Genomic DNA, 948,951 nt, shown 5'->3' with positions numbered 1-948,951 from the left:
TAAAACAGAGGTCTTCAACCGGTCGACCTGGAGCAACTGGTAGCTCACCGACACCCTGTGAGTAGCTTAGGCCACATCCATTTTAGTGTCCTTTAATGCCCTGCATTAAAAGTAAATCCGCCCACTTTGAGAGCTTTGCGTCTCTTCCCGACCTGACAGGGGACGGGCATGGGGAGGGGTAGGGCCCCGCAGCGAACATGATTGAGTTTTGGGGGGGTCCTGCGCTACCCCAGGCTGGCATTTACCTATTCGGACGCTTTGCAGATGCCACGGGGGGGGTGGGAGGGGTGGCTGGGGGCTTGGGGGGTAGGGTGGGATCTCGGAGGGGTAGGGGGGTGATTCCCAGTGGCTGGACATGGAGCATCTGTACCACCTATGGAGCATCATATGGACACTTACGGCCGGGGATACCCTACAGTTACTAGTTCTTGTATGGTTATAACTGTGCACTGATATTGATGCTGTGAAAATCAATAAAAATGATTTACATAAAAAAGTAAATTAGGCTTGTGTTACTGTTTTGATAATTTGAGGCTTTTGTAGTACTTGCACGCCCTCACCCAAAGCATCCACTCAAAGACCCAGTCCGACACGCATGCACCCACTCACAGACCCACACAGGCACTGACTCACCAAGTAACAGACCCACTAAGAGACACACACCCACTCACAATCCCACTCAATGACTCCTGCACCCACTCACAATTCCACTCAGATACTCACAGACCCACTCTGACACTCAGGCACCCACTCAGGCACTCATGCACCCACTCCCAGACTCAAGCACCCACTCACAGACTCACACACCCACTCACAGACCCAGTCAGAACTCATGCACCCACACACAGACCCGCTCACACACTGAAACACCACTCAGCCATTTGCACCCACTCAAAAAAGCCTTATAGACTCATGCACACGCTCACAGACCCACTCAGGCACTTATGCATCCACTTACAGACCTACTCATATTCCATGCACCCACTCACAGACCCTTTTTGACACTCATACACCCGTGCACAGACCCACTCAGAGACTCACACACCCACTCAGAAACTCACGCACCCACTCAGAGACCCACTCAAACACCCTACTCACTGACCCACTGAGACACTCGCACCCAGTCACAGTCATTCTCACTTATACACCTCCTAACAGACCCACTCAGAGACTAATGCACCCACTCACACAGCTAGACACTTCTGTACCCACTCACCGACCTACTCCTATTCTCATGCAACCACTCCCAGACCCACTCACAGCCTCATACACCCACTCCCAGACCCACTCACACTTGCAGACCCACTCACAGACCTACTCGGAGATTCATGTACCCACTCCCATACTCACTCCGACACTCACACACCAACTCACCAATCCACTTAGAGACTCATGCACCCACTCCCAGACTCACTCAGACATTTATGCACCCACTCACAGACCTATTCAGGGACTCATGCACTCAATCACAAACCCACTCAGACACTCATGCACCCACTCACAGGCCTACTCAGGCACTCATAAACCTATTCATGGACCCACTCACAGGCCCACTTACAGACCCTGTCAGACACTCATAGATCCAATCAGACTGCTGCACCAAGTCACAGACCCAGTCAGACACTCACACACCCACTCACAGACCTACTGAGACAGTGACATACCCAGTCACAGTCCCACTCAGAGACTCATGCACCCACTCCCAGACCCACTCAGAGACTCATGCACCCACTCCCAGACCCACTCAGAGACTCATGCTGCCACTCACAGACCTACTCATGTTTTCATGCTCCCACTTCTAGACCCACTCAAACACTCATTCACCCACTCACAGACCTACTCAGAGAGTCACATTCTCACTCACAGACCCATTCAGACTCTCATACACCCTCTCACAGATCCCACTCAGAGACTCACGCACCCACTCACAGTCAGACACTCGTGCCCCAACTCACAGACCCACTCAGGCACTCCTGCGCCAACTCACAGACCCACTTAGAGACTCATGCACCCACTCACAGATTCACACACTCACTCACAGACCCAGACAATCATTACCCACTCACAGACTCACTCAGAGACTCCTGCACCCATGCTCAGACCCACTGGGACACTCATGCACCCACTCACAGACCCACTGAGACTCACAGCCCACTTAGAGACTCACGGAACTAGTCATAGACCCATTCACTCATTCACCCACTCACAGACACACACAGTCCCATTCAGAGACTAATGCACCCACTCACAGACAGTCAGACACTTGTGCCCCAACTCACAGACCCACTCAGACACTGGCACACCCACTTACAGTCCAACTCAGACAATTAGGCACCCACTCATAGGCCCACTCAGAGACTCTTGTACCCACTCACACACCCAGACAATTATGCCGCCACTCCCAGACCCAGTCAGACACTCACACACCCACTCACAGACCTACTTAGAGAGTCACATACCCACTCCCATGCCCATTCAGACAATCACGAACCAACTCACAGATCCACTCAGGGACATATGCACCTGCTTCCAGACCCACTCAGACATTTATGCACCCACTCAAAGACCTACTCAGAGACTCATGCACTGACTCACAAACCCACTAAGACACTCATGTGCCCACTCACAGACCCACTTAGACTCATGCACCCACTCACAGATTCACACACTCACTCACAGACCGACTGACGCACAGAGTCCCACTCAGAGACTCATGCACCCACTCACACACCAAGACACTTATGCAGCCACTCACAGACCTACTCAGGGTCCTAGACCAACTCAGACCTACTCAGATACTCATACACCCACTCACAGACCCAGTGAGACACTGACTCACCCAGTCATGGACCCACTTACAAACCCATTTAGAGACTCATGCACCACTCACACACCCAATCAGACACTTATGCATCCACTCACAGACCTACTCATATTCCCATGCACTCACTCAGTCCCACTCAGAGACTCATGCACCTACTCACAGACCTACTCATAGACTCATGTACTCACTTACAGACCCACTCAGAGACTCACATGCCCACTCACAAACCCACTCGAAAACTCATTCACCTACTTACAGACCCACTCAGGCACTCACTCACGGACTGGCACACACTCATGGAGGCACTCATAAACCCACTCAGACACCCACTCTCAGACCCTCTCACACCCACTAAGGCACCCAATCACACACCAAGTGAGACATTTATGCAGCCACTCTCAGACACTCACACACACCCAAGACACTCAGGCACTCACTAACACACTCTCTCTCAAAGGTTACAGTTAGGAAATAAAATTTTAAAAACCTTAGAAATTCACTTAAACTAAAGGTTACAGAAAATGTATAATTAGGAAATAACATTAAGAAAACAACGTAGAAAGTCACACTAACAACAAACATGGACATTATAGTTAGCAAATACCATACAAACACCACATAGAAATTCATTGGAAAAACCAAAGCTCACAGGGATATTATAGTTAGGAAATAGAATTTTTTTAAAACCTTAGAAATTCACTGGAATTCACTGAAAAAAACACAAGTCACAGGAACGTTATAGTTAGGTTCACAAGTGGTTTCCTGAGCTGACTACACCCCCGAAATGCACTACTTATGACCTCCCATAATACCATCACTGCTGATATGGTCAGTCCACAAGCGGTCAACCCGTACTATGCAGTCAGCTTACCATATGGCCAGCCCTGCATCTAACCCATGTGCAACAAGGGGTTGACCCCAGGGCCTTATCTGTGGCCAGACCCTACATCCAAACCTTTATGACAACCTAACACTCTACTTGCTCAGTCTTCAGCCCTTCGCAGCAAATGTTGACCAAAGGCTGAACTACCTACACTACACCCATACTTTGGATGAATTCAGTTAAAATGACAATGACATACATCAAAAGTGCTCCATCTCTGTAATATCCAATTTCTTTTACATCTGTCGAAAGCTTACAGAGTCCAACCATCGGTTTAGGTTGTTCTTTTACTCCTCGTTCACAAAGACTGTAGCACCCTCTCAGAATCATTGATCTCAGTAGTAATTTCAACGATGAAGTCAGTTAAATACAATCGGTGATTCCATCAATGATATCATTTACTAATTCATGAGTGATGTAATATGTGAGCTCATAAGCAGTGCATGATAGGGTGCAAGTTTTACTCAGTTCACTAAACTATAACTGGTGTATTTCAGTTGTTTGGGTTTTTTCCAATGTTGGCTTGTGTCTCATTCCAACACCTAACTATAACATCATGTTAATACACACACATCACTTTTCATAACAAACTGGAAACTTTATTTGGCTGTGTTGCTTTTAAAGTGTATGATGGATTTGATTCATCATATACTTAACAGATTGTGTTTGAGAATATATTGACTTGGACTGGGGCCACTAAGTGACTCCTTGTATGTTAAGCCCCTGGTTGCAAGTAAGCAGCAGTGGAAATTCACATCCTAAAACACACCGTATGCCCTGTAGTTGGTAGCTAGATTCACTTAGGTCTCTTTATGTCATCTAAGAGTTGGAACCAAGAAGAAGAAACCAGCATTCTTATAGCGAAGCTGACATATTCATCACACATACCATCAGATTCATTGAACCTATGTGACTGGTTCCTGGCTGTTCCTAGGACTCTCCTCCCAAAAATCCCATTACTGCGTCACAGTTCATAGCAAGAGCCGTAGCAGGTCGAAGTCAGTAGCGTAACATATTCCCACCCTATGGAGTAGCACAGAGTAACAGGGACCAATCACTCATTAGCTCTCTTGTCAAATGAGGAAAGCAGTTGTTGTTTTACTATTTTTTTCATACTTTAACTTTCCTAGACACCACACACATGGTAGTTATTTCCAGTGTTGGAGGACTACGATTCTGATTGATACACAAGACTCAATAGAGCTAGTCAGATGCAGAAACATGTTGACATAATAGAAACAAAGGAACTTAATAAACCCCGCTGTTTTTAACTTTGCACTTAGAGAGGTGCAAACAAAAAATAATTTAACTACTGTGATGCAATGTTAATATTGTTGGTCGTGTTGTTCTTGATACTTTTAGACAAAGGCGGCTGGCCAAACCGTCATTCGCACTAGTGCCTCAACCACTCCACCCCTGCTTGCTGTGACGACAGCATAGCCCCACCCGCCCTGTGAACCTGTCTGACAACGGAAAAATTAAATGACAATAACATAGTGTTATTATCATTATATTTTTGCTTATCCCCCTTTTTCCAGTGGGGCGGCTCTCCTCCGCCTTAGTGTAGGAGCCGCTGTTGATCATGGGCAGTTTCTCCAGTAGGGCTCTGGGGCTGCGCCCCCCTTAAATTCCTACACATTCCTGTACAAATATTAAATAGATCGATTTATTCAGAGATACAACCATATCTCAAGTCGATGTATTTAAGTCTGGGCTGTCGGAGGAGCCTAGCGCGCAACCAAGATGGCCGCGTAGGTGCGAGGCTCCCGAGGACCTCCGCAACCTCCTACGACTATCCTGAATTTATCCTGTCTCGGACGAGGGGAATGTGTTGGTGAGCCTGAGCTGAGGTGGCACCCGTTTCCCGTTGTCAAATCGGACCTCGGACACCGGAGTGAGCACCGATTGAAGTCTGCGGCCTTCTCTTCGCCAGACCCCGGATTTGCGCTGAGGGGCGACCCAGTGACAAAGTGAACAATAGCGGCGGGCCGGGCCTGGCGAGTCGCGTACCCCGCACTTTCGCTTTCACTTTCGCACCCCCTTGCTGTCTCTGCAGGGTGGGTCGCGGGGCTCGTTGTGTTGGTGTGGTCTCGCGGGGAGACTCGGCCTGCCCGCCGGCTGTGACCCACCCCGCCGATCTGAGGTGGCCCCCCCCGGAGCTTGTGGCCCTGATTGCCTGCTCTTCACGTCGTGGCTGGTGCGATCGGGGGACTGGTGGCCATGGCCACGAAACAAGATGGAGACCGGGCAAAGACCAAGTCGACCCGGCGTGGCACCACCCATCAGGCCAACAGTATGGACCGCTATACCCTCCAGAAGGGATCTCCTGGCAGACCGCTCAAATCCCCTGAGGGCCCTCCTGATGCCCCGGACCTGCCCACGGATCTGACTCTGCATGATGTCATGGGCGCCATTGCCGAGATGAAGGCCTCGGTGGGCCAGCGGTTCGACACACTGGCACAGAAGATCGACTCGGTCCTCGTGGATGTTGGCCTGGTGAGGGCCGATCTTTCCAAGACCAACGACCGAGTTGATTCTTTGGCCCACACCGCATCGGGCCTTACTACTGAGGTGGCGGCACTACAAAAGGAGGTGCGCCGGCTTAGTCAGGCGAGCGCCCTTATGGATCGGCGCCTGGAGGACTCCGAGAGTCGGGCCCGAAGGAACAACATTTGCATCATCGGGGTGCCCGAGGGACGGGAGGAAGCGGCGGCGGACCTATTTGTGGAGGACCTGATCGCTACCCATCTCCAGCCACGGGGGCTGAGTAAATTCTTCGCGGTGGAGTGGGCCCACAGGGTTCCCGGGGGAAGGCCGAAGGTCGGAGCCCCTCCGCGGCCTCTCATTGCCCGGATTTTCAACTTTCGGGACAGAGACGCTATCCTGCAAGCCTCCAGACTGCATGGGCCGGTTAAGCTTGACAATATGGAGGTGAACTTTTATCCTGATTTCACCCCAGTGGTCCAGAAGCAGAGACTGAGCTTCCAAGGCGTCAAGCGCCGTCTTCGGGACCTGAACCTTAAATACGCTATGCTCTTCCCAGCCAAGCTGCGAGTGGAGGTAGAGGGTCGTACGCACTTTTTTGACCGTCCCGAAGCGGCCAGAGACTGGCTGGACACTCTGTCTGGGGATCGTGATCTGGGGGGCGGGGGGGGGGGGGGGGGGGGCGGCGGGTTTAAGACGGCACACTGGATCGGGACTGAGGGGGTAATATTCTGCTTCACTCTGGACAAAAATGATGCCGCTCTCGATTAAGGGTTTGTCTGTATAATTTCCCCTCCTATGGAGGTTGTGTGGGGTCTACTGGGGGTTCTCCTTCCTCCTCTAGGGGGTTTAGCTAGTTTTTTACTATATATATGGGGCGACAGGCACACTGCACGTTGGGGGGGCTGTTCGGGCTCATGCAGGGGTGCAGGGAGGGGGGAGTTTTGTTGGGGCGGGTGGGCAGGGATGGGGAGGTGTTGTTCGTTTTTACCACAAGGCAAAAGTATTATTGTGCTAGCTCTATAGTGCTCTCCGGGGGACACATGGTGGCTTCTGTCTACGATGGGGGGTAGGGAACTAACTTTGTTGTCCTGGAACGTGAATGGACTGGGGGACAGGATAAAACGAGGTGTGGTCCTGCAGTTTTTGAAGCGAATCTCGCCCGATGTAGTTTTTCTGCAGGAGACACACCTCATTGGCAACTCCTTCTGCGCCATGAATCGGCGTGGCTATCGCCTAGTGGCCCATTCGGGCTTCACGTCTGGCTCAAGGGGTGTGGGCATCATGGTTAAGAACTCGCTCCCGTTGGAGATTGACGAGGTGCTCCATGGCGACAGGGGACGTTACGCGGTCTTAGTGGGAAGGATGGAGGGCAAAGTGGTCGTTTTTGTGTCAGTATACGTCCCGCCGGGGCTGCAGTCGACTACCTTTGCGGACCTGGGGCGCCTCCTCCTTGACCTTCCGGGGGGGATTCTGGTGGTGGGGGGGGATTTCAATGCGGTGGTTTCCGGGACTGTGGATCGTCACCCCCCTAGGGACCTCCCCCGGGCTCAAGCGTGGCTATCTGGTCTATTGGACACCTTGGGATTGGTGGATTGCTGGCGTTTAAAACATCCCACGCAGTTACAGTATACCTTCCATTCGGGGGCCCATGGTAGTCTCTCACGACTAGATTATGTCCTGGTCCCGGCGGCATATGTTGGGAGGGTGGGAGAGGTGCGTCATTTGGCACGGGGTATCTCGGACCATTCCCCGCTCCTGTTACACCTGGATCTTTTTCCGAGGGGTGAGGGTAGGGTGGTCCCGATCAATCCCTGGTACCTGCGCGACCCCACCATTCGCGCTGAATTGATTAAATCCCTCCAGCGCTATTTTGACGAGAATGTGGGGTCCGTGCCGTCGGCTGTCTCACTGTGGGAGGCATTCAAGACAGTACTACGAGGAGAGGCCCTGTCCTTCATTTCCCACACCCGGAGGCGCGAGCGGGAGGAGGTGACCCGGGTGGAAGCTGAGATAGCCGAGTTGGAGGGTATCCTAGAATGTGGGGTGACGGATGCCGTATTACATGTCCTCCAACTCAAGCAAGCGGCCTATAGGGCCCTCGTCACGGAGGCGGCCAGGGGCCTCAGTAGAGAGCAACAGGGGAGACTGTATGATGTGGGTGATAAGGCTGGTAAATTGATTGCGTGGCTGGACAAAAGGGAGAGAGCGAGTCGTGTAGTCCCGCTGATTGAGAAAACAGATGGTGTGTGTGTTACTGAGCCGGAAGAAATCGTCTCCTGCTTCGTGGACTATTTCCGTGGGGTGTATTCCCCGGTGTCTTCCCGCTCTGAAGAGGATTCCCGTGCCCTGCTCAGGGATATCGCGCTGCCTTCCCTTTCGGAGGAGGACAGAGTGTCGTTGGACGCCGCTCCAACCTCCGACGAAATCGCCCTCGCCATACGCTCGGTCGCTTCCGGCAAGGCCATGGGTCCTAATGGTCTCCCCATCGAGTTGTACAAGTTGCGACCGGATACGCTGGCTCCACATCTCCGATCGATGTTCCTGGAGGCTCATTCGGTGGGCTCTCTCCCGCTGGACCAGCGTCTGGCTACAATCGTGGTTATCCACAAGGAGGGGAGACCTCGGGACCGGGTTACATCCTATCGGCCCATTTCGCTACTGAACTTGGAGCCCAAAATTCTCGCCAAGGTCCTGGCCAATCGGCTGGTCGGCGTGGTGGGCGAACTGGTTCACCAGGATCAGTCCGGCTTTATTCCCCATCGTAGCACGGCCCTTAACTTGCGGCGTTTGCATGGGGTGCTCGCACGTGTTCAGTACATCCGGGAGCCGGCCATTTTGGCGTCCTTGGACGCCACCATGGAGTTTGACACGCTTGAATGGCCATACATCTGGGCGATGCTTGCGAAGTTTGGCTTTGGCGCTGGGTTCATCAGTTGGGTCAAATTGCTGTATTCGGGCCCATTGGCGCAGGTGGTGGTGAACGGTAGAGTATCGGCTCCGTTCGAGCTGGGCCGGGGCACGAGGCAGGGTTGCCCCTTATCGCCGCTCCTTTTTGCGCTTGCCTTGGAGCCCCTGGCGGAGTGGCTGCGGTGGGAGCCTTCCATCCGTGGTCTCCGTTGGACCCCCGAGTATGAGGACCGCGTATCCCTATACGCTGATGACATCCTTCTGTACCTAGCTTCCCCACGTAAATCACTGATAGTACTGGTTGATGTTTTGCATTCATTTGGTCGTAACTCCGGCCTTGTCATCAACTGGGCTAAATCGTGTGTGTATGTTCTCTCTGGGGAGGCTCCTATTCTCCCGCGGGGCTGTCCGATCCAGATCGCCCCGCAGGGATTTCGGTACCTGGGTGTCTTCATTACTCTGGACCCGGAGGCCCGGTATGATCGGAACTTGCTTCCCCCCCCTCCTGCGCCTGAGGGAAGATGTCACGCGCTGGCGGCGCTTGCCGCTTTCGCCGCTCGGCCGGGCGGCATTGTTTAAGATGATGTCTCTGCCGCGTTTCCTGTACGCCTTGCAGAACACCATGGACCTCGTCCCAGCGCGCTACTTCCGTGAGGTGGAGAGTTTGCAGAGCCGCCTGTTCTGGGACGGGAGGCCGCGTATCGCACTGGCGAAGCTGACGCTCCCATGGTATGACGGAGGGGTCGCCCTCCCGGATATCAAACGGTACTATTGGGCCTCCCAGCTGGCTGCGATTAATCACGGCCTGTACGGGCCCGCCTTAAACCCGGCATTCGCAATGGATAAGATGCTACTCCCGGGTGGGGACTATAATCGAGCGCTCTACTCCAGCGCGCCCGACGCTCGGCTGACCGGCCCCACGCGTGTCAAGTTGCGAGTGTGGCACGCGGCCAATGTGGCGATGGGGTGGAAGGACCGTTTGACCCGGGCATCGCCACTATACGCGTCCGAGCAGTTGGGCTCCCTGTGGACCTCGAAGGGCTTTGAGAAGTGGGACATGATAGGCATCAGCAAAGTGGGGGATCTCTGGACGAGGGGAGGATTTAAAACGTTCGAGATGCTGCAGACGGAATTCCAGTTGCATGACAGGGAGTACTTTCGGTATTTGCAGATCCGTCATGCACTGGGCTCCGTCTTCCCAGACGTTGCATCCATCCCGGAGTATTCCCCCCTGGAGGATAGAGTGCTGGATGGACACGTGCCGGACAGCACGATCTCACTGATCTACAAAAAACTGATCAATGACCGCTCGGGATTGCTGACTGCCCTTCGTGAGGCTTGGGTTGCCGATGGACTGGAGCTGGACGACGAGGACTGGACCTCTGCGGTGGCCTCCCCGAAAGAGGTGGCCATACCGGCCCGCCTTCGCTTCATCCAGCTCAAGATACTCCACAGAGTCTACATGACGGGGCCAAGGCTCCTACGTATGGGTTATGCTGTGGACGGGTTGTGTAAGCGTGGGTGTGGCGCTTTGGGGACCTTTCTACATATACTGTGGGAATGCCCGGAGGTGGAGCGATTCTGGCGTGGTGTGCATGAGGTCTGCGTGTGGTTACGCATGTGGTGCTGCTACCCGAAGCGAGGAGATGCCTGTTGAATGTGTGGGAACCTGCCGACTACTCGGCGCCACAGACGTGGTGGGTGACTCTGGGATATATGGTGGCCAAGCGTGATATTGCTCAACTGTGGGGATCCCAGAGGTCCCCGACTGTCTCGGCCTGGAAGGAACATATGGATTGGTGCATGTTTCGGGAAAAGGTGGTGTATGTGGCGAGAGGTAAGCCTGGGACATGGGTGAAAGTATGGGGCCCCTGGAACGCCTACCGAGGGGGAATTTGTGCTCCGCCGTTATTGCCCGATCCGTCGCCTGCCCCATCCCCTTAGCCGACCCATTTTCCTTGTTCCGGACATTGAGTTTACCCAGCCCTAGTCCTGATCTCTTCCCCTTCTTGATACTCCTATGGACTGGTAGGGTCCCCCTCTCAGGGGAGCACATGCTGCTATTTCGGATTGTGGATTGCCTTGTGGGTTTGTTTTTTCTGGTTGTTTTTTCAGTTTACAATGAAACCGTACAGTGGGGTCCGGATGGGGTGGCTATCAACGCTGCTAACTCCTGTGCATCTTTCTCAGCCGCAACGCACGCTCTACAATGTGTATCATATGCTCCTTTTGTCTACTAGCGGCCGGCCGGAAGGTTGTAGGCCCATCTTTGTATATTTTTTGAGTTTTGTAATAAACGGTTTCAAAACAAAAAAAAAAGTCTGGGCTGTCTGTTCCAGGCTGCTTGCCCTGCCTTGCTCTGAAGCAGGAGATGTAACCCAGGCAGTAAATCAACTTTCTGAACTGTGACACAAGACGCAGGGCTTACTGTTCTAAAGTCCTTCATTGCCATTGCAGTCTATGGCAGTATCCACAATAGGCCAGTGATGCTTTCAGCGTAATGGTTTTGGGCATTGGAATCTCCTCCGTGCATGAGAGCAGCCGTCATTCACAGGCATAGATACCACCCTTTTGCGTTTGCCTTGTTCTCGTTAATGGTAACTGTTAGAATGCTAATTTTCTGTTATGTTATTGTGCTGAGACCCCTTGCCACGCTAACCTCCCCCCACTGTGACACCCGAGGCTTTGGCTGCGTGTTGCAGGCCCCGTTAGAAAAGGGGCTGCTGTATTTTTTCCCCTGCTAAATTGATCCAAAAGAAAAGCCGGCCAGGGTTCTTGTTCCCTTGTGAAGTTGATTCAAATATCCAAGTCAATTGCAAAGTGATAGATATGTGCTTACAGTAGACACTTATCTGCTGTATGACATTAAAACTGTCTCTGTCTTCATGCCCTCAACAGCATTAATGCCAAAAACATGGTTTGATTAATGAACAGTTAGTGTTAAAAATAATAAGGCAATGCATTTAGTTCCTCTCTTATTTCAAATTTTACTTAATCTTGCCTTCCTCAAGAGTTAGCTATTTAATCACGTGTTGTTTCTGTATTTTTTGTTTCCGTGCATACTTTGAGCCGCACCAGGTCTATATAAGGGGATTTGATTAAGAACTCAGATGCTGAAGCCAATGCAAAGTCCCTGTCAGTGGGTTGGCTTCTCTGCAGAGCACACAGAACAATAATCATGTATTCCATTTGTAATTGCAATTCTGGGAAAATGTGAGTGAAGGGGGTGCACAGATGGCAAAATATCTTCAGGCCAAAAGGAAATACACTGCTTAAATGTGAGTGAGTGCAGTGTGTGTTTGGAAGTGGTGAAGTGAGGGAGGTGCAAGGAAGTGCATTCAGGGAAAGCGTGAAAAGAGGGTGCTGAAGAGGAAAGAGAGGTGATTAAAGATGTGCAGATGGTCGAGATGTGTAGAGAAAAAGGGCATACATCTCTAACGTAAAGCGCACATAACTGAAGGCCAAAACTCCTTCCACATGCCTCAATACCTATGAAATTTCAGGATTTTAACATTTTCAAGGTTAATTATTTATAACAAAGCCTTGTTGTTATTCATTTATCTTAAACAGCTAACAACTATTGACCATGCCTATCATACTAACACGTTTTAGGTGAAGTCAGTTGTTGTGTTATATATCTGGATGCAATTACATCTCAGAGAGGAACCAAAATACCCGTCGGGTAGCACACTATGGGAATCATAGAAATGTATTTTACTTGTTCCCTTTTAGAGAACCCACGTATTTTTCATCCCACGTGAAGACCTATCTTCACGTATTTCTATAAGACTGATTTCAGTCAGCAGCTGTGGGTCCTTCCTGAACTCTGGTTAGAGCAATTTCTTTCAAAGTTGATGCTGCATGCAGTGCAAGACACTGGGCAAGCAGGCACTTTAAAGGGCTGAAGTTCGGTCGATACGTCCCCAGGCCATCCCAACTGTACAGGACCCAGAAGAGGCGACTCTTACAGACCCACTGCACATAGCGGCCACCTTCGCCTCTTACTTTGCAACCCTATGTGCTCCCCGGGAAACCCTGACTACTGCCACCATTTCTAAATTCATTGACGATCTTCCCCTGCAGACTCTCCCCGATACGGCACTGTAAGCCCTAGATGCCCCACTGTCGATCGAGGAGCTACAAACAGCCTTGACCGACATAAGTTCCAGTAAAGCAGCCGGTTCCAATGGCTTTCCGTGCAAATTTTTCAAATATAACCAATCCCAGTTAATGGGGCCATATCTCACAGCCCTCAACGCGGCGGCTGAGGACGGCTGCCTCCCGCAAGATTGGAGGCACGCCGAAATAGTAGTTTTCCTCAAACCAGGTCGCCCACTGGAACTTCATTCGTCCTATCGTCCGATCTCACTCCTTAATGTGGAGATCAAGCTCTTGGCTAAGACGATCGCAAATCGCCTTGTCCCATACATTTGTGATCTTATCCATCCTGATCAGGCAGGATTTTTGCCAGGCTGGGCTACACGTCATAATATGCGTAGAGCACATAATGCAATCGCAGCAGTGGACAAACTGGGGGAACCTGCAGCACTACTCCTTGCCGACATGGATAAGGCCTTTGACTCGCTTAGCTGGGTCTATCTCTTCGCCTTGCTTAGTCGCTTAAACATTGGCGCTTGCCTGCTAGCTTTCATACGGCTCCTATATACGGACATTTCGGCGTCCATTAGGATCGCGGTCTCCATCTCGGGCCGCTTTGCTATAGTGTGGGGCACTCGCCAGGGCTGCCCTTTTTCTCCTTACTTGTTTGCCTTGGCCATGGAGCCGCTAGCGGCGTGGGTGAGGATTGACGCCCAGATCCGAGGCTTCGAATGGTCGCAAGAGGTCTCCGACCGCATTGCATTATACACGGACGATGTCTTGTTCTTTCTTACTCGACCCGATAGGACGGCCCAAGCCTTCTCAGGATTATGCAGATATTTGGCGAGAACTCGGGCCTATACATGAACAGAAGAAAATCGGGTCTGTGGCTCGTACGTGGGGGAGATCAGCCAGGCATATGGTCTCGGGAGGTCACCTTGGTTCCTGATGGTTTTAAATATTTGGGGGTGTTTTTATCCACATCTCATATTATTTTGTGGAAAAGAAATTTGGTGCCCCTATGGGCGCAGACGGGAGATCAGGTCCACGTGTGGTCTCCCTTGACGTTTTCTTTATTTGGTAGGTCTGCCATATTTAAAATGGTATCCTTGCCCCGCCTATTATATATGGCCGACCTGGTTCCGGCAACTTAACGTGATCCTTGCTCGTTTTCTTTGGGGAGGAGGAGCAGCGCGTGTAGCATTGAGAACTTGTGGCATTGCCACCCCAGATGTTCAGGCCTACCATGTGGCCTTGCACATACTAGCCCTTAACGACTGGTGGTGTGGCGACCGGAGGGATCCAGCATACTCGGTGTAGTGCTAGCTGATGGGGGCTGTGTCGATACACCAGATCTTATATTCCAGCCCACTGCTTAATGTGTTGCCGCCGGCGACCAGGACGGTCTTTGGGGTATGGAAAAGAGCGCTGCATACGATGGGCTGGTGGGGTAAACTGACGAAAGAAACCCCACTGTGGAACAATGGTCAGCTGCCACAGGTGATGCAGCTATCAGGGTTTCGGGGCTGGGAGGCCATTGGTATAGACACACTGGGTGCAGTTCTACATGGAGAGAGTTTGAAGTCTTTTCAGGAACTTCGTACAGAATTTAATATGCCCCACACACAATTTTACAGGTAGCTCCAATTACAACACGCCCTCTCTGTATCTGGTGCAACAAGATGCCATACCTGAATTCAACCCCGTTGAGGCCAAGGTTTTTATGGGAGACTTGGGGGATCACAAAAAAACTAAGATCGTACACTTATCAATAACACCCCCACTACACTACACAAAAAACAGAAGGCCTGGCAGCTGGACCTGGGTCCCCTCGACGAGGATGACTGCGTAGAGGCACTCGAGTCCCCACGTGGCGCAGCGATCGCTGCCCGTTTGCGGTTGATCCAATTCAAATACCTGCATCGGGTATATTTCACCAGATTTAGGTTGTGGTGGGCTGGGCTGATCGCGTCATCCAGGTGCCTGCGTTGAGGCGGCTAAAGGTAACTTCTTTCACACAATATGGCAGTGTAGGTCCCTGTCGCAGTTTTGGAGAGGGGTGGCAGCATGCCTTTCTCGGAGGTCCTGGGATGGGATATTCAACTCTCGCCCCGATTGTTTCTGCTTCATATAGCAGAGGGATTGGGTGGCAAAAGATATAAGCGCCACTTTTGTTTCTAGGCCTTACGCTGGCTAAGCGCTACGTCGCAAGGGTGTGGAAGAGTGAGGCTCCGCCATCGGTTGTTACCTGGAAGAAAGGCCTCGACTTATGCATGGTCAGGAGATTCCAGTCTTTACAGCGAAAGGGTGCCCCCAGAAACACTATAAGATATGGAAGCGGTAGGCGGATTACAGGGGATTAGATCTAGACCCTATCCCCTCTGTTTCTGCTGTCGAAGAGCTGTTGGGTTGACCACCGTGCTGTGCTGCAATATAGATGTGGACCCTGCCTGCATATGTACTGATTTGCTTCGACCTGCATATTATAGATCGCTGGGTGCTTCCAGCTAAATTGTTACGGCACTATCGCTTGTCGTTGCAAGTTCTTTTCTAATGTGTTTATTGCATCAACATAGTTATGTTATTATTGAAAATTTTGAAATCAATGCTGCTTGTCATTATATACTGCTGGCGCTCTACATGACGCCGAACTTGTATCGGCTTTCAACAATAAAATTGAGTTGTGGAAAAAAAAGGCAGAAGTTGTTACGTTGTACAATTTCCACATTACAGTAACTATTGAACAAATGTGTGATTAATATTTCAAGACAATACGTCCCATCTGCTTTATAAGCTTTGCTTTATCACTAAATTAGTTTGCTTTAAAATGCGCCATTTGCTAATCTTTGGGGAAAAAAAATAATCCCCTGGAGGAGGACCCAGCCTGGAACCCACATTTGTCCATTAAGCTTGGTTGCATTGCTCACTACATAAATTTAATACCAAACTTTTATGCCGCACCACTTTCAAATGTGCCACCCGCCACTGGTTTTTATTATTATTATTATTTGTAGGGAGACAGAGGCCAAGCTCCCTCCTTATAACTGTTCTGAGTCAGCCTGTTCTTTTCACATTTTAGTGCTGTCATAGGCCATGGCAAATTGCAGTCATCTGACAAAGACATGCCTTTAACAAAAGCATACTGAAGTGGCAAGGACTAAAGACATGTGTATATTTCTGAAGAGCTTATGCGTTTCTTGGTGTTTCCAGCCTGGTATTTTGGCACAGTGGGCTAATGCATCTACTGCAGGAATCTGTGTTTGACTTCATAGTCATAAGTTCAAATGCCAGCGGCTCCATTCAGCCTTCCATCCTTCAGAGGTCAATACAATTAGTACTGTTGAGCTGGGTATCAATAAACAGCTCTTATTTCAGAGCCAATGAACCCTGTGCCCGAATGTATTCTTTACAAATGCACGCAATGTGTATGATGAGTGTGTATGTGAAAGAGGCGTTTGATATGATGTGGGAGTATGTTGTGCTGCCTCTGTGACAGAAGCATAATTGCTGCAATATGGGGAAATGCTGTGATTATATGCAGTTTGAATACTTTTTTGCGTATATGGGCACTATATTTGTACATATTCGGCCTGAATGACTGTACCTAGGCTCTTGCAAAAATGTTCATGTGCTTCTTTTACGAAAAATATGGTTGACTCAAGGTTGTAAATAATGAGTCCAATGGCATTTGTGTATGTTAGAAGCAGTATGAATATGTGTATGTTGGAAGCTTGAGTGAACACAAGTAGGAGTAAAGGAAACTTGTTTTTACTTGTAATTCAGTATTTTTGAGCAGAATGCGACAGCGGCAAGGCAACAACGTAAGAATGGCTGTTCCAGGTGCAACAATGCTTACTCTGGTGCGGGGAACTGGCTGCTGGAAATCCTATTTTTATTAACGGTATGTACTTTCTAGTTATCTATTGTGGTTTGCGTTCACTTGTGTATTATGTAAGCTAGACTGCTTGGGTGTGCGGTGTCTAAGGTATTTGGTTGGATGAGGGAGATCAGATGCAGTCAGGGGCAGGTTGAGCTGAGAGGACCTCCAGAAGAGATGCCCTATGGTTGGACTACCTAGGGGAGACCTTGGTGCCCCGCCTGTCATGCTAGCAGAGACTCCTATTGTATCATAAGGCGAGTGTCACCTTTCATGAGACCTGACATGGTTCAAAGGTAAAACCTGAAGTATCTGTATTTAGGATGGACATCAGGGTTCCAAGATGCTTTAGTACCAAGCAGGGACCATATTTTAGACTGGACCATCTAAATGCTAAGGTAGGCCAGGCCACTAATGGGAAGATGAATGATCTAGCATTCAGCCACTATGAAGAGGTGGTATGAGTAATGACTGAAAGGTGCTTCACTTTGCTTGGAAGAGGAGAGGGATTGCCTAGTTCCAGAGGTGGGGGTAGATAGAATGAAGAAATGTGATAAAACAGATTTTCTCACGTGTAAAGCAAGAGGAGAAGAGGTGATTGCAAGGAGCATACAGTAATGACTACCTGGCAATCCAGAATTATTCAGTTGCTGCACGTTATGACTGAGGCTGCGGATGGGGCCGTTATGTACATTTCTCCATCAATATACAGTGACAGTGAACTGCACTAACAGGAGGGAGTCAAAGAGATGACCTTCCTTGAATCCCATGTCAGTGTGTTCTTTTGATCAACTTGTGAACTCTCACCAAGCAGTAGTAAAATTCATTCTACTAAATGTAGAGTAAATGCACGTAAAGAATGATCTTATTGTTATCCAATAAAGGGCTAAATAAATGGGCATGTTTTGGTCATACCTACGTAGGAGTGGGACAACTCAAGATAATAATTGTAAGTGAACTTAAAAACCAAAAGCAAACTATGGAGCAAGTCACCCAAAATCACTAACCAGTCAACTTCTTCTCCTCTAAAAGTGACCTGGGTTAACCACAGTATGGGAACATAGACTGATAAACATGAAAAATCATCAGAGGCAGGCTCTGGACTTCAAATTTAGTTTAATCTTATTATTATTGTAAACCCTATCTGTATTTCCCTGCCTAACATAGTCTTTAGGAACATAATAGAGACCTCCCTACTCTCATCTCATTACCCAGACTGTGATTACAAGGTGCACCACAGGAGCTTCTCTCAACACCCCAAACCTTAGGATCTTTTCCCTAAGCTAATGTTCATGGCCATGCTAATTATATTGCTATGTTTTTCTTCTTAGATTGAGAAGCTCTGTACTGTGTAGCGCGCTTATGGATCCATAACTTGTGGATGCACAGCAGGCTCTACTGTCTACACCCCTAAACCACTGTATCTTTTTCCTAAGTTATATGTTTGCTGACCTACACTGACTGCAGTTTTCTTTTCTGAGATTTTGAAACTCTTTATTGAACATTGTACTATACAAATCCATAAAAATAAAATGAAATGTATAGTACTCCGAGTCAAGATTCTTCATGATTTTGAAAAGTAGCAATGGGCTGCATATTTTGAGGCTCCTTTTTCGGAGACCCTTGCGAGGTTCTGGGAATATTAACGGTCCTGAGAGAGTAATAGGGCCAAGAAAGAGTCACTTTTATAAAGAGCAATCAAATCCTTAGAAGCACAAAAAATCTGTTGCATGAACCACAGACTTGGTATTCTTTCTCTTTCAGTGATGGCATTTTGGTAAGTTTGATCCATATGCTTATTTTTTTGTTTTGTTTTTTAAAACCTTTATTAACCGCAGTTGCATCAGTTTACAATTTACTGTCATTTGCCAAGGCGTCAATTCAGCAATACAAAAATACACATGTTCAGATGGTGAGACACAGCCATTTAGCCGACAACCCGGAGGTCCGGCGGCGGTAAACAGTTGAACATATGCATAGGAATCAGGTATGTCCATTGTGTGTAAGTGGGTCGATGGTGCTTTTCTGTATTTCGTCGTGTCTCATCTGAAGCGCATTGCCTGCAAGAGAGGAGGGCGCTGTGTGCCAGCCCTCAGTGCGGCGCCGTCAATTAGCTCCGAGGCCCGTAGGGGGAATCGCGCAAAGCACCAGGTTCCCCACCAAATGCCCAGGTCTCCGGGCAACGGAGCTCTGGTGGCCTACTCTTGGCGTAAGCTGGAGCGCGACGAGGAGGTTGCAGTATAGCTCACAAAGACGTACATATCCGCGTGTGCATCCGACAAGCCCAGTGTGCCGTTGCGCAGCTCAGCCCGATGCGCGCGGCGCATGGCGCTCTATCATCCCTTCATCGGTGCGCTCCCCAGGCCGCCAAGTGCCTGTGCAAGCCTGGCGTGGAACTCTGCGCAGTTCGAGTGGATCATTCCGCGTTTGCCAGGCATAGCCGTCGTCTGCGCGTAGTGTACGCCAGTGCTGCCTCATCAGTGCTACATAGAGCGCGCTAGGTAGGGCAGCGCCTCGGGGGTGTCGGGTAACGCTTCCAGCAACTGCTTCTGCGGTTGGACACGGGTTCGGTCAGGGAGCGTAACCAGTCGCCGAACTGCTCCCCATGTGTGTAATATGAACGGAGGGGTCAGGGCTAGGGTCGAAAACTCGGGTGAGGTCTAGAATAAGAGGGGAGGTGGAGATCGTTCTGCATCAGTGTAGTAGGAGACAGTAGCTGTCAAGCGGGGCATAGCCGGGCCATATGGGAGGTGTGCCGAGCAGCAATGTCTAGCAGCAGCCCCCTGCAGCGCAATAAGCGAGAGGCGCTAGGGGGGCAAGCAAGCAGAGGGGGCCGGGAGCTATCTCCGTCATGGTCTCAGGGATGTCGCCATCCAGCCAGCAGGGCAGCGATGCCCTCCCAAGGCTCAGGTTATCCCTCGGTTCCGGCAGGCCACCTGAAAGGCTGTAAGGAGGTCATCCCAAATTTGGGCAATGGGGAACTTCCGGAGCCCTGCAGTTTCCTCACGTAAGAGCACTGCACTCTCCGCCTGCGCCCAGTTTACGAAGGAGGCCCTCCAGTGTCTGATGTGCGGGGGGGCCGTCGCCTTCCAATGCTTGGTGAGTAGGCGTTTGGCCGTTACAAGCCCCATGTCCCAAAAGCGGGCCTGCACTTTATTTGCTTTTGTGCACTTGTATAAGCCTAAGATGCATGCCTCCCACGTGCGTGGTAGCCGTCCATCGGCACCGCGCTCAATCAGTGACAGCACGTCGTTCCAGTATGTCTGCACACCAGTGCAATGCCATAGCATATGTAAAAGGTCCGCTCCCGGTAACGAGCACCGCTGGCAGACAGCGTCCGTCCGCAAGAAATATCTGTTTATCTTCTCAGGTGTGAGATACGCACGCTGCAGTATGTAATATTGTATGAGTTTAAAGCGGGGGTTGCGTGGAACGTTGGTCGGGCTGGCCAGTATCATCGCCCTTTCTTTGTCTGTCCAGTCTCTGCCCCTGTCTGTCGCCCAGCGCCCCCTCAGCACCAGAGTGGATGGTTGCGAATGCGCCAATAGTGTCTGCGCTAGCCAGTGTATGACATGCGCGCCATTTCCCATAACGTGCAGATATTGGATGAAGGTATGCGTCGGCGGCTCCACCGCCATGTCACCCCAGGAAGCCGTGAGTGTCTGCATGAGGGAGGCATGCAGGAGGAACTGCCCTGCCGGGAGCGCCGTGCCCTCAGCCAGGGCGGCGAACCTAAGCAAGTCGCCATCTTCATATAGGTCACTTAGCGTGTCTACTCCTGCCTGTTCCCATCCTGCCAAGTGGGCCTCTGTGAGCGGTCTCGTCGGGCCAGGCAGGCCCAATAACGGTAACTCCGGGGCGTACGGTGTGGTCGCGCGTGTGAGGCGAAGGCACCGCTGGAAACATCTGCGCGCCACTGCCAAGTAGACCTGGGAGGGGCAGGGCGCGCGGGTCAGCGGGTGGAACAGCGTGTGGATTTGTGTCCGCGTCCAAGCAGGCGCATGCGAGGCAGTGTCCTCTAGCTGCTTGCCGCCCAGCCACCCCGCCACCCACTGCATCTGCGCCGCTAGGTAGTACAGCTCCATATTGGGGACCGCTAAGCCCCCGGAGTCTGTGGGCATGTATAATTTGGCCAACGCCACGCGCGGTCTCCCCTTGTTCCAGATGAGGCTGCGCAGCAGTGCCTCCAGGTCGCGGAACAGTTTGGCGGGTACATACAGGGGAAGGTTTGCAAAATAGTACAATAGGCAGGGCAGCACTATCATCTTGGTCAGTGCCACCCGGCTAGGCACGTTGAGGGGTAGGGTGTTCCAGTAGCCAACCTGCGCACGGACAGATGTGATCGCTCTGAGGAGATTCCCGTCCAAAACGTCTGCCGGGGTTCTATAGATTCTAATCCCCAGGTAGCGGAAAGTGGTGGAGTGCCACTGCAGTCTGTCCCCTCCCAGTCGGACGTCGCACTCAGGCGTCTCCGGGCCAAAGGGATAGGCTCCCTACTTGGCCCAGTTAACCCTCAGGCCCGACATTGCCTCGAAGGTGCGGAATACTTCAGCGAGGGAGGCGGGGATGGCGGTTATGTCCCTGACATACAGCAGCAGGTCGTCTGCATATAGAGACACCGCGTGCAGGCCATCTGCCAATGGGATTCCCCATTCCAGTCCGTGCGCTCTAAGCGTTGCAGCCAGGGGTTCCATTGCCAGCGCGAACAGCAGCGGCGACAGCGGGCAGCCCTGGCGGGTGCCTCTGCGGACCCGGATGGCGTCAGAGAGGATGCGGCCCGTGCGGACTTGGACGGTCGGTCTGCTATAAAGCAGGTCGATCATGGCGTTATAGCCCCCCCCCCCCAGCCGGTATTTCTCTGCAACCGCTCTCAGGTACGGCCACTCAACGGAGTCGAAGGCTTTCTCCAAGTCCAGTATCAGGCATCCCGCCCTTGGCCACTGTTGCGTGGCGTATTCCTGTACCCGAAAGAGCCGGCGGATGTTGTAGGAGGTGTGGCGTGTGGGGACGAATCCATTTTGGTCCCGGTGCACAAGAGCAGGTACATGAGGGGCCAGCCTCCTAGCCAACGCAGAAGCAAGGATTTTATAGTCTGTGTTTAGCAGAGCCAATGGGCGGTAAGAGCCTACTCGCGTGCCGTCCTTGCCTGGCTTAAGTATAGAGACCAGTGTGGCCTCATTCAACGTCGGGGGCAAAGCAGCTCCCTCCGCCGCCGCTGCATACATTCGCAGGAGCTCCGGGACTAGGATGTCCGAGCCAGCCTTGTAAAATTCAGCCGGTAGCCCGTCCGGGCCTGGGGTTTTCCCATTGGAGAGCTGAAAGATGGCCTCTCTGAGCTCGTCCGCCTCCAGCGGGGCGCCAAGTTCGTCTTGCTGTGCAATAGTCAACTGTGGCATTGGCAGGGGGGAGAGATAGTCGGTAATGTCCGAGTAAGGGACTGTGAGACGGGAGCGATACAATGCGTTATAGTGGACAGTAAAAGTGTCATGGATGCCAGTTTGCGTGTACGTTAGTTCCCCCCCCTCGCCCCGTATAGCCATCACCGGGGCAGAGCGGGCGTCCCGCGAGATCAGCCACGCCAAAAGCTTGCCTGGTCTGTCACCGAGATGGTGAGTTCTCGCCGAGTGCGCAGCATAGTTGACATTGCGAAGTCGCTCCAGAAGGCGCGTATGTTCCGCGTGGGCCTCATGCAGTGGGCCCCCGTCTCCATCCGCAGCCTCCCCCTCCCGCGCAAGCAAGCCCGACTCCAGCCTGGTCAGGTCTCTCTCCAGCTGATGCCGTATCTGCCCCTGAGTGTGCAGACAGTGGCCCCGTATCACTGCCTTGAAGGCGTCCCACTCCACCCTTGAGTCAGTTGCCGTATCGGTGTTGTCCTCGAAATATTGCGCGGTGCGCTCGAGCAGGGCAGCGCGGAAAGTCGCATCTAGTAACAGCGCTGGCTGTAGGCGCCATGTAGGGACAGGGGGGTGTGGGCGGGCCCAGGCTATGGACACGAAGTGTGGATTGTGGTCCGAGTGCGTGCAACCCATGTATTGCGCGTCCGTCACATGAGGTAGTAGGTCTGTAGACGCCATGAAGCGGTCGAGGCGGACATGCAAATCGTGGGCGCCAGAGTAATAGGAGTATGTCCGCGTCCCTGGGTTGCGCTGCCGCCAGACATCTTGCAAGTCCCATTGCGTGGCCCATTCCAACAGCGCTTTCGTGGCTCCCCTGGTAGGGGCATTAGCTGGGGGTGGGGAGGAGCGATCCAGTGCGATGTCTAAGGTGCAGTTGTAGTCACCCCCTATGATCCATGAGGTTGCATGCCAAGTCGCCATAGTCGCTGATAGCCGCGCCAGGAAGCCGCCCTGATCAACATTTGGGGAGTAGAGGGACATCAGCGTAATAAATTGGCCATCTAGCCTGCCCTGCGCAGCCGTATATCTGCCCTCACTATCTACCACAGTGTCAGTGACCTCCCACGGGGTCCCTGGGCGAACCCATATCAGTGTTCCGCGAGCAAATGAGGAGTATTCCGTAGCATATAGCTGCCCTCGCCATCTACGATGGAGCGCCCTCACCTCGGTCCCGCTCAGATGGGTTTCTTGGAGCAGCGCTATGTTGACTTTGTGCCGCTTTAGGTATGAATAGATATGATAGCGCCTAGCCGGTGTATGCATCCCCCTGACATTCCAGGTGCATATTTGTATGCTAGCCATAGTGGCCCTGTGCGTGGGCGTCTCCCCCATTCCCCAAGGGCGCATCCCCCACCTCAGGGGTCCCCCAGGGCCAGCAGCCCGCTCCCACCGTGCAGCTAAAGCAAGTGATGTGTGTGCAGTGTCGTGATCTCCAGTAGGGTAGGGGGAGAGGGAAGAAAGGGTACATAGAAAGCCTGAACATGGCAACTAGAAAGTTTAGAATACCAAAAGGTCGGCTTCACAACGGGTCGCCGTCCAAACACTCAAGTGAGCTTATGAACTATACAGTCTCCGGGGGTGAGTGGTTTATCTCCGAACAGGAATGAGAACAGTGCAGTCTTGGAAGCGCCCTGCATGCTTCCCAGGTGATGCGTGTATGCCGCTGCTGGCCGGCAGGCGTCTAATGTCTATTGTTCAAGGCCGTAGCAGCTGTACGCCCGGCCGTCAGGCCAGCGGGGGCAGGAGCGCCCGAGGGGGGGGGGGGGGTAGGGGCTTGTCCCCCCTCGAATGGCGTCAGCGGCAACAAGCCGGCGACGCGGCACCAAGAGGCATCTCTACATGTCTGTAAATTGGGTGTGCGAGCCGTGTGTTCATAAGCAGAAAATGTACTCAGTGTCCAGCTCCGTGGGCGGGTCCCTCATAGTGCCATCGGTGTAGGCGCAGGGGGCCTCCGGCAGGTCCGGCCGTACAAGGGGCAGCCCAACAGGGACTCCGGTAGGCCAATGTCTCGTGTCAAGTGGCAGCTCTCCACCGGGGCTCCTCAGCCGAAAAGGTCTGCTGTTTGTGGTGTGACCTCCGGGGGTCCCCCAGAGTCCTGTGTGTCCGGGATACCATAGATCGCCTCGTCATCCGTTGAGTGCACTGTCGGGCTGGCGTCCGGTCGAGCCGACGGCGCCGGTGAATTGCTGATCTCTGCCACCCTGCGCAAGGCATCCCGCTGTTCCTGTTGGACGAGGTCCACCGGCGGGGAGCGGCTCGCCGTCACTCTGGCCGGCGGCGGCGTGGGCGCCCTGCGGCGGTGCCGTCGTCTTGGTCCCCTCGTCCTCTCCGCCGCGGCAGTTCCCATCGTCCACCGTGGTGCGTCTGGCATCCCGCCATCAAGCCAGGCCTCCGCTTCCTCAGGACTCGCAAAGAAGTGTGTTTTGTCGTGCGCCACCACTCGCAGTTTGGCCGGGAAGAGTAACGAGTACTGGAGGGCCGCTTCGCGCAATCTCCGTTTTATCGCCAGGAAAGAGTGTCTCTGCTTCTGTACTCGCGCCGTGTAGTCTGGGAAGAACATCACTGTTGCGTTGTAAATGGTGATTTCCCCTAAGGTTCTGGCTCCTCGCAGTATGGCATCGCGGTCTCTATAGTTGAGTACTCGGAGGAGAAACGGCCTAGGATTAGAGCCCGGTGGGGGGGCGGTCTCGCGGGCACGTGGTGGGCCCTCTCCACCACGAAGTGCGGGGAAAGTGTGTTGTCAGGTAGCAGGTCTCGTAGCCAGTCCTCAACCTTGCAGACAGGGTTAGCCCCTTCCCATCTCTCCGGGATGCCCACCAGGCGAATGTTGTTTCTTCGTGCCCGGCCCTCCGCATCCTCAGCCCGTCCCTCTAGCAATTCCACCCGATTCAGAAGGTCTTGCACCTTTGTTTCTGTCCGTTTCGTCGCTGGCTCGACATCCGCCATAGCGCCTTCCAGCGCGGTGGTGCGCGCTTGCAACTTTTTATGGTCGGCTCGGAGGTGTGTTAGGTCGATTGCCACGCTGTCAATTCGGGTCTCCAGGGAGGTGCGCGTCTGCTGTAGCGATTCCTCCATCCTCTCCATGGCCGCCAGAACGCTATCCAATTTCGCCGTTACGTGATCGGTGTCCATCTTGGGCGTTGCTTTCTCGTGCCGTCCCCTCTCCGCTGCAGTTCCCGGTCCGGAGCGAGTTCGCGCCCCTCTAGGCATGGAGCCGGCGGCGTGCGCAAGGTGTCCTCCCCCGTCGCCGAGGGGTAGGGATCCGTTGCCGCGTAGCTAAGCGGTTCCGCTCCGCTAATGCCCCTGTCGTGGATCCTGCCTCACTCCAAGGGAGAGGAGTGTCGCACTTTCCCACCGTTGCGTAGCGCCAGGCTTCGCCGCTTCAGTCAGCCAGGCAGGGTTGCTTTCACCATGTGTCCAGGGGCCCCAACCAGCGATGGGTCCGGTCGTGGCCGGTGCGGCGCTCAGGGGCTCCCTCCAGCCTGCAGGGCACTCCTGCGCCTCCTCTCCCACGTCGCGGGCGTCCCCCGCAGCAGCCCGAGGCGTAGGGATCGTGCCACGTGCGTGGCCAGTAGGCCCAGGTCAGCGCTTCTATGGTGGCCTCAGGGTCCACGGGTGGCGGCAACGTGTGCCGGCGCGCCGTTCTGCAGTACAGCCGTCATCCAGAGCTAAAGCCGCCCCTTGCGGCTAAAGGTCCGCCGGAGTCTCGGAGAGGAGGCGGCGTCCCCATGCATCCACTGCCCGGTCAGAGTGCGGGGGGGGAAAAGCTAGGGCCGTGTGCGCCCTCTCAGGTCTGGGGACCTCCGCCGCTGCCCTCCCAGGTCGTTCTCAGGCCACGTGGAGCACGATGGCTGTCTCTGACGTGCAGTAGCGATCGGGTACCGCACCCCCCGGGGTCCGTCCGGTTGCCTCTGGGGCCCCAGGCACACGACTCACCCCAAGTCCGGGCGTCGCCAGCAGCGCGGTCTCGTGTCTTCGGGGGTGCCTCCAGCTCGTCTCCACCTTCCGTTGGTTCCGCAGGAGGGAGGGGGGGTCCCCAGACGTTTCCAGTCGTGGCGTCCAGGCCACCCCCGCCGTGGTCGCGGGCCGCCGCTCGGCGCCGCTGCAACTCCCCCGTAGGCCGCAGAGTTAGGCCCAGGGGATCAGGCAACGCCTCGGGCTCGCGTAGTCGCTGACCGCGGCCGCGCGGCCAGCAGAGCGGCCGCAGTCCCGCCTGTCGGATCGGCGCGGTTCTCCACCGCCGATTCTCGCCAAAGTCGGCCAGGAGACGGAGAAGGTTCCGTAGCAGGCCCGCCAGCAAGATTGAGCAGCACACAGGAGCGTTGTGGCGGATAAACGACCCGGGGCAGGAGGGCTCAAGCGGGAGCTCTACCCGGGCGCGTCTGCTTCCATCGCGTGCTAAGCCACGCCCCCCTTGATCCATATGCTTATGGTAGTTTTGTTTCGTATATATTTTCTAGCCCTGATGAAGTCCAGGTTATGATGCCAGATTAAACATGTGTTTGCTAGGCTATATGCTATGTAGTATCAAGAAAATAACACTATATGCAAGAAAATAAAGAACTATAATCCGGACAAGACTGGACACATTTTTATGCCTATTCTTTCGAGTGCCTACAAGGACTCAGTTGTAATATTTTGGGGAAATCCTGAATCTGGGGGACTTAGTTGTAGTCACTCTGCCCCTTAGTTTTTTTATGTTTTATAAGCTTTATTGAATTAATAACAAATACAAGAGAATAAGCCAAGCTTTTGACATATTAACTGTGAACTAGTACAAAGAAAAATAGGCTGTAAAACAGAGTAGAACGCTATTTTCGTTTTTGGACAAAATCATAGGAGGGAGAAGAGGGTGGAAAGGGAGCAGGATATAAATCTGTGACTGAAGATCGAGTAACATTATAAAAATGACCTGAAGGTAAAGAAACCATTGGAATTATAAAAAAAGAAAAACGTTCAATAATGAAAAATATTAAAAGGGGAAAAAGCAGAGATATTAACTATTCATGGAGGTTGAAAATGTTCAGAATGGTTGCGTGAGATATGAGATGTAATCTTATTCAAATAATTGTTTAATGGTGACCAAAATAAATCTCTGTTCACAAATGGTTTAAAAGAGAAGGCAAAGGCAACATCCAGTCTATGATGGTGACAGACACTGTTCCACCAGGACTTAACAGACAGTTACGTTAAACATTTCCAGTTTACCGAAATTTGCTGAAAAGCTAATGCCAGCGTTAAGTCAAATAAACCCCTACCATGTAAGGGCGATCCCAACGAATCTGATAAGCTACCTGTAAAAAGAATAATATTTGATAGGGAGGTGTGTAAATTCAAAATAATTGAAACACTAGACCAAATATCAGTGCGTGTGAAGTTAGCTATGGATAGAGGAGTAAAGTATAATCTATGATAAAGAAAAAACATAGATTGAGTGGTGGAGGCAGGTCTAGAAATTTCTAAAGATCTAGCCCAGATCTTGTCCCAGAATTCGATGCTTCAAACACAACCCAGATCCGCCTCCCAGGCAATTTCCACTTTAGATTTAGGATAATCAGAATTTGGGGCTCAAAAGGATTTATGAATCAGGGAAGTTTTGGGAAGTATTGCTATTGTTCTGAGAAGTGGATCCTCTGCTTACACAGACTCATTAGAAGGGAGAGAATAAAAAACATCCAAAATTATTCCCATAAGAGTTGAGAATTTATGCCAAAACGAACAAGGACATTTAAAAGTTTCCTGAAAATGAGGAAAGGAGACAAGCCATCAAACATAGCTTGGACCCAAACGATTCCCTTAAGTCTCCAGGCCTTCCAATAAAGGGGTCTATTATTGATGGTAATGAGACAATTGTGCCAAAGAGGGGAGCACAAGAAGGATTCTCAGTAATCAATTTTAAACTGACAATGAGGTCTTAATAATGAGCATGTGTGCTTAAATAGTGGAAAAGAAGTGACATTAACTTTTGTAGTAAAGGTCAGGATTTCTTTTATGGAGAAAGGTGCAAGTGAGGATCGTTCAACTTTTATCCATAAAGGAGTAGAAGGGGAGGAATCAATGAGAAGCCATTTGAAAGCGAGTCTAAGACAAAAAGCCTTATGGTAAAGCCGGAAGTCGGGAAAATTCACTCCACCATTAGATTTGGGTTTCTGAAGATGTGATAAGGAAATTCTGGATTTCTTATTATTCCATAAGAATTTAGAGAGGAGAGAGTCAACTTTTTAAAAATAGATAGATGGAATGTTGACAGGAATCATAGAAAGAATATATTATAAAACAGGAGTGATCATCATTTTAATAGAATCAAGACGACCCCAACAAGAGAGAAAGAGAGGATTCCAGGATGAGATAAATTTGGAAATACGATCTAAGCCTTCTTTCATGTTGATTTTAACTGATTCCAGTATGGAGTTATTGAACCAGATGCCTAAATATTTGATTTTAGAACTATTCCAACGGAACCCAGTAGAGTCAAAAATTTGTTTGAGACAAAATTTTGTAAAAGGAAGAATTTCTGTCTTGTCAGAATTGATCTTATAACCTTAGACAGAGGACAATTCTGAGATCTCTTGCAGTAGAGGAGGAATAGAGGTTTCAGGATGAGATATAAAAAGTAAAATATCATCCATATAGGCGAACAACTTCAAATGATGATCACTGTATATAAACTCAGAAATAGAGGTATTTTGGCGAATATGGGATAAAAAGGCTCAAGCGATAAAATAAATAGAAGAGGAGATAGGGGGCAGCCTTGACGTACACGCCGCTGCAGAGGAAAGAATTGAGAGGTGAGACCGTTAACTGCGACATAAGCTTTAGGGGCCAAGTAAAGCAAGGAAATAAAAGAAATAAATTTAGAGCCAACCCTATGCCAATGGAGAGCTTTAAATAAGAAGGACCAATCCACTCTGTCGAAAGCCTTCTCCGCATCAATAGCGACAGCGGCTAAAGGATAGGAAAGAGTGGGAGCCTTATTCAAAATATTAAAAAATAGGCTGAAGTTATCGGAGGTTAGTCTATTTTCAACTAAACCACACTGATCTAGGCTAATTAGTTTTGGTAGAAGAGGGTCAAGACGAAAAACAATCAGTTTGGCAAAACTTTTATAATCAACATTCACCAAAGAAATAGGACGATAGTTCTTACAGTATTTGGGATTGCGACCATCTTTGTGAATTAGGCAGATTGTAGCTTCTAAAAAGGTGCCTTCTGCTTTACCCGTAATAAAAAAGTATTGAAAAAGTTGTAGGAGTTTTGGGAGAAGGAGATTTGAGAAGTAAAAATAAAATTCTGCCGTAAAGCCATCAGGGCCCGGAGTTTTATATTTTTTAAGAAGAATTAAAGATTGAGACAGCGCTGGAAATGACATGTCAGATTCTAGAGCGGTGAAGTCAAGATCCTCATGAGAGGGGGAAGGAATTTGGTTAAAATAGGAGTTAATACTAGAAGTAGAAGGGGGAAGACTCCGAAGTATAAAGAGTTTTATAGAATTTCATGAATTCTTCTAAGATATCCTGATCTTTGAAAAGAAGTGTTCTGTTTGATATGTGGATGGATTCTATCAGCATGCGTTCCTTCCAAGATTTGAGATGATTAGCTAATAGTTTACCAACTTTATTGCATCCACCATAGTATCGAGCGCTAGTGCGTAGAAGAATAGATGAAGCGTTATCTGTAGTTATTTTGTTAAATTCGAGTTTCGCACTGACAAGATCCTGTAAGGCAGAATCAGATGAGGAAATGTAAAATTTATGTTCAATGCGCATAATATTAGTTAGTAGATTTTTATGTTGAACAAGTGAATGCTTCTTTTTCCTGGAACCAAGTCAATGATAAATCCGCGGGCAGTAGCCTTGAATGCGTCCCAAAGCAGAGAAAGGGAAACATCTGGGTCTGCATTTAAGGAGGAAAACTCCTCAGCAAAAGAGATAAAAGAGGAAGAGAAAACCAGATCCTGTAGAAGGAAATTGTTAAACTTCCATCTAGACGACCTGGGGTGTGGATGGAGCAAGTCGAAGTCGGCGACCACCGGGGCATGATCAGAGATGACGATCGGTCCAAAGGAAGAGGAAATAAGGTTCTGAGTCAGCGATTTGGAAAGAAAAATGGAATCCAATCAGGATAGGGAATCATTTGGAGGAAAGAAAAAAGAGAATTCTGTTGTCTCTGGGTTACAGAGTCACCAGGCATCTACAAGGTGTGTTTGAGAAATTGTAGTTTGGAATTGTTTGTGAGTCTTGTGAGGAATAAAACGGAATTGGGATTGGCGATCTATAAAAGGATCAATAACCTGGTTACAGTCTCCTCCTAGAATAAAAATGTCATCATTATTTTGAATACACTTTTTTGTAATGTTAGGCCAGAAAGAATAATCCGGTTGGGTTGGACCGTAAACATTAAAAGCTGTTAAAGAAATATTGTTAATAAACATTTTAACTAATAACCATCTACCCTCAGAATCAGATTCCTGAGAAATAACAGAACATTTCAACTTTTTATGGCATAAAGTAAGCACCACATTTTTCTTAGTGTTCGTAGGCGACAGCAAGACTAAACCTACCCAATTCTGTTTGAGTTTCAAAGCTTCTGACTCCATCAAGTGGGTTTCTTGCAATAAGACTAAGGGGGTCGTTAGCATCGCGGGCGGATCACCACCGCCGGCTCGGCGATCTGCACGCCAAATGCCCCTGTTGGACCCCCCGCCCTATTAGCATGGCGAGAGGCACCGCGGTGGACGGAAAGACCGTCCGCCGCTTTTCCGTCGGTAGGATTGCTGACCGGGCGGAAAAGGGAGCTAATATGGTGGCGGTGCTTTGCAGGCACCGCCATCCATATTAGCATGGGCAACCTGAAAGGCGTTTCCATGCCGGCGGGCCTGTTACGGGGGGTACCTATGGTACCCCCCTACATTGGCATACACAAGGTGGCAGGCACCGCGTGGTGCCTGTCACGTTGTGCATGCTAATGCCCAACATGCATCTTGAACATTGTGGCGGGTGCTGCTTGAAGCACCGGACGCCACAATGTTCAATATGCGGGAAGCGACCGCCAGGGTGGCGGTCGCATCCTAATATGCACAGCGGGACCGCCGCGCCCCTGGCGGTCGGTCCCGCATACCGTTACGGTGGTAGGCGGACTTTGTCCGCCCGCCCTCGTAATGGTGCCCTTAGTCTGGATTGTATGAAGCAAAATGGGATCAAATTCTTTGCCTTTTTCTAGGGTTTATAAAACCTTTCACATTCCAAGATATAACTTTGAATGTAGAGAGACTGAAGTAGATATAGGACAACACGATCATCAGCGATAAAATGAGATGAGTAGAGTAGTGAAGAAGGCGGTAAATAGGGTGAGAGAAACAGTGAGTCTGATAAAGCAGAACTTAGAGAAAGAAATTAGGAAAGAAAGAAGCTGAATGAGTGAGAGAGTAAGAGAAGACAGTACATATCAAAGAAGGAATGACAACTGTAATACATACCTTCAAAGGAAAAAAAGAATAAAACAAGGGCTGGCGACAGAAAATCAAGACAGCACATCCGACAAAGGGAGACGTACCATGTCAGGAGATCAAACAAGGACAAGGGGCGAATATGCAAGGATTCCGGATGTTCTGTATGGAAGAAAACAAAGAACGTATAACAATGAATTAATACAGATGCATCCAACAAATAGTAACCTGTGAAGGAAGCAAAAAAATGAAGATTATGGTAGATTTATTATAAAACTCTCAAAAAGTACTCAAAAACTATCATTATAAGAGCCAAGTTATCTAGGAAGAGGGACCAGCTGTATCCATGGAAGCCGTAGCGTGTGTATGAAGAAATTTCCGAAGGTCAGCAAGATCATCGAAGGTGGAGGTGCAATTCTGATAAGTCACCTTGAACAAGCGTGGATGAATAAACCATAACGTGACCTAAAGTAAGTAAAGCTGGCCTAAGATCCAGGAACTCCTTCCGCCGTTTATCAGTTACTGTGGAGACGTCTTTAGATAGTAACAGTTTAGCTCTAGGCCAGGTAAGTTGTTTTTTAAGCTTGGCTGTATTTAAAACTTGCAGGAGGTCAGTAAATTAAAGAAATAGGAGGATTACGCCACGGGGCTTAAAAGGAGCAGATGAGGAAAATAGGTGATGGCCTAATCTGTGGGCACGCTTGATATTCAAAGAGACCTGTGCAGAGAGGTCCAAAAGCTCCGGGAGAAAGGAGGCAAAAAAGGTCACAGGATCATCTCCCTCAATGCCATCTGGTAGGCCATAAAAACTGAGCTTGTTGCGTCTGTTTCTGTTTTCAAGGTCCTCAGCAGATTTCCTCAAGAGTATAACATCCTTCTCCAAAGATAAAATTCTTGCAGAGACATCTTGAAAATCATTGACATGCTGTTCAACTGCGGATACCCTTGATTAGAGTGAAGACCAATTTGTATCCAGAACTTGTAGACGAGTATTGGTTTCCTCGATAAATGGTTAAGTGCACAAATTTCATCCAATACAGTGTCTAAAGATACAGGCGAAACAGGTTTTGGCAGAGAGGGAGTGTCTTGTTTGAACCTTTTGTTGGTAGAGGAGGGCGATTGTGTCTTTGATGGTGTAATGGGTACAGACACGGATCTTGAAGAGCTAGATTGAGCCATATTGATTGAATTATGCAGTACATCTACAGGGGGGCACTATAGAGGGAGAGCCCGACACAGGCGAACTAACAATAAGCCGTTTATTTGAATATAGTAGATGCTTGGTTCCGCCCATGTATTCAAATAAATATTAAAACCCAGTGTAGGCACATTAATTCAATAAAGTATTTTCTTGACACAAAAGGAAAAAGGCCAGTGACGAAAGACTTAATATTAACTGGAGGAAACTAAACTGAACTGAGGGAGAGTTCCAAAGCCCAAAAAGGATGAAGAGGAAAAACAGTACCTTAATAAATTGTTATGGCTGAGGGGGATTTCACCAGTCAGGAAAAACAAAATGGCGGCCAAAATATTATATAATGTGTCGCTCGACGTAGCAAGAAAGAGGCATTTAAGGATAGCCTCATGTTCAGCAGGGGTTCCACTGCACAAACCATCACATTATACTATTTAAGCGGTCCAAGAACTGCAGAAAACGAAGCTGTCACTCTTGACACGGTGAGGAGCGCTGGAGTCAGGCGGCCATCTTGGAAGCCGCCGCGCACGCGCCTCCCCTCTGCCCCTTAGTTTAAGCACCTTAAGAACACTTTGTTATGGAAAAAAATAATTCAGGGGCCAGCTGCCCCAACATTTACTCTGGCCACCAACCTTATCATGTTTGCACAAAGAGCTTTTCAAATTGAAGAGAGCACCCACAGGATACAAGAAATTCAAAGTATGAAGGTTGAAGGATGGTTGAAATGGATTCTTTTCCTGTTGATGTTGAGAAATTAAAAATTGGTGCTAGTCCTCCCTGTTTTTTGAGACAGTGTGGTTATGGCAGCTATTGTAGCCTACAGGTAAAACTATTATTTATAAACAAAGAAGCGAGGGGCACCATCCATTTTTTCACAAATCTCATCCTAATAACTGTATGATTCCCAATTTTAACCAAATGAACCCATACCAAATTGCAAGTTTATTAAGAGAATATTCCGGTACCACTTATGTAAGGGCTGAACTCTCATCTGGCTCTCCAGTTCCTCTCTCGATAAAAATCGCTCCTCACAACCTACATTAAATCATCTTTCTCAACCCTGTTAGGGACACACCTACCTTATTTAAGGCTCCACCTGTTACATATTTGAAGTGAATTGAGCTTCTGTACTGAGACCCAAATGATAATTCCATGAATGTCAATAAAAATGCATGCCTTGCACAATACTGTAAAATGTTTCCTTACCTGCACCAGGGGTTTTCACTACCCCTTCAGATAGGAAGCAGGACATGAATTTATCCTACCTCAGACTGGTCTACATCACTAACGAATATACTTTACTTATAATCATATTGTCTCAATCACCCAACCTGGAAAAGACCCCCTCCTGTGCTCTTGCTACCAGACAAGATCCTTTTTAATGCAGGCATCAAGATCCTTGCAAACGTTCTGGCCGGTAATGTAGATTGTTACCTGATTTCTTGGATGCCTCCCAAGCTGGTTTTGTCCACAGACATTCTTCCAGAAGCAGTTTCCATACTCTATTTTATTTGTAGTGGAAAGAGAAAGATGACCATAATAACAAGCTGGCACTTTATCTGGTAACGGAAAAAGCATTTACTGTCTAGAATAGGGGTGCCTCTTTAGGATGCTGGAGAGGGCTCGAACGTGTCCTGATTTTATTGGCAAAGTATAGTGGTTGTATATAAACCCAATCACTCAGTGAATTGTGGTGACTTTTTATCTGAACCCTTCTTAGTCATATGGGGAACTCAACAAGGATACATATGTTGATTCTTCCTCTTCCTGGTCACACTGAAACCACTGGATGCAGCCATCAGAGAGTCTTGAAGCATAGAAGGGTTAAGTACTAACATTGGTATGCAAACAGTGATGCTGCATGATGACAACATCTATCTTTGTGATGTCCTGACAGCTCGTTTCCCAAAGTGCCAGAGTTTTTATCAGGCTTCTTGTTGTTTTCAGGCTACAAAATCAACTGGGCAAAAAGTAAGGCTTTACCTCTGATCAAACCCACCACAAGAGGATCTCTAGAAGGCCACCTATTTACCTTTGTCCCCAAAAATCTCACACAATTGGGTATACCTGTGAGCCAAGGGCTCGAACATATGATGAGGGATAATATAATCCAATTGCTAGCTAGGACTTCAAATGACTTCCTTCGCTGAGTGAAACATGGTCTATCACTATGGGTCAGGGTCCAGACAGTGAAGATGATGGTGACTCGCAGCTTCAACTATGTGGTTTTGGCATGTTGTCTCTACAGATTAAACAGTTTTTATGGGTTGGTACAAAACAATTGCTGAAACATTCTAATATGCAAGAAGCAATACAACATAGGGGCATATTTACAAGGAAATGTTGGAACGCGGAGCTGCACCAGATTTGGCAGCGCCACGCTCTGACATTTCCAAAAAGCAGGTATGCACCATATATACAACAATACGACACACCCCTGTGTTTTCCGTAGCTCTAGCGCTAAAATTATCTGCCTAGTACCAATGCAGGCACCCTTGCACTATAGTACAAGGGTGCCTGTACTGCAGGGAATGATTGTTTATGTGCAGGAAGGTATTCCTTACTGCACATACACAATCATTAATGGTGTTTGCTCTTTGTCTGTGTGCTGTAGAACGCAGCACACATAGAATGAGCAACAAGCATTGGCATAGCCAATAGGTCTAGTCTTTGGGCCCTTATAAGTATTTAGCCATGCAGTACATTACCCTGGGTGCTAAAGTGATGGTGTGGCACTGAATATATGTTTGCTTGCGTGCCCTGGAGTGCAACTATAGAGTGCTATAAAAAGCACAACGAATACAAATAGACAACCCCAAAACAAACCGGAAATATATACACATCCATAATCAGAACAGAAAGAGACTCAAACTCTACGCGACCACAATAGAAAAGTTTGCAAGGTCCAGAGCCACTTTGAAAAAACAGGCGAGAAGCAGTGCAAGTTCCTTTGCGCAAAGAAGAGAAACAACACAGACATCAGTCCAACCTTCCATCACACACACAAATATGCACTTGCATCACAAGCATAACAGTAAAAGCTTCCCTCACGAACAAAGAGGGGATACAACAGTGCACTCTTTCTTCACACATACAAATCAGGTACTGCAATAGTCACACGTATACAAAACAGACATAGCCTGGGATGCAGCTGTATCCATTTTCCTGGTAAACATGCTGGGTGCAACACAGGCACTGGGACCGTACAAACTTCACACAGACACAAGTGCAACCAACAGAGCTCCAGAGCCTTCGCGACAAAGGGGTCCCTACCCAGTGTCTAGCGAGCCATGCTGGAGAAGGAGCCGCACGTGTCCCGAAGGTTGAGCGCACAGTGCATGACTGCTCCCCATTGCTGCTGGCTTCGCTACAAAAGACTTGAATGTCTCCCAGGTTTCTCCCCTTCATATGCATAACAATATCTTTTCATGCGAGTGGAAATTCAATTTCGAAAAGCAGAAAAATTTAATACGCAATAGGTGTGACATGCACCCGGTTCAAGAGCTGAGCGGCAGCATGGAGTAGAGCTGGAGGCCTTGTCGAAAGAAAAGGGGTGAGACCACAGGCCCAGCAAGGGTGACGGTGAGCATGACGACGTAATATAAATAACATATACATAAATAGATTTTGAGGGGAACTGAAAGTCATATACTGTCTGGAACAAGCTTTAAATACAGGGTTGAGCCCCCCTAACCTCCACCTATGTTTCCAAAACAATGATGCCACTGGTGGGGGATAATTCAGCTTGCAGCGTAGAGTTTCCCGAGAGTGAATTGGGGTGGGGTCAGTGTTCCTGCCACTCATCTTTTTGTATAAAGGCGTAACTGACCATTTCCAATAGCTTTGACATTCCTCACTGAATGGGGGTTTCCACGTTGTGCTTGCCAGTCACAAGCCAAATAAACCCAAAAAATACCCAGAAACTTCACCTAGGATGTAATGGAACGCAGGGGAGATGACTCAGAGGCGCTCTCTGCTGACATCAGCTGTGACTTTCAAGTCACGAGACCGAATCATGACACGGCTAATTCAGCCTTTCACCCTTCAGCGGTCGATAGTAGTATGGTGCAATTAAACTGGGTTATAGTAACACTTGTTATTTGAATCTGTTAGAAAGGACACAACTAAAGCATTCAGAACTACACCGAAATAAAAGCCATTATTACTCATGCCAACTTCCTTCTAGGTTTGTACAAAGCTTCCAGTAGGCTGTCGTGATGCGTGACTCAGTTAGGACTGTGTGAGGCAACAGCATTTATTTGGGATACTACATGTGAAAATGACGAGTCATATCTGTATTGCTATAAAGTGAAACTACAAGATCCAGAATGCATTGTGCCGATAGAGTGACACAACGTAGATGGTGCATATATTCTATCAATTGAGTTCTGCATTTTATTGCCTGGGTGTAGAAGTGTTCCCTTGTGTTTCTCATAGTTTCCCAAACACATCTGCAGTATGTAAAACTCAGGGAGGACATGTGATCTGATGGCCGCTCTGCTGAGTCCCGGCGTTGGATCAACATCCTGTGATCCTGGGCTAACTACTTACTCCACCCGTGGCTTACAAAAACAAGTACAAACTCGTGCCTCCAAGGGGTCCCTCGGTGCAGCCCAACACCCCTTCCCTTTCCCCTCCGCCACCCTTCCTCCCTTGAGGCCATTTGCTGAAACAGCAAGTTAGGAATGTGTCACAAACACCCGTTAACCACCCCGGTAGTGGCAGATCCAAAATGTGAGGCTATAGTTATTTATTTATTTTTTATCAATTGCTGGTAGTTCAGCAGCTGTAAATTCGAATGCATCTGAAGGCAAGGGTGCTGTAAATGTCTGCATTTACAAAGAATGTGTTGATGTTCCTAATTAGTCTTTCCCAACTTTTAAGAAGCACAGGCCTGCAACTGCGAAAAGACAGGGAAGTCATTCATAAAGATGCAGGGATTAAATGTCCCCAGCATTTAGCAAAACAATGCTACAAGCTCCGCGTGTGGGTGGTACTCACAGCTGACGCAGAGAAAGCAGATGGCATGGAGCAGCTGTCTCAGAGACATCCTGTATGCAAGGTAACAGGGTCATTGATTGTTTACAGATATACATTGAAATAGCAACCTCTCCTTTGTATTGTGTATTAAATATATTCCTCACAGCAGACAAATAATCATAGTGTGATCAAAATTGCGGTTGCTATGAACTCGCCAATATTATTAACATTCAAAAATAATTCTGCCCATACTTTTGTTTACCTTCCTAAATTATCCCTATTGCGTCTAAGCGCTGGCAAGCTCAGCTGACCCATTTGTGAGGTTAAAGCAACACATGCCTAAATACATTTCCAATAAAAATACATCAATCCTAAAACCTGTCTCCCCTGTTAGTGCTATACGGACTCGGAGTCCCAGCAAAAAGTAAAAAGTTTTCAAAGTTCACATCGGGGGAGAACTGTGATTAGAAAGTGCCGTATTGCTGATAAAAATAAAATGTACTTCAAAGAAAAACAAATGAATGCTAAAAAAAACATTAGTAACAACACTGTAAAGAAGAAAATGTACACTTCCAACAAGACGGGTAGAAACCAATTAAACAAGTTTGACGAGGAGGCAGCAGGGGGAGGGGAGAGAGAGGAAGGGGCCTGCGCCTGTTTCCCTTGCGGGAGCGAGCGGGGGCACCATCTGTTTGGAAGTTAATTACAAACAGATGGTTTCAAAGCTTGCTGCTGCAAGGGAATTGCCAAACGTGCACGTGTTGCCATTGAAAACAATGGAAAGCGTGCACGTTTTTGGCAGAAAAAGCGAATCGATTCCTAAAGGGCTCCTCCTAAGCAGCGCATGTGAGCTGCGTAGGCGAGACCTAAAAACGAATAGAAATAAAAATATTTCTCCTCGTTGCACCATTCTAACACCTGTTATTGCATGGCGATAGTTTTTGGCATTGCCTCAGATTTACACATCCTTGTAAATATGGGGCTGCGTCAAAATGCAATGGGTGTTGCGGCGGAACACTCACAGCAAAACCCATTGCATGCCCCTTTCACCCAAAGTGATGCGTGTAAAGGGGCTGTATTTACAAGGCGGCGTTAAGTCGCACAAAGTGGCTTAGCACTGCTTTGTAAGTATGGAGGTGGGCATAGCGCACCAGAATGTTGCTAAAAGTGACGCTCTGGTGGCACTATCCCTTGTAAATATACCCCATAGAGTCTTGCTCTAAGGCCCATCAAATCACATATCTTGCCTACCTGTCTCCAAAGCTTAAAGAAAATCTTGCTGGGCTAAACATACAGGAAAGACATACTGGGTGGGGATGGGGGTGTAGCAGTACTCCACAACAAGAGCAGTGTGTCACAGAAGTCTGCTGATCTGATCATCCACAACCTGTTTTAAACAATGACAATCTGCTCACAAAAAATCAAGGATTTATAGGGTCCGCCTTTTGAACGCACCTACAAGGCAACTGCTTGTTGGCGGCTGAACATTTGAATTGGGTGGTGTGGTCTATCCTTTCTCTACAGGACATGCCACATAATGGACATATGAAATACTTATGAGACTTAAAACAATAGTGCAGGAAAGTGCCCCTTTTTGACATGGTCACCCCCACTTTTTCCCCGGTATCAGATGTGATTTTGACTGGAAGTTCATTGGGTTCCTGCTAGCCAGGTCCCCAGTGCCAGATCCCTTTCCCAAAGCTGTGCAACTGTTTCCCCAATTGGCGATACCTTTAATACTCTCTGTAAGCCCCTGAAAAAATGGTATCCCTGGTACCTAAGACCTGAGGTGCTAAAGAGGGTCCCCAAGGGCTGCAGAACCAATTGTGCTACCACAAAGGGACCCCTCACCAAGCTCATGCAAACTGCCATTGCAGGCTGCGTGTCTTGGTGCAGACTAAAGGGAAAACACGACATGGCACACAGCCTGTGTGCCCTGCCTGCTGACACTGCATGCAGTATGTGAGTCACCTCTACAACAGGCCTTACCGTCATAAGGCAGGGTGCACTATACTACATGTTAGGGCATACCTGCATGAGCAGATGTGGTCCCATACTGATCAGTTCCATTACAGCAAGTACGAGTGATCAAGGAAGCCATTTTAAAGCATGTGAAAATGAGTTTTCCCAGCCATATGATGGCTTCACTGAAACTAGGGATGTTTGGTATCAAACATCTCGTATTAATAAACCCACACTGGTTCCAGTGTTGTATTTATGAAAACATGCACACAGAGGGCATCTTGGAGGTGCCCCCTGAAAATCTACAAGCTACTGGTGTGCAACTGACTGTTTTTTTTCCAGCCGCCCACCAGAGACGAGTTTATGACCCCCAAGGGTGAGGGCCATTCCTCTCGGGAGACCATAAACCAAGCCTGCTTAGGCAGGGGGTGTTTTCACCCCCTCCCACAGGATGACCTGCAGATTAGCATTACAAAGCAGGGAAGCTTCAAAGGGCCCACCACCTGTGGTATGCAAATCTGGTTTCTCTCACAGGGGAGGGAACTTACCCCCTTTGTCCGGAGGCACCTGACGTTTCAGAGTTTGCCATCTTGGTGATGGCAAACTTAGGAATTCTGGGACAGGGTTATGCCCACTGCTCACAGGAAATTGTCATATAGAGAGCATAGTAACCCCAAAGGTAGGTAGCCCATTGGCTACCACCCTACACTCCCCTAACACCCCTAAGTACAGCATTTAGGGGAATCCTGGCACCAGAGAAGCAGATTCCTGCTGACCTACCAAGAAGGACACTGAAGAGCCGCAGAAGCACTGACCGTGGAAGAAGCAACTGACCCGGAACCAGCCCCTCCAGCCTGTCTGCTGTTCCCAACAGAGTGCGCTAAAAGTTGTCTCATCCTGCAGCTGTTGTGCCTCTAAAGTCCGGGAGGTCTGCCGGCCTTTAAAAAAGAACCAGGGACTCCCATGAATCAGCAGAGCTGCTTCCCTGCATCCTGCAGTCTCCCCAAAGAAGATTGTGAGACTCCGGAACCGCAAAAACCAGACGCACCAAAGCACCACTGCACCCGCGCTTCCTAGCCAGAGCTGAAGTGCGCCAATGGTGTCAGCTTGATGCCCCGGACCTCCAGAGACAAAGCCTACCTTGGACTTGCCCACTGTGGACTTCCCAACCCTGCCTGAAGCCTCTGCTTGTAGGCCCCCTCTACTGCAAGTGCTTCCGGTGACGAAAGCCAAATGCTTAAAGTCACCTTTGCACCCGTCACTCCTGGCCCCTGGAGAAGAGGACCAAAAGTGTCTGCACGTCCCAGAGCATCATAAGAGTTGAGACCCCCCTGTTGGTTCAGCCTGACTGGCCCCCCAGTCCAGCCTGCAGCCTCTTTCCCAACGGACCAATCTCCATTGACTTGAATGGGGCACCCGACACTGTAAGGCACCTCTGCACCCAGCCACCCCAGTGCTGCCCGAAATGAACTGTTGGTGCTGCCTTGGACCTTGCCCCATACTCAAATTAGGTCCACAAGATTGGTCCTGTAGGTCGTTAATGAGTGCCCAAATGCAATACATGTTTTTACACCAGATGTTAACATTACCGAGAAGTGCTTGAATCATGATTTAAAGTATCAAAATCACCTGACTCTGCAAAAAAACACATCTGTACCTGGAAGCCCCAGTGCCCTCCTCCCTCCTCCGGTGACCCTCCCTCGGTGACCTGTTGGTGCCTCCGTGGACCTTGCCCCATACTCACCTTAAATCCCGGGGAAGGGTGACATAAGTCATTGTTAATGGACCTATGCAGCGCATGTTTTCCTCCTTGGTTCACATTGCTGCGAAGTGTGCTTCAAGTATGATTTAAAGAATCAAAAACCTGTTTTCTTCAAACCTGCTATTTTAAAAAGCAGTTACCTGATTTTGGTGATATCGGTGCCTAAAGTTATATAAAGATAAATGTTATTTTTATAAATTGGTGTGGATCTCCTTATTGAGTCTTGTGTATCAGGAACCAGCAACCACACAGACACAGCAAGACTCCGCTTGCTCCACTCTCTGGAAGAAAAAGCTGCACCACGTCCACTTTACTCCACCACAGGTGGAGCCACTGCACTCTATAGGTAATAATGTATATCATTTATTGGCAGAGTGTGTGCAGCGAATGTCAAACACTCCTCTCTAAACCTGACGTTGTTCGACCACACTACCCCTTAAAAGAGCACTTTGGGATTGCTAGAGCAAGCCCTTGTCCACTAGTAAGGGACTACCTGGACTCTTTGCACAGTATACCGCTTTTCGGTATACCATACAAAGAGCCAGCTGCTGACAAATGGCTTTCAAAACCATACACTCAGGAGATCTGGACTGGTCGGCTCCTCTACCAGTTCGTGTTGAAGTTATAAAGGAAACTCATTTGAAGATCAGCTACTTCAATAAAACGCATGACTGCATTTGGTTGTCCTCTCACCTAAACGAAGCATTACTTATCACCTACACTGTCTGCTGGAGATGCAGCCAGCCAGAATGTGGCATCGTCCGCGTTGTTGGTACTGTCCTAAGTCAAACCTATTCTAGGATCATGATATGTCTGCTATGAAGACATCCTGTGTATATGACTCTGTCCTGATAGGCGCACTTGGATTAGTAAAAGACATGTCAGACATTATTGGACTCACAAGTCATTGGAAGAGGTGGTTTCACGCTTTACTGGCTGAGGCTAAAATATGCATAAACCTTCTCTTTTGGTTAGGATCTGTGCTGGGTTCACTGTGTTTCCCTACATCTATGCAGGCATACCTGTTGTCTGCAGTTCTGCATCTACCATTTTCCCTTTCTTTCCCCCTCCCTTCTTTCCATTTCCCCTTTTTATCTTCAGCTTGCTACTATGAATATCAGTTTAACCCCAATCCGTGCCTCCCCCCCCCCCCCCCAGCACGAGATGTGAAGTTGGTTTGTTTCCTCCGCTGTTACTTCTAAATTCTGTGGTGCTGATGAGAGGAGGACCACTGTGTTGGTATTGGTATAATTTGGTAAATTTATTTTTTGCTTCGGTTTAGCCTGTGTTTAGATTTAAGTTCATTCAATGGGCACATTCCAACTGTAAGCTTAATTAGGCATTGGTGTTTGGCATTCTAAATAGTATGTTGTATACATTTTGTTATATCCTATATGCATATGTATATGTTTATGTGTTAAGTGCAACAATCCCCTTTAGTGTATCTTGCTGCTATTAGAACCTTGCTACAGAAGAGAAATGGCAAACCATTTCAGGACAGAAAAAACATCTTGCCAAATTGGGAGGAATCAGCTGCACTGATGTCTGTTCATTCTGAGAAAGGTTTTGGTTTGGAAGCAACCAATATTTTAAAACTTTCCGAAATTTTAGTAGGTTGTGTTGTAAATTAATTTTTGGCAGGGAGAGAATTCGATTTTGAGGCTACAGCCAGCAAAAACGTTATTCCACGGTTTGTCATGTATCTGTTCATAGGGATTTTGAGGAAGAATTTACCTGTATATCTGAGAAAGCGAGACAGAAAATACCTGCGAAAGCAACCAGATAAAGTAGTGATTTTGGTTTTGAAGCATTTTATGTACAAGGCATAACAATTCAAAGACCATTAGTTCTTGAACAGGCAGACAATGTAAAGACTGAACAGGAGAAATATGGTTGTATTTGGGGTGGAGCTTGCTCGCGACCAAGATGGCCGCTTGAGCCGAGAGCTCCCTGCAACCGTCACACGATCCTTCATCTATCCTGTAGCTGTGCCGAACTAGCGCGTGTAATCGGTCCCGCTGAGCTTCCGGACCCCGCAGGGACATTTTGCGGTGTCCTCGACGGCTCTCCAGCACCCAGGACTGAAGTTCTGGTGTGCGGCGCGGAGCGGCAGGACTGGGCCTGAGACCTCGGGCTCATTTGAACGGCTGAGGCGGCGCCTGTTTGAACCACGACTCAAATGTAGTTGAGCTTATATAGCGCACAGCTACCCGCAGTGGGTTTCCCGGCGCTTGCTTAGGGAACCCGTCCTGGTATTCCCCTGTGAGATAGCAGGGTATCCACAAGGTGAAAGTCAGGCATCCCGCCGCGAGGGGCCGTTGTGGAGATTAAGCAAGCTATTGCCCAGAGTCGCAGAGTGTGAACCCGTGAGTCGAGGAGGCACCGGGGCGAGAATTATCGAGTCCGTGGAATTTTTAGCCCAAGACCCGCCGAGGCGGGGAATTGAACCCTGGTCCAGGACCGATCTCAGTTTCCAGGTCTGCCGCCTCTAACCCCTGAGCCACACTTCTCCACAGTCACTGAGTGCTGAGTGGAGCGCAATCGTCGTGCCTGCCCGCGGCGGTGAGGCCCTCCCCCCTGACTTCCGATGCAGCAGAGCGACTCCGCGGTGGGCGCCCTCTCTCCGGTGCCGTGAAAGTGGACTGCGGCAGTGCACCGGAGGGGGCGCCGAGCGGCCGCGCTGGAGTGAGGCCCAGGACTTGTGCGGCCTGAAGGAGCTGTGCTGCGTGTGCGCTGCGGTCTGGGCGAGGAAGGCCAGGAGACCGCCTGGAGACACGCTGGGGGTGAGCCTTTCATGTATACTTGGTGGCACGGGCAGCTGGGCTGGGATCGTCCCAGCTGCTGAGTCCACGAGGCTGCCCTTCCATAATCCCCTGCTGCTGCATGTTATGGGCGGGGGGCTGCGGCAGGCTAGCCCCTGAGCTGGAGAGTTCGCTGGGGGCAGTTGCAATGAAGACGCCGCATCAGGATTGAGCGGGTCGACCGCTGAGCTGCGGGTGGTGCGGCTCGGAACCTTCCCTGCCGGCAGACCACCATAGACTTTTGGCCGACGGATGTGTCTCCCTGGGGAGGGGCGCCTGTGCCATAGGTTTTTCGAGGCGACGGCCTGGACTGCCTTTCAAAGCCCGAGTGGCTTGCTTGAGGCATATCTGCGGATTTGCTGCAGTACCCCCTGGAGGTTGGTGTGCCGCTGGTCCACTGTTTGGTTTCCCCCTGCTGTCGCGACGGAAGTACTTATGAACTAGTCTTGCCAGTACGACTGAGCTGAGGGCCCTGGGCAATCGGAGCTGAAGCAGTGCTCTGCCAATGGGGCGCTGAAGTGCAATACTACTGGAGCTGCTCCCCCACGACTGTGGTGTGTACTGGTCACTTCCTACTGCTGAGGCGGACTCCCTACGCGGAGATACGGCCCTGTGAGCACTGCGGAGCCTCCAAAGGCCAGGATGGGCAGGGTAGACAGAGCGCAGCCGAAGCTGTCTTTTGAGCAGAAGAGATCCAAATCCTCTGACGCTGCCACCGATGATGGTACCAGAGACTGCGAACAGCCTGAAGCAAACCCTAGGCAAGACATACGAGGCCTACTGTTGACCATGGAAAAGAATTTACAGGGAGGCATCACGTCTCTAGGCTCTAAGATGGACGCGCTGTCCTATAGAATGGATCGTATTGCAGAACGGCTGGACAAGCACGCAGAGCGCCTTGACATGTCGAAACGGCGTCTAACAGAGACAGAAGAAGCGCAAACTGCATTGGACACTGAACACAAGCAGCTTGGCAGGGTTTTGAAGCTACTACAGGAGAAGACGGAGGACTTGGATGCATGTTCTCGGCACTGCAATCTGCGCAACACGGGTTTTCCAGAAACTACACCAACTGGCAACTTGGAACTCTTCATTGAACGCCTGTTGAAAACCGTACTTGGCGAGTCTCCCTTCTCTGATATGTTCGTTGTGGAGCGGGCGCACCGCTCCCTAGGGCCGAGGCCTTCTCTGGGGGCGGCTCCTAGGCCAATCATCGCCAAGCTACTTAACTACCGCGACAGGGACGTCGCGCTAAAGCTGGCCAGAGAGAAACAACCATTGCGATACGAGGGGTCCACGATCTCTCTTTTTCCTGATTTCACTGCTAGGTTTCAGGAGGCCCGGCGTCAATTTGCTCCATTGAAGAGGCAACTTCGAGAAATTGGTGCGGACTATGCCATGCTCTATCCAGCGAGACTACGTGTCAACAGGCAGGGTCGGTCCAACATCTTTACAGACCCGAAGGCCCTGCAGTCCGCCATGAAAGGATGGTCTAAGGAGTCGAGACATAGCCCGGGGAAGCACTTGTCGGATGTGGCGACAGGCGGGTCGCCGGAGGACCAGGACTGATACCGAGCAAACAACCATGTGTGATAAGTATATTGCTGGGGGGGTGTGGTGTAGAGGGGGCATCGCTAGGGGCCGCGAGACAGTGGGTGGGGATGCTACTGTCTCCCCCTTGATGACCTCTTGGGGGGGCCTTCTGGGCCTGCTCCCCCTGGGACATGTTTGCACTGACTTGGGGTCTGGGCTGGTGGTTGCCTGCAGGCTGGGTGCTGTGGGACAGCCCTTAAACGGATGAATAGACAGCTGTAATGTAGAAGGGCCAACTATAAGTTTGGGGGGGTGAGGGGGGTTGGTCGTGGGCCAGTGACTTTAGTCTCCTGTCTATGGATCAGGGTCGTCATGGTCCGATTTACCCACAGAACATTTCACCTATTGCTTGTTATTTAGTGGAGCATGCGGGATACGACCTATCACAGCTGCACAATATCCACTTGACGGTGCATGGGGTGAGGCCTTACCAGAGCTGAACAGTTCTATTAGTTCGCTGAGCAACATCCACCCACGTGTGAATTACACTGGGGATTGTTCTTTCTGTTGAAGGGAGGGGGGAGGGTAGTCTTTTTGGGTTTACAGGGTTGTGTCGTGGCCAAGTTGGGGATGGTCTAACGTGGGTGGGGTATGGTTTTTCGCAATTTTTTAGCATAGATGCGATTTCACAATGTGTTCGAGACATGAAGTTTCAGAATCCAGGCCCTGTTGGGTCAGGCTTGATGGGGGGGAGGGGGGAGGGAATGTTTGATGACTGACATGTATGAGATTTTTGTTATGATGATTCCTGGGAAGCGGCGCTCTTGTGGTTGTGTCCAGATATGCAAAGCCCCAAGCCACATTTACACTCTGATCCCTTATGGCTGATGTGCGTGGCCTGAAAGACTTTAGGAAAGTTAGGAAGATACTGAACTATTTACGTAGACATAACGTCGATATAGCCCTGTTGCAGGAGACACGTTTACCACAGGACAGCCCGGTCTTGCGCACTAAAGGTCTCTTAGGCAACGTACACGTGGCTGGTTTCACCGCACATGCTAGAGGGGTACTGACATGGGTTAACCCTAAGAAGGCCATTAAACTGACACCGCTAGCGACGGACAGGCAGGAGAGGTATGTACTTACCAAATGCAATGCTAGAGGACTGGACCTCCATATCCTTAACGTTTATGGCCCTAACCATGATAACCCGGAGTTTCACTGCAGCTTGACTGAACTCTCTCATGTTCACACGATGGCACAGTTTTTGTGGGAGGGACATTTTAACTTTATTAGACAGCCCACTTTGGACAGGTTGGATAGCCCGGACAGACGGCTGTCCGCTTCGGCTACTGTTATCGAATCTTCGCTGCTCCGGTTAGACATGTGTGATGTTTGGCGCACCAAACATGCGGGACAAGGTGGTTACACGCATTACTCCGCTTACCACAATGTTCATACCAGAATAGACTATTGGTTTGCTACAAGACCTGTAATGGAGCGCATTAAGACTTGCACGATCTTGCCCCGCACCTACTCGGATCACTCCCCCCTGTTGATGGCCCTCGCGACCGACAAGCCGCGGGTGCCCCCCTTTGTGTGGCGTTTCCCTCCCTATTCACTAATGGATAACGTCTTTAAAGACTAACTGTCTGTTGCTATCGAATCTTTCTTTGAGACGAATGTGGGTTCGGTTGACTTGTTCCAAACGGTATGGGAGGCCTTTAAGTGTATATATGGGGGGTTACCATCTCTAAGCACGGGGGGGTCCTCAAATCGATAGGAGCCAGGTTGGCTGACCTGGAGCGCAAGATCAAGCGCCTGGAAAGTTCGTTGTTGAATGGCTCGGATGAGACACTCAGCGGAACTTGCACAGACTTTACAGGAGTACAATGAGGAGGCGGATACGGAAGTTAAACACCTTGGGAAATACGCTACGGCCTGCACTTATGGTGAGGGGGAGAGGCCGGGGGCTGTCCTGACGCGGCTCCTTCAACGGAACAGGGAAGCCTCTGCGATACCGGAAATCGCTTCGGACACAGGAGAAGCCCCCCTCACGGATGCTCAAGTGGCGGAGCGTTTCTGACAATACTATTCCGACTTGTATTCCTCTAGAGGATGAGAGGATGAAGCCCGGATGATCAGATACTAGATTATTTGTCTCATATTAAGCTGCCATGGCTGTCGAACTGGCACAGGGAGTTCCTGATGCGTCCGATAGAATGGGATGAAATACTGCTGGCACTCTCTGGCATTAGGGCGGGTAGTGCGCCGGGTAATGATGCCTCACTGTTGCCTTTTACAAGGCGTTCATAGACCTGCTTCTGCCGCATTCGCTTACATTGTATGAAGACATGTACACCTCTGGGGTGATGCCTCCAACTATGAGGGAATCTCTCATAGTAGCTATCCTCAAACCGGGTAAACCCCCGGGAGAGTGTGCCTTATACCGGCCACTGTCATTGATGAATGTAGATACAAAGATCTGCGCAAAAATATTAGCCAACTGCCTCGTCACGACCATGGTAGCATATTTGGGCAAATACAAACAAAGAGTGTTGGAGTAATCAATTCGAGCAGAGATAAATGAGTTCATGATTTCTAATTTGAGCAAAAAAAAAACAAGAGTAAAATTTGTTTCAAAGTAGGCAATTGGTGGAAGCATGAATGGGTAACAGTGTTGATCTGGGGGCAGTTTCCAGTGGGTATTGTGCACGTAGTATTGTAGTGTGTGTGACGTGTAGATAGGAACTTAGAAAAGGAGCATGAAACAGGGGAAAAAAATAATCCCTCAGAGCCGCCAACTTCCCTTCTCCCCTCACTTCCACCCTATAAGTATCTGTCGCAATGTACGCAATTGACACATGATGGTGGGATGGAAATAAATGACCAATGCCTCTACTAGTGGGTATCCCAGATTCAAGTGATCAACAACTGTATATTTGGGAATCATGAGGAAACTGCCTAACGACTTGAGGTGTCCCTACTCAGTTGCCAAAACCTTAAAGGGCTACTGTATAGAGACCCGCTTTCCAGAACGACCCTAGAGGCAACGCACGGGCCCCTCTAATGCAAGAGACCCACCCACAGATTAGACCCAGTGCATTGCAAACCCCTGCAGGAAACACCTCTGTGACACAGCATATGTCTTCTACAAGGAGCCCGACTAAAAGGTTTCGGACATTGGAATCTTATTGGCATCTCAAAGCTGGGAGACGTGTGGCCCGTCTCCCAAATTAAATTATACATGGAGCTAAAGGTCTATAAACCTACTCTGACCTACCTACCAGAATACAAACCCCTATGACCCAGAATTACTTTCAGCCCATTAGGCTATAGATTCTGCATAGTCCAGAACCAAACCTCCTTACACCCCTCTGTGAGTGATAAGAAGAATGTGTGGGACCCCTGGATGAGAGCGATTGGCAGGATTCGCGAGAATGGGTTATCTCTTCCCACCTTCACCTCATTGCATTGAAGTACCTACATATGGCATAGGGCAGGGGCTGTAAGGAGCAGCAAATGTGCGCCCATTGAGTACTACAAGTAAAATGCTATAGAAACATGCAAGAGGAATAATATCCATGATGTCAGAATGGAAAGAATACACTCATCGAATCCAATCTACAAACATGGTGGAAACAAAATACTCTGTAAGTGGAACAAACACGAGAATTGGGAGGAAAACCATGGAATCAGGTGCAGGAAACTGAAATAGACACCAAATAATCAAGGGTATATCCTAATCTACACTAATTGTACAGTCAATTACAGAATTCCACATCCTAGATAGACAGCAAGGGGCAGGCAGGACCTTATCTTCCAAGTACCCCGCATTAGGTGTTAGACGAACACATCTTAATGCAGATATCTGCACTAAAATGCTTAGTCACGCATAATTAGAGCTCTTCCGACATTGTGCGTTGCATCTAATTAACCAAAAGGAATCTATTATGATCAGCTGCTACTGGTGCTGCCGGGGAATTTTACGCTGCCACCCCGGCCTGGGATTCACTTCTTTCTATGGTCACACTTACACAACTAAACTTGAACTAGTTTATACTTTACGTTTTGTCTGGCAAAGCCAGCCACAAATGCAGGTGTTCCTTTAAAAAAAAAAGGAAAAAAAAGCAATTGCTCAGATCAGGCCTGGCCATATGGATCCTGGAACCTCACACCACTCTAGCAAGTGCACAGGGCCCATCATGTACTCCGAACTTGCATTTTCTTAATCTGGTACAGAATGCAAACACATTCCTGTCGCCTGCACACCTAAGTGGCAGCTTGTTTCCTCTGCTTGCAAGTACTTGGGCCTTCTCGTGCAGTCAAGGTGGCACAGTAGCATCTCCCAGCAACCGGGTCGCAGAGCAGGCACGGTGCAGGATCCGGGCTGGTTTTGGTTTTGTTGTAGCTGGCACCACAGAGTCAGGCAAGAGCCTCTCTTTCATATGCCTTTCCTTCGCTCCTGGCCTCCCTACCCACAGTCAACATAACCACTCTGTCACAGACCTGCTGACTGCCCTTATATTGTGTTCACACCTAAAGTGCCAGGAGGCCCCATGTAGGAAGCTGGCTCTTTATATGATATATCAAGATGAGATATATCGTGCAAAGAGTCCAGGGGTTACCCTATGAGTGGATAGGGTCTTGCTGTAGCAATCCCAAGGTGCTCTTCTAGTGGGGTGGTGTGGTTGAGAAGCTTTAGGTTCCTCAGAGAGGAGTGCAAGACATCGACAAACACACACAATAGTCAATAAATGATATACACAACTCAATAAGGAGATCCACACCAATTTATAAAAATAACAGGTATCTTTATATATGTTTAGACACCAGAATCAATTTGTTCATGTAAGTACGTCTTTCAATAGAATTATTTTTGTATTTAAAAAGTCAACACTTAGTGCAATTTTCAGAAGCTACAATGTTATCCTATGAGAGGAAAAGCAAGTGCGTCATTCAGGTCCATACAGCAAATTATGGGTCCAGCCTCCAGGAGATAAGGTGAGTGGTGGGCAAGATCCAAGGCAGCACCTGCAGAACACCACCAAAGGCACTAGGCCTTGACGGTTGTAGGAGTGTAAAACAGCATTGGGTACTCTATGGACATCGTTCTCTGTGTAAAGAGGCTGCAGGCTTGGACTAGTTGGGCCAGTCGGTCTGAACCAGTAGGGGGACTCAGGCCTCATGATGGCTGGGGACGTAGAGACACCTTTGGTTCTCTTCTCCACTGCCCAGAGGCGATGGTGCAGAGGTGTTCTTAGGCATTGGGATTTTCTTACCGGGAGAAGGCGCTGTAGAGGGGACCTGCGTGCAGAGGCTGCAGGCGACATTGGAGAGTTCACTGGGGGTAAAACCACGGTGGACTCAGTCTCTGGAGGGCTGGGGGACTGCAATGACACCCTTGGCCCACTTCAACTCGGGCTTGGGGTGATGGGTGCAGTAGTGTCTTCAGGCATAGGATTTCTGCGGTCATGAATTCCTTTCCGGAGTCTGTGTATGTCTGCAGGATGCAAGGAAGCAGGTACGCCACTCCTCGGGAGGTCTTGGTCCCTGGATGAAGGGGTGGTAGGTCTCCTGGGCTTTGGGGACTCAGCAGCTGCAGGACAAGTCATCTTTTGGTGCAATTTTCCAAGTCAGCAGGCAGGCCGGCAGGGTTGGCGCCAGATCAGTTACCAGGTCTTCTGTTCTGGCAGGTGCGAATCTTCACATCCGTCTACTTCTTTCAGGTCAGCATGTTCCGATTTTCTGGTGCCAGGGGATCACCTAAAAACTGAATTTAAGGGCGTAAGGGGAGTGTAGGGTAGAAGCCAATGGGCTACTGACCCTTGGGGTCACTACGCCCCCTATGTGACCTCTTCCTGTGGGAAGTGGGCATAACACTGTGCCAGAATTCCTAAGTTTGCCTTCACCAAGATGGACACTTCTGAAAAGTTGTGTTCACCTCAAATTAGGCCATGTTAGGGGTGATACTAGCCTGGGGGTGGCACTCCTACCTGACTAGCTAATTTTCCCACCTGTCCAGGTGCCAACGGGCTCTGGATAAAAGGGCTTGCTGTCCTCTCCTGTGATGGGGCCCGGCCTCACATTTCAAAGGCGGTAGCTTCGTTGAAGCTCCCCTGCCATGAAATGCAAATCAGCATGTCATCCTGGAAGAGGTGTGGCGCCACAGCCAGGGCGACTGAATCCAGAATCTGGGGATCACGGTTCGATCCCCGGTGCCGGCGACAGATTAGCCCGTATTCAAAGCACAATACCTCTGACACCATAGATAAGAGTGTTCTTTTTTTGCACCAGATAGATTTTTTATTTATCCCTGGTTTGTAACTAAATACAGATGAAGTTTTTTATATTTTGAACCAAGACATGATGTCCCTGTGCAGGACTTACTAGAGAAATAATCTATTACCTTATTTCACATGTAAAATATATACAGACATAATGAAAAACTTTAAACCATAATCACATTAGATTCACATCTATACATTATACATTAGACATAAGACTGTGCAATTTACAAACATAAAACACAATGATGCTAACAAGCAACAATAACTATACAGTGTACAGGCAGATACTAGTCCTACTCCTTTGTGTATTGATACAGGGACTCCTCTCATTAATGTCCTCACGTTACAATAATATTTTTATGCCAGTGGGAGGTCGCTGTAGTATATGGAACCCGGTATAGGGCCGTACACCATGAGCTCTATGAATGCCCAAGTTCTGGGCAAGGATTTGTGCTGGGTTCTATCAGCTGGCCTCTCTGAAAAACGCGACAGATTAGCCCAGCACCATGTGACTCTGGGCAATAGCTTGCTTAATCTTCCCGACGGCCACCAGCGCCTAGAGACCCTTATGGGTGATTGTTCGCACTTTACAAATGTGGATTATTATCCTTTGGGAGGTGGTGTTATCACCCTCTTCCCGTGCAGGCTTTGTTTCTGACCTCCTGAGAGCAAAGGCTCTCACCCTTGAAGGCAGACACTCATCTCTGGTGGCAGGCTGGTGGCAAGCGCCAAGAAACCATCTGGTGAACGTGCGCTCTACAAATGATTTTTAACATAACATAACAGGCTGGCAGAAAGCAGTCAGCCAACACACCAAGGGCTGGTAGGTTTTCAGGGAGCATCTCTAAGGTGCCCTCTAGGTGCATGTAGAAATAAAAACAACACTGGAATCAGTGTGGGTTTATGCATATGAGATGGTTGATACCAAACATCCAGGGACGGCTCCTCCGTTCTGGCAGAGGAGAGTTGCCCCACAGGTTAGTGCCATGAAATAAAAAGATTATACAACTATTTATTATCATTTTATTTTACGCTGGCACTGTCGAGTGGCCCGTGTCCAGGGTGGGGCGGGGCCGTCGTCTTTAAGGATGACAGGCTGAGCAGGGAGGAGGAGAAGTGCACACGGTCAGTGCGCATGTCGGTTTAGGCCGGCGTACTTGGGTTTCTCCAACCTAGCTGTATTGCACAGCTGGGTTGGAGAAACACCACAGGCTCCCAGGCACTATCAGAGCAGCAAGCCAGGTCGCTCAGACCAATCCTGTTGCTGCTCTCATGCTATGTATCGCATGAGAGCAGAGCCGGATTGGGTGGGGAGTGTTGGAGCATTGTGCAGGTTGCGCGACGAGGAAGCTGGACTCCAGCAACAGCAGGGCTAGGTAAGTTCTTTTCTTTATTATAGATTATTCCCCCACGTTTTCCCACCACTTGGTTTCGGTAGCAGCCGCTACTTCAAATATCCCTACCTTCAGTGAAGCCATCCATGTAGCTGAGGAACTCGTTTACACCAGTGTCTAGCACGTTTTAAAATGGCTTCTCAGTTCACTTGCACTGGCAGTGATAGAATTGACTAGCACAGGGGCATTCCTGCTCATGCAGGTATGCCCACACATGTAATACTAAGCACCCTGCCTTCGGGCTGTAAGGCCTGCTGTAGGGGTGACATACACATATTACATGCAGGGTTAGGGAGCATGGCACACAGGGTTGTGTGTCATTTCGTGTTTTCACTTTTGCCTGCACCAAAACACGCAGCTTGCAATGGCAGTCTGGCATGTGTTTGGTGAGGGGTCCCTTGGGGTGGTACAATTCGTGCTGCAGCCCTGAGAGACCCTTCTTTAATACCTCAGGCCCTAGGTACCAGGGGTACCATTCACTAGGGACTAAGAGTGCTAAAGGTATTGCCAATAGGAGGAAATAATTTTACAGTTTTGGGAAAGAGATCTGGCACTGGGAACCTGGTTAGCAGGGACCCAGTAGACTTCCAGTCAAAATCACATCAAATACCACGCAAAAAGTGGGGATGACCTAGTCAAAAAGGAACACTTTTCTACATAACCCCCCATGCCCCAAACAAAGGAGAATGAGACTAACCTTTCTCAAAAGAGTCTTCATCTTCTAAGTGGAAGAACTGGAAAGGTCATCTGCATTGGCATGGTCAGTCCCAGTTCTGTGTTCCACTGTAAAGTCCATACCCTGTAGGAAAACAGACCACCTCAACAGTTTGGGGTTTTCACCTTTCATTTGCATTAGCCATCTGAGAGGCCTGTGGTCAGTTTGAAAAAAAGAAGTGAGAACCAAACAGATTTGGCCTCAACTTCTTCAGGGACCAAACAGTAGCAAAGGCTTCCCTCTCAATGGCACTCTGTCTGCACTGTGAACTGCTTGGCATAATCTGAAGCTTTTAGAATGGGTGCTGAGCACAATGCTTCCTTCAGAGTGACAAGCTTTTTGATAGCTTTCTGTCTAGTTCACTTTCTTTGGCATTTTCTTGAAGGTCAATACGATGAGGGGTGCCAAAAAATGTACCATACACCTTAACAAACCTCCTGTAGCACCCATTCAAGCCAAGGAATGTCCTGACTTGAGTCTAGATTGGTACAGCTACACAGTCCACAACTACCTGGATCTTGGGTTGTAAGGGTTGAACTTGGCCTTCACCTACAAGATGGCTCAAGTATACAACAGACCCCCGCTTTATCTGGCACTTGCTTGCCTTGATAATGAGGCCTGTACTCTGCAGAGCCTCTAGAACCTTTTCAATGTGGATCAGGTGATCCTGCCAGGTGGAACTTTTCACCACAAGATCATCAAGATAAGCTGCACTAAAAGACTCCAACCAAGCAAGGACTTTTTTCACCAACCTCTGGAAGGTGGCAGGGGCATTCTTTAGTCCAAAGGGCATAACAGGGAACTAAAATTGCCCAACTGGGGTTGAGAATGTTGATTTTTCTTTTGCTCCTGGGGTCAGACCAATTTGCCAGTACCCTAATGTCAATTCAGCGGTACTGAGGAATGTGGCTGTCCCTAGCCTGTAAATGAGTTAATCTGCCCTTGGAATGGGGTGTGCATCTCTCTTTGTGACAGCATTGAGGCCCCCAATAGTCCACATAAAACTTCAATTCTTACTTTCCACCCTGGGGGGTCAAGTTTGGGAACTAAGACAACTGGGCGGGCCCAGGAACTTTCACAGGGTTCAATTACCTCTAACTCTAGCAACTTGCTGTCTTCAGCTCTGATGTTTTCTCTCACTTGGTCAGACTGTCTATACAGTTTACTTTTGACAAGCAGACTGTCACCGGTGCCCACATCATGGATACACCACTTAGTTTGACCAGGCATAAGGGAAAAGAGCTCAGCATATAGCTCCACAAGGTTTATGGGCCATGCTGATGGTCACTGATGAGGATCAGGAAGAAGAGAGTAAGCCTATTCCTGATTTCCTCTCCAACAGTCCCAAAGATTGGTCAATAGATGGAGTGATCTTGTCAGACACCCTCTCTGCTCAACAGCACGCTGACTGCAGGCCTGAGCTGTAGAAGTGTGCTGAGCTCCACAGTCTGAGTCCACTGTGGTTTAGCCCCAGTTAATTCTCCAACGTCGCCTACAGCCTCTGCATTCAGGCCCCCTCTACCGCGACTGCTCCCAGTATGAAAAACCAGACGCCTAAATTCACCTCTGCACCTGTCACCTCTAGGCCCTGGAAAAGAGGTCCCCGAACATCGTTAGGCCTAAGTCCCCTGTTGGTTCAGACCGACTGGCCCCCCAGTCCAAGCCTGCAGCCTCTCTAAACGGAGACCAATCTCTATAGAATAACACTGGGCACCCAATGCTGTTTTGCACCCCTGCACACGGCTGCCCTATGCCACTAGTGGTGTTCTGCTGGTGCTGCCTTGGACCTAGCCCACCACTCACCTTAACTCCTAGAGACTGGTCCCACAAGTCGCTGTACTGTACCTGAATGCTGCACTTGTTTTTCCTCCCATAGGATAATGTTGCACGTAGGAAAGTGGGATCTGCTTCACATGTTTACCCCCACTTTTTGCTGGTGTTTCACTGTTTTTCGACTTTAGTCTGCTATTCAGGGCCCCAGCCTAGCTGCTTCCTCTCTAAATTGATTGCATGTACTTTAGGTACACTCCAGATTGGATTCTGGGGTACCCTTGTGAGTCCCTAGTATATGGTATACTATGTACCCAGGGCATAGGTACCCCAGAGGCCTACCAGGGGCTGAAGCATGTATTATGCCACCCCTGGAAAGCCATACAAAATGACACCACAGGTCTGCTACTGCAGACTGGGTAAGGTGGTCAATGCACCCCTTCCTGAGGTATAGGTTCACTATACCTCACCTATCACTGCACATAGTAACCTATCAGTCACCCCTATGGCAGGCCTGATCAATCCTGAAGGCAGGGAGCTTGGGTATATGTGAGAGGGTGCCCAGGCATGAGCTGAGCCCCTCTGCAGCCTTCGGAATCTCTTCTCCGGGGTTGTCAGTGGTGCAGCCTGACCATATACTCTTAAGTGCATTATATCTTAAACGGTTAATGCTAACTTTGGACTGGCTGCACAGAAACATGTTGTGTTTGGTGTCCAACACCTTGGAATCATACCCCCACATCAGTTCTTGATGTGAGGATATGATCCCACTCTTCTAGAGGGAGAGACATGGCAGTACTGGTATACCCGGTAGAAATCTAATAGAGCCCTGGCATCACAAAATGGATGCTGCACCCACAGACACGGGTCTGGCCTCCTGCTACTGACCGAAACTCCGGCAGGGGAGGCCAGGACAATAGGTTTCCTGTCAGAGGGAGGTGTAACCACCTCCCAGGCAGGCTTATGTGTATTGGGGCTGGGTGGGAGCACTCTCTGAGTGCTTTGAAGTCCTGCACAGGGGGCACATTTGGTGTCCCTGTGCATAGTCCAGCTCAAACCGGTTCAGGAGCTTCCAGCCCCTGCTCTGGCGCAAAACTGGACAAAGGAAATGGGTGTAGCCACCCCTCTTTCCAAACCCTCCCATAGATGGGTCCCCAGAGCTAGTCCAACTCCTTCCTTAGGTATAAGTAAGGAACCTCCGTAACCAGAACTTTAGATATCCATGGACGAAACTCTGAAGCTGAATCCTGGAACTTCGACGCTCTACTCAAGACTAGAGGACTGAAGAAATCACCCTTGGGGTCAAGGAGTGACTCTCCTGCTTTACAGGCACCAACAAAGCAATTTGCCGGTCTGCATCTCCGAAGCTTCCGTCGGACTCCGAAGTATTTGCAGCCCAGGAAGAGGATTTCCAGACATCTCAGAGGCCGACTGAGTCCCCAGTAAAGCTGAGACCCGCAGAATCTAGGAGGGTGTGTTTAGAAATAAATACATATATTTTATATATATACCTGGTATAGTTATCTTTCATTTAGGCACTCAAGAGATTATAGACTGGTAAAACAAGCTGCTTTACATTCCTTCAAGACTTAGCCTGAAGGCTGTTCTCCACAGCTACCACTAGGATAGCTTTCAATAAAGGTTGTCTTTAACCTATAACCAATAAGGGGTTGTTTGGACTGGTACAGGGTGCCCACTATAACTAGTGGACAGCATATACCAGGGCAACTTCTCACATTGCAGCTTCTGAACACTGCACTTACTATTTACTTTTTAAATACAAAATTAATTCTATTGAAAAACATACTTACCTCAACTAAATGATTCTGGTGCCTAAACATATATAAAGATACCTGTTATTTTTATAAATTGGTGTGGATCTCCTTATTGAGTTGTGTTTATCATTTATTGACTATTGTGTGTATTTGTTGATCTTGTTCACTCCTCTCTGATAAGCCTAAGGCAGCTCAACCACACTAGCCCCTAGAAGAGTACTTGGGATTGCTTGAGCAAGCCCCTGTCCACTCATAGGGGAAACCTTGGACTCTTAGCACAATATATCTCATTTTGATATATTAAGAGCCAGCTTTGCACGTCTGTCGCCTGCCCAACTTAGTGGCAGCTTGTTTCCACTGCTGGCAAGCACTTGAGCCTGCTCGTGATTGCTCAAGCATGGTGGCGCTGTAGCATCTCGCAGCCACAGGGTAGCAGAGCGGGCACAGAGCAGGATCCTGGCTGATTTTGTTTTTGTTGTAACTAGCACCACAGTAAGGTGAGAGCATCTCTTTGATAGGACTCTTTCGCTCCCGGCCTCCCTACCCAGAGACAACAGAACCACTGTACATACTACTTACAGGCTACCAGATGTTCTAAATGGATAAAAGTTCAACTTTGCTCTCTTTTTGTACCACACCAGCAGCAAAAGTGAACCATGTAGCTCTGGGAACAGCTGCCATTCTCTGACCGCAATAATGAAAAAAAGTCAGTAAAAATTAATCATGTCTCAAAGAGCAGCACTGTGGACTTGATTTGAGGTATATTCTCCACCCTGTGTCCAAATAATTATCTCTGACATTCTTATCGCAATTGAATTATATTCTTGGTCTTAATGTGTGGCACCGCTTAAATTAGTATTTTGGCCGCTTCTGCAGCCATCAAGAATGTTAACACATTTTGGTTCTGTGAGGGAAAAAGAATATTGGTGAAAACGATTGTCACAGGCATTCTCATATTGTACTGCGGTCTCTGGGTTATGAGAAAGTCTGGTTACAAGAAAACATTGCGAATAAAAGAAACTTGCAAGAAAAAAACTTGAGAGCTGTCGTTATAAAGTGTCACACATTAGGCAGTTAAATGTTACGGATAAAGCGCTAAAAGCAAGTAAATCTACATAAGCAAACTTAAAACGTGGCTGCTATGCAGAAGCTACGTGAAAGCTCGGCTCGTTGTTCCAAACTGGAGCCAGGCTTTACGCTCAAGCTTTTTTTTTTGTTGCAGATTTATATAGCGCGTATTCGAACTGAAGGAATTGGAGTGCTTTACATGAGCCCCAGTTACGTTACACAAGGACATATTCATTAGGTCTCGCTGATGCAGCGCAAGCTGTCTTTTTGAGACATTTTGTAAGTGGGTTTTCAAAAGTGCTACTCACATGGTTTTGCTGGCCTAGAGCTTGCGTGCACGTGCACAGCTGCTCCTCTGCTCCTTGCATTCCCCCCTCCCTTCTCACCCAGCCATTTGATGCTCTGCTCGCATCTCCCTCCTCCTCTTTTTTTGTCACTTGTATTCAGGCTCCTTGCATTCCCCCCTCCCTTCTCGCCCAGCCCTTCTTGTTTTTACTGCACTTACCTCTGGGTAACATCACAAATCATTTAACATGGTGTGTCAAAACAAACAGCTCCTTGCTCAATCCAATGATAAACAAGCATTTGCAATGCAATAGGTCTAGCATTTACGCGAGTTTAAGGTATTGGCATTGTAAATGACAATGCGTTTTATTTATATTTCAAAAACCAAAATTTACAATGCCAATACCTTAAACTCGCGTAAATGCGAGACCTATTGCATTGCAAATGCTTGTTTTTGGTAGGCACGGGGAGATTAAGTGATTTGCCCACAATCACAGGGTGCTGAGCCGAGGCTCGAACCTGATTCCCCAGAGCCAAGGTCTGTAGCTCTAGCCGTAAGGCTTCATCCTCTCCCCTTTCCAGCTTTCAGTGGCTCGCCCAACTCTAATGAAAACGGTACACATGCCCATCCGAAAATACGTCCCTCGCAATGGTTTAACAGCTTTCAAAAAGTTGGTAAAAGGATGCTCTAAGAAAAAAAAATTAAGTCCGAATATTCTTCCCCATGGAGTGCGTGGCCATATTTTGCCATGAAAAACAGCGATCCCTAATAACTCCGTAGCGCGAATCAACATATCTTCCGCCGCTTAGTCTCTGCTCAATATGATTACCTCTTTACTTCCTGTTGTGATTTACTGTCTACGTCATTAGCAAGCGACGGCGCTGTCAGGCACATGCTCCGGGGGCCGATGCGCTGGATCTGGTTCACACTGTCCCCAAGCTCGGACCGCAGAGCTGTGTTGAAATTCAGCGGTGCTTGGCGAACGCTCCGCGGGGTGATGGACGAAGTAGGGGCCACGAAGAGGAAGAGCGAGACGCGCGAGCCCCGTCCCTCTAAACGGCAGCGCGGCCAGCCGAGCTCTGGCCCCCAGGAGCGTTATGTGCCACCCCCGAAGAAGCGGCACGTAGGAGTGGGCTTCAGTGAGCAGCACTTCCAGGAGACGCACTGCTACCTGGAGGGCGGTCTACGCAAGGTGCGGCCTTACTACTTCGACTTCGAGACCTACTGCAAGGGCAGATGGGTGGGCAAGACCCTGCTGCAGGTCTTCAGCTCCGAGTTCAGAGCCGAGCCCATCGAGTACTATTTGGCGGCAGCGGAGGCTGGACGGCTGCGGCTCAACGAGGAACCTGTGCGAGACCTCAACATCGTGCTCAAGGTGTGTGGTCGATGCTCTTAGGTGATTTGCGGTAATGCCAGATTTGCTTTTATGCAGTGCTTTAAATGGAAAAAAATAAGTGCAGGTACTCATTTAATTGAGTTAGGGGCGTGGCTAGTGGGCGGGGTTAGAGGCGGGGTGAGACATGATGATAGAAAACACTTCTATTGCTTATTCTTTTTTCCCTTGCATTGCCCTTGACAGTTGTCTCAAACTTTCCATATGTACAGATTAACAGGTACATATGCTAATAAAGGGTGGCGTGAAGTACTTCTGGGAGCAATGCAATGAGTTTCTAAACCCTGAATGCAGCCAAGCCATCAACAGCACTATTAGCCCTTTCAGGCTAAGAATCAATGTGCCCCAGGACGAGAGAGACTGGCATAGCATCATTAATAACAAGCATTAGACGCATTTCTTTTCAAATACCTCTTGGGTGTCCTGATTCTCTCCCTCTCTGATTTAGTTTCTCTCTCACACACAAACATACACACCTCCAGGAAAACGCACATAAACAAGCAGGCAAATACTCTCTGTCAATCTTCACATCTCTAATCTTGCGATCTCTCCCCAACTCACTTCTCTTCCATGTGTATTGATTTCTCTTGCTGCCCCACTCTCTTTACCCCTGAGGTATCCTATAATCCTCTACTATCACTTTTTCTATTTCTAATCTGCCATCTCCGTGCCTCTGTTACGCTTTCCATAGCCGTCTCGATCTCTTCCCCATCTGTCTGCACTTACCACTTCTGTCTCTTTCCCCCCCCCCCCCCCTTTAAACTCTCCTCTGCTCCTTCTTTCTCTGGCCCCTCACTCTTTACCTTCTTTCACCCCATTTTCCGTCCTCTTCCCTCGGCAGAAGGCCACATGGCCAGAGAGCTTGTAGCGGCAGGCAGTGAGCACTGCAGGGCCGTGAGCATAAGCAGAGTCCAGTAGGGCAGAGATCAGGGGAAGAACAATACTGGCCTCTGATGGGCAGGTCATTAGACATCCTCCCACCTCACCTGGGCTCCAGGCAGGCCGCGTAGGCCATCTCCACCACCTCATCCCTGTCAATGTCCCAGCAGGTGGACAGGGGTGGGGATTGAATTGCCCATTGGCCCAAAAAATGTCCCTCCACTCTTCTCTTTATCACACAACACCCTCTCTTTTCCCAAATCTCCTATCCAACATCATTGATTCACCACACTCCTTAAATAGGCTGCCACACCCTCACCTTTCTCACTCTCCTCATCCCTTTCTCTGTCGCGCATATTCTCCGCTCACCCTTACATCTATTTTTTTCTCACACACCCCATCTTTCTCCATTTTTTGACACCCTCTATCTTCCTTCCTCCACTTCACGGCATACGCATGACTGACTCCCTTCCTCACTATCGTCACCTTCAGACTTTTCTCAAAAATTTCTTTAAATGAATTTTCCACATCTTTTTTTTTTTTTTACTGCTTTTCACCCCCTTCTAAGGTTCTCCTGTAACCACAACTTCTCTTATCAACTTGCTGTCTGTCTCACACATACTCTCACACTGACTTTCTCACACCAGCCCCTCACAAAACTTTGCCTACAGACACCCTCTCTTAAATCCAACTTTCCCTCATTAATCCTTCAGACACCTCTTCCTCCTGACTCTCTGAGGCCATAACCTCCCTCAAACTCGTCCTTCTCTCTTTCATGCATCTCTACTTCTTTTTCGCATCTCCTATTTGTCATATGAATTATCACTCCCTCAGTTTATCAGACACACTCTGTTTCTCATGCTGTCTATCACTCCAGCATGTTTTAAATGATAAATTTACAAATGTACACAGGCGACAAATCTGTGCTCCACAATTAGATAAAACTGACCTAGTGGCCTTGCGTTTGATGTCATTTGAGTAAACCAAGCACATGGCTGAAGATTTAAGTAAGTGCAGTGATGATATCAACCTAAAAATGGCTATTTACTTGTAACAAAAAAAAAATAAAAGCAAATAAAGAATAATGCCAGTTTGAAATTGCTAGACGTGTGTATTCTTCCATTTTAGGTATTAAAGGGTTTAACTTATGCAGTTGGGGCCATGGGGGGCAGTCTTATCTGGAGCAGCCCAGCCACCTCCTAAGTAGACAGGGGTGGGGGTGGAATTGCAGGAGCAAGCGAGTTAGGCGTCAGTGGGAGGCCAAGCGTTTAATGGCACCGTCACCTATTCAGGCTTTCTTCCCTCCCACCCATTCAGGCTGCACACCGCACTGCCCCTGGCAGCCGATGTTTAATACACTAAAAAGACACCCAGCATGGAGGCCCGGCAGGGGGCGGCTGAGGACAATGAGAGCTTCGGGAGCAGAGGCTTACTTACCCCTGCGGCAGGCCTCCAGCAAGCGTCAAAACGGAAAACATGCTGCCAAATAAACGGGCCACAGGCATCGGCCCAGTATCTGATCAATCCGAGTACCGGTACTCTCCTTGGCACTGGAAAAGTGCCGGTACACAGCTTGGTGAAAACAGGAAGTGCCGGTACTCAGTACCGGCGAGTACCGGCCCATTTAAAGCACTGCTTTTATGTCAGTTTTTTTTTTTTTTTTTTAAATATTTTTATTAAGTTTATAAACAAAAGAGAAAGTAAACACCGCTCATTCAGTACACGGCTTAGTATACAAAGGCTCCAAATGTATCTAAACAATCCAGCACAGGTATCGCAGAGACATAGAGGCGGGATAAGGGCATAATACAGTCGTTCCCATCCCTTTTATGTCAGTTTTTATTTTATTTATTTCAGCCCCAGCTGCCCAACTATCTAAAATAACATGGTGTTCTTCTTCCCATTGCGCTACCCAAGATTAAAGGCGGATGAGCCAACAAACTAAGAGGCAGGGTTCTGGCAGGGGTCTAAGAGCTCGTGCACGAGCCGAGCCCTGTAAATAGTTGCATCTAAATCTTGCAACGTTGTATGAAAATATGATAGTCCCTGTAAAATCAAATATACAATCTTTAACATTAAAAAGCGTTTTATCTGAATACATTAAATTATTGTTGTACAGCGCACACCCTGAGCACACATATTGTATGTAAAGTTTGTTTAGTTAATTAAAACCATAACAATTTTACTGCATGTGTTTAACTTTGGTTAAAAACAAACACTTAAAATCAATAACAGCAATATAATATCTCAAAGTTATAAAAATCTTCATTTATCAATAAATACTTTCTAAAATCCTATAAGGTGGATTCTAAAACATGTAAGACCACTGTTTCGTTTGTAACAGACAGGTATAAAAGCATCAATTAACAGGTGGCAAGCTTGTTAGCTTCGTTTCCGCCAAGAATTTGTTGTAGATTAAATATAGGAGTCTCTAAGTCCCTTATTTTACTGGATTTAAACTGTCATTGACCCTGTACGGGTCGTCTTTGTCGACCACCTGGCGATTGAAGCAGTGGGCTGAGCAGAGTAATGTCCTTAGGATGACAGTCAAGCATGTCAATTGCTGCTGGCGTGGTTCCGTCAGTAAGTGGACCCTCGCTTAGTGGCTTAGACTTTATGCCTGATCATGTATCTGAAGGAACTTAACCAGTTTGCAGTTCATCTGCGGGTCAGATGGCTCAAGCCCTTTAATAATAGCAGACCTGCAGGTTTGTATTCCTCTGTCTAGGAAGGATTTCCTTAATAAAGTGACACATGCTGGATGAAGTTTCTGACAGATACATATCAGGTGGAAAAGATCTTCTTTTTGACTGCCACACAGGCGACACTTTTTGGAGCCAGTGTTTTTCCACCTTGGAGCATCTGAAAGTGAGGGATACTTTCCAAAGCGCAGTGCCATTAGCTGTCTTTTTAGATTGACCGAAAAAGTTAGATCTAGGTAAGCCGCTGGTTTGAGGACTTTATGGTTGTTGAGTACTAACCAGGAATGTGGTCTTTGGCTAAAAATGCTTTCGTCCAATAATAGGGAATGGAATTTTGCAGGTTTGTTTAGTGCTAACTTAAATGCTGGAAAGGGGAGGTTTTTGTCCCAGAGGTCCAAAGTGCAAGTAGATTTAAGTCCGTTATGCAAAAAGTCAGTGTGCAGTGATTTTTTTTTTTTTTATCCCTTTCTCAAGTTCTAACCTCAGTGCCACATCGAGGCTTGAGTTCTCCGTGTTTTGTTTTATACGGTACCAAACTTTTGTTGATGAATAGAGTCTGCTCTATGTTTCATACAAAAGGCCAAATTCCATGCGCATTTGTGCTGGTGAAGCGGTTTGAGGGAGTTGAAAAACCTTTTTAAAAATGCTAATTGTTAAGTTATTAAAAAGAGTTGTCTTTTCCATAAAGGACTGCGCTTGCATTTGTTAAAGTTGGGAGTGTTTTTGCTGTTATTAACGATATCAACGGTCCGAATGATGGGCCGTCCAGTTTCTTTGCCAAGACTGGTAAGTAAAAGATAGTGTGCTTACCCGTTGAGCCATGTAGTTTTTCTGCTCATGATGAGTTAGTTTATTATCTATGTAAAATCCTAGATATTTATAACAAGACACATTCTCCAGAGATTTGCCTTCTAGCCAGTTGTTATACGAATGGGTTGACCGATTACTGATAAGCATTGTTTTTGTTATATTGATTTCTAACTTATTTACTGTTAGAAATTCCACAAGTTCAGTAAGTAATCTGGTTAGACCAATCTTGGTTAAACTGAGTAAGACAATATCGTCGGTGTAGGCAAGGCGCGAAAGGGATAAAGAGCCAAAATGTGGGGAATGGGAGTTAATTGTATTAAGTTTTACTGACAGGTCGAATATAAAAAGATTAAATAAATGTGGGGCCAAAACACATCCCTGCTTCAGGCACTTATTCGTGTATAATTTTCTTGAAACTCTTGAATATTAGAATCTGGAGAATTCAGCTGTTTTGATGTAATACTTAGAGCTAATGCAACATAAATTGCAAGGCCACCCTTTGCACGACCATAATGTTTACATTTTTCTGCCACTACTGTGTAGTGAGTAAAACCAACTATGGGGAGATCTTCCATTGCCCATGTCTCTTGTAAGGCAATTATATCATAGGTCTACCACTCTTAAAGAAGAAGTCCTTCTTCGAGAAGCTTTTTTGCTCTGGCTATGTTCCAGGAATAAATGTGGATCCCATCCTCGTTGGAATTACTGGTTTTATTTTTTCTTTGTCAGTCTCTCTTCCTGTTGGCGAGAGTACCCGGAAGCCAGTTCCATTGATTAAAGCTTAACTTAGTTACCTCTTGCTGGTCTGTAGTTTTTCTGTCCGATGTCACGTGTGTGCCACTGCTTCCCTTAGCGTTCTGTAGTATTGAATAAACTTGTTTGGAGCCCATTAGTTTGTTAAAATCTCGTTTAGATGTGGTTGATATTCAGTCAGAGGAGAGGGGTAGCGAGGCATTATTGGTGTAGATACTTTTATACTCCAGACTGCAAATTGCTCGGAGCTGTTTAATATTAACTGTGCAACCTCTGCCGACCGCCATGTGGTTAATGTTTGTTCTTTGGAGTCTTATTGACCTGCATTGAGAAATTGAACTGCCAGGAGGTTGGCCGTATGTATCTGGTTTAGAACCGAAATTTCCGCTGTAAGTCTTAATATATTACTTCTATTCAAGATGTCGTGGCTACCTTGTGACTCGTATTCAGGTGTCTATATTATCTGTTGCGCTGTACGATTGGGCTTTGTTGGGTCCCTTAGGTTTTCCTTGTAAGTACTGTCTTTTGTTACGGAATTTATATGGTTTGTAATGTGAAATCTTAGTTGCCCTTGGGGTAGCTGGTCTTCCTCTACCTCTTTCTGGCGTGCAGCATTGTTTCTGGATACCTCTGGTAGACCTGAGCAAGTAATCTTTCATTTCCTGCTGCGGAAAGCCCGGTGTGCCGTCTGGGCTGGCTAAATATTCTGTTCTTTCTGGATTAGAGTTTGTTGACAGGTTTAGGACTTTCTGTACTTCCAGTTGATTGTTTTGGAGCTTAAGGCACTGATTGTAATGTTGATGAGAAATGTGAACCTGAAGGTACCTGATTTTCCCTTTTATTGTTGCCTTCTCAATCTATTTGCATCTTGATTTCTTGTGTGCGCAGACTCAATTTATCTGCCAACTTGTGTGTTTCTGTTTCCACTTGGTGACTGGCGTAGACCAAGGCAGTGGAGTCACTGGTTTGTTTTTTATGAAATCCTAATGCCTCTGTATTCGTTCCTGCAGAACCCTTGTTTACGTTGGTTTTGTTTGGCAACAGAGTAACTGGTGTGGGTGTAGTGTGGCAATCCACTAAGTCTCTTGGATGGCTTAATGTATTATAAATATTGGTGGTGCTTTCTGTGATATGCTCCTTTGTTTTATTTCTTCCTTTCCTTTCTCTCTTCTTTTGCCTTCTGAATTGCAGCAGTGTTTTTGATTGGCCTGGAGGGACCTTAAGTTTCGTCATTTTTTCGGCATTTGTATGATCAGCCGTTTCTTTGGGAAGAGACTGGGTAAAGTTGTTGATTCCTGTCTCAGTGACTGATACTAGTGGCAGAAGCTGCTCGTTTGGGGTTGAACCGATATGATCTTTATCCGGGGTCACCTGTTGAAAGTTAGGAGTAGCCAAGCGTTTGTTAAGACTGGGAATCTGTTCCAACAAGTTTGGTAAAAGGCTTAGTTTAACTAATATTGGTCCGCATGCACATGAGGGAGCCTGCGGGGAGTATATAAATTGTACTTTCGTTATTAGATTAGTTAAGTTATCCAATTTTGAATTTATCCCAGCAATGTACGATGCAAAAATGTTCATTAAGCCTATTTGAATATCTAATTTGTCTGACTGCAAAATCAGAGTATCTGTTGATGCTTGTAGTGCTTGCAATAGCGGGGAAATTAATTCCACCTGTTTCTGTGTCTTGTCACTTGCCCCATGATCTGTTTGGAGAGGGAGTTTGTCATTTTCCTTAGTTTTTGGCAGGGAGTTTATTTCTAGTTTGGGATTTACAGTGGTTTCTGAAGGAGTGCGATCTTGGTTATTGCAATTTTTAGGAAACATTGTTTTAACTTGCCCGTTGTTTAGATTTTGGTTATGTTGGAGATCTTCCTTATCATCTTAGTGGCACTTCCGGCAGCTCCTTTTACGAGCCTAGTTTGAAGTCGTTAATGTGCAGGTCATCCTTATCTATTTGTGGTATACGTAGATTTAGCCATGAAAGTTCAACATCTTTATTGCTCAGTTGAAAGGTTTGCAAAGTAGACGTATGATCTTGTTCTGAAACCTGAGAAAGTGTGCCTGGTGGCATGTCTTGGGCTTGGTTCTTTTGCTTTGTGACAAAGTTTGCGGCAATACATTCTCCATCGGTTTTGAGTAGACTAGGTGGCTGCACATGGTTTCCCATTTTGTTATTTTCTGAGCAATTAGTTTTTTCCAGAGGCTGTTATTATTGAGGTGTGTTGGAAGGCAGTACCGCTGTAAGGAAGTTTCCTGCCTTGTCCTTCAGCTTGATGACTTAGAGCACAGAGGTCTTGATCCGCATTAGCAGTGAGTTTGTTCACTCTATGGCAGTATTGAGAAGGTTCTCGTCCAATTGCGTGAACGGCCGATGTGCAATCTTAAGAGGAGCCAAAGGGGTAATCCGACCAGGAGTGTCTAATGTTACTGCAAAGATTACTGATTCCGGGTCCTTTAGAAAATGAAAATGAAAATTGGTGTTTTGAGTCCCCTGTGTCTTCTTAATTGATTTTCCAAACATAGTAGCTGTTGGATATTAATGGACTCCTTAATATAGAACTTGCTCAGTTTGTTTTTACGGTTTCCCTGGTGTTTTGCTTTGTTTTGATTCCTTTTTAATAAGCGGATGATTTGTCTTCCTGACCTTGCCAGATCACATGTTTATTTTGGGGTTTTGCCCCTCCATGGGTTCCCTTTAACCCCTTCGCTGCCAGGCCTTTTCCCCTCCTGTGCCACGCCCTTTTTTGGCTATTTGGGGTAGTGCGCGCTTAGACCCCTGTAACTTTTTGACCACATAAGGTATCCACGCCAAATTTGCATCCTTTTCTTCCAACATCATGGGGATTCTAAAGGTACTCAGGGTTTGTGGATTCTCCCAGAGGGGTCACAGAAATTAGCCAAAATCAGCAAAATTATGTTTTTTTCCGGAAAAATTGGAAAAACGTGCTGCAAATAAAAGCATCTGGGTTTTTCCCTGCAAATGTTATCAAAAAAGGGTTTGTGGGGTTGGAATCACCATTTTCCCAGCTTTTCGGGGATACCAGACTTTTGTCAGAAACCCGTCATTTTTTACACAGTTTTGGCATTTTTCTGGGACATAGCCTAATTTTGCTATTTTTTGTGCTTTTGACCTCCTTCCAGTTAATGGCAGAAATGGGTACAAAAGCAATAATGGATCCTGGAAAGCTATACATTTTCGAGAAGAAGACAAAATTCTGAATTCAGCAAGGGGTCATTTGTGTAGATCCATCAAGGTTTTTTTTATAGAAACTAACAGTTAAATATAGGATAAATTGAAAATTAGTTGAAAAAAAAAGCCTTTTGTGTCAACGTTTTCACCTGTAACTTCTTCTAATTATGACAGCTCTTTGAAAGCAATATACCATTACATCCGCTGGACATTACTGGTTGTGGGGATATATAGGACTTGTAGGTTCACCAAGAACCCAGAGCCAAAAACTGAGCAGCAACTTGCAATGGTTTTTCATTATGTACCGGGTATATAGTAATTATTCTGTATAAATGTGTACATGGAAAAATCGGTATGAAAGACACCTATGTATTTCTGAAATGGGAACAAAATATAGAGTTTAGAAACAGTAGATATTTGCAAATTTCTGAAATTGGGGATACTCATACTAGCATGAGAATTATCAGTCATTTTTAGAATGACTTCTTTTTTACAGAATATCTTTAATTTGGAAGGCAGAAATGCATCGAAAGTCAATAGATAATAACAGTTCCTTTACAAAACTGAATTCCCCTAAGTCTCCCGATAAAAATGGTACATCACTTGTGTGGGTAGGCATAGTGCCCGCGACAGGAAACGGCGCAAAACGCAACGTGGTCACAACTCAATATCACAGTGAAAATTTACCCTTTTTTGGCAAAGTGCCTAGCTCTAGTTTTTGAACCCTAGCTCTGCGGGCACCTTGGGAAACCTAGCAAGCCTATACATTTTTGAAAACTAAACACCCAGGGGAATCCAGGATGGGGTGACTTGACTGCCTCCCACCAGGGTCTGTTACCCAGAATCCCTTGCAAACCTAAAAAATTGGCAAAAAAAACAAAATTTCCACACATTTCTGTGGTGGAAAGTTCCGGAATCTGCGTGGATCCACAAATTTCCACCCACCTTGCGTTCCCCAAAGTCTTACGAGAAAAACGGTACCTCACTTGTGTGGGTCGGCCTAGTGCCCGCTACAGGAAACGGCGCAGAACGCAACGTGGTCACAACTCAATATCGCAGTGAAAATTTACCCTTTTTGGCAAAGTGCCTAGCTCTAGTTTTTGAACCCTAGCTCTACGGGCACCTTGGGAAACCTAGCAAACCTATACATTTTTGAAAACTAGACACCCAGGGGAAACCAGGATGGGGTGACTTGACTGCCTCCCACCAGGGTCTGTTACCCAGAATCCCTTGCAAACCTAAAAAATTGACAAAAAAAAACACATTTTCCACACATTTCTGTGGTGGAAAGTTCCGGAATCTGCGTGGATCCACAAATTTCCACCCACCCCGCGTTCCCCAAAGTCTTACGAGAAAAACGGTACCTCACTTGTGTGGGTCGGCCTAGTGCCTGCGACAGGAAACGGCGCAAAACGCAACGTGGTCACACCTCAATTTCGCAGTGAAAAATGACCCTTTTTTGGGAAAATGTCTAGCTGTAGTTTTTTAACCCTAGCTCTGCGGGCACCTTGGGAAACTAGCAAACCTATACATTTTTGAAAACTAGACACCCGTGTGCTTCCAGGGAGGCATGGCTTGCGTGGATCCCCCAACGTTTCCTTACCCAGAATCCCCTGCAAACCTCAATTTTAGCTGAAAAAATCACATTTTTCACACATTTTTGTGTAGGAAAGTTGTGGCATCACCGGGCTGACACAAATTTCCTACCACCCAGCGTTCCCCCGGGTCTCCCGATAAAAACGGTGCCTCACTCGTGTGGGAGGCCCAAGTACCCGCGACAGCCAAGGCCCCAAAACGTATTGAGGCGACATGAAAATTGCCTACCTCAAAACGACCTGGTTTTGCAAGGGGGGTCACCTGTGTTTTTGGCCCCGTACTCGGCGGCCACCTAGGGGAACCTACCAAACCCACACATTTCTGAAAACTAGACACCCGGGGGAGTCCAGGGAGGTATGGCTTTGTGTGGATCCCCCAACGTTTCCTTACCCAGAATGCCCTGCAAACCTCAAATTTAGCTGAAAACATCACCTTTTTCACACATTTTTGTGTGGGAAAGTTGAGGCATCACCGGGCTGACACAAATTTCCTACCACCCAGCGTTCCCCCGGGTCTCCCGATAAAAACGGTGCCTCACTCGTGTGGGAGGCCCAAGTACCCGCGACAGGCAAGGGCCCAAAACGTAGTGAGGCGCACTACGTTTAGGACCCTTGCCTGTTGAGGCGCACTACGGTTTGGACCCTTGCCTGTCGCGGATACTTGGGCCTCCCACACGAGTGAGGCACTGTTTTTATCGGGAGACCCGGGGGAACGCTGGGTGGTAGGAAATTTGTGTCAGCCCGGTGATGCCTCAACTTTCCCACACACAAATGTGTGAAAAAGGTGATTTTTTTCAGCTAAATTTGAGGTTTGCAGGGCATTCTGGGTAAGGAAACGTTGGGGGATCCACGCAAGCCATACCACCCTGGAATCCCTCTGGTGTCTAGTTTTCAGAAATGTGTGGGTTTGGTAGGTTCCCCTAGGAACTAAAATGGCCAAAAATACACAGGGGGCCGCTCCCCCCTCCCTGGTGTCTAGTGGGTGGCTCCCTGCTTGGGGATCACCCTCCTGTGGCGATCCCCAAGCAGGGATCCACTGGGGAGGGGTACCATTGGAAAGGGGAGATTCTCCCCTTTCCAACGATACCTCTCCCGTCTTTGTACGTGCTCAGGGGGCTGAGATAGCCCCCTGAGCACGTACAAAGTGAAACCTGAAATGAGCCTCTTGGCTCATTTCAGTTTCACTTTCACTGTAATGACGTCGACGTACGCGCCGATAGTCATTGCATTGAAAGGGGGGGCCTCGGGTGCTGGGGAAGCTCTTCCCCAGCTCCCGAGGCTATTTGTGCAGAAAGGGATTCCCTAGGGTATGCCTCATGACGAGCTGGACTCGTCATGGGTACAGTGCGACTGTGCTCCATGACGAGTCCAGCTCGTCATGGGCATACAAGGGGTTAAGTTTGCCTGTTTACCTTGTTTTTACTTTTTCTCTTCGTGTGCGCCTCTTGCTGGCACTAGTTGGTTCACTGTGTGTAGGTTAGTTTCTCCAGCTGGAGCTGGGAGCAAAAGGCGCCAGTAGCAGCCACTGAGTACTCTCCTGCTGGAGTGAGTGCGGAAAAGCCGGTGGTCTGTGTCCCTGAAACCCCCAACAACAGGATGAAGAGAAGCTAGTGACCCGTCCCCCCACCTCCCAGTATCCCACCACAGTCTCTCTTGCCTTTTATCCTGTCCTCCGTTCTATCCTCTATGCCCAATGCCCTTTTATCCTAGGAGGCTTCCCCTAAAACCAGGAAAACAAGTGAGCCGACAAGTGAGGACAGCACTGCGTGTCAGCAGGCTGCACCTGATCCTGGTCGGGTCTGCCTCCGTTGGCCACCATGTCACACACTTAGCAGCCACCTACTAAATGGTGGCTGTGCTTGAATTGTGACCAGTCAAGTTGCTGATTCGCGACCCACGAGGATGGCCTCTAGGGAGACCTTTAGGGCAGTCGCGGGTTGTGAGATACAGGGCAGCAGGAATAGCTGGCTCTCAATTGGGGCTTGGGGGACGGGAGAGCACTGCTGAACACCTCCAGTCCTCCGCACTGGCTCTGCACCAGTTCCCAAGCAGAAATAGTTGGAGGGTTGGAGGAGCGGATGCGACAAGGATAACGTTGGCAGGGGAGCTGAGCGGGATCAAGGGCCAAATGGCCATGCTGCTGCCGGATCGGGCAGAGCCCCCTCTCAGCGGACGCTCGGACTCGCCCTCACATCTAACAGTCGCTGTTTCTCCATCGCCATTTCTCCGTCTTGCCTGGTGCTTTTCGAGCCCTCACAGTAGCTCAGCGGCTCAGGGCTCCTGATGTCTTTCGTTGCCCTCCGATGTTGCTACTGCTGAGCTTGCTGGAGCCAGAGCCTGCCAGAAGCACACCACACTTGAACCGGAACTGACCACAACTAATCGCGGAGTGGGATGTGAACATCTTGGAAAGTGCTGTCATATAAGATATTTTTTCCACCAACTTTATTGGTTTTTTTTAAGTACATACAATGCTTCATGTTATCACAGTTCTGCACCTCAATTATGACCAAGTCTTCCACTGTTCACATATATCTTACGTGATATCAAAGTGCAGATCAGTAGCAAACATTTAGCCAGTACAAAGTTTAGTGTTTGTGCCGTGCAGAACTTTGTGTACATTACTATCCCTTAACATGGTAAAACTTCAAAGCCCCCCCACCCCTCCAACTACTCCTCCCCCCCCCCCCCCAACTACTCCTCCCCCCCCCCCCCCCCCCCCCCCCACTAGCGGCTATCAAAATTCAGAGTCGAGACACAGGTAAAATTGTTTGCATGGACAGTACCCTCCTAATAGATTCTAGCATGGACAGTAATCTCAATACAGTATAGTATGTTGGAGTATCCGGGGCGTTAACAATTGTATGAGGATATACATATGTCTTGTCATATATGATCAAGAAGAAAAAGGAGGCTTTGTAAAATTAAATGTTTGCCTACGATCACACACTTTGGTCAAATGAAACCAGGACCAAGCTCCAGTTTTCTGGTTTCACATTATACAATTCTTGGTGCATGATAGTAGAGCATGGGTGGCAGAGAGAAGCCATATTAAAGCTTGTCTCTTTGAAGCTTGAGGACCTCAAGCTGAACCAAATGCGGCCTCTGGCTCGGTCCTTAAGTGGTTCCCCCACCTCTACCCAATAAATTGTCCTCTTCTTGCCCAAATAGTAGTAATACCTAGTGTCCTGCCACCCAGTGATACCGCCAGGACAGCTCTCCCCTCATTTGCCCGCATTTTAAAGTTACCTGGCTTCCTGCCAGCCTCTCGCACCTCCCATTGCAGGTTCCCTCACCACTGGAAGATGAACTTTCTGCTCTCCATCGAGAAGAGGGACCAAACCATGCTGATAGTCTTTCTGAGAGTCAAGTTAGTGCTGCTTTGTTTTCTCACGGAGTGCAAGTCTGCAGGGAATGTGGCTCTGGTGGGTAGGAGAAGTCGGAGTAGACCATTCGTTGTCATTTTACCATTTGGTCACATCTTTGGAGACTCAGGTGAGCACTTTTCCCCGTGACATAACAGTGCAAAACATCTTTTTTTCCCAGTGTAGTTGCATCATAATAGTTAAAGAACCAGATTTTGAACTCCGTATACAAACTAATGACTTTCTGATAGTCATGTATAGCATACCATATGTAATCACCAAATGACAATTGGGATTTTGCTTGTGTTGAAATTGAGCTTGACTGCAGTCTCATTGGCAAAGCAAGTAGATCTTGTTTTGGGACCTATTGGCGTTGCAAGTGGTTTTATCAATGTTACTGTATATACATTGCACATTTTACTTAAGTAATGACTTTGAATTTGTGAACAAATGTAAACTAGATTTGCTTTACTGCTATTTTGTATTGGAGTTGACTTTACTAAGTATTGGAAAAGCCAAGAGGTCTGAGCTATAAAAGGGTGAGCTAATTTGATTTTCTAATGTTTGTATGGTACATGTGACCTGAGTTGTATTTAGTCAGTTCTGGTTGTGGGAGGGTGTTGATAATGGGGCAAAATTGAGAGCTTTGGAGCAAACTGGACTAACACGATTGAAAACAGTGTTTTGTAGAAGAAAGTCCAGAGACCAGAACTTAAATGCGCATTTGACGAGATGGAGTCATCTCATAATTTTAAACAAGAATTGAAAGACATAATACGATCTCTCGGTAGAGTCGGCCACACCGCTTCAAGATTATGAACTCCTGCTCAGAAGACATCGATATTTCCAAGAAGCTGCATGCCCTATTTTTCCTACAAGTCCCAGCATGCAATGGAAACAACTGGCTTGGTTGCGCTTCTTACACATGGGTCCTATGATGACCAACACTCAACTGACACACTTCCCATTTGCACGTTTGTGTGAGGGCAGCTTTTGTACCATCAATAGAAAGCAATGTGCACAACATAATTGTCACAAGCAATGCATGATACCACGAGCTGTACATTACCCAGAGGGAGACCATGTTTTCGCATAGCACCCATGAGTAGCTGGTACATTGTTTGATGTTTTATTTGGATTACAGGAGTTGTAGTCCCCGTTTTACATTAGGACATGCAAAACTATAAGAATGCCAGGAAAAAACAGAATTGGTAAACTGCTCACAGCTACCATGATACGGTACTGAAACTACCAATAGAGCGGCATTTACCGACACACGAGGTCACCGCTTCTCCAGAGACCAACTATAACTTCCCACCTTGGAACAAAAGCCGTGGGACTGCTCCGCATTAGCACTTCCTCTGTTCTGAAGGTTGGAAAGTTGCTCTTTGTTGCAAATATGTTTTCAAGCCAGGGAGCAACATAAGTGACAACATGTTTTGAGCCCTGCCTGCAGCCAGCCCATGGGCTGTCATGAAAGACGTAAATAATAATAACCCCCGCATTCCTCCCTTCGGCGATGTATTTGGCGAGCTGTTTGTCGCGGTACCAAACACAGACGGCAGTTTCTTTTTAAAATTCTTTTTTATTTGTCATCGATTGGGTAATACATGATACAAACAAATACATCACAACAATATTGATACTCAATGTAAACAATATCCAGACATAATATCACAAATAAAGTAAGTAGACCAGGAGCACATAAAAATATATATCGAATAGATGACCAGTATCGAAGGGGGGAAATATCCAGCCTAAATTAATGTCAGACATATACTTATTGGACCCCACTCACCTATTTACACCGTCTTAGATATCCTAATATTCCAGAGATTTATCTAAAGTCAAGACCCCATATTGCATTACATTTAGCGACTGAGCGACTGCCTCTTGACTTAGCCAATGCCTGTTTCATATCATACGTTTGTCTAACCAGAAGCAACCAGTCCATCACATTTGGGGGCTTTGGCGATATCCATTCCCGGGCAATAATCAACCTTGCTGAAACTATCAAAATAGTTAATAGACCGTTATTTTTAGATCCAGTATTACTACACCCCATCATAATTTCCCCTACTGTCAGGGGTATTACTAGCCCCAGTTTCTGATGAAGGACATTCACCTGCCAAAATGTTTTTAGCTCTGAGCATGTTACAAACATATGTTTGATATCTACCTTATGCATATTACATCTTGGGCCCTTCATCCTATCCATGATTATATTGTTAACCGCCCACTTCGCAATCCTCTCTGGAGTATAATATAGGAGACATATCGTTCGATGTTGTTGCAGCCTCAAATTAGTAGAATACACCACCTCTTTTATAGTACTCAATGCTTGCGTTCTAATACTACACAGACGGCAGTTTCACGTCAAAGCAGGAACTTAAAAGCAGTGTTTTTAAAGGGGTTGTGTGCGTAAACCAATACCGTGTTATTATAGCTTAAAATGTGTGGAAGCGCCTGAGGACGAGAAAGGGTTAACGTTGGGCCAGTGTTATCCATAAAGCACAGAGGCAGCGCCAGAGCAGAAAGGTGCCTCTTTGTTGCAAATAAGTTTTCAAGCCAGGGAGCAACAGAAGTAACATCATGCTCTGAGCCCTTCCTGCAGCCAGCCCAATGGACTGTCATGGAAGACGTAAATAGTAACCCCTTCATTTCTCCCATCGGCGCTGTATTTGGCGAGCTGTTTGTCGTGGTACCAAATACACACACAGACGGCAGTTTCACGTCCGAGCAGGCAGCGCCAGAGCAGAAAGGTGCCGAGATAGCCCCACATTTGTTTATGTAATTGAAATGAAGCGCGGCCGCGAAAGTGAAAGCGACCGCGCTCGGCTATAATTAATAACCTGATCCACGACCAGCTGCCAGCCTGTGCGTGCCGCTGCTCGCTCCCGAGACCCAAAGGCCAGGGAGTGAACCTTTAGAAGAAAGGCGGGACATGCACCCGCCTTTGGCCAGTTGCGTGCTTTCATTTTTGAAAGCCACACGCAAAGGCCAATAAAATGTGAGGAAAATGTAAAGGCACACGCACGAGTTTACTTAGAAGTCTGGAGTGATTCCAAGAGGCCCTCCCAGACCAGCGCATGCGCGCTGCGCTAGGCTCGACCTAAAAATGACAACTGCCTGATTAAATCCTACCCAATAGCACATGAATTAGTTGAGCTGCGTCTAACATGGTCACTGTTCGGAACAGTTACTGCACGGGCTAAGCTTTTGAACTGTATACGCCAACCCACCCTGGACAAGAATACAGCGCCTATCTTGAAAAGGGACTCATTCTAGTTAGAACGGGGCAGGGGTGTCAGGCAAAACAAAGTAATCAAGAGAAACCACAGGCTTCAGTCTCATTTGGCTCCTCTGTTTCCCCTTCTTGTCCTTTTCTAGAACCCATATTTCTGTTTCTTGACTTAACATGAGAGGTCTGCAGCATTCCCCCACCGGATCATGGCATCCACAACGACGAGGGTCTCTTAGGTACTGATACTAAATTAGCATTCCTTCCACCTGTTCCTCGTTAAAAACTAACATCTTCATGCAAATGCTAAAATTAACCCCATCTGACAGTCTTTTATCACAGTGACATTTACGCTCTTTTGTTTCTCTCACCATCATTTGATACTATTTGATACTTTCCTGGCCTTTTTTTGTCACAGTTTTCAGTATCTTGACTTGCAATGTTCCATTATCAAAGTCCACTCAAAGATTTAGGATTCCGAATCTGGTGCCGTGTTTAACCCCAGATTTAAACAGCGTTTCATTAATGTATGCTAGTCCTGTGCTGACAGTTCAGCCCCCATGGCGAAAGCGAAATTAATTTCCTTTCTTTTCAGTCACAGGATACAGAAAATAACAAGCATTGGCATAGCCAATAGGTCTCGCCTTTGGGACCTTATAAGTGTTTAGCCATGCAACAGTTGCATAACTAAATACTTATAAGGTCCCAAAAGCGAGACCTATTGGCTATGCAAAGTGAAAGTGATCGCAATCACGATCCAACATCAAAGCGGCCGTGCGGCCGCGAAAGTGAAAGTTATCGCGGGAAAGCGCGGCGCCCGCGCACATGCACTGTAGCTCTAGGCTGGCCTGGTAGCACTTTTTGGAGCCCTCTCAATAAGTCTCGCCAGACCAGCAAATGCGCTGGGTCAGGCGAGACCTAAAAATCACACTGCCTTTAGTCACTATCCATCCATTTGGACAGTGCACTCTATCAAATGGGAAGAGCCCATGGAGAACTGATGGAAGCTGGCAAATCCACTATCTTCACCACCAAGCTCCTTTTACCTAGAATAGTCACGCAGGTCAGTACTAAACATCTTATGTTTTTTGGGACACATATAAAAACTGCCCCCAATATTCAGTCTATTAGCCCCTCTTTAAGTACTGTACTGTTGGCAAACTAGCCACTGCATGCTCCATTCTCTCTTTGGGGTGTGAATCAGAGGAGTGGGATTTGATAAAATATCTACTTGTCCATGGGACAGGTTGCTTTTCCTGTTAAAAAACCCCAAAAGACTCCACGTGTCCCTTTGGTGCAGTGTAGTGCAGCGACAAATTATGGCTGCAGTCTTATTACATGCAAGCCCTGATAATAGCTTCTCTGATTATGCCAGTGCTCATACTACAGTAGGGGTTGAATACTAGCAATTCCCTTATTTCGCCACCTTTCCACAGATCTACATACTGGGGCTGGAGGTGATGGTAAGCAATAGTTCCTGAATTAGAATGTCATTTTGAGTCTGCAAACCTACTAACATGCATGTTTTAGCGATTTTCACCAGCTCTTCTCTAATCTTTTCCCATACTGAAAAAGGTTGGAGATTTACTCCTGACAAGGGCAGAAGTAAAACTTCTTCCACGGTTGGAAAAAAGTGGGGGGGGGGGGAGGGGGGGGGCAGGAAAGTAAACTTGTAAATGCTTAACAGATTTTTGTATGAACAAATCTACACATGCATATTTGTTAGTGCTAAAATGAAGTTCACAAATATTTCCTACTGAGGGTGCCCTTAATGCAAAATGGTTGATACTGGTGGTGCAGAGGGAGGATAACTAGCCCAGATAACATAAAATATGGATGACGATGGAGGCTGGAGTGGTCAAGTACAACATAGCAAGGAACTGGGGCGCAACTACCCCTCCCACCCCCAAGTATTGCAGAATGGGAGTCAGATCTTTACTGGTACCAAAAAAAAAGAAGAGGTAATTTATCTGAGCCGTGGCTGTCACGCAAAATGGGAGATGGTTTGGGGGGAGGGGGTCCTGGCTAGAATTTAAGGGCACTGATCCATGACTGTGCTGTGGGAAACTGGGTGGAGTGTTTTATTGAAATTAAGGATAGTTCTACGCTGAACAATAGGCAATAGAGGCGCCGTTTTGTGATCTAAACTCCAACCTAATTATTGGAATTGGAAGACCTCTCAGTGAAACCATTACTCTATTGGGAGTTGTGTTCCTCTCCTACACGTATTATATAATGAGCTTTGTTCAAATAAAGAGTTAATATATTTTCTAGAAGAACTTTTTATTGGCCTACGTCTGTTAATTCTTGGGAATTTATGAAAGCCGTAAATCTTAACAAATGTAAGGATGCATACCATGGGTGTACTTTTGTGACTTCCTTTAACAAGCATTTACAATGCAATATTTCTCGCCAATGCGAGTTTTGGAGCTATTGGCATTGTAAATGGCAGTGCCTTTAAAAAAATTAAAAGGCATTGTCCTTTACAATGCCAAAAGCAACGCCAATTGCATTGTAGAGCGCGGTGTCTGTGAAGACGGCACCACGCTTATTAAAGTTAAAAAAAGGAAAGAAAAACAAGCGGCGGCATAAAGTAATCAAAATAAAGCTGACGAAATTCTTCTCCACAAGCATATGCTGCATTTAAATGGCCTGAAGCCTCAACTCCCTGATGGGGCCGCCTCAGCCTGTGGTGGACCTCCCCCAGCCTCGGTCTAGGGCAGGGTAGAATGTCAGATGGAAGACGGTGAAAGAAGTTAAAAAGAAGGGGCTAGAGTTCTTCACCCGTATAACTAGTGATTAGGCGCTCTCGATGTCGGCCACACGCCGCTGTTTTCGGCAAGTTCGCCCAGCCAGGTCCCAAGTCCCAAACTCTGACGGGGTCTGCGCCTCCCTCATGGGACCGGCTTCCTCCTTAAGACATTAATTAAGCTGGATGTGCTCTGCCCACTTCCGGAAGCTCTTTTAATTCAATATGTGTTCATTCACATGACTTCGTATGATCGTCCTCCCAGAGGGCAGCCCGGGTCACCCGTCTCTTGAGCACTGCGAGGAGAGACGGGTCACACTGCCGACAGACAGCCTTTATCGCCGACAGACTCCAATACAGCGGACACAAAACTATTTACATGTTGTATCTGTAGCGGTCTAGTTGTTAGCGCGTCACGTGACGTGACGCGGCTACGCACGTTGGCGCCGCGAGGCGCGCGGGGAGGTGAGCGCGGAGCGGGAGCGAGAGTGAGTGGGCGGCAGTGAGCGTACAGAGTGGTGGCCGGCGCTCCTCGGTGTAACTGCTCATTAGTTGTGCTAATAAATCATAGCAGAAGGATCACCGTGTTCCGAGTGTTTATTGACCAACTTTACAGTGGCGACGAGGTCGGGACGGAAACCAGACCGACGGGGAAGCGCAGTAGAGGGCAACACTCCACGTGGCCCCACGAGTCAAAGGAAGACACGCCACCAGGCCATCAAGCCCAAACAAAACACCGCACAGGCCGCCTGGAAGGGGGAAGTCACGGGATACGCCCCAGCCAACTGCGGAGGTCGACCCCAGGCACAGAGCATCCGAGGAGCGTGGCAGTGCCACGGTACAATAACCGAACCACATACAGGCCAAAGAGACGACGCCGTCCACAACCAACAAAAGCACACGAGCTGCCTTCGCACGTAATCAAGCACATAAAGCGCTGCACTGGCTACCAAAGAGGAGGAAGTGGGGTCCAGTGACAAGAGCCCTCAGAGGATCAAGCACACAAGAAGCAACGACAACACCCCAGGCAGCCCCCCGGGCAAAGCCACCGACGAAACAAGCACCAAGGAAGCAAAGATGAGTACCCCGGCAGGGTATGCGATTGCACCGGTGCAATTCCTAACGAAACCCGGTGAACCAATGATGAAATGGGAGGACTGGAAGGAATACATAGACAATTTCATAGGGGTTTTGGAGGACGAGAACGAAGAAAAATTCACGCCCCAGAGGAAAAAACGCATCCTGCTACTAAATCTAGGGCCCGAAGGGCTGAGAATATACAAGAGCCTAGTGCCCACGAAGAGAGAAGACACAGACGATGATGTGTATGCGCACGCGGTGGAGGACCTGGATGAGCGTTACCGCCCCACCGTCTGTGTTTCGGTAGACAGATATAATTTCCAGCAAAGGAAACAAAAGGTGGGGGAATCCATCGAAGAGTATGTAGCAGCACTGAGGAAGCTAGCAGCCCCGTGCAGGTACGCACTGTGGGAAGACGAATTTATAAAAGATCAGGTGATCATGCACACCACCAGTACAAACGTGCAAGACAAGCTGTGGGCGAGTGGGGACACCACACTCAAGGAAGTAATGGTCATAGTGAAGAGGGCGGAACTCTCAAAGAGGTGCGCCGATGCCACCAGAAAAGACACAGGCACCCCAACCATGGTGAACAGGATACAGGAGGGAGATCACCGCAGGGACCAGAAAACCAAGTCTCCCACAACCAAAGGGACCAGCAGATGGCAAGGGAAACAAGCGGACGGTGAGAGCAAGAAAACGTGCTACAGGTGTGGAAGTTGGTCCCACGAAGCCCACGACAGACGTTGCCCGGCCTTCAGAGCCAAATGCATGCACTGCGGTATCATGGGCCACTACGAGAAGGTGTGTCGGAAGAAACAACAGAAGGGAGTGGTGAAATACATGGACCAAAGCGCGGAAGACCAGGAAGACGCCACGGAGGAAGAGGTGGTCACCGTACTGTGCATATACGATCAGGTACTGAGCGTGGATGCCAAGAGATCAACCAAACCGGTCCTGGAGATGTCCATGGGCGGCATAACCATCTCTGTTGTGGCAGACACCGGATCCCCATTCACCATCGTACAGCGTACAGTGTGGGTAGAACAATTCCAACCCAAGTTGGGCCCTGGGCTGGAGAAACTAGACATACGACCGGTAACATACAATGGTGATCGCATTCCCATGCTAGGGTTCCGACGTCTGTTGTTCGAGTTCAGAGGCCGTGCAGCGTGGTGCAAGCTGTATGTGGCCGAGAAAGGACCCTCCGTCCTGGGATGGTTGGACCAGGGCGACCTGGGCATAAAACTCGACCCAGGAGGAAAGGAACAGATCCTGCTCACAGACCAGGTGGAATGGCTGGACATGGACAGATGGAAAGAAAACTACCCAAGAGTGTTTGGGGGCGCAGTAGGAAAAATGGAGAAATTTCAACACAAAATAGTACTTAAGGAAGGAGCCACACCAGTAGCACACAAGGTGAGGAATGTGCCCATAGCAGTAAGGGAAGCTGTCCAGACGGAACTCCAAGATCTGGAGAAGAAGGGCATCATAGAACCCATAACCTGTGCCGAATGGTTGGCGCCTTTGGTGGTCGTGATGAAACCCAACGGGAAGGTCAGGCTCTGCGTAGACTTGAGAGAACTCAATAAGAACATAGTGGTGGAGAAATTTCCCCTTCCCAAGATAGAGGAGATGCTGGCACGAACCAGAGGAATCCAGTGGTACTCCACCATCGACCTGACATCAGCTTACCACCAGGTAGCCCTACACCCGGACAGCAAAAGTCTCACATCGTTCATTACCCCGTTTGGGTGCTACAGATTCTGTCGCATGCCGTTCGGGCTAGCCTCGGCGGCGGCCGTTTTCCAGAAGATGATGCACCAACTGTTCAGAGACTGCAAGGACGTGCAGTACTTCCAGGACGATATACTGGTGATGGGCAGAGATAGGAGGGACCATGACCGGACACTGGAAAAGGTATTACGGACACTGGAAGCTAAAGGTCTCACGGCGGAATGGTCGAAATGCCGGTTGGGAATGCAATCGGTGACCTATTTAGGCCACGAAATAGGGCAACAGGGGGTCACCCCCAAGATGGAGAACGTGAAGGCCATCGTTGAAGCTCCGGCCCCCAAGAACAAGGAGGAGGTCAGGTCTTTCCTGGGGATGGCGGAGTACTACAGTAAATTCGTGGTGCAATTCGCATCCAAGACCTATAACTTGAGGAGGCTGACCAGAGAAAGCACGGTGTTCCAATGGACACCGGAAGCCCAAGCGGAATTTGAAGTCATCAAAAAAGGGATCCTAGAAGCAATGCCTCTCAAGGGTTATGACCCGCAAGGCGCCACCATACTTATCACGGACGCCAGCGACAAGGGGTTGGGCGCTGTACTCATGCAAGACCGAGGAAGTGGAGACATGGAGACAATAAGCTTCGCCTCCAGAGCACTGACGGTGACAGAAGGCAAGTACAGCGTCATTGAGAAGGAGATGTTAGCGGTAGTGTGGGCCATGACGAGATTCCGGCAATTCCTATGGGGTACCCGATTCCTGCTCAAAACGGACCACAAGCCGTTAGTGAAGGTTCTGACATCGTGTGGACACGCCAGCTCCACACCCAGGATATCGAAAATGTCCCTCAAATTGTTGGACTACAGATATGACGTAGAGTACATCCCGGGAAACAAGAACCGAGTGGCAGACTACCTGAGCCGAGCGGCGGCCATGGAGCCGGGAGAAGAAGACCCTGCGGACAGAGGGGAGATGGTGGCTCTCATTGAGGATCAAGAGAAGATCATCAGCAGACAGGAGTGGACAGCCGCGTATGACGAAGATGCGGACCTGATGGAGGCGAAAGTTCACATCACCCAAGGGTGGCCCGATAAGAAAAAGGTGAAACCCAACCTCAAACCTTTTTATGAAGTGAGAGAGGAACTGACTGTGGGAGATGAGGGCATATTCATATACCGGGGAGACAGAGTAATTCCCCCCACGAATCTCATCAACAAACTACTGGACCTATTACATGAAGGCCACCTGGGTATTGGGAAACTCAAAGCTAGATCGAAACAGAACTACTGGTGGCCAGGCATGGACGTGAGAGCAGAGAGACATGTCAGGGAGTGCCCCCAATGCCAAGGGGCTGACAAAACGTTGAGGCCATTACGCCCGGCTCTGGGAAAATTCGACACTCCCGCAAACCCATGGGAAGAGTTGTCCATAGACATTTTAGGGCCGGTGCTGGATGACCAGAGCGTACAGAAATACGTGTGTGTCCTCATCGACCGTTATTCTAAGTGGCCAGAGATAAAAGTGAGCGAAACGATGGACACGGAGAACATCCTGGAGTTCCTATCGGAAACATTCACCCGAGAGGGAATTCCCAAGTCCATCTTAAGCGACAACGGGCCACAGTTCACATCAGAAAAATGGAAACAGTTCATGGGGAGAAACGGCATCGAGGTAAAGCACACGGCCATATACCATCCAGCAGGTAACGGTCTAGTGGAACGATTTAACAGGGTGGTGATGGGGGCCATACAAGCAGCCATCACCTGTAACAAAGACTGGAAGAAAGCGGTAGAGAATATGGTATGGGCCTACAGGATAACGCCCACAAGCACAGGGTACAGCCCGTTCCAAATATTGAGAGGACGTGAACCTTTCACGCACGACAACAGAATCTGGAAGGAGAAGGTAGTGACCAGTGAATGGTCTCCAGCAGTCGTGAGAGCAAATATGGAGAGGGCTCAAGCCATCTACACCAACAACTACAATAAGAGGAGGAGTGTGAAGGACACTCGGTTAGTGAGAGGAGAATGGGTGAGAGTAAAGTTGGCTACCCTACAGAGGAAAGGAGACAGCAAGTACAGCAAGCCCATGCAGGTCAAGGAAGTGTATGATAGAGCGGCTCTGCTCAGTGACGGGAACGTGTGGTCGCAGGACCGCATGGCCCGGTGCAACAAGATATTGAGATGGGAACAGTGGGAGACGGAAGGCGAAGGCACGGGAGACGTGGATGAAGAGAATAAGGCGAGTGGAAGCGAAGAAAGGGAAGAAGCAGGAGCAGGAGAGGAGCAAGGAGGAGAGCAAGGGGGTGAGACCCCAGTGACAGAGATGGACAGGCTAGGAGGTAATCTGAACAGTGGAGGAGCGATGGCCGAAGGGACAGAACGGGAGGAACCACAGAGCCAAGGGGCTCGAGGGTCTAGTGGTAAGGTGACCAGGAGCGGAAGACAAGTAGTAAGGCCTTCCAGGTTCCAAGACTTTGAACTGGACTGCGAACTGTAAGTGACTTATTGTTGGGTCGGTAAAAGGGGGAGATATGTAGCGGTCTAGTTGTTAGCGCGTCACGTGACGTGACGCGGCTACGCACGTTGGCGCCGCGAGGCGCGCGGGGAGGTGAGCGCGGAGCGGGAGCGAGAGTGAGTGGGCGGCAGTGAGCGTACAGAGTGGTGGCCGGCGCTCCTCGGTGTAACTGCTCATTAGTTGTGCTAATAAATCATAGCAGAAGGATCACCGTGTTCCGAGTGTTTATTGACCAACTTTACAGTATCGTGGCCCCGACCACACAGCAGAGGAGACCAGAAGACACTCACTGCTGCGCTCTGGTGCTCCTGCTCAAGGGACACAGCTACACTTGTGACTCTCAGCAGTAGCAGCACCAGATCCCCGGGGCACGACCGGTTCTGCGCGCTCACAGCCTGCTGGGAGCTGAAGTGCACTGGAGCCACACTTAGGCGCGCGCAGTCTGTATGATTTATGGAATATTTTTAACTGTAATTGACATAATGCGAGAGAGAGAGCGAAGTGGGACAAATTGCTGTGTTACTCTATGCGCTGAATACAGCTTGACTGGAAATGTAATTCTATTACGTGTTTCCGACTACAGTGCCGGGAGTCTGAATAGGCAGCAAATGTTAAAACCAGCATCTCCACCACATTTGGCTGTGCCTTAGTGGAGAGGCAGCTGCACTTAGCCTGGTAGGGGAGAAGATTTATTGGGGAAGAGTGAGCACTCTGCCGGCTCCCTTTCTCGCTGCGTTCAGGGGATAGGACAAGCTGCAGCCAATTACAGAAGCGCGATGCACAAGCAGAGCACTCGGCGAACACAAGCCTGAGAAGTGGTGGAATGGACGTCGGGGGGGGGGGGGTGAAAACAAAGATGGCGTGCGTTTGTCCGGATGGGCCGTCTTAAAAGTCCACAGGGCGGTAACAGTTATGGGCGAAAGCTAATCGTAAGCCAGCGATGACCACCATAAAATCCGACGCGAAGGAATTGCAAACGGGGGCGGGGCTTAAAGCCCCCTTCTGAAATATATTGTTGACCATAGCTCTCGCAGGCGAGAAGCGCATGCGCGCTGCGAGACCTAAAAATTAGGCCTATAATTCGGTCTGGTGTTACCCAAGACCTTTTTGTTTCATAACAATTGTAGCTCTCTCTATTGGCTGGCTTCACTGTGAGTGGCCGCATACTGCTTTTACACAAGCAGCATATTGGCACACCAACTAATGTTGTTCCATTCCAGGGACTACGGTGGCAATGTGTGCTTTTTGAGACCAAAACATATTTTTGCTTTTTACCAATGTTTGTTATAATGTTGAGGGCCTGGCAGCTCCCACAGCTTTAAAGTTTTGCAAAAACCATGTCAAAATAAGATTCGCATTAAAAAAGCCAAAAGGCTGACCACCAATGTCGGACCTATTACCTTTGCCAATGCTTGTTTATTTTCATGTCTCCCAGAATCTTGTTGAAATTGGTAACACTGATTTTCCATTATGAATATTCTTTAAAAATACTAGCATGCATCCACACATTTTACTAAATGATGCTTTTAAGAAATGGTGCCTAAAATTTCATAGTAGTGGAGTTAAACATTTTTTCCCCATTGTATTTTATCAGCAAAGAATACTCAATCTTGCTTTCAAGCTTCTGCAGATATTTGCATCTAATCAGTGATCATTATACATAGCCTCATGTTGTTACACTTTGGAAACGTGTGTACACATTTTTATACTGTAATCACTCTCAGTAGGGAAGACTGAGATTACATTTCCTTAGAGCGCTCACCCTAATAATAAAGGCTTTGCATTAATGACCAATAAATACAATTTCGAAACTGCATTAGCATATGGACAATAGACATAGATATTACCTTAACTGCAGACAGTATATTTCCCTGATCCGTAATGTGGTACTGTAAATTGGCAGCCATAGGGTTTGTGCTGCAAGGGGTTAGGCCTTCTTGTCCGAAGAACAAAATAAACCTACAAATTTGATGTGTTTGACCCTAAACAATATGTCTTGGCCGTTGGGCTATAGGAATTCCACATCTGTGTGTGAATGCCATGTCACCGATACTTTGAAAAAGGAAATGCAGACTCCCCGTACCAGTGTCGCAGTGCTTTGTATTATTTCACCATTGCTCCCCTCCACAGACTGTAAGTATTTTTACTTGAAGCCTCCCTTGGTATAATTCCTATGATTTTTTTTTTTTATTATAACTTTAACGTAATGCACCGTTGGCTACTTTCTAAGTGATCTGTTTAGTTGGAAAATTTAGACCTTTTTAGGTCTCAGCTGCGAAGGCTGCGCTTGCGCAGTCTCGCTCCGAGATTTAATGTTTTTCAGAAGAGGGGTTTGAACCCGCCCCTCTTCTCCCCTCTTCTCCATTGGCTGGCCTCTTAAATGCTGGTCAGCCATTGGAGAAGAGCTTTGTCTCTCCAAACAAGCCCCGTCTTTTTCGGATTTGGGGGCGTGTTTTTTTCACTTTTCAAGTTTTTAAGCCCCACCCCTTTCTGCCACTTTTACACGTGGTGGGCGTGTTTTTTTTTACTGTCGTAAGGTTCCTCCATTTTGTGTGCGGTCAGAACGGAGCGGGATGTGGGGTCGCCTCTTCCTTGCTGCTCGACGTTTCCTGGATCGGTGTTTCAAGTCCGGCCCTTTCAGGTAAAAGTACTCACTGATTTCTGATGTCTAGCAACATATTTTGTACATATTTTGAAAAGAGCCCCGAACAATACACAGTGCACTCCGCTTTCACATGATTCTTTTTGTTGCTGATGGACAAATCCAGGCGAGGAAAGAACACACGGGACCCCACGGTGTGTGCTGGGACATGTCAAACGATTCCGATGTTACATGGAAGTGCAAACATATTGGAGAGGCCAGGGCCGGCTTTAGCGTTGGTGGCGTGTGTGGTGCGACAATCGTTCCTAGCACCAACCCCCTTCGTGGATTCCCTCACTGCCACTCTCCCATGAAGCCCCTCATCGCTCCGTAGCCCTTCGGTCACGTTCATTCATTCCTTTTACAGCGCTACTCAGTCCAATGTAGGGTCCGTGTGGCAGTCTGTCGTATACTGTGTGGAAGCCTTGCTTGTACTAATGGTGCACATACTCACAGTGCTTTCTGTCACGGGCTGGCTACTCATAGCACGTCAGTATTCCCCAGTACACCAACCAGTGACTCTCCAGCCCCACATTTAGAATCTGTAGTGAGTGCATTAACCAACTGAGCCGTTCTGGCAGAGCAATGCATTTCCCACAGATACATTTCACTGGCATTTACTTTTCATTTACGGCGTGTGCATTACAAGTGATCTATAGGAGTTACCTATAGACGAAAGGCTAAAATAGTTACAGAACATTTTGTTCTTTTTAACTACCTGTCTGACCCAGTTCTCAAACTCCCTGGCCCCACCCCCATACTTCTCAGGCCCACAGTTCCCATACTTTTTAGGTCTCGGCTCTTGAACGAGATTTCAGTCGGTGGAGTTAACATCTAATGCTTAACCATTTGAAACTTCTCGCAATTTTCTGGGAAAGAGGATTTCTTATTGTTCTTGTTGTTAAGAAAAATGCAGAAAGCCCAAAAAATCATTAGGAATCACACATTTTCTTCTTCAATAAAGCAAAAGTACACCTTCAGTAGAGAGGCTGTCAGTCCACATGTCTTTCTTAAAAACACAGGACCCTCATCCTGCCATCCAGTGCAAATTAATTTGTTGTCTCTTTTTTTGCATGAGAAAAAGGGTAGAGCCGGTGTGCACGTAGCTACCAATATATGTGTTCACTCTTTAAGGGTTTTATATTTCTAATGGGATATTCTGTTTTTTCCCCCCCCCCCAGCATTGCATTAAATGCTTCCTTTAAGGCAGTCTGGTGGCTGGCTTTTGTGTTTTAAGAGGGCATATTTATATGTAAATCTTGGTTCATCATGTCCCATGGCATAGCCATGTTATGTGTTATTGTGGAGTGTCTCTTCCCCCTATCAAATTCATCATTGCCAGCCCTCATCTCCTTTTTATGTCTCGGCTAGCGAATGTGTATGTGTCTAGATCTATGTGTGTGTGTGTGTGTGTGTGTGTGTGTGTGATTCTGTATGTGTGTGTGGCTTTGTGTGTGTGGCTCTGTGTGTGTGGGGGTGGCTGTGTGGGAGGCTCTCTTGTGTGTATGGGAGGCTCTATGTGTGTGTGTGTATGTATGTGTGTGCCTCTATGTGTGTGGGTGGCTTTTTTTGTAGGTGGCTTTTTTTGTAGGTGGCTCTATGCATGGGTGGCTCTGTCTGTGTGTGGGTAACTGTGTGTGTGTAGGTGGCTCTATGTGTGTGTGGGTTGCTCTATGTGAATAGCTCTGTGTAGGTTGCTATGTGTGGGTGGCTTTGTGTGCATGGCTCTGTGTGTGGGTGCAAATGCAATAGGTCTCGCATTTGAGAGAGATTAAGCTATTGACATTGTAAATAACAATGCCGTTTCTTTAAATGTTTTAAAAACAAAAACATAAACAAAAATAATGTCATGAGCAATGCCAATAGCTCTAACTTTAACAATGCCGAGACCATTGCATTGTAAATACTTGTTTTCATGAAGCAGACAAGCATGCACATGCCAGAAACGTAGATGTCCGTGATATTTATGTATGTATACAATCCAAAAGGGCCATTGGGTGTCTAGGCAGAAAGAACATGTTCTGGATTGCTAGCTATTCTTTAACCTATAGATAGAGTGGACATTGGCTTTACCCAGAGGGGTATTATTTTCTCACTACTTGCTCTTGCCAGTCTGGTGTATCATTCCTGCTCCTATGAAAGGCTTTTATTGCAATGCATTGAAAACTATGTTGTATCTGAAAAACACACCGTGTTATCACACGTTACATTATTTTCCATAGATGGATTTTATTCGAAACCAATCCTTTTTAGGTCGAGCCTAGGGGCAGCGCACATTCCCTACTCGCTCTGCAAGGCATGCTGTTTTGCAGTATGCACTGGAAGCCCCGTCCACTCTCTGCCCATATTTGGCATTGGCTTGTCATGGTCCTTCGTAAATGCTGGCTTCTGATTCGTAAATAGGCTTGTTAGTCCCTCCTTGGTACCGCCTTGTCTGCATTTGTTACCTCCCATAACTACTGGACCTTTTACTTGGCTTGTTACACTGTCTGCGTTATAAGTGGGTGAGCACTATTTTGTGTATTGACTAATGGGGACAATGGCGCCCGCTTTTTGTATTTGCAGCGTGCCCAAACAGGGCAATGATGGCTGCTTTTCATATAGAGCACTATGCCACTCTAACTTTAAAAGTGGCTGCCCCCTACCCCCACAGAACTCGTGGCACAAAGGCAACGTTTTTTAAAAATAAATTACTTTTTAGAAGAACGTGGTATCCGCTTCAGGGACACCGCGCATTCTTACACCTTTTTAAAATTTTTTTATTTCTAATAAACTTGCATGCTGAGAGTGTCGCCCACTTTAGGGACACCGCGCTCTTTAATATTTTTTTTAAACATTTTTCAAAGAAGCTTTTTTTTTTATTTTTTAAACAATTTTTATTGACATTAATAATGCACCTTTCATCATACAGAGTTCATTCTCAAGACACATTTTGTAATCATATCTGTTGACTTTAACATTGGTGATAGCACTCTTTAGTGGCCATACGTCATCTTTGCATATAACACAGGTAGCTTCCTGGAAGCATTCCCAAACGTGGACCCCGTCCCCTCTAATAGTGAAGTGTACCCGCTGTATTATTCGCTGAGGTCGGACTCTGATCCCGACAGCGGGGGTTCGCATATATGACCCCTGAATGTGTTCCACTTTCCCCATATCCGCTGCCATCGCCGGGGGCAACCCCTATTACCACATACCACCTTCTCCGCTATCATGGCGCCATCTAAGTCACGACACCACCATGCGTGCGAGGGGGTTGAGTGTCGTGCAATATTCCTCTTTGCCAATACTAGTCCTATGGTCACCCAGGTTTGTTCGGCGTGGTTGAGGTCTGTATCATCCCATACATTCAATAAACACATCCGAGGCTCCGGGGGAACATCATGACCAGTTACTCGCGAGACCGTTGCCATAACCTCCCTCCAATATCCAGCAATGGCAGGGCAGTCCCAAATAGTATGAAAAAAGATACCCTGGAGGCCGCATCTCCGCAGGCAAAGCGGATCATCCGCCCTCCCTATTTTATGTAGTGTGGATCTAGTGTAGTATATCCTGTGCAGTATTTTAAGCTGCACCAATTTTAGTTTGGATGAAACCGCCACCTCTTGCGGGGACGCCAACGCCTCCTGCCATTCGTGCTCATCCATGTCTCCTATCTCTACCTCCCACTTCCTTTTGAGAAGTTCTGTGGTGTCTTTTTGATGGTTCACCAACTTAAGATACGTCAATGATATAGCTTTCTTGGTCAGATAATCTGTGAGCAAACGATCCTCGAGTGGGGAGGACTCAGGTGGGGTGGTCCCCCTAGGTATGGCGTTCCTTAATGCATGTTGAATTTGCAGGAATTTGAAGCTTTCCGCCCGTTTCATCTGATATTCCATCTGCAGTTGCTCAAACGGGACCACCTCACCCCGTTTCCAGAGGTCACCGACCTTGGAGATGCCTATCAGGTCCCACCCCGCAAATTCTTTACTTAAATGCATTATGCCTATCGCGGGGGAGACCCATAATGGCGTTTGTCAAATGATCACCCCCTCCCAACCAAGCCTACGCTGCGCCGTGTGACATATGTGTATGGTGTGTTTTGTGGGGCCCGTTAGTGTATTTTTCAGGGATTTATCGTACAAGGCACGAAGTACTCCTGTCACCCCCATCTTATGCCTATCCATACGAAGGGCCGGATCATCCTGCGGCGCATGCAGCCATTGATTGATTACCGTGAGCTGGGAGGCCCAGTAATATAAACGTATGTTGGGTAGAGCGATTTCCCCCGTCGTACCAACTCATCAGTTTGCAGAGAGCTATGCGGTGGGGCCCGCCTTCCCACAGGAGACCACCCACCTCCGCCTCCACCAATTTAAAGTAAGAGTCTGGGATCGGCATGGGCGTATTTTGCAGCACATACAGGAAGCGCGGGAGGGCCATCATCTTGAACAGGGCTGCTCTCCCCAGCAAAGTCAACGGAAGGGAATGCCAGTGTTTGACATCGCTCCGGAGTCTTCGAAGGGGTGGAAGTAGGCTGCGTTCAAAAAATAGGGCTGGGTCAGGCTTGACGTCAATGCCGAGGTATCGGAACCCATTCTCCGCCACCGATAGTGTTACTCCTCTAGGGAGTTGTGGTATGGGTCCATGTAGGACGTGAAGGACTGATTTCGCCCAGTTGATCAAATAACCGGATAATCTACCATACGATTCACAGATGTCTAGCAGGCTACTGATAGACCATTTTGGGCGCGTCAGATATACCAAGATATCATCTGCATAGAGCGAGACGCGGTCGTCCCAGCTCTCTGACCATTTCAGTCCTGTTATAACTGGATCCTGCCTAATCCATGCCGCCAATGGCTCTAGCACTAGGGCGAACAGTAGTGGGGAGAGAGGACACCCCTGCTTAGTTCCTCGCCCCAGCGGAAAGTCCTCAGATAGCCGTCCGTTCACCGCCACCTGTGCCAGAGGCGCGCTATACAGCAAACTCACCCATGCACAAAATTTGGGCCCAAAACCAAAACGCGCAAGCACCGCAAAGAGGAAGGGCCACTCCACGCGGTCAAACGCCATGCTGGCATCCAGCGATATAATAACTGCATCTTCCTGAATGCAGGGCCCACCGGCCAGTATGCCATGCAACCGTCTAATATTCATCGCTGTGTTGCGCCCTGGCATGAAGCTGGATTGATCAGGGTGTATGAGCGTCCGCAAATGAGGCTGTAGACGTGTCGCTAACACCTTCGCTAGAATCTTTGCTTCCACGTTGAGGAAAAGAAGCTTTAATGGTCCACACGGCAACCCCTTCAGGGACACCGCTCTCTGTTCTTTTTTCTTTCTTGTTTACTTTATTGGGGAGCGTGGCGCCCGCTTCACGGCCCGAGCTCTACAATACAATAGGTCTTGCTTTTGCCAAAGTTTGACCTATTGGTATTGTAAATGACAATGCCTTTTAATATTATAAAAGGCATTGCCATTTACAATGCAAATAGCTCAAAATCTCGCAATTGCGAGACCTATTGCGTTGTAAATACTTTTATTTTTCTCACTGCAGCAGACTTTGTTTTAGTGAGGACTCTAAATGCAAGCCAGACCTACTGGCACCTACTGGCTCTACCAGTGCTTGTTACTTCATTATTTTACCTTTCTCCACATGGAAAAAAATGTTTGTAAGAAAACTCCACTTCCTTTACCCAACAGTACATCCAGAATATTATAGAGGTACACTGTTACGTTTTCCTTATTGGAAAGACACTTATTTCAGCTTTTTACTGAATAAATGTGCATGTTTCCTGGCCACGTTACCCACCAACTATTTCTGAATGTCTGCAGACCTAAAGGTTTGTGGGTGATCACCACATATTACATCACCACCAACACTAGAACTCCTACTTGCCTTGCCAGCTCCTATCCTACAGTTAGAACTGGGAACAAGCTGCTTTACTGTGCTAAATAAAGTTGTTTTTTTTTAATCTCCATTCTCTGTTTTGAGAACATTGAATTTTCTTTCTTGGCACTGAGGTCCAATTACATGTGCAAACCATTTTTTTATTGATCCAGTGTGAGAGAATATGGTGGGTGGCCAGGAAGCTAAGATTACAACCTAGATTTAAAAAAAGGCAATTTGTCAATAGGTCACGTTTCTTCTTTGTGCTTTTATGTCATTGCTGCTTCTCTACTTCCTTCCCTTCGTCGCCTTACCATTTATCCTAATCGCATCTTTTTTCTGTTATCTTTTTTTGTACTCTTTCTTCATGCACTTATTTTTCCTTTCTTTCTTCCATTCATGGTAGGTATACAAATTCATAGTAACCCATGTCTGAGAACCTAAATAATTGAAAACCTATTTAGCAGAAGAGCAAATTAGTAGAAAATGTTTGGTTGAGAACAATAGGAAAAATAAAAAAGAACATTTACAAATATTAATGTACTAAAAAAGTGTATTTAAACAAAAGAAAACACCATTGTGGGATTCATATAGAATTCTGGTTAAGAAACCTAGTTTTTAAGTGGTTGGGGGGGGGGGGGGGTGGTCTAATCAGGAAGGACCTGATTGGCTCCATCGTTTCTTTGTCTCATTATCATCTGTATGGTGGGGGTGGGGATTCTGTGACTGTAATTCCCGATTGTTGAAGTATAATGTGATATGGCTGGTGCATTCCTTTTGTAAAATGAATAAAAATGTGTTTATCAAAAAAAGAAACCTAGTTTTTTATATTATAGCACACAAAAGGGTGAAGAGACCTTTAGAGGGAGGCAGGGCAGAGAAAGGGTTAAGTCGAAGAATGAGGCTGTGAATAAGGCACCTCACAAAAGAGAAGCGGAAAATATGAAGTGCATAGGGAATAGGAAAATAATAAGAGTAAAAACAATTGGGTAGAGAATAGGGCTTGGGAACGGTGCGCCACCAGATAAAAACATTAGGAAAGAGACAGGCTAAGAGATGGTGATAATAATAGTGGGATGTTAGAAGGTAGATCCAGAGAGAGAAAACTATTGCTCCCCAGAACAGTATTCTTATTAATAAATAAGTGCACCAAGCAAAAGCCCGTGAGAAAGGAAGTGGGCTGACGGGTAATAGGATATATGCAGTCTTGCTAGGATAATCAATAGAGGGGACCCATATTAAAAAATAATGCTTTTTTCACATTTAAGCACGCATTGACTAAGCCAAAGCAACGATGCTAGCTTCGCCTGAATTACGAACAGTTTGCAGAGGGTGATGTCGTAATCACATGCATGTGAAAATATGAACTGCAAAATAACTCTTGTGCTTCACCAATGACATATTAAATGCCAGTGGTGTAGGGTATCTATGCACGGTGTGCTGTGGCACTGTATAGGTCTCATTAGCACTTGCAACAGACAGCTGAAACATTTTATGTATTAGCTTCTGCAGAATGGTTCGAGGCATGTGGGCTGCTGAATTCATATCTGTGCATAGATCGCCGCCTAGTGTTGGGTCCGGATGATCGCACATTGTTGTCCTGGAAGAGTCTTCGAAGTATCACGAGATAGGTGACTCCTCCCCTGGACCACAGTGCGCATGGGCACCCTCTCTATCCTTAGATTGTTTTTTTCCACCATTGGGTTCGGATGTGCTTATCTTAGCTCAAGTTAGGAAAATTCAGTTTAAGGCCAAAAGGCCTTTAGTTATCGTCGGTACTGTTCCCGTTCGGTATCGAATAGTTTTCCTTAGTGCTTTAGCACCTTCTTCCAGCTTTTCGGATCCGCTTGGTCCGAACATCGATCGACGATGGAATCGAGGACTCCATTCAAAAGGTGTCCTTTATGCCACGCGAAATACCCACACATCGACGTCCACCCGGTATGCAACAAATGTCTCTCACCAGATCACGATAAGTCGAAATGTATGGCCTGTGCCCAATTCCGCTCGAAGAAGACTCTCCGGAATCGACGGGCAGCGAGATTGGAGGCGCAGCAATCGGCGCCTGCCCCAGCCAACATCTTTAGCACCGAAGACGAGGACGCCGAGAGCGTGGAAGAAGTAGACTCCAGCCCCGCTTCCGAACACGATTCCCGATCGGAAGACGACGATGAGGTGATCTTTCAGAGAGAAGAAGTCGTCGAAGAGGTAGGAGACTACGATGAGGCCTTTGGGGCCGAGGAAGACAGCTCCAGCGAGGAGCTAGGACAACCCGTCGATACGGAGGCCGAAAAAATAAGTCGTCATAAGGCTCAGGTCGAGGGATCGCCTTCGGGCCTTACCCAAGATCAATCTCGCGGTTCTTCGGCCCCGCCTTCGGGCCCGGCCTCGAACATTTCGCAAGAGCCATTATTATCGAAGACGACTGGATTCCCTTCAGCGAAACCGAAACCATCCATCGCACCTGTTCCATCGAAACCGAAAGTGAAACTGGTTATGATCGGCTCGACGGCCTCGAAGCCCTCCACTCCTTCGAAGCCGGCAAAGGTCATCGGCTCCGACCGCGCAAAAAGGGATTTCGGTGCCGAGCTCACCGCAGCGGATACGGGTGCCGAGCCAAAGAAGAAGGCCCTCGGTCCCCACAAGGCGCCTCGGCCTTTGGCACCGAAGACATCGGCCCCAACCACCAAAGTCAAGGTGGCCACCCCGTCTGCGTCGACGTCTAAGACGGCGGCGCCTGCCAAGTCATCTACTCCAACGAGCGTCGATACCTCCCTTTGGATCGATGACCCCATGACTGCAAAGAAGTCAGGGGCCGCTTCGACGCCTACCTCCAAGGTGCCGACCGGTTCCAAAGAGCCATCTGCGTTCACCGTGCAACAGGTCTCGGCATCATTGCAACGCATCAGAGAACGGGCAGCCCTCCACTCTACGGCGGGTCCCGACACGCACAAGGCTTCGAAAGCACCCTCGGCGCCGACCAACATCACGTTTGGGTTGCCGGCGCCGAAACTGTTAGAGATTCGGACACGTGTCCGCCAGACACAGTCCCCATCCACTGGACAAACAGATCTCGAGCCTTCACAGCCACAATTTATCGACGCCAACACTGGTAGGTTGATGCTCCGCAAGCGGAAAATCACGCCAGAGAGGGGATTGGACTCCTACAAAATTCCTCTCAAACACAAATTGCCGGCAGGGTCAGAGCCAGTGCTTCATGAACACTTTCAACCCTTCCATCAGGATCCACCGTCCTTTTCTCCTACGCCTTCAGAGGCAGACGCAGTAGAGGACTATGTAGGGGATGATACCACCTACCCTGGGGATATCGATCCTGATGATCACCTGCAAGACCCAGATCAGGCATGGGATGACCCCACCGACCAGGGTACCGCACCAGATACCCATGACACGCAGCTTTATAACATAAAGACATCTCCCACAGAGGACACTGCTGCCTTTAATGCCCTCATAGAACGGGCTGCTGCCACTCATGGAGTAGAACTCCATTCTGACACTGTCGAAGAAGACTTCTTGGTGGACACTTTCGCCTCTTCCGAAAGAACTGTCAAGACTCTGCCCATGTTAAAAGGAGTTCTCAAACCTGCAAAAGACATTTTTAAAGAAACAACCAGGGCACGGGTGCTAAACCCCAGGATTGAAAAAAAATACAAGCCTGCACCCGGAGACCCTATGTACATTAGGGGTCAGTTACCTTTGGACTCCATGGTGGTTGCTAATGCTCGCAAGAGAGCCCACTCACAAACAGGTGATGCTCCTCCCCCAGACAAGGAGTCCAAAGTGCTGGAGACATCAGGCAAACGGATTGCAGCGCAAGCAGCGAACATCTGGCGCATTGCCAACACACAGGCACTCCTGGCCCGTTAATAGGTCCCACTACGACACACTAGAATCACTACTCCAACATTTGCCAGATGAATATAAAGAGGCAGCGGAGCTCCTCATCAGAGAGGGACAACTCCTTACCAATGCATCCATCAAGTGCGCACTGGATGCAGCCGACACAGCGGCGAGGGCAATCAACACAAGCGTTATGTTGAGACGGCATGCATGGTTGAGAATCTCAGGCTTCAAGCCGGAGATTCAGAACAATAGCCTAAATCAACCGGTCAACCCAGACTATTTATTTGGCCCTGACGTTGACACTACCCTCGAGAAAATTAAAAAAGACACTGACACTGCGAAATCAATGGGGGCTCTGCAGACGCAGCAGTTTCGTAGTGGCTCCTTTCGTCGCCCCGGGAATAGAGGAGCAGCTAGAGGTCAGGGGGCACACAAAGTACCTATGATAAAACCAACAGAGGTGGATATCGTGGCTCCAGCACCAAGGGCAGAGGACGTGGTTACGGCAACACCAGGTCCTCCCCCAAAAACAAACAGTGACGCCCTCTCCCTGCCCCCCGACCACATAACACCTGTCGGGGGGAGACACCAAAGGTTCCTGTCAGCGTGGAAAACCATCACCACAGACAGGTGGGTCAGGGACATTATCCAGCACGGTTACTGTCTCGAATTAACGTCCACTCCACCCAACATACCGCCAAAGCACCGTCCTATGTCCGTAGAGCACTTGGCATTATTGCAGCAGGAAGTGTTAAGTATGCTGCAAAAAGGTGCAATAGAGGTCGTGCCCGTCAACCAGCAGGGGACAGGGGTGTACTCTCTGTACTTCTTAATCCCAAAAAAGGACGGGTCGCTCAGACCTATACTAGACCTGAGACCCCTCAACCAATACATTCTCTCAGAGCATTTCCATATGCTCACCCTACAGCAGGTTCTCCCGCTACTCAGTCAGGGAGACTTCCTAGCCACACTGGACCTAAAAGATGCGTATTTCCACATACCCATACACCCTTCACACATGAAATATCTCAGGTTCACTATTCAGGGGCATCACTATCAGTTCAAAGTTCTCCCCTTCGGAGTAACAACAGCACCCAGGGTCTTTACCAAGTGCCTAGCAACAGTGGTGGCACATCTACGGAGACAACACATTCACGTCTTCCCTTACCTGGACGACTGGCTTGTTCAGGCAAAGTCAGCCCAGCAATGTGCCAGCCACATGTCCCTCACCATTCACCTTCTTCACAGTCTGGGATTCTCACTAAATTACCCAAAATCACATCTCCAACCCGCACACGTACGACAGTACCTGGGCGCGACCATAAACACTCTGGCAGCCACAGCTCAGCCAAATTTACTGAGGATCAACAGCATGCAACTGCTGATCTCAAAGTTCAAACCTCAACACTCCCTTCCTGCGCGAGTGTTCATGCAGTCGATAGGCATGATGGCCTCCTGCATTTTCATAGTCCCGCACGCGAGACTACATATGCGCCCGCTTCAGGAGTGCTTGGCACGTCAATGGAATCAGGCTCACGGGCAATTAAAAGACCTAGTGTTGGTGAGCGGTCGGGCATACAACTCTCTGCATAGGTGGAATCCACAAAACCTTTGCAAGGGCCGACCGTTCCAAGAGCCTGTTCCACAAATAATACTGACAGCGGATGCCTCTCTCCAGGGTTGGGGAGCTCATGTACTCACTTACACAGTGCAGGGACTATGGATGACACAACAAAAGAAGATGCACATCAACGTTCTGGAACTGATGGCAATCTTCCTAGCCATGAAGGCATTCAAAGTACACTTGTGCAACAAAGTCGTGTTGATCCGGACGGACAACATGACTGCCATGTACTACATACAGAAGCAGGGAGGAACACACTCTCCACAGTTGTCTCATCTGGCTCAGGGCATGTGGAAGTGGGCCATTCAGAGGAACATATTCCTCATGGCGGAACACCTCCCCGGCAAGGAGAACCAGATGGCGGATCTGCTCAGCAGACACAGCCACCAGATGCATGAGTGGGAGCTACATCCGTCAGTTCTCCAACCGTACTTCCAACAGTGGGGTCATCCAGAGATAGACCTATTCGCCACAAACGAAAACACAAAATGCCAAAGCTTTGCCGCCAGGTTCCTACATCCACAGGGCAATGCGATATGGATGAACTGGTCCGGCAGATTTGCGTACGCTTTTCCCCCAGCGCCATTAATACCTCTAGTGGCACGCAAACTGCGACAACACTCATCCTAGTTGCTCCCACATGGGCGCGCCAACCATGGTACACCACCTTTCTAGAACTTTCCGTGGTGCCGCATCAAAGGCTGCGGATCAAACCCGCACTTTTAACGCAGAACCATGGCGAGATTCAGCACCCAGATCCGCAACAGCTGAACCTGGCAATCTGGCTCCTGAAGTCTTAGAGTTTGGCTACCTAAACCTGCCACCTGACTGTATGGATATCATCAAAGAGGCCAGGAGACCCACTACCAGAGCTTGCTATGCGGCTAAATGGAAGAGGTTTGTCATTTACTGCAACAACAATGACATTAACCCGCTGGACGCATCCATTCAAAACCTCATCTGTTACCTCCTACACCTATACCGATGCAATCTGGCATACAACTCAATACGTATCCATTTAACCGCGATAGCAGCCTATCTCCAAAACAGGCAGCACCTCTCTTTATTCAGAGTGCCTGCCATCAAAGCCTTCTTGGAGGGACTCAAACGAGTAATTCCCCCAAGACACCCACCGGCACCGGTGTGGAACCTCAATTTGGTCCTCACCAGATTAATGGGTCCACCCTTTGAACCCCTCCATTCATGTGAGATTCAGTTCCTCACCTGGAAAGTGGCTTTCCTAGTGGCAATCACTTCGTTAAGAAGAGTTAGTGAACTCCAGGCACTAACCATTCAAGAGCCATTCATACAGGTTCACGCAAACAGGGTTGTACTACGTACCAACCCCAAATTCATGCCCAAAGTGATATCGCAGTTCCACATGAATCAAACTATCGAACTGCCTGTTTTCTTTCAAAATCCACAGAATGTCGCAGAGAGAATGCTCCATACACTAGATTTAAAGAGGGCCCTCTTGTACTATATAGACAGAACTAAGGACTTTAGGAAAACAAAACAACTTTTCGTTGCCTTTTCTCCTCAACACAAGGGCAACGCCATTTCCAAAGCAGGTATAGCCAGATGGATCGTTAAATGTATTCAAATTTGCTATCAAAAAGCTAAACGCACATTAACGATTCCCCCACGAGCCCACTCAACACGAAAGTTAGGGGCATCCATGGCTTTCATAGGAAACATTCCTTTACAGGAAATATGTAGAGCAGCCACATGGTCCACTATACATACATTTACCAAACACTACTGTGTAGATGTACACTCAAAACAGCAGGCAGCTGTAGGACAGGCTGTTCTCAAAACTCTTTTTCAGACTGCTGCAGCTGGCACGGGTAGCCGCCGCTAATGGAGGTACTGCTATGTATTCTATGCAAAGATATGAATTCAGCAGCCCACATGCCTCAAACTGAATATGCTACTTACCAGTATGCATCTGTTCTTGGCATGTAGGGCTGCTGACATTCATATCGCCCACCCTCCTCCCCGGCGCCTGTAGCGGCTGCAGCACTCAGAATTACTGTATAGCATGGTCATCACTTACTGTATCTACTCCATCACTGCCACAATGGCGAAAAACAATCTAAGGATGGAGAGGATGCCCATGCGCACTGTGGTCCAGGGGAGGAGTCACCTATCTCGTGATACTTCGAAGACTCTTCCAGGACAACAATGTGCAATCATCCGGACCCAACACTAGGCGGCGATCTATGCACAGATATGAATGTCAGCAGCCCTACATGCCAAGAACAGATGCATACTGGTAAGTAGCATATTCAATATATTACATTAATTTCACTTCTCCTTTCCTCCCATCCTCCCCTTTCTCTCTTGCAGTCCATCGTAGCCTGACTTTCTTACCACCTCTTCTTTATTCTTTGTGTCGCTTGATATAGTTCATCACCAGCATTTCCTTAACCTTTTCTAAAAGACACCACGGCAACAGAATAATACCCCTTCATGTGTCCGTGTAAGAGCTGTAGCTCTAAAACATGCAAAGGTCGCAGTGAGATTAACCTATGTTTAATCTACTGCTTCAGATATCTATACATTCAAATGGGTCCCAAGGCTGAAGTTGGGCCAGCTCACTCTTATTCTTTCAGGATGGTAAAATGTCCATGCCAAATGATGCTAACACCTGTTGCCAGTATGTGGTGCATGCTGCATATACATCAATTGTTTCCTAAAGGTGTTTGGCATGAACAGGGCCCTAAATTGGCAGGCATGCACTTTAAGTTTTCCATTGCAGCTTTCATGTATCCATGCTTCATTTTTTGGATTTCTTATCCTTTTTAGCTTCCACTATTGTATTATATGCATGCTGTTGAGCAGTATATTATACTCTTTGCCATTAGTCTATAAAATACAGGATGCTGTGCTAGTGCAAACATTGAGTAGTGCTGCCCTAAGCAGGACACGAGAACATTGCAGTAAATAAAGAACATTTCAGGGCAGAAGTGCCTATCGTTGTCTTGTTTTTACAGAACAGTCATTTTCTTCGGTCGTGTTTGTGATTATGGTTGCCGACCGAGCCCGGGGTTCAGCGTAACATCCGCCTTCACTGAAAAGGAGACTGCATAGCCAAAAAAGAATTGCTTGTTTCTCAACACTTATCCGATAATGCTATTTTATCAAAACAATGGGTACTGATGCGATCCTGTGGTCCCTAATGCATGCCTTCCTATATCCACTCTGCTGCTTGAATGTGTCCTCTTCGTTGCACTGTGCTTATACTCCCACTTGTTAGGATTTTCTCTACTAGTCCACAAGTCATTGATACAACACATGTAAGATACAATTGAACAATTACCCCCTTGCTTTAGGTTGCTTACACACCCGTCCCCCACTCCAGGAAGTGTATATCCTGCACCAGCATAGACATCCATTTATACTGTAGTTTACATACTATCTACAAATTCGGAGTTCTTTATATGCTCTTATCACTCCGCCAATTAGTTTCTCCCCTCTCTATGTCCCCCTCGCCCAAAAAATAAAGTCGCTGCTTCCTTTTCCACAGTCAGCACTTGATTTAGGATTGGTTCTGCCCACAACCCCCTGAAAGACCTTGAGGCACACCACTAATAAAGGCACACTGCACCAGTGGTCCAATTACAGCAGTTCTTAGAGACCTAGACCAACGACTGACATTCCGGCTTTTTCCTGCTGCATCAGATGGCAACCTATTTGCTAGAAGTGATGGATGACCTCTGCCGGATAGCACAATACTACTCTGCCTCTGCAGTCTCCTCAATAGATCTACAGTGGCCAGAAGGTTTTTTATTTTTTACACATTTAGATAATGAAAATTACAACTTTGCATTTTCAGGTGGAAACTAATAACATCCAAATTTTCTCTTTTGAACCTTTGTTGCAGAATAATGACTTTCTTCGCAATACAGTTCACCGCCATGAGCCTCCTGTTACAGCACAGCCTATTAACATCCTCGAAGAAACTGATGAAATGGTGATTGTGGACAAACCTTCATCTTTACCGGTGCACCCATGTGGAAGATTTCGGCACAATACGGTCATCTTCATCTTGGGCAGGGAACATAACCTAAAGGAACTGCATACTATTCATCGTTTGGACCGCATGACCTCGGGCGTGCTTATGTTTGCCAAAACCGGAGCTGTGTCGAAGAGGATTGATGAGCTAGTTCGTGAGCGGCAGGTGAGTTGGTGATAAGGCTGTACTTGTTAAGGCTTAAATAAAAAGATGAGTAATAGGCCTTAAAATAACATAATTACATTTAATAACGTTCTTGTTCTGTAGTTTGTCAACCAGGGAGAGTAAGGGCTGTCTGCCTGTCACCTGAACTTGTTTCCAGAAATTTTTTGCAGTTATTGTGCTGTAGTGCAGAGTCTAGGAGTGTGCAAAATTGCTTTATTTTTTCATGACAATGTGGCTTGCCAGTAATGCATACGACCGTTTATCAGTTTTTAGGTCAAGCCTAGAGCAGCGCTTGCGCTGCTCTAGTAAAACGACCTCTTGGAATCGCTCTGGAGCGTGTGAAAAGGACTACGGTTTGCGGTACGAGCAGCAGCATGCAGTTTGCAATCTGTCAGATTTCACACACGAGCGCAGCTGCTTTCACTTCACGGTCGCTTTAACTTGGGTTGTTTCATCAGGATGTTTTCTCACTTTAGCTGGCATATTATTTTAAGTTTCTAAAGTTGTGTTTCAGTTCACATATTGCGCTGGATATCTTCCTGTGGTTTTACTCATTTCAAATGTTCCCATAAAAGTTGGCAACCACTCTGACACCACGCTTCTGGCTTGCAAAAGGTGTTGCAGTTAAGACACGGAGATAGACTTAGGTTCCTTTCTGTGGGCTGCTTCTTTTCTCCGACCCCCTTTCAGATGCAATCAAATTTCTTGTTTTTCTTTTTTTTGTGTTGTGTTGCGGATGCTATATTTCGTTGAGGGTCACAGGATTTCTTTTTCTGTACCCCCATAAGTTCCTCGCTTTATCCCACCACCTTGCATCCTACGCTTAAATGTACTATCACGCATATTCTTATGCACTGCGTTTTCTATCTTGCAAATCAAATCAAGTTTTTAAGACCTTTTGTTTTTTAAATATGATGTTCTTCATAGGAACAAAGCGATGGAGTTATTGTCTGGAATGCGATATTTAGATGTGGCAGTTGGGATTGCTCGGTTTTTACGATCTGTTAAACAGAATTTAAAAAATGAAATGTAATGGGGTGGGGCGGCGAGGAGGGGGGGTTCATTTAAAGGTTTTAACTGTTAAGTGAGCTTTTTTTAGAATGTTTTATGGACAATTGTCTAAATAAACTTGTTTTTGAACCTGAAAACCTACGCATACACGTATTCAGTCATCCAGCTTTAAGCCACCATGTTTGGTGGCTGTAACATTTTCATTGTCTTCTGCTGCCATTCATCTTTCTCCATCCAGCCTGAACACCAATCCATAATGGTATGACAGCAGTCACAGGTTCCTGTTATGTTTTTTTTATTTTTCTGGGCACCATCCTGTCACCACTCAATCTGTTCCCCACCATCCTTCACCCCCACTCAGAACCTTCCTGCTCACCATGGTGCGTCGTGGTAACAAGGTGTTTCTTCCTGTGCCTCCCTTTGCCACCCTTTGCCACACCTCTCCTTGTCGGATTTCCGCTACTCTGGAAACTCCACATACGTTGTACTTTCTTCTTCCTGCACACCACAACAGCCATTCTGCACCAAATGCTTTAGGTAGTTTTGTTTTTCTGAATGGACCGTCCATAGCTTCATTAAACTGCTGTCCCTTTGTTCCGTCGCTGCTTCTTCTGAGCGATCATCCTGATGATGATTTCCAGGCTCATGAGCTCCTCTGTTACTGTGTATTTCTGCTTCATCTGGCTGCAGTAACATGATGATGATGATGATGATGGTAGTAATTATCTTTCCTCCTCTGTGTTTCAATACGGTCTCTTTTCTCCCCACCCATCCCCCCTCACTCTTTTTCATTTCTTTGCCTCTTCGTGCCTGTAATGAGGAGTTCTCACCCTGAAGCACTGCACTCGCAGAAGGCGTGGCTATACATTTCTCTTTTAGTAGAAATTCTATTTTTTGTCCCTTCAGCTGCATGACCGGTTCCCACACAATAGATAGAGAGATAGGCCAAAGGCAAGTCCACATCAGAGATCACAAGGCCAAGAGTACTTAGGGTAATGATGTTTGCGGACATTTGCACCAAAATCTTTGGTGCATCTTTCTGTTAAATCCAATGGGACCATTGAGAACAGGTAGAAATATTCTGTGCTCCAAGATGTGCAATTTACTCCCAGTATCTGAGATTGTACTTCAAAGTGTGGGATTTACATAAAATGATAGAGGCTCTGCAATAAGTTTTGAGACTCCCAACAAATCGGCCAGACTCAATGCCACAGTAGGAGACTTTCAGTGACTGAAACAGTACTCAAAAAAATGGAACTCGTACTCATTGAATGAGGTTGCCCTTTAAGGTGTGAGGCTTGCATCTATTGGAAAGAGACTACATCAACACAGGGGCTGTAAAAATGCAGCTATACCGTGCCATGCGGTGCCAGCGCCCGCCATGCTCAGTTAGATGATCCGCCCTCACTGCGGGTTTTTAGGCTCCGGCCCTCACTCTGTCTTTGCCAAGCATGGTGCCAGGAGTCACTGTGAAGCTCAACGCCTGCCAATTGTTCGGCTTCTTGTTGCTGCCCTGCTTGTCTTTAGGTGGGACCCGTACTTCCCAGGCTCGGAATGCTGTTTCACACCCCTTCCCTCCCCTTGCTTGGGTGACACCTGCCTCCAGGGGCGGGTGGTGACATTTGAAAGTGGCGCGGCGTAAAATGATTGTAAAGGAAGCAAATAAACGAAAGGACCGGTTTTTACTACATGGGCAGTCGCGGGGGGGGATGGGGGGGAGGTGGTTGCACGGGAGAATACATTTAAAATTAAGAGGAAAACTTACCTGACCGCCTCTGCTCCAGGTCAGCGTTGGCGCCTCTGCCCTCTTCAAACTGGAACAGCACGTCAGCACTGCAGTGGCAACCCCTCAGCCAATCCTGGCTGAGGGCACAGCCTACTCTTCGCCTGCCGCCTGCCCATTAGGAGACCGAGGGGCTCCTCATGGAGATGCACAAGTCCGTGAAAACACAAGTGCGCATGACTGGGCACGGACTAAAAAATCGCTCACCATGCCCACTCATGCGCACTTGTGCTGCAGTGCTGCCTGGTCTGACAATGCATGTCAGTCAACATGACGCCGGAACGCCCACGGTCCGACGTCATGCTGACTGACATGCTTTGTCAGTTCTCCCCACCCTCGGCGTCTCTGAACTTAAGTAAACTAAGTTCAGAGACACCGAGGGAGCTGCGGGCGGGTTCGGGTGCAGGTGGGGGAACGCCCCAATGGATGCACCGCGCCTGCCTGCCTCCGTTTTCGAAGGATAGTCCCTAGCTTGAGGCATCATATTCCCCTTGTCATTTCCTCATTGTATAATTTATAAATCGCTCACATCCCTGTCGATGACTAGAAGCGTGGCTGTGTCCTCGAAAGCAACAGGTGAATGTTGTCGCTGCGGGTGCAGGGGGGGTTGGCTGAGGGCGCCGCCCTTGCAAATATTTATCTGGCCCTGCTTGTCCCCCCCATGAATGTATGTATTCTCACCCCAACAGTTCAGGCGTCTAGCGCCCAAATGGATAATGGGATTAGCACATCTCGCGCCAAGGCGGTTTTAGCCGGATCTCAGGCTCCCCTGAGGGTGGGGGGTCACACAGTCCTTGAACTGGGAGGCGATAGTTTTTAAGAGCGCTTTATCATGCCACTCAACTGCTTTCTAAATGCTCCAGAACCGCGAGAAATAAGGGGGTCTGTCCAAGATCACACAGACTGTTCACGCCGGGATTAAGACTTTCGATTTATTTTATTTGTTAAATATAATACCATGTCCCGTTCGGGTGCAATAAAACATACAGTAGTTTTGTGTTGCTAGATGTGATGGTTGGTCTTGGTCAATTTTTAGCTTGGTTGTGATAGTTTGAACGAACATTGTCTACGTTTCGCAGTCTATTTAGGTGCCCTTTTGCATTGTGCTCTCTGCTGCAGTTGTGCAGAAGGGTAAGAAACGGGGACTCTGTATTAACCTCACATGGACCTTACAAGAATGAAACCCAGAGAGAGCCCTGCCGAAATGTTAACATATGTGTGCAGTTATTGTAGGTTCACAGTCGTCAGCTGGTCCTCTGTCGAGTCAGTTACTCTCAAAGGACCGCACCAATGGAAAGTGAAACTACAGGCCAGCACGTTTACTGTTGTTAAAAAAAGCTCTGCATTACGCGTGAGGTGGTGGTGGTTGGAGGGGGGGGGGGTTAGCTGTTAAGTTATACTTTTAAACTGGAGTTTAGGCCGTTTCTAAGCACTACCAGAGTTCGGCAGTAATTTTTTGTTCCGTAAATTGTGTAATCTTAGCAACTATAAAAGCGCCAAGGAGTCTTTCTGTTATTGTTGGGCGCTATAAAAAGCATCTGTTATACTATTGCTTTTGTTGTTGGTATTAATATTATCAGCCGTTCCAGGGTGTTTAGCATCAATCGCCTGCCTTTTCAGCAAAACACTGGGAAGGGGCCTCTGCGTCGGGTGATTTCTAAAGAATCTCTAATAACCAGAGTTGGCATTCTTCACCCTGCCCCTTCTCATAACTCTCATCCCCTCTCTCAACCCCCTCTCTCTTTTACATCTAAATAATACAATGAATCTTGGCATTAAAGAATTTACCTTTATAGATGCACTAAATACAGAAAGAACCATTTTTTTGTTCCTTTTTTCACAGTAGCAGACTTAAAACAAGCATTGGCATAGCCAATAGGTCTCGCCTTTGAGACCTTATAAGTGTTTAGTTATCCAGCACAATATTCTTGGTGCAACAACATCAACTGTTGCATGGCTAGAAACTTATAAGGTCCCAAAGGCGAGACCTATTGGCTATGCTAATGCTTGTTTTTTTTAATGTGAGCACGCCAACAGTTTAGCACGATACAGTTAGGAGAGTAGTTTGAGTAGCAAATGTCTTTATGTAAGCTATTTTCTGTGTGAACCAGTCTTGTACACACAAAAAAGAATGCAAAATTGCATAATATGCAATTTTATACATTTCACGTAATTAAGCAGATTTCTCCAGCATAGTTGACATTTTAACGCAGGCAGTGCAGACCCTCATAAGAAAATTATCTCTCAATATTAGGTTTCATTACAGCAGGTAGTTGCCCAGTATTAATGTGATGGGTACAATCAGACAGTTGGGTATTAAACTGGTGTTCTTCCTGACCATATTCAGAAATGGAGACTTTCCTAAAGCAAAGGCTGTGGATCCAATGCTGGCAGGTTTAAAGTCCATGTTTCGAATCCAGGTATCACGTGAAGTTGGATAAACCTTGCCTCTCTTAATTCATTTATCCAGCTCAAGTATGTTTTTAAAGTGAATTTTCAGAAAGCTCTCCATTTTCTCAATGTCCTCTGGCCCACATGTTTGTATTACAGATATCCGCATCTGTGAAGTAATGTACCCCCCTTCCCTAACCTGAATAATTTAAAGACCTTCTATTACTTGTTTGCTCAAAACTAATTCCACTTATTCCTAGGTGTGTCTATTTCTTTTTTTCTTATGGATCTGCTGAGTTTCACTCCACATTCCGCGCATATACAGGCATGAGGAAAGCACCATTTTACTAAGGAATGCTCATACCTTTTACTACTTTTTGTTTTTGATTTTTTACTAATATTTTCCTTAGACAATAAACAGGCACATTTCTCAAGTTACATTTGCATATACAGCGAAATCCTGTATGATAACTTAATTTGCTAATGCGAGATTACTGTTAACATAAAATAAGTAGAAAAGGCCATTTTAAGCAAATGGTGTTAAAAAGTACAGAATAATTGACTCACAAACCTGAACGGATCGTTCTGTGTCTTACAAGAAGGAGAGACTTAAAAAAAAAAAAAAATATATATATATATATATATATATGATTCAAATCCCTTTATTCCGTGGCAATTCTGTGAATAAGAGGACAGCACACCAGGAAACCGCACAAAAGTTTATTGTGCGCTAGCTTTAGAAGGACGACGCGTTTCGGCGTTTGCCTTTGACAACTTGACAAAGGCAAACGCCGAAACGCGTCGTCCTTCTAAAGCTAGCGCACAATAAACTTTTGTGCGGTTTCCTGGTGTGCTGTCCTCTTATTCACTGAATTGCCACGGAATAAAGGGATTTGAATCGTATCGCAGTGGCTGCTGCTGCCACTAACAGCACCAACGTCGCAGGCCTGGGGACTGCTCGTGCAGCAATTTAACGGGGATATATATATATATATATATATATATATATATATATATATCTCATAGCATTAAATTGAGGAGAACACCTAGAGATTGGGCAATAAACATTGCTGGAAAGCAGAGAGCATTAGTTCTTATCCAAAGATTGTCCAGGCAGATTTCTATCAACTGATGAACTTGCAAGAACAAGACATGGGTTGTGTATGTAGGTCGGATTCTCTTTAAATCAAGAAAGGAATTTTACTCACCTTAGATGGGGTTTCCTTACTATAGAGGCGGCAGCATTCACCAAGCCATTACTTGCATGTTAGTGTACGGGCTGACAATAGATTCCAGCTCCTTTGCCAAGTGGAGCTTTCCTTTCTTTAGAGGGGTGCCCCTCACCCAACCATTGCTTTTGTGCGAGTATGCAGGCTGACTAGCCTGACTCCATTCAGTACTTGGGTAATAATGGGCAAGATCACCTGAGTGTGAGGGGGTAACAGAAGGAAACAAATAAAACCAAGGGTAATAGGGCATAGCGCAACACTGAATGTCACTTCTATGTCTTTTTCAGGAAACAAGCACCAAACATGGAAATCATTATCAATTTAGCAATCTTTGCAAGTAGTTTTTGAAGCTTTGCATTTATTATTTTATCAGTGCTCTTCATCTTTCCGCTATTTATCATCATTTCCTAATTGATGAAAATGGTGGCCGAAGAGTAGGAAAATGTTGTTCGAGGCATATGAGCTGCAGATCACACACTTAGGATAGTAGATCGCCATCTGGTGTTGGGCTCGGATGCTTGCAGGTTGTTGTTGTCTTCGGAAGAAGTCTTTGGTCACGAGATAGGGGACTCCTCCCTTGGACTACAGTGCGCATGGGCATCCACTCCATCCTCAGATTGTTTTTTTCCGCCATTGGGTTCGGATGTAACTTTTCCACTCCGGTAGAAAACTTCAAAAACAAGCTTTCGAAGCGAAAAACTTTTACAAAACTACATCGAGGCACCTTCACTCGACATCGAATTCATCGGACCGGTTCCGGACGTCGACGCGGGCGATTGGACCTATCCGCGCAGTAAGGCCTACAGCCTACGGCTCATGGAAAGGATGCCGTTTAAAAAATGCCCCCAGTGTGGAGCAAAATTCCCACACAGTGACCATCATAAGGTCTGCAACCTGTGCCTCTCGCAGGATCACAACCAGTCCAGCAGTCCAGACTTCGCCGCATTTCGATCCAAAAAGACCATTCGGGATCGAAGAGCTCGACGCCATATCATGGCACACAGACCAGCCCCGGAACCAGAGAACATCTTCGATGAGGGTCCCGATGTCCCGGAAGAAGATTCCGAGGAACTTAAAATTATCTCGGAAGCAGACGACTCAGACGACCCCATTACTCTGGGGCAACGCGTGAGTAATACTACCCCAACCCCTCCAAAACCAAAGGCATTGGTCAAGACTTCGCCAGCTGGCCCCAGTCGAGACCGAAAACACCCTTCAGAAGCCCCGCCTTCGGGCTCGGCTCCGAAGAAACACAAGCCTTCCACTGGCTCGGGCCAGAGCAAACCACATATCATTGTGCCATCGACACCTTCGGCACCGAAGACACAAGACCTCTCGGCACCGAAACCGGCCCGGCAACTTCAGCACCGAAAACACCGAGGCCCAAAGACAAGCTGGCGCCGAAATCTTCATCGGCACCGAAATCTTCATCGGTACCGAAACCACCGGCTAAGGACTATAATACACCTCCTAAAGCTTAAGACTCTACCGATCACCCAAAACCTCGATCGGAACCGAAAAAATCGGCGCCAAAGTCTGTTCCTCAAGACCAAGAACTTTTCCACCCAGATCCAACACAAAAAAGGATCTATACTAATCCAAAAACCGGACATGTCACTGCTGTACCTTGTAGGAAACGGAAACCGGATACAACACCTGCCCCAGTTCTTATAAAAAAGAAGGACTCGGCAACATCCCCAATTCCTCCTTCCTCTCCTGTTCCACCTCCTACCCCACCCCCTCTGCCTACACCACCACTACCTCTACCATCTCCATCACATACACCACCCCCACAGGATGATGATGATGACCTAGGGGGCGGGGGTGATCCGGATGATCTTAATAATCCGTTCACAAACCCAGATACTGTACCATTGGACGACTGGGCATACCCTCTACCAGATATGCCTGACCCTACACCATATCCCTCCAAACCATCACCTCCAGATGACCACCTGGGGTTTGGACAACTAGTGCACTGAGCAGCACTTTATCATGGCGTCACCATGCACTCCGATGCACCTGAGGAAGACTTCCTCTTACACACCTTTGAACAGTCTCAAAAGTCAGTTCAAATTTTACCCATGATTAAAGGGGTCATAAAACACGCCACAGAGGTATTTAAAGACCCCGTACGGGCCAGGGTACTCAACCCAAGAATTGAGAAAAAATATAGACCTGCCCCAGAAGACCCTTGTTACATCAAAGGGCAGCTCCCTCTGGATTCCCTGGTCGTTTCCAACGCAAGGAAACGTGCCAACTCCCAAACTACAGGAGATACACCGCCCCCAACAAGGAATCCAAACTATTAGAGGCATCAGGCGAAAGAGTAGCAGCACAAGCCGCTAATCATTGCCGTATCGCCAACACTCAAGCTCTATTAGCACTCTACGATAGAGCTCCCTATGATCAGTTAGAAGACCTGATACAACACCTACCAGACCAATACAAGGCCCAGGCAAATGACCTTATACAAGAGGGAAAACTTATCTCAAATGCCTCAATTAAATGTGCACTTGACGCCGCAGACACTGCCTCTAGGGCAATAAACACAAGTGTACTCCTTAGACGCCATGCATGGCTACGCATTTCAGGCTTCAAGCCAGAGGTACAAACTACCATACTTAGCCAACCATTTAATCAAGAACAACTGTTTGGACCAGCAGTAGACACTGCACTTGAGAAAATGAAAAAAGACACCGAGACTGCTAAATCCATGGGAGCATTGCAGTCTCCACAACCACGTGGCTCCTTTCGACGCTCCTTCTACAGGGGAGCCTCCAAAAACATTGGAGCAGACACCTCCTCCACATTCAAACCCTCTACACAAACATCCCACAGTAGAGGATATTTTAGAGGAGGATACAGAGGAAACCACACCAAGGGACGAGGTCGAGGCAGTACCAACACTCTTAACTCTCCTGCCACAAAACAGTGACTTTCCTCCACTCACCCCAGACCATTCCACTCCAGTCGGGGGAAGACTCCAACAGTTCCTACCTGTCTGGAACTCCATCACAACAGACAGGTGGGTAAGACAAATTATCCAGTATGGTTACTGCCTGGAACTCACCACTACCCCCCACACATTCTACCCAAGCAACGCTATATGTCACCAGACCATCTTACGCTCCTCAAACAAGAGGTGCTCTGATTGCTGCAAAAACAGGCAATAGAACCAGTTCCCTTACAACATCAGGGTACAGGAGTATTCTCACTGTACTTCCTAATCCCCAAAAAGGACGAGACGCTCAGACCAATACTGGACCTCAGACTCCTAAATCAGTAAACTCAGATCATTTCCATATGATCACTCTTCAACAAGTACTCCCACTACTAAAACAAGGCGATTTCCTTGCCACATTAGACGTCAAGGACGCCTATTTTCACATCCCCATGCATCCTGCTCACAGGAAGTATCTAAGATTTGTGGTGGACGGACAACACTATCAGTCTACAGTCCTTCCATTCGGGGTAACAACTGCGCCCAGAGTATTCACCAAATGCCCAGCAGTAGTAGTAGCGCATCTCAGGAGACAACAAATTCATGTCTTCTCATATCTAGACGATTGGCTCATAAAAGCCAATTCATTCAACAAGTGCATCCTACACACTCACCAAACTATTCAAATCTTACACAACTTGGGATTCACAATAAACTATCCCAAATCTCATCTCCAACCCTCCCACATCCATCAATATCTGGGAGCCACCATAAATACCTCCAAAGCACTAGCATATCCCAGCCCAGCCAGGATAGCCAAAATACAAGCTCTGATCGCAAAATTTCAAACCCAACACTCTCTTCCAGCAAGAGTGTTTATGCAACTCATAGGCGTGATGGCGTCCTGCATCTTCATTGTGCCTTATGCAAGACTTCAAATGCGTCCCTTGCAAGAATGTCTAGCACGTCAGTGGAATCAGGCTCACGGACAACTGGCAGATCTGGTGTTGGTGGACAGCCGCTCACATCGCTCTCTAAAATGGTGGAACACCATAAACCTGTCCAAAGGCCGGCCGTTCTTAGAGCCTCTTCCACAAATAGTGCTGACAACCGACGCATCTCTCACAGGATGGGGAGCCCATCTCCTAACACACACCTCTCAGGGCACATGGACCACTCAACAGAAAGGGCTCCATATCAATTACCTGGAGCTACTGGAAGTATTCCTAGCACTAAAATCATTCCAATTACATCTCCAGAACAAAACTGTCCTCGTCCGGACGGACAACATGACAGCCGTGTATTGCATACAAAAACAAGGAGGCACACATTCTCTCCAGCTGTCCCAGCTCGCACAGAACATTTGGAGATGGGCCATTCCCCAGAACATATACCTGCTGGCAGAACACCTTCCAGGAGTTCACAATCAGATTGCCGACCTGTTGAGTCGACAAACTCAACAGATCCACGAATGGGAACTACACCCACAAGTCCTACTCCCATTCTTCCAAAAATTGGGCCAACCAGACATAGACCTGTTCGCCACACACGAAAACGCAAAATGCCCAACCTTCGCCGCCAGGTTTCCCCACCCACAGTCGAAGGGCAATGCAATATGGATGAACTGGTCAGGCAGATTTGCGTACGCTTTTCCGCCTCTCCCACTCATTCCCTTTGTGGTACGCAAACACAGGCAACAGTCTCTCAAGCTGATACTAATAGCTCCCACATGGGCGCGTCAACCCTGGTTCACAACACTGCTGGAACTCTCTCTAGTTCCACACCAAAAACTGCGCCTCTCCCCGTCCTTATTAACCCAGAACCATGGAGAAATCAGACACCCAGATCCACATCAACTGAACCTAGCGATCTGGCTCCTGAAGTCCTAGAGTTCGGTTACCTCAACCTACCACCAGACTGCATGAATATTATAAAAGAGGCCAGACGACCTACTACTAGAGCCTGCTACGCTGCAAAATGGAAAAGATTTGCCATTGACTGCACTAACAATGATATACGTCCACTGGATGCATCCATCCAGAACATCATTTGCTACTTACTACACTTGCAAAGATGTAATTTAGCGTACTCATCCATGCGTCTTCACCTAGCAGCATTAGCAGCCTACTTACAAAATCGACAACACTTGTCATTATTTAAAGTACCAGCGATCAAAGCGTTCATGATAGGTCTTAAAAGGATTATTCCTCCCAGATTACCACCCTCTCCAGTGTGGAACCTAAATATTGTTCTCGCAAGGCTAATGGGTCCCCCATTTGAACCTCTGCATAAATGCGAACTACAGTTCCTTACATGGAAAGTAGCGTTCCTTATTGCTATCAAATCCCTTAGAAGGGTAAGTGAGATCCAGGTTTTAACCATACAAGAACCATTCCTACAGCTACACCGTAACAAAGTGGTTCTTAGAACAAATCCTAAATTCCTACCCAAAGTCATTTCTCCGTTCCATCTTAACCAATCAGTCGAGCTACCAGTGTTCTTCCCAAATCCAGACTCTGTAGCTGAAAGAGCTCTTCATACCTTAGACGTTAAAAGAGCCCTACTTTACTACATTGACAGTACTAAACCATTCCGCAAAACCAAACAATTGTTTGTTGCTTTCTCTCCACCACATAAAGGCAACCCCATTTCCAAATCCGGAATAGCTAGGTGGATAGTTAAATGTATCCAAATATGCTACCACAAGGCTAAACGCACTCTTAACAGTTCCCCCTAGAGCGCATTCCACACGCAAAACAGGGGCTTCCATGGCATTCCTAGGAAACATTCCCTTAGATATTTGTAAGGCAGCCACATGGTCTACAACACACACCTTCACTAAACACTACTGTGTTGACGTGCAAGCCAAACAACAAGCTTCTGTGGGTCAGGCTGTCCTTAAAACTTTATTCCAAACTGCTGCAACTGATACAGGTGACCACCGCTAGGGGAGACACTGCTATATAGTCTATCTTAAGTGTGTGATCTGCAGCTCATATGCCTCAAACGGAATATGCTACTTACCAGTATGCATCTGTTCTTGGTATGTAGAGCTGCAGAGCCACACACGCCCACCCACCTCCCCGGGACCTGTATCTGTTCCAGCATCGTCTTACTTAGACATCACACATGGACATCCTTTCTTTATTTTTACAAACTCCATCATTTCCCATCATGACGAAAAACAATCTGAGGATGGAGTGGATGCCCATGTGCACTGTACTCCAAGGGAGGAGTCACCTATCTCATGACCAAAGACTTCTTCCGAAGACAACAACAACCTGCAAGCATCCGAGCCCAACACCAGATGGCGATCTACTATTTATTTTTATTTAAGCAATTTATTGAGCGCGCAACTACCCGGGGGTGTCTCGGCGCTAGCTAGCTATCCTAAGTGTGTGGCTCTGCAGCTCTACATGCCAAGAACAGATGCATTCTGGTAAGCATATTCCTTCTATGCAATCCTGCTTCTGTTATTGCTTGTTACAAACATCCACCGTCCATGAACGCTTGATTAAAAGTGAGGTCTGGAAAACAATGAGGAGCTGGATGTAAAGTGGATGCATGGAAAGGGGTGGTGTTTGAAGGGCCACTCATGTTGACGACCAGTCTTGGTATTCAAAAATAAAGTCGGCAAGTAGTTTCATGTCTGTGTGCTAGGGGGCAAATTAAGAGTTGGTTGGAATTTGGCCCTCCATTATGCCCAGAACTGTTAATGTAGTGGCCATTAGTAAATTAAAGTAGGGTCGAGGTCTTATTACAAGTTTATAGGGAATAACTTGTGAAAGTCTGGGTTTCTGGGCAGATTCTCGCTTGTTTTTCTCAATTTGTGGATTTGCTTTCAAATGTTGGTTTTGCAAGTGTAGTGTCCGTGTGACAAACTCCAGACGCTGTGGTTTTTTAGGTCTCGTCTGAGACAGCGCTTTAGCGCTGCTCTGGCGAGACTTATAGTAAGCGAGTTTTGGAAGTGCAAACAGTGGCTTTTCAGGCCTCCAAATACAGTGCATGTGCCCTGGGCGCGCGCACCATTTGGCAGCCTGAAAAGCACTGCCTGATCACTTCGCGGCCCCTTTGATGTCCTCAGTGAGCCGCGGCCACTGAGGACATCAAAGCGGCCGCGAAAGTGATCACCATTTGCCACCCCCTCCCTTATCCCACTTCCTGCTTGTTGGGAAAGATCTTTTCTATAGCGTTGAGATCCATTTATATGTAAACGGCTATTAAAATGTATATATTACCATACAGAAATGCAACAGAACATGCCATATAATCTGCCTTTGATCACAGGGGCTGCATAAATTGCTTTTCTTCACCGTATCATTTACCTCGTATTTCCCGCATGATTCGGCAAATGATTGTATCACATACTTTGGTTTTCCTTTTCTGTGTAAAATGGGAAGAACCTCGCTAAACCCATCTCGATCCTTAAACAGCATTAAGCTGTTCCTCCCTGGCACGCCTGGCTCTAGAACACGGTGTCTGTGCCCATCCCCACTCTCAGGTAAGTAATGGTATTTTATTTCTGCCATTACTTACTCCTTCCGCGGCCTCACCTCTCGCCGCCCGTTATTTCTTCCTGTGACTGTCGGGTTCTTTTCCTCAGTATCAGTGACCCTGAGCACGTGCGTGTCATAAAGATAGCGACCTCCAGCTCTTCACACCTACTTTTTCCGCGCCTCTCCGGGGCTCAAGCGTCTCTGATAACAATGGTGCTAATACCGAGCGTTTTAAGAGAGCTAGCCTTTCACACCCAACCCTATCATTTACAAAGGAGCACAGTGAGCCGTAGAAAAGGAAATAATTCAGTACTGCTCCGTTGAAACAATGCATCGTCATTAAGTGAGATTAATCCAACCTCCTTTCCTCCGAGTCTATCCCAACAGCCCTAGACAATGCGTTCCATGTGTTTTATTGCTATCCAGCCGTTTACCCTCATTTTAATGTTTATTTACATGTTCATATAAGCCGCATCCCTCGGGTACTTTGCAAAAAAATACAAGTAAATAGTTACATGCAAAAATCTTTATAGCTGCACAATGCGTGTCTGCAGGCCATACAGGAACTTTGCACCAAAAAACGGGCTTGCACAGATTGAATGGGGCACCATTCACAAAGAAATAAGCCATATGGGTAAACATCAAGGATTTGGGGCTGCAATGAAAACTATCTAACTATTCACGTTTGTTCTATATAAGCATCATATCCTAAATATAATTCACTTTACTTGACACTCGTCATGTGTCACACTCAAGCTATGGTATTTATTATGTCATCTGCACCCAGTAGTATAGCGCACGTTCTGCTCTTGGTATGACCTTGTAGTGCCTTCCTGGGAGTAAGGACCCGTTACCATTGAGGGGTTCCCATCGCAGGGCGCACTCTGCTTCGCTCTGTGCTCTTGGGCTGTGTTTGAGCTCTGGGGCCACATGGTGCTGAGCTGGTTCAGTGCAGAGCCCAGCGCCTGTTTTTTTGCATCAAAGGCATCTAATATTCATCACTATGACCTGGAATTTCTCTGAGTTAAAGAATGAACTTTAGAGAGAACAAGAGGCGTTATCTACTCACTGTTTCTGACTTTCACAAGCAGACTGGAAGAAACCTCTGCCTGCCCACGCCAGCAACTTTACTATCCAGCAAAAATCAATTCAAAACCTGCTATCGAGGGAGCATATTTTCCGAGCTGTGATTACAAATACAGGTTTAAACTCCCCTGCCCCAACCACCTCAATATGCATCTCTGAGGCTCTTTTTATGGAGCGGTGTTTGATTATGTTTAATTTATCACTAGTTACCACGAAGAACAGCAGATGATAGGGTTGTTTGTTGACGGGGTGTCTGCTCTTTGGAGAGCCGCAGGTCGCTCCTTTGAGTAATGCCCATACTCTCTACTTCATTCAGAGGCTTTCCTCTGATTAAGTTGCAGCTGAGCTGCCACTTCAAGGAAACACTATATGTGACTATATGCTACTACATTACCCAATCGGAGAAGGACACATTTCATTTTCATCTGTTCTGTCCTGGAATTTACTTTGTCTGATAAAGAGGAACAGCATTCAGCAAGACTTGTAAAACTTCACCTGATTGGCTCAAGACGTGACTCAATGTTTAGCTAGTATGGCTACCTGAGCTTTCAGGGGCAAGCACATGGCCTTGTAATGATGTTAATGTGTCTTAAATAAGTAGATAATTTACAATGTTTGTTTGTCTCTAGCAGCAGCACAGATTTGAGGAGGGCAGTCATACGGAATGTACTGCTGCACGCCGCACACTGCTGTACGCCACACACTGCTGCACACTGCTGCATTACTCACTGCTGCATGCTGCACGACACTGCTGCACGCCGCACACTGCTGCATGCTGCTCCACACCGCACACTGCTGCACGCCTCACACTGCTGCACGCCTCACACTGCTGCACGCCTCACACTGCTGCACGCCGCACACTGCTGCACGCCTCACACTGCTGCACGCCACACACTGCTGCATGCCGCCGCACGCCACACACTGCTGCACGCCGCACACTGCTGCACGCCACACACTGCTGCACACTGCTGCATTACTCACTGCTGCATGCTGCACGACACTGCTGCACGCCGCACACTGCTACACGAAACACTGCTGCACGCCACACACTGCTGCACGCCTCACACTGCTGCACGCCTCACACTGCTGCACGCAACACACTGCTGCATGCCGCTGCACGCCTCACACTGCTGCACGCCACACACTGCTGCACAGTGCTGCATTACTCACTGCTGCATGCTGCACGACACTGCTGCACGCAGCACACTGCTGCACGCCTCACACTGCTGCACGCCTCACACTGCTGCACGCCACACACTGCTGCATGCCACACACTGCTGCACGCCACACACTGCTGCACGCCGCACACTGCTGCACGCCTCACACTGCTGCACGCCTCACACTGCTGCACGCCTCACACTGCTGCACGCCTCACACTGCTGCACGCCTCACACTGCTGCACGCCTCACACTGCTGCACGCCACACACTGCTGCACTCTACACGCTGCTTTTATGCGAGTTTATGCTACTGACATTGTAAATGACAATGCCTTTTATTTGTTTTAAAACCAAAACATAAATAAAAGGCATTGTAATTTTACAATGCCAATAGTTCAAACTCTTATAAATGCGAGACCTATTGCTTTGCAAATGCTTGTTTCCCTTGATATTGTAACTGTGATGGGGTGGTTGCTCTTATTACTGGCCACATTGGAAATTACAGAGCACTCTTAAGGGAGTCTACTTGGGAAGCATGTTGACCCTTAATAAAATACCTTTATTATACCCTGCTAGTTTTGCTTCTTTGAAAATCATACACTCCTTGTCCTCTGCATGTGATGTCGCAGTCGTTTACTGAAAAATTACAGTTCGCTTTTTTTTATGCAAATGTTTAGAAAATGTCCGAGCGATAATTCACACATATTCTATCTTGTTGTTCACTCTTAAAAAGTAACCTAAATGTGTTTTTTTTTTTTTCTTCCCCTCGCAGCTGGAAAAGGAGTACGTATGCCGTGTATGTGGGGAATTTCCAGACGGAGAGATAGTTTGTGAGGAGCCCATTCTGGTTGTGTCCTACAAGGTGGGGGTATGCAGAGTAGACCCTAAAGGCAAGTCTTGTAAAACAGTATTCCAAAAGCTCAGCTACAACGGAAAATCCAGTGTTGTGAAGTGCTTTCCGCATACTGGCCGCACTCATCAGATACGGGTTCATTTGCAGTTCTTGGGTCATGCAATCGTAAATGATCCGATTTACAACACCGATGCTTGGGGTCCCAACAAAGGTAAAGGCGGTAAAATTAATAAAACAAATGATGAGCTCCTTAAGGCCTTAGTTGAGGAGCATAGATTCAAACAGAGTCTGGACATCTTGGATCTGCCAGAGGACGAGCTGAAGATTATACTTGATGACAAGCAATCTGAAAACCCTGCAGATAACCTCGCCAGTTTAAAGACTATTGTGACTGTGGACAGTGAGGATGGTCAAATTAAAGAAGTATCAGTGAACCCTGCTTTATCCCTGAACTTGTGCAGTCAAAATGATGCATGCAAAACTGGCAGCAAAGTTGGTAATTTAAATGGACAACATGAAGGTGTGACAGATCTGAAGGATCCTTTATGTGGAGAATGCAAGCTAACAAGATCTGACCCAACACCCAAAGACTTGGTGATGTACCTACATGCACTGCGCTACAAGGGAGCACATTTTGATTATTCCTCCCCAATGCCCGACTGGGCATTCCAAGACTGGCAGGAGGACTGAGAATATTTGAATTACTGCTTCGGTTTGTTTTGGTAAAGAATGGCGAAAACAAAACCTTTGCTTTTATCTTCCTTTTGTGTAGGTTTGTAAGTGACTCAATATGTGCTGGCACACATTTTATTTAAAAGAAGAAATAAATCACTTCAAATCAGTAATTTATTGTTTTAGTACAGTAAAACACTACACTCCATTGACAGATCATTTGAATTGCTAATATACCATGGTGCAGTTTTTCTTATTCCATTGTCATTTGCTACCTCTCCTTTTTAGGTCTTGCCTAGACCGCGCATGAGCTGTCTCTTCGAGGCATGTTGTTTACTATTAGTGGGCTTGAGTACTGCCCATTACTTACCATTGGTGGGTTTCAAAGCCGCTCTCAGTTGCTTCCTGTTGGTCAGCTCTGCCATTGCGTGTTACCTTCCTCTAGAGCAGGGTTCTCCAAAGTCGGTCCTGAAAGTCCGGATTCATGCCAGATTTGAAAGATAACTACATTTATCTAAATGGGGATATACAAAAAATCTGGCATGGATCCGGTCCTCCAGGACCGACTTTGGAGAACCCTGCCCTAGAGCATGGGCCAAGTACTTGTGTCCGTGCGCTGTCACGATTTTTGGAGCTATTTTTCCTTTTTGTTGAGCCACTCTACAGAGAGCATGTTTTGCAGCTGGCTGTGCCATCCACTCCATCTCCGTCCGACCATCTGCTTCTTCCCTCTGTGTTGCTGGTCCCTCCCATTGCCGTGCTGGCCTCCCACCTTTCACAGTAAATAATGCAGATGCTATATGCCTTTGCCCCATCCTGCTTCATGAAAGGCTTTTACTTTTGTTTTTGTTGCTATTTTTGGATAGCGCGGCTTCTACCCTGAGGTATTGAAGCACTTTACACAAGGAGACATTAAATAAAGCTAGCGCGTCAGCAACTGCTGAAACTCCTTCTTCCCGCCCTTCATCTCTTCACACAAACCCCCTTGAGCACCGGACTTCCTTCTGAGGCTCTTTTCTCCCATGCCTTTCTTAATCTACCTGGCTGTCATTTATTTACCACTCATCATCACGGAGCAACTCGAGCCCCCAATGCCTTCAAACTAGGCATGCAACGCCCATAGATCTGTGGGGGCTTTGTGTCAAACACGCCCCCCCCCCTCATATGTCTCAGCCCGGGCTTCTGCAGCTTCCAGGACACTCAGTTTTTGACGTGCTGTGGGCTTGGCTGGGTAGTGTCTGGCATCTTATCTCTGCCTCGCCGGGGTACTTCACAGGTGGTTAAACAAGCATTTGCAGTGCTATAGGTCTCGCAATTGCGAGATTTTGAGGTATTGGCATTGTAAATAGCAATGACTTTTATAATAATAAAAGGCATTGTCATTTACAATACCAATAGAGTCTGAAAAAAGCAAGACCTGTTGTAGTACAGAGAGCGCGGTGTCTCAGAAGCAGGCGCCGCGCTCAGCACTCAAGTTAAAAAAAAAACCAAAAAACTGAAAGAAAGCGTGGGGTCCCTGAAGCAGACGCCGCGTCCAGCTTAAAAGTGTTTAAAAAAAAAAACACAAGAAGCGTACGCCTTTGTCTGTGATTGCTGTGGGGGTAGGGGGCCATTTTAAAGTTAAAGCGGCATAGTGCTCCATACGAGAAGCGGCCGCCAATGTCACGCGAGTGCTGTGTGGGCGAGCTGCAAATACAAGAAGCAGCCGCCATTCTCCCCATTATTCAATAAACAAAATAGTGATCACCGCCTTATAACACAGTCCGTGTAACAAGACAAGTAAAAGGTCCAGTCATTATGGGAGATAACAAATGCAGACAAGGTGGTACCAAGGAGGGACTAACAAGCCTAATAACGTATCGGAAGCCAGCGTTTACGAAGGACAATGACACAAGCCAATTAAAAATGTGGGCGGGGCTTCAAGTCCATACTCCAATACTGCATGCCTCGCAGCAGCGCTTGCGCTTCCCAGACTCGATCTAAAAACCATTTATGTGCCTTTGTGAACTGGTTAACGACTTTTTTTTTTTTTCTTTCTGCTGGTTTAATCTGTCTGACATTTAAGGTTGTAACGTATCTGCATTTCAACAACCACCTTGTGATCGGTAATTATCATGTTCTACATTTCTTTGAAAAGCGTTATCATTTAACCAGCTTGTTCTTTATCATCCCATTTTCCTTGAGGGCTTCCGTCGTGTCCAATGTAAACTTTATTCAAATGCACAGGTTTGCTCTTCACGTCTCCAACACTTTCTTCCATATTATTCCCACTTCAACAGAAAGCTTGTGCAAGCCTACACACTATCCTCTTTCAGTCTAACTCCTAGTTTATTTGCCACAGGCACAGAAACGGCGTCATCCTGTTTTTCATCAGATGGGTTCCAAATCTCTTCTTCACAATGACGTTTATTATGAATTTACATTTTAAAACCTTCCCTTTTTCGTTTATCTTGCTACCCTTTTTCTATGCCTTGAAGCAGTTACAGCGCCTTTTACTTTATTAGCGCAATAGATGGCTTTGTTTACTTCTACAGCTTGAACACAATGCAGCCAAGTAGGTCTTTAATGAACAGTGAGGGGGTAGAGCCATGTATTCCTTTTGGTGGACACACTTTACACCCTGGCTAGTGCTTAGTAAACTTGTAGTTAAAGGAGTGTGAGCCAACAAATTAACAGGGAGAAACGTGCCAAGGGTATGGCTCGGCCCTTGAACACATGCACGAGCTGAGCCCTCAAAATACTTTTTACTTGTCAATCGGTTGGCACTGCAGTTAAGTACATCTTATTAGATGGAATTTAGCAAAAAAAGAATGTGTTAGTTGCCCGTTAAATCTACATTTGAATTGAATATGTTTTAGAGTAGGGAAATAGCATCCATTCTTTATAAAAAGAGGGACACTTCCCATTAAATATACATTTCACCGGCTGCAATATACCACATGAGTGGCATCCCTACATTGCAGAGGTACTATCATGGCATGCTTAAGACATCGTCCTAAATAATAGTTAATATATGAACATTTTTCTTTTTTGGGAGGCCATGGGTGAACCCTAATGCCCCCGCGGTCGCTGCCGGCTTCCCGCCTCCTGCGGGAGCTGACATTGCTCACACCCGCAGGGAGCAGCTAAAAATGCTGCTCCCTGTTGGCAGGAGCAATTTCTTTTCCCAATTCCCTGCCTGCTTCACAGCGGGCAAGGAAACAAATCCACTCCCAGCAGGCAAGAGCATTTTTCATTCTCCCGCCCCAATGGCGGCTGATGACATTTTAAAGTGGTGAGGTGTAAAAGTTGTATGACTAGCGAGCAAGCCTAATGGACAAATGTGGATACCCCTCCTGAGAAAAAGTTGAAAAAAGATTAACTAATGGCTCATTTGAAAGCAAATTAATTTAGAGACAACGCAAGATTTATAAAGCAGTGGGAACATATAATGTTGAAACATTAAAAACTGTCCTATATCTTTCTGCATTAAGATGTTACTTTACTATGCAAATTATTCAGCATGACTAGTTCAGGTCCTTTAAAGTGTGTGCTTGCGCATGCTTGCAACATTAGCCTTAGAAGAAAATGCTCCTACCAGTCTTCGGGAAGCACCCACAGGTGCTAGCTGCAATCAGTCATATAGAAATATGTGCAGACAGGTCTTTAAGTGGGATGATGTTGTGTAGTTCCTACTAATTAAAATTTTTTGGACAACCAAAACTAAAGGCTTGGTGCCGAGACTTATTCTGGACACCCTCGAAGGATATGTTGGTCTGTAGACCACCTAGCTCACAGTGCCACTGCAAGACCCCTAACCTACCAAGGAGCGAAACGGTTTCTGGCAACCGCTGTACATGACAAGCTGGATTCCTCAGGAATTGTGGAAACAATACAGAACTGTCTGCTCTGTCACTCGTGCTCACTTGTTCTCAGAGAAATATACAGAGAATACACAGTGGGACGTTTTCAATAATATTTATTGAACCAACGTTATTCTTGCATTAAATATGTGTGCTGCAATGATTAGGAGACAGAGACAAATAAATGAGATACATTTCTACTATGGTGCTGAAGCAATACATCTAAAAAGGCATAGATGCAAAATAGTAATCTAACGTACTCCTACGATATGAACCCCACTCTAAGTGCACCTAGAGTGTATGTAGGTGTAGAGCCAAGAATCCCCCCCTAGGGGCGTTCCAACCCCATTACCTAATCGGATAGAGTGAATGATCCTGCCTTGGTCTCGAGTTGGACACCCCTCACGGAATTTCAGAACGGTGGGTGATGATTTTTCAGCATGTAGGGCCCTTCGGTGTCAGCAGAAGTGCCTCCTCGACCAATCTATCGGGATGCCTATTATTTATTTTTAAAAAGCAGCCTTCGCGATGTTCGTGCTAGATTAGTGATGTTATGGATATGCGGATAGCACTGTCGCCCCATGGATAAAGCTAGGAAGACGTTTGTACCTAGTGCGTAGAGAAGCCTAGTACATGATTTTCAGGGCATCATGATAATGTTGTGCGAAGCTGGATGTATAAACAAAGTAGTTTCAGAGAAACTAACCCAACATTGTCGTTTATGACAATTTGTGAAAAAATGGGTGAAATGTTATTTTCTAGGACAGTGTAAGGAATAGGCTGCCTTGCTACGTGGGCCTAACTCTGTAATATAACAATGAAAAAAGTGGGGGGTTTCAAAAAGGGAACATGTAGAATAAAGAGAAATGGCCCCCAGCTAGTGTAAACAACCAGGGTTGTGGCCCAGTTGCCCATGTACAGTGCACAATTTAGTGGTACAGCCAGAGTGAGACATTCCATGACAATGAGTAACATTGTGACTGTCCAAACAGATTTGGTTATGTCACATGTGTATGTGCTTTCTATCACCACATGCCTCTCCACAGAATACAAAGACAAAAGGACTGCTGGAATTATTTCCACTATTCCAATACCTGGTCGGTATAAACTCTTTGTGTAACCTGGACTTGTTTTTAGACATACACCTCAAACATGTTTGCTTATTTACAAATCCTTTCAAAGTAGCGAGTCGTGTACAAAAAATGGGAGGTTTAGCTCAGTGCTGGCGCTTTATTCCCCGGGCACAAGGTACTCGGGAGGGGGGGGGGACAGGAAGTTGTACCTAGGTATTCTGTAACCGAAAGAACCTTTTTATACGAAATGCATGGGTGTAGATGCTGTGGACAAAACTGAAGACTGCATGCTCAACATGGTCCCAGAGAACATTTGTGCTATGAAGATGTAGGAAAAGCGGTGAAACTTATGCAATCTGTTTTCTAGAGGTAGCCCTCATTTAGCTGACTTAGGAAAACTGTGAAATTGACACCTTCGTTTTTGTATATTATTACATTGTTTTCTTGAATTCAGACCCCACTTAATTTGGCTTCATAGGCCAGTGCTGCTTTGCCTAAATGAAAAGTCTGCGTTTGGTACTCAACAAAGCAGAATTAAGAAATTTATCTAAATTATTGACTACCTTTCTGTGAACAAGAGGGCTGGAAATCTATCCTTACTGAGGAACAGCTTTAAATACTTTATTAGTCGCTGTTATTAAAGCCTGCAGATGAAAACTAAGGTCTCAAATTGCCTAGTAAGAAGAGGGAAATTAATACAATTGAGTTTTTTGCTGCGCGGTAATATTGGCAGGGCTTAATTTATAAACACTATTCTGTAGAATTAATCTCTCTGCCACAGCGCTCGGGGCTTTGAAAGCATCTTCCAGCAGAAAGGCTCTGCTGTGGACGGGCATCATCATATCTGCTCGAAATATCTCCGCTGCACCAACTGCACATGGGATCAATTATCATGACTTTCAAAGACATGACTGTGCTGGGGGACTTAGACGATGATTGTGGGTGTTAGACCATGATTGTGCGTGGGCCCTAGTTGACTGTGCATAGGGCCTTAGACCATGATTGTGTGTGCAGCCTTAGCCCATGATTCAGCGTGGGCATTCGATTATAATTGTGGGTAGGGCCTTGATTGTGCTTGGGGCCTTAGCCAATCATTGAGTGTGGGGGACTTAGACCATGATAGTGGGTTGGGCCCAAGAATGCAACACACAGGCAGGTCTCTCGGATGTTTAATACTACTGTCCACGGACACCACCCAAATTTAGACTAGTAGAAAACCAGCACTGTATTCTGAAAATTCACCTGAGCACCATTAAAGCAGCGACACAAGACTTCTCTTCATGGGGCATGTTTCAATGCAAGAAGCCCAGCACTCATCGCCAGGTCGCTGGCAGTGAGGGGTGGTTTATGACTGGGCGCAAGTGATGCAGGGCTCCGGGCCAGGACATCGCGTGCCTCCTGAAGGAGGAGAGAGCGGGGGGCATAAGCGGCCCGCCCACCTGCTTGTGTTTATATCAATACTTTTCTAAATTCTTAATGACTCACCGTCTGGTTCTGGTCCGGACTTTCTCCGAGTGAGAGAAAACCACTTGTCGTACCTCCATGCACGCCTGCATCAAACTTGTGACTATCTGTTTGCTTGGCCCTCAGTCCCGCCCCTTGACTCCTGAGCCAATCTAGATGTTGCTCCCTTTCTGTTTGTTTGGAAACAGCATGAGAGGAGCGTGATTGGCTTGGTCAGGCACTTCCAACTCTCCTTAGGAGACTTGGAGACTGAGCCAAGAAATCCCCTATACTCCGTCATTGCAAGGTAGGCGAGGGTTCAAGTGCGCATGTCAGGCTGGACAGAGCAAGGCACCCATCCAACCTGAAATGCGCACTTAACCCCAAGGAGGCTGGCAGCTGACCTGTCACTCATTCAAGCTCCAAGTCTCACCGAGGTCCGCCCGCCTCACTCTGCTATAAATAAAGCAAACTATTCCCAGGCCATGCTGCGCACTGCAACTACAAATATTTTTTATAAAACAGTAAAGAAAACATTTAATATGGGGCACACAAACAGGGGGCCATTGGGAGGGGGGCGGAGCTTGGCTCACGACGAACATGGCCGCCTGAGCCTTGAGCTCCTCCGCACCGGCCGGTAATCCTGTAATTTATCCTACCTCCCTTCAACCAACACCGACTTCTGGACAGCTATTCCTGTGTCCGGAGGCCTCGGCGTCCGGGGTCTGGAACTCTGGGCTCCCTGGACCCTCCCATTCCGGAGCTGTGAGGCGTAGGTGTGAGCGGAGAGCTGGGCCTCGCATCCCCGAGGTCTGGTGGGCGTGAGGCGTGGCTGCGTCGCCTTGCGTGCAGCAGTGCTCCGACGGGACAGGCCGGTCCCCGGAGCGGTGGAAACCGGACTCGCCTGGCCCTCAGCCGACTCGCACGGGGGCGGAGACAGAGCGTTGGGCCCGACCGGGGAGTGGTCGAGACGGCCCACGGAGAAGGCGAGAGAGCGGAGCCAGCAGACTAGCACCTTGTAGGGGAGACCTCCGTGTCCCTCCGTCCTCCCCCCGGCGGCCCTGGGGAGGCTTGAGCTGCGATCGGTGCCGCGCTACGGCCTGCAGCGAGGGAGAGGAGCGGTGGATGCGCCATCTATGGAAAGGTCAGTGGGGGATCGGACAGCACTACGAATTGGACGGCGCGGGCGGCGCCTTGGTGATGTGCGTCTTGCGGCCTACTGAGGAGCGTGTGTGCGCCTGAACCGGTGGGGGAGCTCTCGTGGGAACCCCCTGATTAGACTTCCTGTAGACTGACGACTGGCGCATTGAGCTTGCTATACGGGGCATCGCCCTGGGAACTGGTGCTGCCACACTCTGACTCCTGAACTGGCGTGTGAGGAGTGGTGCTCTCGCAGAGGTCCGGCGGATGTTGTGCTACCCCTAGGAAGACGGACATTTGGGCGCCACGTGCAGCGGCCATCGCATTGTGGGGGTGGTTTGAGCATCTAGTGATCTCGTGGGGGGCGACTGCGCAACCCCGCTGCTTCGGAAACGCCGAGGTGGTGCTGCCTTCAACCCCTAGGGCTTCCCATCCGTGGTGTGTCGGTGCCCCTGGGTCAAGCAGTGGCGTCTCCGGGCCCGCCCGGCACGTCGATCTGACACTCCTACGATAGTGTGGTACCTGGATTGACCGGGCGCTGACGCCTTGACTGCCTGGCATCATGGGGGGGGAAGGGCAACCGCGGTGGGGCACAGGCGAAGCTGGAAAAGTTCGCATTCCTTCAAGATAGGAAACAGCCCCCCCCCCCCTCGGACAAGCCTACGGAGTTTACGCTCGCGGATGTTATGGCCACGCTTACGCAGATGCAGGCCTCAATTGGCACGATCTCCACGGATGTAGCGCTCCTCCGGGCAGATGTCGCTAAAATTAATTCGAGACTAACTGAGGTCGAGGCCACCACAGCGACCCTCGCGCAGGGCACGGCGGACCATCATAAACGCATACAAACTCTCGAACTGGTGCAGAAGCAGCTGCTGGCCAAGCTGGATGACCAGGAAGGCCGGTCCAGACGCAACAACGTGCGGGTCATTGGGGTGCCGGAGAGTGAACGCGGCCCGGCATTAGACCTCTTTGTTGAAAAACTAATCACCGAACAGCTAAAGCCCCGGGGGCTCTCTAAGTTCTTCTCGGTGGAAAGGGCACACCAGGTGCCGGGTGGGAGGCCTCGACCTGGGGCCCCCCCGCGCCCGATCTTGGCCCGCATCTTCAACTTTCGTGACCGGGATGCGATCCTCCAGGCGGCGCGTACCGCCCCCCCGCTGCGGGTGGACAACAGTACAGTCACCCTCTATCCAGACTACACAGCGAAACAGTGATGCGGCAACGAAGAGACTTCATGGCAGTTAAGGCAGACCTCCGCTCACGAGAGTTGAAATACTCCATGTTATTTCCGGCGAAGCTCCGAGTGGAGGCGGAGGGGCGCACCTGGTTCTTTACATCACCGGCGGAGGCCTCGGAGTGGCTCGAGGGGTGGCGTCCGGCGAGATCGAAGGGCAGAGGGGAGCGTCCCCCTGGCGGCCATTCCGCTTCCCCCGAGGACCTGGATGTCGAGGAGTCTGGAACAGGGGGTGGCACTCCGTGAGGCGGGGCGGTGTGGAGACGACCGGACTGGAGGACTCTCGGCGATTTGGGGCCTCGAGGTACCGAGCGGCCCTGTTGGGCCTTGAGACTGCAGGAGGCTGCAGATTCTGGGATATTTTCACTTTTTGGGCAGTCGGCTGTTTGAAGGAACAAGCCTATGGTGTGGGGATTGGCGGCTGAACAGTGAGCGGCTTTCCCCCCATACGCACGTAACAAGTTTATGGGAACTAAGCACTCTGCTGAGTTGGGGTGGCGGGTAGTTGTAAACCCGCAGGGCAGGGAGGGGGGTGGGGGGATGGGGATGTTGTCGGAAAGTTGGTTTGTGTTTTGTTTCAGGTTCACCAACCGCTCAAAGGTGCATTAGGCTCACTAGGCAGGTACAGGTGCATAGGAGTGGCACACTGCAGTGGGCATTTCACACACCCTTCCTTGAAGATGGCATCACGTAATATGACCCAGGCTACCACTGACACAATACCAAGCGTCCCTACACAGCAGCGATGTCCTTCTTTAGTAGTTCTCTCCTGGAACGTTAATGGTTTAGGAGACAAGATCAAGCGGGGGCTAGTGCTGCAATACCTCAAGCGCAGGGGGCCCGCGGTGGCACTCTTGCAAGAAACACACCTAGTGGGTACTACCACTAAGGCCCTAGATCGGTGGGGGGTTTAAGATGGCGACACATTCAGAGTTTACGACAGGGTCCCGAGGGGTGGGCATTCTGGTCAACAAGCGTTGTCCCCTGCTTCTTCTTGACTCCCGTAGGGACGAGCAGGGCCGCTTTGCGGCACTCACCTGCCAATGGGAGGGGAAGGTATACAATTTCGTAACAGTTTACATCCCCCCGACACTGCACCAGATCTCCTTCAGGGCGCTGGGCGAATTCCTGTTGGCACTTCCACATGGGGAGCTTATCATGGGTGGGGACTTCAACGCCACCATGGACTCTACACTTGACAGGTCATCACACAGGGCTCACGGGGGAGACACCTCCATTCTTACAGAATTCATTGCTGCGCTTGGCCTAGTGGATACATGGAGGGCGTATAGGCCAGACGAGAGACAGTACACCTTTCTTTCCGGGGTACACAATACCCTTTCACGCATAGATTATATATTCACCTCACCAGCCGGGTTCAAAGGGGTGACTGAAGTGTCGCACCTCCCGAGGGGCATCTCGGACCACTCGCCTGTGGTCATTACATTTGCGACCAACGACCCGTGTAAACGCACTTTGTTCCCGGTCCATCCCGGATATCTCAAAATCCCTAAAATCAGTAAGGCCCTTAAAACTGCGACCAAGAACTATTTCACTGATAATACGGACTCCGTCAGGAGCTCTGCAACCCTCTGGGAAGCCTTTAAAACCGTCCTCCGCGGACAGGCCATCTCCATTATCACTGACCACAAGAAAACCCAGCGCCTCGCGGTGCTGGAACTGGAGCGGGCGGTAGATGAGGCGGAAGCTTCCCATGCAACACAAGGGGATGAAGATTCGGCGCACCCACTCCGCATGGCACAGCAGGGGTATAGGTCCCATCTTTGGGAGGGAGCGCGTGTTAGACAGGTAGCGACCCAGCACACGATCTACGAACTGGGGGACAAGGCGGGCAAACTGCTGGCGTGGCTGGAGAAGGGGGACCGAGCGGCGCGATGGGTGGCTCGGATTCGGCTAGGCGATGGGGAATTTACCTCAGAGCCTCGGCAAATAGCGGGGGCCTTCGCGGCCCACTACCAAAGCGTCTACACACCGGAGGCCTCCTCTACCGGTGCAGACAACGAGCTCTTCCTTCGGGACATCGCAATGCCGAGGCTGACATCCTCGGGAGCTGAGGCCCTGGAGGCGGATCTGACCGCGGAGGAGCTAACGCTGGCGATTCTGGCCCTTCGCACTGGGAAGGCGATGGGGCCTAATGGAATCCCTATCGAATACTATAAGCAAAACTCCTCTCTATTGGTCCCGCACCTACTGGCCATGTATAAGGACGGTCTGTCGACCGGGATCCTCCCCCGCGATCAAAGGATGGCTACTATAGTGGTGATCCCGAAACCTGACAAACCGACGCACGAGTGCTCCTCTTACCGCCCGATTTCGCTACTTAACGCGGAGGCGAAGATTCTAGCCAAGGTACTGGCAACAAGACTGCAGCCATACCTCTCGACCCTAATACACCCTGACCAGTCAGGATTTATGCCTCACCGAAACACCGCTCTAAATATACGGCGTCTCCATGGAATCATTGCGGGCCGCTCCTCGATAGAGGAAGACGCGGCCATACTGTCATTGGATGCGCGAATGGCGTTTGATAGGGTGGAGTGGCCTTTCCTCTTCGCCGTTCTCCGCCACATGGGGCTTGGCCCCAAGATTTGCGCTTGGATTCGGCTACTGTACACCCAGCCGCTTGCTCAGGTGGTGGTCAACGGCCACGTCTCTGACGCCTTTCCGCTGGGCCGTGGGACGAGGCAGGGCTGCCCCCTCTCCCCGCTCCTCTTTGCTATGGCACTGGAGCCCTTGGCCGCGTGGGTGCGACAGGACCCAGTGATCCGTGGCCTCAAATGGACGCCGGAGTGGGAAGATCGGATCACCCTCTATGCGGACGATGTTCTCCTCTACCTTGCCTCGCCTGCGCGCTCTATCGCCTGTCTCCTAAACATATGTGAGTCGTACGGGCGTAGGTCAGGATATGAAATCAATTGGGAGAAATCCATTTTGTATATGCTCCACGGCTCCCCGCCTCGGCTTCCGAGGGGCTGTAATATCCTAGTGGCCCATGACGGATTCAAATATCTGGGCGTGTACATCACTGCGGATCGGGACAAATTTGTGGCTGAAAATCTAATGAAGCCCCTCCAGCGGCTTCGCACCGACGTCAAACACTGGCGCACCTTGCCCCTGAATTTGCTTGGAAGGGCTTTGCTCTTTAAGATGCTCGCCCTCCCTAGATTCCTCTATGCGTTACAAAATATCCCCTTCCCGGTTGCGCCCTCTTATTTCACGGCAGTGAATGCTGAGATCACTCGTCTCCTCTGGGAGGATAAGGCGCCTCGGATTGCTCTCCACAAGCTTACCAGTGGCTGGTATGATGGGGGTATAGCCCTCCCAGACATTTAAACCTATTACTGGGCGTCGCACCTCATGATTATAAATCAGTGGCTCCATGCGCCGGGGGATGACCCTGCATACCGTATGGATAGACAACTGCTCAGTCCCGGAGGGGTGATGGGAGCCCTTTATAACCCCAAAAGAGGTCGCGTCCCGGCGGGGCCCGCAGCACATACCCTCCAGATATGGTTCGCGGCACAGCGGACGATGGGCTGGGCGGGGAAGATTACCCAGGCAACGCCGCTTTGGGACACTAAACAGCTTGGGGTACTGCGCACTACCAAGGGATTCCACCAGTGGGATCTTATTGGCATTTCTAGGGGGGGGGGGGATCTCTGGCAGCGGGGAGAGGTGATCCCTTTTGCCAAATTGCAGGCAGATTATGACTTGGCGTACACCGAACATTTCCGATATTTACAAATCCATCACGCACTTCGGACGGCGATTCCACATGGGACTCGGCTCCCTGAGTCATCGCCCTTGGAGGATCGGCTCCTCACGGAACATCTGATTCAGAGAGCGACGTCCCTAACGTACCGGAAAATAATAAATAATCGCCCTGACCCTTTCTCGACCCTTAAAGGGAAATGGGAGACAGAACTTGGAGACTTTGATGAGACGGAGTGGCAGTCCGCGCTATCGTCCCCCAGGGAGGTGGGCATATCGTCCAAATTACGGCTGGTCCAACTTAAAATTCTGCACCGCACATACTATACCCGTACACTCCTATTCAAATTGCAACGGGCTGAGTCCCCGCTGTGTCTCAGGAACTGTGGTCTCGAGGGAACCTTCCTTCATACCTTTTGGGAATGCCCTGTCATAGTGCTTTATTGGAAGGCGTTGTTGCATGTTCTTTCCCAGGTAACCAAAGTCCCCACGCTGCCGGAACCTCGGCTGTGCCTCCTCAATATCTGGGAGCAGACGGACCACAATAGAGCGGCCCAGCTGTGGGTGACACTAGGGCTCATGCTCGCAAAACGTAATATAGCCCAGCGATGGGGATCGGGGCAGGCACCTACCCTGGTGCAGTGGATTCGAGACATGGACCTTGTAATGGTGACTGAGAAAACTGTATATGTACATAGAGGGTGCCCCAAGAAATGGTCCCTGGTGTGGGGTGGCTGGAATGTGTATAGAGGGAACATCTGTGAGCCCCCACCCGATACATCAGAATCTGACCTCAGTGACCAGGACTAGTTGCTCAATCGCCAACAGTGGTGGGGGATGGGAACGACTGTATTATGCCTTTATCCTGCCTCTATGTCTCTGTGATACCTATGCTGGATTGTTTAGATACATTTGGAGCCTTTGTATGCTAAGCCGTGTACTGAATGAGTGGTGTTTACTTTCTCTTTTGTTTATAAACTTAATAAAAATATTTAAAAAAAAAAACAGGGGGCCATGCCCAAACTAAGAAACCGCCACTGTCCCTCCCTCTGGTAGCGGACTTACTGTTTGCTCTGGCCTTGCAGGTGCTTTAAATTGCTCCCACCAAGTGAGAACAAACAGAGGTTCCCTTCCCACACTAGTGCCCCAGCTGTCCCGGAATCGTCCCTGCAACCTGCCTGGCCCCGACCGTGAGAACTATCTTGACAGACAAGGCTTGGCTGCTCTATTTGCTCTGCAACCAGCTGTGCTCCCGGGGTCCAAATGCCCTTGCGACTTGCTCCCTCGAGTAGGACCACCCAAACTTACCTTTAAGTCCCTCTGTGCAGTGTGTTTTCAGGTGGCCCCCTTCTTCGTAGTGTGCTGGCTACCAGCGACCTCGGCACTCTGCTCTCAAGCGAATCTGGGATGCCTCTGAGCTTCCGCTGCTATAACATTGGATCTGGCCCTGCTACTTACCTAAATCCAAAAGGTGAACCTCGAGAACCCACTGAGTGATTGTACATGCCTTTTCTCATTTCCTCCCATTGACTTATATTGTGTGTAATTGCACCCAAAAGTGATTTATTTTGCGAAAATTGAAAAATCATAACTTAAAGTACTTACATTAAAACAAAGTTCTTGGTCTGAAAAATCATAGAATTTTTTTATTTTTACAAATTGGTATCTGATTTTTTCTTGTCGGTCTCATTTAATGCCTCTGTGAGTACAACAAATGCTTAACACTACCCTCTGATAAGCTGCTCGCCCACGCTACCACAAAAAGAGTGTTCGTATTATCTACTTTTCCCTCTGGATACCCATAAGGGATCCACATGAGTAAATCTTTAGCCTAGTTGTATTTTTTTCAATTGGTCACATTTTTCAAAATTTCTACAATTAACTGCTAGGGCCTTGGCTAAGTCCCTGAAACTAAGTGGTTGCAAATTAAGTCTTGTACTGTAGTTAGGACAAAGTATTTTTGTTTAGGTTTTTCCTCTCCAATAAGATTCCACCTTTAGTAGAAATAATGAGTGGTACAGAGAACCAGGCTCAGGAGCTCGACCTGACCCCTTAGCTGGGCATGTCCTATGCCATGCTAAAGGCTCTTTTTAAAAGTGATGGTATCAAAACGTACAAGGCTTTGGCAGAATTTGAGGGAGATGAACTAGTAGATGCATCCTGTGAGGATCAGAATAGTGAAGAGAATCCTGCTGAGGAGGTAGTAGAATCCCTCCCCTCAGGAGCAGAGGATGAGCCCTCAGAGGGGGAATTCATGCTAGAGAGATTAGCCAGGAGGTTGAACTTAAAAGCTCAACCTTTGGACAAAGAAAAGAGATGGGCCTAGGACTCCTCTCTGGTGGAAGCAATTTTACAACTAGGGAGAGAGAAGATTCTTTTGACCCTAAACTTCCCCAAGAAGTTGTCCCTAAATTTGCAGAGGGTGATATCATCACCAAATGGTTTACTGCTTTCGAGAGAGCTTGCATCAGGAGAAAGATAGCCAAAAAGAATTTGGTCTCTCTCTTGACGGAACGTTCCTCAGGTAAATGCCGGTATAGACTCCTGACATTGAATTAGGAAGACGCTGAGTCTTACGACCTCATGAAGGGTACCCTGATTGAGGGCTTTGGATGCACCACTGAGGAATATAGAATCAAATTCAGGGAGACTGAAAAAATACCCCAGTCAGTCCTGGGTTGATTTTGTGCACGATTATGATGGACTTTTCAGTTAAATTATGAAGGAACATATGTTAAGTAATTGTGTGCAGGAAAAGTTGCATCAATAACTGGTGGACCTGGGGACAGTCTTTCCCCAGTAGTTGGGGAAGAAGGCTGATAATTGGGTAAGATCCAGAGTGTCCAACACTAGGCAGGGTGGGGGTGACCAAAAGAAAGAGGTTAAAAGGCCCCCCAAGAGTAGAAAGTGGACCACTCTGGAGAAAGGTTTAAAAGAAGGGCCCCTCTGTAAGCCCCGAGAAACCTGTCCAGGAGGGTGGGCCCTGAGACACCTCACAAAATGAAAGTGGGTACCAGGGTAAGAACTGGGACCTCCAAGAAGACCTAGTGCCTTAACTGCAGTAAGACAGGGCACCTAGCCAAGGACCCTTGTTGTCCTAAAAACAAAACCCCTAATGTAACTCCAGGGGTTGCCAGTGCAGCCTTTGAGGGTGATTCTCAGATGAGGAAGTCCTATTACCCTTTAACTGGAAAGTGGGCCCAAAAGGTGAATTGGAGATTCCAGAGGGGAGTAGACACTTCCACCGCCTATTGGTGAATGGAATCCCAGCCACTGCCCTGAGAGATACCTATGCCAGTCACACTGTGGTACATGACAGGTTGGTTCTCTCAAACCATTATGTCCCAGGTGAGACAAAAAGGGTAAGAGCTATCTTAGGGGAGGTTACTGTTAGGCCTATGGCTGTAGTCCCCCCAGAAATAGCTGGGTCCCGTAGTTGGAAAAGGGTGATAGTCAGTAAAGACTTTCCCGGACGGTCTTCTTGGAAATGAAAACCCAGATGTTGGTCTGAGCCAATCAATGGTACTGGTCCAGTGCCCTCACCCAAGGATTCAGGGGGAGGGCTGAACCAGCACCTAGTGCAAGTAAGCCCCCGAAAGATAAAGAACAAGAGAAAGTGTGGGAAAGGTGGACATCATTTAGCCAAAGTTCCAGTGAGCCAAGGAGATTCTACCCCAGTGGAGGGAAACTCCAAAATTGGCACTGGTTAAGCCCTACCTGGCCCACAAGAAGTCCTGACTAGTCTGGCAGATGTTCAGCTTGAGATGGTCGCTCCTCAGTAGATGGTAAAGAGGTTGGAAGAAGGGTGTCTACTATAGAATGAAGTAACCCCCCACTGTAAAGCAGCAGACTGGCAACCTGAACTCCAAGAAACCAGTTAGTTAGCTCTCTCACCTGTCAGTGACTCTACTCATGCTAATTTAATTATTCCAGAAATACAAAACTAACAAATGGCATTAGTATTTTAGTTGCAAAGCATATAAAATATTTTTACACAGGTAGACAAACAACACCTCTCTTCCTTTGGAAAATAAAAATCATCTGCATTAAAAATCCTGCGCAAGAGATGCTCCTAAGCAACCATAAAAGTACTGTCTGAACTGAGAGAAAACGGGTTTCACACCCAGGACCTGAGAACCTAAAATGTTTTATTATTGTGGATGCCAGCCAGTACAGATTAGGGGCAATTGTACCTCAGTGGGTGTGTGGTAGAGAAAATATAGTTGCCTTTGTTTTGAGGTGTTTGAAACAGATTGAATTTCATTATAGCGCAATAGAAAGAGAGGCTCTTGCCTGTTACTGGTCGGTAGAGAAGTTTAAAACATTTCTGTGGGGAAGAAACTTTGCAATTTTCACTGACCATAAACCTCTTATTAACTTACTTAATGGTAATGGGTCTGGCAAAGCCGCTGCAAGGCCTTTGTTGCATTTACAAGAATTTTACTTCATCATTAAATACATTTCTGGAGGATGAAATTTTAGAGCCGATTGTGTCAAGAAAGCCATGCAAGCAATCTCTGTTGATGAGGATTCTGATGATGGGGAATGTGTAGTAGCCACAGTAGAAGATGGAATAGAGTCCATTAGCATATTACATTATAAATACTGGTTAGCTGCAATAGAAAAGGACAAAGTACTGTGCACAGCCATGGAGTAAGAAACGGTTGGCCCAAAGAAAGATCCTTACTGTCAACTCTCAAACCTTAAGATTAATTAGACAGTGAGTTGTCCATTGTGAAAGGCATTCTAATGAGCAATGATGCCTTCCTACTGCCCGTGTCTGTTTGCAAGACACTTTTTGAAGCTGGTTCATGAGGGACATCTGGGTGTTGGTGGAACTTCTGGACATTTAAAACAACCATTTTGGTGTCCTTCAATGAATGCTCAGGTGCCTAAGTGGGGAGATAATTGCAACACCTGTTTGATGTCAGACAAACACTGGAAACCGAGCCAATAGAATGCCACCATCTTTTGGAAAACGCCAATGACACTCTTGGGCACTAGTAAGTGTGTGGCGTGCACATGCAGGACCAATGCTGCTGTGAGGAGATCCCAACAAGATCCTGTATATCCAGGGCACATTCTGATCCAACCTGCAACCGGGAGCTCCCAAATCTTCAAGAGCATGACAAAGGCACCAGATGTTCAGCACAGGCGCTGCACCAAGAGATGAGAAGCTGTCCAACACCTTGACACCACACAATGCCACAGGCATCTCTCCATTTCGTCTGTTATGCAAAAGAGATGCTAGATCCAAAGTGTGTCCTGATTGGGTCAAAGGGTTGCATTCCAAGTCTGTTTCTTGTGCATGTGCAGATAGGAAGAGAGTTGCAAACACTGCTGTCATTAACAATTCCTGCAAAAAAATTATTTTGACAACAGACACAAGGTAAAAGAGAAAGCTTTTAAAACATGGGATTGAGTGATTATCAAAAATCCAATTAAAGTCAAGAAAGGCAGTTCTACATTTTCTTTACCAGTTCAGGTTACGAAAGTCTCCCAAGGTGACATGATGTTAAATAAAAAAGGGGTTTTGGCGGAAAAGTTTTCTGGTTAAACTCTCCCGAACAGGCCAGAAGAATCATGGGAAGCAAAGATGCACAGCATGATAAAGTGATTGATCATTCATATTGGTTTCCTGGAAACCAAAGTTCTGTAAATAGGAGTGTTGCAGATCCTTGGGAGTTAAATTGTCATGCTCTTGTGTATGAGAGTTATGATAGTTCATATGCACCAGATGAAGAATTCTCAGTGTCTTTAATCAGTGCTTCTGCTACATGCAGCGGTGGTCCGCACAGGTAAGCGCGGTGAGGTAGGGCAGGGCTAGCAGGGAGGAAGCCGACGGACGACGAAATATGTATTATTTAACTATACATATTCTGTCGTCTGTCAACGTACCCCCTCCCACACTGTCCTGCCTCACCACATTTACCTGTGCCGGCCGCCGCTGGCTACTAGTTTACATGATGTTCACTTAAGATTAGTTACAGAATATTCAGTTGGAAGAGGATTGGACAGACAAGTCAAAGTGTAGTAAACTATACAACGAGAATTCCTCGAAATGTTTCTATGTCATTTAAGTATAAGGACTTGTATTTTCACCCGCAATACTGTTAGATGTATTTGTTTTCATTTTTGTTTAGGGGGAAGAAGATGTTAAGTTATGTGTTCTTATTATATAGTTGTAGCTGATCATACCTGCTCTTGTAGCATTAATTGTACTTAACCTGTGCTTCCATGTTCACCTTCTTGCCCTTGGAGTTCCAAACGCTTCTGCCAGACAGTTGCTGTTGGTTGTCGCAGGACGAGGCTCATCTGGACCTGGGCTCCATTACCTTTTTCTAATAAACCTAAATCAGTTTCTAGTTGGCCTTCCAGTTACCTTTACAGCAGCTCTGGCCTTAAAGCCACATCCTTTCCCACTCTCATTCATGGCACTGGTATCTTTAGCGCGTCATAGAAATTAAATCTTCTATCAGTAAAACAGTGACTGGTGACATTGACGTATTGCGGTTTTGTGCTACAGTTTCTATGGGAAATAATTGTATTGTGAATTCGAACATTTAAAAAAGGCGTTTTGTAAAAATGCGAGGAAAGTATGCTTTTTAAAGCATCGTATTTTAGTTCAGGGCGAACAGAAATGCCATTACCTATACAATACACATACAAAAGAAAAAAAAACATGTTGGCTGCAGTAAAACGTGCAGTACAAGAGCACTGCTTGTTTCTCAGCCAGTAATTAAACTATAAGCCCCTTGCGCTGTCAGTGCTTCACTTTTAATATAGGAAAAAGTCACGCACTGGCGGCACAAGTGGCTTGTAAATAAGCCACTATATGTACTGTGATGCATCAATACGGTTTCCCAGAGAATCATAGGCTGTGCTTCCAAGCGTGGGTGATGCGGTGCCCAAAGCTTATCTTACTGGCTGGACTCATTCCTTATCTCTCAATCACACACATTCTCCCATCCACCCATTCCTTACCTTCATGCGTTCCCGGTACTGCAACTGGTTTCTTAGCCCGGTTCAGCCATGGTTTGAGACGCCCACTTGTACATGGCGGGGCCAGGGGTCCTCGCTGGCGCTTAGGGTACCTGAACCCCCAAGTTGCTGGTAGTGCGCCTCCACCACCTGCTCGTCTCCCCATCATTTTAAGTAGTAGTTTTTTTTCTTACCATTAACACATGAGTTAGGATCCCAAAGCCGGACAGGTAGATTTTTTTCATGAAAATATTCTTTTTTCACATGAAAGGTATTTTTGTAATCACACAAAATACACCGTCATAAGTCTGGGTTCGCCAGAGTGGTGTTGACCATTTTGTGAATTTGTCAATATCAGGTATTACTGTGACACCTTTGTTTGCTCTACACTTAGATTGTTGGTGCACATTTAGACCTGGTGTTATTGTGTTAGTTCCCATCATTTTTAGGTCTCGCCTGAGCCAGCCCATGTGCTGCTTGGAGAGACATTTAGTATACGGGTTTCCCAAGTGCTACCAGACCTCGCTGGCGTAACGCTTGCATTCACGCGCGCAGCCGGCAATCACAGCTGCGCGCGCACCACTCGCGTGCTTACCACACAGCGCGTCCCGTCCTTGCGATCACTTTCGCTTTGATCGCGATTAATTTCGCGGCCGTTACTTTTACGGCCGCGCCGTCAATGCTTATTTATCTTTATTTACTGCGCTGTTTTTCTGAAACCAGTTCAGCACCTTCCTCGGAAGCGGCCGCCACCCTTTAACCGCTACGAGTCCTTCCGTCCTGTTCAAGCTGCTCTCCTCTAAAGGGGAATTAATGTCTTGTGCGCTTTCCTTCCTAAGTGATGTTTTATAAATGCAGTTTAAAAGCTCGGACACAACTCCTGGTAACATGGAAATCCAAAAGCTTACAGATTATTAAAAATGCTAAATGTTTATGGACAAAATGGACTATGGTGCTCTAGATGCATCTAGTACAACATGAGGGGGTGCCTCTGGCACATGCCACTGTGAGACCACACTGGCCCCAGCAGGTCGCAAGTAGATGACAACTGCAACAGAAAAAGAACTGCTTCAAAGACAGGGTGGGATGGAAGCAGCTGGGCCTGAGGCCTCCATGTTTTGTCAACATTTTTATCTGAGCACATACGTCGACAGAGCTGTGCTGTGCGTTTGCCTTGCTTTGTTGATATCTGTAGAGATCCCGGTAGCTTTGTTTAGGTACAGAAAGCCAGGCCCTAGGCGTAACACTTGTGTTGCACCTAAAACGAGGGTGTGTGATCATCAAATCCTATGCCTACAGGAACAAGTGCGTTGCGTGAACACAATAGCGTATCACAATGTGACAATACATGTAACTAAGCACCTGGTGGCACAACGAGGCACTTCTCACACCCGAGAACAGCATTGTCCTCACGCATCACGTCCCACGCCTGTTGCACATTGTGCACCCATTTTCTGACACCCTGCACAAGGTTAGCCAAATCCACGTTGTGCGCGCCGGCAGAGCTCCAGCATAGGGCTCTTGTGCCAGCTGCACTGGCAGTGTAGTTCCACTCCACAGCAGCTGTGTTGTGCCAGGTGATAAGAGGCAGCCCAGACTTGAAAATCTAACGATGGCGCAGTTCAAACCCGATTGTACAAAATAGGGCCGTTGTTAAGCGCCTACCTTCGCCCCCTCCATTGATGCTCCTCGCTAATGTACACCTTATCTCACCAGGCAGCACTCCTATTACTGGCATCTTCAAAACTGCAGGACAGAAACGCCAAGGTTGTTCTCTGAAGCCCAGACTCTCAAGCAGAAGCAGCAGGAGTGAGACAAAGATGGCTTGGGGCCTAGTGCAAGCAAGGAAAATGGCCGCTCTGATTGCTGTTGGGGTAGTAAATACAGCAATTATCAGGGTTCAAAGGGGTGCTCTGGGCCCCGGGGCGAGCAGACGCGAAGAGTGTTCCTGTATTCGGGAACGTTGCCAGAGTGAATAGTAAGTACTATGAGAGTTGTACAATATATTATTGGGGGGTGGCTTGTAGTAGTGTTAATAATTAGGATTCTTACTAAGATTCTGATGAATATTATTATTTACAGGTCTCCGTACTTCAGAGACTTGGATGAATAATTCTGACTAAGGCTTCAAAAATTAATTTCGCTAATGGTCACGAAGAGTGTTCAATGAAAGAAGGTGAGACTATACTTTAGTCGTTTTTGTAGACTTGAGGCCTGACTGACACAATATATTTTAGTGCAATTTATTGAGAGCGTAATTTATATTGTAGGTAAATGTGGATGACTGAAAGAGATCATTAGGAAGGAGTTACGGCCAATATTGCTGTTAAAGTGCACGAAGGTATGTGTTTATTATTACAAAGTTCGGTTTATCCTCGCCATTCTTGCCTCTTGTGCTCCGCAGTGTGTTTTACTAGGTGTGTTTTTTGTACTTTTTGGTACTTAGGAGACAGTTACACAAGATTAAGGTACCGATTGGATTTATTTAGAGGCATGAATATAGGGTGTGGTTCACTGTTTGGAGAATGGTGCCATCACGAAAGTGCTTAGCGTTCACTGTTAAAATGGTGGAGGATTATCTGGATTGGATATCCAATTGATGGGTCAAAGTGTTTAATATATCGATTAAATGTAAATATGTGATTATAATAGTAGTGTGAAGTCACACAGCATGTTTTTCCTTTGCACTTGGAAGTAATGTGGGCTATTGGACATGAAACAATTGTGTTTCTATACTCCAATGTATATTATTTATTGCTTCCAGCCCTGAGGAAGTCGCATGGGTTAATCCCTATCGACGAAACGCGTTGGGAGTGGAAGAATGTTATGAATAAAGAAGTTTGGAGATTCTAATGAAAATAAAAGAAGAAGAGAAGCCCACATTAATGTGTTTCTAGTTTTGTGACTGTAACAGGAGACGTGGATGGTTAATTTGCGAGTGCTTCAACAAGAGAAAAAACTACTGCACCTGCTGCACTAATGGTAGCTACGCCCCAGAAAGGCTGGACACATACAAAGGGAATCCAGAAATGCTCTGTAAACAAAGATCAAAAGACAGCGCCTCATAGCTCAATGAGTTGAGAGGCTGCTATAGAAATCTGTATATACATGGGCCCAAAGTAGCATTACAGCAACTCAGTGTGACCTTCGTCCTCCGCAGTCGATAAATCGAGTACTCCCGTACGATTCAATGAGTGCTTAACACCGATCATTTAAATACCACGAGACAGCTCATTTGAATGGTTTCAGCATGCAGTCTCGGATTGTCTCGCCTGCTCTTGTTTATTTTTTATATAATTGTGCATCCTTTTTAGTTTTCGAAATGTGCATCATATTGGCATTTATATGATATTCATAAAACGTGGGCTGTGATCAAACAGACTCGAATGCAGACTGCATAACAGTGCATTGTTGTGCCAGGCTAGTGATAGCACTGGAGCAAATGTGTGTGAACGTAGTTTACCCACACAAGTTACGTCGTCACTGACTTCAGTGTATGCCAAAGTGTGTACAAGCCAGTAAGATGAAGTGGGCCAAGCGTTCTCGATCAGTCAAAAAGTCAGTTTTTAATCCCAGCAGGGCTAGCTCAGTCTTTATCCATTACAGGCAGACAAAAAAAGAGTACCACTCCATAATCACACCTGTACTTTTAGTACAGGCTATCTTATATTTATTTACCAGGGCCCGAACTACCATTAGGAAACAAACACGTATACGGATACCAGGTGTGCGGTTTTATACACCCTGCTCCATTGAAGCATTTTGTTCCACGGCATTGTCATTTTTCAGTATCATGCCCTAGTGTCTCAGCAGGTGTATCTTCAGAAATGGCATTTAGGATAGTTTAGAATCTTTTTTACAACCCTTTTCCCAGAGTTTTGTCCATAGAGGCCTTAAATATAGGGACTACAATGTTTTAATTACAAAAACTAAATCAGACATTTTTAAACCACTGAGGGGCAAGATCATCTCTTTTACTATATGTTTTTTTAAATTTCAAATTCACAAATGGCTTTAAATGAGTAGCTTTAATCTGGCGGAAGTACGTCTAACAAGCATTGGCATAGCCTAAAAATCTCGCCCTTGGGACCTTATAAGGGTTTAGCCATGCAACAGTTGATGTTGTTGCACCAAGGATATTGTTCTGCATAACTAAATACTTATAAGGTCCCAAAAGCGAGACCTATCGGCTATGCCAATGCTTGTTATAACTGTAAGCTCAACCTTGCCTCTGCAAACATGGCAGCAAAGAGGGGGATTTGATTAACGGCAGTTTAAAGAATGCCTCTCTTAGTAAGTTCACCAGCTTCGATTAACATAAAACTATATTATTACTTGTGCACCAGGTTCTCCAGTGAATATGTGCAAGAAAATGTGTCCTACTTTTGTGAATCTCAAGCCAAAAGGCTAAAAAGAGGAAAGTCACACCTTTTACCCAAGTGACTTAGAACTAAACACACATTATTTTAAATACTTGCAATAACGCCCACGCCATAGGCGTTGTCATGTGCCACTGTCTTATAAAACATTCCACAAATGGTTCGAAATCTTTAGTCAATGTTGCACAGTTGGATCACAGACTGCGACAACACCATCGCCCCCCTCAAGAAGACCACCAACCCTCAGGCCAAGATAGCCAGCTGGTTCTCCACCAAACTCCGAAAATCGAGGCAAATCTGCAAACGCCTTGAAAAGACATGGAGGAACTCAAAAACCTCAACAACTTCAAAGCAGTCACTGCCGCCCACCACAAGCTCATCAGACACACCAGGAAGAAAGCACTCCAGGACAGAATCTTTGCCCACGTACACAACAGCAAGGAACTCTTTCGGCATTATCAAAGAGTTCGCCCAACCCAAAAGTGAGACAAACATCCCACCCTCCCAGGACCTCGGCGACAGACTCTGTGCCTTCTTCCACCACAAAATCAAGACCATCTATGACAACTTCGAGGATGACAACCTACACGATGAACCTACATCCACCACACCCTACACCACGCAGCCTATGCTAGACAGCTGGACTACGTTCACCATCGAAGACACCCTGAAGACTATGAAGTCAACCCACACCGGGACCCCTGCCCCCACCACTACTTCGAGACTGCCTCCTTCCCCGACGACTGAAAACACACTGAGATCAACCCTCTCCTGAAAAAACCCACGACGGACCTCACCAACCTCAAAAACTTCAGACTGATCTCCTTACCCAGCGAAAGTCATCAAAAAAGCTGTCAACAGCCAGCTCGCCCCTTCATAGACGAAAACATCCTCAACTCATCCCAATATGGCTTTAGGAAGAACCACAGCACGGAAACTGCACTTCTCGTCGTGACAGACTACATCCGCCCCCTCCTCAACAAAGGAGAGACTGTGTCCCTCATCCTCCTTGACCTATCCGCAGCCTTTGACTCAGTCTCTCGCCGCACCCTAGCCCGCAGACTATACGACGCGGGAATCCGAAACAAGCTCCTTGACTGGATCCACTCTTTCCTCTCTGGCAGGACAGAGAGGGTCAGACTCTCCCCGTTCCCACACGACCACCTGCGGAGTTCCCCAAGGATCCTCCATCAGCCCCACCCTGTTCAACATCTACATGGCCCCGCTCGCACTCATCGTCAGATCCCAAGCACTCAACATTGTATCCCACGTAGACGACACCCAACTCATCTTCTCTCTATCTGACGAACCCAACACCTCCAAATAAAACTTTCAAGAAAGAATGGAATCTGTCGCCAGGTGGATGAAGAACAGCTGCCTACAACTCAACATGGACAAAACTGAAGTAGTCATCTTGGGCTAACGACACCTGGTGCCCCCCCCCTTCAGGAACCCACACCCCACCCCCCCCCAACGACCATGCACGCAACCTCTGAATCATCCGGGACTCCAAACTCAAAATGGGACATCAAATCAACGTCGTCTCCTCCTGCTTCCACACCCTCCGCCTCCTACGAAAGACCCTCAACTGGATTCCTCTTGAGCGCAGGGAAGCCGTCACCCACACCCTCCTCAGCAGCTGACTGGACTATGGCAATGCACTCTATGCTGGGATCAACCAGAACCTCACCCGAAAACTCCAAAACGTCCAGGACGCCTCCGCCAGACTAGTCCTCAACCTACCTCGCCACTGCCACATCACCCAACATCTGTGAACATTAAATTGGCTCCCCGCTGAGAAGAGAATCCCCTACAAGCTTCTCACCCTGTCCCACAAAGCCCTCCACAACACCAGACCTGCCTACCTTAAACCACCGCCCCCCTCGTTCCACGCACCCCAAAGATCCCTCTGCTCAACCCAGCTCTTTCTTGCGCTGGTGCCGCGCATCAAGAAGACCAGAACAGGAGGTTCCTCCCTCTACACCTCCGGCAGACATCAACACTCTCCAAGTTCATGAAGGACCTCAAGACCTGGCTCTTCAACGAATCACAGTGAACGTCAGGGAGCTGCCTCCCCCCCACCACCTTGAGACCCTTTTGGGTGAGTAGTTGTGCTATACCAATCCGATGACTACAGCACCAACACCCTGGAGCTTCATCTGATTCTAGCCAGTCTCAAATGGTCTTTTTATGTAGTAGTGTATTTGTGAAGATCACACCTCAGAGCTACCAAGCACTACACTGCAAGGTGCTGGAGGGAGAGGAGAGTCATGATCTGACATGCTCCTAGCCCATGCGAGGGACATGGTTGTGGGAAGGTATCCAGAGCTTTCCCAGCAAGGGCTGTTTTTTGTCTCTGGTACATTTTTCCTCTACATGGTGGATCACCCAGCACTTTTTTTTTTTTTTTGAAATCTGTTTATTAGGTAAAATAAAGTACGTTTCACAGTCATCAGCATACAGAAGAACAAAACGTTATAACAACAGTACAGTTCCGGACAGAGTCATAAATCACAGTGTGCACTTTGGAGACACGGCGTGCGCCCCCCTGCGGGCCCGCCATACTAACAACAGCACAGCATTACCCCTTTAAATAGACGTGACACAACCGCACTCATTCAGCATCAGCCAGCGTTGTCTCAGCAAGGAAGTGTCTGAGCGGCCCCCAGATATCTTTCGGTTGGGATGAGGCGGGCAGTTCCTCTGCATACAGTTCCAAGTTTTCCCTGCAATATACCATGTCTGACAGCCACTTACTTAACGTTGGTTTGGCCACACCGTCCCATGTAAACAAAGTGCGCCGTTTAGCCAGCAGAAGGGCGACCCTCACAAATCTGCCCATCACGCCCTTCAGCTGAGGTACATGAGCCAACAGACACACCGCCGGCACACATGGAAGCGAAGCCCCCGTAATTTTATGAATGTGAGTCAGCACCTCTCCCCAATACTCAAATACTGGCCCACAGCTCCAAGCGAGGTGTAGAAAATCCGCATCTACCTGACCACATCGTCTAAACTGAGCCGATTCCCTCAACCCCATTCTGTGCAGTCGGGCCGGGGTGTAATATACTTGGTGCAAGAATTTAAAGTGGATAATTCGCAGGTTGCCATTGGGGGTGAGGCGGCCCGTCAGCTGGCAAATCCGCTCCCAATCTGCATCCTCGAGCGGGGGATCCAGAATAGCATTCCATTTGGCGAGACTAGCATCGGGGCCGGTAACCGTCTCTTCCTGTACAGCTCTGTACAATTTAGTAAGTAGTTTCTTCTTAGACGGAGCTACCAACAGCAATTGCAGTGCCTTGAGTGTGGGGGGCTCTGCTGGGAAACAGGGGTAATGAGCCTTCATGGCCTGTTGGAGACGGTGACACGTATACACAAATAGTGGCGTGGGGTTTTGTATGTAAGCTAGATCATTCTGCTCTAGATAATGTCCCTGCGGGTACAAGTCTTGCATATGAGTGATACCAGCTTCTTTAAGCGATGTTAGAGGACCCGCCTCTCGTGTGACCGACAAAGCAGCGTGGTGTGCCAATGGCAGGGCCGGCGCATACAGCGGCAGCCTTTGCGTCCTACGGCCTATCGCCTGCCAGGCCGCAATTGTCATGTCCAGCGTGTTAATCTCAGCGCGTGGCGTGTGTCGGGCAGTGTGCGTGAGCATACCTCGAAGCGGGGTGGGATGTGCGTCCCCATCCTCCACCGCCACATGCGGAATAAAGTTATGTGGTCCATACCAATAGTACGCGTATTGCGCCTGTGCGCAGAGATAATACACGTAGAAGTCTGGCGCCGCGAATCCCCCTCTGTCGTACGACAAGGTCAGTGTTTTCCAGCTAATTCTAGGGTGTCGTCCCCCCCCCAAATTAAGCGCAGAAGTTGGGCACGCAGCAGTGTGAAAAATTGCTGAGTCAGTTTAATCGGTATATTGCAATATAAGTATAGAAAGCGCGGAAGGACGACCATTTTTATCACAGCGATGCGGTCTGCTAGGGACAAGGGGAGACGCAGCCAACCGTCCACCTGCTGCACCAGCGCGTCATAAGCCCTACCGTAATTATCCCTGATCACTACCTCGGGATCACGGTGGACCCATACTCCAAGATATTTTACAGGGTCGGAAGTCCAAATCAGAGGGTATTCCAAGTGAGGCTGGGACATAATCGTCGTAAGTGGAATGACGACCGACTTGTCCCAGTTTATCGTGAGCCCCGAGTACAGACCAAATTTAATGTATTCCCGGAGGACCGGGGCTAAGTGTGTCTGTGGGTGTCTGATGAACAAGACCATATCATCCGCGTATAGTGATATTCCAACTGGCCGATGGTTAAAGTTGAGGGCAGACTCCCTGTGACATTGCCGAATCTTACAAGCCAGCGGTTCAAGAACGAGAGCGAACAGTAAAGGGGACAGCGGGCACCCCTGCCTCGTACCCCTCTCAATGCGGAATGGCCCAGACGTGTGGTTACCCACGCGCACCACCGCCGATATGTCCGTGTACAGAAGCCGAATCCACTGCAGCATGACCTCCGGGAAACCCATCTTACGCAGTATGTAAAACATATAGTGCCATTCAACGGAGTCAAAGGCTTTAGCCGCGTCTAGCATGACAGCAGCCGCCGGCAACTCAGGATTAAGGATATGGAACATGGAGACAATAGTCCGCAGATTGTGAGAGGTGGATCGCTCCGGTATAAACCCAGATTGATCGGGGAGCACCAGTCGGGTCATTAGCGGCTGTAGTTTTGTGGCCAGAATTTTAGCAAGTATTTTTGCGTCCAGATTAATCAGCGATAGGGGACGATAGGAGTCGCAACTGGAGGGCGGCTTATCCTTTTTAAGGAGAGTGATGATCATGGCCTGGCGCAGAGTCGGAGGCAATACGCCAACCTCATGCGCCTCAGCGTAGAGTTCTAGTAGATGCGGGGCAAGTAGGTCGACATAAGTCTTGTAGAATTCGGCCGACAGGCCGTCAGGCCCGGGAGCCATTTTGTTGGGAAGAGAAAGAATAGCTTCCCGGACATCCTGTACATCTATTGGAAGTGATAGATATTCCCGGTGGGAGTCGCAGAGCCACGCACACGCTATGTCCGACAAGTAGTCCACCAGAGCCGACCCGTCCACCTCCCCCGCGTCGTGTAAAGTGTCTGATAACAATCCTTAAATTGGTCTACAATGGCCTGCGGTGTGAAGTGTTCCATTCCTGCAGCATCCACAATTTTATCTATGTGTTGATGATGCGCCCGAAATTGTAATTTAGCGGCCAGATTCCTGCCAGGTCGCCCCCCCTCTCCGTATGCCCTAGCCACATGTCGCTTCCCCTTGTATTTGACTTCCGTGTCCGCCCATTTGTCATATTCCACAAGCAGCTCCTGTATACGCGCCAGCGTGGCAGCAGACGGCGCCGCGGCATAGGCCCCCTCCAACCCAGCAAGAGCAGTCTCAATCTTAGCAAGTTGCCCCCATATGTCCTTCAGAATGCCCGCGGTGGTGCCAATGCAGACCCCCCCGGATCGTCACTTTGAACGCCTCCCAGAGAGACGCCTGGCTAGCCACGGAGCCCGTGTTTTCAGCAAAATAATTGACTATGGCCTCCCTAATAGTGTCTGCGTATATCAGGTCCCGCAGTGACTCCGCGCGAAAGCACCATGTGAAGGGGCGGTGGGGGCATGCCAGAATCCGCAGGTGCAGATACACGGGGTTGTGATCTGACAGCGTGCGTGGTAGGTTGCGGACATCGAGCACCCATCTGTTAGTCTCCTCTCCCAATAACCAATAATCCAGTCGGGACCAGCTATTGTGGGCCGGTGTGATGTGCGTGCCTAGGCATGTCCGTTCATTCCTCAACCGCCAGACATCCACCAGTCCCCACTCCCCCATGGCCTCCCGAACACACTGAGCCACTCTAAGCGTGTGAGCACCCGCCGGGTTTGATTTATCAACCTGTGGATTGAGGTGTGTGTTGAGGTCTCCCCCCCCCCAGAGTATCGCAGCATCCGGCCAGGAGCGCACCGCAGCAAGCATCTGCGCAAAGGGGGAGGGATCATCCACCACAGGACCATACATATTGAGAATCGTAACGTAGGTCATGCCCAGTTTGCCCTGTACCGCCGCCCAGCGCCCTTCTGAGTCAGTAGACGTATGTACAGGCTGGAAAGGGACACCCTTTTTAATCAGTATGACCACCCCCCGCGCATAAGCTGAGTACAAGGAAGCGAGCCGAAACCCCGCCCACCGACACGCCATCGCGGCCTCTGTGTGTTTAGTGAGGTGTGTCTCTTGCAGCAACGCCACCTGGACATTGTGCCTGTCCAAGTAGTGTAGGACTTGTCTGATTTTCTTTGGGGTGTTAAGGCCGCGGACATTCCAGGTTAAACATCTGTAGTCTTCCCCCATTGTCACCAATCAGGGGCCCCACTGCAATCTCAGCTATCATTTCCCCCATCGCACTACCACTCGCACTTCGCGTCGTCATCCAAGCACACGCTCCAGGTTCGCCCTCCTCTCGCATCCGGAACTGTATTAGACCCCCGCCCCCCACCCACTTCAGCAGCCCAACTTTGCCAAAGATAATCCCTGCCCCTACACAACACAACATAACAACAAAACCAAAAACAATCCCATTGCACAACGGTGAGAAAGAAAAGTGGGGAGCACCCATTGGGGGAACGTAGCGGCCGCAAACACCTCCCAGTCTTTTGGGGAGGGGGCCGCCGTATTGTGTCTAAAGCTCCCAGTGATTAGCCCACCACCCGGTGCGCCATAGGTCTGCCCAGCGTGCGGCCAGATTCCCCAGTCGCAGTACAACAGCAGCGCCATGTGTGCGGCAGTCCATGAGACCCAGTAACGCATCTCGCACCATGACAGCCAAAGGCTGAAAGTACATGCAGGTGACATCTAGCAAGCCCCCGAATCAGCCACGGCCCCATGTCTCAGCAACAGTACATGCAATAGGTAACAGGGAGTCACATGAGAGATAACACAATCGCCACACGGCAGTGTAGCCAAACAGTAGATAGAAGTCAGCAGACATGCGGCCCATGGCATCCACAGAGCGTGCAAGCCGAGTAGGCCTCAACGCGGTCCCGGCAGCGGAAAGGTGAAACCTCAGTCAGTCATCAATCTCGGAGGTAGGAGCAGAGTGCTGTTGCTTTTTCCTCAATGATTTAGCATAGTCCATGGCCGACTTTGGGCTAGTGAATATTTTAGCGGCTTCATCAGTGCCTATACGAAGGCGCGCCGGATACAGCATCGCATAGGGGACATGATCTTTCATGAGCAGTTTTTTAACCCCTAAGAATTCTTTACGGGCCGACTGGACTGCGGCAGTGAAGTCAGGGAAAAAGGAAAGGACATTGCCTTGGTAGTTGATCGTGCCTTTCTGGCGAGTGATACGGAGCAGTGTGTCTCTGTCCCTGAAGTTCAACAGTCTAGCTATGATGGGGCGCGGTGGAGCGCCCGGCGGCGGACGCGCATTGAGGGATCTGTGGGCGCGCTCAACGGCAAACATGGCTGAAAGATTCGTGGGCTCGCAGACGTCCCGAATCATGGTTTCTATGTAGTCCTCAAACCTGCCCACATTTGTAGATTCCGGCAGACCCAAAATCCGTACGTTGTTGCGCCGAGAACGCGCCTCAATATCCTCGTTCTTGGCCTGTATCACTGCCAGCAGCTTCGCCATGTCCGTGGTCTTGTCGGAAACCTGCCAGAGGGGGGGAGGGGAGCCGCCGCCGAGCCGACAGCCCGGCGATCTCTCGTCGCAGCACCGGCAGCAATTACAGACCTCAATCCGCCTCCCCCTCGTCAGACCCCCGGAGCCCGCAGCGATCCGCAGCGAGCGTGGGCGTCCAGGGTCCCGCAGTTCAGCTTGGGGCAGTCCGGGCAAACACGGGGGGGGAGCGCGCCACCGGCCACAGGGCCTACTCACCCGTCCGAAGCCGGCGGCTTGCGTGGGCACTGCACCGTTCGCTCCTCCCCCGCGCCCGCCGAGCCATCACTTTCCTCCTCTGCCGGCGCGCACAGTGTCGGGCAGCTCCAGAGTCGGCCCCGCTTCCACCGCTCCTCGCTTCGAATGTCCACTGCACAGGCACCAGGCAAGCGGCTCGGGAGGGTCGCAGCGCGATGTCGTTCCTCGCCGCCTCGCTCAGGCGTCCCAAGATGGCGGTCTCGCCAGGCGCCGCACCACAGGCACGGCCACAGAGCACAGATCCGCACCGGAGCTATAGTCTCAGCAAGCGCCCGATCCGGGGGGCACGATCCCTCACTCTGGCGCTCGTGGGCAGGCAGTTAGGGAGCAGGATACTGCAGGATGTTGGCGGCGGCCGGCGGAGCAACACTACCGTGTGGCCATCTTGCCTCGCGTCAAGCCACGCCCCCCGGGATCACCCAGCACTTACTGAAGGTTTGAGACGCGTGACAGCTGTAAGGCTTACTTCCTAACAAGATAACCGGTGTTAAATAAGAGTTGCCAGCTAAAATTTAAATAACCAGGCCTTGCAAGTGGGGCTCCTGTTGGTTTCTTTTGTAACGATTCTAGAATGGGATCTGATGCATTAATCAGTGTTTTCTCTTGTGGGTGCTTATGACGTAATTCTTTGTACTCTAGTGACCTGTACCTTTGTATTATGTACTGTCTTTTTAGTCGAAACAATAGTGAAAGTCAACAAAAGTTCAGAAATTCTGGAGAAAGGTTGCAATACATTAAAATACAGACTGGGGTGCTGATGGGAAAAGACTGTCAGGGATTAGCAATATAGAGATCAATTCGGAAAGTCCTTCATGTAATCACAGTAGGAAGAAAAGCATAGTAATACCACAGTTACTGATGTGTGATACTATCTCAAATTTTCAATGAATCCTTAATTGCAGAGAGGGAGTACACGCTGATTACCAAGCACAAGTGGCAGCCTATCCCCCATAATATGTGCTTATGGATATGCTAGCCCTAGATATCGCTGAGGTCAAATACACTGCAAATTTGTCTGTAGAACATTAACTACGTTTAAGGAAAGTCTAGAACATAGGCAGGCATTACAAAAGCTGCAACTTTGACATGCCTATGACAAAATAAATGCTGTACAGATGCCTGTCTCTGCAAGTCTTCCATGTCAAGTGATAGTACAGAGACGAGTAGAAGTTGTTACCGGAGAGGTGAAGGTGTTGAGTGACTGGTTATAGAGCAATCAAAGGGGAGAATGCTCAGGGACTGTAGGGTGTAGAAGAGACACTGAGTTGCCTCTGGAATGGATATACAGACGTCAAGGGTGTGACCATGCGGAGTAAGATCTGTTGTGTCTCATCTCCACTTTTTCATTCCTCTTCCTGGTTTCTGTCCCTCTCATGGCACCCTAGAACCCAGTGGGACTCTGCTGGTCTTCAGCTTCACTGATTACGACTGGCACTCTGCAGACATGAGAGCATGGATACTGCAGCCCAGTGCATTGCCAGTGAAAGAAGCATCTTGACAAGACTGTGGGTAGAGAGTAAGTGCCCCGCTGCCCTTCACTGATGAGGTTAGGATTCCCAATCACGTATGATGCAGCCACCACCGCTCCAGTCTTGGGGCTATGACCCTCCCAGTGTTACTGCTTCTCTGCTCTCTTCGTTTTCTGTCAGTGCAGCAGCTGCTCCCTAGTTAGGTTGTCATGCAACAGCTCAGATGGCAAACTAACCAGGCTACATATATATGTATGTGGACTTGTATACCGTAAACCTAGCCAAAAGGCTTTGGAGTGCTATAAAGGGTCAAAGATACAGTCAGCCAACGAGTAATTGAACATAAAAAATATACGTGTGGTGGCTGGGCACTGTTGGCACACACAGCACAGTGTTTAGATTCAGTGAGAGTCCTTCATGTGTATCAATGTCCAGAATTATCCGGTGCTTCTAGGAGGAGGAAGAGCCACCCACTCTTCCTCAGCAGGTAAGATTCCAAAATTGATAGGATTCCCGAGTACTCAGGAACTCAACCGTTGAGGTTGGGGTTTCAACATGTGTTCTGTTTTTTTCCACTCTGCCCTCGCCAACGCGTGTTTAATCTTTTGCTGATTCAGTGAAAGCAGACTTCGTTAGGACTATTATTACAAATGCAACTACATTTTAGGGAGGAGCATATGCTGTTCACATCCCGTCACCTGGGTCCTTGACCCATACATCACCCTGTGTTTTTAGTGTTTGCCACAGTCCATCTTGATATTAGTTTATTAGTAATAATAGTCATTGTGCCTTAAGTAAGAAGTAATGTACCCAATATTGTTCACAGAACGTAGACGCTCAGACTATATACGCACAACACCTTATACTAACCAGTGGGTGCTTATGTGGTAAGACTCCTTTGTGACTTGTTTACTTATCAAGTTATCGAGTTTGGTTAGCTTGATGCTTAAGAGGCTTTTATTTGTAACAGAATCTACTGAGTTTTTCCACATTGCGTGACATCAATATTACTCACCATTTGACCAGGTGAGTCCCTAGGGTTTGACAATTTTATGTCATGTGCTCATACACATGACTGGTTTGGTGATATAAAGGGATGATTGATGGATCTGATCCAAGACGTCCTTGGAGGGTGCGCTTTGGCAAACACGCACTGTATGTTGATTTTCCCCGGGATTGATCTGTACAGAGACAATCAAGATGCCTCTGATCCTAAAAACTGATATCACAATATTAGGGACATTACTTCTTACTTAAGGCACAATTTACTAATAAACTAATATCACGTTCCAAATACACGATGGACTATGGCAAACACTAAAAACACAGGGTGATGTATGGGTCAAGGACCCAGGCTACGGGATCTGAACTACATATGCTCTTCCTTAAAATGTGGTTACTTTCGTAATTATAGCCCTGACGAAGCCTGATGTTACTGAATCAGCCAAAAGACGAAACATGTGTTGGCGAGGACAGAATAGAAAAAAGAGAGTACAATAAAGAACAGATGTTGAAACTGCGACCTCAACTGTTGAGTTTCTGAGTGCTCGTAGAATCATTGCTTATATTTGGAACGAGTAATTGAAGTTGGGTTCTGAGAGCGGAAGTAGGTTGTTTCAGCTTCTTGGTGTGGTGTTATTTGAAGAGCTGTTTTCAATTGTTTCCTAAATTGCAGGAGAGTCATGGAATTCCTGATGGATGCAGGGGTTGTTGTTCCAAATCCTTGGTGTATGGAGATGTAGAAGGCCTGGTCCCTTGTTTGACCTGTTTGTGCTTATTTATCTCCAGTTTTCTGTCTGCTGAGGAACACTGTAGATGGTGTGCATGTCACCCAATTAGGTGAGTGTGCCAGACGTAATGGCATTAGTAGATGACAAAGCTAGTTTTGAAGATGGCACGAACAACTAAGTGGAGCCAAAGGAGTTCTGTCAGGCTGGGGGTGATATGTAAATGTTTTCAGGCCCTTGATGAGGCCTGCTACAGCATGTAGGATTCTCCTTAGCGAGGCTGTTGTGTATACTGGGAAGCTGTGGCATAGGGTGTTGCCACATCCAGATGCAAGGGCATGAAGACCTGAATGGCAGCTCTGAAGTCACATTCTGGGAGAAGTGTTTGATTGTTCTTTAGTACAGAGAGCTGGCACAAAACCATCAAGCGTTTCTTCATGATATGTTCCTTGATTGTGAGGTCAGTTTCCAGGGTGAATCCGAGTGACTTCGTATTGGATAAAAGGTTGGGCTTGAATCTGTCTAGGTTTATGCTGAGGTAGGTTGGGATTAGTTGTTGCTTATTGTTTTTGGCAATAATCAGAACTGCAGTTTTGGTGGATTTCAGCTTCACATGGATGTCCAGCATCTCGGTCAGACGAGATTGGTGCAGGGTGACATTCAGTGTTCCAGTCAATGTAGGAAAAGTTTGACAGACAGCTCCCATGTAATCGAGAACTGAAAAACTCCATTGGTTGCCAATTGTCCTAAGAATAAAATACTGTGTGCTAACTGTGGTCTTCAGGTCTCAGTCCCAATCATTGGAGAAGTATACTTCTCTGGTAGAGTCCTTCCAAAGACCTTAACTAAAAAGTCTCTGGTTGTTTTCAGGGATGACAGAGATATATAATAGGTGGTAAATTACTGTAGGTAGCCGGGCATGTTTCTGATCCCCCCGTGGACTTTAAGGAACTGCTGATGTATTTAAGTAGGTGTTGAAAGGCATAAATCAGTAATTTGTATGTGAAGTGATGGATACCAGTTCTGATTTAGGTATTCTACAAGTATAGTGAAGTGATTCCACATGTTATTACACACTTTAGGCTAAAATCTTGTAGCACAGTGAGTTCCACTTGTGAGCACACTATTACCAGTGTATGGCATTATCCCACATTTTCTATGAAGTTGAGACTGTACAGTTTAAGTACTGAACACTAATATAAACCAATTCCCCATAAGAAGTAGCAAATACGGTATAAGAAAACCTAGATCAAAGGCAGGGAGGACACTTACATAAGAAAACATTGTCTGCAACCTAAAAGGCCCCCGATCCAAAAAAAAAAGAAAATAGAAGAAAAAATGAGCCTCTAGAGATATCACTGCAAGTCTGCTTTATGTACTGGTTTGGAGGGTAAGAAGCCATACGAAAGGAAAAAGCGAAATACATTACTGGAATTAATACCTAGGGCAAATAAAACATTTCTTAGCTGATAGTAAAAGAAAGTAAGGATTTTAGTAAACACACAGAGGCAAATATTATGCTTTAGATCTTACTTACTTTAATAATAGCATCCACTTAATCGCAACAAAACTATATTCCCCAACAATCAATAGAATTGCAAGCAATAGAATATTGGTCAACCAATCGAAGTTCAGAAATATACATAATGAAAAATATAATGGAGACAAGCAAACTCTCGCCTCTTGATGTGAAAATAGTCAATAACTATAATAAGAAAGGCATTATTGATGTTTCAAGAACAAAGAAAACTGCTCTCCAATCCAAAAAACTCAGCGAAATCTTCAATTTGATATGGGGATGTAGGTGTGGATACTGAAAATGAAATAAATTAGAAGATACAATTATGGAAGGAACAGAAATAAAAGACAAAGATGGGATAAGACTTTCATAAAATCAGGACTTTCCTTTACTATCGATTTAGGAAAATCCACATTTTTTGGCAAGACCGGACTACCCTTTTGTGTTTGCTTAAAGCATAGTGAAAGCAGTTACAGAAGTATGTTTCACAGTCATGCAATAAAATGTTCAGAAAGTAAATTTTGCTGAACAATCCACTGGTCTGAGAATGTCTTGGAAACTTGCTCCCACCCAAAAGGATTTTGAGACCAAAGCCCTCCTGAAGAAAAAAAGGAACCAAAATACCCATTTTACCCAAAGTGGTAGAAGGCACAGAAGCATGATTTTTTTGAGTGAAATTAACAGGTGGGATGCAGCGGAAACTAAACTTTACATCACAAAATGCAGATGCCCAGAATGAATTACTAACTGCCATTTATACCACATACTACAGGGGTATTAATAATGTTAATAGAAAAGGATGCTGGCACAATTGGATTCCCACTAGGCATCCATGACATATGTTTTTAATCATGGTATGGGTGTGAACCGAATAAAGATATTTAGGATATAGCCATCACCAACTTTACACTTGACTGGGCACCCTGGAATTCTCCAGAAAATTAAGGGCCTCATTTATGAGGCCATACTGTCACTTTTGCGCCACCGGAGCCTCATTTTTTTTACGTTGGGCTGGCATATTTATAAGGCCACGTAAAGCCACGTTACATGGCTTTTCATGACCTTATAAATATGTGTCCCGTTCACGCAGAAAACTGCGTGAAAGGGGAGTTCCCAGCAACATCCATGGCTTTTTGACACTGCCATAAAATTTACGAGAAATCGTAAGTCTGAGGCAGCACCAAAAACGAACACCTCCCCATCTCCTACTCTCCAGCCACGGTAATGCACTTTCGCTGCATAGGAAGCTGTCCTCATCTTCCACCTGGCGCCAGTGCAAACCACAGGCATTCAAATGCTTCCCTCTCTTCTGTATAAGTACTACTGCGAGTCAAACCTGAGGATGAACACCAGAATCTTTTTTTTTTTTTTTATATATATGTATATTATTTCCCATGTATTTTCTCACACCGCTATGGTCTTAAAGTTACTGCTTCCTCTAAGTGCAGCCTAAAGCTCTTGATATATGACATATGCGTCCAACCATAATTTTTCACTTTCAACCCTTGAGCTGATCAAGTGACCTGGCTGGATTGGTGGTCTAGCAGTGAAGAGATGGTTTAACTGATTCTAGTATCTATCATAAATTGAGAATATAGCTCAATTGTCACAATACCTAATCTCCTTTAAGTCATGTATTACTCCCACCAGCCAGAGCTCGCAGACTCCACCAATGATCGCAACCAACCTCAATTGATTTAGTCCACCATAAGGAAACTAGAATGACAGCATGGAATGGTTAGCGCACAAGGCTAATCCCAATAACTAATGGTAACCAATAACACTGGAGTAACCACTAAACATAGGTTCTGCAGCAGTATGCTGCCTGGCGTAAAGCGATTTGATGCCTAATCAAGAGCAGTAAGGACTATATAAATGCAATTACAATGACAACACGTACACCATTAAAGCCTAAATACCCTTACATATTTTTTAAATGTATGTCAACGGCTGAATACACTGACCTTATAAAGCAATGTTTTCTTAGTTCACTGGTCCTGCTCCTCGGCAACTACCTGTCTAGAAGTTGTCTGGAAGAAACAAAAATACTTCAAACATTTACATCAAGGCAAAAATACATTGTGCTGCTCATTTTCACAATTCAAGAGAATTTAATCTGCTGTTATTCTTGAATCCTAAAGCCTTCAATCTGGCCCCGTCACTTTGGGTAGAAGCAGTATTGAAATGTTGATAGGGGATTACCGTACATGTGCTACATTTTGGATGTTATCAGGTAAAGGTGCCAACAATGGATTTAACTTCATGAAAAATTTTACATTTATAGATCTACGGGATACTCTACTGCAGCATCATAAATTAATAATCACAGTTATATTTTGACTTTCCACAAAGAAAACAATGTCAACAAATCCGGGTGTATGTCCTATTGTTATATTTAGAGCCGACAATCTTCATTGTTGGCAGAAGATGCTGTGAAGTTTTGCTGATGAATACAGCAACAGAATGAGCTTTAAAATGTATTGGTTACCTCGTACTACACTAAGGATTATGCGCCGAAACATACGGCGCTAAGAAAGGCATCCACAGATCTACTAATCTATGCTTGACAAGATACATGATCTTGATCACATGGATCCATTTATGAAAGGGTCATTAATCTTCGAAAGATTGTTTTGTCCTGAAGATGGTCTTATAGATTTACTACAAGAAAGTGTGGAAATATGGATTTTCCTGATCAGTTATGTCCCCTATCTTGGACCCCAACGGTTCTATATGCATGTTACAAGTACATGTATGTTCCCTCCAGTTCCAGTTTCTAAGACGCAAACATATGTGTGTCTACCGTCAAACATGTTCTCTGTCAGATCCGCCATCAATGGGCTGGATATTCGATTCCTAAGTATGAAAGGCCACCGACTTTATATGGCTAAGTTACTTCATTTTTACAGTTCAGGCGAGTAGGCCCGATTCTGTCCTCAAAGCCTTTCCCTGCTCTCTGTCTCTGACAGCTTCAGCTTGAGCTCGCATCTGTATCCATGAACTTTGTCCTACTCCCTGTGCAGCTAACGGTGCCTGCCTCGGCCAGTTTTCGCCTGTCTGCCAAGAAGTTGTATTTCACCTTCGAATTATCTATTTTGCTCTTCAGCCGATGCATTCCTGTCCAGTGATTTAGGTAAACATTTCCTTTAGCTCACAAGCAAGGGACTTAGCCTTTCCGTCCTCCTGCAAGTGATTCATAGCCCTGTTGCCATGGAAAGTTTTCTGCCCCTCGCATCTCATATAGACACTTAGACGCTTGTACACGTACACAGTCAGTATAGAATAGATTCTGTCCGAGAGTCTCTCCCCTTGTGGATAACACAGTTCTTTAAACATAGGATGTTAGATATGATTTGGGATTAGGTTGACTTGACCCCAGACTTCTCGTCTCCACATGTAGAGTTAAATGTCAAGTCCCCTTCACCCCCTAGTTGCACGTCAATTACACGTCATGCTGCCGCGCGCGCATCTATGCCAAGTATTATCTTATAGATCCACCTATGTCTGATAATTCTAACCAATCATGTTTCTTTTATTCCTTATTACGCCTAGTTTCGATTATGTCACTGTCACGTCATTTTTCTTATCAAATGTTACGCCTTCTACATTCGTTTCATTGTAATGCACTTATTATAAAAATACATGTCTGTTAATGAATTATTGTACTTCACTTCCTGAACCTTCGTGGTGACGGAACCTGAGGGCCGCGACTCGAGTCGGCCATTTTGAATAAAGCCCATTAGAAAACCTCTTATACCACGGATTCTGCCTCTTGTTATTTTGAGCTATTTACTTTAATTTAAGATTCCGCATGAAATTCAGTCCGGTAATATTTATTTTATTTACCACATAATGGCGCCCGAACAGGGACACTTTCTCATCTCACGCGCCGGCGGTGCGTTGCAGGCCCGGTCTCCTGCCACAGCTGGACGGACCATAAACGCGTACCAGCAGGATTTCCTGTAAGCTCCCTCCGGTCAAGCGGGGGCGACTGAGGCTGCGATCAACCCAGACGAGGCGGTGAGAAGTGCGAAGTATCCCGACCAGAGCCTAGCTGAGAGAGCAAGATCCGAGGTATACAGAGGCCCACCAGGTTTTCCGAAATCCCGACGTGCAGAGGGTCCGATGTCCGCAGTTATCGAGTCCTGTCCATTCTCTGAGGCCTTCCGTTTCAAGGAGCTACTCGGTGAGTACCATCGCCGAGGAGGCGTGTTGACGCGCACATAGGTTGTGCCGGTCAAGACGGATTTGGGTACACAAATCCGGTCTGCACTGTTTAGCAGTGTATATGTACTGTTTAGCAGTATATCAAGTATTCCGAAGTATTCAGTTATTGTCAAGAATTCAGCGTGGTGATTAGTTAAGCAGACTGTCATCATTGTCGATCATTGTTATAATGTTTAATGTTTAATGTTTAAAGTATTCAGAAAATGTCTTGCATATTGTGGTATGAATGACTGTTCATTGTTCACTGTTCATTATTGTGTTTCTCGTATTAAGCAAGTTCAAGAGTAAGTATCAGATCAGTTGTCAATATGCCGCTCTTTTCGAAGTTAAGACAGATTACTACCAGAAAAGGGGTGCTTGAAGAAGCAGTCCCTATTCCTCCTAGAGACACTCCAGGACATTTCATGTATCATAAACATGGCTTAGACGCCATATTGTTTCTTGATCTATGGGTAGATTATACCAAAGGATTACCGGAAAGTCAAAGGTGGCCCATAGCGGGAACCTGGGATGCAGAGTGCATCATGAAAGTGGAGGAAGAGTTATGGAAAAGAAAGGTCAGACAGTCACAGAAAGACGCTGTTGAGTTATGGCGTAAAGAATCTCATAGACGAACAGAAAAAGCACGTAGACAAGAAGAGAGGAGTAAAGAAAGTTCAAATAAAGTTCAAGAAAATCTATTAATTGAGGAAGGTATCCGAGTGAAATCAGAACAAGTGAATAGACAAAGAAATGCTCTTATGAATGGTATGTATCCCCTTCTAGCCGAAGGACTACCTAAGGCTGCTCCAGAGATACCAAAAGACTTGCCACCCCCGTTATTTCCAATTAAGGTACATCCAAAGGGGCATCCCAGAACCGCAGAAGATGTTTTTCTTTCCTCATATCTAGATGACGCAGCTCCCGAGTATGCTAACGCTGCACCACATAGACCGTCTGGCGGAGGGGTTCAACGTCAGGATCAGGTATCTGTCCCCGTGCAACAGCAAGTCCCGATACAAGCATCGGCAAGCACATCTGTTTCCGCATCTGTCTCCGCAGTCGACTCTACAGGGGTATCGACACCCATAGTTGCTGTGTCACGTTCGACGAACCCATTCACACCCGACGCCCCAGATGGGGCCACGGGAGGTGCTAGCAGTACTTTCACACCACCTAGAATAAATAAACTTGTTTTTCAAGAGTCAGCACATTCACGTACACCTAAGTTCGTAAATGAACGTACGCTTAAGGAACTCCTTGTAAATTGTAGATATGACCCCGTGGTCGGTAAAGAGGACGAAATGGTCCTGGCATCATTACGTATCAGACGAGCCGCAGAGTATTTAGCAAGGTTACCAGGGATGACTACGCATCTGGATAACATATATCATTTTGTTCAAACAGGACGAGATCCAGGATGTATTAACAGAGCTATGGAATTCCAGAAAGTAGAAATACAGGGGGAACTGTTACGTTTCCTCATAAACTGTGTGATCAGAAATCAAGATCGTCCGGGGGTAGACCGGAATGCAATGCTTATTCTTACAAGATGGAGTCAGAATATATCAGAAGGGAGACACGATAAGCAAAATTGTATAATAGCCATGTGCCGAAAAATACGTAAAGAAATAGAGCGTATTCATGAAGAGAGATTGGGAATAGACGAGTTTGAGCAAGATGAAGTGTCCGAATCAGGGAATTCTGCAAGACAGTCAGAGACCATAGCCTATGTAGGCAGAGGAAGATCTTGTGAAAATACTAGATGTTTTTCTGATCCAATACACTCTGTATGTCCAAATAATAGCAGAACGTATCCGACGCCTGTAATAAATCTGAAATCTCCTGAACATTCGTTTCAAGCCGCAGATAAAATACTACGAGAACGAAGAGGTTACCACCTCCTCGATTCCATAGATGAGCAAGAATTAGCCAGATCAGCCGTTCACTGGATTGTTAGTCCTGAAAAATACGGTGATGAGACCGTAGCACACACGTTTCTCAACCTCAGTACAGATGAACAACGTTTAGCTGGAATCTATATGATTCAGCAACTCCTCATATTATATAAGAGCCAACATGCTGACCCTGGTCCTTTACCTGATATATTAACGGAACTACTCACGAACAGATGGAGAGGTTCTAGTAACAAGCTAATTAAAGAGATATTAGTGTCACGTAAGCAGTATGTCCTTTTTGTAAGTCCGGATTCTCTCTCCTTGCCCCCCAGAGAAAGAGCACCGTACTACATGGATAGACAAAATCCTTTACGGGAAGTGCACCCAATAAAAGGCGAAGACAATGAGTTTCACCGTGTATTTGTTTACACACCCATATCAAAAATGGAATTATTAGAAATGAAGAAAGTAGTACCTAGTCATGACAAAGACCCAGCGGGTTTCCACCGAGAAATTAAAGACATGTTACTGATGGGAGAGTACACCTTTCCTGATATTATGACGATATTAAAGGTGCTTTTGCCTGCTGGCATATATGAAAAACTGAAAGAAAAAGAGTGGGAAGTGGGAGACCAAAAGATAGACTGGACAGCATTAGCAGAGGAAGAAAGGGGCCGAGCTGCAGGTTCAGGGCTCGGGGATAAAGTTAAACTATTACCAGGTTTACTAGTACAGGTACTGCCACGTTTATTAACTACAAAAAAGGAAGATTGGGGTGCAATCACAGCCTGTAAACAAAAGCAAGATGAAGACACAAGCGATTATTATGCTCGATTTGAAAAATGTTTTGGTATAAATAGTGGTATAAAAGCAAGTAGTGACTCATATCCACATTTATTTGTGACAAAATTAGTGGAAAATGCATTGCCTCCAGTGAAGAATAGAATATTGAAATTCGAGAGTACCTGGCAAAGTAACACTCCGTCGCAAATGCTACAAATGTTACAGTATCATCACAATAGAATTAGGGATGAACAAGAACACGAGCATAGACGCATGAAGGATACAAAAATGAAAATGCTAGTTTCTCAGACAGTACCAGCAGATGGTCACAAAAAGGGTGTGACACATTCTGGTGATTCTGCAGTTCCTGTAAAAGGAACCTGCAATTACTGTAAACAACTAGGCCATTATGTACATGATTGTCAAGTCCTGAAACGTAATATAGCTACAGGTATTGCAAAAGAGAGACCACGATTAGTTAGACAAGATCAGAATGAACAAGGAGCTATGCAGCATGGACAGTCCGTGCCAGTTCAGCAACAGTCTATGCCAGCCTCACAGCAACCCATACAGTTTGTGCCAGCTGCACCACCGTTGCCTGCTACTGCCACACAAACCACAACACAACAAATGTATCAGACTGCACAGTATGAATACCCTGAGTATCAGCGTTACGCATGAACCAGCCTAGAGAGGGAAGTTGACTTACCGCTTATCGAGATTCCGGTAGATCAAGAAGGACCTTATGTACATAGTGAATTATTAGGTCAAGATAGAAAATTCTTACTCGATACAGGGGCAAGTCGAACAACCATAAAACGTAGTGAAGTTCCAGGGGCACCCCTCTCAGGCTCTCAAAATGTTTCCCTTGGTTTTTCAGGAAAACCTATTGTTAATGAAGTATCACAGCCTCTACCACTTACGATAGGACCTTTGACACGAACTACAGATTTATTGCTTACTAAATCATGCCCAGAAAATCTGTTAGGAATTAAAACTCTGAAAGCACTAGGAGCCATAATATGTTGTTCTCCGGAAGGAGTAAGGTTGTTTTTGCGTGATTTTAAAGGTCACTATGTGTCTAGAGACATGGATCCCCGACTACAGACTTTACCAGTACATCTATGGGCACAAGGCCCTACGGACGTTGGCTGCATGAACATTACACCCTATCGAGTTACATTGAAAGCAGGAGTGGTACTACCACGGATGCGACAATACAAGTTACCGCATGATGCTGTAGTGGCTTTGTTGAAAATCATTGATGAGCTAATTGCCCAGGGAGTAGTTGTAGAAACAGACTCCAATGTATGTAATTCACCGATAATTCCGATTCTTAAACGAACTGATCCTACTGCTCCACCAGTGTACCGATTGGTTATTGATTTGCGTGAACTAAACAAGTGTATTGTACCACAATTCCCTGTGGTCCCCGATATATCATCATTGTTGACAGCAATTGATTCCGAAGCAACATTTTTTACTGTAATTGATCTCAAGAATGCCTTTTTCAGCGTCCCAATAGATCCGGAAAGCCAATACTTGTTCGGATTCAGTTTAAATGGGCGCAGCTTTAAATTCTCACGCGCTCCCCAAGGATTTACAGAAAGCCCCAGCATCTACAGCCAAGCATTGAAACGAGAACTTGACAGTATACACATGCCAGTCAATACTGCACTGCTTCAATATGTCGATGATCTGCTGATCACCGCGAGAAGCGAGCCAGAATGTGAAAAAGCTTCTCTGACAGTTTTACATTTCCTAGCCGACAAGGGGCACAAGGTGTCCCCTTCTAAGCTGCAATTCTGTGTTCAGCGAGTTATTTATCTTGGTCACTCGCTGTCCAAGGAGGGAAGGCAGCTTACACCAGATCGCATCCAGTTAATTGCTAACATGTCAATACCCCAGACACAAAAGGAAGTGCGGGCTTTCATAGGCCTCACTTCATATTGTAGGCAGTGGATCCCTCAGTACGCATTTCTAGCAAAACCACTCATTCAGTTAACCACACAGGAGGCAGTCACATCGACTGTTCTCCCTTGGACTCAGGAACATACACAAGCTTTTGAAAGCCTAAAGGAAGCTTTATGTCAAGCACCTGTTTTAGCAACACCATGTTATAGCAAACCTTTTACACTCTTTGTTACAGAACGCGAAGGTACTGCCTTGTCAGTACTCACTCAGGATCAAGCAGGATCACGCAAGCCATGTGCTTATTTTTCCAGTACATTAGATCCCGTAGCTCAGGCTTTGCCTGCGTGCCTGAAATCAGTGGCAGCGACAGCTTTAGCAATCAGACAAAGCGATGCCATAGTATTAGGACACCCATTGACAGTTCAAGTACCACATGCAGTAGAGGTTCTTGTGAACCGAACACAAACACAACACTTGACCATAGCAAGACTTACCGGTTATGAACTAACATTGTTTCAACCACACATAGAGATCCGACGGTGTAATACATTGAATCCTGCTACACTATTACCTGTAATTGGAACAGACCCACTAGCTCATGATTGTGTTGAAATCATTGAAATAAAGACGAAACCTAGACAAGACTTGACAGACGTTCCATTGTTAGATCCAGACCTGACGTTGTATGTAGACGGATCATGCATGAGAGCAAGTACAGGAGATTTAGTGGCCGCGTATGCAGTCACAACAGACACTGAAGTTATTGAGACACATTGTATAGATACTCTGTCAGCCCAAGCAGCAGAACTTATTGCTCTAACGCAAGCCTGTATTCAAGCCACAAATAAAAAAGTTAATGTATACACTGACTCACGTTATGCATTCGGAGTTGTACACGACTTCGGCGTGCTGTGGCGAGAGAGAGGTTATCTAACGTCCCATGGTGCCCACATTCAGCACGGACCCCTCATTCATGCCTTGTTAGACGCAATACATCTACCCACTGCTATATCAATTATGAAATGTAAAGCACACACGAAGGTTACTGATACCATTTCTCAAGGCAATGATTTAGCTGACAGAACAGCTAAACAGACTGCTCAGAATCGCACATTAGACATGACAAAGCCAATAGTTCAGACACCAACACAGTGTATGACAATTAAGGATCCCACACTTGACGTAATTGACATACAGACACATGCCACAGCAGAAGAAATAAAGAAATGGACTGAACTAGGAGGGATCCAGACAGATCAAGGATGGATGACGAAGGAGAAATCTGTATGGTTTCTCCCTGATTCCATGGTTCAAGCCATTATAGCTACAGTTCACAGTCCAGCACATTTAGGAGAGAAGGCTATGCTAGACAGCATTCAGCACATTTGGTTCAACAAACATTTACGAGCAGCAGCTAAACAAAAAGTTCGTACCTGTATGATATGTTGTCAGTTTAATCCAGGAAAGAGTGTTCCCGTAGAGCAGGGTGGATTTCAGCCTCCTGACCATCCTTTTGAAGTCCTCCAGATGGATTATATTCAGATGGAACGTTGTCGAGGATTCAAATATGTCCTCGTAGTTGTCTGCGCTCTCTCCCGTTGGACAGAGGCGTATCCCGTATCAGATTACACTGCCCCGACTACTGCCAAGCAGCTAGTTCGAGAATTCTTCCCACGGTACGGTTTACCACGTGTTGTATATTCAGATAACGGTCAGCCTTTCTCATCCGAATTAATGAAACATGTCTCACTCTTGTTGGGATATCAGTGGAAATTCCACTGTGTCCGACACCCCGAGGCAGCAGGTCTCGTAGAAAGACATAACCAGACACTGAAAATCAGACTGTCCAAAATATGTAGAGAGAAAGGTGTCGACTGGATAGTAGCATTACCAGTTGCACTCTTTTACATGAGAATGGTAGCACACTCTAGAACAGGGCTATCCCCGTATGAGGTGATCTTTGGTAGACCACCGAATATGTGGGGGACGCCTATACCACGTAAAATAACTGATGTTGACTGTAATATGCTGACAGATTACCTGGCTTCCTTGATGTCTGCACTACAATCTTCTCGTTCACAGGTAGCTGCAGCCTTTCCCGACAACACTGAGGCGAAACCCCATGACGTTGTTCCGGGTAATCTTGTCTTTGTGAGAAACTTCGACAGGAAAAGTCAATTGGAGCCCAGGTGGAAAGCACCCAAGTTGGTCCTGTTGACCACAAGAACAGCCGTGAAGATCGAGGGACGAAAAGGGTGGATTCATTCCAGTCACGTCAAAAAATTTCATGGACTACCTTCAGATATAGACACTGTGCCCTGCACTCCCTCACAGACTGATTCAAAACTTCCTTTTGTTGAACAGAATGACTCTCAGTGCTATAAACAGAAACTCAGGTCCAGATCTAAACTGTCGGACGATTTGATTGTTTAAGTCCTCTCCAAGGTGAAGCGGTTGAATCTGTCCCGACATGTACCCCTTAGGTCTGAATCATGTAGAGTCCAGAATCATAATGAAACGACATGCTTATTGTAAATTACTGCGTAACCACTGTATTGTGACTTTATTAATTTTGTCTTCCTTGAGTTTTTTAATAGTTACTGCAAGTATATTGTTGCATATGTATTATCCTGTTTCTAAACGTGTTTTCAATATAACTGATGAACATTCTTTTAGTGACCTACCGCCACATGAATTATCTTATAGACTTGCGCTGCGCAATAACACATTCATTAGTATGTTACATCATTCCCATCAGACTAGTAATGCGACCAATTGTTGGGTGTGTGGCCGACTTCCTCCCTATCAGAATAACAAAGGAGTTCTGCCTTTCTTTCCACATCCATTCACACACAATGGCTCCTGTGGAGCATGGTTTAGTTTATTAAATTCCATAGACCCAGACACAGCAGTTTATCAACAACATTGGATATGGGGAAATCTGAATCTAGTTTTATTCAAAGTCTGTCACCCTAATAAGGAGGGTCACCCCAGTAGAACAGGAACTGATTTAGAAAATGAAGTGTATAAATTAGGTAATTTTACGCCTAATCTTATGATTCTGAATGTCAAATCCGAAGTTGAACTAATTCTGCCCACTATGTCAGTATTTCCAGTTAAGGGTGAATTATGTGTAAGAAAAGTTGGTTCCATACATATGGGCCATAGCCAATGCGTTACTACAGTAGAATATAGTGATCAAGGCAAATCTTCATTTAGAGCTTCTCGCCATTCTTACTTCATATGTGGTCAGACGGCATATATGCGTCTGCCTCTAGATTGGGATGGTACCTGTTACATAGCATTCCTTTTGCCACCTGTTTTCCTAGCTCCTCCTGATTATTATCGAGATGTTCATTTAGTACACAATAGAGAGCAAAGAGATCTCCCAGTTGTCGATTATACTGAGACAGCATGGGACAAGTATGTAGATTTCAATAAAGGTATCTTTCCCTATATAGGTACAATATCAAATAGTAAGCTGATACGCAGACTCACCAAGACTCTTGAAGCTGTAGTAAACGAGACTATAGCCGCCCTAGGCAATCTGACAGAGGAACAATCAGTGATGAGAATTGTTGTTCTCCAGAATCGTCTTGTCCTTGACGTCATCCTGGCCGATAGGGGCGGAGCTTGTAGGGTCATCGGATCCAGCTGCTGTATATTCATACCAGAGAATTCGCCATCTGTATATAAAGCTATAACACGCCTTCATAAGATTGTAAGCCAGATACACGAGAATCCAGGCACTTGGACGTGGTCCGGGTGGTTTTGGAGTGTGATATCAGCCTGGGGATGGAGAGTTTTATCCTTCCTAGGTATTGGCCTTCTTATGCTCTTCAGTTGTTGTCTATGCCTGCAATGTGGACCAGCGATTTGTGGTCTGTGTGCCACATCATGCATTCCATATCACAATTCTCGTTCAAAATACCGGAAGAAGAAGGAAGAAGAAATGATGCTCCATGAGCAAATCAATGGAATGATGAAGATTGATGTCTCGTGAAGGGCAAGAAGGGGACAAGGAGGGAATGTGGAAATATGGATTTTCCTGATCAGTTATGTCCCCTATCTTGGACCCCAACGGTTCTATATGCATGTTACAAGTACATGTATGTTCCCTCCAGTTCCAGTTTCTAAGACGCAAACATATGTGTGTCTACCGTCAAACATGTTCTCTGTCAGATCCGCCATCAATGGGCTGGATATTCGATTCCTAAGTATGAAAGGCCACCGACTTTATATGGCTAAGTTACTTCATTTTTACAGTTCAGGCGAGTAGGCCCGATTCTGTCCTCAAAGCCTTTCCCTGCTCTCTGTCTCTGACAGCTTCAGCTTGAGCTCGCATCTGTATCCATGAACTTTGTCCTACTCCCTGTGCAGCTAACGGTGCCTGCCTCGGCCAGTTTTCGCCTGTCTGCCAAGAAGTTGTATTTCACCTTCGAATTATCTATTTTGCTCTTCAGCCGATGCATTCCTGTCCAGTGATTTAGGTAAACATTTCCTTTAGCTCACAAGCAAGGGACTTAGCCTTTCCGTCCTCCTGCAAGTGATTCATAGCCCTGTTGCCATGGAAAGTTTTCTGCCCCTCGCATCTCATATAGACACTTAGACGCTTGTACACGTACACAGTCAGTATAGAATAGATTCTGTCCGAGAGTCTCTCCCCTTGTGGATAACACAGTTCTTTAAACATAGGATGTTAGATATGATTTGGGATTAGGTTGACTTGACCCCAGACTTCTCGTCTCCACATGTAGAGTTAAATGTCAAGTCCCCTTCACCCCCTAGTTGCACGTCAATTACACGTCATGCTGCCGCGCGCGCATCTATGCCAAGTATTATCTTATAGATCCACCTATGTCTGATAATTCTAACCAATCATGTTTCTTTTATTCCTTATTACGCCTAGTTTCGATTATGTCACTGTCACGTCATTTTTCTTATCAAATGTTACGCCTTCTACATTCGTTTCATTGTAATGCACTTATTATAAAAATACATGTCTGTTAATGAATTATTGTACTTCACTTCCTGAACCTTCGTGGTGACGGAACCTGAGGGCCGCGACTCGAGTCGGCCATTTTGAATAAAGCCCATTAGAAAACCTCTTATACCACGGATTCTGCCTCTTGTTATTTTGAGCTATTTACTTTAATTTAAGATTCCGCATGAAATTCAGTCCGGTAATATTTATTTTATTTACCACAAAAGTCCAAAACGTCCACTCATCTACCCATTTTCTATTTTACTGCTGTCCAAGCATTGCGATTGGAGGAAATCTAGGGCCTATGTATAGGCCATTCTTTCGTTATATTCGAGAAAGGGGTTTGTACATTGTTGACTAGTACCATGTGCTACATATGAAGATCAGATAGATATCCGTCATCAATGTGCTTGAAAAAGCATTTGTGCCCTTAACTTATACAAAAGGCTATAAATATAAAAATAAGAAACACACCCGGCTTTGTTGTGATTGTTTTCTTTGTGGAAAGTCAAAATTTACCCATGATAATTAATTTAAGATGCCACAGTAAAGTATCCCAATTATCTATAAATCTACAATTTTTTATGAAGTAAAATCCCTTGTTGGCACCTTTACCTGCTAATCTTCAGTACCCAAGCCCACAAGGGTATATTAGGTTGCCCTAATTTGTGATAACATTTTGAATGTGGCATTCCTGCAATAGAAATAAAGCTATAACACATTTGTGGAGTATTTTTTAAAAATAAAATACTTTGGTTACATTTATTGAAGAAATAAACAGCATGACAATTAAACAACAGAATAGGAACAATCACATCCAAACGTTATGTGCATCGATACATTCAGTCATAGAACTTGTTATGGCATAAACTAATCAATCATGGCAATTGATGTGAACGACACATCTACTTGAGGACTATATTTTTAAAGAGAAGAGTCCTAAACCATTAGCATTCGCAGTAGATGATGGTTCTATAAAACAAACTCCCTCCGTGCACTTCAAATCTTTAGGTGTCTATTTGGAGAGCCCCTTCTTTGGTAAGTGGGCACGTCAATCAATGAACAGCTGTCCATACCTCCTGGCCATTCTTTATTGTGGAGCTTTGCAGGCCTCATCTTGCATGGAGAAAGCCCAGGTAAATCAGAATCTTAGTGCCTCTGGCAAGTTCTAATCTGTTAACTAGAAGCAGCAGGACCGCTCTAGAGTGTAATACAATTCAAAAGCCCAACACTTTAGACAAGGTGTCGGTGAACTCCCACAATATTTGTGGACAACCAGACAGCCCTACACAACATGGAGGGGTCCCTCTGCACTGCAGCATCATGGGCAGTTTAGGAAAGCAAAACAAGTGAGAGAGAAAAGGGAATAATCCAAAAAATGGAGGGAGATCCTCCAAATCCCCTTGAAATACTTTAGAAAAACACAAGAAGGAGTACATCCAGGAGACTGGTCAGGGTCTCCAAAATACTGGGAAAAACGCGCACGGTGCGAAAAACGTTCTTTTCTTTAAAAGACCCCTCACTCACCAACCTAGTTGGTGACATGCTTCATCATTGGGGTCCCACCCGGATAGCCAAATGCCATCCGGGTGTGCTACAACACCTGATTACAGTGGAGCTGGTAGTTTTTTGTGGTGCAAGTGAATGAATTGTGAATTAAAAATGGGCCAGATGTACTCACTAAAAAGATTTATTCTGGAGCAACTGGCTGATGTCAAAAACTTTGCTGAGATACCTTTATTGGTTAGATTGACCAGTGGTATCTAAAAGTGAAATAAAGTGCTGGTAAGTGCAGAAGAAGGTCTACATGTTTCAACCTATGTGATGATATTACTAGGTTTTCGTCCGGACCGAATGATGTGACCCGGGCGGTGTACACACGCTAAGGTGTACCCTACCCTTCATCACAGAAACCTAACCATTTTCTCACGGTCAGGTGTCCTGTCATCCCAATTGAAGACAGGAAAAATCTGTAAAAGATAAACACAAAATTACAAGCAAACGCAATGCTACGTGTGTAATACAGTGTTTAAATGTGGAAAAAGCTCCTTGAGTTCCCAGTAGTATGCAACAAGAACATACACATCAAGAGGATTTCCCCTAAATTGTAGCGGTAAAAATACATGGGTGATCCAATAACCGATTCAGCTACTGAAAGTTAGATTATTACACATTCATAATCGTATGGTACAATGAGCGTTAATACGCCATTGAAATGCAAATGCATTAAGTTAATCCACAGGGAATAAATAGTGCCTGTGAAAAACTCATACAAACCCACTCTCATCAATCATTCAAAATGGGTGTTATTGCTCTCAAACATAATCGTGAGGGCGTGCGTTGTTTAGCATGCATGCTAAATGTCTCAGCATAAGAAAAATGGTACGAATGAACATATGGGAGGGGAGGAAATGCTTACTAAAAGACGCGTAATAGCGTGCCTCATGGGAGTCGGAGTCGTGGGTACAGCTCAGGAAACACGATCTGAAGGAGATTGGCAAGGGACAAAAGCGGTGAGAACACCACAGGGGCGCATTAAGGAAAGTATTCGATTTTATCCATGTGGCCACAAGGCGTTGTACTTACATCGTGGAGCTGATCACCGGCTTGTACGCCTACCCTAAGCGACCCGTATCTGCTCCCCGAGGGTTGCCGAGTCCCAGCGTCTATGCAAGTTAAATGCAAGGTACTTCCTGGAAACGGGACGAAGGGGGCGTGATGACGTGAGTCATGTGACCGACGTGCGTAGACAGCGCTGCGTGGTAGGCATGGTGATGAGGTGTCGACACTCATCGTGCTTTATTGACAAGCAACAAAGACGGAAAGTTAAGGCTAAGCTAAAGAGGTGAAAAAAAGGAGTGACACTCATGCGTTAAGCCGAATCATGCAATTCCAAGACAGTGAAACGGAATCATACACGGGATGGGCTGATTGTAGTGATTAAAGGACGTGAAAAGCGCCAAAGGGGAAAGGCGCACTAAGGGGCACAATCTACTATTAACTAAGTAAAAAAGTGCCTAATCTCGGGAGTGTGTAAATCACTCTAAATCGAGCGCTATGGTCATCCATACAGTGGTTCACATAAAATCAGATCAAACAGTAACAAATGGGTATCATAGTATATAATACTTGATTAAAGAGTGGAAACAAAAGTGGTTACTACGTGATAGACCAGTTGGCGCTACTATTTTTGAGATTGAATGCCAGACATGGAGTCGCGCCTCATATCCATACAGATAGCTATGCCCAATGAGTGGAGGTCCAGTTAACAATAAAGTCTCAATTCATCTGAAAGAATACCATGTCTCATGGTGGATAGAAACATGATAAAGTTATTTAGAAAGAACTATATGCCACGGAATATTATCGTTCAGGCCATCTTTATGGGTGGATAATCTGTAAATCCATCTTTGTTCCTTTTCAAAAAGACGTTCTTGAATCTTTGTGCCTGTTTTTATCTGTTCAATAACAGTCCATTTCATATCGTTGGTGGTATGGTTATATTCAAGGAAATGTTCAGTTAGTTTGGTTGTCATCCTTTTGCACCTTATTGTACTGCGGTGTTCACACATTCTTTGCTTCACCTTTCTACAGGTCATCCCTATATATTTCAAATTGCAAGGGCATTTTATCAGATAGACCACATTGGTACTATTGCAATTCGTATGGGTCCGCTGGCTCCACGTTTTGCCTGGTTCCAATGCCAACGTTTTCGTGTTTACGGTCAAGTGGCATACACTGCAGTTGCCACATTGCTAATGCCCCACTATGTTCGGTAGGCCCCAGGCATTGGTTACCGTTGGTGTCCCTATCTGTGGGCAGTCTTTTGGACGTGTGTTCACCAAGGCATCTTTCAAACTTCTTGCTTTTTTGAAGGAGAATAGGGGGTTCTCCCAGTGTAGATTACCTGTATTAATGATAGACCAATGTTTATTGATTGATTTACTCATTAGATTGGACGCTGTGTTGTAGGTGGTTACACACGTTAATGGTATTTCATCATCCCTCTGTATTCTAACCTCTAGGAGGGCTTCTCTGGGTTGATTTCGTACTCTCTTTTGGCATTAATTGAGTATTTTTTCCGGATAGCCTCTGTTAGAAAGTTTATTAGTCAGGACCCTTGCTTGGTCACGATAGTCTGTGATTTTGCTGCAGTTGCGGTGCAGTCTAAGGTATTGACCATAAGGGAGATTTTCCCTCAGGGGTCTAGGATGGAAACTCTCAAATCTAAGAAGATTGTTTCTCGCACTGGGTTTATGATGAGTACTAGTCTCCAAGCGGCCATTCTCTTTGGTTATCACCAGATCCAGGAATATTAAGGTATTAGGATCCATCGTGTGGGTAAATCTCAAATTTTGATCACAGGTGTTAATCCATGTGCAGAATTCGGTTAGAGTCTCAGGGGATCCCTGCCAGATGACAAGGACATCGTCGATGTATCCTCTCCAGAAAGCGATGTTGGAAATATACGGATTCAGTGCATCCAGTATGAATCGTTTCTCGAAGTCAAAGACATAGAGCCCTGCCACACTAGGAGCGAAGGTGCTCCCCATCGAAGTGCCTTCCCTCGTACTCAAAATAATTTCTCTTCAAGGCCAGTCTTGCGCAATCCAAGATAAAACCTTTCGGTGTACTAAATGTCCAGGAGGTTTCATCTAATGCTGTCTTAAGTACTCTCAGGGTGTCATCCTGTGGGATGTTTTTGTAAAGGCTTTCAATGTCGAAGGAAACTAAGATGGTATTTTCATCCACTGTGATGTCTTCAAGTAGTTTGAGCAGACTTTTTGTATCCTGTAGATAGGTAGAGGTGTTTTGTACCAAGGTTTTGAAAAAGAAATCACAAAAACGTGACACTGGTTCCAGTAGGGAGCCTATACCAGACACAATCGGTCTACCGGGTGGAGGGATCTTATTCTTGTGCATTTTGGGTAGAATGTAAAAGTATGGGATCTTCCCCTCACTGTTACTAAGAAAGGCAGCTTCCTGTTTGGAAATAAGACCCATAGTTTCTGCGTCTTCTACTAGTGATTTTATTTCTTGTTTCAGATCATTAGTAGGGTCAGTTTGTAAGGCTCAATAGTTTTTCTTGTCAGAAAGCAATCTCTGACATTCAGCATGGTAGGAAACTTTGTCCTGGATCACTATGCAACCACCTTTATCCGCTTGTATTATCACAATAGTGTCACAAGTTCTCAGATTTTCCAAAGCAGAGGTTTCTTCTTCGCTCATATTTTGAAATGGTTGTTTAGGGACTAAGCTTTCAATGTCATTGAAAACAGCCTGTTCAAAAGTGGCGATCTCCACTGAGATCATATGTGGTGGAGGGGTAAAGGTGGATTTTATGCGTAGTCCGGTTTCGTTAGAATCCTCCAACGCAGGTTCTCCTTGTTTTTCAAAGAACGCCTTTAGTCGCAATTTTCTGAAAAAAACTGCCAATTCACAGTGTAGTTGGAACTTGTCCAGGCGTGTGGTCGGGACGAAACCCAAACCTTTGTTAAGGACCTTCTCTTCCATAATTGACAGCGGTCTAGTTGAAAGGTTAGTAACTAGACTCTGCTGTTGCTCGTTCCTGCTTGGGGTTCTTTTGTTTTGTTCCGTGTGTGAATGCCCACTACGTCCTCTTCTTCCCAATGTACTTGATTGATACCCTTCCTTCTTCCCCTCCTGCCCCTGCCTAAAAAAGGCGGTCTGAAGGCGTTTGGGGGAAACATTGGTTGTGGGAATGGTGGTTGCGGGAATGGTGGTTGCCATCCATACATCGGGTACGGTTGTTGTGGATTGTATGGGCCTTGAAATCCAGATGGTGGGTGTGTGCCATATATCGGCCAATTGTTCTGTTCTTCTCTCTTTGTCTTTGTCTCCCACTCCCAGTGCTGGAGTTGCTACTACCAGATGAATCAATGCTGTAAGCATCTGAATCTGAGTCAGATCTTAGTGGAGGTGTGTAATCCGGATCTGAGTAGGGGTACGTTTTTACATAGGAAAACCTTTTAAGGTCTTTTGAAATTTTTGCACCTTCTGCTGGGTAAGATTGTCCTTGTACTCGTTCATCTCTTTGTTCAGTTCATCCAGTTTTTTCTTATATCCTGTGATGGTACTTTTTATGTGACCTTCAGTTAGTTGGATTTCCACTAGCATTATTTCGGAGAGGCGCAGGGCGGTCTTAATAATCAGCACAATCCAATCGCGCGTGCAATGCCACGCAATCTGTGCCCAGTCCTTTCTAAAAACCGGATCCTCAAGAAAAATCCTGGGTGCATTGGTGACCAGAAGGCCTTTTGGTGCCATGTTGTTCCTCAAATATTCCTTCAAAATAGTTCCATGAAGTATTGTTCTGATTCGGTTTCTTTTCATTTCAGTCAGTTTTTCCCAATCCGTGGTCTGTGAAATTGTCTGTGCAATGCTAGCATCGGCGAACAGAGAGGGATCGCCCAGAATAGCATCCACTTCCTCATTTGAGTAAGATAGTCCTTGATTCTCCCCCATGGTTCAATCGTATCCAAAAAAAGCGCTGTTTGTAATGAAAAAGGACTCTCGCAGCTGTCCGCTGCCAAGGTATACAAAACAAGTGAGAGAGAAAAGGAAATAATCCAAAAAATGGAGGGAGATACTCCTAATCCCCTTGAAATACTTTAGAAAAACACAAGAAGGAGTACATCCAGGAGACTGGTCAGGGTCTCCAAAATACTGGGAAAAACGCGCAAGGAGCGAAAAACGTTATTTTCTTTAAAAGACCCCTCACTCACGAACCTAGTTAGTGACATGCTTCATCATCGGGGTCCCACCCGGATAGCCGAATGCCATCCGGGTGTGCTACAACACCTGATTACAGTGGAGCTGGTAGTTTTTTGTGGTGCAAGTGAATTAATTGTGAATTAAAAATGGGCCAGATGTACTCACTAAAAAGATTTATTCTGGAGCAACTGGCCGATGTTAAAAACGTTGCTGAGATACCTTTATTGGTTAGATTGACCAGTGGTATCTAAAAGTGAAATAAAGTGCTGGTAAGTGCAGAAGAAGGTCTACATGTTTCAACCTATGTGATGATATTACTAGGTTTTCGTCAGGACCGAATTATGTGACCCGGGCGGTGTACACACGCTAAGGTGTACCCTACCCTTGATCACAGAAACCTAACCATTTACTCACGGTCATGGATAAAATCGAATACTTTCCTTAATGCGCCCCTGTGGTGTTCTCACCGCTTTTGTCCCTTGCCAATCTCCTTCAGATCCTGTTTCCTGAGCTGTCACCACGACCCCGACTCCCATGAGGCACGCTATTACGCGTCTTTAAGTAAGCATTTCCTCCCCTCCCATATGTTCATTTATACCATTTTTCTTACGCTGAGACATTTAGCATGCATGCTAAACAACGCACGCCCTCACGATTATGTTTGAGAGCAATAACACCCACTTTGAATGATTGATGAGAGTGGGTTTGTATGAGTTTTTCACAAGCACTATTTATTCCCTGTGGATTAACTTAATGCATTTGCATTTCAATGGCGTATTAATGCTCATTGTACCTTACGATTATGAATGTGTCATAATCTAACTTTCAGTAGCTGAATCGGTTATTGGATCACCCATGTATTTTTACCGCTACAATTTAGGGAAAATCCTCTTGATGTGTATGTTCTTGTTGCATACTACTGGGAACTCAAGGAGCTTTTTCCACATTTAAACACTGTATTACACATGTAGCATTGCGTTTGCTTGTAATTTTGTGTTTATCTTTTACAGATTTTTCCTGTCTTCAATTGGGATGACAGGACACCTGACCGTGAGTAAATGGTTAGGTTTCTGTGATCAAGGGTAGGGTACACCTTAGCGTGTGTACACCGCCCGGGTCACATCATTCGGTCCTGACGAAAACCTAGTAATATCATCACATAGGTTGAAACATATAGACCTCCTTCTGCACTTACCAGCACTTTATTTCACTTTTAGATACCACTGGTCAATCTAACCAATAAAGGTATCACAGCAACGTTTTTAACATCGGCCAGTTGCTCCAGAATAAATCTTTTTAGTGAGTACATCTGGCCCATTTTGAATTCACAATTCATTCAATTCAATTCAATTCATTCACTTGCACCACAAAAAACTACCAGCTCCACTGTAATCAGGTGTTGTAGCACACCCGGATGGCATTCGGCTATCCGGGTGGGACCCCGATGATGAAGCATGTCACCAACTAGGTTGGTGAGTGAGGGGTCTTTTAAAGAAAAGAACGTTTTTCGTACCTTGCGCGTTTTTCCCAGTATTTTGGAGACCCTGACCAGTCTCCTGGATGTACTCCTTCTTGTGTTTTTCTACAGTTTAGGAAAGCTCCACAGTGCATGCGCGACATACTATTAGGCATGTAATACACCCTATGCAGGTAACTGGATTAGGTGACGCCTTGCTGAAATCCCCACCACCCTCCTCCCCCGGATGCTATTTATGCCTCTTGTCAGCTCTTTACCCATTATGGAGTCTATATCCTGGTCCCATTTTATTCAGGACTGACTATATATCTTCAACACTTCTTTAGTCTCATGTTTGAGCGTCAGTTTAGCCTCAAGGGGGCTAAAAGCTGGAACCACATTTGTGATTGGGACGCCTCTTTCTGAAGTATACTGGGAAAAAGAGGCAAGACCAGATGAAAAAGAAAAGCTGAAAGGTCTGTGAGGGAAGAGGGACCAGAAGTAAGTCAAACCTTCACTTGAAAGCAATATTTAGCCACTGAAACAGACTGGAAGGTTAGAGGCTGAAAGGGAAACAACTGGAAAAGACCCTGCCCTGAGTAATAAAAGAGTTTGCTGACATGGCCCTCGTGTTAGAACTCCTGGAGAAGCACTGAAGTACTATCAGAGCCGGTAGGAAGCCGAGACCATCACAGAGCAAGGAGAAGACTGGTCATAGAGCACAGGCAATACAGACAGCAAGCACTGTGAGAGGCAGCCCAGAGCAGAGCCCTGCCACACTCTGTGAAGCCAACAGGGGAAGTACTGCAGGTAGTAGTACAGCGTTACAACACTAGACGGGAAAGTAATTACCAGAAGACTGCTGGCATCTGGAACTGTGATGGTACCAGGAGCAGAAAGACAACCTTGAGGAACAGCCTAGCCCTGTACTCTGCTTCTGAGAACAGACTGCAACCACTCCATCAACGGGAGGGACAAGCAGCTCTACGGAGAGGAGAAAGTCGGGGTAAACACCTGTGACAATCTTTAAAGAGGCCCAGAAGTCAGACAAACTCCAGAGATAGAAAATGGACAAGAAACACAGCTCTAGATTTTAAAACCATCTCCCCTTCTTGTGTCCAAATAGCTGATCACAAACTTGGGCAACTTGAATGGAGATAGCTAAATTTCTGGGAATGGATGTGGCGAGCACAAGCGAAACCCGAAACGTGAAAATAGGGGAAATAAAAGGGTTTCTTACTGATACATGCCTTGAATGTAGGTAGAAGATTCCTCAGAAATAGACGAAAAGAGGCCAAGTTATGTCTGGGATTCCATGAAATACGCTGTAAGGATAAATAAAAGAGAAAGTTATCAAAACATCCAAACACTGGTGTTACATTTCTTTGCCTTAATAATCAAAAACAGAAACAGTGGGAAAATACAAAGAAAGTAAGAAACTAGGAGTCAGGTCCCAGTCTGTGGTAGATGACAGATAATGGGTGTCTCCTGTTCTGTCTTTGTGAGCTAAAGCATAAGTGACCAAGAGCTGGATAAGACACCCTAAAGATTTCACAAAAGTACTGTAGGCCAACAGCCAAAGAAAGTAAACTTATCATGTGATGTTACCTTGGTTGTCCAGTCTTGCTTCTGGGAAGCTACATCTTCAACAGGTAGCTCAATGAAACCAAGGTTGTTCTTTGTTAATTTTATTTACTGAGAAATAGAATCACTTTTAACACTTCTAACCCCATCATTTTGAAATGTATAGTTCTCTTTGGACTCAGGCATAGGTATATCAATTTTTCAAAATTATATTCAGAGGCCACTTCCAAATCTATAAGCAATCAATCAAGAAACAAAACAAACCCCGTAGCAATTGTCCATAGCAGACAAATATATGTTCCATATTTTAGTATAGAAGAAACCATCACGGCTATTGATGCAGTTAAGCCACGGAAAGCCCTGGGTCCCGATAAAATAGCTGGTGACCTGCTGAGACACGACAAAGCAGTATGGGAACCTTACATAAATCTTCTCTGTAATGCTGTGGAGGCAGGAGCCCCATTACCAGAGACATAGATAGGGGCCAAAATTATTCCAAATTTAAAAAAAGTAAACCGACAAGATCCTGCCAACTATAGGCTAATAAGCCTAATCGACACCCTACAAAAGATTTATGCTGAGCAGATTTAATCAAAACTTAGTGATTGGCTAGAGGGAAATAACATTTTATTGCAGTATCAGGCTGGGTTTAGAGCAAGAACCAGTACAATTGGCCAGGTCTTCAGACTTCTCTGTATAGGATGGAAATAAAGAAAGGTCACTTGTATATAGCTTTCATAGATTTGAAGGCCGCCTTTGATCTTATTCCTAGAGAAAATCAAGGTTGGCCTGAGGATCTTCTTATACAGATAGTCAGATTGCATGAAGATAACTATGCCAAAGTCAGATGGGGATCCAGGGGAGAACTTACCAAAGCAATCTCTATAAGGAGGGGAGTAAGGCAGGGCTGTGTGCTGGCACCCAACCTCTTCTCATTATACGTAAATGGCGATGTGAACTATCTCTTAGTTTGCAAACATGATTTTTTTGCCGACGATACTATTTTATTATCACAGACCCCAAGGGTCTTCAAAACCTATTAGATTCATTTAGTGAATATTGTGACTTAACTAAATTCTAGCAAAACAAAATATATGGCAGTAAAACCACATAAATCCTTTAAGAAAAATATCACAGTCCAAAATCAGAAGCTAGAATATGTGCCCAATTTCAATAACCTAGGCATCACACTAAATACTAAACTGACCTGGTACCCACATTTGCAAATAAGCAAGGCTACTTTGCTTCAAACTTCTCGCCAATATTGAAAAAACACCAGAATAGCGTAACCAAGGCTGTGTCTCCAGCACTTGAAGTCTATAAATATTGGGCACAATCTGCAACCCTTTATGGTGCAGAACATTGGGGGGTTGTGGGGGATAAAAACAAGTTTTTCAGAATGTTGTTACATTTTCCTTTACGTACACCTACGATCCCTATTACCCTACGTTTGAACATAAAGCGCATAGACCATCAGGCCACATGAGACCGTTGCTATTCTGTGTCCGTTTGTGGACCACTGAAGAACTCAACAAATTACAAAGAGGGGTTGAAAGAGATCCTAAGGCGTGATCAGAGTGTTAGCCTCCAGTGGGTCAAGCACGTGCACACATGGTTTTGCAAACTAGGGTTAAATCATTATTGGGATGCGCCCATCTTACTGACACTGACAAAAGATTCTGAAAGCTACATTTTTGACATTCATGCAAAATAGTATCTCCCACAGTCCAGATATTGGCAGATTGACATCGCAGTTCCTGTTAATATACCCATTCCCATTTTTCGAGCAATATCTGGACGAAGTTCAACCACAATTGGCAAAACTCTGTATATGAAGTTCCGCTATTGGCATTTTGCAAGTTAATTCTAATACAGCAAAGTGGGCACAAAAACATGGCGATGATAGTGATGTCTACTGCCCCTTATGCCAACTGAACGCAGTAGAAAACGATTCACATCTACTATTTTTATGTCCAGTATACGCAGTGCTTAATTTGTAAAATATTAACTTCATGGGTCTGACCATTAGGCCACTGCAGCTTGCACCACCCATCGCCCTGGTCATCGCTGCCAAAACAACTACTAACCATCTGTCTTGCATGTAAATGCACCAGTTCAGATTATTCCAGGTCCGCAAAGCTAAAGGAATAGTTGGGGAGGCAGGTATTAGGACCATTTTTATGTATATTGTATTTCTAAACAACCGTTGTTCTGTTCATCTCTAAATTAGATGAACAGCGCCACCATGTGGTGGACTGTTCTCAGTATGGTGTTTACAAATAGGTGCCGGGGGCGAGCACCGGAAACCAATTAAGTGCCGGTGCTGAGCACCGGAAAGCACCGGCTCAAATTAAGCACTGAGTATACGCCATTTCAAGGCAATAAAGGATCAAATCTATTTGCCGGATATTGGGAACCAGGTCTTACTTAAAAGCGACTAGGATTTTAAAACAAGCATTTACAATGCAACGGTCTCGGCATTGTTAAAGTTAGAGCTATCGGCATTGCTCATGACCATGCCGTTTCTTTAAATGTTTTAAAAACAAAAACATAAACAAAAATAATGTCATGAGCAATGCCAATAGCTCTAACTTTACCAATGCCGAGACCACGCCATAGCACAAAGTCTTATTGCACTTAGTGCAGAGCACTTTTAAAAATTGAAATTGAGGACGGATGTCCAAGGTTTGATGCCAGGCCCTTCATTTGATCAAGCGTCCTCTGGATCCGTTTTAGTTAAATATTGGGCACAGGTGACTTCCGGTATCCACATATTTCTTTGAACAACCTCTGCTAAGACGAACGTGCGTTCCAACAGCATTACACGCGCCTAGGTGGTTTCACTGGGGTCGCATCTTTCTGTAGTGCTCTGAAGCAGGCCTCGGTTCTCTCTTGCCAATCCTGAACGAGCCGGGAGGGGGTCCCCAGTCGGCCCTTTGAAGCCTATCATTTGTTGAAAGGTGTGCTGAGTAAGTGGCGCTGATCAGTTAAGAGGGCCCTTGAGTAGTTTATTTTCATCGATGACATGCCAAGGACTTGGGAAAGAATGTCCGTTACTTTGGGTGTATGGCCGAGGCATGCGGGCTCCCAGGGCAGCTTGATGTCTGTCAACAAGAGGCCGTCGCGCTCCCCCGGTGAACCCCCTCACTGGAATAATCTCAATACACTGCACTGTGGTTGAGCATAATAACAATGAGAGACCTTCGGGCCCCTGTCGGCTCCAGGTGTGCAGTGCAGCAGTTTCTTCAGTGTAAGTGAAGAGATTTGTGACACCCACGTGAGACTGAGGGCAGTAACTATAAGTAGTGCATTGAGGACGCCCTTTGCCCTAACGACTCCGACTGGAGTGAGCCCAGCACTGCTGCTATGCACTCAATGGGAGTGTGCCGGCGCTTCTCAGGAGCAAACAGGGGTGCTTCGAAATTTCCATTCATAACACTTGACCCACGTGCATTGTGTTTTTTTTGTCTCGCCCATGCATGGTGCTCATTTTTTTTTTTTTTAAACACGACATTCCTGCTCATCTATTTAAAAAAAAACACGACATTGCACGCCAAAGTCGTCTACAGGGTGGGCGCCTGAGTTGTTTAAATGTGTTGCGTCAATCGTGTCCGCTGGAAGGGTCGACTGGCTCAGAGGGCGACTTCTTTCCTTTTAGGGATGTGTGCTTGGTCCTATGGCCACGGATTTGAGCCCGCTCAGATCCATGTTCCCTTCCAGATGTCGACACAATGAGCGCCAATTTAAAGGGTTAACAATCCATATCTGTTATTCAGCGCAAAGATGCCCGAAAATTAAAAGTACTCTTCACAACTATACGTGATGTTATGCTCGTTGACAGTTCCCTTCACTGCCCATGGCCCATTGCATCTATCCTCTCCGGTTGTGCCTGCTGCACACTGGCCTCGCTTGATATACGTACAAATAAGCTTCGCTCAGCTTTGAAAAGAAAACGCCTGCCCAGTGCAAAAGGCATGCCCCAACAGTACTGAAATCAGGTTTACTGTACATCCACCCCATGTCCCAAACGGGACTTGCACTGTCACAGTGTGAAATGGGCCTTGCGCCACCAGCACCGCTCAACATTCCCAGGCATTTTGAAACTCTAACACATTCCCGTTCAATTCGGAAATATAAAGAAATAAAGCGAAATCTAGTAGAAGCTGATTTTCTCAAAACATCCAAGAACCTATTGTAAAAATTGCTTGCGCCTGTGGACACTGTAGGAAGTCAAGAACGCGTCCTGTGACCTACTTGAACATATTCATTATAAAAGTAACGCTTCTGAAACGTAGCAGCCTCCTTTACTTGTATACGTTTATATTTACACTTTTATATAATACCGAATACCTAAATGAAACATACTTATTTAATAGATTCTTTCTACGATATGGGCCACTGTGATCACACGGACACGGAAATGGTATACTATGATGATTTAAAAATCTGAACTGAAGTGCAGAACAGCCAAGGGGCGATTTATTCACATGTAACCTATTAAAAAGTGGACAGACCTCTTGATTCTTGGCCTGTCCTAGATTCCCAGGGCCTAGGGGAGCGAACGACAACAGCCAGCCTGGACTGGAATAACCCTTTACTCCGAGAAACTGGCACTTAAAGCCTTGGCCTCCTGATAGGACGCAATCAAAGGCCCCATCTAGGCACTTACCGCTTGCCAGATGCCCCCTTTTATGAACCCTCCCCTCCCCTGCAGTGCACACATCACACTGGCAGCGCCTGACGAGCTATGGCTGCACCGACGTGATCCAGTGCAGCGAGCTGGGGGTGTGCCGTGTGCGTTAGCTTCCTGCAGTACCCCTGGACCCGCCGATGTCTTCCGCATCCTTCCATCAGCGGGAGGCTTTGCCGCTCGAAAAGAGGTATCCCGGCCCCAACAGGGCCACATGCATTTCGGATAAAAATACAAATAAAAAAATCTAGGGACCGTGATTGATACACGCGCTCCACACAACGATGTGCAATCCCGGACCCAAGCCATCTACCGTGAGTGATCCTCCCGCCCCCTCCCCCTGGCGCGGTGACACGCAAAGCCCTGCAGGAGCCTGTATAAATATGGTGCAAGCCGGCATCCCTCGCGCTACAACTTGTGAGAAATTATCACAATTCAAACACTTAGGGAACAAGTATGCTAACGTGCTCATAAACTATACCGGCACCATTTAAAAGACTTACGTGACACGAAAACAGACCGGCCAGGGACGGAAGCAGCGAGGAGAGGGGATGCCTGTTTGAAGAAATCAGTCCCAGCGCCGCCGCCTTTCTCCGAGGCGAAGCAGAAATGCCTCGGAGAAAGGCAGCGGCGTTTCCGGATTCTGGGGCGTGTTTTGCTTTTCTCTCCTCTTGCCATTGGCTGGAGGAGATAATTAGAAAAGTTGAAAAAAACACGCCCCCGAATCCGAAAAGGACAGGGCCTGTTCGGAGTGACGGACCTCTTCTCCAATGGCTGGCCAGCATTCAAGAGGCCAGCCAATGGAGAACAGGGGAGAAGAGGGGAGGGTTCATGCCCCTCTTCTCCAAGTCATTATCTCTCGCGAGCGAGACTGCGCAAGCGCAGCCTTCGCTAGCCGAGACCTAAACAGATACTTCACAGAAAATAGTTTTTAGTGTTAGCGGATATTTATTTGCCGTCAATGTACTAAAAAGAAAAAAGGCGTAAAATATATATATATTTTTTTAAAAGGCCAATATTTTGAAATTCAAATGTCGTAAATCTCATGTGCTGCTTCAAGTATCTATATGCACTTTCTTGCACTTGCACTTTACTAATTCTTGCCTAGAACTCGTATTCCCTTCGAAATAGCAAATTAAATAGTAATGTTAGTGTGTCGAATAGTAGCCTAGTACTAGAATTTTAATGTTTTAGTATATAGATTAGTAGGCTTAGCATTTGTATTTTATTTAACAAATTGAGAAACCGGTTTTATACTATAAAGAAAACATTCTACTCATTATGACCGCTACGGGGTGGATTAGGTAATAATTACTGGTAATTGTGCTTACCTAATATGTATGAACTGTTTTATTATGTATCTTTTATGGCTTTTTAAACCGTTCAACAACACACCTTTAATTAAATATATTTCCAACTGTGATACTAAACAAATGAATCATCGAGATTAACCTTATACTCTTTAACGCCTACCCCCTTTAACCCAAACCCATAAACCCTTAACTCTATAACTCAAACTCAACTCCATAGCATAAACCCTGTCCATTATACACTTAACCTCCACCGCCATAGAATTAACCTCTATACCCCAACCTGTAGCAATGAACTCAAACACTAAAACGTATTTCCTTAAACAATTAATATTCCCTTAACTCTCTATCTCAGACCTTTAATTGTGTATTCCTAACCGCCTCTAAAGCCTTATCCCTTGTAACTATATATCCCTAACACTATATTTGAAACCCTTACACCACACATCACTATATCTGTAGCCCAAACTATACCCCAAACTCATTACCATATACCCCAGTACCTTAATCCTAGACCCCAAGCCCTTAACACTATACCACTAACTTCATCATAACTTTAAATCCTATACACAACCCTCTACCCTAACACCTGTGACCTCTATATACCAAATCCTACTTCTCACACTGTATCTTAAACACTGCATCCTAAACCCTTAACATTATATAAGCCACCCCCTTGTACTCCTAACCAGTATATCCCAAACCACTAACCCTTTACCCTAAGCCCTTAAGCCCCTAATACCCTGCACCCATCTGCCCCAAACCTTAACTCCTAATCCTTAAGACATTAATTTCCCAATTCCTATACATCAATTCCTTAACACTGTACCCCCAAACTTTAAGCCCTAGCTCCATACCCGTAACACCCACACCCTATACTCTTAATCCCTTTCACATGTTATTGCTTTAGTAACTTTTAGAAACACACATTTTGTGAAGTGTTTCTTTTTCAAAGTATTTATTTTTAAGTAACAATGGAGAACTATTATTTTTAGAAGTGTTGTTGGAGTTTTGAGGCAATAAATACTAAGGAAAACAAAATCTGTAATTTAAAAAAGCCGAAAACAAGAAATGAAGAAAAAAATAGTCCTGGTCATCTGTCCCTCAAAGTCTAATTTGTGGACTCAAAGTGTAGGAGCTAATAAGAAAGGATAAAGGCTGATCAGATCAAAGAAATATGAGAGAAGATTGGGTAACGATAAGTAAAATAGCTGTAACCTTCCTTACGAAGTAGCAGAGTCCATGCACAATTCTTAAGGCTCTATGTGCACTGAAGTGTGCATCAGCAAAGCCATGGAGTACCATGTGGTGCGAAACCTATCAAGGTGACCCACTCTTAGTCTGTGGTATAAGATGTATAATGTGCCTCATGTTCTGTACTTGTGTTATAAGTCATAAGTGACCGAGTACTGGGCAGGATACCATTAATCTGTTAACAACTGAATGTTAACGGCCAACTATACTAACCTTATTAAGTGATGGCATATCTTTTGACTGATCCTCCTGCTCAGCAACATCTTGTGGAGATGACTGAAAGAAACCAAAATGCAAGCTATCATTTACAAGACTAATGTAATCTGCCTACTTTGTTTCACACTTTGCTGTTGCAGCGCCATATAAGTGTAGATGGTGTGATTTTTGGGGGTTCCGAGGACTTTGATCTCCTTGTTATTGCTAGTGGAGACATGGGTGGCAGCTAGGAAATATTTTTTAGTAACAGAGGAATGTAAATACTTCCCACAAAAATGTTGATTTGGCTGAACGGAAATTAGCATTACGAATAGTTTCTAAATATAAATAGTCTTTTAAAATAGCTAATGTCCACAAATGTTAATGAAAATCCGGAAACTCATTAAAATAGGTATATATGCAGATAAGGATGAAATGATGAAGTGGTGATCTAGTAGGCAAAGTGGGTAGAGATTATAAATTAAGAGATCTAGGAGGGGAAAGTGCAAGGGATTGTAGAAGGAAGCAACACACAGGTTACACTGAATGGCCTTTGGAATGGAATTATGTAAGACAAAAGCCACAAAAATGTTTTATTTAACCCCTTGAGTGCCCATGACGAGATGGTCTCATCATGGGCCGCGGTTGCGCTGTGCCCATGACGAGACTATCTCGTCATGAGCCCCGCCCGCTAATGAAACGCCCGGCACAGGGCGTGGAAAGGGCGGGGCACACAAGGGGTTAAAAAGCAGCAAAATATTATGTAGTATGCAACTACTTACTATGTCTTGGAAAGCCTCTTCAATTTCGTTTGGACTGGGAGGCAGGTTCTAATGGTAAAAGGGATAGTGAGAAAATATATTTAATGAAGGGAAATAAAATGATAGTGAATGTAAAGTTTTCTCATATGCCATGTTACCCTCTATGATCTACTGAACCCGCACTGGCACCTCTAAATAAATAGTACATGAAAATAACTGGGGAAACCCACACAGGGACCTGGGCAATATATAATACGAGAAACAAGATTCCTTCTGAGTTCACTTCAAGTTAATTTCAGAATTTAATAGGGACAACTAATGCTTGCCTACTTAATATAAGGTACAATAAGTGCAGTTTACCAATACAACATTCAGTAGTTCAACAATGTTTATATAAGATGATCAAGGCATTGTAGACATTTAATCCAAATCAAGGTGTATTAATGCCACCAACGAAGGGGCTGTGGTGAATAATTAAAGTGGTGGTGCAGTGCTGGTGAATGGTGCAGGTGAAACAGCTGTGAACTGTGAACAACAAATAATTACAACAGTTACAAAAAAAAGTCCAACTAGTTTTGGCTTTAAAATTCGATAATCCGGAAGTAGAGTTAGTAACAAAGATTTTGTTTGATTAGGTGTTTCTTTGTAGTGAGATAATACTTTTATTTGATTTGTTAAAATCATATAAGGAGTGGGACTTACCACCATGATGAAAACAACATAATTTGGATACAGAATAAAAATTGCAATAAAACATTTTTAGTAGTCGTGACTCTAACATGATATGGTACCAAAGGTACAACAGGTTATTGTAGCTGCGATGTAAAAATGTCTGTGCTTTCTATTGTAGATAAAGTGCTAATGCCAACAGAAAGTGAAGAGGGAGAAAAGTGCAAAACTGCTACGAATAACCTTTTTTCCAGTTTCTTAAGTCACTATGGCTTTCTATCCCAGAACATTTACTGGTATGAGCGTGTTTTTGCGTCCTTTTTAAAGAGTAAGATTTGTCATAGAAAGCAGCTTTGAAAGAAAGGGAGTACAAAAAAATACCTAAAAAGACTTAGGCCGGCTGCTTTATGCCCTTCTTCCAAATTCCTGTTTTGTTGTTTCTTTCTTTCCAAATTCTTGTGCTATTTCTTTCTTTTCCAGTTCTTGTGCTACTAGTGACAAGAATTTGACAGTCTTGCAAGACAGTTGGACTGAAGAACCACTGAGGCATTTTATGACGGCCGCTCTGCAAGTCCGGATTTGAGTTTCTCTTAAGATTGGCTTTAAGAGTGACGTCCTTAAATTATGTAATACCGGGCAGATGCATAATAGATGTAATAGTGACTCTGCTCCTGCTCCATTGCCGCAGAGGCGGCAGTCCAGGGATGGCCAAGTCTGTAGCCATTTTGGAGTAAGATCTTTATTCGAAAAAGAACCCAGTCTCAGTAAAGTCAATTTCCACTTGTAGTAGTCTCTGAAGCGTTCTTGCAGGTAGGGTTGTGGTTTCATTTGCTTGTAAGTTGGCATCACCGACCACAGTGCTTAATTTGTGCCGGTGCTTTCCGGTGCTAAGCACCGGCACTTAATTTTCAGGGCCGGGTCTACGCCATTGTCACGCGTACTCCCTGTCCCTCCCACGTAGTTTCTCTCAGAAACTCAGTTCTCGAAATCTGAAGCCGTCAAATACCTTCGCTTCTCGTGAGGAACTTAATTAACAACACCTGTATTGCATTGTGGCCCTGATGCACGACGTGTAAGGTGCAGGGCCTGTCTGAGAACAAAATTCAGTCCTGGCAATTTTATTGGATTGGCCTGAGGGAACGGGAGGGCGGGGGGTGTGGAGCGAGGGTGGAAGTCCGAAGCACTGCTGCTTATGAGGCTCGTCGTAAATTACAGGTCACTCTGTGTTTTTGGAATGTGGTCCTGGGGGGGCTCCTCGGGCTCCGACAGGCTCGGTCTAAGAAAGGAAAGGAAGCAGCGGCAGGCTCCGTTCTCTCATTCATGCCATGCCGTCCAGTGGTGCACAGAGGCAGGCGAGCGCGAGCGGCTCCCCCACCCCCTGAATCACATTCTACTCTCCAAGCCTCTCCAGTCACACTCACAGCGGAGCATGTGCCGGTGTGTGTGTGTAGGGGGGAGGGGGGAGAGATGGAGGGAGAGGGGCTGGCTGTGAGGGAATAATAGGGGACGGGGAGACGGGTGTCCGGGGGTTTGAGGGGAGAGAGAGCGAATGAACCCCAGCGATGGAGATGGCAAGGAGGGTGGAGAGGGAAAGCAGCGGGTAGAAGGGAAAAAGATGTGCAGGTATGAGCGGTTGAAGGTGGTAGACGAAGTAAAAGAGACGTAGCTCCAATCAAGGCTGTGGCCTGCACACACTGTTTCTGCAGGCTTGTGGTGATTGTAGCCGGCTTCTATCAGGCTGACTGTGGTGCACTGCTGCTACAATGTATTCTGATGCCCTCCCCGTGGCGCCGCTGAGGCAGGATGTAATTCAAAGTCTGCCCATGGCGCCGCAGGGGGGGGAGAGGGGACATCACCTCCGGTCCTGTTGCCAGAGCGGGAAGTTTGCAAAGAAGGCAGCTAGCAGGCTAAAAGATACGTTTGGGGGCGGGGCGAGAAGGAGGAAAGATAGGAAGAATTGGGGGCATATTCACGAAGCACACAGCCAAAAGAAATCACATATAATGTCGGGCTGGAAGCGGCAACTGGCAGAGCAGAGGAACACATGCTGACGCCATAAATCTGGGACAGGAGGCCTGGAGGCACCCACCTCCACGAGTCTTACGGTAGGGCCATTAACTTAACTCTGGGTACTGGTTGTTAGAGAGACTCAGGCGCGCCCCGCTGGCCTCGCAGCGCTGTCTGCTGCTCACACTGGCTTGTCTGCGCTATGTCTTTTACTTTGGCCTCGGTAAATTGAATTATGGCTGTACCAAGCCTGGAAAAGTGGTAATCACGGGTGACTACTATTGGGGGGTCCGTCGGGGTTCACACCCTGGGACAGGGGAGACAGGGTTTCTAGAAGTTTGAAGTGTCAATCCCTGCAAGACGTTGTTAACAATTACCCTCCACGTTGTTTGTCCCGTGATTTGCCCAATCGAAATGCTGAGCTAGGATTATAGGCGCCAAAAGCGAGAGCGGGCGGATAGTTGTGAAGTTTGGCAGCTTGTTGTATCGCCTTCTACAGTGCCACTGCCTGCATCAGATTAATGCAGTGCAGCTTGACTGGGTCTAGAGCGGGGAGCCGGAGAGTTTGGTGCCCATGCATGCTGCCTCTCATGATTCCTGTTGCACGAGTCTGGAAGGACAGCGGCTGCAGCGAGAGTATGGTGCCAGTGCAGCTTCATGACTCTGGTGATTGTAATACAAGCTTCCACAGTACTGCGTGTTGGTAGCCTGTGCGCTTGTATACACTATATAAATACATATAAGCAGAGGCTGAAAGGCTAGGTGGAAGTGAGCAGCCTCTGTGAGGTGAATTCAAAAGTGACATCAGGAGGAGGCCGCACATAATAATAATGATCCTTTTAACGTAATGCTAATAACGGATTCCTAGAGTTTCTTGTTGCGCAAATGGGTGCAATATCTGATGTTTATATGTTTCCCTCGCCGTCATTGCTTTATTTTGCTAACGAGAAACTGTCACTCATAGTCTTTCAAATGTCACTCATAATTGCTCTGAAATTTTTGAAAAGTCACATATGGCAATCTTAAACCTTGGCAGCTATGCACGGAGGGCTTTGGCAGGCGATACACTGTGGGGCTCTGGCAGGCGGTGTGGAGGCATAAGGTAAAAGGCAGAAGCCATCGCCAGTTCTAGCCATAGTCGGCTGAAACTACAGGCTTCAGCCAAACTTCAATTCCAGAAACACACTGAAGCGTCACCCACTAGGAACGCTTTCAGCCAGGAGCTCTCTTTGCCCGACTGACCAGCGAGGCCCAGATTTCTTTCCCACTTCAGAAGAACTGTAAATATCGTTTAATATGTCATGAGAAGTGTCTCATTAGTGACCTTAAAAATTGAGCACGATGCCCTTGACCTATTGAATCCTCTTGTATTCTGGTCCTATGCTCAGCTGGTGAAGGGAACCTGAAAGTGAGAGGATGAGGCCTTGTTGCCAGTTAGGGCTTAATGTGTGAAGAAAAGAAATGCAGGGGCCCAAAGTTTGTCTTTCAAGACCATTGGGAGAACTTCTGAATGCCAGTGTTGCAAACTACGGAGGCTGTCTGTTCTTGATTCCACCTCATCATGGCTTTTTCTTCACTCTGCACCATTTTACTCTCTTGTGTGTTCTTCTTCAAGCCGGATTTCTCCCTGTGTCTCGGTTTCCCTACCCTTCTCTTCCGCCATTCAATCTTTTTCACCTTTCTCTCTCCTGCTCTGACTCAAAGTTAGTCTGATGTTAAACAATAAGTCCAGGTCTTCAAAAACGAGGGCTTGTTACCACCACCTGCAACAACTCGCACAAATTAAGCAGTGCAGTAAGGGCAGCACCCAGCGCTTAATTTCAGCTGGTGTTATCCGGTGCTCGGTACTGGTACTTAATTCTCAACACCTGTATTCCGGTACCTATGAAAGTCTGGCACCTGGCGGCGCTGTCTTATTTTGAGTTAAGCACAGCAACAGATGTTTAATAATTTAATATACATTATATATGAATACTATCTACTGGTCACACCATTTTTATAGCTTTAAGTGACTTAAAATAGTCTGAATTGTCACACTTCTAGGTGAGTGATGTGCACTAGTTGTGTTCGTACTGCTATTAGCAGTACTGCCAGGAAGGGAAAATGCGTGGTGCAAGCAGCAATGGCCCCCCGAAAAGGGTCCTGGCACTTATGTTTTTACAAATTAAGCACTGGTTTACTGTGGCTGGAAGTTAACAACGCACCCCGGCTGGATGCCTATATGTGACATTTCAATGGTTTATTGCCTGGATCATGGATGTTTATGTGTGACATTTCCACGGTTTTTGGCCTAGCCCTGTCCTGGATGCTTATGTGTGACATTTCCATGCTTTCTGGCCTGAGGGCTTAAGTGTAACATTTCCACAGTTTATGGCTAGGTGCTTGCTTATGTGTGACATTTCCATGGTTTATGGCATGGGTACTTATGTGTAACCTTTCCATGCGTTCTAGCCTGAGGACATGTTTGACATTTTCCCGGTTTATGGCTTGCTTGCCAGTTGAGGGTGTGGGTGGAGCCAATAGAGGAAGTGGGTGGAGCTAGTGAAGGAAGTGGGTGGAGCCGGGACAAGGGGGTGTGGCCTCCGACAAACATTGGAACACCTGGACTTCATATTTTACAAATTAAGCACTGACCGACCATGCATGACTTTTACTGGCAGGTAAGGCTTTATCGGTTTGTAACAATGAGTTTTTAGTAGATTTATTTGTGATTTTTTAAAAAACAGTGTATGACATAGGTGTTTGTCAGACTTCATCCAGGTTTAGCGATAGAAGCGCTAGTTTTAAAATTTGGCATATAGAGTTTTATGCCTTGATTGTATTTCAACCTCCTCCCAGCAGTGGTGAGCTAGCGTGTTGTCTTCAGCTGGCCTCATACGCCAGTAATATTTGACCAGAACTCCTTGTCTGGCCTGTATCTGGTTCGTTAGTCCATATTTCAGACGTATCTGCGCCTGATAGATATGCCGCGGGATTAAAAACTGTTTTTTAAATAATCTGGACTGGACTAGATTTGGGGTTTGGGAGTCCTTGGTGTTCAGCATTTCCGAGCCGTATCTTATTGCTGGCAGAGATTTTGCAGCCACTACCTTTAGGAGATGGTTTGTTGAGCTGCCACTTAAGCTTTTCTGTAAAGTTTAGAGAGCAAATAATAATTGTTTGATTTTTGTTTGAGCGTGTTCTAGGTGTTGTTTGAAACTTAAATGGCAATCTAAGAGAACCCCCAGGTATTTGTATACTTCCACCTGCGATAAGATGTTTGAGTTTATCCTCCAGATGAATTTGGGGCATTTTTTATGAGTGCTGGAAAAACATAAGACGTTAGATTTTTTTAGATTAATTATCAAATGTTCTTTCGAAATGTATAGTGCTAGTTGTGTGATCAAGCGCTGCAGACCAAGTGGAGTTTGGGAGAGTAACACAATATCGTCTGCATATTGCAAACTTGCAATTGATGTCTTTCCCAAATTGAGAGGGTCTCCCTGAATGAGACTGAGATTGCTTTCTAAATCAGCAGTGTGGATGTTGAAAAGGCAGGGCGCCTGAACGCATCCTTGCTTTAGCCCTTTTTTTGTTGGAAATTTCTTGGTTAGACTCGGGCCATCCCTTTTTTAGGCATGCGCTGGTCTGGTGAGACATTTTGTGAGGGCTCAAAAAAGTGCTACCAGGCCAGCCTAGAGCTACAGTGCATGTGCGCGGGCGTGCGAGTCGCACTTTACCGTGATTACTTTCACTTTCGCGGCCGCTTTGATGTTTTGATCGCCATCGCGATCACTTTCGCGGCCGCATGGCCGCTTTGATGTTCTCCGTGAGGCTTCAATAGATTGCAGCAGTTAAAACAAGTATTGGCATAGCCAATAGGTCTCGCTTTTGGGACCTTATAAGTGTTTAGTTATGCAACTGTTGCATGGCTAAACACTTATAAGGTCCCAAAGGCGAGACCTATTGGCTAGGCCAATGCTTGTTTTATCTGAACCCAAGTTTGTGTGTATAGGTTGACGATTGCTTCTAGTAATTTGGGAGGATTCCCCATGCTTTCATTTTGACCCATAGCTTGGCTCTTGGCACTTTGTCAAAGGCTGCTTTGAGATCTACAAAGCATGTGTAGAGGATGTTTGAATTGGCGATCGCTTTCTTTGCTAAGAGGGTGAGTGCTGAAATATTTGTTAAAGTCCCTGTGCCGGCCCGGAACCCAGTCTGCATTTTCGGAATCAGATTTTTACTGCTTACCCATGTCTCCAAGTCTGCCAGTAGATTTGTTGCGTAGATCTTTGCCTCTACGTCTATCAGTCTATAAATGTTGGGGTCAGAACGTGTCCCTGATTTATAATTGTGTTGAAGAATGCTGCCCCTCCAAGAATCGGGAAAAATTCCGATCTCTAAGCTATTGGAGAACAGGGGGGTTAAACAGCAGGACCAAAACTCGGGATCATACTTGAAAAGAGCATTCGATAGACCGTTGGGGCCGGGTGCCCCATCCGATCTCAAATGTTTGAGTGTGTGCAAGATCTGCTTTTGTGTTATCTGAACTAGTTCTTCTCTTTGCATGTGCTTGATAAAATCACTGCTTTCTTTTTGTGTTTCTCTATTTTCAATATGAAGTTTGGCTTTAGCTGAGTTCTTTAAGTCAATGGCTAATGCCTCCACTGATGTCCATTTTTCCGTACTCTGACTCCTGGCTTCTGATTTTATCTCCAGACAGGAGCACCTTTTGATCTCGTTTGTATTGTCACCAGTGCTGACCGTAGTCTGTACAGTTGTGAAATTGTATGTTTCTTCAATATGAGTGCTCCAAGATTGTTCTGTTATATCAGAGGTGAATTGACGATCTTTGCCATTTAGCAGGAAGTTGATTTTTGCCCAGAACTGTTTCGAGTTTCTCTGCTTGCTTGCGTGGAGCAAGTTGATCTCAAATCTTTCCTTGTATGTTCGCTTGGCCACCTTTATTTAGTGTTTTCGGTCCTTTTTCGTCTTTTCTATAATTGTGAGAGTCTGTTGCGAAGGTTGAGGACCCTTAGTTCGAATTAAGTTGTTTGTTCAGTCACGTTTTTATTGCCTGTATTTTTTACGTGTACCACGGCCCCCCTCTGGTTCTAGGAGTTTTATGATCTCTGTAAGTGGTTTGACATTTTTTATTAATGTTTGATTGTGAAAGACTCCCAGACCTCCGTAATATCTTGAACATGGTCTGCGTCTGAAGGTGTTAACAATGACCGGCATGTCTCCATTTTTTTGATGATTTTTTTTCATCCCAGATTAGCCGTTTTAGGTTGTAGAGTTGTGTTGTTAATGTGAGAGGCTTAGCCTGCTCTAACCCAGAGTGATGGTTAATGAGAAAGTTTGGGGGTAATGATCGCTTTCGACTCTGTTCTGTATTTGAAAATCTGTTCTATAAGGAAATAGATCAGAATCTGCTAGCGTGAAATCGATTGCTGATCCTGTTTTACTTGTGACCCTCGTAAATGGTGCTGGACAGTCCGTGGGGCCTCTACCATTTAACGTGTGTAAGAAAAGGTCATCCAATTTTGCTGAACATTTCTTACCCATAGAGTCTTGTCTGCCTCGATTGCCCTGTCTTGGCTGTATGAAACTCGGTAGATTGCCCTCTTGTCCTTGGATTAAGTTCATGTTAAAATCCCCTGTTATTGTTATGTTGGCACCTGGGTAAGTGCTTTTCAGCGTTTTGATTGCTGCTATTAGTTGCTTGATTCTTTGGCCCTTCTGCTTTCCTACTGGATGAATATAGAGATTCAATATTCGTAGGCCCATTGAGGGTGAAAGGTCTAGTTTGATACATTGCATCCATGTGGAGTCGAGATCGATGCTTGTGTCTCGCCAAGAGTGGTCCGTAGATATATAGGTCGATAACCCCCCTTTAGCCCTCCATACTGTACCTCCTTTTTTGATGGAATAAAATTTTCTTTGTAGCCCACTAATGGAGAGTTTTTTATCTGCCAGTTTTCTTGGAAAAAGAAGTATATCATGTTGTTGGATAAATTCCACAAAATCTTCTTCTTCTAACTTTGCACTTAGGCCATTAACATTCCAGGAACAAATCCTGATGCCCCTTGCTTTCCTTGGATATTGGCTTGGTCTAATTCATACTTCTCCCCGCTGTTTAGGACCCGATGTTTTTTAGGGGAGCGCCTCGAGATCCACTGCTCCTCTTTGTGCAATTGTGATTGTGATTTGTCTAAGTGGATGACCCTCTTCTACCTTAGTGCAGGTCTGATCCAGGCCTTTTGCGCCTTTTAAAAGACTCTGTTTCTGTATTTGTTGTTGTAATGGACTAGGATACCGCAAGGGCTCCACCTTTTTTAATTCGATGCCCCAATTAGAGAACTCTTCCCTATGCTGCAGGATCAGTTTTGTGAGGCTATGGTCGGTCCATGTTAGGATTGTAGAGTCCGGACCGGTTTGGTAAGGGTTTGGTTTAAACTCTATACTTTCCAAGTCACAGGATTTTATATGACTCATAGATGGTAATTCTTCTAGTAATTTTAGTATTGATCCCCTGTTCAAGATGTCATGTGGCCCCCTGGAGTTATATTGTGGGACAAGCTCTACTTTTTTGCTTGTGGTTGGCCGTAATAAGTCATCATCATCATCATTCACAGCTTTATTTCGGTTAAAAACCATAAAAGCACAGAAATATAATACAAAGATACAATGATAAAAATTCATATTACATACTCAGCCATAATACAATAGATAAAATAATTAAAATGTGCTTAAAAAACAGTATCATCAATGAAAACAGTTAATGACCAGGAAAGGGACAGTAGATCTATAAATAAAACAACATAATGCTACTCATGGTTTGCCTTAATCATTACATTTCTTGCGAACCACATAGAGAGAAGAAATCTCGAAGTGGCAAAGGCAAACACAGGGGTCGTATCATATTTTAATAGTCTAAAAACTTCCCTGTAGTCCCTAAGACCTCTTAATTTACAAAGGGAAATAATCCATTTAGATCGGGCCCTGTTATAGGAGGGACAGAAAAGCAAAACATGCTCATCTGTCTCCTCTACATGCTCGCAGTTAGGGCAAGGGCACCACCTGGATGACGAGGGCATCCATTTGTTTGTCAAGGCCCTCAAAGGTAAAGATCCGTGTCTGAACTGAAGATAACGTTTTTTAGCTAGCGAGGGCTGGATGTCATCCAAAAACTTTTCAAAAGCATAATAATCCTTGACCTCCAAGAATTTAAGAGACAGCCTGCTTATGCTAGAGTCCAGATCACGGAGATTCAGGTGATGCTGTTTAAGAATGCCCCCCAACGCCCTCTTGCTAGTCAGAGAGCAAGAAGTTTCTGGTGAGGTCCACAAATCTTCCCTATGTATAGCGTAGCAGAGTTGTTTGACATGTTTAAGCCACGCAATTTTGCCCGATCCCCTTATAGACAAAAGATCAACTAACTCCTCCTTATAGCTTAATAACTCTGGAGTAGACCAAAGTCTCCTCCAGAAAAACAGAGGTCGATGAAGAATAGTCTCCTGTATAGGACACAATCCCAAATCCAATCTTAAGGGGATCAAAGGGGTGCTCTTAGGGAGGTTTAAAAGATGTCTAATAAAATTATTTTCGGTAACGGACATAGAGCTGGCATTAACGTGGCCTCAGAGCTCTACACCGTATAATGCTGCTCCCCTGGCCTGGGCCCTATAAATTTCCACTGGGGGACCCACGGGTTTATAAGAACATTCATTAAAAACCTTTAGAATTCCACCTGATAATTGTATTAACTTAAGATTAGCCTTAACCATATGGGAATCCCACTCCATCCTCTCGTTCAGGGTAGCTCCCAGATAATCAAATGTGGAGACTTTCTCAAGAGAACATCCCTCCAGATGTGGACGGGGATAGGTTGATGGTTTGGAATTAAAAACCATATATTTAGTTTTAGAAAGGTTTATTTCCAAATTTCTCGAGGAGCAGAAAGAACAAAAGGCCTCCAATGTTCGCTGGGCTCCTATTGGAGATTTTGAAAGTAGGGGGGTGTCATCAGCGAACATTAGGGCCGGTATTCTACGTGCTGCTAAAATTGGGGAATCAAGATCCTTTGCCTCCAAAAGGTGAGTAATCAAACCATTGATGAATAGAGTGAACAAGGTAGGGGCCAACACACACCCCTGCCTAACACCCCTGTCCACCGGGAAGGGCGCAGAGGGCTCACCATTCCTACCATAGCGAACCCTTGCAAACGTTCCAGAATGGAGTCGCTTGAAGAGGTCACAGAGGTAAGAAGGGGCACCCATCTCGAGTAGAATTGACCAAAGCTTATCCCTCTGTACCAGATCAAAAGCGGATCGAAGATCCACAAAGATCAGGTAAAGAGAACCCTTCCCCAAGAACACCGTTTTCCAGTATATCAACTGCAACCTAAACAGTTGATCAATTGTGGAAACTCTAGGGCGAAAGCCTGCTTGGAAGGACGATAGAATGTGGAATTCTTCCATCCAGCTTTCTAGCCTAGTTAATAAGATTCGGGCGAACACCTTCTGGAGGACATCAATAAGACTGAGATAGTTTACTGGATCTAGAGGGGAGGCCTTTTTATAAATAGGGATAATTTCTGCACCCTTCCAAGTATAAGGGATAGCCATACCCAAAAGAATTGCATTAAAATATATCTTCAGGTATGGGACCCAAACCGTTGGTTCACTTTTGAATAGATCCCCAGGGATCCTATCTAGACCAGGGGCTTTACCAGAAGAAAGACTCAGTAGGGCAACCTGGATTTCTGAAGAGGTGCAGAGAAGTAAATCAGAATCCCTGACTTCAATAGGGGCTTGGGGAAATATGTTAATTAAAAAAGGTGAAGGTTCAACCACAGTGTCATTTATCGGGACACTAAAAAGGGGCTTAAAATGCCTCAACCAAACCTCCTCACTAAGACCAGGTGTTATGGCTGGGGATCCTTCACTTCTACCACACCTGACTAAGTTCCAGAAGGTCCTGGAATCATGACTATCCAGGGCGTCCTTTATATTAGCCCACCTGTCTACCTCCCAGTCTTTTTTAGCTATAGATGTAACGATTTTATACAAAGACCTAGCTCCTCTGATGCTATGAGACATCCCATGTTTCACTTCCAATAGAAGGGCCCGTTTAGCATCCTTACAGCTAGAGTTATACCAATTGGCTTGTTTCCTTACCCCATTTGGCTTAGATTTTACCGAAATATAAAAAAAGCTAGAGGCCATTGAAAAAAGTTTGGAATGGATAGTCTCTAAGGCTTCAAAATGTATTGGACCCTGTCCGGCCTCCATAAGAATAGATACTTCGGCTAAGTGAGTGACCACCTGTGAATAAAAAGCCGCAATATTGTTTGGGGTAGACAGAAACTTAGCCCACCTGATGCGACGACCACCATCCACCGCTAATAGATTGGGTACTGCAGATTGAGCTACAGTCCCTAGGGCTCGAGCTGGATCCAGATGGTATAAGAATTCCAAACTGAGGAGATTATGGTCACTATCAGCCCTGTCCACTATGGTAAGAGATTTAAGATGGGACCAAAACTCCACAGAAACCAAGATGTAATCAATGGTTGAACTTTTGCCCAGTCTATTATAAGTGTGCTTCCCGGGGGTGTCTGGGGCAAGTCTACCATTACAAGCTCGCAATGAATAAGATACTACGAGCTTGTTAATCTCAATAGCCAGAGGTGTAAGACGCGGAGCAGGGTACATGAGACAGTCCTGAATGTTCCAGGATAAGTCTACCTCAGTAGTAACAGAGGGTATGCCAACCAGGGGTTCAAAGTGGCAGTTGAAATCACCACCAATGATCTTATATGGGAGTGCAGAAAACAAAATCAGAAGGTCATTGAGGGCATTAAGAATGGTGAAACTTAGATGTGAAGGAGTGGGGCGTAAGTAGATATTAATTACTAGTATTGAAGTACCATCCCCGAACTTCAGAATTATACAGAGAATATCCGAGGATTGGGAATCAATAACACTAACTGTACACCCCAAATGGGTAGCCACCCAAGTACATAGTCCCCCCGAGGGACGCCCCCTGGGACCCTGCACAGCCAGGACATTATAAGAAGCAAAACCAACCTTGACCGGAGAGGTCGTCATCCAAGTCACTTGGAAGAGACAGAGATCGTAATTATCTATCAGTGTCTCCCAGTCAGGGTTGGAGAGTTTGGAACCCAGCCCCGCTACATTCCATGACCCTATTAAGGAGCCAGAGTGTGCATCGTCGGAGGAGCTAAGAGATACAATCTCTGAGCTCACAAAATGACCACGGTGAATTGTTGGAGACAAACCTACATCATCATCGAAAATACCAATAATGGAGCCAGGGGGAGTCACAGGTGCTTTGGCTGCGCAAACCATAGAAAAACCTCCCTCTGCACTCTCCCCCTCCAACTTAGGGATATTAGGCCGACCATAAGGTGGACCAGTTGCCCCCACAAAGGGAACTAGTCAAGCCTCGTTGTCCAAACAACCAAAAGAGTTGGCAACGGGAATACTATAGGTAACAGTGTGAGGCCAGAGTGGGGGTTCCTTAGATCGGACCTTGCCAGGCCAACTGGCTGTTGGTAAAAATAACTCAGAGGCATAGGTAAAATTAAACTCTGGGAAGACCGATCATGCCATTCAAGAATAAAATTGGCCACTCTGGGATCCCTGAAATTAACAATAACACAATCCCCTCCTTTATCTTTTTGATTCACTCCCAGCCAACCCACCCTTCGGACAAACAACATTTCCCCAGTACTCTCTCTTGGTAAAGATCTATAAGTATTTAAACAATGTGTAACCTTGTTCTTCAGTTCGTGATAGGATTCCTGGCGTGCGCCAGACAGAGGTGGGACACCAGTAAGAACCACCACATATGGCGAGGCCTCCGGAGGTAAGTGTGGAGAAAGCGATGGTGGAGGTTGCCCAGTACTATGAACATTCCCTTTTTTAAATTGGGGTATAGAAACAATATCCTCTCTCCTCTTGCCCGATGTTGAATTAAAAAAGGTAGAAGAGGGTGGTGGCAAATTAGGAACAGGTAAAGACAGCCTAGAAAATAAGAGGGGGTCAGGGGCACTTAGACCTAGAGTGGAAGGGGGTATGGTCGTACTAGGTAATGCCCGTGCCCCACTATCGTTCACACCAGAAGGGCGAGCTTTAGAACTGGTACCTTGATGACTAGGCAAGGAAGTTACAGTGGGCTTGTGGGAAATCCCACTCCCAGAAGGGGCAGCCAAATGCCCAAATGGTTTACTATTAATTAGAGATACCACTCGATCAATCTTACTCATCAGAATTTTAAATTGAGAAGTAATGAGTGATTCCAGTTGGGTTTGTAAATCTATTACAAGATGGGTAGCCCATATCGGGGGTGCTAGAGGGGCAGACGGTTGTTTTGGACCCGCATTAAAAGATGTTCTGGGTGCAGGGTTATTCGTAGGAGGTTTAGTACATAGCTTGACCTTTTTTTTTTCCCCCGGGGTTTTTGGGTCCTAGGTGTTACTTGGAAATCCTGAGGTAGTGGTGTGGTGCTCGATAGAGTACCCACAGGGCTATCCACGAAGAGAGTTTGGGCACAGGGAAGCTCGGCAAAAGAGGATGCAAGAGACGAGACCAAATTGTTGTCTATTGGAATAGAAACATTCCCAAGAATTGAAGAAGAAATTAAACTTGGGGTCAGAGACAAGCGTTGCTCAGTATTTTCAATTGCATTTGCCACCACCCCTATAGTTTTTTGCAACATTTTATCAATTGCCGTAAGGCTTGGAACAGGGGTAATAAGAGGCACATTTTGTCTGGTACAAGGGCGACTAGTCACTACTTTAGTTTTACCTATTATCTCAAGCCTATTAGTTCTCGATGTAGCCCGGTACCACACTCTGAAAGCAAGAACCAGTAAAACAATATAACATCCCTCGGTTGTTATATCAAATTATTCGAAACAATTGGCAACACCAAAATGAGAGGTGAAATGAGTACACCCTAATTATGATTTAAACAAACCTCAAGCATGACATTAGATCTCATAGGAATATTCTCGCTCACACAGCCGAAAGGGACTGGCCCAGCCTCCTTCGGCCTCTGACGGCCTAGGACGGCCCGCCCTTGTCCCCGGCTTGTCCCGCGGGACGAGGTTCCACACAGTCCTTTATGCGCCCCCTGGCACCTGGGAAATGCGTGATCCGCGTCGTCCGAAGCAGCGTGAATGCTGGGGGATGTAGTCCGGGCGTACCATATAGCGGAGCAAAGCCCGGCTGTAGAGGGTATCACCGGTGGTAGCGGAGCCAAGCCCGGCTGAAAAAGAAAGTCACCAGGGGTAACGAAAGCAAACGTGTCCAGAAGGGGTTACCCAAATTATACAGCACAAGGGCCTCGGCCCCACACAGTCCTTTATGCGCCCCCTGGCGCCTGGGAATTGCGTGATCCGCGTCGTCCGAAGCAGCGTGAATGCTGGGGGATGTGGTCCGGGCGTACCATACAGCGGAGCAAAGCCCGGCTGTTGAGGGTATCACCGGTGGTAGCGGAGCCAAGCCCGGCACTGCAAGGCACAGCTGATAGGAGATGTCAGAGGGGTGGCCCAGCCCGGAATCTGACAGCCCCGGACGGGCCCAGACGGGCCCGCCCTTGTTCCGGGCTTCGTTGAGTGGCGATGCTTGACTCAATGGTATCTTGTGTCGGGCTCCTGCTTTGTTTAATATGTACAGTCTCTTTGGTTTCTCTCGACGGGGGGGTTTTGGGGTTTATTGAGCCTGATGGCAAGAAAAAGTTATGTTTTTCCGCCCGACCCTCTTGTTCCAATGAATGTTGTTCTGTCATTAACGAAGGAAAATGGACCATTGCGAACGGCCCTGGGGTTTGATCCTGTTGATCTTGGTAATGATTGTTATTGTACCAAGAGCCTCCTTCTATTTCTTTATTTATATTCTGCGGTGGTTGCGAATTAGATTGTTGGTTAAGGAGAGAGTCCCAGCTTGTATCAGGCTCCCTATAGACTAGAGCGAGTGCTTGTTGGTGATGATGGACTTGTTGAGCTTGAAGAAGTGACAATTGTAAAGGAGGGTCTGAAACTTTGAGTGGTGGCAGCCTGATTTGAGCTTCATGTCCAGGGGGGCTGACATCGATGCTCCCTGAGCTCACCAGGTTTCCGATGTTGTAATTGTTGATCTCACTGCAACACTCTGTGTCTTTGCTTAATATTTTTTGTTTGGTGTTGCTGGGTGTGCGTTCCTTAGGATCCTCGATGACATCTCCTTCTGTGCTTTCCGTGTGGCCCTTACAGCTTCCTGAAGAGAGTCTGTGACATACTTTAAAAAAATCTGTTATCAGTGCCCATTTGCTGGCTTTAGGACCGATGTTGTGGGCAGAGGGTGCGCTTAGTTCATCTGGTTTTATTACCCCACAAGTTTTTACTAAACTGCTTTCTGTGCCAACTGCAGGAAAATCCTCAGCTGCACTGGGGGTGGGGTTTGACTTCCCTTGCTCTGATTTGTTTTGGAATTTTGGAGATTTTAAAATCTTTCCCTGGACCAGTCACAGGCTCGGTCTCTATCTCCTTTTCGGACACAGGCCGTGGTGGATGTCTAGAAGAGGCAGTGCCCCTATTCGTGTGCATGTCCGTGTCAGTGCCTTGTGGCTCCCTCTTCCTTTCTTGATTCTTCCCGCTGGTTTCTCTTCTCCGTCTTTGGATTTCCCTGATCTTATAGTGTGCACTCCGGGAGAAAACAAAAGTATTTTTTGGGGGGAGGGCGGGGGGTATGGTTCCGCTGTTCCGAATGTTCTAGTGATTAATGGAAAATGTTCTGATAGTTAGAATGCTTTACTTTGCTGACACAGTCTCTGAGCCTCCTCAAGCTTCTTGTGGCCCTTTTTTAGGTCTCGGCTCGAAGGCTGCGCTTGCGCAGTCTCGCTCCGAGATTTAATGTTTTGGAGAAGAGGGGCTTGAACCCGCCCCTCTTCTCTCCTCTATTGGCTGGCCTCTTAAATGCTGGCCAGCCATTGGAGAAGAGGTTTGTCTCTCCGAACAGGCCCCGTCCTTTTCGGATTTGGGGGCGTGTTTTTTGCTACTTTTCTCATTATCTCCTCCAGCCAATGGCAAGAGGAGAGAACAGAAAAACACGCCCCCGAATCCGGAAACGCCGCTGCCTTTCTCCGAGGCATTTCTGCTTCGCCTCGGAGAAAGGCAGTGGTGTGCTTGTTCTCTATCTTGCCCGAGTTTGGATAAAGTGACCCGCAAGCCAAGCTAGTTAGTAAAGAAGTAAAATATGCACTATACATATGGCCACTGTGGTTGCACCGATGAAAAGAATCCCTGTTTGCATTTGTACACCGCGTAAAAACACTCCTTAAAACACCAAGACAATGTCCAGCGCCTGGCCCATAAACCCCGTGTGCGAGTTTTAGTTTCAGCCAGAGGCAGTGCCGAGCTGAACATTCCTCTCTCTTAGTCAGGAGGCACCAAAGACATTTGCACGAGAAAGGGGTCCGCACTGGCAGCTGGACTGATAATTAACTACCACAATAAACTGAGGGCTTGATTTTTACAGGCCCCTGTCAAAAGCATCTGCCTGGAATAAATCAACACTGGGCGCTGCCGGGGAGGAGGGGACACGAGTCATTCGACTGCCCCTCCCCCTCCCGTGTGTAGAAAGTGTACTCTGATCGCAGGGACCCTCCGCAATATTTACGGTCTCATTAAATAGCGAAGGTGGTGGCGACGTCTGCTGAAGTCCTTCAGACCGGGGCATATATGCAAACCACCCCCTGCCCCTGTGAGAAATATCACAGACTAGGTGACTGTGCGTTTATCAGTCCGAGGCAAGCAAGAAAAAAATAACCTGTTTTGCACCAGTAACGAAACCTCTCACAATAACGAAGTGGGTGGGGGTAGGGTAGGGTAGCAAGACCCGTCTTTTGCTATCCTGTCTGGTTCCTTTCCCCCACTTTAGCCAGACTTTGCCATCTCTCTGATGAATGGAGTAGGGGTCTCTGTTTAACTTAAATGTACAATAATCTAATGTGATCTGTTCCTCCCCTCCCCCTTTTTAGGTCTCGGCTCGAAGGCTGCGTGTTATGTTTTTGTTTTAGCACTCGCTCTTCATCTCCTTGGTGTCTGGGACCAGCATCTCTCCTCAACCAGTCACGTGCAAGTGCAAATTTGACACTGTTGTAATGTCGAGCGCCTGGCCCATAAACCCCGTGTGCGAGTTTTAGTTTCAGCCAGAGGCAGTGCCGAGCTGAACATTCCTCTCTCTTAGTCAGGAGGCACCAAAGACATTTGCACGAGGAAGGGGTCCGCACTGGCAGCTGGACTGATAATTAACTACCACAATAAACTGAGGGCTTGATTTTTACAGGCCCCAGTCAAAAGCATCTGCCTGGAATAAATCAACACTGGGCGCTGCCGGGGAGGCGGGGACACGAGTCATTCGACTGCCCCTCCCCCTCCCGCGTGTAGAAAGTGTACTCTGATCGCAGGGACCCTCCGCAATATTTACGGTCTCATTAAATAGCGAAGGTGGTGGCGACGTCTGCTGAAGTCCTTCAGACCAGGGCATATATGCAAACCACCCCCTGCCCCTGTGAGAAATATCACAGACTAGGTGACTGTGCGTTTATCAGTCCGAGGCAAGCAAGAAAAAAATAACCTGTTTTGCACCAGTAACGAAACCTCTCACAATAACGAAGTGGGTGGGGGTAGGGTAGGGTAGGAAGGCCCGTCTTTTGCTATCCTGTCTGGTTCCTTTCCCCCACTTTAGCCAGACTTTGCCATCTCTCTGATGAATGGAGTAGGGGTCTCTGTTTAACTTAAATGTACAATAATCTAATGTGGTCTGTTCCTCCCCTCCCCCTTTTTAGGTCTCGGCTCGAAGGCTGCGTGTTATGTTTTTGTTTTAGCACTCGCTCTTCATCTCCTTGGTGTCTGGGACCAGCATCTCTCCTCAACCAGTCACGTGCAAGTGCAAATTTGACACTGTTGTAACTGGGTTACATAGCCATTTAGGTGTTTTTACGAGTCTGAGTGTTTCTCCATTTGTAGAGCAATTTCATAAGGCTTGGGGTGGGTGCGTACTTGTGGTGGGTGAATGAGAAGGGTATTTTTAGCCAAACACCGATTTACTGTTGTTGTGTAGGGGGTGAAATTGAGTTGGTAGGCAATGTTACAGTGGTACTAAGTGGGTATGGAGTCTGCTCCGTTTCAGTGCTTAATTTGTAAAAAATAAAAAAAAATTAACCAGAAGTCACAGGGCAGTCCGCATGGCCTAGGTGAGGCGCCCCTAGGGGACCCTCTACAGTCCCTATGCCCTAGGTACTTAGGAACCATTTACTAGGGCTTATATGTAATCTTGAAAAAGCTTCCACTTTAAGCCATGGTGACAACACGACGATGTTGCTGCTCCTGAGTTTCAAGAGAAGGGAAATCTTTAAAGGGTACAACGGTAAAGCTAACTTCTCCACTAGAGAGAAGTGAGCACGCACGTCAATGTGCCTGCTGTGACACAAAACGGACCAAAAATGGACCGCTGGTGCCAGGGCACAAAACAGAGCCCAATAAAGACCCGTTTCGAGGACCTATTTTATAAAAAACTGCCGATGCTCTTCACTGGTGAGACCCGGCCCTCTTAAAGCCCTGGCTGTAGCGTATATGTGTGTGTGGGAGGCTCTGTGTGTGTGTGTGGGAGGCTCTGTGTGTGTGTGTGGGAGGCTCTGTGTGTGTGTGTGGGAGGCTCTGTGTGTGTGTGTGTGGGAGGCTCTGTATGTGTGTGTGGGAGGCTGTGTGTGTGTGTGGGGGGAGGCTCTGTGTCTGTGTGTGTGTGTGTGTGGGAGGCTCTGTGTGTGTGGGAGGCTCTGTGTGGGGGTAACTCTGTGTGTAGAATACTTCTTCACTAGAGAGAAGTGAGCACGCACGTCAATGTGCCTGCTGTGACACAAAACGGCCAAAAAACAGACCGCTGGTGCCAGGGCACAAAACAGAGCCCGATAGAGACCCGTTTCGAGGCCCTATTTAATAAAAAGCTGCCGATGCTCTTCACTGGTGAGACCCGGCCCTCTTAAAGCCCTGGCTGTAGTGTATATGTGTGTGTGGGAGGCTCTGTGTGTGTGTGTGTGTGGGAGGCTCTGTGTGTGTGTGTGTGTGTGAGAGGCTCTGTGTGTGTGTGTGTGTGTGTGTGTGTGTGTGTGAGAGGCTCTGTGTGTGTGTGTGGGAGGCTCTGTGGGTGTGTGTGTGTGGGAGGCTGTGTGTGTGTGTGTGGGGGAGGCTCTGTGTCTGTGTGTGTGGGAGGCTCTGTGTGTGTGGGAGTCTCTGTGTGGGGGTAACTCTGTGTGTAGAATGCTCTATGTGAGTGGTGGGGGTAACTCTGTGTGTAGGTTGCTCTATGTGAGTGGCTCTGTGCGTGTAGGTGGCTCTGTGTGTGTGGGTGGCTCTGTGTGTGTGGGTGGCTCTGTATGTGTGGGTGGCTCTGTGTGTGTGTCTCTGTATGTGTGGGTGCAAATGCAATAGGTCTCGCATTGGAGAGTGATTAAGCTATTGACATTGTAAATAACAATGCCGTTTCTTTAAATGTTTTAAAAACAAAAACATACAAGAATGTCATGAGCAATGCCAACAGCTCTAACTTTAACAATGCCGAGACCATTGCATTGTAAATGCTTGTTTTCCTGTTCGGCGGGTGGGGGCCACGGACAACACAGGCTGCACCCGGAACTAACCGGGCCGCGTCCTTGTTGCTTCGGGTGCGCTCTTTAGCGCTGCCACGCTAAAACTCGCCTCGTGATGATAGCAAGTCTCTTTGCCCCTGTTCCCTGATTTGCCGGTTCACTGGTTTGAAACCCCGCAGGAGGCGGGCAGCGGGGGGAACTGCACAAATCTTCCGACCGCACTCTCAGCGTCTGCATGTGCTTTGTGCAGACGCGGCTGGGCTGCGCTGCGATGGGGGTGGTGGAATACCGCTGAAAACCGCAGCCAAAAACTGCTGAGGTGCTGCAGGCCGCAGCTGAAGGTGGCTACAGGATGAAGGTTACCTGGTGTTACAGGTGTGCGCGGGCCTCGCAGCGCCAGCCCTATGATAGCGCGCCAATAACTGAGACCACACTGATATACTGTCTTGGCCGCGAATGGCCGGCAAGGCGAGCCCCCTTTATTTATACAACAGCGTACGCCACCGTCGTGGCGTACGCATAACGTCCTTTACTTGCGCGCTCTAGCGTCGGGCGCTTGAGCGCTAACTGCAACATCCCTCTCCAACTTGGATGATGAACCCGGATGTGGATATCATAGTCACTCACTTACTGGGCATGCGAAGTCTTTGAGGCGGCTGCTCGGTGGGGGATTCCCCCGCAGTCCATACCTGGCCGTTGCTCGGGTGTTGGGGTTTGACGGGCAGTTGGGTTCAGCCCCGCCGGCCGCGAGGTCAGGGTGTTCTGGCTCTGTTGTCGACTCGTGCCTGCTCGGGGGTGACTGGGGTTCCATTTCAGGGATCTCGGTGTCTTCTTCCTTTGCAGCGCTTGTTCTTCCTCAAATGGTGGAGGGGCCCACCCGGGGGCTGTGGGCAGACCATCGCGGCGAGTCCCTTTTAGCATGAGGGCCCAGGGGGCCTGTTTGGTGGAGCAGTGGGGTGTGCTCCGATATTCCCCGAGGAATCGTTGAATCTCTCGCTCAGGGTCTTGTTGCTCAGCAGCCACTATCCGTAGGACTTTATTTAGTGTTCGCATAAAGCGTTAGACCTCGCCGTTGGCTTGGGGCCATTGAGGGGTGATCCGCCTGTGTCGTATGCCCTGGAGTTCGAGGAACTCTCGGAATTCGTGGCCTTGGAATGGTGGCCCATTGTCACTTTTCAGTTCTGAGGGGCGCCCGAACATGTTGAACATCTTCTCTAGGGCTGGCCCTACAAACGTGAAAGCCATGGAGGGTAGCGCCTCTACCAGGGGATATTTGGAGAAGCTGTCAAGAACTACCAGTGTCACTCTCCCGTCTGATTCTGTCCCATGGGTACGGGTACCTCCCTGGTTCTTCAGTTACGATGGGGGCTGGGAGTTCCGGTCCGCTAGTTATCTGACACGCGGGGCAGCTCTTCACGATGTCTTCCACTAGGGTGTCCATCCCCGGGAACCATACCTTTTCCCTCATCCGGGCTTTCATTTTCTCCGTTCCCTGATGCCCCTTGTGGGTGAGGAGGGTGGCTTGGCGGCTTAGCGCGGCTGGTATGACAATTCTGGCTCCCCTCAGGATGATTCCCTCCCTGGTTGCACTGAGTTCGTTCCGTATCCGCCAGATCTGTTGTAGGTCCTTTCTCTCGTCATCCGTCCATGTGTTGGCGGACCGTATGAAATTGGTCCATGACCCCTTTTGGAGGGCCTCTCGGGTCTTGGCCATTACGGTGTCGTGCTCTGCTGCCCGTAGGATCTCATGGAGTGTCAGCACTTGGGGGCAGGTCAGGGCAGCTAGTAGGTCGAGGTGTGCTTCGGCGTCGTCTTCCTCCTCTCTCCCAGTCGGGGTGGGTTCACACCTGTCCGGGTGTCGTGACAGAAAGTCGGCCGGATTCTTGGCGCCCGGTCGATAAGTTATGTCCATGTGATATTGTTGCAGCCCGATGGCCCATCTCTCTATTCGTGGCGGGGGTGCGGTGCTGTCCCTTTGAAGAGGGGCACTAGCGGCTGGTGGTCCGTCACGACAGTGAACGGGTGTCCACAGACGTACAGGTGAAAGTGTCGACAGCCCCACTTTATGGCCAGCGCCTCCCGCTCAATTTGGGAGTATCTTTGTTCGGTTGCCGTAAGTGCCTTGCTCGCGTACGCCAGCGTTGCCCATCGCCCCGGTTCTTGCTCCTGGGTGAGAACCGCCCCTAGTCCCACCGGGCTGACGTTGACTAGCAGCTCGGTCTTCCTTGCTGGGTCGAAGTAGACTAGGGTGGCCTGGTCGAGGAGCGCGGTTTTGATGGCTTGGAATGCGTTGTCTTCGCGAGGTCCCCACTGCCACGGGACGTCATTTTTCGTGAGGTGTCTGAGCGGTTCGCCAATCGTTGCAAGGTTTGGGATGAAACGTCCGCAGTATGCGGCCATTCCCAGTTAACTGCGTACTTCTGAGGCGGAGGCTGGCGCGGGGGCGTCTTTGATGGACTGTGACTTTCTTGGGTCTACCTGGATGCCGTGGTTGGTGAAGGTGTAGCCAAAGAACTCGATTCGCTGCTGGAACAGCTGACACTTGTCCTTGTGGAGTGTGACTCCATACTCCTTGAGTCGCGCCAGCGTGGCTCGGACTCGGCGATAGTGCTCGTCCACTGTTGTTGAGTGGATTAGTATGTCGTCACTTACATTCATGACTCAGGGTAGGCCTTGTAGGATGTCTCGGATAGTGTTTTGGAAAATCTCCGCCGCGGACGATATTCCAAAATTGAGTCGCCGATATCTTCGCAGCCCGAGGTGTGTGCTGAAAGTGGTGATGTATCTACATCTACTTTCCTTTGCTAGCGTTAGCTGGTGATAGCCGGCGTTTAGGTCCAACTTGGAAAACCAGCGAGCCCCGTTGAGGTCGGCAATGATGTCATCCATGGTGGGCGTAATGTGTCTTTCTCTCTTGATGGCTTTGTTGGGCAGCCTCATGTCAATGCACACTCAGATTTTGCCTGGTTGACGGGGCTTTTCCGCGATCACCATTGGGGACACCCAGGGGGTGGGTCCGGTGACTGTTTCTATGACACCTTGTTCTTCGAGTTTCTTAAGCTCTTCTTCCACTAGTGGGCGCAAGTGGAAAGGAATTAGTCTGTGTTTCAGGGCCGTGGGTGCGACTGAGTGATCAATGTGGAGCTTGACTGGCGGGCGCCTGATGTTCCCTAATCCGGTGAACAGCTCTGGGAATTGGTCCAGCAAGTTGGCTGTTTGGGTGTCTTGCACCTTCCGGAGAAATGCTAGTAGTCCTATGTCCTCGGCGGCGTGTCCGCTCAGGAGTGTGTCCACTTCTTGGTTGATGATGTGTATGTCAATTGTTATTTCTGCGTCCTCTGTTCCCACTGGTACTGTCATTTTCCCTAAGAGGGGTAGGGGCACATCACTCCCATAGGCGTAGATTCGGGCCTTCGAGGCCTTGAGCTCTGGCTTTGGCCGGAGGCGGTTATACTGGTGCACTCCCATGACGGTGACCGATGCGCCGGTATCGATCACGGCGTTCACTCTTGACCCAGCGACCATGACATCGCATCGAGGTTGTGGTCTTCTCGTGCTTTTGAGGGCTCTGGTGAACGAGACGAGATATGTCTCCCCTTCATCATCGGATTCGGAGCTGTCCTCCTGCAGGGCTTGCGTTTGTCTGTGTCCAGCGTCGGTGTGGGAGGACAGGGACAGCTGGGACAGCTGTCTCACCATGTTTCTTGTGGGCCTCCTTCCCTTTTGGTCTTTCCGTGTGGTGCGCTTCCTGCAGATGGAGGCAAAATGGTTCGGGGTGCCACAGTTGGTGCACGTCCTCCCCTTCGCCGGGCAGGTCTTGCCTGGGTGCTCATCGGACCCGCAGTATCCACACTGGGTCTGAGGCGATCTCCCGGCTGTCGGTCGGTGTATCTTCTCCTTCGCTCTCACTGCGTCCGCTCGTTCTATCTTGACGGCCACTCCTGACCCAGAGCCCCTTGTTAGCGCTTGGTCCATCTCTTCTGCTCGTGCGTCGGACAGGTCATGGGATCGTGCGAGCACCAGGATGTCAGCCATTGGAATGTTTGGTTGGCGAAGGATAAGACTCCGCAGTTTCTTGCTCCGGATGACGTAGATTAGCTGCGCTCTGATCTCCTCTTTCGCCCTGTCTCCGACAAGATGTGTGTCCGCTAGTACCCTCAGTCGTGCATGAAAAGCGTCTACTGACTCACCTTCCTTTTGCTTTGCTTGTCGGAGCTTAAAGTGTTCAAAGTCAGGATTCATCTGGGGGTCGAAGTGCGTGTTGAGGGCCGTGACGGCCGCGTCGTAGTCATCCACATTCCCTTTGTTAGGGAGGTGCTTGAAAAGCAGGTACACCTCTTCCCCCGCGTAGTGAAGCAGGAGAGACCGTTTCACCGCACCATCAGTCTCCCTGGAGCCAATAAAGTTGTTGTTGAGCCGGCCGATCCACGTCTGCCAGCGTGGGGCGGCAGTGGCGGGGTCAGCCGTCTCGCTGAAAGGCGGCAGGATGCCAGTCGGCGGGTGAGATGGGGTGGCTGGCGCCGGACGGGCGTCGTCTCCCATGGCGCAGTGAGGGTGCTGTGGCGCTGGGACGGCTGGCTGCGTGGACTCGGCGCGTGGTGGCACACGCGGGTGGAGGCAGAGGCCTATGCAGGAGAGGGCCCTGGGGCCTGGTCAGTGGAGGTCGACGCGAGGCAGAGGCGAGACCAGGCAAGCGGGGATGTTCATGCGCTGAGTTCAGGTGGTGATTTTGGTGTACACTCGCTCACCGTGTGTCCGACAGTCGCAGCGCGCCATTTCAAAGCCACCGCGTCCGTCCACGTGGCAGGCGCGCGTATTCCCCGGCTTCTGTCAGCAGCGGAGCGGACTGGAGGAGGTCCGGCGGAGGGACGGGTACGTGGTCGTGGGACTGCCGCGAGCGGGCTGTTAAGAAGCGGCACGGGTGGTCGTGCACGCGGCGGGTCTGGCCGCCCTCGTCGCCAGTGTTACAGGTGCGCGCGGGCCTCGCAGCGCCAGCCATATGATAGCGCGCCAATAACTGAGACCACACTGATATACTGTCTCGGCGCAAATGCCCGGCAAGGCGCGCCCCCTTTATTTATACAACAGCGTACGCCACCGTCGTGGCGTACGCATAACGTCCTTTACTTGCGCGCTCTAGCGACGGACGCTAGCGCGCTAACTGCAACACCTGGTAGACCGGGGAAGCAGGCGGACAAGCCAGGGGAAATTCCGAAGTCCAGGCACGCTCTCTGCGGCTCCATAGCACTCCGCAACACCGCCCGTGGTGGGCAAATGACATGCGAAACCGGCAGGGAGCAGGGAGCCCGTCCTGTGCTCTACCTGCTCAAGCTGCCCTTAAGACTCCACTGTTGCGAGACCCAACCGGAGGACTGGGAGAAAAGGGGAGAACGGGAAGCTCCTGCTCCTGCTGCACGCCTGCTTGTGGCCTGGACTCACGAAAACCGGTTTCTTTGAAAACATGATTACCACGTGCCGGCACACTCTTACCAATCTGTAGTATTATCAGCAATTTTCCATGAAACTCTAAATGAGGTGAAGTTGCACAGACTGAGTACTGAACACAAGTAACAACTCATTCCCCACTCGTCGATTTTCTAGGTTCAGACATCCCTTTGGTGAAACACCAATTAAATGAGCTCACAGAAAAGGAAACATATTTGAAGAAAGTCTAATCAAAGACAGATGTATTATAGAAAGGACAATTGAGTAATTATAACTGTTTACAAGCAGGAAAAGTAGGAAAATGATCCTAGACAGATGTTTATGCAACCCTAATGCGTAGACTAGACTGAAGGGCCAGGGGCTGCCAAGAATGGATAAAAAGCTAACCAAACCACTGAAAAACGCCTGTAGAAAGTCAAACGTGAAGTGGAAAGGGTGGAAATCTTCTTGCTCCCAGGCAGCAACATCTTCCCAAGTTGGCTGGAAGAAAGGAAAAAAAAACAGTCAACATTTAGAATACAACAAAAACATACTGTGTTCCTCATTGTTCATTTATTTTCACAACTGCATAAAATGCTATTTGGTATAGTTGCCATGTCTTTGAGTATTGTCTCTCCTTGACAATTTAGGAATGGGTGGTAGGTGAAAGATATTTTTGAGAACTAAAGAGATGTATCACACCCACAAAAAATGATTTGCCAGGAGGGAAATGGGCCACTGTGTGAGAGCATATAAAGATTAGTTACAAATAGTCTTTAGAAATAGCAGGTGTCCAAAAACGTTCATGAAAATCTGGAAGAGGATTGAAGTGTTGACGTCCTGAGTCAGGAGGCAAAGGTGGAAGGGATTTGGAATATACAGATCAAGGAAGAAGAGTCCTTGGTGACTGTAGGAGGAGGAAGAAAAACACGAGTAACAGAGAGTGGCCTCTCGAATGAAAATATGTAACTAGATGAACAATTGTAATCTTCTTCTTGACAAGTCCCGGCTGATGTACCTGAGGCACACACAACTGTGAAGTGTTTCAGGGCTGTTATCATAGTTCGGTAGAAACACTGCACAATGGAAATACTCACATTGTCCTCAGTGGGCGTGTCACTTTCATCTGCACTAGGAGGTGGGCACTAATGATAAAACAGAAAGAGAGAAATAATGTTTATGTTCGAGTAAGTATGACAGATAATGTATGGTGGTTTCATGTGCAATCTTGTGATCCACAGGACTGCAGGGACACGTCATTTAGATGATGTGGTATCCAAGCAAAAGCAATGTATGCATGTGCTGTAGGAGGGTTGCTGTACATTCGCCTCTGATGTGGCATTCCTGCAAAACAAATCCAAAGCACTGGAAATCAACCTGAATGTTTGCACAAAGAAAGGGAGAGCACAAGCAACACTCAGATTATGAAAAAACTGGAGAGAAGACTAAAGGTAGAAAGAAGACCAGTGGACCCCTGCTGGATGGTGAGGACGTCACCTCGTCCAATGAGGCCTAACAGAGAATATCAAGTTGAACTCTAGTCCCACAGAAAACCAGAGGCAGAAAGTCTACATCATTGTTGCTCATACGTGCCTTGCATGCATGCAGATGGGAATGGAAATATCTAACAATACTTGTGACACACTGGGAAATGGGAAGCGATTCTTTGTATTTATACGAAAGAAGTGAACATAGTATAATGATAAACTACTTACTGTGTTCTGGATAGGTTTTTCACTATCATTGGGGCTGGGAGGCAGAGTCTAATATAACAAAAGTGAAAGTCAGAAAGAGCTCTGCATGAAGGGAAACAAAATTATACTGGCTGTACAGTTTCCTCAGGTGCAATCTTAGCTTTAATAACCCAGATAACTATAGTGGTACCCTAATTTAGAAAATGTCAGACCTATAAAAACCAGGGTTAAAGGCGATGTAGCACAAGGCCACAGAAATTATGCGGCAGGGGAGGACTAAATCATGCGGCGGGGTTGACTGAAGTATGCATCAAAATATTCTGCATTATAAGGCCTATTGTGGCACAATTTGTGGAAGTATTACTTCACTATTTTGGCATTTATACACATGTTGGCACTGCATGGGCAAAAGTATCACTTCATTTGTATCAGTTTAACATCTGAAAACAGCAACTGAAATGTGAGCTGCCTTGCCACTGCACGGCACAGGGCCTGCTACTGCGCAGCAACACGTTTCAGCATTTTTAGTAATGTTTGCACCATTTCTACAGTAAACAAGTGTTTTCTTCAAATTTGTAAATTATTCTGAGGATGATGGATTATGCGACAACTGAGGCAAACCCATAATTATATGAAACACGCGGCAGCCACAGAATTGCATAATTCCAGTGGCACTGTGCAAAGGGAATCCCACAGATTTGCCACTGTTTTGCAGTTTAAATGGATGTGAGACTATCACTTCAGAAATGCGTTTATGCTGAATTTGTGATGAAATAAAATAATATTGCAACATAGGAAAGGCAATGTTGTTAGCACCATCAAAAACATGATGCAATGTTTCCAACTTTAATACTAGCGCAAAAACTAATTATTACTGGGGTTGTTATTCAGCATCAGTAACAATGTAAACACAATAACATCTCATTCCCAATAAGGAGCACACAGAGCTAAAATAGAGTTATAAATCATTTTTTCAAATTACCCTAGAAATAAGTTTAAAGCACATTTACATTTTAAGAAAACCAATATCAAAGGGATGGAGGACACATACAAATAAGAAACACGGTCTGTTCCATCTTTGTCTGATAAGGTACTCAGTGAATCTGTTTTTAACAAATACATGTCATCAGCTGAATATACTGACCTTGACAAGTGATATTTCTGTAATTCTCTGACCTTACTCATGGGCAGCAATAACTTAACTTTCAGAGCTCCACAGAAAGTTACCTTGTGTGATTAATGGGTTCTTACTGCCTTTGACCTATCTAACATTGTTAATAGAGGGAAGATCCATGCAAGCCAGTGCTGAACTTGCTGTATTACACATTACAAATGTGGTTATAGTGCACGTGTGGTGCAGTAGTACAGCATTCCAATACAAATCTCATTCTGTTACCACTAGCAGTTGATAAATTTACATCTTTATTTGCTACTAACATACCATACCATAACACGTGTATTATTTTGTAAAGCGCACTTATCACCCGTGGGTCTCAAGGCGCTGAATAACAGATATTTATTGTTACCCAACTCAATGGTACTCATTTTATCGACCTCAAATGGAGGAAAGTCTGAGGGGACCCACTGGGATTTGAAATATGTGACTATGAGGTCGAACACAGGCCCCTGCAGTGGATGAATTAGTCCACTAAGCCACCAGACCCGGTACTAAATGTTTACACTTTTTATATCATGTTTTAAAATAAAATCTTGGTAATACTCTGGTGGCTGAACCCCAATAAACTCCTGCACCCCAATATTGGAAAACCCCGAAATTTTACCTTGGGCAGTTCAGCAATAGCCTCTCATTGATCTAGCGGTAAAATCCTACCCTCCCCACCAGTACCTCAAACTTAGCAGAGTACCTTCATAAATTGTAACTGGGACAACTCAAAGTCTGAGTTGTAGATAGAACTTACGTGTTAAAGATTGAATACAGAATCGTTAATAAAACATTACAGAGGAATGCATTTTTTTTCATAAAGACAGAATACAGAAATACAGAATCACATTTCAGTGGAATCCTAGTCAGTTAAATAAAGTCCCTCTAAAATTAAAATTTAAGTGTCAAACTCATGAAGATTACTGAGAACAACCTAGTGAGAAAGAAATCATAGAATACTCGGGCAAAGTCTCAGGAGGAAAATGAAAAGTTGCCCCTGATCCTTCAAAACCAGGTGTCTATATACACATTTTATTCATATTAATTAAATAAAACTGTAAATTCAGCATAACATGATTATGGTAAGGTCGCATTGACAAATCCAAACCATTTTAGTGAATTGAAAAGGGTCCTAACGCTAACCCATTTGTTAAGGTAAGAGAAAGCTTCCGCTTGCTTGGAAATCCTTCATAATGATACATCAGGGACGTGATGGAAAGTTTTGTTCATAATACATACTTTTTAACACTACTAACCACTTATGTTATTGTGCTCAGCGGAAATTGTGGGGAGAGAACACTTGCAGCAGCCGCCGATTGGGAGGGAGATTAAGAAGAAGCAAGACGAGCTGAACTAATTCGCACAAGTAACTTGTCATCCAAAGATGCACATCTGAAAATCTTGAACAATACCATCATTGCTATGTGAAGTAATGCTGTGACCCTGGAGAATGAGAGTCAGTGTGGAAGAGGATGAGCAGGGACAGCACAGCAGAAGCCAGTCCAAGCCAGAGCCCTCTTAACATCGGAAGCTAACATGGCACCTGCAGGGAAAGCACCAAGGGGGACAGCCTGTTGGCAGGGCACAAGTCGAGGGTATATGCGGGTAGACGGTGTCTACCCACTCTTTTCACAGGCAGGGTGGACGCCATGTCTCCTGCCAAGATGTTGGGTCCCAAAGAAATATGCTGAACTTGTCCTGGTGTAATTTTCAGACACCGGGACACATTCTGCAGCACCTGCACATTGTCTGCATTCATTCTGAGCAGCAACGTGCAGGCAGGAAGGCTTTGTTATTTTAAATTCCAGTTGGGCCCAAAACAAAGGCAGAGGTTAGGGGGGCATTAGGCCTCCCTTTGATTAGGTATCCTGGCTGGGAGCTATCTGGAGCCTCACACCTAGCTGCAAATGCAATGGAGGGAAACAAAGCCTCGCTTCACAGGTATGAAAGACTTGCTTTTGACTTTGTTCAGTCCAAGTATATAAGACATATGCACTGTATGTACACAAATGACAATTTAAATACCGGTATTTATTATATATTGACAGTAAATCATATGTGCGTAAATCAATGTACAGAATGTGTTACTAAGACAGCAAGGGTTACAAGGTATAAGAGTCACATCTCTCTCATAGCTAACTCTGCTAAATTAGAAATATTACAATTTATGAACCGAAGGTAAAAAAAGGTTCTCTGTTAACAGCAGTAACCTACTTACCCATCTACATAAAATCGGTGATCTGTGTGTCACATGATGTGCTTTGCAGAAGACATATTAACCCTCTATGCTACTTTGATTCAAAACTGGGACTAGACAAAACATAGATCTCTCCAGCAAGTGCAATAACCTCCAGAGTTATCTTATCATTATTATCATTTCCTGGGATTTTATGAGCACACAAAGATCTAAGCAGCAGGGGCCTTAACCCCAAATATATTTTTAAATGCAGACTTTGCAACCAATTAAGCAGACCAGATTTACTTCTAGGTTTCTCCTTGTTGACAATTTCTTTGTGACAGAGTTTAAAAAAATACATGAATAAGTTGAGGCTCAGATTTTGCGTCGGGGTTGCGTCTCTTTTTTGGCACAATTGCAAAGCCAGATCTCATTTGTTAAATATTGTAATGCACTCAAATGCACTCATGATAGACCTGCTAAACACATGTGTGAGGTCGTAAGATCTGATGTCACTTCTTGCGATGCCACTTCCTGTGAGGTCATGGGCTGTGATGCCATTTTCCGTTATGCCATGTGCGATGTCACTCTCCATGATGTCACTTGTCATTACTTCACTGCATAACTTGATTACTCACCCCTCCGCCCCCACTTCTTTTTTTAGGACTTGTGCCCTGCCTGCTAGTGTCAGAAGCCAGTATGGGAAAAGGAGCTGGGAAACACCATCGGAGTGAGACATGGCGTGAGAACGTCGTACATCTGAAAACAGGTACTACAGGTAGAGACAGCCACGTATGGGACAGCCTAGCTCTGAACACTGCTTCCTGCTGACTAAGGTATATGCTTTTGACGTGGCCACAGAGATGCCCAGAAAGCAGTCAACCACAAGAGGAAAAAGTGGACTGGAGAGACAGCGCTAGAGTTATGCTCTCTCCACTTTGTCAAGGCAAATGAAAGATCATAAAGTATCTTCAACCTATGTCAAAAAAGTAAAGTCCTGGGAACTGAGTTGGTCACCCTAAAAAGGGGTAGAAAAAGAAAAGAAAGGGAGCACAAACAAAACTTGGACCTTGAAAAACCGTTAATTACAGGGTATGAGACAAAGAGTATAAACAGGACTATTATTTGGGGTGGGTGGGGACTCTACCCCCTACTAGCAAAATGAGCCAAAGCAAGGAATATGTAGTGTGCCAGCAGTACTAAGGCAAAACAGGGGGAGAAAATCTACATAATTTTGATGCTGTCTCTAAATCATACATACATTGCTTGAAGGTGGGAAATGGCGCCAAAAAAGATGATGCCTGGCTGAGGAATGTCTGAGACACCATGAAGTGCACTGTAAGGAAAGAAAAGAAAGATAAGAAAATAATCAGGAAACTGTTATTTTGGTGTTGTCCCTGATTAAACAAAAACTGGGACCATGCAGTCAGAAAGAAACCCTAAGAACATTTATTGCCTACTGGAATTATGTTAGATTATTAGATGTCTATAATCTCTTTATGATAGTTAACACTGGGCAAGAGACAAATCATAACTCAAATAAGGTTTAAAAAGGAGAGAAAGGAACAGCCAAACATGTCACCTCTACATCTGACTACTTGCAGCTCAGTTTGTAGTTTTAGCAACCATTTTCCATGAAATGGCAAGTACTGAAACTCCAAAAATAACTGACTGCATAGTGAACACTTGAGTGTTAGAGGCTCAGATAACACAGTGGCAAAATCCTAACATGTCATTAAAAACAAATATATTTCAAGAAAGCCTAAATCAAAGGCAGGGAGGACATGTGTAGAAGTGTTTTAAAATCTATACTTTTGGCAATAAATAATAATGAATATTAACACATTTTATGTTGGATCCAATACGCAAACTATTAATTAATATGATTACTGTTGAAACAAGTTTAATATGAGGTATAGAAGTGTGTTTAGTAACAAAATTTAGTTGCCACATTTAAATGATAACTCCATCCTGGATGTCTAAGGTTTCTGTCATTCAATCCTGTATTCACCCCCTCCCATCATGTCGGCATGCAAAAGACTCTTCACAAGCTCAGCAGAAATAAAATCAGCTGAAGTAATGATTTTCGTATTTTTAAGATTGAACGTCTGTAAAAGAATCTTTCAGTATTCCTGAAAAGGTCTTTCTGTTGTAGTTCTGCTGGGTAGAATGGGTACGTTTATTGAGGTGAAATTATATTTTTGAAATATTTTATATTTTGTTTGAAGATTATCGGATAACGGCAGCTCAGAAGATAATGGGTGCTTTCTTAAAATGGGATAGTGCTTATGCATTAAGGTATTGATATGTTATCTTCTGATTTGCTAAAGAGTTATTACTTATGATCATACTATGATGAATCTGCAGTTTTAACTAAGTTTGTGTGCAAGCATTGTGTATAAAAATCCCTTGATTCTGGAGGTGACTGAGATTTTTTAGGGAATATTTTCCTGTTCCAATAGGAATGCTGTCCAACCTTTTTCTGATTTTACTGCTCAGTAAGGATATAGAACGACTTCTGATCTTTCGTTTTGCAGTCAAACTGCGACAGACACCAGTAAAAGAATTAGTGATTCTCTATAAAGCAAAATGTCTTTCCGTCGCCACTTATGGTGCAGGAGTGTGGGGATATATTAGAGAATAATTTTATCAGAACACTCCTGATGGTACCCAAAAGTGCTTCTACAACCCTCTGCCACCCGTAATTAGGGCTGGAATATATGGAGGATCGCATTGGTCATACTCCCCTGTTATAGGTAAAGATCTGGCTATCTGAGGATTTAGTTTTTTCGAGAAATATTTATCATGGATTGTCTTGCCTTCTCTACTGTAGATAAGATTCATTGGTTTTATTATTTGAAATGTAAGTTTTCTGAGATTGGTCTACTCAACTTCTTTGAATATCCTCAGAACATGACCACCAAAGACACTATTAAAATGGCTTTCTGTATTAGGGCAAATAGCAGTCACCGGCAGCAACAGGGGCATCTTGGAATGCTGTGCCCAGTTGGGGTCAGCCCGTTGGTCAACCATTTACAATTTAACTTAATTTTTAGTACTAACTCGCAATATAGATTTTATCTTACAAGGCATTGGTTAGGCACTGTGCACTTTTTGGGAGCTTTTCCACGTCGAGGAGGTTGGTCAGATCAGCTTATGTCCTTGTGACAATTTGTCTAAGCAAAGCACTTTGGTTATGTATTATTTTGCAAATTTTATAAAACAACCACAGCACTATTTTTGCTCCCACTACTGAGAACCGTTGAAACAAAGGGTATACCCAAAGATCACTGGGACCTGGGTGTATGGCAGTATATAAAGAAGTGGTCCCAGGGCATATATGCTTGAAAAGCAATATCAAGAACAACATAAAGGATGAATAAGCAAATTAAGTACTGCTACAGTGTTATTTAATCACACGAAGCAAATTATCATTTTTGGAATTAAACCAGCATTAAGCAGACAATATAAGACAAAGGGTTGAAGGTGCCCAACTGGGTGACGGGAAGGGGAGGAAGGTGATTAGAGTGAGGTAATAGGGCAAGTGACATATAACGTTTCACAATATCACAATTAAATTGTTGGGCATGTTACTCAATGCCACGCAATCACAGTGAAATACATTCATTTGATACACAATCATTTATACAGCCATGTACATTTAGACAGACACAGTGCACATTGCACTATTGATGGTACTAAATAGTGCAATGTGCACTGTGCCTGTCTAAATGTACATGGCTGTATAAATGATTGTGTATCAAATGAATGTATTTCACTGTGATTGCGTGGCATTGAGTAACATGCCCAACAATTTAATTGTGATATTGTGAAACGTTATATGTCACTTGCCCTATTACCTCACTCTAATCACCTTCCTCCCCTTCCATTCACCCAGTTGGGCACCTTCAACCCTTTGTCTTATACTGTCTGCTTAATGCTGGTTTAATTCCAAAAATGATAATTTGCTTCGTGTGATTAAATAACACTGTAGCAGTACTTAATTTGCTTATTCATCCTTTATGTTGTTCTTGATATTGCTTTTCAAGCATATATGCCCTGGGACCACTTCTTTATATACTCCCACTACTGAGAAAGCAACGTCCCTGTACCTATAAATAAGGTTTTAGATATCTGTATTTATTGGCCTTTCATGACATGTGTATTGCATTTGTGACTTTTATTAGGGGGCTCTTGCCATCAGAAAGCGATATGGGCAAGATTGTTAGAGTGCTATGCACTGAAATGACGATATTTTGTAGGTTAAAGCATTCGATAAGGGATGAATTGTTTTAATAAGCCGGCATTGCCTATTGTTAGTTATGTTGGTGATCTAACCCACTGCTTTAACATTATACGAATACGGTCTTCAATTAAGTTTGTTTTATATCATTTGTTTAGAAGGGTATCTCCCTTTGTCATGACGTCTCAAACTGTTTAAAGATTCAATGAAGCCATTGCCATGAAGTTTTGAATTAAAGCGAGATTCGCAACCTATTTAGGTCACAGTTCCAAAATGTTATATTTTTTAAGATTATAAGTGTATAACCGTTTTTAGCTATGTCAGGGAGTTGTTGAGCTGCCTTCATCAGAAAAGAATACAGACAATCCTGGCGAAATAGCGGACCCTTCAGGAGCACTTTTTTAAGGTTTCTATTTTGGAGGTTTTTGTCTCTTTGGATTTGATCTTAGTCGGGAGGGAGCGTTTGTCAATTGTTGTATTATGACCGGTTCTTTTAACATATGTACATGGGTATTCAGATGTGATTTGTATTTATGAACTTTTTATGTATGTATAATGTCTCTTGTACTGTGCACTTTTATGGTTCACTGAACCAAAATAAAGTTAATATCACTGACTGACTTCTGTGTATAACTCTGCATTTGAGCCTTTATCACATTTATTCTGTACTGCTTGATTTCGAGATTTTTGTAACAAAACCCTATTATTGAGTGGTCCCAGCTGCTATTTTGATGCTCTGCTAAACTGATGTAGGAGAGGGTGCCTTTTTTTGCAATTATTTTTAGTGGCAGAACTACATGAGATAAAATTTGGGGTTTCTAAAATGTATGAGTGACATAAAAAATTGGGGTATAGTTTTTGCTCCCACACAAAGAGTGTAACTTGGGAAAACCTGATAAAAGAACAAAGAAAATAACCTTGATAATATTTCTACAGGTCTCTCCTGTCAGACATGTTAAACCCTCAGTTTAAACTTGGATTACAAACAAATGCTGTCCTCGACAGCTGTAGAGGATCCCTTCGTGCCCCAATATCCAAAAAGGTTATACAATCCTCTTCAGCTAGTTGTCGCTTCATAGCCCGATGGATGGGGAAGGAAAATACTTTGCAAGTGCTATTTTATAAACTTGAAACCTGGGCGTTCAAAACTAAACTGTTACCCTTCTATCAAACTCGTTTCCAGCAAGGCTGCGAAATACAGGAATATTTCTTAACATTATCTATTGTGATACAGTGGGCATCCCACACAACAGTATTCACTGATTTTAAAACAGCCTTTGATTGCATCAATCATTTCAAACTGTGGGCCAAATTAACACACCGGGGTATACCGCCCGCAATTTTGATAGTGGTTATTAGCCCTTATTCTGGAATGTGGGTACCAATAAGGCTTGATCCAAACACATTCACTATTCATAAGATATTCACAATCCGAGGCATAAAGCAGGGTTGTGTTTTAGCGCTATTATTGTTTAACCCTTATATAGCCGGCTTGGGGATGCGATTTTGTAATGTCAATACATTTCCTCCTAAATTTGCCAGATATCCGTTAAACATGATACTATAAGTAGACGACACAGTGATCTTGGAGATGATAGCTATTGGGTTACAAAAAGATTTGAAAAAGACTAAATATTGTTCAGATTGCAAACTAATTACGAAATAAAACAAAAGTAGTGATATTTGGATGGAAAGCCATCATAAAGGGGCAATGGGAAATGGGTAATACCAAAATTGAATGGGTCAATAGCTATAGATATATGACCCTATGGGAGGAAGTCTGAAATTGTAGAAAGCAGTAATGTGTTCAACAGTATTGGCCTTGATAAGCAGTTACGGGGCAGTACCACTGGTAGGATCCCAGTACATCACAAGGACTCAGGTGCTATTGTTACTCATACTGAATTACAAAATTATTCCATTTGCATATCTGACTCTCCAATTTCTGCTCCATTTACACTTACCTGCTATATTTGTAATTTAAACACATAAAAACTCATTGGTGAACCATTTGGCGGACTTCAAAGTGGTAAAAACGTCACCTACAGTGGACTTACAGATTGTCAAATGCACTGGAGGAAAAATTACAGGGAATAGAAATGTTCCTAGCTAGGCAAGGACTTTCTTCCCTACAACTGGGCATAATGGCAACTGGCCATGATGTGTGAATCTTGTACGATGATATCTGTCATTATTGTGTTAAACTGACATGATAGAAACTGACCATTATGTGCCATCTAGGCATGATGCAAGTTGGCCAAGATGTACTAAAAGCACACATTGAAAACTGGTCATGATGTCCTAGTTGGCCACAATGGAAACTAGCCTTCGAGTGTTTATTGGATATAAATTGCCATAATGAGATCTCTGTGCATATTGAATACTGCCTGTGGTGTGCAAACCGTGCATAATGGAAACTGTGAATGATGTTCTAATTGGATTATACTAGATGAGCAAGTTAGAAAATGTGAATAATAATGTCCTAATAGGGCAAGGAATATTAGATTGTATTGCAAGACCAGAGGCTACTATTATGCAGAAAAGTTTCCTTTATTGCTACTTATGCAGGAAAGATTTAAAAGTAAACACATCACAATGAAAAGGACTCTATAATATAATGTCCCTTGCAGTCTATATAAACTACAATAACAGTCTCATCCGCTATGAAATACTACTCCAGACAGATGACCACCTTACTTTCAAATTAAAATTTTGTAAAAACGTTGTATAAACCTTTGGGTTGACTGCTTTTCAGTAAATATGGGAGGCTTCTAGCTTATTTTTGCTTTTTAGTGTTAAGTGTGCTGATTCTTTAGTTGACTTAAAGAGATAGCTTTTTTTAATACAGGATCTTGCATGATTATTTGATCCTACGTTATAATCACATAAAACATTGTATATCTTGAGTTTGCTTACTTTCGGTTAGGCTCACTGCACACTTTTTTTTAAAATACCAGCTGTCTTTTAAATTTGGAGAAAGGACACTCCTTCAGCAATATACAATGAGGTGTTTGTTAGGATTGAAGCAAAGCCGCTTCTCAAGCCCTCACAGTGTACGTTGCTTGTTTTCTTGAGAAGCAGTTTCAGAATACAAGAGACTGCCATTTGGGGTCTGCACAGTAACGAGGGAGGACTTGATCCTCTTGTGTTGCTTAGTGGCTACTTTGGATTGGGCTTCATTCGATCTGTTATTATTGAGGGCTTGCATTACGTAAGACGACACAATTACCTTCGTAGTGGCACAAGCACATGTACTGAGCAGTCGAGTGAATTTCCTGCTTGTCTTTGCTTATAAGAAAAAAAGGAGATTGTAATTTCCAAATTTTTGGAAGATTCATTATATTATTAGATGTAAGTTTGTAAGAAGCAAGTCATGGCTGAGGATCAGACACCATTGGTAGGTATTGTGAATCAGGGGGTTTGTATTAAAAAGGCTTTGCAAACTCTGTGAGGAAAAAGAAAGAAGGAATAACCGTGTTGTTACATAGCAAACCGTTACAACGACTTGCTGTAGGGGGCAGAAAGCGTTGGATTTAAAATCCAACACCTTCCCTACTGTTGCACAGACTGGAGTTGGAATAGTAAATTATACTATTCCAACATCCAGCGCCCCCTTACAGCAAGTCGTTGTAACAACTTGCCTTGTAATGGTATGCGATGTAACAACGTGTTTGTTGTAACGGCATGCGATGTATCACATGCGTTGTAAAATCGCATATTCATAAAGAGTGGTGTCCTATGTGGCACAAAGGAGGAAAGTGTTCTTAGCTGGATCAAAGAAATTATGAATCCTTGGTTGATAATATAGAATTTAGTTTGTTGAGTGGTGGAGAAGGGCAGGTGGATAGATATGTGTGTGACCTGGTGAAGGATGTTAAGGTTGGAATTCCTCTGGATGGGTACCTGCATGCCTCTCTAAGGATTGGAATCCTTATCTGTGCCTCCTGAGGAGCTACAGTGTGGCTCTCTTCAGTTCCTTCTGGCCACATGCAGCGTCCCGCGGCGGTACAATGGCACTCCACAAGGCAGCAAGGACGCAGCGGAGTCCTCGCTGGCCAACATCTTGGATTCCCACATATAAGGGTTCCAATACATTTTTCCCACGGTAACAGTACCTGCTTGATTCACATTATAGCAGGTTTTATTCAGAAACTATCAACATACCTTGTTGGTCTATGGGTTTATTTTCTGTCTGCATGTTTTTCTTATTATTTACTTACCTTCCCAATTCAAGATGGCTTACACATTTTTAGGAATGGGTCAAATCCTGTTCTTCACTACAGAAGTGAGTACCATTGTGGGTCCAGTTGCGTCACAATTGTTCCTGAACCGTTATTCACTCACTGGACTTTGTGGACTCCATGCGCTCGCCAGTTCCAGTTGTTGTTCCCTTCGGTCTCCTGACCCATAGTCTGACTGGCAAGAGGGTTTTCTCTGGCCGCCACATTTTTTGTCCTTCCAGCTGAATTATTGACAAAAAGATGTGGGTCACACCTAACCTTGATCCAGAGCTAATATCTTTTATGTTCATGATGGGAAGAGAGCCATGAAAGGGTCTAGAAAGGCCACTGAAACAATAGGAGGAAAGGCTACTGGATATTTAGGTAAAACTGGCACATATATTGGATTTAGCAGAGGAGACACATTATAAAAATGCGCCTATAGATGTGGATTTACTACAGGGATGGAACCAAATGGCAGTTTTCATCTTAGGAAATACGAATGCTGGCTAAATCACAGAAAGGAGGAAGGATATCCTGATGATGATTAACCCCAAGCTGGAGAATATGCCCTCAAAAGAGGCTAGTGAGGAGGCAAAAAGGCTTTTCATTGGGAATGGATTAGTTCAGTCCTTGGGAAAGTATGTGCCAATATTTATTGACTTAGACAAGGCTCATAACAAGATGATAATATTTTTGGGGAAATTAACTTTCTGAAAGGGCCAGTGGGCAAGTGCTGGCTACTGACTGTGGAGGACCAAAGTCCAAGTTTAATCAGCCAAGAATAATAGGGAGAGGTTTTAAACCATCTTTAGGATTTTTCCCCTGGTAGAGAAGAGGAGGAAGGTCGAGAGGAGGTAGAAGACGTCTCACAGTTTAAATGGAAACCAAGGTAAATATGGAGACTCGTGCTGGTTTTTCCTGAGATGTTTTGAGGCAGGTTGATTCAAATATTCAAAATAATGATGAAGACTCAATAGATCTATGGATGCAGCAAACAATGCAGGGTTTCAAAATTATTTCTTGTATAAAACTAGTGCAGTTAAGGGACTCATGCAAACTTGTGTTCAGAAACAAGTTGATGAAGTTGGTAAGTTTGCAAGTAAAGCAAATGTTGAAGCGGTGTGATTGTGAGAGTAGAGGATGTATGCCTAGGGTTTGTAGTACAATTGTCCTGGTTAAAAAAAAGACAAAGCATGGTGTTCAGTTATAGATTTACGCCATTTGAAGAGAATTTGTGGGATATGCTATATAGAGCGATTGGTTAGTGAAATTGTATCTGAAGGATGGTCATTACACGATCCAAATGGATCAGCAGAGTCCATGGTTTTTACAATTCAGATGGAGAACACTGTTGTTCCAATTCTTTACTTCCCTTTGGACTCTCAGCTCCATGGTGCTTCACAAAGGTGCTAAGACCAGCAGTTGATTTTTTTGAGCGAGAGAGAGGGTTTGGATAATAATATATTTGGTTGACATCATGCTGACATCACAGTCAGTTATATGTTTGGCACATTTGGCTTTAGTGAAGAACTTATTAGAGAGTCTGGGTTTCATTATAAATGAGGTACCGTTGGTGATAGTTCACAAAAGGCTAGTGGAGTTTTAGGGCTTTAAAGTGGATGCATTCAAGCACAAACTTGTGTTGCCATTAAAGAAGGTGAGGTTGACCAGGCAGAAGATTCAGCAGGTTTTGGTGAAGCAGATGATTACTTTAAGAGATTTTACATAGGTTATTGGTTTGCTTTTATCATCAATCCAGGTGTCCTTTCTGGGTGCCTTGCCTTACAGGACCCTTTAGAGGTTGAAGGCAGGAGGTTCGAGAAATGGTTTATGGTATGAAATAAAAGGGAAGGTTTCAAAGGGAGCAAAACTGAAGTTGGCTTGGTGGTTATGAAATCTTGAGGCCTAGAGTAGTTGACTAGTTTTTGGTCTTATTTTGTGTTGAGGACAGACGTGCGCAATTTTGATTGGGGAGCCATTTTGGAGCTCAAGAAAGGAGTGGAAAGTGGACAAGAGAAGAGAAAAAATCTCATATAAATTGTTTGGCTCGGAGTGCAGACTGAATGCTAATGCTAAGAGATGTTGTGCTTTTTAATATCAGATCATAGTGGATCAATTGATTATTTCATTACTAACATAACTAATTTAACTCACAAGATTAGATTACTGGAGGAACCAGGACTATGGGAGACTGTAGGATCCCCAATTAGTGAATTAGGAAGTAGTTTTGGTAAAGTAGGTGAATGGTTAAGTAATACTGGTGGTGATGTTTTTCAATCAGTTTTAACACATATAATAATCATAATGATTTGTGCAATTAGTCTATTTCTGTTTTTAAAATTGTTGAAGTGTGTAATTAGTAGACTTAATAATAGAACTAAGAGCAATAATAAACCGAGAAAGAGAAAAAGAAAAATGGAAATGAAAGACTACAATTGATCGATCAACAATGAAAGATTATAGATGAGAATGTTTGATTGCCTAAGAAGATGAAGGCTTAAGCTTGTTAATGTCAGATTAATACAATTGATTAAGGTGGTTATAATAATTATTTTAAAATAATATGAGGGGGGAATTGTTAGTCTTTTTCTGTGCAAAATTTGGTGACAAATAAATTGTGCAAATTTGGGATTTTAATGATGCATATGCTTTTCACAGATGAATTAATGTAAATGCACTTGAATCAATTTTATTAGGTGCGTTGGAAGTGCGATTAATAATGTAAAATTGTTAAGCCACATTTATGGCAGAGTCCATTTAAACAGAATGGATGAGGTTTCTGATGTTCTGTTCATCTTGCTCTTATTCACTCCCCTTCCCAGTCTGCTGCGAGTCTTCCATCCTCTCAGTTTCTGCAGAGCAGTCTGTGTGTATGGTGTAAAAGCTGATTGTATTAGAAAGTAATGTATCATTTTGAAGGATTTACATTGGAAGTTCCGATGTAGGCGTGCAGAAGAACATATTGTTTGAGAAATGTTTCATAGTATATTGTACATTGCCGGAGCGCAGTGCTGTGGAAGCGAGCAGGAGATTCTTTCTGCTTTAAGAAATGGGTTAGTGTTATGTGTTTTTAATATAACGAGCCTGCTTTTGATTTGTCTGTGTGACCTAACCATGATCATACCAAGCTGAATCTGCACTTTTGCTAATTGTTTATGCATAAAATGTGTATAAAAATCCTAGGTTTGAAGGTTTGGGGAAGACGCTGATTTTTCTCCCGAGATTGATTTATTTGAGACTTTCTCTTCTCCCGTAAGATGCTGTCAGTTCTCTTTATGAGTTTTACACTTGGACTCTGGAGAAATTTAAAAGCCTTAATAGGAATTTTATTATGATTTTGTGCTCTGCATTTGAGCCTGCATGGCAAACTATGCATTTTCTGTAAGGCTTATATTAATAATTTTGTAATAAATCTTTCAAAACTCAATTTTGATCTAGAACTCAGTCCTTTAGATGTCCCAATTTCAATTCTGAATTCTACTCTGCTGATTATTGGACTATTGTTGAGGAGGGCAATCTCTTGCCACCAGATTAACGTGAAATCATGGGGCTGAACTACTTGAGGTAAAAATCGGGGTGTATAAAATTGGGGTTCGGCTCCCACACTGTCATTTGTTATATACAATCTAACAAGTTGCGTTATAAGTTAGGTTTGTTTTCCATGTGTATACCTGCCCAGAGATGACATTTTGTTTTTGATAAACAAATTTTTATTGATTTATCAAAATACCAGCCAATCATCAAGATGCCATGATAACAGAAGGAAGCGTGTATCGATCTGGACAATCTAAGGTGAATTACATACAGATTCAAAAGGACAATTTCGGAGCATCCCCTACGAAACTAAGCCAGTCCCTCCAACCACTTTCCCCAAACCCTACGGTACTTCTTGGGGCAGCCATGCGCTGCATACATTGTTTTCTCCTGTGTGGGGCACCAGTCAACCCCGGACCGCCATTTCCCCACAGTGGGAGGGTCAGGACTTTTCCAGTCAGAAGCTATGTCCCTCTTCGCCACCACCATCGCTGTAGTGTAGAATAATTTTTCATTCCTGGACCCACCTAACCCGTCCGTGATACCCAAAACCGCATGCTTCGGGTCGTTTGGGATCTCCCACCCCAGTACCTCAGTGAGTTCCTCTTCCATGTCTCCCCAGAACCGCGCCAAGCGTGGGCACGACCATACCATATGGAAAAAGTTGGCTGGCTCGTGATCAGACCTCGTGCAGGCGGAGGTCGGTTGTAACCCCGCGCGGTGCAGGCGTGCTGGTGTCAAATAGGTGGCATATAGGAAGTAAAGCTGTATCATACGCAATCTGGCAGAGGCAGTGACTGTCCTGGGCGCCATACAGGCATCGCGCCAGTCTTTCTCCTCCAGGGAGCCCACCCATTCCTCCCACTGAGTCCGCAGCCGATCAAGTGAGGTGGGGGTATTGTTAATGAGTGTCCGGTAGATGTGGGAGATACCTCCCCTCCCCAGATCCCCCAGCAGGATTTGTGCCTCAGGCGGGCTGTGATCCGGGAGACGTTTACCAGTCGTGAGGTGCCTCTGAAGGGCGTGGCGCAGCTGTAAATATCTGTAAAACTGCGAGTGATGCAGAGAGTATCTTAGCCTGAAGGTCCCGAAAGTAGCGCATGTGGTCACCCACCCAAACGTCACCCAGCTGTGAAATACCTATTAGGTACCACGACCGGAAGCCCTGTAGCCCATTGACTTCCCTGAGCCAGGTACCCTGCCACAAGGGTGTGCGTTGTGTCAGTGTGCAAGTCCATTTTTGGTGTGGCGCATCGTGGCCCGCCAAGCCAGGAACACGGATCACGTCACTTCCGGCAGACGAGACGGGACAGGCACCCTGTACATCATCAATACGAGGTTGGACAGGCCCAACCTGCAGCGAAAACGAATGCGTAGCCAGATAATAGAGGTATAAATGGGTCATTCCTAGCCCCCCATCAAAAGACGGGATCTGGCAGACGCCCAGGGCCAATTGGGACCTGCCCTTCTCCCAGAGGAATTTGGAAGCGAGGCTGTCAAGCTCCCGGAACCACACTCTCGGAAAATTAAGGGGAGTATTTTAAAGCATGTAGAGGAACCTGGGAAGAATCATCATTTTAAAAGTGCGATTCTTCCCATGGGGTTCAGGGGCAGTAGTTGCCATTTCGACAGGTCTGCCTTGGCCCGCTTCACCAGGGGAGTGACATTGAGAGCCCAGCTGAGTTCAGGGAGTAAGGTCACCCATATCCCTAAGTAATTGAAGGACTGGCGGTGTAGCGGTATGGTGGACTGCTACTCGAAGCATTCACTGGAGATGTGGAGGGGGATCAAGACCGATTTATCTGGATTAGGCCAGAGGCTTGTTCAAAAGACCGGAGAATCCGGAGACAGTGGGCCCCCGAACTCGCGGGATCAGGCAAGTAAATCAGGACGTCGTCCGCATAGAGGGCGATTTTGTCTGCTTCTGTATTGGGCCACTCTCAGCCCCGTACCTGTCCGCTAGAGCGTATCAGGACCGCCAGGGGCTCCATCACCAGAGGGAAGAGCAGGAGAGGGAAGGGGCAGCCCTGCCTCGTACCCCTGCAGATCTGGAAGGGTTCAGATAGAACCCCGTTCACCAAGACACGCGCCCTCGGACGAGCGTACAGCACGCGGACGAAACCACGAAAGCGGGGTCCAAAACCCATATCCGCCAGGGCGTCATCTAAAAAACCCCAATCTACTGAGTCAAAGGCTTTCTCAAAATCTACCAGAAGGAGTGTGAGGTAGGGGGTGATTAAGTTGCGATGGGTCACAGCGGAGTGAAGCCTCCGCAAGCAATGTCGGGTACCACGTGATGGCATGAACCCGCATTGATCTGGATGGACCAACGTGTGTAAATGGGGTTTGAGGCGCTGAACGAGTATCGTGGCATACAGTTTTAGCTCTGTATTAATAAGTGAAATGGGACGATAGTCCGCACACCGAGGCGAGGGCGGCTGGGATTTAGGGAGGACCACAATAGTCGCCACATCAGTCTCTGACGGAAAGGAACCCTTCTCCACTGCCTCACTGAACAGAGATGACCTTTTAATCTGACTGACACAGACATTTGCTAATAGGCAGTAAAACCCTGCTATCCCAGTCAGCATGCACCATTGCTAAAGCTCGTCTTTTCAAAAGAACATGCAGAGGAGGTAACATGGTTGAGTATGTTGTAACTGCATTATGTGCACACCTGTATTTGACAAAACGTTTCAGTACAAAAAAATATATGTTTTTTTAAACATGGTCAAGTAGTACATCTGAAGGCTGCAACTGGAACACATATATAGCTGAAATTCTTAAACATCACCGAAGGAGCAGAACTTAATCTTTTCATTTGTTATTGAATTACTATTCCCTATTTAGACAGTTCCACAATACTGTTAGGTACCATCTTCTACTTATATACCATATGAGAAACCGTACCTGATGTTAACCTTGCAGGTCATTGTCACCGGCTAGACGTTCTGGAATGTTGACAGAAAGTGCACTGGAGATTGACCAGAGAGGGTGCCTACTGGAAGTGTTCCTGACAGTTAATCGCAAGTGTGTTGGAAGTACAATAAATACATGTACTTGCCCTTTCATGTGTGGAGTCATCTTTATGGAATTGGTGACTATCTCCAACACACTGGACTCATCAGCGTGCTAGTATTGGCTATTTTAGCACTAATGTTAACTAATTTCAATGACAAATTGTATACCAGGGAGGTAAGTCCCTTTTGTGATGCTTACAGCATTTGTCATTATCTGAAATGTATGTGACGGTTCAACTGTATTAACTGCTTCAACCTCAACTGTCACTGCAACACTTCATCATTACGCTTTGGTTACACGTTGCCACCATCTTGAGATGACAATCCGAATGCATAGAGCGCAACGTTCGCTATACTGAAGCACTACGCAACATGCGTGCCACCATTTTCATGCTTGCTGTTCATTGATTGTGCTGCGCAGAGTTGTGCCTAATTATTTCCCAAAGGTTGGTCGTCAGAGACTGCGGCAGTATGCCCACTGGTTTGGCTTCCACAGCATTTATTTCTATTGGCTTGCTCAGCAGCACGCCCATTGGGAACTGGATGGATTGTTTTATTGGCTGCTTATTGGCTTCTACGGCATTGTTCTATTGGCTTCCTCAGCAGCAGTGTCACGCTCATTGGGAACCGGGCGATTTCCAGTCTCATCAGCATGCTGTAGTAACGCATCACCCTATGCTAATACCATCGATGTACAGTGGCGCACTGGTAATATTGTTTGGGACATTGTTGTGGACGGTGAGTGAAAGTACGTTTTGGGCACCAGCATCTGCATTCCACAGCGCGTATTGTGGAGCTGGAGGTAAACTATTAACAGCATTGTCTCAGTTCACTTTCCTTACAGTGACATTGGCAGTACCGTTTTGTACTTGTGCTGTATGCTTTACTCGATATTTTACACCTATACCATTTACTCCTACACATAGTACTGTTATAAGATTAATTTGCATAATGGCTTCAGGGAATGTTTGGAATCTTTCCCCACCACAAGCCTTACTACCTGTTTCAGGTGAACCAACACTTAAATGGTAGGAATGGCATGAATGCTTCATTAATTACATCTCTACTTTTGATGATGATGAAGATTTCACTGCGGAGAAGAAAATTAAAATACGACTAAATTGTTAAGGCCCAGGTAGGCTAAAGGTGTATAATCGTATAAATAAGAAACAAAGACCGAGTGACCAAGGAGATGTTTACTCAAATGCTTTAGAGGACCTAAATACTTACTACAAGCCTGTGTGTGTTACAGTGGACCATTACAAATGTTCCCATAGAAAACAGGGAAAAGAGAAGTCAATGGAGGATTATTTATCCGCATTTAAAAGTTTAACCCTTACGTGTTGTTTTGGAAACCTGCACGATTTTTTTGTAAACAAATTTTATTATATCACAATTGGACAGGTAGATCGGCCCACAGGGCGCTATGGCAAGACATAATGTCCATCTCCGTATGCAGTGCAATTGTACACAGTAAATATGGGCTGATCCCTTAGTGTTCGTTAGCAGTCCACTTGGTGAGAAAATAAAGGTCTGAGTACCCAAAGCCGTAGCTCATTCCTAACTCTGTACATTGCAGTGTGTCAGTGAACTCTGTCTACTCTAAATCCCACCCACTATCCCTGTGTAAGTGACACCCAACTAGTCCCTTCCCACCCTCCCAATTCCCTCCAAACCCCTCCCACTCCCCTCCCCCAGGCATGTCGCTGATTCTTCGAAACATCTGGACTTGGGCAATGGCCGGTCCAACAGTGCATCGAGGGCACCATGACCCTTAATCTCCGGTTAGAGATTAAATGGGACATAACGTCTATCATGGCAGCTCACCCCAGTAGGCGGGACTACCCCAGAGCAACAAAGGGATCTCGAGTTCATTCCCCCACTAGAGGGACCACTTCCCCATGATCGTTAGCCTCGTCATCAGTCTGGGTTTTTCAGCAGCTCCACCAGTGCCACCCATGCCCTTGCCATCTCCAGTGACTTTTCGGGCCCTGTGCGGACAGCCATCTGCAGACGAAAGGCCCCCTCGCAATTTGCCCACTTCTCGAACTCTCTCATTCACTGTGCTACGCTTGGGCCATTTTTAGCCTTCCACTGACTAGTGAGTTCCCTTTTGGCCAATATAAACCCCACATCTATGAACTTGCTAGTGACCTTGTTCTTGGTATTGTGGGGAAACCAGTGCAACAGACAACAACTGAGTGGAAGTGCTATGTCCGTTTCTGTCGTAGACGTCAATCTAGCGATCACCCCTCTCCAGAACTCCTCCAGATGCGGGCAATCCCAGAACATGTGGAGAAATCCTGCACCCTCCAAATTACATCTCGGACACCCATTTCGAGCTCCAAAGTACTCGTTAATCTTGCCAGGGGTGAGGTACCTCCTATGCAACACATAAAAGTGAATTAACTGGAAGCCCAGGTCTGCCTCCCATTTGAGCCGCAATGTCGTCAGGGGGCGTCACATTCCTTGGGTGATACGCCGGTAGAGGCAAGTGACGGCCTTGAAAGTACCCGCCGCCATAACCACATATTGACACGCCAGAGAAATCTGGGGCTCTAACATCCCCTCCGCCAGTGCTTTCGGATGACTGCCGTCAGAGCGGCGTGGAGTTGGAAACCTGCAGATGATCTTATTAGAGATCAAATAGTAATGCAAGCTTCTAATCAGAGTATCCAGGACAATCTATGGGCCAAGAAAAAAGTCTTCTCCAGGAGATCATAGATATAGTCAAAAGAGCTGAATTGACTGGAAGGTGCGCAAGAGCAGAGTTATCAGAAAAGATAGAAAAAAAAGAGGATGTAGTAGTGGCTAAAATAAGTGGTAACCAATTGTGCAGTTCCTTACAAAAAGAAAGGTCCGGAGAAAGTGGATGCAGACGGTAAAAATTTCAAAGGATGTGGGAAGAGAAGATGTTATAGGTGTGAGGATGCAAATCATCTGGCTAAGGATGAAAATGCCCAGTGCGTAAACAGAAGTGTTCTAAATGTGGAATCATTGGACACTTTCAAAAAGTATGTCATAGAACACTGTGGAGCACTGTGAAGATAGTAGACCAAGAGGATGGATGTCGTACTAGCACGTCAGAAGATGAAGAATTAAATGTGTGTGCTGAGTATAGAAGATATCTAAGTTTTGCAAATTGATACTGAAGAGAAAGGAAAGACGAAAAAACCTACATCTGAAATGTTAATTGGTGGGGTAAACATTTCCATTGATTCTGGTTCCCCTCACATGACAGTTAATAAAGATGTGTGGGAGGGGAAATCTAGTCCAGCCTTAGGAAATGAGTTGGATCATTTTAATATCTCTATCAAAACATTCACAGGTGAAACCATAGATACTGCTGGGTGCAGGAAATTAAAGTTCACATTAAAAAACAGAGAGTCTATGGGTAAACATTATATCTCAGTTACTGGTCCATATATTTGCCATGGATGGACCATGGTAAACTGGGTATGACTTTGAACTCCAATAGTCCAGAACTTGTACTAATGGTTCAACCTGAGGAGGGATTTGCAGTGCAGTGTTAAACACATTTCCAAAGGTTTTCACTGGAAACATAGGGCAATTGAGTGGTTTCAGACATAAGATACAGGTGAAACAAGACACCAAACCCATGTAGATAAAGTTAACAACATTCCATTTTCATTGAAAAAGGTTAAAACACAGCTAGATAAGTTACAAAGAGAAGGGATCATAAAATAGGTGGAGTCCTTGGAGAGGGTGACACCCCTGGTAGTGGCCAAAACGGGCAATGGTAAATTGAGGTTATGCATAGAACTGCATGATCTTAACAATAATATTCTTATCAACCAATTTCCCCTACCACACATCAATGAAACGATAGCTCTTACATAGTGTGTTAAATGGTTTTTAACCATTGACGTAAAAGCTATCTATCAACAGGTCTCCTTACATACTGAGAGTTGGAATCTTACCACATTCATTACACAATTCGGGTGCTACAGATTTAAAAGGATACCTTTCAGGTTGGCCTCTGCTGCGGCCATGATGCATGAGATCTTTAAAGATGTTAAGAACCTGTTAATTTTCCAGGATGATATCCTAGTAATGGGTAAATCTAAGGAGGAACATGATCAAAAAGTATTTCAAGTTCTCAGTATCCTTGAGAATAGATGTTTGACAGCAGAACATAGTAAATGAAAATTTGCATGCAATGAGGTCATATACTTCGATCATCCCGGTAACTGGTGATGGTGTTAAACCTAAAAAAGGGCAGGTAGTTGCTATTAGCATTGCACCCGTGCCAAGGAACAAAGATGAGTTACATGCATTCCGAGGAATTTTATTCCAAATTTGTTAAAAACCTTTTTCTAAAACTTATGAAATAAGACTTCTTAAGTAAATGTCAAGATGCATTTCTTTCTCTTAAGGAAGATATTTGTAAGGCACGTCCATTGCAAGGTTTCGACCCCAAATTACATAGTATAGTCACCACTGATGCCAGTGACAAAGGCAATGGGGCAGTTCTCACCCAAAAGAAGAATTTTGGCAAGGAAGAAACTACTGCATTTGCATCCCGTTCTTTGACTCACATGGAGAAAAAGTACTCTGTCATTGAGCAGGAAGCAATTGCATGTGTTTGTGGTTTAGAACACTTCAGGCAGTACATCTGGGGAAAAAAGTCATGTTGCACTGTGTTCACAAACCCCTTACCAAAGTTCTAATCACCGAAGTACTTTATGCAGCTTCCCCAGATTAGCCCGCATGTCTGTTTGCCTTTTCAACTACAATTACTATGTACAGTATGTATGAGTATGAGTGCAAAGAATATGGTGGCAGATTTTTGAAGCTGCATGCCATTGCCTTTGAGCGAGAGGATGTGGTGGAAGAATTTTGTGTGGCTGACATCTCAGAGGAATTTTATGGCATTTTGAGTAAAAAATGGAAGATTGAACATGAACAGGATGTGCTACTTGAGAATCACTCTCTCTGTATATGTATATGTAATAGACCAAAAGTTGTTTTTGGGAAAATGAATCATACGATTTTTGATATCTTCTTATCATTTAACAGGTCCTATGGACCCCTGAAACGAATGTGCTTTACGCCCTGAAGGTGACACCCCGGATAGGGGGTGACAACACCGAAACGCGTGTCGGTGTGTCTCTCCTTTCTTGTCCCTTAGATTTGTTAAATAAATTTGTGTCAATTTAGCCCATGTTCTCAAATTAGTTTCACTAAGATATATTACTTTTGCTCTGATATTCAATCTACCAAATAGTGGACCGGCCATGACTAATTAGATTGCCGCTTTAAGAGATTTTAGCTTTGATATTGTATTTGTTTTTGGGACGATTTCTTTGACCCAGACAGAACTTTTGGTGATGAATGTTTAGTGTGGATTCACGCTTTGAATGGGTATCTGAATGACTGATTGTATGAATGTGGTATGTTAGGTTGTCCATGGAAAGTGTTGCTATTCAGGGCCAATACTGATGTTGTATATATTTTATTATGTAATAAGAACTGACTTTGGTACAGATTTACTGTTTTTGAATATCAACAAGACAAGAATAAAATGTTGTCGCAATAATTGATCTATTCATTCTTTTTGTAAATACATGGTCTAACCTGAGTGATTTATTGATGTAACGACTAAACAGCTTTCACATAACTCAGATAGGTAGAGCAGCATGTTAGATTTTTTGACTACTTGCAAATGTTTGCAGCATGATGTCAAGAGGTTGGCCAGAAAGGAAGTTAATTCAGAAAGTGTCATTGCCCTTTTGGGAAGTGAGAAATTAATTATCTTTTGAAGGAGGCTTGATCTTAAGAAATGATAAAGTTGTTCCCCCAGAGAAATTAAGAACCAAGATTCTAGATATATGTGATGAGGGATATTTACTAATCGGCAAAAACAAGAGAAGAGTGAAACGTTGGTACTGGTGACCAGGAGTGGATAGGGAAATAGAAAGGAAGGTCAGAGAATCCACACAATGTGAAAATTCTGACAAATCATGTTACATTCAGACCACCCCTATACCCCATTACTAGTCCTTCTATGCCTTGGGGAAAATGTGGGTGTGGATAAAAAGAGGCCTATTAGTTACCAAGACGAACAGATGCTTGTGAGTGTTTTGATTGATCACTTTACAAAGTGGCCAGAAATAGAAATTGTGCAAAAAGCTGACACCTGTAGTATTATAAAAATATTTGATAACATTTTCATGAGAGGAGGTTTACCCAAGAGCTTTTTGAGTAACAATGGGCCACAATTTATGTCTGAATGTTTTAAAGCATACCTAAAAAGAAATGGTATTGTGCACATGACTACTTCTGTGTATCATCCAGCAGGGAACGGAGCAGTTGAACAGGTCAACCGCGTGTTCAAAGGAATCATCCAATTAGTTAGCAATAACAGCTTAGTTTGGAGGAGAGAATTACTTAAAACCATGTGGCCGTATAGAATCACTCTGTGTGGAAGCACCTATTCAAGCCATTTTGAACTTATGAGGGGTAGAACCCTAATGTCCTAAAATAATGTTGGTTGGAAGCATCCAGAAGCATTGATTGGGCACCTGAAGTAGTTAATAGTAAGTTGGAGAAAGCACATAGTGTGTGTAGAAGGTACTATGACTTGAAGCATAATGGCAAAGCAGTGCAAATAAACATAGGGGATTTGGTACAAATTAAAAGAAAAGGGCACATTGGAATGAACCAAAGTAAATACTCACAACCCCTTGCAGCAGAAAATATGTATTGCAATTCAGTACTTTTAAGTTAAGGATATTTATGGCATTTATCTTCAATCTTTGTGTGTAGGAAACAGGGTTGAATATCAAGTCTCATGTAAAGAGGATGGAAGGTGGTACATGACGGAATTATGAGTGGTGGTTAAAGGATGCTTGTGATCTACCCAACAACTTATGACATCAGATCCAGCAGGAACAACTGGAGAGTACAGGTATCTCTACACTAGTTAACAAAGGTGCCACTACTAGCTAGAAAATGAGCAGGATGGAATGTCCTGTAGTCAAACCCAGGAGGTTACAAGATTACGTTTGTGAGTAGTGCCATTGCTGGAGGTTAATTGCATTGTGATTTATAGTGTAACAGAATTGTATGCATAAACAGTTAGTGGGATTGTTTATATTAGATGTTTGTATTATTTTATTTTGGTTTACCTATTATTTCTCTTATGTATTATTAATAAGTTGAACTTATCTGTGTCAATAAATGGGGAAGATGTGTTAGGTACCATCTTCTACCTGTGTTCCATATGAGACACCGTACCTGATGTTAACCTTGCAGGTCACGGTCACAATACATCACCTCTGGAACATGGCCGCAGCAGAGGCCACCCGATGTTATGTTCCCAGACAAGGCCCATGTGGCGAAGCTGCTTATTTATTAAATTATCCTATTTTTCACATTAACATTTCTGTAGTGACCTTTTTGCACATCTTTGTGTGCACAGCAATGCTGGATTAGTTTCCCTGAAACTACTTTGTTTACACATTTAACTTCGCACAACATTACCACAATGCCTTGAACATCATGTACAAGGTCCTTCTACGCACAAGGTACAAATGTCGTTTTTATCTTCATCCATGGGGCGACAGGGCTATCTACATATCCATAACATCGCTAATCTATACGCTCATCGCAAGGTTGCTTTCTATTATAAATAAAGAGCATCCCATAAGATTAGCACAGGAGGCACTTCAGCTGACGCCGAGGGTACCTGCAAGCTGAGACCTCACCACGCAGCTGTCTGCCTTCTCAGGAGGGGTGTCCAGTTCGTGACCAAAACGGGGTCCTTCATTCTCTCCCGCCAGGTAATGAGGTTGGATCATCCCTTGGGGAGATTCTTGGCTTTACACCTACACACACTCTAGGTACACTTAGAGTTGGGTTTGCATAGAAGGAGTACACATGATTACTGCCTTACTTATATGCCAGCATATACACACTGTTTTAGCATCATGGTACCTACTATTTACTCTTTTGGTGCTTGTAATCACTTTCATCTGCTTCTGTCTACTGATTATCGCAGCACATGTATTCTATTCAAGAATAACATTGGTTAAAAAAAAATTGAAAACGTCCCACTGTGTATTCTGTATATTTCTCTGAGCACTAGTAAGCACAAGTGACTAAGTAAAAGGTTCTGATCAGTTTCCCATGATCCCTGAGGGGTCCGGGCTGTCATGTTCAATGGTTGCCAGAAACCATTCGCTCCCTGGTAAGGTTAGGAGGCTTAAGGTGACACTGTGAGCTAGCTGGTCTCTAGGCCAACATATCCTGCGGGGGTGTCTGGAATCAGTCTAGATACCACACCCAAAGTTGATGTTGTCCAACAAATGCGCAGGTTCTACGGATTAGTGGGAATTACAAGACACCAAAAGGTAAATTAGTCTAGACACCTCACCCAAAGTTTAGGTTGTCCAACAAATGCACAGGTCCTACTGATTAGTGGGAGCTACACGACATCAAAAGGTATCCTTTCAAATCTGTAGCAACCGAATGGTGTAATGAATGTGGTGAGATTCCTACTCTCAGGTTGTAAGGAGATCTGATGATAGGCAGCTTTTAGGTCAATGGTTGAAAATCATTTAACACTCTTTGAAAGAGATAGTGTTTCATTAATACGCGGTAGGGGAAATTGGTCGATAAGAATATTATTGTTAGGATCGCGCAGATCTATGCATAGCCTCAACTTGCCATTGGCCCTCTTGGCTACTATCAGTGGAGCCACCCACTCCAAGGTCTCCACCTGTTCTATGATCCCTTCTCTTTTTAACTTATATAGCTGCATTTTAACCTCATTTTTCAAGGCAAACTGAATATTCCTAACTTTATGTACATGGGGTTAGGCATCTTATTTCACCTGTATCTTATGTCTGAAGCCACTCAATTTTCCTATGTTCCCAGTGAAAACCATTGGGATTGTGTTTAGTATTGCATTGCTACCTTAACATGTCATACTACATTTCTACGTCAAAAAGAGAGATCAGCTCTTATAAAAGATGTGAACAAAGCTATGGAGCATACATTAAATTCCTCATTACAAAACTGCGCTAGGAAACACAGGGCCTCAGAAAATGTGTGTTTTCATAATACTGGGTGGTGAACGTAGTGGTTTACAACAGCCTCCTGTGGCTTTTGTGGCTTCTGGAACAAGTGAAATAGGGGTTTTAGGAGACATTCAGCACAGACACCGATGGTGAGAGAAACTGAATATTTTGGAGACATTAGAAAGAAAGTTTAAGAAACAGGGAAGAAGAAAAGTGGAAAGACAAAATAACATCAGATATGTCTTTGTAAAGAAGGTGTGGTCTGAAGACAGAAACATTTTATTAAGCAAGCTAGAGCAGAAACATATTAGAGAATCCTCCACTACAAGTAGAAGGGTTCGATGGCGTAACGAAACTCATGGGGGCCCCCCTGCAAGTTACATGGAGGGAGCACCCCTTGCTCTGGGCCCATTCAAGCCCATGCACAGTGCACAGTGTCGGAAGGGGGCCCACTGGAGCTCGGTTCCCCCCTCACCAAGGGCGTTGGGGGGGCACTTGTTACGCCATGGCAGGGTTGGACTTTCCTCATTTACCATATAACCCACATGATTTTCCAATGAATAAAACTTATTACAATCCATGTTGAGCCTATTCCATATTGCATTCCTAACTAATTAACTCCCTCCCACTTTGGGTACAGACTGAAATTGCAATGGTATTGAGATTTCAATTTTTGTAGACCATATATGCCTTCAAGTTTTTCGTCCTTTCTCACTTTGCCATAAACAACCTGGTGGAATCCGGACAAAATGCAATTAGGGAAAACGGTTTGAAAAGAGACCAAACATGCAGTTACTGGTGACCAAATCCCCAGTTCAACATGTTATGCCTCATTCCTAGTAGTAATACTTGCAATGATACTGTAATACTGCAACAGTATTTAATGCACCCTGCAATATCAACACTAGCTGTGGTACTACATCTCATTTCACTGGGAAACTCAGAAAGAGCCATTCCTTCCCTTTTGCCAGTTAAGGGCTTGTGTCTCTCAGTTGAAAGCCTCCTGATGCAGCCTCGAACTGCTGCCACATTTTATCATCCAAAAGGTTTAAGAACACAAATGTGTTTTCCTGTCCTGCAACAGGTATATCTTTGTTCTTCCATAAATATAAAAATGTACCAGCTTCTTGGGTTAAGTGCAGTGGGGTGCTCCTAAGCTACACAGATAATGCTGCCGCAAGGATCACTCCAAATGGTATTTCAGCATTATCAGCTTTTCCTTAGCTACTCAAATGCTTTTGCAACTTAAGAGTGAAAGGCAGTGGCAGTGTCTGAGTGAGTTGTTTCACTTTGCATAAACATTTTAACAGTGCTTTTAAAAATTTGTTCAGGACCCTTTCGAATTCTGTTATTTTTTTAGGGGAGTGACTTGAAAATGCTCACTAATAGACTATGATATAAATAACATAAAAATAAAATACATTATTAATGTTTCTAAACTGAAAATATTTCAATATCACTCAATATTATGATACAATCTCACCTGAGGGTAATTCAGTTCACATGTTTGATCCATGCAAACAAATTCAGAACTCAGACTAATCAGTAAATCAAGGAAATACTATTTTATAATTACTTAATAAGTCACTATCAGAAAACAATGCACATAGTTTTTTCCCCTGGCTAAATGAGGTTCTCTTACCGAATTGTGATCCATTTTCCCTCAAAGATGTAGTCAAGCCTAGGAGCCACTCATAGGAGTGCTGCTTAAAATTACATGAAAAGCTTAGACAGTTATAGAAACATTCTGTCTCCACACAAGTGTTCAGTGGTCAACAAACACCATGATGTCAGAAAGATTCTGACCATTTTCTCATGTGAGGTCACAATGGGCCAGCTCATGCCTGCTGCCACAGAAATAGGAGCCCTGGGCCATATAATTCTCTACAAAGCCATGAGGCCACAAGCGTCTCGTGAATGTAAGAGCGGTGGGATGGTGAGGCAGGGTGGGGTTATGGGGGACTCGACAGATGACGATGAGGGAAGATGAAAATATAAATTTTTCCCTCGTCATCGTCTTTCGAGTTTCCCCAACCCCGCACCACTGCCCTACTGCTCTTACCTGCAAGGGCCGCTCCTACATGAGGCTGTCATGTATCAGTAAATATATACTATATACTTAAAAATAAGTGTTAATGCTCATAAGAGCTTTGTAGCTGAAGTATGCCTATTTGTTTAAAAATGGCTTTGGTCTGCTGTATGTATTCCATTTCACTTTCTATCATCGAGAAAAAAGGGGTGGACTAGCAGGACATCTGGAACCCAAATAGGAAATGAGTGTGTTGACAAGACATGTAAATGCTGGATAGCACTCTGGGGCATGCACCACTCAACAATTTCACCCACCAATCTAACCCAACAATTTTGCCCTGCTTCCCTTAGAAACACCTGAGGAATCGGACATTACACTTGAAGGAGGCGACTCACCACAGAACCCGAGCTTTGCAGCCAAAAGGACGCAGGAGGGGTTTTTGTGGGCTTATCGTTATGCAACCCTATGCATGATGAACAAGTTACTTACCTTCTGTAACAATATATCTGTAAGAAACATTAGTTAGTTATAGATTCCTTACCTTAGAATTACCCCTAGGCGCCAGACTGGATCCGGAATGTTTTTTTGTCAGCAGTACCTCTGCGCATCGGAAGGTGGCGTCGGTCGGCTCAGCATCCGTCGTTGGCTTCGTGGTCGCCAGGATGACGTCGCGGTAGCTACTTAGACGCCGCCCTTGCGCGCTGACGTCAGTTTTGTACACAACTTTCCGCGCCAGAAACGCAGAGCCATGCAAGACACTGGTCAATGGTGCACAAATCTAGGGCTCTGAAAGGATATCCTTAACCCTAGAAATCAGTTTGCAGAACGGGGTGGATGGGTGGGGGGGTAAGGAATCTATAACTAACTAATGTTTCTTACAGATATATCATTACCGAAGGTAAGTAAATTGTTCATCTGAAATAAACACGTTAGTTATAGATTCCTTACCTTAGAATAGATAACCCAGCAAAACCAACCCCAGTGGTGGGTCTGTGAACCAAGATCACACCGGAAAGTCCTGGAGAACAGAACGGCCAAAGAAGCAGTCTCTACAGACTTGGCTGTCCAGACAGTTGTGTTTCGTAAACGTGTGCAGCGATGCCCACGTAGCTGCCTGACAAATGTCATGTAGAGGAACTCCTCTTCCCAAGCCAGTTGTGGCTGCCGTTGCCCTGGTGGAATGGGCGCGTAGCCCCACTGAAGGCTCCTTTTTAGCCACAGAATAGCATGCTTTAATACACAAAACTACCAATCGAGAATGGTTCGCTTGTGTACGGCCTGACCTTTCTTGGCACCCAAGTAGCCAACAAAGAGTTGGTCATACACCAAGAACTGTTTTTTGTGATCCAAATAGAAAGAAAGCGCAGGTTTTGGGTCGAGATGGTGGAGCCTCTCTTCTTCTTTCGAAGGATTCGGAGGCAGAAAGAAGGTGGGCAAAGTGATGGTCTGCCCAATGTGAAAGGCAGTGACAACCTTAGGAAGGAAGGAAGGAAGGAAGGATGGGCGAGTCCTGAGAACCACCTGGTCCGGATGGACAGACGGAAAAGGAGGCTTGGATGAAAGAGCCTGGAGCTCACTCACTCTTTTGGCAGATGTGATGGCTATCAGGAATGCTGTTTTAAGAGTTAGAAGCCTCAAAGGACAGTTGTGAAGCGGCTCAAAGGGAGCGCACATCAAATATGTTAAGACTAGATTCAAGTCCCACTGAGGCATAACTAAGGGAATAGGAGGAAAGAGATGAGTTATGCCTTTCAAGAAACGAGTAACCCCCGGGGACTTGAAAAGAGAAGGCTGATCTGGAAGCCGAAGGAAGGCAGAGATGGCCCTTGATAGTGCCCAGAGCAGAGCCCTGCTGGGCTAAAGAAAGGAGAAACAAGAGAACCTCAGAAAGAGGGACAGAAAGGGGATCCACAGCCTTTGCTGTGCACCATGCCACAAACTTGTTCCACCGGCAGGCGTATACCGTCTTAGGGGAGGGACGCCGGGCTGCCAAGATTACATCACAAACCTTGGGAGGCAGGTCAGAAGATGTCAACTGCTGCCGCTCAATCTCCACACAAGGAGGTGGAGGCTGGACAGGTTCGGGTGGGGGACCGTCACCTGCTGCTGCGACAGAAGATCCTCCTGAAGAGGCAGTCGGATCGGAGGATCGATGGCCATGTTGAGCAGCTCGGGATACCAGACTCTTCGTGCCCAACCCGGAGCCACAAGAATGACTTGGGCCCGGTCGCGCCTGATCTTCTTCAGCACTCTGGGCAGAAGTGGTATAGGCGGAAAGGTGCACAACAGACCGCAATTCCACTCGCAATGAAAAGCGTCACCTAGCGAGTGCCGCCTTGGAAATTCCAACGTGCAGAATTGCTGACATTGTGCATTCTCTTCGGTGGTGAATAGATCTAACCAAGGCTCTCCCCACTGTTGAAAGAGACCTTGCACCACTTCCGAGTGAAGATGCCATTCGTGATCCATCATGCACCTGCAGCTGAGTTCGTCCACCCTGGCGTTCAGGGATCCCACCAGGTGTTGAACCATCAGGGATATGCCCTGATGTTCCAGCCATGTCCAGAGGCGAAGGGCCTCCTGACATAGGGTCCAGGACCCCACCTGCCCTGTTTGTTGCAGTACCACATGGCAGTGGTGTTGTCCGTGAACACCTGCATTTCTCTTCCCCGGACAGAGGGAAGGAATGCCTTGAGTGCAAGACAAATCGCCCGAAGGTTGATGTGAAGCTCGGACTCCGCCGGAGACCAGAGGCCTCTGATCTCCGCCTCTACCATGTGGCCATCCCAACCCAGAAGGGATGCGTCTGTCACCACTATGTGCTCTGGTTGGGGAAGGGAGAGGGATCTGCCGTTGACCCAATCCTGGTTTGTGAGCCACCACTGCAACTGTGGAGCAGTGCCCTTCGAACTCTGGAATTAATCGGACAGGTTCCCCATATGCTGCGCCCTCTGGAACTTCAGGTCCCACTGCAGAGCCCGCATATGCCACCTGGCATGATCGACCAGCAGGATGCAGGAGGCCAATCGGCCCAGCAGCCTCAAGGTCATCCAGACCAAAACCCGGGATAGAGGCAGAAAGATCGAAATCATAGCCCGAATATCCCAGACTCGCTGTTCGGGAGGATAAACCCGAAACTGTGTCATGTCCAGAACCGCTCCGATGAGGAGGAGCTTCTGAGACGGAATCAGGTGTGACTTCGGCACATTGATGGAGAACCCCAGCGAATACAGGTCGGCCGTAGTCTGGAGGTGGGAGACGACAGCCTGGGACGAGCCACCTTCAACAGCCAGTCGAGATAGGGGAAGACTGGAACCCTTGATCTACGCAGATAAGCTGCGACCACCGCCAACACTTTCGTGAACACCCGAGGGGTGCTGGTAAGGCCAAAGGAGAGCACAGTAAACTGAAAATGCTCATGGCCTACCGTGAACCGCAGGTAACGCCGGTGGGCCGGTAGAACAGGGATTTGAAAATAAGCATCCTGCAAGTCCAATGCTACCATCCAGTCTCCTGGGTCGAGGGCAGACAAGACCTGAGCGAGCGCCAACATTTTGAACTTCTCCTTCCGGAAAAAGCGAATGATGTTCCTGAGATCCAAGATAGGACGCAGGCCCCTGTCCTTCTTGGGTACCAGAAAGTAGCGGGAATAACAATCATGACCTACTTCTGGGGCACAAACGCGCTCGATGGCTCCCTTGCCCAAGAGAGCCAAAACGTCCTATTGGAGAAGTGCCAGGTGATCCTCCGACATGCGGTGGTATTGAAGTGGCATGGCTGGAGGCGTAGCCTCGAAGGGGAGGGAGTAGCCCTTTCGGACTATCTGCAAAACCCACCTGTCCGACATGATGGTGCGCCAGTGGGGAAGGTGATGGCGGATCCTGCCACCCACTGGCGTTTGATGGGCCTGAAATGTCGGACTAGGAAGGTTTTGAGGCTACTGCAGAGGGAGGGTTGGCGGACTGGCCCTCCCGCTGGCCCCATGAACCAGGGCGGTGGTTCCCACATTCCATGGCGTGCAAAGATTGGGAAGCTTGCTGCGGCCTGTGGCTCTGGGCGGGACGTAGCGGGGCACCCCTCCTGTAGCCACGAAAGGGGTGAAAAGCCGTCTGCGCTGGGCAAGTGGAGAGGCCCAAGGACTTGGCCGTAGCCCGCGAGTCCTTGAAACACTCTAGGGCGTTGTCCACTTTGTCGCTGAAAAGGCGACAGCCATGAAAGGGCATGTCCATGAGAGTGTTCTGCACATCCCCAGAAAAGCCAGTCGACCTCATCCAGGTGTAGCGTTGAAGGGCTACCGACGTGAAAGACATCCTGCCTACAGAGTCGACGGTATCCAGCCCACAATGGATGGTAAACTTCGCTGCACCCCTCCCGGCTGCAACAGCCTGGGAGAGCACTGTCCAGGCCTCCTCCGGACACTGAGGCAGCACCGGTGCAACTGTATCCCACACAGAGTGGGAATAACGGCCCAAAAGACATGCGGTGTTTACCGACCGCAGTCCCAAGCTGGCGGAAGAAAACATTTTCTTCCGACAATGGTCCAGCTTCATGGATTCCCTTTCCGGTAGGGCAGAAGGGAACGCGCTCTTGGAATTGGAGGCTTGGACCGTCAAGCTCTCAGAGGTGGGATGTTGGGAGAGGAAAGTGGGGTTGCCTGGAGCCTGGCAGTGGCGCTGGGCAATCATGCTATCCATGGGAGCCCCAGTGTTGGGCTTGGACCAGGTTCTCAAAAGGACGTCTATAGGGGCCTCATTAAACGGCAGCAGGGGCTCCGAAGAGCTAGCTGCCAGCTGAAGCACCTCCGTCAGTAGATTAGTCTTGACTGTCACTGTAGGAAGCTCGAGTTGGAGGGTCTCGGCCACCCTATGCAACACCGCTGCGTATGACCCTACCTCCTCCGTAGCCAGGGTAGGAGACGACAACATGCCAAGGTGTCCAGACCACTGGCATTTCCCCAGTTCCTCTCTCCAGTCCTGCTCAGATTCAAGCTGATCTGTCAACGGGCCACCTGACCTCTCCCAGTCCTCCTCCTCTGGGTGCCAATAAGGTCGAAAAGAGACCCCAGGAGTGAACAGGGGCACAAAAACCCCTCTCGGCGCCAGATACGTTGTCGGGCGTCGTCGGTCCAGCTCCGGGTCCACATCAGGATGGAGGCAGGGGTTGACACTGGCCGATGGCATGACCGGCGTCGATGGCAGGAATCGGTGCCCGAGGAAGCTGCGCCGGTGGAGGTGTAATGAGGTCAAACGGCGCCGATCCGGATTCAGGACTGGATCCAAGGGGGACCTGCGGCGCCGTGGTCGGAGCCGCTGGCAGAGAAGGCCTAGGCCCCCCAACTGAGTCCACGGGGCCCGAAGGCACACCGGCGGAGTCGGGCTGCCCAAAGATGGCATGCATCGCCTCGTAAAATGCACGAAGCTGGGCAGGAGTAGCTCTCGGTCCCTGGAAGGGAGGAAACCACGGAGTCAACTCTTTGGGCTCTGCATGCGGAGCCGCGGGAGGGGCACCGCCCACATCCCTCGTCGCGTCAGCCGTCCGACGGGGAGAAGTCAAAGAGAGACAATGCTTCTTTGACTTCTGTTTGTGCTTCGACTTACCTGACTTGGACAAATGGTGATGACTCTGCGACCAGTCCTTCGACTTCTCTCGTGACTGGGAGCTCAAACGGCGCGGAGCCGACTGCTGTCACTCAAGGAGCTTTCGGGACCGCTCCAGCAAAGCCTTCGGAGCCATGGACTGGCAGTCGGAGCACGACTTGGGGTCGTGGTCGCGCTCCAGGCAAAAGAAGCACACGCGGTGCGGATCTGTAACCGACATCAGTCGGGTACAGGAACCGCATGCTTGGAATCCGGGCATCCCTCGTGCACCAGGAGTCGTAGACTCAAAAAAAGACGTTAACAAAAGTCGCTTAAAAAGTTCAGTCAAAAAATGACTGGAGGTACCGCTCTTTCCGGATCTGCGCTGGTTGGCGCGGAAGAGAAAAAATTGATGTCAGCGTGCGAGGGCGGCATCTAAGTTGCTACCGCGACGTCATCCCGGCAACCACAATGCCAACGACTGACGCGGAGCCGACCGATGCCACCTTCCGACGGGCAAAGGTACTGCTGACGAGAAAGCTTTCCGGATCCAGTCTGAAGCCTGGGGGAATTCTAAGGTAAGGAATCTATAACTAACGTGTTTCTTTCAGATGTATTATGATTCTAGTCCCCGATGTGGAACGAATTCTAAGTGTAGTGCTGGAGACAATTTTCTTGGAACTGGCTGCTGTAATGTGTGCTCCTCTGGTGTTGGAAAAAATAATTATTCAAGTTGACTGTATGGTATGAAAGATCGGATACAGATTTGGTATTGGAGTTTTTAGACCAAGTTTTTACTTCTGAAGGCATTCTAGCTACTCTTCAGAAAGACAAAGGGGTCCAATTTTTATCCAGCCAAAGTATGTATTATTTTGAGATGATTGGGTTAAAATACAAAACGACTTTCTTGTACGATTAAGAGATTTAATCGTGATTAATGGTCTAATTTAATTATCTATCAAAAGCAATACTGATTGGGTAACACAACTTGCTAAAACTGTGTAGGCATACAGAGTCCCTAGTAATGAAGCCACTGGGCTTTCTCCTTTTGTTGTTAAGAGGGGGAGAAATCCCAGAACCAAGTGCAACCCATTGGCTGATCGACTGATTGTGTCCGACCTGCAGCTTCCTACGGCCTCCGATATCTTGCACAGTGAGGAAAGAACTCAGAAAGATACTTGCCCTAAAGACCTTTCGCTTAAGAGTCCTAGCAAGGATCCTGGGCCTCCTTTCATCCACAATTCAGGCAATCTTCCCAGGCCCATTACAATATCGAGCACTTCAGAGATTGAAGGCCGAATCTCTGAGATCGACTCAATCATACTCCCAACTGATCTGTCTAGCTCAAGATTCAAGAACCAAACTCCTTTGGTGGTTAAACAATGTAGAAGCATGGAATGGCAGAGCCATTTTTGGGGAGGAAACCGATCTGGTAATCGAGTCAAACGTGGGTTTGGAAGGATGGGGAACTAGATGTGGGAACTCATCAACAGGGGGTCGTTTGACTCCTCAAGAGAAGAAGTTGCATATCAACTGCTTAGAATTACTAGCAGGTTCATTTGCGATTCGTTGTTTCACCCAGAAATCGATGAAATGCTGTGTAACGTTACGAATGGACAATATGTCCGCAGTACGATATGTACGAAACTAGGGGGTCCTCATTCCAAGGGCCTAACAGACCTAGCGAAAGGCTTCTGGGACTATTGTTTGAACAAAGGAATCTCAGTTATAGCGGAACACATTCCTGGGTTGAAGAATGGGATGGCAGATTGGTATTTGAGGAATTTCAAGGACTCCAGCAACTGGAGACTGGACAGACAGGTATTCTTAACCATCTAGTCCAAATGGGGTCCCTTCAAGACAGGCCTGTTTGCAGACCGACTGAATACTCAATTGAAGAATTTCTTCAGTTGGAGACTGGACCCTCAAGCTCAGAAGGTAGATGCTTTCCTTCAGGATTTGAAGGGCTTAGCCCCTTGTGCTTTCCCGCCATTTGCAATGCTTCCTCGCCTGCTCCTTCATGCTCAACGTTACCGAGAGAGCATGGTCGTGATAACCCCTCTTTAGAGATCTCAGGCCTGGTTCCCAATCATTCTAGAAATGAGCATAGACTTCCCTATTCTGATCCCTTCATTCAAGGCAATACTGCTAGGTCCAGAGGGAGACTTCCACCTCCTTGTAGAGCAGGGTCTTTTGGTACTGACGGCATGGAAAATTTCAAGAGACAATGGCGAATCCCTGGCCTTTCGTCAAATGCTTTCAGACTCATTTCTGAGTCATGGGCATGTTACAAGAAAGGCTTATCGATTGGCATGGAACAAATGGGTTCGCTGGTGCCTTCAACGACATTATGATTCCATTTCAACTGATTTAGTTCATGTTGTTAACTATCTTTCAGAATTGTTTACATCAGGCTTATCTTATAGAACCGTTAATGTTTATAGATCTGCTATTTCAGCTGGCTATTCCTTAATTAACGGAGTCTCCGTTGGTCAGACTCTATTCACTAAAAAGATAATGAGAAGCAGGAGAGTTCTGAACCCTCCTTGTGCTAAATATACCGCCCTCTGGGATGAAACTCTCGTATTTCGAACTCTATCTTCTTGGGGAGAAAATGCTTCTCTTTCTCTTAAACGCATTTCATATAAACTTACTGTTTTATTATGTCTAGTATCTTTTAGAAGAACTTCAGAATGTCAAGACATTAGATATTTCTAGCAGGGCCTTCCAACCTGAAGGTGTTTGCTTTTATCTCAAGAAAAGAACCAAGACGATGTCTTCCTCTATCTTTTACCCCTTTTTTCCTCAGAATGAAAGACTCTGCGTGGTTAAATGTTTGAAAGAGTACGAGAAAAGAACTAAAAATTTAAGAATGAATGAATGTCAATTACTGATTTCCTATAGATCTCCTCTTAAAGGAGTCTCTTCTCCAACCTTAGCAAGATGGGTACAGGATGTCATGCATGAAAGCGGTGTAGACATATCTATTTTTGGAGCTCACTCCCTCAGAGGTGCTTCAGCTTCAAAGGCCATTTTTCTGGGAGGTGGTCTGCAAGATATCCTTAGGGCAGCAGACTGGTCGAACTATAGTATGTTTAAGGCTTGTTATTTCAGACCAATCTCTAATGTGATTGATAATGTTCTTAATGCACTTTAAACTTGCATAATATGGCCTCTGTGTCGTGCCATAAAATTTAGATTTTTCACAGCCTGCTGGGCAGAAAATCTGGATTTTATTTAAGACACGGAGGCTAATATTATCCCTCCTCTTTTGAGATTTGAACCCTCCCTAATGTGTATTTTTTCTATTTATATTATAACATGATATTATGAAATGTTATTCTTTTCTTTCAGAATAAGAATCTCTTTCCTTCGGACCACATTTTGGAAAGCTGTCTTCAGTTTTATTCCCGTTTCTTCTGCACGTTGATCTTTCTTCAAAGTTTCAACAAAGAAGTAAGATGGCTGGTCACAAAGGGACTTTATACTTCTTTAGAATGTTCATTGAAGTTCTGTGTTCTTCAATTGTTGCTGCTGAGCTGTGGCAATAAAGGAGATTTGCATAATATTAGCCTCCTTGTCTTTAATAAAATCCAGATTTTCTGCCCAGCAGGCTGTGAAAAATCTAAATTATCCAAACCAGATCAAAACAGGCGGATTAAAAAATGTTAGGGATGACAGACACATCCAAACGCCAGACCAAGAAAATCCTCAATATACAGCTTCACGAGGAATCAGCCGGGGCGACCAAGAAACAAATATGACAGAAGATCATCAGGTCCGCCTAAGCGCCGCCCCAGACAAAAGCCCGAAAATAGAGTACCTGCAAACAGACAGATTTATGCTCCAAACAAATCCAATGGAGACGATACAAACTCATAAAAAAGTACTTTACCAGAAAACGTCTGGTGATCTCATCGGACCAGGAAGATCTCTCCTCCAAATAAGAAGGACACACAGCAAATCATCTTCACTCCACTATACAGCTCACAAGCCCGACACGACATCCTTAACAGGGGGAATATATTAAAACTTCAACTGAAATCCCAGGACTGAATCACATAGAATCCATAGACTCGTTATCAGTGGAATTCTTACATAACAAGGACTTCAAACAGCCTGAACACACGCTAACTACATGGTAGACTGAAGTCATAGCACAACTGATATTGAATCACACCCAACACTTTGAAACATGGGGCATAAAACTAACAAAGCTAATGAAGCCAAGCTACCCCCAACCCCTAATGTTAAAAGCCCACCATCAAAAACCATGATCCCCAATGAACCCACTGGGGAAAGCTCAAGTTACTCGGTCTTACAGAACGCATCAGGAAGTGGCCCAAATCCTGCACCAAAGATGTGCAACTTTGACATGCAAATCGACCCTAACCAAACACAATGGAACTGGCTTGCCACTACATAAAACACGCACAAGGTAAAATGACTCAGGGAGATCAGTTCAAGAAAGATGAAGAGGGATGATCTACATCTCCTCTCATGGAACATTGCAGGGGCAAATAAGATGCTAATAGATGGCACATCACCCCAAGACTGGGAAGCATATGATATAATAACACTACAAGAAACATGGGCCTTGGATAACTTGCCCCTGGAAGATTACACTCACTACTTCGTAGAAGCTGAAAAAAAGGAGCGCTACGGCCACCCAAAAGGAGGATTGGCAGTCTATGTGTCCACATCACTTGACCTCAAATCTGAACAACTCAAATCTCCTGATCCTGGTCTGCAATTAATAAAATTCAGCAACAACACAAACTCCGAATTAAGAACAGTACTACTGATCAATGTATACATACACCTAAGTTCCAACAAGAAAAAGGACTAAACTCATTACTAATAACAACAGTCTCCAAGGTAAGAAATGAGCATCCTCTCTGGGACATAATTCTAACAGGCGATTTTAATGTGAATCTGATCCACACACCACATGAGAATGAAAAACTGTCGTCAGACGATATATATTGGGACGTGCCATCGCAATACCAACTTCCGACATACCGCCTAGACCATACAGGCCGGGAACTCGTAACAAAATCAGAGTACCTGGGAATGGGAGTAGTTAACGGAGGATTCCCCCCACCAAAAAATCTCATATCATGGAGCTCATGCCCTATCAATACTGGACTATACAATCATCTCGCTTTCCCTAATGCTGCACTTAGTTCAATATTCCCTCGGCTCAGAGTGATCATAGCCACCAGCAAATACATCTTAGGTTGAATCCCAGCTGGTATACGAACATTTCGGTATGGAAGGCACTGTAAACACAACAAATTTAAAACTTTTGAAGTGGCCTAATGCATCACTACAAGATCTTAACTATACAATAACGGCCCTAGCAAGGACCATCTGAAATAAAAACACAAATCCCATAATCTCCTGGATAGAATTTACAACTAACCTGATATCACTAGACAGGCTGCTTCGGAAGGAAAACAGGGACGGAAAACAATGCCACTTCAAGTAAATCAAAAATATTAAAACGAGAATTAGGAAAAGCCATCAGGAACATCAAAACCACAGACACAGACCAACTAGGATGGGAAAAAGTATGCCAAATGAGAAAGGAGTACCAAAATTACACTGGGAAGAAAAAATAAGAAAGTGCTCGGCAAATTGGTCTAAATTAGTATTTAATGCCAAACAAACCAACACAAGGGCTTTCTGGGACTTAGTAAACAATCTGAGCAGGCCAATGAAATTACTGAATAATACAAATGTTCAAGAGAAAGTCTGGGCAGTCTTTCTGGCCAAAAGATTTGAAGGAATAATTCTGCACATTGAACAACAAACCAAAAAAAGCAAAATACAAAAGGAGCAATAACAGCAACATCAGGCGCAGCAATGAAAAGTATTCCTCGCGCAGAAAAAGTATCCACTCATAAATACTTAACTGAAGACACCATCAACACCATAAAGAGAGGAAAAAGAAACGGGGCACCGGGACCAAAAGGCATCCTCCAATCTTTAAAGGTGACAACATTTTGGGGGACTCATCTCTCCACATTATTTAAAGAAGTAGATCTTCTAAGCAGCATTCCACCGAGCTGGCTAGGTTCAATAATAAACCCAATTTACAAAGGGTGAGATCAAACAAATCCAACAAATTGTAGACTGATCGCACTGCTTGATGTTGAAGCAAAATACTACGCAGCAATGATTGTGGCAGACTTGATCGAGTGGGCAGACAAGTTAAACCTGATCCCAGTTAATCAAACAGGATTCAGGAAAAGGACAGGAACAAGAACGAACATACTAGCAGTGTCGCAAATTGCCAACAAATGCAAAAGGGAACAAAAAAGATTACACCTTTCCATTATAGATCTAAAGGCAGCCATTGATTGGGTAGACCTACACAGCCTGTGGATAAAATTAAAAGATTAGAAAATCCCTGAGAACATACTGCGAGGAATAATGCAACTCCTGGGTAAGAATTAAATTGGGTGATGGTATGAAGGTTGGTTAGAATAGGGGTTTGAAACAAGGATGCGTGCTGGCCCCCCACATTTTTAACCTGTTCATGTCTGACTTAGCACAAAGGCAGGACCGGACAAACTCTCACCCACCCTGACTAGGCTCATTAACTCTGTCACACCTCTCCTATGCCGATGGTGTGGTATTAATGAGCCTAACACAAGTCGGCCTTCAGCGGGCGCTAACAGAAATACAGGATTATGTCTCAATCAACCAACTGGAGATTAACACAAGTAAATTTAAAACCATACTGATCCAAAACCAATCAGGCCGCAAACTTAAGATCTGCAAAAAGAACAATTGATGGACAGAATGCAGAACAATGTCATACATTCACCCCAGTACAGAGATCTGGGCCTAAATCCATCTTTTTTTGCTTAATGCAAAAAGAACAATTGATGGACAGTATGCAGAACAATGTCATACATTCACCCCAGTACAGAGATCGGGCCTAAATCCATTGTTTTTTTGCTTAATGCAAAAAGAACAATTGATGGACAGAATGCAGAACAATGTCATACATTCACCCCAGTACAGAGATCTGGGCCTAAATCCATCGTTTTTTTGCGTAGTGAGCAGGAGAACGATGGATTTAACCCAGATCGTTTGACTGGGGGTGAATGTATGATTTATTCAGCATTCCGTCCATCATTTGTTTGCGTATCACTTTCCGCCCTAAATGGGATGGGTATGCCCAGACGTGGGTCCCTTGCTCACTTTGCCACTGGATTCAAGCTAGCCTGGCTGATGATGGGTAATATTCTGAAACCGGTCCCAGGATGCTTGTTTCCGTTCCAGGGAGGACCTGGCTTAGCAGTTCGAACTGGACTGTTCCCATGAGGCACAGGGTCAAGAATGATTTGCATATAGCTGGGTCCAAACTGGGGTGATGTAGTGAGCAGAAGAACGATGGATTTAACCCATATCTTTTGACTGGGGGTGAATTTAAGATTTATTCAGCATTCCGTTTGTTTGCATATCACTTTTCGCCCTAATTGGTATGGGTATTCCCAGACGTGGGTCCCTTGCTCACTTTGCCACTGGATTCAAGCTAGCCTGGCTGATGAAGGGTAATACCCTGAAACTGATACCCGGATGCTTGTTTCCGTTCCTGGGAGGACCTGGCTTGGCAGTTCGGGCTGGACTGTTCCTATGAGGCACAGGGTCAAGACTGATTTGCATATAGCTGGGTCCAAACTGGGGTGGCGTAGTAGCAGAAGAACAATGGATTTAACCCAGATCTTTTGACTGGGGGTGAATGTATGATTTATTCAGTATTCCGAACATCATTTGTTTGCGTATCACTTTTCGCCCTAAGTGGGATGGATTTGTCCAGACGTGGGTCCCTTGCTCACTTTGCCACTGGATTCAAGCTAGCCTGGCTGATGAAGTGTAATACACTGAAACCGGTCCCAGGATGCTTGTTTCCGTTCCAAGGAGGACCTAGCTTGGGAGTTTGAGCTGGACTGTTTCCATGAGGCACATGGGTCAAGACTGATTTGCATATAGCTGGGTCCAAACAGGGGTGGCTTAGTGAACAGAAGAACGATGGATTTAACCCAGATCTTTTGACTGGGGGTGAATGCGTGAATAATTCAGCATTCCGTCAATCATTTGTTTGCAAACTTAAGATCTGGCTGAACAGAAAAATGCTGGAGGAGGTTACAAGCTTCAGATACTTAGGAGTCTACATAGAAAAAAGGGCCGGCGCACTAACATACACCTTCAGCACACTGGTAAAAAAATTGGAATGCTGGTCTTTTAAAACATTGCTATCCGTGATAGCAGCAAGACTCGTGCCAACATTATCGTATGGTAGCATCACCCAACATGGAAAATACTCAACACTCCTAAACAAACTGCTTACTACTACCTACAAATGGACCTTCCAGCTCCCCAAAAGAGGATCACCAGCGCATGTGCGGCTTGAATTTTTGACTAATTAGATACATTAGGAAGGATGTACTCCACCATAAAAATCTGGTACAAAATAAAACTCAATCTTGAACACTCGCAAATCACTGAAGCATTATGGACAGAAGTGGAAAACGAAAATAAATCCTCATACCATAAATACCTACATAAAGCGCTCCAAACCACCAAGACGGGAGACCTGTGGAGCAAGAGCTTGTCTTTCCCAGCTTTTAGACGAATCACCAACAAAATGGCAAGACTTCAGTTGTTGGTTGAAGACAAAAACATGTTTAGGCAGCGAACACATGCATGGACGGTTATTAACAACTATGACTCCAAAGTGGAAGAGGTGTAGCGCCGCGGCCAGGGCGACTGACTCCGGATTTTGGGGCTCACGGTTCGATCCCCGGCGGCAGATTAGCCCAGCACCATGTGACTCTGGGCAATAGCTTGCTTAATCTTTCCGACAGCCCCCAGCGCCTAGAGACCCTTACGGGTGATTGTTTGCGCTTTACAAATGTGGATTATTATTATTACTCTCTAAAACAAGCACCGTATCTAGGCCTCACATTCTTAGTATTCTCAACGAAACGATTGATGGCACTTCGGTTCGGCAAGCTACCAACAATAGCGGACCAGCCCAGCTGGAAACACAACGGACCCAAAACATGCAGATTCTGTGGCCAAAAAACAGAGGACTTTATCCATCTGATCAGTAACTGCCCGTTTTTGATCAAGAATGCGTCACTTTATTAATGCCGGTCTTTATATTAAGAAAGATCAGGATATGCAGGGTCGCCATCATTCAGTGCCTCTATCCATCGGATTCCCAACTGAACTGCAAGCCGCTAAAGTTCTTTAAGTTCCAAGAACTTGCCCTAAAAAACACGGCCTTGCTCCCTTAAGCACAATCAATATCACAAATAAAACATTTGCACCATATTTTATCACAGTTTTTAATTTCTTAATGATGCTTTTTAACCATATATCATCAAGGATACACGTACTGTATGGTTTTAGATTTATCCATTTCAAATGTTTATATGTAACATTGTTATGGTTTTTATTAACCAAACGATAAAGTTAACTTACTTACTCCCCATGGAGGTTAATTAACCCTGGTGTTGAGTAATAGAGTCTAGAAACATTTTGTAGTAAAATTGGCAAATGTATCATAAAAAGTAAACTGTACTACAGTTCTAAAAATGGTATAAGACCAGTTAACATCCAAATTGGGAAGTGGGTTCATGTAAAAAAAAAAGAAAAAACCTTGCAAAGCCTTAAGAGGTGAAAATAAATCTTAGGATTCTACAAAGGTTGTGGGAGTTTTGAGAAATGCTTTCAGGTTGGGTGACAGTAAAGTTTGGAACCTAAATCTTGGGGGGGCCAAATGAAATTTGAAGGGATTTTCACAGTGAGAACAGGTTTCGTGAATATGGTTCTGGATTGTTGATGAGGTGGAGGATACAAACACTGAGAAGTGTGTTTCAGATACAAGGAATGGTGAGGAGCGAAAAAATTGGTGGGAGTAATGAATGTAGTGATATGGAATTGACACACACAACCAGAAATGTTTTAGAAGATGTTTGTTGTGATGATAGCCATTTGATTATGTGTCAAGGGAGGAAGGTTCGGGTCAAGCACCTTAAAGAAAATCAACAGAGAATTATTGTGACCTTCTCAGTCCAGTTGAATCAGGTGAACCCCCTTTCTATAAAAGGAACATGAAGCCACCTAGATAGTTAAGCAACTATGTTAATGGGGATGGTTGAATTGCATAATTATTGGTTGCTCTGAGCAGTGTTTCTTGAATTTCTCATTTTAATTATTTTTTCATTTTTCTTTTTCCTTTTTATGCTGTTGCAAGATATAGATAAATTGCATTTGTTTCCTTCCTACTTTTCTCGTGTACTGAGAGGGAGATTGTGTTGTTGGCTTGGGGTTATGGAATCCTGTACTTGATGTGATAGGATTCTACTCCATGACACAGAGAGAATTCTAAACATAGTTGTGGGTAAGATTTCCTTGGAACTAGTTGCTATGACATATGTTCCTCTGGAATTGGAACAAACTCTTATTCAAGTTTGTAGAAGGGTGTGTTATTAAGCCACTATAGCTGGTCCTACAGGTAGTCCATGGTGGAGAGGTTTGCTGTGCTAAACTCCTCAGCAATCCCGACAGACATACGGGGACACTCAATGACTGTATGGGATGGTACCCAATGTGAATACTAAGGTAACCGATATGATCTCATACCTGTGTGAACCATAGATTTTTTCCCATTTTGATAAGCCAAATAGGAGAGACAGTGTGATCCCACACCTAAGGGTAGACCTACTCACTTATAAAGATTTCTCCCTGGCCAGTTTGACAGGCCAGAGAAATACCAAATAACAAGAAGGCTTTTGACTCTGACCACCTGGTCATGCCAGGCCCTGGGACATCATTCTGTCTACCCCACCTCGACTATGGGTTCCTTTACTCCCCTTGCAGTTTTATTTAAGGGTGGTGAGGAAAGAATGGAAGCCATGCCCTCCCACCTTGTCTTAGGGAGAGAGGCAATGAAAACGATATCAAGGTAGCTTATTGTAGCAGGGTGTTTGTCTCTACCCACACTGCCAAAGTGCAGTGGAAATACATGTTCAATCCCTCTCACCCCCCATAAGGGGGTGCATTAAAATAATCTTGAGGTGAGGGTGTACATTTTGTACGTGTTCATTTTTTTAACCCCTTTATTTTTCCCCAAGACTGAGAGGGGAATTATGCAGGTTATCCCACTCCTCTGCAAGTCACAGAGAAGTGGCTTAGCTGTCACCTGATACTGCACCCTGACAAGGCCTGTTGAAGCCTCATTCACTTTCTAGAGTTACCTCGCTTTTAGAGGCCTATCTATCAGAGTACAGTTAGTCTGGCGGGCCTAAGTATCTCTTAGAAATGTGAACAAACGATTAAAGGGGACAAAAAGGTGATTATCATCTTAAAAGGTCTGTTTTGGGAGGCCCTCTTTGTTACGTATCAGATAACAGAACAAGATAGAAACATCATCTAAGTGTCTTCACAAAGTTAGGAGTGGTTTTAATGTCTGTATCACATGGTTGAATTGTATAAGCAAGTTAGTTGATATGCATATGAAATAATGGTGTTTTAACTGTCTAGTTTTAATATATTTTTTAATGTAATCTTATTGCTATGTATTTGTTAAAATGGGTTTTCACCTTATAGTAATAAATAGCAGTGGCGGCTGGTGGAATTTGAAACTGGTGAGGTGTATGCAGAACGAATCAACGTATGCGAGCGTGCGTCGCGCGCACGCCCGACGGCAATAAGGGGGGGATAGGGGGGGGTTCTCCCCTCGTGAAGAAATGTTTTAAGAATTGGCATCTTTTTGGTGCGATTTTCAGCACTATTTCTGTGATAAATTGACTAAAAATTCAATTCTTCTAGGCATTCATAAAAGAAAACTCATACATTATTTCAGAGATTTTTGGGTTGCCAAGCAAGTCTGATTTCTGAAGAGGGCTAGGGTACTAAGCAAAACTGCTTTGGCTCTACCCTTTCCAATAGAAAACACTAGTTAGCGATGTGAACAAGTTCAATGGACAAATCTGGGGTCTAGGGAGAGTCCCTCTCCTGAGAAAGAAATGTTAAAAAGATTGGCAAATGGTGCATTTTAAAGCAAATGAATGCAGTGATAAAGCAAGGCTTATTAAGAAGTGGGTGTCAGGAATTGACTATGTTGCGCCTACCTCAATTGCAGAAAACAGTGGTAGCAGAACTACATTGCCCAGAAGGCCATCCTTCTGTGAGGGACTTAACTTATATAACCGCGTACTACGCATGGAGCGTTGTACAGGATTCTGGTTGGTGTTGGATTTCCAGTTTCAGAGTGGCTGCTCTGAAACGCGCTGCTCGTTTCCCTGGATCCTTGTTCTCCGTAGAGACGTGGAAGAATTCCCCGGTGGTTGCTGTTTGGGCTCATTCGGAGCCATAAGACGCGTTCCGCTCAGCCGAGCGTAAACGCCTTCCTTCTTAGGCACTTCCCACTTGCGGCTGGAGTGCTTCACAGCGCCGGCCTCGTTCAGCCGCCCTCCTCCCGTCAATTTCCTTTACCAGCGGCTGCGGTAAAGAAACGTGAACCCTGCTTGGCTGATTAGAGGCGGACGGCCGTGATTTCCTTGATTGGAGGACCGGTAAGCCCCCAGGGCATCTGAAGTGGATATTCAGGTTAAGAGACCTTTTGTTCTTTGGTTTTTGGTGCTATTCTAAACCCTGAAATAACAAACTAAATTGCTGGGCCAGCTGCTTAATCTTGGAGTCTTTGTTTTGACATTCTAGTATTTGAAACTCTCTGGGAACAGTGATTTCAAACATTTTTCGTGTTCTTTCTGGAATACCATATGATTTTTTACCTTAGTAAGGAGATTGCTTACCTGGTGCTGGAGTTGGCCTTTCTTTGGACATAAAGGGTGTGTGACAGTGGGTATGTATGTTGATTAGCAGTGGCTACTTACAAACAGGGTGACGTTGTCTTGAGTCTATAACGTGCGTTTGATTTTTAGGTGTGAATAACTTCCCTACGGTGAGAGAAGTATCTTGCCAGCAGAGATAGGAAGGGTTCACCTCAGGGACGATCCTTTTAGGTATGGTTATGACACTAGTGAGAATTACATGAGAGTAGCCAGAGTTTTGTACCATGTTAATCGTATGCTTGTTTTGTTTTAGGTTTCCCTTTTCCACCGCTGCTCCTACCCTAACCCTATCCCTCACTTGATTGCCTTTATACTCTGTGTACATAGCAGTCAGAGTGTGGGGAAGTCAGGAGGTGGACCCCTTTGAGCATCGCCCTGATCCTGAGTAGCTCGGTTATCGTGACAGTGGGAACGTATAGTCTTGAAATATTAAATACATTAAAAACTTCCCCGTATCTTCTTGCATTAATTTGTTAAACAGTTACTGTAATATGTAAATTGTTCTGCATGACAACTTTAGTCCTTTAAAATGTATGCTTGCCCAGTGTCTTTTACTGCATGCAGCATTAACTTTGGAAAAATATGCTATACTGTAAAGCTCACTCAGAGCAAAACATTATACAGAAGGGGGACCCATTAGTACGGGATGTTTGCTTTTTGCTGGTGGTCTCTTACTGGACGAAAGTCTCTACGTTTCTGCAGAGTGATCCGGGAGAGGTCCTGATACAGCACTGGGGAGTGCCCTTAAAATTGGAGTTGGTGCGCCGCCCTGGCTCTCTTTAGGATGTCTTCCTTTGTTTGAAAGTCATATACAGATACCAAGATATCGGCGGGTGAGTTATTTTCCGATCTGGGGGGTCAGACCCTATGCACTTGATTAGCCTAGTATGTGGAGGAGCTCTGTAACATAGTCTTGGAGGTTAGTTCCCTCTCCTTTTGACGGTATGCCCCTGATGTAAATATTGTTCCTTCAAAACGATTCTCCAGATCTTCGTTGTGCGCCTGGAGATCTAGATGTTGCTCCTTGAGTCGCAGTACCTCTTGCTGCAGCCATTCCAACTCTTCTCCTTGGCTCATTTCTCAGTCCTCGAGTGCGCTACTCTGTCGCTTACATCCTCCATTTCACGCCGGACCTCTCGCAGATTCGCTGTTAATTCTGACTTCATGGCCTGGGGGGGGGGGGGGGGGGATCCTCTTAGGGAAGCAAAAAGGGATTCTAAAAAGGACTTACTGATGGGGCCATCCCCATCGTCCGCCCTGTGGTCACCTCCAGTCACCACCTATTTATCATCTGGTGCTGCGCCCCCTTGTTTCCCAAACGTCCTTAAGGGAGAGGTCATTTTTTGCTCTGTTCACTGACATGACGCTGCTCCGCTGAGATGCTCCGCCTAAGGATCTGCACTTGCTCTTAGAGCTAGATCAGCGGCCGCGATCAGTTCCTCTTCTTCACCTTTTTTGTGGGAGCCAAAATTTGGAACCCGTCAGTAATCTCGAGCTCCGGGGCATACCTTGTTGGCCCGCTGCACTGTTATAATCGCCAGTGTGGGGACTGGCCACAGTGCCCTGGTGTTCCCAGCTACGTTGTCCACTATAGTCCTCGGGGCTGGGCCAATGCTCTTCCATTGCTGGCTAGAAGGGCCTTGCAGGCCAGTTTGTGTTACTCTCCGTGGCGGGGGTCGGTCCCGCAGGGTCTACCCCTTGTCCCCGAGGAAGTTTTGGTCCAGGGCTTCGTCTCTTCCCCCTTCTTGTTGTCCTACTGCTCCCCCTGAATGAGATGCAACTACACATCTGGTGCTGCTACTGGTGTTTCAGAGCCAGGGTCGGGGGGCTCGGTGCGAACTCTCCCCACTGTTCTTTGCCCTTTGTCACTGTGTGCCACGAATGTCCAGTGCCTTCCAACTTCCAGGCTCGACCTCCTTTGCTCGTGGCGCAGGGAGAGCTATCAGCTTTAATTGTCCGGGCCCGGGGGTGTGTTGGCTTGATGGACTCTTGGGGCCAAGCTGCGCTATCGCGGCTTTGAGGGCCTCCCAGCTCACGTCCCTCGGCAGTGTTGGGCCTCACCGCAGGCTGTGCGGTCCCTATGCAGGTCTCGCTTGTGGGGGCCCTTTCTGAATTCCATTGGCTCAGTGGGAGATGAGCGTGGCCCCGGGCCGATCCGCGCCGCAGTGTATTTTCAGACCTTTCACCTTCAGGGTCCCGGGACTGCCGGGCTGTCTGCTGCATTGTCTCCCCATCTTCGGGGCTTTCTGCTTGTCTGACTCCCAAGGAGCTCCAGTAGACGAGGAGGCCCCGGCTGGCCTCTACTCCTCTCCCTAGGGGGCCTCACGCGTCGCAGACAGGATCCCCCGGGACAGAGCAGGCTCCTTCACTTCTGAGCCACACTCCCTTGCTCCTCCCGAGATGGCGGCCTTAGATATAACCGGGTCTGCTCCAGTCATCCTTTTTGCTGTAGGCCTCTGCTGCGTCACGGGACCTCCTGCGCAGTCTTCCACCGGCATACCGCTTGGCAACTGGCACTCTCTCTGCCTCTCAGCTCACAAGTGAGCCCTCCACCTTCCGCAACCAATGGGGCCGCTCTTGGGTCGTGGGTCTGGTGGGCCAATTTGCAATGCTTATTTCAGCGGCGGCTCGGAGAGACCGAGAACCACGTCTCAGACGTCCGCCATCTTGGACATGCCCCATCTCCTATTTTTAAAGAAGGGGACAGATCTCTTCAGGCAAACTATCCTTTTATAACTCTGATGGAGGTTGAGGCTAAATACTTTGCCGGAATTGTGCTTGATGAGCTAACATCATGGTCCTCTAGCAACACCATCATACCATATAATCAGACTAGATTTTAAAGTCATCTGGCACGATTACAAACATTTTAGCAATCTCCATCCTTATGGAGGCTGCTCGTGCCTCCAAAACACCATTATACTTTTGTTATATTTATTTTAAAGCAGCATTCCACTGTGTGGATCGACGGAAGTTATGACAGAAGTTAGCAAACTGGAAAATACTGCAATACCTTTTAAATATGTTGATAATGTTGCATAGCGATACGCGGGTTCAAATCAAAATAGGAGCAGGCACGCATTTCTCTAAAAAAAAATCCAAACCACTTGAGGCCTAAAACAAGGATGTGTTCTGGCACCAATCTTATTTTAACTCTATCTGGCAGATTTGGCAGTACCACTACAATCATGTAACTCTCACGCTCCTAAACTAGGAGAAAAACAATATCAAGTTTGTAATACGCCGATGACGCGATACTGGTAAGCCGCACTCGGTGGGACTTCAACGACTGCTCGACACAATTATGGTCTACTCACTAGCCAATGGCCTGTCGATCAATATGGGCAAAACGAAAGCCATGAGTTATAACATTAAGAGCGCCCAAACGCAGGCCTAGTTTTTGGGTGAAACGTGGCTGGTAAGCGGGGATGAATACAAGCATCTTGGGGTAACTATTGATAAAAAAGGAAGCTTTTTAACAGAAGGCTGCGATACAAATGAAAGGCCTGGTTCTGGCCATAGCTTTTAAAAACTTTAAGAAAAAGCTTGCTGGTCCGTCTCTGAAGCCACTCCTTGAAGTTGTAAGAGCAAAGATTCTTTTTCTTTTTTTTTATTTATTAAACATTTTACAATGTTGTCAACATTAATACAACCAACAGAACCAGCCAGTCAGCATTAAAGTACATCAATATACAGTATGTTGCCAGGTGTCATACACAAGTTAACAGATTGCAATAGTTGTCCTGTCAATTCCAAAGTAGGCAATGCACAATACTAAATTGAATCCAGGAGTTCCGGGGGGCCACAGTTCGTAGCATGATCGCATGGAAAGATAATTGTATAGGACTTCACAGGCCATAATCAAAACTGTTACACTGCTTCAGTTCCCTCCACAGCGTAGGGAGAAAACAGCGTGCCACCCCTGCATTTGGAGCGTCCCCCCATCCCCCCCACCCCACCTCATAGCGATCACACGTTCAAGGTATTACCTTCTGACTCCACGCTCTGACGCTCCCGGCCCCAACTCACAAACGGTTCCCAGATATCGCGAGGCCGGGACGCAGACGGCATCAACTCCCAGAACGTGTTTAGCTGTGTATACCTATACGTTACGGCAGCCAGCCAACCTTTCACCGTGGGCACCCTACGCCTGCCCCAATGGAGCGCTACTTGTCTTTTAGCAAATAATAGGAGCAGCGCATGCAGTTTGCGCGATTTTGGTAGAGTGTCTCTGACATATCCCAATATCCCAAGCATAGGGGACGGGACGTCTGAGCGACCAACAATCTGGTTAACCAAATTAAAAATCTGAGACCAATACCTCTCCAACTTCGGGCAGGACCGTGCTATGTGTAAAAAAGAAGCCGGGGAGCACCTACATCTCCAACACTCATCAGTCTCATGAAGCCCCATTTTTTTCAGACTGATAGGGGTTCTATAGAACCTGTGTAAGTACTTAAAGTGTATTAGTCGTAGCTTATAGTTAGGCGAGAGCTCAGTGAGATGCCCACAGCAGAATTCCCACTGGTCCTCGGACAGTGGGGATTGGAGCTCCTCATTCCAATACTGAAGGGACTTAGGCGTTATAACCGGCGCCGTGTTTTGCATTTGCCTGTATACACGAGTGACTAACTTGCGTGAGGACGGGGAACTCACCATCACCTCCAAAGCGGTAAAGGTCGGCGGGGCTTCAGGGAAGTCCCCGCTGAGCGCGTGGCATGCCGCCCGCAATTTGTGATACAAAAATAGTTCAGAGAAAGGCACAGTGCAGCCCCCCTCAGTCGCCAGGGGGGGGGGGGACATGAACCTGCCGTTAGGGAAGAGGTCTGCAAGTGTATGAAGATGCAGTTTCTCCACTAGGTGCTTGGCAACTCCATCCGCAACACACGGCAGCATCGGGTTATGCATCAGGGGGAGCGAGGGGGCGTAAAGCAGCGGGACTCCCGCCCTTTTTCGCAATTCCTCCCATGCCCATTGTAGTGTCCCGGCAGTGTCCACATCAGCTCTAGGGCGTTTCGCCATGGCGCATATTGCTACGTTTAGTGGAAGGGGTGCAACGGCATCCCGCTCCACTGCCACATGGGGCTGAAAAGGAGTCGGGTGGGTCCAAAAATGTAAAAATTGAGCCTGAGCGCAAAGGGCATACAGCTTCATATCTGGGGCTCCCAGGCCGCCCTGTCTCAAAGGCAGCGCCAGTATTTCCCATGCCACCCTAGCCTGTCCGCCCGCCCATGCCAGTGCCACCAGGTTGGATCTCAGGGTGGCAAAGAAATGCGACGTAAGTGGAATAGGTATATTTACAAATACGTAAAGGAATTTGGGTAGTATAATCATTTTGGCCAACGCAATCCGCCCTGTGAGGGACAGGGGCAGTGAAGTCCAGAGCTTCACCTTCTCACCCAACCACATCATCACTTTTCCATAGTTAAGATTCCAGATCGTCTGAAGGCTCCGACTGATCCAAATCCCCAGGTATTTGACCTCATCCGCCTCCCAGCGCAGGGGGTATTCGGAGGACACCTCTGCGGTATTATTAGTCAGGGGGAAGATTACCGACTTGGACCAATTGACGGAAATGCCCGCGAGACCTTCAAAGCGGACAAATTCCCGCAATATAGGATTCAAATTTTCTGCAGGATTGATAAGATAGAGGGTCACATCGTCCGCGTACAGCGATATTAGGAGACTTCTGGAACTGAAACCTATACCCCTTGCCATATGATGTTGTCTAATTCTGGCCGCCAGCGGTTCCATAGCTATAGCGAATAGCAGCGGGGAGAGAGGACAACCTTGCCTCGTGCCCCGCGAGATGGAGAAAGGTTCACCAGGCCATTTACCCGCACCCTGGCTCTGGGTAAAGTGTATAGCAACCGGATTTTTCTGAGGAGAAGTGTGCTGAAGCCCATCCTGCCCAGTATAGTGAATAAATAGGGCCACTCAAGTGTGTCAAAGGCCTTGGTGGCGTCCAAAAACACCACAGCAGCCCTGACATCGGGGTGTAAGTAATGCAGGGCGGAGAAGATCGTGCGTAGATTATGTGAGGTTGATCTACCCGGGATGAATCCCGATTGGTCGGGGAGTGCTATCATAGGTAACATGGGCTGCACCCGGTTCGCAAGCAATTTAGCCAGGATCTTCACATCCACATTAATCAAGGAAAGGGGCCAATAGGAGTCTAAGTCATCTGCAGGTTTATCTGGCTTTAGCAGTGTGATGATCAGAGCCTCTCGCATATTTACGGGCAATATTCCCTTCTCTAAGGCTTCTTCATAGACTGCCAGCAACCTGGGCGCCAACTCATCAACGTATGCCTTATAGGCCTTGGTTAAACCATCCGGCCCAGGCGCCTTCTCGGGTGGTAAGATCTTAATGACCTGTGCCACGTCTCCAGCATCTATCGGAAGATCCATGTATTCCCTATGTTTATTATTAAACCATACCAACGCAATCGAATTCAGAAAGGATTCCAGCCCATCCGGGCACGTATCCTGGGCGGTGGTGTATAGTTTGGAATAGAAATCAGAGAATGCCCCCATGATCGCAACACGGTCATGAACCCGATCGCTAGCCTTCCTGCGCATTTCATGAATGTACGTCGCAGCACGTGGTGTTCTTAACATGCCTGCCAAGGCCTTCCCCGGTCTCCCACCCTCACCATATCGTCTAGCCTCTGCATATTTCCCTAAAACTGTTACCTCACGGAGCGCCTCCTCCTCGTATTCCAGTAGCTTAGCTTTCATCAGCCCCGCCCCTTCTAGCTCGCCAGTATCAAAGAAGGTGTGTTCGAGTTTTTTTATGTCGGTTTCCAGCGCTGCAAGGGTGCTCCGTATCGCCTTCAACACCCCCGCCTGCCTGGCAATACACTGGCCCCTAATGACAACCTTAAAAGCTTCCCACAGAGAGGTCTCAGTGTGTACCGATCCCGCATTAAGCTCAAAATAGTCAGTGATATCCTTCCTGATCTCTTCTTTAAATACATCGTCTAGTAGGGCGTGAGGCGCCATGAAAATGCCGGGACAGGACTGCCCGGGATCAACAATTTCAACAGGCAAGGGGCGTGGTCAGATAAGGAACGGGGCATATGCTCTACCTTCACAGTCCACAGGGCAATGTCTTGCGACACTAGCCAGTAATCCAGGCGGGACCAAGCACTGCAGTGGGCCGATATACAGGTGCCCTCCCTCATAGCCTCATGTCTGCTACGCCAGATATCAACAAGTGGGCCATCAGCTAATATTTCCCGCAACGCGGTGCTTGCCATCGGGTTTAGTGCTCTGGCCGCCCCCTTTCTGTCTGTTGTGTCATCAAGCACCGCATTAAAATCCCCCCCCACACAGAATCGTACTACAACCTGTAGCTTTCACCTGCCCCCAAAGTTTATGAAAAAACATGGGGGAGTCAATGTTATGACCATACACAGCCACAATCACCACCGAAACGCCACACACCAGGCCTTGTACTAAAACATACCGGCCCTCCGGGTCGCTCTGTACTGAACCCTCCTTCCAGTCCAGCCCGCGTCGGATCAACACCGCCACCCCACGGGCATAGTTGGAATAAATAGCCGAGTAGACATGTCCCCACCTAATATGACGCAGCCTCTGGGCCGGTGCGGCATTCAAGTGTGTTTTCTGCAACCGGCAGATATCCACACAGTAACGCACCAGGTAGGCATGCACTAACCGTGCCTTCCTATGGTCATTTAGCCCCCGAACATTCCAGGTCAGACAGTTCAACGTTTTATCTACCCTGTGCATTTCCCTCTATAGTGTTGAAATTAAAAAATAGCATTTTGACAAGAACCATTCCATAAGCAGAGGACACTAGACATACATCGCACAACAATGATGCTGGCATTTAACAAGAAAACACAACCAAACTTCCCCCCCACCCACTCCAACCCCCCAACCGGGTTGTAGAATATCCATCCCAGACATTAACCCCAAACAGTTAAAGATTGAGCAAGGGAACATTTCCCGAGGGGGTATAGCTATGCCGGCGTCTACCCTGTATGTAACAGGGTGGCCAGAAGATCTGCAGGGGATATGAACCGCCCAAGGCCTAGTTACTGGGAGCAACGCATTATAATGGACAGCGTGGATTGGAACCCGGGGGTGCACAAATTCACACCCCACTAGATCATATATGAGCTCCCAGTTGAACAATATTGGCGGGGTCAATAGATGCACAATACGATACCCATGCTAATCATTGTCACTCAGTCTGCCTTCCGCTGCCCCCGCTCCACCACATGGCCGCTTTGTGGATCCACCTCCCACATGTTTGGCGAACTTCATCGCTGCCTTAGCGTCAGTAAATATGTGGGCTGTTCCCTCAAATGACACCTTCAGTTTAGCAGGGTAGAGGAGTGAGTACGGAATCTGCGCCTGCAGGAGAGCTCGCTTTGCTGGAAGAAATTCCCGGCGGGCCGCCTGGACAGCCGGGGTGAAGTCTGGGTAGAATGAGATATTGTTACCTTTATGCGTGATGTTGCCTCTTTCCCTGGCCAGTTTTAGAATGAGATCACGATCCTGGTAGTTCAGAAGCCTCGCAATAATAGGCCGGGGCGGCGCCCCAACAGGAGGCCTCTGACCCAGGGACCTGTGCACCCTCTCCACCACAAACACCGCAGACAGGTGAGAATCAAAGAGTTCGTGCAAAAGTTCAGTTATGTAAGTTTCCATTTTAGAGATTGCCGTTGTCTCCGGAATGCCTGTAACGCGGAGGTTATTGCGCCGTGACCTCGCTTCTAGGTCCTCATTCTTAGCTCGGATGATGCCTAGCAATTTGTCCATATGTAGTAGCTGGTCCTTCGTTTCAACTTGGAATTCATGAAATTCCGACTGTCGAGTTTCAAGCGTATCCAGACGCGTCTCGTGTGTTGCCACCTGCGTTTTCACAGAGTCTAATTGACAGGTAAGATCGTCCAGTTTAGTGTCAATATTCCTTAGGCTAGAACGCATCTCAAGCATAAGTGTGCGCAAGTCCTCTCCGCGTCGTCGGCCGCGTGTTCCCGCCGCTCCTCCGCTGGTGACTCCGACTCCAACTCTGCCTGCCTCGTGGATCGCTTATGGTCGAAGGTCAGCTTTAGCTGCTTAGAGTCCTGCTTACCCATTATCAGTATAGCGCCCCTATATCTTGCAGAGAACCAGGAACAGGGGCACCCTAGCCACCACTGTATCGGATATGGAGCGGCAGAGTACTTCCAAACTGCAGGCAGCGCACCCACTGACTGTTTCCGTCTATGGAGTCGTGAGGCGCAGGCCGTATCCACGTTGCAGCACACGTGGCAGATGTCCGCCCAGGCCAGCCACTCCAACAGGCGCTCGAGACTGCAGCAGATTACGAGACACTTCTCTCCTTACTAGATTTTTGTTAACAGGAGATCCCCCAATAACGTTGTGCTATATCTCATGCAGCGCAGGGGGGGCGACAACGCAGCACCCACTCCAGATGACAGACAGCAGATAGGCCCACGACAGTTCCTACCTATGCACCCGCCACCTCCACATCCGCAAACTAATCACGGCCTCGATTACAGCTCTACCAACTCAGGGGGCGCAGACCGCCAGGCGCTCCGCCGGCGCCCCCAATGACGACGCGGCCGTGGCTCCCAGCAAAGGCGAACAGTGCCGTAATTGTGAAGGGGCACAAGGACGATCGGGTCCTCCCTCGGGCCTGCCCGCACCGCCTCACACGGGCATCAGCCACCGCGCCCTCAGTGCTCCTGGCCGCTGTAAAGTGGTGTCTCGACAGCTCACCGGGTGTGCACACCACTCCCAGGTGCCCAAGTTGTCCCGTCACGTCTCCACACACCAGCCGCAATAGTCCCGGATTCAAAATGGCGGCCCCACACTTCTCAAGCCACTAACCGTAGCAGCACCTCGAGGTCCTCGCCGGCCGCCCGCAGTCACCTCCGCTCAATACACTACTAGTTACGTGCACCTCAGTGTGTCATTCAACGGGGCCGCCAAACTTCGCGCCGCTTCCAGCAATGGCGGCCGGAGCGCAGCAACTCGAGCTCCTCCCCGCCTCCGCTTTGTAACTCGGCACTACAGGCACCAGACGCAGCATCAGCCACTGCCCCCCTCCACCTGTGGGGGGGGGGACCACCGTCGCCAGAGGCAGCCAAGTACCGACTCCACCAGGCTTCGCTTCTCCTCCTCGGCACAGGCCTCGCCCGGCAGGTCCGCCGCGGGCTAGAGTAGCCGCTTCTCCGGATCGCACTTCAGCAGACCCCGTCGGCGATCACCGTCCTCGAGTCCAGCGGGCAACAGCACCAGGCAGTCCAAGGTAGGGTGGGTATAATGCACCTCCGCCGATGCCACACCGCCTCATCTGCTATTTCTGACGGTCTGGGCAGCTCTTCTCACCCCGAAGTGCAGGATAGTGACAGGATTGTTGTTCCGGCCAGCGGAGCTCACTCAGAGAGCGGCCATCTCGCTGCGCAGCAGGCCACGCCCCCAAGAACAAAGATTCTTACACTAATCTCATCTGGTAGTGAAGCATTAGGAGGGCAGGACGCCAGCAAACTAGACTCGTCAATCACTTGTGCTTACAGAATTATATTCTCCTTACCAAGTTATACCTCACCGCACAGGTAAGATTAGAACTCGGGTTGCTACAACAGTTACTAGCCTGATGCGGTGCATACAAAATCTGCTGGAACAAGATTAGGAATGCCGAACCCAACACACTTTACCAGCAAGACTATATCTGCAAGAGTCTCTCATCCTTACAGGCCTCGCACAACTTTGTGAAATTCCAACTAATTTACAAACCTTCAAGTGTCTGGTCAAGAAGTCACTTAAAACTTAACGTTATAGAGGATAAAGCAACACCAGCAAAAAAAGCACATGAATGGATGACAATAAATGCTTATAAATCTTTTGCCATTCAAGATTACTTTGCCACTGGTTTCCCAGCTTTTACCAAGCTGCAGTTTTTAAAATACCGGCTGGGGTTATTACCAGTTAAAGAGCATACGGCACCTTGGCTGCGTGGAAATCTCCCTGCTGACTATGTGGGACCAATAAGGAAGATCTGTTGCACTTAGTCTGTTCCTGCAGCATTGTTTAGACAGAAAGGAAACAACTATTAATCAGAGCATTTAACTAAAGGGGAATTTGAATTAGAAGGCAGGCAATTCTAGCCTGTTTCGATCCAGGGGACCGCCAGCTAAACTGCCGCTTTGTCGCATTTTTGCTCAAGGTTTAGCAAAGATTACAGCAAACGTAATTTGTTCAGCGCTGCCGACATAAACTGCTGTTTAAATGGTTACATCGGTTTTAAGGAACAATATGACCCTCCACCAAGGCAACACTGGGGCTGAGGTGTTTTATTCTTGAACCACATTCCCGCAATGAAAACCCAAGAGCCGTAAACACGCTTGAAACTAAATTATATATTTTTTTAAAGTATAAACAGTTTTTCTTTTTATGTGACATTGATCTACTCGATAACATCTAATCTGCTAAAATAGCACCTTGTTTACTAAAGCACTGCCTTCCACCTTCTTTCTTACCGCTCTATACTTTTAAATTCGAATGTAAAGATTTAATTTTAGAGTTACTCATTTTATGCACATCATGTATCCGTGTATTTATATCATGTATACCTTTTATTGCAATGGTTTTAAGTAACTTAACAATTATTTAAATAAACAAACAAACGTATTGGGAAATTGCAGTCACCAAGCAGATAATAGTTATTGGGAGTAGACTCATCACCGCTTAAGCAACAAGGGTCTAGACAGGCACGCAGGTGGCAACCTCTTTAACAAGGTTTTCAAGGCGTATGCGTCAGGCCCGGCACAATCCCAGCCTCGATTCAAACTGTTGGGGTCCGCCAGTTAGAACACACCTGCACAGTTCCAGTATTCACCCCGCGTGTTGCTAGTTAACGTCAAGAAGGTCGATATTTGACTGACTTCCACCCTTATTATGCCTCCTCTCTAGAATAGATAGTGCTCTCCACTGCCTGCCTCCCACGAGGATGAACGATATTGAAATCTGGAGGCTTATCACATTTTTACACGATAGAAAGTCAATCTATGATCCAGCTGTCTCGCTAACCTGCCACTTCCGGGGTCAGAACGTAGTCACTTCCGGGCCGAGTGGGTAGTTTTTCCGGGACAGAACTATCTCTTTCCTATCCAATCGAAGTATTTGCGGGACGTTATTTCCACTTAGCCCCACCTAGTCCACGCCTCCTGAGTGTCTCTCAGCACAAACGAGCTTTCCAATTGGCTCTCTCTTCCTGCCTCCAATTTTTGAAGCATTTCAGTGTCGAAAGCAAAGCAAAGGGGAGCGGGTTGTGAGGTGCCTCTTTATAGAAACAGAAGGTAAGGTCCCTGTTCGTTTTGTTGTATAGTGACAGTTCCACGGCAGTTTGTTTTGTTTGAGAGCTGTCACTTGAACGTAAGCTCTCTCTTTTGGGCTATACGTCTTGGAAACAGTATTGGTGACGTCGGACACGTCCAGCAGAATTTACCGTTGGATTATTTTTCTTCTTTTGAAATGCAGCACGTTCAATTGTATTGCAGTATTTATATAGCTCTTGATGCCCCTACATTGCAGCAAGGTACGCTGTATCGAGGGAGTGGTTTTAAAGGTGTAGTCTTAGGTTTTATTATCCATACCACGATTAAAAATAGAGGACTGCCGCTGTGTCAACTCTCGGCCATCACGAGATGAGCATTTGGATGAATGGAAGACTACGTGTAGGAACTTTGTTGGTACTTAGTGATATGGTTACAACTTGTGACTGCGCCGAATTCCGGACAATGACTAAAAACAATTCTGGGTACCGTGGTCCAGACAGTGGAGTTGTGCACACAGAGGTTGTGGAAACTGTTGAGTCCTGAGAATTTGGAACATGGTGCCCTGGATCGGCAACATGTATTCTAAGAAATCCGGTTTCCTGTACTTACCATCCTTAATACAAATTGTAGTAGATTAGCCTGCCCCTAAACACGTTAGGTGTTGAGTCTCGAAGATGAGGACTTAAGTGGTGAAGAAGGTGTCCACCGGAGTTGAGGGCTGTATTTGAAATATAATCGATTAAAGTAACATGGGCCTGTGGGGAAAGCTAAGGGGACTAGAGATGCGAAACTCTGGACTTCGAGGGGGGGGGGGGGGGGGGGGGGAGGAGGGTGTCTTATCTTTAAGGTGGGGAGGACCCAGTGAAACATATTTTTTAGTTTTGAAAAATGTCATAAACATGATTGGAACCCAAAAAAGAACAATTCTGAATAAAGGGCCAATTGTATTGACTAAACAAGAGAATACAACAGACTGTTTGTTTTGAAATTCAACCCACATTTCCGCGTGGGCAAAGGGGAACAACATCCTGTCCGAGGCACAATTTAGCTTTAGGTCAGGGAGGAGTACTGAGGACCAATGCCTCAACCTCCACCTCATACTCTCTAAATACACCAGAGCAAAAGGGGGTAGTTTATTCCTTGGCTTCATGGACTTGTCCACAGCTTTTGATCTTGTCAATAGATCTAAGCTGTGGGCAATGCTCCTGAAGATGGGCCTCGATAGTTCCTTGGTACACTTTCTGGCGGAGCTCCACAAAGATCTGAGGGCCCGCATTAGAATGACCACCGACGGAAAGTGCACCAAGAGTTTTAGATCAACTAGAGGGGTCCGCCAGGGATGCATCCTGGCGCCAATGTTGTTCACGCTTTACGTGAACTCTTTGGAGGGCTACCTAACGACTGCCACAAAGGATATCCCGAGCATGGGGGGCGCACCAATTCCGGTGCTCCTCTATGCCGATGACGCGGTGGCTAATAGCCAGGACCCCAGTTGCCCTACAAAAGTTACTCGACGCCTTTGGTAATTTTATGTTTAGTCTCGACCTTGTGATCAACAAAAATAAATCACATACCATGTCAGCAGGATGTGGTAGGCGTAAAGAAAAATCCTTCTTTTGCGATGGAGAGGTGATCACAAGTGTCAAAGTCTTTACATATTTGGGTGTGATTTTTGACCAAAGGGGTACTTGGACACCGCAGTTAACATCTAAAACGAATGCGGTAAGAAGTTCATATGCTGCAATCCTGGGGTTTTCTAAGAGATTGGGGGGGAAACCTATGGAGGCTATTCTGGCTGTCTACAAAGCCAAGACAGTCGCAATCGCTAGATATGGTGCAGCTGTCTGGGGTTATGCCAATTCAAAAAGCATCCAGATAGAGGAAAATAAATTTCTTCGTTCTTTGTTGGGTTTACCCCAGTCAACTGCTACCCACTCAGTACATCTCGAGTTGGGGATGGGCTACATTCTAGACACAATCAATTTAGCTCCACTCTTGATGTGGATTAAGCTCTGGCTTAACCCGAATCTTAGCCTTAACCATCGGATCATCAAAGATTGTCTTGCACTAGATCACAGGAGGGATATTCAGTGGCTGTCTTATATTGAATCTACGGCAGCACTTCTGGGACGCCCTGAAATTTTTAGCAGCCCAGAAGCCCTGTGTAAAGCCGATTTGCTGTGGGTGAAGACCAATTTCTTTAGAATACGTATGGCTGAGCGTGAAGCTTATGATTTATGTAAACCCTCTGTGAGGGCTCATGTATTGATAACCCCATCGTGTGAGCTGGCTCCTTATTTAACAGTGGTAACCAATTCTTTTCATAGATGGCTTTTATCCAAATTTCGGTTTAATCAAATTTATATGGTACTGTGGGACGAGAAAGACTGGTGCAAGCTCGAGGAATCGTCTCCATGCAAATGCGATGGTTTCTCTATTCAGGATAATGCCCATTTTCTGTTCTTTTGTTCCTTTTATCATGAACCTCGTACCAGATATTTAAAATCTTTTCTGAAGGAGTTGGGTTTTATCCAGTATAAGCCTGCGTTGTTATATTTACAGATGTCTCTTTCACCTATAATCATGTACTGCACTGCTAGTTTTTTGGCCGCATCCGTCAGATGTAAGAGATCAAGGCTAAGATCGGAAGAACAGTTGAGGATAGACACTTGAATCCACGTTTATTCCAAAGCTGAGTGCAACTTGTAATGAATTTTATGTAAATAATGCCTTTTTAACCTGCTTTTTAAACTTACCAATTGTTTAATACTGTTTTATATGAATTGTAAGATATTTGTTGCAGAATACTTTTATGATTTTAATTAATCGAATAAAGTGGACTTTGACTTGACTTGAGTCTCGAAGATGAGGACTTAAGTGGTGAAGAAGGTGTCCACCGGAGTTGAGGGCTGTATTTGAAATATAATCGATTGAAGTAACATGGGCCTGTGGGGAAAGCTAAGGGGACTAGAGATGCGAAACTCTGGACTTCGAGGGGGGGGGGAGGAGGGTGTCTTATCTTTAAGGTGGGGAGGACCCAGTGAAACATTATATTTTTTAGTTTTGAAAAATGTCATAAACATGATTGGAACCCAAAAAAGAACAATTCTGAATAAAGGGCCAATTGTATTGACTAAACAAGAGAATACAACAGACTGTTTGTTTTGAAATTCAACCCACAAGAGAATTTTTATTAAATATGGGACTGATGTTATTTACACCTTCCTTGCTTTTGTATATACAACCAACATTCCATTATTGGCCGTGTGAATTCCCAGGAGTCCACACTCTCTTACTGTGTAACCTGTTGTAGTGATTGTTAAACTTCCAAACAGATGCTGTATAAATAGCAGGCACATATTGTACCGAAGAAGGAAGCATAGCGAGCCAGCAAGAATTAGCCTTTTTATATGGGGCCAAATTACCCATTTTACATCACGATTTTCCAAATATATTACTTAAAACTATAACGTTTACAGGGTGTTGTCCATGTACATGAGTGTGATTTCTCTGCACCAGCAAGCCAATCATGTGTGCATCAGGAAAAAATGCGTCCTGTTTAGTAAGCAAAAACAAACAGCTCACAGACTGATATTGGTGCAACATCACCAACAAAGCACCTGATATCTTGGGCAGATACGCCACCAAAATGACATTCACATCTCAAATTTAAATCATGTAGTAAACACAACACCTAGCACGGAGGGTGCTAAGGATATATTAAACTTACCACCAGATTGCCCACCCCTACATCCTGGTATTAACAGGAGTCGCCCACTTCCCTCCCTCCCACCCGCTAAGAAAATTGTCAAAGCCTCATCAACAAATCGGCCCACTGGTGCCTTAGTAAAACTTCACTCCAGGTAAACCTGTTAGTTAATATTATCATGGCGAGGCGGGTGAGCTGGTTGGGTAACACGGCAAAATCTGTCAATAGGGACTGTGTGATCCTTAATTTCAGGGACCCTAGGTATGTGCATTTCCTCCTGAAGCGCCTTAAGGACTCTTCTGGGGAGAAGGGCCTACCCTCTGGATTTCTTTCTAGCCTCCCCATAGGGAAAATAGCTTGAGCTAAGGTTGCCCCTCACTGGTTTAAGAACCCATGCTTGCTTACAGCCACTGTTGTTCACCCACCCTAATCTCTTTCAAACTCTCTCAGGTCTGACTGACTGCAAGACCATTTTAGAGAGGCAGTTGAGGGGGGTGGTGAGGCACAAACACGTAAAAACTTGGGGAGTGTCCCAGATGATATAGAACCCGCAGCTGAAGGGTCTGCGCCCCCAGTGAACGCCATACCTTATGTATCCACTAATGCATCCAGAGGTCCACCAAGTCAGGGAAACTCTACCCCTAGCCTTTAAAATTATTTCATAATATATTGCAGCAGTCTGCTCCAAAATAACAAACAAGGACTGGCTAGGCTATGTCAGAGGCTTCAAAATCATTTGTCTTCAGGAGACCTTGTCCAGAGATGATATTACCATAGATGTGTATAGATCCTCCTGCGTTACTACATTACCTTAGGCTGCAGGGAGGGCCAAGGGTGGGATTGCGGTGTTCATAGCAGTAAAATATGGATCGTCATCATGCTGGTATCCGTTAATTATGATCGCCAACTTAATTAAGGTCAGAGTATTCTTGGTGAATGGGTACCACAACATCTTTGTCCAAAACAACTGTCATGTTATTGAATCCCTGCAAAATGAGATCACACAAGTTACCAGGAAGTGGCAGCCGTTATGTATCCTTTGTGTAGGGGATTTCAACTGTATAACCTGCACATACAGTTACCTCCGTGTGTATGGGCTGGTAGATATTGAGAGCCAGCCCCACCATACTCATTCGCCTCAGGGCGAAGCCTTAAACTCTATTCTTGTAGGGAATGATTTAGGCTTTATGAATGGTTTGGTTAGCGACTCCCAATTGCAGTGGCCCACATATGCTGGCTGTGGCAGAGCCAGCTTAATTGATTTCATGTTAATATCGAGGAACTTTACCATGCTTGTTCGTGATTTTATGGTGGAATAATTGTGAGCGCGACCATGACCCTCTCATCACCTCCATTAACTTAAAGACCCAGGTGAGGGAGGGCGATGATCCCCTGATTCATTATCATCCGAATAAGTCAGATTAAATTGGGGCGAGATCAATCCCCCCCACATTTGAGGAAGATACCATGAGAGGAAACTACCACACAATAATGGGGTGTTTGCAGTTCGAGTCTTCACCAAGGGACGTTGTTTGGGTTACTGTGCTCCAATATAGCCAAACGGCTGACCAGGAGCGTCCCAACTCGGGGAACCCCAGGAGACCCGATGGTTTAACTCTGAGTGTGCCAGAGCACATAAGAAATGAAAAAGGGCACTCCATGCTACTCTGCGCAATAGAGATCTCGTGATTGAGGAAAGAAAAGCAGAACTGAGAAGCTCAGCATGGGAAGACCTGGAGAGAGCAGGAGCCCTAAAAGATATTTTAAAAAATTGGGAAATTATTAGCAGCCCTTTTTTACTGAAGAAGTGAGACAGATTTTGGGAGATGCCTGGGTAGCTCATTTTACTGTTATTTTTAACCCCCAGCACAAGAGGGTTGAGGCGTTTACAAGGTATCTGCCCGTAGATCTATCTGCAGCCACCCAACTTAGTTTATCCATCACAGTATCTTGGGGTTGAGGAGGCATTGGTTCAGGGGATCCACTTGAAAGCGCCAGGCCCAGATGGGGTGCCCTTTGCTTCAAAGCAATCCTAACTAGTGGGAACCACGGTTGATGAACATCTTTAAGGCAATTATCATTGGCTTCATGCCTGTATCCTGGAAGGAAGCATTAGTGGTCCTTGTTTTAAAAAAGGGTAACGGAAGCGATCCGACATGCAACTGGCCAATCTCACTCATTGATGCCACAGCCAAGGTGCTAGGTAGAGTTTTCCTTGCCCGCTTAGAGGCCTGGGCAACCACTGTAGGGGTCCTGTCTAAAACGCAATATAGCTTCAGGAGGGGATTAGGCACGACCAAGCAATGCCTTAACTTGTCCTTAATTATTAACAAATATGTGAAGGCCAGGAAGGGCTCAATCCACCTGGCCTTCATGGATTTGTCCAGTGCCTTTGACACCGTTAATGAGGACAAACTGGGGGCTATGATGGAAGGATGGGCGTAGAAGAAGTATTGGTATCCCTCCTGCGCAGGTTACACTTTATTACCACAGTGGCCATATGGTATGGTACCCAAGGGCAAAAAAAACGATTTGATAGCCTCAACAGAGGGTGTCCGACAAGGGTGCATTTTAGCCCCCTTCTTGTTTTTAATATACACAAATGATCTGGAGGCCCTTTTATTAAGTAGGGATTTGGATTTTCCTAAAATTGGTAGCAAACCCGTTCCCCCTATTAGCTTACGCGACGACACAGTGTTAATGGCAACGACAGCTAATAGCCTTTAGAAATCCCTTGATATTTTTACCGATTTTATGTCTTCACTCGACCTAAAAGTTAATTTTACTAAATCATTTGTTATGGTATGTGGCCCTAAGTCCACAAAAACCAAGAATTTCATTGTACCGGATAAGAGAATACAAAAGGTAGACAAGTTTGCGTACTTGGGGAGTTTATATAACAACCGGTTAAATTGGGACCCACTTGTCACAACAAGAGCCCATCATACAAATTTGGTCGTAGATGGGATTTTTCGTTTTGCACGTAAATTTGGACATAAACCTGTGAGAGAACTAATTACCCTATATAAAGCAAAATGTCTTTCTATCTCAACATATGGGGCAGAGGTGTGACGACATCCTAAAAGCCATCAGCTGCAAACATTGAAAAACAAATTTAACAAAAGGTTATTGATAACTCCGAATAGTGCTCCCACTATTCATTCACTACTCACCATGTGACAAGGAATTGGGACTAGAGTTTGTAGAGGATCGTATAGCTAGTGCCCCTATGCTTTCATGAGCAAAAATTTGGCAGTCTGAAGGATTAATGTTTTTGCGTGAAGTAATCGTAGACCGCCTAAACCTGGTAAATGCTCTAAAATACTATGGCTCTGCTTTGTGAGGGATAAATATCATGAGCTAGGACTGGGACATTTTTATGACAACCCGAAAAGTATCCCACTAAATGCTAAAACGATTATTAAAGAGGCGTTTTACTCTAGGGCTAACGTGTTATCTAGAACAAGATGAGATGGGCCAACCGCAGGTGCCTCTTGCCTCACTGCAATATTATCTAACTTTTACTACTGATTAGATTTTAGCTGACTAGATTTAGTTTACTCACTGTGCAGTTTTTGTTGGCATTACCACGTCAAAGAGGGTGGGCGGATAAGCTCACACTCTGTCCGTGTGACAACTCTGCAAGCCAAAGCACTATGCACTTTATTCTATTCTGCAACTTATATAAAACGGCGAGGAGCAAAGCTTTACTCCCATTATTAAGGGAAATCCGCCCTTGCACATATATTAATGGCTTTAACTTTTTATACACTTTGGCTGCCCCTGATATTTGTATCGTGGTAGCTAATTTCATAAATGTCTCTAGGGCTATTAGAAAACTCTGAGTTAGAGATCCTGCATAACAAATGATTTTACTGTATGTTGTCCCAAACTGCTCACTATTGATTTAGTATTTAATGCTCTCTGAATCTTATGAATTGTATAATACTATGCTGCTCCAATTCAATCACTGCATGTAAAGAATTTTATTTCCCCGGAATCTTATGAATGGTTATTTTAAATTGATTGTAATTGTTTTATATATTGTGATAATTTTACTGTAAATGTTTATGGTTTAACTAAACCGAAATAGAGTTGTTCTTGACTGACTGACATCCATAATGCCTATGCTAGTACAAACTTTATTCATTTTAAACACTGTAATAAAAGAAGTAATCTCCGTGCCTTTGTTTTGTGGTAGTGAATAGGTAATGCATCTTGATGTGCAAGAAATAAAATAGCATTAGAACTGCTATTTTATACCAGTTTACTACAAATATTAATTTATTTAGCTTAGCACTCTTACCTAAGCCTGGGCAAAGCGCTACGCTCGCGTAGTTTGCGAAGTTCGCGCTACTTCGCACTACGCGAACTGCACGTAGCACAGTGTGAACACGCGTAGCGGTCATTTTTTGCTTGCTCGCGGTCCTCAACGTCAAGTTGGCGACCGCGAGTAAGCAAAATGACATCCCGGCGAGACTTTTTCCTTGTTCGCGATCAGCAACATCAAGTTGGCGATCGCGAGCATGGAAAATAAACCTCCCGGCAAGATTCCCAACGCAAGAAGGTCAGGTTTCTCATTGCGAGTGGTCGCGTATGCTCGCGACCGCTCGCGATGAGAAACTGCCAGTTCGCGTTGAGAAAGCTGCCGCTCGTGTAAAAATCTACTCGAGCAGCAGAAAACTACAGCTCGCACTGTGCAAGATGCCATTTTCAATGATTACACAGTGCCGGTTGCTTGTCCGCACTGTGCAATCATTGAATACGACATCTGGCACAGTGCGAACAAGGTACTACGCAGTTCGCGAAGTGCTACGCGTAGCTCGCGTAGTGCGAACTGCACTTTGCGTAGCTTCGCGAAGTGCTACTTCGCGAACTACGCCCAGGGTTACTCTTACCTAGTGCAGTAGACCAAGCGGTATCCGCGGGCTGTACATTTGAATAATTGTAGAGATGTTAGTGTTAGCTATGTCAATGGAATAGTAACTTTGTCAGGGCAGAATGGTAACTTTGTAATGTGCAGCGCAGGGCGACTTGGTGGTGCATCTTGTATGGACAGGAGGCTTCTGCGTTGTGCTGTACTAGTATCTTTCAAAATGGTGGGGTTGTAGCTCCTCCTGTTAGTAATAATGAAGTAGAGGGTGCACTGGAAGGTTTGGAAGAGTTTTGAAGAAACCCACTAAGCTGAATTATTACTTAAGTGAATAATGGAGCTCCTGTTTCTAATGGGATTAGCTTGTACAATTGGATTATAAACTGGGAAACTATTTTTTTTTTTTTTCTTTATTTGTTTTCTTTGTAAAAAGGGAAGATGTGTAGAGTTGATGATGTTCGCTATGTCAATGGAATAATAACTATGTCAGGGTAAAATGGTAACTATGTAATGTAGAGCGCAGGGGCAGTTGGCGTCATGTCTTGTATGGACAGGAGGCTTCTGCGGTGTGCTGTACTAGGCTCTTTCAAAAAACACATACTTCTGAAACTTGTACAAAGTATCGTCTTTACAATAATGCAGTGCAATAGCATTTAAAAAAATAATTTAAAACAGTGAAGAACAATACTTAATAATATTAAACCATAGAATTCAACATATATCTCATTGGGGAAACATGACAAGATAAAATCCAGAATTTGGCGCAAGAGAGAGGAAAATTAGGAGGATGAGGTTTAGGTGTAGGAAGTGATTTTATATGAATTTGAACAGTGTGCCTAGCATTGGTTGTTTTAGATTCAGTGTAAACGGGTGTGTTTTCAGTTTATGATGGAACTGCAGTACCAATTCTATGCATCACTATTCTATCAGTAGATATTTCCATAATACTGGAAACCTTTGAGTAAGATAGCTTTGTAGGAGCTGAATCGCTAAACCTCAAGCGTGAAGTTGAGCATGCTTCTTAGTTTTCTATTATCAAATATCTACTGATAGAATAGTGATGCATAACATTGATACTGCAGTTCCATATATCCTAAATTGCTTCTAGTCTATGCAATGCCTGTGGCAATCTCTGGTGTTTTTGTCAGTTTGGCAAATTGTAGGAACTGCCCTGGACCCACAGCAGAACACTCCTGAGCCTCCTGACAAGTAATGCATTAGACTTCTAAATAAAGATCTCCCAGTGTTTTGCACCCTCCCTCTCATCATGAACCTATGCTTGTCACTAACTAAGAAGGGCTGCAGCCACCAGATCAGTAACTGCCAGGAGAAAGGAGGTTTGCGCACCATCATTTGGATTGAACGCTCCCTCACCATGAAGTGCCAGAGGCACTACTATATATTGGGACCACGTGATTACCTTTGGCTACCATTGTTTTAAATGATTGTGTGTTTTAATGCCCTTTGCACTTGCATTTCGTGTCTCCTTGTAGCTTCAGAGTGGGGGTGTTTGCTTTATACAGCCTTGCCAGGAACAGAACGTGTGGGATGTGCACTTCAAAGCATGAGAGAGAGAAATGTGTGGAATGTACTTTTCTGTTTCGAAGTGTAGTTTTGTAGGCAGTGGTGCTCAAATGTGCATTATGTTGTATATTAGGAAATGAAGTTTGGTGCTATAGGCAGTGGTGCACAAATGTGCATTGTTTTACATTGGGATGTTTAATTAAGTTTTTACTATTGGCTTTGACCTGCCCTCTTGCCATCTTGAATTCTGACTCTCTAGCTTGAGCTTTCCTTACACAAGTTGGCTCCCAGATTACTCACGTTATTCACATTCGAGATTGTTTTTTGTACTCTTGGAGATGTTTTCTACTTTCTGAAGCATCACTAAGATAAGGGGCTGGAACATGTTGGACCGCAGAATACATGAAAACTCCTTTGCCTTTGGAATGCTTGTGGGAGATCGGCCAATTCCAGTATGTTTCCCTGGCGCAGAGGAGGTCTTCTTTGAAACGTCTAGTACATTGAGATTATAAAATTGGGCTCTGTTGACATGGAAAGTGGGATTTTGTTTTGTCCTGAAGGGACAGGCGTGTCTTGTTCAGAGTGGCATTTCCCGGCTTGATGAGTCTCTTGACCCCAGCTGTGAATCCCCCAGTCTGGTGTGCACTATGATGAAGTTATTGCAGCTGGTGATGTATTTTCTTTGATTATTGGCATTGTGTGCGCATGTGTGTTTGCACATTCAAATCTCCAGTGGTCATAATCATCTGATGTATTACTTGTATTTAACAGTGCTGATTTCTTTCATGGAACGTTCAGTATTATCGTTATTATGTGCTAGTACTGGGACATAATACTCCTGTCTTACTACATAGGCAACTGGTAGTTTCTCTGCTGGCTGTTGAATTCAGTGGCAGCCTGCTCCATTTGTCCTGCTTTAGTTGGGCTGTAGCCTTGCTACACTATGGTATTGGGGACCATGAAGATATCTGGTGGTACTGGGTTTCCCCAACCGTTTGCCTAGTCTTCCCAGCCAAGTTTACTTTTTTTAATTAGGCATGTTTGTTTTCTTCAAAACATCAGAATGCAGGACCAATTTAAGGGAGAAGAAGTGAAGCTTAAGGTGGCCAGATTTTAGAGAGAGATTAGGTTCTACAGTGTGCTTCTTCGGATTACAAGATTTTTTTTTTTCTAGTTTATTTTTCCTAGCCACTCTATTCTACTGATGTGACACTTACACTGTATTATCTGAATCTCCAGAATTAAACCTTTTACATATAGCTGTGAACAGGTCCTCTGTAACGGTGCATTATCCCACTATTTCAGTTATTGGAACCTATGAGATACAGATTGCACAAAGATCCTTTATAGTACCTGCATTAACACAGTTACCTTATCTCCCCATGGGTGGAATTTGTTAATGGTATGTGTGGGGAAACTGTGTTGGTTGAGGAGAACGGTGAAACCCTACTCAAGCAACAGCCACAATCCATGGCAGGGTGAACCCCAAAAGACACTAAATTATTCTGTGCTTAACCTTCTGGTAGCTTGGCATAAAAGAAGTCTGGCTTTACTTGGAGGCTATGTGTAAATTATTTGTGTAGCACACAAGCACTAATAAAGTGAAAATGTAACACAAGAAAAACCCCCATACCAATTTAGAAAGTTGGAGTAAAATGTATAAAATTATTTGACACCAAAACAACAACAAATCTAAATGGTAGAACTGGGCATATGTAATTTAAAAGATTTAGGCAAAAGCAGTGCTTAATAGCACAAAGCGCCAATTGCAGTCATCTGGTTGTGGTGTACCAGGTCCAAGTCACAATGTCAGGCCGACCTCGATGGAGCGCAGGCTTGGAGACACTCTGGCATTCCTGCTTTTAAGTTTGTAGAGTCAGTCCTTCCTCAGACAGCAGGGCAGTTTTTCTTGCAGCAGAACAGTCCCTCTCTTGAGTCTTCTACAGGTCCAGAAGTCATTTGAAGAGTTGGGTCGGAGGGTTCTATTTATACCTGGTGCGAGTTTTAAAGTGGGAGAAGCTTCTGGAGTTTCCCCCTACATAAGCATCTGGAATTTTCTGCCTTCCTTTCCTGGTACCGTTCTGTCTGGAGGCACAATAGGCTACTGTAAAGTCCTTTGTGTGTTAGCTGAGCCAGTGCCTTTGAAGTTCAAGTGTGGTAGGTAACATCAAGTCGGAGGTGGCACATCTTGCTAACACCCAAACCCTCTATTGTGGTGCTGCCTGGGAGGAATGCACAAAGGCCAACTATACCTATTCATGTGACCCAGGAACGGCTGCAGGCACCAATTAATATGACAAGAAAATGCCAACTTTCTACAAGTTATGTTCAAGTAATTTGAGTGCAAACAAATACCCAAAGGTGTCAAGGCGCTAACCCTAAGGGAGAGAGGACACATGTATGAGTTTTTTAGGAAAAAGCTAGGTTTTTAGGTTCTTTCTAAACAGAAAGAGGTTTGTAATTGACCTAATGGAAAGAGGAAGTGCGTTCCATTCCTTGGCTGTGGAGCTCACAAAACTTCTTTCTCCCAAATCGTTTCATTTGAACCTATTGATAGTTCATTTTCGGGTGCTTGTAGATCTTAAGCATCTTCCTGGAACATACTACTGAAATGAATGTTTAAGGAACTCCAGGCCGTCTCCATGCAGCACTTTGTGGGCAAGGTAGAGGGCTTGAAATTTAATGTGCTGCCTGACAGGTAGCCAATGGAGATGTTTGATGGCTTGAGCCACCAATTGATGTTTAGGGATCCCAGTTAGCATTCTAACAGCTGCATTTTGCAGAACCTGAAGCTTGTTAAGGTGTTGCTGCTGTGTGTTAAGATATACGGCATTTCACTAATCAATCTTGAGTATGTGTGCAGTGATCACAGCTTTTTGGAAATTGGCTGGAATAAAAAGAAAAACCTTTTTAAGCACCCTTAGGACATAAAAAGTCGAGGACGTGACCATGTTGACCTGTTGTCCAGAGCTCAGCTTGTGATCCATGATCACTCCAAGATTTCTGGCCTTGCACCCAGGGGTAGGAAGGGAACGTAGTTCTTTTGGCTAACAAGACTGGGTCCATAAAGATGGGGAAATACCAAACATGATGACCTTGGTTTTTCCGGAATTACGTTTTAGAACATTCAGGTTCATCCAATTTTTCTACGGCAGTCATACAGTTATGAAAATTGGAGCCAGCTTGGTTGTTAGTGGTAGATAGAGCCACCACAATTTGGGTGTCTGCATAAGAGGTGAGATCCAGCACAAATGATCTAGTGAGAAGGGTTTGAACACAAAAGGTCCAGGGCTACCACTTGAGATCTTCCAGATAGGAAGGATTCTAGGAGTTTAAGGGCCGACCCTTCGATCCCGACAGCCCGGATACGCTCGACCAAGACCTTTATGATCAACCATATCGGAGGCTGCTGATAAATCGCGGAGTATTATTGCAGCGTTTCCACCTCTGTCAACTATGGACCTGATATCTTCAGTGGTTTTGATCAGCGTGGTTTCGGTGCCAGGACCGCTTCTAAACCCAAATTGGGTGGTCTTGAGCAACTGGTGGTCAGACAGGAATTTAGTTATTTGAAAATGTATGGCCTTTTAAATTATTTTAGCAGGCAAAGGTACGCGGGAAAAAGGCCTATAGTTGTTTGGGTCACTAGGGTTCAGATTGGACTTTTTCAAAAAGGGCAGTATGGAGGCTTCTCTCCGGATTGTGGGGAAGGTTCCTAGTTTCAGCATGGAATTGAAGATGTTAGTCTAACATCCTGCTGCGGTTTCTGCTACCTCCTGAATTGTGATATACAGGGGGTACGGGTCCATAGGCGACCCACAATGTAGTTGTTCTAATGAGGGAAGTAATGTGTAGATGATGAAGAGATCTCGAAGTTTAGGGGTGACTAAGGTAGTGCTACTGTGTCTGAGAAAGAATGGTGGTAGAAATTGTTGAAGATCTGAACCACTTTATCAAGGAAAAAAATTTGCCAGGCTATTGCAAAAGTTTTCGCTATTGTTTGTGATAGTATTCCTAGTAGGTGAGATCAGGTTAGTGACCATCCGAAAAAGCTCTTTAGCAGAGTTGTTGGCTTCTGCTATCTTTTGTGTGAAATATGTGGATTTGTCTTTGAGCAGGAGTGCTTTATTGTTACTCAGGCAGATTTTGTATTTTTCTTTTTATACGAGGTAATAGTCCATCCTTCAAAGTCTCCTGTGTTCTACAGGCCTGTTTTTGTTGCCAAAGATTCTCTGTGAACCAGGAGGCAGAGGGTTTGTTTGTCCGAGAGTTGAAGGTTTTCAAAGGTACAGTAATGGCAAATTGCAGCCAGTTAGTGTACTTGGAGGCAGCGTCTTCTGGAATTTCAGCAGGAGGAGACCAAGTATCTAAAATGATTTTATTAACGGTCTCACTTGAATTTTATTCCAGGCATGTGCTTTAATCTTATGGTTAAGGGTTTTTTTTCCAAACTAGATTTCGGTTTGAGTTCTGTCAAAGGAAACTTCATGGTGGTCGGACCAGGTTTCATGGTGGTCGGACCAGGTTAGAGGGATCGAGTCTTTCATAACCACTAGAGGGTTGTTTGAAAATACTCCAAGTGTATGTCCAGCTATATGGGTGGGATTTTTCACTAATTGGGCAAGTCCTAAACCTTTAAGTGTTTCAGTTAAAGCTCCTGTGTCAATGTCTTTTAAGTTCTCTAGGTGAAAGTTAAAATCGCCCATCAAAGTGAAATCGTGATTGGTCAAACCTTTCTTAAGCAGGGAGCCAGTGTTTTTCATAAATATCTTCCTGGGTTCCGTAGGGTGAAATCTAATATGCCCCGAAAGGTTTGATTATTAGAGAGTTAAATCATGTAATGAAAAGCTTTGCAATCAGATGAGTGCACTTGTTTGTTGAATACTGCAAGCATATCTCTAAGTAGCAGGGCAAGGTATCCTCCCTGTTTCATAGGTCTGTCTAAGTGGTGGAGGACAAAATTGGGGGAATAGCTGCCGCTAGATCGGGTCTGGATTGATCAGCACAGGTTTCAGTTACCTAAGCGAATCTGGGAGGTGACTGTCCATGAATTCATGGAATTCAAAATGTTTCCTTAAGGATCTGGCATTTATAAGAATGCACTTCACAGAATTGGTGAGAGATGGCGTGGAAAAGTAGCAATAGGACTAATATATTTTTTATATCTAGTGTTTATCCATGTTAGTCCCCACAATGCAAGCTGGGCAAAAAACTTTATCTTGGGTCGTTGGAAGGGGCTCAGGACATAAACAGTCATGGATCTTATCTTTTAATATTCAGATCCTGAAGCAAATCTCTAGAGTAATTTAAGGTGAGTGGAGGCTAAATGAGCAGCTGGACTGGCGCTGAGCGTGGGCCAGAAAGTGCGCGCTTTAGAGGGCAAAAAAGAAAAAACGGTACGGGGAAAACAAAGAGAACCAGTTTAATTAATTCTGATATGCAACTCCTACGGAGGTCCACAAAAATACACACACAGATTAAACAAGAGCTACTTTACATATAATACATAATTCTTCCTTTTGTACTTGGCGGCCTCCTAAAAAAGACTTTTATCAAACATACTGTGCGGTGTGCATGAAATATAAGTCAAAACATTCCTATGGATCAAGAGGAAAAATATTAAAAGATGTATACAATCAAATATCCAACCATCAAAATATTACAGCATACAAAATAGAGTTAAAAATTACCTAATAAATAGCCAAAAAAGTAAAAAAAAGTATATATCCTATACCAGACCATTTCATTTGGTGGGGACAAAACAAATAAACAGGCCTCATGGGCAGAATGAATATTACATTTGATAAATAATGGTCTTAAAAACATGTGCCTGTCCCTTTGTAACTCCGAGCACACAAATGGCACATGGTTAAAATTTTGGATTTGTAAATAACGCATTTCAAAAATTCTCTCCTCTCTCTGTATTTTATCCCAAATGCTGGTAACTTCTCTTATGGGCAATAAGTGGATTCGCAATAAGAGTATCAACCTTCTAATCCCGTGAGGTAGGTTCCAAGTTAAATAGGGCTGTGGTTTGTTCCCAGTGTGCTCCCATAGACCACCCCATTATGAGACTTGGGCTGACTTTAAGCGATCTCTCTGACCAGACTGATAGAGGTTACAGACCTCTTTATAAACTACTTCAATGCAGACTTTGGCATGCGGGAGTCAGTGTTTCAGCTAAGCCCAGATGAATCGTTTGCTTGTGTTGAATGTTCTTTCAGTTTATCAAAGATTTCCATTCTCCAAGCAGCCCTAAGAGTACCCTCATCCCCCCCCCCCCCCAGCAGAGAGAATTACCCCACCTCATAACCGCTGCCAGGGACAAGGTGTATGAGGAAGATAAGCCAAGTTGGAGAAGTAAAGCATGAGTGGCAGCCAGAGAGTTTGTTACAAATTTGGCGCAGGATTCGACCTTCGGCGTTGTCAAAGGAAAGCCAATGGTTTATATCCAGCACCTCAGCAGCGTATGTTAATGAAGGGGGAATTCTAACCTTGAAAGCTGACACAACATGGCCAAAATGGCATTTCCCACAAGTCTTACGAAATCTGTTTAATGCGCTAGCCTGGGAAACAGCCCTACTTACACAAAGTTTGATATGCTCTATATCTCGCATTGTGTTGGAAAAAATCTTTCCGAGATATAAATAGGAATCAACCAATTCCAATTTTTTAGACCCCAACAGCCACTTCAAACATCACTTAATTCTGAGACCTTTCCTGCGGAAAACCTTTGGGCTTCTGCATATTTAGTCAGGGCATCCAGGCGACGTTGCAAACCAATAGGTGTTAAATCAAAGATGGCCACGTCATCCGCATATAATAAAGAACAAACCAACATTGTACCGATTCTGGGGGCATCTCCCTCACTGAGTTCAAGACGCCCCAGAGATCGTGTGTGTATGTATGTGTATATATATATATATATATATATACACTTGAAAAACCATAGGTTTCACACGTGTTATAGTTAGCTGGACATTTCACTCGTAAAAAACCAATGAAATTCCCCCGTTATAGTTAGTGCAGGCAACTATAACTCACGCAACCGCAATCCTCTGCTGATGACGTCAGATATTACATCACTGATGACATGTGTCTTTATGAAAAATAAATATTTGTAAGATATGTATAGCTAAAGATTAATGGAAGAAGACATGGGTAAATAAGTGTCTAAAGACAGTGATGTAATATCTGACGTCATCAGCAGAGGATTGCGGTCGCGTGAGTTATAGTTGCCTGCACTAACTATAACGGGGGAATTTCATTGGTTTTTTACGAGTGAAATGTCCAGCTAACTATAACGTGTGAAACCTATGGTTTTTTAAGTGAATTTGCAAGGTTTTTTAAATGCTAATTCGTAACTATAACGTGTGTGAAACCTATGGTTTTTTCAGTGAATATATAAACATATAAATATAATCTGCATATCTATATAAATATAAATTCATGCAAACATATACATATATGCATACATATGCATGGTATGTACATGAAAGTTTGAAAAACTCTAATACAAGCAAAGCTAAAAAGCCACCTAATTACAAACAGAATTGCTTTAACTTAAACGAGGGCGAGACCTGTTGCATTTTCAATGCTTGTTTACTTTGATTCCATCAAGAAGGCATTCAGATGTGTCCCACATTTTCCATAAATTCTGAATGGTAGCACTCTAGTTGCTCATTAGATCACTGTAGTAAAGCTACTGCTCACCAGGGAAGTCTGCTGCTGGTATTGAAAGTGCATGTTTCAGTCTGCATGTCAGAATTTTTTAATGAAATAGAAGAGGATTTGATAAGTCAAAATGTGCCCTAAGTTTTCTTTCTGCAGCACTAGTCATAATTTCTATGGCAAAATGAACCCCCTCATTTTGTTCCTTTGCAAATTAAATGTTTTAAATGTTACCACTTTATTCCAATTAAGATGGCTGCAGGTGTGCCATACTTTTGTCATAAGTAAGACTGTTAGCGCTCTAGTTGTTCTTTAAAACACTCTGGGATTTCTGTCATTGGGCTATACTTGGGCTACATCTCGGTGATATTTGTGCTACATTTGGGCTCTTTTGTCTCTGGTGGCCATCTTCGGAGACTTTTTATGAAGTTTCCTAATTTCCTCATTTACTGCAGTCTCCTCAGTAGGCATACTGTCAGTTTTTTACTTTGATTCAATAAAGAAGGCATTCAGATGTGTCACACATTTGCCATAAATTCAGAATGTTAGCACTCTAGTTGCTCATTAAATCACTGTAGTAAAGCTACTGCTCACCAGGGAAGTCTGCTGCTGGTATTGAAAGTGCATGTTTCAGTCTGCATGTCAGAATTCTTTAATGAAATAGAAGAGGATTTGAGAAGTCACTCAAAATGTGCCCTAATTTTTCTTTCTGCAGCACTAATCATACATTCTATGGCAAAATGAACCCTCTCATTTTGTTCCTTTTTAAATTAAATGTTTTAAATGTTACCACTTTATTCCAATCAAGATGGCTTCAGGTGTGCCATACCTTTGTCATAAGTAAGACTGTTAGCGCTCTAGTTGTTCTTTGGAACACTCTGGGAAGCTGCAGTAGAACACAAAGGAATCAACTGATAGTCTCTGCCCTTGTTGGATGTACATGTTTTACTGAGAATGTCAGACTTCATTCTCACATGACTGAGAAAGATAATGTGAATTTACAGAAAATATGCTCTCAGTTTAGCTTATAGATCACCTTCCAAACCTCTGTGGGAAAAGCATGTGAAAATAGTTTTCTCTCAAACATGATTCATGATATCCCAGCAGAAGGCTTTTTCACATGGTAAAATCACCTTAGAACATACTACAATTCCTAAAATGAGTATGGTACCATCAACAAATGATTTATAATGTAACTAAGGTCTTAAAACCTTCTATTAACTGCAATGCTTTTTAATGAGGTGCTATCATGTATATTGATCCCAAGATGGCTGCCAACACTTCTTGGATGAAGTGCTGACAGCCAATCAGATCTCACAATGAGATGTGTGGTTAGGCTCCGCCCAGATAAGTATATGATTTTACTTTTGATTTTCTCAGGAACTACTGAACGGATTTACACCATATATGCAAAAGGCACATGCCTGACCTGAGGACTACCTCTTTGCCAAATTTCAAGTAATTCTGTTCAGCCGTTCTGGCTGTAGCTGTGTCTGAAGGTCCTATGGAAAAATGCATTGGGAAAACGCGTTTTGGGACCCCCCTTTTTTCTCGGCCCCCGCTTGACGAATCACCCCGAGACTTTCAGGGTAGGAGCTGAACGGAGCGCCCCATTAGTTTTGAAAATTTCGCGAGGATTCGTCAACCGGCGCCAAAGTTATTCAAAATAGAATTTTGAGATTTCCTATGGAAACTAGGTTGTAACTATAACTATCTACTGGCGACTGCCAGTAGATTATATATATATTGAGAACAAAAGGGGCCAACAGGCAGCCCTGCTTAAGCCCATTATATGTTCTAATCTTACGAGATCACCCCAGCGAACCTCCCTTCAAAAAGTACCTGTATGTAATTTTATATTAAGACCCAAAAGGTGATGTGGTATACCAAGATGAAGGAGCTTTCTCCACAACGTTTGGCGATTCTCTTTGTCAAACGCCATAGAGAAATTGATGAATGCAATATAGACTGGCATGCCTTGGAAAAAAACATATTTCACTACGATGGTCTGAAGGACCGCAATGTTGTCTAAGGTACTATATTTCTTTCTGATACCAGCTTGTTCTGGCGGTATGATATTCTGTTCATGGGCCCATTGTTGCAGATTACATAATATGCTTTTAGCAAATAATTTGCCCGAAGCATCCAGCAATGCAATCGGCATCCAGTTTCAGACCGAAGTTTTCGGGCCCTTTTTATACAAAGCGACTATAACACTCCCCTTCCAAGAAGGGGGAATTTTTTTCTGGTTCGAAAACAATAAGCAAACAGTGGAGCTAAGAGAGCTCCCCACGCAGCGGACTCCTTTTTAATTAGCACTATCGGAATTCCGTCCGGACCTTGTTTACTGGATTTTCTGGTGTTCTTTATAAAACCTACTACTTCATCCCCTGGCGGGGGACCAAATTCAAGAAGAGACGACTCATCCACACCAATTGTCACAGGAACAACTGGACTGTTTTTATATAATAGGGAGATATAATCCACCCAGTCCTTTTCTGGGATTCGGAATAGGCAGAACCTTCTGCCTTGAATCACAATATTCCACAATCAAGTGCCAATACTTTCTAGAATCTTTAGCCCTTACAGCTTCCCTCAACCCAATCCACTTAGTCGTACTCCCTTCTCTTTTCACAGAGTTTACTGCGGCTACTTACTTGTTTAAGGCGATTGATTTCCTGCTGTTTTCGGACTAGTCGTTTAATTTCTTGATTTAATGTTTTCAACGAAAACATACCATGTTTAGACAAGTGAGGGCCAACTGAGTTAGAGCTTAAATTACGTATCTCTTCTATTTGGGTCTCAAAATTCTGAATGATATTAGCGTAAGCATAACCTCGCTGTTCTACATAAGCCCTCTTCACTATCGCACTAACTTCAGAGATATTTTTTAACGTCCAAAAGGAACGTCCATTTGCTTTATTGAAGACAGCCGTACCCGGGCCAGAGTTCCCAGGATCCAGTGCAGGTAGATCAAAAGCCACTGTCATACCCACTACACTATGGTCACTCTATACCGACTGGAGCACAAATAGATTTTCACAAGCCCCAAACATTTGATAAGACCACCACATAGTCTAAGACTCTGAGCGTGATGAGTGAAACGTAAATTGTGCTGCTTTGTCGACGGGCACTCTCCCATTTTAGAATGATCAGATCTATACTTCTAATGGTTTCAAGGAGGGAGAACCCCTGTTTATCTGTTTTTATTTTTTCCGGTAATAAAATCTAAGGTATATGCCAAATTTCATCTTCATCAGTGTTGGCATAAATCTCCGAGGCAGAGTTAGAGGCTGCTGACAGTGCCTTCCCTTCGTAAACCTTAACGGCCGCCGCTATTGGCCTACTAAGTGAGAGCCTCTGATGTTTCAATATTGCCCCTGCAGTTCTTTTATGGGCAAGGAGCATTTTTGAAAGATGGGGAGCCCATTTAAGCTTGTTGTTGACCCTCACTCCGAGGTAATCAAAAGCGTCCACTAGCTCGAGTGATGTTATTCCTGAAGTTTTTTGAGGGGGATAGTGCCATCAGCTTATTTTTTTTTTTATTTTTTTTTGAAAACCTTTATTGACAGTTCAATAGAGAACAAGTATGGGCCTACAACCCCCCGGGGCCGGCCGCTAAGCAATCAGAGCAATAACAGGCAAGTGTAAACACAGGCAGCACATCGGGTAGCAGAATCGTGATGCTAATACTGTGAACAGCGTAGGTAGGGCACCAGGAGAAAAAGGTTTTCGTTTTATGATGAAACGAGGCAGAAGGATCAGGTGCCAGACAATTTTCAAACAGCAATTACAGGTATGCAGAAACGATTTACAGCAATCTATGAGGTCAATGGCGCAAACACAAGAACATCAGGATGAGGAAGAATATCATAAGCAGTTGCGCCAGCAGTCCCCCGCCAGAACTCCCGGAGAGCACCCCGGAAATTGTGGTACACATGGAGCGGCAACGAGTCATAGTAAAGGAGGTGTATCACACTGATCCCAGAAAAAGAAAAACAAAAAGAATCAGAGAAGAAAAAGGAGGCCATAGAAAAAGAGATAAAAGACAAAAGAATCCCCTCCCCCAACCCCCCACCCTGCACCTCTGCAGATGAGTACGGCCCCCCCCCCAGCAGTGTGCCTGTCGCCCTGGAACCAGACCCGAAATATAGGAGAATAGGGAAAAAGAAGTAGGAAAAGAACCCCACCAGACGGGGGGGGGTAGAGAAAGTATTAATAAACTGGAGGAGGGCCTTCAAAACATACCCCCGGCTTCTCCCTCCCGCACGGTAAGTTTCCCCCAAAGTGAACAATAAACAGCACAAAAGCGATCTTCTCAAAGAAAGATGGGGAGCATTATGCACCTATTATGCTGTTAGCTATGCCAGGAGAGCACGCAATCCCTGAGCCCGCCCGTCCACTAGATGACCACCCCTGAAGGATCAGCCTTATCCCTGACCACTCTTTGGAATTCTGCCCATGCCTACCCCTCGACCCAGCACCATATCCGACGTTCCAAGGTAGAGGATTGTCCAAAAACGTCCGAGAAGCGACGCACACAGGTGGGGTGGAAGTCTCTGAGCATCAACACAGTCCGCAGCGTGGAGAAACAGGCTTCCCAGTGCTGCCCCAGGATATGCACTGCACTCAAGGTCCAGGAAGGCAGAAGCAGCCAAAGCAGACAATAGTTGCTGGAGTTGTCCCTGGGTCGCAGGAGGGCACGTACGGGACGAGGCTACCACATCCCACTCAGGTCCAATGCCTCCAGGACAGATCAGGCCCTCAGCCGGACGAACACACTGTAGCATACTGGCCTGAGTGTCCAGCCGTGCACTAACCTCAGGGGTGGCCGCCAAAGTGTCCTCCTGTGCGCAGTGTGGGTAGTCCCTGTGTACGTGCGGACAGGCGGGCCGCCATTGCCCCAACGCCGACGCCACACCGTCGAGCTTACCCCCCAAGACCCGGACACCATGAATCAAGGAGGAGTGAAGAGCACCAAGGGCCTCGAGGAGGTCGCCGTACCCCAGCACAGCTCTCTGCGATCGCGCCGCCACACTCCCAAAAGTCGCACTCTCACAAGCCCGCTGCGACCCAGCGGACAGGATGGTAGGCTTCATCGCAACAAGATGGCCGCCAAGTATGCCCGACCCTCACCGGGGCCGGGACCCTGGGACAAGCGTCTCGATGGCCACGTCGCTGGTGACCGGGTTCCGGGGGCAGGCGAAAAGTTATCCGTTGCGTGGTCACGGGCAATAGTCGTCCCCACTACGGACCCGCTCCCGTAAAAATCCGGGGGCGGCCCGCAATGATCAGGGCAGGATACGGGCGGCGGCCGGGCAGCTCACCATCAAAGGCAGGGGCAGCCACCGGAGGATCTGAGAAGTGCACCCACGGGCATGCACTCGGTCCGCTACACCTGAAGTAGAAACGACCACGACGAAATGTAGGCCGAGTTTGGCACCGCTCCGGTGGACCGCCTCCGCCCAGTCACAACAGGCCGCTGTTGTTGAACTGCCACCCGGCCACGGCGTCCACTTGAGGTCCCGGCTCCAGGGCCGCACAGGCCGCAAAGTTCAAATGAAAGTTTCTCCGGCGATACCGCAGCCAGAAACCTCGGAGTCACACAGTCGGGTGCCACTCTCCTTCAGAAACACGACCGCGTAGCACAGGTTGAGGATCTCGTGCAGGATATCCGTGCGGGATGCGGAGGTTCACGGAGCCGGGAGTCTACGCTGCCTTCCCGGTCGCCATCTTGGCTCCTCCCTCATCATCATCAGCTTAGTTTTTGATGTTTATTTTGAGCCCCCTAATGTCACAAAACTGGGAGAAGCGGGACAGCAGTGTTTGTAAGCCCATAGGGCTTTTCGAAATCAAGAGGGTGTCGTCGGCGAAGAGCAGGGTAGATATTTTTTCCCCGCACAGGGTTGGGGCGTCGACCCTGTCGCCTCGCAAATAGTCTGCCACACCATTTATATATAGAGAGAACAGGGTCGGGGCCATAACACAGCCCTGGCGCACTCCTTTCTCGACAGAAATCCTCTCTGTAAGCTGTCCCTGATGTCCCCACCTGATTTTGGCAAAATTGCCTACATGGAGGCGTTTGAGGAGGCCCAGGGTTAGGGGAGGGATACCCAGATCATGCAGTACCTGCCACAGCTGTAATCGTGGCACCAGGTCAAAGGCTGTTTTTAAATCAATGAATGCCAAATAGAGGCTGCCTTTTTCGATGACCACAGATTTCCAGTAAATGATACAAAATCTAAAGACCTGGTCAATAGTACCTACTCCCCCCCCCCCCCCCCCCCCCTCCCCACCCCCCCCCCCCACCCTAAAACCTGCTTGCAGATGGCTCAAAATACCCTCCTCATCTGTCCAGGCCTTGACCCTGGTTAAGAGGACTCTGCCAACCACTTTTTGAATTACATCGATTAAACTAATCGGTCTGTAGTTGGCAGGGTCCCCTCTATCCCCTTTCTTGTAAATGGCCACCACCTCCGCCCCCTTCCAGGAGTCCGGAATTGGACAGCCTTGGGCTAGATGTTTAAGAATCCGGAGGATGAATTCTGCCCAAAGATCTTTTTCGTGGAGTAATAGGTCAACTGGGAGACAATCAGGGCCAGCTGCTTTCCCCGGGGCAATCATATTTATTGCAGACCGGACCTCATTTAGGCTAAAATCGGCCTCCAACTCCAGAAGTTCAGAGTACTCCGGTTCCGACAACTGCTCCTCGTGATCCACTCTTTCCCTAGATGAATAAAGGTTTGTAAGTGCCATTGGGAGCCTGTTATATGGTTCGGGATTAGATCAGCCCCGCTCCTGGTGTTGACATTTATACGTTTCCAGAAAAGGGACGAATCTTTTAGCAGGGCTGCAGCCTTTAGGTTATAAAATCTAAGGTATATGCCTAATTTCATCTTCATCAGTGTTGGCATATATCTCCGAGGCAGAGTTAGAGATTTTGGCATTAAAGCCTCCCACGATTATCACTAGGGGGCATTCTTCCCTGGTAGCTAGATCATGAATGAATGAAAAAAAGTACACTCAGCAAATGGTCAGCATTTCTCCCAGGAGGGATACAGATTTGCCACAAGGAAGAAAGTAGACCTGCCATAGTCTCACAAACGTGCCAACTTCAAGCATAAACAAAGATTTGAGGGATGGGAAAATACCTTCTGATTCCAGTTAATGAAGTTTTTAAGTAGAATAGAGACCGCCATCCCCCCACTAGCGAGTCCCCTTTCAGAGCTCTTCGCATAACAGGAAAACACAAAATAGTCATCACAATCAAACTCTTTGCAAGACCAAATTTCTTGTAAGCACATAATTAAAATGTTCATGGTTTTCAAAAAATTCAATTTCATCTCACTATGACCTAAAGCAGACATATTCCAAGACAATAGTAAACCCCCCAGACTACCTCAAAGGATAGCTCCTTTCTACTACTGGGCGGATGTTGTTAAAAGCTCTTGTGACCCAGCTCCACTGGGCCGATTCATCTTCCATGTCCAAAGCCTGGGGATCAGCTGCAAAACCCGTCACCATATTTATTGAACCTCCCATCTTGTCCAAGGAAACCACGATATTTTTGGGATTACCAAGTGAATACTCCAAATCGGGACCCATTGCATCTAGCACCACTGATTTAACGTCCCTTGGGGCTTTTGAGCACTGAGTTATGGGACACATAGTAGAATATTCCTCGTATTAGAATATTCCTCGTAATGTCAATCCCTTGTTTGAAAAAATGCTCACAATTCTGCATAACCAAATTGGCAACAATCAAGGAGCCAAAAGTAACTCTAGAGTAGGCAAAAGTATCAAATGAGTTAATATACACATTTAAAATATCCCTACTGGATATCAACTTTAGTGCTTCTATCTCAGCAAAAAAAGCTGAGAATGCTTCCTCTGTTTACCGGAATGGATTCATTGTCGAATAACCAGGTGAAATCCACAATGGAAGATGAGGCATTCTGCACCACAATGGTTTTGTTTGTGGCATCCCTCAAGGGTATCCATAAAGGGACCCTATTGCTAAGATTAACAACTTGTATACCACCATTAGGCTGGGTATTCAGATGCAAGACGGTGGTGGCGATTGGAGCCTCCACGTTTCTATTCTACAAAGATGTTGTCCCTGTGAGAATTCTGTTGAACCCAACCTGAATGACACTCAGTATTTAGCATCCCACCTCTAGGTTTCCATCCGCCCTGACCCCAAAGACCCCAGACCCAGTCTGGGGCGTAGAAACCCCACATCCCATTAGCTTTTCCCCTCCTGGGGGGGGGGGGGGGGGGGGGGGGGGGTGTCAACCAACTTGTTAATCAAAGGAGGTTGCGATTCTTGGGGGGACTGCGACTTCAGGGTTGATGGAGATGCTACTGTTCCAGAACACCCCTCCCCCCAGTATCCCAGCTGATACCATATGCACTGTGGGGAACTCCATAGGAACACCCTCCTTGAAATGCAACTTTAGCGCTTTTCGTTTGGAAAATCGTCTAGTCTTTTTATGGTTTCTTCATATTTCCCCCCCTTATGATTTGTTCTGGGGCTTCCCTCTTCCCTGGCAGATGAGGGAAATGAGCATGAGAGGTAGAGAGAGTTGGAGCCTCCCCCTCCCCTCCTCATCTACCCACGAGAGACATGTCTCCTGATTTTCTCATCTTCTCTGGTGCCGCCTTTTTTACCATTACTAAACAAAGGGAAGGTTTTCAACATAGGCTTTTCCTGAGGGGGGTCCCAATTTAGCCTCCTCAAATAATGTGCTTAAACAAAGTTCTTCCTTTTCAAGATTACACGCAGGTAGTATGGGGGACAGCAAATCAAGGGGCATCCCGCTTGATCGGAGACATCTCTTGACTCTACCAGAGGAACAGATGCTAATGGCCTGTCATTCACCAGTTCTGCCATGTGGGAGTGTGTTGTAGGTATAGGTTTGATGATGTCAGACTTATTTACCATCTGCACTTCAAACCACATTACAGACCTCATTTCCAATATATGATTGGAACTTAATACAGATTTCTCCAATAAAGACAAAATCGAATATAACATTTTTTCGATACAAAAAAGATATTCTGAAGTCACACCATCCCTCTTGTTTCCAGATTTCGGTTGTGTACAAGGCAGGAATACATCATGGGCAGATTCCAAAGAAGTACCAATCAAATGACTTGTGCTACAGTATAAAAGGGGCAAAGAAAGACGCATAGGAAAAGAGCTTACAATTGGAATATTTTTTTTCCCTGGGTTTCCTCATTGAGTGATCATCCTTATGAGAGTGATCGTGAGTGTCCCTCCAGCCCCTTATTTGGGCTTCTATATCGATATCTGGGAGTGTAAAGTCTTCCCCTGACTTTGACTTTTTACATGTCTTCGCCCTCTTGACCATAGTAGAATCATTTCCCAGAGGATCATCCGGACCACCATCCTTACTGCTTCCCTTACAAATGTACCCCCGAACAGGTGAAACCGGTGTAACAGTCATACAGTCTGGCTTAGACCTGTTCAAGGAAATATGTGGCTGGTTCTGTTGGTTGACGAGAGTATCTAAAACCAAGTTTGCAGACAAAAAAGCATCGGAAGGTTGCCAAACTAAGTCATCCTGAACATCTTCATTTATCTGAGCCCTGTCCCCTTCACATAACTGAGTCCTGCCCCCAGCAGGAGTGCAATAATCTCCCCGAGGTTGCTGAATGGGAGTTGAAGATCAGTCCTTCTGGGACCACCACTGCTGCTGCCTCAGGTACAATCTGGGGCATCTTTCGGAAGAAACCAGTGAAGTTGCTGTAGTTGTCTAGTGCCGCTGTGCGATCTCCTTAGTTTGAGATTGACTTTCTAACGAGAAGATCACACGCCCGAGTGTAATTTTCTAGAGGTCATCTCACTCAGGCTTACTTGCCTGCCTGGCTCCACTCACTTGTTCAGGACAAAGCTATTTTACATTCTGGCCTCTGCGTAACAGCTAGTCGCCCCACCAGCCTACCAGGTTCTCCGCAAGCCACACCCAGTCCTAACTTGCCCGCCTCCACAGGGGCCTGGGCTTACTCTCGACTTACTCTCAACTACTGTGCTTAGTATTACGCTGCGCTTGCTCACCCCAACCACTATTGGTGCTGTTGTCCAGTGGAACCCTCACTCACCGCCCTCTGCCTGGCTGCTACTCCTCCACTGTTCCTCCCCTCCTACGCCCAATAGCCCCGGTAACCTCCACGGGGCTCCACGTCCTTGCCAATCTGCTACTGCTGAGTCCCGCTGTGCCTGATCTCTCCACTGATCCGCTTCACCCCCCCTGCCACGAAGGGGTACTTGCACTGAGGGGGTGATGGTGGCAATAGCGATGTAATACAATGCAGGCGGGGCTCAGCTACCAGTCCGTACCGCTCGCTTTGTCCCCACTTCTCTGGAGCTCCCGAGGTCCAATCCCAGCTAGGTGAGTTCAGACGGGTGCTGCAAACATAAACAGGAGCCGCGACCATCAACGCAACACCTCTTACGGCTTGTCCGTGCTCTGAACGGCACTGAACTCGCTGATCACGTGATACCTGCTCTCACTGCTGATCCGCTTGGCAACACCGAGAACACTGTTGAGGTCCTGTCACATAATGTTCCAGTGTCCAACGACCCTGGTTATCCCTCACCAGGGTCCTTTGGCAAGGATAACTACTGGTAAATAAAGCCTAATTAAAAGAAAAGGGCTAAGAATGTGAAACACAACAGCATTAAAACAGCTAAGTCACCCAATATTCAGTTGTAGGCTTGGGTATTAGAAATCAGGTGAGTAAAAGTGCGAACTAGGGAATCATTCAAATAAATACTCTGACATATAAATATAAAAGTCATTCTGAATGCCTGAGTATGGCATCAAAACGTGATTAAGTGTTATTCTCAATTCTTCAAGAAAACTCATTTGAAAGCTTAGGTGTATCGCTTAATATCTCATTTATATTGGAAATCAAGAGATTTCAGTTAGATAGGGATTCACAAAGTAATCTCGACATACATTGACACTTTAAAACTGCAATAGTTTTCTACATCATTTGGCTACACGCCAATGTGTTAAATCCCACTTTCAATGTATAACACAAAAGTTTGTTGCCACTTTTACTCAACCAACTTTCTAAAAGTGTAATTTTTAGAATTGTGTATTAAAATCTTACTTTACCATTATTAAGGGCTTTAGATTATAGTTGCTCTGATACCAAACACAGCTTTCCTACCTGCTCCCATTAAAAAATGATACCTTATGAAATGTAATAGGGTAACCCAATACTATTTTGCGGGAGAGGTAGGCATTGCAATAGTGAAAAACGAATGAGTTTTTCACTACCAGGACATGTTAAACGTAAAAGTACATGGCCAACTTTTTTTTAAAATTATAACCTAGCCTGCTCTAAGGGCTATTTAGGGCGTACCCTAGGGATGATTTATATGTATTATAAAGGAAGGTTTAGGTCTGGAAAAAGGTATCTTTTTCATGTTGAAATGGCAGTTTAAAACTGTACACATAGGCTACAATAGTGAGTCTGAGACCAGATTACTTGAGTGGATGGCACAATTAGTGCTGCAGGCCCACTAGTAGAGTTTAATTTACATTCCCTGTCTGCATGTAGTGTCATTTGACTGTGGACTTACAATGTAATTTGAATGTGCCAATTGGGTGTAACCAATGTCACCATGTTTAAGGGAGAGAGCACAAGCGCTTTAGCACTGATTAGCTGTATTAAAGTGCACAGTGGTATTAAAGGTAACAAAAACTGGTGCAAAAATCAGAAGGTGAAGGCAAAAAGTTTGGTGAAATACCACCCTAAGGCTGACAGGTCTAACAGTATGTAAGACACACAGCAATGCTAACAGTTAGCTTTCTCACTTATTGTGGGATCTTAGACATGTAGAGAAAACATACTCGCGCTCTCTTCCCTGGATTAGAATTTGACTAGCAGACTATACACAGGTCGGTATAGTAACCAACAAAATGATTAAGTACAGGAACCAACGTCCTGTAACCACTAAATCAATCCTGTATGGCATCTCTCCTAAATTTCAACCTGTAACTTGAAAGGTCGGTTCATTTTTAGGTCTCTCCTGCAACAGCGCATCTGCTCTCGCTTTTAAGAGTGATTGAATACACAAAAGGGGCTTGCGCCCCACCCATTACTTACCATTGGCTGGCTTGATTGTCAATCCCATTTCATTGCTTCTCGTTGGTAAATGCATGCAGCACTTACTTTTTCTGCATTTTTCTCTTCCCTAAATCATGATCCAAGGACTGATTAATTGAGTTTCTTTCCGGTGATCCTGCTTTCATTGAGGTACTATTTTCTTTTTTTTATGTCTCGTGTATACAGCATGTGTAATGTTTCTTCAAGAGATTTTGTTTACTGTTAGCGGGCTTGGAGCCCTTTCATAATTTACCATTGGTTGGCTTCAAAGCCACTATCAATTGCTTGCTTCATGTTGGTCAGTTCTGCAGCCGGCACTTCCCTCTTCTTGCATGTGACCCTCCCCTAGAGCATGGCCCAAGTGCTTGTGCCCTTACACTGTTTTTTAGGACTTACTTTGTTTTTGTTGAGCAAATCTACACTGTGCATCTTTCCTAGCTGGCTTGGTCAATTGCTTGTTGTTTTAGGCTGTTCAGCTTGACTTAGTCTCTCCCTACAGTGCTCGCTATCTAAGAGCAGGCCTTTACATTTTGATCTTATCTTGTCTTATTTACTGTGCATTCAAAGACTGAGGTCAAATGGCAGCCTTGTATTTGGAGGGAACTTGGTGTTTACTTTTCTTTTGCTGTCTTCAAAGTGAGAGAATTTGGGACAATCCATCTTGCTGAGTAACCATGCAAGAGGACAGTGTGGGAGCATATTTTTGAGCTCTTCAACAACTGTACTTCATATTCTCATCTACATTGTGATTTTATGAACCCTTACAGTGTGCTATCACACCATGCATCCTCCACATGATGCCACTCCATTTTACACCACCCCTCTATTCAACACTCAACACCACTTCACTCCGGTCTGTGCCCTACCACTCTGTATGGCACTTCACAACACTCCCACTCCACCCCACTCTACTCTGCCCCAGTCTACTCGACTAGAGTCTACTTAACTTCAATGTACTCCACTCTACCCCACTCCAACCCTACATTACCCTACCCTACTCCACTCCAACCCTCCTCCACTCCGATCCAATCTACCCCACTTCAAACTACCCCACTTCAAACTACCCCACTCCACTCTACCCCACTCCACTCTACTCTACTCCAATCTGTCCCACCACACCCCACCAAAGTTTAGCCGTGCTGAAGAGCAGCCACACTGGTGTATAACGTGGCTAAGCCAATAGCTCCAGCATAGGTGAGACCTATTAGCTTTGCTAGTGCTTGTTTGTCTCCTTTTCATTTTTGCTTACTCTCGCCCTCTCACATTGTTGTTTGACCCATCTCCCAACCACCTACCTCGTAGCTGCTGCTTGCTCCGTCCTGTGTTTGTGTGTGTGTGTGTAAATATCCATCCTCTTCAAAAAGGCAGTACTTTTTTTGGGTGTCCACTTCATTGTTGCTTCCTTCTCCCGCTTCCCTGCTTGACTATCCCCCCCTCCTCCTGCTGCTTTTTTATTTTTTACTCAGCAGTTTTCCATAGCGTGAACTCAACCCAAAGGTATTGGAGTGCTTTACGTGGTCACCAGTTACATTACACAAGGACACATTCATTTTTTTAGGTGGGCTAGAGTAAGTAATTTGCCCATATTTGATGCTGGTTCCCCAGCTTCAAAGTTGGCAGTTACGGACATTACGCCATAACCTCCCCCTTAAGCACTGCTTCAGGAGATCTCCTCTTTTAGCCATGTTGAAAGTAAATGCACTGTTAATGCCTCTTACATATACAGCACATATTTTTCTCTACAACCTCCCATATCATCTTTGTGTTAATTGGCAACAAACTCTTAGACTTCATTCTTTGCTAAAAAATAACATTACATTTAAGAGCCGCATGAATCTTTAAACTTTACTTAGCCATGCTACACAGCCACGCTGCTGTATAACATGGCTATAAAACATTGGCAAAGCCAGTAGATCTCGTATGGTCAAGACCTATTGGCTTTGCCAATGCTTATTTTGTTTTGTTGATTTTCAATATTTTATCCTTGTGCTCCTTCCATGCTCCATCTTTTCAAACTCTGGTTATTTTCATATGTGCTGTCTCCTTTTATCTTTTTTCCCTGTTTGTTATATTAGTAGATGTATTTTCTTTATTGACCTCTTTAAAAAAAACAATTGTATTCCTATTTTCTGATTCACTTGTTTGGCCACCCTCTTTGTTCTGCATTCTATTGCCCTTTAATCTTAAAATCTCTGTTTTCTGCCTTTGTATTTTTCTTGGCATTATTTTCCACTTTCTCTCATTTTCTGTATACCCTAACTCGTATGTTCCCACAGATTAAAATATTCAGTTTCTTTATTCTGATAAAAAACGTATCCATAAAAGAGCAATTCACATAGCACATAAAATACACAAGTTCATGATAACAATATAAAACCAAATTCGATAAAACTTTGTTCATAAAGTGCACATCATATTGCAGGCACACACAACAATTTCAAAAAGTGCCAACTCTGGAACCAGTTCATCGTCTTCCAAGTTGAGGACGTTCCTATATGCGGCATCAAGGTGACACATGTAATGCACGAGTTCATGATAATCATAATAACAATATAAAAACAGATTCAATAAAAAATTATTTATAAAGTGCACATCGTGTTGCGGGCATGCACAGCGGTTTTCTGGAAGCTGCCACCTCGAAAAACCAGCTCAACCTCTTCCAAATTGAGTATACTCCTATATGCAGCTTCAAGGTGAACAGGCGAATTCTTTTTAAAATATGGTAATAACCATTTGGCATACTTCATATATAACTTGAAAAAAAATAAACTTAATGTAGTTTGCCCACTCTGGCCGTCACATGGACATGGCATTGAATCTAAATTGGCCGGAAAACAAAGTAAAAATGTCACTATTTCAGCCCTTAGGCGGAAAAGGAGTCTCCTCTCTAAGCGGCCTATAGGTTTTGCGAGATAGCTGGATGACTGGTAATAAGTGTTCTCAATAGACAAAGTGACTGCAGTTAGTTTCCTTGACTCCCTCTCTAGTCTTGCCTTGCAATAATACATATACAGTGCTGTACGAGGATCTTTTTTTACTTACAATATTTGTCTCATTTGGGCATAGAAAAATCTGTTTGTGGTTAACCCAGTTTAGGCTTGATCTCACCTCAGCTAACCAGGTAATATTGATTCCCCTTTCACACTTAAGGCAATCTCCTATAATCTCTCTTGTAAGAGATGCAGCTGGGTTTTTCCAAATGGCTAGCCAAAATAAATCAGGCTGGGCCTTTATATAGTCTTCAATGTAGTGTAATTTTAATTTGCTATGGCAAACATATTGGGACGTAGAAATGGGGCACCCAAAAGTTTCCGAGACAACCTATTTTCCTCACACAGAATACTACAACTCTTTGAGTAACCCCATACCTCTGCACCGTAAGTTGCTGTGAGAATACACTGAAATGTTTTTATTTTTTTTTAAATGGTTATGATAGCCCCCGTTCTCCTTGGTTAGGAAAGACTAAGAATAAATAGCTTTTGAATACTTGTTCCTACAGTACACCATATGATCGAGCCAAGAACCATTAGCAGCAAAAACCAACCCTAAATATGGAAAAGTGCTAGTGCATTGTAAACATTGATTACCCAAAGAGCTAGTTTAAAAGACTCCTCCTCAGCCCGGAAGCCATTATGATTTTTTAAAATTAGTGCATAGGTCTAAGCTGGCCATAAAATAATCTATTTCCTCCTTTGTAGGTCTGAATACAGGCCTTTTTTTTTTTTTTTATATAACCACATTTTTATTATTTTGAATAAGCACAACATACACAGTGCAACTAGAATGCATAAATTCCTTGCCCCTCCAAAAACTCACACAAAGTATCATTTTTACGCATCATGCCCACAGTCGAAGTACTTCCACCGCTTTCCTCAGATAAAAAAAAAAGAAATTTGGTGGGAAGACCTCTGCCAGGTATAGAAGATCCTCCCTTACACACTAGTCCATTGCCGCATACCACTCCAGCAGAGCAGCGAGAGCTCCGATATCCAGCATTTGGAAAAGCTTTTTCGGCAGTCAAAAGTCCTATCCCAACTGAGAAGCACTTTCCCCAACAACTCCCCAAATCCCCCATAATGCCCAGCAGAGCGATCTGGGGCGAGGGGTGCAATGGTCATTCCAGGACTTTTGGCTACATTTTTTTTATATTGTCCGTTCTTAATTCTTCCAAAAAGTATAAGGACCAGTACAGAGAGAGAATGCCTTCAGCTGCTGGCTTTCATTTGATGTTCATGGTCTGCCATTGCTTGGATGAGATATCCATCTAGGCTCTGACTGTTCATGGATGGTCACATGGCCCATTTGTGTTACCATTAGGGTTTGGTAATGGGACATTAAGTAACCCGTTTCCAGATGTGGCTTGGTTGACAGGACAACATTTTAGTTGCTGGTTTGTCTTTTTTTGTTTAGTAAGTACTGCCATTTGGATACCTTAGCCTATCATAAAAACAATTTTATATTCTACAATTGCACTTGCAGAATCATTTGTTTTTCTTGGCTGTCATGTTAACATATCTTTTATCATCTTTTCTGTTCGCAACGTAAAGTTGTGTGCATTTATTAAAAGTGCAGTAAAAATACTAGTCCTTCACAAAAGCATTTACTATGTATTGTTTAGCTTTGTATGCATTTTAAGTCCTCTGTTCTTTGAGGGTACTGCTTAACTCTGATAATGCAGCATGTTCTGCATCGGGATCCTTATTTACCACTGCCGCCACCACCACCACCACCACCTTTACCACTGCCACCATCATCACCACCACTGCACCAGTTCCAATGTTCAATAGCATGCTTGTCCAAGAGTAAATACATTTTGCAATCAGAGTACTTCTATGCCTCAATATCATTTCAGAAAAGTAGTTGTGAAATGTGACGGTATGTGCAGAGTTGAGTTTGTTTTTATTTTGCACAAATGATCCTCTAAGTGCTTGTCAGTAAAATAGCTCAGTCTACGGATACCTTGATTTTGGTTTTCAAAAGATTCCTGAAGATCGTAAATGAACTGGCAAGGGTGCCGCAGTGTATTTAATTCCACAAAGATAAGGCTCTCACTGCCAAAATGAAGGTACCTAAAGTTGTGTGACCAACCCCTAGAATCTTTAAAGAATACTTGCCAGCAGCAAAGAGGACTCTACCAAGGTACAAGGTAACCATCTACAAACACTACATGAAGGTCCTAAGTCAAAAAATAAACAAAATGCCGCATGATGCTGTATGTGCTGTCCCTTACATCAAAACTACAGAACATTACTGCATCACCAAGCAGGAAGATTAAAGGGTCTATCGGGCCACCCTTAATGGCGGAGCTTCGTCATGTATGACCCTCAGGGATCAGAGTCAGGGCCCCTACTCATTTGAGCCACCCGGCTCTACTGGGTACCCGTCCCAATGGTCCCTGACAAAAGAAATCTCCTGCCAACGGTGTGCAACCAATAGTTCAAAGAATACAAAAAAGTGCAGTGCGATAATGTGATGGTGTACTAAAAATGACTACGTGGTCAAAAAATCTGTTTAATGTGAATTGACCAGGTGTCATGTCTAAAAAACCAAATTAGTCAAAAACTTATCTATGACTATTTCCTGACTTGGTCTGTCTAGGTCGACATGTTTCAGCCGATCTGGTTGTTTCACCCGGCTTTCTTCAGGACCAATTAGTTGTTTTTAAAAAAAGAGCTACTGCAGGATTAATTTGGTAAACAGTGGTGTAAATCAAATTCAAAGAATTCCCGTACAAAAATGTTATGTGGCCAAAGCCACCCTACCAGACTAGCATGGTTATGCTTAAATTTGGTGTAGTCACCTCTTCTTCTTTCCTGAAAGAGAGGATGGTAGGGGTCACAAATAATTTGTGATGGGATTTACACAGAACAAAACAGCATCAGCGACTAATGTTTAATAATGCCTTACTTCTACTGCCTCCCTAAAATACATAAGAACAAAACACCCCCTCCGGGACGCCCCATCATCTCGGGGATAGGGTCACTCCTCGAGCCTCTTTCGAAGTTCGTAGATGTTTTTCTACGGCCTATGGTGTCAGAAATGCCAACTTATCTAAAAGACACGTCAGACGTCTTGAGATTGCTGCCAGATATTGATTTCCATCCTGAAACTGATATCCTGGCGAGCTTTGATGTAGAGTCGCTCTACACATGCATCCCGCAAATGGAGACCCTTGAGTCCATCAGAGGGCTCTTGGAAAGACGGGAACTTGATAGCATAACACCGGTCTCTTTCATCATGCAGTGCGCTAGAATAGCGATGACCGAAAACTTTTTTCGTTTCGAGGACCAGATTTTTTTGCAAATTTCTGGTACATCGATGGGGAGTGTTTTTGCGCCGAGCCTCGCCAACCTCTATGTACACCTCTTTGAACAACAACATGTATTGAACCACAACAACCCTTTTTTTGAACATCTGGTGTTGTGGAAGAGGTACATAGATGATATTTTGGTGGTGTGGCGTGGCTCTAGCCCTGAGATTCAGGCCTTTCATGCCTGGCTTAATGAGCAAAACACTTTCCTGAATTTTACGATGGAGTTTAACAAACAATGTTTGTCTTTTCTTGACATATCAATATTCCCTATTGGTAACTCGTTACACTGTGAGCTGTTCAAAAAACCTATGTCCAGGAATTCTCTTTTGTCATTTGATAGTCATCATCCGAGGGCCTTAAAAGAGAACCTCCCGGTGGGTCAGTTCCTGCGTGTTAGACGGAACTGCTCCACCACAGACCTCTTTCACAAGCATGCGGAGGTATTGGCTAATCACTTGCAATTACGCCAGTACCCCAGGAGACTTGTACGACAGGCTTGGAAAAGAGCGTCCAATAACCATCGTGATGCCCTCTTAGACAACAGTATAATGAGGACACCAAATGAGAGGCTCACTTTTGTGACCACCTTCTGCACCCTTTCAAACAATTTGCAGAAGCTGATACGGAAGCACTGGCACATTTTGAATGTGGCCGCAGAGAACATTCCGTCTCCTCTGTTCGCTTTCAGAAAAGGTCCCAGTCTGCGCAACAGTCTAGTCCACACACGACCACGGACTGAACACACACGGGGTGAAAAAACGTTGTGGTCATTACCACCGGTGAGGGGACACTACCCATGTGGGTCTTGTAGTGTCTGCCCTCAAACTTCTAAAACCACTTCTGTTGATATAGGTACGGCACGTCCTTGGATTCTGACCAGCCATACGAATTGTAATTCAGAGAGCGTGATCTATATGATCACGTGCCCTTGTTCTCTGCATTACATTGGCCACACAACAAGGAAGATTAAGCTCCGTATCAGCGAGCACAAGAGCACGATCCGTTGTAGAAAACAGTCTACATGTCTGAAGGACCACTTTCTTGTAAAACATCATACAGCAGACGATATGAGATGGATTGTGCTTGAACGACCGCTCATTCCCTCACATGTGAGTGACATTTCCAAATTTTTATTTCTGAAAGAGCAGAAATGGATTTTTAAAATGAGGACGGACACACATGGACTCAACGACAACATTCCTTGGACATCCATGTGATTGTCAACCCCTCGTGCTCCGTATGGTCACTATATGTGTTCGACTCTACGAGACATATGAACTTGCCTCGTTCTGCAACTGATTACCAGTGAGTAGACTTTCCCATAAATTGCCTGGGGAAACCTTGAACCTCTGTGATTGGGTTTTGATATAGCATTAACCTCTGCTCTATACATGTTTTTCTACCACTCTAACCTGTACAGTTTGAGCATTAAACAGAGGTGTGTACTGTGGATATGTCTAGATTTCATTTAAATAATACGTTGGAAGATGTTACCATCAAGCAGACTCCAAGTGAAATTACGTGCATGGTACTGTGGATATGTCTAGATTTCATTTAAATAATGCGTTGGAAGATGTTACCATCAAGCAGACTCTAAGTGAATTAACGTGCATGGCACAGTTTTGTCAGGCATTGGGTGTGTTGGCTTGTGAGTCAAGAGTTGATTGGTTTTTTGTTATCCTTTATGTAGGGACCATTGAGTGTTGGCGTATGTTTTTACAACCCGCTCTCTTGTGTCCTTATTATTTTTAACAGAGCGGTGCCTCCTATACCGAGCAATCTGCCGGGTGAGGTGAGGCTTTTCTCCCACAGAACGCTGGGTGAGTTAAAATCTTGCATGTTTTGAGAGAATGTTCTCTTTTTATATGGACCATCTGGTGGCCAAACTATAAACTGAGTAGTGCCCAAGACAGGCACTATTAAACATTAGTCGCTGATGCTGTTTTGTTCTGTGTAAATCCCATCACAAATTATTTGCGACCCCTACCATCCTCTCTTTCAGGAAAGAAGAAGAGGTGACTACACCAAATTTAAGCATAACCATGCTAGTCTGGTAGGGTGGCTTTGGCCACATAACATTTTTGTACGGGAATTCTTTGAATTTGATTTACACCACTGTTTACCAAATTAATCCTGCAGTAGCTCTTTTTTTAAAAACAACTAATTGGTCCTGAAGAAAGACGGGTGAAACAACCAGATCGGCTGAAACATGTCGACCTAGACAGACCAAGTCAGGAAATAGTCATAGATAAGTTTTTGACTAATTTGGTTTTTTAGACATGACACCTGGTCAATTCACATTAAACAGATTTTTTGACCACGTAGTCATTTTTAGTACACCATCACATTATCGCACTGCACTTTTTTGTATTCTTTGAACTATTGGTTGCACACCGTTGGCAGGAGATTTCTTTTGTCAGGGACCATTGGGACGGGTACCCAGTAGAGCCGGGTGGCTCAAATGAGTAGGGGCCCTGACTCTGATCCCTGAGGGTCATACATGACGAAGCTCCGCCATTAAGGGTGGCCCGATAGACCCTTTAATCTTCCTGCTTGGTGATGCAGTAATGTTCTGTAGTTTTGATGTAAGGGACAGCACATACAGCATCATGCGGCATTTTGTTTATTTTTTGACTTAGGACCTTCATGTAGTGTTTGTAGATATGCTTTAGGGACTGAAGGTAGTATAGTCGTTAAACTGGTCCCTTTCAGACCCTTTTGTAGAGACTTTGTGTAATTACAAGGTAACCATCTACTTCTAGAAAAATACAGTAGCCAACCCTAAAATACAGTGGTAAACGAACATCAAGACACTCATTGACCGATGTCCTTTGAAAGTTTAATGCATTAGTTACATAATTCTCACTTGAGTTAAGGCTTCATAAAAACATTGCAAGTGTCCACCCTAATTCATGCACAAAGTTGCACTATAGTTTGAAAATAGTCTTTGGTACTTATTGTCTCAAATGAGACATGGAAAGGTGCTACACAAAGTGTATAACAAAAGAATCATAAAATATTCATCAGGTGGCCATTGAAATGAAAGCTTGGCATTTTTTTCCATTAGATAAAATCGTATTGAATGTTTATTCATATTGAGTGCAGTGAGCCTGTGGGAATACTTGAATTGTTGCCACTTAATTTGAGTGGACTAATTAAATGTTGCATGGGATTGTTTGTAGGATTATTGCTCGACTTTTTTTAGCAGATGATTACATTCTAAGGGCTGTTATTTGGGCATAAAATAAACTTGATTTGCTTATAGTTTGATGGTGAATAGGCTCTCAATTTACATAATGTACATAGTACAAATACTAACTTTTCCACCTCATGTTTACTGTTAATTTGGTACTTTTTCTTATATTAATAAAAATTATTTAACAAAAAAAAAAGATATGAAGATTGTTCTTATCTACTCGTTCTGAAACAGTTTGGCGATTGGTGAACCAAATGCTTTGTATAACGTGTATAAAGAAGTTATGGAGGGAATTTTAGCTTTGAGTTTGTAGTATCTTGTCCATGCTGCTGTTAGCGCGTGGACACTTCATGGTGTCACAGCTCACACTGATGCCTCGGCTCGCGCTGTGACTCGCAGGGAGAGAATACAGTTGGCTTCTGACAGTTGACTTCTCACAGTTGAGATCTGTATCTGTGGTGCTGTGCAACATTGCACTGCCTTCCTGACTCTGCTATTCTTCCTGAATAAACGTTACTGAAATTACCTGGAGTCCTGTCGTTACTACATAGTTCTTTTCCTTGTGTTTTGTTCTGTAAATTATATATTTGGAGAGTGCAGCAATTAAGTAATTGACAATACATGTCCTTGAATTGCTGATCCATTACCTTGAGTTGACATGTAGTAGCCCAACAGTATTCCATTGATCTCTTTAGAGGACTTTGTGTAATATGGTAGGTGTAAGGTTTGAAATGTTGATGTATGCTATGCCTTACCAAGTGATAAATATCCTGTTTTGGATCTGTCTTGTTCACTTTTTTATGTTCATTCTTATATCAATCTTGCAATGTACATTTGCAACTGGAAATATACTTAATTAGAACATACTTGGGTGGGGTTGGCCTTCATATGGTAGAGATGAGAATACGTCAGTTTTTTGCCTGCCTTTGAATTAATCTCTGTTTATGCCTTCCATGTGTTATAGGTAACAAAAAAAAATGGAAGAAATACCAGTAACAATAAATGTGAGGTGAGTGTTTATACACTTCGCATGTTCATGAATACATTCTTCCTTTGTGTATTCCTTTTAAATCGTAGTGCAGCAGAAATGAACTTTAACACACTCGGAGTATATGTTCCATTTCCATTCTGCATTTCAGCAATTTTGTTTTTGTAAATTATTAGTTATATGATTAAAATTGATTGTGTGAAATGCTAGGTTTTCACTCTTCTAGTGGCAATCTTTTATTGTTTCAGCTTTATAAACGTAAGCCATACACTAAAACCCCCAACATTTAAAATTGCAATTAAGCATATGCATATTGAGTCAAATTGTAATGCATGATCAGCAGTTGACAGCCTGAAGTGCTCAATCTTTTCTGTTTTTTTACATACACGCAACGGCATTGATAGACAGATTATAACAAATATTCAGTTGAAGTTGCATGTGTGAAGTGTTTTATTTATACCAGGATATATGACCACCTATTAAATGCCATTTGCACTTCTATATATTTGAAAATAAATGTACATGTACTAAAGAGGTGCAGTCACATCTTTGCGGTTAAGAATGTCTAATTTTTTTGTCACTCCCGACCTGATCTCTTTTTCAAACACAATCTACTCTGACCTCTCTGGCGTTTCGAATCCGATGTGGTACACTGGCGCTCTCTCCCTCTCACCCTCCTCGGACGCGCGTCCCTGTTCAAAATGTTAGCACTCCCGCGGTTTCTTTATGCCCTACAGAATACCCCTATCCCGATCCCAAACTCTTATTTTTCCCAAAATTGAGGGAGTACTGCGGGGATTGCTGTGGGAGAGTCGCACACCGCCTTTTGCTATGAACAAGCTTACCATGGGGTGGTATGACGGGGGCATTGGTTTACCCGATCTCAAACTATATTATCAGGCGTCCCATCTGAGTGTAATCAACCGTTGGGTGTTTGAACCACATGACAAACCTAATTTCCGCACAGATCATTGGCTTCTGGGGCGGGGCGGTTATAACAGAGCACTCTACACCGAACCCCGCAAACTCAAATTAACAGGCCCCACGGCGCGTACAGTTGAGATCTGGCATGAGGTCACCAAGCAGTTGGGCTGGCACAAGCGCCTGACGAAAGCCACCCCCCTGTGGGAGCCTGATATCTTGGGGCATCTCAGTGCCTACCCAGGGTTTGACAAATGGGATTTAATCGGAATCTCCACGGTTAGAGACGTCTGGGTCGGTGGAGGGGTGGCATCGTTCTAGGAACTCCAAGCTTAATTCCACTTGGCTCCTTCCGAGACTTTCAGATACAGATTAAACATGCGGTGACCTCCGCTTTGCCGAGCGAGGGGTCCCTCCCCGACTCGTCCCCTCTGGAAGACCGTCTGCTGTCGGATCCCATGGACCGTAAGGCCATCTCGCTTACCTACAAGAAGCTGATCAACAACCGTGCTGACCCGATGACGAAACTTAGGGAGCGGTGGGAGGTGGATCTGGGAACGTTGGAAGATGACAGTTGGCGTGACGCGTTGGCCTCACCCCGGGAAATCGCCATCCCTATGCGCATGCGGCTTCTCCAATTCAAGATCCTCCACCGAACTTATTTTGATGCCAAATTGCTGTTCAAGATAGGTAGACGCCTCGATCCGCTCTGTCTCCGACACTGTAGCCAGGAGGGCACTTTTCTGCATATCTTACGGGACTGCCCGTATATCCGGAACTACTGGGTGGCAATTGCTCGTCAACTTGAGAGGGCGGGAGGCAAATCCCTGGAGTTATCACCCCAACTAGGTTTACTCAATGTGTGGGGGGCGTCCGACCTCACGCACGCTGAGCGGACATGGGTCTCAATGGGCTTCATCATCGCGAAAAGGAATATAGCTCAACACTGGGGGGTGGCGACGGTCCCGCGCCAGGCCGACTGGGCAAAGGACATGGACACCGCTATGGTTGCTGAAAAAGCGGTGTTTAAGGGACGTGGTTGCCCCAAGAGATGGGATCAGAAGTGGGGGAGGTGGAACAAGTACAGAGGAGACATCTGCATTTCCCCGATGGTGGAGCTACACAGAGAACGACGAACACATATGGCCCAGTTGACTGCTGAGGTGCTGGCCTCGCCCCCTTGGGAGCGGCATTCTTGTACTCCCCAGTCTCTACTGAATGTCGCTATCCATTTACACTGTAGGGGTATCCTGGTTTATTGTTGTTGCTGGGAAAGGCATGAGTATATTGTGCTATGTGGATCCCTATCCCGCCACGGGTTGAATGGCCTCATGATACTGTATGTATGTATTAGAATGGACATTTCTTACAGTGCTCCGACTTTGTATGTGCCGGTCTGGTTTTGTGTTAAAAAACAATAAAAAGTTTAATTAAAAAAAAGAATGTCTAATTATTTTTTTGGGGGGGGGATCTATTTAAATTAACAAACAACAAACAATCAAATAATCTTTATTTCGGTCAAAGACCATAAAAGATAAGTCATAAAAACATACATCATACATGGACAAAGATAGACAGTTACAATTCATAATAAATAATATTTCATTGTAAATTACATTGATTAACACAATTATTTAAAAGCAGTATAAAAAAAGTTAAGATAATTAAAAATGATACTGGTGGCGAATAAATATATCTGTTTAGCTGACCCTAAAGATTAGATGAAATAAGGGAACATCTCCTCCGCCACACAGCGTGCCAATAACGTGATACCGAAAAAACTATAGGTGTTGAGGTATCGGTCTTCAGAATTCTATAGGCCGCATGGCAGTGTATAGTGCCCAAATTCCTACAAAGTTGGACAAGCCAACGTTTTCTAATTGATTTGAATGTGGGGCAAAAGAATAGGACGTGCAACTCAGTTTCTTTTGTAGCTTCACAGGTCGGGCAGTCAAAAAGATTATTAGTCGACCACTTTCCTGAGAAGGCTCTCAGAGGGAGTGTGCCATGTCTAAATTGCATATAGAGCTTTCTAGAGGCACACGGCTCAATCTGATCTAGAAAAGGCTCTATTTTAAACTCCTCCTTTATATTAAAGAATTCTATGGTCAGTGGACCTAACCTATTATTGGATAGCAGTTTGTTCTTGCTATTTGTCCAAAATATGTTAGCCAGTTCAGCTCTAGAGAGATTTGGAGCAGTTGTCTCTGGCTGATACCAGAGAGCAGGAATTCCCAATCTCGTGAACTCCTTTCTGATGTGTACAAGCCACGGTATTTTGGCTGAACCAGGAAGGGCCATTAGTGACTTGAAATCATTTCGATAGTTTACCAACTCCGGCGTTACCCACAGCCTCCGCCAGTACATTGGAGGCCTCAGCGCGACTTCTTCTTGAATGGGTCTAACTCCCAGATCCATTCTAAGTGGATTGAGGGTTGTACTGGGTGGTAGGGCCAATAAAGACCTTAAAAACAGATTTTCAGACCTACTGATGTCTCCAGCTGGGCAGTGCCCCCAGAGCTCAACCCCATAGAAAGTTGCACCCCGTGCTTTATAAATCTCAATAATGGGTGCTATAGGTTTGGAGGTGGATGCTCTGTGCAATTTAAGGATTCCCCCGCAGGTCTGGGTAAGTCGAAGTTTTGCTTTTGCTAGCTGAGGACCCCATTCCATCCTATCTGTGAGTGTAACTCCAAGATATTCGAACACTGTTACCCTATCCAGTATAACACCATTAAGGGAAGGATTAGGGCGGGTGGTTTTGGGCGGATTACATACCATGAATTTTGTTTTTGTGGTGTTAACCTCAAGCCCTCTAAGGGAACAGAATTCGGTAAAACTATCAAGAGCACGCTGTATCCCCATAGGGGATTTTGACACTAAAAGAGTGTCATCGGCGAACATTAATGCCACTACCTGCTCGTTGTTCAGTTTAGGGGCGTCAATGTCCTTGGTTCCCCGCAGGTGGGCCACCAATGCATTAATATAAAGGGAGAATAAAGTTGGGGCAAGCACACATCCCTGTCTGACTCCACGATTAACAGGGAACTTGGATGTCAAATTGCCCCTCTTGCCACACCTAACTTGGGCAAAGTTGTCTTTATGGAGTCGCTTAACAATCTCAAGTAGACAGGCAGGCATGCCCATCTCAGCCAAGACCGCCCAAAGAGTCTGACGAGGGACCAGGTCAAAAGCTGCTTTAAGGTCAACGAAGATGAGGTAGAGACTGCTACCCTCTACCCTCACGGTTTTCCAATAAAGAAGTTGTAAACGAAGAAGTTGGTCCACGGTGGATGTCTTCTCCCTAAAGCCAGCCTGATATGGAGTCAATATTAATTGTTCATCCATCCAGGATTGCACTCGATCTAAGATGATGCATACAAAGAGCTTTTGACTGACATCAATCAGGCTTATCTGGCGGTAGTTGTTTGGCAAGAGTGGGGATCCTTTCTTAAAAACCGGGACTATTTCTGCGCCCGCCCAAGTATCAGGGATAGGTGCGCCGTGGAGTACAGCATTATAGAGGGAAGAAAGATAGGGAATCCATACCTCAGGTTGGTGCCTGTATAGATCCCCAGGAATCTTATCTAAACCCGGCGCCTTTCCTATTGGGAGCCTATTTATAGCCTTTTCTACTTCCGTGAGGGTTATAATATCGACAGGTTCTATATTCAAGTTAGGAGCAGGTAGAGGCTCAGTGACCGGAGCTAAAGGAGCATATAGACTCTGATAATGATCGGTCCATTGGCCCGGGGCAATGTTCGGGTCATCTGCCACTAGCCCTTCCTTTGTGTCTGATCGAATAATTGCCCAAAATTCCCTCATGTCTTTTTTTAGTTAGGGCTCTTTTAATATCTTCCCGTTTGTTATTTTCCCAGTTCTGTTTTGTCTCTTTTACGACCAGCTTCTATTCAATTCTCCTCGTAGCCACCATTGTCCTGTCACCTGATTTTAATGAAGCCAGGAGAGCCGATTTAGCCCTCCTGCATTTTGTATTAAACCAGGAAAGAACTTTCAAAGTTTTTTTTGGTTTAAAGGCTATTGGATTAAGAAGGTCACCCAGTGCTGTAACTAAGCCTGCATGAATGTGGAGTATGTAGCTTTCTCTATTGTCATTTCCCTGCTCTAGAAATTAACATTTTGTTCCTAAACTTGCAAATGGAGCATACCCTCCTTACTACAACAGTACTCGGACGGTATCATTTTGGGTCATTGTAAGCGGAAGTCAGTGCATAAAGGTCCCAAATTGTTCAGGAAGTAAGTATGGGGGGGTGGGGGTTCAGGCGTTAACGAATGGCAAGGCCACCTTCCGCCAGCTACGGGCACTCATAACCCTGGCAGGCGGTATGCGCTCGGCGCTCAGTCCAGGATCATCTGAGAGTCCCCACTCTCCAGGCCATAGAGCTCCCTCCATCAACCCCAGATTTTCTCATACTTCTTAGTACTGCCCCTTGGAAGCCTAGACCACCTTTTCCACTGCCATGCAAGTGTCCATTCCTGCAATCCACTGTCTCTTGGTGGGGAACTCTTGCATTTCCCACACTTGTGGCAAGCCCCTCTTAGCCACTACTAGGCCCAGCGAGCAAAATAAGAACTTTCTGCGAGGCATATCCATGTGTCCCCCCCCCCCCCCCCCCCCAATACTCAAATCCCCAAACTGGGGGTTAAGTGAAACCTCTTCCTCTAGTATGGCCCCTAACCCAGTCTGTATTGTCAACCAGTATTTCTGTATCTGAGCATTCCCATATGTTATGGTAGAAGGAACCCACAAACGTTCGATAGCGCATACAGGTGGGGCATGGGTTCTTCTCCCTTCTTCTGCAATCTATCTCGAGGTATATAAACCATATGCAGCCTTTTAAGCTGAATCTATCTGAAACCTGCCCTAATGGCCACCTCCCATGGATGCATCATAGCTGCCTCCCACTCCATTCTCCCTGGGAAGGCACCATTATAAATGTTATCTTTGAGCCATTGTTCCATGTAGCGCTTCGCTGCTTGCCCCTGAACTTGCTCAGGCAGGCTCGTCATCAGTAAGTTACGGCAGGCCCGGCCTTCTGCTCTCTTCTGCAGACGCTCCACTGCCAAGTTCTGCAGCTGCACTTTTAGTTCACCTAGATAAGGGGGCACTTGCACCATCATGTCCTCCACATCCTTGACCCTGGAGACCTGCTTCCCGCACTCCATCCGGAGCAGACCCAGATCCATTACCACCCTGTAGAGCTTGGCCTCCAAGGAGGATTTTAATCCTGTGATGGCTCCCAATATCTTCCCCAGTTGGTTGCCGAAGCATGCCCCATGGACCTAAGTGTAGGTTCCTTACTCTCCTCCACTCCATGATTGCATGGGTCCTCCTGGATCTGAGTTTCGCCATGGTGAGGCAGAAATTATGTCTGTCCCCTCCCTAGGCCCCCATGCCAGGTCCAAGTTGCAGTCCCGCACCGCTCTGCAGTCCCCAACCAGTCCTGGGGTCCCGTGCCACTCGTCTCCTTTTCTCCGCTGCTCCTCTAGTGGCCACCAGTAGGGAAGGGGATGGACTGTGGCTGCCGCAGGCTCTCCCCCGCCCCCCAAGATGCTGCAGGTGCAGTGTGCACAGGTGAGTGTCAGTCCCAGCATGTGCTATTTGGATGCACCCATTTCAGAAGCAGGCAGGGTCCGTATATTTCAGCAGTTTCTGGGGGATGGGGGAAGGATATGGGTTTCTATTTGACAGAGCTGTTGAAAATAGATGTTCATAATAAAATGGTGTTTTACTTGTAGCTAGCTACACTATCAGTGGAAATTTTGATGTACGTTGATTTGTTTCAGATGGGCTGGAACTGTTTGTCAGTTGAATCATATCTGTTGATATCTACTCCAGTTGTAAATTGTTTTAGAAATAAAATATGTTGACTACTACTTTCCCCAGCTGTTTAAAACAATGTTTTCCATTCCAGTGACAAGCACCAGCGTTCACAACGAAGACTTTCCTCTGTGAGTATAGTTTTTCATGTATTTTTATTTTTGAGATGTATGTTTTTAATAATCACAAACATTCCTGTCTTGATCACTAAAGAAGAGCTTTTCTTCCACCTGTATTGAAAAATGCCCTTTATAATTTTATCAGTAACAACTGGGAAAATCCTCCGTTCACCTCTTGAAAGTCAATCCTGCTGATGTTTTTTTGAGTTCTGTATCTTGCATTGAATCATTAATGTTGCATTTCCTTACCCGTCATGCATTTAAGTCCTTTTTGCTATGAAATATCTTCCATAATGTTTTACTGTAAGAGTGCAGTGGTTTACCATGTTTTGTTCTTGTGCACTTTACTAATTTTGCATCTTTTTTGCAGTTCTGCTTTCTGCTTTTCTAGTTCCGGTTAGCCCTTCAGTAATTTATTGTGGAATATTTCGTCGCTGTATGAAGTTACTACTTAATTTATTATCCTTCGTCATGGACCTCTTCTTAATGCCTTCTCTTTGTTTGCCCTTTGTACCTATTAGCTGTTTTGTTATTTGGCTTTGGATTGCTGATTATTTTTAAAGGGGATTTCATTTTGTATTCAGTATTTGCTCAGTTGCACGGTTCATTCCGGTTTGTTTGCCTGCTTCCCTTTTAAATTAGTTTCATCCCTTTGGCCTAAAGACCAGGGTTATGGCATCTATCTGTGCTGACTGGGTTTAGCTCTCCTACCAGTTCAAGACCTTGGTTCCAGGTCCCTGCAAGCAAACTTTGGCCCATTTGTTTCCGTCCAGATGGCAGGATTTCTTCAATAGCTTTATGAACCCTCATCCACTTATCTTTTCTTACTCCTCCTTTACTTCTCAAAGTACTCTTAAATATTTCATGTAATCCTGGTTATTCAGATGGCTCTGATAATTTACATTGCCTCCTTTCAGATATGTAGATCCCAGCTTCAACACAAGTATTTAAAAATCTATAGTAGACTTCTCCAAGAGTTACCAGCAGTTCACGTTGTGGAACTTATTGCCTCTAGGTTTTTCTTCAGCAATTCATAATATACACGTATCGCTGTCCTGAACTACTTTTCTCAAACATTTTTTCTGACTCTGTGTTTGATAACCTTGATGGTATACTTCCTTCATTTGACCCACCTGCTTGTGGTTAAAAACCCTTCATTGTGGTTGACATTTGGGAGACGCATGGTAAATGTTACCAGTGTATATCTCCAGGTTTCTACATGCTAAAATCTCAACACTTTTATTCAGGATTCTTTTGTGTCCCAAAATCGTTGGTGTCACAAAAGCAATCTGTGACCTGTTGGAAGAAAAGGGAAACTGACGTGTGTTTCTTCCGGCCCACCCCTTGGAGCTGTCCTCTTCTGTGATAGGGTGCTGGGAGACAGACAAACCTGCAAGTGATATTGTGGGAACCTGTCCTGACCCTCAAATTTAGCACACGCACAGGGTTTTTAATTTTAATTCAATTTTAACTTTTTAATATTTAAATTTGACGTTTTAATACAGTTTTAGGAGCAATAAAAGTACATCCGGGGATCCTTTTTTGGCAAAAGAATGCGGGCTGTTATGAGTTCTGTTATAACAAATGCAGGTGGGTCTCAACCTTGTGTGGACACAATGTAGGCTAGTGTGTTCCGATGTCTTGCTTGAGGGCCGCATGATCATTGCGTGTACTGTATGTGCTGTGTCCTGATTGGTTATGTGTTCCTAACTCCATATGGCATGTTGTTTTCTGAATTTACACATACTTCTGCCAATGTGTGCCTTATTGAGGCCAATTTCCCGGGCCTTTGTGATGTTGCTGCGCTTATCTTGGGGATGGACCAGAGTTTCCTGTTCACGCTTTTGTCTGCCTGCTAAATGACGCCCCACCTCCGCCTGGACCTCTTCGTCGAGAAACTACTGGCGGACATGTTTGGGAGAGATTACTTCACCCCTAGGTTTGTGATAGTGCGCTCACTGTTCACTGGGCCCTCGACCGAATCCAGGTCTTCCTCCGCGGCCCATCATTGACCGCATAATGAACTTCCATGACCGGGACACTGCTCTGCGTCTCGCCAGAGAAAAGGATAACAAAGACTGGCAGGGCTCTAAAATTGCGCTATACCCAGACTGTAGGAGAGTAGGGTCTGCTATCCTATGGTCACCCCAAATTTTTGCTTTTGCTTCACTGGTTTTATGACTTAGTGTGGCTGTGGGCCTGCTAATCAGACCCACAGCCCTGCTGCTCTCTCCCTAAATTAATGCCAATGCACACTAGGTGCATTACCAATTGGAACTGGTTCACCTTATTGGACCCTGTAACAGTGTACCCCAGGTACCCAGGGCATAGGTGTATCCAAGGCCTACCAGGGGCTGCAGCATGTATTCTGCCACCCCTGGCCTGGCCTCACTATTTGACACAACTGGCTGATCACTCAGCTGGGGTAAGTTGGTGTAATCACCTCTTACTTAGATATAGTATACCTATATCTAACATATATGGACACATGGTAACCTATCAGTCACTCCTATGGCAGGCCTTAACAATCCTGGAGGCAGAGTGCTTGGTTTCATGTGAGATGGTGCTCTGGCATGAGCTGAGCCTGTCTGCAGCTTTCGGAACAACGTCCTTTAGCTGTTTCATGATATTGCCATACCATATACTCTTAAGTGCATTATGTACCTCGCGGTCAAATGCTAACTTTGGTTTGGCTTTATCAAAACATGTCGAGTAAGGTGTCATACGATTTGGAATACTACCCCCTCGCCAGTTCTGGTGACGGGGGTAGCATTCCACCCTTCTAGAGGGACACGACATGTACCTAACCTGAAATCCGGGTAAAGTTAAACAGAGCCTCCGCATCACAAAATGGATGCTGCCACCACAGACACAAGTCTGCCCTCCTGCTACTGGGAGTCCTTCCAGCTTGGGAGGTGTGGACAAAGGGTTTCCTGTCAGGGGAGGTGCTTGCACCACCCCAGACAGGATTTTGTGTAGTGGGTTAGGGAGGGCTGAATAGATTGAGACATGCCTGGGGCACACAAGGTGTCCCTGTGCATATGCCAGTTCAAACCGGAGCTGGGGCTCTCCAGCCCCAGTCCTGGTGCGAAACTGGACAAAGGAAAGGGGGTGTAACCACCCCCTTCCTGGTCCCACCCAGAGGAGGGACCTAGCAGGTAATCCGGCCCCTAGATTTGGAATAAGAGTAGGAGCTGTGTCCCAAGACTTCAGATCATCCTGAAACTCGACTTAAATAAGAAGAACTACTGGACTTCGACGTTCTGCTGCACAGAAGACTGAAGAGAATCTCCCTTGTGGCCAAGGAGTGACCACCCTGTGAATACAGGCACCATCCAGCAACTCAACGACTGCTTTGCCGCCGCCTCTCGCCGGAGACCGAGCCCAGAGCCCGACAAGACCCAGACTCCCAGACATCTCTGAGCCAGATCCACAGTCCCTGCAAAGAAGAGACCCGTGGAGGCACCAAGAGACGTGGGACCGGCCATCTTGAAACGTCCACGACAAGCTGACTGCGCAGCACCTGAGGCATCCTCAACGCTGTGCTTTGGGCCCTGAGAAGCCCCAACACCGAGCCGCATTTGCACCAAAGATCAGCCCTCCAGCATCCACGAGAACTGCGTGGGGCCCTTTTGCTTTTTGCCACTCGACGCGTCATCCCGGTTACTGGCCCGTTGGCTAGTGGCCATCTTGGCGACGAAATCTACGAACAACACCGCTGGTCTGGTTGCCCCAGGCTGGCCCTTGCTCCTGTGAAAAGGAGCAGCCCCTCTGACCTTGCTGGTTAGAGCACCAAGCTTGCATCGATTCCTGCGTGGCTTGCATTAGCCAAGGCCTGTTTGCTCCGATCAAGAAGCCGACACCACCATCAGCTAGAGCCTTCGTGGGACAGTTCGTGCGTGACTCCTGGTCGTCGTCGATCCCTTCACCTCCACGTGGCTGCGGAGACTAGCTTCCCTTCTTCACCTGTTGGCACCCGACATCGTCTGGTTCCTTCCTGGTCCCACGCCGGTCACTGGCTAGTGACTTTGAACACTGTCCCCTCTGCTTACAGGTCGTCTACTCTTCAGATCCACCCGAACTCTTCCTGCCTGGCCGCCTGCAGCATCTTCATCCTCAGGCTCCATAGACCTGCACGACGAAACCCGAAGCACTTTGACCCCTATGCACCCGCTTCCTGTGGGTGAGGTAACGCTGGCACTCCGGTGCTCCTGGGTAGAGAAACATCTCTAGTGTCTAGGTTTCAAGTTGTTAGGTTCTGGTCCACCCGGAAGACTCCTTTTTCTTTAACTTTGTGACTTTTACGCACCCATTGAAATCAATAGGTGCACGCGTGTAACTTTTCACACTGCACACGCATCCTGTGGGCCTCCTGGTCACTAACTACAGTTAGCTCCTTGTCGTCCCAGCGATTCCCAAGGCCCTAGGCCTTCCTCCCTTTCTATTTGTGGTTCTTATACCACTATTTTAGTATATGGTTTAGCTGGCCACCTGGCCCATCCATAATTGTGCAACTTTTGTATATTTAAACACTGCCTTGTTTTAACGAATGTGCTTCTGTGTTCATAAAGAGTATAGGGGATACTTTTTAAGTAAATAAATACATATATATATTTTGAATATATATCTGTGTGGTGTCCTTTCATTTGGTATTCAAGGAGGTTACATATGGTAAAACAGCTGGCTTCACATGACCTCAAGAGTTTAGCCTGCAGACTGCACTGTCCACGCTACCACTAGGATAGCTGGTCTATCAAGGTTGACTTCAACCACCACCATAAGGGTTGTTTGGCATGGTACAAGGTGATCACTAGAATTAGTGAGCAGCATATACCAGGCCAACTTCTCACACAGACTTTCTTCTCATGGTACAGGAGGCCCGTCGCAAGTTCAATGGCGTCAAGGCCACCCTCTGTAACCTAGGCATGCGATATGGCATGCTCTATCCTGCGAGGTTGAAGGTTGACCTCGGCGGCCGTACACGCATCTTTGATACCCCGACAGAATCGCAATACTCGCCCAGGGGTAGACGGAGGTGGGTCCTCGCCCCTGGGTAGCGGCTCCAACGCAAGCATGGAGCTGTTTTCCAGCTCAGGCACTAGCTGATCATTGCACTTTATAAGATACCGTTTAATGACATTAACAAATTGGGATATCTATGTTCAGTTCATCAGTATGGTTTCAATGTCTGCTTAACTGGAATGGCATTGCCACCCCCCACGGTGTACACCCTTGGTTAATTTCTGGTTATTTGTATATACCTTGTTAGGGTTTTCGCACGTGCAGCGCAAAATCGATTGGTATATTGGGCTACGTTTCAAGTTTGGGGTAATGTCTCCTTTTCTGAAAGAGACTGGGTGGGGGGTGGTAAGTTAGAGTTGATGCACAGTTCACGGGAACATGGCTTAGAGGTTCTTATTTGGATACAGGCATGCTTGTTGTCACATTTGATTTTCTTAACTGCTGCACATACATGACACGTTTGGGCTTGTCCATCATGACCTGGAACGTTAGGGCCCTAAACGACAACCGTAAAAGGAGGCAGTCGCTCCATTACCTCATCAGGCACAATGTGGATGTGGCTTATATACAGGAAACGCATTTTGTCCCAGGCAGACCCGTTCCGATTTGCTTCAAGCTGGGGCTCACACTGTTTTGTCAATTTCAGCAACTACGCTAGAGGTATGGCCATACTGATTCACAGGCGAGTACACTTTAGCTTGGACTCCATTGTTAGAGATAAAGGCAGATACATACTGGTCACGGGAATGATTGTGGGTCTTTGGGTGGCATTGGTATGCATGTACGCCCCAAACACTGATTCACCTGACTTTTTCCACGCACTACAAACACAGCTATTAAAGCTCGATCCCTGTCTGTTCCTGATTGGGGGGGGATTTCAATCTACTCCTTAATCCTACACTAGATAGCACGGCATCCACCCCTGACAGTAAACCGTGCTCCAGACGCGTTCTCGCGGGCCTCTGCCAACAGCTCTCTCTAATTGACATCTGGCGCCAGCGCAATCCCACCCGCACTGACATTACGCTGGGAAGCACAACACCTGGACGAGAATTGACTGTTGGCTGGATTCCCCGGCTGCCTCTAACTGGTTTCAGACTCTTGAAACGCTCCCTAGAACTTATTCAGGCCACTCTCCAGTCCAGCTCTGTCTCCAGATCCCTCTACCGGAGGAGTTTGAACGCAAATGGCGCTTCCCGAGCCGAGCACTCCTTGATGATTTGTTTAAGGAAGAGGTACGTGAAGCTATCGAAGATTACTTCACTATAAACACTGGTTCGGTAGATTCACAGGCGTTCTTATGGGAAGGCTTTAAGGCGCACATACGGGGAGTGTGCATAGCTAAACATTCGGGTGTGCTGAAAAGCTTTTGCACCACCATCTCCTGTATTTAATGTGAACTCGCTGCCTTAGACTCTGCCACCATGTACTCCTCAATCCCAGACACATCAGGCCGGCGACTCGCTCTGTTGATCGAATTCCGCAACACCACGGACCGTGAGATCCTATTCGTATGTAAATACCAAACAGCTGGATGGTATGGAGAGGGCGAACGTCCGGGCAGGGTGTTGGCACAGATGTTGAGGCCTCCATATAACAAAGCATGGATCACTGAGATACACTTGTCTTCCGAGCAGACGCTCCACTCCACTTCGGAGATCCATGAGGAGTTCTTAGAGTACTTCACTGCCCTGTACTCCACTAGAGCCGGAAGCGACCTTTTGGCACAGGAGATCTACCTGTCGGAAATGGCTTTGGTGTACCTGGAAAAGGATATGCAAGATTTTCTTGCCGATGACTGAAACTGAAGTCCTGGGTGCCATTGCCACCCTCTGTAACTCCTCCGCCCCGGTCTTGACGGCTTCACCGGGGACTTTTATATAACCTACAAAGATCTGCTGGCCCCGCAACTGATAGAGGTATATGCAGAGGCCCTTGAGAAGCAGATGCTGCCCCCTACGCTTCGAGAAGCGGTCGTGGTCCTTCTCCCCAAACCTGGTAAAGACCCCACGCTATGTGGTTCGTAGAGGCCCTTGTCCTTCTTAAACTTAGATTATAAAATATTTGCAAAAATAGTGACCAATCGTCTCTCCCAGCTAATGGAATTCATAATTTCCCCGGCCCAAGCAGGGTTTATCCCCCCCCCCGTCGATCCACTTCTTTAAATCTTAGAACACTTTTTTCGGTCCTCCACACAATCGATCCGTCGGTTCCGGCGGCGGCCATTTTATTGGACACTGAGAAGGCCTTTGATTCTTTAGAACGGCCCTTCTTCTTTGCAGTAATGTGACGTATGGGCATGCAGATGGGATTTATGGCCACCACCGCCGTACTATAAAGCAGCCCCACAGCTCGGCTCTGCATAAACTGCGCTCCGTCTCATCCTTTCTCTTTCCCGTGGCACGCGGCAGGGCTACCCCCAATCGCCCGTGTTATTTATTTTAGCCATGGACCCTCTGATCTGGCACTTCCAGGAAAGGCATCTACAAAGGGGCTTACAGTTCAACACTGCCCCCCCCTTCAAGTTTTTCTATATGTGGATGACACCATCCCCTACGTTAGAGACCCCCGGATTAACCTAGAGCCCCTCATTGGAGAAATCCTCCGTTTCAACCTCTTCTCCGGCCTATGCATAAACTTGCGCAAGTCAGTGATCTTCCTACTCCCCTCCAGCACGACCCCCTGGGAATGCAAATTCCCTTTGGAATTGTGCGCCGACTCAGTAAGTACTTGGGCATCCATATACATCTTGACACTGCCCAGATCGTTTGACTCAATTATAGTCAAGCTATTTCTACACTCGAGGCTCAGATTGAGAAATGGCTGCACTTACCCTTGTCCATAGCGGGTCGGGTTGCAATTCTTAAAATGATAGAACTGCCTAAATTCTTGTATCTCTTCAACAATATTCCTATCCCCCTTACTAATGGCTTTTTTTACGATTGTGCACACTCCTTATACGACTGGTATGGGGTGATAAACCAAGCTTGCCTCCGCTGGTGAACTCTCACCCTACCTTACGACAGAGGTGGCTCTAAAGTTCCAGATTTCCAACTGTACTATTCAGCAGCTCAGTGCAGTTATGCCTATTCTTGGTTCCACCCAGACGTGTGGATCCCCTATCTTCGCCCAGAGGTGGATTTTGTCCTCCCGTAACGGCTATCGACCGTGCAACCCAAAGGGGTTCCCAGGAACCCCACTGACATACAGACAGTTTCCACCACAAGCTGTGCCTGGGACAAGCTGCAACAGTTCACCGCTGCTCCTTTATTATACTCTTCCGCCTTGCCAGTCCCAAACGCTCATTGGTTGCCAATCACTGGTGAAAAGCTGATCCAGCGCACCTTAACCAAGTTTGACATTACTTCACTGCGGGACTTCTATCCGAAAGGGGCATATTTTTTCACCATCAGAGGATGCCCGCTTTTAGGCCGGCACATTCATGGACAACTTCGTACTAAGTCGCATCTGTTCTGCACTGCGCGTCGCCCTGCCTGGCTTCCCCCTCGAACAGGAATCCTTCCACCTCTTAAAACTCATAATAGACAGCCCGAATGGGGCACACCTCCTTTCCAAACTGTTAGACCCAGCCTCGTGGCATGGCCATCCCTGTCCCCGCACCACATATCCTGACCCATGCACCTCATGCAGCCCCCGAGTACACGGCCTAGCCGATCCTTCCCACCAGAACACACACACACCCGACCCGGACTTCCCCATCCGTGGCCTTCCTCCTTTCGGCCACACCGGGCCCGCGTGCCCACTTCATGCACCAAGATGGCCGCCCGGCCCCAGCGCGACCCTGGCCTAGAGGCGCCACTCCGGCTGGAGGACATCGCGCTCCCATTGGGATGAGAGAGGGAGGAGCAGTTTCCATCGCACCTCTGAGCTCCCCTGGGAAGGTGGGTTTCGATCGGCCCTCCGGCCTCCCCGAGGGCTGGCTCCACGCCTGCTGGGTGTCTGGGACTCCTCCCGACCTGGCCCTGAAAGGATCAAAAGACACTGGCAGGAAACCCCGACAAGCGACCCCCAGGTGACAAGACCCCTGCCTGCACAGACTCCGGACATCAGAGAGGGGTCGACCTATAACAAGGGGTGCCCTGGGACTATCCGGCAGATTCGCCTTTGGAAACACCTGAGCCCTGCTGAGTGACTCGCGGCTCCCTGAAGATCGTAAGACCTCCGAACTAGTGCTTGAGCCCTGCTGAGTGACTCGCGGCTCCCTGAAGATCGTAAGACCTCCGAACTTGTGCTTGAGCCCCGCTGAGTGACTCGCGGCTCCCTGAAGATCGTAAGACCTCCGAACTTGTGCTTGAGCCCTGCTGAGTGACTCGCGGCTCCCATCGACTCTCCTGGTCCCGCCGGACCCCGACGACGACAAGCGTATCCCCCAGCTCGAGGATTGTGAACTGTGCGCCGGGTACGCCCCCTGCATTTGATCCATAACCACAAGGACTGTCCCGCTACCTCCTACCCCTTCCCGAGACTCTGTGAGCCCGTGCTCTACTTGTATATACTTGCCGTGCGGATCCTAAAGATACTACGAATCCGATTTGATAAAGATTTGTTCTTAAGAACCCACGGTGTGGCGTCTCTTTGTCGTGTGGTGCCGAGTGTGCGATCCTAGATAAAAGATTCCTCCCTTGAGGAGTCTCCCGCCAGTGCCCGGCTACGATACCGCGAGGGTTGGTCTCAGGCTAGTCGGGGCCCCCTCCGGGCTCCTCTGAGGTCGCCTTCTAACATTGGTGGCAGCGACGGGATTCGGGCCCATAATCTAGAGATCGTACCGTGAACGGCTGACGCACCACCGACGAAGATGGCAGAAGGAAACGCCATGATTCTCACAGAAAACGACACCAGTACCGTGTTCCAGGCGGAACAACTGGAAGAGTACACACACACAGAGAACTGAAGCAATTTTGCAAAGAACTAAAAATCGCTACCACTGGTCTCAACACCAAAGAAGATGTGCAGAAGGCACTAAAAGCTTGGGCGGATTCTGGAGCCCCCCACCCAGAAGGAGCGGTGGAGCTCAAAGACGAAGCTGGACCCTCCCAAGGAGAACTCAGCAGCAACCAGGTGCGAAGCTTCGTACCAGACTGGGGCCTATCCCCGGAGGAACTCGCAGACCGGGAGAGAAGTCGCCATCACGAACTCGAATTGGCCAAACTTAAAATCGAGGGCGAGTTGAAATTAGCGGAGAAAAAGCTAGCAGTGGAACAGATGCGAGCTAGAAGAGAAGAAACTCCAACGGGAACACAAAGGAAGGAGACTTCAACTGGAGCACGAACGCAGCTTGAAGGAAATCGAGCTCAAAGCAAAAAGCGAAGAAGCACGGCCCCCGGGAAACCGAGGGGCGGACTCCTCGGCGGAGCAGAAGGTCCACATTCCCAAGGATGTGGTCAAAGAATATTACAAAAACGATGACATCCAACAGTGGTTCAGAGCCTACGAGGTCGCCATGACCTCCCATCGGGTCCCGCAGAAGGATTGGGGGGGCCGGGTTGTGGGGACGATTTCTGAGCGAAGGGAGAGACACCCTGCTCGACCTACCAACCTCCATGCAGACCTCCTACAACCACATGAAAGAGGCCCTCCTCACAAGGTACGGCCTCACCCCGGAAATGTACCGCCAGCGGTTCCGGGGCTGCAGGAAGATCCCGGGCACCACCTGGGTGGAGTATGTAAACTTCTTCAGCCGTGCATTCGATGGGTGAATCAAGGGCAGCAAGGTAACCACCCTAGAGGAACTAACCGACCTCATGTTGTGGGAACACCTGGCTGCGAACTGCTTTGTGGAACTACGCCAGCATCTGCTCGACAGCAAGCTCACAGATCCGAGAAAGCTGGCTGTCAAGGCGGATCGCTGGACCAACACCCGGGTCTCCCGGGGCCCCGTAGGGGAGTACCCCCGAGCCAGTCAGGGACCACCCCGCCAGAGAGGGGGGGGAACCAGGGAGGGCAGAGAGAGTCCCAGTTCAGTCCCCCAAAAAACCAACCTCCGCCTTTCCCGGCGCCCCCACCAGCTGTATCCGGCCCACCCATGAGACGGGGGCACCGGGTGACCATCACTTGTTTCCGCTGTCAGAAGCCCGGGCATTACGCCAACGACCCTGAATGCCCCATGGCCCCACACATCACCCCGACAACACCCCCCCGCTAGACAGATAGCCAATGTAGCACTGGGGGAGGAGGTTGAGGAGACCGTAGAGTGGGAACCCGCCGCCATGGCCCTAGCATCATTAGGAAATAGAGAAATGGTCCCTGGAAGCCTCCTGCCCTCCAACACGAAGAAATATGGGCAGCTCGTAATGATCAATGGCCACCAAGTAGAGGCCCTTCGTGACACCGGGGCCAGCATCACCGGTGTCCTCAGTCATTTAGTCAACGAAGATCAGGTCCTCCCCAACGTCTTTTGCCCGGTGATTTCCGCTGACAATACGGAAAGTCTGTGTAGGGTAGCCCTGGTGCCTTTTGAATGGGGAGGGGTGGTCGGTAAACTGAAAGTCGCAGTGAGAACCTCCCAGCCAGTCGACTGTCTCCTGGGGAATGACCTGGAAAGTTCCCCCTGGAAACAAGTCGAGCGCAAGACCCACCTAGGGATGATGGGTCTCCCTGAGTGGGTGTGCGCCACCACCCGATCTATGGCAGCCCGGCTGACCCCCCTTGGGGAAGTCGAAGGCGCCCCGACCACCGAAGACAGGATGGTCCCCGCCGAGGGTCCCCACGTCCCCCCACAAGGAGGGTCGGTCGCCAGCGACGAACCCCCACCTTCCGACTCCGCACAGGTCACCGAGTTAGGCGATCTGCCCGAGTTGGCCCAGTGGCGCCACGAGGGGGGCCCCTCCCGAGAGGAGTTCTGCCGGGAACAAGCTACCTGTCCTTCCCTGGTCGGGCCCCGGCAACAGGCAGCGTCCCAGGCCGCGGGCGACCAAACTGGAACGCACCGGGTGTATTGGGAACATGACCTTTTGTACAGCGAGCAGAAGTCGGTGGAGCTAGGATCCGCCCGGGTGCTGGTGGTACCCCTACGCTTCCGAGACCTCCTCCTGGGCTTGGCCCACGAAGTCCCCCTCGCAGGCCACTTGGGCCAGGACAAAACCTACAGTCCCCTCGTGACTCACTTCTACTGGCCCAGAATGAAAGCGGATGTAGAAGCCCACTGCAAGTCCTGTCCCACGTGCCAGGCTAGTGGGAAGAGCGGAGGAAAGCGCAAGGCTCCCCTCCAACCCTTCCCTGTCGTCAGTACCCCTTTTGAACGGGTCGGGATCGACATTGTGGGGCCCCTGGACCCCCCAACCTCCCATGCCACCCGATACCCTGAGGATCATGCCACCCGATACCCTGAGGCCATACCCCTGCGCACCGTCACAGCCCCCGTGGTGGGCCGGGCGTTGATGGGAATCTTTTCCCGTATGGGTTTTCCCCGCGAGGTCGTGAGCGATCGCGGTACGAACTTCATCTCCAAATACATGACGTCCCTGTGGCAACAATGTGGAGTGTCCTATAAGTTCACCACCCCGTACCACCCCCAAGGAAATGGCCTGGTAGAGCGGTTTAACTGGACTCTGAAGGGGATGATCGCGGGCCTAGAAGAGCCCCTCCGGCGTAAGTGGGACGTCCTGCTCCCCTGCCTCCTGTTCGCCTACCGGGAAGTCCCCAGAAATCCTTGGGGTTCAGCCCCTTCGAGTTACTCTACGGGCACCCCGTCTGGGGGCCCCTCAGCCTGGTCAAGGAAGGGTGGGAGGCGGCGCCCAGAGGCCCCCCCTCGCCCCCCCCGAGATGTGTTCCGATACGTCCTGACCCTCCGAAACCAGACTAGGAAGTTCCGAGAGCTGGCCGAGGCCAACCTGGAGGCGAGCCAGGAAGAGATGAAGCGCTGGTACGACCAGAACGCCACTCTGGTCGAGTTTCAGCCGGGCCAGCAGGTATGGGTCATGGCCCCCGTGAAACCTTGCGCCCTCCAGGATAAATGGACCGGGCCCTTCAAAGTCGTTGAGCGGAAGAGCCAGGTCACGTACTTGGTGGACGTCCAGTCCCCCCGGGACCCCCTCCGGGTCCTTCACGTGAACCGCCTCAAGCCTCACTTTGTGCGGACGGAACTGAGCCTCCTGCTGGACACCGATGACGGGGCCGAAGAGGAGTCGGATCCCCTCCCTGATCTCCTGTGTACCAAAGAGACGGATGGCTCAGTAGAAGGCGTGAACCTCTCCCCATCCCTCACTTCCCAGCAACGTGAGGATTGCCGCCAGCTCCTAGGGCAGTTTTCCGACCTATTCTCTCTGATCCCCCAAGTCACCAACTGGTGTGTCCATGACGTGGACACCGGAGACAGCCCACCGGTGAAACACCGAGCCTACCGAGTCCCTGATCGAGTCCGGTCCTGCATTCAGGCCGAGGTCTCGAAGATGTTGACCTTGGGAGTGATCTAACCCTCAGACAGTCCCTGGGCCAGCCCCGTGGTCCTGGTCCCGAAAGCAGCTGCCCCCGGTGTCGCCCCAGAGCTCCGCTTCTGCGTGGACTACCGGGGACTCAATGAAGTCACCTGAGCCGATGCCCACCCCATTCCCCGAGCCGACGAGCTCATTGACCGACTCGGGGCTGCTCGGTTCCTCAGCACATTCGATCTCACCTGCGGCTATTGGCAGATTGTGCTCACAGAAGGAGCCAAGGAGCGGTCCGCCTTCTCCACCCCGGATGGGCACTATCGCTTTCGCGTGATGCCCTTCGGGATGAAAAATGCCCCGGCCACCTTCCAGCGACTGGTAAATAGAGTCCTGGCCGGGCTGGAACAGTTCAGCGCTGCCTATCTAGACGATATCGCAGTTTTCAGTGCCGAATGGAGTAAGCATCTCCAGCACCTCCGGAGGGTGCTAACCGCCCTGCGCCAGGCAGGCCTCACCGTGAAAGCCAGCAAGTGCCAGATTGGGCAAGGTTCGGTAGTCTACCTGGGGCACCAGGTCGGAAGCGGCCAGGTCGCCCCTCTACAGCCCAAGATCGACGCCATCCTAGCCTGGGAACCACCCACTACCCAAACAGAGGTCCGAGCCTTTCTGGGCCTCACGGGCTACTACCGGAGATTCATCCGGGGGTACGGCAGCCTGGTCGGTCCCCTCACGGAACTCACGTCCAACAAACAACCCAAGAAAGTGCAGTGGACCTCTGCCTGCCAAGAGGCGTTCGATGCCCTGAAAGCGGCCATGTGCACTGCCCCCGTCCTCCAGGCCCCCGACTACTCCAAGGAGTTTGTGGTGCAAACGGACGCCTCCGAGCATGGGATTGGGGCCGTCCTGTCCCAGGTGAATGACCAAGGCCTAGACCAGCCCGTAGCCTTCCTCAGCCGAAGGCTGTTGCCCAGAGAACAGAGATGGAGCACCATCGAGCGCGAGGCGTTAGTCTGGGCCCTCAAGAAGTTACGCCCTTATCTGTTCGGCACCCATTTCAAAGTCCAAACCGACCATCGCCCCTTGCGATGGCTCATGCAGATGCGAGGAGAAAACCCCAAACTACTGCGGTGGTCAATCTCTCTCCAGGGGATGGATTTCACCGTGGAACATCGCCCTGGTACTGACCACGCCAACGCCGATGGCCTCTCCCGGTTCTTCCGCCTCAGCGAAGAGAACCCCCAAGACGATGGGTAGTTCTCTCCGGCTTTCAGCTGGGGGGGGACGCGTGTTAGACCCGGCCTCGTGGCATGGCCATCCCTGTCCCCGCACCACATATCCTGACCCATGCACCTCATGCAGCCCCCGAGTACACGGCCTAGCCGATCCTTCCCACCAGAACACACACACACCCGACCCGGACTTCCCCGTCCGTGGCCTTCCTCCTTTCGGCCACACCGGGCCCGCGTGCCCACTTCATGCACCAAGATGGCCGCCCGGCCCCAGCGCGACCCTGGCCTAGAGGCGCCACTCCGGCTGGAGGACATCACGCTCCTATTGGGATGAGAGAGGGAGGAGCAGTTTCCATCGCACCTCTGAGCTCCCCTGGGAAGGTGGGTTTCGATCGGCCCTCCGGCCTCCCCGAGGGCTGGCTCCACGCCTGCTGGGTGTCTGGGACTCCTCCCGACCTGGCCCTGAAAGGATCAAAAGACACTGGCAGGAAACCCCGACAAGCGACCCCCAGGTGACAAGACCCCTGCCTGCACAGACTCCGGACATCAAAGAGGGGTCGACCTATAGCAAGGGGTGCCCTGGGACTATCCGGCAGATTCGCCTTTGGAAACACCTGAGCCCTGCTGAGTGACTCGCGGCTCCCTGAAGATCGTAAGACCTCCGAACTAGTGCTTGAGCCCTGCTGAGTGACTCGCGGCTCCCTGAAGATCGTAAGACCTCCGAACTTGTGCTTGAGCCCTGCTGAGTGACTCGCGGCTCCCTGAAGATCGTAAGACCTCCGAACTTGTGCTTGAGCCCTGCTGAGTGACTCGCGGCTCCCACCGACTCTCCTGGTCCCGCCGGACCCCGATGACGACAAGCGTATCCCCCAGCTCGAAGATTGTGAACTGTGCGCCGGGTACGCCCCCTGCGTTTGATCCATAACCACAAGGACTGTCCCGCTACCTCCTACCCCTTCCCGAGACTCTGTGAGCCCGTGCTCTACTTGTATATACTTGCCGTGCGGATCATAAAGATACTACGAATCCGATTTGATAAAGATTTGTTCTTAAGAACCCACGGTGTGGCGTCTCTTTGTCGTGTGGTGCCGAGTGTGCGATCCTAGATACGAGACTCCTCCCTTGAGGAGTCTCCCGCCAGTTCCCGGCTACGATACCGCGAGGGTTGGTCTCAGGCTAGTCAGGGCCCCCTCCAGGCTCCTCTGAGGTCGCCTTCTAACACAAACTATACAAGTCCTGCGCGACCCTACGGAGGTTCGTGCAGACTGGGAGACTGACTTGGGACACCGTTTCACGGATGATCAGTGGGCTAAGTGTTGCGCAGTGACGCAGGACGTATCACTAAACAGCAGACATAAGCTGCTGCATTACAAGTTTCTGCATCGAATTTACCCCAGCTAAAGCACACAGACTAGACCCTGCCAGACCACACACGTGCTGCAAATGCACAGCCCTACACGCCGACTTCGCTTACCTCACATGGACTTGCCTCAAGCTCCATACATATTGGGAGGAAGTACACTGCACATTAGGTGCTATAACGAAACTGACTCTTGCCCCCATCCCGGAAGTAGCATTACTGGGTTATTCCGTGAACTTTCCCAAAAATGTCCGACGTTTCGCATCTCTCAGATTATTGCTAGCCAAACGCGAGATTGCATTATTATGGGGTCGAAGAGCCGCGCCCACCCTGGCGGCTGGCTACGAAGCCTGGCTTTTTGCAACACCAATTGTGAGGTATATGCTGGTCTCCTACCCGGGACTTCTCGGCCAAAGACATCTGGGGCCCCTACAGACTGTACATAAACAATTTGCAGCAAGATCCTAGTTCCCAGCTACACAAGGGCATAGTCCCAGAAGGCGTGGGGTGACATGCTTACCCTTACACATCACTGGTCTAGTATGTTCTAGTGGAATCCCTCATGCAGTTTGCCTGGATGCTTTTATGCCTTACGGTATTTATGGATATGTAAACGAGTGCATATCTTAATCCGTTCAATGCCACCTATTGAATCGGCTTAAATGGATTAGCTTGGAGGACTGTCATTACTTTGCAATGTTATATTGTTCACCAGGGCGTTACCTACCTACTGCACGTCGAAACTATGGTATATTGTGACAGTCAGTGTTTCGTTCTCTACATATTCACGGTTTTCATGCCAAGAACTTATCTTTGCCCATCTATGCCTGTAATAATTGATTTATTGCTAAAATGATAAAGTTAAAAAAAAAAAAAAAAAGCCCCGCCTGTGACCTGTCAATCGGTTCCTGCGGATCTGGGTTGCGGAGCCTGCATGATCACGTATTTTCGAATCTGGGTTGATGGAGAGTTCTTGTCAGGTGAATTTGACAATAGTGATGCGATTTCTCTCGCATATGCAAGTGTACCATCATAAGCATTAGCATTGTTTGTATCAAAATCAGCACTTATTATGGCGTACTAATACCTCAAAATTCAAAAGATAGTCCAGAGACAAACAAATCCCCATTCTATCTACTTTTCATTGACTAAAGTGAAAATCTGTATTGTAAAATTTATTTATTTTTTTGCTTCACACTGTGGTTAAAAGGTTCATAAAATGCAGGTTTTGGCATGATTCGGAAAGACCAGTGACGAGAATTCCTATATTTCTGTGGGTCCCAAATGCATTTTCAGCATCTGATTTGGATTGTATGTATTCATTTTTAGTTTTTACCTACCAGACCACTGTTCGCTTTCAGTAGGCTTAAGCCTCTTGTCAACCATACTAAAAATGTACAATGGGTTTATAGGCCACCAATTCCTACCATTGATTGGCTTTTTCAATAATTTGCTGGTCTTGCTCCTTAGTCAATGGCTTTCCATCCTCTTCTTGTTTGTCCCACCCCTGAATCCTAGCTGCTTTACCATCCTGGCTGCCTTGTATCTTTCCACTGTTCGCTTTCAGGTTAATGGAAATTCTCAACCAAATTTAAGCATTCACAAGGCTGCTGTGAGGCTCTGGAATGCATGGACCTGTGTTTCTGGGTCCTTGTTTAGCCTTGAATGGTAGAAATCAGGCTTTCAATGAAACGTTTACTGTTCGGAACTGTTTTGCTGGTGAATGTGTCCAAGCCTATAGATATGGCAATGGTGAAGTTACAAATAAAGTGCATTTTCGAGGTAATATTTTGCAATGTTCGTTTGGGTGACATGTTTTGAAGTACGTAAATCCAGGAGACAAAAGTAGGTTAGAAGAAACGTGGGTTTATTTCAGTACAGGTGTTTCCCAACTGCCATGTCCAACTCTCCTCAGCTCAATGCCCAACATTCTGCTGTGCACTCTCTAGAGTTCCAGAGTGGAACCAAAGTCCAAGCAACGCAGGGGTAGAACATACCATTGTGCATGACATCTACATGCATAATAACTATTTACAAGTAAGGGCATAATATATGTACAATTAAAACAAAAAGTTACAACACATCTCCCCTATCACAATATTTTGAGGAGTGAAGGATACTATGCAAACAACAGGAAGGAAGGGGGGGTGTGGAACCGAGAGAGAGGGAGAAGAGGCAGGTGACGAAATATGCTGCAGTGGCGGGGAGAATCCCAGAACAGTGAAACGGATGTACTGGGAGAGACTTATTTCATGACATAGTCCCTGTGCCACTTAGGAGAACGTACTTTCCTTCCACTTAGTTTAACATCACAGGTGGTAGGCAGATAATTAGCACTACTGACACTCTTGTTACTGTCTTGCTCTGGATGTGGAACCAATCTATCCATGCTCCACATTCGTCCATCTGCCATGATGACCACATTTTTATCTACTGCCTCTATTCTCTCTCTCTCCGGACCAGAACATTTATTATACTTGTTTTGGTTAATGTCAGGTTTCTTAATAAGGACCCATTGTCCTACTCTGTATTTCCTTTGATGCACCCGAATTTTCTCCTTGGCAGCTTGCCTATCCCGTTCAAATGAGTTTTTTTCAAACAGCCAATTGGGTGTTAATTTTTAGCCTGGCTTACAGCCTCTCAATAGACAAAAAGGGGAATAACCTATCACACTGTTGGGCGTAATATGATATGACCATATTGTGTCTTTGATGGATTGAATAATGAGCTTATGTGCAACCATGGCTAATTGCAAGGCATCTTTGATCATTCTGTTGCAACTCTCCACTAACCCATTGGCACATGGGCAATATAAGGGAGTGGAAATATGTTTGATGGCCAAAGTGACAAGAAAAACCCTTCATTTCCTCTGACACTAATTGGACACCATTGTCGGTAATAAGGGTGTGGGGAATACCTTCATTGGCAAACACTTCGAACAGAAAGCATATGATGGTTTTAGTGTCCACCTTATTGACCAACTTGAGAGTAATCCATTTGGAGAAGTAATCCCCCTGCGCAGCAGTCCTCTATCGCCGCCCAATGACGTAAGCAAATCCAGGAGACCAAAGTAGGTTTGAAAAAACGTGGTTTATTTCTGTATAGGTGTTTCCCAACTGCCATGTCCAACTCTCCTCGGCTCAATCCCCAACAGTCTACTGCGCACTCTCTAGAGTTCAAGAGTGGAGTCAAAGTCCCAGCAAAGCAGGGGTGGGACATACCATTGTGCTTGACACCTACAGACATAATAGCTATCTACAAGTAAGGGCATAATATATGTACAATTAAAACAGGTTACAACAATTTTTATTGAGTTGATCGTATTCTACTATAAAATGTATTATGACCAGGCCAGTAAGCCTGGCTTTTATAAATGCAGGTCACTTGGACTGTTTTAGGCGCATATGGAGGTATTGTCTTTTAAGGACTCCTTTCTCCATGAGATTCAGCTCTTAGATTCAGTCCAGAAACCCTTCTCCACAGCAGGCAGTACTTTCCTCTCCTATAGACAGTCATTCTGCTCTCAAGCACTGTCCTTGACCGAGACTTGGCTCTTGACTGGAAGGGGGCAGCAGTCGGCGTACTCTGAATCACCTTACCTCATTCGATGTTGCTGGTGCATACGCCCATCCTTGGTCAGTGGAGGGAATTGGAAAACATTCCTGTTGTCCGGGACCAGTACGTATAGTCCAAGTGGGCTAGTTGGCTCACAAGCAACCTTCAAACCCTCTCTTGCTCATCATTCATATCCTGCATGGGCATGGTGTGATCACTTCGTGCCCATGTCATAAACAACAAGTGCTTTTTCGGAGCAGAGTCCAATACGACAATCCTACCCTCCATGAAGTTCCAAAATGGATTTCATCCTATAGTCTTAAAAGCATTCGCTCATTCCATACACCATAAGCATGTACCTCCATGGCCGCACACAACCCATTCTTGAAAGATGGGGAGAGGAGTTGGCCTAACGGCTAGAGCGGTCGACCTCACATCTGGGGAACTGGGTTGGAGTCTCGGCAATGATGCTGAATATCCTGTGATTCTGGGCAAATCCCTTAATTTACCCGTGCCTAACAAAAACGATTTTATGTCCTCATGTAACGTAACTGGTGCTATGTAAAGCGCTCTGATATCCGATTCGGGTCAAGTTCACACTATATAAAACTCTGGCAAAAAAAGATAAAGACTGTTAAGGGAGACTTAAATACATTTAACACCGGGGAGGCAGGTTTTGATTCCCCCTGAAGGAGACTGATGAAAAGGCTGTTACATTATCTATAATCCATGCTTCTCTGACTGACAGACCTGCAAAGCTTGTACCAAGCGGACTGTACGGTCTCTTTCAGGGTGGAGTGCACTCGACCTCAGGGTCTCGCTTCATATAACAGATGAAAACAAAGCAGCTGTGCATGCTTTTGAGGGCCATACAGTTTTGTATTTTAAACCCAACATGGAGGATCTTCTTGTCCTTAGTGGTATTTGAGACCCTCTTGCTACATGATGGAGTGTGCAATGAATGGGCAGGTCTATTAAAGTTTTTTTTAATGAAAGGCTTCCCTGTATCTATAGCAGCAATGTCCATGACTGTAATCGGATGGAGAAACCACAATTCTCATTCATCAAGAAAATTCATGTGTTCATTTTTTTTCTCCCAAGGGGCAATCTTCTTTAATATATTGTTTCAATAATGGTAGAGGCAAGTATCAAAAGACAGGCATTTGGCAAATTAGCATTTATGAACTTTTGACTATAAAGAATAGATGGGGTGATCAGCTCAACTTCTTTATGCAACACTGCGTGGATTCTGCATTGTATAGATGATATACTGGATGAGTTCAGTTTTTGAAAGCTGATGTGTGATACCTTACTTGAAAAGTTCACAATGCTAGACTACTTTGATGGAGGATCTCAACCAGATAATAGCCATCTTCAAAGGTATGTTTCTTCAGTTGCTTTTATTTTCCCCCCTTTCAGTCATTTGATTGGGGATCGCTTGATTTAGCACATCTGTAACTTAATTCCAGTGCTCGTAACTAATTGAGCCATTGTTAAGGCAAACCCTATGTCAAGTACAGTAAGAAGTGGTTTTGCATAGGCCTGGGCATAATCAAAATTAGAAAGGTTGGGCTGGTGACATGGTTTACTGAGTTGACACACCAATACTTGTCCATTGACTGGATCTGCCTTGAAGATGAAACGCCACTGGTGATGTTTTTGGCAACATGAAGCTGATAAACTAACTGGTGGACATCTTGAAACATGGCAAACCCATATGTGTGTGTGGGTGCCACCTTGCCTTGGGCAGAGTAGGAGGATCTGCCTGCTGGCTGGCACCACCGGTCTGTAGGGACCGGGCCTCCCACAGGAGCTGCTCAGCCTGACGGAGCCCCAGACTCCTCACCAGTCTGACGCCACCCTGGACCTGTTTCTTGAGTTCCATTTGAGAGGCAGCCAAGGGTTTAAGCTAGCACCTTCAGTCGCTCAGGCTGCTTTGCCATTTACGATCCTTCAGCAAGTTCACCTACTGACACCTTGGTTATTACTTTTAATTCCTCTAGCTAGTCAAGTTTGATTGTCACCTAAGCACACCACCAGGGATGTTGCAGAGCTCTTCGGGGCTCATTGGAGGACCTCACTAAACCATCCATTTGGTAGTATTTACAGGGGGTGTATACAAATTGCAATCCCTATCACAAATGGGATTCAGCAGGTTGCCCACACCTGTCGGCGAAGGGTAGGCCCATACAGATCCTTTCAGTTTAGAATGTGTGCTGCACTTTCAGTTAAAAGCTAGATCCTTTAACTTTGCCAATGCATATTTTAGAACACTTGGATTAATAATGATTTTGTGACCTTATATTATATGCAATAATGTGATAACAGGCTCATGTTTTTGTCTGTATTCAGAGCTGTTATTGTTGGACTACTCGTTGGACTACATTATCTTTAATTTTTATAAACTTAACAACCTATTGATCCATGTTTTTTTGTTTTGTTTTTTCTCTCTTTCTACCGTCTTTAATTCTAGATTCTTAAAGCTCCACGAACCCCCCTTCAGGACCTTGGAAGTGGGAATGAATGTAACCAGGTAGGTTGCCATAGATTTAATTCATCTTGCAGTTGCATATTCGTTGTAAACACCCAATTTTATCAGATTGCACATTCCACCTAAACGCATACGAAAATGTATAGTCCTATTCCTGAATTTCAGAATGTGGAATGGCAACATTAAACATTCGAAATGGAAATTTCACAAGTATATTTGAATTTCTACATTCACAAATCCAAGGTTGATTGTGGGCTCGTGGTTTTTCTTGGATCGTTCGATCTGAGAGAATTGGTAAACTGCAAACTCATCATTTACTAATGATTTGTAGGGGATCTCACTGGCAAACACATGCAAGTTTATTAACGGCAAGGGCAGGACAAGGTGAGTTTTCGGGGAGGGGGTGTGGGAATGAAACATAAGCAGAGGATATCAATTGCAGTGCAGAGGACTGTAATAATGGGATACCTCTGCACTCTGTGATATTGCCCATAAACCCACTAATATTATTAAAAACAGCATTTTCTTTAGCCACTTAGTTTTCAGATACTCTAGTTGAAGAAAAGATTTGTAAAAGACTAGAATGTAACTGGAGGAAAAATTATGACCCTGAGACGAAAGCGCAGTGTCATGTGCCTAAATATAAACAATTTATCAAAGCTAATAAAGCCTTCTGGTTTTCTTTATGGATTATCACATTTAAAAATCCTACTCTGGATCCATTCTTTAATGTTACTCATCTTAGTAACATGGAGTTGTGCAGTTAGTTGGTGCCATCTTCTCGGGTTCTTTGCGTTAACCAGTCTGTTTTATTTAGAACAAAAATGAAAAGAAATTATTCAGTTTTCCGGTCTCCCTATTTGCCTCTACACAAAACCCTATCCACAGCTATATTTAGTAACAATCGAGCACTACGCCGAGTGAATTGTCCTAATTTTCTGAGTAGATAGTTTCCAATTATTTCGCACTACGCTGAGTGAATTGTCCTAATTTTCTGAGTAGATAGTTTCCAATTATTTCCACTGAGCTATGTCCAGGACACCGCTTGACCCCGCTCCTTTCCATATCTCAAGATGGGGGCAGAACTCCTGTCTCCCACTGTCGGGCACCTTTGTAATCTTTCCCTAGAAATAGCTGTGATTCCTAAGGCTTTGAAACAAACTCTTGTTACTCTATTGTTAAAAAAACCCAAGACATGCCTATCATTGTTGACTGACTACAGACCCATGTCCCATCTGCCATTTCATTCTAAAATTGTTGAAAAGGCTGTCAATGCCAAGTTATCTGAATAAATAGAAGAAAATACACTTCTGTCCCCAACTCAGCCAGGCTTTAGACCATTTCGCTGCTCTGAATCAGTACTTCCTGCAATGACTGACTTTTGACTGATCCTGGCCCAGGGTGTCGCGGCCACCCTGTTTTTATTTTGGTCCATCTCCTGCCTTTGGTACCATTTCTCACTCAGTACTGATATACAGACTGATGGAATTTGGCATATGAAAGAAGGCTGTGGGATGGCTTTGGTTGTTTCCTTTAGACCGATCTGTTTTAGTTGCACTTGATCGTTTACAGTCGGCAATTTTTTTTATAACTAAGGATCGTTCTTGAGTCCACCCTCCAGCACACTTATCTTTTGCCTGGCACCGTTGGCTTCACTGGTAAGATCCTTCTCCTTCAATTTAGACTCATAAGCGGATGACACACAAAGTATTGTATACATTTTTTAAAAGCTGTGACCGTACTAAAGCTAATTTTCAGAATTGTATGACGTCTTAGCACTCTAGACGAGTCTCAACTGTTTTGAATTGAATGGAGCGAATACAAGGAGATGATGGACGGAGCGCTGAAACGTTTCGGAAACTCTTCCCCCAGTCACAGATTTGGGTTTAATCCATCGTTCTTTAGCTCACTTCGCCACCCCAGTTCAGATCCAGCCATATGCAAGTCAGTCTTGATCCTGTGCCTCATGGGAACAGTCCAGACCGAACTGCCAAGCCAGGTCTTCCCTGAACCGGAAACAAGCATCCTGGGACTGGTTTCGGGGTAACACCCCTCATCAGCCAGGCTAGCTTGAATCCAGTGGCAAAGTGAGCAACAAATGGAATGAAGAGAGAGATTGTGATCTTTGGCAGACTGTCTTGGGTCTGGACCTATGAATGGTGGCCAGCTGAGCTTGACTCCCTTCCACCACCAAGTAAATCAGCCAAAAATTGGGAGTAATATTTGACACTTTGTGATCTTTTGGTACTCCAAGCAGTATTGTCGCTGCTTCTTTTTTCTACATCATTGAAACCCGATGCTAAATTTTACCACTGCATCTGTTAATATCACCAAAAACAGTGTTCCAAGCCCTAATTTCCTCTTGGTTTTGCTGTGGTTATACACTATAACTGGGAGCTGCATTAAACATTCCGAGCTTACTTAAGACAGTCAAAAATGCGGCAGCTAGACTTATACTTGGCATTACCACGTAGACCTATGTCATACCATTTCTTAGCTCATTGCATTTGTTTCTGGTTTGCAAATAGATCATGTTTAATGCCCCTTATTATATGGTAGCTTTACATTGAAGACCGAAATATACCTTCTATATACTTGCCCGCATTTAAGCTTTGCTTCTATGCACCAGCTTGTCACACCTAAGAAAAAACTATGTAGATTGGGAGGCTGATCTTTTTCATAACTTGCTCCCAAATTAGGAAACTCTCTTCCCCTCAAGATCCTCGCTACCCCTAATCCTAATCTGTTCTGAAGAAAAAATCAAAACGTTATTGTTCGTTAGAACTGTAAAGTTCATCTGCTTTCTGTTGTGTTGAATTTGCAGCCTTGGGATGAGGTAGCTGAGCTGTTTATAAATCTTTTTGTTCATTTATTCATTCAATATTGTTCCATCTCTATATAATGTCTATTGTAGTTGTCGTAACCAGCAAGCACATTAGTTTTCACTAATATTCAGCCTACACTTTATGCTATAGAAAAGACACAATACTGAGCGTCTGAAGGTTTGCCCTGCCACCACTCATGCATGAGTGCCGAAAGCCTCCTCAAGCTGAACTCCAACAAGACTGAATTTGTACTCCTTTGCAAATTATCGAACAACATTCAAAAATGGTTCTTCAAGATGATTCTGAATGAGGTCACGCCTTGACTCACTCACTGTGCACAATCCCTAGGGTCCCAACTTTACACAAATATCAGTTTCAAGACTTACATTGCACATAAACCAAACGTCATCTAGCACTTTTCTCTGCAAGGTGAAACCATTTTGCAGAGCGTGACTTCAGGACAGCTGTACAAACTCATATGTTCTCCCATCTTATTTAAGGTAGTTCCCCGATGGCTGGAATCCTAGGCACAAAACAATGTTATTTTATTAATATAGCCTTGCACAATATTATTCAAAGAAAATGCTGTTCATGCTGCTTGTTTTTAGAAATTCTTTCCTGCAGCATAACCTGTACACTCCATTCAAGGCTAGGAACACAGAAAAATATATCCTAGTGCTTGTGTTGCCCAATCGGAGACCACTTCAAACACGTAGACACATCATTGCATCAGAGCTATACCTCTAACACAGTGGTTTGATTCTATAAAATGTGCACTAACCCTTTATGGATCAGAGGGGGACTCAAGCCACAACTTCTGGAACGAATGCTACTTGAAGTTCAAAGGTTTCACATATAGATATAAGTGCCACTTTCTTCAGACTTAAGGCGCTTGCTCTGCTCAGTTTACCAAAAATAATCTTCACAGTTGGAATTGAAGGCCACAAATTAGCTCCTTTAACCATGTGCATTGGAGGAAACGGCACAGAATTGCAACATGCGACTGAGCGACCGAAATCTCATATGGGACACCTGCCCTCTTTCCACTCAACTTTGATAGTTTAGCATCAAATAACTTCCATTTGAAAAAAATCTAATCACTTGACGAATTGAGGAAGCTGGCATTCCCTTCAAGTAGCGTGCCAGATTGGCCATCGAAGCATTGCATGCTCCGTGCAATGTCACCTCTTTGCAAATGAGTGAGTGGCAGAGTGAATATTCATTCATTTCCACTAAGTAAACACCTCTTGTTCCCCACTAACACATTTGTAATCGAAGGGCAATGACCCACATTTGTGGATGAAACTTCCCCTACAGATTCATATCTACCTATTGGAAAATGTTTCGTACAGGATATGAAATGAAACAAAATTTGGTAATGAGATCTGTATAGTTCCTACATGGGTTATCATCTGGAATGGGGAAAATTGAGTTTTCTTTTGTAGGAGTTGCCTTGCTGCTAATGGAACGAGTTGGAGGTCATGCATCAATTTAATAGTCTGTTACTGCCTAATGTCTACATATCCTTAAGTTTCCAGGAAGCTCCACATTAAATCTGATCTAAAGAGCTCCATTTAATCTAAATATGAGTTCAGCACCAGAAAGTTGAACGGCTCCTTTTGTAGTTTCAAAAGGCACTGCTTTGGTCAGGGCGTCCTATAGAATAGCGGTTTTAATGAGCCACAGAGGTTTCTCTCTAATTGCCTCTGCATCTGCTTTCATGGGTTTTACTAGTGTCGAGGATACGTGCACTGCCTGCATCTATAGATGTGCTGTTTCTAAAGCCTCACCATCAGAAGAGTGTGTTGGGCATATCTTTGACATTTAAATTTGCTGTACACTAGAAAAGCGAGGGTCAGGAGAAAGGAGCTGCCTGCGCCAATGGCCTAAGTATTTGTGAATTAAGAATAGGTTTACGGCTATTTCATCTGTGGGGATCTCTGCCTCTCCTGAGCCTGTCTAGCCTCCTTTATACATCTCTGCCAATCAACGGGGGTTCCAGGACAGGCCCATTTGGCTTTTTTCACCTTTTCTGGCTAATCTTTATGGCAGATTATCTGGAGTGCTTTGAGTAAACCAAGAGCATGAGCATTAATGCAAACTCACATGATTCTTGTTACCCATACGCCTTCTTCAGGCATTTGTTTTTTTGTCGCCCACCGGGCAACTGCGAAGAATATCTTGGAACATTTTCTTCACTCTTTTGATCATGGAAAAATGCCTTATCTGAACTAACAATTACTACCAATCTTTCACCCCATGTCTGGCCCATGATTAAAAAAAGAAGAAACAAACTAACGTAGTGCATTATTTTGCGTTTCCTCTTTTGTCGTTCCGTTCCCGGCCTGATTTACTGGGCATACAGTTTGGCTTCAGGGAGGACAGTAGCACCCAGACTATACCCCCAGCAAGTGTTTAGTGCTGGCTTCCTTATATTGGAAGGTGATCATTCTATTTTATTGGAACTGTTAGGCTTCTCTTCTGTGTTTGATGCACTTGAGAATAGGGTCCTCTTTAACGACTTGAAGACCTTCTTTTCAGGCACTGAGTTGATTGTCCTCTGTTATTACCCAACAAAGACTATATGCCCCATCTGTCTATCCATGTTCCAGAGGAACATATAATTCCTCAAGCCAAGGGGAGTCTGTGGCCATACACATCATTCAAAGCTAGTCATTTTTGCAACCTTTAAATACCTATAGGAACTAGTGACATGTTTGTGTGACAGATTGGAACCCATTTGTTTCAAAGCGAATGATTGTGTTAGTCATTAGCAAAAATGTTAAGGGGTATTCGGAATGCATGTCCTTTCCCTGTGATTTGCTCCTAGAACTCCTGATTATCAATATTTGGTCCTTAGACATAAGACTGGACCAATTTATTATCCTCTACACTACCAAGAACTGTTATTTAAACATACATGCTTCACAAGCTGTTGACCCTGAAACCCGGGTCAACATAATCGCTGCTGTGGTATGTGCACAGAAGGTGACAAAATGTCTGTGGCACCCACATTTTCGAGGCAAAAAGGCACTAGCCAGAATGTGATGGTTGACTCTCCTGAAACATGGATACATTCATCTGATAATATGCAACTACCTATCTAGCCTTTGGGTCATTGTTCAGACTTTTCACCTAATAAAGAATAATATTAAGGCAAAACAAAGTTCCAGAGCCAGTAATGGCACTGCCATCAACATGATGCAGTTAATTCTGCTGTTTTGGAATTAGCAGTAACATTTGCTCTATAGACCCCTTCATTTTCATAGAGCAATATGGTGTTTTCCCTCAACAGTAAATCCCTGATATGAGCGATCACCCCCATTGAATTCCAGAAACAATTGCCATATTGTTATGCACCCCCACCTTTTCCCTCAACCTCCATTGTTGGCCAGAACCCTGGAATGTAAACGATCAAATGGTTCATGCAAACTTCTGAGTGAATACAAGCCTTACAAGTTGGGTTTCACTCCAGCCTAATAGATTTGTAGAATGGGTATATCTTACATCATCCTTTCCCCCTGATATCCTACAAATGTCTTTCTAGCCCTCAGCCACTGACCTCCCAGTCACAGCGATAGCGTTACTCTTTTGATGACACAATTATTGGGATTCCCCCATCAGTCCTCTGAAAGGGCTGAAACATGTTGGTGTTTTAGGGTCATAGGACCATTACATCCTTTAGCCCTATATACAATTTTTTAATCTTCCCTCCCACCCCACTAATAAATGATACCTTTGGAATGGGTGAGGAATTTTATCTTTAAAGTTACGCCCCATACACCCATTCTTCATAAGTGCTCACTGGAATATGGTCGGACCCACCCCGACCTTTAGGAGTTGGTGTGAACCCGATAATGAAGCTTGTCACTACTAAAGTGAGCGAGGGTTGTATGAAGAAAAGGGTGCCTTTCCCTTCCCACCCACAATAGTGGTAGTGTTGCCACTCGAAGTACTGACCACCCCCCTTTTCACTGTTTACAAAAGAGCCATCCAGGTTCCAGAGGGGAATACTTTTGTGTTATTGACTATACTTCCCTGAATGCCCAACTTTACTGTAAAGGCTTATCCTGGGAGTGTAAGCAAACCACCTGGAGCCGTCATAACAGAGTGGACACCAGCTGAGTTGCAAAAGCCATACTCCGTTGTGCGCTATCATTCATCACAATCTGAGCTCATGCTGCCCACCTTTGTGCGGTTTCCTCTTCTCTAAAAATACACTCTGCTTGAGGACCTGCAGGATATTTCCTGGTGTTCTGAAGATGCGGTTAATAGCCACCAAGGGAATGATCTGTTGCAGCTTGGCATATTTAATTTTGTGGGCCTACACTTTTTCTTAATCTCCTGTTATATGGTTGTTCGGGTCATTGTCGACATTGCTAAGTTAACATGAGCTCTGCTGCCATGATGCTGCTTTTGCGTGCTTACTACTTGACTTTATTTTGCGAGACTCTGTTTGTGCCTTTCACATGGGAACTGTCTGCTTTCTGCGTTCTGTCTGTTCCTGGAGTTTAGAACATGATGTGCAAGGTCGATAAACAGTGCCTCTAGTTGTTCTGTTCTGGTCAGTCCCTAGCACCTAGACAAAACATGCTAACACAGCTGCGCTGCTGGAAACTCGTGCTTTGATATTATAGGGATGCATGTTGAAAAGCACACTTGGAGAGGGTCCTTTCCAGGGAGAAGAGTATGCTGTTCCTATGATGTAAAACTACCGTCTAGGCACTAATGTATGGGGTCCGCTGACAAAGCGCAAAGATCTTCCTTTATATAATAAAACTTCACCTTACAAATGGTAGGGTGGTTAAGCCTTATAGTCCTTTATCCACTGTCTGTATACGATGACATCCCCCTTCATAATCTATGAATTGTAACAATGGTAACTGTTTTAGGTTTATGCATTTTGCTGCTGGTAGTGGCTCATACTGCATTATAGAGCACGGTAGTTAAAATAAACATTTTGAACTATAACAGTGACTCTGTTAATTCTTAGTGTGGACAAGTACGAGTGAGTGCGCGAAAGGGTGTGTCTTGCTACCGCGATTCCTTAGTCAGGAGTGTTGTGTTCTGGGTTGTCTAATCATTTGTAGCTTCATAATTCTGTAGGAGAGCGAATGAGACACTATTTCTAGTCAGCCTTGGGATTTTGGATACTAAGGTGGTTGGAAGGTTCAGCCCCTATACACTGACTTCCTGTTTTCCTGCGCTTAGTTCTGTGTATGTGCAGAATCCCTACAACACTCAGGGTGCAGAATCCCTACAACACTCCGGGAACAATTTACATATATTTTACTGTGCTGTGATAAAGTTTGGAAAACTAACCACTTTGGCTCCTTCATACTTACAGTTGCATTTCTCTCTGGCCATTCACAGCACAGCGTCCCCATCTTAAAAGAGAGTAGCCATGCAATTAACAGTCTTGGTAGTGCACCCAGGAATTCTGTACCGTAGGTGATCTATGTGGCTGTTCCACTACAAATCCCCAAAATAAGGCTGTTTCATATAACTGGTTTTACAGCAAATGTTCAGCAGTATATTCTCCTTGTATTTGTGCATGTATACTTTGTTTCTTCTGAAACAACTTTCCAAGTCCTCAAATGTAACCTGCATACATTTTTGGCATTTAAGTTTGTACATGATTGTGACAGACCAGCCTTCCTTCTTCTTCAGTGGCTTTTTCCTCTGCTTTGCTTGGTTGATGCTGCTGTCATGTTTGTCCAGTTCAGGTTGTATTTATCCTCTTTGCTCTGTAGGACATTTAACTTCAGCTGACGCCATCAATGCCAGGTTTCGATTCAGTGAACATAGCTTGCACATCAGAATTTACATACATAGCTTACTGTCTCCTCATTCCTGTCACCTTTGCTAGAAGCCTTTCCCGACAACCTCATACAGCAGCAATGACTTCTTCTGTTTCTTGAAAGACCATTTTGCTTGCTAGTTATCTTATTTCCCTATGTCCTTGTCAAGTAGATGTTGCTGCAGTCAATCTGCAAGAAGTTCAAACGGTACCATCTTCCATATATTGAATGAATAGAAGAGCCTATTAATCCAGCTGCTACTAGTCACTCATTAGGTTGTCTGCTGCAAGCTTTGCAGCTGCTGACAGCTTAACAAGAGTTGGAAGGATGACCTTTGTATGTCCCATCTACTGAGCTGAGCCCAACTGAACCTTTAAGGGATTGATGAATCTGGCCCTGTCCCAGACTTAAACTGATCAGACCCAGACAGCATGGTTGTCATATAGCCATAGTGTCTTATCACTGGCGCATCTCCTAAAACTCCTAATCTCGCTGCCAAAACCTTGTCTGTAGTCACTCGATCACACAATTGTTAGTGAGTCTCTACATTGTGTATATGCTCAATGAGGTACTACGGCTGCTTCTGCAGTCTCTATTGCACCCGATTGTGTTATCCTGTTCCTCTGGTTAAGGACTGTTGAGCCCAAACTGTAGTCATCCATTGCTTTGTTGGACATGAACTTGTCATGAGGGGTACCACCGGACACTTCACTAGCTCCCCTCTTGCTTCCCTCTTCCAAGCAAGGTGATCACTCCTGCCTGTAGTTTTTGAGCCACTTTAACCTCCACACAAAGCTTATGCCCCAGCTCTTTATTCCCTGCTGAATGGCTAGACACTGGCCATTGGACTGTCTTCTTACCCGGACTATGCAGGTAGCCTTAGAAATCAGACCAGTGACACTTAGTTACTTTTACATTTGGATTGTCATTTTTTTCCTGTCTGGGCTAGAGCTTCTGAATAAGCAACCACTTTGGCTTGTGGTCAATTGATGGCCCTCTGCAAATAATATTAATTCTCAAGACTCATCACGTACAACAAACCACTCCCACTCTGATAACGGAGGCGGTGTTCCTCGTTTATCGACACAATGTCACTTTATGTATTTGTTTGACAACACAACTAATTGACGCTGTAGAACTCGCAGGGAGCACACTGTGCCCCTCCCTTTCACATTTTTCTTAAAGAAGACCAGTCAAGCGAGGCTGCTCAGCTTGAGGAACACGGCATGACACAATTTGGTTCTTAGTCCTGATGAAGACCCCGTAGCGATCGTTACCAATCTTACACTTCTTTAAGGGGTCGAAACGTTGACGTGTATGAAAATCAAACGTCCTAGTCCAACTGAACTTGAAATTTATTGACCAAGTTCTTATGTTTAGCTAGGACGGTCTCGCAAGACGATAACGTTGATGTAATCAATTGTGTTTATATGTAAACCATTTTTTGTTGATTCAAGTGTATTGTGGTTCATGTATATAATTGTTTGTGCCTACGTATTGTAATTTAATTGTGTCTTTATGTACAATAACCTATAAATAGTCTCTTGTGTGTTTATACGTCATGCCTTGCACAATTTAATAAATATGAATTATTCACATTTCATTATGTGAGATTGGTTTGTTGTACGTGATGAGTCTGGAGAATTAATTTGGTTTTTATTTCATTAAATGCAAATTCCCCACTGGTGGGTATCAAATAAAGCTTTTTTGAAAACCTAGCAGCAGAACCATTGTTCGCTTACTGTAACTATCCCCAGGCTCTTTGCGTAACTGGGTTACCCCATTGATATTAATGGCCTCTGCAAATAATGTTTTATTTAATTATATTTTGATTAGTTAATAAGATGAGCTTGCCCCCCCCCCCCCCCCAAAAAAAATATATACACGAAACTGCTAAGCTCCTCGAACCTCCGCTTTCAAACCACAGCAGCGGCGAACAAAGGAGAACGGACCCCGATTGCTGGCAGGAAGATTTTATTCTTGTCCTTCGCTTAGTGACGCGTTTCGGGCACAGCCGTACCCTTGATCACACACTCCTAGCAGGCTGCCAATATATTTTAAATAAGCCACGTGAGTTTCACTTCCTGTGTCACAAGATCATGGGCAACAGACTAGTAAGGAAGACAGATATCGTGTAATCAACAATACAACCATCTTAACTTTCCTGCAAACTTAAATAATTTGTTAAATTGTTTGTATATTATTACTGTATAAATACAGAGGAAACAAACCACATACATTAATGCAATTGTCCAAAATTAGACAATAAGTTTAAAGCAAATACATAAATAAATATATTTACATGTAAACACGGGTACTGGCTAAAAAAGTGAACCATAATAAAAACACTGTTAATAAATAGGATAAAATATCACTAATAAAACAGTATCATCATGGTGCCGCATAGTCCAGCTATGAACCAGCGGAGGTCTAGCATAGCAGCATAAATGCTGGTAATAATGTAGTTTAGGCCTAGTTGTTGTTATGTATCTATATGCTAGTCTGAACTAATGAAAAAAGTGCCAATAAACTATGTGCAAATACAGTGAATAATCTCCTTTCCTCAAATTCATCTCTTTGGGAAAACGGACTGTCCAATGTGAGTGAAACATCTAAAAAATCCCTACACTTATAAAAAGTTGGGACATGTGCAAAAAAAGCAAAAGCAGCAGAGGTTCACTAATGAATAATGGACACTAGCAAAGAATATGTGTATAAGAAACCCATTGAATATTCTAGAAAACAAGGTAGTTCAACTCCAGTACAAGGAGGGAATAGATGTCTGAAAAAATTATTCTATGTACATATATACAAGTGTGTGTATATATATATATATATATATATATATATATATATATATATATATATATATATATATATATATATATATATATATAATAAATATACATTTATAAATATTTTAAAATATTATTCAGAGAGGTGGCTGTAAGACATCACTATCCTGCACAAGTGTAAAAAGTGTACAAAATGTAAAAAGTGTACAGAATGCAGAAAGTGTACAAAATGTGTATAACGTTAAAGAAATGTGTACAGATGACAGATCTCCAGTTTGGTCGAAATAGTAGTACAGTATGAATCACCACATATTTCTATAAGAAATTGTGTAAATCTTCTGTTGTGTTGAGGCCGTGTGGTGTTCTACTATCCAATTCAAGAATAATGCGCGATTCTAGTTGTCTAAGTTTCTTTTCTTTGTTGCCACCCCTTCTTAGGGGGGGAATCGCATTAATTACATAGTAAGAGAGGCAATTAAGATCGTTGTTGTGTTCTCGTTTGAAATGCCGGGCTACAGGGTATGATGGATCATTATTAACTATAGCCCGGATATGCTGCAATATTCTGACGTGCACCTGCAGCTTAGTACTTCCCACGTAACGTAAGCCACAGGTGCACGACAGAACATATACAGCATACTCAGTGCGGCAGCTATAATTTCCTTGAATGGTATGTTTCTCTTCTGAGAATGGAGTGGTGTAATGCGTAGTGTTTACACCAAACTTGCACGCACGACACGAAGAACACTTGAAAAAACCTTTCCTTGGTTTGAGCCACGTACCAGTGATACCAATCTCTGGGCAGCTCTTTACTACTTGGCTCCTCATAGATTTGGCTCTTCTGAAAGTGATAGTAGGAGTGTCGGGGAGACGTGGTCCAAGAACCCCATCCGTAAGTACAATAGGCCAATTTTTCTTGATAATAGATTTGATTTTTCTCTCCTGTCTACTGTATGTTGTAATTAGCCTAGGGCACGAGTCAACCTCATTTTCCTCAGTGGTTATGACTGTCTTGTGAAACAAGGTATCTCTAGGTCTGTCTTGGGACTTGACTAGGGCACGGTTCAGAATTTTGTCGCTGTACCCTCTTTGTCTAAGTCTGTGTAACACATCATTGGTACATTTGTCAAATTGTTCAACCGTACTGCAGATACGTTTAATTCGCAGTATTTCGCCAAATGGAATGCTCTCTATTAAGTGCTTGGGATGGCTGCTATTAGCATGTAAGGTGCTGTTCCCTGATGTGGGCTTTCTAAATAAAGTTGTTTCAATTTTGTCATTTTCAATCAACACTCTGACATCTAAAAACTCAATAGTGGATGTACTGATATGCGAGGTAAAGTGCAAATTCATGTAGTTATGATTAATAGTTGAAATAAAATCAATTGCACTTTCCTCATCACCTCTCCAAATCAGAAACACATCATCTATAAAGCGTAGCCAATGCACTACATGGTTGTTGACAATTTCTCGATGTTGTTTGTTTAAGACCTGTTCCTCCCACCAGCCAACGTGTAAACAAGCGTAGCTGGGGGAGAAACAGGATCCCATCGCCACGCCTCTTTGTTGTTTAAAACATCATTCCCAAACAAAAAAAAGTTATTGTTGAGACACCAGTTAATTAGATTCATTAGCATTTTGTTGTGAAGAAAAAATTCCCCACCCCTGGAGTCAAGAAAATATTTAACAGCATTGAGCCCATCGATGTGATTGATGCTAGTGTATAGCGACTCAATGTCTAAGGCTATTAATAGAAAATTTGTCTCCCACGAAATGTCCTTGATCTTATTAAGGAAATCCCCAGTGTCTTTTATATAGCTTGGAAGTTTTCTCACAAAATCTTGTAGGAAGAAGTCTATGTACTGGGAAATGTGTTCACTGACACTGTTAATGGCCGAGATGATTGGTCTTCCTGGTACTGGTTGGGTAGATTTATGCACTTTTGGAATCAGGTATAATGTAGGTAATACCGGGAAGTCAATGTCCAAAAATTTATATTCAGATGCTGAAATCAGACCCTCCCTTTTGTATTGTAGCAGTTGTTTGCGTAGTGATTCTTTGGCATGGTTGTACTCTTTGAGATTGGATTTCACGTAGCATTCCTGATTGTTAAGTTGTCTCCTTGCTTCAGTGATATACTCCCTTTTGGGCCAGAGTACAATGTTGCCACCTTTGTCAGATGCATTAATGATGATTTCATTATTGTTGCCCAATTTGGTCATAAGTCGGTCATATTGATTGTTCATGAAAGATACTTTCTTTGATTTCTTCTTAGACTGAATATATAGTTTTTTGATATCGTCTATTACACGATCGTGAAATATGTCCACAGAATCTTTAGGCATCATAGGAATGAAGGTGCTTTTCGGTTTGAACGGACTGATACCAGCCCCTATTTGAGTGATTCCTGCATTGTGTAATTTGGTCTGGGTACTGATACCATCTTCTGGTGCAGGTGGTGTTGTGAATTCCTCATTGCTTAATTCTTGCATGTTAAGCAGAGTTGCCATGTCAACCGCTTGTAGTCCAGTATGGCTTCCGGGAGGAATGTCGTGCGTTGTGCGGCACTTGTCCAAACCAGTTTTCACCGTAAAGAATTTTTTTAATTTGAGTTTACGGATGAAACAAAAAATATCAATCCTGGTATTGGCATAATTAAAAGAACTCTCTGGGCAGAAGCTAAGTCCTACAGATAGAAGCTGTTTCTCAGCTGTAGAGAGTTCAACATTGGACAAATTGATTATGGTTTGTTCCGTCATCGCCTCTTTCTCTGCCATTGTTGTTTTTTCTTTTGTGTTGTTTTTCCGGCACTTACGTCTTGCTTTTCTTCTGGCATTTCTTTTCCTTCGTTTGGTTGCTTGTTCGGATTCCTCGGTCTCAACGTGTGGCGCCTGTCGATGACTAAAAAATCAATCTCTTCTCCCAGACTTAAAACACCTCCTTCCATGTTATTGGTCAGAATATCTCCTTCCGAACCAGAATCACTAGTAAGGGATTCGCCATCTGTCCCTGAGGCTTCACAATCTTTATTGATATCCATATGGGAGGATTGAGGAATCTTGCCAACACGTCTATCCTCAAAGCGTAGTTTTTTTGCGTGTTCAAACTTTCTCGCAAACGTGTAGATTTGTCCCTGTTGGTAATCCATTAAATCACGGGCAAATTTGAACACTTTGCGTTTTTTAATTTTGTCCTCGTGTTTCAATAGTCTTGCAGCAATTTATGATCTGGTTTTTGTGATGTACTCCTTTAATTCAGATTTGGCCAAATCCTCATTGATTTGCTCTATATCTTTGAGCAATTTTTGTCTGTCTATGGCTTCATATTTGATCAGAATTTTTACAAGATTCATGGAGGCGATCAGATTGCTCTCACCCCATTCCTTGAGCATCTCCGGGTTGGGCTCCTCAAAACTAGGTGCCAATAGAATTCTGAGTCCACGCGGGACTCTGCCTGCTTCCTCATACTTGGTCAGGGATTTGTGCTCCCACCATTTGGTAGTCTCACTCCTCATTTTTTTCTCCAGGGTTTTCAATAAACCTTTAACATCTTTGTCAGCGTCCACAGCATTGTCGTTCAAGTTACGTGTGCCTGTGTTAACAATTGGCAGATTTCCAAACAATGCATCAGCTGCTGCTTCACGTTCTCTGTCTGTATCAGCAGACATGCTTTCCAGTGAAGGTAATTATACAAAGTGGTTGGCGTCCGCCGTCCACGTACCAACTGCCGTTAAATGAATTACCTCCCCACCTGCGCACCAATGCCGAGTAACTCACCCACAGGAACCGCGTAATGGCGCGTCCTCCGACCCGTCTTTCGCCGTACCGTGGTTGGTGTCAACAATGTCAGCTGCTGCAGGGGGCCGCCGTCAATTATTCCTCTCCGGAATATATATATATATATAGCATCTCAAATTAAAATCCAGTGGTATGAGCTGCAATCCTTTTCTAGGAACAAGATTTAATTATGATCCACATAATCTGTTACATATCTCGTGTTCATATTTTAACGCCCCCCCCCCACAACAATAGTATCTATATCTGTGTAAAACACAAGTGATTCCATGAGAATAGCTATTCAGCTAGTCGCTGCACCACACTCCCTTTAAGTTAGTCTGTCATTCCTCCCAATTTATGTCAGTGCCACCATTTCTGCTGCTGTTAATTTTATCATGTCTGCCACGAAAACACACAGTAGCGGCTGATGGGTGTGTCCCCTCCCAACTCCCAATATATCTCAAGCTTGAGCTGTGTCCCAAAGTATCGGAGCCACCTGTAGGCGGGTAATGGGAGTCTCGACAAGGCCATCGACTCCTCTACATCCTTCTCAGATCGGTCTTAATAGCTCCCCACAAATTCCTTTGAACATATTAGTTTTAATATAGCTTAATGTAATTTGACAAATAAAAGATGTATCAACTAAAGTCTTTGAGTGCTGTCTACCTTGTGACCAAAGGTAATGGCCTCAATCAAGGCACTCAAACATGCAGGGATTGCAGTTACAACAAAACTCAAGTAACAAGCAAGACCTTTGCTTTCATGATAAATTAAATGCATGGTACGCTCAAGGGCTAAACTGGCCTTACCTTCGTGCCGTGAGGGGTATGGCTTGCTAGCACCAGCACAGGCCGTGAGGGAAACGGCCAACACGCTCACAATCTCGCCGTGAGGGAAACGGCAGAACACCATCTCCCAGCAGCCCCAGCGCTAGTGACGCTACACTTGCGCCCAGGGGCAGGACAAAAGGCTCAGCCACCTCCCCAGCGCGGGACGCGCTCGGTCAATACCCGGGCCCGTATGTGCCCGTCCAGAGCTGATTAAGGCTGGGCTGGGCCCCCTCTCTTGGCCCTACCCCTTCCGATCCCTTTCTTTAAGAAGCCTGGACGGTACATCACCTCTTGGCTGTAACTACCCGAGCTAAGGAAAATCAGGAAGGGGGCAGCCACGACTACAGCGAGGCGAATTCTGGGTAAGTGACTACTGTCTTTATTTAGCCGCACCTGTCATTAACTTTGACTGTTTGGCTCCCCTTGCCTAGTACTTTGGCATACTAGCGTGGTGGGACACCTATCTGCTTAATCAAGTGATAACTATAGTGCTCCTCTCACTGCACATACCTAAAATTGCTGGTGTGGGGAAGCAGACAACACTTGCCATATGTCACTCACCCCTGCGGCTTATACCGCCCTCATTAACACAGACCTCCATCGATAGAATGCTTTAAAGGGCCATTGGCGTTGTGGCTAATGAAATTGAAATCACTGAACGCAGACCATCACTGACCCCAGACCTTCCACAGTTTACCACCAGTACGGATTTTATTAATACACAATCTGTCCCTGACCAAACCTCTGAAACAACAAACCCGATCCTGACCTCAGGGTTGGACACAGTTTCGACCCCGAAAGTGGCCACTAGAAGGAGGGGAGCCACTAAAGGCTCTGACAAGCTAATCAACTAAAGGCAACCCATCAAGACGACTAGAAAAAACCCCAATGATGGTTCACCAGAGTGCACAGGCGATAGGCCTTTCTCGATCATGCCGGAAGGGGAACCCCAGCCCACAGATGTGCAACCACCAGCATGGGTAGCCAACATGCTGGAATCCTTGCGAGGCCAAATCCGGGGTATCATGAGAGAAGAACTGGCCAAGTTATCCCCCCGATTGGATCAAATTTTAACCACTTGTACTTGTACTGCAGGACAAGCGCATGGGCCCTCTATAATGCCAAGAGAGCCCAGAAAAGCGACTAAAGTCTCCACTGAACCTGGAATAACGGAGATTAGAGAGAAGTCTACCACCTCTAGTGGGGCCCCAACTGCTACTCTGGAAGCCCAAAGTGATCAGTCAAAGAAGGGCTGTTAGCTAAGGGACAGTGTACATGACAATGAGGGCACTTCTGAAGCATCCTCTGACAGAGGGGGGATGAAGAGACTGAGAAGCAGGGACGGAACGGACCTCCCAACAATAAATTTGCCACCAGCCTCAACACCCTGTCATTTTTCTCACTGGAGTTCCACCTCTCAACGAAGGACGGAAGGAAACCCACCTTGAGCTAAAGAATAAATGCCTATACCTGTTTGCTAAGCAAAACCAAAGGAAATGATGGACGGAGTTGGTGGTAAATAACGAATCCCCACACCCACCACACACTCCCCCTACATCTAATTTCATGATTCGGTATTTACCGAATCGGTAAATTTACCGAATCGGTAATATTACCGATTCGGTAATTTTACCGATTCGGTAAATACCGAATCATGAAATTCTCCCCCTACATCTCAAAAGCCAAAATACCGGTCGGTAACGGTATAATTACCGAAAATCGGCCGTTACCGACCGGTATTTGGCTTCCTAAATGAGGCCCTTAGTATCTGGCACCGATATACATCAGCATTGTCCAACCTATTCACATGGAAACAGGGAAGAAATCGTCAATGCAGCATGGGGGCCAGACACCATACTCACTTTAGACTCCCCAAATGAGCTTCAGGTAAAAATCTTAGATTATCCAGAGTCATCAGAAACTTTAGACCACTCAACCACCAACACACAGGGGCACACTATAGCCACTAACAGCACAGTAAACGATCGCAAGATTGTATCTTGGAACGTGGCTGGTATCAAAACAAGCTCGTCTGCCCTGATTGGTGGTGTTTTATAGAAATGTGCGATATCTGCCTGTTCCAGGAAACCTGGTTAGTGGAGAAACCAATTCGTAAGGGTTTTGCCACATTTCATATACCGGCTGTAACTAAGGGATGAGGTAGGCCATCGGGTGGGCTATGCACGTGGATTGGGAGTCATCTTGGATGTAGGATTGCCTTAATGCCGCATAGCTCCCCAGACATACTGTGCCTTATACTAACGTTCAAATCAGAACTGACAATTGCCCTAATCAACGTATACTCAAGGCCGATTAGGACTGGTCAGGAGTCGGCAACCTTGGAACATCTAGACAACCTATTAGCTAGCCTTCCGAACAAAGCACTGGTATTACTGGGTGAACTCTCACAGAGAATATGATTTGTGGGGCTCAAATCAGCAAATCTAACCTTAAAATGACACAAACCAGAGGTGGCCTGGCCAAGTTCTTTAGGGAAACATCCCAGAAACCAGTGAGCCCGTTTATGGAGATGTACAAAACCCAGGCCAGGAGTGCAGCCCTATATGGGTCGGAAATCTGAGGGCACTCCAACCTTAGGCCCCTGGTTACCACCTTGAACAAATTCCTTAGACAACTATTGAATCTACCGACCAGCTCCCCCCTGGTTCCACTGCGTATGGACCTAGGGGTGAGATCCATTTCTGAGGAAATTGGCTGCAGGCCATTACTATTCTGGTGGCGCCTCTGGGCTACATCGGAGCTTCAAGAATACAGATTAGAGTTATTGGAAATTCTGAGACATCATGGCTCAGGAAAGTTGCCATGGTTTAGATTTGTCGGGGAGGGCCTCCATGAAATAGGCCTTAGGGATAACCCTGATACAGCGTGCCTGAGTACACTACGCAAGTTATTAATCTCCTGCTACTGGCACAGCCTATCCGCAAAAACTCAGACAATCTGCTCATGGCTCCCTCTCATCACTCTTCTTGGAAGTCAAAGACACTTGCAGGCTGGAGCCATGCCTGGGTACAATCCGCCCGGCACTAGCCAGGAAAATTATATGTGCAGTTTCGGCACGGTTGCCTCCCCCTGCGTGTGTTCACATGTAAATGGGCAGGGGGTAATTTAAGTAGATGTGCAGCCTGTAATATGTGTGATGAGTCTGAACTCCATGTGTTCTTTTCTTGTCCAGGATATCGCACAGCAAAACAGAGATGGTTAGTCCAGATATGTAAAAATTAAGGCACCAACCACTGTATTGATGCCTTTAGAATCCTAAAATACAATACAGATTCTCATATAGTCTTTTCGGTCTCACGCTTTTTAAATTTCATGTGGTATGCTAGGCGAAATTTCTTTAACATGCAAAATTAAGGTCTTGATTGTTGTTGGTTTTTTTTTTTATTGCCTTTCAACTTAAAACGCATTATATCAGATGAATTGTTTTATCTTCTTTTTTTAAAGTATTTTAATTATTTTAACTTGTTTGTATATGCTTGAGCTTGCTCTTTTATGGTGAATAACCGAAATAAAGAAATATTGCAAATGCATGGTTGTATGGTAGAATTTTCTTTATTATCTACATGTGGTATGGCGCCTTTCTAAAGGGAAGCACGTCAGCATCCGTACTTATAATGCAGTCAGGCCTCTCTCTAACAAACAGTTTAATATTTTATGAAGTTGGCCTATAATGAGATACCCAGTTCTGAATTTACTGGTACTTTTTCCATCTTTCTGTGACAGTGAACTTGGTTGCTGCTCACACTGCTGTATGCCTTGGGGCCTCTTTAAACGGTTGGTTTCATTGGTAAATTCAGTAGTGCAGGTATTTAGCAGTTTGTGTATTGAGTGATGAAGGACTGCCCCATTTTGAAATTAAAAAATTGAGGTAAGAGGTGTGGTGCAGCGGCCAGAGCGGCTGACTTTGAAGTGCAGGGCTTCCAGTTCGATCCCTGACGGCAGCTCAGCATCATGTTACTCTGGGCAAAAGTTCACAAAATATCCCCGACGGCCCTCAGCGCCTGGATACCCTTGCGGGTGATTAAGTCTTACTTTACAAATGTGGAATTATCATTATTACTTTAAAATAACAGTTAGAAAAAAGACAGTGTACTTGTGATGGGTGCACACTGCCTACTATTAATAAGCTGCTTGATAAACTATCTTGTCAAAGATGAACTGCCATATACGTCGACCACATAAGTCAATTTGAAGGTCGATAAAAGCAAAACACATATGTAATGGTTTTAGGCATTTTAAAAGGGCGAGAAATACGAATTTGACAATGTCACTCCACAACCACTATAAATATTGAACCTGAAAGTAGACCACGTAGGTGTACTTTCTGGCGAAAGGTGCAAGTATTCAGTTACTAAATGTGACTCCTGTGTACTTGTCTGTAGCAGCGACCATGAATGAAAAATCGGCAAATTGATTGTCTTTAAGGAGCCGACGGCCATTGAAATTTCCAGGCATTGTTTAGATAATCTTTTCTGTCTTTAGGATTCCAAACAAGAGAAGCGGCGGAAGAACACTCGTCGCGTCAGCTTTGCTGAGCCTATAAAGTGAGTGTGTATGTGTGCTAAAAGTTGAGTGATTTCTTTAGATAAGCTGCTACTTTTCACTGATTGCCATGAAAACCCAGTAATCCAACACTGGAAAATCAAGTTGACTTACTTGCTCATCTTCTGGTTGCCCCATGCAAACTAAAGGGAGTCCATTACCACTTTGCATCTAGGTGTAAATCTACTCTTCAGCTATCCTCAACTGTAGTGTTCTTACTGTCCATATGGGTGTGTGATGCATATGTTTCAAAGACACACATGTCAATACTTTACAATATTTTTCTTTTTTAAACTCTCCCTGATGATGCCTCGACTGGTGTTTTTTATTTTTTTTATTTTGGTTTTTACTCCTTACTGTACAACAAAGAGGTTTCTTCACATCATTGATAAGAAAGAGCCCTGAGATACTACCTTAGAATGAAAGAAAAGGCAGTCCGAAGCCCTGTCAAATTATTGTTCACTCTTGATGAATCTGGAAGGTTTGGCTACCTACAAACAATCCATAGTCATTTTGACATGCTATCAAAAGGCTAACAAACTCCTGATGGGTAAACATAAATGTTGTATTAGAGGAAAAGAAGCCACCTCTGTTTTAAAGGAAAAGAACAGTTTTTGAAGTTTGTAGGTTGACAACGAGGAGATAAGTTCAATATTTACCATACATTACTACCTGGATCCCAACTCCAGGGCGGACACCCAAGTGGGGTCAAATTCTTCTTTTTGGAAACTGTTTCATTTATTTTGCTCATTTGTTTTTCTACATTTTTCTGGCTTCTCCTCAACCTTCTATGAGGGGTGCACTTGCAGGTATATTCTGAGGAATAGCAGTTATGATGGAGAAAGTAAAGTTACTTTTTTGTAGTCCTAGATCTCCATCTTTTTGGGATCTTGGCTGAATTCATAAATGGCCACCCACCCACTAAAGTCAGAAAATGGGAAGGGGAATTAGCTTGAATTCATCTGAAAATGCTAACCTTTTAGATGTCGGATGAGAAAAGCTGTAAAATGGATGTCCAATGTCCGAAACACTTGTTGAAGACAATTGGTGGAAGCAGACTTGTGCATAGGAAAATATAGTAATGCATAAAATGCATATAAAGGGCGAGTAGGCCTCTAGAGTCAACCAACAAATGTTCAATATTATACACAGCCTCTCTAACACAATCTCTTATATACATAGCCTCTCTAACACAATCTCTCTCTCACACTCTCACTCTCTCCTGCCTCTCCAACACTAGGAATATATCGGTACCAACTGTCCAAATAACCTGTAGATCCAAATGTTGCTGCAGGAACGATGTGCAAACCTCCAGACACCTTCCATATTGAGAGTACCAAACACAGAGTTTAAGACACTGCTCGGTGCTGATGGCAAAGGGGGTTGTGATTTGACAGCAGGCACAGCAGAGACATAATTTTGTAAGTTGCACTGCTTGTCTCGTTAGGTGAAGTTTCTCTGATTTTCTGTAAACCTCATGGATGACATCGATGTTCTGTTTTTTAATGATAAATTGAACACCAGACTTCTCTTACTCTCTTACATCTGCTTAAAAAAACATGCAGTTTATTTATTTTCATAGATTTCACATAAATAGAAATATTCGACGGAAAAAGGACCTACACAATATTTGCTCTGACACAAAAGGTTCTAGGCAATTTGCATAACTTTATACTTTTTTTTTTTAACTTGTCTTTATTAATGACATTGCACAGTATCACATTGCAGATCTGTCATATACATGCTACAGCACATTGTTGATATAACCATTAAGAACCATTTATTACTTGACACATCATAGGACTGTCAGCATATTACATGCAATGGTAATTTTTTTTTTTAACTTATAACCGTTGACTGTGTTAAAAAACCTCTTCATACCCAGCGGGTCAATGTACATAGCAATGCTCATCATTATTATTGATTAGAGAAAAAGTAAATTAAATGAGCCAAAAAACAAACTACTAAACAAGAGAAACCTTTGGCAGCGACTGGCGGCAGCGCCCAACCCATGTATGGAGAGTATAAAACAGTCTGCATAGCTTTATACTTAAAGTAGAATACTAATCGCAGCATTGGCTGAGCGGGTGCTCAAATGGAGCATGTTGTATCAAATGCTGTGCTGTATCCACCTCTGAAAATCTGCTTTACATGTCTTGTTCTGGCCCTGTTTTTCAAAATTACTCATAATGCATACAAGAGGGAACACTGTAATTTGCTATGTTCTACATACTTTCTTCTGTATCCACAGTGGCGTTTTCCTTTAGCCGTGTTCACCATGTGGTGCCACAGCCAAAAGTTGTTTTTTGTGGAATATAGTACTCTATAAAACCTGTAAGTAAGGTAATAGTACTTTTGGTTTATTTTAGGGCTGTTGCAGCTGAACTACAGACAAATGTTGATGGACAAATTAATGGTTCTGGTACGTAGAGTTTTAATTAATCTTTATGGAACACATTGAGGCTGTAGAAAACCTTTCTTGCCTATGCTGGAATGTAAGAGCGGTCGGTTTGCTATTGTTCTGATGGGGACCTTGAGTGCACTGCCTGCAGAAGGAATGTGATCTCTCTTCTCTGTAATGATGCAGTAAGCTGCCTGACTGTGGAAGCCCAGAAGCCTTTGTAATGTCATTAATCAGAGGTTCCATGCTCCTTGCATTTGATCTAATACTCTACATCATGCTTGTTTCTCCACCATTCTGTAAAACATGTATAAGTTTATTTCTTTATTTCGTCCGGTATAATCTGGCTCATTGAGGACCAGATTTCTGTAAAAGGCTGGCTCCGAAGAAGACCTCTACCCTACACTATACGTTCTAAACCACCTATACCACCTAGGGTACATTTGGTTTAGTTGTGAGGTCCTTAATTGATCCCATATGAATATACCATCTCTTGGCACTGTGCGCCTCCATTCCAGCTGCATGCAGGATACCTGTAGACTGCTATGGCACCTGAAATGCCATTTAGTTTTGTTCTTTAAATGTGTTAAATGAACTTTTCATGCTCCTCGTCTATATTTTTTGGTAATATTGTGAAGTCAAGCAGTAACCTTATATGTGCCTGACTGAAGCTACCTTTGATTTCCCCACAGTAAAATCTTTCACCTTAATTTTATGTTTAGGCAGTTCCGAAGAGTAAATTCCCTGAAGTTCAGAATAAATATTGAGGGATGGCTTTGATATAGTGGTATACCAGCTACAAGCTATTCAAGTTCTCGGTTGATATTCCTAGCATAGGTGAAGGTACCACTATTTTTTCTTTATTTTACCACTTTATTTAAAGCTTTTGCATATAACATTAGGTTACATTTGAATACACACAGTTGTCTAATTGAGGAATGTAATGACAATACAAGTTCCGTTTGGTAAAGGTACCACTAGTTCATCCCAGGATGTAACTAGGGAGAATCTGAACGTTTTATTCCCCCACCTCTCAAATACCCAGAAAAACACTGAATGGGTCTCTCTCTTTTTCCCTATATAAAATATCTGTTCATTGACAAGAGCTTCTCTCGATGGACTGTGGACCCAAATGGCACATATGCTGTTTGTCAACAAAAGGAGCCTTGTCAGGTCCATGCTTGTGTGCTGAATCTCAAGGTTTTTCATCCACGCATTTGGTCTTCTGTAATCAACAGCACATATCCTACCTCTTAGATATCCTGTATGAGGTGATCTTGAGGTGAACTGATAACTTAAACTTGAAACATCAGTATTCTCATAATTTCCCAGAATGTGAGGATTAAGTTGAGATCAAAGAAAGAACATGATCAAACACAGTGGAGCGGAACCTTAATAAGCCAATCCTGTGTTTGAACAAAAGATATCTTTTCTGACAAATGGGTCTATTAGATCATTCACTGGGATTGACCATTGGTTTTTTTTCCCCAAGAAAATGTACTGTCTCGCCAATAGTGTGCAATTGCAAAATTTACCAATTAAGATGCTGATTGTACCAGTAAGGTCTTCTATAAGTGCATAGTTCATCATATGAAGAACTGTACTCAAGACAAAATACCTTTCTGTGAAGTAATTGGTGTCTGCTCAGCCCAAATGCAAAACGGAAAGCTGTTTAGTAATTCTGGTGCCTCAACGTATACAGTGACAGACCCAGAACCCCAAGCATTCGCTTAGATGCTCCCGAAAGACGTTACCAGTCATTTGATTTTAAAGCATAGACTGTAACCATGACCTACCACAGGAATTTCATGGCTCAGATACTTTTTTTTTTTTTAATTTTCAAAACACCTTTATTGAAAATGTTGCACAGTACATCAATGTAATGTTAACCATCAATCCGATGCAGTGATGATGCTCTTGTATCTTACACCTTCCCGTACAAATTTGTTGTATAGTATCAACATACCCCCTCAATTAACTACCGTTTACAAAAATCCCACCCAGCTTTATGTAGGACGGCATATTATTATATTGTACAAATAGCAACACACTTCTCCGTATACAAGGTCATAAGTGTACACAATATGGAGATATCACTAACACCTCTTAGGCTTAGAAGGCAATAGGGCATTCTGCGGCAATGGCGGGTAAACCAGTTCCCACACGCCCCCGATCCAGTAACTTTACTCATTTGCCACTCTCCCACTGCAATACGATAGTGCATCGGATTCTTCCTGTGAGGACCGTGATCGGGTTCTAGGTCTTTCTTCCTTCCCGGTTCCCTCTCCTTCACCCCCCCCCCCCCCCCCCCCCCCTCCCAGTCCACCTCTTGGTCTGCCTCTTGTCTGAGAAGATAGGCGGTCAGTGGTTCCCAGATATCTTTCGGTGCGATTTTATGGGTAATAATTCAGCGTAGTAATGCACGTTGTCCTGCCAAGTGGACATAGTATGTATCCATGCCTTGAACTTGGGAGCACGGCCCCGTACCCATTTGCATGCTACCGGACGTTTCGCTAGGAACAAACCCATTGCCAAGTATTTTTTGTGTACTGTGTTTATGTCCTGGGTTAGCCCTAGGAGAACCGTGAGCGTGTTCGGTGATATCTGAACACCTATCATAGTGGACATTCCGTCGAAAACCTGCGTCCAGTAGTTTGCCACCTGGGGGCAACACCACGCCAAATGTATGAAATCTGCTCCTTCCCTCCCACACCTTGCACAATTGTCATTTTCTCGCAGGAGGAGTTTGTGTAGCTTATTCGTGGTATGGTATAATTGGTGTAGAAATTTCAAATGGTTGAGTAGTAGCCTACTGTTGGCTGTGACCGCCTCCGTCTGCCTGCAACTGAGTTCCCATTGCTCATCTGTCAGTGGTACATCTAGGTCTTTATCCCATTCCTGTCTGGCCCGTGGATTCTGGGAAGGTGGCGCGTTGTGTACATGTTTATACAATAGTGACGTGACATGTCGGGGGGGCGGGGTATCCGCTTGTAGTAGGGCATGTAGAGGTGCGAGTATATCTGGTTCTTTGGGAAATGCAGGGGTTGCTGCTTTTATGCTTTGTCTGAGTCGGATATACAGGAATGTGTCCATAGTTATGGATGCGTGCACGCCGAAGAATTGTTCCTTGGAGTGGAATTGTCCCCCGATATAAAGATCCCCCCAGGTGTTGTAGTGCAGTCCGTCAAGCATTCTGCGACATATCCCCTCATATGTAACCTGCAATAAGGGATTACGTAGTAGGATCATCTTAGGGGAGTAAATCATGGGGGCCTCTAACCTGCGTGCAATCCGCCTCCATGCAGCGATAGTACAGTCCACAGTGGACGGGTCACGTTCCCGTTCCTTCACTGTAGTGAATAGGTAACCTTCTGGAGGCGTCGGGGACATATACCCATCCTCCACCGCCAGATGAGGCATTAAGGGAGGCGGGTGGAAACAAACTGCAAAATGTGCCTGCGCACAATAGTAGTAGTACTCAACGTTGGGAACGTCATATCCTCCCTGGTGGTACGGCCGCATTTCAATATAGTGAGGTTGAGCCGTGCCTGTTTCCCACCCCATATGAGTATTGTGAGTTGTGTCTTAAGTGTGTTAAAGAAAAATCTCCCGGGATGATACGGTATGTTGATACAGAGGTACAGAAATTTTGGCAATCGAATCATCTTAATAAGGGATATCCTCCCTGCCACTGAAAGTGGTAATCGTATCCACTTGGTAATATTGTCTGTTATCCTGTCAATAGCCGCGCCGTAATTCGCGCACATCAGTGCTTCCTTATCCCTGGTAATGTGTATACCCAAGTATTTTAATTCGTCACTCTCCCAAACCAGGGGGTAATTCAATTGGTGTGGTAGGGTTTTGTTTGTGAGGGGAAATACTGCGGACTTAGCCCAATTTATTTGTATACCAGAGATGGCTCCGAAATTGGTTATCTCCCGTAACACCGGATTACGGTTCTCTTGGGGCTTTTTGATATACAGAGTCATATCGTCCGCATAAAGGGAGATAAGTAATTGTCTAGCGGGATACATCAGTGCCCTCTCATTGTGATGTTGCCGTAGCTTTGCTGCCAGAGGTTCAATTGCCAAAGCGAATAAAATTTGGGATAGCAGACATCCCGGTCTCGTGCCCCTGGATATAGTAAAGTTGGAGGACCTGGCACCATTTAACAGTACTGTAGCTATCGGTTGTGTATATAGCAGTTTTACCCAGTTTAACAAGGTAAAGGGCATCCCCATAGAACCCAGAGTTCCCAGCAGGTAATCCCACTCCACTGAATCAAACGCCTTGGTGGCGTCGAGGAAGACCGCCACCGTCGAGCAATTGAGGTCTATGTCTTGTAGTACTGGTAAAAGTGTTCTGAGATTGTGAGATGTGGCTCGGTTTGGGATAAACCCCGCCTAGTCCGGCAACAGCAGTCGTTCCATCAGTAGACTGAGTCAGATCGCCAAGACCTTTGCTAGAATTTTAGTATCACAATTCAGCAAGGAGAGGGGTCGGTACGACTCACATGGTAGTGGGGTTTTACTGGGTTTCAATAGCGAGGTTATTTGAGCCTCCCGCATAGTTCTCGGTAGGCTTACCTCCTCTAACGCCGCATAAAACGCCTCTTTCAGGATGGGAGCCAAGATTGGTGCATAGATTTGATAGAATTCTATTGGCAGGCCGTCTGATCCCGGGGCTCGCCCTGATTTCATGTGAATTATTGCTTCAGTAATTTCGTCCACCTCCAAGTCCAAATTCAAAAATGTTCTTTGGTTATCCCCCAACCAGGCCAATGCCGTGTCTTCAATGTTTTGTGGCATATCAAGCGGGGTGCCCCTTTGGGAAGTATAGGGTGTATTATAGTAGTCCATGAACGTGTTCAGTTGATCTGAGAGGTTTCTATATGTAGTGCTCTGTGCGTCTTGTATCTCCGTTATGTAGTTAGAGAACTTGGGGGGTGTAATCATGTTTGTTAAAACCTTCCCAGGGCGGTCTCCCTCACCATAAACCCGTGCCATATATGGTTTCCCTCAAAAATTGCATTCCCTGTCCGAAATCTCCTCGTATTCTGTACACTATCGTTCATGCTTGCGTTAAGATCACTTTCTAGTGCCTTAATTTCCCCTTCCAGTCTGTGCAGGTCTCCACGCAGAGTTTTGAGTATATCCCCACCCTTGGAAATGCACCACCCCCTAGCTGTGACCTTAAATACCTCCCAAACAGTTGTGAGGCTGGAGACCGACTTCACATTCCACTCAAAGAATTCCTGAATTTCTTGTTCTATTTCCGGTCTAAAAACGATATCTTGAAGGTGCAGGGGGTTTAGGCGTCAGTTATTGTATGGGGTTTGGTTTTTATCGGGCATGTAACTCCATTACCACGGGGGAGTGGTCTGAATATGTGCGGGCTAGATGGGTTACGTGTACCAGCCAATGTGCCATCCAGATTTTATGATCAGGTAGTCAAGTTGAGCCCATGTCGAGTGGACCGCAGAGTGGTGCATGCCCTCCCGCTGTGTAGGGTGTTTATACCTCCATGTGTCGAGTAAATAGTTGGTGTCTATTATGTCTGTTAGTGTTCGTTGCGAGGTCATGAAGTGCATTGGGGAAACTCAAGACCTATCCATCTGGGGGTGCACCACCGTGTTAAAATCTCCCCCCCCCAAATAACATAAGTAGTACCTATCGTTTGGATTTTGCTCCATAGTGGGAGAAGAGCATGTGGGTCGTCGGTGTTGGGACCGTAATAGTTTGCAAATGTCACGTCATATGAATTAAGCCTTCCCCAGACCAGACAGAACCTCCTGTTAGTATCCATGTCTGACCCGCTGGGCACATACTTCACTTCTCTCTTGATTAGGATGGCTACTCCCCGAGAGTACCCGGAGTACGATGAAAAATAGCGATATGAGGCCCATTTCGCAGCCAACTGAGGTGTAGCCTCCGAATTCAAGTGTGTTTCTTTCAGTAGTGCAATGTGATGACTATCTAAGTAGCGAAGTATCTGCCTCTTTTTCCTAGGGTTATTCAGACCCTGTATATTCCATGATATCACTTTTAGGTTATTAATATCACATGTGGTGTCCACCATTCCTTCTCTTATTGTGAATGCAACTGAGCCATATACCGTTACTGCTAGCTAACTGGGTAGATAACATTTCGCCAAAATTAGAACACCCTCCCACTTTGGCTTCCCCAACTCGCCGGGCATATGTACCCTCCCTACCAATAAGAAACTTCAGTCAAACAATTACTTTCCCTCCTTGTAGGAGATTTGGGGGTTCGCCCTAGTGGGAAAGTCACTAGGGGCTCACGACTTGCCCGCTCTCCTCCACTATTGCACCCACCTGCTACTCCGCTGCAACGGCGGGTAGCCATAGCGGGATGGAGCCGAGTGTTCGGGCGGAACAGATTACAATGCTTTAATAGCTTCAATACTTCACCAATTGAGAACACTTCTTCGGAGTCAGATCGCCAATGATGACCACGTGTGCGTCAGTAAAAGTTGTGCACTTCAGCCTGGGTTTGATAGGGGAGACTGGGACCTGGAGAATCCGTGTGTCCCCGTCTCCATAGATGCCGCTCGGCGATTTAGTTTGAGGTAGTCCTCCGCTTGTTGTGGGTTTTGAAAATAATGCTGTCTCCCCTGGTGCGTTATCTTCAGTTTCGCCGGTACATCGTAGCGTACGGGATCGATTGCGCTTGCAATTTTTTCTTCACGGCGGCGAATTTTCGCCTTGCACTGTTTGTATAAAGTCTGGGAAGAACGCCAATGTGGTGTTTTCATAGTGGACCCGTTTCTTCTCACGAGCAAGGCGCAAGACCGTATCCCTATCTCGGTAGTTTAAGAAGCGTGCTATCACAGGACGTGGCTGTGCTCCAGGGGGTGGACGGGCAGCTAGGGATCTGTGCGCCCGCTCCACCGTGAGATGGGCAGAGAAGGGGTCTCTTCCAAACAGATCCACAACCAGTTTCTCAATGAAGTCTTCCATGCGGCCCGTATTGGTTGATTCCGCCAAGCCTAGGATACGCACATTGTTACTCCTGGAACGGGCTTCTAAGTCCTCATTCTTATCTGCAATTATTTTTAGCAGTTTATCCATCTGCGAAATATGGTCTCTGTTTGACGTGGCGCCATCCTCCAGTTCAGACACCCTAGTTTCTGCGTCTTTAATTCGTTGTCCATGTTGGTCTAATTTATTAACTACTGAGTCCATGTTCATTGTGTCTATTTTCTCGGCTATGGTTGTAAGGTTCTGTTTCATGCCGAGTAGTAGCGTCTTCCAGTCCTCCTCCTGATTGTCCGCAGTATCCGAGTCTGTGTGATCCGCTGAGTTAGACCTGGGTGTTTTGCGCGTTTCAAATGGTAGTTTTGTCTGCTTGGTATCCATGCGCCCCATGGTGATTCCTGGTGAGCCACCTGTAAGCGTAGGGCAAGTATGCACAGCGTTCCTTCGATCTCCAATTGTCGATGTGTGCCCTGAGGCTGTCTTAACCGGCACTTTCTGCACAGAGGTCTGTGTGTGCGCTCGCCAGGGTAGTGCAGGTATATGATGCGGGTGACTCACTGTCCCCGCCGTCCCCACAGTTAGACTGTTGAGCTGTCTGATCCTTTGCTACTCCAGGCTTCGGTCTGTCCGTCTCCATTTGCACCGTTGAGTACAATGGTGTTGTGCCCGCTCTGTTTGCGTAACGGTGGCAATATAGGGCAGTTCACCCCAATGGAAATAGCCCGTATTGCTGGGATCACCTGCTAAATACAGTTCAGCCTTACCGGGTTTCCAGGGTCCCCAGAAGATAACTGGCATTTGCTATATGAACCTGTTGCTGCCAGGAGTGCCACGTTATTGTCTGCAGCTGTCGGTCGACAATATCGGAGGGAGTATGTGTTCCCCTCCGCACAGCTTAAAATGGCCGCTCGTCGGCACTCGCTTCACGTGTTCTCAAGATTACGAATTTCTGTTAAGCTCTTATTGGGGTTGCAGACATGAGTCTATTCGGGGGCCGAGTCGCACAGTTATAGTTATTTCAATTTGTCAGACAGTGCCTGCAATTACGTGATCGCCCGCAGTCCTATGCTGCGTCCCTCAGCTAAGATGGCGGCTGACCCGCTCGGCAACTTTGGTAATAACTGTTCAGGGGACAGCGCATCCGAGCTTTGGTGAGTGCTTCTGATTCGTCCCCCCAATCCCTGCAGTAGCAAGGGGGATTCTTAGTGCGCGCCTTCATTGCTATCTGGTCAGCTCCCATGTCAGCGCTCCGCTAACAGTTTGCCCACTCAATTATTTAGTGCGCTATTACGGCTCGGCGTTGTTCCAGTGGAGCTCTCTTTGGATCGGGTGTTACCTGGCGCGGTCTCCTTAGTTAGTATCCGCTTCGTAGGCACTCACCTCGGGAGGTTGCAGCAATATGTCAGCAGCTGTGCAGAATGGCGAGTCACCGCCTCTCCTCCGCCTGCAGGGCCCACGCGCCCGTGGACTTTCCTGATTGCCGCAGCCGCCTTCCTGCACCAGCCTTAGTAGTAGCCGTCCGCATGAAGTTTCACCGGGCTCTCGTTTCGCAGCTATCTGCTCCCTCCATCAAGAGATTACACCGCTGGGGTCAGTGGTGGTTCCGGTCTTCTGTGGTGTGCATAGATGACCTTCGGTAGAGCCTAGGATGGGGTTGAAGGATGTTTTTCCGCTCGTCGGGGCAGGAGCCTCATTGGCGTGCGGCCATCTTGACGCGCGCCACCTAGCGCCCCGTGGCGCAGACACTTATCATAGATGCTTGGGTGGAACAGCTTCTGCACATTTTAAAATGAGCAGACATAAAAACTGAATTTGTGTAATCCAATAGTTTAGAAAAGTAAAAACCATAATATGTTAAATCCATTTGTGAAATAGCAAAGTACTTTTGCACTTAGATTTTTGATTTGGTTGCAAAAGAGTGCACCTTTGAAATCCTTTATAGGCATGCTTCTCTACTTAATAAATTGCTTCCTCTAGAAGACTGTCACTTGTAGCATCTGCGTATTATCTAGCGCTTTTGTTTGCGCTACAATGAATTGGCTCTCTGATCTCTCCGTTTTTTTGCCCAAGGTGTTATCTGATTCTTCATGCTATGCTAAACCACTGATTTAACTTTACAATCTTCTATCAGATCTTAATGGTAGAGGTCCCAAATTCTGAACTGCTATAAAAAGGACTGGCAATCAGATGATCTTTAAAAGAGATTTACAGCTGTATCCGAGCATGGAAAAGATTGGAGGCTTCTCATGGTACTTTGGTGATACTATAAGTGTTTGAAATTAGCATAGCGTACAAGCTTGTTGGTGTTGCTTGTTAGTTGGTGAGGATTTTCACTTTCTGAAAATGTCAAAGCTCATTATTCTAATAGCAGAGCCACAATAATTGAATGCTTCCAGAGCATGTACATAGTGTAAAGAATGACAAACTACAACCTGATTACATTTTCTCTGAAATTAAAGTAAGCCTTTGTTCGAACTTTTAGATCAGGTCATTTATGCACAACGTAGCTCTGTTGTGATCCATCATAAATGTTCAATATGAGCAATGAGGTCAGTATTTTTCCACTCAATGTTACTGTTCTATTATGTTCGAGGCATGTGGGCTGCTGAATTCATATGTGTGCATAGATCGCCGCCTAGTGTTGGGTCCGGATGTTTGCACGTTGTTGTCCTGGAAGAGTCTTCGAAGTATCCTGGGATAGGTGACTCCTCCCCTGGACTACAGTGCGCATGGGCATCCTCTCCATCCTCAGATTGTTTTTTTCCGCCATTGGGTTCGGATGTGCTTATCTTGACTCAAGTTAGGAAAAACTTTTTACAGGCCAAAAGGCCTTTAGTTCGCGTCGGTACTGTTCCCGATCGGTATCGATAGTTATTTGTTAGTTTACTAACTTCCAGAAACCAACTTTTTCGCATCATACCCGACCATCGACCTCACATCGACGATGGAATCGAGGACGCCCTTCAAGCGGTGCCCTGTATGCAATGCGAAATATCCCCATGTCGACGTCCACCCGGTGTGCAACAAATGCCTTTCACCGGATCACGACGAGTCCACATGTATAGCCTGTGCCCGATTCCGATCCAAGAAGACTCTCTGGAATCGTCGAGCAGCGAGGCTCGAAGCGCAGCAAGCGGCACCGGCCCCGACTGACCTCTTCAACGCCGAGGACGAAGATGTGCAAGACGTGGAGAACCTACCCCCCAGCCCTGCTTCCGAACACGACTCCGGATCGGAAGACGTCGAAGAACAACTCTTCCACAGAGACGAAGCCGACACCGAGGTAGGGGACTACAATGAGGCCTTAGGGGCCGAAGAGAGTAGCTCCGGTGACGAGCAAGGCCTACCCGAACAGACTTTGGATATCCCAGTGCGTCAGTCTGTGGCTCCGGTCGAGGGATCGCCTTCGGGCCTTACCCAAGACCTATCCCGCATCCATTCGGCCCCGCCCTCTGGCCCGGCCTCTGACATTAAGCGGCAGCCTATACTACCCAAAACGGCTGGTTTCCCTTCACCGAAACCGAAAGCCGTCTCGGTTCAGCAGAAACCGAAACTGAAAGTCACACTGGTCGGATCGAAGCCCACCACGCCTTCGGCGCCAGCCAAACCCGTCGGCACCGACCGCACCAAAAGGGACTTCGGTGCCGAGCTTGCAGCAGCCGACGTCAGCGCCGACGCACGGAAAAAGACCATCGGTACCGCCAAGCCGCCTCAGCTCCCGGCACCGAAACAATTGGCTCCGACCACAAAGGTCAAAATGGCTGCTGGATCTCACACCACTTCCAAAACAGCACCAAAGGCACAATCATCGACGCCGTCGACAGCTACTACCTCTCCTCGACTCGATGACCCCGTGGCACCGAAGACGTCCACGCCTGCCTCAACGGAACCGGTCGGCGCCAAAGAACCGTTGGCGTTCCAGGTGCGGCAAGTTTCAGCATCCTTGCAACGCATCAAAGATAAGGCGGCCCTCCAGGACACATGAAGCTCCGAGCCGAAAAAGGCCCAAAAAGCTTCTCCGGCACCGGCCAACATCACTTTTGGCCTGCCACCATCCACGGCGCCAAAACTGTTCGAAATCAGAACACGTGTCACCCACACCAGGATCACACCTGCAGAACACTCTCCTACGGAGACGTCGCCTTCACACATCATCGATGCCGCAACAGGCAGAATGATGCTTCACAAGAGGAGGATAACTTCTGAGCCAGCTTTGGACTCCTACCGGATCCCACTAAAGAAAAAGCTGCCAGTGGATTCGGAGCCTCTCCATGCCTCTTACCAAGATCCACAGTCCTTCTCTCCGACACACTCCGACACAGACGTTTTGGAGGACTACATGGGTGACCACGTCCCCTACCCCGGAGATATGGACCCTCAAGGCCAACAGGACCCTGACCAAGCTTGGGATGACCCTGTAGACTCTGGTGCACCTATGGATACACAGGACCCGCAACTCTATGGAGCAAAAACGTCTCCCACAGAGGAAACTGCCGCATTCAACGCCCTCATTGAACGTGCTGCGGCCAATCATGGTGTTCAACTCCACTCTGACACCATCGAGGATGATTTTCTCATGGACACTTTCGCATCCTCAGAAAAACATGTTAAAACTCTACCCATGTTGAAAGATGTCCTCAAACCAGCAAAGGACATTTTCAAAGAACCCACCAGGGCCAGAGTAATAAACCCCAGAATCGACAAAAAATATAGGTCAGCGCCTGGGGATCCTACCTATATTAGAGGACAGTTGCCTCTAGATTCCATAGTAGTCGCGAATGCTCGTAAACGGGCGCACTCGCAGACTGGGGATGCCCCTCCCCCGGACAAAGAGTCCAAGGTGTTAGAGACCTCCGGCAAACGGGTTGCGGCCCAAGCAGCTAACATATGGCGTATTGCCAATACTCAAGCGCTCCTGGCTCGCTACGACCGAGCGCATTATGACACACTAGAAACATTACTACAACATCTCCCTGACCAATACAAAGAAGGAGCAGAGATCCTCATCAGAGAGGGACAACTCCTCACAAACGCATCCATCAAGTGTGCACTGGATGCCGCAGATACAGCTGCCAGAGCCATAAACACTAGCGTCATGTTACGACGACACGCCTGGTTACGAATCTCCGGATTCAAACCTGAGGTGCAAAATAACATCCTCAACCAGCAGGTCAACCCAGACTACTTATTCGGGCCAGAGGTTGACACCACACTAGAAAAAATAAAAAAGGACACAGACACTGCAAAGTCCATGGGGGCTCTCCAAACGCAGACCTTTCGGAGTGGCTCCTTTCGTCGCCCCGGTAATAGAGGAGCAGGTAGAGGACAGGGGTCACAGCAAACCTACAACAAGGGCAACACCCAAAGTACCTACGATAAAAACACCAGGGGTGGATATCGTGGTTCAAGCACAAAGGGCAGAGGACGCGGATACGGCAATACCAGATCCTCTCCCAAGAACAAACAGTGACGCCCTCTCCCTTCCTCCCGACCACACAACACCTGTCGGGGGAAGGTTGCAAAAGTTCCTGGACACGTGGAACTCCATCACCACGCACAGGTGGGTCAAAGATATTATCAAACACGGTTACTGCCTAGAATTAACCTCTACTCCACCCACAATACCCCCAAAACACCGTCCTATGTCCTCAGAGCACTTAGCGCTATTACAGCAGGAAGTGCTAAGCATGATGCAAAAAGGCGCAATAGAGGTCGTACCCGTCCACGAGCAAGGTACAGGGGTGTACTCCCTGTACTTTTTAATACCAAAAAAGGACGGGTCACTCAGACCTATACTAGACCTGAGACCCCTCAACCGCTATATTCTTTCGGAGCATTTCCACATGCTCACCCTGCAACAAGTCCTCCCACTGCTCAAACAGGGAGACTTCCTGGCCACACTAGACCTCAAAGATGCGTATTTCCACATACCCATTCACCCATCACACAGGAAATATCTCAGGTTCACTATTCAAGGGCAGCACTACCAATTCAAGGTTCTTCCCTTCGGCGTCACAACAGCACCCAGAGTTTTCACAAAGTGCCTAGCTACTGTGGCGGCACATCTACGGAGGCAGCACATACACGTCTACCCTTACCTGGACGACTGGCTTGTTCAAGCAAAGTCAGCCCAGCAATGTGCCAGCCACATGTCCCGCACCATTCACCTCCTTCACAGTCTGGGGTTCTCACTAAATTACCCAAAATCACATCTCCAACCCGCACACGTACAACAGTACCTAGGTGCGATCATAGACACTCTGGCGGCCACAGCTCAGCCAAATTTAGTGAGAATCAACAGCATGCAAATGCTGATTTCCAAGTTCAAACCACAACACTCCCTTCCCGCGCGAGTGTTCATGCAGTTGATAGGCATGATGGCCTCCTGCATTTTCATAGTCCCACACGCGAGACTACATATGCGCCCGCTTCAGGAGTGCTTAGCACGTCAATGGAACCAGGCTCACGGACAACTAAAAGACCTAGTGTTGGTGAGCGGTCGGGCATACAACTCTCTGCATTGGTGGAATCCACAAAACCTTTGCAAGGGCCGACCGTTCCAAGAGCCTGTTCCACAGATAATACTGACAGCGGACGCGTCTCTCCAGGGATGGGGAGCTCATGTATTCAACTACACAGTGCAGGGACTATGGACAACACAACAAAAGAAGATGCACATCAACGTTCTGGAACTGATGGAAATCTTCCTAGCCATGAAGGCATTCAAAGTACACTTGTGCAACAAAGTCGTGTTGATCCGGACGGACAACATGACCGCCATGTACTACATACAGAAGCAGGGAGGAACACACTCTCCACAGCTGTCTCATCTGGCTCAGAGCATGTGGAAGTGGGCCATTCAGAGGAACATGTTCCTCATGGCGGAACACCTCCCCGGCAAGGACAACCAGATGGCGGATCTGCTCAGCAGACACTGCCACCAGATGCACGAGTGGAAGTTACACCCATCAGTACTCCAACCGTACTTCCAGCAATGGGGTCATCCAGAGATAGACCTATTCGCCAAAAGCGAAAACGCAAAATGCCAAAGCTTTGCCGCCAGATTCCCACATTCACAGTCGCAGGGCAATGCGATATGGATGAACTGGTCCGGCAGATTTGCGTACGCTTTTCCCCCAGCACCGTTGATACCGCTGGTGGCTCGCAAACTCAGACAACACTCACTGACACTCGTCCTGGTTGCTCCAACGTGGGCACGCCAGCCATGGTACACCACTTTTCTCGAACTTTCCGTGGTGCCGCATCAAAGGCTGCGGATCAAACCCGCGCATTTGACGCAGAACCATGGAGAGATTCAGCACCCAGATCCGCAACAGCTGAACCTGGAAATCTGGCTCCTGAAGTCCTAGAGTTTGGCTACCTAAACCTGCCACCTGACTGTATGGACATCATTAAGGAAGCTAGAAGACCCACTACCAGAGCTTGCTATGCAGCCAAATGGAAAAGATTCGTCATCTATTGCAATAATAATGACATTAACCAGCTAGACGCATCCATCCAAAACATAATTTGTTACCTCTTACACCTATACCGATGCAATCTGGCGTACACCTCGATACGTGTCCATTTGACCGCAATATCAGCCTATCTCCAGAACAGGCAGCACCTCTCTTTATTCAGAGTGCCTGCCATCAAAGCATTCTTGGAAGGACTCAAACGAGTAATTCCTTCACCCACCGGCTCCGATGTGGAACCTCAACTTGGTCCTCACACGCCTGATGGGTCCACCCTTTGAACCTCTACACTCATGCGAGATTCAATTCCTTACCTGGAAAGTAGCTTTCCTAGTAGCGATCACTTCTTTAAGAAGAGTTAGTGAACTCCAGGCACTAACCGTTCAAGAGCCATTTATACAGGTTCACGCCAACAGGGTCGTACTACGTACCAACCCCAAATTCATGCCCAAGGTGATATCGCAGTTCCACATAAATCAAACTATTGAACTGCCCGTTTTCTTTCAAAACCCACAAACTGTCGCAGAAAGAGCACGCCATACACTAGATGTGAAGAGAGCCCTCATGTACTATATCGACAGGACTAAGATCTTTAGGAAGACTAAACAACTTTTCGTTGCCTTTGCCCCACACCACAAAGGTAACGCTATCTCCAAAGCAGGTATAGCCAGATGGATCGTTAAATGTATTCAAATTTGCTATCAAAAGGCTAAACGCACATTAACGATTCCCCCACGAGCCCACTCAACACGCAAGTTAGGGGCCTCCATGGCTTTCCTGGGAAACATCCCTTTGCATGATATATGTAGAGCAGCCACCTGGTCCACTACACACACATTTACCAAACACTATTGTGTAGATGTGCAATCAAAACAGCAGGCAGCTGTAGGACAGGCTGTTCTCAAAACTCTTTTTCAGACCGCTGCAGCTGGCACTGGTAGCCGCCGCTAATAGGAGGTACTGCTATGTATTCTATGCACAGATATGAATTCAGCAGCCCACATGCCTCGAACTGAATATGCTACTTACCAGTATGCATCTGTTCTTGGCATGTAGGGCTGCTGACATTCATATCGCCCTCCCTCCTCCCCGGCGCCTGTAGCAGCTGCAGCTCTCAGAATTAATGCAAGCATGGTCATCACTTTCTGTATCTACTCCATCACTGCCACAATGGCGAAAAACAATCTGAGGATGGAGAGGATGCCCATGCGCACTGTAGTCCAGGGGAGGAGTCACCTATCCCAGGATACTTCGAAGACTCTTCCAGGACTAACTTCACGGAAGAGCTTATTGAAGTAACGCATGCCTTGATCACTGGCTCGGCTAACTTCACGATTCTAGGAGATCTCAATCTCCACTTAGACATTATGTCGGATGCTAAAATTAGCAACTTTGTAGCGGACCTAGCTGCCTTGCAACTAACCCAGCTCGTCAAATCCCCCACACATGTAGCGGGACACTTGCTTGATCCGGTATTCACTAACATTCCCGAGGCCAGAGCTGACGATCCTAAACCCATGGCCTGGACTGATCACTCGCTAGTAACCCTCTCCATTCCGAATAACTCCCCTCCTGTAAAAAAATCACCCACCTCCTGTCTAAAGCGACCTTGGCACAAACTCCAACAATGTGACCTTGCGGCCAGCCTAGGGCGACCTACCCTGGAGAACATAAACGACATAGAAAAATCGTATGCGTCTTTCCAGGACTGGATCACCAAGGGACTGGACGCCATCATACCAGCCAAGTGGACTAAAGGGCGAAATACTCCTTCCAACCCCTGGTATGACGAGAACCTCAAAATAATGAGGAAAGCCTGCAAAAAAACGGAACGGCAATGGAGGAAGGAATATAAGCAGGAGGACAAAATCGCATACTTGGCTACTCTGAAATCATACCACAAGGCAATTCGGACAGCCCGTGCTGCCTTCTACGTTTCTGAAATAAAAGCCAGCTCAAACCCCACGAAAACGATTTTCCAAATCGTGCAAAAATTACAAAACGGGGGTAAAGCCGGCTGCTCACATCACCTCCACGCAACAATGTGAAGACCTAGCTACCTTCTTCACGGATAAAGTGAAGAAAATATACAACACCTTCACCCAGGACAGTCCAGAGGACATCAGCCCCCCCAACGCCACCTTCGGAGACGTCAGGCTCACATGCCTACCCGCTATCTCCGGTGAAGAACTCACCAAACTCTGTAAGAAGGTGAAATCGGGTGCACCCACAGACCCGATGAGACCAATTCACTTTCTAGGAGCCTTGGAATTCTTCCTCCCATCCTTAACCGTAATCCTTAATCTCTCATTTTGCTACGGCCACGGTACCCACCTGCTGGAAACAGGCCTGGGTAACTCCGATTATAAAAAAAAACCCTCCCTAGACCCCTCTAAACCAGAGAATTACCGGCCGGTCTCACTTTTACCATGGGTCGCTAAACTAGCGGAAGCGCACGCGAATAAAATACTCAGTGAGTATATGGCGAAAAATAACATCCTGGACCCCTCTCAGCACGGGTTCAGGCCGGGCCATAGTACGGAATCCGCGCTCCTCACCTCCACGGAAAGCTTACGGGAAATTATGGACACCGGCAAAAGTGCCGCGCTGATACTGCTCGATCTCAGCGCGGCCTTTGATACGGTCTCCCATGCCATTCTACTAAAACGCTTGGAAAATATAGGAATCGTAGACTCGGCGCTTCAATGGTTTCGTTCATTTTTAACCAACAGATCATTCAGGGTATCTGCCCCTCCGTTTATCTCTCAACCCCAAGATATAGGACAAGGAGTCCCACAGGGCTCTGCTCTCAGTCCCTCCCTGTTTAACCTATATATGCAACCCTTGGCGGAGGTTGCTAAGACATGGGGCCTCACAATGGTGTCGTACGCTGACGACACTCAGTTGGTCATCAGCCTTAGTGAGGCCCCCTCTCCTGATGCCACCAACTTCAGGGATGGACTGACTGCTGTCGCCAAATGGATGACAGCAAACTGCCTCCAACTTAACGGTGGCAAAACCGAGGTGCTGATAATGGGGAAAAACAGCAACAACTGGAACGATCTCTGGTGGCCCCAATCGCTGGGCCCAGCACCCCCTCCAAAAAATTTAGTAAAAAATCTAGGAGTATGGCTGGACTCGACCCTTAGCTTCCAGTCGCACACCAAAAAAGTTGCCGCAACTTGCATTGGCCTACTGAGAAGTCTCTACCCCATCTTAGGCTACTTCGACTCCAAGACACGACAACTCATCGTACAGTCTACCATCTTGTCCAGACTGGACTACGCGAGTGTCCTGCTGCTAGGAGCAAACAAAGCTGAGATAAAAAGATTCCAACGAATCCAGAATTCGGCGGCAAGAGCTATAGTAGGTCTTCCAAGAAGGTGCTCAGTGAGAGCGACCATTTACAGATTACATTGGCTGCCCATGGAAGCCCGCGTCCAGTTCAAGGCCCTCATATTTGCCTTTAAAATCTTGAAGAACGAAGGTCCAGAGCTCCTCCGTTCATTGCTGACCCCCTATAATCTCAAACGGAATCTCCGGTCGATGGGGCAACATCTAGCCTTGATACCCCATACGAAGTTCTGTCGCATCGGAGGGCGCTCTTTCAAACTACTGGGGGCCAAGTTGTGGAACTCCCTCCCTCTCCACATCCGTTGCATGGATAATCTGCTAGCTTTCCGCAGATCAATCAAAACCCATCTCTTTCCCTCCCCGTAGGTCCCTCTTTCGTTGCCAGCTGATTGTGTTACGGTTCTAGCGCCGGGACGCCCCGTCGCTGGGGCAGCTGTTTGCGCTCTACAAAACAGGTAACATAACATAACAGGACAACAACGTGCAAACATCCGGACCCAACACTAGGCGGCGATCTATGCACAGATATGAATGTCAGCAGCCCTACATGCCAAGAACAGATGCATACTGGTAAGTAGCATATTCAATCTCGTTTACAGGACGTGCACATGTGAAAACACTAATTGTATCACTCACAAAGAATTGCGCGCCCAATTTACTCTTCTGCCCATCCCTTTTTCATTTGGCCTTTCAGTTTAAGTAGTATGATATTGTGGGCAAAAAAAAGTGATCAAGGGTGTAAGCAATACTTAAAAATGTAATGCGCTTGAAGGGTCTAGCCGATAGTGAAGAGTTATTTTAGTGTACAAATTCAAATGGTCATCTCTTAGAGTGCACCAACATTTGTTATGGAGTAACTTGTTCTTCTGGTTTATTTAACAGGCAAAGGAATTTTATCAAACAAAGCAACACCATTTGAGTAAGTGGAATCACCTTTTTTTCTGAAAATGTATTAAGACAATATTGACATTACTGCATGATGGGAAAGGCGGTATGTAGTGATTTCTTAAAGACCTGAAGTTTGACAAAATGTGTTTATATTTTTTTTAAATACTTTAAGTTTAGAACTAGTAGAAGTGTATTTGCCAGTTGAAAAAAATGGCGGTCTGTTTCTGTAGAAAAAGGTGATTATTTATCTTAATTGGCATTGTTTATAAAATCGAAGAGTACATACAGTACATAACGCTAAGTCTAAAACATAAATTTTAAACTCTTGCACTGCATGCTAGACACATGTTTTTTTTACCAATCGTCAATTGTACACTTTTAATACTAAGCATTTGGATTCCAGTCATCCTTAAAAAAATAAAATAAATGCATCACAAGTAAAGAACACATTATGTTAAACTTAGATCTAGTAAAGGCAACGACTATGAAAGTTAGAGAGTTCTACAGTTCAGCAGAAAATCAACTGTGGCAGCACCTATCCAGCTAGCAAGGATGGTGATGGAGCTGGAAGGGGGTTGTTGATTGGATTGCCTACAGTGGGTCAGAAACCACCCTCTGTAATTGTTGATGAATTGATTAATTAAATAGCCCGAAATTCTGTGAGGTGCTGCCTACAATGAGCTATACATTAATAAACAGCATTTGTACTCAACTTATAATTGACATCTGAAATAGCTATTAAATATACTCCATTCAGCTCTCTGCGTGGAATGAGGACTACAGCTTTGAGCTAAACATGTCTCCTCTCTGTCAGCTAAGAAATGGAGGCATAATTGCATGTTCCAAAAAGAGGGACCAATCCCGCTTATATGTGTAATATTCGTTTACACATTTTATACCTCGCATGCTTCCAGTGGTATTGGCTCACAGTGCAAGTGGAGCCTGTACTTTCCAGCTTTTTAGCTTGTATCACAGACTAGAGTATGGTTTGAACTATTACCAATCACATCAGTAGAGTATGTGTGATTCTGTTAATAGGTTTATTGTCGGTAGGTCAGCAGCTTAGGTGCTACCCAAGTCATTTGACTTATTCTTTGCCTAGCATGTAATATGAGTGCGTTGACTGGATAGTGGTTGGTGTTGACAAGCCATATATGTACTGTCCTTTCTGAACTATTAGTTGTATGAAAGGATTTCAGTTTAAAATGCTCTTTTGGTATTGGAATGTCGATTTTTCTTTTTTTTTATAAGTTTTGGAAAGCCGTAGTTGCCTCTGTCCTATATATGCTGCCTTGCATGAAATGAGATCTGGTATCAGCATGATATGGTAATAGAATTGAAATGACCAAAATGCACTTTGTCAGTGCTTGATATCTGACCCATTTTGTCACTTTTTTTTTTTTTACAGAAATGAAGACACAGAGAATATTAGCTGTCCAATTACTGGTATGACTTTTCTAATATAATTAGTCACAATACTGAGTGGAAATTAGTACCACTAATGCAGCATTTGCAGTGCTGTGAAAAGACAAAGTTGTGATAGCAAGTGTAACATATAAATAAGTTATGTCGATTCAGGAACCCCCTTCGGACATGGGTGCAAAGAGAAAGAGAAATGTGCCACATAACAGATCTGGTAATTGATTTGTCTTCTAATATGTAGTTACAATCAATCTGGTCCTACAAAGCAATAAGGGGCAACATTAGGAAGCCACAGTGTTCTAATGACATATGACATGAGCAATTTTGTTCTAAAATACCACACAAATGGGTAGTAGCCCTTTGGCAACATATGGCATATTCTCTTTGAAACTGTTTTTTCGTGATCCACTGTCCTTTATTTAAAAACAATGTCAACCTTGTTATCGCCTGTCAGTCTGGTTATTGACGTCTATTTTATTTATATTTATCATATTTCAGCCACCTCATTGAGTAAATAAAAAAACAAATCCATATTTATCAAGAGCCCATCTTGTACCACAAATCTAATGGCACGTCAGAAATATTTAAATATGCATTCATTCAATACATTGCAAATTATTTTAAAAAACGAGGACAGAAACCCTTCACTGACACCTTTACTTGTGCCACATTATACTACAGGACATGTGCCACAAATGTGAGAACATGCTGGCAAGTACTGATGTTGAATATAAACATTTGCAGTAGTGTACAACTACTTATCAATCTTTTATGCAAAAAAAATAGACCACAGTGTAACCATAGCATAGTTTCGGTTTCCAAATCTTCTTGCATGCTTGGGACCATACTCATCACAGTTGAGTGTCACAAGTTTTTATTTCCACAACACTAAAGACAATAATTTTATTCTAACTACTCATGTCACAGAAATACTTAATCTACTAATAATGTATTAACTGTTTATTCAGTTACATAAATTCAGGGTTTAAAGAAATCCAAATGAAATCACTGTATAGCATGTTTGTCTCGCACACCTTGCTTTCTAGGGTTCTCTATTCGGGAACCCCCTTCGGACATGGGTGCAAAGAGAAAGAGAAATGTGCCACATAACGGATCTGGTAATTGATTTGTCTTCTAATATGTAGTTACAATCAATCTGGTCCTACAAAGCAATAAGGGGCAACATTAGGAAGCCGCAGTGTTCTAATGACATATGACATGAGCAATTTTGTTCTAAAATACCACACAAATGGGTAGTAGCCCTTTGGCAACATATGCTCTCTACATGTGGTCAAACAAGAATAGCCACAAGTAACACCGCTATATCACTCTAATCAATTAAGCTTTTGAAACCCAAGAACATTTGTAATAAAATTTGTTTTCACAAATAAAGTCTTTTAGAAGCACAATCCTTTTTCCATTTCAAACTAAACTTCTGGGGAACTTGGGAGATAATGAAAACATAGCAGTGACATACTGGAGCAAGGACCACTTGAGGCTGCAAAAAACTGCCGTGATTCGCAGGAGCAAGGTTCACTATGTATGCAAAATCACCTGAGCAGACTGAATCCTACCAATTGGGGAGCACAAATGCCCACAGTTAGTGTCTTGAAATACTAAAAGCTTAAGGATGGTTGCCACAATCTCAGTCCCTTCTAGATCTTACAAGGCAGACATGCATGTAGAAATACCCTCCACCTGGGGATGGGAAACCACTTTCTCATTACTCCAGATCAAAAATCTTTATTCAGATTTCTATTCAAAGCCATAACCGGAACAAAAATCATATACATAAAAGCGTCATATATATTATCCACAGATGTAAAAGAAACCATACGAAAAATATTAAGAATTTAAAATGTTACAATCCGTATTTGGCTGGTCAGCAAATACTGCAAATTGTAATTTCCAATTTTTTAAATAATTCCAGAGTTATTTATATACATTAACAGACCAATTTTCCTCATTAAACTGTCAAAAACATTTTAGCACTATTTTTAAAAGAGCAGTAATATAATATAAATCAGTCATGCCCCTTCCTGAGAATTGACATATCCCTACAGCCTTTTCAGTTTTCTTCGTAGTGTAAACCGTCAAAATAAGAGTGATTTTCCCCTGCGAAGAGCCATTTAAATATAAACAAGGATTCCACAACATGTATGCACATCTCTGAGAGGTTTTAAAAATGCGAGGGCCACTTGATGGTAAATAAACTTTGTGACTGGAAAAGGGTTTGTAGAATAGAAGATCCAATATCTCAGTAAAAGTGACAAAATAACATAAAATGAGTCGTCAACTGTGTTGCCTTTCCGTCACATAGTCATCTTGGTAAGTTCTGGGGCCACAGATTTCTTTTTGGAAAGACCACTAAATGGTGAATTAATTCTAGGCGTAATCTGATCAACAAAAACCTGTCATAGGTTTTTCTCACTCCTACCAGGTAGGCTTGTATCCCCCGATCGTATCCATACAGAACCTATTTGTCTTTTCCCCCACTCTCACAGCGTTCTCTATACTTATTCCTTTTACACAACAGGATGGATTTGATTTCCTTTTTACTAAATTACAGGATACTACGAGGTTCTAAGGGGTTCAGGTCTACCCTGCCCCAATTCATGCTTTAACTCCCAGAAATCCGTCCCACTGAAGGTTGAGATTTTACCAGTAATACAATCTCCAGTCACAAACTATGCAACAGTATGCACAGCTCACAAAAAAATAAAAATTCAACGTGGATGCTCAGCTTGAAGACCAGCCTATCCTGCCAATTTTCTGCAATGAAGGTGTTTTCCGCATTGTAGCTGACATTTTTTATGAGCAATCCAGTAGAATTTCCACATACAAAAAGTTGTGTTGTTGTGCAGGAAGTTATCCCTGTGGATGTGGCATAGACTATGCACTTATTGAGGTTGAAATCTTTGAAAGCAAAACTGTCCAGTCAGTATTGAGCAGAAATCATTATGATAGTTTGTTACAAAGTATGCTCATCTATCTGAGGCTATAGAAAAATTGTGTTGGAATGCTTTAGGGAATAAGAATGACAAATTAGGTTTTGCATATCTTATCTCGCAACTGAAAAACGCACAGAATGCACGTCATTCAATAGACCTAATGCAAAGCCAGGCAATATTCAATACACGTTTCAAAATCAGAAAACCTGAAAACCAAGTTTGTAGAGTTTGTCAAATAATGTGAAGGAAAATCAGAACTTTGCAAGTTCTCGGTCTAGTGAAAAACTTGGTACCTGCTGATCTGGAAGGTGATTAGGATACATGTGAAGACTGGAGTCACTGATTTTCGCGAATTTGATTGCATAAACTACCTGGGATATGGGTCCTGTTATTTGGAAAGATTGAAGAAGCTAAAAACCATACCTCTACAGAAAATTCATCCAAAGACCTTTTATGTGGAACGACAAAGGGGAAAGGTTCAATTCTGTGGCTCCAGATATGAAACTAGAATAGGCGATCCAGAGATCACAGAAAAACGCCATGGGAATTGTTGGTCAAACATGTAAAAGTGAACATGTTGCTCAATGGCAGCTTGCCTACCATGAAGTTCTTTCTATTTGCAATGTTTTTAGAGCAGATAAATAAAAAATGAATAGACCGTTGTGAAACGGTTCCTCACCACGAACCTGTGGGAAAGCGAGTGACACAATTTAATAAACATTTTGACAGCCTACTTTATTTCATGCAGCAACAAGGAAACCCTTTTGAAATGACTGAGCCTGTGCGACTTCACAACTTCATGACCAAATAATATGTGGATAACGATATAAAGACACATCTACTAGATGTCCTGGAACATGGATCAAAACTGTACGCTGAACCGTAACAGGAGAGATTTGTATTGAAAGAGAAATCTGTTTGATATATTCATTAAAGCTCCACTTCCCCGCTTTAATTGCCATAGTAAGAGTTTCGTTCAACCAGCCACTACAAAACGGGTTACAAAAAACAGCTTTCGCAGCCACATAGAGACATGGATGTAGTAAAAGGAAGGGGTGAATTCATCAAGGACAATCTGTCGCATCATCTTCTTCCATCAAACTCATTTGAAGGATATGCTGCAACCAAACCAGTGAAGCGCTAACTCATGCAAGAGCTCGAAAGAAAACCTTCACCTGAAGAATTTCAATTTGAAAAGGTGTCTGATTGAAAACTGCTGTGGTTGTAGACTATGTCACAATTGCGAATCATCGAGATTTAATTCATGTAAAATGTCCGAGAGATTGTTCAGACTGTTCTACAGATGTGTAGGAAACTGGCTCTGTATATACTATATTAGTAAGGTATAGTGTGCACAGTCTAGTGGATCTCCAGAGATGTAGCAAAGGTTAAAGTAGATAATACCTTACTCTTTTGTGGTAGTGTGGTTGAGCAGTCAGGCTTATCAGGAGGGTAGTGTTAAGCCTTTATTGTACACACTCTGGCACAAAATGATATCGCACACCCAGACTGAATCCAGACCAATTATTTGTATAAAGCGTTATTTTGTTGTTTTATTTCTATAAACCAAGATTAACTTATTAGCAGGTATGTTAAACTCTTCCTACAATGTGTTCTTTCAAAATGCAGTGAATACTGGCTTTGTAGGTACATTCAGATTACTTTTTCAATGGAGAAAATGATTTATGAACTGTTTAAATTACTGTTCAAATTTGGTATGAAACACACTCCTAATACAGTTTACACAACACAGGACACCTGTAAGCAGGGTAACACGTGTGCAAGCAATAGGTTACTTTTTGTGCAGTACAAGCTTGTTCAACACTTAGAAGAATTTTCTGAGAAAACCCACCATTTAGTCCTATAGAGAAAACGAAGTGTTAAGTTAACAGGTGAGTTAAACTGTTTTCGGAGTGGTGTTTTGGGGGGGTAGAACCAAGGTTCCCCAAGGTTCAGGTTGGCACTCAAGGGTCACCACCAGGACGGCTGGGTGCAGAGTGTCAATGGGGCACCTTTGTTGGCCCTTTATCTCAGGAGCCAAGCTCCTAGGGTTAAGTTAGGGGCAAAGGGGGTCCCAGCTTGGCACCAAGTCCACACCGCCAGTGATGCCAGAGTGGCCAGGTGCAGGGTGCTCGGGAGGTGTTTTAGAGCCTAATGCTCTTCAATGGAGGACATCTATCACGGAAAAGGACTGCAAGCTGGAGCCAGAAGACTGGATGAAGGAAACCAACGACTGGAGGATGAAGATTAAGAGTTGCTGGACTCCAGGACACTGTAGGGCACCTTAGGTCCCCAGAGCTGCGGTTGTAGAAGTGTCTTTTCGTGTTGAGTTCTTCTCACTGGTTCTGGTCCCGGTCGTGGGGACCCTTCAGGATGAGGCTGCACGCATCGAGGAGGTCAGTGGAGGTCATCCAATGCTGGATCACAGGTCAGGATCGCCGGGGCGACCTCGCTGGGGTGTTGGGCCACTTGGGCCGTGGGAGTCTGGTGCAGAGTGGTAAGGACTTGCGGATCTAGCTGGATCTGGAGTCCTGACTTGGGTTGGTGTTGGACAAATTCAGTGTTCATGGGAGTTGGGAGTCCTTTATGAAAGCATGGTATGTCTCCGGGGTTCTTGGAGGCTGTCGGCTGTAGGACATTCTGGGTTCAGCTCGCAGGGTTTCAGGGCAAGAACAGGCTGGTAGGTCTGGGGCCAAAATAGTTTTCGTCGTCCTCTTCTGCAGCACGGTTCTTTGGTCCTCCTTGTCACGTTGAATCTGAAGAGGCAAGGTTCAGCGGTGTCCCTAAATACTAGATTGAGGGGCGTTTACAAGAGTGTGCAGGTAGGGACCACTGGGTTCCTTCCTTGGAGTGTCTACACCTCCTAGTATGCCACCCTCCAGTGGGAGAGAAGCATAAGCATCTTTGATTGGAGGCGGAGACTGAGATGTGTGCTTCACGTCGCCTCCCCCAACTGAGGGGTGGGGTTGGCAAATGTGGACACACCTCCCTTCCTGGATAGGTTTTCCCACCATTTCTCGGGCCTAAAATGGGGTTAGAACCAGTGGGAGCTTGTTGCTGATAGCAGCAATCATGCTTGGGTAGCTAACCAAGGCGGCAGGCTTTTGAAGCTCCCTCTTCAAGGACCCTGCCCATCCTCTGGGAGGAGGCATGACACCTCTGCCCAGGATGTTCTTTGTTCCTGGACCCAGAGTTCAGTGGGGCTCTCTACCCAGGGGTACAGAAACTTGTCTGGTGATGGCAGATGGCTGGGAGTCCGTCCGAAACCCCGTCAGAGTTGGTCGTTTTTCAGGGGGAATCTCAAAAATGCCCGCTGTGTGCATTTTTCATTAAATCCAGCACCAGTGTGGATTTAATGTGCTGGTAAGTTTGATACCAAACTTCCCAGACTTCAGTAAAGCCATAATGGAGCTGTGGAGTTCGTGTTGACAAACTGCCAGCCCATGAACTCAAATTGGTTTCACTGCACTTTCAATGTCTGTAAATGGCACTGTAGGGACGTATTGCTCTTGCAGTTATGCCCTCAACGGGATATGGTGCACCATGCCTTTAGGGCAGCTTCAAGGCAATCAGGCCGTGTTGGTGGACATGAGGCGCAGGGATATTTGCCATGTTGACTCTTTAGTTTTGTCTGCAGTAAAACACCCAGTCTGCACTGACTGGGTGGGAGTGTTAAGGTAAGGAGTCTCAGAGTGGCATAATAAGTGCTGCAGCCTTTAGAGGCACATTCTGGTCACAAAGCCCATTGCACCAGGGGTGCCTTTTACAAGGGACTTACAGGTGGCCCAGAGGTGTGCCAATTGTGGGTACAGAGGTACAGTTTTGGGAAAGAACATAGGTGCTGGGGCCTGGTTAGCAAGGTATAGAAACATGAAGATGTGATTGACCTGTCCCGAAAAGGACAGTTCATCATCAAACATGACTCCCAGGTTCTTTACTTTTCGAACAGAGTATGGGCAGGGTACAGAGACGGCCGGCCACTATGAATTGTTCCAAAAAGAAGTATTTCCAAAAAGTAAGACCTCCATTTTCTCAGTATTCCGCTTGAGACGATTTTCCTACATCCACCTGTTCAACTTCATATATTCTGGTCATCAACATCAAACAAGATGAACTTGAAGATGGTAACTCGCCAAAACATTGCTGATGCTTCAGTGAACACTGAATTTCCTAATATTGCATGTGAAATGATTGCCAGCGAGGAGTTGATCCCTGCAGAGATCTATTCAAAAGGTATGGGCCATATTGTTAATGATCTTAACAGCAAATTGGTGGGAGCTGACCATCATGTCTTGCCACATGTTGAGTGGGATTGTTTGAAATGGTTCCAATCGAACCCCGTTTCTTATTATTTATAAGAAACGAGACCCAGAGATGCCAAGTGTTCTTATCAAGGTACATATTGTTACGAGTGATAACACTATGATCAAAATTGGAACAAAGCTTGGACCTTTAACTGCTGAACCTGTGAAGTTTCTAAAAATATTTGTTGAGAAATACAAATGTGACTTTAAAGACCAAGAAAAATACCTTGTGTGAACAAAAGAAGTTCTGACTCTCACACGTTTGACAAACTTCGGTACAGCAAGTTCAAGAGATCAGGCCTTACATGTACTTTCAAAACCTGTGCTGCAAAAAGATGTTCCTGTCGATATGCTCTTCTCAAATGTTCAACATTCTGCAAATGTACCACGAGCAATTGCCAAAACAAATAAATAAAGTGAATTATGAAATGTCTAAAACAAGAGTGATAAACATTATTATTATTTTTTTTTTTTCTTCCTAATTCAGATCATAAACATTGTTTGGTGCATACATAAGTATTAAACTAATATTTTTTAATTTCTATATAATTGTCTTCTTTCTCTATTATAGCCCCCATTTTGGAAAAAGGCAGAAGGTAGTTGTTAGAGCTGGGGGTCTCTAGTTGGCAATGGTTTGCACCTTTGGCCAAATAGGGACCCTTGCTTCTAGTCAGGGTAAAGGGGCTACACTTCTAAATAACCCATGCTCAACCCTGTGGTAGCTTGGCACGCGCAGGAAGGCTTATCTCAGAGGCAGTGTGTAAAGCATTTGTGAACACATACAGTAATACAGTGAAAACACTACAGATGGACACCACACAGGGTTTATAAAAATAAGTAATCTTTATATAGACTTAACACAAGACCCAAACGACAAATCCACAATACTGTAATCAAAAATAGACTTAAAAATGGTAGAGATTGCTTAGTTCAAAGTTGATGGTAAATCCGACACGTTTCTCACAAAGTACCTTGGGATGCGCAACGCAAGATAAACAAAAGGTTTGCGGGGAGAGCGATGCGTCGCATCCTTGCTTCGGGGGAATTGATGCATCTGTTCCTCAGTGCTTGCGCAAAGTAGGCGATGCGTCTGTTCATTACCGGAGAGGAGGTGATGCGTCCATCTCTGGTTGTGTTCCGGTTACGATGCGACAAGATGGCGCATCGATGCGATGATCCGGCGCGATGCAACAAGATGGCGTCTTTAATGCGACGATGTGAAGGCGATGCGTGCATGCCTGGTGGCCATGCGGCGACTCTGGAACTTCTGAGCCGCGACAGGCCCTGCGACACGCTTTTCCGGTGATGCGACGGCAACAGCTGTGGCGGCGACAAGCTTTTTCTCGTTGTGTCACATTTCCAGCTCCCAACAATACGCAGGCTTCTGCAGACCGAATTTTCAGCAAGGAAATTCAGGGGAGAGCTGGTGGTGAAGTCTTGTATCCCTGAGACTTCAGCAGGATGCAAGCACAATTCAAGCCCTTGGAGATTCTTCTTCGAGATGATGAAAGCTCAATAAAAGTTCTTTCCCCTTTCCTTGGCAATTAAGTAACCACTGCAGGCCAACCCCAGAAAATGGCGCGCTGGGGCAGTCAAATCCTTCAGCCTCCTTGGTTTCTTCTCCTTGCCAAAGGTCCGTCTTGATTCCCAGAAGTGATCTAAAGTCTTGGGGTCTAGTCCCCAATATTTACACTTGTAAATCCTTTGTCCTCGGAAGGCAGAAGTTGCCTGTACCTAGCCAAAACCAGTTCTCTGCAGCTTCCTGGCAAGAGGTGGAGACAGCATTATTGAAAGCAGACCTGGCCCAGGTAGCTGAAAGGAAATCTCCTCCCCTCCCTACTCTATTCAGCCAAGGTCCTATTCAGCCCAGCCCTGACTCATCAGACTGCTGGAGAAGCCCTCCTGTGACTCACAAACCAGACATGCAATACACAAGGTTATGTAAGAAAATACCTACTTTCTAAAAGTGGTATTTTCAAACACAGAATGTAAAAATCACCTTTACTAAAAGGTGTATTTTCACATTCTGAGTTCAGGCATACTAAATTCGTTTTTCTACCATGCTCCCTGGGTCAGTTAGGATTATAAGATGTTATAATCGAACTGCCCATGCTGGCCTATGGGAATAGGTAGCCTTGCAATAGTGAAAAACTAAATTGGCTGTAATTCACTATCAGGTCATGCCACACACACCAGGGCATGTCCTACCTTTTATGTACAATGCACCCTGCCCTTGGACGTACCTTAGGGGTGGCTAACATGTACAAAAGGGAAGGTTTAGGGACTAGTAAGTGGGTGCACTTACCAAGTCAACATGGCAGTACTAGAATGCACACAGGCTCTGCAATGGCAGGCCTGAGACGCACTTTACAAGCTGCTTCAGTGGGTGGCACAATCAGTGCTGCACGCCCACTAGCGGCATTTGATCCACAGGTCCTGGGCACACATGGTGCACTGTACTAGGGTCTGACAAGTAAGTCAAATAAGCCAATCATGGAGTCCCTAATCCATTACAACAATTTACAATAGGGAGCACTTGCACGGTGGCACTGAATAGCAAAAATGGAAGGGAGACTCACGCCAATGGTACCAGGTCTAACAGTGGTTCTCTGGGGAGTTATTTTCTGTCTCTATAAGACTACTTGACCCATAAAACCTGTTTTGACACCAAAAGTAAGTATTTGAATCTCATGACTCCTGAAATATTACATCACTGCGATACATCTGCCATTTTTTTTAAATGTCGTCCAGGAAAATTTGGCTCAGATCAGCAATGTCTACCCAAGCTAAATTTCTTCTATAATGATCTAAAAACTAAAATCAAAAAAGAATATCTCTAGGCGATTTTCTTTATTTTAATTTTTTTAATGGAGGTATATCGGGGGCCAGGATTAGATCCTAGTACCAGATCTTTGAAGCCTATATTACTTGACACTGGTGTGTCGGCATCGAGCATCCTGAAGGCACCAATATTCCCTATGATCTACTAAAGGAATCCACAGAGGAGTGGAGAGCAAGGTTTTAAAATCAAACTAGAATTTGCGTGGAGAGATTTTGTTTAGTTTGCACTCTGCATAACCTAAACTTCAGTGTATTCTCTTACAGAGTTCATTCACGTTTCCGACTAACTCTGTTACATTTTTACTTTCTTCCCCCTTTCCCCCATTAATGGATCAGTGCTTTTTTTCCTGACTCCTTACCTTCCTCCTCCAAACATTCAAGGATCTTCATGTGTATATCATTGGTTTTAAGTGTTCTGCATAACAAGGTTGTTTGGAAAGCGGTTTATTATATAATGTGGTTGTGAGCCCTTATCATGATAGAAACTCGCCACCTTTACTGGTTTCAGTCAGATTTGTTCGAAAACCATAGTTCAACCCTCGGCAACTGTGGCCAGGCTTTATCAAAAGAACATATGTAAACCGTTAAGAAGTACCAAAACAGTTACATAAGAAAGAAACAAGACTCAATAAAAATCGGACACAAATGTATAAAACTAGGATGTACTTTTATCTTTAAATAGCCACCTCAATGAGCGAAAACCACCGGAGAGTTCCGGGGATTTGAATTTTCAAAGGAAGAATCAATTGCTGCTTTTTCATTCAGCTCAATAAATCATTGTAATGGACAACACTTGCAGTAAACTTTGCATACTTCGTAAAACTTTTATAAAGTTGTAAATTACTACTCCAGCCTGCTTGGGGGGGACCAACTCTGGCAGGAAGTGTGAGGGACAAAGAGGTTCAGTTGGACAGGTAACTTTTATTCAAAGCAGTCTTCAGTCCAGTTCCAGGCTCTATGGGCGAACCAACACAGACTTTAATGGAGCGGTCCTCAACAGTGCTGTTCCAGTGATGGGGGTGTTTCTGTCAAACTCCTCGGTCCATGAACACGGTGGGGCAATTTTGGGCACATCGGTCGATGTCCATCAAAGTCTGGTTAAAGACCACTGGTCTCTAGTTACAACAAAACCAGTGGTTCCCTTTAACTAATGATACCTTTCTTGCTGGGCGACCAAACTGCTCTCTGACGATTCTCCCAGGTCCAGCAGACTCAAGTGCAACTTTTGAGGGTTGGGACTGTCTCCCAGTCTGCACGTGGTGGTCAGTGGTGGTTAGGCATTCTTGACTACCCACTCTCTAAGGCAGGCTTCTTCAACTTTTGTGTCCTTGTAGCTGTACAAGGAAGTCAACCAGCTGACTCTTGAAGTCACTTCAATACAGATGTGCTTTGAGGTCTGGGTGGCACTTTTATGCCCACTACGAGCTCAGGGAAATGGGGTGGCTAACTAGTCAGTCAAGCTACCAAGTCCCTGCTGCATTATGACAAATTCCTGTGACTTGTTGCATCACGCTATCCCAGGGTGCACTAATCTTCCCTCTCCCAACATTGTACAATCCTTCTCTTGGCTTGGGGGAACTTCTAAGCCCATCCCAGAGGTGTGGCTATGTGGGCGTTCCACACTCCTGGAGAAAAATGGTTTGACAACAGCTTCTCATCTTGGCAAAGGCTTCAGCCTCTCTGTCCTTGATGCCAACCTGTCTGCAAAGAAAACAAAAGATCAGCCCCTTGCGTGTTTGACTACTGCTTGCCCTTCAAAGGCGGCTTCGTCTTTAAAGCACACCTTTTGGGCTCATAGCCTGTTATACCTCCTGCCTTGGCAGATCCTTTGTGTTCCTTTCTGAGGGTCGTTCACAACTCTCTCCAGAAGGACAATGTTTTCTCGTGGCCAGCAACCGTAAACTGTCTCTGGAGAGCTTTGGGCAACAAGGTGGCTACTTACTAAAGTTGCCAATTGTACAAAAGTTACATTAAATTCTGCTGGACCATCAAGTTGGGTTTAATGCAATGATTCTTTTGATACCTTGAAATATCATGTTGAGTAGTCTCATTCAGGCCAATTTGGCACTGCTGAATTGTCAGCGTGTAACACTGTACTCACCAGTGGAGCTGCTAGCCTTTCTACAGTAATAACGACAAGGTGGGGTTTTTACTTTCAAGACACATGAAAACATATGTCCTAGTCTTTCTAATTTACAGCACCATGCCTTATGGCTCTTTAGGCCTATCTTACAGGTGTCTTACATATATTAAAGAGGAAGGTTAGACTTTGCCAATACTTTGAAAGGCAAAGCAGAGTTAGCAGTTGAATAACTGACTGCCAACCTGCAATGGCGGCTGGCAGTCACACTTTGCTTTGTCACACTCTTAATAGCACAATAGGTGCTACAGTCCATGAGAGACACTTTAATTTATAGACGTTGGTACCGTATACTAGATACTTGTAAGTAAACTTATGCCAATTGTGGGTGTAACAATCCAACATATACCCCTTTAAGGGTCAGAGCACATGCACTGAAGCTTGGTTAGCAGGGCTCATTGAATTGGAGAGTCATTGCACCAGTACTTAAGAGTAAAAAACATTGGACAAAGGGTGAGGGTTAGCCTGCTAAAAGCAGTTTCCTCACAAATATAAACAAATGTCCTTTCTAGATGTGGCACCACCAGTTGGCACTAAAGAATGTTACTTTCCAATGAAGACTTAATATAATCACTTGCACAGAGCAGAACGTATCCAACTATAATTGAGGTTGTAAAGACCATGATATCGTTGGTTTTGTTTCTTAATGACCTATGTTATGTTAGAGATTTGTACAGCACATGGCTGCCCCAGCGCTACCCAGGTAAAACATTGCAAGATGGAAAAGAGGGGAGGTGTGGATTTGTTCGGCAACTGCTGAGTTTTTACAGCCTTCCTGAAAGCCAGGAGATTCTGGATACCTCTGTTAGACACAGGCAGAGAGTTCCAGAGTACGGATGCCAGCGCCTTAAAAGAGCAGCCCCCGGCTCTTAAAACTCTGGGGATGGAAGCTAGGTGCTGAACAGCTAAATGCAGCGCACTCCGCGGTGAATAAATCGCTGGCTGATGAGATAAGACAGGAGGCGCTTTTTGGGTCAGAATTGTATGGTCAAAGCATAATGTCTTGAACTGAATTCTTTTATCAATTGACAGCCAGTGTAGATTAGGCATGAGCTTTTATGCTGAGCAGAATTTAGGGAGAGCAAAGACTGCATGCTGCCGCATTTTGTACCTTCTGTAAGCGCTGAATCCCAGATTTATTTGGGCCCAAATAAAGGGAATTACAATAATCCAGTCTAGATAAGCTTGTAGATTGGATAATGGTTTGGTGAGTTTGTGGGTCGACACACCCTAAAAGAGGCTGGAGTCCATGCAGAAGCCCTAAACATACCCCCGTCCCGCTTTTGTTTGGGCTTAGAAGGACAGCCCATTGTCCACCCATACTCCGTCCTTGGGCAGAGGACTGACTTTGAACTGACTTCAAATGACTCTCTCTCCTTAACCGCAAAATTTCAGACCTACTGACGTTTAACTGCAGACAGCAATAGATACATGAGTCCTTTTGTTTTTTGCTACCACTGCAAGGGGTTGTAAATAAATATTAAAGAGCGTAGGGCTCAATATTGATCCCTTCGTAACTCCGGAGTGGGCGGCGTACTCCTGAGAACAATGAGGTGGTACCGTGACCTGGATTGTTATGCCATCCAGAAAGGATCTGAACCAGGCCAAGGCCATGCGCCCCCGATACTTATCTCCTGCAAGCGGTGCAAAAGGATCTAATGAGATACCGTATCAAAACCGGCGCTGAGGTCAAGAAAAATCAGAGCCGCTGAGTTTTTTCTTCTTCCAAAGAGCTTCGAAGTTGCTCTGTCACTGCCAACAGGGCGGATTCAGTGCTGTGGCGTGATCGAAAACCGTTTTGTGAGGAGTCCAATATCTCATTGGACATCTACAAACATCATGAGGATGGGTTTCATATGGGATTCAGTGGCTTTGGCCAGAAACGGGAGCCGGGATATGGGGCGATAATTTTCAGGTTTGGATGTGTCTAAAGAGGTTTTTTTTTTTTTTTTTAAGTAACAGTGTCACTTTGGTGTGCTTCTATGCGAGTGGTACTGACGCCTAGGTTAGGGATAGGTTAATAGCTCAATAGCTCACTGCAGACTGGTTTTAGGTGTTTTTGAAATTTACGGAGTTGATCCGGTTTCATAGGGTCCTCTGGGGAGCCCGATTTAATTTTATTGCAGAGACTCAACCTCTGAAAGGGATAATCAAGGGCAAGAGAGTCCCTCCTTCACTGTTCATGTTATCTCTTGTCCTAGCCCTTTTTGTGACCTTATTCCTTGCCTAGATCGGAATACTTATTGGCTCATACTTTAAGCTAACCCTTAAGTTGAACATGATCGACAAGCATAGGCATTTCATCGCTTGATTTCTACACTAAGTAAAGCAAAGTTGGATATGAATGCAGATTCCGCTTATTCATAATAGGGACAAGGAGCCTTTTTATTGTATTGTACAATTCATATAGACGTTTCATACTCCTCAGAAGGCCACCAACTGTTCCTGTGTGCATCTGTGTATCCTACATGGCACTCTCGTGCCCCATCGTATAATGCTATGGAGATTTTTGGTTTTCTTTCTCGTTTTAAGACTGACACTTTTTTTTTTTATTAAGCATTCTCTTCCTGCACTGGTAGGCCTTTACTGAGAATGGACTCTTCTTTAAGCATTCATTGGTGCATTTGATAAACCCCATTCTGTTCGTTTAGTTTCCAAAGCATTGGAGGCAATTTGCGGCTGCCTTCTGTTACAAATGAATCAGTGAAAGGAAAGGAATCCCAAAAAGGCATGTATTACCCATCCATCAGCATGTAGAGCATCTTTGCAGCAGTTTTAAATAGTGAATGAAGAGTGGATGTGCATTAGAATGTATGCTTGTTTGTTTACTTCCCCCAGTGACATTCAAGATAGTCATAAACCTGATAGTAAAACTTGTCATTCAGCTACGGTTGCATTTTCCTTTTTTTTTGGTTTGTTTTTTAAGTGTGGGAAATAGCGCTAAACGATTTTACCGTTGTGTCTCTTCTCCAAGTCCTCATCTCTAACTGGGTGAAACATGTATTACCAACCAATGGAAAGTCCTTGACAGTGTTGAATGTGAACGAGCCATGTCTTAAGCTGTGGTGACCCAAAACAAGGTTGCTAGTAGACTTCGGTGACTTAAGACAGTAAGCCAAAGGGTAATAAACTGCAGGTAAAATGCACAGATTTTGAAATCAGCCCAAATTGATCTCATTTTCCACTGTGTCCCACAGTGCTGAAATGTCAACCTGACTTCCGTGCTGGGGCGCTAAAGGTTCCTGTAATCATTCTATAGCTAGCCGGCTCTGTAAGTATGAGTCCTCTTCAATCTTTTCTTCCCTCTGCCCAGTGTAATTGGCCAGTCTCCTCAGCCATTCTTGTTTCCTACACCTCTTCTAACCACTCTATCTACTTATTCAGCCCTCTATATGCAATAAGCCCTCCTTCCCCTCCTTTCAGCCTTATCTCTTCATCAACTGAACACGTAATCGTCCAGCTGATTGAACTGTAAACATCCCACCGCCTAAGCCATTTTACTTTGCCTATCGAATACCTTATCCATCACTGAACACAATAGAGTTCCCCACTCCACCACTTTTCCCTTCACGGACTAACAATCGCTGAATGCCAGATTCACCCTATGCATCAATACCAATCATTTTCTCCATAGGCCCTTCAAACCAAAATCTGTTGAAGTTTGCCTCCTTTTTTTAAAAAAAATTTTTTTAAACCGATTTTATTTGTCAAATAACCAAGATATTGCAGAGCACTGCCACCCAGCAACTCATGCAAAGAAAATGTACACAGAAATGACTTTGACACTTTCTGGAGCAAAATAGGACAAATTGAGAGCAATACAGTTGCAATAGTACCCAAAGAAATACAGAGAAACAAACCCCCTAAACCCCCCCGCAACCCCAATCGCGCCCACGCCTACCCAAAAGCAGCACCAGAGGAAACATTCCCAGCTGTCTAAATACTATACCCCTGCACCCACCAGGCAATATTGCATATCTCCTATACAGGGAGGGACGCCAAGTCTGTGGGCCTGGCTACTGAAACTGGTTCCAACTCCAGGCCTCTATACTCTGCCCATCGCCGCCAAATTTTATAATGGTTAAGTGGGCACCCCCTAGCCACAAAGATAGGGATTTCTAGCTCTATACAGAAATCCATGCCATTTTTCCAAACGGATACCGAGGGCGCCCTCGGAGCCATCCACGCTTTAGCAATGTCCCGCTTAGCCAAGGAGAACCCCAGTACCATAAGATGGCGCTTGTATATGTTCCCACCTATGTTGTCCATCACATGCAGCAGGGCCAACTTTGGGGAGGTCCCATCCCAGCACCTCAGAGAGCCACGACAAAATTCCCCGCTAAAATCGTGCTAGGGCAGTGCCGTGCCTGATAGTATGCAGTAGATTGCCCTCCTCGTGCTGGCATCGGAGACACACCGGGAAGGCCACCAATCCCGCCCTCCAGAGCCTGACCCTCGTAAAGTAGACCCGATGGAGATATTTAAACTGGATAAGGCGAAGGCTCACAGCTATGGATGCCCCCCCCGTGGGGAGGCCATGGCCTCCACCCAGTCCTCTTCCTCCACCCAGTCCTCTTCCTCCAGCGGGCCTATGTCCTCCTCCCAGACCTCCCTAAGACGTTGTAATGTGGGGGAGCAATGCGTGACCAAGGACTGGTAGATCTTTGAGATTTTGCGGTCATGAAGGTCCCCCATAAATATCTTAGCCTCTATGGGACTAAACCCAGCCAAGGACCCCAACCCCTCGATATATGGGGTGATAGCATGTCGGAACTGTAGGTATCTGAAAAATTGGGTTTTAGGCATTAGAAAATCTTTTTGGAAATCTTGAAAGGAATTCAGAACCGAGCCCCGCATGACATCCCCAAGAGTAGAAATGCTGATATACTCCCAGCCTCGAAAACCTGACAATGTAGCCAGTTGCGGCAGTCGCCCATTGTGCCAAAGGGGAGTCTCCCGAGTTAGCCTGTTCCACCACCCGGTCCTCCACAGCGCCTGTCGCCAGATTTGAAAGACCAGTTTCGTAGCCAGGGGCAAGGATCTGCGTAACGACGCAGAGTAAAGTATAGTATGTAGGGTGTGGTCCCCCATACAACATCTCTCGACTCTAAGGGTTCCATCGCTAAGGCGATCAAATAGGGGGACAGCAGACACTCCTGTCTAGTGCCCCATCTGATAGAGAACGTGGAGGAGACAGAACCCACCACCCGTACAGACGCAGTCAGGTCTGTATATAGGAGAGTTATATAGGACAAGCATGGTCCGAAATTTAACCTACAGAGGAGAACGAATAAATACACCCAGCTGAGGGAATCAAAAGCCCTATCCATGTCCGCAAGCAATAGTGCGGTCCGCTCCCCCAACCCCTGGGCTGTAGCCACCGCCACGTGGGCGCGGCGAATATTGTGCCGGGTCGCCCTCTGAGGCATAAACCCGGCCTGATCGGTATGAACCAGAGATGCAATATGCGCACGAAGGCGGTTGGCCAGAGCCTTGGCCTCCACATTTAGAAGAGAGATGGGGCGATACGACGCATGTTGATCCGGAGGTCTTCTGGGCTTATGAAACACTACGATCTCCGCGTGTCTCCAATCACGGGGCAGGCATCCTCGCTCCCTGGCCCCCTCCACCACTCCCCTGAAATGTGGTCCCAATTGCAAAAATAGCGTTTAAAGAATTCACATGGGAAGCCATTGGGCCCAGGGGCCTTTCCGGGCTGCATTTCGCCCAATGCCGCACCCAGCTCCTCTTCTGTGAGCGGGAGATCCATCTCCTCGCGCATCATCGGAGTTGGTCCTGGGCGGCAAATCGAGAAAGCGGCCGACTAACGCCGCCAGGAGGCATTCCCTGGGGGCATAAAGATCTGCATAATACGCAGCAAAGCTGTCCGCTATCACGGAGGGGTACGAGAAGGTGGACCCATCTGAACCCAGAATGCCCAGGAGCGACTGAGAATATAGCGACCGCTGACATAATCTATGCAGTAATTTAAGGGACTTATCCCCCCCCCACTGGTGGATCCTACTGCGGGTCGCCAGCCACGCCTGTCGGGCCTCATCCAGCAAAGTATGAGAATATTCTTGCTGCGTCAACAGAAGTTGGTGGCGAGCCTGTCGACCGGAGCCATTTCTGCTGCTAGATTCCAATTACAACAGCTTCGCCTCCACCTGAATGAGGGACTCCCTACGCAATTTGCGGGCCGCTGCACAATATGAGATATCCACACCTGAAGCGTAGGCTTCATCGGCTTCCAGAGGAAGTCTGCGACCTCTACTGACACATTAGAAGTGGTCGATGGCGCCGGCCATATGTTCTCTATAGTCGTCTCTCTGAAGGTTCCACGCCGAGAGACGCCACCGAAAGGGCTGCGGCGCTCTACCTGCGCGCAGTGTAAGAGTGATCGGCGAGTGGTCTGACAGACCACGTGGAAGAATATCTGTGGCAACCACCCTGCAGTCTATGACACGAGGAACGAAGATATAATCAAAGCGGGAGAAGGAGCCATGCACAGCCGACAAGTATGTATAGCCTTGCTCCGTCCCATGTAAGCGACGCCAAGGATCCACCCAATCCATGCCCGCTACCTTTGAGTGTAGCTTGGTAGTCCCATCTGCGTCCAGCGAGCCCCCAGGCCGCCAGCGGTCCCCAGCCATGTCTAGCACATCATTCCAGTCTCCGCCCACAGCAGCTAGTCCATCAGGCATGTCTGTCCAAAGGGTCGTAAGCTTTTCCACTAAGCTCCAAGAAAGGGGGTGAGGGGCGTATACACATCCCAAAACTATAGACTCTGTCCCTATCTTCCCCTGAAGGAAGAGATATCGACCCTGCGTATCCCTCCAGGTCTTTATGTGCGTGTATGGGACAGTCTATGGATCAGTATCGCAACCCCCGAGAACCCCTCACAAACCCGGCGTGAAATACATGCATGAACCCAAATCGTTGAAAACATAGCGCCTTAGACCCCATAAGATGTCTCCTGCAGCAGGAGAACATCTGCCTGCGCTAGCTTCGCCTGCTTCAAAATTGCGCCCCGCTTAATTTTATCCAACGCCCCCCTGACATCCAACTCATTAGTTTGAGGGTCCCAGCAGGAGCCCGCGCGTCACTAAGGGGCCCAGCCATGAAAAAATTTGAAGAATGAATATGTACCGGGCACAAATATCTGGTCCGAATACAATGCCTCTGGTGCAGCGTAGGCCAGTGCGATTAAACAGTAGACCCCCCCCCCCAAACCCCACCCCCCACAGCTAACCTAAAAAACGATGAAGTATCTGTCATGGCGAGCGTGAGCGGGAGACCCCAACAGGATGCCCAACATACAGCCCATTGTCAGCTGGCCCTTTCCCTGCCAACGAACGTGTTGCAGGGATATCGGCCCTCAATTGTGCTTCCCCGGTCACGGAAACCAGCTCAAGGAACTTTTTAAGTACAAGACCCCCCCCCCCCCTCCGCCCCACTTTAGTCTGATGGAGTAGGTAGACGCTGGATCGATGCAGCTCGGGATGAGGTACTGCATAACTGGACCTGCGCCCGTCCCTTCCCCTTTGGTATCGGTTGTTTACGAACCAACTCGCTTGTGTGTGGGCGAAGGCGCACCCTGTCATCGGTCCTGTGAAAGACCTCCTCTGGAGAATCAACGAAATAGGTGCGAGAGCAATAGAATACCTGCAGTCTGGCCGGGTATCACAGGGCATATGGGAGTTGGCGTTCTCGGAGTCGAGCCTTTGCTGCCATATAAGACTGCCTGCGTTGTGGGACCATCGAAGCTTGCCTCCTTTTTAACAAGTGATGCACCACTATAACTGCTTTGATCTTCCTCTTCTCCCAACCCAGTTAACATTTTTAATGTCCTGGTCTTAGCATGGTTTGAAAAATATTCATTTGTTTTGGTTGTATCTTCCTTGAAGAATCAATGCATCATCTTCGATTTATCTCAATCCTAGACACACTGTCTGCAATCCTCGCATCATTCTTCATTATTTGATTAGAACCTGAAGAATTGGCAGTAGAAGTGTCCTCTCTAGTTTACACATGGACAGTTGCATCTCAAGCATATGCTTTGCCTTCACTCACTCAAAAGTTAAATATGTGGAACTTCTATTTATCACTGCCTCTCTGACTCGCCCACTCTGACTCGACCCCATATTATCCACCTATCCCACTCTGATCACAGGGATATCCATATAAGCGTTAACCAGGCTTTTACCATTTCACAAAGTCCCACCAAATAAACCTCTCTTACATAAATGAAAAAGCTTGCCAGTTCTGTTCTTAATTGCATAGGTCAGTCGATCAGTATTTGGCTTCACCTTACATGACTCCTTTTGTGTCACTGTTCTCAGATTTTGGCTCTAACTACCTTCTTTGCACTGCTATTTAAAATGCCTCTCATTCCTTGCCCAACAGCATAAATGTGGATATTGCTGCACGAATTCAGGAAATGTAAACCCCTAAATACCTCATGAACTATTGAGGTCTCCTTACCTTCAAGTTTGTATGCAGTGCTGTAAAGTCTTCCTACTCCACAGTACCCCCAAAAAGGATGTAACCTGACATTCTCTTTCCTTGTAGTTCTACAACACTGTATAGCATTTCTGCTACTTACTTTACCTAATGACTCTCCTCCACACTCAACCCTGTAAGGAACACACTTAACACTCTCGCGTGTTCCCTCTTCCTCTCTTGTATACCCTCCTCCTTCCTCAGCTCAACTTGCCTTTATGCCCCAACTGTGCCAGCTGGGCTCATCCCTATTATCACGAGAGCCCATATTTCATATGCTCCCTCAAACTCATTCAGTCTCCTGACCATCAAACCTTATACCCTGTCTTCCTCTACCAACCTTTATATGTTTGGAAATGGGTCCTAGTATTTCTAATGCTGAAGAATGGTACAGTCTACTTCCTATTCTCCTCGCTCAAAACTCCCTTTCTTTTCTGTAACATTCAGATGGCTTGTGTTTTGTCAACATCCATGTTATGTTTTTTCTCAGTCTATTGAAATCTTTCCAGTATAGTCTTTATGCATTCTCTTCCACGGAGACACCCACCCACATGTATTGCATTTCGTGATCTCTGTAGAGTTCAATGTAGCAATCCCTTTGATGCCTTACCTTAACTACAAGGGCACCGCCAGCATTATAAGCCCTCTGGGGTGCTGTAGTGCGCCTCCTCTTCCTCTTCTCTCCACCTTCAGAGTAGAATACAGGATTATTGTGCAACAATTCCTCACTAGATGGCCTTTTGCTCTCTAATGTCCTCTAAAATTGAAATTGCCCACTTCCCTATCTGCCATGCCCCTCTCCATTCATCTCTAAATGATACCCCTTTAGTCGGGAAACATGGTTTGTTTAGTTTCTGCAAGTGAGTGGAGTTAATGATCTCCATCAGTGCCATATTAACCAGTATCAATCTTGCAGTGCCTAATTTGTGGATGCATGCAGGTGGGGCTCATGCCCACCCGCACTCCTTTTTGGGGACCAATACTTATTTTCCCTTATTACACTTTGACCAAGAGCAAGAGACAAAAACACCAAATTGTGTAATGGAAAGATGGGAAAACTGACATAAAAAAACAAGGGTGAAAAAGAACCTGCAAGAATGAGATAAAGTTGCAAGGTGTGTCTGGTGGATGAAAAGGGCATGGTTTGAACTCAAGACTATGCAGCCTTGGTATTTGGCACACCTGACCATCACTAGCACTAGCCATGGGTTTCTGAGCAAAACGTTGGGCACCTCACTTATCCATTTACAAATTTAGCACTACTGGTTTGGAATGTCTGATAGATCCGCTCCCCCCTCCCTTTTTACTGAGCCAAATCCACAACAAGTGTAGTAATTGGCAAACCTGATCTTTGCAATGCACACCTAATTTACCACCCAAATTACACCTACGCCACATTGAACACAGTCAAGCAAGAGTTGAGTGATGCATTTCCTCTTGATTACTCTTTGCAACCACTGACTGCTGAATAGAGCTCGTCTTGTGTCTCAAGTTGGAATTTTAGATGTATGTACTCTGCATGACACTCTTGAATTCTGTTGGCCTCGATTCGTTTACCTTTACACTGACTGCATTGAACCATTGCCCTGGGTACAAGCCATTATTTGGCTGCAATATGCTCTTCTGTTTTCTCTTGATACTACACATACAAATTACAGGATTGAATACGTAAGTTGTGTGATCAGATAAATGTATTTTTTCTAGTGTTGGGCAAGATCTCACATCCTCTGCTTTGTTAAAGTTGCCACTGGGCATACACATTTCTTTATTGTATGTTTTTTTAAATTCTGCATATCTTAAAAAAAATTCTGCTGGAGTATTTAGACTAATAGTTGCTGAAAGTTTACTCTTTAATGAATTCCTCATTTGTTTCACCTTCTCCTGTGTTTTCATCACATAAGCAGTACTTGTGAAATATGTATGTGTCCAATTTTAGACAATTGTTGCATCTAGCGAGCTAAATAATTTTGAACTGTTTGGTTTTGCCGCTTTAAAGTACTGTAGTGTTTGTTTTTGCAATTAGTCAAGTTGACGATTTAGCTGAATACTGATAAACGTTTTTCTACATGTGCAGGGATGGATACGTTATTACATGCTCCCATCCAGATTCCACTGCAACAGTTACAGGTATGACAAGTTTTTAGTTTTTTTTAATTTGTTTTATAACATTTTATTGGTTTTTGGTAACTTCGGCACAGGTAGAACACACACTTTGCAGTCCCTCGCAGGAGACTAATACAATACTCCCCATGTCTATATAATCCCTCCTTTCCCCATGTTGGGTGTTTCCCCCGTGTAGTCTGTAATATACCCACCATTTTCCCCAGATTTTGGAGTATCCATGTGCTCTATAGATTAGTTTTTAGTTCCGCTCATTGATCTATACCTGCCCTTCCTGAGACAAGGGTTTGGAGCATCTGGTGTCTTCCAATGTTACTCGTTGATCCCACCCTGTCCACCTCCATACTGACCTCCAGACTTGGAATACTATCCTGGTTATCTCCCGGGGCGCCGGGGGAATAGGTGTCCTGCATAGTATGCCTACATATAGAGTGCGAGCATAGGATTGGAAACGTGCGCCAAGACCCAGTTTTCTTAGCACTTCCAGTAAAAAGTCCCAATCTAAAAAATCAAAGGCCTTCTCAAAGCCAAGAAACCTAAGTTCTGTGGAACATTGCAATGTTCAGGAATGGTCCAGGGCCAGATAGACTTTATGGATATAGTGTCTTGTGTTGCAGTGGGGAATGAAGCTACATTAGTGCGGGTGGACCAAGTGGCTCCGCACATGGGTGAGGCATCTCGCCAGGACCTTGGTGAACAGTTTAACCTCTGTTTATGAGGGAGTTAGACCAGTAGAAGACTCATCTGTCTAATGGCTTCTTGGGTTTCAGGAGCACCACTATGGTTGTCTGGTCTATTTCTGCCGGGGAATGGCCTCGAGTGATGGCTTCAAGATACATATATAGGATAGGGGGCAGGATGATTTGACACTCTGAACCAGGTACATGGCAGTTGTCGTTTTGGATATATGCAAGTAAAATACAATTACCCCAAAATGAATTATTTTTGAATTTGGCGGAAGGAGGGCTAGAACATATACAGTGGAGTTGAACACAAATAAATTGAGGACGTACTTTGGATACTATTGTCTTGGTTCCATTCATTATCAACGCAAGGTTCAGCTTGAGAAGATACTCCTGGTTCAGAGCATTTACTAACAACCCTGACTAAGTCCGCAAGGACGAAACGCATTGACTGGGCTGATTGTTTGCATCTACAAAAGAATAGAAATAATTCAGGATTTGTTACATTAAGATTACGCGACTCCTGTGTATCACTTATGAATATTCACATGAGTTTGGTCAAATGATTTATATATGTGATGTATATCAATTTTTCTCAATAATAGAAATGTAAAGTATAAAAGCGATTATGGACATTATGACATAACTCTTTACTATCAAAGCGAATATATATTTTGATAGATGCTCCTGTCCTGTAGGTGTTGGGAAGTTTTCTTTTAGTGGTCCAGTGGCGGTTGGATCACAAACAGTTGAGTGTCTGGTTCCAGTTAATTAATAAATACTGATGAATACTAGTGCAACTGTCTTATAGCCTTACTGCCTTCGCTATATATAAATGGTTTGCAGAGTCTACAGTAATAATACGCCGATAATCTGTCTGGTCTGGTGGTCCTAGTCAGATTGATCAAAGAGGGCCTCATTAATCTCCTCCTCGGTCAGTAGCTAGTCTAGCTCATCCTGTGGAAGTCAGTTTGGCAGTGGAATGTGAATGTGTTAGGGGGTGTACTTTTCACATGCTGGGCATACACGTTCAGCGTAGAGGGAGCCATAGTATTCTGTGAAGGCGATCTCTGGGGCGGTTACTGCCTGCATCCTAGTCAGTTTGGTTATACAGGGCACCACTCTAGACTCCAATTTCATAGTTGAAAGCCAGTGCTGCAGCTAGCTGGATTTATCACTCCATTTGTATAATAAAAACACAGGTGAGCCTTATCCAAGCATAATTAGCTCAGGGTACTCCACTGCCAAGTAACCACTCATTATTCCCATTGTAATACCCTTCCTTCTGTTCTTGAGTGCCAGGATAGATGTTTCCAATTCTGAGATTGGGGGCATACGTCTGATAGGATTTGAACCTAATGTAGGATTGTGTCTCCCCTCTTACAGTGGCTTTAATTGTTTCCCCCTGTGTCCCGGGTGTGTCCTGTGTCCCTTGGTTAATGCTCATGAAGGCCTTCAATTGTGTTTCTAGAATCTGGACAAATGGCTGGCCTGACAAAAAACAGGCGTTGAACCTCGACCTCCAACAGCAGGGCGCTTGGGCAATGAGTGTGGTTGGTTTGTCTGTAATGGTCATTGCTCTGTCAACCAGTCCCAAGCCTCCTCCTGGGGTATAAAAAAAGGATGATTTCCCACGTGGATCACTTGTAGCCATGCCGGGAAGAGGCGCATGTATTATAGTGCCATGGCCTTGAGTTTTTGTTTAATGTGTTTGTACAATTTTCATTGTACTTGAACTCGTGTTACATTACAGATTCCGTTGCCCCAGCTTCTTGAAACCACAAATTGCCCCAACAATCCATCACACACTCTTCTGACAAATAGTCCAATCAGGCTGAGTCCCAACCCTCACCGTATATAAACTCCCCTGGCATTGTGGTTCTGTTAAAGTGTTTTCGATATGAATACAATTTACAGTTTTATTCTCTGACAGTAGCACAGATAGGAGGGAGGTCATGAGGAATGTATGAGTATTTTCCAGGTATTGATATTTACCAGTCTTCGCACCCACCCTATCTCTTCCATCATTAACTTTAGACTTATGGTCAACACAGTTTCCCGAGCACGCAAGAATAAAATATGTCCAATTCTTCTTAAATCCACAAAGATTTATTCCATCAAGGTTCTTCGATTTCAAAATGTTCTCATCTTCTAATATCTCCTCCAGATATTGCAAACACGTGTTTCGTCAGTTATTCGATGCTCTCACATCTCTGACTTCATCAGTGCTTCCCAAATAAGTGTTTGCAATAATGTTTCAAATAGTCCTGTCCTTATTACATCTGTCTCCTCCGTAGTAACACTGATCGGACCAAACCTTAAATAACTTGGACATGCGGAGAGTACTCCATATTCAGTTTAGAATGGCGTTCGAAACTGAATATGGAGTTCTGAATCTGAATTTCTGGGCTTCCTTTGCATCTCTTTTATCACATTCATGTCTTTGTGAAATAAATTTTCATTTGAAATCTTTTACCCTCTATCATGTGCTATATCTTTTCAGAAGGTGAGGTTTAGGATTTGTTCTTTTGCCTCGGGTAAGGGAAATCCTCTTCTATGGTTCTTGGCTTCACTAAGTCCTGGAATGCTGGGCGGTAGGAAATTTGGGAATTTTTTCTAATTCTGGAAGAATATGGCAAAGTATTGCAGGTAAAATGTGTGACTGCAGTCACATTTAGAAGTTTACAGGGCATTTTGGGTAAGAAAGCATGTTTGAATCCACGAAAGGGACACCACCCTGTACTCCCATGGGTTTCTACTTTATGAAAATATTGAGAATTGGTAGATTTTCCCTACAGACACTATGTACACCGTGGCATAGAAAGACAGAGACAGAGAAAGGAGGAAACAAGGTGTGCTCATACCTGCTGTGGGCTTTGCTGGACGCTCTGCTGCCCGGTCCTACGGTCGCTGACTCCTGGCTCTCCTGGGCTGCGTTTCTCCCCTGCCGCCGCCACAGCACTTCGCGGCTCGGAGCGGGGGAGACTACAGCCCCCAGACGACCCTGGGCCCCTGACGTCATTCACGCGCCCGGAGGCGCTTAAAAATCGCCCGCTTTCACTGAGGAGCGGGAAAGGAGGAAACGAGGTGTGCTCATACCTGCTGTGGGCTTTGCTGGACGCTCTGCTGCCCGGTCCTACGGTCGCTGACTCCTGGCTCTCCTGGGCTGCGTTTCTCCCCTGCCGCCGCCACAGCACCTCGCGGCTCGGAGCGGGGGAGACTACAGCCCCCAGACGACCCTGGGCCCCTGACGTCATTCACGCGCCCGAAGGCGCTTAAAAATCGCCCGCTTTCACTGAGGAGCGGGAAAGGAGGAAACAAGGTGTGCTCATACCTGCTGTGGGCTTTGCTGGACGCTCTGCTGCCCGGTCCTACGGTCGCTGACTCCTGGCTCTCCTGGGCTGCGTTTCTCCCCTGCCGCCGCCACAGCACCTCGCGGCTCGGAGCGGGGGAGACTACAGCCCCCAGACGACCCTGGGCCCCTGACGTCATTCACGCGCCCGGAGGCGCTTAAAAATCGCCCGCTTTCTCCGCGTCGCGGGATGCGCGCGGGGCGGCGCCGGGCAAAGGGCGGGCCCTCTGTGGCCCTCAGAGGACCGAGAGAGGCCGGGTCGGGCCACGCTATTAAGCCGCAAGGTATTTAACCGCGATAATCTGGACTTGGTGACCTGCCTATCCCCAGGAATTAAGACGCTGTAGTGCTGATTTTAATTACTTCATTTGGATGACTTGTATTATTGTATGTGTTGGTGATAAACATATATTGTTATAGTTTAATTTGTTGTTTTAGGATCTTGTAGGGACTTGTTTAACATGTCTAAACCCACGTTGGGAAACAAATCTGCCACTGCTTCAACCCTAGACAACTACCTAGTTAAAGTAGTTACCAAAATTAACAGTGAAAGGCGCAAATCTTTAGGTCAAGGTTCCACTTCGACTACCATCTCCCCTTTATTGAATAATACATCCACCATTTCATCCCCTCCGTTTCACGGTGTGAATAGTTCGAATGATAATCATGATTTGGTTACCCTGGGCGATCTAGTTCTTATCGAACAAGATTTGCCTGAAGCTAATAGGGACCCCCCAAAAGATGTAAATGAGTCTCCTTCACAGGTATCCCCGGACTCGATAACACAGAGAGTTTTGAGACCCCGTAAACACATTCAATCGAAACGGGGAGGTGCACGAAGTAGCCACAAAAAAACAGGTTCTGCGTTTTTAATTGGGGACACCTTGTAGGAAGCCTCTTCTAATAATCTAACAACCAAGATTGATCCCGACCAATTAGATTCTTTGGTAGGCTTTTTGGAGGCTAAAATCATAAAAATAGTTGAACCCCTAGTAGCCAAGATTGGCGAACTATCGGTAGAGATTGAAGGTCTTTGTAATCTCGTGGCCCTTCGTAATAACTCCTCCGTGAAACCTTGTAGTGTGGTTGGGGTCTCATGTGGATCTGTTGACCCTCATAAATCCTTAAAGGCAATTCCTAATTGTATTGAACCCCCGGCTGTTGTACCCACGACCAATGTGAATAATATTTTACCACTAGATAGCTGTGCAAGGAGCAACCACGTACCCAGGCTTATGCATACAGGAGGAGCGCAACCAGACTTACCCTCTGAGTGCGCCCCTTTTGTTGTAGTGTTAACAAATGTTCCCCCCCCTGATGGATGGTTCCCAAAATATCAAAATAGAATCCCACGAATCTCTTAAGAACAAAACTGTCTCGAGGTTAAATAAACAGTGTGGATTTCCAGTGCATTTGGCCCATCAGATCTCAACTACTAGAAGAGTTTCATGGATAGGGCATTCTCGTAAAAACACAAAGGGGGATTGTGTCATAATAAATTTTAGAAATCATTCCTTGGTCAATAATACCCTATTAAAAGCTACTTTGCTTCCTCATACCGATCAGGGTATTACTGTTCGACCATTGGGCTATTTTTATAGGCAACAGACAAATCTTCCTATTAGTGATCCATTGGAGGGTAGAGCACGTTGCCCTGATGGACAGTCTTTTCATGGTATCGTTACATTCAACCGTTTTCAAGCTCTGAGTGATCTAGACTCAAATGATTGACTTCACCATGATTGGGTTACCTCTATATCCACTAGGGAAGTTTCAACCCCGATACTGGAGGTGGACCAGGGATTAAGTGGAATTGAGTTAAGTATGAGTGCTGAGGGCACTCCACATGCTATGACAATAGTGAGGAATGTTAATGTTGATAATGTGGATAGCATAGCTGTTGTTCCAATACAGCCTGCAGGCACAAGTGTCCTTAGTTGGAATATAGCCGGCCTTAATAGCAAAGCGCATGATCCCTTATGGAGGGATTGTTTATTAGGCCATGAAATTATTGGGCTACAAGAAACTTGGGACACCGAAAGTACCTTCTTGTTGGATGGGTTTTCTGCCTTTTGGTCACCTGCGGTGGTTTCTTGCCGGGGGAGGGCAAAGGGCGGACTTCTCACTCTCATTTCATTGTCACTCGAGGGTAAATACAGTAAAGTGGAGTCAGGTTCGCCTCACTGCTTAGCCATGGAAATTCAATCCAACTCTAATGGGAATTGGCTTATTGTTAATTTTTATAATTCGTTCACTAAAAGTACACCAAATGAACACTTGTTCAGTCTATATGATTTCTTGCAAATGTATAATGAAAATAACAAGAACCCCTATTTGGTTATAGTGCTTGGCGATTTTAATGTTCATCATTGTTTTAGCAACTGTTTTGTATGGGACAGTTTAGGTCCTTCAAACCAAGGAAATATACACTTCGAACACACACCACAGGGCATGTATCTAGAAGAGCTTCTTGCCGACAATCCTTTGGTTCACCCCGTCAACCATTTAAATGATATCCCAACGTATAAAGGAACTGGTCTGGGTTCCACTATTGACTACATCTTTGTCAGTACAACCTTAGCAGATAATGTAAGTCGGTATAAGGTTAATTGGTCTATTTATAGTGATCATAATTCTGTCCAGATAACTCTGTCTGACGATCTTAGGAAAAGAGAATCTGACAATCCGACTGCCAGAACCATGGACATAAGGCCAACCGACCAAACACGTCGCCTGAAATGGTGTCAAGTGGTCCCAAAGGACTTTAATGAGAATTTGTTGGGAAAGGTTGGGGATGAAATGCATACGTGTTTGCAAGACTGAATTTTTGGTGAAGTGGTCCTGACCGCCTATGGCAAAATTTGTTCACAGGTAAACAGTGACCTTAAAAAAGCTTGTAAGGCCAAACCCATGAATGGGGAGAAATGGTTTGATCACAGTTGCTCATTAGCCCAACGGAAGTTAATGAGAGCTCTGAAAGCCGTCCCACCAGACAGAGCAGAAATCGCTGTATTCAGGAAAGCCTATAAAAAGGCCCAGAATAAGCGTAAAAATGAAATTAGGGAAGAGGCATGGAACGAACTTCTATCCCTTGATGTCATTAAAAATAGTGCCAAATTTTGAACTATCGTAAACAAGCCTTTTTTTAACGGTAAAAGTAACAATGAGCTTGATTGCGGTATTCAAGAAGACAAGTGGTTTAGCCATTTCAAACAGGTGTATGATGGAGATGGCCCCAGGGTGACGCCTATACTGAACTCCGAGAATTATACCCTATCCTTTACAGAATTAGAGGTCACACATGCCATTATGCAAATGACAAGTAATAAGGCGCCGGGACCTGATGGAGTCCCGGCTGACCTTTTTAAATCAGACATAAAAATCTGGTCTAAAATTTTATTTAACGTCTTCGTTAACGCATGTCAACTGGGTCTACCGTTGACTTGGGCGAAATCTGTCATTATACCTATTTTTAAAAAAGGTGATAGAGGTGATCCGAGCTGTTACCGTCCAATCTCCTTAATAGATTCATCTGTGAAAGTACTGGGGAGGGTTGTCCTTGCCCAATTGACTGGTTGGCTAGAGGAAACAGGAACACTCTCCAAGGTTCAGTACGGATTCAGAAAAGGGATGGGCACCATAGACCAATGTCTAAATTTACAACTCTTAATAGGCAAATACACGGTGGCCAAGAAGGGAACCTTGTTGGTAGCCTTTATGGACCTGTCATCGGCCTTTGACCGTGTAAATAGGTCAAAACTATGGTCCTTGCTCCTATCCCATGGAGTAGACAAAAACATCGTCTACTTCTTAGCTGATCTTCACAGGGATCTATCGGCTACAGTACGGTACGATCAATCGGGCAATTGCACAAAAGACATACTCATATCAAATGGAGTTAGACAGGGGTGCATTTTGGCACCCCTGCTTTTTACTCTTTACATAAATGAATTAGACAATGCCTTAATCACCTCATGTAATGATATCCCTCGTGCAGGGAAATGTTTAATCCCTGCACTTTTATATGCTGATGACGCCGCCTTACTTGCAAGAACTGGAGTGGGCCTTCAGTTACTGCTAGATTCATTTGCGGGCTTTATGAAGGCCTTGGATTTAACTGTCAATTTTGCTAAATCGCATGTCATGGTCATTGGTCCAAAATCTGCTAAGTCTAAAACGTTTAAATGTGGGGGTCACCAATTATCCAGGGTATCTTCATTTCCTTATCTGGGCGTTCTTTTTGACGACCAAGGTTCCTGGGTAACCCAAATTACAGCAAAAAAGATTGTTTTATCTAGAGCTACTGTGGGTGTTCTGGGTTTTGCCAGAAAGCTAGGCGCCAGACCAATGAGGGCCCTTATTCAAGTCTATAAAGCTAAATGCCTCTCTTTGGCATTGTATGGAGCCGAGATATGGGGCTTCAAAAATGTCAAAAGCATTCAGATCGTTGAGGATAGGTTTCTAAAAAACCTCCTCTCAGTCCCGATTTCAACTGCCAACTATAATGTCCACCAGGAACTTGGAATCGGTTCTGTAGAAGATAGCATTGCCCTGGCCCCATTATTGAAATGGATTAGCATTTGGCTTAACCCGGACCTACAATTAAACCATACAATCATGAAAGACTGTACATTGCTAGACTTTAGGTCCCGTATACCTTGGCTGAAATATATTCAGAACCTGGCCATAAAGCTAGGTAGACTTGAATTATATCAGTCCCCAGAGGCCCTAGTAAAAGGTGACATTAAATGGTGTAAAGAAACATTTGTGTACATATCTACCATGGATAGGGAAGGGAACGAGCTGGTTAAGGGCACCGTTAGGGCTCACCAGCTCTGTAAAACTACACCATCCATGGAACCATATTTAGGCTATGTCACAAACGCAAATCATCGTTTCCTACTGACTAGATTTAGACTAAATCAATTACACCTCTTGTTTGGAGATAGGAAAGGCTGGAAAAGGGCTGTGGATCTTGGCCCTTGTTCCTGTGATAATTTTTCTCCACAGGACATGACACATTTTTTCTTCTTTTGTGAGCACTTTATTGACATAAGGAAACGCTTTTTATTCCCTATATTAAGAAATAAAGGCTTTGTTCAGGTGAGACCTGCTCTTCTTTACCTTCAGATGTTAAATGATGTCTAGGAAACCTTTAACATTGCGAATTTTTTATCTGTTTTAATTCGCTCCTTGAGGAAATGAACTGTATCCCTTTTAATGTTTTTTAACTGGACACATTGCTCTATTTCATCAATCTGTGTCAATGTGTTTTTTAGTTGTAATGGTTATTTAAAATGAAGTCTGTATTTTTAAGTTTATTTATTGTAGTATGCTTTTATGGTTTGCACTTAAACCGAATAAAGACTTTTTGACTGACTGACTGACTGACAGAGACAGAAAATGCAAATACCACTTCACAAGCAACTATTCATTAAGTACACGCACATATTGGCTGGAATTGGCACGAGGGTTAGTGATGGCTCAGAATATATAATTTTATTAACAAGAGATTTCACATAAAGGAAACGCACTGTTAATAGTTAAAAGGTTAAAAACCTGAACCAATGACTCGCAGCTCGTGAGCTGTAAAGCCACGGCAAGACACCAATCTTTTTACAGGCCATTCACACCCCTTTCATACGTGACGTGTTCAAGACCATTCACACTGCCAGCTGCGGGCCCAGCTCATTACACCACTCTCATTAACAGGCAGCGCCATTGAAGGGCCCATCACTTTTATACGCCCACATGCCTGACACAGCTACCACTCTGGCTGATGGAGTGTGTGGACTGGTGTTTGTCTAGCAGTGTGTGTAGTGACCAGCAGCAAGTCACCACTCACACACTGCCAGCCAAGCGCCAGTCCATGCACACCGCCAGCCAAGCGCCAGTCCACGCACACCGCCAGGCCACACAAACCACCAGCCAAGCGCCAGGTCACACACACCGCCATCCCATATTTTATGAAGAAGAAAAAAACAAAGCAATTGGCAATAGATACAATACTAACTACAAGCACAACAGCTCCAACTTATATGCCAACCATGAAAACTGAACAAAAAATATAAAACTATACAGACCAGTTTACTTTTATGCTTATGGTTGCAACCAAAAACTCTGTGTGTGTGTCTGTGTGTGTGGTACAATTTAATACATGTGGCCACACACAGCCCAGGATTAGGAGGACAATAGGGGCAGTACATACAGCTCTCCTTCCGCGCACCTCTTCAGGCACATCCTCCACCACTGCTTCTCTAGGAACTCCTGCCTGTTCCACTAAACCAAGGCTGCCTATCATCTGTTGAAACTGAACAAATGTCCTCTTTGACTCTGGAGAGCAATCCTTAAATACAACAAAGGCATTGTAGCTTGCTACATGGAATAAATGGATAGCCAACTTCATACCCATGCATGCCTTATGAACAGCAGTGTAATGTTCCACCTCTGATCTACTCTATCTACACCACCCATGTGTTTATTGTAGTCTAAAATGCACACAGGCTTGCGCACTTTAGCAACCTGACCCCAAACAGCCGTAAGTGAAGTACTTTCATCTTGGTTGGTAGTCTGCATATAGACATCGCTCCTGCCAGAAAATTTCAGAGCTAGAAGCTCATCACTACGCAAGGCACTGCACTGTCTCTTCACAAGTTTTTTACAAATCCGCTCTTTTGGGTAACCTTTACGGTTCGAGCTGATTGTGCCACAAGCAACTGTGTCCACTTTGAACAATTGCTTGAACAATGGCACACCAGTGTAAAAGTTATCTACATATAAATGGTGACCTTTGTTAAAAGGTCCTCTACCCAGTTCCTTCACAGTTTTCTCTGTAACTCCAAAAGTGGATGGACAACAGAGGGGGGGGGGGGGGATCAATACTGGAATTCCTACAGGGCTCGAACAATCATAAAAATGTTACTAGACATGCAGGTCTAGTATCTTGAATAATCTACCTGACCTAACTGTAATGTACTTGACTTGTGAACTGGTCTCAAACTGTGTGATCCTAGGCAAATATTTTGTCTTATGGAACCGCCCTTTTTCTTTATTATCACAGAGAGCACCTGAAATATGCAAGTTCAACTATTTCTGCTGTACAAAAAATCTTTTCATTTACTAGACTAAATATTTGCTCCTTGTATAACAAGAAACAAGCACATATAAAGGGTACACATGATCCCTGGCTTGCCTCTTTGGGCCAGATCTATGACCCTGTTTGCGGTCCCAAATGGTAAATCTGCCCGTTTGTGACCGCAACAATAGGTGGTGGTATGTACAAATGCTATTTTGCGAATAGGTGCCTTGTAAAATAGTGTTTGCGAGTCGCTATTAGGAAGGGGCATGCCAAGGGCATACCTTCCTAATAGCGAGTCAGATGGTATGTACAACAATTTTGGTCGCAAAACGCCTTTAAAAAAAAAATAAAAATAAAAAATAAAAATTGTTTTTAAACTTATCCCATTTCCCTCAAAGTGAAATGGGCTGCGTTTGGGGGAAAAAAGTTGCTTTATTGAAAAATCAGACAGACATGGGGGGGTCTGCTGTCCCCAGCAGGCCACCATCCCTGTGTTTGCAGGCCATTCCCAATGGGTCACAAATTGCAACCCTGCCTCATGAATATTAGCGAGGCCGGTCCCTTGCAACCCATTTGAGAATCGCAAACAGTGTCTCAGACACTGTTGCACATTCCATTTTGCGACTTGCATAATGGAATGGTCGTACATCTGGCCCTTAGTTCGCTAATAGCAGTGTCATCTGGGCAGAAGCAGTAATAATTCCCAGTTCATGTTTAAAAACTCACTTTCCATAAATATATTACTAAATCATGATGTGGTAGTGCACTGTCATTTACAGATAGCATATTTTCCATTGAAATGGCCACAAAACGTTTCCACTAAAATGTAGTTTAACTGATAATAGCGCATAAACAATGTTTGGAAATTGGGTTTCAGCAAAAATATTTAAAATGTGACCATCACCAAGTGAAGTGTACATATTTTCTTTTGAGCCTATAAAAATATTTTTTTCACAGAGCAATTACAAAAATGTGTCTTCATAACTAATTAAATATATTTGTAGCTATTTCAGTGTTGTATTAGAAAAAAGCCTGACCTCTTACAGCCTTTTATTTCACATGCTTTGCACAGTTCAATTGTAACACAGTTCACTTTTCAAAATCCTCTAACTTCAGTCACAGAAAAATAAATGTAGAAAGACAAACTGACTTTTGACCTCTGTCTCTGAAAGCCAGCAAATGTGACAAGATAAGATTTAAAGGCATCTTTTTTGCTCTTTTACTTTGTTAGCAATAAAGATGCCTTTAAATCTTGTTATCTTGTCACATTAGCTGGCTTTCAGAGACAGAGGTCAAAAGTAGGTTTGTCTTGCACAGAAGTTAGAGGATTTTTAGCTCGCCAGAAAGGTTAAGTAGTCCCTAAAAATAGCTGGTCCTGATTTATTCTTGCTCGACAATGCGAGTAGTTCTGTGACAGTATATACATCTTCATTTCATAACTTGTCTTCTTGCTAGTAATGTCCTGCCTAAAAACCAATCTCCCTTGAACAGGACCAAAGACTCATCCACAGCTATTTCTTTCCCGGGCACATAGATCTCTGAAAATTGATTAACAAAGTGATCAATGACAGGCCAAACCTTAAAAAGAGGGTCACAATCAGGGTGGTCTCGGGGCAACGCAAAAGCATTATCAACAAAATGCAACATCCAAAGAAGCAAATACCGATTACAACTCATTGTTGCAGGAAATATAGCTGTTGCCATCAAGGGATTAGTAGACCAATATGAAGACAGATGGCTTCATAATCGGGCCCATCAAAAAAGTTAAATTCAAGAACTTCTTCAGCTCCTCCAGATTTGTGGGAGTCCACCGGGTTTCTCTAGAGTGAGCCGAAGTCTGGCACTGTTGTCCCTCAAATACCGTTTAGCATACAAATTAATCTGCTCAACAATCTCAGCCAAAAATATATCGTCCATAAACAAGTGAAAGAAATGTATCGGCAAAATGTTTTCACAATTCACTCTACACCCTGCAACACCACTTAAGACAGGCAGCACTGGCTGCACCATGTTTGGGTCAACCCAGAGTCCAGCACTTCCAATGGTAAGCCTTGCAGCTCCAGGCTGCAATCCAGATTCCTCTTGCTGCACTATTGGCACATCAGCGTCCTCCTCTAAAACAGGCACTTAATCTGTACTGAGAGTAGCTTCATCCTCACTGAGAGTAGCTTCATAATCAGAGGATTCTTTTCTGACAGAAAATTCACTGACAAAATCCTGGCCTTCCTTCTCTGCCTCAGATGCAGAGTCAGTCTCATAATCATGGTGAGAAGAAGACTCAAAGCATCCTAACAACCTGCTGAGCGGTCATCCTGCGGCTAGCCAAAGTCCTTAGTTATACAAGTAACTTGACAAATAAGTCAACAGTACCCAACATTGTGTAAAAAAGGTAAAGTGTGGATTTATAAAACAATGAGAAACACTACAGGCATATAGCAGTTGCAAGGTAAAGTTGATCAATACAAGCATACAAAGACCTTTATGCTGTAAAACCATACCAGCACCTACTCTCCACAGACACAGCAAGCACCAATATCCCACTAAAAAGAAAACAAAAGAAAATTACACACACAGCAACACAATACTCATTGTGCACAAATACAAGGAAAATGTCATACACATTCAAACAGAAGCTAAATGTGCTGCTGCTATTACAACATTTCCAAAAAACACATTTGTAGTAAACAATATAAAAAAAACGCAACAACAAGTTACACCAAAGTAAAACAAATGCTTTGCACTAAAATGAAAGGGGAAAAAAAAGTTACGATCACAAATAATGGCAAAACACGCAGACCATCAGTGGAACTACATTTAACACACAAACTTTCACTGGGGGCACATGGGCTTAAAATTACAAGGCCTACGCGGGCATAAACACCCCAAATATTCACCCCCAAAGGGGGAGTGACCCTTGCCAAAGGTGGGCAGAAATGGCCAAAACTTTCATCTCCCATTACTTGGTCTGACCATCTTCTTTTTTTAATTTTTATCTTCTCTTTATTGAAACTTATACGCAATCCATCAGTACAGACAATAGATAATAGGCAAAACCGTTTGGGCAGTTACAAGAGTGCTATATATATTCTTTCCACCTGTCACTTCACATTGTGGGTGCAATACCCAGGCCCTCCAGAAGACCCTCCACCTCGTTTAGTCCCTCCTTCCCACCCTCCACCCCTCAGGCCCTGTACGTTTCCCATGAGTTCCAGATTTTTCCCCATTTCTTAGGACAGCCCCTGCTTTTGTATTCTGTTTTCTCTGCCTGTCGGCACCAGTCCAGATCCTGTTCCCAGACGGTCAGCCTTGGTGCATTTGTCGCCCCCCCCCCCCCCCCCCCCCCCCCCCCATAGTCTAGCTATGCTATTTTTTGCTATCACTGCTGCCAGCAGTAGCCAGGTTTTAGTGTGTGTGGACCATCTATCCTCCCCGAGAGTCCAAGCAATTGCCACCTAGCATCAAGTGGTACCTACCTGCCTGCCACCTCGGACATCACCCCAATTATTCCAGACCAGAATTGTTGAATTATCGGGCATGTCCAAATAATATGGAAAAACTTACCCGTCTCCCACCTCCCCTGGCACACAGCTCCGGTTCAGTTGAAGAGCCAGGTCTTGAGGTCCTTCCTGAATGTGTGCATGGTCGGGGAGCTTCTGATGTTCACAGGGAGCTCGTTCCGGGTCTTGGCTGCGATATGAGAGAAGGCTCTCCCGCCTGTTCTGTTTCTGCAGATGCAGGGGACCTCTGCCAGGGCGAGGTCGGCGGATTGGAGGTTCCTCTTAGGTGCGTTTAAGGATAGTCTTACATTGAGGTATTTGGGTCCGATGTTGTTGAGTGATTTGTAAGCGTGGGTGAGGGGTTTGAAGGTGACACTCTTCTCGACGGGGAGCCAGTGGAAGTCTCGTAGGTGTTGGGTCATGTGTTTGTGACGTGGTGTCCCGATGTTGAGTCTGGCTGCGGCGTTCTGGATGGTCTGGAGTTTGTGTAGAAGGGTTCTGCTGATACCGGCGTATAGGGCGTTACCGTAATCTCTATCTTGAACCGTTAACTGAATTACTACATACTGCCATCATCTTCCACATGTATGCCGATGATACACAGATCTACTTAAAAATCTCATCTCTAGAGGAGATCTGCACTTTGAATGAGGCCCTAAAGCTGACTTTTCAATGGCCTGCCTGCAACCAGCTCAAATTAAATGCACAAAAAATTGAGTTCCTTCTAAAAACCCTCTACCTCCCTTCCCCCCCCCCTTGAAAGTAACACTGACATCTGGGAATGGACCATGTCGATCACAGCACTAAACTGCACACTACTATAGTGGAATCTGTCAAATCTCTTGGCATAACCCTGGACAGCAACCTGAATATGCGAGACCACATCAACTCAATGGCTAAAACTGCCAGGTTTCACCTGAGCTACCTGAGGAAACTAAAACCTTTCCTTGATGCCTCAGACCTAAAAATGGCAGTCCAGGCATTAGTTATCCCCAGAGTCGAATACGGATGCTCAACCCTTACAGGCCTGCCCAAGATCCCCACGGCCCTCCTAAAAGCTTGCCCCAGCGTCACTTTTTTTTCCCTTTCTTAACACAAGCTTTGAGTGCTACGGATATATCATATGTAATCATATCTTCAGTTATACATTTTTGCTTTTTCTTATGACAGTGTGTACATCCATATCAAGTTACATAAAAGTATTGCCGATTATACAGTTCTAGTAATTCACATTTTTGTAATCGTGTGTGCAATGTGATCATAACCCAGTTGTAAGGTAATAAACTATAGTAGTATGCTTGGTGTCATATTTCTTAGTACCCAAATCCCCCCTCCCAACTTGTACCCACCCCCTTAACAAATCCTAAAACAAAGAAAACTATTGCCGCTGTGGTTAGATTACACCTGGCCAATTGTATAGTACCAGGTGAGAATCACACCCGATAGCACAGGGAAGAACAAGGGAAAGGAGCGAGGAGAAGGGGGGGGGGGGGGGTAGAGCAGCAGGGGGGAAACACTCGCAATGGTAGAAGTCATTATATGAGTAAGAATCAAAGAACCTCATCACAATCGTCTTGCGCACTCTGAGAGCTTCCTGACATCTCTTCCGTTTCTACCTTAAACAGCTCTATCAGGTGTGCCCACTCCAGGGAGATTGGACAGTTTCTCAATCCCCTATACTCCTCTCGTTGCAGCGCTTCCCTCTGCTACAGCCCATCGAAGAACTTCCTCCATTTGCCTTCACATGGCGCCGTGCGGGATTTCCAGCGCTGTGTAATGAGCCTCTTTGCGAGCATCAGGGCTAATCCTGCAAAACTGCGCAGTAAGTTTGCCTTCCTAGGGAGAGGAAAGAGGCCCAAAAGATAGGCCTCTATAGTGTCCCAAGGTGTGCGTTCTGTTAGTGATGATAGTCTCTAGATGACCTCTGACCAGAACCCACCCAACACTGGGCAGGACCACAACATATAAATAAAATCGGCATCCTGGGTAGGGCATCTCGGCAGTTCGGAGAGGCCGTGGGGTACATTTGCTGTAATGCTCTCTGGGTGAGATAAGCCCTGTGCAATATAAATAATTGTATTACTTTCAGCAATTCCTAGAAACTAGTCTTGGGTGTTCTAAAATTAGGGCCCATTCTCTGTCGTCCAATTCTCGTGTTAGTACTGTTTCCCATTTTTGTCTAAGACGTCGTAAAGGGGTATTGCAGGTGTTCTCTCAACCCTTCATACAACCACCGAACAAGGTGACAGCCTTTTCCCATTATGTGGATGGACTTCAATAATTGAAAGGTTGGAGGTTCCCTCTACACTGCCAACCAATATTTCCGAATGAAGTGTTATTGCTGCATGTGTGAGAAATAGTGTGTCTGGTGCTGCATTCGTGCATACAAATTCCTCGTGGGGCAACCGGTTACCATCTAAAAAGAAATCACCGACCGTTTCTACACCCACTTGTGTCCACCCTCTTATCCGTGCCATTAATACTATTCCTCGTCTAGTGGGTGGGCCACATAGTGGAACATTTGGGGTATAAGGGTGGGGTATTATTTTTGCATTTGTGAGGTTGCTTCCAATAATGTAGCGCTTTGTGTAGGAGAAAAGGAGGGCTCCGCAGCTTATCAGCCCCTGGACATAATAGTGTCTGTAGGGTTCCACGCCTTAAATGGTCAGGGAAATATCCCATTTCAAATAAATTATGGCCTGCCAGCCAATATGCCAGCTGTTGTAACTGCCCAACTATACAGTAAGCTTTAAAATCAGGTGCCCCCATTCCGCCCTTAGCACTGGGAAGCTGCATCTTGGCTAATGCTAATATATATCTACCTGAGCCCCAAAGTAAGGAGGATTAAAGGGTGTCCAATGTTTTAAAAATCCATGCTGGGAGAATAACCAGGAGGTTCACAAAATGATAGAGGAGTCTTGGCAACATAACCATTTTGGACACAGCTAGACGGCCCGTCGCTGTCAATGGCAAGGTTGTCCAAAAAGAGACCTGGTAGCAAAGTGAATTAATGGTCCTGACCACATTTCCGTTTATTGTATCGACATCGGTTCTATAGATTTATATGCCTAAATATTTAAATGATATAGGTTCTACTTTGAATTGCATCCGACCGAACCTTAAATAGGGACCGATATATGTAATAAAGAATACGCTACAGATTTCGAGGCATCGAGACATAATCCGAACACTTTCCCGAATTTTGAGGACACGGAGCTATCGTATGCATGCTTCTGTTTAAATCCTGAAAATACAATAGCATGTCATCAGCATAGTGGCACAGAATGGATTGTGCCATTTATTGGAATTTCGTACAGGACCAAAACTTGACGCAAATATTGCGCTAGGGGTTCCAACGCGAATACGAACAATAAGGGCGACAGGGGGCAACCCTGGTGTGTTCCTCGATAAACAAAATAAGCGGATGAGATAGTCGAACCAGTTTTAGCACGGGCTGAAGGGTTAGTGTAGAGTAATTTTATCCATTTGAAATATGCCAGGGGCAACCCAAATTTGGTCAATACAGCCATCATAAAGGGCCAACTCAAAGTATCAGAAGCTTGGCACACATCTAATGATAAACATCCAGCAAACCGAGCAGTTGTCGAAGCTGCATGTAGTAAGGCATGTAGCTGGCGAATATTTAGTGATGTGCTGCGTTTGGGTATACACCCGCATTGATCCATGTGTACTAGCTGAGGGAGTAAGGGGAGAAGCCTCCATGCTAAGATTTTACTGAGTATTTTATACTCGTATTAAGGATCGATAGAGGCCTATTGGACGCAAGTTCAGCATGAGCTTTGTCTGGTTTCAACAGAGAAGTAACTAAAGCTTCTCTGGTTGTGGGAGGCATTGTACCCTCTTCGAGTGAGGAAGTGTAAAGCTGTAGGAATTTGGGGATCAAGGTTGCTGCAAAGGTTGAATAAAATTTGACACGGAGCCCATCTGAGCCAGGTGTTTTATTACGAGCTAATGCCTTAATTGCCGTTCGGATCTCCGCTATAGTAATCAGAGCCACCAACTCCTCGACGTTTGATTCTGAAACAGTGGGGAGTTCTACACTTGCAAGGAAACTAGTAGTAGCATCTGTCATGTCTAGTAGGGGAGCAGCATAAAGGTTTGTATAGTAGTCTTGATAGGTAGCGTTTATCTCAGCCTGGGTGGTGATCAATGTGTGTTGAGTATTACGTATCGCTAATATAGGAGTTGGGGTTGTTTGAGGTTTATTTAATTGTGCTAACAATTTGCCGACTCTGTCTGCTTCTGAATGGGTATGAAGCGTGTATGCATTAAAATCAATCATTCTCAAATGCTCTAGCAGTTCCGCATATCTGATCCTGGCTGTCTGTAAAGGTTCTGCCCCATCCTCGCTCACTTGGGCTGCCACTTCTTTTGCCTGCAACACCCCCTCCAGTTCTGTTATGTCCCTAAAAGTTTCTCTCCGAATTCCTACTAAGGAGCTCATGGAGACTCCCCGGATCGACACCTTAAAGGCCTCCCGTTCAATGGCTCTGGCGTGGCTGTGCCCTCATCTGCAAAATATGTGGTTATGGCTGTGGCTAATGTGGTACGCTGCACTTGGTCTTCTAAGTGTCTGGATTGCATTTGCCAAGCCGGGATAAGTGCGGTAGAACAGCCCCATTTGAGCATTCGTTCTATGGGATTGTGGTCTGAGATTGTCTTGCCCAGGTAAGTACATTGTGTAATGGCTGGGGCCAGGTCCGGTGAGCAAAGCAAATGATCTAAGCGGGTATGTAGCTTGTGGGGGTGTGAGTAAAATAAATATTCTTGAATATTAACATGCTTGAATATCCAAATATCTAGTAAGTTCCATCCGTGTGCCCAACGCGCTAACGCAGCGGCTTGGGAATGCGCAGCAGTGTTCGATAAGGGAGGATGAGAGCTGTCTAGACTCGCATCAAACACCACATTTAAGTCCCCACCTAATAGCCATGGGTATTGTGAACATTCTGAAAGTGCCAGGAAGGCCTGTGACCAAAAGGCGTCCTGATCTACAGTAGGTGCATAAATGGACCCTAACACCTCCTGTGTACCATCTAATGTACCCCTAGGAACACATAGCACCCCTGTACATCGATCTTGCTATCCCTAAGGGAGAAAGGGATACTGGCCAGTATCCATATTGCAGCCCTTCTAGAAAAGGCGTAATATGCTGTTGCATACATTTCACCACTCCAGCGTCTCTAACTTCTTAGTTTCTGAGGGTAGTAGGTGCGTCTCCTGAAGATATACTCTGAGCTTTACGGCGGTGTAATTGCGCAGCTAATCTGTGCCGTTTGTGATTTGTTCCCATACCCCGGACACTCCAGGATATGACGGTATATGATTTGGCAATTGACATCATAGGAGTATGGTGACAAATTCCCCCCCCCCCCCCCCCCCCCGAACCCAACCCCCACCTCCCCCGTACAGCGGACTATGCGGCAATATTACTAACAATACAACCTGTTCCCAATACTTGGTCCAACGATCCAACTTCGCTCGACCAAACTGTGCAAAAAAAACAACATATTTCACATCAAACTGGTTCCAACACCTGTGGGGAGGTTGCACCTAAAAACAGTGAGCAATATATGAAAAAGCCCAGAACAGGCCGGGCCGGGGAATGTACAATTCTACCCCTTTTTCTGTTGTGCAAATATTATATCTCTAAATCACTTAGTGCTGCATACACTGGTGAATATGACGTTGGTGTCAATGTGACAGTCTACATACCAAATAGATATTGTTCAGACTGACTGGGCAGGAACAATGTACCAGAGTACCTACATACTTGTCACCCCAGAGGGTCATTACTGAGCTGCGTGGACTTTGATGGAAACAGTGCCACACTTCCGCCCGAATCAGTCTGAATTAGCCTCGTCTAAAGGGCTGGTGCTGATAGGTGGACGAGTTGGGCGAAAGGTCGTGGCAGATGGAGAGCGTCTTGCCAACCCTCCATCACCTGCTGTCGAGGTGGAGGACTGGGGCCCATGCTCTGTATAAGGAGACCCCTTCTGCGTCTCCGGCGGGGTCCGCTTTGATTTTGGCTACGTTGAGTATCTGTCTGGCGGGTAGAGTATTTGGAAAGGTCCTGTCCAGCCAATCCTAAGCACTGTCCGGTGTATCCAAAAACAGAGACCGTTGATTATGTATGATTTTCATTTCGCCGGGAATAGTAAGCCAAATATGAGGCCCGCTTCCCGGACCAGAGCTTTAACTTACATAAATGAAAACCGTTTGAGCTGCACTGCCAGTGTATAGTCGTGGAAGATCGAGATTGTCACGTTATATACTTGTTATTGGCCATTGTTTCTTGCTGCCTGTAACAGATGGTCACGGTCCGTGTAGTTCAGGATCCTGGCCAATATTGGATAGGGGTTGGCACCCGGTATAGGCCGACGTGTAGGAACTCGGTGAGCTCGTTCGACTTTGAAATGTGCAGACAGACTGGTAGGGGGCCACACTAGTTTTCAACCAGTTCTCTATGTAAGTTGTTGGGTTCGGGCCCTCTGAGCCTTCCGGAAAGCCCACTATTCTGAGGTTATTACGTCATGCCCGACCTTCTACTTCGACCGTACGTCCTTTAAGGGAGTCAATTTGTTGATGCGTTTGACATAATTGTTCGTCATGAGAGTTCACTTGTGGTACCACGGTTTCTGGAGTTTGTTCTGTAGATTTCACTTTATCAGCTAATTTCCGGTGGTCGTCCTTGAGTAAATTGAGCTCCACCAAAATCCTGCCTAATTGAGTTTCCAGTCCAGACCTAGTATCTCGTATCTGTCAGTATCACGTCCAACTTATCCACTGAGGGAGTATACCTAGCACTCTCTTCTGCTTGATGCGAACGATGATGCGAACGACCGGATGAGTGCTCCGAGGGTGGTGAAAGTGATTCTGTTCTCCCGGATCTGGAGGTTGTTCTCTGCTTTCCCCTACCCATGATCACCAGCAATCAGGATGACTGAACTGCAGCGGGGCAGACAACGGAGCAAATCAAACGTCACTACTGATATGAGAGCGGCTGACGGGCTAAGGGAGCAAGTTTCTGTAGGCAACAATAGTATATTAGCGTCGTAAACCAAGTGACCGATTTGCTATTGTGTGCCTGGGGTCATGAGCCGTCACCGGAGCCTGAAAGTATCGGATTGCTGCTTCACGTAGGTGTGACTTCAATGTCGTTGGATGATCTAGTGGTGGCGCTTCACCTGCAGCAAATACCAATGAGGGCAATAAACTGTACTTGTATGCGCACTGCGGAGGTGCTTGGTTTACTTATGGATGCCTCCCTGTGCAAAGGTAGGCCACAGAGCCAGTATAGCTTTTTTATTTCTATTTATTGATTTTGAATTTTACTTACAATACACAGAGTTCCAGAACAAAATGATGAACAAAGACCACAGAACTAATCCTCAATAAGTCGACATATAGAAGCAACATCGCACACATTATTTGAACCTTCATCTTACATCTGAGAGTTGCAATGCATGAGCATGTGCGCAGTCATAGTTGTTACGATCCAGAATTACATTTAGGATACTGCATGACCAGGAGGCCTATCTAGTCCTATATTACAACCAATAGCATACCAACAAGACCTGTAAATTAAAAGTTACACAGTTATAGAGCACTATGTACAGATCTGGGAATCCACTGCAACTGGTTTCACCCAACCAGCCTACCCCTCTACTGCGACTTCTGAACAGAGGGCTCCCTGTACCCATCTTCATTTTATTTGGCAGCCTTATGGTCTGCGAATAGTCCCCAAAAGTTCCCAGGGCGATTGCGGGGTGGGGGAAGTTCACTATAATTTTCCGTAGCAGTATACCATGTCTCTTGACCAATTGTGTACAGTAGGGGTCGGGCCACGTGACCAGCATATAGCCACCCTGCGCCTCGCAATGAGCAACGCCATGTCAGTTAAACGTCTAATAGCTTTAGGCAAGTTTTTTGAGTATCCCAGTAGAGCCAACGCAGGATCTGGAGTAAGCTGTACTTTAACAATTTCACCCAGTGTTGCAAAAATGGAAGCCCAGAAATTGGCAATCCCCGGGCATATCCACGCTAAATGATAAAATTCAGCTGGGCGGCACCGCATCTTTCACAGTCAGCAGACTCACTCAGCCCATACCTGTGTAACCGTTCAGGGGTGTAATATATTCTGTTCAGAAATTTAAAGTGGATTAATCTATGCCTGCCATTCAGTGAAATGCGTTTCGTGTTGTCACAACAGTACCGCCACATTCCGTCATCAACGTCCACCCCCAAGTCTGTCTGTCTGCCAGGCCAGTCTTGCTTTAGTATAGTGATTGGCCCGATATTCCTGTGCTGATTTGTATAACCTGGACACCATCTGCTCCGACGATTCCATTTTTATCAATATAGTCAGTGGAGCTACATCGGGCGGTTCAGTAAAATCATTCTCCAATATTTCTCTTAGCGAGTGCCTCAGTCTATGAAAGTGAAATCTGTGTAGCGACATAGTGTGCTGGCCCTGTGTACTCGCGTCCTCCCACGTCTTCGCTACCCCCTCCCCAAACAGCTCCCAATCCTAGTAATATTGATATCACTCAGAACCCGAGTTACCCCTCTGTCTGTGCAGGCAGGTAGCCATCTGCACAATTCCAAAGGAGCCAAATGAGAATATATGACTCCTGCCTGCAATTTTAGGATGTAGCGCCAAGCTTGAACAGTCGAATTAATCGAGTCAAGTATTGCAGTTCGGGGGTTGAAATAAATGCGCCGGCAGAGGAAGTGGCTCTGCCACAATTTTTTCTCATCTGGAGGTGTGGTGCGTCCGTTGGTCCACGTACTGCGCAACCCTATAGTACAGATTCAAATCTGGCGCCCCAGACCACCCATCCTATAAGGCAATGTTAGGATATCCTACCGAATCCCGGCATGCTTTCCAGCCCAGGCCAGCCTGAGTAATAGCGCTGTGACTGTGCGGAAAAAAGAGCTAGGGAGGACCATCGGGATGATGTTCAACAAATATAGAAACCTACGTAGTATCACCATCTTCATGATGGAGACCCTGCCCAATAATGAAAGCGGCAGTCTGATCCAACGTTCCACATCTTCTTTCAGCCTACTAACTGCAACTCCATATTTTTCTCTTAACACTACGTCCGAGTCAGTGTGTATTGTGACACCCAAGTCTCGCACGGAGTCTGTGGTCCACTGCAAAGGGAACTCTGGTGTAAACTGCATTGTGGCAGCAGTAAGTGGGAATATAATTGATTTGGGCCAGTTGACCTTTAGACCAGATAATGCTCCAAACTGGACTACTTCTCGGAGGACCCGGGACTGATCTCCATCAGGGTCCCGAACATAAAGCAGTGTATCATCTGCGTATGTTGATATCACTAATTTATACCCAGGGAAGCGGAGTCCTCGGTATCTGTGATATTTCTGCAATGCGCAAGCCAACGGGCCGGCAGTCAGTGCATAGAGGAGTGGGGAGAGCGGACATCCTCGCCTCGTCCCTCTGGTTATTTTTGTGGTGTCTGTGACCAGGTCTCCTATCTTTATTCTGGCAATCGGGTTTTTGTACAGTACTCCCAACATCTGTAAAAATATGACCCCCCCCAGGCCAACGCACGTCAAGACCTGCCCCATAAAAGGCCATTCGACCGAGTCAAATGCCTTCTCCATAGTTCCTACCAGGAACAAAGCCAGCCTGCTCCGGAGCAACCAGCAGCGGTACGAGTGGGTTCAGACGATTCGCCAATACCTTAGCATACAGCTTTGCGTCAACATTCAGCAGTGACAGGGGCGGTATCTGGCATCAAAATGGCAACTATAAGGGCTTCCCTCATAGGAGGCAGGTGTCCACTTTCATAGATCTCCTCAAACAACGTGTGTAAATGTGGTATGAGTAGCTCCCTAAACTCTTTGTAAAAGGAGACAGTTAGCCCGTCAGCGCCCAGGGCGCTACTATCTCTCATTCCAGATAATGCTGTCGATATTTTGTCATTGTGTAAAGGGCGCATGAGATATTCCCTGTGCGTGTTTGTCAGCCAAGGGAGTTTAATATGTGCCAAATAGTCTAAAATCTGCGCATCCATTTCCCCAGTCCTAGAGGCGTACAGTTCAGACTAGTATTGTCTAAATCTGTCAACCACATTTAGCGGTGTTGTGATAGGTTCCCCCCCGTTCATCATTGATGAGTGTCGCCCCCGCCCTCTCCCTGCGCCTTCTGAGCACTGAAGCCAAAACAGAGCCATACGTGCGGGCCGTGGCATATTTACCGAGGTGTTTCAGTTCAGTATCAGCAATTTCGTGAAACTCGCTGAGTAACTCCTGGAGTTCTCCCTGAGCCTGATCGTCTGCTGCGGTTTGTAACCTGCCTTCTAGTGCCTGTAGTCTGTTCTCCAAGTTCGCTAGCCATTTTCGCAATGCTCTGACGACATCCGAATGTTTAGCCATAGCTATACCTCTTATGTATACTTTAAAAGTTTCCCATACAACAGCGAAAAGGTCAACGGATCCTATATTGTGCACGAAAAAGCTTTCTATTGCTTCTGCCATGTCTGCGTTAAAGGAAGGGTCTAATAAAGAGTATGGGGTAAATCTGGTTACTGGGGCACTCCAAGACCATGAGCGCTGGGGAGTGATCCGGCACAGTGCGGGGTAGTACTTCACATTCCCGGACCTTTGCATACAAATCCTCAGAAACCAGCCAGTAATCAATTTGTGTGTGTAAGTTGTGATGTGCAGAATAGCGAGTATACCCTCCCCGGGATCTCGATCTCCATACGTCTAATAAAGCCAATTTTACCATCGCCCCTGTAATTGCTCGGGCCGTTGACGGGCGTCTTTCTGGGCCTCCCGATCTGTCTAATTGTGGGTCTGTCACATTATTAAAGTCTCCTCCCCATAATTGATACCCCCTCTCATACTGACTCATCTTTCTAGTGATCTCCTAAAAAGATTTAGGGTTATAGTTCAGACTGTATATGTTTACTATGATCAAATATAGCAACTCGTGATCACATACCTCCCTTCACTATCCGTGTCTAATGGACAGAGATGCAGTCCCAATTTCGGGTTGAGCCAGGTAATTACTCCCAGAGCGTGAGACGTGAACCCTTGCAGCATGGACGTTACCAGGGAGCCCCCTGCATTTCAACATTTTGATAAGTGGGAGATGAGACTCCTGTAGTAGCGCAATATCGACATTATGTCGGGTTAGGTATGCCATAACTTTCCTCAACTTCCTGTAATCATTCAGGCCTCTAACATTCCAGGTCTATATTTTAAGGATATTGGGTTTTTCCTGTGTCATGTGATTGAATATAGCAACCCATTAGTATCATTCTCTGTTAGCCATGCAACTCTCTTCATCACTTTGCAGCGTGTTGCTCTGTACATGATCTGAGCTGTATTCTCTGTCATAACAAAAACTTTCCCCTTGCCTATTTGTCCCCCCCCTTCCACGCCTTGCATACCCCAACTCTGCAATGGCGGAATCCCGCTAACAAACCCAATACATCTACTTTGCATTCAACAAAAACAGACCTTGCCAACAAAGGAAAAAGGAAAAAAACCCAGTAATTCCCATGGTGTGGTTCATATGCTAGAGAAGACGTTGCCTGGGCCCTGCTCATTTTCCTATGCAACAAGTGCGATAGGGTAACCCTTCGCCATCAAGCTAGTCATGTGCTTCGTACCAAACATTGTCGTGGCAATAATCCAATGTCTGTTGCCTCTCTATCAAAAGCAAGCTCTACTGGGCTTAATTCTATTAAGGTCCGTCCGAAAGTGAAAATAGCCTTGTACCCTCTCGACTGACCTATACATTTTCTTTAACATTCAGTGCTAACCTAGTCAACAAAGCCCAACAGGCAGGTATGTCTCTTCATGTCCTGCCCCCACCCAGCAATAACTTATCTGACAGGCATGTTAGATTAGCGGTCAGTCCTGCTCATCCAGTTAGCCTCCAGAAGCCCCCTAACGGCCAGACGAGTCTTTCTGTAGTGGTCTCTGTCGTGCCCATTCCTTCAGGGCTTTTTGCAAAGTTTTAGGGTCAGTGAATATGAGGGAGCGCCCTTGGCTGTTCACTCTGTCTCGCCGGGTACAGCATGGCGTACTCCAACTGCTGTTCTCGTAATTGCTTTTCCAACGGTGCAAATTGTCTGCGTGCTTCCTGAACACGGATCGTGAAATCTGGGTACAGCGATATTGCAGATCCCTCGTAGTGAAGTGTTTGCTTCTCTCGTGCCGCTTTCAGCGCTGTATCCCTGTCCCTGTAATTTAGCAGTTTTGCAATGATCTGCCTCGGGGGCGCCACAGGAGGAGGCTTAGGGCCCAGCGAGCGGTGCGCACGCTCCCCTATGAACATTGCAGAAAATGTGTCACGGTCAAGCAGTCTCTCCAATAACTTTTCTACAAACAGCTCTATATTGCCTACATTGGTGGTCTCCGATAGGCCAGTGATTCGTATGTTACTTTTCCTAGAGCGGGCTTCTAAATCTTCTGCCTGGTCTTGGAGGGTGAGCAGCAATTTCCCCATTTGTTTTTGTTCTGAGTTAAGTTCTGTTTGGGCTTCTTCCATCTCCGTGACTCTGCGCTCCATCAGGTCCTACCGTTCCGCTTGTTAATCCATGCGTTCTGTGAGACGGTCCATACGCAACGCCAAAGAGTATCTTGCTATCTATGTTTGACAGACTTTTTTACAGGCTTTTTTTGCATCGAAGCTATCTCCCGTCATCTCACCTGGATCCTCCTCATGCGCTTCCGGGCCTTCCTCTGAGTCCTGCTCTCGATGTGTGGACTTCCGTTGGTCGAAGTTGAGCTTCGGTTGTGTTTTGTCCATCTTTCCCATGGTGGCTCGAGGATATGCCCTTCTTCTCTCCAGTACCGCTTTACCCCTCTGAATCGTGGCGCTGCACCCTCTCCCAATCTCCGCTCGCTGTGCGCCAACAAGATCACCTCTCAGCAAAGTCTTGGACACGATAGTTATGTTCTAATACGTATCTCAATCCAAGGTGCAGGAAGAGGGGGGAATGCAGAGCTCAATCAGTGGGTTTGCCCCCTGTCTCCAGGACCTTGAGATCCTCAAGCTTGTCCGGCATCTACAGCCGTGTCTACCACGTGTGAGGTAACTCCTCACAGACCCCAATCCCAACGATCGTCCAAGTGGCTGTGGCCTGGGAAGCTATGTTGGTGACAGGTAGGTTTAAAACCCACAAATGGCCTCTTCGCCAGACAGTTCTCGTCCTCGACACCAAACCACTATCGTCCCCAGCGTAGGGACCCTATGTAGAGCTGCGGCAACCGCTATGAGCTGGCCATGAGGTCGTACAGGTCACACTTCCTGGGGGGGGGCCATGGCCTCCCCCCGCCACGCAGAGCAGTCAAAAAGGCACCTTCCCAGGGCTATTACTTCCAAATTACCAAGGAGCTGGAGACTGCAGGCAGCCGCACCTTAGTGTGAATCCGAGCACCCGACTGATCAATGTAGAGTTGGGGGCGTCTGCCCTGGCAGCACAGCGCCAGCCGGTTGCTCTCGTCACCTCGCTCCCAATCCCCCCTCCTTCGCACTGTAGCCCTGGTGTCCTGTGCGCTGTGAGGATAGCTCCCCCGGATGAACTCGCCGCCGCCCGTACTCAGTGATGCAGGGCTCCAGCATTCTGTGGGTGAGGGGCCTCCATTAGTTCAGCGCGAACAAGCACCAGCACATGAGGCGCGCCTCACCGGTCACAGCACTGCAGGGGGAGTGCCCCCGTGCCCGGCGGTGGTATGCGCCATCCTGACCTCTGCCTGTTCCGACACTGCTCGCGGCCTCCCAGGGCGCCTCGCAGCCTTTGTCTCGGTCAGCGGGCTCCCTCTCAGGCGGTGCGGAACTCTCTGCGAATAGGCAGCCGCGTAGAGTCCGTCAGCCACTTACCTCCGTCTCAGCAGTAGGCCCTGCCAGCGATAGCCGAGCCTCTACCGAATACAGCAGCAACGCCGCTCATGGGCCGCAAAACCGGGACGCAAACCGCTCAAAATGATGGCAACAGTCACCGACGACGATGGCAGGACCGCTTCAGGAACAAGATAGCACATTATATACGGATACGCCTGAATAGGGAGGGTTGGCGTGCGTGAAACAGTGGTAGCCCCCTTGGCGAGAATGAATAGCCGGACGTCTTTTCCCGTATCAAATGAAGGGTTTATTTAGTAAGAAAGCAACACGTACGATCCATGTGGGGAAGAAGAAGAATTACAATACAAGAAGTATGATTTAGTAATAGCACTACCCCTGGGCAGAAATGTACCAAGAACAGCAAGCCTTATTTATGTAAAACTTTGTAGCATTCACTGATCAGAAGATCTGCGATTCCAGACATGCGGAAACTGCTGGTTTGAGACGTCAACCCCGCAATATTAGTTATTTAAACTTTTAACAGTTGAAATCAATCAATAAAATATACAGCAAATCTCTGGGCTACATGTTCGTTTTATTTGAGGGGGCATTTGGTAGCTCTCAATAGAAGCCACTGTCGGATCTGTCAAGGCAACAATTTAATGCGTGAAAGTGCCAGCCTCTAGCTATTTAGCCAACAGCCCGTAACATGTGCTGGGATTTGTAAGCCACAGTTGTAATGACGAATGCGGACGTACAGGCCCCATAATAAAAAGTGTTATTGCCTTAACAATCCGGCAAAGATGAGGTTTCGCATGGCATGGAACAATTTGGCATACTTCTCGCTGACCACTCATCTCCCACTACTGTTCTGCCTGAACTTTTCCATCCCCACTTCCTTAGATTGCACATACCCATCTAAGTCAATTGGTTTCAGAACTTTCATGTTGACTTTGTGAGACTCTCTTAAACGCCGACATTTGTTTTAAAAAAGAAAAAAAAGAAAAAGTAACAATTAGTTTTACCTTTCTCGCTGCTACCTTGCACTTTCCTTTGTTAGTCACGCCCACACCTCGTTCCGCTGCGGGGTTTTCCCCGATTGTTGTGGAGGGTGTAGGTGTGCGTGATCTCTCGTCAAATACAGCTGGTGGGGCTGTGGGGGGGGGGCGGAGCTCGGACAGTCACATGACTCAGAGTCCTCCTCTCTATTTAAAGCTGATGCCATTCTTCTCGCGCAGCGGACGTGCTCAGCCTTGAGTGATTTTGGTGACACTGATGTAAGTCTTAGCTTGCTGATACTAACCAAGCAATAATTTTAAATCTGGAAACTGCAACTTTTTTTTTTTTTTTTAAGAAAAAGTATCTGAATTAGTTTTACCTTTCTTGCTGCTACCTTGCACTTTCCTTTGTTAGTCACGCCCACACCTCGTTCCACCGTGGGGTTTCCCCGATTGTTGTGGAGGGGTAGGCATGCGTGATCTCTCGTCAAATACAGCTGGTGGGGCTTTGGGGGGGGGGCGGAGCTCAGACAGTCACATGACTCAGTCCTGCTCTCTATTTAAAGCCAATGCCATTCTTCTCGAGCAGCGGACGCGCCACAGGCGCGCCAAAGGCAAGTCCGTCTGTGCCTGTCCGCGCCCGAACGGGGCCAGGGGCCACGATCCCTGGTCCAAAGCCCACAGATAGACTTGTGTTTACATCCCGCCAATTACTGGCTCTCCACCCTTCAATTCGCAAAGACTGTACATTACTCCAAGCAGATAGGGCGGAGGAAATTTTTTTTTTGCTGCGATTTATCTCCTGTCACTACCCAGTCATTATTCATTACTTCAACGAGAAGTTCATACAATACTCATTCTGTAGCCCTCTATACCAAAGAATTCTCATTCCTCAGCACTAAATGCCGATCACTCCCGAAGCACAAAGCCGACATCTTCGACCTCCTGATCTATGAACAACCTGACGCTCTGTTTCTGACAGAGACTTGGCTTCATGAGAGCGGGGCCCTGGACGTTGCAGCAGCTCTACCACCTAACTACGCCATAGTCTGGAAGGATAGGGGGCCCAAAATGGTCGGGGGTATAGCGATCATCTTCAAAAAGGATTTCCAGTGCAAATTTGAACACTTGGCTATTACCAATTGTGAAGCTGCACTATTCAAACTGGCCTTAACCCCGAACTTCACTTTATCTGGATTATTAGTTTACCGCCCTCTGGGACCTCCAGCTCCCTGGGCTGCATCCTTTCCCAGTTTTATAACCCCCCTGCTCATGAACTCTGCTAATTTTTCAATTCTGGGCGACTTAAACTTGCATCTAGAGAACCTCTCTAACATGACCTGTATCAAATTTGTTTCTGACTTAGCCGTCATGAATATTAACATTCTTAACTCTGGCCCCACACACAAGGCAGGTCACCTACTTGACTCCATTCTTTCTAGTCTACCCTGCATTCACTGCTCCCCTGCATTACCAATATGCTGGTCTGACCACTTTTTATCTAAATTCAGTCTAAATTCCCCTGACATTTATATGTCCTCTTTCCCCTCTCTAAAGGTACTTAAAAGGGACTGGAAAAAACTTTGACTTGTTTGGCCTAAACAACTTCTTATGCTCCAATATACCTACTTCTGATTTGAGGGTAAAGGCGCTCTGACACCGTACATACATGGCTTTCTAATGCCGTAGACTCCTGTCTTCCCCTTACTAAGAAAAAGTTCAACAATCATCGTCCGCCTGCACCATGGTACACCGACACCCTAAAAAAAGAGAAAGCCAAGTGTAAATCACTAGAACGTAAATGAGACTACGCTCCTGAAGCCAAAAATGTCTACAAAAAGGCAAAAAAACTGTACCACGACCTTTGTAACTCAGCATGAGCCAAGTTTGCTCTATAACCATCTCCGAAGCTTTGCACTTTTCATAAACACTTTTTGGCATAGTCAGGGAGCTTGCCGGCTCAGAGACCTTACCAAGTTTCCCCCCCCCCCCCCTCCTTAACAAACACCAGTGTGAGGACCTTGCCCTCTTCTTCGTTCAGAAAGTTGATAAAATCTATCTGGATATTGCGAACACTCAGTGCAGCTGTCCCCCTCCGACACAGACTGGAAAACCCCCTCAGATTACACTCTGTCCCCACAGAACAGACTTTACCTCCTCTGAACAAAACACAGCGCTTGACATTTCCATTAACTACCTGGACTCCTGGCCCCTTCTCACTGAAGACTCTCTTAAAATCCTCCTAGACAATGTGATATCCGGGTCAATAAAAGACCCTTTACAGATTTCAGTGCTCAGGCAGCTTGAGCCACCTACTTTGCGTGTCATCCTGAACTTTCTTAATGCCTCTTTACTTGAATCTACAGTCCCTTCACACTGGAAACACACCATGTTGACCCCTCTCCTAAAGAAGGCTAATGCTGACCCTGACGCACCTTCCAATTACCAGCCTTCTCCCTTCTGCCGGCCTTCTCCAAAATCCTGGAGAAACGCATCCATTCCCATCTCTACAGGTTCGTAGAAACTAACAAAATCCTCCACCCATCTCATTCTGGTTTCAGGGCTGGTTTCTTCACAGAAACTACATTACTGGGGATTACGAAGAGGCTGCGTCATCATCTTGATGCTGGAGATACTGTGGCTCTCGTACTGTTAGACTTCAGCTCAGCATTCGACACAGTATCTCACCCTATACTAGTCAACACGCTGAGATCACTTGGAAACCCTTTTTGGGTAGCTGTCGCGCCTTATAAATTCAATAAATAAATAAATAATAGCGGATATTGTGATGGCTCGGCGGAGCCCAGGAACTATGCGGCCATCTTGGTCCCTGGCAAGTTCTGCCCCCCCAGAGCCAGTATAGCTCCCTGGAGATGTCCCAGCCGGCTCCCAACCGCAACTCTTCACCACGGCCCTCACCATCAGGCCATGCACGTGAAATAAGACCAGGAAGGGGGGTTAGGGAGACCCAGTGTAGTACGCTATAGCGCAGTGAGGGGCACCCACCTCCATACCCCTCCCCACCGCTACAGCAGATTCCACCAACCTGGAAATTGGGGCTCAGCTCGCAGCGCGGGCAGTAAAGGGAGGGGGAGACTGCCAACAGGACCTCCGCCGTAGTGCCGCGAGCAGCGTGTCGGGCCTCCGTCCGTGATCCAGTTCTCCCAGTGATTGTGCAGGTCCGTGTCAGGGTCACTCCAGTTGAGGTCACGGCACTTTTAACAAGGTAGTGTTCCAGTCGGCGCCCTCAAGACTTCCTATGGCCGCAAGTCATTTACGGCTGATGTCTGAGAGTAGTGGATTCCACGGTAGAGAGGAGGGAGGAAAACCCTTGGCGCTATTCCATTAATACCGGTTGATTCCGCCGTCTCAACGTGGTCCGTTCAGTCTTCGCAGGAAACAGCACCATCTGGAATAGACTTAGCAGTACGCGTCAATAGGAGGAATCAATTTTCAGCAGCGCAGTAAAGCGGCAGGGGTGACTCAGTTTGCATCAGGCAATACAGGGTGCAGTCTATCAGCGGAGCCTTCCAGGCGATGAACGTAGGTACCGGAAGGAGGGCCCTCGGTCCGGTGCCTCTGGTCAGTGCGCCAGCCGGTTTCAAGTTCATTCTGCCCGCCCCTTCATCAGGCGAATATGCCATAGCTCAGGCCACTCCCACAGGCTAGGCCCACTGTCGCATCGGAGCACCGCGCACCACGGAACTCCTATTATCAGCCTATTCCCCCCCAAACCTCCCTCCCCCCCCCCCCCCCCACCACCCCCCTCCGGTCAGACTCCTAACAGCTCAAAGAAATTCGACCGCATCTGAAGGCGCTGAACTGGCTTACTCTTTAAGCCAGAATCAAACTCAAACTGGCATGTATCACCCACAAAGCACTACAAACGAAATCCCCAGCATATCTCGCCCAGACAATCATGGTTTCTGGAGGAGACTGAAACTCCAGGTCCGCCTGAGACTTTGTGCTCTAGCCACCCTGCTTCCGAAAGGAAAAAACGTACAATTGTGCTTTCTCTGGGGCCGCACCAAGAATATGGCACTCGCTGCAGTCTTTCATCAGAAAACTTCCCTCTCTGTCAATACTTAACAAGCATTGGCATAGCCAATAGGTCTTGCCTTTGGGACCTTATAAGTGTTTAGCCATGCAACAGTTGCATAACTAAATATTTATAAGGTCCCATAAGCGAGACCTATTGGCTATGCAAAGTGGCCGTGCGGCCAGGAAACCGAAAGTAATCGCGGTAAAGCGTGGTGTGCGCGCCCGAGCACATGCACTGTAGCTCAAGGCTGGCCTGGTAGCACTTTTTGGAGCCCTCTCAATAAGTCTCGCCAGACCAGCGCATGCACTGGGTCAGGCGAGACCTAAAAAGCAAGCCAAAACCTTCCTAAAGGACACGTTTCTCCCTTAAATTATGCATTGCACGCACCACTCAGTGGCTTTGCTTACTTTTTGTTGCCGCTAGAGTTTGGACTGACTGACTGGCTGCTATCCATCTTGTACTGACCTTGTACTCCCACAAATGTATTTGCTGGATTTCTCTGCATTATGATCAGAACATTGTATACCCCCTCTTATACCCCACATGTTTCACCTCCTACTTCTGTTTTTTTTTTTCCTTTGACTATTTCATGCCGACTTGCTTGGGCAAGGGAAGGTATATTTATACCTGGTAGGTGCCTTAGCATGTTAGCATTGACTTAAAGTCGGGCAGAGGAAGACTTCCGGAATGAACCCTTAAGGAATAGCGGTTCATGCATAATAAATGAGTTCTTGGAGAAATCAATAATCCTGTGCCAGGGGACCTCCCAAGAGCTTAAGGGTCTGGTTTCTAAGAACTCATTGTGACGTTGGGGTGGACGGATGTAGGTGACCATGCCTGTATTTGGATAGCTTGGTTAATGCCTAAATAAGGACTGGGATCTTATGCCTATATAAGGGCAATGCGAATTGTGCCTATATAAGGATATGTATCAGGAAAACCTATATACGGACACCCAAAGTGGAATACAACACCCACTCCACTTTTGAATGAACGATCATACTAAATGCTAAACAGTAAATGATAAACATTAAACTAAGTACCACATGTCGTTAAAAACATTTTTAAAAGCATACTAACATTTTTAAAAACTGTTGCTAAACATGTAATGCAAATTTACTGTACATTTTAAAGCAGTTTTTCATTCTAAGCATATATCGGAAATAAATGCAATATGAATGAATAGAAGTATATACATATGATGAAGTGGTTGACAAGTATTAAAAAACCAAAGCCTTTTCATAACATGGTACTAAATAAAATTGAGGTAAATAAGGTGACAATGTCCCTGGAAGTATTCAAAGAAGTCCGTTCTATATGAATAGTTCTACTGTAAGCAGATTGAATTGCCATGTATTTTCAAATAAAATAAAAAAAATCAATTTTAGGAAGAGTTCCAAGTTTTGTTCTGTTTTGAAAATATGGAGGCCAAATTCATTGCTTCCCTGGTACACTGTGAGCCGAATCAGTCAGTGTATGGGTCTGGTGTAAACATGAAATCATCTACTCCCGTAGACAAAAGATCGTCTACCGATGTCAGTGACAGGTGGAACACATCGTTGAGAAGGTTAACTGCACAGAGATGCGAAGCATCGCCTTCAGCATGAGATGCCGCAGCAATGTTAGCGTCCGTTGTTACCTGTATGCCTGTTGATCCATCTCGTACCTCAGCAGCAGCAGGAAGCGTCTGTGAGAGCTCAGCGAATGCCGTCATCAGGATTGGTAGCCTCTGGTAACAACACAGAGCATGGGCCGTTATCGGGTCCAACAGAGTATCGATATCCGTTGGCATGACTACTGGGAGTGTTAGACAGATGTCTAGCACGCATTCTTCACCACAAAGCAGGCAGCGTAGAACAGGTAAGATGCAATCTTGCCGGATTGGTCTAAACGACAGAAACCATGTTGCATTAAGTTCTCGTAGACGAGGTATGCGCAAAAGTTGCACTATGCGCTCACGGCACTTCCGTTCTAGGAGAGCTTTCTGCAAGTTGCTGGGAGTGACGCCAGTGGCTTAGTAGTAGGAATAGAAACAGGATTCCTGCAACGCGTGCTAGAATTAATGGCAGACCACCGAATGCATGGAGTTTGGAATGATTCCAAGGACCGCCCGAGAAGGTGTTAACAGTCCTGAACATATGGTCTTAAATACATGTACAATCCTGCTCGTATCAGACATATATAAGATGCGTCCCATCATTTCTACGAAATGTATAGTGCAGTTTGTATGAATTAGAGCCTGTATCTCAGCCGAAGTCCTTGAAATTTGTAGATTATAGGTTTCTTTGGCCGAGGTCAAAGGCACGGTTTGTTGCAAGAGCATGGCTTTCATCCTGCTTAAAGTATCAACACGTGTAAAAGAAATATTCAATGAAGGCCATAGAGGCGACTCCCTTACTGTCTACTTGGGGGATCAATACTTGCATACAACAAGTAATCCTGGAGCTAACCGTTACCAGAGATGGGATTCCTGGCAACATGCCACAGCATCCTTGATCATTCAACATGAGGTAACTCCAGTTAGAAAGATGACCAAACGTTGGATTAATCACAGCAGCTGGTACCCTGCAGGTGGCAGGACAAATTTGCCACAGAACCATGACAAGCCCCATGTAAAGAAATTTCCTGACACAGAGATCCGCTCAGTGCATTTTTACAGTGTACACCGCTTAGAAAGACTTCACGATCCCCATTCCAACATCTGTATTCGTGAGGTAAATCCCAGGATGTCTTAATGTATTCTTTACCCAACATTTCATATTTGCCTGCTTGCATTTGTTTAAGGCAATACTGAAAATGAAAAGTAGTGACAGGCAGGGTTAGTTTGCCATGGATAAGCCATTCTGTAGCTGGTTTTTCTGCTACTGTAAATGGTAATTTTTCCAGTTTTTCAATGCTCAGCACTGTATGCTTTGCTCCCCTTTGTGCCAGTTCGATCTGTTTATCCGTGAGATTGTATTCTGAAAACAGAGACGACGTGTTGCTAAAACGCCAAGGCACATAGCCTGTACACAAGGATTTCAGCGTTCAGCCTAATAACATAATAGAACTTAACTGAGATTGGCCTTGCTGTAACATGGCTAAATCTTGTTCCAGTATGTCAATAGCAGAGGATATAATGTTGTCCAGTGAATATATTTTGGATGACAAAGTTGTTAACCCATTGTCGACCACAGTGAGAGATTTCTCTTAAGTTAATACGATCAAGCTCACGTATTCTTTCTGCGGCATCTTCCTGTGAAACCTTCCATATTTCATTATAAGCAGCATAACTGCCGGTTTTCTTGGTCCTAGCAAGAAATCGCTAAGGTCTGCGTCTTCTTTAAGTAAAGATAAGTGTTGTTTCACATCCTAGAGTGTAGATTTTTGTAACAAGTCGAGGCACAATTTTCCTACACTGTATGTTGTTACTACCCCCAGGTGCTGTCGTTGAACATAACGTGGGTCTGGCCTATGGATGGTTAAGCCCTGTATTCTATTCAAGAATCCTTCTTGACAGATGTTTGCGTCTGTGGGCCAGAGCAACCATTTTTCCCAATCAGGAACTGATCTGTTTTGTAGTATTGTCTACTGTGACCGCTCCCTGTGCAGTGCTATTACTTGCAAGTGTTGGCACAGAAGGTGTGTTCATGCCTTTGATCTTGGCTAATCCAAGGCAAGACGTTTGTTGTACAGTGTCATTCAAAAAACATTATTTGCTGTGGGATGATACAGGCTCTAAACAAAGCTTGTATCTCCTTCAGTTGCAAATCTTTGGAACCCCATACAGATTTAGTGTTGATTGTGTCTTTCCAAAAGTCAAACCCTTGTGTCGACAGTTGGGCAATAAAGGCTGCAGAATAAATCTGTTTTGTATTAGTTAACATAATTTTCTGTCCTGTTCTGTTTACATTCCTATATAAAAATGTTTCTGTATCAGATGTATTGTACACTGAAAAATATGGAAACTGATTTGCAAACGTTTTTGAACTTCCCTTTGGTGGTGTAGGACAAGGTTCCCATTGGTTAAACATAAAAACATTTCTAGGTGTTCCAGATTTATGCAAGAAATAATGGCCATAGTGGTTGTAACAATAAAGCTGTTCATAGTCCGATGAACCCTCTAAGTTCTCATTGTTGGAGAACGCAGCAGACCTTTCTAGATCAGACATCATGTTATTAACCGTCTCAAAGTCCCAATCATCAGAATAGGTACTGAAGGTAATAAAGTCACTTAATAAAATTTTAAATAAATATGGAATCTTCAAAAGTTCAGTCGGGCCGAATATATCAAAATCTGTTTTGTTCCAAACTATACATTCCTGTATAGGAACGGCTGTGGTGATCACTGCTGACAAGTCTCTTGCTTCACAATGGGAAGATTTGTGTGGCTTTAAAAGTAAGTTCACATTTTTACTTTCAGTGTCCAAACGAATGTATCTGCCATTCATAAGCACGCTAAGAGTAATTTTCAAAGCCAGCCAAAGCAGAAAGAAAAATATTCCAGAAATAATCCATAGCTCAATCATTGGTGAAACCAGATAAGTGTCTTTCAGAAAACGAAAAAAATGATTGAAGGTTTTTAGGGTTGGCGTAGTTTCAGGCTCACTTGGATCCTCAGAAAACATATCAAGGTTAATAAAGTAGCCAGAAGCAGTTCAGTCAATTTTAGGAATTGCATCCGGATTCGTCGAAATCGCTGGAACCATTTGATCACGTGTTACATTTGTGCAGACTGGTGTATCTGGACGAACTGTTAGTTGAGTTTCAAGAGGGATGAGTTCCATTGCCTTGTTGCTTAGTCCTTCATCTCTTTCTGATGAATTCTTGATGGTTGAGTCTTTCTGTCTGAACCTCTTGGATAGTAGTGAGAGGCGGGTGTCTGCTACTAGGTCGAAGTCCACGAGGCCTACTATTTAGTATCGGCCACATAGTGTGGTTTGAGGTCGATTGACACAAATCTTTTTTCCAGCAAGGGGTGGCAGAAGTACTGTTCTTATTCCGTTGTTGGCTAGGACAGGTACTGGTTGTCTGTAAGAAGGTCCAAATTCCTTCTTGTCCGCAGTCTTCTCTCTGACTAGATCCCCAACTTTTGGGATCCAGATAGGCCTTGCTGGGACTGTCGGTTTTTCCCCAGTGGTGGTTGGCTTCAGGAACACGTTGCTTTGTTTCGATCTTAGTTCAGTTAGATCCTGTAAAACAGCCACACGATCTTTGATATGGAAGGGTTTATTTTCCACCACTGTGCCTTTACATTCGAGGTCAGGGACCCACATTCTTGTCCCAAATAGAACCTCATATGGAGTGACACCGTCCCGAGAACTTCTTGGCAAATTATTTAATGAGCGTTGGACCCCATAAAGATGTTTAAACCACCCTTCACCCGAACAGAATCCTCAAGCTGTTATAGACTGCTTTATGTCCCGGTTTTTCCTTTCCACAACAGGATTTTCCTCGGGATGAATCGTAGAGGAGTACCGCAATGCTACGCCCAAACTGGCCATGGCTTCTTTGTAAGCCCGAGATCTAAACGCAGGGCCCTGGTCAGAATGTAGTGTGCCAATTGCGTATGTGCCGATAAAGACTCGCAAGTCTTTTATAACAGTTCGAGCGTCAGCCGAGCGCTGAGGCCACATCCATAGGAACCTTGAGCACGAATCTACTGCGACCATTATATATTTATAGTTACCGTCCCTTTGCAAGGGACCGCAGTGGTCCAGGTAAATACAAGCTAATGGTTTGTCTGAAATCAACAGGGGTGTCTGCGCAGGACGTTTCACTGTGGAGACTTTCATCTGTTTGCATATTTCACCTTCCAAAACATAGTTTTTGGTCTGTTTCCTAATGCCAGGCCACCAATATTTTTGTTTTAGTAAAGATACTGTTGCAGAAACACCTGCATGGGAAGAGGCTATCCCTTCATGTGCTGCTAGGATCAGTCCTAATCTACGTTCCATGTTCGGAATTACCCAATCCCCCACTCCAGGGATTCGAGCAAAAAGAACGTTGTTCGCATCAATTACATAAGAGTATTGAGTGGAAATTTCTTTGGTAACGCTGCATCACTGCCTTTGCTTGAAGCATTGACAGCCAACAATCTCTCACTGTCTATGCTCGTTTTTGAACGAGTGATCGCAGCTACGGAAGCCGTCTGAACAGCCCCATTTGCGGCTTCATCAGCCAATGAATTCCCTGCAACGTGAACGCCATCACGTTGATGACTCGGCGTGTGTATCACGTGAGCTTTTGGTAGTTCGTTTCTCAACTGAACTACTTGTTCCCAAAGCGTTTTATGCTTTATTGTGCCACCTTTTGCATCTTTGAATCAGTTTTGAAGCAAATTCTGTAAATATTCATTAAATAACTGGACACAGTAAAAGGAATCGCACACTAAGTGTGGGGAATTTGCGATCTGTATTTTCAAGTGCCAATTTGAATGCTTGTAGTTCAGCTCGCTGAGCTGTACAATCTCCTAGAGATTGAGTTTAAGTGACCATTAGTCGGAAGTTACCATCGCGCATGCGACCTTTAACGATTGCGCACGCTGCACTGTAAGATTGCTTACTCCCTGTAGCGGGTTGTGCTGATCAGTCAGTATAAATTATAAATTCGTACTGATCGAGAGGCACAATTTCAGTGGGCAAAGGACATTCATGTTCATATTGCAGCAACGCTTGTGTTTTTAAATCAAGATCAAAAACATAGTCAACATCTGTTGCAGCAAGAGAATTAACCCATTGTATCCATCTAGGATGTAAAGCTTTTGCATTTGGAATGCTCGCTTTTGTAACCACCTCTAAGGCTGGTACTAGAGTCATGACAATAATGCGTTTGCCCTGAGTTAGAGCTCTTTCTTTTGCTACAGCGGTTTGAACTGCTGTCAGTATCTTTTCTGTTGAAGTGAAGCGCATTTCTGCTTGTGTATACAAATGTGATTTGTATGCGATTTGTACTTTTTCACCCTCGTTAAATAGGTGAATCCGCATTGACTCGAAATTATTCGGATCACTAAATTGCGTTTATTTACGCGTGATTTGTTGCTAACATGTTAGCTTGGAGTGAACGCAGGATATCTGTGTTCCTGTGTCCCAATGTTTTATTGAAAAATCAGGTTTGATTAATTCGTAGAGAGGTTTACTTTCTGCGTAATTTAGAATGTAAGTTCTTCCAAAATTTAGGAAACCCAAGATGGATTGTACATTTTTCAGCGTTTTTGGAGGTTGGAGCAGCGCACACTTTTCTAAAAAGGTAGCTGCCATGCTCTTGCCTTCACTTGAAAGCTCATATCCTTGGAAAAGGACATTGAGATGGGAAATTCTGGATTTTTTAAAGTTGAATTTATAGCCCTCAGATGCGAAGCCCAGCATAATGGTACTCACTCTGTTCAAGTGCCTATCTAGGTCATCGTCTGTCAGATAGATATGACAATGCCTCGTTATCATAAATTTGTAGTAACTCTGTTATCCTTGCTGAGAATAACCCCGGGCTGTTTTTGAACCCTTGTGAGAGTCGACCAAATTAACCCCGAGTCCCTATTATTGAGAACACTGTTAAGTACCTGCTTTCAGGTGCTATGTTTTGACAAAAGAAACCATTTGAAATATCCAATGTGGTTTTATATTTTTTACGCACAACGTTATTAATGCTGTACTATGTGCATTTTGCACTGCAAATGTTTTGGAACAAGTGTTCAAGTGTCTGTAATCTAAACTAGACTATATGTATTATCTGGTTTGGATACAGGAAACAAAGGATTGTTCATTGAGGAAGGGCATGTTTCAATCACCCCTTGGTATACAAGTTGATCTAAGATCTCCCTGACCTGTTTTTTTAGCTTCTTGCTTTATTGGGTACTGCCTTTGTTCACTAGGTTGATTTTTTTTTTGTTTTGTTTTTTTTGTTGCTGTATTTTGTGATGAGGTGAGTCCTCATCCCATCCTACATGATTTTTGTATAATGCTGGGGCCTAGGCTACTGCCCATTTCCTGGCATAAGCATTTTTCAGATGAATTGGAATATGGTTGGAGAAGGCTGGCATAATGATGTTCTCGCCATGTGGGCATTCTCTGACAAATTTTGGTGGCCAGTCCTGTTCTGCTAGAAGTAGATCATAACCCCACCAAAGTTTCTCCCAAAAAAGTGCTTTCACTTTTCTTGGTATGTCTCCCTCCATTCGGAGTGTTATCTCATATAACCTTTGTGGAGTACTAACCCTGGTGTCTACAGTCTCTACTGTGATGTACTCATTCAAGTCCACTATCTCCAGAAGTTCCTTCAGGTTCTGGTGAGCTATTGTTACTTCTGCTGCATTGTCTGAACCCATTCTTTGTTCGTGAGGTGTGTTCTTCGTATTCTCGGCATGTCTGATCTTCAGACCTGCTACCTCCTTTTTAGTGAATTGAAGATTTGATTTATTTTTCTGAACGTGTTGATCGTCCTTTGACTTCAAGCGTTCTTCTTTGTGATCTGACCGTCCTCTTCTTTCTGATGTCTGTGACGATATCTGAAAGGTACGAGAGGAACGTGTATCTGTATCTTGATACGGTCAGGTTTTCTTAAATTATCCCTCTTCCGTGAGGTTATACTTCCTTTCAGAGGGCTTCTTTTGAGGAGACCTACCTCAGGATTGCGAACGTGTCTCTTTTGAATTTTGTTTGTTAGTTTCCCATTTCTTTTTAGAAGATGTAGGATTTTGATTAATAGTCCTTCTCAGGACCTTCAGACAGTTTTGGCTTCAAAGCTTTTCCACCCAAACTGTCTCTGCCTAATTCTGCATAAGATTTTTCTAATATTCTGGTGGGTTCATGCTGATGATCTGTTACATCAAATTCCCTTAAGCGTTGGAGGATCACCACTGATGCTGCCTCCCCTTTAATATTAGATAATGTTATTGTTGAGACCTGGTAAAAGTTTTTCAGTAATTTCATACCTAAATTCAGAGCAGGCTCTACCCCGTATTCATTTTGAATTTGTTTCAGGACATCTTGTATTACTGCAATTGACGGAACACCATGTGTTTTAGTATAGATGGCAGCAAAGACTGTGCCCCAAGTGGTGCAGTCTTTCAGTTGTGGTGTGATCCCCATTGGTAAACAGATTGTTAGGATTCTTTGTTTCTCATAAGGACTAGTATTTGGAAATACTGCTTGGATTTTGAGTAATTTTTTGAGCTATCCGGAATGGAATTTGTTCACGTTTTGTGGGCATTTTACCTATGACTGCGTGTGAAGTCTGTGGAGTAATTTTTAGTGTATACCCCTGTTGGGGGGTTTGATTTGGAATGGTCATTGGTGGTTGGACTGTGAAAGTCCACATGACACATTGGACTAGTTGTCTGTAAATTTTTATTAACTCTTGTAGTTTAGTAAGTAATTCTTTGTCTGACATTTCTTCGATGTCAGGATGAGGTGTGTAGCCGGCTAGAATCGGCCATGTTGCTCCTGGTCTACCTAGTGGACCGAGCTTGGTAATGTTTTTGTGATGTTTTAGGGCGCCTTTAAACCAGAGATTATGCTCCTGGCCTGTGAGTGGAATTTCAATATCCTCGAAAGGGATATATTCCTCAGGTGGTTAATTTTCTTTAAAGAAGTGAAATACTTTTGTTACTGGATTTGATTCTGGGAATACAATCCATGAATAGAATACCTCTGTCTGAAAGGATTTGTGAGCCTCTATCACGAAAACTGCTCTACCACCTCTTGGTGTTAGGCCGTGTTTTATAAGTTTTAGAGTGATGGCACTCCTTAAGTTTGGAGGGACGTTTATAACACCCTCATCGGTTTTGTTTAAACCTGTAAAGTTAAAAACTGTTACGACTGGTATCCCCGTTCAGTGACATTGTTTTTGAAAAATGTAGAACAAGTTTCAAGGAAACAGTTAGGATGCACCATATTTTGGAACACTGTATCCTTCAACGCTGAACAAACCAAGCAGCTAATATATAGGATTTCTGTCCTTTTCAGCTTTGGTGGATACTTAACCCTACCCACTCCAGACGTCTTATGGAGTATGTGAGTAACGGTCTCTGAGAAAAGCACGACTAGGTTACTCAGTATCTAGCGTTAAATTAGTGCCTTACCAAACGGGCGCCATGTAGTGTAGTTCCTATTTCCCTAATAGGCTCTGCGCATTGGAATAATATACCCTATAGATTTGGCATAGGACTGAGGTCAGTATGCCCCTATCTAGTATATTACATTTAATTACTTTGTACCAGCTAACTCAGAGGCCACTAGAAACTCCTTGTAAACAAGAAGGGAGTAGTTTCTGGCAACCACGTAAGCATGACAACTTGGTTTCCCTTTAGAATCAGAACCCTCTCAGAATCGTGGAAACGACGGATAACAGTTTCATTCAGCTAATCGTGCATGCTTAGTTTCTTCAGAGTTACAGAGCAATAATAGACTGGCGTTTCATTAAAAGAATTGTATTGAACAGTCTTGTTTCTCGTGTAAGAGATATGAGCTGTTACAATCGTCGGACAGTATGCAAGATATATTATGTACAGCCGTATAAAGAAATACTGCGCTAGCATTATCTTTTAGCCATGACGCATATATTCATATACATAAATTACATAAGCTAAAAATGCAAGTACTCATAAGATGCTTCTCTAACTAGTTCTACCCCAGTGTACCTAACCTAAGTGTAGTACAAGGTAAGAAGTAGGTGATGTATTCTATAGTATGGCATGCTATAGTCTGGTATGCCAAGTTTGGTATGCCAGGAGTCCCTCTAGGTTCTAGTCCGCTCCAAACCTTGAGAATGAGAATGGTGGGAATCTCTTTCCAGGTCTCGAACTCTAACACCCCGTGAAGGGAGTCCGAACACTGGAAGCTGAGTTCTCTGCGAGCAGGGATGACCGCCTCTCTTGTCAGGCCGGAACACAGGCTCCTCTAAAGTCGAGGTCTCCTCCTACTTGCTTGGGCAAGGGAAGGTATATTTATACCTAGCAGGTGCCTTTGAATGTTAGCATTGGCGTAAAGTCGGGCAGAGGAAGATGTCAGAAATGAACCCTTAAGAAATAGCGGTTCATGCATAATAAATGAGTTCTTGGAGAAATCAATAATCCTTTGCTAGGGGAACTCCCAAGAGCTTAAGGGTCTGGTTTCTAAGAACTCGTTGTGACGTTGGGGTGGACTGATGTAGGTGACCATGCCTGTATTTGGATAGCATGGCTAATGCCTAAATAAGGACTATGATCTTATGCCTATACAAGGGCAATACGAATTGTGCCTATATAAGGATATGTATCGGGAAAACCTATATACAGACACCTAAAGCGGAATACAACAGTGTTATACCTGTAAAGCGCTCTGATACCCTAACGGGGTCACGTTCTGGCTCTATAAAACACTAAATAAATTAATAAAAATCCCACATCAGTGTCCCATGCCTATCTGAGTTGGCCAAGGGGGTCTGGAAGATTGTTCATTATTTTCCGGGATGTAAGCGAGATTGCCTTATCTACCATAGGATCCAACAGTAGTCTGTCTCCTAGTGGGAAATATTCAGGCAAAATCTCCCCCCCTTTGGCACATGGCAATGCACAGCATGTCTAAATTGTAGATAAGGGAATTATTCCCTGTCTGTAGTGTGGCATTCAGTCTGAATTTCACTAAAGGTCAGCATGGCCCCACTTCTCCATATATCCCCAAGGTTGTCTATGCTACTTGGGCTCCATCTGTGAAGGCCCCGAAGACCTCCCACTTCTTATACCAGTCGCTGAACGGAAAGTTTGGTCCTTCGCCGCCTCCTGACCTATCTGAATTCCCTGACATACAATTGAGTGAGTCCCTCACCTACCTTCAGGGCTTAAAAACTAGCTCTCCAATAAATCCCTGCCCTGCAAAACTATTAGCATCTCTAGCACCCACCATTAATTCTGTAGTGAACAAGGTGCTAAATCTGTCCCTTTACACCGGCAAAGTGCTGCATATCTGGAAGCAGGCCAAAATCATACCCCTCCCAAAAAAGTCATCCACCGATCAAAATGACCCAGTTAACTATAATCCTATTTCCCTCCTCTCAAACCTTTCCAAAGTGTTAGAGGAACATGTCAACAAAATTATCACTGAACATGCAGAAAGTCATAATCTGCTGCATATGTCCCAATCTGGCTTCATGACAAATTATAGTAGAGTCTGCCCTGCTGGAAGTGACCGAGCACATAAAGAGAAAATTGGATCTGGTAGGTAGGTGCGTCCTGATATTACTGGACCTATCGGTGGCTTTTGACACGGACCCTCACAATAGACTTCCAGACCGATTGAGGAACTTTGGTATAGGGGGGCAGCACTGGCTTGGTTGACTTCCTTCTTGAATGGTCCTGACAGGTTTCAGGAAGTATGAATACCTCCTTTCGCTTCCCCCATGCCTAGCATGAAGGTAGGAGTACCTCAGGGCTCGATTCTTATCCCTACCCTTTTCAACTTGTATATCTCCTCCTCCACCCTTAGTTGAAGACATCAGTGGTAAGATTGTATCCTACACAGATGATACTCCGCTAATTTTCACCTGTGAAAAAAGGGGCTGACCTTGACTGAGACAATATTAGAGTCTGTCTTAAGGTGTCCAACTGGCTCAAAGTGACCCAGTTGAAATGTAATCCAGACAAATCCAAGATTGTTTTTTTTAGCCATCTGGTAGTGAGTAACTGGAGCACTTGATGGTCGGAGGAGTTACCCCCCCACCCCCCTCCCGCCTAGCACAATCCACTGTTAAAAATCTGGGCATCTGTATTGATAGCACCCTTTCAATGAGGTTCCAGGTCCAAGCTTTTATTGGTTCCTGTTTTGGAATACTGCACATGCTAAAGAAAAGTTTTCTACTCCTGCCACTAGATACCAGGCCCTGATAACGTCCAGACTGGATTATGCTATTAGCCTGTACCTGGGACTACCCGGCTATCTTATCCAGCGCCTGCAAGTAGTGCAAAATGCTGCGGTGAGGGGAATCCTTAGACCCAAACCTAGATCTCATATGGCTTCCATCCTCAAGACCCAACACTGGCTGTGAATGAAGGAAGGATCAAGTTTAAAGCCCTAGAGATAATTTTCAAAGCCCTGCTTGGCAGTGGAGCCAGTTACCTCAATTAGCGCATTAATCGCTATTATACTCCTGCATGGAACAGATTGCCTGCTATGCCGAGACCCTCCACTGACTTAGCAATTATTAATAAACATTAAAAAACTTGGCTTTTAAAAAATTAGTTGGTCTGAGTCCTGCCTTTCGCTCCGTCAGCGCCAGGATACTCTTGTTGAGTAGCTGTGTGCTATATAAAACTCTGTTTGTTCATTCAATCCTTCATCGCCTAAACATTTCTATATGCATACATTAAAAAAAAATCCCTGATGGTCTAGAGGCTCCCCCCCCCCTCCGGTGGATAGATCAGCAGGAAAAATGACTGATCTAGCCCCGGAGGGAAAGGGGGGGGGGGGGGATTTTGGGGTGGGTGGAGGGAAACATCTCCCCCCATGGGAGCAACCCTTGCCCAAGGGGTCGCTCCCAAAATGCACACAAAATCCCTGGTGCCTAGTCGGCTTTTGCCCCCCCCTGATTGGCCTAACAACTGCAGCCTCAGCCTCCGCAGGTGTGGGTAGACGAAACAGAGATAAAATTATCACCCCCATGGGAGCGACCCTTGCCCAAGGGGTTGGTTGCTCCCAAAATGCTCAAAAGTAATATCCCTGGTGCCTAGTGGGTTTCTCCCCCCCCCCCCTTCCCCCCTTCTGGGTTATAAGCCAAATCAGCTGAAACGCGGACAACGAAAAACATCGCCCCATACCCCTCTGTAGTGACCCTTGCCCAAGGGGCAGCTCCCAGAATGCCAAATAAGAAATTCATGGTGCCTAGTGGGTTTCTGCTCCCTCCCAGGCAGGCTGAACGGCCTAAAACTGCCGAATCAGCCCCCAGGGGGTGCTGAAACAGATACAAATGCCCTCTGGGTTGCTCCCCCAACAAAACAAAACATCCATCCACTAGACCTTCCTGCTCCAATATCGCGGGCCTCACCCGCGATCGTGGAACAGGAATCCATTAGAAACGGGCACAGGGGGGGAAGGAAAAACTTTCCTTTCCCCCTGTGTCTGTTTTCTGCAAAATAGCCCCCTCTCCACCCCCTGAATGTCTTCCAGCGCGTCCCGGCAGCCTATGATGATGTCGGCCCATCATCATCATCCGAGGGCGGGTTGGGGGGGTCAGCGGAAGCACTTGCGCTTCCATCCCCATTGGGGGCATGTAGGGGGGGTGGCCCAAAGGGGGAGTGCCAGCACTTCCCCAGCAGGTCAGTGCCAGGACGTAATGGCTACATGGTACGTTATTTGATTTCAATTCTGCACTCTGGTGTATGTCAAGATCCTTGCATTGTTGGCAGGCTTTGTGTGTCTGCAGAAGGTTCATTGCTAACCCTCCCTGAATTATAGTTTCCTTCTTTAACACTGCTTTTATGAAACCGAGTCTGGTTTTGTTGTGACCGTCAGGAAGCTGTTCGGACTTGGGTTTTGGTGAACTATCGCAAATACTTATAGCTGCTCTTCAAGAAGGTTCCTTTCCCCAAAAAATGGTGTATTTCACTGAGGTTTCCTGGACAACAGACTTTTTTATTTTTAAATCTCTATCGGCACTTTCTAATGTTAACACATTCGTAATCAATGATTATTGGCAAAAAAAAAAGCTTTTGTATTGTCACATGAAAAGGAAGATGATCACATACACGCATCATAACCTTTCAGAGCAATATAGAGAAGAAAATGGGGTGTTTAGGTCACATTCCCTAGCGTCGGTATTATCCCCATAATTGTGGGGGTGGGCTGGGTCTATACATTCTCTAGACTGCCGTCAATACATATGCATTTTGCAATAATAATAATTATACAGGGTAACAACAACTGCAAGCAAATTGGGACCGGGGTGGGTGGGGGTTGTGTGTGTAAGAGAGCCTTGTGTGGCAACTCTCACGGTAACAAAAAGTAGGATATCATGGGGGGGCAGTTTTAGGCAGCATCCACGTGCCATCCTTTGTAAAGGTGCACCCTCCATTCTGTCTGCAAAGCAAGCATCCAGAAGCGAAGAATAATGTGTGTCTGGGGGAGTAGCAGAATTCCAGACTGGCAGGTCCCCGGTTGTGGTGCCCCGTCAGACACCCTAGGAGGTACATAGAGCTAGAGGTTTCTTGGGCTATACTGGTGATTAAGTTGGGGCATCTAATCTGTCCTGTAATCTAAGGATATAGGTGTCCCAGAGGGTGACAGCCCCCCTCTCTCCCCATGTCTGTCCCTTGCCATAGTTTCACCCTAGGCAGTCGCCCATCTGAGCACAGCCTGCAGTTCATTGTCTGGTCAAAGGCATGCAGGCATCATAGATAACTCTGCCAAGCTCCACATGAGTTCCCTGCACTTTCATCTGGTGGATCATTGAGACCAAGGGCTGCAAAACCAATCCGATCCCAAACAAATCCTTTCATCTTTGGCTCAAAACTTTCAATAGTGAGTGCATGCCCCGTTCGCAACTCAGTCACAGCTGACACACTATGGCATTGTTGGAAGGCTCACTTCAATGAACTCAGTGCAACCTTTTCATGTTTGGTTCTCTGTCTAGCTCACTCTACTTAATAAGAGCAAAATCTGTCTCATCCATAGACCGGAGTCTCTAGAGTCTACCAGACTATTTCTGTCTACCGGGACACTGGGGTACAGAAGTGGTTTATGATACAGTATGCGGCAGAACAAATCTTATGCTCTGGCTTGGAGACAGTGCATTTGGTTCCACAGTTCACGGGCTCCCCATCGCCATTTGCTGTCGCACATGGTTATTCTCCAGTGGGTTCTCTAAGTGTCTAGGCATACCTTATGGACATGCCCTTCAACAGAACTCACCTTTTTGTGCCAAAGCTACCCTGAATGCCTAATGGTGGGTTTAGCCATGTCCCAATTCTTGGAACTGGCTTCCCCTGCACATCAGTTCACCAGAACAGCTGCAACTTCAGGGGATACTCATGAGGTTTGCCTTTTCAACAGCGCCTGTTATCACCCCCCTCCTCTTTTTCCCCACACCTACCAAACTGCTTCAGTCTGTCCCTGACTGAACACTTGTGACCTATGAGAGGGAGGAGGCTGTCCCGTCACTTGACATGCTGGAAATCCATCAAAGGGGAGAGTTTCAACCTAAGTCGCTCCCTTCCAGTACTTGCCCCCTGCTATCCCCCAATTTATTCAGTCACCTCATACAACCAGGCTTGCGTTCTGCAGTAGGAGATTCTGGTTGTTTTGATGAAGGGGCCATTAAGCTGGTTCCAGAGACCAAGATAGTCCAGAGATGTTATTATTTCCTTGTTCCCAAAAAATAACCTCCTGCTAGAACCTACACGCGATAGCAGATCCGACTTCCCTTCCCTCCACAATTTTCATAACCATCTTGACTGAAGTCCGTAGGGACGCCCATTTATCATATCTGTGTTGCAAGGCTTATTGGTTGGACCATTTCCTATGACCACAACCTTGCAGTTATCGTTTCCAGGGTTCAGAAATCTGCAGATAGAAGTATCCATTAGAATAACAAGTTAAATACTTTTAAAATCTCTCTTGTGGGTACTCTCTACCTGCAGATTTCTCACTCCTCCTGCCAGCCTCCACATTCTATGACCGGCCATGTACCTTTATTAGGATCCCAGGTTAGTGTTGGTACTCTGCAACTTCTGTTAATCTGCTTGCGTCATCCCTGTCTCCAAAGGTGAGGAAAAAGATCAAGAAATGAGCGTCACTAGGCTGGGGTAGCACCTTATGATTCTGTAATGTCATGCCTGGGTAGGATCCTTAAGTCGCAACAGAGCAGAGATACTTTTTGTACCCCGGACATCATGATCCAAGCATCCTCTGCAAGAAACTTGGACATACATTGAAACTTGTATGGGAAAATGAAAACACTCATTGTCTCGGCGGCAACATTTCACGTACTGAACTTTTAGAAAATGCATTCAAATATTGCTTTTCATACAGGACGCTGATCTCCTCCCATGTCCTTGACTACTGTAACTTCATACAAGTTGGTTTACCCCTTATCCTTTTACTTTGTTGGACAATGTTCTAAATTTCAATACATAAACCCTTTAGTCACCCACACAAGCACTCCTACCTCGTTATGCTGGCACTAAGCCTCTAGTTATCGGCACAAATCCGGCCTCTATGCCTACTACTGATCTTGGTTTTCAAAGTCATAAATGTATAGTCTCCAAACAATCTCTTGCAAAGCAGAGTTGGTATGTGCCAACTCGCTACCTATGCTCAGCAAACCTAAATCTTGTTCTTTAACCAGTTTTGCATTGTTCACTATTCAGCGTCCATCGTAGGGCTATTGTTGTATACAGCATTTATTTTCTTCAATTGTCTGAAAAAATTCTACATAAGGTAAATATTCCAAACTCTTGTCACCTGTCATGCGATTCCCAATTGTGCTGTATTAGAAAATGTCTAGGGTCACTCTTGTGTACCAGAGTTAGTAAATTCGAGCACTTATTTTTGTTCTGTGTAGACTAGTTGATTTTCAGTTATTTCTGGTAAAGAATTAGATGTGTATTTTACAGTTTGTACGACAAGTGTTCAAGACACTATTTCGCTGGGTTTCCTTATAAATATGTGACTTTAATTTAGTGTTGAGACTTCTCCTGTAGGATATCAAGCAGGAGTCTAAACGTTCTATATCCTCTGTAAAACTTGCCATTGTTTGTAGACTGAGTTTCTCATAGTATCAGAAGAGCATGTCTTTAAGAATCCCTGTAATTTTTTTGCATATCTTCAACTGGAAGACCTTACAGGTTACTGGCTTTGTCCTGGTTTTTCTGGAAATCATACGGATCTATAGGCTATGAAAAACAAGATTTGACTCTGTCTGGTCGGAATTACCTTAACCAGATTTTCTTGTCGTTGTTTAGGTCATCTATTCTTAGCCTTCCACAACATGTTTTTCGAGGAAATGCTGTTGGTAATCTTTAATGTTAGTTGGGATACTGACATTAATGTATCCAGTATACTTCCTCATCTGTGAAAAGGTTTCCAAATTATCCGTAAATCTCTGAAAATATGTATAATAGTTGATTCAGACAATTAAGTCAGTTAAAATTCCTGGTACAAAGCAAAGATAGTGCAAACATAGATAAATCAATTCCAAAAATCTGTACAGCTACACATCTCATTATATAATTGTCAAGTGCTGTGTGAGATAGTACCAGAGCGACACATGCAAAATTAACTGGATTTAGATAAAAATTTGTGCAAATGAGCAATTGAACATATTGTGCGTGTGAAGCTCTGCACTGATAGCTTGAATTTCATTGTGAGTTCAGTCCATATTGTACAACATGAACGTGCGTGGCCTCGTATTGAACGGAGTTTGAGGTGCATCCGCTTCAATGATCTTAGCTGGATCCGACTGCACCTATGCACGTTCAAAAATATAGTGTTGTCTATTTGAAAATTACAAGTGGTGTGAATATAGAATGTGATTGTAATGCATTGATATACATGTGTTGTTTCTTTTACCTGTTCGCCATTAAAACATTTTTTTTATTTTTCTCTTTTCTTTCAATTTAAGGACTATGATAAAACCTATGGAAATAAGACACTCTTCTTTTCTGATGATTGTGACATGGATATGACTACGAATAATACCATACTGATATCTGGGAATCTTTTTGAGAATCCAGACACTGATGAAAAGACGTGCAAAGTTGATTTCACTTCTTTCTTGGTTAGTTTAAGTTCAAGCAAGGCTTCCCAAAGCAATCAAGAGTTTACTTCAGTTGCACAATCTCAGGATACTGAAACACAATTTTTTAATGTTCAGCCGAAAAACAGCAGCAGCTTTGAAAACAAAATAAGTGTTGATAAATTCCTGGCAAGTCTAAAATCAGCCCCTGGGTCAACTTGTGATTTGACTGGTGAAGACAAGGAAAATATTTTGGGTTCTGATATTGATTTTCATGCAAGTAAATATACTGCTTCATTTAATGCTTCAAACCGGCATAGATTCTCTCATACATATCGGGGTGCAGACCAATCTCAAATGTATAAAGATGAAGCCGCAGATTTAACCAAATCCCGCTCTCGTAATTTGGAGGCTCTGTTTCCTAAAGATGCTGTTCAAAAGCCTTTGGATGTTGAAAAAAAAATTGTTTTTGTTGGTGATGTAAAAATTCCTCACAGCAGAAATGAACAGGGACGTGAAACTCTTCATTCAAATCTGAAACTGAAAAATAATATTTCAAAGAGTACTCCAATGATAAATTGTGGATTAGAAAACCAGTTCAATTATCCTCAAAATAATCGCAAGAGTTCCGTACAAGATGGAGATTTTGCTTTTGAAAATAAAACTTTGGTGTGTGAAGATGAGATGGATCTCACCAGCTGTCATACTGTTCAGATCAACCCGAATAATGAACTAACTCCCTCAAATAAAGAGTTGCCACTGTTTCCAACACATCCTGCAACATCAGGCACATTTTTTCCAGGAGAGCAAACTATGATCTCTGTTGAAACTGAGCAGGATATGGACATGACAAAAAATGTTACAATTGGAATTACCTGTGTGCAACCTGCAGATAGTCCACCCTCCTACAATGAAAACACTGCAAGGTCAAGAAAACCTTTATTTCCTTCTGAAAATGCTGATAGCCTTTTAGCAGATAAGGATGTTACAAAAAGTCACATTGCCACTTTTGAAATGCCAGGCCTTGGACGGCACTCTGGTGCTGTTCAATTATCTAGTGCCAGAAAAGATGCAATACAACTTACTTTTGCAAGAAATGTTGCTGAGATTGCACCAAGTCATAATGAGCTACAGAAAAAAACAGTAGGTCACCCCTGTGAAGACATGGATCTCACTGAAAATGTCAGTTCTGTGGTTGAATTGAAGGATTTAGAAATAAATCGCTTTTCTAAAAGGTTTGAAACTTTAACTAAATTTAACAGCTTATCCTCTTTTGGCAAACCTGTTGGTGATCCGGACTCCATGGATGCAAGAAAAAGACTCCCTGTTCTTATAGATAGTCAGTGTTCTAAAACAGCTGAAAGGTCACAGCAAATGGACTTAAAAAATAGTCCAGAAGATTTAAACACAGATGGTGGTTTGATAGATTCTCACCAGTCTCCTCAACAGGAAAGCACCAATGTTACAAGTGCTTTTCAAAATGAAGACTGTGCATTAGATTTTACACAGTGCCACACTGAGAACATTCTAGCTGTTTTGCCTCCTGTGAATTCTACTGAATCGAAGTCTTTTGTATTGCACAGTACAGGTTTGGTCAGTGGCCATAGTGGCCATGAAATGGCCGCAAGTGTGGCTCGTTTTCCAAATGCCAGCATCCCAACACATGCCCATCAAGTGATGGGCTCTGTCCAGAAAGAAACATTGGAAGACTCTGGAAAAAAAGTTGTTGATAATTTACAGAACCCCAGTTCTGGTCTGCCAAATGGTACTGACCCAGCACTTCAATCACTTTTCTCAAATTGTGGCTCTGGGGAAGAAACTGTTTTAATTAAGGAAGATATAGATGTAACACAAATCCATACTGTTCAGCTAGAATGTGCTGATGTTCAAGAGCTGACTAATTGGGACCCCAAAAGCGTACAAACTCCTAAACAAACCTCTTCCACGCATCCTAAAATGCCTTTCCCTGGGGATAAAACCATTGTACTAGCTGACTTCAATAAATACATGGAGATGGCAAAGAATCGGACTGCTGTGAATAGTAGTAATTTACGAACAGCCAGCAATGATACATTAATTACAGAGAGATTGGCCACTGGTTGCTTTCTAGACGATGACATGGAAATTACCAAAAACCATACGACGACTTTGGGAGGAAACATTGATGGGCAATTTCAGATAAATATAGAGACATTCCAGTCCATATCAAACCATGACACATCTGCTGAAGGTGTTAAAGAAACCGCATTTGAAATCAGACTGGCTTCAAAGGGTAGTATTTCTCAGACAAAAAATGGCCATTGCACTAACCGTGGTAGTCATCCAACTATAGAAATGCCATCTGACAAAACAGTGGGTTTCTCAGATGATGTCCGGGACCATACAGAAGCTCTTAATACCAGCATTAATGCCAACATACAAAATTATCGTCCCTCTAAGGAAATTGGAGCACTTCCCCAAAAATGTTGGCCTCTTGATTTTAGACCAAGTTCTCCTACTTGTAATTTCACTGAAGACATGAACATAACTGAAAGTCATACTTATTGTTTTGATCATCCTAACATTGAATCGTCTGTAAATAACAAATTAGAATGTAATGTAGAAAAGCACGGGGATAAAAGTATTGTAGAGAGCATACGACCTGCAGTTATGTCATGGCATCCTTTTGCAGAGGAAATGGAGCTAGATAAGTCCACTGTTCTACAAACAACTAGTCAAAGGGAAATGCTTAGGCGATCTCTGTCACTTGTCAAGAATACAGTCTTTTCTGAACAGGAAAACCTAGATTTAAATCTGTCAAACCCTAATGTGGTCCGTGTTGAAAAGGATTTGGCTAAAATCCCAAAAAGTGACGCAGCTGCTGAATCACCCATTGCACACCATTTAATCACAGAGAAAAGATGCAATGTACCCAGTATTTTTAAAGAAAAAGATTTATTGAATATAACTAGATCTCGCACTGCAGCCACCGCTAAAAGTTGTATTCCCAAAGATGACCGCATATGTTTAAAAGAGCCCTCAAAGAATGCAGTGAGTCAAATAAGTGTACATGAATTAAATTCAGCCATGACAAACCCTGCTAAAAATACTCCTATAGAAGGGCCATCAGAAAACAATATCTGCCTGTCTGGTGATGGTGATCCCGTTTTATATCCATTCATTGATGAAATGGAAATGACCAGGACTCACACTGCTACAATCAATGATAAAAACATTGGAGCCACTGACATCCACTGTGCGAATGAAACATTAAGACTGGAAAGATCTGTCTCCTCTCCAGATGATGGGATTAGCATGACAAAAAGCCATACAGTAGTTGTTGATCAGCATAATATTGTGAAATCTAAAAGTGCTACCCAAATGTTCCAGTTCATGCCTAAATATGAGAAATGTGTGGAAGTTCCAGAAAGTTGTGTTACTAATCGAACGGAGCATGGTTCAACCGAAAACTATACCTTTGATGTAAAAAGCACCAAATATGAAAAGTCTCACAGAGACTCGCTGCTTTACCAGTTTCCAGCTGACAAAACTGTTTACTTACAGGAAGACATGAAGGTACCTGAATCGGTGAGTCCTGACTCTTCTATTAAAGGAACAGGAAGCCATGACCCAAGGTCAGGCAATGTTATGTCGTCATCAATTCTCATCAAGTCACAAATTCTCCACAACTGCCCTACATCTCCTGAATTAAAGGAACAAGCGGTAGATATGGCAAAAAGCCATCCTGTTTTTGGTGAAGTTCAGAACAGTGGAATGTCTGGTAACGTAGAATATATGGGATTAATAGTAAAAAATAGAAGGGTTCCTGCAGAAGTGCACGATACAGTTAATCAAGATTGCACCAGTGCAGCCTCTGGGATATATCTGGATACTAAATCTACCCAAAACTATGAATCTGATAAACTTGGATTTAGTAGACCTTTACATAGTTTGATTGAAGATACACCTGTTCCAATAAAAATTGGTCATGAGGGTTTGACTGAGATGCTTGAAATTGAGATGGATGTTACCAGAGGCCATATTGTTGCAATAGAAAATGACTACAGACAGAAAAATGAAAATGTAAACCTGAGTTCTGCCACTGAAGGTTTAACAACTGGGGTTGAGGACATGGACATGGAATTTGCCAAATGCCAAACTGTTACCACTGGAAAGGTCACTACGCAAATGCAGATAAATCGGAGTTCTGGAACTGATGGCTTGCATATAGACTCTGAGGACACACACATGGATATTAGTAAATGTCAATCTGTTGTCGTAGAAAAAGTCAAAATACAGAAAGAGGTAACTCCAAATTCTGGAACTATAGAAGCTGAGGAGATGGATATCTCCAACAGCCAAGTAGGTGTTAAATCTGTTAAAATCATAAATACTTCATCTGGTCTGTCCTCTGAGATCTCAAGAACAAGAAACCTTCAAATACCTTTGCCAATTGAGAGATCAATTGTCTTTTCAGCTGATGACACTATGGATGTTACAAGTTATCACACTTTAAGTATTGATCAGAATTGCAAAAGCATCCCAGGGTGCAAGGGAGTGAATGAGAGTAAACTGAATTTATCCACACATCACATTGATCTTCTAGAAAAGAAAGCTCTTGAGCCAAGCTATGAATCTCATCCCGCCATTCTGCTAACAAATGATAACACATGTTTCCTAAGTGAAGATATGACATTGACAAAAGGTTTCAATGATGTTGCAGATGGTAGTCGATTGAGAAAGCACTATGGACACCCATATGAAAATACTAAAACGCTGTCAAAGTTGAGAACTTCACTGCCTCTGAACAACACATCCGTCAGCTCAACTTTGAAGTGGAATCTGGAAATGGAAATTGACAAAAATCATACAGTTTTTATTAATGTAGATCCTCATGCTCAAATACCTGTAGAACAAATTAGGTCATATGCTGAAGAAAATATAAGCAAAGCTTATTCTGTGACTACAAACATTGACAAGCCCCTTGACCCCCATGTAGGACAACGTCAAGCAGTTGATAATTATACCAAAAACCTTGAAAAGTTGAAGAATTTAAATTCATCTTCAGATGGTCAAACCATTGGTTTTGGTGACCTCAGTGACATGGAAATGACAAACTTTACCAAACTAAGCACAGTAGGAGATGGTGACTGGGAATCAAGTATAGCTTTGAAAAGTAATATCATTCCAAATGCAGCAAAGGCATATGTATATCCTCATATCGAAGAAAACAGTTACAATTTCACACAACATTTTAAGGAAGCAGATGGTCATGTTGATAGAACACTTTGCCTCACCGGCAAAATTGAAAGTTTAGCTCCCTTTGCACACAAAGTGTCAAAGCTTGCTGATCTAAGAGAAGCAATCATTTTGGGAGAAAAAAATATTGCAGTGGTTGAATCTTGTACACAAAGTGAGCAGCCTTCATTTTCTTCCAATCAAAACATTCAGAATAATGCTGCCCCTAGTCTTGCTTCCAACAACTCTGTATCAAGGTTCCTGGTTAATGTAGAATCTACTGATCATGATGTATCTTCAGCAAAGGGGTCTGGGAGCAAATCTGTGGTAATTGGTGGTGGTAACGATGATGATTTAATGGGTACACAGAAAGATGTTCTACCGGTTTGTGAGAAATCCTTTTCTTCAGAGTTGAAGAAACAAGAAGAAATGCAATTGGACAATGAAAATATTGATGCAGCATCATTACGGGGACAAGTTATACCAAATTCTGAGTCAGCATTACACCTCAGTTGCCCTCCTAACGTGAATGCCACTTCTGTTGTTGTCTATGGCGCTCCTTCTGAGTTCATAAACTTAAACAATAGTGCCATTATACCTCATGCAGTTCAAAATGATGAATTTGGTAGAATTTCAATGGAAAAGACTACGATTGTGGTGGAGGGCGCGAACGCCAATAAAGCACATGATACAAAATGTGACCATTTAGATGGTGGTGTTCATACAGGATCAATTTCAGAAGTCACTGATGAGGAGCAAGTTAAAACTACAGAGATTCACAATGTTACTGATCCAATACAGCAAACACCTCAGTCTCTACCGCTTGCTATCCTTTCTGCCGAAAACAATCCCTTGTTTACAGTGGTTGAGAAGGTGCCGAGAGAAAAGAAATCAAGGCGGGTCAGCCTTGCAGATATTCAATCGAAGCTTGAAAGACTGAGAAGAGAATCCGAAGTTCAGAATGCTTGCCATACTGCTCCTGTATCTCACCTCATTAAACAGCTGCCTATGTCCTCGCCAGTTCGGGAGGACCCCATAAGATCATTAAATTCAGAAGAGCTAGAACATAAACATTTTGAAGCTAGAGGCTCGACAGCCGCCATAAATAACACAACAGAACATTCAAGGAAGAATGTTGAATATAAACTAAAAAGGTTGCCTCTCGGAATTTTTTTACCCAAACTGCCCAACAAAAGAAAACCCATTGCTTCTGTTTCTGATGAGCCAATTAAAAAATGCATTCCTTTGGTTTCTGACTCTGCAATGAAAACAGTAAATCCCTCTTCCAAAGATGGTCCGAACTGTACATCGCCTTTAATTGTTGAAGAAGTGCTTCCCCCTTGCCTTGAAGAGGGAGAGCCTAATCACTTAATGAATTATGAGGTTCCAGAAGGAGCTTGGGAAGAGCTGTGTGAAATGGAAGCCCTTCATGGTCTTGCTGAGTCTATTTCTGGACCAATAAAACCCTGCAGTGGTCAGAAAAGAATATTGGAGTCTGCTGAACAAGAGGAATTTCAGAAAGAAAAGAAAAGCAAAAATGAATTTGAATGGATTTGTGATTCAACTGAAAAACAGGTGAGTGTTGGCGTGAATTATATATCAGTGCAACTTCTGTTAACCCGTTGACATGCAAAACTGTATTGTGTTGAGTTTGTGGACCTTTTGCAGAAGAATCAGTAGAGATAGCATAGGTAGTAATGTTTAGACTCCTTCGGTTTGTGCTTGCTTCTGCCCCTGCCAAGGCCATTAGACCTGGTCTCAAACCTAATGCACAAAGTCCCATGCCATGGACAAAATGTAATTGTTGGTTTACTTAGTAGTTATAACAGTATTGAGTGCCCTTCTTTGACAGCTTGAGGTCAACGAACCTTTGTGGCTTCTCGGAGGTTTGTTTAATAAGATAGATCGTACCAATTATTTTACTATTTGAAATCCATGTATGCCTATCAAAACTGAAGTTCAAAACAGATTTCATTTAATCATTAATTTATCGCTCTAGCAACTTTTGCTTGACACATTTTTCTGTGTATTGGTGTTAGCGCATGGGTCTTTTGGGTCATGAGATCTTGACTTCGTGCTGTAGTAGGAGAGGTAGAAAATGGAAGATAGTTAAAAGGGGTGCATGGAATTATTTGGTGGGAATGGACCCTTTCTCAAGAATTGACGATTTTCCTTTTTATTATTTTGTTCTGTGTGGAAAATTATATGAACATATTTAACTCTAAAATATTAGTGCCCAAAGACCACTACCAAAGCATATGTTCCTTTTTACATTGTACGAAAACTTAAATTTAAGCAAAATTGACAATACTTGTGTACCATACCCGGCTCATTTCTTAATAGTATTGGCTATGCTGACGGATGGGGCATGATATAGCAGTTTCACCATCTCTCCCCCCCCCCCCCATTCCAGGGATTTGCAGGGGTGCAACAGAACACTTGCCTATCATTCAGGCAGGTGTAGTCCATGATATTGGACCGCAGTTATTTCGCCATGTGCACCGCGACCTGCCCATCCAGCTCAGCTATATGAGACTACCTGAGAAGCATTGAGCAAGAGATTGTTTGCCTTGAGAAAGCCCTGGCCTGCTTGGACGTTGGGCCAAACACGCGTCGGCTGTTCTTCACGTCTCATAAAATATTTTCTTGAATAAAGAAGAAATGACCACTTCAACAGAGTATTCTATTCCTTGTACTCAACAAGCTCTATTCTGGGATTAACCTACAAACCCACATAACATTGAAGGCACAAACCCATCGCACGCGTGAAATTTTTCTAAGTACCTGGTGGTCTCAGGGTGAAACCACGAGATCGTTATGTGCCATAGTTAAAACTCTGGGTCATGACAAAGTGGGTGTGAACCCTGGTAGCACCCATCCATGAAAAACGCCAGGTGTAGTCATTTACTAGTGTAGCAAAGGTCTATGCTCTGATATTTGTAGAGCTGCTAAAGTGATGGTACAGAGTCCTGTGGAATCGTGAATATACTATGTACGCTGTGGATAAATATTGTTGTTGTTTATGCTTTATTTCGACAACTGGTGTAATAAAAGCTGTGAAAATCATTTATAAAGAAAATACAGGATAACATATAGTATAACATAATCAAAGTGATAAATGGAAGCAGTCCATAAAAGTACACAGTTGCTCCCTTAATAGGAGATACAGTTGTCGAAAGCTACATGATAAAAACCGTTATACAATTAATTGGTAAAAGCATAAAAAAAGTTTGTACTAAAATAGGTTAAAAAATAAGAACGATCCTTCGTGGTATGGGCCTCATGGCAGGCGCAGCATGGAGCCCAAAATGCACGCCTTGTAGACCAAGGCTGTGCTTGGTTGCCTACCTGCCAGTGCCTCTTGCTGAAGGGTTTGCCCATCTCCGACCATAATCTACAATTTTTTTCTCATCAGTAGCAGTAATTTGTCATGTAGTAGTCATGGTTTCCCTATACTCATAGGCTATTCCTTCTGATCTGGGAGAGAACCCATGGACCATTGCACAGCTTTAGAAATAATAAAAATACATAAGTCATTGGGGTGTACTGGATACACTTTTTAGTGATGTATACATGCAGGTCACTAGGACAGACAAGAGATTAATAAAATAACTAACATTTTACATAGCTCTGTAGATGAGTTGTGTAATATTCAGATGTTCTGCTGAAGGAAGATTAGGCTCTGAGTATTTCCATATTAGAAATACTGTCTTCCAAAATAATTTTCATAAAAATGCATTTTGGCGTTGAGAAACTGCCTTATGACGTTTGTGTTTGTGTGTCTAAGGATGTTTCCTGGTGACTTGCTTTAAATTTTTGTGGTGTAGTACCAGACTAATCCAGGGAGATCAGCAGGTCTGCAATCAGTCTTTCCTAGATCGGGCCATATCTTTATCCTGCTCCGAATCCTAGATGAAAAAAAGCTTAGTCTCTTGTTGACAGCAGAAAGAATTCCAATTCAAATATGAATTGGGCCAAATTGGAATTGATCTTTCTTTTATGAGGATGTATATTGCCTTTGTTTGGGCCACAAGGTAGATGTGATAAAATCAACTAAAACTAAACAACCTTTTTTGGTAAATAACCATTGTGTGTTGGTGAAGGTGAGTAGATCCACACTTGAGTAAGACCAAGTATTCCATGCTGTTAAGTAGTTTATGTGGCATCTTTGGTGTGGTTCAACCCAGAAATTTCAGTAGCAGAGGAATGCACAGTGGTATGTTTTAGTAAGTAAAATGGAAAATGTGTTCAAGCCACATTATAGTACAGAGTGCGATAAAACTTAAAAGGCAGGTGATTTCTGAGGTTGTGTAGCATTAAAACCTGTAAACATTTGCATGAGAATTCATTACAGTCCTGCAGTCAATATAAATCAAGAAGGGCTCTGTCATCCTGAGGTTATGAACATTTTCTGTGGTTGCCTTTTTAGTCGCACATAAGATCTCAAGATAGGCAAATTGTAAGGTTTTACTTCGGCAATCAGATTAAGCTTTGTGAACTTGAATTGAGTCTTGGCTACATGTTAGGCCGAAGATGTGCTATGTAAAAGTTAATTTCAGGAAGAGCATTGTACATTGATCAATGGCCTCATTTTCTAGGTTGTTTACCAGATTCTTTATTGCTAATTAAAGGAAAGGTGGTACTCCTTACTGCCCATGTGGAGACAAATGTGCTGAAAATGAAATTAATTTGCTCTTCTTTTTCCCATTGTATAAACAGTTTTATTGCAATTGCTCCGTGACTTCTTTTTGAAGGAGATAAATGTGTATTGAAAGCATTGAGAATATGGGAAGAAAATGTGGGTGCAACCTCTTAGCAAAATCTGCATGATAGTCAAAACGGTCATTGCATCCAGTTGTGCGGTCGGAGACGGCTTTGTCCTCAAAAATAGATTCGGCAAAATGTTTCTAAAGACAAGATTCAAAACAGCTCTTCAAATTACAGTCAATAATAAACGACTCAAAGTCAGTTTGAGATCAGGTAATTTAGAAAGCGATGACTGTTTATTAAAATATTAAAGTGCAATTCAGAAAAATGTAAATGCAGCAGTCTAAGGACATAGAAATCAATTGCCAAGAAGAATGAGTTTGAGTAAAATACAGCATTAAACAAAATCTGAAAAACAGTCAGTCATAAAAGGACAGTAAATCAATAAAGAATCAGACAACCTCCCTAGTAAACCATACATAAACAAGAGAAAAGAGTCCTATATGAATGCAGTACAATGTACAAGCGGGAAAAGTCTTGGAAAGTAGCAAAGGCTTCCTCCAGAGGCTTATTCGAAAACAAGTTCAAAATAAACAGTGCACAGTTTTCTGTGTGTGGTGTCAATGAGGAATAAAAATATGCAATGAATATTATAAAGTCAGCAGCCATGTTTACAAAGATTGAGTCAGTACCTGGTCAGCATTAGGCCATTAAAACAGTTTCATGCATCACAATTTTTCTCTTTTCAATTGCAATTAGTTCCTATTAATAAGCTCATATATTTCGAATTAAAAAAACTCAATGGCTAGACAATGCAGGATTATTCAGCAAGCAATATATTAATTTCTTGGAGATGAAGGACGATTAGCTGACATTTATTGAGGGATTTCTTAATATATGCTTCCTTTCTTTTATCTACATTATTCAGGCAACATTTGAAACTCAAACTGCTGCTAGTTATTTTACCTGTTTTACACTGTTTTTTATTATAGTGCTATAAATTAATACTCTGATATATATATATATATATATATATATATATATATATATATATATATATATATATATATATATATATATATATATATATATATATATATATATATATTCACTGAAAAAACCATAGGTTTCACACACGTTATAGTTAGGAATTAGCATTTAAAAAACCTTGCAAATTCACTGAAAAAACCATAGGTTTCACACATGTTATAGTTAGCGGAAATTTTACTGATAAAAAAACCAATGAAATTCCCCCGTTATAGTTAGTGCAGGAAACTATAACTCACGCGACCGCAATCCTCTGCTGATGCTAATACTGTATTTAGACACTTATTTGCCCATGTCTTCTTCCATAAATTTTTAGCTATACATATATTACAAATATTTTTTTTTCATAAAGACACATATGTCATCAGCAGAAGATTGCGGTCGCGTGAGTTATAGTTTCCTGCACTAACTATAACGGGGGAATTTCATTGGTTTTTTATCAGTAAAATTTCCGCTAACTATAGCATGTGTGAAACCTATGGTTTTTTCAGTGAATTTGCAAGGTTTTTTAAATGCTAAGTTACTTTACGCCATTCGTGGCGTGCGCGCCCACTTAACGCAGTTCGTTCCGTGCGCGCACCGTGCGCGCACAGTGAGCACGCGGTGCGCTTTGCGCACCGCGCGCCCACTTTACGCAGTTAGTGCCGTGTGGGCACGCGGTGCGCTACGCGCACCGCGTGCCCACGTTACGCTAGATGGGCCATGTACGCACGATGCGCTTCGCGCACCGTGCGCACATGGAGGACATATTATGCGCTTCCTTGTGATAGGTAATCTGTTGAAATTTTTTGGGGAAATGCTGTGCTCTTATATGCTATGCGCAAATGGTGGACTTCGGCAACCATTTGCACACGGGGTGGAGAGAGTGGTTTTTTTTTTTTTAAATAATTTTTTACCGTACGCGTACGGTAAGCGTAATCGGCGAAATTTTCGAAAAATAAAAAATTACCGGTTTTTGCCTTGGGGGATCTTTGAAGACTCAACTAACATGGTTATGTGCATGGGCGCTGTCTAAACAGCCCCTTTATATGTTTTTGGCATTTGTTTATCAGCTCCCCCCTCAGAGTGCGAGAGAGAAAATGGCGGCCGCCGCTTCCTGGTTTCGACCGATTCGAATGTTTACTAAGATCTAAGGGCCAATCAGAATTGCGCTCGCGCACGCCACCGTACGCGTACGGTAAGCGTACCGTAAGCGCACCGTAAGCGCACCGTAAGCTGGCTCAGATATATATATTGATTTAAAGGCTATTTTCTCAGAATCTACTGAACAGATTTACACCAAACCTACAAAAGGCACTTCCTTGACCTGAGGACTACCTCTCTGCCAAATTTCAAGTAATTCTGTTCAGCCGTTCGGGCTGTAGCTGTGTCTAAAGGTCCTATGGAAAAATGCATGGGAAAAACGCGTTTTGGGACCCCCCCTTTTATCTCAGCCCCCGCTTGACGAATCCCCCCGAGACTTTCAGGGTAGGAGCGGAGCGTAGCGCCCCACCTATTTTGAAAAATTCGCGAGGATTCGTCAACCGGCGCCAAAGTTATTCAAAATAGAATGTTGCGGATTTCCTATGGAAACGTGGTCCTAACTATAACTACCTACTGGCGACCGCCAGTAGGTAATATATATATATATATATATATATATAATTTTATGGAGCAATGCGGAACGTATTGTGTTGAAAGGAATGGAAAAGAGGAACTTCCCATCTTTTCCTTATCACCCTTACTTCTCACCTCCTGTTTGACTCCTGTGATCCTGTTGTCATTGAATCATGTTTTACGCTAGAAATAATGTTTAGTACATCACAATTAGGTGTACTACTTGAATATGGCTTGCTGGCAAGGGAATATGCTTCCTTAAATCCAACAAGGTTTCTGTTCAGATTTTCATGATAGCCAAGGTTTGTGTTGTTTTGGCTTGTTGACATTAAGTCTTAAATGGTACCCAAGCAGCAAAGACAGTATGGATTCAACAGATTAATTTATTCTGTTCTATTAAGATGTGCTAGGCTAAATCAGTGAATTATTTATATCTTTGTTTTTTTTCCTTCTACTGCCATCCTATTCCTCCATGTGTACATTGAATTGAAGCAGAAACAAGCTAAAAATGGCTTCCAGGGACTACTCCGCCTGAGAACAGCATAGATCCAGAGTTCCAATCGGAGGGATACTGTAATTTCCAAGCATAGGAGTCTCCCTAGAGCCTCGCCCACCCCAACTTCTGCTGGCTTTTCTTTAGAATACTACTGTCTTCAGAAGTCCTCCCGTTTTATCCAATGTCGTGCTGCCTCTTTGCTACGCTTAAACTTTTAGAGCCATGGACATCCAAGTTGGCTAACATCTCTGAGCAGTGTCTTTTGATATGGACTATGATGTTGGCACATTTTGCCATGACCGTGCCTTTCTCAGCATCAAGAACCTTGACTTTGACTTGCTTGGTGTCTTGCCATGAAAAGGCTACCTTGTTGGTTGTCTGTCCAAATTCAGGCTGAGAAAGCCAGTTTGCAGAGAGTGGGAAAGGATGCCACCTCCATCAACAGGAGGCTGAGATGCAGAAAGAGAACGAGAAAGAGTGCTCCAATGAGAGCTGTCCATTGCATGGGGACAGATCAGCCCATTCATCCCTCTGAGGATATCTGAGGAGTACATTACAACCCTTAAGATGATCCCCGTAGAACAAGAAAGGTGTTCCACAATAATGTAGAATCAAGCTATTGATCTAGCCTTTGTCCACAGTCCCACAGTGCAGTTCCTCAGAAACCCAACAATCCATATCATGAGGGCTACTCCAGATAACAAGGAGGAAAGTCAATGCCAACAGGCAGACCCTGGCCTGTGGGATGAGTGCAGGTCTCCAAAGGATGTCTCTTCATTCACCACAGGCTTTCTGTGGACTCTGTCTCCTACATGGCCCCGATGTGCTCTGAATTTGGTATGGAAATTTAATTTGAAGCAGAGGAAACCAGTTTAACCTTTGCTGTTGATCAGGATTCTGAAAAGTCATTAATCATTAAACCACTTTTGGACCAGTCATAGAATAAGACGAGCAGCTCTTCAAGACTCCGGCAAAGCAGGCAAGAAGAATAGGGCCCTGAACTTTGATTTAATTTCTATGTAATATTTGGTAGAGCTCGACTTCAAAGGGGCTGCAGCTTCCTACAGGTGTTGACTTAACCACATGTCATCCCTGTCTGTTTCTCTGGAGAAGGTACTTTGGGAGCAGTGGGAGGAAGTTCTCTCAGAAGGTGTCCTTCACCATTTGTGCAGCTAATGCTGCAGTGTTCCTCACAGTGTACAACAGGGAGTAGTTAGACAACAGCCAAGAGTATACTGTTGCTTCTGGGTGGCCAACAGGAGAACGTGGGAACCTTCCTAGTGTAAGGCAAGCGCTGTAGCAGTCTCTGGTTTCTGCCTGATCTCTTGTAGCCACATTCTCTGTTGTCAGACATGGTTAAGGTGCACTGGATTCCACCAGAAGTGCAGTACAAGTTGCTGGACTTTCAGCTCAGTGAAGATAATCTTTTCTGCAAGGATGTAAACTAGGTCAACACTACTAAATCTGGATTAGTCCTTTCATCCAGATATCTAAATACTGGTTAAAATGCAACAATATTGTCTAATACTGTTTGTTAAATATTGTGGATGCTAATGTGAGGATTAATGCTGCAGTGAAACAAGCCGTGCTGAAGAACTTGTTCGATGGCACAACTCTTCACTTGCCTTCAGGACTTATGAGTTCTATTGAAATGTATACATATGAAAGATCTAAGACCGTTGAAGAACAAATTGCCTGTTAAGTTGGCTTCTCTTCCAGGGGATCCTCATCAAAGTCATAAGCACTAGGATATTCCCGCCTCTGCGCTGGACCCCGGAAACACAATCATATATGTGTATATATATATGTATGTATGTATGTGTATATATATGTGTATATATATATATATATATATATATATATATATATATATATATATATATAGCTAGCAAATGCAGCGTTTCATAAGTAGAGTTGAATAATGCTGTAAGGACTCCCCTGTATATAATCAATAATATAACCAATATTAAGGACTCCCCTGTATATAATCAATAATATAACCACTATAAATAATATATCGTCAAAAAACAGGGAAGAAACAAAAGCAAATCATGTTTGAACACTGTTTTAATGCTTTGCATTAGCACAAACACCTCAGATAGGACTGAAAGCATTGCCAGCTCACAGGCTGCATTGCAGAAAACCACAGCCTAGAAAGGCTAGAAAGCCAACTCATGGCAACATAGAAAAAACGGCGCTGTGCCTTAAAGGCAGCCATGACCTCTAGCTTCCCATCATGCCTCAGGGGTGACAGTTAGGTCAGTTGTTCTTTCCAACTCCTTCAGTCAGGACCCTGGTTACACAGCTCCACTCATTTCTGGTTTTATTCAGAAATTATCTACTTTTTTCAGAATTTGTATCTTACTTCAACGTCTTTCATCCAGTCAAGTAAGGTGTTTGCTTTTTCTGACTAATTTTGGCATTTTTTACCTCTCAAAATGCCATCCCTTTTTGATCCCTGCTCTTCTTGTGGGAAAAAGGCCAGGTCAGACTCTCACTCGGTCTGTATTCTTTGCCTGCCTAAAGATCATGTCCCCAAGGCTTGCCCTCATTGCCAGTCTCTCTCTAAAAGAACTTTAAAGGGCAGAAAGAGGATATGTCTTTATGGATTGGCAGAAAAGGCTTCCAGAGGCAGGTCTCCGGTAAGAAAAGGCTCCAAGAAGCCCAGATCCTCTTCTAGACCCTCCGCGTCGGGCTCGGCGCTGAGAAAACAGCCACCGGATGGGCATACATCGAAGAAAAGACTCTTGACGGTGGGCTCGCCGTCGAGAGAACGCAGGTATGAAGGTACGTCATCGATGTCGAGAATACGACAACCTCCGCCGTCGTTAACCCGGCGACGATCGGCGTCGAGGAGTTACAGTCCACCGCCCGCATCAAGGTGTCGGATTGGCTTCGAAGAGCCAAAGCCCTGCGCCGTCGTCAACCCAGCGACGATTGGCGTCGAGAGCCAGCAGACCTCCGTCGGCGTTTGACGTCGAGAGCTGATAATCCTCCGTCGCCGTCACATAGACTACGTTCGACGTCGAGGGGAGTGAATTCTCTGCCGTCGCAGACCAGGCAGCGATCGGCGTCGAACGACAAGTCCTCCGCCGTCATCCCGGCGATGTTCGACGTCGAAGACCAGAAGCCCTCCGCCGACGTCTTTTCAACATCGCTCGGCGTTGAAAGCAAGCAGCCCTCCGCCGTCGTCATCCTACCGACGATCGGAGTCCACATCGCTCGACGTCGAGACGAGGAAGTATTCTACCGTCAAGGCGCCATTCGCCGTTGACACATTTGACGCCGAAGAAACTACAGTCCATGTCGAGACCGCTCCCAGAACCTGGTAAAGCCTCGACGGCTAGAAGAAGATCTCGATCGACGTCGAGGAGGGCTCCGTCGCAGCATGATATACGCTAGATGTCGAGACCACCATCGCATAGATCTGATGAAGGTTCAGTAGTCTTAGTGACGGAATCAGCATCGAGACACTCTTCATCTCACTCCTCGAGACGTCCGCATTCTCCATCTGCGTCTCCAGAACATCAGAGGAGATCGCGACAGATTCCTGTCGCATCTGAGGCCCTCTCCTTATATACATCTGTCTCCAAGATGGCTTTTACCAGTACATCACCGGAGTAAGACTCCGGCGGGAGCATCGAGAAGGGAGGAGGAATACACAAGCCCTGTCTACAGATCCCCTCTCCAAAGGTTAGTACAGGAGGTGGATAGATCGCCTTCGTAGGTACGCCACCACCGCGCAGGAAGATCTAAGGAACGCAGGCCTTCTACGTCACATCAACACAGAAGGAGGTCTCCCTCATGGTCATCTTCCTCCGCCCACTCTTCTAAGAGGGATTATTCGCCTACTCTATCGGACAGCCCTCAGTCTAGAGTGCCCCCGATAGATGACATTAACACCTATCATGATGTGCTGCAGAGAGGGGCTCAGAAGCTGAACATCGCTATGTCCACCCGCCAGGTCGCAACAACAGTGATCTTCGAGACGCTGCACCAAAGATCTGCTTCGTGTCCATTGCTGCCTCTGGTTCCTGGACTTCTGGAACCAGTAATGGACATTTTTCTGCCCCCCTCAACGATTAAAGCTACACCGGCCAGAATTCAGAAAAAGTACAAGCCTGCTGATGTAGACCCGGTGTTCTTGAAAACGGATCCCCCTGCGGATTCCATCATAGTCGCAGCGGCACGTAAGACGCACGCAGTCTCTGCTCATGCGTTGGTCCCTCCGGACAAGGAGAGTAAGTCCCAGGATTCTTGGGGGCGAAAGGTTTGTGGCTCGGCAGCTTCTTCACTCAAAGTCTCCAGTGCAGCAGCCTAATTAAGTTGGTACGACCGATCCTTATGGGACTCTTTGGATTGGTTCAAAGAGAAGTTACCAAAGCAGGATCAGAAAGACTTTGAAGAAATTATTACGGAGGGTTCCTTGGTAGCTAATCAAGTGATTAGCACTGCAGCGGATGGTGCCACACTATCGGCGCATTTGTATGCGCATGGAATTTGCGCAAGAAGGTCTGCCTGGCTAAGGCTTACAGCTCTTAAACCGGATGCTCAGCAGAGGATCCTTAACCTACCTTTTTCGGGTTCTTCATTGTTTGGCTCCCACACAGATGAAGAGATAGCTCGAATGAAAGCCGAGTTGGACACTTTGAAGGCGGTGGGACTAGAAAAGAAAAAGGAGTTCCGACGAAGGTACAGGCCCAGCCAGCACAAGGTATACCAACAGAGGGTTCAAACCCCTCAGTGGTCCCAAAGCAAGAACCAAGGGCGATCGCAATTTCAGGGTCGAAAGTCCACCAGAGTGGGGAGTAGAGGGGGTAACCAACCACAATCTTCCTCCACCACTCGACCAACAGGAAAACAATGAGCCAGAGCTTCCTCTGACGCCGTTGCCCACTCCAGTGGGAGGAAGTATTTCACAACATCTGAGAGAGTGGTGCAACATGACAAAGGATCGTTGGGTGCTCAGTATACTGCGCAATGGATACACACTACGTTTCTGTGTGTCTCCAAAGGACATTCCTCCGAAAAGATCTCGTCCTCACCAGCTAAAATTACTACGGCAGGAAGTGGTGGCGCTGCTACAAAAAAAGGCCATAGAGAAGGTTCCCATCTCGCAGCGAGGAAAGGGAGTGTACTCCAGGTACTTCCTTGTGCCAAAAAGAGATCAGGAGCACAAGTTCAGACCAATCCTGGACCTGCGGTCGCTGAACAAGCTAATCTTGAAAGAAAAATTTTGCATGCTGGCGCTTCATCAAATATGTCCACATCTGCAAGCGGGAGACTGGATGTCTTCAATGGATCTCCAGGATGCGTATTTCCACATTTCTGTAACTCCCCGTCATCGCAAATTCCTGCGATTCGTGGTCGGCAACAGTCACTACCAGTTTAGGGACTCTGCCCCACGAGTCTTTACCAAGTGCATGGCGGTGGTAGCGTCGGCTCTACACAGAAGAGGACTGTTTGTATATCCATACTTGGACGATTAACTCTTGAAAGGGCCATCTCCTCAGCAAGTAAAGATCGACTTCCAAGTGTGCCTAACTCTACTCTGCAGGCTAGGCCTGCATGTGAATATGGAAAAGTCAGTTCACCAGCCTACACAGGTGATCCATTACCTAGGCTCCCTCCTAGATACAAACCTAGGAAAAGCGTTTCCTTCGGAGCAGAGACTTTTATCAATTTGGCAGAAGTGCGAAGTTCTTCTCCAGACCAATTGCCCGACGGTTCGGCAAGTAGTGTCCCTATTGGCATCTTGCATATTCCTCATCCCCAACGCCAGGATGTGGATGAGACCTCTGCAGCAGGATCTGGAGGACAAGTGGGACCAGGCAACCGGTTTCTGGGAAGACCGGATTGTACTTTCACAAGCAGCAAAAGCGTCTGTTCTGTGGTGGACTCGTCCACGGAACCTCCTACTGGGAGTCCCCTTCTATCAACCTGTTCCCACCCAGTCCTTGGTAAACGGATGCATCGCTTCAAGGATGGGGGGCGCACATGGATTGCCTACAAATGCAGGGGTGGTGGTCCGTCAAGGAGCAATCCTACCACATAAACATGTTAGAGCTGCGGGCAGTCCATCTAGCCCTGAAAGCTTTTCGGCCTTCGATCATGTCCAATTCAGTCCTCATCCAAACAGACAACACGACCACCATGTATTACCTCAACAAACAGGGGGTACGCGTTCTCGTCCTCTCTCCCTGGGAGCTCAAAAGATATGGCATTGGCTTCTAGCCCGAGGCCTCTCCGTCACAGCGGTGCACCTTCCAGGAGAGCGAAATGTGCGAGTGGACGCACTCAGCCGGCACTTCGAAGATCAGCCAGACCGGGTGCTAAACGACGAAGTAGTGGCAGAAATTTTCAGCCTTCCATAGATCTGTTCGCAGACTATCTAAACAAAAAATGCCACGCCTTCGCCTCCAGGTTCCACCATCCAGGGACGAAGGGGAATGCTCTTTTGATGGATTGGTCCGGAATATTTGCATACGCCTTTCCTCCCCTGCCTCTGATTCCGTAGGTGGTGTCCAAGCTCATCCGGTCCAACATGTCAATGATCCTGATTGCCCCGGACTGGCCTAGACAACGGTGGTACCCGGACCTGTTACAGCTGTCGGTACACCCCCACAAGAGGCTTCCTTGCAGTTTGGATTTGCTGATCAAGATGGACGGGAAGATCCTACATCCCAACCTTCCCTCACTGAACTTGGCAGCATGGCACCTGAGGTCCTGCAATATGGACATTTGAACTTGCCGCAGGACTGTATGCATATACTAAACGAAGCAAAGAGACCTTCCACAAGGGCTTCGTATTCCTTTAAGTGGAAGCGGTTCTACCTGTGGTGCTCTCGTAATAACTTTAATCCAACCACAGGTCAGGAGGAGGTTATTCTTCCTTACTTTCTGTACTTGGCTAATTCAGGGTTGAAGTATTCATCGATCAGAGTGCATTTAGCGGCTATTACGGCCTATAGAAAGTCTCAAAGCCAGCCTTCCTTTTTTCAACTGCAGGTGGTCAAGGATTTCCTACAGGGGTTGAAGAAAGTGTATCCCCCTGTTCGGCCTCCTTCTCCTCCTTGGGAGTTGAATCTGGTCCTCTCTAAGTTGATTGGTCCTCCTTTTGAGCCCATCCATAAAGCCACACTGCAGCATTTGACATGGAAGACCGCTTTCTTAGTCACGATTACCTCAGCGCGAAGAGTAAGCGAGATCCAAGCATTTTCTTCTAAAGAGCCATATACTATCTTTCACCACAACAGAGTAGTATTAAGGACTCACCCTGCTTTTCTGCCGAAAGTTGTATCTGAGTTTCATATTAATCAGACAATTTCTTTGCCGTCCTATATTCTCAATCCCGCAACTCCTGCGGAAAGGTCACTCCATTCCTTAGACCTAAAGAGAGTGCTTAAATTCTACCTAGAGGGAACTAAGGTAATCAGACCAATTGTTTTTAAATTATGTTTCCATGAGGACAGGTTTTCCAGCTACCAAGAGATCCATTTCCAGATGGATATGGTCTTGTATAAAATTGGCCTACCAGCTGGCAAATAAGCCCCTATTGTTGTCGCCTAAAGCACACTCCACTAGGGGAAAAGCAGCTACAGTAGCTTTCTTGCATGATGTTCCGATGGCAGAAATTTGCAAGGCAGCAACCTGGAGATCTGTGCATACGTTCACAAGGCATTATTGTCTTGAACCCGACTCCAGGGCGGATACTCAAATAGGCCAGGCTTCCTCAGATAAGAGAAATGTCTGAATTGTCAAGGTTAGTTGTCTGAGCTTGATTGCTAATTATTATTTTTCCTTTGCCCGCAGCGGATGAGGTGAGGCTCGCTATTCTATTCTAGTGCTTATGACTATTGATGAGGATCCCCTGGAAGAGAAGGATTAGTTACTTACCTGTAATCCTAGTTCTCTTCCAGGGGTAGCCTCATTAGTCATAAGCAACCCTCCCGCCTCCCCGGGCAAAGGATCCTTATTTTTTAAAGGAATTGTCAACTCTTTTTGTTATGGCTTTGTGTCACCGCAAAGAACAACTGACCTGTCACCCCAAAGGCATGATGGGAAGCTAGGGCTCATGGCTGCCTTAAAAGCACGGTGCCAGTTTTTCCTATGTTGCTATGAGTTAGCTTTCTAGCCTGTGGTGTTCTGCAATGCAGCCTGTGAGCTGACAATGCTTTCAGTCCTATCTGAGGTGTTTGTGCTAATGCAAAGCATTAAAACAGTGTTCAAACATGATTTGCTTTTGTTTCTTCCCTGTTTTTTGATGATATATTATTTATATTGGTTATATTATTGATTATATACAGGGGAGTCCTTGCAGCATTATTCAGCTCTACTAATGAAAGGCTGCATTTGATATATATATATTTAATAGAGATGCATATATGTTTATCACATATATGATTGTGTTTCCGGGGTCCCGCGCAAAGGCGGAAATATTATAGTGCTTATGACTTTGATGAGGATACCCCTGGAAGAGAACTAGGATTGCAGGTAAGTAACTAATCCTTCCCTACATTGGTATCCCTGCTGGGCTTCCCAGTGAGTGGTCCGATTTCTGTGTGGTTGCCTGTTTGCTTATGATGATCTTTAGAATCTGTGAAAGTGGAGGTGTCACCACAGGCAATGAGGTATGGGTAGAAATGTACTTACCTGGCTCTAGAATAGGACCCATTTACAGCTTTCTCTGTTTAAAAAGATAACATGGTGTATGTCTGTATGATTTTTATTGAAGAACCAAGTGTTTCTTGTGGAGTATTGTGTGCTCTGTGACGGGCTGAACTTGTCCATAATGATGAAGCACACTGTTTTATTCAGTCTGAAACTAGGAAATGCATAGACTTTTATTTTTTTATATCACCTTTATTTTCCAAACACTTTATGTGAATAACTGATATGTAAAAACCAAAACTTATTGCAGTGTTCAGAATCACATGCCCTCTACTAGCCAGTATATTTACTCTTTTTTTTTTTTTTTCTTTTCAAAAACCTTTATTGGTAATCTGCACAGTAAATCAGTGTAATAACAATCAACAATGATATTGCTGAAATATTACGTCAGTAACTTACAACTTCCTGAGCAGATTCACTACATATAATCAACACCCAGCCCCCCCCCCCCTCCCCCAACCCAGCTTGTGTAACAGACCACCCACCGGTCATAGGGTTACACAGAAATACAGTACATTAAGAGCAACACGGTCCATTAAATACGGGTCATCAGGAGTCAAAATGCAGATCTCTTCTTTACAATTGACGTCGGTCAGATGGTCTTGATTTCCCACGGCTGTGGCAGATACCTGACCAGCCCCCCGTGCCCCCTGCAAACCTCAATAGTCATGTACAGCACACCAAAGACGTATTTGGGGGATTTCCAATTGGGTACCAGCATCACCCTCCTTTACGGAACCCTCCTCCTCTCCTACCGAGACTGCTCCTTGAAATGCCACAGTTTCCCGAAGATAGGCAGTCAGTGGCCCCCATATATTTTTCGGTCGAGAGTTTGCGTGTAACAGTTCGGCGTAATAGTGTATGTGATCTTGCCACGTAGTCATCTCATTTATCCAAGCCTTGAATTTTGGGGATCGGCCCTGTCCCCACTTACAAGCTAACTGCCTTTTCGCCAAAAACAATGCCATAGCTAAGTATTTCTTATGTACTGTTTTTATGCCCTGAATAAGGCCCAATAGAGCCATGAGCGGCCCGGGACCATTTGTATGCTGATCATAGTAGACAGCCCTTCAAAGACCTGTACCCAATACGTGGCCACTTGAGAGCAGCTCCATGCTAAATGTATAAAGTCCGCACACTGCTGCCCACATCGTGCGCAATTATTGAGGTCCCTCAGTAGTAATTTATGTAGTTTGATAGGGGTATGATATAATCTATGCAGAAATTTAAAGTGTATAGGGCGAAGCCTACTGTTACTAGTAACCTCTTCTGTCTGCCTGCAACTTAACTCCCATTGCTCGTCTGTTCGTGGTGCATCCAGGTCACTGTCCTATTCCCGTCTGGCCTTTGGAAGTCGGGAAGGAGGCCCTTTTCGGATGTGTTTATACAGTGTTGACACAACGTGCCGTGGGGTTTCCGCCTGTAACAAGTCATGGAGGGGAGCGAGCGTTTCGGGCTCATCCGGAAACGCTGGGGTAACCGCCTTCACACTTTGTCTAAGTCTAGTATACATGAAATTGTCCATGGTAGTGGGTTCATGACCATCAAAAAATTGTGTCTGAGATCGAAATTGTCCCCCTACATAGAGATCTCCCCAAGTGGTGTAGTGCAGACTATTCAGTAATTTGCGGCAGAGCCCTTCATAGGTGATTTGTAATAAGGGGTTACGCAGCAGATGTATTTTGGGGAAATACATCATAGAGGCTCCGAGCCTACGCGCTGTATGGCCCCACGTAGCAAGCGTACAATCCACTGTGGAGGGGTCTCGCCCCGTCACCCTGGTGAAGAGGTAACCTTGATGGGGGCGTCGGAGACATATAGTCATCTTCCACTGCCAGATGCGGCATGAAGGGAGGCAGATGGAGCCAGTAAACTGCGAAATGTGCCTGTGCGCAATAGTAATAGTATTTAAAGTTGGGAACATCGTACCCTCCTTGCTGATGCGGTAACATCAGTGTGGCTAAGCTAAGGCGCACCCGCTTCCCGCCCCATATAAGTCGTGTAAGTTGTGAATTTAGTGTATTAAAAAAATTTCGTCCAGGATGATAGGGGATGTTGACAAAGATACAAAAGCTTAGGGAGGAGGACCATCTTAATAAGGGAAATCCTCCATGTCATTGACAGTGGGAGTCGGATCCACTTGGCAATCTTATCAGCTGCCCCATCTAGAGCCACCCCATAGTTGGCGTGCATCAATGTATCTGTCCCTAGTTATCTGCACCCCCAGATATTTTAACTCCTCATTCTCCCAAACTAAGGGGTAGTCCAACGGGTGCTGTTGGGTATTGGCCGTGAGGGGGAACACTGCAGACTTAGCCCAATTTATTTGGATTCACGATATGGCGCCAAATTTGGTTATTTCCCGCAACACTGGGTTAAGATTCTCAGTAGGTTTTTTGATATATAAGGTCATATTGTCCGCATATAATGAGATTAGCAATTGCCTGGCAGGGTAGACCAAAGACCGCTCCTTGTGATGTTGTCGAAGTTTCGCTGCCAAGGTTTCGATGGCTAAAGCAAGTAAGATTGGGGAAAGCGGGCACCCCTGTCTCGTGCCTCTAGAAACGGTAAAGGGAGTGGAACGGGCGCCATTCAGTAGTACCGTCGCCAACGGCTGTGTGTACAGCAGTTTAATCCGGTTCAGGAGGGAGAACGGCATCCTCATGTATTACAGGGTGCCTATCAGATAATCCCACTCCACCGAATCAAATGCTTTGGTGGCGTCAAGGAAGACCGCCATCGCCGAGCATTTGGGATCTATGTCCTGTAGGATTGCAAATAACGTACGAAGGTTGTGAGCCGTGGCACGATTTGGAACGAAGCCCGCCTGGTCTGGGAGCTCCAGGCGCTCCATTAGGAGACTGATGCGGATGGCTAAAACCTTTGCTAGGATTTTAGTGTCACAGTTCAGTAGGGATAAGGGCCGATATCACTCCCAATATAGCAGGGATTTGTCAGGTTTTAACAGCGAGATTATTTGGGCCTCCCGCATAGTATTTGGCAGTGTTCCTTCCTCTAGCGTCGCGTAAAATACGCCTTTCAAGATCGGCGCTAAGATTGGCGCTTATGCTTTATAAAATTCTATTGGTAAGCCATCAGACCCCGGGGCTCTCCCTGATTTCATATTCATTATTGCCTCAATAATCTCATCCACTTCTAATTCCAAATTTTAAATTTGTTTTTGTTGCGTGGTTCCTAGCCATGCCAGTGCTGTGTCCTCAAAATATAACGGCAGATCTAAAGGGTCCCCTCTATGTGAAGTATAAAGTGCGTTATAGTAACTTCTAAACACCTCCAGCTGGTCAGAGAGGTTTCTATGCACAATACCCTGGGTATCCACCACCTTCGTGACATAATTTGAAAACTTAGGAGGCCTAGTCAGCTGCCCTAATACTTTCCCAGGGCAGTCCCCCTCCCCATAAGCTCTGGCCATGTATGGTTTCCTACGCAAATGACACTCTGCTCGCAATTTCTTCATATTCTGTGATGGTTTCCCTCAGTTTGGCTCGGCTTTCCCCATCGTCCAGAGACGCCTGGAGCGCTGCTTCCAGCGTTTTAAGTTCTCCTTCCAACCTATTAAGGTCCCCCCGTAGTGTTTTGAGTACCCCCCCTCCCTGCACCATCCCCTGGCCGTGACTTTAAATGCTTCCCAGACAGTAGTGAGACTAGAGACAGAGTGCATATTGCGCTCAAAGATATCTTTAATATCTTGCTCTAGTTCCTTACGAAAGGCTGTGTCGTGGAGATGCATGGGATTAAGACGCCAATTGCGATACGGGCTATGGTGAATCGGGGGTTGCATGGTCATTACTACAGGGGAATGATCAGAGTATGTTCGCGCTAGATGACCAACATCCAAGAGCCAATGCGCCATCCCAACCGATACAAGGAGCTAATCCAGTCGGGCCCAGGACGCATGTACCGCCGAGTAATGCGTGCCTTCTCGCTGTGTCGGATGCTTACACCGCCATGCGTCCAGGAGGAAGTTGGTACCCAGTACATCTTTGAGTACACGTTGCGTGTACGTGTAATGCACAGGGGTTGCATGAGATCGGTCTAACTGGGGCTGTGTCACAGTGTTGAAGTACCCCCCCAGATTACATATGTAGTACCTAGCGTCTGGATTTTGTCCCATAGTGCGAGTAAAGGTTGTGGATCGTCTGAGTTAGGTCCATAAAAAGTTGCAAAAGTCACGTCATCGGAGTTAAGCCTCCCCCATACCAGGCAGAACCTCCCACTACTGTCCACCTCCGACCCACTTGGTACGGACCCCACCCCGTGTTTAATGAGTATGGCCACACCTCTAGAGTATCTGGAATAGGACGCAAAGTAACGGTATGTAGCCCATTTCGCTGCAAAAGGGGGGGGGAACAGTGTCCGCATGTGTTTCCTGTAACTTTGCAACTGCTATGTGGTGCCTGTCTAGATAGCTAAGTACGTGCCTCTTTTTCCTTTAGACCCTGAACATTCCATGATAGTACCTTCAAGGTGTTAATGTCTTGTGTGCCCTCTATCATACTTACAGCTAATGCATGTGAGTTGGAGTACTATCTTCTCCCTACTGACCAACTGGTTGAATAACATTACGTTGCCCCCCCCACTCCGGCAACCCCAACACGCCGGGTATTTGTACCCTCTCACCCTGAAAAAACATCAGCCCGTCTAGCACTGTTCCTCCTTGTAGGAGGTTTGAGGGAACACCCGTGTGGGAAAGTCACTAGGGACACGCACCATACCCATTCTCCTCCACTTTTGCACCTACCCACTACTCCGCTATAAACGCGGGCAGCTGTGGCAGGAGGGAGGTGAGAGTCCGGGCGAGAACAGTAAAAATGCTAAATAACCCTGAATAAATCACCAAAATCCGACAGTTCCGTGGGGGCCGGTCACCAAGTGTCCACTTTCATGTTACAGCAGGTGGTCAGGTCAGTCCGGGTTTGACATGGGAGACTGCGAGCTGGACCGTGATCGTGTTCTCGCTCCAAATGGTGGGCTGTTACGATGCTTCTTAAGGAAGTCTTCAACATGTTGAGGATTCTGAAAATATTGTTGCCTTTCCTGGTGGGTGATTTTCAGGTTCGCTGGATACATCATGGCATAAGGAATCGATTGCGCCTGTAGCTTCTTCACGGCAGAGAATTTGCGCCTCACATCCTGTACTGATTGTGTAAAATCTGGAAAAAATTACAGCGTGGTATTTTCATAGTGCACCCGCTTTTCTTGGGTGAGGCGTAGCACCGCATCCCTGTCCCGGTAATTGAGAAAGCGTGGGATCACCGGGCGAGGCGGCGCCACTGGGGGCGGACAGGCTGCCAGGGATCTGTGCGCTCGCTCCACCGTGGGATGGGCCGAGAAGGAGTCCCGCCCGAACAGTTACCCAACCATCTTTTCAATGAAGTCTTCCATGCGACCTGTGTTGGCCAACTCCGCCAAACCCAGGATGCGCACATTGTTCCTTCGGGAACGGGCTTCCAAGTCCTCGTTCTTGTCTGCGAATATTTTGAGCAGCCGATCCATCTGTGAGTTGCGCCTTATGTGCCGTAGCACCATCTTCCAGGTCAGACACCCTAGTTTCTGCTTCCGTGATCCTTTGTTCATGATGATCCAGTTTGTTAACAACAGAGTCAATGCGGGCATTCATAGTGTCTATTTTCTCTGCAATTGTTGTAAGACTTTGTTTTATACCCAGCAGAAGCGTCTTCCAATCTTCCTCATGGGTGTCCATGTTGTCAGTGTCTGCTTGGTCAGTCGAGGTGGTCTTGGGCGGTTTGCGCGCCTTAAAGGGCAATTTCGACTGCTTGGTGTCAGTGCGGCCCATATTCAGGTCGCGAGGGTTCCTTCCAGGTATAGTAGCAATCTGGATCGGCCCCCGGCGCTCCCCGGGCACCTCAAAGCAAAGGGTGGGGATTACCTTTAACCTCAGTCCGTCAGATTCGCACAGCCGATCTCCTGGGGTGCCCCAGCAGTACCCCACAGCAGCCCGTCGCTCCTGCACAGTTGGCACCACGTAACGGTAGGTCCCTTCAGACTGCCTGTGCTGTATAAAGTGTCATCCAGCTCACCAAGGGCAACAGGGGTCCGCCGTAGTGTGCAGGGTCCCGTAAGCAGTCGCTCACACCATCAAATGACCCCCTGTGCACGCACAAAATGGCCGCCGCTCAATGCACTCTTTGGGGACTTAGGGCAGCTTTCACTCTGGCAGGTGCTGTATATCCAATGGGGCGGGGGCCGTAATGATCTTCGCCATGCACTCCTGGCCAAATTCCAATCCCACGTCGGGGAGCAGGCATACAGCACTATAGGTCTCACCTCTCAGCAATCAAAATGGCGGCGGAGCCCAACCAGGCCAACGCTCCAATTCCTCCGAATCAGGGGCGCCCAGCCAGCATAAAGTGCTCCTGCACCAACCGCCGGAGCCAGTCCGTAGCAGGAGGGCCCGCCTCACGCCCCGGTGTCCAACGCTGCAGAGACGTGCCGCCCGCCAATTACTCACAGGCCGCGATCTTGAACTTCCGATGCACAACGGTCTCTTCACAATCTGCTCCCGCACCGGGGGTACGTTCGCACCGAGTTAGCTAGCTGAAGCTGTCAGCGGAACGCACAGCGCTTGGATGTCCAGCGCGGCAACACCAGCTCTACCCGCAGGTGCCACTCACAGGGCCCACGCAGCACCGGTCTCTCCTGGCCACAGCAGCCGCTCTCCCCCTAGGGTTCTGGGAGATGTCCAGCCATGGAAACCTTCTCCTGCTGTCAGGGTTGTCTCAGCCAGCGCTCCGAGCTCAGGATCCGCTCCGGCACCTCACAGGTCGGTGTGGGGACCTTAATTGCAGCATAGGATGGATTTTAAGTATATTATCTCGCCCGGTCAGGAAGGAGCCTCACTGGTGTGCGGCCATCTCGGTCGCGCGCCACCTAGCGTCCCCCAGGAAGTGCATAGACTTGTGCGCACATTTATGAATCAGATGGGCATGGCACAAGTGAGAAGAGAGGTTAAGCAAGTCTCTAGTCCTTGCTTTTCATTTACGAGTGTAGTGGATTCAGGTCTTGGTTCATATTTCGAACGCCATGTGCAACATAGTACCCGAATCGTAACAAATTTTAAAATAAGAGCCCAGATGTTGATCACTGTGGTGCTGTGAAATATTTAGGAATGAATAATATGATGGTCTTCCTTTTGATCTTTCTTGCTGATGTCTTTTGGCACCGTGCTTGCAATTCTGTGTTTGATACAGGTTGCGTTTTTCCCCCTATACCAAGCACCAAAAATGACAGCAAACATTGAATAAAGATGTATGTAGGGTGAAAAATAGTTCTCAAACACATGCAGGATGCAAACTGTCATGGAGACAATCCAATACAAGGTGGCAGAACAAAAAAAAAACACATGCACATATCGAACACCATCACATACACACAAGCAGGGTGGTCACTATAGTGCTCAAATACAAGGAATAACTCTGCTTTCGCACCCTCTTGAACATGAAGAGAGCGAACGCTTGCACAAGGTCAATGTGCTTTGTATACAATGCCAGAATATTGCCAACGTATAAAGGTAGACACACATGCAGGTGTATTTACAGCGAAAGCTCAGGAAATAATTACTTAACAATAAAGAAAGGGCAGCATCACAGCGAGGCGATGCTGGGGAAGGAAGAGATAAAGGCTAGTATAGTATGACGTTTTTTATTTTGAGGTGGGTTTTAAGACCTTCCCAGGATTTCACCACTAGAGGAGTAAGTCTGAGGTGCTAAGGAAGGTTATTCTTTGTGAGTTTTTTGTATTTGCTGCGTGGCTAGTGATAGCCTGTTGGCAGGGTGCATGAAATAGAGAGATTTGGAAGCTATCTACGCTGTTATTGTTGAGGTACTCCTGGATGAGAAGCTCAACAGTTCCTCTATTTATAAAAGACCTACTCAGCCTTTGTTATTTAGATACACTGTGGACATACTTGTTTCAATAACTTCAAAACAGGATCAGAGTTTAAGGATGTTGTTATCTTTAGGCATTTGAAGGTATAGTTGAGCATGATCAGAGTAATTGTGAAAGCTAATGCCTTGTTAGCTGAAATGTACAGAGCCAGCAGGTCCATTGAAAGACTGAACATCAGTGTGAGAATAAATCCCTGTGGAACCCAGCAGGAATTAAAGAAAATCTGGAGAATTCCACCCCTTCAAGTTTTTGGTAAGAATTTGCAAGCTAGAAATAAACTATATTGACAATATAGGAGGACCTCTTTAGCCTTTGATTGAAATGCACTAGAATGGAGTGGAACCAGTTTTCTTTGAAGCGTTGTCTGTACCACTGGATTTTGAAAGATTCCTTGTGGCAGTTCTTCCCTTCCAGCTCTGCTGCATCCATATGAGCCACATGTCAGGAAGTTGTTAAAGCCTGACCAGGATTGATGAATCAATTTACTTTAAAAAGTGTACATCCTGCAACTACCTATCCTTTTAGAAGTTGTTCATACGCTGATGCGTTCATGCATGTAACCATCAACAAATGTTGACTCGCAATAGAAACGTTTATTTGTCTTGTAAATTCTAAATAAAATATGTAACTTCATCGATAGCATGATTTAACAATGTATTGGTAATAAATATTTTTTCACGTTTTAGAATAACCCAACCTGCACAAATTTGTTGAGCAACCAATCAGCAGTTGAAACTTGTCAAGTGAGTTCTACACTGGGAAGAAGTCAACTGCAACTGAAAAACAGCTGCACCAGTACCAGCTCTGGCGACTCAAGAGCTGAAGTGACCACCATAGACCTCAGTGAGTCTTTTTTTTTTTTTTAATCTAGTTCATAATGCACATATTTTTTTCTCCAAATTAGCTTGAAAAAATAGCTTTCATCTGGTCATTAGTAAGACCAGTACTGAAGGAAAATATAATTGCCAATATATTAATGAATTAAGGTTATTTATACAGCTCATGGCTACTCCTGGAGTGTCCCATCACTCCGCATAAGAGGCAGATACAGAGAAACAAAAGCAAGTTGGTAGCCCCAGTACCCTAAATACCAAAGAGGTATATTATCAGTGCTTTTTAAAACGTATTTCCTCTAACATTGATCTCAGATGTCTAGGCAGCTGGTCCTACAGACCCGCAGCCAGGACCATAAAGGAGGAACCCCCTCTCCGCTGCTTTTTAAAGCAAGGAACTGTTAAAAGCCCCTCATGACTGGACCGCAGCAGTTTCCCTGTTCTTTAAGCCTTGATCCTTTGATCCTGATAAGAATGAACTATGTCATGGCGGTCTTGGTGCGTCAAAGTGTATGCTGTAAACATTAAACATTACTCGCTTGCCCTGTAAAAGCCTATTAGAACTGGGGTTCTCTAGTTGGCAGATGTAGGTACCTTTGACCAAATAGGGACCCTTGCTTATAAGTCAGGGAAATGTTACTCTACTGGATAACCCCTGCTCACCCCCTTGGTAAATTGGCAAGAGCAGACAGCTTATCTCGGAGGCAGTGTGTTAAGCAATTGTGAACACATACAGTAATACAGTGAAAACACTACAGATGGACACCACACAGGTTATATAAAAATAAGTATTCTTTATATAGACTTAACACAAGACCACAAATGACAAAAATCCACAATACTCTACTCCAAATAGACTTAAAGATGGTAGAAGTAGCTTAGTTCAAGTTGATGATAAATGCGACACAGTTCTCACAAAAGTACCTGGATGCGTAACACAAAACAAACAAAAGGTTTGCAGAGATGGAAATTCACCGGTTCCTTACTTCGGGGGAGACTATGTGTCGCGCCTCAATGCATGCGTAGAGTAGGGGGATGCGTCTTGGTCCTTACCGGAGGGGAGGTGATGCGTTGACTGTCGTACTGCGTTCCGGTTGTGATGCGATAAGATGGCGCCCTTGATGCGATGACGTGAAGACGATGTGTGCACGCCCAGCGTCCTTGTGGCGATCTCTAACTTTGGAGGCGCGACAGGCTCTGCGACACGCTTCTCCGGTGATGTGACTGCGACCTCTGCGGCGGCAACAGGCTTCTCCGGTGATGCGTCGGGTAACAGCTTTGATGAAGGCACGCTTCTCTGGTGCTGCGGCGGCGACCTCTGAGGCGGCGGCACGCTTCTCCGGCGATGCGACGGCAACAGCTGTGTCTGTGACACGCTACTTCTTCGTTTAGTCGCGCTTCCAGCTCCCAGCGACACGCAGGCTTCTGCAGACAGAATTCCCAGCAAGGAAATTCAGAAGGGAGCTGGTGGCGAAGACTTTTGTCCCTGAGACTTCAGCAGGAGGCAAGCACAAGTTCAAGACCTTGGAGTAATATTCTGCAAGATGATGAAAGTTCTTTGAAAATTCCTACTTCTCTCCTTGGCACTGAAGACACCACTGTAGGCCAACACAGCACACTGGCAGGGGGGCAGTCCAACTCCTACAGCTTCCTTGGTTCTTCTTGGCAGGGGTTCTTCTTGTTGTTCCAGAAGTGATCTAAAGTCTTGGGGTCTGTGTCCCCATATTTATACTACTAAAGCCTTTGTCCTCTGAAGGCAGAGGGGCCTGTACCTAGTCCAAACCAGTTCTGTGCAGTCCTGGAGCACTTTGTTTACAGGACTCCTTTCCTTTGACAGTGGCCAAGAGACATCAGACGCACCACAGGAGGTAGAGCCAGCATTGTGGAAGGCAGGCACAGCCCTATTCAGACTCGGGTGCGACTCCTCCCACCACTCTACATGCAGATAGGCCTATTCAGCCCTGTGCTGACTCGCCCTGTCTCCTGGAATTCCCCAGGCCCTGTCGCTCACAAAACCAGACACACACTACACAAGCTAGCAGAGGCAGACTGGATGGTTAGGTAAGAAAAATACCTACTTTCTAAAAGTGTTATTTTTTTCACACACCGAATGTTAAAACCAACTTTGCTAAAATATGTATTTTATCATTCTGAGTTCAGGCATACTAAAGTCGAATTTCTACCATGTTCGCTGGGTTAGTTAGGATTATAAGGTGTTATAATCAAACTGCCCATTCTGGCCTATGGGGACTGGTAGCCTTGCAATAGTGAAAAACGTAAATTGCTGTAATTCACTATTAGGACATAACACACACACCAGGGCATGTCCTACCTTATACTTACAATGCACCCTACCCTTGGGCCTACCTTATGGTGTCCGATATGAAGAAAAGGAAAGGTTTAGGGACTGGTAAGTGGGTGCACTTACCCAGTCAGCATTGCAGTACTAGACTGCACACAGGCTCTGCAATGGCACACTTTACAAGCTGCTTCTATGGGTGGCGCAGCCAGTGCTGCAAGCCCACCAGCAGCATTTGATGTACAAGCCCTGGGCACACATGGTGCACTGTACTAGGGTCTGACAAGTAAATCAAATGACCCAATCATGGAGTCACTAATCAATGCATCAATTTAGCATAGGGAGCACTTGCACTGAATAGCTGTGGCACAGTGCCCAAAGGATCTAGCGCCCCTTTCCTGGGGCAGCTGTGCGCGGTACAAATAAAAATAACATAACATCTAAACCAGCAAAACATATAAAACAAGCATTTACAATGCAATGGTCTCGGCAATATTATAGGTAGAGCTATTGTTATTGCTCATTATTTTTTTATCATTATTGAATCCCTAAATAAATGGCATTATCATTTCTATTGGCATTAGCTTTTTTTTTTGCATATGTGATACCTATTGCATTAGCAGAGAGATAGTGAGGTAGTGAGATAGAGAGAGAGAGAGAGTGAGGTAGTGAAAGAGTGAGTGTAAGTGACTTAGTGTATTTGAGAGAGAGAGAGTGAGGTAGTGAGATAGAGAGTGAATTAGTGAGTTAGAAAGAGAGAGTGAAGTTGTGAGGTAGTGAGAGAGTGATGTGGTGAAGTTTTGAGAGAGTGTGTTGTGATATAGTGAGGTAGTGAGAGTGAGATAGAACTAGATAGTGACGTAGTGATAGAGAGTGAGGTAGTGAGATAGATAGAGTGAAGTTTTTAAGTAGTGTTTTAGAGTGAGAGATAGTTACTGTGGTAGTGATATTGTGTTGCTGTGAGAAAGAGAGTTGAGTAGTGAGTTAGAGAGTGAGGTAAAGAGGTAGTGAGAGAGAGTGTAGTATAGTGAGAGGTAGTGAGAGATAGTGAGGTAGTGAGTTTGGGAGAGAGAGTGACGTAGTGAGAGAGCCAACCCCCCACACATACAGAACCACCCACACAGAGCCACACACATACAAAGTGTATTCCCCCAGACATGCATACAGAGCCACACATACAGAGTCAGCCAGACACAGAGAGCTATCCACACAAATATTCAGAGCTACAGATATCCACCTTGCAACCCGGTGCATTGAAATGAAAACAATGCTTCCGAAAAACACCTCTTTTTCCGTTTGACTTAATCAACATGTATTATTGACTTTACATAAATAAATCACCAAAGTACATAATATTTAAAAGTTCTGAAAACAACCAAGCTCCCCTTACCCACACACTTTCTTATGATACATCTTTTCACCCATTCAAACTTCACTTCATGCGCCCCTCTCTGCCAATCGCATCTATTCAATCATACATTCATTACACTTCCCTCACATACCAGCACACCCGTACCTCAAAATAACAAATTTATACACATACAAAAATGATTCTCTAATGAACAACAATGGCCAACCAGACACAAATTCTCAAAATACAAAGCTTTCAATTTTTAACAACAATTTGTATACTTGATTGTCCCCACAAAACAGGTTGACGCGTTTCAAACCCCTTCGCATACGGGGTTCTCTTCAGTACCGAAAAGCTGGAAAACACAAACAATCTGTGTCTTAGTTATTGAACATATTGTACATGTGCACCCCTGTCTCAGAATATCTCCTCTCTCTGGTATTATTATACCTTATTCTGAACTGCGAGATCAGCTGATCCCTACTATGGGGCATATTATCAAGCCAGGCGAGACAATTATCGCCGCTTTAGCGGCAGAAAACTGCCGCTAAAACGGCGATAACGTGCTTGATAATATGCTCTATGGAATTCCAATTGAAGCCCATTTTAGATGTCCTTCACATCTAACATGGGCTTCAATGGGAATTCCATAGAGCATATTATCAAGCACGTTATCGCCGTTTTAGAGGCGGTTTTCTGCCGCTAAAGCGGCGATAATTGTCTCGCCTGGCTTGATAATATGCCCCTATGTTCTTAGAACCCAATCGCTAGTAGGCTCCGGCAGAGGTAATCATACCATCTCAATGAGTCAGCATTCCATAATGTCATCAGTCCCGTTCCATTAGATAAAAGGTTGCTTACATTTTAATTGGCAGACTGTTGAAAGCCATTTGGTCAAACAAAAACGTGTTGCACATCCAGGCGCAATTCCTTAATGGCCACAAGCAAAAACAACATAATTGCCCATTATTTTCTCAGAATATTGCCTTTTGATGCAGTAGCTCAAACCAGATGACGATGTGCCCCGTACCTGTATTTTGGCACGCGATTGTTTCTTCAGATTCAATTTTTGGGGTTCGCTGCACATTTACCTGAAAGAAATTAAAAGAACGTTCCCACTTAACCTATGTGCTTTGCTTAGAAGCGCGTAGCTAAAACAGCTTAATCGAAGTGTCTACACCAGCTGGACAAGTTCCGTTGATGTCTTTGGTTGGAAGAGTGAGACTAAAATGGCTCAACCAAAGTGTCTCGGCAAAAACTATTCAAATAGCTCTGGTTAGAGGCAGCGAAAGCGTCTCTACCACGGCAGTTCAAATTACGCTGAAAGCTTTAATTTAGAAGTGCATGACTAAAACCGAAGCGTCTCTACAACATCAGTGTTAATTTCGTTTTACCTTTGGTGACAGGCCTGGGCCGCCGCACAGTTAATCTTCCCGGGCCGCCAGCCTGCGCCAGAGAGCTTAGAGGTGACTTCCGTCTGCAGCAGAAGTGATTTAAAGGGCCCCGCGACCTTTGGTCACGCTCTGCCCAATCGAACTATGGGAGTTGTAGTCTAAGTTTGTTTTCTCCTGAGCCGGTTTTGCCAAAGAAAATTCTTAATGAACCACACTGGCTGCATGAACCAGTAGTGGAGCCTGCTACCTAAAAATAGAGGGGGGGGGTCGGGGGGGTTATGGTTTTAAAATCGGCACCAGTGTCCGTTTAGCCCCAGTGTATTTTTAGGCATCATGCAATTCACACGGGATCAAAACGTAGACCTCCCGCTGGACTGTTGGAGGTGCGATCTATGCTTATTGGCGCCATCATTTTTTGTCTGGATCACATTTGAAAACAGTGATTTAACCATGAATAACCCAAACAGCACTCTGGCAGTCCGATCGGACACACATACAGAGGAAAAAGCAAGCCGCCCCTTGCACCAAGAAGAAGGATAGAAAGAACACACTGCAACATTAAAAACCCAAAGAATGCAGCCCAGTCACCCTCCCTCTGGGCCTAGAGTTAGGAACAGCGGATAAGAGCCAAGCTAAGATGGTGCGTGGCTGGCAAGTAAATGAGACGAGAAGTTTCACCCCCTCCCACGCCGCTGAGAACTCGAGTGCGGAGCAGCAGAGTACTCCCAAAGTGCACCTATGAGTCCCAGCACTTTACTCGAGTGTAAACTTTCGACTGACCTGCCCGCCGCCGGCTCCTCTGGAGGAACGGAGTAGAGACACCCCATGGCTTGCAAGTATAGACCAGAGTATGTGAGTGTCCCGGGCCTGGACTCGCTGCTCCGCAGAACAGCTTTCTGTAACTTTAGCTGTACGGAAACGTGCCCCAGGCCTTTCCATTCTTCGGCGCTCACTGCTCGGCGCAGAACTCATTAGCTTCCTTCCTTTTGTGAGGGGAAGAGGCGTCTGCGAGCCAAGACCCTGGACCAAGTCATAACAGCAGCTGCAGTGGCAATGGGGACGGAGGCTCGGTCCTGCGGGGCTCCCACGTTCTCACACCGAAGCACTGGCGGAAAGACGGGCGTGCACAGAGGCACGTGCGCACGTACACGGAGACTAACAGAAAGTCAAGCTTGTACAGTCAGATACACTCAGAGACCGACACCAGCACAACAACACGGCACCGAACGGATAGATCCTCACAGGCAGAGGACAGTAAAAAAATGGCGGATCGAAGCTTCGAAACTTTTTCGGATTCGGGGGCGTGTTCCTGCTGTTCTTAAAGGGCGTGGCTAAAAAGTGGAAAGAACAGCAAGGAACACGCCCCCGAATCTGAAAAAGACGGAGCCTATTTGGAGGGACGGCTCTCTCCTCCAATGGCTGGCCTCCGTTTAGGAAGCCAGCCAATGGAGGAGAAGTAAAAAGAGAGGCGGGCTAAATAGCCACTCTAGAAAACATTTAATCTTCCGACTTCCGGTTCTGCCTTCGGCAGACCGGTAGTCCTCGACCTAAAAAACAGAGAGGAGGTAATCAGTAAAAAATGGTAGGGAGACTCATGCCAATGGTACCTGGTCTAACAAAGCCAATGAAGCTTCTTGCCCTAAAGCAATACAGAAGAGTGCTTAGGTAGCTTGTACAGTAGGCGAACAACCATATTCACTAACTGTAATAGCTTGATTAGATACTCTGGGATACCCTGGTACAAAACATTGACATAATCACGACTGTGACCTGTGCTTCCTGATATGTATGTATTGCATGTTACTTTGAAAAAGGATAGCCAAATGGAAAGCTCTTCAAGAGAAGACTAGGAGGAAAAGAAGTGAGAATCTCAAGGGAGCTGTGTGCTTGGTACGTGGTTTTTAATCCGGTCTACACAATCTTCTCCCAGACCAAAAGACATTCTACAAGCTCTGTTGGAGTGATAAGCATGCAAAAACATGTGTAGCATCAGGATAGTAAGCACGTTTGATTATTTGGGCGTCACTCTCTCTGAACATTTAACTTGGAAACATTATGTTAAGAAGCGGGACCTCCAGTTCTGGAGAATTACAGGGGCCCCGATAAATAACATAAAACCTCTTCGAGCAAGCCAATAGCTGGCCCTCTTTGTATTTATGAGCATAAGGCTGTGGGTGCAGCTTTATACAGAGCTGAACTCTGGGGATGTGACAAATTTGACGCATTACTTGCGACCGAAAATACATTCTTAGGATCATTATGTTCACTTCCTCCGAGCGCTCCCCTGCATCCATTAAGATTAGACATGGGCAGAACCTCAATTGTAGAAAAAGCCCAGCTAAGACCCTCACTGTTCTGGTTACCCTTAAATCCACCCCTTAGCTGTATCCATATGCTGCTGCCCTGGATGAGGTATATGCGCTTGATCGCTTCAGGAAAATTGGATGGATGAGCAAGGTGAAGTCCATGTTACACTATGGGGTTGAAAGGTGCATGGGACATTAAAGACCAAACACTGCTGCAGAGTAAAGCCCTATTAAAGAAGCAACACTGGGATTGGGTGGCACAGTCTTCTATTACCTGTCCAACTTGGAGCTGTTTGACACTGGATTTTATGGAGTTTAAACTGACAGGCGCCTTCGAGCAATATCTGGAGGCTATCACAATCCCGCAGGACAGAAAGCTTTTAATGCAATTTAGGTTTGGCACCTTTCCTGTTAACACCTTTACAGCCTTTTGGCACCAATCTCCTACTACATCACAGCCTTGCCAGGCTGTGGGCTTGCATCAGAGTCAATCAGCCATATTCTTTTTGTGTGCCCCAGATACCAGCTAGCAAGAACTAAGTGGTTGGCTTCGATTTGCAGGCGGCTTAGCACTCGCTGCCACAGCGAAGCCTTGCGCATTTTAAAATCTGACTCAAGTCTTTTAATAGCTTGTGCAGTTGCCAAATTCCTTGGTAGGATGTGAATAATCAGAAGGTCCGTGATTAAATCAGTTGTTGTAATTCTTTTTAAAAGCCCGATTTTATACTGTCTTATGCATGTAAATATTTTGGATTTGGTTTGTGTGCTTTAATAGTACTTTGCCCGCATGGTGGGGTCATGCTGTTTTGATTTACAGTATAGACTCATGCAGTCATAACCTATAATTGTCTTGCAAATCCTTTTAATACTTTTTATCACTGTTTTATCTAGTATGCCTAAGCGACTATTGATAGATAAGCTTGTTCTGCTGTCTCTGCACGTACACTTTTATTTTTGTTTGCATTACAGGCATAACACCACCTGGGCTACCATTATACTATTATTGATCAATGATCTAGAAAGTCTGACAGGTCTTTATCAACCTTGCCACATTATGCTCAATCATTCTGTCGATATGTATGCACTCGCACTTTTTGGTCTTACCACTATAGGCTACAGGTTGTCAATTACTCCGACTAATTGTACCGCGCATTTATATTTGCCTTATTCGGGGATTTAGTAGGACAGAGACAGATTTTAACCACTAGTTTTTAGAATGCTGCTTAATTCTACTATTGTACTGTATGCATTTGCACTTTTTGGCTCTTCCACCAGTGTTAGCAGATTACCGATTGTTCGTTTTTAAACCATGTAGCCATTAATCATTGCGTTTAAATACATAATATACTGGTTGTGATATTGTAGGTATGGGTGACCCACACCCCAATGATGAAGCATGCCACCTAGGGGAAACCCTGGTGGGTGAGGGGACTCTAGGAAAGAATTGTTCTTTCTGGATGGAGGATTTTCATACATGTTCAGTGAAAACCCTGTTCTTCCCAACGGTTATGTTTTTATTCTGGTATTCCAGATTTTGTTAGACTACTCGTCACTGCCATAGCCAAACTGATGACTATATGTCCGTCCACCCAATCAGAATGGGTGGACATATACCAATGTTTAAAAATTTACGGTCAGTCACCGATGGGCAAACGCTGGCAGTGAGGGACAGTAAAATGCTAATAATGCTTTCCCCTCTATGGCAGATGACTCCCATAGCGAGAGGATTATTAGATTTTTTTTTTTTTTACTCTGAATTCTCTTTTTGAAAAAAAAAAAACGCGGTTTGCTACAGGTTTGGTGACAGTCCTTCCACCATGGGAACTGAGTAATTCACTCTGCCCCCTTGGCAGAACAGACACTCTGCCAAATAATAAATCAGGCTCCTTATTTGGATCAAATTCAGCTGTTTTACAGGGTCTTCAAAAGATTCCTCACTATGACGACGATGATGCGGAGAGAGATAATTGACTACCCTCTGATTACACTGATGCAGGTCTGTACTAGACTTGCAAAATGCTAATGGCCTGGATATTTTACCTGAGACTGTGGGTGGACTCCTCACCTGAAACATCTACAGAATGAGTATCTCTTTTGCAACAGGTGTTCGCAGAACAGCGGGGCAGTGGACCATCAATTGGCCAAGGTAGAAACCAAGGCAAGATTTTACAGCGTGGCCCTGCGACTACAGAACCCTTCCTACGATTTTAATGAGGCATTGATGGCAGCATAGTCTAAGCCATACTCTACCCTGTTAGTGAGTCACCATGTGCCCCCCCCTGCCAGGAGGCCAAGCTTTTCTGACCCAGCACCTGACTCTTGAGATCCTGGTGGTAAATGCTTGTGGAGAAGTGTGGCTCAATGATTAGAGCGGCAGACCCTGGTGCAGAGGTCTAGCCCGGGACCAGGGTTCAATTCCCCGCCTCGGCGAGTCTTGGGCTCAAAAATTCCACGGACCTGATAATTCTCGCCTCGGTGCCTATTCCAATCATGGAGTCCCACTCTGCAACTCTGGGCAATAGCTTGCTTAATCTCCACAACGGCCCCCACAACGCTAAGGATGCCTGGCCTCCACCTTGGGGGTGCCCAGGAGTGGACGCCTCACAGGGAAAGCCAGGATGGGTTCCACAGTGGTATTCGTACAAGCGCCTTGAGACCCTTGCGGGTGAGTAGTGCGCTATACAAGTATCAAATTTACATTTACATTTTACAAATTTATTTACCCGAAATGTCAATCCTCATGAATTCTCCACTGCCCCTCCTTACAGGAAATCAAAGCACATTGACTCATTTGGAAAGAAAGTTTTCTCATCTGCCAGTTTAGTACTGAGGTCTCTAAACGCTCTGTCTGCTCAGGCGCAATACGCATGTCATGGATATGGCCAGCAAGATCTTACCCGCCGTTCCAGAGGAATTCAGAAATGTGTTTGCACAAACAATTCATGATGGGCAGTTCGGTTCTCAATACGCATTTAGCCTTAGTCTAGAGACAACAGACCGAGGGGCATTATGACCCCATGTGCTGATCCGACCTGACATCTTGCATAAAGTGCAACACAGGCTTTGCTGGGGATGTGCAGGCACCCCTTATGGATATGCCATTTGAAGGCGCAGGGCTTTTTAGATAGATGGGGGGGGATTCTGTGTTTGAGCACTTCAGGATTTGGTTTTATATGCCCAGCTGGTGTGCAATTAACTTGTCAGACACGCACACTTTCATGTCGGCTCCCCCCTTCTGTACCTCCTGTTTTTGTTTAGACTTTATTTAGCAGAACTTGCCTCTATTCTTAGCCAAGAAGTTTAATCTCTGTTGGCCAAAAGGGGGTGGTAGAGAGCGTTCCAGAGGTAGAGCAGGGCATGGGGTGTTAGTCCTGGAACTTTTTAGTGCCTAAAAAGACGGAATTCAGGCTGACATTAGAGCATGTGTTATTCAACAGACAAGTTATTTGGTAGGGCAAGTTTAAGATCCTACTTCTGGCCCAGGTACCCTCCTCCCTGGATCCATGGGACTCAATGGTGTACTTCGACTTGCAGAATGTATACTTCCATGTGCCCGCCCTGTAGTCCCTAAGACATCTACTTTAGCTGCGGTGAGGTCAGAACACTTTCAATTTACTGTCCTGCCATTTGGACTTGCACCAGACATCCTTCTGTATATACGAAGGTGATGACGGTGGTTGCTGCTCATCTTCTCAAGTCGGAGATTCACATATTCCCTTACCTCTGACTGGCTATTTGAAGCATATTCCTGCAGTCAATCATGGACCATAACAGACACCCTGCTGCCCTTTCTTACATCACCATGTGCACATTTACGACACAGGAAGGTGTGCCCTCTATTGGGCACAACCGTGTCATAAGTGCTCCATTGATGCAGAGCAGAGCACACCATCCAGTGTTCCCCTGATGCACTACACAGAGTGATGTTTTTAATATATTTTTAACTCTTTTTAATGGGTTCAAGACTTGTTGGGTTAACGCATACAATAAGATCTTTTGTACAGAAAATGTTTATTTTACAGTTCTGGCCACAGTTATACATTTTCATAACCTAAAGATATACGATAAGTTACTTCACATGCTTTGCTTCTGATTGTTAGTTATCTTCCAGTGAGGGTTCGATTATTGGTGGTGCACAGATGTCCCCTCTATATATGTATATTCCAGTTTCCCCATTTCCGTTCCCATTTCTTGGGGCATCCCCGGTGAATATACACTGCCTTTTCAGCCACCATTGCGCTATCCATATCCTTGCACCATTCTGCAAAAGTCTTCGAGTGTTGTGCCCCCCCAGTACTTGGCAATGTTCCGTTTGGCTATCGTCATTGGCTATCGTCATTCCTAGTGTAGCCCAGTCGCGGCTTATGTGGGTAAGGTCAGTAGCATCCCATATATTTAAAAGGCATTGCTTAGGCTCTTGCAGCACAGGGGCCCCACTGATCTGCGTTATTGTGTCCATGATTGCCTCCCAGTATGCTGCAATCGCTGGGCAGCTCCATATTGTGTGGTAGAATGTGCCTATTGTGCCGCATTGTCACAGGTAAAGTTGGTTATTGATTTTTCCCATCTTATACAGGGTCATTCTAGTGAAGTAGATTCTATGGAGCACTTTAAGCTGTATAAGGCGTAGTTTTGAAGAGAGAGCCACTTCTCGTGGGGATCCTAGCGCTTCCTGCCAGTCAGTGTCCTTCATTTCCTCAATGTCATTTTGCCATTTTTTGCGAAGAGCCTGTGTAGGGTCTGGCTGGTTATTTATAATTTTACGATAGGTAAGGGATATGGCTTTTTTGTCCATCTGATCTGTTAGGAGTCTATCTTCCAGTAGGGAGTCTTCCAGAAGAATAGTGTCTGGCGGTATGACTGCCTCGAGTTGATGTTTGATTTGAAGAGAACAGAATAATTCTGTTGGTGCCATTTTGTATTGATCCTGTAGTTGAGTGAATGTAATAGTCTTCCCCTTAGTCCAAAGGTCTCCCACCCTTGAGATCCCGATTGCATCCCATTGATGAAATCCCATGCTGTTGCTTAGTTTACCCAGCTTTCTGGTTTCCCAAAGTGGGGTGGCTTGTGTTATTCTGTTGTGCCAGTCCAATTTTCTGAGTACGGTGTGCCATATGTGGATTGTATGTGCCGTTGATCCCAGGAATGTTGTCTTTTGGGTTTTATTGTTGAGTGCACAATTAATTCCTCCCTCTCCTGTTCATTTGGAAAGCAGGGGCAGTTTGGGGGGAGTGGAGCCACTGATTGATCACGATCAGTTGGGATGCCCAGTAGTATGTCTGTATGTTTGGAAGTGCGATACCACCTTCATACCACCTCTTAACTAATTTGATCATGGCTATCCCGGCTGGTGTCCCACCCCAAGGAGACTATTTACTTCTGATTCTATTGCTTGAAAATAGGAAGGTGGAACTAAGAAAGGGGTGTTATGCAGGGCGTTGAGGAATCTGCCATCATTTTGAAAAGTGCCGCTCTCCCTAGTAGTGTCAGTGGTAGTGAGTGCCAGTGTTTGGCATCTCGACGCAATCTTTGTAGGGGCACTAGGAGGTTTTTATTCATAAAGTCATCTGAGTTTGACGTGACGTGAAGCCCTAGATATTTAAAGCTGTTTTCCACTATCTGTACCTCGCATCCCTTAGGCAGGGTTGGTGGTGGGCCATGTAAAACATGTATGATTGACTTATTCCAGTTAATAGAATACCCAGAGTATTTCCCATATGTTTCACGGACGTTTAATAGTCTATGTAACGATCGTTTGGGAGATGCCATATATAGCAGGACAACGGCGTGTAAGGATATGTAATCTTCCCATCCTTCTGCCCACTGGAGTCCGCAAATTATATTTGTTTTTTTAAGCATTGTTATAGTAAGAATTTGACAACATACAGTGGAGCGCCTTGCAGGCGTAGAGGTATACAAAGAGAGGTAAAGGAATGATTGGAAAAGCAGTTAGACAGAAAGCTATATCTTGAAGTGAGCTTTTATTGTGTTTTTCTTAACCCAGTGAAATGGGGATGTCGGTCTGCTATGATTGTATTCCAATATCTGCCAGCTAGCCAGTAGACTACTTATTTTGATGCTTTGCTTAATTTCATTGTTAAAGGGAGCATCAGCCAGTGCTCTATTGAGTTGTAGCACCCAGCACCCCTGTGAGTTGCAGCACCCTGTGAGTCACACCACTCAGCACTGAGGGGCACTGCCTAGGGCTGTAGTGGGGGGGCACAGCCTATAGCTCAGGCGAGTGGCATGTTCCAGTACTCTTGTGAGGTGCTTCTCTGAATTGCATCACTCTGTACTCTCCTAAGGTTCATCCCGGTCTACTATGCCATGTCCTCTGTTGCTGCACATCACCCTGGCCTCTTACGTACATCATCTGAAACATCACATGCACATTGCCTTGCGCCTTCTGCTGGTCACCTCATCTCTCTTTGGTCATGTATGACTGTTGGTCTTTATGCATTGATGCATGGATATTTAGTGGTCTGTGAAAAGCAACATGAAAAAGAAAGTACATTCTTAAGATTCTGTGGTTTTACATAAAATGTATGTGACTGCCATGTACTCATCTAAGTGGTGTGGAAATAGTAACTGTAGGACAACCACAAAATATTCTGAGAGAAGGAGTCCTGTGTACTGTTAGTATAATAAGGTCTCACACTTGCAGATAGCAAACAATTTTGCTATTTCGAAATTTAAGCCCAGAAACTTCCCAAACAATGTAGGAACTACAACTTTAATGAAATTAAGTAATGGAAATCCAAACCTCAGTTTGGCAATCCACCAAACTACACGTCTAATTTAAAGGAAAAAAGCACCCTGCTACCAGCGGACACTGCCGCTATGTGGGCCATAACTTGAGAGAATTCAGTGTAGACCCAACTAAGGACAGCTCTTTAAAAATGCCCTGTTTAGGCTTAAGGTAATTCACTGTTCAACGTCATTTTATTTTCTTTATTTTTTTTATCATTTCTTTTTAATATTGTTTTTTTAAACCACAACCGTACCAATACGGACAAGGAAAGCCCATTGACTTCTGTTTTCTTTATAATCTCGTTGTTAATGCTTTTATATTTTTGTAGGATTATTCATGTTTTAAAGCAATGATCCCTCCTGATTCATACACACGTTCAGTTTGTAATTTTGTTTCTTTGCATTTTCCTTAATCTGTTTCCATGGAGCTCCACCCTGTCAAATAATGTTAATACTTTTGAGGTTCTATTTGTTTTTGATAGTAATTGTTACTCCCTCACTGTTTCTCTCTTTCGCTTATTTTTAGGTCAGCAATGTAGCCAGGCGGATTCCCACATTTTCGCTGACAGCAGTGATAAATTGCACCTCCATATGGTATGTAAAAACACACAAAAAAAAGCTGTGTTATCAAGACTAGTTTTTGTTCCAAACATTGTTTTATTTATTTAGTTCATATCTTGAATTCTCATTCCTGTCGCATCTTCTACTACTGTCTGTGGTATTCTTAAAATGTACTTGACCACTAGGCAATTTAAGTGAGATCTAAAAAGGTCAAGAAAATGTATTTTTTTTCTTGGCCAAAAGTGATTAGCAATTTCCGGTATCCTTTTAACTACAGGAATCTTTACAGATTAACGATTCTTCTGGCTTTTAGTGTACTAGAGTTGACCAGGTGTGCATTTATTTTTTGCTAGTGCTATAATGAATCCACTCCGTCTACTGCTGAAATTTTAGCAGTGTCCAGGGCACTCTTTCAAAATAAAATATATATACATTTACACATGAATGTGTATACTCTGCATGTCTATTTTGTCAATGCACATCTTGTTTGGCTTCTCTTCAGGATAAATCTTTTTTGATTTACTTATTGCCTGGAAATTTTGGGATTTACAAAGACCGGTTGGGTTTAGGCATTGGCTCTCATGTACTAGGCTTGAGGCATGTCTAACGTATGGCCAACCCGAATATTGGGCATAAATGTCCTGTAAGACTAGTTTGCCAACAATTCCCTGTCTGTAACACCTTCCCGAGCTGGGGCTCAGGGACAGTGGGAGTGCGCCCACAGTGCCTCTCTGTAGTCTGTTTACCCCTGCAATGAGATGAGGATGTAGAAGCAGTGTTCTCTGAAGGCAACTGGAAGCTCTGCTTCTACACACGGGTGGCTGAGTAGCTTTTAGGCGATGCCTGCGCTTCGAAAGTTTTTTCTGGAAAGGTAATTAGTTCCGGTCTAGACCAATAGTCGCCATTCGATGTAAGACTCGTTTTTATGTTTAGAACAGAAGTGATGGAGTCTCCCAAGCAGTCACATGAGGCGCTCACTATTTTTCCCTTTTCACTGTTAAATACTGTAGGAGGTGTGAGCTCTTAGTAGATATCACCAAACCTCTTTGGAAAAAGGCTTCTTCTAAATTCATGTATGCATGTATGACTAAATGCATGCACAGAACAAACTTCTATTAAGGCAACTCAAAAATTATGTTTGATAGGCACGCCGGTAATCAGTTACCACGTCATAATGGGTACAGAAAGCACAAACAAACTTGCAATACTGTGTTCATTTTTTTGCCGGTAGTGCACCGGCCAGGCAAATAGATAAAGAATGTAACTGAGCATCAAAAAACCCATAGAGTAATGTATTACAGACCTTATCCCTTTGATGAAGACACTGGTTGTCAGGTATGAAAAAGGTTGTCTGTAAAAACAGATGGTTTCAAGCCAATTTGAAACTTAGAACATGGGTTAATGGGGCTCATCTGAGTCCCTAGCGCTGTTCGTAACTGCATTTTCAGCGGCCTCACAGTGATCGCGGGCTGGTCGGGGCTCAGAGTGAGAATACGGCAAAGGTACCTGTGGGGCTTCGGAGGCTCCGTATTTACAACGAGCGATACTGCACTGCATTTTTCATCTCTCCTCCATCAGCGTTCTGTGGTTGGTGGACCGGTTTGTGTCGTAGAGTACCTTTGCACTGGAGTGAATTGACAAGGATGCGGACAAGGGTACACAGACATTACATGCTGAAACACTGGTGAGACTCCACACAAACCTAGTCTCCTGGGGGTCTTACAGCTCCTGGTCATTGGCCTCGGACCCTTATCTGAAATCCCAACAAGGGCATGGCAAAGGACTGACCATGGGGCAGCGACGGGCAGGAGCCAAGTGTGGCATGCTTTAGGAGCTTGGAGGAGAGGGCGAAGGTAGGTGAAGGCGAGGGCCTAGAGTGGCGTTTGCTCCAAGCCGGCGCAGAAGCTGCTGGATTTAGGCCGGTGCCGCTTGCTCCTCCCGAGGGCCAGCACACAGCACTCCTTCAGCTACCTCATTGCCCTAACCTGGCTAACAAACCTCTTCTGAGAGCCCATTGTTGCTTCACCTGAATACTAAAGGGTATCGGATTAAGATTGCATTGGGCGCTTTGAGGGAAGGTGCTTCATATGTTTGAGGAGGCTGAGCTGAGCATTACCCTGCCACCATTTGCGCTGAATTAATCTGTATGAAAACAGTTTTTAAACGTTGTAAATCTATATAGAGTAACAGTCCGATTTGTGTTGTAAGAGGGTGTGATCACCGCTTTCAGAGAGTGGTAAAAATGGCGTTTTGTTGTGCCTTTGTGGCCTCTGGTCTGGTGCCTGAGCAGGCATTTGCGTACGATGGTAGACTGCTGCGGCAGCAGCAGCCTATATATGTATATATATTACAAAATTCCATTGAATTGCAACCTTCACTATCAAAAACTGTTGCACTCACAAAGTTATTGCCAATGCAAAAACCAAGCCATGAGATCAGGAAGGGAAAAGATCCCACATAATACAACAAAAAGAAAGGAAAGGCTTCAAACATTGCAATCTGCCATAAAAGTGAAATCGGCAAGGAATAACCAATCGCTAATTTCACCGGTAGCCCCTATGTTTGAAAGATCTAAAACTAATTACACAACGATTTGATTTTTTTGAAAGATCAGAGCAGTATTCTGTTTTCTAGGCCTAGCAATTTGAACAACTTACCAGACCCTATAATACCAACAAAAACTATAAATTGTTCATTTCATACATCAAAAACGAACCCACTCGTTTTGGAAGACATAATGGATCAAATGTCAAAATGAAAACTGGACAAGGTAAAGAAGACCATCTGGTGCTCAGTGATTTGGAACTCTTGTCAATTATTCCAATATCACCTAACCAATATAAACAAGATCAAACATACATGGATCCAACGACACGTCTTTTAACAAGTGGAAGTCCACTTCCAATAGACATTGAAGTCAAAGTAAACAAAGGAATACCTCCAGCGGTTTCAAAACCAACAACTTCCAAAAGATCAGACCAATTAGCATTGCATTATATGAATTTGAAAGATATAGGACGCGCGCTGGCAGTGTGAAGTGAGCGCTTCATTTGCAAGCAGGTTCTTTTATTCTGCACTCGTGTTAAAAAATTGTTTCAAAAATTGCATATTTGTAAAATTTGTTTGCCTACCTGCACTTCTACACCACCACACCCCTCCCCGGTCCACCGCGAGGCTAGCTCGTTGGAGTGGAGGGAGGCGGACCCTGTTTCCGGGCTGGAGGGAGGTTAGCGCTCCAGTGGCTTAACCCCCTGTATAAAACCGGATGATCTCCCGGTCGCGCAGCAGTCGCTCCGAAGGCGCGCCAAAGGCAAGCCAGTCTGTGCCCGGGAGTCGCAAGGAGCCAGGGACCTGGCCAATTAGTAGTAGCAGACGACCTCCCACTGAGACAGATGTACTCTATTGGAGTGTTATTGGAGCTCAGACCTAAGCCCTGTTTCACCGACCGGTTTGACATTTGGCCATCTCCGGAGGGCCCTTTTGCATGCCTAGCCTGCCGGTTTCAGGGCTCTCTGGGCGAGAGTTTTTCAATTCCATGTGCCCCTGTTAATACACAATCTTCAGGCTATCAACCTGCTCTTTCCGAACATTCCAATGCAGGCTTTGACATCTTTAAAACAAGTAAACGCCCCACGAGCAAGGCTGGAGAAGTCTATTATGTAACATAAGATCTCTCCCTAAGCACTCTGCAGAGGTTTGGGATCTTCTGTCGTCTGTGCAGCCTGACCTTGGGTTTCTGACCGAAACTTGGCTGAAGCCCCACTCTGTCCCCTCCATCACACTCGCCTTAACTGAGGGTTACAGGCTTGTTCGCTTGGACAGACAATCCAAGATGGGGGGGGGGGGGGGGGGTGGCTGATTGCCATAGTGCAGAGACAGTATCAAGGTCACTATATTAACGAAGTGACCTGACTATGGAAGTCGGTATTTCGTATAGACCTCTTGCCTCAAACAAGTTGGAAGGGGGCTCTTGTTTACCGACCTCCTGGCCCTCTAACTGAATTAATTGCTCCGCATGTGATCACGAGCAGCAATTTCCTATTGCTGGGCGATTTCAACATACACAGTGAATGTGCCTCCAACGTGGATGCAAAAACACTCCTGGCGGACCTAGCCACATTAGGGCTATCCAAGCTTAATGAGGGCCCCACGCATACAGCAGGCCACACATTGGACATTATTAACTCCCCCAATGTTCTTTGTGTATCTCCACAGGCATTGCCTTGGTCTGATCACACGTCAATTGAATTTCTTATTCGGGCCCCCAGGAAGACTAGCAGCTTTAGCCATGCTACCCATCATTGTCGTCGACAATGGAAGGGAGTCACCCCGGAGGGCTTCCACACCTTTTTTGTAGAACCACGGGTCTCAGAACTAGACAATATAGAGGACACCCTCGCCACATACAATCTGGATGTTTCAAGTGCTATTGACCAGTTGGCACCTCTGAAACCTCTTCCCACCATCCCTAACCCTCCCCCAGCATGCCTGGTATTCTCCCCAGCTGCGTGTATTGAAACGTCTTTGCAGGAAGTATGAGAAACAGTGGCGCCGTACTCGTGAGTAAAGAGACAGAGGTCGGTTTTATGCCTCCCTGGCCAATCACCATGGGAAAATCAGGGCAGCACGTAAAGCCCACATTGTACTACAATTGGACCAGGCGCACAATGACCTGAAAGTGCTTTTCCGTATTCTCCAAACCTTCACTAATCCTATAGCCTGTGAGAGCCTAGTAGCTCCCACGCAAAAATAGTGCGATGACATTGGAACCTTCTTCGACACAGAAAATAGAGCTCATCTATGATCAAATAGTTTTGTCAGGGAAGCACTCCATAGTCATTTCACCACCTGAGATACCTGCGCAGATTGTTACCCAACTATTGGAGAGTTTTCACCCGGTTACACAGGTAGAGGTGGACACAATATCCCATCAAATACTGCTCAGGAGGTTGGAGGAGATTGGACTTAGTGAATTGGCCCTTCAGTGGATGACTAGTTTTCTTTCTTCTTGTTCGCAGGCTGTTACTCTCTGGCCGTATCGTTCAGCACCTACAGAATTGGCCAAGGGCGTACCTCAGGGCTCTTGTTTAAGCCCGACTCTGTTTAATATCTACCTGGCTCCCTTGGCCAATGACCGACGATACTCAGCTGCTTTTTCCATTTGCAAAGTTCACTCCATCAGTGCAGGAAACCTTCTCTTCGGTAATGAGAACTATTTCTCAATGGATGAGCAATTTCCTTCAGTGTAATGTAGGAAAGACAGAGATTCTGCTTTTCGTGGCGGTCCAATTACTATGGACCCCCGGTTGGTGGCCAACTGACTTGGGTTCCCCTCCCACTCCGAAAACCTGCGCCAAAAATCTCGGCGTTCGCATTGAACAGACCCTCACTATGAAGGAGCACGCCGCTCAGACAGCTGGCTCATATTTCCAAGTGTTGGGTCTGTTGTGCCGTATCCTCCCTCTGCTTCCTGACTTGACCCGGAAAACAGTGACCCAGGCACTTATTTTAAGCGCTTGGATTTCTGCAACGGCCTGCTGGCCTCCGGTAACGAGGCCGCCTTTGACAGATTGCAGGTTGTCCAGAATACTGCGGCACGCCTGATTGTCAACGCCCCTCCAAGGACTGTTTCCCGCCCATGCTTTATAAGCTTCATTGGCTCCCCATGCAGGAGCGAGTGAAGTTCAAGGTTTGCTGTATTGTACACAAGGCCTTGGTCAACTCTGGCCCTACTTACCTTGTGGACAAATTCATTCTTTATAAGCCTCGGAGGTCTCTCTGTTCTGAATCTAAATTCCTACTTGAGGTACCTAGAATTAAAAGGGCACCATTGGGGGTGCAAGTCCCTTTCTTATCTGGCCCCCGCTACTGGAATTCTCTTCCTTTACAGCTGAGGCAGTGTACGGACCATCTCCTCTTTAGGAAGCAGCTCAAGACCTTTCTCTGCTGTTTCTAGTCCACAATGGATTGCTTGCCACAAGCCGCCAGTCCCAGCGCAGAGATACCCCTTCGGGGGTCGATTCTGGCGCTCTATAAATAAATAAAATAAATAGGGGCTGCCCCTAAGCATACTAGAAAAACAAAGAGGACACGAGACAACAAGACAGGTTTATCTTTCCCATCAAATGAAAAACTCACCGCCTGTATCCCTGAATGGGACATCATATTGAGGATCCCACAGCTAAAACTGGATGCTTTGCCCTTCCAATCAGAGAAAGCGGATGTTCAAATCTATTTACTAAATATAATGGCAATGGCAGTATCTGGAATTGACCAGAAAATTACTTAATTAAATCATTTGATAAATCATGCTAAAAAATGATTCCTCAGCCTAAATAAAATGTATATGTACTCCAGTGGTAAATAAACTTGTTACAATACCGGAAGCACTGACTGCAATAATGGAAGAGCTAAAAACGAATTTAACAACAAATTTTAACTACCCGTGGAACAAGAAAGCCCAGTGCCAAAATAGGCAACAAAATCATCGAGCGGCAATACTCACATACTCCAAGGAAATAAAAGAAAAGATGACAAAAATGAAATCCCCATACAAAACAGTCAAATACTTAAAGCAGCTACCACGGGTGAAAATTCTTGCAAAATAGAGAAACCTCAGTATTCCAACTCAATCCGGACGTTGCATCATCCCTTCCCTCAGAAATAGATCAGGAAATAAACTAATCTCAAATTATTAATTTATTACAATTTGATTCCAAAATAACTAAAACAATGAAAAAAAAAATGTGTAATGCACAAAATAAACAAAAAGCAAATACTATAAAGACTCCTTCTCACTGCAACAAACCAGTGAGGTAATACAAGTATTATGATCTAAGAGGATGTAAAGTCGGATAATCGTGATAAAATGACGGTAGAATTTGTTAAGTCATTACCAATATTTGAGAAAATAAACGGGCCTCAAAAAGGGAAGGAGATGAAAGAAATTCTGGATAGGGAGAATATTCAACATGTGCCATCTTCACACATAAAGGTCAGTATAAAACATAAGCCAGTAGGTAAAGCAAAAGAACAAAATGTGACAAATATTGAGCAGAAAAAACTAATGGAGGTGGACGTTGCTGCCAGAATAGTAGACAACGGGACTAAACATGAAAACAAGAGTTTCGTGTGTAACATTCAGGCTTAATCTGGAAAAACTCAATCTAAAATCTACATGGATAACAGTGCCAAAAAGGGAGGAGATGAATGATCAAGATAGGAAGACCCTATATCCTGAACAGAGGTAATATTAAAGTCTTGCAGGTTGTTTACCAACCAATAGAAATCACTTCAGCTGATATAGATTCTATCGAATTCATAGAACCACCTGATAACATCTCTCCAGAATCAACCTGTGTCACTTGGGCATCCACTGCTATGAGAAACGGGGCACTCCAGGCAAAAGACTGCCTGCAGTCCTGGGAATCCAAGACAAAATAGTCCCCCTTCCTGCCTATCCAGCCCCTTTTGCCTCAGAAAACATTGAACGAAGGATGAATAATCAAAGACACCCTTATTCAATATTGGCTAACCCAGTAAGAAATACCTTAGCCGTCTTATCCCCACATAAACAAATCAAGACCACATCAGATGAAATGGGAAGATAAAACTAAATGTAGGTTGACTAACTGAAGCTCTGCATGGGGAGAGTGTCTCATAATATCGGAAGTGTGTCGAACTAGATGGATACAAAAGTCCTAATGAAAAAGATGTTCTAAACATTTGCTATTGGAAATTGCTCTACCCAAAAGCCATGGAAAAAAACGTATGCAACTATTGGAAAATAATCATATATTATGCCTAGTTGGGAGATTTCCCGAAAAGGGTACCATAGAACCGTCAATGCCTTAATAAAAAATTACAGAAGGTCAGTATAGGAAGAAAAATCAAGGGGAAAACCCTTTTTTTTGGCGCAAGCTCTATTCTTCTCTAATAAAAGAAATTCAAGAGATTTTTAGCAATTAATGAACGGCCTAAATTGTCCACCATCTTGAGTATTAAGCTCTGGTCTTACTAAAGAAATTTGGGTATGATTTGTGACAAATCATTTTACACTCCCTCCAATATCTATGTAACATCTAATGAGAAAAGAATAAAACTGTACCCAAACATTTCGGCTCTTTATCAAGGTTCAGTTGATTGAATAAATAAAGTAATCTTTATAAGCAGAAATGGTGCCCCCTGGGCTGATTGATCTGCCAAAAGCGCTTTTTTATATCAAATGTACTGTTCTGGACAAGAAAGGTATCCAGGTATACAATTATGCACTACAGCAAGATACAGTTCCTGGCTTATGGAGGGGAATCGATAATTAACCCAATCTTTAAGGATGGAGATAGGCAACAGCCAGAAAATGATTGCCTTACTACCCTGCAAGATGTTGAGGCCAAATATTTTTCTAATCTGCTTCTTAGTGAATTGCTGGAATGGTCAAACGATGCCATCGTTCCTCCTAACCAGACAGAATTTTACAAATCTCAAGTTACAGAAATCAACCTACTGGCGGTATCAATAATAATGGATAAATAAAAATAAAAAAAACAGAACCAATCATTGTGCTATGTGGACTACAAGGCTGCTTTCGACTCCGTGAGTCGAAACCTCCTTTGGCACAAGCTATCCCTCTGGGGTATTTCCCCTCCTCTTTTAAAAGCAATAGAGCTGCTATACATGGATTCCTGAGTCCGGGTAAGAATAGGAGATGGAACTAGGATATTAATGCCTTGCGTCCTGGAATCCCACCTCAAAACTTTTCTGCTGCCCACAGTGCATGTATCAAAGTGGCCCAAAAACACCCCCTCCCTCATACCTTATGTTCCTGCTGAACTGCAGGTCTCTCCCTAAACATGCTGCAGAAATATCTCTGTTAATCTCAGACAAAGAACCCGATGCCATTTTCCTCACGGAAACTTGGCTACAACCTGAATCTGACCCCGATGTCATTCAAGCTCTTCCCGCAGGATACCAAATACTCCGGGTCGACCGTCCATCGGGGAAAGGCGGCGGCATAGCCATTATTTACAAGAATTGCTATACCTGCCGCGCCTCTCCAACTACCCTATCCAGCTGCGAACATCTTACTTTCTCGCTGGACTTCTCCCCCACATGCACATTCTCAGGGACTCTTATCTATCGGCCACCGGGCACTCCGACTAACTTTATAAACCAACTCGCATCGGAGGTAGCCAATTGTGTCTGCTCCTCGCCTAACTACACCTTATTAGGCGACCCGAATGTGCATCTAGATGACCCCCTAGATTCGGCTGCCGCCGAACTACGCAACAATCTGGAGGCACTAGAACTCTCCCAGCGAGTGCTGCAACCCACCCACGATAAAGGTCACCTCCTGGACCCCATCTTCACTAACTGTACCCATCTCAGTTAGTCCATCCATTCCCCTCCCATGGACGGACCATTTTCTGATCCCATTTATCTGGGCGCCGTCCGGACCACGTCCTAAACCTTCCACCGCCTCTTGCAGGGATCGCAAATGGTCCCAACTTAACACCAACCTGTGGACAACCACTCTGGAAGCCTCTGTCCCAGTAAACAACCCCGATCCGATTATTAATAATGACAACTTCAACAACTGGATCACCACCTCCTTAGATCTTGCTATCCCATTTAAGGATATCAAACCCAAACAGAGACCAAAAAACGCTCCTTGGTACTCACAGGACCTGTGCACTCTTAAAAAAGAATGCAAAAGATTGGAACGGAAATGGCGCATTGATTACAAATCAGCAAAAATGAATATCGGGCCGCCATAAAAATCTATAAAAATGACATAAAAAAAGCTCAAGCTACCTTCTACGAAAACAAAATTAACGAAGCAGCATCCAAACCCAAGGAAATATATCAAATCGCGAAGAGCCTGCTCAAACTTCCCGATAAACCACCAGATCCACTCACTGCTCAAACTCGCTGCAATGAACAGGCAGACTATTTCTTCAATAAAATAGCCACAATCTACTCATCTTTCCCCCCACCCCCTCATCCCAAAATAGAACAGAAGGATATCAGTCCACCTCCACTTACCACCCTAGAAAACTTTCCACTACTGGAGTCCACCAGCCTGGAAACCATATTACTCCAGGTAAAGTCCGGATCTCCCAGCGACCCAGCCCCAGCTCAGTTTCTCAGAACAATCACCCCTATCATCCTGCCCACCATTCTGAACTTAATCAACAATTCACTTTCCTCAGGACTCGTTCCCACAAAATGGAAGCAGGCAACAGTCAAAGCCCTCCTGAAAAAACCCAATCTAGATCAGATGAACCCGGGAAATTACCGCCCAATCTCCCTGCTACCTTGGATATCCAAAATCGCGGAAAAGCACGTCAACCAATCCCTCACAGAATTCCTGGAAACAAATAAACTACTGGACTCATCTCAAACTGGGTTCCGCCCCATGCACGGAACAGAAACCGCTTTACTAGCTGTAACAGAAGGAGCAAGAATGATCGTGGATCAGGGCGGCACTGCGGCCATTATCTTATTGGACCTCAGTGCCGCCTTCGACACTGTGAATCACGACATCCTGCTTCACAGAATCTCAGAACTAGGGATAACATCTACAGCGGCGTCCTGGCTACGATCATTTCTGTCAGAACGCTCCTTCCGAGTCTGCGAAGGCGATACCACCTCGCCCAGTAAGCCACTCAGTTGTGGGGTTCCCCAGGGTTCGTCCCTGAGCCCCACACTGTTTAACATATACATGCACCCCCTCGCAGAAATAATTCGCCCTTTCGGCGTCCAAGTCGTATCCTACGCGGATGACACGCAACTGGTGGTTACCCTAAATCATCCTTCTTCATGTCCTAATGATCTCCGAGGCTGCATGGAAGCAGTAAGTACCTGGATGAGTCAGTCTTACCTGAAACTAAACGGCGACAAAACAGAGCTAATGGTACTGGGTTACTCCCCTCAAAAATCCATTGAGTCTCTGTGGCCACCAGATCTAGGCCCAGTACCCCCAGCCAGGAACACCATCAAGAACTTAGGAATTTGGCTTGACAGCACATTATCCTTCGGACACCAGGCAACCAAATTATCTGCCACCTGCATGGGCATTATAAGACCCATCCGAAAAATCCTACCGCTTCTCCCCTACAAGGCCAGACAGATCATGGTCCAGGGCCTAATCCTCTCCCGGCTGGATTTCGGAAACGCCCTTTATCTAGGCACCCCTGAATCAACCTTGAAAAGACTCCAGGTGATTCAAAACTGCGCTGCCCGCACGCTTCTGCTCATTCCCCGCCGCCAATCAATGAAATCTGAACTAAAAGCCCTCCACTGGCTACCAGTAAAAGGATCAATTTTAAAAGCATGTGCATTGCCCACTGTGCCTACTGGAGGAAAGGAGCAATCCTGAACCATACCCTGATTACCCCCTACCACCCCAACAGACAGCTTAGGTCGACTCATACCTTTCAAGTCATCAGACCCAGGTTCAAAAGAGAAAGGAGTGGAGGAAGAATGTTCTCATACGCGGCAAGGCTCTGGAACTCCCTCCCAATCTCTATTCGTTCAGAACCCAACCTTCGGCACTTCCGGAAAAAACTAAAAACCTTTCTCTTCTGCAGATAAAATTGACCCGCCCACACACCTGTACTTGGCTAAGCGCTAGGATGCCTGCGGGTAGCTATCGCGCTCTACAAAAACCATATCCAATCCAATCCAAATAGATACACAGCAGGGCCTAAAACAGGGCTGTGTCCTTGCGCCATACCTATTCAATTTATTCTTAGCTGACCTCCAGACTGATCTGGATAAAGTGAATTTTCATCCTCCAAAATTGGGATCTATGCCCGTATGTAATCTTCTCTATGCAGATGTCTCATTTTTAGCTAGACAAAAATTGGCTTGCAGCGATTTATTGACCAACTTTTTATATATACCATAACAAATGGACTGACATTTAATTTAAAGAAAACCAAGATCATGGAAGGGAGTATAAAAATAAAGTATAAAGGGTTCTTAGGAAAAAAAACAACTGGAGCAGATAACAATATACAAATAATTGGGAGTACTTTTTAATCCTCGGGCAACTTTTAAACATCAGGGAGCGGATTGGAAGAGAAAAACTATTTCCCTGACCCAGGCATTCCGCACTCTACAAAGAACTTTAGAAGGTCCCAGTTATGCACCACTACTGGAAGTGGCTTCAGCTAGGCTCCTGCCAACTGTTACATATGGTAGTGAAGTGCTCCGTGGCAGGGATGCAGCTCTTAAAATCAGATTACTTCCAAAGTATTCAGATCTCTATTCCACCTACCCCTGAAACCATACCAAGCCCAGATCAGACTGGAGTTCGGTCTTACAAATCAGATAGCAAGGATGGGGACATATGTAAACAAATTGGATCAGTATAAGAACTGCCTCTGAAAATCACTTATGCAAAGCCTTATGGCAGGAGTTGCAAAGAAATGAAAAAGCTTGAGCCCATATTTATCTGAATGCAGCAATAAATGAACAAGGTATTCAAGCAGTATGGGCAAATTCATTTCTGCCAACTGCTTGCAAAGAAAGCATCTGTTGTAAAGGACAAACAGACATTTGCTAGCTGAGCCCATGCCTGGTCAGTAATCAATGAATACAAAATTCTCAAAACCCAACCATATTTAGAAGCTGGCTGATCAAGAAAACTAAAAATTGATTTTATACATTACCGTTTTGGCAAAACTTCAGGTGAAGAAAACGAATGGATAAGACATCCACAACAACACTTGTCCACATTGTGTGTGTGTGTGTATGTCCAGGACTAATAAAAGAAGAAAATTCCTGAAAACTCTTTTTAAGGAGCAGGGAATCAATACCTGCAGGCAAGCTGTCATTGCATGTTTACGATCCAACAGCCGATATACAACATTTTTAAATATGGCTGGGAAAACATCGTCCAGCACAACGGAGCATTCGTTGACATGTGAAAGCGTATACAAATTTTGATTTGTTAGAACCAAGTTTTTATTTTATATCATCCATTGCTAATCACTGCAGTTTAAATATAGTACAGCGCCAATGCACTTTAGGGGAAACAAAATACCTCCTGTACCAGGAACAGTTAGAGAGATTTTTTTTATATAATCAGTCCACTTTGTACAAATAGAATTTTCTCTTTTAGGTGTCCTCTTTTCCCTCCCCTTGTGTAAAATTTGATGAAATATGTCTGATGTATAACTTAAAAAAACATTGTTATGATGGAATGTAAATTGCATGTGCTGTGGTTTTAAATAACTATGCAGAAATAAACACTACTACAGAAACATAGAACCTGGGTGCCTAGCAGACAGATCAGCTACAAAAGATAGGCAGAGGGAAAACCTTGAGTTTAAAGGATATGTTCAGTGGAGCTGTCGCTCTTAACCTGTATACACGGGACCCTCGAGTGTTCAGAGGTGTCCATATCTACTTAGAAAATGATATATTAACTAAATGCATGTAAGCAAAATGTAAATGTTTAAATTGTAAAACATTAACAAATGATAAAGTTTGCAACTGGTGGATAAAAAGTAAGTCTGTGTGGTTACATTGATGTGGGAGCAGTGTAGATCTATCAAAAAGAATGTAATATGGACTATGGGTAGCCTCGGTTGAATTCAGAAAAGCCACAACTTTTTCTGTTAACTGAAAATGTAGTTTTTTTTAGTTAAATAAAATATTTAATTATTTGTGTATTTATTGTTCGAATTCTGTAATTGTGTGTATTTCTTTGAGGTCCAAATCATTGAAATTACTTAAGCAGGGCTCTCTTGCTTCCAGTGATGACTCAGTGGGGTTCCCCACATTCTAATAATGATTCAGTGGGGGACATGGATTCCAGCAATGATTCAGTGGGGTCCACAAAAGTCAAAAGATTAAGAACCACTGCAGTAGGGTATGGGGTATCCTATGCTGAAGCTAGGAAGAAACATTCATGTATTTTTTTATAAGAGAGGTCTGCCTTAATTCTTTGGCTGTTGAGTTTTTGAATAACGTAAATAAAATGTATTTCTGTTTTTGAAAATACTTAATGGAACAAAGAATTTAGGGGGGGCTGCCAATTATGCTCCTACCAATATATGTTGTATGCTACTTCGTGAATAGCTTAAACACTGTCACAGAGTAGCAAGGCATGACTGGTATGTAGGTTACTTTCCAATGCCATCCCGGCCACAACATTGGGACCACATATGTTAAACCATTACACAAACAAAGCGTAAAGTCATTTTCGATGGTTGACCCACAATATTTCTGGTTTTGAACACATGGGCTGCTAAACATTGCGTGCTTGTTTCCTTGTGCATAATGATGGCAAGTATAAATTAATCTACTGGTCCATCAATTCCATGGAAATTAACAGTACTTTTATCAGCAGACAGGCCAGATTACTATATGCGGAATGCATAAGTGACAATTATTTTGTATTGTTCTTTGGAATCATTCCATGTTATGAGGGTGGACTGACTGATTTGTGCTAGACAGGTCTACATTTTATAGTTCTATACTTTGAAATCCTATATTGTGCACTTTGTGTGCTATTCCCTGTCAACAGTAAGGATAGTCTGGGAAATTCAAAGTACATATGCAAGGGATTTGAATCTCTGAAAAGAAAATATCCATGTTTAAAGTCCCTGGGACACAAGCTCTGTGTTTTTTAGACTAGAATCCAGAAGCTACAATGCAATTGTATTGGATATTTTGCATGGGAAGACCGTGGATGAATTCCGTTTACAGCTGATGCTGAAATGTAATTTCATGATGTCGGAAGTAGAAACTCTGGTAATGGACAGAGACTGGGCAGTGCACTTGCCTGGTTAGTTAAAAATTAGTTGCCAAGGAGATAATCAATGTATTAAACATTGGAAGACCATATGCTTTCATCATATTATACTAGAAACATATCTGTCTTACTATAAAGCTTGGCATTTCTTCCATCTTTCCTTAGAAGGGAAATGGCGCAAAATTTAGATACAGTACTTGAGCATGAATGTATGATGCAAGTAGGATTGCTGTGTTTAAACATATTATTCTTGGTGAAATAACACCGGTGACAAAGTGTTTTGCTAAGAGAGAAGCCTGTGATATGATGGGATCCCTTCAGATTTCTTTTGGTACTGCTTGAACATTTTAGCTCCTTTTTTACTCTGGTTGTATGAGGAGGTCCCAGAGAAAGTGTGCTTAAATTGAGCCAGTGGTTCTGCACTGACACTTAAGGCCTGATTCCGATCTCGCTTGTAAAGCCCTCCATACAACTCGGATCTGTAGGGCTTTACGAGTGAATCGTGCACCTCGAATCCGAGCGAGTGACTACGATGCATTCACCTGCTTACAGACTCAGCTCGGACCCCAATTGAACTCTATGGGAGCCTGTATACTGAACACGTAGACAGGCTCCCATAGCAAAAAGGGGTGGGTGGGAGAAAGCGTACACCCTGTGGTGGGCACCCCATGGTGCCCGCCACACTGTGTATGCATGGGAAGGGGAGACCCATGGGTACCCCCACGTGTCCGAATTGGAGGGCTCCAGGTGATGCGGGGACTGCTACGGGCCCCAAAAGAACTATTCCGGCAGCTTTTTCAATCTGGACATACCGAATCGTGAAGGCTGTCCGAATCATGCATCGTACTTGCTTGCCTGGAAACACTCCATAGAGCTGTATGAGGCTTCTGAGTTGTGTGGACAGGATCGGGTTGGGAAACTATTTGGTCAGCGCGTACGCGATCTTTGCATCATACTTGGTATACAGGTTCCTGACCTGTGTACGATTCGGTCGGAAAAAAGTGCTACGAATCGTATCCGTAAAAGTCAAATCTGATTCGTAGGCCTTCCGAGCGAGATCGGAATCGACCCCTTAATTGTTAACACCGGTAGTATTGACAGTTCTCCACATGGTAGTGCTGTTTGTCTACTTTTGAGATGATCACAATAACAGTGCATCAATAGAAACTCAAAATTAATAACCTGTCGTCCACACCATTCTTTTAGCTGTGGATGTGCTGGAATTGTCTGAATTTGTCACACTTGTAGGAGTGTGATGGCTAGTAGGTATGTTGGTACTGTCATTGGCAGCGATAATGGGTGGTATAATCTGTAGTGGCCTCCGGAGAAAGTTCCTTGCACTTTTTTTTTTCTTCCTACAAGACTTTCTCCCACAACTAGAGAAACCGTGGTAAACAGTGATTCGTAGGCAGTGAAAAGTTGGCTCTGAATGTTTTTCTTACCAACCTCTGATCAAAATATGGGCAATTAGATCTTGTCCTAGATTATCACAACTCACTTGATGCCTCTAATATACGATTTGTCCTTGGAGGACTAGGCAGTATTTATTTTGGGAAGAGCCACAATGTATAATCTAATATCCTTGAAGTAAGAAGTCTGTAAAAAGAGGTTTATTGGGGTTTCTGATGGATACTTCTAACCCTGGATTCCTCACCTTTAGAATATCCACAGGTGTTAGATCTAATCTGGAAAGCTTTCACAGTAGTGCTCCCATGTGCCCGCAGGTGGTACTGATTGGCTCTGCAGTGACTTCGTTCTACCCCTACAAGGCAACAATGTCCCCTCCCAAAACTACACGGTTTTAATCATGATGTGGCTGTCAAACAAATGTCCGTAACAGACTCAAACTATTGGAAATGACCATCTTTTGTGTGGTGTAACCCCAGAATTTTTTTCCCTAACTGTTTGTACTAGCTGTAGAAGGCTGTGCACCTTACCTCTGTTAGCCAATGATAAAGTGCCTTTGCTCCCCCTTTCAACATGTTGAAACGGACATGTCCCTGATTGGCACATTTTAAGTTACCTGTAAGTCCCTAGTTTCAGTGGCGGCTCGCTGAGGAAGTGCTGTGGGGCTGGGTCAGGAAGGGAGAGGGTGGGGGTTAGTGAACTAGGTATACGCCGGAATGGAGTTAAATAAATAAAACAATTCACATTGCGCGCACTGCAGCGTCAACTCGGTGATGCAGCGCGCGCAATGTAAATTGTTTTATTTATTTATTTATATACTTAACTCCGTTCTGCTGTATGCCGGAGTTTACTGCCCCTCCCCCGCCTCGCCACACCGTCTCGCAGCACTCCCTCGGCAAGCCGCCACTGCCTAGTTTATGGTGCAGAAGTGTAACCGGGTCCTGTAAGTTAAATGTCATAAGTCTGCTACAGCACCTGTTCCATCTGCTTAATTGACTGCGTAAACATGACTGCAGGCCTACTATGTGTAGCCTAGCTGTGGAGTTTTAAACTGCAAATTCTACCTGCCAAAATACCCGTTTTGATAAGCCTATACCTTACCTCAACCATAAAATAGAACTTTTTACTCGTATGGCAGGATGCATGGGATTTAGAAGTAGGACATATAACAATTTAATGTTAAAAATGTCCTAACGGTGAATAGGAATTAAAAGCTATTGTCGCTGTAGTAGGGATGGATGCTCCATAAGAAAGCATTGGGATACACTAGTAAATTTAATAATGTTATCTCTGTCTAGGAAGTAGCTACAAATTAAATGTTTTGAAATATCCAATAAAAGCCCAAGTCACTAGTAAAGTCAGATTTGTAATAAATATTTGGGGAAAGGTACTTTAAAGTTTCTTTTTCCCTGCCATTTGCATGATCCCAACTGTCACTTTGCAGCTGAACAGCCCTCTTGATGAGGTGTGAACTTTCTCCCAGAGCTGAGACAAAGGCCATGCATATGAAGCCGTGTTATGTTCCTCTGGCAGGATGACCACCTGAGCTGTGCCGAGGAACATGATTAACTTCAGAGGCCTACCCTGTCACTGGCATATGTTTGTGGACACCTGGGCATGGCCCTTCTTATGTTCCTGCGGTTAGGCAGGCTCCAATTCCATTGGCAGAAGAGCTCCCCCCAGAACTGTTTGAGTGATCTCAGAGGAGGTTGTCGCTCATTTCCCTAGCTTCACCTCTGGAGTGGGTACACAGGCTCTGCACAAGTGGAGAAGTGTTATAGCATCTTTGATTTAAGCTTGGGGCACTGTGGAGTTATTTGCTGTAGGGCACACACAGTGCTGCAAAGGAAGGTAGAGTAGCCTGATGGAACATTTACCCTAATTGTTAGTGAGGGGCCAGGAGACACCCCGCCTACAGGTTGGTGGTAGGCATAAATGTGGCATATACAGTACCCTCCTCAGAACACTTCCTGGACCTTCCCCCTCCACACCCAATCAATAGAGGAAAGAGGCCCTTTTGTTTTGGCGAGAAGACCTTAACCTCAGGTCTTGGGCCTTCCACCTCTTTTACTGGAAGTTAAGAATAATGTGCTTAGACCTTTTTAGGCTGGGCAGGCTGTATGTGTGCACTTACTACAATTTAACGAGTCCTAAATGACCTGTTGATCTGATCTAAGCCATACTCTTTTCCACTGGTGAGCAAGTACGTAACTAGACTCCACAGACCGGCCCTATGTACACTGTTTTTTTTTTATCTCAACATCCTACTTTAGAGGGGCTGGTGGCACAAGCTTACACCAACAAAGTAAATCCCAATTCATTATCCAAAAGACCTCCTCCTTCCCCCAACCACCAGACAGAGAATCTAAGAGGATTGAGGCATTCAGGAAACAAATGTTTGTGTCAGCTAGCTCAACTTTAAGGTTGGTCCATGCCAGCTGCCTATTTGGATGCTATATATATGCGATCTTTGATGTGGTCACCGATATCTTGCCAGTGGTCTCTAATGACTTTTGATCATCCCTGGCTCAAACCATTCAGGCTGGTCAGGAAGCAGCCCAATGTGTAATTCATTCTGGCCTGGATACCACAGATTGCTGGTTGCTGCATTGTGGGGAATATCCAGATCTTTCCTTGTCCTTCACATAAGTACAAAATGTCACCGAAACGTTCATCAGATCTTTGAGAGAACTTCTCATTAACAAGTCAACAAAATAATCAGTATATTGCCGATTTTCAGATAACATTTATCCTTGAAATAACATAAAAATATACCTAAATGTTTCGTACCTACAACTTACAAGATATATAGGATAAAAAAAATTACAGAAATGAAAACAAGTTTAAAGTATAAAAAACTGTAATTTTAACCAGTTTTTTTCGAAGTTGACTGTAAAACTGTATGAGCAGTATTAGATTGGCGTTTATAAAAAAAAGTTTGTTAAAAATCTCAAATTCCATCAGCAGTTTTTTTTAACTATCTTCTAAGACTGGGGTCTACAAACTTTTCTATACTGATAGCTACATCTGATCAGTGAAAAAAATCATGAACTGCTAATGGCCAAACAACTTGCACATTGTTACCAGGCACCCCCACGCACAGCTTCGTTGACTTTAAGCCTAATGTCCATAGAGCCAGATACTATTGTTTGAAGAAAACATTTCAACTAGAGGCAATATGACAGGGCTGTCATGTGTTCCAATGAGAGCGTGGTCTTGTATGAACGTGTGTGTATGTGTGTATGAATGGGATGTGTGTATGGGTGACTGAGAGACTGTCATATGTACTTGTGGCACCATTACATACATTTATTGTATGGGAGAAATTTAAAAGTGCAGAATGTTCCCTAATATGGAAAACAATTCTGCACTTAAATTTCTTCCCCTTAAAAAAAAAAAAATAGCTATATGTTTCAGTTCTAGATATGTGGTGCCTACCAGCCACAGGGAGCAAGATGCCTGCTGTGTGTAAATACAACACTTTGGAATAGGAGAAAAATTTAAATAAGAGTTAACTTTGCTATTAAGTTAACGCTTCATTTTAATTTTCTCCCCTTTTAAAAACATTCAGAAACATTTTGTACTCGTACTACAATATTGAGTTAGCTTCAACTTTTTTATTATTATTTTTTTATAAATTGTATACATTCACAAATACTGTTGCCGGGTAAGCCACCACTGGCATGTAACGCTCTTACATTGTTGTATATATGGTTACCCTTTTGCTGGTTAATCTTTGACAGCGAAGGAGCTGTAAGGAGGAAAGGACAGTAAAGTTAGAGTTGAAAGAGAAAGGGGATAGGACAGACATTAGAGAGGTACCCATCTTTGGCTTTACATTAGTATCTGTTCTATCGGTTGCATTTCGTTTTACAGCAAGTCAGTGTTCTTGCGTCCGCCTTTGAGCCCACTCAGGCTCTGCCTTGTACTTTGTCTTTGGCCTTGAGTCGGTAATATATAATTGCGGCCCCGTTGATTATGGGGGGTAGTAGGGGTCTAGGAACGTGTCCAGAGTTCAACTTTTATTTGAGTTAATTACATCAGTCCTTCAGCTCTTCACCTCTGCCCCACCCTGGGTCATAAAGCGGAGACAAGCACTGTTCATTATCCAGCCTGTTCTTGTAATAGACCTGGAGAACGCCTTCAACACCTAGAATGAGGATATCTGTTTGATGTGCTGCTGCGCTATGGAATTGGGGGTGCTTTCCTCGCCATGGTCAAACTACTGTATGACAAGCCAACAGTGAGGATACGGACAAGACCATACATCTCGGACCCAATTAGAGTAGAACGCAGGACCAGACAAGGCTGCCCACGGTCCCCACTGTTTTCCCTAGCTATCGAGCCCCTGGCCGCAGCCATCCGCCTACAAGGAGGCGAATGAGGAGTCCCACTGGGAGACGGCACACACGCCATTTCACTATAAACTGATGATCTCCTTATTCAAGTACTGATCAGTATCAAGCCCTGCTGTCTGCAGCTGAAGAGGCCTGACTAAAATAAACACAGAATTCCTGGCCTTATTTAAAAATGAACTGGAGGCTGCAGGCGACTTTTTTTTATGTATTTGTTAGCTGGGTGTTATGTGTGTAGTGATGTGATCGCTTACGTGCCCCTGTGCTGCCATATTAAGAGTCTTGCAACACCAGACTTTTGCTAGACGGAGTCGTCGGGTCTTTAGTAAAGCCATCCGAGAAGATGTGCCATGATACCAATGGAGGTCCAGTGTTGCAACCTGATCTTGCCGGAATGGCAAGGATACTAAGTGTGGACCATAGGAGTTCTGCATCCAGATTCATAGGCCTGTAGCTATTCAGTTGCCAGCCGGTTGTTCATATAATCTCCATGGAGGTCTGCGGTGTCACCACTGGGTGGGTCGGTGACCCTTCAGACCATGAGAGAACAGTTTTCTTCGTTCGCTGACTTGATTGACTCATTTTCTTGATCCAAGCTGTGTATCTGATCACTGAGTGCCGCCGCTGCGTGCAGGGCCTCATGGTGCTCCAGGAATATTTGTTCCAGGTCGGGGGCAGTATTGTATGCTGTTGGCTGAGTCGCTCCTTTGGTCTTCCCTCTTCTGTTGCTACCCCTGCCTCGATGCTTTTTCACCTGCAGTACCGAGGACACCTGCCCGCCAGGCCCCGTCCCTCCAGCCAGTCCCAGACGCCCGATGAGTCATAGAAGTACGTGGAGCCCCTTGATATCTAAGCCGGGCCGGGAAGAGCAGCGAGTGCTGTTTCACTGCCTTATAGGAGCTCCTCCTCTTATGCACTTGAGCTGTATAGTCCGGGAACAGCATAATGCAGGCATTTTGTATTGTTATAGCTGGCAGTTTGCGGGTTTACCTTAAAACAGTGCCGCTGTCTCTAATTAAATAGCCTGATCAGCAGCGGCCTGGAATGAGCACCCGGGGGCAGCCTGCGGGCCGGCATCCTGTGTGCGCGTTCCACTACAAACAGTGGGGACAGTGCATCTCCGGGCAGCAGGTCCTTTAACCATTTCTCAACATAGGCCACCGAATCTTGGCCTTCCTTGCCGTCTGGCAGGCCCACCCCTGGTATGTTGTTGCGGCGTGAACTCCCTTCAGTGTCCTCCAGTCTTTCCTCTACTGCGCTCCCTCTGTCCAATATGCTCTGTAATGTGGCGATATTTGAACATGCGCTGGGCCGAGCTCAGGTAAAGTGAGATCTTTGGCCTGCACTTTCTCAATCAGTTTGCGGTGGTCGTCGCGTAGAAATGTGAGATCTGTAGTGACTTTGTCCATTTTGGCTTCCAAAGGAGGTATGCGTTTGGTCAAGGGTCACTCAGAGTTTCTCAGCTGCATTTAGTACTGTGTCCATATTGGTAGCTAGTGTTAGGTGCAGAGACTCATGGCCGGCATGGACTAGTGTGGGATAGACCCTCCACACCTGAGCTAGATGCTGTTTGTGCCGTGTTGGACCTTAGGTGACGCATGGCTAGTTGCTGGGCTGAGGGCATTAGTAGGCAGGTTTTCTGCATGTGGCGTAGTCGTAGCTATGTTGCTTGGATTCGTGAATAGGAACCCTGCTGTCTGCTCGTGTTAGCCAAGTTAATGTGCGGCTCCAGTGCGATTCTCCTGTCTCTAGGATATTACTGGTTTCTACCAGGGCCGGACTGGCCAAAGTGGGCATCGGGCATATTCCCGGTGGGCCGCCAGTGTTGGGGCCGATTTTGGCCAGGGGCCGATTTTGTTTCAGGAACGTTTTTGCAGCTTAACTGCAATATCAGCCGCTAGTAACGAAATCGGCTGAAACCGGCCATGGCAAACCACTCAGCCGCACCCCCAACCCCCCCCCCCCTCCATGGCGAGCACTTTGCCAGGACCGGTTTTGGTTCCCAGTCCAGCCCTGGTTTCTACCTCTACTTCTACAGTGGTCATTAAATGCTGGGTAGGGGTTCTGGAGCACCCAAGTCTCGGGGCCTGGGGTGAAGGTGTTGCTCATCGTTCTCTGTGTGCCGCTATTGCATGCTTAACGCCTGTTCTGTGTCTCAGGCTTTTAGCAGTGCCCCGTGCAGGGCAGTCAAGATGCTTTCGCTTAGAGAAAGGCACCGGTGTCCAAATCTTAATGTAGGTTGATAGCACAGTTCAGGCCTGGGCGGGAGCCACTCGGGTTGAGCTTCCCCGCATGTGCGATTGCTATGCCGGTGCCACCTGCTCCTGTGCTAGTGGGCACTCTTAATTTACTTGTGGTCTGGGTCTGCACCGCCTCCTTGGTGCAGATCGCCTCCCTCCGATGCAGTAGGCAGCTCTGGCGGCCGCAACTTCGAGAGCAGGTCGCGTGGTGCCAGCTCCAAGTCCGGTGTGCCAACGGGGCAGGGAGGGAGGTGTGACGTTCCACTGCTGTTCGGATCCAGGAGTCCGCCAGCGCCAGCCCGACCACAGGTCTGTGCGGGTCTCTGAGATCGGGTCAGCCGGGGGATAAGGCCGCAGGGCGCAGGCACAGCCCCGCCTTTTTTTGAGACGCACCTTCGATTACAGGCCAGCCCGCCCTCTGCTAAGCGCAGTGAATTCGGGCCTCCACGACCGTGGTCTCCGAGCAGTTTGCTGCCCCTTTGTTGCGGCACTGGGTATTAGTGAGTAACTCACATGTGCCGCAGGTTCGTCCCTTGTAAGTGGCAGGACTCTGTTTTCCTTAATGTTTGCCAGTTCTCGCTGTTGCCGGCGCCTCCAGTTCATGCCGCTGGTAGCTCCAGTGTCATAGCCTAAATTCCACCATTGGGCTTTGGACTGACTTTGACTCTTGTCAGGAAAAATTATGGCTTGCAGGGGCCTGTTGCGGATCTTCCCTAAATTATATCCGACATTTTGCCTTCTTGGCCATGCTCCCCGAGGCTGCAAGCTACTCTTAAAGGTGTCAGCGAGCTACCAGTAGTTCACAAGTGACTGATTGGAGAGACTTGTTCTAAGATTATCGGATAGGATGCTTAGAACAAGATTGTCAGATTAGTTTGGGACTCCAATAGAATGTGTAGCTGTAAAGAAATGGAATGCTGAGCCTAAAACGTAAATAAAGGGATCTTTAATATACTGAGAATATTCATGTGCATACCTCTCATTCCAAGTGCGAATTGTACAAAGATATGATGGCCCAAGCACCTTTCGAGAATCTCATAAAAGTTGATCATTCAAAACCTCTCCTCAGATGTATTTTAAATCTTTGTTTATGATTTTAACAAAACATGCACAACACATTTTGAGTGATGGACTGAATCGGAAGTACAGTGAAGGTTGAAGCAACATTCTCAATATTGTCGTATATAGAGAAGCTTTTTTAATGCAACTGGGATCTAATAACACTGCATCAAGTCCATTATGCACTCCCATGGAAATAATTTGGGGGAACATAAGTCAGTTTTCTCAAAAATGCTCTTTGTTATGTATCTAGAATCCACAAAACCAATAATCTGTACCATGCACAAAAGAGTGACCTTGACATCATTTGGTGCAAGATCTTTGTATAAGACAACAAGGAGAGAATTACAATTATTGTATCCTGGCCCACAGAGAAATTTTGCATTGAGAATTTAGTTTGATTTTTGCAATTTACAATTGTGATTAGTGACTTCCTTAGAAGTACCTAGGCACTAGGTAACAGGTAAAGATGTACCATGCAATGAGCCCCTAAAATTAGGATATCGTCCAGATAAGACTAGTTGCAGGTTACGTTCTATAGGAAAACAGTAAATGTTTTTATGATTCCTAAACTGTAACTGATTCAATTGAGTCCTGATAGTCACGGAGAGTGTTACAGAGTTTGGCAGGGACTACAGCAGCTCTCCAGCCCCCTGTCTTGCTTTTTTAAATCTCAGTGTGGCAATCATTGCCCTCTGTTTGTATCCAAGTTATCTGGCCAGGGCATTCCATGAAATGGTCACATTCATATAGCTGTTGAAGTCGTGATTGCAAATATTTTTTGACTGAGACGTAGAGCTTTAAAAAAATATATATATATCCACAGTAAACCAGTGCATTGATATTGGGGTGTTTCTTTTTAAACCCAGAGTCTATCCTGCTTTTGCATTCTGTAGTAATTGGAGGCTCCCAAAAGTGTGTGTTGTAGTAGTCCAAGCGAGTGACAACGCCTTGAACCAAGTCCATTCTGGAGGATTGAGGAATAATCTTTCTTAATACAAGGAGCAAATGAAACCCTGTGGCGCAAATGTTGTTCACTTGCAGCTCCATTATTTATCCATTACTATCCCTAGGTTCCGGGCATAGGATATTTGTGGTGGCGGTGTTTGCCGCTTTTCTGGCCACCACTCTGTTATCCATACATTGTCAGTACCAAGTACATTCTTTTCAGTTTTCCTTCCATTCAAGCTGAGGAATTAAAGGCCATCCAATATGCCACCTTTTTGAGACGGTGGCTTCCTCATCCGGATCTTCATCTAGCCTGATGATTAGCTGTATGCCATCAGCCTAGGTAATGGAGATCCCGAAAGATTCAATCAGTTCTGCTAAACGTTGGTTTCAAATGTTCAAGTTAAATAAACAGGGACTCCAAACCGAGCCCTGAGGAACTCCTATTATGACTTCAGGAGCCAAGCAATAGTCGGAGTCTCGCAGCTTGGGACTAAGCCTGAAGAAAGGAAGTAAGCGTAAACCAGTTCACATTAGATCAAAAGAGCACTCGTAGTTGTAGCAGACCAACAGAGTCTAGGTATCCCTAATGAGTGGACAAGGGCATGCTTTAACAATCCCAAGGTGCTCTATTTGGGGCAGTGTGGTCGAGCAACCTTGGGCTTATCAGAAGGGAGTGTTAGGCATTTGTTGTATACACCGTATCAATAAATGATGCACAGTCCAGAAGAAGATCCACTCCAATTTAGAAAAAAACCCACAGCTTTTATATATATTTCAATACCAAGAACTTCCAAATTGGTAAGTAGTTTGTTAGTTATCTATTATGATTTGGATCTCCGCAGAGTTCCACATAAAGTTTAAAAAAAAATATATATCCATCTAAAGTCATCGTAACCCACCCATAAAAGAAAATGTTCTTAATTTTTACAATATAAAATTAATCGTTTCATATAAAACAGAGGCGGTGCATATATACAAAAACCGTTCCAAGGACTTTTCAAGTGCCAAGTGTGCAGGACCATAACAAATCAGATTACCACCATGGGATTCTTAGAGAACTTCAGTTAGACTTTTACGGTAATTACAGAAATGTATACGTACAATACTACAATTAGAGCTTGAGAATTAAAAACTTATAGTGAAAGCAGAGTTTTACGATTCAAGGTACAGTACACAATAGCCAGCAGCCTGTAAAGGTGCATGAGAAGTAACAACTCATAATAAAAATAGGGTTTATTAATTCAGAATACAGTACTCGATAACTAGCAGCATAATGAGTAGAAAAAAGTGAAAGTGCTCGAGTACATTCTTAATAAACCAGTACTGTTCTAGGATATATTTAAGAATTGTTTAAAAAAAAAAAAAAAAAAAGCTAAAAAATGTAAAACAAACTAGTTCAGAAAGGGGGGCCAGCAGACTATTACGGGCTTCTTCGGCTGTGACAATGTTACACTTTCAGAAAAAAATTCTTAAGTATCTTTGGCGTAAGGGATGTAATATGGGACACACGAATAGAACATGATTTAAGTCTTGTACACAGGAATCGCATAAGTGGCAGAGTCTTTCACGTCTAGCAAGCCCCCCCCCCCAAGCTCCTGTTACAATTCTTAAGGGGAATAAATTCAGCCTAAGCAGCAAAATAGTTGTACGTGTTGGAGATTCCATAAAACATAAGGTTGAGGTTTTTTATAGATAGTACTCCCTGCTATACAGTCATTATTACTATTCTCTGCACACAATGTAATGTCTCATTTACGAGATACACGTAGATTGTTTATTTAATTCTAGTTTTCAGGACTTGTTTTGAAGCACCTCCATACTGTCTATCTCAAAGCCGAACAGTTTTTTGGCATTTTGATAATTCCTAAAGAGCCTTTTTTCCCTTCATGATTGCAAAAATGTCCTTGCATAATGCTACCCGTAAGGCGTTCTCAGAGCTATTCTCTAGTGCGTTGGTCCATCTTAATCACGCGGCCATAGATTGCATGTAGGTGGAAAGTAAACCGAATTCGAGCCGAATCGCTGCAATAGGGGCCGCGCAATTCAGATTACAGATTTGGCACCAAATCCATCACGCTACTTTCTCAAATTTAGCCCATTCTTGTGCATCTACTGTTACGCAGGCATAGCTCAGTGCTGGCGGTATCTTTATTTTATAGACTGATAAAATATGTGCAAAGTGTCTTTTCTCGCAGTGTGTATAGAATCGACTGATTGCAGAGGCCTGTGAAATTGCCTTGCCTCTGCATGATCCATATGGTTGCTGTTGGAACACCTGTTTGTAAAAAAATAAAATAAAAAAAAATCCTAAATATGGATACAACTTTACTACGTCCAATTTCTCATTCCCCAAGAACCAATGCATGTGCTTTCTGACTGCATCCCTGATGTCTAAAAAACATAACATTACTCTCTAGAATATTTATTTTTAAATACTATTCTTCTGTGTACCTAGTTAACTCCGCAAGTCGTCTTTGGAGTCCAATTGGGGTTAGATCCATTAATATGGCGTCATCGGCGTATAGCAGGCAGCTCAACTTTAAAGTTCCTAATTTTGGGGAACTCCCTTTGCTGAACCCCACTCTGCTTGGCAAATCATTGACGTAAAGAGAAAATAGTAGAGGGGCCAGAAGGCATCCTAGCTTCAGGCCCCTCTGGGTCTCTATTTTACTTGACAGGCCCTGTGTTCACCCCAATAGGACCCGCGTCCAAGTGGAGGAATGCAATCCAAAAATCAGTCTTAAGTTCATTGGTATCCCCATGGTGACCAATTTTCTCCACAAGGTCCCCCGATCAACTTGGTCGAAGGCCGTAGAGAGAAGTCTATAAAAGCCGCGTATAGCGGCTTTCCCCGGCTCATTGGATATTTTTCAATTAGCGTTTGCAGGGCAGTGATTTTATCGAGGGTACCACTATTTTTGCCGAACTCTGTTTGCTCTACAGGAATAAAACAATTTCCAGTCCCATCCAGAAAAGCGATCTGTCTAAAACTAGCTGCGGATTTTTTGGACCCTTTTTTTTTATAACGGAACAACTATACTTCCCTTCCAGGATAGTGGAATGTCCCATGAGTGTAACAGTGAACAAATAGTGGATGCAAGAATTCTGCCCATGCTTCGCCATCCTGTTTAATTATGGTTGTTGGTACATCGTCCGGGTCCATCGCACCGGAGTATCTTGCCCCTTTGATATAACCCTCTATTTCATTGCACGAGGGGGCTCCATAATCACTCCCCTCGGAAGAGTCCGAGGCAACGTCAAGATTCCATCAAACTGAGGAATTTAGAGCATACAGCTTGTAAATATATGTGGACCATTCTGTATCTGATACCAGAATGGGTTCTGCCTTATCCCTCTAATCACAAAATTTGGCTATTAACGCCCAATATTTCCTGGTGTCATCGGACTGTGCGACCTCTCGTAGTTTGATCCAGTTTGCGTCTTCCACCCTTCTGCATCCAGATACCACTTTCCTTTCCCTTACCTGTTAGTCTATTAATTTCCCTTTGCCCGGGTATTGAGGACTCCCTTAATTGTTCCCTCATCAAGGCGTTAATTTCCTGATTTAATTTTCTAATATCCCATGGTTTAACCACTGGAGGAGCGGAAGTGATAACTTGCTTTTTACTTCCCCATGTTCTGATTACAGCCACAATTCTCTCAAACCTGGCAACGGGAGATTCCTGTATGCGATTAGAAGCCGCATTTTAGAAAACTCTCCTGATGTTTGGGATCGTATTATTTGACCAAAAAGTACACCCATTACTGCGATTATATAAAATGCTTTCATCTCTTTGATTCCAAAGTTTGGGCTGCTCAAATTCCATGTTAACGTCCACAGCCAAAACTCTATGATCACTCAAGCTTGTTGGCAGGATCCTAAATTGCGTGCATAAACCAAAAGATTGGTAAGATACCACCATATAATCCATTAGTGAGTGTCCAAATGGGCCCCGATAGATATAAGAGGCAGGGGGGTCCTCTCGGAATCTGCTATTCAACATCACACGGTCAAACATTCTCAGATTATGCAAAAGTGACCAGCCTCGTTTATCCGATCTTTAAATGGCCGGACAGTAAAGATTCTGGGATGGACCATACTTCATCTAACTCAGGGTTTGAAAAAGACATGACGGAACCATTCGAAATTTTAGCATTGAAATCACCCACCATCATAATCCAGGAACACTCTTCAGAGCTACTTATCCTTTTCACATAGGAACAGATTGAATCAACCAGTGAGTTGGATGCTCTCCCTGCGGGAATATGCACATTTACCAGGAAACGGTTAACAGACTGCCCTCGTTTATCTTTACCTATCCTCAACTTCACTCCCATACACCACTTAGAGGGATGAATATAAACCACAGGATTCCATTTTATGGTACAGCTAAGTAAAATGGCTAAGCCACTGCTAGCATGCCCTTTTGTGGAGGGTTTTGCAGCGCAGCAATATACAAAGAAATTCTCAACATAAAAATCCCCGCAGCTCCATGTTTCCTGATGTCAAATTATTTTATCGTTGTTTTTTCATAACGATTGAAGCTTACAGTTGGTTTTTCCTACCCTCACTATGTTCCAGGATAAAATTCTTCCCAATTGTCTACCTCCGCAGCAAAGGCAATTTTGTAGTTTCTTTTGAGCCATTCAGTGAGCCGTCTACCCAACTCCACTGGGCCATCTCATCCTTCACTACGGGACTACTGGGTCTTTGAACCTGGGGGCCTATAATGTTAATATCTCTTTTCCACAGGCTACACCCTACTGATATTTTAATGTCTTTAGGATTTATGACGCCTATGGGAACAGGGAGCCAACTACCTGGCTCCTGATGGATTTTCCCAGGGGATTCAAACAGGACCACCCAAGAATCCTCAAATGGAAACACATATATCCCTCTTTTCCTAAAATAGTCTACATTGGCCAGTACTAGCATTGAAACTACCCCTGACGTGAATGTGACTTTAGTGTTTAGGGTGCCACTCCTAAGGTCTATATAAACCAACTCAATGTCTTTGCTTGTTACCAGTCACACGTTCTCTATTTCTAATAACTGCAAAAGGGCACTTCTATTCAGTACGGGCCGAATCCGTGTCAAACAGGGAGACAAAAATCGGAATATTGGTCGCTTGCCCAATACTTGGCCTAATGTGCCTCTTATCAGTTGACCTGAGGTCAGATCTCCTCACTGACATAACTATCGCTACTGGTAGCTGCTATAGAACCCCATCCCCAACCTTCCCCTGGCCGGGATCAAAGCGTACTGGGAGAGGGGGTACTACTGAACAAGGCGGGCATGTGAGGGCAACCAGCTGATAAAGCCAGAGACAATCTCAATTCTGGGTCCACGGTGATTGATTTTTCTTAAATGGGCCTCCAAATCTTAGTTTTTTCGGTCTTTGGAGTTAGGGTCCTGGGGTTAGACTCGGGGGTCTCCCAGGGTCAGTGATGCACTGTTTTTGCACCCCCAGTGGCACTAGGGTGGCCGGGTGCAGAGGGTTGAGGCCCAATGTTATCCAATGGAGGATAGGGGGGGCTCCGGTCGGTGGCTGCTGGCTAGCAGGCCACAGGGTTGTAGGAGCAAAGCTCCTAGGGTTAAGCTCAGGGCAAGTTGGGGACCAAGTTAGTACCAAAGGGGCACCCTCAGCGGCACTAGGGCGGCAGGGTGCTATTTTGAGGTCGGGTGCCCTGTTGATTTCAATGGAGATTCTCTGGGACAAAAACACTGCAGACTCTAGGACGAGGATCTTCCAGGAGTGACCACCACTTCGAGGGGTAAGTTGGTATGTTGAGGGTTGGTTAGGCACTGCTGGGTTGGGCCGTGGGGCGTCGGGTGCAGGGGGGCCTTGGGACGTCGGATTTTCTTACTCGCTCTGGTCGCGGTAGGTAGGGTCCTCTGGATTGAGGCTGCAGGCGTCGTCAGGAGGCTTGAGGCAGGTCAGGGGTTGCCGGATCTCCGGTCAGGATCGCCGGGGGTACCTCCTCGTGGTATTTGTCCGCTCGGGCCGGATTCGGCGGGTGCAGAGTGTGCGGGATTCGCCGTTCCTGGCTGGCACCAAAAGCTGCTGTTCAAACACGTGCGGTGTAAACGGGAGAAACAGCTTGGAGGGACCTACTAATATCAGGGCTGCTCGGTGCTGAAGCTCCATGGAAGCCCCATGCACTGCAGCCAAGCGCTGTGCTTCAATCACAACAAAACCGACTGGAAAGCTCTCTCCCGAAATCGGAGTTTTGTGAGCGTCTGACGCTGTAGGCGCCTTTCTCCAAAACCGCTTCGCTGCTGTGAAATTGGCAGAAATCTCGACGGGCGATCGAGCCTCAAAATGGCGCTGGAAGCGGAGCGGACTTTCCGCTTTGTTTTAACTCAGGCGGAGATCACAAAATCAGGAGAGCCCCCTCACCCCCTGCAAACACCCGGGAGACTACATCGAGGGAGTAACGAGACCTGAAGCTGCCTTCTCTACACCTCCTGTGAGTGCCTGCAGTAGAAGGGGAGCAACCGCTGCCAATACTGCAGAGTTATTGGGAGCGACGCTGGCAGGAGATGGCCTGCAGTGCCGGGGATTAGCATAAACCGCGAGGGTACCTGGAGATGATGCTGGACTCTGCATAGTGAGAAGGCGGCAGGGACTCTTCCCCCCCATACCCCCCCCCCCCCCCCCCCCCCCGCCCGCCTGCCTTTCGAGCGGCTTAGGGGGTGGGAACAGCTGTAGGCGGAGCGGTAAGTGAGCCACGGCCGCAACCAAGCTGCAGTGGGGACCTGGAGAATGAACCGCGAGTGCCTGCACAGTTATCTGTCACCTACAAAGGAAAGTAGGCTTCCAACTTTTGGAAGGTGGATATCGGACTATGGTTACCCCCAACTTTTTGCCTAGTGTCTAGCTGTTTTTTTGACTTAGTTGGCCTGAGATTCTGCCATTCAGGGTCTCAGGCTGTCTGCTCTCACTTTTAAATGGACTCCATGTACCCTAGGTACATACCCAATTGGTAAGGATCACCTTATTGGACCCTGTAGTGTACCCTAGGTACCCAGGGCATAGGTGTACCCTAGGCCTCCCAGGGGCTGCAGCATGTATTATGCCACCCCTGGTCTGGCCTTCCAATCACACACAACTGGCTGATCACTCAGCTGGGGCAAGGTCGTGTAATCACCCCTTGCTTAGGTGTAGTATTCCTATACCTACCTTATATATAGACACGTGTACCTATCAGCCCCTCCTATGGCAGGCCTTAACAATCCTGGAGGCAGAGTGCTTGGTAACATGTGAGATGGTGCTCTAGCATGAGCTGAGCCTGTCTGCAGCTTTCGGAACCATGTCCTTATAGCTGTTCTATGATATAGCCTACCATATACTCTTAAAGTACCTTATAATCTTAAACGGTTATGGTAACTGGTTTGGCTTTATCAAAACATGTCGTGTAAGGTGTCTTAACACTTTGGAATAATACCCCCATACCATTTCTGGTGATGAGGATATTATTCCCCCCTTCTAGAGGGAGAGACATGTTAAAATCCTACTTTGCTGTTTAACTCTGACCAAAACCTCCGCATCACAAAATGGATGCTGCTGCCACAGACACGAGTCTGACCTCCTGCAGCTGGGAGCCCTCCCAGCCAGGGAGGCCTGGACAATAGGTTTCCTGCTTGGGGAGGTGCTAGCACCTCCCCAGACAGACTTTAGTGTATTGGGGCAGGGAGGGCTGAAAGGAATGAGACATGCCTGGGGCACACAAGGTGCTCCATGCATAGTCCAGTTCAATCCGGCGCTGGGGCACTCCAACCCCAGCTCTGGCGCGAAACTGGACAAAGGAAAGGGGGTGTAACCACTCCCCTTCCTGGTCCCACCCATAGGAGGGACCTTGCAGGTAGCCCAGCCCACTAGCCCAGTATATCAGTAGGTAGCTGAGCCCTGCTAAATTAGATTAACCTGAATCTGCAACTTGAACAGAAACTCTGGACCTTCGACATTCGACCTCAGGAAGAAGACTGAAGAAATCTCCCTTGTGGCCAAGGAGTGACCACCCTGGGCAACCAGGCACCATCCAGCGACCGCTGATTTGCTTTGCGACAGATCCTACGAGGGACGACTGCAGAGACTGACCAGCGCCGTGACTTCCAGACACCTCTGACCCAGATCCACATCTCCAGCGAAGCTGAGACCCGTGGAGGCGACGTGGGATCGGCGACTTGGGAAAAGTGGCTAGTACCTGACTAGCGCGACTTCCGAGGCTCCCTCGAGGCTGTGCTTGGGGAATTGAGAAGCCCCCATTCCGAGCACCATCTGCAAAGAAGACCAGCTCCCCACACTTCACGTGTTCTGCGTGGGGCCCTTCTGCACCTGAGTTGCTCGACGTGTTGTCCGGTTGCTGGCCCGTTGGCTAGTGACTTCTGCGACGACGAACCTTTGTTTTCAACTTGCTGGTCCGGCTCCTCCAGACTGGCACCCGCTCCTCTGTAAAAGAGAAGCACCCCAGACCTTCCTGGTCTGCACCAGAAGCAAGTCCTCCATCCTGCGTGGGTTCCGCTTGCCAAGGCTTGTTGGGTCCTGACTCGACTTCGACGCCGCCGACAGCATGAGCCTTCGTGGAACAGCTCACCTCCTGGTCGTCCTCAACGCCTCCTGGTACCCGTGGCTGCTGCGACAAGCTTCACCTCTTCACCTGCATCTTCACGACATCGCCTGGTTCCTTCCTGGTTCCTTCCCGGCTCCTGGCTGGTGACCTAGTCTCTGTCCCTTCTGCTTGCAGGTTCTTTCCTTCTTGATCCCCACCTTGGGATCCACCGGACACTCTTCACTGACTGCCTGTCAGCAACTTTCCTTCAGGCATCCATAGGAGTCGTAGACGAAACCCGACGCAAGTTCACACCTATGCACCCGTAGCCCGTGGGCTAGGTAACTTGAGCATTTCGGTGCTCACTAGGGTATTGACTATCCAAGGGTCTAGTTTCCGAGTCTCGACTTCCTAGCTATACCAGAAGTGTCCTAAAACTGCTAATTTCTAATAACTTGCATTTCTATCGACTTTTACGCATTACGCGTGAGTGTTTCCACTCAGCACCTGAATCCCGTGGGCCTCCCACTTCCTAACTTTTGGTAGTGTAGTGTAGCCCCAGCGATGGCCTAGGCCTATCCTGTGTTCGTGACAGTGGTTCTTATAGCACTTACTTAGTATATGGTTTGCGTGGCCCCTAGGGCCTAACTGTATTACTTACCTGTGTGACTTAATGTATGCTTAAATAAGACTGTGTTGTACTTACCTCGAATCTCATAAAGAGTGCTGAGGGTTTGACTAGAATAAATACTTTCTATTTTTATATATATCTGTTGTGGTGTCCTTTCATTTGGTATTCAAGGGATTACATATGGTATAACAGCTGGCTTCACATGCCAGTCAGAGTTTAGCCTAAGACTGCTCTTGTCCATGCTACCACTAGGATAGCTGGTCTATAAGGTTGACTTTACAACCAATCACCATAAGGGTTGTTTGGACTGATACAAGGTGTACACTAGAATTAGTGACATCATATATCAGGCCAAATTCTCACACCAACCTCAACTGTACTTTATAAAGGTTTGCAGTCCCCTGCAAACGGGTCCTGTGCCCATCCTTGAAATGCACTCAAAGTGCCCTTAGATGATCCCACTGATGAAGGGACTAGAAGAGCGCAGCCCATCCATGTCCAGTGGTCACCATGAGCTAACCTGTGTGCAAGAGCCGGCATCCCATGAACATGGTCACCTATGCCAAGGGTCAGCACCACCACCTCACTGGGCACCTAGCTTTTGCTTTTGGGTAGGGGCATGTGTCTGGGCCAGAGGTAGAAAATGTAAAGTACTATATGACCACAAGCAGTGCAAATTGACCCCAGCCAATCCACTTCTGCTGCCACTCACTAAACCGAGCTTGTGCCCTTCCGCGCACCATAAGATGTCGATCGGGGCGGCCAGGTACACGATCTCATGTCCTTTCCTCCCTCCCTCCCTCCCTCCCTCCTCCTAATTTGCCCCTCTGGTGATCTTCAGATGAGAAAGCGCCTTTGATACACGAAGAACGAAGGGCAGCTTATGCCACCCAAAAGAGCCTCAAATAACAAGGTCTTGCAATTCTTTGCTGCTACAGTCACTAGGTAGAGAATGTGCCTGGGACCGGAGCGCCTGTTGGGACCCTGGGGCAGAGTAAACAGACCAAAGAGGCAGCATGGAGCAGAGGTGAACGAGGGGTGGAAGCGACCACCACCTAATCAACGCACAATGACAATCTTGGAGCATACTCCTGATCTCCATCCTGTCAGTGGAGTCCAAGCAATAAGTCCAACGCCTGGTGGAGCTGCTCTGTTCAGCTATTGAGGAGATCGGCCTTGGTTCATCCCCTGACCGTTACCTACCCAGCTGGACTTTGGGCACAGTTTTTCTCCCTGTCTCGCCCCCACCCCCCTTCTCCCCATTGTATTTCTGTTACTCTGCTTTTTCCTTGTCTCCTATCTATCTGTTCCCAATCGGCATTCTTTCGTTCTTGGTCTACTTCCTTTGCTCCTATCCCCTCTCATCTGAATCTTTCCCCTTGCCCGCTACACCGCCTAGCCCCCTGTCTTTTTGTGCCCTCTGACTAAGCACTCCATCTCCCCTTGTTGGGGAAAGATCCAAGATGTATACGCTGGAGTCTCAGCGTACCCGCTAAGAGAGTCCACAGCGCCAAGGGAGCCACTCACAATTGAGGTACGGTATGGCACCCCTTGCCAAAGCACTCCCTCTCCCATTTTTGGGGAAGGATCCAGTAAGTAGGCCGTGGAGTCTCAGAGACCCCTCTGAGAGAGTCCACTGTGCTTAGGGAGCCTCTCGCAACAGAGATGGGGGAAATGATACCACTCCCCCTGGGATCACAGCTTACTGGACTTTGGGCGCAGCTTTCACTCGTCTACCGGTTTGTGTCCCTGTCACCCTCCCCCACCTCTTGCCATGCTGGGTCTCTCACCCTCCCCTCCTCTTTCCCTCCTCTATTCTCGGTCTACTTCTCCAGCTCTTAACCTGCCCCCCCTGGAATCTCTCCCCTTGCCTGCTTTTTCCCTTACCTATATGTTCCTTTTTGTTTGTCTCAACCTCACTTGTCACTATGTTGCCATGCTCTAATAACTGTAACCTTTGTAAAGATGTAACCTGCAATTGTCTGATACTGATGTAAAGCGCTCGGATACCTCCGGGTCTAGCCAGCGCAATATAAAACCTTTAAATAAAGTGAAGGCAGGCAGGTCCTCTGGGGTTTTTGAGGTTGCTGTCCGCTGGATACGCCGGGGTTTAGCAGGAGCAGGTTCGAGGGGAGATAGGCCTGTAGGGCTGTGGCCAAGTTAGTGGGCGTCATCCTCTTGTTAGCTCTGCACGGCTTCTCGTCCTTCTTCTCTTCTTTTTCTTGTGGTTGCTGGATTTGAGGAAGGAAGGTTCAGGGTGCCCCTAAATACTAAATATAGGGGCGTTACAGGTAGATAAAGGGCAGGGATAAATGGGTCCCTTCCCCGGGGTGAGTACACCCCCTATTCTGCCACTCTTCAGTGGGAGGGTGGCAGGAGCCTGTCCCTGGTTGGCTGGGTCCCCCCATCCTCAAGATGGAGGGGACTCAAGGTTGTGCTTCACCTCGCCTCCCCCACCTTAGGGGTGGAGTTGGCAGAGGTGGGCACACCTCTCTTCCTCACTTGTTTATCCTGCCAGTTCTCCCACCCAAAGTAGGGGGTAGAACCAGTGGGGTCCAGTTGCTGAAAGCAGCAAATGGTCTGGAGAGGCTCACAAAGGCGGCATGCCTTTGAAGCTTCTCCTTCGTGAACCCTGCCCATCCTGGGGGAGGAGGCTTGGCAAATTCCTCCCAGGATGTGCATTGTTTCAGGCCCCCAAGGTCAGCAAGCTCTCGACCCAGGGGTCCAGAAACATGTTTGGTGGTGGCAGCCTGCGCAGCCGTTCAGTCAGGTCACTGGAAGTTGGTCGGGTTTCAGAGAGCATCTCTAAGATGCCCTCTGTCGTGCATTTTACATTAAATCCCACACTGACATCAGTGTGGGTTTAATGTGCTGAGAAGTTTGATACCAAACTTCCCAGTCTTCAGTGTAGCCATCATGGTGCTGTGGAGTTCGTAATGACAAACTCCCAGCACCATATACTCTTAATTCTTTTTTTTTTTTTTTTTTTTAACCGATTTATTCAGTAATATCCAAGCATGTAGGAGCAATACAATGACTATATACTCTTAATGGCAACACTGCACCTACAGGGCCCAGGAATGGACATGGGCACTGTAGGGGTACAAGGTTCATGCACCTGTACCCTCAGCACTGGCATAGTGCACCCAGCTAGAGTGGTGACTGATGTATGCCAGGGCAGTGGTTTGTGGGCATGGCGCATGGCACACAGGGATGTGTGCCATGTCCACTCTTCACTTTGTTCTGCACCAAGGCACTCAATTTGCAAAGGCAGTGTGTGAGTGTCAGGGGACAGGGCCTCTAAGGGTGGCACAATAAGTGCTGCAGCCCTTGGGGGCCTTCTCTGGTCACAGTGCCCTGGGTACCTGTGGTACCATTTACCAGGGGCTGACCTGTGGCCAGAGATGCCAATTGGGTTTAGGCTTAAATGCAGTTTTTAGGGGAGGAACACACGCCCTAGGCATCGGATTGGCAGGAGCCCAGGAAACACTCAGTCAAAGCACATCAGCAATTCAGCAAAAAGTGGGGGCATACAATGCAAGAAAGAGGGCACTTTCTCACACTGGTGTTGTCTGTTGGATGTTTTATTGTCCTTGGTTTCCATATTCGGTCCATCAGAGAGGGGCCTGCCATTAATCTGTCCATATGAACCCACACCTTTTAAGAAATTCGACCTATGAGGTTCTGTACTTAGGACTATAAGTAATCGAGACCAGTACATCCCTATCTGGTACCTCTGTTGCCACTGAGTTAAATCCTCGCAAATGGGGTGCGATACTCTTAGCTTGCTTTTGAGCCTCTTCGAGAACCCCCCCAGGATGTGTTGATGCAGACCCCAATCTATAAACCTTTGGGGATTCAGACTCTAATTAAATCCCCTAAGAGTATCATGTCTCCTTTGAAAAACCATCAGAAGGTCTGGTGTTTTGAATAGAGTCATCTTACCCTGTGTTGGGGACATGAACAACTGCTATCATAAGTGTCTTGCTTTCGAGATTGCCTTTAATAAATTGGAACCTGCCTTTTTCCCTCTAGTTTGCAAAGCACAGAAAGGGAAAGTTATTAGTGAAAAACAAGCTACTCATAATGTTTGCTTCTACCTGACGAATAAAATGCTTGCGTGTAAAATTATGTTTAAATAGCTCCGATTATAAAAGTTTGCAAGCTCGGCAATAGTTCAGCTTTTGTCCTTGCCATAGTTGGGAATGTGTCGGAGACCTCTCCAGTTGGGGTCCCAGAAGCAGATTCCTCACATTCAAAGAACCCCATTACTTTTTTCTGTGGTGTGTTTTTGGTAGGCGTATGCAAGATACTGATAAACGTCAATATAGTCATGCCCCCGGGACTCAGAGGTGTAAGGTATACTCTACGAGAGTCGATGCGAGTAGGCGCTGTCAACAAGTATTCGAATTTCAAAGTCTCAGTAGTGTTGCTGCTCAGACGGCCTGTGCACTGTGTCTGAGTGCCAGCAGCAGTTGTCAATCAGTTCTGGTATCTGGATGTGATACCATCTAAAGAAATATTTGATTGTTTATGGGACAGTTCTGTCTGTTTTCTTGGCTCATGCTTCTGAGCTTATTTTCAAGTATTCAAATTTTTATATCCGCCTCCATGTCGTCGTTCAGCATTCAACATCTATTCCAGCAGCCGTCTTCCCCTAGCGCCACAAGGGAACATACTTGAAAATAGGCCCAGAAGCATGATCCAAGAAAACAGACACATGTCACTAGTGTCCTTTAACCGGCAAATTAGGGTGTTTATCTCCAATATAGTGAAAGTCCACTTGAGGGTGTATGGCCTGTGCCTCTGGGTGTCCTCTGCATCCAAAATCTTTTCTCGCCACCTCCTTCTACCTCCGCGTCAGGCCAGTGTATCTTCAAGGCCTGTCTGTAAAGTTGGCCCAGCAGTTTTTGGCTTGATGGCCACAGGGCCACTGCTATTCTCGTAATGCATCTAAAGAGGCGAGGGTCCAAAATAAGAAACACTGGCCTGCATCTACACCCACCTCTTCCATGCTTCATTTCGCCATGTTAGACCATAGTTGAGAGCCTCTCAGTCCTCTCGTGAGGCCAGCACCATTTTACGAGGTTGCCTCTGTCAGAACTGCTGACCAACAAGGGGCACTATCTGTCGTTCCACACCGGCTTCTACTTAGAGTGTGAAGGTATCAGCTTCTCTGCCCCTTTGGTTGCAGAACTATTCTGAGGAGCGGCCATCTTGGTCTGTGCTGAGACGCTGCCCCTCTCATTCATGTCTTCCTACTGGTAGACATAAATGGCTAGATAGTGGAGGTTTTGGTTTCTGAATGAGAACTGGACAATGTCGAAGAAGGACTGATAAAGAAAGATAGTGGTTGAGAAGAGTGAGGGAGAAGTAATGAGGTAGCGAAAGATGAGGTTGAGATTCATCTAAGTGTATAGAGAGGGGTGTTAAACAGGGAGATGAGAGGTGATGTAGAGGGAGCGAGGAATGATAGAAACGCGGGGAAGAGAGAGAAGATAGAAAAATATGATGAAAGAAGTGTGGGGTCAATAGACATAAGGTGGAGAGAACTCTGTAGAGAGGACTGGATTAGGGTAAGGTAGTAAAGGTGAAGCAGTGAGTTGAGGGAGACTAATAAAGAGTGAGGTATGCAGGTAGAGGGTGGTAGGGTTCAAGAGCAGTAGAGCTTTAACAGTATAGAAAGCAATCGATATTGGTTTGGCGATGTAGAGCATGGAGTCCCCATTTGAATCTGGAACAGAGCCCCCTAAGTAGTTGTAGTCTTAGCAAATAATATTGGTATGAAGTCATAGGGAGAGGTGATAAAATGACAGATTTGCATCAACCCACTCATAAACAGCATAGTTAATACTTGTTATACTTTTTTGGCCAGGGCACAAGTGTTCTTACTTGTCTGAGTCAATCAATGACTTTCGTGAAGATGTAAATTAATGTGATGAAGTTTGTGGTGCATCATCTTACTGTTTTTATAATCAACAACAGTATTCAGTATTTAAACGGTAAACGAGCTACGGTGGGATGCGTTTTTTTCTGTGATTGTGCGTAGGTGTGTGCACTGCTATGTTCAAGATGAAGGGTTAAGGTATTTATTTAACACTCATCTTCTTTTTATACCTCAGAGATTCCAAGATGGCGATATCACAGTAAAGGAGTTTTTCATGCTTCTAAATGTAGGTGTTATAATTCAGAAGCCAAGGTTCAGTGAGATACCCAACCAGGTGAGTATTTGAACATGTTTGCCAATAATTCATAAAGAGAGCAGTACTCCTTTTCACCTGCTAAGCAAATGGAAATTAGTTCACATCCCCACTGTATTCTTTGCCATACGACTTGCAGATAGCAATACAAAGTGCAATAATTTCTTGATACGCTTTGGTCCAATAGGCTGGTACATTCACATTACACACACCTATTCTAACACTTGCAGACTCTATTGCGGGATGATCGCTTCATGTGTGTGGACATGTGCTTTGCACGTTTTTGCATGATTTTCTTTTGCTTTAGAAAACATTTTTCCAAGATTGCCGCTTTGCGTGCAGCCACCTTGGAATGAGTTGTTATAAAGCAAAATATTTGCTTTTCCATGATGACTGCCGCACATGTCTGCATACGGTGGCATCTTTGAATTATTTTTCCTAATTTCAAAATACTAGTCAAGATACTGTAATGGAAGGTCTAGGATCTCCCCTGGACCAAGGTATGTACCGTCACTTTCCCAGGGAGAGAATATCCGTTCCAAACTTATGGAATATAACATATACACAGCACTTCCTAAGGTGGGCAAACTTTCAACAGTCCCCCAAAGGCAAGGCAAGAAAACAATATCACATGAGTCTCCTCTAGACCAAGGTAACACACAAGACTTCTCTAGAGCGAGATATACTTTGCACATCACTTGCCAGGAGTAGAACAACTTCCTATAACACAATTATCTGCTAGAAGGGAATTCACCCATCCTTCTACAACAGAATACTTGGCCAAGAAGAGTCCACACCTCCTGCTACAAGGAAAAGGCGAATTGGTATATCTGGGATATATTTATTAATAAATAGCACCACACGGTAAGCCAAATGCACCTATCATAGCAGACTCTAACATATCAATAGTATGATTGAAACACAATCAACGCAAACATATATGTAGAAATATATATATGTATATAAATGTATGGAACCTGAAAATAAAGTTATAGTAAGCAAGAACAGTAGGAAAACTAGAAATTAGTGGAACACCTCACCAACTGTCTGTCCATCCCGTTTCCACTTCACCAAAGGGGAGTCCAGTTCTTCGGCCGAAACAGGAGACAGTAGTGACACTATACGCCACAGCTGCACGTCTGCCCTGTGATGAGCTTCCCCCGAACAGAACCCAGACACCTTCTTTAGTACAAGTGGAGACGTAAGACGAAGCTCCTGGTGAGCCTCGCCCCCTTTTCCCATCAGTCTGTACCACTCTGCACCAAGGCCACAGCTTCAGCTGGCCAGGCGTCTGTTATGGCTTCAGAGCAGAGCGAGCACATTCGTCTGACAAGATCCAGTTCTTTCTGGTCAGTAAAGTGTGACAAACAAGTGAAAAGGAAAACATGCCCTTCTCACCTAGTGAAGCTCAGAAAATGGCGTCACTCAAGCATAAGCCTCAATTCACGCAAAAGAGTAAAATTAGTATGCAAGATGACATAAGATCAGGCCAAAGCCAATAGCAAGCACTGCCGTTAAGCAAGATAAAGTCAGAATCTGAAAGAGACCAAGCACTACTTCGTAGCTTATTCTTACTAGGCAGGTCTACACATCACTATATTATGTTATAATATGCTAAATAAGACTGAGATGGTGATGGGCGACGGTCATTATCAGGCTTTTTATCCACATAAATGGCACATTCATTACAGATACCCACCGGGTGTGTGCAAGCAAAAAAAAGTATTGCAAGATGCATACTGGCCATCTTGTAATGCTTTTACATTTTGATTAAGAAAAACATTCCAAGGTGGTCGCCATTCATGTGCACCCAAAGCCAGTAGGTCTGCACCCCGTTGTGCGGCTAAGAACTACCTATTGGCTTTGTCACTGCTTGTATTCACACATCACATGCATTGTAGTAGTCAAACAGCTACAGAGTCTGACATGAATTATTAGTCTAAAACTGTTGTGAAAGCACCCCAAGTGTTCCAGTATCGTGCTCAGAGGACCCAGAAACAAGAATTGATACTTTGGGCAAATGCTACTAGAAGGCACCACGGGATATGGAAGGTCCTGAATTTCTTAGTGTGTTTGACTCTTCCACTGCAAACCTATCCAAATGCTCTTTTTATCGGTTTATACATGTTCTGCATATTAGGCTGTCTTCCTAGGTGCTGCAGTGTGATGTTGAAAAGGTCATGCCTGATTAAATGACGTGTGTGTGTGTGTGTATATATATATACATCTGTTATATTTGATGTCACCTGGCTTACACCACAAACGGCACAAATAGTTACTTGGTCTGGCTTGCTAGCTCCTTCATTACAACTCTGGTATGCAATCATTGTTCAAACATTACATTTTTCAAGATGAAATAAACCTAAAAATCGGCAGTTCATCTTACAAAACACTATCTGAAAGAAACACGTTAGTTAGATTCCTCACCTTAGAATATCCCCAGGCGTCAGGCTGTATCCGGAAAGATTTTTCGTCAGCAATACCACTTGCGCGTCGCTAGGCGTCGTCTGCGCGTCCGTCGTCGGCGTCGTGCGCCGGAATGACGTCAGAGTACTTAGACGCCGCCCTCGCGCGCTGACGTCAGATCTTCTTTTTTCCGCGCCAGACAGCGCCGATCCGGGAAGAGCTCACCCCTTTAGTCACTTTTTGACTAAAACTTTTTGGACTCTTTTTTTGTCTACTCGATTCGAACTGGTGCCGGTAGGATGCCCGGGTTTAAAGTCTGTGACTCCTGTCATCGACTGATGTCCGTGACGGACCACCACTGCCGGTGCCTTTACTGCCTGGGGGCCGACCACGATGCGGAGTAGTGCATCGACTGCCAGCATGCTAAGAAGTCCAAGAGGCGACATCGCTCTTCGGACTCCCCTCTCCGGTCGCGCGACTCGGTCGAGGGTCCGGGTGGTACCACCCCCGCTGCTCCGTCGGAGCCACAGGAGCCGCGTCCGTCCCCATACCCGCCGGTCCCTGGGACTAACGGGACTCCGGCGGAGATCAGTGCCTTCCTCTCGGCCATGAGGGGCCTGGCTCCGTCGTCGACGCCTGCTGGCGCGCCTTCGGAACCCGCGGGCTCGACTGGGCGACCTAGTGAGTCAGCGGCTCCAGCCCCGGCGCCGTCGTCGACTTCGGTCCAGACGCCGCAGGTCCCCGTGGGATCCAGGCCTGGATCTGTCGGTGACCTCACGACGCCTCCGACGCCGACGCCGACACCGGTTCCACCCCCGGCGCCGGCTCCGGACTACGCCGTTCCCCGGTTCAGCCCCAGTCCGGGCCCGGCGCCGTCCGGCGCCGACGCCGATGGATGACAATTTTTTATCTACCGTCCGGCTCCGATTATTCCCCCTGTTTATCAGGAATCGGATGACGGGGGCGGCTGTGAGGGGTCTGAGGACCCTCTGGCCATGCAGGCCAACTTATCTTAGGACTGGGCAGATGAGCTGGGGGGTGCCAGTGGTCTGGACACCTCCCCGGGCACTGGTTTCATTTCTCCTCCGACTGTGGCTTCGGAGGAAGGTGCTGCATTTTCAGTGGTGCTGCACAAGGCGGCCGAAGCCCTTGGGCTGGAGCTGCCTGCTGTGGCCGGAATGTGGCCCGGCGCCACCGCCCTGTTCCTGGCGACCCCAGTTTCCTGTTCCAACACCCCACGCCCGAGAGCCTGGTTATCCAGGCCTCTACTTCCCAATCCTCCTTACCGTCCGCTCCCCCGGATCGGGAATCCAAGAGGCTAGAGCAGTTCGGTAAGAAGCTGTTCTCTTCCCTTAGTTTGGGACTGCGGTCCTTGAACACCGCTTGCCTCTTGGACCGTTATTCCCACTCTCTGTGGGATACGGTGGAGGACATGCTGCCCCAGTGTCCGGAGGAGGCCCGGAAGCGGCTTGCCCAGGCTCTTGCCGGCGGGCGGGATGCAGCACGACATGCTATTCGATGTGGACTAGACACTACGGACTCGCTGGGTAGGGCGATGTCAACCACGGTGGCGCTCCGCCGCCACGCCTGGCTGCGGTCCACGTCTTTCTCAGGGGATGTCCAGAGCACCCTCATGGATATGCCCTTTGATGGCACTCGCCTTTTTGGCGAGAAGGCGGATAGTGCGCTGGTGCGCTTCAAGGACTCCCGGGCTACGGCCAAGTCCTTGGGCCTCTCGGGGCGCGACCGCCAACTTCCGCCATTCGTGGCCAAGGAAGGGGCACCCCCTCACGTCCGCCTAGCCACCAGCCACAGATCCAACCTGCACGCAGTCGCGGACGTGGATTCCGCCCAGGCGGTACCAGCGGTCAACGTGCCGGTCAGTCCACATCCACCCCAGCAGCATCCGCCTCAAAGCCCTCCTAGTCCGTGCTTTCAGGCAAATTCCACGCCAGTGGGCGGCAGAGTTCGCCATCACCTGCTCCACTGGCATTCCATCACGTCGGACAGGTGGGTGCTGCAAATCATCCGAAGGGGCTACTCCCTCCCTTTTGAGACGACCCCTCCAGCCATGCCACCGCAGTGCCACCGCATGTCGAGGAATCACTATAATCTTCTCCAGGAGGAAGTTGCAGCCCTCTTGGCCAAGGGGGCCGTCGAGCGCGTTAGTGGTCCAGAAGTAGGTCGTGGTTGCTATTCCCACTACTTTCTGGTTCCCAAGAAGGGCAAAGGGGGCCTACGCCCTATCTTGGACCTCAGGAGCGTCAACACCTTCCTCCGGAAGGAGAGGTTCAAGATGCTTACCCTAGCTCAGGTTCTGGCTGCCCTAGACCCTGGAGACTGGATCGTAGCGTTGGACTTGCAGGATGCTTATTTCCACATCCCCGTCCTGCCGGCCCAGCGGCGTTACCTGCGGTTCACGGTAGGCCACGAGCACTTTCAGTTTACCGTGCTCCCTTTTGGCCTCACCAGTGCCCCTCGGTTGTTCACGAAAGTGATGGCGGTGGTCGCAGCTCACCTGCGCAGATTAGGGGTTCCAGTCTTCCCCTATCTCGACGATTGGCTGTTGAAGGCGGGCTCGCCCCAGGCAGTCGTCTCCCACCTCCAGACTACGGAAGAACTCCTGCATTTGCTGGGGTTCTCCATCAACGTGCCAAAGTAGCATCTGAGTCCCTCTCAGAAGCTCCTTTTCATCAGGGCGGTTCTGGACTCGGCGCAGTTCCGGGCTTATCCTCCGGAGCAGCGGGTCCGGGATATTCAGGCTCTGATTCACATCTTTCAGCCTCTATCCCGGGTTTGTCAGGTTGGTGCTGCGGCTTCTGGGTCTGATGGCCTCTTGCATCCTGTTAGTGCATCACGCCAGGTGGCGAATGCGGGCTCTGCAGTGGGACCTGAAGTTTCAGTGGGCCCAGCATCAGGGCAACCTGTCCGACCATGTCTTGATCTCGGAGGGCAGTGCCAAACAGTTGCAGTGTGGGCTCACGAACCGCGATTGGGTCAGCGGCAGATCCCTCTCCCTACCCCACCCGGAGCACGTAGTGGTGACGGATGCGTCCCTCCTGGGATGGGGGTGGCCACATGGGGGAGGTGGGGATCAGAGGACTCTGGTCTAGGGCGGAGTCTCGGCTCCATATCAACCTTTTGGAGCTGAGAGCAATCCGACTTGCACTGAAGGCACTCCTTCCCTCTGTCCGGGGAAGTGTAGTGCAGGGGTTCACGGACAACATCACTGCCATGTGGTATTGCAACAAACCGGGCGGGGTGGGGTCTGCGCCTCTGGACATGGCTGGAACATCAGGGCATCACCCTGATGGTTCAACATCTGGCGGGCTCTCTGAACGCCAGAGCAGACTAACTCAGCCGCCGGTGCATGATGGATCACGAATGGCGTCTCAACTCTGACGTGTCGCAAGGCCTCTTTCGGCAGTGGGGAGAGCCTTGGTTAGATCTATTCGCCACTGAAGAGAACGCGCAATGTCAGCAGTTCTGCGCGTTGGACTTTCCAAGGCAGCACTCGCTCGGACGCTTTTCGTCGCGAGTGGAGTTGCGGTCTGTTGCACGCCTATCCGCCTACACCACTTCTGCCCAGAGTGCTGAAGAAGATCAGGCGCGACCGGGCCCAAGTCAACTTGGTGGCTCCGGATTGGGCACGAAGGTACTGGTATCCCGAGCTACTCAGTCTGTCAATCGATCACCCGATACGACTGCCTCTTCAGGAGGATTTTCTGTCGCAGCAGCAGGGGACGGTCCTCCACTCGAACCTGTCCAGTCTCCACCTTCATGCGTGGAGATAGAGCGGCGACAGTTGATGCCATTTGACTTGCCTCCTGAAGTCTGCGATGGGATTCTGGCAGCCAGGCGTCCCTCCACTAAAACAGTATACGCTTGTAGGTGGAACAAATTTGTGGCATGGTGCACAGCAAAGGCTGTGGATCCCCTTTCCGCCCCTCTTTCTGAGGTTCTCCTCTTCCTTCTTTCTTTGGCCCAGCAGGGCTCTGCTCTGGGCACTCTTAAAGGTTATCTTTCTGCTATCTCTGCCTTAGGCTTCCTGATCAGCCTTCTCTCTTCAAATCCCCTGTTGTTTCTCGGTTCCTTAAGGGCATTACTCACATGTTCCCTCCTGTCCCTTTCATAATGCCTCAGTGGGATTTGAATCTTGTTTTGACTTATCTGATGTGCGCTCCCTTTGAGCCACTTCATAATTGTTCTCTTCGTCTCTTGACGCTTAAGACTGCTTTCCTGGTAGCCATCACCTCTGCTAGAAGGGTGAGTGAGCTCCAGGCTCTCTCTTCTAAGCCTCCTTTCCTTTCTATTCATCCGGACAAGGTTGTGCTCCGCACTCGCCCTTCCTTCCTTCCTAAGGTTTTGACTGCCTACCCGCCTCCGCATCCCTCGAAAGAGGCAGAGCGGCTCCACCGTCTGGACCCAAACCGTGCGCTCCTCTTCTATCTGGACCGCACAAAACAGTTCCGGGTGGACGACCAACTCTTCGTTGGCTACGTGGGCGCTAAGAAGGGGCGGGCGGTGCACAAGCGAACCATCTCTCGATGGGTCGTTTTGTGCATCAAAGCTTGTTATTCCTTAGCTAAAAAGGAACCTCCTGTTGGGTTGAGGGCCCATTCCACTCGGGCCACGGCGGCGACGACGGCCTTGGGTCGGGGAGTCCCCTTGCAGGACATCTGTCAGGCAGCAACGTGGGCCTCGCTGCTCACGTTTGCCAAGCAATATTGCCTGGACAGCCAAGTCCGGAGAGACGGCTTCTTTGGCCGTTCTGTTCTCCAGGACTTTCTGGTGTGATCTTGGTTCGCAGACCCACCACCGGTGTTGGTATTGCTGGGGTATCTATTCTAAGGTGAGGAATCTAACGTGTTTCTTTCAGATGAACAAGTTAATTACCTTCGATAACGATGGATCTGTAAGAAACATTAGTTAGTTAGATTCCTCACCGACCCACCCATCCTCCCCATTCTGCGAACCGACATCTAGGGTTAAGGTTCTCCTTTTCAGGCCCCTAGACTTTTTTGGCACCAGTGTCGGTCTCTTGCATGGCTCTGCGTTCCTGGCACGGAAAGCTATGTACAAGAACTGACGTCAGCGCGGGAGGGCGGCATCTAAGTACTCCGACGTCATTCTGGCGCACAACGCCGACGACGGACGTGGAGCCGCAGACGACGCCTAGCGACGCGCAAGGGGTATTGCTGACAATCTTTCCGGATCCAGCCTGACGCCTGGGGATATTCTAAGATGAGGAATCTAACTAATGTTTCTTACAGATACATCGTTACTGAAGGTAAGTAACTTGTTCTTCAGGTCTTAAGCTCAGGTCCTTAGGAGTCTCGAATAGAACACTAATCAAAGTGTAACTCACCTCTGTAGGTGGCTGCAATTACACCGAACAACACTATTATTTCCCTAAATATCAGGGCTTTCAGTGAAAATACTCATAATTTCATCACCAAGACCAGGTTTGAACTAAATACAGTGGCAGGTCAACAATCTAGATTTCCATTCATTTTTTAAACCGGAAATCTCGATCAATTCAGGTTATCACAAGTGTAGGCCAATCTCTTAATGTGTTCCATTTTAACTCGCGCCCTTGTAGAATTTGCTCCACATGAACATGTTAAAATTTGAAATATTGTAATGTCTTCATTGTTTGAACAAATTTGTTTTGACAATAGTGACCTGCATGCAATGTACACGAAAGCATATACCTATACATGTAGTTTTGGATAAATTAGAGTGCGCATATACGTATACACATTTGAAGGGGTGCACACACCGGCACCTATATCTGCACATATAAGCACACGATTTGCGCACACTGCCTCATATCTGCTCTTGTGCATCCATCATTATGCTCATTCTAGCATTAACTTTAATAAAAGCCACATTTAACTCAAACCAGTGTCGATGTATAAGAGAGTCAAGGAAGGGTGAATAAGGGAATTAGGGCGTACAGAGAACACAATGTGTGATAATTAACCACTAAATCTCTGCAGTGCTCTAGAGGAGGGATGTCAGCCCACATCCCTTATTAAAACTTTAAATAATCAATGGCTCTGAGCACAGGCAATATGTTGGAGGGTGATTTTAGGGTGGTCTTTCACCACCTTAAATATATATATATATATATATATATATATATATATATGTGTGTGTGTATGTATATATATATGTGTGTGTGTGTATGTATATATATATGTGTGTGTGTGTATGTATATGTGTGTGTGTGTATGTATATGTGTGTGTATGTATGTATATGTATATGTATATATACACTTAAAAAACCATAGGTTTCACACATGTTATAGTTAGCTGGACATTTCACTCGTGAAACACCATTGAAATTCCCCCGTTATAGTTAGTGCAGGCAACTATAACTCACGCGACCGCAATCCTCTGCTGATGACGTCAGATATTACATCACTGTATTTAGACACTTATTTACCCATGTCTTCTTCCATTAATTTTTAGCTATACATATATTACAAATATTTTTTTTTTCAGAAAGACACATATGTCATCAGTGATGTAATATCTGACGTCATCAGCAGAGGATTGCGGTCGCGTGAGTTATAGTTGCCTGCACTAACTATAACGGAGGAATTTCAATGGTTTTTCACGAGTGAAATGTCCAGCTAACTAGAACATGTGTGAAACCTATGGTTTTTTAAGTGAATTTGCAAGATTTTTTAAATGCTAATTCCTAACTATAACGTGTGTGAAACCTATGGTTTTTTTCAGTGAATTTGTACCTTTTTTTTAAATGCTAAGTTATGTATTATTTTTTTTTTCAAGGTTTTTCACCGTGCGCGTACCGCGCGTCCACACTACGAAGTTTGCGGAATTTTTCCGTTTCTACCGTACGCGCACGCTACGCGTACTCCGTGATTTTTCGCAAAAAAATTAAAGGAAATTTTGGCCCTTGGGGGTCCTTCTGGGACCCCCTGACAAAGGCTAGGGGGTCAGGAACTGTCCACCCTGCCCCTTTTTCACGTTCTCCACCTTTGTTTTTCAACCCCTCAGACTGCGAGAGACAAAATGGCAGCCGACATTTCCTGGTTTCGACTGATTCGAATGTTTACTAAGATCTAACAACCAATCAGAATCGCGCACGGCAGCGTGCACGTACGGTAAGTTTTACCGTACGCGCACGGTGCGTGCTTATATATATATATGCTTTTAAATGCTATTTTCTCAGGAAATACTGAACAGATTTACACCAGACCTGCAAAAGGCACATCCCTGACCTGAGGACTACCTCTCTGCCAAATTTCAAGTAATTCTGTTCAGCCGTTCGGGCTGTAGCTTGGACTAAAGGTCTTATGGAAAAATGCATGGGGAAAAGGCGTTTTGGGACCCCCCCCTTTTTCTCAGCCCCCGCTTGACGAATCCCCCCGAGACTTTCAGGGAAGGAGCGGAGCGCCCCACCTATTTTGAAAATTTCGCCAGGATTCGTCAGTCGGCGCCAAAGTTATTCCAAATAGAATGTTGCGGATTTCCTATGGAAACACGATCCTAACTATAACTATCTACTGGCGACCGCCAGTAGATAATATTATATATATATATATATATATATATATATATATATATATATATATATATATATATATATATATATATATATATATATATATATATATATATATATATATATATATATATATACTTACACACATTGACACTTGCCCCACTGAAGTAGTCACACACGAGGGGGTTTAACCATACAGCTGCCACAGGCGGTTGCAACACAGCGCTCTTGCCGCGCTTCCTCTTTTGAAGCCAAACGCGTTTCGAGTTTAACAAACCATTGATCACTGGGAGGCAATTCATTCCAATAGTGCACAGACTAAGCAGATCGTTTTCAGGACGTCATTTATTGTAATTACAAGCCCCGCCCATATGGGCGTTCAGTTTGCATGGTTTGCTGGTTATGATAGTCCCTCAATGTTAAGCCACGCTTGAGTCCCGTTAAAAAAAAAAACCCAGTGAGTCACTGCAGTGTCCATAATGCCCCAAGCACCATTGTTGCAATAATAAAACAAAAATAGTTCAAAAGCGGTAGACAGGTTTGCTGCAGTGCGGCCAATATCTACCTGTGGCTCCGGTCGCCCTCGTTTCATGACAAGTTCATATGTGCAGGACTTGAGAATCCGCCATCCACGGCGGTGGGACTGCTTCGCGGCTGGACAAGCCGCTTTACATAAACACAAAGTTGCCCCACTGAAGCAGTCACACACGAGGGGGTTAAACCATACAGCTGCCACTGGCAGTTGCAACACAGCGCTCCTGCCGCGTTTCCTCTTTTGAAGCCAAATGCGTTTTGAGTTTAACAAACCCTTAATCACTGGCAGGCAATTCATTCCAATAGTGCATGGACTAAGCAGATCGTTTTCAGGACGTCATTTATTGTAATTACAAGCCCCGACCATATGGGCGTTCACTGTTTGCATCCCATATAGGATTTTCTTGCAATGAATGTTAAAGTGGAAACTCAGATGTCTCTGGCATTTATGCTATTTATGGTTTGTGAGACTGATTATGTATGGCACCCCAAAAAACACTATTATAAAGTTGTCAAAACAATTAGGACATTGAAATAGGGTAGGCATTCAGCGATAAAATTTTAATGCCTGATATCCTTTTGTTTCCGAGTTACACACTGTTGTAAATAGATATTCTGTTTTCTATGTTCATTGCATCATGTGACCCATTATTTGCACTTTAAAAATGAAGTCCTTCCGTGCAAGCGCTGTCATGTGATCAAGGCAGAGGAGCTGCCGAAACGCGTCATGGTGGAGTGTTGCTTGTAATAAAGAACTAATCAAGCACCTATCTGGGTCCTTTCTCGCTTTTTTTCGTATATATATATATATATATATCTATATGTGTGTGTGTATCTGTGTGTGTGTGTGTGTGTGTGTGTGTGTGTGTATATATATATATATATATAATCTCAAAGTTAAGGAATGACGCGGCACTCCTTTTGGCAGAACAGATATTATTTAATTACAAATCGTAAACCTCCCTACGCGTTTCGAACCGAAGTTCCTGGTCACGGTAGTTTGTTACATTGGTCCTTCTTTCATTTTTGCTTTTATACTTAAGTGGTACAAAAGGGGGTGGTGATGGACGGAGCATCAGAACCAATCAAACACTCACACCCAGTCAACAGATCTGGGTTTGATTCATCACCGTTTTTTAGCCCACTCTGACACCCCAGTTCAGACATGGCCATATGCAAATCAGTCTGACCCTGTGCCTCATGGGAACAGTCCAGCCCGAACTGCCAAGCCATGCCTTCCCTGGACCGGAAACCAGCTTCCTAGGACCGGTTTCTGGCATTTCAGCCGTCTTCAGCCAGGCTTGCTTGAATCCAGTGGCAAAGTGAGCAAGGGACTCACGTCTGAGCATACCCTGCCAACTTATGGCGAACAAAGCGGTACAAAAGGGGGTGGTGATGGTCGGAGCATCAGAACCAATCAAATACTCACACCCAGTCAACAGATCTGGGTTTAATCCATCACCGTTCTTTAGCCCACTCTGCCACCCCAGTTCAGACATGGCCATATGCAAATCAGTCTGACCCTGTGCCTCATGGGAACAGTCCAGCCCGAACTGCCAAGCCATGCCTTCCCTGGACCGGAAACCAGCTTCCTAGGACCGGTTTCTGGCATTTCAGCCGTCTTCAGCCAGGCTTGCTTGAATCCAGTGGCAAAGTGAGCAAGGGACTCACGTCTGAGCATACCCTCTCAGACGAGAGTCCCTTGCTCACTACACTCCACAGAAAGAAGACAGCAACCAATAGTCTACTACATGGCGAGAGCTTTCATCCTCGCTCGCTGAAAGAGTATACCGTATGGCGAATTGTTGCGCATGAAGAGAAATTGCTCAGAAAAAGAAGAAATGCAGAAAAAATGTGAGGAAACCAAAATTCGTTTCTTACAACGTGGATACAGAAACGCTGATATCAAACAAGGAGAATCAAAAATGAAAGAAAAAAGCAGAGCAGAAATCTTGACAATAAAGTCAAAAGTGAAAAAGGCTGAAATTACAAAAGAAAAAACTGATGAAAATCCGCCTCGATTAATATTGACCTACAGTAAGGAAACGTGCAAGATCAGAAAGATATTAAATAAATATTGGAACGTGCTACAGAAAGATCCTGACATAGGCACAACCATAGGAGAACATCCAATGATATCTTACAAAAGAGCACCGAATCTCTCGGATCACCTAGTAAGGAGTCATTTTCCAGCAATAAAGTCTGAATCTTGGCTGCAGTCCAGATCAAAAGGCTTTTCGAAGTGTATGTCCTGCAAAGCATGCAAGATTGGCAAAAATTGTAAAAATTTGAAAGACCCAACTGGCAAGATCTTTGAAATTAGAGAAAGCATTACATGCGACTCAACCTTTGTTGTATACATACTTCAATGCTTTTGTGGAAAACAGTACATAGGTAGTACAATATGCCCTTTAAAGAAACGCACACTGGAACATACACGTGCCATACAAAATATGGACAGCACCTATGCAATTGCAAAACACATGTTGTCTCACACTGGTAAATCCTGGCTTGATGTAAAATACTCAGGACTCGTGACAGTACCTCCAAATGAACGCGGAGGAAATCGCATTCAGAAACTGCGAAGACTAGAATCACGCATGATAATGAGGTTTAAAACTAAACATCCCTTAGGTTTGAACGGGGATGAGGAACTCTATGTCCATCTGTAGACATCCATTGACATTTCATGTATAAAACCAATCAACAACAATGCTATACCCTTAAAAATCAATATAATATGTTCTCTCCCTTTACCATCAGGATTTAATGGGTACTGAACCATAATTGAACTATAACATACTCCAAAAATGTGAGATGGAACAACGGGCACTTAGCCCTGTAATGTGCAATCACACCATGCTTGATAAGGTCACTTAGACCAGTTAATGTGTAAATTATGTTAAACATTGTCCATTAATTTAGAGGCCATCAATGTGTTGCTATATTTTCATTAGCAAACTGCATGCACTAATTCTATCACTGCATTTGTGATATTAATTACATAGCCATCATCCTAATGACTATGTGCCAATCAAGGATGGCACAACACTGATCCAATCACATTTATTTGGTAGTATGTGGAAATGTAAACTTTAGTGCGGGAATGAATGTAATTCTCTGCATTTGTAAGTATGTAAACTACCATACCCACGATGCACCTCAATGGCACCTTGTCACTTAAGTATAAAAGCAAAAATGAAAGAAGGACCAATGTAACTAACTACCGTGACCAGGAACTTCGGTTCGAAACGCGTAGGGAGGTTTACGATTTGTAATTAAATAATCTTTTCTGCCGAGAGGAGTGCCGCGTCATTCCTTAACTTTGAGATTGATAACTTTTTACGAGATCGCTGTCCTGATCTCGACGTGAGCACCGGCTGTGAAGGCGAAAATTCTATTTTGAATAACTTTGGCGCCAGTTGACGAATCCTCGCGAAATTTTCAAAACTAATCGGGCGCTCCGCTCCTACCCTGAAAGTCTCGGGGTGATTCGTCAAGCGGGGGCTCAGAAAAAAGGGGGGTCCCAAAACACGTTTTCCCCATGCATTTTCCCATAGGACCGTCAGTCGAAGATGCAGCTGAACAGAATTACTTGAAATTTGGCAAAGAGGTAGTCCTCAGGTCAGGCATGTGCCTTTTGCATATATGGTGTCAATCTGTTCAGTAGTTCCTGAGAAAATTGCAGTTAAAAGTACATAAATATCTATAAGCGCGCACCATAACGTGCGCGAGCGTAATTCTGATTGGTGGTTACATGTCAGTCAACATTCGAATCGGTCGAAATCAGGAAGTGTCGGCCGACATTTTATGTGTTTTGTGTGTGACAGTGAAAAAGAAAGGTGGAGAACGTGAAAAGGGGGCAGGGTAGAGAGTTCCTGACCCCCTAGCCTTTGTCAGGGGGTCCCTGAAGGACCCCGAAGGGTGAAAAAAACTATTTTTTTTACAAAAAATCGCGGGGTGCGCGCACCGTGCGCACACGGTGAAAAACCTTTAAAAAAACATTTTAAACGAGCCATTCCATATTACAGGATACAGTCAATCTATAACTATATACATAGGTAGCTTATTGTAAAATAAATATATAAAAAATATAATAAAACATACATAACTTAGCCTTTAAAAAACCTTACAAATTCACTTAAAAAACCATAGGTTTCACACACGTTATAGTTAGGAATTAGCATTTAAAAAACCTTGCAAATTCACTTAAAAAAACATAGGTTTCACACATGTTATAGTTAGCTGGACATTTCACTCGTAAAAAACCATTGAAATTCCCCCGTTATAGTTAGTTCAGATAACTATAACTCGCGCGACCGCCACTCTATCACAAGGATGATGTCATCAGTGATGTCATGAGTGATGCCACTGACCATGTCATGAGTGATGTAATATGTGACGTCATGGGCAGTGGATTGCGGGCGCGCGAGTTATAGTTATCCGAACTAACTATAACGGGGGAATTTCAATGGTTTTTTACGAGTGAAATGTCCAGCTAACTATAACATGTGTGAAACCTATGGTTTTTTAAGTGAATATATATATCTATATATATCTATATCTATATCTCGGGAGCGCACATGCTTCGGGATCCAAGAATTCACTGTGGAAGGTGGTCAACGAATGGACTGGGGAAAAGCTCTTTTATATTTATACTATTTTAATGAGGAACTGCTTATCACAAGTCTTAATTCTGGCCTATGTTTGACTGTAGATCATAACAAAAAATTCAACATCTATCGAGGAAAAAAAAATAGCGTCACTGCTTGGAAACTTGTAAGAAAGCAGAAGTTTATAAAAGGTTATAGTTCATTTGTTAGGCCATGTCACTATCTTAATGTCTAAAGCTTAGCAGAAAAACATCAAATGTGAAGAAATGGAATGTTACAGCTAGCCCCTACCTGATCCTTACCCCATCGTGTTCTTCTAACTAACGGACGCATCCTGTTATTGCTGCATCATCGTGATGTACAGGAAAAATGTGCACATAGAGGACAGCAGTGAAGGCTTGGTGACTTGGTTTACTAAAGAAGCAATGAACTGAGGTTCGTGGCCTTTATTAGGGAAGAGATATCTGTAATCTTATGAGGCAGGCGTGGGGCCTACCGTGTTCAGTGAATGCTTAGGGCACTATGAGCAATTTAGCAGTCCGTTACCTATGGACTGGCAGGGATATTCTGAGTTCTCATGCTTCAAAGGTGGAAAGTAATAGCTGAGACATTGTATGGTAAAACTGGACCCTCCTTCAAATACTTTGAGTCCACAAAATCAATCCGACAATGGTCAATTTGTCAGTCTTTTCTTTAATTGCAGAATCTTTGAACACCAGCCACATCCGACAACACGTGTTTCGTCTTTCGGTACAATAACCCTCAACTTCCTCAGGGCTGGAATACCAAATATTAACAAAAAAATAAAATGTCTTATAAATCAATCTTAAAGTCACAAATGCCTCACTTGGCATTGTACTTATGTAATTAAATGTGCTCCCCATATCGTAATCACCAAAGAGGACCATATGAAGTTGAAAATCCAAAATTGAAAGCAACAGGCATAGAAAACAAAGATGCTGATGGGGAAACAATAAGTCAACGAGGAATAAGTCAAAATAAACAACCGTAAAAGTGCTCTCCAAGTATTGTGCATTCAATTCATGCGATTGACTTAGTCTCATGCTTGACATAGTAATATGTATATAAAGTGACTATTCCCAAACTCTCTATTGCTACTGCCACCATAAAACAATAACAAAGGTTAAAGCAAGTGTGTGATAGTATGTAATGCCCAGTGAAATCCAGCATTGTACTAGTGACAAATTCAAAACCCAGTGCCACCCCTCCAGACCAGGATTACCTTAAATCCGGATAATATTGGTTCCATCTATAAAAAGTATGCATTAAAGTCCACGTTAGAATCTCTTAATATAGTCCAGTAGGTATCCCGTAATATAGTATATGGAACAGTGTGCCCATACCTGCGTAAGTGTATATATCGCGTAAGACCAAGTATAATGATGCCGTGTACAAGCAACTGCAGAGTCCCACCTCCTGTGTGGAAAATGAAGTAACCTTAGTCCACAACTCCATGAAGTACAAATGAAAATTGATTAAACCACATTTATACAAAAAATCAATGCCCAAGTATAGTATGAATAAACCACATTTACAAAGGAGACCAATGCCCAAATAGAATAGTAGCCGCTGTTGTCTATAATGCACATCGCTAGCCAAAACTTAAACCATAGTAACATGGGTATTCAAAACTAAATATGATGGAAAAGATGCTGTTTAAGACATCATAGGAAATAAAGGTAGCGTTTCCTGCGTCACTCTCCCAAAATAACTTGCAAATACAAGGTAAAATTAAATTAAAAATGAAACCCTAAAATCCGAGCCTAATATCAAGTGAAGGTTTACGTTGGTCTCTCAAGTCCGAGCTGGCGTTCCAACCACACAAATAAACTGGGGCAGACAAAGGCTAAATCAGCCCAAGTATATAAGATTAAACCCCTCCCGGACATTACAAAACAATTGTGTCCCGCACTTACTCGAGTGCGAGCCGGCGTCTCCAATCCAGTATGGCGTCTTCTTTTCCAGTACTAGGAACGTGAAACAGGAGTAAACCCGTATACCCAGTTGAGACCGGGTGAATTATAGTATCAAAACAACAATGTCTCAACCAGTAATTGTAGGGACAGTTTTAAACAAAGATGCATAAGTCATAAAGGAGGGAAAACGAGAGACCAAAGTATGAAAAAATATTTTAGTTAATATTATTATGCAAGAGAATTCTAACAGCACTATAATACAATCGAATTTTGGTAGCCAAACATACACCAATTGTGTACTGACCGTGCTCGGTGTAAGTGATAAGTGCAGTGACACAAGTGATATATACAGTGTGGGCGGCGCAAGGTGAAAACGACAACATTAATCATAAACAAATTACAAAAACACAATAATTAATTTGCATAAAGGTATAAATCCTTTGAAGGCCGTGGGTTACACTGGACTGTCGACGGCGTTTCGACCTTATGTATTTAAGGTCATCATCAGGACAATGGCTACAATTTGGAGAGTGCTTGGTGCTGGTCTAGTGAAAACGCACAAGGCGTTAATGCCCGGGCGATGGTCAGGTACTTCTACGTAAGACGGTATCACGAAGTGCTTTGGGATGCCAGAAATACGTGTGGAATCAAATAAGCCGATATGTAGGGTCCGTTGTAGTTCTGTCGTCAAGAGACTTGGTCACGTGGGCAATCTACATTTAATTAGAGTAGTGTCCAAATCGGCTGTTATGGCTCAAAGTCCAATCGGTGTGTCCAACACTGAAGATATAGCAACGGGAGTGCCAAAGTAGCACGACGACCGCTAAGGGAATCCAAGGAACTCAATCCAGGAAGAACAGACGAAAAATCGCCGGACTCGGGGAGCGGAACCAATACGCCAAGGTGACTGAATCGCAACCCGCGATAGAAACCAGCACCTGGTTTCTATCGCGGGTTGCGATTCAGTCACCTTGGCGTATTGGTTCCGCTCCCCGAGTCCGGCGATTTTTCGTCTGTTCTTCCTGGATTGAGTTCCTTGGATTCCCTTAGCGGTCGTCGTGCTACTTTGGCACTCCCGTTGCTATATCTTCAGTGTTGGACACACCGATTGGACTTTGAGCCATAACAGCCGATTTGGACACTACTCTAATTAAATGTAGATTGCCCACGTGACCAAGTCTCTTGACGACAGAACTACAACGGACCCTACATATCGGCTTATTTGATTCCACACGTATTTCTGGCATCCCAAAGCACTTCGTGATACCGTCTTACGTAGAAGTACCTGACCATCGCCCGGGCATTAACGCCTTGTGCGTTTTCACTAGACCAGCACCAAGCACTCTCCAAATTGTAGCCATTGTCCTGATGATGACCTTAAATACATAAAGTCGAAACGCCGTCGACAGTCCAGTGTAACCCACGGCCTTCAAAGGATTTATACCTTTATGCAAATTAATTATTGTGTTTTTGTAATTTGTTTATGATTAATGTTGTCGTTTTCACCTTGCGCCGCCCACACTGTATATATCACTTGTGTCACTGCACTTATCACTTACACCGAGCACGGTCAGTACACAATTGGTGTATGTTTGGCTACCAAAATTCGATTGTATTATAGTGCTGTTACAATTCTCTTGCATAATAATATTAACTAAAATATTTTTTCATACTTTGGTCTCTCGTTTTCCCTCCTTTATGACTTATGCATCTTTGTTTAAAACTGTCCCTACAATTACTGGTTGAGACATTGTTGTTTTGATACTTCTTTTCCAGTACAGCGTGTAAGCAAACGTGGTCTCTGGCTACTTCTGTTTTAAATAATAGTCACGTGCAACTCTTAACGTAAGAGAGTGACCGTCAATGAAATAAAAGCGTAGCTACTATATTGGAAAAGGCTAAATTTCTCATTAGGTTATACTCGCCTGACATTTATTGTGCTGCTCCATAAAAACTCTACAGCGACATCAACTGATCTGTGTATTCCCTGACTATGGCCCTCTATATTAAATAGGTAATATACAACTGGTAACGTAGGAGCGTGGCCTGCAAAAAGATATGTGGGCTGCCATATTGGAAGTGGGTAACTTCTACATCAAATGAAATTTAGCCGACGTTTATTATACTGCTGAATCATAACTACTCCCTAGCAATTTAAACAGAGGTGAGTATTTATGAATATACTCAAATAACTACAATACGTCAGCAACATGGCAGTGCCAAAATACAAAATGGAATATCAACGCAAAACATAATGTATTTAAATCAACAAGTCCGTTAATGTCTTTACAATGTCTAAACCCATCAATATTTGAGGCCCCCTATATCTAAAGTGTCTTAATCCGACCATTAAATGTATACTCAATCTGAGATACAATTGTGTGCATGATGGTCATTGTAATCGATCACAATCCAAGCCAGGTACAGTATCATATGTTACGTAACTCTTATTGAAAAACTTTTGGAAAAAATCAATGGAAATGGGATGGAATTAAATAGAATCAGATGTAAAGTCATATTATAACGTTAATAATCACAAATGTCATTGCCTTGTGTGTCAGAACACCAACATCAATTATCTAATATTAGAACTATCAACTGACGCAAGATTCACCTATCTCCCAGAAAATAATGCAGCTCTTGATATGTATTTAAGCCAGCACCCACTGTCTGCAATCTCATCAATTTTGCTTCGCACCTTCTCAGTATAAGCTCCCTATTACCTCCTCTAGAGTACCTAGGGACATAATCTATACCAAAGAATTAAAAACTTTTGTATATTCCTTGTGATGGACAATCATTAATATGACCCGCCACCTGGTATTTATCGTCTTTGGTTTTTACTGGCCTCATGTGCTCACTTATTCTAACCTTGAGGAGCCGAATAGTACTCGCCACATTTACACTTAATCATGTAAACCACAAATTTGGTCTGACAGGTAATGTTGTTGCGTATAGTGTAACTCCCCATCTTTCCATCCATGAAGCATTTTACTTTATCTTTGGCCCATCTACACATTATACAGAACCCATATTTGTAGAAACCCAACGTGTGTCTAGTGAGGCAACTTTCTTTCTTCTCAAGTGTAGGGTAACTGGGACATACTATGGCCCTGAGTGTTCTCCCTCCAGAGTACGGAACAGATGGATGTGCAGCTATGTAGTCCTCCAACATCTTATCCCCTTTAGGAAGATACCTGTATTTATTTAAACATTTGCATTATCTTGCTGGCATGCCATTATAATCTGCAATATGGTGTATAAGTTTAGAATCCTTGCTGTCTTTCCAAAGTGCATCGTCTACCAATCCCTGCCATTCTTCTGGCTGATCTCTCATCCTGTGGACTGTATCCCCTTTCTATGAATCGATGCTCTGTCTTGTATACGCTGTTGATACTCATGCTCCTCACTGCAATTTCTTCTGGCCCTCATCTCACCAAAAGGAATAGCATTAATCTGACTCCTGGGATGCGAGCTAGTGGCATGTAACGTTGCATTGCAGGATGAAGGTTTGCGAAAGTTTAGTGTGCAACCTCTGTATACATAGAAATTAAATGTACTCAACAGCGGCTGTTGGTCACTTTTCAGAGGTAGAAAGTACTTCTGATCGCAGTATGCAGTACATTCTTTGAAACTGCTGGTATTTGCTTCCATTGTCATTGCATTTTCGAACCAGATTTCTTTACAGGTAATACTACTTTTCAGTCAATACACAACATGTGAGCTACAAAATACAATCTACCAATGGAAAAATGATCATAACATAACTATAACAATTAGTTTGAGAACGTTATGCTATAGGTTCACATGTGGCCCCTCCACCTATCAATGAGTATCCCCCGTTGGGAGGGGGGAGAATCAAGGCTATCTTCAGGGAAATGCAAAACTCATTACAATCAATCAAGTTCTGTGAAAAATAATATGAACAAACGGGGAATGTGACCTCTCTAGGCTGATGACATCCTGAGGTGGTATCCCTTGGTCAACTCCCAAGAACTTAAAAATTAAGAAACTGGTAATTCTAACCCCAACCACCAGATGCTAGAAGCATGCCCTACCGCACATCATGCTGAACATATATTGTTACAAGTGAGTAACTTTTGCCTTTCTTTTTCTCTTTGATCTTGCCTTATTCTCCCAGGTAAATTTAGCCTTTATGATTTGTGCTCCTTCTACCTCTGTATACTAAAAAGGTGCCTTCCATACCTGCCCTCTGACGATTACTGGCAGAAAACCCACGTAAGAAACTGAGGAGGGTGGTGGACTTTAGTTTAGAGTATTTTCCAGTTGCTCGCAACAAAACTCGCCTGTGGAAGTTTTCTATCTTAAAAGGAAAAGTAAATGATTTTGATTATAACTTTTGGTCCCTTTGGCCGGTCTGCATCAAATCTGACAATCTGAAACAATCAATATCAAAGACCATATGTGTGAAGTTTGGTAAAAATTGTTATGATGGCTACTGATCACAGATTCCTCACCTTAAAATACATGTCAGGTGATTTTGGACGTAGCAGTTTTTTTTCTCTGCCATATTGAGTGTTGGACAGGTATCATTCTAGCAAGAAGATCAGAGGTTTATGGTCTCCGGTAGAAGTCAGGTTCCACATCATCATTCTGGGGATAAAGCCAATTCTGGCGTTGAAGACTTTCCTGACGTCCATCAGTAGGAAGCTGATGGAGGTTCTCACAGACTGGTATGGCAACTAGCAGGGCAGGATGGGGTCTTTTGTGGCAGAATACTTTACCTTCTTGCCGGTGGCTGGAGCATCATAACATGTTCCTGGTTGCCATCCATAAGGTAGGGCCCCTAAACGCCAAAGCGGGCGAACTGGGCAGACATAGTCCATCAGATCACATGTGGCGGAAGTGGAGCAGGCCATATTCGACCATTGGATAGAGCCCTTGCTAGATCTTTTTGCCAGCTTTGAGAATGCGGAATGAGAGCAATTTTGTGCTTTGTAGTTCCCACAAAAACATTTGTTAGGAAACTCACTCTGGCAGGGTTTGGACTAGGATCTCCTATATGCTTTCTCACCAGTACCGTTCCTGCAATGAATTTTGAGCAACCCAGTTCGTCATAATTGCCCCATATAAGCCCGGAAAAGTGTGGTACCTGGAACTCTTATGCATGTGCATCTGTGCTCCCATCAGGGTACCACCTAGGCAGGAGCTCTTGTTTCAGCGTCTGGGCAAGGTCCTCCACCCGAATCTCTGCAATTTATTCTGCGTTCATTGAATGCATTTATTTTGCCGCCAGAAATGGTAGATGTTCTCTTTCCTTCCAAGCAACCCTCCATGAATTCCCTTTATGCTGGTCATTGGGACAAGTTTGTACCCCAGCGTGGCATCCTGGATGCAGACCCCTTACAAGTGAATGTTGGATGTCCTTTTGTTTTATTTTGTCTTTATCCCAGGGATCTTACAATGGGCACTCAGTGTCTGACCTTCTGTCCTTATTTAAATAGCCTGTTGTATGTAATGTGTTTTATTAAAGATTTGACACACCTTCCCTTCCAAACAGTTTGTGGTACCACAGTTGGACCTTAACTTCGTCTTGACCTTCCTGATGTATATGCCTTTTGAACCTATTCACAGTTGCTCACTGTGTCTCTTGACAACTGTCTTTCTCATTGTGATTACATCAGCTCGTCTCATGAGTGAACCACAGGCACTTTCCATGCAACCGTGCCCTACACCTCCTTTTTTCCAGACAAATTGGTACTGAAGACTCTTGTATCCTTATCAAAAGTTGTGACTCTTTTGTGTTGAGCAGTCAATCACTTTACCTGCATTCCTTGCTCCCCTTTGCCCCTCAAACGAGGAGGAAGGGGCTCCATTCAGTGGACATGGTCAGGACTTTGTTTTTACATTCATCATACAATACACCATTTAGGGAATGATCAACTTTTTAGCAAGTAAAGGGAGGACTATGTACAAGAGGACCCTGTTGGGGTGGCTAGTACTCTTCATCAATATCTGCTACCCACTGGCCAAGAAGTAGACACCAGAAGGTCTGAGAGCTGTTGGACAAGGGTCAAGCCCACTACAACCGTGTTGACAGGAGGGGTGTTTGTCCTTGTTACAGTTCTGTGGAGTGGCCTCTTCTAAAAATGTCTCCTGTTAGTGATCAGCACACTCTTACCAGCAATTGGTAATGCTTCGCGTCTTAGGGTGTGGAAAGGAAAAAAACAAGAAACTGGCAGGAGTGGCGCTTACATGCAGCTCTGCCCAGAGCGATATGGAGTCAGTGGGGGCCAACTGTCATCCTGGGGGAGCACCACTACAAAATATCTGGATCCAGTCTGGCATCTCAGGGATGTCCTAAGATGATGAGAACCTGTGGTTAAAGAATCCACTAGAAAGAGCATTACCAACAATAGGTAACTTGTTCATTGGGTGTGGCAGGCGGGGTAATGGGTGTGAAGTAGTTGAAAGTACAAAAATTAGATTTCCAATGAAGTGAAGTATTAGCTTTAACTACTGCGGTGTAACTGTGTGTGTGTGTGTGTGTGTGTGTGTGTGTGTGTGTGTGTGTATGTATGTGTGTATATATATATTCACTGAAAAAACCATAGGTTTCAGGGGTGTTATAGTTAGCTGGACTTTTCACTTGTACAAAACCATTGAAATTCCCCCGTTATAGTTAGTTCAGCTAACTATAACTCGCGCGCCCGCAATGCACTGCTGATGACGTCACATATTACATCACTCATGACATGGTCAGTGACATCACTCATGACATCACTGATGACATCTCAAATGACATCACTGATGACATCACTGATGACATCATCCAGTGAATGTGTGTTTTTCTGACAATTAAATATGTTTTATATATGTATATCTCAAGGTCGATGGAAGAATAAATGGGTATATAAGTGTCTAAATGGATGATTTGTTTTTGAAAAATTGATTGTGTAACTGACTGATTAAGTGTATCATAGTGAATACATGGCTTAGTGAGTAATGTTTAAATATGTAAATATCTGTATCAGTCTCTCACTTTTTGTATAAGTGGCTGCATGGGTTGGTGAGTAGCTACATGGGTGTCTATATAGGTTATTAGTTGGTTTTTTGAGTATCAGTCTGAGTGTCTGCATGGTTCGGTGGGGGTATTACGTAGTGCATAGGTGCATGAATGTGTGACTCAATGTTTGTATGTGTTGAAGACAGCATGTGTGCAGGACTGTATGGGTGGATGAGTGTGTGTATGGGTGTGTTAGTGAGTGAATGACTGTCTCAATAGTGTCTTTATGAGTAACTACATATGTTTTAAACTAGTATATGTGACTATTGGTGTATATAAGTGAGTATATGTGAGAGTGAGAGATTGAAAGAGTTCCTGTATGAATAAGTATGTGTTTCTATAAGTGATTGTTTAAAAGACTAAGTATGTGTACGTTTCCGTAGAAGTAAGTGTGGTGGTGTGTGTATAACTGTATATGCAAGTAAATGTATGTTTGATTCTTTATTAGCATGAGTGACTATGTGTGTGAGTAACTCTATGGATGAGTGGCATTGTGTAACAGGATGTATAGGTGCATGAGTACATATGATTGAGTACATGTATGAGTGACTGTATAGGACTGTTGGTGAATGAGTGGATGTGTATGTGGATCTTAGAATTACTGAAGAGGTTGTTGTAACTGGTATTGGTATGTCCATTGTTTTGAAAATTTTAGTCTCTATTTTTAAATGTGTGTATCAAAGGTTATATTAGGGTGAGAGGAGGTCTGCCACTCTATCACAAGGATAATGTCATCAGTGATGTCATCAGTGATGTCATTTGAGATGTCATCAGTGATGTCATGAGTGATGTCACTGACCATGTCATGAGTGATGTAATATGTGACGTCATCAGCAGTGCATTGCGGGCGCGCGAGTTATAGTTAGCTGAACTAACTATAACGGGGGAATTTCAATGGTTTTGTACAAGTGAAAAGTCCAGCTAACTATAACACCCCTGAAACCTATGTTTTTTTCAGTGAATTTCTGAGGTTTTTTAAATGCTAATTCCTAACTAGAACGTGCCTGAAACCTATGGGTTTTTCTGTGAATTTCAAAGGTTTTTTAAATGCTAATTTCTAACTATGCCTACAGAGATAGGACATGTGAAGAAAGAAGAAAAAATGCACAGAAAGAAAAAAAAGAAGTGCCGAAAGAAGCAACAGAAGTCCTCAAAGATGAAGAAAAGTGCAGGAAGAAGGATAACGTGCAGAAAGAACAAAAAGAAGAGCAGAAAGAAGCCTTGTTGCAAAATCATCCTGTACCCTCAACTTTTTCAGACGGATACTGGTGGTAACTGAGTCTGACTAACCAGTCCTAGAGCCAGTGCTATGTTAAAAGACACTTAGAATACAGTGAAAACACCTACATACACTAGGGAACATTATGCGATGGGGTCCCCCTGTGATTAGCATGACCTCCTCTGTAAGCCCCTAGTATATAATAGGGCAGGGGGATTAAAACTACCTCTTAAAACAGGCCACAGGGCGTTTTTGCACACGTTAACTCAGGCTCCGTCCCCTCCCTTCACCACTGTGTAAACACGCCCTGTGTCCGTTTTTAGTTGGGAGATTAAGTTCATTTGAATCCTGAGGGTCCCTAGGGTCCAACTAGCCCACTAGGTACCTCCAGTAAGTGCCACAGAGCTGCGTTGCAGAGAGGTGTAAAAAGTGGCACAGCCTGGACCACCTCTCTGCAATGCAGCTCAGTGGCGCTTACTGGAAGCACTTGGTGGGCTAGTTAGCCCCCAGGGGCCCTCAGTTTTGAAGGGAAATTATATCCCCAATTTAAAACGTGCCATAGTGCGTGTTTGCATATGTCACCTCAGGCCCCGTCCCCTCCCTTCACCACTGTGTAAACGCGCCCTGTGGCTGTTCTAAGTTGAGAGATTAAGTCCCCTTGAATCCTAAGGTCCCTAGGGTCAAACTAGACCACTAGGTACCTCCAGTAAGCGCCACAGAGGTGCGTTGCATAGAGATGTAAAAAGGGGCTTGGCCTCAGAACACCTGTCTGCAGCGCAGCTCCCTGGCGCATACTGGAGATGCCTGTTGGGCTAGTTGGCCCTCAGGGACCCTCAGTATTGAAGAGGAATTAATTCCCCAACTTACAACTCGCCAGGGGGCGCGTTTGCAGAGTTCTGCAAAGAGGGGGCGTGGCCTCCGGCACGATGCCAGTCTTTTATTTATTTTAATTTTTTAAGAAGGGGGGCTGTGTGGTTCCCCTTCTTATTCTAATTTATTGGCCCTGATGACCCCATCTCCCAGGGCCTGTCTCCTAATTATATTTTTTTGACCCCAATCCCCAGGGCCGGCCACTGTTTATTATTTTAAAAAAATATATTATATTTATAGACACACCTAGGACATGCTGGACAAACCGTACGTACCTTTCACCATGACGATTTGCGTGATATTCATTAAAAAGCGACTATGCATACAATGAATCCACGTGGAATGTATTTACCCCACTAGTGAAGCTCTGACATGTCTGATGCCCTACCGTGCCTAATCCCGGTAGACACCCTTGTCGTTTATATATACAAACATGGGTAGCTATTGACGGGCACATTTAATACTTATGCACACCAAGCCATTCAAAGGGGATTCGACAAAAATTCGACCAAAACTATGCAAGAAACCCCCCTCACGGTTAATAAAACACACATCCACTGCCGGATGTGTAATACTTTTTATTTTACTCTCTGGAAAGGGGACGAACATCACTTGAGTCACAGCGTGCTCCTGGCAGAGCCCAATGCTGTGTTTCACCCACCATTGCCTGCTGAGTGCCACACACCTCTGTGTTGTATTCCACCAGCTAGTGCATATGCTATGACACTCTCTAGCCCATGTGCACTGTAACACCACCCCGTGAATATGTCATGCCACACTTGTCTTCGCACGGGTTATATTGCCCCATATAACGTGCCTTCCTCGATGCCTATGTTATAACGCACAGTGCTATGCCATACATATTACAATCTGGGATCCATATCTTTGTCACAGTGCATATGCAACGTTACACTCCCCAGCACATATTTTATATTACAACTTTAGAGACTAGTTAGGTTACACAACACTGCCCTGTGCATATTACACTCCAAGGCGCATATCGCATAGCACGCGCTAGTGCCTGTGCTATCTCGCGCTCTCCAATGAATCTGTCATTGCGCACAATGTATTGCATATTATATTTCACGCCCGGTTCATCTTGTATCACACTTTTTGGTGCATAGTTTATACCATACACTATATCTAGTTTTCATCTTCAATCGTGCTCTCAGGACTATGTTCTATATAACACTGTGTTCACCTACCCTTTTCACGGGCATTACATTTTGCGATAGGGGGTGGAGGGTCAGGGGGTGTTTCTGCCAAGTGAGCCCGGAGTCACAGTCACAAACGTCCTCTTCTTCCTGAATAAAAGTGAGATTATGCTGCATACTTGTTCATATTTTAAGTAGTTCGCACAGACACACGTTTTAAAACAAAGTTCCTAATACCCGCCTTCTCTGAACAGTTAGCTTGCTGCCCCATCCCCCTCCTCCCTATCCTCTGTTGTGGGAATCCATGGACTAGCCTCCTCCCTCCTGCCATGCATGGTCTGATGTGCTGCCACTGCCCTCAATTTAGTATGATGTACCAGTCCACTCCTCCTGCCCTCCATTGCCCAATTCTATGCCCCATCATTGACCTCCTGCTTAAACTCTGTGCTTAGCTTGCTGCCCCTATTCTCCTTCCCCCTGCCCTCCGATGTCTTTGTGCATGCCCCTGCTCCATCCTTTTTGCCCACCATGTTCCATGGACCTGCCACTCCTATCTACTCTGAGTGTTCTGTTGAGCTGCCACTCCCCTCCCACCTGCCTAGCATTGTCAGATGACTGTAACCTGTCCCTGCCACCTCCACCCTGACTGTCCACATGCCATGCCCCTATCCTCTTCCTCCTGTCCTACATGGTCCATTGTACTGCCACACCCTTCTGCCCTCCCTGGTCTGTTGTGCTGCAACTGCTCCTCCTGCCTGCCCTGTGCGGTCTGTTGTGAACTTTCTTGTCTGTGCACAGGTCCTGACCCTCCCTTCTATCCTCCATCGTCCTTTGTGTATGCCCCTGCACCCTCATTCTTCCCCATCATAGCCATTGTGCTGCCACTAACCCTCCCACTTGCCATGCATGGTCTTCTGTGCTGCCATGGGCCCTCCCACCTTCCCTGTGTGGTCAGTTAGCTGCCCCTGAAACCCCTCCCACCTTCCCTCCATGGTCTGTGTGTATTCCATCACAGTCTCACTGTTGCTCTTCATGGTGTGTCTTGCTTCTAGTGCCCATCCTTCCTGACCTCCATGGCTATCTTGCTGCTCCTGCCCTGCCCCTTTGCCCCCAGCCCTCTGTTTACATGTGCAGACCCCTACTCCCTCCCTCCTGGCTTGTCTGTTCCATTGTAATGCCCCTGATCCGTCCCTCCTGCCCTTTATGGTCTGTTATGCTGCAGCTTTCTCTCCTGTCTGTCCATTATGGTCAGCTAGCTACCATTGCCTCTTGCCCCTCTGTTCTCTGTTGTCCATGTGCATGGTCATGTCCCCTCCCTCTTGCTTTCTATGGATTGTTGTGCTGCACTCCCGTCCCGCATGCCCTGTGTGGTGTATTGTGCTGCTGCAAACCCTGATGCCTGCCCTGCAGGGTCAGTTTGGTGCACCTCTCCATGTCCCTCCTGTCCTCTGTTATCCAAGTCCATGTCCCTACCCCATTTCCTTCCATGATCCAATGTACCATACTTGCGAACATTTTGAACTTGGTAAGAGGGAGATTTTGAAAAAAAACTGGGGTATTGATTTTCCCCTTTGAGTTACATTGAAAAAGAGGAGATTGTAGACAGGAGACAGATCAAATAAAGCCCATTTGAGCTTAAAAACATTGGACGTTTCCTGGCTGAATCGGGTCTGTTGGCATGTATGGTTGTACTACCATTGCCTCTTCATTCTGCCCACAATGGTCTATTACATTGCCACAGCCTCTCTTGCAAGTCCTGTATTGTTGGTTTGTTGCCCCTGCCCCCCTTTCCACTGCCCTCCATAGTCTGTTGTGCTGCCACGGCCCTTCCTGCCTGCTCAGTGTGGTTAAATTGTTGCCTTTGCACCCTCCTACCTGCCTTCAATTTTCAGAGTCCGTGCCCCTGGCCTCTGCCTCTCAACAGTATCCTAATGAACAACTAGATTGCTAACATTCTATATTTATTACAAAAGTGTGGAACGCCTGACGTCATCTTGATGTAATCAAAACTGTAATACCTAGAGCATTTCCTTTAGAAATTACATATATGAGAGCGTCTTAGTGGCATCAAAATTGTGGTTAGTGCTCTAAAAGACTAAAATAAGGACATATTTTCTGAGTTTTCAAATAGCGACAAAGCACTTTTAAATTATTTGTTATCTTTATGTTTTTTTATCCAGTTGACCACTTGATTAAATGTTGCACTTAGGGGAGAGGATGTGGTGTTACTTCCAGAACTGCAGACTTTGCAACTGGGGAACCAGGTTGGAGTTTCTGCTTCAGCTCGACATTCTGTGATTCTGGTCAAATCATTTAGTCTCCCCATGTCTACAACCAAAATGAATTTGTTCTTGTGTGATGTAACTAATGCTCATGTAAAGCACTCCAATACCTGACAAGTCTGCACTATATAACACTGCAAAAACACAAAATAATAAGTGTTTTGCACACTTCTGTCATTGGGCTATATTTAGGCTACATCTGGGTGATTTTGGGCTACATTTGGGCTCTTTTGTCTCCGGTGGCCATCTTGGGAGATTTATTTGTTATGAAGTTTCCTAATTTCCTCATGTACTGCAGTCTCCTCAGTAGGAAATGCTTTCCGTATTTTACTTTGATTCCATCATGAAGGTATTCAGATATGTCACACATTTGCCATAAATTCTGAATGTTAGCACTCTAGTTGCTCATTAGATCACTGTAGTAAAACTACTGTTCACCATGGAAGTCTGCTCCTGGTATTAAAAGTGCATGTTTCAGTCTGCATGTCAGAATTTTTTAATGAAATAGAAGAGGATTTGAGAAGTCACTCAAAATGTGCCCTTATTTTCTTTCTTCAGCATTAATCATAATTTCTATGGCAAAATGAACCCCCTCATTGTGTTCCTTTTTAAATTAAATGTTTTAAGTGTTACCAGTTTATTCCAATCAAGATGGCTTCAGGTGTGCCATACTTTTGTCATAATGAAGACCGTAAGCGCTCTAGTTGTTTTTAAGAACACTCTGGGACATTCTGTCATTGGGCTATACTTGGGCTACATCTTGGTGATATTTGGGCTACATTTGGGCTCTTTTGTCTCTGGTGGCCATCTTGGGAGACTTATTTGTTATGAAGTTTCCTAATTTCCTCATTTACTGCAGTCTCCTCAGTAGGAAATACTTTCAGTTTTTTACTTTGATTCCATCAAGAAGGCATTCAGATGTATCACACATTTGCCATAAATTCAGAATGTTAGCACTCTTTTTGCTCATTAGATCACTGTAGTAAAGCTACTGCTCACCAGGGAAAACTGCTGCTGGTATTGAAAGTGCATGTTTCAGTCTGCATGTCAGAATTTTTTAATGAAATAGAAGAGGATTTGAGAAGTCACTCAAAATGTGCCCTAATTTTTCTTTCTGCAGCACTAATCATACTTTTTATGGAAAAATGAACCCCCTCATTTTGTTCCTTTTTAAATTAAATGTTTTAAGAATTACCACTTTAATCCAAGCAAGATGGCTTCAGGTGTGCCATACGTTTGTCATAAGTAGGACTGTTAGCGCTCTAGTTGTTCTTTGGAACACTCTGGGAAGCTGCAGTAGAACACAAAGGAATCAACTGATAGTCTCTGCCCTTGTTGGATGTACATGTTTTACTGAGAATGTCAGACTTCATTCTCACATGACTGAGAAAGATAATGTGAATTTACAGAAAATAAGCTCTCAGTTTAGCTTATAGATCACCTTCCAAACCTCTGTGGGAAAAGCATGAGAAAATATTTGTCTCTCAGTCATGATATCCCAGCAGAAGGCTTTTTCACATGGTGAAATCACCTTAGAACATACCACAATTCCTAAAATGAGTATGGTACCATCAACAAATGATTTATAATGTAACTAAAGTCTTAAAACCTTCTATTAACTGCAATGCTTTTTAATGAGGTGCTATCATGTATATTGGTCCCAAGATGGCTGCCAACACTTCTTGGATGAAGTGCTGACAGCCAATCAGATCTCAGGATGAGATGTGTGGTTAGGCTCCGCCCACATATATATATGGTTTTACTTTTGATTTTCTCAGGAACTACTGAACAGATTGACTCTATATATGCAAAAGGCACATCCCTAAGCTGAGGACTACCTCTCTGCCAAATTTCAAGTAATTCTGTTCAGCCGTTCGGGCTGTACCTTGGACTAAAGGTCCCTATGGAAAATTGCATGGGGAAAACGTGTTTTGGGACCCCCCTTTTTTCTCGGCCCCCGCTTGACGAATCCCCCCAAGACTTTCAGGGTAGGAGCGGAGCGGAGCGCCCCACCTATTTTGAAAATTTCGCGAGGATTCGTCAACCGGCGCCGAAGTTATTCCAAATAGAATGTTGCGGATTTCCTATGGAAACACGGTCCTAACTATAACTATCTACTGGCGACCGCCAGTAGATTATATATATATATATATATATATATATATATATATATATATATATATATATATAATGTGCTCCTTTTGCCGTTTCCCCTCGATTGAGAGCACTCAAAAACAGACCAAGGTGGCAAGCCTTTTAATTCAGGGTATGAGCAAGACGTGCTCCGGTCTCGGTCCATTAAAGCACGTATTCACAAACGCGACTGCCTTTGAGAAAGAGGGTTGATCCTCGAAACGCGTCAGGCGTATCGCGTGCATGACTGTCTGATTGCAACTGCCTGCTACGTCTTGCTCATACCCTGAATTAAAAGGCTTGCCACCTTGGTCTGTTTTTGAGTGCTCTCAATCGAGGGGAAACGGCAAAAGGAGCACACACACACACACACATATATATATATATATATATATATATATATATATATATATATATATATATATATATATATATATATATATATATATATATATATATATATATATATATATATATAATATAAAAAAAAAAGTTGGAGTTTGTATAGGAAGGTATAATCATACTGGAAAGATATTCTCATTATTAAAGAGTTGTTTCAGTGCATAAAGTAATAGTAACATGCAAGCTGTTGGAGGGTTTTTCTCTTGTTACCGTTGCTGTACTGTGACAAAGGTAAATTGACCTGACCTTTGCACTGCAGCAACTAAAGTATCCAACGTTTGGATGTGGGTATAGATATAAATATGGAGAGAATACTTGACCAGTAAATGTGTAATATGGTCCAATTAAATTAAAACATTTTCTTGTAGGTTTACAATCGCACCTTGAAATACAATGTTGCTACATTTTGTTCGGTTATACTAAGTCTGTATATAGATTGCAATAGACTGAGTGAGCAATGTCGGGCAGTTACATTTCTTAAATACTATGAATGCTCCTAAGGAATGGTTCACAGAATATTACTCTTGTATGTAAAACATGTGGCATCTCAGAGGATTCCACTCCGTTCTCTAAACGAGTTGCAGTATGTTCCTCTTTTTTTAATACATCTGTGACCCCTTTTTGGATTTGATTGGCAAAATTGTTAGACAATCTGATTAGGGCACCCAGATCAGTGCCAGTTCATGTTTTTGCATGACCGTACTGGGCAGTCTGTGAACGCAACATTTGAGTTGTCCAGTTCCGGTGGTTAGTCAAAGGCAGCAGAAAAGCATTAGATGCTTCTCACTCCTGTGCAGGTGTTTTGCTGCGAACTAATCGCAGTGTCCTATCTGTTATGAATCAGTTTGAACCAATTTCTTATGGCTCTGTTACACAAAGTACATGTTTAGTAGCTGTCCGGTCAGAAGCCATGCCATGGCTCCAGTTCCAACCTAACTATGTCCGTTGTGGTGTTTGTGTCCTTGAACAATGTTTATTTTAACATCTGTAGTGACACTTTTGATGTATACATTAATTTTATCCATAGCATGAAGTGAAGGCCTATCCTACTCAAGAAGACATTCTGAGCGAGCGATATGTTTATCAGCCCAGGCTTCAGGTCTTTGAAGAAGACTGTCAAGCACTCTCTCAATTTGTCGAAGAGTAAGTTGAATTTTTTTTTTTACATGCTTGCCTGCTCATTCATTTGTCATATTGTGTCTATGTTGATATAACCTCCTTTAAACATTTTCATATGTTTCTTTAGTGCTGATTGTTGCCGTGGTCTCAAATTAGAAGTACTTGATACTACATGAATGTCACCTACAATGTGATATTGTAAGACCGCACAATAATAATGTTAGTAGTTTATGAACTTTGCGGTTTAAAACCATTTAGAACTGTCCTCTTATCAGTGTTGAGTAAGAATAACAGGGTGGCTACATCAGCAAATGCATCAACTTTCATGTGGATTAACACTGGCCATTAAATTTGCACTCCAGTTTTCTGAACGTACTCTTAAATGACAAATCGAGAGATAAATGCATGTCACCTTCCGAAGGAACATTTATATTGGCCCTGGGCACCTGTTAGCATGTCTTCAGTATGGACAGGTTTGGCCACGTTCTTCCCACACAATTGGAATCTCTATTGAACATAACCCACTAACCTATATAGCATATGGCTCTCGTGAAATAAGACCTCTTTGGCTGCTTCATTGTCCAAGGAGATGCGGATTGAAATCCTTGTTCCTGGTTTGAGACTCCCACCAAACCTCAATCTTCAACGCTGTATCTGTTCTCGGTCTTTTTTTTAAATTCGAAAAATATGAGGACATATCGCAGGTGGGAGCAGACCCAAGAAAGACAAAGTGGGGTGCAAAATGAGGCCTGAGGGAGAGTCCGTGCATTCGTCACAGTTTTATATTAATTTGGATTGTATAGCACACAGAGATGGAGGTGACCTAGATGACATGGAAACTGCCCAAAACTTCAGACAGGGGCATTGTGCCTATTTTCATTACAGGGATTTCATTGAGTAGGAAAGTGTTATGGGAAATCCATCTCTGAGAAGTACTCTGGAAATCTTTTTTAGAATTTCTCAACTGTACGCTGACTGTATACTGTTATGTGCAACAAATCCACAGAAGATGCCCGACAAGTGCTTGGTAGAACAATGAATCTTGCCTCCTTCCAAAAACTAAAGGAGCAAATTCAGTAATGCGTCCCATTGGTATCTGGCTTTCCAGTGCAGGGTTGAATGTTTATATTATTTTGGTGTGCAGGGCTACACAAGCACTTCGCCCCTTGAGTCAGTCATGCAGGTTCGTCTCGCAGCTAAAATTCCCTATGTTCCCAGTGGAACAAACGAACACTCTCAACAAGATTTTTGTATGGTGCATATTCAGCAATTAATTTATGTCTCTGCTGTTTGGTGCAGAGCGTAACTGCAGTTTACATATGGGGCAAGTGGTTCATCGAGGGGATGTCGGTGAACATGATCTGGCCCAATGAGTTGGTGTGGTGTGAAATGAGTTGCGGGTTCTTTCAGACAGATTGATGAGGAAACTGGGAGGGTTATTCCGACCTGCTGTCCAAATCTGTGTAAAGTTGATTTATGTTTAAGTTGTCGCCACAGGATGTATCTCAGGAAGGGGGGTGCGGAGATATTACGAGTCTTTTAATCTCACCAGATTCAGCTGTTGAGCATGTCCTCTCACTTGAGGTCTTACCAGACCTCATTCTGCACATTCTTCTTACTGTCTGTAATGTTAATGCAAAATTTGATTTCTTCTGATGCAAACTTTCAAAACCTCCTGATGTTTAAACTTTATCCCTAACCTGATCACGCTTTTTTTTCCCATCCATTTTTTAGGTCTCACCTAGCGGCGTAGCGCATGCCTTGCTCACCTTGGCGAGACCTATAGTCGTCGGTTTGGTGTCCGAAGGGGGACAGGAATGTGCACGCCCATGGTGCCCGGACAGCCCATGTGCACGCTCACGGCGTCTTTCAGACCGCCGATGTGCACGCTTATGGCGCCTCTTCCAGCTAGCGCCTGGACAGCCCATGTGCGCGCTCACGGCGTCTCTTTCAGACACCCTATGCGCACGCTCATGTTAAGTGCGCAATGCGCGGTCCGTCCCCTCCCGTTCTGCGTCCGGTCCGCAGCACATCTTGTTAATTGTTACTTTCCACCCATCGCTTTCTACCGTGTTTTGTACCCATCCCCTCGCTGGAGCGGCAGAAAATAACTTTCACTTTTCGTGTTTGTCTTCTAAGCATTTTGTCGTCTGAGTTGGCGGGAGAAAATTGGATTATCAACCGATCTTGACAACATATTTTATCTTGAGTGCTTTGTTTGTACTCGAAATTACGGAAGATTGAAAAAAATAAGGCATAAAAAACAGCCCCAGAAATCAAGTTACCACACCCACGCCACAGCAGACACGGTTAGAATTTCTTCTACTACATGATTGGAAAGCGGTGCTTTGTCTCTATAGAAAAAGCGCCTGGATACCCTCACGGATGACAAGTAGCGCGCGAATATTGGTACCCAAGATTCAGCATACAAGGCTGTAGCAGGAAAATTGAACGTAAAGCCTCTGGTGGAGGAACTGGGCACAGTGAACATTTCTGTTTTATTTCACGTCATGTAGTGAGCAGTGGCAATCAGTTGTAATAATGCCAACACTTCCCCTATTGCAGACTTTTCCCCACACACACCTTGCAGCATTCTCTGACGTGTAGAATTTTCTTGATTCTACAGCCTCTCCTACATCTTTCACCACCGGTAGGAACTGTGGCAATCAATGACATATGCTGCCACCTTCACATCAAGGCCCTCTCCTAGATGACTACTTAATGTGAGTTTCTGGTTTACAGAAATTGCGCTGAGACTGAAGCGCACTAACTATCTTACCCCTATTTGAGAGACACTTGCGAATGTTGTGCTGTAATTGCTATGTTCATTTTCCCATTATTTCCTTGATGACAATTCATAGTTGCCTTTTCTATGCAGGCATGTCAGAGGTTTTTGCCGAGCTCCGTTCAACAATTTCAGGGGGCCTATCGTAGGTCGAACACCAGTTTATAAGTTCACAAAAAGCATGTCATACAGGAGAAGAGAACACAGGGCAGAATTTGACGCCACTGAGTGGGATTGGCTACCTCGTCGGTCATTAATAAAAAACGGTAGGCTTTTTTTCCAATCTATAAATAAATGTGGCACCACTAGCGCGAGGCCCTGAAAAACTGCAGGCCTGTGGAATAATATTCCCTCTATGCCCCCCTTCCGACAGCCCTGCCTGTATGTCAGTTATACACAAAGACTTATCTCTGTTGGTGCCATCTTGTCTCATTGATACACTCTTTAGTGGCGGTGCCTGTGGCTGGAAGTCTGAAGGGGATACCTGATTTGTAACCCATGCTTTCTAGTTTAATATGAACCATCAGAATCAAGTGGTTCCAAATTAGGCTCAAGACAGCCGGCTCCAATTACAGTTTTCAGGGTAACCACTATATACATGAACTGCATTTGCACTGATACTTATTGTCTGTGGATTGCCTATAATATGCTATGGCTCTGGCCTCACAGGCCTACATTGGATACCAGATCCTAATACATACACTATCCGGGGCTCACAGAGTGACTTCATGGTGATGGCTTTGCTGTGGGCAAAACTTTGGCACAAGTAGATGAAGTCCAATCTTATGCTTCATCAGTCTCCGTTCACGGACAGATATGTGTGTGTCTCTCTGAAGATTAGAGTACCCGCATGACTCGCCGTGGCGAGACCTATAGTCGTCGGTTTGGTGGCCGAAGGGGTACAGGGATGTGCATGCTCACGGCGCCCGGACAGCCCATGTGCACGCTCACGGCGTCTCTTTCAGACAGCCGATGTGCACGCTCATGACGCCTCTTCCAGCTAGCGCCCAGACAGCCCATGTGCACGGCACTGCCACCCCATCTGCTTTTTAATTGATACTTTCCGCCCGTCGCTTTCTGCTATGCTTATGTACCTGTCCCCTTGCTGGAGCTGCACAGAAGAACAGAGCCTCGCACTTTCACCTTTCGTGTTTGTCTTCTGGGTATTCTGTCTCCACATATCTGCTCTCAAGTATAGGTCCAGCACAGTTTTAGCCTTTCCACTCCTAGCTCTAATGTTAAGATTTTCTAATGAGAGAATGTGTTCCTCTTGCCTCTTGGAAAATGAAATAAACAATGTAAAGAAACAGTAATGCTAAAAGAGTTTTCTTTTTTCAAACTCTTATTTTCAAATACTTTTAAGTGACTTAGAAGCCCACAACACCGATTACTTCATCTTTTGTGTTCAGGAAATATCTGAACTACCTTTACTAGTATATACAGTTTAGGCGCAGCAGAGGCAACATCAGTGCAAAGCTTCTTTGCAGCCAGTGTCAGAACAATGTTAAGGCCATTGCAGGTCATATTGAGGCCACCTTTTAGGCCATGTTGAAAGAGTGGGTTCTTGATCAGCACAATTGTTTAGCTGGGTGCAGCAAACTCAGCAGTTGTGGAAAGTGCTTTCACTCTGGTGCTCTCTCAATCCACACCACACAATTCTGCATCACGCCACTAAAATAAACAGCACACCACATATTTAAACTCCATTACATAACACTCCACCACAATACCATATCACATAATTACTCTACATAATACACACTCCCACCCCACATAATTCCTATACACTAAATGCACCAGCATTTCTATCCACAATTTCACTGCACAACATACCACATAATTCCACTACAAACCAAACAAATCCACTTGACTCCAAAACACACAGGTAAAAAACATTCACATTTACAATGCCAATACCTCCAGCTCTAACAAATGCGAGACCTATTGCGTTGCAAATGCTTGTTTTAAGTTGAACAGAAGATAAGGGGATGAACAATAAAACGGTACCCCCATAGCAAAGACCACCCCCTTCATTTGCAGAAATCTATTGCTTGTCAATGCTCTTCCCATATCCTTCTTTCAACCCAACCACTATAGCAGTAACATGGGAATATTATAGTACTTCTTTTGGTGTCAAACTTGATAGTTATATCACTGCAATACCAGACCCACTATAGAAGCAGCACTTTGACATTTACCAGTGAGATGTGATACCTTATTGGAAGAAATCACATTTTTCAGTTCTACATTAAAAAGAACAATGGCCCTCATTCACCACAGTGACATGTATTGTCATCGGTCTCCTTGTCACTAGTATTCCCCAAATTGTACACAAGGTGGGCTCCCCCGGAGCTTTTAAGAGGAGAAAAGTATGCCTTTCTAATAGTAGAGCCTATGCCTTAATAAAAGTTTAAAAAGTAGGGAAAGGAAAACGATTCGAAAGTTTTAGCTCTTCCATATTGCATGACTAGAATTGGAGCACTAAGGGAACTGAATTGAATGTCACATTAGTAAATGTTTACTAGGGAGCTGCATTGCACAATAATAGACTAATAAACTTTGCTGGGGGATTGAGGAGCAGCAGCTAAATTCTTGTGAGTTGCCGCCTCCAAGTAGTAGATTTTATTCATGAAGCAAAAACTCCTGTCCTCGTAGTCCATATGTGCCAGTCACTGGGAAACGTTTTTGGCTTGGCATGGGGTTCATCATTTAGATCAGGGGTCACCAGCCTATTCTGTATTAAGGGCTACTTATGTTCAGTGAAAATCAGCCCGAGCTACATACGTTAGTGATGTGATGGTGACCACCCCATCCAAGATTGTTAGCAATGATCCAATCGCTGCATTAGACACGAATGCCAGCAGTAAAGTAAAAAAGCTCTATCAACTGGGAATGCATCTACATGGGTAATAAATATTAGCCATAGCTGCAATCCCCCTGGCACCAAGGTAATAATTTGAGTAATAAATCTCTCCTAATCAAATGATGTAAATTAATTTTGAGAATTAAACTATTTTCCCCCAAACATCAGCTAATGAGTTTTGAAAACACACACAGGTTTGTCTCCAATACAAGCTTTTTACTTTTGGTATAGAAATAATTCAACCATGCAAACGCTTCTATATTTGTAGGCTGGACTGCACACAGGAGATCTACTTGCAGCTCTCTAGCTAATCGCTGGAGACACCTCGTCCAGATTCTTTGCACGTATTGTTTGTTTGTTGTTGCCATGCGCTTTGCAGTGGGCAAACTTATGGGTTATGTGTCTGCACTTGCAGCCGATTTATAAACTTGCTTAACGGACCCCTCCCCCCCTTTCGTTTTAAATCACGGTTTGTGATGCATTTTTGGAAGTACTTGGACCACGTGTTTGTCCAAAACTAATTGCCTCACCTACATGGGACCTAAATATATTCCCGATGTTTGATATTTATAGACCATGTCAGCCTATGCACCGATGTTTGTTATGGCTTCTGGTGACTAAGACTATCTGTCTGATTCCCATCACTTCTGTATGACACATAAGTGAACTACAGGTGCTCTCTACATAACCTCCCAACGCCTCTTCCAAGATAAATTGGTGCTGCAGACTCAGGCTACTGTCCTGCCAAAGGTGATATCACCCTTCTATGTTGGTCAATTAGTCACCTTGATGACATTTTTCGCTCCTCTGGCTTGGCCCTAGGAGGTTTGAGTTTCTATAGTGACCATATACAATCATATATTGTGTAGATCTGCTCTCTGTGAGGTTCACTGGAACCTAAAAAATTTATATTTTTCTTTTTCCGCAAAATTCAATGGTTTTGCGGGGTGCCCAAAATGGAGCCAAACAATGGCAAAACAGACCAGTACAGGATCTGTAACATTTGTTTGCCAGATTGTCGTGACCCTAGAAGATGTTGTGACTGCAGCACCCTTTCCAGGAGCACCTTGAGAGCATGAGCAGATTCACCTGCATAGCCAAGAGCAGCGGCAAAAAGACAAGATTCCTTTGCTGGCGAGACATCTGAGGGACAAGGAGAGACTGCTCCCTTTACCAGTGACCCCATCTTGTACTCTGCGGACTCCTGCAAGAGGAGATCCAAAAAGAGAAGCCAAGGTTAGAGACGACATTCCTGTTCAACATAGTAGACCTAAACGTCCATACGAGGTACAGCATCTACTTCAATATCTATTCAAATCAGAATACATTAAGGAAGTGGTATCTTGATCAAAGTGAGTTATAAACTTACATTAACAGTCAGTCAGTCAAAAACATTTATTTCGGTATAATACCATAAAAAGACATAAATACATATTTACAATAAAATTAATAGAAGATGAACATTTGCATGTAATACAATCCATCAAGAATTAAGAACCTGTTTTAAAAATTAGATGAACATTTAAAACACAAATGAATACATTATTGAAAAGACAGTGATATCAATGAAGATGTAGACACATAGAACAACATCCCATCCTTAGACAAATCTCATACCTAAAAGCACTTTCGCTACATGCTAAATTCACCTCAGTAAGAGCAGATTATGGTCTATCGATTTTCAATTTTTTACACCTTGAATACCACATGGAAAGGAGGAATCTAGCCATCGCAAACACTATCATGGGGGTAGTATCATATTTGAGGATTCTAAATAGCTCCTGATAATCCCCGAGACCCCTAGACTTGCAGAGTTGGATAATCCATTTTGCTCTTGCCTTGATGTAGAGAGGGCAAAAGAGCACAACATGCAACTCTGTCTCGCAAGTATGAACACACTCTGGACAAAAACTCGTTGGACAGGGCGCGCTGGACCACCTATGGGTTAAAGCCCTCAGAGGAAGAGAACCATGTCTGAACTGGATATATCATTTCTTGGCCAATGGAGGCTGAATAACATCCAAAAAATTCTCAAAATGGGGACTGATCTTGATATCCAAAAAGGTGATAGTAAGCCTACCCAAGGAAGAATTTAGTAATATTTCCATTCGATAGTGCTGAAGAGCCGCACTCAATGATTTCTTGGTCTGTAAAACACAGGACTCCTTTGGTGACGTCCACAGGTCCCCCTTACCTAAGGCATAACACAGGTTTTTAATGTGCATTAGCCATGGGATTTTCCCCATATTCCCTCTTGACAAGAGATCACCAAGGTCCTGCCTATAGCTCACAAGCTCAGGTGTTGACCAAAGACGTCTCCAGTACAGAAGTGGACGATTTGGGGCAGTCTCATCAATAGGAACCAGACCTAAATCCCATCTCAGGGGGGTTATGGGGGTACTCATGGGTAGTTTCAAAAGCCGCCTAATAAAACTGTTCTCAGTTAAAGTTAGAGGGGCAATGCTACAATGGCCCCAGAGCTCTGCACCATATAGCACACCCCCTCTTGCTTGGGATTTATAGATTTCCATTGGGGGGCCCAAGGATTTAGATGGAGTGTTATTAAAAAACCTTCAAAATACCCCCCACAGATTGTGTCCACTTCAAATTGGCCTTCGCCAAATGAGACCCCCATTTCATTTTATCATTAAGAGTTACCCCCAGGTAATCAAATGTAGATACTCGGTCTAGCACTATTCCTTCCATCTGAGGATGAGGACAGTTGGCTGGGCTAGAGCTGAAGACCATAAATTTAGTTTTGGATAGGTTCAGTTCCAGATTCCTTAGTTTACAAAAGGAGCAGAATGCCTCTAATGTACGCTGGATGCCCATAAAAGATTTTGACAATAAAAGCGTGTCATCCGCGAACATTAGGGCAGGTATCTTTCGGCCCGCTAACCTTCGGGAATCCAGATTACTAGCACACAATAAATGATCTATCAACCCATTGATGAAAAGAGAAAATAAAGTTGGAGCCAAAACACACCCCTGCCTCACACCCTTTTCAACCAGGAATGGACCCGAAATCTCCCCGCTTCTCCCGTATCTCACCCTTGCAAATGTTCCATCATGCATACGCTTAAATAGATGGCACAAATAAAGGGGGGGCGCCCATCTCCAATAGTAACGCCCAGAGCTTCTCCCTTTGAACCATGTCAAACACAGACCGAAGGTCCACGAAAATCAAAAATAAATTGCCAGCTCCAATAGAAACCGTCTTCCAATAGACCAACTGTAATCTGAACAGTTGGTCGATAGTGGAAACTTTTGCTCGAAAGCCCGCTTGAAGAGAAGTTAGGATTTGATGTTCCTCCATCCAACTCTGTAATCTTGTTAAGAGCATGCGGGCAAACAGTTTCTATAGAACATCTATCAAACTTAGAGGGCGATAGTTAGCCAGGTCCAGGAAGATTTTTTATGGATGGGTATAATTTCAACTCCTAACCAAGTTTGGGGAATCTCGAGGCCCTGCAAAATAGCATTAAAGTAAACCCAAATGTAAGGAGCCCAGATTTTTTGTTCACTTCGATATAAGTCACCTGGGATCCTATCAAGGCCCGGAGCTTTCCCCAACGATAAACTACTGAGAGCCAGCTCGATTTCCGAAAGGGTACAGGTTCGGCTCTCCGAGTCCACATGTTCCGGATAAGCCATAGCAATAGCATTTGTTTGGGTTGCTAGGTCTATTCCACAGTCAGAATTACTAAGCGAATAGAGGGGCTTAAAGTGCTCTAGCCACACCTCTTCGCTAAGGTTGGGAATAATTGCAGATGGACTTCCTGCCGAACCAGCTCGAACAAAATTCCAAAATACCCACTCGGATTTTGCCTCCTTCATCAGGTTTTTATAGTTATCCCTCGCCACTCTAATGCTTGACTGAGTGAGGGGGGGGCGCTAGAGGGCGCACGGCGAGATGGCCGCCTGCTAAGTCGGCTCCGCTGGTCGGTGTGAGGAAACGGCAGCTATCGGCGACATGCGGCGATCCTAGCGCCCAAAAAACGGGGGCACAGCCCCTTAATCTATGCTGGACTAAGTTTGTGAAGTTTGAGACACTGATGCTGCAGACAGTCACAGAACGCGAAACTCCGGACGATCGTAGCTGGCGGAGGGGCAGACAACATGGCGGCGCTGGAGCAGCAAAGCGGTGAGCGGTGAAACTAACAGGGATCGCCTACGGAGCCGCGGTGAGTCACTGTCGCTGTTCTGGGGAGCTGCTGGCTGGAAGCTGGGGATCTATGGAGCTGCGGCCCTGAACTGGCATCGCGGAGGAGAGGGGTGAACGAAGCTGGCGAAAAGACGCCCTGAATGTAAAATGGCGCCCGCCATGTTAAGAACGGCTGGAGACGGACGGCCCTTAGTGCGCAGCGAACAGAGGCAGTGGATATGCGGTTACTGAAGGCGGCGACTGAGACACGACCTCGCTACACATAACGTCGCACGGAGGAGACCGGCGGTAATCGAGGGGGTAAGGCCGAACAGGGAGCCACAACAGATGCCGGTAGCGTGTTGAACGGGAAGCTGACAAGGGGCGCTACAGGCCTGGCGTAGGGTGAATTGCGCGCCTGGTTCAGGTGACTGGCAAAGGGTGAGCGGTGGCAATCGGGGAGCCCGGAAAGCCATAAGCGCTGAAGGAAGACACCTGCAGACGCAGAACCCAGAGGCGAGCACCACATAAACCACTCACGGAACGGAGGGCGCAGTGGCCGCGACTTGAAGCGTGCGCGGGGGTGCGTGGCGCTATGGGAAAAGCAGACCGAGGCCAGACGAAGCTCCAATTTGATGCGAAAAAAGCGGCGAAAGCGCAAACGGCGTCGTCGGAGGAGACTGCGGAAGTGATACAATCGGCGCCAGTGGGAATGGAGGGTGCCCTCCAGGCCATACAGCAAAGCCTGCAGGATATACATGGAAAACTTGACTCGATCACGCTTCGCGTGGACAATATGGCGGCGAAGCTGGATGGTCACGGGGAACGGCTGGTGGAAGCGGAGACCAGAATATCGGCGGTGGAAGACTAAGCGCACGCCACAACCCAAAAGTGTACGGACATGGAGCGACTGCTGGACGTGATAAAAAACAAAGCGGAGGACTTGGAAGCGAGGTCCCGTCGCAACAACGTACGAATAGCGGGAGTTCCGGAGTCCACGAACATAACCAAAATGGAAACCTATGTGGAGGAATTGATAAAAACTGTATGTGGAGAGGAATCCCTGTCACCTATCTTCCTAGTCGAACGCGCGCACAGAACCCTGGCACCACGACCGAAGCCGGGACTGCCTCCGAGACCTATAGTGGCGCGGATCATGAACTACCGAGATCGCGACACTGTCCTCCGTATAGCCCGAGAAAAACGCAAGATCAGCTATCAGGGAAACGAGCTGGAGTTCTACCCGGACTTTACAATAACGGTGCAGATGGCACGCAAGGAGTTCAACCCGATAAAAAAGAAACTCAGGGAGTTGCAAATTGACTATGCTATGTTATACCCGGCGCGGTTGAAGGTCACCTGCGACGGGAAAACGCTGCTGCTACAGACGCCGAGGGAAGCACAGGACTTCATCAAAAGGACTATCAATCGGCGAAAGGAACAACGTCGAGCGGAACCCACAATAGACTCGAACTGAGGACTACTACATGGATAAGTGTGCTGGTTGCCACAATGGGTGATAACGGTAGAGGCTGTGCTGGGGATGAAACATGGTGAACTACATGCTGTCGGCTGACTCATATATCTTTTGAGGGGTGGGTGTAGACCGGACAGCATACTGCAAGGGAGAGCGAAAGGGAGTGGTAAGAGGCAGACACTGCTGCTTGATCTCTTGTACACAGGCTCCCTGACGCGAGCACCGAAAAGTAAGGCATGGCGGACGTGAGTACAGGAGCTCTGTGGGGAAAGGTGGGCCGGAGTGAATACTTGTCGTATGCGATATGGATTACCTGATAGCACCATAAATGTTCGGATACATAACTGTTATGTTAGAAGTTGAGAGATGTGCTGGGATTTGGCATGTATAGAGATTATATCACTGACCACATCCATTAGGTTGGATGGAAAAGTGCGCTCTTGGTGGATCCCCCGCGCGGGAGTTCCCCAAATCAAGTTGGGTTGTACTGTTACGGGATAATGGGAAATGTCTTTGGCAGAGTTGGGTTGCTAAAGTGGGTGGGGGAGGCGGAGGGGACATTGGGGTTTGTTTCTTAGGTTTTGGTACGATGATCGCAACAACAATCTGAAGGGTGATGATATGACACGAGGTGTAGGCAGGGTCCGTGAGGTTGACTGCGGTGGGGGTGACGACTGCATAGAGATTGCACCAGTATGGACTGAATGGGGGTATGATGGAGAGTAAAGCACTACGAGATACTAGATTATCTTTACTGACGTGGAATGTACGGGGGCTGAACAACCCCAAGAAAATAAGGCAGGTGTTGGCATATTTAGATCGACATAACATTGATATTGCAATGCTGCAGGAAACACATCTGACACCGAAGGCCCCTATGCGAGTGGGTAGTAGATGGGCGGAGACGGTGCAATACTCATCATACTCTTCCTATTCCCGAGGAGTCATGATACTGATCAAGAAAGGGGTGCAGTTTGAGGTGGAGTCCACACATAAAGATGAGATGGGGCGCTTGGTACTAGTGGTGGGACGGCTACGGGGTCAGCAGGTGGCATTAGTGAATACTTATGGACCAAATATTGATGATCCTGACTTCTATGATGAGGTGTGGACGCGATTGGGGGAATTGCCTGACATACCACTGATATGGGGGGGAGATTTCAATATAGCGTTGCAGGACGGTTGGGACAGATCGAGTAACGCCACTGAACCGCATACAAGGGCTAGGAGAAAATTGCGGGCCATAATGGAGGATAGGGGGCTGGTGGACGTCTGGAGAGCAAGAAATCGGGAGAGTAGAGAGGCGACACATACGACAGCGATTAGTAGTAGCTGGTCCAGGATAGATTATTGGTTGGGAAACGAGGCGGTGCTCCTGTGGACGAGATCCATCTGCCACTTGCCCAGGACACTTTCGGATCACCATTGAGATACCGAATTACTCACCCCCCCCATTTAGTTGGAGATTTAATGCAAGAGCACTCACTGACCCTTTGTACGAAGACGCAATAAGTAAGGCTGTGACGGAATACTTTGAATTAAATGCGCCAACCACAGAAGACCCCGGGTTGCTGTGGGAGGCGTTTAAGGCCACCATTAGGGGGATCTGCATTGGAACGAGTGCGGGCATACTGAAGGATATTCGCCAACAATTGGCGTCATGTGAGCAGAAAATTAATGTGCTAGAGAGAGAATATGAATGTACCCAAAACACGACATTACTGGCTGATATCAGAAGCCACATAACTACATACCAAACGCTAGCAGACGATGAGTTAAAATATATATCGAAGCGACACGTGGCCAGGAATTACGGCGAGGGTGGCAGGCCGGGTAGAGCGTTGGCGGCCAAAATATGCGCGGGGAAAGTGCCACAGGTGGTACATGGGGTACGAGATGAGCATGGAGACATGAAATATGGGGCACAAGACATTTTGAGGGAATTTAGAGCCACATATGGTAAGCTATACGAGTCACGGCAGACAGCGACGGAGGAGGAGACAGGGAACTATCTGGAGGAGGTAGCGATAGCCTGGCTATCAGATGACCATAGAGAATATTTGGCGGCACCTATTACAGTAGAGGAGGTGAAGGAGGTGATAAAAACTCTCCCCAATGGGAAGTCACCGGGCCCTGACGGGTTCACGGGGGAATTTTACAAGGCATTCATTGATCAAATAGCTCCACATCTGGTGGAAATGTACGGAACTGCCCATGACCAGATGCGATTGCCGCCAACGCTCCGTGAAGCGCTTATTATTGCCCTTTTGAAGCCAAAAAAGGGCCCTGAACACTGCGAATCGTACAGGCCACTCTCCCTCATTAATGTGGACGTCAAGATTCTGGCCAAACTGTTGGCGAAACGGCTACAGCCGCTGATGACCCGATTGATTCTACCGGATCAGTCGGGATTTATCCCCACCAGATCAACTACGCACAATACACGTACCCTCTTTGCACTATCACACTATTTGCAACCAACGACCAAGGCGGCTGCGGTCCTACTGGACGCGGCCAAAGCATTTGATTCCCTGGAATGGCCGTATTTGAGCAAGGTGATGCGGCGGATGGGATTTCCGCTGCGCTTTTTGCAATGGATACAGCTACTATACACAGCTCCGGTGGCTCGAGTGAGAGTGAATGGATATGTGTCAGACCCGATACATATATGCAGGGGGACGAGACAGGGCTGCCCACTGTCCCCATTGCTATTCGCACTGGCGATGGAACCGTTAGCTTGTAGAATACGACAGAAGCATCACTACTCGGCGTTGCAGTTCCCACAGCGCCCACTCCACATATCGCTATATGCGGACGATATGCTCCTATATGTGAGAGATCCAGAAGTGCATTTAAATGCACTGCTGAGGGAGTATGTGCGATTTGCGCAGACGTCCGGGATTAGCATTAATTGGGAGAAATCGATTATTGTTCCGCTATCGGACACTACTCGGCCGCATCAACTGGACTACCCAATAGAATGGCAATCTGACCCGGTGCGATTTTTGGGAGTGTGGTATCATAGGGATCCAGAGGAGGTGATCCGGGCGAACTATGGTAGAGTGGTGGGAACGCTGGAGGGGAAAATAGAGGGCTGGATACAACTCCCCCTTTCGTTAGCGGATAGGCTGGCCATCGTCAAGATGGTTGTATTACCCAAACTGCTGTATCTATTCAATAATATACCGATACCACCACCAACTGAAGTGTTTCGTAGAATCACAGCGATGGTATTACGATTGATTTGGGCGGGCAAACATGCTAGGATTGAACTGAGGACGCTAACGTTACCATATGCGAAAGGTGGGTTTAAAGTGCCGGATTTTCTGTTATATTATTTATGCGCACAGGCGCAGTTTGCACACTATTGGTATCATCCTGTGCCGTTCCTGACACACACAGCGGTGGAGGAGGGCGATGCAGCTCCTGTTCCGCTGAAGGCAATACTCCCACATAAGCGAGCACCGCTGCATAAGCGTGACATCAACACAATAGATACGACGAATAAAGCATGGCAGGCAATGGGGAGGAAAGCGGGTAAACTACCTCTGTATGCGCCGGATTTGCCCCTTTTACACCATCCAGCATTGTCGGTGACCCAGGAGGAGGTAGGGATGGGACTGTTAAGACGGGTAGGACTGACCACAATGGGGGATCTGTTCCTTAATGGGACGTATCAGGAACTAAGCGATCTTACCTATGTTAGTAATCAAACACTAATGTTTAGATTTACATATTACAGACTGCAAAAAGCCATGAGGGTGCTCTACCCTTCTTTCCCTGAGGAGCCGCCACAAATGCAAGCATTGCAATTGGTGTTGACCACGCCATCTGCCACAAAACTGGTGTCGAGACTTTATAGTAAGTTGCAAGAAGATATTGCGTACACTACGCAGGCATCATTGGACAAATGGAACAGTGCGTTAGAGGACAACTTGACACTGGAGGAATGGGGGGTGACCTGTTCATTAACTGAAATGCTGACACCTAATGGAAATTTAAGAATGCTACATTACAAATATTTGCACCAGACCTATTACACACCGGCTAGGCTTTGCAAGTATGGTTTAAGGGAGGACTCGCGCTGCCGCAGGTGTGGGGAGGAGGGGGCGGACTTCTGCCATCTGGCCTGGAGGTGCGCAGGGGTGGCGGATTATTGGGTAAAAGTGACGGACATGTTGGGAGAAATGATGGGAACGAAATTGGGTTGTTCGGAAAAGATTTGTTTGCTGGGGATAGTGCCTGGTCTGAGAGCTATGAAACGTAAATTTGCTGTGATTGCGCTTCTGATGGCCAAACGGCGTGTATCGCTCTGCTGGAACAGTAGGATTGCTCCATCTATTCAGCTATGGCTCAAAGATCTAACTTACTGTAAGGACACACTCAAAACTTATGAGGAAGAGCTTCCAGGAGGGTCGAGACCACGTGATTACTGGATGTACCTAATTGACTATTTACAAATGCATCAAAATGAGTGATAATGTTGGAAGACGGAGGGAGGGGATGGCTGCTTAATACCATAAAGATACTACCTGAGGGGAGCTGGGGAGGTCCTAGAGACCGAATGATATTGTACCACGACCTAATTGTTTTGGTTTTGTATGTTGAAATGTTGATTGCATTTCCAAAAAGTGATTAAAAAAAAAAAAAATGCTTGAATGAGTGCCCAACTTTACTTCCTTAATCAAAGCACTCTTAGCCAACCTACAACTTTTGTTATACCAGTGATTGTTCTTGATTATCCTAGGCCTCTGTGTGGTAGTACTATAAAAATAACCGGCCATGGAGCTAAGGAGTTTATTGTGAATGGACTGCATGCCCAGGACATAATGCTGGGATGAATCTCCATTAAGACTCAAGAGGTGGGAGACCTCTGCTAGAGAACAGGCAACATGGCGGTATAATTCCGCCAACTTAGCCTCTTCAGTCTCAATTTTTGCCCACCTAATGCGTCTGCCACCTGCTGCTAGAACCAAATTCACACTGCTCGTTGTTACTAAACCCCTAGAAACACTACGACCACCGATATCTGCTAGTTCTAGTGTCAGTAAATTGTGATCACTGTCAACCCTAGGGCTGACAGAGAAAGCTCCCAGATAGCCCCAAAAATCCACATTCACCAGAATATAATCAATTGTTGAACAATTCCCAGGTCTATTAAAAGTATGTGAACCCGGGACATCGGGAAGGAGTCTGCCATTACAGGCCCTAAGAGAATGTAAAATAACTAACTTATGAATCTCAAGGGCCAAAGGCAATAAATGTTTTTGCGGGTACATAATACAGTCTGGGATTGTACAATTTGCGTCCTCATCCGAGGTCACTGAAGGTATCCCAAGAAGGGGTTCAAAATGACAATTAAGATCTGCTCCTATAATTTTGTGAGACGTTAGGGGAAGAGAATGTAAAAGAGCATCTAAGGCACCCAAAATCGATAAGCCCAACTGGAGGGGATAAGGACGTAAGTAGACATTAAGTACTACCAACGAATAGCCAGCAGAGAAGTTAAGTACTAAGCATAAAATATCTGGGCACTGAGTATCAATGGTCTTAACTGAACAACCAAGATGAGAAGCAACCCAGATGGCTAACCCCCCCCGAAGGTCTTCCCCCTGACTCCTTGGACCGCTGGTGAATGGAAAGACGCATAACCTACCCTCACTGGGATAGACCGTAGCCATGTTTCCTGAAACAAACATATGTCATAACTATCCATAAGCTCTCCCCACTCTGGAATGGGGAGTTTGGACCCCAGTCCAGCCACGTTCCAAGACCCTACTAAGGATCTACGTGTCGCTGCTTGAGAGGAACAGTCATCCAAAGGAGCACACGCAACAGAGGAGGGAGATGCTACTGGGTCTAGAATACCGGACTCTATTATCCCTCGTGCTGGGCTGTTACTTTGGGAGGATAGGGCAATAACTATTGCTCCTAACCCAGTTCCATATACCAAATTGTGAGGGGCCGCCTCCGTACTACAGCCATCCATTACCTGACCCCCTTTCACATTCATAGCCCTTCCGTCAACGTGCCTCAATGGTGGTGGTCAATCCACAGAACTAAGTGCATTAAATGAATTGGCGACCGGAATATTATAGTCATATTCCTGGCTGTCTTGATGGGAATAGGATAGATCCGAGGGCCTTGGAATACGGGGATGCATATAAAAATACCCCAGATGACAGGTATTGATAGAGCCTACTTTAGTCAACCCTCCATGATCCAATATATGACCAACTACTCTTGGATCCCTGAAGTTAATTATAACACAATCCCCGCGACTATCTTTAGGTCTGGTCCCCAACCAACAAACTCTCCGCACAAACAAAATCTCCCCCAAACCTACTCCATTCAGAGGTCTATGGTTACTTAGCCAATAGATAACTTTATTTTTTAATTCATAGTAGGATTCCCCCCTATCACTGGGCAATGGAGGTACTCACGTAAGCACCACCACGTAAGACGAAGCTTCGGGGGGTAACTGCGGATAGGAAGGAGATTTAGTCAGGCCATTTTTACCAAAATTCACAAGCTGGTTAGGTTGAAGCCTACCCGCCCCCAGACCCCGTGTACCGAGAGCCTTTGGGATAGAAGGTTGTTCGCAGGGGGCCAGACCAGTAACAACTCGGGGCAGGTTAACACAGGTAGATGGACCGGGAGCATTTGTGGGTTGAGTTGACCTAAACGAGGGCAGCTGGACTGGGTCCTGTATAGTAGGTTGTTGAGAAATACAAGAAACCCGCGGGGTGACTTTACTTTTCATGTCAGATGCTCCCAAACCCCCCAAGCTACCAAGATCTTGTAGAGCAGGATTTAGCTGGGTTTTCCCTACACCTTTATTATTAATCCGTGATAATAGTCTGTCGATCCTGGTCGACAGAGATTTAAAATGGGCATTTAAAGTCTGCTCTATGTGTTCCTGTAAATCAATTATTAAATGGGTAACCCACACAGGCGGGCCCGAGGTTACTGGATGGGGAACAGTGTCCGGATGACCAGGAATAGATAAAGAAGGCGTTGTAATTTTAACATTTTTTTTGGCGAGCTTCTTTTTCTTAGCCCGTGCTCGCGGTTTATGTGCCACTGGAGATACCATGGAGGATTTAAGCAGAGCAGCCTCTACTGGCGCGTTCTCATCAAGTGGAATCTGGGCACATGGTAAATGTGTAAAAGAAGGCAACATAAACGACATAGCATCCGCCTCATCCTGAGTTACTATGTCTACAGAACAATCGTCTAAAGGCGGTGCAGGGGGATTGGCAGGGGTGATTGACAGCCTCCTCTCAGTGTTTTCAATAGCTGATGCCACCACCCCAATGGTTTTCTGGAGCATTTTGTCAAAGGCTCGGGAGGGGCGGGTTTGAAGTTGCTAATTGCCTAGTCATTGGGCGTGCGATGATGGGCTTACAATGTTTCCCCATAATTTATTCACAAGGAGCGTAAGCACAAAATCTCCCTTGTGAATATCACAACTAGTTACCAATAAAACAAATATTTAAAATTAAACAATAACAGTAAAAATACGATTTGACTGACTAGATCGAAAACTACAAAAACACATATATTTACCACATAAGTGGATAAATCAAAGTCCAACAAACCCCCGGACACTGTTTAGGTGGGTGTCCCAGCCCAGCCTCCTCCAGCCTCGGACAGCCCGCCCTTTGCCCGGGCATCGCCCTGCACGACCCACGCGCGATCCCGCGACACGGAGCCTGTTGGGGATTTGTAGCGCCTCCGGGCGCGGGAACAGCGGTGCAGGAGTGCGAAGCAGGCTGGGAGTTGTAGTCTCCCTCCACTTGGCGGCCGCAGGGTGACCTGTTGCGGCGGCGGGAGGGCGAGCAGTGATGGCGGCAACACGCGGGTAGGTTCCTCCCAGGACAGCGCAGCACCCGCTCCACCTAGCCTGTTGGGGATTTGTAGCGCCTCCGGGCGCGGGAACAGCGGTGCAGGAGAGCGAAGCAGGCTGGGAGTTATAGTCTCCCTCCACTCGGCGGCCGCTGGGTGACCTGTTGCGGCGGCGGGAGGGAGAGCAGTGATGGCGGCAACACGCGGGTAAGTTCCTCCCAGGACAGTCCAACTGTGGTGCTGTCGTTTACAATATAATCGTGCCTATAAAGAGAGCGGCTGCAACCGCATTAAAGCAAATGTTTAACGGCACCAGCCGCTGTAGGAAAAGACTTGCAGCTTCACCCGCGTTAAAGCAAATATTTAGCGGCTCCAGCCGCTGTTGGTACACACTCGCGGCTTCCACCGCAGTAAAGCAAATGTTTAGCGGCTCCAGCCGCTGATGGAAGACACTCGCGGCTCCTGCCGCTTGAAGAAGCTGATTGTGGCTCCGGCCGCAGCTGAAAGCGAACTCGCGGCTCCTGCTGCTTAAAGAGACGGATAGCCAGGTGTTTAGCACATAGCGACTGGTGAGAGCAAAACTGCGTTGGTCGACGAACCCAACGACCGATAGTATGTACAGCTGTTTTCCCACTTCGAAGTTCCCCTCATCTAAATCAGTTCATAGCCTTAACTGTAATAACAACAGAGGGAGCTGCTTGGCAAAGCACGGACAGAGAGCGTGTGCTTCCTGTCGGAGGGCCATGTGCGTCTCTCAGTTCCTCACAGGTACGGCAGCTCGCCCCCTCCCGGTGCACGTCTTGTCAACGCCTGCTGCCAGTGTATCGCCTACACCTGTATTTTGACGCCCAGTGTTGTAGGAAAGTGCCCCTTTTTTTTGCATGGTCACCCTCTAACATTTTGCCTTGTATCCAGTACACTTTCAGTGCGCCCTGGATCCCTGGCAATTAGGTTCCCAGGGCCTGTGTTCTTTCCCAAAACTGTACCATTGCTCACACAATTGACACCCCACTGGCCCACTTATAAGTCCCTTGTAACAGGTACCAAGCGTTTTGTGACCATTGTATTGTGCCAGCCTAAAGGACCCTACACTTAACACATACACACTGCCATTGCAGGCTATGTGTTGTGGCGTGGCTAAACTAAGAGTCGACATAGCCCACCCTACCTTCCTGGGTGCCATGCCTACACCCCACTTCCTCTGGCATAGGTATGTCACCCCTGTGGCATTCCTTAAAGCCCTAAGGCAGGGTGCACTATACCACAGGTGAGGGCATAGCTGCATGAGCAATAGTCCCCTACAGTGTCTGAATCCGTTCTTGGACACTAAATGTAGTGAAGCCATTTTGAATACATGGGATGGGAGTTCAACACAAACTCCACAGCTCCATAATGGCTTCACTGAAGGCTGGGAGGTTTGGTATCAAACGTCTTAGCATAATAAACCCACACTGATGCCAGTGATGGATTTCTTATAAAATGCACTCGGAGAACATCTTCGAGATGCCCCCTGAAAAACAACCAACTTCTAGCGTATTGGCTGACCGGTCCGTGCCAGCTAGCCACCACCAGACCGGTTTCCAACCCCATAGAGTAAGAGAGCCTTTGTGCTCTCGAAGGTCAGAAACCAAGCCTGCTCTGGATGGAGGTGCTTCCCACCTCCCCCTAGCAGTAACAGCAGCTCTTGGAGGTGAACCTCAAAGGCTCTCCTATTGTGTTAGGCTGATTTGGACAGCTCCAGCCTAGTGGAGATGCCCGCCCCTCTTTTTGGCGGCAGGACAGGTGGAAAATTGTTGAGTAGGAGTGTCACCCTGAGCCAGGCACACCTCTAGGGTGACCAGGACCTCCCTTGAGAATACTCCATCTTGGTTTTGGAGAATTAGCCGAATAGGGATGTGCCCCTTTCCCCAAAGGCAGGGGACACCCAAAGGGGTCAGCAATTGGTTACTGCCCCTCAACCTCAGTATCGCCCTTAATCATAGTATTTAAGGGCTCCCCTGAACCTTGTTTCTCAAATTTGATGACCTATGAAGACTGACCGAAGAGCCATGCAGCAGTGGAGAAGACAACCGACTTGATCCCAGCCCTACCAGCCTGTCTCCTCCTCCATTGACCCTGCTCCAAGAAACCGGTGTGTCCTGCAGCCAGCAACCTCCAAGACCCCCAGCGACCTGAGCTGCTTTCAACAAAGACTCTTTTCTCCCATGGACACTGGATTTGTCCAGCAAGAATAAACCCCTAGGACTGCGGATCTGTGACCCTTGCACCACTATGCATCACTATGCACCAGTCTCCCATGGCCTGAGTCCAGATGTTCCACTGATCCAGTGACTTCTCCCCGGCGTACCTGACCTGGAATCCAGCGTTGGACGGCCTCTTCTGAACATCTTCACGATGCCCGCAGCCTCAACCTGAAGAGTCCCCCCCCCCCCCCCCCCCCCCCCCCCCCCCCCGACTGTGACCAGATCCGATGAGAGAAACCTGACACACAAAGACACCCCTGCACCCATAGCCCCCAGGACTAGGAGTGGCCAACCGACAGTCCCGGCATCCCCCCACTATCCAACTCACCTCACAAGTCTTGGCAGAGCCTGCAGCCTGTGTCTCCAACCAAGGATCTCTATTGTGTTCCACAGGGTACCCAATGCCTTCCTTTGCATCCGGCCACCCCTGTGCGGCTGGTGGTGCAGCTAATGTGCTACTTGCTGACCTCAACCCCCAGGGTTTGTGTCTCTGAATCGCGGGTACTTACCTGCCACCGATGCCTCTTCGGGGTACCCAGCTCCCCATAGGCTAACATTGGGCCCAGTGAACTCTGCACCCGACCGCCGTGCCGCTGGTGGTGCAGTACCTACCTTGGTCCGACCCTTGCCCAGTGTTGGTCAAACCCTCCGAAGACTACTGAACTTGTCAGTCGAGTGCTTACCTCAAATTACTTACCTGTCTTTCCTTCCATAGGATTGCATTGGTTTTCTCTGTATTGCAATAAGTGTTGATTGAGCCCTCAGGGACTCGCCTGTTAGAGGGGTCCTCTGGGTCATTCGGTGGTTCCGCAGGGGCTGCTACCAGGGCGGGGTGTCAGGGCATGGAGGAGCCAGTCTTGTGATTTGAGTCTCCTGGAGAGTCGTCGTCCTCTGCCTCAAGTCCTTGCGGGGGAGATAATCGGCCATATCCAACAGGCCGAGCCAGGAAATCCTTGATTAGGCACTTGAAGGCCCCTAAATCTCTTCCAGAGTCACTCTTGCATTGGGGGCATGCTTCATGGGAGGGGTGGCCTTCTCCATAATGGGGCGCTCAAATACCCATGGCCGCAGCCACCGCCTGGTGGATGGTGGTATCTACAGCCTCACACAACTAATCCTCTAGAGGGAGGACTTACAGGGACTCTTCCACTGTATTCTCATCCTCCATTTTGGTGTAAAAATATAGTATCAAATGGGCAAAAACCACAGTGCAGAGTCTTGGAGCCAGCATTTTACCACACTCCACAAATTAATTATGTTTAGCAGCCTGGGGCTTGAGATCATCAACTAAATAGATAATATTTTGTTCGTGGCTAGGGTGACCACCCGTCCGTAAATTTAATGGACTCTCCGTAATTTGGGCCTCTTGTCCGTTGTCTGTTAAGAATTCTTTCACGGACTCCTTTTGTCTGTAATTTCGGACTTTAGAGCAGGCTACCCCATGCAGGCTACCCCATGCAAGCAGTCTGAGAGTCCTGTAACTCTCTCTGCCGGGGCCAGATCAGTGGCCTGCGACAGCCCCTCCCCAACCTGGCACAGGCTGCTATCATCCCATTATTATTCTGTATGTCGGCCTAATTATCAAATACAGAATGATAGTGGTTCTGTGGCCGCATTAGCTGGGCCTTCTCCTGCCAGAGCCGAGGCCATGGCAAACTGTTTTTGTTTATGGGCTCCTGTCACCTCACCAGGGGCCAAGCTCTGGGGTGGGTGGAGGTTTCATTTTGGCACATGTTACCCAGGTGCATCCAATATGCAAACACAGGTATTTAAATTTCACTAAGGCACACAACCGATGCAGTGCAAGGTTCTCTCAACCTAATATAAACTTATTTTGACTTGTGCTTGTTGCCTGTTTACTTATGTAATATTGCGCAACCTCCTCTGATATGTCTGTAAAATGTACCTTTTGTCCTAAATTCTGACCTTCTCTCCTGAATTTTTGTCCTGAAATTTGACCCTTTGTCTTGAATTTTTACACTCACTGTCCTGAATTTGCACCCATGCCAGTTGGTCACCCTAGAAGTGGCTCACAGCACGTATACAAAAACAAACAACAAGGCACAATAAATTAACAGCCCATGTACCAGAAAAAACATTTCTAAGCAGTAAATCACTCAAAAGTGACAAGAAAAAAAGTGTCCTTAACTGCTGGAAGCAGGAAAAGAAAGAGGAAGTTATCCAGAGGGAGCCCACCTTTGTGGACATTATGGACTGTTTATTGGTGGATTGTGTTTTGAACCTTTATTTACCAGGTGCATCATGGGAAAGATAGTTTTGAGCTGTTTAGTTGAAAGCTGCCCGAAAGGTAATAAAGAAAGTAGAGCATAATCCTCACCTCAGGTCCTGACATAGAATAGGTACAGCTTCGGCGCGAGACCCCGGTAGGGGGCCCATGCTAGGTGAGGACACGCATGCTGCAGAAGTGGCCAAGCTAGAGTTCAGTGCAGCTTGCAGCCTCGTGCCTCTCTAGACTCACCTTCTGCTCTCCTGCCTTCCTGCGCTCCTCTACAACACGCACAAGCAGCTCTGCACTGCTGCAAATCAGTACACTAGCTGGGGCCCACCCCCGCTTCCCATTGGGAGGGAGCCTACCTTAGGGCTAACTGCTGCATGTCATCTATCAAGCTACAAGGCTACCAGGCACAAACAAAGCATCCCCGCTGGGCTCAGGTCACAGTGCTGTCTGCCCAATCCTGCTGTAAGGGGAGACGACCTGTAAAATATAGCTCAACCCGCAGTTTCACTCCAGCTAAATGGAGAAATGCAACATGGTGGGTACAAGGCTACTAGCAATACTGAAGTAAAAGACCCTGGGGCAAATGCGCACCTGTTTAGTCTGAAGAAGGTATCAGTCAGCACCGCCTCTGCACCTGTGCAACCACCCCAAAGCCCATCGCAATTGCTCCCAGTTACAGCAATGCACTCATGCATTTGATCCCCCAGAAAGGTCATAGCCAGCTCTGCCCTTGTGCTTTCTCAATCATCTCTAATTACCAACCAACTGAACTGGCTCCAGCAGCTCAAACATGGCAAGTAAATGGACCCGAAAACGACTAAGGAAACATAACAAGCTATATAAGACATCTACTCTAGTAAGCCAAAGGTCGGTCTATCCAATGCTGACTAAACATCAATAAAGAAAGACTACCCCTTTCCCTAAACCAACAGTCCCGGTCGCAGAATTGAAACCAAATGCTTGTGCCTCGGAGGAGTTCTGATTAATATACCGCTCACGATCCTCCCAAGGCAGCACTGTTCCAGAGCTTGATACTGTTTAGGGGAAACCCACCCCCCAAATGAAGACAGTCATCGGGTGTCATTGATATCATCAGGATTTTCTGAACTTAAACGTACAATCTGTCATCTCTAGCAGTAAACAACCTATTATGAAGTATTCCACCAGACCTGGCTCTAATGAAGGAGCGCAGATTCACCCACCCGTAAGTGGCCCCCAGGCTATCAGCTGCCAGAAAGGTAATCCTCAACATCACTCCTTTTCTGCAAACCCTAACATCTGGGGGGGGGTCTCCAAACCTGTCCGTCTGAATCTCCTGAGAGCCATAAGCTGATCCTGACACCCGAGTATCAAACAAGGGTGCCGCATGATATTTTAAACCGGGGAAACCTCATCCTGCCATTTCAATTAATTCCTGAATTGAAACTCATGAAATCACAAAGCAGATAAAAATATGTTAATGGAACATTCTCTGTCTCGCACAAAAACTTGAAGATAACTCTGGAGAACCATGGTTACAGGTATATAACTTGTTTCTTTCCTGGTCTGAAGGCAATCCTGTCTCTGTGGTTACCCTCAAGCATGCTGCATTGCAGTGCGGACCCATTTTTAGGTTGCGCCTGGCCAGCACATGTGCTGCTCTGCGAGGCATGCTGTATTCAGGTAGGGACTTGAAGCTCCCCCTGCTCTCTGCCCACATTTTTCATTGGCTTTTGTCATTGTCCTCTGTAAACTGTGGCTGTTCATTGGTCAGTAGCCTTAGTAGACCCTCCTTAGTAACGCCTTGTTTCATTTTGTAACCTCCCATGGCGACACCCCTTGTTACGTTTGTTCTGTAGTAGGGGATCTCTGTGTATAGTCATAATCTAGTGAATAGTCCCGCCCATGTGCGTGGACCCCGGAGCAATAAAAAATAATCTCTAAAAGGTGACAAATCATGCAGACCTGCATACACCTTTAAGAGAGAATTTAATTTAAAGACAGATACTGCAGCCTATACCCACAGGCTACACTGTCCAGTACTTCAACTAGAATTCCACCAATATCCACAAACAGCACTGCCTGTCTAGTTTTTCTCCACATAGGAAAAAACCCTGCCTCTACCAGCAAAAACCTCTGGAATGATAGAGAGGAAGGAGTGGACAGACAAGCCCCATAGGCTGCCATTATGTGGCTTGGAACAGGATACTGTGCCTTTAAGAAAACTTTCCAGTTTTCCAGAACTTTCCCCAGTATCCCAGAATGCCCAGCAGGTCCCATTTACTTTCAGTTCTTTTTTCCGGCTCCTGCTAGCAGGACCCTGGAGCATTGAGCTCTCCCTTTTTCAAGGTTTTCATTGAGATTTTGGCAATTTTTGTCACTTTTTCTTGTGTCTAGTAGCTGGTACTGTCAACATGCCTGGCTTGTTCGACAAGTGCCCGGAATGTGGTCGAAAGAAGGCTAAAACTGACCCACACGAGGTGTGCATAGCTTGCCTTCCCCAGTCCCACGTGCCTGAAAGCTGTACCATCTGCCACTCGTTTTCAACCAGGACCCTGAGGGACAGGATGAAGAGCAGGCTTCAAGCTCTGGAGGAGCGAAGACTGAAGGCACCAGGTGGGTCTGGAGGGGCTGATTTGGCCCATACTGAGGCCTCTGGGGGGCTCCCCAGGGGCAGGAAGACCAGTAAGCGCTCCCGCTCCCCGTCGACGTCGAGGGCGGCGACGTCGAGGAGGATGACCACCGTCTGTTCGCCGTCTCCCCAGGGCTCTGGGGAGAAGCGGCGTCGACGATCGCCGTCGAGGGACCTGAATAGGCCGCCGTCGACTACATCGGCGTCGTCGGCGACGACGCCGTCTTCGGCCAGCAGTCGACGTCGAGTGAAGAGTCGGCGTTCGGCGTCGAGGGATCGCAGCTCGCCGTCGATGAAGAGAAGGAGATCGCCGTCGAGGCGAAGGTCGCCGTCGAGGCGAAGGTCGCCGTCGAGGCGAAGGTCGCCGTCGAGGCGAAGGTCGCCGTCGAGGCGAAGGTCGCCGTCGAGGCGGAGGTCGCCGTCGAGGCGGAGGTCGCCGTCGAGGCGGAGGTCGCCGTCGAGGCGGAGGTCGCCGTCGAGGCGGAGGTCGCCGTCGAGGCGGAGGTCGCCGTCGAGGCGGAGGTCGCCGTCGAGGCGGAGGTCGCCGTCGAGGCGGAGGTCGCCGTCGAGGCGGAGATCGCCGTCGAGGCGGAGATCGCCGTCGAGGCGGAGATCGCCGTCGAGGCGGAGATCGCCGTCGAGGCGGAGATCGACGTCGAGGCGGAGATCGCCGTCGAGGCGGAGATCGACGTCGAGGCGAAGATCGACGTCGAGGCGAAGATCGACGTCGAGGCGAAGATCGACGTCGAGGCGAAGATCGACGTCGAGGCGAAGATCGACGTCGAGGCGAAGATCGACGTCGAGGCGAAGATCGACGTCGAGGCGAAGATCGACGTCGAGGCGAAGATCGACGTCGAGGCGAAGATCGACGTCGAGGCGAAGATCGACGTCGAGGCGAAGATCGACGTCGAGGCGAAGATCGACGTCGAGGCGAAGATCGACGTCGAGGCGAAGATCGACGTCGAGGCGAAGATCGACGTCGAGGCGAAGATCGACGTCGAGGCGAAGATCGACGTCGAGACAAAAGTCGGCGCCGAGAAGATCGCCGTCGAGGCACAGGTCGACGTCGAGGCACAGGTCGACGTCGAGGAGAAGATCGACGTCGAGGAAGAGAGTCGCTGGGATCGGTGTACTCGGTGGTGTATACCCCGCCTCGGATGCCTCCGTCGCCTCCTCCTCTCCCACCTCTGCCACCGCCTCCTCCACCGCCGCCACCTCCTCCACCACCGTCTCCACCTCCGCCACCGCCTCCTCCGCGGCCGCGGACGCTGTCTCCGCCACCCCAGCCTCTGTTGCTGCCACGCACTCCTGCGGGACCGCCGCCGGTCCCCCCGAGGTCGGTTTCCCTTCCACGGTACCCGACTCCGCCGCAGGGGACCCCGAAGCCACGACGCCCACGGTCGCCTGGACCAGCGAGACCGGCGGACAGGCCTGAGCCGAAGAGGTCGCGCTCCCGCTCTCACAGGAGGCGACGATCGCGGAGCCGAGGGCGATCCTCGTCAGACTCAAGACGACGCCGCAGGAGGTATAGGTCCAGGTCGCGCTCCTCGGACAGGGACCTTTCCCCGACGCTGTCGGACTCCCCGGGGACTAGGGTGTCGCCGGTGGACGACTTGGTCTCGTTCCAGGAGGTGCTGTTGCGAGGGGCTGCGAAGCTGAATATCACGGTGACGGTTCCAACACCCACGACGTCCGTGATATTTGAGACGCTTCATAAAAGACACTTGTCTCGCCCCCTCCTGCCTCTCGTGCCTGGACTGGTGGAACCAGCCTTGGAACTGTTCCTCACTCCCGCAACGGCGAAGGCCGCTCCGTCCAGGCTCATGAAGAAGTATAGGGCCCCGGAGTCGGATCCGCCCTTTTTGAGAGGGGACCCGAAGCCGGATTCGGTTATCGTGACGGCGGCGAGAAAACAACATGCGACCGCCCCGGCCTCCACGGTTCCACCGGACAAGGAAAGCCGCTGGCTGGACTCTGCGGGCAGGAAGGTGTGTGGTACCGCCGCCACCACGATGAAGGCGGCGAGTGCAGGGGCGTTGTTGGGCCGTTACGACTGGGCCCTGTGGGAATCCCTGCAGCAGTATGCGGACCTCCTGCCACGAGACAAGAAGGAGGACTTCTTGGAGACGTGCGCGAAGGCATGCTGGTTTCTAACCAAACGATCAGCGCAGCGGCGGATGTATCGCTATTGGCCGCCCACGCCTATTGTCATGGCGTCCACCAGCGGCGCCATTCCTGGTTGCGCCTGACGTCCCTCAAGCCGGAGGCGCAGCAAAGAGTGGCCAACCTGCCCTTCTCGGGGGAAACCCTGTTCGGGAAGCATGCGGACGATGAAATGGCCCGCATGAAGGCTGAGGCGGAAACCCTGACGGCCGTCGGGTTAGAGAAGGCCGAGAAAAAGAAACGACCGTTCCAGAGGAGGTTCGGGTCGTCGGGCCGAGGGCGTGGGCAGGGCTCGGGACAGCAGCAGCCACAACAGCAGCAGTTCCGCAAGCCCTTCCAGAAGCGCCAGAGGGGTAGAGGAGGCCAGCAGGCCACTACCACAAACAAGGGCCCGGCCGGGTCTCGGCCCTGAGCTGTTACTTCCCCCTCAACCGTTACCCACTCCAGTGGGGGAAGCATTCAATTTTTTCCGGCAGAGTGGAGAAAAATTACTCAGGACAAGTGGGTGCTGAATATTGTTTGCAATGGATACAGTCTTCGGTTCATCAGCCCGCCTCCAGCGATTCCGCCGGTCAGCTCTCGCTTGCAGCTGAGGGAGCTCCAGGCGGAGGCAGACATCTTGTTGAGAAAAAAGGCGGTAGAAGAAGTACCTTTGTCTCAAAGGGGAAGAGGTCTGTACTCTCGGTTCTTCCTCGTTCGCAAGAAGGACAAGAACGAGTTCAGGCCCATTCTGGATTTGCGACAAGCAAACAAGTGGATTCGCAGAGAGAAGTTTCGCATGCTATCGTTGCACCAGATTTACCCTCAGCTGCAACGGGGAGACTGGCTCTGTGCCATAGATCTACAGGATGCGTACTTCCATGTGCCCATAGCACGGAAGCACAGGAAGTTCCTGCGATTCCAAGTCGGCGCCAATCACTATCAATACACAGTACTGCCATTCGGGCTGAAGTCTGCTCCCAGGACTTTTTCGAAGTGCATGGCGGTGGTGGCGGCTCACCTGCGGAGGAACAAGGTGTTTGTCTACCCGTATCTGGACGATTGGCTGATCAAGGCGTCATCCTTCGAGGAAGCGCAAGAACACTTCCGATGGACGTGCGAGCTCTTGAACAAGCTGGGGTTACACGTCAACATGTCCAAATCGGTCCCGTCTCCGGTACAGTGCATACAGTACCTGGGGGCCTCCATAGATACGCGGTCAGCAAGCGTGTCTCCTTCGGAGGAGAGACGGTTATCACTCCTTCGGAAGGCTCAGGACCTCAGGTCTGCTCCATCGACGACTGTGAGGAAGGTGTCGTCTCTACTGGGATCGATGGCCTCCTGTATCTTCCTCACTCCGCACGCACGTCTACACATGCGACCACTGCAGGAGTGCTTGGAGGATCAGTGGGATCAGAGGACAGGCTCTTGGGACGACAAGATCCGACTGTCTCTACATGCTCGTCAGTCTCTGAAGTGGTGGTGTTCGGCGGAAAACCTCCTCAAGGGGGTTCCCTTCCACAAGGACATTCCCACGACGAAGGTGGTGACGGATGCTTCTCTCCAGGGCTGGGGTGCGCATTCCGGGGACCTGCAGATTCAAGGGAAGTGGTCTCCTTTGGAATCGACGTACCACATCAATTTTCTGGAACTCAGAGCTGTCTTCCTGGCACTGAAGGCTTTCCTTCCGTCCTTCCAGACCAACTCGCTGCTGATACAGACGGACAATACAACCACGATGTATTACCTCAACAAGCAGGGGGGGTCGAGATCGCGCACTCTGTCGCAGGAGGCGCAGGCGATCTGGCGCTGGCTGCTGGCCCGAGGACTGACGATTACGGCCACGCATCTGCCAGGGGTGCAGAATGCTCAGGCGGACGCCTTGAGCAGGCTGATTCAGGAAAACCACGAATGGGTCATAAACGACGAAGTACTAGGAGAAGTCTTCGCAAGGTGGGGGACTCCAGACGTAGATCTGTTCGCCACCGCCGAAAACAGCAAATGCCGAGACTTCGCATCCAGGTACTACCAGCGGGGGACGCTGGGGAATGCGCTATGGATCGATTGGTCGAACAGCTTTCTGTACGCTTTTCCACCCATTCCCCTGATTCCGGCGGTGCTCATCAAGCTGTCCCAGTCCAGGGCGCGGATGATCCTGATCGCCCCGGAGTGGCCCAGGCAGTGGTGGTTCACGGACCTTCTTCACCGGTCTCTCCTTCCTCACATACGATTGCCGTGCAGGCCGGACCTTCTCACGAAGTTCGGGGGGCGGATGGTGCACCCCAACCTCTCGTCTTTGAGTTTGGCGGCATGGCTCCTGAAATAGTGCAATATGGTCATCTGAATCTACCAGACGATTGTATGGACATTCTGAAGGAGTCTAAGCGACCTTCCACTAGGACATCCTATGCTTACAAGTGGAAGAGGTTCTGTATCTGGTGTAAGTCCAAGAACTTTGATCCGACAACATGTAAGGAAGATGTCATCCTTCCATACCTTTTGCATCTGGCGCAGTCTGGCCTTAATTTCCATTCCATTAAGGTTCATCTGGCTGCTTTGACTGCTTACAGGAAGTGCCCTTCACAGACGTCCTTCTTTCAGATTCCTGTGGTCAAGGATTTTTTGGAAGGCTTGAAGAGGGTGTTCCCTCCTGTCAGACTTCCCTCGCCTTCTTGGGACTTGAATGTGGTGCTGTCCAGACTGATGAGAGAGCCTTTTGAACCTATTCACAAGGCTTCATTGCAGCACCTATCCGGGAAGGCGGCGTTCCTAGTGGCCATTACATCGGCCCGCAGGGTGAGTGAACTTCAGGCATTATGTTGTCAAGAACCTTATACTGTGTTTCATGCTGCTAAGGTTGTGATGCGTACTCACCCTAAGTTCCTTCCTAAGGTTATCTCTGACTTTCATGTCAATCAGACCATAACTTTACCTACGTTCTTTCAGAATCCCTCTTCACCAGCGGAAAGGGCTCTCCATTCCCTGGATGTCCGAAGGGTGTTGAAATTTTATCTGGATAAGACCAAGGATATTCGTAGGTCTGACCAATTGTTTGTTAATTATGGCTCAGTCAGGACTGGTCTTGCGACCTCTAAGCAGTCCATCTCTCGGTGGATTGTGTCCTGCATACAGTTGTGCTATCAAAAGGCTAATAAGACCTTAGGGGGTAAACCTAAGGCTCATTCCACCAGGGGCAAAGCTGCCACGACGGCTTTGCTGCGTAATGTTCCGATTGCGGAAATCTGTAAGGCGGCCACTTGGAAGTCGGTCCATACCTTTGCTGCGCATTACTGTCTGGACACGGATGCCAGGGCAGATGCTCAGGTTGGGCAGGCTTCGCTGCGAAATTTGTTCGCACAGTAGTGGTCGTGTCTTGTGTGTTCTCCACCGCTTTTGTTGTGTGGGGATGGGCTTGCCATTCTATTCACTAGATTATGACTATACACAGAGATCCCCTACTACAGAAGGAGTAGTTTCTTTTCTGTAACTCCAGTTCTGTAGTAGGGGTATCTCTGTTATAGTCATAAGCGCCCGCCCTCCTCCCCGGTGGAGAGATACTTATTCATATGTAGAATGCTACAGGTCTGGCGTGCTACGCCTTCAAAAAGAACTGAAAGTAAATGGGACCTGCTGGGCATTCTGGGATACTGGGGAAAGTTCTGGAAAACTGGAAAGTTTTCTTAAAGGCACAGTATCCTGTTCCAAGCCACATAATGGCAGCCTATGGGGCTTGTCTGTCCACTCCTTCCTCTCTATCATTCCAGAGGTTTTTGCTGGTAGAGGCAGGGTTTTTTCCTATGTGGAGAAAAACTAGACAGGCAGTGCTGTTTGTGGATATTGGTGGAATTCTAGTTGAAGTACTGGACAGTGTAGCCTGTGGGTATAGGCTGCATTATCTGTCTTTAAATTAAATTCTCTCTTAAAGGTGTATGCAGGTCTGCATGATTTGTCACCTTTTAGAGATTATTTTTTATTGCTCCGGGGTCCACGCACATGGGCGGGACTATTCACTAGATTATGACTATAACAGAGATACCCCTACTACAGAACTGGAGTTACAGAAAAGAAACTACTCCTTCCTACTCGGCAGGCTTTAATTACAGCATCCGAGCACTATTTTCTCAAAAAGCAAGCTCTTAACACTTTTAAGAAAAAATAAAAAAATTAATTATAGCGCAGACGCCGAATTATAGCGCAGACGCCGAACCATTCGCATTGCAATAGGTCTCACATTTGCTAGAGTTTAAGCTATTGACAATGCTTTTTATTTATCTGTTTTAAAAACAGCACATTAATAAAAGGCATTATCATTTAAAATGCCAATAGCTCAAACTCTTGTAAATGCGAGACCTATTGCATTGCAAGTGCTTGTTAATATTGGGGCACATGCATCAAGCTAATTACCGGTCGCAAAGGGGCGGATTCAGTGAATCGGCCCCTTTGTGACTGGTAAATAGCCATGTGGGCTGCATTAAGCCCAAACCCAATCGCAAAATAGGTAATCGCAAAATTTGTGATGACCTATTTTGCGAATGCATATAGGGAATCACAATTTGCGATTCCTTAAATGCAATGCAAGAAGCAATCTGAGATTGCGATTTAGCATTAAGGAATCTCAAATTACCACCAACTTCAATTTGGTGGTAATCTGCAATTCCTGAGAAAAGCTAGAAAATGCATTTTTCTAAGTGCCATGAGGCGCACACATATGCCCTTAGGGCATGTGTGTGCACCACATGTGCAGACATGTCAGTTTTGGGGGTGTATCAGGGTTGCCTTTTGGCCCCCTATCACCCTTTAAATTGCATGTGGAATTTGCAATTACCTTCTTAGTAATCGCAAATTTCGAGTGGTTTCCCATTCATTCCTACGGGCCTAGAGGTCCATAGGAAAGAATGGGAAGGCATTCCTTATTAGCGAATCTCAATTTGCAATCCGCTAATGGGGAATGTGTAGGAATCGCAATTTATTTAGTAATTCCTACATGCATAGGAAATTGCGAGTCTTTAATAGTGATTCCTTAAAAATCGCTATTTAGGAATCTCAATTCCTTACATTGATGCATGTGCCTCCTAGTGCTGAAATGTTTAAGATTAAAAGTGCGTCTTTCGCTCTCCACCATTGTGGTTTGATAATTGCTCATATAGTATAAAACTAACCATTTGAGCAATGTAAATCCTCTGTATTGACTGCATCGTTGCTTTTTCAATTAAAACGCACAATAAGGTTTCAGAAGTAGCATTGATTACATGCTAAAATAACGGTTGAAACCTATACAAAAACGTACACTTGTACGTGCCTGTTATGGAAGTGCTGCCTGCCTTATGACGTTTTAATTTACGCAAGTGTATGGTAATGTTCCTTAAAATGTAAACCTTTGTCTTCTTTCTTAAACATCTAACTTATGTGCTCTGCTTCTTTCAGATTGAAGCTCTGCGTGAGTGCCCAGGATACCCAGTTGGTCAAAGTGAATGGAGCACTGTGGGAAGCTATGAAGTCCTGTTCCGAGTGCGAGGTATCCCTTCATTTTTTGTTCTCTGTAAATGTACACCCTTTTAGGGCGGATAATGTGCGTTCATGCATCGGAACCTGATTTATTGTAGTCATTCCGAGTGCTGTGAAGTGGGAAGGTGAACAAAGGAGCTTTACGCCTATATGACAGTATTCTCCTAGGTGTTTAAGGTTTGTTCATTCTATTTTACGATTTTTTTTTTGTTGGTCATAATTTTACTTGCTGTCATAATATTTAAGCCTGGGCAAAGCACTACGCTACGCTCGCGAAGTTTGCGCTACTTCGCACTACGCGAATTGCACGTAGCACAGTGCAAACACGCGTAGCGATGCGTAGTGCAGCAGTCATTTTTTGCTTGCTCGCGATCCTCAACGTCAAGTTGGCGACCGCGAGCGACAAAATGACATCCCGGCTAGACTTTTTCCTTGTTTGCGATCAGCAACATCAAGTTGGCGATCGCGAGCGTGAAAAATAAACCTCCCGGCGAGATTCTGAACGCGGGGAGGTCAGGTTTCTCATTGCGAGTGGTCGCGTACGCTCGCGACCGCTCGTGATGAGAAACTACCAGTTTGCGTTGAGAAAGCTGCCGCTTGAGTAAAAATCTACTCGAGTGGCAGAAAACTACAACTCGCACTGTGCAAGATGCCGTTTTCAATTATTGCACAGTGCTGGATGCTTGTCCGCACTGTGCAATCCTTGAAAACGACATCTTGCACAGTGCGAACAGGGTACTACGCAGTTCGCGAAGTGCTACGCGTAGCTCGTGTAGTGCGAAGTGCACTTTAAGTAGCTACGCGTAGCGCTACTTCGCGAACTACGCCCAGGGTTAATAATATTTTGACACTTGCGTTTTTGTAAAGGTCCGGATACTGATATTTTTGTTGAGTATTAGTTGTTTTCGTAAATTAACAGGTTGCAGTTGCGAGTGCTCCTTCAAAGGCATCACCGACATTTTTGAAATTCTAATTATATTTTCAGTTAATGACACTAATTTAAACATTCTCTCATGAGTTAGAAAATGATTCTAATTTATAGGTACGCTTTGTCTGTTTTGATTTAGCAGCACAAAAGGGATTTCATAGTCTAGTAGGAAAAAGTAATCTTTTTTATAGTCTTGATAAAGGGCGATGTTGTACCTTGCACTTAATCTGCCTTCTAATCCCACTTAGTCCCTTGTTGCCATTATGAAAGATGGCGTAAAAATTTTGCATTCTTGAAAAATTAAGACTGTACTCCAAATAACTAGAAAAATGTAGATAAGCATGTTATTTCCCAAAGTTTATAACTTAATTACAATATTAATAAAATAAAATCTTGACGGGGCCCTTAAACAGTGGCAAAATTAAATGTAAGTAATTAGTAATCCAAAGGGAGGGACAGGGGGCTTTATTTGAGGAGGTCCAGCGTGCATGCCCCAGAAGCCTATTTTCAAAACGGGGTACGGAGTTCCTCAGATACAGGAAGAAAGAGATGAGGACCAAGAAGGGGACCAGAATTAGTCACCAATTGGTTATAAGGAAGAATTGAGGGGAGGGCCAGGGGATTGCCCTTTGCGGAACTAGAGCTCTCACACACCCAGCAAGCTAGGTGTCATGCTTCATCATATGAGCACTGCCCCTCGTCAAGTCGGCGCTGCAATCCTTGACGGGCTCCCGAAACCGGGGCTCTTTATCGGGGATCTTTTGTTCCTACCGATATGTGCTTGGGGGTGAGGGGCCTAGTGTAATGGATGTAGCAGGAAATGGAAATGTTAAAAAAGGTTAGTCAGTCCTAAACATGTTTTTATTCTGAAGGTAGACTACCCTATTAAAATTGGTGTAGAGTGGCTAAGTCATAGAATTAAGGTGTCTAGACGTGAAGCTCTACTCTAAAGGATCAACATGTTTCTTGCCAAAATTGTCTGGAGGATCAGGGCAATTCATCAGGATCAAAAGCTGTCTACATAAAAGTGGTAATGTGAACTCTACATACCACGTCCTAGGTTGCTGCCCTGTAAAGATAAAGTGACAACATGAAGAATTAAAAACATCATCTCTTTATCTAGTACATTATATGTCAGGAATGGCGTTATAAAAATCACCGTGCAAGACGTGTATAAAACAACCTGATAATAGGTGCACTATTTCAAAGGAACAGTGAAGGGGGTGGTGGTGTTGATCTATAGCTACTAGTAAGCTAGTGATACTCTCAAGGACAAGCAGGGATTCACTCACCTAGTATATTGACTAGATAAGCTAGCAACGGTGCTGGCGGTTATGGAGGACACCGATTGGGTCCTACAATGAAAGGGTACATAAGAGAAAGTGAGCATGTCAAATTGAAACCACGTGATCTGTCATGGTGCCGATTGAACATGATACCTGTTAAGGCGTCTTACATAACAGTAGCACATAGTGTCCATCAAGAAAAAGATATGTTCTGACAGGGTTCAGACCCGGTGGGACCCGAGCACAGGACCGGAGGTCTGTCATGGCTCGTGGTACCCAGCATAGTAAATAACGGGGGAGAAAGGTTCAAAGTAGCTAGCAGAAAAATTGAGGATTGTACTCACCAACGTCAAGGAACGTTAATCCTGAAGACCTACCCAAACCGCCAGGGACCGGGGTGGTGAAGTACGTCTGCCGCCATGTGTAAATATAGCGTAACTGAAAGTAATCGTGACGTGCTAATCGGGCGCCGTTACGCAGCGTGGTGACGTCCGCAGTTGCCAGGTAATGATCAGGGACGCCAGGGTGTTAGAAACGTCACGATTCGACGGAGTGTTTGGTAAACGTCAATCGAGCCGCAGTCCGTTGCTAAGCAACGTGAATGCATGTGTCGCGCTACAACAAGGTAATGAGGGGGAGAGCGCGGACAATCTCACAGAACACAGACCTAATACCAGGAGGTAACGCGCATTAGTATGCGTCAAGTTAAACGTGATATACAAATGCCACACTCAATTAAGTGTTACCAATGTAGACACATGTAAGTCAATAACAAAGTATGTGTATAGGGGCTAACCGCAGTCACCCCATGGTAGTGTCAAACCTGCCGTGGACGTAAACCATTGAACAAAAGTTAAAATTAAAAGGCATAGAACTGGTGCATTGTCGTGGTGTAATTAACAAATACCACTACAAAACGTGTGGGCTAATGGTTAAGTAGGATGTGTCAGTTCCATTGTATCATGAAGTCAGGACAGTGGGTTGAGGCTATTAATTCATTATGGGTGGTGGTTAGAGTCATTGGCCTTGGTGTCGCAGTGTTGAAATGTGTAAGGATAACTCAACAGCCCTGGGAGTAGACATTCAATTATGGCATGGTACTCCAAGGGATGTCCTCATTAAGGCCTATAGTGTCACATGAAAGTCTATGCACCCATCTTTGTTCAATCCTGAATAAAGAGGTTTTGGAAATCTGCGTGTGGGATTCTAGTATGACCCAATGTAATGACTCAGGGGAGTGATGTGTCTCCAAAAAGTGTCTGTAGAGTTTGGTCGTGGTTTGTTGGCAACGTATGTTGCTTCTGTGCTCTATTATGCGGGTTTTGACTGGCCGCATAGTCATGCCAATATATTGTAACCCACATGGGCACGTGATCAAATAAACACATTGTTTGGTGTTGCAATTAGTGTGTTTCTTGATATTCCATTTGAAGTTGGCATGTAGTGTGACTTCCTTGGTAATGGTAGTGAAGTCGCAGACAGTACAGGTACCACAGGGAAAATGGCCTCTAACTGGTGGAAGGCCCCAAAGTGTGGTCTGTGAAGGGGTAACATTTTTCTTTGGTCTAGTGTGAACCAACATATCCCGCAGGTTACAAGTCCTTTTGTAGACGAATCTGGGTCTTGGTATCTGTAGTTCTCCTGTATTGAGGATACCCCAATCTTTCAGGATGATTTTTTTGATCAGGGCTGAGTTGGGTGTAAAGGAGGTCACACATGTCAAGGTATCGTCGGGTGGTTTATGGTGTACCTCTAGAAGAGACTCTCTAGGGTTATTGAGGGCCCTTTTCATGGAGTCTTTAATCACCTTGTGTGGGTATCCCCTAGTCATAAGGTTGGTGGCTAAAGAGTTGGCTTCTACTTTGTAATCTTTGGTTGAAGTACAATTACGTCTTATACGTACAAATTGACCCACGGGAAGGTTATCTCGAAGGGCTCTAGGGTGGTAGCTTTGGTATAGCAGGAGGCTGTTGCGATCTGTTGGTTTTTTAAATAAGCTTGTCGAAAGTTGTCCCTCCGATAGCTTAATGTTTAGATCCAGGAATGCAACTATTGTGTCTGAAATCGTGTGGGAGAACTTGAGGAAAGGGTTCTGCTGATTAATCCACTGTACAAAGGTGTTGCAAGTGTCAGTGGGACCCCGCCAAAAGATGAGAATATCATCAATAAACCGTTTCCAGAGAACTAGATGTTGATGAAACGGATTGTGGTCAGTATTAATGATCTGTTCCTCAAAGGCTGCCATATAGAGGCAGGCCAGACTGGGAGCAAATGTGCTCCCCATCGAAGTACCTTGGCATTGATGGTATAGTTGCCCCTGATATTAAAAAAAAAATTCAGTCAGTGCTATGGAGGCAAGGTCCATTATAAACGTGACTGGAGTAGGGGAAGACCATTCCAATGAGTTTAAGGCCATCTCTACTACTGACAGGGTATCACCCTGAGGGATGTTTGTGTAGAGGGCCTCTACGTCAAGGGTTATGAGTAGATCGATGCATGTGGTGTCGTCTATTGAATCAATTATTTTGAGGATGTCTGTTGTGTCTCTGATGAAAGATGGAATGTTCCTCACCAGTGGTTGAAGGAAATGGTCGACAAATTGGGATAATCCCTCGTGTACCTATATTGAAATGGTGTTGGCGAGGCGTGATGTGGGATCAACGGAGATAGGGGCATAGTACCTATCATTGTTTAGTTGTCGCTTGCATTCTACATCATAGTCATCTCTAGACTGGATCACTGTTGCCCCACCCTTATCCGCCTGTTTGATGATGGATTCGTCATTGGCGAGGGTTTTGGCCGTTTGCATCTCATTCTTAGATAAGTTATGGAATGGGTTAGGGGAAGGACTTAGGGCTAAATCCTTTAGCACCGCCTTCTCAAAAGTTAAGATCTCGATCGGGATCATGGCATTATGTGGTGTGAAGGTGGACGGGTTACTCAATCCTGAGTCTACCACCTGATTGATTGGCTTATCCAAGAAGTAAGACCGTAGTCTAATTTTACGGAACAATTTCTGAACCTCGCACACATCTCTAAACTTATCAGTTTTGGGGGTGGGTACAAAGCCTAACCCCTTCTGTAGTAGAGATGTCTCCATGTCTGTCAGACCACGTTGCGATAAATTGACCACTAGTTCTTTTTGTTCTGAGTTTTGCTCCTTGTGTCCATCCCTCCCATTGGGGGGTCCTGCCAGTGAACCTGTTTCTGCGGCCCTCTTCTGTTGCGATCTCTTCCTCTGCCCCATCCTCTGTCTAAAAAAGGGGGTCCGTTGTTGAAAAATTGGGGAGGTCCTTGTTGAAATGGCTGGTATTGCCAATAGGGGGGTGGAAGAGGACCTGGAAATACCGGAGGCCCCTGAAAGGTAGGAACATTATAGTGGTAGTTGGCGCGTTGATTACGACGGCCAATATTAGTGCCCCAACTACCCGTACTGGAATTACTATCAGAAGAACTTCTCCTATCTGAGTTGTCATCAGAAGAATAACTGTTCTTAGCTGATGTGTAGTCCGGCCTAAGGTATGGGTACACTTTTTCCTTGTCAAATTTTTGGATATCCTTTTGCAATTTAGCTATTTTTTGTTTCATGAGGTAATCCTTGTTCTCAGATATTTCAGCATTGATCTCAGCAAGTTTGTTCTTTTATGAAGAGAGCTGGATGGTAGTTTTAAGTGCCCCTTCCGCAATTTGTATTCTCACCAGGAGAGCATCTGCCAGGCGTCTCGCTGTATTGATGATGAGAACTAGGAGGTCCCTGGTGCATTTCCATGCAATCGGGGATTGCATGGCCCCTCACCCCCAAGCACATATCTGCAGGAACAAAAGATCCCCGATAAAGAGCCCCGGTTTCGGGAGCCCGTCAAGGATTGCAGCGCCGACTTGACGAGGGGCAGTGCTCATATGATGAAGCATGACACCTAGCTTGCTGGGTGTGTGAGAGCTCTAGTTCCGCAAAGGGCACTCCCCTGGCCCTCCCCTCAACTCTTCCTTATAACCAATTGGTGACTAATTCTGGTCCCCTTCTTGGTCCTCCTCTCTTTCTTCCTGTATCTGAGGAACTCCGTACCCTGTTTTGAAAATAAAATTAAATGTAAACCTGGCTTAATTATTAATGACTCGAGACATCTGAAATGGCAGAAAATGGAATGAGCACAGTCCAGTTTATCCCTCCTGAAGTGTTTTGATTGTTAATGCCTGCCACGTGCTAACTTTCTGACTCCTGATTCCTTCTGTTTCATTGTTAAAAGCCATCTGGACAATGGGATATTACTATTTTAGACTTGACATTCTACAAATTAACAAATTAATTGGCCTGAAGGCAGCACATAAGAGCACCCACCACTGGAACTTTGTGGTAGGGGCACAGTAGTCGGCGTGCTCTGGCCTTGGCCGCCACAGTCAGTCCCTTAAACTGGCAAGGCTCAAAGTTAGAAGTTGAGACCTCAATTCTTCAAACATTGGACATGAATATTTCCTTACTAGATAATAAGTTTGCATTTATGTGGGACTGCTTTTTCTAATTGGGTCTAAACAGAACCTAATTGGTTTATCAACGCAGCAGGGCTTTTTTTTCCCTTGGGTTTTTTTTGTGGGGGCGGAGGAATAGTTTCTTTGAATTATGTGTGAGTTCTAAACTGATGGTACCTCAGTAAATCCTTGTTTCGCTGCATTTTTATTACTCTGGTTACTGTAAGGGTAATAGAATACTCTGTTCATTTTTAATTCTCCTGCCAAATTTGGTGGAAGATTGTCATGCTTTCCTAACATTTAAAACTAACCCGACAGTAACATTACAGGAGGGAAGACTTGTTCCTATTGATGCTGTGGCCTACAGCGGAGTGTTCAGTTTTCTTGAACTACACTCTAATTCTCTGACCCTGCTACTTCAAACTTTACCTCTTCTAACAAATTCACAGGGGCGAATGCACCCCATAATGCTGCCTAGCCAACTAACTCCAGTAGCTCGGTGGATTTCAGGAAAAAATGGGAAGTGCCTGGCTTGCCGACTAGGCTTCATTCTTTATCACTCCGACATAGTTCTCATGCACCTTCAAGAAAAACAATTCCACTTCGAGAGGTTTATATTGCTGGTGTATGAAACAGTGGTTTGATCCAGTTACTATTGATGATGTTAGCATTTTGAATTTCTGCTTGAGCCTGGCTGAACTACGTTTTGCTTACATAACTGTCAACCTATTCAGATATGCACAAAGCAGAATCTACATTGCAAGTAACCTCAACAAAGATTATAGATTTTGAAACCGTGTGCTACTGTGTCCATGGAATGTAATTTAGACATTTGAGTGGTAGGGCACTGTAGTTACCTCCCTGCTGCACCCGGAGTATCAGTTGGAGCCCCTGGAAGTTGAGACATGCTCTACCAATGTGACTACCAGGAAAGCCAAAGTTTCCTGAGGAAATTTCTTTCCATTGCCATAAACTGCTTTTTGAAATGGGAGATAACTATCCCCTAACTTTCCTGAACAGATAGTTGTGCATAAGGCTTACATACTTCCCAATTGGGGTGCACGAAAAATACAGTGATGAAATGGGCCAAATGTTGATGTGCAAAACTGAAATGAGCAAAGATGTTCTTTAAAGTTTGATACATAAGAAGGGTATGTTGTCTTTGAACTTTAATGCATCCCAGTCAGGTTGAAAGTTAACTGTGCTGACACTGTATTTGTCTGAACTGGAGTAAACAGTCTTGACCATAGTACGTAATGGGTCAGGGTCGAAAATGAAGACCAGGCATATTCAAATTGATAAGTACATTACTTTTGTGTAGGGATAAAGTGGAAAATACTATTCTTGGAAAAGAACTGTATACTTTCTTGCTGTCGATGATTCATCTAACTAATGTGTTTAAGTTTCAATGTTGGAGGGGAATAACATGGCATCTAAGTCTTTTAGCAGTTGGAGAGTGGTGATGCATGTAAGTGCTTTTATCAATTTAACTTTTTAGTTACAGGTACTTGCATGGAGTTATAAAATACATGTGAACCTGTATCACAACTGTTTGGGATCTGGGTACTACCTGTGGGGAGGGGATTTTTATTTTTTATTTTTATAAAGCTTTTGCACATCTTTTTCTTAGATTTCTGCAGCCTTTCCATCTGTAATGCTCTTTTTAAAATGGATTTGAGTTTTAACTTAATAGCATCTGCAGTAATTGGCTCCGAGCAGGTTGTGCATGACTAGTTTCCCATATGAGCATACCTGAAGTCTGAGCAAGTAGGACTCAGCCTGACATATGCACAAAGATCGCGTGGCAGACAGTTCCCGTCAAATCGGATTGAGACTTCTAGCCGCAGATTCCTTACCTTAGTTATACCCAGGCGTCAGATTGGCTCCATACATTTTTCTTGAGCAGTACTTCTGCGCGCCGGTATGTAGCTGCGTTCGTCTCCATGTGGTGGTGTTCGTGCCAGAAGTGATGTGCACAGCAGCTATATAGGTGCACCCCAGTGCGACGGATATCTTTTTTTTTTTTTCCTTTCCGTGCCAGTCAGCACATATCCTGGAAGAGCCCCTTAATCTTTTACTACCCTTATTCAACATTTTATCAAAGTGTTTTGAGGTTTTTCCTCCTGGTTTTTCTTGTGTCACCCGAAAAGACCGGCTTCAAGCCCTGCAGCTCACGTCTCCACTCTGTCGGAGACAGACCCGCACCTTGTATGCCTCTGGTGCCTCAATCGCGACCATGACCCCAAGGCCTGCTCCAATTGCCGCTTCATGCACCAGAAGGCCTTGGGAGAGGGATCCCTGGAGTTCCTGGAGGCTCGAAGTGACACACCATGACGATTCAGATCAGATTGAGAGAAAGGTCCTGGCAACTGTCGTGGAGTCCAAGAAGCTTGTCGCACTCTAAGTCCTCAGGTTATTCAGGTAAGTCCAGCCACAAGAAAAAAAGTTTGTTGAAGCGACAGGGGAGTGTCATGCGAGGCCTTGCTCTGCGGTTGAGCCAGAGCCTGGGCTGCCTGTATGCCCCTACATCTCTACGCCTCTTCGAGTTTCCAGGAGCAAACCCTCCCCCCCCCCCCGCCCCCCCAACCCGTTGAGTTTTATGAGGCTATGCACCTCCTATTTGGGTGTCCTGTGTCCTCTGGCGTGCCTTTGGGCCCCGCAGGTTTGAGAGGGGCCCCTACTAGATCCACGCCAGCGGCTCTGGCGTCTTTCGGGGTCTCGCAGATCCATAAATGGATCCGGATCGGCACCAGTCATGCCATGTCAACCTTCCCCAGTCCCAAGGCCGATTCTCTTGGCGCTGCCATCCCTATTACATTCCCAATACTGCCATGAAGCTGAAGGGGCATCGCCCGACTCCAGCGCTGACTGGAGCCATGCCTTCCAGGCTGGAACCAGAGCCCTATTCCTGTGGGCTAGGATTTGGGGGAGGAGTGGGAGGGGTCTCTGGACCGTGAAAAATATCGGCCTTATGACTCCTTGGTGTGAGGATCTGGATGTCAGGATCTGGGTGAAGCCAGTAGACTGGACACTCCTCCAGATACTGGACTGGACACTTCTCCCCCCTACCGTGGCTCTGGACGAGGGAGCTTCATTCACAATGGTGGAGCAGAGGGCGACTGAGGTCCTGAATTTTAGCTTGCCCTCAGTGGCAGTCAAGACTAATGTCCTGACCGAAGTACTTCAGCTGGGAGTGTTCCCTTCAGAACTGCTTCTCCCATTTAACAAAGCACTTACTGATGTCCTGCTTGGGCGTTGGTCCAAGCCCAACACGGGGGCTCCTGTGAACAGAACAATTTCCCACTGTCACCGCCCCCTCCAGGGGACACCAATATCCTCACGGAAAACCCATAACCGGGAGAGCTTGGTGGTCCAAGCCCTCACTTCACAATTAAATCCTGGTACATTCCGAACTGCACCGTTAGATCACGATTCCAAGGGGCTGTACAATTTCGGCAAGAAAATGTTTGTTCGAGGCATATGACCTGTAGATCATATGCTTTAGCATAGATCGCCATCTGGTGTTGAGCCCGGATGTTTGCACTTGTTTTACTTCGCAGAAGTCTTTGTAGTCACGAGGTAGGTGACTCCTCCTTTTGGTAATAGTGCGCATGGGCATCTACTCCATCCCCAGATTGGGTTAGGGTGTGTATTGCTGCGGTTTGGTATCGTTTTCGAACCCCTTCGGTGCGCAATCCTCTACCCTCGGCGGTTTTGTCTTTCGATCGTGGTTTCCCATTCGAAACGTATCGTGTAAATTTAGAAAACCTTCGATCGGGAAATTCGAGGCGGTCCGTTGGGCCTATCCGTGCCAACAATGCCAGCAGTCCATGGAAGGGACGCCATTCAAGCCATGTCCCGAGTGTCGTGCTAAATTTCCACGCACCGACTTGCACGAGGTCTGCAACCTTTGCTTATCCCCAGACCACGACGAAAACGACTGTGAAGCAGGTCGATCGTTCTGGTAGAAGAAAACCATTTGTGACCGTCGGGGCTTGACGCCACGAGATGCAACGCGACTGCGGCTCCGTTCCGGACATCTTCGGCGAAGATTCAGATTTTCACTGTTCAGCTGCAGAAGCCGAAGAAAAAGAACCGGTGTCCGAAACCGACCCCGACATGTGAGAAGACCTGAACATCACTCCGGGTCAACGTACTGTGAGTAGAGATTCCCATGTGCCCACTGACCCAAAGTCTAAGCCTCCGGTATCACCTTCACCCTCAGGCTCAGGTCGGCACCGAGAGTTTCAGTTGCCCACCCACCAGCGAGGCTATGCAACATTAAGACAAGCTCTCGGGCTCGAGCCGGCCCTATTCCGGTGCCAAACCAACTCCTTCGGCACCGAAACATAAAACGAAGCATGTGGCGGCCTCCATGCCGTCAGCACCGAAGGCCTCGGAGCCGAAATCCTCCAAACCAAAACCTTCGGAGCCGAAATCCTCCAAATCAAAAGCCTCTGAGCCAAAACCATCGGCACCTAAAGGCTCAGAACCGAGGAGTTCGGAGTCAAAACACGCCACTCCGAAGTCTTCAGCGCCCAAACCAGCTAAATCCAAGCATTCGGATTCGAAACGCTCGGCTCCCAAAGAGACTCAGCCCAAATCCTTGACGCCGAAGGCAATTCCTAAATACAAAGACACTCCATCCAAGGAGTCTCCATCTGAGGACACAGCTTTGGATCGGAAACAAAGGAGACTTGACTATTGACCCTAAAACTGGACCTCTTTTGGCCACTCTTCCTAAGAAACGGAAGCTGGATCTTTCAGAGGATTCCCCTATACCTCTGAAAAAGGAGGACATGGGTACCAACCCTTCTCCCCTTACATACCTCCCTCTCCTCCTCCTAATCCCAATTGAATTAGAACACCATCAAATTAACCACTACCCCCACTATCACCTGACATACAGGATGAGGATTATGGGGATGGGGATGGGAATGGGGTTGAAGAGCAGGATATGCCACAAGATCAGGACACTGATCCCAGGGAGAATTATAATAAAGATCCAGGACAAAGACCCCGATCTGTATCCCTCCAGACCCTCCCCGCCTGACGACAATATTGGTTATGTACAGCTCATCAACAGGGCTGCTCAATATCATGGAGTAGAGCTTCATACAGACCCTTTAGAAGAATATTTCCTTTTAGAGACATTAGCACACTCCCAAAGGTCTACTAACGCTTTGCCAATGCTAACTTACAATTGAAGTATTCAAAGACCCAGTCGGAGCCAAAATACTTACACCTAGAGTGGATAAATAAATACAATCCTGCTCCTACAGACCCTGTATATATTAAGGGGCAATTGCCTTTAGACTCCCTTGTTGTATCCAACGCCTGCAAGAGAGCTAACTCTACAACCACAGGAGACGTCCCTCCTCCTGATAAGGAGTCAAAACTTATTTATGTCTCTGGCAAGAGAGTAGCTTCGCAGGCTTCTAACCATTGGCGTATTACCAATGCTCAGGCTCTGTTAGCACGCTACAACAGGGCTCACTATGATGAGTTGGAAAAACTCATGGAACATTTGCCAGACGAGTATAAGACTAAAGCGAACAACCTCATTCAAGAAGGAAAGCTTATCACCAACACTTCCATCAAGTGCGCACTAGATGCGGCAGATGCAGCTTCTTGTACCATTAACACTAGCGTACTATTGCGCAGACATGCACGGCTTCGAATCTCTGGATTCAAGCAAGAAGTACAGTCTTCCATACTTAATCAGCCCTTTGACAAAGAACATCTTTTCAGGCCAGCGGTTGATGCCTCCCTAGAAAAAATGACACCGACACTGCAAAGTCCATGAGGGCTAGCAGCAGATGGGAGCCTCTGGTTTACCCACCCACTTTGGACAGGAAAACGAGTAGGAAAATTAAAGATAGGTGTGCTCACCCTCAGCCAACCCCACCCCTAAGGTGGGGGAAGCGAGGTGAAGCACAACTTTCAGTCCCCACCATCTTTAACATAGGGGGACCCCTCCAATCAGGGATAGGTGTATGCCCCCTTACATAGGAGGGTTGCATACTAGGGGTATAGTCACCCAAGGTCAGATGCCAATTGGCCCTACCTTCTACTTCCCTAAATTTAGTATTTAGGTGGGTCCCCCAGGTCTGACCCTCAGATCTGCGACGACTTAAGAAGAGTGAAGACTCCCTGCAGCAGAAGACAGCTTGCCTTGCCCCCAGCCCTACTGGCCTGTTTCCAGCTTCGACAACCCTGCATCCTGTCTTGCAACAATGACTTCCATAACCCTGTCCAGAAGAAACAGACTCCAAAGACCCCGGATCCAGGTGGATCTGCGTCCCCTGCCCACTCTGCTCTGGATGCCCATGGCGCAATCTTGAGTGGCCCACCTGGGCAGGGAAGTCTTCCTGGGGATCCTAACCTAGTGTCCAGTGTTGGTTGCCCTCCTCTGCCCTCCATGACGGCACCTGCAGTGTGAATCCAGATGCTCCCCCCCCCAACCACGACCAGCAAGAAGACTCCGATGTCCAAAAGCACCCCCGCACCCGAAGTCCCTGGTCCTTGGTGAGCTGAACCGATGGTGCCCCTACGACCCCCTTCCCAACTTACCTCTGCTGTCACTAGACCTACTCCTGCAACCTCCGGTGCCACGCCTGCATCCTCTTTACTGTCAAAATCCTCATTGGAAAGCATTGGACGCCCGACATCGAATTTGTACCCTGCACCCGGCCACCCCTGATGGTGTAGGTTTGGTGCTGTTTTGTGCCCCCCGTACGTAACCTAACCCCCAAAGCTTGGCCCCTGCAACCGATCTACTTAACTGCAAGCAGTGTGGCTCCAGGCACCCCCTTTCTCCATTTGAAAACATTGGACCAAACTCAGATTTTGACCTCTGCACCCAGCTGACCCCTGGCCCTTGTTGACTTTTGGCACCGAAGACTGACATTGTAAGTTCTATATTCACCTGGTTAACCACAATATTATTTTCCCCATAGGATAACATTGGACAGTGTGAAAACGTTTCTAAGTGTCGATTTTTTGAAAGTGAAAAGTATGTCTCATTAAAAATGTACTCCCCTTATTACAATGACCTGGGTATTAAAATAAAGTACAAACAAAGTATACTTTTATAAAAATTGGTCTGGAATCTCCTCCTTGAGTCGTGTCCATTATTGATAATCTGTGCATTAAATGTCTTAAACTCCTCTGTGTTAGGCCTAAGGCTGCTCGCCACACTACCACTAATAGAGCACTTGGGGTTTTACATTGAGCCATGTACACTTTTGGGGAACTCCTGGACTCTGTGCACAGTATTACTACCTAGTGATATCATATTCAGAGCCAGCTCCCTACAGCCACAAACTAATTTTACTGTGCTCCCCTTTTGCCTCACCAGTGCCCCTCCGGTGTTCACCAAGGTGATGGCAGTGGTTGCAGGTCCTCTGCTGAGATGAGGGGTGCCAGTCTTCTCCTATCTCGATGACTGGTTGTTGAAGGCGGGCTTGCCGAGGCTGTCGTCTCCCACCTGCAGACTGCCACAGACCTCCTGCATTTGCTGAGGTTCACTATCAACGTGCCCAAGACGCACCGGACTCCAGTTTCAGGCCTATCTTTCCGAATGGGGAGTTCAGGATAGTCGGGCTATGATGCCGATGTTTCAGCCTTTCTTCTGGATTTCGGTGAGACTGACTGAGGCTACTGGGCCTCATGGCCCCCTGCATTCTGTTGGTGATGCATGCCTGTTGGCATATGCGAGCTGCAGTGGGACCTGAAGTTCCGGTGGGTGCAGCATCAGGCGAATCTCTGACATTGTCTACATCTCGTGGGGAACTGCAAACTACCTGCAGCTTACTAACCGCAGTTGGGTCAGCAGCAGACACCTCTCCCTTCCCCAACCAGTTCTGACAGTGACAGATGCGTCACTCATGGGATGGGGAGGCCATCTGGGAGAGGTGGAGATCAGAGGAATCTGGTCTCCAGCAGTAATCTGGACTCCACGTCAATCTTTTGGAGATTTAGCGATCCGATTAGCATCAAACCTTTCTACCCTCCATGAAAGGAAGGCTACTGCAAGTGTTCACGGACAACACCACCACCATGTGGTACTGCAACAAAAAGGATGGGGTGTGGTCATGGATCCTTTTCAAACCCTGCGTCTCTCAACATGGACTGGAACAGCAGGGCATTACTGTGGCGCTTCAACATCTGGCGGGATCTCTGAACGCCAGAGAGGACGAACTCCCTGTGGCAAATCCTCTGCTAAGGCGGAGGAGCATCACCCCACAGGAATATTAAAACAATAACTCCACGTTATCATTTAATTTTTCAGAAGGCTCCGAAGGTGCGGTTGGGGCTGTCCACAGATCAGGGGAGGAATGGTGAGCACTTCCTACATGCGCATGGCTGTTTGGCCGGCCGACTTGGGCCGGCCAAACAGTCATGTGCACATAGCGTGTTCTCCACCAGGCTGTAATGCACAGTCTGGGTGGAGAATATTCACAGGCTCCCACTGCCTGTCTGAGCACCGAACCGCAACTCTCAGACCAATCACAGTGCTGCTGTCATGGTGACAGCAGCGTCATGATTAGCTAGTGGAGTCTTGTTCCTGCTGGAACGAAGAGGACGGATGATAAGTAATGGCCGGCAGCGCAGGTAAGTTAATTTTTTATTTGTTTCTTAACGCCCCTCTGCTTTGCCACTCCCACCCCACCACTACTACCCTGTAGCAGTGGTGCAAGGTCTCCTTCAGCAGTGGGGAGAGCCTTTGTTAGATGTGCTTGCCAATTTCAAGTACATGCAATGTCAGTAGTTCTGCGCGCTGGAGTTTCCAAGGCGGATCTCTCCGAGACACTTTGTCTTGAGTGGAGCTCAAGCCTCCTGTATGTCTTTCCACCTATACCCCTCCTAACTAGAGTTATCAAGAAGATCAGGAACGTCCGGGCCCAAGTGGTCCTTGTGGCTCGGGACTGGGCATGGAGAGTCTGATATCGTGAGCAGTTGAGCATGTCCATCTCCATCCGTCCGATCAATGCTCCGCCTTCATGAGTGGAGATTTAGGGGTGACAGTTAAAAGCTTTTGACATTCCTAGCAAAGTATGTAATTAGTTCCAAGGTGTCCAGAAAGAAATCGATCCCCTTTCTGATCCACTTCCTGAGGTTCTCCTTTTCATACTTCCCCTGCCCAGAAGGGCTCTGCTCTGGGCACTCTGAAGGGCTGTCTGCTATTTCAGCTTATTTGCGGTTGCCCAACCAGCCATCCCTCTTCAAATCCCCTACTGTGAATAGTTTTCCGAAAGGTTTACAACATTTGTTTCCACCTTCTCCTTTCATTATGCCCCAATGGGACAAAAATCTTGTTCTCACTTTCCTTATGTGCACTCCCTTTGAGCCATTGCACATCTATCATCTCAGGCTCTTTACCATCAAGACGACCTTCCTGTTGGCAAGAACATCTGCCTGGAGAGTCAGTGAGGTTCAGGCCTTGGAATCCAAGCCTCCTTTTCTGAATATCTACCCAGACAAATTGGTGCTTTGTACGAGAGCTTCCTTTCTCCTGAAAGGGATCTATCACTCCGTTTCATGAAAGCTCTGCCTACTTTTTGCGCTCTGCCTTATCCCGCCAAGGAAGAGGAGCAACTTCACCGTCTGAACCCAGAAAGAGCCTTGTTGTTCTACCTTGATCAGCCACGAGAGTTCCGGGTGGAAGACCAACTCTTCGTAGGGTATATCGGATGGAAAAAAGGAATAGCCTTACAGAAGAGGACCATCTCACAGTGTATCATGCTCTTTACCAAAATCTGCTACGCAATGGCTACGAAGCAAGCTCATGAGGGTTTGCTTGATCATTCTACCAAAGCTAAAGCTCCAACCTCTGCTTTAGTGTGCGGGATATGGTCCTGGACATCTACCAGGTGGCAACATGGGCTTTCCTGCGCATTGTTACCAAGCAATACTGCCTGGACTGTTGGATCCAGAGCCAGGATTTTCCCCTTTCGGGGCCCTAGTATTCCACAGCTGTGGTCAGCGTACTTTGTGGCTCTGCACTTCTATCGTGGAAAGGCGCAAAAAGTAATGAATGTCAGTGAGCTGGGGTGGCACCTATATAGGCACTGCGCACATCACTTCGGCGCGGATGACGCCATGAGTAGCTGAACGACACCACCTACGGGCATGCAGGGGTACTGCTCAAGAAAAAGTTCTGAATCCAGTCTGATGCCTGGGGATAATTCTAAGGTAAGGAATCTGTGGTTAAATAGACTCTCTACCAGATAGGGTGTTACCGAAGGTAAGTAATTTGTTCAATTGTTGTAATTCACTTGGAAACTGAAAGGAACTGCACAATTTATTTGGGGGAGGGGGAAATGTAGAACAAAAGGTGTGTTATTCATCTTTTGCTCTTTAAAAGAATAACGTATCGTCACCAGCCGACTGGTCTACGGTAACCCTCTCTACGTAGGAATCACCGCCCACTTTCTACAGAGACTTAAGACCATATAGGACGCCACAGCCAGACACATCCTTGGCCTTCCTGATGAACCCACATCACACCACACCTCTGGAAACTCCACTGGGACCCCGCACAAAAGAGATGCCAATTCATGCTGCTGACCCACGCACGGCCCTACACAACCAAGGACCCGCCTACAGTAAACACCGCCTGAACTTCCACCAACCATCGTAAAGACTGCGCTCTACCTCCCTTCCTGTTGCCCATACTCCCCGCATCTACCGAAGCAGAAGTGGAGGACGCCCCTTCTCCCACATTGCAGCGAAGACCTGGAACAGTCTCCCCACGCACCTCCGGACCATCATCTCACTTCCGGAATTCCAAGTGGCCCGCAAGACCTGGCTGTTTTGAATAAGCTTCCGGAGCCTGCAAACGCCTGGATGCCCTACTGGGTGATTAGCCGGGCTTTTTCAAACCTGATTGATTAAACTTGGGACTGGAACGTTGAATAAGTAGGAGTTGCTACCTTGTATTATTTTTCTGGGTTTAGATCCATATCTAAGGATATAGTTATGCAAGAGTATACTTCTCTGAGCCATCCTTTAATTAAATTCACTCTTCTGTTTGCTTGGCTGAGAGTGATTTACTGTGTTCCACCACCTGGTAGTTCAAAGCCCCCAGGAACAAATAGGTATATTCTACATGGATTAAGAATCTCCTACTAGAAGCAGGTAGCCAGGTTGGAGTCTGCCTCTTAATTAAGGTAGGAGAACCTCTGGAGAACCTTCAGTCTGCTGCCCAGCAGTTGGCAGCTTTGAATGACGTTAAGGAAAGAGGGCCAGGCTGGCGGGGACAATTTCAAAGGCTGATGTGCTGCTTTTGGAGAGGGCTGCCATGGTGAAGTCTACCCAAAATGTTGTATAGGGTAGGGTAAGCAGTGGGCTGGTCCATTAAGTGTCATATAAAGGTGGAGTAGATGATGTTGCACCACTAGAACGGGGTTGTGGCTTAATCTGTTGGAGACCCCTCAAGCTCCATTTAAAAGCACCTGCACTAGCAGGGAGAGTTGAGGAGGAGCCTGGAAAAGACAGGACAGAATAGCAAAACTTTGACCCCCCCCCCCCGTGTCAGGAGCCTTTAGGGGCCTTTTCAACGCTCCGGGACTGACTGACTCACTGGCCTGGTGGAGAGTTGACATTCTAAACACCACAGAGCAGAGGACTTAAGTTGATATGGTCCTGCTGTAGTGGTTTGAGGAGTGGGCATTGTGGAAACATGCTGTTGTGCACATTCACCCAGCTAGAGGCTGCACACTTTGCTGACTTTAGAATTCAAACAAGCCATGGAGTGCCTGTGGGTGCTGCTGAGCATGAGTCCCGGGTCAGAAGATATCCAGGCCAGGGTAACGGGACAAGCTGAGAACCCCGTACAGAGAAGCTTCTGCGATGAGTAGGAAGCAGTAGTGCAGGAGGCTGTGAGGAGTCTGAGAGATCCCCAAGAAATCTTCAACCCAGATGTCCCAGAGCAGCTGGCCCAGTCTGTTAAGGAAAGGGCCTTGGACCACAAAAAAACACAAATATTCCTTCGATACACTGAGTGGGGCTGGAGAAATCCTACTTTGTGTTGGCTGCTTATGTCCGGTGTTGTCTACAGTTCCAGCAGGTGTCCCTGGAGCATCTGGTTCTCCACATGACAGATCTGCCTTTGGGAGTCCCCCTTAGGCACTAGGAACACTGGCTGCCCCTCTTTGCTGTTGCATGCATCTGCCAGAAAGACCATTAAGTGGAAGGAATGCAGGTGAAGGGATAAAAGTAGGGTGGGCACGCTAGAGGTCCATCAGACCGCAGCGCATAGAGAAGGTGGCTCTATGATCCTGCAGCAGAAGGTGCTGGACAGGCAAAGAAAGCCTCTGCACCGTTCAACAGCAGGAGCAGAGTGGGGCTAAACCAAATATAGGGCGCCCCACAGAGGTGCAAATTAATGCTAGAAAATCCAAAAGCCCCGCCAGAGCAGCAGTAACCAAAGAAAGAAAAGTGGAACAGAAGTATTCCAGTTGCTAGGCAATCATCACAACAAAGCAGCTTGTGTACTAGGGTTTGCAAGTGTGTCATAAATAAACTCTCTCCATCATGGTTGATTCAACGGTCAAGTGAGATATTTGTTATAAATCCCTGATTCTTTTTAGTACTCGCCAAAGATATATTTTTGTCTCAAGGGGAGACTTGAGATGAATTCCATTTTGGTCTGCCGTAATGTTGCTTTAGGTCTTTATAGGTGGAGACCTCATGTAAAGCCCAAAGACTTTTGTTCTATTACTTTGCAATGTGCTGCCTAAAGCAAGACGTTTTTATTCGGAATGATGAACGTCTGAAAGTCTTTAGGCATAACTTAATGATTCTGTAAAGCTTTGTGTAACTGCAATAGACTTTATTAGAGGGCATTGCTAGTTTTGTATGTTGGGGCCCTCGGGCATGGAAATTGTCACATTGTATGTCGTAAATAATGGAAAAATACAAGGGTTTGGGCTTTACCTACTACCCCTATATATGTTGAGGGTAGGTGATTTTTCCTGTTTTTCCTCAAGGTCCTCTTTAGGATGGGCTCCGAATTGTTAATCCCATTGAAATCTTATGTTTTTGTAATTTTGTGTGTAATATTTTTAGTTATGTGCGCATTAAAGTACTTCACCTTTTTAAAGTAAAAATACTACATTTTATTGTTGTGCGTTGCTGGTGTTCTAGCCCCAGCACTCCCCCCCCCCCCCCCCCACGTTTTGGTCCCCACGTTGATGGTCTGATCTAGCGAGGCCCATGGGCACCAAAGGTAAAAGACCCTGATTGATAAGGTTGGAGTAACTTCTGAATACTATGGGATGCATTCCCCCAAACCCGATTCTTTACAACCCTCAATAAAAAGTAACAACTAGTCTTTCACTACCCCCATATAACCTTCCCACCTATCCAATAACAGTGGCTATAGGCATCACTGGGATGTTTTACAATTTTACCTCCTTCCTTTGACAGATGCTGCTATTTAATCAAACCATGTTAATTTGTTGTCTAAAAGGCAAGAACTATGGTATCTTCCAAAGAGGAAAAATCCTCTTTCCTCACCCATAACATACAGACAGGGCTTTAATTGGGCCAGGTCTTGCAGGTGCTGATCACCGGCAGTTCTATAAAGCGCGTGCTGAGACTGCTCCCGATCAGGCTCTCCATTTCTGCCCTCACCCTTAGGTTGGAAAAGAAAATCTTAACTCTGGAACAGTGCAACTGCTCAAAGACTTTGATGTAACTTCAGAGAGACTCATTTTAGTTCTTTCACAGTCTCATCATTTCAGAACTGAACCATTTTCAATATTATGTACAACAAAGCCCTAGTCTTTGCTTATTTGTGATATGCAACTAACAACCATTGACAAAGCCTGGCTTGTTGTAGATGTGATGTTGTTTGTTGTGTTATTTATCTGGATGAATGGACAGAAGCAGAAAAATACCACTGGGGCGGCACACTATGCTAAGCACAGATTTTTATCGTGCGTATTTTTAAGCCACGCCCTGCATTCTATCGGCCACGCTTCTTTGAGAGACCCACACCAAACACTTTTTTTTCATCCCGCTTAAAGCCCTGCATACAGATGTTTGTTCCTATGAGCTATCTTACAGAAAATTTGAAAATACGTTAAAACGGATAGACTAGTTAGTACAAGCAGTGTACAATTATTCTGAAAACCGTGAGTCATCTTTATTTGCTCCTTTCATTTGATGTTTGTTAAATGATACTTTTCTTTTACAGCTGAAGTTGTTTGGTGAGGAGATTAAGAAGATAAAGTCCAACTGTACTTTGAAAAGTAAAGTCTTATCTCACAACGGCAAGGTGAAACGTTATGGCAAACTATTGGAGACTGCTCGTGTAAGTAGGAGTGATGTGTTCAATGTTAAATGATAAAATTGTGGCCATAAAGAATGTTATTAATCTTTGCCTTTTTACGCCAAAAAAAGTTAGAGCTTTGTCCCAAATGTACCAGTATTGGTGAGAATTTTCCATGGCATGTTACTAAACACATTAAGCACTGCACACAACATTTGTTCAAAATACAGATCAGGCCCTTCCTGGTTACCCTTCTTCAATTTCAGTCATGTTTTTTGACCATGCTTAGTTTGTGATGGTGGTGGGTGCCATCACTTTTTTCAGGACTACTTTGTGTCCCAAACTCACATGTGCAGGGTGCCAGTCTGGCTAGGTTTTGAACCACGACATGACTGGTGCTGGCAGCCGGGGCCGTGCAGGTAAGAGCGGTGGGGTCAGGTTGGAGGGGAATTCAGCAGACGACCACAAGGGAAAAGTAAAAAAAATAATTTCCCCTTGTCTGTCAAAATCCACCCCTCACACTTTCCTCCCACCAGGCCCCACCGCTCTTACCTGCACAGGCCGCAACTAGGTGCTGGTTTAAATTAGCCCTTGGGAGCATTGTGGGGGCTTGGGTGTGCACTTTTTCTCCAAGAATTAGATTCAGTCTTCAGACTACCCCCTTTTTTGGTGTAAATGTAACCATCACCCAACTGCCCCTGAGGCTGTGATGCAGCTGCCTATATCTTAAAGTTCCCTTCACCCAATTTCGCCTGCCCCATAAAAAAAAAATCTTAAATAACCTGTGACCTGATTGCTTAACCTGGTGCCCTGGTGGTTGTTTGTTTGTTGACCATCGTGGTGTATATGCCCAGGTTGCTTTAAAAGCACCTTGAAGTGTCAATGAAAACTACCTCTGCTGCATCTCTTACTTTTCCACCACCACACTTTTAAGTGCTGCATTTCAAGACAAAGCAAAATAACAGCACTTCACTATTCGCTCATGCACAGCACCAACACGCTTCCCACATAGGTTCACAATAATACACAACACACTTGTCCCCTGCATGGAAAATCAGTGTATCCCCTACCCTGAGTGACGCATCTGCTTGTGAAACTGGCATCCAGACTTTTTACTGGCATACCTGCATGTTAACCTAGCCTGTGCCCTGAGCCTAGGCCTGGCTATAGTATTTCCAACGTCCTGAACTTTTTCTGAGACTTCGAGTTGCTCACCAAGCATGCCTTCTCTGATGACATGGTACTATTGTCCATATATTGCGTTGATGACATGAAATATGATGGACGTTACAACAAACAAATGATGGACGGAATGCTGACAATGCAGACATTCTCCCCCAGTCAAGAGATCTGGGTTAAATCCATCGTTCTTTTGCCCACTACGCCACCCCAGTTCAGACATGGCCATATGCAAATCAGTCTTGACCCTGTGCCTCATGGGAACAGTCCAGCATGGCTTGGCAGTTCGGGCTGGACTGTTCCCATGAGGCACAGGGTCAGACTGATTTGCATATGGCCAAGTCTGAACTGGGGTGGCAGAGTGGGCTTAAGAACGGTGATGGATCAAACCCAGATCTGTTGACTGGGTGTGAGTGTTTGATTGATTCTGATGCTCCGTCCATCACCACCCCCTTTTGTACCGCTTTGTTCGCCATAAGTTGGCAGGGTATGCTCAGACGTGAGTCCCTTGCTCACTTTGCCACTGGATTCAAGCAAGCCTGGCTGAAGACGGCTGAAATGCCAGAAACCGGTCTTAGGAAGCTTGTTTCCGGTCCAGGGAAGGCATGGCTTGGCAGTTCGGGCTGGACTGTTCCCATGAGGCACAGGGTCAGACTGATTTGCATATGGCCATGTCTGAACTGGGGTGGCAGAGTGGGCTTAAGAATGGTGATGGATCAAACCCAGATCTGTTGACTGGGTGTAAGTGTTTGATTGATTCTGATGCTCCGTCCATCACCACCCCCTTTTGTACCATGAAATATGATGGAAGCATACCGGGTTTTGTGAATAGATACTGAAAACAAACTTTATATATGGTTCAGTATGAGTAAGATGTCTACTTGTTCTTCTTTCAAACTCCCTAGCTGACATTCCCATATGCATGTATGTAGGATGTATTGATGTTTGTCAACATCATTGTTCTGGTTAGGATATTGTTGATAGGACCAGGAGAATCCATTTTGGAGTATGGGATGCAGCCCCCGCCATCCACCCCCCCTCCTTCTGTGAGGAAACCCAGACAATGAAGTGTGGAAGGATTTAGACAGTGCTACCCTTGAACATTCAATGAGGTTCTTTTAGCAGGGGGATTGCTGATTAGGTCTTTCTGCACACTTGCATTTGGTAGAGGTTAGGAGAATGGGTTGAGTCGGCAATTTATTATACAAAAGTTGGTTCTAGGTAGGGCCTGCCCTTTTGTCTTCCAGTGAATGCCAATGACAGCCAGGTGCTGTCCCGTCACAGTTCACTGCTCATGTTTTGGGAACTCCTGCTTGTAGTCAGCATGATCATTACCTGCAATGAGTCATCTGCTTGTACGAATGCTGTGTCTGCACTCCTGCAAGAAAATCAAGTTTTAAAAGAAACCATTCGCAACCGATCCCTGGATCTTGGACACTGGATCAACATCTCATGTCTTGAAAAGCAGTATAAAGGTGGGACTCAAACTACTCCACTGTGTTCCAGTTTCTTCTTGAGCAAGGAGAGAACTGCTCACAGAGAACATGAAGAGCTGTTTATGATCTAGGACTAGTGTCAATCTGACAGCCAGCTGCAGAGCTGAGGGTCTTCCTTGCACCAAGAAACCTGTTGGCATGCTCAGAAATGGGTGGAGGGTGTCTGGCCCTACGTTATGGAGAGACTGTCCAGGAAGAGAAGCCGGGTTCCTGGTGTGTAAAGCACCAAGAAGAGCTAGGTTTTAACTTGGAATATTACCAGTACCGATCATTACCAAGCATTCCACCTAGAAACAGGCTGCAGAGGGGAACCCTGGGGAGACGTTCAGGAGCTCCCAAAGGCGTCTCGGTTCGCGGGGCTCCTGGGAGCAGGGGAACACCAGCGGTTGTTGTGGACCTGGGCCGCGGAGCTTGGGTGCAGAGGGTTTTGGTCGACTGGTGCCCATGCATCAAAGGCACCCATCCTCCTCGGTTAGACCAGAAAATGGGGACAAATTAGGACAACTGGGCCACTCTCTGTGCTGGTCTCTACAATGCTGATGTCACTTGCCAGCTTCTCGGCCTTTGCAGTGTTGTAGTCTGGAATTGACTCAAACATGCTTTGTGCTCCAAGGGGTTGGTACCCCGCAAATTGGTGCAGGCCAACTCCAGTTGGTCCTGGCTTCTTACTTGTTGGGGAGATGAGTCTGACCTCATGGAGCACGTTGACCTCTTCGTGGGTGGCTGCTGCGTTGGTGGACCCGGTGAACAGCAGAATAGTGAACCGGACATTGTGGTTGGTGTCTGCAGGCTATAAGGAAGTGGCTTCTCCACTCCAGAGGAGGGAGATGTTGATGGTTTGGTTGAAGTGCTGGAGTCCCTCCAAGGCTTTTGGAGGATGCAAAGCTGCAGGACTAGTCAGGTTGTCACCAATGTCGGGACAGGAGCAGGTAACCAGGCAGGGTTTGGTACCAGAGTCCACCCGCAGTTCGCAGTTCTTGGTTCTTCGGCTCTTCTTTGTCATCTTGTTTCTTGGCATGGTGAGCAAAAGAACGATGGATTTAACCTAGATCTCTTGACTCGGGGTGAATGTATGATTTATTCGGCATTCCGTCCATTTGTGTGCATAGCACTTTTCACCCTAAGTGGGATGGGTATGCCCAGACGTGGGTCCCTTGCTCACTGTGCCACTGGAATCAAGCTAGCCTGGCTGATGAAGGGTAATACCCAGAAACCGGTCCCAGGATGCTTGTTTCCAGTCCAGGGAGGACCTGGCTTGGCAGTTCGGTCTGGACTGTTCCCATGAGGCACAGGGTCAAAACTGATTTGCATATGGCTGGGTCTAAACACCTTCCTCTGGAGCAGGCATTGTTTCTGGCCTTTAGAGAGCACAGGCTCTCACCAGCAGGGGGTCCGAATCATGTCTGTTAGTAGTCTGACGATACATGGTAGTTTTTCAGGCAGGACCTCTAAGGTGCCCTCTGGGTGCATGTTTTTAAAAATTCCACTACTGGGATTAGTATGGATCTATTAAGACAAGGTATTTGATACCAAACACCCTCGGAGTCAGTGAAGCCATCATGTAGCTCGGGAACTCGTAATGACCAGAGTTCAGTACATATTCTTAAGATGGCTTCCCTGTTCACGTGTACCATCTAGCAATTGAACTAGACAGCACCGGGGCATCCTCACATGTAATATAATGCACCCTGCCTTAGGGCTATAGGGCCTGCTGTACGGGTGACTTACATATATTGCATGTAGTGTCTGTAGGCGTGGCACAGCGGGGGTGCGCCATGTTGTGTTTTCACTTTTGTCTGCACCATTTCAGGCAGCCTGCATGAGCTTGGTGGTGGGTCCCTTAGGGTGGCACAATATATGCTGCAGTCCTTAGAGACCCTCTTTAATACCCATGCCCTAGGTGCCAGGGGTACCATTTGCTAGGGGCTTACAGGGGTTCTAAAGATCTTGCCAATTGGGGTACAATTGCACAGTTACCTTGTTTTAGAAAGAACACTGGCACTGGTGACTTGGTTAGCAGGAACACAGTGAACTTCAATCAAAATTGCATCAAATACAAGGCATAGAGGGATGTGCCCATGTTAAAAAGGGACCCTTTCGCACACAGAACCTAAACCATCCTGGGGCCTCTGGATTGGACAAGGAGTGTGTGGTAGCTGGAACTCCTGGTAATGAGCATCTGTCCACCAATCAGGCTGCTGCTTTGGGGGCATCTTCTATCGAAGCAGCAGGACAGGGTTTTGCGCAATCTACATCTTCACACACGCAGGTTGAGCAGCGGCATTTGACTACATTTGATCGCCCTTCCAGAGTCTTCAATGTCATCTTTGCGACCAAGCATCCTTCTGCAAAGTCTGTGTAAACTGGATACTAGGACAAATTTGTGGTTTAGTGAATCGCCCGCAACCATTGCAGGCTAAACTTTCGGATGTCTTGGTGCTTGTTTTTTCTTTGACCAGAAAGGACTTGTAGTGTTTACAGTTAAAGGTTGTTTGGTCCTTTTGGTCCTTTTGGCCCTTTTCTATTTCTCACACTAGCTGACCGTGTTCACATTACCTGTTTTGATGCAGTTTCTCAAATATTTGACCCACGTTTCCTTCTAAACCCTTTGTGATGCCACAGTGAGGCTTTAATTTGGGCCTTACCTTTCTCATGTGCCACTACACAGCTGTTCTCTAGGCGATCTTAGGTTAACTTCTTCCAAATTTTTGAGAGCCTTCAGCATGCATCCAGACTCAAAGGTGGAAAAAAACAATCTGAAGATCGCGACCAAAGGTAGGAATTTCCGGCATAAGCATGGCGACGTCACAAGGTGACACCAAATAGAGGTTTGTTGACGCCCACCAACACCAAAAGAGAAAAAGAACAAAGTTTTATGGAGAAATCCAGACCCAACCACTGGATGGCAGAATAATACACAGCACGTGAATCCAGAAAGTTTTTCAAGTTGCAAAACGACACCAACAGGTAAACTGTTTCCTGACCCTGAAGACCGCCTTTCTCATTGCGATAAGCTCTGCTTGTCGCATGAGTGTACTTCATGATTCATCAGTCAAGCCACTCTACACCACCACCCTTTCGGACAAACTGGAGCGGAGGACTAGAACTGCCTTTCTACCAAACGTTGTGATTCTCTTTAACATTGATCAGTCCATCACTCTTCCAACGTTCTTTGTCCCACCTCACCCCTTGAAAGAGAGGGAGAGATTCCATTGTTTAGATGTCAAGAGTGATCAGCTTTTACGTTGATTGTACCAAAGCTCATTGGGTGGGACGATCACCTCTTTGTGGGGTTCTCTGGGGCAAAGAAAGACAAAGCAGTGCAGAAAAGAACTGTGCCCAAGTCGATAGTCCTCTGCATTAAGAACTGCTACGATGGCCAAGAAATAGCCTCCACAAAGACTGATGGCCCATTCCACTGAGACCAAGGCTTCTTCCACTGTATTGGCATGCGGATTCCTATCCTGGATATTTGTCAGGCTGCAATGTGGATATCCATGCACACGTTTACAAAGATGTTCTTACTTAGCAGCCAGGACTGATGGGAAGATTATTTTGGCTGTTTGATCCTGCAGAACTTTCTGATCGGAGTCGTTCCACAGACCCACCATCAGGGGGGAGTACTGCTTTGGTTTATATTCTAAAGGTGATAAATCTGTGGTAAGAAAGATCCCTCAGAACTAGTTACTTATCTTCAGTAAAGCTCTTTCTGGTAGCTACTCTATCGAACTTCAAACTCCACACTGCCCTCCTGCCTCTCTGTTCTGGGGAATGGACTCTTTTCACATCTAAAAAAGGTCCCAAATTAGAGCTCTGCACACTGCGCTAATACTTTTTTAACTCTGAGATTGCAGACTGTGTCAAGAAAGAAGCTTAACATGAGCGTGTTTGGGTGGCACTAATATGCGGCTACAGTCGTCACTTCAGGAGATGAGGTGGGGGGGATCAGGTTTGAAGCAGAGCTGCACAACACCACCTACCAGCGCGAATGGGCTGTTCTAAATAATCTTCCACATCTAGTCTGGCATCTGAGGCTACTCCAAAGGTGATGGATCTGCATTTAAGTTAAATATCCACAAGAAAAAGCATTGCCAAAGGTAAGTAACTGTTGTTCCTTCACTCTATGTTACAAGTGTTAGCAATTTCTTTTTGTTTCAGGAAGCACTACATGCATGGAGTGTGTTTGCCAACTGTAAAATGGGCTATAGGAGAAACTAGTTTCTTTGTCTTGCTTGTCACACTAGGGCACAGACTTATTGGCTTTGCCATTCTTGTTTTGATTTTGTCATAATTTATGAGGTGAAAAAATCCGTTGTTCCCATGAGGCACAGGGTCAAGACTGATTTGCATATATCTGTGTCTGAACTGTGGTGTTAAAGTGAGCTAAATAATGATGATGATGGATTCAACCCAGATCTGAGTGTCTGAAAAGTTTTAGCGCTCCGTCCATCATCTCCTTTTGGCTTTGCAGCAGATGTGTGAAGCCAGTGGCCATATTCGTATACTTTTTCTTATGCTTTGACATATGTATCCTAGATAGGCACTCAAAGGTAGGCAAGCAGCCATCTTAGATCCGGTTTTCTAAAGCATAATAAAAAACATACCAAGGTCACCTCTCGTTTGTGCAAAGGCACAGAGGCCATCTGGTAATGGTTTCCATGAAGCTTAACAAAATCACCATTTCAAGATGGCTACAGTTCATCTGTGCAAGCATGGCAGCCAGCGTAATATTGATTTTCTTATGCTCTTTGAAACACTATTCCAATATGGTAATCAGCGATGTTACTGTATTGGCAGAAATCGGAGCCTGGGAGGTGAAAAGAGTACAACTGTACAGTGGAACAGATAGATTTTTAATGAACAAAGGGGACAATTGTAAAACAGTAAAGCGAGAAAATAGTCCCTTATGTACAGCAATGTAATGTCCCTGAAATTTGTAGTGGAAGGATGCAACTCAGCCAATCAAAATATTTGGATGCTGAATTTGTCCTCTGTGGGACAAACACAAGAATATGGAGGAAACCATTAAATCGGGAGCATAGCACTGAGATAGACAAAGTTCTTGAATCATGACCCTGAACCCCACATTGGCATTCCTCCCACATACTACACGTCGCGAGTTTAAATAATGCATTTCATTGTAGCTCCCCACATTGAAATGCAATGTTGCATCAATTTAAAAGCTCTACTCTGCCTTCAGATTGGTCCTGGTGCTCACAGCACAACAGTTTATTAGCGAGCGTGAGCTGTGCTGCAGGGGGTTGAGGAGAAGTGAGACTGCTAGCTACGTGCTCCCTGTTATGTGGCTGGTCTATGGAGTTTAGCCATGAGATGGTTCGGTGTTCATTGTTTTTAGGTCTCGCCTACACAGTGCATGCGCTGTGCTGCAAGACATATTGTGTACAATTCAGTGTGCTTGCAACCCACCCACAGCATAAGCTGATTTCATTGTCACTTTTGTAATCTTTTGATTGCTTAACTCAAATAGGCTTCCCTTCCTTTCCTGTGTTAGCTCTTCATCGTAGTATGGACCAAGTACATGTGTTCATCCTCGCCTTTTTGTAAAACACCATTTAAAATAAATAAATAAGCATTTTGCTATTATTCCTAGATTGGCAATGTGCTTTTCTACTTTAAACACAGGCATACAACTTCTTATTTATGTTACGGTCTCTAGTGATACTTTAGTTACTTACACACGCAACTGTACTACTCTACGCTATACTACTCCACGCTACACCACTATGCCAGGATGCTCTACTCTGTGCCACTCTGCTCTATGCCACTCTACTCAACTTTTTCCAGCACCATGGTACGGACTTGAAATTGAAGGAGAGGATTGTTTAAGTTATGCAATAATAAAGAGTACTGACCAACATAAACAAACTTAGACAGAACATTGTTCCTCACAGGCACACAAGATTAGTGGCAATGATAAGTAGACTCAGTCAAGCAGAAAGTTAGGAGGCAGGAAACCCCTTTCAAGAAATACAGCACTTTGGCTGCTTCCAGAACTAGCTTATAAGGAAGACAACTGAAAACACATACTCTCAAAAATAAAAAGTTACCAGAAAGCGAGCACTCATGCAAGACTGCACGGAGCCAGTCATAGAGGTGGCAAACAGGCTATGCTTTACGGGAGGGATAAAGACATGCTGGACAGCCTAAAACAAACAAAGCAAGTCAGAGTGAGTTAAAAATCCAGCCAGTGGTAAGCAATCGGCAGAATGCATTCCTAGGGAAGGTTTCAGAATGTCCCCAAAGTGTCTTCACAACCAGTCAACTGCACCGTCTGGTAGGCCTCTACCTAAAAAAAACAGTGTTGTCCTGTTTTTCCTTTGTACGTTTGGACTAATGCCAGTAAGGGTTGATTCATTGACTTTACAAGCACTAATTAATGTAATACTGTAGTAAACTAGATGCTGCCGGTCCCCTTGTGCTTCTGTTTGAATTTAAAAGTTCAGAGAAATGTAGGCAAGCTCCAGAATGCATCTTTGCTATTTGCTAATAAAGAAAGTACTGTCTGAATGGGACTTTGCAACCACACCTGTGCGCAGCCTATCTACCCGTCATTCTCTAATTCTATCCCACAGGTAATAACCATCATTTAATTTCACCACCTGCAGTACAAGTGAGTTATCCATGCTCTGAAAAATTATCTGGAAAAAAAGCATTGTACAGCAGTAACGCTGATACTAATGTGCGGGTCCTCATGCTGTCCAAAGGGATTGAGTACACCATTCAATCCTTGTTGTATATTTGCAATGCACACAGTTCCCCCCTCAATCTGAGTGTGTGCGATGAGGGCGTCAGAAGAGATTTCTGTTGGTCCATGACGCACATGTCACATGACTGACTCTTTTTGCAGGTGCTTGCCTTTTAACCAGGAGCTATTTGCATTTTGTGACTTGTAGTTGCACCTTATCCGATGGTAGACTGGCCGTTAACCTCACTGGCCTAATGTCTAATAGGTCTGCTGCTCTTTAGACTCCAGGGCTGCTTCCCTACCGCTTACTGCATTTGACCTCATCCTTTCTCAGTAGCTTCACTACAGATGGCATGTTACTAAAGCTTGTTGCATCCACTCTGCTAAAGCTTTCTTATGTAAAGAATGTATGGCTTCTCACAGATGCTTAAAACATCTTATATTGACCTGTTGCAGTGCTCTGCAAGGGACACACGGCTAGGGGCCATTCTTGCCTTTTCCCATGCTGAGGTAAGCCAGGGGCCTGGAAGTCTCTGAATGCAAGGCGCAATTCCTAAAAATGCAATACTGGCTAGGTATGTCACATATGGATCCACTTGCTGACTTTGAGACGTACATAATGACACTTTTTACTTGTTACTCACTGACTTTGGTCATACAATGGGGGTTCCCTCCTTTGATGTCATGGCTCCCTTGTGCTGTCAGCCTCTGATGGATCATATGTCCATTTCCCAGTAGGTGGCACAGGTGATTCCTACTTTCTTTGGTGGTTAAAGTCGGAGTTTGCTTTCCTGTATATATTGCTTATGGTTTACAATGCACTGTAGTGGTGCTCCTAAAAGACTTGTATATATTATTTAATAAGGCACTACAACAACATTAGTTATCTTGCTTAAAAGAATTAGCAGCATCCCAGCAGTTCTAAGGCCCTTTCTTTTTAGAGTACTATATTGCACAAAGGGAATCATTTTTTTTTATTTATCTCACTACTAGGGCATGGTTGCTTTGCTCTATTTGTGCTAAAGTGTCACTTAAAATGGTATTGGTAAGGGATTGAATATCACACATAAAGCAGGGACAGGTCACATCTAAGCAGTCAAAAAACTTGGCAGTTCTGTCTAAGCATATGGAATATAATTGATTTGCTGCCAAGAGACAGCTATAGTTGTCTGGAGGCAAGACCTATCAAAGCATCTCGAGCAATCAAATTAAAATTTCCTTTCAGAATTGGATTATCACACCAAACTGTCATCATAGCATTGTACTCTACAGATTGACACCAGACCACAAAAGGATTTTAGGTTACACCAAACCACGGTTTTCTTTTTGACGTAGGCTCCATGGTTTCAATGATATGAAACTGAACCGGGAAATATCGTTTAGCTTTTCTATTTGTTGCAAAAACATCTAACGTTTTAGGTGTTAAAGTTGGGAAAGTTGCAGATTTTAGCCTGACATTTGTTGTGCCTACACTCATGTAAGCCATCTCATGTTAGTTATAACAATATTTCACTTTGTAATGTTTTTATTCAGCTTTTGCTTCACCAAGCAAGTCTGCCGTTTTGGAGTGTGCAACATATTACTAATGGAAAATGTTTGCATGCTAGTGATATGATTGGTGGCTCTGTAACTGTTTACCTCTGTCTGCAGCATTGTGTGCATAAGATTCATGAAGTAGTATTTTTAATTTGCTGTTTTTAATGCTTGATTTTTATTTCTGTGCTTCTAACTTTAGGGTCAATGGAAACAGCTGCAGTCAACCATGGAAAATATAGATAAACTATTGGAGGAAGTAGATGGATGCATTTCAGAACTCCATCATGGTAAAGCATCATTCTTTTTAAAGGTTGTGTTGGATGGAGGATAGTGAGTGGGGATTTCTTAATTGTAGTATGACATTATGTATTCTCATACATACTTTTTCTTTGCCTTGTTCAGAAGCTGAACAATTAGAAGCGAGCGTACAGGCAGAATGTGATTGTGAAGCATTGAGGTTTAAGACCGGTAAGTGCATTATTTGAATCTATCTCATTATTAATTAAGAAAACAAATAACACCATTCCATACTCATTACGGTTAACCTATCATTGAAACAAGAATTCGGACTTACAGAAGGGGGAAGAGCTATCCTTACTGCCAGGCAAGGCATTGGGACACTTCTCTAAGCCAAACAAGTGCAACCCATTGACTCACTGCTTGAAAAATGACTCCATTGAAGGTCTCAGACTACTCAGCTGATCTTGGACATATACAGAGGACTAGTGGGTAGGAAACATGGAAGAAAGTATTTCAGTATTGCCACTAACCTTCAATTTCTTAAAGAGCTGAAGACGCAGCTTTTTAAATACCACTTCATTGCAAAATAGTAGTCCAATCCTATTCTTAGATTCCTCCACGTCCTACCCAGATTCACTCTTATTGTATATTTTTCTTCAACCCTGAACAGCGTTCCAAAACCATTCGGTGAGGTTTTCCCTATACACACCTGCCCACAAACACAAACCTCGACATTTAGGGTATTAAAAGGTTTGGGAAATAACTACTGGACAGGTTTTGTAGAACATGTGCAGGGCCGCACACAACATTGCAAGGAGTTTAGCTGGGAAAGAATCTTCATGTAAGATCATGAATCACTAGTATTACTCTGTAGATGTACTTTGTAGGTGGTATGGAGAACTCCACAGGATGCTGGAGAGGTTATGCGGGTGAAGGGACACAAATGCAAGTTTTGGGAATTGCCGAAAATCCAAGGAATACTGAGATGAATGGTTAAGAAAGTCAATGAAATATACATTTCTCTCTCAAGGTCCCCAGAAGCTATTATGTCTGGGAGGTTTGAAATTGTAAATCATTACTCTGGAGAACTGGCAGACAAAGGGCATAACACTCCTGTTTGGCAGCGACATTGTAACATTGAAGAATGTTTGTTTGACTACAGATGGATGTCCTCTCTCTACCCCTAATGGGTCTATCGCTCATATTCTTTGGGAAATGCCCTGAGACCTTAGTACGAGCGAGAACTTTTTGCTTGTTGATTTAGTTTTTGTGTATGCATTTCAGACTTACTTGAGCTCCTACTACTAGATGAGTCACAAAGTCCTGACGAAAGCTTCTTGACCTTCATGGCAACTAGTTGGGATGAAACATGTAGACTGAATCTATAATGGTAGAACACCAATTTGTGTTTCATGCACTTCTATGTTTTTCAGTCTGGTTTGAAGGCACCAAGAGCCAATAAGCTATTGGACGTGCCTCAACTAGACAATTTTTCATTCCAAGTACTATTTTATTGCCTTATAATATGAATGAAACCTCATCGTGTTGGGGGGCGTGGTCTCGCCGAGCAGCAAGATGGCCGCTCTTTGAGAAGGCGGCCAAGACATGAATCCTGCTTAATCCGTCCGCCATGAGGGCTCCCGCCCCCTATTCCATGCTGGTGCAGCGCAAAGAAGACCTGCTTACATCTATCTGCAATTGGGGAACTGGCGGCCCCGCCCTCTTCCTGAAGATACAGTGGGGCTGGGCTTTGCGCCTGCGGCCTACTTTCCGTGCAGTGGGAAGCGGAGGCTGTGACTGCCAGGTCCTGGTCCGGTCCCGCCGTGGCATAAACCTGCTTCCAGCATATGTGACACCCGGAGAGGGCTGACTTGACAGGAGGCACTGCTGAACCCTCTAAATCGGATCAGGAGCCGGGAAACCGATCAAGACCGGGTGCGACCCATCGGGAACTGCTGAAGGCTGACACGAAGGAGAGAAGGTGAGCCAATGAGGGTGAATTTCAGCGCCCATGGTTGTGCCCACTTCCATGAGGTCTCGGCCACCTGACAGTCGGCGGCACTCTGTTCCCTTTCCCCTCTGACGGGCACACTGCTTGGGAGCAGCTTACGCCTCCTGAAACGCAGGCCGGCGACATGGAGAGTGCCGGAACAGGGATGCCCCGGTTGGCCTGAGGCCTAATAAAGATCGTCATCCAGCCTGGTCTGCCCGAGGGCTGGGCCTCTCCGCACTAGAACACAGCACTGAAGCCTGGGTCCCAAGGCCTAACTGATGCATAGGCCTGTCAACGCTTAGTTCTCCTCTCTGGCACTGACTAGGCCTGCTGCCTTCAAGCTGGAGTGAGCCTAACCTTTAAAGGAACCAGCAGCTCCTGAGTCTCTCAGATTGGGCTACCCCCACACGCTAAACGCTATGTCCCCACAACTGGCCCCAAGGGCACTCTGCGGGGTGAAGCTCAAGCCCCCACTGAACTCCCCGCCAAATTGAACATACCCTAGACTCTTCTCAGCTGGAGGAGACTGGCACGCAGGACTCGGCTCTTCGAGTGCTACTAATGGACGTCAAAGCCAGTTTAAAAACTATAGACTCGAAACTAGACTTGCTCACAAATCGCCTTGACCAGGTTAAACAAAGAGTGGACAAACATGATTCCTGGCTGAACCACCTGGAAAAGTGTCTCTGATGCAGACGGCCCACAAATGAAGTCCAAAGAACACCTCTTGAGAATGGACTGAGTGCTAGAGCTAATTAAGGCCAAAAAAGAAGACTTTGAGGCCCACTCCCAGACATAATAACCTCTGTGTAGTAGGAATTCCAGAAACCACAGCGTAGGAAAGTACCCTTTTTGAATGGTTATCCCCTAACTTTTTGCCTGATGCCAACTTGACTGAGTGTGTGTTGGGACCCTGCTAACCAGGACCCAGCACTTGTGTTCTTTCCCACAACTGTACCTTTGTTACCCACAATTGGCACACCTCTGGGCCACCTGTAAGTCCTTTGTAAAAGGTACCCCTGGTACCAAGGCCCTTGTGACCAGAGAGGTCTTCTGAGGGCTGCAGCGTGTATTATGCCACCCCCGAGACCCTTCTCCTTAACACCCACAACTTGCCATTGCAGGGTGGGTGTTTTGATACAAACCAACATGAAGAGTCGACATGGCACTCATCCCTGTGTGCCATGTCCAACAACACTTCCTGTGGCATGGGTATATCTCCCCTCTAGCAAGCCTTACAGCCCTAAAGTCAGGGTGCCGCATACCCCATGTGAGGGCATAGCTGCATGAGCAATATGCTCCTACAGTACCTGTGCCATTCACAGACATTGTAGGTGCAGAGGAGCCATTTTGAGTACAGGTGCTGGGAGTTTGTGAACACGAACTCCACAGCTCCATGATAGCTTTACTGAAGTCTGGGAAGTTTGGTATGAAATTTCGCAGCACATTAAACCCACACTAATGCCAGTGTTGGATTTAATGAAAAATGCACACAAAGGGCATCTCATAGATGCCCCCTGATAAACTACCAACCCTGGTGTGGTTCCTGACTAACTCCCATCCATCTGCCACCACGAGACAGGTTTCTGGAGCCCTGGGTAGAGAGCCCTGCACTCTCTGGGTCCAGGAACAAAGCACATCCTGGGCAGAGGTGTCATGTCTCCTCGAAGAAGGAGCTTCAAAGGCCTGTAGCTACCCTCCACCTTTTGCAGGAAGGGTGGTGTGCCCACCTTTGTAAACCCCACCCCTCACGTGAAGGAGTAGAGATGAAGCACACATATCTGAAAGAGACTATTAGTTGTTGATTTCTTACCTTAGAATGACCCCCAGATGTCAGACTTGATCTGGCAAAAAATTTTCTTAGCATTACCCCTGGGCGTCGATCGGCTCCGTGTCCGGCATCATGGTCGCCGAGATGACGTTTCGGTATCTAATTAGACGCCGCCCACGTGCGCAAATGTCAGTTTTTCATTTTTCCATGCTAGAAAGAGCAGATCCGGAGAGAGCAGTACCTCCAGTCACTGTTTGACTGATATTTTTTGACTTTTGTTAACTTCTTTTTTGAGTTGGAGTTCACTCCTGGTGCACTAGGGATGCCACGTCAGACCGGCTTGTTTGTTACTCCTGTCACAAACTGATGGAGGTCACAGACCCGCACCTTGTGTGCATTTGATGCCTGGAGCGTGACCATGACCCGAAGTCGTGCTCCGACTGCCTGGCCAGAACCCGAAGTCTTTGTGGGAGCGGTCCCAAAAGCTTTTAGAGGCCCGACAGTCCGCTCCGCACCACTCGAAGTCTCGGTCGCGAGTGATGCCGTGAGACCGGTTGCGGAGTCGCCACCACCAATCGTCATCGAAGTCTTCGTCTTCGGGTAAGTCGAAGCATAAGAAGGCAGCGAAGAAGCCTCGTCGCCCTTCACGTTCTCTCCGTCCGTCGGCCGACGCGGGAGGCGGGTGGTGCTCGGGCTGCGGATCTGTCCGCAGAGCCAGCTGGGTTGGCTCCAAGCTTTCTACTTTTTCCGGGAGCTGGAGCGACCCCAGCCCAACTTAGTAGCTTTTACAAAGCCTTCCACTCCATCTTTGGGTAGCCCGACTCAGCCAGTGCACCTTTGGGCCCCGCAGACTCGGTTGGGGCTCTAGGCTTTCAAACCTGGCATCTCCAGTGCCGAGAGGCCCCCCCCAAGGATCCAGGCCTGGATCCGTGTCGGCGCCGGTCGACCTTAAGACACCTCCTCTGGTGCCAATTCTGATGTAGACACCTCCGACGCCGGTTGTGTCCCCAGCCAGCGTCTACCCCGGCCTCCACCTCGACATGGACACTGAGCTAGATCGACGTTGCCCGATGCCAGATCCGGCGCCGATGGGTACTTTTGTGCCCCTGTTCTACTCTGGGGTTCCCTATCGCCCTGAGTGGCAACCAGGTGTGGATGAGGAGGACTGAGAGGGGTCTGTGGACCTTCTTGCAGACCAGTTGGATGAACCGGACTGGAGAGAGGAGTTGGGTGATGCCAGTGGTCTGGACACCTCACCAGACCCTGGGCTGCTTTCTCCCCCTACCGTGGCTACGGAGTAGGGTGTATCTTACCCATTGGTGTTGCGTAGGGCAGCTGAGGCCTTAAATCTCAAGCTACCTACGGTGGCAGGAGGACTAACCTGCTGACAGAGGTGCTTCAACTGGCAGCTACCTCTTCAGAGCCCCTGCTGCCGTTCATTGAGGCCCTCATGGACATCCTTCTGGGCACCTCGTCCAAGCCCCGCACTGGGGCTCCTGTGGATAGGATGATTGCCCAACGCCACAGCAAACCCCTGGCGACCCCATTTTCCTCTCCCAACACCAAGTCTCTACATCCAAGGGCGCATTCCCTACTGCTCCCTAGATAGGGAAGCTGGACCATCTTGGGAAGATGGTTTCTTCTGCCAGCTTGGTAAAACGTTGGTGAACACCGCGTGTCTGTTGGGCCGATACACCCACTCTGTGTGGGACTCGTTTGCGCTGGTGCTGCCACAGTGCCCAGAGGAGCCCCGGGCCACTCTCTCCTGTGCCATCGCGGAGGGTAGAGATGCAGCCAAGTCCGCCATTCAGTGTGGGCGGAACACCGCCGACTCGCTAGGCAGGACGATTTCCACGTCTGTAGCCCTTAGACTCTACACCTAGCTTAGATCCACTGGCTTTTTGGAGCGATGTCCAATCCGCTGTTTTGGACATGCCATTTGATGGCAGTCGTCTGTTTGGTGACAAAGCAGACAGCACACAAGCGCTTTAAGGATTCTAGGGCTTCGGCCAGATCCTTAGGCCTTGCTACCACCCGGCCTGCGCACTCTGCTTTTCGCCCCTTTCGTGGCTACGGACGGGGTGCTCCTCCATGTTCTGCCCAGGGCCACTGGCATGCGCAAACTGTTCAGCCTCTGAGCGGCCAGGGATGTTGGAACTAGTGTCATGGGTCACGGGGCCAGCGGGTGGGCCAGTCCACCAGTGCCCCCTCTGCAGCAACCTCAAACTTCGTAGTCCGACCCTCCAGGGACACCAGTTGCCATTGGGCGGCAGGATTCGCCATCACCTCCTCCACTGGCAAAACATCACTTCGGACAGATGGGTTTTGCAGGTAGTCTGAAGGGGCTACTCCTTCCCCTTTGAGACTACCCTTCCATCCATGCCACCTCAATTCCATCGCATGTCAGATGATCACCTGGCCCTTCTCCAACAGGAAGTTACAGCTCTCTTGGACAAGAGAGCCATCGAGCGCATTCCTGCCCCAGAAGTAGGTCATGGTTTTTATTCCCACTACTTTCTGGTGCCCAAGAAGGACAAGGGCCTGCGTCCTATCTTGGATCCCAGGAACGTCAACCGCTTCGTTCAAGATGTTGACACTGGCTCAGGTCCTGTCTGCTCTCGACCCTGGAGACCAGATGGTAGCATTGGACTTGCAGGACGCTTATTTTCACATCCCCCGTCCTGCCGGCCCACCGGTGTTACCTGCGGTTCACGGTAGGCCACGAGCACTTTCAGTTTACCGTGCTCCCTTTTGGCCTTACCAGCTCCCCATGGGGGTTCACAAAAGTGATGATGGTGGTCGCAGCGAGTCCGGGATATTCGGGCTATGATTCTGATCCTTCAGCCTCTATCCCGGGTGTCGGTCAGAATGACCTTGTGGCTGCTGGGCCTCATGGACTCCTGCTTCCTGGTGGTGGATCATGCCAGGTGGCTTATTTGGGCTCTGCAGTGGGACCTTTAGTTCCTGTGGGCACAGCATCAGGGGAATCTTTCTGATTGCGTCCAGATATCGGAGGGCACTGCAAACCAATTGCAGTGATGGCTAACGAACCAGGATTGGGTCAACAGCAGATCCCTCTCCCTTCCCCAACCAGATTTCACGGTGGGCGGACACATGGTGGAGGCAGAGATCAGAGGCCTCTGGTCTCCGGCGGAGTCCGAGCTCCACATCAACCATCTGGAGCTCTGGGCGATTCGTCTTGCACTCAAAGCATTCCTCCCCTCTGTCTGGAAAAGAGTAGCGCAGGTGTTCAGACAACACCACCGCCCTGTAGTAATTCAACAAACAGGGCGGGGGGGAGTCGTGGACCCTATGTCAAGAGGCTCTTCGCCTCTGGACATGGCTGGAACATCAGGGCAAATCTCTGGTGGTTCAACACCTGGCAGGTTCACTGAATGCCAGAGCGGACGAGCTCAGCCGCAGGTGCATGATGGATCACTAATGGCATCTTCACTTGGAGGTGGTGCAAGGTCTCTTTAAGCAGTGGGGAGAGCCTTGGTTATATCTATTCGCCACCGTAGAGAACTCTCAATGTCAGCAGTTCTGCATGTTGGAATTTCCAAGGCGGCACTCGCTAGGCGATACTTTTCGTCGCGAGTGGAGTTGCAGTCTTCTATACGCCTTTTAGCCTATACCACTTCTGCCCAGTGTGCTGAAGATGATCAAGCGTGTCATTCTTGTAGCTCTGGATTGGGCATGAAGAGTCTGGTATCCTGAGCTATTACACATGGCCATTGATCCTCCGATCAGACTGCCTCTTCGGGAGGATCTTCTGTCACAGCAGCAGGGGATGGTCCTCCACCCGAACTTGTTCAGCCTCCACCTCCTTGCATGGAGATTGAGCGGCGACAATTGACCGCTTTTGACCTTCCTCCCGAAGTCTGTAATGTTATCTTGACCGTCAGGCGTCCCTCCACTAAGACGGTATACGCCTGTAGAGAGAACAAATTTGTGGCATGGTGCACAGCAAAGGCTGTGGATCCCCTTTCTGCCCCTCTTTCTGAGGTCCTTTTCTTCCTACTTTCTTTGGCCCAGCAGGGCTCTGCTCTGGGCACACTTGAGGGCTATCTTTCAGCCATCTCTGCCTTTCTTCGGCTGCCTGATCAGCCTTCTCTTTTCAAGTCCCCAATTGTAAATAGATTCCTTACGGGCATTACTTACCTCTTTCCTCCTATTCTTTTCATAATGCCTCAGTGGGACTTGAAATTGGTTCTGACATACCTTATGGGTGCTCCTTTTGAGCCACTGCATAACTGTCATCTCAGACTTTTAACTTTAAAGACTGCTTTTCTAGTGTTTTCTGCTCGCAGGGTGAGTGAGTTTAAGGCTCTGTCCTCTAAGCCTCCTTTTCTTGCTGTTCATCCAGACAAGGTTGTCCTAAGAACCAGACCTTCCTTTCTTCCCAAAGTGGTTACTTCTTTCCACATTGGTCAAACTGTCACTTTGCCCACCTTCTTTCCGCATCCTTCATAAGAGGAAGAGAGGCTCCACCGTCTGGATCCAAAACGTGCACTATCTTTCTATCTGAATCGCGCAAGACAATTCCGGGTGGATGACCAACTCTCTGTTGGCTATGTGGGTGCTAAAGGTCGGGCCCTGCAAAAATGGACCATCTCTCGGTGGGTCGTTCTTTGCATTAAAATTTGTTACTCTTTGGCAAAGAAGGAGCCTCCAGTAGGACTGTATGGCCATTCCACCAGGGCGACGGCAGCCACTACTGCTTTGGGACGTGGAGTACCCCTTCATGACATCTGCCAGGCAGCTACATGGACATCTATGCACATATAAACAAAACACTACTGCCTGGATTCTCAAGTCCGGAGAGATGGCTCCTTTGGCCGTTCTGTTCTCCAGGACTTCCTGGTGTGAACTTAGTTTGCAGACCCACCACTGGGGTTGGTATTGCTGGGGTATTTATCTAAGGTAAGGAATCTATAACTTATAGTCTCTTTAAGAAGAACAAGTTACTTAACTTTGGTAACGATATATCTGTAAGAGACCTATATTATTTATAGATTCCTTACCGCCCCAGCCATCCTCCCCGTTCAGCGAACTGACTTCTAGGGTTAAGGACTTCCTTTCAGGGCCCTAGTTTTGTGCACCAGTGGTCAGTGTCTTGCATGGCTCTGTGCTTCTGGCGTGGAATGTCGTGTAAAGAACTGATGTCCACGCGCGAGGGTGGCGTCTAAGTAGATACCGCGGCATCATCCAGGCGACCATGGTGCCGAAGATGGACGCAGAGTCAACCGACACCACCTATCGACGCGCATTGGTACTGCTACGAAAATTTTTCTCCGGTTCCAGTCTGACGCCTGGGGGTAATTCTAAGGTAAGGAATCTATGACTAATATATGTCTTTTACAGATATATCGTTACCGAAGGTAAGTAACTTGTTCCTCAGTCCCTGCCATCTTGTAGATGGGGGGTGGGGGGGACCCCTCTAACCAGGGCTGGAGGGTGGTATACTAGGGGGTGTAGACACCCAGGGAAGGGGCCCATTGGTGCCAACCTGCACACCCCTGTAACACCCCTAAATGTAGTATTTTGGGGCACCCCATAACCTTGCCTCTTCAGATTCGACATAAGGAGGAGGACCGAAGAGCCGTGCTGCAGAAGAGGACTACAACCGCTGCTTTGGCTCCAGCCGTACCGGCCTGTCTCCTGTTCTGAGCCCCTGCGAGCTGAATCCGGCGTGTCCTGCAGCCAACAGCCTCCAAGAACCCCGGGGACCTCCACTGCCTTCCTAAAGAACTCTTATCTCCCATGGACACCGGATTTGTCCAACACCAACCCAAGCCAGGACTCCAGGACCAGACTGATCCGCGAGTCCTCACAACTCTGCATCCAACGCCCAAGGCCAGAGTTTGAGTGGGCCAACACCCCAGCGAGGTACCCCCCCCCCCCGTGATCCTGACCTGTGATCCAGCATTGGGCGACCTCCACCGACGTTCTCCTTGACGCCTGCAGCCTCATCCTGAAGGGTCTCCCTCAACCGTGACCGGAGCCGGTGAGAAGAACCCTACGAAAAGATACCCCTGCAGCTCCTGATCCTGAGGTGCCCGACACTGTGTCCTGGTGTCCAGAAACTCTTCAACTTCACCCTCCAGTTGTTGGTTCCCTACGTCCAGTTTTCTAGCTCCAGCCTGCAGTCCTTTTTTGCGACCGACTCCTCCATTGAAATATATTAGTCCCCCGACACCTACTGAGCACCCTGCACCCAGCCTCCCCTGCAACGACGGTGTTGTAAACTTTATGTTAATCTGGGACCCTCTTTGCTCTGACCTTAACCTTAGGAGCTTGACTCTTTAGACCGAGTGGCCTGCCTGTGAGCTTCCCCAAACTGAGGTGCCCCCTTGGCTAACATTGGTACCCTGTGTCCGGCTGCCCTAATGCTGCTGGTGGTGCCCCTTGAGTGCTAGACTGAACCCTTGGGGAACCTTGGTTGTACCCTCAAACTCCTATTCCAAAACAGTCTACTTACCTGTAAACATAACACTTAGTTTTTCTCCATAGGACTGAATGGTGAAGTCCTTTCTGAAGTCGTGTTGAACTGTCTTGTACTTCACGAAAAGTAACCTATTGCTTTCACAAGAGTTAACATACGTACAAATGTCCTGTGTTCCTTAAACTGTTAGGAGTGTGTTTCAGGTCGAACCAAAAAAGTAATCGCGAAGGAATCAAAGTAATTATATGCATTTTTTAACAGTTTAAAAATAGTTTTCTCAGTTAAAAAAGTAATCTGAACGTTACTACAAAACCAGTGTCCACTGTATTTTGAAAAGTCACATTGTATGAAGAGTTGAATTACCTGCTACTAAGTAAATCTTGGTTCTAAAAATAAAACAAAACTTTTTATTCAAACAATTGGTCTGGATTTAGTCTTTGAGTGTGTGATCATTTCTTGCTTGAGTGCGTACAACAAAGTCTTAACACTGCCCTCCTGATAAGCCTGACTGCTCTACCACACAAGAGTGAGGTATTATCTACTTTAGACTCTGATATACCTCTAGGGATCCACTGGATTCTGTGCACACTATACCTTACTTTGGCATTGTATATACAAAGCCAGCTTCCTACACACGGCCATCTCTAGAATGGAGGACGTGGTCGAGACCCTACTGCGAGACATCGTTGGAGCAGATCTATCCTGTTTTCATCCAGGAATGAGCCCACAGATCGCTAGGTCTCAGGCCCCTCCCCGCCCAATTGTTGCCCGCCTGCTAAACTATCAGGACTGCGATGTGGTCCTCAAACTGGCTTGTGAATGAGGTGTGATACAACACCAAGGAAATAGCATCTCCTCCTATCCTGATTTCACCATGGCGGTCCAGACTGCCCGTCCAAACTTTTTACCTGCCAGGAGGTTCCTACAGTCTGGAGTACTAGATGCACTTTTGTAACCCGCCAAGCTGAAGATCTCCTACGAAGGCAAAATGTATTTCTTCACTGAAGCCAAATATTTGCTAAAATTCGCCCAATAAACTGCCAAGTCTCATTGTTCCACTGCGACTTCACCTCGTTCTTCAACAGGAGTGCCGCTAAGCGATAATGACCGACTCTTCCCTCAGCCCATTCTACATGGTCACCTTGTCACCTGACAGAGCTGTGGGTGCGCTGTGCCCCAAATGAACCACCAAATTCGATACCAGAGATGAGCTACTGCTGCCAGTAATGTTAAATTTTTCTGTTCACCTTGTTGCTCACACATGTATGCTACCATTTTGCTTGGGACCGTCCTTGGCCCAACAGCTCGACCACCCGGCCGCAAAGTAGTTTGTCTGGTGACTCCACTAGTTGCGGTAGTTCTCCTTGTTATTTTTAGTTCTCTAGTTAATCGGGAGGGATCTCACAACCTGTTTGGGTGATTGATGTGGGTGGGAGGGCAGAAGGGGGGGTCTTGATAGTTCTAACTCAAAGGGAAAAGTGTGAGCTAGGGACTTCAAATGGTTGTCTACCTGGAGCATACGTTTCCAGAGGGATGCCATGGCCTATTCTATAACTGTTTCAGTCAGTCAAAGGGACAAGAGGGGTGTGAGGGTGTTTAGGTGTTTTGAAATACTATTGGCTAAACGGCATGCACTGTTTGTTTGTTGTGGGCTTTCCTACTGCACAGTACACTTGCTGCCCACGCAGACCCACTACATAAGCCAATTCCACATCTTCACTGAGCAGGGTAGATAGCATGGCTTGCGTGTCCTGCCTCAAATGGCACGTGCGTTGCCTAAATGACGGTAAGAAAGCACAACTAGTTCACGTCTACCTTACCCGACATAAAATCGATATCTGTTTCTTAGAGACTCATCTGGCCAAGGCTCCAGCCCCTGGGCTTTATGCATGTGGGTGGGCTAAACTCACTCCTCAACATACTCCAACTATGCCAGGGATGTCACGGTATTACGAAAAAAGGGCCTCCCATGGCGGATCACATATTGCCTCAGCGACAAAGGACGTTATGTCATATTAGTAGGCACACTTTATAAATACCCATTGATCCTAGCAACACTGTACTGCCCTAAAACTGATGATCCGGAGTTTTTCTTTGAGGTGTGGAAACTAATATCGGACTTTGGCTCCCAGACTGTACTGTGGGCGGTAGACTTTAATGTCCTGCTAGAAGATGCGATGGATAGATCTGGAGTCTCCAGGCACCCCATCCTCCAAAACCCTGCACACACTGATCTCTGACAATCACTTGCAAGATAACTGGCATCTCGCGCATAGGGATACTCGTGAAGGAACATGCATCTCCGCACATCACAACATATGGTCAAGGATCGACTTTTTATTGATCTCCAAAGATGCACAAACCTGGACCAGATCAAGAACACACCTGACACACTGTCCGATCATGCGTCAGTTAATCTCGTCCTGCAGATCCCTCAAATTCTACCTTGGGCATTCACCAGGCACCTGCCACCAGGCGCACTACGAGATGCAGTATTTCGGGAGGAAATACGGGTGGCCATTATCGAATATTTTGAACAGAATACAGGCTCAGTGCAGTCTCCCTCAGCGTAATGGAAGGCTTTTTAAGGTGGTCATTCTAGGTTCCTGCATTGCTATGCAACACGGTTCCTCAAAGCTATACGTGTGTCACTCTCCAGAGTTGAGGCTGTCCTAGATTCTAAAATTTCTTATACCCAAGACGCCGCCTCCTTATTGACCAACATCCGTGACAAAATGAGAGAGTATCAAGAGGAAGCGACTCGTGAAACACACTATCTTGGCAAAGAGGCCCAAGTTTCAGGGTATGGTGAGGGAAACTGCTCCAGTAAAACGTTAGTAGGGCTACTCCGCAAACCACATGCTTCCAATTATGTATTGGAGCTTTCTAATGCACAAGGCCAAATTAGTTCCTCCCCACTGACCTCTTGAATGTTATGTTCTCTTTTTATGCTCAATTATACACCACCACACCTATAGCCAGCTACAAGGAGCTCAAGGCATAATTAGGCACTGTACAACTATTATGGCTAGAGGGCGCCCATCGGGAATACCTAGACTCACTTATAACAGGGGAGGAAATCTCTTGGGTGATTGCGAGCATGCCTGGAGATAAAGCTCCCGGCTTGACAGCCTAACAAAGACCTTATATAAAGAATATGCTCCGATCCTGGCTCCCCGTCCCATAGATATGTACAAGGATTCACTATCTGTGGGCTCGCTCCCCCCTTCTTTATGGGAGGCTGTCATAGTTGCATTGCTTAAACCCAACAAGCCAGCCGAGCAATGCGTCTCTTATCGCCCGTTATCCTTAATATATATAGATGATAATATTTTTGCTAAAGTTTTGGCGAACTGACTGCTACCCATATTGTCATTGATCATGCGGCCAGACCAGTCCGGCTTTGTTCCAGACCGTTCAACATCACACAACCTGCGCACTATTTTTGCAGTAATGCACCACTTGCACCTGCAGTTATCAGCTTTGGCCGTGCTATTGGGCGCCACAAAGGCATTTGTTTCGCTTGAGTGGGCATATCTTTTTCCATTGCTTCAGTGACTGGGCCTTAGTCATCAGTTTATTAAACCAATCCAACTCCTATACACCCTTCCGGCGGCCCCGCGTGCCACTCAATGTCCTGGTCTCTGAACCATTTCCAGTCTTGTGGGGCACTAGGCAAGGATGCCTGCTGCTAGGCTGCGACAACACCACTCTGTCAAGGGTATAGGATTTACATCCAGGTGATTAGTGATAACCTTATATGCAGACATCAACTTATAAGCACACGACCCCAGACTAACCTGCCCCACTGAAGCGCGAGGTGGTGCGATTTGGAAGATAAACAAGTATCCAAATAAATTGGTCCAAGTCTGCCCTTTTTCCAGTAGCGACACCACAGTGCATTTCCCCACAGAATATGCCTTAAAAAGAGCAACAAGCCCAACCAAATACCTGGGAATATGTCTAAGCAGGGACCCAGAGGAGGTGAGGCAAGCCAACTATGGGCACATAGTCAATTGGATAGAAGACCAGGTTCTGGTATGGTCCAAACTTCCTTTAAATATGGCAGGCTGCATCCCAATAGCAAACATGAGTATACTCCCTAAATTCCTCTATCTATTCCAGTCCCACTCACCACATGCGATTCAAACCTCCTACGGTCCAATTTGATATAGTTAATGTGAGCGGGGAAGAAACCTTGGGCTTCCTGTGAATTGGTTACATTACCACACTCACAAGGGGGCATAGGAGCACCAGTTATGCAGCTTTATGCCTTGTGTGCGCAGGCCCATCGCTTACATTACTGGCTCCATCCCTCACGATTTCAACCACTCTTGGCCATAGAGCGCTATAGTCTCCCCCATGCCTCTCACAACAGCATTGTTCCTCCCCTACAAAACTCCCAGAGCTAAAATTGACACTATGGGAAGCCTATCCTGGGTGTGGGACGGATTCGGAAAGCGGGCCGGCACCCCTATACTATATGCTCCATCAATCCCCGTAGCCAACAACCTCTTACTCCCCCCCCCCCCCCCCCCCCCCTACATAAGGGTGCAATCGTATGTGCAACCACAATGGGCATATAAACCTTTGCACATATATACCCCGAAGGCCACGTCCTCCCCCCTCCAGAAGCTACAGCTACATCGCGCCCTGCGCCTCTCGAAACTTTTCTATTCCTTCAACTGGGAGCCGCATACCATGCGCGCCATAGTACCTTTTCTGCCCCGCCGGCGACTCTTACTGCTTTGGAATACATGTATACTAACCCATCACAGCACAAGTTGATAACCCATATCTATATGCACATGCAACGCTCTGATCCAATCCTTCTCCAGAAGGCCAGTGAGTCCTGGAACTCTGATCTAGACCACCACCTGTCTGATGGGTGTTTTTCTGTGGCCAGTTAAAGATGCTATCACCTAATTACCGGCTGCACCTTATACATTTCAAATGCATACACGGTTTATACCGCACGCCAGCACAGCTTTCCAAGATGGGTCCGTCTTCTGATTCGCACTGCCTGCGCTGCCACATACCGCAGGCCACCTTTATACATATTGCGTGTGTTAGAAAGTGGCTCTGTATATACTGTTGCCAAATAGGTACAGTGTGCACAGAGTCCACAGTCCCCAGAGGTTTGGCAGAAGCTAAAGTTAGATATAACCTTACTCTCTAAAGTGGTAGCTTGGTGGAGCAGTAAGGCAGTATCAGAGGACAGTGTAAAGCATTTGTTGTACACACTCAGTCAGAAAATGGTCTCACACACTCAAGAACTGAACTCTAGGCCAATGGTTTATATAAAAAATAAATGGTTGTTTTATTTTAGAACCAACAATAGGTATCAAAATATACTTTCTCAGAATGAGATGCTTTAGATAAATACTTTCAATAGGCAAACTTTTGAATGCAATAGATAGTTGTTGCAATGGGCAACACAATTTCAAACACAATTATACATTGAGCTCAATGGGAATTTCTAGTTAAATGCAATTGATTACTTTTTGGATTACTTTTCTTACCACCGGACTGGATCCTAGATTCAGTCCTGGGACATCTCCTGTAAACAGTTGAGTAAAAACGTTTTGGTTACAGTTGTGGTTTTTAAGGAATGTTATTGTATTTTAAAAGTTGACACTTAAAAACTTTTTCACATAGAATCACCAATGTTATCATATGGGAGGAAATTCACATAGCAGGTAAGTAGGGTTATTGTTACTTTTTCTAACTCCGTGTAGGATCCTATATCCAGCACTGGTGCATCTCCTGTAAACAGTTGAAAGAATGCGTTTTTGTCATACAGGAGATTTAAAAAAATATATACATATATATATTTTTTTTTTTAACCTTTTTATTGACATGTTCTAACATAGTCAAAAACCATAGGTATTGCATATAGTGAGAATCAAACCAATGACAAATATACGGTCATTTGACATATGATCTATCATTTCGATGACATTATTCTTGCATTGGACCCCGCCCTGCGCCCGAGTCCCGACATACATACTCAAATTGTGTAGTATCATGCATTCCAATCCATTGGTCCCATCAGTTGCTTACTTCTGATTCTGAATCCTCCCTCGGGGGCTTGCACACATTCCCACGATAAGCATTCCACCCTCCCCATATCAGAGACCATTTTTTGGGGCACCCTCTATGAATGTATACTGCCTTTTCAACAATCCTTGCATTATCCATAGCTTCACTCCACTGCGGAAGGGTAGGAGTCTGTCGGAATCCCCATCGCTGTGCTATATTTTGCTTCGCCAGCATCATGCCCAGTGTTACCCAGGTTTGTGCTGTGCGGTTCAGGTCCGTAGGCTCCCATATGTTAAGGACGCATCTCCTTGGTTCTGGGAGAATCGTGGTCTTCGTAACCTGCGAGAGGGTGCGCATGACTGCCTTCCAGTAATGGACAATTGCGGGACCTAGCCAGAGGGTGTGAAAGAGAGTCCCCTCTTCTCCACATTGTCTGAGACAAAGCAGTGAGTCTGTCCGATGTAGTTTTATGTAGGAGTGTTCGGGTGTAATAAGTACGGTGTATGATTTTTATTTGTATCGGCTTTAGTTTTGATGGTATCGCTACTGTCTTAGGGGATGAGAGCGCGTCCTGCCAATCTGCGTCGTCTAATTCTCCTATCTCTGATTCCCATTTAGATTTAAGGGCTTTTAGGGGTTCCGGCTGGTTATTTATTATTTTCCGATATGTTTGAGATATGGCTTTTTTGTTGAGATGCTCTGTGAGAAGTCTGTTTTCTAGAGGTGATGATTCCGCAAGCTGTGTGCCCAGTGTGATTGCGGCCATGAGAGCGTGTCTGATCTGTAGGTAGCGATATTTTTCAGTATTCGCCAAACCATATGTAGCCTGTAAATGGGCAAACGTGACTACTTCTTTTTTCTTCCACAGATCCCCGACTCGCGAGATTCCGATCAAGTCCCATTGGCGAAAGCCCTTAGTATTGCGTAGCATACCTAGTCGTTTTGTGTCCCATAGTGGCATCGCCTGTGTTACCTTTCCTTCCCATCCTAACGCTCGTTGAGCCGCAAACCAGATTTTTACCGTATGGGCCGTCGGGCCCGTGAGATTATGCCTTCTAACCTTGTTGTACAACGCACCCATAATTCCTACAGTGTCTAGCAGATGTCTATCCATGCGATATGCCCGGTCGTCACCGGGTATGTGTAGCCATTGGTTTACCACTATGAGCTGTGAGGCCCAGTAGTATACCTTGACGTTGGGGAGGGCAATACCCCCGTCGTACCAGCTCCTTGTTAACTTATGGAGTGCTATCCGCGACGTTTTCCTATCCCATAATAAACTGGTCACTTCTGTGTTTATTGCTGTGAGGTATGCTGGAGATACTGGGAAGGGCGTGTTTTGCAGTACATACAGGAACCTGGGGAGCGCCATCATTTTGAAAAGGGCCGCTCTTCCCAGAAGTGTTAGTGGTAGGGAGCGCCAGTGCTTGACGTCTCGACGGAACCGTATTAGGGGCTGTGTAAGATTTTCAGCAATGAATTGTGCTCTATCAGGTGTTACATATATCCCTTGATATTTAAATCCATTTTCCGCTACCTGTATTACACACGCTCTTGGGAGCCGCGGTGGGGAACCCTGAAGTACATAAAGGTGTGACTTTGCCTAGTTACTGGCATATCCAGAGACCCGCCCATACGACGTACATATATCTAGGAGACTATTAATTGAGCGCGTCGGGGACGCCAGGTACAATGTCATCCGCATATAAGGAAATGCGGTCCTCCCATCCCATTGCCCATCTCAGGCCACGGATTACCGGGTCCTGACGTATCCAGGCCGCCAACGGTTCCAAAACCAGTGCAAACAGAAGTGATGAAAGGGGGCAGCCCTGTCTTGTTCCCCTCCCCAACGGAAAATCAGTCGAGATATGGCCATTCACTACCACCTGCGCCAATGGTTGCGTGTACAGTAGCTGGATCCAGGTGCAGATCTTGGGTCCAAATCCCAAGTGCCATCGAACTGCAAACAGGAAGGGCCATTCTACCAAGTCAAACGCCATTCTGGCATCAAGAGACAGAATGACGGCATCCTCCTCTATAGTGGAGCGACGCGCGATGACACCGTGGAGTCGTCGCAAATTAAGGGCGGTATTACGATTCGGCATAAACCCCGACTGATCCGGGTGCACCACTGTGGCTAGGTGTGCCTGCAGCCTCGTTGCCAATACTTTAGCCAAGATCTTGGCTGCGGCATTAATCAAGGAGATCGGTCTTGTGGACGTACATTCGTGCAGCGGTTTATTTGGTTTATGAATAGCCACTATAGTGACAGATCTCTGGGGAGGATCCCCTTCTCTAAGCTGTCGTAGATATTCAGTAAGTGAGGAACAAGCTGCGTTGCTGCTTTTTTATATAATTCCACCGGAATCCCGTTCGGTCCCAGTGCATTCCCGGTGTGGAGCGCGGCTATCGCAAATGTTAGCTCTTCAGGCTCTAAGTCTTTCTCGAGGGCTTCAACCGTGGATGGGGCCAATGTGGGCATTTTTATATCTTTGAGAAATTCTAGATTTTCTGCAACTGTGGTTGGGGCCTCTGGGGTATATATCGTTCTGTAATGCTCCGCTAGAGACTCCGCAATCCGCTGGGGCTCCGTTAAGCTGCCGTCTCTTAATTGGATCTGCGCCACCCATCTAGTAGCCCGTTCCTTTTGTTCCAACCAGGCTAATAGCCTACCTGCTTTATCACCTAGTTCGTAAATAGTATGCTGTGTCTTGGTGTGTCTAGTTTTCTCCATCTCCCACGTATGACTTGTATTCTTGTTGCGCCATGCGCACCCTATGCGTTGTATATCTGAAAGAAACACGTTAGTTAGATTCCTCACCTTAGAATATCCCCAGGCGTCAGGCTGGATCTGGAAAGATTTTTCATCAGCAATACTCTTACGCGTCGCTAGGCGTCGTCTGCGGCTCCGCATTCGTCGTTGGTGTCGTGCGCCGGGATGACTTAGTCGGAGTACTTAGACGCTGCCCTCGCGCGCTGACGTCAGTTCTTCTTTTTTCCGCGCCAGACAGCGCCGATCCGGGAAGAACATACCCTTTTAGTCATTTTTTGACTAAACTTTTTGTCTCTTTTGGTCTATTCTGTCGACTATTGTGCCGGTAGGATGCCTGGTTTCAAACCCTGTGACTCCTGTAGCCGACTGATGTCGGTTACGGACCACCACCGCCGGTGCCCCTTCTGCCTTGGGGCCGACCACGTTTCCGCGTCGTGCCCCGACTGCCGGGCCCTGACTTCGAAGGCTAGGCGGGAGCGATCCCGCAAGCTACTGGAGTTCCGGCAGTCGGCTCCGCGTCGCTCCCGGTCGAGGGACCGGTCGCGGAGACCCAGTCGTCACCACCACTCGTCTGGTTCCAGGTCTTCGGCTAAGTCGAAGCGTAGTAAGAAGTCCAAGAGGCGAAATCGCTCTTCGGAATCCCCTCGCCGGTCGCGTGACTCGGCTGAGGGTTCGGGTGGTACCACCTACGCGGCGCCACAGGAGTCGCGTCCGTCCCCATACCCGCCGGTCCCTGGGACTGACGCGACTCCGTCGGAGGTCAGTGCCTTCCTCTCGGCCATGAGGAGCCTGGCTCCGCCGTCGACGCCTGCTGGCGCGCCTTCGGGCCCTGTGAGCTTGACTGGGAGGCCTAGCGAGCCAGGGGCTCTGGCCCCGGCCCCGTCGCCAGTCCCGACGCCGCAGGTCCCCGTGGAATCCAGGCCTGGATCTCTGTCGGCACCGGTCGACCTCACGACCCCTCCACCGGCGCCAACTCCGGTACCACCTCCGGCGCCGCCTTCGGACGACGCCGTTCCCCGGTTCAGTCCCGTTCCGGGCCTGGCGTCGGAGCGGTGCCACTCGGCGCAGCGTCCGACGCCGATGGGTGGCAATTTCATCTTCTGCCCGGCTCTGATCATTCCCCCAGTCCATCAGGAATCGGATGATGGTGACGACTGGGAGGGGTCTGAGGACGACTGGGAGGGGTCTGAGGACGACTGGGAGCGGTCTGAGTCCAGTTATCACAGGACTGGGCAGATGAGCTGGGGGATGCCAGTGGCCTTGATACCTCCCCTGACACTGGCTTCATCTCTCCTCCAACAGTGGCTTTGGAGGAAGGTGCTGTATTTTCTGTGGTGCTGCGCAAGGCGGCCGAAGCCCTTGGGCTGGAGTTGCCTGCTGTGGCCGTGAGGATGAACCTCCTCACAGAAGTGCTTCAACCGTCGGCAAGCTCCTCGGCGCCTCTGCTGCAGTTCAATGAGGCACTTGTTGACGTTCTGAAGGGCACCTGGTCCAAGCCCTCCACAGTTCCTCCTGTGGACCAGAACGTGGCCCGGCGCCACCGCCCTGCACCGGGTGACCCCAGTTTTCTGTCCCAACACCCCACGCCCGAGAGCCTGGTTATCCAGGCCTCTACCTCCCAGACCTCCTTCCCGTCTGCTCCCCCGGATCGGGAATCCAAGAGACTAGAACAGTTTGGTAAGAAGCTGTTCTCCTCCCTTAGTTTGGGATTGCGGTCTATTAACACCGCTTGTCTCTTGGACCGTTACTCCCACTCCCCGTGGAATACGGTGGAGGACGTGCTGCGCCAGTGCCCGGATGAGGCTCGGACACGGCTCGCCCAGGCTGTTGCCGAGGGGCGGGATGCAGCACGGCACGCTATCAGATGTGGATTGGACACTACGGACTCGCTGGGTAGGGCGATGTCTACCAGAGTGGAGCTCCACCGCCACGCCTGGCTGCGGTCCACGAGCTTCTCAGGGGATGTCCAGAGCACCCTCATGGACATGCCCTTCGATGACCGTCGCCTTTTTGGCGACAAGGCGGATAGTGCGCTGGAGCGCTTTAAAGACTCCCGGGCTGCGGCCAAGTCCTTGGGCCTCTCGGCCTGCGCCCGCAAACTTCCGCTTTTCGCCCCTTTCGTGGCCAAGGAAGGGGCGCCCCCTCACGTCCGCCTAGCTACAGGCCGCAGAACCAACCTCCACGCAGTCACAGACAAGAATTCCGCCGAGGCGGTACAGGGGGGACAACGTGCCGGTCAGTCCACATCTACCCCGGTAGCATCCGCCTCAAAGCCCTCCTAGTCCGTGCTTTCAGGCCCATTCCACGCCAGTGGGCGGCAGAGTTCGCCATCACCTGCTCCACTGGCGTTCCATCGCATCGGACAGGTGGGTGCTGCAAATTGTCCGAAGGGGCTACTCCCTCCCCTTCGAGGCGATCCCTCCAGCCATGCCACCACGGTACCACCGCATGTCGGGGGATCACTTGAAACTTCTACAGGAGGAAGTTATGGCCCTCTTGGCCAAGGAGGCCATCGAGCGCGTTCCTGGTCCAGAAGTAGGTCGTGGTTGTTGTTCCCACTACTTTCTGGTTCCCAAGAAGGGCAAAGGGGGCCTACGCCCTATCTTGGACCTCAGGAGAGTCCACGCCATCCTCCGCAAGGAGAAGTTCAAGATGCTCACTGTAGCTCAGGTTCTGACTGCCCTGGACCCTGGAGACTGGATGGTAGCGTTGGACTTGCAGGACGCATACTTCCACATCCTCGACCTGCCGGCCCACTGGCGTTACCTGCGATTCACAGTGGGCCAGGAGCATTTTCAGTTTACCGTGCTCCCCTTCGGCCTCGCCAGTGCCCCTCAGGTGTTCACGAAAGTGATGGCGGTGGTCGCAGCTCATCTGCGCAGATCAGGGGTTTCAGTCTTCCCCCTAGCTCGACGACTTGTTGTTGAAGGCGGGCTTGCCCCAGGCAGTCGTCTCCCACCTCCAGACTACGGTAGACCTTTTGCATTCGCTGGGGTTCTCCATCAAAGTGCCGAAGTTGCATCGGAGTCTCCCCCAGCGGCTCCCCTTCATCGGAGCGGTTCTGGACTCGGCGCAGTTCAGGGTCTAACCTCCGGAACAGCGGGTCCGAGATATTCAGGCCCTGATTCCCATCTTTCGGCCTCTATCCCGGGTTTCGGTCAGGTTGGTGCTGCGGTTTCTGGGTCTGATGGCCTCCTGTTAGTGCATCACGCCAGGTGGCGAATGCGGGCTCTGCAGTGGGACCTGAAGTTTCAGTGGGCCCAGCATCGGGGCAACCTGTCCGACCACGTCCTGATCTCGGAGGGCACTGCGAGTCAGTTGCAGTGGTGGCTCACGGACCGCGATTGGGTCAGTGGCAGATCTCCCTACCCCAACCGGTAGTGACGGATGCTTCTCTCCGAGGATGGGGAGGCCACATGGGAGAGGCGGAGATCAGAGGCCTCTGCTCTCCGGCGGAGTCCTGGCTCCATATCCACCTTCTAGAGCTGCGGGCGATCCGGCTTGCACTGAAGGCATTCCTTCCCGTTGTCCGGGGAAGTGTGGTGTAGGTGTTCATGGACAACACCACCGCCATGGGGTATTGCAACAAACAGGGCGGGGTGGGGTCGTGGACCCTTTGTCATGAGACTCTGCGCCTCTGGACATGGCTGGAACATCAGGGCATCACCCTGGTGGTTCAACATCTGGCGGGCTCTCTGAACGCCAGAGCAGACGAACTCAGCCGCCGGTGCATGATGGATCACGAATGGCGTCTCAACTCGGATGTGGCACAAGGCCTCTTTCGGCAGTGAGGAGAGCCTTGGTTAGATCTATTCGCCACCGAAGAGAACACGCAATGTCAGCAGTTCTGCGCGTTGGAGTTTCCAAGGTGGCACTCGCTCGGGGACACCTTTCGTCACGAGTGGAGTTGCGGTCTGTTGTACGCCTTTCCGCCTATACCGCTTCTGCCCAGAGTGCTGAAGAAGATCAAGCGCGACCGGGCCCAAGTCATCTTGGTGGCTCCGGACTGGGCACGAAGATTCTGGTATCCCGAGCTACTTAGTCTGTCGATCGATCCCCTGATATGACTGCCTCTTCAGGAGGACCTTCTGTCTCAGCAGCAGGGGACGGTCCTCCACCCGAACCTGTCCAGCTTCCTCCTCTATGCGTGGAGATTGAGTGGCGGCAGTTGATGCCATTTGATTTGCCTCCTGAAGTCTGTGATGTGATTCTGGCAGCCAGGCGTCCCTCCACAAAATCTGTATACGCCTGCAGGTGGAACAAATTTGTGGCATGGTGCACAGCAAAGGCTGTGGATCCCTTTCCGCCCCTCTTTCTGAGGTTCTCCTTTTTCTTCTTTCTTTGGCCCAGCAGGGCTCTGCTCTGGGCACCCTAAAAGGTTCTCTTTCTGCTATTTCTGCTTTCTTGCGGCTTCCTGATCAGCCTTCTTTTTTCAAATCCCCTGTTGTTTCTCGCTTCCTTAAGGGCATTACTCACATGTTTCCTCCTGTCCCTTTTGTAATGCCTCAGTGGGATTTGAATCTGGTCTTGACGTTTCTGATGTGCGCTCCCTTTGAGCCACTTCATAATTGTCCTCTTCGTCTCTTGACGCTTAAGACTGCTTTTCTGGTAGCCATCACCTCTGCTAGAAGGGTGAGTGAGCTCCAGGCTTTCTTCTAAACCTCCCTTTCTTTCTGTCCATCCGGACAAAGTTGTTCTCACGACTCGTCCTTCCTTTCTCCCTAAGGTGGTAACTGCCTTTCACATTGGGCAGTCTGTTACGTTGCCCACCTTCTTTCTGCCTCCGCATCCTTCGAAAGGGGAAGAGAGGCTCCACCGTCTGGACCCAAAACGGGCGCTGTCCTTTTATTTGGACTGCACCAAGCAGTTCCGAGTGGACGACCAGCTCTTTGTTGGTTACGTGGGCGCTAAGAAGGGACGAGCGGTGCACAAGCGGACCATCTCTCGGTGGGTTGTTTTGTGTATCAAATCTTGTTATTCCTTGGCTAAAAAGGAACCTCCTGTAGGGCTGAGGGCCCATTCCACTCGGGCCACAGCGGCGACAACTGCCCTGGGCCGGGGAGTCCTCTTGCAGGACATCTGTCAGGCGGCAACGTGGGCCTCGCTGCACACGTTTGCCAAGCATTATTGCCTGGAAAACCAAGTCCGGAGAGACTGCTTCTTTGGCTGCTCTGTTCTCCAGGACTTTCTGGTGTGATCTTGGTTCGCAGACCCACCACCGGGGTTGGTATTGCTGTGGTATCTATTCTAAGGTGAGGAATCTAACGAACGTGTTTTTTTCAGGTGAACAAGTTGCTTACCTTCGGAAACGATATATTTGTAAGAAACATTAGTTAGTTAGATTCCTCACCGCCCCACCCATCCTCCCCGTTCTGCGAACAGATATCTAGGGTTGAGGTTATCCCTTTCAGGGCCCCAGCATTTTTTTGGCACCAGTGTCGGTCTCTTGCATGGCTCTGCGTTCCTGGTGCGGAAAGCTATGTACAAGAACTGACGTCAGCGCGCGAGGGCGGCGTCTAAGTACTCCGTCATCCCGGCGCACAACACCGACGACGGATGCGTAGTCGCAGACGCCGCCTAGCGACGCGCAAGGGTATTGCTGACGAAAAATCTTTCCGGATACAGCCTGACGCCTGGGGATATTCTAAGGTGAGGAATCTAACTAAGTAATGTTTCTTACAGATATATCGTTACCGAAGGTAAGTAACTTGTTCTTCTATCTGTATGCATCACATGGTCTGCCTCTGCCAGGGATACATGTCGCTCAAGACCATCTATTTCCTTCTTCTGGGACTGTTTATGGTTCGTCACTATCGAGATGGCCTGCCCACGAAGGACTGTTTTGTAGGCTTCCAACAGAGTCGTTGGGGATGTCAGTGCTCATTTTTCGCGAAATAATGCTTAGTTGTCGCGAGGAGGGCTTTACTGATTTTGTGGATTTTCAGGTATCCGGGATGGAGTGGAAACAGCCTACGCTTCTTCATGGTGAAGGCAGCGTAGATAATAAGAAACTGGCGAATGGTCTGAGATAGCCCTGGGTAAGTGTGTCACCTCCGTCACTCCCACAAGCCCCATCGCCAATGTAAAGATATAATCTAGTCTGGAGAGGCTGTTGTGCGCCCCAGAGTGGAATGTGTATTGCCACTTTGTCGGGTGTAGAGTTCTCCATACATCTATTAGACCCACTGCCTCAATGAGTTCGAGTAATTTAGGATTAGTATTACTGGGTTCTCTAAGGGGCTTTCTATCTACAGACGCATCCATGGTCGCATTGAAATAACCTCCCATTATTAATTCATCGTGCAGAAGTGACAGGAGGAATTCCCCCAAAGCCTGAAAGGCAGTCTGAGGTAGAGCCGGGGGGGACATATACTGACACCAAGTTATAGGTTTTCCCTTCCCACTGGCAGTTCATTGCAGCAAATCGCCCCTGGTCGTCTTTTCAGGAGTCGGTAACTATCATTGGGAAGCATTTATTAACTAGTATACCCACTCCCCGTGACCCTGACGTAAAGTCTGAATGTACCACCATTTTGAAGCCCCATCTATCTAGGGCTCTACAGGCCGACCCTGTCAAGTGGGATTCTTGGAGAAGTGCCACTGCCGGACCTTTGCGCTTCAGATATTGCAGAACTAACCCCCGTTTTATTTTGTCACATAATCCATTTACATTCCATGACAACACTTTGAAGGGTGGGTCAAGCGTCCGATGGGTCGCTAGCTTGAGCCCCAATTCATCAGTTGGGGCATTTACTTGTAGCTTATCTGTCATCTATTTCAGTGCGGTGTTGTGCAACACGTGTATTTCCCATCACATCAATGCCATAAATGTCATCTGTCAATGTACTGTGTATGATAATCAAACCTGAAACTGAACTTATAATGAACTCAATGAACTTTACCCCTCCCCCCGCCTCCCTGCATTGCGGATTTAGAACTACCCGCCACCCCAACTCAGCACAGTGCTTAATCCCCATAACTGAATACTTGCATTGGGGGGGGAAGAGTCACTCCTTGTCCTCAGCCCGCTCCCCGGATATCGCATAGTTCAGTGCGAGAAGTCTATAATTCAAAGTATTTTGGCCCAGTCTCCAAATATTGTTAATGAAATGCCCACTGTGTCAGCAACGGGAGCATATGGCTACGCCGGGTCGAGCGCCCTTGAGTATACAAGCGACTTTTAACGAATATTTGTAAGTTTGCAAAATCGACACTTAAAAGTATTTCTGGCAAAAACCAGGCAATGTTATCCTAGGGAGGAAAATCAAGTTAGCGGTAGGCATAGTTGTACTTTGCAGGGTCAGTGCTGGGCACCAAGATCCAGCACTGGGATCTCTACTGATGGCAAGTGAGTAAATTCGTTTTCGTTATTCGGCTGATTTTAGGTGAATATTTTAAAGTTTCAGAACTCGACACTTTGACAGGTTTCACTTGGAAATTCTTCTGTTACCCTATGGAAGAAAAGTGAGTTATCGGCTTTTGGGTAAGTACTCGACTGGCAGAGTTAAGGTTCTGGGCATAGACTCAGGGGTCTCCCAGGGTCAGGTAGGTACAGTTGTTACACCCTCAGTGGCACAGGGGCAGCTGGGTGCAGAGAGTTGGGCCCAATGTTATCCCCTGGGAGGCAGGGGGCCCTTGGTTGGTGGCTGCTGGCTAGCAGGCCACGCGGCTGTGGGAGCTGGGCTCCTGGTCACTTACTCAGAGCAAGTGGAGAAGTAGAGTAGAGGTTACACTGCCAGGGCGGCTGGGTGCAGGGTGCTTTTGAGCTGTCGGGCGCTCAATGGATTTCAATGGAGAAGCTCAGTGACGAACAAAGGCTGCAAGCTCGGGCCGAAAATTCTTCAGGTGCGACCACCACTTCGAGAGGTAAGTTGGGTAGATGGAGGATAGGTAGGCACCCAAGAGTTGAGCACAGGGGTCACCGGGTGCAGGGGTTCCTTTTGGCGTCGGGAAATCTTACCCAATGCTGGTCACGATTGGAGGGGTCCGTGGTTCTGAGGCTGCAGGCGTCGTCAGGATCGTCTAGGTGGGTCCTTGGGTGCTGGATTCAGGGTCACAATCGCCGAGGGGACGTCCTTGTGGTCTTTGTTCACTCCAGCACAGGCCAGGCTTAGCGTGTGCAGGAGTCGCGGTTCCTGGCTGATGCCAGGGGCTTATTTGCTTTGAGCAGTACCACTGCTCGTGGGAGTCCCAGTTAGTTAGTCACAAGGCAGTCCGGTCCTCTGGGGTTTTTGAGGTTGCTGACCACTGGAGACTCCGGGGTTTAGCAGGAGCAGGTTCGAGGGTCGACAGGCCGGTAGGGCTGGGGCCAAATCAGTTGGTGTCTTCCTCTTGTTAGCAGCTGCACGGCAGGTCTTCTTGGTTCTTGATCTTCTGTCTTGTTTCGGAATCTGGATCGAAGGAAGGTTCAGGGTGCCCCTAAATACTACATTTAGGGGCGTTAGAGGTAGGTAAAGGGCAGGGACCAATGGGTTCCTTCCCTGGGGTGGGTACACCCCCCTATCCTGCCACACTCCTGTCGTTGAGGGGGCAGTAGCCTAGTCCTGATTGGGCAGGGCTCCCCATTTTCAAGATGGCGAAAGCCCGGAGATGCGCTTCACCTCGCTTCCCCCACCTGAGGGGTGGGGTTGGCAGAGGCTGGCACTCCCCCTTTCCTTCCTTGGGGTTGCCGGCCAGTCTTCCCGCCAGAGTGGGGGTCAGAACCGGTAGGGGCCAGTTGCTGAGTACAGCAATTGGCCTGGAGAAGCTCACAAAGGCGGCATGCCTTTGAAGCTTCCCTGCCCATCCTGGGGGAGAAGACCGAGCACCTCGCCCAGGATGTGCATTGTTGCAGGCCCAAGAGAGCGGATGGCTCTCTACCCAGGGTCCAGCAACATGTCTGCTGTGTGGCAGCCTAGGCAGCCCCTCAGACAAGACCTGGATTGTAGGTTAGGTTCCGGGAGCATCTCTAAGATGCACTCTGTCGTGCATTGTACATTAAATCCCACACTGGCATCAGTGAGAGTTTAATGTGCTGAGAAGTTTGATAGCAAACTTCTCAGTCTAAAGTGTTGCCATCATGGTGCTGTGGAGTTCGTGTTGACGACCTCCCAGCACCATATACTCTTAATGGCAGCACTGCACTTACAGTGACCAGGAATGGACCTGGGTAGTGTAGGGGCACAGGGCTCATGCACCTGTACCCACACCACTGGCATAGGGCACCCAGCTAGAGGGGTGACTGAGGTATGCCAGGGCAGTGTGTGTTGTGGGCATGGCACGTAGGGATGTGTGCCATGTCGACTCTGTTTTGTTCTGCACCCAGACACACAGCCTTCAAGTGCAGTGTGTGTGTGTCAGGGTACAGGGCCTCTAAGAGTGGCACAATAGGTGCTGCAGCCCTTAGAGGCCTTCTCTGGGCACAAGGCCCTGGGTACCTAGTGTACCATTTACCTGGGGCTGACATGTGGCCAGAGATGCCAATTGGGTTTAGGCTTTTCAACACAGTTTTAGGGAAGGAACATAGGCCCTGGGTACCTGATTGTCAGGAGCACAGGGCACACTCAGTCAAAGTACATCAGCAATTCAGCAAAAAGTGGGGGCATACCATGCAAGAAAGATGGCATTTTCTCACAGCGTGGAACCTCCCCAAAGGCGCAGCTTACTGGTGTGAGCTCTTCAACACACTGCAAGACATTATTGGCATGCCAATACCCCTCAGTCCGCCGATTGGCTTATTTGGATATGTGAAAGAGATACCGAAAGCCCACCGCAGACTCACTGCTATGCTATTTCTTTTGGCCAAGCGAAGGTTCGCAATACATTGGGGAAGGAAACCAGCCCCAACAATCCAGACCTGGCTAAAAGATGTGTCCTAATGTTGCAAACAATGGTCCACATTCTGGGAGCTTATGCCACTGTGACCCCGACAAAGAAACAGACTCGCCCGCCATTGCTAGCACCCGGGCGGGATTTGCTACTGCTAATCCCAACTAAAGGTCCCATATTCATGTGCCACGCGCTACTGTCCTTTAGCCCTACAGCTTGTAACACATTTCATTATGCATGTTGGCCTGACGGCCGCCTAGCTCAAAGTGTAATGCATTCATAATGGTTCTGCTGACCAGTTCTCTATTGAATAAGACGGTGCTGTATTTACATGTGTTCCTTTTTTGCATGACTCCTGTAAGTGGAAATGTATCTTGGTTATGTAAAATGGCAATAAAAACCAAACAAACTATTTTTTTTTTTAAACTTAATTCTGTTATTCAATAGCCCAGCTTTGCTGTTTTGTGAGCTATTAAAGGTATTTTTGGAAAGACATCCAAGGAACGACTATGATTCAGACTGGGACCACATAGCAAACGTTAAGCACAAAATTCAGGAAACTCGTCCACCAGAATATTAAAGAGTTCTCAGAATAATCACAATACAACAGAATTGTTACTGAGGGTAGACCTAGAGGAGGGTTATGAGTAATGTAGGAGGACACGAACGCTAAACAGCCTACACTTAGGAAAGACCATGTAACACACAGAATGGTTAGAGCAATGTCCCGTCCCACCTTTTGCCTGGTATTTGAAGCAACTTTGACTGAAGTGTACTGGGGTCCTACTAACCAGGTCCTTAGTACCAGTGTTCCTCCCCCCAAAAATGTACAATTGTTTACCCAGCTGGCAAAACCTTTAGCACACTCTAAGTCCCTAGTAAATGGTACCCCTCGTAACTAGGGCCTGAGGTGCTAAAGAGGGTCCCTAAGGGCAGCAGCACAAATTGTGCCACCCTAAGAGATCCCTCACAAGCACATGCAAGACTTCCATTACAGGCTTCATGTCTTGGTGAAGACAAAAGTGAAAACACGACTTGTCACACATCCCTGTGTGCCATGTCCCCTACCACTGCATAGAATATCTGTAATTCACCCTTAGAGGTGGCCTAACAGCCCTAAGGCAGGGTGTAGGAAGCTGGCTCTGTATATATTATACCAAAGTGAGGTATAGTGTGCACAGAGTCCAGTGGAACCCGAAGGTAGGCAGAGGTAAAGTTAGATAGCACCTCACTCTCTATTTGTGGTAGTCTGGTCGGGCAGTATCAGAGGACAGGGTTAAGCATTTGTTGTACACACTCAGTCAGCAAATGAATTCACACACTCAAAGACTGAACTTCAGACCAATTGGTTATGTATAAAAATATTCTTTTAGTTATTTTATAGCCTAGAACCAAGCAAACCAGGCACAGGTAAGTGATAAATATTTTGCAGTAAATATACAGTTTGTAAACAGTTTGAATTGTAATTACTTTGTTTTGACTTAGACTATGGTGCAGAGAAATGCAATACTTTGTAAATACAGTACATGGACTTGAATGGGCTTTTCAGTAAAATACCAGGTAAGTTACTTTTTGGATTACTTTTCTTACACAGAGTAGTATACCTAGATACTATTCTGGGACATTTCCTGTAAACAGGTAAGTGAAATCATTTTTGTTAAACAGTACACATTTTAAAGAATTTCTTTAGGTTTTCAAACTCCACACTTAAAAACTTTTCCAAGAAAAACAGTCAATGTTATCCTTTGGAGGAAAATAGTGTTATCAGTTTTAAGGTAAGCATTTAATAGTGGGATTTGAGGTTCTGGGGGTAGACTCGGGGGTCCCCCAGGGTCAAGGATGCACTCCTGTTACACCCTCAGCAGCACTAGGACGGCCGGGTGCAGAGTGCAGAGGCCCAATGTTATCCAATGGGGAATAGGGGGCCTCTGGTAGGTGGTTGCTGACGAGCAGGCCACTTGGTTGTGGGAGCCAAGCTCCTGGTGTTAGGCTCCGGGCAAAGGGAGATCCGTGCAGAGGCTGCAGGTGACATCTGGGAGTCCTGGAGGAGTCAACCCACGGTGGACTCTGGAGCGCTGGGGAACCTCGCTGGGACCGGTGGGCCACTCGAACTCTGGCCGTAGGCAACGGGGGGCAGCTGTTTTTCGAGGCATCGGTTTTCTTTGTCCTCAGCAGGTTCAGTCTGTTTTTGGAGTTTCTTTGGAACATGGCTGCAGTTCACAGGAATCTTCAAGAAAAAGTCAAGCTGCGGGCAAGAAAGGTTATGCTCGCTGTTTGAAGATTGTTGAGTGCAGTCACTCCTCCCAGGGGTTCTGGAGGTCCTGGCTGCAGGACAAGACGATTTTTGGCGTATGATCTCCGGAAACTGCAGACTGGCCATTAGGGCTGGGGCCAAGTCAGTTGTTCTCTGCAGACTCCTCTGCTGGGTGTCTTCTTTCGTCCTTCGTAGGATGCGGGTATCTGCCATCGTGGTTCAGGGCTGCCCCCTATATACTGTATTTAGGAGGCGTTTAGGGGTCTCTGGTTAGTAGCCAATGGGCTACTGACCTTAGGGTGACTACACCCTTGGTGTGCTCACCCCCACGTGGGGCAGTGAGTACAATCCCTAATCCTGATTGGGGAGTGCCAGCCATCTGCAAGATGGCGGGCACTGAAGAGTAGGGGAGGGGTTGGCGGAGGTGGGCACACCTGGGCTGGCTAATTTTTCCCGCCTGTCTAACCGCCGAAAAGGAGGGGAGGCATGAAGAGGCCTGCTCCTGATAGCAGGAGAGTCTGGGGGTCGCATTACAAAGGCTGCAAGGCCTTTGAAGCTCCCCTGCCACAGATGACTCTTCCTGGCCTTGGGGAGGTGTGAACACCTCCGCCCAGGAAAAGCTTTGTTTCTGGGCTCGGAGACCTGTCAGGGAACCCACCAGAGGGTAGTCGTTTTTCAGGGGGCATCTCGAAGATACCCTCTGAGTGCATTTTTTATTAAATCCCACACATGGCATCAGTGTGGGTTTAATGTGCTGAGAAGTTTGATACCAAACTTCTCCTTTTTCATTGTAGCCATTATGTTGCTGTGGGGTTCGTAATGAGAAACTCCCAGCACCATATACTCCTAATGGCAGCACTGCACTTAGTGTCTAAGAATGGACTTAGACACTGTAGTGGTACAGAGCTCATGCGCCTGTACCCTCACCACTGGTATAGTGCATCCAGCTAGAGGGGTGGCTGATCTATGCCAGGGAAGTGGGTTGTAGGCATGGCACAGGGATCTGTGCCATATCGACTCTTCACTTTGTTCTGCACCAAAACACTCAGCCTGCAAAGGCAGTGTGTGAGTGTAAAGGTACAGGACCTCTAGGGGTGGCACAATAAGTGCTGCAGCCCTTAGAGGCCTTCCCTGGTAACAGTGCCCTGGGTACCTGGGGTACCATATACCAGGGGCTGACCTGTGGCCAGAGTGCCAATTGGGTTTGGTACAGTTTTAGGGAAAGAACACCAGCCCTGGGAACCTGATTGGCAGGTACATCAAGTCAAACTGCAACAGTAGTTCTGACAAAAAGTGTGGGGGGGGGGTTACTGCACCAGAAACCCAGCTTCTCACACAGGGTGGTGCTGAATATTACATGTGAGGGCATCCTACCTGCATTTGCAGATATGCCCCTGTACAGGTCAGTTCTAATGCTGCTCATACAAGTGACCAGGGAATCCATTTTAAAACATGTGCTGGACATAGTTGAAAACGAGTTCCCTAGCTACATGATGGCTTCACTGAAAATAGGGTTGTTTGGTATCAAACATCTTGTGTTGGTAAACCCCCACTGATGCCAGTGTTGGATTTACCAATACATACACCCAGAGGGCACCTTGGAGGTACCTCCTGAAAACCTACCAGCTTCTGGTGTGCTTGCTGACTGGTTTCTGCCAGCCTGGCACCTGAGACGCTGTTCTGGCCTCCTGGGATGAGAGCCTTTGCTCTCATGAGACCTAGCGTTACAACAAACAAATGATGGACGGAATGCTGACAATGCATACATTCTCCCCCAGTCAAGAGATCTGGGTTAAATCCATCGTTCTTTTGCCCACTACACCACCCCAGTTTAGACATGGCCATATGCAAATCAGTCTTGACCCTGTGCCTCATGGGAACAGTCCAGCCCGAACTGCCAAGCCATGTCTTCCCTGGACCGGAATCAAGCATCCTAGGACCGGTTTCTGGCTATCAGCCGTCATCAGCCAGGATAGCTTGACTCCAGTGGCGTAGTGAGCACGGGTCCCACGTCTGGGAATACCCATCCCACTTAGGGCGAAAAGCGTTACAACAAACAAATGATGGACGGAATGCTGACAATGCATACATTCTCCCCCAGTCAAGAGATCTGGGTTAAATCCATCGTTCTTTTGCCCACTACACCACCCCAGTTTAGACATGGCCATATGTAAATCAGTCTTGACCCTGTGCCTCATGGGAACAGTCCAGCCCGAACTGCCAAGCCATGTCTTCCCTGGACCGGAATCAAGCATCCTAGGACCGGTTTCTGGCTATCAGCCGTCATCATGAGACCTAGAGCAAAAGCCTGTCCGGTAAGATGGTGTAACACCCCCTCCCACAAGATGACCTGCTGATTAGCCTCCTTGGACTGACAAGCTTCAAAGAAGCTGCCGCTTTTGGAATGTGAATCTGGCTCCCCTCACAGGAGAGGAAGCCACCCCCCAGTCCAGAGCCCCCTTGGCACCTGGACAGGCGAGAAAATTAGCTAGTCAGGTAGGTGTGCCCACTTCCAGAAACATACCACCCCTAAGATGGGCTTGTGTGCGGTGGACACAATTTTTCAGAAGTAGCCAGCTTTGTGATGGCATACTTAGGAATTCTGAAACAGTGTTATGCCCACTTCCCACAGAAGTGATCATATAGGGGGCATAGTGACCCCAAGGGTCAGTAGCCCATTAGCTACTAACCTTCACTCCCCTAACACCCTAAATTCAGAATTTAGGGGAGTCTCTGGCACCTGAGAAGCAGATCCTGATGACCAACGAAGGAGGACACTAAGAGCTGCAAAAGACACAAGAAGAGCACCTGACGTGGTCCCAGCCCTGCTGTCCTGTCTGCTGTGATCTGTCGAGCCTGCACCAAAGACTACTCGTCCTGCAGCTGTGTGGCTCCAAGACATGGGAGGACTGCCTGCCTTCAATAAAGACCCAGAGCTCCCAAAGAACAGCGGATCAGTTCCTTGCATCCTGCATAAATTCCAAAAGATAAGACTCTGAGACCTCTGGAACCACCAAAACCTGACACCCAAAACCACGACTGCACCCGTCTCCTCTGGCCAGAGTTGAAGTGGGCCACCGGCGCCAGCAAGGTTCCCCAGCCCTCCAGAGATAGTCTATTGTGGTTTCACCCCTTGTGGACTCCCAGACGTCGCCTGCAGTCTCTGCAGGCAGGCACCCTCAACCACGACTGCTCCCGGTAAGAAAAACCAAACACCTAGAGACACCTCTGCATCCGTCGCCCCCAGGCCTTGGAGAAGAGGACCCCAGGTGTCCCTAGGTCCCCGAGCATTGCAAGCCTTGAATCCCCTGTTGGTGCACCCCAACTGGCTTCCTAGCCAGAACCTGCAGCCTTTTAACAGTGACCGATTCCCCCATTGAAACTCATTGGGCTACCGATGCTGATTTGCACCCTGCACTCGGCCGCCCTTGTGCCGCTGGTGGTGTAGTGTTGGTGCTGCCTTGAACCTTGCACACCACTCACCTTAACTCCTAGAGATTGGTCCTGTAAGTCGAAGCACTGTACCTGTTTGCAGAACTTGTTCTTCTACCATAGAATAACATTGCAAATCTCAGAAATGTCCACTTTAAAGTGAAAATAATTGATATCTAAAAACATACTTACCTGAACGATTTTTCTCTGATGCCTTAACATATATAAAGATACTTGCTATTTTTTTCTATTTTCCTAAATTGGTGTGGATCTCTTCCTTGAGTTGTGTTGTCATTTATTGATCATTGTGTGGATTTGCAAATGTCTTTCCCTCCTCTGTGTTAAGCCTATGGCTGCCCGACCACACTGCCCCCTAATAGAGCACTTTGGGATTGCATAGCAAGCTCCTGTTCTCTAGTAAGGGAACCCCTAGACTCTTTACATGGTATATCAGATTTGTGATACATTACATAGAGCCAGCTTCCTACAGTCACATTTAATTATTTGTCTCCTGTATGAATTCTTTACAAAAAACAATCCTTTTTGGTACTTTTTCCCAGCATTGGCAATAGTGCTCGCTTTAAGGTGCCGAATACTATTTGTGCATGCAAAGCAGGCAAACCGCATTTGTGGAAACCATAAAACTATTGCCTGTGTTTACATGTTAAAACATGGAAACAACGGTATGTAGTCGGGGTCAATTATAACATATGCTTATTATTCACAATGAAACAATTATCATTGGAATCCTGATTTAATTGAACACAATTCTCTAATAACATAGTTTTGTAGAAATGGGGAAAATAAATCTACATTTCATCAGGGTGTCTCGGCATAGACCTATATTCACATTGTCTCACGGACAAATACTTAGAACATGAAAATGTGCTAACAATATAGCACAGACTGTTGTTGCAGTAAAGTATATACATTGTTAAACTATTTCTGGTCTCCCAATAGATGTCATCATTATAAGTGCTTGTGTGAGGATTTCCAATCATAATCCACCTAGGAGGTAGTTGCAATATCAACAAGTCATCTGAAGAAACCTCCTTTTATTTTCTTAACTCCTTGCCAAACAACTGAATTAGCACTAAGTCCTAAAGGGTCATTATCTCTTGAATATACAGATAGGACTTAATATCTTCATTTTACCAACATTTCAACTCTGTCATTGCTTTGGGGATGATGTGGTGGGTTATGGTTTTATTGCCAGAGTACATGGTAAGTTTTCAGAGGTTTTTGGGTATTGTGTAGGAGCCATTACTTCCCTTCAACTGAGGTTTTGTTGGAGAATGTGTAAGTTGTTTTTTTTAACAAATTATATTTGTTTTGAATACATAACTATGATTTTGCTTTAAGAAAGATTTGTAGTAGATGTGTGTTCATGTGTAAATGCAAGGTCTTTTTGGAATCCCTAAGTAGCAAGCAGTTAAAGTACATGAAGAAAAGGCATGGGCCTCTGGACAAAACCCTGACCTATTTTTTTGAAAAGGGTTTGTAGAGGGACCGCTGTTTGCTCCATATATATCAGACATAGGTCCTGATGCTCCATATGGTTTTCACCTGGGTTCACAAGTAAAGTGTATTTGCACATGTGAGAGTTATTAGTCCTGCAACTTCTCTTTGCCACTAATATGTCCTTAATGATGTGTTGCTAAACCGATTAAGTTCGGTATGATGGATTGTGTAAAATTTTCTTGCAATCAAGAGCATCGTTTTAGAGATTTAGGCCACACTAATAGTCATATAAAGAACTCTTTTGAAGTGCTGCCTTAATTGGGGTTGTGGAGGAAATATTTTCATATAAGTTGTTGGGGGACATCAGTGTGTGAAGTTCTTGTGGATATTTTCTTTTGCATTGAATCAGTAAATTAGTTATCTCTTCTACATGAACAAATAATGGATTTTTGCCTTTCTGTGTACTGCATGAGAATATTAAATCCGGAAATCTATCAATGGTCAGCATTGGAAAGTGTTATGTGGTAGTTTCCTTTCGTGCTAATTGCTTTGTGAAGTCTGCTTTATGGTTTTGGCATATTGAGTGTTAACTTGCATTTTCACCTTTTTCCCTGTAACCATTTAGAGCTGGAGAACCTGAAATCTAGTGAAGACATGTACAACAGGTTAGAATGACATTTTTTGTTTGTCTTCTTATGAACAGTGATGTGAGAAATCCTACATTCATGCAATTTAGAACATAATTTGTATGGATGAAGAATGGAAAATGTATGGTTTTCCCCCCAAATTGACATGCTAAAGCATGCGGAGGGGCGCAATAGGGGGACAACGCACCTGCAGTGCCTTGCTCTGCCTCTCATACTGCTGCCACAAAGGAGCTTCCTTGGGAATTCCTCGGACTTCGGCACCAATTTTTGGCATCCTTCCAGCAGGCTGTGCACTACTTTGCATCATTTCTTTTGATGTTAAACTCTTCTATGGTGCGTTTTGCACTATTGATTTCACATCTTAGTCTTAAGTATGAAACACAATAAAATGTCCATGAGAGTAGACTGATTTGATTGTGGTGACTGGTCGGAAAAAAACCATGTGGAGCAGTTCTTTGCCCCTTTGTTCACACACTAACACAATGTTATGAATAGCTTTCACTGGAAGCCTATATTGGGATTAGTTTGAAAATCAAGTATTCATTGCTCTGGCATCTGAGGAGTTAAAAGTCAGACCCAGAAGTTGGTGTTCATAGAGACATGATGCTCTTTCTTTCATTGGGTCTCCAGTGACCGAAGTAAGGAGGTAGAATAGTGGTTCACAATCTGTCATATTTCTGCCCCCTCACTCGTGTCTCCACTGACCGCAGGGAGCACCAGCCACCACCTTCCCCCATCAGTTGCAGGCCTGTTCAGACCCACAATGACCAGGGATTCCAAGTCACTCTGACAAGTCACTGTCAACACAGTGCCAGCTCTTTACTATGACAGTGGCAAATGGGGTTAAGGGAGATAATGTTCAGCATTTGGTGAGTAAAGGTGGCAAGATGCCATTGACCAATGTTTTAATTATTAGGACAGGTAAAAGATATTGTTTTGGAAGTGGTGCGAGAGAGTGCCATGGCACCATGTATTCTTTGTTTGGGAGTGGAGAAGGCACCAACAATGATTGTGGAGTTGAAAGTTGAACATGGGTGTGGTGAGGTGGATGGCAGGACACTTGGTAAATATAATTTTCAATATTCAGTTGGTGGAAGGAAGGCTGAAGGAGTAGAGGCCATGTTGTGCATGTCTTTCCCATGACACTTCCCCAGTGTAACTTAATAATAGAATTGGTTGTGCTGAGGAAGTGGCCGGTGGGGAAAAATAACATAGCCTTTTAGATAGATAGTTATCAATCATGTGGAGTTTGCACCTCTAGGTTTCAAGTGACATAGACAACTTGATCTCAGATCACATCGTCTCTTTGAGGCCAGTTGGAACTCCTTGGTGGAAAACAACTTCACTACACATCTGTAAACCTATGTTATTATGCAAAGGGTGGTAGAAGTGCTTTCCTAATTAAAAGTAAACAGACATAGTAATGTGATTATCGCTTCCCAATATTGTATCCTTTTTGTAAGAAAAGAGAGGAACGGTTAATTACCGCTTTTCAAATACAGAAGATATTGATGCACAAACTTATTATACCTTATTGCTGTTCCATTGTCTATACAGGGCTCCACCATCTCGAATCATTCTACACTCACTCGATATTGAAAATTGAAACAAAAGTGGAAACTTCAGTGTCAAATTGCTGACGTGATGTGCTCCTTTACATTAACTTTAAATACCTTTCTGGCTCTACCGCTTGGTTAACCATAACCAAATGTCATTCTCTCAAGTAACTAACTTCCCACTCTACATGCTACATTTTTTTTGTTGTTAAAAATTCCCGTTTCTAGTAGAGATTTTGTTTCTAACCCAGTTATTTTCAATCCAGTCTTTATTTTGAAGTTCACTTTATTAAAGTTCTACAATTGCTGAATAGGATGCTCAAAATATTAACTTCAAATTTATTGATTGCCTATCTAGTGTTTAAACAAGGATAATCATTTTACATATAGGACTTTTGTGTGCTGTTATTGAGTCCTAAGGTGTTAAGCTCTTTACCCTGTTGTCGCCACAGACATTTCAGAAATCTGTTGCGCTTCTTCTTGAAGTTTAAAAGGTACATAACGGTGTAGCCAGATAGCCGAAGAGGACTTGTTTCTCCACTTGCATCCTGCAATCTGCCATATTCTCAAAAAAAAACATCGTTGAAAAGCAGTCTTGCAGCTCCAAATTCTCCAACGGCCCAATTTTATTTTATGGTGTTATCACCCTTTAAGTGGGTGGCCACCCACATTTGGAGTTGGACAAAAAATAAAAAATGTCCCCTAAACATGCATTACACTGAAAAGCTAAGTGACTACGAACTACAACCAGGAAGATTTGTTACCAGGCAACTGGCAAAGGGAGTCGGACTTGAGCCACCATAGACGAATTAATTGTTCTGAACAGAGAAATAAACAGTGAGGCATAGGGTCCTGTTTATGGCCACCAGCATGGCACCTGAAAGATCATTGGTGCTGTACTATTTAGCTGTGCTCTTCATGGCAGCCATTCAGAAAGGATCCTTGAAAGGCCCATCACTCCAGAGATGTCTGTTCAAAGAATGAAGTAAAAATAAAAAAACATTCTATGTGTATAGAAAATGGAATGGTTTACTGCAATCTTCTTCTAAATTATCATCTCGCATTATACATCTTTTTGTGAAGTGCATGGTGAAAAGCCTTGGGAGAATGCTGATCATGCCTCTGTGTAATGAATGGGGTGGAAGAACGCAGGAGCTATCAAATACATTTTTGGTATTATTGTTCAAATTGAATTTTTAAATAAATTTAACAGTTACATAAGGTAAGAACCAAAATCAATTTATTATGGAAAAGGATGTTTAAATTTGCTTAAGAAGCATCAACCACTTTAAAAATAGTCATTTAGAAGGTATAGTTGCTGTTCTGGTGGTTTCGTTGGTAACCATGACGGATGAGGATCTGGCACCAGTAACATTATGTCCGTTTTCATTCTTGTGTTGGCCGACACTTACCGGAAAGCCTAATGGCAGGTATGTTCATCATAAAGCATTTTAAACTTATGACGTACATTTCTCCCAAGAGCAGTAAATACACATACATTTATTAGAACTGAGAGCAAAAATTGTACCTTGCATTCATCAGAACAAATCGGGGCGAACAACATGAGATTTGTTTTTTGCATAGGGCAGTACAAGGGGCCAGCTTCCGTTGAAGCATGAATTCATGGCATTGGATTAATCAGAATGTAACATTGATTTTAACAAAACTCCTACCATGCTGTCAAACTATCAAGTTGATGTGCTCAAAAGGGACTGGAATACGTCACACATTTGAATGGCCATCTTCTCTTAGTCTTTGCTAAACAAAGGATTCCTCCTGGACCTGCTTAGTTTACTCCTAAACAGCAAATGCAGACTCTTTGCCTGCAAACAGCAGCATTCAAGATCTTTGGTGAGATCATTGCCTGCTCCTTTCATCCATTACCATCATTTAGAGATTGTGACAACTTGCACTCTTCATTTTATAGACAATCTGTAGAAAGACTGTTCCACTTTAGGCTATATCAGCACTTGTGACAAAGGAGAAGGGCCAATATGGCCCAGCATGAATGGTTCAGCATAGTTTCATGCGAAATCCTTGCATCCTAACAATTGGAATTCAGTGGTTTGCGTACTCCAAGAGCCATGCGGCCATCCCACAAGCATTTAGCATGATATCCACCCCAAAACATGTTGTGTAACTGTAAAAGATTGTCACTGGTGTGTGTCCAAGGATCTACTGAGCTCTTGACTTTACTTGATTGTAACTAACTTACACCATAAAGTAGGCCTGTACACGCTGTCTGAATCTGTGGAGAAGTCAAAGGCCACATAGACAGATTGTCTTCTGGTATTAAAATATTTGTCCAATGGTGCCCAATAGTGTAAAATTGATATTGCTGTGGACAGATGTATTGGCCTCAAAGCCTGATTGTTCAGTAGGGATGATTCCCTTCTAAGATATGTGTCTATAAGGTTGGTTATATTTGTTGTAGTTTGGAGTATTTTCAAAGCACAGTGTCACGTGAGGGTCTCCTGGCGCTATGGTACGAGGGACGAACTGGGCTTTTTACTGCCCAAAAAAGTTCTTTACAATTTATTGCTGAAAGAAAAATGATTGGAGCAGAGGAGGCTATCTTTGGGTAAGTTGTTTACACCAATGGGCCTCCACTCGCACATCTGGCTTGTCAATCCTCCATGGATGCCTCCACATTGAGACTCCGTGATTCGGAGCTCCGTGGCCCCAAATACCCGGGTGGTGCATCTCCCGCGGCTGGGAGGCCGCGTAAAAATCAAAGCTCCAAGGCTTTGGGGCCACGGAGCTCCGAATCACGAAATCTCAATGTGGAGGCATCCATGGAGGATTGACAAGCTGGATGTGCGAGTGGAGGCCCATTGGTGGGCTTGAAACGTCTCAGACAGCAGCACACAACTGAGGCACACACTACAAGACCCACAAACCAACGCAGACTCATTTGAGTCGCCCACTGGAGGGCTCATATTTTTAAGTGGGAGGTGTGGCCTCTATGCCAAAATGACTGTTGCGCCTCTGAAGAGTGCAATGAGCACGAAACGCGTCCGGCTTGAATCGACAGGCATGCTGTAAACTGGATCCGCCCGCCGATCCGGCTTTTACCTCATGAAGGTTGCTGCAGTGGATGTCAGAGTGCGTCTCCACAGGTGGGAACCATGGAGCTTTTATATATGTGTATGTATATGTATATATGTATATGTATGTATATATACGTGTATATGTATGTATATATGTATGTGTGTATATGTATATATATTATTCAACAAACTCCACTTGCTGCCGAACATCTTGCGGGCGGGTGCCATTGGCGTGTTAGTAGCTTGTACACGCAATTACATTTTTCACCAACTCCCCCACAAGGAATTTACAACACACTCCACGGATTCTTTCTTCTCCAATTCTTTTTATTTCTTGATATACAGGCAGACCGGTTTCGGCATATTCGCCTTTTTCAATGCCTTCAGTGCAGATTACTTTCTTTTCCATGCCCCTATTTAAATATCCATTCGGACTTTCCTATTGGTTCAGGACAGTCCAGTGAGTGACAACGGACTTCAAAACATAGTCTATTCACCTTCGGCAGTCCACCATGTCAGCGTTAGTCTTATTGTTATCTTAGTGATTGTGGCTGCATGCTCGTATAAATCCATTTGAGTAATGATTTTTACTAAGTGTGCACGAGCATGCAAACCTCTATTGTGCATCATGCTGGCTTTCACTCACAATGTGGGCTGAATTGTAGAATGTTCCTCGCCCTGCCGTGTCCCACAAAACACAGGTGTAAAGCCACAGTGCATGAAAAAGAGGGCGGCATCGTCAAATTTTATTTTCAGGAGGCAGTCTTTAGCAAGGCAGATGTCGAGGTGGCACTAGTGTTCCCAGGAAGCTGCGCGCAAGCGCGCGCACGTCTTTCACTCCGAGCGCGCAGTCCCCTGTTTTGAAGCACACACACAGCAGATCCCTCGAAGCGTTCGCGTCGCCGGGACTGGCAGGAGGTAAGTTTGCTTTTTTTTTTTTACTGGCAGCCTGTGCACGCATTCAGCAGTAAGAAGCTCCTGCACTTGCTGCATTTCATTTCCTAATGGGGCACGGCTGGGGGCTGATTGTGGGCCATTGTGAAAATATTTCTGTTAATTGCAGCGCATGACAGTGCTGCGATTAACAGGAATACTTTCACAAAGGCCCACAATCGGCACTCACTGGCATGGAGAAGCATAAAGGTGTCCAAGGGACCCCCTTTCAAATGGTGCACTGACTGCGGGCTATCTAGGACCGGGGTCCTTTCTCCGGTGTCTTGGTCTGCTCCAAATAATTTGGAAAGAATCTCGTACGAAGTAACCACTTGCAGGATTTAAATCATCTGAAACAACCAGTCACTACCTAATAAACTAGCAGTCTTATTAAATACGTTTTGAGCTTGAGTTCACAACCCAGATCTGAGCTTTGACAGTGGGTCTGACGATTCACGATGGCCATTTAAAAAAAAAAAAAAAGATTACTAGCTAGGCATGTGCAAACCAGTCCAATTATTCATATACCATTTTGTGCATGCAAATGTGCCTGATGTGTCTTTTAAATTAATGATTTGTGGTTTTATGTGTTGTTTTCTGTGGGATTTGAGCACTTTGTGAACTTTAGCAAGGCTATTTTTCATGTTACAAGGCACTGTTGTATTTTCTCAATGAAAAGAACATGAACATTCGATATCTGCGATGACAGGCTACATTGTGTTCTGCCACTTTAATTGCCGAACATTCCGCATACATGTGCAATTAAAATGGCTTTGACATAATGTTAACATGGCATGTGCATGGAATTAATTAGCATGGTTAGGTGTGGGCAAGGGTCTTGACTCACGCGAAGCAAAACTTCAAGCTGGTCGTGATTAAGGCTCCCAGTTCTGTTTTTACTAATTTTTCAACTGAATTTTTTTATTACAGATTCATGCAGACAGAAAAAATCTTTTTTTCAGTCTGTATTTATGTTTAAATATGGAAGGATACAGAAAACAGATTTTCTTTTGAATGATTGTCACTACTGTCTTAGGTCAATAGCTATGTGGATTGACACTTAGGGGAGTTTTAAAAAAAGAAAAAAATCATAATGAAGCTTGCACAACTGCAGTTGTTTAAGCTGTTCTACACTACAAATGATTTCATATAATTGTACTGTAAATGGAGCCAACTAAGTTTTACTCTCCAAATATGGTTTATGCCATGACATTTTTATCTTAAAAAGAAAGCATTTAAAGAAAACCAAGATACACCTCCGAATCCAATATTTTCTGGCCAATAAATGCTACTTCTGTCAACAGTCATGCTCCCTCAACCAATTGATGCTTGTCACTGCTAAAACCAGAACAGCCACTTATGGAGACCATGCTGTTTGTATAGAAGCAGCCAAACTGAGGAACTCTCTTCTTTGAGTTTGGTTTGCAGGCAGAAAAAAACCTACTGTTTTAGACACTAACTGAAACCCCAGATTTTTTATAATTATCTTCCGGGCTTTATTTCTCACACTGGTTTTATAGCTGTCTTCCAAAACCAAGAAGCATCTTTGTATGATAACTCTACAAATAAACCCGACATAACATATAAAAGAAATTACATTTATGCGGCGAGCTAAAAAAACATTGAAAAAGAATTGTGACTGTTAGGAGAGGTTTGTTTATAGTATGTGTGGCTGTAAATACACATGCACTGTCAGCTCCGACATTTGCAACAATTTTTTCTTCGAAGAAGCAGTTCGAGTCATGAGGTATAGTGACTTCTCTTATTTGGCAGGGCACATGGGCACCAGCTCTATTGTTGGATTGTTTCTTTCCGGGTGGTCCAGTTCAGTTCAGAGGCAAGCTCACACTCCAAAACTGATGGGCAGCAACAACAATATCACCAGCAGCCTGTGATAGTTATAAAGTAGTAACAATGGTATGGTCTAAAGGGTGGGGGAAGAGTCGCCGCAGGCGGGTCTACGCTCCTCTGGCCTTTAAAAGGAACCTTCCCTGGGGGGGGTCACATTAAAAACAGTACCCTGAGGGCCTTATCTATTTAATTCACAGCATGACCACTTTCACTTTACATTCCGTGCTACAAAAGCTTTCTTTCTTTATTTTTAATGTACTTTGTGTAAAAGGGACCCATACGCACTGTCACTTTAATGTTGGCCATGCCCCTTTCTTTAGACGCTGCACCCACACGTGTGGTCTTGTTGCTGGCGCACGTAACCTTGGCTGCAGCGCACAGAGACCTTGCACTGCCGCACACAGAGGAAAAAAATTATAGGGAACATTGGGTGGCACTGAAATCCATTTTGGCTGAGAAGGCGCCTGGCCCAGATGGAATACCGGGGGATGTATTCCTTTATGATAAAGAGAGATGGAGTAAGTACATCCACCTATTGACAAATGCTATAGCTCAGGGTGCGCTGGTCCCAGACTCTTGGAAAGGAACAGAAATCATACCAGTTTTTAAGAAAGGGAACAAAGCGTGCCCAGGGACTTGTAGGCCAATCAGCCTAATAGATTCTTTGCAAAAGGTAATGGGTAAGCTGGTGCTCAACAAAGTTCAAGAATGGATCGATGAATTTAGCATTCGATCGCCACTACAAGCAGGGTTCCGAGCTTTTACTTTTACAATCGACCAAGTGTTCAGGTTTATTTTGCTTTTTTGGGAAAACGGTAAACCTGGCTAAGGGCAGTTTGTACGTAGTCTTTATTAAACTTAGGTCGGCATTTGACCGTGTACCACGAGCTAAACTTTGGAGGACATTACAAGAAATGGGGCTACCATCGAACCTGTTGACACTTATCATTAGGATGCATGAGGGCAACATGGCTAAGATTCGCTGAGGTACGCAGGGTGAAGTCACTGAATCTTTCCCAGTAGAGAAGGGAGTTCGACAAGGATATGTGATGGCCCGACACTATTTTCCTTATACATCAATGGAATAGTGAACTGTATGAGTTCAAAACCCACGGATGCCCCAATACTAGCAGGTGAAAAAGTTCCCATACTAATGTTCGCGGATGACACATTGATCATTTCCAAGACGCCGAGTGGGCTCCAGAGAGCTCCAACAATTTTTGAGGAGTTCTGCTCGAGGCATGGATTGGAGGTTAATGTGTCTAAAACAAAATTGATGACCTTTAATCCACACAGGGCCTTCAAGGGGGACATTAAAATGAACAACCTCCTGCTTGAGCAAGTCAAGGAGTTCACATACCTTGGGGTAAACATCCAGGAGGGGCTAAATTGGACACACCAGGTCGATATAGCATCCCTAAAACATCGACAACTAGAGTGGGTGCTGCAAAAAGAATATAACACCTCATTCTCTAAGATAATCAGCCCGGCAATCGAGATTTATAACATGAAAGTCATCAGCTCTGCCTTATACGGTGCAGAGTTTTGGGGGCATGAGAATTTAGGTAAGCTCACACTTTCTGAAAATAAGTTTTTTAGAATTATTACCAACTTGCCACGGAGTACCCCGACTCGCCCATTACTGAACGATCTTGGGAGAGTCCATTGCAGACACTGCTAAACTACGTCGTCTTTTATACTGGCGTAGACTCTGGTCCACCCCAGAGCTCTCAGAATATGCGGCTGGTTTCCTAGATATAATAATGATAGACACATCGCATCAAATAAAATGGTTGAGGGAGCTTAGAGCTATCCTAACGAACATTGGTATGAATTATTTGTGGGTTGATCCTAAAAACACAATTTTTCCACCCAAAAAGATCCTGAAGGCCAAATCTTGGGAATCGGTCCAGATTAATATTGTGAGAAGTTGTGAGTCTTCTTCTCTAACAGGGCTATTTCTGGACCTATTCCTAGGCTGGAACAATATTGGGATTTTTATCACAAAGCCCCACGAGCGGAAACTACATTTCCAGTTTAGGGAGGGTACATTGCCATTAAGAGTCTTTACTAGTAAATGGTCCAAACATAGCAATGACTTGTGTCCGTTATGCCAGTATGACAAAGAATCACTGGCCCCTCTATTGTTTGAATGTATTGGATACAAAGCCCCTCGTCGTGTCTGGTTGACACCAATTTGTAAGCTCTTGGGAACAAGAAGGGCCAGTGAAGCTGAAAGAATCCTATAAACCGACACAACAGAAGTGATTGTCATAGCAATGGCGAAATACCTGGGTTTAGCATGGGCAATAAGAGCACGTCACCAAGATTAAGCTTTAGATGAAATGAGATTACGCCAAACTGTATAGTATTTTGTTGTGGGATTATTTGCCCCTTTTTATTAAACACCTCGCTTCGAAATCTGAAGTCCGTATTCTGAAAAACTACAAAGTTTTATCAAAATTTTTACTTTATTTTTATATTTGTACAGAGCATTTTTATGGTAATTGTATTTATCCATCCATTCGGGCGTGTATTATATTTGACATGGTGTATTATGAATTGATTTTAGATGTCTTTTGAATTGTCTTGGATGAATTAGAAATCGAATAAAGATTTTTGGATTGGAAATAAGTGTGCCCCCATACACCCGGAGGCACATCTGTATGTCGTTTTACACAAGAAGTTGCAGCCTTTGCTTAGATCCCGCCCATGCTCCAAATCATGAATGCAAAGTTTGTCCCGTTCCCGAGGCCATTCCCATGACCGCTCAAATTGACGCTCAATAGAGGGCCTGCCTTACTGGTTGCTCAGAATGGCTATGCGCTGCCTTTTCTCTCGGCCCGTCTGCTATTGCGATCCAACTTCAGAGCGAATTTCTGACAGAAGTGCATTTATTTCTCCAAGGATGCCATTGAAAGGGTACGGATGCAAACCAACAGTTGATGGACAGAATACAGAACAATGTCATACATTCACCCCAGTACAGAGATCTGGGCCTAAATCCATGTTTTTTTTGCTCACCATGCCAATCCAGTTTGAACCCGGCCCTATGCAAATCAGTCTTGACCCTGTGCCTCATGAGAACAGTCCAGCCCTAACTGCCAAGCCAGGTCCTCCCTGGACTGGAAACAAGCATCCTAGGACCGGTTTCGGGGTTTCACCCCTCTTAAGCCAGGATAGCTTGATTCCAGTGTTATGGAGAGGTTACTGAACTTTGAGAAGCAAGGGTTGTTATTCATGTACACTGACCCAGATCCTCTCTGCTGTGGACCCGGGATACTGGATGGTGTCCTTTGACCTGTAGGATGCTTGTTTTTTTATACCCGTCCTGCAGTCCCACTAATGTTATGCGGTCTAGGTCCACTCTCTCCCCACAGCTCCGCTGTGCAGTCTCTTGCCTCCAGACCCTGACCTCCTCCGTGGGAGGTTCGAGGCTGCAGCCCGCTCCTGCCCCTGCTCCAACTGGGACCAGACTGCCTGCAACCACTGTAACCTTTCTCAGCCATTTTTCTTTCTTAATTTTTCCCTGTTGTGCCACTGTTATTGTGCCCATTGCTCTAATTCCACCACTGTTTTAATTTTCTCGTGCCTGCCAGTTCCTTTCGCCGCTGCTGCCCCTGTGACCCCCTGGAATTCCCACTTGGAATTCCCCCACTTCCGCCTCCCAGCCTCTCCTCCCTCCCACCTCCCCTACTTAATAGCGGTGGGCGCCGCCCGGCGCGCCTAAGCCAAGCCCGTCCACGGCCAGTGCCAGGAACCCTGGACTTCACTACCCATCACTACGACACCACCACCCTCCTCGCACTCAACCCTGGAAGACTTAGAGAATGCCAACAGGCCTCGCCGAACACGACCCACGGCCAGTTCTCCTGTCTCCACTGCCGCCAGACCCTCACTGCCACCTCGGCCTCCAACACCGCCGACGCCAGCACCAGCAACACCCTAAAATGCATCCTCCTCAACTTACTCTCCGTACACATACACGCCATGGAAATCTGAAATCTACTAGACTCTCTCTCGCCCGACATCGCTGCCTTCACAGAGACCTGGACCAGCGCATCCTCCGCCCCCAACATCAGCACCGCCATCCCAGACGGATACAAGATCCAGAGGAAAGACCACCCCAACCACCCAGGAGGGTGCCTCGCCATCGCCCACAAGCGCACTCTCCACCTCACCACCTCCAGTGAAACCTTCCCCTCTGCCGAACACCTGCACTTCCAGATCCTGGCCACCCCCAAAGCCACACTCCGAGGAACCCTCGTCTACAGACACCCCGGCCCCCGTACACCCTTCGCCACCACCATCACTGACTTCATTGCACCCCACGCCATCGCCTCAACAAACTAAATACTCATTGGAGACCTGAACTTCCACCTCGACAACCCCAGCGACCCCAACTCCACTATCCTTCGTGACAACCTCGCAAGCATCGAACTTAAACAACTCGTCAACCCACCGACCTACAGAGCAGGACACACCCTCGACCCCATCTTCGCGGCAGGAAACAGCATCCAATTCAGCTACACAATGCAGCCGCCATGGACCGACCACCACTGCGTACACTTCGCCATCAACAAACCCAAGGCACCCAAACCAGCCCCACACCCACCACGAAGGAACTGGAGCAGGGTTACCAACTAGCAACTTCACTCTACCCTCACCCGTGACAACCACACCTCCGCACTTGACGCAGCCAGAGAACTCCACACCTGGATCTCCAACTGCGCAGACGAGCTCGCCCGCTACGCAACCCCGACAAACAATGCCCCAGGAAAGCCACCCGGTTCACCACCACTCTAAGAAGCCAGACGCACCTGCAGACGCCTGGAGAAGAACTGGAGAAACCACACCTACAAGGACACCATGATGGACTACCACAACCAGATCAGAGCCACCAAGAGGAACTTCATCCACAACAAATCCTGGCCAACTCCACCAACTCCAAGGAACTTTTTAGTGTCATTCAAGAATTGACCAACCTACGCAGCAAAGCCACAGACATCCCCCCCATCCCAAGACCTCTGCGCCAAGCTTGGAACCTATTTCCACCTCAAGATCAAAAAACTCTACGACAACTTCGACCATCCACCAGACGGCCCGCCCCCCAGAAACATCAGCCATCCCACCATCTCCAACTGGATACCGATCACAGCCGAAGACACCACCTCGACCATGAAAAGCATCCACTTGGGGGGCCCCTACCGAACCCTGCCCCCCTCACATCTACCACAGAGCTGCGGCCGCCATCACACCTGAACTACAACGCACCATCAACACCACCTGCAAAACAGGCACCTTCCCTGATGACTGGAAACGCACAGAAGTCAGACCCCTGCTCAAGAAGCCCACAGCTGACCCCGCCGAACTATCGGCCCATCTTGCTCCTCCCCTTTGCAGCCAAAGTTGCTGAGAAAACAGTCAACAGGAAACTGACACAAGTCATTGAAGAGAACGCCGTGCTCGACCCGTCCCAAACCGGATTCCGAAGCAACCACAGCACAGAGACCGCCTTACTCGCCACCACAGACCACATCCGCACCCCCCTGGACCAAGGCCACTCCGCAGCCCTCATCCTACTCTATCAGCCTTCTTCGACACTGTCTCCCACTGCACACTAGTTGCCAGACTACACGACGCAGGCATACCAGGAACAGCCCAGGACTGGATCCGATCATTCCTCACTGGAAGAAGAAGCTAAAGGGTCAGACTCCCACCCTTCCTCTCTGACCCCACGAAAATCACCTGCGGAGTCCTACAGGGTTCATCCCTGAGCCCCACCCTCTTCAACATCTACATGGCCCCCCTTTGCAGCCATCGTCCGACAACACGGCCTCAACATCCTATCCAACGCCGACGACACCAGCTCATCCTCTCCCTAACCAAAGACCCCACCACTGCCAAACTCAACTTCCAGAAAGGAATGCAAGACGTCGCAGTCTGGATGACCAACAGCTGCCTGAAGCTCAACGTCAAGAAGACAGAAGTCCTTGTCCTCGGTACCACCCCTTCTGCATGGGAAAGCACCTGGTGGCCGACCGCCCTCGTTGGCCCACCTGCCCCCTCAGCATCGTACTCTACTCATCACTCACCATGAACCGGCAGGTCCACGCAGTCACCACCAGCTGCTTCAACACCCTCCGCAAGACCTTAAAGTGTATCCCCCCCCCCCTGAGTCAAGGAAGACAGTCACCCATGCACCCATCACCAGCAGACTGGACTATGGAAACGCACTCTACGCCGGCATCAACAAGTCCCTGCTCCGCAAACTCCAGACAATACAGAACACCGCCGCCAGACTCGTCATCACTCACGCCTACAAATGCCTACACAATAACGGACCCAGATACCTCAATGACAGAATCAACTTCCATGTACCCAAAAGTAACCTCTGATCTTTCAACCTCGCACTGGCCGAAACCCTGCGCATCCACAGAGCCAGAGCAGGCGGAAGATCCTTCTCTCACATTGAAGCCAAGACCTGGAACGAGCTACCGGCAGACATCCGACGCGCCCACTCCCTGCCTACCTTCAGGAAGACCCTCAAGACCTGGTTCTTCGGCTAAATAGATTTGCGGACCACCCCTCCCCCTCAGCGCCTTGAGACCCTCACGGGTGAGTAGCGCACTTACAATTCCCAGATTGATTGGTTCAAGGTAGACCAGAAGCATGCATTTTCTGTTCACTGTGTTCTCCTTCGGCCTCACTAGCTCACCTTGGGTGTTCACGTAAGTGATGGCAATAGTCACTTACCATCTTTGGAGGTCAGGGATACCAGTATTTAGTAGCCGGGTCTGGTGGTTCACTGGACTAATGTGCCCACTGCAGGGGCCTGTGTTCGACCTCATGGTCACAGGTTCAAATCCCTGCGGGTCCACTCAGCCTTTCATCCATCTGAGATCGATAAAATAAGTACCATTGAGTTGGGTAACAATAAATATCTGTTGTTCAACACCAAGATACCTACGGGTGAGGGCGCTTTACAAATACACGTTATGTTAGTATTTCTGTATCTTGACGACTGGCTGTTGAAGGCAGCTTGCCAGTCAGTCGATGGCAAACATCTTAATATTTTTGGGGTTCACTATCATTGAGCCAAATTCCCTCCTGACTCCTTCACATTCACTGGGGTAATCCTGGACACAGTGGTGAGCAGGGCGTTTCCTTCACCACGAGTCCTGGTCATTTGGGCTATGATCTCAATGTTTCAGGCTCAGTCTTGGATCACAGTGCGAGCAGCTTGGAGACTTCATGGCCTTTTCACCTTCTTCATCCTCCTTGTCAGCTGTGCCAGACAGCGCAAGCATGCTGTGCTCTTTAATGGAATTTCAATTTCCAATGGGCCAAGCATCAAGGCAATCTGGCTGATGCCATCCAGGTCCTGGAGGAGACTGCTCGAGATTTGCAGTGATGGCTGCTCAAATGCAACTGGTCCAGCGGCAGGTCCCTCTTCCTTCCCCACTCAGAGGTGACAGTAGTGACAGACTCATCCTTGCAGGGATGAGAAAGTCATCTGGGGGAGGTGGAGATCTGGGGATCTGGTCTCTGATGGAGGGCTAGTCTGCATCGATCTGCCAGCCGTCCGGCCGCATCCGAATGCCTCCTTGCTGTTCATTAAGGGGAGGCTGATGCAGGTTCTTACAGACAACAGCCCTGCCATATGGTATTGTAACAAGCAGGCGGAGTGGGGTCCTGGGTTTTCTTTCAGGAGGCTCTATGCCTCTGGCGGTGGTTGGAGCACCAGGGTACTTCTTGATCGTGAGCCACCTCGCAGGGTCTCTGAATCCCAGAGAAGACTAACTTGCCAGTCAGTATATGGCAGACCACAAATAGCATCTGGATCCTGGGGTCGCACAGAGTGGGGAGAATCCTGGGAAGATCTTTTCGCCACCGTTGACAATGCGCAGTGTCAAAGGTTCTGCACATTCATTTTTCCACAAGAACACTCATTAGGAGATGCATTCCAGGTGGAATAATACACAGGACTCATCCAGACCCGTCCCCACCCCCGCCTCGAGATCTTAAAAACAAAAATAACTACCAGGCCCCAAGACATTCTGGGGCCATATTGGGCCAGGAGAGTGTTATGCCCTTCTGGGCATGAGCATCTGTTTCTGGCTCAGGCGGTCACGTTGCAAGAACCTGCTGTCGCACCAGAAGAGCATGGTCCTCCACCTCCATTCTCCAGTCTACACCTCCATGCATGAAGACTGAGCAGCAGCAATTGCCTTTGTTTGACAGCCACAAAGTCCATTTAGGATAGGAACTGAAATATATTTGTGACCTGGTGTGGCGTTCAAAAGACTAACCCTTTACAAGCAAAGCAGTTAGATGTCCTTTTGTTTGTTTTATCGTTGGGCCAGCATGGCCTTGCAGTAGACACTAGCAAAAGTTATTTGTGTGTTTGCCGGACCAACCTTCCTTGTTTAAATCGCCTTTTTCTTTTTTGGGAAAATCTTTTAATTAACTTTGCTCAAGGTCTCATACAATACACAGCAGTGTTCAATTGGCATGTAGGAGAACAACATTGCATCGTACATTGGAAGGCAAACCTGACAACATAATGGACCAGTTACCTTTATTCCCCCTGCCCAACCCCACCCGCATGGCTCGATACTTCCGCCAAGGCCCCCACACCTTCCATTTCTTAACACATCCCCTGGACTTGTAGATCGTTTCCTCGGCCCTCTGACACCAGTCCAAGTCTCGTAGCCATTGGTCCCATTATGGGGGCGCCTGGCAACTGGCTATATTGCGTTTTGCCACTACTGTTGCCATTGTGTGTGCTACTTTGGTCCAGAAGGGCACTATGTTCGGGCATTCCCATAGAATATGGTAAAATGTACCCTCCCCCTGACATCCCCTCACACACAGGGGGGGGGACAGGCTCCTGCCCCATGAGAATAGGTGGGTTCGCGGGTAATACACCCGATGCAAGATTTTTAATTGCACAAGACGGAACCTAGTCCGGATTGCAATTTTGCACGGGCTTTGCCGGGCATCCTGCCAATCCTCGTCCTCCAGGCTTCCGATATCCCCCTCCCACCTCTCCCGCAGGGACACTAGAGGGTCAGGCATATTATTTATGAGCTTGCGGTAGATAGTAGACGTGAGTTTTCCTAGAATGGGGTCTAGTAGGAGCCTGTCTTGTTTAAATTGCCTTTTCTGATTACATTTCTCAAAGGTTTGACACACACATTCCCTCCCAAACTATTTGTGATGCCACAGTGAAATCTGAACTTGGTCTTGGCATCTTTTATTTTGACCCAATGCATAGCTGCTTGCTGAGTTTCCTGACCTTAAAGACTGTCTTCCTCTTTGTGATGGTTAGCTAGTCACATGCATGACCTTCTGGCATTTCTAATGCAACAACCCTACACCGTTTTTTTTTGCCCAAACAATTGGTGCTGCTGACTCGGTTGACCTTATCACTAAATATGTGTGACTCCCTTCCATGTTCAGGAATTCATCACTCTACCATATTTCTTTGCTCCTCCTCACTCCACAAAAGAGGAGGAGAGGCCCTACCAGCTGGGCCCAAAAGGGCTTTTGCCAGAAGACAACCCCACAACGCTCACAATCCATTGTGCAGAAGGTCCCTGGACTGCTCGTAGAGCCACTTCCGACAATAGTCTTCTCAATCAAAGTTGTTGGGTAAGTTCCGTAAGCACAAGAAAGCTAAGAAGTGGTAGCACTCTGACTTCTTTGCGCTGGTCCAAATAATCGGATGAGGGGTGGGAGTGTCGGCACTATAAGCCGTGATCATCTGTGGAGCCTGTGCAAGGGTCTGCTCCGCGACTCCCTGGCTTTTCCTTGAACAACCCCCGCCCAACTCAATTTTATGAGGCAATGCACCTCATATTTGAGCAGCCTGACCCCTCTGGAGCGCATTTGGGCCCCTCTGGTTTGGGAGCACCCCACTGGATTCCTACTAGAGGATCCACTCAGCACTAGTCAGGCCCTATGGATCTATTTCTGGATCCAGAGTGTCGACACCTGCGAAGTCGCGATCGTCCGCAATGCCCAATTCAGTGCCGTTACTCCTGGAACCAACACCCATTGGTGGCTCAGTCCCCATCATTATACCTGAATCCTACATGGAGATCACAGGCGTCACCCAATGCCCGATGCCCGGTCCGGTACCATAGCATTCAAGCTGGAGAGGGGACGATTGGGAGGAGCTGGATAACCTTATGGTTACCACAATCCCCCTAAAAGAACAGGTTTAACTGGAGAATGCTACTTGTCTGGGCACCACACAAGACTTGGTCCCTCCCCCTACTGTGGCTACGGAGGGAAATGCCTCTTTCGCAGTGGTGAAGAGAAGGGCAGCTGAGGTCCTGGACCTTACATTGTCCTCAAACGGTGTGGGATGCTGCTGCACAAGTGCCGCCCATGTCTCTGATGAATCCTGAGTCACTCTCACAGGCAATTGCAGATGGCAGAGATGCAGTGAAGTTCACCATCCGATGTGGACTGGACACGGCGGCTTGCTGAGCAGAGCGATGACATTGTTGGTGGCACTTAGGCTCCTCGCCTGGCTGAGAATCACAGGCTTATTGGCAGATGTGCAAGCCTTGCTCATGGACTAGCCCTTTTCCTTCTCGCCAAACAGGCGGGAACCATCAGACTCAATGCTGGAGTGCTTCAAGGGCAGCAGAGCTACGGCCAGGTTCTGAGGCCTGTTAATGGCCCCTCTCCAACCAGTCTGCCTTTCACCCCTTTCGTGGCTACAGAAGGGGCTACCAGCCTCATCTTTTCCCACCCAGCCACCAATGCCAACATGCTGCCCAGCCTTTATATGGTGACGGACGTGGTTCCCACAAACTAACTGGGACCACCAGCTAGAGGTCGGACCAGTCCACTATCCCCCCTAGCAGCCGCAGCCTCAAAACCCATTTAGGTGGCCCTTTTACCAACACGGCACCCAGTGGGGAGCATATGTCGCCACTGGCAGTCGATAAGATCGACCAGGTGGGTTTTACAGATAATCCATAGGGGCTCCTCCATTCCCTTTCTGGAAACCCCTCTACCTATACCACCTGCTCATGACAGGTTGTTGGAGGACCATCTCTCCTTGCTACGTCCGGAAGGGTCAGTTCTGTTGGCCAAGGAAGTCATCAAGAAGGTGTGGGCATCAGAAGTAGGTTGTGGTTGCTATTTCTGCTACATTCTGGTACTCAAAGGATGGAGGCCTTCGTCCGGTCCTGAACCTGTGCATTCTCAACCTCTCCCTGAAAGGGGAGAATTTCAAAAGGCTCGCTTTAGCTCAAGTCCTGTGTGCCCTTGAGACTGGATGGCAGTGTTGGACTTCCAGATTGCATATTTCCACATCCCCATCCTGCTGGCCCACAGGCCTTATCTCTAAATCAAGGTGGTCAAAGTATACTTTTAATGTGCTGTGCTGTGCTGATTTTGGCCTTGCCATTGCCTTTTGGGTGTTAACCAAGGTGATGGCGGTGGTTGCAGCACATCTGTGGAGGTCCGAGGTTCCTATCGATGGTTGGTTGTTGAAGGCAGGCTCGCCCCAGGCATTCGTATCCCACCTCCAGACTATGGGGGACCTCCTGCGCACTTTGGAGATCACGATCAACGTGCCAAAGTCATACTTTAGAACGGAGATACCCCTTCGGTGGTGAGTCCAGCTCTATATAAATCATTCATTCATTCACCTGACTCCCTCTCAGATGCTCCCTTTCATCGGAGCAGTTATGGGTACGGTGCAATTTTGGGCCTGTCCTCCCGAGCAGCGAGTTCAGGATATGATACAGCCTCCATCCTGGATTTCAGTGAGAGACTCTGAGGCTGTTGGGCCTCTTGCATCCTGCTGGTGACACATGCCCCTTGTTCACTACACTTTGTGCTCCCCTCCTGATGCAGATGCTCATGCTTGCGCTCTAAGGCCGTGCTCGTGCACCCGCTTGCTCCTGCTGTGCTACTGCTTCTGCACTCTAATTCTGCAGTTTATACGCATATTTACAGCATCTACATGACTGCTGCTCTACCCCCATGTGTACGCTGCGCCCCTTGTCATATGCAGGCTCTTCAGCTGGAACTGAAGTCACAGTGGGCACAGCATCAGGGATATCAAACCAACATGTTTAGATCTCAAAAGGGACTGCAAAAGAGCTGCTGTGGTGGTTAACGAACCACGATTGAGTCAGCAGCCAATCCCTCTCCCTTTCCCTGTTGAAGCTGCCTGTAGTGACGGATGCTTCACTCCTGGGCTAGTGCAGCCATTTGGGAGAGGTGAAGATCGGAGTCAGAATCCGGGCGTCATATCAACCTGTCGGAGCTCTGGGCAGTTCGACTAGTGTTGAACCCTTTCTTCCTTTGATCAAGGGAAGACTGGTGCAGGTGTTCACGGGCAACACCACTACCATGTGGTACTGAAACAGACAGGGTAAGTTGTCAAGAGTCCCTGCGTCTCTGGACTAGGCTGATACATAAAGGCACTTCCCTGATGGTTCAACATCTGGCGGCCTCTCTGAACACCAGAGATGATTAACTCAGCCGTCGATGGCTAGCGGATCACAAATGGCGTCGCCATCCAGAGGTGGTGCAAGGTCTCTTTCAAGAGTGAGGAGAGCCTTGGCTAGATCGGTTTGCCGCTGCCGAACGTACAATGTCAGCAGTTTGGCATGCTAGTGTTTCCAAGGCGGCTCTTGCTCCGAGATGCTGATCGCCTCGAGGGAATGCAGTCTTATTCCTTTACGCATGAACTTGGTTGGCCAATGTTAAACTAACATACAATATATGTGATATGTTTGTCCCTCTTTTATGTTCTAGGTTACTTTGCACTAGCTATGGTACAATAATACTCTTTGACCTGTTGTGTGACTGATTACTCCAACACTAATGATTTCGATTTGAATTCAGTCAGAATGTAGTGTAGGTTTTTTACTTGGGTCCTGAAGGATCACCGGATAATAGTATTCTGACATATATAGGCGAGAAACATGTTGGCCTTGTTTTAGACCAATTTACTTACCAAGCTTCTAGGACCATTGTAATCCTAAATTAGCATTTTAATATTAATTAGGCTGGTGAGCTCAATCATTAAATAGTCTGACACTGAGCCTCACCACACCTATTTGAACCCACTCTTTACTACCACTGTATGCATCATACTCTAACATATACACCCCCACTTTACCAGACGGCTAAGTAAAATTTCCAGCAAAGAGCCTCCAGTGGGTCCCCGTCTGGCATTGCAACACTGGCCCGATGGGGAGCTAGCCCAAGATGAAGCATTACACCCATTTGAGTATGTGAGGGCCCATGCTCCTATTGGAGCACATTCCATTTCCTGCAGTTTTAATCTTCTGCACTTCTCTTGCCTTGAGGAACTGCACACCCGTTTTACCGAAAGATTGATACATGGAGCATTGTGCTGGAGCTGAATAGCTTGTTCCCTTTTTTGTAGATTTATTTCTAGGGTTCCCTTAGATATGGTTACAGGATACATACACTAGAGTGTCACCTACTCCAAAGTTCTGTTGTGAATTTACATAAGTCAGGAAGTCAACCCTAGTTGTAACATAAAATGGTCACCAAACTGATTGACAATCGACAAATTTGCTAAAACCGTGAATGATTTGTGTGCTGCGGTACCATAGCCAATATTACAGGAACAGCTGTGAACCTTCCTCCTCAAATAACATTCAGGTGAGGGGGGTGGTGCTGCTCTTTTGAGATATGTATGAACCACTTCATGACGGTTGGCCTGCTGCCAACTACTAAACCCCCTTTAGCTTTTTGTAGTCTATTTGGTTTGATGTGTTTCAAGCAGTACTATTGGCGTACATTATCAACAGGTCGAAGATGTACCACAAAGTGCAAGAACTTATCTTGTGAATTCCTTCATCTCCTTGCAGATTCTCCCCTGGAGCTTTCCTCACATTGTTGCTCATTGTTCGGATGGTGGCAGTACACTTGATTAATGGAACCAAGGTTTCATATATAACCGAAGGCTGGTAGTAGCTCGTGGCGTCCAGTTGTGGGTGTAATTTCAATATTTCTCGCTTAAATTCAGGTGACATTTTAAGTATGAAAGTATCTGCAAGGAGGTAGGGAATCCATAAGCAGCTTCTTATTAGTGTTGTGTAACCACCTGCCAGCTCTTCACCTTAGATTGTAATCCTACTTGCAAAATCTACATCAGATAGCACACGCTTGTTTGAAGATTTAGCCTTCTTCACATTTCTAATAATATTGTATTGTTTAGCAAAACCTGAACATTTCTAAAGATCAAAATATATTTGCCCCCCATGCAGTACTGTTAATTGAACAAATGAGATGGTAGAGTGTTAACATTTGGATCGTTTAAGATTGTTTGGATTTACCATTTGTGTTTTAATGTTTATAGGAAGCTGTTCAGCGTAGAAGAACAGAAGCAGGCCCTACTCTCCCAGATAAGCAGTCTAAAGAAGAAAGCAAACCACATGGTCAAATATCGCTCTGAATACGAGTAGGTAAAGGGTAAGGGGGGGAACATATGTAAGAAGTTACATTTCATTCACAAGAGCCTGATTAAAATATTGTGCTTGGAGGTACTTATTTCAGAGTGCCTTTCGCATTTAAAGCCTCACTTAAAGCAATAGGGCGAGCAGGTGGTGTGTTGCTGAAATTGGAAAGCTGTCTCACTCTTATACTTTAAAGTAATGAAACCCTATATTGGCATCCATGTATGGATGTATATTTTGGTATTTGTAAAGTGTGCTTGCTAGCTACAGAGCGCTGTACCGGGGCAAGTCCCCGGGGATACATGGGTGGCGGGACAGAGGGAAGAGCTAGATGGAAGGACTGAATCCTTTTGTTTGTCTGATTTCTGTCATGGGATTCGCTCAGTCTCCTGCTTGTCAAGGTCGGCAGTGGTGACCGTTATTACAACTCGCGTGATACAAGCAACATAATTTACTCACACTTGTTCAGTTGATTTTCCATTGAATGGATCATTATCTTGCTTCACATTAATGCTTTTGAAGACTGTTGCCCGCTGTTAAAGATTTTTTACTACCTATTCATCAGTCATAGCCTGACTTCTCCAGCCTTTTGGACCCTTAAACGTATTTTACTCTTTCTGTGGTTAATCAGTTTTTGCATGCATTTTTTCATGCAGCTGTGAAGTCTGTTGGGAGACATTTGTGGTTTGGTGCAGTGCTTGCCAGACTGACCCCCTCTAGGTCAATCTGTCTGTTTTATTATTTGTTCTATCTTTTGCCCGTCACAGACTTTCTCTGGCCGTAGTTAAAGGTTCGAGGCATGTGGGCTGCTGAATTCATATCTGTGCATAGATCGCCGCCTAGTGTTGGGTCCGGATGATTGCACATTGTTGTCCTGGAAGAGTCTTCGAAGTATCACGAGATAGGTGACTCCTCCCCTGGACCATAGTGCGCATGGGCATCCTCTCCATCCTTTGATTGTTTTTTTCCGCCATTGGGTTCGGGTGTGCTTATCTTAGCTCAAGTTAGGAAAATTCAGTTTAAGGCCAAAAGGCCTTTAGTTATCGTCGGTACTGTTCCCGTTCGGTATCGTCTAGTTTCTTTATTGCTTTAGCACCTTCTTCCAGCTTTTCGGATCCGTTTGGTCCGAACATCGAACTTCGATCGACGATGGAATCGAGGACTCCATTCAAACGGTGTCCTTTATGCCACGCGAAATACCCACACATCGACGTCCACCCGGTATGCAACAAATGTGTGTCTCACTGGATCACGATGAGTCGAAATGTATGGCCTGTGCCCGATTCCGATCAAAGAAGACTCCGGAATCGACGGGCGGCGAGATTAGAGGCGCAGCAATCGGCGCCTGCCCCGGCCAACATCTTTAGCACCGAGGACGCCGAGAGCGTGGAAGAAGTGGACTCCAGCCCCGCTTCCGAACACGATTCCCGATCGGAAGACGACGATGAGGTGATCTTTCAGAGGGAAGAAGTCATCGACGAGGTAGGAGACTACGATGAGGCCTTTGGGGCCGAGGAAGATAGCTCTAGCGAGGAGCTAGGCCAACCTGTCGATACGGAGGCCGACAAAATACGTCGTCATGAGGCTCAGGTCGAGGGATCGCCTTCGGGCCTTACCCGAGATCAATCTCAAGGTTCTTCGGCCCCGCCTTCAGGCCCGGCCTCGAACGTCTCGCAAGAGCCATTATTGTCGAAGACGACTGGATTGCCTTCAGCGAAACCGAAACCATCCACCGCACCAGTTCCATCGAAACCGAAAGTGAAACTGGTTGTGATCGGCTCGAAGGCCTCAAACCTCCACTCCTTCGGCGCCGGCAAAGGTCATCGGCTCCGACCACGCAAAAAGGGATTTCGGTGCCGAGCACACCGCAGCGGATACGGTTGCCGAAGAAGAAGGCCCTCGGACCCCACAAGGCGCCTCGGCCCCTGGCACCGAAGACATCGGCCCCAACCACCAAAGTCAAGGTGGCCACCCCGTCGACTTCTACGACGGCGGCGCCAGCCAAGTCATCGACTCCAACAAGCGTCGATACCTCCCTTCGGATCGATGACCCCATGACTGCAAAGAAGTCGGGGGCCGCTTCAACGCCTACCTCCAAGGTGCCGAGCGGTTCCAAACAGCCATCTGCGTTCACCGTGCAACAGGTCTCGGCATCGTTGCAACGCATCAGAGAACGGGCAGCCCTCCACTCTACGTCGGGTCCCGACACGCACAAGGCTTCCAAAGCACCCTCGGCGCCAACCAACATCACGTTTGGGTTGCCGCCGCCCACGGCGCCGAAACTGTTCGAGATTTGGACACGTGTCCGCCAGACGCAGTCCCCATCCACTGGACAAACAGATCTCGAGCCTTCACAGCCACAATTTATCGACGCCAACACTGGCAGGTTGATGCTCCCCAAGCGGAAAATCACGCCAGAGAGGGGATTGGACTCCTATAAAATTCCTCTCAAACACAAATTGCCGGCAGGGTCAGAGCCAGTGCTTCATGAACACTTTCAACCCTTCCATCAGGATCCACCGTCATTTTCTCCGACGCCTTCAGAGGCGGACGCAGTAGAGGACTATGTAGGGGATGATACCACCTACCCTGGGGATATCGATCCTGATGATCACCTGCAAGACCCAGATCAAGCATGGGATGACCCCACAGACAAGGGAACCGCACCAGATACCCATGACACGCAGCTTTATAACGTAAAGACTTCTCCCACAGAGGACACTGCTGCCTTTAATGCCCTCATAGAACGGGCTGCTGCCAATCATGGAGTGGAACTCCATTCTGACACTGTCGAAGAAGACTTCTTGGTGGACACTTTCGCCTCTTCCGAAAGAACTGTCAAGACTCTGCCTATGTTGAAAGGGGTTCTCAAATCTGCCAAAGACATTTTTAAGGAAACAACCAGGGCACGGGTGCTCAACCCCAGGATTGAAAAAAAGTACAAGCCTGTACCCGGAGACCCTATGTACATCAGGGGTCAGTTACCTTTGGACTCCATGGTGGTTGCTAATGCTCGCAAGAGAGCCCACTCACAAACAACAGGTGATGCTCCTCCCCCAGACAAGGAGTCCAAAGTGCTGGAAACATCAGGCAAACGGATTGCAGCGCAAGCAGCGAACATCTGGCGCATTGCCAACACACAGGCACTCCTGGCCTGTTATGATAGGTCCCATTACGACACACTCGAATCACTACTCCAACATTTGCCAGATGAATATAAAGAGGCAGCGGAGATCCTCATTAGAGAAGGACAACTCCTTACCAATGCATCCATCAAGTGCGCACTGGATGCAGCCGACACAGCGGCGAGGGCGATCAACACCAGCGTCCTGCTCAGACGGCATGCATGGTTGAGAATCTCAGGCTTCAAGCCAGAAATTCAGAACAATATCCTGAATCAGCCGGTCAACCCAGACTATTTATTTGGCCCTGAAGTTGACACTACCCTCGAGAAAATTAAAAAAGACACGGACACTGCGAAATCAATGGGGGCTCTGCAGACGCAGCAGTTTCGTAGTGGCTCCTTTCGTCGCCCCGGGAATAGAGGAGCAGCTAGAGGTCAGGGGTCACAGCAGCAATACACTAAAGGGGGCACACAAAGTACCTATGATAAAACCAACAGAGGTGGATATCGTGGCTCCAGCACCAAGGGCAGAGGTCGTGGTTACGGCAACACCAGGTCCTCCTCCAAAAACAAACAGTGACGCCCTCTCCCTGCCCCCCGACCACATAACACCTGTCGGGGGGAGACTCCAACGGTTCCTGTCAGCGTGGAAAACCATCACCACAGACAGGTGGGTCAGGGACATTATCCAGCACGGTTACTGTCTCGAATTAACGTCCACTCCACCCAACATACCGCCAAAGCACCGTCCTATGTCCGTAGAGCACTTGGCATTATTGCAGCAGGAAGTGCCAAGTATGCTGCAAAAAGGTGCAATAGAGGTCGTGCTCGTCAACCAGCAGGGGACAGGGGTGTACTCTCTGTACTTCTTAATCCCAAAAAAGGACGGGTCACTCAGACCTATACTAGACCTGAGACCCCTCAACCAATACATTCTCTCAGAGCATTTCCATATGCTCACCCTACAGCAGGTTCTCCCGCTACGCAGTCAGGGAGACTTCCTAGCCACACTGGACCTACAAGATGCGTATTTCCACATACCCATACACCCATCACACAGGAAATATCTCAGGTTCACTATTCAGGGGCATCACTATCAGTTCAAAGTTCTCCCCTTCGGAGTAACAACAGCACCCAGGGTCTTTACCAAATGCCTTGCAACAGTGGCTGCACATCTACGGAGACAACACATTCACGTCTTCCCTTACCTGGACGACTGGCTTGTTCAGGCAAAGTCAGCCCAGCAATGTGCCAGCCACATGTCCCTCACCATTCACCTTCTTCACAGTCTGGGATTCTCACTAAATTACCCAAAATCACATCTCCAACCCGCACACGTACGACAGTAACTCGGCGCGACCATAAACACTCTGGCAGCCACAGCTCAGCCAAATTTAGTGAGGATCAACAGCATGCAACTGCTGATCTCAAAGTTCAAACCTCAACACTCCCTTCCTGCGCGAGTGTTCATGCAGTTGATAGGCATTATGGCCTCCTGCATTTTCATAGTCCCGCACGCGAGACTACATATGCGCCCGCTTCAGGAGTGCTTGGCCCGTCAATGGAATCAGGCTCACGGGCAATTAAAAGACCTAGTGTTGGTGAGCGGTCGGGCATACAACTCTCTGCATTGGTGGAATCCACAAAACCTTTGCAAGGGCCGACCGTTCCAAGAGCCTGTTCCACAAATAATACTGACAGCGGATGCCTCTCTCCAGGGTTGGGGAGCTCATGTACTCACTTACACAGTGCAGGGACTATGGACGACACAACAAAAGAAGATGCACATCAACGTTCTGGAACTGATGGCAATCTTCCTAGCCATGAAGGCATTCAAAGTACACTTGTGCAACAAAGTCGTGTTGATCCGGACGGACAACATGACTGCCATGTACTACATACAGAAGCTGGGAGGAACACACTCTCCGCAGTTGTCTCATCTGGCTCAGAGCATGTGGAAGTGGGCCATTCAGAGGAACATATTCCGCATGGCAGAACACCTCCCCGGCAAGGACAACCAGATGGCAGATCTGCTCAGCAGACACAGCCACCAGATGCACGAGTGGGAGCTACACCCGTCAGTACTCAAACCGTACTTCCTACAGTGGGGTCATCCAGAGATAGACCTATTCGCCACACACGAAAACGCAAAATGCCAAAGCTTTGCCGCCAGGTTCCCACATCCACAGTCACTGGGCAATGCGATATGGATGAACTGGTCCGGCAGATTTGCGTACGCTTTTCCCCCAGCGCCATTAATACCGCTAGTGGCACGCAAACTGCGACAACACTCACTGACACTCATCCTAGTTGCTCCCACATGGGCGCGCCAACCATGGTACACCACCTTTCTAGAACTTTCCGCGGTGCCGCATCAAAAGCTGCGGGTCAAACCCGCACTTTTAAGGCAGAACCATGGCGAAATTCAGCACCCAGATCCGCAACAGCTGAACCTGGCAATCTGGCTCCTGAAGTCTTAGAGTTTGGCTACCTAAACCTGCCACCTGACTGTATGGATATCATCAAGGAGGCCAGGAGACCCACTACCAGAGCTTGCTATGCGGCTAAATGGAAGAGGTTTGTCATTTACTGCAACAACAATGACATTAACCCGCTGGACGCATCCATTCAAAACATCATCTGTTACCTCTTACACCTATACCGATGCAATCTGGCATACAACTCAATACGTATCCATTTAACCGCAATAGCAGCCTATCCCCAAAACAGGCAGCACCTCTCTTTATTCAGAGTGCCTGCCATCAAAGCCTTCTTGGAGGGACTCAAACGAGTAATTCCCCCAAGACACCCACCGGCACCGGGGTGGAACCTCAATTTGGTCCTCACCAGATTAATGGGTCCACCCTTTGAACCTCTTCATTCATGTGAGATTCAATTCCTCACCTGGAAAGTAGCTTACCTAGTGGCAATCACTTTGTTAAGAAGAGTTAGTGAACTCCAGGCACTAACCATTCAAGAGCCATTCATACAGGTTCACGCAAACAGGGTTGTACTACGTACCAACCCCAAATTCATGCCCAAAGTGATATCGCAGTTTCACATGAATCAAACTATTGAACTGCCTGTTTTCTTTCAAAATCCACAGAATGTCGCAGAGAGAATGCTCCATACACTAGATGTAAAGAGGGCCCTCGTGTACTATATAGACAGAACTAAGGACTTTAGGAAAACAAAACAACTTTTCGTTGCCTTTTCTCCACAACACAAGGGCAACGCCATTTCCAAAGCAGGTATAGCCAGATGGATCGTTAAATGTATTCAAATTTGCTATCAAAAAGCTAAACGCACATTAACGATTCCCCCACGAGCCCACTCAACACGAAAGTTAGGGGCGTCCATGGCTTTCCTAGGAAACATTCCTTTACACGAAATATGTAGAGCAGCCACATGGTCCACTATACATACATTTACCAAACACTACTGTGTAGATGTACACTCAAAACAGCAGGCAGCTGTAGGACAGGCTGTTCTCAAAACTCTTTTTCAGACTGCTGCAGCTGGCACGGGTAGCCGCCACTAATGGAGGTACTGCTATGTATTCTATGCACAGATATGAATTCAGCAGCCCACATGCCTCGAACTGAATATGCTACTTACCAGTATGCATCTGTTCTTGGCATGTAGGGCTGCTGACATTCATATCGCCCACCCTCCTCCCCGGCGCCTGTAGCGGCTGCAGCACTCAGAATTACTGTATAGCATGGTCATCACTTACTGTATCTACTCCATCACTGCCACAATGGCGAAAAACAATCTGAGGATGGAGAGGATGCCCATGCGCACTATGGTCCAGGGGAGGAGTCACCTATCTCGTGATACTTCGAGGACTCTTCCAGGACAACAATGTGCAATCATCCGGACCCAACACTAGGCGGCGATCTATGCACAGATATGAATGTCAGCAGCCCTACATGCCAAGAACAGATGCATACTGGTAAGTAGCATATTCAATTAACTTTCAACCCTTTCTGCCTTCTTACAGTCACCTCATCAGCCCTCTTTATTTAAATCACCTGTTGTGATGCATTTTTTTAAAAGGGCTGCAACATGTTTCCCCTGTCGTCTTTTGTGCCCCAATGGCACCTCAATGTTTCCTTGAGTATCTGATGTGTACTCCATTCGAGCCCCTAAACAGTTGTCCTTTACGGCTTATCGCCATAAAAACCTAGTTGCCATCACTACAGCACAGCATGAGACTGAGCATCAAACTTTGTGATTTATACACCACCTTCTTACCTCGCAAGCTGGCTCTGCGTACTAGGGCATCCTTTCCCCAAAAGTTGTGACGCCGTTCCACGCTGGCCGATCCAACACTCCGTTCTATGCTCCACCTCACCCCTCTGAGGAGAAGGAAAGGCCCCATCACTTGGAACCTAAGAAGGCTCAGTTTTTACATCGATTGCACCAAAGACCACTGGATAGATGATCAGCTCATGGTGCAGTTTGCCAAAGCAAGAAAAGGCAGTGCTGTGCAGAAGCATAGCATCTCATGCTGGATTGTTGTCTGATCTGCTATTACACCGGCCGAGGAGCAGCCTCCGGAAGGTCTGCATGCCATTTCCACCAGGACCAAAGCTGCTAACACTGCGTTAGCACGCAGAGTTCATGGAGTTGGCTTCTGCCCGGCAGCTATGTCAGTGCACTTCCATATGTTCATGAAGCACTATTGTCTGGATAGCGAAGTCTGTCGAGAAGGGCCCTTTGCCTGCTTGGTTCTGTAGAACTTCCTGGTTTGAGTCCATCCACAGTCCTCTTCCCCATAAGTACTGCTCTGACATCTATTAAAAAGGTGAGGAATCTGCAGCAATAAATTTATAAGAAGAACAAGTTTAACCCTGATGAAGTCCTTTTACGTATGAAACGTGTTGGATGGGCTAATGCATGTATTCATTCTTCCGATTGTGAAAATTAAAGAAACATAACTGAATTCAAGAACTAGCAACACTCCGTCTACATGTTTCATTAATTCCATGATTTAAGAGATTATATTGTACTTGACATTTGAATTGCTTTAAATATAAGTGTGCTCCTTGATACTATCTTAGCTATTAGAAGAGAAATTATTTTCTCTGAAATTTGACCGCTCAGTAGTTAGTCAAGTGTGAGCTATATCAGATTTTGAGGACCTATTTACTAGTGCAGCCCATATAGCCCACACTACTTTTTCACCTTCTTTATTTGTATACTTTGTTCATGCGCTTCACCGTTTATTTTGCAGCAACTTTGATTTTCTTTATATGACTAGACGGTCCCAGCCATGGCCGTTCTTAATACCTCTTTATCTTTGGGTTGCTTTTCCTATAGTCTTAAGTTAGTTTGTGTGACTCCTCTCCTATAGAACTGTCATCTTATCTCTGGACTCCATATCCGGCCAGTCTTTTATAACAAGCAGCATTTGTCCAGTTAACTGCTCACATAGGATCTAACCAGCTTTAACTTTCTCCCCGAGTTGCTTTTTGCCTCTGCTATAGATTTTGGTATTTCCAGCGACATCCCAATTTCGGTTGGAGCAAGGCTATGTGGTGAGAAAGTGGCTTCTGCGTTGGGGCAATTTAAGGACAATACAGCAATGGCTATCTTCGAGCCTGCTTTCTCCTGTTATCCAATTTCACAGACAATACAGAAAACTTCAAGGTCACTCAAGAAGTCTCGCCTACTGTCGGTGGTATTCCTCATAACCTGTTCCACAACCAGGCCAGATCTTTAGTGTCTCTAAAGGAAGGGAATTTGGTAAAGGACGTGTGCAGATGCACAAGTCATTTTTTCTGCCTACTGCAGCTGTTACAAAGCAGCTTTAGTTTCCCCTCTGCCAGCCCTCTAGGAGCCGTTGTGGATAGAATTTGTTTTTGCTAACCTGACTGGCATGCAATTACTTCGGACCAGTGGGTCCCTCAAGATATCCAGTTTGGTTACTTAATACTTACTGGTGCCCATGAAGGACAGATTGCTCACACCAATACTGGATCTCAGGTTTCTTAACACCTTCCTCAGGATAGAAATTTTCAAGTTGGTCCGTTGACCATGGATCTTGAATACTTGAGGATGTTCTTAGATTTGCAGGATTTTTATTTTCATTTGCCAATCTTGCAGTCCCACTGATGTGTATAGTTTGTTGTGAGACTGTAATATTTCCAATTCACCATCCTGTCCTTGTGCTTGCCTCTGCTCCTTGGATGTTCCCCAACGTGGTGTTATGGTTGTAGCCCATCTTTGCATGTTGTGGATACATGTATACCTGTAGCAGTTTTTGTTGTCCACTCTGGAGTTCTCCATCAACAAACAGAAATGTCAACTTCAGTCTGTGCAAAGGATTCCCTTCATAAGGCCCATCTTCGAAACATGGTCTTTGAGGGCCTTTCCTCAGAACGAGTCTGTGTTGTGTGGAAAGGCAATAATTCTGATGTTTTTGAGCAAAAGCCCCTATTCAAGGTGGTATAGTTCTGCATCTTCTTGGTCTCCTGCCCTCTCATATACTAATGGTGCATCTTGCCTGTTGGCATATGTGATCCCTACAGTAGAATCTTTGTCTTCAATGGAAGCAACACTGGAGTACCTGTTGGGCAACTTCTGTATTGTGGATGAAGCGACCTGGGACCTTCAGTGGTGGATGGCGGAGGATATCCTAACAGGTGGAAGGCCATTCTCTTTGCCTCATCTGGACCTCACAGTAGAGACTGACACATCTTGGCTTGGGTGAATATTGGGATGACTGTTCTCCACCTCTTTCAAGGGAAGCACTGAAGGACCTTTTGGAAATGAAAGTGGGAGAAAGATATGCAAAGGATGAACTATGGTTCTCACAATGTAGTTTTGCAAACCCCATGCAGAATTTGAGCCCTTTCCTGATTTGGTTGCCCCGAGATCTAGAAATCTAATTCTTAAATTGCAATATGGTAGTCTACCCCTGTTATCTTTTACCTCAAAGTGGCATTACAACATTAGTGCAAACTGTGTGTTGCTGGTATGCCTGCAGGCAGAAGAGACATATTGCACTTTATTTTTTTCTGCCCAGATTATATTCACTCTATAAAAAATGGTATCCTTCCTATATGTAGACCGTCCGGATGTAGGCAGTGTTGGCCAATATCAGTATCAGCCAATACTACGACTCCCACACACCGAAACCATGGAATCTTTTCTATGCGCCTTGGCCAAATTTCTTCAATGGAGCTGAGCCATTAGGGCTAAAGATATGAATTAGTGCGTGTTATGTGCTCTTTCTCATTTTTGAAATCCCTATTTTGTATGTGTGTTATTTCAAGTTTTAATTTTTTTCTTCTTTTATTATGGTGGATGTGAATTTGTATTTCAGAGTGAGGATTTTCCTGCGAAATAAAATTATAAACCTAACACAAGAGTGAGGTAGTGATGGTATACAAGGTAGCACATCAATTCTATTCAATTTTGGATGGATAAATCCATAATTATCAGCAAAAGAAAAAAGGAAAAGATCCTCAGTATTAGTGCCTCTCAAGGTAAAGAACCGACACCCCACTACCATGGATGTCCCTACAGTGAAATTCCAAAAAATCACTGATAAACTTAATTAACACAATTTCACCCTGGCACTCTTAATTTATATATATATATTCATTCATGTATGGTAAAACATTTCTTTTGATTACAAGTCAATGTACCAACTCACAGGAAAGACTATTTTAAATTCCTATTTATTTCCGAACAACAATGTTACACTCCAGCAGTGATATGCAAAAGTACAAAGTACAACATGAACCAATTTCACACACAACGAGCTTAGTCTGAAGTCTTCTTAGGTAACATATGAAGATGGCAGCCGACACGTGTTTCGTTACAACAAGTAACTTCTTCAAGGCTTATGTTTCATCAAATTGTTGTAAAAGCAGAAAACAATTTTTTTTTTTCACTGGAAAAAGGTCCCGTTGATCCAAATTGCAGATATCTAATCACAAACTGAAGGGCCTCCACATCTTTTTCCGGTGGGCCCGGAGAGCGAGATAACCAGCCTCCAGTATTGGCCAGGCAATCCTAGGTATTCTCATGTGAGGTACGTTCCTTTCCTTCAAATCAGCTAGTGGGGAACAATTCTCAGGGACAATTCATGTCATATAAACTGTGTGGAGTATGTTCAACCCTGTAGAGCATCCACGTCCAATAAAAGTGGATCCTTAAACGCAAGGCGGCAGGCCTCCAGTATCTGGCAAATATTTTGGGACATACTCTTATGTGGCACGTCCCACTTTAAGTCTGCCAACCAGTAACTATTCTCGGAAAGAATCGGTATTCCGGAAAGTAAACATAGTATACTTCTAATTCAGTATGTAGAAGTTAATAGGCTGAAGTGTGCCCCTGATTCCAGCGGTCCCGCCATATCGTCGTGTCTTTCCTTGAATTCAGATATAAACATATTCAAATATTTTAATCTTTTTTTTAAATATTTGTCTAGTATAAATTTGACTATCTGTGATATATGTGCTTTAATGTTATTTTTTTTACAGCTGAATAAAGTCATTTTAATGATGATCATGACTGACACATCCACTATGGGCTGGTGAGGTCACTTGGGAGAAGTGTAAAGCATATGACTTTTGTCGCTCTTATGGAGCAGTGACACCATATCAACCTTCTGGAGCTGTGCGTCATTAGTCTAGTTTTCTAAGCCTTTCTGCCTTCTATCAAGGGCAGGTCTGCCCACTTCCTGACAGCCTTGTGGTACAGCAGTACATAGGGTGGAGTGGTGTCTCTTGCTCTGACTGGAGACTCTCAGGCTGTGAAGGATCCATTTCCAATCTTAATGGTAATTTACATGATGGGATCCCTGAATGGCAGAGCAGTAGAACTCAGTAGATGTTGCTCCCGGACGTAGCACAGGGCATCTTTGCTGAGTGGGGTGTGGCCTTGATGGATGTGTTTGTTACCACCAAGAATGTTCAGTGTCCGGTGTTTGTGGATTTGAGTTTACCTCTCAAGTCTTTCTAAGGGCCTTACTCCGTTTTCGGTGGAACTTTGCCCGCCTTTATGCATTCCCACCTCTGCTGTAGATTTTTCAGGTCTTGGGAAAAGTCAAGAGTGACAGAGCTCACCTCATCCTGTTAGCCCGGGGATAGGTTTGGCGAGTCTGATATGCTGAGCTGATGAATCTGAGTATATGCCCATCACTTTGGCAGCATTTCTAGACCTGTTCTTCCATCATCAGTGCAGTGTTTTGCATCCCAGTCTACAGAACCTATACCTCCATTAATGAAGATGGAGCAGAATCAACTGAGAGCTATGATCTTCTCCTATGATCTTCTGTCAGAAATTGTGGAAGTTATTCTGACTGCTCACATCCTGTCCACCAAGTCCAACTATTCTGGCTGTTGGTCAAAATTAGTTGCCTGGTTCAAAGAACAGTATAGTTCAACCCATTACAGGCAAATTTGTCAGATTTTCTTCTGTTTGTTTTATCTCTGGCTCTGTAAAGTTTTGCAAGTGCTGTGGGCACTTTGAAAGGTTACTAATCAAAACGTTGTCTTCCTTTATTTGTCTGACTAGCTCTTTTTATTTAAGTAAGCCAATGTGATGCCTTTCTTAAAGATGCTCTTATAGGTTTCCGGTTTCCTTTTATTATGACACAGGGGGACATTTCTTTGATTTTTACCTTTTTCATGTGTACTCCTTGAACCGATGCATAGTTGCATCGTGAGACTTTTGCCACACAAATCGGTCTTTCTTAATGCCATTACACCAGTGCAGCAAGTCAGTGAGTTGCAGACGTTTTCTCTCAAGTCTCACTATACCACCTTTTTTCCAGACAAGATAATACTTTGCACTTGTTTCACCCAAACGTGGTGTCATCCTTTCATGTAAGGCAGTCCTGCTGCCTGTGTTCTCCTCTCTGCCAATCCCTCTAAGGAGAATGAGGAGACACTTCATCAAGTGGATCCTAAGTGAGCCATCAGTTTTCGTACTGATGGGACTAAACTGCATCAGGTGGATGATCAACTTTTTTTAAATTTGCTGGTGCAAAAGAAGGGAAGGTTGTCTAGAAACAGGTCTTGTCAAGGTGGATTGCCCTTGATTCAATCTGTGCTATGCGTTGGTTCATTCTACTAGGCAAAAGGCCTTGACTAGATACAGTCCTGTGTTAGACATCTGCAAACTGCTTCATGGGCATCCGTCCATACCTTTACTATGCATTGCTGCATCAACTCTCAGATCCCAGTCTGCCCTGCAACACTTCCTGGTGTAAAGTCCACTCTTAAGATCCACCATCTTTGTGAGAGTATTACTTTGGCTTTGAAAGGTGAGTAATCTGTGATTAGAAGTATCCATCTCAGAAACGAGTTGTTCACCTTTGGCAATGCTCTTTCCAATTGATATTCTTTCTAACCTCGGATTCCTCACACCAGCCCCCTTCTCCATTCGAAGTGTTCGATTTTTGATAGGTAATAGGTTTCCAAGCTAGTGTTCGCGCACTGTCCATTCCTCAATTGTCTGCAGCTCTGCGTTGATGTGCATGCAATGTGTCTGTGATAAGCTGCTGCCAGCCCGCAGGGGTGGCACCTATATTAGTATCTGTGTTGTCAATTCCAGAGACAAGACAGTTGTGATGGATGCCGTTGACACCACCAATTGGTACTGGGTTCTACTGTCGAGCTCTCCAGATCCAGTCTGGTGCCTGAGGAGATTGAAAAGACGAGATATCTGCAGTTAAAGTACCCACCAGCAAAAACTTTACCGAAAGACTTTGACTAGTCCCTACTGTTTCTTCTTCCAGAAGTTTTGTTAAGACTTCCATTGGAGAGGGCCTCACTATTTAAGTCTTAAAGATATTTTTCTGGAGGTGAAGATAATAATTCTCATGGGCACTAATGATACTTTGGCCCATGGTGATCAGTGAAACTGACTGGTACCAGTGTACTGCGAGGTATTTCTAACACTTAAGCTTAATTACAAATTCCAGGGTGCTTGATTGGTGCCAGAGAGCATTTTGTAAGTGAACTATTTTGCTTGTGTGGAGATGTACATCAGAAATCAGTTACGTGATTAACCACTCCTTCGTTTCAATATGTAGAGTTCTGGTGTGTTTGTGTGCTCAACATTGCAAAATTAGACTTTGACATTCTTTTAAGTTGATGTTTCTAACATTGTTTATTGTGAAGACTAGTTGCTTTTAACCATTTTCATCTGATGTGCAGCTGAAAATGTCCATCTACTTTATTTGCATTTCTATTGTTTATGCTTGTATTAGTTTCTCTGAGTGGGAGATTGGTGATTGGGATGACCAAGGTGCAGTTTTTACCTTTCTTCATCGATCGATAGAGCTCTCAGTCACATTTGGACAACCTTTAGGTAAGTACCCTAAACCTATATCTTCTAAAGTTTTTCATAACAGGTTTGCATTGAGTGATCAGTTTTCAGATGATTTTTATCTGTTAAGTGAAGGATTTTAAACACTTTAAAAGATAAAATACAAGTTTTCTGAGACTCCATAAGCTCTGGTTTTGGACAACATTTCTCTCATTTATTTTAAAGTCATCATGATCATTTTTATGTTCATGGTATATTAAATCGTTATGGGTTGCAATTGGAAAGTTGTAAGATATGCACACAATGCACTTTAAATGGCATTTTATGGTTTTCTTGATATACCAAGTAACTACATTTATGATACTTAAATCGATTTAATTTTAGATTTTATGTTTGTTATTGCACATTACATTTTTCTCTGGTACATTTTTGTATACATTAAATGTGTCCTATCGTGATGTCACATCACGTAGGAATTATTTTGCATTTGTCTAAATCACCAAATGTCTTATCTGGAAATGTCACCAAGTACTTAACTAGGACTTAAAAATGTAAAGTATTCTAAAGTGTGTGACCGCTTGTTCCACAGGACACCAAGTGTATTGTAGTGTTGCTGGTCCCTGGGTAAAATCTTCTCCTTTTCTATTTACCTGCATTTAGAGACTATTTGTGTATCTGATGCGTATTTCAGAGGATTCACTGCAAAGACATAACAGCATATTGTTATATATTTTCCTTTTCTAAATGTAGTAGACCAGACAAATCATCAAGCAATTATCAGGCATAAATAGAAAATGTATGAGAGGTCATACTATACTCTTTTGGCTAGAGAACGTATGTGGTCAGGAATGCAGTGAGATATCTTTGATGCTGTATGTATTTGTTCTCTTTTTTTTTAGCATTTCTGTACAGATTTCTTGGCTATTGTAGGAAGAATAGAGTTAAAACATTTCCAGGTGCTTTTTGAAAATGTTTGTGTATTTTCTTTTGTTTCTCATACAAATGTTGTTCCATGAGCTTAGATTCAACGTTTCAAAGGAAGTGTTATCCCTTGAGCTGGTTAATTGTTGTGCCATATATTATGGGGACCTGGGTAAACTAGTAATTTCCCAAAATGTATTAAAAAATGTGGTCCCTAGGTAAGTTATTCAGCAAATTATGAAGAAAAAATATATTCCAGAACAATTTTTCAAAAGTAATTAATGAAAGAACATTTTTTTTATGTACATATTCGATAGTGGGGCGAAAAAACATGCTTCTGCTCAGGTGACTTAAATGTGCAATGTGTATCACACTCTACAAAGTCTGTATGTAGCTCATATCCTTCAATCATTATTTGAACAGGTTCACACAGTTGGAAACATTGTTTCAGAATATATTTCTTCTTTATTAATTCGATAAATAAGTATTAGCTTATGTATTTCAGCATGCCACTGTACAAAGCCTTCTTCATGATCCATACACCATTGTGGATAGACTTTGTGCTTCAAGTAGGAAGCCATTTTAGAGAAATAAGGATTGAGGTAATTGAATGAACTATTTTGCTCCTAAGACAAATATTGCTGTGGCTTGCAGGGCTGCCTTCAACAGAGCCAGATCTCATTTTTTTTATATAATTGTTAATAAAGATAAGCCGAGACCATGCCACGGATTTAAAGCCTTATTCTGATATGAAGGATTTAACTCCTGGTAGCAGTTTGAATTGATACAGAGCATTCTTTCCTAAGACATTTGTGTGTGTTTATGTTCAGTTTTTTTTATCCAGTGCAAAGTCTCACTGAGTCTATTTATTTTGAATTTATAATGCGCATGGCTGCCTCAGCGACAAAGCGTCCCAGTGCAACCCAAGGTCCAATAAACAAGAGCCACGGAGATAGACAGAGTGGTTAGACAGTGAAAGTAGGAAAAAGCCATGTCTTTAAGGCCTTGCGAAATGCCAAATGATTCGTGTGAGAAGTTGGCCTGGCATATGCTGTCTCCTAGTTATAGGGACACCTTGCACCAGTCCAATTCGACTCTTATTGATGATAGGTTTAAGACAACCTTTAAAGAAAGCTATCCTAGTGGTAGCTGTGGAGAGCAGCCTTCAGGCTAAGTCTTGAAGGAGTGTTAAGCTTATTGTTTTACCATAATAACCTCTTGAATAACCAAATGAAAGAGTAGCCCACACAGGTGTGTATATATATATATAAAATATATGTATTTATTCTAGACAGAATCCCACAGTCTCTTTATGAAGCTGTGGCACAGTTACAATATCAAACAAGCATTGATAGATACAATAAATAGCACTATTAACATTGGGCCCCAGGGGGGGGCAAACCACAAACCATATACTAAAAAAAGTGGTATAAGAACCACGACAATTCTACAGGCAATGCCTAGGGCATTCAGGATCGCTGGCCCCTTAAGAATCCACCCCAGGTTATGAGGAAGGGGACCCCGGGAGGCGCGTGCAGTGCAAGTAGCTATTATCGGGATCTCTATTACAGCCTATGGAGAATGTCGTGGTTGGAAATAAACAGTTTAAAAATACTTCTAGCAGGAGTACAAAGTTAAAACTTCAGACTTAACCTTTTGAAGAGCCCACTACCACGAGAGTACCGAGGTACCACTGTTACCTGCCCCAGGGAAGCCGGGTGCATAGGTCGTTTCTGCTGTCGGGTCGCGGGCTGATTTTCAATGGGAAAATAGTCAAAAGTTCTGCTAGCCAAAAGCGTCGATGATGCCGTGAAGATCAAAGATGTGAAGATTGTAGAGAAGAACCTGAAAGCAGAGGGGCCAGAGTCTGGGTCACGGCAAAGTGACCAGGAGGCTCAAAGCAAAGAGCCCTTCGATGTCGGGTGCTTCAGGTGGAAAGTGGTGTAGCTTGGATCTGCAGCCACGGGCTCCGGGAGGCTTCAAGGAAGGCCAGCTTCAGGAGGGCGACTGTCCCACGTCGGATGAGGGTCGCTGCGGTGTTAGTGTCCGGATTGGATCCACTAAGCCTTGGCAACCGCAACCCCCGAAGAATACACAAATCTGCTACAGTGCAGACCCACGAGGTCTGGGAGAGGTCTCCTTCGAGGAGACTGTAGAGCAAGCCTGGAGCAACCAGGGGAACTCTTGATTGTAAAGATAGACCTCCGCTAGGGCCCACAAGTCGAGAGACAAGGGACCGCGGGAGGCGGCAATTTGGCGTGCGTAAAAGGGCACCCACGGGCCACCGGAGGGGGCTAGGGCGCTGGTCTTTGGCACAATTGCTGTAGAGTGGTTGGCTCAAAAACGGGCCAAAGCACAACTTCCCCACTGGTCAGGGTTGTGTGCTACGCAAGAGGTGGCCGGTGTCCTGGGGTATTGGGGATCTCGGCACCCACGCGGTCCATGGTGCCCAAACTCGTTGAGCACACTCACTGGCCTCTGGGATGCGCTGGAAACCCACCTCAAGGGTTCTGGAAGTCGTCGAAGTTCGTGAGAGCAGCGAAGTTCCAACCGGGTCACTTGCCGTGTTTCAGGTGCCTGCCAAGCAGGGGGATAACTCCTTTATCCCAAGGGAGATTTCTTCCGTCAGCTGGGCAGCAGCAAGTCGAAGGTCAAGACTGTAAAGTTCAAGATTAATCTGAGGCTCTGGGGCCACGTTATTCACCTTTATCCCCAAGATTAGGGGAGTGTCCAGAGTAGTGTCCACCAATGAGAGGTGAGGCGTGAAAGGGTGGCTACCCCCTCTCCCCTTTGTGTGTTTCCTGCCTGGGCGAGGGGCAGGATGACCCTGAACCGGTTCCAAGCGGTGTATGCAGAATGAGGCTTCTGCAGCTGCCTACGTGCAACTCTGAAAGGACATTTGGTGCACCCACCCTGTTCCAATCCACATTATCCTGTCTGGGGAGATGCTAGCACCTCCCTGCCACAGGAGCCCTATTGTCCAGCTGGCGAGGCTGGGGTTTTCCCCAGCAACAGCCAGCTAGGGTCGTGTAGGTGGGCGGTAGTAGCCATTTTGTACTGCTTGTGCACTTTTAAATTGGTGTCTAAATACTGCCGCTTTTCCCATATCGCCCCTCTAGCAGGGGGGAATCGTACCCTCATGCCCATGGCTGGACTGGGGGGTATGATTCCTACATGTTTGACACCAAACACGATATGGTTCTGTGTAGCCATTCTCAAGTTATCACGCTATCGCGATAGACTTATAATGCGGTTAGGAGTATATGGTATGGCTACACTACAAACAACCCAGCAATGATTTTACGAGGGTTGCAGAGAGGCCCTACTCATGTAGGGGTCCCCCTCACACATACCTCAGCACCCTGCCTTGTAGGGTTACCAAGGCCTGCTATAGGGGTGTCCTATGAGAGTATCTTGCAGTGTTACTGTGGAACCGACTCCCTCTCTCCATCAGACAGATACAGACTCATTTCTCCTTCCGCAAGGCGATCAAGACCTGGCTCTTCCCTGCCGTTGTATAATCGCCTCCTGTCCCTCCACTCTCTCATGTCTCTGATCGCGCTGGTACGCCCCATTGCTGGGGCAGCTATGCGCGCTATAAATCTGATAAATAAAAAAATATGTGTTGTAATGGGGTGGGATATAGGGTACCTATATCCCTGTAAGGGGTGCTAGCACCACCTTACCCAGACTACAGTAGTGGTCTGGTGGTGTCAGTTTGTATGGCTGTCCCAGGGTGGCACAATAAGTGCTGCAGCCCTGGTAGGCCTACTGAGGGACCCATGCCCTGGGTACCTAGGGTACCATCTACAAGGGACTGTCAGGGCATCCTCAGCATCCAATTAGTTTGTACCTAGGGTACTTCACATTAGTTTTAGGGAGAAAGCAGATAGGCTGGGGTCCTGGATAGCAGGATCCCAGCCAGACTAGTCAAAAACCACTCCAATACCAGGCGAAAAGTTGGGGGCAACCATTACTCAGATTCCACCTTCCTACAATTCGGAATAGTTCTGATAGGGGTCGGGAGCAAGTTCCAGAGTTTCGCCGCCATACAGCAAAAGGAGCGCCCCCCGACCCTTGCTTTCCAGGCTCGGGGAATGCAAGCCTGGGCCAGGTCAGCGGATAGCAGCAAGCGCTTGGGCACATAGAGCTCTATCAGATGGGAGAGCCCCGGTGGAGCCTGTCCTGACAAGATCTTATGTGAAATACACAGCGCCTTAAATTGGATATGCTTGTCAACTGGCAGCCAATGGAGTTTGGGGAGGACGTGCGCCACTGAGCGAGATCTGGGCAATGCAACCAGAATCCATGCTGCCGCATTCTGAACCCTCTGCAGGCGCTTAATACTAGCCTTATTAGCTTCCAGATAGAGGGAATTTCCGAGGTCCAATCTTGATAAGACCGATGCCTGGACAATGGTCTGGCGCACCTTAGGAGGGAAGAACCCGAGCAAAGGTTTCAGGCTACGCAGGAGCCCGAAACAGACGCCCCCAACGACTTTCGTTTGTTTCTCGAAAGTCAGGCCATTCTCAAACCACACGCAGAGATTTTTTACAGTCTCCTTAGTGATTGGGGTGGTGTAGGACTTGGCCCTTTTTTCCTCATTTGTTTTCATTTTTCGTGTTGCTGCAGATTCAGGGAGCCATTTTAGCTACCCCTGAAACTTCTGTCTGAGGGCCTGGAGCACAAAATGGTGGCCACCTGTGACATCACCAGCATCCACTGGAACCTGCTAGCACCTTCCAGAACATTCCAGAACCCTGTGACAGTTGGAGGCGGTTTAGAATGTTGGGAAGCTAAGACAGAGAGTTGGCAGTTGGAGCTGGCAGTTGGCACCTGACTGGTGAAGAGTGAGCAGCAGAAACTTGAAGGAGGAAGGAGTGAAGCAGCAGGGGTGGAAACTTGTGCCTGGAGTGGGGTCCATAAACCCACCCTTGATACTAGTCCCTACTGACTGAGCCCAGCCTGGAGCCCTGTGTGGGAAGAAGCCAGAAAAACCATCCTAAGGACCTGGACAGCAGGAACAGGCCTTAGAAACAGAGAACAGCAAGATCCTGACCTGGAAACTGGTTTCCCTGGAGTCCGACGTCTAGTAGCCTGAGCCCTGGAGCCCGAGGTGGAGAAGCGGCGCTGACTGGGAAAGCGGACGTCGTACCCGGAGCCGCCAGAGGTCGAGAGAGGGCGCCGTCAGAGGTCGTGAGGAGTACCAGAGGTCGAGGAGGAAGTCACCCGAGGTCGAGTGAGCGGCGTCATCGGAGGAGTGAAGTCCGCCCTCCGGAGTCGTCGGAGACCGAGGTGAGGTGTACCGGAGGTCGGGAGTGAGGATCGCACTCCGGAGTCGCCGGAACCTGTGAGAATCGTGCCGGAGGTCGGGAGTGGAGGTCGCACTCCGGAGTCGCCGGAAACCTAAGGAGAGGAGCACCGGAGGTCGGGAGTGGAGATCACACTCCGGAGCCGCCGGAAGTCGACATCGAGCCAAGGCCGGCCGACGTCATCGAATCCGAGGTCGCCATCGGACCGGAGCCGCCCGAGGTCGACATCGAGTAAAGACTGCCCGACGCCATCGAATCGGAGGTCGAGATCGAACCGAGGCCGCTGACATCGAGACCGGAACCGCCTACCGGCGTTGTCAAAGAACTGACATTGTGCCGAGACCGCCGACCTCGAACTGGAACCGCCTCACGGCGTCGACACGACTCCAGCGGCGTCGGAGCATCAGAAAAAGGGCAGTAAGTGGAGTAGAGGGCGCCTAAGGCCCTGTGGAGACCTGAGAGACTGCTCTAAGGGGCTAGGGAGGTGCTGGAACCAACCTGACTGTGCCAGGGGTGAGCTGGGACTAATCTAGAGAAGTTGTGTGGAGGGAGAGAGCCAGGTCTCTGGTATTCCCCCCCTTGATCTACCTCAGTTTAGGCCTCAGCCTTGTCCAAGCCAGGGAGTAGACACCCCCAAGCCTTCCACATCCCCACAAGCTGTGCCTGGGCCAAATCAGCCCTTAGGAATTCAAAAGTGATCTGATTCTATGAGTGTCACTGTCAGCTTTTAAGTATTTATTAGGGGCACTGTATTTATTGTATTTAACCTATTTATTGTTCCACTGTATTTATTGGTCCACAGTATTTATTGATGCACAATATTTATTGGTTTACAGTATTTATTGCCTCAGAATATTTAATTGCCTGTATGTATTGCACCTTTATTTATGCCTTCAGTATTTATGATCACCCCTATTTATTGAATCATTAAGCCAGTATTTATTTGACCTGCACTATCTAAAAAAAATTTGTATATTGTGATTATTTATTTTATCCAATCAGCAACTAAGAGAAAAAGAAGATAAAGAAAGATATTTTCATAATTTTTACGGTGTAGAGTCGTTTTTGGAACGGATGCACGCATGGTTATTGTTTGGGTATGTCGTATGCTTAGCACGGTGCCTGTTTCCTGACCACTCGAGCCAAGCTACCACAGTGTGTCCGGAAGACCACCACCACCCTTTCAGAGTGGGGGTGTGGTTTTCTAACGTAAATTGGTGTTCAGCGGTGGGATAGAGCTGTGCCTACGTATACTCAACAATAACTGTGGGTAGTCCATAGGCCTACACCGGGAGTTTTCTCAAAGCGGCCTTCCTAATTGTGGGTTTTTGTTTTTTCCAAATTTACTCTGGTGGTGGGAGGAGGTATTATTAAAGGTACCCCCCTGCATAGTTACTGCACAAGACCTGTCCTCTAACCTGAGTGGGCAAGATGGAATTTGTACTAGAAAATCTAGAAACGTACACTGTGGCCCAACTCAGGGAGTTTTGCCAGCGGGAGGGGGTGTACTGTCCCCCAGGAGCAAAGAAGGGTGCACTCCAAACCAGCTTAAGGGCTTGGGGGGAGGCACGCCGAGAAAGCAAGGCTGAGGAGGAGGACAGGGATAGAGAGCCTGACACCGAGGGGGCTGAGATGTACCAACCTGAGGCGGGGAACCTGTCAGCGGGACCCAGAACCATTTCCAGGAAGGGCAGCAGTGCCTCTAGCGGTGGCTTGTCTAAAGTGGAGTTAACAGACCGGAGGGAGAAAAGACAGCTCACAAAGGACTTAGCAAGGCTGGAAAAAGAGATGGAGGAGAGAAGGATGGCGCACGAGCTTCAGATGAGGGAGTTGGAGCTGCGTGCCCTCCAGATGAGTGTGTCCAGCGAGGACACTGGTGGCAGCATACCGGAAGCTCCACAGGAGCTAGAAGTTTATTTACCCCAGGATGACATCACCAGGGTGTCTGAGGAGGCATTGGGGTGGGAACCTGAAGGGGGTGGTGCAGGGATCTCCCAACCCAGCGAGGTGGGAGAAGTGGCAGATAGCCCAGCTAGGTCCCAGGGAGAGAGGGTTGTAGGGCCTCACGACCTATCTGTAGGAAGGCGTGAGACGGGGAGGTGTCCCGAGGTGCCCCAACCGAAGTCTCAGGGCCTGGAGAGTTCCGCAAGGGAGCCCCAGGTTGGGAGCCTAGGCTGTCCCGATGTGCCCTCCAGTGCAGGGGAGCCCCTAGTGTCAGGAGGACCCAGGGCGACTGTAACCAGCGCGCCTGCGGTTCTGGGGTTGGCCCAGTTTCAGGGTTTAGGTCCTGGGCTGGGATGCCAGGCTCAGGGGTTGCCTGACCTGGCGGGTGGGGCCTCTGTTAACCGGGTCCCCCCGAAATTGACTTCCAGGGGTACTTTTCTCGTTAGGAGGGTGCTGAAATCTGGAAGGGGGTGCAGAGGGAGGAAGGTCTCGCCTCGGGCACCGACTCAGCCTAAGGGTTTAGACCCTAGGTTGAAGGATCAGTTGAGGGGTCAAGGCCCTAGACTGAGGAGGAAGTGTTGGTCTGAGGGTGCCTCGCAGGGTAGGGTGAGGAACCCCAGAAGGAGAGTTAGGGGGAGGAGAGCCTCGCCCCTGAAGGCTGGTCAGCCTAAGGGTGTGAACCCCAGGAGAAAGGACCAGAGGCAGTTTAGGACTGCAAGGAGGAGGACCGGAGTGGTCAACGGGCACTACAGGCCTGGGGCTACTGCCCCCCACTCCGCGAGATCACCCGGGCCAGGGACATCTGGACGGCCCAGGGGCCGGTCCTGGCCACAACTAGCTAGGGAGCCCCAGTGGGGTGGTTTTGTTGGTCCAGGGAGGTTTGTTAGGGAACCATTGGGTTCCAGAGCGGAGGAGAACTTGCGGGAGCTCCTGCCGTTGCGGGCCTGCGTCCACCTTTTCTCGCCCCAAGCAGGGAAGTCCATCAAGGCATTGATCGGTCTACCCTGGCTTTTGGCTGGTAGGGGGTTATGTAGGACTTGGCCCTTTTTCCCTCATTTGTTTTCATTTTTCGTGTTGCTGCAGATTCAGGGAGCCATTTTAGCTACCCCTGAAACTTCTGTCTGAGGGCCTGGAGCACAAAATGGTGGCCACCTGTGACATCACCAGCATCCACTGGAACCTGCTAGCACCTTCCAGAACATTCCAGAACCCTGTGACAGTTGGAGGCGGTTTAGAATGTTGGGAAGCTAAGACAGAGAGTTGGCAGTTGGAGCTGGCAGTTGGCACCTGACTGGTGAAGAGTGAGCAGCAGAAACTTGAAGGAGGAAGGAGTGAAGCAGCAGGGGTGGAAACTTGTGCCTGGAGTGGGGTCCATAAACCCACCCTTGATACTAGTCCCTACTGACTGAGCCCAGCCTGGAGCCCTGTGTGGGAAGAAGCCAGAAAAACCATCCTAAGGACCTGGACAGCAGGAACAGGCCTTAGAAACAGAGAACAGCAAGATCCTGACCTGGAAACTGGTTTCCCTGGAGTCCGACGTCGAGTAGCCTGAGCCCTGGAGCCCGAGGTGGAGAAGCGGCGCTGACTGGGAAAGCGGACGTCGTACCCGGAGCCGCCAGAGGTCGAGAGAGGGCGCCGTCAGAGGTCGTGAGGAGTACCAGAGGTCGAGGAGGAAGTCACCCGAGGTCGAGTGAGCGGCGTCATCGGAGGAGTGAAGTCCGCCCTCCGGAGTCGTCGGAGACCGAGGTGAGGTGTACCGGAGGTCGGGAGTGAGGATCGCACTCCGGAGTCGCCGGAACCTGTGAGGATCGTGCCGGAGGTCGGGAGTGGAGGTCGCACTCCGGAGTCGCCGGAAACCTAAGGAGAGGAGCACCGGAGGTCGGGAGTGGAGATCACACTCCCGAGCCGCCGGAAGTCGACATCGAGCCAAGGCCGGCCGACGTCATCGAATCCGAGGTCGCCATCGGACCGGAGCCGCCCGAGGTCGACATCGAGTAAAGACTGCCCGACGCCATCGAATCGGAGGTCGAGATCGAACCGAGGCCGCTGACATCGAGACCGGAACCGCCTACCGGCGTTGTCAAAGAACTGACATTGTGCCGAGACCGCCGACCTCGAACTGGAACCGCCTCACGGCGTCGACACGACTCCAGCGGCGTCGGAGCATCAGAAAAAGGGCAGTAAGTGGAGTAGAGGGCGCCTAAGGCCCTGTGGAGACCTGAGAGACTGCTCTAAGGGGCTAGGGAGGTGCTGGAACCAACCTGACTGTGCCAGGGGTGAGCTGGGACTAATCTAGAGAAGTTGTGTGGAGGGAGAGAGCCAGGTCTCTGGTATTCCCCCCCTTGATCTACCTCAGTTTAGGCCTCAGCCTTGTCCAAGCCAGGGAGTAGACACCCCCAAGCCTTCCACATCCCCACAAGCTGTGCCTGGGCCAAATCAGCCCTTAGGAATTCAAAAGTGATCTGATTCTATGAGTGTCACTGTCAGCTTTTAAGTATTTATTAGGGGCACTGTATTTATTGTATTTAACCTATTTATTGTTCCACTGTATTTATTGGTCCACAGTATTTATTGATGCACAATATTTATTGGTTTACAGTATTTATTGCCTCAGAATATTTAATTGCCTGTATGTATTGCACCTTTATTTATGCCTTCAGTATTTATGATCACCCCTATTTATTGAATCATTAAGCCAGTATTTATTTGACCTGCACTATCTAAAAAAAATTTGTATATTGTGATTATTTATTTTATCCAATCAGCAACTAAGAGAAAAAGAAGATAAAGAAAGATATTTTCATAATTTTTACGGTGTAGAGTCGTTTTTGGAACGGATGCACGCATGGTTATTGTTTGGGTATGTCGTATGCTTAGCACGGTGCCTGTTTCCTGACCACTCGAGCCAAGCTACCACAGTGTGTCCGGAAGACCACCACCACCCTTTCAGAGTGGGGGTGTGGTTTTCTAACGTAAATTGGTGTTCAGCGGTGGGATAGAGCTGTGCCTACGTATACTCAACAATAACTGTGGGTAGTCCATAGGCCTACACCGGGAGTTTTCTCAAAGCGGCCTTCCTAATTGTGGGTTTTTGTTTTTTCCAAATTTACTCTGGTGGTGGGAGGAGGTATTATTAAAGGTACCCCCCTGCATAGTTACTGCACAAGACCTGTCCTCTAACCTGAGTGGGCAAGATGGAATTTGTACTAGAAAATCTAGAAACGTACACTGTGGCCCAACTCAGGGAGTTTTGCCAGCGGGAGGGGGTGTACTGTCCCCCAGGAGCAAAGAAGGGTGCACTCCAAACCAGCTTAAGGGCTTGGGGGGAGGCACGCCGAGAAAGCAAGGCTGAGGAGGAGGACAGGGATAGAGAGCCTGACACCGAGGGGGCTGAGATGTACCAACCTGAGGCGGGGAACCTGTCAGCGGGACCCAGAACCATTTCCAGGAAGGGCAGCAGTGCCTCTAGCGGTGGCTTGTCTAAAGTGGAGTTAACAGACCGGAGGGAGAAAAGACAGCTCACAAAGGACTTAGCAAGGCTGGAAAAAGAGATGGAGGAGAGAAGGATGGCGCACGAGCTTCAGATGAGGGAGTTGGAGCTGCGTGCCCTCCAGATGAGTGTGTCCAGCGAGGACACTGGTGGCAGCATACCGGAAGCTCCACAGGAGCTAGAAGTTTATTTACCCCAGGATGACATCACCAGGGTGTCTGAGGAGGCATTGGGGTGGGAACCTGAAGGGGGTGGTGCAGGGATCTCCCAACCCAGCGAGGTGGGAGAAGTGGCAGATAGCCCAGCTAGGTCCCAGGGAGAGAGGGTTGTAGGGCCTCACGACCTATCTGTAGGAAGGCGTGAGACGGGGAGGTGTCCCGAGGTGCCCCAACCGAAGTCTCAGGGCCTGGAGAGTTCCGCAAGGGAGCCCCAGGTTGGGAGCCTAGGCTGTCCCGATGTGCCCTCCAGTGCAGGGGAGCCCCTAGTGTCAGGAGGACCCAGGGCGACTGTAACCAGCGCGCCTGCGGTTCTGGGGTTGGCCCAGTTTCAGGGTTTAGGTCCTGGGCTGGGATGCCAGGCTCAGGGGTTGCCTGACCTGGCGGGTGGGGCCTCTGTTAACCGGGTCCCCCCGAAATTGACTTCCAGGGGTACTTTTCTCGTTAGGAGGGTGCTGAAATCTGGAAGGGGGTGCAGAGGGAGGAAGGTCTCGCCTCGGGCACCGACTCAGCCTAAGGGTTTAGACCCTAGGTTGAAGGATCAGTTGAGGGGTCAAGGCCCTAGACTGAGGAGGAAGTGTTGGTCTGAGGGTGCCTCGCAGGGTAGGGTGAGGAACCCCAGAAGGAGAGTTAGGGGGAGGAGAGCCTCGCCCCTGAAGGCTGGTCAGCCTAAGGGTGTGAACCCCAGGAGAAAGGACCAGAGGCAGTTTAGGACTGCAAGGAGGAGGACCGGAGTGGTCAACGGGCACTACAGGCCTGGGGCTACTGCCCCCCACTCCGCGAGATCACCCGGGCCAGGGACATCTGGACGGCCCAGGGGCCGGTCCTGGCCACAACTAGCTAGGGAGCCCCAGTGGGGTGGTTTTGTTGGTCCAGGGAGGTTTGTTAGGGAACCATTGGGTTCCAGAGCGGAGGAGAACTTGCGGGAGCTCCTGCCGTTGCGGGCCTGCGTCCACCTTTTCTCGCCCCAAGCAGGGAAGTCCATCAAGGCATTGATCGGTCTACCCTGGCTTTTGGCTGGTAGGGGGTTATGTAGGACTTGGCCCTTTTTCCCTCATTTGTTTTCATTTTTCGTGTTGCTGCAGATTCAGGGAGCCATTTTAGCTACCCCTGAAACTTCTGTCTGAGGGCCTGGAGCACAAAATGGTGGCCACCTGTGACATCACCAGCATCCACTGGAACCTGCTAGCACCTTCCAGAACATTCCAGAACCCTGTGACAGTTGGAGGCGGTTTAGAATGTTGGGAAGCTAAGACAGAGAGTTGGCAGTTGGAGCTGGCAGTTGGCACCTGACTGGTGAAGAGTGAGCAGCAGAAACTTGAAGGAGGAAGGAGTGAAGCAGCAGGGGTGGAAACTTGTGCCTGGAGTGGGGTCCATAAACCCACCCTTGATACTAGTCCCTACTGACTGAGCCCAGCCTGGAGCCCTGTGTGGGAAGAAGCCAGAAAAACCATCCTAAGGACCTGGACAGCAGGAACAGGCCTTAGAAACAGAGAACAGCAAGATCCTGACCTGGAAACTGGTTTCCCTGGAGTCCGACGTCGAGTAGCCTGAGCCCTGGAGCCCGAGGTGGAGAAGCGGCGCTGACTGGGAAAGCGGACGTCGTACCCGGAGCCGCCAGAGGTCGAGAGAGGGCGCCGTCAGAGGTCGTGAGGAGTACCAGAGGTCGAGGAGGAAGTCACCCGAGGTCGAGTGAGCGGCGTCATCGGAGGAGTGAAGTCCGCCCTCCGGAGTCGTCGGAGACCGAGGTGAGGTGTACCGGAGGTCGGGAGTGAGGATCGCACTCCGGAGTCGCCGGAACCTGTGAGGATCGTGCCGGAGGTCGGGAGTGGAGGTCGCACTCCGGAGTCGCCGGAAACCTAAGGAGAGGAGCACCGGAGGTCGGGAGTGGAGATCACACTCCCGAGCCGCCGGAAGTCGACATCGAGCCAAGGCCGGCCGACGTCATCGAATCCGAGGTCGCCATCGGACCGGAGCCGCCCGAGGTCGACATCGAGTAAAGACTGCCCGACGCCATCGAATCGGAGGTCGAGATCGAACCGAGGCCGCTGACATCGAGACCGGAACCGCCTACCGGCGTCGTCAAAGAACTGACATTGTGCCGAGACCGCCGACCTCGAACTGGAACCGCCTCACGGCGTCGACACGACTCCAGCGGCGTCGGAGCATCAGAAAAAGGGCAGTAAGTGGAGTAGAGGGCGCCTAAGGCCCTGTGGAGACCTGAGAGACTGCTCTAAGGGGCTAGGGAGGTGCTGGAACCAACCTGACTGTGCCAGGGGTGAGCTGGGACTAATCTAGAGAAGTTGTGTGGAGGGAGAGAGCCAGGTCTCTGGTATTCCCCCCTTGATCTACCTCAGTTTAGGCCTCAGCCTTGTCCAAGCCAGGGAGTAGACACCCCCAAGCCTTCCACATCCCCACAAGCTGTGCCTGGGCCAAATCAGCCCTTAGGAATTCAAAAGTGATCTGATTCTATGAGTGTCACTGTCAGCTTTTAAGTATTTATTAGGGGCACTGTATTTATTGTATTTAACCTATTTATTGTTCCACTGTATTTATTGGTCCACAGTATTTATTGATGCACAATATTTATTGGTTTACAGTATTTATTGCCTCAGAATATTTAATTGCCTGTATGTATTGCACCTTTATTTATGCCTTCAGTATTTATGATCACCCCTATTTATTGAATCATTAAGCCAGTATTTATTTGACCTGCACTATCTAAAAAAAAATTTGTATATTGTGATTGTTATTTATTTTATCCAATCAGCAACTAAGAGAAAAAGAAGATAAAGAAAGATATTTTCATAATTTTTACGGTGTAGAGTCGTTTTTGGAACGGATGCACGCATGGTTATTGTTTGGGTATGTCGTATGCTTAGCACGGTGCCTGTTTCCTGACCACTCGAGCCAAGCTACCACAGTGGGTCCGGAAGACCACCACCACCCTTTCAGAGTGGGGGTGTGGTTTTCCAACAGGTGGGTTTGAGGCAGTCCAGCCAACATTGCTCGGACCATAGCTCCCGGTCCTTCCCAAACAGTAGGATCTCCGATTTACTGGCATTTAGCTGTAAACAGTTTGCTGCCATCCAATCGGAGGTAGCCAGCAGATCTATTCTAAACTTGTCCAAATTGGTGTTGCATTTCTTCGAAAAAGCTATCACCAATTGGGTGTCGTCAGCATATGACCCCAAAGACAACCCCCTACCCTTGGGCAACTCCGCCAGGGGGCTGACATATAGATTGAACAGGAGTGGGCTTAGAATAGAGCCCTGTGGCACCCCCTGATGCAATGCAAACTCCTGAGAGGAGAAAGGAGGTACTGAGACCTGAAAAGATCTCTCCTCTAAAAAAGACCGAATCCAAGCCAGAGCCAAATCCCTGATCCCAATATCCTGTAGGCGTTTGAGCAGTATCTTATGGGACACAGTGTCAAATGCGGCACTTAGGTCCAAGAGGACCAAGGCCGCAGAGTCCCCGGAGTCCAAACTGCCCCAACTGCCCCCGTCTACTGAGTCTATGAAGTCAAGCAAGTAAAATCTGCAGTCCAGTACATCGAGTCCCATATGGCTCAGATGATTATCGAGCTCTGGGGTGGGGGAGATCAGTAGTATTCGGTTTTAAATGGGTTTAATTTCAGGTGGATATAAAGAATGGTGGAATGTCGTCTTTGGTATGTCTGAGCGAACATGACTTCAAAGGAGAAGACTGTGTGTGGTCAGCATAGAGTTAGAGGGTTTGAGAAACGTCACCAGGGGTTTCCAGTACAGATTAAAAATAGTTGGAGATGGAACTGAGCCCTGCGGCTCAATTATTATTTAGCATTGGTTTTCCAAGTGTGATGATGGCCAGTTCATTACCTTCATTGATTCTTGTTCTTTTCTTGACTGTGAAGTACGGTGTGGTGAGTAACCATATTGTTGGACTTGGCCCTTTTTGGCTAAAGTTCCTTAAACTTTTTGCCTTCCTCCTAGACCTTTTTCTGACCTGATGTTGCCGACTTAGATGCTTTGGGCACTTTGCCACTGCTGATCAGTGTCAAAGTGCAAGTGCTCCCTGTATAAAGTGTTATGGTAATTGGTTGTACATAATTGGTATTTCTGTTGGATACATCTGCCTGTGGATTCCTCACCTTATGAATATCTCCTCTGCGCCAGCATTCTGGAAATTTTTCGTAGCTCTCTGCGCTGATGAGGTAGTCACAGCGTCATGGCTCCTCACGCGGCTTTGCATGACGTCACCGGAGCCATAAGACCACGTCGGCTTGATGAAGTCAGTTCCTTTTTATCCGCGCTACAAGCTAACAGATTTTCTGGGACTCTCCTGTCATTCAATTGCTACTTTGTTTCAAGACTTTATTTGTTATTGTTTTCGACTATGTCTTTTCCTAGGAAGTCGGGTTTCAAGCCCTGCAAGAAATGCGGAGGTCACATGTCAATTACTGACCCGCATGATGACTGTCTCTGGTGCCTTTCTAGTGATCACGATGTCGAAGGTTCTTCATCCTGCAGAAAAATAAACCCTAAGACGCTGAAGGAAAGAGGTTAAGCTCTACATGTCCAAGGTGAGAAAGGGGAAAAGAGGTTGTAAAGGGTCGAGGTCGTCGACTTTGCATAGATCCAAGAGAAGGCACAAGAAGAAGAGACATGGGTCTCGATGTCGTTCGTTCAAGTCTCAAGCTTCGAAGTCTCCTTCTCCTTCTCCTTCTCCTCGACATCGTGCCAAGGATGTTATTTCTCCTTCACCTTCTGAGTCTCCACAGGCTTCGCCGGGCCGGTCTCCTAATTTGGGTACTTCGGTGCAGTCTCCGGCGCCAGTTGAGTCTCCGGCTTCGGATGGGGATTCGAATCCAGTGGAAGAAGAGTCTCCTGCTGCTCCTACTGCTCCACCTATGACTCCAGCGGATCCGACTCCGGAGACTCCTTGTAAGGAAGTCAAACTGGCGCAGTATCCTTCGTTCCCGGCGCCGGGTTCAGCTCTGTCGCACTTCATGAATGCGATGTATGGTATTTTTACCAGAGCCACATGCCCCTCTGGAGCACCTTTGGGTCCCATGGGCCCTTTGGCATTTAATTTGGGCGTGCCTCAGCATTATCCTCCGGCCCCCATTATGCTTTATATGCCGATGGCGCCGTCATGGCAGTTTCCGGCGCCGAGGGTGTCGATGCCGCTTGTGCAGTCTCCGGCTCCGTCTGGCGTCCCTTCTTCCAGGGTTCGTTCGACGCGGGTCCCTGTTACAGAGCCTCCAGCAAAGAAAGTTTTTTCTTTGGCCAGTATGGCATAAAAATCCACAAATGCAACTTGTCTATTGGCCAGATATATCCAAGCCCTTATGTAATCTGCCAAGCAGATTCTCCCTAAGCTGTCGGAAGAGGATCGGAACAGTTTAAGTGAGGTCTTGATGGACTCTCAGGCAGCTGCTCGCCAAGTAATCCAGTCAGGTCTGGACACTGCAGATTCGATGGCAAGGGTGATGGGTTCGTCTGTTGCCACTAGGAGGTATGCATGGTTAAGATCTTCAGGATTTTCACCTGATGTGCAAGCTGCCCTTTTGGACCTTCCCTTTGACGTTTCTAAGCTGTTTTGGGAAAAAGCTGACTTGGCGTTGCAGAGATTTAAGGACAGTAAAGCCACAGCAGAATATCTGGGTTTACAGTCTCAGTCAAGAGGGTATGGTTACAGAAGATACTGTGGTTTTGGGAAGTCTTCCTTTCGTTCCCATCCGCCTCAGCAACAGCAGCAAAACCCTCTGTATAAATCCTACAGAGGTAAAGGCAGAGGTCGCCTTCGTGGAGCTGGACGATCTCGCTCTTCCTCCTCCTCCTCCTCTACCTCCCCTCCCAGTAATAAAGGAAAGCAGTCCTAGATCCGCCATCCTGGATCATGTGGGTCCTGTGGGATGTCGGCTTACCCATTTTCTACAAGACTGGAAATTAATAACTTCGGATCTTTGGGTTCTGGATCTTGTGGAAAATGGGTACGCCCTTCCCTTCAGGGAATTCTCTCCTCCTTACCCTCCTTGCCAAGGGTTTTACACTGAGGATCATTTGCTTCTCCTTCAGAAGGAGTTTCTTCTGTTACAAAAAGGTGCGATAGAGGTGGTTCCGGAGCAGGAAAGGGGTCAGGGATGCTTCTCCCGGTATTTCCTGATTCCCAAGAAGGATGGCAGGCTACGTCCTATCCTGGACCTCAGAATCTTGAATCCATTTCTCAAGCAGGAGAGGTTTAAGATGCTCACTCTAGCGCAGGTTCTTCAGGCGCTGCAACCATAGGACTGGATGGTGTCCATCGACTTGCAGGATGCGTATTTCCACATCCCAATCCTGAAGTCGCACAGGAAGTATCTCCGTTTCACGGTTGGGTCACATTACCAGTTTGCGGTCCTTCCGTTTGGTCTTACTACTGCACCTCGAGTCTTCACCAAGGTGATGGCAGTGGTGGCAGCTCATCTCAGAAGGTTGGGGATTCCGGTTTTCCCATACCTAGACGACTGGCTTCTGAAGGCAGAGTCTCCAGAGATAGTGTGTCGTCATCTGCTGGTAACAACCCAGCTGTTGTACAAATTGGGTTTTTCAATAAATGTACCCAAGTCTCACCTGGTGCCCTCACAGCGCAACCTGTTCATAGGGGCAGTACTGGATACCACTGTGTGTCGAGTGTTCACTCCACCTCAAAGGATTCTCGACATACAGGAAATGATTCCCTTGTTTTACAATGGAGAGTTTGTTCCAGTTCTGAAGGTCCTTCGCCTGCTCGGTCTGTTCGGTTCCTGCATCCTGTTGGTCAACCATGCACGCTGGCACTTGAGGGCGCTCCAGTGGTGTCTCCGCAGGCAGTGGTATCAGCTCAACGGACATCTCGGGGAGTCTGAGGATCACCAGAGAAGCTGCAGCGGATCTGTCATGGTGGAGCGTGGAGGGCAATCTGTCTCAAGGAAAGCCTTTCCATCTTCCTCCATCGGTGGCCACAGTGATAACGTATGCCTCTACCCTAGGGTGGGGAGCACATCTGGGGGATCTGGAGATCAAGGGTCTTTGGTCTCCAGAAGAAAGGTTGTTTCACATCAACCTTTTGAAATTGCGGGTGATATGTTTGACGCTCAAGGCCTTTCTCCCTTCCCTTCGCGGTCAGTCGGTTCAAGTCCTTACAGACCACTCTGCTGCGATGGGGTATGTCAACAAGCAGGGAGGAGTTTGGTCGTACCGTCTCTGCAGAGAGGCATTGCGACTCTGGTCCTGGGCTCAGGACCATCGCATTTGCTTAATGGCAAATCATCTTGCCGGGGTGCTGAACATGCGTGCGGACAGTCTGTCGGCAGTTCTTCGCCGACCTCGAGTGGAGGCTTCTTCCAGAGGTAGTCCGACACATCTTCCGGACGTGGGGGACTCCTCGGGTGGACCTGTTTGCCACTCACGTGAATGCGTACTGCCTGACATTCTGCAGTCTCCAATTTGCGGGGCAGGGAGCGTTGGGGGGACGCGTTTCAGTTGAGTTGGGGCTTACAACTCCTTTACGCGTTTCCTCCCATACCCTTGATTCCTCGGGTTCTGAGGAAGATTCGCCAAGACCGGGCCCAATTCATATTGATTGCCCCTAATTGGCCAAAAGAAGGGTGTGGTACACAGACCTTCACCTCTCGTCGCACCCTCCGTTCCGTGTCCCTCTCAGGGCAGACCTCCTCTCTCAGATGGAAGGGCAAGTTCTACACCCCCACCTTCAGAGCCTGCATCTTCATGCCTGGAGATTGAACAGGATAACTTGAATTCTTTTTCTCTCCTGCCTGACGTGATGGCAGTTATATTATCAGCCAGGCGACACTCCACCAAGTCTGTCTATTCATACAGGTGGTCTAAATTTGTTAAGTGGTGTGGAGAAAAATCTATTGATCCCTTAAAAGCTCATCTATCTGTTGTTCTTTGTTTTTCTCTACATTTGGCCCAGCAAGGTTTTGCTGTGGCCACTGTAAAAGGTTATTTGTTGGCATTTTTGTGTTTACCTGATTAGCCTTCTTTATTTAAGTCTCCTATAGTCTTAAGATTTATTAAGGGGCTGACAAACATGTGTCCTCCCACTCCTTTCATTATGCCCCAGTTGGACTAGAATTTGGTGTTAACTTTTTTAATGGGTTCGTCATTCGAACCGATGCATAGTTGTCCTTTAATACTTTTAACTTTTAAAATGGTCTTCCTGGTAGCTATCACCTCGGCCAGGAGGGTGAGTGAACTCCAGGCTTTGAGTTCAAAGCCTCCTTTTCTGACCATATATGCTGAAAGGATGGTTCTTAGGACCAGGGCTGCTTTTCTGCCTAAGGTGGTGACTGCCTTCCACCTAGGTCAGTACTTTACCCTTCCTACTTTCTATTCTCCCCCTCACCCTTCTAAGGAGGAGGAGAGACTTGTTCGTTTGGATCCAAAGAGGGCGATTAGCTTCTATTTGGACAGAACAAAGGACTTCCGTCAGGATGACCAGCTCTTTGTAGTATATGCTGGTCGTATGAAGGGTAAGGCGGTGCACAAGCGCACTTTGTCACGATGGATCATCTTGTGCATCAAGATATGCTACTCCCTGGCTGGTAAGGAGCCTCCTGTAGGCATTCGATCTCATTCCACCAGGTCTAATTCTTCTACTTCTGCATTGTCTAGAGGTGTTCCTGTTTTGGACATCTGTAATGGACATCTGTAAGGCCACAACTTGGGCCTCCCTCCACACTTTCGCGAAGCATTACTGCTTAGATTCCGAAGTGCGGAGGGATGGCCATTTTGCGCGTTCTGTTTTGCAGGACTTTTTGGTATAAAGGGTGGACACCCTCCTCCGGTAGAGGTACTGCTGTGGGATTCTATTCATAAGGTGAGGAATCCACAGGCAGATGTATCCATCAGAACAAGTTACTTACCTTCGGTAACGCTTTTTCCGGTGGATACAGTATCTGCCAGTGGATTCCCTACAGACCCACCCACCTCCCCGTTGTCCACCCTTTTATACCATAAAAGCTGAGGTTTTCGTTTTTTTTTTACCTATTATGTGTACTCAAGACTTTCTTACCTCTGTTTATTTACTATTGTCTTGTTTGAAGTGCAAGCTTTCTTCTTTCTTTATACACTGAGTGCATTTGTGTGAATTCTGTATATTCTGTATACGTTGTCTCTGTCGGTCTGCCCGTTTTGCCTCTCTGGCACGGAAAAAATGGGTGGAACTGACGTCATCACTCCGACGTGGTCGTCTTATGGCTCCGGTGACGTCGTGCGGAGCCATGACACTGTGACGACCTCGTCGGCGCAGAGCGCTATGAAAAATTTCCGGAATGCTGGCGCAGAGGGGATATTCATAAGGTGAGGAATTCTCGGGCAGATACTGTATCCACCAGAAAAAGCATTACCGAAGGCAAGTAACTTGTTAGTTTTTCTTACTAGTAAAGTCCCTAGTAAAGTGCACTATGTGTGCCAGGGCTGGTAATGCAAATGCTACTAGTGGGCCTGCAGCACTAATTGTGCCACCCACATAAGAAGTAGCCCTAAAAAGAGATCTCAGGCCTGCCGCTGCAGTGCCTGCACACAGTTTTGTTTACTGCCTTGTCCTGACAAGTGCACCCACTTGCCAGGCCTTACCCTTCTCTTTTTATGCACATCAGACACCCCTATAGTAGGGTGCAGTGTATGTAAAAGGTAGGACATGTACTGAGGTGTGTACGATGTCCTGACAGTGAAATACTGCTAAATTCGTTTTTCACTGTTGCAATGCCATCTTGCCCATAAGACCGAATGGGGAATGCTGTGTCCCAAGTTTCCAGCATATCTTCCCATAGGCATAAGATGGAAAGATGAAATTTAGTGTGCCTGAACTCAGAATTTAATAACACATCTTTTTGTGAAGATGGTTTTTAAATTGTGTGTTTAGAAACCACACTTTTAGAAGTGGCTGGTTTCTTGTCTTAAACCATCCTGTGTGCCTCTGCCTGGTCGTGTATTGACTGTCTGGGATTGGATGTGACATGGTCTGGGGAGTGTCCTGACACCAGGGAGGGGTAGGTGAGACAGCAACAGGCTGGCCTGCATTTGATGTGGGGGGGGAGTAGCCCCCTGGATGTGAAAAGGGCTGTGTTGCTGCCACCAAAGGATGGCTCCACCTCCTGTGGAGCGTCTGGGGCCCAGACCCTCACTATCAAAGGAAGAGGGTGTGCACTGGCAGGAAGACACCCAGGTCTGGTTTGGACTGGGCTCGGTGCCCCCTGAACATAAAGACTTCAAAGGCATTTAGAGGTATAAATGTGAGAGCTGAAACCTCTGAACTCAAGACTGAAAAAGGATTGAAACTACTTTGTGATCAAGAGGAACCTCTGCCAAGGGAAAACAGCTGAAGAGACTGAAGAGAAGGACTGCCCTTGCTGTGTGTTCTGGGGCTGGCCTGCAGTTTGCTGATTTGACTAAGGAGAGGACAAGGGACTTTGCTGTGTGAGGTGTCCCCTGGCTTGAAAGGACTTTGCTGTGTCTTGAAGTAACTTGTCTCCAAGGGCCCGAGAGGAGCTGGCTCCCTGTTGTGGAAACTCAGGAACATAAAGGTTTTCCAGTGTGTCTCAGCGGCGCTGTGTACGTGTGCTTTTTGCATCCTGAGACCGTCGTGAGAATTGCCCCATGACTGTGTGCCCCAGAGCTGTCTTGTGCTCTGCTTTGATCGACAGCGTGACCAGAAGTGCTGTGATAGTTATCACCCTCGGCCCGGACCGTCGTCCCAAGGGGGAGCCGTGAGAAATCGCCGCCGGCCCGAGCCTGCCTTTGCCAAGGAGAGGTCTGTGAACCTTCACCATCGTGGGTCTGAGGTCCTTTGCCCAAGATCAACGGAGTCGCGCCGGTAGCCGATCAGCGGCCAGGCTGTCGCCTGGTAGCCCCACTCTCACTGCGAGGAGCAGCCGCCGCCGCCAACCCGAAGCCGCACCGCTCGACGCCCAAGCCGCGAGGAGAGACTGCAACCCCCCAGGTAACGCTCAGCGAGCATGCGTGTGTCGCTGCCTTGGGCGGAGTGCGTGCTATGAGAGACCGCTCTCTGCCTTTCCCATCTTTGCAGCGCAAGCCTCTGCTCAAGTCAGTATCGTGGCCCGTACTCGCCGAGGAGTGGCAATACTGGGGTCGGATTGGGGAGCTTCACTTTGTTTCCTTCATAACAAGATTGGGGGCATATTTTGGCAATCGCTGACCGCGAGTCACCCAGGAATGACATAGAGACCTTCACAAGCACTGCAAATTGTTTTTACGATCCGCATTAGTACGTGCACTACGAACTGCATTGTTGCTTTTACGATCCGCATTAGTACTTGCACCATTAGTACTTGCACTACGAATTGCCTTATCAATTGTTTTTACGATCCGCATTAGTACGTGCACTACGAACTGCATTGTTACTTGCTTTTATGATCCGCATTAGTACGTGCACTACAAATTGCCTTATTGTTTTTACGATCCGCATTAGTACGTGCACTACAAACTGTATTATTAATTGTTTATACGATCCGCATTAGTACGTGCACTACGAACTGCATTATTACTTGTTTGACGATCCGCATTAGTACTTGCATTAAGAACTGTCTTATTTCTACATTACGAACTGTGTAGCATTGCATTAGGACTGCATTAGATCATCGTGGACTGCTCATTAATACTGCAAGAACGTACAAGTGATTGTTGGCCTAATAACCGGCCCAGTGAAATATTATGAATACGCATATGCTGGATATTTTTATTGTTTGGTCTCATCGTGTTTCTTTTTGATAAAGATACTGCTATTTTCCTAAAATCAGTGTGGTGTCCGTTTGTGGTGTTATCACTGTGTTACTGGGAGTGTGGTTGCAAATACTTTACACATTGCCTTGGAGATAAGCCGGGCTGCTCGTGCCAAGCTACCGGAGAGTGAGCAGGGGTTATCTAAGAGGGTGTACCTCCTTTCCCTGACTAGAAGCAAGGGTCCCTATTTGGACTAAGGTACCTTCCTCAGCCAACCAGAGACCCCCAGTTCTGATGGGTTAAGGAAGGTGAATAAACAGTCACTGTTGAACAGTATTCATAGCGTGTAACTCAGAATTATCTGGATAACTGAGTGCCACACCTAAATCCAAAAGATCAGTCTACAATGAATTGTTTAAGTTATGACTCTATTCAACTTTCCTGGATTTACTCTAAGGAATCCTTTTTTTTTTTTAAAGAGAACTTTTCTGGAATTGTTTGCTTTTACATTGTGTTTTGCAACTGAAGTGTAGTGTTTTGTCAACTGATAAATCTGATAGACTTCTAGCTGCCTATTACATATCTTAGAATTTCTCAGGCATCAGACTAGATCCGTAAATATTTTCATGAGTAGTACCCCTGCATGCAGGTAGGTGGCATTGTGCGACTCCTCGTGAGTCGTCTGTGCCAGAAGTGACATCCGAGACACCTATATACTTTGTCGACTCTTCTGAGGATTTTTCCTCCTGGTGTGCTAGACTGTCCTCCCAGGAAAGTCTGCTTCAAGCCCTGTGGAGCCAGTCATCGACCGATGTCAGTGACAGAACGCATCTTGTATGCCTGTGGTGTCTTGATCATCTTAGTCAGGCTCCAACTGCCACGCCAGGAATCCTAAGGGCTTGCAGGAGCGGTACCTCAAGCTCATGGCAGCTTGGCGTGCAATGCAGTGACACTCGTGGTCCCGATCGAAGGGAAGGTCCTGGGAGTGGTCACAGAGTCCAAGATCCTCATCCCACTCCAAATCCTCTGGGCATTTGGTTAAGTCTCGAAACAATAAGTCATCAAAGAGCTCTTCGACTTTTCCTTGCTCTCGTCAACTGACAAGACTAGGTAGCGTCGACATACAAGGCCTGGCTGTATTCAAGATCCTGCGCCAGAGTGACCCCCGACCAACTGAATGGAGTTTTAGGAGGCCATGTGTCTCATATTTGGGTGGCCTGACCTCTCCAGTACACCTTCGGGCCCTGTTGGGTTAGAAGTGGCCCCATCTAGTTCCACGCTGGCGGCCCCGGCTCCAGTCCGGCCCCAAGAATTCAGGTCAGCACAGGACATACCATCGTGACCTTCCCCGACGCAGGTCCTGATGCTGGCACCCACCAGCGGTGTTATACCCATTCTGCTCCCTGACTTTGGTACAGAGCTGGAGGGGCTTCACCCGATTCTGTATCCGGCACGGACAGGAGCCTTGACTCCTAGATCAAAGCCTGAGCCATATTCCCTTTGGTTAGGACTCAGGGTGAAGTGGAAGGGGTCTCTGGAACCTGAGGAATACCAGCCATATGAAGAAAACCCTTACATGGACTGGTGTGAGGAACTGGGTGAAGCCAGTGGACTGGAAAATTCTCCAAATATTGGTATGCTTTCTCCCCCTACCTTTGCTTCGGAGGAGAGAGCTTCATCTGAAATGGGGGTGTGGAGGGCGGCTTAGGTCCTCGACCTTCAGTTGCCCTCCGTGGCAGTCAAGACTAACATCTTGACAAAGGTGCTGCAACCGTGAGTTCTCCTCTCAAACCCCTACTCCCGTTACCTGATTCTTACACTGACGTCCTTTTGAGAACTTTGTTCAAACCCAACACAGGAACTCCTGTGAATAGGAGGTTCGCCCACTGCCACGTCCCAGGGGACACAAACTTCCTCAATCTCCAGGCTATACCCCGGAAAGCTTGGTGGTCCAAGCCTCGACCTCTCATGTAAGTTCCGGGGCATTCCCTACCTCTCCCCCAGATAGGGAATCCAAGTGGCTGGAATCTTTGAGGAATATGTTTTTTTCCACCAGCCTGGCATTGCGGTCTGTGAACTCCGCAAGCGTCTTGGGTCGTTACTCCCACGCTCTGTGGGACATGGTTGTGCAGGTGCTGCTATACCTCCTGGAGGAGGCTGAGGCGTCCTCTCAGGCTGTTACTGATGGGAGAGATGCAGCAAAGTTCACTATCTGTTGTGAACTGGTCGGAACGTTTTAGTTGACGAAGGCATTGAGGCACCACGCCTGGTTGAGGATTACTGGCTTTTCGGGTAATGTCCAATCCTCTTATAGAAATAGCTTTGATGGCCCCCGTCTCTTCAGAAACCATATTGATTCTTTGCTGGAGCGCTTCAAGGACAATCTGACCACAGCCAGGTCCGTGGGCCATTCTATGGCCCCACGTCGCCCTCAATCTGCCTCCCCTCCCCTCCATTTGTGGCTACGGATAGGGATTCCCTCTACGCCAATTCCCTCCCAGCCACGAGCATACTATCCAGCCTCTGCGTGGCCGAGGGTGCAGTGCCCACAAACCTTGTGGTTCAGGCAGCCAGTGGTCTGGTCAGTCTACCACCTACCAGCACCTGCTGCCTCCAAATCCTCCTAATCTACCCCATTACCAGTATAACAAAACTGCAGTGGTTCTGTACGGGGTAAAACCAATTTCTTCACAACATTGTTATTTTCAACAGGAACACATGTGAAAACCACTTCATACATATTGAATACAATCAAATTATTTATTAACTCAATTCCTCCGGCTGTCAACAATGAAAACGTGACAAGTGAGATAAGTGCTCAGTGACTGTCGTGAGGTGAATGCAATATATACAAGTGCAAATAAAATATATACAAATATTCTCAGTAGAGATTTACAGTTTGATTACAAAAGAAGGGGTCAGTACAACTGTAATCAATCAACCAAGACTGCCTTCGCGGAGGACGTACTATTTGAAATTGTACTCCTTGAAATAAAGAAAACTTAGAACCCAGTCTTTAATCTTAAATCAAGGATTATTCTGGTCTCTGATTCTCATCAGATATTCTTCAAATTCAAGAAGAGTGCATTTAAGAAAATCAGATCTCAGATTTTGGCTGTCCACATCCATTCTATAGCCTTGAGGAAGACACGTTATGACACTCATGAAATAAGCTGTCTTCAGGGTCAAAAAGTCGGCGTTAACTTGTTGGCTCAGTAATATAGTCTCCTGGTTCTGAATATAATGCAATTTTTGGGCATTATCTGAGACATTGATTACAGTTGTACTGACCCCTTCTTTTGTAATCAAATTGTAAATCTCTACTGTGAATATTTGTATATATTTTATTTGCACTTGTATATACTGCATTCACCTCACAACAGTCACTGAGCACTTATCTCACTTGTCACGTTTTCATTGTTGACAGCCGGAGGAATTGAGTTAATAAATAATTTGATTGTATTCAATATGTATGAAGTGGTTTTCACATGTGTTCCTGTTGAAAATAACATATTGTTGTGAAGAAATTGGTTTTACCCCGTCCAGAACCACTGTAGTTTTGTTGTCCAATACCCAGGTTCTGAGGGACACAGGGTTTCCCCATTGTTTTTGACCATTACCAGTATAGGCATCCAGTTGGTGGCAAGATTTGCGATCACCTGCCACACTGGCATTCTCTACCATCACACAGGTGTTTTTTGCAAATCGTCCGAAGGGGCTACTCCCTCCCCTTCATGACTACCCCCTCCTCCATGCCACCATCTTAAGACCTGCTGACTGTGGATCATCTATCCCTTCCCCACAAAGAAGTCACAGCTCTCTTGGCCAAGGGACTTATAGAGAGGGTGCTTGGGCCTGAAGTGGGCTGTGGTTGCTATTCCTGATACTTTCTGGTCCCCAAAAAGGATTGAGGACTTTGTCCTGATCTATACCTGCAGGCCCTCAACTACTTCCTCAAAAAGGAGAAATTCAAAATGCTCACAGCCTAGGTCCTTCTGCCCAGACCCAGGAGACTGGGGGGTAGAGTTGGACTAGCAGGATGCCTATTTCCACATTCTCGTCATGTCTGCCCACCAGCGTTACCTGTGGTTCATGGTGGGCCATGAGCACTTCCAATTTATGTGCTCCCTTTCAGCCTTACAAGCGCCTTTCAAGTGTTCACCAAAGTGATGGCGGTGGTTGCAGTTAATCTGCAGAGATCAGGGCTGCCAGTCTTTCCCCCATCTCGATGACTGGCTGTTAAAGGCGTGCTTGCCATAGTATGTAGTGTGCCACCTCTACACTACAGCGAACCGTTTGCAATCGCTGTGGTTCACTATCAACATTCCGAAGTCACACCTGACTCCCTCTCAGACACTACCTTTTATTGGAGCTATTCTACACACAGTGCAGTTTCGGGCTTATTCTCCAGAGCGCCTTTCAATCTCTCTCCTGGATTTCGGTGAGGCTGACCCTAAGGCTGTTAGAACTCATGGCCCCCTGCATCCTGCTGGTAACTCATGCCCAATGGAACATGCAGGCTCTGCAGTGGGACCTGAGGTTTCAATGGACATAGCATCTGTGTAATCTTTCCGACATGGTCCAGATCTCAGAAGGAACTGCGAAAGAGCTGCAGTGGTGTCTAATGAACCACGATTGGGTCAGAGGCAGACCCCTCTCCCTTCCCCAACCAGATCTGAGTAGTGACAGATGCATCACTCCTGGTTTGAGGCGGCCATCTTAGAGAGGTGAAGATTGGAGGACTCTGGTCTCTGGCGGAATCCGGGACTCCACATCAAGCTGCTGGAGCTCCATGCGATCCTACTGGCATTGAAAGCCTTTCTAACCTCATTCAAGGGGAGGCTAGTGCAGGACAACACCACCACCATGTGGTACTGCAACAAACAGGGTGGGGTGAGGTTGTGGACCCTTTGTCAATAGGCCCTATGTCTCTGGACCTGGCTGGAACAGCAGGCATATTCCTGCTAATTCACCACCTGATGGGCTCTCTGAACACCAGGGCGGACAAACTCAGTAGAAGATGCCTAACGGATAACGAGTGACATCTCCACCCAGAGATGGTGCAAGGTCTCTTTCAGCACTGGTTGACCCTGCCAAGAACGCACACTATCAGCAGTTTTGCTCGCTGGAGTTTCCAAGGTGACTCTTGCTCAGAATCTTTCTCTGAACTGGAGCTCAGGCCTCCTGTACACCTTTCTGCCCATAAAACTCCTGCCCAGAGTTCTGAAGCAGATTAGGAATGACCGGAGCTATGTTATCGTTGTGGCTCAAGACTGGGCTCAGTTTGGTATCCGGACCTGTTGAGCATGGCAGTTGTTCCTCCTCCGATTAGACTGCCTCATCGGGAGTTTCTTCTGTCGCAGCAACAGGGGATGGTTCTCAACTCGAACCTGTCAACCCTCTGCCTTCATGCGTGGATATTGAGCGGCGACAGCTTTCAACCCTCCGCCCACACTCTGTGCTGTTATCTTGGCAGCTTGGCATCCCTCCATCAAAACAGTGTATGCCGTCCGTTGGAATAATTGTGTGGGATGTTGTGCTGAGAAACAGGTTGATCCCTTATTTTCTCCCTTTTCCCATGTTCTTTTGTTGATCTTAACCGTGGCCCAGCAGCTCTCTGCATTGGGCACTTCGAGGGGTTATTTATCTGCCATCTCTGCCTTTCTGAGGCTGCCAGATCAGCATTCTCCCCTCAATTCCCCTATTGTAAATAGGTTTATTAAAGGTCTGCAGCAAGTTTCCCTCCGCTCTTTGTAATGCCTTGATAGGATCATAACTTGTTCCTTACTTTCTTAATGTGCACTCCCTTTGAGCCTCTTCATTCTTGTCCTCTTAGGCTCTTCACCATAAGAACTGCCTTTCTGGTGGCACTTGCATCTGCCCAGATGGTCTTAGAGCTACAGGCACAGTCCTCTCAGCCTCCTTACATTCTGTTTTCCCCGGTAAACTAGTCCTTCGGGGGGGGAGGAGCCAAGATGGCGACCGGAGCAGACGCTTGAGCGCCCGGCTCTGTCGGCCCTTGGCCCCGGACTATCATCCTGATTCCTATCCTTGCCGATTCTCGAGGTGAAACGTGTGCGACGACGCGCTGTCCACGCCGCCGCTTCCCCGAAGTCTCAGCCCGCCCGGATGCCGGAGTTTTTGGTGCTTTTGTTCTCCGCCCTGGACCCCTGCTCCATTGTGGCCTTTGCCGGCCCCCTGGAAGCTCCGCAGTCACCGGACCCGCTAGCGCATACCCGAGCCCCGCGGTCCCGACCTCACCTAACACCACGTACTGTCGCCAGATGAGCCTGGGGAGGGACGGCCAGACACCTCCTGCACCCTGCGCCTGAAAGGCTGGGGCTGTAAGGTAAGCCCCGGTGCGGCGGGTCTCCTGCCCCGATCTGTGGACCGCGCTGCGGGAGGCTGCCGACCCCCTTCTTCTATTGCCTAGTCGGCGGCAAAGAGAACCCGAGGGAAGGGAGGCGACTGTTGGCTTTCCCAGTTGCGGCGCAGACCTGAGGGGAACTGACTCCTTGCTACGACCCCCCCCCCCTGGCCATTGGACCGTCCGGCGGTAAAACATGGCGTTGTTTGCCTGCTCGCGGCTGGGGGGTGATACTCCGGTCTTGCCCGCTGCCCGCTTCGCCCTCCCTCCACCAGACACCAGCTCCACAGTGCCGTCCCGGATTGCTGCCGATGTGGGGGTGCAGCTTCCGCTGACATGCGGCTCCGTTCTGGCCGTCCTGCGGGACTTTCGTCTACACATGTGTGCTCGCTTTCAGGCGCTGAGTGAGCAGTTTGACTCCATGCTGTCGGCTGCGGGCCGTGAGCGCTCCGTTTGTCATCAACACGGCGTGGGTCCGCCAGTGCTTTTGTCCTCTTGCGGGGACGCAACGGCTGTGTGTGATCGTGCTACACTGGTGCCTGCATCTGGCTTTCCCGGCACCCAGGATCAATTGCTCTCCAGCTCAACAGCGGATACTTTGTTTCCCCGTTCATTGCTGCCTGCTTCATTGTTGCCTGCCTCACCGCGTCTGCAAGAGTATCCAGCTGAGCGACACCTAACATCCTCGAGGAATCGTTCACGGTGGCCTACTGCTTCTTTTCTGTGGAACTCCTGTACTCTACATGCCATGTCTGGACTTTATGTGGTGCACAAAGGGACCTCTACAGATGGTCGGCGGCCATTTTGTGATTCTACTTCACCATCTTCTCCCGAGCGGCCATATTGTCTTTGTCTGCACGGGATGCGGGGCCTTCATGTAGGGGCTGGCTTAATCTCAAGCCCGCGATCGGGCCAGGGCTAGACTGATTTATATCGCCATGGTTTCACGGATGGGCTGGACTGGGACTGGAACTGTATGTATACTTTGTGCGCACTCGTCGCGATCTGTCTTCCTTCATTTAAATTGTTGTGACAATTCATTTTCACACGACCGCTTCTGGTGTAGTGGGTTCTCAGTGTGTGGAAGCCATAGATGGCCGATGGTTTAGGGCGCTCTGATGATACGTAGGCTCCTCCCCACTTTCTTCTCTTTGGGAGTTTAGATTAGAATAGTCCTATTCTTTTCTCACCCCCTTTATCATAGGTGTACTGTTTTCTTATCTTTCTTTACTCTATTCTTACTCTCTTTCTTGTCTATATTTCGGGTTTATTGGGCGACAGGCACTATGCTGGGGGGGGGGGGCAGGCCGTAGCCTCCGCATTGGTGTAGGGTGGGGGGGTAATTTACTGTTTCTAATTAGTTCTATGGGCCTTTCTTTTCTTTTTATGTTTCTGCGCTATACTTGTTTCGATTCTGGGTCCGGGTGTGGGGTTGACTGAGTGGGGGCGGCACTGGAGGGGTGCGTAATTGCTTATGTGACTATCCTGTTATATAACTGCATTGCCTCACTGCCTGAGATTTTACTTCCATTGCTGTTTTAATGATGATGCTGCTCTCCCGCGTGGGGAAGATATCGTGCGGACTCGAATCTCCTTGGTTCTTATTCTTCACTGACTTTTTCCCTGATAAAATTATTTTGAAAAACTTTAAAATTAACCTTCACTTCTCCTTTCCCAGGGATCAAGGATCTCTCCAGTGTATAATTCATAAATCGTTGCTAATCTTGACCGTTGAAGCACAGGGGCCGTAATGTTTGTATCAGTGCTTAACCGTATCGTGGCCGGCCTGAAGGTTGTAGGCCCGTATTTGTTCTTTTAATATGCACGAATAAAGGTTTTTAAAAAAAAAAAAAAAAAAAAAAAAAAAAACCTAGTCCTTCGGACTCCAGTATCCTTCTTGCCAAAGGTAGTCACCCTGTTCCACATAAGCAAGTCCATTACTTTACCTACCTTTTACGCTCCACCCCATTCCTCTAAAGAAGAGGAGAGATTTTACCACCTGGACCCAACAAGAGTGTTGTCATTCTACCTTGACCGCACAAAACTGTTCCAAGTGGAGGATCAACTCTTCGTGGGGTATGTCGGGGTCAAGAAAGGGAAGGCTGAGCAGAAATGCATCATCTCCAGTTGGATCGTGCTCTGCATTAAAATCTGCTATGCATTGGCCAAGAAGCAACCACCAGAGGATTTGCGTTCTCATCCCTCTAGGTCAAAGGCTGTGACCTCTGCGTTGGCACTCGGTCCTGGATATCTGCCGGGCAGCAACGTGAGCATCTCTGCATTTGTTCACTAAGCACTACTGCCTGGGTAGTCAGGTCTGTCGGAACGGGCATTTCGTCCATGCGGTCCTGCAGGACTTTCTGGTGTGATACTTTGTACAGACCCACCTCCATGGAGGTAATGTTAGAGTATCTATTCTAAGGTAAGGAATCTGCAGCTATAAGTTTGTATCAGATGAACAAGTTACTTACTTTCGGTAACGCCTTATCTGGTAGAGATTCTATCTAGCCGCAAATTACTTACCAATTTACCCTCCCTGCTCTGTGAACAGATTTCTAGTGACAGGGCTGTTCCCCTTACAGGGCCCTAGTTTTACACACCAGTGGTAAGTGTTTTTTGTGGCTCCACGCTCCTGGCATAGAAAGTTGCTAAAAGAAACTGACTTCAGCGCTCTGGAGTGGCACCGTGCACGTCGCTTCCGTTGCAGATCATGCCACGCAGAGCCAAATGACACCACCTACCGGTGCGCAGGAGTACTCAAGAAAACTTTTCTGAATTCAGTCTGATGCCTAGGGTAATTTTAGGGTAAGGAGTTTGCGGCTAGATAAAGTCTTGAACAGGTAAGGCATTATCGAAGGTAAGTAACATGTTGTTTTTCCCCCCATGTGACTGCCTCATGGCTACAACCTTCATCAAGTCAGAAAAGCAATCAGTGGGCCTTATTTTTCAACAAGAGACTCCTTTCTAATCTGTGCCACTGTATCCTACACCACTTTACTTAAGAGCAATACACTCTACGCCACTGCACTCTACCATTCCACTCTAAGCCACTATAATTTACACTACACCGTATACCATTGCACTCTACTCTGAAACAATCTACTCTACACCACTGCAGTCTACTCCACCACAAGTTACCCTTTGCAGCTCTACTCCACTCTAGTCTATGCTGCTGCACTCTACACCAATACACTCTATGCCTCTCTGTTCTACACAAAAGACACACAGATGATGGACAGAATGCAAATCAAACATTCACCCCCAATCGATTGATCTGGGTTAAATCCATCGTTCTTTAGCTCACCATGCCACCGCAGTTTAGAGCCAGCCATATGCAAATCAGTCTTCACCCTGTGCCTCATGGGAACAGTCCAGACCGAACTGCCAGGCCAGGTCCTCCCTGGACCGGAAACAAGAAACTTGGGACTGGTTTCGGGGGCATCATCTCTCATCAGCCAGGCTAGCTTAAAATCCAGTGGCACAGAGAGCCCGGGACCAAAGTCTGGGCATACCCGGCACACTTAGGGAGAGAAAGCAAGACACACAGATGATGGAAGGAATGAAGAGCAAATCAAACATTCTCCCCCTGTGAATAGATCTAGGTTAAATCCATTGTTCTTTTGCTCACCATGCTACACCAGTTTATACCCTGGCCTTATGCAAATCAGTCTTGACCCTGTGCCTCATGGGAACAGTCCAGACTGAACTGCCAAGCCACAGCAATATATTCTGCATCATTGAACAATTCGTCACTCTACTCTGCCCCACTTTACTCTTTCCCACTGCAATCCGTGACAGCACTCTATGCCAAACACTGCATTCTATGCCAATGCACTCTACGCTGCTGCTCTGTAACTGTTCTCTACCATGCACCACTCCATGCCACTTCACTCTACAACAAGCTATTTTGTGCCACTCTACTCTGTACCTCTCGATTCCACTCTATACCACTAAACTCTATGCCACTGCGCTCTACGTCACTCCTCTATGCTCTCTACCCTGCACCATTCTACACCATTGCACTTTACAACACAGCACTCACCGCCACTGAACACTACTCTGCCACTCTACTGCACTCTGTACCTTTACACTCTACACCACTCCAGTCCATGCCACTCCACTCTGCACTACTGCACTGTATGCTACTCTACAATACTGTGCTCTATCCACTGCATTCCACCCTTCACCGCTACACGCCACTCCACTCTACTCAGCAGCAATCTACCTTACACCACTCTAACACTCTACTTGACTGTGCCACACCACTCTATATTACACTACGTCACTGTGCTCTGCACCACTATTCTATGCCACTGCACTCTAGCAGGTACTACTCCATTCTTCGTCTCTTCACTCTGCTCTGAAACAATACTCTATGGCACTGCACTCTGCCACTCTGTGCCACTGTACTCTGCGCAGCGCCACTCTACGCCACTGCGCTCTGTGGCACTCTACTCTAAACCAGTGCACTCGACGCTAGTGCACTCAATTCCACTTTACCCAAAACTAATGCACTCTATGCCAACTACTCTGTACCGCTGCATTCTACACAACTATACTCTGCAACACTCTGCCACTGCACGCTTCACCATTCTATTCTGCAAGACTGCACTCTGCCACCGAACACTATGCTAGTCTGCACCATTGAGCTCTACGTCCGTACACTCTATGCCTCTCTATTCTGCTATGCACCACTGAACTCTGTGCTGCTGCACGCTTAACTCTGTGCCACTCTACTGCACTCTGCCAATGCACTCTACTCAACCCCACTACACACTGCATCACTTCATGCCACTCTTAATTTATTCTGCACCACTGCACTCCATGCCACTGCAGTCTACTCTATGCCACTGTACTCTAACCTACTGCACTCCAATGTACACCACTTCCCTGTACTCTGATGCAATCTACTCTGCTCCACTGCACTCTGCTCCACTTTACTCAAAATCAATACACTATATGCCACTGCACTCTGCCAATCTATTCTGCAACAATGTACTTTAAGCCAATTCACTGGAGGCCACTCTTCTCCACTTTACGACACTCCACTCTGACACTAATCACTACGATACTCCACTCTGAAGTTTTACTCCAGTAAACTCTCTTCCACTCTACTCCACTCTATGCCACACTATAGCACGACACTACCCAACTCCCTCTATGCCACTTCATGTCACTTTACTCCATTCTATTCTACAACACACTACTCCACGGCACTCTGTGCTACTCCACTCTACCATACTCTACCATTCAACTCTTATACTACTCCACTCTGTGCCACTCCTCTCTACGAAAATCTAATCTACTCTGCTCTATGCCACTCTACTCTCAACACACTACGCAACTCCTCTGTTATACACCACTCTGCGACACTCTATGCTACTCCACTCTACAACATTCTACACCCTTCCACTTTACTACAATATCCTCCCTTTCACTCTACGATACTACTCCCTCCACAAAACACATCATCAATGCCAATCTATAGCACTCCACCTTATGACACTCCACACCACTCTCCTTTACCCCAGTAACTTTTAGCAATGCTAATGTACAACATGGCTAAACATATTGGCAAAGCCAATGGCTATTGTAAAGGCAAAACCTATTGGCTTTGCCAATGCTGGTTCCCAATAACCACTATTAAATTGTAAAAAGACGCTATGAGGAACACTAATGATCCGACCTCGGACAGAATAGGGATTCGGCTAAAACAGTGTACACTAAGAAGCACTGCATTCTAAAAGAATGTGTGTAGAGTTTATTTTATGGAGAGCAATGGAAGGTATGTTTTGGCTCTGGATATTGGCTGCAGTGGTCCAACACAAATTGATGGGGCCCCTCTGTAGAATGTGAAAAGGAGCCTCTTAATCTTCCACATGTCATATAATTATTGACCTTGGTCTGAATGGGGTCCCCTGAAGGATTATTGGCCCTGAAAGGTTGTTTGTGGGGCCCCATTTGCATGCGTTATGCCCCTGATTGTAGAATTACACATTAAAGTGCACAAGGACAAGTACGGAAATAACTTGTAAAGAGTACATTTGAAAGATGGTCATAGCAACATGTGTTTCAATCATTTTGTGGCGTTTGTGAGCCCGTTATTCCACATTTGGTATATGGGTCGCCCTTGTCTCACCAAACCAATGTAATTGTTTTGAAAAACAGCTGTGAAACTACCCCATAACTTAATGTTTCTCTGTTAATTGGATATCGGGAAGTGTTTTTGTGTGTGCCAGCTTTCTCCTGGCTGACGTTTTGATACCTCTTTCCTCCTTTTACTTTCAGATGGTGCTGTTTTTAATCGCCAGCCTTGCAGAAAAATTTCAGATGTGAACTTTGAATCCCTATTAGATGGTAAGACTAGGAACCAGATGTACAAGCATAGTTGCTCTATATTGACTTATGGGTACTAACAACCGTTATAAAAATTTGTACAGTCGTTAATCAACTGTAATAAACTTATTTTAATGTAGTTCAATGGCATTTAATGGCAATGGTGTAATTTGTGCGCTTGTATTTAAAGACTACAGATCCCGATGCGTTTCTCCCTTCACACCATATTTGCAGAGCAACTGGAGTCTTTGCTTGCGAGGACTGGAATGGAACCTGCAATGGCAGACATTATGCCCTCTGATCCTCCTCAGGATCATGTCCTCATCAGAGCAACCAGTGACCTTAATCTTCCCTATCTTTGGTTGATTTGTACAGCAATCCAGAATAGATCCAAGGCGCTAGTCTCCTCTTCTTTTATGAAATCTTGATTGATTTTGCTGAAAGATTGATGGCTTGTAAAGGGGACACATGTACTGATTGTTTTCTTCGAGATTAATTTGACACCACTAAATGTGCATCACTGCTCTGCCTTGTGGTTCCACCAGTCTTTTTCAATGGCCTTAAAAGCTTTTGGTCTCTTGTTGTGAATACTCTGACATGGTTTGGAGTATTTTCATCCTAAAAAATATCTTAACATTGCAGTTAAAAATGAATCCCTCCTTATTGGCTAACTCTGATTGGAGACCATTGATCGTAGCTAATGATTTTTCCCAACATTTTTTTAATTATGCTACCATCTAGTGATTGCATGCATGTATGGTTCACCTGCTGGGCAGTTCCATTTGATAAATGAACTGGGTTTTTTCTGAAAGGGACTTTTTTTGTTATCTAAAAGACTAAATTGTTTCTTTTGACAGTTTTGAGTGAATGCTGAAACATAGTTTTCTAAATTCTAAACAGTTTCTAAAATATTGTTTGTTTTCCTCCAACTGGCTTACTGGTTTCAATGTTCGAGGCATATGAGCTGCAGATCACACACTAAGGATAAGATCGCCATCTGGTGTTGGGCTCGGATGATTGCAGGTTGTTGTTGTCTTCGGAAGAAGTCTTTGGTCACGAGATTGGTGACTCCTCCTTTGGACAACAGTGCGCATGGGCATCCACTCCATCCTCAGATTGTTTTTTTCCGCCATTGGGTTCGGATGAACTTTTTCCGCTCCAGCAGAAAACCTATTACAATCACTACAACTCTCAAAACTTGAATACTCGACGTCTAACTCGATATCGGACCGACTCCGGACGCGGCTGATGGAAAGGACACCCTTTAAAAAATGCCCCCAATGTGGAGCAAAGTTCCCTCATAGGGATCACCACGAGGTCTGTAATTTGTGCCTTTCACCAGACCACAACGAATCCAGCTGTCCAGCCTGCGCCGCATTCCGCTCAAAGGAAACCATCCGGGACCGGAGAGCTCGACACCATATCATGGCCAAGCCGGTTCCGGAACCAGAAGACATCTTTGCACAGGACGTCCCTGACGATGACTCCGAAGATCTACAAATCGTGTCCGAGGCCGACGATTCAGATCCGGGGCAGCCTGTGAGTACCAGCCCCCCTACCCCAATACCACCCAAAAAGACATTGGTCAAGACTCTGCCAACTGGGCACAGTCGCGAACCGAAAACATCTTCTGAAGCCCCGCCCTCGAGTCCGGCTCCGAAGAAAAGTAAGCCTGCAGGGGGCTCGGGATCGAGCAAACCTCACGTCATTGTGCCTTCGGCACCAAAGCGGGCTTCGGGACCGAAAAATCCATCGGACCCGAAACGTCACTCGGTCCCGACATCTCCACCGGCACCGAAACGTTCGTCGGCGCCTAAATCTCCACCGACTCCAAAAGGCCCGTCGGCACCGAAAACATCATCGGCACCGAAAACATTATCGGCACCGAAAGGTTCTTCGGGGCACCGAAAGGTTCTTCGGCACCGAAAAAACCACCGGAACCGAAAAGTTCTTCGGCACCCAAAACATCTTCGGTGCCCAAACACGTCCAGAAAGACACAAAAAAGTCGGCGCCACAGCCGCCTTCGGACACTGAGGAACTCTTTCGACCTGATCCTAAACAACAACGGATTTACATAAATCCAAAAACTGGACATGTCACAGCGGTGCCCTACAAGAAAAGGAAGCTGGACTCACCTCCTCCAGCACCTCCAAAGAAGAAGGACTGTGCCACTTCACCCTTATGTCCTTCCTCTCCTACATTACCCCCTATTCCATCCCCCCAACACCACCGCCTGCACCTCTACCATCTCCTTCTCATACACCACCTCCACAGGATGATGATGATTTTGGGGGAGGGGGAGACCCAGATTTCTTCACTTAACCCACTGATCCTACTGATCCCTTTACACTCCCGGACACAGCACCAGTAGATGACTGGACTTACCCGATACCTGACGTGCCTGACCCCGCTCCATACCCCTCAAAACCCTCCCCTCCTGATGACCATTTAGGGTTCGGTCAGCTTATTAACAGGGCAGCGTCATTTCATGGTGTCACCATGCACACTGACACTCCTGAGGAGGATTTTCTCCTCGACACCTTTGAACAGTCCCAGAAAACAGTCCACATTCTACCCATGATCAAGGGAGTGATAAAGCATGCCACTGAGGTCTTTAAAGACCCTGTCAGGGCCAGGGTTCTCAACCCCCGAATAGAGAAGAAATACAGACCAGCGCCACAAGATCCTGCGTACATTAAGGCGCAACTCCCCCTAGACTCACTAGTCGTCTCTAATGCTAGAAAAAGGGCCAACTCCCAAACAACCGGAGATACGCCGCCCCCAGACAAGGAGTCTAAACTCCTGGAGGCTTCCGGTAAACGGGTTGCCGCTCAAGCGGCTAACCACTGGCGTATCGCAAATACACAGGCCCTATTGGCTCGTTATGATAGAGCCCATTATGATCAACTGGAGGATCTCTTGCAACACCTGCCTGAACCTTTTAAAACACAGGCCACTGACCTGATACAAGAAGGCAAACTAATATCTAATGCCTCCATTAAATGTGCATTAGATGCAGCGGACACCGCCTCTAGGGCAGTTAACACAAGCGTTTTGCTTAGACGCCACACATGGCTCCGCATCTCTGGCTTCAAGCCGGAAGTACAAACCTCCATTCTTGCTCAACCCTTTAATCAGGAGCAACTATTCGGACCGGCAGTGGACACTGCCCTAGAAAAGATGATAAAAGATAATGAAACTGCAAAATCTATGGGAGCATTGCAGTCCACTCAACCCCGAGGCTCCTTTCGGCGCTCCTTTTATAGAGGAGCTTCCAAAAATGTGGGAACAGACAACTCTTCCACATTCAAAACATCAGGTCAAACATCCCCTAACAAAGGATATTTTAGAGGAGGGTATCTGGGAAACAATAATCGAGGACGGGGCAACAACAACAACACCCGTTCCTCTACAGCCACCAAACAGTGACTTGCCACAACTCCCCCCCAGACCATTCCACTCCAGTCGGGGGCCGACTTCAACAGTTCCTACCTGTCTGGAATACCATCACTACAGACAGGTGGGTAAGACAAATTATCCAATCTGGCTACTGCCTCGAACTCATAAACCCACCCCCAAACATACCACCCAGACACCGTCCCATGACGCCTCACCACCTCACGCTCCTCAAACAGGAAATACAGTCTTTGCTTCAGAAAAACGCAATAGAACCTGTTCCACTACAACATCAGGGCACAGGAGTATATTCTCTATACTTCCTCATTCCCAAAAAGGACAAAACCTTGAGACCCATACTGGACCTCAGACTTCTGAACCAGTACATACAATCAGATCATTTCCACATGATCACTCTCCAACAGGTCCTTCCATTACTCCAACAAGGAGACTTCCTTGCCACATTAGACCTCAAGGACGCATACTTTCACATCCCTATGCATCCCGCTCACAGAAAGTATCTACGATTCGTGGTAGACGGTCAACACTATCAGTTTACAGTTCTCCCATTCGGAGTAACAACTGCACCCAGGGTGTTCACCAAATGCTTAGCAGTTGTGGCAGCATACCTCAGGAGACAAGAAATCCATGTCTTCCCCTATCTGGACGATTGGCTCATATAAGCCAACACTCTAGACAAATGCGTTCTCCACACTCACCGCACTATTCACACCCTGCACAACCTGAGATTTACCATCAACTATCCCAAGTCTCACCTACAACCCTCCCAAGTACAACAATACCTGGGAGCCACCATAGACACAGCCAAAGCCGTAGCTTATCCCAGCATAGCCAGGATAGCCACCATACAAAGTCTGATAGAAACATTTCAAACACAACACTCTCTTCCCGCAAGAGTGTTCATGCAACTCTTAGGCATGATGGCGTCATGTATCTCCATAGTACCCTACGCACGCCTTCAAATGCGTCCCTTACAGGAATGTCTAGCACAACAGTGGAATCAGGCCCACGGACAACTTACCGATCTGGTGTTGGTGGACAGCCGCTCACTTCGCTCACTGAAGTGGTGGAACACCATCAACCTGTCCAAAGGGCGGCCGTTCTTGGAGCCCCTTCCACAAGTTGTGCTGACCACCGACGCGTCTCTCACAGGGTGGGGAGCCCACCTCGTTCAACACACCACTCGGGGACGGTGGACCAATCAACAAAAACAGTTCCACATCAATCACCTAGAACTCCTAGCGGTGTTCCTAGCACTGAACTCCTTCCAACAAATCTTAAGCTGCTTCATTTTGAAATGACTCTAGCAAGGTACTGGCACTGTTATCTGATATATTGACAATATAAGGAGTGCAATGTAGCCATACCTTTATGACTGGCTCTTGAAGGCATAGTCACAAAAAAAATGCTGGTTGCTCTTTTCAACACCTTGATTCTATCAGAGAGATTGAATTTCCGTCTGTGTCCATTTTGTTTTGTGAAATCAAACATAAATCCTAACTAAAAGCCTTTCTCAACAGAGATAATAAAATGCATACAAAATATGGTGTGTTTTTCCAAGTCATATTGGTCTCTGAGGCAGATGACTACATACATTCGTCAAGTATCTTGGGTGAGGGTGAGGAGGCAATCACTTCAGTGACTATTGAGGACACAGTGGCCAGAATATGTGAGCCAGATGGCTGATGTATTGTTGATGATCACAACAGTGTGCTATTATATGTCCAAACAGAAAATCCCCAAAAACATTAAATAGGACAATTTGTTTGACCAGATTGTCAAACCTAAATGGTGACCAAATAATCTCTGCAGTTGTCAGACAAATAGAGGCATCTCCTTACATACTTTGGAAGTCATTACTAGGAAGCCTGTTTTTCCTGATGACTGATCAGACCCTCTCCATGCATGTAGGAAGCTGGTTATTTATGTAGGGTGTATCACAGATGAGGCCCAGAGGAGATTTAGAGACCTGCAAGGGTTAATTCCTATACTCATAAATGAAGATACAGAAAAAGAACCCTTGGGTCTATAGCCGCCATTGCCTAATTGTATGTTAAACCATCAAAAGGGGGCGTCCCATTTATAGGAGGGTTTCCTTCACCCACCAAATGGTGGCATGCTTCATCATTGGGGAACTTCCTTGTACAGGGAAGCCTAGTCACGATACGGGCTGCAACACCCTCACAGAGCGGTTGGAGCTCAAGGATGTTTTCATGCTAAGAGAGGTATATACGGGCCCTGTTGAAGGAGTTCGGTCGCATGTCCGGACTGAAGGTCAATTGGGGTAAGACGTGTTTGTTTCCGTTGTCACAGGGCGGCAGGACACCGCAGACGGGGGGACGAATCCGGTGGGAAGGCAGCTGTTTGCGCTACCTGGGGGTTAACATTTATCATACCCAGGCAGATTTGTTGGAAGGGAATGTTGGCAGGGCACTTCGTGGTCTGCGGGGTAGTATGGGGTTTTGGAGCACACTCCCGCTCTCGTGTGCCGGGAGGGTGGCGTTGCTGAAAATGGTGGTGCTGCCACGCCTTCTCTATTTTTTCCGCACACTTCCTATATGGATCCCGGCGTCGTATTTTGCGCGACTACGGGCACTTTCGACGGGCTTCATTTGGGGTTCGGGAAGGCGGCGGGTGGCGCTGACCACATTGCGGCGGCCACGAGCGGAGGGGGGCCTGGCAGCCCCCAATTTTGAATGGTACTATTTGGCGGCCCAGCTTTAGTGGCTCACGCAGGCGGTGGCCCGGGAGTATAGAGGCCCGGAGGGCCCGCAGGGCAGGTTGATCCCACGGCATGTGCTGGCCTTTATGGTGCTCCAGCAGTGACTGGACTTAACTCAGCTAACCCTGGAGGAGCGTACCCTCCGGCAGTGTTGGAATAGGTGTCAAAGGCGGGCAGCCATAGTCTGCCCGTACGCCCCGGAAATCCCCCTAGGGATGTGTACAGCGCTCCCACATGGGGGTGATTGGTCCGGGCTAGCGATTTGGGAGGAGCTGGGAGTACAGACGGTAGGGGACCTATTCCGGGACGGTGTGTTATTGTCCTTCCAGGACTTGCAGGATGCCTACGGGCTCCCGCGGGGGGACGTTTTGCTTCATGCGGCCTTGGTGGCGAGCCTCCAGAAACATTGGAATATGGGGCTGTCGGAATCGCCGACTGCAGCGGGTTGCCAATATGTCATTATGACGGCGGGGACGACCAAGGCCATTACTTGCCTATATCGACGATTGTCGACGGAGGGCTTGCACCCTCTGGCCGCTCTGAGGGAAAAGTGGGAAGCGGACCTCGGGAAAGCGATCCCTGAGACCACATGGTCCACGCTAGTGCGGAGGGCCTGGAAGGGAACAAGGAACGCGCGGTTTCAGTTAGTTCGGTTTTTCACGTTACATAGGGCGTATCTGACGCCGGCCAAGGTCTTGCAATATTTCGGAGGGGCACACTCTCCATGTCCACGGTGTGGGGGAGAGGGGGCAGATTTTCGCCACATGTTTTGGGCCTGTTCGCAGTTGGGCGACTATTGGGCTGAGGTAGTGGACTGCTTGAATCAGGTGACAGACCGCTCTATTACCCCAGAGATGGGGGCTTGCTTGTTGCTATGGTTTCCCCACACCCGTCGTACGAAGGTCACTAGCAAGTTCTATGATCTGGGGTTGATATTGGCCAAGAGAGAATTGACCATGCACTGGAAATCCAGGGGGGGGGCTAGCTTTTTGCGGTGGAGGGCAGCATTAGTGAGATGGGCGGGGGCGGAGGGTACGCTCCGGGTGCAGTTGGCTCTTAGAAGAGACGATGAGAAAGCGCTAGCGACGGCCAGGGCATGGGAAGCGTTGGTGGTGGAACTCCAGGGGCTGATATCTGAGGTAGGGGAAGGAGGGAGCACGTCGGATAGGCAAGAGGCAAGGGGGACTGGGGAATGAGATGGGAATGAAGGAGGTCCCTGGACACATACCAGAGGCCTGGACAAGAGGGAAGATCTGCTTGCACAGAGAGGGATTGAGCGTCCGTACATGATTTCCTTGGAAGGGGGGGGGGCACATCGGGGGTGAGGTAGGGGACAGGGGCACACTGACATGGGGGTGGGGAGGGGTGGGAACGAGTTGGGGTTAGGAGGGACGGTACTCCATTGGGACACGGGGACTCGTTGTGTAATGAGCAGGTATTGTTGATTGGAAAATAATAAAAAATGTTTCAACAAAAAAAAGTGGATCTCCTTACAAATTTATAGTGGAACCTGTGTTGAAATTGCTGATTATTTGATAAGGCTACAGTGAAACAAAATGAAATTGTTATTTTTCATCATTTTTCTGATGTATTTTGTAGCATAAGAAATAATGAAAGTAACATGCCTGATCTAGTACTAGTATGTTCATGGATTGAAAGGGACTTAAGCCGATCCACGGCTAGATTTATTATGAGATAATTAAGAAATATCGCCATATAGGGACCATGTGGTTATTTGAATACTTATACAAAGTAGTAGTAACTTTGCATTGTCAAAGTCGATCCATGGTATGTAATATGACGTGTACTGAATATATGCGGAGTAACTTATGAATTGTTATTCACATATGGAAATGTTTATAATAATTTTGAAAAGATGTATAATTGGGTTAAACATTATTGTAGTGTTCTCTCACCTTTTCTTATTTGGAATTGCAATATGGTTGAAAAGAATGTAGATCAATCATTAAATTGCATATTACAAAAAAAAAAAAAAGAGGTATATACTAAATACCTAATTTGGAGCCACGGATGGTGAGGGCGGCAGAGCAAGTAACAAACGTGATCTAAAAAAACTACTGGGTTTGCAAACAAACTTTAATAGGTTGACGATACTGGGCTAGGATTAAAACAGTGTGGCATGGCAGGAATAGGTAAACCGGCTTGTGTGCCACACATGGCAGCATGTTTTAGCCTATGACTAGGCTGTCCGGAAATCGGTTAAAACCGATTGTCCACTTCAGTACCCTACCGGCTGAAAATCAGCTGACTCGGTTTAAACAGAGTATCGCTGATTTTTTACATTTGTTGCATTTAAATTTGTTGCACTCCTTGGCCACTTGAGGGCGCCAAAGCAGTACAAAAAAGCAATCCAAGCTACGGTAATTCCAATAACCCGTCCCGCCCTCCTCCCGCTATTCATGGTGTTGTTTGGTCCCTTCCTCCTGCCATCTGTGGCCTTGCTTTCCTGTCCCGCCCTCTTCCCAGTGTCCATGGCTTTGCTGCTCACCATTCCACTACCCTCCTGTGTTGATTGTTGACCTATGGAAAATGAATTTTAAAACATAAGCACAAGTGCACCACACATCGAAAAATCGGGAAAGACAATAATACAATTCATTCCCCACATCAAGATTATTCAAAAAAAGTTCATTTTTATTCAAAGATTTACAATAGTTGTCTCATTTTCAAAACACAAAATTGTAAATACAATTTGATCTTGACAACACAGCCGACGCGTTTCGTCCTTGAAGCGGACTTCTTCTGGGCTGTTTGAACACAAACACATAAATATTCATAAAAATACATATAAAAATACATATACAACCCAAGACATTACATGCTACACATTCCTTAAGTGCAATTATTTGTAATTTTCTTACATCAATGTCATCTTATTATAGGCTACATAGCCTATTTGTGAAACAATAAGTATTTTCATTCAGTGTAACTCTTCTTATCTACTTCCAACATATACAGCGCTATATTGTTGTTCCTAACAGTCATTGGTATCTAAATTCCAAAGTTAAAGCAAATCAAAAAGAAAATTCATGTATAAACTAAGCGCGGGGGTGGGGAGAGAGAGGCATGTTCAGCATAACCCCAAATGGCTACTTTAATTGATTTGTCAAGTAACCTCAAAACATCAAAAAACAACAAGTGAAAAACGGAAAGATGAAAGCAGAGAGGGTAACAGAATTATAAACAAAATGTTATTAGTCAGGCAAGAGAAACTCAATCCTGCTTATGTGGTCTCAGGTATTGCTATACCCGGGCCATGGACCGTAAGCGACTTCAAAACTAAACGGTAACACTAGGAATGACGGATTCATAAGATCTTATCTTTTAAAGTACATAAGCGTTCAATAATACCCACCATGTAAAAAGGTGCACGAGCTAATCAATCCTATTCTGTATAGATAGATACAGTGCCAGATCCGAAAGGGAGAGCAAAAAAGATTCGTTATATTGTCATATGCCTCTCATTGTTGTTTTTAAGACCTTCTAAATATTATGTTCACCTTGTAGGCTATGATCACTTCACTGGGTTTAATTCTTCACTCTTTTCACTTTTTACACCTGTGCCTGAAAAAATATAAATTGCTTGTGATATAATTGTGATTTATGGAATAAATTATGTTTACTTCGGCTGAAGTAAATAAGTTCTCCAGGCTACCTAAGTAGTTGCATTTATTGTATTTTCCTTTGGCAAAGTGAAATAATCCTTGGTATACTTTCTTCTTGTTTTTTGATTCAATCGGTTGTGAGTACAACTTTTACTCCCTAGTGATAAATGTACTAAATCAAATAAGTTCCTTGTGGACCTTTTCTTGTTTAATACAAATACCCAGTTCACAAGGACATATGGGTCGCTCTTGTTTCTTATAAATATAAGATGAATTCAAGCATTCCACCCAATACTTTTTGTTCTTATTAAAATCAAACATGCTCAAATGTCAAAGAAGAGCTGAATAGTTACGAGATTAAAGCAAATTTAGACACTTCTCCCTCTCCAGCCACACCTGTATAAAAAGGTTAATCCTGGATGTGTCCAGTGGGCTCAATGTGTTTTCCACATCAGATTCTATAGTACCCTGGTGCAGTTTTGGTGGCAGTTACCAAAGGTTGCGTGTGAACCTAGGAAGTGATATGCTGGTAGGAGTCAAAGTAAGCCCAGTGTCATTGTAAAATTCATGACTGTGCTGTCACTCATGCTTTCATTTTAAAACAGCCGAAAGATCAGCAACTAAAAGCAAAGGCTTCCAATAAGTGTAGGCACAACACCCTTGCGAAATATTTTTCGAAAAAAAGTTTTTGGGGATGTTACTGACATTCTTAAGGATACATTGAATAATTGCTACCAGAATCGGTTCCCTGCTTGACTCCTCCTATTCTGTTTACTCCGCCTCACTTAAAGAGAAACATGCAAACTGTACCCTCTGCCAATCAACGCCCACAGTTTGGAAATGTATTAGTTTTAATGAACTGTGATTCACGATAAAATTCAATCTTTTTCACTCTTGTTGAAGTTCAGCAGTTCACCTGGGCCTACCTGACCCCACGTTAGATTTTGGGTTCATATATAAGTGTTATCTCGTGGCTTTTTGATTTAACTAAGCAACGTGCAATTTTCCAAGCTGTTTTGTAAGGCCTGAGCTAGCCACTATGTGAAGCAAAATTCTTCTTGGGGAGTGTCATTCTTTGTACTATTATCTGTCTCCTTGCACAGGTGAAAGTGCTCCACCCTCCTCCCTTCTTGTTCAGCGTCTTATCTTCAAGTTTATTGACAGAAAACTATCTTTGCCTGAGAATTACAAGACAACGCAACAGATGCCGCAGGTAACGCAAATGGTTTTATGATAAATTGAGTTTCTCTTTAGACTAATCAATGTGAAAAAAGTCTATTGTATATTTTACATTTGAGAAATATATATTCAATCGTGTTTTTATTTTAAAAGTATAAGTAATACTTACCCACTCTGTCCTACTATAATTTTAGATTCTCAGTATTCTGTAATTCCGAAGAATACATATTCCCATAGATTTCCCACCTTAAAAACATTCCTTCCAGGCTTCAGAATGTCTGGAAGTCTATTTCCCCAGCACTAACTCCAGGTGCAACTCTGCTTCCAGTTATAACATTACTGGGGTATATTAGGTGCCAACTGGCATGCTGATGTCATTTCCATTTGTTTTGCTTTTCATCAATATGCTCTGGAGCTTTCTCTCAGTCTCTCACTGACCTAGTTGCTGTTGAAAACTGAGAATTTGGTCGAAGACCTTAACAGGCCTCAAGATTTAAGTCTTGCAGATATTGGAACAAGATGGTGTACCTTTTAAGGGGAAGAATAGTCCAACCAAAGCACTGCCCCATGATCATTTGAGACGTTTCCCTCCACCGGCCCTGAAGTCAATGGGGACACCACCTAGGGAGTCACCTCCAGCGTTTGTCACATGTTCAGTAGAATGAAGTATTATTTGCGTGGCAATGTGAAACGTCAGGGCTTCCTTCAGCAGTGAACCGCTATGTGAGGCTCTCCCCAAGGTTTGTTCATTTAGAAGGGATTTTTGGCTCTGATTCAGGTGCCTTTGCTATGGAATAGATCTGTGGCCGGATGGAGGATACTAATTATACTACTTATGCTGGCCTTTATTTGGATCTATAGAGTCTGTGTCCTAGACACATCTCCAGAATGGGACATTTTCCAACCCCATTGGCCTCTTTTGGAGTAGGGCTCCTCTTTCACAACAGTTGTTGAGAAAGGGATGGAGGCCTTAGACTTGAATTACCTTCAGTGGAAGTGAAGTGGAACATTCTGACAAAAATTTGCAGCTCTCCAGTTTCTGTGTAGCTCTTGCTTCCTTTCAATGAGGCTATCCTAGACCCTATATTGGTTGACTGAGCGAAACCTTTTTTGGGCCTAGTATTCTATAGGAGGTCACCAGATACCAAGTCAACTTCAAGTAACCTACACTTTTGGTCCTCTTGCCCATCACTGGAGTGTCTGGTGGTTTAGATATCTTCGCCGAAGCAGAACATGAGGGCCCTTCTGTGGCCCCTCCAAATAGAATCCAGAAAACTTCATGCTTTGGAACGTGAAGTTGTCTCCAGCAGCTTGGCTTTATACGCAGCTAATGACACTGCCATTTTTGACCGCTGTATCCATGCTTTAAGGGAACTAGCAAAACTCCTTGTCAGCCTGTCAAAGCACATAAATAGGCCATTCTTGGACCAGTGAGTGATTAACTGGATGCATAAAAACTGATAACGAACTGTGGCTTTGACTCTGTGGTCAGTGGGTGGGTGGGGCTGTTCTGCTACAGCAACTTGTTTGGAAGTATTCCCCTTGATTTTCGGGGTATGTCTAGGTTACACATTGGGACATGCACTTTGAGGGAGAATGATTTGGAGAGAAAGCCTATTCTTCCTTGGAATGCTTCAAGAACAGCGGGGTGAGACCCTGAGCCCAGACCTGACTTTCCCTGCATGCCAGTTCCACCCACAGTGTAAAATGTTTGGTTTTTAGGTCCTGGCAGTGGGTACTGTCTCATTCTGCTCAAATGCCTCAGAAGTATTACTGGTTTTGGATTGAGGGGAGTCTTGAAGATGGCAGCCTCAGCAGATCCAGTTCACATTGTTCTCTGCTGCCTCTAAATCCCTCTAAATTCCCCCTCATGCTACTATCTTCTGGCTGGGGGGGGGGTTCCACTATTTTGTCACCCTTTGGGAGGTGATCCTGATGGACTGCTGAATCATTCAGCGGATGTCCTCTTTCTAGCCTCCCTGACTGACACCCCTGTCTCCACTACCTCGGCGCTTCCCTTAACTCTCTCGACCACTCCCTTCCCTGAACACCTTCCACTCCCCCCCCCACCCCCCCCCCGCCCCTTAAGAGCATGCTTGTTGACTCACACTGAAAGCAGAGGACCTTATTGTTAAAAGGAGCCATAGGAGTGATGCTTCCAAATGAGAGGGGCACAGATTATCTGTCCTTCTTGGGGACCGGAAAGTAAGAGGCCTGAGGCCTATTCTTGATCCTGGCCTTCTGTACCTGTTTACTTGGCAAAACAATTTCAAAATGCTGGTTCTGAGTCGTTGGATCCTGTTGGCCTTGAACTCTAGAGAAGGCAAGTAACGTCTCTGTTTTGCACGGCATCATCTTGATGATGACTTTAGGAAGCATCTGTATTGATCGAAAAGTGTACACGAATGTCTTTGACTAGTCTATCAAAAGAGTATTACCCCTAGATCTGGGCTAAGGCGTGGCATTTCACGTTTTCTCCTCTTGAGGAACGGAACTTTTCATAGTATGCCCCAGTCGAATAAGAGATTTTCTAGAACGGTGCTGTGACATTCCCATTTGTGCTGCCCCAGCAAATGTCTCTTTGTATTTTGTAGCCCCAGCAGCAGATGTCTGATTTTATTTTGTAGCCCTGGAAGATCGGGAGAGAATGTTCCTCCATAATGCCCATTACCAGATCCGCTGTGCTTCCCTTGACATCAATCTTAATTTTGTGCTCCCTCCCCCACTTGTTGGTATAATGCATGTTGGTAGTAATTTCCATTAGAGTGAGCAACTTTTTTGCTAATACAGGTGGAAAAAAAATGACTTCACAACTAGAGGGACAGCTCTCAGCATATTGATGTGGTAGAGTATTTCTTCAGGAATCTATTTGCCCAGATTTGAAGTGCACTCCCCAGCCCTACAGCAATCAATTTATTTTAATTGATGGAGTTTGGAAGTTTCTGGAATGGCACTCGCTTCAGTTGATTTGTTCTGCCGCACCAACACACGAGCGCCCGGATGGTCAAGATGTTCACAGTGAGTGTCTGATTCCAGTCTCTTGTCACTGGTCTTGCAGTCATTCTTGAAATGGTCATAAATACAGTCTTACATGGGAACAACAACAAATCAAGAATCTATTCTACCTGAAAGAGATGACACTTTTCTGACCGATGGAGTTGCTGTTACATTCAGAGAAGAAAACTTAATACATAAGGATGACAGTCTTTTCTCTGAAGGAGATACTCTTGCCTGGAGCTAGCATATTGTATCTTCTGTGGTATCTTATCGCCTGACCAAGTTGAAGGATCGATTTGGCTTGATTGAGATGAAAAGCAAGCTAGCCAGAAGGGCGAGAATGTAGCTCATATACTGCTGAAGTTTTGATGCAGAGTTGGTTTTCACCATTTAGCCATCTAATTATGGGTAGACCCTCATTCTCAGTATTGCCGTTAATAATGCCTTGCATTTTAAAAAAAACTCTTGTGGCTGACTTAAGGCGAAAGGAACGACTCAAAATTGGTAGCGAGAGTAACACAGTTAAAGCAGAGAACATTTCTAGGTGTTTTGAAGACAAGGATGTGAAAATAAACATCCTCCAGGTCTATCAATGACATAAAATTTGAGAAGATAGGGGCAAAATCTGATGTAGAGCCAACATTATAAATTTCTCCCTCTTCACTCCTTTGTGTGTGTAGTTGGGATCCAGTGTGGGGTGAAATTCTAGGTTTTGAATTATTTTCTAGACCAAAAAGTAACATGAATAAATCCCTCTATTTCTCAGACTTCTGGACTCTTTTTTTGTCACTTCCTTGCTCAGTAGAATCTTTAGTTCTTGAGGTAGACACTCAAAGTGTGGATGTTTGGACAACTTCAGTGGTATGGACGCAGATGACACAAGCTGGGTAGTAACTACAATTTACAGGATCTTTGTGATCAGTCAGACTTGCTGTACCAGACGTGTAAGGTGGGTTTGTTTTTAACAGGATGGTAATTCACAAATGTAAAAGTTAATAACCATGTTAGAGATAATTATCAGTGCAGTGCGCAAATATAGTTTTTCGCTTATACTTTGACAAATGGTCACCTAAATGATGGGTAATGTTCTTAATTACTAAATATTCTCCAGTATTGAATCTTTCATTTTACGCCAATCAGAAAACAGACCCTGAAGCATTCTTCGCTGGCAGGGCCACCATACCTCAGATTTCTAACCACACCTAATGTGTGAGGAGTCTCTCCAAGCTCTCCTCAGTTTTCACTATTTCAGTCACTTTTTGATCCTGTTTTCCCTCAGAAGTGATCTTTGACCCTTCAAGCAACTCTGAGATACCACCTATTGAGGTGTTTTCCTGGCTAGCATAATGTCGAAGGGATCTAAAAAGAGACTTTTCTGGCCTTGTATATCTTGTGGGAATCCAAGATTATTCTTGAAGGACCTACATAAAGAGTGCCTTTATTGCTTACATCCTCTGCATAAGCCAAAGGAGTTTTAGCATTGCTGAACTTTTTCTGCTAAACCTCTAAAGGACCGTGAAGCTGGACTACTTCTATGTCTTCAAAAGAAAGATTCATTCTGACCCTACTTTTGAAGACTAGGGTCAAAGCCATTCTTCACCAGGAATGAAGCGTGAAAATGTGGGCACAACCTCTTATGAAAAAGAATCAAAGAAAATAAGTCTTGCATCAAAGACTCTGTGACAGAACATTCTGTGAGTATGGGATTTTCTGGTTCACCTTCCGCTCATAAAAGTTCTTTCACATCTACGTCAGTGCCTGAAACTCCTTTTAAGGAGTCCTTCTCAAGAAAAATGAATTAGTCGACGGATCCGCTGTCGACCCTCATGTCGTTGACGAGGAAATAGTCGATAACTATTTCAACTAGGGCGTCCACAGCACCAGCAACTAGTTTGCTGACGACTTCTTTCTCGTCTTCAAGACAGCCGCTGACAACTATTTTGTTGATGAAGCCGTTGACAGGATCTTTTACATCGGCGATGAAACCAACTTCACACTTGCAGGTAGTTCGGAAGAATCCAACTTTCCTCATCGATGAGCCCATCAAAGGCACAGAACACGGACATATTAATTACAACAGAGAGGATCCCAGTTACTTTACGCCCAGATCAGACATTTCAGAGTAAGGTGTCACCTCTGCCTCCTGTCCTTCTAGAGATTGCAGAACCTGGTGATGAGGAACCATTTTGGCTCTTTTATAGTCCTTCACAACTTAACGTAAAATGCCAAGATACTGATGACCACAAACTTGAAAAAGACAGTTCAACCTATATTGAAGGGGATTTCTCTTTTCAAGACAACAATACGCCTCACATCATTATGATTCTTTCCAAGAACATTACCCATATGATTAGCCTCATGAGGAACAACATGGCTCTCATGAGGATATAATTTCTGTGTCCATTTCCCCAAGTAACGGACCTGAAGCACATGTTCAATAACTACTACAAGACAATTTACACACACCTAGCAGCACATCAGTTATGCCTGCATAGACCTCATGTTCATGCCTGCTCCAGACTGCTGAGCCGTCACCGAAGTTCCGATCCTGGCACATGGAGTGTCTGCCTACACCCAGCTCCTATTGCAAGTGGGGGGCCCCACGGAAGCTGTTAGACCCATATGGCGCTTAAACGCCTGGTTCCTCCAAGATCAAGAATACAGAGAGCGTGGAAGAGGAACTTAAAACTACTTTCATACTAACGAGGGCACAGTACAGTGGCAGGGAACACTCTGGGATGCGGGCAAAGCCACAATTCGGGGGTATGCCAAAGAATTCCTTAAGCGTAGGCTTCAGACCTGTGACCACCAGCTTTCTCAACTTGAAGCCAGGGCGTTACGTATGGAAATGGCGTCAGCACAGGTAGATGGGGAGACAAAACGCCGCCAATTGCAGTTACTACGAGAGGAAATTAAGAAAATTTCCACTGAGTCAGCCAAAATGGTCTGGAGATCCTCGGTAGCCAGAATTTATGGGTGGGGAGACAAAAATTGCAAGCTGCTCCACTGTCTCGCTACTCACCCTATGGCCAATCAAATAGTCCCTGAAATTCGTGACACGCAGGGACAAATCTCCTGTGCGCCCGCAGCAATTGCGCAAGCCTTCGCAAATTAGTACAGGGCATTGTACTCAATAGATCCCACACACATCACAGGATAACTCCTCTTTCTTGCAAACTATCCCTCTCCCAAGGCTCTCCGAACTAGAACAGAAAACCATGGCGAGCCGATTACAGCTGAGGAAGTGTGTTAAGCAATCTCCGCGCTCGCCACCCTCAAAATCCCGTGTCCAGATGGGCTGCCTGCGGAATACTACGCTGCGTTCTGCGAGACTCTGATCCCAAGACTCCATGCCCTCTTCGAAGAAGCTATAGAGGACAGATCATTTTCCTGTTATTGACACAGCCACCATTGTGCTCATACCAAAGTCTTATCCTTCCCCGCTCTCCTGCACTCAATACCGCCCGATCTCCTTTATTAATATGGAAATCAAACTTTATGCAACGATTCTAGCCACCCGTATGAAAAGAAGTTCTTCACACCCTCATACACCTTGACCAATGTGGCTTCATGCCTCGCCGCAGCACTAGTCTTTGCCTTCGCCTGCATGTGGCCCTTGCCTACCGAGACTTCCTCCCACCAGATTTGGTATTAGTTTTACTCTATTTCGAGAAGGCATTCGACACGGTTGGCTGGAGTTACTTGCGAGATGTGCTAGAGAGAGCGGGTGTTGGCCCTCATTTGTGGAAGATGGTGGGAGTACTGTACTCTAATCCATCAGCCAGGGTTCTTATAAATGGGGCGTTGTCTGAGGTCTTCCCGTGGGGAGGGGGACCCGACAGGGATGTCCGCTTTCCCCACTTCTCTTCGCCCTCGCGATCGAACCTTTGGCCTGCCGCATCCGGAAGGATGACCAAATACAGGGCTGGTGCTGGCAGAATTCTCTCAAGGATGAATCGCCTTATATGTGAACGATGTCCTTGTGTACCTAGCCGACCCGGCCCGTTCCGGACCAAGATGCCGACAGATCCTTCACTCCTTTGAGCGAGCATCCAGCCTGCACCTCAGCCCACTCAAATCCACAGTGGTACCCCTCCACGCCTATAGAGACTGTTTCAATTGGCAGACAATCGTGCCTATATGAAGACTATAATTTAAGTATCTTGGGATCTGGGTGGCACTTCTCCTGTAGCGAACCCGGACCCTCTATGTCGGCCCACTTCTCCAACGCACAAAGGATGATCTACGTCGATGGCAAAAACTTCCTCTCAATCCCCTTGGGAGAGTTGCCCTTTTTAAAATGATCGTTCTCCCCCCGCTTCTTAATGTCCTCCAAAATCTCCCGATCCATCACCCTTGCAGTTGGTTTACCACTTTTCTTTGGGGGGGCTCGAGAGAGCGTCTGGCTCTCGCGACCTTCCAGCGAACCATGTACGGAGGAGGAATGGGAATGACCAATCCCTTCCTATACTATCTCGCCACTCGCCTTTTAATAATCCATGACTGGTTTAATGGGGGGGGGGGGTGGTCAGACCCAGCTTATCGGCTAGAGTTGGGGCGCTTGGGATTTGCTCAGACCCAAGCGATGTTTTACGGAGCCCCACTCCCTCAGGCCCTGCCAATGGTCACCCGTACAGCTCTCCTGGCATGGCGATCTGCATTGTGGCACATTCAATGGGACAATAGGCTCACACTACAAACACCGTTGTGGCACGGTACTTGGTTGTGGGAGGCCGGGACACTGACGGGTTTTCAAACATGGAATCTAATAGGCATCACCTGCCTGGGTGATGTATGGAAGGGAGACCACTTGTCCTCCTTTCAGGAATTACAACAGGCTTACACTCTACACTCCCCCCCAGTTCTTCAGATACCTCCAACTAAGTCATGCCCTAGCCATTCACATTCCTAACAAGGAGACATTCCCGGAGTTCAGTCCACTCGAGGGTAGATTTCTTATGGGAGATCTGGGAAAGGGAGGGATATCCCAAATATATCTATCTCTGATGAACAATACCCCATCCACTCTCGACCCTCTTAAAACCCGGTGGCAACGATGGGTAGGCCCCCTGGACGACGAAGACTGGCGAGATGCTCTTATAGCCCCCAGAACACTCACTATATCCGCCAGACTCCTCCTTATCCAGACATATTATCTTCACTGCACATATCTTACACCGACGAGGCTACACAAGGCGGGGTTTCTCCCAACCGCACAATGTACGCGCTGCAGGGGCGAACCAGTCGATCTGACAGAAACACGTTAGTTATAGATTCCTTACCTTAGAATTATCCCCAGGTGTCAGACTGGATCCGGAAAGATTTTTCGTCAGCAAGTACCCCTGCGCATCGGAAGGTGATGTCTGTTGGCTCCACTTTCGGCATCGTGGTCGCCGGGATGATGTTGCGGCAGCTCCTTGGACGCCACCCTCACGTGCTGAAGTCCGTTCTTTCTTTTTCCGCGCCAGCCAGCACAGATCCAGAAAGAGAGGTACCTCAGTTTTTTTTTTTACTACCTTTTTCTCGACTTTTGTCGATGTCTTTTCGAGTCTTCGACTCCTTAAGGTGCACGAGGGATGCCCGGTTTTAAGGCCTGCGGATCCTGCCATCGCATGATGTCTGTGACGGATCCGCACCGACGTGTGTCTTTTCTGCCAGGAGTGCGACCATGACCCCAAGTCGTGCTCCGACTGGCAGTTGTTGAAGCCGAAGGCTTTGCGGTAGCGGTCCCGAAAGCTGCTCGAACACCGCAGTCGGCTCCACGACAATCGAGGTCCTGGTCCAGAGGGATGTCGAGGGACTGGTCGCGGAGCCATAGTCATTCCGGCTGTCATCCATGTCTTCGGGGTTGGGTAAGTCGAAGCATAAGAAGTCGAAGAAGCATCGTCGCTCTTCGACTTCTCGTCGATCGGGCAGTTCGACGAGGCGCGCGGGTGGTGAACTAAAGGGTAGACTCAGAGCTTCCCTCCCGTTCCGGTACCCGGAGCGACCCCCGCCCAGCTTTGTAAGTTCTGGGAGGCGATGCATGCTGTCTTTGGGCAGACCGACCCCGCCGGCGCACCTTCGGGCCCTGCGGACTTGGTTGGAAAGCCTCGGTCTTCGCTGCCGGCGGCTCTGGCCCCCCTTGGATCCAGGCCTGGGACCGAATCGACAGCGGTTGACCTCATTACACCGGCGCCACTTCTGACTGCACCACTACCGTGCCAGACGCCGGTCGGCCCCCCGGCCGGCGTCGACCCCAGCCTCCTTCCAGATGTGGACACGGAGCCGGACCGACGTCGACTGATGCCGGATCCGGCGCCAGGCGGGGTTTTCGTGCCCCTGTTCACTTCTGGGGCCTCTTTCCAGCCACAGTGGCACCCTGAGGAGGACTGGGAGGGGTCAGGGGACCCTTTAGCTGACCAGCTTGAGGAAGATCAGGCCTGGAGAGAGGAGCTGGGGGATGCCAGTGGTCTTGACACTTCACCCGACCTTGGCATGTTGTCTCCTCCTACTGTGGCTATGGAGGTGGGAGCGTCATACGCTGTGGTGTTGTGTAGGGCGGCCGAGGCACTCAGCCTCGAGCTTCCTACTGTCGCTGTCAGGACTAACCTCCTGACTGCGATGCTTCAAGCGGCGAGCTCTTCGGAGCCCCTGCTTCCGTTCAATAAGGCCCTCACTGACGTCCTTTTGGGCACGTGGTCCAGGCCCAACAACGGGGCTTCCGTGGACAGGATGATCACCCGATGCCTCCGCCCAGCTCAGAGCCCCTGCTTCTGTTCAGTGAGGCCCTCACTGACTTCTTTTGGGCACGTGGTCCAGGCCCAACACGGTGGCTCCCGTGGACAGGATGATAACGCGGCACCACTGCCCGGCTCCGGGCGACCCCACATTCCTCTCCCAACGCCCCACCCCGGAGAGCTTGGTGGTCCAAGCCCCAACCTCCAAAAGCGCCTTCCCTACTGCTCCACCGGAAAGGGAATCCAAGAAGCTGGACGATCTTGGCAAGCAACTTTTTTTTTTCCGCCAGCTTGGGACTGCGGTCCGTAAACACCGCATGTCTCTTGGGCCGTTATTTGCACTCTGTGTGGGATACGATGGCACAAGTGCTGCCTCAGTGTCTGGAGGGGGCCCGGGCAGTGCTCTCCCAGGCTGTCGCCGCAGGAAGAGACGCAGCTAAGTTTACGATCCGTTGTGTACTGGACACTAACGACTCTCTGGGCAGGACCATTTCAACGTCGGTAGCACTTAGACGCTACGCCTGGATGAGGTCCACTGCTTTTCAGAGGATGTCCAGAACACCTTGATGGACATGCCCTTTGATGGCCGTTGCCTCTTTGGCGACAAAGCAGACAACGCCCTAGAGCACTTGAAGGACTCATGGGCTACGGCCAAGTCCTTGGGCCTTTCCTCCTGTCCGGCGCAGTCTTCTTTTCGCTCCTTTCGTGGCTACGGCAGGGGTGCCCCGCTACGTCCCACCCAGAGCCACAGGCTGCAGCAAGTTATCCAACCTTTGCGCGGCCGGGGACGTAGGAACCAACGTCGTGCTTCAGGGGGCCAGCGGGAGGGCCAGTCCACCAACCCCCCCCTCTGCAGCAGCCTCCAAACCCTCCTAGTCCATCCTTTCAGGCCCATCAAACGCCAGTGGGTGGCAGGATTCGCCATCACGTCCCACACAGGCACACCATCACCTCGGACAAGTGGGTTTTGCAAATAGTCCAAAGGGGCTACTCCCTCCCCTTTGAGACTACCCCTCCAGCCATGCCACTGCGATACCACTGCATGTCAGAGGATCGTCTGGCCCTTCTCCAGCAGGAAGTTACGGCCCTCTTGGCCAAGGGTGCCATTGAGCACGTTCCTGTCCCAGAAGTAGGTTGCGGTTGTTATTCACACTACTTTCTGGTTCCCAAGAAGGACAAGGGCCTGTGTCCTATCTTGGACCTCAAGGACGTCAATCGCTTCCTCTGGAAGGAGAAGTTCAAGATGTTGATGCTTGCTCAGGTCTTGTCTGCCCTCGACGCGCAAGACTGGATGGTAGCGTTGGACTTGCAGGACGCTTATTTCCAAATCCCTGTCCTGCCGGCCCACTGGGGTTACCTGCGGTTCATGGTAGGCCACGAGCATTTCCAGTTTACCGTGCTCCCCTTTCGCCTTAACAGCGCCCCTTGGGTGTTCACGTAGGTCATGGCGGTGGTCGCAGCTCATCTGCGCAGATCAGGGGTCTCAGTCTTCCCCTATCTCGACGACTGGTTGTTGAAGGCGGGTTCGCCCCAGGGAGTAGTCTCCCACCTCCAGACTACGGCCGACCTCCTGCATTTGCTGGGGTTCTCCATCAATGTGCCGAAGTCGCATCTGATTCTCAGAAACTCTTCATCGAAGCGGTTCTGGACACGACGCAGTTTCAGGTCTATCCTCCCAAACAGCGAGTCCGGGACATTCGGGCTATGATTCTGATCTTCAGCTCTTGTCCTGGGTTTTGGTCAGAATGACCCTGAGGCTTCTGGGCTTCATGGCCTCCTACATCCTGCTGATCAATCGTGCCAGGTGGCATTTGCGGGCTCTGCAGTGGGACCTGAAGTTCCAGTGGGCGCAGCATCAGGGCAATCAGTCTGATTGCGTCCAAATCTCGGAGGGCACTGTTCAACAACTGCAGTGGTGGCTCACGAACCAGGATTGGGTTGGTGGCAGGTCCCTCTCCCTTCCTCCATCAGAATTCACAGTGGTGACTGATGCCTCCCTCTGGGATAGGGCGGCCACATGGGAGAGGTGGAGATCAGAGGCCTCTGTCTCCAGTGGAGTCCGGACTTCACATCAACCTTCTGAAGCTCCGGGCGATTCGTCTTGCACTGAAGGCATTTCTTCCCTCTGTCCGGGGAAGAGTAGTGCAGGTGTTCATGGACAACACCACTGCCATGTGGTATTGCAACAAACTGGACGGGGTGGGGTCGTGGAGCCTATGTCAGAAGGCCCTCCGCCTCTGGAAAGTCAAGGCATTTCCTTGGTGGTTCAACACCTGGCAGGTTCTCTGAACGCCAGGGCGGACAAACTCAGCTGCAGGTGCATGATGGATCACGAATGGCGTCTTCACTCGGAGGTGGTGCAAGGTCTCTTTCGACAGTGGGGAGAGCCTTGATTAGATCTATTCGCCACAGAAGAGAACGCGCAATGTCAGCAATTCAGCGTGTTGGAATTTCCAAGGCGGCACTCGCTCGGCGACACTTTTCGTCACAAGTGGAGCTGCGGTCTGTTGTACACCTTTGAGATTGAGCGGCGGCAGTTGATGTCTTTCGACCTGCCTCCTGAAGTTTGTAATGTAATCTTGGCAGCCAGGCGTCCCTCCACAAAGACGGTATACGCCTGCAGGTAAAACAAATTTGTGGCATGGTGCACAGCAATCGCTGTGGATCCCCTTTCTGCCCCTCTTTCTGAAGTACTCTTGTTCCTTCTCTCTTTAGCCCAGCAGGGCTCTGCTCTGGGCACTATCAAGGGCTACTTTTCTGCCATCTCTGCTTTCCTTCAGCTGCTAGATCAACCTTCTCTTTTCAAGTCCCAGGTAGTTAACCATTTCTTGAAAGCCTTCACACATCTTTTTCCTCCAATTCCCTTTGTTATGCCTCAGTGGGACTTGCATCTTGTGCTGACTTTTTTGATGTGCGCTCCCTTTGAGCCGCTTCATAATTGTCCTTTAAGTCTTCTAACACATTTTTTTTTAAATTCTTTTAAAGTTTTTTTTCATAAGTAATAAACAAACCCCTCCCCCACCCTAGCTCAGAACAATCCGATACATAAGAATAGCAATTTTTATCTTAGCATAATACGTTTTAGACATCACAAGAAAAACAGAGAATTTAACAAATAATGAACATAATATATATTATCCTTGTAGCCATCGTAGAAGAGGATCCCAGATTGCTAACCCTTTTTTGCGTTTGGTATAGCCCTTTCTTTTATATATAGCTACTTCTAAACTGCATATTGCTAATAGCCGAGATCTCCATTGTTGAAACACCGGTGCATTAGTATCTAATCAAGCTGACGCAATACACAATCTGAAAACAGCCATTGCGACGAATATTAACCCATGCATATATTTAGGTCGTATAACATTTGAAATACCAAGCATAATTTCTACGGTAGAAATTTCTATTCTTGTACTAAATACATCGGAAAGAAAAGTGGAGATATCATTCACAACGTTCGTTAATACCGTGCAAGAAGCAAAGATATATGTGTACTATCAGCTTCGGGTAGTGCACATCTGGGGCATGTAGTTACTTTCCCTGAACCCCATTTAGCTATTTTATATAGGGTATAATACAAAAAGAAAAAAGTTTTATAGAATTGAGCCTGGAGCTTGATTGACATAAAACTAGACTGATATAGGCTATATGAATATTGGACGATTTCAGCCGATATCCCGAGTTTATCCTGCCATTTAATTATAAATTTATCCATATCATCTGGATTATAAAAATGTAATAATTCATAAATTTCTCCAATTTTCACTTTAGGCTTATTTAATAAATTCTCTATCAGTGGGACTGTTAGGAATTTTAACCCGTCCCCCCCCCCCCCCCCCCTCTCTTCAAAAGAAAATCTCGGATCTGTAAAAATTTTAAAAAATCCCGGTGGTCTAAATTAAATTCAATCTGCAATTCGCCAAAAGATTTAATTCCTGATATAGTGTAAAAGGAGCCAAGTTGTGTGATCCCTTTCGTTACCCACCTTTCCATGTATAGGTCACTAAAAATCCCGGGGAGATTGTTGTTATTAAAAATTGGAGTGTAATAAGATAATCGTCCAATACCAGCTAATTTCCGTGCAAAGTTCCAGATTTTGTAAATACAAAATATTGACTTAAATCTCACTTTTTTTAAATAACCATCGTTCATATGACGCCATAAGCAACCGCTAGACTCATTCCCTAGCAGTAGCTCTTGTGGAGTTGGAATGTCCCCTTCATTATTAATGTTTGTGTTGTAAGCCAACACATAATTTTAAGGTGGTAGCCCAATAATATAATTTGAAGTTAGGCAATGCCAGTCCTCCTCTATCTCTAGGTAAGGTGATGGTTCGTAATGCCCTTCGTGGTTTCTTATAACCCCATAGGAATCTCTAAACATACTGTCCATTTTTTTGAATATTTGCGGGGAAAACTAAACAAATTGATCTAAAAAAATATAAAAATCTAGGCAAAATAAGCATTTTAATTAAATTGCAGCGGCCTCCAATGGATAAATGAAGATTGTTGTAGCGAGTCATATCCTTCTTAGTACGTTGCATTAAAGGGGAGATATTATCGTCGACTAAATGCTCTAATTTTGAGGTTATACTCACTCCCAGATAATTAGCTTTCTCAGTCACCCGTGCATCGATCAGGCTTATTTTACTATTAGAGATTATCTGGGTTTTGTCTTGATTTAATTTATAGCCTGACACTTCGCCAAAAAACTTCGCTTCTTCCTCGATCACCCTGATTGCAATCGCGGGTTCACTGGTGACCACCGCGATATCGTCCGCGTATGCTAGTATTTTTGTAGCTTGGTCCCTTACCCAGACAGGTGAGATCCTAGCGATGTTCTCTAATCTCCGTATGAATGGGTCAATATATATGGCAAATAAGAGAGGCGAGCATGGACATCCCTGCCTTGTCCTTCTAGTTATAGACAAGGATTCTGATATTGACCCATTTACCATAACCACTGCAGTTGGCTCCTTGTACAGCATCTGTACTGCGTTAATAAAGGGTTCCCCTATACCACTTCTTGCCATGACAATCCAGAGATATTTCCAGGAGACCCTATCGAAAACTTTCTCGGCATCTAATAGAATCAAAGCCATAGGGTCTCCTGAAACCTCGCACCAATCAAATAATGAGATTACTCTCTGAATATGATCGGTGGTGCCCTTTCCAGGGATAAACCCATGTTGTCTAACAGACACTAATTTATGTATGTAAGGGGCTAATCTTGAAGCCAGTAACTTCGCGTAAATTTTGGAGTCACTAGTTATTAGGGTGATAGGACGATAGGACCCTAACTCTGTGGAGTCTTTGTTTTTTTAAGAAGACTGCAATTTTAGCCATAGACCAGGATCCTGGAGGTCGTCCCCCTTGGAATACGTGAGCGACTAACTCTGACAGTATATCTTTCATTTGTAAAGAAAATTTAACATAAAATTCAGTAGGAATTCCATCCATACCCGCTGCTTTACCTATAGCAAGGCTACTCAATGCAAGAAGAATTTCCTCCCATTTTGGGATCTCATCCATACTATCGGCATCATTGCTCTCTAGCCTCATATAATCATCTTGTCTTATATATTCATTGATTGCATCGTGAATATTATGATGTATATGATTTTCCCTGTATAAAATCTGGCAATATTTATGGAACGCAGTCCTGATTGCATCGGGATCTGTCATGAGCCCGGCCTCCGGATCTCTGGTAGCCTTGATAAGGTTAGCAGTGCATAATTCTCGGGTGCGAACAGCTAACTGATGTCCTACCTGTTCACTTAATTCGTATATCTTTTCCTTATGAGTTGTAGCTCGGTCAATAGCTTTGACTGTTAGTATCTCAATCACACGATTCTTAACGATTGTGATCTGTTTAAGCTCTTCTTCAGTTTCCCTTCCCTCCCGGATGGCTTTAATTAGCCCTTCTTCCGCGGTTGACATTATTCTGCAGTACTGCCATCACTTGTTTTATTTTTTTATTATTACTCAATGAAAATCGGAGAGTTTCACCTTTGATCCCAGCCTTTAAAGCATCCCCAACTACCTCGATTGGCGCGCTACCGATATTCTCGGCTAAAAATCTAGGGATCCATTGTCGCATAAGCTCGCAATATGTCTCGTTGATTAAAAGTGCCCTTTTGAACGTCCATATATTAGTGTTATGTTTAACTAAAGGAATTTCCATAGTTAATAAAAGAGGATTGTGGTCAGAGAGTACTCTGGGTGATTTTTCAATAATGCAACTAGAAGCCATAGAATTGGACACTAAAAAAAATGTAACCTTGCATGACGTGCATGAGGGTAGGAGTAATGAGTATAGCCTGGATCATCCGGGTGTTTAGTTTGCCAGATATCGATGAGACCATGAGTCAAGCATAGATTCATAAATGCTTGGAAAACTCTAGGTTTCCTCCCTTTGTATTTAAAGCTTATGTCGTTTGACCAATCAATCGGTAAATTCAAATTAAATTCTCCACAAATTATTACAGGGAGTGGCCAGTGGACAAGCTCATTAGTGATTTGATCTAGGAGATCAGGGTCGTCACTAATGCTATTATATATTGAGCAAATAACTACTTTAGATCCAATGTTCAGGTGACACTCTGTGATGGCCCATCGTCCATGTTTATCAGCCTTTGAGCGGATAAATTGTGTCCCGTATATTTTCCCTAAAATAGCAACACCCTTTGTCCTAACCCCTTGTGTTGTAGCAATAATCAATTTAAAGCCAAGTTTATTAAGCAATTGCATATCAGATCTCTCAATATGTGTTTCTTGGATACAAACGATATTTGCCCCCTACAGATTGTAACCACATGGCTACTCTGAGCCTTTTTTTCTCGTCATTAAGACCACAAATATTAATGGTCAAGATCTTTACCTTATCCATCTTGAAGTTTCGCTTTCCCGACTGGGTACATATTTATCTTTTCTTAAAGTGCTTTTTTTCCTATGCTCTTCCATCTGATGTCCCTTCCTGCAAAAAACTTTACCTTCACAATTTATACATATTATAGTACTGAGCTTGCCTGCTCCCAACCCCCCTTAAACCCCCCACCCCCACCAATATAAAGACAATCAGGCTCAGTCCTGAGCCTGTTATGATGGCGTCTGTACTGTCCCCACCCCCGCCGCGGTCCGTAAGCTTAATGATAGAACCCCCCCTTTTTTTTTTTTTCTTTCTTCCTTCCCCTCTTTCTTTTTTTTTTTTTTCTTTTCCCCCTGTTACCCTTTCCTTCTTTCCTTTTCCCTTCCCCACTCACGAAAAAAAAATCAAGAGAGAATTTTCTTTTCTTTTTTCCCCCCGCCCTTCTTTTCTCTCCCCCTGTCCAAAAGGCTTACTCTCAGGGATTTTTTTTCTTTTGACCAGCAGTGATTTCATCTAAACATTTCTGGGCCTGAATTTCAGAAGTAAAATAGTGGTACTGCCCTTGGACGTTAATTTTAAGTTTCACTGGATTTTGCAGAAAGGCAGTGGCTCCAGTTTTCTGGAAAGGTGTAATCAACTGTCTAAGTCGCCACCTTCTTTCTACAGTAGCATGTGCAAAATCTGGGCGGACAAAATATGAAAAGGTCTCCCAGTTCCTTTTTTTTATCTGGTCTTGCGAGTTCAAACACTGACTGCCGAAGCAAAAAATTCCCAAAAAAGATTATAATCGCTCTGGGGTATTGCGGGTCGACTGAGCGTCGCTTAGATATACTTAGAGGGAATATATGCACCCGCTGAATTTCCTTGTCCCAGTGCGCCAGCTCCGGGAGAGAGCTTTTTAGGAGGTTAATGGCAAATTTCCTAATATCTCCTCCCTCGCTGTTCTCTGGAATCCCAAGAAGTCTCAGATTGTTACGGCGTTGCCGGTTTTCTGCCTCCTTCAGTTTCCACATTACATCGTTTATAGTCTTTTCTTGAGATGCTGAGTTTTGTTTCAAGCTTTCGACAGAGGCTTCAAGTAGATCAGTTCGATTTTCTAATAGGCTTAATCTTTCGACAATCTCAGTACAGGTTTTACCGACTTTTCGAATGGAGCCTTGTATGTTTTTTAGAAGCCAAACTTGCTTGACGGTTCTTAATTTTAGCTTCATCTTGAAAAGCCTTCAAAGACTGTAGTATTAGGGACAGGGACGGTTCTCCGGGGTCAGCAGACATACACAGGTCTCCCTGCCCGAACCCGAGTGTACTCTGAGGTTGTTCCTTTGAGATTGTTACATCTTTACACAGTAAGGAGTGTGTATCCGAGTAATCCCAACCAAGGTCCCCCTCCTCCTCCATCGACCTCCGTTTCAAGTTATTCTTTTTTCTCTCGGAGAGTCTCTTGGTTCTCCTAGGTAACTTCTTCCCCCCTCCCTCTGGCAAGATGGCGCCGTAGCGAGTTTCCCCGTCACCTACCTCCGCGGCGGCTCTCTTTGAGAGCGATAGTTTGAGACCCCCCTTTGATACCTCCATTCTCCATGGTTCTGGCGACTCTGGGGTCCGTGAGAGAGGCTTGGGTTGGTCTCCCTCAAATGGATGGTGTAAAAGTTGCCCGCTGAAAATCTCGGATCAAGCGAGGCGCTGGGAAAGCCTCGCTCGGTTACTGCTGCCGGCGGCTGCCGGCTACGGGATTCCTGACGCAGTAGCGCGGCAGCTAGGCAACGCAGAAGCAGACGCCGGGCCTTTCACCATTCACTCCACACACACTACAAGTCTGATGGCGGCCTGTGGAGCTCGGAACAAGACGCGCTCCTTGGCCCAGACACCGGCAATCCCTGGACCGGTACCAACAGAAGCAAACAAGAAGACTGAAGCTGATAAGAGAAATGAGCATGCTATCAGTGGTACGAGCGGGAAAAAAGAAATAATCAAATACCCCCTGCCTAAAAACTCTAACGGGGGACTCAAGTAAAAAGCAGCTGTAAATCACTAGTTTCTTTCCAACTAAAGATATATCTGATTACAAGAATTCAACTCAGTTAAAAGACATAATTACTGAAGGTCTGACCGCTGTAACTACAACTTCTCCTATTATTGCTGGCAATATAGCTAAGGCAGTCGACTCTGGAGTATCTGGTACAGACCCTCTCAGCCCTAATACCACTATCGATATTCTGATGGAGGCCAGAGATGAGCGGCAATCATGGGGATCCAGCGGAGAAACAACCGTCATGGGTATTCCAGAAGTATATATTAACGAACATTCAGGCGGCACAGAAGCCATAGTTAAAAGTCTTAATTCAGATTTGGCTGCTCAAGGCAAGACTCTGAGTGGAATCTTAGAATCCCCCACCTATCAGAATACAGCTGACAGTAAAAATACGATTCCACCACTACACCCTATCCCGGAAGGAAAGCACATACCTAGGGGGGGTGATCATGAAGCAGGCTCTATCGCCAGACCCCTTAGAGAACTTTTACTCGTTAAATGAAGATTCTGCAGATTCCGACAATTCAGACAACTCAGCCTCAAGTTCGATCTGTGACGAGGAGCGAGATGGCGATACCTCTACAAGCCATTACGTCTTCTAACTCTTAGGGCTGCTTTCCTGGTAGCCATCACTTCTGCTAGAAGGGTGAGTGAGCTCCAGGCTCTTTCCTCAAAACCTCCTTTCCTGTCTGTCTATCCAGACAACGTGGTTCTCAGGACCTGTCCATCCTTTCTCCCTAAGGTCATCACTGCCTTCCACATCAGGCAGTCCATTACTTTGCCCATCTTCTTTTTGCCTCCGCATCCTTCAAAGGAAGAAGAGGCTCTACCGTCTGGACCCAAAATGTGCACGCTTCTATCTGGATCACACAAAACAGTTCCGGGTGGATGATCAACTGTTTGTTGGCTACGTTGGTGCAAAGAAGGGTCGGGCCGCACACAAACGCACCATTTCTTGATGGGTTGTGTTGTTTATTAAGGCTTGTTACTCTCTAGATAAAAAGGAGCCTCCAGTGGGGCTGCGTGCTCACTCCACCAGGGTGACGGCAGCCACTACTGCCTTGGGAAGAGGAGTGCCTCTACATGACATCTGTCAGGCGGCCACTTGGGCATCTCTGCACACATTCACAAAAACACTACTGCCTGGACAACCAAGTCCGGAGAGATGGCTTCTTTGGCCGTTCTATTCTCCAGGACTTTCTGGTGTGATCTTGGTTCGCAGACCCACCACCGGGGTTGGTATTGCTGGGGTATCTGTTCTAAGGTAAGGAATCTATAACTAACTTATTTCTTTCAGATGCACAAGTTACTTACCTTTGGTAACGATATATCTGTAAGAAACATTAGGTAGTTATAGATTCCTTACTGCCCCTCTCATCCTCCCCGTTCTGCAAACTGATTTCTAGGGTTAAGGACATCCTTTCAGGGCCCTAGTTTTGTGCACCGGTGGTCAGTGTCCTGCATGGCTCTGCGTTTCTGGCGCTGAAAGTCCTGTACAGAACTGATGTCTGCGCGCGAGGGCGGCGTGAAAGTTGCTGCCGCGACGTCATCCCGACGAGTGCAGAGGTACTGCTGACGAAAAATTTTCCGGATCCAGTCTGACGCCTGGGGGTAATTCTAAGGTAAGGAATCTATAACTAACTAATGTTTCTAAAAGATATATCGATACCGAAGGTAAGTAACTTGTGCACTTCTTCCATATGGTCTGGTCCTGCACAGTCCTGTCCAAATACCGGGCATCTCTCTTATCTGAACCCTTAATCCTTTGGCTCTTCTCCTGGGGCTAATGGAGGGAATGGATGGCTCCCAAGCTGATATGTTGTTCCTGGGTACAGCTATATTGATTGCTAAAAGGGACATTGCTATGGCCTGGAAGGACTCCAGATCTCCTCCTATTTCAAAACGGCACAAGGGAGTGGACTGGTGTGCTATCCAAGAGAAAGCGTTCTATGAAGCGAGAGGATGCCCAAACAAACATGAAAGAATATGAAAAAATGGATGGGATCACTGGAATTATTGTTCACGACGCAAAGGGCTGGCTCCTTTTCTTTTCATTATACACAACAAAGGACCTGTTCACATGGTGATATCACAACTCGTAATCCTAAGGCAGTTGTTATACATTTAGACAGTCTGTTGAGCCAGTGGTTACACCATCTGTACTCCTGCAGGAACGGATCACCAAAAAAGAAGGAAGAGTTATAAGAATTAAAGTCTGTCTGTGAAAACAGTGACCTGTGTCTCCAAATACCCTAAATGTGGTGAAAAGATGTGGAAAAGGAATGGTGGTGCCTCACGGTAGCAACACCAGGGAGGGTAAAGCAGGAAGGTACTCGCCTGCTACCTGAAGGTCTCATCATCAGCTACCACCACTCCAAAACAGAAAGTGTAGAGAAAAGTGAGAAAAAGTAGGAGAAACCCAAAAAGACAAGGTGCTAGGGTGTGAGATAAAGATTAACTGCATCAGTTCGTGCACCAGATACAACCCCACAGTTAGGACCTGGGGATCAAAATATCGCTCCCCTTGTCCCTATCTAAAAACTGAGCTAGATCACACTTGCTGTCAATCTTTATTCTGTGCTGTGTGTCTGCTCATTTAAAAAGCCGACATGTTTCATTGCCACAGGAGAAACTCACGGCAATTTCTTCAGGGCGTGGGTCAGTCGCTCCACCCTGCACCAACACTTGTCTATTTTAAAAACAATTCTATTGGAGACACAGGGAAACAAAAGATAGACAGACAACACATAACGTAATTAGTTGGCATCTGGTCACAATAAAAAACGTAATGCAGTATGAGAGACTTCCCTCCCTGGTTTTATCATAAGATTTACCGGGATGTAGCCCATCATGGGCATACCTTTACCCTCGAGCACTTATGTGTGTGCGTTCAATCACTTTATTAACACGGCTAAGAGACTTAGCGATGAGCTCCTCAAAGAAATTTTAGAGATAGAGGAAGCAATTAAAGCAGATACAACTATTGCTGATATGAAAGAACAACTAGCTAAGATTCAAAATGATTTGGGTGAATACCAGTCATACATGGTTAATCAAAAGATCAAAAGACTTAGGAGGAACCTAGATAGATTTAGTCATGAATGGGCCTTCCCATATGTAGAAGACCAATCCTATCAACAAATTCAACCACAGCCATTATTTCCTTTTTTTGGGTTTTTTTTTTTTTATTTTATTTTTTATTTATTTTTTATTTGCCAGTACAACAAAAAAGAAGGAAAAAATTACAATAAGCGTTACCAAATGGCACCCATCCCCCACCCCACAAAAGAAAGAGAAACTTGCGTATGATTACGAGAAAAGAAAAAACACAGAAAACGAAGAAAAGCACTTACATTATCCTGACTGTACAAGCCAAAGACTCATTTTTTCCCAAAGCTCTAATCCCTTCCTCCGTCCCCTTCTTCCTTTCTTTGCATATATAGCGATTTCTAAGTAGTATATGGCAAAGCGGGCTAACCATTGTGAGAACGATGGGGGCTCCGGATCTAGCCAGGAGGAGGCCACACAAAGCCTCCAGACAGCCATAGCAATAAAAATTAAGCCATCTCTTTTCAGCTGGGAGGACTCGGTCTGTGTTCCTAGCAAGATAATAGTAGGATTCAAAGTTATGGGCTGAGTTGTAACTTCCCTTAAGAATTCCTGTATTCTGTTTAAGGTGATGTAAAGTTTTAAATATGTAGCGAAGATATGAATAGAATTGACCCCATATTCCGCACATCTTGGACAGAGGGTACCTTGGCCAGAGCCCCACTTAGCAATCTTACTAGGGGTGAGATATAGAAAAAAAAATAGTTTTAAAATGTTGCGACTGCAGTTTAGCTGAAATTAGAATATTCTGTGAAAGAGAGAGTGAGTTAAAAAAAGTAGTGTTAGAAGTGTCAATTTTGCTGGACCATTTATCAGCTATATTCTGTAGGTCGTCGGGGGTCTGTTTGTTTATTATGTTATATAATAGGCCAATTCGTGGCGAGACTGGCTTACGTATGATGTTAAGAATGTCAATTTCCCTGAAACCAGAAGGCCCGCCTGCCTTCCTAGACAAAAAATCAGATACACAGTAGTATTTAAAAGCATCTTCATATTTGAGTTTAAACCTAATCAGTAACTCAGAAAAAGGGACCATCCCTTCGTAGGTAACAAGGTCTCTTAATTTCAGTATGCCAGCCTTATGCCAGTCTGAGAAGTAATCCCTACCGAATATGGCAGGTAGGTTAAAGTTGTTTAGTGTAGGAGTGTAAAAGTTAAATCTACCGAGCCCAAAAATTTTACGGATGCTACGAAAGGTTTTAAAAGAATTTAATAGTGTCTTAAACCTCACCCTTTTGTAGTTTACGTAGGTGGTCTCCCGAAGTAGGCAGCCCCAGGTCTGTTCACCCAGCAATAGCTGAAAAGGCGTGGGGAGGCCTATAGTCTGGAGGGGTGGAGCCTCTTTTAGCAATTCTGTGCTGTATTGTAAGACCGAGGCCCAATAATAGAGTGTAATATTAGGAAAGGACCAACCCCCTCGCTCCTTTGGTAGACAAAGCTGCCTTAGTGCCCTCCTGGGTTGGGAGTAAGCCCAAATGAACTGTGTGAAAATTTGTTGAAATTTTAACAAGTTGGATTTACTGAACTCCAGGGGTATTGTACGGAAGAAATATAAGAGTTTGGGAAAATATGTCATTTTTATGACATTACATCTGCCTACAAGGGTTAGATGCAAATTGTTAATTTGTTTCAGGGCCTTTTTTGTATGTAGTGCCAAAGGGGCTAAATTGTCTGAGACAATTTCATCTAAATTTGATGAAATAGAGACTCCCAAGTATTTAGCTTTAGAGACAACTCGAAAGTCAGTCCATAGAACTTGACTGTTTATTATTATTTGGGTTTTGTTTTGGTTCAGAGCGTAGCCAGAAAGCCTCCCAAATTTTATCGCCTCGCTTTCAAGAGCCACTATGATGTTTGAGGGGTCAGGTGAAATGATGGCCAGGTCGTCGGCATAAGCCATGATCTTAATACAGCTTCCTTGGAGGTTGACTGGAAGGATCTCGTTGTTCCTCTCTGTTTGATGAAGGGGTCAAGGTAAAGGGCAAACAGCAGTGGGGAGCATGGACAGCCTTGCCTGGTGCCCCGGGAGATCTTGAACTGTCCGGTTAATTGTCCATTAACCGAAACACAGGCTGTTGGATTAACATAGAGAGCTTGTACTGCCTGCGTGAGCTTAGGTCCAAATCCCATTCTCTTTATGACTGCCCACAGAAATTGCCAGGAGACCCGATCAAAGGCTTTCTCCGCATCCAAGAGTGTAAGAGACATCGGGTCTCCTTAAGCCTGTGCGGCGTCGAAAAGAGTAATAGCCCTTCTGACGTGTTCGGTTGTCCCCTTTTTCGGAATAAACCCGTGCTGCCACTCTGAAACCAACGATTCAACCACAGAGGAGATTCTATTAGCTACTATTTTGGAAAAGATTTTTGAGTCACAGTTAATGAGCGTTATCGGTCGATATGAGCTCATCTCTATTGGAGATTTGTCCTTCTTTGGAAAGATAGCTATTCTGGCCATGGACTAGGATGCAGGTGGTGAAGTTCCATTAAATGTAGAAGTTATTACTTCTGTAAAGATTGACTTAATCTGTGTAGCAAAGGACTTATAAAATTCTACTGGAATGCCTTCTGGCCCAGTGGCTTTCCCGTCGGGCAAACTGTTAAGGGACTCCACAATCTCATCCCATGTGGGAGTTGTATCTAATCTATTCATGTCTTCTAAGGGAAGAGATCTGAGGTTGACCTCACTAAGGTAATTGGTGGTCTCAAGGGCAATTAGGTCGCTAGGGCCACAGATCTGTTCAGTATAAAGCTTAGAGTAGAAATCCTGAAAGCCATTTCGAATATGGTCTGAGTTGTTAGTCTCAACCCCTGATGTTAGTTTGATCGTGCGAATCTCGTTATAGGAGACCTGTTGCCTAGTCCTGACAGCCAAATGGTGTCCAATGTTGTCACTACACTCATAGTTTCTCTCCCGGGTACTTGCCCATTTTGAGGCGACCTTTTCTGCAAAAATTGCCCCAATTTCGGCTCTGGCCAGCACTACCTCCTTCTGAGCTGTCTGGATGTTTTGTCCAGTCTGGATTTGGTGAGTCAGCTGAGTTTCAGCCACCCTGAGCTTTCCTTGTAAATTGTTTATCGCCGCTTTCTCTTTTTTGTTTTTACGTATTGAGAAACCCAGGGTTTCGCCCCTGACCCCAGCTTTTAATGCTTCCCAAACTATCATAAGAGGGGCCGAGCCAACATTGAATTCTAGAAATTCCTCTATCCACCCTTGCATATGTGTTTTATACAGCTGATCCTGGAGTAGAGCTTTTTCAAAGGTCCAAGTAGAGACCGCTTTGGCTTTCCCTAGGCCTGTGATATTGATAAGGGGATTATGATCGGACATAAAACGTGGGGCCAATTCAATAGTACAATTATTAATGATAGAGGATGAAAGAAAAAAATAATCTAGTCTGACAAGAGTGTGGTGCGGAGCGGAATAGAAAGTATACCCTGGCAAGGAGGGGTTTAAGCTTGCCCAGCAATCTCTGAGACCATGTACCTGTGCTAGGTCGATCAATGCTTGATATACCTGTGGTTTCCTACCCTTGTATTTCCAGTGACTAACACTGTCCCAGTTGGAGGGTAGATGTAGGTTCAAATCGCCACAAAGAACAATAGGGGTGGGCCAGTGTGCCAGTTCCCCGCAGACCGAATTTATAACTCCTGGATCATCTAAGTTGCTCCCATAAATTGAGCACAGGGTAAAAGGGGGGTTATTTGCAACATGGCACTCAGTGATCACCCATCTGCCTAAGTGGTCAGCCTTGGCCCTGGGTGAGAAGATAGAGAGTTTTCTTTCAGCCAAAATACCCACCCCCTTGTTTTTCGAGCCCTGCGTAGTGGCCCCTAAGACTTGAAAGCCCATTGAATCTAGTAAATGTCTCTGAGAGCCCTTGATGTGAGTTTCCTGGATACAATTAATGTCCCCCCCCCCCCCCCCCCCCCCCCCAAAGAGCGAAGCCCCAACGCAACGTTGTGTCTTTTTGATCGGTCATTAGCCCACAAATGTTAACAGAAACAATTCTTAAAGGATTTAGCTTAGCCATTTCTTTAAAAAAAAAAAAAAAGGCCAACAAATGATAATAGCCCTATAGGTTCCTGATGTTCCTGGTGTCCTATCTTATGCCATGGCAAGTACATCTTGGGTATGCATGTATAAATACAAAAGAAATTACAAAAACACATAGTGACTTTATCTGTGTAGAATTTTTGTCTTGCTGTGCCTTTCCCACCCCACCCCCCGCCCTCCCCCCTTCTTTGAGCGATCAGGCAGTGCCTGAATGATGGAAATCAGCTTGAGCTCTGACTGCTGGCCACGCCGGACTGATATAATCTATAATCTATGACTCTAGTCTTATAGGTTCAGCCGCAAGCCCTATTCTCTTAACTCTTAGCTATCTTCAATAGTGACGTAATAAAATGAAGCAATGTAGTAACAAAAAAAAACCCATACAGTGAAGAATAAGGCGAAATAGCAGATTAGGGTAGCGGAAAGGAAAAAAGAAAAAGGAGATAATGCCAAGAACAAAAAAATAAAGAAGTTAGTTTTTAAATCTAACTTCGTTCTTGAACCCTATTGAGCAAGTGTCATTTGTTCTTGCCTTTCAGTTCCTCCAGATACTCCCCTGCCTTGATCTCCGAGAAAAAAACCTTAGTGCACCCGTTTAGTATTACTTTGAGCCTTGAGGGGACCATAAGAAACACTTCTGCCCCCAGCTGTTGAAAAGGGGAGATTAATTGCCTCATACGCCATCTTCGTTCAACAGTCTGGTGGCAAAAGTCTGGTTTGGCAAAAAATGTTACACCATTTGCTCCCTTCTTGTAGTTAAAGCGGGCCTGGTCATAAATCATCTGCCTAAGACGAAAGTTTCCAAAGTAAACGAGGAATACTCTAGGCTGCCCTCCTGACGTGTTGGCGCCACTATGTTGTCGCTTTTGGTAGATGGGGAATCGGTGTGCCCTCTGGACTTCATAGTCCCAATCCCAACCTGGATGATCTGGAAAGGAGTCTTTTAATAGTTGAACTATAAAGCGCCGGGGGTCATCCCCCTCCTTCCCCTCCGGAATACCAAGAAGGCGGAGGTTGTTCCGGCGCTGACGATTTTCCTGGTCCTCCACCTTTGTCATCAGGTCCATCAAACAGGTGGTATTAGACACTCCCTGTTCTTTGGTGATCGCCACATCAGTTTCCAGGTGATCAATTCATGTTTCTGCCATAGAAACCCGCTCGCTAATGTCTACACAGGTTTTGTTCAGACGCCTTAGCCCTCCCTGTAATTTTTTGGCAGCATTCTTGGCGATTCGATTGTCCGCCCTAACTTCTTCGTGGAACACCGTAATGGAAGTCAAGATAGAAGCTAAATAAGGTTCAGCCGTTTCAGCATGTAGGCTCTTGGAACTGCCCCACTGAGTAGAATTTAGATCGTCTTCATCTAAGAGATATGATACTTGAGTCAGAGTAATCCCATTTTAGATGACTACGACGCCTGTTTTTACTGGTGGACTTTTTCTGGCGCTGTACTGTGCCTATGGTTTGGAGTGAGGTCTCACTGTCCTCTTCACTAGCTTCTCCAGAGACATCTTCGTTAGAGGAGTTTGGAGTGCTGTCTGATACAGAGTAGAAATCTTCCCCCCCCCTGCTTCAGGAGTCCAGGGGGTCTGGGAGCCAGGGGGTACCGACAGGTTTTGAATTACCTTGTAGACCCCTACTCCGAGGTCGGGATCAGAAATAAGCCGGGAGGCCTCCGGGTTGTTCTTGCTAAGTATGTTTCCGGGTTCCTCTGTCTTTTGAAAGGGCTGCAGCAGAGAGATTTTATTGTCTATGAGCAGTAGTGGCGGCGCTGGGACAGGGGAAAACCCATCCTGAATCCCTATGGGCTCCCTTGTTACAGTCAAATCGTTTTCTGGCAGAGTGAGTAGGGCAGCGGGGTCAGCTCCATTCCCTGTTTGGAGTGTCCCAACCTCTGCGTTATCTACTGGTAGGTGGGTGGCGAGGGAGGATAGAGGTTTCATACTAGGGTTTAAGATGTTTTTTTTAAGTCCCAAAAAGATTTTTGCGGGGGGGGGTGGGGGGGGGAGAGGTCTCAGCATTTTTATCTCAAGGGACAGCACCCCCACCCCCCCCCCCCCCACCCCCCTCCGGCTTGCCCCCATGTTTTCCCTGCGGTTTCTTATCCCCACTGACCTCGTTTTTTAGTTTTGTGGCTCCCTCAGTAGCGGCGACGGCGGCATCTTTTGAGGCTTTTGCATCTTTAGGGTCCGGTGTAAAAGCGGAAGTCTTTTGTTTGGAGCCTCTCCGAGCCCCACGTGTATTCATGGTAACCCTGCTGGGTTTCAGCGAATTCGCCTCGCAGGGATCTCTGGAAAGAGCAATCCAGGGGTCTTGGATGTCAGCCCCGGTAGTAGCTGCAGTGAGTGCCAGGGGAGAAGAGCACAAAGTCGAGTCTTTAGCAGTATATAGTGTAACAAGTGCTTTTTTCGCCAGCTTCTTGCAACGGGTAAAAACAAACCGATTACCCCTCGGCCAGGATGAAATCCCCAATACGAGTCTCCTTTCCAAGAGGAGCGGTTTTAGTATAAACGTTGCAGAGCCGAAAACGTAGCATTCTGGCATCTTGAGTGGCAGCGCAGGGCAGCTAGCCGAGCGTTACGCGTCCGGCGTGAGCAGCCGAGCAGCGCGAGCTCAGCTCAGCTCCATTCCATCTCGCTCTCACAGCCATTATTTCCAACATGCGTGAGAGGTGGTCGTCGACAGGGTAGAAGAACTCCAAATAATTGGACATTTGAGAACACGAGTAGTGAGGATGAGGAATACACTGCCCAATCATCAATCTCCAATCAAAGAGTGAGATTTAATCCCCAAGATAGAACTAATGAAGATTTGGGAGCTATGTTCAGGGTTTTTTTAGGACAACAAATTCAACACCCTGTAGATCAAAGAGGGGTCAGTCACAGGGGCCGGGGGAGGGGCCGCGCCCGCCAAAACTTGAATTTAACTTGGCAGACATTCTCTCCAAGGATCACACGCAGCAGGGGCAGAACACCCCTAGAACTGTGAGTGATAGTAACATAGTGGTCAGCCTCTCCAAACATCAACTTACTGATGACGAACTTAAAGTGCTCAACAAGAGGTTGGGGTTTGTACCAACCCCTCAACATGATGGTTTTAAACTCCGGGGTGAACTATATGGCCTTATGAGAAAGATTAAATTGAAAAAGTTTTTTGAAGGGAAGGAACAGAACAGCCCATCGATCTTCTCAACCAATTTGCGTTGCCCGTCACAGTTTTGTCCACCTAATAGTTCGGTATGCCCTGAGATACAGGTTTTTGAACGAAGTTTTTCAAGACATTTCAGATGTGGAACAGAATACGCAGGCTGCTATGCACAGTAATATGAGTCATAGGGACTGGCAAGCATTAAAAACTATACAGAGTAATCCAGCCATCACCATCAAACCGACTGATAAGGGCGGGGCGGTGGTGGTGATGGACACTCAGGACTACGAAACCGAGGTTGCCAGGCTTTTGGGAAATCGTTGTAACTATAGACCCTTGGTGAGGGATCCTACAAAAGACCTGCAGGCAACCATTATTATTATTTTTTTTTTTAAAACCTTTATTACAGAAGTCAAAAGAGTTACAAAAATGGGCCTACAACCTTCGGGCCGGCCGCTAGCAAACGATAAGAGCATAGAATACAAGTGGGAAACACACGCTGCAGCGTGAGAGAGATCACAGGAGTTGGAAAGAAAAAACATTGGCGGCCACACCGTCCGGACCCCCCAGATGGCGGTTCCATTTTTATGTAAGAAATAACAAACAAATCCACAAGGCAGCAAGAAATCGAAGCAGCAGTATGCGCTCCCCCGGGGAGGACCCTACCGATACACAGGAAAAGCGGGGGGGGACAGGCCAGAGCGGAGACAAAGTGGACTCCTTACCCAGAACCAAGGAGACTAGGGAGACGGGGCCAGTGCCAGTTCAGGCGTCAGCGGCGGGGTACAAATTCCGCCACGGTAGGAGTTCCAGGGGCCCCACACTTTCACCCATTTCCCAGGCTTACCTCTCGCGACATACACCACTTTTTCCCGAAACATACACCAATCCATGTTGTCCTTCCATGCCGAGATCGTTGGCGACCTCTGGGAGCCCCACAGTTGCGCTATGTCACGCTTTGCCACCATATAGCCCAGAGTCACCCACCACGTCTGCGGCACTGAGTAATCAGTCGGCTCCCACACATTTAGCAGACACCTCCTCGCCTCAGGAAGCAGCGGCACATGTGTGACCGCCCGCAACACCGCATGCACACCACGCCAGAATCGCGCCACCTCCGGACATTCCCACAAAATGTGGACGAAGGTCCCCAATGAACCACACCCACGCTTACACAACCCATCCACGGAATATCCCATACGCATCAGACCCGGCCCCGTAACATAGACCCTATGGAGTATTTTGACCTGGACGAAGCGAAGGCGGGCCGGTATGGCCACCTCTTTCGGGGAGGCCACCGCGGACACCCAGTCCTCGTCGTCCAGCTCCAATCCATCGGCGACCCACGCCTCACGAAGGCCAGTCAACAGTCCCGAGCGATCGTTGATGAGCTTTTTGTAAATCAAGGAAATCGTGCCATCCGGCACATGCCCATCTAGCACTCTATCTTCCAGAGGGGAGTACTCCGGGATGGAAGCAACATCCGGGAATACGGAGACCAGCGCGTGACGGACCTGTAGATATCGAAAGTACTCCCTGTCCTGCAACTGGAATTCCGTCTGCAGCACATCGAATGTTTTGAAGCCCCCCCTCGTCCAGAGATCGCCCACCCTGCTGATGCCTATCATGTCCCACTTCTCAAAGCCCTTCGAGGTCCACAGGGAGCCCAGCCGCTCAGAGGCATACAGTGGCGTCGCCCGGGTCAATCGATCCTTCCACCCCATCGCCAAGTTTGCCGCGTGCCACACCCGTACCATGACCCGCGTAGGGCCCGTCAGACGCGCGTCGAGCGATCGAGAATAAAGCGCCCGATTGTAGTCACCACCCGGCAGTAATAGTTTATCCATCTCAAAGGCCGGGTTTAGAGCGGGCCCGTAAAGGCCGTGGTTTATCGCGGCCAGCTGGGAGGCCCAGTAGTACCGTTTGATGTCTGGGAGGGCGACCCCCCCGTCATACCACGGGAGTGTCAGCTTCGCAAGGGCGATACGCGGCCTCCCATCCCAGAATAGTTGGCGCTGCAAACTCTCTACCTCGCGAAAGTAGCGCGCCGGGACAACATCCATCGTGTTCTGTAAAGCATATAGGAAACGTGGCAGCGACATCATCTTAAACAATGCCGCACGGCCAAGCGACGAGAGCGGCAGGCGCCTCCAACGCGCCACGTCCTCTTTCAGGCGCTGGAGGGGGGGGGGAGCAAATTTTGTTTATATCGGGCCTCAGCATCCAGGGTAATAAAGGTACCCAGGTACTCAAATCCCTGCGAGGCGACCTGGATAGGGCAGCCCCGCGGTAGGATAGGAGTCTCCCCGGAGAGGACATACACACAGGATTTAGCCCAGTTGATGACTAGGCCAGAATTACGGCCAAAGGAATGCAAAACATCCACTAATACAATCAGCGATTTACGCGGGGAAGCAAGGTATAAAAGGATATCATCTGCGTAAAGAGATACGCGATCCTCATACTCAGGGGTCCAACGGAGACCACGAATGGAAGGCTCCCACCGCAGCCACTCCGCCAGGGGCTCCAAGGCAAGCGCGAAGAGGAGCGGCGACAGCGGGCAGCCCTGCCGCGTACCCCTGCCCAGCTCAAACGGAGCCGACACTCTACCGTTCACCACCACCTGCGCCAGAGGTCCGGAGTATAACAGTTTCACCCAGCCAATGAATCCCGGGCCAAAACCAAACTTCGCCAGCATCGCCCAAATATATGGCCACTCAAGCGTGTCGAACGCCATAGTGGCGTCCAAGGACGCCAAAATGGCTGGCTCTCGTATGAACGGGACCCGCGCGAGCACCCTGTGCAGACGCCGCAGATTAAGCGCCGTGTTGCGATGAGGGATAAAGCCGGACTGGTCCTGGTGAATCAGATCGCACACCACGCTAACCAGCCGATTAGCCAGCACCTTGGCGACAGGCAACCATTATTAAACTGGTTACAGAAGCTAAGGAGAAAAAATGGTTGACATATAAAGAAGCCGAATTTCTGATCAATATGAGACCGAGAGTTCCGGCATTTATATAGTACCCAAAATCCACAAAGCACAACGACCCCCACCGGGACGCCCGATTGTTTTGGGTATTCAGTCCTTGTTGGAACCTTTATCGCAGTTTTGCGGATTTTTTTCTGAGGGAGGGTGTCATCACCCAACCTTCTTATGTCCAAGACACAACAGATGTACTGAAAATTTTAGAGGATGTAACATACGATCCACTTAACCAATTCTTAGTCACTATAGACATTGAATCGTTGTACACAAGCATCCCCCAGGAGGCAACACTGGTGGCAGCAGCGCGTGCCATGGGGGAATGTGAGTGGTTTTACGACACCCCCCAGACTTTTGTCTTGCAATGCATAGAGATTGCATTGACTCAAAACTTTTTTGCTTTCAAGGACCAGATTTACCTGCAGGTGTCTGGCACTTCGATGGGTTGCAACTTTTGCTCCCAGTCTGGCCTGCATTTATGTAGGCCAGTTCGAGGCACACTATATCCACTCTGACACCAATCTCTTCCAGAGGAACATTGTCCTCTGGAAGAGATATATAGACGATGTGCTATGCATATGGTCAGGCACGGAAGAGAGACTCAATGAGTTCTTAGCATGGTTAAACGGTTTAGATGACTGCCTTAAGTTCACATGGTCTGTGAATAGACTATCAGCAGTATATCTTGATCTTGACATTCAAGCAGAACATGACAAGCTAGTGACTAAAGTGCACCAAAAACCAACTGACAAAAACTCTTTATTGCACTATAGATCATATCACCCTAGAGCTCTCCGAGATAATCTGCCTGTGGGGCAGTTCTTACGATATCGTCGCAATTGCTCTTCTCTACAAAAATACTCGGAACAGGCTACTGTATTAGCCAGTAAATTGGAGAATCGAGCTTACCCCCAGAAGGTTATTAAACAGGCTAGAAAACGAGCATATAACATGCCACGTGCCGCACTTTTGGAAAAGATACCGAAGAAGAGGGGAGACTGTATCCCTGTGGTTACCACCTTCGGCCCACTTTCTACAAAAGTCAGACAAATCATTCGGAGGCATTGGCATTTGCTAAACACTCCGAACATGCAAATGCCGCAGCCTCGTTTTGCCTTCAAACGATCAGCCAACATCCGCGATCGTTTGGTGCATACCAGACCCAAACAAGAACTACGAGAGACCAGTGTCCCGCATGGACATTACCCATGCGGGAGCTGCTCTGTGTGTGAATATACATCTCCCACAAAGAGTGTTATACTTGCCAGCAACAAAACTTGGTTCTTAAATAAATTTAGCAACTGTAACACAACCAACGTCATTTACAGATTGACATGTCCGTGTTATTTACACTATATTGGCCTCACGACAAGGAAGGTCAAAATAAGGATACAAGAACATTTGAGCACATTGCATGCAGGGAAACTTAGCACCAAATTGGTGCAGCATTTCCAAACCCACAAACATGCCCCTAATGATGTTCGCTGGGTTGTCCTTGAGAGGGTAGTGGGGGACCAATACAATATGGAAACCAGACTCTGCACCAGAGAGGCACGGTGGATTTATCAGGAGGGTGTAGATCAGTCTGGATTGAACAACCTTATTGAATGGAACAAAGTCAATGTATAATCCACTAATCCAACTATGGTCTCTCAGTAGTGCATATACACTCTTTTAGCTATCTATGACTCCCCTTTGAACCCTATGAAGTCGGGTATAAAGAAAAGATGTCACTACAAGTGAGATTGAACACGGTGTGTTAAATATCCATCTGTCGCAGCGTGCTCAAACACCCCTTACTTTATTTATTTCTCATGCGAGGGGAGGAGCTAAGTGTGGCTGTTCTACACGTAATATTGAAGACAACTTTCAGTTGTAAATCACATGAAGTACACATCTTTGGCCATATTGTTCATCACGGGATCAATAAAGCTATTAAACATTCAATTTAAAAAAAAAAATAAACCCATGTCTTGAGCACGGGCTCTGATTTTTTTTAACCCGGTTTCAGCTGCACAATTACAATAAGTTACAGCTATGTAAAATATGACCATTGGGATTTGCACAGGGGTGCACACTGCTGTGCATATATGTTGTGGCTTTGTTTTTCTAAATCTAAAAATAAAAAATAAAAAACATCGATGAATGGATGATAAAGCCCACATAATACACACCGATACACAACATTTCCAATGTTCCCAACACCGATAGTGAAATATCTGATCTCTGTTTAAACAACTAAGAAATCAGCATTTTACTAACAATTCCACCATTTAATAATGGCGACGACGTTAGCAGGGCGTGCATATTGAACCCCGTAGTGAAGTCGGGGCCTACCAGGTGCGGTGACGTGCCGAGCAGCAGTGCGTTAATAATTACTCGAGGCAACAGCCGGCCCGACACGGTGCTGAATCGATAACGGACACTGTTACGGTCACGGTAAGTTTACCTTGGGCATGCCGCTTTGTAAATAGGCTAGACTGGGGCAAGGCTTTAAGATAAATAATGATAAAGACTGGAGAATTTGTCTCGCTAAGTAACAACATAGCAAGGGATAGATCCCATTTCCCCATTTGTAAATGCCATAGTGAGAGTATGCGCTTGAGATAGGGGGATATACTCAATAAATGCCGGCACGTGCGCTGCCATTCAAGACTAAGGGCATAATGGAAGAATATAGGTGTTGGAATTTGTGAAGTGTTAATCACCTATGGTCTCATGACACTCTGCTATGCTTTACAGATTCACGATAGGAAGTGATTGAACGCACACACAAGTGCTCGAGGGTAAAGGTATGCCCATGATGGGCTACATCCCGGTAAATCTTATGATAAAACCAGTGAGGGAAGTTTCTCATACTGCATTACGTTTTTTTATTGTGACCAGATGCCAAGTAATTACGTTATGTGTTGTCTGTCTATCTGTTGTTTCCCTGTGTCTCCAATAGAATTGTTTTTAAAGTGTTGGTTCAGGGTGGAGCGACTGACCCACGCCCTGAAGAAATTGCCGTGAGTTTCTCCTGTGGCAATGAAACATGTCGGCTTTTTAAATGAGCAGACACACAGCACAGAATAAAAATTGACAACAAGTGTGATCTAGCTCAGTTTTTAGATAGGGACAAGGGGAGCGATATTTTGATCCCCAGGTCCTAACTGTGGGGTTGTATCTCGTGCACAAACTGATGCACAGTTAATCTTTATCTCACACCCTAGCACCTTGTCTTTTTGGGTTTCTCCTACTTTTTCTCACTTTTCTCTACACTTTGTTTTGGAGTGGTGGTAGCTGATGATGAGACCTTGAGGTAGCAGGCGAGTACCTTCCTGCTTTACCCTCCCTGGTGTTGCTACCGTGAGGCACCACCATTCCTTTTCCACATCTTTTCACCACATTTAGGGTATTTGGAGACACAGGTCAATGTTTTCACGGACAGACTTTAATTCTTATAACTCTTCCTTCTTTTTTGGTGATCCGTTCCTGCAGGAGTACAGATGGTGTAACCACTGGCTCAACAGACTGTCTAAATGTATGACAACTGCCTTAGGATTAAGAGTTGTGATATCACCGTGTGAACAGGTCCTTTGTTGTGTATAATTCTTAGAGTGGGGGAAGACCTGTTCTCTGCCCCTATAGCTCCTTATTGTGTTTTGTCCTTTTCTTTTCATACCATCTAGGGAGGGGGATATCACTTGTTATTGTAATTAAATGCCTTACATGTCACAGTGGTACAAATGTTACTTTGTTTATCTTGTTAAACAAAAGACCAATAAAATTGGGTATCAAAAAATAACTATTACAAGAGGTTTCCCGAGGCAAATGCTCTCCAACAACATACTCCGGGATCCTCTGATATTCACGGGTCTGCATTGCTTCCAAAATGTTAATTGGACCTACAGACAGAAAAGAAAAGGAGAGTGTTGTCTTTGATTACTATTCAAGACAACTATATTGAAAGTGATGTAGATTAACAGTCGAAAGAAGGGGAAATTCCTAAGGATCCATAGAGTACTGTTCAGGAGGTAGACGATTGTCACCTCTCTGTCTGCATCGCCCACACCACCACCTGCTAACTCTCCTCCTTAGGACATGGGAGTCTTTCATGAGCTTTTGGAACGGGCTTTTGAACGTTTTGACCTGCCTTTGCCAGTGACTCAAACTGAGTATTTATTATTTAGGAAAATCAGGAAGCTCAATCCCCATTCTGGATTACATTTGGGAGGGAAGATTAAAGATCAAGACTCCAGCCTGTGTCGCAGCAGCTAGATTGTATAAAGTGTCTAAAAATTCACCTACATGTTTGATAGGTCATCTACGTCCTCATTCTGTGGTCATACAAGCTGCCCAAAGAAAGTCTAGGATCCTTCCACCGCTGTCCAGCGCATCTGCACGGGGGCCAACATCTGAATGACATTAGTAAGAGGTTTTCAGCAATGGCAGTGACATCTGTCATAGCATCTAATGCAGTGACTGTTTTAGGAAGGTATGACAAGCAGATGTGGACAGACATGTCTGCCTTCCTAGAACTTCCAGAGGATAAAAGAAAGGAAGCAAAGGAAATCCTTGTGGAAGGTGAGAGAGCTTCATCTGAAATAATAGACACAGCTATGCAACTGTCCTCGACTGCCTTTGACAGAAGGCAGGTGAGGCAGTCCTGCACTGGCAAGGTTGGCTGAAATGTTAGTTAGAAACGAGTACTGAGACTTGGTTGTGCTGCGCACTGTTCACTTGGTGATAACACCACAAATTAAACAATTAATATTCAATCTCGTTGGAGTTTTATTCCTCCTTTCAAAATAATATTTTTCAGAATCAAAGAATCATCGGTGTACATTACATATATTGCAATATCAGTTTGTTGCGTAAACACACATTGTGTACATTGTGAACAAATGTTTAAGATACAACATCACTTATACAAAATCATGCTATATTAAATGCTTATGCCCAATACATTTCAGAACATACACTGTTCCTTCCTCAGGGGAAAATCTGTAAATGAAAACATAAAATGATCTCATTTAGTGGATGTCCTGGGAGTACTCAAAATCACTTTTTATTCAATGTAGTAATATAAGGTCACATGCTGACCTGTGCTTACAAGTCCTATTTGTTGTCAGATGCCCCACAAGACTTACCTCTGCTTGTGAAGCAATTCCGCAGAGACGACAAGAGCACCCGCCCCTGTACCCACCTGACCCTCGTGGAATATGGACCCAACAGGGATGAGATGGACGCAGGGATAGAAGCCAAAAGGAACGTAGAGACTTGTGGAGTGGATGGACCTTGCAGGATACCACGGGGGCAACTGGAAAACAGAAAAAGGACCTGATTGGTATAGAACCCCACTATCGTCTTTACATGACCCTTAAAAACACACACAAAAGCTCTCCTGCCGGGAACTCACCAGTGCTGCGGTAGACCACGTCGCTTAGACATCAGTGCAGCTGCCAAGAAGGATAATCCATGTGAGGCGCTCCTGCGCGGTGCACCCCTGCGCGGTGCACCCCAAGAAGAACCAAAGAAAAGCGCTGCTGCGCAACGTGTCACAAACCTATCTCTTAGGCACCCAAGTGTAGGGACGTTCCTGAAAGTAAACGAAAGCTATGGCTCCAGCTCTGTGGAGCTAACTCTAGCGCTCCTGCGCGATGGGGAAACAAGAGACTGCACACCAAAACCAAAATAAGGCACCCTTGTGCATGAAAAACCCTTCACCCCTTCCAGTACGCTGGCAAGGTAAGTCGTAGTAGGCAGATCATGAACTGCCACGGATGGCGCTCCTGCGCGATGAGCCCAACGTAGAACCACAAGCGCTCCTGCGCGGTGACCAAAGAAAAAGCAAAGTAAAGGCGCTCCTGCGCGGTAACCTAGTCAAACAAATAATAGCGCTCCTGCGCGGAGAGGAAACTAAACAATGTCGGAATACTGAAGAGTCTGGCTCTGGAAACTGCCTCCGCGTCTTCAGGGGAATCCGGAAGGATTCGAAGCACGGAGCCGGCGGGAAACGCGATGTTTAAGCGTTTCCCCTGGAAGTGCTTCAATGACCTGGCGTCCGCTGCGAAGGACTAGACCGGGGCTCTGCCTTCACCCGAAAGTGAGTATTCCAGCTTCCTTGTGTGTGTTTTTGCGGGAGAGCGAAACCCGACAGTACCCCCTCCCAAAACAGGCCTTCCCCCATCACCCCGGAACTCAGAAAAGGGAGGCAGGGCGAGGGCTCAGAGGATGACTCAGATGAAAAGCACGGACCACAACGGGAGCATGGCGCACATGGGACAGGGGTTCCCAAGACAGCTCGTCCGGACCGTACCCCTTCCAGTCCACCAGGTGGAAAAGCTACCCCGGACACGACGAGACCCCAAGATGGCCCTGACTTCATACTCAACATGGTCCTCCACCACCACCGGAGGAGGAGGAGAGGGAACAGCGCTACCAGAACGGACCGCCTGCAGAAGGGAGACATGGAAGACAGGGTGGATCCGCATGTGCGGAGGAAGCGAGAGTCTCATGGCCACAGGGTTGACCACCTTCTCGATGACAAAGGGACCCACAAAACGAGGCAACAGTTTCTTGGGAGCATGCACGTTGAGGTGCCGAATGGAAAGCCACACCTTGTCACCCAAGCGGTATTCTGGCTCTTTCTGTCTATGGGCGTCAGCATGCGCCTTGTAGCTGTCCTTCGCTTTGGTCAATTCTAAACGTGCCTGCTGCCAGAGCCGGCACAGGGACTCATGATAGGAACGTACCAATGGCAACTGGCTGTCCCGGGGTGCCTCCCAGGCAGAGGAGTGAGGGTGACGGCCATGGAGACAAAAGAAGGGGGACATCCCAATGGCCGAATGCACACTGTTGTTGTACGCGTATTCCGCCAACCATATCACCTCAGACCATTCCCTGTCAACCATCAGCAGCAGACAACGGAGATACTGTTCCATGGTGTGGTTCGTTCTCTCGGCCTGACCGTCGGTCTGGGGGTGGTATGCTGAGGATAAGCGCACGTCCATCTCGAGGATCCTGCATACTTCCTTCCAGAAACGGGACACGAACTGCGATCCCCGGTCCGTTATGACCACCGATGGAATGCCAGGGAGACTAACCACTTTGTGCACGAAGACCAAGGCCAGATCCGCAGCCGTGGGCAATGTCAACAAGGGTACGAAGTGGGCCATCTTGGAGAGGTGGTCAACTATGGTGAGAACCGTGGTGTGTCCGGTCTTGGTCAACCACAAAATCCATAGAGATGGTGTGCCAGGGATAAGGTGGCACAGGGATTGGACGCAGCAGACCAACCGAAGGCTTACAGCTGTTCTTACCCAACAGACAAATGGCACAGTTCGTCACGTGAGTTCTCGTGTCGGACACCAGCGTTGGCCACCAATACTGCCTTTGCTCGAGCGTCTTGTGATAGCCAGGGTGGCCGGAGAGGACATGATCGTGGCACATGCGGACCGCCTTTTGTTGACTGGGCACCCCAGGTAGGTACAACCGTTCACCTTTAAACAGCAACCCGTCCACATAAGTCACACCTTCTTGTTCTTCTGCCAGGACTACCGGATCGGACTGCTTCGTATGTTTCACCAGAGTCAGGAAGTCCGAGGATAATATAACGCCCTGGAAGTGTTTTTCCGAAATTATGGGAACCGGCTCGGCGTTGTCGGCATCTTCGTCGGATTCGTCTAGCCGTGAAAGGGCATCTGCTTTGGCGTTGTCTTTCCCGGGTCGGAACGTGATCACAAAGTTATATTAGTTGAAGAATAGGGTCCATCGCAGCTGTCTGGCTGTGAGAGCACGTGCTGAACGTAGGAACTGGAGGTTCCGGTGGTCGGTGTAAATGGTCACCGTGTGTTTGGCGTCTTTTAGGAAGTGGCGCATTCCTCGAATGCTGTTTTGATTGCTAGGAGCTCTCGGTCGGACACAGTGTAGTTGCGTTCCGCTGGTTGGAGCTCCTTGGAGTAGAAAGCCACCGGATGCAGTTGTCCTGTGCTGGTGCTTCGTTGGGATAACACGCCCCCTATGGCGTCCTTAGAGGCGTCTGCTTCCACTATGAAGGGCTGCTCGGTATCTGGATGCACCAAAACGGGAGCTATGGTAAAGCGCCTTTTTAGTTCCTGGAAGGCGCTGTCTGCTTTCTGATCCCAACCGAAACGCACCCCTTTGCGCAGCAGGCGTGTGATAGGAGCTACCATCTCGGAGAAACCTGTGATGAATCTACGGTAGTAGTTGGCAAAACCGAGGAACCGTTGGACCCCCTTTATGGTGTCTGGAGAAGGCCAAGACAAGATGGCTTCTACCTTCTTGTTGTCCATTTGGATGCCTGCCGGAGTGATGATGTGCCCCAGGAACTCAACAGAGGTGACGTGGAAAACGCTTTTCTCCAGTTTGACGTACAAACGATGTTTCCCTAGCTGTTGGAGGACGGAACGCACGTGCTGCACGTGTTCGGTGATGGTCCGAGAGTATATCAGGATATCGTCTATATAGACAATACAGAAGACTTCTATATAGTCCCTCAACACATCGTCGATGAAGTACTGGAACGCTGCGGGGGCGTTGCAGAGTCCGAAAGGCATGACCTGGTATTCGAAGAGACCAAATTTCGTCCGGAAGGCGGTCTTCCAATCGTCACCCTTTCGGACTCTGACTAGATGGTAAGCACCCCGCAGGTCGAGCTTAGTGTACACTGAGGCATTTTTTACCTGATCCAGAAGGTTGGAAATCAACGGTAGTGGGTACCGGTTTTTTATGGTGATGGCGTTCATCGCCCGAAAGTCAATACAGGTCCTCAGATCGCCTTCCTTCTTCGACACGAAGAAAAGAGGAGAGGAAACCGGAGACCTGGAATGGCGAATAAAACAGTTGTCTAGATACTCGTCCAGATAAGATCGAAGGTGGATGTTCTCTTTCTCTGTGAGCGGATAAATCCTGCTGCATGGCAACGTGGAGCCGGGGATCAGATCTATTCGGCAGTCAAACGACCGGTGTGGTGGCAAGGTATTGGCTCCCTTCTTGTCGAACACTACCGCCAGGTCCTGATAATCCTCCGGTACGGCTGCTTGGAAAACCATCCCCATGCCATTCACTGGCAGCGAACGCGCCTGTACGGAGCGAACCCCTAGGAGGTAGTCCTTCGTATAACAGGTTCCACAGCAGTGTTCCGAATCCAGGTGTAGGATTCCGGCCACCCAATCGATGCGGGGATTATGCTTCACCAACCACGGCAACCCCAATATGACCTTGAATTGAGGTGTCAATGACATCAAAGCAGATAGCCTCGGCGTGGTGGTTAACAAAGGACATGGTCATGTTCTCAGTTTGATGCCTGATAAGGCCTGAAGTCAAGTCCGTCCCATCCACCGCCTTGACCGTTTCAGGTTGTGCTTTAGGCATGGTGTTCATACCTAAGGCACGCGAAAAACCGGTGTCGATGAAACTGCCTGTCGCACCGGAATCCAACATGGCGGTCACCAACCAGGATCTGCCCGCATGGTTCTGTAAGGAGACTTCCACACCTATGTGATGACTACCGTCGAATACTGCAGGGATCGCTGAGGAGTGATACGAAGAACCCAGAGGACGGATCCCCTTGTCTACTGGGTTGTATCGTTTCCCGTCTTGTCGCCTTTGGTTATGGGCAACACAAACGGCCTTCTGCCCCTAGGTTTAGGGGGCTTCACCGGACATTCCCTGACGAAGTGTCCGCTTTTCCCACAATACAGACATTGGTTCTGCTTCCTCCTTTTTTCTCTCTCTTGACTGGTCAAGGGCCCCCTTATGCCCCCGATCTGCATGGGTTCAGGAGCCTCGCCCTGGGGAGTGGACTCGTCTTTGGCCTTTTCGACGCCTTTGTCCCCAAAGGACAAGAAACGGTTGTCACCGCTCTTCCCTTTTTCGGTTCTTCTTTCCTGTAGTCGGAAGTTCACTTTCACCACCAAGTCGATGAAAGGTCCTATTTCGTCAGGCGGGTTAGGTAACTGCGAGATGAGATCCTTCAGGTCATCACGCAATCCCCGATAGAATACTGACACCTTCTTGTCCTCGGGCCAATGGGCCTCTATAACGAGCCTGCTGAACAGGGTGATGTAGTGAAGCAGGTCTTGGCTGCCTTGTTTGAGGTTGAGCAACTCGTTGTCTGCGGCCTGCACAAAGGTGTGACGAACGAACATACGCCGCATGGCCTCCTTGAATGTCGGCAAATGGTGGAGCATGGGGTCGTCATTCTCTACCAAGGCGATGGACCACTGAGCGGCGTCCCCGCCCATGTACGATAGAATGTATGCAACCTTGGATGCATCATCGGGAAAAGCCTCATTTCTGGCCATAAAATGCAGGTGGCATTGATGGATGAATATGCCGTACTTGGTGCTATCGCCGTAGAAGCGTTCGGGTGGTGCCAGCTGAACAGGATGGGGTGTGACCACTTGTATGGCGGTATTCGGATTGGTGGCAGCAGAGGACCCCCCAAAGGTAAACGTAGGCTGCCTCAATAGACCTTCTTGTATGACTCTGGGGCTAGGGGTGGTTCCCCAAGGACTGGTAACCCCGGATGTCATTTGGCCCTGTAGGGCAGTTATATCATGGCGTAAACTGAGGTTCTCGGCTTGCATGGCAGCCAACATTACTGCTATGTCCTGTAATGTAACCTCCGGGTCGCCCATGTCGTCTGGGTGGAATAGTTATCCTGGGCTTCGAATTCTGCCAGATGCCCCACAAGACTTATCTCTGCTTGTGAAGCAATTCCGCGAAGACGACAAGAGCACCCGCCCCTGTACCCACCTGACCCTCGTGGAATATGGACCCAACAGGGATGAGATGGATGCAGGGATAGGAGCCAAAAGGAACGTAGAGACTTGTGGAGTGGATGGACCTTGCAGGATACCACGGGGGCAACTAGAAAACAGAAAAAGGACCTGATTGGTATAGAACCCCACTATCGTCTTTACATGACCCTTAAAAACACACACAAAAGCTCTCCTGCCGGGAACTCACCAGTGCTGCGGTAGACCACGTCGCTTAGACATCAGTGCAGCTGCCAAGAAGGATAATCCATGTGAGGCGCTCCTGCGCGGTGCACCCCAAGAAGAACCAAAGAAAAGCGCTCCTGCGCAACGTGTCACAAACCTATCTCTTAGGCACCCAAGTGTAGGGACGTTCCTGAAAGTAAACGAAAGCTATGGCTCCAGCTCTGTGGAGCTAACTCTAGCGCTCCTGCGCGATGGGGAAACAAGCGACTGCACACCAAAACCAAAATAAGGCACCCTTGTGCATGAAAAACCCTTCACCCCTTCCAGTACTCTGGCAAGGTAAGAGTCGTAGTAGGCAAATGTGAACTGCCACGGATGGCGCTCCTGCGCGGTGAGCCCTACGTAGAACCACAAGCGCTCCTGCGCGGTGACCGAAGAAAAAGCAAAGTAAAGGCGCTCCTTCGCGGTAACCTAGTCAAACAAATAATAGCGCTCCTGCACGGAGAGGAAACTAAACAATGTCGGAATACTGAAGAGTCTGGCTCTGGAAACTGCCTCCGCGTCTTCAGGGGAATCCGGAAGGATTCGAAGCACGGAGCCGGCGGGAAACGCGATGTTTAAGCGTTTCCCCCGGAAGTGCTTCAATGACCTGGCGTCCGCTGCGAAGGACTAGACCGGGGCTCTGCCTTCACCCGGAAGTGAGTATTCCGGCTTCCTTGTGTGTGTTTTTGCGGGAGAGCGGGGAGCGGCAAGCGCCGCGAAACCCGACATTTGTGCCCTGTATGTATTTAACACCCAATGTGTTTAGGTAATTATATATTGTGATTTCATACCTTACTGTAGGATGCATGTGCTTAGTACATCAAATGGTCTGATGTAAACTCTGTAAAACAACCCGTAGTCAATACCACTCATAAATGAACCAAACTATTCAAAAGCCAACACATGACTTGTATATAACTATGAAACTGCTCGTGAGACCTTACCTTTTAATTTCAAACAGTAGTGAAATCTGCAAGAAGAAACCATCTAGTTTAAAAGCTGTTACTGTTTACTAGAACTATGGCTCAAACTCCATACACCAACGGTAAAATAGCTCGAATTTCTTACCTTCCTAATCACCATGTATCGCTAGGATCTGTAACGACAAAATACCAATTCAGACTAGCTAATGGTCCTACTGTGTAAAGAATTGTTTGCGTCCTAATCAAAATGATGAGAAAACGCTCGCCGTTATTTGTTTATCCCATTCCGTTCCTTACGACATGATTCTGTCTTCCGTGAATAGACAACCGCGAACAAACGTTACTTCCTAATGATACTCTCGTGTGTTTATGAACCACGCAATGGCGTTGAATTAGACATCAATGACGGACTCCCGAGTTTGTGTTTCAGCTCTTACTAGGTGGTCATATTATACTGTTGTTTTATATAGATTCCCAATACAAATAAAGTTTCTAGATTGCAATCTGTAGCGCAAATATAAAACATAAAATACCTGTATCAAAATAATATAATGCCTGCAAGTTCGTGCATAATGTGCTACCACTTGTTAGTAGACAGCAGTGTTGATACTGTTGTCAACATAAAAGATAAAGACAGATTCACGAATTTCAATACATAATAAACCAAATCCTGTGATACGAGATCAATAAACTATATTTTAAAAATACAAATAATACCTCAATGCTCTACCATAGTCTGTTGAAAACCACTTGTTACTATTGTCTATCGGGGACCACCCGTTACTTCTGACCATCATAGGCACGGTACATAAGATCAAACTCCAAATGTGAAACCCTATTCCAGTCAAAAACATTATAGAAATGTCATGCTGAGACAGTCTTCTTCTTCCCTGACATTAATAAAAAGTAACGTGGTTTATCCGTGGTTTTGCTAAATAAACAACCCCAAAAAATCAGAGCTATATTCCTGTACGTGTGATATAATCCATGTCAGTTCAATATATACATGTAGTCTAATGTATGCGTTGGTACGTATTCTGTTGTGCTGGATGGAATGTAGTTGTGGGATAACCATATGATGAACCTACAGAAAACAAGACATGTCTAATCCGTCATTCAACCCCTTGGGCATCATAGTTTCTAGGAATTTCTTCTTGTTGAAGCAGGAAACTGCTTCTCGTTGAAGCAGTTTCTTAGTATTATCTACTCCCGGGCATATTTCAACTTTTTCAGTGACCTGAAATCTTAATTGGGAAATTGAATGGTTTGCCTCTGTCCAGTGCATTGCTAACCCTGAGGTTACATTTTTGTTCGTATTCGGCTTTTATGCTCGGTGAGCCTGATCTTCACTTTACGTTCAGTTTTACAAATATACGCATTTCCACAGGGACATTTTATGCAGTATATTATATTTTTTGTGTTAGTCACTTGTGTGTCTCAATGATATCTGTGTTCCTGTGGTCGGGTGTATTAACTTGTTACCTATGATTGCATTTTTGCAATGTGTGCAGTTGCGGCATCTCAAAGTTCCTTTAGGTTCCTTAGGTTGAATGTTAGGGGTAGTCGTTGACAATAGTTCCCGCAGATTTCTTCCTCTGGTATATGCATGTAGAGGTAAATCTTTAAATATACTGTTGAAATCTGGTTCATTAGCCAATAGTTCCCATCTTGTGTTTATAGTTTTCTTAATTGTCGGTGAACTTGTGGTGTATTTAGACACAAATACTATTCGATTGGTCTTTGTCGTTGTGTTGGCGACATATTTGCGCTACAGATTGCAATCTAGAAACTTTATTTGTGTTGGGAATCTATACAAAACAACAGTATAATATGGCCACCTAGTAAGAGCTGAAACACAAACTCGGGAGTCTGTCATTGATGTCTAATTCAGCGCCATTGCGTGGTTCATAAACACGCAATAGTTGCATTAGGAAATAACGTTTGTTCGCGGTTGTCTATTCACGGAAGACAGAATCATGTCGTAAGGAACGGAATGGGATAAACCATTAACGGCGAGCGTTTTCTCGTCATTTTGATTGGGACGCGAACAATTCTTTACACAGTAGGACCATTAGCTAGTCTGAATTGGTATTTTGTCGTTACAGATCCTAGCGATACATGGTGATTAGGAAGGTAAGAAATTCGAGCTATTTTACCATTGGTGTATGGATTTTGAGCCAGAGTTCTAGTAAACAGTAACAGCTTTTAAACTAGATGGTTTCTTTTTGCAGATTTCACTACTGGTTGAAATTAAAAGGTAAGGTCTCACAAGCAGTTTCATAGTTATATATAAGTCTTGTGTTGGCTTTTGAATAGTTTGGTTCATTTATAAGTGGTATTGACTACTGGTTGTTTTACAGAGTTTACATCCGACCATTTGATGTACTAAGCACATGCATCCTAGAGTAAGGTATGAAATCACAATATACAATTACCTAAACACATTGGGTATCTGAAAGAAACATGTTAGTTAGATTCCTCACCTTAGAATATCCCCAGGCGTCAGGCTGGATCCGGAAAGATTTTTCGTCAGCAAATCCCCTTGCGCGTCGCTAGGCGTCGTCTGCGGCTCCGCGTCCGTCGTTGGCTTCGTGTGCCGGAATGACGTCGTCTGAGTACTTAGACGCTGACGTCAGTTCTTCTTTTTTCCGCACCAGACAGCGCCGATCCGGGAAGAGCTTACCCCTTAGTCACTTTTTGACTAAACTTTTTTGACTCTTTTTGGTCTTCTGTCGACTCGACTCTGGTGCCGGTAGGATGCCTGGTTTTAAGGCCTGTGACTCCTGTCATCGACTGATGTCGGTGACGGACCACCATCGCCGGTGCCTTTACTGCCTGGGGCCCGACCACGATGCGGAATCATGCCTCGACTGTCAGGCCTTGACCTCGAAGGCTAGGCGGGAGCGGTCCTGTAAGCTTCTCGAGCTTCGGCACTCGGCTCCGCGCCGTTCACGGTCCCAGTCCAGGAGGAGGTCCAAGGACCGGTCGCAGAGCCGCAGTCACCATCATCGCTCGTTGGGCTCGAAGTCTCCGGGTAAGTCGAAGCGCTCGAAGAAGTCCAAGAGGCGACACCGCTCTTCGGACTCGCCTCGCCGGTCGTGCGACTCGGTCGAGGGTCAGGGTGGTCCCACCCCCGCGGCTCCGTCTGAGCCGCAGGAGCCGCGTCCGTCTCCATACCCGCCGTTCCCTGGGACTGACGCGACTCCGGTGGAGATCAGCGCCTTCCTCTCAACAATGATTGGCCTGGCTCCGCCGTCGACGCCTGCCGGCGCGCCTTCGGGCTCGACAGGGCGACCTCGCGGTTCCGGTCCCAGCGCCGTCGACTACTTCGGTCCCGACGCTGCAGGTCCCCGAGGAATCCAGGCCTGGATCTCTGCCGGCGCCGGTCGACCTCACAACGCCTCCTCCGCTGGCGCCAACACCGATGCCGGCGCCGTCCCCAGACGATGCCGTTCCCCAGTTCAGCCTCAGTCCGGCGCCGGTGCGGCGCCTCTCGACGCCGCATCCGATGCATGAGCATTTCATCTATCGCCCGGCTCCGGTTATTCCTCCTGTTTATCAGGAATCGGATGATGGGGGCGACTGGGAGGGGTTTGAGGACCCTATGGCCAGATAGGCCGACCTTTTACAGGACTGGGCAGACGAACTGGGGGATGCCAGTGGTCTGGACAACTCCCCGGACGCTGGTTTCATGTCTCCTCCGACTGTGGCCTCGGAGGAAGGTGCAGCTTTTTCAGTGGTGCTGCGCAAGGCGGCCGATGCCCTTGGGCTGGAGTTGCCTGCTGTGGCCGTGAGAACCAACGTCCTCACAGAAGTGCTTCAGCCGTCAGCAAGCTCCACAGAGCCTCTGCTGCAGTTCAATGAGGCACTCGTAGACGTTCTGCAGGGCACCTGGTCCAAGGCCTCCACAGTACCTCCTGTGGATCGGAACGTGGCCCGTCGCCACCGCCCTGCTCCGGGCGACCCCAATTTTCTGTCCCAACACCCCACTCCCAAGAGTCTGGTTATCCAGGCCTCGACTTCCCAATCCTCCTTCCCGTCCGCTCCTCCGGATCGGGAATCCAAGAGGCTGGAACGGTTCGGAAAGAAGCTGTTCTCTTCCCTGAGTTTGGGTCTGCGGTCCTTGAATACCGCTTGCCTCTTGGACCGTTATTCCCACTCTGTGGGATGCGGTGGAGGACGTGCTGCCCCTGTGTCCGGAGGAGGCCCGGTCACGGCTCACCCAGGCGCTTGCTGATGGGCGAGATGCAGCGCGGCATGCCATACGGTGTGGACTAGACACCACGGACTTCGTCGCCACGCCTTGCTGCGGTCCACGTCTTTCTCGTGGGATGTCCAGAGTACCCTCATGGATATGCCCTTTGATGGCACTCTCCTTTTTGGCGAGAAGGCGGATAGTGTGCTGGCTCGTTTCAAGGACTCCCGGGCTATGGCCAAGTCCTTGGGTCTCTCGGCCCGCTGCCGCAAACTTCTGCCTTTCGTCCCTTTCGTGGCCAAGGAAGGGGCGCCTCCTCACGTCCGCCTAGCCACCGGCCGCAGAACCAATCTGCACGCGGACGTGGATTCCGCCGAGGCGGTACTGGAGGACAACGTGCCGGTGAGTCCACATCCACCCCGGCAGCATCCGCCTCAAAGCCCTCCTAGTCCGAGCTTTCAGGCCCATTCCACGCCAGTGGGCGGCAGAGTTCGCCATCACCTGCTCCACTGGCGTTCCATCACGTCGGACAGGTGGGTGCTGCAAATCGTCCGAAGGGGCTACTCCCTCCCCTTCAAGACGACCCCTCCAGCCATGCCACCACAGTACCACCGCATGTCGGGGGATCACTTGAATCTTCTCTGGGAGGAAGTTACGGCCCTCTTGGCCAAAGAGGCTGTCGAGCACGTTCCTGGTCCAGAAGTAGGTCGTGGTTGCTATTCCCACTACTTTCTGGTTCCCAAGAAGAGCGAAGGGGGCCTACGCCCTGTCTTGGACCTCAGGAGCATCAACGCCTTCCTCCGGAAGGAGTGGTTCAAGATGCTCACCTTAGCTCAGGTTCTGGCTGCCCTAGACCCAGGAGACTGGAGGGTAGCGTTGGACTTACAGGACGCTTATTTTCACATCACCGGCATTACCTGCGGTTCACGGTGGGTCAGGAGCATTTTCAATTCACCGTGCTCCCCTTCGGCCTCACCAGTGCCCCTTGGGTGTTCATGAAAGTGATGGCGGTGGTCGCAGCTCATCTGCGCAGATCAGGGGTTCCAGTCTTCCCCTATCTCGACGACAGGCTGTTGAAGGTGGGCCCCCCCAGGCAGTCGTCTCCCACCTCCAGACTACGGCCGACCTCCTGCATTTGCTGGGGTTCTCCATCAATCAGACTCTGCTCCATATCAACCTTTTGGAGCGGAGAGCGATCCGACTTGCACTGAAGGCATTCCTTCCCGTTGTCCGGGGAAGTGTGGTGCAGGTGTTCACGGACCACACCACCGCCATGTGGTATTGCAACAAACAAGGCGGGATGGGGTCGTGGACCCTTTGTCAGGAGGCTCTGTGCCTCTGGACATGGCTGGAACGCCAGGGCATCACCCTGGTGGTTCAACATCTGGCGGGCCCTCTGAACGCCAGAGCAGACTAACTCAGTCGCCGGTGCATGATGGATCACGAATGGCGTCTAAACTCTGACGTGGCGCAAGGCCTCTTTCGGCAGTGGGGGAGAGCCTTGGTTAGATCTATTTGCCACCGAAGAGAACGCGCAATGTCCGCAGTTCTGCGCGTTGGAGTTTCCAAGGCGGCACTCGCTCGGGGACGCCTTTCGTCATGAGTGGAGTTGCGGTCTGTTGTACGCCTTTCCGCCTATACCACTTCTGCCCAGAGTGCTGAAGAAGATCAAGCGCGACCGGGCCCAAGTCATCTTGGTGGCTCCGCATTGGGCACGAAGGTACTGGTATCCCGAGCTACTCAGTATGTCAATCAATTCTCCGACATGCCTGCCTCTTCGGGAGGACCTTCTGTCGCAGCAGCAGGGGACGGTTCTCCACCCAAACCTGTCCAGTCTCCACCTCCATGCGTGGAGATTGAGCGGCGACAGTTGATGCCATTTGACTTGCCTCCTGAAGTCTGCGACGTTCTTCTGGCAGCCAGGCGTCCCTCCACTAAAACGGTATACGCCTGCAGGTGGAACAAATTTGTGGCATGGTGCACAGCAAAGGCTGTGGATCCCCCTTCCGCCCCTCTTTCTGAGGTTTTCCTCTTTCTTCTCTCTCTAGCCCAGCAGGGCTCTGCTCTGGGCACCTTGAAAGGTTATTTATCAGCTATCTCTGCTTTCTTACGACCTCCTGATCAGCCTTCTCTTTTCAAATCCCCTGTTTCTCGTTTCCTTAAGGGCATTACTCACATGTTCAATAACTCGAACTAAAGTAATGCTCTACCTGTTTAGATAAAGATGGATCAAGTAAATCTCACTGATAACTTAACCACACTTGGTCGTCAACGGCCACACCATTGGGAAGAGAGCACACAAACAAATATAAATTGTGATTAAAGATAATATTTTTCTTTATTCTTTTTGTTCAATTATTTTGTTGATAAATATACAAAGAAAACACTTGTGCTCAGAATAAGCAAAAAAGACAGATTTTTTTGAAATGATATATGCAACAAATCAAAATGGGCCCCCACAGGGGAGTTGGAGGAGTGTATAAACGATTAAATAAGTCATTCTCATCAAACAACCCATACAATCTTACACAATCAACCACAACATAAAACATACATTTGTTCTACATTAAAATATTTGTAAATATACAAATGAACAGTCTCTTCACAGTCTTGGAGTGTCTAATATGTTGGACACCACTAAACCATACAGAGGGAAACACCAGATCGTACAAAAAGACACGCCGACGCGCGTTTCGGTGCAATCACCCAATCATCAGGGTGCCACCTTCAGGGCGTTTTCTATAATCACAGGGGGCCTGCGAATAGTAAAATTCAAAGAAAAAGATATCTCATTGGAGGTAACAAAATAATTTATCAATTGTTCACATCGCATACAGCAATTGTAAGATAAAGCACATCAATAAATGATTGATATTTGTTCACAAATCAATTTTAAACCAAATTGCTCACATGTTTCCTACTGTCCCCTTCGTAATGCCTCAGTGGGATTTCAATTTAGTTTTGACCTTTCTGATGTGCGCTCCCTTTGAGCCCCTTCACAATTGTCCCATTCGTCTCCTGAATCTTAAGACTGCTTTCCTGGTAGCTATCACCTCGGCTAGACGGGTGAGTGAGCTCCAGGCGTTATCGTCTAAGCCTCCTTTTCTTTCTGTTCATCCGGACAAGGTTGTCCTCCGGACTCGTCCTTCCTTTCTTCCAAAAGTGGTAACTCCCTTTCACATCGGGCAATCTGTCACCTTGCCCACCTTCTTTCCGCCTCTGCATCCTTCAAAAGAGGAAGAGAGGCTCCACCGTCTGGACCCATAACGGGCGCTGTCCTTTTATTTGGACCGCACCAAGCAGTTCCGGGTGGACATACAGCTTTTTGTTGGATACGTGGGTGCTAAAAAGGGAAGGGCAGTACACAAGCGGACCATCTCACGGTGGTTCGTATTGTGTATAAAGGCTTGTTACTCCTTCGCTAAAAAGGAACCTCCTGTAGGGCTGAGAGCCCATTCCACCCGGGCCACAGCGGCTACTTCTGCCCTGGGACGGGGAGTCCCTTTGCAGGACATCTGTCAGGCAGCAACGTGGGCCTCGCTGCACACGTTTGCCAAGCATTATTGCCTGGACAGCCAAATCCGGAGAGATGGCTTCTTTGGCTGTTCTCCAGGACTTTCTGGTGTGATCTTGGTTAGCAGACCCACCACCGGGTTTGGTATTGCTGGGGTATCTATTCTAAGGTGAGGAATCTAACTAACGTGTTTCTTTCAGATGAACAAGTTACTTACCTTCGGTAACGATGCATCTGTAAGAAACATTAGTTAGTTAGATTCCTCACCGACCCACCCATCCTCCCCGTTCTGCAAACTGACATCTAGGGTTAAGGCTATCCTTTCTGGGGCCCTAGATTTTTTGGCACCAGTGTCGGTCTCTTGCATGGCTCTGCGTTCCTGGCGCAGAAAGCTATGTACAAGAACTGATGTCAGCGCGCGAGGACGGCGTCTAAGTACTCCGACGTCATTTCGGCGCACGACGACGGACGCGGAGCCGCAGACGATGCCTAGCGACGCGCAAGGGGTATTGCTGACGAAAAATCTTTCCGGATCCAGCCTGATGCCTGGGGATATTCTAAGGTGAGGAATCTAACTAACTAATGTTTCTTACAGATACATCGTTACCGAAGGTAAGTAACTTGTTCGTTAAATACATATAGGGCACAAATAGGACTTATAAGTACAGGTCAGTATGTGACCTTATATTACTACATTGAATAAAAAGTGATTTTGAGTACTCCCAGGACATCCACTAAATGAGATCATTTTGTTTTCATTTACAGATGTTGTATCTTAAACATTTGTTCACAATGTACACAATGTGTGTTTACGCAACAAACTGATATTGCAATATATGTAATGTACATTGATGATTCTTTGATTCTGAAAAATATTTTTTTGAAAGGAGGAATAAAACTCTGAGATTGAATATTAATTGTTTAATTTATGGTGTTATCACCAAGTGAACAGTGCGCAGCACAACCAAGTCTCGGTACTTGTTTCTAACTAACATTACTAATTTACAAGAGTTGGCAGCTCTTGTCTGCTGCAGCACCCTATACCAAAAAGTATTGAAAAAGGATAATTCATTGGAGTGCACCCCTAATCTCCATAACAAGGTTGGCTGAAAGCCATTGTATTTCGCACAGAAGTGCAAGCCAAAATATCAGATATCTTTTGATAGTGAAAACCTTTTTGACAAACCAGTCGATGATGCCCTCCAATCTATTAGAACCGATGCCGATGAGACAGGTTCTTTGGAAACGTTGCAACAAAGTAGTTTTCAGCTATTTTGGGGAGGCATGGGGAAGAGGCCAGTTTATGCTCAAAGTTTCTTACCAAGCATATAGAGATCAATCCTATCCCCAGTTTCAGCAGGGATATTATCCATAACACACCTCACAACAACAGTACAGAACAGCTACGTCAGCAACTTACTGGCGACAACCTACTCGTAGACTACCTCCGGTTGGGGGTAAAGGCCACAACACCACCAGACCTTCGTGGGTTTGCAGGCCTTTGTCACCTCAGCCTCTCGAAGACAGCATCTGGGCAACCATCTTCCCAGCTCTTACAAACACTGGAAAAACATATTTTCAGACTAATGTGTGTGGGTTTAATACAGCACAGTCCCACCCTAGAATATGTTCAAAAGCCTCCCACACACCATGCTTGCGAGAGGTCTCTTCAACATCTAGCTCTGTCAAAAAAGGAAATCTGATTACTTGTCACCAAAGGTGCAAAGAGGATATTTGCCTGTTCATCACAACAAAGGTTTCTTCTACAACTTCTTCCTCGTCAAGAAAAAATCGAAAAATTGAGTCATTTTATAGATCTGAGGCTCTTGAGCAAATACATAGGGAAACAGCCTTTCAGAACGCTGTCTTTACAGGCAATTTTACAACTGCTAATTTCGGGAGATTACATTGTCACTAGATTTCCTGGATGCGTACTTCCACATTCACATGCATGTAAAGCACCAGAAGTACCTAAGGTTCAAGGTGGCAGGGTGCCATTACCAATTCAAAGTGCTTCCCTTTGGGCTTAGTTCAGCTTCCAGAGTTTTCACAAAATGCTTAGCCCCAATAGCAGCATTCTTGAAAAGGAACGGTCACCAGGTGTTTCCCATACCTGGAAGACTAGCTTATCAAAGGACCCACACCCCACTCATCAAAAAGATCTACCTTGGCCTGTCTTTAGTTATTCAGAACTTTAGGTCTAGAATTAAACAGCAATAAGTCACCCCTGACATCATCCATATAGTAAGTTTTCCTGGGAGCAATTCTGGATTCAAAGGTTTAAAAAGCTTATCCAGCGATGAAAAGAATTAAACGCATCATTGCAATAACATCTTCCTATCCAAAAGAAAGTTCACATCTGTTCTGTCGTTAAAATCAGTGTTGAGAATGATGTCTTCTTGCAATTTTTTAATTCCAAATTGCCGACTCAGAATGAGACCGTTGCAATTTATTCAGGCCCAGGGAACAATCGTGGACACAATTCACATTACTTCAACTATGAGACTAGCAATGACCTGGTGAGGAACACCAGAAAATATCTTCATGGGCTTATTGTTCATCCCAGTGCACCCTCACTTCATAATAACAGATGCTTACCTGGAGGGTTGGGAAGCTCATCTTCAAGACTTGGAATGGTGAATGGTCTTGTTGAGAGGTATCCTCCTATAGTTGAAGGCAATTTTCTTAGGTCTCCAATCCACTCTTCCTAGAATACGCCACTGTCTTAGTACGAACGGACCATACCACAAACGTGTTCTGCCTAATCAAATGGGAAGAAACGAAGTTGAAACTCTTTTCTACACAAGCCAAACAAATATGGGAATGGTTGATTCCCTTACAAGTGGAGTCAATCCCTTGAGTGGAGAACGAATGGGCTGATTACCTGAGCAGAACTGCGAGACAGTGCCACGAATGGGAACTAAACCAACAGTTGTCCAAATTTTCAAACTGTGGGGAACCCCAAATTTAGACTTCTTTGCAACTCTTCAGAACAAAAATGCTAGATGTATGCAAACAGGTATCCTCAGAAAATCTTTGGGGAACAAATGCATTTCTTTTTCCCTGGAAAGGGATGTTTGCTTAAGCCCCCCCCCCCCTTTTTTTCCTCTAATTCCCCAGGTTTTTTAGAAAAGGAAACAACAATGTCGCCTCATTCTGAAAGCTTCAGCGTGGCCAAGGCAATATTGGTTCACAGAGCTTCTCCTATCAGAATGTACACATATTCAGCTCAAACCAACAGTAAACCCCATTTCCATTAACTAAGTTCATCCACAGATACAATCGCTCAACTTATCAACTTGGCTCCTCACGACAATAAATTCGGATAGTTTAATATACCAGAGAAATGTAAGCAATTCTAAAGAAATTTGTAGCAAATGCAATGAGTACATCCTATAAACCAAAATGGAAAAGATTTTGCTATTCGTGTGCAAATAACAATCTACACCCTTTTGTATTCTTTCCAAAACGAATTCCACCCAGCTGTATCAAGATTTTGAAAAACAAATGGGTGAAGTCCCTGGTATAATGGACTGATCAAGGCCTTTATTAAATGTCTCTTCAGAGCCTATCCTCCATCAGAGTCCTCCAGTGACCTGGCAATTGAAAGGAAGAAATGAAATACATATTGTGTAGAATAGCCTTTCTCTTGCAAGCTTTTTTAGTTCATGAACCTTATTTCCAATTCAAAGATGACCAAATGATATTAAGAATGAATCCTAAATTAATTCCAAAAGTCCCAATTTCGTTTCACTTGAACTAGCTAATTCTTTTGAGGACATTCTTCTGAAACCCTTCAACCACAGCTTAAAGATCTCTGCTTTCCTTGGACTTCCAACAAAGTTTTTTATATAGAGAGATCAAAGACTTAAGGAAGGGGGGAGGAGCCTAGCGCTTGACCAAGATGGCCGCGTGAGCTTTGAGCTCCCGAGACCCTCGTGCCCTCCGTCGACTATCCTGTCTCTAATCCTGTTTGCATGCATGGCATCGTGCAGATGACTTATCAGGGAGGCGATTGATGCTACCCGCGGTCGGATCGCCCACCGGGAACCGGAGTTATGCATGGCGGAAGATTGAGGCCTATCTCCGAGGGATGCCAGGGGCTAGAGTTGGCAGGATGCCCGACCTCTAATTGAACAACAGCGGCCAGGCGAGGTGTGAACTACCGTACGGAGGTCCCTATCCTTTCACTTTCTCGCCCTTTGTTGGCCCTGCCCAGGGAGTGCTCTCGGCTGCTTTATTATCATTTGGACGCTCTGCACGCTACTCTGGCGGCCCATCGCAGGACTGAGCACTCCTGCCTCCTTTCGCTGAGAGAGGGTCGTCCTGTTTGAACCGACCTGCTTGAGCCAACCATGTCGGGCAAAGCAGAGGTGGATCGGCTGAAGCCTAAGGCCACCAGGCGGGGAGCCTATACTCAGGCCAATAATATGGACCGCTACGCCCAGCAGAAGGGGTCACCGGGTGGACCGAGCCAGTCGCCGGATGCACAGAAGACTGCCTCACCCTTGGCCCCGGATCTCTCGCTCCAGGATGTCATGGGCGCGCTCGAAGGGCTGCAGACTTCGATTGGGAGACAGTTTGATGCCCTGAACGAGTTAAAACCCTGGACCTCAAGACCACGGGCCTCGCTGAGGATGTCTCGGAACTACAGACCGAGGTCCGTAAGTTGCGGACCGAGAGTGATCTCGCCGCCCGTCGGCTGGAGGACTTTGAGAGCCGGGCCAGGCGCAACAACGTGCGCGTTATCGGGGTCCCGGAGTCCTCGGACGAGACTTCTGTAGACCTGCTAGTGGAGGACTTGGTGCTTAACCATCTGCAGCCTAGGGGTCTTGGAAAGTTTTTCGCAGTTGAGAGGGCCCATAGGGTGCCGGGTGGTAGGCCCAAGGTGGGAGCCCCACCGAGGCCAATTGTCGCCCGGCTCTTTCATTTTCGAGATCGGTACGCTATCCTGCAAGCATTGAGGGTGACGGGCCCGGTCCCCTTCCAGAACGCGTCGGTGAGTTTCTATCCTGACTTCACCCAGCAGGTGCAGAGGCAGAGGCAGGGCTTCCTGGGGGTGAAGAGGCGGCTTCGGGAGAGGGAACTGAAATATGCCATGCTCTTCCCTGCCAGACTACGTGTGGTGTACGAAGACCGAACATTCTTTTTTGAGTCGCCTGTCATGGCCGATGAATGGCTGGACGCTCTGCCCCGACGACGGACGGGAGAGGACACTGCCGCAGACGGGGACAGTGGCCGGGATGAACAAGGTTGATGTCTTCGGAACCGGACTGACTCGATTTGACTCTAGCTAATGACTTGAACAGAATGCAGTAAATACGGAGGGTTGTGGGAGGACGAGGGGAGCTCTTTCCTCCCTTAGGGTACTTTTTGTAGATTTTGGGTTTGGTAGGGCGACAGGCACACTGCAAGTTGGGGGGGGCTTTGTAAGCTGCAGCAGGGGTGCAGGTTGGGGGGGATAGTTGGGATTTTGGGTTTGTTGTTGGGGGGGTTTGTTTCTGCAAGGCGTATTGATTATTTTCAGGACTGTTCCATGGTGGCTCTTCGGGTGTGGGGTGGGCCTCCTTACGTTTGGGGATGGGGGGTAGGGGTTTAAGTGTTATTAGCTGGAATGTTAATGGTTTGGGGGATCGCATTAAGCGCGGGATTGTTTTGCAATTTTTGAAACGGTCATTGCCGGATGTCGCCCTACTGCAGGAGACGCACCTTATAGGTAACACGTGCTATGCTCTTAATAGGAAGGGTTATAAATTCATAGCTCATTCGGGATTTTCCTTTGGGTCCAGGGGTGTGGGCATCCTAGTCAGAGCCTCGCTACCATTTGAAGTGGACTCCACCATTGTTGACGATAGGGGGAGGTTTGTGGCGGTGGCGGGGCGGTGGGAAGGAAGAACTTTGGTTTTAGTTTCGGTTTATGTCCCGCCGGCCCTGCAGGCCTCCACGTTTACAGATCTGGGTAGGGCCTTGCTGGATCTCCCGGGGGGTATGCTTGTGGTGGGGGGTGATTTCAATGCTGTCGGCTCTGGGCTGCTGGATAGATACCCGCCCAGAGACACAGGGGGGGCTCAGAAGTGGCTTCCAGACTTTCTTGACACACTTGGCCTGATAGACTGCTGGAGGCTCCGGCACCCCACACAGAGCCAATACACCTTCCACTCCGGAGTGCATGGTAGCCTCTCTAGGATTGATTACCTGCTCACTCTGGCTGCGCACGCCTCAATGGTGTCCGAGGCCAGGCACATGGCGCGTGGTATATCGGACCATTCGCCAGTGTGGGTCAGGCTGGATGTTGGCCGTGAGGGAGGGGGAAGGGTGGCTCCTATTAACCCTTGGTACTTCCGAGACCCCAAGATGCGCAGCGCACTGGTGAAGACAGTTGATAATTTTTTCAAGGACAATCAGGGATCCGTGGACTCGGCAGTGTCGCTGTGGGAAGCATTTAAGACCGTGCTGCAAGGGGAGGCCCTCTCCCTTGTAGTGGCGGCCAAGCGGCGGAGAGATGGCGAGGTTATGCAGGTTGAGGAGGAGATCTTGGCTTTGGAGGGAGCGCTAGAGGAGGAGGTTACAGAGGCCTCACTGCATGAGCTGAGCTTGAAGCAAGCCGAGTATAAGGACCTGGTGACGAATGCCGCTAAGACCCTCAGTAGGGAACAGCAGGGCCGCTTGTATGATGTTGGTGACAAGGCCGGGAAACTCCTAGCTTGGCTGGACAAAAAAGAACGGGTTAATAGAGTAGTGCCGGAGTTGACGGGAGAGGGGGGAGAGGTGATTGTGGAACCTGAGAGGATTGTACAGTGCTTCACGGACTATTTCCGTATGGTTTATGCCTCAGTGTCGGATAGGCCGCCCGAGGACTCGCGTGATCTCTTGCGTGATATCGCTTTGCCCTGTCTATCCGACGTAGATAGGGACGATCTGGATGGAGACATAACGGTCGATGAGGTGGCGGGAGCTATCCGCGCGCTGAACTCGGGCAAGGCCTCGGGCCCGAATGGCTTGCCAATTGACCTGTATAAGCTGTTTCCGGATAGGGTTTCCCCTCACCTGCGCGCCATGTTCGTGGAGGCGCGGGGGAGTGGGACCCTCCCGTTGGATCAGCGACTGGCGACAATTGTTGTTATACACAAAGATGGTAAACCCCGAGATAAGTGTTCCTCATATAGGCCTATCTCACTTCTTAACGCCGAGCCGAAGATTCTGGCTAAAGTCCTTGCGGCCCGATTGATCAGGGTACTTGGAGACCTGATCCATCCGGATCAATCCGGTTTTATTCCGCATCGTAACACTGCGTTAAACCTTCGGCGCCTTCATGGTGTAATCGCCAGGGCGGGCACGCTGCGTGAACCAGCTGTTGTGGCGTCTCTCGATGCCACGATGGCCTTTGATACGGTGGAATGGGCATATTTGTGGGCTGTGCTGGCCAAGTTCGGCTTTGGCCATGGTTTTGTGAGCTGGGTGAGGTTGCTGTATGAGGGACCCCTTGCGAGTGTGGTGGTAAATGGCCGGGCGTCGACTCAGTTTCAGCTTGGGAGGGGCACTCGGCAAGGTTGCCCCCTGTCGCCATTGTTGTTCGCCCTCGCCCTTGAGCCACTGGCGGCGTGGATACGCTGGAACCCGGATATACGGGGACTTAGATGGTCGCCCGAACACGAGGACCGCATTTCGCTATATGCTGATGACATCCTGTTGTATCTTGCCTCGCCCAAGAAATCACTGATAGTGGTCTGTGACGTTCTTACATCTTTCGGTAGGAATTCGGGTCTCGTCATCAACTGGAGTAAATCGTATCTATATGTTCTGAGTGGCGAGGTTCCACCGATCCCGCGAACTTGTTCGCTCCAGATTGCTCAGCAGGGCTTCGTGTATCTGGGGATCTTTATCTCCACGGACCCCGCTTTGCGGTATGAGAGGAACCTGCTCCCCCCCCCCTAGCGCGCCTGCGGCGGGATGTAGAGGGCTGGCGGAGGCTGCCGCTCTCCCTCGTTGGGCGCGCTGCCTTGTTCAAAATGATGTCTCTTCCCCGGTTCCTCTACGCATTGCAGAATACTCTAGATTGGGTACCGGCCAAATACTTTCGGGAGATCGAAAGCCTCCAACGAACGTTGTTGTGGGACGGGCGGCCGCGAATAGCAATTGCTAAGTTGACGCTTCCATGGTATGATGGGGGTATTGCGCTTCCAGACATCCGACGCTACTATTGGGCCACCCAGCTGAGCGCGATTAATCATGGTCTCTATGGCCCTGCCCTCAGCCCTGGTTATGCCATGGATAGGTGGTTGCTGCGTGGTGGTAACTATCACAGGGCGTTGTACTCGCGGTCCCTGGACTCGTCCCTCACGGGGCCCACTGGGGTGGCGGTGCGTGTGTGGAAGATGGCAACTGACTCGCTGGGCTGGAAGGATAGGCTCACCCTCGCTACCCCGCTGTTTGAATCTGAAAGATTGGGTAGGCTTTGGCATACAAAAGGTTTTGATAAATGGGACCTGATCGGCATCTCCAGGGTCGGAGATGTGCTGATTAAGAGTTGCAGAAGGAGTATGAGCTGGGGACTTCCGAGTTTTTCCGCTATGTTCAGGTGCGTCATGCCCTCCGGTCAGTCCTCGTGGAGGGTGAGAAGGTGCCTGAGTCCTCCCCTTTGGAGGACCGGATCCTTGATGGCCATATGCCTGAGAGCACGATCTCGCTCATCTACAAGAAATTGATAAACGTCCGGGCGGATACGCTTCTGGGGCTGCGGGACCAGTGGACTAGGGATGGACTCGAGTTGGATGACGAGGATTGGCAGTCTGCTGTTTCCTCTCCCAAGGAGGTTGCGATCCCGTCGCGTCTGAGGCTGGTGCAGCTCAAAATACTGCATCGAGTGTATGTGACGGGGCCAAGGCTGGTTCATATGGGATTCTCTGAGGAAGGCCTATGTAGGAGGGGATGTGGTATGGTGGGTACTTTCCTGCATATCATCTGGGAATGTGGTGTCATCACGGAATTCTGGAGGAGAGTCCATGCAGTGATGGGGGAGGTGACGGGCATTGCTATGCAGCCGGAAGCGCGGTGTTGTCTCCTGAATGTCTGGGGGCCCACTGATCACGATGCGGCACAGACCCAATGGGTGACTCTGGGTAACATGGTCGCTAAGAGAGACATCGCGCGATTGTGGGGCTCCGTGGGGCCCCCCACATTGACCGCGTGGAAAGAAAATATGGATTGGAGTATGCTCAGGGAAAAGACAGTATATTGCGCTAGAGGCCGCCCTCGGAAGTGGCACGCCATCTGGGGGCGGTGGAATCAATACAGGGGGGGAATTTGTCTTGCCCCTGATTTGGATCCCCCCGAGGAACAGCTTTCTTCTTGACATTCTTTCCAGCCCAGTATATAAGATGTGATGATTAATTGACTTCTTGGGCCTCTGCTGTCCCCCTTCTTCCTCTTATCACAGTACTGTGACTGTTAGATTATTGGGGTCCGGCCTCCCCTGGGGGGCTATCACCATGGGCATTCAGTGTTCTTGCCTTGCTGGGGTTTGTTGTGTGTTTGTGTTTACTTAAAAATGGAATTTTTTCACTGCTCCTTTAACCCCTTCGGTGCCCGCCCCTTTCCCCGCCCTGTGCCGGCCGTTACATTAGCGGGCGGGGTTTGTGACGAGCTGGACTCGTCATGGGCACAGCGCCACCGCGGCCCATGACGAGTCCAGCTCGTCACGGGCACCGAAGAGGTTAATGCAATGTGGACGCTTCTTTGTCCTTCTCTATCGAAGCTGCCGAACCTCCGGGTTGTCGGCTGAATAGCTGTGTCCAGACTCTTGGAGAAATAAAGGTTTTTAAAAAAAAAAAAAAAAGACTTAAGGAAAATCTGACCAACCAATTGCAGCATTTGCTCTGCCTAGAAAAGGTTGTACTTTATCATGGAGCAGTATAGCTTGATGGGTGTCTGCCATCAGTGCCTTTTGGTATGACAAAGCAGGAAGGCCACTGAGCAAGAAGGTTAATGCACTTTCTACCAGAGAAGTGGCAGCATCAACAGTCCTGTATGCTGTAGTTTCTTTGCCAGGCATGTGCAGAGCAGCAACATGGTCTAATGTCCATACCTTCACCAAGCATTATTGTTTTGATCCATCTTGGAAAGGAGATGCCGTGGTTGGGCAAGCAGTCTTACATTGCCTTTTTCGGTAAGGTAAAGGATTGCTGTTTATTACATATCAAGTCCTGCTTTAAATTTCAAGTTTTATAATTGGCGAAGGAAATGTAAATTTTATCTTGATTATTGGCATTTAGGGCATGGTCAATTTTCTACACCAGAGTGGTTTGCCATTCCCACCGCCTCTCTTTTGCTTTATACTGCTTATTAATCTGATTTAAGCATGAGAATCTAGGAATGATTCAGTACTGGAGAAGAAACAAGTTACTTACCTATACACTGTGGTTCTCCGGTATTCACGTCTTTTATAGTTTGACATGCGACCGTCCCTCCTCCCCATTACGGTTCACCACTCTGAATACTTATCACATTCTTTTTGTGTACACATGCTTGTAATCTGAGGTATGGTGGTCCTGCAGGGGAAGAGTGCTTCAGGGTCTGTGTTCTGATTGGTTGAGATTTGGTCCTTTTTAAAACGATGTGAATTGGTTACCAATGTCACTTAGCCCCTCTATAGTTCTCAATGATTGTTTGCACTGCTTATTATTAATTTTTAATGTTTTTATTGGTTTCACTGATACAAATTGAGACCGCAGCAGCCAGATCAACAGTAATTCAAGCCTAACAATCATCACGTAATTACCTCTCGCTTTGCCCCCAGCTGCTGCAATAAGTACATATATGCAAGTCCTGTCCGTATTCTTTGAGTCATCAGGCGGTTCTGCCGTCCCAACTGCGCTAAACACTTTATCCCTCCTGTGCAACAGCCCCCTGAGTTTCCACTCCCACCCGCTCCCCCTTCAGGTTCATGTCCTGTGTGATAACCACCAAAGCCTCCCCCTCACATTCAGACCCTAAGTGTATTTATTAGAAATCCTTGAAGCAATGCAACTTCCTTCCTCCTTGTAGGTCATAGCGAAGCACGACTGGCATGGGATTCGCAGCACCGTGCAGAGTGGCCAGCGAGGGACTATGCACTATTTGTCCATCTGTGCATAGAGGTAGACACCAGGCAGGGTGCAAACCTCTTTCGCTGCATGGCGCTCACTGGCAGGGGGTAGTTGTGCTGTCGCAGGTTGTAAAGAGGTAGTTCAGATCCCACAGTATGTACCAAACAGAGGGCATGGGGGTGACCCTACCCAGCCAAGGGGTGTTCATTCCTGGTATAGGATGCCATAGTCACAGAGCTCCCAGTCTACCAGCTGATCACTGTGGAACCACAGGCTGATCTCCTTCTGGGCCACCTCCACCGAGTCGCTGGCATGAATCACATTCCTGTTGATGTGAACACTGTAGTCCCCGCGGATCATGCCTGGCTTTGCCTCAGCAGAGTTGGTCTCCCCACCATAGACCTGGAAGATCTTACCACGTTGTAGCCTTCCCACACCATTGCGAGGAAGGGCCGGAACTCATGTAGCGGATCAAGGCAGGGTAGAAAGGTTTCCTCTTCAAGTCATGGTAGTGAGCTGCCAAAATGCCCTCAGGAGCCTTCAGGAGTTTCATGCCCACCAGCTTGAAGCCGCGCTTCTCGAAGCGACAGATGTCACCAACCAGCTGCCTCTGCACCCCAACTGGCTTCACCGCAATCAGCGTCCTCTCCTGGATCCCTGGGAGAACGCTGCTGCAATTTAAACCTGACATTGCATGCCACCCACCTAGTAAGTGCACGTCTCTGCCCATTCTTTTGCTGTGATCAATTTCTCCATTTCTTCCACCCAGACCGTTCTAGCTGAAAATCTTCCCTTAGCCATGTCCCTCTTGAGCGCTCTATAAAACACAGACAGAAACCGCTGTACGTTGCCCACTGTCAGGAACATTTGCAGCATATCTGACAGTGGGGGGGCTGCTGGAAACGCTGTCCAGATCTCCTGGGCGATGCTGGAAATGTTAGCATATTTTAGAAATTGTCCTGCCCCCACGAGAACCTGGTGCATGCACCCTCAAACTTGGTAACTTGACAAACCACTACCCCTGTTGTGAACCTCTCTGCCACCCAATCCTCAGACACCAGCCTGCCTTTGAGGACCCGGGCCCAAGGTTCCTAAAAAGGAGTTTCACCTACCCACAGAAACCTGGACCGAAGCCCATGTACTCCAACACCTGCAGCAGGTATTCCCATTGAAGCATATCAAACGCTTTTGCAATGTCCACGGATACCAGCTCATCTGACACCTCACGATGGGAGAGGTTCATCGATTTAAGTTCTGTTTAACTTCCATGAATGATTTTCTCTGCTTTCGACTTTACATGTCTAGATGGCACTTTTGTGACCTACTCACTGGCAGGCCTCAGGATTTTGTCACAATACCAAAAGTTACAGATTCTGGCAATTATTGCTCTTGGGGGTGACCCTGACTGCCGTCTCACCACCAGTGCCCTGTAGGCCCTCTCGATTGCAAACGTGGGTGATAGGTCGGTTAAGCTCAACTTTATCTTTAGCCCGTCCTCAAGGGAACTCAGTGGAGGCACCTTCCGCGTGTTCTGTAATACCAGAATTCTGAGGTTGTTTCTTTGGGACAGGCCCTCTGCATCTTCCACTCTATTCTCCAAAGTCGGTTATAGCCACCATGTGGGACACCTACACCTGAAGTGCTGTTACTTCTGTCTGCAGGTCTATAATAATTATCAGCACTCGTGTTTCTGTCCGCTGCCTTCCAGAGGTTCGCCCGGGGAAGGACCACATCTATGGACACTACGTCTATCTTCCCCTCGAAGTGTCTGCTCCTCTCGGGCCGGTAGCCTTGCCCCTAGTAGTCTGGCAGCCCTCATGGCAGTGCCCTGCAGCATAGTATATTGCATGATTGCCGTGGAGTCTCTTGGTAGCCTTATATTTCCCCATTGCAAGAGGGCCAAGCTGAAGGGGGGTCCCCGGCATCCTACTCTCACCGCTGCTCTTTCTCCCCTATGTCAGGGGGTGCCCCTCCAGTCTTGAGCGGCTCTGCTCCCAGTCTCCACTTTCCAACAGCGCTCGGGTGATAAGGCACGGCACTTAGCAAATTGGGGCAAACTCCAGGCCCCAGCTGCTTCTGCCACAGCCTCTGTGTGGCATTGAGTCTATCCTCGCTTTCTCCTCCCCAGTCTAGGAGGGAGGAAAGATTATACAAACAACCCACTCTCAAGCACGGGCCCACAGCAGCACCGTGCCAAACTCCTCCACGCCTCCCACCCTCAGTCTGATATCAAGGCTCACTCTCCAGCACTCAGGCTGTCCCCTTCACCACCGCCTCTCTAGTCCTTTTCACTGCTGCTTCCCCGTTCTGCCGAGTCCTTACAGCTCCCCAATTGCTCGCACCCTCCACCCCCCTGGCTTCATATGCTGCTCTCCCCAAGGGCCGCTCGCCAAGATTCCGGCCCCCTGCAGACAGTCTCATGCGGGCTTGGTACTTACCCCAAGCACCTCCATCCTGGCTCTCAAGGCAGCGCTAAAGCACCCCTGACTTCCCCCCACCCCAACCCCTGTCTTCCCCCCCCCCCCCCCTTCTTGGGGCCGACCCGCATGGCCCCAGCTCGAGCGTTGGTACACACCTAGCAGGCCCTGGCTTTTCCGGTCCCCCTCAGCAAGCAAGCGATGCTCCAGTCATCCATTCCCCTCACTGAAGGCCACCAGGTAATCCAGGACACCCTTTTCCACCAGCCACCAGCAGAGGCACCTCAATCACTGCAGACCATCAGCCCCAGTCCACTTCTCATCCAGTCGGAGGTAGAGCTGCGCACGCAAAGTCAGGCAGACCTCAGACTCCCGCACTGGGGCAAATTCTGGGCAGGCTGCACTGCACTCGTGTGGCCTCTGTGCACCCCCAAGCACGATTTGCCAGTCCACAAGTGGGAAATGTTGATGCAACGGGACTTTGTGCAACACAGTGTTCCTCATGCCTGGCTCCTTTCTTCAGGATTCACCAGAATTCTTGGATGGAGCATGTACATTTATGAAAGATATCAATACTGGAGAACCACAGTGTACAGGTATGTAACTTGTTTCTAACTACTTCATCTTCCTCTGGTGAGGTGGCCCTCAGCTGGAGTTTGAGTATGTCAGCTTGCCTGTATTGGTGTCAAGGTCCCATTTAATTTGGAAGCACTGCAGATATATTTAGTCAGTATAGAGTCCCTCAAGTTTTAACTTTTTATATTGAAAGGAGCTCTGAGTTAATATAAGTTTCTCTTATTGTGACCGTGGATTCGGAACACATAAAGGGAGCACCAGCGATCACTCTGTTCAAAAGTTGTCCTTTGAGCTTTTAGCATCTGGACTGTACATGCCATATTCGTTTATTTTTTTAATTCATCTTACCCCCCCCCCCCCCCCCCCCCCCAAAAAAATAAGAACCAATCCGAAATGAAAACATTTTTTTTCTTAGATGGCTTCTTAACCAATAGGACTAAATCTTGGTAGTCTATCTTGAAGGTATTTATGCATTTGAACATGTGGAAAACATTCAAAAAAGCGCATGAGCTTACCTTGCATCATGCATGCATGCTTGTTTGCTAAATGTTTGTTCTCCGTTTTTCTTTCCAATAGTTTCTCTTTGACATCTCACTGGTGGTAAATCGCTGCCGTCTCCTTGGAGAGGAAATAGAGTATTTGATGAAATGGGGTGGGAAGTTTAACCTCCTGAAAACTGAAGTGCACAACACAAAGTAAGTTAATTAATCCTTTAACCAGTAAATATTTCTGTTTTACTTTCTGTGTTTTGTTTGTCTCAAAACGCCACGGTTAATCTTTACAGGTTGTAAATCTAGAGGGTTCATAACAATATAAAGAAACATAATTTCCTAGTTACATTTCTTGCTTCTGTCCAGACTTAGTTTCCCAGTGAGGCTTCTTATCTCAGCTAGTTTATTTAACTTCCCTCTTACCTTTTTTTCCATTCGAGAATAGTTGGTTTTCAGTGTGGTTTTTAAGTTGGATTAGTATAGGCGTGTCACTTTGCTTTATCTAGAAATTCCAAAACAGAAATGAGAAGATTTCACCTTTCTTCTGGAAGTATACTTAGAAGGAAATGAGGTTACGTTTTTTTTTTAATTCTTATTAAAAGAAGGTGGGACTATGGGATTCTAAAGCGAGGCATGGATGAATATCAATAAGGATGCCGGATTGGATAAATGTTCTTTCAAAATCTTTCTTTGGCTATTTTATCTAAACATTGATTTTTAAGGATGGCTGTGAAATGTATTGTTACAGGGATTAATAACATCTACCAAGTCGTGTTGAGGATTTAGACAAGTTCATAAAATAATCCAAAGCTGTGCCATGCCTAGTTATTTATTTTTACTTGTGAAGGACTAAAGCAAGCTTGGCTTAAGTGAGTTATTCAATATGAAAACAATGAACATCTCTCCCAGCACACAAGGGAAGATGTATCCTAAGAATCAACCAGGTAGCTGATTTTTCTTTTGGAAGGCAAAGCGTGCAAGAATGAAAAGCCCCTGTGCATGTTGGAGAGCACACTGACTCAATGCAGGCAGTACTTATCACAATTGTTGATGGACTACTTAGAACAAGGGGATTGAAATTGCCATACTCTAACCTTTGTTCTAATTAACCTCAACTGTCCCAACACAACTTGAGTGTGTCTTCTAGCTATGGCAAAGTTGCAAAATCGTTTGTGAGTGCCTTAGAAAGGGCCGCCTTTTTCTGTTACTGGAACACATTCTGAGGGGCGTTTTTTCTTTTTGAGATTGTGTGGTTGGGGCACACCAAAGGGGGATTCTGTATGATCATGGAATGCCTCATTTTCTCTTAATAGAGGTATTCCACATGGTCACACTGTTGCAGGCCTGGCATCCTTGCAGTATGGAGAATCACAGTAGAATTTTTCTCTGAATAAAATTAGTTGAAATTTGAAGGCACCGGTGAGGCATTACATGCTCTTGCCTCACATAACTGTCCTACATATTTTACTCCCTGGAGATGCTTTGGGCCTAACCATCCTATGGACTTGTGCTACTCTCTGGGAAAGCTTTCACACAGAAAACAGCAGTGGTAAGATTACTCACACTTCTCAAGCATGGAAAGCCAGGTTTTTATTTTGTTAAAACAAATAGGAAGCTAAGTAAATATTTTTCTGAAAGCCTTCCTCATTCAGTTTACTTGTTCTTTTTGAGCAAGCTGCCCAGTTGATAAAATGTGTAGGCTACTCTTGTTTTCATGGATCCAGGAATATTGCTGTGGTGCCTGCAAAGCACAGCACTGGAACATATTCAGAGGAATCCAGGCAGCCTAACACCAGTATTGGTCTTGCATCCCTATGACCTATTACATGGGTGTTCTCCGAGTTGTTCTTTCAGAGTTGCTCCCTGAACCAAACTCTGATGTCAGTCTGGATGTTTGAACTCACAAGACTTTAGATGGCGAGTTTTGGAAAATGGCCCTCCCAGAAGGGTCACCTCAAACGATTTGCCTTCCTTCTCTTTTTCTGACCTTTTTGGTGGTTTTAGGACTCTGAGCACTTTACTACTGCTAACCAGTGCTAAAGTGCATGCGCTATTTTTTAAACATGGTATGAATGGTTTACGCCTGTTTAGCATTTTTTATTTACTCGTAAGTCCTTTGTAAAGTGGTATACCGTATACCCAGAGCCTGTAAGTAAAATGCTGTTACTGGGCCTGCAGCACTGACTGGGCCTCCCACACAAGTAGCCTCTCAAACCTGTCTCAGGCCTGCCACTGCAGAGCCTATGTGTGCAGTTTACTACCACTTCGGCTTGGCATTTAAAAATCTTTGCCAAGCCCAAAACTCCCCTTTTATTACACACAAGTCACCCCTAAGGAAGGCTGAAGGTAGCCCATGGGCAGGATGCTTTGTAAGTAAAAGGTAGGACATGTACTTTTAGTTTGCATGTCCTGGAAGTGAATAACACCTACAATCGTTTCTCTCTACTGTAAGGCCTACTCCTTTTATAGGTTAACATTGGGAATTCCTTAACACTTTTAAGCTATAATTCCTGATTAGAAAGGAGTTGTTGCATCAGGTTTTATATCTTTGGAATGGTAATGATAAATCCTTTTTACCGGTAAATTTTAATTTGCCGGTAAATTTTGATTTAACATTACTGTTTAGAAATGCCACTTTTAGAAAGTGGCCATTGTTCTGCTCTGTGTGCCTTCAGCCTGACTCCAATACACATCTAAGGTGGGTGACAGCTACACTTTGTGCATTCCCTCTTGAAAAACCCAGGAAGGTTAGGTGTGTCTGAGTAGACTACATTCTGATACCTCTTCCTGAGCATGAAAGGGGAGAGGGGCTAACACTCACATCTAAATAGGTAGTGGCCTGACCCCTCACAAAAGGCTGATTGCCCCCCACAGATTGTCTGGAGCCAGGGCTAAGGAAGAAAGGATACTTGTGCACTTCAAAGACCCTTCTTTGAAGTCATCCCGACTTCAAAGGAACAGTTGGGTATAAGTTCTGGGTCTCTGACCCTACCAGATCAGACACTTCTGGATGTAAAGCTGGACTGTGTCAGAAGAATTGCTGTGTTGCATCAAAGACTGACACTCTGCTGGACTGCTGACCTGGAAGACCTGCTTTTCTCTTGTGCTGCCCTGCTTATCTATGACTGCTGAGGAGAGCTGGACTCTGCCTGGCACTGAAGTGATCTCCAAGGGACTCTACCCCTGCTCCTGGTTCACATGTAGCAGAACTGGCGCATCGACCCGGTGTTTGTGAGTATTGCATTGGAATTGTATTTATATAATGCTTAATAGCCCTGACGAGGCGTCAAAGCGCTTCTTCAGCGAGTAGCACACTACTCCGGAACCCGTAAAGGATTAGTGGTGAATTAGTATAGTGAAATATGAAAGTAAATATTGTGGTGGATAGGTTCGAGGCATGTGGGCTGCTGAATTCATATCTGTGCATAGATGGCCGCCTAGTGTTGGGTCCGGATGATTGCACATTGTTGTCCTGGAAGAGTCTTCGAAGTATCACGAGATAGGTGACTCCTCCCCTGGACCACAGTGCGCATGGGCATCCTCTCCATCCTCAGATTGTTTTTTTCCGCCATTGGGTTCGGATGTGCTTATCTTAGCTCAAGTTAGGAAAATTCAGTTCAAGGCCAAAAGGCCTTTAGTTATCGTCGGTACTGTTCCCGTTCGGTATCGATTAGTTTCTTTAGTGCTTTAGCACCTTCTTCAAGCTTTTCGGATCTGCTTGGTCCGAATATCGAACTTCGATCGACGATGGAATCGAGGACTCCATTCAAAAGGTGTCCTTTATGCCACGCAAAATACCCACACATCGACGTCCACCCGGTATGCAACAAATGTCTCTCACCGGATCACGATGAGTCGAAATGTATGGCCTGTGCCCGATTCCGCTCGAAGAAGACTCTCCGGAATCGACGGGCAGCGAGATTGGAGGCGCAGCAATCGGCGCCTGCCCCGGCCAACATCTTCAGCACCGAAGACTAGGACGCCGAGAGCGTGAAAGATGTAGACTCCAGCCCCGCTTCCGAACACGACTCCCGATCGGAAGGCGACGATGAAGTGATCTTTCAGAGAGAAGAAGTCGTCGAAGAGGTAGGAGACTACGATGAGGCCTTTGGGGCCGAGGAAGATAGCTCCAGCGAGGAGCTAGGCCAACCCGTCGATACGGAGGCCGACGAAATACGTCGTCATGAGGCTCAGGTCGAGGGATCGCCTTCGGGCCTTACCCAAGATCAATCTCATGGTTCTTCGGCCCGGCCTCTAACATTTCGCAAGAGCCATTATTATCGAAGGCAACTGGATTCCCTTCAGCGAAACCGAAACCATCCATCGCACCAGTTCTATCGAAAGCGAAAGTGAAACTGGTTGTGATCGGCTCGAAGCCCTCCACTCCTTCGACGCCGGCAAAAAGTCATCGGCTCCGACCGCGCAAAAAGGGATTTCGGTGCCGAGCTCACCGCAGCGGATACGGGTGCCGAGCCGAAGAAGAGGGCCCTCGGTTCCCACAAGGCGCCTCGGCCTCTGGCACCAAATACATCGGCCCCAGCCACCAAAGTCAAGGTGGCCACCCCGTCTGCGTCAACGTCTAAGACGGCAGCGCCTGCCAGGTCATCGACTCCGACGAGCGTCGATACCTCCCTTCGGATCGATGACCCCATGACTGCAAAGAACTCGGGTGCCGCTTCGACGACTACCTCCAAGGTGCCGACCGGTTCCAAAGAGCCATCTGCGTTCACCGTGCAACAGGTCTCTGCATCGTTGCAACGCATCAGAGAATGGGCAGCCCTCCACTCTCCGTCGGGTCCCGACACGCACAAGGCTTCGAAAGCACCCTCGACGCCGACCAACATCACGTTTGGGTTGCCGCCGCCCACGGCGCCGAAACTGTTCGAGATTCGGACACGTGTCCGCCAGACACAGTCCCCATCCACTGGACAAACAGATTTCGAGCCTTCACAGCCACGATTTATCGACGCCAACACTGGTAGGTTGATGCTCCGCAAGCGGAAAATCACGCCAGAGAGGGGATTGGACTCCTACAGAATTCCTCTCAAACACAAATTGCCGGCAGGGTCAGAGCCAGTGCTTCATGAACACTTTCAACCCTTCCATCAGGATCCACCGTCCTTTTCTCCTACGCCTTCAGAGGCAGACGCAGTAGAGGACTATGTAGGGGATGATACCACCTACCCTGGGGATATCGATCCTGATGATCACCTGCAAGACCCAGATCAGGCATGGGATGACCCCACAGACCAGGGTACCGCACCAGATACCCATGACATGCAGCTATATAACATAAAGACATCTCCCACAGAGGACACTGCTGCCTTTAATGCCCTCATAGAACGGGCTGCTGCCAATCATGGAGTAGAACTCCATTCTGACACTGTCGAAGAAGACTTCTTGGTGGACACTTTCGCCTCTTCAGAAAGAACTGTCAAAACTCTGCCCATGTTAAAAGGAGTTCTCAAACCTGCAAAAGACATTTTTTAAGAAACCACCAGGGCACGGGTGCTAAACCCCAGGATTGGAAAAAAATACAAGCCTGCACCCGGAGACCCTATGTACATTAGGGGTCAGTTACCTTTGGACTCCATGGTGGTTGCTAATGCTCGCAAAAGAGCACACTCACAAACAACAGGTGATGCTCCTCCCCCAGACAAGGAGTCCAAAGTGCTGGAGACATCAGGCAAACGGATTGCAGCGTAAGCAGCAAACATCTGGCGCATTGCCAACACACAGGCACTCCTGGCCCGTTATGATAGGTCCCACTACGACACACTAGAGTCACTACTCCAACATTTGCCAGATGACTATAAAGAGGCAGCGGAGCTCCTCATCAGAGAGGGACAACTCCTTACCAATGCATCCATCAAGTGCGCACTGGATGCAGCCGACACAACGGCGAGGGCAATCAACACAAGCGTCATGTTGAGAAGGCATGCATGGTTGAGAATCTCAGGCTTCAAGCCGGAGATTCAGAACAATATATTAAATCAACCGGTCAACCCAGACTATTTATTTGGCCCTGAAGTTGACACTACCCTCGAGAAAATTAAAAAAGACACTGACACTGCGAAATCAATGGGGGCTCTGCAGACGCAGCAGTTTCGTAGTGGCTCCTTTCGTCGCCCCGGGAATAGAGGAGCAGCTAGAGGTCAGGGGGCACACAAAGTACCTATGATAAAACCAACAGAGGTGGATATCGTGGCTCCAGCACCAAGGGCAGAGGACGTGGTTACGGCAACACCAGGTCCTCCCCCAAAAACAAACAGTGACGCCCTCTCCCTGCCCCCCGACCACATAACACCTGTCGGGGGGAGACACCAACGGTTCCTGTCAGCGTGGAAAACCATCACCACAGACAGGTGGGTCAGGGACTTTATCCAGCACGGTTACTGTCTCGAATTAACGTCCACCCCACCCAACATACCGCCAAAGCACCGTCCTATGTCCGTAGAGCACTTGGCATTATTGCAGCAGGAAGTGCTAAGTATGCTGCAAAACGGTGCAATAGAGGTCGTGCCCGTCAACCAGCAGGGGACAGGGGTGTACTCTCTGTACTTCTTAATCCCAAAAAAGGACGGGTCGCTCAGACCTATACTAGACCTGAGACCCCTCAACCAATACATTCTCTCAGAGCATTTCCATATGCTCACCCTACAGCAGGTTCTCCCGCTACGCAGTCAGGGAGACTTCCTAGCCACACTGGACCTAAAAGATGCGTATTTCCACATACCCATACACCCATCACACAGGAAATATCTCAGGTTCACTATTCAGGGGCATCACTATCAGTTCAAAGTTCTCCCCTTCGGAGTAACGACGGCACCCAGGGTCTTTACCAAGTGCCTAGCAACAGTGGCTGCACATCTACGGAGACAACACATTCATGTCTTCCCTTACCTGGACAACTGGCTTGTTCAGGCAAAGTCAGCCCAGCAATGTGCCAGCCACACGTCCCTCACCATTCACCTTCTTCACAGTCTGGGATTCTCACTAAATTACCCAAAATCACATCTCCAACCCGCACATGTACGACAGTACCTGGGCGCGACCATAAACACTCTGGCAGCCACAGCTCAGCCAAATTTAGTGAGGATCAACAGCATGCAACTGCTGATCTCAAAGTTCAAACCTCAACACTCCCTTCCTGCGCGAGTGTTCATGCAGTTGATAGGCATGATGGCCTCCTGCATTTTCATAGTCCCGCACGCGAGACTACATATGCGCCCGCTTCAGGATTGCTTGGCACGTCAATGGAATCAGGCTCACGGGCAATTAAAAGACCTAGTGTTGGTGAGCGGTCGGGCATACAACTCTCTGCATTGGTGGAATCCACAAAACCTTTGCAAGGGCTGACCGTTCCAAGAGCCTGTTCCAGAAATAATACTGACAGCGGACGCCTCTCTCCAGGGTTGGGGAGCTCATGTACTCACTTACACAGTGCAGGGACTATGGACGACACAACAAAAGAAGATGCACATCAACGTTCTGGAACTGATGGCAATCTTCCTAGCCATGAAGGCATTCAAAGTACACTTGTGCAACAAAGTCGTGTTGATCCGGACGGACAACATGACTGCCATGTACTACATACAGAAGCTGGGAGGAACACACTCTCCACAGTTGTCTCATCTGGCTCAGAGCATGTGGAAGTGGGCCATTCAGAGGAACATATTCCTCATGGCGGAACACCTCCCCGGCAAGGACAACCAGATGGCGGATCTGCTCAGCAGACACAGCCACCAGATGCACGAGTGGGAGCTACACCTGTCAGTACTCCAACCGTACTTCCAACAGTGGGGTCATCCAGAGATAGACCTATTCGCCCCACACGAAAACTCAAAATGCCACAGCGTTGCCGCCAGATTCCCACATTCACAGTCACAGATATGGATGAACTGGTCCGGCAGATTTGCATACGCTTTTCCCCCAGCACCATTGATACCGCTAGTGGCATGCAAACTGCGACAGCACTCACTAAAACTCATCCTAGTTTCGCCTACATGGGCGCGCCAACCATGGTACACCACCTTTCTAGAACTTTCCGTGGTGCCGCATCAAAGGCTGCGGATCAAACCCGCACTTTTAACGCAGAACCATGGCGAAATTCAACACCCAGATCCGCAACAGCTGAACCTTGCAATCTGGCTCCTGAGGTCTTAGAGTTTGGCTACCTGAACCTGCCTCCGGAATGTATGAATATCATCAAGGAGGCCAGGAGACCCACAACCAGAGCTTGCTATGCGGCTAAATGGAAGAGGTTTGTCATTTACTGCAACAACAATGACATTAACCCGCTGGATGCATCCATTCAAAACATCATCTGTTACCTCTTACACCTCTACCAATGCAATCTGGCATACAACTCAATACGTATCCATTTAACCGCGATAGCAGCCGATCTCCAAAACAGGCAGCACCTCTCTTTATTCAGAGTGCCTGCCATCAAAGCCTTCTTAGAGGGACTCAAAAGAGTAATTCCCCAACACACCCACCGGCACCGGTGTGGAACCTCAATTTGGTCCTTTCCAAATTAATGGGTCCACCCTTTGAACCTCTCCATTCATGTGAGATTCAATTCCTCGCCTGGAAAGTAGCTTTCCTAGTAGCAATCACTTCGTTAAGAAGAGTTGGTGAACTCCAGGCACTAACCATTCAAGAACCATTCATTCAGGTCCACGCAAACAGGGTTGTGCTACGTACCAACCCCAAATTCATGCCCAAAGTGATATCGCAGTTCCACATGAATCAAACTATTGAACTGCCTGTTTTCTTTCAAAATCCACAGAATGTCGCTGAGAGAATGCTCCATACACTAGATGTAAAGAGGGCCCTCATGTACTATATAGACAGAACTAAGGACTTTAGGAAAACAAAACAACTTTTCGTTGCCTTTTCTCCACAACACAAGGACAACGCCATTTCCAAAGCAGGTATAGCCAGATGGATCGTTAAATGTATTCAAATTTGCTATCAAAAAGCTAAACGCACATTAACGATTCCCCCACGAGCCCACTCAACACGAAAGTTAGGGGCGTCCATGGCTTTCCTAGGAAACATTCCTTTACAGGAAATATGTAGAGCAGCCACATGGTCCACTATACATACATTTACCAAACACTACTGTGTAGATGTACACTCAAAACAGCAGGCAGCTGTAGGACAGGCTGTTCTCAAAACTCTTTTTCAGACTGCTGCAGCTGGCACGGGTAGCCGCCGCTAATGGAGGTACTGCTACATATTCTATGCACAGATATGAATTCAGCAGCCCACATGCCTCGAACTGAATATGCTACTTACCAGTATGCATCTGTTCTTGGCATGTAGGGCTGCTGACATTCATATCGACCACCCTCCTCCCCGGCGCCTGTAGCGGCTGCAGCACTCAGAATTACTGTATAGCATGGTCATCACTTACTGTATCTACTCCCTCACTGCCACAATGGCGAAAAACAATCTGAGGATGGAGAGGATGCCCATGCGCACTGTGGTCCAGGGGAGGAGTCACCTATCTCGTGATACTTCGAAGACTCTTCCAGGACAACAATGTGCAATCATCCGGACCCAACACTAGGCGGCGATCTATGCACAGATATGAATGTCAGCAGCCCTACATGCCAAGAACAGATGCATAGTGGTAAGTAGCATATTCAATTTGGTGCTTCGCTCTCAGTACCAACGTATCGCCTTGAGAGCGCAATGCATTGGAACCGTTGTAGCAGTATGCATCCTTCAACTGCATCGATAAATCCAGTGGTTAGCACTTTGAAACCAACGCTTCTTGGCTCGGTGCTTTGTCTACTGACCAGGCGCATCCCCGCCACTGCGGTGTCGGCATCACTGCATTGCTTGACTGCGCCTCACATTTCGTTGTTGCAACCAGGGTAAGGTACTTTGTTTACTGGGACTTGCGTGTGTTCTGTAGCTGGCCTGCGCTCTATCGGGGTCAGCACAAATTATTGACTTTACCCCAGTCCAGCACAACAAGATAATCCCCATTGGTGCCTATTGCTTCTAAGCCATAGAACTCTTAATATTTTTTTAAAATTCATAACTCTACTTCCATACATTCCATTTTTCTCAATTTGATCTTGATTTTTTTATAAAATTGTCTATTTTTCTAAACCTTTGTGGAGTCTGTGTGGTGTTTTCATTGTGTTACTGTGTTTGTGTGTTGCACAACTTCTTTACACATTGCCTCTTGCTAGTTTAGACTAACTGCTCTGTGCCAAGCTACCAGAGGGTGGGCACAGGTAAACGTTTAGTGTGCATCTTACCCAGACTAGAGTGGTGGTCCCTGTAGGAAGCTGGTACTGTACAGACCCTCCAGGATTTCGCGATTTGCAATAAAATCGCGAAATCCGCACTTTTGTAAAAAGGCAGCGCTTTTTGCAAAAGTGCCCGCGAAATTGAACGAATGTGGTCCAATGCCTCTGCAATTCGGGAATGCATTGTGTACAACTGGTGGCCCCGTGAGTACTCAGGATAATATGTGTTCGAGGCATGTGGGCTGCTGAATTCATATCTGTGCATAGATCGCCGCCTAGTGTTGGGTCCGGATGTTTGCACGTTGTTGTCCTGGAAGAGTCTTCGAAGTATCCTTGGATAGGTGACTCCTCCCCTGGACTACAGTGCGCATGGGCATCCTCTCCATCCTCAGATTGTTTTTTTCCGCCATTGGGTTCGGATGTGCTATCTTAGCTCAAGTTAGGAAAATATTTTCTCGAGGCCAAAAGGCCTTTAGTTTGCGTCGGTACTGTTTATCGATCGGGTTTCGATACAATTCTGTTAGTTTACTAACTTTCGGCACCGACTTTTTTCGCATTTACCTGTCCATCAACTACTTCGACGATGGAATCGAGGACGCCATTCAAAAGGTGTCCGGTATGCAATGCGAAGTACCCACACATCGACGTCCATCCGGTGTGCAACAAATGCCTTTCGCCGGACCACGACGAATCGACATGCATGGCCTGTGCACGGTTCCGTTCTAAGAAGACTCTACGGAATCGACGAGCGGCGAGACTCGAGGCGCAGCACGCGGCACCGGCCCCAACAGACATCTTCAACGAGGCCGAAGACGTCGAGGAATTAGAAGTCTTGCCCTCCAGTCCCGTTTCCGAACACGACCCCGGATCGGACGAGGTAGACGAGTCACTCTTCCACAGAGGTGAAGACGACACCGAGGTAGGAGACGACGAGGAGGCCTTAGGGGCCGAAGAGAGTAGCTCCAATGATGAACAAGGCCTACCTGTTCAAACCGAAGAAACACCAGTGCCACAGCCTATGGCTCCGGTCGAGGGATCGCCTTCGGGCCTTACCCGAGACCCATCCCGCAGTTCTTCGGCCCCGCCCTCGGGCCCGTCCTCGGACGTTCAGCGGCAGCCATTACTGCATAAACAAGCTGGTTTCCCTACCGCAAAACCGAAACCGAAAGCTGCTCCGGTTCCACCGAAACCGAAACTGGCGCTGGTCGGATCGAGGCCTTCGACGCCAGCGCAACGCGTCGGCACCGACCGCACCAAGAGAGACTTCGGTGCCGAACTTGAAGCGGGCGACGTTGGAGTCGACAAACGGAAAAAAGCCATCGGCACCGACAAACCTGCTCGGCTACCGGCACCAACGACACCGAGGGCCGTAACGCCTGCTGCGTCTCGCATCGCTCCCTCGACGACACCTAAGCCTCACGTATCGAAGACTTCGACGGTGATCCCTGCACCTCGACTCGAAGAACCGCCGGCGCCGAAAAAATCCACGGCCGCCTCTACGAACCTGGCCGGTGCCAAAGCCTCAAAGGCGCCCCAAGTACGACCTGGTGCGACGCAAGGCAGCAAAACCACGGCTGTCCTCCAGGACACGTCGGGTTCCGGTTCGATCGGAGCTCCAGCAGCCTCTTCGGTGCCGGCCAACATTACCTTCGGCTTGCCTCCGTCGACAATCCCAAAAATGTTCCAACTCAGGACACGGGTCACCCAAACTACGGTCACACCTGCTGAGACGTCTCCGGCACGCGTCATCGACGCCGACACTGGCAGGATGATTCTCCACGACCGAAGGATAACTTCGGAGCCGCCACTGGCCCCTTTCAGGATCCCACTAAAAAGGAAGTTGCCTGTAGAATCAGAACCTCTCCTTTATGAACCCTTCCATTCATCCTACCAGGATCCACACCGGTTCTCCCCCACACGCTCCGACACGGATGCATTGGAGGACTACATGGATGACCAAGTCCCCTACCATGTAGACACAGACCCTGATGGCCAGCAGGACCCTGATCAAACTTGGGGCGACCCTGCAGACCCCAGTGCACCTCTCGATGCACAGGACCAACAACTCTATGGGGCAAAAACATCTCCTACGGAGGATACTGCGGCGTTCAACGCTCTTATTGAACGTGCTGCAAATAACCATGGGGTACAGCTTCACTCTGATACCATCGAAGATGACTTTCTAATGGACACCTTTGCATCCTCAGAAAGACATATAAAGACTCTGCCAATGTTGAAGGGGGTCCTCAAACCAGCTAAGGACATTTTCAAGGAACCCACCAGGGCACGAGTGATAAACCCCAGGATTGATAAGAAATACAGATCAGCACCTGGGGATCCTACTTACATCAGAGGCCAATTACCACTCGACTCCATCGTCGTGGCGAATGCACGCAAGAGGGCACACTCGCAAACGACAGGTGACGCTCCTCCCCCGGACAAAGAGTCCAAAGTGTTAGAGACCTCTGGCAAGCGAGTTGCCGCCCAAGCTGCCAACATATGGCGCATAGCCAACACTCAAGCGCTCCTTGCTCGCTATGATAGAGCGCACTATGACACACTGGAGCAAATATTCCAACATCTCCCTGACCAGTTCAAAGAAGGCGCAGAAATGCTCATCAGAGAAGGACAGCTACTCACGAACGCTTCCATCAAATGTGCACTAGATGCTGCAGACACGGCTGCCAGAGCCATAAACACAAGCGTCATGCTGCGACGACATGCCTGGCTACGGATCTCAGGATTCAAGCCTGAGGTACAAAACAATATACTGAACCAGCCCGTCAACCCTGACTATTTATTCGGGCCAGAGGTTGACACCACCCTCGAAAAGATAAAGAAGGACACAGACACTGCAAAGTCCATGGGCGCCCTACAAACTCAGTCCTTTCGGAGCGGCTCCTTTCGTCGCCCCGGAAACAAGGGAGCAGGTAGAGGACAGGGGTCACAACAAACATATAACAAAGGCAATACACAGACCACCTACGATAAAAACACCCGGGGTGGATATCGTGGCTCCAGTACAAAGGGCAGAGGACGTGGCTACGGCAACACCAGGTCCTCCCCCAAGAACAAGCAGTGACGCCCTCTCCCTTCCTCCCGACCACATAACACCTGTCGGGGGAAGGCTACAAAGGTTCCTGTCCACGTGGAACTCCATCACCACGGACAGGTGGGTCAAAGATATTGTAAAATACGGTTACTGTCTGGAGTTAACCTCCACTCCACCCACAATACCACCAAGAAGCCGTCCTATGTCCTCAGAGCACTTAACGCTCTTACAGCAAGAGGTGCAAAGTATGCTTCTAAAAGGCGCTATAGAGGTTGTACCCATCCACGAGCAGGGTACGGGAGTGTACTCCCTCTACTTCTTAATTCCAAAAAAGGACGGGTCGCTCAGACCTATATTAGACCTGAGACCCCTGAACCAGTACATTCTTTCAGAGCACTTTCACATGCTCACTCTACAGCAAGTCCTTCCGCTTCTCAAGCGGGGAGACTTCCTAGCCACACTGGACCTCAAGGATGCGTACTTTCACATACCCATCCACCCCTCGCACAAAAAATACCTCAGGTTCACTGTTCAGGGGCAGCACTATCAGTTCAAAGTCCTTCCCTTCGGCGTGACAACAGCGCCCAGGGTTTTCACGAAGTGCCTAGCTACGGTGGCAGCACATCTACGGAGGCAGCATATACACGTCTACCCCTACCTGGACGACTGGCTCGTTCAAGCGAAGTCAGCCCAGCAATGTGCAAGCCACATGTCCCGCACCATTCACCTTCTTCACAGTCTGGGATTCTCACTAAATTATCCAAAGTCCCATCTCCAGCCCGCACACGTACAACAGTACCTAGGTGCGACTATAGACACTCTGGCGGCCACAGCTCAGCCAAATTTAGTGAGGATCAACAGCATACAACTGCTGATCTCCAAGTTCAAACCCAATCACTCACTTCCAGCGCGAGTGTTTATGCAGTTGATAGGCATGATGGCCTCCTGCATCTTCATAGTCCCGCACGCGAGATTACATATGCGCCCACTTCAGGAGTGCCTAGCACGTCAGTGGAATCAGGCTCAAGGACAGTTAAAGGACCTAGTGTTGGTGAGCGGTCGGGCATACAACTCTCTGCATTGGTGGAATCCACAAAACCTTTGCAAGGGCCGACCATTCCAAGAGCCTGTCCCACAGATAGTACTGACAGCGGACGCGTCTCTCCAGGGATGGGGAGCTCATGTACTCCACTACACAGTGCAGGGACTATGGACAACACAACAAAAGAAGTTGCACATCAACCTTCTGGAACTGATGGCAATCTTCCTAGCCATGAAGGCATTCAAAGTACATCTATGCAACAAGGTCGTGTTGATCCGGACGGACAACATGACCGCAATGTACTACATACAGAAACAGGGAGGAACACACTCTCCACAGTTGTCTCATCTGGCTCAGAGCATGTGGAAGTGGGCCATTCAAAGGAACATGTTCCTCATGGCGGAACACCTCCCTGGCAAGGACAACCAGATGGCGGATCTGCTCAGCAGACACAGCCACCAGATGCACAAGTGGGAGTTACACCCATCAGTACTCCAACCATACTTCCAGCAGTGGGGTCATCCGGAGATAGACCTATTCGCAACAAGCGAAAACGCAAAATGCCAAAGCTTCGCCGCCAGATTCCCACATCCGCAGTCGCAGGGCAATGCGATATGGATGAACTGGTCCGGCAGATTTGCGTACGCTTTTCCCCCAGCGCCATTGATACCGCTAGTGGCCCGCAAACTCCGACAACACTCCCTGACACTCGTCCTAGTTGCTCCCACGTGGGCACGCCAGCCGTGGTACACCACCTTCCTCGAACTTTCCGTGGTGCCGCATCAAAGGCTGCGGATCAAACCTGCGCACTTGACGCAGAACCATGGAGAGGTTCAGCACCCAGATCCGCAACAGCTGAACCTGGCGATCTGGCTCCTGAAGTCCTAGAGTTTGGCTATCTCAACCTGCCACCTGACTGTATGGACATCATCAAGGAGGCCAGGAGACCCACTACCAGAGCTTGCTATGCAGCCAAATGGAAAAGGTTCGTCATTTATTGCGGTAATAATGACATCAACCCGCTGGACGCATCCATCCAAAACATCATCTGTTACCTCTTACACCTATATCGATGCAATCTGGCGTACACCTCTATACGTGTCCATTTGACCGCAATCTCAGCCTATCTGCAAACCAGGCAGCACCTCTCTCTATTCAGAGTGCCTGCCATCAAAGCATTCTTGGAAGGACTCAAACGAGTCATTCCACCAAGCCACCCACCGGCTCCAATGTGGAACCTCAACTTGGTCCTCACACGCTTGATGGGTCCACCCTTTGAACCTCTACATTCATGCGAGATTCAATTCCTTACCTGGAAAGTGGCCTTCCTTGTAGCGATCACTTCCCTAAGAAGAGTTAGTGAACTCCAGGCACTAACCGTTCAAGAGCCATTTATACAGGTTCACGCCAACAGGGTCGTACTACGTACCAACCCCAAATTCATGCCCAAAGTAATATCGCAGTTCCACATGAATCAAACTATTGAACTGCCAGTTTTCTTCCAAAACCCACAAACTGTTGCAGAAAGGGCACTACATACACTAGATGTACGGAGGGCCCTCATGTACTACATCGACAGGACTAAACCCTTCAGGAAGACAAAACAACTGTTCGTTGCCTTTGCCCCAAACCACAAAGGTAACGCCATCTCCAAAGCAGGGATAGCCAGATGGATAGTTAAGTGTATTCAAATCTGTTATCAAAAGGCAAAACGCACATTAACTATTCCACCACGAGCCCACTCAACACGCAAGTTGGGGGCTTCCATGGCTTTTCTAGGAAATATTCCCCTGCATGATATATGCAGAGCAGCCACATGGTCCACTACACACACATTTACAAAACACTATTGCGTAGATGTGCAGTCAAAACAGCAGGCAGCTGTAGGACAGGCTGTTCTCAAAACACTTTTTCAGACCGCTGCAGCTGGCACGGGTAGCCGCCGCCAATAGAGGGCACTGCTATGTATTCTATGCACAGATATGAATTCAGCAGCCCACATGCCTCGAACTGAATATGCTACTTACCAGTATGCATCTGTTCTTGGCATGTAGGGCTGCTGACATTCATATCGCCCTCCCTCCTCCCCGGCGCCTGTAGCAGCTGCAGCTCTCAGAATTAATGCAAGCATGGTCATCACTTTCTGTATCTACTCCATCACTGCCACAATGGCGAAAAACAATCTGAGGATGGAGAGGATGCCCATGCGCACTGTAGTCCAGGGGAGGAGTCACCTATCCAAGGATACTTCGAAGACTCTTCCAGGACAACAACGTGCAAACATCCGGACCCAACACTAGGCGGCGATCTATGCACAGATATGAATGTCAGCAGCCCTACATGCCAAGAACAGATGCATACTGGTAAGTAGCATATTCAATATACAGTGTGTGTGCGTGCAAATAGCCTTGTGGTAATGGGTACAGAATAAAAGTGGGGGGGGGGGAATCGCACCTCCTTTTTATCTTAAAAACGAGCAAACACTCTGTAGTACTTTTGAAAAATGAGGAGGGACCATTGTAACTATAGATCCGAATCCGTTTTGTCTGCATGCGCAGAAGCACATTTAGTTCTCTGGGTTTGGACGTGTTGACATCGATTATTTTCCACGATAAAACCTGACACCTCTTAGTTTGGGGTTTTATTGGGTGTTATAAGTGCTATATGTTACGGGTTTTGGCCTCCTAAGTGGGCATTACACACTGATTTTGGTGTTTACCACATTACAATTCGTATGTCCCAGCAATATCTAGCAGTTCCGCCCCCTCCACTTTAAATACCTGCAGGTTTAACGTAGTTACCGGTTGTGATAAAGTCTACATAATTTATAATTCTGACTCCTCCGCATAACTGGCATCGTTAACGATTACCAGAATTTGTGTGAATCATAAGTAGGTAGTGCTTTGTACATTAAAACACGTTTTCCATTTGTATTTTTTGGTTTAATTTAAAGAGCTTGGTTTAGGTTTTGCTTTTAAAATTTAAAGGCCACTTTATCTGTACTTCGGTGAACAATTAGAGCCACTTAAATCGTCTCAGGATGTCTAGAATTTCCAGATTTAATCTCTAGAAGTCAGTCTGCACATTCACGCTAGTTATTTGTTTTTGTCTTTGTACAAAAATGTGTGATGATTAGTTTGTGAAAACAGCTATCCCACGAGATCTTCAAAGGATACCGAAATCCCCTCACTAAAGTTATTAGGACTTTAAATTACCTCATTTAGATGTTAAGCATACTCTGTATTTAACAAAGTAGATAGTTAGGAATAGAAACCTCTCCGACCAAGTGGACGGAGAATCTGTTCCCCCACCTAGCAGTGTGTACTGAACTGTGATTTTGATTGTGACAAAGTAGTAATCTTAGAGAGATGGTCGCTTTCCAGACGAACCTTGATATCAGAACAAACTCTTTGGCATTAATAAAGGTATTGTAGCAGTAAATTACGAGTTGCTTTGCCTGGAATGTCCATCTCCGCTGGTGTTCATATTGCGGTGGAGCAGCCAGTGAGACCTCTTCTCGGCAATCGCTCAGACGGAGGCCACACTATGGGCTTTCAATGCTGTAAATATGGTTTAGAGTTAGAATGTGGGAGGCAAAAGGCACTGAATTGATCGTTTTAGCGTTGAAATCTCTACTTAAAATATTCACTGCGTACTCAGATTGGAAAGAGCAGAAAATGTATCCTAATGGTTGTAGGGCTTAATAGGCCATTTATGAGGAAATGTTCATTAATTAATATCATATTGACAAGCCTCTCCTTTGTTTTCTGGGTATGGTTAAAAAATTACAAACTTCACTAATCAGACTTGTTCCAGCACAACTAAAAGTCGGAGACCTTTAACCTTAAACTCCTATACGGAAGATTCTTAGAGCCCTGCCTGGCCCTTTACACTGATTGCTGAATAATTATCAATGGTGTATGGATATGTCAGCCAAGTTTCTTGTAACATATAGATTTCATATTGTGATCGGAAGCCAACCGTGCCAGACAACACTTAAAGCAAAGTCACATTCCAATACAATAGTGTTTTTAGTATGATTTCTCCCTGTTCCCTCAAGTGCGTTTTGACTTGGAAATATTAGTTTGTGTTTAAAATCTACCACGTTTTCCAAAAATTATAAAGTAGAGGACCTTTCCCAACATGTCACCAATGTGATTTTTTTTTTCCAGCTAAAGTCCCTGGTTGCCCAGTCAGCATCTCTACTCTGGTTCCTTAGCTATCAATTCAGCAAGGGGCCACGTCAGAGTTATTTCTCATGCATTTAGGCAAACACATCCAGTCTCATTTAGTGGAGAGTACGGACTAGATTATTTGGTGAATGTGTTATAATGCTCAAACAGGGTGACATTATGCTCAGACTTCAAAACATACAACTCATTTTGTTCTGAGCAATGCGCTCCAACTCTGACTAGTCTTTATCAGACATGCCTTAGAGTTCTTGAGAGCACCTCCTTTCAGAGTGTGACAAAACTGCAAAGTGATCCTTGGAATTAAACCTCCACTACTTTTACCAATGGTAATCTCTAAATTATATATTAATTAGGACTGGGTGAAATTCCGCCTGCTTAATTTTGGTAATTTGCAGAACGAAATTTAGATGAAATTGCATGGATAATGTCATTGCGCCGCATTGCGTACTTTTGGGGAGAAATTTCATTGTGATATGTACTGTTCGGGTAACTTTTAACACCAGTAGCATTTTAGGTAGATTTTTTACCTGAGTGGACAGTTCGGGTCATTTGTGAATGCAAAATTATAAATCTGATTCCAAAAGCAAGCGGCTGTTCTTGTAAAATGGACGGTCAACAAACATTTCAGGTAGATTTGTTATCTGAGGGGACAGTTTTGTCTTTTTTTGGAGTGCAAGATGCGTTTTCCGTAACTATGCGTAATAACGCTACAGTAAATTATGTGAGTTTCCCACACCCTTGGTATTAATAAGGCAGTAATATGGGCAGCTGTTTTTTGGGGTACACCTCATCTAAGATTGTAGATATATGAATTAAATTGGTTCTCGTATTTCATGTGTCGGACACAGACCTAAGCCATTTGGATTTTGCCAAGCAGATAGCGCATGGGACGTTTGAGTTCACAAACGTGGTGTACTTGTTGAAGTGTCATTAATTCTTAAACTATCACCTATGATATTATAGCACTTGACTAATGGCACAAAGTAGATGTGTTTATAGTTCTCTAAATATCGAGCCGCCTTTCTATGACCACAGCTAACTTGAAATTGGCTAGTAGTCCAAAGTCTAATAAATGTGTTTTCTTTATACCATGTGCCTAAATTAAGCCACTGTACGTGAGTCAATCTCCTCAACCATATTTGTACCTCCGAAGGACACCTTTGCTTCAACCCTAGTGAATTAACTCTGATCGTGTGTGTGTGTGTGTGTGTGTGTGTGTGTGTGTGTGTGTATGTATATATGTATATATATATATATATATATATATATATATATATATATATATATATATATATATAATATGCGCACACACTTACCTTAAATATACTTACCTTGCTTGGGAAAGGCACATGCGTGGGAAAGGCATGTGTTGTAAAGGTGTTGCCTAGTAACAGCAATGTGTGGTAAAGACAGCATTGTAAAGGTCGGTCTCCCAGTATACACCAGTGGGGCTATTTGAATAAACGTATTGCCTAACCCAATTTCTTTTAGTACAATCTAAACGTGCTGCAGTTATATAGTGTCAAATCTGTTAGTAATGTCACTGGTAAATAATACTTTATGTGGGTTAATCTTCTTCAAGTAAAGAGAGACCACTACAGTTCTAGAGTAAGTATTAAGGATGGCTTCCATCTGGGCTTCATGTATCAGTTGAGGCATTAACGATCAAATACTGCTGCCACAATTATTGCAGAATTTTTTTTATCCAATTGTAATAATGATCGGTGTCTCTGTACTCAAAAACAATACTGGAATCATTTTGAGTTTGCACATTTTATAGAATTCTAATACGATTGGGAGGGGGACATGTCAAGTTATCGATGTATCGGTTAAAGTAACTATTTTAATTAAGGTAACTGTTAACCAAAGTGATCCTAGATTGTAGTAATCATAAATCTGCATTATTAAAAGATTTGTCGACACAGTCTAAAGGATTTTGTTGCCAGATTCATCAATAAGGTCATTAGGATTTAGTTTAGAATCCGTATATAATGATGGAATACTTTTACAATTGTATTCTGAATGGATACAGTGATCCATATTCCATCATTTATTATTAATCTTCTGTCTCGGTTTGATTTTTGTGGCTCTATTACTGATTTATGTATAACTTTTTTGTGTGGGGTCTGAATATCATTGTCCAAATTTGCTTGCTAAAGGTTGTAGCCTGGAATCTGTCCCAGACTGTTTGCTATTGTACATGCATGCATGCCTGCTTTTATCGATCTACATGATCTCTTACTGCACTTCAATGATTATGAATCTACATTTATAATTTAGTTTCTGATGGAGACTTCTAGCTGCAGATTCCTAACTTTTTGAATATTCACCAGGCGTCTGACTCATCCAGAAACCTTTCAGTAGTACCTCTGCATGCTGTAATGTTTCTGTGCGGCTAAGCACTACTGCAGTTCTGCTCTGGAAGGTACATGTGAGGCCTATATAGACGCCACTCCAGACTTCAGTTCCTTTCAATCTGCTCCACCAGAGACAAATCCAGCGCTTCTCTTGTCTCACAGACTGTTACATCCTAGTTTCTCCAAAGACCATTCAAATCTTTTCTCTTCAATGTATAAGGGCTACTCATGCCCCAAGACAACCGGTTTTAAACCCTGCAGGGACTGTCGCAAGCAGATGTCTGTAACCGATCCCCACCATGTATGTTGGTGGTGTCTAGGATCGTACCATGACTCCAACACCTGCAGAGACTGCACATCGATGCATCCCAAGGCCGACAGGGAGAGCGTGGCGAAACTGTCTCCAAGCAGAAAAAGATGTCTCTTCTGGCTGTTCCAAGTCAAACACCCTTTCCCATTGTCGCCTGGGCCACTCATGTGGCTGTCCTTCATCACGGTCGAAATCTTCGGGTACACACAAAAAGCCCAAGCGGCGTTTTACTCCTTCCTGCCATTCTCATTCCCCTGGAGACACGCGGGGGCACCCAACTTCAGAGCCAGTCTGCAGATGGTTCTCGCATAACCTGAATTCCTGGGGCCTTCCGCCATGATGCACCGTATCGAAGAGTTCCACATAGCCATGCTCCGGCTGTTTGGATGTTTGCTGTCTCCCTCTGGCACACATACGGGCACCACAGAGCTGAGAGGCAGTCTATCTAAGTTACTGCCTGGGGTTTTGCCCTCTGTGCTTTCTGGACCCTCTGAGCACATCCTGGCGCAGAGTCTGGCGCCTATGCCCACCTCTGGCCCAGATACTTTGACGCCAAGACTGACATAGTCTAATACAAATTAAGTTCCGATTATCCACTCTGACAAGTTGACGCTGGTCCGATGCAGACTAGCCAACTTCATAGCCAATTCCGACGAGGCGCCGCTGGCTGTGTTCGATCCTTCACAAGGCATGCACTATTCCTTGCATTTGCTCTTTGGCACTGATTCAGATAAGGATTATGACCCAGGGGACACATTTGCTCCACCCTTACAGAGGATAATTGGTAAGAGGACATGCAAGAGACCAGCGGGCTTGACACCTTGCCTGAGACAGCCCCACTTCCAGCCCTGCCATAGAAGAATCTGCTTCATACGCTATGGTCATGCATAGGGTAGCCGAAGTCCTCGACCTCCAGCTCCCCACCATTGAGGTAAAAGCAAGCGTTCTTAAAAAAGGCCTCTAACAAGGCCAGACCACAACTGAGTCCCTTCTCTCCATCAAGGAAGCCCTCACAGATGCTCTTCTTTGGGCTTGGGCAAGCCTTGTACTAGCCTCCCAGTTAACTGGAAGATTGCTGTCCCCCTCCTTGTGACCTGCCATTTTTGTCTCCACACCCTTGTGGTAAAGGCTTTTACTAGCTGGTCCAACCCCAATAACTTGCCATCCGCTCCCCGTAACAAGGAATCTAAACACTTGAAGACCTCAGGGAAACTCAGTTCTTGTTTGCCCTCCACTTTGGAGACTGGATGGTGGCGTTGGACTTGCAGGACGCATATTTCCATGTCCCAATCCTGTCAGTCTATCGGCATGGTGGGTGAGGAGCATTTCCAGTTTGCTGTACTCCCCTCTGATCTCACCAGTGTCCCTCGGGGTGATGGTGGCAGCATACCCTTGAATGTAAGGGGTGCCAGTGTTCCCCTACTTCAACGACCAGCTGCTGAAGGCGAACTTGCCCCAAGCAGTCGTCAACCACCTCCAGACTACAGCGATCCTCTTGTCATGTTTTTTAGGCTAACTATAAACGTGCTGAATTCATGCAGACTCCATCTCAGACGGTCCTCTCCATCAACGCCATTCTGGACATGGCTCAGTTTCATGCCTTTTCCCCAGGAATTAGTCCAGGATATGATCCTAATCTTTCAGCCTCTGTCGTGGACTACAGTGAGATTGACTCTGAGGCTGCTGGGACTGATGGCCTCCTAGAGATGGAGCATGCCAGATGGCTTATGCAGACTCTTCAGTGGGATCCAAAGTCCAAGTGGGCTGAACATCAAAGGACCCTTTCCAACCTAGTCCAGATTTCGGAGGAGACTGAGAAAGATCTGCAGTGATGGTTGTTGAACCGCGATTGGGTCAGTGTCAGACCCTCTTCCTTCCTCACTCACAGCTGACAGTGGTGACTGATGTATCTCTCCCGGGCTGGGATGGCCATCTGGGAAAGGTGACCTTTGGTCTTCACCGAAGTCCTGGCTTCGTATCAGCCGTTTGGAGCTGAGAGCCAACCGCTTGGCGCTGAAAGCCTTCCTACCAATCATCAAAGGGAAGCTGCTAATGGTGCCCATGGACAATACAACCATAACATAATGTGTATTTGTAAAGCGCAAATTTACCCGAGGGTATCTTGGCGCTGAATACCTTTTGGATATGGCTGGACTGTCGAGGAGTCTTCCTGGTGGTGAACCATCTTTTGGACTCCCTGAATGCCAAAGCTAATGAACTAGCTGCTGGCACCTCACTTATGATGATTGGCAGTTGCACCCATAGGTGGTGCAAGGCCTATTTTATTAATAGAACCTTGGCTCGATCTCTTCGCTTCTGCAGATGATGTGTAGTGGCAGCACTTTTGCCGGTTGGAGTTTCCAAGATGTGTTTCACTCTCAGGTTCCACTTAAAGCAGACAGGATTCCTGTATGCCTTAATGCCAATATTGCTCCTGCCCTGAGTTCTAAGGAAAATCAGGACCGAGCGGTCCCAAGTTATCCTAGTGGACGCCATAAAAGCACAAAGCTTTTATATAGCTCGTACCAAAGAACACCAGGTGTTTGATCATCTTTGTGGAATTCACTGGGGCGAAGAGAGGCAAGATTGTGCAAAAGCATACCATCTTACGATATATCATGCTCTGTAGGAGTGGCGTCTATATAGGCCACGCTTGTCAATTCCAGAGCAGAGACGCACGGCACAAGAAGTCCAGAAGTACTGCTGAAAACTATATATATATATATATATATATATATATATATATATATATATATATATATATATATATATATATATATATATATATATATATATATATATATATATATATATATATATATATAATCTACTGGCGGTCGCCAGTAGATAGTTATAGTTAGGATCGTGTTTCCATAGGAAATCCGCAACATTCTATTTGGAATAACTTTGGCGCCGATTGGACGAATCCTCGTGAAATTTTCAAAATAGGTGGGGCGCTCCGCTCCTTCCCTGAAAGTCTCGAGGGGATTCGTCAAGCGGGGGCTGAGAAAAAGGGGGTGTCCCAAAACGCGTTTTCCCCATGCATTTTTCCATAGGACCTTTAGTCCAAGCTACAGCCCGAACGGCTGAACAGAATTACTTGAAATTTGGCAGAGAGGTAGTCCTCAGGTCAGGGATGTGCCGTTTGCAGGACTGGTGTAAATCTGTTCAGTATTTCCTGAGAAAATAGCATTTAAAAGCATATATATATCTATAAGCACGCACCATGCGCGTACGGTAAAACTTACCGTACGCGCGCGCTGCCGTGCGCGAGCGCGATTCTGATTGGTTGTTAGATCTTAGTAAACATTCGAATCGGTCGAAACCAGGAAGTGTCGCCGCCATTTTGTCTCTCGCAGTCTGAGGGGGTGAAAAACAAAGGTGGAGAACGTGAAAAGGGGGCAGGGTGGACAGTTCCTGACCCCCTAGCCTTTGGCAGAGGGTCCCAGAAGGACCCCCAAGGGCCAAAATTTCCTTAAATTTTTTTGCGAAAAATCGCGGAGTGCGCGTACGGTAGAAACTGAAAAATTCCACGAACTGCATAACGTGGGCGCACAGTGCGCGAAGCGGCGCACCGTGCGCGTACGGTACGCGCACGGTGAAAAACCTTAAAAAAAAAAAAAAAATACATAACATTTAAAAAAAACGTACAAATTCACTGAAAAAAACATAGGTTTCACACATGTTATAGTTAGCTGGACATTTCACTCGTAAAAAACCAATGAAATTCCCCCGTTATAGTTAGTGCAGGCAACTATAACTCACGCGACCGCAATCCTCTGCTGATGACGTCAGATATTACATCACTGTATTTAGACACTTAGTTACCCATGTCGTCTTCCATTAATTTTTAGCTATACATATATTACAAATATTTTTTTTTTCAGAAAGGCACATATGTCATCAGTGATGTAATATCTGACGTCATCACCAGAGGATTGCGGTCGCGTGAGTTATAGTTGCCTGCACTAACTATAACGGGGGAATTTCAATGGTTTTTCACGAGTGAAATGTCCAGCTAACTATAACATGTGTGAAACCTATGGTTTTTTCAGTGTGTATATATATGTATGTATGTGTATATATATATATATGTATGTATGTGTATATATATATATATGTATGTATGTGTATATATATATATATATGTATGTATGTGTATATATATATATATGTATATGTATGTGTATATATATATATATATATATATATACAGAAAACAAAGGGTGCCCTTGTAAGAACGGCCGCACTGAAGGTATCCCTCTGATGCTGCAGGAGGACAACGCAGGCAGTTTCACCATTCCATCACCTTATGCGGCTCATCACGAGCCATTAGACAAAGAGACAACAGCTGCTGTTCGGAGCACATTTGTGGAGGCGTATCTGCGGTGCCTGGAAACCCGGGTGCCGCTTCAGAACTGTAAGGCTCAAGCTGCAGGATGCATTAAGACAGCGCACTTTTGTTTTTCACTTTCGTCAGCCCACTGGGTTTTTTTTATTGACATTATTTGGGGCCAACAGCAGCATCCACTTGGCATGTTAATTTTGGAACACTACACAGACCATCGTGCATTGCGCCCAAACTGGCATGGTACACGCCCACAGGGGCAGGCCACTAATAAATGCAAATGTGTTCCGAACAGCAGCTGTTGTCTCTTTGTCTAATGGCTCGTGATCAAGAACGGCAGTTCGAAACGCGTTGAGCCGCATAAGGTGATGGAATGGTGAAACTGCCTGCGTTGTCCTCCGCAGCATCAGAGGGATACCTTCACACTCCCATTCCAAGTTTCTGTTCCCCTGGTCACAGTACCTGTCTCAAGGACCATCTTCCTCCCCTCCCTCACCACCCCCCGCCCAAATCCACTTCTAGGTCGAAGTCCTCTAATAAGTCCAAATCAAAGGCTAGCAAATCAAAGGCTAGACAAGAATGCCAAAGAGGGTTCTACCCTATCCTCCCACTCGAAGTCTAGAGAGAAGGGGCAAGGCTGTCATGACAAAGATTGCCCTGCCCCAGTGCTCCCAAACCAATATTGCAGTTGGTCCTGGCGCGCCCCTAAAAATTACCGGTCAGTCAACCCCACTTTCAAGACCATGCTGCAGATTTTTGGTGTGATTCTTACTCCCTTTGGCACCTCCTTGGGCCCCACGGACCTGCAGGGGGTCTCTAGTTAGTTGGACTTTAACCAGCAGGTTCCTGTCGTCTTCCTCCCTGTGGGACCGGCTATTTAGCCCATAGCTACTTTGACACAGATGTCTACCCTGGCGCCATGGTCCATGTCGGCTCCTTACGTACTGGCGCTGGCACAGACTTCACCTGCACCGTTCGATGTTAAATTACTAGCGTCAATATCTGACCTTCAACCGACTTCAGCCACATTTAGGCCTATGTAAGGCAATAAATAAAAATTGGAAAATCGCAACTGGTGGTTATATAGCAAATTCCCAACCAGTACCTCTGCCCCAACATCAATACCAGTAGAGTCTATGGACGCCAGCCAAGCAGTTTCCCCACTAATAGGAAATACAGAGGCTAATCCAGTGGTTAGCTTGCCTGCAGCACCAGCCCTCCCAACTATTACTGCAGCAGCCAACCGAGACTTTTCGTGGCCTCATATGTGGCATCAGAAGTAGTTACATTCAGCAGGGACAGCAATTCTCAAATTCTTTAAGCACCTTCAGCATGTGAGGGCATTTCTGAGGCAGGACTAGTGCTCACATTGGGTCAGATCCGTTTAGCTGTGATCCAGTAGTCTAGATGGTATCCTTGAACATTTAAAATGCGTATTTCCATAAACACATCCTTTAGTCCCACAGGTGTTACCTTTCAATTTACTCTGCGGTCCTTTGGTCTCATCTTAGCCCCGTGTGTGTTCCCGAAATTTATGGCGGTGGTTGCTTCTAATCTTCAGAGATTTGGGGAACACATTTATGTACCCTGACAGCTGACTGCTAAAGGTGGTCTCGCTGCAGTCCAGCGTAGACCACCTCCTGTCTAAGACCATTCGGTTATAACGAGCCACGGTTCCTCCAGAGTCCCACGCAAACACTTCAATTCACTGGTACAATTCTAGACACTGGGGCTTTCCTTTACCTCAGCAAGTCCAGGACTTTCAGCATATGATCCAAATGTCCTGGGTCTCGGCGAGGATGACTCTCCAAGGCTTCTTGGTCTCCAGGCCGCATACATCCTTCTTATCCCAAATGCCAGGTGGCATATGTAAACCTCAGATCCCAGTGGGCGCGGCGTCACTGATGCTTCTCTGACTCCATCAAGATCTTGCAGGAGACTGCTCAATACCTTCTGTGGTGGCAGACAACTGCCAACCTTATCAGTAGCAAACCACTCTTCCTCCCGCACCCAGAATTTGCAGTAGTGACAGACTGGTCACTGCTAGTTTTTGTAGGCCATTTGGGAGAGGGGGCGATTGGAGGCCTCTAGTCTCTGACAGAGCCATCTCCATATTAATCTTCTGGAACATTGCATGTTTTGTATGGCCCTGAAAGCCTTCCTACTGTCTATCAAAGGGAAGCTAGTTATCATTCTCACTGTGTTTTTCAGCTGGAGGGTTGGTTCCTCCCTTGAAGAACTTAAATAGGGTACGCCTGTCATGATAGCCACATAAGGGCAGCAGACTGGAGGAAGGCTAAGACAGAATTGAAAGGGGAAAGATTGCATCGTGGTGTTAAATCCTTGATTATACTGTATGTAAGGCTCTGTTGCTCCTCATCACACCACCCCTTCCATTCTCTTGTTCAGAGACCCCTGCTTTAACATTTGGGGAGGAGGTGGGGCAATGGGTAACGTAGCACCCTGCAGCGGGACTGGAGATAATGTAACATTGCTTGAAGAGTCCTGAGCTGGACACAAGTTGTCCAACAAATTGGCATGGGACTTTGATAACTGGGTGACAGTGACTTCCTAATTACGTAATCTGCCTACGAGCGGAGACAAGCTTGCGGCAACCATAAATTAGAATTTGTTGAAAACCTGGTCCCAGTCATTGTTAGATGCGTCTTTTGCACCACTGGTAACAGAGGATGGATCTGTGTTAAACGGAAGTGGTGTTGGGCACACTTTCCTTTGTGGCGGTCCTCTTGGTTCTGGGCGCTCCAAAAGCTCTAGAAGTGCCGGCTTGCTTAGGTTTCCTTTTTCTCTTGGCTGAAGGGCCATTATCGCTAATGTCCAGAAGATCATGGTTAATAGGCATGCTGGATACAGATATCTGTGATTGTGGTTGCAAGATGATCATATCAGGCTGGGACTACATGATACAGAGGCAACCTTGTTTCCAGTGCTCCGTTGGAACCCCAGGCATCCCACTCTCCCAAAACAAGCAACAAACACAGTTCCATAAGGTCAATATCTTTGGCTATGACCGCCCACAGCTCGCACCAACAATGAATCTAGGGTTGTGCCTCCTGGAGTTTTGGTAAAAATGTCTCTCAGTTTGTGTTTAACCATGATTATGCTGTGCAGGCCCTACCAAACATATAAAGAGCCAGGTCCCCAGATTAAGGTTCACCATAGTCTGGTCAAAAAACCAAGAGGGGTGGCCCAGCCCAGCCTAGCCTCTTCCAGGCGATGATAGGCCTGCCCTTGGTGTGTCCCTCCTGGCGGGACCTCACAGAGCACGTTGAGCGCTGCAAATTAGCAGTAGGTGCAGGCAATGGTGCAGGCCAAATCCCCGTTCCCAGGAGTGCAGGCACTTGCAATCCTTGTTCGGCAAGGTAGTACCTCGCAAAACCTCACAAAACACTTAGTATTACAGCAAATTATTGGCATGTGCAGGCAATGGTGCGGGGTGCCTTCCAGCTCCCAGGAGTGTTCAACGCTGATCCCAGTGCAGTGGGACCTCACAAAGCGCTTTGTAGCTGTAAAGTTGCATGGATGCACTCAAGGAAATGAAGGAAATTTCCTTAATATGTTTAAGTAGCTTTATTGAAGCATACAGTTAAAACCACAGGAGTGCGTCTCTCCTCAGTGAAGTACAGAGCGCCAATGGACGTTACTCGCATTAATACTTCGTTGAGAATACAATGCACGAGCAACAACTTCAAAAGAATACATGTTTATTCGAGTGCATTCCACACTGGAATTGAATAACGTACATGCCTCTGATACATCAGATCATAAACCTAAAAGACACACTACAAATTATATGAAAAGAAACACCATTACATCATCCCCTTCCTTTTAAAGAACAATTAAATGCATATATACCAGAAGGAGAATCTCAAAAAAACGTAATGCATATAAAAATCTCTGAAGCTAGAAGGTAAAGAACAATTATGACGTGTCCTGGAAGCATCAGAGTAAGTATCTCCATTTTATTCACCTAGCTGAGAAGAAACACTTTGTTGGGATTGAGATTCATCAGAGAGTGAGATTCCAAGTGGAGTGTGAGAAGAAACAATATGAGAAGTGGACTGATTATTTACACAACTGTTAGATACATCATCAGACCAGGTTCCCAACAAGAACTGGAAAAAATGTAAATTTGCTTCAACAGCAGTATTCTGAGAAGCAAGAATTTTGGATGCCTGAACAGGAGTCAGTTTGACAACCACTCTTTTATTCCACCACCCCTTCTTATCTAAAAAGAGTGATTATTTTGCTGTCTTAAGTATTTGTACGGGAAGGGAGAATTTCGATACACCCTTTTTTACTGTGTTAGGATTTTTATCTATGACCGAATCACCACCTTGAAAGTCATGTAAAACATTGCTATACTTTGAGTCAACTAGCTTTTTGTTTGTTTTCTTGAATAAAAACATTCTTCTTTATACATTGTCCGTACCAGCTAAACATGAATCATTTTCCTTTCTTAACACCTTTATCCAACCTGGACATACATTTCCATTGGGAAAACTCAAATTCAACCCATTTAGAAAAATAGTCTATTAAAATAATAATAGATCTCTTTTCAGTAGAAAGCAAATCAAATGGAGCTGCAAAATCAAGAGCTAGTTTTGTCCAAGCTTCCTCTGGAACAGGAACACAATGTAAAGGAGTCTTTTACTGACTTCCAATGTTTATCAGAAACTAGACCGGTTTGGCAATTACCTATACATTGTGATATATCTTTATCCATGGCAGGCCACCCAAAAAGTTCTTTTAACTTCTTAGAAGTACCTTCTGCACCAAAATAACCTGCATGTTCTGCCTGAGATAATTTTAAACCTACAGAAATAGGGGGAACGGACTGATCTCCATGTATAAGAATGTCTTCTATAATAGAAAGTTCTTCTGACACCAGGGCAAAAGATCTTAAAGGAGCAGGCAATGAACATTCTTTAGGCCAGCCAGAGACTACCATGTTTTTGGCGGCCTGAAGAAATTTGTCCTCCTCCGATGCCTTGAGCCAGTCATTGTGGCTGACAAAAGTTGTAGAATAAAACATGTCATCAATAGAAGCAACAACACATTCAATATCCTCAAATTTTGAGTCTGAGCAACTGTCTTTTAAAGATAATCGTGACAATCGGCTCTGACATTGCGCCACCAGGAATGCACTTCATCGCAATGTTGTATTCATGTAAATGTGATGAAATGCAGACTAACCTAGCAGAGGCTTTGCCTGTACCATTTCCGTTTAGTAAATGAAGTAATGGTTTATGATCAGAAAACAAGTCAAAGAGGGTACCCCAAAGGAATGTTTTAAATTTCTCAACAGTCCTAGGAACAAGCATGGGCCTCTCTTTCAATGGTACTATAATTGGATTCAGCAAGTGTTAATGGCCTGGAAGCAAACCCTATGGTGTGCTCTTTCCCACAAATCCATTGACATAGTACTGCTCCCAAACCATGACTGGCACCTACAGAAATTGAACATTTTTGACCTAGGCCAAAAGAAGAAAGGGCAGGAGCCTCAATTAATAATTTTTTAACTAGATCAAATGCATAGTGTACTTCTTGACTATGTTAAATGTGGCTTCCCGCTCAACCAAGATGGCCGCTGAGCCTCAAATGCGTGATGTCATCACGAGACGAGGAGACTTGTGAATCTCGAGATGCGGCACGGGAGGTGAGCAGTGGGTGCCAATTCTGCTGAAATTATTACGTTGGGATCATCCTTTTCTTGAATCGGAGGCAGAGGGATCCACATGGAAAATGTAAGAAGGCTTGTTCATCGGAAGATTTCAAGGTAGGGCTACCACAAATATTCTTATCCTTTAATATGCACAAAACTGGTAGAAATCCATTGTTATAGCTCGTCGCCAGATGTAAAGTTGCATGGATGCACTCAAGAAATGAAGGAGACGTACTAATATGTTTAAGTAGGTTTATTGAAGCATACAGCGGAAACCATGGGAGTGTGTCTCTCAGCGAAGTACAGAGTGCCTTTGGATGTTACTCGCATTCCTACTTCGTTGAGGAGAATACAATGCACGAGCAACAACTTCAAAAGAATACATGTTTATTCCAGCGCATGCTGCGCTGGAATTGAACTACATACATGCCCTTATACATAACATCGTAAACATAAAAGAGACACTACAAATTACATGAAAAGAAACACCATTACAATTGTGCTGCCGGCAATGGTGTGGACTTAAGAATTCTGCAGATCCAGCCGGGCACTGAGGGATATTCTAAAGGTGAGGTTAGATTATCCATCAGAAAAAGTGTTACAGAAGGTAAGTAACTTGTTCCTCGATGCCGCAGAAAAGAATAACTCTTTACCTGGCAACTGCAGCTGAAATGATGTGCATCGGACTTTAATCATTCAAATATTGTGTAATCTGTATCAAAAATAGTATTGTGAACCTTTGAAGCTCGAACTTGTGTACAGATGTAGTCTATTTTTGGCCACTTGTATTCCGTTGTGCATCTGTATATTACTTAAAGAAGCAAAATAACCTGATAAATGACATGGTCAGTTCTTTTTCCCATCAGCTGGTACTTTTATGAATTCTAGTGGAAAGAAATCAATAGTTGCTAACCCATTATGCATATATATTGCATATTGTGTCAAACCCATTACTAAATGTTTATCTCATGAAAATAAAATTGTAGATTGAGTATTGTAATGCTGTTTATAGACGGTTTTATATGTAATGCAACAACCGTGTCTAATGGTGCGTATGGCAACCTCTGACACACTCTGAATGCAATGTTTTGTTGTTATTTTCCACATAGGGTGAAGACTCTCTTTTCCAGTTCTGTAGCCTTTGCAAAATTTGAAGTCATTTTCTGCCTATCAGAGAGTTATCCTTCGGCCCCTCTGCCTTTCACAGTACTGAAGCTCATAGGAAGGATAGGGTGAGTATACCACACTAAGAGTTTAGATCAAAGACTACCTACCAATTGCACCAGAGATTCCAGCTCCTGTTAAGTGACACAGTTGCAGTAGTACAGAGTGATTATTAGCAATTGTAATGTTAAAAATAACAAGCATTGGCATAGCCAATAGGTCTCGCCTTTTGGACCTATTAAGTGTTTAGGCATGCAGCATATTATCCTGGGTCTCTTGCTTCCCTGAACGAATAACATCTGTTACCACGCATGCCAAAAATATGCATGGCTTAACAACGCAGTCAATACCACGACTTTGTGGTTACCACGAGTTTCATTACAATGCAAGTCATTACAACAACTTGCTTTAGGGAAGCGCTAGACTTTAGAATAGTTTAAATTACTATTCCAACTCCAATCGGTGTATCAGTAGGGAAGGTGTTGGACATAAAATCCAACACAAGTCCAACACCGCATTTCCTAAAGCAAGTCGTTGTAATGACACTCATGGTAACGTCGCAGTCGTGGCACTGATTGCATTGTAAAGGCACTACGATGTAATGCCTGGACGAATGCTGCAATAAACTGCTCCGACTATGGGAACATGTCCGCACAGAACTGATCCTGGGGGCCAGCCAGTTCACAACACTGATAAAAAACGATTCACGGGACATCAAAGGTCAATGTGGGTAGGGAAATGCCCAAAAAATAAGATCAAGCTTAGCCAATCCTGGTTTTAGAAATGTGGTGTATATGCCCTTCAAAGGTAGATGCTTGTTTTCAAAAAATGTTGTCAATGCAATCAAAATTCAGAAATCGCCCTAATCTGTTCTAGTGTATCCGAAAGAAACACGTTAGTTAGATTCCTCACCTTAGAATATCCCCAGGTGTCAGGCTGGATCCGGAAAGATTATTCGTCCTCAATACCCCTTGCGCGTCGCTAGGCGCCGTCTGCGCGTCAGTCGGCGGCATCGTGCGCTGGAATGACGTCGTCGGAGTACTTAGACGTAGCCCTCTCGCGCAGACGTCAGTTCTTCTTTTTTCCGCGCCAGATAGCGCCGATCCGGGAAGAGCTTACCCCTTTAGTCACTTTTTGACTAAAACTTTTTGGACTCTTTTGTCTACTCGATTCGAACTGGTGCCGGTAGGATACCTGGGTTTAAAGCCTGTGACTCCTGTCATCGACTGATGTCGGTGACGGACCACCACCGCCGGTGCCTTTACTGCCTGGGGGCCGACCACGATGCGGAGTCGTGCATAGACTGCCAGGCCTTGACCTCGAAGGCTAGGCGGGAGCGGTCCCGTAAGCTTCTCGAGCTCCGACACTCTGCTCTGCGCCGTTCCCGGTCCAGGAGGAGGTCGAAGGACCGGTCGCGGAGCCGCAGCCACCACCACCACCACCGCTCGTCGGGGTCGAAGTCTTCGGGTAAGTCGAAGCATGCTAAGAAGTCCAAGAGGCGACATCGCTCTTCGGACTCCCCTCGCCGATCGCGCGACTCGGTCAAGGGTCCGGGTGCCGCAGGAGCCACGTCCGTCCCCATACCCTCCAGTCCCTGGGACTGACGCAACTCCGGCAGAGATCAGTGCCTTCCTCTCGGCCATGAGGGGCCTGGCTCCGCCGTCTATGCCTGCCGGCGCGCCTTCGGGCCCCGCAGGCTCGACTGGGCGACCTAGCAAGTCTGCGGCTCCGGCCCTGGCGCCGTCGTCTACTTCGGTCCCGACGCCGCAGGACCTCTTTGCCTTGTTGCTCATCATCAGAAATGACATTTTGAACATGTGGGCCAGCAATGGAACCTGAAATCCCATTGAGCTCAGCATTAATGGTGCCTTTCCAACTCCATCCAGGTCTCGAAGGAGACCGCCCAAGATCTGCAGTGGTGACAGACTGATGACGCATTGTTTTCCTAACCCAAACAGGACAGTGGTGACTGATGCATCCCTACTGGGTTGGGCTCCAAATCAACCTCCTGGAATTGTGGTTCCTGAAGTTTTTCCTGCCACGTTTCAAGGGTTAGGCTAGTGCAGGTTCTCACAGAACATACCACCACCATAGTGGAATGTGTTCCGGGCCCTGTGTAAGGATACTTAGCCTCTTGAGGTTGCCAGAGAAGGAGAAAATTCTATTCGCCGACCACCTGGTGGGGTAGCTGAAGGCCAAAGCACACATCCTAATCAGATGTTGCCTGGTAGATTGAGTGGTGTCTGCATTCCGAGGTGGCACGGGGCATGTTCGATCATTGGGGATAGACTGTCTGGATCTATTCACCACCTTTGAGACTGTGTAGTGTTGGTGGTTTTGTTTTGAAGTTTCTCAGAGTACTCGTTAGGAAACACACTCCAGCTGGGATGGATCTAGGGGCTCTTGAACACCTTTATGCCACTACCTCTCCTGCCTGAAGAACCCAGTTGCCCTGCCCTGGACTGGGCCAGGAGTTTGTGATACCTGGAACTCCTGAGCATGAGCATCTGTCCTCCAATCAGGCTTCCGGTTTAGTATGTATTGCTGCCTCAGCAGGACAGGGTCCTTCATCCTTAACTCAGCAACTTGCACCTCCTTACATGTAGATTATGGGGCGGCAATTAACTACATTTGACTTGCGCCGAGGAGAAGGGAGTTATCCTCGTTGCCAGATGCCCTTGCACAAAATCCAGCTATGTTGGGCACCAGGACACAGTTTGTTCCCTGGTGCAGTGAAGTGATACCTTACAAGCAAAGCTGTCTGACCTAATTTTGTTTATTTGGTCTTTAGCCCAGCAAGGCCTTGCAGTAGGCACTGTAAAAAGTTATTTGTCGGCCTTTTTGGCCTTTTGTTTGCTGGACCAACCATCCTTGTATAAATCATCAGTTGTGATGTGGCTTATTAAACTCTGTACACACTAGTTCCTACTTCGTCTTGAAATTCTTTGTGTACGCTCGGAGCCTTTGTATAGTTGCTTGCTGTGTCTCTTGACTATGAAAACTGTCTTCCTTTCTGTGTTTGTCAGCTCATTGCATAAGCGACCCGCATGCACTTTCAGTGCAACCACCCTACAAACCCCACCCCCCACCCCCTGACAAACTGGTGTGGAGGACTTGAGCGGCCTTTTTACTCAAGGTTGTGACCTACTTTCATGTTGGGCAGAGGATCACTCTACCAACATTATTTGCTCCCCCTCAAAAGCACAACTGGATATAAATACTGGACCTCCGACGCCACCAGTGCACTACACTTTAGTACACTTCTGGACTTGTGTATACTCTGCCAAGAAGGATTGCTGTGCTGCTGAAGGACTGCCACTCTGCTGAATTGCACTCTGCTGGAGACTGCCTCGCTGTGCTACTGCTATGTTATGCTGAACTGCTGCCCTCTTGCCTGGGTGAGAAGGACTGGTCCTGCATCTCTTGAAGCCAAAACCCAAAGTGACTCCAAGGGCAAGGTGGTTGGTCTCCTGACCTCAAGCCTCAGGAACATAACAGGCTTCCAGCAACCTTGACACTGGACTCTTCTATCTGCGAGTCTATCCTGCCAAGTTGTGCCACCCCAGTCCTGGACACTTGAAAGTGTGCTTAAGGTACTTACTAGCCTCTGTGGGTCCAGTGGAACCAACTCATCTCCTCTGCTGCGTGGCACAAACTCAAGCAGAATCGATGCACCCATGGGCAAAGGCCCCCACATCCCTTGTGACTGCAGTCTCGGGGCAACACCGGACTCCGAATCGCAGCTCTTTGGAGCGGACGTATCACCGTGTCTGTGCACCGCATTCTTGACAACTGACTTCGCATTGCAAAGCCCATCAATGGGATTATTCGACGGTGACACAGGCCCTTGCATCGCAGCCTCCCCGCATCTCAGAATCCGACGCATCGCTTTGGCTGTGCGACGCATCTTCGGATCCACACAACACTTTGCAAACCAGAATTTAAAGTACTTTGTTCAACGTATCTAACTGGGTCCCTGCAGCCGGCCCACGCCTATCGCAGTCGGCCTGAACCTGTGACTTTGTCCCTTTGCTGCAACCAGAATTCCACAGTTGGTGCATTGTGGTTTTTGGTGCTATTTTGTCTAAAATCTTTAACATTGAATATCTCTCGTTCTACTGATTGCTTTTTATCTGTTGGTCGTTTAAGTTATTAAATTAAGCTCTACTCGTCTAACATGGTGTGGGGTCTTTTTTGTGAGGTGTTTTCACTGTTTTCCCGTTTTGAAGTGTTGCGCAAATACTTTACACTTTGCCTCCAAGTTAATCCTGGCTGCTCTGTGCCAAGCTACCAGGGGGTTGCTGCTTGACACGGGCTCACGTCCCACTCGACCAGTAACCCAATTTCTTACAGGTATATTGAGTAAATTTACAAATACTCAAATACGCTGCCCCAAAGGACTTTACACAAACCAAGAATATGCTTTAAATCCGGGGCTGGAGTAGGGTTGGACTGGTCTGTATTGGTATCATGCAGAGCCTGGTCTGAAAGGTTGGGGGGGGGGGGGGTGTTAGTGTGTGTGTGTGTGTGTGTGTGTAAATTTTTTGGCTGTTTGGAAGCCTGTTTCATGGTCTGCTGGGCCGGTGTTTACTGTTGATTTCTCTTATACTAAAACAAATATTGCCTGTTGCAAGCTCAAATCCATGCAGCTTCCCATACCTTGAAAAACACCCACGGTCTCTTTACAAGTTCAAACCAGCCCGAATGTGCAAAGAGGCCCATTTTAGCTATCTAACTTACAAATAAGCAGTGGTGCTGAAACAATTTTCAGAGTGGGGGTGCTGCCTCCTATGTTACATCAGTGAAATCAGTCATAGGCTTTGTGAAAAATCTTTTTCCATCAAACTTCAGAATGACAAAAAAAATGCTTCATTGTGCTTTCTACACTGCTGTTCTATTTTGAATAATTCGTACAGTTTATTTACAGGTATTTAAATTTTGTGTTTGAAAATTGACATCCCACAGCCTTTCCTTTTACACTCTCTTTACATCCCCTGCAAGATTATCACATAGTTCACTTTGCAAAATGCTCACACTACGCAGTCAAAGAAAGCAAACACCAATCTCCATGTTAAAGGAATAAACAGCAATTTGACAAACGACCCAACTAGACGTATGACCTCTAGCTTTGAACCTACAGCAGATGTGACTTGATGAAAACAAAATGTAAAGGCCCCTTCATCGCTCACTCACCTTCGGAGCTCTGTCATGATTATTTTGACAGTGCAGCTAGACCAGCCGCAGCCTTCCTTCTACCGAGGCCTGTTTTCTGTCCCACTGTGCGGAGTGCGGATCCTAGTTGTGTGCGCTAGTGCTGAATAGCATTGCTTGTTTTGTTTATTCAAACCCCTATGATAAATAATTTAAAAATGTGTTTCCACAGCAGATGTCTATGAATGTGGCGCTGTTGTTTCCGGGACGCACACGGTTCCTGGCGCAAACTCCGACATGCACCGGAAGATCACTGAGAAATAAAACGTGCTTTACAAGTGTGGAATAGGAGCGAGCGCCTCAGGGGTGGTGTGCAGTGCCCGACTTGGGCTCTCTAGAACTTCTCTCTCGTCCATATGTGACGAGCTGTTCCAATGGACTGGATCAGTTAGTCATGCACCGACGTGGAAGAGTTGGCAGCTATGCTTTCACTGTGGCTCCCGGCTCTGTCTGCTCTTAAACAGGCTTTCTAGTCGAACAGCTTAGATATGTGGTAAACCTGCATTTTAAATAAAACTTTTTTTTAAACTTCGTTTACAATATATTTGTATTATTAAATAAAATGTCAGAATTTAAAATGTTGCATACCCATTTTCTTTTCTTTTGCTGATGAGGAAAAGTATCTTTAAAGTCAAAAGGTCGGGTAAAGTCCTTGAAAGGCATGACTTATTGGCTTTGCCCGTGCTTGTTTTTCTTCCAACCCCTTCTTTCTCTCTCTCTCTCGTGGGTAAATTGTTCCAAAATGTCACAGAAGTCCGGAAGTGAGCACACAGATGGATAACGTCATCGGTCATCTATTGCTACTCTTTGCTTGGATTAACCTCTGCTCTCTGTCCAGTCATACTTCACCGGAGCCTAGGGGCTGTGGTGCCATTCTCAGGCACGTTACTGTCAGACGTGGCTGGGTAGCATTGAGGGTTACCACACATCCATTCAGACACAATGTTTTCGAATATTACTACCCAAGTGAGACAAAATGTGTTAAAACTCCATATTAGTGCCGCCTAGATTGTCCGATGATGACGTGCCTCCCTTTCTCTTACTCAGTCTGCCCTTGCTTGTATGGAACCTGTGCACGCTGCTCTAAATTAGCAGCATAAGATGCAGTTTCCGGTCCTAACTTCCGGTCCAAGGGAAGTTGACGATGAGCAAGAGTTTACAGGTGTGTGTGTGTGTGTGTGTGTGTGTGTGTGTGTGTGTGTGTGTGTGTGTGTGTGTGTGTGTGTGTGTGTGTGTGTGTGTGTGTGTGTGTGTGTGTGTGTGTGTGTGTGTGTGTGTGTGTGTGTGTGTGTGTGTGTGTGTGAGACAGACAATGAAGAAGTTCTGTAACGTATCAAAAAAAGTACCACAACGATGAGGGTCCCGCACCCATGCGCAAGTGTGAAATAAGTTCTGTAACGTGTTATTGTTGTGCCTAAGCGCATTCCTTGACTTGACCTGTACCGCGTTCTCTCTTCTTTCTAGCCAAGAAGAAATATCTACAGTTCTGTCAAATGTGCCACAAGGTACCAACTACATCAAAAGAGCCGTTCAGCAAATTCACCGTAATCTCCTCCAGGAACCCTTTGCGCTTCATTAGGATATCTGGTTCCTTGAAATGAAAAATGATGGCTTCTTGCCGTTCGTCTTCCGTTTGTCGGCCTCCAACATACTTTGGGCTCCTTGAACATCTTTCTTGTCAGCGACTCGGTTGATGTGTGCGACTGGTCATGGGTGATCAGTGATGAGTGGAGCTTGGCTGGTGGCCCCTGAGCACTGATGGCTTGATGAAACACAGTGTATCTGACCACTTCTGTATATATTTTATTGTTATTCAAGTTTACATGTCCTTTTCTTAAACTAATGTTCGTGTGTCTGTGGCATTGCTTTGTGATGAAGTGATACAAAAGCCAATGCACAGTGTTTCTCTTTGGTTGTAAGATATCACTCAATTTTTCATTTGCTTCTCAGCAATTGAGTAAATTTGCTTATGTGCAATAAAAATATGTATTTATGAATAAACTATTTTCTTTATATGTTAGTCTGTGTCTTCCTTTAGACAAGCACATCGTGTTGCTGGGTCTCTTCACTCAAAGCATATTTTATAGTCCTCATTACATACTTAAAGCATTTAGGCTGTATAAAGCAGTGTCACATGAATGTTTGTCAAAATGGTGTCACGTTGAGAATAACCCTTTGGTGCAAAGTGGGTAAGTTAGTTTGTCAGATGTAATTATTCTAAATAGAGTGGATGGGAGCTGGCCAGTTTTTGGCAGATGTGCCGCGTACACCAAACCTTAGATAACCCCGAAATTTCATTAATCCCTGTTTGTTGAGAATCTTCAGAGGCGTCTTCAGTAAAGTTACATTTAGAGGAATATTCTAGGTTGAAATCATTGAATGAAGCATTAGACTACGAGGAGCTATGGAGGGAAGCATCGAGTGGGGTATTGATGGTAGTTATGAACAGGAAAGTGCCAAAAAGAGAAATTGACAGTTCTTTTGATGTGGAACATTTTTAATTGACGAACTTTCAGTTTTTGTAGGCTACAGTGACAATTAAACTGAAACCCTTCTTTGGAACTAAATCCTAAACAGTTATTTGCGTGTGGCTGTAATTGGGCTGCTGCTGTAGACAAATAAACTACAATGGGTAAAGCGCAAAACCAGTCTCTCTCGCGTGTGCCATTTTAGGACGAGGATTCAAGAATAAATAAATGTGTTTCTATTAATTCCTCAGCCTGAATAACTATAGTAAAGTAATAACATAAATGTTCTTGGAAATAGTTCATACAAGTCTTGCTTTTTACTAAGAACGTGTTATAAAACAGGTTTTCCTTGAATAAAGAATCATAGTGGAAAAAATGATCGTAATTACAAGGCTTCTGTTGACTTTTAACTGATACGAGGTTACACAAACCATATTCTTCATTGTAATGTTTGCTCTTCAAATTTTAAGAAAATGCTCCTTTGTGACAGTTGCTATGTTTAAATGGGTTATTTGTCAAACTATTTTCCATTATTTTCCTACCTACTGCACGGTACATTTTTGTAACAAACTATCTTTCATCCACACATTTAGGATAGAAATTCACGGTATGATAATTGCAGCCTGTAAGCTGACCAAGGAAATCTTGGACCTGCACCTCAAGCTTTCAGCCTGGACCACTGACGCATTGATTGTGTGTGTGTGTGTGTGTGTGTGTGTGTGTGTGTGTGTGTGTGTGTGTATATACTTCAGCTGATCTGTGAATTACACTGGAGCACTGTCTGAAGGATCTTGTGCAAGAAATCCTAACTTCATTCTGCCTTTGAAGCCTCTTCCATGCCCTGTTGTCCTTCATCCCACAGGGTCCTAGCTAGTGTGGTGGGGCATGACCAGCCCATGGTAGTCACTGAGGATAACCAAGGCATGACCAGCCCATGGTAGTCACTGAGGATAACCAAGGCATGACCAGCCTATGCTTGTCACTGAGGATAACCAAGGCATGACCAGCTTATGCTTGTCACTGAGGATAACAAGGCATGACCAGCCCATGCTGGTCACTGAGGATAACAAGGCATGACCAGCCCATGCTGGTCACTGAGGATAACCAAGGCATGACCAGCCCATGCTAGTCACTGAGGATAACCAAGGCATGACCCGCCTATGCTGGCCATTGAGAATGTCCTAGGTCCTTAAACATACTGACCCCAGGATCATCATGAACTTAATCTGTCCATGTACTGGCAATGGCGGTTTATGTCTTCTGACCTTACGACAGGGACCCATGACTACGATTTCAGCCCCGTCCCCTTTTGTTGGGAAGGACGTGTTAATTCTCTTGTTTAATGAGGTCCAGTGGCAGTGTAGGATGGACATATTAAGAGTAAACTCTTTGCATTAACAGCAATACGGTCACAACCACCTTCTCTCTTCCAGCTGTCACAAGCCTTCCAGGCTTTTAAGTCTGGAGGATGCTTTAACTCAATGTCAGACTGGTACATGCCTTTCTAGATTATTGCGTCTGAGAAGTATAAAGGGAGGAAGCAGAGTCTGGCCAAGACTTAACCCCGGACCCTCCTCCATCCTGGATTCTTTATGAACTATCTAGAATCCTTGGAGCCAACCAACAGGATCCAGTTCTAGGGGTAATGTTCGGCTCCAGCTTAGCAAAAAGGTCTCCTCTCCTCCACAGAGTGGTAGTAGACAGTAGATCACTTCCTGTGCAACAAGACTGTTCCAAAGACTTCCCGGACTACAGGCATCCTAAAGCTGGGATTTTACACATGCCAAGCTCCACCTGTCCCTGCTATTACATCTGGCAGTTCAATGAGGCCAGCTGCTGGTATCTAGACTAGTCTTCACTCCAAGACATTGGAGATGTCCAAAGACACCCACTGCTAGGAATATTGGAGGGGGAAAAGTATACAGGGCATAACGTAGCAGTTGCACACTGTTCTGCAGCACAAAAAGGGGCTCCTGTGCACAATATATTTAATTCAGCACTTTCCTCACTCATCCATCTTGCATTCACATAATCATTCGGTCATCCATGCAGGAACAGTAAGGCAACAACACAAGTGGAATGTGGAATGGAATATTTGAAGTGAGAGGCTTCAAGGAACAACTCTGAGCTGTCTCCTTTCAAAGTTTGAACTGACTTTTTGTAGCCGGTGAGGGCAAGATTGCTGGGTGCGATAAATGCAAGCCCTGAGATTAAGACCTTTGAGTGTTAGGATAGTGGCAAAACTGACCAAGTTGAATACTGTACACTGAAGAGTGAGTGTTTTGCCAAGGGTGCAAAAAGTAGTAAATGCAGGAACTTCTGTAACCATCACCATTTTAGAAGACTGCAAGGCTCATGTTTCAGTGGAGAACCCAACGGTGCATGCTAGCATTTTAGCACTGCCAGGAACTGCCCTAAGTGCCACTTGTTAGTGGTATTGTGGGTAAGACCTCCACATCACAAAGGAGAACCTCAAGGATAGTCTGGTGGAGCTGAAATCCAGAGAGTGTGATGCAAATGAAGTTCAATCTTAGTAAAAAATAAAATTCAGATAAAGATTTCGAACTGCAGATTCCTCATCGTAGAATATTCCCCAGGCGTGAGACTGGATCTGGACCATCTTGAGCAGCACATCTACCACGGGTAGGTGGAGTTGTTTGCCTCCACCAGCATTGTCGACAATGTCCACGTTGAAATAACTTTGCGTGCCCATATAAGCTCCAGCCTGCTGCCCTGGCATTTCAATTTTTCTGTGCCAACAGCATTAATCTGGACAGGTACTTCAGTCATTTTCTGACCAACGTTTTCTTACTTTTTGTTGAAATTCTTTTAGTTTACCCTTGCAGTGTGCTAGGATTATGTCCCTTGCCAAACCTTCTGGGTTAAGCCTTGCGGGGACTGTCACAGATAGATGTCTGTGCCCAGTCCCCACTTGATCTGTCTCTGGTACCTTGGGTCAAGACACAACCCCAAGGCCTGCACCAAGTGCAAGTCGAATCACCTGAAATTGATTTGTGAGCAGGCGATGAAGCTCCTGGCAGCATGGCAAAAGAAGACTCCGTGCCGTTCCCATTGAAGATCTCGGGGCTGTTCCTGCAGATGATTGTCTTCTCACTCCAAGACCACCTTACTGCAGTCGGGTAAGTCTAAGAAGCGCAAGAAAATTCAATTGAAGAGTTCTTCAGGTTCCCCCTCTCGACCTCATGTTCTAGGATCCGCAATCGCACTCCACCTGCAGAGCGGACATTAGGGCTTGCTCTGCGCTACCATGAGTTTCCCCCCACCAGAGCAACACCAGCTCAACACAAAGAATTTTATGATGCTATGCAGACCATCTTTGGGCCACCGACTCTCCCTGGTGCACCTTCGGGCCCCACAGAGCCAAGAGATGAGTCATTGTCGGTGGATTCAACCTTGATGCCAGCTGGGCTTTCAGGATCCGCTCCCGGGCCCTGATTGACACCACCATGGGTGCCTCCATCCACCCCAGCTCCATCCCAACCAGCGACACCTCCTACACAACTAGATGATGAGCCGATTGTAATCCGAGGCTGACCCGGTGCCGGCCCGGCTGCACTCGATGCCAGCGCCATCCAGGCCCTACCATCCCCTGAACTTACTATCCATTGACAGACCCTACCCTCCTGAAGGGGGACGGGGGGGGGCAAGGAAGCATTTTCTTTTCCCCATGAGGAGACTGAAGAGGAAAATTGGTATGAGGAACTAGGTGACACCGGTGGTTTAGATGCCTCTCCAGACTCTTGCATGCTTACCCCTGCCATGTCCGGCTTCGGAGGAAGGTGCATCTTTTGCTTCCATGATGTGCAGGGCAGCTGAGGTCCTCTAACTCTAACTGTCGAGGTCCAGTTCAATGTCTTGAACCTGAACCTGGCTCATCAGAGCCCTTCCTCCTATGTAATGAAGTCTTCACTGATGTGCTCCTGGGGGCCTAGGCAAAACTCTCAACAGGGGCTCCTGTGCACAATATATTTCAAGTCTGCATCGTCCTGCCCCAGCCTTACTTTCCCAGCACCCCTCCGCTGAGAGCCTGGTGGACCAGGTCTCTCAAGCGAAGACCAACCCAAGTGTGTTCCCTAGCACTCCAACAGATAGGGAATCCAAAAGGCTGGACTTCTTTAGGAAGCGCATGTTCTTTTCCACCAGCCTTGTCTTGCGGCCAGCGACAACCGCATTCCTCTTGGGTCGATATTCTCAAGCATTGTGGGACTCTATGGCGCAGCCCCTTCCCATGCTGCCTGAGGAGGGCCGCACCATCCTCATCCAACCTTTGGAGGACTCCAGGGATGTTGAGAAGTTTGCCATTTGGTGAAGACTGGACACCATAGGCTCCCTGGGTAGAGCCATGGTTCTATGGTGGTGCCATGGCACCAAGCCTGGTTGCAGACCACTGGGCTTTCGGAATGTCTAGTGATCACTGATCAACATGCACTTTGCTGGCTCCCGCCTATTTGGTGATGAGGCCGATGCAGCACTCAAGCGCTTTCACGAAAGCAGGGTTACTGCCAAGTCTCATGTAATTTCTTTATTGCCCCGGCCTGAACAGCTGTCCTTTGCCCCTACAGTGGACATGAAAGGTGCAACCTTGGGTGTCCCCAGTACCAATCCTACCCCGCCCAGAAGCCTGTCCAGTCCTTTCACAGGGCATTGGAGTCCAAAAAGGACGCGGGTGCCAGTCCCAGCGTGCTGCCCAGTATTCTTCCTCCACCCGCCCCTCTGGCTGCCATAGCCTGTAAGCCTATTTAGTGTGCTCTCCATCCAGCAAGGTCATCTCATTGGCGGCAGGATCGGACACCACCTTTCTGGTGCCGAAGAATGGAGGCCTCCTTCCCATACTAGATCTACGCCCTCGCAACTTCATCCAGAGTAAAGAGAAATCCAAGATGCTCACGTTGGCTCAAGTTCGGTCTGCCCAGGATACTGGAGACTGGATGGTAGCTCCAGACTTACAGGATGCGCATTTCCACATGTTATGTTGTGTTATGTTATGTTGATATATATTTATAAAGCACCAAATCACCAACGGTCTCTAAGCGCTAACACATTGACTCAAAACCCAAATACCCCTACTGATCTGACAAAAGTGGGGAAGCTTATCCAAATGCCTCAGTAAATAGGATGGTCTTCAACTTCCTCCTAAAAGGAAGTAACATAGATTCTCCACGCAGGCTCTCCAGAAGCTTATTCCAGAGCTGGGGAATTACCACAGAGAAAGACCACCCTCCCAACGTAGCTCTATTGAAGGGTGGGCAAGTCAGCAAATTTCTCCCAGATGAACAGAGACATTGACTTGGAATATACGGCTTCAGGCGCTATTTTAGGGTGCTCTGGGGGTGCTCCATACTGGGCTTTGTGTGCAATACACAGGCCCTTAAACCTGACCCTCTGCTTAATCTGGAGCCAATGTAATTGTTGTAGCAGGGGTGTGGCACTAGATCTTCTGGGCAGCTTGAAAATCAGCCTTGCCGCATCATTTAGTGTCACCTGAAGTTTCGCATGGGGATTCTCGAGGAGCCCAATATAAACTGCGTTGCCATAATCAAGACTGGATAGGATTAGTGCGGACACAATGGTACGCATGGTGGAGAATGACAGCAGAGGAACCAATTTCCTAAGTTGTCTTATCAGATTCGCGCAGCTCCCCACAATCGCCGCTACCTGCTTGTTCATTGTCAACTTGGCGTCTAACCTGATGCCCAGGCTCTTCACAGCTGGCACCAGTATCGGAGAGATGCCAAGCTCTTGTGGCCAGAAAAGACTGGACCAAGGGTTAGCCCCTGTACCAAGGGCCAACACCTCGGTTTCATCAGGATTTACCCTAAGCGAGTTATGGGTCATCCAGTTCATAGTGAACCGGAGGATATTCTGTACATTTAGCTGCGCCTGGGCAGAGTCCTCTATGCACACAATTAGCAGGGTGTCATCCGCATGCTCGTCCTGTTGGCCAACAGGTGCTATCTGTGGTTCACAGTGGGCCATGAGCATTTCTAGTTTGCTGTGCTCCTCTTTAACCTCGCCAATACGCATCAGATGTTCATAAAAGTGATGGCGGTGGCTGCAGCACCTCTGCGAAGGTCCAAGGTCCCAATTTTCACCTAACTCAACCACTGGCTGTTGAAGGCAGGCTCACCCCAGGCAGTTGTTGCCCACCTCCAGACTACGGTGAACCATCAGCATCTGCTGTAGTTAACTATCAACATGCTGAAATCACACCTGACTCTCTTTCAGATGCTTCCTTTCATCAGATCCATCCTGGACACAGTGCAGTTCTGCGCCTATCCTACGGAGCGGCGAGTTCTGTATATTCAGGCTATAATTCGGATGTCTTCCTTTATCCTGGATTTCAGTGAGACTGACTCTGCGGGGACTAATGGCTCTGGTATCCTGCTGGTGAAGCATGCCCGCTGGCATATGCGAGCTCTGTAATGGGACCGGACGTCGCAATGGGTGCAGCATAAAGGGAATCTCTCCGATGTGGTACAGATATCTGAGGGAACTGCAAAAGACTTGCGGTGGTGGCTGAAGAAACGTAATTGAGTCAGCAGCAGACCCCTCTCCCTTCCTGGAGTTTACAGTTGTGACAGATGTATCTCTTCTACGTTGGAGCAGCCAATTTGGAGAGGTGAAGATAAGAGGACTTGGGTCTCCGGTAGAATCTCAACTCTGCATCAGTTTGTTGGAGTTGAAGGATATTTGCTTGGCACTGAAGGCTTTCCTTCAGTCCATCAATGGAAGGCTGGTTTAGGTGTTCAGACGACAACATCGCCACCAAGTGGGATTGCAACAAACAGAGTAGGGTATTGGACCCTGTGCCTCTGGACTTGGCTGGAGTGGCAGGATGTCTTTCTGGTGGTTCAGCACCTGGCAGCCTCCCTGAATACTTGGCAGACAAACTCTGTCATTGAGGCCTCGTGGTTCACAAGGGTGTCTACATCCGTAGGTGGGGAAAGGGTTAATCTGAGATTGAGGAGAACCTTGGCTCGATCTGTTCATCACCACTGAGAACATGCAATGTCAGCACTTCTGCGCATTGGAGTTTTCAAAGCGGCTCTCGCTTGTAGACTTATTTCTCTAGCGCGGCTAAACACTCACGGGGGTATCCAGGTGCTGAAGCATGTATGTAGGCATGAATCTGAAGATGTTGTGGGTCTGCCTCTGTAAGTCAGTCGAAGAGCTAGGTCTTCAGCTTCTTGCGGAATTCAAGCCGTGATGAGGCTCTTTTGTGTTGAGGGAGGTTGTTCCAGGTCTTGGGTGTGACGTAGGAAAGTGCTAGACCCCCCCCCCCCCATTCTTTTTTTGCAGCTATATGGAGGGTTGCGAGTGAGTGAAGCTGAGCGCAGGTGTCTGGTTGGTTGGTGGAAGTGAAGGCAGTTGTTTAGATATGTTAGTCCGATGTGCAGTTTCTTGTGTGCGTGAGGTGTATGAATTGGCTGTGTTTGAGTAAGGGGAGCAGTGCAGCTCTCTGAGGTATGGTGTGATATGGGTGCATCGTGGGAGGTCAAAGATGAGTCTTGCTGCGGCGTTCTGGATGGTTTGGAGTCAGTGGAGGAGATGGTTGTAGATCCTGGTGTAGAGTGCATTGCCGTAGTCTAATCTGCTTGTGACAAGGGCTTGCGTGACTGTGTCTGGTGTTTCAGGGTAGCCATTTGAAGATCTTGCGGAGAGTATGGAAGCTGGAGGAGCTGACCACATTGACCTGTGCTGTCATGTTCCGCCTCAACTGGAGCTGGGGGTCTCCTGTGCTCTTTTCTGCCAATAACACTCCTGCCCAGAGTTCTCAAGAAGATCAAGACTGACTGGGTCCAAATCATACTAGTGACTCTGGACTAGGTAAGAGTATATCCCGAACTCCTGTTCTCTGGTCAGGCTCCACCTTTGGGTTGATCTGTCCCAGCAACAGGGCAGGGTTCTGCATTGAACCTGCACTCACTCCACATGCCTGGAGATGGAGCGGCGACAGTTAAGGGTTTTCATTCTTCCTCCTATAGTTTGCATCTTGGCAGCCAGGTGCCCATTCACTAAAACCTACGTCTGCCATTGGGATAAGTTTGGGACCTAGTGTTCCTCATGCCATGTGGATCCCCTTGCTGCACCCTTGTCGGACATTTTGCTGTTCTTTCTCTTTTTAGATTGTCAAGGCCGTTCCCCGGGCATTGTAAAAGGTTACTTGTCAGCAATTTCTGCTTTTCTGCGGCTGCTAGACCAAACGTCCCTGTTTCAGTCACTGGTTGTGCCTAGTGTGTTTTTTCCCCAAAGGTTTACATCATTTGTTCCCACCGACTGACTCCCTTTGCAATGCCCCAATGGGATCTTAATTTGGTCCGCACTTTCTTCATGTGTTCTCCCTTTGAGCCCGTGCACAGCGGCCCTTTGCAGCTCCTTACCATCAAACAGTTTTTTTAGGTCTCTCCTAGCGTTGCGCCGCACAAGCCCTGCACGCTGCGAGGCATATTGTATATACTTTAGCGGGGAAGCTTCGCGGAAGCTCCGCCCATGCTCCGCCCATTTTCTGTTTGGGTGCCATCGTAAATGCTGCCTTCTAATTAGTTCTTCCCTTGTTAGTCCCTTCTCCTAACGTCCATGGCGTAATATGTACACATCCGAGGCTATTGGCCCCCTTACTCAACATTATTTTTTTCCCTGTCCACCCTGCCCCCTTACGTAGTTCATGATTTTTTGCAAACCCCTCCCCCCACTCCCGTTTGTGCTGTTATTCATGCCCGCACTCACATTTTTAACGCAATAAGTCTCACATAAATGCGAGTCATATTGCATTGCAAATTCTTGGTTTAAAATAGTGCGCAGGCATCCTGGAAGTGACGTCCCTCGGGTGCACCGTGAAAAAACCCTTGGTTGCTCCGGAAGTCTTGTAAATCTTTTTTTTAATCCTGGTGTGTCTTGTACAAAGGAATTGCTTAAACGGCATTATCGGTGGCCATGATGATGTCTCACTCCTGCTGTGATGTATTGTTGGAATGTAGAATGTTGTGGGCCATTAACGGTGTAGAACTGGAGTTGAAAGTACGCGCTCCGTTATTTCTCACCAGTGGGCTGTAAAAGGACAACTGGAATAAATACTTTCATTTCAACATCATTTCATGCCTCTTCTCGTCTAAACAACATTGCTCTCAATTAGATGAGCAAGACCAGCGGTGTGCCGTGGCCGGCTGTGATGTACTGGTGCGGGGCCCTATGTTGAGGGATAGAGCGCAGGGCCCTAAGCAGCTAACCCGTGCATAGCAGTGGCCCTGGTCCAAGCTGACTGTGGCGAATCACTGTTCAGAAAATCAGTACAGGATGTGGCCTTACAGATAAATTTGCCGACTTTGGAGTGGGTAAAGAAGTTCAAGCCTCGGCGTCGACTCAAGACAGAAGGGAGTACCTGAGCACCATGGAGAAAGGTACGTATCTATTCCGGCTGATTCTAAGGGACTAAATGGCAATGTGAATATACATTATAATGCGCGCACTACTAGTATAAGTTGAAAGACTTGCAGGATAGGGTACGGAGCGATCTGAAAACGATATATAGAAGTATGGGCACAAATATTGATGGGACTATAACCTAGACAAAGCCTCCAAGGTTGAGTCAGAGTGCTAATGATGTTGTTAATGTTGTGAGACAGCGGTGTAGCAGAAGAAAGCCGTGGACACTGTTTGTTTAGAGATACCTTAACAGGAGAGGCGAGCCAATGGAGTAGCTAGATAACCTGTGAGCCATGGTCAGGGGTAGAAGATGGGGTCAGAGAATGGGAGGCTCGCAGCATGCTATGGTCAGGCACTGGTAGATTAGCTTTCACCTGGGGCGGGTAAGGGAGTGACGTTGACCGAGTTGCTGTGGTCCACAACTATAGGTATTGAACGGGCATAGCCAAAACAGTGGTGTGGATAGAGAGCTAAGGAAAAAGAAGCTAAAGTGGGGAGAGTCGTAGGAGACAGGCTAAACATAAGGAGATGTTTACAGGTCTGAATTAAACTAACTCATTCAGGATCCCGGCAAAAATTTGCCTGCTACATGGCTAAATACTTATAAGGTCCCAAAAGCTAGACCGATTGCACTGCAAATAAGTGGGCGATAATGTGCAAAGTTTTCCATGCTAAACACTTACAAGGTACCAAAGGTGAGACCTATTGGCTATGGCAATGCTTGTTTTAGTTGCCGTTACAACAGCCAGGAGTCTGTGAGTTTCAGTCTGTCGGTTTACTCTCTGTACACTAACTTCTTCCCAAAAAAACTGGTCCTTCGGATGGGTGCTTCTTTCCTCCCAAAGGTGGATACACCCTTTCATACTACTCGGAGCATCAATTTGCCTGCCTTCTAAGCTCTGCCTCATCCTTTCAAAGAGACTTCATTATTTAGACCGTAAAAGAGCTCTCCCCTTCTACACTGATTTCAAAAGAGCCATTGGGTGGATGACCAGCTATTCATTGGGTTCACGAAAACGAAGAAGGGAAATGCACTGCAGAAATGGGCCATCTCCCGATGGATAGCATTCTCTATTAAAATCTGCTATGTATTGGTGAAGAAACAAGCTCCTGAGGGTTTGCAGGCACTCTGCACTAGAGCAAAGGCCGCCATTACTGTGTTAAAGTGTGGGGGGGTACCCGTCCTGGCTGTCTGCCAAGCTACCACATGGTTGTCTTCACACATTCAGGAAGCATTACTGCTTGGACGGTCATGATGGCATTTCGTCTGTTTGGTCCTCCAGGAATTTGTGGTCTAAGCCAGTTTGCAGACCCATCTCCATGGAGCTATTGCTTAGGTATCTATTTGAAAGTACGGAATCTGCGGTTAGAAGTCTCTACCAGAAAAGGCATTACCGAAGGCAAGTAAGTTGTTGTTCTGATAGAGATACTATCTAACCGCAGATTTCTCACCAACCCTCCCATTCTCCCTGCTCTACGAATTGGGCTCTTTATGCAAAAGATCATGTGAGACTGCACACAAGTCAAAACTGAAACATTGTATGTGGCTCTGCATTTCTTGTTCGGAAATAGTCACAAAAGAAACTGATGTCAGTATGCTGGGGTGGTGCTTATTTGGGCACTGCACAGTTAATTCCGACACAGACGATGCCACAATGCCAACACTGAACCGAACGACACCCCCTACTGGCATGCAGAGGCACTGTTTAAGAGTTTTCAGATCCAGTCTGTTGCCTGGGGAATATTCTAGGGTGATCAATCTGCAGTTAGTCTCTATCTGAGAAGGTGTTACCGAAGGTGAGTAACGTGTTCAACAGAAATAAAAGTGTACATGTAAATTGAACTTCCAGGTTGAATTCTTCTGAGCACATTTCAAATCCTTTTTAGAGCTGGATCAAGTGGCCATGACTGCCATCACAAGCCTGTCATCTCAAACTAAAATCGCTCCCGAAAGGATAATGTAAGAGCTGGCAATTTGAAAGAGCGAACTGAAGGAAATGATATGATCAAATGCTTACAGAACGTTTTGAAAAAATACAAAAAATGTCATATTGGTATTGAAAGGGCCAACAAGGTTTGCAAGAAGAGCACTGCTGGATGAGATAGTTCTAGGAACTACTAAGCAAAATAACTCATTCCTACGTAAAGCAACGGATTCCTCAAATGGTCTATTAGGGAGACCCTAATGATTGGAGGATTTTGATATGGAAGGACCCCTCGCATCAATGGCACCCTACCAGCTGAAGTGTGAAGGCAACAAACAAAAAATAAAAGGGGGGGGGGGGGGGGGGCAGCAGGTAAATCTTTAAGAACTTAAGGCTTGCTAATGCAGTCTACGATCAACCAGGAGAACAATACATCTTGTTCTCTTGGCATGTGCTTATGACTTGCATAGGTTATATTTTTGTTGTAACTAATTTTATTTATATAGCGCTTACTACTCCTGACGAGGTGTCGAAGCGCTTTTCGGCAAGTAGCACACTACTCCGGAACCCAAAAAGGATTAGCATGCTGGACGTGCTATTAAGAGAAACTATATCAATTTCACATCATGCAAATGTTGGGATAGCAAAATGCACTCATAGCATTAAGGGATGTACATATTAAGGAGATACAGGAACCTATTAGTATTTTTCTTTCAACAATTCTGAGGACCTCTTTTTAGCTACAGCATTTAAAACCATGGTTAGAGGAACATGAGAAATGTTGACACCTACAGCTAAAGGGAAGAGAACAATAGCAGAAGAGCACCTAATGAGTGGGTAATGAGGGATACAATAGGCCAATAAAAAAATGTGTACTCTGAACGGAAGCAGAGAGAAATCAAGAAGCTGACCATGATACGCATTAACAGAACTGATCTACTCGCTTCATTGAACTCTGCTCACAAACTACTTCATGGAGAGTCGTATGCTCTCAACACACAATATCTGTTAGGACACTAACCTAGATTGGAGAAAATCAAACTGCTGATACAGTGCAGCTCTCATGCCACTTGCAATAAGGGAACAATTTTGTACTTCATTTTCAATTACGTGCACCATTAAATACCTGCCACCCATTCATACAGAATGGTTTGTTAATCTCCTGCTCCGCCCCCTTTCGATTAACTCGCCACTTATTTCCAATAACCCCCCACAAGAATTGGTAATGCCAATAGGTCTGGATTTAATGTGCTGCACCCTGAACTCCTCTCACAGAGCACAGACATGGGCACATCTCTTACTCTGCAGTCACACGCTGACTGTGCTCTGTGTTTACCCTGCATTCATACTGCTGAGCTTCCATTCAAATGCCTGTAGATCTCACATTGGCAAACACCTCTTCCTGTATTCACATGGGCACTCACCCCGCACTGACAAAGGCACACCGCTCATCCTACATACGCACAGCTGACCCTGTGTTCACAGGTTTACTATTCACCCTGCATTTGCCCAAAGCTCACATGGATATATTGCTCACCCTAAATTCACACTGGCACTCTGCGCATCCTGCACTCAAATGGCCACATAGTAACTGCTCTGAAACCTCAGCTTTCCCTCACAGAGGCACACCGCTCCTCCTACCTTCACACAGCTTAACCTGCACTCACAGGTAAAACGTGTCGCAGGGATTCTGCTGGGAAAGCAAAACTGTGTCTTGAAATAACAAGACCTCAGAATGTAGGGACTGACATACTCTACCACATCCGTATCTGTAGGCCCAAATCTGTCTAGCTCAAAATGCCTCACCTGAACTCCTAACCTTCCCAGAGTAGCAGGAGATTTTGGCAAACCTAGAACATGAAACTCTAGACCCCAAGAGAACAGTGGCAACGGATCATCACCTTTAGTTTCTCACTCATGCATGTCCATAGTAAACAAAAGCAAGACACGAAGGAAGTTTACAATATATTTGTTGAAACTATCGTAGTCCATTTTAAAGCAGATGTGCTGCGATAAGTAAACAAGTACAACTAAGCAATGTAATTGGCATTACTAGCAGGATGTATACAGTGAACAACCCAACCTTGGCAACCAATATATCTGTCTAGGCCTACCCTCACTATGTGAACCCAGGGATATCTTAGTGAACTCTGGTATTAGCAACAGACCCCCATACCATACCATTTTAGTCTGTTTACGCATGGCTGATCTGCCTCTGTTCCAGGACCGGTCTCTCTGCCGTAATTAGGAGATGTTGCTGACCGGGCACAAGAAAACATTATATCATGTTGTCCGACCTAGTACAAACTGTTTAAGTCCAGTATTTGTAAAGCACTAACAATTGCTCAAGGGCGTCAAGGCGCTGGGGCTGTCAGGAAAATTAAGCGAGCTATTGCCCAGAGACACATGGTGCTGAGCTGACCTGCCACCGGTGATCGAACTGTGAGCCCCTGTGCTTCGGAGGCAGACTCCCTGGCCGCTGCGCCACACCTCTTCCACAGACTGAATCTCAAGAAGAATCCCTTAACAAATAATATTGCATCATGTATTGTGTATGGCTATGCAAAGCAGTGACAAACTAAAACAGCTAATTCATGAAACTAAGAGAGAACCAAAGTGGGCCCAAAAAGGAAAGCATTACAAACGTTCACCCTGCACTTGTACAAAACTCACATGCGCATAACACTACAATCACTCACCAGCACCTACATGGGCACACTGTGCACATACTAAATTACCCAACACTGATGAACATACAAATATGTCTACAAAGGCACCAGCCGAATACTTGATCTGCCTAAAGCACTAGATGCCTATTCTTTTTCTATCTGAAACTGGGCCCAAAAGGGAGAGTGGACTAAGGCTGTAGGATGGTGTTGTAAAATAAATTGGTTTGTGGCTGTGGGGGGATGGTCTGTCTGAGGATGGTAGGAAGTGGTGATGAGGTACTGGAGGGGAAAGTAGGCGAAGGCTTCAGAAGGGGAAGGGCGTGTATAACAGGGTGAAGCGATGCTTCCTAAAGCGATGCAAGTAAGGCTGTGAAGTAGTGTGGGAATCAAGTGGGGAATGCAGGCTAAGGGTTTGGTGGTGCAGGTAGGAGAAATAGCACTGGCGCCAGAGGTACTTTTTGACTGCACCATGGCCCTGTTGGTCTACATAACGGCTGCTCCAGGAGCAGAGCAAATCACATGCAAATAGACCCCCTGCCCTCCACGACGGTAGTGTTCTCATGTTCTGCAGGGAGGGGCTGGTATGGGAGGAAAGCTGGCACTCCAAGGGGTCAGTGCAGTTGGGGAGAGCGACGTGATGGTGTGGGCGGGAGACAATTCTGACCGTCATACTGCTCCTGGCTCATGGAAAAATAATCTTAATCAATACTATAACAACATGTTGGTGTTTTTCTTTGAATGCTGCTATGTCACTATATTTTAATGGGATAGTTATGTGAAGTAATAGGAGAGCAACAAGCACTCTGTCTTGACGGCAAGACACTTCATCTACCAAATCAAATACTGTACTTGAGGTAACCATCCGGTGGGCACAGCCAAAGCCCCCCCCCCCCTCTCAGTGGTGCTTCTTAAATCTCTTTTTAAGTTGATCATATAAGGTAAATCATAAGCTGTGCTGTCAAGCCAGGCTTAAAAAGACTAGCCACAGACACAAGAAAACTTATCTTCCTCTTTTAGCTAGGAAGACTTCAAACCCGTTTTTACCAGCAAAGCTAAATGAGCTTCCCACTTCAGCTTTAACACCGAATGCCCAAACCACCAAAGTTCTCCAAGCAAATCCTAGAAGAAAAAACGTCCTTAAGGAATATGCAGGGTGAATGGTGGAAACTCAAGTGTCCTAAATTACTCTCTAAATTAAAGAAATCTCAAGCCAAAAAGCAAAATCATCAAACATTTAAAACCTAATAAACATTTTTTTCATTTTTTATGTTTGAAAGCTTTATTGAAGAACTTAATAACAAAGAGAGATATTAGCATACACAAAAACCATACATAAGTCCAGTGAGAAATCTTAATATTGCTAATATCAATGCTAGAAAACCCAAAAAGCATTTTAAAGGGATTTTAAAACTAAAGGAAACAGGAGAAGTGAGGAGTTAGGACAAGAAAGGCGGGGGGAGGGATAAAGATAATAAAACAAACCATAAACTATCAAATAACTACGGCATACAGTAAAGTTATATAAATCAGCGATGCAAAATAACCAGTTTAAACAAACAGTAGAATTAGATGAACCTATAAAAAGTGACAAGAAGGAGAGAGTTCAAATCATTCAAGGGGGTTTAAAATTTTCTGCATTGAGATGTATAGGTTTTTCCAAAGCTAATTGATCAAGATACATGGTGAGGGGTAACCAAAAAAGGTCAACATTACAAACAGGTTTGCAAGTGGAGGCAAAGGAAACATCCAGCCTATGAAAATGACATAAGGAATTCCACCAGCCTTATAGGGAAATGTTTGTTAGAGATTTCCAGTTAGAAGATATGTGCTGGAAGGCAAGAGCAAGCGTCAGGTCAAAGAGACCATGTAGGTGTACGGATAAATTTAAAGATTCAGAAAGACTACCCAAGAAAAGAAAAGAGTTGGAGAAAGAAGCAGGAAGAGGGAAAATGTGAGAAAGGCATGACCAAACTTTCCCCCAAAAAGAAGAAACGACAGGGCACAGAAAGAACAGATGAAGAAGGTCAGCATTAGGAGTACCACAAGTCCAGCAATTAGAATCAGAGGAGGACGAAAAATGAGACAAAGAAAGAGGAGAGAGATAGAGTCTATGATACAGATAAAATAAGGATTGAGTAAGAGAAGCAGAACGAGAAATTTTTAAAGATCTGGACCAAAGCTTATCCCAAAGAGGGACAGACCAAGTACAACAAAGATCTGCTTCCCAAGAAAGCTCCACTTTAGTTTTGACACGATTTGGATTAGGAGATACCAAAGCTTTATAGATGAGAGAAGCTTTAGGGAGTGTAGCAAGAATAGTAAGAAGAGGAGAAGGAGGTATCAATGGGGACGAAGAAGGAAGAGAATAGTAGCGGTCAAGAATAACTGCCATTAGGGTAGTAAATTTCTACAAAAAGGACCGAGGGCAATGAAATAAAAGTTGAAATTGGGGAAAAGAACAAGGAGAAGTACCATCAAAGAGTTGGTTGACCCACATTACGCCCCTCACCCTCCAAGATTTCAAAAAAATGGGTCTATTCTTTAAAAGGATAAGTGAATTATACCAGATAGGTGTATTTAAAAAGGATGTACGTGTAATAATAGAAGGAAGAACCAAAGAGTTTAAAAGAGAAAAAGTATGTTTAAATAAGGGGAACAGAGAATAGGGATTTCTGGCAGAAAAACGTATCACTTCGGCGAAGGAGAAAGGTAATAATAAAGAGTGCTCAATGAGGAGCCAAAGAGGAGTGAAAGGAGAAAAGGTGGATGAGATCCACTTCGAAGCTTGTCGTAAAGAGAGGGATCTATGATAAAGACGGAAATCCAGAAAATTAACCCCGCCATTAGATTTGGGTATACGAAGAGTGGCAAGAGAAATTCTGGATTTCTTATTCTTCCAGAGAAACTGCGAAAGGAGAGAATCAATTTGCTTAAAGTAAAATGCAGGGATGTGAACCGGTAACATGGAGAAGGTATAAATTAGAATAGGGGCAATCATCATTTTAATTGAATCCAATCGACCCCACCAGGAAAGAAAGAGAGGATTCCAGGCTGAGAGCGATTGATCAATCCTAGAAAGAACTGCAGACATATTTAATTTAACTGAGGATGAAATAGAGGTGGAAAACCAAATACCAAGATATTTAATCTTTAAACTATTCCAAGCAAAACCGGTAGCAGAAAAAAATGGGGAAGACAGGACGAGGTGAGAGGGAGAATTTCAGTCTTATCCGAGTTAATCTTATAACCTGATACCAAAGAGAAAGAGTTAAACTCAGACAATAAAGGGGGTATAGATGATTCTGGATCGGAGATAAACAATAAGATATCATCCGCATAAGCGGAAAGCTTCAATTGGTTATCACCGTATGGGAAACCGGAAATAGAAATGTTATTGCGAATGGAGGATAAAAAGGGTTCAAGAGTCAGGACAAAGAGAAGGGGGGAAAGAGGACAACCTTGGCGGACACCCCTCTGAAGAGTAAAAGGTGAAGAAAGTTGTCCATTCACAAGCACCGAGGCCTTGGGAGCAGAATATAAGAGAGAGATAAGGGATGTAAATTTGGGGCCAAAGCCATGCCAATGCAATGAAGCAAACAAAAAGGACCAATCAACCCTTTCAAAGGCCTTTTCCGCATCAACAGAAATGGCAGCAAGAGGAGTTGAAAGTGAAGAAGCTTTATTTAGGACATAAAGAAAAAGGCGAGAATTGTCCGATGTAAGTCTACCTTTAACAAAGCCACATTGTTCTTTGCCTATGAGATGAGGCATAAGAGGGTCTAAGCGCATTGCTAATAATTTGGCAAAACTTTTGTAGTCCACATTAACTAAAGAAATTGGGCGGTAATTTTTTCATAACTGATGGTCGCGACCTTTGGGGATCAGACAAATGGTAGCATCCTGAAAAGTACCCTCTGCCTTGCCAGATGAATAAAATGATTGAAAAAGGGTTAAAAGTTTAGGCAATAAGATGTCAGAGAAGTGCAAATAAAATTCCACAGGAAAGCCATCGGGGCCAGGCGTTTTACCTTTAGTAAGAGAGGTCAAGGCTATAGAGAGCTCATGTAAGGAGAGGTCAAGTTCAAGATCCGAGAAATTAAGATGGGAATTAGACTGTTTAGGAAGTCTCCCAAGATAATTCTGAATTAGAGAAGGGGTGGGAGGACATTCTGGGGTGTAGAGCTGCTGATGAAATGATTGAAATTGATCAAGGATTTCCTTATCTTTATGAAGAAGAGTGCCATCAGAGGATTAGATAGAGTCAATGAGAGTACGTTCCTTACGGGATTTAAGATAGCCAAAAGTTTACCAGATTTATTGCTGCCTCCATAGTACCGGGCACTACTACGAAGAAGAATCGAAGATGCATTATCTGTAGTTAATTTATTGAAATCCAACTTTGCTCGTAAGAGATCAGGCGACATAAATTTATCTGAAGAAGTGTAAAACTGATGCTCCAAAAATGTAATATGTGCCAGGGAAGTTTTCCGTTTCTGAAGATAATGCTTTTTTTTTTACGAGAGACGAAATCAATAATGAATCCCCTTGCAGTAGCTTTAAAGGAATCCCAAAGAGTATGAGGAGAAATACTAGGATCACAGTTAAGGAGAAAGAATTCCTCCACAAAAGAACAAAGAGAGGAGGAGAAATTGGGATCAGTAAGAAGTGCGCTATTAAAGCGCCACCGGGAGGGCTTAGGATGTGGAGGGAGCAGATCAAAATCTGTTACAATGGGAGCATGGTCCGAAATGACAATAGGTTCAACAGAAGAAGACAACATACTCTGAGATACAGTTTTAGAAAGAAAGATATAGTCAAGGCGAGAAAAAGATGAGTGAGGAGGAGAGAAGAAGGAGTAGTCCAATGTGCCAGGGTGTGTGAGACGCCAAGAATCAATAAGATGTGATTGTGAAATAGTGTTAAGAAATTGTTTGTGAGATTTGTGTGAAGTGAAATGGACTGTGGATTTACGGTCAAGGAATGGGTCAACAATCTGATTACAATCCCCACCTAAAATGAATGAATCATCCTTATATTGGATACATTTCTTTGCAATTAAAGGCCAAAAAGAACAGTCCGGTTGTACAGGTCCATAAACATTGAAGACAGTTAATGGGATAGAATTCAGTAATAATTTGGCTAATGTCCATCGGTGTCCGTCTCCTGAGACAGAACCGTACACTTAAGCTTTTTGTGACAAAGGATAGCAACACCTTTTTTTTTGTTATTGGAAGGAGAAAAAAGGACTGTACCCACCCAACTCCTTATTAACTTAAGAGACTCAATATCATTAAGGTGGGTTTTTTGTAAAAGGGCTATATCTGGATTATAAGAGGCTAAATGGGAAAGAACTCTCTGCCACTTAATAGGATTAATGAAACCTTTTACATTCCACGTAACAACTTTGAATTGGCACTGACATGGTCCAAGCTGCAGCGACGGGCTTGGAAGAGCACACGTAATGCCCGGTTTCAACTGGTGCAGTACTTCATCTTGCATAGGGCATACTTGACGCCAGCTAAATTATTTCAGTATTTTGAGGGCCCCATACTGCAGTGCCCTCGCTGTGGGGAGGAGGGGGCTGACTTCAAACACATGTTCTGGTCCTGTGAGGCATTAAGTCGCTACTGGGAGGAGGTTATTGATTGCATATCCCAAGTGACAGGGCGCGACTTGGGGGTGGAAATGGGAGTTTGTCTGCTGCTATGGTTTCCCCACACTCCGCGCACGAAACTCACGAGCAAGTGTTGCGATTTAGGGCTGGTTGTGGCCAAAAGAGAGATCACCCTGCACTGGAAATCGAGAGCTGGTCCCAGCTTTAAGAGATGGAAAGTGACCTTCACTAAATGGGCGGGTAGGGAGGGCGCGCTCAGGCTACAGTTAGCACTGCGGGGGACCGATGAAAAGGCGCTGGACATGGCGCGTGCATGGGAGGCGCTAGTGGTTGAGCTCCAAGGATGGGGAACGGATGTGGTTGAGGACGATGAAACACTGGAGCAACTTGCAGAGGCGCAGTCATAGAGAGGTACTTGGTAGAACACACGAGCTGGCGCGAGTGCTTCACTTCTCCTTATTGTGCTGAGCCTGACCATGGGGAGGGGGAGTAGCCCGCAACCAATCACACGGTAACTTAAAAAGAGGAGTATTATCCTTGTACCTTGTATTATGGCACACTGACAGGGGGGAGGGGGTATATGCATATGAGAGTGCTGATGGTCAACGAATATCTGGAATGTAGTGGATTGGATGATATTATGCATTGGTTCCTAGAAGCTGGATATGACCATTGGCACGACGACACTTCACGATGGTAATTGTAACTGTGTGATGCAATAAAAATTGTTTTTGCAAAAAAAAAAAGTAACAACTTTGAATTAACAAATAACATAAAATCAAATAGGAAAACAGTAGTAAAAAAGAAGCATGTGCAAAAAAGCCGAAAAAGAGAAAAATAATGAGAATATCGAGAAAATAGTCTAGAATAGAGAAATCGGGGGTAAAGAGCAGTGAAGGAAAGCCAAACTTGAGCAACAAGTAAAGGGAGAGAAAGGGAAAATGGAAACAGGAATAAAGAAAAGGAATCAAAAGAAGAGACCGCACATATCCCAAAGGGATGACTGAAGGAAACATACCTGAGGGAGATACGAATTAGGACAACGGGGAGATGGCGACACTCAACGAGACAGATCCCCCAAGACGGGAGACCAGACCGGATCGCACCCAGATATAGGACATGACCGAAGAGCCAAATGGAGAGGAAATCGATCCATCTAGATAAATAAATATACGAATGACCTTGAGATCATAGAAACATACAAAGAGGAACAAAGGGTGAAAATGCAAAGCGCGACATCCATGAAAAGAGATGAGGTAATGGAGAACAGAGAGGTCAAAGAGGAACAATGAAGAAGAAAAGGTATACATTATGATTAAAAAAGGAAAGCAAGAAATTGTGGTGAGATAAAGAATAGGAAAATGTGCGATTTTACAACCTGAAACTCAAAGATTAACATCTGAGAACAAAGATAGAAACATAAATAGATAACCTGTAAAGGAAGCAAAAGTTAGACATAATCAGGAGACCTGCAGGGATAAAAAAAGTTAAACAATCAGCCACAGGTAGAGGAAGAAGTCTCCATAGTAGAATTAGAGCGAATATGAATGAAGTTTTTGAGATCAGCAGGGTCTTGAAACGTCCATGTCTGATTCTGGTGAGTGACCTTGAACGTGCATGGGTGAAACAAACCATATCTAGCTCCAAGAGATCTTAGAGGGGCTCGTAGAGATAAAAATTCCTTCCGTCGAGAGGCAGTAGCATTCGAAACATCCTGAGAAAGAAACACTCTCTGGCCCAACCGGGAGATCTGACGCTTGGCTCTGGCTGCTGAGAGAACGGAAAGAAGGTCTGTGAATTTCAAAAAGAGAATAATGACTCCCCTTGGTTTGGTAGACGTGGATGAACGAGCGCCGAGCCTGTGGGCCCTCTGAATATTAAGAGAAGTGGTAGACTGCATATCCAAAAGCTTTGGAAGAAAGGAGGAGAAAAAGAGCACAGGATCATCTCCTTCCAAAGACTCCGGCAGACCATAAATAAGAAGGTTATTCCTCCTATTTCTGTTTTCCAACTCCTCCGTATGTTGCTGAAGCGCCATAACAGATTTTTCCAAAGAGGAGACCCGCTGGGTTGTAGATTGAAGATCCGAAATCTGTCGCTCCACAGATGATACTCTATTGTCCATGGACGACCATTTCTCTTCAAGAAACTGCATTTTATTGTTGGTTTCCTCTACAAACGGTCGCAGAACACGAATTTCCTCTAGAAGCATCTCCATAGAAATAGAGGATGGCGACTTGTCTGATGATGAAGAGTCGTGTTTCAGGCGCTTAGTAGATGTTGATGGAGGTGAGGGTTTATTTGAGAGTGATTGCGTTGAGGAGGGGCGAGGAAGAGACACACCCGCCATTGGGGCTGCCTTGGGAGGAGAGTCTGCTGTTGAAGAAGATGAGGACGCTGTCACAGGGGTGACCCCCGAAGAAATAAAGACAAATTTTGGATTGCGTAACTTGCCCATAGAGAACTAGTTGTTCGTGACCCTTGAAAAGGTAAGGAGACTGCAGAGTGAGGGGGACCAGAGCATGAAGGAGTCCATTCACATGTAACGTAGAGACAATGTCCATAGGAGAGCCAAGGAAGCTGCTAAAAAGACAATTTAGGACGAGTCAAGGTAGGCCATGCACAAAAGAAAGGGAGAAGACGTCGTTTGTTGTGAAGAAAATTGCTGAGGGAACAATGACCAAAAACCTGAACAAAATAAAATATCCACGAAAGGACAGACCAATGCGGGTCTGAACTAAAGGATGCCTGCAAAATAGGTGTCTAACATCCTGATAAATGTCCAAGTCAAAGGCATGGTTGTATGTAATTGGAGAAAGGATATAGAATCATCTTGTGAGATCCACAGTGGGAGAAATACCTCATTCCTGTAGCGTGGGGAAACAAAAACAACAAGGCATCCATAAATGCAGGTCAGCATCAAAAAATAATGAAAGCTCAGTCTCCAGGGGCCAAAAGACATCAAAAAGGTCAATTTGAGTGAATTGGAGATAGTTGGAATGAGCCAGTGACTAGCGCGAACCTTGAGCGATGAACAAAATGGCGGCCGCTCTGAGGGGAGAACGAGCGCTGCAAAAATAGGCTCAAACTGGCCGTGCAGACGAAGAATAAAGCGCTCACCAGAAGTGCGCTATGTTCCGCGAGCGGAATCCGACCTCAGGGACGCTTGGCATGCTGATAGAACGAGACCGGCAAGAAAGAAGAAATCCGGTGCTCCGGAGGTCCCGCATCAGGCGGCCATCTTGTTGGCGCAGCGACCACGCCCCCCCTAATAAACATTTTTTTAAAAACATGACAAGGTGATTGTTCAACCACTTAAAATCTATCATTTTCTAAAAATGGAGCCACAATTGGATTAATCTGGGGAACCAGGTAATCGATTCCTACATCACTTCATTGGTAACATTCATCAAATAAGAAGCAAATTTAACCTAAGTTCACAATGTCTATTTGGCTGATGAAATATTAAGAAAAATTGGAATCTTTTTCTCTCATCTTTCTAAATGTTATAGATAACCTGATCAGTAAACTCAGATAGACCAGCTTCTTCCTAAATCCATAGCAGCCCAAATCATCAGACAACTTTTCTGCATTCTGAGACTGTAGTCACAACTTAATCAATACCTCTATAATGCAGTGAATATTTGCTTCAGACAGATATTCTTTCTTCTCAAAAAATGTGGCCTAGACGCATCAAAACCAGCAAACTTTCATTCAGTATCTAACCTCAAATGGCTCCGAAAAGCTATCGCAAGGGAAGCGGCAAATGAACTTAGTTTGTTCTTTGTGAAAAATCAACTGTCAAAACCATAATTTGGGCTTTTGAGTGGGTTACAGTATGGACAGTTATTTTGACATTCATTGTAAGATCACAAACCTGAATAAAGATATTTGGGGGGAAAAAACATCCTTGGCAGTATCCATCACATTTTTGACAAATATGACACGTGTTTGATTGTCTTCATCAACCTGTCTGCTGTGTTCAACACAATCCAGGTTATTAGACTTCTCTCCTTAGTGGAAAAAGGCATGGCTGTCAGTGGAAACCTTATGAAATGGTGTTTATCATTTCTCAGTGGATGACTTCTTCAAGTAAAAATTGGAGAACACGCCTCTGCTCAAGCTGAACTACGATGGGGGGGAGGGGGATCTTCAGAATCAATTTTTGCTCCAACGCTTCAATATTTATGAAGACCGTGAGGTTTAGTAATGAGAGATGTGGGCATAAACCTACTCCAATGACACACCTCTAACTGAAAACATCAAATATTCATGATATTGACAACCTGGGAAGGCATGCCTATCTCTACTTCAATCCTGGATAAAATATAGTTTGTTTACTCTTGAGTCTGGCAAAAACGAATTCCTTCTCCTTTCCTCATCAGCAAAAAAACAGGAGCCGTCTCTTCTGAACCCCTTAACCTCAACCCTGGAGCCATCTCTTCTGAACCCCTTCACCTCAACACTGGAGCCGTCTCTTCTGAACCCCTTAACCTCAACACTGGAGCCATCTCTTCTGAACCCCTTAACCTCAACGGCTTCCAAGCTGCTCCTGGACCATCAGTTAAATAATTGTATTCACCCTTGACCTTGCACTCACATAAATGTTATGTTAGGATGATGTGTACAGTGCTCCATCCCCCAGAAGGATATCCAGGTGCTAAGCAGGTAAGAGTCTAGCCAGGCCTAGTTCATAGTAAACTTGCTCGAAGAGCCAGGTCTTCAGCTTAAGGTGGAATTCAAGAAGTGAGGCGGAGGCTCGGATGTGTAGCGGCAGATCATTCCACGCTTTAAGGGTGATGGAGGAGGAGGCTTGGCCGCTGGCTCTGGTTTTCATTATGTGTGGGATGTGTGCAAGTAGGTGTCTGAAGGGTGTATGAAAGTGGGTGTGGTCGTTGAGGTGTACACGGTCTAAGTTATGTAGTGTCTTAAGAGAGTGAGTCAGGAGTTTGAAATGTGTTTGCTTGTGTATTGGTAGCGGGTGAAGGTCCTCGAAGTGAGGTAAGATGTGTGAACGTCGTAGGTGGAGACTAATTCTGGCCTCTGAGTTCTGAGTGGTCTACAGCCTTGTGGTGAGTTATGTTATGTATAAACAAGATACAACCTAATCCCTTCCAACTCTCTAAAAAAAAAAAAACAACAGTGTAGGCCAGGCTTCTCCAACGGGTACCTCAGGAGATACTGGTAGCTTTCCAGCTGCCTGTAAGTAGTTCTTCAGTGTGCAGTACGGCCTACTACATTTGAAGTATTTATTGGGCTGAATGAATACATTTAAACCAAAATTGAAGAGTGTATATGCAATATGGAAATGTGTGTATATTCATAACTCAAAAGCTGATGCTTGCAGAAAAACGGATTTCCCAAAAATATTTAAAGCTTACATTTGAGTGAAAAATCCTACAATATTCCTAATATTGCGTTGGTGCCAGGGATCTATTAGCTATGTTTGCCATGTTTTAACCATGTTGAGACATTGCAAATTAAAAATACATTTTTACATTACTTCTGGAAACCCTGCTTGATGCATTGAGGTGATCACTGCTGGTAATCCTGCATGGAGTGGCCTTTAATGTAATCTTGTTTGGAGTGGTCACTATTAGAACACTAATAATATTAGTATCTCAGATGCTTTTCAATGACCATGAGTATCTCTTATTACTGAAAAGGTTGGAGACCCTTGCTGTAGGCCCTTATCATACCCAGCCTTTCACCTAGTGGCAGCACTGAGTCATAATGTAAAAAAGGTTGACCTTATGGACGTCCATTGGCTTCCCATACAAGGTACATGATGTTTCAAAACTGTGTCTTGAACCCTACGGTTATAAATGAGAACTATCCTTCATATGCAGCAAAACATTTAACCACCTCCGGCTTATCCAACGGCCTCAGAGGCAAAGTCTTTGTCGCTAAAGGGTACCAAATGTAGGTATTCAAGAGCAAGAACTTAGCTCTTCTCTTGAGCTCCTTTACCGCATGGAACCCTCACCTGTAAGCCTTAGGAAGCTCACACCTCTCGCTGCTTTCAGAAGAGACCTCAAAACATGTTTATTCAAACAAGCTCTAACTAACCCAGTGCTAGCATACTGACACGGATGGCTGCAGCAATATAAACGACATGACCATCAGATTTTCAAACTTCAACCCAATTACTCTGCATTCTACATGCTCTAATGGTTGTCATTTCATTCTTCCCTTCCTTAGTTTCATGTATCCCTTGCACTAGTTTATGTGGTTAAATGTAGAGTGCCCCTATACCGCCCTGGTCTAGACGCACTCTGTAAATATTTAAAATACAAATAGAACTGCCTATATTTAGACTTAAACAATACTTTTATGAGATAGACAATAATGCTGATAAAGGTCCAGCAATAACACTAAAAATGCAGCACGCAAACCTATATTCAAAGAACTCACCTGGTGAGGTAGGGAAGAAAAAACCTTTTCCAAAGTATTTTTAAGATTTTTGTATCGTTGAGTTCTGATCTAAAGCAGCAGGACAGCAATATCTTGTGAACAGTGCCTTGCCTAATATATTACCAAACTTGGGTAGGAACTGCACTATCTGATACAAGAAGAAATTAGAGCAACTATTAGATCCCTGAAGTCGAAGTGACCGAGCCTTGCTTGGCACATTATAACGTCCTATAAAGTGTTAAGTGCCAACTGGGTAAGCGCCTTACTGAACTCTAATTCTTTTCTGAGACATGGGAGGTTAACAAAACTACAAAGAGGGCAGACCTTGTTTTAAAACTAGGAGAGCGTCCAGACCCATTACATTAATAATCATGGATGAGAAAGTCTTGGCCAACAGACTAGTCAATGTTCATAGACCTGAACCAACCCCTTTTCATTCTTGACAGACCTCAACATGATTATATTAGGCGAGCCGCTCATCTTAGAGAAAAAGCATACAGACCAAGGGGGAGATTTACCAAATCTCCATGCAACGCAGCACAACCTCCCACGAGACTGCGCTGCATTGCGCAACAGGGAAGGAGCAGGAGAGCGCCATATTTTCAAAGATATGGGTCTCGCCCCCCGTTTCCCTTGCGCCAGCGCTGATTACAGCTGCCGTGCGCCACGCACCACCTTAGCGCCATAACGCTAGGGTGTGTGTGTGTGTGAGTCTAGCATAGGTTTTGTACAGGAAGGATACCCTTCCTGTACAAAATACTATGCCTAGACACGAGGGAAAGCTTTTCCCACTTTGTATGCATGCTGCACAGTGCAGCAGGCATGCAAAGTCAGAAAAGGAAGGAGAAATGAAAGCATTTCTCCTTTGTTGCGCCTAGTTTAAAAGGGCGCAGTTTTCTCACACTAAACCCAATCTACTGTATTTAGTAAATTGGGTTTAGCGTGAGAAACCTTGACTGGTTGCATGGGAACACCCATGCACCACCTTTGGTATGCCTCCATGGCGCAAAGTAATGTGAAGCAGCGCTAGGCGCTGCTACACATTACTTTTATGTTATTTTCAGTGCTAAAAAAGTTTAGCGCTGGAAAGTAACTTTTGGGACGCACACACGGCACAAAATCTTAATAAATCTTCCCCCGTAAATGTCCCAGTAGTATGTGTGGTGTTCGATGCTGAAAGGGCATTGAATAGTAAGCTAGGACTTTTTGGAACAACTCTGGCCACAGTGAGCATTTGATGTCCAATGAAAAGCTGGATTTTAGCCAATATGTTAGATGCCAGATGCGATGGTTAGACACAGTGGCAGGTGATCAGAAAGGGAATGCGGACTACTGAATTCCTAGCAGCCAGGAGTATGACAGCTCCATGCTGAAGGGTCTAGAATTTGAGGTGCGAGGAGCATAAGATTAGCCTTTTCACAAATGATGTCCTCTCAATATTAAAGGAGACAGAAGCATTCCTTGCACCACTACTGCCTTAGGATTCCACAGAAATGTAATTAAATCTGAACTTGTGAAGGTGTTTGATCTAAACTGGGTCGATCAGTTCAAACCCATGAACCAGCGCTGTTGGGCAGTGAAGGCGAACAAATTCTTAGGCAAATATCTCACAAGTACTGGTTCACGTTATACTAGACAAACCGGCTGAGCTCAATGCAGATCTTAGCAAATGGAGGGCCCTGCGTATCTCATGGTTGAGCATGACCAGTATCAATAAGATGAACATCTTACCCTGCTTCGTTTACATCATGCTGTAAATAATAACAACATTTGACCAAATATATCCAGACAGACAACAGAGAAAAGGTCTTGATGAAGATCCTAATCATGGCTACAAACTACGGGCAAAGGAGAAGGTTTGCAGAAACTACTACCAGGCGTCTTGCATAAGAGTTAAAAATGACTGGTCATTTAAGCACACTGAACGAAACTGGATACATACTAACCAAGCAGATGGTGGTAGGATGCTGAGGCCGTTCGTGGGGTTTGCAAGGAGTCAAAGTAAAAAAAAAAATCGACCACAAGAGTATGGAGTCAAAATGGGCCTTACCATGTACCATTCGCCCGCCTTACCTTAGTTACACTGCAGTTCACTTCACAATGACAGAGAGAGACTCCTTTGGACAAAGGGGGGAGGCTGCAGTGTCCTTAGAGACAGTTATACAATTTCAGCAATGGAAGACGTTCTCCAGGGTTCCCAAACCAAGAAACATTGCGCAATGGCAACATAAGGCATTGGTCGTGCGACTAGACAAGAACGTGGACATCTGGCCCCTCATACCATTTGAGAAATCTGTTAGTGAGGATTAAGAAGTTGGGGTGAAAAGTAAATGGACATACAAAAAGAGTTGGGAAGGGGTGTTGAGAAGTGAAATAGAAGGTAGGAAGATTGCTGCATGTTTGCACATCGAGTATCCAAGAGTATAATGCATAAGGAATTGCAATATTAAATTGTGTATCCCCACCACCCCCAAGGAAGAACATTGGCAGGTTTGCAGCTGCCAGTGTTCCCACCTACCCCCAGCCAATCAGGGTTCTTCCTCCAGCTTCCCACCACTAGTCCAGCTCCAAAATGTCCATCCCAGTTCAGCAACGGACAGAAGCACCATGGCGGGCCCAAAACTGCTGCCAATTTCACTACCTCCTCCCAGCCAACCAGGGGTCTCCTGCCTCATTGACACCACAAGACTCACTCTAGAAAAACCATTCCCACTGCAGCAAAGAGCAGAAGCACTCCAGAAGACACTACTGCAGGACTAGACGGCTTAAAGGCACTGCCTTCGCCCAGTCAATCAGTGGGCTCCTGTTTCCTTCCCACTACAGGAGTCACTTAGAAAAAGCCAATCCCAGTGCATGAAACGGCGGAAGCGCCCCAAGAAGAATTGTGACAGGCCCAGAACCTCAGACCAAGTGAACAAGCAGCATCTCTCCTCCTTCCCTCTTCCTACGTTCCTCTTTTTTTCTCTCTCTCCTAGGATGTCTCTCACTTTGAGGTCCTCAGCTAAGGGCAAACAAAGCCCAGGAAGGGGTGTCTAGCACAGGAAAGGCTAACAAGCAGATCTCCTCCTCCACTGCAAGCACCTGAAAGATAACACTGCACCACATGAGTCATTCTGCACTCCAGGTTCACACAACCATACCCAAACCACACAAATACTCATGTACATAAGTGCACCATCTGCAGCATGCCAAACACCAGACATTGGGGACCACTTCACGACCTTGAGGCACCGCAGACTTCATCACCACCCCTATCCTTCTCAACAGTTTCTGCTTATTCCTTGAAACTAGGCAAATATCTGCATACTAACAAAAACACAAAAATGAAAACTTAGAGCATCGTCACCGTGGCACTCAATAACTTCACCAACAATAAATGTATTATTGAGAAAGAGAAGAAAAGCATATGCCGGACGACCTCTCATGACTAAAGCTCAACTGCAGAATTCAAGAAGTGCAAAGTGCAGCTAAAAATCCTGTTGGAAGTCAGTAATTCGAATGCAGATTATTTGGAGAAGATAACAGTTGAACTGGCAGCTCCTACGACTGTGACTTCGCAAAATGAAACGGCGCTGGACTTCGTGCTTCCATCGAAAGGAGTTGTCTGAGCTTTGGTGGGAAGGAAATGCTATACTGTGTGCTGCCAGTTCAAAGTTGATTTTTGAGAGATAGATTCTAGTCATGAAAAGTTGAAATAACTGCACAAAAGTGACTTTAATAAAGATCCATTGGATATTTTGTTTTGGATGGGTAAATGATTTGAATATTAGGGAATAAAATGTTTACAGTCTTGGTTCGTCATAGTTGCTATTATTATTAGAACTTATGTCCTTGTTCGGGTAATAATGGCCTCAATAAAAGGGTGTTGTGGTGAAACCTTAAGAGCCTTGTCGATGCTCTCAGCTTAACAAGAAAATGAAATCTTTAATTCAAAGGGTGTAATGGAATAATTGAAAGAAAATAAAAAAAATGATATAATGGGCATTAATGCATATTACAACTTGAAGGTGTTTGGGAAGTGTTGTGCCTAGAAAGCACAACAGAAGGCAGTGCTCTTGAAAGTTAACTAGGTCGCATCATGGCTGTTGCTGAGAACCTAATGTGCTACTAGCTAGAAGCGAGGCACAGAAAATTAGCAAATGTGCAGTTTTACTAATAGCTAACACAAAAAAAAAACATTTTGACTGCCACGTACCTCTCAAGAGACATTGCTTTGTTCTCATGAAGAAGAAATTGATAAACTCCATATGATAATAATCAAAACTCTTCTCTGTTAATGTTAGGCAGACTCGACTGTCTTATGGGGAAACGGCCACTACAACATGGCCGTTTCCACGCATAACCGTAACCACGCATGCATTACAACGCATGCGTGGTTACCACGATTGCCTTTACCACGCATACCTTTACTACGAGATGCGTAGTAAAGGCATGTGTGCTAAAGGTAATATAAAACAAAGGGGGGTGGGGGTATCCCCCATGCAAAAAAAAAAATCCTGATTCCATCGATGTGGAGGCAATCAGCGTCGTACCGTCGTTAGAGGAAACGGAAAGACACTTCTGCTTCCTCTTTACGACATGCGACGCAGACCGGATGAGCTTCCAGAGGAGAGGACGTAGCGAGGTAAGGGGGAATTTAGTTTAAGGAATTAATGAGGTGTAGCAAAGGGATAAATTTAAGGGTTTGTGGGTGGGGGAATCGCAAGGAAACATTTTTAAAGTTGAGGGGAGGGGAATTTATTAGAAGAAAAAGGGGCGGGGGGTCGGACAGGGGTATTATTAAAAAAAGAAAAAAGAACATTTACCAAGAAAATGCCTTTACCGATATGCGTGGTAAATGCATTTTCGTGGTAAATGTTATTCGTGGTAACGCATTCGCGTTGTAACGCATGCGTAGTAAAGGCATGCGTTGCAACGGAATGCGTTGTAATGACATACAACCGTCTTATGAGTGTGTGCTCAGAAAGTAACACTTTTTGGCACGGGCTACGAGAACCCATGGTCAACTATTTTCTAATTTTTCTGATTGATAATAAATGCACATGTCATATTCTACCAATATTGCAGAGTTTGGAGTTATTTGCCTCCAGAAGCCCCTGAGCCCACAACCAGTCCAGGCCATTAGCCAGAAGTATATTTCCAGGAGGGCACAGCCCTCAGCTCTGACCAAACATTAAAGCTGTGCTCTATAAGTGCATTCATTTCCAAATACCAGTTGTACTACTAAGTAACGACCCCCGGAATATCTTGATAAAAGAATATCGAGGACAGAATATTGAAAGATAAGTGCACATAGAGAAGTATAGATTTACTGTTCCTAACTCAATATCTACATACCTGGAAGATATATATTATGGTGCTGACATAAAGTAGGATTCATAAGGAAACAAGTAAAGCAAATAAACCACAGGCATTCCAGATTGTGAACTGATATTTAACAACAAAATAGGGGTGTACATCGTACATTGAGCAATGGAGACACAGAAAGCAAAGCGTGCTGATAAGATAGCACTTACGTTTCAAACCAGAGCCCGGGAAAAGGCAAATGCTCAAACCACTGATCACGCGGAACGAGTACAAGATCAATCACTAAAACAGTGTTTTGGACAGTTGGAACGCCAGTATAAAAGAGAAATCTATAAAAGCTGGGAAATAATCGCGCTACAAAAATATCTGGACATTGACAGAGTACCCAGGGGGCTGAGGGTTTTCACCATGCCCACACACCAGGAAACACGACCTAAAATGTTGGAGGAGTGGAGGGCCAACAACATGGCATGTTCAAAAAATATGATGAAAATCCTAATAAAGTATGTGAGCATGGATTTGGATAAAACACACAAACTTATCAAAGAACTGGAGGATAAAAATATGCATGAAAATAAGGATGAGGCGACCAAATATAGAAAAGACATGGAAACACAAATTGAGAAATATGAAGATGAAATTCAACAGAGAAAACACAGGAAATACATAAGGGATGACATTGACTATCAGGAAGGGAGAATCCTCACCTTTGCGAAAAGGTTTCATACTCTTAAATTGAATTACTTCAAAAATATCAAACCAATCACTGTAGAAACCACCAGTGAATCGGACGTCAGCGAGAATGAACAGCAGGCGGCTCGAATCCCTCAATGGGGATTTCTTTTTTTAGAAGAGATCCGGCTAATGCATTTAGATCAAACACTAGCCAGAGGATGAGGGAGAGGAAGAGGAAGAGGCAAAGGGCATGGAAGGGGCGATTCAAAATCTTCCGGATAACAAGAAAAACCCGACGCTCCCAGCGAAAGAAAACAGTACCCCTTACACAACTTGAAATCTCACAAATAGAAGATGCAAATGTTATTATTAATCTGTCCAACCATACATTTACTGAGGAGGAGCAACAACTTTTAAATAAAGGTCTGACGTTTTGTCCAGAAAGACATTTCGATTATACCAATACAAAAATTGACATGTATAAGTACGTAAGAAAATTAAAACTAACCAAGTCTCACATTAACTGTCCTAAACCAATCCAAGACAAAGTAACCATCAATGCTAATATAACTGTACCAAGCCTATTGACTATCGAACAGATCCCGGATTTAAAAAATCTATTTGATCTTATGTATAACCTGGATGACAATACAGCAACGGAGGGCCAATTATTAAGTGACGGACACCCAGTGGTCTCAAAAACAAGTCTAAATACTGCCCGCAACTATCTCCAGGTAACAAAATATCTTTATTTTCGGAAGCAGTCATGAAGGAACTGGATAACTTACGAAAAATATGTAACAACGGAAAAAAGGAGAATTTGTTCGCAAAAGAGTGCACAGCATTAAAAGCATAAAAAACCCTAATGGACAATGGTGAAATAATTATCAAGCCCACTGACAAAGGCGGTAACATAGTCATCCAAAATCGATCAGACTATGTGAAAGAGGCTCACAGACAGCTGAGAGACACAACAAAGTATAACAAACTACAGGGCAATCCGATCAATAGGATGATATCAGAATTGGAAAGGAGCCTTGTGTCATGGAGAGATGGAGACCTAATAAGTGAAACGGAATTTCAATTCCTACGGAAGGAACATTCAACTATATCAACTATTTATTTCCTTCCAAAAATACACAAAACTTTAGTTGACCCTCCGGGACGCCCCATCGTATCTACCTGTGACTCGTTATACGAGAACGTGTCAATATACGTGGACCATTACCTTGCACCGATGGTCCAGAATCTCAGCTCATATTTAAAAGACACTGGCGATTTCTTTCGGATTCTGGCCAATACCTCCTGGAATGCCAATTACATCATGGCTACAATTGATGTTGTATCCTTGTATACATCGATTCAACATAAGATTGGATTGCAGGCATGTGCGTACTTTTTTAAACAATGCAACATAAAAGATCTAAAACATTCAGCTATACTTCTTACTATGATTGAGCTATGCTTAAATAACAATATGTTTCTGTTCGACTATGAACTATACCAGCAACACTGTGGGACTGCCATGGGCTTTTCCTGTCCGCCGAATTACGCCAATCTAACGATGGGTTGGTGGGAGAAGGAAAATGCTTGGAGGCCTGAAAAGCAAGACGAACTGAACAAAGTGATATTGTGTCTACGCTACATCGATGATTTATTTGTTACCTGGAATGGTGAAAAAGAAGAGTTTTTGTCCTATTTCAACAAATTAAATCAAAAATGATGCTGGGCTGGCCTTCACCTCTACGACCAGCAACACCACAGTCAATTTCCTGGTTACAACGGTCCACATAGATCAAGGACATATTCAAACAACACTATTCAAGAAAGAAACAGCAACAAATAGAATGCTGCACGGCTCAAGTTTTCATACGAAATCTCCCAAAAACAGTATACCATATGGAGAATTCGTACGAATCAGAAGGAACTGTTCAAAATATGAAGAGGCGAGCAAGAAATCCCTTTAAAGTGTGCATAGATTACAGAACAGGCGGTATAGACCCAGAGATCTAAATAAGAGTTTACAAAAGATTGCAAAAGTGATTCGGACGGATACTCTTATTCCGTAAAGTTCAAAAAGAAAAAGATGCCATCACACAGAGTGGGGAAGCGCGAAGACTCATTCTAACATACAGTAAGGAGAGCCCTAAAATTGTCCAGATAGTACAAAAATACTGGCACCTTCTAAGCAATGACCAGGACATTGGTGGTGTGATTGGGGACAGACCCCAAGTAACATACAGGAAGGTACCTTCATTACAAGATACTTTAGTCCAAAGTCACTACCAAACGAAAGCGAAAATTGGTTGGTTGGATGATAAACAGCTTGGTTTTAAAAAGTGCAAGGCGTGCAAAATTGGAACCAATAAAACAGAGACAGTAGACTATGAAGGAACAACTATCAAAATCAACCACAGAATCTCCTGTACAACTCAGTTTATGGTTTATGTTATCCACTGTGCATGTGGAATGAGATATATAGGGTCAACTGTCTGTATGTTGAAGAAACTGATCCTGGAACATATCTGCGCAGTTAAAAATAGGGATCTGAACTATGCTACGGCGAGACATATGGTGATATGTCAAAACAATGATTGGAGAGGCATGGAGTTGTTTGGGTTGGACACTATCTCATTAAGTGAAAGGGCAGGGGTAGAAGGAAAAAATTAACACAGCTTGAGTCCAGATACATTCTTAAGCTACGAACTAAGACAAAGACCCCTAGAGGTCTTAATAATGACGAGGACATTCATGCTCATCTATAAACTGTTAAATTGATTGGGACCATGTTGAGCCAATTCAAATTTAGAGCATTAAGTAGAACCTTATTATTGAAATTGGAATGATGCTTTGCAAAAATAATTGTGCGCTCCTTGTATCTTTTTTTGTACTAATATGATTGTCTATTCAATTTTTTTCAGTGCGCCATGTACGGTTTGAAATTTGACCTAGTCTGTTTCTAGTTATATTTTTACAAGTGTCTCAAGGACACAGTGCAGGTGTCTTAAAGTAAGAATTTTTATACACTAGTACATTTGAGAATGCTCATTACATCGGATAACTGTGGGTCACTAAGACGCCCTCACACATGTATTTTGATTGTACTAAGCCAAGCGGTGCGGATTTAAAGTTCAGCACATGGAAACAAAAGAGTTACTATAACTCACGTCATGGAAAGTCTGTTGTTTTGAATATACTGTCACTGTACAGAATATACAATATGAAATGACGTTTTTTGCATCATATTAGTTGAGCACATTGTTACAGTACACCCCGTTATTCAATGCATAAATTTCTGTGTTAATGAGGATTATCGTGAATGTTTGTAACTACAACTCCCAGAAAGCCTCATTATGGGCTAAGTTGGGATGAGTATATAAAAGTGTATTGTGGGTAAAGTCCTCCAACCGTGAGCAAGGCTGTTGGCTAAAACGCGTTGGTGTGACTTAAAGACGGGGTCCTGTTGGTTTATAAATAAATAATATATGACCAGTGAATCCTGAGTGCGACGTAATCTTGTTTACAAAATTAATTCAGGCCACTGATTCGGCATCATGCACGCACCCGCTATTGAGCGCTCTGGCTGAGGATCCAATTGAGGAAATACATATATGTCAATATTTTGTGTCGGTACATATATATCTGGCGTAAGGAATAGAAAAAATATAATTACTTACCTGGCGATATGTTCCATTCGATATTCTATCATCGATAGTCTGGTTTTTATTTTTAGGGTGCACACAGTGTGATTCTATGTGAAGGAATATGTGGATTTTTGTATGTACATACTACAGCAAACTCAATTCGTTTTTTCACAATCCAACATTAAATCCTGTCATTTAGATGGGATTTAACCCCTTCGACGCGCATGACGGAACGGTTCCGTCATGCACGTCGGTTGGGCTGTGCTTATGACTGAACCGTTCCGTCATGGCCCCGCCCGCGCTCAGAGCCTTCAGCGTGGCGCGGAAATCCGCGCCGCGCTGAAGGGATTAAAGTAAAAGGATTAAAGTTGTAAAGTAGGCTGAGTGCCATTTTTGTGTATTTCAAGTATAGAAGTCTGCCATGTGGACAAGAAATGGAAAATATTTACTTGCAAAGGGATTGTTTGCCATCACTACAGGTGCAGGGAGAAGCCAAGCTTCATGTTATGAAACAGTTAAGAGACTGTCATATTTAATGGCATATTTTAACTACCATAAACATAAATATAAACAGAAAGTCAAAACACCTCCTTAACAGAACTTTAAATTTCTGCAAGTAGATTGTACTTTTCAGGGACTATACCAGAAAATGTAGACGTGGCTCATATGCATTAAAAGAGCAGGTGTTAGCACTCCTCACAAAGTGCACATAGTAACAAATACGAAGAGGGTGCCAGTGTTAAGCAATTTTCAAAAAGCAATGTGGACCAAGCAACCATGGTTAGATTCTTTTAGGATTTTAAAGACCACTATGCAAGGTGTTTTGTGTATTTTACACTAAAATCACTTTTAGTAAATAAAGAGTAAAATTGTGCTTTGAAATCACATTAGGCCAGGTGTATTGGCCAAAACATGACAAGTTTATTGATCCCGCTTAAAATCACCAATCGCCATTTGTTTACATGTACATAGCTATCATTTTGCTCCTTTGAGCTCTGCTCTCTCTTACTTTCTCTATTTACTCCTAATCTCCCAATCTCTGCCCCAGGTGCCTTTCTCAACCTTTTCCCCACTATCCTTTTCCATTTGCTGCTGCATCTATCTTCCAATTCATGTCTCTCCAGCTCTTTCTTACCTTTTCTATTTACTCTCCTTTCTTTCTCTTAATCTTCTCTCTTTTTCTAGAACGTCTCCTCTCTAGCTTCACTTCTATTTTGTTTGTACTTCTCAATAGTTTTTATTCTTTTTTAGCCCTCTTCTCCATAGACCATGTATGGCAACTGAGACATTGTCTTGGCTTTGCATGGCTAATATCAGCATCTGACACCTTTTTTGACCACTGTGCTTTCTGCTGTTGCCCAGTCTCCGAAGCCTACCATCATGTGGGCCTCCTGGAACTGGAGAAGTACCCTGCGATCAAGGAACAAAGAAGTTAATGCATTGTGACCATCATATCCCCACAGATTGTCATCAATTCTTGTTGGACAAGACTTTCTCCATGTTCTTGGGAGTGCGGGGCGAGGGGAGGACTCTGGACCAGAGATAAGCAGCTTCCTCCTGGACTCTTGCTATACTCGCTGCTGTGCCCTGTGTTAGGGGGATCCGTCAGGCGGCGCGGGAGGCTTCAGTGTCCACTTGACTACATTAGATCCTGGCGACATGCTTGGGAGGGTGGTTGGGGTGGGGGGTGCTGTTGGGAGAGATTCGACGGGGAGAGGGGGTTGGTCTTTTGATTGTGTTACTTTATGGTAATGGACCACTCTTGTGGACGGTCTGCATTCTTGTACAGACGCCTTATGAGAAGAGAGATATGCCGTTGAGCTCCGATTGGCGGGCTGATCGATTCACTGCATCCTGGTTCATCTGGGTGGCCTGTTAGGGGGCAGGGGATTTGAATATGTTATCTTGTGAAACTCAATAAAAGTCTGTTTAAAAAAAAAAAGAAATCAATTCTTGTTGGACAGGCTGCATGAATTTGGTGCGGTTTAACTGCTGTAGGGCACATTACCCATTGACATCCACCACACTACTTTCATAGTGTGGTGACCTTCAATCGGTCATCCACAGTACTGGCAAAGAAAATGCTTCTGTAAAAAAACACCAGAAACTTTTTCTTTTCCAAAATCAAAGTTGGTAAACAAGGAAATTCCTCTCACGAGTCCCAAGTTTGATTTTTGTTTTGCTGTATTGTGCAGTACACCATGCACACTTATGTTACATAACAAAACAAAAGTGAAAGCCGATCACGCTAATGGAATCTGCACTGATCCACTAGTGTCCGGCCACCCAGCGATCCTAGGTTCTAATAATGAGCTATCACCCATGAACTGAAATGCTTCCTAAGGCCCCTAAGGAAAGATCAATATTTTGCCATGTAAATTGACCAATTCTGGTGATCTGGGTAGCTGTGGTATTTAGGCCAGAGAAACCTTCCAGGCCCAAACATTTTTTAAAACAAGGGGGAAATTCTGGGGTGGTGTAGTTTGCGTGGATTACAATACTTTTTCTTACCAGAATGGCCTGCAAATTCCAAACTTTGGCTAAATCACAGAATTTCCTCATAATTCTGTGAAGGAAAATTCTGGAATTTGTGAGGGTTCATAAAATTTCTACCACCGAGCGTTCCCATACTTCTCTAAATAAAAACACTAATGTGGATATTTCCATGTATACGTGTTTATACCCGCCTTCCCCCATTGGTTCTATTAGCCTAAAGATTTCACAAATACTGTAACTGCTTGTTATTCTGATTCAAGCACGTGAATCTATGAAAGATCCAGTCCTGGAGAAGAAAATAAGTTAATTCTGAAGTCTTCATCTTGTTTACTAGCCAAAATGTTCCAATTGTACCCTTCTTCATATTCCTTTGTCTTGTTATGTGAATATTATGAAAAATTGTATGGCGGGCGTGCACGGCAGAGTGAAAGTTTCCAGGCCTGTAGATCTTATTTTTCTTAATAGGTTATTCAGAGGGGTATTGCTTCCAGCCAATAGGTTTCTATTTCTAAAGGTTTATAAAAAGAGAGTGAGTTAGCATATTAATATTGGTGACATGCCACATAAATGTCCCTCTTGAGATGAAGAGACGTTACAAATATTGACATCCAGGAATTGTTGGACATTCAAAAGCACCACTCTATGAAACGTATATTTTTTGCATGTTTTAGCTATGCACCAACCCCAGCCACCCTTCAGAAGGGACACTTAATTGCTGAGTACGCTCACATGAATCCCTTGTTCTTCTGCGGGTATGTGAAAGAGTGGTTACTAAATATATTTGTGAGTGAGGCTGTTATCTCTGAGCTATAAAATCCTATGGGGTGTATTAGTGCTTTAAATAAGCTACTAATATAATTAAGAGTGACAACAGATAACTCACTTCTGTTGCTAAACAAGGGTGCAGAGATTACCATGTACTAGCCAACGTGAGTGGGGAAGTTTATATACAACACAGTCATAGAGCATACCTTCAGAGGAATGTAGCCCGATTGAAAAGTTACAGTTCCTGAACTAAAATTTTAAAAGAGTATTACACCTCTGTTGCTTGAGCATGAAATACCTTGAAAAAACAAGAGGCAAGAGGCGTTTGGCAAAACAGGAAAAGTTTGTTTAATTAAACAGTGCAGCCTGGAGAACAGTTACAGGCATAGGGTCTGAGGACTGTCTCAATTTACAATCGGTCTAACATAGGCTTTTATACAGTTCACTGGATGCAATATAATGGTTCCTTCAGTCATTCTTTTGTAAGGAATGTGGCCCACTATCTTTGTAGCCATAAACTAATCTTTTGGATGAGGAATCCAGATGGGCCTCGACCTTCAGTGAACACAATGCGGCAGTAGATACCATGTCCAGATGTCCAGCATGGGGAGCGCGTGATCACTGCGTGGACTGTATTGCTGTGTCCTGATTAGCTGAGTGTAACTAACTTAATGTGGCATCTGACTTTATGGTGTTTTTGAAACACGTGCATCCCGAAGTGCAGTGTTATGAGCAGTGGTGCACAAATGTGCACTGTGTTGTACATTGACAAGTATTATATGAAGTTCTTACTATTGGCTTTGACATGGCCTCATGTCATTGTGAATTCTAACTCTGCCTTGCTTGAGCTTTTCTGCACGTACAGACAGGCTTGCAAGTTGTTTAGGTTAATCACGTTCAAAGATTGTTTTATGAGAGATTGTTTAATGTACCCTGGAAGGCTTTCGTAAGCTTCGTCAAGATAAAGGCAGGAACATGTGAGAATGTAGTGTCCTGCCGTGGAATACTTGCCTGGAAGCTGGCCAGTTCCAGAACGTTTCCTTGGCGCAGAGGGGAAGACTCTTGAACCTTCTAGTGTGTGTTTTGAGATTATAAAGCTGAAGGTTGTTGACTTAGAAACCGGGATTTTGGAATCCGAATGGGGACGGACGCGTCTACTTCGGTACAGCGGAACACTGGTTGCTGAGGCTGTTATCCCTGGCTGTTAAATCCCCCGGTCAGGAGTGGGCTAAGATGCAGTGTTTGCACCAGGTGAAGTGTTGAGTTTTGATTATTGCCATTTTTGATGTGTGGCCAGTGGCTTTGATCATTTGAGGTATTTTCTTTGTGATGTGTAAATGAGTCAGAGTGCACATCCAAAGTAATCATTTGATGTATTCAGTGTATATATCTTTCTGATCTCTTGCTGGACGTCCAGTATATTTGCTTGAGTGTTATCTCATACTATTTGCTGCTTGTTTATTCATGTTATTATCCATGCATTTAACTGTTGCATTCACCAAGTGTGTTATTATTGCTTGCATATAAATATATATCTCTATATATATTTGAACGTGGTTCATTTGGCATCTCGGAAAGCCTTTCTGTTAGAGAGCATTGCATAAATAAAACCCCAAGCCTTATTCCTATATTTTGTAAAGTAAAACCCTTTTCTAGGTGGTGTTGTGTTTTATGTTTTGCTTCGCCGTGTTTGAGCCTCTGTGTGGGAGATTCTGTATTATCTGAAAGGCGGAGCAATACATTTAGCGTTACTCGAGGGTTCGGAAAAAAAAAAATTTTCAAAAGGGAAGATGCTCTCTAAGATGCCAATGTTTTCAGTTGCAGATTCCCAGATTCCAACTGAGTTATTTGAGTGGGAGATTGCCTCTAATGCATGTTTAAAATATGAGGAGCAAATACAGATATTTAAATGTGTACATGATTTTTCTCTTAAAGAGGGAAAACAATTTGGTATTTCAGACAGAAATAGTGGTGTCATTTTGAATGCATTGCTTAGCATGTATCAACAAGCATTGGCATAGCCAATAGGTCTCGCCTTTGGAACCTTATAAGTGTTTAGCCATGCAACAGTTGATGTTGGGATATTGTGCTGCATAACTAAATACTAATAAGGTCCCAAAAGCGAGACCTATTAAGCGGGATGAAAAAACTGGGGTGGGGGGGTCTCTCAAAGGGGTGTGGCCTATGTAATTAAGGGCGTGGCTTAAAAACACATAAGCAAAAAATGTGTGCTTGGCATAGTGTGCCACCGGACTTGTATTTTGATGTTTCTGTCATTGCATCCTGATATGCAAGGGGGGGTGGGGGGGCACGCTGTGTCAGCTGCAATCCTCGCTCTCTTTGGGGAGACAGGCTGCCCATCTGATTGGTCTGCCTGCGGGAAGAAGAAGTCATGCTTCAAATCAAAAGGGAAACAGAGACCCTTCTTATCTTTTCATTGCCCATCGCACAGTGAGGATACTGCCTTGTCAACGTTAAACGCCCTGATTGTTACATTTAACGCAGGTTTACAAGCAAAGCTACATTTGTAGAGCAATGAATGACAGTGCCACGGAAATCAAAAGACAAACAACAACATTATACGTAGTATGTTGTCTGGATAAATGCTCTATCAAAAGATAGCAGCCATCTTTGTATGGGAACGCAATTCTTAAAGGTCTTTGTAGTCTCAATGTTGGGTGACCCTTCTTCTGATGTAGCAAGTCAACCCCGCCATATCATTTTGTCCTTTGCCGCATAATTCAAGTGGATTTAGCTAAAAAACAAATCAATAAAGCAGCATTGAACAGAATCGAGAAAAGTGATGGAAAGATTAAAAGAGACATAAAGACATCCAGAGGCAGGGGGGCAAGAAAGAGGGGGGAGGATGAGAAACAGAGGGAGAGAGAAAGTGGTAAAGTGCGGACGCGCGCCCGCGCACATGCACTGTAGCTCTAGGCTGGTCTGGTAGCACTTTTTGGAGCCCTCTCAATAAGTCTCGCCAGACCAGCGCATGCGCTGGGTCAGGCGAGACCTAAAAAGGAGTTCAAAGAACACAATAAAAGGATTACGGAAATACAGCTCTTTAAAAATCACAAAACACTGCACCAGTATAAATAGAAGGCACGGTATTCAGAGGTCCTTCTAAGATGAGTGGGACCTGCACACAAATGGATTACGATGGGCATTATAATCTTGCTTGGCCGTTTAAGAGTTCAAACAAAATTGCTGCCACTGCTATTTAAAATATAAGAATTAAGTTAAAGTGTTCCAGGACTCTCTCAACAGCGACGATACAGGTTTCAATAGGCTAAGATTCCCCATAAGATCCCACGCCGGGTACAATTAGTGTGTGGAAGCCGCAGTGCACGGAGCGGCACATTCTAGAACAAGCCAGAAGGCAGTGGTCACGAGGCGTGTTTGAACTACTGGCACCCAAGTGAGGCGGGCGTGCACCGCCACTTCGGCTGACACTGGTGAGCGCTTTCAATCAATCATTCTAGGTATAAACAGGTCTGCTGACAGCATGCTACTTAGGAGAGAGACTTCATGCGAGGGGAGTTTATCTCAAAGAGATTCACAATTGCTATTGAGGATGTGCAGTTTATACATAAAATATAACAATAATACAACTGGCAAAAATACACAGGCAATAAGAAATGCTAGAACGAACAATTTAATAGATTATCATGGTAGTCACTGCGGTTTGTGAAGCGCATTTCTGCCTGGAGCTAAAAGGGCTGTCCGGAATGTCCACTTCCGCTTAGATCGCACACACCTTTCAGGTGAAAGGAATGGTGTGTGCGATAGGCCGGCGTAACTATCTGTGGCTCGGCAGTGCGTGCATGATGGGAGAACATTCGCAACATAGTTGGAATTTCAAAGGCAGGCCTTTTTAAGAGAAATAATGTTCAACGCGGATCATTAGGTCTCGCCTGACCCAGCGCATGCGCTGGTCTGGCGAGACTTTTTGAGAGGGCTCCAAAAAGTGCTACCAGGCCAGCCTAGAGCTACAGTGCATGTGCGCGGGCGCGCGCGCCGCGCTTTACTGCAATTTACTTGCACTTCCGCTTTGATGTTTAATCGCGATCGCGTTCACTTTCGCAGCGCCGCTTGACTTAGCCAATAGGTCTCGCTTTTGGGACCTTATAAGTATTTAGTTATGCAACTGTTGCATGGCTAAACACTTATAATGTCCCAAAGGCGAGACCTATTGGCTATGCCAATGCTTGTTAAAGAAGGGAATGCTCCTGCTTATTTTTAGATTCGGAATGCTCTTACACAGGGTCGGGTCTTAGGGAGGAAGTATTTGTAAAATCTTAATATTTAGGGCGGGGAAACGCTTTTCGAACAGCTCTTTTTAAATTATCATTGTTCTTAAAATTGGCAATTTTCTATGGGAAATCTTCTTAAAAGTGTACTTTTTTTTCTTTTTTCGAGCTGGTAATGTTCATGTTATAGATGCAAACACTGCTGCTGGGAAACAGATCAGAGGAAGGTGGTGAAATAAAAATACGAAACTATAAAAGCAAAAGAGCAATAAAAATCCAAACGATCTTTATTTTCTAGACCAGTTTCATTACAGTGGACAGCATCTGCCTTCCATTAATCCACACTCGTATGGAGAATAAAAAGCATACAAAAAATGCATACAGGCAACATGGCCCCAGCCGGTCTAGTGAAAGAAACCAATCCCTGGCCGCCTGGATGAAACAAAAATCACACTTTCGTTGTGAATACCTTACTGCTGTAGAGAGCACATTCCACCTACAAATAGGTTATGCAGTGGTAAACTGCAGGGGGAGCGGGCCACGAAAGAGCGGTGCTGCCATAAGTGTGGGTGAGGAGAGAGTCACGCACGCGCGCGCGCGCTGGTGAGAGCAGTCTGCTCTTTTTCGAAGCACATATTCGTGCTTGTGGCGAGCCCCTGCATGCTCCCGCAAGGTGCATGCCGCCACAAGCACGAGTGTGTGCTTCGAAAAAGAGCAGAACGACGGCTAAAGGTCCTCCTATTCAGCGCGTGCTCGCTGCGTAGGCAAGACCTAAAAATTAGGGCAGCTGGAAAAACAAGCATTAAAAATGCTATCGGTCTCGCCTTTAATTAAGTTAAAGCCATTTGCTTTGCTATACAATACCATTAGCAAAGCAAATGGCTTTAACTTAATAAAAGCGAGACCTATTGCATTTTCAATGCTTGTTTTTAAACTGTGATAAGAAGCATATTGCCATCTGCAACTTGGCATATATGGTTTATGTCATGCTCTTTTTTTTAATGTACAGAAGTTATACATGGAGACATTCAATCAGAACAAAATGAGTTACCTCCATCCGACAAGAGAAAATCTCATTAAGTCCACCGCTTGATGCTTGAATAGTTCACAACACCAGGTGATTCTTCCTATTTTCAACATATGTCATTCAACAGACTGATGTGGATCACAGGAGTTTACTTGTACTGGCTCTGACACACACATACACAAACACCACATACATACACACATACCACATACACACACATAAACACACACTCCACATACACACACACACACACACCACATACGTTCACACACACACACCACATACACACACACACAAACACCACATACACACACACACACTCCACATACACACACAAGTACACACACTACATATACGCACGAACACCACATACTGAGCCCATCCAAAATACTGCAAAGACTGCACCATCCAAGGACAAGCTGAGTGTAGGCAAACTCGCTGCACTGCCAGAATGTATCCATCAGCGTTGAGGTGCTCCACTAATTATACGGAATGTGCAAGGTTTTGGCACAGTTTCCTTTCCTGCCCAGTGGAAGCATTCCTTTATCTCTGAAAAACAAGGAATACAGTGTAAATTTCTGTACAATTAGGGGTTGCCCCTTCCCTTCTAGCCAAGTGTATCCACCTACCTCGGCATCCTAGATTTTCTAACATGGGGTGTCTATGCTTGTGTTCAACCCTCCCCTATGAGACTCAGTTTCCTTTGTATCATCAAGCAGGACGGCCCTACACAGGAACTCCATGTCTGGGGTCCACTTGTCGTTTAAAAAGACTGCCCCAGATACGCTATGGGCCACCCTTGGACCACAAATAGAGGTAGGAGCAAATGTGTTTGTGCATTCAGTTGGGGGTTTTGCTACCTCAAAGAATCTCTTCTTTGGGAAGTCTCTGGGCCAATCAGTATCCTCCCCTATGGGTCCCTTTCTGTACATCCTGTCTAGTTCAGTTTGAATATCGCTAGGCTCGGTGAAAAGAGATAGAGCCATTGGGTTGGTCTCGTAACAGGTCAGATTCACTACTACTCTGTGGGTTCTACCTAGTTAGGCTGGATTTTGCCCCTGATTCTGCATAGGTATAAGTGGAGAAGGCATTTTGCTTTTTCAGAGGCTATGTCTTGGGACAATTAGAGCCAATCGGTGCCTACTGCATGCGGTATCAGCAAACAGAAGTAACATGACCTGGCTGATGTCTTGGAGCCTATGGCGGTCATGTGCTGATACCACTTGTGGCATATGAGGGTTCTGTGTAGTACATGTGGAATACTAGTGTTTGGGTTGGTGTAATTATAAGTGACACGGGAAAGATACCTCAGCAAGCGCTGGGATAGTTTCTGAACAGACTCAATTTGGCAAGGCAGTTTTTTAGCAGTGAATAGGTGCGGCAGCACCCAAACTAGACAGAGGGTACATAGAAGTGTAAAAATAAATAACCTGTGGCTAAACATTGCAGGTCTTTGATATGGATCCAGGGAAGATGTCTGTGATCCGCTAGTTATCGTGTGTTTTTGTTCAATAGTTCAATCAAAAACGTTAACAGTGCAGTCCGTGAATTTTATTCAAACACTTTGGATCCATGTTGGGTTGCTGACGTGGCAGCTGAAAAGGTGGTGCACTTTGGTGGTTCGATTGCAGACCTTTTTTTGATAAGACCTTGGTTCATTTGTTAAATCAGAAAAACATTCCATTTCCATCCGCCGTTGTTAATGAGCTTTTTCTTCGGTAGTTCCTGTATTTCCCTTGAGGGGTATGTTCTCCAAACTCCTTTTTTGCAATTTTTAGTGAGGCACCAGAAGATTGCCCCGGTCATGGTATATTTTTGATGGCTGAAGCTTAAAGGTGGCTTATGAGGTTTGAGCCTACATGCCTATCTGGCTTCTTGGATTAGTGACTTATGTTTATGGAGTGGTCTTGATAATAGGGATGGATCGTATTAGTTTTTATCTAGGGTTGTACGGGTGTCGCCAGTTTTTCCGAGACCCTGTCTCTCCTGATGTGTCCATGGGGTGCAATCAGTGCAGGTTGCTTTCAACCTACATGTGCACGGGGCTGAAGAAGAAAGGGGCGTGTCGCTGTTGAGTGTTGTTTGGTGGTTGCAATGTGCATCTAGATCATGTGTCTTTTGGCATGCAACATGCCCCTCCCTTGTGGCGCCATATTTATCTCAACCCTACCCTTTCTCTGGAGACTTCTTTTTGGGCTAACTTTTGGCTACTTTTGTTGTTTTTTTGGGCACTTCCCTAGATCTTGTGATATCTGCTATCTCACTTATCATGAGGTGGATGGCGTAGGAACTTTAGTCTGTGTCTCCCAAGTACCCCTGATTGAGATGTCTTGTGGTGTCCAAAGTCAAAGCTTACTGCTTTCTCTGTGTTCCAGATGGTCTATGTGAGGCCTGGTGCATTGTTTAATTATTAGGCCTGATATGGGGATGAGCACCTTCTGCGTTCTACTCTCGCCTGGAGCTGTGATTGACTCTATGCCTTTCCTAGGCATTCCCCCTCCCTCGGACCATGTCTTCTCCATGGTGTTTAGATATGTGGTTCCTAGCTTGTGGCTAGGGACTTCCTACTAACTGACATGCTCCTATCACTATATTTAAACTTGGAGGAATGAAAGAGAAAACACTGCTGAGATCATAAGAACGTGGGGAACACTGGCCAAGGCCCAGAAACCTCACCAAACATTTTCCTTAGAGATGATGACTGGACCTGGATTGCCTCGCAATTCTGCGACGTCTGGCTAACCTGGTGATCCTCCTAATGGACTCGACCTTGTGAGGACGCTTTGCAACTTATTGGCTCTTGTACGTGTGCTGTGGATGTTATGGGATCATCACTATCCCAAGCGTACAGGAAATCTGGTTTCCGCCCCTTGAGGACAGCTTCATGTTAGAACTGAAAGGGGGGGCCTCCATTTCATGGAGGCCTTTAGTTTATAGGGGCGCTATTGGGGCTACACGACATGATGAAACTTTGGTCCCGGGACAGATGCCCGAGAATGTGGTCCTGCCGAATTAGTAATCAGAACCCGTCCCCATTGACTTTCGACACAGGGGCCTGGGTGTCTGCTTTTTAAAATTACTTGGTCTGGGAGCCACCCCTCCCCCTTTTCAAACTGCCCTCCCCCAGGGGGATCAGCGGCAGAGGGGGCCTTGGTTCCCGCAAGTGCCCTTAATGGTGAACTCTAATGAGGATACATGATCGGCAGAACACATATAGCAGCCTTAAATCCCCACATGCAGGTAAAAGTTTGTATTCCCAACACTGTCTCATTGGTCCTTCTTTGATATTGGTACAGTTAATTCTTGGGATGCGGGTGAATGGGAGTTATTTCCTCAGGGGAATTATCTTACTGCATATTTGGATTCTGTGTTTGTGTGAAGGCATTACCCGAGGAGGCGGTGGCACAGGTCTCTCTTGGGCTGAGTTCCTGCCTCCAGTTGCTGTTGCCACGTGTTTGCCCAATTACCTGATCCCTGTTGTAGGGGTGCGGCGGCTGACTGGCCTCCCTGTGGCTGAGTGTAAAGTACTTTTGGGTTTCCCTGAGCTTGTTTTTGAGGATTAGGATTTTGTGGTAGCTGAACCTGGCACACCGATCGCTGTTTGTGGTATGGTTTTAACCAGCATCTGTCTGCCCGGTAGCCCATCCTGTGGCAATAGTAACATTCCCTAGGGTCTGGTTGCTTCCAATCTCCCCGGCATCTGCTGCTATAGCTAGGTTGAAACCCTCTGGTGTTTTTTGGTGGAGCTCCCTTTAAGAATGGTGCCATGTGCTCATTCTCGCCCATTTGTGTTGGACCAATTTAGCACTCTCTGTGCTTGCTCCTGTTTTTCTCTATCCTCTCTTGCTTCTTTTTGTAATAATGCAATATATGGGCTTGTATCTCCCGGCCAGGGCTTGGTGTCTAACCCAACCACGCTGTCCAATCCCCTTTGTATCTTGGTGGGCAGCCCTTATTGAGAATATTGTAAAAGAATGAGACGTGTAGGCCCGTGTCAGTTCATGGCTGTCCTGTCTCTTGTCCCCCTTGTGCACTCATCCTGTCCAGAAAATCAGTTATTGTCTCCCCTAGTTTCATAGACTCTGCCATTAACCCTCGTACGCCAGGGCAGTCAGGGAACATCTTCCCTACTTGCTAGTATGCGAGCTCGGGCGAACACCATGTTCGTCTGCCCGCTGACAAGAGAATTTAGCAGATTTTTGATATCGGCCTAGTACTAGGTTTATTCCTGCGGTTTTCTTCTCAAAGCATGAGATCCATTTCCCCCTCCATCCTGCAAAGGCAGAGACTTTGTCCTTAACCCTTCCTGTTCCATTTGACCCCACCGCACATGGATGGTTCTTGACATGTCCTTCTGTAGCAGTGGGTATATTTTTGCTTTCTGTAACTCTGCTGGTTTCACCCTGACATAACGTTCCCATCTTCTTAGACATTCCTGCATGTAGGGGAAGTTCCACTTGGGATCTCCCCCTCCATGTTGGATGCAATCTTCCGCTATGGCCATGTCCTCTGGTTCAAAGGATCCCTCCTCCGGCCAAGGTCTGTCATGCGGATCTTTTCCCTCGGTCCAGTGGGCTAGCATATGGCAAAATAGCCGCACAAAGATCTCGCCTTTCTCTCTGGTCACTATCTCCCTTGGGGTCAGTCTATCTATCTTGTACATTCGGGTGGAGCAGTGCTGGTCCTCATCGCTGACCCCCTTGTGTGCGCTCAAAGGTACCAATCTGTTTTTCCTGTGTCTTGGTTGGGTCAGCACCCTGGTCTCTTATTTCACGGTCAGCTCCTCTACTACGTTAAAGATTTGGGGAGACTCGGATCCCAGCCAGAAGCCTCTCATCTAACTCTACCTCTGACTCTTACCCGATCAGTGCCCTGTGTCTACCCCCACTCTCCTCATGAAAGGGGCACGCTGCTCTATTTTCTTGCTGTACTTTCTGGGTGCAAGCTCTTTTTCTTTCCCTCCTTAGCTACAGCATTTCCTCCATCTCCTGTCTAGGTTTCTTCCTTCGCTCTGAGCTATGTGCTGTTCTTTTCGGTTGGTGTTGCCCTTAAATTTGCTTTCAGTTGTTTACTTGGCTACCTAAGCAAGTCCTGTAGCTCTTCCCTCGTAATCGGGCCCTGGGAAACTGGGTCCCCCTTCCTCACTCCAGCTTGTGGTATCACTGTCTAGAACCACCACAAATCTCCCTGTCACTTGTGTATGCTCGTCTAGATCAATTAGGGTGAGTGTTTTCCACGCCGCTGGGGTTCTATGTGTCGGGTGTGATGGGTGGGGGGGTTCAAACTTCTGGGAGCCCTGGCACTGTGACTGCCAGAGCCTGCTGGCTTGTTAGTCTCTCAATTTTTTTTGTGATTTTAATTTTATAATCAGGATACCATCAATACATTCGTACAAGCAGAACTTTAAAAAAGTTATTTGATACAAATATATGATTAGTCAAAGGTGTAGAAACTCTAAAAAAAAAAAAAAAAATAATAATAATCTATTCGCTGCCCTCACCTCGATTGTTGCCCCACTTGATTTCCTCTCCCCTAAAGCCGGACCCAAATTCCTTCAACTTTTTAAATTGCACCAACCCTTTGAGAATAGAGTTCCTCATGTTTCTTTAACCCGATTCATCTTGTCTACCCAGAGCTCAAACCATGGTGGTTTAGCTGATTTCGATCTCTGCAGAATCAATGATTTGGCTATTAGTGACCCAATGTAAATAAGTTGTTGTTGACGTAGTGTTAAAGAACAGTCAACGGTAGGGATCCACGAATAGTGCCCCTTGCAAATCAGGTTTAACTAAAATTTTCAATTTGTAACTTAAACACTCCATAACCTTGCTCCAGAAAATGCAGAGTTTTGGACACAGAAACATTATGTTATGTTATGTTACGGGGATTTATATAGCTCATGATTACCCAAGGGTGTCCTGGCGCTAACCATTATTCCTGAGCGAGGGGACAGAAGTTTTAACAATACCCATTGAACAACCAGGTCTTCAGGCTCTTCCTAAAGAAAAGGGAGGATCTTTTTAATTATCCTAAGGATGAAGAAGGTAGCCGATGAGATAGAATTAATCTGGTCACCAAAATTAAGCTTGGCGTCTATCACGATTCCTAAGTTTTTTATGTCCTTTTTTGATGGTGTGGGAAGAGTACCGAGGGTGGTAGGCCATAAATTAGGAGTGCACAAATTTACATCATTCCCAAACAGGATGACTTCTGTTTTACCCGAATTCAATTCAAGGCAGTTATGAGACATCCACATTCCCACCGCTTCCATGCAATTGATAGAGATCAGGGTATCTAAAATATGCCCACTACCACGGATAGAGTAATCACACAGTTACACGCACATACATTCATCATACGCTAGGGCCCATTTCACTAACATACGCTCAAATACTCTACCAGCAATAAACCTGTGGAAAGAAAACGCCTAAACACCCTGCATCAATATCAGGTCGATCAGATCTGGTTTAGTGACTGTCCTAATCAATAACATAATCTACACAACATATACAATAATGATCAAAAATGTAAACCCAATAATTGACAAGAAAGAAAATTCAACACCATGTTTAAAATTATATTGCTTTATCTAAAATTAGTCAAAGTAAAATCAATCAGAATAAATCATTTCTTATAGTTACCTATTCTAACTAAGTGTCAGAACGGGTCAGGACAAGTCTCTCGGTAAAGTCTCTCAAGACGAAGTCCTCAGCATCGATCCTCAGCAACGCAACCTCACGCAGCAAAGGTAAAATGGCAAGTGGCAAAAGGGTGGCAAGATCCCTCCCTAAGCTAACAGTTTTTATAGTGAAAATTACAATGGAAACTCACATTAAGTTTGCAAAAAACACTGAATCACTGAGCAGAGAGAGAAGGAAAGGATGCAACATTGCAACATTTGTGAACCTCCGCTCAGGAAAAATACACATAGCGAAGACTACGGAACAGGAACCAAGAAAATAAAACATGTATCACATTTAATCCGACTTCTCCTCGGCCATCGAGCCACAGTTCAGAGTTTTCCTCTAAGGCTCCTTTGTCTTTCGAGATTGCCAAGGACACTTTCACTTCTCTTGGAGAACTCCCAAAAACTGCTGCTGTCCTCATGGAAAATTTCATAGAAGGACCATGGTCAGTCAACTTCAAGACCATTTCCAGCAGGGGTCTCCCTCGTCACGTCTTTCACATATTCACCCGAGGCCAGGCTCTCAAAATCAGCCATCATGGATTAGGCCTCCATAGGCCACAATAGACCATCTCAATTAAAAAAATAAAAACAACGTTACTACAGCATAATGATTAAACAGTGTTAACCCCACTAATACCCTTATGTGTATGCATTTATCTAGCTTTCGCAACATAAAAAAGCATTAATTCAGACAGCGTTTTGTGCTCAAAATAAACAGCACACAGCAACGTTTAAACATGAAAACTTGCACGTTATTTTTTAGAAAACAGAAACAGCACACACATGCTAACCCTTGTGTAACTTTCTCTTATGTTAAGACAAACGAATTGATTAATAAAAACACACTTGCACAAGACAAATAATTAATTTGTTATTTATTAATATTTAATAAAACGCATAGACATACTAGAGCTTCAAAAGCCCCTGAATTTTCTAAATGAAAACTCTGCTCCAGCAATCCCCCCTTTGGTGATTTTATCACCAAATAAACCCAAAAAAAAAATTAGTGAAAATTTAGTCCCATTTTAGGAGAAATCAGAAATGTCTTTTCCCCTTACACAACATTAAACACTAATCACTCTTTCATCATCTCTCTTTGTCTCTAAGTAAACACTCTCCCTCAATTCTTCTAGTTCAATTTCTTGAGGTTCTCTTTTCAACTTCTTATTTTTCTTTTCCTTATTCAATTTCTTTTTCCCTCCCCTGTTTTTACAACACACACACACCAATCTTATTATTAATAAAGCCACAATTATACAAGACAAGGGAAACAATATTCTACCTATAATTGTACTACCTATTTTTGCAATAAAATCCTTAACAGCTATCATTTTATTAGCTATTTTAGTCCACAAACTCCCAACTTCAAGTGGTACTAATTCTTCATGCAAATCAGTAATATTTTTGATATAGACCTTCAGGTCTTTACTTTCGTCAGGAATGTAAGTGCAACAATGTTGAACTTTCAATATTCCACAAGCTCCACCCTCCTTGGCCAAAAGAATATCAAGGGCAAGTCGATTTTGCATAGACATGGCACGTACGGCACTTAATTCCGTATTCACCAAAAGAAACCCTCCTGCGGTATTCGTCGATAAGCGATCAACCACTGTGGACAGTTTCCGAATTCCATAAGCATTTAAAGAAATTCCCACTGCTGGAATCAAAACCCCAAAAATATCACCCACAATTTCAGACCAAGTTTCTCTCTTAAAACGTGTTAATAAGTTAATATCTTCTACATCTCTTATTTTATCTGTATGAAAAATCTTAGGAAAAACCAGGCCCACATAACATGTGCCATACCAATGGTCAGGCAACTTGTAATAAGCCTTGTTCCCACAAACATAGTACACTCCCGGAAAAATCGTATCTTCCCAACCTGTCGCAATGAAGTATGTATCATGGCACTCACTAGTTCCCACAAAATATGTATCATATTGGGATTTCCTTCTGGTAATACAAAGTTTACCCTTCTGCGGTGCATCTAGAGCTAAAGTCGGACTAGCCCCATTCTTCAACTCTTTTCCCATCTCAATGTCCCAAATTGTCTCACTCACTTCATATTTTCCCCCTTTATCATGCATGTTCATTCTCCTTTCTTCTACCATATCCAGGAAAGCTCTCTCCTCTTCTTTCAAACTGCAAGTTAAATTATTCTTAAAAATGTAATCTAATGTTAATCCTTTTTCTTCAATAAAAATCTCACCAAAAGTGTTAGCTTCTTTAGCTGGATTCAGCTCTTTATTCATTGGCAAATGCCCAAAAATACTATCTCTGTTAGACATCTTATAATCTATTTTCCCTAACAAATAAAAAACACTACTTAAAATACTACAGGAAATACCATATGTAGCTGGTAAATGGTGATAAGTAACACCCTCTGAGACAGATGCAGGTAATTGCATACAGACGTAGCAATCCCTTACTTCCATTGTCTTCACATATTCATATAACAGTTTAGAAAAAACATTACTAGAAAAATTATTAATTGACCTATCTTTGTGTATGTAACTACTACTTCTAATTGGAACTACTTTTTGTGAATTCTTCTCTACATTTGTCACATTTTCTATATTCATTCCAAACTCTACTCTAAAAGTAACTAATAAAACTAAAACACCCCATAGAAGCATTAATAATCCAGTACAACAGCAGCACATTCTACACCACCTCTTAAAGAAGGCACATCTATTTCTATTATCCTCTATGTTAGCCATTTTAGTTTAGCCTCTACTACTCCACTACTGTTTAAACTTCTTCAATTCTTCAGCAATTCTTCAGCTTTCAGTTTATCCAAATGATCTCTTCGTTCACTTGATCCAAGTGAATCCTTCTTTCACTCAGTTTGGATACTTGTCATTCTTCACTTCAATTTCTTCAACATCAAATTGTATCAGATCTCCAACGTCAAGATCCTCAGTACTCGACTCTTCTCCAATGTCAGTCAAGAGTACTTTCAGAATTTCACCAGTATCTTCCTCAACCACTTCTCTCAAGACCACTTCCGGATTATCTCGAGTCACTGTTTCTTCTTTTCCTCCTTCAGACAGTGCCACATAAGACCATTCCGGTGATCTGTACTTTTGGTTGGGTCTTCTTACTCTTTTTATTTCCACTGGTTCGTTTGATTCCTTTGATTCTTCTCCTTCAGCTTTTGAACTTTGACTCGAAACTTCATTCACTTGTTCAGCTTTCGATGAATTTGCTCTTATTACTCTGTATCTCAGCCTCTTAACTCTGTTGTTAGGCCATCGATCTCCTCTTAACACCTTTTTCGGCTTTATTTCTTTATTACTCCTTTCTCCAATCCAAGTTCTCTTTCTCAGAACTCGACCCTCTGTTTGTTCATCCTCATCATCTGTTTCAAGTGCCTCTTGTTTCCGTTTCCCAGCAGTTTTCTTCTTCTCCACAGATTTTTTCACCACTGTTTGAGACTTCCCTACTCCTGTCCCTCCTCGGGTCTCCGACACGCAATCTTCTTGCTGTCTACTTGTCCCTTCACCTAGCTCCTCATGAATGTTCCCTACACCTCCTCGGGGGTCTTCCGCAATCTGTCCCTCTCTATCTTCTTCTGACCCTACTTCTTCAAGTATAATCTCAAGTGGTTCTTCAATCTCCTCCTCTTCTGATTCAGGAGTAGTCTCTGTGTGATTTCTTTTTTCTTTTCTTTTTCCTTCACTGCTGTTTGAAACTTCAGGCTCTCTTACAGAATCTGATCTTCTCTCTGATACTCGCAGTGATTCTCTTGAAGCTCTTTCTGCTTCTTTTCTCACTGATTCCGTATCATCAGTATCTTCATCATCACTGGAATCTGACTCTTCAAAATACTCTTTACCAGTCCCTTCTTTTGGATTTGGAACTCTCAGAGTATGACTTTGTCAAGAATTCCTGTCATACAAGGGAAACACGCCCTTATGTAAACAGGAGAGCTGTTACATAACTCAAGGGAAACACGCCCTTATGTAAACAGGAGAGCTGTTACATAACTCAAGGGAAACACGCCCTTATGTAAACAGGAGAGCTGTTACATAACTCAAGGGAAACACGCCCTTATGTAAACAGCAGAGCTGTTACATAACTCAAGGAAAACACGCCCTATAAAGGGAGGAACCGGGAGGTACAAGGCTGTCGGATATTGTGTTTACACCGACGTACCTGCTTCGTGAAGAGCAGTGTTCCGGAGTGGTGCTCCAGTAAGGCAAGAACGGAGGTAGGTCGAGTCGTTACTCCCTGGGCCGTGTCTTGCCCCATCGTCACCTGTGAAGGACCCGGAAGCTCTACCGGTCAACCATTGAGCTTCGCTTTTTGACTCGGCTGAGTCCAAGCGCAGTGGCGCTTTTGCTGGTTGGAGTCGTAACTCCCAGCCCGACCAGAGACACAGGGACTGCCAGCTGTAACGCACACCAGGAGGTGTTTGCCGCGTTACAGACTCGGATGTCCACAGGATCGATCGAGCGGCTGCTCTCGGTTCAGTCTTCTTGCTTGTGATTGGGGTATCGGTGACGCATCACCAGGAGGTGACTCCGCGTCCCGGTGCAGTCTGAGGAAGAGGTTGAGCGGCTGCTCCCTTCAGGTAGAGACCCCGGCTGGGTGTTTCCCTGACTCCTCGATTCTCCCCAACACTCTTCGTGCCCCTCACAGCCTACCGATTGGCATTGTCGGCCATTTCATTTCTGCCCTCTGTTGGCATACGCCGGGATCGGCGTATATGCAGAGGACGGTTAGGACCATCCGTGCTGTGGGCTGGTAACGTACTTAGCCTGGAGGATTCCAGTGACTATAACTCTTGTTTGTTCTTTGTATTTTATTTGCCTTCATTAAAAGAACTAACCCTTCACAAGTGGTTGCGTCCTCATTGTCGTGTCTGTTAAACGATCCTGAGACGTTCAGGGCGTTACAAAATATCCGACCTTAATAACACTAACTGTCTCCCGGTCGATAACAGACATGGCAACACTTGATGATGTGCTGGCTGCTTTAGCGGCCATGCAAGTTGAAGTGGCTGCCTCTAGGCAAGAAACAGCCGATGTAAAAGCCAGACTGGATGCTATCCAATTGGACCCGCTCACGCCCAGCACCTCCCTCACGAACCAGACCCCTGCGGTAGTAGTGGAAATGCCGGTAGCCATCCCCTTGGCAACACCAGAGAGGTACAGTGGGGATCCTAACACAGTGCAGGTATTCCTCACACAAGTGGCGCTACATTTATCGTGCAAACCAAAGGCGTTCCCCACGAGTCAGGCTCGTGTGGCTTTCCTTATATCCTATTTGGCTGGAAACGCGGCACAATGGGCCGTACCTCTGGTGAGCAGGGACGACCCCCTCTTATGTGATTGGGGTGCTTTTCGCGAGGAATTCCTGAAGGTATTCGACAGAAGGGCTGACTCGTACACGGCGGACCGTGAAATGCTTGAGTTGAGACAGGGATCCAACGACCTGGTGCAGTATCTCAACGCGTTCCGAAGGCTGGTTGCGGAAACCAAGTGGCCTGTTGCTAAACAGACGGCGCTCTTCCATCAAGGGCTGTGCGATGAGCTCAAGGACGCCGTGGCTCATATTGACCCTCAACCCAAGACATGTGAGGGCCTTATCAACCTGGTATTACGGCTGGAACATAGGCTAAGTGAAAGAAAGGGGGATCATGGGAGAAAAGGAAAATCCCTTCCATCCTATGTGACGGTGGGAAGTCCTGAAACTTCCACCGCATCCAAGGGAGAACCCATGGACATCAGCGCAATACGAGCGAGCCTCACGCCACGGAGAAAGAGTCACGCCGTAAACAAGGATTGTGCCTATATTGTGGCAAAAAAGGCCACTACGTACGTGAATGCCCTGCCAAACCGAAGACGTCACGTTATCGGGCCAACCGGTCGGTAACAGCCGTGGTGGACATACCGGCGGAAAACTAGAGGACTCCAAGACCAGAGAAGGGGCATCTCGGAGTCACTCATCCATCCCTTCACTTTCCAACTCGGTCACTAAGGGACAACGACACCTGTTTATCACGGTGCACGTGGGAGTGCATGACCAGTGGATACCCGTTGTGGCCATGGTGGATTCAGGGGCCACTGGCATGTTTATGGACCACAACGAGGCATGCAGGCTAGGGCTAGTGCTTCTTCCCAAAGCAGTACCCGAAGACGTCTATGCGGTAGACGGAAGGCGATTGGTGACGGGGCCCATCGGACAGCACACGGGGGTCCTTCCGATGAGATATGGGAGGAACCATTTGGAACAAATCGATTTTAACATCATCCGAGCGCCCCAATATGGCGTCATATTGGGATTGCCGTGGCTACAGAAACACAACCCCTTTGTGGATTGGCCAACACATCGCATCGAAATGACGTCACCGTATTGCATCCTGCATTGTGGAATAAGAACGGAATCCCTTGACACAGATGAGAGCGGGAGTCAGACGGTGGCTACAGCGGCAGAAAAAGATGTGGCTCTCCCCCAGGCTTATCACAGTTTTGAGGATGTATTTGATGAGGTGAAGGCGGAAGTGCTACCACCACATAGACAGTTTGACTGCCAGATCGACCTGGTGCCAGGGGCCAGCGTTCCCAGCGGCAGGCTGTATGCCCTGACGGAGCCTGAAAACGTGCATCTCCGGGGGTACCTGGATAAACTCCTCAAGCTAGGATTCATCCGCCCGTCCAAGTCTCCGGCCGCCTCGCCACTCTTCTTCATCCCGAAGGCTAATGGGGAGCTGAGAGCCTGTGTGGACTTTAGGGCATTGAATGCGATAACCATAAAAAATCGGTACCCCTTGCCTCTCATCAGTGTACTTCTGGAACAGGTCAAGAAAGCTCGTATCTACACCAAGTTGGATTTGAAAGGGGCATACCATCTGGTGCGCATGAGGGACGGAGACGAGTGGAAGACCGCCTTTAAGACCAGGTTCGGCCTTTTTGAGTACCTCGTCATGCCGTTCGGTCTGTGCAACGCCCCGGCAGCCTTTCAGTACTTTTTGAATGAGGTATTCAGAGAGGAGTTGGATATCTACGTGGTCGTATATATCGACGACATCCTCATCTATTCGTCCAGTGTGGAGGAGCACGTACACCACGTCAAAGCTGTGCTCCAAAAGCTGAGGGAAAACATGCTGTTTTGTAAACTCAGCAAGTGTGACTTCCACGTCACATCCGTGGAATTCCTCGGAGTGATGCTGAGTCCAGAGGGACAGGAGATGGCAGAACGAAAGATCAAGGCGGTGAAAGAATGGCCGGTGCCCCAAAGCGTGAAGGACGTCCAAAGTTTCATTGGCTTCGCCAACTTTTACAGGCGGTTTATAGATGGATTTTCAGGAGTGGTGGCCCCAATCACACAGCTACTGAGGAAGTCCAAGGAGTTTGTCTGGTCCCCTGAAGCGAACAAAGCCTTTGAGGCCCTGAAAAGCGCCTTTGGTAAGGCGCCGGTGTTGGCTCACCCCAATCCGGATCTCCCCTACGTGGTGGAAGCGGACGCGTCGGATGTGGCGCTGGGGGCTATCTTGTCCCAACGCAACCACGACACAGGGGTGCTTCATCCCGTTGCGTACATGTCCCGCAAACTCAACGACGCCGAACGCAACTACCATATTGCGGAGAAGGAGCTTCTCGCAATCAAGGACGCCTTCACCGAATGGAGGCATTGGTTGATGGGGGCAAGACATGTGGTATCGGTGTACACGGACCATCGGAACCTACAGTTCATGACGGCCACTAGACACCTTTCTCCCAGGCAGCTGCGGTGGATGATCTTCTTTGCGGGGTTCAACTTCCGCATCACATATCGGCCGGGGACGGAAAACCGGAAGGCGGACGCCCTGTCCCGTCAATCTGCAGTTAAGGAACCATTGCCTGCAACCGAGCGTTCCATCATTTCCCCGAGGATGGTATTGGGGGTTATCCAACCGGATACTTTCCTGAGGGGAATAAAGAGAGGGATCAGGTCATTCGCATGGCGGAGGTGGCTCCTCAGTCACAGAGAATGGCAGCTGAAGGACGGGATACCCCTGAAGGGCAGGTGCCTATTGATACCCACGCCTAGGCTAAGGAAACAAGCATTCATCTGGTGCCATGACTCTCCATGCGCAGGTCATTTGGGCTTTGAAAAAACGGTGGCTAGCATGGGACGGCATTTCTGGTGGCCAACCATGAGAGTGGATGTCAGGAGGTGGGGACAGGAGTGTCCTACGTGTGCTACCATGAAGGCCGACCATGGCCGAACCCAAGGGCTCTTACATCCACTTCCGACCCCGGATAGACCATGGGATAGCATATCACTGGACTTCGTGGTGGGCCTACCGGTAGACCAGGGGATGACGGCAATACTGGTGGTGGTGGATTACTTGACGAAAATGGGGCACTTCATCCCCTGCAAGAGAGTCCCTACGGCCGGGGAATTGGCGTCACTACTCCTAAAGAATGTGGTACGACTGCATGGATTACCTGGGGTGATCGTGTCGGACCGGGGGTCGCAGTTTACTGCGCAATTCTGGAAGACTTGGTGCACTGCGCTGCATGTTAAGACCGCCCTGTCCACCAGCTACCACCCTCAAACGGACGGCCAAACCGAGCGCCTGAACCAAACGCTCAAACAGTATCTGCGATGTTTTGTGGACCAGGGCAGGGAAGAATGGGTCGACTTGCTATGGGTTGCAGAGATAGCCTATAACAACGCCACTCACAGCTCCACACAGTCATCTCCGTTCTATAGCAACTATGGCCAACATCCCAGGTTCTTGCCATTTCTACATCCGTTCAGAGAGGACAGGATTCCCGCCACAGCGGACAGGGTGGCACACATAAAAGACACGTTGATGCGCTCAAGGGCTGTCCTAATAGAGGCCAAGAGAAGATACAAGGCTGCGGCAGATAGGAAGAGAAGGCCCGGGCCACTGTACCGCACTGGAGACTACGTCTGGATATCCACAAGAAACATGAGGTTTCGAAAGAACAGTGTGTTCCATCCCAAGTACATGGGCCCCTATCGAATTTTCAAGTGTATGGGTCCCGTGAACGTGAAGGTGTGCTTGCCCCAGTCATTGCGGATACACCCTGTCTTTCATGTATCATTGCTCAAACCAGCACCCTCCAAGCCGTCTGGGACACCTAGGCCGGTATGCGTGGAGTCGGAGGTGGAGTATGAAGTGTCGGGCATACGGGCGTCCAAATGGCGCAGGGGGAAGCTGTGGTACCTGGTTGCGTGGAAAGGCTATGGCCCGGAGGAGCATTCATGGGAACCGGCTGAAGGGGTTCATGCTCCGCGCTTGGTCTCCTTGTTCCATCGGCGTTTTCCTGCCAGCGCTGGACCCGTGGGGAGCCGCTGAGAGGGAGGATGTACTGTCAAGAATTCCTGTCATACAAGGGAAACACGCCCTTATGTAAACAGGAGAGCTGTTACATAACTCAAGGGAAACACGCCCTTATGTAAACAGGAGAGCTGTTACATAACTCAAGGGAAACACGCCCTTATGTAAACAGCAGAGCTGTTACATAACTCAAGGAAAACACGCCCTATAAAGGGAGGAACCGGGAGGTACAAGGCTGTCGGATATTGTGTTTACACCGACGTACCTGCTTCGTGAAGAGCAGTGTTCCGGAGTGGTGCTCCAGTAAGGCAAGAACGGAGGTAGGTCGAGTCGTTACTCCCTGGGCCGTGTCTTGCCCCATCGTCACCTGTGAAGGACCCGGAAGCTCTACCGGTCAACCATTGAGCTTCGCTTTTTGACTCGGCCGAGTCCAAGCGCAGTGGCGCTTTTGCTGGTTGGAGTCGTAACTCCCAGCCCGACCAGAGACACAGGGACTGCCAGCTGTAACGCACACCAGGAGGTGTTTGCCGCGTTACAGACTCGGAAGTCCACAGGATCGATCGAGCGGCTGCTCTCGGTTCAGTCTTCTTGCTTGTGATTGGGGTATCGGTGACGCATCACCAGGAGGTGACTCCGCGTCCCGGTGCAGTCTGAGGAAGAGGTTGAGCGGCTGCTCCCTTCAGGTAGAGACCCCGGCTGGGTGTTTCCCTGACTCCTCGATTCTCCCCAACACTCTTCGTGCCCCTCACAGCCTACCGATTGGCATTGTCGGCCATTTCATTTCTGCCCTCTGTTGGCATACGCCGGGATCGGCGTATATGCAGAGGACGGTTAGGACCATCCGTGCTGTGGGCTGGTAACGTACTTAGCCTGGAGGATTCCAGTGACTATAACTCTTGTTTGTTCTTTGTATTTTATTTGCCTTCATTAAAAGAACTAACCCTTCACAAGTGGTTGCGTCCTCATTGTCGTGTCTGTTAAACGATCCTGAGACGTTCAGGGCGTTACAGACTTGCATGTACCCAGTGCTTCACTCCAGCACACTTTACTGCAGTCGTTGTAGTCAGAATAATTTGTCTCGGCCTTCCCCACCTTGGAATCAAGCAATTTCTTCTTCTGTGCACCTTAATCCTCACCCAGTCTCCTGGACTCAGATCATGGGCTTGCTTCTTCTCAAGTGTGGTAGCTTCTTCTCCAACCTGGTGAAACACAGAATGAACTGCGTCAGCCAGGCCTTTACAGTAATCCAAAATCATGTCATCAGTTATTGTCACCAACTTATTGACAGGCACGAATGCATGGCGCATAGCACGTCCCATGATTATTTCATGCGGGCTCAAACCAGTAGTTCTATCTGGAGTAGATCTCATTGTCATCAGAACTAAAGGCAAAACATCTGGCCATTTCATGCCAGTGGCTAAGCACATCTTTCCAATCCTATTCTTGATTGTGCCATTAATCTGCTCAACCACACCAGAAGCCTCTGGTCGGTATGCACAATGTAGCTTCTGCTGTATTTTCAATGCTTCACAAATCAAACCCATAAGCTCATTTTGGAAATGTCTACCTCTGTCAGACTCAACTGTAACTGGAAACCCGTACCTAGGAATCAACTCCCTCAACAGTAACTTTGCCACTGTTAATCCATCATTTCTTCTAGTCGGGTAAGCTTCCACCCACCTTGAAAATAAACAGACTACCACTAGAACATACCTCAGTCTGTTCACTTGGGGCATTTCAATGAAATCAATCTGCATTCTTGTAAAAGGACCTCCTTCTCTGCCTATTGTTCCCAGACTCACCACTGTCTTTTTCCCAGTGTTAAATTGCTGACAAACTAAACACCTCTGACAGATGCTCTCTGCAATTGTCCTGAACTTTGCATTGTACCAGGTCTGCTTAAACGACCTTACCATCGCGTCTCTTCCCAAATGTCCCTGGCCATGATACATCCTTGCCATTGACGACAAGATGGAGTTAGGCATCACTGGTCTGCCATCTCTGTAGACCCAAACATGGTCTGTTTCTCTTGGAGCACATCCTGCCTTAATCCAATCTTGTTTCTCTTCATCTCCTGCCTCATCTTGTAACTGTTTCACTTCATCCCAGGTCTCTAGGACATTAGTAAACATGACAGAAAGAAAAGACATTTCCCTCTCTCTTTCCCTGTTAATGGACTGATTGGTCTTGGCACAATACTGTGCAACATCATTTGCGTACCTATTTCCAATCGTTATAAAATCCTCTCCCTGACCATGGGCAGCACATTTTACAACTGCTAACTCTTTAGGCAGCTGTATCGCCTCAAGCAATTTTCCAATCATTTCAGCATTCTTTATTGGAGTTCCACTCGATGTCAAGAAACCTCTTTGTAGCCAAAGTTGGCCAAAATCATGCACCACTCCAAATCCATACTGACTATCAGTCAACACAGTCGTCCTCAAATCTTTCCCAATCTCACAAGCTTTTGTCAATGCTATTAATTCAGCAACTTGCGCAGATTTCACTCCTTTCAATGGTGATGCTTCCATGACCTCTGAAACTTTGCACACCGCATATGCTGCACATAGCACACCATCATCATTCCTCAAGCATGATCCATCCACAAACAACACATGGTCATTCTCAGGTAAGGGAATATCCCTTATGTCTGGTCTTGGTTTCGTACAGTACTCAAGCACATCCAAACAATCATGATCATCTTCCATCTTTATACCCACATTTTCAATATCCGGCAAGAGTGTCGCTGGATTCACATTCACACATCTCTCAAGAGTCACATTTGATGCACCCAGTATCACTTTTTCATACTTAGTCAACCGACTATGTGACATGTACTGAGTTCTGCTTCTTGTCAAAAGAATTGCCACATTGTGAGGTACGAATACCCTTACAGGATATCCCATTATGATTCCCTCACTCTGTTCCAGGCTCCTGCATGTTGCAGCCACAGATTTCAGACAACCTGGTAAACCCACAGCTACAGGGTCAAGTGTTGATGAGAAGTACGCAATAGGCCTTCTCAATTGTCCATGTTTCTGGATTAACACTGAAAGTGCACATCCATTTCTCTCGCTGCAGTACAGCTCGAATTCTTTTTCATAGTCAGGCATACCCAAAGCTGGAGCCTCACACATTTTACTTTTGAGCTCTTCAAATGCTGCCAATTGTTCTGCATCCAGATTTAATGGATCTGTCATTTCACTTTTTGTCAGTTTAATCAGTGGCTTTGCTATCAGGGAAAAATTAATTATCCACTGACGACAATAACCCACCATACCCAGGAACATTCTCACTTCTCTCTGGGTTTTTGGAGCTTTCATTTCTCTGATTATTCTGATCCTGTCAGTAGTCACTTTTCTCAGACCTTTTTCAATATTGTGTCCAAGATAATGAACCTCTTTCTTGCAAAATTGCAATTTGGCTGGAGATACCTTTAACCCTCCATCTGCCAGATGATTCAGTAAAGCTATGGTATCCACTTCACAAGCTTCACGTGTCTTTGATGCCACCAGTAGGTCATCAATGTACTGCACTAACACTGAGTTTTCAGGCATGATCAAACTTTCCAACGATTTCTTCAATAACTGATTGAATATCGAAGGACTCTCTGTATACCCCTGTGGGATTCGACACCATGCTAAGATACGCTGGCCAAACCTAAATGCAAAAATCGGCTGGCTGTCATGATGCAATGGAATTGAAAAGAACGCATGACACAAATCAATCACTGTATACCACTCAGCATCATGTGGAATTTGATACAGAATCACTGATGGATTTGGCACAATAGGACAACATGCCACCACAATTTGATTAACTTTTCTCAAATCCTGTACGATCCTAAATTTGCCATTAGGCTTTTTCAGTCCCATTATCGGTGAATTACACGGACTACTCAGTAGTTCTCTCAGAACTCCCTGCTGAATCATTTTCTCAATTATAGGAGTTATCCCTTCAATTATTTCTGGTGTCATTTTGTACTGAGGAATGTTAGGATATGTAATTCCCTCTTTCACTGCAATTTTCACTGGATCTACATTATTCATCAATCCCACATCCTCTCCTGTAAAATCCCAAACTGCTCTTTTCACTGTGTCTCTCAGCTCTTGAGGCAAATCTTCCGGATTAAACACAGCAAATGCACCAATTAACTCACTTTCTCTATTTTCTAGAGTCATTCGGTAGAAAACATCATCATCTGGTGTCTCAAAAGCTATTCCATCTGGTGTACAAAAAATTGTGCAATTCATCTTACACAATAAATCCCTACCTAACAGGTTCACTGGACTCGTGTCACAGACAATAAATCTGTGCATGTCTGAAAATTTCCCTATCTGTACTCTTACTGGTTCAGTAAGACGTGTTCTGATTTGTGTATTGGCTACACCAACTACTTGGATTGCTTCATCCGAGAGAGGAAGATTTTTAACATCTGTTGACCTGACAGTTGATCTTGTTGCACCTGTGTCTACCAAAAAAGTAACACTCTCCTCATTTATTTTTCCATCCACAAATGGTCCTGCCTGGTCTATTTCTAGAGTTGCACCAAGTATGCACTCTTCCTCCTCTCTTCGGCACCGTCAATAATCACCCTCAGACTCACTCCCTTCACTCTTTAACAAGTACTGCTGTACTTTGTTAGAACGTCTTGGTTTGTTTACCTGCTCATCATTGTAGAATCCTGAGTCCTGATTATATTTTTGTACCCCTCTATTCTGCGGCAAGGGCGGTTTTGGCTCTTGACTCTGCTGTCTCACAACTTTCTGTTGTTGCTGTTGATTATTCCCTTCGTTCTGGTTCTGCACCTGTTGATTTAAAGGTTTAGTCTCATTACTCACTAATGGTGGATTAGGACATTCAGATCTCCAATGTCCCAGTTGGCCACAGTTGTGACAAGGGAACTTTTTCTTTGCTTCCTCAAGACTTCCTTTTCCTTTTCCTGCATATCTGGGTCTATTTCCTGCATTATTTCCTGGATTATTCGCCTGTTCCACCAACTGTGCTTCCTGTCTTTCTGCAACTTTCACTTGTGCCCACATTGCTTTCTCTTTCAGCTTTCTTTGTTTTGCTTCAATTTCATCACTGAAATATTTTGCATGCCTCAGAATCTCATCTACTTTTTTACTCTGCCAATCCACTGTGTGTTCACGAATTCTCTCACCAATTTCAGGTCTTAAACCATATACAAATCTGTATACAAAGTGACTCAAATCTTTGTCACCCAGGTGTTCATCTCCACTGAATTGTTTAAAAGCCAGTATCAGCCTCTCGTAAAAAGCATGAACTGATTCTTTTGCTTCCTGTTGTGTTCGATCTATCTTAACCCAGTCTGTCTCTTTTGGAGGAACTTTACTCTTCAGGTATACCATCACCTGATCATACTTCCTCATTACTTCTGGATCTGGTGCCCCTGTTCTTGAATCTCTTGGATATTCCTCAGTAGGCCAACTCACAACTATTTTACACTCAGTCCACAAGTCTGCTGGAACAATTATATCAAACAGACTATTCAGGTCAACCCACAGCACTTTTGACAATTTCACAAACCTATCTACCTGCCTATACCACTCGACGGGCTTTTCTCTCAATCGAGGGAAATCATTCGTAAATGATAAAATATCCTGTCTGGTCCATGGAACATGTACATATCCTCCTCCAGGTATTTCTCTCATAGGATAATTATCCACTGGTTTCTCCTTTTCTCTCACTGGAAATGCCGAATAAGTTGTTCTATCTACAGATTCCTCTCTTTTCTTATACCACCTATCCTTCCACTTTTCAACATCACCCCATATTCGCAGTAATGCCACCATTTCTTTAATCTGTCCTGTTCTACCAGAAGCATTCAAATTTTCAATGTCTTTTTCTGTAAAATCCATCCTGTAAGTTCTCTGTAAAGCTTTCACTTTATCAATGTCAACTCCTTGTTCATTTGCTATTGCTCTTAGCCTATCATGTGTATTCCTTGCTCTCCAGGTAACACTTTTGCACATAAACAATAGCTCACCATCATGATGACTCTTCAGGATTTCTACTGGAACTGTTCCTGTCACAAGCTCTTCTAATTCTATACGTAACCTAGCCACATCAATAACTTGTGAATCCTTATCCTTTTTCTGAAGAACCTTCATCCAATCATTCAAATCATCAACTGTTATTTCAGCAGTTTTTCTCACTGGAACCACTCTCTTTTGCGGTTCTAAAATTGGCATCCCTGAACAACCAGGTTCACTAGTATCCAATAGTTCACTACATGTATCATGTCTTGTTTGTCTCAGGTCACTTCTTTCTGCTCTTTTATCTGAATCTCCTGAAGGACCAACTGAATTTGTCAAATTATTCCCAACATATGGAATCACTAGTCCATTCTCACCTGCTCTCTGTTTGTCAAACACAGGCATAACTGGACCTATTGTTACAGGCACCGTAACAGCTTCCAGATTCTTCGTTAACTCCCTAATTTTCTCAGTCAGTTCTGTTGTCGTTTTTGCTAACTTTCTGGCATTTTCCTCACTACTTCGATTTTCTCTCTCCCTGAAAGAACTATTACTTCTTGATTCAGGTGTCACTTTTTCTTTCTCAATAATACAGACTGTATCTCTTATCGGAGAAACAACTGGTGTACTCTCATCTGGTTCTGGTCTATATGGAGGTGGTCTCTTGTAAATCATGTCATTTAAGACCTCATCATCATACTCATTAACTCCAACTGCTCCCTCTTCAATTGTTCTCATAGGATATAATCCCTCTGACATATTAACATCTCGCCATCTTTTCATTCGATCATGATGTGTTTCACGATCATGTCTCCTCCCAAACATATTCCTGTAATACCCTCCAGATCTTTGCTTTTCTCGCTCATGTACTTCCTCTTCCCATTCCACTAAAGCCTCGAACTGTGTAGGTCTCGGCTTCGGGTCCAGACGTACCATCTTTTCCCGTAAATTTCTCAACACGGCCAAATTAAATGAACCATGTTCTGGAAATGCTAAAACACCATCTTCTTTAGTATACCTAACCCAATTCTGTAACCATATACAAGTATGTAATCCATATTTCGCAACCATGAAGGATGCAGGTGTTTTCGCTGGAGGTAGCAACTCACCCTCTCTTGTTTTAACCTCTTTATCCTTGGTAAACCACTTTTTAACTTTCCCAAAGAACGTTTTTTTCTTTTTCTCCTCTTGATAATACATTTTAGCGCTTACCAAACTCTCTACTCTCTCCGTATTATAAATATACAATACGAGCTTCTCAACCAATAGCAGCGCGACTCACACTAACGCACCAATCCTGGAGCGTCTACGTCACTAAACAGCTCTTCCAATCCCTGCGCGACTCACACTAACGCACCAATCCTAGCGCGAACCCTATTCTGATCCACTATCCAATCAGAGCGCGGACTTTCTGACGTCAACAGTCGCTGCAGTTTGTCTCTGTCTTCTGTCACTCGTCTACCCCTCCTTTACAAAATCTCTCAGTAGACTTCGTGTTAAGATTTCTACAAAATCTATTAGTTACAACATAAAAACATCTCCATTGTCTGCTTCGCTAACCACAGAATAGTAAAAGAGAGTCTATTTTCATAAGAAACCTTTCATTGACACAGTAGCACTTCTTCTACTCTGCCCTACTAACATACATTCATTAACTGTTTCCTCTAGGACTTGTCCAAAGAGTCTCACAATCAACTAAATGTACAAACACTCACGCACATTCATACAAGAAAAATATAGTACTACATGCACACAGAATCCTGTTTTCGGGAAGCAGCGCACAATCTGTCCCACTACAGAATTATAACATACATTAACTAAGCAACTTTGCTCAGTTCCTCAAACAAGCTCAGAGAATACCTATTACTCCTCCCGCGATAAGCTTTAACGGAAATCCTTACGGATCCCTGGGACTTAAGACCAGAGTTTCAAAGATAACCTTCACTATGATACACACTCTTTACATACCAAAAATATATCTAATAGTAACATACGACAATGTCACTAATTCCGAACCCAGACAATGTGAACGCGCAACTTCAATTGTCACACGTTATTCCTTACAATCCCGTCTTTCCCGAGAGCAGCATATACTTCCCTCTGCCCTACTACGGAACTGCTACAACAGCTTCCAAGTTCCAGAAGCACTACATATAACTCAACATGACGACTTCAACATATAGTATTAGTACATATACCAATATCAACAAAATAAAATCAATAATCAATAAGCTAATGTACAAGCAATCTTATCAGATCAAGACAACCATCTAAAACCATCCTCTGCTACCAGGAAATTGATAGAGATCAGGGTATCTAAAATATGCCCACTACCACGGATAGAGTAATCACACAGTTACACGCACATACATTCATCATACGCTAGGGCCCATTTCACTAACATACGCTCAAATACTCTACCAGCAATAAACCTGTGGAAAGAAAACGCCTAAACACCCTGCATCAATATCAGGTCGATCAGATCTGGTTTAGTGACTGTCCTAATCAATAACATAATCTACACAACATATACAATAATGATCAAAAATGTAAACCCAATAATTGACAAGAAAGAAAATTCAACACCATGTTTAAAATTATATTGCTTTATCTAAAATTAGTCAAAGTAAAATCAATCAGAATAAATCATTTCTTATAGTTACCTATTCTAACTAAGTGTCAGAACGGGTCAGGACAAGTCTCTCGGTAAAGTCTCTCAAGACGAAGTCCTCAGCATCGATCCTCAGCAACGCAACCTCACGCAGCAAAGGTAAAATGGCAAGTGGCAAGATCCCTCCCTAAGCTAACAGTTTTTATAGTGAAAATTACAATGGAAACTCACATTAAGTTTGCAAAAAACACTGAATCACTGAGCAGAGAGAGAAGGAAAGGATGCAACATTGCAACATTTGTGAACCTCCGCTCAGGAAAAATACACATAGCGAAGACTACGGAACAGGAACCAAGAAAATAAAACATGTATCACATTTAATCCGACTTCTCCTCGGCCATCGAGCCACAGTTCAGAGTTTTCCTCTAAGGCTCCTTTGTCTTTCGAGATTGCCAAGGACACTTTCACTTCTCTTGGAGAACTCCCAAAAACTGCTGCTGTCCTCATGGAAAATTTCATAGAAGGACCATGGTCAGTCAACTTCAAGACCATTTCCAGCAGGGGTCTCCCTCGTCACGTCTTTCACATATTCACCCGAGGCCAGGCTCTCAAAATCAGCCATCATGGATTAGGCCTCCATAGGCCACAATAGACCATCTCAATTAAAGAAATAAAAACAACGTTACTACAGCATAATGATTAAACAGTGTTAACCCCACTAATACCCTTATGTGTATGCATTTATCTAGCTTTCGCAACATAAAAAAGCATTAATTCAGACAGCGTTTTGTGCTCAAAATAAACAGCACACAGCAACGTTTAAACATGAAAACTTGCACGTTATTTTTTAGAAAACAGAAACAGCACACACATGCTAACCCTTGTGTAACTTTCTCTTATGTTAAGACAAACGAATTGATTAATAAAAACACACTTGCACAAGACAAATAATTAATTTGTTATTTATTAATATTTAATAAAACGCATAGACATACTAGAGCTTCAAAAGCCCCTGAATTTTCTAAATGAAAACTCTGCTCCAGCACAATCATGGAACTGTTTTCCAACTTCCATATCCTGACCTGGCTGTAGTGACACAACAATCTGTGTGTCATCGGCATAGGAGGTCAAATTAAAACCAAATGAACTAATCAGTGGACCAAGAGAGGAAACATAAACATTAAAAAGCAGGGGGCTAAGAGACGACCCCTGAGGCACTCCACATGGCAGAGAGAAAGGCTTGGAGTGAAAATTGGCTAATGCTACTGTCTGTGAACGATCTGATAAGAAGGACTTTAAAAGCAGCCAGGCTTTACCTTGAATACCACAATCTGACAAACGGTCCATCAATAGACCATGGTGGACCGTAATAAAAGCTGCCGACAGGTCAAGCAATACCAAAGCAGCCTTCCCTCCCCCGTCTACGGCCTCCCTGATCTCTTCTGTTGATTTTATAAGTGCTGACTCCGTGCTATGACCCTCTCTAAAACCATATTGCGTGGGGTCCAGCACTTTGTTATCCCGTAGGAAAGCACTTCGTTGCCTATTCATTTCCTTCTCCAGCATCTTGGCTGGGAAAGGAAGGCGAGAGATCGGGCGAAAGTTATTAGGGTCCTTGCAATCAAGATTCGCCTTTTTTAGTAATGGTAACACTGAAGCCATTTTCCAGATTTTTGGTAAAAGTCCTGTGTCAAAAATGCTGTTAAAAAGAGGGTGAGGACTTGAGCTACCGGGTTTGGGGCAGATTTAACTAATGCGACAGGGCATGGGTCAAAAGGCGAGCCAGATCTTACTGCCAAAAGGAGTTTAATAGTGTCAGTTGAGGATATATCGGAAAATTTGTTAAAAACCTGGGGGGAATCCATTAAAATTTCTACTCTCTCCTGACGGGGAATATGATCTGTACTAGTACAATTGAACGCGGAGAAAATAACCTCCACCTTGTTCAGAAAGAAACTCGCAATATCCTCGCAGAGTTCTTGACTAGATTCAATTTTTCCTGTATGAGGGGAGATCAGCTCAGATACTGTTTGAAATATTTCTTTCGCCGAGTTTTTTGCCTGAACAATTTTATTTGTGAAAAAACATTTCTTGGCCTTGAAAATGAAACCCTTATATAATGCCAAACTCTGTTTGTATCTTCTTCTGTCTGCCTCCTCATATTTTGTTCTCCAGCTGCATTCTAGAGACTTACAAATACGTTTCTGGGCTTTCAGCTCTTCCGTGTACCAGGGGGCTGTAGGATGCAGTCTTTTAGGAGTACACAGTTTTTTGGGGGCTAATTTCTCACAGGCTGCTACTAACCAGTTCATATAAAAGGATGATGCCTCCTCTATCCCCGTGGGAAGTGGACGCAACGTTGCTACCAGTTCTGCCTCTAGATCTTTCCCCTTAATTTTATTCCAAGATCTACTCTCGTATTGTCTCTTGGAGTCCCCCTTGTTGAACCCATAATTTGGACAGGTGAGTTCAAAAAACACAGCACAATGATCAGTCCATGTAAGAGGAAGCACACCTGAAAATATCAACTGAGGATCATTAGAGAAAATACCATCCAATGTATGGCCTGCTGAATGAGTAGGCTCAATCACTCTTTGGGTCAGATCTCCGCTCTTCATTGTTTCCATGAGAGTCCTAGTATCGGGGTCCTCCAAGGCCTCAAGATGGAAATTATAATCACCTAGGATCGTGAAGGAATTGAGGCATAGGCCCGCTTCAAGCAGATCCCCAATAGATCCAAGAAAAATGTTTATGGGCCCAGGGGGTCTGTAAAGTAAAATACCCTTAAAAGTATAGTGATTCGACAGGGATAGGCTAAACGAAAGCGCCTCACAAGAAGAATTCACCACTGCACAGAAACCTGTCTTCAAAGAATTGTGAAAGATTATTGCTAAACCCCCACCTTTCCTACCTGATCTACTCATAGTATGACAGAGAAACCCCGGGGGGGTTGCTTTAACAATATCAGGCCCAGATGCTTCATCCGTCCAAGTTTCAGTAATGAAAGCAATTTTAATACCTTTTTCCACCATTAGGTTAGCACATTCTATGCTGTGTTTAACTAAGGATCTGGCGTTCAATAACATACAGTTAACAACTACATTCTCTGGTGCTGTGTTAATCACCCTCTTAGAAATAGTGGGGCTGATGCTTTGGTTGAGGATTTTGGATATGATACAGTTACAATTTGTGCATATAGTTTCAGGTGTGGAAGAACATAAATCACACCTAAGGCACAGACAAGCAGGAGATGTCAGCGTAGATCTTACCTAAATAATTGTTCTTTGGTATACGTTTGCACACAGTACGATCCTGATTTGAGAGGAGCAGGGGGGCTGACGCTGAGCGCGGTCCGAGCACGGACGGGCGCAGACGGGCTTGCCTTAGGCGCGCCCGCTGCGCGGCTGCCTCTGCAGGCACATTTAAAGGTAACCCAAGCAGAAAAACTAGTCCGCTATCCTGTCCTCCCAAAATGGCGGTTCTACTCCCACACCCAAACCGGATGCAAGCAACACCCACAAAGAATAACACAGAAGCGGACCCAGTGGCGTAGCTGGGGGGAGGGGGGGGGGGGGGGGGGGCGGTCCGCCCCAGGCGGCACTATTTTGGGGGCGTACAAAGGCATTCAGATAAGGCTCGGCTTGCTTTTGTGGATGTTCGGGGACGGGCAGAGAAGGAATAGGACTCAGGCAATGTCCTCTTCTTTTTTGTGCTGGCCGCTGCCCCCCCCCCCCCTTCTATTATTCCCACTCTTCCTCTCTTGCTCCTCACTTACTGAAAACCGTAACTTGTAGAAACGGTTCACAACCTCTTTCCTTCTTTCATTTAGTTGCTTCCCTGTGAAATGGATCCAAAAAAGAAAAACACTCTTGCGGTAAATACCCTTTTTCTGACATTTTTCTATTCCAAAGTGCAGCGGGAAGGAGAGAAATAGGTTTTAAATTTGAAAAATAAATACATAACTAAATAAAGAAAGACAGAGTGGTTGCAAAGTGGCCAGATTGGTTTTATTCACATCCAAACACATCAGCCTCACTTTACAGACTTTGCAGTGAAGCGCTACTTTTGTTTTCTCGTCTTTCTTTGAACAGCATTGTTGTCCCCAGGTGGGGAAGTGCACCATTACTGGAGGTACTGCAATACCTGGTTGATGGGTGGATTGGAAAACAAAATGTGTACCATGGCTCTGTGTTTATGGATGTGGTCTTTTTAAACCATACTGCTTACGTTTATTAAGGTTATAAGCAATGGACATTGTAACGGTTCTCTTCAGGGCCCTTTAGTCATGTCCTTAACTTTTCAGGTAAAACCACTGGCTTATTTCTGAATAGTGAGTGAGAGATCGTTAAGGTAACCATGTTGTTTCTGCTTACATTTCACATGCTTTACTTAATCTTGCATTCCCTATGAGTGTTTGCTTTTACTTTTTTTTTTAGGCAGCATATTACTCTTATCAAGTGCATAATTTGAATTGAGCCACATCCAAGTGTTTATAGCGGGCACGATTAGGTTGTAGCTGAAGGCAGTGAGAGTTTCTCTCAGTGGGGGAGAGGATGTGGCACTATGG

At 46.2% G+C, this 948,951-nt stretch overlaps 3 protein-coding genes and 1 pseudogene across 7 annotated transcripts; 2 read left to right on the top strand and 2 right to left on the bottom strand.

The window, feature by feature from the left end:
• The first annotated feature begins 60,293 nt into the window (after nucleotides 1-60,293).
• On the top strand, nucleotides 60,294-121,436 carry RPUSD2 (RNA pseudouridine synthase domain containing 2). The gene is made up of 3 exons (XM_085626861.1): nucleotides 60,294-60,823; nucleotides 103,344-103,640; nucleotides 120,511-121,436. Exons 1-3 carry the CDS (start codon nucleotides 60,341-60,343, stop codon nucleotides 121,279-121,281), a joined length of 1,551 nt encoding a protein of 516 aa, XP_085482987.1. The 5' UTR covers nucleotides 60,294-60,340; the 3' UTR covers nucleotides 121,282-121,436.
• Nucleotides 121,437-157,761: 36,325 nt separating this feature from the next.
• LOC146799312 (uncharacterized) lies at nucleotides 157,762-277,001 on the bottom strand. Of its 5 annotated transcripts, none has more exons than XM_085626858.1 (10): nucleotides 276,934-277,001; nucleotides 221,568-221,642; nucleotides 216,990-217,037; nucleotides 216,372-216,419; nucleotides 215,688-215,775; nucleotides 189,557-189,604; nucleotides 188,793-188,855; nucleotides 180,992-181,066; nucleotides 159,730-159,795; nucleotides 157,762-158,059 (listed from the first exon to the last, which is right to left on the bottom strand). In XM_085626858.1, exons 3-9 carry the CDS (start codon nucleotides 217,016-217,018, stop codon nucleotides 159,754-159,756), a joined length of 393 nt encoding a protein of 130 aa, XP_085482984.1. In that variant the 5' UTR covers nucleotides 217,019-217,037; nucleotides 221,568-221,642; nucleotides 276,934-277,001; the 3' UTR covers nucleotides 157,762-158,059; nucleotides 159,730-159,753. The 5 variants fall into 5 exon arrangements, 3 of the variants coding, with proteins under 3 accessions (XP_085482984.1, XP_085482985.1, XP_085482986.1); XM_085626859.1 differs by lacking the exon at nucleotides 276,934-277,001 and adding an exon at nucleotides 276,722-276,898; XR_014968883.1 differs by having other exon boundaries at nucleotides 157,976-158,059; nucleotides 180,982-181,066.
• A 77-nt stretch (nucleotides 277,002-277,078) lies between these two features.
• On the top strand, nucleotides 277,079-875,100 carry KNL1 (kinetochore scaffold 1). Its single transcript, XM_085626857.1, has 26 exons — nucleotides 277,079-277,202; nucleotides 317,576-317,620; nucleotides 324,457-324,493; nucleotides 346,508-346,567; nucleotides 367,056-367,117; nucleotides 369,485-369,537; nucleotides 388,225-388,261; nucleotides 389,639-389,676; nucleotides 412,465-412,517; nucleotides 464,578-471,483; nucleotides 495,040-495,196; nucleotides 509,813-509,880; nucleotides 549,930-550,028; nucleotides 583,149-583,264; nucleotides 617,017-617,107; nucleotides 637,985-638,101; nucleotides 649,176-649,263; nucleotides 649,379-649,444; nucleotides 685,820-685,859; nucleotides 707,603-707,704; nucleotides 722,057-722,157; nucleotides 758,364-758,432; nucleotides 769,281-769,390; nucleotides 835,542-835,660; nucleotides 867,822-867,944; nucleotides 874,552-875,100. Exons 2-26 carry the CDS (start codon nucleotides 317,589-317,591, stop codon nucleotides 874,664-874,666), a joined length of 8,859 nt encoding a protein of 2,952 aa, XP_085482983.1. The 5' UTR covers nucleotides 277,079-277,202; nucleotides 317,576-317,588; the 3' UTR covers nucleotides 874,667-875,100.
• Nucleotides 832,177-832,663, bottom strand: LOC146799311 (nucleoside diphosphate kinase D, mitochondrial-like; annotated as a pseudogene).
• Nucleotides 875,101-948,951: the final 73,851 nt, after the last annotated feature.

This window comes from Triturus cristatus, chromosome 9 (genome assembly GCF_964204655.1).
Source record: "Triturus cristatus chromosome 9, aTriCri1.1, whole genome shotgun sequence".
NCBI classification, from domain to species: Eukaryota; Metazoa; Chordata; class Amphibia; order Caudata; family Salamandridae; genus Triturus; species Triturus cristatus.
The sequence above is the reverse complement of the archived record's forward strand: the minus strand, read 5'-3'. Positions and strand labels throughout refer to the sequence as shown.

Coding starts and splice junctions, on each gene's coding strand:
- KNL1 (XM_085626857.1), top strand. CDS start 317,589: ATGGAAGAAATACCAGTAACAATAAATGTGAG. Junction 324,494..346,507: donor CACAACGAAGACTTTCCTCT/GTGAGTATAGTT, acceptor CTTTAATTCTAG/ATTCTTAAAGCTCCACGAAC. Junction 346,568..367,055: donor GTGGGAATGAATGTAACCAG/GTAGGTTGCCAT, acceptor TTCTGTCTTTAG/GATTCCAAACAAGAGAAGCG.
- RPUSD2 (XM_085626861.1), top strand. CDS start 60,341: ATGCTCCGGGGGCCGATGCGCTGGATCTGGTTCACACTGTCCCCAAGC. Junction 60,824..103,343: donor ACCTCAACATCGTGCTCAAG/GTGTGTGGTCGA, acceptor CCTTTGTTGCAG/AATAATGACTTTCTTCGCAA. Junction 103,641..120,510: donor AGCTAGTTCGTGAGCGGCAG/GTGAGTTGGTGA, acceptor TTCCCCTCGCAG/CTGGAAAAGGAGTACGTATG.
- LOC146799312 (XM_085626858.1), bottom strand. CDS start 217,018: ATGATAGTGAAAAACCTATCCAGAACACA. Junction 216,420..216,989: donor AAAAACCTATCCAGAACACA/GTAAGTAGTTTA, acceptor TTTTATCATTAG/TGCCCACCTCCTAGTGCAGA. Junction 188,856..189,556: donor AAGAGGCTTTCCAAGACATA/GTAAGTAGTTGC, acceptor GGTTTCTTTCAG/TCATCTCCACAAGATGTTGC.